This window comes from Podarcis filfolensis, assembly GCF_964270895.1.
Source record: "Podarcis filfolensis genome assembly, chromosome: 8".
NCBI lineage: Eukaryota > Metazoa > Chordata > Lepidosauria > Squamata > Lacertidae > Podarcis > Podarcis filfolensis.
In genome coordinates this window covers 7,140,929-8,256,774 of record NC_139611.1, presented here as the reverse complement: position 1 = coordinate 8,256,774, position 1,115,846 = coordinate 7,140,929, and the positions used below count along the sequence as shown (strand labels likewise).

Here is a 1,115,846-nt window from a genome sequence, read left to right as displayed (position 1 = left end):
ATTGGCAAGCCCGAGAGGGTCAGTGGTTTAAACCACAGCGCCACCCGTTTAATTGTTGAAAAAAATCTCAAAGGGGAAAGACTGATTCCATGCGATCCTGCTTAGTTTACAAGGCCAGCAGTGTCTTTGTAGCAGATCAAGAAGTGAAGGAGATAAGACTTCACAGCTGCAGTGGAAATCTCTGCACTTCAGTACACCAGGGGTCTGAATTGTGCAGAGGGAGGGGCTGTACCTGCGAGCTATTAAAATGAGGGCCTTTAGTGGTACACAGTGTTGGTCATACTCAGGGTAGACCCATTGCAGTGGGCCTACTCAGGGTGTGGCTACCACTGAATACTGTCCATTGCCTTTTCTTTTCTCTTCACATCAACTCTGCCTTCATGCTTTCACCGTGTTCCAGCAGTCCAGCTCTCTACCGTAGAACAAGATTTAATTGCCAAAGTGTGGCTGGCCACAATTTGTCAGTAGAGGGAGCTGGTGTGTGTAGTGTTTTGTTGCAGGTGTGCCTTCAAGAAGTAATCTATTAGAACAGGGCAGCCCAACAACTCATACCAAGCAAGAATAATTTGACACGGAACCCACAGGCTACACACGGAATTAAATTTCCATATTGTTAATTATAAAGTGTTTGCAGTATAGTTGATATTATTTAATATACATGATATATTTATGTATATATAATTACATAACTAATAGATTTAATATATTTATTAAACAGGTTTAATACACAAACACAGGGTGTGTCACTGGCAGATAAAGATGCACAGCACAGAAAGAACACAAGAACCTGGGATCAGGGTTTGTGAGAGAATCTGACTCTTGAAATCCCACCTGCGGAAGATCTGAGGTCAGGTTTAAAAGCAGCCCTGAAACAATCGTCACCATGTCCCATCTCTCCCACTCGGTTGCAGTCCAGACTACCTCTCTCCTTGCCCATCCTGGAGAGGATGGAGGGAAGAGGCAGAAAGTCACAGATCCAAGATCCCTTTTCCTTACCAATATATGTGTGGTGTGGATGTGAGACATTAGAATTGGGGATCTTAAAAATCTTGCCAATTTCAAAGCAGGAACCTGAGTTTGCTCTTCCCCACCAGCTGGTTTTTCTGTACAGCTGAGATCTATCTACCCTAACTGCCCCAACCTCCACTACTACCCGCCCCCACTGGACCTGCATCTCTTTTAAGAAAATCTTCTCTGGACAGGGAACCTCTGGCCCTGCAGATGTTGGCTCCATCAGCCCCAACCCACATGGCCAATAGGGTGAATGGGATCTGGAGTTGAACAACAGCTGCAGCAGATGTTTCTTCAATTGCCCCTGCTGTGTTTTGCATTGTGGTTCTCCCCCTGCCCGATACTTTTGAGGGGAGAAAACTCCAGTTCTCCCTGATTCTGCAAATTCTTTGGTAGGGACCATGGCATTTCTGGTTTTAGGCACAGTTTTGGTTCCCAATATGAGGGTGGGACTCTGTAGCCTTCCACTTGAAGTACAACTCCCACTATCCCTGGAAGCTGATGCAACAGGGGTCCGACAGCATCCAAAGATAACTATCCTTTGACATTATTGCTCTGCGAGAGATGGGCTTCCCGCCATTCAGAAACGCTTCACTTTTTAGCAGTGTGGTTTAATTTGTAAAATTATGAAGACACCCTCCAATTGGGATGATTGGCAAAATCAAGGTAAACATTGCCAGAAATTGTGTGCTACATAGATGGCTCTACCTGGACAATCATTTCAAGTCATCTGCTTTTTTTTGAGTTTTGGCTGCTGCCCAGTTTAGCTGACTCACTGCTTTTCGCTGAGCGCAGAATGGCTACGATCCTCCCCTCCACTACCACCCTCCTCTCCAGCCTTGGGACAGCTAATAGAAAATGTTAGAAAGGTATCTGCTTCCAAAAATAGATGCAAAAACTCCCTGGTGTACTTCATTAGCATCAGATCTGCCTTTGGCAAAACATCTCCCTTAAAACAGCAGTCGAGAGGGCAAAGGGATGGAGGAGGAAGGCTGAATTGCCTGAGGAAGCAGTGGGAGGAAAGCTTTGGGTCAGAGCACAGAAAAAGAGCAGCTAAATTATTTTTCGAGTTAGTGTAATTGGTTTTAGTAGTCAACAGGGAGGAAATGTGCTATGGAGCACTTCTTAAAATTTCTGTTTGATCGGCTGCAAGTAAAAGTGGACATACTTCAGCTGTGAGCCCACTAAGCACAGTTTTGGTTCAAGAGTGGATTGCTGGGCAGGAAAGGATTGGGTCTGCCTACCACATCTTTAGACGTGCACACTGGGTGATGGCCACTGTGAGTCACACTCAATCACTCAGTGGTTGCAAGGTGAGTATCTTGCATCTTTACAACAGGAGATACAGGGCAAGTGCCGGCGCCTGAATACAACCCTTAAGTCATAAATAAAATGATGTAACGAGCTGATGTTGCCATGTTTGACGAGTCCGGAAAGTTAGCTATCATCCACCTATATAGGAATGAACATTAGCAGAGTTATTTGAATGAGGCCCTTGTTAGTCATCATTAGATACACACATAATGCCTTTAATTTGAGAATTTCAAGTGCAAATAAGTTGAACCTCATAGGCTGCTTGTGTTGCTTTATACTCTTTGAATACCGCAGGGGCAGGAAAACTCAAAATATCCAAGCATGAATAAAGATTCGAATACTGTAGAACAATCATGTTTGATAAGAGTAAGAATTGAGAGCAGTAGAAGAGCCTGATGGATCAGGCTAATGGCCCATTTAGTCCAGCATTCTCTTCTCAGAGTGGATGAACAGATGCCTATTCTGGGAAACCAGCAAGCAGGACCCAAGCACAAGGACACTCCCCTTCTGTGGTTTTCAGCAACTGATACTCAGAAGCATTGCTGCCTCTGACCATGAATGGATAGCATTGCTACCGTGTCTAGAAGCCAGCAATAACCATCAATTTCTCAAATACATCCATGCCAGTGGGTCTCTTCCAAACCTGTATGGGAGGCTAGAATCTATAGGCGGAAGCTTGCTGAACCAGCCAGGCTGGTTCTTTTGTTCCTTTGCCTTAGCTGCTCAGCTAAGTACCTGCCATTCACATCTTTAAAGACTGCTCTGTTGCCATAGAGACATTGGTGGGCCCACCTCAGCTGGCTGGATATGGCTTCCACAATTGGCCAAGGAGGGGCTGTCTATTAGAGTTTTGTGTGATGATGCTTGGAAGCTGGAGACAAAGAGACATGTCTGCTCCGTGCTGGAGCCAATGACACCAGAGTTTTCCATTGACCTTCATTCCAAGGTAACTGAAGCCCAGGCCAGTGCTGAGGCCTGTGGAGTCCCTGGCCATTCAGAGGTTGGGCTTGCATGCTGCAACAGTGTATAGAGTCCTATAAAGGATGTGAAATTGCCACTCAACTTGGAGTAATAGACTACTAGCACATAAGCAGTCACTGAAAACCTGTTCCCAGAAGTCAAAACCCATCCTGCAACTCTTCATGCCATACAAATGACACCAGTTAGGAACTCGGCTAAATGATAATAACAGAGGAAATGGCTCTTTCAAGGCTTGACACTCAACACACAGGAAATGCATGGGAATGAATCAGTGTGGAGCATCTTGGCTGAGTACCATGCTATGCGCTATAGATGAGTCATGACATAGGTTGTTGCTAACTAAGGTTACTAGATCAGGAGCATTCTAGACACTGAGATTTCAGGTCCCAAACCAGAGACCTATAGGTGCTCCCTAGTGATATAATTGTGGACATCCCTGGTGATTCTTCTTCTGTGCTCCCTCCCATTACTGAGCCCTGGAGACAGAGGTTAATGGGGGGGGGCAGAGAAGTGCAGACACCCACCCACACCGAGAGCATGTGCAATAATTTGCAGTTGACTCCTGCCAGACTGAAACTTGCAAGCTGCATGCAGTCGTCTAAGAAAAATTGTTTAACGCACTCTCACCCACCTGGCAATGCAAGCCCTCTCTCTGCCACCTGGAGGGATCAAGGAAAACTTGGATTCTTCGTGTCACCCCTAGAGGTCTGGCAACCCTACTGAATAATCTGGCCCCGGTTTGGCCAGTAAACTAATAGCACTATTTAAGGTAACCTTTTCTGGTCTTTATTTTTTTGTTTGTGCCTTGCAGACTACCTCACTTACTGAGAAAGAGAAAGGAGTTGATAGGATTTATATAAAAAGGTCTATGGTTGTATAATAAATCTTATTGTTGCTGATTTGTATAAAACTTAACAATTTAATGCAATACCTCCCTTCCCCTGAAAGCCGCATCTGCAATAATAGCTGGGGAAATGTGCTTTGAGGCATTTTGGGTAGCCCACAGCCTTCTGTGAGATTAAAATAGAACAGGGGTGGGATCTGCCTGCCAATCTTTGCTGGACAGAGGGTCCAGGTTGGCCCACAAGGTCATTTTCCCCAAATCACGGCAACCTGCCCATCAACTGACATCACTTGTGGTGTCATCTGATGAGAAGGAGGGGGGCGGGTTAAATCAGGCATTGGTTGTGCACTCCTGTTCCTAGCAGGGAACAGCAGCATGCAGCCATAGCAGTAGGATTTAACCCCCCACTTATTGGCTGATGAATGAGGGTGAAATCTTGCTCAGTTCAGCAGGTTTCTATGCAAATCCCTTTTGTGATTCTGTTCTGCCAGACCTATGAAGGCAATTAAGAACACATATTTCTACAATGGTTAACCGATATCTGTTTTTAAGTTTTTCTGTACCATTTTAACTATGCTTTTATGTATTTTTGTTGTAAAACACTTCAATATTTTTGATGAAATACAGGCATATAAATATGTTTATGAATAAATAAATAGTTAAGGAAATGTTGGGAAAATGGAGTGAACTGCCTTGTGAATTCCCAGGAACATGTCATTATTTATTGGTTTAGCTGCAAATTTGCTCGTTGGGACTGATGGGAGTTCTGAGCCCAAAACATCTGGAGGGCACCAGATTGGCAAAGGCTGGTTTAACCCACTGGGCATCAGGAACAAAGGAAGGAATGCTGAGTGATTAACTTACACATTTTCAAAGGTTGGGCTCTGCCAAAATGCATCTCACCTTTCCAACTTGAGCACTAATTTGCACATTCTCATTAATAAAATGCCAATAACTATTATATTTCCCTCTTGCACCCCACTTTTCATCACTCAGGTACTGCTTGTCTTGCATTTATCTCAAATAACTTCACTCAAGTTTCTCTCATAATATATACTGTGTATAAAAATACGTTGTAATATGACGCCGGCTATTTTTTATTTTCCTGTATGTTTCTGGCTTCAGACAATTGCCTTGGAAAGACTGCATTCCCTCTGCCTCTGGGAAAAAGTCTTGCAGAGCAATAAGCCTGTTATCAGATGGCACTTCAGAGATTTGTAAAGCAATTTAAGCGAAGCAGGATGAGAAAACCATCTAAGGCACCTGATTCTATCACAGGATCGGTTCTGCTGTGTATTGGAAAGAGTCCCAACATTCTTACACACATACTAACAGCAGCCCCCTCAATTACAATAGCATGGGATGAAGGGTCCTGGAAATTGCCAGTGCAGTAATAATAATAATAATAATAATAATAATAATAATAATAATTTATATGTACCCTGACCATCTGGTTGGGTTTCCCCAGCCACTCTGGGCAACTTCCAACAAAGATTAAAAATGCATTAAAATGTCACACATTAAATATTTCCCTGAACAGGGCTGCTTGTTCAGCAAGAAGATGTTGAAGTGTGAGAGGAAGACCTAGAAACCAAAGGCACAGGAGGAAAGGATGGCTTTGAAGTGCAAGGAGGAATCTAGCTAATTTAGGACTACCCTCCTTCATCTGGAAGATGGAAGGCTTCAAGCCTAACCAGACTTATCTGGGAATAAGCCTGTATGAAAACCAGTCATCTTGTGTAAGGCAGGCTTAGTCATTTGGCACTGTTTGAAACATCTAGAAAGTTTCGTTCAGTGATGCTGAGCTAGAAATAAGAAAGGAATTGAGTATAGAACATGATAGGGAAACCATCACAAATGGGAAAATAAATGATCAGAAGCCATTCTAAACCAGGAACGATGACTTCAACTTAGAGCAAAATCCTGCCTTTTCCAGGTGTTTTGGACTATGACTCCCATGGGCTGACAAAGCCTTTCGAAAACCAGACAAGAGATAAATAATAAAAGTTTATTATAATACTAATAGTGATAATAATTTTATTATTTATACCCCACCCACCTGGCTGGGTTTCTAGGGTTTACAGCATATATAAAACATATATATGAGGCTCAAACCTGCAACCTTGGCATTATCAGCACCACGCTCTAACTAACTAGCCACCCAGGCTGACAAGAATTTTTAAAGTTGGAATATAAAAAGGGGGACAGGATTTATTGGTTTGTGGTTTTTTGCTTTTGTTTTTATTACGTATCTGGTGTTTTTATCTAGTGTTTTGAACCGCCCTGAGATCTACGTGTGAAGGACGGTATACACATTTAACGAACAATACAAATACTAAATGAAAATGTAAAAAGTATGCCCATTTACACAAACGGGGGTGATCGGAACTTTGAAATACATAACATATTTACAACCCGTTTGGCTGGGGAAAGCCGTTTTGCGGGTTATGAGACTCACTATGAACCCTGGAAGCATATAACAGTATTGTAAAATAAAAAATAATGTCGGTGATGACAGCTAAGTGACAAAAGGACAAAAGTTTTATTATTTGCGCTGAGGGGCATGTGCCCTGTGAGGTGACAAGAGACATATTTGGAAGCTCCTTGAGGGCAGCGACCCTCTGCTGTTTTGCTTATGAAGCTGTGCCACACGGAATAGGTCGCTATTACAAACAGCGAGGACGACGGTTCGGTGGAGAGGGAAAGAGACAAAGAACTCTCCCCTTGGGCCAAGCCGAATTTTTTAATTTTCTGAGGGAAATTAAAAAAGAAAAGAAGCGAAGCCGCCTCAGGGAGACCAGGCAGGAGGCGCCTGAGGGGAGAGAGGTGGGCGGAGCTAACCGGCTCGAAAGGGGGCGGGCTTCTTATTCCCCGGCGGCCAGTGAGCGGCCCGGTCGTCGACGTCGTCGCCGCCGCCGCTCTTTCTCCTCTCCCTTTCGGAGCGCGCGCACCTGTCAGTCACTCCCGCCCGCCCGCTCGCCGCGGCCTCCCGCTCCCCTCGCTCTCTTTCTATCGCGGTTCGGCGCGCGCGGTGCATGCTGGTCCCTCCGCCTCAGCAGCCCTCCGCCTCCAACATGGCGTCGCGCTGTCACCTGTGTGTGTGAGGGAGAGGAGAGGGGAGAGGGGAGAGAGGCGCCGCCTGACTGACTGGGGCCCCCCTCGACCCTCATTACCCACCCCACCCCCCAAAAAAATCCCTTCGGCCCCCCCGCTTTTCCCTTCCTCCTCCTCTCCCTCTTTCTCCTTGGCTCGGCTCCTCCCCGCCATGGCGGGGGGCTGAAGGGATCCGCCTCCCTCAGCAACAGCATCCCTTCCCCTCCCCTACGCTGAGGCAGGTGCTGTCAACGCCGCCGCCTCGGCTTCACCCACCGCCGCCGCCGCCGCCTCCTCCTGATGGGGTCCCCGGCAGGCGCGTCGGGTTCGGCGGCTGCTGCGGCAGCGGCCGCCGCGGCAGACTCTGCGCAGTGGCTGTCGGTGAAGGAGGAGACCATCTTCCTCCACGACGGGCTGATCCGGGTCACGGACCTGGCCGAGCTGCCCAGCGAGATCATCGGCGTGGCCGAGCCGGGAGACACGGAGCTGGAGGTGAGGAGGAGAGAAACGGGATGCGGCGGGAGCAGGGGGAGGGAGACGGGGACTGGACCTGGCTGGCCTTCCTCCTCCTCCTCCTCCTCCTCTTCAACAATAAGGTGGGGCAGGAGGGGGGAATCTGTTCTTCACCAGCGCCACAACTGTAAACACACACTTTCTCTCTCCCCCCCCCCAGTTTAGGCTTATAAATGGAGCGTGAATGGGGTGAGGAATCAGGTCAGCATCCTCATCCCTGCAATTTAGCGATGGATTGTGTGGGTGGGGTGGAATTTGGCCTCCTCCTCCTTCTTCTTCTTCATCATCATCATCTTCAGGGCCTGCTCACCTCCGCAGAGTGGGCTTTTAACAATAAGATGTGTCTGGCCTTCATCATCTATTCTACATCATTATATTCATCCCTTCCCTGTGAAGTAGCGTTAAGATTAAGGGAGCATCTTGTCATAATCATAATTGGGCTTTAACAATAAGATGGGTGGGTGGGTGGGTGGATCTGGCATTCATCAGCATTGGTTGTCATCACCATCACCAACATCTGACCTCCTTAAAGGGGCTTTAACAATATCATTGGGGAGGGGATGTCAAGGTGAATGGGGTGGTAGAGAGGGGAGAGATGCCAAAGGGTCATAATGAGGCAGAGGATAAAGAAGAATCTATTCCCCCTTGTATTTCTTACCTCCTCTCAGTGATGATGATGATGATGGTGATGTTTTTAATCAACAATTTATTAAGATCTTTCAGAGTTAGGGGATGATTTTGACATCTTTTACAACCCCAAAGGATAGGGATGGCGGAAGAGTAAAAGATGAGATGTTCATATGTGTATGCAGTACCCTAAATCAAGAGGTTAGAAAAGACAGGGTATCAATTCGGGGGGGGAGGTGTCTCCAGAATTTGTGGTGTTGGGAAGAAATGTTAACATTTAGGAGAAGTGTCGGAATTGGGTGTACCCCCAAATCAAGGCTGTGGAATAAGGTGGGATGTGAAAACTCTGATATGGAGGATCAAAAATGGTGGGTTACTGAAATGAAGAGATTTGAAAGAATGAAAGAGGACAGAAGAAATATGTGACGGTGGGCATTAAGTTGGAAGGAATATGGGGAAGGGGAATAAAAGAAAGGGTGAGGGATCACAGAGAGCAATAATTGAAGGTGGGGTGCCAGTTAGTAAAAGATAGGGTAAGATTGAAGAGAAGGCCAAAAGGGGAGTGGGGATAAGATGAAGAGTCAAAATGAGAAGGGTATAGGTATGCTGAGGGCACAGGAATGTTGGTTAGTGAGCAGGCTGGATAAATTGCCTTTAGGCTTTGGTATAATGTGAGGAGCAAGAAGAGTGAGGAATGGATGAAAGGAGCTTAGGAGAAGCAATGTGAAGGTGATGGAGGATATACTGTGAAGTAGTAGGGGATTGTGGTTACTAGATGGAGGATGGGGAGCTGTGAAATCTCAGATGCAAACTCAATAAGGGGTGATGATGAATGGTTTTGGGTGGGGATGAGAGAGGAGCACCTGACTGTTCCAAAAAAAGCCTTGATGCACTAGGATCATAATTAGGTTAGGGGGGAGATTGATAGATAATTAGGAGAGAATGAAGCAACAAGTCATACACATGCCTGCCAGGTCTGACACCCAAATTTGTTGAAATGATGATGATGCAAAGGTGATTCAGCACCACGGAAGGTGCAGGATGTAAGATGATAAGGCTTTCAGAACCTTGTTTTGAACCAGGAAGGGCAAAACCTCCCTGTCTTCATTGCCCAGAGAGCAGTCTCTTGAAAATTGATTTTATGGTCTTCTTAATTATTATTATTTTGTTATTTACCAATAATTATTTTCACAGTGCAATATCTGGGGTGTTCTTAAGTACTGAGTATCTAGACTAGAGGTTATAATGACTGTTGAAAGGCCGAGGGAAGTAGCTATGATTCTTTTCCACTTCAGCCTCCTCCTCCAGTAAATATGGGCAGTTGAACTGTAGTTAGAAGCAATTATGTGTTGTTTGAAATATGTAGTTTGGGGAAATTGCTGTCAGTCATTTCTGCTTGCATCTCTTCCCTGGTCTGCATCGCTTTCTCATGCACCTCCCTCCATCACCCCGCCCTCTCCCCCAGCAGTGTGGCTTGCAGTGACACAGGTTCTTTGTCAGAAGCCGGGTGGCGTGAACCGAATGGGGATGGTTCAGCAAGCGCTGCATTGAATGCTTATATTTGATCACCTGCAGTTGTTTAGGGGCTCAGCAGAAGGTTATTTCTTATTGCTAAAAAGAATCCTGAGCAGTAACTGATTTAGTAGCGAGCAGCCTGGACAAAATTATTACTGTACTCTGATGATAGCAATGTTAATTCCTTGTTCATGCCCTTCAGCTTAATGTGGAAAAGAGACACTATTTCTAAACATATTTTCTTTTACTCTTGTGCCCACCCCCATGTTATTAAAGTGAATTCTACTAGCTCTGCAAGGCTATGCTTTTGTTACTGACATCTGCTGTTTCTGGGGGAGTTAAGAATGCAATGATTAATTAGTCTTGTGGTCTGGAGTTCATTTTTTTGGTAACAGTACAGCTTATTTGCAAAGATAGAGTTGAACCCATTAGTTAAGCAAACATTAATGGTCAAATCGCATGTCTGGTAGTTGATATCTGGGCATATCCATGGCATTCCTATCCATAAGTTGGTCATGGACTGTGCCATGATTCCAAGGTTTGCTTGATTAAGCCTCCTGCTGTCCAGGCTTGAAAATTTATGTAAAACTTGCTACAGAATCAAAATGGATATGTGAGGCCTTTTGGTAAGGTGAAAGAAACTGCAGCTGACAGACATTTCACTCTTGTACTGTATAGTATGGATTACGAATTCGACATGGGTTTGTTGGAATAACAACATTAAGGGTTATTATATTTATCTATCACCCCATGATTAAAGGAAGCCATGGAAGGAAGGAGGGAGTAAATTGGCACCAGATGGAAGAGGTAGCATTGAAGCCCACCAGACAGAGAACAGGAATATTGTGTCTAACCTGAGCCTAAGCCAGATAGTGCTAATTTTGGCACTAAGGTTTGCAAAGCCACTGGAAGCTTGGGATAACTGACAAGGATGGGGGTGGAGCGTCTGATGGTTGTGAAATGGGTGGGGTTGGGGAGAGTTGACTCTTTTCAGCTCTGTGTTACAGACACTCCATTGACTGACTACACTACGCCATTGGTTCAACTTATCTAGAACCTGAGACACTCCAGTAGCTTTCCATTGTACACATAGTATAAACCCTTAAGTGTTTTGCCGTTAAATGTGTTTGCTTAAAATAAGCCCCTCGCAGCGCTTTATGGTGTATTGTTGGCCACTTCATCTTGTTTCTTTACTACACATTTCATACGTTATTTCTGTAAAAAAAATTGAGCTTGCCCCAGTACACCACTGACACACACTTTGGCAAGAACTTGGGAAAGTTGCCTCATTAGAGAGGTCACAGTTAATTAGAGCTCTTTGCAGCCTGTCTCAGTAATTGTGTCATGAAAAGTATTTAAATGGAATAACAAGGAGCTTCAGAAATTCATTCAGGCAAAGAAAGAGTTAGAAGTGATGGTGATGGAGCCAATTCAGGCTTTCACATTTTGGGGGGAGGGGGAGAAAAGGGTTTGGGCACATATGGTTGCAAAGATAAAGCTTCCAAACATTGGCAGACTGTAAATTGGTGCAGCAGCATCTCACTGTCCTACTGTGGTGATATGGAGAGCCCTGGTGGTCTCCCATTTGTGTTATTCATATGCTATGAATATCAGAAAGAGAGGAGGAGAGTAATGGGACTGTTTTGAGGGCAGGGTGTTGTAAAATGGAATAGAGATTACATGTTACCACAACAAGGAGTATGGAGAAATAACACACTTATAAATAACAGATTCGCAGTGTTAGTACAGAAATAGTCAGAAATAGAGGTTCTCACTCATAGTAGCAAGCAGTGTTGGAGTTTCATTTGAAATATGTTAGTTTCAGGGTTTCTTCAGAAGGATTGTAAACAATATATTTAATGTGGTTTTACCCGGCCATCTCAGGGAGGTCAAATGCACAGTAATAGTCAAAACAAAAAAATTTTTTTTCTTTCCAGTAGCACCTTAAAGACCAACTAAGTTAGTTCTTGGTATGAGCTTTCGTGTGCATGCACACTTCTTCAGATACTTTAGCTCTGTATCTGAAGAAGTGTGCATGCACACGAAAGCTCATACCAAGAACTAACTTAGTTGGTCTTTAAGGTGCTACTGGAAAGAAAAAAATTTTTTTTGTTTTGACTATGGCAGACCAACACGGCTACCTATCTGTAACTGGCACAGTAATAGTGTTTGTTCCAGGATCAGAAACATGGGAAATTATAGCAGGAGATGAATATTGTGCTTATGTCCTGCTTGTTGACTGCCCATAGGTGTCTGACTGCCCACTGTAGGGTACAAGATGCTGGACTAGATAGGCCTTTGGTCTGATAGGCTAATAAAAACTGGTCCTTTTTTACTGTCTCAAGTGTCAGCTATGCTTTGCTATAGGTTCATAATCTAGAAGCGACAAGACCGCTCAGTTGCAGCCTTACTGAAAAGAAAATAGTTCTTGGCCAGTAGATACTTGTTTTTGACCCAACCACATATTACCATATTTTTCCGTCTGTAAGATGCCCCCATGTATAAGACGCCCCCTATTTGGGGGGACTCAGATTAAAGAAAATGGGGGGAGATGGCCCAGAGTATAAGACGCTGCCTAATTTTTGACATTATTATTTAGGGGGAAAACCTAGTCTTATACACAGAAAAATATGGTATATTTATGTGAGGCTGTTGGACTTGAAACAATTTTAGTCTATCCCAAACCCCTTAAGGTGACTGTGGGGAACCTTTGGCCCTCCAGTTGTTGCTGAACTCCAACTCCTTCAGCCCCAGCAAGCATAGCAAATGGCCAGGGATGATGAGAACTATAGTTCAGCAATATCTGGAGGGCCAGAGGTGCCCCATTCCTACCTAAACATCTCAGAAAATGTGCATAGCATATACTGATAACTCCCACACCAAAGGGAAGAAGGTACCTCACACTTTTGTTTGAATGTATGCTTAGACATTTCTTAAGAGGAGTACCTGTTCTCTGGACAGCTGCTAGGGAAGATCAGATTGACAGATACCAAGTCCATAACCTTTTCAGTGATCCAGAACTGTAGAATAGCTTTCCTGGGAAACTCCTTTAAGTGGGCTTTGAAGCAAGATTTATGTTTTTGTATTAACAAAATACCGTAAATAATATTGTTTTACTTTTTTGTAAGGCACTTTAGAAAGACTTCTCTCTTTTAAAGGTAGGATTTAAATGATCATAATAAATAAATACCTACTGCATTTGGGCACCCCATCATTCGTGGACCTGTCCCCTGTCATGTGTGTTCCTGAAAATTATGCAGTGATAGTAATTTTTCAGCAATGCACGTAGAAGTATGTAGCCAAACTTGATAACTATGCCCTGGTATATTCTTCATTCAATAAATATTATGAACTTAGGTATATCAAAGATACATACAAAGTACTCTCGGGTCCCCTTCTGATATTTTACATTCTGTGGTTAGAGCAAATAAGTTGAACAACAGCAGAGCTTGGCAGTTTGTTCTAATCAAGGTGTTACTTGAGTTGTCAGGTGGGCCAAACCCCTCTCTGACATGCTATCTGGGGGATATTGTTTGTCCTGCTGGGAACTTGTTAATAGACATTTCCTGACTGACTACAATGTTCCTTGTGAGGAACAGGTTTAGACAGGCTTGGTGGGCCCAGTGGTAATCACAGCCCATCTGTTGAGGAACAGGCCTCTGTCATCATCTTGTTCTATACAGTGGTACTTCAGTTTACGAACTTAATCCATTCCAGAAGTCTGTTCTTAAACCAAAACAGTTCTTAAACTGAGGCACGCTTTCTCTAATGAGGCCTCCCACCGCCAGTGCCCTTCCACCGTTCGGCTTCCATTCTTAGACCGAGGTAAAGTTTGCAAACTGGGACACTATTTCCAGTTTTGCAGAGTTCGTAAACTGAATAGTTCGTAAACAGGGCTGTTTTTAAACCAAGGTACCACTGTATTGCGTCTTCACTCTCACCCTTTTGTGCTTCTGCCATACTTGCACAGTTCTGTTTATCAGTTCTGTGCAAAACTCTGGTGGAGTTCCAGTGTACACATGATGTCCCCATGCAAGCAAGGAAGAGCTACCCTGTTTATTTTGTAGAACTGTTGTCATGCACACAGATCTGCTTCCCATATGGACAAGGGAGCCTTTGTTCACATGGACACATTTCCCATGCGATCAAGAAGCCTCTGGATTTGAGGATTTTAAATGCAAGGGAAAAGCTAAGTGACAGCGGCTACCACTCTGTACTTGGTGATGCTAAGCATAATTGAAGGGTAAAAAACTAATTCAGAGGAGCCACATGAGTACCCTGCAAGTGTGTAAGATGGCCATTTCTAAAAACTGACCTAAACTTTGTTCTATTTCATTTAATCAAAGTCAGTCGGGCATATTTACCTGGAGCAGCTGTAAGCCCTAGGAAGCTTTCTTGTGCCCTAGAAATTACTTTTGCTACTAACTGGTGTGGCAACATTCTCCAGAAGTTCTCACCGGTGATTCACCTTGTCAGTAATGGAAGGCTGTACACAGAGAGGAAATTATAATTTCTTAACTGGCCTCATTTGTATCTCTCTCTTTGGGTGGCAGCATGTCAACCCACCAATTATTTCATTAGGATTTAACTGATAGGTGTCTAATGACTAAGCCACCTGTGCAGACGGAAACATGCAGGAATGCTCTTGGGCAAACAAGGGAGTGATAGTTCAACTGGAAATAAAGTTGAAGATGCAAATGACTTTTTCATTGTGAAAGGTGTAAAGCAGTTTATGACCGAATTCTTAGCAAATATATTATAATCTCTGACTTGAGGGAGTGGGTCAGATATTTTGAGAAATGTTTAAAGTAGCCATTTTAATTTTATGGTGTTTGTGTCTGTCATTCCAGAGGGAAAAGTAAATAGCCCTTTTGGTGCATGTAAGCTCTTGGCCACGTCCAGCTCAGCTCTTTGGATCCTAGCCTTTGTTTTTCTCCAAAGAATTTCATCCCATGTATTCATGTCATTGTCCTTTTTAGCATGTGCTCCATTCAACTGCCAGCTTGTGCAGTGTAGGTTAACTGAAATGTATGAGCATAGACGAACCTTCTTGTTCAGCGCTGGGCTTGGGATGTTGCCAGAGCTCCACAGAGATTATTCTGGCACCTGGGAAGCATCCATGATGGATTAATTCTCAGGCAAAGGCTTCCAATTGCAAACTTCCAGCTGAATGTTAAAAGGTGGCACCATTCAAATTAGTAAAACAAAACAATTGTTGAGAAGGCCAGTTCTGCTTCTTTGAACAGTGGTTCTCTAGGATTAATACATTTCCTATTTGGGAGTGTTTCAGCACATAAAATGAATGAAATATGAAGAAATGGGAAGGGTGTGTGTGTGTACCCTGTACTAGACAAGAAACTGTCAACTTGCAAGCTCCAGAGATCTTTTGAGCTGCCAATTGATGAATCCTGGTGAGCATTACCATTATGAAGGAGTTGTGAGTCTTGCTTCCTAAGCACTGTGCTAAAAATACACCTCTTCGTAAGTTGCTGTTTCTTTCCAGGTTGGGATGAGAGAAGCTTTAAGTTATTCTGCTTGTATTATTTTTTTTTAATACCTTGGCTTAGCATATGCTTATAATCAATTGCTGCCAAAGTGACTTCACATTGGGTTTCAGTATTTGTGACTTGCTGCCTTGCACTTTGTAAGTGGCACTTCTGAAAATGCTGGTTAATACAGAAGCAAAAACCAGAATCTGCATCTACATTTAAGACCAACCAGTCTACTGGTGTTCCAGGGGCAACACACTTCCATGCTTTGGGCTTATTGAAAAAGACACAGGGTTGTAACAAGAGGAAAGACAATAAATAGGAAATGCAAGCTTTGTGCTAGGCTTTTCTGCTAGGGAGCCTTGCGTGTTGTAGAAGTGTTCTAGGCTGCACAGTCTGTTCAGGCATAGTGCTGTCCGATCCTCTTGTCCCTTGCTGCAGTGCCATGTGAGTATTAGGGCTGTACTTATTGCAGGCAAATTTTAATAGTATTGTGAGTTTTCCAGGAAAGCTGTATACCATCTTAATATTGCATAGTGTTGATATGCTAGCCTACCTTGAGTGGTTAAAAATGTGGGCTAAAATCCTTTGAAAATAAAATACTGAATTACTGATAATCACAGAACCCCAGGGTCCCCCAAAGAAGTTGCTGCTCTAGACCCTGAGACAATTTGGTGGTGTGTGTGTGTATGTGTGGAGAGAGAGAGAGAGAGAGAGAGAGAGAGAGAGAGAGAGAGAGACGCTTTCTCTCAGCTTTGGAGATCTCTGGAATATGTTAAAATTATATCTTAAAATGTCCTAAGCTGCATTGGAATCACATGGTCAAAAAGTTGGAGCCATTGGGCATTGTAGTGTCTCGGCAATTTTGTCACGATACAGAGCACAGTTTAATACCTTTCAGCACAAAAGTCTCAGTTTCATGCATGTTTGATGTTTAAGTGACACAGTACCTAATTATCCGTCCCCCTTTTCTTTTGTGTCATGTCTTTAAATTGTAAGTTTGAGAGTAGGGACTGTCATTTTTTTAATTGATCTGTAAGTTGCTCTCGGAGCCTTTTTGGCTGAAGAAAATGCTTTCAATCAATCAATCAATCAAGGCTGCAGATTGTTTCCATAGTTTTTAGACAGATAGAGCTCTAGTCCCCCTATTTCACAGTTAATGAACTGAAGAAGTGAAACAAGTGCCTTTCAGTTTGTCCAGGACAGGGATGGAAATTAAAACTGTCTATCCATTGAGCTGAACATCTAGAAAATCAAAGTGCATAAATCAAATGTGAAATGGGTGTTGAAATGTGTAGACCACCGAAAACATTGACTGTTTGTCACTAAGTCCATCTATATTCAGCAGTGGTTCTTAAATTTCACTGGATCCAGGATGAGAAGGACCATTTGACATGCCTGAACGAGACCTGCCACCTCTGACATTAATAGAAGTATATTTAATAGCTTTAGAATTTGTGCAGACCCGTTTTGCTGAATTTGGCTAACAGCCCATGGGATGCGTAATCTTGGGAAAATATTATGACACCAGTAGTAGTAGCAGCACAGTCAGTTGCAAACCATTAGTACAAAGCCTCTTTCAGGAAAAAAGGTATCCCATGCAGGAAGAAAATCCTTGGTGATACTTTCACCATTGAGAGCTGGAAACTGTTACAATTTTGTTATTGAATTTCTTGATCATTTTTTCTGTGGTGTCTGCAACACATACATAGTTTCCTCATTTTGTTGCTATCCAAAATGCAAAGTCTGCACTCATGGTATCAGTAAAGAAAAAGAACTATTCCCCCTCCATTCTCACAAAATTCCTTGATGGCTTTTCAGCTCTCCCTTTTCTTTTATGGCAAAGTGGGTCATTGAAACTTTTCTTCTCTTTTTAGCCTAAAGCATTTTTATAAGCTGCACACAGTATAAGCCACTAATTGGGCCATGTTGCTGCCACCAGGGAATCTATTTGCTATGGCCCAGTGTTAGCAGAGTGGTAGCACCTGTTACTTTGTTAATTTCAGTGTGTGCAAAACTGTGGCTTATTTAGAGCATCATTCAAACCTGAACTGAAAGATGTTTAACCATAACTTTAATTAAAATATGGAATGAAAATGAACCTTAATAATTTTGCTACCACATTTTCCCAGTGGACTATTCTTCGTTTTCAGAAGGGGGCATGAAACCATTTAGTATTGTGCTTACCTGGTGCAGAACCTGGAAGGTTGCATACCCAATAAAATCTGGCAGAACAGATTCGTATTTAAAGAGTGCCTTCTGGGCTACACTTTTTTTGCAGGTTATCTATCATTCAGCATCTTGCCTATGTTCCAGATACCTTTCTTTCCTGTGACACTGAAAAGTCATCAGGTTTGGGCAGGCTTGGAAAATCGTTTGATTTAAGCCATTAGCTCTCTATAAAGCCTCTCTTTTACCACTGTAGGCAGTATCATTTATTTATTTTTTTAATATGCTGCCCTGCCTCTCCTGTGCTTGAGGCCCCTCAACAAAATGAAATAAAATGAAGTCCTAATTGGACAGTTTCAGCAGCAGCAACCATCATCTCCTTGCTGGCTTCGAAAGTCGTTTGTAGATGTTCCTAGGTGTTCGTAGATGGATCTTAGGAACATAAGAAGCTGCTTAATAATAATAATATTATTATTTCCCCAGCCACTCTGGGTGGCTCCCAACAGAATATTAAAAACACAATAAACCATCAAACATTAAAAATTTCCCTAAACATACTGTGACAGACCATTGGTCCATTTTGCTCCACACTGACAGACAGCAGCTCTTCAGGATATTAGACTGGGGTCCTAGCTCGAGATGCCAGGGATTGAAAGTGGACCTTCTGTGTGCAAAGCATACTCTATTACTGAGCTACAGCCCTTCTTCTAAGTATTGCAATCCCTTCTTGAAAGTGTGTGCTATGGTGCTCCCTCCTCTGGAAATGTAAGTGTTTGGGAGAGACCTAAAGGCACTGAGTTTACCAATGAACCTTTACAAAGTGACCAATGACTGAATCTGACCAGTGCAGGACTGGCCAATTTGCAGAAGTGACTAAAATGTAACTTGGAGTGGCAGCATATTTAGAAACAGCAAGAGGAAGACTTGAGATCCCTTATAGAAGCTATTGGGGCACAATCTTTAGGTCGTGTTTAGAGGTTGCAAGGAATCTTGGCAAGATTCTTGAAGGTGTGGTAGCATCTTAGGCCAGGTTCTGGATGAAATCTATTGGACCCATTTCAAGCAGGTCTAATTTTGAGACTGAGACACCTTTGGTCACCTTGGCAGGTAAACCGTGTCGGGAAGTAGATAGGGGCAGAATGTCTGCTGATTTTGCTTCTCGACTGGAGGGAATGGGCTTAGATGGGAAAGTATCTGATGGTGTTGGTCCTTTCTTGGAGGCCAGTTTCAGAAGATGATGTGGTATTCACCTTGGCCATTGGAACATAATATCCCACAAGATTGATTCTTTTCCCAAGTTTGAGGGGAAGAAAAAGAGTGTATATTTATTGGTTTAGCTGGCCAGTTGAAGCCATCTATCATCCCTTAACAACCCATACACCTCTTTGTCTGGATTAAGCTATAATGTAGTTTACCTCTGGTGGGGGATGTGGCATGCTCCTTCTGGGGTAGTTTGTCCACCTTTGGTCCCCACCCTGTTCTCAGCTCTCACCTTCTGCTCCTATAAGCTGTCAGCATGCAACAGCAGCCACATCCTGAGAAAAGGTATGAACAGTGGATACAAATAACAGAAGGAATCAAGAGAAAAGACTCAGAGAGGAATCCAGAAAAGCCACAAGCTGGCTTTCTGTACCATCCATTTTCTAAATTACTTGTTGGAGTAGCAGTATTCACAGTCATCCTGTAAAATCTCTAGCCAGGTACCAGATTATATTGCGATCTATTTAGGTGGCACAGAGATGTAAGTGGAATGTAATTGCACACAGCTGGAAGAGTTGGGCCTATTTCTCACCTTCTGGGATGTAAAATGAGAATCCCTTCTTGTTTGCTTTAACATGACCTTGTAAACAATATAGGCTGCTGTGTGCTTAAGACTACCTGACTTCTTAACTGGACTACTGCTGAAACTTGCAGCTATGAGTTTATTGTGAAATCAGTGTATCTCGTGCATGCAAGTTTTTCACAGCCTCCATATGACTTCGTTGTCATCAAACTGCTAGGCCATACTTTTTCCATTTAATGTGAATTTCCCCTCACTGTGAAATATCCAATAAATAACTCATTATGCATCTGCAGCCACTGCTGGTGTGGAAGCTCTTTTTTTCACATGTGACACTTTAGTGAGTGACCTTTATTACCACACCTTTGTGTCCATTTGCTCCTCAGCTGAGTACAACCTAGTCATTTTGTTTCTGGGTGATCCCAGCAGGTGGGATCCCATGTTCATTGTTGTCAGCTCATCAGCTTCTTGTTTGGTTATTCTTCACACTCATGGACTTTAGTTGGTATGGAGCCTTAGACACTCCAGTAATCATTAATTGAAATGCCGCTGCTTCAAGTATTGTCTGGTCCTTTTTTATATATATAGAAGCCATGAAAAAGGGGGTGTTGAGGTGCCCTTGCCCTCCTGCCAGTCCCCCCCAAAAGCACAACCATTGTGGTGTGGTGGTTTGACTGTTGGACTAGGGCCTGGGAGACCAGGGTGTCAAATCCACACATTGCCATGTGAAGCTCCCTTGAGAGACCTTGAGGCAGTTGCTGTCTCTCAGCCTAACCAACTTCACAGGGCTGTTGTGAGGATAAAATGGGGGTGGAGGAGCTCTTTGGATGAAATGTGAGATACAAATGTAGTAATAAATACAAAGTAAACTACCCATTTCCCCTGTTATGCAACATGCTTACAACATTTGTTCTTGCACTTGGACACTTATTGTAGGTCTTTTTAAAATTTGCACTCACAACACAGGAACAGAGATACCTAAATACCTGCCCAGAATGGAAAAGCTAGTGGAGTGCAAGAAAGGAGAGTGATTGAGGGGAGGGACACAAAACACAACTTGGGGTCCTTCCCCCCTTCATTTGATTTCAAAGTCACAGGTCTGAGAGGGTTTTTTGTTGTCCCGCTGCTTTCCCTGGGAAAACCAACTGCTGAATCGGAACTGGGGAAAGTGGCAGAACAAAAATAAACCCTCTTGGACCCATGACTTGAAATCATGGGATACATTCTGTCAAGCTCCTTCCAGTGGTGTGGATGGCAAGTAGCAGAATTGCAATGAATATGATGACTAGGAAAAGGGGGAGTGTGTAAACACTTGTATGACTAGTGTGCACACAGAAAAATCAGATCTGAACAACTCATTAGCAAGAGAACTCCTCTGTGTGGACACGACCAGTCTTCTGATTGTGAATTGGAAAGAGGATCCATAGTGCAAATTCAACAGCACATAGTTACTTGGGCTATGTTTGGGCAACTCTGAAGAGGTGCAATTTTCTTGAAACACCAGCATTTGCTTAGCAATGTATGAGATTCAGAGAGCTATTTCAGTCATGCCTAAGTCTTGTGCAGATCAGCTAGGCTCTTTGAACAGCAGGTCCCTATTCCTTTGGCTCTTCCTTCAGTTTCAGAAGTGGTTTAGCATATGGTGGGCTGCTGTTCAAGAAACAGAAGTCCAAAGCCCTTTTGGACTTAATCAGTTGCACAATTCTTAATCTACCATCCTATCTTTTACTTGGCCAACAAATTAAATGGGCCTTGTTATTCTGCCATGGTATTGCCTCCACTAGAGTTTGCTTTTGTCTCATTCATTTGTCTCTATGCACGCAGAAAATTCCTAGGCTCCTTCCTCTCTTTGCATTTTATTGACCTTGGGATAGTTTTGGCTAAGGGGCTTCTGTCACTCTCTGTTCCAAGAGTTCTGTCTTGAGAAGATGACACTTTATCATTCAGCTGAGTATCTGGAGTATGTCCAGGCCCTTTGGTGTGTACAGAGTTCAGTATCAACCTATTATACTGTTTTTTTCTCCCCTGACCCTATACTCCTATGTAATTACAATTTTGATTTCTCCTCTCTGATACTTAATTATCATCCCTACCTTCATCAGCTTTCAGCTCTGACCACTGCTTTCATCTCCATTGCCATAACAATCTGGCAGGCTTGGGTGGAAAAAGCGAAGATTGACGCCTGCCAGAATTTGCATTCCTCCACTTTTTCTGCACATCATAATCTGGCTGTGACTCTAATTCTTTTCTTTTAATGGAATGGAGTTCTTTCAGGAATTGCAAGATTCTTAGATTTGAAAATGGGGTATAGGGCTACCTTGGGGAGAGCGAAGTGGAAAGTATTACTGTTTACCTCCAATAAAACTGGCTAGTTCTAGAACTGACAAGGTGCCACTGCAAATTAGTAACGCTTAGTACCGTAATGGATTTTTAAAAGCAATTGTGAATTTTGGGCACTGCTAAATCAATACTTGCAGCAGTTGCTAAAGAGTGTACACCAGCTGATTTCATTTGGTTAATTATCCTTGAAATCCTTTCTAGATAATCCAATTTGTTGTTTGTTGAGTTTGTCCTTGAAAATTATTTAGAAATAACACAAAATGCCATTTAAATTGTTCTGGGGAAAAACCTTGGTATTGCATGTCATGTAATCTCACCTACAAAACCAAAAGAGCAGCTCTTAATGACCAGAGCATTGTAAATTCAGAAGAGATATTTAGATATTTGAAGATGACTGTCGCATGAAAGATGGAGAAAGCTTGTTTTCTCCTGCTCTGGAAGGTAGGACCTGAACCAATGGCTCCAAGTTACAAGAAAGGAGATTCCAACTAAACATCAGGAAGATCTTTCTGCTGGTAAGAGCTGTTCATTAGCAGAACTGACTTCCTTGGAATGTGGTGGACTTTCATTCCTTGGAGGTATTTAAGCAGAGGCTGGATGGCCATCTGTCATGGATGTTTTCGTTGAGATTCCTTCATTGCAGGGGGTTGGACTAGCTGACCCTTGAGGATCCTTCAAACTCTGCAATTCTGTGATTCTATTATTATGTTTGTGAGTATGGATCAGGAACATTAAAGAGGACAGGAGGGGAAATCAGCAGAAGGGTTCCCCCCACCCACCCCACTGCCACAGCTCTGGTTTTAACTGCTTAGCTATTAAGGCTCAGTGATGAAACTGGTGAGGTCAGGAAGTGAGTTAAGCTTAGGTGCTTTTCCCAGGGTGGGAATAAGTGGTAGAGCAGACGTATAAGCAGTGGCCAATCAGTAGCAGGAAATTAGTGTGGTTTATGCAAAAGTTATTTGTTTTCTTTAAAAAAATTAATTTCTACAGAAGAACAAGAAAAAGGTACAGAAAGTGTCAATTTACACAAGTAGTGGGGTACCTCTAGCTTGTGGGTCTAATTAGGCTGCAAGATTTTGAGAGTTGGCCTGCCAAGTGGTTTCAGATAAACCACGCTTACCTAAAAGGAAAATAGGAATCAATTGAAATGGTTTACTCATTATGTGAACACTTGCGTAATATACGATTTCCTGAAAACGCATTGTGTTCGGCTAATGAGACCTGCATGTACTATATTGATACCTCAGAACATTATGAGTGATCTTATCCTCTGTATTCAATAAATGGCTACCAATTTACCTTAAATACCGTATTTTTCGCTCTATAAGACGCGCCAGGCCATAAGATGCACCTAGTTTTTGGAGGAGGAAAACAAGAAAAAAAATATTCTGAATCTCAGAAGCCAGAACGAGAGGGATCTCTGCGCAGTGAAAGCAGCAATCCCTCTTGCTGTTCTGGCTTCTGGGATAGCTGCGCAGCCTGCATTCGCTCCATAAGACGCACACACATTTCCCCTTACTTTTTAGGAGGGAAAAAGTGAGTCTTATAGAGCAAAAAATACGGTAATTTTATTGCCTCTCCCCCTCCTTTAAAATTAATAATAATAATAATAATAATAATAATAATAATAATAATACCCTGCCCATCTGACTGAGTTGCCCCAGCCACGTTGGGTGGCTTCCAACATAATAAAAACACAAACATCAGTTCTATAAAGGGGTTTAAATGATACATATAACAACACATTTATACTATGTAAATTGCACATTGTTCTGTTGGTCATGAGCTGTTTAATATAAAAAAAATTTCAAATAATATCACATTTTCTTAATGCTAAGAAATTCAAAGATGGGGATAAAGATAAAACACAGATTTTTCCTTTCATTTGTTTGGGTTGGCAGAGTACGTGTTTTTGTGACCAACATAATTTGCTAAACCAGTATGTGTTGCATTGTATTAAGCTTATCTGATTTTATTTTTTACTTAAAATTTATTCTCCGTATAGCAAATGAGAAAGCAAAATTGTCACTAAATTAAGTCTCATTAACCTATTGTCTGTTTTCTTGATGAGGTGTTTAGCTGAAGATTAGAAAAAAATAGAGAAATTCTGCGTCATCTTTCATGTAATGCTTCTGGTTGTTTTACTCAACTGTAGAATGCCACTTTGAAAAACTGTTGTCAGTTAATGAAACTTTGGAAAACTAAAATGATATACGTAGAATATATTTATTATAGATGGAAAATGTAGTTTGACATACCCCACCATGTCATTATCTTGTAACCCTTTGTGTTCGGACATAAAAGTATGTGTTTTTTTCTATAGAGTTTCTTATGTCTCCTATAGAATATTTCCCCCCTATATTTTACACTTGCTTAACCATGAATCCTTTTACTTGTTTAGTTTCTGTTCCATATTTTATGAGTATTTTATGTATTTTTGATAATATATATTTATTTTAGTGTTTAATTTCTCAACATCTGTTAATTCACTTAATTTACTCTGTATTTGAGCCGGAGGAAAGACTTAAAATACAGTTTTGATACTTAGCAAAGCTAGTCTTTGCTCAGAGGTGTAAGCATTTGCATTATTGTGCTGTTCCAACAAGACAGCTATGGCTTAATTTCTAAGAAACAGAAACTAGCTAATTAAAGAGGAAAGAACTGCCCACTTTGATTCTCTGTTATAATCTTCCATATCATTTTTCTTTGAAGTGGTGTTGCTTGTTCTCAGGAGGAGGGAGGTATGTCATAGCATTTTGTAACTGATGGGAAGCTAGCTGAAGAGTGAGGCATAATGTACAGAGAAAGTTCTGTCCATGAGTTTTCTCCCAGTGCTAATTAACATGTAGGATGCAAAATTCATGGAGATTGTAGCTAGGGAGAAAAGACTAAAAACTTCCCTTCCTAGGAAACGAGATAAAAAGAAAGGATTGTAATTTTTTTCAGTATGCAGTAACAGCAGCAAGAGTGCTACTGGCCCAGAAATGGAAACAACAGGAAATACCGACTGTGGAAGAATGGAGAATGAAGCTGTTAGACTATGCGGAGCTGGATAAATTGACAGGAAAGATCAGATACTTAAGAGACCAAAAGTTCATCGAGGACTGGGGGAAATTTGTGGAATATCTGGAATATATAAGTGAGGGACGGATAACGCTAATGGGATTTAAAGAAGCACTGTGAAAAATTAAGAAATATTGTCTAAAGGGAATAGAAAGAAAGATATAAATAATGTCAATATAAAACTAAGAAATGCGTAATTTAAATAATAACTATGGATGATTTACGGAAAAGCTGAAGGAAGTCCAGAAAAGGAATAAGTTGTGAAAAAAATTGATGTGAAACATATGTTTTTTTTGTTTTTTGATGTAAATTAATAAAACTTTATTTAAAAAAAAAACTTCCCTTCCTGTGTACTGTGATCTGGGTTGCAATCCCCCTTATCCAACATGCTCAAATTTATTTGATGTAAATTTAATTTAGTAAGCATCTTAAAAACATTTATTAAATGTGATTACAAATCGTGTTGCAGTTGTTACCTCCTAAAGTGCACAATTTGTTCAGTTAGTCCTGAATTTAGATGCCCTGACTCATCTGAAACATATGGTTTTATTTTATTAGAACTTTCTGCCTTTGCGTCATATTTATTTACACGTTAGGTACTGAAAACAAGTGCCTTGACTTGTGCAAAAGTTCTTCTAAAGGCATCCTGCCACATTAATTCACCAGCATGCACTTCTTTTCCCTGCCTAGATCTTAACATTTGAAACCAAGAATCCAACGGAGCTGTCGGAGCGCCTGCGTTCTGTCTGTGGAAATCAGAGCAACGCCTATGCCCGCCTGCTAGAATACCGCTTGAATGCTCTGCGTGGACTCTGGAATGCCCAGCGCCAGCTTGCCTTGGAGGAACAGCATGAACGGGAAAACTCTGGGGATGAGGAAGCCCTTGCCTTGCTCAAGCGGCAAGGCCTGTTACAGCAACCCGAACAAGCACCATTCACTTCTCGGATGGGGCTGCTCTTGGTCTTCCCTCTCATTGAGTCCCAGAGCAGAACAGACCCTTCCCTTTGTAACATAACTGCTGAGGTGCTCTTGACTTGCCTTCGTGACTGTCAGCCCTTGAGCTTGACTAAGGAGCCTGTGGACTGTCTCAATGGCATTGAGTCCTTGCTCTGCTCATGGCTGGAGGAGACGTCCACTTCAGGCCAACAGATTCCACAGAAGCAAAAAGAAAACGCTGCTGCTGCCCTTGTTGCCTTGGCTTGTGCAAGGTAGGAGAGGTGTAGGGTGGGAAATCTGGGCGTGCAGATCTTTTCATTGATTACCTTTCGTATGCCCATGTTAAACTGTGGCAGAAATATTAAGATGTGCCCAGGGATTCAGGACTGTGCTCAGGGATGGGAATTTGGCCTTGTTGTCCAATTGCCTCCTTTTCCACCTAGCCACAACTTTTAATTTCTAGCAGCAGAGGGAAGAATGTGTACTGGCATGGATTGAGGCATAGGTGGCAGTGGTGGGACGTTGTTTGCTTCAGGATTGGTCTAACACAGCCTTCCCATATCATAAAAGCAGGGGTTCCCCATTAGCTAAGTACTGCGGACCCCCTGTTTTTCAAAAGCCAAGCCGTGGACCCCCTACTTTTGAACATTTTGATATCTCTATGGTAGTTTTTGTTATGTGAATGGTGCTATGCAGTGCGTTTTTTCTAAAAAAATGTTTAGGGGTACTCTCATTTTTCCTACTCATATTGAAATACTGCCCCTCAATGAGGCCAAACTTAGATTCACAAAATGTTTAGGGGTCTGCGTCCCCCCAGAAAAGAAGCATTGGTGCTATGGTCCTGCTGGGTGGGTTACACGAACCCTCCGTTGGGAACCATTAATTTAAAGGAACCCGTACAGTGGGGTTTCTGTTGTTTTCTGGGTCAAGGAATCCATTTGTGAATACTAAAGTACACTAAGGTCCCGCTTTCCAAACACAATGCATTCCCAGGAAATCATTTGTTAGGTGAGCATTCACATAATAAACCAATGATTTCCTATGGGAACTTTTGTAATCTGTGATATATCTCTCTCCCGTCTTGCCATGGTTTCTCCTAAAATGGCTGTAGCCAATCACCAAAAGAGAGACAAAAGAAAAAAAGACTTGAGCATGTGAATGTTTTGTTGTAGAAGAGCTCTCTATAAATAAAGGCATAAGAATTACAAGCAAAATGTAGCCTCCCACATTAGTATACACTGTGCAAAAGCAATTAGCAAGTTTTTAAATATTTTGAAGACCAGATCAGTAGAACTATGTTTTCTTAAATGTTTTATAATTAATATAGGCATGTTCTTTGCTCCAGCTCTTCTTTCTTTTATTCATTTTTATAATCCTTTTGATTATGCTTTTGAGCACCAGTAGTTTCTTTGGATGCAAATGCTAGTCTGACTTACAGATAATGTGTCAGAAAGCTCAGGTATATGGGTGGACAGTTCTGAGAAATGGCACTTACTAATAATCTATTGATTCCAGAAAATCCTGGTATTGGATATTCCTTAGCTGCCTTAGTGCCAGGGAAGGAGCCTTTAGACCTTGGGTTGGGATTGGTATTGACCTTGTTGCCCCTGCTGGGATTCCTTTATGTAGCATCACTGGATCTTGTGAAACTGATGGTTTGAACATTGGCTCAAAGAACATGAGATTTCCAACAATGCATTCATGGGATTAATGTCATGTAATAATTCTGTGGTCTCATTTTTAATCATTTTTCAGAAGTAGACTAGCAAAGTAGGTTTTTGTTTTTGTTGTGCTTCCAGCTCATTTATGACTTAGCAGAAAACAAAACCATAAAGCTATATTTAGAGAACATGATGCCATCATTTTCCAGCCGTGAACCATAAAGATCGCAATAGATACACAATTTGTATTATACTCAAAATGTTTAAATAAAAACAAACTTGCAGAAAGGGTTACAGTGAGTTGTGCTGGCTTCTATTTGAGTTGCGAAAATTATTCGATAGAAATGGTTGAGAATCCCAGCACTTTTAATGGGCAAATTGAGAACAGCTGTCAGATTAAATTTCTCCCCCATGTTTATCTCACTGCATTGCCAGTATTTATTCATGGACTCTTCCTGGAATTTTCACTCTCATCTGAATAAAGCATGACAGAATCATTTGATATACCTGGATGTATGCGGCTTCTTTACACATTTTAAAAAGTAATTTTTGAGTATAATACAAACAGTGCAATGCAGGTAAACCTCAAGACCATGGGTAGGCAAACTAAGGCCCAGGGGCCGGATCCGGCCCAATCGCCTTCTAAATCTGGCCCGTGAACGGTCCGGGAATCAGCGTGTTTTTACATGAGTAGAATGTGTCCTTTTATTTAAAATGCATCTCTGGGTTATTTGTGGGGCATAGGAATTGGTTCATTTCCCCCCCAAAAAATATAGTCCAGCCCCCACACAAGGTCTGAGGGACAGTGGACCAGCCCCCTGCTGAAAAAGTTTGCTGACCCCTGCTCAAGACAATTACATAAAGAAAACAAGGGGAGAGAGAGAGGAGAGAGAGGCCACAGGTCAGTTTCACAGTTGACAGATAACCTAAAGTAGAATTGGGGTAAAAGGAGAGGAGGGAGATCAGGAGAAGGATAACACAAGAGTTCAAGTTCAGTGAGTTTTTCAGTGGCTCATCTGAGAAGATGGTGGAAACTGTCCTCCTACAGAATCACTGATGAGGGAGACCAAGGGGAACCAAGCTGTAGCAAAAGCATCAGGTTTTACACAATTCATAGCAAGCCAGATGGCATGAGTCAGTTTCTCAGGTAAAGCTATGAAACAAACGGCTTATACTGTACATGCCCTCCAGGATAAAGTCTAAGGACATTTTCCAACTTCCTGCAATAGTCATCCAGGCTGCTACAAGGAGAAACATCAACAGATCCTTAGGGAGCAATTTAGGGCCAGTAAAAATTATAACAGAGCAAGTACAGGAGACTTAGGAACAGTTTGCTTATTATGTTATATATTATATTATTTATATTATATTATATTATGTTATGTTATGTTATGTTATGTTATGTTATGTTATGTTATGTTATGTTATTGTTATAGTATAAGCTGGAATTAAATATATTATCCCAGAATTGCTCAATGTAGAGAAAAGCTGCCACATATACAGTGCCTCAGTCCTCACATCTACTCTAACACTTAGGCGACTGTGCCATAATTTAAACAGTGTGACGTACCAACAATAAATTAGCTTAAGAGAAGCTTTTTTAATTCCTGCAGAAATTGTCTTAAAAGGGACATGAGTCCACATGGCTGACTAAGAGTCCTATGTTCTACGTATCTTTACTAGAGCTCCTAAACAGTTGTACAGTTTGTGATGTGTACATCTTATTAAGGTCTCCTGCTTTGAAGGTAACTTCCATATAATTTGCAAAAGCTCTCCCCGCATGTTTGTATTGTGCCAGTCTTTCTCAACGGACTTCTAAAACCCAACCAAATACTGGTACTTTGCATGATATTTAGCTTCCAGGGCTTTGCTGTTCTTCTGTTGTTAATTCATTCTTATCTATTTTAATATGAATTTTCACAGAAGTTGCATACATCTTCTTTCTGGCGCAGGTTTGACCTCTCACAAATTTTGTCAAATTGTTGAATAACTTCCTCTTTTCCCCATTTCCCCCCCCTCTTTTAAGTTTAGTAGAGTTGAACCGAATTTTTTGGCCTATTCTTTCTGCCACTTAGATTTTCTTTGAGGCTGATTTTTCATTCTGATGTGATCTTTTAAAGAGTTCTGAATATCACTGCCTGTAGCTCATCTATTGTGGTTGTCTGTGGGAATGTAACCTGCATTGTGTGATTCCTTATTAGTATTATTTGCATGACAGCACAAAACCTTGTGTCATTTGAATACTGATAAAGAATGCACAATTATCAGTCCAGAGATATATGCTGGATATTTCTCCCAGTTATCTACCAGAATGGTTTCACAGACCAGTTTAAAGTGTTGTAGTGTCTTCAGCATTATTACCTGTTTTGAAGGGTTATGTCATCAACTGTCACAATAAAAAGAAGGAAAAAAAAGAAAGATACTATGGATAAGATATTTAGGTGAAATGTTTGTTTTAAAATTAATGTATTATAGTTAATTTAATGTTCACAGATGGATTCCTCAGCTACAGAAATGACTCCATATGTGTTCTCATATGGAAAGGGTTACATGCAATAAACATTACCAAAATGTTCTTATCTGGCTGCCATATTGGAGACGGTGCATTTCCCAATATGATTCTACACCTGATACTTTTTGTAAAAAGGATAGCTGTACTTTTGCAGAAGTGGACTCTCTTTACACAACTTTGGCTAATTATTGCCTACAGAAATGTTTGGGGGCAGTGTTAATTTCTGTGTACTTTTATGCTTCCTATCTTAATTATGTTTACAGTATGTGGTAGATCTTAACTGTATTGTAACTGCATTTGTATGATACAGAAACCATACAAATGTTGTTGTAGTCTAAGCGACTGATGCTGCCCTTCTGCTCCCCCCTCCCCCAATTTCCTTACTTGAATGCAACTCAAGACATAAGGCAAGCCAACTCCTTCTAATTCAATTTTATACAGTTTCATGCCCTTGAATTGATTTTGCTCTGAGTTTATTCTCTGGAAGAAAACTCCTTTGCATAGGGCTGCATCTTCCTTCCATACTGAAATTCTGTGCTGTGGACATTACTTTGAATTTCTGACTTTTGACTGCTCTCAGCCTTACAGGTGCTGCCCTGTAAGGTAGCCAGTGTTGATTCCTTCCCCTATGTCTTGTCTACCAGTGTTTTGCCTTCACTACTGGTTGTTCTTTTGTGACAAGTGGGAACAAAAGGAGTATTCGCTCTGTAGTATCCTTGTGTCTGTACATGTGCAAATCTGCCGGTCAAGTTCACATCAACTCTTGTTTTGTTGCACACAAGAGTTTTCACAGTTCACACCATGCTGCTTCGCATCAGTTGCACACCCAATTTTTATCAGTGGTGGAATAGCTGCTGCAGGCCAATTTGCTGATGTGATCACAGTACTGGTGGCTGCATGGGGTGTAGAACTGTTGTTTTGATGGATCCTTCCATACCAACCATGATATTACTTTAACAGTTCCACTCACATCCTGCCTTGTCGGTTCAAGCAGTGATTTTGCATGGTAAAGAGGCAACCTAGGAGAAGAAAACAGATGAGGATGGAGGTGTTAGCCTATTGTTAAGTGTGTCCATTGTTATCATCCTTCCATCCCAAATTATAACAGAATCTCAAAGCCAGGTGAAAGCCTCCAGGCTCTTCTGTGAAACCGGTAAGATATCCTGAAGCTTTAGATAATGAAGCTTTAGATATCCTGAAGCTTTAGGCTTCCGGAGGCGGCGCGACCGGTAATGGCTGCCTTCTCCGAGTAAGGAGAAGGGAGCTCCGCTGTAAACGGGTCGTCCGCTACGGCGAAGCGGAGACCCATTCAGGAAAACCACAGGCGGCAGAAGCCTGTGGTCTCGGGACCCGGCGGGCGCCAGAAGCAGCCCCCAAAACGTTGAAGGGACCCCGTAAGGGGCTCCGGATCGCGGAGGGGGTAGCGGCGCTGTGGGTCGTTGCGCAAACAGCGAAGTGAAGCCGCATTGCTGTTGCCGGTCAGCGCTGTCCTTTCTTCCTGCAACTTTTCTGAACTTTGGAAACTACAACCCGTGAGTAAATTTGGACATTGAAAACTTTCTGAAACTTTTGTCAACTTTCTGAAACTTTTTGAGAACTTTATGAAACTTTTAAAACTTTTTTAAAAAAGTTGAAATCTGGCTGAAAACGGAGTGAGGATAAGCAGGAAGCCCATCTCCCGCTATACTGAACTTTAAGCAAAGAGCAGGAGGAGTGGAGACAAAAAGTTATGCGTTAACTAAATGCTGGCACCCTGTTAAAGCAGTTTTCTGAGTGAAAGACTTTGAGCTATTGACTTTTGCTGGTTATATTCGGGGTGCACTGATATCCTTCTTCTGTGGCACCAGTGGATTATAAAATAAATAAGAATCTCTGGTGCTGGAGCTGCCTGGATGAGCACCAGTTTGCAACTTTGGATACATTGAATTCAGATTTTGAAACATTCTGAGTTGGAACTGGATATTTTGAAACTGTTGCAGTCAAGGCACTGTAAGAAACACTGTTTTGCTTTAAGTTTTACTCTGCTAAAAATAATACATTGTGGAGGCGATAGACATGGATTTAAATTTATAAGTTTAACTTGGATTTGATCTTTTCCCTGAAGACGTATTAAGCTCCCTCTAGAGGATTTTGGACTTACAGCAGTGACTTTGTTTTACTTTCCCTTTCCCGGCCTCTGTTTGACTATTGCATCTGGGACTCTGCTTTCTCATGGGAACAACTTGGATTGACCTTGGATTACAGATAACTTTGGAATGAGTGGCGCAAGGAGAAGAGGAAGGACTAAACAAACAACTCTAACTTTATCTGCAGCCTCACAGCGTAGATCTTCTGTGCCGGCCTTGCCTTCCACTTTGCCTCCAGACATAGAGGCGGCCTCCCTAATACAGGCAGGGGAGGGTGAGACAGAGGAGCTGCACCTGGGAGATATGGCTTCAGGGACAAGTAGCTCTGTCTTGGAGAAAATTTTGGAGAAACTGGAGGCTCTGGACAAGAAGGCTGATTTGCATACAGCTAAAATTGAACAGAACACAGAAAGCTTGAATAAGCTGACTGGACAAGTTGCACAGAATGCCCAGTCTATTGGAGAATTAAAGGAGGCTGTAGGTGAAAATCGTAAACTGGCTGAAGATACTAGTCAAAGATTGGAAGAACTTGAGAAAGAAGTAAGACCACTCAGCAAACAAGTTGGAGAACATCAGATTTACTTTTTGATGACAGAACTGCGAAACAGGGAGACCAACTTGAGGATACGGTCAATACCAGAGGTGGAAGAAGATAATTTTATTGAATTTCTAACTAAGGAATTTGCCAAGTTTTGGAAGTTAGAGGAAAAAGACTTTAAAATTGTATCTGCTTTCAGGCTTGGCAGAGTCAGAAGGACAGAGAAGCCCAGAGATTGTTTGATAACACTGAGATCAAAGGAGGAAAGGGACAAGATTTTGGGCCTGCACTACGAAAAGTCACTAGACATTTTGGGCAAGAGAATTGAAATCTACAAGGACATTCCTAAGCAGTTGCTGGACCTTAGATCTAACTACACGGAATTGGCAAGACTGTTGAGAAGCAACGCAATTATCTTCAGGTGGGAGTTTCCACAAGGATTATCCTTTACCTACAGAGGGAGAAAGATCAAAATCAAAACAGTGGAAGATAGAGACAAGTTTTTGGGAGCACACGGAGAAGACCTCCACAAAGGACTTGGATTGCCAGCGCCAGAACTTCCAGGGGAGCCCGCCCCCTCGGATCCTCAAGGACCGGAGAACAAGGTACCACCCCAGAAAGAATAACCAGATCTATCCAGGATGTCTCTGCAGCTTTTGAGTTGGAACATAAATGGCTGTAACAGTCCCGAAAAAAGGTCTAAAATTTTTCATATTCTAAAAAAGGAACAATTGGACATTATATGCTTACAAGAAACACATGTGATTAGGCTCCATAGAAAGGTGTTAATAAATAAAAGGCTTGGTCAAGAATTTATATCATCGGATACAGTTAAAAAGAGAGGTGTAGTGATCTATGCAAAAGAGAGCCTTTCACCAAAATTTCTTTTTAAAGATGAAAGTGGAAGAATCCTCGCAATAGAAGTACAGTATCAAGGAGAAAAAATTTTGATATTAGGAATTTATGCTCCAAATGAAGGAAAATCGGATTTTTATAAGAAGTTGCACGAGATCATGCTGGATTATCTGGATTACAACAACGTCATCATGATGGGGGACATGAACGGGGTCGTATCAACAAATATGGACAAGTCACAGAACCAGAACATTACTAAAGAGGGAAGACTACCTAAGACCTTTTTTGAAATGACTGACAATATGGACTGGGTTGACATCTGGAGAGTTAGAAACCCCCTGGGAAGAGAAGGAACATTCTTTTCTGAAGCTCAACTGACTTGGACACGAATCGACCAAATATGGATAACTAGAAGTCTGGCACCTAAGGTGAGGAAGGTGGAAATCTGCCCCAAAACATGCTCCGACCATAACGCCTTGAGAATGGATATGACATTGATCCCAATCGGCTCCTTTAGATGGAAGATGAATGATGGCCTGTTTAGAGATCAAAGAATTGTAAAGAAGGCCCAAAAAACCTTAAAGGACTATTTTGAGATTAATTTGAACACTACGGTGGAAAAAAGAACTATCTGGGATGCAAGTAAAGCTGTGATGAGAGGGTTCTTGATTCAACAGAATTCCTTAAAGAAAAGACTGCAAAATGAAAAGAAAGATAAAATTCTGGAAAGTATCAAAGAGTTGGAGAAGAAGTTAAGATCTAACCCGAAGTCCCAACCGATTCTGAGAGAAATTAAACTTTATCAGGCGCAATATTCCAAGCTGATAAATCAGGAAATAGAATGGAAGATTAAAACAATGAAACAAAAAACTTTTGAATCGGCAAATAAATGTGGGAAACTGCTAGCTTGGCAGTTGAAAAGGAGACAAAGATTAAATACAGTAACAAACTTAGAGGTTGAAGGAAGGAACATTCAGAACCCGGGAGAGATTAGAAAGTGCTTCCAGAGGTATTTTAAAAAGTTATATACTCAAGGGCCACAAGATGAAATAGAGATTACACAATTTTTGGAGAGAAATGGATTAGCAAAGCTGTCAGAAGAAAATAGAACAATTTTAAATGGCAAAATAACACGACAAGAGATTGAACAGGCCATCCTGAGTCTGAAACAGGGCAAATCACCAGGGCCAGATGGACTGACCTCTAACTATTACAAGACATTGAAGGATTATTTGATACAACCTTTGTTGGAGGTCAGTAATGAAATAATGGAGGGGAAGAAGGCGCCTGAATCGTGGAAAGAAGCATTTATCACATTGATTCCAAAGTCAGAAACTGAAAAGACACAACTCAAGAATTACCGTCCCATCTCCCTTTTAAATGTGGATTACAAAATATTTGCAGATGTTTTGGCACGAAGATTTAAGAAAGTTTTAAGTGAGATAATCCATAAAGACCAGGCAGGCTTTCTCCCGGGCAGACATATGTTTACTAACACAAGGAACATCATAGACATATTGGAACTTTTACAAACAAACATAAACACTAAAGCAGTTTTAATTTTTATAGACGCGGAGAAAGCCTTTGACAACATTTCTTGGAAATTTATGAAGGGGAATTTAAAAGAAATGGGAGTGGGACGGGGGTTTGAGAACGGGATTGAGGCAATATATTCAGAACAAAAGGCTAAACTGATAGTTAACAATGTGGTTACAGAAGAGTTTAAAATCGAAAAAGGTACACGACAAGGCTGCCCGATTTCCCCATTACTGTTTATTTCGGTTCTGGAAGTGCTCCTGAATATGATTAGGGGGGACCGGTTGGTGGAAGGGATTCAGGTCGGAGCGAAACAATATAAACTTAAAGCTTTTGCAGATGACCTAGTTCTGACATTACAGGAGCCGGAGTCTAGTTTGAAAAGAGTACTACAACTGATTCAAAACTTTGGTCGAGTGGCAGGATTTAAGTTAAATAAGCAAAAAACTAAAGTTTTGGGGAAAAACGTGACAGATATTGAGTTGGAACAGCTTCAGAAAGAGACAGAACTAAATGTGGTTAAAAAAGTTAAATACCTAGGGGTAAATATAACAGCAAAAAATCTGAGTTTATTTAAAGATAATTATGAAAAATGTTGGTCAGAGATTAAGAGAGACTTGGATAGTTGGTCAAGACTAAAACTTTCTTTGTTAGGCCGAATAGCTGCCATCAAGATGAATGTATTGCCAAAAATGTTATTTTTGTTTCAGACACTGCAGATTGTAGACAAGACAGAGTGCTTCCGGAAGTGGCAGAAAGATATTTCTAAATTTGTCTGGCAGGGCAAAAAGCCCAGAATCAAATTTAAAATATTAACAGATGCGAAAGAAAGAGGGGGCTTTGCCCTGCCAGATTTAAAGTTGTATTATGAAGCTGCAGCTTTCTGCTGGTTAAAAGATTGGTTACTTCTTGAAGATACGGATGTCTTGGATTTGGAAGGTTTTAATAATGCGTTTGGATGGCATGCATATTTATGGTATGATAAAGCTAAGATAAATAAGGCCTTCAAGAACCATATTGTCAGAAAATCAGTCTTTAATGTCTGGACAAAATATAAAGACTTACTGGAGAATAAAACTCCGAGGTGGCTGTCACCCCTGGAGGCTAAGGCTCGGAAAAGAGCCAATATGGAGGCCAACTGGCCAAAATATTGGGAGATAATAGAAAAGGATGGTGACAACTGGAAATTGCAGAGTTTAGAAAAGATGAGAGACAAAGTGCGAGACTGGTTACACTATGCTCAGATTAAAGAAGTGTTTAAAAATGACAAAAAGCTAGGATTCCAAGTGGAAAAGTCAAAGTTAGAAACTGAACTGTTAGAACCTAAGACTAAGGTACTTTCAAGAATGTATAACTTGCTGCTGAAATGGAACACACATGACGAAATGGTAAAATCAACAATGATAAAATGGGCGCAGGATATTGGGTATAATATTATGTTTGAAGATTGGGAAAGGTTGTGGACCTCTGGGCTGAACTTCACTGCATGTAATGCGTTGAAGGAAAATGTGATGAAAATGATGTATAGATGGTACATGACCCCTGTTAAACTGGCTAAAATATACCATTCGTCTGATAGCAAATGTTGGAAATGTAAGGAAAATGAAGGAACATTTTTTCACCTCTGGTGGACCTGCCCTAGAGTGAAGGCCTTTTGGGAGAAGATATATAATGAATTAAAAAAGGTGTTTAAATACACCTTCACTAAGAAATCAGAGGCCTTTCTCCTGGGCATTGTCGGCCAGAGTGTGTTAAAAGAGGACAGAACATTCTTTTTGTACGCAACAACAGCAGCAAGAATATTAATTGCCAAGAATTGGAAAACTCAGGAGCTACCCACTGTGGAAGAATGGCAGATGCAACTGATGGACTATATGCAATTAGCCGAGATGACCGGCAGAATTCGAGACCAGGGAGAAGAAAGGATGGAAGAAGACTGGAGGAAATTTAAGATTTATTTACAAAAATATTGTAATTTGGCTGAGTGCTGAATTGGATGCCAGTGCAGACAATTGTCTACCATTAAATTAGATTTAAGGTTGAATTATATGTCAAACCAAATTAAGATTATTAATTAAGATGAATTAAATGATAATTTGTTTGAAACTAATTTAATAATGATGTAAGTGTATGCGGGAGGTGCGGGGGAGTCCCATGTAACAATTGAGAGATGTTAAATGGACAATGATAAGTGCTTATCTAATATATGCTTTATTTGAAAACTTTAATAAATATATTATAAAAAAAAAATAAAAAAAAAAAAATAGATATCCTGAAGCTTTAGATAATGTAAAAAGGATCTCTGGTATATACTATGGCTATCTACCCCATGTCATTGGTGTTCCATGAAATTTGGTAAATGTCGAAACACACTCAGAGGAGGTGTGTTCTAAGTTGTATTTCAGGAAGACATCTTGAGGCTTTGAACCAGTAAGAGTTTGCTTGACTTTTTAAGAGCATCTGTTGGTATCCTGCAGTTTCCAAGAGTGACTGCTGCTTTGTATTTTAACTCTTTCCTCAGGGGATCATTGAAAACGTTTGTTCACACAGTACACCTTTTACAGAAGCAAACAGAGTTGGGATCCCTGCCTGTAGCTGATGTGTTACACAGGTAGGAAGAAGGCTTCTGGGGGGCGATCACATTGCTATAGATCAAAGACTAATCTTAAAAACATACTCATGCATCAATGTTGGGATATTTTTTTAAACTTAGAGTAATTAGAAAAGTCCATTCCCCACCCTTACCCAGAGCTATTTACAAACCGGAACTACACTAATAGTCCTTGCTGTTCATACACAGGCCGTCCACCATTTAAGTACCATATTTTTCCATGTATAAGACTAGGTTTTTTCCTAAAAAATAATGTCAAAAATTAGGGGGCATCTTATACATGGGGCCACCTCCCTCATTTTCTTAAATCTGACTCCCCCCAAAATACGGGGTGCCTTATACATGGGGGCATCTTATAGATGGAAAAATACAGTATATTTTAATGTGCACTGTATGTCTGTCTTTAGCTAATTATTTCCATTTCATAGAAGCATTTCCCCCATTTCTAAACTTTACTTTGTATTCATTCTCTAAAGGTTGTTGCTTTTGGAAGGGGGGCCTGGATCACCCTCTTGTTTGCTTGGGGGCAAACACATGGTGTCCTGGGGGTTTGAAGATATGTTGCCAGCACCTGATGCCAACCCGGGCTCAGGCTCAGAAAATAAAGGTGAGGTTTGTGAATTTAAAGAACAAGAACATTTCTGCATTTGGATTGCCTTGCCTTTTAAATAATCACAGTCTGAAGTTGTAAGGGTAGATAGAAATCTTGTCCAGGTGACAGCTGGTGCTCTGCAGACAGTCATAAGGTATTTATTTATTTATTTGATTGATTGATTGATTGCATTTGCACCCTGTTGTTCAGCCAAAAAGGCTCCCAGTGTAGCTTACCTGGAAAGCCTTTGTGCACCAGGGGAGTCCACTGCAGCAGACACACATGTTAAAATGTTGTTTGTACAAAGGCGGGATTTTACCAAGTAGACTGCTAGATATGGTATAGTGGTTTCCCAGTCTGTAATATGAAAAATCATCTAACAAGTAGGAGACAAATATTGTAGCTCTCCTATTCAGGGTTCCAGCTAACCAGCCATGCCCTCTTCAAGGGTACACCACTCCATTTCCCTTCCCACCCCTTTCTTTTCTGCATGTTTCCCCTCAGACAGTCAACCAGCTTTCTGTGGCCACTGAGTGTGTCCAGTCCTTAGAGAGCTGTTTTGAGAGAGGGGTCCCCTCAGGTCGGGTGTGGGTTTTGTTTTGTTTTTTGCTCCTTCTACTAATACCTTCTATCATGTGTGGATGATGCCATCTTGGCTGCCCAAGGATGAACTGTCTGAGGATGAGCTCACAGTTAGTAGGATGATGAGTGTGTGTGACAACAGGACCTTTGAATATTGGCCCTTGCAGTGTAATTTTCAAAACCGTTTGATGTATGAACGAAGTGTGTGTATGTGGTTTTTTTATCCTCTTTCATGGTCTAGGGCAGCTTTACGTATTGGTACTGAAACTGATACTCAGTCCAGAAGTTGTAAGTAATCTAAGTGAAGTACAACACATCAAGGAGTCTTCTTCTAGCCAATAGTGTCTGTGTTGTCCCAATAGTTTGAATGGGAAGCTGCATCTCCCCCCACCACCCTCAAAATATTATGACTTTGGAAAAGGTGGTCTTCTAAAGGTTTGTTTCCAGTGTTCGAAACTCCTATTGTTCTAGGCACATTTTGCGACAGGGAATTTCATTTGCGCAAGCAGTTTCTGAGCTCTGGGTGCAGTGGTGCGCCTAAGATTTCAGATTAAAACTGTGGAGTGGAAGGAAAGGAGGACCTTTTTCTGCCTCCCCACTTCCATCTACTCCCTGAAGATTGGAGAAGAGATGAGCGGGGCGCAGGGGAAGGACTAGACCATGTGAAAAATGAACATAATATTTTAGCTGCAGTTCATTCATTTTCAGCATTGCGTTCTTGTTATAAAAAAAGCATGCCTAGACATTTCATTGTTGTGCCCATAACCTAGGTTTAAGGTGCCATTTAGCTCCCAGCTTTCATATCTCAGTTTCTTTTTTGGATTTGTTATTTTATTGGGTTTTATAAACAAAAATAATGTTATACAAACAAGTATACCAAGTTTTCTCATGTTTTTCTAACACTGTTTCCTCATACAGATGCAGACTTAGGACGCTGCCTTGCAGCAGATGGGCTTTATCTTTATACAACAAACTCAGTTGGCAGAGGAATAAGCAAATTAGGATCTGGATTGCATGGTACTTTACGGTAAGCTATGGCATCATTAAATGCTCAGTTTGTTTATATTGTCAATTACTGTATTTGTCATCCCGAACACAGGACAGCAAGTGGTGTTGAGAGTCATGTCTGCAGCAGTCTTCTGTTGGGGGCTGCCCAGAGTGGCTGGGGAAACCCAGCCAGATGGGTGGGGTATAAATAAATAAATTATTATTAGGATTCTGAACTGTAATAAATAAAGGTGCATCATAATTGAAGTGTAACTTCCCTTGTTTTCCCTTCAGAGGCTTTGTGTACTGCCGTAATGAAGACTTGGAACCAGGCTGGGTTGCTTTTGGCAATGGCAAGCTTCTTCACAGACCCGTCTCTTTTGATAACAAACCTCACTCCCTTTTCCAGGTTATTGACCAGAATACCCTGCAGGTAAAGTAAAAATTGGAGCAGCATCTTTAATTTCATATCCATGGCATAGTGTTTTTTTTGAAAATGTTTATCAGAGATTTTATAGTCCGTTCAGCCACTTTTCTCTGTAGCCACACTTTGCAAACAAACTCTCCTTGATAACACAGTGTTCCAGGTTCACATCAAGACTCTGGAGACCTGCTGCTATTTCCCATTACCCTAGAGCAGAGCTTTCCAAACCGTGTGTCATGACACATTAGTGTGTCGGCTGCATTGTGTAGATGTGTCGTGCAAACGCTGGAAAGGGGTTAGTTTAACCTTCGGTTTGCTAGTAAAACTGAATTACTGTGTCGAGAAATGATGCATGAGTAAAGTGTGTCACCAACATGGAGAGTTTGAAAAGCTCTGCCCTAGAGGGTGGCTTTGATAACTTGCAAGGCTGCCATTGGGGTGGGAGTGTACATGTGTTGTTGTTGTTGTTGTTTAGTCGTTTAGTCGTGTCCGACTCTTTGTGACCCCCTGGACCAGAGCACGCCAGGCACTCCTGTCTTCCACTGCCTCCCGCAGTTTGGTCAAACTCATGCTGGTAGCTTCGAGAACACTGTCCAACCATCTCGTCCTCTGTCATCCCCTTCTTCTTGTGCCCTCCATCTTTCCCAACATCAGGGTCTTTTCCAGGGAGTCTTCTCTTCTCATGAGGTGGCCAGAGTATTGGAGCCTCAGCTTCACGATCTGTCCTTCCAGTGAGCACTCAGGGCTGATTTCCTTAAGAATGGATAGGTTTGATCTTCTTGCAGTCCATGGGACTCTCAAGAGTCTCCTCCAGCACCATAATTCAAAAGCATCAATTCTTCGGCAATCAGCTGATCATGTATTCCACTGATAAATAAAGAAGATGCAGGACGTGCCTACTTCCAGAAACCATTTTCCCCTTGTTATTTCACCTTTCTGGCAGTGTCCTCTGGAGACTGTTTGAGTTTCCTAAAAGAGAAAAAAGAAAAGGGCCAGTGTATGTGTTATCTTTTCCTGTAGAACTTCTTAATCTAGCGATTTAAAAGCTTTATTGACTTTTGCCTTGAAGTGAAGAAATATTACTTGGATCCTGATAATTTCCCCCCACCATGTGTATTTCAGAGATTACGGTAGCAGTTTCTCTTTGAAGGGTAGAAATCCAATATCAAGAACATCTGTGGCTCAGCAAAATATTGCATGCTAGCTGTATCAGTGACTCATGGTCCTGATCCTAAGTCTTGATGTATCAGCAAACAAGTCACTAGCATGCGGTATATAAACTGCTTTGCCTGCATAATGCCTCCAGACGAGATGTTATGTCAGAGGTGCAGAGGAGAAATTAAGCTGGTTTTCCAGGCTGGTGTTCCTGTACCAGAGTTGGGACGTGGGTAGCGTTGTGATGTAAACCACTGCGCTTCTTGGGCTTGCCAATCGGAAGGTCAGCGGTTCGAATCCGCACGACGGTGATGAGCTCCCATTGCTCTGTCCCAACTCCTGGCAACCTAGCAGTTCGAAAGCACGCCAGTGCAAGTAAATAAATAGGTACTGCTGCAGTGGGAAGGTAAACAGCGTTTCCGTGCGCTCTGGCACTCGTCACAATGTTCCATAGCGCCAGAAGCGGTTTAGTCATGCTGGCCACATGAGCAGAAAAGCTGTCTGTGGACAAACGCCAGCTCCCTTGGCCTGAAAAGCAAGATGAGCACAGCACCCCATAGTCGCCTTTGACTGAACTTAACCATCCAGGGGTCCTTTACCTTTACCTTTTTTTACCTCAGTCTAGGATGAGGGGATAAATAATTGCTGGAGGTTGGGCGTCCTCTGTTGTTGCTGCTTTTTCTGTCATGTTAGTTCTGTGTTTAGATTCTGTATTTAGAACTTGTAGCCACACATCTCTCTGGCTGTCATCTGCAAGTCTAATTTGAAAACATATAAAGCATTTAAAATCATATTAGTTATGTTCACAGTCAGTCTATTTATATACAGTGGTACCTTGGGTTACATATGCTTCAGGTTACATACGCTTCAGGTTACACACTCCACTAACCTAGAAATAGTGTTTCAGGTTAAGAACTTTGCTTCAGGATAAGAACAGAAATCGGGCTCTGGCAGCGCGGCAGCAGCGGGAGGCCCCATTAGCTAAAGTGGTGCTTCAGGTTAAGAACAGTTTCAGGTTAAGTACGGACCTCCGGAACGAGTTAAGTACTTAACCTGAGGTACCACTGCACCTCATTTTGCACAAATGCATGAATGAAAAACCAATCTGATCATTTCCCAAATACTGATATTTACACTCCAGCTACCAAACATTACATCTTCACTTGATGGAAATAATTTTCTCCACTTTGTCCAGTAAAAATCAATCCAACTTTAAACTATCAGTCATGGGCTCTTCATTTTTGTTTGCTCCTTTTTTTGTGAGGGTGGGGCTGGGCCAGTGAAGCAGAAATGAAGCAGTTGGGTCTTTGGCCTGATGCAGCAGGGCTCTTCTTATGTTCTGGTTGATTAAATAGGATTGTACTATTGTACTTGCAAACTGTAGATGCCTCATATATGTTAAAGATGCTCCTTTTCCAGTTAAAATGGAAATCATGCAAAATGTATATATTGTGATGTGAGACTTGGTTGTAAAAATGAAGCAATAGTGTAAATAATCTATTTAGTTGTAAAACAACATGATTTAACTGTCAGATTTGCACCATTTTCTTAGTAAACATAGGAAGTATCAAAGGGAGACTGATGTAAAAAAAATATTTTTCTTGCTTATTTAAATAATCAAGTCTTTCCCAGTTGTTCCTGGAGATGCTGGGAGCTGAACCTGGGATTTTCTGTTTGCAAAGTAGGTGCTTCACACATCGGCCCTCCCAAGTTCAAGGAAGTCAAGTAAAATTGAACATTGTGAGGATGTGGGAATTGATGGGAGTGCTTATTTGGTTATTGAGTGAATTTTTTTAAAAAAAACACCAAAAACCCACAACAGCAACATTTCAGTGTGCTTGATTGGCAAATGTAAGTTTGCAAAATGTGAGTGATTTGTTTTGTAACAATTTTAGCAAGGTATCTGGATAAAGCAAGTTTGGTTTCCAGTACTTTCCATTATAGTAATACCACCGCAAACGTCCGCCTTGTCTAGTGTCCATTCCGGTGAACGTCCGTGGCAAACCTGGAAGTACCGGAACAGGTTACTTCCAGGTTTGCCGCTTGCACATGTGCAGAAGCGCAAAATCGCACTTCGTGCATGCGCAGAAACGCAAACCACTCTGCGCACAGACATGGTGCTTTGCCCTGCGTCCTTTTTGGCTAGCGGCTGGGGCTCTGGAACTGATCCCGGCCGCAAAACAAGGTACGACTGTATAGGCAGGTATGTTCAACAGTCCTACAAAGCATAAAAATTGGCAGTAATTATAAAATTAATGCGCCTTTGGTCAGGGCGCAGCCTGACTCCCTCCTCTGGCAACCTGCACAGAATTTTGCTTCATGGTTGCCATCAACTTGATCTTAATTAATTTTTATAATGAAATATTTTTAGAATGTTTGATTATTTGATTGTTTGATTATTTGATTGTTTGATTATTTGATTGTTGTTAGCCGCCCTGAGCCCGGCTTCGGCTGGGGAGGGCGGGATATAAATAAAATTTATTATTATTATTATTATTAAATGAGACAAGTGAGCTAGTCTTTTGCAGAATTGCTCAGTGGTAATAGCTTGGCATATTATCTGGGCTCAAGTCCATGTTTAGATCTCTCTGGATTAATCACAAGATGGTAACCATGAGATTGTATAGTTGATGGCTCATGGTTTGTCCATGAGAGCTAAACCATGAGCCAAAGTTTGGATGACGTGTTAAGCCAACCTATGGCTTGGTTTAGGACAGCACTGCAGCAAATTGACCAGGAAGGAGTAAAGCACCTTAGCATTACACATAAACTAGGCCAGTTTATCATGTCAGTGTTCATGAGAGTTAGTACAACCTAATTTTTATCCCTTCTCCTCCCGTCCTCTCTCTCACCTTCCTGTTCCCTTTGCTTTTATGCGATGCTACAGGTATGTCAGCTTCTCCCAATGCCAGCAGATCACTTTCCAGTTGGCAGCACTATGACCACTGTGCATCTTTCTTCCGATGGCACCTACTTCTATTGGATTTGGTCTCCTGCAAGCTTGAATGAAAAAACACCAAAGGGACACTCTGTCTTCATGGATGTTTTTGAGCTCACAGTGAGTGCTGTTTTTTGGGGGGTGGGGGGATAGGAATTGGGCTTTTCTCTGTAACTTAAGTTAGTGCATGAGCTTCCTTTCCCCCTACTCCTTCCTGGTCCCTTTTCCATTTGTGTCGTCTTAGATTGTGAGGATAAGGGACCATATTGTAAGCTGCTTTTTTGGCCAAGGAGCAGGATGCAAATGCCTTTAATGCTTAAAGCTAGTTACTGCTTGTTGTTTACAGAGTACTTTCAATTTGCAAAATATTTTCCCTTCTACGCCTTGTAGCTGTGACTACTCCATCTCTGTCTTCCACTTCTCCATTTGCATTTACTTGCTGCTGAATGTGTGTCCTGTGTACCATTTGATATTTTATTTCTCATGTGTTCATCCCTTTGTTTCATAATTATAAAATGCCCAAAGCCAATATCTTTCTCATTGCATTGTGATCAACCCTGATGCTGCTCAGGATGGGCGGTCTGCGTCTCATAATTAAGGTTCATCCCTCCCCCATTTGAGCCTGTGCTCAGGGGCTAGAGTTTGGGGTGCATTTCCCCCCCCCCCCAGACAGGTAATGCTCTGTGTTGTCTTGGCTCATTGGACTAGGTGGAAAATGGCGCCTGTGTGGCCAATCCCCTCCAAGAGCGGATAATACTCATGAGGAAAGAGGGGGATTCAGCAAAAAGCATCAATGAGATGCTTCTGAGCAGGCTTTCAAGGTACAGAGCCTCTCCCTCAGCAACCTTGGCTGCCCTGACTGGCTCCACCATCTCCAATACGCTGAAAGAGGACCAAGCAGGTGAGGAGGGGGTTTGTTTTAATGATTTTGCACCTTGATTTGCTTTGATAAGCAGAGTCCAGTATTAAGGATAATTTTGCTTCTCATGCCCTATGTGTCAGAGCACACCAGGAGCATCTCCTGCACAGTCTCTGCTGGAAGTGTGGGGTCCTCTTGTTTCAGATGAAGGCATTATCTTGGTAGATGGTGTCTCTTCTCAATATCCTACATTGTAACACAAGTAGGCTTCTCTTTGGGGTTTGAATCTCGCTTGTCCATCCATCCAGCTTTCATCCCAGAATTTAGCTCCCCCCCCCCCTTTTCTGCCTTTTTCATGGGCAACAGCATTTTTTTTTTTTGCTTCTCATGATGTTCATCTGATCTTTTCAGCTGCTAACACTAGTTGTGGTCTGCCTCTAAAAATGCTACGAAAGACTCCAATATACACATGTGGGACTTATTTGGTGATGTTAGTCCCACCCCCGGGTGGCTCTGGCAGCTCTGCCACACGGTCGCTCTTTGGTGGAACAAGTGGCTTGTCATCCTTGAAAAGTAAGTCCTCTCCAGCCTGCCTTCTTGCTCCCTCTGAGTTGGTTTGATTTTTTTAAAAACCCAGCAAACTGATTTGCCATGCATCTTGCGCTGCCTTTCCGCTTGGTCCCTAGATAATTCTCTTAATGTATCCAGTGCCATTATATTTATTTATTGTAAATCATTATTTTGCTCCATCTGTCCACCTTAAATAAGGCGCTTCTTCCAAGTTTATTTCTCAGTCGTTGATTTGAGCTAGCTGGGTATAGCCCTGAAACCTATTTCCAGCATAGGGCTTAGTGTTCAAATTTGATGAAAATATCTGCCCAGTTGACATATAAAATTGGGGATAAGGGTATGCTTTGATGCAGCTTTGATGCAGCAGAGTTCCTTTTCTTGCAGTTGCTTTTCTTTTAGCCCCACTCTGATACTGAAAGATTGTCGGGGAGCTGTAATTGCTTGGGGCAGTGAGCACAGCAGAGGGAAAGAGTTTAATTCCTCTCATCTCCTTTTCATGTAAGACTAGACACTCCTCCACCCTTGCTTTGCATGTGAATGTGACAGTCACATGGCTAAAATACACATGACTGCCCTGCCCCTGTTGAGAGCATAGAATCATAGAATGGTAGCGTTAGAAGGGACCACAAGGGCCATCTAGTCCAACCCCCTGCAATGGTGGTGCTACTGTTCCTGGACAGCATGCTTATATAGTACCCACATTTTTCAGCCCAAGAAGCACCTTCCAGAAGCTGCATATCAGTAGTGGGTGTAGTCAGAGGCAAAGGTGGGTAGTACGGTGGATGTGACTCTTACTGTTGTATAGTAGGCTACATTCCAGCAATACAAAAACCCAGGGGTTTCTATGCATACACTCCTCTCTGTTCAGGCAAACAAGAGGGATTATCACAGCTCAAGGAGACATTGCAGCCAGGCAAAGGCATTCAAGGAGGTTGCAGAGCTAGTCTGGGCAGAGGGCTTGGCCTGGGGAGAGTCCCAAGGGTGGATAGAGAGCCCACAAGGGCTTCTTTTGGCCCGTAGGTCTGAGGTTCCATACCCCTGACCTGCAACATATGGAGGGAGGCTTGGGGTTGCCAGCGACCTGTGGGGCTTCAGCTGAAGTTTGGGAAAAGCAGGTAGAGTTTCCAGGGCAAAAGGCTTCCAGTTAAGTACAAGCCTCGGTATCTCGATTCTCTCACTGTAGAAATTAAATAACTGTCTGTGTTTAACAATTAAGCTCCTGTGCATAACGCACAGTTCAAATAAATATGTGAGCTTTCAAGGGATTGATTGTAGGCTCTCTGTTTAAAGTTCTGGCTTCGAGTCTGGTGTACAGTATCTCAGATGGACAGTTTACAAGTCGAGCGGATCTCATTGATGCTGCTGGGAGCTCACTTGGACGCGGTGCTCTTGTTCCTGGTCTTGGTAAGGAATTAATATGCAGTTTTAGATGCAACTTGGTAATGGCAATAATGGCGTTTGATGCCCTTGATTACAGGTTTCTCTGAGCAGAATCTGGCTTGCTTTAAACAGCTAATCTGTTCAGGCACACCTCTTATTTTTCTTTTTTAAAGTAACAGAAATAACCTGCCAAAGTAAGAGAAGGCTAATAAAGTTTATAATAAGAGGCAATTAACAATATATATGTATATGAGAACTGCTTGAAACTGTATATTTGCTCTAAACCTTGGCTGACTTAAGGTGCCATTGGCAATGTAATGGTGGTGGGTTTTTTAAGTTAGCATTTGTGGATCATTGCAGAGGGGAGTTTAGACAGTTGTTTTTTGCTTTATTTTGTACCATTGATAGCAATATCTATAAATCTATTTGCAAAGTAAACACCAGCCTTGGAGTGGTGAACACTGGAGTGCTTGCTATGGTTGAATGAAGGCAAGAGAGGCAGTCCATTAAAGCAAGCAAATCTATAGGGGGGGAGAGTGCTTTTATCAGTTTCCCCCCAAAATCAGGTAAGCTAGAAAATGTGTAAAAATCTGAGTTGCAAATAAGCTGCTATGTTGGAAACATCTCTTATTAGATGTAAGATTCATTGCAAGAAGACTTCCGTAGCTGTTGGCTTAGCTGCTGAGCTGTTATGGAATGCTTAGGAACAGTCTTTACTTCTGAGGAATAAAAACAAAGAAAAGTCCTTTAGGACCAAATGAAGCTGTTGGTGAGAAGGGGTGCAGAGGAGGGAGGAGGTGCATGCGTATGTTAAGAGACAGGAATTGTTACCAACCATAAAGGCATCTGTCTGGACCTGTTTTGCATTATAAGCCACTTTTGATAAAAAGAGGTATTGATTGTTTTTGTTCAGGAGCGTGCTATGATGCTATGAATAACATGATCTGGACATGCTCGAACGACTATATTGATCAATGGTGCAATCCAGGGAACCAAGCCTTCCATTACGTTTGCCAGAGGCTAGGAGTCAGCCATATAATTGTGGAACCAAAAGGTGAGGGGGAAATCAGCAGTCAGCACTCTGTACAAAGTCATTGTTAGTGAAATATGAGATGGACAGCCTGGATCAGTGGGCATTGCCTTTGAGCCATGCTGCACCTGACTGAGAAACCAGCAGGGCAGAACAGCTCTTTCATACAAGGTTGGTGAGGGTATATATAGAACAGAACTTCCTTTGATCAGAGCCAAAATAATAATCAGGGTGTCTGAAGTTCTCCTGCTTTTGAAGTTACAAACTACAAGATGCTGGGATCTTTCCTTTGAATTTCTGTGGAATTCCGCTGAAGGAAGGCAATTGACTATTACAGCTGCAGGAGAAAGCCACAAAACGGTGCTTCTCTGAATGCAAACATTAGCAGTGAAATAATCAGGTATTGATACCACATCGTCAGCTATATAGCACAAATTGTAGTATGGGGCAAACTTCAACATATTTACCCTGTCGAAAGTCTCATGAAGTAGTTTGTTAATTGTCTTCCATTTGGAAAAAATGGGTTTGAGAGGTGGTGGCTTGCAAAGGCCAAACCAACAAATCCATGTTAGAGGGATCCAAGCTGTGGAAAATACCCTTGCTCCAGTACTGCATGTATGGTTGCTATTCCCAGTTATTTAAAACATGTGGGCAGCTACACACAAACTCCATGCCCTTCTCTTGCTTCCCTTCTATCCATATAAATATATGAAGACGCCTTACTGTCAGATAATTTCGCCCACCTAGATGTCTACCTAGTGTTGCTTATTCCAACTGAGAGTACCTCCTAGAGATTGCAAGCACCAAACTACACCATTCTACTTATAACCTGGAAACACTGAGGATCAAACCTGGGAATTCTCTGTTTGATTTCCACACGGTTATTTGAATATTTGGGGGTGGGGAACCTTATGTTTTAGACTGGGCACAGTTGAAAGGCACAGAATGAATAAACTTTGACGATACCTTGAAATGCACACTGCCGATTTATAAAACGTTTCTTACTTCTTTAGGAGATGCCATAACCACAAATGAGGTTATCAATCAATTACTGCACCATGTTGGTGCTATGTGTATCCATCAACTCAACCTGCTGGCAGCGAGTAACAACCTTCCAATCACAAACTTTCTGGGCAAGCAACACCCAATCGAGGGCCATCATCTTAGCAGCATTTGCGACATTATGGAGAAAGCTATGGTCAATGGGGACACCTGCATTATACGCTGCATCTTGGTTGTCTTCCAGGTGCGTGCTATCCTAGTGTAATTGTACTATCCTAATGTAATTGTTTGCTTTTGGATTGGGGGTGTGGGATACTCAGGCAAAGTACCGTATTTTTCGCTCTATTGGACGCACCGGACCATAGGACGCACCAGACCATAGGAGGGAGAGAACAGGGGGAATTTTTTTTTTTTTAAATTGTTCTCCCCCTCTAAGTCAAGGTGCGTTCTGTGTGTTCAAGGTGCGTTCACCCGAAGCCTCCAGAGCCCAGCGGGAGTTCCCTCTGGGCTCTGGAGGCTTTGGGTTCCTTTCGACCTGCTCTTTGGGGCTGGCGGGGGGGGGAGCACTGCTTCTCCCCACCGCCAGCCTCCAAACCAGGTCGGGGAATAGCAGGAAGGTGGCGCTCCGCCTCCCCGCTGTCCCCCGAGCTTGTGGGGCTGGCGGTGGGGAGAAGCGCTGCTTTCCCCACCGCCAGCCTCCAAACCAGGTCGGGTTTGGAGGCTGCTATCTGCCGAGCTCCCCAGGCTTGCGGATATCTGCTCAGCGTGCCCCAGGCTTTGGGATGCGGGCACTCCCGCCGAGCTCCCAAGGCTTGCGGATAGCTTCCTGAAGCCTGGAGAGCGAGAGGGGTCCATAGGACGCACACACATTTCCCCTTCATTTTTGGAGGGGGAAAAGTGCGTCCTATAGAGCGAAAAATACGGTACCCTTAGTGGGGTTCCCTTAACCTGGGAGTGGTGGGATATGTAAGGATTTTCTCATGCTTCCTGTGAGCAGAGTCAGAAGTGCTGGAACTGAATTGGAGCATTGGTGGGTTCTTTCTCAGTCATGGAAGCTGTAAAGGGAATTGGGGGTTGCTCGTGCGTAAGGGGGCTGCTGCTCTAGGCAACGTTGTCTGGCTAAACCTTTCCCTGGCTGGACAGCCCTTTCTCCGTGGCTGTGTCAGTCACTGGCAGAATCCGTCAGTGGGCGTTTCCTGAACTTCTTCCAACATAAAAGCTCTTTGACGCCAAGTCTCCGCCTAGCCTCCCTGCGCGGAAGTCTTCTGCGCAGAGTGGGCATGGCCAGCGGAGGTCCTGGGCTCTCCCCGCTGGTCTCTGTGGAAGAGTCTTGGAGCCATCTCTCCGAAGTCCTTCCCTGCTCCCCTTTCTTCCTGGTGTCACGCCGATTTCCTTCCCCAAAGGAAGTGTTCTCTCTCTCCCTGCTGGTCCCTTCTCCTGCATCGTTGGGGAGCCTTACCTCCACTCTTGGCTCCGATGGCAGTTCCCTGACAGAAGCTTTATCCAAGAGAGGTGTTCTTGATGGTATTCTCCAGCAATTGTTGTAAGCATTATCAGACCCACCTGTTTCAGCTAACTTGTGTGGTTAAGTCAGTGGAGGGCAGAGGAAATGTTCACATTTTATTCTGTTTTTTCTTGAGGGTCTTTTGCTTTTTGCTCCTCGCCTTTGGCCACTGGAATGAAGCTGGTGAGAGGGGTTGTCCATCTTTTTCGGGTGCATGGTGACACCTGCAAACTGAAGCAATTGTTATAGGCATCACACATGCGCTCTGCTACCAACCCACACACTGCAAACTAATCTGTTGGCTCCAACTCAGTGCTTCTTTTAAATCTCCTTTCAGTGAGAGTGGGGACCCTGTGGGCATGGCAGAGACTGCAATAGATTATATTAATATAAATAAATAAACCATCAGATTCCATATACTCTTTTTATGGTACTCACTTACTCATAGCTGACAATTCAACACGAGCATTTGTACATACAGTCCCATGTTTGTCCTTGCAGGTGGTTTTTAAATTTTTCTTCAGCCCCCAAACCGAGAAGAATCGTGATATCGTAAGACGATCCGGCCTCTTGCTTTGGCAGTTACTGATGGCACCAGTGGACCAGATCAGCCCTGAGATTCAGAAGGAGGTCTGCCTGGCAATCAGGTATGTCCTCTTAGCTCACTACAATCAATCAAATCCTACAAATGCTGTAGTCCTTGTGAGGATAATACTTTCAAGGCCTGACTTGGTAAAAACCACAAAGCAGCCATTCTAAGCTTCCTCATATTAAAGTGTGAATTTTCTGTGCTTTACACTAGGGCTTGGCTGAACCTAGCCCAAAGGAAGGCAGCTAGTTTGGTCACCAGTATATGCTAGGCTTCCTCCCTGTCTGTTCCAGGTCACAGGGTGTTTTTTTTTGGGAAGGAACTGCTAATGTCACTTTCCAGCCTGCTTCTTGCTAAAGGTAAAGGGATCCCTGACCGTTGGGTCCAGTTGCGGACGACTCTGGGGTTGCAGTGCTCATCTTGCTTTATTGGCCGAGGGAGCCGGCGTACAGCTTCTGGGTCATGTGGCCAGCGTGACTAAGCTGCTTCTGGTGAACCAGAGCAGCACACAGAAATGCCGTTTACCTTCCTGCCGGAGCGCTACCTATTTATCTACTTTCACTTTGACGTGCTTTCGAACTGCTAGGTGGGCAAGGAGCTGGGACCAAGCAACAGGAGCTCACCCCGTCACGGGGATTCAAACCGCTGACCTTCTGATCAGCAAGCCTTAGGATCTGTGGTTTAGACCACAGCACCACCTGCGTCCCATTGCTTCTTGCTAGCTGAGGTTAAAAATCTTAAAATGAGAGGAGGTTGTGGGTGGGGTGGATATTTGCCAGACAACATCCAAGCTTTGTCATTGGGTTCTGTCTTATACAGGACGCTTGCAGCACACAGTATTAGAGAATATAAACCTGTCGTCTAAATGCATAACTTTTAAATTAACCAGCTGGCCAGCCTATTTCCTAGCTTTGGACATTGCACTCTTAGGAGGCCATCAGTTAAAATGGTCAGAAAGTCCTAGATAGCTGGTATCAGCTATATAGAAGAAAGCAAGCATTTCTACCATCTACTTTAGGCTGACTTTGAAGTTCTGTTGTGAGAGCTGCTGCTGCTGCTGCTGGTTGGGCATAGTTCTTTTGTCTAGTTGTAGTTACAAGGTTGAAGATGGTTCCCGCTCTTCTATCTGCCACCAAATCATGGGGAGCTTCACAGTCCTGCGTTAAGATAACCAGATAATGTACATCTAAAGGGCAAAGGGCATTCATCTTGGGCAAGCATAGGCAAACTCGGCCCTCCAGATGTTTTGGGACTACAATTCCCATCATCCCTGACCACTGGTCCTGTTAGTTAGGGATGATGGGAGTTGTAGTCCCAAAACATCTGGGTGGCCGAGTTTGCCCGTGCCTGATCTTGGGTGTCGCATTTTCCTGTATATGGGACACACTCCAAAACTTGAGAACAAAATCTTCTAGAGTAGTTTGCAGATCTGTATTTACGAGGCGCAGTGTTCTCAGTTCTGGAATAATAACCGCGTATTTTGGATCCTGTTTTTTTCAGCCATGTTGATTAATGTTAGAGAATTATTAACTGGTTGCTGCACTGTATGACCAGATAACGTTGTTGAAGAAACTTGGTTTAATTCTACACTGGTGAAGTGTAGAATTAAATTTTCAGAGTGTAGAATTAAATTAATAGCCAGCCAGCTGAGTGCTGGACTTTGATCTGGCAAACTTGAGTTCAGATTCCTCCTGAGCCACAGGCTGACTGCATAGCCTTGGATGAATTGCAGTTACTTAGCCTCAGATCCTCTTCTATGATATAAGAGTATTCTTAATTTACTTCACTGGGTACCGAATGCAATAGAGATTGTACATTGTGTAAGTTGCTAGCAAACATTTCAAGAAATGACACAGGTAAGACTTAAACTAAAATACAATTGCTTCTGTAGTATGCTTTCCTTGCTCTCTGTGGCACAAGCAGCAGCAATAACAGACAATTAAATAAAGAGGAAAAAGCATGAGCGTTTTCATTCCTTTAACTGTAGAAGCAGTTGCATGCTTGAACCGTATTTCCCATAAAATAATTCTTAGTTTGAATCTGGTTACATAACAGGGTGGAAAAGGCTTCCTTTTGATATCCAAAGAGGCCCCTTTTGAACATAGTGGTTTTCTTTGTATATATTATTATTACATTTACTTTTCCTCCAAGGAGCTCAAGGTAGCGTACATAGTTTTCTTCCTTGTTTTATCCTCGCAACAACCCTGTGAGGTAGCTTAGTCTGAGATAGTGCAACTGGAAGATTACCCAGTGAGCTTCATGGTTAAGTGGAAATTTGAACCCTGGTCTTCTAGGTCTTAGTCCCCAAACTGTCTGTTGATGGCCTTCTTGCTTAACCATAGTCTGTTCTATTCATTCATTCAAACATCATTCAAAAAACCCCAAGATTCCTGACTTTCCTTTTATACTCAGGAAGCAGATGCTAAAATTTTTCAGAAAGGTAGTCTCAATAGTCGAAAGAAAGAAAGAAAGAAAGAAAGAAAGAAAGAAAGAAGACAATGTTTATGCTACAATTAATCTGCTTGATTTTAAGGTGCCCCAATACTCTGTCATGCTGGCCACATGACCCGGAAGCTGTACGCCGGCTCCCTTGGCCAATAAAGCGAGATGAGCGCCACAACCCCAGAGTCGGTCACGACTGGACCTAATGGTCAGGGGTCCCATTACCTTTTAATACTCTGTTGCTCTGTCTTTGCAGATACTAAATGTTACCTTTTCTTTCCTCTTCTTTAAGCTCTGGTCTAAATAACCTGTATCCTGGAGAAGTGGAAATTAATAACTTGCTTAAGCTGGTTTTAACAGAAGGTAAGTGTTTCCACTAAGACTGTAATGAAAATTCATTATAGGCAGCTTCCACACTGATATTTTGCTCTAGAGTAGCCATGTTTTCCTGACGTTGTCAACAAATATCTCCCTATCATGCCTTTCCTGTTCAGCTTCTACTGTATTTCAGAGTGCCAAAAATCCAGCTCTTTCCCCCCTCCAGATGCCCCAGATGTAGGTGACCCATTGTGCTGCCATTCTGGCTGGTTGTGACCTGTATAGATTATGCTAGCCATTTCATTCCATGGAAATCAGATCTGTCAATGTAACCCTTCCCTTTCCAAATCCATGATTAGGAGTACAGTGAGGGGAGGAGGGAGTATTTAACCATTTATTTATTTATTTATTCATTCATTCATTCATTCATTCATTCCCCACCCATCTGGCTGGGTTTCCCCAACCAGTCTGGGCAGCTCCCAACAGAATATTAAAAACACGCTAAAATATCAAATGTTAAAAGCTTCCTTAAACAGGGCTGCCTTCAGATGTCTTCTAAAAGTCAGATAGTTGTTTATATCCTTGACATGATGGGAGGGTGTTCCACAGGGCGGGCGCCACTACCGAGAAGGCCCTCTGCCTGGTTCCCTGTAACGTCGCTTCTTGCAGTGAGGGAACCGCCAGAAGGCCCTTGGAGCTGGACCTCATTGTCTGGGCTGAATGATGGGGGTGGAGACGAGGGCCGAGGGCGTTTCACAATAGTCTCAATGAAAACCAGCATTTGGGCTTGGAAAAAGTGGACTTCACACTCGGCTGCAGAGTTTCAGAAGTCTGGAAGCAGAATTTGTATTCCATTTCCAGTTTACAGCAGAGCAGCTATGCTTGGTAGCTGCTAAATCATCCACATCTAGAAGCATCTACCGGCTAAAAGTATATGATCCAGAAAGCATAGTCTGCTGCACATTTAATAAGAAATATTTTCATCTAGCATGAATTTACAGCTGAGGCCAACATCTATATATAGCCAGTTTCCCGCATGAATTATTCCTTTGTAGGAGACAGAAACAGTGGGCTTGCCCAGCTTCGAAATGTGATCATGACTAACCTGGCTGAGCAGCTTCAGAACAACAGATTTGGCAGTGAAGATGATGAGCATTACAGGTAAGTGACATGGGTCTTCCTGCATGTAAGGGATGTAATTTGCCTAGTGCACATGCTGAAAGCTCTGGATCCTATCCAATGAAGACTTCTCTCAGAGTTGCTGCTTCTGTTGTACAGCTTCCAAATGTTTCATCACAGCTTGCTTGGGGCAAGTGGCCCCTTTAAAAAGGAATGGAGATGGCACAAATCCTGTGTCTAGTTCACTGTGTTGTACTAAGCAACAGAAAAGGAACAATTAGTAACGATTTCAAGAAACAATAATCACAACAGAAGCCTATAAGAAATTGGGTGGTTTTTTTTTTTTGTAGCTTCAGGCCAGTTGATTTTCCCCTCAAGAAGAGTGTCTAAAAATTGAGTTCAAATCTCAGAGAATATTTGGCAGTAAGATAAATAATATGGTACATCCTCCACAGAGCCAGTGCTACAAGGACAGAATCTCAGAATCACGGATCATAATATATGTTTTTATTATTTATTTATTTATTTGTTTGTTTATTTACTGCTTATCCTTCACCTTGAGGTCTTGGGATGGTTTACAGCATTCCAATACAATATTAGAAACAGATTTAAACAATCCTAAAAATATACACCTCAAGTGTCAAATCCATGGTAAAGAGTTGCATCTTCAGCCTTCTCTGGAAGGTGTATAATGAAGGTGCTAGACATGCCTCTGTAGGGAAGGTGTTCCACAGAATGCCCTATCCCGGCTCCCCAGGGAAGAAGAACTACTACCCTCTACCAAGAGGGTATGTAGGAAAGGAGGCAGTCTTTCAGAGATTTCAGGTCTGTGTCGTTCAGGGCAAGTTATTTTGAAAGTACTCCAGATCAAAAGAGATACTCAAGCCCCAGATCTTTACTTGCTATACTTATTCTCCATGGACATAATATAAAAACATGTGACTGAAAAACTGTGGGTAGTATATTAAACAAACAAACAAACATTAGACTTCAAGACAGATAAAGGAAACCATTTGTTGCAGTTTTAGGAAAAGCGCATTTGGAATAACCAAACAGAAGTTTGAAAGTGTGAATTTGCAGTCCTCAGCAATTAAATGATGACATAAAATGATCTGTTTTATATTTCCCCAACCACCACCACACACAACTCTCTTGTGCACAGCAATTATTTGCAACGAGATCCCCTTTGGATCTCTATGGGCAGTGCAAACTGTCAGAAGGCTCAATCCACAGGGAGTTTCCTCTGCTCAGGCATTTGCTAGGTACGTGTTTGCCTGCATCAGAAAGCTTCTCATGAATTTGTGCTCCCGTTTCTGGGATCTAAAAAGCTGCTTCAGGCACTTATGAGTGCTAGAGTGCAACAGTGGAGTTTTGAGCTTGGAAGCACGGACCCCCCACACCACAGCTAGGGCCAGCCCACCCATGAAGTGGGGTGAAGCAGCTGCCTCAGGTGGCAGAAGCCCCCAAAGCAGACTCACCTGTGCCTCTGCCACTGGCATTGGTGCTGAGAGATCTTATGAGATCTCTTGCCTAAAACCAGCTTTGATGCTGGCGCCACTTCTCTGACAGCAGAGGCAGTGGCACGGAGGTGGTGCTGGCAGAGGTGGGTGGCGTGGCAGAGCAAGGTGGCATCACTTCCTGTTTTGCCTCACCTGTTGCAATGGGACATGCCGCCATGACCCCAGCAGTATCAAAAACTTTTGAAACACCCCCTTTTAAGGAGTTTGTTGTAAGGCATAGGGTCCTGCTCTTAGATGCGTGGAACTGTCCTGTAGCTGTAGACAGATGTAAGTTAAGTAAATAAAAACATGGTTGTGTCTTTTATGGTAGCTACTAGTTCGCCATTACCAAAATACTTAATATGCTTGCACATGAGTGTTTTTGTTTCCAGTACTGAACCCTCACCATTTTACCATATATTTCCTACATTTTTAAAGACTAAACGATGAACTTTTGCACTACATTCTCAAGATCGTTGTCCGAGAATCATGTATCTTAATCACCAAGTGCCAAACTGTATCCAGAGATGAATTTCAAAGGCTCCTCTCAACTGTGCCTGTGAGTAACACCTCCTAGCTTGCTCTTTTTTTCAAAAGGGCCCCTTGTTTTATGGGTACAGCCAGGATAGGGGCAGTCCAGCAGTCTCTGCAAGGTTTAAGGGGAGCATTTGGATTGTCAAATGTTACAGATGAGCCTGCAAACCTCACTGATTGTTTTCTGGATGCCACCTGCATGCCGATGTATTGACACTCTCCTACACAAGAAAAACAAGGACTTATGTACCTAGGAGAGTTCGGAACTCATGATTCAGATTGTACTAACAGGCAGCAGGTGCTGATGCAGCTCTTCCAGTTTTTTCCCCAGCCTCACCTAGGAAGAGCAGTCTTATACTTTGTCCTGCCATGAAATTGAGCACCTGGCTAAACCGGCATGAACTTTTCCATGCTGTCTTCTGTGAGTGTTTGGCCAGATGTCTGATAATCCACATGTTGCCCTGCTCTGTCTCCCTGCCACTTACTTTGAACGCCAACCACAAAAAAATAATCCTAATTAAGAGCTAATGTTAGCATGGTAGTTAAAAGTGAATGGCATGACCCGAAGTCCGGTTTAAGTCTTGGCATTAGTGGTAAAACTCAATGAACAAACCAGTTTTGATTGCTTTTAATGTGATTTTTTTTATTTTAGATTGTATTTTAATAACTTTCAAGCTGATTTTGGTTCTAGCTGTAGAAAACTGGGGTATAAATAAAAACAAATGAGTGAATCAGAATCAAACCAAGCCACTCTGTTTTAGCCTCAGCCCTCATTGTAATAGTGTTTATCTTGCTACATTTTTATCCTGCCTCATTTGCTCAGAGCTGCAGCCTTCCCGCTCATTTATCTTTGTAACAGTCATGAGAGGTAGGGGAGTGTGAGTAAATGACCCAAGCTTATCCAGTGAGTTTTGCGCCTAAATGGGAAACTGAACCTACGGTAGTTATTCCCATTGTTTTCTGGCACATTTTTGCCACTATACCATACTGGCTGCATAATGAACATAACAATCCTGACCTGCTTTACAGGAAAGTCACGGGGTTAGGAAGAAGCAGCCTGAATATTTGGGTTATGACTATTTTGGAAGAATTGCAGGAAATGCTGAACAAATGGGTACTGGCTTTGAGAAGTAGTAGGTGGGACCAGATTTAGACCAGTGTACTGTGCTAATTGAAATGCTGGGCCCAAGCCATCCAAAGTCTGTACCAAGAATAGCAGAATTCTGTGTCCTCTCTAGGCATGCAGATTTGCATAACTGCTTCTATTTTGCATCATTGTGGTTTTGCCAGTTGTGGAGGAGGGGTAAAGAGTTAGGCAGAGCATTGGAGCTCTCCTGCTCTGTTACTTTCTAGTTAGTTGCCTCCACTCCTGAGATTTCAGCAGACATTTCCTCACACTTTGAAGCATATCTGAAAAGCCAATAAGGGCTAGCAACTTGCTTTAAGTAAAAAAAAAAGGAAGCATGGGGTTTTCAGGAAGCTGAATTCAATTTAGGTTTTCTGTGCCCCCATGGAATCAAAGCATAAGCTATACAGCATTGTTTGAAACTTACAGTTACATTGTGTACTGCAATAAATATGTTGAGATCCCATTCCCACTCTGTTGACCTTTCTAGAATGTATCCATTGATCCCTGTGAATTCAGCTTTGTTTTAAGAATTAATTTGACTGTTACTTGCCTATGTGTCAACTAAGCAAAATCCAGCAATTTGTGACACATCTCTCAAATTTTAGCTTGAGTTAGTGACTCTTTTGTTACTTTCTTGTAATGCACTGCAGAGCTATGACAGTCTAGCAGGAGAATAATTTGACATTTCCCTGTTCGTTTTCTTCCTCTGTGTTTCAAAAATAGCACACAACCTTTTTCTGTGCTGATTTTCTAGTTGAAGTGTTGACATGATAATGCAAATGGTGCTCATTTATATTAAAGGCTGCCTCTTCTTGCCTGCGGTATCTGATGGCGGTACAGAACCATCTTCTGAGTAATACAATTTTGATTAAGCCTGACGAAAACGATGACAGTGACAGCTCCTTGCAGGGAGAGACATTGAAGGTACAGGTAAACACCAATATTAAATTCCAGTTCTGATTTCAGCAACCCATGCTCTCTTCCGGCCCTTGTATCTCTGCAGTTCAGCTGATGGGTATACCCTCTCTGTGCTGTCTTGTCCCTTCTTGTTGTCTCAGTGTAATTTTGTGACAGCTTCAGCTAGAATTCTCAACGGTGACCTCTTCAGGAGGGAAGGTGCTGTTGAAGCTATGTGTGCCCTAATTCAGGAACTCTTTTGCTTTGCAATGCATGGCTAGGCTCCCCTGTTGACCTCCACCAGACTGGCATTCAGGAAGACCAACAGAGATCATTGTGTGCTGCTGCTGCCGCCGCCGCCGCTCTCCACCAACTGGAAGTTCAGTCCAGAGGTTGTTCCTCACGAGGGCCTCTATTCTGAACCATCAAATTACCCTGCACTGAAGCACTATCATTACCAGTAAATCATTGGCTGTGGAACTTTCTTCCATAGGATACAGTCATGGCCACCAACTTGGATGGCTTTAAAAGAGGATTAGACAAATGAATGGAGGTACCGTATTTTTCGCTCTATAGGATGCACTTTTTCCCCTCCAAAAATTAAGGGGAAATGTGTGTGTGTCCTATGGAGCGAATGCAGGCTCCTTGGCTTCAGCGACAGCAACGCGAAGCCACCGAAGCGCAGAGGGAGCGGGAACTTGCGCTGCGCTCCAAAGGCTTCAGGTTCCTTTTGCTGAAGCCAGGAGAGCAAGACTCTCCTGGCTTCAGCAGAGAGAGAGAGAGCTGTGCAGCGCCTCTTCAGCCAAGCAGGAGGAGAAATGGAAGGGGCTCCATTTCTCCTGCCGCTTCGCTGAAGGGGCACTGGGCAGAGAGGGGGAGATTTTTTTTTCTTGTTCTCCCCCTCTAAAACAAGGTGCGTCCTATAGAGTGAAAAATACGGTACATAAGGCCATCACTAGCTGCTAGCCACGATGGCTGTGCTCTGACTCCATAGTTGGAGGCATTCTGAATACCAGCTGCTAGAAACAGTAGGAGAGGAGGGTGCTTTTGTGCTCGAATCCTGCTTGCTGGTTTCCCACAGGCAACTATTTGGCCACTGTGAGAACAGGATGCTGGACTAGATGGGCCATTGGACTTATCTAGCAGGCTTTTCTTATGCGAGAGTCTCCTTGTTTTAGAGAAAGAACTGTGGCAGATAGTTCTGTATTCCAGGCCTTGCTACAGATTTTTTTTTTTTAATCTATAAAATTATTCTTTATTCCCATTCATTTTAGAATATATCCATCTAGGGGCCTTTAAAACTTCTAGAGTCCTGTCCCCCCCCACACAAATGAAATCTCTATTTCTTAACCATATGAAATCTAAAAGGGTTCTCTGGGTGTTAGCATAGAGCAGGGCTCAGGAACCTGTGGCCTCCAATATATTACTGAACTTCCATGGTTCCTGATCATTGCAATGCTGGCTAGGGCTGATCTAGAGGGCTGCAAGTTTCCCATCCCTGGCATGGAGGGTAGCTTTGCATTTTCATCGCTTTTTATTCCTGGAGCTGCCCTACCCCCTCCATGGAACCTCAGAGGGAGCCTTTGTCTTGGACGGTTCTACACAGACCTAAACAGGTTTATCTCACTAAAGGTCATGACTTTTCTCACACCTCAGACCTTGGTGGTTACAGTTTGGTGAGGGAGCTAAGAACCTCTAAATGGAGAATTCTCTGCAGCTTCAGAAATGCTCAGGGTTTCCTGAAAGAAGCTGTGCTGCCTAGGGCCAAACTACACATTCTGATAAAATACTCTTTTTTAAAAAGTGCCCTTAAGCAAGCCTAATTTAAGTTTGAAGAAACAGCAGCTGTGGGGTCTGGGTCTGGAATATGCTCCCACTCCATACTGCTGACCCCTGAGGAGCAAAGAAGCTGGGGGGGGGGGTTGATAGGAAACCTGCACAGGACTCTGAGCACTAGTAGATAGCCTGATCCAAATTGAGACCCTTTTTCTCAAAACAAAAGTAAAAATGCGAGGGAGGTCGATTTAAGCTCCCTTTCTCTAAAGGTATGTTTACCGTAGCATATGGTTTGGCCTTTAAGTAGGTTTCAAACCTGTTTATGTCTGTGGTATGGATGCTCCCATCAGCAACTCTTTCACCTTTTGACTTACTCTAAGTCAGTGTGACAACCTCTAAAAACTTTGATCCTAAATGGTTGCTGCCTCAATTCCATTCTAGATGGACCTCTTTGCAAACGTGTTGTGCAGGCCGGGTGACTGTCCTAGAGCTATTGCTTTAGCTGAACCACTGAGTATTCCTGATAAGGGAAAGCTATCCCTACACTTTCAAGTACTTTGAAATTTAAACATGTTGCTAGCTGTACCACTCAGGGGGGATCTGTGTTCAGCAAAGCAGTGCTGTAGAATTTCTGAAAACATAATCGCCCCATCAACTTCACCGCCACTCTCTAGGGAATATTACTTGCGTGTCTGAAGAAATGGGGCAAAATATGCTTTTATGCAGAGCCTGTGCTACTTTTCCAGTTGGCTTTGCATTTATTATCTCAGCTGCTTAAGGGAGGAGCAGAGAAGGAAAGGCAGCCCCAGCCCACTACTCAAGGCTGAGTCCATGGGCTGGTAGATAAGAGCAGCTTCCACTTCTTTCTACAGGGCCCTCACAGGAGGCCCATATTTAGTTTTGCCTCTTTATTTTCAATTCTGTCAGTCTCCTTTTTGCTATTCTTTGGCGTACTTGTGTACTTGTATGAAGTAAATGCTGACTGTGTCCATGCCGTCTTTCATCCTACAAACACGTTTTTATTTTTTCCAGTTCTTCTCTGCAGTTCGTATCATCCTCTCTTCCCTTCTAAGACTGTCTGTTTCGTTCCTTGTCTGGCCAGCAGACAGGGCTGGATAAACCATTCTGATAAGTACTGTATGCAGTCGGGGCCTAGCCCACTAGAGTCCCTTATCTGCAGCTAACTAGCTGGAGTTTCCCAAATGCAACATGCATGTTTTATTCCTCCCCCCCACACACACACTTAAAAAAAGAATCTAGACAGGGAAATGACTGTTTCAGTCAGCCATAGGAAAATATCAAACAACCTTTTCCCCCCTGCAGTATAAATAGCATCATCAGATCTGCAGAAGATTTGCCAATTGGACAGGATGGTGAGGACAGAAGAAGGGGAAATGTGTGTGTGCTCCTGTGCCCACTAAGGTTGCTGCAAAAAGAAAAAAAAACTATCTAGTTGTTGTAAAAGGTTTAACGGATTAAATCTGTGTCATTTTGCATAGGAGGAAGAGCAATCATTCTGAGGGAGGTATTATTTTATTTGGTTTTGGAAGTAAACAGCATCTTGGAAGAGGAATTCCACCACACCTGTGTGTGAGAGTGTGAGACAGAGAGAGATACACAAATATAATCCTTCTGTTATGGGTGCCTACTACTTGTATTTTTTTAAGTACTTAAAGAAAAAAGTTAACATTTTTTCCACAATCTGCTACCAAATGACTTTGGCACTTCAAAAAAATCAGTTAATCAAACTTGATTCCTCACTAGAAATTGTGGCCCTTGTGCTCACCTTCATACATAGACACTGGAAGACACGTTGTGTGTCTGAGAAGGAACCTTCCCTACTTCAAAAATGACCCAATAGGCTTCCATATTGTTTTTATCAGGCCTTATTGACAGGGAGCCCTCCTGGTCAAAATATGTCCTTCATTTCCTGCATAGTGCATCTTGCACTCTTAATTAATTAAATTTTTCCTAGTACTTTGGAGTTTAACCTTTTAAACTTCCAGCTGACACAGGAAAAGAGAGATTGTTTCCCTGCAGAGTCAAAGGTGGAGCAATATCAGCTTCTGTTTTCATGGTGTGTCCACCCATTTCTTGTGTCCCAGTTACATCTCTGATCAAGGTGGATGATTGGGAATTCTAAAGCACAGCTAAAGACCTCTGGATGGAGATGGGGACCAAATGAATGTATCTGCCAAAGGCAGTGGTGCCCCTCTGACCACCTTCTGTTGTTTGAAGGAAACTATTGTCTGTCTCCAGTCTCAGTCCTGGAGCGATCTGTTGGTGCCGGCTTCATTGTCATGACCATCACATAACCTTCGGGAGCCCATGCTTATTTTTTTGTTCTGTTTGCTTGATTGTTTGTTTTTAAAACCAGCTGTTCCCTTGGTCATGTAAACACAAGTTTCTTCTTAACGTTTTTGTGCCTAGGAGCTTAAAGCTAGTATCTTGGCTCTGGCTACTCAGATCCTTACGGGATGCGATGAAGTTCTAGAAATGCTGCAGCAAGTCACCACTGCTCTGATAAACAGCGATATTCCAGACAGGGAACAGCGGTAAGTTTATGTACTTCATTTGCTTTGGAGATTCACACCCCACCTTGATTTTGAAAGGTCCTCAAGGCAGTTTGCAACAGACTGCAAAGCATAAAATAAAAAGACACACAACCTGATGTCCCTCAGCTGTCTGGATGAAGGATGGGATCGATATGTGCTTCCATTCTGGTCTGTAGTCCCAGGACGCTGACAGTTGGTGCAGAGTGATCTTTCTGGGGGAGGGAGGGAGGGAAGCAAGCTATCTGCAGCTGTCCTTTCTCTGGATGAGAGAAGTGGCCATGCTGCTATTCCCTTTTCCTGGATGAGAGAGGAAGGTGTAATAGTCCAATGGCCCTTGATACTCTGCCTAATAGATGGCACTAGAATGTGCTTCCTTTCAGTTCTGCAGGTTTCTGTTTGCTTCCTTGGCAAAGGGCATTCACCAGAACTTGCACCGTTTTGCTGTCTCTCTCTTTATTGTTGCCAAAATCAGGAGATTTGGGGAACTGTCATGCAGTTTTTGTGTGTGCTGGAGGCTCTTTGGTTGGCAGGATGCAAGTTAAGGCAGGGTCTGAGTCTCAAACAAAAATGTGCAGGGCATAAGAAAAGTCTGAAACAGGGGCATTGTGAGCAAGGGTTCATCCTTCAGAGGGTGGGAGAGGTCTAAATATGAGCTGTGTAAGAAGGAGATGTTTGACAACAGCAGCAACAAGGGCAAGCTTCAGGAGGTCCAGAAGAGATGATGGAAAGTTGGGGAGGTGTCAGGGATCTGGGGAACAGCACCTAAGAGAGCTTGTTGCACTGTTGAAGATGGAGGAGATAGGATGTATTTGGGAGGTTAAGGCAGGCATAGGCAAACTCGGCCCTCCAGATGTTTTGGGACTACAACTCCCATCATCCCTAGCTATCAGGACCAGTGGCCAGGGATGATGGGAGTTGTGGTCCCAAAACAGCTGGAGGGATGAGTTTGCCTATGCCTGGGTTAAGGCAACCTGGGGTGGGACATTCACAGTAAGCCAGCTGGGTGTGCCAAAGCAGGACTGGCAAGTGAGCATGGCAGCAAGATGCTCTAAATCCAGAGGGCCTCTCATTGCAGGTTAAAAGGCCTGGAGCAGGTGACCAAAGCCACCATGCTGGGCCATTTGCTTCCGGTTTTGCTGACCTCTCTGATGCACCCCAATCTCCAAACATTGACCATGGCCGATGCTTTGATGCCTCAGCTGGTGCAGCTGGTCCTCTACACAAGTCAGGTATGGCCTCCTTTTCTTCTGCTGGTGGTTTTCCCCTCCTCCACCCCTCCAAATGGTTTTGTGTTTCTTTTCCTTCCCCTGGAATGATCTTTGCTACTGAAACCCTTGTGCCAGAATAGCAATATTGTTACATTCTACCTTGTAGCAAACTTTTTATAATGCTTATTGTCCCACTGGGTTTGCCATAGGGGGTTGCATTCATCCTTTTATGGCAAACAGTATCACATTATTTTCTTAATGTTCATCCCTGTAAAATTTGAGCTCCCACAATGCATTGAGGATACTGAATTGCCTCGTTACAAAGACTTACACATAGCCATAATATGGTGCTATGTGGAACACAGTTCAAAATCTGCCAGTAAGCAGAACTTCAGGCTGCATCTAGATGGGTGGCTCCTAGCATGACCCAATTATTGCTTTTCCGTTGTAAGATATAAATGAAATTGCAGCTGACTTTCCACCCTGTTGAGTGTGTTGTGCATTTTCTGTGTGTACATTCCACTGTGTTCTGTCCATACCACACCTCCACTAAACCCCTTGTGGTATGTTATAACCACTGCTTGTTTTCTGACCCCCTATTTATTTCCTTTTGAAATAAATATTTTAGTTATCACTTTTCTGACTATTTTTAAACGAAACATAGCTAAAGCATTATAACACTGAGTGTTGTAGTGCTTTGCATCTTTCATTAAAACAATATAGATGGAAAAACATTTAAATAAGTACAAAAATAGCAATTAAAAAGGGTCATAAAACAACATTCCCCACAAGTCTTATAATGAATGTGTGTTGAGCTGTGAGACTGCACTGTTGCTTTGTTCTTCCTAAAAGTTGGAGTTTTTGTGGTCTAAGAAAAGATGGAAGAACCACAGGGCAACTACAGGATGACAATGTTTAGGTGATAAGAGTTGTGTGGGTGCCCTGTAAAAAGTGAGTGAAGGAATCATGTTGATGTCATGCTAAATGCCTATTGAGGAAACATCCTCATTCTCCTTCCAGGCGATGATCTGGACCAGGGGAGCTGTGCTATCTTTGAGGGCAATAGAGAGGATTGACAGGGCATCAGTAGCAATAGCAAGTCATAGAATTGTAGAGTTGCAAGGGACTCAGAGAGTCTTTAGTCCAACCCCTTGCAAAGACAGTCTCTCTCTTTCTCACTTCCCTCCCCGCCTCTCCAGTTTTTCCCCCTTCCCTATTTGAGAGATAGCATTATATACTACTTTACTAATCACAAGCAAACCGTATTCATTTTGCTACAGACAGCCTTGCTGCTGAAAACCCAGTCTCCTGTTTTCTCTGAAGCGGGCAGTTCTCCTGGAGGGGCATCAGAGCAGAGGAGCAAGCTATTCCCTGATGAGAGGTAATCAACGTAACATCATCCGACTGCCCTTTGACCCTCATCCTTCACTACTTTAATATGTTGAAGGCACTTTCTCATATGCTTGCTGGCAATGTTGCTTCTGGACATAAATCATTATGGAAGAATGATTCAGAGGCAAGGAACCCCACAGGGTCCGCGTTGCATTGCTCTGTAAAATTGCTTTGTAGGCTCATGGGGGGGAAATTTCTCACAAAGAGCTGAAAGTTATAGATCCAATGAAGGTGTTTCTGGAGAGCAAGTTACGGCTTTTAATTCTCCTCCCTTTCCCTGCCACCTTAAGGGTTCTAGAGGAACAGCAGCAAAATTGGAAAAGGTTGAGATTGTTTCAAGAGCTTTATGTTTTAATTCATAATGGGCACAATGTATATTACCTGATCCTGCTTTTAACAACTTATGTCACAAGTAGATGGGATGTTGTGAGATCTGTTACTGAATCTTGTGAGGTTTTGTAAAACTGAACAGCAGCCATGGGGGGGGGGTCCCATTACACTGCAGCACTGGGGTAAGGGGGTTAACTCTCCCCACTTTCCCTATTTTCCCAATGGCAAGCACCCTCAAATGTGCTCTTTGTCCTTCAGGAAAAGCTTGCATGTGCCTGTATGAAATGTGTGTGGTTCCTCTGCATGGTAAATATCAGCTTGGAAGTAGATTTCAGCAATGCCTTGTTTTGCATTGTTCGAACTGCCTTCCTCATCACCGGAAGTGGCATTTTATTTGTACCCACAGGCTTTGAGGTCCTTCTTGGGTCCGTATCCCCACTAGATGGGAATTCAGTAAGTTGGAAAACCTGCCAAGCACGCCTCTTGAGCAGAGCTGAAAGTTAGATGAATGTAACGCGCATGAGCAGCAATTCCTCTTTCAAACTGCCTTCAGTTGTCACAATTGTCTTCAGCACAAGGCCCTTCTTCAGATATCATGTGTTTGATATTGTGATAGGTTTGTTCTACAAATTCTAGGTTTTCTCTGCTAATGTTTGTCCTTTTTCACTCTTTTCTTAAATGCTAGAATGCTAGAAGAAAAAGAAGAGCCAGGTTTCCTTACTGGCTTAAAGATTCCAGCTCCTTGGGCTGCTGGGAAGACAGTAGAGACAGTCCACCCCGTCAGAGACAATTACAAATTTAAGGAGACGGTGCATATTCCGGGAGCCCGTTGTTTGTACTTGAGGTTTGATAGCCGCTGCTCTTCACAGTATGATTATGATAAGGTTAGTAGAATGCTAGAAAGATCTTCCCAGTGGAACACAACAAGTCAGTACTGTGGTGCAGTTTCCATTTCCTTCAGTAGAGTTTGCACAGGAGAAGCTTCTGTCCCTTAATGCTCTCTGTCTTTATCATGGACAATATGATTATTGTTATTTATTAATTGCCTTCCATATATGTCCAAAATACAGTGGTACCTCGGATTAAGTAATTAATTCGTTCCGGAGGTCCGTTCTTAACCTGAAACTGTTCTTAACCTGAAGCACCACTTTAGCTAATGGGGCACCCCCTGCCACCGGAGCATGATTTCTGTTCTCATCCTGAAGCAAAGTTCTTAACCAGAAGTACTATTTCTGGGTTAGCGGAGTGTGTAACCTGAAGTGCATGTAACCTGAAGCGTATGTAACCCGAGGTACCACTGTATAATAAAAGCAGCTTAAAAAAAAACAACAGTTGAGAGCAGCACAAAAAACAAATGAATTTTAAAACAATACAAAATGGACACCCATGGCTGAGACCTATTTATCCAGCTGGAAAAGCTTTTTTTTAAGGAAGAAAATGGCTTCAGTTGTTTCCAGAAAGTGCAGATTGTGCCTATCAGACATATCTATAGCACCGTTTTTTGCCAGGAAGAAAAAAAGGGGAAGGTTTTGATCCCAGCCTCTGTGTGGGATCACAGAAGCTGGTTGTGTGTGAAGAGGAGATCCCTTGCAATTAATTTATTCATTGCTGAATGTTGACTGCTAGTTGAGGGCCAAACTAGATGTGGCACCATACATGTCATTAGCTAGTGGCTTTTTTTAAAAAAAAAAATGTAAACACCTGCAAAGATAGGATGGAGTGGGCTGTGATCTGGATCAAAATCTGAACTGGGTGGGGCAGGTTGTCTCTTGCTGTGACTCTGATTGGGACCGAAGTGCCTGCACTTGATGTTTGCATTGGAAGGAAAACTTCAGTTGCCAAGGATCAGATCTTTCTCTTGCATACAAACAGCAAGCCAGGAGCTCTGATCCTGATGAGGATAATGGGGAGTGGGGTTCAAAAAGGAAAGTGGCCTTTCCTGCCAGGCTCCTGGTCCAGATCAGAGGCCCTGCACCTGCTATTTACTTCTTAAAAGCCATTTGTATTATTGCTTCAGTGATTTGCGTGTAAAACCAGGAAGCCATCTGCTTGTCTCCCTCACAACAATTTGGAATTAAGTTTAAATATTCAAACTGCCGTAAGTCTGCACGTTGTATTTGTCTTTACCCCACCTAACAGTTTATTTCATGTTCTTGAAGCTGGTGATCTACGCAGGCCCCAACACAAATAGCCGGAAGGTTGCTGAATATGGGGGCAACACCCTGGGATATGGGAGCCGGAGTGTCTTAGGAACTGGTTGGCCCAAAGACTTAGTAAAGGTACAGAGCAAAGATTTGTCTTTTTTAAAATAACAGCAACAAGATTTCAACCAAATTTGATAATAATAAGAATTTAATAATAATTTATTATTTATACCCTGCCCATCTGGCTGAGTAGTTGTTTGGGAACTACTTTATAGAAAAATGGTTTGTGTTTTGTTGTAGACCCATAAAAAAAATCATGCAAGGAGGACTGTAGCAGCTGAGTTCAGTATTTATTTTGTAGTGTTAAATGAGTGGCAGGAGGAGAAGGGAAAAGCAAAGGAACAGCTCCAGGACTATAATTGTTGCTGATCTGATCTTCTGATACAGTTATAACTTGAAATGTACAGGGAAAGGCTGGCTATTGTCTTTGTGTTTTTTAAAGAACACTTAAAAAAAAGCTAGTGGTCATCTTTAAAAACAAAATTATGAAAAAATAGTGCCATTGTAGTTAGGCTTAAGCATAATCTCTTGTAAGAGAGATGGATTCATGGGCCTGGAACAATTGTGGTTACTTCCTTGTCACCTCCAGTCCTTGTGTTTTCCACATTTGTCGCAGTTCCATGGTCAAGGACCTGTACCAGTTGCAACCTCTGAAATCAGATTATGTATGCGAGTATTATTTGGGTTTTCCATCTCATGTCTGGTCAACCAGAAGAAGGGTGGTTGGCTTTTATATCCAAAGCCAATTCTTGCCCAAGAATGTCCAAGTGCTTCGGCAAAGTCTCTTAAAACACACATCCATTTATTTAATGTTCTGCATTTGCCTCCTACCTATCCAGGGAGCTCTGAATAGCATAAATTCTTCTTTTCCCTACCTACCCTCCCAATTATATTTTCACAATCCTGTTAGATAGGTTCAGTGGCGTAGCGTGGGGGGTGCAGGGGGGGCGGGCCGCACCGGGCGCAACATCTGGGGTTAGGGCAAATCCATGGGTTAGGGGGCGCAAATCCACGGGTTAGGGGGCGCAAATCCACGGGTTAGGGGGCGCAAATTACTTGCCTTGCCCCGGGTGCTGACAACCCACGCTACGCCACTGGATAGGTTCCGTTTGCAGTGCTGGCTGGGGAGACTAGCCAAAAGTTACCCAGTGAGCTCCATGACTGAGTGGGGATTTGAACCTGAGTCTGTCCAATGTGACTTCCTGTGATTTTTAGAGCCATTTCAGTTGTTGTAATGCCTTGCTACCCCATCATACTCCTGAGGCCCCCATGGAAAGTCTGTGAAGACAGCAGTGCATGAAAGAGGGATTGCACCCTCTCTTTAGCTGCTTGTTTAACTGTTTCTCCTTTGCCCTTTCAAAACATAAGGTGGAAGGGGACACCGTTACCTTCTCCTTTGAAATGCGGAGTGGCCGAGAACACAACACCCCAGACAAAGCAATGTGGGGCTTTGCTTGTACAGTTCGAGCACAGGTATGATGATGATGATGATGATGATGATGATGATGATGATAATACTATATTATTTATATTCTGCCCATCTGGCTGGGTTTCCCCAGCCACTCTGGGCAGCTTCCAGCAAAATATTAAAATACAATAGTCTGTTAAATAATAATAATAATAATAATAATAATAATAATAATAATAATAATTTATTTATACCCCGCCCTCCCCAGCCAAGGCCGGGCTCAGAGCGGCTTACAAGCAATAATAAAAACAAGATGAATGATTACAACTTAAAAACAAAAATAAAATACAACATTAAAATAATGGAACATTAAAATATTAAAATGTAGCCTCATCGCAGGAGGAGAAGGAAAAGAAAAAAGAAAGAGAGGGAGGGAGGGAATCAAATTGGCTCCAAGCCAAAGGCCAGGCTGAACAACTCTGTCTTACAGGCCCTGCGGAAAGAAATCAGATCCTGCAGGGCCCTGGTCTCATGAGGCAGAGCGTTCCACCAGGCCGGAGCCAGAGTTGAAAAGGCCCTGGCTCTGATTGAAGCCAATCTAACTTCTTTAGGGCCTGGGACCCTTAAAAGCTTCCCTAAACAGGGCTGCCTTCAGATATCTTCTAAAAGTCTGGTAGTTGTTTTTCTCTTACATCTGGTGGGAGGGCGTTCCACAGGGCAGGTGCCACTACCGAGAGGGCCCTCTGCCTGGTTCCCTGTAGCTTGGCTTCTCGCAGCGAGGGAACTGTTAGAAGGGCCTCGGAGCTGGACCTCAGTGTCCGGGTAGAACGATGGGGATGGAGACGCTCCTTCAGGTAGGCTTGTGTTAGGTTTGTATATGGGACATGAATGGAAATTTGCTGCAATAAGTCTAAATATGCTGGATTTGAGGGGAGAGGAAGGAGGACAGGCATGCAATGGTACTGCCTAATATATTGTGGGCCCGAACATATTGTGGGCCCCAACTACGCATTCCCATGTCACTCAACTTTAACACTCTTATAAGTATATAAAAACCAACAGCATTAATTGTTGTGTGTGCATTTTTGCCTTTCTGTGCTGAAGGAGTCATCGGAAGATGTGTCGGGAGGGTTGCCATTCTTGGTAGACCTTGCTTTAGGCTTGTCTGTGCTGGCTTGCTCTATGCTGAGGATTCTGTACAATGGACCAGAAATAACCAAAGAGGAGGAAACGTGCCAAGATCTTCTGAGATCTAAACTTTTACAGAGGTAATTAATATATGGATGAATGCAAGGGGACAGGATGTTAATTCCTTGCCAGATGCCAGAAGCCTTCTAAGCCTTTTTTCCTTGTGTGCAGGTAGCTTAGGACCAAAGCCCATATGAAGTGGTGCTCTCGTGCTTAGGAATCTCCCATGTCATCTTCTCTGTTGAAAAGCAGCTGCTGGGGAGCAGGGGATTGTGGGAGAAGAATCATAAAATCATACAAATTGTAGAGTTGGAAGGTTAACATTTCTCCCCTCCACCTTTTACCCAAGTGAAATCACACCTAATGGCAGCTTCGGTTTGTGGCTGATTGTGTCAGGACCGGTCCAGCAGGAAAGGGTTAACATACACGCACCCCTTCAGTGCGACCAAAGAAAAAGGCATTGGGAGATTGGGTGAGAGACCTCCCAAATCACATCCAGATTGGCTCTGAGTTACAGCAAGGTTGTTGAAATTTGTGGAAGATGGTTGTTTTTCCTAAATTCATAAATCGGATGAATAGCTGAATTGCAAACAAAATGGGAGTAAAAAAGAGATTCCAGAGTGTGCAAGAGGGGCCTCATAAGAGATGTCAGAAAGACTCTGAAACTGAAGGCCCAATTGGTGTTTGTCATGGTGAAGCTGTTTTAAGGTCTTTGTTTTGAGGAATAAGTGTGTTTCTCTGCTAGGAATGCACACTTCAGGTACACTGTCTTCTAATCTGCTTTACTTTGGAAATGATAGATCTTGTTTTGAGGCCTGAAAGGAACAGAAGACTTCCTCCCTCTCTTTCCTTTTCCAGGTGCCAGTGGCAAGTGGAAGCCAATGGCGTCATCTCTCCAGCCCTCACCCCAAGCCCCTCCCCACTGCCTCTCACCATTGATGAAGACCGAGAGTTCACTTATCCCTCCGATATTCTTGTGCCTCCTGTTGGTCACTACTTTGACTTGCCAAGGATCAGGCTCCCTCCTGGAATCATGATCAAACTCAGGGAAATATCTGGTCGAGCTAGGCCTCAGTTCAGACCCAGCATCAGGTATGTAACAGCTTTTCTTCCTCCTTTTTTTTCTTCCAGTAGCACCTTAAGGTAAAGGTAAAGGGACCCCTGACCATTAGGTCCAGTCGTGACCGACTCTGGGGTTGCGGCGCTCATCTCGCTTTATTGGCCAAGGGAGCCGGCGTACAGCTTCCGGGTCACGTGGCCAGCATGACTAAGCCACTTCTGGCGAACCAGAGCAGCACACGGAAACGCCATTTACCTTCCCGCTGGAGCGGTACCTATTTATCTACTTACACTTTGACGTGCTTTCGAACTGCTAGGTTGGCAGGAGCAGGGACCGAGCAACGGGAGCTCACCCCGTCACGGGGATTCGAACCGCCAACCTTCTGATCGGCAAGCCCTAGGCTCTGTGGTTTAACCCACAGTGCCACCCGCGTCCCTAGTAGCACCTTAGAGACCTACTAAGTTTGTTATTGGTATGAGCTTTTGTGTGCATGCACACTTCTTCAGATACCCATGCACACGAAAGCTCATACCAATAGCAAACCTAGTAGGTCTCTAAGGTGCTACTGGAAGGAATTTTTTAATTTTGTTTTGACTACGGCAGACCAACACGGCTACCTACCCTGTAACTAGAACTTTTTTTCTTGTTCATTTTGGGTCATATGCACTTGTAACAAATCATATGTTTAAAATAATCTCATTTTAAGTAAACTGAAGGGTGGGTTTATTTAATTCTTCAATAGCTGTCATTTCATAATATGTCTATGATATTAAGTATGTTTAGTAGTTGGATTTCTGAGTTTAAATGTGATTTTTAAATAAATGGTTTTGATATGTAGGTAGATGCTGCTTGAGACAGTTTTAGGTGTGAATCATCCCCTTCCTCCACCACACACTAGTAGTATTAAAACAAATCTACAGAATTGTCATGCCCATTTGCCAAAAAACCTTTTTACCAACTCGTTTTCGTTTTTTATTCTTACCTTCAACAGAGAGGTCATCCAGCCGGACATAATGGAAGAAATGGTAGTTTCATGTGTGATCAAACATTTAAACCTGGTTGATGCACTCCAGTCCCTCATAAACTTCCAGTATCAAGAGGAGCATGCAGAAGAATATGACTTGCTTTGTAAAATTATGGGAGAAACGTTTAAGAAACTAAATGCCATGGAAAGACAATTGCAGGTAAAAATGCTACAAGAAAATAAATTTCCGGTATAGAGAAAGAAGATGACAGGCCCTTTATAATTAAGATGTATATCTCCAGGGGGACCCTTATATTCTTAGCACACCGAGCACATTTCCCCTTACCTTTGGGTAGGCTAATGATGCTCCAACACTTTCACATCCCCCCACTTTTTCTTTTTCTTTTTTGCCCAGAGTGTCGCCGAATTAGAACAGAAATGGCAAAGTGAAGTGGAAGATGCCATGCATGGGAAATTGGAGAACAATGTGCCCTTCTTTTATGATTATCATTTTAACGAGGTGAGTATCATATGTTGATCCCCTTCAGTGCTGGTAAGAACGGAGGAACTCAGGCAATGCTTTCTCTGAATTGCTGTACTCTTTCCCTCTTCCTATAAAACGTTGTGCTGGCTTTATTAGTGCCCAAGAACAAATCATGGGCACTTTGAAGCAGACTGACTGATCGACCCTGTGCTGGAAATTAAGCTACAAATGCTGATTGCTGTTTCTTCCAGGAACAGCTGGGTTTTGCAGGCATAGAGGTAAGGGAAAGGCATCTCCAAAGGATCCGAGGGTTTCCTTAGTATGTCAGGGTAATAAAATCGAGCAACTGGAAGCGAGCAGTTTGAGGGAATTGTAAAAATAGTTGCCAGTGTTCTACTCCTGCCAGATAATTTAGAAAATGGGTCTGGTTCTGGGTAATTGTTTCAGTATAATTCAAATTCTTTAGACTGAAGGGAAAAGGGAACCTGCAGGTTTGGTGAAGGCAGAACATTTGCCTTGCATGCAAAAGGCCTGGGTATCTTTAGAAAGGCTGGGAAAGACTCCTGTCTGAAACAGTAGAGCTAGGGTCTCCTATGTAGCACCAAGGGGCCCTTCTTTTGTCTGATCGGGGGAGGCTCAGGAGTTGCGGGCAGCTGGCCGTTGCCCGGTTTTTTAAAAACTATGCGCATTTATGTTTCACAGGGTGCAAAAGAAGGGCTTTGCACCTTGCCTGGCAGGGAAACCACACGCCTTGCACCTCTACTGGGCAACGGCCGCCCACCCACAACTCCCGAGCCTCCCCCGATCTGTCAAAACAAAGGGGGAAGGTGGCAGGAAATCTATATCCCCGGACGTCCCCGGTTCCCCCTTGGCAGTGGCAGTGGCAGCAAGCAGCAAGCAGCAAGCAGCAAGCAGCAAGCAGCAAGCAGCAAGCAGCAAGCAGCTCCTGAAGCCAACCAGAGCCAACTGCGCTACCAGGCTGGCTCCGGGCTGCTGAGGCTGCCGCTGCCACGTTTCCCAGGGACAGATTTGCAAATCTGGGGACTTTCCGGGGACGGAATTTGTCCTGGGACAGATTTGCAAATCCGGGGACTGTCCCTGGGAACCGGGGATGTCTGGTAACCCTAATGTAGAAGGATGTTGAAGTCAATTATCGATCTGGTGGTAAGGAGAAGGTGCTCTGCAAAGGCATTGTCTGTGCATTTAGGGCCTAACTAATGTCTGCAGATATGTATTTCCTTTTTTTTTTTAAAGATATTTATTGAAGTTTTACAAAAACATAAGTTTACAAAATAAAAAAGGTCATATATTTTGTATTTTAATTCTTCTTTTTTCTTTTTAATGTATTTTTCTATGTTCTCTTTTTTGTATCCTTTTCTTTTTATATGCAGATATGTATTTCCTTTCCAGCTAATATTTGGTGGGAGTTTCCTGCCTTCAGCTACCTGAAGCGTCTTTACCCTTTTGGAACCAGATTCTCTTCCTGATATGTGCTAATCTAGCCTTCCCCAACCTGTCGCCCTTTAGATGTTGTGGACACCAGCTCCCATTAGCCCCAGCCACAATGGGAGATGTGGTCCGAAACAGCTGGAGGAAGGGGCAGAGGAGAAAATTGTGTTGGTCCACTTTTAAAGTGAACCTTCCTAATTCATACTTCCTGGAACAGTATTTTGAACCGTAGTGCAGCTGTCTTTCATAATTCACACTTCTTCAGATTTTGTGATGGAGTTCTCCAACCAAAGAATGTGTGCAAAAATATGTGATTTAGAGGAAAACATGCATTAAAATGCATATATTAGTGAAAATAGAATTCAAAATACAGTATAATTTGGGAAATGTGTATAGTAGGAGAAATTCACACTAAAATGCTGGTGAATTTTTACGAGGATTTTTTTTTTAAATTGTAAACTGATGCAGAAAGTGTCAAACTGAATTTAAGACTAAAAATATGAGAAACAGGAATTGACTGAATTTGTCCATCCCTATTTGAAGGCCATTGGGACGCGGGTGGCGCTGTGGGTAAAACCTCAGTGCCTAGGACTTGCCGATCATATGGTCGGTGGTTTGAATCCCCGCGGCGGGGTGAGCTCCCGTCTTTCGGTCCCAGCTCCTGCCCACCTAGCAGTTCGAAAGCACCCCTAAGTGCAAGTAGATAAATAGGTACCGCTTTATAGCGGGAAGGTAAACGGCGTTTCCGTGTGCTGCGCTGGTGCTAGCTCGCCAGAGCAGCTTCGTCACGCTGGCCACGTGACCCGGAAGTGTCTCCGGACAGCGCTGGCCCCCGGCCTCTTAAGTGAGATGGACCCTAGAGTCGGACACGACTGGCCCGTACGGGCAGGGGTACCTTTATTTGAAGGCCACCAAGTTGGGGAAGGCTGGGCTAATCAGTCAGGTTGATTCTTAGTTTGGAAATGAAAGGAACTGAATCTTGATGCATTCTTTGCTTCCTAATGCATCCGGTGCAACTAGCTCAGAGCACCAATTCTGTGCTGGATCTGTCCACTGAAGAGGAAAGATGGATTTTATTTCACAGATGAAAGTGGACATTTCCTGTCCACGTAATCAACAAAAACTCTACATTATCTCCTGAATCAGATATATTATATTCTACTCTATTTATTCATTAAAAAATAATAACCATGCTTTCCTATAAAATATCGTGAGGTACTATACGACCTAAAAATGCAATATCTGGCCTCCCTTTTCAATATATTTTCCCCTTCTCTCTAGAGCAAAATGAAAGAATTGGAACTTTTGTGTTCAATGAAAGAGATTTCTTTTGATGGAAGCGATCTCGAGAATATGGTTCTCTCACTCAGGTTAGTGTGGCTGCTGAATTCAGTAGAGATTCTGTTCTCTTTATTTGGGTGGTTTATTTGATTGGTACGTGTGGGCTGGTACATTTGTAAGTTCCAGTCTGAGGTTCCCAATATCCAGGTTTTTTCCTAATGCAACCTCAGATCTGAATAGCATTGGATGTTCTCTTCCAATGTGTTTCTGAAGTTCTAATGGACATATGACCTGTGTGGGATTTAACTTCACTGCTTTTTAGGGAGAAATTCTTCCAAGAAGTGAACTCTCTGCTTCAGAAGCCTTTGCATCCCATGGGTAAAACAAAAACACTGGTCAAGAGCCTGATGAACCGAGCTGAGCTGCTCTTGCATGTCACCATTGCTGCACAGTCTGGGCTTACCAGGAGTATATCTGGCACACCTGCAGAGACACCAGGTAAGGAGAGAAAAGAATCTGATGCCTTAAAGTGAAAGATGCTCTCAGTGCAGTGTTTCCTGCAATTTACAAGCTGCTTAAGAGTAGAAACTCAGCAATGAAAGTAGGAAGCAAGAAGAAAGCAGCAGCAATGTTTTTAAGGGATAGGAGGAAAGTGTTGTGGGTTCTCCTCCCTTTTCTTACTCCATTTAATTCTGCTTCATCTCCTAAATGTAAATATAACATGCCACAATACAAAGAAGATCGAATTTACAAAGGACAAAGAGAGGTATAACATACTAACAGTAGTCCCAGCCGATATAAGCTTTTATTAATCAACTTGTCTTTGTTTCTGTTAATCTTATGTCACCTCATTTGGAGTGGGGGAGGGGTTGGGGGGATTGTATGCAGCAGGTACATAGCTTGTGGGTCTTCTGGATCCATTACTGTCGTTTGAGACTCAGGTGGTCTCAGTGGCGCAGTGTGCCTTCCATCAGCTTCAGCTGGTGGCCCGGCTATGCCCCTATCTGGACAGGGATAGCCTAACTTTCTGGCAACCTCTATGTTGGCTTACTGCAATTGTTATACATGGGGCTGGTGCAAAATTTGACAGCCAGGTTGCTCACCAGAATAAAACTGTTTTAGTATACCGTATAACGCCGATCCTGGCCCAGCTGCACTGGCTGCCAATTCAACGTGCTGGTGCTGACCTATAAAACCTTACCTCTCCGCATATAAACTGACACAAAACCTGTGTTTGTCATCCGAGGCTCTTCTCTATGTCTCCATAGAGGTTCAGAGGGTAACAGCACAGGATCGGGCCTATTCTGTGGTGGCACCATTATTACATCTCTTTAGGTGCCAGGCAAAAGCATTTCTCTTTAAATGTGGGGATGGGGTAGGGACTGTTATAATGATTATTTTATTATTATGCTGCATAAATTATGTTCTTAGTGTACACAGCCCTGGGATCTTTGGATAAAGAGAGGTATAGAAATAGTAGTAGCAGCAATAGTAATAGTAATAGTAATAGTAATAATAATAATAATAATAATAATAATAATAATAATAAAAAACCAAAGCTTCTTTCTGTTCCCTTAACACTACAGCTTGCAAATCAGCATCAGAAACAAAGGTGATATCCCATGCTGTTCGCCAGCCTGTTTTCCTCCGCAGTATGTCAGCACCATCTGATCTTGAAATGATTGCAAATGATGACCTAGAGTTCACGCGGTCAAGCCAGAGGTATATGTTGTCTCTCACTTCCTTTAAGTTCAGCCAGTGTTTCGTTACCCTCTCAGTGTAATTGGAGGTGACTGAATCTCCCTAATAAGATCTGTTTTTCCTCTCTGTAGGCGGCGCCATGTGACTAGCCACAGAAGCAGCTCTTTTACTCTTCTTCAGTCTCTCACCATTGAGGACAGCCGAGACAAGCCCACCTATAGTGTCTTGCTGGGGCAGCTGTTTGCTTTCATCGGGACCAATCCTGATCAAGCAGTAAGTCATGCCAGTGACAGAAGTTGCAGTCAGAGAGCATTAATTCTCATACCTGTGCATGCTCTGCAAGAAAACAATGTCTCCCAGGGCTGTATAGAATAAAAGCAACAAATACATTACAATAGAACACTAGGTAAAAGCAATACCAGCGAAGAATCAACAAATCTTCAAAATCCAGCAAGCCATGAAAAGCATGCTTGACCAGCTACATAATGTACTGGGATGACCAAACAGATTTAAAAAGTATTTGCCTGGCACCAAAAAGATACCAACATTATCACCAGGTGAACTTTTCTAGGGAAGACTATTCCATAAATGGGACATATGACCAAGAGACCCCTTTCCTCATCCACCACCTGCTGAACTTCAGGTGACGGGGTTTGTAGAAACCTTGTAGAAAGGCTCACATTGTCAAAAGTCATTATACGTCTCAAGCTGCATTATACTAAGGCCATTGGTCTACTTTTAACTGAGAATGACTCAGATCTGCTGCCTGAGATCCTCTTAGCTGGAGATGCCAGAGACTGAGACCTGATTTCAGAAGTGTGTAGGACCACAATATATAGCTATTAACCCTAAATCCTGTTCAGAATGGAAGGAGCGGCAGGGGTCTAGTTTTGGCACCCAGTGAACTGTGGGCATGTTTAAGGGGACATAGTGCAAGCCAGGAATTGAGCATGAAAAGTAAACGGCCACTTGTGCATTGTGGCTTTTTGAAGGGATATTTAATGAGACTTGTGGGCACCATAGGGGACACTGATGAGCACGCTGGCATCCACAGCGCTTCATTGGCAAGCCCTGCACTACATGCAACTTTTTATTAGTAACCCTCACTTTGCATGCTTCAAGGAAGATGGTACGCTCTGAGCCAGCCAGCCATCACAAACAGAAACCTTGCTAATGTCCCCAGTGGCAATGTCACAGGATTCACCCATCCCTTTCTCATAGGTATCGAGCAGCAGTTTCCTATTAGCTGCTCAGACTCGGTGGCGCCGTGGAAACACCAGAAAACAGGCCCTGGTGCACATGCGAGAGCTCCTGACAGCAGCTGTTCGTGTTGGTGGTGTGACGCATCTTGTGGGTCCAGTCACAATGGTGCTTCAAGGAGGCCCCCGGTAAGATCCCTTCAGAGACTCACATCTGGAGAGGGCTGGAGGGGAACGTGGATTGTTGGCAGGGGGCAGGGAGTCAGCCTTATCTTCAAAAACAGACTTACTGAAGGAACACTGGAGATGGCCCAAATAGCACTGCTCGTGGCATGAGACCGTATCACAGGGACACCTTTGAGTGGTGGTTGGTTAGACCGCCTTGAAATTGATTGCTAAAGCCAAGGTTCCGACAAATTTGAAAGCTGAACAAATTCTTTAGGCAATTGTGTAATAATTGGCACCTCCTTATTGACCAGAACAGCATGTCGCAGTAAGTCCAACTTGCCAATCAGCAGGGTTCCCTGAGGAATGACCATTGCTGTTTAAAAACCAGCATAAGTCTGTAATTTAACAAGCCTCTGATTCCCTGCCTTTTTTTTATTCTTCCATCTCTCAGATTGGATTTTGTTTTACTCTTTTCAAGGATGTGGGTATTAATTGCAGCAAGCTGCTAAAATGCATGGCTGGCTCAATGCGAAAAAGTCCCTTCTATCTTACATCGCACCTCACACTTGCATCCTCCAGGGATTTGGGGGCAGTTTATGTTTTTAAAGAGTCTGTTTTAATAGGGCCTGACTGTTTAACTTCCCACAGAATTGAAGAACTCACCTGCGGTGGGATGGTGGAGCAAGTTCAGGAAGCCTTTGGGGAGACCATGACCTCTGTGGTGGCACTCTGCGCTCGGTACCCCATTGCATGTGCAAACAGCATTGGCCTGCTGTGCACCATACCATACACCAGGTAGGCATGTTCCACCGTGGGAGAGCTTGTGAGCAGAGTATCCTGTTACATGAGGAAACCTGTCCAAAATGAAGCTTTACCAATAACCTGCAATTGTTAATGGGAAGCATTTTTTAAAATGGTTGGTGATGCCTCCCTCACCTTTCTGTGTTCCTTTTCTGGTTGCACTGCTGCTGTTTTGTTATGCCACCCCTTCCCCCACCGCTGGAATTTTGTCTTCACAAACTGAGTTTCCCCCCAATCCCATTTTGAATTACTGGTAGTATTTTTATCAGGTGCAGTTGTGCTAATAAAAAGTTAGATAAGTAAATACAAATTGATTTCATCAGTGCTGCTGACCAGGAGGGAATGATTACAGTGGTACCTTGGGTTACATACGCTTCAGGTTACATACGCTTCAGGTTACACACTCCGCTAACCCAGAAATAGTGCTTCAGGTTAAGAACTTTGCTTCAGGATAAGAACAGAAATCGGGCCCCGGTGGTGCAGCGGCAGCAGGAGGCCCCATTAGCTAAAGTGGTGCTTCAGGTTAAGAACAGCTTCAGGTTAAGAACGGACCTCCGGAACGAATTAAGTACTTAACCCGAGGTACCACTGTATAGGAAATGCTTAAAAGGCCAATTTCAGTAATGTCTCTCTGAAATCAGCCCTTTATTATGGGAAGGGCGTATAATTCACTGGTAGAACACATGCTTCGCACATAAAAGGTCCCAGATTCAATCACCAATGTATTCAGGTCGGGATGGGAAAGAGTCCTGTTTCAAAGTGGCTCGCCAGGTTTCCAATCAGTGTCAATGTAGCTGAGCAGGACGGAACAATTGTAAGTCCCACTGAACTGAAAGGAATTTACCTCTGAATAAACATATTAGAATCTTGCCTATGAGAATAGGCATACTGGGATTATTATGGGGGTATGGGAGCATACATTGAATGCTATGTAGAACTGTAGCAGTAATTCAGTTTCTAGATGCTTGTGGAAGAGCAATGCCTTAGTAGCTCTAAAGAGCCCTAGTGTGAAAAGGGCTAAAGCAACTCCACACTGCATTGAGAATGCCAAGGCAGCCCATATCAGTTTTTATGTCCAAATTTGCCTATAGATAGTTAAAGATCTTGCTCTTCTTTCTGGCCATAGCTTCACCATGGGACTCAGCATTCAGAATATAATTAGAACAATGAAAATAGTTAAGCACAAGACACCATGGTATTATATACAGCAGCAAAGCAGGAAATGAGATTGACAGACGCTGTATATTTGTTGTGTGGTTTCAACTCGGGCGTGTATTAAGAGGGCTAAAATGTTACTGTCACCCCACTGTCGTGGTTCATGTTTCTGGGCAGGAGTGAAGAGAAGTGCCTGGTGCGGAGTGGCCTTGTCCAGCTGATGGATCGCTTGTGCAGTTTAAGCAGCCAGACCGAATCCAGCTCCAATGAAAAGCAAACAAAGAAGCAGAAAGTGGCCACCATGGCTTGGGCTGCATTCCAAGTGCTAGCCAACCGTTGTGTCGAATGGGAAAAAGAGGAAGGTAGGAGGGGCTTGCAGGCCTGGCCCTGGTTATGTGAACTAAGATGCTTGACAACATATTTGTACATTAAAGAGATACAGTACAGTGGCAATAACTTAGTGTAAAACTCCCCTGGCTCCTTTTGCTTCATTGTCCATCTACGCTCTCATTTTCCAATGTTGCAGCTCTCTTGAAGCAGGCATGGCCAAACTTGGCCCTCCAGCTGTTTTGGGACTACAATTCCCATCATCCCTGACTACTGGTCCTGTTAGCTAGGGATGATGGAAGTTGTAGTCCCAAAACAGCTGGAGGGCCAAGTTTGGCCATGCCTGGAAAGCATCTCATCCCTTTTTGCAGCTCTTCACTTTTTCAAGTTTCTGACTCCTTGACTTTTTCAGACTAGTTTCTAGACTGGCTTGTGTACAGCATTATCACTTCCCACCTCATCCCCTTTTAGCTAATCAGGAGATAGACTCTTGGAGATTCTTATTTTTCTCCTTGGCTGCCAGACTCTGAACTTTTGACACTCCTGTGCACAACTTCCTGAGCAAAACATCCTATTATACTTCTAATTCTCTTGTGGACTTTTGACTTTCCTATGCAGGAGAGCATCTAAATCGAAAGCAACCATCTTCTAACTCAGGTTTTACAACCCCAAACCCAACAAAAATATCTAAAGGGCTCACTCAGGACTATTTTATGTTGTTTTTATGTTGCTGTACACTAACTGATATTTTATCAGTGGTGGTATTTAAATACTGTTATAAATCAGTAAATGTTTCTACACGTACACCAACCTCCAATCTACATTTTTCATTATAGGTGTTCTCCTTTTTCTAATAGCTTTTCAGTGTGTTTTAGTTGGATCTCATCCACTATGATCCCACTTATATTCCTTTTGCAGGTGGATCAACTGAGGCTGTGCACTCAGGTTTGGCTCGCCAGGTCTCCAGTCTCTTAACCAACCACCTGGCACGTGCCACAGAGTGCTGTGGCAACCAGGCAGCTGGGAATGATGCCCTGCAGGATGTGCTCAGTCTCCTGAATGACCTGTCTAGGTACGGCCGAATTCTTGCTCTCTGGATCACACTTTAGACTAGAATGAACTCATTTTAGTAATGTTGGTGGCAGAACTTCGGAGTAAAAAAAAAAACAACTTGAAATTTTTGTGTGAATCATAAATCAAATATATTTGAGCAGCTTGATATGCTATGCTACTGGACCAAAAGCCATTTGGGTGGCAGAACACCCACAGTTTCCTGTAGCACATTTTCTTCTTAGTATGTTGTGTCATTAATGTAAATAGGAAGATTAATTTGAGTTGACTCTGCAATCTTGTTGTGTCCCTTGAATTTAGTGGGATGTCATAGGGAAGGTTTTATTGTTTAAAATGACTCAGCCAATTTCAATGCCTTTTATTTTGTCCAAAGCTGTGTTGTTGTGAGAGCTGTCCTCCTGCCTTTTTCCATGGAAAGTGGAAAAGGTGGCCTTGTAATTTGACCCCCAAAGGGTCATTTTAAACAAAAAGACAAACAAACCCACTGTTAATCCCAGCAATAGCTGAAACACATCCCAAATAAATGGTTACAGTTCACAGTGGTTCCCTGATTGAAGATGCATTGCTTCTAGTCTTTTTAGCTCTGTTTCTACTCTCCAGTTGAGAAATCACTTAGAACAATTTTGCCAGGCTTGGAACCCAAGTTGTATAGAACATCCTGTTTTCACCTGATTTTGTTTCAAGTCTTACCTTGGGTTAAATGTGCTTCAGGTTGAGCATTTTCAGGTTACGCTCCATGGTGACCCGGAAGTAACGGAGCATGTTACTTCTGGGTTTTGCCGCTTGTGCATGAGCAGATGCTCAAAATGATGTCACGTGCATGCGCAGAAGCGGCGAATCGCGACCTGCACACGTGCAGATGCAGGTTGCGTTCGCTTCAGGATGCAAACGGGGTTCCGGACTGGATCCCTTTCGCATCCAGAGATACCACTGTCTCTCTCTCTCTCTCTGTGTGTGTGTGAATCTTTATTTGTGTCAGCCATTGGCCATAGCAATAAAACAACAACACAATATACAAAGAATAGAAATAAAAAGTCAGTTATATATAAAATACATTTCAGGGTTTTGCATCAATAGTCAAATAGTGGATCTTACTCTGATTGCCCCAGCTAAAAACCTTGCAACCTTTGCTGTCGCCTGCTCATCTTGATCTGCCAAGAGAAAGGACACTGTGGCAATAGCTGGGCGACCCATAATGGACAATAAAAGAGGGGTGATAACCTCATTCCTCAAGTCTTTATAAAGAGTGCAAGCCAGAAGGGCATGTGCCACCCATTCGGTACTGCCATCTCCACAGGGACATAAGCGTTTTTCGTGTGGAATCTGTTGGAATCGTCCCTCAAGTATAGCCGAGGGCAATACATTCAATCTTGCGAGAGAAAAAGCGCATCTATACTTTAGAATTGCTAGGTTATGCAGATAGGGTGCCAGAGAGTTGAAAAGAGTAGTTGCTAGATAGACAGACAGACAGTTTTTTTTTTAAAAAAATGCATTCAAAGCTGTTGTTGTTTGTCTTCTTTCAGGAGTCACATTGGCAAAGCAATCCTAAGCCAACCAGCCTGTGTATCCAAACTTCTCTCTCTGCTCTTGGACCAGCGTCCCTCTCCAAAGCTGGTCCTCATCATCCTTCAACTCTGCCGTGCTGCTCTTCCACTCATGAGTGTTGAGGACTGTGGGAATGTCGAATTGCCACCCTGGAGTTACTCTGTGCCCTCCCTCAACAGTGAGCAGGATGACCCCAGTGACCCAGCTTCTAAAATTGCCTCCCTGCTCTTAGCAAAACTGGCTGATTACGTGGTACCAGGTAGGGAATGCTCAAGATCTTGAGAAACTAATCATTGCTGCATGAGAATTCAGGGAGCATCTTTCACTTTTGTGATCCTCCTTTTATAACAGTTTGGAAACCTCCACAAAACGTTGCAGGGGTGGGTCACAGAAGCACGTTGCCTCAGTGCTTCCATTGTCTGCCCTGATCTCCCATAGCCTTTGAGGGTTTCCAGACAAGCAGATGCTACAGGCCACTTCCACCCCTGTGTTCCAGCACAGCCTTTAAGGTTGCCTTGGAGTCTTATCTCAAGCCTCCCATGTATGTGCTTAGCCTGGACCTCAAGGCTTTTCAGAGAGATGCTCCCAGTAGCTGGACCACAAGTCTAGGCTTTTCTTCCCCAGAGAACCTCTATTGCTCAAATTGTAAGTCTCTGTCCGCACATTCAATATCCTTAGGACAGGACAGGACCATTTCATGCTGCAAGTTTGTTCTCCAGTGCAGTGGATCTTAAGACGTTACCATGAAATGATTTTCCTGCAGACAGAAATGCCATTTTTGAATGTTCCTTGAAGTAAAAACCATGTGCCAGGAAAAACTAGCAAGGCTTTCTTTTCCCTCTTCCATTGCTCTGTAGCTTAACTTAGCAAAAGATCAGAACTGGGAAAGCAGTCTCAGGAGCTAGCTAAACTTCTCAAAACTTAGATGTTTTTGTCTGACCTAGGCGATTGTGGGGAGGTGGTGTTAACCCGTTAATGTCTCAATATTCCTATTTGCAGTTTAAAGTACCAGTATGGTATCTGCCATGGGAGCATATTCACCCAGTGCTTTTCCAGCTGCACTGGCTCCTGGTGGAGTACAGGGTCAGATTTAAGGTGCTGCTTTTAACCTTTAAAGCCCTTCACGGCCTAGGACTCTCGTACCTATGGGACCGCCTCTCCCGGTATGCCCCACGGAGGACCTTAAGGTCCATAAATAGCAACACCTTAGTGGTCCCGGGCCCTAAGAAAGTCAGATTAGCCTCAACCAGAGCCAGGGCCTTTTCAACTCTGGCTCCGGCCTGGTGGAATGCTCTGCCTCATGAGACCAGGGCCCTGCAGTATCTGATTTCTTTCCGCAGGGCCTGTAAGACAGAGTTGTTCCGCCTGGCCTTTGGCTTGGAGCCAATTTGATTCCCTCCCTCTCTTTCTTTTTTCTTTTCCTTCTCCTCCTGCAATGAGGCTACATTTTAATATTTTAATGTTTCAATATTTTAATGTTGTATTTTAATTTTGTTTTTAAGTTGTAATCATTCAACTTGTTTTTATTATTGCTTGTAAGCCGCTCCTTGGCTGGGGAGGGCGGGGTATAAATAAAAATTATTATTATTATTATTATTATTATTATTATTATTATTATTATTACAGTCCAAGCAGGACTCTACCATCACATTTTGCTGCATTTGCATATCTATAGGCCAAGCCTACACCCATTGGAATCAGTGTGAGACATTTTTTTCCAAACTGACCTTTGGAAGTCTGAGATACTTCAGGATTAGGACAATAGATGGTCTTATCATTGTAGCTAGGAGTTATGTGATTAGCTTGCCCATTCCTGTAGCTTGGTATAAGGCAAACTATGAATTGAATTAAATTTCTTTAGTATTTGTATACTACAAGAAAAGGTATAGAATGTGTTTACAGCTATTGCTTAAAGCTTGTTTTCCTCGCTTGCAGGATGTCAGACGGTTCTTTCTCCAACTGCTTCTGAACCTGATACTTCATTGACAAAAGCCAGCCCAAAAGGTTCCCTTAAAGGAGACAAAGATCCAGGAGAAGAGAGTGAGGCTGTGGATGGCAAACTTTCCATTTTTATACATAAGCGGGAAGACCAGTCATCTCATGAAGTGCTTCAGCCATTGCTGAGGTAATTTGAACTCTGTGGAATGCAGTTAAGAAATCTGGATGCCGCAGCCAACATTTATTCCGTGTTTTATCCTTCCTTTTGTAGTAGCTCAGAAGGTCGGCCATTTCGCCTCGGAACAGGAGCCAATATGGAGAAGGTGGTTAAGATGGATCGAGATATGACCAAAGTAAGGGCAAAATAAATTAATTGTGTGAATAGCTTAATCTGCTTTGCAAGGGTGAAAATAATAATTACAATTTTTCCCCAGCAAGAAGATGTGGCTTGCCAATCTATGCTTTTGTAGTTAGCCTGCAGGACTAGAAAAAGAGGGATTTCTAGTGATAGTTAGCTTTAGGGTAAATGGCATTGGCCCGTGCATTCCAAGTACTGTGTGAGTTGCAAAAGAGCTGTTTCTTTTTCAGAGTGGTTGCTGCGAAGTGATCACAGAGGAAGCAGCTGCCGCTTTGCGGAAGGCCACCAAGTGGGCACAATCTGGATTGATCGTGAGCGTGGGGCCACCGGTGGAAACGGTCAGTCCCGAAAGCACCAGTGGCCTGTCAACTGGAGACAAGAAGAAAACAGCACAAATCTCCATTTGCAGGGAGCGGAACTCAGAGCTTGCCAGGTACAGAATTTCTGCTGGTGTCCAGAATACCGTGATGTAGAGTAGAAGTGGACTCTACTCTTCTACCCTAGGTTTAAGTGGGGACAGGCATATATCTATGTTGCTTAGAGACGGTCACAAAGAGGTGGGCATAGGACTTTTCTACTCTCCCTGTTTGCTCAAACTCTGCTAGGGAGAAACTTAAATATTCTTGTAAGTTCTCCAAACTGGTTGTAAGCATATCCCATTTCAGCATTTTCTCAAAAACACATGCTGTTGCTGCTTTCGTCTTATGGCTTTATCAGCTGCTGAGTCACTAAACAAGGTACCGTATTTTTCGCCCCATAAGACGCACTTTTCTCCTCCTAAAAAGAAAGGGGAAATGTGTGTGCGTCTTATGGAGTGAATGCAGGGGGGGCAGGCAGGAAAAGCCCCCAAAAGCCGCACACAAGCTCCGTGCGGCTCTTGCGAGTTTTTCCTCAGGAGGGAGAAGGGACTGATGTGGCCAGTCAGTCCCTTCTCCATCCTCGTAGAAAAGCCCGCAGGAGTCGCACGCTCCTTAAAGCGTGCGCGGCTCCTGTGGGCTTTTGCAGGAGGTGGAAGTATTGCCATAGCCACGCGCAGCCTCTCCCTGCCAGAGAGGTTGCGCGCGGCTAAAGAGGCTTCTGCCATAGCCGCACTGAACTGAACGCACCTTGAATGGCACCTTGTTTTAGAGGGGGAGAAGAAAAAAAAATTCTCCCCCTCTCTGTGCAGCGCCTCCTGCCATTTCGCTGAAGGAGCGCTGGGCAGAGAGGGGGAGAATTTTTTTCCCTTGTTCTCCCCCTGTAAAACAAGGTGCGTCCTATGGTCGGGTGCGTCCTATTGAGCGAAAAATATGGTATTTCTCACCTTTATCCACTAATCCTTTTTATCAACTTACAAGGCTTTTCTCCTCTTCATTTTTTTCCAAGCACCAAGGTCTCATACACAGTCATCTTCTTTGTAAGTCAAAGGTCTTAACAGCCATAATCTCGGCCATACAATTGGTTTGTCTAATCAAAGGTCACTCTGATCCCTAGTTAGCTTCCCTGTAGACCAGAGGTAGGGAACCTCTTTCAGGCTGTGTGGGCCACAATCGGTTGTGGGCAACCTTCCAGAGGTTGCATCCCAGTGGTGGTCGGGGCCACAGGCATAAGTGGATGGTCTTACCTTTGTACAGTGCATCATATTCTACCCACGCAAAAGTTGAAGGTTTCTGATTTGCTTTATGTTTCTGACATTCACACCCATGTCTCCATCCTTTATCCAGGCAAGCATTACCACAGTTCAAGGACACTTTCCTGTCAGAAAAAGGCAACGGAAGGGCTAATGGAGTAGGGCTGGTAAAATGTGGGGCCGGGCAGAGAGGCCCTGAGAGTTCTGCTTGAGGTTCTGCTGCAGGCAAAGATGACATGGAGCCAGATCTTTCCACTACTGTCATCCACTTGGTTTCACCCACACTTACTAATCAAAGAGTTATCTGGGCCTGGCAGGGGTGGATTAGCAACTTACAGCCCACCATTCATTTTTCTCAACAGAACCGACCCTGTGAGGCCATTCATCAGTGGCCATGTAGCAAACAGCATGGCGGCAGAGGTGATTGCTTTGCTCCACAGCTTGCTCATGGCACCAGAATCCAATGCAGCTCAGATATGGACAACCACAGCTGAAAAAGTAAGTCAGGGAAGGATCCTTAGCTTGTTGGGTGTGAACATGAAAGTTGGGGAGTCACTTGCCCAAACTGCAACACGAGCTTCTTCTGTAAGCATAAAAAGTCACCTAGAATTCAGTCAGAAGACAGCAATAATCAAAGGTAGGGCCTACCACAAAATATTGGGGTGAATCCAGTATCAAGGATACTACAAGTTGTCAAAGGCTGAAATTGGCCAGTTCTCCACACCCCTACCCCGTCCTTGTTTTCCATTTGCTTTTCCTAGCCAAGCCCCTTTATAGAAAAACAGAAGCTTATACCAAGAACAAACTTAGTTGGTCTCTAAGGTGCTGCTGGACAATTTTCAATCTATATATGAAAAATAAAATGTGTGTGTATTTCTCCCATACTCCCTCAGGTCCTTTCGCGTGCTCTGATGTATATCCCTCAGCTGGGAAAATATGCAGAAAGCATCCTGGAGAATGGCAGCAGCAGCGGAAGGAAACTTGCCAAGCTTCAAAGGATCGCTCGCCAGGCAGTCGCTGCTCTTTGCGCTCTTGGTGGCTTCAAAGAGACGATCAAAATTGGCTCTGAAGTGCAGGTGACTGGCCGTGCGCCCTTTAATTCCTCACCCCACCCTCTGTTCTGCAAATCAGTGGCAAAGCTTCTGTTTGAGGATATAAAACACTGCCATTCTTTCTGTTATGGCTGCCATGTTTCTCTGTGCCGTGTGCTAGGTTTATTACTTCATCCATAGCAGTGAATTATTTATAGCCCCAGATAAGCCTAACCTTCATTCCTGACTGTTTCCTCTTTCTCTTTTCAATAGGTTTTGGGTAGGGGAATAGCAGGAAGCATTGGAGTAGTGGCGTCTATTAATGAACAGGAAGGTATAGCAACGGTCAAATTTCCGCCTACCAGTATAGACTGTAGAAAGACCTCCCAAGCATCAGACATTTTAACTATTCCATTATCTAGGCTTTGTGTTCCAAGATCAGAGGTAAGGTCATTTTAAAATCCAACGCTGAGCATAATACTTCAACCGTGTAAATAAGCCGACAAAAGTTGCTGGCCTGCAGTTTTATTTTACTACCCTGCTATAGAGACCAGTAGTTTCAAGAGAAGCCTTCTCATCTGTGGCCACCATGGGAACATAGGAAACTAGCCTCAGTTAGTTGTGATTTGGTAATTGCCTCATACCAAGTGGGCTGGGAGAGAAGGGAGAGGCTTCCCTTCCTCTGTGGTCAGCACAGAACCCGTGTGGGATGCTGGAGATGGGACAGAGATGCATTCGTTTTCTGCTAGCCCTCTTACTTCCCTGCATGAGATTATTTGTCACATATAGCTGCTGGGTGAGTTGTTGCATGCAAGGCTATAGGACTGAATTGTCAAATTCAAGCTGCAGTTTAAAATCTGAGCAGCTTTTTAGAGGGGGCACTTTATGAGCGGGTTGTTGTTGTTGTTTTGAAAAGCTGACGTGGGGCAGTTTGGGCATTCTGTAAGATAGGCAGTTTGAAAGTTTTATTCCAGTGATATATAATGTAAATCATTGAGATTTTGTGGCTATCTTGCCGTTTTCTTCTTGGTTTGTTAATTTTTAAACCGTGCAGTGTGTTTTTGTGATGATGTAATAATGAGGCTATATAACTCCAGGTAATTCCCTCATTTCCCAGAAACTAACAACTTGAATTTAACTTTTTACCGTGCCCCCTCCTCCACCACCACCAGGCATTGCCTCTCCATAAACTGTCCATTACTGAGAAGGTAGTACAGGCAGTCCAGTCCATGTTGCTTCCTCAGGAGGGAAGTCTCTCTATTCATACCTCACTTCCTGCAACAGGAGATGGCTCAACTCCAGTAATGGCAGTGGTCCGACTCCTTGCTGAAATTAGAACCAGGTGAGTGGTGGCGGTTCTGGCAGTGGTTGAGCTGTGGCTGGGAGGCAGGTACCACGAAGGGCTGGGAGCTTTGCTAGGTGGGTTGGAACTGTAGGGTTGCCATATTTTGAAGAGCAGAAAAGAGGACATAAATGAAGACTTCTACTTTTAACTATGAATCGCTATGACGCCTCTACCCATGAAAAAGAGGACATGTCCTGGAAAAAGAGGGCTTATGGCACCTCAGAAGTGAAGTGGATACGGGGTGAAGACAGATAGAGAAGACAGAGCTCATGGTGAATCTGATGAGCTTCCCTCTGCCTGTTTATTATTAAAAGTGTAAAATGAACACTTAGTAATTGATTCATTACTTTATTAATTGTAAGTTCCTTGGGATAGACATTTGCCTAGAAAGCAGCCTAAAATATTTTAAATTTTGTATAGAATATTATAGCAAAGAAGGGCAAAGCTGCTTCATTCAAGAGAAATCTTTGGCGACATTGCAGAGGGCAGCCCGTCAGTATCATGGATAGGAGGCTTCCGCTTCCAACTGATTTTTTGGAGCTCTGGCCTAGAGAGGAAAAGTGCATCTCAGCTGTGCACCGCAAGTGCACTTCCAGATCACTCACTGCTCTACGTTATGTCTGTCTTTACCCTTTATTCAGCAAACAGCAAACATATCCACTGGATACACAGTGCATGGCTATACTGAATGGACTTGTGCCACTTTCAGGCAACCTGTTCATTGAACATTTATCCTGATTTGTTTGCATAAAGTTTGCAAGGAGAGTCTATGATAACAACTGTATGCAGGCAGCGACTGATTTACGTGTGTCCAATTGACGTTTGACAGCGCACACTCGCAAAGTGGCAACCTGGAGGTTGCCGGAAAAGGAGGCAGGGCATATCAGGGTGGGGTAGGCTTATGCTCCTTCTGCTGATGTACGCGGGGGTCAGGAATATTTTCCCCGGCCTAATCGGTTGTTGCCTGTGTTGAGCATTTGTTCTGATTTGTTTGCAGGAAGGTTTTATTACGTTGCGTCAACGATTGTTATCTCATGCTTTCTATTGCCTTTTCCCATCACTTTCTTTATCACAAAAAGCCCAGTGAGACCTAATGAACAACGAAAACCAGTAGTCCTAACTAGCAGGCAAGGGATTATTTTCCCCAAGACACTTGTTTCTGCCAGCAACACAGAAGGGATCTGCCAGCAATGCAATCTGTGTAATCTCGTGCTTGTTCTGGCAGGATTTTTCAATCCTCCTTGTCCTTTTTGTCTCCTCCTCTTCCCTGTCTCCCAAGAGCATGCCTGGTGATGGCACAGTTGCTGGAGGATAGCTCCTTCTGTGAAGAATTCATCCAGCAGTGTCCAGCTGCTGTGGAAGTCCTTAACCTCGTTGCCCAGGAATGCAGCCCTGGTAGGAACTCCGTCTTACTTAATGCAGCAATGAGCTTGGCCCATATTTAAGATACAGTGTGTGTTTTTGCTGTGGCTTGCGCCCGCAGTTTGATTGAAATAAGGTTGGCAACTAGGTTTGACCAGTCTGGGCAGGGCAGGTGGCTACATCATCGCCCCAGAAGTGGTCCCACTTACTTACTTACATCAGACAGTTGTGTGATCTTTTCTGAAGGGAGAAAAAAAGGATGCCAGACAGCAAGCATTTCTCAGTTTCTCCTTCCTACAGCCAGATGGAGCTTAAAGGGTTTCTTTACCCCCCTGAAGAGCATGATAGCCCAACCAGCTGCCATCTGGAAGCCAGTTTGAGTCCATGAGCTACCAGTAGCTCACTGCTGAAATAAGTTATTAGTCATCTACTGCAACTGGGACGCGGGTGGCGCTGTGGGTTAAACCACAGAGCCTAGGGCTTGCCGATCAGAAGGTCGGCGGTTCGAATCCCCGCGACGCGATGAGCTCCTGTTGCTCAGTCCCTGCTCATGCCAACCTAGCAGTTCGAAAGCACGTCAAAGTGCAAGTAGATAAATAGGTACCGCTCCGGCGGGAAGGTAAATGGCGTTTCCATGCGCTGCTCTGGTTCGCCAGAAGCGGCTTAGTCATGCTGGCCACATTACCTGGAAGCTGTACGCCGGCTCCCTCAGCCAATAAAGCGAGATGAGTGCCACAACCCCAGAGTCAGCCACAACTGGACCTAATGGTCAGGGGTCCCTTTACCTTTACCATCTACTGCGAAAGGGGCAGAAGTATAATCTAACTGGGGAGTCCATGTTGTATATTGGCTAGAGTATCAGCCTTGAAGCTCACTGGATGGTCTTGGCTCAGTTTCTTAGTGAGAGGTTGTGAAGGTGAAATGGAGTTTTTGGTACAACCCACGTTTGCCATCCTAAGCTCCTTGAAGGAAGGGCAGGATTAAACTAATACAGTGGCATCTCAGTTTACGAACTTAATCCGTTCTGAAAGTCCGTTCTTAAACCAAAACCGTTCTTAAACCGAGGCGCACTTTCCCTGATGAGGCCTTCCACCGCCGGTGCCCTTCCACTGTTCGGCTTCCGTTCTTAGACCGAGGTAAAGTTCACAAATTGGGACACTACTTCTGGTTTTGCGGAGTTCATAAACTGAATAGTCCATAAACAGGGCTGTTCTTAAACTGAGGTACCACTGTATGAGTAAACAGCTGAAACAACATGTCACAATCTGACTTTGCTAGTTAGCAAGTATTTTGCTAATTCTACCTTGGAGGTCTTTGAGATCACACTCAGAGGTTAAAAATATGGTTTAGGAGGACTCTGTGAAGTGAATGGCCCCATTCTCATCTTAAGGTCTGACTGGCACCTTGTCACTGGCTTTGTTTGTAATCTTCTAGGGGAGCGGCTCCTTGTTGTAGAAGTGCAGTGTGAAAGGTTAAGGATGCTGTATCGTGACAGCGCTCGGCCCCCACCGCCACCTCTCCAGGCAGACCGAAGGCAGGTAAATATATAAGCAGAGGCTTAGCCTGCCTCCTCCTTGAACTGCTTTGGTGCCTGAAGAAGGCAGATGATGAGCTAGTATTACGGCATAAAATGTCCAATTGCATATCTGTTCATGAATGTCTCCTGCTAAGTGTGCTTTGGAGTTTGCAGGCAAAAAAACCAGTTTACACATTGCAGTTATGTATAATTAAATGCAGGCCCTTCTCTTCTTGGTTCAGCCCAAGGAAGTCACCTGGAATCCTTCTAGGGTCTTCCCACCTGTGCGAGCCTGTATGTTCTCCTCACATCTTACAGCCGTGACTTTCCTTGCGGATCCCAGTGCCGGTGGAGGGCTGCCTCGTGGCACCTTCATTTACGCCACATCACCAGTTCCGGTACAGGTGAGAATTCGTGATGGCTATAGTTGCCTCTTCACCTGTGTTCAAGCATGCACAAATACTGATTCAGAAGGTGCTGGGGAGTGCCTTTTATTCTGGGTTAATCCGTGGATGGTCGTGTGTGTGCTTTGTTCCTTTCTCCAGGCACCATCCTTCTATTGGGAGATTGAGATAGTGTCCTACGGAGATACAGATGATGACACAGGGCCGATTGTTTCGTTTGGCTTTGCCACGGAAGCAGAAAAGCGTGATGGAGCGTGGACCAACCCCGTGGGCACCTGCCTCTTCCACAAGTAGGTTGTAGGTTACTGTGAAGCTGTATCAGTATCTGGTGTTGGAAATCTTAAGGAACTCATGATCAGGCAACCTTTATTTGTGTTATGAGGGTCCCAGAATGAGACCAGCGAGGTGGGTGTTGGTGTTCTGTGTAACTTCCTTCCGTAATCTGCCCCGGGTATTGAGCTTAAGCCCATTTACATCCATTTACATTTGTATGCCCTTTGGTGCTCCGCAAAAGGTCTGATTGTTTTTTGCTATCTCAGTATTCTAACAATTGGGACGCGGGTGGCTCTGTGGGTTAAACGACAGAGCCTAAGGCTTGCTGCTCAGAAGGTCGGCGGTTCGAATCCCCGTGACGGGGTGAGCTCCTGTTGCTCGGTCCCTGCTCCTGCCAATCTAGCAGTTCGAAAGCACGTCAAAGTGCAAGTAGATAAATAGGTACTGCTCCGGTGGGAAGGTAAACGGCATTTCCGTGCACTGCTCTGGTTTGCCAGAAGCGGCTTAGTCATGCTGGCCACATGACCCGGAAACTGTACACCGGCTTTCTCGGCCAATAAAGTGAAATGAGTGCCACAACCCCAGAGTCGGCCATGACTGGACCTAATGGTCAGGGGTCCCTTTACCTTTACGGTAACAATTGAGCACGGGCTTGTTGAAGTTTACTTTTAGGGACTTAATACTCCTAGTGCTCAAGTGAAATAGTAAGTGAATTGTTTCTCCAGCTAATGCTTCACCCCTTTCTTCACATGGTTTCAGCAATGGAAGGGCTGTTCATTACAACGGTTCCAGTTTGCTGCAGTGGAAAAGTGTGAGACTGGATGTGACCCTCTCTCCTGGTATGTCAGCTATGCTTAACCTTCAAGCATCTTATGAGAGCCACATCAGGAGTGGCAGAGAGAGACAACCTTTTCCCTTTTAATCCTTTTCTTTTCCCCTAGGTGATGTTGCAGGCATTGGCTGGGAAAGGGCAGAAGGCACCCCTCCTCCTCCAGGGCAGCCAGCCAAAGGCCGGGTGTATTTTACATACTGTGGACTGCGGTTGGGTCCATATCTGGAGGATGTGTCTGGGGGAATGTGGCCTGTCGTCCACATCCAGAAGAAGGCAGGTTAAACACCCTCTGTATCTCCCAGCTAGAGTTCACCAGAACTTGGCCCCAGATCCTGTTCTTAAATCCAGGCCTTTGAACATGTGGAGCAAAAATTACAGCGAAAACCCCTGTTCTTGTGCAGAGTACCTTTCTCTGTTTCTCTATTATGTAATCATAACCAGCCCACACACAGTGGCGTAGCGTGGGTTGTCAGCACCCGGGGCAAGGCAAGTAATTTGCGCCCCCTAACCCGTGGATTTGCGCCCCCTAACCCGTGGATTTGCGCCCCCTAACCCGTGGATTTGCCCTAACCCCAGATGTTGCGCCCGGTGCCGCCGGCCCCCCCTGCACCCCCCACGCTATGCCACTGCCCACACACATCTAAGGGAAGAAATGAAATGTTTTTTATACATCTTGTTGTATTTTAGGTTGTTTTTGATGTTCACTTTTGAAAGTTGTTTTTAGTTCTGTTTTGAAAAAATATAATAATAATAATAATAATAATAATAATAATAATAATAATAATAATACAATAACAACAGCAATAATGAAAAATAATCCTATTCCCCATACTCTCTGACAATTGCTCATGTTTGCTGGGGTTGATGGGAGCTGGAGTCAGATAACTTCTGAATGGCACCACATTGGCTACCCCTATCCTGGCACTGATGTGTTTGTTCTGTAGAGAAAAATTCTTTTTGTGGTTAGAGAGATCTATAAATAAGTTTCCATAAGGCTTGGCGTTGGATTCCCAGCAACAGATTCAGGAGCTTGCCCCTTTTAACCTGGCTGTTCAGATCTTCCTTTCTTAGACAGACTACTGCTTTAGTAGCTTGCTTTAATGCCCTCTCTTGCCTTCATCTGAATCTCTTCTTGTTACTTTATATGCATTATTAAAATTATTTAATTGTATCCTGATTTAGGGGTCCAGCAGAATTGAGAAGCTGGCTAAAAATAACCCAAATAATTAAGATCTAGAGTTCAATATTCAATGTTATTAATAGCACAGTGGAGTATCTTTTCATGTTTCCTTTTTCTAATACTAATTTCCGTTTTGGACAACAACTGCATTATTAGTAATACCATTTTTAAAAAATGCTTCTTGGGTTATTGTGCAACAGAAACCGTAGTTCTCAGAAGTATTTAGTAAGCCCAACACAACCCTCTGTTGCCAGAGTACAGCAAAGAGCGTAAGACTGAAAGAGGTCACAAGTTGACCCCTTCTGCTTTGCTTCCGTCCCCTTGCAGAACACCAAAGTCCGAGCCAATTTTGGGTCTCGTCAGTTTGCCTACGCAGAAGGCCAAGCTCACCGAAACGCCGCCGACCTCTGCATCGACCTCGCAGAAGAAATAAGTGCCAACTTTGAAGCATTGCCTTTTGCCATGGCTTCCGATAGCGATAACGATGCAGGCACCAGCACCGCCTCCGACCCAGGGACTCATGGGCCGCCTTGCCGGATTGCCGCTGTGGCCACAGCTCAGCAACGTAAGGAGAGCAGCTCCCCTCTAGTAGCAAAACATACTAGACGTGCCAGTGGAGGGCGACTGGAGCTCTGACAGCAACTGACATTTAAGTGCATGCAATTCTATAGTACAGTGGTACCTTGGGTTACATACGCTTCAGGTTACATACGCTTCAGGTTACAGACTCTGCTAACCCATAAATATTACCTCGGGTTAAGAACTTTGCTTCAAGATGAGAACAGAAATCGTGCGGCTGTGGCAGCAGGAGGCCCCATTAGCTAAAGTGGTGCTTCAGGTTAAGAACAGTTTCAGGTTAAGAACGGACCTCTGGAATGAATTAAGTAATTAACCCGAGGTACCACTCTATTATTACTATTATTTCTTGAATTTGGAAAGGAATCAAAAACTTTTTCTTATTAGTTTTTATGATGGCCCTAGAAGGAAGGCCATGAACATTCTGCCTTTACAAATGAGGATCTGAAATGCAGGGCGTAGCTACACTGTAGACCTGACCCAGTTTAAGTGTCATGACTGTCTTTCACCACTTATGAACACTGGGAATTGTATTTCTATAAGAAGAATTTTCAGATCTGTAGCAGAGAAACCCACAGTTCCTTAGAGGTTGGCATGATAGTTTAAAACTGGTTGCAACTGTGCTATATAGCCTCATATTTTATCTAAGTTGAAGCAGGGAGTTGAACCCAAGACCAACTCCAATGCCCTGTTTGCAGAAGTGGGCTGATTATTCCAGTTATACCAGTTTCAATGTTACAAGGTATATTATCCATTTCAAAACTGTAGAGTCAGTTTTACTCCTGATCCTCCGTTGATTCCACCCAGTGTTATAAAAGTCACACACTTGATGTTGTTCCTTTCAAAGCTTTGCTGCTGGCATCCTGCAGAATGCTACCTTCCAGGTGGCTTTTGTCTCCTATCATGGTTCTAACCCACCTTTTCTGGTTCTAACCCACTTAGATCATTGGCAATCAAAATGATATTTCCCCCTCAGCCAATAGGGAGAAGCTGTGGCTCAGTGACAGAGCACACACTATGCATGCAGAATGTCTCAGACTTCTGGTAAAATAGGGCTGCCATAGGTCTGGATTTTCCTGGATTTCAAAGGATTTTCCTGGATTTTGGTGGTGGTGGTGCTTTGTCATTGAAAAGTCACATTTTTGGAGGTGTTTTCTTAAAAAAAAGCTCAACAACTTTTGGGGTGTTTTTACTTTTTGAAATATGGCAACCCTAGGTAAGAAAAGAGACTAGTTGGATCAGACCAAAGGCCTATCTTGTCCATCATCCTATTTTCCAAAGGAGATGCCTTAGCAAGACTGGCAAGTCTTTTCCTTCCCCAAGACCCTGGAGAGATGCTGTCAGCCAGAGTCAGCAACACTGGGGCAGATAGGCCAATTAGCCTGATTCCACGTAGGGCAGCTTCACATGTTTGTACCCGTTTGCAGCCTCCCATTGTTGCGACAAAAGCACTATCGGGAAGCTTTCCTCCAAACTAAGGGTCATGTTGCATTCATCAAATTTGTTGGTTGGCACAACTTTCTCTTTCTCTCTCTCTCTCTCTCTCTCTCTCTCTCTCTCTCTCTCTCTCCCACCCCCGACTTCTTGCTTGATTACAGAATATGACAGTGACACTTCTTGCCATTATAAGATGGAACTCAGCTATGAAAACTTCATCACATCGGGCCCTGAGCCTCACCCTCCTCCTATTGCAGATGATGAAAGCGATGACGAAGACGATGATGACATCCCAAGGGTAAGCAGAATATAATGGGGGTTCTTACATGCTCAGCTGCTTTTTATTTCAGACTTTCAACATTAACAATAACAAATTTCAATTCACTTCAAATGCTTGCTTCTGGGTGTTCTGACATCTTTTGTAGACCTCTCAAGCTGGTTGTCCATATCCATGCAATCGGTACTGGATCTCATATGCGCATCTCCTTGACAGCATCACATGGTTCCATGCTAAGCAGGTCCCAGATTCCACCCAAATGACGGATGGAAAATAACACGAACAAACGTAGTAGCTTAGGAAGGAAGAGTTTGTCAGGGCAGTCTCCACCTGGTACTTTGTCTGTCTGCCCACCAGTTCCCACATTTACAGATTATCATTGGTGTAGCTGCCAGCTGCCTCACTAAATGGATTCCCTCAACTCCTCAGCTTCAATTAGCATCGCCTTTCTTTCTTCGCTTGCCTTCTTATAGATGCTTCCTGCACTCACCCCATAACAGAATTCTGTATTTTTCTGCAAATCTATAGACCCCAGCCCTTTTCTAAATCAGTGGCGTAGCGTGGGGGGTGCAGGGGGGCCGGCCGCACCGGGCGCAACATCTGGGGGGGCGCGCTCGCACTCTCAGCTCTCTGCCCCTACCTGGCTCACTCACTCTCTCTCACTGCAGTGCTGGCTGTGCGAATCCGATCCGAGCCGCCGGGTCGCCGCCCACTGTGGAGGGGTGGGTGCCAGGCGTGCGGTGCGGAGAGAGAGCGAGGGGCTATCTGGGGGAGGGACAGTGCAGCAGCCGCCCAGCGCAGCGCTGAGCGCGGGAGAGAACCACACCAGACCAGACCAGGCAGCAGCAAGAAGAAGCTGGCAGCGGCGGCAGGTTAGGGGTTAGGGGGCGCAAATTACTTGCCTTGCCCCGGGTGCTGACAACCCACGCTACGCCGCTGTTCTAAATGCCATGATTCACACAAGGAGGGATCAGATCAAAACTTGGATATACTGTAGATACTCTTGTTTTTCAACACTGCAGTTTGCATGATGTGCATTTTCTTGGATTTTTATGTGTGTGCGTTGAGGTGGGAGGCATACCTCTGGGTTAATTTAGATGTTTTGCATTTAGAAACTCTCAGTCTTCTTTAGACCTCTTGAGAGCTGCTGCTTGTCGGAATAAATATTCTGTGGCTGGGTGGACTGATGTCCCTCCCTTGATCTGACATGGACATGCCTGGCTTCCCTTGGCAGGAGGATCATTATGCCTTGCTAGTGAAAGCCTGGGAGACCAAAGTATTCCCTACAATTAGAAGGCGGTTCCGCAATGAAGCAGAGAGGAAGTCTGGCTTGGATCAAATTAAAGGAGCTTTGCAGCTGGGTAAGTCCACCAGAAGCATTTCTCATCTGAATTTAGCACCAGTTTCCAGGTCCTTTGTTAATACCCACACTAGCAAACCTTTGCTCTTGTGCTTATTCCTCTGCTTCGATACAAAGCTGTTGTTGTTTAGTCGTTTAGTCATGTCTGACTCTTTGTGACCCCCTGGACCAGAGCACGCCAGGCACTCCTGTCTTCCACTGCCTCCCGCAGTTTGGTCAAACTCATGCTGGTAGCTTCGATACAGAGCTAGATACTCATAAAAGGTTTTCCACGTTTGCTAGAGATTCTGGCCTGTAGTAACCTGCTCATTGATCCATTGCCTGAAAAGTCTCACTCCCAGTGATCCAAACTGCTAGCCTTCAAGCTGTTCCATAAGCTTGCTTAATTGAAGGATGGTCTTTGTTTCAGGAATGGTTGATATAGCCCGGCAAACAGTGGAATTCCTCTATGAGGAAAACGGGGGCATCCCTCGAGACCTGTACCTTCCCACAATTGAGGATATCAAAGACGAAGCCAATAAGTTCACCATTGATAAAGTTCGGAAAGGTACGTTTTGGGAGGGGGTTGGTCTTTGACCTCGCTTCTCCTTGGGTTAGATTAAGGGTGGATTCAGGGCCTCACCTTGGATGGCTCCAAACAGAATGAGTGAGCCACCTCCGCTGAGAAGCAGGCGAAGGTCTGCTTGGGATGGGTGTGCTGCAGTTACTCATTCACCCACCCGCATCAGCACAACCACCGTTTTGAGGCTGCAGCCATGAAATGAGTGAGCACCCACACTCTGTTCCTATAGGCTAACGAAGCAGAAGGAATTTAGCTGCCATCATAGTTGGAGCTATGACAGAGGCCCTGCTTCTCATCACCGTGATCCCGTGGTGCTTTCCTGTAGGCCTTGATGCCAACACAATATGGCAAGAAGACATGGCAGCCAGAGCTGACTTGCTTTACGATAACCGCAAACAACAGGCCACAGACTGGGGGATGTACAAGTCCTTATCTACTCCTCGCACATTTCTAGCTTGGGATGGTCTGTATAGGCCGGACTTAGGACCAGCTGCTAACTTTAGCCAGTGGTGTAGCGTGGGTTGTCAGCACCCGGGGCAAGGCAAGTAATTTGCGCCCCCTAACCCGTGGATTTGCGCCCCCTAACCCATGGATTTGCCCTAACCCCAGATGTTGCGCCCGGTGCGGCCCGCCCCCCCTGCACCCCCCACGCTACGCCACTGACTTTAGCAAAGGGGCCTCCTTGAGAAGGCCCAGCTTCAGCTTACCAAAGATCACAATGTTAAGACCACCTTTCTCTTGGTTTCAGGTCTCACCGTCGTCACCCGCTGCCCGGATAGTAACAACGTGGCCACCAATGCCGTAGGAACAGCCCTGCCTAAGTTTGCTATCCGTGGGATGTTGAAGACATTTGGGCTCCACGGAGTTGTTCTGGACGTTGATTCGGCAAGTGGAAGCTATGTTTAAGCTTGGGTGGGGTGGCTCTGGTGTTTTGGCTACTGTAGCCCGTCACAAAGGCGCAGAGTTGTCAGGTGAAAAACATTTTGTCATTCCAGGTGAATGAGCTTGTCCAGGTAGAGACTTATCTCAGGAGCGAAGGTGTCTTGGTCAGATACTGGTACCCTATTGATATGCTTGAACGACCGCCCGCTGGCTATAGGAGGACTGCAACAAATGGCTTGGTCTCTCTGGACAATACAAACATTCAGATTCACAGGTAAATTAACATTAAAGCATTGGGGAGGGAGCGTGCACCTGAGACCGTTATCCTTGCAGCTACATCCAGGGTCTTTCTGCTGCGGTCCAAGACGTGTAAAGGTAAAGGTACCCCTGCCCGTACGGGCCAGTCTTGCCAGACTCTAGGGTTGTGCGCTCATCTCACTCTAGAGGCCGGGAGCCAGCGCTGTCCGCAGACACTTCCGGGTCACGTGGCCAGCGTGACAAAGCTGCTCTGGCGAGCCAGCACCAGCACAGCACACGGAAACGCCGTTTACCTTCCCGCTATAAAGTGGTACCTATTTATCTACTTGCACTTAGGGGTGCTTTCGAACTGCTAGGTGGGCAGGAGCTGGGACCGAAAGACAGGCGCTCACCCTGCCGCGGGGATTCGAACCGCCGACCATGCGATCGGCAAGTCCTAGGCACTGAGGTTTTACCCACAGCGCCACCCGCGTCCCTCTCCAAGAGGTGTAGCTTTGTGTAATAAAATATTTTCTGACATCTAAAAGAAAACCTGACAGTGTTTATGAAGGACCTTCTTCACCAAAGTTCAACTAACGTTCTGATAATGGTTATTTTCCATTTTTATAGAATCTATGTGATTTTTTTTTAATTTCGCCACTTAACAGTTGTTAATTTCTGTTCATTCTTTTATTAATTCAGGGTTAGTTGGTAGTTTTACTCACAAGTCTTCCTGTAACCTGTCCTATTCAGCTGGAGAGGTTTGCCCTTCACTCCCACAGATAGTAATGGAACAACTATTTCTCAGGAATGAATGCTTCAGTTTGTCCCTAGATGCTGCTGTAGAGCTGTTTGTTGTCTCTTGGTGCATGCCAAAGCAAGCTGTGTTGCAGTGCCATCTAGTGAAAGAATATAAGCAGTACCACACATATTTAGAATAGAGTTAAAGGGAAGAGGGGGAAAGTACAGTGGTGCCTCGCAAGACAAAATTAATTCGTTCCGCAAGTTTTTTCTTCTTGCGAGTTTTTCGTCTTGCGAAGCACGGTTTCCCATAGGAATGCATTGAAAATCAATTAATGCGTTCCTATGGAGACCGCTTGCCAGGCTGGCGGTGCGGAGAAGGGCTTTTCTCCCCACCGCAAGCCTTCAGGACAGGTACGGGAACAGAGGGGAAGGCGCGCAGCGCTTCTCCTCTGTTCCCGGGGCTTGCGGTGGGAGGAGGGTTTTTCCTCCCCACCGCCAACATTCAGAACAGCATTCTGAATGTTGGCGGTGGGAAGGAAAACCCTCCTCCCACCGCAAGTCTTCAGGACAGCCATCCGAAGGCTGGCGGTGGGGCGGAGAGACCTCCTCCCCGCGCCAGCCTTCGGAAGGCTCCTCCGAAGGCTGGCGGTGGGGCGGAGAGACCTCCTCCCGCCGCCAGCCTTCCGAGCAGCCTTCCGAAGGCTGGCGGTGGGGCGGAGAGACCTCCTCCCGCTGCCAGCCTTCGGAAGGCTGCTCGGAAGGCTGGCGGCGGGAGGAGGTCTCTCCGCCCCACCGCCACCCTTCGGAGGAGCCTTCGGAAGGCTGGCGGCGGGAGGAGGTCTCTCCGCCCCACCGCCACCCTTCGGAGGAGCCGTCCGAAGGCTGGCGGCGGGAGGAGGTCTCTCCGCCCCACCGCCACCCTTCGGAGGAGCCTTCGGAAGGCTGGCGGCGGGAGGAGGTCTCTCCGCCCCACCGCCACCCTTCGGAGGAGCCTTCGTAAGGCTGGTGGCGGGAGGAGGTCTCTCCGCCCCACCGCCACCCTTCGGAGGAGGTCCGAGGACAGTGGGGAAGACGCGCTGCGCTTCCCCGCTGTCCTGGAGATTTCCCTATGGCCTTTCGTCTTGCGAAGGAAGCCCATAGGGAAATTTGTTTTGCGAAGCGCCTCCAAAACGGAAAAACCCTTTCGTCTAGCGGGTTTTTCGTCTTGCGAGGCGTTCGTCTTGCGGGGCACCACTGTACACACATTTTTCAATCCTAAGCGATTGCTAATGCCCTAATACAGCTGATCAGACACAGAGAGGGGCAGCAACAGCTGGTGACCACTAGACCTGATGGGACTGCTGGGTGTCAGGGGCTCAATGAACCCCATGGGGGTGGCCAAGTACTGTTTCCCCCCATTCTTCCCTTGCAAAGCTACTATAGGAACTTAAGCACTGCAATTTTACAAATAGGACCCAACTAAACTGAAAAAAAACATCTTACTTTGGTTCAGAAGGTTCAGTGACAAAATATTGTGTGTATACAGAGGTGGTTTTTTTAAAGACCCTTGAAATATGTGTTTTCTTTATCTCTCTTTTTACAGAGAACTTTTACGATGTGAAGCTGCACTCGCTAGGCTGTACTGCCGCATGGCTCTTCTAAATATTTTTGCCCCTAAATCTCCTCACATGTTTACTCACCTGTTTCACATCCCTGCCATTCGGGACATCACTCTAGAACACCTCCAGCTGCTATCCAATCAGCTTCTGGCACCACCTCTTCCTGGTAAAATGGGACTTTTTAAAGCAAATAGTACAGTAGTTTTAACCATATTCATAAATGAGATAGTGTGCACATTTGTTTATTTGTTTAATCAATTCAGTCTTTGTAGCTGTTGAGATCAGTTTGTTCTTGTAATATGATGAAGAGAAAATGGATATCCAAAGATGAGTGAGTTGAGCCATGTCTTCTTTTTCACTTGACAGATGGAACGATCAGCTCCAGCTCTATCCTCCTGGCCCAGTCCCTCCAGCACTGCATACATTCCCAGAACTGCTCAGCCACAGACCTCTTCTACCAAGGCAGTTCCCAAACAGTCCAGGAGTGGCTCACAGTTGCTATTGCTCGGACCCTCCATCAGGGAGAGGAGAGTCTGCTCGATCTGACAAAACAGATCTGTTCCTTCTTGCAGGTAAGTCCCACACCACCCCCCAATATCACATTTTAATTTACAGTCGTACCTTGGATCTCAAACGCCTTGGCTCCCGAACAAATAGACTTCCGAATGATTGAAAGCTGAAGTGAGTGTTTCGGTTTTCGAACGATTTTCGGAAGCTGAACGTCCAGCGTGGCTTCTGCTGCTTTTCATTGGCTGCAGGAGCTTCCTGCAGCCAATCAGAAGCCGCGCTTTGGTTTCTGAATGTTTTGGAAGTTGAATGGACTTCCGGAACAGATTCTGATCGACTTCCAAGGTATGTCTGTATTTGTTGTTTAGTTGTTTAGTCGTGTCTGACTCTTTGTGACCCCATGGACCAGAGCACGCCAGGCACTCCTGTCTTCCACTGCCTCGCGCAGTTTGGTCAAACTCATGCTGGTAGCTTTGAGAACACTGTCCAACCATCTCATCCTCTCCTTGCGCCCTCAATCTTTCCCAACATCAGGGTCTTTTCCAGGGATGCTTCTCTTCTCATGAGGTGGCCAAAGTATTGGAGCCTCAGCTTCACGATCTGTCCTTCCAGTGTCTGTATTATAGTTTTATAAAAAGCATTCTCAAAGCTATTCAGGATTTTCTTTCTTTGATTAAAATGCCCATTCACCATCCTGAAATAAATGATATGTTGTATTTGTAGCAGATCAGAGGAGGCTCTGAAGTAGGTCAGAGCACAAAGGACTGCTGGCTATGCTCTCCCTCCAGTGCTGGAGGCATTGTGCCTCTGAATACCAGCTGCTGGACATCACAAATGAGGAGAGCAGTACTGCACTCAGGTGCTGCTTGCAGGATTCACATATGCATCTGTTTGGCCACCGTGAGAACAAGGTGCTGGACTAGAAGGGCTTTCTTAGACTCCTTCCTTGTCCATAGGAGAAAAGAGCTTCTGGAGAGGAAAACACCTTCATCCAGCCCCTGTTCAAAAGAACGCCAGCCCCTTCCCTTTGAGAAAAGGTCGGGTGATGCTGGAGTCCCGCAGGATTGTGCTTTCTGGCTCTTGCTTGTTGGTGAACTATAAGGAAGGGACTGCCTTTTCAGCTCCTCTGTAGCTTAAGAAGGTGGCATCTTCTGACTCCATACGTTTTTGAGATGTAGGGGCTCTCCAGATCAGCTCCAAACTAGCTAGCCTAGCTCAGCATCAATTTAATTTAGAAATGGTAGAATGGATGGCTGTGTCTCCAACCTCTGGTTTACAACTGCTTAAAAAACTCTGCTTTTCAGAATGCTCCCGAACAGTTCCCATCTGAAGAGTTTCCCATTTCTGAATCCAAAGTCAACATGGATGTGAACTTCCCTGGCGCAGCCTTTATAGTTGTGTCCTGTAAGGAAAGTCAGTCTGGATTCCGCAAAGAGTAAGTCGCTGCGAGCAAAGAGAACGAGGGTGGAGGGAGACCGGCTTTAAAAATCTACCTGCCCACCAAAGATTCCAAAATACTGATTTTCCCTCCCCCAAGCCACACCATGGTTACAGAAAGGGAGAAGCGTATGTCATGATAATGACAGTATCTTGTACAATGTCACTAGTGACACAGTCCTGTTGCCTTACAGAGCAACGCAGGTGACATGATAAATCCCTGCCCCCAAGGAGCTTTCAAAGCAATTGAAGATGAGACTCCTGGGTCTGTTTTCTTAAAAGCTTCTTGTGCTGCACCCTTAGCAAACCTTCCTTTTTGTTTTGTAGCTCCTCGCTTTATAAGGCTCCCTGGGCTCGGATTCTTGTTTATGGCCTTGGTCACAAAGTGAAGAGGAGTGGCCAGTTGAACCTCATTGAGGCTGTGTGTTACCCTCGAGATGCTTCTCCAACCAACACAGGCTTGACGCCACCCCCCACAACCAATCAGTATCCTTCCGTCATCATATCCACAGACAAGGTCCACATCAAACTTGGTAAGATTTAAGATGCACACACAAAAACATCTTTGGAATTGGGATTGATAGCTGCAGCAGTAGATCATAACTGCGTGTCATGAATAGAGGCTGGAGCAATATTGTTCGGGATCTGAGATACTAGCTTGAGAGATCTTAATTTACCCAAGAGCTATTCTCATCATGTTATAATTGATTTTTAAAACCCCACTCTCTAACCCTTGCATTTGAGAATTCTGGAGGTACACATTGCTCAAGGATTTTTCCTTGGGGAAGCTAAAGGGGTGGAGGGTGATTTTTCTTTACCACAAGTCTCCTTTTTAATAATGCACATAACACCATTGCTGAAAGCAAACTTCAGCAGCTACTCTTATTTCTGTGGGTCTCATTCAAGGAGTGTCCCCGCCTCCTGGAGCTGTGCTCATCCTGCACTCCCTCCCCCTGGAATTTCCCCTGGCGATGGCATTTGCGGAGCAGCTGCTGACCTGGAAACTTGAGAATGGGGACGGAAAATCTGAAGAGGAGCTGGACACAATCCCTGCCTCAGTTCTCTTGCAAGTGGTGGAAATCCTTGGTGAGAATGGAGCTCCTTGTTGTACACAAACAACCATGGGTGGGGAAATAGAATAACGTTTTGGAAACTACAGTGACAAAACGGCCCCAATGCCATGAGCTTAAAAAAACATTAAGACAGCCCTTCCAATGTGCCGCCCTGTGGCCACCTCCCTGCTGGGCTGCCCAGAGTTAAAAGCCCCAGTTGGATGCAGCAGAGATCTGATATGTACGTGGATTTCTTTCTTTCTTTCTTTCTTTCTTTCTTTCTTTCTTTCTTTCTTTCTTCCTTCCTTCCTTCCTTCCTTCCTTCCTTCCTTCCTTCCTTTCTCTCTCTCTCTCTCTCTCTCTCTCTCTCTCTCTCTCTCTTCCCCCATCCCCTTGCCCTCTTTTTGGTAATGGTAATGATGAATGGCAAATAAGGAGAATAAGGAGAATTAGCAGTTCGTAGGATTTAGGATTCCAGTTCTGGTGAATAGGCTTTGGTCAATTTCAGTGCCCTGTTAAAGAGACCCAATTCCTGCCACCCAGAAACCTACACTATGCAACCGACGTCCATGGCTCTGGGGAGGCACAACACCAGCTACCGTATTACTCCATAAGGCGCACCTGACGATAAGGCGCACTTAGTTTTTAGAGGGGGAACTCAAGAAAAAAAATATTATTTAAAGGGAGTGCTGAGCAGAGCCTGTATGCATCCCAGGCTCTGCTCAGCGCTCCCTTTCATGAGCCGCGTGGAGTGTGTGTGTGGCTCTTGGGGGCTTCTCCCTCCTTGGGGAAAAGCCCCCAAGAGCCACACACACACTCTGTAAAGGGAGCACGGCTATCCCTGGCTTTTGCCGGAGGTGGGGAAAGGGACAGAGCCACACTCTGTCCCTTCCGCCACCTCCCGCAAAAGCCAGGGATAGCCGTGAGAAGCCTCCGCAGGACAGCGGGATGAAGGCTCTCCGCTGCCCTGCGGAGGCTTTGCGCCGCTAAGGCAGAAGCTAAAACAGCTAGAGGGAGCGCTGCGCAGTGCTCTCTCTAGCTGTTCTGGCTTCTGGAGTAGCCCGCGAAGCCTCCGCAGGGCAGCAGGGAGCCTTCATCCCGCTGCCCTGCGGAGGCTTCGCAGGCTACCCCAGAGCTGCTCAGGAGCTTGTCGGGGCTTGCAGGGGAAGCCCGGGTCCGCCCCCCAGCCCCAAAGAGCAGCTCAGGGAGCACCTGACAGACTGCACACAGCCTGTCCGCTTCTCCCAGAGCTTGTTGGGGCTGGCGGGGGAAGCCCGGGCAAGCTCTGGGAGTATTCCTCACCTCCCGCAAAAGCCCACAGGAGCCGCGCACCTTTTAAAGAGCGCACAGCTTTTGCAGGCTTTTGCGGGAGGTGGGGGAATTCCCCCACCTCGTAGAAAAGCCCGCAGCAGCCGCACACCCTTTAAGGAGTGCGCGGCTTCTGCAAGCTTTCTTACAAGGTGGGAGAAGGGACTGACGCAGCCAGCCAGTCCCTTCTCCCTCCTCAGGGAAAAGCCCCCAAGAGCGGCCCGCTCTTTAAAGGGTGCGCGGCTCCTGCGGGCTTTTTTACGAGGTGGGAGAAGGGACTGACGTGGCCAGTCAGTCCCTTCTCCCTCCTGGGGTAAAGCCCGCAAGAGTCACACAGAGCTTGTGTGCGGCTCTTGGGGGCTTTCCCCACCTGCCTCCCCCCTGCATTCGCTCCATAACACACACACACACATTTTCCCTTGCTTTTTAGGAGGGAAAAAGTGTGTCTTATGGAGCGAAAAATATGGTATGTCCTCTAACATGGCATCTTTTGAGCTCTGGGGAGGCCCAAAGTCTCTGCTCCTGCTTTTCCTTGGTAACAATAAGACTTGGTTTTTTAATGCATGCAGGCTGGAGGCGAGCACTCTTGACATGGCTAGCCAAGGATGGGGTGCTGTCTTCACAGCTTCCGCACAAGCTGGAGCAAAAGAGCATATTCCATTTTAGGCTGCTAATCTCTAAACTTACTTGTAAATAGGAGTACATTCTGCTGTAAATGCCGTAACCCCCATTGAGTTTTCTTTTTTTTACAGTCAAGTCGTGTATACATTTTATGAAATAAGTAAATAAATAAAAAATCCTGACTCCCCATTCTGTTTGCACATTTCTAGGGAATTTCCTGTGGACAATCAACATGGCAGCCTGTGTGAAGGAACTGCTCTTTCATCTCCTAGCCGAATTGCTTCGCAAAATTCATGGGCTAGAGCAGAAGAAGAACCCAGCAGGGTTGTCCTCCTCCATTGCGCTTCAGCTCAACCCTTGCCTGGCCATGCTGATGGCTCTCCAGTCTGAACTGCACAGGTTGTACGATGAAGAAACCCAAAACTGGGCATCTGGAAATGCTTGTGGCGGATCTGGGGTTGGAGGAGCTGACCAGGGGAGGTTTTCCACTTACTTTCATGCTCTGATGGAGGTCTGCCTGGCCGTGGCAGAAGTAACCTTGCCGATCAACATGAGCATCACAGCCAATGTGATGTCCTCGACCAGCGGCCCAAATCTAAGCGATTCTTCCTCCTCCTCTTCATCGTCTCCTGGGCAGACCCCACAGAGCCCAAGCCTCCTGTCAAAGAGGAAAAAGGTTAAAATGAAGCGAGAGAAGACAACATCTTCAGGGAAGCGGACTTCATCCCGAGCTGCCGAAACGGACACCGCTCTGTTGAGCATCGGTGGGAGCAAGCCAGAGGACATGTTGTGGTTCCATCGGGCGCTCACCTTGCTGATAATCCTCAGGCATCTCACAAAGAAGGATCCCCAGGGGCTGGGCGTGACCAATGATGCCGTGGCCGATGCTTGCCAGGCCTTGGTTGGGACAACTGCTCACAGCCGCTTGCTGGTGATTTCGGGGATCCCCACCCACTTGGAGGAAGGCACTGTGCGGAGCGCCATCCGCAAGGCCTGCAATGCCCACGGCGGTGTCTTCAAAGATGAGATCTACATTCCAGTCCAGGAGGAGGAGCCTAAGAAAACCAAGGACAAAGCGGAGGGAGGGGAATGTAAGACCGAGATGGACAAGCCTGTGGTCTCCAGCAGCGTGGACAGCTTGGACATCAGCAGCTCCAGCAGCGTCACGCCTGCCATGAGCATCAGTGCCTCTGCTTCCACCAGCCAAGCCTCTCTTTGTAGCTCCCAGGGGATCTCACGGACCATCAGCGATATCTCTGTAGACCAGTTTCAAGCTGGCCTGGAGATGGTCATTCCGCCTGGGTTGCTGGAGCCACATGTGGTTTCCAGCCAGGAGAGTTTAGACCTTTCACTCTGCAGCACTGGGAGTCTGGGCAGCCTGGGGAGTCTCGGGGAGCAGCTCGACAATGTGGAAACAGCATCGGTGTCAGATGTTGGGTCTATGTACACTGTTACATCTCTGGACAGCCAGCCGGTCCCCTCGAGGCCCATCAAGGGCTTTGCAGTTGTGGAGGTAATTGTTTTCCACAGAAGAAGGTGTAGTGGAGGGGGAGCCAACCCTTTAGGGAAGCCTTACTAGCTCTGGGGGACCTGCCCTGTTTCTCTTTCTCAGCTTCCACCACCCTCTTATGTGTCACCTAGGGCAAGGATTCCCACTTTTTTAAAGGTGGTCTCCATGAGAGTGAGGAAACAGCCAGCTGAATTCCATATATATTGGTGTTATCACCAGGTTTTTCCTGTGTGGTGCCAGTGTGGTGTAGTGGTTAAGAGCGGTAGACTTGTAATCTGGTGAACCAGGTTCGCGTCTCTGCTCCTCCACATGCAGCTGCTGGGTGACCTTGGGCTAGTCACACTTCTCTGAAGTCTCTCAGCCCCACACACCTCACATAGTTCTTGTTGTGGGGGAGGAAGGGAAAGGAGAATGTTAGCCACTTTGAGACTCCTTCAGTAGTGATAAAGCAGGATATCAAATCCAAGCTCCTCTTCTTCTTCTTCTGTCACTGCAAGATAGATCTTGGCAAGAAGGATGTGTCTCCTCTGCTTATACATGATGGGGGGGCTGGGTAATCTTAACATGACAGACAAGGGATAGCATAATTGCACCACAGCAGGTTGATTTGGATAGGACAAGCTGACACTATTGACACAGATTGTACAATTAGTTGTAACTTTGGTACCTCTTAGTGTGGAGTGCAAGTTACCTCTTAGTGTGGAGAGCTGACAAGTATGTGCTTGAGGCAGCTTGAATTAAAAGATTATTGGTAAATCTGTTTGCTTCCTATGATGAACCTGCTTCCTGCGCTCTGCATTTGTGAAGATTGTTCCATGCAGAAGGGAGAGAAAGGAGACATATATCCATTTCTCTTGAGTCACAACAAACTGCATCGCATTTGGAGGCTTTGCATGTATGTCAGACAAAACAGCAAAGAGACTCTATGATTCCGTAAAGATTAATTTGTTGTACTATGGAAAAGCTGAGCATGGAAGAGCCTGTAGTTCATGAGTGTATCTGTTGAATTAAGTTTCTGCCTTACGAAAGAAGCTCAGGCTACAATGAATTAGCTATAAGGTGCCACAGAACTCTTTGCTGTGTTTTCATGCAGCCATCTAACATGATGTGAGGATGGGCCATGGCCAGACTTTGGTTCATCTCAGTGGATCCTAGGCCTGGCTAAAAAGTAATAATGGTAGCTCTCCTGGCTTGTAAGAAGAGGTATACAGTGGTACCTTGGGTTACATACGCTTCAGGTTACGTACGCTTCAGGTTACAGACTCTGCTAACCCAGAAATAGTACCTTGGGTTAAGAACTTTGCTTCAGGATGAGAACAGAAATCGTGCTCCGGTGGCGCGGTGGCAGCAGGAGGCCCCATTAGCTAAAGTGGTGCTTCAGGTTAAGAACAGTTTCAGGTTAAGAAAGGACCTCTGGAACAAATTAAGTACGTAACCAGAGGTACCACTGTATTTCAATGCAAAAGATATTACTATATTGGTACCCAGCCATCTTAAAATGGACTGTGGTGATGCAGCAGTTTAATTTCATTTGCATACTATTCTTATTCTTATTTATTATTAACAAATTTCTTACCAGCACTTCACCATAAAGTCAAAGTGCAGATTACAGCACTGTAAAAATCCGACATTAAATTAGATTAAAACAATTTGCAGTTGGGTGAGACCTAAAATATATAATAGGTTCTTCATCTTGTTTTGGTGTTTTTGTTTTGTTTTGTTTTGTTTTGTTTTGTTTGCAGAATTTGGGATTTGGAGGAGGCAGAACAGATTGATTATGTCAGAAGTGAGTGGGAAAGGGTAGGGGAGAATGTAAAGCAGGTCAAGAATTCAGAGTCATAAGATCAAAAGAAGCAATGAAAAGAACTCATTTACCTTCATAAATTTACCTAGATGTGTGTGTTTGTTGAAAATAGATACGATCCCGGGCCAAGATAGAAAAGATCCGAGCCAGCTTATTTAACAGCAGCGATTTGATTGGCTTGTCGAGTCTGGATGGAGAGGATGAGCTCATGGAAATGTCGACGGAGGAGATTTTAACTGTCTCAACTGTGAATCAGAGTTTGTTTGATACACAAGGGAGTCCTGCACTGGAAGACTATTTCAATGACAAGACCATCAAAGGTGTGTGATCAATTATGTTTTGAGAGCACTTTGTACTCATGCTAAGAGTGTCTTATGAGTGTTTGAGAAACAGACCTTCATTTCATTTCATTGAGGTTTGTGCAAGAGAAGAGGTTTTGTTGCCATTGTGAGGTGAGCCACATTCACGGCACTGCCAGAGTTCAACTGTTTAGACCGTTAAGCTGCGGCCCGATGTTAGGCTACAAGTCCTCTCTTCCCTAACCTTTGCCTACGCAGGCCAAGACTGATGGGAGTTGAAGTCCAGTGCCACAGCCTTTCACAAGAGATGCAAGAAGCACACGTTTTCTGGCAGCTATTAACAAATTGAACACCCTTTAAATAGTCTTCAGGCCTAGTTCTAAAAAGATGGATTTAAGTGTTGGATAAACAAGAAGAAAGCTGTTTTGTACTGGCTTTTCTTTTATTTTTTAAGAAAAATATTTATTGCAGCACATAACAAAGTTGTGTATCAACAAATAAACATGAACCGTAATGCAAAACAAAAGCTAATTGTTCATTCTGTTGAGAAAATTACAATAGACAGCCTGGCCTCTGCACAGAAATGTGAAAAACCGACACGAGTAACTTGAGTCCTTAATGCAGTGGATCTTTCCACAAGTTTCCATGTGTTTGGTCTTGTACTGGCTTTGTCCCATGGTCATTCTTAATATTTTGACTTCCCTCAGGTGACAAACTTGTGCCAGGTGCCCGCGAAGTCCTCACAGAAATATTTAAAAGCTGCCTCCATTCTGAGCAAATGCTGAGCTTGACACCTGCAAAACCAACCAAAGTGGCAGAGATTTACCTCAGCAAAGAGCAGATTAACGCCCAGACACCAGGAAACCTGCTGCACACCTTCTTCACCAATGTCCGCCCCCCAAAGAAAGTTCTTGAGGATCAGCTCACCCAGGTTGGCATTAAATGTTTCATTGCTCTACTCTGTGCTAAAGATAGTGGCAGTCATGCCCAAAAGAGAAGCTCTGCGACTAGGGGAAATATTTGTTTTGTGTTTCCTTGTATGAACCCTTTTCCTCCTGATCTCTGGAGCCCACTTGTGGGGGCTTCTTTCTGGCAAATGTATTCAGCCTTGCCTTATAAGTTGCAGCCCTCACCGTTCTTTCTTTCTGTGCTTTGAAGATCCTGAGAAAATACGGGGCTCCCAAGCCAAAGTTTGACAAGAGCAAGTATAACAAGGCTGGCAAAGAGCAGCACCCGGTGAAAGTTGTGAGCACCAAGCGGCCCGTCACAAAACCCCCCGCCAAGGAGAAGGCAGTGCTCAACAGTGTCAGGTGAGATCCTTTAACCACTCTGGCTCCGCTCCCAACGCTTTTCACACGGCTGCCCTTTGAAGCGCCTCTTGGTTTGGCACTTCAGTCCCCAACTGGAAATGCAGGAAGTGGCTTAAGGGGAAGCGGGCACGGGGGGACGGACTAACAGTCGTGCATGGTGTGAAAGCCATCCACTGAGTCAAAGCCTCTTTCTGGCTTTGGTCCGGCACTCCTTGCAGTGGGCATCCGGTTCATCTCTTTTTGTAAACTGCTTTGTTTTATTAAAGATTTTCTTGATTTACAGAGGTATGTGTAATGTCTCTCGTATTTATTCCATGTAACATTTTTACAAATCAGTTTCATTTGTTGAGACAGTAGGAAGGAAAGGGGTGGAGGGGGGAAGGGGGGTGGGGTCGGGTGGCAATGTTTCTATTTTGCTTAATGTATGTAGGGTTTGGTGTCAGCGTTGCTCGTGCAGGTTCTCTGCTGTTCACTTGTGTTCCTTTGGTGGTGAGAGAGGTTGGGGTTGGCCTAGGGTGTGGTTGTTTGTTCGTGATTGGCTGTGGTAGTCTTTGTTTTCGTGTGTGAGTGGGATGGGTGGGTGTTTTGGATCAGGTTAGCTATATTAATTTGTATGCTGTTGGTGGATTATTGTCATTGTCTTGTTGTGCTGTGTATGTGATAAAGGGGAGCCCTACCGGGGTAAAGGCGTCTTCTTCTGTTTGTCCCTGTGTCAGTTTCAGTTTGTTGCTTAATTTTTCTAGTAGGGTTTTTGTAAACTGCTTTGAGGGCTTTTGTTTACAATTTGGTGAACACTGAAGGCGCACGTCTTTATCCTGGCTTTGACCCCTGAGGTGTGTTTTCAGGACCCACCCTATCCCTGTGATGGTTTTCACTGTTTTTAATCCTGAATCTTAAATTGTCATAACCCTCCCTGGGACCTGCTAGAGACCGGCGAGTAATAAGTTTGATTATGATGATACAGTGGTACCCCGGTTTTCGAACGGAATCCCTTCCGAAACGTTTGAAAACCAAGGTGCGGCTTCCGATTGGTTGCAAGAGCTTCTTGCACTCAGCGGAAGCTGCATCACACGTTCGGGTTCCGAAAAGCGTTAAAAAACGGAAGCATTTACTTCAGGTTTTTGGCGTTGGAGAACCGAAACGTACGACAACAGAGGCATTCGGGAACTGAGGTACCACTAATCTTTAACAACAACAACGATAATTCATCATTCTGGGTGTTTTCTGGGACTTAAAAAATGCTTTGAATTATCTCTGTCTTCTATATACAACTGCTTTGCACAAGTACAGTGCAAACATACTCTCTGACATGAAGGTTTTCCTCACATTAGCAGGACTGCTTTGAGTGAGAAGAAGCCGACTGTCAAGCCCAAATCCCCAGAGAAAAGCAAGCCTGAGGAAAAGGACCCTGACAAGTCTCCCACAAAGAAACAGGAGGGTAAGCTGCCCGTTTCCTCTTTTAGGCCTCTGCAGAAACACTCTGCCCAGTTGCTTCCCTAGGCGAGATAAGTGAAAAATACTTTTCAGGCAACACATTTGCAGCATCTAAAGTGCCCCTTTGTGCAAAAGATGGAAATGTCAGCCAGCACTGGCTTACATTCTGGGTGCTATAAGCTCATCTGGGTTCATACATGTTAATTCAGAAGAGAGTTCCTCCAGCGCCACTGTTTATGGCCAGAATGCTCCACTGCTGAGCACTTTAGGAGCAGGGTTTTAAGCAGGTTGTGCCTGGGCTTATTTCACAACCCATAAACGTTTGTTTGTTTTTTTTATTTAAATATTTATAAATACATTATCACGAAACAGTAATGATTGCAAATTATCAGAAAAGGAGGGGTAAAATGTACGCAGGAATCAAACGTTAGTTTGATCATAGGCAAGGTCCCTTTAGTATAAACCTTCCCTTTGGATGTCTTTTTAGGAGGTTTTTTTATTAAAAAAAAAATACAAAGCTAGCTAGGAGAGGGTGTTGCAGTGGTGTGACCTGGGTCCAAGAATCTTGAAAAGTCACACCTTCTATTGTCTACTGCACAGGATTGCCTCAACGCCCTAAGATGATCAGAAAAGGTCTTGCTTTTGAGTGTTCTCGCCACCAGTTTGAGTGGCCCCCTCTGTATAAAACTTTCTAATAAGCCATGCCACTTGCAGTTGCCTGGAGAGCCTTTGCAGCATAGCATATCCTGCTATCCTTATTTTCAACATCTGGACTAGATTTATTCCTTCGGCTTTGGTGTGGCCCTTATACTTTACTCACATGAATGCCATTTGAGAGCTTGTGTTACAAGCTAGAATAGAAGGAGAGGTGTTTTGACTTGAATAACTAGATACTGAGTGGGGGAAATGACATGTTAGAGCAGTGGGGAGTCTGCATCTCTCTCCCCCCCCCCTCACTGAATACTTTCTTTCCCTTTCATGCCCATTTCAGTTCCTGAAGAGAAGTACCTGACACTAGATGGATTTCACAGATTTGTCATTGACCGGGCAAAACAGGACATCCGTAGCGTGTGGCGAGCCATTTTGTCATGTGGTTATGACCTTCATTTTGAAAGGTAAAGAATTCGCTTTCTTCTCCACACTCCCCCTGTGGCGATCACACAGGGTCCCCGGACGTTTCACCATCTATTGATTCCTGTGCCACCACTTTATTTCACACTGCCACCACCCAGGCCCTACCTGGGACAATACTGAGTCCAGTCAGGGTTAAATTGAAACATAAACTTCTGTTTATTTATTGCATTTTAACAAGCATATGGTTTCATAAATGGTATCGGTCAATTACATTCATGGGGTACCTATCCAGACCTATAACTTCCGCTACCTGCTCTCACTCACTAAACCACCTCTCAGATATTTACTTGTCTTCCTAGCCCCTAACTGTTCCTGACTCAGCTTATTTTGCTACATGCGCTGCTCTGGTTCTCCAGAAGCGGCTTAGTCATGCTGGCCACATGACCCAGAAGCTGTACGCCGGCTCCCTCGGCCAATAAAGCGAGATGAGCGCCGCAACCCCAGAGTCGGCCACGACTGGACCTAATGGTCAGGGGTCCCTATTCCTTTACCTTTAACTCAACCTACCCACAGACTCTATCCCAACTCACTCCCACTCCAACCACCCACCCAACGAACTCCTCTACCGACTCCTTCCTTTGCCCCTCCCAGAGCTGGTTTTATAGTCCCACTGACTCCACCCCCCTGGGTCCTGACTGGGCAACCTGTTTAACTATTTCACCTCCAGCACTCTCTCATATATGTTAACGTCACACCCCTCCCCCCAAAAAAGTTTCTTTTGCAAAAGAGGAGCTGAATGCCACTCAACTCACACCTGCCCCATCAAGAGGTGAATTTTGGCAAGTGGCTGGTTGAAAACATTTGTTATGATGCACGTGCCCAACGACTGTGCAGGGTTCAGTCTGCCCCTGTTCCTCCAGGTGTGCCTGCATCGATGCCAGACATGCCCAGAAAGCTTCCCGCAAGTGGTCCTTGGAAATGGACGTCGCCCTGGTTCAGTACATTAACCGGCTCTGCCGCCATCTGGCAATTACACCGGCTCGGCTCCACCCACATGAAGTGTACTTGGACCCAGCTGACACTGCTGACCCGCGCGTTTCCTGCCTGCTGAGTATGTGTGAAGTTCTGAGCTGTGGGACCTTCTTCCTCCCAGATACTGGGTGCCTGGACCAGTTTTGGGGGCAGGTGTGCTGAGGAGCTCATGGCCCGGCTGGGAATGCCTTTATCCTTTGTCTCATCCCCTTCCTCTCAGTTCCTAACATCTCTGTTCAATTGCAGACGTCCCTATTGAAAGCCTCCGCCTGCGCTTTGCTCTACTCCAGTCCCTCAACACCACTTTGGAGACCTTCTTCCTACCGCTAGTGGAGCTCCGGCAAACGGAAATGTACACCAACAGCATTGCAGCGCTTCTCCAAGAGGCCAAAGGTCAGGGCTTCTCATGGACTAGGTGGCCGGGTGATCCTTGGAGGGTTATAATAATAATCCTATTGCTAACGCAGGAAACTAAAATCATGTCGTTCCCACCACTACAAAGACCGATGTGAAGAAGTCATTCACATATCAAACTTTTCAGAAGATGCTTCAGTTACTCCCATTTTTCCTGTCAGTTCTGTCACTTTTTCATCACAAGGTTTTGGTGCTTCAGAGGTGTCATGTTTAATTTTCCTTTTGAGATGTGATCTTCGAAGCTTTTGACTGTTTTCTGTGTTTTCGGTGCCCTTGTTAGGTTGCTGCGAAATCTTAACGTGAATCAGTCAGAGCCTATCTATTCGTCAAAATACATATCCAGGGCTCCTTTCTTTAACATTTAAATGAGTACTGCTTGTTTTTGTTCTATTTTCTTTTGGTTAAGGTGGTTTTGTTTCATTACTCTGCTGGAACAGAAGCTAAGGAACTAAACTGCCATCTTGGTCAAGTGTCTACTTCTCTCCCCCCTCCCCTCCCCCCGCCAATGTTAACAAACAAAGAACTGTTGTGTCTATTCCTTTAGGATTCATCTTTTATGATACAAAAGTGGCTGTCATGAACAGAGTGCTAAATGCCACTGTGCAAAGGACGGCGGATCATGCAGCCCCCGAAATCACCCTGGACCCGCTTGAAATTGTTGGAGGTATGGCAGTCCTTCTTTGCTTGTATCTGTAGAAATAAGCAAAGGAGGAGAAGGAGAAAGGAAGCATGCCTTTGGAGCTGACGGAATTCCATCAAATTCTGGAGTACTGTGTCCAGTTCTGGGCACCACAGTTTAAGAAGGACACTGACAAACTGGAACGTGTCCAGAGGAGGGCAACCAAAATGGTCAAAGGCCTGGAAACGATGCCTTATGAGGAACGGCTAAGGGAGCTGGGCATGTTTAGCCTGGAGAAGAGGAGGTTAAGGGGTGATATGATAGCCATGTTCAAATATATAAAAGGATGTCACATAGAGGAGGGAGAAAGGTTGTTTTCTGCTGCTCCAGAGAAGCGGACACGGAGCAATGGATCCAAACTACAAGAAAGAAGATTCCACCTAAACATTAGGAAGAACTTCCTGACAGTAAGAGCTGTTCGACAGTGGAGTTTGCTGCCAAGGAGAGTGGTGGAGTCTCCTTCTTTGGAGGTCTTTAAGCAGAGGCTTGACAACCATATGTCAGGAGTGCTCTGATGGTGTTTCCTGCTTGGCAGGGGGTTGGACTCGATGGCCCTTGTGGTCTCTTCCAACTCTAGGATTCTATGATTCTATGATTCTATGAAATTCCTGCCCACACCAAGCTCATTTCTTTTCCTCCCCCTGCTTTTGCACAGGAGAGATTCGTTCTTCAGAGAACTCCTACTTCTGCCAGGCCGCCCGGCAGCTGGCGTGCGTGCCATCCTCACAACTCTGTGTGAAACTGGCCAGCGGGGGAGACCCAACTTATGCCTTCAACATTCGCTTCACAGGCGAGGAGGTCCATGGCACAAGTAAGCAGCTTCTACTTTTCATCATGGGCTGCCAGAAATTTTACTTGCAGCAACTATTTTCAGAAGTAACAAGCCACCAGCACTTAAGTAAGCTAGCGGGGAGTATTTAATATGAAAATTCATCTGGATCTTTTTCAGCAAGAAGGCATCAGGGTATATCTCCCGCCTCAAATACAGCCCACTCAGGAAAACGGTGCCTTACTCCCCCTTTTAGATCCGTCCCCACAAATATCTGAGAAGACACCTTAAAAAGAATCTTTTGATTGTTCTTGACCCCAGTCCACCTTACACATATAACTAGAATAGGCACCCCTGTGCATTGGAGGGGATATAGCAAAAGAAGACCTGTTGGCGCAGGCCTTGCAAATGTGCACACATTTTGGGAAGAGGCAATGAAAGAAATTTCTGAAATATTAGTTGGCACCAGTGCCTTTATACCCCCAAACTGTGTCTTCTATCACTTTTTGATGGGTCAAATACAGACCTAACACGTAAACCATAGTAGCTGCCCATTCAATCATATCACAGGGCTGAAAGGAGGTTTTTGCTTTAAATACTTGGTTCAATAAATTAATGTTTGTTTCATTTCTGAGAAACTGACTCATACATTAAGGGTTGCTGGGCATGCAGCTAAACCTATGGATTTTGCCTTCATTTGGCAGCCTTTGGAAAACTGATTTGCATTCCGGACATTTGCTTTGTGTTATCTCTGCATCAGTTTGTTTTTTGTTGCAACATCTAATTTGTTGTGTAGTCTCTTGAGAATGAACTTTATTTTGTAAGGTGATAGCTTTGAACCCTGTTTTTAAAATTTTGTACAGGGTTTTTCTCTCTCTCTAACAAATGGCTGTTGGCTCCAGCAGCACAAGTTGAGTTGGCTGGTTAAGAGGACTCCTTTCTGGGGGGGCTGTTACCCCAAGCACCACGACTGGCTGTGGCTGCGCAGCTCTCAAAGCTTCATCTTCCTTCCTTCCAGGTGGTTCCTTCCGTCACTTCTTGTGGCAGGTCTGCAAGGAGCTCCAGAGTTCACTGCTCTCCCTGCTCTTGCTCTGCCCCAGCTCAGCAGTCAATAAGAACAAGGTATGCTAAGCCAGTGCAGAAGAAGGGGGAGCTGCCTACCGCCACCCTTGTGAAGCTATAGCTGATTAGCGCTCTTGCTGCCGCTGCTGCTGGCCACAGGGAGGCGCCATACGTTTTGCTGTGATACGGCCAGGGCCGGCCCACTCATGAGGCAAGGTGAGGTGACCACCTCATGCAGCAGGATCACAGGGGCAGCAGATCCAGACTCCAAGGAATGCGTCGCTTCTACTGCCACTGCAGTGGCATCAGTGGCTGCAGCACACTTCTTGGAGGCTGGATCTTCCATCTCTGTGGACGGTCAACCCCCTCCATGCCCCGCCTCTGCAGCGGCCTCTCAGTGAATAGGAGGCACTGTTGGTCTCCGTCCATGTCTAGGGAGGAAATGGCATGAACTGCCCTCTGGGGTCTCCTGGGGTCTGCACCTGCTCAGCATGGTTCAGAGTGGGCCCCTGCCCCCCCGCCCCCATGATAGCCTTGGATTCCTATTTCAACTGCTGAATAAAGTTTCGTTTGCCCCCCCCCTTGTTTCCAGTGTGGCTCTTCGCTCACCCCTTCTTCCCTGGTGGTGGAAGCCTCCATTTCGTAGTTTGCCTCCGATGCCAAAATGTCTTGGGCCGGCCCTGGATAGGACATCATTGAAACCCTTCCTTTTTTAGTGGAAAAGAGGAATACAGTGGAACCTCGGTTTTTGAGCGTCTCGGAAGCCGAACCTTCCGGCTTTCGAACGCCAAAAACCCGGAAGTAATTGCTTCCATTTTTGGACACACGTCGGAAGTTGAACGACTTCCAAGGCGTGTTTCTCCATTTTCTCAATGGATTCCACAGACCATCCATTGAGCCTCGGTTGTTGAACATTTCAAAAGTCCAACGGTCTTCCAGAACGGATTACGTTCGACAGCCGAGATACCACTGTACATCTTTAATGAATAAATACTATTCCTAGGCAGATTCTGCCTTCCTGGCTAATGCTGTTCTCCACCCTCAGGGAAAATATATCCTGACACCCAGCCCCATCAGTTATGGGGAGGAGCAGCTGCTGCATTTCTTCGGGCAACTGCTGGGCATTGCCATCCGGGCAGACGTCCCCTTGCCCCTGGATCTCTTGCCCTCCTTCTGGAAGACTTTAGTTGGAGAATCACTAGATCCAGATGTTGACCTCCAGGAGGCTGACATACTGACCTACAACTACATCAAGAAATTTGAAAATGTAAGTAATGCTTCCTTCCCTTCCCCTGATTTTCAGTCACCTGTAGAAGCTGCTGGATGACAGACTATAAAAGGGAGTCCTGATTGTTTCAGCCAAGATCTATCTTGGATCGATTGTGGGTCTCCTTTCATCACTCTATCTACTTTGGTGGCATCCTGGGGAAATTCAGTGGGGCTGAGTGTAGGTCAGACTGCAGGCTGAGAATCAGGAGAGCCAAGCAGCCTGGAGAGGCTGAGAATCAGGAGAGCCAAGCAGCCTGGAGATGTTGTGCTTTACAGTGCACCAAAAAGTGAGGCTAGAAATTTTCAACATTATTTTATGATGGGTTTTCCCCACCAAAAGTCTCTGTGCATCTACAGCCCCTCTTGTGTTAACCACCCTTTTAAATAATCCATAGATTTACAGTGTGAATCTCAAGGCCTCTAAGTGCTCAGATCAGAAAGTGCATGTACCCAAACGATAGACATGCCCCATTTATCTGCTGGTTTGTCTTTAGAGTTTTTAATTTGCGATTTAATATTTTATTGTTTTACAATGCTCAGAGTGCTTTATATGGGCTGAAAGTTGTATAAATAATACATTTCCAAATATATGCACAACATGCTTGACCAGTAGACAGCAAAGAACTCCCAACCGTCAAAGCAGAATCCACCAGGAATGTCTGCAAAAGCCTCTCTGTAAAGAATGGAACTTTGGCAAGAACTCCTGCAGTGTTGGTGGGACTTGGGTGAGAGAGGCTTCCAGGGAACTGTACTGTCAAAAGTTCCGCTCGGTTTTAACCAGCTATTTCTTATGTGCTCACTCCCTGCCTCTCTCAGAAATGCCAAAATCAAGATTGCTGCGCCATTTCGCAGCATTTCCAAAAAACATCTGTCTCTTGGCTCACAACTTAGGCAGAGTGCCGTGTCTTAAAGGAGCAACTTTTTCTTACAACATGTGTCATAGTTCTGACTCAGCAATTGAGGAGCACATCTTCAGTGACATCACATATAGATACATGCCAAAGTTATGTCTGTTGCTGTTTAATCGTGTCCGACTCCTCGTGACCCCATGGACCAGAGCACGCCAGGCACTCCTGTCTTCCACTGCCTCCCACAGTCAAACTCATGCTGGTAGTTTAGAGAACACTGTCCAACCATCTTGTCCTCTGTCGTCCCCTTCTCCTTGTGCCCTCCATCTTTCCCAACATCAGGGTCTTTTCCAGGGAGTCTTCTCTTCTCATGAGGTGGCCAAAGTATTGGAGCTAGTGTGTCTGAAAGAGAATGAGTGCTCCTGAATGTGACCCAGGTGTCCTTAATGCCTGCCCATCCTCATGTTTAAATTTACTATCAGCTTCAAACTGTTATTCTTAGCAGAATATACATGTTTTTCTTTTCAACTCTCGAGTAGGAATTATTCCTTATATTGAAACTTGTGGCCTGAGCTCTTGGTATATCCTTTTTAGTGTATTTCCAACAAGAACTCCAATTTCTTTAATGATCACTATGGGAGCATATTCACCCAATGCTTTACTAGTTGCACTGGCTCCCGGTGGAGTATAGGGTCATGTTCAAGGTGCTGGTCTTGACTTTTAAAGCCCTTTGTGGCTTAGGGCCCTCATATCTACGGGACCGCCTCTTCTGGTATGCCCCGCAAAGGACCTTAAGGTCCATGAATAACCATAGTTTAGAGGTCCCGGGCCCTAAGGAAGTCAGACTATCCTCCACCAGGGCCAGGGCCTTTTCAGTGATGGCTCCGACCTGGCGGAATGCTCTGTCCCATGAGACTAGGGACCTCCAGGATTTAACCTCCTTCCGTCGGGCCTGTAAGACAGAGCTATTCCGCCTGGCCTTTAATTTGAATTCAGCCTGATCTTTTATTTCCCTTCTCTTCCCTCCCCCTCCACTTTTATGAAGATTACCCGCTCTGAGACCCCACAGCTAATTCTCCCCTGGCCTCCTCGCTGGCCCAAGTAGGACCAATTCAGCCAGCCAGCCATGGTGACTATCTAATGCTTATTAGATGGATTTCCCCCAAATTGATTTCTGAACTTTGAATTTTATTGTTATTCATGTTTTTATACTGTGTTTTATGCTGCTTTTACAATTAAGTGTTTTAAATTTGTTGTTGGCCGCCCTGAGCCCAGTTTTCTGAACTGCAAAGGGCGGGGTATAAATAAAAAATTATTATTATTATTATTGGTGTTGTCCTAGCTGAACGACGAGTCGGAGCTGGAGGCCCTGTGTGCTGAAATTGCTTCCCAGCACCTTGCGATGGAGAGTCCCGACTGCCCCAACAAACCAAGCTGCAAGTTCACATACCTGACAATGACGGGGGAAGAAGTGGAACTGTGCACCAGAGGCAGGCACATCCCGGTTGTGTGAGTAGCAGGGGTCTTTGGGACAAAAGGATTTGCGTGTGGGCAGTGGGGGGGGGGAGGCTGCATCATGGGAGTGTGGTGAGAGTTTCACCCTGGAGACCTGACTGTCTGCATCTTTCCCCTCAGGTGGGAGAACAAGGACGTCTATGCAACAGCCATCCGGAACCTGAGGTTACGCGAGCTGCACAATCCAGAGTGTGCGACGGCCGTGAGGGCTGGCCTGGGCTCCATTATCCCTTTGCAGCTTCTGACCATGTTGACTCCCCTGGAGATGGAGCTGAGGACCTGCGGCCTCCCCTACATCAACCTGGAGTTCCTCAAGGTGTGTTGCTGCCTCCCAGGCTGCAGAGTGGAACCTTCCCCAGCCAAAGGTTATGCAAACCATGTAGCTGCATCCAGAGGGTTGGAAGAATCCAGTAGCATGGAGCCTTTATTTATTAGATATCGGATCCAGTTTAAAACATGACTCAAGTCCAACAATATAATAATAATAATAATAATAATAATAATAATAATAATAATAATAATAATAAAAAATTAAAAAATTAAAAAATAAAAAATTATTTATACCCTGTCCTCCCCAGCCAAGACCAGGCTCAGGGCGGCTAACAACCAATAATAAAAACAAGTTGATTAAAATACAATTTAAAAGATTAAGATACAACATTAAAACAATTAGGGAGCAATCTCATCGCAGGAGGAGAAAGGAAAAAGAAAAAGGGAGAGGGAATCAAACTGATTCTGAGCCAAAGGCCAGGTGGAACAACTCTGTCTTACAGGCCCTGCGGAAAGAGATCAGATCCTGCAGGGCCTTGGTCTCATGAGACAGAGCGTTCCACCAGATTGGAGCCAGTGTTGAAAAGGCCCTGGCTCTGGTTGAAGCCAATCTAACTTCCTTAGGGCCCAGAACCACTAGGGTGTTGCTATTTATGGACCTTGAGGCTCTCCGTGGGGTATATCAGGAGAGGTGGTCCCGTAGATACGAGGGTCCTAGGCCGTGAAGGGGTTTAAAGGTCAAAAGCAGCACCTTAAATCTGACCCTGTACTCCACCGGGAGCCAGTGCAGCTTGAAAAGCACTGGGTGAATATGCTCCCATGGCAGAGACCCCGTGAGGAGCCTCGCTGCAGCATTCTGCACCCGCTGGAGTCTGGGACAGCTTCAAGGGCAGCCCCACGTAGAGCGAATTACAGTAGTCAAGCCTGGAGGTGACCATCGAGAATCAATGCTATGATTCTAGTAGCAGAGGGAGGAAATGAGCCAGAATCATTCCGAAAGCTTGGTGGGGGGGAAAGAGCCATAAGGTTTGGGGTCCTCAGGAACTTCTCCCCCTTGGGTCGTAACTCTTCTCCCTCTCCCCCTTTGTCTCTTGTGGTGGGCAGGCACATACCATGTACCAAGTGGGACTGATGGAGACCGACCAGCACATTGAGTTTTTCTGGGGGGCGCTAGAGATGTTCACACAGGAGGAGCTCTGCAAGTTCATCAAATTTGCCTGCAACCAGGAGCGCATCCCCTTCACCTGTCCCTGCAAAGATGGCGGACCAGACACTGCGCATGTCCCTCCGTACCCCATGAAAATTGCACCTCCGGATGGCACTGCAGGTGAATGGGCCACTGGGCTCTGAAAGAGCTTTGTCTGCACCTTTGGGGAAATGAGTATTTTTACCGAACCTCACCAAGCTGAGGACTAAGTTGACAGACAAGCGAACATCCCGAAATGTTGCGATGAGATCAGATTATGTTTCTGACATCACTTTGACTTTCAAAGCAACGGAAGCAAATGGGAGTGAAACTCTTCTTGACTTTTGGGGGCAATGATTTGCTTTGCTGTGTTTGTAAACTTCCTTGATGTTTCATCAGGAAAGTGGTATATAAATTGACAGAAAGGCAAGACACACAATGCAAGAGAAGAAAGGGGCAGAGGGAGGGAAGACGAGAAAAAGCAAATACACAAAGTTCTTCTCCAGCTCAGGTGTTGAAGCATCATTTATATATGGGAGTTGCCATATATTTGCCCTAGTTTCCCTCCAGATCTCTTTGTTTTCTGGTTTCAGAGTTTAGAATGAATGTCTTAAAGGTACCAAGAGCTGCTAAGAATGAAAAAAGCTCTTGCCTATGGGAGCAGATTTAACTGCTTCTTCTTTTCTGCGGTTCTTTGTAGGTTCCCCAGACTCGCGCTACATTCGTGTTGAAACCTGCATGTTCATGATCAAACTTCCTCAATACTCCTCCCTGGAGATAATGCTGGATAAACTCCGGTACGCCATCCACTACCGCGAAGACCCTCTCAGCGGCTGAGCTGCTGCACATCTTTAGGCAATGGGCGTCTTTGCAGAAGTCCTTGGAAGAGGCTCCTGCCCAGCTGAAAATTGACACCGAACGGCGACAAGGCGAGAGTTGAAGGCTGATTCTTTCCTCCAAACCTTTGCCTCTGCAATGGCACTTGCAGGGAGGCTTCCATTTCATACTTGTAGGCTTTTGTGGTGGATGGGTTGTCTTGTTTGTGAAATATTTCTAGGGTAAGTTTAGTACACAGACTGATGTTCACAAACCTTGAGATCCTTACCTTTCTTTCATAATTAGAAGAGTGCTAATCACTGAATGGGAAGTTAACGAAGCTTTCAGCGCAGAGTTCTCCTCGCAATCATTTCTGAGTGCAAAAATGCAGTGGCTGCCGCATGGAAGCCATTGACACATAACAGAATCCTCACTGGGGCAATGACTGAAAATCTTCCCTTCCTGCAAGAGATGCAGGTGGCAACTTCAGAGCATTTCACACCTCCAGGTTTTGGTGGCGGGGATCCTGTTAATTCACACGTTTCATTAAAGAGAGGCTCTGTAGAAACAAGTTTCTGGGTTCCATCACACCACAAGTATGAATTACTCTTTTGCACACACACAGACATGGTTCAGTGGCTAAAATCCACCGGCCCTGCCCCTTGGCTTTCTACAGTTAGCAAAGCCAGTGGACGCACTGCGACATTTTTGTACTCAGAAATGATCATTCGGAAATTATTATTACTAAAATGTTGCATCCAGAAAGTGGGGGAAATGAGAAGCGTCTGACTTCCGAGGTAATGTTTTACTCTTTCTTGGGAAAGCTACAGGCACGATCCGCTCTGTCTTGCTGTTTTGTGGCTTTCTTTTTTGCTTCATTGGGCTTTCCACTGGGTTCCTACACAAAGGGAGCTACACAAGAGCGGAGCTGGGTGGAATGGGCCTATTGCAAGGTGCACCCTGCCTCAAGACCCATCAAGCAGACACATTCCCCCCCCCCTTTACTAATATGAAGTGTTGTGGGTCCTGATGAAGGTAGTGTTGCTGGATTGATCCATTTCCGGGTTGCCTTCAAACCCAAGATGCAGTGCTATGTAGGAATTTAAGTGCCAGTACTTGGTTCTAAATCTTGTTTTCTTGGCCTGCGAAAGCCTCCCCCACAATTTTGCAAGCTGTAAGCTAGGGCCTGGCGGGAGACAAGAGTCAGAATAATTTTGCTTGCCTGTAGCAACGGAACAGCTGTATTTATTGTATATAACTGTGAATACTGGTAATTATTTGGGCTGCATGGTGTGTGGAAGGAGCTCGGGGAAGAGTGTGAAAGGAAGAGTGTGACTGTTTTTAGAGCTAGATATTGGCTTCCAACTTCCATTGTCAGAGAAGAAGAACTTACACCTGTTTAGGTATCACTTTCAGCTCTTGAGCCTTGCCCATTTTCTGGCCAAAGTGGGCACAATGCGTTCAGATGAAAAACAAATGTCGCGTGAAGGACATGCTGGGCTGAGCTTCACCCAAATCTGGCTGGTTTGGTTTTGTTTTGAATTGCCCAGCTTTCTCTTAAGGGAACTTCTCGCTCAGTCAAATACCTCACAGGCCTTTCTGTTGCCAGCTGTGAATATGAGGAAGCTGTTGCTGCCGTTCCTGCTGCTTCCTCCTTGAGGACGTAGGGACGTTGGGAGTCTCCACCCCTCGGCCCAGAAGCATGTGTGCTGTAAAGTGACTTGATGTATATTTATTCCAACTATTTATGGTTGCATTTAACAAAACAAAATGTCCTCCATGGTGTTTACACCCTGCCCGGCGTAAATGGAGTTTCTGTTTGGGAACATTTTGTATCCAAATCTTAAGCCCTTCATCTGCGTTGTGGATTCCTATTTTGGAAGAGCAGGTAGGGACAAGTTAAAGGGTGCTGCTAAGACTGAGCAAGTGGCAAAGAAATCTGCCCTGGACTTCCTGAACCCATCAAACTGGTTCTTGTTCACTGTACGAACATTGACTATATAGTCTGCAGTAAGAGTGTCTCTCACTAAATACTCTGGGTTGTGACTTTTTATTTTTAACTTGAATATTCATTCCGAATGTAAAGCTGTCCTAACAACAGCAGAGAATATGGATGTTGAGGCATTTAAGCTTATGTTGAGGCATCTGTTTTGCTATTTATTACACACTGTTAACCTGTTTTAAGTGCTCTTGGTCAGGTATGAAATATCCAGGCTAAAAGGGAAATCTTACTACTTGTCTGCTCCTTAATATTTTGCCTGGAAACAGCAACCCTGTGACCTCCAAGCTGCATTCACCTACAGAAAGTTAAAACTACTTGAGATGACAAATTGCAGGCTGCCTGATCTCTGGCTCATTTGGAGATGGGTTTAAAGCACTGTAGTTTTTAATTTGTATTTAATTACAGCAAACGTGTAAATATTTTGTACAAAAGGGAAAAGTGAGCCAAGGGATGCCATTCCTCTTGTGCAGAAGGGGCTCCCAAGTTCCTTCTTCTGCCCAAGGGAGATGAGCTACCAAGCTGACAAGTGTGTTTTGTTTGCCTTTTTTTTTTTTTTTTTGTTAATTTATTCTCTGCTTTCCACACCTCGATTCTACTGCGAAGGTCTCCCCTTAGAACTGTTGTCCCTTCTCAACTATATCAGATACAACCTTAGCTTTCCTCCGTAAACCCACCACAGTGCTTTGCCCCTGGAAATAACATTGCAAGGTTAGTTGCCACTTGTTTTTCAGAAGTCTCTTTGGCTTTTCTTGTATTTAATAAATGCTTACTTTTGGTGGAAGTGTCCTTAAAGCTGCTTTATATTTGATCAGCTGGGCCTAGAGCATGTTTGTGCGACACAGGCTTCCGCTGACCTTCACCAGGCGCTAGGAATCACTGGAACCAGAATGCCTAAAGGGGCAGAACAACAAACTTCCCACCCAGTTCTTTTGTGCAGGCTTTCAAAGCAGCAGTGTTGATTGTGATAACTGTTTACGTATCTGTACAAACTTAACTGGACCAGTCCCTATGAAGTCAAGAAAGGAGAGGCTGGGCATTTGCTAAATCCACCTTGAAGCCCTTTGCAACACATAATATGTGCCAAAATGGCAAGCTAGTTGCTGAGAGCAGAGACTAGAGCTGGGCTGCCTTTTGTCATTTGGCTACTGAAAATAATTACAGAGTGCGCGAAGATCTTTAACTAACTACTGCCAAGGCTCTGTCATACTTTGAATTCTGTTACTAGACTTTTCATGTACCCACTGAGTTCTTCCAGAGGGAGTTCAAGGTGATCTTTAGCTGCATTAATAGAGCAGTCTAAGCAGTGAGCAGAGCTATTATAGCCTTCAGTGCTAGCAGGAGCAGCTATTCTGTTTTTCTACCGTCCTTTTTGCATCCTCCACTATCTCACAGCCAGGGCTCTGTAGATGAGGGGATTTTGGCAGTTCTCATAGAATTGTAGGATCAGAAGGGATTCGGAGGGTCATCTAGTCCAACCCCCCTGCAACGTAGGAATATCATTGCCCTATTTTGTGTGGTTTGTTGTTGTTTTTTACCAAGATCAAGGAGTGAGTTTGGGGCTCTGTTTGGACACCATTTTGAAACAACACGGCAGCTTGAACCTGCTGATGCCACCACCTCCCCAAACTGACTTCTGCAAGTGAGGTGCATGTGGTTCAGGCCGCTACTTCCCATAATGCAGTAGAGGCGGCAGCAGCTGTGGTGTGGGAGGTGATGGCAGGGAACTAACCACCACTGAGCTCTGGTGTATTGGGGGACAAAAGTAGACTATTGTATTTAATACATTGGCACCTCAGGTTAAGAACTTAATTCCTTCCGGAGGTCTGATCTTAACCTGAAACTGTTCTTAACCTGAAGCACCACTTTAGCTAATGGGGCCTCCTGCTGCTGCCGCTGTGCCGCCGGAGCACGATTTCTGTTCTCATCCTGAAGCAAAGTTCTTAACCCGAGACGCTTTAGGTTACAGACTCCGCTAACCCAGAAACAGTACCTCGGGCTAAGAACTTTGCTTCAGGATGAGAACAGAAATCGTGCTCCAGCGGCACAGCAGGAGGCCCCATTAGCTAAAATGGTGCTTCAGGTTAAGAACAGACCTCCAGAACAAATTAAGTTCTTAACCCGAGGTACCACTGTAAATTCTGATTATTATTATTATAGCACAGGAGAGGTGAGCACAAGTAGCCCTGGCACAGCAGCACCCAGCACGACCCCTCCTGCAATGTGGCTGGATATATGTGCAGGGGGAGAGGCAGTCATCCCCCCGACACCCACCCACTTTTCAATTTTTTTGCCAAGTGTATAAATCTGAATGCTCACAAGTTAGATATGCGTAAACTGTGGGATTACTGTAAAGAGAACAGTGGTGATTTTCCCTTCCCAAACTTCCGAATTTTCAAGTGCACAATGGTAAGGAGCCCAGCCCACCATTTCAAGGGTGCTTGTTAAATGAAGTAACTCGGGCAGAGACCATACGCCCCTCTGGACGGCAAGTGATGGAGCAGTGGGTCACATGAGGACACAGCAGGGACTGCTGCAGTTTGAGAAACTGCTCCTCCTTTATATTTCCATATGTGTCATCTAACAAAATGGTACTTTGGGGGGGGGGAATTGGTTTTGAGTTCAAATCTCAATCTATTCAGTATATTTTGAAGCAGAGTTAAAACAGGTGGAGGATGACAAAAACTCTGCTACCGCACAGGACGCAAGAACGACGATATACAAAGTTTATTACAAGAAATTTGAGACAGTCTCCAGTATAGCAGAATAATTAGCATAAAGAGAAAGAACAGAAGCCTGTCTTGGTTTTGTTGTTGTTGTTGTTTTTACAGAAATGAAACTGGGCACTTCTGGTATTAAAGATAGGCTATATACACACACACAGTGGCAGAATAATGAAATGTTATGGCTTTTCCCTGTGTTTCTTCCTCCTCCCATTTGATTACACACTCCTGACTGGGGAAATAGATTGCCAAGTGCAGTTAGAGCACCAAAAGTACAGGTTAAGAAGCCCAATAAGTTGAGCTTAAGCCAAAGCAGCAACCAACCCAGGCTTCCCCACAAGGCCTTGCCTGGTAGCTGCTAGGCCAGCCACAAGTCTAAAACACACAATCCCATGTGTCATTAACAGCGCTGCACACGGACAACACCTCAAGGCTGAGCATTTTAAGCAGAACTTCTACAAGACTCTCAGCTCAGTTGTTTTGACTATAGGACACATTTGAATCTGACACCCCCCCCCCTACAGACACACACCCTGGCCCTTAGCTCAGAGCACAAGGACATTGCACATTTTTAAAAAGCAGCCCTAAATCAGGAGAGAAGGGTTCCTGCCACCACTTCTCTGGCCTGCAGCTGTGGTTATGATCACCCACCTCCCTATCCCTCTCCCCCAGCCCCCACTGCTAAATCAGTGTCACACTGAAACCAGCCCTACTGCAGCCAGACCTTATGAGGGGACAGAAGCAAAGGCAAACCCACTTGCCCGGGGAAGGCCCTTTCCCTATTGCTCTTTGTCCGGGTAGTCCGATTCAGCTTGCCACGGTTTCACCTGCAAAACAGAATGGCAGGAATTGAAGGAGGGCAGTATCTGGGCAGCAAGGAGGAGACAGAGCAATCTGCAATCAACTAGAATTTTCCTCCCCATTCAGAAGTTCTGTGGCATTGCCTTGTCAGAACTACAGCTCAAACTTCAAAGCATATGCACAGCCATGTCCTGGTTCTATGGGAGTCCAGAAAAATCATACAGAAAGTAAGGTATGATGGCACAGATCTCAACTTGCGTTTTAAAAATGAGCAAGTTTGAGCCTCATAGTTGCAAAGGTATGATTGAGCGCATGGGTCCAGTGTTGGAATGACCACAGAAGCCAGATGATTGAAAGACAAGATAGCTTCAGTGCCCCCTTCAAGACTTCGAGATGCAGAATACGTGGCTGCAGACTTTGATAGAAAAAGCTTTAACACACTAAAAGGGCACTTTCATTCCTTTTTGCTTAAGAGAGGCACTCTTCACATTCACACAGCAAGGAATGCCTCTAAAATGGCACACAGCATTCAAAAATATAACCTCTGAAACAAAGTATGCTTTTTCTTGTCCTACTTGTACAGTGGTACCTCGGGTTAAGTACTTAATTCATTCCGGAGGTCCGTTCTTAACCTGAAACTGTTCTTAACCTGAAGCACCACTTTAGCTAATGGGGCCTCCTGCTGCTGCCGCGCTGCTGGAGCACAATTTCTGTTCCCATCCTGAAGCAAAGTTCTTAACCTGAGGTACTATTTCTGGGTTAGTGGAGTCTGTAACCTGAAGCATATGTAACCCGAGGTACCACTGTATGTGCATTTATGTAGAAACAAGCAATTGATTTTAACTAATTTGATCAACTAGGACTGCAATGATACAGCCCGTAGGATATGTTGGATCTTCCTCACTGATGTTGACTCTCTCCTCTCAGCCCCTATAGAAACCCCTAACTCTGCCAACTGGTCTCAGAACAGATGCAGACAGGACCAAGGAGAAGGACAACTAGGGAAGAGCTTGGCTCCAAAGCTAACTCAATAGCCCAACACACTCCCAACCCTGGCAGAGATTTAGAGCCGCTCAGGAGCCAGCCTCCATCTCTCCCTCTGATTTCCCTCCCATAATTATCAATGGGAGGGAAATGGCAACAATTTTCTGCCCTGTTGATGAGAGGCCAACAGGGGCCTTTGGGATGAGGCAGTTGAAGTACCTCTGGTTTTTGCTTCCACCTTAGGAATGCAACCTATGATTTATTTGGGGTTGGGGTGACAGCCCTAAAAATGCATGTGCGTCAGCGCAGGAGTTTTGATTATTTGAACTCGCAGAGAACCATGAGCCTGAAGAGAGAACTGGAGCCCGCCACAGTTCTTACCTTGGTGTTGTTGTAACGGGAAGGGCTAGCAGGACTCCTGACACCTTCTCTTCTCAAGCTGTGGGAGCAAGGGGGGAGAGAGAAAGAGGTAAGGCAACATTTGCCATTGGAATCTAAAACTTCCTTCACTTCAACATTATTAAGCAACTTTATTAAAAGGTTTGTAACGTGACTTTCAGGATTCAACTCTCCCAGAGTAGTTCAAGATTTGTTTTAGGATTTTGTAACAAAGCAAAACTACAAATCTACCAAACAGAATTAATGGTCAAGAGCAGCACATCAGTGAAGTGCAGAGTGTAACAAGAAAGTCTTTAATAAGAACCAGCATCCTCTTCCAGAGATCACAGAGGAGCTGCTACTGCCTCCAGTCAAAAACCACCTGAGCAAAAGCCCCCACAAAGTATTTTCAGAGGAAGCCCAGGATGCTGCACAGAAGTTAGAGCACAGCTCCCCTCAAGACCAGTTAGTGGGGAACAGGAAGGACTCAGACACCACTACGTCCACATGGTCCTGCCAATGGGAGGAGATTCACACCAGGAAGTTCTGCGCTACAGAGAATTTGGTTCTGCCATTAACCTACAGGCAAGAAACAGATTTGTAGCTTGATAACAAGATAAAGAGCCCCTTCCTCAAGCAACCAGCATCTACCTGGGCCGAGCTGGAACTGTGACAGGGAAGCTGGGCACATAGCCACTAGGAGAGACAGTGAAGGGACAGCGCCTGGTGGGGAGGGGGGCAGCTGCATGGTCACTCAGCACTCTTCCACGACCACCACCAATACCCAGCTCCTTGGGTTTGCCTCGTTCTGAAGGCCCAAGATTGTCGTCTCTTGTGTTGTTGGGGGGGGCCTGCTGAATGTGTCTGGCAGCCGCCAAGTTGTTGCGGGAGGGATTCCCTCTGATGGGGTAGGGAGGCTTCTGCTGCCTGAACTCCTCAAGGTACTGAGGTGAGATTTCCCCTGAAGCAGGAAACAAAGAAAGTGAGGAACTGCGCTGGAGAGAAATGGCCAGAGATATGGAGCAGGCTGGATCTGGCCCCAAGAGATGACCTGAACTAGCTGCACAGGCTAGTTGATGTTAAAACTGCCCCAGGCACGACAGCCAACAAACAGTTCACCTTCGAAGAGGATGAACAGCAACACTGTCCAGCCACTCAGAATTTTACTTAGAAAGAATTATAAAGCACTTAATTGAAGAGTCATCTAGGTGGTGCATAATTAAAAACAAAAACAAATCCACAAAAGCTCTTGAAAAACTTACATAAAACAATAAAGTAAAACAGATTTTTTTTAAAAAAAAGAGTAAAATTTTAAAAACAAATCTATGTAACAAAATCATATGTTTGGGTAGACTTGCTGAAATAAATGCTTTTAGCAGGCATCGAAAGCAATACGGTGAGGGCACCTGCCTAAGATCATTTAGGCAGGATGTTCCAAAGCACAGGTGCTGCCACACTATACAAGATCAACTCCTTGAAAATTTAATCCTCTGGGCTTTAATCCAAAGGGTTGCATGTCCATTGGCTGCAAGTATAGAGATACACCAAGCGCCACAATAAGCAGGAATGGAAACAATCCTGCATATTACTCTACCGCAGTGCAATGAAATGGCAAGTCTCTGCAAATGAGGTGCACAGATGCCCTTTGGCAAACACAAGTCGGATCACACCCCATTTCCAAAACTATCCTGCTGTGGGCAGCAAAGCAGGCTGTCCTCCTCTACTCTCCTGAGCTCTTAACCGGAGAACCTGCTTGGCTTGCCAATGACAATACCTTGATGCCAGATCCGTCTTCTAGGCAGATCTGGCGAGCTTGTTCTCTCCAAGTTATCCACAGCCGGAGTCCCTTGCTGTGATGGGGCTCTTCCTATTGAGGGGGCAGTGGCTGGGCGCAGGTCACACTGGTCCTGGATCAATAAACAAAGCCGGTTATTTGGGGGCCCGTCCCAAAGGAGGAGTGAGTTGGCTTGCCTGCAGCGCACCCGCCACAAGGGACAAACTCAAGGCAAGCTCTCTGTACCTGGTGATGGAAGAGGATCTCTTCTTCCAGCTGGACGCCACAGAATTCACAAGGGAGCATGAGGCTGCTGGAGGAGTCATGCTGCAGAGGAACGGTTTCCCTGTTGCCAGCAGACTGACTGCTCTGCAGCTGTTCCCAGAGATCCTGAAGACGCTCAGCCTGAGGGACAAAAGAGCTTCTCTTGCTGAAGGATGCCAAAGCGCTGACAGGACTGCAGCCAGTCTGTTATATAGAAAATGGAAGGGGGGAAAACTTACATTAAATCCTTCTTCTAGTGATCCCCACAACACAAGGCAAACAAGCATATCAGACACAGCCAGCAAAGCTATAACAGGACAGGTGACTCCCAGGAACAGACACTGCTTTTCAGTTACTATCAGAAATACCTGCTTTTAAAGATGAGATTATACACACCCCTTTTGCTTCCAATCATAACAAGAGTTTGCTGTTTCAATTTTGCATCATTATCTACTAATCTAGATAATTTGGGGAGAAAGCCTCGCAGAATGCTTTTTTGAAAATCTCAGATTTGTTTCATGACACTTCAGTTGACAACTAAAAACACAGTCATTATAATACAGTACTTTATATTTTGAAAAGAGGTTTGTCTGACTGTTCTCTATGTGTTAGGACGCCTCTTGCGATATTGTCGCCTACATTTTCAAACCTATATGGTTGAGAGGAGGAAGGAGAGACTGCATCTCTTCCCCAACCCACTTTAGGAGGGTTTAATCCTGCTGGGTGCTACTTTGCCAGTATGTTCCCTGCAGCCAGAAAACTGTACCCTTGGTGGACAACTGTTGGTATCCAAACATAGACCAAAATCTGGTCCTCAAGCTCAGGAACCATCGTGCCAAAATGGGCAAGAGTATCTTCAGAGTTGTCCAAATCAGGGCAGCTTGGAGTTCAGTCCGCCAACTGGATTTAAAATGGTGTCCAACAGTATCCAAACACAAGACGAAAACTGGCTCCTCCATCTCGTGAACCGTTGCACCAATGCTATCACAAGAGGCACCTGAACACAAGGCAACAGATAGACAAACCTCTTTCCAAACCAGATAGTAGATGACAGCTATAGCTTTGGCCCAGTTGTCATGAACTACCCAACTTTGCCTTCAGTGCACTGGGGAAGCCATAAGAAAGGACCACCTGCCCCATTTGCATATCTGCCAATTTCGCCCTTCTAACAGCATGAAAAAAATATGTGATATATACAAAACCTGATGAAGGATTAGATCTTCCTCAGGGAACAGCTTCTCACAAAACTCACAAGGCAGCAGTGTTTCAGCTGCAAAGCAAGGAAGGACAAGGTTATATAACTCATCTAGCTGCCTCCTCTTTGGAATTTCTATCAGTCACACTCATGTGCAAGGCACTGTACAAACACAACTCTCTGTCAAACAACAGAGGAGGCAGATGACTGTTCCTCCCATTTTATAAAGCCCACTGGCTGATAATGAGTTACCTTGAGTCAGCCAGCAAATCTGTAGCCAAGAATAGACCTCAGCCCAGCTCTACAGAGCTAAAGTCCAAACATTTAGCCACATTAGTAAATTAACTCTCTGATGCAAAAAGTTTACTTCAGGGCACTTCAGTAAAAAAGAAGGAAGGATCAGAATACTCAGAGCATTCTTCAGGTTGGGGGATTTCACAAGAGCCTTCGACAAACTCAAGCTCGCTCTGCTCAAGGTCAAGAAGTTCCATCACATTCCAGAAAAAAAGTGATTCTCAGTACTTCTCCACTCATTCCACCCTCCACCCCCACCCCCATTACTTAAGGCCCTATTTTCATTATCTGTGCAGAAATCAAGAGATTTCTCACACAGTAATTTCCACAATGCTTAAGATTGGGCAAGTTGGTAAAAAAAAAATCTCAGCTTGAAGTCCTACCAGCACCTCTACAAAATCAATTTTTTAAATAAATAAATATGCATGCCATTTTTCAAGGCAAGTCTGAGAGCAGTTTACAACCACATCAGCACACAACAAATACTTTTTTTTGGGGGGGGATGTTATATAAAAATATATATTACAAGCAGCACTAAAAGACAAAATTACGCCAACGAAACACAGGCAATCTCGCCTCTCCCTTCTGGAACAGAGATCCCCTCCTGCCCTCGAGTCTTCCCCTTCCAACCTTGGCAGCACTTTTGCACCCCTCACAGAAGCCAAAGCCTTTACAACATTCTCCTAATGGTTTCAGCCTGCAACCATTTCATGACATCACAGCACCTCAACCAATGACTCTGAGCAACAGCAAATGTTTACTTACCTTTGGGCCTGTTTAAAGCATTATTAGCAGGTGCCAGCATACCCTGAGAGAAGATATCAGGGTCATCTGCATCAACGAAGTCCTCAGCTGCTTTAGCTCTGGCGGGGCAGATATTTTTCCAGAGATCCCTCCGGATCTGTGTGCCACTGTGCTCATGAGAGCTGCTTTCCTGCTGCAAGCTAAGAGCCAGCAGGTAATCCAGGTTGCAATCTGGCTCTCCACCGAAAGGCATGGGGGCTGTCATCTTTTCCAGGTGGACTTCATGGGACAAAATATAACCAATGTTAGAAACAAAGGTAGACCATCATCATGATCGTTGTCTGACCTTCCATTTGTAAAAAGAAGATCAGCACAACATACCCAAAGATGCGCTTACATTTTTCAGAACATGCAAAAAGGTTGCTGGAAACTGTATTTCAAGAAAGCAAGCCAGAGAAGGAGAGCCAATACCCCCTGAAGGCAGGTGATTTGAGCATCTGCAATACACCAATTGTGCTGCCAGCAGTCGGGGGGGGGGGAACCTTAGGCCTGGGGGACATATGCAGCCCTCCAAGCCTCCCTAGCTCATCCTCTGGATTCTCCCTACACACCACATCCCCTCTGCACTCTCCTGGAGTCGTCCCTGGCTGGAATGTGTACTTGAACTATGATGAAGTTACCCAACAGTCTCTCTGCCCCAGAGGGTTGAAGTCATTACACCTCGGAACTGCCAGCATGGCCAACTTTTCTCCCTCCTAGCTGCCAGGAAACAGCAGCAGGATCTTCCAGCAGTAATAAAATGACTGCTGGTTGAATTTAAACAGTCCCTCGATACATCCACCAATTGCCCTTGTAAACATACCCAGAGAGGATAAAATTTAGAACACAGCATGAAAATTTGGAAGGGTTTTTGCCACTGGGAAGAGGGACACAAAAAGGTTAGATTCAATTAACCGAGAATGCACTCTTGAACACTAATGTGTGAGGGAGGGAGGGGGCACATTGTAAAATGCCAAGTATTCTTTTTAAAAGTGATCATTTGCTGCCATTACCTTGATTCTGATCCGGCTGTGATAGAGCAACATTCCTTCTGTTGCGCTCACTGGGCAGCTGGTCACCCGAGAGACAGTTATATAGCCTACTTTCAGGAAACCGGCTCAACCTTGGCAGGGATCGCGCAGAGTTGTCTTGATGGAGGACATTCTTGACTGTCTGAACGCTATGCAAAACTGGTTCGGAGTTCAAGCAGGGCCGGGCTTGGCTGACTCTTGCTTCCTCAGCCTCCCTCTTGCAGTCCTCAGGGTGCTCCTTCAGATCTCGGAGCAGAATGTTGCGGCTGCACCTGCTACATCGCTCAGTTCGAGTGCCACAGTAGTCCTCATGGTCCTGGAGTTTGTTGAATGCGAGCTCAATATCACAGTGCTGGCAGGCCACGGGGCGCAAGGGACACTCTGTAGCCTATGGTAAGACAGCAAGGAAATTGTGCATAAGGTCGTCGTCTGAGCAACCTCTTTGCATTTGTCTGGCCATCAGTCTCAGCCAGCACAGGTCGAAGGAACAAGCATGGAGTTTTAACATCCTGAAGAGCAGCTCGCCTGCACAATTAGGATGGTGTAAAGGAGCTGTAAAGATGTAAAGGAGCAAAAGGGATGTGGGTGGTGCTGTGGGTTAAACCACAGAGCCTAGGACTTGCCGATCAGAAGGTCAGCAGTTCAAATCCCCGCAACGGGGTGAGCTCCCGTTGCTTGGTCCCTGCTCCTGCCAACCTAGCAGTTCGAAATCACGTCAAAGTGCAAGTAGATAAATAGGTACTGCTCCAGCGGGAAGGTAAACGGCATTTCCGTGCGATGCTCTGGTTCACCAGAAGCAGCGTAGTCATGCTGGCCACATGACCCGGAAGCTGTACGCCGGCTCCCTCAGCCAATAAAGCGAGATGAGTGCCGCAACCCCAGAGTCGGTCACGACTGGTCCTAATGGTCAGGGGTCCCTTTACCTTTAAAGGAGCTGAATTTGCTGTTGTGAATACCAGCATCAGTTTATCAAGGGCACTGAATCAGACTTGCAAGGGGCCAGTGACCATTAGGGTGAACACATGGCAAAATAAATCCCAAGAGCGAGCTGCAATCTCACCAGTGTAGTTACACAATCCACAAAACATGGCTGCTTTGCAACCTCCGTTTTAGAAATGGATTTTTAATATCGAGTTAGGTGGGGCCAGTGCTTTTTTCTGGGGGGATGCAGGGGTACACATACCCCTAAACATTTTGTGAATCTTTGTACTTTTGTCCATTTACTGTATTTATTTTTCCCAATTGGAGATATAAAATGGTGATTTTCTTGAGTCAAAATGAGAGTACCCCTAAACATTTTTTTTAGAAAAAAAAGCACTAGGTGGGGCCATAGTGCAGGCTGGTAAAAATGCCAACCCAGAGAAGCAGCCCTTAATAGGCACATAAGAAGCTCCATTATACCAGCAGCTAGCCCTGAAGCCCATCTCTGGGCCCCTCTCCTCTGTAGGGAAGAGCCTGGATCCTGCACTATGCCACCAACTCTCTTTCTGTTTACGAAAAGCTCCCCTGCTTGTGCCTGTTGCCCTCCACAAAGAACCATGTGCAAGTGCCCTAAAAAAAATTTTAATAGCCTGAAGGCTCACATACATAATCCACTCCTTGCAGTTTTTGTTAGTCCCACCCTGCATCATCAGGTAAAGACGAGTCAATGATATGCTTACTGACCAGATGCTCCTGCAAAAGACCACTGTCCATCTTCATGCTGCACTTACAGACAACCTGAGATTGAAAAACAAACAGACACACAAACCAGTGTGTGATTAAACCTGCCTACCAGGGAGAAGCCGTTGCATAAAGGGGGAAAGGGGCTGCCTGTCACCTGCGTGTGCTCCAGCTCCAGGTGACTCCTCATTTCTGATTTTGGGAAAGACTCCTTGCAGATATGACATACCCCTATGTTTCGACTGCAATGGATCTCATGGATGGTGAAGTTTGCCAAGGGAATGTCTTTTTTGCTGGAAACAAAACAGGCAAGGTGCAAAAGATAACAGGGACTTGCGGTTTAGAACACTCATTTGGAGTAGAGCTGCTGGGTGAGGAAGGTGCAAAAGAAATGATTTTTTAAAAGAAAGCGAACCCAAGCAAACCCTGCAAGGTCAACCAGTATTACTTCATATTGCCATCTGCGTGGCACTGAAGCTGCAGCCACAGTCCACAGAGCAAGCATATGGCAGTAAGGGATTTTGCAGGCACTATTCAGTTCATTCCCCCTTTCATGGACCAGCAGGGATGTTCTCTCAGGAGACAAAGCTCACATCTCCAGAGAGTGAAGGAGAGAAAAGCCACAATTACACACCAGCTCCTGAGTCAGCTGCACTAATCCTATCCTCCACCATAACCAGTCTCTCCGCCGCCCCCGCCCCCATCCGCATCAGCACTCACACAACCATAAGCCAGGATTTCTGGCTTCTTGTGGTTTACCATGAAGGAGCAGCATGTGTATGAATACTGTACAATCACTCCAGTTAGTACAAGTATGAAAATAAGAAAGCCATGATTTGTTGTTATTTCCAAACCAGGGATCAATTTGTTTCTCCCTAGCCAGCTACAATCCATAAACCAATATGAATATTTGCTTAAGATGGGCTAGCAATTGTGGCTTGTTGAGAAGAAACAAACAACAACCCCAGATTGGGACACAATAATTCTTAAATTATTTTTCCTGCTGAAAATTTTCCATTTCACATGTTCATTAGCAGCAGTGAATGGATGCCAATTGCAAATAAATATTAAGCAAGGATGACAACTTCCAAGTTCTGAGCTTTATTTATTAAAGCAAGTAAACATGATAAATTAGAGCAATGGTTCTGAAACAGAGCTAATCAGCCAACCCAACTGCATACACACAGAGTTGGCAGTTACTGAAACAAACAAGTTTCCTTTCTTACCAATTGTTGCAGAGTTGGGTTTCACTTTCCTGTTCCACCACGGCAGCCATCGCCCTGCTGTTCAAGGAACTAAGGAGGGGATAAAAAAGGGCACGATCTTTTTGTTTCCCAAGCATGCTTACTCATTCCCTTTCTACTCAGAATCGCTTTCACAGAGGGCTCCCCTAGTGCTTATCAGCAGGATCCCCTCTTGTCCCAAGAGTTTAAGCAGCAGTCAAACAGCCCTTTTGACAGCATAATTGCCCTGAAACCAATTTCATCTCATTGAAGCCCACGAGCTTAAAGGAAACACACACAAGCTGTGAGTCTCATCAATGCTTGCCAATTTATGCTTTCACACAGAGTTGGAAGGAAAGTGGCAACATTTCTTTTTTTAGAAATAGCACAAACATTGACAAAGCCATCGTTCTTTTCCATAGACTCAACATAGTCCTGCATGGACCATTGTCACAGAACCTTCTAGAACTCTATGAGGTGCATGAGGAATTCTCTCACTCTCCCCTCAGCTAGGTCTCCTCCTCCATGCCTAGCCTTGTGTTTATGCTGAAGGATGCGGAGACTGTGTCATATGGCACTCTGTCCTCTTTTGTGAAATGTGAAGCACAAGATACTTCCAAAAGTAGCATGCATTTTAAAACACACCAGTTTGAAAGGAAACCCTCAGGCAGCTTACCTGAGACGAGCTGACTAAAAAGAGCAGTACAGAACTCGAGTGAAGGCAACTGATCAGATCCTCAGTGACTAAAAGAAAAGGGTAGGGGAAAGTAAAATGTACTTTTGTGACACTTTCCTGTACATTTTAAAAGAAATTATTGGGAATGCAAATATTTTAAGTTGGGAGACTACAAGAGACCCACCAGGAACCATAATCCCCATACCTACTTTCAGAGATGGGTATCTCAAACCATTGTGAAAAGAGAGGAGATGTGTGCTCAAGGGCTAAATATGCTCAGGATCTTTGGTAGATGTGCAATATGTATGGGTAGAATCATTATTCACCCCATGCAGGTCTTCTGCCAGAGAGGATGACCAAATGCGAACCCTCTCTCACAGACCCAACTTCTTCCCCAAATACATCATCGCCTGTTTAGCCACTAGCTGTCACAGAGCAGAAATCTGGCACCATCACCACCCTGTACTTACAAGAGTCGGAGGTGAGAAACCTGGACATCATGTTTGTTTCTTTGGTGGCAAATATAATAATAATAGCTACTGCCTTGTTGTACAACACACTGAGTGCTATATAAACGCTTAATATTTTTCATTACAGCAACATTTTACAGCAATTAAGAGTGCTTTGCACATACTATATAGTTACAGGAGAAAGAATCTGTTCTTATCTTTTAACAACATACAGGATGCTGCCTTCCAGTTTAATACTGCAATCCTACACATGCTTACTAGAGAGCAACTCCCTCTGAATACAATGGGACTTCCTTCTTAGTAAACATGCTTAGGATTGTTCAGCGACAGGTCCCTAACAGAAAAAAAGCTTTAAAATAAAATTAACAAAGAATACACACCCAATTTGTGTGTGGTGAGGGGAGAAATATGAGAAACAGAAAACCATTTTTAGAAAAATCACACACAGAGTGTAATTATCAAAACTCCCCTGCCCTAGAAAAGGGCTTCTCCCCATCACCCCTTCTAGATTAGTTGGGGGGTGGGGGAGGCAACCTTAGACTCACCCAAGTTGAAAGCAGGGTAGGGTGGACAATCCCACTCCCAACACGTTCATCCCAACTATTTTCTTCCTCTGTAAAGGAGTCCCCATACACAATCCCAGCTTCAGCCAAGAAGAGCCTTATATCAGTCACTTCCTCTCAACCTAGCCTACCCTACAGGGTTGTTCCGAGCATAAAGAGACCGTAACCATATCTGCTTCTGAGCAGAATATAACTGAGACAAACTTACAACAGCAACACTACATGGGTGTCAAACCAAGAAGAGGGCGAGCCAGGGCAGATCGCTACCTAGGGACAAGCAGCGCACTCGGCAGCCTCTGGCGGGTCAGCAACCCCATAGCCTAGCAGTGGCGTAGCGTGGGGGGTGCAGGGGGGGCCGGCCGCACCGGGCGCAACATCTGGGGGTTAGGGGGCGCAAATCCACGGGTTAGGGGGCGCAAATCCACGGGTTAGGGGTGCAAATTACTTGCCTTGCCCCGGGTTCTGACAACCCACGCTACGCCACTGTAGCCTAGGGTTCCCTCCTCATACAGAGATCGTATTTTTTATTTTATTATGTTGTAGTAATGGGTTGAAAACACTCTCCCCGGTTATTAGGGGCTGGAGCCAAGACTCCACCCGCTTTTTAGCTGGAGCTTGTAGCTTTCCTATGCGCAGTCGCTTTGCCAACCGGTTCTCCGATAAACAGCCTCTTGTTCTGGGCCTTCAAGGGAGAGAGAGAGGCTGTCATGCACTAAGTAGGAAAAGAAGAGAGATCTTGCGAGGGTCAAAGGGGGCGACCCTAAGCTCCCTCTGAAGAAGGGCAGGAGGATGAGGGGGGTTACAGATACCTATTGTATTTATAACCCGCCTTTTTCTCCAAGGAAATTAAAAGTGGTGTTAAAGTGGTTGGGGTTTTTTTTTGGGGGGGGGGAGGCAGAAGGACGTCCTCAAATAATGAAGGGCGGTATATTAATTTATATTCCTATCTATGAAGGACGGTAATAAATGAATAGAATAAAGTCATCATAGAACAATGCAGAATATTGTTGATGTAAAGCGCTTTGCGAAAAGAACAAAATAAGGGGGTTGCTGTAAAGAAACAACAACCCACAATTAAAACATTCAAAAATGTTATTAAAATGATATGAATATGTATAATAGCAATAGCATGGCCCGCCCTTCGTCCTTACGGTGAAAACATGAGAGAACAAAACTGAAAGGGAGTCAACCCAAATTCCCTTCCACGAATTCCCCAATTTTCATACTAATAACAAAACAAATTAAAAAACAGATTATAATAATTGGGTCGACTTTAGAAAAAGGTTTTAAGAATGAGCACTGATGTACAAATATTGATGTTTATAAGCTAAAATTGGTTTTTCTAAAATGAATTAAATATAAAAAGGTTAAAAATTGGGGATAAGAACTTGTTGAACTAACAATTTGAATTGGAATATAAGAAAGGGAGGTGTGGGGAAGTCAGGGAAATATGTCATTGAAAATACGGATTGTAAACTTTATGTGTTTTTAATTTTTTTTTGTTTTTTCTTTTTTGATTTTTTTACTAAATGTATTAAGGTGGAAAATTTCAATAAATACTTAATAAATAATAATAATAAAAAAACTGAAAGGGATTTTGAAGCGACTCCCAACCGGAGCATTAAGAGGGTCCTAAAACCGCGCAAACACCGGCGCCCCTCCCCACATTTCCTCGCAGAGGAGCCCCATTTCCAGCCCCCGAGGGACGCAGATACCCACCAATGCTTCCCTCACGGGCTTCGTCCGCTCCTTCCACTACTTCTTCTTGTTCTTCTCCGCCTCAACCCGTTTCCCTCACAAAACGCAGGCAGGATCCCGAAGCCGCCTCAGCGCTTCCTAACCCGCCCTCCGGATCGCGATTGGACGGCGCCGCCTCGCCGGTTGGCCTGCTCCGAGCTCTTATTGGCCGGCGGACCTGCCAAACGGACCCGCTTCATCCTACCGCTCTTCCGATTGGCTCCTAAAGGTGCTCGTTAATCGCGCGGAGCGGGGAAGCGGGTGTCCCGCCTCCTAAGCTCTTCTTCTCTTTGCTCCTCCCCCTCCCCACCTTCAGTCGCCGCTCTCGGATTCGGCCGGGTGACGTCACAGCGCGCGCCGTGCCCCTTTCCTCTCGCCCTGACTCCTGATTGGCCGGCGGCGGGGAGAGTCGCGGGAGGGGAACCCGGAGGGGAATCCCGAGGCGCTGGAGCGCAGCTACCGCCTCTCCCCGCGGAGCGGCGCCCTTTCGCAGGCGGGCTTGGAAATCGCACTCTTCGAGCAGAGCAGAATGCGGAGAAGCCGCGTGTCGGGAAGATGGTTCGCGCCTCCTCCCCTTGATTTCCTACCTGGGGAAGTGAAAGCATCTGCTCCTGTTCCTGGTTCCAGCTGCCTCTGCCCTTGACCGGGATATTCTTCTCGTTCCCACTCCCGTTCTGCTCCCGGCAGGCGCTTGATTGGCCGCTGCAAGAACAGGACGCTGGACTGGACGGGCCGCTGCTCAGACCAAACAAGGCTCTTGCGGGCTTTTCGTTTGGGCTGACCAATATGTGTTTTTTTAGAAGACACAGCCTGTCTTCGCATGCAGGAAAAATCCCTAATTGACTCACTGAGGGTTTGTGAAGCATCAGCTGCGTCACTTGGTTTAGTAGGCCAGTTGAAGCCGTTTCCGGGGGGTGTGGATGCTGTCATAGAGTCAGAATTAGAGAGCTGGCCTGGAAGGGACCCCGAGGGTCATCTAGTCCAACCCCCGTAATGCAGAAATCTCAAAAGGCAGTTTCCCCTCCAATTGGAAACCATACCGGACCCTGCTTGGCTTTGCAAATGTGCTAGATTTATTGCTGCACCACTAGCATGCTGACAGCTTCTACTGGTGAGAGCTGAGTTCAGAATGGACAAACTACCCCAAAAGGAGCATGATGCGTACCCCACCAGAGGTAATACCCCTCTCTTAATACAATGCATAACGTTGTTGTTCTGGTTGTTGTTTAGTCATTTAGTCATGTCTGACTCTCTGTGACCCCATGGACCAGAGCACGCCAGGCACTCCTGTCTTCCACTGCCTCCCACAGTTTGGTCAAACTCATGCTGGTAGCTTCACGAACACTGTCCAACCATCTCGTCCCCTTCTCCTTGTGCCCTCCATCTTTCCCAACATCAGGGTCTTTTCCAGGGAGTCTTCTCTTCTCATGAGGTGGCCAAAGTATTGGAGCATTAGCTTCAGGATCTGTCCTTCCAGTGAGCACTCAGGGCTGATTTCCTTAAGAATGGAGAGGTTTGATCTTCTTGCAGTCCATGGGACTCTCAAGAGTCTCCTCTAGCACCATAATTCAAAAGCATCCATTCTTCTGCAATCAGCCTTCTTTATGGTCCAGCTCTCACTTCCATACATCACTACTGGGAAAACCATAGTTTTAACTATACGGACCTTTGTCAGTAAGGTGATGTCTCTGCTTTTTAAGATGCTGTCTAGGTTTGTCATTGCTTTTCTCCCAAGAAGCAGGCATCTTTTAATTTCGTGACTGATGTCACCATCTGCAGCGATCATCGATCCCAAGAAAGTAAAACCTCTCATTGCCTCCATTTCTTCCACTTCTATTTGCCAGGAGGTGATGGGACCAGTGGCCATGATCTTCGTTTTTTTGATGTTGAGCTTCAGACCATATTTTGCACTCTCCTCTTTCACCCTCATTAAAAGGTTCTTTAATTCCTCCTCACTTTCTGCCATCAAGGTTGTGTCATCTGCATATCTGAGGTTGTTGATATTTCTTCCGGCAATCTTAATTCTGGCTTGGGATTCATCCAGCCCAGCCTTTCGCATGATGAATTCTGCATATAAGTTAAACAAGCAGGGAGACAATATACAGCCTTGTCATTCTCCTTTCCCAATTTTTAACCTATCAGTTGTTCCATATCCAGTTCTAACTGTAGCTTCTTGTCCCACATAGAGATTTCTCAGGAGACAGATGAGGTGATCAGGCACTCCCATTTCTTTAAGAACTTGCCATAGTTTGCTGTGGTTGACACAGTCAAAGGCTTTTGCATAGTCAATGAAGCAGAAGTAGATGCTTTTCTGGAACTTTCTAGCTTTCTCCATAATCCAACACATGGTCTCTGGTTCCTCTGCCACTTCGAAATGCAGCTTGCACTTCTGGGACTTCTCGGTCCACATACTGCTTAAGCCTGCCTTGTAGAATTTTAAGCATAACCTTGATAGCATGTGAAATGAGTGCAATTGTGTGGTAGTTGGAGCATTCTTTGGCACTGCCCTTCTTTGGGATTGGGATGTAGACTGATCTTCTCCAATCCTCTGGCCACTGCTGAGTTTTCCAAACTTGCTGGCATATTGAGTGTAGCACTTTAACAGCATTATCCTTTAAAATTTTAAATAGTTCAGCTAGAATGTCATTGCTTTCTAAGGCCTGTTTGACTTCACTCTCCAGGATGTCTGGCTCAAGGTCAGCAACCAACCTTCCTGGGGTGTACGATACATCCATCTCTTACTGGTATAATTCCTCTGTGTATTCTTGTCACCTCTTCTTGATGTCTTCTGCTTCTGTTCGGTCCTTACCACTTTTGTCCTTTGGTAATCTTTGTACGAAATGTTCCTTTCATATCTCCAATTTTCTTGAACAGATGTCTGGTTTTTCCCATTCTATTGTTTTCCTCTATTTCAAAGCAATACCCTCCCACAGTTTAAAAGGCCATAGATTGTTTAATTAGCCCAAGGCCTGGGGCAAAAGGAATGTTTTTTGCCTGGCACCCAAAGATATGTAACAAAGGCGTCAGGTGAACATTCCTTCTACAAATTGTAATGGACTGTGCTAGGTACTGTATACATTTTAATAGCATTTTTATTGCTGATATTGTACTTTATTATTTTACAACTTGAATTCCATAGAAAGCAAAGCTTAAAGAATGAGATAGAAAGCTAAAACAAGAACTATACCAGTTCTGGTAACTGTACCAGAAATGGAAACTATGAAGCTAACAGTAACAAGTACAATTATTTTCTGTTTTTGAACCACCGAGTCCAGGGGAAAGCGCGAACGCAGTCCCCCACTACCACAAATTATGCAGTCGAGTTTCCCGCATTTGGGGAAATCGCAGGGGTCAGCACACCCGAAGTGCAATGGATGAGCCTCACCCTGGGAAAACCACCTTTGTGATCATGGTATCTCCCCTGCCAGGTAAGTATGAATTGAAATGGCAAGCGCGCTTCCTGGCCCTCATTCTCTCTGCTGTTACGGACACAGCGACCTCCATTCTGCAGTCCCAGTAAGCTCAATCCTGTAAAGCAGCTGTGCTACCAGGGCCCCATTGGACAGTCTAGTGTTTTGGGGTGCCCTGTAACCCCCAGTCTGCACCCTGGCTGTTTCTCCCACAATGCTGTAGGGCGTGCATATTTGCATACATGATTGCGTCTCTCCGTTGCCTCCTCCACAGGCCGGGCGTTCCTGCCGCTGAGTGTCCATGAGGTGGAGCTAAGGCATCTCTTTCTGCTCACATCCTAGAGAAAGCGCTCTGTCCCTATATCCACCCACGTTGCTATCACTGTGAAACAGGATTGGCTTTGCTTTCTACAGTGTGAGTGAGGAACCTGTGTCTATTCTGATGCTGCTGGACTTACGTTTCCATCATCCCTGGTGGCTGGGGCTGATGGGAGTTGAAGTTCAACAGCGCTGGAAGGGACGCGGGTTGCTCATCCCTAAGATACAATCATTTGGTGCATGCAATTTTTTGGACATTGCTGGATTTGTTGCACCTTAGGACTTTATGATGGGGAGGGGATGTCTGAATTTAATTTCCCTTCTGACAGCTCAATTTCAGACTTTAACTTTTACCACTGAATTCTTTATGGCAGAGCAGAGAAGTAACGAAGAGCTGCCGCCAAGAGCTTCTCATTCCCTGTTCAATCACCCACCCGCATTACAAAAACCACCGGTGGGAGATCCAACACCAGACAGGCCACTCACCTTCCATGCCTTTTTGGTGGATGTGCAGATGTTCTGAAGGGCCTTAGAGGAATAGCATACAGGATAAGGTCAAAGCAACTGGCACTTGAACTCATCCATCCTGCTATTTAATGTTTCCCGAATCACTGCCTTCCCAATCTGGGTTTTCTCATACCCTCTCCTTTTTGGAAGATCCCTGGTATGAGAAAATGCTAGCATAATTTAAAGTGCTGTTTCAACCTATTAAGTGCAAAACAGTTTGGGACCAAGCTACCCATTTCTGCCATATAATCCTTTATTTAGTGTTCTTTTTTATTTTGTAAACTACTACATGATCTTCATGTGAAGGGTTTTTTTACTAACTAACTAACTAACTAACTAACTAACTAACTAACTAAATAAATGCTAGTTTGGTTGTCCTCATTGCATTGCCACAGGAATGAGCTGCAGCAAGTGCAAGGCTCTTGTGTTCCCCTCTTCTGCCAACATAGCTTCAAGAAGGTGATCAGAATCTTTCACTTCTATTTTTGGTTATCAATGAAATGACATACACAATGTGAAGAAAATGGAAAGACGGCATGGGGGAAGAGGCTTCCTACCCTCTTGCATAATACAAAAACCAGAGGTGGAAGAACTAAATGGTGGAAGGACTAGCACAGACAAAATGAAGCATTCATTTGCTCAGCACATAGTTGCACTATAGAATTAGTGACCAATTAAAGCCTGGATGGCTTTAATTTGGGATTTGACAAATTCACAGAAAGCTGTCAATGGCCGAGGTCCATATCAGAGGCAATATGTGCCCACATTGTGAAACTAACTCGCCCCAGCAATATAGCAACTACTAACAGGGGCATGTTTCCATTGCCTGCTAAAAATGTTTCTCTTTGCTCAGGTGCTCCCAGACCATTGACGCCCGCTTCCAGCTGACACGTATGTTGGTGCTTTATTGTTTTCCTCTAAACCGCCTTGGTTTTAGAAATGCTTTTAATTTAATAAATAACCATTAGGGATTTCCCTTTGACTCAAGCTGAAGGAAAAAAGCAATAAGCTACAGCAGGAAATTTCAGCTGTAATTTAATACCCAACTGCTGCTGATTAAGCGCCACATGGTAGTAGGACTGTATCCAGCAGTAAACCACAGGTGCTAACAATGCACCCTCAGTTTTAATTCTGTGCAAGATGCAAACTGAGACCCAAGATCCAGTGGTGTAAGAGGAGGGGTTAAACAGCCCCTTAGAAATCCCAGCTCAGACACAAAGCACCCCGGGCCAGCCCCCCACAATACTTAAGGGTGTGCATGCAGTACCATTTACTGAGGCTCTACTGCGTTCCCACCATAGAATCATAGAACTGGAAGGGACCCCGAGGGTCTATTCCAACCCCCTGCAATGCAGGAATCTCAACTAAAGCATCCGAGAGAGATGGCTACCCAACCTCTGCTTAAAAACCTCCAAGGAAGGAAAGTTCAGCATCTCTCGTGGAAGTCTGTTCCAGTCAAACAGCTCTTATGGCCAGAAAGTTATTACAGTACTTACCGTATTTTTCGCCCTATAATTTCGTCCAAAAATGAAGGGGAAATGTGTGTGCGTCCTGTGGGGCGAATGCAGGCTTTCGCTGAAGCCTGGAGAGCGAGAGGGGTCGGTGCGCACCGACCCCTCTCGCTCTCCAGGCTTTGCGGACCTCTCTGCAAGCAGCGGGAGCGCTCTCGCTGCTTGCGGAGAGTTGCCTGCATGCCGAAGCCTGCACGCGCTGAGATCAGCGCGTCCAGGCTTCGCGGACCTCTCCACAAGCAACGGGGGAGCGCTCCCGCTGCTTGCGGAGAGTTGCCTGCATGCCGCAGCCTGCGCGCGCTGAGATCAGCGCGTCCAGGCTTCGTGGACCTCTCAGCAAGCAGCGGGAGCCAGTGCTGGGCTCCCACGGCTTGCAGAGAGCTGCCTGTTTGGGGGCTGGGGTCGGGGGAAGCTCGGGCCTCCCCCGCCCCAGCCCCGCGCCTGGGGGGAAAATAATTATTTCCCCTCTATTTTCCCCCCAAAAAACTAGGTGCGCCTTATGGGACGGTGCGTCCTATAGGGCGAAAAATACGGTATGTTGCTTGCTTCATCTTCCATGTGATAGCCTGTAAAATATTTGAAGATGGCTATCACACCTCCTCTCAGTCTCCTCTTTTCCAGATTAAGCATACCCAATGCCCTCAACCATTCCTCATATGGTCTGCAGACCCTTGATCATATTGGTTGCTCTCCTCTGCACATGTTCCAGCTTGTCAATATCCTTCTTAAATTGAGGTGCCCAGAACTGGACAGAGAACTCCAGGCAGGGTCTGACCTGCCTGGTATAGAGCAGGTGGTGGTATAGAGCAGGACTATTATTTCCATTGATCGGGACACTATACTTCTGTTGTCTTTGAGAAACACCACTGGTGTCTGAAGCCATAACCTGGTGTTTGATGCTAGCCACAACCCACATGTTTCATGTAGTTTCTTGAGAAATACTGCTGATTGATGAGTTTACTGTCCAACCAGATTCCATTCGATTCAAACTCATATGCTGGGGTTAAGCTGAAGTGTGTACATTTGAGACAGCTGTAACACATGCACAGATAATTGTGCATGCGCAGACAGCAGCTTCATTGAATAGAGTTTGGGGAGAAGCTGCAAGTGCAGCAAACCAATCAGGTAATGGGGTGCACAGGAACATGAAACACATCTTGAAACATAGTGGGAGGTTGACAACCACCTCCTCGTTTTTTAAGCTACACTCTTACATCACAGTGCCATTGTAAGGGTCTACATATGCTACCCTGAGATCATTGGCGGGAAGAAAATCTGACTGAAAGGCCAAGAAAGGAAAACATGGCTTGAAACAGTTATCACCACCATAGAAGTGGTGGCGCCATCCCTGTGGAACGCCCTCCCACCAGATGTCAAAGAGAACAACAACTACCAGACTTTTAGAAGACATCTGAAGGCAGCCCTGTTTAGGGAAGCTTTTAATGTTTGATATATTACAGTATATTAATATTTTTCTGGAAGCTGCCCAGAGTGGCTGGGGAAGCCCAGCCAGATGGGCGGGGTATAAATAATAAATTATTATTATTATTATTATTATTATTATAGGAGCCAACTCCCAGGGGCAAAGGAACCTCCATAAAATATTTGAAGGGACTGCCCCCCTCCAGTTGATGGGCATTGCCATTCAAATGGTGTTAACCGCATCTTGTGATTGATTACCTGCCCCCTCCCCCAATATTTTATTCAAGTTGGCACCCCTGACCACCACTATCTTAACAATCCTCACAACCACCCTGAAGAATCCCAGAACAGTAGGGTATGATTATCCTCCTTTAATAGCTGTGAATGAGGGACAACTCCTCCAGGCGTTTGTTTAGCCACAAAGCCCCATAGGTGACCCTGACAATTCACAGGGCTGTTGTAAGGATAAAAGTGTGGGGGGGATACACACATCCCCTTGGGTTTCCCAGCTGAAGGAGGTTGGTGAGTAGAATCTGATAGATAAACCAACCAGCATTTGAAACTCCCATTGTTCTAGGCAATCGTTTTGTGATAAGGAATTTCATTAGTTTCTGAGCTCTGGGCGCAGTGCTGGGCCTAAGATTTCAGATTAAAACTGCAGAGTGGAAGGAAAGGAGGACCTTTATTTTGCCTCCCTACTTCCAGCTACTCTCTGAAGATTGGAGAAGGGACCCTCTTAAGAATACAGTGGTACCTCTGGTTACGTACTTAATTTGTTCTGGAGGTGCATTCTTAACCTGAAACTGTTCTTAACCCGAAGCACCACTTTATCTAATGAGGCCTCCTGCTGCGACTGCTGCACAATTTCTGTTCTCATCCTGAAGCAAAGTTCTTAACCCGAGGTCCTATTTCTGGGTTAGTGGAGTCTGTAACCTGAAGCGTATGCAACCTGAAGCGTATGTAACCCGAGGTACCACTGTATTGTGGGGGGCGGGGAGGGGAAGCACAGCTTTGGTTTTTTGCAGTCTTCAGAGGAGGACTAGACCATGTGAAAAGTGAACATAAGGTTTCAGCTGCATTTCATTCATTTTCAGCTTTGTATTCTTGTTACAAAAGAAAAGTGTGCCTAGGCACTCCATTGCAGCGCCCATAGCCTAGGTTTAAGGTGCCATTTAGCTCCTAGCTTTCCTATCTCAAGTTTCTAACACGGAAACCAACACAGAATGCTCGCCGCCTGGGTCAACAGCACCAAATAACTTTCTGCCATTGCCGCAACAACCGCGCCTGGTGAGCTGTTCCTTCGTCAAGGGATGGCAGGGAAGGCTAAGGGGGGCTGCTGCTGCCTTCTCTTTGCCTGCCTCACACCTGGGTTCAAAACCACTCTCAGCTCCCTGAGAGGCCTACCTCCTGTGCCGGATTTACGTATAAGCTAAACAAGCCAAAAAAAATTAAAGGGGAAAAAACTGGATGTACATTTCCAAAATGTAAGATAAAAAACAAAATAAAACCTACATACAGCAACAGTGTTTTGTGTTGTGTAGGCTCCTTTGATGTAAGTAATGGGCCCCGCCTGCTAGCCTGCTCCCTAAAATATCACTGGTTTGCTCATTTCTATATACAGTACAGTGGTAACTTGGTTCTCAAACTTAATCCGTTCTGGAAGTCTGTTCCAAAACCAAAGTGTTCCAAAACCAAGGTGTGCTTTCCTATAGAAAGTTATTGCCAAATGCCAATGTGTTTGCATTATTAAGTTTGTTATGAATAAGAAAATCATTTTAAGTTAGAGCTTAATAATTATTTCAGTATTAATATACTTCTTAATTGTATTTCAGTTCAACAATTACGTTGATAAAATACATATTTTGTTATGTGCAAATGGCTTTCGATAACTATTAGGTCCATAAATTACCATATAGCATGTTTCAGTGTATCTGAAGAAGTGTGCATGCACACGAAAGCTCATACCAAGAACTAACTTAGTTGGTCTTTAAGGTGCTACTGGAAGGGAAAAAAAAATTTTGTTTTGAATATAGCATATATTCAACACACACAAAACAGCAACCATTTGTGTTGACAAAGGACAGCTGGACATAATGAAGGGCCCCATTACCTTCAGTAGCTTAGGGCCTCATCAACCTAAACCCGGCCCTGCCTACCTCGCCCGGCTGCTTGCGAGGCGCCAGGCGGATCCTCCCCCCTCAATACAGCCCACCTCACAGGGTCGTTGTGAGGAGAGTTGCCCCTAAACGAGGCCCTTCAAGGCAACCACCATGCCAATGACGCGGCTCGCTGAGGGGAGCTCGCTTACCCGCCTCACAGGCTGAGGCGGCAGCGCCTCAAGGCCCACGAGGGAGGCCGGCGGGGGAGCGAGGACGCCCGCTAAGCGCCGCCTCCTCGCCGGTCTTGGCCCCCTCGGAGCGCCTCGCCTCAGCCTCAGCCCGGCCCCTTTCCCCCACACGGGCCCGCCCAGGCCGGGCCGGCTGGCTGGCTGTGGCTGTGGCGGCGGCGGCTGCGCGCTGCGGTTCTGCGCTCTCATCATGGCGGCGGCGCGGGGCCATGTGCAGGACCCCAACGACCGGCGCCTCCGGCCCATTTACGGTACCGACGCCGCGGGCGTGGGGGGGGGGGTTCCCCTCCCCCCTCTTCTCCCTCCCCTCCCCTTTCCCTAGCGCGCGCGCGGCCCCGTCCTAAGCGCGGGGCCGCGCGTGCCCTTTCTCCCTCAGCCGAGGCCGCCCCCCCCCGCCAAAAGACGTTCCTACCCTTCGCCGCCCCCTCATCCCGAACCAGCGCCCCCCTCCCCATACTTGACCCTTCCCGCCTTTTTCACCTTCTCCCCTCAGAGCCCCTAGTTTGAGGTGGGGGGGCCGGGAGGAAAAGCGCCTAAACAGGCGGGTGCCTCCCCCTAAAAATGGTTCTTATTGTGGTACGGGGCGGGGGGGGGAAGGTTAAGCAGGGCCCCCCCCAATGTCCATCGTTGTTGTGGTATTGGGGGGTGGGAAGGAACGCCGTCCCCTCGTGTTCACCTCTATTGTGGCATTTCGGGGGCGCGTTCGTCAGGCACCCCCATGTTTGGGCTTCTGTGTGGTATTGTGGGCTCAAGCAGGCACCTCCATGTTTGTCATTGTGGTGGGATTTGGCGGGTGGGTGCCTCGTGTTCATTTTTAGTGTGGCATTTGCAAGCGGGGGGGGGGAGAGGCTGAGCAGAACCCCCCCTCCCCATATTTGTCCCGGTGGATTGTAGCGGAAGGAGCTGCCAAGTTCATTACAAACCCTGTGAGGGAGAAAAGGGAGATTTTGGGGGTCTTACACACGTGGTCAGAAGTTCATCATATCCTGGCCATTCCCTTCTCCAGGAGGAGATGGTGGGTTTGGGACTCCCTATTCTGGACTCAGTGGCGTCGCAGGCTATGGTCTAAAACCATTTCTTAATACAGTATATATCATTAGCAGATAGTCTGGGGCTTCATACATTTATGCTTTTAAAAAGACAGGTGGTGCTGTGGGTGAGCAAGGGGGTTTCAGCACTGCACGAATCCTTATTATAGAACTCATGGAGCCAAGATGGAGAAGCAGGAGCTTATGGACCTGTTTTTTCCTAACAGTAGATTTGCTAGGCTGGACTGAGCAGGGGGCGAGGATTGCATGACGTTCATGCGACCAGTTGCCACAAACTTCATATCCTCCTTAAACCAGAGGAGGGAGATATGAATTGTAAAGTCTTGCCTGCTTGTGTGGCTTACTTAATGTGGCTTGGTGGTGGTGGTAGCAATGGCTTTGTTGTTGCTGTTAATTTAGAGGGGTGTGTGAAGCTGGCATCTTTAATCTCATTGAGTAGTACTGTATGGGTGTAGCAGCTCTCTTTTTGCTTTGTAAAACTTTAGAGCAGGGGTGGCCAACTCCCAAGAGACAGCGATTCACCCCCTTTTTGGGGGTTCAGGTCAAAGTTGTTGAGCTTTTTTTACGCGAGCCTCCTTTAGAGTACAGTGGTACCTCGGGTTAAGTACTTAATCCGTTCCGGAGGTCCGTTCTTAACCTGAAACTGTTCTTAACCTGAAGCACCACTTTAGCTGATGGGGCCTCCTGCTGCTGCCGCGCCGCTGGAGCACGATTTCTGTTCTCATCCTGAAGCAAAGTTCTTAACCCGAGGTAATATTTCTGGGTTAGCGGAGTCTGTAACCTGAAGCGTATGTAACCCGAGGTACCACTGTATTGGACCAGATGACACTTCCAAGCCCCCTCTGTATTGCCTTTGATGTAGTAGTGATAAACAATCTGAAAAAGGGCGTCACTGTCCAACCCTCACCAGGCCCTGCTACAATCCATTAAAGGTTTGATATGTCTGGATTACAAATCCGCAAGAACAATTTCTTGATCAGGATAACTCCACGTCATATTTAAGCAGCACTTCAAATGCAAGCCTCTCTTTTGTTGTGTCTAAAACTTGATCCAGCTTTAACAGGCAGTGACCTTTTTAGGTGCGTCTGAGATGTGCATGACCACACTTATTGCGCCGAACCCAGACGTGACCTGAAAACGTCGCAAAAGGGGGCAGAGCGGGATGTTTGCAGGCTTTTCCCAATGGTGTTTCGAATATACACAATTTAACTTAAACGTGCCTTGGAACGTAACCCCCGCGTAAATTGGGAGTCGCCTGCAATTACTTTCTTGCTGCAGGATATACATATGTTATATTCCTTATGAAATCTATTGCTACTTTTTACACATTTTCACTTATGCTGAATGGAACTTTTACATTATCTGCATCTCTCAGTAAGGCAGGTGGAGAACAGTTGGAAATTAGTCAGGCGCCAGAAATCTCCACATTAGTCTTAGTCCATTGTTAATACCATTTCCATTTCCAGTGTGTGTTCCTCCTCCTTGCACTGAGACAAATGAATAGTTGTAAGAGCAAGATAAAGTCAAGCAATGCAGTTCATATCGTAGAACTGTAGCGTTGGAAGGGATTCCAAGGGTCATTTAGTCCAACTCCCTGGTGAATAGGCATTCTGCTACGGCGACTGCAACCTAGATTCACAGTGCCATTTGGCGCCTAGTTTATATACCCAAGTTTCTAACAGTGTATGGAGAACCTTAACTTTCGTTAGGCAGTGACCACATTAATTTGGTCGCCCCCTACTCCCCCATTGTAAACTTAAAAAGTTGGTTGTCTGGGTAGGATCCTACTGCTTAAGGAAGCTACTTCGTAATACTGTATTCCAATTTTTTTGTTAACTCTGCTGAGTTAAATATGCATTCTGCTTGTCAAAAGCTGACCTCCTTTGTAAATGCTTCAGGATAATATTTTAGTTTCCTGTTAATTATGTTGCTTTGAATGTATACTTTATATTTGACTTCCTTCAGTAATGTTTTATTCTGGATTGTTTTATTTGGTGTTTTAATGTAGGTTGTAAACTGCTTTGAGATAGTTTTCTTAATATACAACAGTATAAAAATGAAATGAATAATAATTTTAAAACATGTGTTGGGTGCGGTTCCTTTTCAACCTGTCTTAGGAATATTGGCTAGGAGCTCAGGTTGCTTTGTTGTACATGGTACTTGGCAAATGCTGGAAAAGGAAGATAAAATGCTGTACTGTACTTGGTTTGAGAGTTTTTTAAATGTTTAGCACTGAAGAAAGTTAAGGCAAAGAAGAAGCAGTTCTTAACTTGCCAATATGAAATGCTAGTCAAGAGTCTTTAGAAAAACTGCTTTGGGGCAGAACCGGTGCAAACTTCATGGTTTAAGATGTGACTATAGAGGGACGCCGGTGGCGTTGTGGGTAAAACCTCAGTGCCTAGGGCTTGCCGATCACATGGTCGGCGGTTCGAATCCCCGCGGCGGGGTGAGCTCCCGTCTTCGGTCCCAGCTCCTGCCCACCTAGCAGTTCGAAAGCACCTCTAAGTGCAAGTAGATAAATAGGTACCACTTTATAGCGGGAAGGTAAACGGCGTTTCCGTGTGCTGCGCTGGTGCTGGCTCGCCAGAGCAGCATCGTCACACTGGCCACGTGACCTGGAAGTGTCTCCGGACAGCGCTGGCCCCCGGCCTCTTAAGTGAGATGGGCGCACAACGCTAGAGTCGGACACGACTGGCCCGTACGGGCAGGGGTACCTTTACCTTTACCTATAGAGACACAAATGTCCATGACATTTCTGCACTTTGAATGAATTCAATGGAATGGTGTGTAGCCAAAAGGTTCTATTAGTATCAGGTCTGAACCTAATTCTGCTTGGTTTTAAAATTGAAGAGCTACCTCTGCCTTTCAAAAGAGAAATTCCTTCCACTTTAGCTTATGCAAATCTGTTTCAAAGATGTGGACTGAAGTTCTGTGTGTTCAGTTCTTTTGAGTGTGTGCATATGCATGAAATTGTGCCTCAGTATAGGATGTGTTTTTGTGTTGGAGCCTTGATCAGTTATGATGGGAAATTAAGTTTGAAAACTAGGTTTGAAAACTAAGAAGGAGAGGTAGTTTTTTATTTCTTAAATGACATATTTTTAGTATCTAGATTTTCCTTAAGTAGTTTCTGGTAATAGTCCTTAAAACAAACAAGTCACGTACAAAAGTATATATTTTGACAAGCAACAATCTGCATTGTATTTGGACCTTATAAAGACCTACTGGGCTTATTAGAAGCACTGATAAGTATTTAATTTATTTGTTATTACATTTAAATCTCACCTTTCCTCCAAGGAGCTCAAGGCAATATACATGGTTCTGCTCCCCACTGTACCCTTACAGCAACCCTGTGAGCAGTATTCAAAATTTGCCAGGTGCTAGGTGCATTTTGTTACTGGTGCTGGTCTGATTGCGACTGCGTGGAGGTTTCTGAGCACCAGGTTGGCGACTGACATCTGCATTGAGACAGGTGACCTATGTGCAGCAAAAGACATGTGTCTTGATCTTCTACACTGCCGCACAAATCATGGACCCCTTGCTGGCAATTGTTGTAAGAGCAAGCTACAGTCAAGCAATGTAGTTGAGATCATAGAATCATAGAATCGTAGTGTTGGAAGGGACTCTGGCTGTCATCTAGTCCAACCCCTGGCAAATAGACATTCCAGTTGTGGTGACAGCTGTGCCATTTGGAGCCTAGCTTATATACCTGAGTTTCTCATGCTGCTTGTTAGGTAGGCTAGGCTAAGAGGCAATGAATGGGCCAAGTAAGCTTAATGTCTGAGTGGGAATTTGAATGCTGGTCTCCTACTTCTTGATCGAACACCCTAACCACTACTCCATACTTGCTCTGTAATACAGTGGTACTTCGGGTTACAGACACTTCAGGTTACAGACACTTCAGGTTACAGACTCTGCTAACCCAGAAATAGTACCTCGGGTTAAGAACTTTGCTTCAGGATGAGAACAGAAATTGTGCTCCAGCAGCGCAGCAGCAGCAGGAGGCCCCATTAGCTAAAGTGGTGCTTCAGGTTAAGAACAGTTTCAGGTTAAGAACGCACCTCCGGAACGAATTAAGTACTTAAACCGAGGTACCACTGTAATAGAATTTGTGTCTCTTATCCGAGTTCCTTAAGGCAGCTTAGAGATAAACAAAACATAGAATATCACAATACAGGGTTTTTTATTGCATAAATTAAATCTCACAGACACCCACCAAGAAAACCCCTTTGAACACAAGTCTGGGCAGAACACAGAACAGCCCCATTCAGAGATGTGGCAGCTGCAGTAAAAATGTTACCTAGCTACTGGCTGAGGAAAAACACGTTAACTATAAAATACTAAAAACCCACCTGTTTAAAAAAAAAAAAAACAGGAAGAAAAGTTTTTACCTTGCGCAGAAGAAATGAGTAGCAAGCTCTTTGGAGACAGCATTCCACAGGTGGGATGGAAGGCACCATCTATAAGGATCCATCTCTTGCTGCCACCCTCAAAATTTTAACAAGAGGAAGCACTTTCAGAATGTCTCTTTGTAGATGACTTCAAGCCCCATGTAAGCTTTCTTCAAGTCCTAGGGTCTCAAGGTGTGCAAGGCTTTGTAGGTTAGAACCAGCGTCCTGAATTGAGCCCAGGAGCCCAGTGACAACCAGTGTAATATCCTGATGACACTAGGGTTACTGTGGACTGGGTAGCCTGGATAGACTGTATATTTTAAGTCACAAGTACAGTAAGTCCCATTAATTTCAACTGGATGAGCTCAAGTTTGTTTACAGTTTTTATTTATAGATCTTTGAAAGTTGGACCATAGTTTTTAGTTATGTACAACCAGGAGTACCTTGAATCAAATTCTGCTTCCATTGTGTAAAGATTTGCATGTCTTAGCTACATGAAACAGCCAGTTTGTAATCAAACATATAGTGATATGTAAATGCTGTTGGTTAGAATAAGATGTTGCCCTCCGACTATGAATTGGACATGTGAACATAGTTGCAAAGATTGCAAAGGCAATTGTCTCTGGGGAAAACTAATGTAAATGTTTGGACATGTTCTTATTTTTTTCACTTTTCAGCAACAGTCAGCTTATTTGATGACAGTTAAGCATCTTTTACATTTGCTGTTTGCCTTTTATCTTAATTGCTTATATGTTGTACAGAAGCTTAATGAAGTTGTAGTATTGTATTCCCCAAGGTCCTCCACCCTTCGGATGAAGTCTAATACTCTGTTCTCAACAATTTGCCATTCTGGTAGCTGAGCTAATTCTGTTAGAACAGAGAGTGTTGGCAACGTTGTAGAGAAACCTGGTGAGGTTGTCTAATCATACTCTTTATGCATCCATTTATATTTCTTGTGAACTGCCACTTTTCCAATTGCTCCATAAAGTTTGTGTTATTAAAAATACACTGGGGCTTCAGTCATTCAGAGATGTCCACATTGTGTAATCTCGGGTAAACCGATGCCGAGCACCACAACTTTAAGCCAGCGCTACCACCACGTCACAGTGCCTATTTTAATGTTTCTGCATAGTGCTCATGCTCTCTATGTGGGCTTGGAGCTAAGAGTAAGAACCAGAAAACAATATAGTATTTGCAACCTGAGCCGCATGCTCCCCTGTTCTTTCAGGCAAGATACAAAGGGGTGCAGGAGGCTGCTATGCTCCTTCTGTGGACCCTCCAGACTAGTCTTTTTCCTGTTGGGTGTCCATCGCCTTCTCCCGTTTCTGTTTACCCGCATGTATGTTTGTGGAGAAAAATTGCCTTAGGTCAATGCTTTCCCTGCTTTTAGAAATGGAGCAGTATTTCAATCATGCTCCTCCTGAATGCTAGCAAAACTGCTCTTAATTATTTGCTTGTTACCATCTTGTTTTGCTCCTCTTTGGGTCACTCCTGAAGTACTCATTTATGAACTTCTATTGAGGGCTATTTTTTTGTACCCAGCCCCTATATATAGTCAGTGGATAGGGAGGAGTTGAGTTCTCCTCAGCCATAGACCTGGGCAAGTCCCTGTCCATCCCAGCTCTGAAAGTTGCAGTTATAGCCTGCTACTGAGTAGTTGTGATGATGAACCAAATAAAGGTGGCAAATCCCATTTGATGTATACATAAGAAATGGCAGTAAGGCTAACACCCCTCTGTGTAATAACCCTTTAAAAAGCTTCTGTAAGGTTCTTCATGAGAATGCCTTGCTGGGACAGATTAAGGTTGATTCAGTTCAGCATTGTGACTTTATAATGATCAGGAAGATGACATGGGAAACGTCAGTAACTGCTGTTCCCTCTTCTCCCCACCACCCCCTGCATCCAGAAGTCAGAGAAATATTGCCATTGACCATAGAGGCTTGCCATCACTATTAATCATTCAAAGAATTATATTCCCATAATTTTTCTATTCCTTTATTTTAAAAACCCAACATAAGCTGGTGGTTGTTGCCATACACTGCTATAATAGCTTTCACAAGTTAATTTTTATGTTGTGTAAAGAGCTAACTTGGGTGCTTTTTTCATCAGCTTTGGAATTGATTGGGTAGATTCTGACATCTAGTGTCATGCAAGAAAGTAAGGGGGTGGGGGCAGATAAGTTATCCGTTCCCTTTTCTGCAGTTATAATCTTAAATACCTCTGTCATATTACTCTTTACTCATCTTTCTTTTTCTTGTTTTCCTCTAAACTAACCTAAACGTGAAGACTCCCCCCTCAGAAAATCAGTCTGCAGTATTTATGTATTTTATTTAGCTCATAAAATTTATACACTGCTTGATTGTAAAAAAAGTGGTTTACAAAAAAAAATTATCACTAAGAATAATGTTTGTGGTTTTCCCCTTTCTTACATTAGATTACCTTGACAATGGCAATAATAAAATGGCAATCCAGCAGGCAGACAAGTTGCTGAAGAAACACAAAGACCTTCACTGTGCTAAGGTAAGCTCAGGGTTTGTTTGTTTTAACATGCTAAAAAGTCAGTGTATTCAGTCTTAAATAAACAAGGCAAGGCTCTTCTCTTTAGCTGTTGCATTGCTAGTATAGGGTGGGGAACTTGAAGCCCTGAGAATTGAAGACAGTCCTCTAGACCTCTCTGTCTCACACATGAGACTCTCCCAGGGCCATATCCCTCATTGGCACTGCTCTGTGCCTTCCTCAGGTTCTTTTGCCTGACTGGAATATGTCCTTGAACTATGATAATGCCTTTTGGTTGTCTGTAGAAAGCTTTGACTTCTGCATGGCTGGAATGTAGTGTGAACGATGCAGAAGTAAGAGTCAAATCCACTGCTCCACCCACTTTTGATCTGGCCCCACCCACTTTTAAATCTGGCACGTGGCTCCTGGAAGGTTGCCCATGTGGGAATGTGACACATAGACTGAAAGGAGGTTCTGATCCCTGGGCTGTTCTGGAAAAGAGGGATGTTTTCTGCCATGTTTACCCTTAGCTATCATGGGACACATGGGGGTGGGAGCATGACTGTGCTTTGACCACCACCAGTGCACAACTACAGTGGTACCTCAGGTTACAGACGCTTCAGGTTACAGACTCCGCTAACCCAGAAATAGTACCTCGGGTTAAGAACTTTGCTTCAGGATGAGAACAGAAATTGTGCGGCGGCAGCAGCGGGAGGCCCCATTAGCTAAAGTGGTACCTCAGGTTAAGAACAGTTTCAGGTTAAGAACGGACCTCCAGAATGAAGTAAGTTCTTAACCCGAGGTACCACTGTACTTCTTCTTTTTCAGCTTAACCCGTGTTACTCTAGCCTTTCTGTTCCACAAACTCACAACAATGAGGTCAACTTTGCTGCCACGTTAGTCAAGCTGTTGAATAGCAACAGAGCAAAAGTTAATGCTTTTTCAACTTTTGCTTCTATCTACATTGACGTGGCTCAGCAAAACAAGGCAATTAGGGTTGGTCAGTTGACCAAGTCAAACATACTTAAATACTGTCACATGGTAGGTATAAGACAAGAGGGGTGAGAAACCTCTGGCTTGCAGGTGACATCTGGCACAGAACAGGTCCCAGTGTTTCCCCCACACACTTGGTGTCTGATATGGGGCATGTGTGGAAATGGCTGGATTGGTGGCCTGGCCAAGTTCCCCTTGGGGAACTTGATCATGCAGCCAATCTCTGCAGAAAGCAGCTTTGCCAGCCGTATGTGCAGCACTGGGGAAGTAGCAAGCATAGGGTTGACAAAGCCCCTAGCGCTGTGGTTCTCGAGTGACTGACAGCCAGCTTGGAAGTGCTGCACAAGGGAATTTTGACAGGTGGGTAATCTGTGGTCTGTGGGGGTGGAGAATGATAAGGCTCTGACCCACTGGGCCAAGAAGGTTTTCCCACCCCTACAATATAGAGAAGTCTGGGGCAGGCATGCCTGGTGGACTGCGTATTAGAATTGGCTGGCAGTAGTGGCTGTACTATGGACAACATGGCTGGGGGGGGGGCTGCTAGGTATTGGGCACTATCTGCCAACTGATGCCCCTCCAAACACCTGGAAGAATAAGATGGTTTTAATTCTCCGGAAGGGAAAACATCAAAGTCTCCACCTTCTAAACTTTCAGAAGGGAATTCCAGGGACACAGCTGAGCAAGTTTTAAGTGCCCCTTGTTAAATGCGGTATCCCCTTCCTACCCAGCTGCCCTTGGGCAGCTTATTAACATGAGGCTTGCTCAGTGTGCTCTTTCTATGAGATCTGCAACGGTAGGTATGTTGTGACCCCAACTTTTTATTACAGAGTTGGCTAGTGATGTGTCTCAAAGTCTGAACTCACTTAGATTTCTAAGTCTTCTATTAAGTTAACCAGATGTCCAGTGAACTAAGGCTGGGGTGGGGAACCTGTGGTCCTCCAGAGGTTGCTGGAACACACCTCCCATCTACTTGACTGTTGGCCATACTGGTTGGGTGCGATGGGAGTTGGAGCCCCAACAACATTTGGAGGGTCACGGGCTCTTCATCCCTGAACTAAGGTTGGCAGGAGGTGCAGAAGAGAACATAAGAAGTTGCATTATATATAATAAGACCATTGGTTCATCTAGCTCAATATTATCTTACACTGACTGGCAGCAGCAGTTCAGCGCTTCCACCAGGCTTTTCCCAAGCCCACCTGGAGACATCAGAGGTTGAATCTCAGGCCACTTGAATTCAGAGCATGTGCTCTGCCCGTGGGCTGCAGCTCCTTCCTTTGGTACGTGCTCCATTGTTACCACCTGCCAAAACAATTCTGCCCCATTCACTGTGCAGCTGTATTCCCCCCCCCCTAGTGCTTTCTTTATATCGCTGCTGGGAAACCCTTTAAAAGTTGCTTCTTTGATCCATGTGCAGGTTTTGAAAGCAATCGGCCTGCAAAGAACCGGGAAGCAAGATGAAGCATTCACTTTAGCACAAGAAGTAGCTGCTCTTGAACCCACGGACGATAATTCGTTACAAGCTCTGACTATCCTATACCGGGAAATGCATCGGCGTGAGTTCTTTGGTTTTCCTTCCTATTTCAGAGAATGCTGTTGCCAGTGTCCTTCTTACAACTAATTGATGGGGAGCGGTGGTGAGGTAGCCAGTTAAGCTGCGTAGTTCTCTAGACATAATGTTTCCCATAGTATTTAATTCTGGGTTGTAGAAAATAGGAGTGATGGGACAGGGTCCAGCTTTGATGGTGGAGCCCTGGCAAGCTCACCTAACAGTAGACACAGCACCAGATTGCTGGGTCTTGCTGCCATTTTAATACTTTTACAATGCTTCAGACGTCGTGTCACTCCAGGAGAAATTGGAGTGCAGCTAAACCAAGCAGCTTAGAGTGCTGGGTCAGTGGTTTTTGTGTTGTAAGAGGGGGCCCAAGGCAGATATTGGGGCCCCAGCAGCTTCCCATGGGAGCAAAGTGCTGACACCAGTGCTAGGGAAAGTATAAAGGTACTCAACACACATTCTGTGACAAAAGGCATGCAGAATGCTTTGTACATGCAAGTCTGGAAAAATCGCAAATGCTTGGCCACAGAGGTCCCAACAAATCTGAAGCCTTATTAAAAAAACAACAACACAACTTTGTGAAGGCTGTTTTGAGTTCTGTACTCTGTACAATCACTTTGGGTTTGGGAGAAGTCTATAGGTCCTAACCAAACACACAACCTGTTTCTTAAAATGTCTCATTTAGCGGAGCTGGTCACAAAACTCTACGAGGCAGCTGTGAAGAAAGTTCCCAGCAGTGAAGAGTATCATTCCCACCTCTTCATGGCCTATGCAAGGGTTGGGGAATACAAGAAGATGCAACAGGTAATTTACCTGAATCGGAGCTAGGTCAATTGAGCTTGAGAGTGAATACACCCCTCAGAGAGGCAACTCAACCTAAAATCAGCCTAAAGATCTGTTGACATTCCATGTGTATATGTAAAGCTATTAGTAATCTGTTATGGATAAAGTTTCGTATATAAGTTGTGTTTACATAGAATTGTAGAGTTGGAAGGGACCACAAGGGTCATCTAGTCCAACCTGCTGCAATGCAGGAATCTTTTGCCCAACATGGGACTCAAACCCTGAGCTTAAAAGTCTCATGCTCTACCAACTGGCCATGTCCTCCACTCATAGAAAACACTTACTCTGAAACCTTTTTTAAAATTTGACGACTTTGGTTTAAAATACTTGTGATTTGAGGTGCCTTTAAGTGCTTTGCATTTGCATTTAACCTGTAATGTTTGAAAAAATGCGTAAAGAGACAGTGTCATTAATGTGACGGACCCATGAAATTAATTTATGGACCTAGTCTAGCAAATTGTTTATCCTGTGAGTAGCACTACTTAAAAGCATTAGCTTGCTATGTGCCTTGCTAACAGATGCATTCATATCAATGTATGCACACTTAACTCAAAGGGTATAATCATCTTGTAATATCAGGCTTTGCAAATGTGCAAAATGCAGGTAAGCAGAGGTCCTGGTTGACTTTAGTGTATCCGCACCTGACTATGAGAGGGAGGGAGGGTGAAGAGAGAAACACCTATATTAAATACGCTGATCTAGTTATGTGTTGAGTGCCATTATCAGCAAAATTGAATCCAGAATTCGTTATTGTGGGGAAGCTGTTGTTCGGGAAACTTGTCCACCGCTACTGATCTTCTCATTAAGGAACTCCTGAAATACTGCCAGTTTACTTGGAACATATTTTGATGGGTTCTGGTTTGTGAAAAGGAACAGTTTCCTGTTGTGGTTAACAGGTTTGAGCAAATGAGTCTTGCATTTAACACAATGGTACAAGAATTCAAAGACAAGTAAAGTAGTCCATGGGTCGTCAAACCGAAACCATTCCTCTCTCAGGTGTTTCTAATAAGAACTTTCGGTGGGTCTCCTTTACCACAGGCTGAAGTATAATGAATCAAGCATTCAGGAATGATTTATTTATACCTCCTTCTTTTTCAGGCTGGAATGGCACTTTATAAGATTGTTCCCAAAAACCCTTACTATTTTTGGTCTGTGATGAGCTTAATTATGCAGGTGGGTACAGTGTCTCAAGGGAGATAACATTTCCTTGGAAATAATCTGCCCTTTTTTCTGTTTTATTTTCTGTGTGAAGATGCTCAGTACGTTTTGAGGGTAGACTCTGTACTGCAAGTGCATCACACATTGCCAGTATACTGTAAGCGTTGTAAAGCAGAGTAGCCAATGTGGTGCACTCCAGATGTTGTTTTACTCCCAACTCCCATAGCCACTGGCCATGCTGACTGAGACTGATGGGAGGCCCCAAAACATCTGGAGGGCACTACATTGGCTACGCTTATCACAGAGCTTGTTTGCAGGTTGGAACTGGAAGTTTGTCATCTTAGATGGGGCATGTTGTGAGATAACAGAGAATTCGAGAAGTCTTAACCAGATGCCCTTCGATACTCCCTCAGGTCATAGATGGATCACTCCTCCACTCCAAGTATGATTGTAGCAACTGAATATAATCTGTTCCCCCAGGGTATGAGAGGGATTGAGATGAGCTCACAGCTCGCCTCTCTCGCTTCAGTCTATAATTGTTCTCCTAAATGAGTTCTGAGGTTGTTACTTGAGATTGACTATTGGTGTAAATCTGGAGTTCAGCCAAGCAATAGCCTATCAAAGGCCATTGGCAGAATCCTTTTGCAGTCTGTCTGAAATCAACAAGAGAACTGGCACACTGCATTACTAGTTCATTTCAACTACCATATTTTTCGCTCTAGAAGACGCACCTGACCATAATTCACACCTAGTTTTAGAGGAGGAGAACAAGAAAAAAATATTCTCTCCCTCTCCGCGCAGCACCTCTTCAGCGAAGCGGCAGGAGAAACGGAGCCCCTTCCATTTCTCCTCCCGCTTCGCTGAAGGGGCGCTGCGCGGAGAGGGAAAGCCTCTCCAGCGATGCAAAGCCAGGAGAGCAAGAGAGATCAATCCCTCTTGCTCTCCTGGCTTCAGCAAAAGCAACGCGAAGCCATGGAGCCTGCATTCACTCCATAAGACGCGCACACCTTTCCCCTTACTTTTTAGGAGGGGAAAAGTGTGTCTTATAGAGCGAAAAATACGGTAACTTAGCAATGCATTTTCTTCATTTTTTGTGTGATGCAATCCCAGAACATAATCAACACTATTTCTTTGTGGGTGAGAGGAGCATGTTTACTGAGCAGAACTTTCAACTAATTTTTCCTAAGTTGGCCAGAATGTTCACTTGTTTATCGGAACATTCACAGCAGCTGAAAACTTTTGACTGGGCCCAAAGTTGAGAGCGCAGAGCATATGTTTTGCCCACAGAGAGTCATCCGTTCAGCCTCTGTTATCTCCAGTAGCTGAGCTAGGAAAGAATGGTTGCCAGTCAGAGTGGAAAGTACCATGCTAGATGAAACAATGGTTGATTCTGTATAAGGCAGCTCTATGTGTTCTTCTTTTTCAGTCTATATCTGCACAGGATGAAAATCTCTCAAAAACCATGTTTTTGCCTCTAGCTGAAAGAATGGTAGAAAAAATGGTGAAGGAAGAAAAAATTGAAGCTGAGGCAGAAGTAAGATATATTTTTTAAAAAATAATAATTGTTGATGTAATTAATTCAGCTTCTGCTATCACTGAATTATTACAGCTAGGTTTTTGATAGTTTATTTTGCATGTTACAAGCTAATGGAAGGTGTGGTTTAGAAGAGGCACATTGCTAAGGTAGAAATTAAGGGGTACTTGAACATGCCCCAGATTTGGATTAATCCTTCTCCAAAACTTGATGGGACTCCACACTCTTGGTTACAGCTCTTTTCAACCTTGCCAGGATAATCTGGATATCTGTAAAAGTGCTGGTGGCCTGGGTACGCGGCAGAGAAGATCTGAGTAGTTTCAAGGGGCCCATAACTGGATCAAATGAATTGGCTTTTGATACAAAAGCCTTTCTGTCTTTCCCTGCAAACCCTATGCAGAGAGATGACTGCTGATCAGGTGTGAGTCCCAGCTGCTTTTTCTGTTGACCAGAGTGGCAACCCTCTTAAAAGAGTAAGAAACAGTGCAGAATGTGGAGTTTTGTTTTCAGTTCCTCAGATTTGCCCTGTGTTTCCGCCCACCTCTTTATTTGGCAATTTGTCTTCCAGAGGCTTTGGGTTTTGGAGCAAGGAGGCATTTCAACCACTAGTGGGCCACTATCTTTGCAAGGCCAGCCTATCAAAATGTAGCAATACAAACAAGTTGAAAGTTAATAGGTGGATAAGAATAAGATAGAAGAAAGGGTTAGAGGGGTAATGCTAAAGATAAATTATTAGTTTTCCTCCAATTTGTTGGGTAGCATAGATTTTTCACTCCACTTGAATATGCTCTCTTTAAAAAGACAGTTGCTTCTGGTGGTAACCTCACTGCCTCTTGTTTCAGTTGCATCCTGTTTCTCTTAACTTCCACAGGTTGAGCTTTACTACATGATTCTAGAACGCCTGGAGAAATACCAGGAAGCTCTGGATGTTGTGAGAGGAAAATTAGGAGGTAGTGTATCTCTTTTTCAAATTTGACAACTGGCAAGTCTCAGTGGTTTGTAGACAAAGGCGCAGCTTCCTTATTTGGAGGCAGCGTCCCTCTAAATACCAGTTGATGGGGTTGAAACAGCAGGTGGTGATTGCTGCTGTCATGTCCCGTTGTAGGCTTTCTTGTTACCTAGATGCTGAACCGGATAAGGCTTTTTGCCTAGCAAAAATAAAAAATGATTTTTTAAAGTCAAACCAGACTTCCATATACATTTCAAATCAGTTATGTGATGTATTCCTTCAAAGTAGCCTGATGCACATTATGTGGGCGCGATAAATCTCTAGTGATAATCTCTTAATTGAATCTATGACCCTCCGTTAAATAAGCAGAGTTAATGCTTTCTTTTCAGCATACGCAATTTATGCTGATTAGAGCAAACTACAGACAAAACCGTATGGCTTTGAAATCGAGCAATATAAACACAACACAGTAGGTCATGTTTTGTATTTATTGTGAACATTTAAATAAATATGTAGACTCTTGTCAAATGAAGAACATGGACATTTACTCCATGTTACAGCAAAGCACTGCTCTGCACATAGTTTGGGCACTTGTAATCCGTTGCACAAAGGATTGCCAGCCGTTTAACTTTCACTATGTTATCTCACAGACTCTCTGCCCACAGCATTGTTTCATGTGCATATGTGAAGTTCTCTCCTGCCCACCCTACTCCAGGCATTTTGCATTATTTGGTAAAGTAAAACAGCCTTCCGAGTAAGCCCATCTAAGTTTCTTTTATGTTTCTAGCCTGCCTGTGGCCTTATCTGTTTGGGGGCAGGGGGAGAGATTGCTTTTGCGATTAAGACTTTGTGAATTTATGACTCTTTTTGTTCCATTTAGAGAAGTTAACCAGTGAGCTCCAGAGCAGAGAGAACAAGTGCATGGAGATGTACAAAAAGCTGGGCAAGTGGCCAGAATGCAACGCACTCTCCAGGAAACTTCTGTTGAAAAAGTGAGTGGGAGTTTCAGCTCCTTTTTTTGTTTTGTTTTGTTTTGTTTTGTTTTGTTTTGTTTTGTTTTGTTTTGTTTGTTTGTTTGTTTTTGGTCCTTAACCGAACTGAAGCAAAAGGTATTATCTCCTCCATCGCCACTACTGCACCATCATATTCCCAAGGCAAATAAGCAAGTAGTTTGTGACAAGCCCAAAGGAATATCTTCTTGTTCCTCCTAATTTAAGAGCCTAAATCTGTTTATATTTCCACCCCCATCCAGCCAGGATGTGAGGGGATGGGATGCTTGTCCTATTAAACAGGCTTGATTGGATCCACCCTACTTCCACTGGCTGAAAGCAGCACTTTCAGTTACAACAAGAGCCGCCAGAGACTTTGATAGATTTGGGGGCAGTTTGGAAAACTTGCCTTCCCTCCTAAGGTCAACAAAAAGGAAGTTTTAGTTTTTTAAAGAGCAAGTAGCAATGGGAACCTTGAGAGAAAGTCTAGTTCAGTGGTAGAGCACTTACTTTGCATATGAAAGGTCTGGGGAAGTCTCCCTGTTTGAAACCCTGGAGAACTGCTGCCAGTCAGTGTAGAATACAGTGGTACCTCGGGTTAAGTACTTAATTCGTTCTGGAGGTCCGTTCTTAACCTGAAACTGTTCTTAACCTGAAGCACCACTTTAGCTAATGGGGCCTCCTGCTGCTGCTGTGCCGCCGGAGCACGATTTCTGTTCTCATCCTGAAGCAAAGTTCTTAACCTGAAGCACTATTCCTGGGTTAGCGGAGTCTGTAACCTGAAGCGTATGTAACCCGAGGTACCACTGTACTGAGCTGTATAGGCCAGTGTGGTGCAGTGGTTAGAGTGTCAGACTAGGGCCTCAAATCCTCCACTCAGCCAATAACCTCACTGGGTAACCTTGGACCACTCACTCTGAGCCTAACCTACCTCACAGGGTTGTTGTGATGATAAAATGTGGAGGAGGAGAACTATGTTCACCACTGTGAGCTTCTTGGAGGAAAGGTGGTGTATAAATGTAACAAATAAATTGGTCTGACTTGGTGTAAGGGAGCTCAGCATCCTGACTTTTATAATGGATAAGAACAGGTTTCAGTGTCCCCCCTGCTCTGCCCTGTCATCAGATACAGTGGTATCTAAAATATAGTAAATTATGAGATTTTAACTCACCTCTTTGAGATAAGCATTCCTCCCAGACCATAGCTGTGGGAGAGTCTGGGGACAAGTGGGAGGGAGATAGCTTCCCTCTGAATGTTTAGCTTCCACTAAAAATATCAAAAGGGTCTAGCTCTTTCACACAGGGAGATCAATAAGGAAAAACATGGTCATTGTTCTCCTCAAGTGCTTTGCAAGAAGTCAGCCTTCACTCACCTCTCAAAAGCCTGGCTTGTGAATAGAGAGGTACTGTGGTGGTTGACAAATACAAGAACTAGTTTGTTTGTCATTTAATTTATAGGAAAAGTTGTTTGACTGTTTAATTAAGTTACTTTTACTGTTGACCCCCCCCCCCATCTGTTAGGTGTTGAAAGAGAAGGCCTCTGTTGGCAGAGTATTCCTAAAGACTAGGCTAGTGACACTAAAGGCTCAATATTTTCACTGGTGCATTTTTTTTGTTAGGGATGCTTATCTTAAGTTGCCTTTTCTTTAAGACATGAAAGGCAACAGACATGAAGCTGTTCTTATCTTCCTTGCTAGGAGAATACTAGTGAATCTCAGGACACTTTTACCCCAGATGCGGGCGTTTTGCCTTCCGTCACATGAAAAAGAGAGAGAGAGAGAAGTTGTTTTACACTGTGCTCAGTTCTTCTGCTTGCCTCTTTTCTGTTTTAGCCCAGATGATTGGCAGTTTTATATGATCTATTTCGATTCCATCTTTCAACTGATTGACGCAGCCTGGACTCCCCCAGCTGAAGGAGAGCAGTGAGTGTCTTACTCTCTTTTGAGGGCTTTGAGTGTGTGTCTCTTTTTAATTGAAATATTTGCATAGTAAGGGGGCTTTTGAGAGTAGAGAAATAGGAGCTCATTTCCTTAGTACACTTGGCTGTTAGTTCGTTACTCCCAAACCACAGCACCAGCTTTTGCCTGCGTCTGGATCCTATGTCATCTAGGAAGAAAAGTCTTGAAAGGACCAAATGAGTGCCCAGTGCATCAACTCATGTGAAGTCGTACGTGTAAAAATTCAGATGTTTCTACTCATCTCTCCTAGCCAGGGGCATGAGACACTTCTACCTTCTTGAATACTTTAGTAGTTCAGATCTTGATCCAAAATGAGTACTGGGTTTGCATGTAACACTCAGCCATGGCTGACACAAACCCAAGGTTTATAAGAAACAACAAATTATGGTTTACAAGTGTGATCAGTTTGTGGTTGACAAATCATAATTAAGCTCCTGACTAGGTTTGGACAATCAAATAAAGCATGGTCTAATACCCCTAGTTTATTAAAACATGGTGTGGTGTTACATGTGAACCCTGCCAGTGACATCATAGGCACCAGCTTTCCTTTCCTCTTAGGCTACCTAATTTTTAATCAGTTTTTGGCAGACACTGAAAGACTAGCAATATTCGTTTGTTCGTTCATTCAAACCAAAATTGGTTTGAGGTAACAAGAAAACAGAACCTGCCTTTCATCAGTGGGAACAATCCACACAGCATCGAAACAAGATTACACAATGATAATAATAGCAACACAAGTAAATAAAATATAAGTAACAAATTTTAAACCAAGAAACAAAAAGGCGTCAGTCTGCACTTTGCTTCTGAGATACCTTGGCAAATAAAGTCTTAACCTTTCACCAAAAATAATGTGATGCTGGTGCCGGATAGATCCCCTTCAAGAAGGTATTTTAAAGTTGGGGCGTCAATACCAAAAGCTCTCTCCTTTGTAAGTCATAACATTCCTCTCCTAAAGAAGGTGCTTGGAGCTTTACCCCTAAACTCCCACATGGACATGGGTTCAGACAGAATCTTTTCATTTCTTCCTTTTAATGAGTGTCACAGACACTCCTCTGCATGCCAGCTGGGATGTAGGCAAAGTTCTGGTTTCAGCATCAGCCAAAGGTTTGTCACTGTCTTCACCTTACTATACACCCAGCTGGTTGCTCCAGCTGTCTCTTGGCTTATGAACGCTTTGAGGTCAAAATAAGAGGAGGGCTCTGGTCAAGCCTTCACTGCTCTTCAGATGCGGAGGAGGGTTTAAAACAGGGATGAGAAACCTGCAGCTCTCTGGATGTTGTTGGGCTTTCAGCTCCCAACATGCCTGCCCATTGGTCATGCTGGCTGCAAGGGCTTATAGAAGTTGGAGTCCCAAGAACATCTTGATGGCCATAATTTCCTCATCCCTGGGTTAAAGGGCCCTTGGCTTGTGCAGGGAGAAATATGGTAAAGAATGGGGGGGGGCGGTTAAGGAAGTGGGGGCTTTGAATTGGAGCTATTCTGGGAGGCAGGAAGCTGCCATGAGTGGTATTGAGCCCCTGGACCAGCAGTTGCCCATTCTCATCCTAAAAAGTCATGTTTTTTACATGTTACATACTAGGCTCCGGTGGGCAGGGTAGCAGCAATGCAGTGTCCCATTCCTTGATCAGAATTTCACAAAAAGGCTGTTTGGAGGCACTGGAACTCATACTTCCTTTTTGTGCACAGCTCTCTCGAAGGCGAAGTGCATCACAGCACAGAGCAAGCCATGGCTTTCATAGAGCAGAGGATAACACAAGAAGCCAACAGCGCCCGGCCACTCCGGGGACCTTTCCTCGCCCGACTGGAGCTGATCAGGCGCTTGCGGCACAGAGGCTGCAGTGAAGAACACAAATTGGGTAAGGGCCACTAATGGGATGCCAAATTGAGTCTCACGGGGAGAGGGTGTGAAAGTAGAACCAGGGCTCCGTCCTGGGATTGCCACAGCTGATGTAAACTCTGCACAAGAATTGCAGAAATCCACCCATGCTTTGGGGAGAGGATTGTTTGTCTTCTATTTTAATCCTTGGCGTGGAGAGGCAGCTTGTGAATGGTAAATATTTAGATGGTAACACACTGGAGCCTCAAGAATTGCTGCAGCACAAGGAACGCTAAAACTAGCTTTGTGTGTGTGTATTATTAGTGCTTTAAGAGTTGTCTCCCTGCTGAGAGTGAAGTAGAATCCCTTCAGTAGTTGGAGAAATAGTTCGTGCAGCACATTCTTCACAAATTGTCAAGTGAGATGTATTTGCATCCCTGCTGCTTTTTTTTAAAAGTTAAAAATCTAAATGGAAATTTACTGGGCAGATAGTTGGGAGTTCATGTCCTTTTAAAAAGAAGCAAGCAGGGATCTGCAACAAGATGTTGCAGTGTGACCACACCCACTAATATAGCCTGGAACCTTTAGTATTGTTCAGGACTCTTGACTTAGGTGGGGGATGAGTTTCAGGAGTAGGGAAGGGATAAGAATACTTCTCTCCCCCAACTCCAAGGCCTTTTGCTGTCCCACCTGCCTCAAAGATCTCATAGCTTTATAGTGGGGTGGGAGGCATACAGTTCAGAGATGGACAAGGAATCCTTCCCTCAAACTCCCCACACATACACCAGATATTTGCTATGACATTTACTTTATTTGTTGGTTGCTTGAACAAGTCAAATTCCTCCTTTTTCTTTGCCCCCCCCTTTTCTTTTGGGAGGATTGTATGGATGGTTCACAACTATTCAGTGTCTCAAACTACAGGCTTGAGTTCCACTGCCTTCCTGATTTCTTTGAGCCCTTTTTAGGAACATAGGGTAAAGGTAAAGGGACCCCTGACCATGAGGTCCAGTCGTGACCGACTCTGGGGTTGCAGCGCTCATCTCGCTTTACTGGCCGAGGGAGCCAGCATACAGCTTCCGGGTCAAGTGACCAGCATGACTAAGCCGCTTCTGGCGAACCAGAGCAGCGCACGGAAACGCCGTTTACCTTCCTGCTGGAGCAGTACCTATTTATCTACTTGCACTTTGACATGCTTTTGAACTGCTAGGTGGGCAGGAGCAGGGACCTAGCAACGGGAGCTCACCCCGTCGTGGGGATTTAAACTGCCGACCTTCTGATCAGCAAGTCCTAGGCTCTGTGGTTTAACCCACAGCGCCACCCGCATCCCTTTTTAGGAACATAGGGAGCTGCCTTATACTATTGGTCCATATTGCTCACTCTTGTCTGCAGTGACAGGCGGTTGCTCCTCTAGGTTTCATCAGACTGGTGACATGCCCAGCCTTGCCTGGAGATGTCGGGGATTAAACCTGGGACCTTCTGCATGCAAAGCACATGCTCCACCACTGAACTATGGCCATTTGCATTTTCTCCTCCCTCCATTGTCTGTCTCTCTCTATGCTCAGTTGCCACCAACAATTTGTAAGCTCACAGGCTCCTGTCATGCAGTTTCTGATTGTTTTTTAAAACTGTTTTTTTTTTCATTTAGTTAAGAAACTTAGGATTACCTGGAGCCACTGCCTTGTTTTTGGTTTCTGGAGTGCAAAAGCCACCACCGTACTTTTGACTGGCCCCATATCACTTCCAAAATTATAAATGCTCAAATACCTGAGATTGCTATTAGAGGGAATGGTATATTCCAGTGATGGTGAACCTCTCAATTTGGCCCATGCAACTGTTTTGGGCTTCACTTTGCCCACCGTCAGGTGCAGGACAGGTTAAGCTGAGGATACAAAGGGACAATGGGAAATCTGAGTGCACTCTTGAGTGTTCCTTTGTTGCCCCTGCTTGCATTCAGCACTGTTCAAGTTTGGCTATGAGTGCAAGCCTTGCTGCTTTTGAATGGAGTCTCTTCTACTCAGATCTGCACCTAATGCAAGCGAGGGCTAGAAAGGGACAATAAGGAGGGCACTCCAAGCCACATGCTCCTGATTGTTCCTTTGGAGCCTCAGCTTGCATTCTGCACACTTTAAATTTGTCACTGAATGCAAGCCCTGCTGCTTTTAGGCAGAATCACTTCCACCTGACATCACTTGACATCATGTGGTTGACAGTAGGCTGCCCTGTCCACCTGTGAAATGTGGCCTCTGAAAGATTGGCCACTATTTGAACTGGCTTGCCTAACAAAAGGATAAAATAATAGTCCAGTAGCACCTTCTTCAGGTATCTGAAAAAGTGTGCATGCACACGAAAGCTCATACCAAGAACAAACTTAGTTGGTCTCTAAGGTGCTACTGGACTATTTTTAAATTTTTAAAATATATTTCTACTGCGGGTGGCGCTGTGGTCTAAACCACTGAGCCTAGGGCTTGCCGATCTGAAGGTCGGTGGTTCGAATCCCCATGACGGGGTGAGCTCCCGTGGTTCGGTCCCAGCTCCTGCCCACCTAGCAGTTCAAAAGCACAGCTAAGTGCAAGTAGATAAATAGGTACTGCTCTGGTGGGAAGGTAAACAGTATTTCTGTGCGGTGCTCTGGTTCGCCAGAAGCAGCTTAGTCATGCTGGCCACATGACCCGGAAGCTGTCTGCAGACAAACGCCGGCTCCCTCGGCCTATAGAGTGAGATGAGTGCTGCACCTAGAGTCATCCACTACTGGACCTAACGGTCAGGGGCACCTTTACCTTTACTGCGTCAGACCAGCACGACTACCTACCTGAATCTAACAAAAGCAGTTCCCCATCTTAGTTGTATGCCCAAATTGTTGTATTTATGTCTGTGTGTAGAGGCACGTTTGCCAAGGGTTTTCAGAGAGAAGATAACAGAGTTCAGAAAGAGGATAGTGTACCATAACCTGTATTTCCACTCCCTCCACCCCCACAAAGAGTGTTTGTGGCTGGCATACCTCTAGCAGTATAAGCATAGCAGGCAAAGGGTGGCAGGGGGCAGAGAAGAAAGCTGTGCTCCATCCCTTCCCCACTTGTAGAACTCTCCATCTCTCACACCCCCAAGCTAAAGAGAGTGTGCCAACAGAGGATATGTTAAAAATGAAAACACTCAGTTAAAATTGTAAGCCTTACTCGGAAAATGAAACCTCTCTGTTCCAACTTGCTATATTCCTCACCTGTTGCCTTCTCAATTGTATGCTTGATTTTCCTTCAGTTATTTGGAATCATCTTTGTTTGGCACCTAGCTTCCTAATTCAGCATGATAGCCTTAAATACTGTATTAAATTTCAAAGTACACCAGGGAGTCATGTCAGTTCAGTAAGAGAAGCTAAGGTGTAGATATGTCACTTCCCTACAGTTATCTGTTTTACTGCTGAAAAACATCTTAAATCACTGCTCTTATACTTGTAAGGTGATCCAGAAGAGCTGATGTTCCAATATTTCAAACAATTTGGGGACAAACCCTGCTGCTTTACTGATCTCAAGGTGTTTGTAGATCTCCTCCCACCAACTCAATATACAAAGGTAAGTTTGGTGGTCATTTGTTTGCTGATCTTTTCTCTTCCTTTCTTTTCAGTACACCATGATTGTATTATTTGTTCCAATGATTGAAATATACAATTAAGGCAAAACGTTTTGGGTGCAATTTGGGATTATGCAGAAACTTGAAGGCCTGTGGGCTCCTGCCCCAGCTCAAGGCAATCTGACTAAAGATGCTGTTTTATCTATTTTTTTATCTACTGCTTTATTTTCTTTCTAGTTTCCCTCTGCTTCCTATGCTGTGCAGGGCAGCGAGGGCCCTGCCCCAATATTCAAAAGAGACTTTGCTGTCAGGAGTAGCTGTGCTGAGTGATTTCAGCAGCTGGAAATCCTGGTGCTCAACTCATTGTTCTTCTCTAGCCCCTGTGGCTAGAGGGTTAAATGTGCAAAAGAAAAAAAAGAAAAACCCTGGCCTGTCAGAGGCTGTAAACAAAACTGCTGTGAACTATGGTCCCAGCACTATGGAGGTTAAGAGGGGGTTTTTGTTGTTGTTCTTTTGCTAGCTCCAATGTGGCTCTCGCCAAAGGTCACTGAGCAATTGAGTGTAATCCAGCAGATGCCATTTCTAAGCAGGTTGTAAACACCAGTACATTAAAACAAATCTTACTTCAAAATATTAGGATAGATGTTGCTGCCTTATACCACTTCAGCAGGAGTCCCCATTGCCCAATATTGATGGCAGCAGCTTTCTAGGATCACAGGTGGAAGGTGACTACCCTGTCCTGAAATCCTAACCTGTTGCCTTATATCTGCTGATGGTCCCTTAATTAAAAGCCTTACCGGAAGGGAAAGCATCGCTGTAACTCCTCGAAAATTTCTCTCCCTCACACACTTGATGCAGGCTTTCCAAGGCAGGAATTTTGGCTTTCCAAGGCAACGTCATGTGTAGGGTTTTGTCACTTAAGAGTGAAATCTGAGATCTGGTGCTGAATTGAATATTGTGAGTTTTTATAAGGTTTTTTTTTTTGAAAGTGTGTTTCTCTTAGGACTGCAGGGAGACTCAAGAAGGTGGCAGTGTTTAAGGGAAGAGGGCACTACATAGCCACTGATTCCCTAGTTCATGCCTCTACATGCCACTCATCTCACTATTTGTTTGTTCATTGATTTCTTTCGTTGTATCCATGGGGGAGGGGAGAGTAGGATGCCATATGCTTCCCCCACAATGCCAGCTTTCCCCAATTGGTGCCCTTGAACAAGTGATATTGTGCAGCGATTTCAAGTATATTCGTTGAAAATGTTTGTCTCCAGGCTCTCATAGGTGATAAGGATTTGAGAATTCTGCCCTTTCTTCACAATGTTCCTAACCAAACAAGCCTACACCATGTCCCTGCAGAACCCAGTGCAGAACAGTTTCTAGCTGGAAAATTTAGGTGTTTTCTGTTCTCAACCAGGCTTTTGCAACCTGGTGCCCTCAAGGTATTTTGATGGGAGGTGTAGTCCAAAACACTTGATGGGCACCAGATTGCACAAGGCTGACGTAGACATACAACCTGCTTATACATTTTGAAACTTCTGCTGCATATTTATCTTCTTAGCGCATTTTAGCCTTGTTCTTCAGCTGCAGCAGTTCCCTAGGTGGTTTAAACAATAATTTTAAAAGCCAATCCCAGTTTACAAGGCTTAGATTATGAAAAATACAAGGACCACCAGCAGCTTTATTTATAACAACGGATGTAAATCTTTCCAAGGCAGCTTACAAGTAACATTTAAAATGTAAATGTTTTCTAATATAACAATGCAAGAAAACCCCATGCAATAAAAATGACACCCTTCCCTCATAAGAATAATATATTAAGAGCAGCCAAATATACCCTGCCATAACTGGGCATGCATTGCCAGACGTTGCATGCCGGAATCAGTTTCTGATATGTAAAGGCATCCCCTGTTTCTACAAAACAGCTTTCCATTCGTTTTCCATTCAGTTCTGCTAACTGTTTAGTCAGCTTTTCCATGTGAGCCAGAGTCCAAACTTTTCGTCTCCAAGCAGACAACTGCAAATTATCCAAACCAAATTTGGAGCAATCAGTAGACGAGCTGCAAGAAGTAGAAAGGTGATCCGTTATTTGAGGAGAAGGTCCTTCTGTTCATCCTTAAATTTTGTTGTTCAGGCCAGTTGTGGGGTACATTGAACAGACTGTTTTGTGATCAAGCTTTTCCCCTAGTTTTCAACTGCATTTTTAAAAACCAGAAAACACAATTATCAATACATACAGATTCATTAGAATCCCTCCCATAGGGCAGCTGGTGCTAGATGCAAAAGGAAAAAGGGGTGAGGAGGAAAGAAGAAAAACAGACTTGGGTGCCAATTCTTAAAGTTTTCATAATGGCCAGGAGGAATGGAAACAGTTCAGGGGTAAGGGGAGCAGCACTGATGGGATCTCTCTGCCATCCCTGCTAGGTATTGCAAATCTAACATTTCCTTTTCCCTCCCCGACAGTTCATCAACCAGTTGCTGGGGGTCATCCCCCTGTCTGCACCAGCAGAAGAGAAACTTGCACTACCAGCTAACATCAAAGCTTTGCAGCAACACTTGTGTGTCGTGCAGTTGACAAGGTTGCTCGGCCTCTACCACACCATGGACGAAGCCCAAAAACTGGGAGCCATCCAGGACTTGATGTCACGATATCGGCACGGACTGAACTTTGGTGAGGAGGGCTTGAATCTAGCCTAAATGTCAGACCACTTCACTGTTCTTGGGGAAAATCCTAATAATTACTGTACTTTTCCATTTTTTTATGATAAAAGAATGTAAAATAATTGGGGTCGTCTTATACAAGGGCAATCTCCCCCCTCCCATTTTCTTAATTTTTAGTCCCCCAAAATTATACATGAGAAATATGGTATTTCCTCTGCCTCCTACCATGTCATTGCTATTGGCTTACTTCAGCTCCCTGATGCATTTCATCCTTCCTCTGAGGAGTTCTAGAGTAGAGTCCAATGGATTTCTACTTATCTTCAGGGATGGAACTGCATCAGATATCTTACATGGTTTGCTTGGTTTTTAATGGATTTTGCTTTGACAAACTGAAAAAGTTACTTTAGTCAGAGAAGGATTATAAGCAGATGTGGTTTAGCTGTTTATTAGTTAAATCTTAGGTAAAAGGTCTATGCTGATTTCCAGAAATAAGAAATTGGCTGGCATTCAACTAAATTTTACTCAAGAGTAGAGCCACTGAACATGACTAAGGTGGGTTCATTAGTTTCAATAGCTCCACTCTTAAGTAAAACTTAGTTAAATACGGCACATAGGGTGCAATGCTAGGCACGCTTAACTGTTGGATTATGTCCCATTGAATTCAGTGGGGCAGACTCCTGTGTAAATATGCAAGAAGTACTGTAACTACTTGCTAAACAATACCTTTTGTAAGCCAGGTGTTGTTTAAAATTCTAGACCCACAAGTTTTTCAGTTACATTGCTTGACTTTGTTTTTCCATAGGAAAATCTTGTTTGAAAACAGAGTTGCAGTTTTCCGACTACTACTGTCTGCTTGCTGTTCACTTGCTCCTTGACATCTGGCTAGAGGCAGGTATGTCCTTACATGCTCCACTGCATGCATGCAAATAGAGATTTCAGCCCACAACGGCTCAAGCATTGGTTTGCAGCCGTATGAACAAAAGCCAGTGTGGTTAGAGCAAGCTTCCTCCACCTTGGCCCTCCAGATGTTTTGAGACTACAATTCCCAACATCCCCGACCACTGGTCCTGCTAGATAGGGATCATGGGAGTTGTAGGCCAAAAACATCTAGAGGGCCGAGGTTGAGGAAGCCTGAGTTAGAGTTTTGAACTAAAACCTGGGAGACCAGGGTTCAGATCCCTACTTGACCCTGAAGCTCACTGTGTGTGACCTTTGGTCACTTGCGCTTTTTCTGTGGCTGCTCCCCGATTGTGGGGTTCCTTTTCTCGTGAAGTTAGGCTAAAGCCTCCCTATTCAAACAGGCCTTAGAAAACGAAGGTGCAGACTTTTTTTTAGGGCAATCATCACTTTAATGCTGCATCTAAATGTGTTGTACTGTTTCTAACTACCGTATTTTTCGCTCTATAAGACGCACCAGACCACAAGACGCACCTAGTTTTTGGAGGAGGAAAACAAGAAAAAAAAATATTCTGAATCTCAGAAGCCAGAACAGCAAGAGGGATCGCTGTGCAGTGAAAGCAGCAATCCCTCTTGCTGTTCTGGCTTCTGGGATAGCTGCGCAGCCTGCATTTGCTCCATAAGACGCACACACATTTCCCCTTACTCTTTAGAAGGGAAAAAGTGAGTCTTATTGAGCAAAAAATACAGTACTTTGTGTTTATTACTTTGTATTTGATAATGTTGTAAGGTGCCTTGAATCCCAGCTTGGGAGAAAGGTGGGATATAAACACATTAAATCATCATAATATTGTGGGAAGCAGTGAGATGTCCAGCATGGGACATGGCCGTGGCTCTTGGATCCTAGCAAAAGGAGGGTTTCTCATCCCTGCTTGGCCATCTTTCCTGCCCCTTTCTCTCGTTCAAGGCTTGAGTGTGGTGTTCTTTTCCCAGGTGAGGAGCCGGCTGCCTGGCACTGCTTGACTTTACTAGAAGAAGGGCTGGCTCACAGCCCCTCCAATGCTCAGTTCAAATTGTTGCTCATCCGGATCTACTGCATGCTTGGGGCGTTTGAACCAGTCGTGGAGCTTTACTCCAGCCTCGATGCCAAGCACATACAGCACGACACCATCGGGTGGGTAGTGTGGTGTTGGTGGTAATTGTGGTATCAAGCAATTGGCAGGTGGGAACCCTGTCCACCTGTCAAATTCGATCCTCTTCAGAGGTGCAGAGCTGCCCTCTCACGGTTACTGTTTTGGTTTTGTTTCTCTTACAGTTACTTGCTGACACGCTATGCCACAGCCTTCGGTCACTATGCTGCCGCATCACAATCCTGCAACTTTGCACTCAGGTTTTTCCACTCCAACCAGAAAGATGTAAGTGGCAAAGGGACCCCCAAATGTGTACCCCAGTTTCCCCTCAGAGAACACACGGAATCTCTCCAAAGGGTGTGTCTCTTGCATTTCTGCATGAGCAGGGGACGCATGCCCAGAACATTTTAGTGCTGCAGAGGCAGTGGGAGGGCTGCTCCCAAGGTCATACGTTTCTTGTGATGCAGAAAATCTGTAGCTCCTTGCTTAATTAATGCTGAGGCCATCCTGTGTTCCTTCTTAGACCTCAGAATACATTATTCAAGCCTATAAATATGGTGCATTTGAGAAGATCCCAGAATTCATTGCTTTCAGGAACAGACTAAACTCCTCACTTCACTTTGCACAAGTCCGCACAGAACGGATGTTACTGGACCTCTTACTTGAAGCAAATATGTGAGTATGGAAGAGTTGATTTCTAATCTTCTGAGTGCTTATCCTGGGGGGCCCTCAGGCAGGTTGTGGGGTGGTAAAGCTGAGAGAGGTGTTAGCTTGGAGAAGCACTGCTAGCCATCTCAGTTGAGGGACAGGCTGCCTGTGATCTCTCGATGAAGCAGAATTCGCTGTCTTCCACCCAAAGTGTTGCACAGTACTCAGATGTGAGAACCCTGGTGCTCTTGAGCTCAGCTGAAGAGTGGGAGTTGTTATATCACTTTCTCAGGTTGAAAAATGCAGCATAAGATGAATTATTTTTTGCACAGAACATTGCATTATTTACAGCAGGGTCAGTCTGCTCAAGAGTGCATCATTGCACCGACTGAGTGCTAATGAAGTCTGGTCAAAATCCTCTTCAGTTCATCCTAATAGCACCTGACCCAATACTTCTGTATTGCTTTTCATGAACTAGATCAGTGAGTTTGGAAGAAAGTATAAAGTCCATGAGCCTCAGTCCAGAAGAGGATGACATTCCCTGGAATGACCTGCGGGACAACCGAGACCTCACTGTCTTGTTTAATTGGGACCCAAAAGACAGGTAGGTACAAAAACCCGCTGCCGTGGTTGTCATTATCCGAAGGCTACATTTCAGGAATTTGTCCACTAAATTGCAACCTAAAAACGGATTGTCTTCCCTTTTATATTTATGCAAACAGTTATGTAACTTTTTTTAAAAAAATAATAATATTTATTAAAGTTTTAAGGGTTACAAAAAGGAGTAAAAAACACCATTTTAAACAGAAAACAATACAACACATCACAATAAGTAAAGAAAAAAGGATGAGATAAAAAAAACAAAAAAATAAAATCCATTAAACAAAAAAAACACAAAGAAAATTACAACAAATCTTCCCCTTACTTATCTTTCATTAGCTTATTTCCTTGACCTCCTCACACCTCCCTTTTTTGTATTCTAGTTTGATTATCTATTTCAGCAAATCCTTTCCATCTTTTCAAATTTTAGTCCTGTAATTTATCTTAATATAATGTAGCTTTACTTTCCCTCCTTTCACCAATTAACAGTCAGTTTTTCCCAAATCCTTTGTATCATTTCTGCTAAGCCACATAACATTCCAACATCCTTCTAACATTCATTAATTTTACAATGTTTCTGTAAATAGTCTTTAAATTTCTTCCAATCTTCCTCCACCGACTCTTCTCCCTGGTCTCGGATTCTGCCAGTCATTTCCGCCAGTTCCATGTAGTCCATCACCTTCATCTGCCATTCTTCCCGGGTGGGTAGATCTTGTGTCTTCCAGTTATGTAACATTTAGCCAGCACTTGAATGTGCTTTAACTCTGTCTGGTCCTTGAGATTCCCCCAGGCCACATCCCTCACTGGCCCTTCTCCACGCTCTCCTCAAGTGCTTTTGTCTGGCTGGAATGGGTCATTAAACTGTGATAATGCCTCTTGCTTGCTGGATGGAGAAAACTTTTGCACATCTGGGATATAGCCTATTGTACAAAGCGTAGGAGCGGCATCCATTGCTTTTCCCACTTTTGGCTCTGGCCCTGCCCACAACTGGCTGGTGGCCCTTGGAGGAGCTTTTCCACAAGGACGTCCAGTCTTCGGGTGAATAGAATCTTCCCCACTACTGTATGGCCTCCCCAATAATCCCTGCACTGTTTACCATTGCTTTTTCATATTTTTTGTCTTTATTTCTAAAAATATTTATTTACTGCTGCACCTTTAAAATATATCACAGCAGTTTACAACATAAAAATAGAAAACTATACAATAAAGTCATAAAAAGTTAAAAACAAGCTAAAAGCAAAGAGAAATTAAAACTAATAATCAACAGATCCTTGTAGGGGATATACTGCACAGGCTTGATTTCTTGTTGTTGTCAAATGAGCTTCACCAACTTGGGGAATGACCAAAGACATTGTTGCAGAAGAAGCTGGAATATAAGGTTTCAGGCAACACCTGAGGTATCCTGGACCCAAGTTGTTCAGGACTTTGTAAATCAATACAAGAACCTTGAACCCGGCTCGGTAGCAGATGGATAGCCAGGGCAGCTGTTTTAACAATGGTGTCACATGTTCTCAGCCAGAAACTTCCATCAGCAATGTGGCTGCAGCATTCTGCAGCAGCTGGAGCTTCCAAGCCACAGCAGCCCCACGTAGAGCGCATTACAGTAATATAACACCAGATGTCGGCTCTCCTGTCCCGCTCCAAGAGAGAAGGGTTTTCTGATGGTAGTGAGTGCACTTCTACGGACTACAGCAACACTACACCACCACCCCTCCAGTCTGAATTGATGTTGCACCAAGAACCGGGGCAGGCACAACTGAGTCAAATCAGGTCTACCTAGATCTCGGTGATGCACACCAGTTCGGCTTGCTCATCCACAATCAGATTGTGTCTCAGCATTGGGCTTGCAAATAGAGCAGGGAAGCTTGAGCTTGTACTTCTGTGTCTCAGTTCTTGGACACCCTCTCCCCTTCTCCCTCCTTCCTTTTCTCTCTCTCACAGGGGCATTTCTGAAGAACACAAGGAACTCTCCTTGGAGGAAGAGACCATATGGTTGCAGATCCGATCTTTGATGTTGCGGCTCATAAGTGGCCTGCCAGCTCTTGGCCACAGCGCCCAGCCAAAGAACTCCGAGAAAACCACGGAAAATGGCGTCTCCTCCAAGATCGACATGATAAGAGCTCTGCTGCGGAAGCTGGATGCTGCAGTGAAGTCTGGAAAGCAGTTCCTTGAGCAGAAAGTTAAGGTACAGCTAAGAGAATCTGTTCCTGATTTCTTTAAAACAGTTTGTGATTATGCCAGGAGACATAAGAGTTGAGATTCTTCCGACGTGCCGGCATGGTGCTTTAATTGGAGAGCTAATGAGCTCATACCAGGAACCAACTCTGCTTTTCTCCTGTATTCAAAAGGTACAATATTTAATTTTCTTCCCCCCTTTTTTTCTTCCCGCCTAGTATCCGGTCCTTGGCCCCCCACCTTCCCGAATGGCTGGTTTCTTCAACAGTGGGAGCTGCCAGTGCCAGACCAGCTTATTTCACCTTGTTAGTGAAATTTATGAATTAGATACTATTGGGTTAGGTAAGTCTTGAAATTCCTGGGGCCAGCAGCCAATTTAGGTGTGTCTGCTGAAGCGGGAGGGAGGCATACATGGGTGTGCTGCTCTTTCAGATCGGTTGGAAGATATTGGCCTCTTGCAAGCTGCTGTTGATGCCAAAGGCTTTTCTTGTGGAATTCTGAGTGTTTTTTTTAAAAAAAAGAAAAAATCCTAGAGAAAATCCTGATGCTTAAGATTTGAAAAAACCCAATGAATCTCAGCTTGCCATCTGGTTATGAGCCTTCTGACCATTTTCTTTGGAATTTTCTGCCTTGTCTCCATACAGTGGTACCTCTGGTTACATACGCTTCAGGTTACATACGCTTCAGGCTACAGACTCCGCTAACGCAGAAATAGTGCTTCAGGTTAAGAACTTTGCTTCAGGATAAGAACAGAAATTGGGCCCCAGCGGCGCGGCGGCAGCAGGAGGCCCCATTAGCTGAAGTGGTGCTTCAGGTTAAGAACAGTTTCAGGTTAAGTACGGACCTCCGGAACGAATTAAGTACTTAACCTGAGGTACCACTGTACTTTCGTTGACTCAGGTTAAAAATGAAAATTACAGTCTGGCAAGGCAGAAGTACGGAATGTGTGGCCCTCCAGATCTTGGAATCCAACTCCCATCTGCCTTGGCCAGCATGACCAATGTTTTGAACTAATGGGAGTTGTAGTTCAGCAATATCTCGACAGCCACAGAGTGTCCATTCCCTACTGTATGGAAGAGGTGGGAGAATGCCTCTAATTGAAGGAGGTACTCTCTCCTGAGAGCAGGCAAATGCTTTTTCTTAGATCAGAAATGGGATAAACACTGGCTCCTCTAGCTTCCATAGGCCCCAACCACCACAGCCAATGGCCGGGAAAGATGGGAGTTCTTGTCCAGCATCCCTGCAGTGAGCCTTGTGGTCCATACCATGCGCCAGTCCTTGTTCTCCACTTGTTCTTCTTCTTTTGATTTCTTAACCGCCCTTCACTTAAGGTTCCAGGGTGATTTTCAGCCATTAAAAATAGAGCATTAGAAGAGGTTTAAAACTAATTAAGATTCACAGGAATAGGGTGGGTCCGAGAAATATATTGAATGATTTTGTAAGAACTGCTTTGCTTTTTGCTTAATTGTGACCAAATATATGTTTCTGTTTTTCATTTTTGGGGTTGGATGTGACCTCAAGCGCCGTATAGTTCAACCCCCATAGGGCAGCAAATTTAAGTCTGTTTTTTTATTTTATTGTGATAGTCTTTTTCTTCTCCAGCGGTTGCTTGTTTTCATTGTATTTTTTTCTAAATCTGTCCCTTGATGTAGAGATATATAGATATAGATAGATACAGATAGATAATTTGACTATTTGCATAAGCCATTTGATAACTTTTCTTTATTTTCAGAAGATTCGGCAGCAATTCAAGAGAGAATAGGAAATAGCTTTAAATCATTACTAGAACAGCTAACAGGTAAATCTGCTGAAAATCACATTACCAAAAGTTCTAGCCCACAAAAAAATTACATTAGTCCGTGCTTATCAGTTGTTTCCTTCTTTTCTTAAAATAACAGATCAATTCAATAAATGTAAAGGTGATTTGTTGGAAGTCAGGGAAGGCAGGTTCCAAACCCATCCGAATATTTTAGAAAATCTGGTCTTCTTCGTGGAGGTGAGTAATGAGACCTTTGGAAAGCTGGTCCTGCGCCCCCCTTCTGTTGTTGCAAAAACCCATCAGTGTCCCTAACGTGCCTGCGTGACAACCTCTTTTCTCACTCTTGCAGACCATCTCCATTGTTCTGTGGGTATGCAGTTATTCTGACGCCGTCCTCAGGCCCTACAGATCAAGCTTGCAAAAAAAGAAAAAGAAGAAAAAAGAGAGTGTTGTAGCAGTGGTAGGAAATCGTGTCTTAATTGGAAAAGTTACATCTTGGTTACATCTTTTATGACATTTCCGGGTCACGTCTGGGTTTGGCTCTGTGTGCAATCGCTCACATCATGTTCACGCCTAGAACAGGGGTTTCCTGTAATGAATTAATGGAATTTGCTTAATTGAAGTGTTATGGACTTAAGGAAAGATTACACTAAAGCCACAGAGAATAGATCTCTTATCATCAGTTATAAGCCACGGTAGCTAATGGAAACCTCCATGTTTAGTTGTAGCAATGTTCAGAAAGGGTTCCTCTTCTCAGGTGCTAAGATCGTCAGGTTGGGGGGCCTTCTTTGTAGCTCCACCTCAGAGGTTTGAGCGGTGGGCACCCAAGAGAGGGCATTCTTTGTGGCAGTCCTTACACACCTGAAACTTTCATTATGTGGCTTCCATTGCATTACTTTTTACCCTGGCCTTTAACACCTGAGGTATATATTTTCAGGACCCACTCTTAACTAATTTGTTTAAAACTAATTTTTTAATTGCTGTAACCTGCCTTTTGATTTTATGGTGAAGGACAGGTGAGAAATTGGATTAATAATAGCAGCAACAATAATATAGTTTTGATTTGTACTCTATTTATGCCGCTAAGATAAAAAAGTAAGGTAAAGGACCCCTGGATGATTAAGTCCAGTCAAAGGCAATTATGGTGTGCGGCACTCATCTCACTCTTCACGCTGTGGAGGCCGCCGTTTGTCTACACAGCTTCCTGGGTCGTGTCACCAGCATGACTAAATCACTTCTGGCACCTGGTGGACCATGATAAGTGATAAGAGCACACAGAAATGCTGTTTACCTTCCCACTGCAGTGGTACCTATTTATCTACTTGCACTGGTATGCTTTCAAACTGCTAGGTTTGGCAGAAGCTGGGACAGGACAACAGCTGACCCCATTGCACAGATTCGAACCGCCGACCTTCCGATCGGCAAGCCCAAGAGGCTCAGTGGTTTAGACCACAGCACCACCCGTGTCCCTACATTATGTTGCTAAACATACCCATTAAAAAGCACTGCCTCCAAAACAAAAACCTATGATATACTTCTGTGGAGAACATTGCACAGATATTTGGTGGGTCAGGGTGCAACAGCTTTTATTTTTTTCTCTGCAGCCCCCTGTGTTCACCAGCTTTCAGGATTACATTTCCGGTCTCCAGACTCTCATTTCCAATGTGATAGATCATATCAAAGGGCTGGAAATCAATCTAGCTGCGCTTAAACTTGAAGAACTCTCCATAGAGGACAATTTACTGTCGCAGGTAAGAAACTGCTGCTTATACATTGAGTTTCTATGATTTGAGATGACTCAGGAGTAAAACAAACCGTGGTTTAGTGTTAGGTGCAGTTGTACTTTGAGACATTTTTAAAGGTAATTAAAGTATTTAATTACACTTTGCGTAATTTATGGGTTCAGTTTTATGGAACTCCCTTCCAGTTGAGGTCAGATAGGTTCTTTCCCTATTGAACTTCCTGTGCCTACTTAAGAATTTTTTATTCCAGCAGGCGTTTTAGGTGTAGTTTGATTCAATAGTTTTAACTGATTTTCATTTCCGTATCATATCTTCGCAAACCACTTCAACCATTGTAGTTAAGTGGTATATAAATTGCTTACATAACAACACACACAGATGATTTATTTATCTGTGTAAAAAAAATGTTTCTTCCCAGGAAGAAAAGAAGTTTACAAAGACTGTGCTGAGGAAAGTCCAGAACAGTTACCAACATGCGATACAGGAAATGGGAGAACTGCTGAAAAAGAGACTTGATACCATCAAAACTCTAAAGGTTTAAGGAAGTGTGTCCTGGGTGCCAAGGGTCAAGATTGAAATGCCGACAACAGACAAGAAACAGCATCTGCCACCATCCCTTCAACGTTTAAAATCTGGAACTTCCTCAAAAATGCATGAAGGACTTTTGATCGTAAAAATAGTTTTTTTTTATGTATTAAAAAGATATATTCAAGCTGATTAAATTATTGTACATAAAAACCAGAAGCAGGGACCCTTGTCCGTCAGGGTTAGACCACTTTTTTATACATGTTCATAAGCATATTGTAACAGAGGCAAAAACCCCTAACCTGTTTCACTTCCCTTTGTGGGGAGAGGGGGGCATTCTCCAGAAGCTCTCTGGGGGCTTGAAGTCTTTAGAAGCAGCAATAGAAATCCAGTGTAAAGCATATTTCAAAGGAGTTTGTATTTTTTCCATCACACAATGCAGCATTTATAGTTTTGTGTGCAAGTTTCTTGCCTTAGAAAAGCAGAAGTTCAGAGAGCCCAGTGCTCCACTGGGTAACTTCCTGGGTGTTCTTTCTTTCTCCCCGTCCAACACCCCCCCCCCCCCGAGAACAGTTGTATGACTGCTTGGTGAACTAATTGGCCCAGGACAGGTGACTTTCTCTCCCCCCCACTCCAGAACAGTTATTTTTATTCACACCACCAACCTAACAACTGAAGGCACTGCCTGAGTGAGTTGCAACTTGTGTGCCCTTGTGTGTCTTGCTTTCCAATCCTGCAAGGAAAAACAAAACAAAATCAGAAAAAGTTGGTATCTGCTTAAGTTTGTTCCAAGGTGAAATAATGACAAAAGAAACATATAAACTTGATTGAAAACTCAACTTTGGCTGCAGCTCAGTGCAAATGGAACTGTTGGCTAACGGCTGAAGGTGTGTATATGTAATCTGTTCCATAAACTCAACACACCTATCTTCCTTTGTGTAAAAGATGAATTGCTTGAGGTGGTGTCTGTGCCCTTGGATGCTTCATCTTAGGTTTACGGCTGTATTTCAAGCAAGTTTATGTGGTGAGGAACAGGATGCATGGTCTGAGTTGTGCTTCCTGTTATTCGTAAATCTCTTAAGATTGATCCTGGGCATCGTTAGGGAATGTGCATTAGATAGATTTTGGATGAGACTCTAGAAAATCAATTTCAAATCCTGTTCATTCTCACCATTCCAAACCTTTCATCTTATCTAAAACAGCTTTTGGTGAACATTTGTGTAGGTTCCTCTTGGATTTTATTAAATGCATGGAAATCATCATCTGGCCAAAAGAAATGGCTTTTGATAAAGTATCTTGATCTTCCTTTGCAACCAAATACAAGCAAGTGTAGCAGGCTTGATTATCCAGGCACCACCTTGAATATCCCACTCCTTGTTACTTTGTTCATCATGTTACATGGTACAGGTAGTCCTTGTTTGGTCTGGGGGTACCGTTCCATAAGCCCAGCCCGCACAGCCCCTTGTCATGGCATCTTTATGACATTTTGGGGCCACTTACGGGTTCAGCGATGTGCGCTTGGGCGCCATCATGCATCATTCAGACGCACCTAAACTGGGAGTTGCCTCTACCACTAAACTTTTTTTCTACCAAATTATAGCTGTTTCAGAATCAGTGGGTACTGAAAATAGGTTATTTTTTTGGCAACAAAGACTTCAGGCTTTGGCAGATACCTGGCTAAAGGAAAAACGATAACAAGCATTAAATTTTTGAAAGAGCTGGTAGTCTTGGGGGATGGCACATCATTTCCCCTAGAAACAAGTGGGTGAGCCGTTTATCTCGTAGCCAGACTCCTTGTGCAGAATTCTAGGCCCTGTGAACTTTGTGATTAGCCTATTTCTGCTATTAATTAGGAGGGATCTGAAGACCCTGACCATAAAATTTTCAGGTGTACTTTTAGGAATGATCCACACGGCTTTTATTTCACCAGTTGTGTTGATGTGTTAGTACATTCTAGCCACTTCAGCCTGCTTAATCACCATTTCGCACAGCTGAGGGGGACCAGTAGATTTTCCGTGGCCATCTTGTCATTCACAGGAGAAGTACCTGCTTCTTCCAGGAAAAATCCCCACTCTACCTGCTGAAGGAAGGGAAAGCTGCTGTGTGAAACCCATCTTGAATAATTTGGTGGTGTGATCAACTTGCTCCTCAGAGCAGTGTGTGTGTGTGTGTGTGTGTGTGTGTGTGTGTCTACATAGAATGATGCCTACATAGATATGTTTTCTGTCCAGAAACCCCAGCATGATTCTTAAGACGCCACACAAGAAATCAGCCTTTATTTATTTTAATCTGGAATCGTTCTTCACTCCAGCTACACATGCAATTTAGTGGCATACTGAAGTCTAGATTTGCCAGTATTTGTCTATTGGAGAATGAAGGCCTTCTGTGCTTGCTTTTGGAAGTGAGGCTTTTTTTTAAAAAAAGGTTATATAAGGTTCCGGAGACATTTCACTGGCAGCTCCTAAAAGGAGTCCACCTGCATCAGACACCTTGATTCCTGGTGTTTTCTTTTGTTGGCCGTGCTAGAGGTCACTCAACACATAAGCAAAAATAAACCTTTTAAGTACCCCCCACCTTTCTCCATACAGAACAGAAGCAGGGGACAGAACTATGTTAGGCAATGGGGATAACAAAGAAGTATCTCAAAATGGTACGGGTGGTGAATTCTGTTTGCCAAGTTGGGAATGCCTTCAGTTAAGACAATTGTGCTCTTGTGTAACTTGCCTGTTGTGGTGCTGCTTTGTGGCAACATCTTCCTTCTGTGTTGGGCCTGGAACCAATTTCTCCTGAAAACCAGGTGGGGCGGATGGGCGTGTCTATGTGAGTAGCAGCATTGCCCTTTAAAAGAAATGGAAAATCCTACACGTTTGAATTTATTTCTGAAGCAGCAGTTTGCAAAGCTCTCGGGATCCAATTGAGGAAATACATGCCCTGCTCCCCACTCCTTATGATCAAAATACTCCATTACATAGGAGTTTGGGGTTTTTCTCTGACTACTACATATGTATCGGGGCAGCATCAGATTCCAGCACAATAATCATTTGGGTTCACTACAGGGAGAGAATTTGGCAGAAAAGTTAAATTGTAAGTTTCTGGAGAAACTGATCGTTGTCAACAAAACTCAAGTTCTTAATAAACCAGATGTTTTCGTACCTTCTATAGCAACACACATACACACAAACCTCCCTTTCTGAATTTGTGAAATAATGTACCGCTGTTGTTTTATCTCATTTTCATGAACTTAAACATGTATAAAAAGAGAGTTACAGACAGAGGATATAACTACTTTTATGCAGTGCTGGGATCATGAGCCAAAATGGTTCTGCAGCTGCTTCCAGCAACCAATTTCTAAAGTTAAAATATTTCATTGTTGTAATCCAGTTATGTTCCTCTCTCTCAAGAAAACTACGTCAGCCACCTGTATTGCCCATTTAGCTGGAGGGGGTGTGTATATTTTTAGTAATTTTTAACTTGTTTAAAATTGCATTTATATTTTGCAATTGTTATGTTGAATCATGGAGGAGGGTTTGTCTCTTACTTTGATCTATAAAGGGGATTTCTGTTATATGCAAGAAAGCTTGGAACTTTTTATTCCTTGACTTGTTCTCTGTAATTTATGACTTTGGAAGGTCTGTAAAACACTTCAGCAGCTGACAGAATTTTAAGTGACAAAACTGCTAGCAATCTGCTTTAAACTGGATGGATTTATAATTTATATATATATAAATATATATATAAAGGTCAGTTTCTTTATAAACAAGTTTTTTCTGCCTTTTTCTTTAAGGGTGTGGGATTATCATTATTTTGCAAAAATATGAAGGATTTCTAGACTCCCAGCCCTGTTTTTTTTTAATGGTTAGCTACAAAAGAGGCAGATTTGGCCCAGAAAGTTTCAGAGAAAATTATTACTTGTTAAATTTATATCCCACCCTTCCTCTCAAAGGAGCACTATACTCTTTATTTACCTTTGTTTCCCATATTCTATTTTAAATTGTAGAGGGACGCGAGTGGCACTGTGGTTTTAATTTTAAATTGTAATGTGCTGGGGTCTCATAGGGAAGAGTGGCTTAGGAAATACAGTAGCGTGATTTTCACTTCAGTTTCACTTGGAATCAGTTTGCACCCACTCGACCAAGGGCTTTGGTAGTAAAAGACAATTCACCTTCAGCATTCTTTCCCCCTATAGATTTTCTAAATCAGATATTTTGGGGGAGCACTGTTGTTTTTAATTCAAACTGGATTTGGGTGGCCAGGGATAAGGCAGGATCACATTTATTGACTCCCTGCCTGTTCCCCTCCTGCAGAGCATGAGATTGGCAGCAGCTTGCCCAAAGCATTTTTTCTTTGCCTCTCCTTGCCTTTCTGCCAATTTTCAGATGGTAAGCAGAGCAGCTTTCTCTGTTCTCCTGCAAACAAGGGATGCTCCCGGCCTAGACCCCTTTATTTTTTCGGCCTTGGGTACCTGGCTGCACCACGGGGTCTGGGATCAGGGCCGGATTTAGGTTTAGACACTGAGGTCCAGCACTGAGGGCCTTCTGGCGGTTCCCTCGCTGGGAGAAGCCAAGTTATGGGGAACCAGGCAGAGGGCCTTCTTGGTGGTGGCACCCGCCCTGCGGAACGCCCTCCCACCACATGTCAAAGAGAAAAATAACTGCCAAACCTCTAGAAGACATCTGAAGGCATCCCTGTTTAGGGAAGCTTTTAATGTTCAATAGGTTATTGTATTTTAGTGTTTTGTTGGAAGCTGCCCAGAGTATTATTATTAATTATTGATGATGCCCTAAGCAACTGAAGGTAATGGGGCCCTTTAGATGTTCAGCTGTCCTTTGTCAACAACAAATTGTCGCTGTTTTTTGTGTTGAATATATGCTATATGGTCATTTATGGACCTAATAGGTATCTAAAGGTATACCTAATAGGTATCTTTTGCACGTAAAAAAATATGTATTTTATCAAAGTAATTGTTGAACTGAAACACAATTAAGAATAAGTATATTAATAGTGAAATACAATTAAGAAGAAGTATATTAATAGTGAAATAATTATTAAGCTCTAACTTAAAATGATTGGGGGCCCATTACTTACATCATAGGAGCCAACACAACACAAAACACTTGTTGCTGTTTGTAGATTTTTTGGGTTTTTTGTATCTTATATTTTGGAAATGTACACCTAGTTTCTTTTTCCTTTACATTTTTTGGGAGCCCCAAAGAGAGTGGGGCCCTAAGCTATAGCTTGTTTATTTTATACATGTCTGGGATACAGAGCTGGGCTTGCTTTTCTTGCATTGCAATGACAAGGGGGAAAGGCACTCTGCCATAGCTGTCAACGTTTCCTTTTTTTTAAGGGAAATTCCCTGATTTCAAATAGGATTCCTCGCAAGAAAAGGGAAAAGCTGACAGCTATGCACTCTGTGTGAAAAAGTGAGGAGGAATTAAATAACCTTTTAAAGAGGAGAGCGCAAAATATGGTCTGAAGCTCAACATCAAAAGAACAAAGATCATGACCACTGGTCCCATCACATGGAAAATAGAAGGGGAAGAAATGGAGGCACTGAGAGATTTTACTTTCTTGGGCTCCATGATCACTGCAGATGGTGACAGCAGCCACAAAATTAAAAGACGCCTGCTTCTTGGGAGAAAAGCAATGACAAACCTAGACAGCATCTTAAAAAGCAGAGAAATCACCTTGCCAACAAAGGTCTGTGTAGTTAAAGCTATGGCTTTCCCAGTAGTGATGTATGGAAGTGAGAGCTGGACCATAAAGAAAGCTGATCGCCGAAAAATTGATGCTTTTGAATTATGGTGCTGGAGGAGACTCTTGAGACTCCCATGGACTGCAAGAAGATCAAACCTCTCCATTCTGAAGGAAATCAGGCCTGAGTGCTCACTGGAAGGACAGATCATGAAGTTGAGACTCCAATACTTTGGCCACCTCATGAGAAGAGAAGACTCCCTGGAAAAGACCCTGATGCTGGGAAAGATGGAGGGCACAAGGAGAAGGGGACGACAGAGGACAAGATGGTTGGACAGGGTTCTCGAAGCTACAAACATGAGTCTGACCAAACTGCGGGAGGCAGTGGAAGACAGGAGGGCCTGTCGTGTTCTGGTCCAGGGTGTCACGAAGAGTCGGACACAACTAAACAACAACATGCACTCTGCACATGCTGCTTGAACCTTGCGTTGCAAACGTGGGCCTTCCTTGCTGCAAAACAGGAGACTGGAGAGAAGGCATGAGCAAACCAACATGGGGCGCCGGGGCTGGATCCTGGGGCGAAGGAAAGCCGTGCCTCTCTGCAACATAGTAAAGGTAAAGGGATCCCTGACCATTAAGTCCAGTCGTGGCCGACTCTGGGGTTGCGGTGCTCATCTCGCTTTATTGGCCGAGGGAGCCGGCGTACAGCTTCCGGGTCATGTGGCCAGCATGACTAAGCCACTTCTGGCGAACCAGAGCAGCGCACGGAAACGCTGTTTACCTTCCCGCCGGAGCGGTACCTATTTATCTACTTGCACTTCGACATGCTTTCAAACTGCTAGGTTGACAGGAGCAGGGACCGAGCAACGGGAGCTCACCCCGTCGCGGGGATTCAAACCGCTGACCTTCTGATCGCCAAGTCCTAGGCTCTGTGGTTCAACCCACAGCGCCACCCGCTTCCCTTCTCTGCAACACGCCCCCCCAAAAAAAGGAATCCCGCACGCACGCACGCCACGCCCCCCCCCCCGCCTTAAATGAGGCGGCCCTTTGAAGTGCCTGGGAGGGAAATCTAGCCTTTGGTCACGTGGCCATGCCCAGCAAAGCCCCTCCCTCCCTGTAGAATCTTCCACATTCGCCCAGAAATGCACCGGGTCGCCATGGCTATGGAGATCCCTCGGCGGAGCGCCCTGCTGCTCCTGTCGCTGCTGCTCTGCTTGGCCCTGGAGGGCACCTGCGCTTTGCACACCAAGGGCGCCTTGCCCCTCGACGCCATCACCTTCTACAAGGTAGAGCAAATTGCCTTTTATTTCGTTTTCTTAAGGGGAGGGATGATGCTGGAAACCACACTTGCATGCTTTTTTGGGGGGGAGGATGAACTGGGGGGCGGGGGGCTTCTGCTCCGATTCCTCCCTCCTCTCGGCGGACATAGGGGCATCTCTCTCAAATCGTGCCCAAAATTGCAAATTGCATTTGCAAAAGTCCGGCTGCAAAGCGTTGCGCGCCCGGTTTGCTTTTTGGTGAAAGCGATTTGCCCATCGCGCCTGCTCTCTGCTTGGGATGGCGCGCCTGAAAAGGGATCGGCTGCGCAACACGCCCCCTCCCCATATTAGTGGGTGGCAGAGGGCATAGTCCAACTGGATTATGGGGGAGGGGGCGCGCCCCTTGGCATGAAGCAGGAAAGAAGGGGAGGGGGTGTTGGAGAGGACAAAGGCGACCCGGAAACAGGCTAGGTGCAGCCGTACTAACGAGAATCCCCGCGCATGCAGCATTTGCGGTAGGTTTTTATTTTTATTTTGTTGCTTTTAGATCCCACTTTTCATCCAGGGTACGCTCAAGGTGGCATGGATAGTTCTCCTCCCCCTTTTATCCCCACAGCAACCCTGTGAGGTAGGTTAGGCAGAGAGTGAGAGACTGGCCCAAGGTCACCCAGCGAGCTTCAGGGCTGAGTGGAGGATTTGAACCCAGGTCTTAGGCCTGCTTTTTGCACACACTAGCTTGGCATCACATTTTCAGGACACAAAGGGCCTCTGAACACAACATAAATCTCACCCTGACTTGTTTTAGCCCCGCTGCCTTAAATTATGTCATCAGATCTTACAGAATCATGCATGTTGATAGCAGTAGATTGCAATATTGATTCAATGGATTGGATTAGATTAAAAATAGAGCCTTTATACCACTGTTACTATTGATATTCCATTAGTATCCTGTGTTTTTGTTGGGGAACCTGAAGGAGTTCTTGCACCTGTTTTCTTAGAAGTAACCTCCACTGTCTTCAGTGGAATTTACTCCTGTGTAACTCCACAAGTATTGCAAGCGGGGCGTTTCACTCCCACTTCTTTCTCTGCCCTTAGTTTCTGATATGCAACCTGCGGTTTAATTGCAAAATTTGTCTCCTCGCTCCACCCAGGCGAGGGAGGCGGCTTCAGACAGTCACCAATCATGGTTGTCCAAGTGGATGCCAAGGGCAATGCAAACTTGCTTTTGCTTTCCAGGGTGAGGAGGGGCACGGTTCCTGAATCAGCACCAAGGATTTCTCCCCTGAGCAAAATGAAGTGAGAGTACCCCTGAGAATATGCAGAGAGCTCATTTCTAAGCAAGCACATGGAAGGATCAGTCCTGGAGTGGTGGGTGGAAAATGGGTTCAAGACAAATGAAGAGTCCCAGCGACTCATTTTGAATACACGCACACAACACACACCCTCCCCATTGTATATTCCTAACCTCAGAAGTGTGCTTCCTCTAGATATGGATAATTTATTTTCCTGTAATATATAATACGCGGGACGCATATTATAGTATATTACATATAGGGACGTGGGTGGTGCTGTGGGTTAAACCACAGAGCCTAGGACTTGCCGATCAGAAGGTTGGCGGTTCGAATCCCCGCAACAGGGTGAGCTCCCGTTGCTCAGTCCCTGCTCCTGCCAACCTAGCAGTTCAAAAGCACATCAGAGTGCAAGTAGATAAATAGGTACCACTCTGGCGGGAAGGTAAACGGCGTTTCCGTGCGCTGCTCTGGTTCGCCAGAAGTGGCTTAGTCATGCTGGCCGCATGACCCAGAAGCTGTACGCCGGCTCCCTCGGCCAATAAAGCGAGATGAGTGCCGCAACCCCAGAGTCGGTCACGACTGGACCTAATGGTCAGGGGTCCCTTTACCTTTAATATATAATAAGCCAGCAGTAAACCTCTTCTTCCAGCAAAACGTTAAGAACATACAAAGACCCTGCAGGATCAGGTTAATAGCTCATCTAGTCCGCCATCCTGTTCTCGCAGTGGCCAACCAGGTGGCTGTGAGAAACCGGCAAGGAGCTTCTGACCACAAGAACACGCTTCCTTCCTGCAGTTTCCAGAAGCTGGTTGTCAGAAGCATCGCTGCTCCAATTGTGGAGCCCAGAGCATAGCCAGTTGGCTAGTAGAAGCCATCAGTAGCCCTGTCTTCCATTCAGGTATTTGAAAAAGTGTGCATGCACATGAAAGCTTATACCCAGAACAAACATATAAATAAATAATATTTTTTTTATTTATACCCCGCCCTTCCCAGTTCAGAAAACTGGGCTCAGGGAGGCTAACAACAAATTTAAAACACTTAATTGATACAACAAAAAAAGCATGAAATACAGTATAAAACGTGAATAACAATAAATTCAGAATTCAGAAATCAATTTAGGGGGGAAATCCGTCCAATAAACATTAGATGATCACCAGGGCTAGCTGGCTAAATTAGTCCTATTTGGGCCAGCGAGGAGACCAGGGGAGAATTAGCTGTTACCCAGAGCGGGTAATCTTCATAAAAGGGGAGGGGGAGGGAAGGAAGGGGAATAAAAGATCAGGCTAAGTTCAAATTGAAAGCTAGGCGGAATAGCTCTGTCTTAAACTTAGTTGGTCTCTAAGGTGCTACTTGACAATGTTTTAATTTAGTCCTCTCTTTCATTAATTTGTCTAATCGTCGAATCATATAATTGTAGAAGGAACCCAGGAATATACATCTGTCCCATGCGGGGATCAAACCTGCAACCTTATCAGACCACATTCTGACCAACTGAGCTACCATCCCTCCTTGCCCTAAATTACATTTCCGAAAAGAAGTAAGGGGTGGGGAGGTAATCAGAAATGGATTTTTGTGCGTGGAAGGACTGTGAGGTCCATTCAGTTCTGCCACTCAAAATAAATTCCCGGGCTCATAATTCTGAATGAAAGATCTTTTGCTCCCAGCTCTACTCAATGGATCTCCTGGGAGTCTAGTTAAAAACAAAGCAGATCCCATGAGCATAGCATCTGTGCACCCCTGCTAGATCATATATGTTAGATTATATGTACATCATAGTCTGGGTAGGGGTATTAATGCACCTGTGCTTGACTTGAATTTCAACCAACTTGAAGAGCTTATTATGCTGAGGAATTGAATGGAAACTCCAGGGTGCAACAACTGGATAATTTTTGGAAAATAATTTAGGATTCCTATCTTGCTAGCTGCATTTCGAGAGTAGTTTGTGTGTAGTCATAGCCGCTCAAACTTTATTAGCCTACTGTTAACATGAGGCATTTCTGAAGCAAAGTCCAGGCATTTTGCACTTATTACCTTGCTAAGTCAAAATTAAGCAAGGCTGCCTCAGAGGCGTGGGAACTAGAGCGTCTCCGCCCAAAGCCTGGGAACTGTGCAACTCCAGACAAGTCACATCCTGCACTTTTGTGCCCTGCAGCAGTTCTGTCCGATAAGTGGGGTGCAGCAAGAAACCCCACCTCTGTTCGTTTAAAAAATATTTAAATTACAAAATTTTATTAAATTTTTAATAACCAAGAACAAACATCATATTTCCCTTTGCCCTTTTTTTGTTAAATGGGACTATCCCTGGAGAATAGCCTGCTTTACCCTCCTGTAAAATGAGCTTAAGTAAAGGTAAAGGCACCCCTGACCACTAGGAGACTGGGGTTGCGGCGCTCATCTCGCTTTATTGGCCTAGGGAGCCGGCGTTTGTCCGCAGACAGCTTCCGGTTCATGTGGCCAGCATGACTAAGCCGCTTCTGGCGAACCAGAGCAGCACACGGAAACGCCATTTACCTTCCCGCTGGAGTGGTACCTATTTATCTACTTGCACTTTGACATGCTTTCGAACTGCTGGGTTGGCAGGAGCAGGGACCGAGCAACGGGAGCTCACCCCGTCGTGGGGATTCAAACCGCCGACCTTCTGATCGGCAAGTCCTAGGCTCAGTGGTTTAACCCACAGCACCCCCAGGACTGCACCTTAGAATAGCTTTTTAAGTGGGATGCTTGGCGGGTAGAAGGGCCATGCTCAGCGGTGGGGCAGCTGCCTTGCATGCAAAAAGCTCCCTGGCCTCTTCAGTTATAAAAGGGGTTTCAGGCTGGCACCACTCCGGCCTGAGGCCATGGAGAACTGCTGCCAGTCCGTGTAGGCAATGCTGGCGAGGTGGACTAATGGCATGGCTCAGTGCATTACTGGAAATGTGGCATATATGCTATTAGTATATAAAGCCAGTAGCAACTGGGGACCAGTTCACCTGAGAGATTGCCTTACAGCATAAATGCCCACTGAGCTACTTTGGTATACGGAACTGACACAGGTGCCCCATAATATCTGTATCTGCATTTGTAAGAAATCAGTCTTTTAGTATGATAGTCAACACCCTAAAACCGCTGCCTGCTGACATCAGACGGGTGCCTTCACTGTCCTCTTTTTGGTGCCTGCTGGAAACCTGAAGGAGTGTCTCCACCCCCATCGTTCAGCCCCGGGACACTGAGGTCCAGCTCCGAGGGCCTTCTGGCGGTTCCCTCCCTGCGAGAAGCAAGGTTACAGGAAACCAGGCAGAGGGCCTTCTCGGTAGTGGAGCGCCCTCCCATCATGTCAAGGAAATAAACAACTATCTGATTTTTAGAAGACATCTGAAGGCAGCCCTGTTTAAGGAAGCTTTTAACATTTGATGTTTTATTGTGTTTTTAATATTCCGTTGGGAGCTGCCCAGAGTAGCTGGGGAAACCCGGCCAGATGGGCGGGGTATAAGAGAGAGCCAGTGTGGTGTAGTGGTTAAGAGTGGTAGTCTCGTAATCTGGGGAACCGGGTTCGATTCCCCGCTGCTCCACATGCAGCTGCTGGGTGACCTTGGGCTAGTCACACTTCCCTGAAGTCTCTCAGCCCCACTCACCTCACAGAGTGTTTGTTGTGGGGGAGGAAGGGAAAGGAGAATGTTAGCCGCTTTGAGACTCCTTAAAGGGAGTGAAAGGCGGTATATCAAATCCAAACTCCTCCTCCTCCTCCTCCTCTTCTTCTTCTTCTTCTTCTTCTTCTTCTTCTTCTAATAAATTATTGTTATTGTTATTGTTTAGGCAAACACACCCTCCGATGTAGAATGCTGACATGTTTTAATCTGTTTTTGGCTTATCATCAGTTTTGAAATTCCGAATGTTTTAAACAGCTGCTTTTAACTGTTTTCGACGATAACACAGAATCCTATTGGCTGAAGATATTTTAAGACTGAATTAATTTGTATTTGTAAATTTATATAAGATTACTTACACAATATTGTGGGTTTTTTTGTTTTGTTTATTTAGGATTGGTTTTTTTCCTATGAATTTCAATAAAGTATGGCTTTTTTAAAAAAAAAGATATTTTAAGATCTAGAGTCAATTGACTAAATTATTTCTGGATGTCTAGGAACTTAGCTAGAGTTGGGGGTCACCACTGGTGTTTGAAAAGGAGCCACACAGTGCCTCTCTCTTTTTAAGTGCGTGCTGAATTCCAAAGGACCATTCCCACTCCCCATCAATGACCAATGGTCAAGGATGATGGGACTTACTGCCCAGTCACTATTGAGGGAGACAAACAGGGTGGGGACAGGTTCCTTATCCCAGCTGTAAAGGTTGAGTGAACAATGACAGCCTCAGGTTAGATGTTCAGTAGTCAGAATGCCTCAGGTGTTTTGCAGGTGACTTTGGAAACCAGATCGCTTCCAGACACCGCACATTCAGAGCTTTTGTGGTGTTCTCCTTTCAGGTGATCCCGAAGCACAAGTTTGTGCTGGTGAAATTTGACACCCAGTATCCTTATGGAGAAAAGCAGGATGAGTTCAAAAAGGTGGCCGAAAGCTCAGAATCCAGTGACGATTTGTTGGTGGCCGAGGTGGGGATATCAGGTGAGATGCTTATGCACAGATTATGAGGTCTATAAATTTATCTTTTACTTCTCTTCTTTTTTTAAAACGGATGCCAGATTAACTGTTGTATCTCTTAACGCTGTGCAAACATTGATAACGGAGGCAGGGCTTTTTGCTTAGGATAAGCTGATCAGAATGATGCCTTTCCTCCTGAATCTTTGCAAACATCTTTTCCTCCTGGCTGATGCAACATACTGAGTTTAGCTTTAATTGTATTAACTGGTTGACGTTGCTGAATATTGTGTGTGTGAGAGAGAGAAGGAGAGAGATGGTCTTGTGGATTATTAAGAAATGGGGAGTAAACTCACTATCTGACTATGATATTGAAATTTTTGTTTTTCAGGGGGTAAGGGAAGAATTTGTGTTGAAGATGCTTAGAGAGAGGTAGAAGAGACAGGCATGGCTTTAATTTCCTCTTTCCCCCTGCCATTGCCCAGTCTGCAGGAGGATTTATTCCTAAGTTCCCCACTCCCATGCAAATTCCATGCAAATTTTGATTTGAGGAGCAGGGAAACCATGTGTGAGAGAGCTAGTCATTACTGATTTTTATGTTATATGGGTGGAGTGAGAAAAGGTGCTACACACAGCCAGAAACACAGTGCTTACCGTATTTTTCGCTCCATAAGACGCACCTGACCATAAGACACACCTTGTTTTTAGAGGGGGAATGCAAGAAAAAAAATTTTTTTAAGGGAGCGCTGAGCAGAGCCTGTATGCATTCCAGGCTCTGCTCAGCGCTCCCTTTCATGAGCTGCGTGGAGCAAGTGTGCGGCGCTTGCAGGCTTTTCCCCAGGAGGGAGAAGGGCAGCTCCGCGTGGCTCGTGGGGGCTTTTGTGGGAGGTGGGGGAAGGGACTGAGGGGCTGCCCTCTGTCCCTTCCCCCACCTCCCACAAAAGCCAGCAAGAGCCACGCGCTCTTTAAAGGGAGCACGGCTCTTGCGGGCTTTTCTATGAGGTGGGAGAATTCCCCCACCTCTTGCAAAAGCCAGCGAGAGCCCTTCTCCATCTTCAGGGAAAAGCCCGCAAGAGCCGCACACACACTAGGCACGGCTCTTTAAAGAGCGCGTGGCTCTTGCAGGCTTTTCTACGAGGTGGGAGAAGGACAGCCCGTCAGTGACAGGCTCCCCTTCTCCCTCCTCGGGGAAAACCCCGCAAGAGCTGCGTGGAGCATGTGTCTTGGGGGCTTTTCCCGCCTGCCTCCCGCTTGCATTCACTCCATAAGACACACACACATTTCCCCTTAATTTTCAGGAGGGAAAAGGTGCGTCTTATGGAGCGAAAAATACGGTACTTCATTATTTCTAAACTTGCTTTTTTTGTGATGGGGTGGAGGAGCTTGGACCCTTAGAGAAACAGGGGACTTGGTTGCAGGGAGGTGAAAGCAGCTTGCAAAAACGGCGGGCACTCTCATTCCATTTATCTGCTCCTTGTCAGAGAGGGAGAAAATGTAGCAGCGTAAGAAGTTTCCTCCTGGATCAGGCTGAAGGCCCATCTAGCTCAGCATCCTGTTCTTGCAGTGGCCAGCTTGACGCCTCAATGGGAAAACCGCAAGCAGGATTCGAGCACCTGTAGTTCTCGGCAGCTGGTAGTCAGGTGCATGATGCAGCTGACAGTGGAGGTACAACACGTTCCATAGGATTTGTTGTGTCTCCTGCCGGTTTGCAAGTTGCTGGTTGCGTTTTGCTTTTTGCAAAATTATTCATGTTGACTGCACCAATACATCACAGGAAACCCTCTGTGTGTGTGTTTGCTTAAAAGGAGCAGGGATGGGGAGAGAGAGAGATTGCAAGGCTTGCAGTGTGTTCAGGTATGAGGTATGGAGTATTTTGAGGAAGCACCTTCACGGCCTAGGACCCTCGTACCTCCAGGACCACCTCTCCTGGTATGCCCCACGGAGGACCTTAAGGTCCATATATAGCAACACTCTAGAGGTCCCAGGCCCTAAGGAAGTTAGATTAGCCTCAACCAGAGCCAGGGCCTTCTCAACACTGGCTCCGGCCTGGTGGAATGCTCTATCTCTTGAGACCAGGGCCCTGTGGGATCTGATCTCTTTCCGCAGGGCCTGTAAGACAGAGTTGTTCCACCTGGCCTTTGGCTTAGAATCAGTTTGATTCCCTCCCCCTCTTTCTTTTTCCTTTCTCCTCCTGTGAAGAGATTGCTCCCTAAGTGTTTTAATGTTGTATCTTAATCTTTTAATTGTATTTTAATCAACTTGTTTTTATTATTGGTTGTTAGCCGCCCTGAGCCAGGTCTTGGCTGGGGAGGGCGGGGTATAAATAAAATTTTATTTTATTTTTATTATTATTATTACTGGTGTGTGTGTGTCTGTGCATGCTCCTTTCTGCCTGGGAATGTGCAAGGCATGTTGCGTGACAATTGCTGTTTGCCAGCCCCGCACAGCTGTCTCCTAAGCACACACACAACCCCCTTCCGTTTTGCTATGGAAATGGGAGAAGCCTTTACCGGCCCAAGGGAATCCCTGATTTTACACAAGTGAGCAGTGATCTCCCATTGCAAGCAGGGGGCTTCTGGTATGGGATTCCCCCTTTTACAGGAGACAGGCTTTCCCTACTGGCTAGATGGGTCTTTACCATGTGTTCACTGGTCAGGATTTTAGCCTTTTATTAAACAGTATTTGGTTTTGTGTGTGTGGTTTTATCTGTTTTTAATTATCTTACGTGTGAATCGCCCTGAGACAGCGGTTTAGAAGGTGATTAAGGAATTAATTGTAATAATAACGTGGTGCTTCCCCAGAATAGAGATCCCCATTAAGTTAAGTTAGGCCTAAACGGCCTCGGTCCAGTATACCTGAAGGAGCATCTCCACCCCCATTGTTCAGCCCGGATACTGAGATCCAGCGCCGAGGGCCTTCTGGTGGTTCCCTCATTGCAAGAAATGAGGTTACAGGGAACCAGAGGGCCTTCTCAGTGGTGGCACCCGCCCTGTGGAACGCCCTCCCTTCAGATGTGAAGGAAATAAGTAGCTATCTTTAAAAGACATCTGAAGGCAGCCCTGTTTAGGGAAGTTTTAATATTTAATGCTGTATTATTTTTAACACTCAATTGGAAGCCGCCCAGAGTGGCTGGGGAAGCTCAGCCAGATGGGCGGGGTATAAATAAAATATTATTATTATTATTATTATTATTATTATTATTATTATTATTATTATTATTATTAAGTGGCTCTTACTTCTGTGTGGGTAAGGATTCAGCTCCTCTGTCCCGAGTCTAGAACATTTCAAAATGAAAAACGATACAGTCCAGATTTAGACACTTTAAAAACCCACAGGTTTCAGTGAGAAAGACTAGTACGTGTTTATTCACTGAAACCAGGGCGGTTAAACCGCAGCTCTCCAGATGTTGCTGAACAGCAACGCTTAACAATCTTGATCGCGGACTATACTGGCAGTGGCCCAGCTGTCTGGGAACATGTTGCATGAGTTTTTGGGTTTCCCATTGGGCATTGTAGGATTGCAGTCATAGCCTTAGGCAGCCATAGCCCCATTTTCAAGTCCTACTGTTTTATTATCGGTCTTCTGTTTGCAGATTATGGTGACAAGCTGAACATGGAACTGGGGGAGAAGTACAAGCTTGATAAAGACGCTTACCCGGTTTTTTACCTGTTCCAAGATGGCGACCTGGACAACCCTTTGCCTTACCCTGGGCAGGTCAAAGCGAGCTCCCTGCAGCGCTGGCTGAAGAGCCGGGGAATCTACATGGGGATGCCGGGGTGCCTGAAGGAGTTTGACACCTTGGCCAGCAAATTTGTGAGGGCCACGGAAGAGCTGGAGCGCCAAGCCCTCCTGGAAGAAGGGCGGAAACTCCTGGCCAGGGCGAAGGAGACAGAGCAGAAGTCCTCGGAGCAGTACGTCAAGGTCATGAGCAAAATCCTCGCCCAGGGAGACCAGTTTGCCGCCAGCGAAGTCTCCCGGATCAGCAAGCTCATTGAGGAGAACAAAATGAGCGAGGGCAAGAAGGAGGAACTCCAGAAGCGCTTGAACATCCTTGCTTCCTTCCAGAAGAAGACCAAGGAGGAGAAGGAGGAACTTTGACATGCTAGAAATGGCGTGCTCTGTGGGTCGAGGTCCCCATCTGGTGCTCCTTCATGCAAGCAAAAATGCCCCACTCTCTTTTAACGAATTCCCCTCATAGAGAATATTCACACATGCACACCCTTTTTAAACTTTTATTTTGAACGAAAGGCATCCCTTAGGTGCCACTCAGAACGGAGACTGCCATCGTTCCCAGCGCTGTTGAGAGCATTGCAGGTAGAAGAAGATCCGTAATCCTTTGTTTAAAAAGGCAAAAAAATAAATAATCTTTCCTTTCCCTTTTCTCCTCATCTAAGAAAAAGGCTTCTCCTCACAGGTGGTGTCCATGCCAGTCATGTTTCCAAGATGGCCGCCCTCAGGACTTGGCTCAGCTCCTTCTTCACTGGTGGGGTTTTCAAAATGGCTGCACTTGGAACATGAGGCAACCTGTTGTCGTTGCTTGAATTCTCAAGGTGCAGCTAATCCTGGCCCCACCAGGCCTGTAACTTTGTGGACCGTGCCAACTGGCCCACAACCAAAAGAGAAGGCTTATTGAGTCATTGGGTGGGGAGAGTTGCCAGATATTCATGGCGGGCTGCAGTCAGCGTGGTGAACTCAAAATGGCTGCCCTCAGAATGGTGCTTGGTGTTCTGGCGGGCAATGGAAGAAGATGGCCGCCCTCCCTGTTTTTGTGTGATCTGCGCTGAGGAATTCAACCATCCGAGCAAGCAGGGGGTGGAATCATTTGTGTGTGTGTGTGTGTGTGTGTGTGTGTGTGTTTTTGGGAGCCCAGGTTTGGCCAAAGCAAAGCATTCATTTGAGATGGGGAGGCAAAAATGGCGTTCGTCTCTTTACTGACCAGTATTTACAAAAATGTGTTTTGGAGGGGAATTACATGGGTACTTAATTTGCTAATAAAGGTTATTGGGCGGAAAATTCACAGTCGGGTTATTATTTTCCCTCCATTTCTTGCTGCTTTTGTCAACAAGATTAGCGTTTCGCTCTGTGCTGAGCGAAAGAAAATGGAGCTCTCATTCGATCCGAACTCTTGCTCAGAGCAGTTTGCGATTTGTGAGAACTGATAGTGGAAACTGGCACTTCAATATGATTGATTTTCCTCCTTTTTTTGTTTTAAATAAACTTTTAAGTGTTTGAGAACAAACTGCCCGAGGTGGGAATGCTGAGATTGGAGTTCGTGTTCTTCCCTTTATTAAAACCAACAACAATGGGGTTGGCAGTTTGGATTGGGGCCGTGAGAGAGCGAGGCAAAAGGTTAGACCCTCTCCCCTGTGCTGTGCTGCAGCCTAATTCAAATCAAGCATGCAAATCTGCAGCTGCTTTTTTTTTTTAGATTGGGACTTCTGGTTGGGGAATCTCCCGTGTGCTGTCCCTAGCTTGGCCCTCCGTGTAGCAGGGGAAACCTTCGGACATCACCCTAACGTCAGGAGACCCGACTCAAGAGCCCTGATCTCCAGTCCCGTTTCACCAAGCTTCAGAGCCGATCCGTACCATCATATGATCTAGAAACTTGTGCGTGTTTTTGGTGACGCTGAAATCTTTGCCCAATACCAGATCCCCACACATAAACAATATGTGTCCACCTCACTCTCAGTGGGGAGAATTGGGTGTGAGCAGGAAGATGAACTGCCTCACTTGCCCAATTCCTTTTGATTGCCCCTCCTTAAGGATGTAACTGGCCATCACTGCCTCCTGTGGGAGAGAGTGCCACAGGCCAGCTATGCACAGTTTGAAGAAATCTGTCCTTTTAGCTGTCCGCGTCTACTAGCCATGATGGCTGTACTGCTGGAAGCAGAATGAAGGGAGAGTTGCTGTCAGGGCCGGCCCACCCATTAGGCAAGGTGAGGCAGCAGCCTGAGGCAGCAGGATCCACACAGGCAGCAGATCTGGCCTCCCAAGGAATGCATTGCCTGCTGCCACCGCTGCCAGTGGCAGCAACGGCTGTGGCACGCTGCTTGAAGGCGTTTTGTGGCTTGCCTCAGGTGCCAAAATGTCTTGAGCTGGCCCTGGTTGTTGTGCTTGAAGCCTGCTTGGGAGCTGTGCTTTTCTTTAAAAATTAAATACTTTTGACAAGAAAACAGCCCTTGGGCTAGGAAAGGATAGCTGCCCCTGTTTCAGGAGACTGAGCTGGAGGGACGCTTGTCCAAACAGACAAAGGCTTGTGTCAACTGCTGGCTCTTCCTGGTTCAAAGGTGCTCAAGAAGGGTAATGAGTCTGCGGAAGAAGTAACAGATCTGATTGACAGCCTAAAATTGTCCCCCTGCCCCAATTGATCGGGCCAAAGCCACAGGGCGTCTCCTTTTTAGAGTTCATTTTCCACTGAAGGACAAGACACTGGCTCATTTCAAGAAGACACAAAAGACTTGATCACTCAAGCGGAGTCACAGGTGCCTATTTTGATGAGAGAGCGGTGAATCCAGGTTTGGCACATCTCTCTCTGCTGCCCTTTCATCGAATTCTTTTTAAGTTTGCAAAGCCTGGATTTTATTTGTGATGTTCTGAAACAACAAGTACCGTATGTTCTGGCGTATAAGGCGACTTTTGAACCCCGGAAAATCTTCTCCAAAGTCGGGGGCCGTCTTATACGATGGGTATGGCAGGTGGCGGCGGTGACAGCTGGCTTGGAATGGCAACCGGCAGAAGGGCCTCCATCCCTGGCCGCCTCCTGAAGCAGCAGCAACCGCGGCAGCCTCCCCTTCCCACGGTGAGGTGGTGCGCGGCTTTGGCCGGGGCTCCGAGGAGCTGGGCATCCCCACAACTGCCAGAACTACCAGCTGGTGAGCGCAGCCTGCCGCTTTGCTGGACGGCTGACCGGGGCTCACTCGCCTCGCCTTGGGCTGCTGCTGCGATGGCAGAGGCAGTGGAGGGGTGCGCACTCTGCCCCTGGCGGCGCTTGGCGGGCTTTAGGTTGGGGGGCTGCCTCTAGTTGGCTGCAGGCGGAGGTAGTCTTATACGGTGAGTATATCCCAAACTGTATTTTAACAGGAAAAGTTGGTCGTCTTATATGCCCAGTTATCTTATAGGCCGGAAAATACGGTATTAGGAAAAATTTCCCTTCGGTACGTCCTTGCAATTGTAAATATTTTTGATTTTCAAAAAACACACTTGCAATAATAGGAAGCAGAGAGCAGGACTATAGGGGCAGGTCTCATATAGCTGGGCCTGGTGCTTTTTTTGTTTTAACTTGTTTTTATTGGGTTTTGAAAAGGGGGAAAAATCCCAAATCAATATTTTCCTTTTTTTTTTGAATAATATTTATTAAAGTTTCATAGAAATTACAAAAATAGAAAAAAGAACAAAAAATACAAAATACAAAAAAATAAAAACAAAAACAAATCAGTCTTTCCATCTCTTATCTTTCATTTACTTATTTACCTGACCTCCTCTCACCTCCTTTTTTTGTATCCTAGTTCAATAGTTGTTTCAGCAAATCCTTACCCTTTTTGCTTTTATCTTAATATTGTATCTTAATACATTATAACTTTACATTTTCACCTGTTATCAATTCCTCTTTACTTAATCCTTTATATCTTTTCTGCTAAAACCACATAGCTTAATTCCAACATCTTTCTAACATTCCTTAATTTTACAATATTTCTGTAGATAAACTTTAAATTTCTTCCACTCTTCTTCCACCGACTCTTCTCCTTGGTCTCGGATTCTGCCAGTCATCTCAGCCAGTTCCATGTAGTCCATCACCTTCATCTGCCATTCCTCCCGGGTCAATATTTTCCATTAATTCTTAAGAAACAGTTAAGCAGAGGCGCCTGCCTAAAAAGACCCAGTGTGTTCTCTTAGCTTTCTTTGAGCCTGGGCTAGAATTGGTGTACTCACAAATCTCCTTTTTTGCGCTCTTCCCACCCTCCCCACTCTTGACAATTTTGTTGAGCAAGTCATTCATTCACTAGCATGTTACAGAACATTTTTGTATCGCAACCCCTTAAGGTAGGAGCTTATTCAGAGTCCAGCTGCATCCTTAGGCCACAGGCCCATCCGGTCCAGCGCCCAGATTCCTGTTGTGGTCCAGAAGATGTGTCCAGCAGGCTCATGAGCAGAGGATGCTCAGGTGCCTTCCACTTTTGCACCCAGCAGTGTATCTGGACGCACACTGCACTTGTCTGTGACTGGATTTCAGTGGTCTACAAACTTTTTCAGCAGGGGGCCGGTCCATTGTCCCTCAGACCTTGTGGGGGGCCGGACAATATTTTGGAAAGGAAAAAAAATGAACAAATTCCTATGCCCCACAACTAACACAGAGATGCATTTTAAATAAAAGGACACATTCTATTCATGTAAAAACATGCCGATTCCCGGACTGTTTGCAGGCTGGATCTAGAAGGCGATTGGGCCAGATCCAGCCCCTGGGCCTTAGGTTGCCTACCCATGAATTTAACCGGGAGGTTTAGCCACCTGAAGTCCTACACACCATGAAACTGCTTAATTTGTCCTGGACATATTATTATATAGTCAGGTGGGATGCACATTTAACATTAAAGCCATATGGTGCCTGTGATTATATTGCCACATTTTGCCAGGACAAAACTTGGGGGCTGAGGTCTCTGCGCTTCCCTCCCCACACACCAATTTGGCAGAATCAGTCCCACTCACAAATGCAACACGGCTAGCTTACTACGTTTTGACATAAATGGTGCACATTACAAGACTCTTCAGTCCAGATTCTAAAATCAACCAACTACCCCAGTTAATTCAGATTCCAGAAATTCATCCATGCCATGTGAGTAGGTCCCCCCCCCACCAGCAGTAGGTTTAGACAAGGGTTTCCCAAATTTGGGTCTCCAGCTGTTTTTGGAACTACAACTCGCATCATCCCTAAGCTAGCAGGACCAATAGATTTAATCAACCTTGGCCTCCTTACGACATTTGCCTAATCAGCGCAATGTTCAGAAGATATGATTAATCCTGGTTAATAAAAAAAAAAACCTCAAGTGGTCTATTTGTTGTTGTTTAGTCGTTTAGTCGTGTCCAACTCTTTATGGCCCCCTGGACCAGAGCACGCCAGGCCCTCCTGTCTTCCACTGCCTCCCGCAGCTTGGTCAAACTCGTGCTGGTAGCTTCGAGAACACTGTCCAACCATCTCGTCCTCTGCCGTCTCCTTCTCCTTGTGCCCTACATCTTTCCCAACATCAGGGTCTTTTCCAGGGAGTCTTCTCTCCTCATGAGGTGGCCAAAGTATTGGAGCCTCAGCTTCAGGATCTGTCCTTCCAGTGAGCACTCAGGGCTGATTTCCTTCAGAATGGATGAGTTTGATCTTCTTGCAGTCCATGGGACTCTCAAGAGTCTCCTCCAGCACCAGAATTCAAAAGCATCAATTCTTCGGCAATCAGCCTTCTTGATGGTCCAGCTCTCACTTCCATACATCACTACTGGGAAAACCATAGCTTTAACTGTACGGACCTTTGTTGGCAAGGTGGTCTATATTTATTAATATTATTTGTCGCAGAGATGACAGGGAAAAGGCGACAGTGGCATAACTGCATTGGAGAGCATTGGGCGGCGACCAGCAGATGGAGATACTGATTCATTAGTAGAAGGGACCGCAGTTTAAATTCAGGGAATTGTAGCGGCTGGTTTCTCCTCGTGTTATTCTGGGGGATTGTGAAAAACGGGTAGGTGGTTGTCGATGCTCAATAAATTCTGGAGATCAGCAAAATAATTGTCCTTCTCCCCAGGCGAGCGCCACTGGAATGGATGGCTTTACCCCTGACGCGGGGTCCGCATGGAGGCTTAGAGATCGTAGACCCATAGTGCTGCAAAGGTATCCAAGGGTCATCTAGTCCAACCCACGGCGATCACAGCCCTGGGGCTGCTCCTGCTTTTGATCTGCAGAGAAATTTCCTTGCCGTTTCTTCCCACTTTTATCGAGGGACTTTTTTCCCTTTTTATTTGTCTAAAAACCCTCTTTTTCCCCATTTCACTACTTCTGACCTTTTAAAAATTCCGGTCCTTTTTTCCCTTCCATCATCATCAACAACAACAGCATCATCATCAAACCAGTAACTTTCTGCTTTTCCCCTTCTCTCCACTCCCCGCTCGTCGCCTGGTTTCCGCTCCTTTTCTCCAAGGGGGCGCGGAGGTTGCGCGGCCTGGGGCGGGACCAGCGAAGGCGGGCGGGGCGGCGAGGAGGAGGGCACTGGCCGGCCGCTCCCGCGGCTGCTCCGCCTGGCTAGCATGGCTTTCTCCGCGCCCGGCGCTGCCCCCGGGGGGCTCCGCACCCAGGACGCCTGGACCCAGCAGGTAAGCGATGCCCGTCCCTCTTTGATTCCAGTCCTTCCTTCCTTCTCGCCAGCCCAGGATCACCCTCGTTTTTCCCCACCAGAAGTCAGCCCCCCCTACCCAATTTGCTTTCTGAGCAGAGAAAAGACCCCTTTCTGAGCAGAATGGGGAATTTTGCCCCCCAGAAGAGTTACCCATGCCTTTTCCAATGGAGAAACCCACCGCTGCTTCTGGAGTCCCTTGTGCAGGCTCCTTGCGGCTCCCTGCAGCCTAATCAGGTTTCTAGTCCTCTGCGTGGAAAGATCCATCCTTCCTCCGCTTAGCTGCCCCTCCCTCTCCCTTCTGTGCTCAGGTTTGGCCATCCAGGGCTACTGGTCCTCATGGCCAGGTGCTCTCGTCAGAAACAGAGGTATAGCACTCTTTGCTGCGCAGCAACAACAGCACGCCCTCAGCTACACCGGCAATATACTCAGGCTGACGAAAACGTGCAATGGTTTGGAGGCTGTGGGCAGAATAAAAGTGGCCACCCAAACTCTTAAATTGCTAGAACTTCCAGGGAGCTCGGTTGGGGGGGGGGGTGGCGGCGGATATGTATCCAGAACCAACTAGAGGAAATTGGGTGGCTGAGACAACTTTCCTCCTGCTAGATTTCCCTCGTGCATTTTGCATTTTGTGGGATTCTCCAACAGGATTCTCCAATTTGCTTTGCAGGCTGGACTCTGTGCAAATATTAGTAGGATGACAATGAGTGCACATATCCTGTTTGAATTTGGAACTGCTTTGAGTCCTTAAATGCTTTTAAAAGTAGAGTGGTACCTCGGGTTACATATGCTTCAGGTTACATATGCTTCAGGTTACAGACTCGGCTAACCCAGAAACAGTGCTTCAGGTTAAGAACTTTGCTTCAGGATGAGAACAGAAATCGTGCTCCGGCGGTGCAGCAGCAGCAGGAGGCCCCATTAGCTAAAGTGGTGCTTCAGGTTAAGAACAGTTTCAGCTTAAGAACGAATTAAGTACTTAACCCGAGGTACCACTGTAAGGTGAATGCACAGCAGCTAGAAAGGTTCAAGCTATGCTTCAGTTAGCAGAACTTGGATTTGAGTCCATCTTCTGTTAACGAGGCAAATACAGAAGGTTGCATTTTTAAGTGTTGCCTTGTTTGTAAGCCTCCTGGGGCACATTTATCTATTGGCAGGCGGCCATGAAAATCTAAACAGTAATAAAAATGATAACTTACTCAGGGCATAACTATGGAACTCACTGCCACAGGATGCCCTGGCATTGTGCTGCCTGCTGACTCTGATGTTTTTAAAAGTGGATTAGCCAAATGCATGAAGGATGGGGCCACAAGTAGGTTATTAGCTCAATGGAGTCTTCATTTCAAGGACATCAGAAGAGCCTGACAGCGACTCAGACCAAAGGAAGCCCATCTAATCCAAGTCCCATAGAGGCCCCAGTGGAAATCCCACAAGCAAGAACCTGAGATCAGTAGCCCTCTCCCTACTTGTGATGCTCACCAGGGGAATTCAGTTAGTTCCCAATGCTGGCATAATACATGACCATCATTGTCAGTAGCTTTAAAGGTAAAGGTAAAGGGACCCCTGACCATTAGGTCCAGTCGTGGCCGACTCTGGGGTTGCGGCGCTCATCTCGCTTTATTGGCTGAGGGAGCCGGCGTACAGCTTCTGGGTCATGTGGCCAGCATGACTAAGCTGCTTCTAGCAAACCAGAGCAGCGCACGGAAACACCGTTTACCTTCCCGCTGGAGTGGTACCTATTTATCTACTTGCACTTTGAGGTGCTTTCGGACTGCTAGGTGGGCAGGAGCTGGGACAGAGCAACAGGAGCTCACCCCGTTGCGGGGATTCGAACCGCCGTCCTTCTGATCGGCAAGCCCTAGGCTCTGTGGTTTAACCCACAGCGCCACCCGCGTCCCTGCCCGTCAGTAGCCTTACATTCCACCAATTTGGCTAAATGCCTTTTAAAGCCATCCATTACTACGTCTTGCAGGAGCGAATTCCATAGTTACAGCTCCGTGCCATGTGAAGAAGTCCCTTATTTATTGCATGTATTTCCCACCTTTTTCCTCCAAGGAACTCAAGGCGGCATGCATGGTCCTCCGCCTGATCACACTGGCTCTGAGAATATCCACATGTTCAGCAACCAAGTGCAACCCACAATGCATTGCTTTGCCAGCCTGGTTCCCTCTACAGTGGTACCTCGGGTTACATATGCTTCAGGTTACATACACTTCAGGTTACAGACTCCGCTAACCCAGAAATAGTGCTTCAGGTTAAGAACTTTGCTTCAGGATAAGAACAGAAATCGGGCTCCGGCGGCACGGCAGCAGCGGGAGGCCCCATTAGCTAAAGTGGTGCTTCAGGTTAAGAACAGTTTCAGGTTAAGTACGGACCTCCGGAATGAATTAAGTACTTAACCCGAGGTACCACTGTATATGTGCAGAACTACACCTGCCACCAGCCCCAGTGTCATGTGGCCATGCATGCTGAGGCTGATGGGAATTGTAGTCCAACACATCTCAATCTTCAAGTTGTTGAAGGCTGTATCATAGAATCATAGATCTGGAAGGGACTCTGGGGATCATATAGTCCAAGCAATGCAGGAATATGCAGCTGTCCCGTACGAGGCTTGCACCTGCAACCTTGGCCATACCAGCACCGACTGAGCTATCCCATGGTCATGCAGGGATACATCTCATTTTTCTCTTTCTTCTCTCCAGATCTTTCCTGTCATCCACTGGATCCAAGCAGTCATGGCTTCTTTGAGGTACTGCAAAGCTTCTTCTTTCTAAAGATGTAACCTGGGACTGATGGAGAACCTCCCACCAGAGGCTGGTCTCTCCTTTTAGAATAGCTCTGAAACTCTTTGAGGATTTATTCTCTTCTCTTTTACTGGCCATTGCTGATGTTCTTTATTTACTTATTTTGAAAGCCTGTTGTGAGTCACCTCGAGTGTCAGAGAGGCGGAAGATGAATGTTTTGAATGAATGAAATGAAAATGTCATCAGCCAGCAGTTTTGACAAATTAAAACATTTTCTCTGTCCCTGTTGGCCTTGAGGTGCATTTGTGCAAAGACTTTGTATGCTTTGGGTCGCTACATTATCTTTGTGCCATTAACTTCAGCAAAAGTTGGCAGGTGCAGATTTTTGCAGGAGGAAGTGAAGTATTTTTGGTTGCCTTCTACTGAACGCAGATCAAGCCGCTGCTAAAAGCACAATAATGAGGCTCGGGGAAAATGTTGGCAACCCTTTCCATATACCAGTCCTCCTTTGCATTCTTTGTCTAAGGCAGTGGAAGCTGGAAGTAGCAAGGATTAGGCTGTGTGTGTGTGTGTGTGTGTGAGAGAGAGAGAGAGAGAGAGAAACAAGGCAATACTTAAAAATGCAACCTTCCGTATTTGCCTCATTAAAAACAAGAGCTCAAGCGGTCATAAACTTCTTTTCCTGGAGATGTTCCTACACCAGGGGTAGGCAACCTAAGGCCCATGGGCCACAAGCAGCCAATGGGGGTCATTTAACCAGCCCACGAGCTGCCCCCGAACCGAGCTGCCAGCTCAGCGAGTCCCCACGTGTTGCGCTAAACCGGCGCGATGCGACGCAGCGCAGGAACTCACTTCTGCAGTGCCGGAAATTGTGTTTGCACCGACGCCGGAAATCATGTCTGCTGGAAATCGCAGGTGCACATGCGCGATCTGGTCCACAGATGGATCTCCGCTGGAGTGAACCGGCCCAGGCGAGGTAAACCTTGCCAACCCCTGTCCTATGCCCTTTAAGCAGAAACTCGGCAGATAAGCTTTCTCCATCTTGCAGGCTCAATGATGCAGAATCTGTCACCTACAGCATTTCTGATGGCCACCTGCTGTTCAAGGCATGAGAGCCCCACCAGAAGGAAAGTTGGCAACAGTGGTGGACCTTGGCGTCTCAGATTTCAGTGGCACCCTGTGCAATGCCAAAAACTGACATGCACCCCCCATGCACCTACTTCTTTCCCTCCGTTAAATGTCAGGTAACCTTCTGCTCATCCAAGCAACTCTTTGTTCCCACAGCGTAATAGGGTCCAGTTCGCTGATTGGTTATGCAGTGCTCCAGAATACAGCCAGATCCCCCCAGGTAAGGGAATTTCTTTTAATGTTTTTAATTTTTATTGCTTTTTTAAAAAAAGAATTAAGCTCAATTGCACTTTATGTAAGCAGCTCACAAGGGAGGGGCAGCAATCTCCATGAAGAATGTTTAAAAATTTCAAGGGCATTCTTCCCTCCTAGTTGCTAAAACAAATATTTCACTCCAGAGGCTGAATCATCATCTTGTTTCCTTTCAGAGCAGCAGTCTAGAGCCCTGTTATAAGCTGTGCAAGAGCAGAGCTCCTGGCAGGAAGTCATCTCCTCCATTGGCAATTAAGCGGCTGCTATTATTATTATTGAGGGATGCGGGTGGCGCTGTGGGTTAAACCACTGAGCCTAGGACTTGCCGATCAGAAGGTCGGCGGTTCGAATCCCCGCGATGGGGTGAGCTCCCGTTGCTCAGTCCCTGCTCCTGCCAACCTAGCAGTTCGAAAGCACGTCAAAGTGCAAGTAGATAAATAGGTACCGCTCTGCGGGAAGGTAAACGGCGTTTCTGTGCGCTGCTCTGGTTCGCCAGAAGCGGCTTAGTCATGCTGGCCGCATGACCCAGAAGCTCCCTCGGCCAATAAAGCGAGATGAGCGCCGCAACCCCAGAGTCGGCCACAATTGGACCTAATGGTCAGGGGTACCTTTACCTTTACCTATTATTATTATTATTATTATTATTATTATTATTATTATTATTTTCATCATCATCATTTGCATTTATATTCCACTTTTTTTATACAAGGAGTGACTGGCCCCCAACATCACCCAATGAGCTTCATGGCAAGAAGACCAGGGTTCAAATTCCCACTCAGCCCTGAAGCTCACTGGGGTGACCTTGGGCCTGTCGCTGCCTCTCTCAGCTTAAGCCGCCTCACAGGGCTGTTGTGTGGATTAAATAAGGAAAAGGAAAAGGAATAAGCAAACGACCTTGAGAGAGAGAAAAAAATATGGTTGTAGAAATGCAATAACAGAAAAAAAGACAAAGCCTTTCACTGCATGCCTGTGCAGAGAAACTTCTCCTGTTGACTTTCTGTCTGTCATGCCACCTATGTCTGTGGGTCAGAAGCCACAGAAGCTGACAGGGGACACACACGGTGAGCGAGGAAACCAGCAACTTTATTACAAACCTTGGAATTACAGCAAAAAAATGGGTTTTTATTTCATTCTTCATGGCTTCAAGGATGCTTTAAGCACAGGTTCCCACAATCTCAGACCCTTCAGATGTGGGTGCATTTTTTAAAATATATATTTATATAATTCAAAATATTTATTGCGTTTTTCAAATTTCACATACATTCATCCTGTTGCTCCAATCAGCATCTACATAGAAAAGGCCACATTGGCACCATATATTTGAAGTGCTAGGGTACCACTTTAAAGAGTTGTGGCTTCCCCCAAAGAATTCTGGGAAGTGTAGTCTTTTTAAGGGTAGTGAGGGAACCATCACAGAGCCACAGTTCTGAGAGCGAGCGGCTTAACACTCAGTTCCTCTCCACAGGGAACTGTGGGAATTGTAACTCTGGGAGGGGGATAAGGGGGCCTCCTAATGCCTCTCAGCACTTTTAACAAACTATAACTCCCAGAATTCTTGGGGGGGCACCATGTTTTTTTTAAAGCGGTATCATAGCACTTTAAATGTATGGGGCGAATGTGGTCAAAGAGCAAGAAGACAACTTGGTGCATGTCAAATGTGAAGGGGCTCTTTTCAGCCCCCCATGGCTACTATGCAGTTTAACAGTTTCCTTACCCCAACAGAGGGATTTCAAAGAATGCTTGTAGGATTGGAACTCGTGACCAAAACTGCTTGGTTATGAAGGGAGGCGATGGATTCCTCTCCCAATGAGGGTCCTTCCCACATTTCATGACCGTTCAAACTCTGTTTACAGGTTAAAACTTTATTTGCATCAGCCATAGCAATGAAACAACAATACGATATACAAAGGTTAAATATCTGCCGACCAAGAATCCATTTCCTGCCCCTGATGAAGTGGACTTCGGCCACAGAACCTTGTGCTGTAATAAATTGGTTAGCCTTTCATGAGCCGCAAGACTGCTTGCTGCCTGAAATATACTCAGAGTCGCAAAGTGATTTCATGCTCTTTATTCAGCTCGGAGTGGTGAGGAGGAATGAATGAATGTCCCCTCAAAGCATCTGCTTTATATACATTATTTACATAATGGGCTGCACATGATTGGCTCATTCCGGAATTCTACTGTAAGACAATCAGGTTGTGGATTCACTTCTATCTGGAGCATGATTGGGTGGTTCCTGCCAACCAATCATACTGCTGCATTGTTCTAGGACCAATCAGACTGCTGCATTCTGAATCCTATTGTTCTAGGACCAATCAGACTGCTGCCTTTTGGATCCTATTGTTCTAGGACCAATCAGACAGCTGCAGTTTGGATCCTATTCAACTCAGTACATAACACTGCCAAAGACTAATTCATGTAATCTTGAAATGTTTGCCCCTCCCACAGTTGTTCCTACTAAAGAATGGATTTTTTTTACTTTATTTATAGTGCTCATATACCATCATATCTTAACCAGAGTGACCACGAGGTCCTTTCTGGGAAGGCTGCGCATTTGTTTGTGAGAACCAGCTCAAAGGGACAGATCTTAAAGCTTCTGCAAATTAGATAGGTGAATAGCAGTATTTTAACTGAAACCCAAAGGGCCGGTCCTATCATTAGGCAGAGTGAGGCAGCAGGTGCTGGGGGCAAACAGCAGCAGCACCTGGCTGTTCCTGCTGGCTGTTATCCCACCCAGGGAGCTATTTCCCCATGGTTGTCACCCAGGCTGTCCTGGACCCCCTAATCCAGTGGTGGCCAAACTTGGCCCTCCAGCTGTTTTTGGACTACAACTCCCATCATCCCTAGCTAACGACGAGTGGTCAGGGATGATGGGAATTGTAGTCCCCAAACAGCTGGAGGGCCAGGTTTGGCCACCACTGCCCTAATCTAGCCTGCTGTCTCGAGGGGTCGGGAGCAGAAGATGCTACCCCATCATTGGCGATGAAGAAGCAGGATTCAACCGCTGGTGTGGTTGGCTTCTGTACGTGGAATGGGGAAAGGGCACCAGAACTTAAAGCAGTACATCGTTAAAGTATGGAACTCCCTCCTGCAGCAGGAAGTGATGGCCGGCTTTAAAAGAAGACTAGATACATTCATATAGGGACGCTGGTGGCGCTGTGGGTTAAACCACAAAGCCTAGGACTTGCCGATCAGAAGGTCGGCGGTTTGAATCCCCACGACGGGGTGAGCTCCCGTTGCTCGGTGCCTGCTCCTGCCAACCTAGCAGTTCAAAAGCACATCAAAGTGCAAGTAGATAAATAGGTACCGCTCTGGCGGGAAGGTAAACGGCGTTTCCGTGCGCTGCTCTGGTTCGCCAGAAGCGGCTTAGTCATGCTGGCCACATGACCCGGAAGCTGTACGCCGGCTCCCTCGGCCAATAAAGCGAGATGAGCGCCGCAACCCCAGAGTCGGTTACGACTGGACCTAACGGTCAGGGGTCCCTTTACCTTTTTGGATACATTCATGGAGGAGGACAGTGCCACAGCAGTGTAGCGTAGTGGTTAGAGTGTTGAAATGGGACCTGGGAAAGACCAGGGTTTGAATCCTGAACTCAGCCATGAAGCTCTGGGGGGAGGCAGCCACTGTCTCTCAGCCTAACCTGCTTCACGGGGTTGTCATGGGGATTGAATAAGATGGAGGCGAAGAAGCCATGAGCTCCCTGGAGAAAAAGGTGAGTTGTGAATGCAGTAAATAAGGAAATAACAACCACTCCCTCTCCTTCTTCCCCAGGGACGGCCTTTGTTCTACTTGAGCCTCTTGGATCTCTTTCTGGGCATGAGCTGGCTGTTCGGGGCTCTCCTCTACAATGAAGAGGCTGCCACGTCCGCAAGCCAGGAGTCTGCTTGCTACAACCTACAAGCTACAGCAGAGGTAAGAAGGATGTCGGCACTTTGGCCTGTTTCAGGGATGGAGAGTGGGTTTTTTTGCCTGTGGTGCTAGCAGCAATCTGCCTAGGGAGCCAAGGTGCTGTAGTGGTTAGAGGGTTGGACTAGGACCTGGGAGAGACCACGTATAGAGACCCCTCATAGCCATGTTCCAGAGTCTACTTCATCTAGACAAAGTTCAAGATAACTTCAGTCCCATTTAAAACAAATACAGCGGTACCTCGGGTTACAGATGCTTCAGTTTACAGACACTTCAGGTTACAGACTCTGCTAACCCAGAAATAGTACCTCTTGTTAAGAACTTCGCTTCAGGATGAGAACAGAAATCGTGCTCCGGCAGCAGCAGGAGGCACTATTAGCTAAAGTGGTACCTCAGGTTAAGAACAATTTCAGGTTAAGAACGGACCTCCAGAACGAATTAAGTACTTAACTCGAGGTACCACTGTAGATTACAGGTGGTCAAGCAGAAGGCCATTAGAGGCAGGGCCTTCTATAACGTGGCTCCATTTTCATGGGAGAAGCCAGTCTGGTCCCATCACTGTTAGCCTTCTGCTGTTTAGTAGGGATGTGGCTGTTGTCCCAGGAGGCATTTGGGGTCCTAATTCTATACTAATTATGCTTGGTTATTTTTTCCTGCTTCTGATACAGTTTTATTGGGTTGTTTGTTTGTTTGTTTCATGGGGTGTTGCAACTGTGGACTTACTAGTGCTCTAAGTTGTTAGCTGCCATCAGGTTTTCCTGTTCCCCCCAAAAGCTGAATGCCATATAAAAAAATAATAATTGACATGAATTGAAGGCATCTGAAGGCCTGAGATGGTCTGCTGGAAATTGACCAGTGATCAAATGGTCAGTGGTCCACTGGTCCACCTTTGGAGAATCAGGATTTCCTTGGACAATCTTTACAAAAGCAAGACAGTCGTCCAATTCTGAGACTGCCCTCGCTTTTCTAGTGCTTTGCAGACTTTACAGACTTTGTATTGGGAATTTCTCCTTGGTTGTGCCAGCTGGAATGTGTGCTGGCTGGGTGCTGAGCTGTCACAAGAGGTGTGGTTTGGTAAACATGTCAGGGAGCCCTGAGAGGGCAGGGGTGGCTTCAAGGAGCCGAGCCAGCTTCTGAGTAGGCTCTTCTAGACCAGAGCTTTCGAAACCGTGCATCGCAACACGTTTGTGTGTTGGTGTGTCACGTGAATGTTCCCCACGCTCCTCCCGGGGCTGGAAAGGCGTTAGTTTAACCTCCGGCTTGCTAGTAAAACTGAATTACTGTGTTGTGAAATGATGCATGTCTAAAAAGTTTGTCACCAGCATGAAAAGTTTGGAAAGCTCTGGGTTGGAGGCAGAAGACAGTTGCCTCTTTGATTAAAACATACCTGCTTGCCCCAGAAACTTGCAGATCAGAGCAGCGGTTGTTGTAAGGTTGTGGGGTTGGTTGGGTTTTGCCAAGTGTTTGTTGGAAGAAGCTAAACCAGGAAATGAATCTGCCGAGCCCAGAATTGTCTGCTCTGACCGGGGTCTCAGGCACCACTTGATAGGGGAATTGCAAAGGTCTCTTGTTTGCTTTGGGATAGAGCGAAACCATAACATGGGTCTGTGCCAATAGACTTTACCTGGCAGTGAGCAGGTGCAAAATTGCAGTGCACTTCCTGGAACGAACATGCAGAACACTCTCTCAAAGGAAAGCAGTAACTGGTGTTCCTGTGCTGTGCTGATGTGTTTTGTGCCTTTCATCCCGGGGTCCAAAGTGCCTGTGATCCCAGTTTGGAAGCTAGAGCTAAATGCTAAATACCCACTTCACAATTGTGGGTGGTGGTGATGGTGGGGTGTATTCAGAGCCGGTCAACCCAATATTTCAGCATCTGAAATTTCTCCAGGCCAGGGGTAGGAGGTGTGGTACCCTCCAGATGTGGCTGGGCTCCAGCTCCCAGCCAGAATGGCCATTGGCCCAGAAGGATGGGGGCTGGAGACCAACATCTGGAGAGCATCACATTGGCTACCCCTGCCCTAGATCCTAGGGAATCCTATTTATTAACATCAATAATAATAATTAATCTGTACAAACTGTTGAGATTTCCAGCATATAATGCATTGCGGGGAGCACAATTTATTTATTTATTATCTATCACAGATAAATAATATAGGCAAAGATGATTTGATGAGTTTATCTTTAAGACCAGACTCATTTGTATACAGTGGTACCTCGGGTTACATACGCTTCAGGTTACAGACTCCGCTAACCCAGAAATAGTGCTTCAGGTTAAGAACTTTGCTTCAGGATGAGAACAGAAATCGTGCTCCAGCGGCGCGGCGGCAGTGGGAGGCCCCATTAGCTAAAGTGGTGCTTCAGGTTAAGAACAGATTCAGGTTAAGTACGGACCTCCGGAACGAATTAAGTACTTAACCTGAGGTACCACTGTATTGCCAAAAACACCACCATCTTGCATAACATGTGCCCAGTTTTCTTGTCCTTTTAATCACTCCTGTTATGAGTTATTTTCTCACTAGTAGCCAGTCTCCAGGTATTCTTAAACTTTAAATCCAGGTATACTCCTGCTCCCCTTCATGGATCACTGCCTTGCCGTGGCGAAGGGGCTTGAAGAACTCAGAGAAGCTATGAGCTATGCCGTGCAGGGCCACCCAAGATGGACAGGTCATAGTGGAGAGTTTTGACCAGACGTGATCCACCTGGAGCAGGAACCGGCAAGCCACTCCAGTATCCCTGCCAAGAAAACTCCATGGACAAAGACAACAGGCATATAAAAGTTATGACGCTGGAAGATGAGCCCCTCAGGTCGGAAGGCATCCAACATGCTACTGGGGAAGAGCGGAGGACAAATACAATTAGATTCAGAGCTGATGAAGCGGCTGGGCCAAAGCCGAAAGGATGCTCAGTTGCGGATATGCCTGGAAGCGAAAGGAAAGTCCAATGCTGTAAAGAAAAATATTGCATAGGAACCTGGAATGTAAGAACCATGAATCTTGGTAAGTTGGATGTGGTCAAAAATGAGATGGCAAGAATAAATATTGACATCCTGGGCATCAGTGAACTAAAATGGACGGGAATGGGCGAATTCAGTTTGGATGACCATCACATCTACTACTGTGGGCAAGAATCCCGTAAAAGAAATGGAGTGGCCCTCATAGTCAACAAAAGAGTGGCAAAAGCTGTACTGGGATTCAATCTCAAAAATGATAGAATGATCTCGATACGAATCCAAGGCAGACCTTTTAACATCACAGTAATCCAAGTTTATGCACCAACCACTGGTGCTGAAGAAACTGAAATTGACCAGTTCTATGAAGACTTACAACACCTTATAGAAATGACACCAAAGAAGGATGTTCTTCTCATTATAGGGGATTGGAATGCTAAAGTAGGGAGTCAAGAGATAAAAGGAACAACTGGAAGTTTGGCCTTGGAGTTCAAAACGAAGCAGGGCAAAGGCTGATAGAGTTCTGCCAAGAGAATAAGCTGGTCATCACAAACACTCTTTTCCAACAACACAAGAGACGACTCTACACATGGACATCACCAGATGGGCAGCATCGAAATCAGATTGATTATATTCTCTGCAGCCAAAGATGGAAAAGCTCTATACAGTCAGCAAAAACAAGACCTGGAGCTGACTGTGGCTCAGATCATCAGCTTCTTATAGCAAAATTCAAGCTTAAACTGAAGAAAGTAGGAAAAACCACTGGGCCGGTAAGATACAATCTAAGTCAAATCCCTTATGAGTACACAGTTGAAGTGAGGAACAGGTTTAAGGATTTAGATTTGGTGGACAGAGTGCCTGAAGAACTATGGATGGAGGCTCGTAACATTATACAGGAGGCAGCAACTAAAACCATCCCAATGAAAAGGAAATGCAAGAAAGCAAAGTGGCTGTCCAACGAGGCCTTACAAATAGCAGGGGAGAGAAGGCAAGCAAATTGCGAGGGAGATAGTGAAAGATACAGGAAATTGAATGCAGATTTCCAAAAAATAGCAAGGAGAGACAAGGCCTTCTTAAACGAGCAATGCAAAGAAATAGAGGAAAACAATAGAATGGGAAAAACCAGAGATCTGTTCAAGAAAATTGGAGATATGAAAGGAACATTTCGTACAAAGATTTCTGTAATAAAAGACAAAAGTGGAAAGGACCTAACAGAAGCAGAATACATCAAGAAGAGGTGGCAAGAATACACAGAGGAACTATACCAGAAAGAAATGGATGTCTCGTACACCCCAGGGAGTGTGGTTGCTGACCTTGAGCCAGACATCCTGGAGAGTGAAGTCAAATGGGCCTTAGAAAGCACTGCTAATAACAAGGCCAGTGGAAGTGATGATATTCCAGCTGAACTATTTAAAATTTTAAAAGATGATGCTGTTAAGGTGCTACACTCAATATGCCAGCAAGTTTTGAAAACTCAGCAGTGGCCAGAGGATTGGAGAAGATCAGTCTACATCCCAATCCCAAAGAAGGGCAGTGCCAAAGAATGCTCCAACTACCGCACAATTGCACTCATTTCACACGCTAGCAAGGTTATGCTTAAAATTCTACAAGGCAGGCTTAAGCAGTATGTGGACCGAGAACTCATCATGCGAAAGGATGGGCTGGATGAATCCCAAGCCGGAATTAAGATTGCTGGAAGAAATATCAACAACCTCAGATATGCAGATGACACAACCTTGATGGCAGAAAGTGAGGAGGAATTAAAGAACCTTTTAATGAGGGTGAAAGAGGAGAGCGCAAAATATGGTCTGAAGCTCAACATCAAAAAAACGAAGATCATGGCCACTGGGCCCATCACCTCCTGGCAAATAGAAGGGGAAGAAATGGAGGCAGTGAGAGATTTTACTTTTTTGGGCTCCATGATCACTGCAGATGGTGACAGCAGTCACGAAATTAAAAGACGCCTGCTCCTTGGGAGAAAGGCGATGGCAAACCTAGACAGCATCTTAAAAAGCAGAGACATTACCTTACCAACAAAGGTCTGTATAGTTAAAGCCATGGTTTTCCCAGTAGTGATGTATGGAAGTGAGAGCTGGACCATAAAGAAGGCTGATTGCCGAAGAATTGATGCTTTTGAATTATGGTGCTGGAGGAGACTCAAGAGTCCCATGGACTGCAAGAAGATCAAACCTATCCATTCTGAAGGAAATCAGCCCTGAGTGCTCACTGGAAGGACAGATCGTGAAGCTGAGGCTCCAATACTTTGGCCACCTCATGAGAAGAGAAGACTCCCTGGAAAAGACCCTGATGTTGGGAAGGATTGAGGGCACAAGAAGAAGGGGACGACAGAGGATGAGATGGTTGGACAGCGTTCTCGAAGCTAGAAACATGAGTCTGACCAAACTGCGGGAGGCAGTGGAAGTCAGGAGTGCCTGGCGTGCTCTGGTCCATGGGGTCACGAAGAGTCGGTCACGACTAAACGACTAAACAACAACAACGAAACACTCCTGCTGGCCTTCCAGGTTCCAGAGTGCTGTTCTTTGTGAAGAGGGAGTGATGGTTAAAGTACTCTAGGAATAGTAGCTCTGGGAGAGGGAAAGGAATCTGTTAACATCTATCAGCACCCATCACAAACTATAATTCCCAGGATTCCTTGGGGGAAGCTATGACTGTTTAAAGTGGTATCATAGTGTTTTCAGTGCATGGTGTGAATGTGGTCTGAATTAGGATGAACCTGGACTACTCCTTGAACGGGATGCCTTTGCAAGCCCTGCTGTAGGAGTCCCTGGTTAGAATCACTATATTCTTTCTTTTTAAATGACAGTGGCCTACCCATTTTCCAAACCTTAAAGCTTATTGTTCCCCATGTATCATCAGTCATGCCAGGAAATCCGATCTTCCTGTTTCTGTGTTTTCATTTTTTCCATTTGCTGGCATGCAGCACATCTGGTCTTTCTGACATTTCCCCCGGTCCCTAGTTTGCTCTTGCCTTTAAGAGAGCATTTGAATTATTCTGAAGCTGTTTACGCATCCGAAGGAAGTTGGAGCATCTTGCCTGTATACAAAAATTGCCCACAGGCCTGTTAAGAAGCAAAATGCTGAATAAATATAGGCAGAGCGTTTAGCCAAACCACATTCCTGGGATCGGCACCCAGATGTTCGTCTTTGAGGCCCTTTGTAAACTGTCTCCCGCAATCAGTATGCGAAGGGTTCATATGTGTCTCAAATCAAGTTAAATCTGTATCTGTGTGTAATTTGTGTAGGTAATCTTGCAGAAGAATCTGGTTTGCCAAAGTGGGAAATAGGATACTGGATGCCTTTGGTCTGAGTCAGCAGGGTGCTCTCTTCTTAGGTTCAGAAAGTGGTCAAATGTAAAAAATTTGTTCGAGAAAAGCAAATACATTCCCTTGAATTCAAAGTTAATGCATGTGTTGCTTTCAACTACCAAAGGGCACGTTTGTGGAGCAATCTAGCCAGCACTTGTTTGTAGCTCTTTGTTTAAATTAATTCCACCCCTAAAAGCTGAGCCATTTTTTTTGTTGTTCTCTCCCAACTTGTTGAGATACGTCTGTCATTTTCTCCCTCTCAACCTCCACTCATCCTTTCAATAATTCCTGCATGAATAAAGCCTTTGCACTTCAGAAACTGTAAGCGTTTATTCCCATCTAATTGACCCAAGCTGCAAGGTCTGCTAACAAATTTTGCCAGGAAATTAAAGGCAGGAGACAGCTTTCTCTCCAAGTTCCTTGCAGTGCCTGCTGGACAGGCTTGACTTTGGCTCAAATTCTTGAAAGGGCACCTCCTTCCCTACAGGCCTTCTTGGGGGTTGTGATCAGCAGAGAGGGCCCTCTTGGGAGATTCATCACTCTAAGAAGTTCTCTGAGGTGTGTGTGTGACGTTCTGGGGTCTAGCTCTAGATCCATATGAAGATCCTGCTGAATCAGGCCAATGGCCCATCTACTCCAGCATCTGGTTCTCACACTGGCCAACCAGATGCCTGTGGGGAACTACCGTATTTTTCCCTGTATTGGACAAGGTTTTTTGACTGAAAAATCATGCAAAAAAAACTGGGGTCGTCCAATACATGGATAGTGGCATGGGGGGGGGGGGGGAGAAGCAGCACACTGTCAGCCATCCGGCAACGCCACACATGCGACCTACGTAGCAACGCCCCACCCTGGGTTTCATGACTGATCCCTAGCTAGCAGGACCAGTGGTCAGGGATGATGGGAATTGTAGTCTCAAAACATCCGGAGGGCCGAGGTTGAGGAAGCCTGCTTTAAACCAGCAGTCAGGGTGGATTTGATTTAAATCAAATCAATTTAAATCACTAGTCTGTAAGACTTGATTTAAATCATTTTTTTACAGACTCATTCTTGCTGATATAATCTTAATATTTACAACCAGATGAAGGTTTCCTTTTTTTGAATAATAAATTTTCAGAGTAGTTTTTGCAGTTATATCAAAAATTACTGATTTGGTTATACTGTACAATTAGAAACACATAAACAGTGAATTATGAAATTATTGTGAGGTTTCATAAGTAAACTGTTTATAATTGGCCTTTATCGGAAGGAGAAAAATAATCATTTCCTTAATAACAACTTAAACAATTTATTTAACTAAAACAGTAACATTATAGCATATATATCCATATTTGTTAACTGATGTGGTTAAACGATTAAAAAAACACCTTAGACTGAGTTTTAGCACACGTGAAAAACTTAAATCAAATCCTTATTTCCTGATGAATAGTCTTTGGACTATAATGTAACTTAAATCTTTAGGAAGGTTTTTCCTCCAAAAGCATTTTATTTTTAAAATCCGATTTAAAGCAAAAAAACCAAAAAAAACTGATTGAAATAAAAAATCTGATTTAAACCAAAAAAAAAAAAATCCAATTTAAATTTTAAAAATCCAGTTTTTTTTAAAACTCATTGATTTTTATCCACCCTGCCAGCAGTCTAGCCACACTATCTCTTTCTGCATGCCACTGCAATATATTTACCAAACTCCAACACAGCCATCCCTAAGCAACACTCCCGGTTTGCTGTCTCTGCTTGTTCCCATGTCCTCTCCAGTCGCCTGTCCAGAGTTGCCAAAGAACCATTTGTGTTTTTGAGGATCCTCTCATGACCCCATCAAAACGTGAATTCCATGCTCCACTGACATGCAACAAGGTCCTTGTGTGGCTGTTGTACAATTTACCTGCTCCCCCGCCTCCCCGCCCTCAATTAAATCCAAATGGCCTAGAAAGCTTTTAATAAAATTCCACTCCATTTGGCCAGCACAATGGATGGGAGGAAAGTAAAGCAGTTATAATGATGGGCAGGAAAAGGGCAGGACAAAAATATCAGAAGAGCCCAGCAGGGTCAGACGTAAGCTGCATACACACTGACCCCGTTTGGAGCACTAAAATGAACTTTCAATCCAGAGCATCTCGTAGCCATCCGCAGCATGCTGTTTTCAATCCAGATTGATTCTAGATAGCAGTTCCTTGGTGCACTTTGGAAAACCCTCCCCCTGATTATCTTATCCATGCCTTTCAGTTCAGTTCAATTTGTTATTTCTACCCTGCCCATCAGGGACGCGGGTGGCGCTGTGGGTTAAACCACAGAGCCTAGGGCTTGCTGATCAGAAGGTCGGCGGTTCGAATCCCTGCCACGGGGTGAGCTCCCGTTGCTCGGTCCCTGCTCCTGCCAACCTAGCAGTTCGAAAGCATGTCAAAGTGCAAGTAGATAAATAGGTACCACTCTGGTGGGAAGGTAAATGGCGTTTCCATGCGCTGCTCTGGTTCGCCAGAAGCGGCTTAGTCATGCTGGCCACATGACCCAGAAGCTGTACGCCGGCTCCCTCAGCCAATAAATCAAGATGAGCACTGTAGCCCCAGAGTCGGTCACGACTGGACCTAATGGTCAGGGGTCCCTTTACCTTTACCTTTACCCTGCCCATCTGGCTGGGTTTCCCCAGCCACTCTGGGGAGCTCCCAACAAAAGAATAAAAATACGATATAAAACACCAGTCATTAAAAGCTTCCCTAAACAGGGCTGCCTTCAGATGTCTTCTAAAAGTCAGATAGTTGTTTATTTCCTTGACATCTGATGGGGGGGCGTTCCACTGGGCGGGCGCCACTACCGAGAAGGCCCTCTGCCTGGTTCCCTGTAACCTCACTTCTCACAGTGAGGGAACCGCCAGAAGTCCCTCGGAGCTGGACCTCAGTGTCCAGGCAGAACGATGGAGGTGGAGACGCTCCTTCAGGTATACTGGGCCGAGGCCGTTTAGGGCTTTAAAGGTCAGCACCAACACTTTGAATTGTGCTTGGAAATGTACCGGGAGCCAATGTAGGTCTTTCAGGACCGGTGTTATGTGCCTTTTCCTCCCCACACTTGAACTGCTTATAGAAAAGTTCTTAAGATCTTTCTCTCCTGTTGGAGAACAATTTGAAGACACCAACAGTTTCAGGGTTGAACCTTGATGTTCCAGGGACTCATGTATTCCACCCCATTTGCAGATGGAGGAGAATGCCAGGGTGGGGCAAGGTACAACGGACTGTGGCGTAAACTTGCTTATACAGTGGTACCTCGGGTTAAGAACTTGATTTGTTCTGGAGGTCCGTTCTTAACCTGAAACTGTTCTTAACCTGAAGCACCACATTAGCTAATGGGGCCTCCTGCTGCTGCTGCGCCATCACTGCACGATTTCTGTTTTTATCCTGAGTTCTGAGGGACAGTGGTACCTCGGGTTACATACGCTTCAGGTTACATACGCTTCAGGTTACAGACTCTGCTAACCCATAAATAGTACCTCAGGTTAAGACCTTTGCTTCAGGATGAGAACAGAAATCGTGCTCCGGTGGCACAGCAGAAGCAGGAGGCACCATTAGCTAAAGTGGTGTTTCAGGTTATATACCCCATTAGCTAAAGTGGTGTTTCAGGTTACATACCTCGGGTTACATACGCTTCAGGTTACAGACTCCGCTAACCCAGAAATAATACCTCGGGTTAAGAACTTTACCTCAGGATAAGAACAGAAATCATGCAGCGACGGCGCAGCAGCAGCAGGAGGCCCCGTTAGCTAAAGTGGTTCTTCAGGTTAAGAACGGACCTCCGGAACGAATTAAGTACTTAACCCGAGGTACCACTGTAGTAGTAAAAACTGCTTTCCAGAAATTACAAGCTTTTTTTACAGGACCACCGTAAATGACACAGGGTGCCTCTCCGCAAATGGTTTGTTTTGTTCATCCGAAATCTCCTGCCAATCAGCTGGTCCCCCGGGATTCCGGTGTTATGATAGGAGGAACTTTAACTCTTCTTCCTCATGGTATTCATAATATGATACAGTTCTAAAAAGTTCGTTTGTTGTTGTTTTCTCAAAAGGATGCTGGTGGGCAGGGGATGCCAAATTATTTCTGCCCTTAGCCCTTTCTGCCTTCAAACTCCATGCTGAGACACACCTCGGCCCAAGGCTGTTTTAACAATAATACGCAGAACTTTTCTTCCTTTGGATTTGTCATTTTTCTTCTTATAAGAACAGTTATTATGGCAGGTGGGTGCCGGAAAAGCCATTTTAAAATCCAAGAATATGCCAGTCATTTTAAAATGGAAATAGCCACTTAAAGCTTCATATTCTGCAATTCTGTGTCATTTGTGTATGTGTCCCAGAATTCAGCATCCTGAAAATGGCACGTTTTATTTTTATTTTTTAGAAGCAAGTGGCTTCTAAAATGATGAAAATCATTTTGACAGCATGCAGGCAGTTCTTAGTGAAATCCCAATGGCCTGGAGGGAGCTTAGCTGAGTAGAGGATTCCATACTTGCACAGATCCCAAGTTTATACACGGTGTGATTGCAGAATTGTGGGTCATGCATGTTGTCCAACCATGTTCCTCCTTTTTCCAGATCTTCTATGTTGCCTCCTTCTTGTATACTGTCAATTACACCTGGCACCTTTACATAGACTTGAAGATGAAATACAACCAGAATCTACAAAACCGGCCACCCCAGGTAAATTTCGTTTTGGTAACAGCTTGTATATTTTTAAGAATAACTTCGTGCGGTAAAAGCTATGCGATTCACACAGATTATGACAAAGAAATCGCAAGCAGAGAGTCAGTGCGTAATAGCAAAATGCAAAACATTAAAACAGATACTGACGTGATTCCTGTGAGCTGTTATGATGCTTTGAAGAAAAGGCAGAGCGGTCCATGATGACCCTAAAGACTCACGGGCAGGGAAGGCCATACAGTGGTATCTTGGTTAACAAACTTAATCCGTTCCGGAAGTCCGTGCTTAAACCAAAGCGTTCTTAAACCAAGGCGTGCTTTCCCATAGCAGCGGGAAAGTTTACAAATGGAACACGCCCAACAGGAAGCGAAACATGTTCTTATTCCAAGGCAAAGTTCACAAACCAAAACACCTACTTCTGGGTTTGCAGCGTTCTTAATCCAAGTTGTTCATAAACTACCGTATTTTTTGCTCTATAAGACTCACTTTTTCCCTCCTAAAAAGTAAGGGGAAATGTGTGTGCGTCTTATGGAGCGAATGCAGGCTGCGCAGCTATCCCAGTAGCCAAAACAGCAAGAGGGATTGCTGCTTTCACTGCGTAGCGATCCCTCTTGCTGTTCTGGCTTCTGAGATTCAGAATATTTTTTTTCTTGTTTTCCTCCTCCAAAAACTAGGTGCGTCTTGTGGTCTGGTGCATCTTATAGAGCGAAAAATATGGTAAATTGTTCTTAAACCATGGTATCACTGTTTGGGGAAAGATGGGCAGCTTCATATAAGAAAAATGTATATGGGTGTAGGTTTGTATTGGAGTGTGGCGCATAATGGTTAGAGTTTTGGACTAGAACTTGGGAGACAAGGGTTCGAATCCCCACTCAGCCATTAAGTTCACTGGGTAACATTGGGCCAGTCCCTGCTTCTTAGCCTAACCTACCTGGTGGGGATTAAATGACAAGGGGAACCATGTACGTCACCTTGAGCTCCTTGGAGGAAAAAGTGGGACCTAAATGCAATGCATAAACACATACACTTAAAATTAATAATTAACAAAATTCATGTAGTCCTATGGAACTCCTTCCCACAGGAGGCAGTGATGACCACCAGCTTAAAAGGTAAAGGTACCCCTGCCCGTACGGGCTAGTCGTGTCCGACTCTAGGGTTGTGCGCTCATCTCACTTAAGAGGCCGGCAGCCAGCGCTGTCTGCAGACACTTCCGGGTCACGTGGCCAGCGTGACAAAGCTGCTCTGGCGAGCCAGCACCAGCGCAGCACACGGAAACGCCGTTTACCTTCCCGCTATAAAGCGGTACCTATTTATCTACTTGCACTTAGGGGTGCTTTCGAACTGCTAGGTGGGCAGGAGCTGGGACCGAAAGACAGGCGCTCACCCCGCCGTGGGGATTCGAACCACCGACCATAAGATTGGCAAGTCCTAGGCACTGAGGTTTTACCCACAGCGCCACCCGCGTTGGATGGGTTTAAAAGAGGATTAGACAAATTCACAGAGGAAAAGGCTATCAATGGCTACTAGCCACAATGGCTATGCTCCACAGTCAGAAGCAGACATGCTCCTGTAAATGAGTCGCTGGAGCACACAGGCAGAGAAAGCACTCTTGTGTTTGGGTCCAGTTTCCCACAGGCACCTGGATGGCTGCTGTGAGAACAGGATGCCAACCGAGATACAATACGATAATCTTTATTGTCATTGTCCCATACAGAACAACAAAATTGAAAAAAATCTACATAAGACATTCAAAAACCAACAAGCCTGCTATCCCAGCTATTCTAACCTGGTTAGCCCCCTAAAAACTCTGATACCCCATTTTAAAATACAATATACTCCCATAGAGACTCCTTATACTGCATTCAAAACCAAAATCGCATTTGGATAGAAACTGTTTCTCAGGCAGCCAGTCCTAGTCTTTATAACCCTGTACCTTCTTCCAGAAGGCAGAAGCTGAAAGAGATCATTTCCGGGGTGCACACTATCCTGCGCTATCTCTGCAGCTTTCTTATGGCACCTGGAAGCATAGATTTGATCCAAGGTGGGAAGAGTGCACCCAATTATTCTCTCCGCAGTCTTTACAACCCTGGACAGCATTGTTTTTTCCCTGATCCAAAAGGCTCTTCAAACATTCTTAGAGAACATGGATTTGATGCTTGCAAATTCCGGGAGTGATTCCCCTCTATTTTCTTTTCATACAGGGCTGGGGGCATTTTTTGTGAGATTGTGGTGTGGTGTGTATAAGTGTATAACCCTAATAACATGGTGCGTGCCCATGGAGGCTCTCCGAAATTTAATGGACACCTTGCCTGCTTGTAGTTTCTCTACCTTCCACCACCGCTTCTTCATATTATATATGTTATATAATATATTATATAACATATTATATGTGTTATATTGCTGGCCGGTTTGGCACCTTCTTTGCTATCCTGAACACAGAGTTGCAGGGAGCATTATTAAAAAAGCAAGTAAGATGTTTGCTCTTTTGATTAATGATCTACTAGAGGGTGAAAACCATAACTGGCCTGAGACATACAATCATATGACCTGCATCATGTGATATAGCCTCCTACATCAGGCTACTACAAATACTTTGGATCTCAAGCATTGATCCTTGATGTGAGATTCACGCTATTCTGAGAAAATTCTGAGTGTCTGTTGGGGAAAAGCCATGGAGTCTGGGCTTGTCTTGTACCTGCTAATCCGCTCCCTGATGGGAAAGTGACGCATAGACTTGCATCCATGCATAGCCATGTAATGTTTGGTGGGTGTTGTCTAGGGTGGTCCGCAAAGGAATGGTTGCTGTTTGCAGTGTCAGTAACCTGAGCAGAGCAGGTTGTCCTGGGAAGAGGCGGACGCAAAACCGCTCCCTTGCCGTCATCTGCCCTCGAACAACACTCTTGAGGAGCGAGCGTCACTGTTTGGGAACAGAGGGACACAGTTCTGAGAAATAGACAAACCTAAGTAAATACTTCACCTGCTCTGTGATCAGCAGTCCCTCCACAACTGGCTCAACTCAGAACGGACACCGCTGTCTCAGGGAACACAAGGAGCCCTCTGTGTACTTTCTGCAGGTGGAGGCAGCTGCACAATTTGTGAGCTGGATTGCTAGGTTGGTAAAGCAAGGGACAAGGGTGGCGCTGTGGGTTAAACCACAGAGCCTAGGACTTGCCGATCAGAAGGTCGGCGGTTCAAATCCCCACGACGGGGCGAGCTCCCGTTGCTCGGTCCCTGCTCCTGCCAACCTAGCAGTTCGAAAGCAGGTCAAAGTGCAAGTAGATAAATAGGTACCACTCCGGCGGGAAGGTAAACGGTGTTTCCGTGCGCTGCTCTGGTTCGCCAGAAGCGGCTTAGTCATGCTGGCCACATGACCCGGAAGCTGTACGCCGGCTCCCTCAGCCAATAAAGCGAGATGAGCGCCGCAACCCCAGAGTCGGCCACGACTGGACCTAATGGTCAGGGGTCCCTTTACCTTTACCTAAAGCATTTCCAGTTACCTACCAATGGCAACAACCAAAGAGCTGGCAAAGAAACATTTCTCTGCCTTTCTCCTAACACAAGAACTCGTGGACATTCAATGAAGCTGAATGCTGTAAGATTCAGAACAGATTCAGTAAAGTCCTTCTTCGCGCAACACATGGTTAAAGAGTGGAACTCACTTCCAGGCGAGGCAGGGATGCCCGCCAACTTGGATGGCTTTAAAAGACAAATTGGACAAATTGGGGAAGAGGAGGCCTGATGGGACTGAAGTTTGTGAGTTGTGCATTGGGAAGAGTTTGCATTAAAATGCAAGGAGTAGCAAATTTCTCCCCCTTCGTTACGAACTACAACTCCCAACATTGGCCAGGCTGATTGAGGCAGCTCTCTCTCTCTCTCTCTCTCTCTCTCTCTCTCTCTCTCTCTCTCTCTCTCTCTGTTTCTTTCTCTTTCTCTCTTTTCAGCTTCACTTACTTCCTCTTTCTCTTCTGTCAACTTTTGCCTCCTCACTCTTATGAGTGCTGCCCATAAATCCAGGTCTGGAAGAGAAAAAGAAAGAAGGGGGAAAAATGGGAAACACTCCCATTGCATAACAAGTTATTTGTCTCCTTGGTGTGGGATATTCCCTTGTCAGCCTCTTCCTCCTGGTTCTCAAGCATCTACAGTGGTACCTCGGGTTACATACGCTTCAGGTTCCATACGCTTCAGGTTACAGACTCCACTAATCCAGAAATATTACCTCGGGTTAAGAACTTTGTTTCAGATTGAGAACAGAAATTGTGCGGTGGTGATGCGGCGGCAGCAGGAGGCCCCATTAGCTAAAGTGGTGCTTCAGGTTAAGAACAGTTTCAGGTTAAGAACAGACCTCCAGAACAAATTAAGTTCTTAACCTGAGGTACCACTGTACTACCCACCCACACCCCTTCCCTCCAATAGCTGGAGATGCTGAGGTCAAGCTGCCCCCAGGCACCTAAAGATTCAGGCCTGGACCACAAACCCGCAGTGTAGGCACCCAAAGCAGCCACAAGACTCAGGAGGAAAGGGTCTGCAAACCATATGAGGAATGGTTGAGGGAGTTGGGGATGTTTAGCCTGGAGAAGATGAGTCTTGAGAGGAAATATGAGAGCCATCTTCAAACATCTGAAGGGCTGCCATATGGAAGATGGAGCGAGCTTGTTTTCTGCTGCTCCAGAAGAGAGGATCAAATCAATAGATTCAAATGGCAAGGAAGGAGTTTCCTGCTAAACTTCAGGAAGCACTTTCTGAAGGCAAGACATGTTTAACAGTGGAAAGAATTAGCTTAGAAGGTGGGAGGCTCTCCTTCACTGGAGGTTTTTAAGCAGAGGTTGGATGGCCACCTGGCAAGGATTCTTGAGCTGTGATTCCAGAATTGCAGAGGGTGGACAAGATGAGCTTTGGGGATCCTTTCCAACAGTACAATTCTCTGATTCCACATCTTCCTGTGAGGAAGATCTCTTAGGACACAAACACCAGATGTTGGCATTTGGCATGGCCTGGAAACCCAACACTGTCAGACCTTACTTTGAACTTCCCAATGACTGGAATAACACCTATCTTTACCTCTATGTAACCCCACTGTGGGATGTGGGTGGCGCTGTGGGTTAAACCACTTAGCCTAGGACTTGCCGATCAGAAGGTCAGCAGTTCGAATCCCCGTGAAGGGGTGAGCTCCCGTTGCTCGGTCCCTGCTCCTGCCAACCTAGCAGTTCGAAAGCATGTCAAAGTGCAAGTGGATAAATAGGTACCGTTCCAGTGGGAAGGTAAACGGCGTTTCTGTGCGCTGCTCTGGTTTGCCAGAAGTGGCTTAGTCATGCTGGCCACATGACCCGGAAGCTGTACGCCGGCTCCCTCGGCCAATAAAGCGAGATGAGCGCCGCAACCCCAGAGTCGGTCACGACTGGACCTAATGGTCAGGGGTCCCTTTACCTTTAACCCCACTGCAGGTTCCTGCAGCCTGCTTCCTTGCTTTGGCTCATGACCCTTCCGTGGGATGAGTGATGGATGAATCTGCCAAACCAGTGTCTCTTTTTCCAGTACATTTGTACCTTGGTTAATGAATGACTTGCGAGTCAAACATTTTGGCTCCTGAACACTGCAAACCCAGAAGTGAGTGTTCTGGTTTGCCAATGTTCTTTTGGAATCCAAACGTCCAGTGTGGCTTCCTTGATTTCTGATTGGCTGCTGGAGCTTCCTTGGTTCCCGAATGTTTTGGAAGTCAAACAGACTTCCGGAACGGATTCCATTCGGCTTCCAAGGTACCACTGTTCAGTCTTAAGTTCACTTCCCTACAATTCTGCATGTGTGTGTGCTTCACCACCAGCCCTTTAAAATGTCATCCTGAAAATTCAGCATATGAATAGCTAGGAATACTCATGAGAAATCTCAGATTGCCCCACGAGATCTCACGATAGCATCCCAGAGCTGGCACACTGAGCGGGCCTTGCTCTTCCAAGCAAAATGGAGAGCTTAAAAGCTCTTTTTGCACCCAGTAAACAGAGAGTGCAGAGTGCAGAGAGAAGTGCCATGGTGCATCTGCAGCAGCACAACTGGACACCTTCATCTGCCCCAGCTCCAACAAAACATGTCTCTCCCACCTTGGTCTCTACAGCCGCCACAGCAAGCGCCACAGCAACTTTCCAACAGCTTAACTCCATCCCCAAAACTTCACTCCTCCATTGTCTCCCAAGCTAGATGGATGTCAGCAACTAACCTGGTAGGCCCAAGCAGGCTCGGTGTGGAAAGAGCTGCTAAACTCTCCAACTTCCTTGAGAATTGACTTGTGCAATTTGAGCCAGCCCACCTCCATCTGTGTGTGGTTGAAATTGTGCAAGTCAAATGAGTGTAAGATGGTGGATTACTGTCACACGCAATTGTTTTATGCATATCAAAATGGTGACTCCCCGTCTTGTGTCAAAACTATACAAAGCAGTTAAATCCCTTGTGTGTGGTTTTTTCTTTCTTTTGTAGATTCTAAGCTACGCAAATCACATTGGCCGAACAGCTATCTTTTTGTCTGGGTAAGTTTAAATGGTTTGGAATAGGGCTTCCTCCATTCAGAAAGAAAGGTTTGGTTTTGTTTTTAAAAAAGCAAAAGTAGTATATATTTAAGCAAACAACAATGTGGTTAGTGGAGAAGGTTGGTAAAGAAAGGTTTTTCTTCCTCTCTTATTACACTACAATTCCCAGAGTTGTTTGACAGTTAAGTCTCCATGCCCAAGGAACTCTGGGAATGGCAGTTCTGGGAGGAGAATGGGGGTCTCCTAACAACTAACTATCAGCACTCTTAACAAACTACAGCTCCCATAATCCTTTGGGGGAAGCCAAGATTGTTTAAAGTGGCAGTGCTTTAAATGTAGTGCTTTAAATGTATGGTGTAGTCAAAGGTGGCCCAAAGATCTGATTCCATGTGAAGCAGATTCAGATATCCACTCACTCTGGACTGTGACCAATCCGGTTTCTTTGTTGTCCCTGGAAAGAAGATTTACGGGAGGCCTGTCTTAACTGGGACGCTGTCAATTTCTTCTTCCAGCTCTGTCCCTCTCTTACTGATGGTTCCTGTGTTTGGGCTGGGCAACTATTACGAATGTTATCAGAACTTCACTGCGGAACATGGGTGAGTCAACCTGACCGCACTTCAGTTGTTGCTGAATGAACCCAATACTCCGGTGGTTCTATAGTTATCATTCTGTTGTGGCCATTGGGTCTATTGTCAGTCTCTACCTCTGATTCTTTAATCTCTTTCAATGTCTGGCTCATAAGATCAAGCCTCTTGATAACTGTTTGTTGCTCTTCCTGAGGGAGATTCCTAAAGGAGCTGAGAAAATCCTCTTCCAAAGGATTTACAGAGTGCTCAGATTCCTGAAGATGATTGTCTAGAGGAATCGGCTGTTCCTTTTCGCTCACCTGGTTATTTTGATGTTGGGCATGATCCTGCGAATTCAACTCAGGCGTGTCTGTTTCTTCCCCACCTGTCAAGTTTTTTTGTGATGTCATTACTTCCATCGGGGATCCAGGCTTTGGTTTTGTGGACCCCTCTGAAGCACCAGTCCTCATCTTACATAAGGGTGCAACAATAGAATTAAGAAATACCTGCTGAATGAATCAAGACTGCACCTTCCACAGCATTGAATGGAGCCCTCTAACAATTAGACATTTATTTAGCCATTGCAAAACTATCTGCATACCGCAATTTCATTTTTTTAAAAAAATCAAAGCGGTTTGCAACAATGATAGCATATTAAAAGCCAAACAACAATTTAAACACTTCATCAGCTGACTATTACGGAAAATGCTTCTTAATTTTCTTCATAAGCAGAATACTGCTTAGCATTACTGGGGATACTTATTACTGGGAATACTTAGCTTTACTGGGGATATAAGGTAAAGGTAAAGGGGCCCCTGACCATTAGGTCCAGTCATGGCCGACTCTGGGGTTGTGGTGCTCATCTCGCTTTACTGGCCGAGGGAGCCGGCGTACAGCTTCCGGGTTATGTGGCCAGCATGACTAAGCCACTTCTGGGGAGCCAGAACAGCACACGGAAACGCCGTTTACCTTCCCGCCGGAGCGGTACCTATTTATCTACTTGCACTTTGACCTGCTTTCGAACTGCTAGGTTGGCAGGAGCAGGGACCGAGCAACGGGAGCTCACCCCGTGGCAGGGATTCGAACCACTGACCTTCTGATCGGCAAGTCCTAGGCTCTGTGGCTTAACCCACAGCGCCACCTGCGTCCCTATGGAATCGAATATGTATTAATTGTTAGAGGCCAGGAGGGTTATCACAAGAAAATAGAAGTATTTAGAGGGATTAGCTAAGGATTTATGGTATAGCTAAATCTGGTCTGCAGTTACTGCTGAAAAAAATAACTAAAAAATCAAGGTACAGTAGAGAGCAAACAAAAAAAGCTTCATTTTCAAATACGTTGCAAATTTTAATTTTGTATATTAATGATTACAAGGTCCAAATGACTCTTAGGAATCATAGAATCATAGAATGGGATCCTGAGGGTCATTTAGTCCAACCCCCTACAATGCAGGAATCTCGGCTAAAGCATCCATGACAGATGGCCATCCAACCTCTGTTTAAAAACCTCCAAGGAAGGAGAGTCCACAACCTCTTGAGGAAGACCATTCCACCAGCTCTTACAGCTTTAAGTGAAAATTTCACTTATATTTATAAACAAAACATCTCTGTTTACATATCTTATTACCACCCCCACAACACCAATCATATATTTTCCCCGCGGAATGTGCATGAAACAACCAAATTTGAATTTTGTGCGTATGTTTAATTTTAGTTTTCATTCAATTTTGTTGTTCTTCTGTTCTTGTGTGTCGTTGCAGTGTATGTCCTTGTTTAAATAAATAAAAAGAAAAATACATTTTTTAACAGAAAGGAAAAAAAGCCTGGCTGCAAAGAAAAGTTTCCAGTAAACATTTGAGAATTAGTATAAAAGGTGAATCTCTCTTGGCAGAGTCTTACGCAGGAGCTGTGACACTAAAGGCTCGCTTCTGTGTTGATCTCAGATGAGCCTCGCCAACTACGACGTTCCTGCAGGTGATCTCAGTGATCAAGCTGGGATATAAGTGTTCAGTTGGCCCCTGAGATGCCCTGGACCTGTGTCATTCAGGGCTTTGTAAAATAATACAAGGAGCTTGAACCGGGCCCAGTTTGAGATGTCAGCCACGCTGGCCACCAGCGGAAGCTTCCAAGGGCAGCCCGACATTGAGCGTGTTGCAGTAATCCAGCCTCGAGGTTATCCGATCATGGGCTACAGCGACCAGGCTACTTGGGGTGCCTCCTTTTGACAATGATTGGCCCTGCCTGTGTGAGCCTCTACAGCCTGTCCCACTGGACTGTGAGTCCATATTGTGCTTTATCAGGGACTAGGGTCCCCTTCTAATAAATAATAATAATAATAAATTTTATTTATTTATACCCCGCCCTCCCCAGCCAGGGCGGCTAACACCAGGTATAAAAACAATTAATTAAAATACAACTTAAAAACAAGATTAAAATACAACATTAAAATGCAGCGTCATTTCAGTAGAAACTCAAATCAGAAACATTTTGGGGATGAAAACGTCAAATCTTCACCAAGGCCAACTATCCAGACTGGTCCTACGTGGGCCAGAAAAAAGCCAGGAGTTCCATAGGAGTTCCATCACAGAAGGAGAAAAGAAAAGAAAGAGGGGGAGGGAATCAAGTTGATTCCAAGTCAAAGGCCAGGCAGAACAACTCTGTCTTACAGGCCCTGCAGAAAGAAATCAGATCCTTCAGGGCCCTGGTCTCATGAGGCAGAGCGTTCCACCAGGCCGGAGCCAGTGTTGAAAAGGCCCTGACTCTGGTTGAGGCTAATCTGACTTCCTTAGGGCCCGGGACCTCTAGGGTGTTGCTATTTATGGACCTTCTATCTCCTTTCTGTCTGGCAGGTGCCTCTTGATGCACACGGAAGTCAAGTTCATCATGGGTCCCCATCAACATCCTTGCAGTGTGATGTTCTCTTATGGCATTGGAGTGTTTTTCATCTCATTCCTGGCCAGCTTCATTGCTATCCTGGTAAGAGACACAGGTGCTGATTGCAAAAAAGTTGGCCTCAGGAAAAGCAGAGCTGGGCTCCAGGTGATCTGGAATTTCAGGTGTGGGCAGGGAGGTATTCTAGAAGCCAGGGTGGGGTCTAAAACAGGAGGGATTCAATAAATAGGTAAAAACATAATGGTAAGGATTTGCTGAACCAACAATTTGAGGTGGAATACAAAAAAGGGAGGTATGAGGAGGTCTGGGAAACAGGCTAAAGGAAAATAAGCAATGGAAAATTTGTGTGTTTTTAATTATTTTTATTTTGTATTTTTGTTATTGTTATTTTTTTCATTTTATTGTAATACTTTAAAAAAATCTTAATAAATATCTTATAAAAAAAAACAGGAGGGATTCAGTTACAGGTAGGTAGCTGTGTTGGTCTGCCGTAGTCGAAACAAAATAAAAAAAATTCTTCCAGTAACACCTTAGGAACAGTTGGTTTGTTATTGGTATGAGCTTTCATGTGCATGCACACTTCTATAGATAAGGTATCTGAAGAAGTGTGCATGCACACGAAAGCTCATACCTTATGGTGCTGGAGGAGACTCTTGAGAGTCCCATGGACTGCAAGAAGATCAAACCTCTCCATTCTTAAGGAAATCAGCCCTGAGTGCTCACTGGAAGGACAGATCCTGAAGCTGAGGCTCCAATACTTTGGCCACCTCATGAGAAGAGAAGACTCCCTGGAAAAGACCCTGATGCTGGGAAAGATGGAGGGCACAAGGAGAAGGGGACGACAGAGGACGAGATGGTTGGACAGTCTTCTCGAAGCTACCAGCATAAGTTTGACCAAACTGCGGGAGGCAGTGGAAGACAGAAGTGCCTGGCGTGCTCTGGTCCATGGCATCACGAAGAGTCGGACACGACTAAACGACTAAACAACAACAACGTGCTACTGGAAGAATTTTTTTTATTTTATTTCGAGGAGGGATTCAGGTTCTGGAACAGCGAGAAGGGCCAGAGATAGGGGCATAGAATCAAAACTAGGCAGAGATCAAGACCCAAAGCAGTACCCACGGGAAAGACTCAGGCACGAGACAAGTTGGCTGGACTGGAGAGTCAAGCCTTGAGGCCCTTAGGATCAGCTGGCAGTACATGGGAAGCTGCCTTGTACAGATCATTCGCCCATCTGGATCAATATTTCCTACACTGACTGGCAGCAGCTCTCTGGGGTTTTGGACTGGGTTCTCGCCCAAGCCCTGCCTGGAGATGCTGTCGGGGACTGAACCTGGGACCTTTTGCATGCAAAGCAGATGTTGTATCTGTTATTTACTGAAGTTCTCACCCTGGGCCAGCAGGGGGATACTGTAGATAGTCATGCAAATAAGGGATCGAAAATGACGCTCAGTGATTCAGCTTAGATGGTGGCCACATCTGGCTGTGCTCTGATGTCCATCGATCCCACCTTCGTCGCCAGTGTTAAGTCATGGGTGAACATATCAGACGACACAGCGATTCTTCAAACAGCTCTTCTTTATTCACAGGCCAGAACAGAACTGAACTGAAGGGTTCAGTCGGCCTGCTTATATAGAGCTCCAGTACAACGTAACTGTAAATTTTCTAAAACTATCCAGTATCACTGAGCTACAGACTGGTGTTGCAACCCAGAGGGCCTAGTCCACCAGGCTTAAAATGGAAAGGGGAAGCAGGCAGTGCAGGCAGTGAGGCTTCGGGAAACCCTAGTTTGGGACAACACTCGCCACAAACTCCCCACAGTAGAATCATGGAATCATAGATATTTTTTCCCTGGGGTGACATCACTCTCTGTAATCCTGGTAGCCTCCCTCTCCGAGCTCTGCTATTGCCTTTTGCGAACTAACTCACAGCTGGTGTCTATCCCCTTTCTTGCCTGAAACTGAATGTCCCGCCTTTTCTGCCATCGCCTGTTTTTGTTCTTCAATGGCACCTCTCTCCGCCAATCTCCTGAGGAAGCTGGCTTGACTTATTTTTTAGGCCTTGCCAAATAATTTGACCGAACCCCTCATTTACTAATTTCAGAAATTGTGGGGAGAACTGGGCACCCAGGAATTTTAGGAGAACCTTGCTCCCTGCAAACCCATAACTATGCAGTTTATGCTTACCCAACAGTTTCATAATGTGAAGGGAGTCCTCTGTTTTCATTTTTAGCTGCGTACATAATAAAGCTGTCCCTGTCTATTGCAAAAGAGTCTTTGTGCTTTAAACCATATGTGAATTTTATTCTGTTAGTCAATTTTTCCACAAGTGCTGCTTAACATACTGCATTGTACCAGTTTGTCAAAGATGCAGCCCCCCCCGATTCTTCCAGCATTTCATTATTACGAGCCTGGCCACCAGGGCTTTGAACTGTAACTTAGTGCTACCTCGTGCAGAAAGGCTGAGCAGAGCCAGCTCTGGACATTTAGACGTGTTTGGTTCAGTATTTGCTTTTATTTCAACAAATTCTTCCTGGAACTGAGCCACTTTCCCACATGCCCACCACATGCTGATGAGACCCCAACGTTCTCTTGCATTTTGATGACTAGGAAGAGCCAATGTCGGATGGGTGTATCGGTGTGAGATACAATTTTTGCAATACAATGCAATTGCATCTTATGGGCAATTGACTTCCACAATTTCAACCCTGCAAATTGAAACCTTGCAAATTAATTGCATGCAAGGTGGAGAGCGTAAAAAGCTCATTTTGTGCTGTGTTTTCCTGATGTGGAAAGAGCTTTTAAGCACCCCACGTTGCCTACTGGGCTCTGGGATGCTCTCATGAGATTTCACGGGAACTTAAATGGCCTTATGAGATCTCGTGAGGGCATCTCAGAACTTGTGTGCTGAATGAGACGTGCCCATTAAGGAAAGCAAAGTGCTTAAAAGCTCTCTGCCTTGCTTGGAGGGTAAGGTCTGCTCTCGTGCTGGCTCAGGAAAGTAAGGAGGGTCACGGGAGGGCAGTTCAAGTATATGTGGTTTTGCATATATGGGGCTGTGCAATGTCTGGTTTTCAACATCGCAATATATCACCAGCTAAACATAGCAATATACCAATATATCACATCTGAAATAAGGCTGGAGCTATGTAGAGGCATTAGCTGGCTTCACGGTTTCCCCCACATTGTGATTTTTGCATAGCACACATACACACACACATCATGTTTTGCGATATATTGCCAGGACAAAAACTATGACGCCGATATCACAGTATAGACTTCAAACCAGTTTTGGACGCTGTATTAATATATCGCCCAGCCCTAAATGTAACTCACATGCCACATGCGATTTTGCTGTATTTTTTGTGCTACCTGTTTCATCTACTTCATTGCTATTATAAGCAGAAGGTTGTGCTGAATTTTATTTTATTTACACATTGAGTGTATTGCTCATGTTAGTGAGATTTATAGCAACACCTTCCTCTGAGGAAGTCAGGGTGTATTTAATCCTGGGCTTCATTGCTGCCTGGGGCTTAGAGCCCAAGCCCTCCTCATTAAACGTGATCAGGAGGAACTACAGTGGAACCTCGGGTTGCGGACGTAATCCATGATGGAGGCATGTCCGCAACCCGCAGCGTTTGCATCCTGAAGTGCCGCGTTTGTGTAGGCGCGATTTGACGCTTCTGCGCATGCTCAAAGCACGATTTAGCGCTTCTGCGCATGCGGCGAAACCCAGAAGTAACCTGTTCCGGTACTTCCGGGTTTCCCGCAGTCCATAACCCGAAAACACGTAACCTGAAGCGTCCGTAACATGAGGTATGACTGTAGTAGATTCTGATAACTGGTTTTGGTTTTTCTGCAGGTTTTGCTTCTCCAAGCCAGAGGGCTGTACAAGAGGTTTCTGAATTCAACCGGCTACGTGGGCGATCAGGAGTGGGCAATGATTAAGATGGTAGAGCAAAGAGTGTTTTTGTACCCCATGATATTTTTTTGCTGCTGGGGTCCAGGTAAGGAAAGCTGGGGAATGCCCTGCCTTTGACAGTCTGTCTTGTTACGTGTCTAGAAAGTCCATGAGAGTTACCCCCGGATAAGTAGATATAGATATATCTGTGGCTTGCCCTCTCAGATAAGTTAATTTAAAGGAAATAAATAAAACAATGTTCCTTCTTACCTTTTCTCCCGATAACCCACAAAAAAAGCATTCTGGAAAATTAGGGGCAGGTGATGATGGGAATTGTAGTCTGAATACATCTGGAGGGCTGAGGTTGAGGAAGCCTGCTTTAAAGTTTTGAAGTTTGCCACCCTGGGACTTCTTTGAGAGGATGCAGGTTTAATAAGTAAAACAAATAATTGGCTGGGGAAATAAAAACACCTAGCTGTGCCTTACTGAAGTCACTTTGGGGCTACAGCGATGTGATTTTATTGGTGACTGAGTCCTCCCCTTTTGATTTTTCCAGCCTTTATCCTTGGAATCTTCAGACTGACATCTTTGGAGCACACCAGGCCGTACATGGGATTTTGTGTTTTAGAGGTAAGCATTGTGTTAATCTTTGAAGCCCTGAACAACTTAGGTCCCGGGTAACTCAGAGATCGCCCGAACCCTCGATCACCTGCAGGAGAGTCTTTGCTTGTGCCCCGAGTTTATGACGCAAATTTGACAACAACAAGAAGCAGAGACTTTAGTGTTGTTGGCCCAGTCCTGTGGAACTCTGCGCCACTAGAGATTTAGCAGGTGCCTTTTTGTGCCAGGTTTTCAATGCCCGCTGAAATTTTTTTCTTTTCCATCAGGCTTATGCAGGCAATTAAGAATGCATTCCCCGCCCCCACAACAGTTATCCGATTTCTGATTTTAACATTTTTATATGGTTTTCATTGCATGGTTTTATGTACAGTTGTTGTTTATTTTTAAATTGAATACGGTTCTGAGAAATACAGATTCAAATGCGAACAGCCCTGTTACCTTGCTGAAAACAAGCAGGTCTGGACCTTGTCAATGCCTGAGCAAGTGATTGTGGAAATGTTCAGGGTGGCAGGAGAGGATATATTGTTTATTAATATCCTTCCTAACTTGCGCTAGCAATTTCCTTTCCTTAGCAGAGTTTACATTCCTCTTCTCATGCACAGCAAATAACTGGTTGCAGGCTCGTGTGAGCCTCTCACTATTATACAATTCAACCTGTCTCAGATTGAATTGTACGTTCCTGGTAAATTCCCTTGAATCCTTCTTAAAAAGAATAAAGATGCCACAATCTTATTCAAAGATGATAAAAATAAGTTTACTCACATCAGTTCACAGTTGGATCCCTGAAGGCAAACTTAGTTACCAATATGTACATGTGGATCTACCCCATATGGGGGAATAATCCCAGTGCTGCTGCTAGCTGAGAGCTAGCAGAGCAGTCCTAGCTAGAAGCTGGTCAAACGATGAAGGAAGTCAAAGAGAAAGAGGGGAGCTGTGTGACTTGTCCTTTTGTTACCTGGACAGGTAAGGTCACGCCCACCTTCTATCACATGCAAAAGGAAGGATGCTCCAGCCAGGAGGAACAGGAAGTTTTGACTGGCTGGACCAAACATTCCCTCGCATGTCTTCTCTAGTGTTACAAGGAATGTTGTACTTGATTGCCTCTCATGGATTACATCCCACAGTGATTGCGTGGGAGCTACATTTGGATCCCTCTGGGCTCCGTGACGGAAGCTGTCACTGCAAGGAAAATAAATAAAAATAAAACAAACAATGTGAGCCTCAGGTCAACCCCTGACGGCACCACTGATATGACCAGCACTGCAGACAATGGGACCTATGGGCTAGCCCTGCACGGTGGGCCCCTTGCCCCGACTGCAGCTGGGGTAATAAAGCCACATTAAAATGAATCCTAAAAACTAATAGCAAACTCATTCTCCACCTGCCAATTGCACCGTCCACCTTCCAAGAGAGAGGAAAGCATCACTCAAAGTTTGCAGAAGTTCAGAAAATATGTTGGAGTAAAGGTAAAGGTCCAGCCATGACCGACTCTGGGGTTGCGACACTCATCTCGCTTTATTGGCCAAAGGAGCCGGCGTACAGCTTCTGGGTCATGTGGCCAGCATGACTAAGCCGCTTCTGGCGAACCAGAGCAGTGCACGGAAATGCCATTTACCTTTCCGCGGAGCGGTACCTATTTATCTGCTTACACTTTTAAGTGCTTTTGAACTGCTAGGTTGGCAGGAGCAGGGACCGAGCAATGGGAGCTCACCCCGTTGCGGGGATTCGAACCGCCGACCTTCTGATCGGCAAGTCCCAGGCTCTGTGGTTTAACCCACAGCGCCACCTGTGTCCCGTTATGTTGGGGTAGGGGAATGCTAAAACAGCCCAGGGAAGACAGGAACAGGTTTTCCTGTCATCTCCAGCTGGGTGAGAGTGCCTTTTTCAAAAATGATTTTTTATGAAGACAACTCTGCATACAGCTTGTTCGCTTCAGCCCTGTGTGAGCTGGCTACAACTTATTGCCTAGGCTTGTAGGGTCCTGCCCGCCTCTGCTCCCCGCTCTTTTCATCTTCAGGGCTCAGTGGTTTGAGGGAGGGCAGAGATAATCACCAGCACCCCCTCCGCCCTCCAGGTCTCAAGTTTGGGCCCTGAAATCTATGGGGACGGGGGTGCTCCTAACCTGGCAAGTCTACTGAGCATGTTCAGGAGCTACACAACGCTGATCGACTTTTGCTTTTGGGCAGGTGGGTTGTTGTTTTTTAATAGAAAAAGCAGGATGGAGAAGGAAATGGAACTGTCATGCTTAACTAGGCCTTTTCCAGGAGGCGAGCAAAAGGGGCTGCAGTGTGTTGAACCCCGCTGCAACATTTTGTTGCAGGTTCTACTCGTCTTTCAAAATGGCACTGGATGCTCCTTCTGAAAAGCAAATGGGGATTTTTTTTGGGGGGTGGAGGTGGCTGCTCTTTGGGGCCACTCGGTTTATGGGATTTCTACCCCAGTATCTTCTCAGATGACAATCTACGCTGTCCTCCCCTCCCTGTGTTGCCATTTTATTCTAACGCCAACCCTGTGAGGTATGTCAGGCTGAGCGGATGAGCAACAGGTCCATGACAACCCAAGGAGAGTCGTGGGCACTAGTCATGTTATTTCATGTCAAATATTTATATTGGGGAGGGGCAGCGGTAGAGCACCTTGTTTCGAATGCGGAAGGTACGAAAAGGGGGGGAAAGCTGAGGCAAACAATTTCAGAGGAGGCCTTTTTGTCTGTTTAAAGATGTGGATAAGGAGACGGAATACATTTAAGGGAGGAAAACAGGGTGATAGCCGAAGAAAAGCACAGTAAACAGCAGCAACAGTGAGGATAGAGGCTGGAAACGGACTAGGCCTCAACATGAAAGCAAAGTACCGTATTTTTCACTCTATAGGATGCACTTTTTCCCCTCCAAAAATTAAGGGGACATGTGTGTGCGTCCTATGGAGCGAATGCAGGCTCCTTGGCTTCAGCGATAGCAACGCGAAGCCTCCGAAGCGCAGAGGGAGCACTCCCTCCGCGCTCTGGAGGCTTCGCGTTGCTTTCGCTGAAGCCTGGAGAGCAAGAGGGGTCGGTCAGCGAAAGGAACCTGAAGCCTTTGGAGTGCAGCACGAGTTCCCGCTGCGCTCCAAAGGCTTCAGGTGGCTATCCCTGAAGCCTTTCGAGCGCAGCGGGACCTCACGATGCGCTCCAAAGGCTTCGGGTTCCTTTTGCTGAAGCTGGGAGAGCAAGACTCTCCTGGCTTCAGCCGAGAGGGAGAGCTGCGCAGCGGCTCTTCAGTGAAGCAGGAGGAGAAATGGAAGGGGCTCCGTTTATCCTGCCGCTTCGCTGTAGGGGCGCTGAGCAGAGAGGGGGAGAATATTTTTTTCCCTGTTCTCCCCCTCCTATGGTCCAGTGCGTCCTATGGCCCGGTGTGTCCTATAAAGCGAAAAATACGGTATTTCATGGAGTTGGACCAGTGGCTTTCAGGCAAGGGTCCCTCCCAGACCTACCTGGAGGTGTCAGGGATCGAACCCAAGACCTTCAGCATGCAGATCAAGGGGTTTAGTGCTGCATTGTGTTCCTTCCCCCCCTAAAAAGTAAATTAAGGTGGTAGTCCTCATGGTCTTGAGGGGGTGGGAAAGAGCTGGTTGAAATGGCACCACCGTATTCTGCTGCTTCAACTGGAATTTTGCTGCTCTCCAGTTCTGCTGCAGCCACTGACCCGCCCGTCTCCCCATCTCTCTCCTAGGCCCTGACAGCGTCATCCCAGGGCCTCCTGAACTGCGCTGTTTACTGCTGGACCCAGCATACGTTCCGCTGCATGAAGCGCAGGGCCTGCCAAGATGGCGAGACCCAGACGCCGCTCCTGCGGTCCCAGAAGAGGTTCTACGAAAGCACACTCCCCGCTGCTGGACGCCAGGTGGAGGCCAAGTCCGCTGCGGGCTCCACGGCGCTGTGAGCAAGGGAGCTTTTGGAGTCCCTCTGGCTGAGCACCCGAAACTCTCTCCTCCCACTCCTTTGGCACCCTCCTCGCTGCCACGTATTGCCAGAGGGGAAGGTGGGCAGCCCAGCCACCTTGGCCCACCAGGCTCCCCACCTGATCCCACCCATGCCCTGCCAAGTTAAAGAGACCTTATCCAGTCCAGCGCCCTGTAACCTATCAGGTGGGAGGGAACGGCCAATAACTTTGGCATTCAGAAAAGGACTGGTCTACACAAGGAGCAAGACTGCGACTGGCCAGCGGCGGCAGCAACGGCAACCTCTCCCCAATGAGCCTTTTGGTGGAGCAGGAAAACTGAGGCTTTGTCATGGGACCTGGATGGTGTGTTTGACAACCGTTATTTATATGGGCGAGGGGGAGCCTCTTTTAATTCTGCAGCGGTTCCTGTACAGGAGATTATTCCAGGACTGTGTTGGAATCTGGATGTGTGTGATAATAGGCTGCTGTGGGGCCGACCTTTTCTTCTTCAGAGCTGCTTGTTTTTGTCGTTTTCCGCTCGACAGTAAAGACAAAAGGGAACATGTGGCATTTATTGTCTTGGATATTATTATTATTATTATTACTACTACTGTTAACATTTACATGAGCCAGTGTGGTGTAGTGCTTAAGAGCGGTGGACTCGTAATCTGGTGAACCGAGTTCGCTTCCCTGCTCCTCCACATGCAGCTGCTGGGTGACCTTGGGCTAGTCACACTTCTCTGAAGTCTCTCAGCCCCACTCACCTCACAGAGTGTTTGTTGTGGGGGAGGAAGGGAAAGGAGATTGTTAGCCGCTTTGAGACTCCTTAAGGTAGTGATAAAGCGGGATATCAAATCCAAACTCTTCTTCTTCTTGTATCTCATCTTTCCTCCCAGGAGCTCAAGCTGGCTTACCTCCTACTCTTCTCCACTTTATCCTTACAATAACCCTGCGAGGTAGGTTAGGCAAAGATACTGTGACTGGCACAAAAGCCACCCCGTGAGCTCTCCCAGACCTAGTCCAGCTCTCTAACTACTGCGCTATCACTGACTCATACACACACCACACAAGTTTGAGCACGTATAGAAGCATGTCTCTCTTCCATCATTTGCTCAGCCTAAGCTCAGTTTTGGCCAACATGGTGTCCTCCAGCCGCTTTGAACCAAAACTGCCCTCAGCCCTGGCCATCAAATTGCAATAAGAGAATCTTGTTCTCAGGTCCTGCTTGTGGGTTTACCACATGCCTCTGTTTGGCCACTGTAAGAACATGATGTTGGACTTGATGGGCCATTGGCCTGACTCGCCAGGACTCTTCTCCTGTTATGTCTTTGCTGTTTCACCCTGGATGAAAAGGGCGAGTGAGGGAAAGCCAAGTTTGTACACACGGTTAATTGTGCAAACCCAGTTCCTAAATGCTAGTGAAATGACACTTGACGGTCCTTGAAGTTCTGAGTTAGTCACCCAACAAGGACAAACTGTTTTACTACTGCTAGGTTACACAGCACGGAGTGAAACATTTGATTTCATTAAACTATTTCAGTGCATTCTTCTTAAGGCTTTTGCAACTGGGGAAAAATGCAAATTTTATTAGAGCAAAGACCGTATTACAATTGCTCCTATTATAAGGACTATATACAGGGGAAATTTATTTCTGGGATGAGGGAGCATGTGCACCGCCCCCGACATACGGCTGAACTACACTTCCCATCAGCCACTGGCGCAGCATGGTCAACAGCCAGGGATGATGGGAAGTGGAGTCCACTTGCCACCAACCTCTGCTTTATTATAGATGCTTTGGAGTGCAGTCGATGTCTTAACAGGAGGTCCAAGGATGCCTTGAAATGTCCACAAGCATTACTCTTTGGAATCTGTAGAGTTGAATCCTTCCTTTACTTTGCAAACGCGACAGGAATCAACTTTGTCAACATCTGGGCTGCTGCCTTGCAGATTCCCTCCAACCCGTGAGCTGGTGAATTGCCTACACCATTCTGGTAGCTTCCACAGCCTTGGCACAATGAAAGTGATAGCGGCAAGAACCAGGACTCCTAGAGGGATCACTGTTTCAAAAGCTCGTTTCACGACTTTTGTGCTCCAGTTCTGCCTTGGATACCCACCATCGATGCTTCCCCCAGACCCCCAAAACATGCAGTTTGGAGGGGCCCAGCCGCTGTTGCAGTGGCAGTTATTGCGGTTGTTACAAACACCTCTGTCATGGCACTTTTTGTTGGGATCACACACTGCCTTCTTCCTGAAAATGCACGTATGGTTCTTGCAGAGTTTCCCAGGGCCACATGGAGTGCCGTCAGGCACTATTCCGAGATCCACAAAATCTGTCCCGCCATGGTAGGCCACGCTCCAGCAGCTAGCGCTAGTGCCTGACAACTCAGTGGGAGTCACGGTATAGTGTGGTATTGAAGGTATGTTTCTGACGTTGGTACACTGAACTCTCCCGCACTTTACGTCTTGAGGCTGGCATTTCACAAAGGTACTTCCTGTCCAATCCCTGCCACAGTTGCCATACGCATCCCCCACACTATTCCGAGACTGAAAGCAGGATGCTGGAGCCGCTGTGGCTCCATAGCCAAAGATCCTGGCGCACAGGTAGTTGTGAGTCCAACATTGCTTGGCATAACAATGGGAATCGTGTTTGCTGCACGGCGTCCCGTCTTGCATGTACACATCATTGGGGCACCACTCAGAGTTCCCACTACAGTACTCGGGAAGGTCACACTCATTGATCTGAGTTCGACAAAGGTCTCCACTTGGAAGGAAGTGACAGTTTTTACAACATGGCCCAGAAGAGCATTGTGCACGTGGCTTCAAGGTGCAGTCAGGGTTGCAGCAAAGATTCTGCTTGCACCTCTGCGTGCCGCCGCAGTCGCATTCTTCTCCCTTATCCAACACTCCATTGCCACAATGCTTGATAGATGGTATTTTTTGGGGCCTGTTGTTCAGGCAGTCCAGGTTCCCTTCCAGCACAAGTTCTGCAAAAGTGTGAATGCTGCAGTTGCTGAACTTGTTCGTTTCTGCCTGGTACGAATGCATGACACAGGTTTTGTATCCTCCACAAACACAGTTGGATTCATCGTGTTCAAGCCCCATGTGATGACCCAACTCATGGGACATGGCCCTTGAAAAGAGAATTGGATTCTTCTGCAAGTAGCTCAAAACCCCTGCAGAATAGCTTGGCCTGCAGATGGCATTACCGTATGACTTCCCGAGGGTGTGCTCAAACTCCTGGTGAGTGAGCAACAGGGCTGTGTCGTGCTTCATCCACTTCGCAAGACCGTTCACTCTCCAGCTGTTGAAATTATTCAGAAGCAACCCAATGTCATTTGTAACCTCGAAAGGGTTGCCTGTGTTCCAGATCTCCAGTCCAATCAGGACAATACTTGTGTGCAGCACCCGGAAGTGCACACCCATTAAGTTAACTATGTCCAAAATGAGGTATGCCATCCTGGTTACATTGGCACCTTCAAACTGAAACAGCTTCTCGTCCACAACAATGTACAGCTCAATGTATTTTGGGTGCCTTGGGTCACGCCGGGTCCCTCTTTCCGCCCTCAGTTCTTCTGCCTGACGCTTTGCAACTGGAGCTCTCATTCCACACATACAAGGCTTTGGTTCGTTGATCAGGTAGAGAAGGTGCTGAAAAGCTGAAGAATCGTGGAAAGGCTCTATGCCATAATTTCTGTCTCTGATACTTAGGAATCCTGTCAAGCCAGAGCAGGTCTTAAGAACCACAAGCGAATTGGCTACGCCATCCACATGCCCTTCGTGGTAGCATTCAACAGGGATGTAGGGGTGACTTTCGATCCGTCTGCCCTGGGAACTGTATGTGAAGAGTGGGAGGTTTTTGACCAGGAAGTCGTGCTTCCTGGGCTTCAGCTGAATGGCGTAGTCCTTTCCTGATACATTGAGGATATAGGAAAGTTCACCCTTCTTGGCTTTCCCTCCCCAAAGCACCAACCGCCTTGGGGTGATCACTTCATACGACGTATACTCAGGAGCAGGAAATGAGCTGGTGGGAAGGAGGAACCCCAGCAAAATAACAGGATTCGTCAACTGCAGAACCAGCCATTTGTGGAGGCCACCGCTGCCACGTGCCATGATTTGCTTCCACTATTCACTATCCTTAAACAGCCTAGAGTAGAGAGGAGACAAACTGGGCTTTCTGACTTCACATCCCCACCAATCATTAATTCTCAAGAGGCTTTTTTAGACTTGTCAGCGTGCTCAAGAAAACACAAGGCAGTTCCTGCCACTGCCACCATCTCTCTCTTGACGGTCGTCAACATCATTTGGTTGTGAGAGAGTTCAAAAAGCTGAAGTGGCCACTGCTGTCTGGCATTTTCAAATGGAGTTAGGGTAACCAAAACACTGGCCGTCCTTAAACCTTTGACTCTAAAGGCCTCCGCAACTTTAGGGCCTAGGCGCCACCATTTTCTCTTCTCAGAAGCGGTTGTGGTCACCTTTCCGGGTGATAAGAAGGACCAAAAGGAAGAAGGGTGGACACCAGAGAGAGGAAGATACCCCAATAATTATATTCCTCTAGTCCCAGGAATTCTCATTTAATCTTCTAAAGTGTATTTCCAGAGACTTCTAGATGACAAAGGAGACGACAAAGAGGGAGGAGGAACCACCATGCCGGTTCAAATGTCCTCTCCTGTGGTGGGAAATTCCATGACCAGGCTAACAGTTTCTCATGCTTTTTTGAATGTGGACATTCCATCTGCTGAGGCAGGTGGGCAATGGAAGAGCACAGAACACGGTAGAGAGCAGCTGTTTGCTATTCTCGATGTGGATCCGGACCCACTTATTGCTGGAATCCTGGCCAAGAGGGCTAACCTAGGCCACATTCACACTGTGGGTTTAAAGGGGGATTGTGAAGGAAGAGTATACATGAGTAGCCAACTGTGACAGGGGGAAAGGTCAGGCGGGCTAAAGCTCAGAATGATCTCAGGCTTGCAAGAGAGGTGAAAGATAATAAAGCCACTTCCGAACTGAAGAGGAGGTGGGGTTGCGGGCCCACGCCCTCCCCACACACGCGGGGGCTGGCTCACAGCCCCCGCAAGAATGAAGGAATCCTCACGCGTGTCATCTCTCTGCCTAGCCAATCGGCTGGTCGGGGGTGGGTGGGTGTGGCCTGGGCTATTTATGCCCAGCGCGCCCGAGGACCGCCCTCTCTTCACCTCTCCAGCTGATAGCCGATAGGCCTAAGCCAATACCGCTCAATTCCTGCAATCAATAAAGTTGTGGCTGTTTTCGCCCATTAACCTTAAATACCGTGTCCTGTGTATTTATTTCTCAAGGGGGGAGGGGGACTTGCCACGCAATAAAGGTTTATTTGGCTATGTTCAAAGCAGCAGGAAGAACAAGCAAGTGGTAGGTCCACTGAGGGGAGAAAACGGAGAAATGCTATTGAGTGACAGAGAGAAGGTGGAGGCTGATCAGCGTCTACCTGACCTCTATCCAAAAGGAAAGCTGTGCCCAACCTGGTGATAACACAAAAAACAATGCAAGGCGGGAACTGCAGCCCAATATAGGAGAAGTGGTGGGAAAGGAACACCTAGCTACGTTAAACAAATTAAAAGCTCCAGGGTCTAATGAGCTGTACCCAAGGGTACTAAAGGGGTTTGAGAATGTAATCTCAGAGCCTCTGTCTATAATTTTTGAGAATTCCTGGAGAGCAGGTGAAGTCCCTACAGACTGGAGGCAGGCAAATGTTGTCCCTGTTAAGTTGTGGGTGAACATATCAGATGACACAGCGATTCTTCAAACAGCTCTTCTTTTTTCAGAGGCCAGAACAGGAACTGAGCTGAAGGGCTCAGTCAGCCTGCTTATATAGAGCTCCAGTACACATAATTGTTACAACTTTCTAAAACTATCCAATCGCTGAATGTCACTTTCGATCCCTTATTTGAACACTTATCTACAGTATCCCCCTGCTGGCCCAGGGTGAGAACTTCAGTACATAACACCCCTCCCCACCGAGATAAGGCGTTAGTTACAATCGTAATGGTTTCCTTATATACAGCACTACACGTAATGGTTCAATTAGGCACAAAAGCATATCGGTTACATTTCACATACCTCCATTAGACCAACAGTATTACATGCCCAACAACATAGTCCTTTAAATAAGTTGGGCGCTTGGAAACTCTGCCAGACTGCCAGGGAGCGGTACCCAGGTCTGGTGGGCAGCCCGATTCTTGGTGAGGCTGTGGCATGACCCTGGGTGGTGTTGAAACCAAGTCCCCTGGAACCGCTGCTGTGGGTGCAACCTCCGCAAGTGGAGTTGGCGGAATGTCAGGCACGGCAGTGGTCTGAGTCTGTGGGAAGTCCGGCAGACCCTCTGAAGCGGCTTGGTTCGGCTCCACGCCCCCAGTTTGCGAGAGAGGTGTAGGTGGAGCCTCACCATCTGTAAGTGTCTGTTCCGGAGCCATGAGCACAGTTGGGGGCACTGCAGTAGTGCCCAAGTCCCCAACCCTGCGCCTAAGCTGGTCTATGTGCCAGTGCCACAAACGTCCGTCTTCGAGCGCCACCTGGTACGAGCGAGGTCCAGTGACTCCCACTACTGTGGCTGGCACCCAAGGAATGTCCCCCACAAAGTTCCGGGCAAAGACCTGGTTTCCTGAAACAAATGACCGTGGTGCGTTGGCACCGCCTGGGGGTTCGGCCGTGGCAAAGTCCGGGTGCAGCCAAGCCGGTCGAGCGGAGACCTGAGGCGGCGGCCCATAAGCAGTTCGGCAGGACTCCGCCCTGGGGCCGCATGAGGGGTGATGTGTTGCACGAACAAGTATTCAGCAATTCGCTCGTGCCAGTCTCCCTGGTCCAGGCTCACCAGTGCCTCTTTTGCCGAGCGCACCATTCTCTCCGCTTGCCCGTTGCTGGATGGATGAAATGGTGCCGTTAGGGCATGGCAGATGCCCAGTCCCAAAAGGTATCGCTCAAAAGTGCCTGAGGTGAACTGCGGTCCGTTGTTGGAGACGAGGACATCGGGACACCCATGCGTTGCAAAAAGGCCTCGCAGCACCCGGATGACTGCCTCGGTAGGGGTGGAGGGCATCAGGGCCACCTTACAACTTTCTAAAACTATCCAATCACTGAACGTCACTTTCGATCCCATATTTGCATAACTATCTACAGTATCCCCCTGCTGGCCCAGGGTGAGAACTTCAGTACATAATGGTCCCCATCTTCAAAAAAGGGGGAAAGAAGACCCAGGTAACAACCAACAAGTGAGCAGCAACATCAATACCAGGAAATGTCCTAGAACAGATAATTCAACAGTCAGCCTGTGAGCATTTAGAAAAGGATGCTGTGATTACTAAGACCCAACATGGGTTTCTCAAAAACTAAGTCACGCCAGACAAATCATATTTCTTCTTTTGATAGAGTTACAAGCTTGGTGCATCGGGGGAATACTGTGGACATAGTGTATCTTGATTTCAGTAAGGCTTTTGACAAAGCCCACCCATATTCTTATGAGGAAGATGGTAAAATGTGGGTTGAATTAGGTTAACAGGTGGATTTGTAGCTGGTTATAGCTAGTTGACTGGATGACTGACTGAATGCTGGGTCTGGTGAGACACTTGCATGTTTGCATGTCTGGGCCAGTTCAAACTGCTCTGGGCAAGTTGGAACCTACCTGAACCTCTTACCTGTAATCAATAAAGTTGTGGCCATTTTTTGCCCATTAACCTAAATTCTGGCGTCCTGTGTCTTTATTTATTCCATCAGTGGGAGGGGGCGGGAATCGCCACGCAATCCAGCCTATGTTTGCAATTCGGTCTCTGGTTCCTCTGCCTCTTCTAAATCCAGCTTGCACTTCTGGGAGTTCTCAGTCCACATACTGCTTGAGCCTACCATGTAGAATTTTAAGCATAACCTTGTAAGCGTGTGAAATGAGTGCAATTGTGCGGTAGTTGGAGCATTCTTTGGCACTGCCCTTCTTTGGGATTGGGATGTAGACTGATCTTCTCCAATCCTCTGGCCACTGCTGAGTTTTCCAAACTTGCTGGCATATGGAGTGTAGCCCCTTAACAGCATCATCTTTAAAAATTTTAAATAGTTCAGCTGGAATACCATCACTTCCACTGGCCTTGTTATTTGCAGTGCTTTCTAAGGCCCATTTGACTTCACTCTCCAGGATGTCTGGCTCAAGGTCAGCAACCACACTACCTGGGATGTACGAGACATCCATTTCTTTCTGGTATAATTCCTCTGTGTATTCTTGCCAACTCTTCTTGATGTCTTCTGCTTCTGTTAGGTCCTTACCACTTTTGTCCTTTATTATGGTAATCTTTGTACAAAATGTTCCTTTCATATCTCCAATTTTCTTGAACAGATCTCTGGTTCTTCCCTTTCTGTTGTTTTCCTTTATTTCTTTGCATTGCTCGTTTAAGAAGGCCTTCTTGTCTCTCCTTGCTATTTTTTGGAAATCTGCATTCAATTTCCTGTATCTTTCACTATCTCCCTTGCATTTTGCTTGCCTTCTCTCCCTTGCTATTTGTAAGGCCTCGTTGGACAGCCACTTTGCTTTCTTGCATTTCCTTTTCATTGGGATGGTTTTCGTTGCTGCCTCCTGTATAATGTTGCGAGCCTCCATCCATAGTTCGTCAGGCACTCAGTCCACCAAATCTAAATCCTTAAACCTGTTCCTCACTTCCACTGTGTATTCATAAGGGATTTGATTTACCGTATTTTTCGCCCAATAGGACGCACTTTTCCCCCTCCAAAAATGAAGGGGAAATGTGTGTGCATCCAACAGGGCGAATGCAGGCTTTCGCTGAAGCCTGGAGAGTGAGAGGGGTCGGTGCGCACGGACGCCTCTCACTCTCCAGGCTTCAGGAAGCTATCCGCAAGCCTTCGGAGCCTGGCGGGAGTTCCCACCAGGCTCCCAAGGCTTGCAGACAGCAGCCTGCAGCCCGAAACCCAGGGAGTGCAGCGGGGTGCACCCCGGGCTTCGGGCAGCTCTCCGCAAGCCTTGGGAGCCCAGCGCGACTTCCCGCGCTACAGCGCCGCGCTCCCCGGGCTTCGGATAGCAGCAAGCTCTGGGAGCGATGGCAAGGACCCGTTCTGGGGGCTGGGGTCAGGGGAAGCTCGGGCTTCCCCCGCCCCCAGCCCCGCAAGCTCTGGGAGCGATGGCGAGGTTGCGCAACCTCGCCTTCGCTCCCAGACCCGTTCTGGAGGCTGGGGTCGGGGGAAGCTCGGGCTTCCCCAGCCCCGCAAGCTCCGGGAGCGATGGCGAGGTTGCGCAAAACGAAGGCAAAAAAACGAAGCCAGGACAGCTAGCGGGATCCATCTTTGGCTTCTTTGCTCTTTGGGGCTCGGGGGGGATATAATTCCCCCCTTTATTTCCCCTCCCAAAAAATAAGTGTGCCCTATGGGCCGGTGCGCCCTATAGGGCAAAAAATACGGTAGATTGTATCTTACCGGCCCAGTGGTTTTTCCTACTTTCTTCAGTTTAAGCTTGAATTTTGCTATAAGAAGCTGATGATCTGTGCCACAGTCAGCTCCAGGTCTTGTTTTTGCTGACTGTATAGAGCTTCTCCATCTTTGGCTGCAGAGAATATAATCAATCTGATTTCGATGCTGCCCATCTGGTGATGTCTATGTGTAGAGTCGTCTCTCGTGTTGTTGGAAAAGTGTGTTTGTGATGACCAGCTTGTTCTCTTGGCAGAACTCTATTAGCCTTTGCCCTGCTTCGTTTTGAACTCCAAGGCCAAACTTGCCAGTTGTTCCTTTTATCTCTTGACTCCCTACTTTAGCATTCCAATCCCCTATAATGAGAAGAAAATCCTTCTTTGGTTTCACTTCTATAAGGTGTTGTAAGTCTTCATAGAACTGGTCAATTTCTGTTTCTTCAGCACCAGTAGTTGGTGCATAAACTTGGATTACTGTGATGTTAAAAGGTCTGCCTTGGATTCGTATCAAGATCATTCTATCATTTTTGAGATTGCATCCCAGTACAGCTCTTGCCACTCTTTTGTTGACTATGAGGGCCACTCCATTTCTTTTACGGGATTCTTGCCCGAGTAGTAGATATGATGGTCATCCGAACTGAATTCGCCCATTCTCATCCATTTTAGTTCACTGATGCCCAGGATGTCAATATTTATTCTTGCCATCTCATTTTTGACCACATCCAACTTACCCAGGTTCATGGTTCTTACATTCCAGGTTCCTATGCAATATTTTTCTTTACAGCATTGGACTTTCCATTCGCTTCCAGGCATATCCGCAACTGAGCGTCCTTTCGGCTTTGGCCCAGTCGCTTCATCAGCTCTGAATCTACTTGTACTTGTCCTCCGCTCTTCCCCTATAGCATGTTGAACGCCTTCCGACCTGAGGGGCTCATCTTCCAGCGTCATAACTTTTATATGCCTGTTCTCTTTGTCAATGGAGTTTTCGTGGCAGGGATATTGGAGTGGCTTGCCGGTTCCTCCTCCAGGTGGATCACATTTGGTCAAAACTCTCCACTATGACCTGTCCATCTTGGGTACATAGTTCATAGCTTCTCTGAGTTATTCAAGCCCCTTCGCCACGGCAAGGCAGTGATCCATGAAGGGGGAAAGAGGCCTAGACCGCTTCAAACCAGCCTAGACCTGTGCAAACCGGCTTGAACTGTCACAAACCAGCCACGACTGGTTCAAACTGGCTTGGACCAACACAAACCAGCCTAGACCAGTTCAAACTGGCCTAGACCAGTTGAAACCAGCTTGGACTGGCCCAAATTGGCTTGGCCCAGTTCAAACTAGTCTGGGCAAGTTTGAACCAGCCTGAACCTTTTCCAACTGGTTTGGGCTGGTTCCAACAGGCTTGGGCTGCTCGAAGCTGTCTGGAACTGTTCCAACTGACTTGGGTCGGCTCAAACCAGCTTGGGTTGGCACAAACAGGCCCAGACTAGTGAAAACCAGCCTAGACCGGTTCAAACTGGCTTGAACCGGCATAAACCGGCCTAGGCCGGTTCAAACTGGCTTGAACCAGTATAAACCGGCCTTGACCATTTCAAACTGGCATCGACTGGTTCAAACTGGCCTAGACCTGTTCAAACCAGCTGGGACCGGTTCCAACAGGTCTCAACAGGTTCCAACCAGCTTGGACCGGAACAAATCGGCTTGGACTGGTTCAAACCAATCTGAGCTAGTTCCAACCAGTATGGACCAGTTCCAACCGCTCTGGGCTGGTTCCAGGTGACATAGACCTGTTCCAACCGGCCTGGATCTGCTCAAAGCTGTCTGGTACTGTTCTAACTGGCTTGGGTCGGCTCAAACCAGCCTAGACATGTTCAAACTGGCTTGGACCGGCACAAACCGGCCTAGGCTGGTTCAAACCGGCATCGACTAGTTCAAACCGGCCTAGACTGTTTCAAACCGGCTTGAACCAGCATCAACTGGCCTAGAAAGGTTCAAACCGGTTTGGAGCAGCAGAAACCAGCCTCGACCAGTTCAAACCAGCCTAGACCTGTTCAAACTGGCTTGGACCAACTTCCGGTAATGGCAGACGGGAGCTATTTCGGCTGAAAAAATCCTCAGATCAAGTGTTCTGAGGATCTGGTGTTTTGGTGGGTGCCTTCTGGCAACTCCCCCACTCCCCAGTAAGCTCTTAAAGAGCCCCGAGAGCGAGTGGGGTTGGAGACGCGGCACAGCGGAAACGACTCACTTCCTTTACAGTGCAAAGCTCCGAGTCTGGCGATCGTGAGCGGTCAATTCCTCCAAAAAAAAAAGGACACACAAAAAATCAGAACTGTGAGTAAAAGACAAAGTTTAAATCAGGCTATTTTTGGGACACAAAGGGATTTAAAAATGGAGGTTGATCCCTTTTGCTGAATTAAAGGAGAATCGGTTATCGTGGACCAAAGCCTTAAGTGGGAATAAGACTGGTAGAAAGTTTGCAAGCAAACCTCAAAACTCCTCTTCTGCAGGGGGAAAGGGGGATGAATTTTTTTGACTTTAAGAATCCTGAGAAACTGAGCACTGACAGTAATTTTTTGGGAGCTCCATTTGAGGAGTAAAAGGGGGTAAAAGGAAATTTGGGACAGGAGATATTTCTGACTTTTATATTGAGGCTTGTGGAGGGAATCTGTCTGCCTCCTTATCTCCCCCTTGTGACTGAGACTAACCTTGGATAAAAAGTAAAAAGCCATGGATGGGGGAGATAAAGGAGAAAAGGCAGAGAAAACAAAGCAAAGGAGGAGCTCTAAGGCTCCAACCTTTGAAGAGTCTGTGATGCAACTGCTACAGGAAATTAAAACAGAAGTAAGGGGCAATCAACAGAGCATACAGGACTTTGCAGATTTAAGACAAGAGTTGAAAGGGGTTAAGACAGATATGCCTGTTGTCTTTGTCCATGGAGTTTTCTTGGCAGGGATACTGGAGTGGCTTGCCGGTTCCTCCTCCAGGTGGATCACGTTTGGTCAAAACTCTCCACTATGACCTGTCCATCTTGGGTGCCCTGCTCGGCATAGTTCATAGCTTCTCTGAGTTTTTCAAGCCCCTTCGCCACGGCAAGGCAGTGATCCATGAAGGGGAGGCAGTGATGCATGAAGGGTCCATGAAGCTGAGGCTCCAATACTTTGGCCACCTCATGAGAAGAGAAGACTCCCTGGAAAAGACCCTGATGTTGGGAAAGATGGAGGGCACAAGGAGAAGGGGACGACAGAGGACAAGATGGTTGGACAGTGTTCTCGAGGCTACCAGTATGAGTTTGACCAAACTGTGGGAGGCAGTGGAAGACAGGAGTGCCTGGCGTGCTCTGGTCCATGGGGTCACGAAGAGTCGGACACGACTAAACGACTAAACAGCAACAAGACAGATATATCAGGTCATGAACTAAGATTGACGCAGTTGGAAACTGTGAGAGTTTCTGACCTGGAGAGAGCGCAGCAAGAAGCCTCAAATTCAATTGCATTTCTACAGTTGAAAGAGAGGGAAAGCCATTTGAGATTGAGAGGAGTACAACAGAAAGTGCAGGACAATTTGGACAAGTTGGAAACTGTGAGAGTTTCTGACCTGGAGAGAGCGCAGCAAGAAGCCTCAAATTCAATTGCATTTCTACAGTTGAAAGAGAGGGAAAGCCATTTGAGATTGAGAGGAGTACAACAGAAAGTGCAGGACAATTTGAAGCTACCAGCATGAGTTTGACCAAACTGTGGGAGGCAGTGGAAGACAGGAGTGCCTGGCGTGCTCTGGTCCATGGGGTCACGAAGAGTCGGACACGACTAAACGACTAAACAGCAACAAGACAGATATATCAGGTCATGAACTAAGATTGACGCAGTTGGAAACTGTGAGAGTTTCTGACCTGGAGAGAGCGCAGCAAGAAGCCTCAAATTCAATTGCATTTCTACAGTTGAAAGAGAGGGAAAGCCATTTGAGATTGAGAGGAGTACAACAGAAAGTGCAGGACAATTTGAAGGACTGGCTAATTGATGACTTTTCAGCTTGTTCGGATCTTCCAAAAGAAGAATCACCATATTTTTCGCTCTATAAGAGGCACCAGACCACAAGACTGTTTTTGGAGGAGGAAAACAAGAAAAAAAATATTCTGAATCTCAGAAGCCAGAACTACAAGAGGGATTGCTACGCAGTGAAAGCAGCAATCCCTCTTGCTGTTCTGGCTTCTGGGATAGCTGTGCAGCCTGCATTCGTTCCATAAGATGCACACACATTTCCCCTTACTTTTTAGGAGGGGAAGTGTGTGTCTTATAGAGCAAAAAATACGGTAAATTCCTGGATTGATAAAGCCTATAGATTTGGACCAAAAAATGACTCTAAGATTACACATGACTGTATGGTAATTTTTAAGACCAAAGAGCAAAGAGATATTATTTTAGGCCACCACTACAAAAAAAGTTTGAGAGATCCCGAAACATTTTTTGGCCCTGAGAAATAACTACACAGAATTGGCCAGTGCTCTAAGAAGGAAAAGCATCTTTTGTAGGTGGGTGTTCCCGGGAGGTTTCAAGGGAGAAAGCAAAGAATTAAGACTGTTGGGGAGAAAGAGAGATTCTTGGAGAAAAATGCAAAGGAACTTAGACTGAAAAGCTCCGTTGAATTGGGGGCAGGGGCAGCGACTCCTTAAAAAGTCAAGATGGCTTTAAAAATTTACTTCTGGAATGTAAATGGTTTGAACTCACGCCAAAAAGAAACCAAGTTTACCATGTTTTGGTAAAACAGAATCTGGATATAATTTGCTTACAAGAAACACATTATTAGACTTCATAGAAAGATCCTTCAAAATAAGAAACTTGGACAGGAATTTATTTCATCAGATGAAGGAGGAGGAGTGGTTTTCTATGTTAAAGAAAAATGGAAACCCAAAATGTTATTTAAGGATGAGGATGAGGATCGATGCCTAAGAGTCAACAGATTCAAAAAGAAATTAAAGCTTTGCAGATCCAATTTTCTCAAATTATTAATCAAGAAATAGACTGGAAAATAAAAATGATGAAACAGATAAATTTTGAATCTGCAAATAAATGTGGAAAATTGTTGGCTTGGCAATTAAAAAAGACAGAAACAAAGTACTATTACAAATACTGTATCTGAAGGAAAATCTGTGGGAAACCCTGCAGATATAAGAAAATGTTTTCAGAAATATTTTAAACAGCTGTATAAAAAAGGTAAAGAAGATAAAGATAAAATTGAGCAATTTCTTAAAGTAAATGAAATGCAAAAAAATCCCAAGGTTCCTACTTAATGGTATGATTACAAGACAGGAGGTTGAGATAGCAATAAATCAGATGCAGCTAGGAAAAGCCCCAGGACCAGACGGTCTTTCTGCAAAATATTATAAAACTTTGAAAGATTGGTTAATCCAGCCGTTAGCAGATGTGTGCAATAAGATTCCAAGAGGGGACAAAGCACCTGAAACCTGGAAAGATGCATTTATAACTCTGATTCCAAAATCAGAACAAGATAGATCTGATGTGAAAAACTACAGACAGATTTCATTACTCAATGTGGATTATAAAATTTTTGCAAATATATTGGCCAACAGATTGAAAAAGGTTTTAACAGGAGGACTTCCGGAGGCGGCGCGACCGGTAATGGCTGCCTTCTCCGAGTAAGGAGAAGGGAGCTCCGCTGTAAACGGGTCGTCCGCTACGGCGAAGCGGAGACCCATTCAGAAAAACCACAGGTGGCAGAAGCCTGTGGTCTCGGGACCCGGCGGGCGCCAGAAGCAGCCCCCAAAACGTTGAAGGGACCCCGTAAGGGGCTCCGGATCGCGGAGGGGGTAGCGGCGCTGTGGGTCGTTGCGCAAACAGCGAAGTGAAGCCGCATTGCTGTTGCCGGTCAGCGCTGTCCTTTCTTCCTGCAACTTTTCTGAACTTTGGAAACTACAACCCGTGAGTAAATTTGGACATTGAAAACTTTCTGAAACTTTTGTCAACTTTCTGAAACTTTTTGAGAACTTTATGAAACTTTTAAAACTTTTTTAAAAAGTTGAAATCTGGCTGAAAACGGAGTGAGGATAAGCAGGAAGCCCATCTCCCGCTATACTGAACTTTAAGCAAAGAGCAGGAGGAGTGGAGACAAAAAGTTATGCGTTAACTAAATGCTGGCACCCTGTTAAAGCAGTTTTCTGAGTGAAAGACTTTGAGCTATTGACTTTTGCTGGTCATATTCGGGGTGCACTGATATCCTTCTTCTGTGGTACCAGTGGATTATAAAATAAATAAGAATCTCTGGTGCTGGAGCTGCCTGGATGAGCACCAGTTTGCAACTTTGGATACATTGAATTCAGGTTTTGAAAAATTCTGAGTTGGAACTGGATACTTTGAAACTGTTGCAGTCAAGGCACTGTAAGAAACACTGTTTTGCTTTAAGTTTTACTCTGCTAAAAATAATACATTGTGGAGGCGATAGACATGGATTTAAATTTATAAGTTTAACTTGGATTTGATCTTTTCCCTGAAGACGTATTAAGCTCCCTCTAGAGGATTTTGGACTTACAGCAGTGACTTTGTTTTACTTTCCCTTTCCCGGCCTCTGTTTGACTATTGCATCTGGGACTCTGCTTTCTCATGGGAACAACTTGGATTGACCTTGGATTACAGATAACTTTGGAATGAGTGGCGCAAGGAGAAGAGGAAGGACTAAACAAACAACTCTAACTTTATCTGCAGCCTCACAGCGTAGATCTTCTGTGCCGGCCTTGCCTTCCACTTTGCCTCCAGACATAGAGGCGGCCTCCCTAATACAGGCAGGGGAGGGTGAGACAGAGGAGCTGCACCTGGGAGATATGGCTTCAGGGACTAGTAGCTCTGTCTTGGAGAAAATTTTGGAGAAACTGGAGGCTCTGGACAAGAAGGCTGATTTGCATACAGCTAAAATTGAACAGAACACAGAAAGCTTGAATAAGCTGACTGGACAAGTTGCACAGAATGCCCAGTCTATTGGAGAATTAAAGGAGGCTGTAGGTGAAAATCGTAAACTGGCTGAAGATACTAGTCAAAGATTGGAAGAACTTGAGAAAGAAGTAAGACCACTCAGTAAACAAGTTGGAGAACATCAGATTTACTTTTTGATGACAGAATTGCGAAACAGGGAGACCAACTTGAGGATACGGTCAATACCAGAGGTGGAAGAAGATAATTTTATTGAATTTCTAACTAAGGAATTTGCCAAGTTTTGGAAGTTAGAGGAAAAAGACTTTAAAATTGTATCTGCTTTCAGGCTTGGCAGAGTCAGAAGGACAGAGAAGCCCAGAGATTGTTTGATAATATTGAGATCAAAGGAGGAAAGGGACAAGATTTTGGGCCTGCACTACGAAAAGTCACTAGACATTTTGGGCAAGAGAATTGAAATCTACAAGGATATTCCTAAGCAGTTGCTGGACCTTAGATCTAACTACACGGAATTGGCAAGACTGTTGAGAAGCAACGCAATTATCTTCAGGTGGGAGTTTCCACAAGGATTATCCTTTACCTACAGAGGGAGAAAGATCAAAATCAAAACAGTGGAAGATAGAGACAAGTTTTTGGGAGCACACGGAGAAGACCTCCACAAAGGACTTGGATTGCCAGCGCCAGAACTTCCAGGGGAGCCCGCCCCCTCGGATCCTCAAGGACCGGAGAACAAGGTACCACCCCAGAAAGAATAACCAGACCTATCCAGGATGTCTCTGCAGCTTTTGAGTTGGAACATAAATGGCTGTAACAGTCCCGAAAAAAGGTCTAAAATTTTTCATATTTTAAAAAAGGAACAATTGGACATTATATGCTTACAAGAAACACATGTGATTAGGCTCCATAGAAAGGTGTTAATAAATAAAAGGCTTGGTCAAGAATTTATATCATCGGATACAGTTAAAAAGAGAGGTGTAGTGATCTATGCAAAAGAGAGCCTTTCACCAAAATTTCTCTTTAAAGATGAAAGTGGAAGAATCCTCGCAATAGAAGTACAGTATCAAGGAGAAAAAATTTTGATATTAGGAATTTATGCTCCAAATGAAGGAAAATCGGATTTTTATAAGAAGTTGCACGAGATCATGCTGGATTATCTGGATTACAACAACGTCATCATGATGGGGGACATGAACGGGGTCGTATCAACAAATATGGATAAGTCACAGAACCAGAACATTACTAAAGAGGGAAGACTACCTAAGACCTTTTTTGAAATGACTGACAATATGGACTGGGTTGACATCTGGAGAGTTAGAAACCCCCTGGGAAGAGAAGGAACATTCTTTTCTGAAGCTCAATTGACTTGGACACGAATCGACCAAATATGGATAACTAGAAGTCTGGCACCTAAGGTGAGGAAGGTGGAAATCTGCCCCAAAACATGCTCCGACCATAACGCCTTGAGAATGGATATGACATTGATCCCAATCGGCTCCTTTAGATGGAAGATGAATGATGGCCTGTTTAGAGATCAAAGAATTGTAAAGAAGGCCCAAAAAACCTTAAAGGACTATTTTGAGATTAATTTGAACACTACGGTGGAAAAAAGAACTATCTGGGATGCAAGTAAAGCTGTGATGAGAGGGTTCTTGATTCAACAGAATTCCTTAAAGAAAAGACTGCAAAATGAAAAGAAAGATAAAATTCTGGAAAGTATCAAAGAGTTGGAGAAGAAGTTAAGATCTAACCCGAAGTCCCAACCGATTCTGAGAGAAATCAAACTTTATCAGGCGCAATATTCCAAGCTGATAAATCAGGAAATAGAATGGAAGATTAAAACAATGAAACAAAAAACTTTTGAATCGGCAAATAAATGTGGGAAACTGCTAGCTTGGCAGTTGAAAAGGAGACAAAGATTAAATACAGTAACAAACTTAGAGGTTGAAGGAAGGAACATCCAGAACCCGGGAGAGATTAGAAAGTGCTTCCAGAGGTATTTTAAAAAGTTATATACTCAAGGGCCACAAGATGAAATAGAGATTACACAATTTTTGGAGAGAAATGGATTAGCAAAGCTGTCAGAAGAAAATAGAACAATTTTAAATGGCAAAATAACACGACAAGAGATTGAACAGGCCATCCTGAGTCTGAAACAGGGCAAATCACCAGGGCCAGATGGACTGACCTCTAACTACTATAAGACATTGAAGGATTATTTGATACAACCTTTGTTGGAGGTCAGTAATGAAATAATGGAGGGGAAGAAGGCGCCTGAATCGTGGAAAGAAGCATTTATCACATTGATTCCAAAGTCAGAAACTGAAAAGACACAACTCAAGAATTACCGTCCCATCTCCCTTTTAAATGTGGATTACAAAATATTTGCAGATGTTTTGGCACGAAGATTTAAGAAAGTTTTAAGTGAGATAATCCATAAAGACCAGGCAGGCTTTCTCCCGGGCAGACATATGTTTACTAACACAAGGAACATCATAGACATATTGGAACTTTTACAAACAAACATAAACACTAAAGCAGTTTTAATTTTTATAGACGCGGAGAAAGCCTTTGACAACATTTCTTGGAAATTTATGAAGGGGAATTTAAAAGAAATGGGAGTGGGACGGGGGTTTGAGAACGGGATTGAGGCAATATATTCAGAACAAAAGGCTAAACTGATAGTTAACAATGTGGTTACAGAAGAGTTTAAAATTGAAAAAGGTACACGACAAGGCTGCCCGATTTCCCCATTACTGTTTATTTCGGTTCTGGAAGTGCTCCTGAATATGATTAGGGGGGACCGGTTGGTGGAAGGGATTCAGGTCGGAGCGAAACAATATAAACTTAAAGCTTTTGCAGATGACCTAGTTCTGACATTACAGGAGCCGGAGTCTAGTTTGAAAAGAGTACTACAACTGATTCAAAATTTTGGTCGAGTGGCAGGATTTAAGTTAAATAAGCAAAAAACTAAAGTTTTGGGGAAAAACATGACAGATATTGAGTTGGAACAGCTTCAGAAAGAGACAGAACTAAATGTGGTTAAAAAAGTTAAATACCTAGGGGTAAACATAACAGCAAAAAATCTGAGTTTATTTAAAGATAATTATGAAAAATGTTGGTCAGAGATTAAGAGAGACTTGGATAGTTGGTCAAGACTAAAACTTTCTTTGTTAGGCCGAATAGCTGCCATCAAGATGAATGTATTGCCAAAAATGTTATTTTTGTTTCAGACACTGCAGATTGTAGACAAGACAGAGTGCTTCCGGAAGTGGCAGAAAGATATTTCTAAATTTGTCTGGCAGGGCAAAAAGCCCAGAATCAAATTTAAAATATTAACAGATGCGAAAGAAAGAGGGGGCTTTGCCCTGCCAGATTTAAAGTTGTATTATGAAGCTGCAGCTTTCTGCTGGTTAAAAGATTGGTTACTTCTTGAAGATACGGATGTCTTGGATTTGGAAGGTTTTAATAATGCGTTTGGATGGCATGCATATTTATGGTATGATAAAGCTAAGATAAATAAGGCCTTCAAGAACCATATTGTCAGAAAATCAGTTTTTAATGTCTGGACAAAATATAAAGACTTACTGGAGAATAAAACTCCGAGGTGGCTGTCACCCCTGGAGGCTAAGGCTCGGAAAAGAGCCAATATGGAGGCCAACTGGCCAAAATATTGGGAGATAATAGAAAAGGATGGTGACAACTGGAAATTGCAGAGTTTAGAAAAGATGAGAGACAAAGTGCGAGACTGGTTACACTATGCTCAGATTAAAGAAGTGTTTAAAAATGACAAAAAGCTAGGATTCCAAGTGGAAAAGTCAAAGTTAGAAACTGAACTGTTAGAACCTAAGACTAAGGTACTTTCAAGAATGTATAACTTGCTGCTGAAATGGAACACACATGACGAAATGGTAAAATCAACAATGATAAAATGGGCGCAGGATATTGGGTATAATATTATGTTTGAAGATTGGGAAAGGTTGTGGACCTCTGGGCTGAACTTCACTGCATGTAATGCGTTGAAGGAAAATGTGATGAAAATGATGTATAGATGGTACATGACCCCTGTTAAACTGGCTAAAATATACCATTCGTCTGATAGCAAATGTTGGAAATGTAAGGAAAATGAAGGAACATTTTTTCACCTCTGGTGGACCTGCCCTAGAGTGAAGGCCTTTTGGGAGAAGATATATAATGAATTAAAAAAGGTGTTTAAATACACCTTTACTAAGAAATCAGAGGCCTTTCTCCTGGGTATTGTCGGCCAGAGTGTGTTAAAAGAGGACAGAACATTCTTTTTGTACGCAACAACAGCAGCAAGAATATTAATTGCCAAGAATTGGAAAACTCAGGAGCTACCCACTGTGGAAGAATGGCAGATGCAACTGATGGACTATATGCAATTAGCCGAGATGACCGGCAGAATTCGAGACCAGGGAGAAGAAAGGATGGAAGAAGACTGGAGGAAATTTAAGATTTATTTACAAAAATATTGTAATTTGGCTGAGTGCTGAATTGGATGCCAGTGCAGACAATTGTCTACCATTAAACTAGATTTAAGGCTGAATTATATGTTAAACCAAATTAAGATTATTAATTAAGATGAGTTAAATGATAATTTGTTTGAAATTAATTTAATAATGATGTAAGTGTATGCGGGAGGTGTGGGGGAGTCCCATGTAACAATTGAGAGATGTTAAATGGACAATGATAAGTGCTTATCTAATATATGCTTTATTTGAAAACTTTAATAAATATATTATAAAAAAAAAAAAAAGAAAAAGGTTTTAACAGATTATATTCATAAGGACCAGGCAGGCTTTATGCCTGGGAGACATATGAAAGATAATATTAGGAATATAATTGATGTATTAGAAAGGTTGGAAGTCAAAAGAAATTGCAAAGCAATGTTAATGTTCATAGATGCTGAGAAGGCCTTTGACAATGTTTCTCGGTTTTTTATGAATTCTTTTTTTTTGGAAAGAATAGAGGTTGGAGGCCTTACCAGTTATTGATAATGTTAAAGAATGGCAGAAAGCGCTGCCTAAATTTATCTGGCTGGGGGGGGGGGAATCAGAATTAAATATAAACTACTTACAGATGTAAAAGAAAAAGGGGGATTCTCCCTGCCAGATTTGAAGAAGAAGAAGAAGAGGAGTTTGGATTTGATATCCCGCTTTATCACTACCCGAAGGAGTCTCAAAGCGGCTAACATTCTCCTTTCCCTTCCTCCCCCACAACAAACACTCTGTGGGGTGAGTGGGGCTGAGAGACTTCAGAGAAGTGTGACCGGCCCAAGGTCACCCAGCAGCTGCATGTGGAGGAGCGGAGACGCGAACCCAGTTCACCAGATTACGAGTCTACCGCTCTTAACCACTACACCACACTGGCTCCAAGATATATTTTGAAGCTGCTGCCTTCTGCTAGATTAAGGATTGGATTCAATTAGACAGTGAAGATGTCCTAGATTTGGAGGGATTTGACAATCGATTTGGATGGCATGCATATTTATGGTATGACAAGATAAAGGCCCACAGTGGTTTTAAGAATCATGTAATTAGAAAGTCATTATATAATATTTGGATAAAATATAAAGATCTCTTAGAAAGGAAAACACCCAGATGGCTTTTGCCAATGGAGGCAAAGGCCCAGAAAAAGTTAAATATGGAAACCAAGTGGTTGAGATATTCACATTTGTTATTGGAAGATAAAGATGGATTCAAATTAAAACCATTTGATCAAATTAAAGATAAAATAAATTGGTTACATTACCACCAGATTAATGAACTGTACAAATTAGATAAGAAAAATGGTTTTGCTTCAGAAAAAACTAAGCTGGAAACGGAGTTGTTGGATTCTAAAGTTAAAAATTTGTCTAAAATGAATAATCTATTGTTGGAATGGCATACATAGGATGAACAAGTTAAATCTGTGTTGATAGACTGGTCAAGAGAAGTGGGACATAATATAATGTTTGAAGACTGGGAAAGGTTGTGGAGGAAAGGGGTCAAGTTCACTGCATGTACGGTGTTAAAGGAAAACATTATGAAAATGATATATAGATGGTACTTAACCCCTGTAAAATTAGCAAAGATATATCATAATAGTGATAATCTATGCTGCAAATGTAAAGAAAAAGAAGGTACCTTTTTTCATATGTGGTGGACCTGCCCCAAGATGAAAGACTTCTGGGAAAAGATTTATAATGAATTGGGAAAAATGTTGAAATATACATTGATTAAGAAACCAGAGGCCTTTCTTCTTGGAATAACAGGTTTAGAACTGCCCAAGAAAGATGTTAGATTGTTTTTGTATGCCACAACTGCAGCTCAAATTTTAATAGCCAAGAACTGGAAAACACAAGAAGTGCCAACAGTGGAGGAATGGCAGATGAAGATGATGGACTGTTCGGAGCTAGCCGACCTGACCGGAAGAGTACCAGGAGGAGTACCAGGAGGAATGGATGAAAGGAGGAGTACCAGGAGGAATGGTTTGAACTGGTCTAGGCCTCTTTCTGCTGGTCCAAGCTGGTTTAAACAGGTCTAGGCTTGTTTGATCCAGCCCAAGCCACTTTGAAGAGTTCCAGACATCCTCGAGCAGGTCCAGGCCAGTTGGAGCAATTGCAGGTCATTTGAAACTGGCCCAAGCTGGTTAGAACGGGTCCAGGCCAGTTGGACCAGGTCTATGTCGCTTGGAACCAGCCAAGACTGTTTAGAACCAGTTCATACCAGTTGGATCCAGTCCAAGCGGGTTCAAACCGGCCCAAACCAGTTGGAAAAGGTTCTGGCAGGTTGCAACTTGCCCAGACAAGTTTGAACTGGCCCAGACTGGTTGGAACTAGCTCAGACTGGTTGCAACAGGTCTAGGCTGGTTTGAACCGGTCAAAGCCGATTTGTGCTGGTCCAAGCCTGGTTTCAACTGGTCTAGGCCTGATTGAACCAGTCTAGGCCAGTTTGAGCAGTTCCAAGCTGGTTTGAACTAGTCAAGGCCGGTTTAAACTGGTCTCGGCCAGTTTCAACCTGTCTAGGCTGGTTTGAACCAGCCCAAGCCAGTTTGAACAGTTCCAAGTGGGTTGGAACTTGCCCAGACAGGTTGGAGCAGGTCCAGGCCAGTTGGAGCAGGTGCAGGTCATTTGAAACTGGCCCAAGCTGGTTGGAAGAGGTCCAGGCAGTTTGGAATCAGTCCAAGCCGGTTTGAACAAGTCTAGGCCGATTTGAACCAGTCCAAGCTGGTTTGAAATGGTCCTGGCTGGTTTGAAACTCTGTAGGCCGGTTTGTGCTGGTCCAAGCCAGTTTCTGCTGGTCCAAGCTAGTTTGAACCAGCCCAAGCCAATTTGAACATGTCCAAGTGGATTGGGGCTGGCCCAGACAGGTTGGAGCAAGTCCAAGCCAATTGGAGCAGGTGCAGGTGGTTTGAAACTGGCCCAAGCTGGTTAGAAAAGGTTCAGGCTGGTTGGAACAAGTTCATACCAGTTGGGTCCTGTCCAAGCCATTGGAACCAGCACAAACCAGTTGGAAAAGGTCCCGGCAGGATCCAACTTGCCCAGACCAGTTTAAACTGTTCCAGACTGGTTGGAACAGGTCTATGTTGGTTTGAACCGGTCCAAGCCAGTTGGAAGCTCTTCAGACCGGTTTGAACCAGTCCAAGCTGGTTTGAACTGGTTGAGGCCGGTTTGAACTGCCCCAAGCCAGTTTGAACAGTTCCAAGTGGGTTGGAACCGGCCCAGACAGGTTGGAGCAGGTCCAGGCCAGTTGGAGCTGGTGCTGGTCATTTGAAACTGGTTGTGCTTGTCCCGGGGGGGGGGGGATTACCATGTGGAGTGCTCTAAGTCCGGTCCTATGTCAAGGGTAAGGAGGCTGTCCATCAAGGGGAAAGCGAGGTCCAAAGCGAGGAGTCGGGCGTGGTCAGGAACTCAGGAGAGCAGGTCAGGGTGCCGGCAGGAACAGGTAACCAACGATGTTACTCCCACAACCTGGGACTGGGCTGACTGGCCTTTATCTCCTCTGGGGCCTAGGGCAGTCCTGGCCCACAGGTGACTCGCCTCTCCTGGCCTTAAGGCGAGCACTCCTCCTGATAGAACTTAGTTCCCTCCGCCTCTCTGCCCTGAGCCTCTGCAGCTCAGGAGAGGCTGGAGGGTTACTGGACCCAGAGGCAACCTCACCTTCCCCTGACAGGGCTGAGAGAGGCACACCTGCAGGCAATGGGTCCTCGATCACCTCCGGAGCCAGAGCGGATTCAGCTGGTGTCTGCTCCTGAGGATCCGGCACAGGTGAGGGCCCTTCAGGTTCAAGCCCCAGCCCCGGCTCAGCCAGCCCTGGAGACGGGGGATCCTGTGCAGGCTGGGATTCCTCAGGTTCAGCCGCTGAATTAGATTCCCAGGACATCACACTGGTCCAAGCTAGTTAGAACAGGTCCAGGCTGGTTGGAACAGGTCTATGTCGCTTAGAATTAGCCCAGACCAGTTGGAACCAGTTCATACCAGTTGGGTCTGGTCCAGTTTGGTTGGAACCAGCCCAAACCAGTTGGGAAAGGCCCCGGCAGGTTCCAACTTGCCCAGACCACTTTCAACTGGCCCAGACTGGTTTGAACTAGCTCAGACTGCTTGGAACAGGTCTAGACTGAGTTGTGGTGGTCCAAGCCAGTTTGAACTGGTCTAGGTCAGTTTGTGCCCGTCCGAGCCAGTTTGAACAGTTCGAGGCTGCTTGGAACAGTTCTGTGTCACTTGGGAGCAGCCCAGACCTGTAGGAACCAGTTCATACCAGTTGGATCTGGTCCAAGCCAGTAGGAACCAGCCCAAACCAGTTAGAAAAGATCCAGGCGGGTTCTAACTTGCCCAGACTAGTTTGAACTAGCCCAAACTGGTTGGAACTAGCTTACACAGGAACAGGTCTAGCCTATGGAGGCCAGGGCCTAAGGCACACCCCCGAGCGGTGACCCCAGGGGAGTGCCTAGTTGATGTGCATCAGCAGGGCTCCCCCTGCTGGTGGTTAACCCTTCCGGGTCTTCAAGCAAGCAGGCCGAAGCTGGATAGTCAGATAGGACCAATGCCTAAGACAATTGCGCTCATCACCTGTAACTAATAAAGTTGCTGGCAATTTTACAAGTACTATTACAAATATTGTATCGGAAGGAAAGTCTGTAGAGAACCCTGTGGATAGTTAAATAGGACCAATGCCTAAGACAATTGCGCTCATCACCTGGTCGAAGCCAGTTTATGCTGGTCCAAAGTTTGAACTGGCCCAGACTGCTTGGAACAGGTCCAGGTCAGTTGGAACAGGAGTCTCTTGGAACCAGCCCAGACCTGTTGGAAACAGTTGATAATGGTTAGATCCGATCCAAGACGGTTGGAACCAGACCAAACAAGTTGAAAAAGTCCAGGCGGATTCCAACTTGCCCAGACTGGTATGAACTGGCCCAGATTCGCTGAAACAGGTCCAAGCTGGTTGGAACCGGTCTAGGCCAGTTTGAACCGGTCTAGGCCGGTTTGTGCCTGTAAAAGCCAACATACAATTCAGCAAGGTGACCCTCTACCGTGAGGATGGTGTGCATCTTTCCGATGCAGTTTGAACCAGCTCAAACGAGTTGGAGAAAAGTCCAGGCAGGTTCCAACATGCCCAGACCAGTTGGAACTGGCTCAGACCGGTTGGAACTGGTCTAGGCTGGTTTGAACCGGTCCAAGTTGGTTGAAACAGGTCCAAGCTGGTTGGAACCAGTCTAGGCCAGTTTGAACCTGTAAAAGCCAACATCCAGTTCAGCAAGGTGACCCTCTACCGCGAGGATGGCGTGCATCTTTCCAATGCGGGAAACGATGTTTGGTTGGCTGACATATCTGCGGGGATTAGGGATTGGTTGCAGGTCTGAGGGTATTGGCGGTGAGCTTTGCTCGAGTGGCGGTTAGGCACTGGTATGGGAATTGTTATGTAGATGTATGGGGGGGAGCACCATCACCTCCCCCGGATATTGAAGGCTAGTCCGGTAAAGGATTCCGGGGGGGGGTAGCCCCGTCAGAAGCCTATGGAGGCCAGGGCCCAAGCAACGCCCCCGAGTGGTGACCCCGGGGGAGTGCCTAGTTGATGTGCATCAGCAGGGCTCCCCCTGCTGGTGTTAACCCTTCCGGATCTTCAAGCAAGCAGGCTGAAGCTGGATAGTCAGATAGGACCAATGCCTAAGACAATTGTGCTCATCATCTGTAACCAATAAAGTTGCTGGCAATTTTACAAGTACTATTACAAATATTGTATCGGAAGGAAAGTCTGTAGAGAACCCTGTGGACATAAGAAGATGCTTTCAGAAATATTATAAACAACTGTATAAAAAGGGTAAAGAAGATAAAGCTAAAATTGAGCAATTTATCAGAACTAATGGTTTGCAGAGGATTCTCAAAGGTAAAAGGATCCTACTAAATGGTCTAATCACAAGACAGGTGGTGGAAAACGCAATAAATTTAATTTAATGCAACTTGGCAAGGCCCCGGGACCAGATGGTTTATCAGCAAAATACTATAAGACATTGAAAGATTGGATTATCCAGCCATTGTTAGATGCAATAAGATTATAGGAGGGGACAAAGCACCCGAAACCTGGAAGGAAGCCTATATTACTCTGATTCCAAAACAAGATCAAGATAGATCGAACGTCAAAAATTATAGACCAATTTCCCTACTTAATGTGGATTACAAAATCTTTGCCAATATATTGGCCAACAGGCTTAAGAAGGTCTTGTCAGAATATATACATGAGAACCAGACAGGTTTTCTGCTTGGACGACATATCAAAGATAATATCAGGAATATAGTAGATATTGTGGAAAAATTGGAAGCAAAAAAATCTGTAAAGCAATGTTAATGTTCATTGATGCGGAGAAGGCCTTTGACAATGTATCTTGGAATTTTATGACACAAAATTAAGAAAGTATTGGGGTGGGTCGGGAATTCTTAAATGGTATCACTGCGATTTATCATGAACAAAAAGTTAAAATTATAGTAAATAATGTGGTATAGGAGGAAATTAGAATTGAGAAGGGAACCAGGCAAGGGTGCCCACCTTCCCCTCTGCTTTTGATCTCGGTCCTTGAGGTCTTGTTAAGTATGATAAGGACAGAAGAACAAATTAAAGGTATACTAGTAGGATCCTAACAATATAAATTAAAAGCCTTTGCTGATGACTTGGTGTTGACGCTTCAATATCCAGACTCCAGTGCAGTAAAAGCACTGGAGATGATACAGGAGTTCAGACAGGTAGCAGGATTTAAGTTAAATGAGAGCAAAACCAAAGTATTAGAGAAAAGTCTGGACAATGAGGAAAGAAAATTATTACAAAAAAAGACAGGCCTAGTCTTTGTGAAAAAAGTTTAATATATGAGGGTTAATTTGTTGGTGAAAAATTTGAACTTATACAAAGATAATTATGAGAAATTATGGAATGAAATCAAGAGAGATCTGGAGATTTGGTCAAATTTAAAATTGTCATTAATAGGTCGGATTTCTGTGGTTAAGATGGATGTATTGCCAAAGATGCTGTTTTTGTTTCAAGTCCTCCCAATTATTGAGAATGTGAAATGTTTTAAAGAATGGCAGAAATTTTTATCTAGATTTATCTGGCAGGGGGGGAAACCCAGAATTAAGTATAAACTACTAACGGACTCAAAAGAAAGAGGGGGATTCTCCCTGCCAGATTTGAAGATTTACTTTGAAGCCACAGCTCTTTGTTGGGTTAAGGAATGGATACAACTGGTTGAGGCCAGTTTGTGCCGCTCCAAAGTTTGAACTGGCCCAGACTGCTTGGAACAGGTCCAGGTCAGTTGGAACAGGAGTCTCTTGGAACCAGCCCAGACCTGTTGGAAACAGTTGATAATGGTTAGATCCGATCCAAGACGGTTGGAACCAGACCAAATGAGTTGAAAAATTCCAGGCGGGTTCCAACTTGCCCAGACTGGTATGAACTGGCCCAGATTGGTTGGAACAGGGCCAAGCCGGTTGGAACAGGTTTATGTCACTTGGAACCAGCCCAGACCTGTTGGAACCAGGTCATACCGGTTGGATCCGGTACTAGCCGGTAGGAACCAGCCCAAACCAGTTTGAAAAAGTCCAGGCGGATTCCAACTTCCCCAGACTGGTTTGAAGTGGTTGGAACAGGTCTACGCTGGTTTGAACCGGTCAAAGCTGAGTGCAACAGGTCCAAGCCGGTTAAAACCAGTCCAAGCCAGTTTGAACCAGCTCAAACTAGTTGGAGAAAAGTCCAGACAGGTTCCAACATGCCCAGACCAGTTGGAACTGGCTCAGACTGGTTGGAACTGGTCTAGGCTGGTTTGAACCGGTCCAAGTTGGTTGAAACAGGTCCAAGCTGGTTGGAACCAGTCTAGGCCAGTTTGAACCGGTCTAGGCCGGTTTGTGCCTGTAAAAGCCAACATCCAGTTCAGCAAGGTGACCCTCTACCGCGAGGATGGCGTGCATCTTTCCAATGCGGGAAAGGATGTTTGGTTGGCTGACATATCTGCGGGGATTAGGGATTGGTTGCAGCTCTGAGGGTATTGGCGGTGAGCTTTGCTCCAGTGGCAGTTAGGCATTGGTATGGGTAATGTTATGTAGATGTATGGGGGGGAGCGCCATCACCTCCCCCGGATATTGAAGGCTAGTCCGGTAAAGGATTCGGGGGGGGTGTAGCCCTGTCCGAAGCCTATGGAGGCCAGGGCCCAAGGCACGCCCCCGAGTGGTGACCCCGGGGGAGTGCCTAGTTGATGTGCATCAGCAGGGCTCCCCCTGCTGGTGTTAACCCTTCCGGGTCTTCAAGAAAGCAGGCCGAAGCCAGATAGTCGGATAGGACCAATGCCTAAGCCAATACCGCTCGTCACCTGTAACCAATAAAGTTGCGGGCTATTTTAGCCCATTAACCTTCAAATAACGGTGTCATGTGTCTTTATTCCTACTGGTTGGAGGCGGGAAATCGCCACGCAACCTGGCTTGGCCAATTCAGCTCACAATGCGTTCTCAGTCAGTTTGACACCATAGTCCCCTGAGAAAGCCCTTTTGAAATTTGCTATCATACAGCCTAGTGGAGTGCTTGAATTACAAGCTGTTGAACACTCCCCTCGCATCGCTATGTCCCTTGTGAAGTGCTTCTCAACAGATTCTCAGAGATTCGCTTCCCTTTGTTCCCGATCAAAATGCGGTCGCCTAATTTGGAAATGCGGTACTAACATCAATTCTGTTGGAACCGGTTCAGACCGGTTGGAACCGGTCCAAGGCAGTTTGAACCAGCTGAAACCAGTTGGGAAAAGTCCAGGCGGGTTCCAACATGCCCAGACCAGTTGGAACTGGCCCAGACGGGTTGGAACTGGCTCAGACTGCTTGGAACAGGTCTAGACTGGTTTGAACCGATCCAAGTGGGTTGAAACAGGTCCAAGCCTGTTGGAACCAGCCTAGGCCAGTATGAACCAGTCTAGGCAGGTTTGTGCTGATCCAAGCCGGTTTGAACCAGTCAAGGCAGGTTTGTGCTGATCCAAGCTGGTTTGAACCAGTCAAGGCAGGTTTGTACCGGTCGAGGCTGGTTTGAACCGGTCCAAGCCGGTTGGAATTGGTCTAGGCCAGTTTGAACCGGTCTAGGCCAGTTGGTGCCGGTCCAAGCCAGTTTGGACAGGTCCAGGCTGGTTTCTGCCGGTCTGAGCCGGTCTGAAGAGGTCTAGGCTGGTTGGAACAGCTCTGTGCCACTTGGAAGCCGCCCAGACCTGCTGGGACCCGTTCATACTGGTTGGATCCGGTCCAAGCCAGTAGGAACCAGCCCAAAGCCGTTTGAAAAAGTCCAGGCGGATTCCAAGTTCCCAAGACCAGTTTGAATTGACCCAGACTGCTTGGAACTGGCTCAGACTGATTTGAACAGTTCCAAGAGTGAGACGGGTGTGCGTCTACCCACGCCGACGCATGCGCAGTTCTGCTTGCACCTGGCTTTAGAGATACTACAATTGGTTGTAATTTCAAATCTGCCTATTTAGGCGTGAAGGATATTTGAGCTTGAATTTTAGATAGAAAATAACATCCCAAAAGGGAAGTTGGACATTCTAGTACATAAAGAAACTGATGAGTGAGGGTCCTTCCTCCAATCTGGCACTCTTGGGGTTGCAGAAAGGGTTTTAGGGTTTTATTGCTGGCTCAGACTGGTTTGAACAGGTCTAGGCTCGTTCAAACCGGTCCAAGCCGGGTGGTACAGGTCCAAAACCGGTTGGAACTGGTTCAGACCGGTTGAAACCGGTCCAAGCCAGTTTGAACCAGCTGAAACCAGTTGGGAAAAGTCCAGGCAGGTTCCAACTGGCCCAGACCAGTTGGAACTGGCTCAGATTGCTTGGAACAGGTCTAGGCTGGTTTGAACTGGTCCAGGTCGGTTGAAACAGGTCCAAGCCGGTTGGAACTGGTCTATGTCACTTGGAACCAGCCCAGAACAGTTGGGACCAGTTCATACCAGTTGGGTCCGGTCCACACTGGTTGGAGCCAGCCCAAAGCAGTTGGAAAAGGTCGAGGCGGGTTCCAACTTGCACAGACCACTTGGAACTGGCCCAGACTGGTTGGAACAGGTCTAGGCTGGTTTGAACCAGTCCAAGTCGGTTGAAACAGGTCCAAGCCGGTTGGAACCGGTCTAGGCCAGTTTGAACTGGTCTAGGCCGGTTTGAACAGTTCCAAGTGGGTTGGAACTGGCCCAGACTTGTTGGAGCAGGTCCAGGCCAGTTGGAGCAGGTGCAGGTCATTTGAAACTGGCCCAATCTGGTTACAACAGGTCCAGGCTGGTTGGAACAGGTCTATGTCGCTTGGAACCAGCCCAGACCAGTTGGAATCATTTCATACCAGTTGGATCCAGCACAAACCAGTTGGAAAAGGTCCAGGTGGGTTCCAACTTGCCCAGATGAGTTTGAACTGGCCCAGACTGGTTGGAACTAGCTCAGACTGGTTGGAAGAGGTCTAGACTGGTTTGAACCAGTCCAAGCTGATTTGTGCCGGTCGAAGCCGGTTTGAACTCGTCTAGGCTGGTTTGAACCAGTCAAATTCAGTTTCAAATGACCTGCACCTGCTCCAACTGGTCTGGACCTGCTCCAACCTGTCTGGGCCAGTTCCAACCCACTTGGAACTGCTCGAACTGGCTTGGGCCATTTCAAACCGGCCTAGACCTGTTCAAACCAGCCAAGACCGGTTCAAACTGGCTTGTACCGGCAGAAACCGACCTAGACCGGTTCAAACTGGCCTAGACCGGTTCCAACCGGCTTGGACCTGTTTCAACCGACCTGGACCGGTTCAAACCGGCCTAGACCTGTTCCAAGCAGTCTGAGCCAGTTCCAACGAGTCTGGGCCAGTTCAAACTGGTCTGGGCAAGTTGGAACCCGCCTGGACTTTTCCCAACTAGTTTCAGCTGGTTCAAACTGGCTTGGACCGGTTCCAACCAGCCTAAGCTGGCAATAAAACCCTAAAACCCTTTCTGCAACCCCAAGAATGCCAGATTGGAGGGAGGTCCCTCACTCATCAGTTTCTTTATGTACCAGAATGTCCCATTTCCCTTTTGGGACGTGATTTCCTATCTAAAATTCAAGCTCAAATAGCCTTCATGCCTAAAGGGGCAGAATTGAAATTACCACCAACTGTAGTAGCTCTAAAGCCAGGTGCAAGCAGAACTGTGCATGCGTCAGCGTGGGTAGACGCACACCCGTCTCGCTCTTGGAACTTCACTAATTAAAAGCCTGAAAAGCAAATAACTCTCTTCAAACTGATAGCTGAGATAACTTACCGAAAACTGGGCTTAGCTCCAAGTCCTGGATTGCGGTGAGTTAGCGTTTAAAACGGTGGTTTATCTATTTATTTGGGAAAGACTTGAGAAGGACTTAACAAGATGGCCAAGTCTTTGAAGGAGCTGAGTGAAATGATTCAGCGTTCAGAAGCAAATGTTCGCACTGATATGCAAGACTTGAAAGGAGAGGTGAGAAGAATGACTGCTACAGTAGAAAAAGTTATGAAAATAGCAGAGTATGCAAAAGAGGTAGCTGATGCAAACGTAAAACAAAATAGAATCTCTGACAAAAAGGATTTCACAAATGAACGATAGACAGCGCAGAAGGAATTTAAAATTCTCTGGTATTTCTGAAGATATTGGGAATAAGGACCTGGAAAAGGAGATGTTACAAGGGCTCAAAGAACAAGGAATTGAAATTGAGCAGAATGAAATTGAGAGAGTGCACCGGGTGTTCACATCACAAGGAGTCTCTGGACATCCCAGGGTTGTAATTACGGCACTCGCAAGAGAGAAGTTAAGAGATCAAATTTATAAATCACTCCGGCAGAAAGCAGACCTGCAGTTTAAACAGCGAAAGGTCATAGTGAGACAAGACTTTTCTCAGGAAACGCTTCAAGACAGTATGCAGCGGTTTGCACAAGCTCTCTACAATCATAAAATCCTCTTTACCTGGGCCTACCCTGCTACACTGTTGGTTTTTAAAGACAGCAGGAAATATTCTGCTAAGAACCCTGGTGAAGCAAAAAAAAATGCTAGCTGATTTAGGAGTTGGATTACAAGGACAGACTGAGCAAGAACTCTCATGTTCGGAAGAATTACAGGTAGACCAACAGGGAGAGTCGAGTGAAGAATCTCAAGAATCTCCAGTGCAGAGACAAGAGAATAAAAGAAGATGGAAATCAAGAGGGGAAGGAAACAGCAAGAAATAATATATACTAGAGACATCTAAAATGGTCTTTTGTATATATATATATATATATATATATATATATATATATATATATACACATGTTGCTTTTTCTGATATAAACTTTCCAAGAGCAAAGGGAGAGGAGTGTGGTTCTCCAAGATACCATGAGACAGGGATCATGGAAATCCCTAACTGAGTCTCAGGGAGGAAGGGGAAGGGGGGGGGTTGAATGGGCCAGAATTGAAAATATAATATATGTATACAGAGGGATTCAAAAAATAAACAGTAGTTGGGATTATGAATAGATCTTTAAAGGTATTATCTTTAAATGTTAACAGGCTGGCCTCAAACACCAAATGCTACAGGGTACTGACATTGGCAAAGAAAATGAAAGTGGATATACTATGCCTTCAGGAGACTCATAGAGCCAAAGCAAACAATAGACCTTTGTTATGCTCTCAGCAATGGGGCCTAATAGCAGAATCGAAAGCGATGAATAAGGCTAGAGGGGTCGCTATACTATGTAATGCAATCTTAGGCCAGAGGTTCTGAGCCAGAAAAAAGATAATGATGGTAGATTTATATTCTTAAAAATTAAAGTGTCACAAAAAATCTTTACAATAGCTAATATATACAGCCCTAACACAAGACATAAAAAATGTATAAAGAAAACCTTGAATAAACTGCAGCTTTACGCTGAAGGGGAAGTTATCGTTACAGCAGACTTTAATTGGAATATAAAGGACGACAGTACTTTCAGATTATCTTAATGGGGATTAAAGGATGTTTTTGAGAGGGGAAACCCCAACACCAAACTTACCTTCTTCTCCAACAGACATAAGACTTTCTCTTATATTGACTACATGCTAATTAAAGAAGGGAATGAAATCAGTGTTAGAACAGCAAAGACTATGGGAATATGGATTTCAGACCATGCTCCACTATTTGTGGGGCTGGGACTGGAAGATGATGGAAAAAGCAGGAGATGGCGGTACAATAACTTAATAATGGCAAAGGAGATTGACAGGGAATATATCAGAAAACAAATTGGTTGGTATTTTAAAGAGAACAATGGTTTGGCCGAGATCCCGGTAGTATGGGACGCTTTCAAAGCTGTTCTAAGAGGACATTGTATACTGAAACAGATTGCGATTAAGGATTGGTACTCGGGGAGACAGGAAAAAATTAAAGAGATTGAAATCTTGCAACAACAGCAACAGGTTAAACTTCTAAGGAGAAGACAGGAGCAGTTAAGAAAGTTAAAACAGGAATTGGATGAGCTGGATATAGTTGGAAGAGAGATAATATGATCCAAAATGGTTTTCAGAAAACCTCAATAGGATCATATAAGAGACTGGCAAACTATTTAAAGAAAAGAAAGGCTAAACAGAGGGTGAAGGTCATTAAGACCAGAAGGAAAATACTTACACAAAGCTCTAGAGAAATAAGGAAAGAATTTGCAGGATTCTATCAATCTTTATATAAAGAAGAAAATAAAAATATAAGTAGGGAAAGTTTAGGGTTTAAAATCGAAGAAAGTGATAGATTAAGACTGAAGGAGGAAATTTCTCTGGAAGAAATAGAGAATGTAGTTAAATCATTTAAAAGTAGGAAATCCCCAGGATTAGATGGAATTACGCCAGACTTTTATAAAGAAACAGTTGATATCCTGGGCTCAGAACTGAAAAAGGTATTTAATAATAACTTAAAAGGGGGGGAAGCCCCAGACACTTGGAAACTAGCGGAAATAGTAGTGATAGAAAAACCACAAAAGGACCCTACAGAGGTGGGGTCATACAGACCAATTAGCCTATTAAATCAAGACTATAAGAGATTTACAAAGATCCTGGCAAGGCGACTGGAAAAGGTACTACCTAAAATAATTAAGGAAGATCAATATGGATTTGTTAAGGGAAGATACATAGGCCATCCTATAAGAAATGTGTTTTAATAAATACATTTAATAAATATTTTTATATTTTTTATTTTTTATTTTTTTATTTTTATTGTTTTAATAAATACATTTATTAACAAGCAGGGTAAAAGGAAAATTGGTGGTCTTAAAATTGGATGTATATAAGGCCTTCGACACAATTAGACATAAGTTCTTATGGAATATTATGCAGGAGGTAGGATTAGGAGAGAACTCTGTCGAAACAATCCGGGAATTGTATAGAGAAGGGAAGGCTGTGGTCAGAGTGAACGAGGGGGTTTCAGATCAATTCAATATACAAAGAGGAGTTAAACAAGGATGTTCACTCTCACCACTACTATTTGCATTGGGTATGGAGTACTTGGCAGACAGAATACAAAACTCAGTAAGGATAAAAGGATATAAGGAAGGAAAGGAAGAAATTAAGTTAAACATGTATGCAGCTGCTATCCTATTATTATTTACAAACCCCTTAGAGGGTGTAAGAGAATTTATGATAATCCTGAAGGACTTTAAAGAGGAGTCGGGATTGGGAGTAAATTTGGAGAAGTCTGAAATTTTATTTTGGGATGTAAATGAAGAGGAGAAGGAAATTGCAAAAATGACAAAGATGGATATCAATAGGAAAAAAATTGAATACTTGGGGTAAATATTATTAAAAATAGTGCTAGGATTCCAGATGTAAATTACAAAGAAGCGTGGAGAAAGATCAAGAAGGATATAAAACCATGGAATAATAAGAATTTATCTATTCTAGGTAGGGTTAGAGCAGTTAAAATGTTTTTGGTACCAAAATTTTTATATTTATTTCAAGTAATTACACTACCCATTAGGAAAATATGGTTCAAAACATGGAATAAGGTATTTTAAAAATGGATTTTTGGAAGTAAAAGAGTTAGAACCCCAGACATAGTAAATTATTCATCTCAAGAAGAGATGGGATGGGGAATACTGAACTTAGAATTTTACTATGAAACGTTCCAATTGAAAAATCTAATAGATATTGGATATAAGGAAGGGATTAAATGGATAAGACTGGAGAATGAAATAAATGAAGGAATAGGAAGAGAAGGGCTATTTAATAGAGATATTAACACGGCTTTTAAGAAGACAATAGGACCAAGGAAAACTGTGTTAGGAATCTGGAAGAACTGGAATACAAAATGGATGCCAACATACTCAAGGTGGATGCCGTTAAAATATATGCAGGAGGGTCAATGGGAGCCTAGTTGGTGGAAGAAATTAGAAGATCAGGGATTTTATAAATTAAAAGATATGTTTGATGAAGAGAGGAATTTAATTACAAAAAAAGTTTTTAAGAAAAAATAGGAAAACAATATTGGCTGAAAGTGCAAGGACTTTATGATTTAATAAAAAATGGAAAGAGCAGATGAAACGATGAGGACACAAATGAAAATAGATATGGTGCTGAACAAAAGACAAATGACGAAGAAAGGGATAGTAGGGATGTTATATAAACTGATGATAAGCGACAAAGAAAGAATGATAAGGATAATTCAGATTAACTGGGAGCAGGAAGGTATGATCCATCCAAACATGGCCCAAGAAATTGTGGCACTCACTAGGGCCCTACAGCTATCAACAGGCTGCTGTGCCAATATCTATACTGATTCAAAGCTTGCCTTCTTAACCCTGCATGCCCATGAAGCCCTATGGAAGGAGAAGGGACTCATTGGTACAAAGGGCAAAGCTCTCAAATACGGCCCAGAATTAGAAAATCTCTTGGAAGCTGTATGGGCACCCGAGAAAATTGTTGTAATGCACTGCCGGGGCCACAGCCGGGAGTCCACCAAAACGGCAAAGGGCAATCGTTTGGCAGACAAGGCAGCAAGGAAATCAGCCCTGGGGGAACTTCCACCAGACTCTATGATAGCCTCCCTTTTGCCGACAGTTATTAATATGCAGGAAATGAAGCCCATTTATACAGAGAGAGAAGCAAAATGGGCCCATCAGGAAGGAAGAACCAGTTTACCTCCCCATAAAGGATGGTTCATATTGCCACAACAGCGAGTTTTTGTCCCAGAAACCCTAGGCAGAGAGGTGGTGAAGCGGTACCACGAGTCCACTCATTATGGAGCCACAGCGTTGCAAGAAGGCCTAGGCAGGCAATTCTATATCGCCAGGCTATCTCAGCTGGCTGAGGCCGTGTCAAGAACGTGTCTCCTATGTGCCAAAAACAACCCCAAGCAGGGCCCAGTACTTCCTCCAGGAGTACAGCAGACAGGCTTCATGCCAATGGAGAACATGATTGTGGAATTCACGGAAATGCCTGGGGCAAGAGGCTATCATTATCTACTTGTCTTTGTGGATATGGGGTGGGTTGAGGCATATCTCACAAGGACTGAGACAGCCCGGGAAGTTGTTAAGCACCTCTTAACCGAGATCATCCTGAGATTTGGGCTACCAAGCAATATAGGCAGTGATAATGGACCAGCCTTTATCGCTTTGTTAGTGGAAGGTGTATGCAAAGCCCTGCAGATACAATGGAAACTGCACGCTGCCTACCGACCACAGAGTTCCGGCAAGACAGAAAGAATGAACTGGACTCTTAAATCACAGCTGGCCAAATTGTGCCAGGAAACTCATGGCAATTGGGTGGACTTTCTACCCGTAGCCTTGCTCAGGATCAGATGTGCACCCACCAAGAGGCTAAAGCTCTCTCCCTTTGAGCTTTTGTATGGAAGACCTCCTCCACTTACCACAGAAATAAGAGCAGACTTGGTGCAAACAGGAGGACAGATTACATCAGAACAAATCCAGTCTCTCTCTCGTGTTTTGATTTCTCTTAACAGGTGGCCCCTTGAACGTATGCCAATCAGCCTGGCTGAACCCATACAGCCCTTACAGTCTGGAGATGACGTGTGGGTGAAGGAGTGGAAGAACAACCCATTGGCTCCTAAGTGGCGTGGTCCATATGCCATCTTGCTTGCAACGCCTACCACGGTGAAAGTGGCCGAGGTGACCCCCTGGATTGATCATTCTCATGTGAAGTGGTCTGAGGGTCATTGGAACTGTGAGCAGAATCCTTCGGACCCCCTGAAGTTGAAGATCACCAGGAACCCCTGGCCCTAGCCCCACCGGGAGTGGGTTAGGGCACGAGCCCCAGACACCCGGTCTGTTCTCACTGCCCAGGAAGCCAGTGAGTCTACGCACACCCGAAGATTGAGGAACTGCACCAGCAGATGGGAGGATCTTTACCAGCTGAATTATCAGCCAGTCCTCAATTTGTGCCAGATTTAAATACAGACCCGCTGTACAGATTGTAGTAAGGAATGTGGATGGGCTAGGGAACATAATTGATAAGTGGGTAGAGTTGTTGGAGGATTACGGACGTCATATCCCCTTGTATTTTCATGATTGGTACATACCCGCTTGGGTACAAGCATTACCAAGGCAGCTGTGGCATATACCCATATACCCTTAGAAGGGTTTCGGCCAAGACCAACCTATCATAGGAGGTAAATGCCAGGGGAACCTAAAAGAACTGTAGTTAGGTTCTCTCACCCACCACCCCAAGGTGTACTTCCTCCCACCATACTGGTCACAGTAGCCTTCTTTCCTCCCTTCTTTCCTCCGCCCCCCCACAAACCCTTTTTGAGTAGCAATAGCAGGGTGTATACAGTGTGAATTGACCACTCCAGTTCGACCAGAACCCGGGAACCACTAAGAGGCTCTACTGGGTGCGGCTGAACAGAGGGTTGGCTCACTCTCCAGGTATGCTCTGGACTTGGTTACCTCCAGTTCTTCTTACAGTAATAATAACTGTTCTCCTTCTTATCTTCTTTTACTACCCACGAGGAATTGTTGATATCCTTGGACTCCTTCAACCCATGGAGTTCCTTGATCATGATGAAGTTGATGTTAACCCTGATGTGCATCTTGACCTTGAGGAGACCAATGGCAAAAGAAAATGTTTTTGTAAAGAATGCTAAGCAGATGTTTCAAATATATGGAGAAAATGTCACCCTTTATTATGAACACCCTAGAAAGGTAGCTGACATGTCCCTCATCCCAGGACTAATCAGAGACCCTGACCTTGTCTTGAAAGGCCAACTGTATAATCAAAGTGGCCTTTTCGTGACACCTCCTTCTGAAATGAATGATACCTCCTACCGATATTTCCGGTTCTCCAGAACCACCCAGGGCTTGTGCTTTTGTTGTTATGCCTCTGGATCATGGAACGCCAAATGGAAAGATTGGTCGCATGTCCAGCACCACCAACATAAAAGTTGGCTGGGAAATTACACACAGTGCACTGCTAAGTTTTGGTTGTGGGGTTCCTTCAACGCCTCTTACCAGAGCAACACCACATCCTCAGATCTGTACCCATACTTTCCCAGTCAACTTCACTGGACAGGGATCCATCTGTTCTGGCTGGCTGATCAAGGACCCCAATCTTTGGTTCTTGTATAATGGACTAGCCACTAATTACCACCCTGGTGATTATCAGTGTGTGGGAATAGGTGCCTTTACTTTCCCTGTGACTATGGAGGCTTTTCCTCCTCTACCCTCTCTTAGAAACAGAAAGAGGAGAGAAGTCCAAGGGGAACAGTGCAGTGATGAGATTTTCCCGGCCCGCTCTGTGGGTGCTGTTGGTGGAGGCTTTGTTAGCATCCTCACCATCGGCATACATCCGGGAGTTGTGGCTGAACAAAACCGTGAAGCACTATTTGCCCTAACATGCAGGTTGGAGAAAACCATCAATGCCACTACACATATCCTCTGACAGTTGCAGTCTGAGATTGAGGATTTGAACCAGATAGCAGCAGCTAATAGACTTGCTCTTGACTATCTCCTCGCCAAATCAGGAGGTTTTTGTAAAATAGTCCCGGAAGGCAAATGCAGAGTGAAGTTTCATGACCTCAACAACACTACTGAGGATGAGTTGCCAAAATTACAGGCCCTTATAAATGATAACCATTGCTGCGTCTGTCGATTCTTGAGCATATTTTAAATGGGTAACAGGTATTCCTTATAGGTTTGCAACATACGCTTCTGGTTTCTTATTGAATGTTTTTTTTAAAAATCTTAATGATTTCTTCATGAACTTTGTTCCAAAAGCTTTTTATCTCCTTACACCCCACCATATATGGTACATTGTTCCTATCTCGGTGTTACATCTCCAGCACACATTGGTTTTTTGCTTATAGATTTTTGCCGATTCCTCGAGGCAGGGGTTAGGTACCATCGGTAGATCATTTTCATTAGATTCTTCCTTATTGTATAACATGCTGTGAACTTGATGTCAAATTTCCACAGCTAACATTATGTTGTGGCCAAAATCCTGTGCCCACTTTATCATAACGTCCTTTAGCATCTCATCCTTGAGTTCCCATTCCAAAAGTAGATCATACATCCTAGATAGGGTCTTTTTATTAGTTTGTACTAATTCCTTTTGTAATAATGACTTCTTTTCTCCAAAACCAATTTTCTTATCCTGATTAAATATATGCACTATTTGGTGATATTGAATCCAGCCGTTACAATACTGTTTAATTTCTTCATACGATTTGATTTTTAATTAGCCCTGTTCTACCTTTATTAATTGTTGGTAAGTTGCCCAATTTGTGTCCATGTTTGTCTTTTTTACCGTTATCATCTCCACTGGGGATACCCACCAGGGTATTTTGGGCTCTAATTGTCTGTAGTACTTATCCCAGACCTTGTATAATGAAATTCTGACTATATGATTTAAAAAGTCCTTATGCACTGCCACTTTGTTGTATGTTAGGTAGGCGTGCCATCCAAACCTCGTATTCCAACCTTCTAAATCTAATATATCAGCCTTCTTCAAGAAGGTGGGGTTGTTTAAAATGATTGTTAAATGTGTTATGCTGATTTAGATTTTGTATTTGTGGGCTGGAGTGCTGTTTCAGGGCTCTTGTATTGTTTATTAGTGTGCAAACATTAGTCTTGTGGCTATTTTTAGTATGTTTTTATTATTTTAATTTATATTATGTTCTGATATTTTTATTATGAATTTTGTGCAGTGATTATTCTTATTATGTATTTTGTGCTTCGTATACTTGGTGTTGTGAACCACCCTGAGATTCAAAATCAATAAAATCAACAATCAAAAACAGCATCAACAAGAAACACAACAACAACAAAAAGGTTTCCTACCGCTGTGTACGGAGGGTCGTGAGGCCAGCACCACTCCTCTTGGTCCATCCTGATGGCGTTGATGTTCCTGGCGCTGGTCCAGACTGGATCCCGCGGAGAGCAGAAGATGGTATCTCTGCAGCACAACTCTGATGTTATGTTGCCTTGGCCTGGCGCTGCTGCGGATGTTCTGTCAGGAGGAGAAAGGGGCTCCTTGAGAAACGTCACCTCCAAACAGCCCACCAGATGTCCCAATAGCCCACCAGATGCCTCACTCACCTGGCATGCAGCTCAGGAAGTCCTGCGGGTAAGGTTCCCTGTGAATGCAGTGGAGCAGCCTCCTCAAAAAGCGCTGGACCCTGCCTTTCTTCCGATGTTTATAGGCCCGCTGCATGATGTTCAGGCAGCTCCTCCCTGTCTGCCTGAGCCCTTCTTCCTCGTGCTGCTGCATCTCTTCCAGCCCTAAGTGGCAAGGGAGAAAGGTTGAGCAAGGCGGAGATACACAGGAAAAGAGCCATCCATCAACAATATGAAAACAGCCGTCAGGTGTATTTGTGTGTGAGAGAGAGCAGTGAAGTCATATTCCAATTCTCTTTGCATGTTCATCTTGTGGCACCTCTGTCTGAACATACATCTGGGAATTTGCCTTCCCCTGAAGACCTTTCTCAGCAGAAGCATCCCTCCCTGCCCTCCGTACGTCTCACTCACATGTTCCATAGGATGCCATGTCTTGATTGTGGATGAAACTGGCATCCCGGAAAGCCAGATGACCTAGAGAGAGAAAGAGGCAAGAAAAGGGACGTCATCTTGATGCAAAGCAAGTGGAGACAGAGGCAGCTCGGCAGGAGGACAGGTATGCTCTAGAGGTCTCCACCCTCGCGGAGCACTCAGAGCAAGATCTGGGCACAGATGGAGGCCTACCTAGCAGGTGGCCTGGGGACACGTCCATCCTCCCTGCCATCGTTACCAAGACGTTTCTGTCCATCCCTACCAGGGAAGAACATTGCTTGACTTACCCAGAAGCAGAGCTGCCACCCTGGAGACTGATGGCAGCCTGTTGGCGGATGGCTTCGTACATGTCAAGGCAGCACTCCGAAGGATGTCCTTGCTGAAGGTCTTGCTCTGTGGGCAAAGACAAAGGAGAAGCGGCATCAGAGAAGCTTGAGAGCGCGGCAGAAGAGCCTTGCACTCCCAAATACATGCCTGGGCAAAGCTGCCATTGAAGCAGAGGGACCTTACCAGATGCTTGGCAGCCTGGTGGAGAGCAAAGTGGAGGCTAAATTTGTTGGGATGAGCCCACCACTTCACTTGTGGGGCTAGATGGGAAAGAGCCCTCCTTGCAGCCTGCAACACAAGAAGAGAAGAGGGTTACAAATTGCAGCACATAGTCTCCTAGGCTCCTGAGAACAATCCCTCCCTCCTACTGTGTAAGTCCACCTCTTTGGCCCTCACCTTGGCCACCTCGTCCTCGTCTTCGAGGTGGATGAGGACCACAACCAGTTCGTGAATGGCTTCTTCTTCTGTTGATGTTATTGGAAGCCTTTGGTCTCTCACCCAGCCCCGAAGCAGCCCCAGATGTTCGATGGCTGATGTCCGGACGGAGGCTTCCTCCTGTAGGCAGAAAATATCAGAGGTTGTATTTCTCATCAGATCAGTTTCCTTTCTCCTGCCCACTGGGGTGTTTTGAGGCTGCTCAGCCCCCTATCCTCCTCCTGGGGGAGACCGGGGGCAGGGGTGACTCTCCCCCCTGTGTTTTCCAGGTAGGCTTCCAAGAGAAGGTGCTCCAGAGGAACACCCTCCTGAAGCCAGAACATCTCCGCTGCATGCCAGTCTAAACCCCACCCTTCCTCTTCCAAAGCATTCCTCCTCCATCGGGTGTGGTGTCATGTTTTCCCTAACACTCACATGGGCAGCCAGACCGCAGTAGGTTGCCGCCAGCATCTTCAGGTCTTCCTCTTCCAGCTCCTTGGAGAGGTAGGCTTGGTCTACTAGCTCTATCAACTCTGGGAGGACATCGGCTTCTGCAGAAGGGAGGGAATCCAGCAGCAACAGCCGCAGAAGCGAAGGGTCCTACACAAAAGAGAGAATCTTTTCAAAGGTCTGAAAGGCCTCACGCCTTTTAGCACAGGCCCTTCAGTATTGTGCCAGCAAAAGAGTGCTGGGCCATGATTAGAATCAAGATCTGTACCCCCCTCCCTCCCTCCCTCCCTCTGAGCATCACTTGCCATGTCAGAGTCCAGAAGCAGGGATATTCCTCTGATGCTGAGCTTCCGGACTTGCAGGTGGTCGTGTTCCAACCAGTTGAGGAGCTGCTCCAGTGTATCTTCACAGGGATAGACCTCCAGACGGCAGCTGAGCAGCTAAAGAGGCCCAAAGAGAAAGAAACTCTTCAGTGATGAGAGGCTGAGGCAGGTTCTCCTTTTACCCACCATTTGCAATTCTGCACAGAGCAAACCCACTGAAGTGAATGTACCAAAGTTTGTCATGTACATCAAATCCAATGGGTCTACTCTGAGGAGCACTAAAACAGGCCACAGTCCGTAGGCTCAAAGCAGCCCGACACTCGGCAGAAACCAAGCCAGGGCCTCCTTGCTGCACCCATTTCCTCCCGCGTCAGTCCCCCTCACCTCGATGTAGATAGCTGCCGCGACTTGTGGCATTCCGGCAAAATCCTGGTCCTTGAGAGCAGCGATGATGCTTTCCACCATGGGAGGGATCCACCAGTGTCGCTTTCCGACAGCTCTGAAATGGAGAAACAGATCTTGGTAAGGAAGGGAAAGACACCGCAGGAAGCAAACAGGGGCACAGTCCGATCCCATGCCTTCAGCTCCATTTGCCAGACCATTGGGGAAGGTCACCGCGTTCTTCCTCTTACCTCACCATGGCAGACAACCCCTGGCTGAAAGTCTCCCGGCAGAAAAGTTGGTCAACGATGGCCGCCTCCACTTGCTCTCCAGTGGTGCCAAGAAGGAGGTGCAGAACTTCCTTAGCCCCTCTGGAACCAAAGCAAGGCCAGTTTTACCAGAAGGGTCATTGCCACACACTCAAATTCCTTCCCCATCCCTCCTCCCTAGCAGCCGCCTGAAGGCGAGCCTCCCTTGCAAAACCAAGCTTGACTGGAAACCCCCCGAGGTTGAAGGGGAAAGGACTCCATTGGTCCCTTTGCAACACACTACTCACCCGAGGAATTCCTGGTCGTAGTGGAAGTTCATAACCATCCCCAGGAGAGCGATGAGCAGCTGTGGGAAGTTCTGGCGCACAGCTGCCTTGTAGTCCTCCATCCTGAGGATGGTGTGCAACAGGCTGGTGAGATGTTGCTGGAAGAGAGAGAGGTACAAGTCACTTTCCCTGCTTTTCTGCAGAATACAGGAATCCCTAGATATTACCCTAGGAAGGAAGCCAGAAAGCAGGTGGTTGGTCCTTACCACTTCGGTGGCAGATTCCGCCAAGGGGCTTTGGTAAAGCTGCTCGGCCGTGAGATGGATCAGTTGTTCTGGGTCGGCCGATGCTAAAACCTCCTTCCACACTCTCTCGCAGTCTCTGTGAATGCAAAAACAAGAGCAATGGTCAGATTCAAGTCTTCTGCTTGCTGCCATGCTCCAGAGAACGGAAATGGCAGCAAGGGCTTTTTGAGCAAGCCCTGCAGTTTGCCAACCTTCCCCTTAGCCCAGTAGAACCTGGAGGGCTCCATACCCGAAGGGAAACTGGAGGAGGTATTCCACCACTTTGTCCAGGTGGTGGTGTGACAATATGGACAAAGCGAAGACGGCCATGCTTCTGCCTTGCACTGTAGGCCCCTGGCTGATCTTATAGAAGGCCTCCAGCAGCACCTTCACCTGTCACAGAAAAGGAGAGGGTTGTTTGGAGAGTACAAGGAAGCGGGGCTGTCTGCAGGCGGATCCCTCCATCCCTCATTGAAAGAGGGACCCTTGACCTGTGCCACCACAGCCTCTTCCTTCCAAGGTACCACTCAGGGTCCTGGGGAGTATTGGACCCAGGCAGCTCTAGGGCACCAGTTCCCCTATCCATTGTGGGCCAAGAGAAGAAGCAACCCAGTCTGCTCCCAGAAGGAGGAGAATTCCCCATTCCTGAATCCATGTTTCTCAGGACCCTTGGCTGAGGTTCTTGTCCTGACGTTGCCAGGCCCCTCTCAACTAACATGTGTCCTGGCCACCCAATGGCATGAGGTTGCCTCCCCTACACCAAGCAGAGAATCTTCTTCTCTCCTATCTTTGCAGATGCCTTACCTCCACTTTTGTGCCGCCAAACTGCTTGAGGAATTCTTGCAGTAAGTGGGAGATATCCAGTGGGTTGAAGCTGCTCTCGACAACCAGGTCTCTGGCCAGGAAGCACATGGCCTCCAAGAGCTGCTCCGCAGGGAGAAAGGCGCCAAAGACCTGAAGCAAGAGAGGAAGGTCAGAGATGCCCACAGGGCAGGGCTGGGGAGCAGAAAGCCCAGGTGCTGCCTCTGCGGAACCCAGAACATGTGGCTTGAGAGACAGCGACTTACCCTGGCAAGAGAGTAACAATTATTCACGAACAATTCAGGAACCGGTCCTCCGGTGGATTTGAGAACCTTCTCAGCTCTGAAGATGAGCGTTTGGTTCCATGAAGTTCGTGTCAGTGTCTCTGCAAAGGAAAGTCAAAAGGTTAGTTTGGGTCTTGCTCATCCCACCCCATGCTGGGATGCATTCTTCCAGTCTTACCTTCGTTGCACCGCAGGATGGGCAGAAGATGGCAGAGGGCCTCTGCTGCCCGCTGCCTGCTCTCCGGGTCAGGATCCAACGCACAAAGACAGGAAATCGCCACCAGTTGGCCAAGGGAGGATGCAGAAAGCGCTACCGATGGCTGAGAAGAAACCAAGAGAAGTGACTGATAAGAGAAGCAACCCATCACCATTTTTCCTATAACATTTTAATTAAATCTTCCAAACATTCCAAAACATTTAGCATCCTATGCAGAAAAAAACCATTTCTTTTTGACTTCCCACCCCTCTTTTCCTGATGTTCACTTTTTACTTCTTTTCTCAGCTGTTTTACTGACTGGGATTCGTTCTGCTATGGCCCAGCTCTGTTCTCAAAATTGGGTGAGTGCTGGGATGCCTGATTGTCCCTTGGGCACCTTGCAGGGTGGGCCTAGAAGCAGCAGCCTGAAGGCCTTGACAGCCCTGCATGATTGCAATTCTTCCCTTCAGAAACTCACAGATTCCTGGATCTTCTGCAGGAAGGCGGAAAGATCTTGGAGTGCCTTCCTTCGGATCTTCCTACTCTTCATCGTTGCGACGACATCCGTAAGTCTTGTCTTCAGCTGGTCCCTGCTGTCGCTTTCAGGAAGAAGATCAGCCGCATCCGGAGAAGCTGTGGTTGGGATGCTGAGGGGAGAGAGGAGTAGCACTTTTGTCAAAAGGGTTTATTGCCTCCCATCCTTCACAGACCCCAAGCGCCACCACCATAGAAATGGACCGGGTTGTTTTTATATATATAAATTTTATTAGTATTTTCCACACAACAACAACAACACGAAAGATATCTAAAAATAACAATACACAACACACAAAAATCAACATTCGAAAACTAAAGAAAGCAACAACAAAAAAACAAAAAAAACCCTAATCCATATCTTACAAGTTACTATTATAAACACAAAAACAACAACAACAAGACACTGACTTCCACCAATCCCACAGCACCTCCTTTATCTCTCATTGTGTCTTCCTGTTTTCCTGTTTTCTTTATCACCTCTATCCTAACATCTAGATATAAATCCCTCTTTCATATCCTTTCACTTCACAAGGTTATTCCAGACTCAGCCAGATTTCTGTCCTTGAACCTTGACTTTTGAGGTATTCATTTAGGCACTCCCATTCTTTTTTTTTACTTCACTTTTTGGTTTTTGTCTTATTATGTCTGTCAATTTGGCTAATTCTAAGTATTCTGAAAGCTTACATAGCCACTCTCCCCTAGTGGGTGACTGATTCCCTTTCCAGTACTTAGCCACCAGGATTCTTGCTGCAGACATTGCGCATAATAAAAAATTAGTTTTGTCTTTTGGAATATAGTCATTTAAAATTTCTTAGCTTAAGGTTACAGTACCTGGACAACTTTATCTTCTACTTGTCAGGGATGTTCGAAGAGTTACTCAAAACTCATTTCACACAGATAAGCAAAGAACTTGAGCCAATTAAAAATTTGCTTTCGGAAAGCTTGAACCTGCTTACCACCCTAACTGAACTGATTAAGAACCATGAGGTCACTTTCTCTCACATGACATCTGGGACTAGGACTAATGGAGGTGAAACCAAGCCAGGACTCAGTGGCGTAGCGTGGGGGGTGCAGGGGGGGCCGGCCGCACCGGGCGCAACATCTGGGGGTTAGGGCAAATCCATGGGTTAGGGGGCGCAAATCCATGGGTTAGGGGGCGCAAATCCACGGGTTAGGGGGCGCAAATTACTTGCCTTGCCCCGGGTGCTGACAACCCACGCTACGCCACTGCCGGGACTCGATTACAAAAAAAGAAAGAAAGAAACAATTCAGTGCAGGAGGGAGGGTCCCTTGCTCCCAAGAAACCGACCTTAAAGAGAGAATGCTCAACACAAAAAATGAAGAAGACCAAAAACATCAAATTGAGAGGCCAAAAGGGAACGCCGACCTGCCGGACTAAAAAAATGAATTTCCAGAAGCTCTTTAAGCTGCTGGAGAATATAACAACAAAGAACTCTGCTCCTACAACCCAAAAGAAAATCACAAACTCTGAGGAAAAGCCCCACGCCCCAGCAGATCACACACCACCCTCTAGTGGGGAAATAGGAAAACCAAAGGAAATTCCGGCTCCCATGCAACCAACCCTTCTCTTGACATCGCAAAGAAATCCCGCGTACCCTAACATAACAAGAAAGGATCAAGATAAAACATCACAGACTTGTTGGAAGGTAACGTTAAATAATCACAAACTTGCCTTCACAATACTTCCCACAAATAGAGGACACCCATCATATGCTCAAAGAAAAGTAAATATTCCCGAAAAAATCGGAATAGTCACCAGGGGCCTCGTGACACCAGAAAATATCATCAAGGTAAAATTCCTCCCTCATGATATGGCCCAAAATAGGGCTATAGTGACTTTTAAGGATGGGCTCTCAACTAAACAGACCCTTTCAAATAAATACAATTTCCTGAGGGCTGGCTTGCTTGTGCACAGTTTCTTCGAAAACATCAAAGACCCTTTATCACTTCTAGAAGCACATAGGCCAGCCAGACCAAAAACCAAAACCAGCACTGCAGAATCCAACAGCGCCGGAAAGCGCTGGCAATCTTAAACAATCTGGCAGGCCGTACAAAACCCCGCCCTCACCAAATAAGCTAGAAAAGGATTTCTCCTCAAAGGATGAACAACTCCTAACAACCTACCTCGAGCAAATCCTACTTTCCCAGGATGCACTAATTGAAAGACTTCCGACCATAAGGAAGTCCCTTCCACCTCTAGCCCCGCCTCCTCCCGTGGAATTTAATTACATCAATTGCAAATAAAAGCCTTTAACCAACTAGGAATGGACATCTTGTCGATATCTGTCTCCAGAAGAAACAGGCTCTCCCACACCCTCTCCAATAGCCCAATCCAAATCGCAACATGTCGAACTAGTGGTTCCAGCGCCGGGAATCGGCTCAATCTTCATGGACTGCCTGGGAATCCTAGAAGCTATTCATGCAGAGGAATGAAATAAGGTCTTAGCGGGAGACTGCCTGGACGGACAAATTAATACCCCCAAATTAGTCTTCCCCTCAAAAGGCTCCCCATTCCTCCGCATCGTGCCTCAATCAAGCCAAACTCAAAGGGCAGAAAACTCAGCGGCAGAAAACAGCTATGAGAGCCTGGAATCTAAAAACCCAAGAATCAACTGCTGCCCTAAACATCATCTCCTGGAATGTTGCCGGCTGGTCCAGATGCCTCTCCCATTCTACAGACATTCCCTTCTACCATAAAAACTTTATTTATTTATTTATTTTTATAATGATATTTTATTGGATTTTAACAAAACAGAAAAAAAGTTTACAAAATCTTAAACAATAAATTCAACACAAAAAACATAGAAAAAACATAGAGAAGAAAAACAAAAAAGAAGAAAAAACAAGAAAATCAAAAATCTCTCTTTTCAATTTCTCACCATTTTCCCCTTTTTAACTTATTTTCCTGACTCCCTCCCACCTTCCTCTTTGTATTCCAATTAACAATATGTTCAGCAAATTCATACCTCTTATCTTACCCTTGATTATATATCCCCATATAATATCCTCATATTTTCATTTATAATCAAACCGTTCTTGCCAATTCTTATTTCACCTTATTACTCAAACCACTTCTTTTTTACAATAATTTCATTAATTTCATTAATTTTAACTTGTCCTCAAATCATTAAACTTTCAAAATTTAGACTAAATTTTGCTAAAGCCAATTACATCCTTTCCAACATCTTTTAATATTTCATTAGTATTAAACTAATTCCATAAATATAGATTAATTACACAAGACATTTCTCATTCTAGATTAGTCCAGCGCCCCTTTTCCTGGTTCACGGCAATGTCAGTCCATATATCATTATGTCCTTATCAGTCAGGTGTCCTGATATCAGAGGCCCTCAAATCATTTCCAAGCCCCTTCTGCGAGTTTTCTTGTTCCTGTGTGTAGCTACATACATCCTTGATCCCTGTTGAGTTCTTTCGCCTTTCCTTCTCTTTCTCCTTGGGGGTCCAATCACCGGGTGATTCCGTACAGTAACATTCTTCCTTTCCTTTTCTCCAATTGTCCAATTCCCCGGTGTTGCACTCCCCAGTGTTTAGTTTGTAATCCAAGAAGTAATTGTTCCAAAAAAATTCTTCCACTTGTTTCACAGTCCCACCAAAGATGAAAATTTTCTTAACTCCAAAGTTTGGCCAGTGTCCTCCAAAATCCATCCTCTGTGTCTCCATCTTTCTCTGACCTTGCAGTTGCCCTATTGAATCTGTCTCCTGCATAGATTGTTGTAGAATTTCTGTAGCATCTTCCATTGGCACCTCTTTACTGACTTCAGCTGTATTGTCCCTCTTTTGATTCATCAAAATCATTTTCTCCTCCAGCTGTCGCAGCCCATCATATATTTTGTTCAGAGCAGATAAGACTTCCTCTCTATTCATTTCTGTCAAGGTCAGGGAGCTGGTCCCACGATCTAATTTTCCCTGATACAATGTTCTCTTTATAACTGAAAAACAGGCACACTGGCTGGCTTCCTCTAGGGGGTGTAGTTACTTTTTGGCATCCATCTTTAAATTGTATCCAACAAGGAAAAATTCCTTTCGATTTCCAGATACTTTATTTCCTTTCAATATAAAACAAACAGGCAGAAAGCGGCTTTGGAATTATTTTTCCCTTTTCCAGTTCTGTATATCAATTTTTCTATTTTCAATTTGTAAATATCACCGACCGTTTCTTTCCTTCTTTCCTGCCATTCCGTCCCCAGGTTAGGGACAGTGGAAACTTATTTTCTTAAATTTCTCTCTGCAGGCTTAAAAAGTCAAATTTCCCCCCCTTTCCTCCTGCTGTCAAGGGGGGTTTTGATGGTTAAAAATGCAGGAACCTTCAGGCTATCTGTTTTCCCGGCTTTTAGCTTGTAAAATCTTTGCTTTGATCTTTATACAAAGGACGGGAGGTGGACTTCCTTTTTACACCTTCCCGTTTCAGGTCAAATTCCAGGCTGTATTTTCATGCAAAATTTTCAATTGTCCTACTCACGGGTTGTTGTTTAGAATCCGAATTGTCATAGGAAGAAGGACAGCGCTCTCCGACAACAGCTGTGCAGCTTCGCTCCGCAGAGATAGCGATTGACTCTCAGCACCACACCAACTCCCCGTCTCCCTCCGGAGCCCTTTATAGGGTTCCTTTGCCAAACGGGGGGGCGCAAACGGTGCCCACCGAGTCCCAGGTCCGCAGGCTTCTTCCGCCTGCGGTTTTTAAAGGGTCCCCGCTTCGCTGCAGTGGTAGGACCCGATTTCCACGGAGCTGTCTCCCTCTGAGTTAGAGGGAATCCGCCATTGTCGGAGGCGCCGCCTCCAGGAAGTGATACCATCAAAACTTCAATATCATCACTCTCCAAGAGACGTGGGCGGCTGAAAACCCATCATTGGAAGGATACTATACATATGCAGTGAGAGCAGTTGCAGGCAGAGGACCAGGGAGGCTCAAGGGGGGGTTATGCATCCTAATCTCATTCTGCCTAAACGCCACCTGTAAGGAACTGTCCCCCCTAAATCACCTAGCAATGGCCCTACTCATATCCTGGGGAAACTGCAGTTTACTAATTATCAATGCTTATATCCCCCCAACAAGCAAAAAAACCGATATTGAGGGCATCTGGAATAGACTGGACTCTTATGTCAGGTTACTGCTAACAGACTATCCAGGAGCAAAGGTCCTGCTGGTGGGCGACCTAAACGCAAGATTAGGTCCTGATGACCCCAGTTTAGAAACCAAATACAGGCAAAAAATAGGGTACCCTGACGACTTTGGCCCGGAGGCTTCACAACTACCAAGGCAGTAAAGGATCAACATTCAAATTTTGCTGGAGCCTGCCTCCTCAAATTCTCTAGGCAGCTAAGTCTTCATATCCTAAATGGTTGTACAATGGGTGACATCCCCGGGGAATATACATTCATCTCTGGGGTAAGATCCAGCACAATTGATTATATGTTGGTGGACAGTGAATTGCTAACAAAAATAGTGAATTTAAAAGTGCTCCCATTCATAGAGGGGGACCATTTCCCTTTGCACCTCCAGGTGTCTCTGTTAAATGAGTCACCCTTCCTGAGAACAGTATACCCTGCAGAGATCACCGCATTAGAGCGACCTGGTTGCCGAGTCAAATGGACTCCTGCACGTGACTCCAAACTGAAGAAGATTCTAACCTCTAAAAAACTCCGTACAATTTTAACTGGCTTTGGGAGTAATCCTAGGCCTGAGGACCCAGTTTCCCAGTATGAGAGCCTGCTCCAACAATTAAAACCCCATCTTTTTAATACCACAGAGAAAAGGCCAACCAAACCAAGAACATCAAATAAGCCCTGGTTTGATTACACCTACTATGAGGCAAAGAAAGCCCTGCAAAATGCTTACAAAGCTGCCCTGACAGCTGAAAATTCTGTCAGACACCAAGCCTATCTTGTTGTCCGTGCCCTAAAAAAAGAGTATAAAGACCTAATACTCCACCAAAAGAACGCCTATACCAGAAAATGTTGGCTAGAATTAATTAGTGCGGCAAAAGCAAAAGATCAGACACTATTCTGGAAACTGGTAGCTTCTGGCACCCATGAAGCTAATTCCCCCTTAACCTCACAAATTCCCCCTAGCCTGTGGGTCTCATTCTTCCAATCTTTGTACGAGGACGCTGAACCTCCACTACGGAATTATAATATAGAACAACTGGCTAAATGGCCGCCTGTTTCAGTAACTGAAGTGAAATCATATATAAACCAACTGAAAATGGCCAAAGCCCCAGGCTCAGGCGGCATTACGCCAGAAATGATAAAAGCACAGGCGGATTGGTGGGCACCTTTCTTAGCCACCCTCTTCACCTATATAGATGACCCTGGCTGCATCCCAAGGGAATGGGGAACAGCCATAATAGTTCCTATCTATAAAAAGGGCAACAGAGGGGACCCAGCAAATTATAGGCCGATTAGCTTATTAAGTTTGATCAGTAAACTCTATGCAAAGCACCTCCTTAATAAGTTTACAGAATGGCTAGAGAATGAAGATATCCTGGCAATAGAACAAGCAGGCTTCAGACCTGGGAGGTCCATGACAGATCACTGCCTAACCCTACAACATCTCATCGACAATTACAAAGGACAGGCCTCACTATACGCTGCCTTCGTTGACCTAAAAGCAGCCTTTGATACAGTCTCCAGAACCAGACTCTGGGACAGACTACAGGGTACCAATATAGATAGAAGGCTCCTGCTCTTAATTCAGGCACTGCACGCAAACACGGCTCTTAGAGTCAGGTGCAGCCGCCTAGGACACCTAACAGACCCTATTAAAACCTTCAAAGGAGTCAGGCAAGGGTGCCTATTGGCCCCTCTACTATTTAATTTCTATCTAAATAACTTAGTATCTGCACTCAATGACTCAGAACTCCACCTGCCGAAGCTTGCAAATCGGCATATTTCGGTCCTGCTATATGCCGATGATGCGGTAATTCTATCTAGAACCCCCATTGGACTCAAAAGAACACTAAGAAAACTCGCAGCATACTGTGAATCTGAATGTCTAAAAATTAACTATCAAAAGACCAAGATACTCGCTTTTGGGGGAAAACCAAAGCTTAGAAGGCCATAAATTAGAACAAGTCACAAACTACAAGTATCTAGGAATGGTGGTACAGGCCTCAGGAACCAACAAACTTCACATAAACTCCATCGGGAGTTCAGCGGAAAAACCCGCAAATTGTATTCTTAAATTCTTCAGAGCACAAGGGTGCTTCTTCATCCCCGCAGCTCTAAAATTATACAAGGCCAAAACTTTGGCGCAACTCCTCTATGGTTCCTTTTTGGGTCCGCCTTCCTCTGCTTTCTCCCCCCCTTGAGAGAGTTCAATCTAGACTTCTTAGAGCTCTCCTCCAAGTCCCCAGATGTGTCTCAAACGCATGGGTGAGATTGGAAACGGGGATGATGAGAGTGGAGGCTAGCATCTGCCTAACATCAATCTACAAATGGCTGACATTGAATCTGCTCCCCCGAGGGATAGCCCCACTGATCCTCTGCAACCAATTCCAGTCAGGCTGGCAGACTGCAGTCCTGAACACCCCCCGGAAACTGGGTTTTGCCCCTCAAGCCCTTCTAAGTCTGGGCTAGGGCCAGGCAAAAGCCACGTTCAGGCAAAGAATATTAGATACCGAGAGACAACAGGACTGCGCAAGGTGCCCCGGCTATGAAATTGGAGAAATTGAGAGAGATATAGCCGCACCGGCAGCATATCTCTTCTTTCTCGTATCTAGAAATGCAAGAAGGGCCTTTACACTCGCCAGAGACTCTTCCCTCGCCGGTCCTGGATGGAGCCTTTAGAAAAGTCCCCTACGCTCAGAGACTTTGCACCTGTCCATTGGGAGAGATAGGAAGCCCAGAACACTTGTTCTTTAAATGTCCCTTTTACGAAGAGGAACGTAGTAAGTTCATTGATCCCCTACTGGTGAGGCTCGCCGACCTCCCGCAAAAGCAAAAATTTGACCTTTTGCTGTTAGGCAAAGATCAGAAGAAGACCTGGATGGTCACCAGATTCTGTGTACAAATCTGTAGGCGCAGACCATCGCCCAACTCAAAATAGTCCGGCACGAAATCCCCAAACTCGGTTCCATGGGTGACTCTGAGTTAACTCCCTGGGATAGTTTATTGTTGCACGTTGTTTCTAAATTTATTGTTGTACATTGTTTTAATTGTCTGTTTTAACCATATTTGCACATCAGTTTCTAATGCTGTGAGTGTCCTCTATTTCAGAGGCTTCTACTCTGCAGCCTCTTATAGTTGTTTTAACTGCAAGTCTTTTAGTTCTTACGCTCTTACAGTTGTTTTAACTGCATGTTTTTATTTGTTTTTAGTTCTTATCTGTTTTAATTATCAGTTTTTATCCATCCATTATCCATGTTTAATCTTGTATTTTATTCAGATGTTTTATCCTATGCTTGTTTCCTTGTTCTTATCTGCTTCAACATTTATCAGTTAAAAAAAATCCTAACTGCTATTTTATTTATATATTGTTGTTTTTTTATCCTGGTCTGTGACCATAATAAAGTTCATTCATTCATATTATGTTTTATTCATTTTTGCAAGCCTTTCTGGTGCCAGGTACCACCTGTGATGCATTTTCATATACCGTAGTTCTCTCTTATTAGGTAACATGCTGTAAAATTTATATTTTTTGTCCATAGTCTTTCCCATTCATTATATTCAATTGGGTGGCCCAGATCTTGTTCCCATTTTTTAATAGTGTCTCCTTTTTCCTCCTTTTCTATTTTCCCATTTTGTAACAGTTTATATATTTTTGAGAGAGTCTGTTGGTTGTTATATAAAATTTCTTTCTCCCATACCAAGATTTTTTTATCAAACCCCTTAAGCTTACTATCCTTCTCAAATATTATTTTTAATTGGAAATATTCTAACCAATTCACCCCCCTCTCTTTTAATTCTTCAAATCTCTTTACTGTTGGGCAATCTTTTATCTCTTCTACAAGTTCCCTATATGTTAGCCAGCTAGCTTTCATATTGCTTCTATGCAAGGCTGATGACTCTATAGGTGATAGCCACCAGGGAGTTTTGGCTGTTACTATTGTTTTATTTCTTTCTCAGACTTCGAATAGGGTCTTTCTCACCAAATGATTAGTGAATCCTCTATGCGCTTTTATTTTATCGTGACCCAGGTAGCCATGCCACCCGAAAGTTTTGTCCCAGCCCTCCAGGTCTAAGATTTCAGTATCTGTCAGTAACATCCAATCTTTCAGCCATGTCATGCATGCAGCCTCAAAATACAGCTTGAGGTTTGGGACTGCGAACCTGCCCCTTTCTCTAGGATCCATCAGTACTTTGAACCTTACTCTTACCGGGGGTTTTTAAAAAAAGGAATTGATTATGGGGGAGGGGATTCGCACAGGATTACCTTGGAGGAAGATCCTCCCCATCTTCCAGGCTGATTTCTGATATTTGATCTTCATCAAAATCAATTCCCTGTCCATGAGAAAAGAGAAACAGGAACGTCAGACTGTGAAGAATGGATCAGACCCATCAAGCAGTTGGTCCCTTACCTTTCCCGCCCCGACCTGGCCACAGTGATCCATGAGACGGTCACCTCCGGGCTTGACTACTGTAATTTGCTCTACACGGGGCTGCCCTTGAAGCTGTCCCAGACTCCAGCGGGTGCAGAATGCTGCAGCGAGGCTCCTCACGGGGTCTCTGCCATGGGAGCATATTCACCCAGTGCTTTTCCAGCGGCACTGGCTCCTGGTGGAGTACAGGGTCAGATTGAAGGTGCTGGTTTTGACCTTTAAAGCCCTTCACGGCCTAGGACCCTCGTACCTACGGGACTGCCTCTCCCAGTATGCCCCACGGAGAGCCTCAAGGTCCATAAATAGCAACACCCTAGAGGTCCCGGGCCCTAAGGAAGTTAGATTGGCTTCAACCAGAGCCAGGGCCTTCTCAACACTGGCTCCAGCCTGGTGGAACGCTTTGTCTCATGAGACCAGGGCCCTGCAGGATCTGATTTCTTTCCGCAGGGCCTGTAAGACAGAGTTGTTCCACCTGACCTTTGGCTTAGAATCAGTTTGATTCCCTCCCCCTCTTTCTATTTCCTTTTCCCTCCTGGGAAGAGGCTGCATCCTAATGTTTTAATGCTGTATCTTAATCTTTTAAATTGTATTTTAATCAACTTGCTTTTATTATTGGTTGTTAGCCGCCCTGAGCCCGGTCTTGGCTGGGGAGGGCGGGGTATAAATAACCTCTACTTACCTCCAGGAGTCTTCGGGACGCCATCCTCTCCTGTAGTGACAGAGCGAAGGTCACTACAGGCGACCTCTGCCAATGCCAACCTCGGGATGCTGAGGAACTTCAAACGGTCACAAGCTCCGTTGCTAGGCAACGGCAGTTGAGAACATGGAATTCCCGGCCTCAGTGCCAAGGCTCTAGGAGAGTCCATGTGGCCTAGTGGTTATAACAATGTTAATGTCATGCAACGCTATATATATATATATATTATTTGAAAAGTACTTTTTCTATTATTTGTATCCTGCTTTGCAGGCTCTTGTTGTCTCCTAAAGAAGCTGACAGGATTGCTCCCCTGTACTTACTTATGTGTTTGCCGTGTACATTTATGAACGTTTCTTTTATATTTGTGACCTTTGAATTCTTAACTCTGAACTCTGGATTAATAACATTTTAGGAATCTTCCAGAACGGCTAATTCTGTTGCCGGGAAGGACTCGGTGACCCCGGTCTATTTTAGGCGAGAGGGTGGTATGGGGTTGGGGGCAGGTGAGATGGAGCTGCTTGGCAGTGGGTGTGTTGTATGCAGAAAGCGTACGCTTCACTTCCCATGACCCACCTCCTTCAGTTACTGGTTTCTTGGGGTTGGGGCTAAATCCATGATGGGTTAGAGAAAAAGGAGTGGCGGCAGGAACCAGTCAAAGCAAGGCAGATCTTAATTTTACTGTTCAAGTGTGTGTTAACAACTTTTAAAGACTTGAGAAATTCCTAATAATAATAATAATAATAATAATAATAATAATAATAATAATATATATATACCCCACCCATCCCAGAGGTTTTGGACTTTTTTGAGTCCACGGCTCCCTTGACCAACTACATTCTTTCTGTGGCAGCCCAGTGAGGCTCAGGAGCCCAGCTATGTCACCCCTTGCCAGCAGAGCTGGCAGCCTCTCATTCTTTTTCTGACTCCTTCCCTTGTGGAGTGTTCCCTCTTCTCCTCTCCCCTCTCCTTAGGAGTCCTCTGGACAGCCGCAGCTGCCGCCCCTTCCCTAAAGAGAGGTGCCTCCTCACGCTGCCCCACAGGGGCCTGGGGAGCACCCCCTGGCCAGCTCCAGAGGCACCGTTCGCCTGGGGAGCTTGTACCCAGGACTGCTGCAACGAACAGCTGTGCAAGCCTTTGGGAGGCAGAGATGCAAGAAGGCATTGGGGGGGGAAGAGGGACAGAGGCCAGTGTTGCTCCCAGCACCCTTGACTATCATTCAAGGCACCCCAGGGTGCCACAGCACCCTGGTTGAAAACCACTGCCCACCCAACAAGCATCAGACATACATCACAAGAGGCAGTCTTCTCTCCTGGCTTGTCTCTTGTCGTGATACCTGACAGTTTGCTGGTTGCCCTTTCCTGACCAGTCTGAATCTTTCCCTTGAAATGGTAAAGATTCAACAGTTCTTGAATCTATTGTCACAGATCTACCCCTATTTATGTGAGATGTTTATAGCATTTGAAGGATTTGTAAGTGAAAAGAACTATTGGGAAAGGCTTTTCCTTCAACTGCAGAGTAAATATATTGGGTCATCAAGAGGGTCAAGATGGCGTCAGGATTACTCTGTGAACTCAAAGAAAGTGTCTTTTTTTCAGGGAATATTTTATAATATTTGAATGGTGAAGGATTGTTTTTTCTCTAGGGTGTGTGTCTGCTATGTGTGCACCTTAAGATTTATGTAACACTCATGCCAACTTCAGTTGCCCAGCGCCTGCAAGCCCCCTACTGTGACATCATAGAATGCTTGCAGTTTTGTTTGTTTTTTTAAACCCCACCAGCAACTGCTCATCAGGTGCAGAACTGAGCAGCTTCTGTGAGTGAAGTGAAGAGCTGTTTCTCAGAAGGGGAAACCCTGGGAGAGACTAGGGTTCAAATACCTCCTTATTCAGCTGTGCAGCTCACTGGCTGACCTGGTGCCAGGTTGTGGGGATTAAATGAGAAGGTGAGAACTATGTATGTCATCTTGAGCTCCTTGGAGTAAAAGATGGGATATCAATTCAGACACCCTCAGAAGGTGGTGGACTCTCCTTCTTTGGAGGTTTTTTTATACACAGAGGTTGGGTGGCCATTTGCAAGGGATTCTTGAATTGGATTCCTGTTTTGCAGGAGATGGGACTAGATGCACCTTGGGGTTCTTTCCAAATCTACAATTCTATGATTTTGTTTAAGTGTCGTTTTATTGATTAGATAGGAAACCCCTTCGAGACTGCTCTGAGATCCCAGGTTGGATATAAGCGCCATAAATGAGAAAAGAGAGACACACGTCGGCCTGTGAATGACCCCAGGCAGCTGGCAGAAGGACTCGGACATAGAGGCAGAGGGAACCTGGAGGCTTCAGGACGAAGTTGCTGTTAAGCACTGGACGCAGTGCCGACTGGAAAAGGTGAGTGGCCGTCTGCAAGATCTTACAGAGCTCATGAGATCTTGAGATTTCAGGAAAATCTCACAAGATCTTGCTAGCCTAATACTGCTATTAAACCAACTAGATTTAGTAGGATTATGCATAGGGTTTCCATGTTGGGTTGCAGCTAGCACTGTGGGCAGGGTAAAGTCCTGGCACTTATATGACCTCCCACTACGGACATTGCTGGTGCTGGCAGGGTTGAGTAAGGTTGGCACAGTGCAAACACACCGGTGCAGCCAAACTCGTGCTCATGCCAGTGTGTTCACACCACATCAACCTCACCTCCTTCCTCCTCTACCTGTTCCCTTTTGAGATGCAGATGAGGACATGTTTGTGGATGAACCCAGCTTCAAGGTCGAAGATTCCCTGTGGTTACAGCAAAGACAATCCTAACCCAAGAAGGACAACAGGAAATGATTAATTGAATGAACATGCAATTGCCCTGCCCATTTTCTCCCCTATCTTTATAGGTATCGGTTCCAGCCTGTGACCTGGTAAGAAGTGGAAAGGAAGCCTTACCATCCCAAACCTGTGGTGGACATTGAACCTCCAAACTCTCTGGGGATGGATGCACCGGAAGCCACCGGTCCCACAGAGGAAGATGTTCGACCATGGATCTTACACTTTTTCGGTGGACCTGAAAATCCTATTCAGGAAACAACCAGTGGGAAGGAAATCCTCCTCCCAGGCCTTGGAAGAAACACATTCTGCTCAAGGGCCAAGTGACTGTTTCAGTACAAATAAAGTGACAGTCGCAGGTGAACCAGGAAACTGAGAAGTGGTATACAAAACTAAATATGCAGGAGGGTGTAAAGGGATCCCTGACCATTAGGTCCAGTCGTGACCGACTCTGGGGTTGCGGCGCTCATCTCGCTTTATTGGCCGAGGGAGCCGGAGTACAGCTTCCGGGTCATGTGGCCAGCATGACTAAGCCGCTTCTGGCGAACCAGAGCAGCGCACGGAAACGCCGTTTACTTGCATTTTGACGTGCTTTCGAACTGCTAGGTTGGCAGGAGCAGCGACTGAGCAACGGGAGCTCACGCCGTCGCGGGGATTCGAACCGCCGACCTTCTGATCGGCAAGTCCTAGGCTCTGTGGTTTAACCCACAGCGCCACCTGCATTCCGCAGGAGGTGTAGATAGTCTTTAAGAAAGGATGCTCTTCAAAGGCTGGGTGGGGGGGTGTAACAAAAATTGGAAGTATTGCAGACCCTTTTTCTGACCTGAGAAGTCAATTGTCTCTTATTTAATCAGCTGAATAAACCAAGTCTGACCCCCTTTCCTTGGGGGCCAGGAGTGAATCTGGAACATGTATCCCAGGGAAGAGCAGCATAGATTTAGGCAACAGGTTGTAGGCTCCATTGCTCTTCCCCCAGCACAGCAGCACTCTTCCTTTCCCAACAGGATTCCCCCCTCTTCTTCAAAGTAGGGTGTGCTCCTCCCTGCACACCCTCCAAATTGGCCTTCCAATAGACAACCTTGGATTCAAGCGTTGGTTTCCAGCAGGGCTGTGAAGTGCTGAAGCGGGCCAATTTGCAAATGTTTGGCACCATTTTTGAGTGAATCAGATTTTTACTGAAATTGTTGCGGGTTAGGGATTTTTTTCAAAAAAATGTTTTTCTGCAGGTTAAGGCCTCGAGGGCTGATTGTTTGACCTATGATAAAAACCTTTCTCTTTCCACAGCCAAACCTTTCAGGGGACAATTTGCAACAGTTTGGAACCATTTTCGAGTGAATCGGATAACGTCAGAGAACTGGCCAAGACTGGTTGGAAGTAGCTCAGACTGGTTGCAACAGGTCTAGGCTGGTTTGAACCGGTCCATGCTGATTTGTGCTGGTCCAAACTGGTTTGAACTAGTCTGGGCCGTTTTGAACTGGTCTAGTCCTTTATTCCAACGTTTTGCAACATATATACATGCTTAAAATATTGGGGCAACTGACAAAACTGTGATGGAAAGAGCATTTAGACCAGGGATGGGAGATCTCTAAGACTCCAATTTCTATCATATACCTGCCCTTGCAGGTTGGGGTGGATAGGAATTGGGAGTCTGCCAACATATGTAAAGAACAGGTTCCCCACCTCTGATTTAGATCTGCACCCTCATAAGCCAAACTGTCAATGTCAACAAGCTCTGAATGCATTACATGGGCAATGGGAAGCCATTCATCAAAAACTGGTGGAGTTTATCAACAGACCTCATTATTCTGCAAAATGCAGAAAGACTTTTTACTCTGCCCAATTTTGCCATGCAGAAGATGGCTGGGGGTGAGGAAACTGGCTATCTGGCCATGAGGGCACTCGACTGATCTTGAGACGATACCCATTGCTAAAATGCTAATCTGCAATTTAATTTCTAAAACTTTTTTTAAAAAAAACTCAAGAAGAGCCAGATACTTTTAAAAGTTTTAGTAAAATTATTTATGTACACCAATGCATAATATTTACATTTATATAATACTGGTGGGGCGGGGGGAGAGAACTGAACCGAACCATGGTACAACCAAAAGACACACTGAAATGGTGAAGAAAGAAGATTTTGAGAGAACGACGATTGAATTTAGGATTCACAGCTACACCCATGCTGCCAGGCAGCCTCAGAACAAACTCCCCTTTCCTGGACAAGTCCCTGCTACTCTGAATAACAAACCAGACAAGCTCATATGAGCTAGTTGGAACATGATGCCCACCTTAGTGAGGGGTTGCTGAGAAAATTCCAACAGGGAAAATAAATGTGCAAAACATTGCATCAGAAAAAAAGAAACCCACCTGCATTTCCAGTTCCACGAATGATTGGCAGGTGCTGTTATGAATCTGGTACCTTTGCAAACAGGTTTTTTTCTGGCCAAAGGGAAAGTTGGAAGTTTTCCACAAATCCTCTATAGTTGCCTTCCCCAACTTGGTGCCCTCCAGATTTGTTGGACTACAACTTGCATCAGCCACACGGCATGGCCAAGTGTCAAGTTGGTTCGGCCAAACGCTAGAAGTCAGCTGCAGGAGACTTGCAAGACTCCTGGTACCACCGGATCTGGGCCATTGCTTTAACGGTAGAAATTATAACAAAATGCAGCTGAACCCTGCGCAATCCAAAAGCGAAGGACAGATTTTCTAAAACCTTCTATTGCATCATACATTAAAGGAACACAACTGGCAGCTACCTCAGGGATTCCTTTGGATAATATGCTCATGAAGGACAATCATCTGGAATTATAATGCTGTTTTTGGAGTACTACCCCTCCCTTCTCTCACCTCATATTCCATTCTCTTTCTTCTTTAGATCACTTTTTATCTTTTTCCTTTATTATTGCTATTACTGCTTTTTGTATTAGAAAATGAAAACAATTTTTTAAAAATGGATGATACAAGTTGCAGTCCAAAAAATGCGGAGGACGTGGTTGGGGAAGGTGGCTCTAAACGCATTATCCCAGAAGCACTGCCAGGGTGGAAAAACAGAAGGTTGAACAACTCATTTTGTCCCATTTTGCTTACTGATTTCTGTCCACCCAACTCAGAAAACAGCTACTGATGCAGAGGTTTCCTATGTACGTATGAAGCTCTCTTTCCTGCAAGAGCTCCCCTGGTTTACTTCAAAAGTGACGGCAAATCTGTGCAAGTATTCCTCTGAAGTAAACAAAATAGCCACGCCTAGGTTCTACACATGCTTGGTGGTTGAGCTACTGAGTGGGCTGTTGGTATTTTCAAGAAGAATTCTTCCTCAGCAACCCACTCCCCATGGACTTGTCCGTTGAAAGCAAAACTCCTATCCAGTATCTGCCTTGCCTTGTATTGTATTATGAAACACATACTTAGAACCAAAACCAACCCAGAGATCTCAGCCACTTAACCTCCTTTAAAATAAGATATGCTGGAAGCATAACAGGGCATTTTTTAAAAAAATAAACCCACTTAAAACAGTTAAGGAAATAAAATTAATCTTTCGTAATAAAGGGGGGGGGGAATAACAGCATTTGATCTTCAACCTCAAGTTGCCATACTAACCTTAATCTAATCCATTTTTTTCCTTATTGTTCAAAGTGACGGATCTGGCAAGGGTTGCCAGGTCTTGTTAACCAGAGTGGTGAAAGCAGAGCATTCTGGGAACTGCTTATGCTAGCGGGGAGGGGGTCAGCCACTGGAATTTACGAACAGCCTCAAAGCCACACTTGTTTCGCCACAGTCTACTCTTTGCACATGTATGTTGCCACAGAATTTCTGCAGAAAATGGCAAAGAACCACTGTTGTGAGTTCTTCGTCACACCACTGCAAGCCAGTCACTCTTAATGCCCTTTGTGGGGAGGGAAATCGAGGAACAGTGGTTCCAAAACAAAGGTGTGTGTCAAATTCTTGAAGAATACGGGTGCCAATTTTCAGAGCAGAACAATACTGAAAGGGAAGATGCTACTATTTATTTCACTGAGGACCAGAGACATTGGCTTCTGGATAGTTTGATGTTCCCACACAGAAGTAAATTCCAGCTGACAAGCTGGTGGTAAAGATTCACCTCACCTGGAACTTTTGAAGAGCATCCAAGAGCCGCTTTCCACTTCAGCATTGCTATTGTAAGTAGAAGCCTCCGTCTGCATTGCAGGAGGTTGGAATAGACGACCCTTTGGGCCAATTCTAATTCTATGAACCTCGCTCTGCACAGCGTCAGTGAATATAATCCTGCTGTGAGCAAGACTTCAAAAGGCCCATCTTCACTTGACATTTGGCTTGTGGGCATGTCCAGAGAAGGCCTTCTCCAATAGTTTCCTGGTGCGTGCTCTTAGTGTCCAAGTCAGATCATGAAGAAAAGGAAGAGTTTGGATTTGATATCCCGCCTTTCACTCCCTTTAGGGAGTCTCAAAGCGGCTAACATTCTTCTTTCCCTTCCTCCCCCACAACAAACACTCTGTGAGATGAGTGGGGCTGAGAGACTTCAGAGAAGTGTGACTAGCCCAAGGTCACCCAGCAGCTGCATGTGGAGGAGCGGAGACGCGAACCCGGTTCACCAGATTACAAGACTACTGCTCTTAACCACTACACACTGGCTCTCATGGTTTTGTACTTACGCCTTGCCCCAATTTATTAGCTGTGAACAAGCATGGAGGGTGGCCTGTTGATGCACCTTCCTCCCAGCTTGACAACACAGCTGTCAGCACCGAAGACTGAAACCAAAAAACATAGGGCACCCACCTGAAAATTTACCAATCAGTTTAATACTTTCCACTGGGAATTGTTGGAAAGAACTAAGAAAAAGGCTGTTACACATTGAGACAGCATCCTTGTTAGGCAAGGGTTCCAGTCCTGACTTACACAAAATTATGGCAGAGGCAGAGGTGAGCAATGAGCTAAACGAGTAAAAGGACAAAAAATGGAGCATAGCAACTGATGAGGCAATATGGCTCAGGAAACCAAGTGTAAACAACCCCAGAAGTAAGTGAGCAATGAAAAAGTATCCACGTGAAAAGTCAACAGCTCCTAAGAAGCCTTGAAGCGGCACTTTACAGGCTAAACGGCACAAGGGATTGTACCAAAATAATTCTATAAAACCGTCATCCGTCAAGTCGTAAAACGCAAACGTGTCGTAGGATAAAAAACTAGAAATATGTACAGATCTTTGTTAAATGAATTTGTTTTAAAAAAGGAAAGGAAGAAAACCAACCTATCCAGGTTAGAGGGCCGGTTTCTGTCCTTTTTCAGCTTCAGAAGTGGGGTGGGTGGGGAAGAGGGGCAGCAGGAAACTCAAGAGACCCACGAGCAGGCAGGTTGCCTCTTTGGGTCACCCTCCACAGCCAGCTCTTCTGCCATCAAAGCAGCTGCCTTGGAAGAAAAGTTACAAAGGACAATCATGCTGTTCGTATCCTTCAGTGCTAAATTCAAGTAATTTACTGAGCTGAATGCAAAGGGCAGAACTAGAACAAGGCTAAGTGATACAGGCTGTTAACTATTTGATACAGGCAGCTGGAGGGACAGAAGACAGCATCTGGTTATTGAAAAGAAGACAATCATAATTTGCCCCGTCTAACAGTCATGTGTTAAAACGGTACATAAAAATTATATTATATATATATATATATTTTCTGAGGAACTGAGCTTTTAAAAAAATATTACAGTACCAATGATTCTCGTTATCTACATCTATACAGCATTTCTCAAGCTGCATGAAAATTTAAATGAAATAATTGTGATTTATTAATTTACATAAAAATACTTTTTTACATTTTAAAGGAGAAATCTCAAATGGTTAAAAAAAAGGAGGGGTGTTTTGCTTTGTTAAGAAGAGGCAGCTCCAGCTACTGAGAGTCATGGGAGTTTGTCTGTTCTTCAATAACTTGTTTCACAATTTCTGCAAGTTTTAGTCGGTCCACTTTGTCTGTGAATCCTCTGCCTAAAATAGAAGACATGACCTTGGTTAGTCCCAAACTGGTGAAATGGGGAAAAAGAAAGACACTATCAAATGCATTCATTGGCTTAGTTCAAATATGACATGAAACCATGGCTTGCCTCCTGGCAACAAACTAAAATGTGAAGCAATGATTTTTTGCTGGCTTACAAACTGAGGCTGGTTTTAACTATGGTTTGGCACTGTGTCTGAACTGAGCAGCCCTGGTTGACCATGGTTTGCTTAGCCACCCCACTCCAGATACCAAGCTACAGAGGCACAAGGCAACAGCAGCTGCTAAGCAGCTGTGATTTCTTTGCCTATATGAAGGGCGACTTGTGGTTTACTGAGCAAATGGTTAAAACAAACCATGGCTTGGCATTATGTGTGTATGCAACTACAGGCCAGGCAAAGGATCAAGTCAGAGGAGGTGCCTCTTGGTCCCAAGCAGAACATAAGGAGGGCCCTTTTCAGCCTTTGCAACAATTCCTGAAGTTAACAAAAGCTGGCAAGTGTTTTTTTGCAAACAGTTCAGTACGGTGATAATAGAGCCATCACTGAGCATGGACAGAGAGCTGCAGCTTCACACAATTCTTGTTATCACATTTGGATCCTGACTGACCTCCAAGGAACTCAAGAGTGCATACACGGAACGTCCCTCTTTATTTTCACAACTCCGTGAGACAGATTATGTCGAGTAGAGGTGATATCAAGGCTGGGGAAACCAGAGAGTGGGGCAGAAGGGATGCTCAGCTGTGCTTAAGGCCTCTTGAGGCGGGGCTCCCCACACTTTTTTAACGCCAATAAATATTTACCGTTCCAGCTGAAGGTCTGCAGCGTGTCTCGCAACAATTTACACTCCCTGTTATATTTCCAGGCTTCCAGCATCACCTCGTTCAGCTTCTCGTCTTCGTTCTCACCTGTTTCAGAATGGGAAAAGCGTCACAGGAGGATCCCCCACAGCCCTCGCCAAGGCTGCACAGACGGGAGGAGGAGGGCAACTGTACCCCCACCCCACAGCAGTGCAGATGCATCAAATGTTCTGCGGTTCAGCCCCAAAATAAAAGTGTGGGGGGGGTCTTCAATGGGCGGGGGAACCCACAAGGCCACAGATCTCACAACTCTGATGTCTGCTGAGGTCCCACAACTTTGCCCCATCTTAACTGAAATCACACAAGAGGCATTCAGGAGAGGGAATACTGGGGAGTGCATTGGTTGTTTGCAGTGGGGAAGGCCCTTGCCATCCAGAAAAGCCACAATCCCCTCAGCGCAAAGTATTGGAAGACGCAAGATCTACCCACTCTGGAAGAATGGCAGACGAAGTTGATTGACTTTATGGAATTGGCAGAAATGACTGGCAGAATCCGTGACCAGGGAGAAGAGTCGGCAGAAGAAGAATGAAAGAAATTCAAGGACTACTTACAAAAATATTGCAATATTAATGAATGTTGAGTGATGTTGGATTGAAATTAAGTGGTTTCTAGCTGTAATGGCACACAAGAATATGAAAAAATGGTCCCTTTTTTCTTTGTATATAACTAAGAGTTTAAGCTACAATAATTTAAGAAGATGGATAGAAAATAAGGGGTTTAATTGTAATGTTGGGAGATAAGGATTTGCTGGATAAACAATTTGAACTGGAATACAAGAAGGGGAGGTATGAGGAGGTCAGGGAAGTATGTTATTGAAAAATAAGTTATGAACTTTATGTGTTTTTATTATTTTTTCTTTTTAATTAATTTTTTGTTTGTTTGTATAAAATGGAAAATTCTAATAAATATCTTATAAAAAAAAACAAAACAGAAAAGCCACAATCCCAAACCTGTTAAGTTCCAAGTCCATTTTTGAGTAAGTGCCTGTCAAGGGAAAGTTCTCCTATTTGCTCCTTCATAAACGTAATCCAGTGAAGCTACCTGAGAGGTACAATTAATCCAACGAAGTCAAGGGAGGTTAGATTTGCTCCATCTTGGTTATCCTTCTGCAAGCAGGGCTAAGACCTTCTTATTCAGACAGGCCTTTGGAAACCAAGATGATGCTGACCACTGGGCCACTGTGAGGACAACCTGGACTTTAATGGTTGGTTTTTAAATGTGTTTAGATGTACTTCAATCATTGTTTTGTACTAGTTCGTTTGTTTTTTTACTTTATATTTTATAATGTTGTGAACCGCCTGAGTCCCAGCTTGGGAGCAGGCAGGGTGTAAATATTTAGTAGTAATAATAATTAAATAATAATAATAATAATAATAATAATAATAATAATAATAATTGCTGTAGTTAACTTAACCAGGCTGAGCTGCACTTGCCCATTTCTAAAGATATAGCAGAAACACACTAGGAACTTGCCCATTTCTGGAGCTGACTTTTCTATTCTGTATGGATTTTTACAGCTCTTTTTTGATTCCCCAGTTTGTTTTCTGCTCTTTCCCATCCCTTTGCAGTGCTTGCCCACCTCCCCAGCTGCTCAACATGGAGTGAAAAGGCAGTGGGGATGGGACATAAGTTACCGCTATTCCTTTCATCACCACTTTTACTGTGGGAATAAGTGAAAGGAAGAAGGTGGAAGAAGGGCCCATTTTTATTTAACCAGCTTACAACCTGCAGTTAAAAATACTAAATCAGCAACAAAACAACAGTTAAAATCAGATCAGAACCAGTAATGTAAAGAAGACGCCTAAGATGTGCATTTTGACAAGGTGCCTAAATGCCAGGAGTGAAGGAGCTTGGCCTGACATCCCCATGGCGAATTCCAAAGAACGAGGGCCTCCACTCAGACAGGCACCAGCCTAGCATCAAGATTTTATAAGGATGTGCAGGCAGGAGGGCAAGAACCATAAAGAAAGGTGCCCTTGGTTTTTCTGGATAACCTGGAAGCACCAGTCCGTGTGGCTATTCACAGAAGGCCTTTTCAATCACTGCACCTGTCATGAAATGCTCCTAGGACAAGGCCTGTCTGGTCCTGTTGGTGGCAGCCTTCCAACACGTGGCTAAGAGCTGCTGTGGCTGAAGAGCAAGTGAGGAAATGATTTGACAGGAGGGGAATGGAATGGAGCCTTGCGGGGACTGAGGCTGGCCGATAAGAGTCTGTCTGTTGGGGAAATGACAGCGAGGGGGGAGAGAGTGGCTGTGAAGGACACAAACACACACACACACAGAGAAATGAGATGAGGGATATATTATAATAGCCGTTATGGAACTTATGCTAGATCAGGAAACCAGAACTACAACGTTAACGCAAGATATAAAGGCTGCTTGTTCTGACTGTTACACTCCTGAATTAAATATATGTTTAACTTTCCGTGTTCTGCTCTGGGTGGATTCCAAGGCAAGCATATCTCACTGAATGTAAAAGGGGTATTTTTTTATTATTATTATTGATTGAATTTCTATACCACCCTAAGGGACGCGGGTGGCGCTGTGGGTTAAACCACAGAGCCTAGGACTTGCTGATCAGAAGGTCGGTGGTTCGAATCCCTGCGACAGGGTGAGCTCCCATTGCTCGGTCCCTGCTCCTGCCAATCTAGCAGTTCAAAAGCACGTCAAAGTGCAAGTAGATAAATAGGTACCGCTCCAGCGGGAAGGTAAACAGCGGTTCCGTGTGCTGCTCTGGTTTGCCAGAAGCGGCTTAGTCATGCTGGCCACATGACCTGGAGGCTGTACACCAGCTCCCTCGGCCAATAAAGTGAGATGAGTGCCGCAACCCCAGAGTCGGTCACGACTGGACCTAATGGTCAGGGGTCCCTTTACCTTAATAATAATAATAATAATAATAATAATAATAATAATAATAATAATAATAATTTATTATTTATACCCCGCCCATCTGGCTGGGCCTCCCCAGCCACTCTGGGCGGCTTCCATAGAAACCAGAAACACAGTAAAATATCACACGTTAAAAACTTCCCTGAACAGGGCTGCCTTAAGATGTCTTCTGAATGTCAGGTAGTTGTTTATCGCTTTGACATCTGCTGGAAGGGCGTTCCACAGGGCGGGCGCCACTACCGAGAAGGCCCTCTGCCTGGTTCCCTGTAGCTTTGCTTCTCGCAATGAGGGAACCACCAGAAGGCCCTCGGCGCTGGACCTCAGCGTCCGGGCAGAATGATGGGGGTGGAGACGCTCCTTCAGGTATACTGGACCGAGGCCGTCCAGTATACCGTCCAGTATATACCACCCTATACCCGGAGGTCTTGCTACATTAACTTGCTTTAATGGCTTTCTAAAAAAAATTTGCTAGCAGCCTTTTTGTTTTTAAAGACAGAAAAGTGGGACGTAAAATATGCATTATTTTTCAGATCCACTCCCAGAGCAGAATGTTGGGAAAGTCTAAAAACCAGTATTAATTGCATGTCAGTGGTGGCGAAATGTTAAGTGGCCAGTAGAGGGAGACAGAGGGATAGTTCGGGCTATAGGGCCAGTCTAGGCAAGGTCACTGGGCCAGACACAGCTGTCCTTACAACAGATACACACGTCAAACAGAGAGAAAACTTTAATGTACTCAGTAACGAAAGTTCCATTTCTAGATAAAAAATATACAATCAACAGGGGGTGGACATTTTCAGTTCTGGTACCCCACTTATGAAATGTTGTTTTGAAGGAAGCCCACCTGGTAACTTCAGTGTTATCCCTCACACAGACATTTTACATTTTCCTGTTTTTGTTAGCTTGTTCCAGTAAGTGATCTGCCGCACTGTTACTCTGGCTGTGTTATGAGATACTATACACGTAGGTCCCGCTATCTGCCCGTTTGTTATCCGCATATTCGCTTATCCAAACACAAAGAACGATGCCCAAATCTTGTTACACACGTGGCCGATTCAGATATTCAAACAGCCACAGCTTGCCCACTTCTGTACTTGTTTGTCATTTGCTGACTGACGGCACCCATTTTGGTGCAGCAACCACGGAGAGAGGGAGCAGAGAGCGAGATCAAACAAATCAGGGAGCAGGAGAGATAAGACAAATCTGTTTTTCCTTTGTCTCTCTTTCTCGCTGCTTGGCTGCAGCCATTTTAGGAAGAAACCATGGTGAGAAGGGGGGTGGGAGAGATCATGGATTAGAAATGTTCCTATAGAAAACAATGGAATCCTCTGGAAAACAATCTCTCAAAGGACCTCTTGATGGCATTTTACCATTATACTGTGGAGAGTGTATTAACTTATGGTCTGTGTGTGTGGTTTGGGAGCTGCACGGTCAGGGAAAAAACAATGCTGTCCAGGGTTGTAAAGTCTGCGAAGAGAATAATTCCCACCTTGGATCAAATCTATGCTTCCAGGTGCCATAAGAAAGCTGCAATAATAGCACAGGATAGTGCGCACCCCGGAAATTATCTCTTTCAGCTTCTGCCTTCTGGAAGAAGGTACAGGGTTATAAAGATTAGGACTGGCTGCCTGAGAAACAGTTTCTACCCAAATGCGATTTTGGTTTTAAACGCAGTGTAAGGAGTCTCTATGGGAGTACATTGTATTTAAAAATGGGGTATCAGAGTTTTTAGCGGGCTAACCAGGTTGGGATAGCTGGGATAGCAGGCTTGCTGGGTTTTGAATGTTTTATGTAGATTTTTCAATTTCATTGTTCTGTATGGGACAATGACAATAAAGATTATCGTATCATATCGTATCGTATCATAATGGAAATCATGGACTCATTAGGCAAACGCTTGCCTAACCAATTTTTTCCAGGGAATGCATTGTTTTCGGTAAGCGGGACCTGCGTGTACCGTTATGCTTCCATGCTGCTATAAACCAGTGTGAAGTGCAAACTGTGGCTGTTGGGAAAAGGATTCAAAAGCACAGACAGCCCGCAGCCCTCCCACCATCTCCCTCTCCCAGAAACACAGCTTGTCTTAAAATCTGCGACCTTTACCAGCCTGTGGCAGGATGCACTGGGCAATCACGTCACGGAGCTTTTCCAGGGCGACATTGGAGTCTTCGCTGCTGTTCTCAGGATCGTGGATATACACGCTGTCCTTCGGTTTTGTTCTGTAATGAGACAGCGGAGAAATGTGAGTGCCCCAAGCATCAGGGTTGCCCAGAGCCTCCTTCAGCTAGTATCAGGTGGGAGTTCTGGGTTCTTGTTTTGCCAGGAGAGACGTTAGCCGCTCATGAAGAAGCTTGTGCCGGAGGTAAGGGAGCAACCAAGACGGAGATTCCTTGCCTTTGAGCTTGTTCCCTCCTTCTACACTTATTCCATCTTCTGGGATTCCCCACCACTCCAGCTCCCTGCCAAGCACATATTTAGTGGCTGTGAAGAAATTCTCCCAACAGCATCATGCATCCATTACTGCAGATTATGATGAAGACGTTGAAAGTAAAACAATTTTCCCTTCTTTTTTTAAAAAAAGCTATCCTCTTCCCTTTGCTGTTCACCCCTTTCACTTTCTTGTTGGGCAATGGGGCTGGAAGAAGAGCCTCAGAGAAACTATTTCTCCTTCCAGAAGGGAGCCACCCTCAAGAGCAAGACACCATCCCAACCCCCAATGCCCATGACTTTCCTAGCCCCAGTTGTCCGCTTTTGGGCAGGTCCCCAGCTCCTCTGCTATAGCAGTGGGGGACTTGTGGCTGGAACCAATGTGGGCTGGAGCCCAAAAACATCTGGAGAGCTGCAGGCTCCCCATCCCTGCTCTGGAGGAAGCGGAAGACCTCCAAGACCGGTGCCTGCTGTGTGTTTCAAACAGGCCACACAGGCCAGCTCCTTCCCAAGGACAAGTTTATTGCTTTAGCAGATTTTTTAATTGGGGGGCCGGGGGTTTGGAGCCTGCGGCCATCCAGGTATTGGGCTGCAGTTCCCACTCATGCCTGACCGCTGTCCGTGCTGGCTGGGTCTGATGGCAGCTGGAGTTCAACCATGTCCAGAACGCCACGAGTTCCCATCCCCACTCTGCAAGGCTTCTCTCACTATTCTTCCTTAATAAGCATTTGACTCTTTTCAGCTCTTCCTTCCCCTGTCCTTGAACTGCCCCCTCCTGTAGCCTTTGCTTTGGGATATTTACCCCAGCAGCTTCCTCTTGCGCAGGATAGGGTTGTTGACAGAATGGAGGGGCTTGAGGCTGACTTTGAGATCCTGGATCCTCATGTTGGCCAGCTGCTCTGCGTGTGCCTGCTGAATCCCAGCAACCATTGCCTGGTACAATCAGGGCGGGGCAGGGGGCAAGAGAGAAGAGGGAGGCGAAGAAGTCACAAGTCAGGTTATGAATTAACGCATAGAAGTGATAACAGAAACCAACCGCAAGAGGAGTGTTAAGCCTGAGTCAGCACCTGCTTCCTGAAGGCCACAGAGAGATGCGACCCACCCCAAGGGATACAGACCCCAAAATAAGGTTGGCTCAGAATGATCACTCAGCAGCCTAGTACAGTCATACCTCGGGTTACAGACACTTCAGGTTGCGTTTTTTTTTTGGGGTTACGGACGTGCCAAAACCTGGAAGTACCAGAACGGGTTACTTCCGGGTTTTGGAGGTCGCGCATGCACAGAAGTGCTAAATCGCGCTTTGCGCATGAGCAGAAGCGCTGAATCGGAACCCGCATGTGCGCAGACGCGCCACTGTGGGTTGTGAATGCTGTGGGTTGAGAACGTGCATCCCGCACGGATCACGTTCACAACCCGAGTGTCCACTGTATTTAGATTACTTCTTGACAAGAGGGAGCGATTTACAAAAGCCTCTAACTAGAAAGCGCTTGGCATGAACTTGCCATGCAAGGTTTCCATCAACAGCACAGACAGACAGCGCTTGAGTGAACAATTTCAGATCTCCTGGAAGTGGGCTCCGTAAAAGCATGGTCAGCTGTCAAACATCATTTTGGAAGCTTCAAGGAAATGTGACAACCTGCCTTTGAACAGGGATGTGTTATTAGAACCACACTGCCATCGGTGCTCCAGTGTCTGCCCTGGCTCTGGCATCCAAAGCCCATTGGGCGGGGGAGCTGCAGGCACAAGAGGATTGCCTCCTCTCCTAAAATCAAACTCGGCTTTTAAGACAGGGAGTCTAAAACTCCTGAGAGTCCTGTGCTTAGTCAGGACTTTAACGGTGCTCAAAGAAGTGACCTTAGTGCAGGCTTCCTCAACCTCAGCCCTCCAGATGTTCTGAGACTACAATTCCCATCATCCCTGACCACTGGTCCTGCTAGCCAGGGGTCATGGGAGTTGTAGGCCAAAAACATCTGGGGGGCCGAGGTTGAGGAAGCTTGCCTTAGTGGCTGTCCCTAAGCTCTGGGATTTCCTGCCCTTGCAACCTGCCCAGCAGCACACATGGGTTGCCTAGGATTACAAATCTTTGCTCTGCAACTTTACATAGCAACAGGAGGGACACCTCTTGGTCCAGTTTCTCCCCAACAGCAACAGCAAATGGCGCAAGCTGACAAACACTCCAGTGTTCATGAGGACAAGTTACGTCATGTATGAAAAACCTACCTATAAACCATGTGTTTCCAGGGGGATCCAGAACACTTTTACGTCATCTGGTGGGGTTTTATTTCCTTTGCTTCAGATTTAGGAGCTCAACATTCACCATCCATGCCAGCTCAGGAAATGTGGATGTTTTGAATTATATGGATGCGTCCCCATTTCTTTCTCTTACTATTTACTGCTTGTTTGCTTTGTGTGTGGTATGATGCAATAGCCTGCTACCACACTTTTGGACTGTTAGTAATGTTAATAAAGGCAAAAATATTTATTTTATATATAAAAAAAAGAGGAGAAGTATTTATCCTTGCTCACTAGACGCTTGGGAGAATATCGCCACTGCAAATACTAGCCTAGACAAGTAGATGGGCCTGGGATAATTTTCTGCTGACCAATGTTTCTTGAGCCTTAAAAACGATCTATTTAGGAAAGCCAAAAATAGTACAAACCTTGTCCATCATTAACTGGGCAGAGGGCAAAATGTTATCAAGAGCCTCCGTGGAGTTCAGCCAAGGATGATCCAGGACACCTTCTATTGTCAACCTTTCCTCCGGCTTCACCTTCAGCAGCCTAGGAGTTTAAGGAGTTATAAACATCAATCACAAACCCACCCGTTCCCTTAAAAGATGCACTCCTATCCTGTTCCATTTTTCCAAGTGTGCCTTTAGACTTCATAAAACCCTGAGCAGCTCAGCGTCAGCTCTTCTCCGATTACCATCTTCATCCTCCTTCACAGAGTGAGCTCAAGTTGTCAATTCGGGAGACAAACACCTACAGAGAGGCGACATCCATTGCGTCCTGGTGCCCTTTGCTTTAAATGGTACTGGCCTCTAACTTCCATCAGCCCCAGCCAACACGGTCAATGGTCAGGGACAGGAGCCGTAGTCCAACAAAACCTGGAAGGCACCAGGCAAGGGAGTGTGGGTTTATGAGGCCTCTCATTAAGAAGGTAATAGAGAACCATCTGTTGTTTTTAAGTTTTTATGATTTTATTGTTTTCATAGTTGTAAACCGCTGTGATATATTTTCATGGTTCAACGGTATATAAATATTTAAATAAATAAATAATCAATCCCTAGAAGTGGCTGAGACACTGATACTGTCCCACACAATCCACCACAGGAAAATGTTCAGCATATTTTAGAGCACATTCTGATTATGCAGGAAAAGAATAGGAAACCTCTCCTGTGGGCCTTGTTAGGACCTTCCCATTTGGCCCATAAGACCATTTTGGCCAAGCCATACCCCACCTTCTCCACGGTAAAAGATACTTGTGGCAGAGACCGATTTATGCCTGAGAAGTAGCCACTATGTGAATGGAAGCCTCCACCTGCTTGTATTAGCTGTGACACCCCCCCCCCCAACAAGCACTACAGGCAGCATGACTGACCCACCTGGGAGAGTTTTGCACAACCCCCTGGTGATGGGACTTACTTGCGCACCATGTCTTTTGCCATTTCAGAGATCTGGCTCCATTCCTCCTCTGGAAATTCAAAGCTCCCTGTCATGATCTTCTTCCGCATGTCCTTGGGAATTGTCCGACTGTGGTGCTTAGAGTAGAAAGGTGGGTAGCCGCACAGCATCACGTAAATGATGACACCCAGGGACCATAAGTCACAGCTCTGGGAGAAGGATAAAAAGGAATCTTAACTCTGTATGGAGCATGACTTGAGAGGGTTGGGATGAAGGAATAAGTGTCCCCCAAGCACCCTCAAGGGACGCGGGTGGCGCTGTGGTCTGAACCACAGAGCCTAGGGCTTGCCGATCAGAAGGTCGGTGGTTCAAATCCCTGCGACGGGGTGAGCTCCCGTTGCTCGGTCCCTGCTCCTGCCAACCTAGCAGTTCAAAAGCACGTCAAAGTGCAAGTAGATAAATAGGTACCGCTCCAGCGGGAAGGTAAACGGCGTTTCCGTGCGCTGCTCTGGTTCGCCAGAAGCAGCTTAGTCATGCTGGCCACATGACCCGGAAGCTGTATGCCAGCTCCCTTGGCCAATAAAGCGAGATGAGTGCCGCAACCCCAGAGTCGGCCGCGACTGGACCTAATGGTCAGGGGTCCCTTTACCTTTAGGCACCTTCTTTATGTGCCCCTCCATGAGTGGTTTGGAGGCTTGGGGGTTTTGTCAGTGGTAGTCCTCTGGTTATACAATGCTCTCTCCAGGAGGCATGCTTAGCACAGTCTTTATCTATTTTTGGAAACCAGGCAAAGGCTTTTCTCTTTACCTGGGCTTTTACCCTTGCTTTGAAGGGATGCACTGTGATCTCTTTTAGTGGGGTGCAATCAGTAAGCCCCAATTTGTTTAGCTGTATAGCTGTGTTTTCAGACTTGCACTGGATGTTCTTAACTCATTTTAGCACAAGTTGCTTTGGGTGAGAAGCAACTTTCAAATATGATTAATGCTGATAATAGATGTGGCTGGGTAAATATTCCACACTGAAGAAAGAGGCAAACTCTGCACTGGGGAAAGTCAAATGCAAGTCTTGCATTAGGCAAATCAATGCGTACAACAGAGTCCCCCCTTTCTTTTTCTGCACAAATGTCTCTCATACAATGCAAACAGGTGGCAGAAGAGTGTTTTTAATATACACTAGGAAGAGCTTGATGGTGGGAGGAGAAATATAACCGAGGGTGTACATAGTTCCAGGAAACTGACTGGAGGTCACAAAAGAATGGCATGTAATCATGCAGACACACATTTCCACTCCCTCTTCCCTATACACAATTATAGTAATAATAATAAAATTTTATTTCTATCCCGCCCTCCCCAGCCGAAGTCGGGCTCAGAGCGGCTAACAACAGTAAAATAATACAACATTCTAAAATCATTTCAACTGATTTCTGCAGCTGGTGTCTGCAACGTTTAAGTCATTTCCCTAACTTAGAGGGGGAAACATGCGTTTTATAAAGCAACAACAACAAACCACAAAAAAATTGGTGCTTAACACAGCAGAATTCCATACCAGCCACCATCTTCTGTGCTGGGCATAAAATTCCCCATGAAAAATTAGGCAAATGGAAAGACAGCTGCTGGGTATTCCTGAAACACAGCCAAGGACACTTGGGTTGAGAAGCATACCTTATTGTAAGTGTAGGGCGTTGGCGAGGTAGGAATGATACCAGATTTCTCTTTCTGATGCCTTCTCTGTGCCTCTAGTACCTGCGGGGGGGGGGGTGGAGGGGGAACATGGGCAATCTTTAGACATTAACAGCAAAGAGGAGAGAGAAACATCAAAGACACACCTTTGTGATCAAGAAACATTCACCATAACCAGACTTCAGCACCTGCTGCAAGGACTGGGAACAGGGAGAGCCACTCCCGAATTTAGGAGGGGGGGGTGTTGCAGGCTCATGACCCCGCCCACACCAGGGATTCCCTTTTATTATTCATCTCCTGCAGCCTCAGCCAATCGGCTGGCAGCAGGGGCGGGCCGACCTAGGGGCACTTAAGGTCAGGGCAGCCCTTGGCTCGCCCCTTTTCCTCCTTCGCAGCAGCTGTGTTTGAGTCATCAGCTAGGAGAGTCATCACAGAGAAGAGCCATGAGGTTTGGAGTCGGGGGGGGGGGTCTGGTTCCTTGCATGCCTTTTAACTTTAAGAGGCTAGCGTGCGCTCATTGCTTTACTGCTTTGAAAACCCAGGCATCCAGGTTTGCCTTGCTGTGTTCTCTTTTCCGTGTAAACACCTACATTTAACCTTCTATTCCCCCCCACTCCTGGTGCTTGAGTTGTTTGTGCCCAGCACGTGCCCCCAGCGAGGTCTGAGTGTGAGTGTGGCTCCATCTTTCTTTCTCCCTCGTCTCCTCGCTTTCCTTCCATTTTGGCCAGGATGCTTGTATGTTTTCCCCTCTATTGCCCTTGCCTGTCCAATTGCATGGCTGGTCTGGGTGACTGAGTGGGTTTGCCTTACATTTAATTTGTTGGCCAGGGTGCTTTTGTGTTTTCCCCCCTCCATTGTCCTTGAGAGCCTGTATGGGACAGCTAAATATTTCTGCATTGCTTGGGTGGGACCTGCTGCAAGGACTGGGAACAGGGAGCAAAGCTAGCTGGTTACACTGGCTCATAGATGCGTCTGATGCTGCTTACACAAGGAATTTTTAAAGGCAAGCTTCTCACGCCAGTAGCTGTCAACTGTTCTTGCAATGCTGCTCTCAAAGATCTCAGAACAAATAAAAGTTGTCATTGTTCTGGCATATAAAAGCTGAAGTCCATGAATGGTAAAAAAAAAAAAAAGTTTGCAAATGTCTGCTTATTTATTTTGCTTGCGTTAGTTATAATGGCAAAGGAGTTATATAACACACCAAAACCCTATTCCCTCGGAACACTGTTCGGCCTCCCTCTTGCCTCCAAAATTTCAACAAGCACTACTGACATATTTTCAGATTTTTACCAACACAGGAGCTAGAAAACTCAAGATTTTATTTATTTATTTTTAATGTGAGACCAAAACTCAGGTTGACAAAGCTCAAAAGAAATGCCTAAGATTTGTACACTGACACCCGGTCTTGTAGAGGGCCTAGGAACAGAACATCTTGAGCGGCAAAATAGGCTTGTATGTGCTGCATATGCAATGTTTTGCATATTGCAACTATTCTGGTCAGGGCTCTCAGCCAGAAAGTTCTCGTGCACTAGCACTCCCTATTGCCCAAGTGCCATTCAGGCTTGTTGGGCCTGGACAGAGAACTACCTGACGGGACTTCTAGAGCATGGGTGCACAACCTTTCAGAATGCAAAGGCTACATACCAGCCATGCAAAAGTCAGATGTTTCTAGGCACCCACGCGCCCACAGATTCAGCCTCCGTCCAGGCAAGCAAGAGGCATTATTCAAGGGCATGTTCCTGCCAGGCAGAAGCACTCAGAGAGGGTGCAGAACAGGACTGGTGATGGGTATGGCCAATGAAGAAGTTGTGTGGCACAGGAAGAGTCCTGTGGCCCAGATAGGGAGGTTTAGATTGGGGGATTTCATTTTCAGCAACCAGGCCCAAGGGACTGCCTCTGCAAGATTCTTATGGTGCTTACTCTGTTCCGTGCAGACTCATGTTCCATTAAGGCGTACAAGCATCAGAGAAATTTGGGAAGGGATGACATTCAGTTCAGGCCAGAGTATAGTCAAACCTCGGTTGTCGAACGTAATCCATTCCAGAAGACCGTTCGAGTTCCGAAATGTTTGGCAACTGAGACACGGCTTCCAACTGGTTGCAAGAGCTTCTTGCACTCAGGTGGAAGCCGTGTCGGATGTTCGGGATCCAAAACGTACGATAACGGAGGCATTTGGAAACCAAGGTCTGACTGTACTGGGAAGATCTATGTTACAATTATGATTATTTATTAAACTTATTAGTCACCTTTTCTACAAAAGCAGCCCAAGGCTACTTCTAAGAATAAGGAAACAAGCAAACAAACATTAAAACCAGCAAAGGAAAAATATAAAAGATAGGCTTATTTTTAAAAGCAGGATTAAAACATCCCACCCATTCATGGAGACCACAGATAATTAAAAACCAAAGGCCTGGTGGAAATGTTTTTGCCTGGTACCGAAAGGCAAGCCTCTCTTGGGCAAGTATTCCGAGAGAGAGAGAGAGAGAGAGAGAGAGAGAGAGAGAGAGAGAGGAGCCAGCCATGACTGAAAAGGCTCATTCTCATGTTGCTATCCTGCAGACCTGTGGAGGGGACACACAGAGTCTCAGATGATGATCACAAGTCCAGGTTAGCTCATATAGGGGCCCTTGTGGTACTACGATCCTCAGCCACATAAGGCTTTATAGATCAAAAGCAGCACTTTGAATTGGGCCAGGAAATTAACAGGTAGCCAATGCAGTCATGCCAGGATTAGTGTTAAATGCTCAGACCGCCTTGCCCCAGTGAGCAACCTGGCTGCCGAATTCTGCGCCAGCTGCAGTTCTCAATCATCTTCAAGGGCAGCCCCACATATAATGCATTGCAGTAATATAACCTAAAGGTTACCAGAGCACAGACAACAGAGGTTAGTCTATCCATGTCCAGAGAAGAGGTGCAGCTGGACCACTCTTGGTGGAATCCATCCTTTACCTGAGGTGCTACGTAATACGGAGTGAACTGCGGTGTCATCAGGTCACCCTGGTCCACCTTCGCAAATCCGAAGTCACACAGCTTCACTGGGGCATCCTAAAGGCAAGCAGCAAGGGACACCTGAGAGACTGGTTCAATCCCAATTTCACCCCTTTCCCCTCGCGCACACATTTCACACTCGGCAACAGAAGCACAGCTTCTGCGAGAGAAATTATGTAAGAACTGGGGGTGAGGGGCAGGGATCACACGGGCGCTGAGGGCTGTGGTCCTGAGTGGGAAGAAAGGGGGGAGGGGTAAAGAAGCTAAGAGGCAAGGAGTTTGCTGGCTGAAAGGGAGAGGACAGAATACCGTATTTTTCGCTCCATAAGACACACTTTTTTCCTCCTAAAAAGTAAGGGGAAATGTGAGTGCGTCTTATGGGGTGAATGGCACTGCACAGAGAGGGAGAGCTGCGCAGCGCCCCTTCAGTGAAGCGCCTCTCCTGGCTTCTGCCTTAGCTGCGTGCAGCCTCTTCTGGACAGAGAGAGCCTTCATCCCGCTGCCCTGAAGAGGCTTGGCATGGCTATCCCAGAAGCCAGAACAGCCAGAGGCTACCCCAGAAGCCAGATCCCTCTTGCTGTTCTGGCTTCTGGGATTCAGAATACTTTTTTTCTTGTTCTCCTCCTCCAAAATCTAGGTGCACCTAATGGTTTGGTGCATCCTATAGAGCGAAAAATACGGTAACTAGGGAGCTGCGAAATGGTTAGAATGGAGGGAGGCAGCAAGAGGCCTAGGAAAAGAGGGCCAAGGCTACAGAGGGGTAAAGGGGAAACTCATACAGGGCCCAGGGACAGAAAGGGCTGCTGCTGGCCGGAGGGACAGGTAATGTGAGTTTGGGGCAAAATGAGAGTGGCCATTTCACATTCTGATTTGAACTAACCAGCAGCATAGCTGATTTAACAACACCAAAAGTAGCAAATCTTCATCTTACCAAAGAATTATCCTTGAAAAGAAGGTTCTCAGGCTTGAGGTCTCGGTGCGCAATGTTTAAAGAATGACAGTGTTGCAAAGCCAAAGCTATCTGGAAAGAGGGCACAAGGAGTCAAAACACAGTAACCAAAAGGCTCTCATTGACATGATGGCATCTGCACTTAAAAAAAGAAAAGGAGCACAGTAGATACCCTCAGCACCACCACAGAGGGTGTCCCTTAGAATGGCTCAGGAGGTCAAAGGAAAAGCAGCTGGAGATCTGGGATGGAGACACAGCACCACAACTCTTGACTCTGGGCTCAGTCTCTGTGCTCTGGTTCTGAGATCACAAATCTCCACCAGATCACCCCCACCCATCCTACCCTTTTGCATGTACTGGAAGACTATGCATACATGTGGGGAATAAAGACAGATCCTGAAAGCACACTGCTAAGGGCAGGTGGAGCATTTCTTCAAAAGGGTTGTCTGAGATCTAGCAAAACAAACTGCTGAGCAAACGGCAAAGAGGGAGGTTTACTCCCGGGGCTGGGGTGGGGAGAGGGCACACATCCAGCAAACAGCTGTTTCTGCCTTGGCAGGCTGCTTCTATCAATCAAGCCATCCATCCCAGCTTGAGGCAAGCAGCATCTACACAGCAAAGGTTCCTTCTGTTTTTACAACACAGATTCTCATGGTTTGAGGCAAGCGAGTTCCATTGCGGAGGGTGCAAGTAGGAAATCAAAGCAGGGTATGCAAAACCAGGCTTAAGGCGGCCTGCTGCTTGGGCCCTTGGGGAATGTTTTCAACTCCTGCTTTCACCTCTCTGGGTGTTTAAGCTGATGAAGTGCAGCAAGCATTTCCTAATCTTCTCAGCAGACCTGAGCAGGGACCTCTTTGCGTTCCTGCAGAGCCACAATGGGGGAGAGGAGGGAACACCACAAAAGCCCACCTTGCGACAGTTGGAAAAGTTGTGCTTGAAATTGCCTTGCCTTGACCCAGGGTCAACCGGAAACATTAAGAGAAAGACACACACACCCATCCCAGCTTGTTGCTAATTGCTTTCAGTTTCCAAGACTAAAGTGTTAATCCGACTTATTAAAAAACATTTTCAATAGTACAATTGTATCTCAACAGTGGCCCTTCATTTGCTGTTAACAGGCCAACTGAATCTCTGAAGTAATTAAGTGATTAGGTTCTGCTCAACCCTGATGTTTATGTGCAAGATTTAAAAGATGAAGGCAGGTGACAGAAGATTTACTGCCTTGTTTGCAACTTGCTATGGGGCCAATCACCAGCTCCAGCCATGGCTGACCACGCAGCAACCACAGCAAACCACAAGTCTACTATGAAACACAATGACTGTTTTTGAATGGCAGGCCGCTTAGAACCAGAGCAGGATTAAGGGCACCATTTAAAAGGTGCAAGTTGAAAGCAAAGATCCTTCCACCTACGTTCAGTGCTAACAGTTTCAATTTTGTTAAGGGCAGATTTTGAAATTAAAAAAAATAAAAACCAAAAGGTGGCCAATTTGTTCTGCAGAAAATGTCAGGCTAAAATGCACAATTAGCTCCAAGAAAGAGAAAATTATGTAAATATTTTCATTAATATAACAGGTAGCAGGCCAGTGGGCACACTAAATCTTCACAGCATTCTTTTCTGAAAATTGAGGCTGCCGATGGTAAAAGCATGGAGTGGGACTTGAAAAAGCTGTATATATGGGCTCTGGAATGGGAATTACTAGAAATTTTAAAAGTTGACACAAGAACCATGATTTATACTTCTGTCCACTCACAACCAACCTTGGATAAAACCAGGCACTCTTGAGCTAACACCCCACCCTTCTCAGGATAGGCAAGGAACAATTCAGACAAAGTCAAGCATTTTTAACTTCCACAGATTCTAACTGGAAATGTGATTAAAGTTAAAAAAGGTAAAGGACCCCTGACAGTTAAGTCCAGTCGTGAACGACTCTGGGGTTGCGGCACTCATCCTGCTTTATTGGCCGAAGGAGCTGTCCGCAGACAGTTTTTCCGGGTCATGTGGCCAGCATGACGAAGCCGCTTCTGGCGAAACCAGAACAGCACACGGAAACGCCATTTACCTTCCCGCTGGAGCGGTACCTATTTATCTACTTGCACTTTGATGTGCTTTTGAACTGCTAGGTGGGCAGGAGCTGGGTCCAAACAACAGGAGTTCACCCTGCCGCAGGGATTCGAACCGCCAACCTTCTGATCGGCAAGCCCAAGGCTCAGTAGTTTACACTACAGCGCCATCTGCGTCCCCATGATTAAAGTTATCTCCCACTAAATCAACAGGACGTACACATAAGAAATCATAGGATCATAGAGTTAGAAGGAACCACAAGTCATCTAGTCCAACCGCCTGCAATGCAGGAATCTTTTGCCCAAATGCTTAAATTCAGCTGTATTAATATTCTAACTACATATATTTAACCTTGTGTTTCTGAAAAGAAAACATCATTTCGAAACAGTATTTTAAAAGTAGTTGTCAACCTGCCAAAATGGATGGAACTAGATGGAAATATAAATGTTATAGCATTCACAACCATCCCTTTGGGGCATCTACCAGCAAGACTCTTTAGTGAGTCTCCATCACATGCAAGTTGGAGGCGAATTTAATGATGCCTTTTACCAGATCCACAATGAACAGAACTCTGCTCAAGCAGGATTATTTTAAACAAAAAGCAAAAAACCTTCGCAAATCTTAGAATTTAATGTTTCTCCAACAAGTTACTTTTCTGGAAAGAACTCTCCCTGAAGAAATTATCCTGTGTTAGATCAGAACAAAGCACTGCAATTACATTGCGATGAAAAAGTCGCAGCAGAAAACACACAGAAAGAACAAAAGGTGGATTCACGGGTAACACTTCATTAGAACAAGAGACAAGGCACCTAGAGACCTCCCGCCACCCCAAAAAAAAGGTAGAGAGAAGAGGTCACCCTGTCACCAAGGCATATAACCATATTCCTTAAAAAAAGACCAGCAACACAAATCATGACAAGAGATAGGAACAAGCAACCACATCAAACATGAATACAAAAAATACACGTTCGTTCCCAGAAGGGAAACTGATTTATTCAGCTTTGTGCTACAGTATTTCTCAGCCTGCTATTCCTTGAGGACCAGACTACAGTCGTACCTTGGTTTTCGAACAGCTTAGTTCTCTAACGTTTTGGCTCCCAAACACCACAAACCCAGAAATGACTGTTCTGGAAGCCGTGCTTTGGTTTCCTGACGTTTTGGAAGTCGAACGGACTTCCAGAACGGATTCTGTTCGACTTCCAAGGTACGGCTGTACTAAGAAAGGGCTGTCTCTCTTTGGATACTTCATAGGACCCAAAAACAGCTAGTTCTTCCACTGCTCAGAGACTGCCCACATCTCACAAAGGTCCAGGGGTTTGAGTTTCAAGACTTGCTCTCACAAACTGCACACTGGCCTGCTCACTAGGGTTGGGCCTACATGGATCTCCAGAGTGTGAAGAACTGGAAGAGTCTCAACTGACCCAAGACCATGCTTCTGCCTTGAATTAGGGGACCCTGTGCTGATGACACACTTCGTCACTCTTTCTTCAAAGGCTTTGTAGCGGCTATGATAGCAGGGAATTCATAGCTATGTTAAGTTTACCCTGAGTAAAGGGCCCACGGATAAGAATTTCATTAACATCTAACCCTATCCCTGTGATTTTTCTTCTTTATTTAAGAAGAAAATTCTTTATTTCTTTATCTGCATAGACTAGAAATCCCCAAAATTGCGTGCTGCAAGAGAATAAATTCAATGTTTCTTGGAGCTCAAAGCATCTGCCAGCAAAATAAGCTGCTTCCTCCATCCTTGGACAAGTCATTGTTCAGGCCTTGCTGCCTGCCCATCAGCCTTTGCTGGAAGCAGGTGATTATGCCCAACCTGACACTGCAAAATCACCTCCCATCCACCCAAAGGAGGCAGCCCACTCAGTCTTTACATGAGAAACTGGTGTCGGGCAGACCTCCTCTTCAGAACAGGGACCTGAAGAGGCAGGTTTGGATGGGCTCTGTTAAGGGAAAATAATTCTTGTCCTCATACACCCTAAAAAAACAACTTTGGGAGTGCAAAGGATGAAGTGTTCCTCCAGTTTTAACTCAAAAAAGAGAAAGGCTGTCCAGGAGATCATAACAAAGCAGGCAATCTTCTGATTAGATCAGAGGGTTGTTTTCTTAAAAAGCTTGCCGCTTGCCCTCCCAGTAAAATTGTCAGTTATTTTATGGGCTGTTTCCTCCCATGCTTTTCGCTTAGACAAGGGCGGGGTGGGTGTTGGGGGTGGGTGGGGTTAAGTTAAGAACTTGCCTGCTTTGTTACTTGGCTTGCTTGCTTCTCAGTAAAGTGCCGATGTTGGCTGATTCTGTGAAACAGTTCTCCCCCTTCCATCATCTCCATTACAATTAGGAGCCGAGCCCTGTTTTAAAAGTATTCCAGTTCGTTATATGAAAAAAAAAAGTCAAAACGTTAATAAAAACTAGAGCTAACACCCCACACTTCAAACCAAGGCAGGGTCTGAGACAACTTGGCTCTATTGCCCAGTTCAATATTAAAGAGAAGGTGATCAGTTTAGGATTTGGGAATTCCAGCGAATCTGTTCTTCTGGGCATCATTGAAAGAGAAAACTCCCGGAGAGTGGGGAGCAAACTGGAGAATTTTTCTCCAAAGGAATATGCACATTAATGCTACCATTTGCCAGCTGAGGTTTGTGCAAGCTTGTGGCAAGTGACAAGTCAAGACAGCTCTAGCTCCTGTTTACTTCTGTGAGGCTTGAGCAGGAAAACCTCCTGGCAGGTCTTGCCCTGTGATCTTTTGCTGTTCTGCCAGCCTTGATGGCACCCAAGATGCATCTGAGATGCTTTGCCTTACCTCACAAGAGCACTAGTTTTTTTTTAAAGAAAGCGGAAAGCCATCGGCTATCTCAAAAAAGGGCCGCTATCTATGCTGCACACACCCCAACGTCCTGAACGCTGGGAACCAAATGGCTAAGAAGGAGACCAGCTGCAAGAAAGAAAAATGTTGACATATTCTGAACAATACGTTTGTCACAATGGAAAGGAAGGCACGCTACTATGAAAGGGGTGGGGGGGACACGAGACATATGGCAAGTTGCAGTTTGCTTTGGATAAAAGGCGGTTTTTAAATTCCAGACAGAATTCCACACCGTCGAAGCCTGATTGTAGAAAGGATGCGGTCAGAAATCAAACCACCTTGCCAGAGTCTTACCTTGGACTTGACTCGTGAGGGAACTGCACACTGTTCGCATAAACTTCGATGATCTGGACAATATTGGGATGTGTCGCGCACATCATGTGCAGCCGGACCTGATGGAGAAGAGAAGACAAGTTAAAATGCAGCCATGCTCATCCGCCTGTCTCTTTGCTTCTCCCCCACCCCATTTTTATACCCCTCTGCCTGCGGGCAGAATTAAAGTCAGCCTGAGGAGCACTGCCCCTTTTGAAGTTCTTACCTCTGATTCTTAAGCCCATGAGAATCAACTTAGTTTAGCAATGAGGGAAGCACATCAGCCACATGCTCAGTTCTTTTTCCAGTTTATACTGGCTGCCTGGCATGTTCTTGATCAGCCTTCCCCAACCTGCTCACCTCCAGATGTTTTGGAGAAGAGCTCCCATCCTGGCTGGGACTGAAGGGAGTTATACTCCGTAACATCAGGAGGGCAGCAGGCTGGGGGAAGGCTGCCCTTGCATGCACGCCAGTATTTTTAAAGCCAAGATAAGCCCATGCTTAGCCTGGGGTATAGGGTAGAATCAGGCAAGAGGCAAAGGAGCACGATTGTGTTGAGGAACAACAAGGCAATCAAGGCTGGTTGGCAGAATGCTAGGCACACGTGGGCGCTGGCTGGCTAAGTCTGCAGAAGACGTCAGGCAGGCAAAAAACAAGGAGGATTACAAACAGGCAAGCAAAGTAGATACAGCAAAGCAATGTTTGCCAAGAGGTCCATCTGCTCTGGGAAGTATGTGGAGCAGCCTGCTAAGCAGCCCCCCCTGCTTCCTTCTGGTGAGGTGCTCAGAAGCTGGGCTCAAGGAAGCTGATCCAAACTGCAGGGCTTTCAAGGGTCAACAGGGCAAGGTTGAATAACTTTCTTGACGCAGCAGAGTTAGCCAAGGGGAATTGAAGAAATAAAGAAATGCCTCTGAGTAACTCACCACGAGCACCCATGTGTGGGTTCGTCAGAAATCTGGGACTACCTCCAAAATTTCACCCACATTCCAGCAACGAGTAACAGTCTATGGGGGAAACTGTGAGACAGGAGCAGCCCCGACTCCGTAATCTGGATATCATTGCCTGCTCCACTTCCAGGTCTGAGTGGGGGGTTGATTTTCAGCCCAGCCCAGCCAGAACCATCACTAACATCAGTACGGGTGGAGAGCAATTTCATCAAGCTTCCTCCTGTGTGGAATCTTACTGCCATTAAGGCAGAACCAGAGCAAACCTCAGGTATGGAGTGAGGAATTCTAGGGCATAAGGCATATATGGGCACCACAATTTTAAGAAGGGTGATAAAGGGTCTGGAAGCCAAGTCTTATGAGGAACGGTTCAGGGAGCTGGATATGCTTAGCCTAGAAAAGAACACACTGAGAGGAGATATGATAGCCATCTTCAAATATCTAAAGGGCGGTCACATGGAAGATGGAGCAAGCTCGTCCCTTGCCAAAGTCACCGACAGATAAAAATGTCTTCAAATTGTGCCCAGCATCACCAAGGAAGTGAAATGCCCACAGGGTAGTAGTTATTTATTTTTATTTTTTTAAATGCATTATGCTTTATTTTACATTGTAAGCCATGCTGGTTTTATTTGACATGGAAAATAGACAGAAAATTATTAGACAATTAGGAAATCACAGTGGCTCTAAATAAAATAGCAACCGTCCACATATATTTAATGGGGTGTGTTAAGGAGTGCTTCTTACTGCTATAAATTGTTTTAGGATAACTGAGTGGGCAGGGGAAGAACACACAAGTGGAGCAACAGATCTATAGAACATTTTTCAAGAAGAGTGGACTATACCTCATTTCTAGCTTTAGGGCGATCGAGAAGGATCTTCAGTGCAAACCGTTCTTGAGACGATTTTTTCATGCAGACTCTGTCCAGATAGCAGCAAAATCATTTGGTTAGTGGGGAAGCTATAAAGAAGCTACCGACATATGAATGAATTCCTCATTTGAAGACAGAGTCTAAATCCTTCCCAATCTAGACTCCTGCATTATTCCCACATTAATGTTTGGAGATAGTATGTTGGGAAACATCCCTTGAACAGGGCACAACATCCTGCCTGGAAGCCACGGCATCTCCCCACACCTGATGAACATAGGAAAAGTCATTTGATTGGTCAGAACCCAAATATAACCCCTGCCTGATCCATGGTTCCTAAAATAAAAAAGAGCTACTGGGGCCACAGCTAACTTATTTAAGTAGCTGGATTAAAAAGTGGTTTATACTCCTATGCATGAGCACAAAAGCAGTCCAAAACAATTTGGAGGTGTGTGTGACCATGTCTGAAAGTCACATTTTGTTGTGATTAAACACATAGGAGAATGGCATTTTAGTGCATTTATTAAAAAAAAAAAAACCATTGTAAAGGAGTCCTGTGAACTGCTGGAGTTATGTACAGTTTGTGCGAATTGAGGATGGGAACCTTATGCAATAGTGGGACAGAAGCCTAATAAATAAAAGCATTAAAGATGTGTTACAAAATAACTTTGTTTTGACACAAACCGAAGAAGAAATGAGCGAAGGAATATCCATTTCTGCTCACAGCACAATTAAAGCATTCAGTATTTCATTATTATCCTGAGAGTTTAATCACAGCAACAAAATGCATCTTCTTACCTTACTGGACCACTGATACCAGCTCCCAGCTTCTGAGTCCAGTTAATATGGTATTCTTCTAAAATAGAAGTTTCCTGTTTCAAAAGGGAAAAGAAGAAACATGGAACTACAGCATCATCTTTGGAGAGCTCAGGCAGAGCCCTATGTGATGCCAGCTGCAAATCCTATATAGTGTAATACAGTTCCGTATAGTATTGTAATTATATAAAGAGCATATCCACAAATCTACAATACCAATTTGTTCTGTTCAGTTTATATGCTGGATCTTATTTAGCTGTAACTCTAGCATTTTGCTGTTTATGAGACATGTACAATAAATGTGGATATATAATAATTAATTGGGAAGGGGGAGGCAGCAGGAGAGAAGGGCAGCAACACAGGCAGGCAGCATTATGTCTTTTTGGTGCCATGTGATGACCTCTGTCATGGACTGGTTGGATGCAGAGGAGTGGAAGGAAGATCCAGTTGGGGAACAAAATGCCCAGGGATTGGGGGGGGTGGGACGAGTGGCCAGAGGGAGAAGTCTGGGAAGAGGAGGTGCCGGAAGCCGAAGAGACAACTGTGAGTGTCTAGTTACAGTTGGTAGCTGTGTTTGTCTGCCGAAGTTGAAACAAAATAAAAAAAATCCTTCCAGTAGCACCTTAAGAGACCAACTAAGCTTGTTATTGGTATGAGCTTTCGTGTGCATGCACACTTCTTCAGATACCAAGAGTATGTGACAGGGAGAAGTCCAGAATCAGAGGCAGAAGCTGCAGCAGACGAGTGGGAGAAGGGAGGCCAAGATGAGTCAGGCTGGTGAAGAGTCACAGGTGTCTCCCCCTACTGCTGCAATAGATCTCCTCCTCCCTAAACCAGAAGAGGGCTGAAATGGGCAGAGCAGCAACAGGCTTCATGTAGGCGCAGTTTCTGACTGCGTGGGGAAAGCGCTGGAGAGGAGACTTAAGATGGCTATGGGGAGGCGGTGGCTTTCAGTCTAGAAAACTGATTCATGGGGTAAGACCTTCTAGGGATGAACTGCTGTGCTCATTAGACCTGACATCAGCCAAGTTTGTGCAGTTCATGTTTTTGCTAATAAAGACTTAATTCCAACTTTGAATGGTGCGATTGGCAGCCAGCTTGCTCTTTGACACCTTTATACACTCACAGGCATTTTAGAATCTCTGGCATTTAGATCCTGCTCTTCTGTTTCAGTTAGATGCCAATGCTATTGTAGACCCCCTGGTCTTTAATAACTTCTTTACATTTTTATTGATATTTTCTATTTCTAAAGCCATCCAACTACAATAGGTGTTGGAAAAATTTCACCCTCCGGAAGTTGCTGAACTACAAGTCCTATCAACCGTGGCAATTGGCAATGCTTACTGAGGCTGATGGGAGTTGCAGTTCAACAACATCTGGAGGGGCAAAGCTTCACCACACCTGGGTCTATAAAGAGAGGTACAAATTTAATGTATGTGTACAGCAACACCCACACATTCTTCCCTCAATAATCCTCAATAAACATTTCCTTCCTGCTCCTCTACAGCAGTGATGGCCAAACTTGGCCCTCCAGCTGTTTTGGGACTACAGTTCCCATCATTCCTGACCACTGGTCCTGTTAGCTAGGGATGATCGGAGCTACAGTCTCCCTTGTGCAGGCATACATGTGTATGTTATCACAAGCATCTTAGGGCAGAGACTTCTCTTCCCATTGAACCCGGAATACTTAATTAAATATGTTGAACCCAAATAATCAAACATTTTCCTATTTGCCCCTGCCTCCTCCCTCTGCTGTCTCCCCAATATCCAATTTTAGACTGTAAACACCTTGAGGCAGAGACCTGTCATCTTATATTGATGGAAATATATGTTGCATATAATAAATAGTTAAGAACATTGCCACGCTAAAGTTTGTGTGGTCACAAACTATAGTGTGGCCACACAAACTACAGTGCAATGACAAATTGGGCCCTCAGAGCTGCTGGGACATCACTGCAGTTTCAAAGGGTGAGAAGGAGGGAACAAGAGATGAAGCAAACAAGTGGGCGGGTGGCCTGGGAGGTGGCCCAGACCTACAAGCACAGTGGTAGGTGGGGTTGGCAAGTGAAGCGAGCTGGGCCACAGACCCTAGTAAATTTATAAAATCAATAATAAGAATCATTGTTTGGGAATGCTGTGTATGTGAATGGAGCTACAATACTAACACCATAGTAACAAATAAATGTTCTTTCATTTTCTGATAAGTGCTGTGAATATATAAATGGATCTACACTACTACTACTACCACTACTATTAGTTCAGTGATAGAGTATGCAAAAAATCCTGGGTTCAATCCCTAGGATCTCAGATAGGGCTGAGAAAGACTCCTATCTGAGATCCTGGAGCACCACTGTCAGCTAGATGGACCAGTGGTCTGATACGGTATAAGGCAGCTTCCTTTGCCTGAATTAATCCTCATATTCCTGAGAACAAAACTTGTAAGCATTGGAACACATTTCTGCTTAATAATTCACTATTCTCTGAGTCACTGTGCTCCACAAGCCCAGACCTGTGGGACATGTGACTTATTGGCCATGAATCATGGCAAGGGGGAGACCAACCTGGCCCCAACCATTCTCCAGTGAAGTAGCAGCTGCTTCAACACTTGCTTTCTTCTTTCCTCTGTACCCTTCTTTCCTTTTGCATTGTGTCCACTAAGATTGTAAGCCAGTGAGCAGTGACTGTCTCATATTTGTAAGTATAAGTACAGTGATTAGAAAACTCCAGCTGATTTGTAGTATGATATAAGAATAATGGGTGCCCTGTCAAATGAAGTGAGACCCTTTAAGTCCCTTCTAACTCTAGAATTCTACAGTTCTAAGTAACCATCAAGAAGAGGGCCGTTTTCATAGAGGTTGTGGAACAAATTTCCAAGACCATAATTTCAGCACCAACGGAAAAGCATTCAGTTCGCACAGGCCTTTAAAATAAAGTACATCATGTGGCCCACCATTTTTAAATCCATTTAACTTTGCAGCTGCAGAGTTTTGTTTTTGTTGTATCTGTGCCTATTTTTGATGCCTACTTGTGTTTAAGCTTACCTATTATAAGCCACCCAGGGAAATTTATGTCACAGAGCAACCTACAAATGCCATTAAGTCAGTCTTCCCCCAGTGTATAGTCTCCAGGTGTAGTTGAGACTACAGCTCCCATCATTCCTGACTACTGCTGCCCTGGGTTTATGAGAGCCCAACAACATCTGGTTAAAAGGGAAGGTTGCCATAAATAAATAAAAAATATAAGAGATGCACGATTGCTAAGGTCCAGGATAGGAACGTAAGAAAGAACCTGCTGAATCAAGGGACAAGGAGCCCATCTAGTTCAGCATCCTGTTCCCATAGCAGCCAAACAGATGCCTATGGTGGGAAACCCATAAGCAGGACCCAAAACCAAGAGCCCTCTTCCCCTCCTGTGGTTCCCAGCAAGTGTTAATCCTAAGCATTTACTGCCTCTGACTGTGAAGGCAGAGCCATCGACAGCCTAATAATAATAATAATAATAATTTATTATTTATACCCCGCCCATCTGGCTGGGTTATCCGCCACGGCTCCTCTTTTAAAGCCATCCAAGTTGGTGGCCATCACTGGCTCCCGCGACTTCCGCGGTTCAACCAATCGCTGCATGGACAAACACTTTCTCGTATCTGTTTTGAATCTGCCAAGAGGCCGGGGGGTGCAGGCCCTGCTGCCGTCCGAACTCTGCCCACGCTCAGAGGCACTGCGCCCTGGACGTTAAACCCAGGCTTCAAGTAGAACAATTAAGCGGCCTCCTCTTCCTCCTCGCCCACCCCTCCGCGCGTCGTCCCCGCAGGCCCCGCTACCTTGATCATCTTGTCGGCGTCCGGCTCCTCCGTCATCCTCCGCCGCTTCAGGCCCGGCGAGGGGAGCCTGTGGGGAAGGAGGGGGAGCGGGGCCGGGCTAGGCGGGGGGCCGCCCCTCCAAGTCGGTGTCGTCGGTGTCGTTGTTGTCGCCGCCCGCGCCGCTGCCGGCGCTGCTGCCCCCTCCGCCACCGCCTCCTCCGCCGGGCTGCCGCCTCATCCCCACCCAGCCAGGGAAGGAAAGCGAAGAGGGCGCGAGAGGCCTTTCCTCACGGCCGGGAGGCTGAGGGAAATGAGGGGATGGAGGAAATTACTGTCGCCGCCGCCGCCGCCTTCTCCTCAGCTTTTCCTAATCCGGGCTCCGCCTCAGGCGCCGAGGCTCGACTCCGGCTAAGGAGCCACCAGCCATTGCCACAGCTTCGCCCCCGCCGAGGGCAGCCGCGCCTGATCTGCCGAGCAACTCCAGCGGGGTCGCGTTCGGAGCCGGGGCCTGCCTAGCTCCCTCTCTCTCCCGCCGTCTCGCTCCCAGCCCCTCCGCGCCAGCAGCGGTCCCAAATGGGCCTCTTCCGCGGCGAGGAAAAACTTATCAGGCGAGTGAAATAGGCAGCCTCAAGCATCACGAGCTGCACATCAGCGACGCGACGCCGTAGGTGAAAGGCCCTTCCGCCTTTCTTCGCCGATGTTTTTAGGGTGTGTGGTTTTTATTATTATTATTATTGCCCGGGGACCTTCCTCTCTTTCGCGTCGCTTTCTGATGGCGCTTCGGTGCGGGGTTACCTGAGGGTAGGAATAAAAGCGGGGAGGGAATTTGATGCCGGCAGAGGGGAGGGGTTTCCTTGGCACGACCTCGCCCCGCCCCCTTTCGAACACGCCCCTTTGTGGGTTGGTGGGGCGGTTTGGGTCACTCGCCACTTTCCGAGGCGAAGTCTCGCGATGTTTGGAGATCGTCAAGCTCCCGGAGAGAAGTGAAGAAAGAAGGAAGCGAGGCTGGTGGCCATTTTGGCAGCGGAGCTCTATCCGTAGTTAAAACCTATGTAAAATAATCAAATGTAACCCCGCTGTTCTTAACCATATTAAACACACGCACCCACAATGACATAATAAAAACGTTGTTGTTGTTTCTGAGCACGTCTTTACACGAACATTACCGTATATCATTTCCTTTCACACGTTTTGCAGCATTTTAGCTACCCCTGTATCAGCCAATAGTTACCAAATAAAAAATGGTTTTATCCTCAGTAAAGGGTGGGGGAGATAAGAAATGCCAGTGTTCGTCCTCTGGATTTTTTTCCAGACTGCTTTGAGGCACGTTTGGCTTCCACACAGTGGGGGGGGGGAGAGACTTTTGGTGCCAATTTTAAGGGAGAAAAGTTAAAAGCCCAATGGGCTGTGGTAGGCTCTTAGTTACCAACGTTCAGGTCTCTAACGTCATTTGTTTATTTAAGCATATTACCAAACTACCTGGTGGTGCATTCAACATACATAAGTAGCAAAAGTACTTTTAATTTTGATACCCTCTCAGGAAGTGAGGCCAAAATTCTCTGCGCATACAAAAAAAGGATCAAGGATTTCCTTGCAAAACTGTGTTCCGCATCTTTACCTGCATATAAAATACAAATAGGACCGGCACCAAAATGCTATAGTGTGCAGTGCTCCTGTTGAGCCAGCCATGACCTTTATGGCAATATGCCATTTTATTCCCCTCCCAGATTCTGTTACTTCTTCTCCCAGTTCAGCATCATGTAGCCAGTCATACTTTTTGCTCTGTCCCCATTTGGCCAAGCTGTGTGTTGTCCCTATGGTTCACTTCCTGAAAGTATTTATTTCCCCCCATACTTCTGCAAACCTTGATGATGCCACAACCCTGGTGGTAGCTCCTTTTTGTAGATGGAGTTTTAGCTATGCAAGTTTAAGCAGCTAGAGAATGAGTTCAAGGGTAGCATCTTTTGCCATAGCTAAAGGCGAAAGTGCCCAAGGTAAAATGTATGTGACTTGGACATTACGCTACCCTTGGACGTTACACTACATTCCAGCTATGCATGTCAGTCCTGAGGGCCATGTAGAGAGGCTGGGAGGGCCACATTCAGTCCCTGTGCCTGATGTTCCTCACCTCAATATAAAGGATATGAAACATACTGCCACATAATGTGGCAACACAAATTATTTTGCTCCGTGAATTTGTTTAATAGGTGGCTATATGAAAGATTTGCATTGCTTGCATGCCTGGCTTGCGGACTTCCAGGAAGCATAGGACTGGCCAATGGTGGTTCTTGAAGTCTTGTGTGCAGAAGCTAACTCCTCTTGCTGCTAAATTACACCCTCACTTTAATAATGTCCCTCTCAGCCAATTGCATTCTGTATGGGAAAGACTGTCAGTCACCATATTGTCTACACAACAATCCCCCTACTTTCAAAGTGTTCAGAGTATTAAAATTAAGGTTCCTTGGTTGCAGATGACTTGCAGCAGGTAATATATCCTATATCCATGGACAGTTGACAAGGGATGCTCTGTGACCGTCCATTTTTCCCTGCGATAGCCTGGTGGTTTATACCCAGTGGGGTTTTTTTCTGGGGGTACGCATATCCCTAAACATTTTGTGAATTTTTGTACTTTGTCCATTTACTGTATTTATTTTTCCTGATTTGAACTATAAAATGGTGATTTTCTTGAGTCAAAATGAGAGTACCCCTAAACATTTTTAAAGAAAAAAAATCACTGCTGATACCATATAACAAAGCTGGGTTTTCAAATATTCTAAGTAGCAAACCTACGACAACCCAAAATAAACTAAATCCTGAAGAGTGGCTGCTGAGGGAGCATGGAATTTGAACCCTATGTTTTTCACTTGAATAGTGAAGAACTCTAAGGCTGCATTCTCACCAGGCACTGAAAGTACTATGATACCATCTTAAACTCATGGTTTTCTCCAAAGAATCCTGGGAGTTGCCATTTTTTAAGGGTGCTGTTAATTGTTAGGAGATCCCCTGTCACCCCCTTCATGCAGTTAGAATTCTCAGTGTGGTTTAAACAGGGGACTCTGGGAACTGTAGCTCTGGGGGGAATAAAAAGGTAAAGGTAAAGGTACCCTTTCCCGTACGGGCCAGTCATGTCCGACTGTAGGGTTGTGCGCCCATCTCACTTAAGAGGCCGGGGGCCAGCGCTGTCCGGAGACACTTCCGGGTCACATGGCCAGCGTGACGAAGCTGCTCTGGCGAGCCAGCACCAGCGCAGCACACGGAAACGCCGTTTACCTTCCTGCTATAAAGTGGTACCTATTTATCTACTTGCAGTTTAGGGGTGCTTTCGAACTGCTAGGTGGGCAGGAGCTGGGACTGAAAGACGGGAGCTCACCCCGCCGCGGGGATTCGAACCGCCGACCATACAATCGGAAAGTCCTAGGCACTGAGGTTTTACCCACAGCACCACCCGCTGGGGGGAATAGGGGTGTCCTAAAACTTTCAGCACCCATCACAAACTACAGCTCCCAAAATTCTTTAGAGAAAGGCACGACTATTTAAAGTAGTATGGTGCTTTAAATGTATGGTGTGAATGTGGCTCAAAACACTCATCCATCTTTCTTGTTTCCATCGTAATCACTAGAAAAAGTCTTGGCATGTTGGGAATTCAAAAGAAGAAGAAAACCACCAAAGCGCGTCCCTTCCTCTATTATACAAATCATTTTCTCTCTATTTCATCTTACCCCATTTGCACTAAGAGAAAAGGGTAACCGTTTTAACCAAAAATGGTCAGCAACTGAACAAATGCATGTCAACTATGAAATTTTCTTTATGTATTTGATATAAGATCAAGGGAAAAAATCACAGCCTGCACTGGCTTCACAGCATTGATTGTCAAAATAAGCAGACAGTTTTAGAGCTCTCTTGTATAAAAGGGGTAGTTTCTGTTTAGGTTACACTTGGAGAAAGGACGGAAGTTCTCGTTACTTAGATATTTGCTCCTATAAACAAACCTCAAGATACATTCCAGATTACCATAAATGGGTACCATATAATCAGTTTGAAAAACCGGTTTGAGAAATTATTCTTAAAGCTCAAATGGATATCTGTATCCATTAGTGTAACATTAAGATATAGGGGTGCATGGTACAGAAAAAATGTGAAGTAAAATATAAGCAGGTAAGTAAAGATTTTTCTTAAAATATATGAAATAAACGATCTTAGGTTGCTTGTAGAGGTGAAGGCTTTCTTCATGAAGGAGGTTCCTCTACTTCAATCCTGCTTAAATGCTGCTATCAAGAGGAATGGCACCTTATACCGACGGTTTCAGATATACAGCTGATGTCCTTTAAGAATTCTTCTGTGGAACTTTGATGGTTACCTAGAAAGAATATGGTTCATTAGACTTGGCCAACTTTGCATCTCTGACTCTACAAGACAATCAGTCCCAAGATGACTCCCATGTCAACCCTGTTAATGCAAATCAGTTTCAAATAGTTTAGCAGAAACTTAGGCAGCTGTTAGGGCTTTTTGCATGCAGAGCACATGCTCTACCATTGAGCTTCAGCCCTTCCTCAAAACAGGATGCAGTCTACCTAATATTGTGCTGGATTAATCAAACCCTACAGTTTCCAATTTACAACAGAATTGGCTGGAGGCATCCACTAGCATTGGACAGAACAATACTCAAACTTCACTGCTTTCAAGATACCTGATCCGCTTGGCTTATCGAAGCAGCACTGTATAAGTCTCCTAATTCATTGCTCAAGCTGTGGGATACTGGGACAACTGCTTCTCACTCCAATGTTTTAAACTGACTCTAAGGTGGGTATCAATTCTTCAAAACTAGAAGAATTCCAGTGCCTTCTTTACATAATAAGAAGTGCTTCCAAGCAGGTACTTAAAAGGTGCCTAAACATTTTCGTTATGATCCAAAGGTAGGAATTCTACAATAACCTAGCATACCAAAGCATTAGCTCAATGTTACCCCACAAACAACACTTAAAGATAGTAATGTTTGGAGTCTATTTGTTCAAGATTTACTGCTCTTGTCCTGTCCAGTTGTAATTTTACTTGCAGACAGATGCAGCCACCATTCGGCATCGAAGCCCGGTTTTCTGTTCACAACTAAAAGGTTGCCATCAGCAAAAAAGTGGTTTATTGAAAATAGGAACACGGTTTAGACATATTACCAAGTCATGATTTGTCATGAGGCCTGACCCAACACCATCTGAACCACAATGGCCACCAAACCATAATCTGCTGTTAGGTTTTGAAGGTGGCTTGCCACATAGGTCAGGCAAACAGTGGTTTAGGGTTATGCCTGAACTATGGTTTAGGAATTCCTCTCCCCTTTGAGGATGTCATCAAGGGATTCTCAGGGAATATTGGGAAAGAAGATCAGACAAACCATGGTTTGCTGTTGAAATATACTCAGAGTCGCAAAGTGATTTCATGCTCTTTATTCAGCTCATAGTGGTGAGGAGGAATGAATGAAAGTCCCCTCAAAGTATCTGCTTTATATACATTATTTACACAATGGGCTGCACATGATTGGCTAATCCCAGAATTCTACTGTAAGCCAATCAGGTTGTGGATTCACTTCTATCTGGAGCATGATTGGGTGGTTCCTGCCAACCAATCATACTGCTGCATTGTTCTAGGACCAATCAGACTGCTGCATTCTGAATCCTATTGTTCTAGGACCAATCAGACTGCTGCCTTTTGGATCCTATTCAACTCAGTACATAACAGCAGTCTAAGCCAGAGTTTGTGAAAGACATGTTTTCATGTTATGTCTACAAAACCAATGTTCAGTGGGCTAAGGAGAGCAACATTTGACACTTCTTTATTCCATTCCGTACAAAGTAAAATACCGTCAATTCTCCCATAAGCAAGACAAGTTTTATTTACTACTTGGAAGTCCTTGCCATTCTCTACTGGAAGATGCAAAATAAAAGCTTCAGTTTTCAAAATACTTAAAAAAACCAAACTAGGACGAGAGTTTCAGATCCTCACCGTTTTTACTTCCATGTATGGCGTGAGACCATATTCTCCCCCTTCACGCCCTTGTCCAGATGCTTTGTACCCACCAAATGGTGTCTGGCTGCCAAACACGTTGTAGCAGTTAACCCTGCAGGAGACATTGGGGGTTAGGAGTTATTTCTGGAGCATTTAGATAACAGAAGACTACAGTGGTACCTCGGGTTAAGAACTTAATTCAGTCTGGAGGTCCATTCTTAATCTGAAACTGTTCTTAACCTAAAATACCACTTTAGCTAATGGGGCCTCCCGCTGCCCCCCCCCCCCGTGATTTCTGTTCTCATCCTGAAGCAAAGTTCTTAACCCGAGGTACTATTTCTGGGTTAGCGGAGGCTGTAACCTGAAGCGTCTGTAACCTGAAGCTTCTGTAACCCGAGGTACCACTATAATCTCATTTCTTGTCCACCCGATACCAAGTCTAACACTGCAGGCCTTGTCCAAGGCACCTATAAATTTGGAGAACAGGCACTAATTTGTCTGAGAGGTTTGAATACAGAAGATGAGATGTAAACTTCCAGCATTTCACATTTGAGGAGGAGAGGAAGGGGTCTTTTGTTAAACCAGCAGACTCATGACCAGAGTAATAAAGGAAGTACGACTTTCGCTGCCTGTTATTTCTCCATTTGATATATGTAACCAATGATAAAAAGAATGGATACTGAAACGTAAAATTCTGAATTGTTACTGGTTTAAACATTTGCCTGTGTTCACCAATCGAAACATCACAATGCAATTGCACATCATAATATAAATGTAATTATTCTGACATTCATCTTCTCTCATATATCTCAGTTTACAAGTTAAAAATGACATTATTTTGACGGTTTTATTTATTTAATTAAGTTATATGCTCACATGCAACAAAATGTGCATGTTTATGCAAATGTATTTATTTTTTGAAATTAAAAACACACACAATTAAAAACAAATTTAAAAAACAAAGGAAATAATATAGCCTCATGTCCATGAAAGTTCCCACTCATCTGATATTTCTGGTCAGCCACAAAGATTAGCAAATTGTTTCCCCAAAAAAGGGTAGCAAAGTTAAACCAGCTAGGAAGTTAAATTCTTAAGAATGTCGTACAGTTAGCAATACATAACAGTTTCGAAAGTTCCTTGAAATGAGGAACATAGATATTTATAGAAAGCGAGACTGGAAAATATAAACTGTGTGGAAATAACAATATTATATAATTAAAGCTTCTGTTTTTTGAATTGCCTGGAAGAAGATAAAAGACCCTCCAAATACTGATTTTAGAAAGAAGCAGGATCTCGTTAGCCGCTGGAGAGACTTCAAAAAACTTTGGACAGGTTCTTAGTAATTGGGAATCTGCCATTATGGAATAAGACTGAGCTGCAGAATTAGAAATAGTCATAGGGGGAGGTGAGCTCTTAATATGTCATTATATCTGTATTTCAAGTCCGATTTGGTAAATCTCCCCTGGAAAGGCTAATGTTTGATGCAACTGGTCTGGGAAAATTAATGAGCAAACGCCTAGATTTGATTTCATCGGAATTGAGAGAAGATGGCGTCTGCCAGCAGTGAAATGACTTTTGGATTGATTCGGCATAAACACCATCGTGTGAGGAGATTCTGCAACAACAGCAGAGAGTCATACACGAAACCCACACAGAAACACATCATTGCTTATTGCAACTCGCTTGTGGAAACAACTCAGAGGCCATGAAAGAAGGAAGGTTAACAACAGGAAGATTTAAAGGAACTATTGGAAAGACTATTCAAGGCAGCAGAGATATGAGATGATCAGAGCCCCTCCGAACTTGAAGCATGGGAAGTCCCAATAAAAAATTTATAATTTAGGCAAAATATTTGGACTATTTGATATGCATTTGTAAAATTTGGAACATTCAATGTGATTTGATTCGATTGTTAAAATGGGAAACTTAATAAAAATGATTTTAAAAAATGAAAAGAGGAGCATAGAAAGCTAATTCATAGCCTCTTGGTGCCTCTAGCTCAGGAATAGCCGAACTTGGCCCTCCAGATGTTTTGGGACTACAACTCCCATGATCCCTAGCTAGCAGGACCAGTGGTCAGGGATGATGGGAATTGTAGTCTCAAAGCATCAGGAGGGCCGAGTTTGCCTATGCCTGCTCTAGCTCAGTACTGTTACCATGACTGACAGCAGCTCTCCAGGATTTCCAGTCAGGAGCTCCTGGCATACCAAAAGATGCCAGGGACAGAACCGATAACCTTCTGCCTGCCAAGGAGGTGCTCCTCCTACAGCATTTCCTAAAGCATTTAGTGACTACTCCCTAACGTTGAGCCTCTTACCAGACGGTTCCAGCACGCAGGCCCTGGGAAATGTAATTTGCTTTGTCAATGTCCTTGGTGAAAACTGCTGCCGCGAGGCCATATTTGGTGTCGTTTGCTCTGTGGATGACTTCCTCTATGGTTTTAAATTTCAGTATCTGCATGACTGGCCCAAATATCTGTAAGACAGAGCAGGATGCATATGGAAACAGATAGGTTTGGCAGACAGGATCTTATAAATCCCTAAGCAACTTGGGACCTGGTTACCTGAAGGAATGCCCTGCCTCATATAGTCCTGCCCGGTTGTAGGGATTAGGAGGAGGCAGAGGAGGAGGAGAAGAAGAAGAAGAAGAGGAGGAGGAGGAGGAAGAGTTTGGATTTGATATCCCGCTTTATCACTACCTTAAGGAGTCTCAAAGCAGCTAACAATCTCCTTTCCCTTCCTCCCCCACAACAAACACTCTGTGAGATGAGTGGGGCTGAGAGACTTCAGAGAAGTGTGACTAGCCCAAGGTCACCCAGCAGCTGCATGTGGAGGAGCAGGGAATCGAACCCGGTTCACCAGATTACGAGTCCACCGCTCTTAACCACTACACCACACTGGCTCTCTAGAATCCGTTTCAGATTAGGATAGCTAATCAACCTTTAGCTGTCAACCTTCCCTTTTTTTGTGGGAAATTCCCTTATTCCAGTGCCGTTTCCCGCTGCTATCCTGGATTGTTATATATCCCGTACACTGTCCCCGGGACAGGTGAGGCTGTTGATCCCTTATTTTCGAGGTTGCTGATCCCTTATTTTCAAATCTGAAAGTTGACAGCTATGGCCCAAGGTCACCCAGCAGCTGCATGTGGAGGAGCAGGGAAGCGAACCCGGTTCACCAGATTACGAGTCCACCGCTCTGAACCACTACACCATGCTGCCATCTGGTAGCAAGCAGGGGAAAGGCCTTTTCTGTCCTAGCATCCAGCATATAGAATCATCTCCCCGCCACAAAATAAGGCAAGTACAAACTCTGCAGTTTTTTGTGCCTCCTATTCACTCCGGCCTTTGCTGGTCATCGATACCAATCAAACCACTGAGAAGTGTCTGAGACTGTACTAAATGATTCAATTGCATTTTAATAGATTGTTCTTGTTCTTACAGTACTGATATTTGTGTTGGCATTTGTGTTGTAAACAGTCTTGGGATTAGAAATATCTTATTTTATTATCTCCGCAAGATTTATATACTGCTCGATTAGACTAAAACCCCAAAGTTGCTTACAAAGCAAATAAAACAATGACATTATCAGTAAAAACCAAAATTGCAACTTGCATTCTCTGCGCTAACAGCACTCAAAGTGAGATGGGGCGCTAAAATAAAAATCGTAACAGGTAATTTTAAGTAAATCATAAGTGAATGTACAGATAAACGAGGATGGTTGGTCGGTTCTGGAGGCCACCATTGTAGCTCTGAGACACAGACCAATACAGCAGGAGAGAAAAAGAGAGGGATCGCGTAGACCCCTCTAACCACAGCACTGTTATTCAGAGACTAACAAGTACAGGAAAACATTTTGCTGCTGACCTCCTCTTTTGCAATGGTCATGTTGTCCTGCACATCTCCAAAGATGGTTGGCTGGATAAAATAACCTCTGTCTGCAGCTGGACTGCCACCACAGAGCAATTTGGCACCTTCCTTTTGCCCAGTACCAATGTACCCAAGGATCTTCTTATACTGAGTCTCATCCACCTAGAAGACAAAAAAACATGGTATGGAAGGTCAGTTCAATCCTTCTTAGAATACAGAAAAATACACTTTTAACACATGTGTACATGCCCATACATGAACAGCAATTCTACAGGTAGAATGAAAGACATCAACTTTTTGTTGATGAGGTTATGAAGGTCCTCTGACAATGTCACCTGTCAGGGCAGGGGAAGCCATGGTGCTCTCATTGTACGCATTCCTTGATCCTTGATTAAGCCGGCTGGGGCTGACGAGAGTTGAGAGACCAATAACATCTGGAAGGGACTGCAGAATCCCCATCCCTATTTTAAATCAACTACCTTTGGGATTGGGTAGAAAACAAACTTTAAAATATTTTATTTGTTGAATATTGTTGTGTTGTTTAGTCGTTTAGTCGTGTCTGACTCTTCGTGACCCCATGGACCAGAGCACGCCAGGCACTCCTGTCTTCCACTGCCTCCCGCAGTTTGGTCAGACTCATGTTTGTAGCTTCGAAGACACTATCCAACCATCTCGACCTCTGTCGTCCCCTTCTTGTGCCCTCCATCTTTCCCAACATCAGGGTCTTTTCCAGGGAGTCTTCTCTTCTCATGAGGTGGCCAAAGTATTGGAGCCTCAGCTTCAGGATCTGTCCTTCCAGTGAGCGCTCAGAGCTGCTTTCCTTAAGAATGGATAGGTTTGATCTTCTTGCAGTCCATGGGACTCTCAAGAGTCTCCTCCAGCACCATAATTCAAAAGCATCAATTCTTCAGTGATCAGCCTTCTTTATGGTCCAGCTTTCACTGTCAAATATACATTGACAATTCCCAACATCCCTAGCTAGCAAGGCCAGTGGTCAGGGATGATGGGAATTGTAGTCCAAAAACAGCTGGAGACCCAAGTTTGGGGAACATTGCTCTAGATCAGTGGTTTTCAACCAGTGAGCCGTGGCCCCCTGGGGAGGCTTACGTGGTGGGTGGACTGTGTCCCTTCGCCCCCAGTCTCTTGGCTACAACAAATGCTTTTCTTCCCCTCTCTCTCCTTTCCTTTCCTCCCCATCCTTGCCTCCAGTTTGGCTGTGAACACACATGTAGAGCCAGCATTTGTGTTATCATAGTAATAATAGCCATTTGGGTAGTATTAAAAATGAATTAAATAGACATAAACTGAAAGCTCTTTTGGGGCCATTTGCCAGGGCGAAATTCCTTCCAGTCTAGAATGTCTCACAGTTCTTCCAATCCAGAATACATTTTACAAGGGCAAACTGGAATCTCTGTGCTCTTACCTGAGGGCCCTGCTCCGTTTTGTGGTCAAATGGGTTTCCAACCACTCTGGATTTGGCCCTCTCCACACTCCGCTCCACAAACTCGTGATAGATATCTTCTTGGACGTACGTGCGGGACCCAGCACAACAGCACTGCCCTTGGTTGAAGAACAAGGCAGAATGAGCCTGCTCAACAGCCCAGTCCACTGGAGGAGAGAAGGAAGCCACAAGTCAGGAGATCTGGAAAGCAATTATCTTCACCATCAACAGCATTAAGAATAACAAACACATCACCCCGGCTAAGGTATGTTGCATGAATCCACCGTGGTGTGGCCCTGTTCTGTGGTGCATGTGTAATAATAGGTCAGAATGTTTCAGGAGACTGCAGCCATTGTTAACCAGGTTATTTTTCTTGTCCCTTCTCTCGTTATCTCCTGAAAACAATAATGGCTTCATTTACAAAGACTCTTGTAATTGATAGACACTACTTGGCTAAAAAAAGGGACGCGGGTGGTGCTGTGGGTTAAACCACAGAGCCTAGGACTTGCCGATCAGAAGGTCGGCAGTTCGAATCCCCGCGATGGGGTGAGCTCCCATTGCTCGGTCCTGCTCCTGCCAACCTAGCAGTTCGAAAGCACGTCAAAGTGCAAGTAGATAAATAGGTACCACTCCGGTGGGAAGGTAAACAGCGTTTCCATGCGCTGCTCTGGTTCGCCAGAAGCGGCTTAGTCATGCTGGCCACATGACCTGGAAGCTGTCTGCAGACAAACACCGGCTCCCTCGGCCTATAGAGCGAGATGAGCGCGCAACCCCAGAGTCGTCCGCAACTGGACCTAATGGTCAGGGGTCCCTTTACCTTTACCTTACTTGGCTAAAGCTAACCCATCAGTGGAAGTCCTCTACGAAGTTCTCATTGCAGGGATGGTGGTTCAAAATCTGGCCTCTTGCGCTAGCTGAAAATATGTGCAATGAGGGGTGGAAGTAAGTGGCCATTTAGAGATGAAAAGTGCAATCACCACTTCTCCAGAAAACTTTCTGATTAGAGCCATTATTGAGATACTTCCCAGGCTAAGCAGTTCCTGATGCCTAGTGGACACATTTTGTGTCTTTCGGAAATTTATCTTTTAGTTTGTTCTAAATCATTGCGTGCTGTATTGTTATGTTAAAGTTCTTTTGTGAGCTATGTAATGTATTATGTTGTGATGTCATGGATTTATAAATAAAACTATATCTTAAACACTAAAGAATTACTAAGAGTTACACTTCTGGTGAAGGCAGGCCCAGGGTATCACCAGTCAACCCCACCCTCCACAGGGGCAAACCAACTCCTGTCAAGAGGGAAATGTCTCTTACTCTCAGCATCGGACATGATGATGTTTGGGCTCTTTCCACCAAGCTCAAGGGTCACCCTCTTCAGATTACTTTCTGCTGCAGCCTTCTGGATCAGGTGCCCAACCTAGAAATTGAAAGATGGGCAAGCTTGTTGTTCGGTATAAAAATAGGCTTGGCTTAAGGAACCACCACGGTGTGGCAGGCTTAGCTCTAGATTGGAGGGCTGGGGAACGGGTGGGGAGTCTCCTCTAGTGGACCTACTCAATCGGTGTCAGAGACCAGGCTGGGGAGTACAACTCTGATGAGGAATGGCAGGAGCCTCCTCCTCCCCCTGCTCGTGGCCAGGATCCTGAAACTCCACAGGAGCAGTGGAGTAGTGCTGATTTGGAACAATGGGTTGCTGAGGGGCACAGTTCGGAAGACAATAGCTGGGCAAAACCGGGAGGTGAACAGCCAGAAGAAGAAGAACAGGAAAAGAGTGAGCTAGCAGACTCTCTCTCACAGGAAGATGTGCAGCTTCTCAGTCCCTAGGCTAAAAGCTTAGTTAAGGTGGCTTCACAAAAGGCTCAATAATAATAATAACAATTTATTATTTATACCCCGCCCATCTGGCTGGGTTTCCCTACCCACTCTGGGCAGCTTCCAACAAAATATTAAAATACAATAGTCCTTCGGATATTAAAAGCTTCCCTATACAGAGCTGCCTTCAGATGTCTTCTAAAAGTCTGGTAGTTGTTTTTTCCTTTGACATCTGGTGTGTTTTATAAGCTGGTCTCCGACCGTAATAAATTATCTATCACCATAATTTTCAGGGTATGCTTTTTTTATTTGCAATTCTTTTTCTTATCAGCAGCTTGGCTATTAAATACGATCTGCTACTATGCCTACGTAAACCAACTGATCTGTGAAATTCTAAAATCATAGGAGCACAGGATTGTTCTTGGCTTCACCGCACTCCAAAAGAGCCTGTGGCAGCTTGGAGCAGCCTTTCTGTGTTGTGGTTATGTATTGTACCAATGGTTTAATTGTATGTTGCTAGGTTAATATTAAGGGACGAGGGTGGCACTGTGGGTTAAACCACAGAGCCTAGGACTTGCCGATCAGAAGGTCGGCAGTTCGAATCCCCGCGACGGGGTGAGCTCCCGTTGCTCGGTCCCTGCTCCTGCCAACCTAGCAGTTCGAAAGCACATCAAAGTGCAAGTAGATAAATAGGTACCGTTCTGGCGGGAAGGTAAACGGCGTTTCCGTGCGCTGCTCTGGTTCACCAGAAGCGGCTTAGTCATGCTGGCCACATGACCCGGAAGCTGTACGCCGGCTCCCTTGGCCAATAAAGTGAGATGAGCGCCGCAACCCCAGAGTCGGCCACGACTGGACCTAATGGTCAGGGATCCCTTTACCTTTACCTTAGGTTAATATTACACTGGATATAACTGTATCTCGTGGCTTCATTTCCACAAACTGTTCTGTGATTTTCAACAAAGAACAGTTTAGAAGAACATCGGAAAAGCCTGATGGATGAGGCCAATGGCCCATCTAGTCCAACATCCTGTTCTCATGCTGGCCAAGAAGATGCCCCACTGGGAATGGCAGATGCCCACAACCAGGATCTGAGCACAAGAGTGCCCTCCTTCTCCTGTGGCTTCTTACAATGCAAATTTTGGAACTATTAGACTTGAGGGTCGTTTTACCTACATAAAGTACGATTTGGGCATATTTCAAAGTATAATACAGTCGTACCTTGGTTCTCGAATAGAATGTGTTCCGGGAGTCCCGGAACCGTTCGAAAACCAAGGTGCGGCTTCCGATTGGCTGTAGGAGCATCCCGCAGCCAATCAGAAACCACGCTAGACATCTGGCTTCCGAAAATCGTTCGAAAACCGGAACATTCACTTCCGGGCTTCAATAGTTTGGGAGCCGATCTGTTCGGGAGGCCAAGGCGTTTGAGATCCAAGGTACGACTGTAATTTTATTTTATTTTTTAAAAAAGAAAGAAATCAGTAAAAGTCTTAAGTCCAAAACAAGTGGTACCTCGGGTTACATACGTTTCAGGTTACATACACTTCAGATTACAGACTCCACTAACCCAGAAATAGTTTGGGAGCCGATCTGTTCGGGAGGCCAAGGCGTTTGAGATCCAAGGTACGACTGTAATTTTATTTTATTTTTTAAAAAAGAAAGAAATCAGTAAAAGTCTTAAGTCCAAAACAAGTGGTACCTCGGGTTACATACGTTTCAGGTTACATACACTTCAGATTACAGACTCCACTAACCCAGAAATAGTACCTCGGGTTAAGAACTTTGCTTCAGGATAAGAACAGAAATCGTGCAGCGGCGGCGCAGCGGCAGCAGGAGGCCCCATTAGCTAAAATGGTCTTCAGGTTAAGACCAGTTTCAGGTTAAGAATGGACCTCCAGAACGAATTAAGTTCTTAACCCGAGGTACTACTGTATGCACTTTGAAATGAAACTGCACATTAAAATAATTGTCTACTTTACAGATCTGGCACAGGGTGTGACCTATCCTACGCCTTTCGGAAGGGAGGGAGAAAAGGGGAAGATTCGTACGTGCAGATATTCCTCACCTCTGTGGAGCCAGTGAAGGCGACTTTATCCACTTCCATGTGGGAGGAAATGGCCGCTCCAGCGGTGTGCCCGTAGCCAGTTATCACATTCACAACGCCTGGCGGGAATCCGGCCTGCAGGTTTATAAAGACAAGTGAAAATCTTCACAATAGTCTTGTCCGTTCCAAAAATCAAAGGTTTGCCAGGGTGCTCAGAACTCTGCACCTCCATGTCTTCTGAGCACCCAAGGCAAGGAGAAGAAGGAGAAAGGGTTTGTTTGGAGCTCAGCCATCGTCCGAGTCCGCAAGCAGGACAAGGGAGGGTGAAGAACGAAGCAGAGAGTGGCAGCCCTAGAGACCTCTCTCTTAACATTTAAATTTTTATTTATTAAATTTTCATACTACATAAAAGGGTGAGATACCATTCCAATACAAAAGAAAAAACACACTGTCATAAACATATATAAACCTATATCCTTCTCCCCCCTTCGTGAATTCCCATCACTCCACCCTATCACTCCCCTCCACCACACCTCGACTTCCTTAACTTTTAATTTTAGTACTCTCATGGCAACCTTTATGTTATCGAATTTTAATCTCCTTATCGCATCCTAATTGGTTTTATCCTTTCCACTTTACTCCTTTAGTCTAAGCATATCAACATGTTCTGCTTTGAACAGTGTTTATTCCTATAGACACCCTGGAAACCTCTCTCACCTCTTTGACCAGGCTGGCCATGTACAAGCCAGTCAGAGGCGTCTGCTCAGCCAATTTCATCACCACCACGTTCCCTGTGGCCAAGGCAGGCCCCAGTTTCCAAGCCTGCATCAGCAGCGGGAAGTTCCACTGCAATAAAGAGAAAGGGACCAGATCAACATCAAGGAAACACAGGAAGAGGAGGGAATCTGGGCGGAGGGCGGACGGACGGACAGGCACACGTTTTATTTATGTACAGTGAGAAAGAGTGAGTAGGTGGTACAAGGGATCTGAGGGTGCTACCTGACAAACACAGAGCTGAGTGGGTAAAGTCCCTGAGAGTACAGTCATACCTCACTTTACAGCCGCTTCAGGTTGCGTTTTTTCGGACTGCGGACCACCGAAACCCGGAAGTACCGGAATGGGTTACTTCTGGGTTTCAGCGGTCGAGCATGCATAGAAGCACTAAATCGCGCTTTGCGCATGTGCACCGAATCACAACTCGCACGTGCACAGACGCGGGTTGCGATCGCTGCGGGTTGTGAACGTGCCCATGATCACATTCGCAACCTGAGCGTCCACTGTACAGTGGTGCCTCGCAAGACGAAATTAATTCGTTCCGTGAATTTTTTCGTCTAGCGAATTTTTCGTCTTGCGAAGCACGAAATCCCATAGGAATGCATTGAAAATCAATTAATGCGTTCCTATGGTCAAAAAAAGTCCAAACAAAGCCAAATTTGGTACAACAAGAGTTTATTAAGTGCTCTTTAAAGTCACACATACTGTAAAGAGCATTTCAAAATTCAAACCCATAATTTTTTTTAAAAAACAGCAGAGTGGCCCAATGGTCACAGAAAATCATAAAAATGCAGAAAAAAACCACAAGCTTCCAGATTCTTGCAAACCCCTCCCCAACACCAAGTCCTTGAATTCCAAACACCCCAACCCAAAATCCAAAACCCCCCAAAAAAGTTTTAAAAGCTTAACTTACCAAATGGCTGCAAAAGAAGTTTTGGAAAAGCTTCAAAAATCACCAAAGTCTTTAAAAACCTCAAAAAAGGCTACTATGTACACTGCGTTCTATGAGTTGCTCCTCGAAGTCAAGTCGCAACTGTATTAACGGTGTTAAGAAAAAGGAAACAAACTTGCAAGACGTTTTCGTCTTGCGAAGCAAGCCCATAGGGAAATTCGTCTTGCGAAGCAGCTCAAAAAACGGAAAACCCTTTCGTCTAGCGAGTTTTCCGTCTTGCGAGGCATTCGTCTTGCGGGGCACCACTGTACATGCCTGCATACATCGTTTTATTTATTATGCCTCCTTTCCATGGTTAAAACCATGCTCAATGTGGCTTACAGCATGGAAAAAATACAGCATTAAAAATAATAATAATGACAAACCTAACAAAGTACAGTGGTACCTCGGTTTTCGAGTGTCTCGGAAGCTGAACGTTTCGGTTTTTGAACGCAGAGAACCCAGAAGTGCCGTGTTTTTCACTCTATGAGACGCACCCGACCATAAGACGCACCCAGTTTTTGGAGGAGGAAAACAAGAAAAGCCAGCAAGAGCCGCAGACACGCTCGCTCGGCACGGCTCTTTAAAGATAGAGCGGCTCTTGCTGGCTTTTCCCGGAGGTGGGAAAAGGGACTGATGGGCTGCCCTCCGTCCCTTCTCCCACCTCCCTGAAAAGCCAGAGCGAGCTGTGCAGCTATCGCTGAAGCCAGAACAGCAAGAGGGAGAGCTGCGAAGCGGGAGCATTCCTCCTTCAGCTTCGCTGAAGAGGCTTTGTGCAGCTATAGGTGAAGCCAGCACAAGAGGTGCTAGAGACGCTGCACAGCGATCCCTCTTGCTGCGCTGGCTTCAGCGATAGCAGCGCAGCCTGCATTCACTCCATAAGACGCACACACATTTCCCCTTACTTTTTAGGCGGGAAAAAGTCTTATGGATCGAAAAATACGGTAATTGCTTCCATTTTCAAACATGCTTCGGAAGTTGAACGGCTTCTGCTGTGTTTTTTTCAGTTTTTCCAATTGAACTTGCAGCCAGCCCTCTGCGCCTCAGTTTTCGAACGTTTCGGAAGTCGAATGGTCTTCCGGAACGGATTACGTTCGAGAACCGAGGTACCCCTGTAGTTACATCTGGGGCAAACATCGAAGGAGAAAAGTGTTTTTAAAAAGTCTTCTAAAAATTCCTCTTTCCCCACTGACAGGAGATTGTGTGTGTGTTGTGGTGGCGGCAGGAGAGTGGCCTGACAGGGTGGGCATGCTGGGCATGGTGCCCAAACCTAGAGGAGGCAGAGAGCAGAACACAAAAGGCTTCTGGCTTCTCTGGCTCTGAAGACAGGCCTGCTTCTATCTTCCAGCAGCGCCTTTACTTACCGGAATGATCTGTCCGCAAACCCCCACTGGCTCATGGCGGGTATAGGTGAAGAAGTCTCCATCGAGAGGAATGGTCTTCCCTTGGATTTTGTCAGCCCAGCCGGCATAGTACCTGACGCAGAGCAAATAATAATAATAATAATAATAATAATAATAATAATAATAATAATAATATTTATTTATACTCTGCCCTCCCCAGCCAAGACCGGGCTCAGGGCAGCTAACACCCGATATAAAAACAAATTGATTGAAATACAACTTAAAAACAAGATTAACATACAACATTAAAACATCAAAATATTAAAATACAGCCTCATTTCAATGGAAACTCAAATCAAAAACTTTTTTATGTGGGGATGAAAACGTCAAGTCTTCACCAAGGCTAACTTTCCAGACCGGTCCTACATGGGCCAGAAAAAAGCCAGGGAAGTCCCCAAATAGGAGTTCCATCACAGAAGGAGAAAGGAAAAGAAAGACGGGGAATCAGATTGATTCCAAGCCGAAGGCCAGGTGGAACAACTCTGTCTTACAGGCCCTGCAGAAAGAAATCAGATCCTGCAGGGCCCTGGTCTCATGAGACAGAGCGTTCCACCAGGCCGGAGCCAGTGTTGAAAAGGCCCTGGCTCTGGTTGAAGCCAATCTAACTTCCTTAGGGCCCGGGACCTCTAGGGTGTTGCTATTTATGGACCTTAAGGTCCTCCATGGGTCTGTCACATCAGCTTGACACACACACATTCCATAGACATCAGTGCAGGGCATAGTTAAACGATGGAACGCCCTTCTGCAGGAAGAAGTCATGGCCACCAACTTGGATGGCTTTGAAAGAGGATGGGGGTTAACTCATGAAGGAAAAGAAAGCTATTGATGGCTACTAGCCCAGTTGGCTAAGCTCTGCCTCCACAGTCAGAGGCAGCAAGGGTTGCTAGAAATTGCAGGAGGGAGTGCACTCCTGTGTTCGGGTCCTGCTTGCCCACAGCTGTCAACTTTTCCCTTTTCTTGCGAGGAATCCTATTCGGAATAAGGGAATTTCCCTTGAAAAAAGGGAAATGACAGCTATGTGCTTGCCAGTTTCCAACAGGGCATCTGGTTGGCCACTGTGACAACAGGATGCTGGACTAGATGGGCCCTGCTTGGTCTGACCCAGCCGGCTCTTCACAAGTTGTTATGAAATTGACAGGCCTATTGTTTTAATTCTTCTTGTAATATTCTTATACCCCACCCAGCTAACCATACTAAAACACAATAAAATCGCATAAAGCAATTAGAACAATGTATAATTCAAAAACAGGGACATGGGTGGCGCTGTGGGTTAAACCACAGAGCCTAGGACTTGCCGATCAGAAGGTCGGCAGTTCAAATCCCCGCGACGGGGTGAGCTCCCGTTGCTCGGTCCCTGCTCCTGCCAACCTAGCAGTTCAAAAGCACGTCAAAGTGCAAGTAGATAAATAGGTACCGCTCTGCCAGGAAGGTAAACAGCGTTTCTGTGCGCTGCTCTGGTTCGCCAGAAGAGGCTTAGTCATGCTGGCCACATGACTCCTCAGCCAGTAAAGCAAGATGAGCGTGGCAACCCCAGAGTCGGTCACGACTGGACCTAATAGTCAGGGGTCCCTTTACCTTTACAATTCAATAACAATTCTCAAAGACAATGCCATTCCTGTAAAAGTGTTCAGATAACTACCAAAGGCTTGGCAAAATAAATAACTTTTAAGCCGACGCCCAAACATCAACAGCATGGGGGACCATCGAATCTTGGTCAGGAGAAGTTCCTATGTGGAGAGGCACCACTGAGAAGACCCTGCATGCGCCCCAGTGCCCCCTCCCCGTTCCTCGCTCACTTATGGCACCGCTAGCAGAGCCTCCCTGACGATCTTAAAACTCAGGACAGAAAGTATTGGGGGAGCACTGACAATTCCCTAAGAATGGCTGAATGAAAAAGAGCAACAGCAAATAAATTAAGACTGAAGAGATTGAAATCATTGGGCTTTTTTTTAAAAAATAGAGCGCACGCACGCACCCACACATACACACAGAGTTTCAGATGATTTTGGTAAAGCCTGGAGACTATTCACTGAATTTTATAATACAGAACAAAATAAATACAGTTGTTAGGTTCCATATTGCCTTATTAATTTTCTTTTCTTCTGATCTGTGAATAGGCATCTCTGCTTACACTGGTTTTTTCCATAGCACATTTATTGACTTTTATTGCTCTTATCTGTCAACAGGCATATATACTTAACTTTGTTTTCAATGAGCTGGTATAAACGCATAAAGATCAGACTCATCCCATGTGAGTGACTGTTTGCAACCAGGAGTCTGCTGAAATCAAGAGTTGAGCTGGTCTATAGCACCGGTTCTTAGGGAAAGCACTAAGAAATAACAGCTATTCACAGCTACACCAGGAGTCTAGCTCTTCGCTAACCTCCAAACTGTCTCCAGAACCTATACAAAACTGTGAGCAATGCAGCTGAGTGCACACACCACACCAGGAACAGCTCCTGTGCGATTCCTCTTTACTTCCATGAGGTTTGTGGAAGATAGACACGCCAAACTCCAATGCTCTCATGTTCCTCCCATGCCTGTTTAACGGTTGGGGCTACATAGAATCACATAATGCTACAGCTGAAAGAGACCCCAAAGTGTCATATAATACAAGCCCCTGCATGATTACAACTCCTTACCGAAGGTGTTTGACAACCATGTCTAAATCCACCAGATAGGCGATCGAGTAGGGCTTGCCATTGTCCAAAGTTTCCAGGGCCTGTGAACAAACGAAAATCAGCGTTACAACTTTGATAGCTTTCAGTGAGGATACAGATAATTTTTGGGAGAATAAGGCTATCGACAGCTACTAGTCATGATGGTGTCAGTTTGCATTTCTTAGTATAGTGTTGATTGGATGTATAGAGATCTTTCATATTCTACTTAATTCTAGAGGGTTCTGGAAGCTTCTCTGTGTGAAAGAAACAAGCAGAAACTTCATGATGTTTGGGTTATTCCTTCAGAGAAGCTGAGTACAGCTGGTTTAAATTGGTTCTGTTATCTCTTTCTGTCAATGTCATGCTATAATAGTAGGGCCAGAAGGAGCCTGGGTTTTACACTTTCTCGTTCTATCTCTTTTCTGTCTGGTGTGGTGTTCTGTATATAGTGTTAAGGTTTAGTCTTATTATAAGTTATTGTAAGCTTTAAGTCAAGTCTGCTGCAACTGGATTTCTTATTGGACAGTGCCAGTCCTGAATGTATTGGATTTGTGACCATTATGCTCATTTGCCTTCAGTAGCAGTAAAACTGTGCTGGATGAAATATAATTGCCTCTGGTCTATTTTGTGGGAATTCTGCAATGTGTTTAAGTTGTTACTCTGCTAACTATACATTGGAATCTACTCTGGATCAATATTGAGTAGAATTTCAATGTCAGATGGCTACAACCTACTTTGCGGATCGGAAGCAACAGACCTCGAAATACCAATTTCTGGGGCACGCGGATGAGGGGAGAGCGTTCTTGCACTCAGGCACCTCGTGGGCCATTGTGAGAGTTGCTGAAATAGATTGGCCTCTTGTCTGATTCTTCCCACCCCACTGCCTGTTCCTGCGTTGAGGAACCAGGTGCCGCTAGACACTTCCAAAAGTGAGACCTGCGGGTATAGGTCAGTATATACGGTAAATTCAATGAAGAAGAAGAAGAAGAAGAAGAAGAAGAAGGAAGGGTCCAAAAGAGGAAAGGAGGAGAATGCACCTGGAAAAAAAAGTTCAAAACATACCGCCAGGTATGCGCGGTCCCTCTCAACCAGATCAGCAAGGCGGTGCAAGAGTTTGCCCCGGTGGGCAGCGTCCATCCGCCTCCAGGGAGATCCAAATTTGAACGCCTCTTTGGCTGCCTGAACAGCTTTGTCTACGTCGGCCTGGAAGAGAATCAAGGTGGGACACAATGAGCAGGCAAATCCACAAGCAGATCTGAGACGCTGGAGAACTGCCCGTTCAGACACCAAGCTAGTCTACAGCATCTTCCCATTCTTCCATGGTGAGGGCATCAAGTCTAGGTCTCAAAAAAGCAAGAGATCTGCCGAGGCAGTGTCTCTGTGAGAGGGACAGGGAGCCTGTGGTCCTCCAGATGTTGCTGGACTACAACTCCCATCACCCCTGACTCCTGCACACACTGCCTAGTGGTAATGGGAGATGGAGTCCAACAGTCTCTCAGGTTCCCCACCCATTTGCCTACTAAGGAAAATTACGTCTCTCATAAGAATGTTTCCTACCATCTTATCTACAAGATCCAACAACTCTAAAATGTAAGAGAGCTTTTTTTTATACAGTGGTACCTCTGGTTACAAACTTAATTCTTTTCGGAGGTCCGTTCTTAACATGAATCCGTTCTTAACCTGAGGTACCACTTTAGCTAATGGGGCCTCCCGCTGCCACTGCACGATTTTTGTTCTCATCCTGAGGTAAAGTCCTTAACCCAAGGTACTACTTCCGGGTTAGCGGAGTCTGTAACCCAAAGTGTTCGTAACGCGAGGTACCACTGTAACAATTTTTCACCCACTGAGCTTCACAGCCGAACAGAGATTTGAACCCTGGTCTCCGAGGTCCTAGTCCAACACCAACTGCTACTATATGGACTTGTCAGTATTGACGCAATGGTTCTTGCATTGCTCTTCTACTTTGTTATCATCTCAGTACAGTGGTACCTCGGGTTAAGTACTTAATTCGTTCCGGAGGTCCGTTCTTAACCTGAAACTGTTCTTAACCTGAAGCACCACTTTAGCTAATGGGGCACCCCGCTGCTGCCGCGCCGCCGGAGCACAATTTCTGTTCTCATCCTGAAGCAAAGTTCTTAACCTGAAGCAATATTTCTGGGTTAGCGGAGTCTGTAACCTGAAGCGTATGTAACCTGAAGCGTATGTAACCCGAGGTACCACTGTAAATTTTTCTCCCAGTGGACTGAAACAACCTGATGACAGAAAAGTCCACCAAACATGTAGCAGCTGCCGTTAAACTGAGGACCTCTGAGCCTTGTTTTAAGTGAATTTGTTGTTTTTTGTGTTTTAAACTGTTTTTAATCATTTCATGTGCAAATTTCCTAGAAATGGTAGTTTAGAAGGTGAGATTAATAAATAATAATAATAATAATAATAATAATAGAGAATTGCCGGCAAATAAGATGTGTGGGCAAGATTGCAGACAAAAATGTGTGTGTTAGGAAAAATGCAAACTAAAACACTGACAAACTCTTACAAGATCTTTTTCTTTCTTAACTGAGGCTGATGCAGATATGTGGTGCACTGCACCTAAGTTTAGGAAAACAAGAACCTGAGAGAAACCCAGACTGACAGATCTCCCAACCCTTCCTTCTTGCTCGCTCTTCCTGGCCAGATACTACGCAGTTAATTATTCCTCCTTGGGTGCTGCCTGCAGGGAACCAGCTCCTGGGTGCTGTGCAGTTTTTGCTGTGTCATTCCTGTTTGCTAACCCAGCTTCTGCCCAGATATAACATTACCATGTGAAAAGGAACAGCCACATATTTGCTGCCAAATCGCAGCCGTATAAAGGCTGCTACTCTGGTAAAACAAGGAAATGTTTACTCTGTGTGTGGCCGTCTGCCAGGAGCAGCCTGTTTGTTTCGCAATCTCTGATTAAGGCCAGACAATCAGACGATTTCTATGTAGCTGGAAAGTTATGTTTGGTGTAATCGAGAGGCAGAGATGCAGAACCTGTAGAAAGCGGCAAGCCCTTAGGTGGCAAATTACTGCTCTACCTGTTCCTATAGGCTCACGGAAGCTTAAAATACAGGAATAGACATACTGATATGACCCCAAATGCCATTGTAGGCTAGTATCTTTATTAAGGACACACACACCTCGCAAAAAGAAGGGTCACCAAGTTGCAACAAGCTCCTGAATCTGCCAGAACTTGCCAAGGCTCCATTAAAGCAAAAGCAAGCAGAGGACTAAATCAAAGCCCTCAAAAGTACCAAGAACCATAAAACTTAAAGGTGCCACATGACTCTTTGAGTCCAAGCTACCTGGGGGATTGTATCTCCTCATAAAAACCTGCCTGAGGGCTAAGATCTTCCAGTGAGCAAACGGCTGGTGGTGAGACGAGAGACTTTCCTGTGGCTGCTCCCAGATTGTGGGATTTCTTCCCAAGAGAGGTCAGCCTGGCAGGCTGAGACATTCCTGCCCAGAAAAGGTCCTTGGAAACCGAGGCGCAGGTGCTGCTAACCACTACTGTCAGGGAAAATTGGGTTTTAATTGCTGGTCCTAAACGTGTTTTGATTTATTTTGACGACTGTTTTTAACTACTTGGTATTTTATAATGATGTGGGAAGCCGCTTTGAATCCCAGCTTGGGAGAAAGGCAGGATCTAAATAAATAATAGTAAATACCGTAACAGTCAGTTTTGCAACAAAACTTGTGATATTATTATTACCATGTGCCAGGTGCAAGGCTGAAATGCACAGTTACAATCCAGTACTACAGGGATGTCTAACAGGTCAATCATGATCTACTGGTAGATCCCCGTGAGGTTTTGGTAGATCTCTGGCTCCCTTTCCGTAGCATCGCTAAAACTGACTCCTGCCCTGCCCTCCATTGTTGTATGATCTCTGGAAGACGGAGCTTTCTCTGTGCAATCTTTTTGTGAGTGACTTTTTCCCTTTTCCCCATGCCTTTAACCCCCCCCCCCCAAAGTTTATTTTTTAACCTCCCAAAAAACAGGGCTCTTCTCCTCCCCTAAAAAAGGTCAGGAACTTTGAGCTGAACCCCCCCAAAACGGGGGTAGATCACTGCCAGTTTATAATTCTGAAAGTAGATTGCAGTCTCTTGAGAGTTGGCCACCCCTGAGTGTACTGGATGGTCTGATTCCATTTAAAGGCAGCTGCTATTGTTCCAACTTGCTAACCTTTGCCAACCTGGTGCTTTTCAAAACATCTGGAGGAGACTGGGCTGGCAAAGGCTGCACGAAGCAAATGCCAGGCATAAACAAACTGGGACAGGCGTTTCCCCTGACCCCACTGATGTGGTACCTTGTCTCCTTCTGCAACCTGGCAGATAACCTCCCCTGTGGACGGGTTGACGGTCGGGAATGTCTTCTTGCTGGCTGCATCATGCCATTCATTGTTGATGAAGATCTGCAAATGAAAACGTGGACTGTAAGCTTTTGGGACCCAAACGCTTCACAGCAACGGCTGACGGCGAAGAGATTGATGCTTCAGGAAGCAACACACAGCTAGGCGCAACCTTAGTGTTGAGAGGCAGATTTGGGAGTGCCATTCCCCTCCCGAAGTAATCCCATAAAAGGTAAAGGGACCTCTGTATAGGTGGTACATAACCCCAGTCAAGCTTGCAAAGATTTACCATTTGCCTGATAATAAATGTTGGAAATGTAAAGAAACTGAAGGTACATTTTTTCATCTTTGGTGGACTTGCCCGAAGATTAAGGCATTCTGGGAAATGATCTATAATGAACTTAAAAAGGTATTTAAATATACTTTCCCCAAGAAACCAGAGGCCTTTCTCTTGGGTATTGTCGGCCAAGGGGTGTTAAAGACGGATATAACTTTCTTTATGTATGCTACAACAGCAGCTAGAATACTCATTGCGAAGTACTGGAAGACGCAAGAGCTACCCACACTGGAAGAATGGCAGATGAAGGTGATAGACTACATGGGCTTGGCAGAAATGACGAGCAGAATCCGAAACCAGGGAAGAGAAGCAGCGCAAGAAGAATGGAAAAAATTCAAGGACTATTTAAAGAAATATCACAAAGTTAATGAAAGTTAGAATGATGTTGGACTGGAAAGTAAATGGTTACTATTAGCAATGGTTAAGACAAGGAGAATAAGGAAGATTAGTTTAAATCTAAATTAAAATAAGGGAAGATTTGCTGAGTAATCGATAAGAATTTGGAATACAGAAAAGGGAGGCATGAGGAAGTCGGGGAAGAAAGGTATAAGAAATTAGGATATGAAATGGTACATGTTTTTTGTTTTGTTTATGTTTTTGTATGTTTATGTATGTTATGTTTATATGGAAAAAATTCTTGAATAAAAATATTATTTAAAAAAAAAAAAAAGGTAAAGGGACCTCTGACCACTAGGTCCAGTTGTGGCTGACTCTGGGGTTGCGGCGCTCATCTCGCTTTATTGGCTTCCAGGTCATGTGGCCATAATGACTAAGCCGCTTGTGGCGAACCAGAGCAGTGCACGGAAACGCCGTTTACCTTCCCACTGGAGCGGTACCTATTTATCTACTCACGCTTTGACATGCTTTTGAACTGCTAAGTTGGCAGGAGCTGGGACTGAGCAATGGGAGCTCACCCCATTGCAGGGATTTGAACTGCCGACCTTCTGATCGACAAGCCCTAGGCTCAGTGGTTTAACCCACAGCACCACCCGTGTCCCCATTGTAAACCCATTGTAAACCCCATTGTAAATGAAGACCCACAGATGCCCAATACCAAAGTGGAACCTCAAGCACTACCGTGAGCAAAAGAAAGTTCAAGAAGTGCCTGAACAGCATCTTAAGCAATACAAGAGAGAAGAGAGCAAGAAATATTGGCCTATTCAAAACAGCTACTGCCCTAGGTGTTAATATTCTTTAGCCATTTATGAAAAACCTTTGATACATACAGCAACCGTTGATTCAGAAACTGCTGCCCAGCTCATTTACCCAGCGCAAACAGAGATTAGCACCAGAGATAAGCACTTATCAGAGTGTAGCAAAAGGGACAAAACCCTCTTCCAAAACAAGCAACTGATTCTAGAAGAAATAAGAAGTGGCCCAAGCATGCCTGACAGCTTGCAACACAAAAAATGCCTAAGATATTTGCCAATAAAAATAAATACAACCTGCCATTTACAGCAAGGATAATTGCTGCCCCGATCATCCCGGTTGCTTGGGGGAGAGAATGCACCCACAGGCAATATTTATGACCCCTTTTCAAATGCCAGCAACTGTCCCATAGTGCTAGTTATAATACAATTTGGCCCAGATATTGTAATAATATTAATAATATTTTATTTATACCCCTCCCCTCCCTGGCCAGAGCCGGGCTCAGGGCGGCTAACACCAATAAAATTACAATAAAACATAATAAGGGGGGGACAAACAAACAAACACCCAGTTTATTAAAATACGGGTTAAAATACAATTTAAAATGCAGCCTCTTTTTAATAGTAGCCCATAAATCAAAACCATAAGGGGAGGGAAACATAAGGGTCAGACTGAGTCCAAACCAAAGGCCAGGCAGAACAGCTCTGTCTTGCAGGTCCTGCAGAAAGATGTCAAGTCCCGCAGGGCCCTAGTCTCTTGTGACAGAGCGTTCCACCAAGTCGGGGCCAGTACTGAAAAGGCCCTGGCCCTAGTTGAGACCAATCTAACCACCTTGAGGCTTGGGACTTCCAAAGTGTTGTTATTTATGGACCTTAAGGTCCTAAGCGGGGCATACCAGGAGAGGCGGTCCCGTATTGTGTGTCCTCGGTTCATTTTGACAGCAGCTCCGAACAGCTGACAAAATTGTACACATACAGGAAGCATTTGTTTGTAATAATAAGAGACATCTGCATTCTTAACTAAACCAACTCGATTTCCACTTTGTCTATTAATACACGGACCTCTTAACCTTTTAGACTTTGCATTTCTCCGAATTGGGCAATGCAGTTCCTGTTTCAAAATGTGTATTTCATAATAAAATACAATCAGAACTGTATGCTTTGAATAATATGCATATTAAATATGGATTATGTGATAAAATACATATTTAAGGACATATTTGAAGAAAAATGTGCGTATGAATTTTCATACAGATTTAAAAAGAAACCTCAGACTAATGCAGAAACTAAAACAAATGTCCTAGTTAACAAACACAGAGCTACAGTTTCCAGAATGGTTTAACAAGCAATCGCTCCTCCCAGGGAACTCTGGGAATTGAAACACTGGAAGGGAAATCAGGGCGCTCCTGACCGCTCTCAGCACCCTTTACAAACTAAAGCTCCCAGGATTTGGGGGGAAACTGTGACTGTTTAAAGTGGTATCACAGTGCTTTAAAGGTAACGTGCAGACAGGGCCTGAGTTAATGCAGTCCAAATGCAGAAGTGGGGAGATGGCAACCAGTGTTTTCCAAAACGGTTTGCCAGCTGCTTGGTTTCAAAAGTGAGACGTAAAGGAAGATGGAAGTTTTGGGGAGAAGCTAGCTGCTGCTCCCAGGCGTGGAAGAGTTCAAAAGCCAAACTTTCACAATCTGGGGCTGTAAACTGAGAGGTCAGGGTATCTTGCCAAGTGATGCATAACTCACACACACACAAAATTCCAGATCAACATTTTCTCTACAATGAACAAGGATGAAGTCTGATTGTTTGTTTCGTAGAAGGCAGATTACGGAGGAGGCATGATAAGAGTGCATATCAACTTACGCAACTTTCCCAATCTGGCACCCACTACAAACTCTCATCGGTTCCAGCGAGACCCAGAAGGAACTGAAGAACTGGACCTAAGCTGGCAATTCTTGTAGTAAACCAGTATAAAGTAAGCAGCACATAAGCTGCACACAAAACGCTACCAAATCATTCTACATTCTAAATCTTATATTAATAATAATAATAATAATTTTATTATTTATACCCAGCCCATCTGGCTGGGCTTCCCCAGCCACTCTGGGCGGCTTCCAATAAAATATTAAAATACAGTAATGCATCAAACATTAAAAGCTTCCCTAAACAGGGCTGCCTTCAGATGTCTTCTAAAAGTCTGGTAGTTGTTGTTCTCTTTGACATCTGGTGGGAGGGCGTTCCACAGGGCGGGCGCCACTACCGAGAAGTGAGGGAACTGCCAGAAGGCCCTCGGCACTGGACCTCAGTGTCCGGGCTGAACGATGGGGGTGGAGACGCTCCTTCAGGTCTACTGGACCGAGGCCATTTAGGGCTTTAAAGGTCAGCACCAACACTTTGAATTGTGCTCGGAATTGAATTATGTTCTTACAGGTTCCCATCAACCTCTAGACCGGGGTGAGAACCTCGGGTCTGGGAGACAAATGTGATGTCCTCTATCACAGCACTCAGAAAGAGCAAAATATACAGTGGTTGATATTCAGAAGGGCCCACTGAGAGCTGATTTCTTTCCATTTTTCTGCCCCCACAGTCACCAATCTGCCAGGCACACACTGTTCCTGAATGGATGCAATGACCACCCCTCCGCCAGCAAAAGTAACAAGCTTGCACTGCTGTGGGTTTTTTTCCCCTTTATCAGGGAAGAGTTGGTCAAGGATCAGAATGCACACAACTTTCTCTAAAGCACCCCGTCAGCAATCCCTAAGGCAACACACGAAAGTCACCCTGCAGGAAAATCTGGCTGCCTTTCTAGTTCTCTCTTCCTAACGGCATGGCACATCACCAAGAACTGTTAACAAAAATCCGATTAGAATAAAATGACCAAAGAAGTTGAGACCACACCCTCAACAGTCCGCCAGCAGCTCAAAAAAGGAAGGGCAGGGAGAAAGGGAAGAAAAGGAGGATTATTTGTAGATAACAAATCATGTTATATAAGCAGTACACACATTCAAAGTCTTAACCAGCTTGTCTTACATCTCCTCCGAGATGCTCTAAGCGCCAGCCACCTTCGGCTTGGTACCCTCCAGACTACAACTTCCATCAGCCCCAGCCAGCACAGCTCCATGATGGTGGAAGCAGAAACGCACTGGCTGATGGGAGTTGTAGTCCAAAACATCACAGCATACATTTAAAGCACTATTGACACCATTTTGAATAATCATGGCTTTCCCCCCAAGAGCTGTAGTTTGTAAAGGATGCTGAGAGTTGCTAGGAGACCCTATTCCCCTCCCAGAGTGACAATTCCCAGGTTGGTTTAACAACCAATCTCTCTTTCCAGGGAACACTCAGAATTGTCGCTCTGGGAAGAGACTGGGGAAGGGTCTCCTAACAATTCTCAAGCACCCTTCACAAACTACAACTCCCAGAATTCTGTGGGGCAAGCCAGGACTGTTTAAAGTGGTATCATACTGCTTGAAAAGTACATATGGCCTTAGATAGGGCAATTGGCTGCAAAACATATAAATAATAATAATAATAATAATAATAATAATAATAATAATAATAATTTATTTATACCCCGCCCATCTGACTGGGTTTCCCCAGCCACTTTGGGCAGCTTCCAACAAAAGATTAAAATACAATAGTCCTTCAAATATTAAAAGCTTCTGCCTTCAGATGTCTTCTAAAAGTCAGGTAGTTGTTTATTTCCTTGACATCTGACGGGAGGGTGTTCCACAGGGCGGGTGCCGCTACCAAAAAGGCCCTCTGCCTGGTTCCCTGTAATTTGGCTTCTCGGGGTGAGGGAACCGCCAGAAGGCCCTCGGCGCTGGACCTCAGTGTCCGGGCAGAACGATGGGGGTGGAGACGCTCCTTCAGGTATACTGGGCCGAGGCCGTTTAGGGCTATAAAGGTCAGCACCAACACTTTAAATTGTGCTCAGAAACGTACTGGGAGCCACTGTAGGCTTTTCAGGACCTGTGTTATGTGGTCTTGGCAGCCGCTCCCAGTCACCAGTCTAGATGCCGCATTCTGGATTAGTTGTAGTTTCCGGATCCCCTTCAAAGGTAGCCCCACATAGAGCTCTTTGGGGAAACTGTGGGTGACAAACGACGCCTATCAATGATTTGGGACAGGATCCTCCAATCACTCTTGCTGGAGGGTTGGGGAGTCAGAGAAGGAAGGAACCTCCAAGGTCAGGAAGTTTCAGAGAAAACAGAAGCAAGAGCCTAAGCAAGTGGCAAGGAGGACGACTCCTGAGAAACCAGAAGCCCCTGGCCCAAAACTAAGTTTCTAGACAGTAGCTAGCTATTCTCTCCATTTGCAAAACCCAGGATTGAGTGTGGATCATGGGTAGGCAAACTAAGGCCTAGGGGCCAGATCCGGCCCAATCACCTTCTAAATCTGGCCAACGGATGGTCTGGGAATCAGCATGTTTTTACATTAGTAGAATGTGTCCTTTTATTTAAAATGCATCTCTGGGTTATTTGTGGGGCATAGGAATGCATTCATATATTTTTTTCAAAATATAGTCTGGCCCCCCCACAAGGTCTGAGGGACAGTGGACCGGCCCCCTGCTGAAAAAGTTTGCTGATGCCTGGTATGGATCCTCACACAGCTAAAAACTACACCATCCAGACAGAGGAGAGGAGGACCGGCAGGCTTGCAGAAGTGCAGACATTTTGGGGAGGACAAGCGATGTTAATGGGACACGGGTGGCGCTGTGGGTTAAACCACAGAGCCTAGGGCTTGCCGATCAGAAGGTCGGCAGTTCGAATCCCTGCGACAGGGTGAGCTCCCATTGCTCAGTCCCTGCTCCTGCCAACCTAGCAGTTTGAAAGCATGTCAAAGTGCAAGTAGATAAATAGGTACTGCTCCGGCGGGAAGGTAAACGGCGTTTCCGTGCGCTGCTCTGGTTCGCCAGAAGCGGCTTAGTCATGCTGGCCACATGACCCGGAAGCTGTATGCCGGCTCCCTCGGCCAATAAAGCAAGATGAGCGCCGCACCCCAGAATTGGCCACGACTGGACCTAACGGTCAGGGGTCCCTTTACCTTTACTAAGTGATGTTAAAGGGGGTGGAACCGGAAGCAGCCAAATGAGGACTGAGCATGGACCTCAAGGCTGGCTGACTGTTGTGGGGGCAATGCAAAAATCAGAAAAGGGGATGTCATGGTGTGTCGTCTTGGAAAAGGGTATGGCTGCAGCACTCCATACTGCAACATGTTGTTGCAGGTGCCACTTTAAAAAAGGGTGTGTTTCCAGAGCCACTCAGGACAAGAGGCTGGCGTTGCACGTGCAAAAGTGCAGTTGTTCAGGAAGCTCTGTGCATGCTCCCACTCCTTTATCACGATTTCAGCATTCCTCAGGAGGGAGTGCGGGTGTGTGGTCAGTAGAAATCAGGAACCTCCACTGTTATTTGCACTTGCAACCAGCCTTAAAAAAAGTGGCAGAAGTTTCCACAAGACAAACTATGGATTGCCAAACCCGAGTTTTCCTTTTTTTAAATGACTGCCTAATTAAGAAGGAATGAGAGACAGGGGCGTTCCTTCCTTTCCCCCCCCTTTCCCTGCGAATGCTACATTTTATGTTTCTTAATACAGTATCTAGCAGAAGAGGAAAAGGCCAGGGCAAAGGAGAGAAACTTCTCATCTGGCTAGAAATCAGGGCTTTTCACACATGCGTGGGGAATTCCAGAAAGCTAAGGAGATCTCGGAGGGGGAGGCCAGAATTTGATCCGAAATCCAAACCCCCGGCCATTTCCTTTGCAACTTGAACACTGTTCAGGGAAGTTTTTAATATTTAACGCTGTATTGTTTTTAACACTTGATTGGCAGCCGCCCAGAGTGGCTGGGGAAACTCAGCCAGATGGGCGGGGTATTATTATTATTATTATTATTATTATTATTATTATTATTATTATTATCCCAGATATATCCTGGAGTCATGGAGGCTGCAGAGTTTGCTCAACGGTTGCAGCAAGATAAGCCGTCTCTGCGATAGAAGAATGGCAGATGAAGATGATGGATTTTTCGGAGCTAGTTGACCTAACTGGAAGAGTCCGCGACCAGAAGGAGGAGGAGTATCAGGAAGAGTGGATTAAATTTAATGATTACTTAGTTAAATATGTTAAGTTAAATTAATTGAAAACAGCTTGCAGATACTTAATTGGCTTAGGATTTTATTTATGTTAAGTGAAGAATTCATATGTTTAATTTCATAATGCGAAGATCTAAGGATGTTCAGGTTTAAGTTAAATTTTATAAGCACTGCGATTTGGAAAACCGTTAAAAGGACATGCAATGAAATTCAACCAAGGGGAAGCGAGGAAGTCACTTAACAATGTTAATAAGTGTAATTTTCAATAAGGCTATGATTTATGTTGGTTTGTCTTATGTGTTTGTTTATAATGTGAAAACCAATAAATAAATTTTGGAAAAGAAAAAAAAATATAAGCCCTCTCTGCAGGTGCGGAAGATCCGGATGAAGACCCCCTCCTCCTTTTTCCCCCCAGCTGGGGGAGGGTCCGGGGGGTCCGGGTCGGAGAAACGAGTTGCTTGCGGGTAGCGAGGGAAAGCCGGCCCTCTGCACGCGCTCCATGAACCTCTTGCCCGGCCGTGGGAAGCAAGGCTGGGGGGCGGGCAGGAGGCGCGGCCGCTTCCCCCTCGAAGAAGCCGGGGCCGCTCCGGCCTGCTCCTTACCTGCGTGTAGGCGATCTCCGGGCGCGGGTTGGGCGCGGGGACGGCGGCGGCGGACCAGGCTCTGGCGGCCAGGCGCAAGGGGGCCGCCCGAAGGCGCAGCGGGCCGGAGCGCAGCGCCAGCGTTCGCAACATGCTCGCCTCCTCCTGCGAAACGGAGCGCGCGCTCCCGCCGCCTGGGCTGCACCCCGATGCTCCGCCTGGCCGGGGGAGGGACGGCGAGTCGGCCAACGGCCCTCTCCCGCCTCCAGGCAGCCAATGGCAAGCGGTTTGGCGAGGGCCCGCCCCCGCGGCGCTCAGCTGCGCCCTGCGTGTCGGAGTCGGGAGGATTCACACGTTACGCGTGTCGCGAACGGAACCCGGCAAAGCGCCCCGCCGCCGCCGCCGCGAGTGACACGTGCACGGCCCGCCCCCGCGGCGCTCAGCTGCGCCCTGCGTGTCGGAGCCGGGAGGATTCACACGTTACGCGTGTCGCGAACGGAACCCGGCAAAGCGCCCCGCCGCCGCCGCCGCAGCGAGTGACACGTGCACGGCCCGCCCCCGCGGCGCTCAGCTGCGCTCTGCGTGTCGGAGCCGAGAGGATTCACACGTTACGCGTGTCGCGAACGGTACCCGGCAAAGCGCCCCGCCGCCGCCGCAGCGAGTGACACGTGCACGGCCCGCCCCCGCGGCGCTCAGCTGCGCCCTGCGTGTCGGAGCCGAGAGGATTCACACGTTACGCGTGTCGCGAACGGAACCCGGCAAAGCGCCCCGCCGCCGCCGCAGCGAGTGACGGGCGCCCGGCCTGCTTTCTCCACGGGATGAGGGCACAGCCGCCCTCGTGGCTCGTTCGCACGCGCGAAAAATAACAACAAAACCCTGTAGACTGCTGGCTTCAAAGCACGTGTGAAGGACCTTAGTTGCGGGCAGGGCAGGAGCTCGGCTAGGCCATTGCTTGCTAAAGTTGCCAATGTGACTACACGCCCAGGTGAAGCCGCCCAAGGCCCCGCACCTCACATTTCTTCAAGTTTTCCTTTTGTCTGCTGCCTAAAGGCGCTGCAAAAGCATGATATACAGGTGGTACATGACCCCAGTCAAGCTTGCAAAAATATATCATTTGCCTGATAATAAATGTTGTAAATGTAAAGAAAATGAAGGTACATTCTTTCACCTTTGGTGGACGTGCCCAAAGACTAAGGCTTTCTGGGAGATGATATATAATGAAATGAAAAAGGTATTTAAATATACCTTCCTGAAGAAACCAGAGGCCTTTCTCCTGGGCATGGTCGGCCAATTGGTGTCGAAAAAGGATAGAACTTTCTTTATGTATGCTACAACAGCAGCAAGAATACTTATTGCAAAGTATTGGAAGACACAAGATCTACCCACCCTGGAAGAGTGGCAGATGAAGGTGATGGACTATATGGAATTGGCAGAAATGACTGGCAGAATCCGAGACCAGGGAGAAGAGTTGGTGGAAGAAGATTGGAAGAAATTTAAAGACTATTTGCGGAAACATTGTAAAATTAATGAATGTTAAAATGATGTTGGATTGAAATTAAGTGGCATTAGCAACAAGGTTAATAAGAATATGTAAAAATGGATTGATAACGGATGAAAATATATAGTTATAATATGTTGAGATATAGAGTTAAGATAAATGAAAGAGGGTAAGGATTTGCTGATTTGATTATTTAAATGAGAATACAAAAAGGGGAGGTGTGAGGGAGTCAAGGAAACAAGTTAAATGAGTTTAAAGTTATAAAAACTTTGCTTTTAATTCTTTTTGTATTTATTTGTTTTTTGAATTCTGTATTTTTATTTTTCTTCTTTTCTTTTTCCTTTATGTATCTTTTTGTATCCTTTTTTATTATACGACTTTTTGTTTTATTTTTGTAAACCTTTGTTTTTGTAAAACTTCAATAAATATCTTATAAAAAAAATAATAAATAAAGGCGCTGCAAAAGCAAGTCCTGTCAAAAAAATGCTTTGTTGCCAGTGTGCGGGTGGCATTCCTTCCAGATAACCTGCTGCCCGTAAGTTCCATTAAGCGTGTGCCACTCCTTTCCCAAGCATGGGAGCCTGGGGCCTTCCAGACACTGCTGCACTCACCTGTTCTCAGCCCCCTCTGACTGGCCCCAGGTCAACCAAATGAGCTCCATTGCTTTAGCTGAGTTTCCTGGAATGCAGGGGGTTGGACTAGATGACCCCTGGGGGTCCCTTCCAACTCTACAATGATTCTATGGCCAAATGGGGATTTGAACCCTGGTGTCTCCCAGGTTCTAGTCCAGCACTCTACGCCGCACTGAAATATTGCTCAAAGTAACCGTATTTTTTGTTCCATAAGACGCACCTGACCATAAGATGCACCTAGTTTTTAGAGGAGGAAAACAAGAAAAAAAAAATCTGAATGAAACAGTGGATGTATGATTTTTGTGGTTCATACTGTGGCCACAGACATGATATGTGATTTCACAGTGAGTTTGGGGTAGCCCAATGCAAAAATCCTGAGGATCCATGTGGATCCGTGCTTTGCGCCATTGCAGCCCCACACAACAGTGGGTGCGTGATTTTTTGGGTGCAGGCTGTAGCCATGGACATGCTATGTGATCTAATGGTGAATTTGGGGTGACCCAATGCAAAAATCCTGAGGATCCAGGTGCTTTTACCTCCCCCCTGCCAGGCAGCCTGCTTTATCTCTAGTGTCCCTTATCTCTCTCCCGATCGCTTACCGATCAGCTGCTTCCTTTCAACACCCCCTTCCCTCTTGTTTGCCTTAGTGTCTTTTCCTTAGCTGGAGCAGTTTTTTGCTCCTCCTTTTCTTCCAATTTCTCTCCTCAATGATTGTTTTAGTATTCCTGTCTCCTCTCCTTGCAAGTTCACTGTCTTTACCTCCCCCCTCCCAGGCAGCCTCCTTTATCGCTAGCGTCCCTTATCTCCCTCCGATCTCTTGCCGATCAGCTGCTTAGCGGCTTTGTTTCAACACCCACTTCCCTCTTTCTAAAAAAAAGAGCACAATCTGCTTTTTTCCCCTGGGCAATTCGGCTCCAGGGACCATGCATTCGCTCCATAGGATGCACAGACATTTCCCCTTACTTTTCAGGAGGAAAAAAGTGTGTCATATGGAGCAAAATATACAGTATTTATACACTGTCAAGGAAAAGATAGAGTAGGTCTGGGGAACCTTCTATGGTGTTCAGGCCTCCTATACATTTGGATTTTCCCAGACATTACTGGGATTTCAAAGGCGGAACTGATGTCTGGGGGGAATTTCTGGAAGGCGGCAGTTTGTCCTGGATCTTTGGCAAGTAAACCGAAAAAGCACATTTTTCTGGTGTGTGTGTTTATTTTGGGGGGGGGGGTAGCTCAAGAATGTTGGGGTTGTTCTAAGCTCAACAATCTTGGGGTCTTCCTAAAAAAATGCTCCTGTTTTTTACTTTTTGAAATATGGCAACACTCAGTTGGGACTCCAGATCCCATCAGCCCAGACTCAACGGCGGAAGAGGTGCTACATAATACTTGTCCCACCCTTGTAAAGGTAAAGGGACCCCTGACCATTAGGTCCAGTCATGGCCGACTCTGGGGTTGCGGCGCTCATCTTGCTTTATTGGCTGAGGGAGTCGGCGTACAGCTTCTGAGTCATGTGGCCAGCATGACTAAGCCGCTTCTGGCGAACCAGAGCAACGCATGGAAACGCCGTTTACCTTCCCACCGGAGTGGTACCTATTTATCTACTTGCACTTTGACGTGCTTTCGAACTGCTAGGTTGGCAGGAGCAGGGACTGAGCAACGGGAGCTTACCCTGTCGCGGGGATTTGAACTGCCGACCTTCCGATCGGCAAGTCCTAGGCTCTGTGGTTTAACCCACAGCGCCACCCGCGTCCCTAATCCCACCCTTTTATGTTATCCATATTTCAGTGTGGAAGCACCTACACTTTGGAACTCCCTGCCTATTGACCTTGTGTTCCTCATCCGAGGCCCTTCTTCATGTGCCTTTTCGACGTGAGGTCTGGAGGGTGGCAACAACCAGCTTCTGCCTATAAGCACCCCATAAGCACCTCGTTTGCACCCGTTCCCGCCCCCCAAGTATGTCTTTCGTTTAGCGAGTTTCAGCTTTAGTTCCATTTCATTTGAAATTTCATTTCATTCCCTGTAAAAAGGTGAAAAACTTCTGGGAAATGATATATAATGAGATGAAAAAAATGTTGAAATATACATTTATTAAGAAACCAGAAGTACCGTATTTTTCGCTCTATAAGACACACCAGACCACAAGACGCACCTAGTTTTGGAGGAGGAAAACAAGAAAAAATATATTCTGAATCTCAGAAGCCAGAACAGCAAGAGGGATCACTGCGCAGTGAAAGCAGCAATCCCTCTTGCTGTTCTGGCTTCTGTGATAGCTGCGCGGCCTGCACTCACTTCATAAGACGCACACACATTTCCCCTTACTTTTTAGGAGGGAAAAAGTGAGTCTTATAGAGCAAAAAATACGGTATTTTTACTGGGCATTGTAGATGATATAAACAGAAAGGATTGTAAGCTGTTTTTATATGCAATGATGGCAGCAAGAATATTATTGGCACAAAAATGGAAGCAAGAAGAATTACTGACGAAAGAAGATTGGAGGACGAAATTGATGGACTATGCAGAATTAGACAAACTAACAGGAAGAATTCGAAACCAGCGGGACCAGAGATTCACAGAAGATTGGTGTAAATTTACGGACTATTTGAAAAGTAATTGTGATGACCATATTACATTTGTAGGTTTGCAGGAAGTTTTGTGAGGTGAATAATTTGAATTATTGCATAATTGGATAAAAAGGAAGATGTTAGTTAAGGTAATTAAAGGCAATATGAATTTAAGAAATGCAGAATAAATGATAAAAACGGGGGATCATCAGAGGTGCTGATGGAAGTCCAAAAAGATTATATACGATGTGAAATTTTGTGGTATGTATGACAATTAATATGTTTAAAAATGAATAAAAAATTATTTAAAAAAAGAAATTCTGTTTCATTCCCATGCTTAGCAGCCAAGGAGAATACAGGCAAGCAGAACGAAAAGGCAGCTGTAAGAATCCTGGCGCAAAACTTAGGTTTCGTAACTGCATTCTGGAAAAGAAAACGGCAGAGTCGGTATGTTCATTCTGCTTTTAATGCAACCGTTCCCTGGGACCCTTGCAGAATCCCTATTTCTCCTGTGATTTCGATCTTCCCCACGATTCCCTCAGTGAATTACAGTAAGTATATAATCAAAGTGCATATCCTCACCCCCTGCCAAGGCATAGAAAACTCTGAAAGGCAGCTGGTTAGGGGCTCCCCTAACTAGAATCCATGAAAGAACACCCATATTTTCTCCACCATACTACTAAATATCCTGCGGCGGATCCGAGGCAGCGCTTTCCCATATACGAGCGAGCCGGGATTCTTCAGAAGGGACAGGTAGCTTTCCAGTATCCGTTGCCCATCATAGTCGCCCATCATATGAAGAAAGTTCATCGCTTTTGTGGATCTCTGAATGCACCCATGTAGATTATTCAGCAAAGACCCCAAGAGGTCACAGCTAGGAATCTGCGTTGCCTTCTCAGCCCACGGCTGAGTCCTTCGCTAGCTGCTGGCCGGCCCCTGTGATTCTTTGTGCGTTCTGTAATCAGCTCAATAATTATTGCATTGGCCCAAGGAAACCAGCACAGACACCGGATTGCCAATAAACAAGCCACATCCATATAGCCTCCCCAGTACCACACCTTGCCAGTCCCCAGAGCTGCAAACCGGGTGCCCTTTTCCCAACTCTGGCTTGCTGGGGGTTTCTGTGGCCGCCTGGACGGGGCTCCGTTAGCGCTTGAGCTCCATTTTAGCGATGGCTGCCCGGTGGACTTCGTCGGGTCCATCGGCGAGGCGGAGAGCCCGTGCCCAGGCGAAGAACTGCGCCAGTGGTTGGTCGTTGCTAAGTCCAGCTGCTCCAAAAGCCTGTGAGTAAGCCAGGCGAGGGGAAGGAGAAAGAAGCCAGGGAGCAGAGAGGAAACACAGTGTTATTATTATTATTTTTAATGTGCAGGATGCACTGCATTGTAAGTATCTGCACAATGCATTAGATTTCAAAGAGGCTTGGCCAAGTAACAAGAGGTGAAGGAGTATATTCATTCTGAACCCCTTTTTTTACTGAGAACAACCTACTGGTCGTTTCCTGAGTGGGTGGGGCTCATTTGACCACGAGAAGCTGCGCCTTTAGTGTCATCGGCCCAATCCTGTGGAACTCTCTGCCACTGGAGATTCAGTGGGTGCCTTCTATGCAAACTTTTAAACGCCTGCTGAAAACTTTTCTAGTCTTCCAGGCCTATGCAGGCAATTAAGAAGACATCCTTTCGCAATGGTTTACTGATGCTTGGGGTTTTGTTTTTAACTTTTTAACATTGGGGAAAAAATGCTTCTGCTGTATGTTTTTATTGGTGTAAACTACTTTGATATATTTTTAATGAAACAGTGGTATCCAAATATTTTTTTTAAAAAAAATTTAAATAATCCAGAAAGAAATGGCAAAAGGAGCTGGAAAGCTGCATGCTATCCCAGCCAAACCCAAGATTGCATCCTCCAAATTGTTTTGGTCTCCATTGGTCCCAGCCGGCATGGCCAACAGTTGGAGATGATGGGTGCTTATTTATTGCATTTCCATCCCACCCTTTCCTCCAAGTTGCTCAAGGTGGGGTACACGATTCTCCCCCTCCACATTTGATCCCAACAACCCTGGGTGGTAGCTTAGACTGACAGTGAGCCCAAGGTGAGCTTCATGACTGAAGGCCAATTCTTCAACCTTGGTCTCCCAGCTCTTAGTCTGATACTCTAACCACTACACCACGCTGCCTCTCAGCAGAGTTGGAGCCTTGCAACATCTGGAGGATGCCTGCTAGCTAGGCCTGGCTCAATACAAATTATCTTGCCTTTGAACTGTGATGAGACCCTTGTACCCATCAATATACTGTTTGAGTTCAACTCCCATCAGCCCCAGACAATGGTCAAGACATCCAAGAACACCTGGACTCCCACAGCTCCCCTGTCCCTCTGCTAGCGTGAGAAACACTCACCTGGATCGCTCGGTCGACAACGCACAGAGCCATCCTTGGGGCGACCACCTTGATCATGGCGATCTCAAGAGCCGCTTCCTAGGAGATGAGACAAAATGTCGGTCAGGACTCCCCCCACATACATAAGGACAAAGCTCTCAACCTGCCTTCATTCCCACCGAAGCCGTTTGATGCCACCTCTTGTAAACTGACCAGAAGCAGAGCACAGGATGGGGAGAGCGTCCGCTCCTGCCTTCACAGGGCCCAATCCGGCCACTGGACAGAGCCATGAACACAGAGCCAGAGGGAGAAACGAGTGGCAGGTGAAGGGGCGAAAAAGGCAGCCCAGCACTTTCTCAAATTCAGCAACGGTGTAGATCAAGGGAGAGGAATGTGGGGCCTTCTAGATGTTGCTGGACTTCAATTCCCATCATCCCTGACCATTGGCCGTGCTGGCCAGGGCTGATGGGAGCTGGAGTTCCACAACATCTGGAGGGCTACAGGTTCCCCATCCCTTGATTTCACCCTTCAGGCCTCAAGCCCCTCCAGCTCCACATCTCTGACCGCTTCAGTCTGAGGTCTGCATCATTCCTCAGTGCTCCAGTTCTGATTCACAGAACCACAGAACTGCAGAGTTGGAAGGGACAGCAAGGGTTATCTAGTCCAAACCCCTGAAATGCGGGGATCATTTGCCCTCTTGTGCACCTGTGGCAAGGGAAGGGCCACAAAGCCTAGCACTAGAACTTCTGACCATCCAATGAAGTTGAATGTTGGAAGGTTCAGGAGAGATGAAGTCCTCCTTCACACCAGTGCATAGTTGAGCTGTGGAACTCACTGCCACCAACTCGGAGGGCTTTAAACTATGGAACTCACCCCCATCATTCAGCCTGGACACTGAGGCCCAGCTCCGAGGGCCTTCTGGTGGTTCCCTCACTGCAAGAAGTGAGTTTACAGGGAACCAGGCAGAGGGCCTTCTCGGTGGTGGCACCCACCCTGTGGAACACCCTCCTATCAGATGTCATGGAAATAAACAACTACCTGACTTTTAGAAGACACCTGAAAGCAACCCTGTTTAGGGAAGTTTTTAACATTTGATGTTTTATTGCGTTTTTAATATTCTGTCGGGAGCTGGGGAAACTCAGCCAGATGGACAAGGTACAAATAAAAATTTGTTGTTGTTGTTGTTGTTTGTTGTTGTTATTGACAAATCCATGGATAAGGCCATCAATGGCTACTTGCCACAACTGGCCTGATCCATAAGGCTCTTCCTGCATTCACATCCCCGCTGTGAGCTGGTGGTGGGAATGATAGGGTTGAAAACTTTCCTTTCCCTTTGTGATCATGGTATCTCCCCTGCCAGGTAAGTATGTTCCATTTAACATTTGTTAAAAAACCCGAGGCATTATTGTTGGGGATTGTAGGGAAAGACCTGCCAAAAAAGTTGAAAAAAATCTTCATGTATGCGACAACGGCCGCGAGAGTTCTGGTAGCACAAGGATGGAAGACTGAAGAAACCCCAACTAAAGAATCATGGCAAGAAAAATTGATGGACTACGCAGAACTGGCAAAACTGACATATAAGCTACGGGACAAGGAGAACTGTGACTTTAAGGATGAATGGGAACCCTTTACAAAGTATCTGAAGACGCAACAAAGTGAACTGGACTCCTTGGCTGGCTTTGAATAAACATTCACAAACTTTTTATTGATAATAATCAGCTAAATAGTTTGAGGATCTATCCAACTGTGTAACATGCAGAAAACAGCATTTATAGAGAAATCAAAGACTGGAACTGAGGGAAGTCGGCGGGTGGGGTGGGTGGGTTTTAAGGGGGGGGAATGGGGGGGCGGAAACAAGGATGATATGTTTTTGGATAATATGTCTTGCTATAATTTTGAATAAAAAGAAAAAAGAAAACTTCCCTTTCCCCACAGCCACAGTTCTCCCTGGTTCGCAGACCCCCGAGAGTCTTTGAGCACGTACCTTATTCCCAACGGTGTCCATCAAGTGCGCTGCCTTGAGGACCAGGAGACGGGCTTGCTCAATCTCAACACGGGACTCGGCGATTTCTGCCCTGATGGTTCCCTGCTCTGCCAAGGGCTTTCCAAAGGCCACGCGAGATGCCACCTGCCGAGGAAGGTACACCTGGCTGAGGGTTTCGCTCTGACCTAGCCAAAGACTGTTGGGCCGCTGTAGCAACATCAGCTGGTTCACAGGACTTCAGGCAGACTACTGACCAGGGCCAGTTCCAAGGGGTAACCTTACTCCCAATTTAAAGACAGCTTCACTGAAGGAAACCATCCACGAAGACGGTTCGGATTAAAAATAGATAAATGATTCTATATTTATTGTGAGCTGCCAGGAGGGTTATCACACAAAAAAGAGAAATATTTAGAAGGTTTAAATGTGGTACAGCCATATCTGTTCCAAAAGCTAACTTAAAATTCAAGGTACACTGGAGGACAAACCCAAAAAGAAAGAAAAGGTTTGCTTTCAACTGCATGGCAACTATTTTATTATGTATATTAGTGGTGACATCAATGTTCAAATGACTCCTACAGTATTTGGAATTGTTTCAGCTTTAAGAGAAGATCGTACGACCTCAAGCGCAATACCTTGGTCCCATATAAATGGTCCCCTTTAAAAAATGTTATTACCCCCTCCTCCTGCCCAACGCTAGTAATGTTATCAGGGTTATTTTCCAGGGAGTATGAATGAGACAATCCAAATTTGTACTGTGTGCGTATGTTTAATTTAGTTTTCAGTCAGTTCCATTGCTTTTTCCTTTTTTAATTCTTGCATGTTATTGAAGTGTATTTTCCTTGTTTAAATAAAAAATTTTAAAAGGTTTTGAAGGCTAGCAGGTTACTTCTAGGCACATTTCAGAGGTGCTCATGGTGACTTATGAAGCTCTCCGTGACAAGGAACCAAAAGTCCCTGTTTTAACATACAGGGCTGTCTGGGTTTTAAAACTCTCCGGAAAGGACCTTGGTAGAAACCTGAGACAGGGCCTCCTTGGTGGCTGCTCCTCCCAGGTGCTAGTACTCCTTGTGAAAGGAGACTCACTTAGCCCCCTTTTGGATGCACAGTATATTCTCCAGTGAGCCATTGCCCAGTGATCCTGTGACAGATAAGGCCCTAGACAGGGCTAGGACAGACCACTGCCCGAAACCTTGAAGAGCTGCCACTCGTCAGTGTAGCTATAGCTTGTTTAAAAGGTAAAGGGACCCCTGAACATTAGGTCCAATCGTGGATGACTCTGGGGTTGCGGCGCTCATCTCGCTTTATTGGCCGAGGGAGCTGGCATACAGCTTCTGGGTCATGTGGCCAGCTTGACTAAGCCACTTCTGGTGAACCAGAGCAGCGCACGGAAACGCCGTTTACCTTCCCGCTGGAGCGGTACCCATTTATCCACTTGCACTTTGACGTGCTTTCGAACTGCTAGGTTGGCAGGAGCAGGGACTGAGCAACAGGAGCTCACCCCGTCGCGGGGATTTGAACCGCTGACCTTCTGATTGGCAAGTCCTAAGCTCTGTGGTTTAACCCACAACGCCACCCGCATCCCTGTATGGGCAGGGTAGAAATAAAAAATTGAATTGAACTGAAAGGGATGGATAAGATAATCAGGGGGAGTGTTTTCAAAAGTGCACCAAGTAACTGCTATCTAGAATCAATCTGGATTGAAAACAGCATGCGGATGGCTATGAGATGCTCTGGATTCAAAGTTCATTTTAGTGCTCCAAATGGGGTCAGCGTGTATCCAAATGGGAGCTCACCCCGTCGCGGGGATTTGAACCGCCGACCTTCCGATCTGCAAGCCCAGAGGCTCAGTGGTTTACACCACAGCGCCACTCGCGTCCCTATGCACACGCTGCAATGCAAAGGTCTCCCCAAACCGCCTAGTGCTTGGGGAAGATGGAGGGAGGGAGTCAGCCCAGAATGAGATTGTGCTGAATAAAGGAGCCCAGTGACAGGCAGACATGACCCAAAGTGCTGAGGTGAGCTGCTCCATGAGAACCCTCAAGCCCGCGCGCCATGCTGTGTTGCTTACCCTCTCCTTCATGAGGGCCAGCGCCCTTTCCGCAAAGCCGATCAGCCTCATGCAGTGGTGTATCCTTCCTGGGCCCAGCCTCCCCTGGGCTATCTCAAACCCTCGGCCAGGGCCCAGCAAGAGATTCTCTTGGGGGACACGGACATTGTCAAAGGTCATTTCTCCATGGCCAGCTGGAAAGAGAAGAAAGTGGGAATTTCCTGGCAGAGGGAATCCCTTGCCATTCCCCGGCTGCTGTTACACAACACCCCCATCACAACTTGGGGGGAAACTCTGCCTAAGTAACTTGGCTTAATATTGAAGACTTATTAACACTAACTCCAGCGGTGTAGCGTGGGTTGTCAGCACCCGGGGCAAGGCAAGTAATTTGCGCCCCCTAACCCGGGGCAATGCAAGTAATTTGCGCCCCCTAACCCGGGGCAATGCAAGTAATTTGCGCCCCCTAACCCAGGGCAAGGCAAGTAATTTGCGCCCCCTAACCCGGGGCAAGGCAAGTAATTTGCGCCCCCTAACCTGGGGCAAGGTAAGTAATTTGCGCCCCCTAACCCGGGGCAATGCAAGTAATTTGCGCCCCCTAACCCGGGGCAATGCAAGTAATTTGCGCCCCCTAACCCGGGGCAATGCAAGTAATTTGCGCCCCCTAACCCGGGGCAAGGCAAGTAATTTGCGCCCCCTAACCCCTAACCTGCCGCCGCTGCCAGCTTCTTCTTGCTGCTGCCTGGTCTGGTCTGGTGTGGTTCTCTCCCGCGCTCAGCGCTGCGCTGGGCGGCCGCTGCACTGTCCCTCCCCCAGATAGTCCCTCGCTCTCTCTCCACAACGCACGCCTGGCACCCACCCCCTCCACAGTGGGCGGCGACCCAGCGGCTCGGATCGGATTCGCACAGCCAGCACTGCAGTGAGAGAGAGTGAGTGAGCCAGGTAGGGGCAGAGAGCTGCGAGTGCGAGCGCCCCCCCCAGATGTTGCGCCCGGTGCGGCCGGCCCCCCTGCACCCCCCACGCTACGCCACTGACTAACTCTTAAGTGCAGACACGGATCACAAATGCTCGAGCTGTATTCCTCCCTTGCAGGGGGGTGACCCTTTGGTTCCCTCCCAACTCTACAATTTCTGTGAGTCTATGATCACTGAAATTAGCAAGAGCGCAACGCTTGATCTGCGGAGGTTCTTCCCCAGGTACTGCCAGAAGCAGTTGGCAACTGGGAACAGGGCCTTTGCAGTGGTGGTGCCCTATCTGCGGAAGACCCTAAAGGCAAGAGAGGCCCAGCACATACCAGCCCTCCTTCCCTGGAAGCCCTTCAGGGAAAACCCTGAATAAAAATGCTTTTCCTGACCTGGAGCGTCGTCCAGGCCATAAACACTGAGTGGCCTCAGGAGGGTGATTCCAGGTGTGTCCATAGGAACCAGCAACATGGACTGTTGCTTGTGCCTTTGGGCGGTGGGGTCCGTCTTGCCCATAAAGATGCAGAGCTGGCAACGAGGGTCCAAGGAACCTGCAAGGAAGAGAGGTTTGGATGATAGGTGCCTGTCTTGGAAATCGGTACTACCCTCCATGCTGGCTGGCTGTTTGCTAACCACGCTCCCCCAAATGCCCTTCTGGTTTTGACCTTTAAAGCCCTATACGGCTTAGGACCCTCGTACCTACAGGACCGCCTCTCCTGGTATGTCCCACAGAGGAACTTACGGTCTTCAAATAAAAACATCCTGAAGGTCCCAGGCCACAGAGAGGTTAGGCTGGCCTCAACCAGAGCCAGGGCTTTTTCGGCTGCGTCTCCAACCTGGTGGAACGCTCTGTCACAAGAGACTAGGGCCCTGCGGGACTTGACATCTTTCCGCAGGGCCTGCAAGACAGAGCTTGTAGGGCAAAATTGTAGGGCAAGGAAAAGGCTGAGCCCTTTTGGGAGCTGGCCTGCTCCTTCCCCACTCCACACCTCAGCATCCCAGCTGCAGAACGGTGAGCCCTGATACCAAAAACTGGGGAGACGGTGCAATGTACCTGATATCCACCATTTGCGCCCGTTCAGGACATAGGTGTCCTTTTCCTTGACAATGGAAGCTTCAATGTTCGTGGCATCGGAGGAAGCAACCTAAGAAAAAAAGATGCTTTGATTTAGAGGGAATATAGACGCAAGGCTCATTTATTCATCTGCTGTTTTTATGTTCTACTGCTTCCTCAAACTGAAGCTAACAACATGGCTTGAATAAAACAGCTCAGACCCCAGGACCTTACACAAGACTTTCTGTTTCAGCTGCCGTCTTAAGGATGCTGTGCTGTGCCTATTTATGAAGATGATGATTTTACCTGGGTGTTTTTTTTAACACTTTGATTGCTGTGGCTGCCTCAATTTATATCAGTGTGTCACCATTCCTTTCTCTGATTATTTATTGTTTGTTTACTTTGTATATGGCATGATGTAAACACTCTACTACAGGGGTCAGCAAACTTTTTCAGCAGGGGGATGGTCCACTGTCCCTCAGACCTTGTGGGGGGCCGGACTATATTTTGGGAAGAAAAAAAAAGAACGAATTCCTATGCCCCACAAATAAGCCAGAGATGCATTTTCAATAAAAGCACTCATTCTACTCATGTAAAAACATGCTGATTCCTGGACTGGATTTAGAAGGCAATTGGGCCGAATCTGGCCCCCGGGCCTTAGTTTGCCTACCCATGCTCTACAGTGGTACCTCGGGTTAAGAACTTAATTCATTCTGGAGGTCCGTTCTTAACCTGAAACTGTTCTTAACCTGAAGCACCACTTTAGCTAATGGGGCCTCCTGCTGCTGCCGGAGCCTGATTTCTGTTCTCATCCTGAAGCAAAGTTCTTAACCTGAGGTACTATTTCTGGGTTAGCGGAGTCTGTAACCTGAAGCGTATGTAACCCGAGGTGCCACTGTACTACCAAAATAAAGATTTTAATTAGTAAGAATAATTAAGAACCCCAATACTCCCTTCCCTAGTGTTCAAGAACCAAGAGGAAGGGCAGCCCTGACCTGCGGCTCCGTCATAGCAAAGCAAGACCGAATCTTTCCATCCAGCAAAGGCTGCAGCCAGCGCTCCTTCTGTGCTTCCGTTCCATAGCGCAGAAGCACCTCCATATTGCCTGTGTCTGGGGCAGAGCAGTTGAATACCTGGAGAAGAGAGACAGGAGGTCAAACAGGATGTTGCCATCATTCAGCCATGAGATGGAAGATGAACACAGGCCCATCTCTCACAGGAAAGCTGATTTATAATGCCGACCCAACTAATTTGTCCAAGGCAGCTCCCTAGGGCCTTGAGGTGGTCAGAAGTAGCAATGCAAGCTGCTGAAAACCACGAGAGGGCGCTCTAGTGTTCAGATCCTGCTTTCCCACAGGCATCTGGGTGGCCACAGTGATGCTGTAATGTTTCTGCATCCAACAACAGGCACCAAGAACGAGGAGAGGTTTTCTAAAAGAAGCTTTATTCAGAAAAGCCTCTTGCACACTCTGCTAGAACTGAAATTCAAGGCCTAAGGAACGGCCTAGGCCGCAGGCATAGCCAAACTCGGCCCTCCAGATGTTCTGGAACTACAACTCCCATCATCCCTAGCTAACAGGACCAGTGGTCAGGGATGATGGGAACTGTAGTCTCAAAACATCTGGAGGGCCAAGTCTGGCCATGCCTGGTGTGAGTCCAGGGCAAGTCCTCAAATTGCCAAATCCTTAACATTAAGAGAGTGTCAACAGATTATAAACTCTGTCATTGCGGGTGTTGGACCACATGGGCACTGGCCTGATCCTGCAGGGGTGGGGAGCCTTGGGCTATCAGGGCCTCTGTCTGGCTATCAGGGCTGCTTCAGCAGCTGGTCAGCCCAGAGACTCAGAGATGAGCAGTAAAGCTAATTCTTTATTCAATGAAACAGAATATAGAATACTACGGGCAAGACTGGCTCCCAGTCAAGCAGTTGCCAGAGCTGACAATCTGTGCCACCTATTTCCCCCTAAGTTTCCTCCCCGGCTGGCTGTTTTCCCAGCTGTCTTAAACTGCTTCAGGGAGTGGTGGCCTCTGAGCTCTTTGCTCTGCTACTTGCAAAGCCCTATGTGCCCTTGAAGACAAGGGAGGAGGGGAGCTGAATACAGTAGGACCTGCAGGCTCCTATGAAGCTGCTGGAGCTTCTGTCCCCTCCTCCTCCTCCTCAGCTGCCTGTCCTCCGTCTGCAATGCTTTCTGCCTTTGGTTCCTCTCTCTCACTCCAGCCTGTTGCTTGTTCAGCATCGAGCCATTCTGTCCCCTCCCCTTCATCCCCTGGCCTGTTTTCCATGCCCCACCACCACTCCCCTGGCTCTGAGCCTTCCTCCTCTGAAGCTTCCCTAGGGGTTTCTCTGGCTGGAGCCCCGCACCGCTCTCCTTGAGGGCTGGAATATGTCCTTGGATGGTGATAAGGCCTAACATGTGCTGGATGAAGGGTGGAAGACCTTATGGCGGTTCCCTCTTTGCGAGAAGCAAAGCTACAGGGAACCAGGTAGAGGGCCTTCTCGGTGGTGGCACCTGCCCTGTGGAACGCCCTCCCATCAGATGTCAAAGAGATAAACAACTACCTGACATTTAGAAGACATCTGTAGGCAGCCCTGTTCAGGTAAGGTTTTAATGTGTGACATTTTAATGTATTTTTAATCTTTGTTGGAAGCTGCCCAGAGTGGCTGGGGAAACCCAGCCAGATGGGCTGGGTACAAATAAATTAATAATAATAATAATAATAATAATAATAATAATAATAATAATAATAACAACAACAACAACAACAACATTATGACTTTACATGTGTGCGCGCGCAAAAATCTCCAAAGTGAGCGGCTTGATTGCTCTGCCCGCTCTTCCCTCGGGCCCCAACCACGACTGGCATGTGGCCCCAGGAAGGTTCCCCAGGAAGAAAGGTGGCCCTTGGGCTGAAAAGGGCTTCCTGCCTGTTTTAGGCCAACCTCACTGAGTTAGGCGGGTACCTCAGGCGCATAAAGCGAAGTCCCCATCAGCTCGCACAAGTGGCTGTACTCCACGTTGGTCAGGCCTGCTCCGTACTTCATGTCTGGGTCACTCTCCAGCGGCAGGAAAAGGTTCCAGAGCCCCTCAGATTTGGCCTTCTCCTGAAGGATGAGAGAACAGGTGCAGAGATTGAGACAGAGGCCTGAGGGCTAGGTCATCCTGCACCTGGCTCCAGGGAACATCAGTGGATCCAAGAAGCAAGCTTGGATTGGGCTGGGCAAACTGGATTTGTGGTGCTTTTCAAAGGAGGACTACCAAAAGCAGAAACCCTGAAGAATCTGCACTTGGGAATGATGCAAGGGAAAAACCCCTCTCTCAGAATCAGATCAAGGCTTTCTGGGACACAGAAGGGTGTATAACGAGCCTGCACGTATTCTTCTTTTTAGAAATCAGGTTCCTAGCCGTTATTATGACTAAAGAGAGAAATCCAAAGTCATATGGCTTGTGATTGATGAAACGTATTTCAGCAGAAGCTGGGGGAGCAGGAAGAAGTGGGAAATGATATCTCCAGTGCAGTGGGGCAGTAGAAAAAAACGGGGGGGGGGGGCAAAAGGCAAAGTATAATTCTAGGTGAGCGAGTTGTGTCCCACACGTAAAGATCTCTGAAAGAAAAATAACACTTTATGTTAATGACGGGGGGGGGGGGCAGGTGTGTGTAGGGGCTTATCCTCCTGCCCCATGTCTGGCACTACCCATGCTCCTGTAATCAGAGGAGAGAAACACGAAACTTACCTCTTCCCATAACTATTGGGAACAGAACAGGTTACGCCAAATGGGCAGTTAAGATGTGAAGATATAATAACCAGACTGTGGAATCTGAGGTTGTTTGACAGTGTCCTATAGAAAGTCTCCTCCTCTTGGAGAGATTTTATGCAACAAAGACCGGAGCGGGGCCTTTTTGCTCATGGCACCCAGTGTAGGGGATGCTCTCTCCCAGGAGCCACCTGCCTGGCCCCAACTAGGGTGCTGCCCCGTGCGACGCCAGGAGGAAGGGGACTTGCCTTGAGTTCTTCCATCAAGGGATGAGGAGTCCACCGGCTTGAGGAAGCCTGGTGGTCTCGCAGAAGCTGCTCGGCCGGGTAAATGTGGGCCTCCATGAACTTCTTGACTTTGTGGTGCAGCTCCTGGACGCGGCTGGGCAGGCCGTCCGGAGAGATGATCAGGTGGAACCTGGAAGCAGGAGCCAGAGTGGAGTAGCTGCTCCGTGGGAATGGCCTCGGGCCAGCCCAGGTACCGAACGCCCTGGTGGGGGCCATGGGAGTTGGAAGTCCCTTGAAGACCCGGAAGCCTTCTTTTGTAGCAAAATCCCAGGCGAGGTCTGCGATGAATTCGGCCTGTTTGCCGCTGCTCCCGGCAGTCGCTGAGCTGGCCTGACCTGTGCGGAATGAACAGAGGCTACATCTTTAGGGAAATTCCTCGCCCCTGAGTCCACATGACGCTCTTTCTGCCTGGAGGGAAGAAGCTGGAGCCTCAACTGGAGGAACAACTGTCAGGGTCCAGGAGTGTGGACCACGCACTGAAAGAGCACCCAGCGCATGTATATAGCACGTGGCTTCCTGCAAAGGATGGTGGGAATGGCAGTTTGTTAAGAGCACAGTGGTACCTCGGGTTAAGAACTTAACTCGTTCCGGAGGTCCGTTCTTAACCTGAAACGGTTCTTAACCTGAAGCACCACTTTAGCTAATGGGGCCTCCCACTGCCGCCACTGCTCGATTTCTGTTCTCATCCTGAAGCAAAGTTCTTAACCCAAGGTAACATTTATGGGTTAGCGGAGTCTGTAACCTGAAGCGTATGTAACCCGAGGTACTACTGAACTGGAAATCGTGGCTTTGTGTGTATGTGAATTTACAGTTCCCAGAATTCTCTGGGGGAAGTCACGTGCTTCAAATGTGCTTTAAGTGCATGGTGTGATTCACTGGCAGGATTTAAATAAACATTTACAATTTTATCTAACGAGAACAAGAAGTACAGTGGGCGCTTGGGTTGCGAACGTGATCTGTGCGGGATGCAACCTGCAGCGGTGCGTCTGCACACACACACGGGTTGCGATTCGGCGCTTCTGCACATGCGCAAAGTGCGATTTAGCGCTTCTGCGCATGTGCGACTGCTGAAACCCAGAAGTAACCCGTTCTGGTACTTCCGGGTTTCGGCGGTCTGCAACCCGAAAAAATGCAACCTGAAGTGTCTGTAACCCGAGGTATGACTGTATAAGAATGGGACAACATAGTACTAAATACAAACAGCAGATTGTATCATTTGATGTAACAAACCAGAAATGGAAGCTGAGGGAAGGCACAGGGAGGGGGGAAATTGGAAAATGAATGTTTAGTAATGAGGATGGATATTTGTTGTAAGAAAGAAAATCAATGAAAAAATGTTGTTTTTTAAAAAGTGCATGGTGTGATTCTGCCCTCTCTGGAAGCACACCCCTCCCCAACCCACCCATTATAGTTGCATCTCTATATGCAGGTGGACCTTCCTGTGAGGTGGATATGAAGAACTTGCAGCAGCCCTGCACCGCCTTTAGGCTCACTGGCATGGGTGACAGGGCTGACCGCTTGCCAGGGACCACCTGCTGACCGCCAGCACCTCCATCCCCATGGAAGCAGGTTTTGTTGCTTTGCAGGCCAAAGGTCCTGGGTTCAATCCCTGCTGGCATCTCCAGGTAAGGGATGGTAAAGGCTCCTGATCCAGAATCCTGAGGAGCTGCTGCAGAACAGGGGTGGGGATCTTCCCCTGCAGGGTCACCCACCTGCCAATCACCTGCTGCCACGGAGACACCAGGGGTCCCTCCCACCTCTCAAACGTTGACCTATGGGGAGGAGGGGAGGGGTCTGTTTCACCAGGGTCTCCCAGACATTGGCAAAGCAGCGGGATGGAACTCCCTGCTCCCCAGATGACCTGCAAAATGTCAATCCAGCTGTTTGCTAGGGTCAACCGTTTCCTGCCTTTGACTGCCTATGCATGTTTTGCCTCATATCTCAGGTTCTGATAGTGCTAAAAAATCACTCTTTTCTTTACAAATGAAAGCTGGCAATCTAGAGATTGTGGTTTCATTGGGAGGGGGGAGCCCCCTCACACCATGGATGCCCATTCCCCCAGGCCTTGGCCCAAGTGGCCTCACTGCCAAAGGTAATATGTCTCTGAATGCTGGTTGCTAGGAATCACTAGTGGGGAAAGTTCTGTTGCCCTCAGGTCCTGCTTTTTGCATATGTGGCTTAGAACCCTCATATTTACGGCACCACCTCTCCTGGTATGCCCCGCAGAGGACCTTAAGGTCCATGAATAACCATAGTTTAGAGGTCCCGGGCCCTAAGGATGTCAGACTATCCTCCACCAGGGCCAGGGCCTTCTCAGTGAGACCATGAGACCAGGGCCCTGCAGGATTCAACTTCCTTCCGCAGGGCCTGTAAGGCAGAACTATTCTGCCTAGCTTTCAATTTGAACTTAGCCTGATCTTTTATTCTCCTTCCTTTCCTCCCACTCCCGTTTTTATGAAGATTCCCCACTCTGGGATTCCACAGCTAATTCTCCCCTGGTCTCCTCGTTGGCCCAAATAGGACTAATTTAGCCAGCTAGCCCTGGTGTTCATCTAATGTTTATTCCCCCCTAAATTGATTTTTTATTTTATTGTTATTCACGTTTTATACCGTATTTTATGCTGCTTTTTGTAGCATCAATTAAGTGCTTTAAATTTGTTGTTAGCCGCCCTGAGCCCGGTTTTCTGAACAGGGAAGGGCAGGGTATAAATAAAAACATTATTAATATTATTCCTTAACTTTTGAGAACAGGATGCTGGACGAGAAAGGGCCACTGACTCTCCTGATGCCCTTGTCCTCTCACCTGTGAGCGAGCGTTTGTACACTCCCTGTAGGATAGCAGCCACTCGGAAAAAGGAAAAAGCCATGTAGAAGTTCCAGTTCTCGACTCCTGGGGTGCCCATGTGCTTGCAATACATCTGGAAATAGGCCTCTGCCGTGGGGATGCCTAGCCGACTCAGGTCGCAGTCCCTCAAACCTGCAAGGAGGGAAAGCAATGCTAGTCATGGAAAGCAGGATCAGGCTTGATGCTGGGGCCAAAAGGTTGATAGTAGTGTAAAGCACGGGGTAGGGAGAATCTGTGGCTCTTCATGTGTTGCTGGACCCCTGCTCCCAGCAGCCCTTTATTAAGCCACCATGGCCAACGATCAGGGATGGCAGGAGCTAGGTGCATGGCAACATCTGGAGGGCCACAGGATGCCCTAAAAAACAAGCCTTTTTGCTCGCAGGCTCCATGCCTTGATGCTGAAACGGTGTCAGGTGGGTCAGGGTCTCGTTCTCCATGTTCACTTTCCTGCCTCGGCTGCCCCTTGTCTTTTCTCCGCAAGCGAAGGGTTAGGAGCTGCAATTGGGGAAACCATGGTGGCACGGGGGGGAAGAACCAGGCCTGCTCTGATGTTCTGAGTTCTCCCACGCAAGAGCACTGTGGGATGCTGCTGCCTGCACCACAGACTGCAAGGTTCAGCGTAGTGCGCAACCCGAAATCACGCAACCGGAAGCGTCTGTAACCCAAGGTATGACTGTATACACAAGGCAGTTTACAAGCTGAAGAAACAACAAATTAGACAGCAAAGATCATACATGTGACAACAATCTGATACAATTACTAAAAAGTCTCATCTGTGTATTATCTGTGCATAAATTGTAGCAAGCCTTTCCTGTTTTCTGACACTTTTGTGGAAGGATTTTAACTGGAATATGTAAATTTTGTGGTGCAAAGTATTTCAGATTATACTGTGTTTTATGGTCTTACAAGGCTGACAGCTGTTTAAATGTGCTGGCTATGACATTTTAAAAATTACAACAGGCTACACTGAAGTCATGGGGATGTCAAGAGGGGTTTCTACATGATCTCTCCCTCTAGGCCAAGCAAGAGGCATTGACACCATTCAGGGGAACATTCCAAGTAAGCAAAAGCAATCAAGGAAGGCATGGAAAAGGCCCTGGGGGGAACCTCAAGGACCAGGCAGTCACCCTTATTCAATTTCAATGTGGCTTATGCAGGAGAATGAGCCATGACCTAGCCCTGACCTCTCTTGCCCTGACCTATCCACTGTGATCCATGCGACAGTCACCTCCAGACTGGATTATTGTAACTCGCTCTACGTGGAGCTGCCCTTGAGACTGACCCAGAAACTCCTTACGGGGTCCTCGCTGCAGGATCACATTCACCCAGTGCTATACCTGCTGCGCTGGCTCCCGGTGGAGTACAGGATCAGGTTTAAGGTGCTGGTTTTAACCTTTAAAGCCCTATACGACCTAGGACCCTCGTACCCACGGGACCGCCTCTCCAGGTATGTCCCACGGAGATCCTTACGGTCTTCAAACAAAAACATCCTGGAGGTCCCAGGCCACAGAGAGGTTAGGCTGGCCTCATCCAGACCCAAGACTTTTTCGGCTGTGGCTCCGATCTGGTGGAACGCTCTGTCACAAAAGGGCCCGGCGAGACTTGACATCTTTCCGTAGGGCCTGCAAGACAGAGCTGTTCCACCAGGCCTTTGGCCAAGCCACAGCCTGACCCCCTCCTTTGGTAATCCTCACAGAACTCTAGCCCAATGGTTGCTATTGATTTGATTTGAACTGATTTTATAATGAATTGATTTTAGAATGCTGTATTATTTTACTGTTGTTAGCCACTCTGAGCCTGGCTTTGGCTGCGGAGGGTGGGATATAAATAAATTATTATTATTATTATTATTATTATTATTATTATGAGTTCCACCAGAACTTCTAGCAATAATCATGCTTCCAGTTCTACGTGGGGCCAGAGACCATTTTCCACCAAGCATTACCACCTCCTCCCCTGTTTTGTGTTATTCAAACCCACATGGATGTTTCTCCGATGACTTGATAATAAGCGTGTACCTTTCAGGATACTGAAGCTGGAAGGCAGATAATACGCCAGGCAGTTATAGGCTACATCAGAAAGAGGGTTGCCCAAGGTAGACAGTTCCCAGTCGAGGACAGAGACCACCTCAGGCTTCTCTGGGTGGAAGATCAGGTTGTCCAGCCTATCAAAAGAAAAGGGGAGGAGATGCAGAGGAATTCTGGCAGGTGCCACCTTAAAAGTGGAGGTGTGTGGGCTCCTATACGCTGTGCATTAAAAACCTTCTTGCAACCAGCTTCCTCTAAAGCAGACCTTCCCTACCTGGCAAAAAGTTGTGGACTATAACTCCCCTCAGTGGTCAGGGATTATGGGAACTGTCATCTAATAATACGTGGAGAAGAAAAACCAAGATGAGAAAAGTTCTCAGGGGTGCCACAAAGTATTATTTAAAAACCCAACATGATAATAATAATAATAAAAATAATAATAAAAATGCCCCCCAGCTTCTCCATAACCTCCAGAGGCCATCCTATTGGCTCCCTTGCTCTAAACAATCATGAGAAGAGACAGTCACAGAGGGAGTTGTGAATCAGGTCCCCTTCACAGAACCTCCAGCCCTAACCTTTTTCTAGGTTGCTACATATTTTGCTGAGAGAAACAGTGATCTGAACACACCTTTGCCATTTGCAACATGCCCAATCGGCACCGTTACAGGTGCCACATAACATACTTGTTCCACCTTTGTAAGAAATCAATCTTTTAATGTGTCAGCACCTACACTTTGGAACTCCCTGCCTGTTGACATCAGGTAGGTGCCTTCACTGCATTCTTATTGGTGCCTACCAAAAAACACTTTTTGTTTAGACCAGCCTAGCCAGATGTGTGGAATGCCAACGTGTGTTTTAGTATGTTTTTAGCTTATGACTGATTTTAATTATTTTTGAATGTTTTAAGCAGCTGTTTTTAACTGCTGATAATTTTATTGTTTTATTTTTTGGGTAAACCGCTTCAAGGGATTTTCCCCCCTCCTTTTCTTTACAACCAAGTGGTACATATTTTGTATTTATTTTATTTCATAAAATATAAAGGAGTGGTTTTCAACCAGTGTGCCGTGGCACCGTAGGGTGTCTTGAATGATGGTCAGGCGAGCCGCAGGCAACACTGACCTCCATCCCTTTTTCCTTCCCTGCCTCCTCTAATGCCCTCTTGCATCTCTGCCTCCTAAAGGCTGGCATAGCTGTTTGTTGCAGCAGCCCTGGCTACAAGCTCCGCAGGCAAATGGTGCCTCTGGAGCTGGCCAGGGGGTGCTTCCCAGGCACCTGTGGGGCAGCGTGAGGAGGCACATCTATCTGGGGCAGGGGAGGCAGCTCAGAGACCAGGGGTGGCGGCAGCAGCAGCAGCTGCCCAGAGGACTGCGAAGGAGAGGGCAGGAGGCTGAGGGAACAGTCCACAAAGAAGGGTGTTTAAAAAAGGGTGAAAGGCTGCCAGCTCTGCAGGCAAAGGGTGACATAACTGGGCTCCTGAGCCCAGTGGCGTAGCGTGGGTTGTCAGCACCCGGGGCAAGGCAAGTAATTTCCGCCCCCTAACCCATGGATTTGCGCCCCCTAACCCGTGGATTTGCGCCCCCTAACCCTAACCCCCAGATGTTGCGCCCGGTGCGGCCGGCCCCCCCTGCACCCCCCACACTACGCCACTGCCTGAGCCTCACAGGAGTGCCACAGGAAGAATGGAGTTGGTCAAGGGAGCCATGGACTGAAAAAGGTTCAAAACATATGGTTTAAAGCAGGCATAGGCAACCTTGGCCCTCCAGATGTTTTGAGACTACAATTCCTGCTATGTACTGAAGTTCTCACCCTGGGCCAGCAGGGGGATACTGAAGATAGTTCAGGTCCACATATGCAAATAAGGGATCAAAAGTGACGTTCAGTGATTGGATAGTCACAGAAAGTTGTTACAGTTACGTTGTACTGGAGCTCTATATAAGCAGGCTGGCTGAACCCTTCAGTTCAGTTCTGTTCTGACCTGTGAATAAACAAGAGCTGTTTGGAGAATCGCTGTGTTGTCTGATACGTTCACCCACAACTTAACAATTCCCATCATCCCTGACCACTGGTCCTGTTTAGCTAGGGATCATGAGAGCTGTAGTCCCAAAACATCTGGAGGGCCGAGGTTGCCTATGCCTGGTTGAAAGGGACTCCTGAAAACTGTGTTTGGAGGGGGAAAGAATGCCATTATTTGACACCTGAAATCTCCGTGCACGACAGAGAGGCCCTCGCTGGCCGGCAGGTGGGAAGGGAACCAGGCAATGAGCCTCTCCATGGCTGGGATGGTATGCGTCTCTGTGGCACGGTACTGTTTGCTCCACGTCTGGACTTGCCGCTGAACGTAGTTACCTGCAGCAGAAATATGTCGTTAAAGATGGCAGGGGAAATTCTAGGCACTAGAAAATCAACCGTGAAAAAAACAAGTTCTATAAGATATAAAGATCTCTTGGAAAGGAAAACACCCAGATGGCTTTCACCAATGGAAGCAAAGGCACAGAAAAATTGAACATGGAGAGTAAATGGTTAAACTATGCTGATTTACTGGTGGAAGATAATGAGGAATTTAAATTAAGATCATTTGATCAAATCAAAGATAAATTGGATGGATGGTTACAATATTATCAGATTAACAAATTGTATAAACCTGATAAGAAAAATGGTTTTGCAACATAAAAATCCAAATTGGAAACGGAATTGTTAGACATTAATGTTAAAAATCTCTCCAAAATGTATAATTTGTTGTTAGAATGGCATACAAAGGACGAACAAGTTAAAGTTGTGATGACTGATTGGGCAAGAGATGTTGGACACAATATACTGTTGGAAGATTGGGAAAGGCTGTGGAAGAAAGGGGTTAAGTTTACTGAATGCACTGTATTAAACAAGTTCTGCATGTACTGAAAAAAACAAGTTCTGCAGAACCAAGCACAGAAATCATAGGTCTGTAAAACTGTAGAGTTGGAGGGGACTCTGAGCATCATCTAGTCTGACCCCCTACAATGCAGGAATATGCAGCTATCCCATACGGGGATCAAACCTGCAACCTTGGGCCACACCAGCACTAAGCTCTATGAAATGGGGATCCTGTGGCCCTTCAGATGTTATCTATTACTATTGCTGTCATTCTTATTTAAACATATTAGTTGGAATTTTTTAAATGAAAGCGACTCAATGTGCCTTACAATAAACACATACAGTGGTACCTCAGGTTACATACACTTCAGGTTACAGACTCCGCTAACCCAGAAATAGTACCTCGGATTAAGAACTTTGCTTCAGGATGACAACAGAAATCATGCTCCGGTGGTGTGGCGGCAGCAGGAGGCCCCATTAGCTAAAGTGGTGCTTCAGGCTAAGAACAGTTTCAGGTTAAGAACGGACCTCCGGAACGAATTAAGTACGTAACCAGAGGTACCACTGTACATTAAAACAGAAAAAAGCCCTCTAAAACACAATAATGTTTTTAAAGTTACAGATAGGTAGCCGTGTTGGTCTGCCATAGTCAAAACCAAAAACATTTTTTCCTTCCAGTAGCACCTTAAAGACCAACTAAGTTAGTTCTAAGTTAGTTTTTAAAGGCAGGCTTAAAACTTCCACCCACTCCAGGAGTGGCTCCGCCTACTCAAGGAAGATAACTAAAAGCCAAAGGCCTGGAGGAAAATAAACGTTTTTTATTTGGGCCTGAAGATGATGGCACCAGGCAAGCATCCCTGAGGAAAGCAGCAGGGAGCCACTGTTGAAAAGGCATGTATTTGTGTTGCTGCCCTTGGGACTTCTCATGGAGGAAGAAGAGGAGTTTGGATTTGATATCCCGCTTTATCACTACCCGAAGGAGCCTCAAAGCGGCTAACATTCTCCTTTCCCTTCCTCCCCCACAACAAACACTCTGTGAGGTGAGTGGGGCTGAGAGACTTCAGAGAATTGTGACTGGCCCAAGGTCACCCAGCAGCTGCATGTGGAGGAGCGGAGACACGAACCCGGTTCCCCAGATTACGAGACTACCGCTCTTAACCACTACACCACACTGGCTCTCAAGGAGCCACATGGAGAAGGGCGTCAAATGATGGTCAGGGGGTCTTGGTGGGTTCATATGGGGAGAGGCGGTCCTTGAGGAATTGGGGTCCTGAGTTGCCTGAGGCTTTACAGTGGTACCTCAGGTTAAGTACTTAATTCATTCTGAAGGTCCGTACTTAACCTGAAACTGTTCTTAACCTGAAGCACCACTTTAGCTAATGGGGCCTCCTGCTGCCACTGCGCTGCCGGAGCATGATTTCTGTTCTCATCCTGAAGCAAAGTTCTTAACCTGAAGCACTATTTCTGGGTTAGTGGTGTCTGTAACCTGAAGCGTATGTAACCTGAAGTGTATGTAACCTGAGGTACCACTGTATAGGTCAACTCCGGGGATAAGTTATCAGTCTCCAGCTCCCACCGTCCTGGACCACTAGCACTGATGGGATCTGGGAGCCTAACTACATCTTGAGGGCTATCACAGTTCCATACCCTCACACTAGAGCGAGACAGGAGCAATGCCATTGCTCCAAACGTTTACGCACCATGTTTCCCATAATCCTCCAGGCCGGCCGCCTTGATGTCCACACTGTGGATCTTACAGAGGACTCTGTTCATGGCGGTATAAATCTCTGTCCGTTGGCTGGGCTCCAGTCCTGGGAGGGAGGGGTCCTTGAAGATCCGTCCGGTGCAGTAGTCCATGAGGTAAAATGGGGTGCCAATGATACTGGGGCGACACGAGGATGTTAGTGCAAGAACATCAGCAAAACTGCAGGTCTGTGACCATAATAAACTGATTGCTTTGAGCAGCAGTAGAAAGGGCTTTGAGAGGCGAATCTTCAATAGTGGGCGACTGCAATGCACTCTATATGGGGCTTCCTTTGTGCTTGATTCAGAAGCTGCAGTTAGTGCAGAATGCTGCAGCACGATTGCTGGCAGGAGCAAGACCCTTTCAGCATATAACACCTGTGCTCAGAGACCTGTACTGGTTACCAATTCGTTACTGGGCCAAGTTGAAGGTATCACTATTCATACATAAAGCCGTTAACAACTTGGGACAAGTTTACCTGCAAGATCGCCTCACCCCAAATATGCCCACACAACCGCTTCAATTTGCGGAACGGGCACCGTTACAAATGCCACATAATACCCATTCTGAATTTGTAATAAATCAATATTTTAATGTGGCAGCATACAAACTTTGGAACTCCCCGCCTATTGACATAAGGCACTTCATTGCACTCGTTTTGGCGCTTGCGCTGTAGGTTAAACCACAGAGTCTAGGACTTGCTGATCAGAAGGTCGGCGGTTTGAATCCCCGCAACGGGGTGAGCTCCCGTTGCTCGGTCCCAGCTCCTGCCAACCTAGCAGTTCGAAAGCACATCAAAGTGCAAGTAGATAAATAGGTACCACTCCAGTGGGAAGGTAAATGGCGTTTCCGTGCGCTGATCTGGTTCGCCAGAAGCGGCTTAGTCATGCTGGCCAAATGACCCGGAAGCTGTCCCTGGGCCAATAAAGCGAGATGAGCGCCGCAACCCCAGAGTCGGCCACGACTGGACCTAATGGTCAGAGGTCCCTTTACCTTTACTAAAAACCTTTCTGCTGACACAAGTCAACCCAAATCAGTGGAATGTTGACATGTATTTCCATCTTGCCTTTAGCCCTTTGTTGATGTTCATTTTTGCTTGAATGTTTTAAATAAGGGTTTGTACTGATAATTTTATTGTTTTCTCTTTTTTTAAGCCACTTTGGGAGGTTTTTTGTTTGTTTTTTTACAATCAGCAACATATAGAGTTTATCAGATGACTGAAAATTACACAGGCCCAGTGATTAATTCTCAAACACACACACACACAACATAAATGTACCTTGAATCTTCACATAAAGCAAGGACTTTAGGAACTGGAACACCAGCCTCCGCAATAGCCCTCAAAACCCTGCTAGGGTAAAGGAGGCCAGAATTAACGCTGGAAGAATTTGTTAGAGTGTGCTCTTTTAAAAACCTGACTGTGACAAGTTAAACAAAATACATTAAAAATAACATTGTACCACTGCATTAAAAAATTAATTACCATAAGGACTGCCTGTCCCACTTCAGAACCTGCCTATGATCCAAGACCCTTGCCTGACATCTTGCTCGTGGGCTGAGCCTGTGAAATCTGTTAGCTTGCCTCCCTGGCATCCAAGAAGGCCTTAAACTTTTACTTTTTTTACTACTGCCTTTCCTCATGAAAGCTTAGGACAGTGGTCTAATTCAGTATCTCTCACACTCTGCCTGAGCCTCTGATGCTTTTATTTCTCTTTGTGCTTCATTTTGTGAGGGCTTAGCCTCAAAAAGCAACTAATAAACAAAGGGAATGAATAAACAAACTGTTAGCATTGCTGCCTCTCCCCGTCCTTTTTTTGAAAAGGGTGATTCATAGGCTGCTGCTTGAAAACTCAGCAATGTGTTCAGGAATGACTGAACGGAGACCCCAAGAAGCAAAACACGAGGGGAAAACAAACCCCCAAAATTGGACATTTAAATCTGTGCAATTTATGTTAAGTGAAAGACTGCACACTTCAACGCAGAACTCCTTCTGCCTGATAAATAATACTATGAAACTCAAAGGCTTGCATGCTCCTGCTTCCACCAAGTTACATGTGGCTAATCCGATATGTCAGTTTACCACTATTTTGAGCTAGGATGGAGACAGTTGCTAGACTTTTCACCTGTACTCTCTCTCCACAGCATGAGCAGAGGGAAGAAGGGGGCCTGGCGGCTTCTTCCTCAGAACGAACTGACGATCCCCAAACCTGATGTAGTAGGTAGGGTTGGACTGTCCGTGGCTGAACTGCCGTAGCACCAGAGGCCCTGAAAGCGGGAGTGTAAGCCATTAGCGAGCAAAACTGGGTTTACTCCAAGGAGCTCACAAAGGTGTCTGTGGTCTTGCCCCCATCCTTTTATTCTCAGCCCCCATCCTTTTATTCTCATAACAACCTACTGTCAGGTAGGCCAGGTGGAGAGAGTGGAAAAAGAGACAGGTGACAGACTCAATGCCTCTCAGGGAGCTTTGAGGCTGAGTGAAGGTTGCCTGGATGGTAGGTGTCCCTGAAATGTGATAATGCTTCTTCCTTTACCTGGATGAGGGATTGATATATTGGGGGGGGGTGAGTTGTACAGAAAACTCTGGCTTTGGCATGTACCCTGCTCTATAAAGATAAATGTGACCTCTGGACCTCCTCACTGCTGGGATATGGCCCCTGGAAGCTTCCACACAAAGGTTTCTGGCTCATGGGCTGAAAAAGGGTCCCCTACCCTGGACGCGGGTGGCGCTGTGGGTTAAACCGCAGAGCCTAGGGCTTGCCGATCAGAAGGTCGGTGGTTCGAATCCCTGCGACGGGGTGAGCTCCCGTTGTTCGGTCCCTGCTCCTGCCAACCCAGCCGTTCAAAAGCACTTCAAAGTTGAAGTAGATAAAAAGGTACCGCTCCGGCAGGAAGGTAAACGGCGTTTCCGTGCGCTGCTCTGGTTCGCCAGAAGCAGCTTAGTCATGCTGGCCACATGACCCGGAAGCTGTACGCCGGCTCCCTCGGCCAATAAAGCGAGATGAGTGCCACAACCCCAGAGTTGGTCACGATTGGACCTAATGTTCAGGGGTCCCTTTATCTTTACCCTGTTCTAACCACTACACAATGCTGTGTCTCTATAGAACACAAAGTCATCTGCTGACAGAAGAGTAGCAAAGAATGTTCTGGCACTTTTAAGATCTGTATCTTTTATAGCTGGGAAGGGCACCCAAAGCGGGAATGTGCAAAATGCCATAATATTGGAGGGCAGGTGTCAGGCTTCGGGGCCTCAGCTTCCTCCCCCCCTTTGGCCGTAGATAAGCAGGACAAAGCGAAGAGAGTCGCTTACCATTTAAAGAGTCTTTAACGATCACAGCAAAAGAACAAAGCTGCCATTCTCAGAATGAAGGTGTTCCCAATTAAGGTTTCCACCCACTTCCCCCCAGTCACTTCCATGCCTTGCAACCTGATCTTGCAACCACCATGCTTTTTGTGTAGCCACCTTATCTGCCCTACGTGACCTTGGACCGATAGGCTGGACACTTTCCAGTGAGAGAGAGAGCCTGTTAGCTCTTTCTCTTCCAGTTCTTCACTTTGCTGTTCACCTCCCAGTTCGTCCCAACTTTTGTCTTCAGAACTATGCCCCTCTGCAAACCACCGTTCCAAATCTATACTGCTCCACTGCTCCTGGGAAGCTTCAGGATTCTGGTCATGAGCGGGGGGGGGGGGGGGAGAGGCTCCCACCATTCCTCATCAGAACAGTACTCCTCATCCTGGTATCTGACAGCGGGGGAGGGGGAAAAGAGTCTATACCTGGAGTCCCCAGGATGCCTTCAATGTACTTCTGGAGAGGGGCTGTGGGGATCTGCATTGCCGACCTCACGGAACATGTGTAAGGAACAAACGATCTCAGGGCAAAGCCCAGGTGGCTCTCCAGCTCTTGAAGTGCTGAGTCTGGGTCATCAACCTGAGACAAAGAGGTGGATGAAGTAGCAAGCATGGGCTCCAGGAAGGAAGGGGAGCAGGTGAGTTAAGAAGGCTGCTTTTACAAGTCTGGCGGTGACGGTCTTTGACACGGCCGCACCTCTGCTCACCTTGAGTGTCTTCATGCCCAGCTGGGCAGCTGCTTTCAGGTTCTGCCCCAGGTCATCCAGAAAAATGGACTCTTTGGCCTGAACGCCCAGTCTCTCCAAACACAACTTATAGATACGAAGGTCCGGCTTGCACACCCCTTCCCGGCAAGACTCAATTATCTAGAAGAGAAAAGACAATAAAATATAGTGGTACCTTGGTTCCTGAACGGCTTGGCTCCTGAACAAATAGGCTTCCAAACACCACAAATCCAGAAGTAAGTGTTCCTGTTTGTGAACTTTTTTGGAAGCCAAACGTCCATTTCAGCTGTCGGCATTGTTTCCGGAGCCAATCAGCCAATCAGAAGCCGTGCTTTGGTTTGCAAACGTTTTGGAAGTCGAACAGACTTCCAGAACGGATTGAGTTCAGGAAGCAAGGTACCACTGTAAAGGAAAAATTAGATTGGGTGCACACAAGGAAGCCAGAGATTTCTTGTTTCAGAGTGTTTTTTAAGTTCATTAGTCACAATGAATGGATGGTAACTGCAAATGCAGAATGGGCAGTTTCAAGCTTTTTAGCTTTCTTTACTAAATGCAAGTAAGATAAACCAATGTTCTAATTGGATCACTGTCTATGATAGGGATGGAGAGTTCGCCCACTGCAAGCCAAGTGTGGCAGCTGGGTGGAGCTGCTCACCGGTCAGTCTTCTGATTACCGTATTTTTTGCTCTATAGGACGCACCCGACCATAGGACGCACCTTGTTTTAGAGGGGGAGAACAAGAAAAAAAATTCTCCCCCTCTCTGCTCAGCGCCCCTTCAGCGAAGCGGCAGGAGAAATGGAGCCCCTTCCATTTCTCCTCCTGCTTAGCTAAAAGGGCACCTACCTTTCAGCGAAAGGAACGCGAAGCCTCCGAAGTGCAGTGGGAGCGCTCCCACCACGCTCCGGAGGCTTCAGGAGGCTATCTTTGAAGCCTGGAGAGCAAGAGGGGTCGGTGTGACCAACCCCTCTCGCTCGTCAGGCTTCAGCGAAAGCAACGCGAAGCCTCTGGAGCACGGTGGGAACTCTCCCACTGCACTTTGGAGGATTCGCGTTGCTATCACTGAAGCCAAGGAGCCTGCATTCGCTCCATAAGATGCACACACATTTCCCCTTACTTTTTGGAGGGGAAAATGTGTGTCTTATAGAGCGAAAAATACAGTACACTATTTATTTAGTGGAATTATATCTCACCTTTTGCCTCCAAGGAGCTCAATGACCCTGTGAGGTAGGTTAGGCAATGACTGGGCCAAGATCACCCAGTGAACTTCATTGCCAAGAGGGGATTTCAGCCTTGGTTTCCCAGGTCCTAGCCTGACACTCGAATCACTGCGCCACACAAAACTCTCGCAGCATAATAGGATTTCTCTAATGAGAAGAGAGCCTTTACAAAAACTGGAATCTCTGTTGCACGCCGTGAACTCACCACATCAAACTGCTGCTGGTCAAGGGGCAGAAAACTTTCTCCGCTGTGCAAATAGAAATTGTTACTCAGGACGGCTGTCTTCAAGCCTTCTGCTCGGATGCACTTTATAGCTTCAGTCATAACGGGAAGCTGCTCTGACATTCCAACGCTGGTTAAATCTGCGAGGAAAGATTCCACTGGGACAGAGGAGTTTGCCTTGTAGGAAGAGGTAAAAAGAGAAAGGAAAATGGTGGCTGAAACAACTTTGGGTGGAAAAGATCACGCCAAATGTTTCACACAACCCAATAATACCATGCCATATTCTACACACTGAATCATTTTTTATAGCGTGAAAGAACAAAGTTGAACCGAATGGACGAAAACGGCTAAAGAAGAGATGGAAGAAAGAGCAGAGGGCTCCCTCCCTCTTAAAACATCTTTAGGTGGGCTTGAGCTGATCATGCTTTCTCAGCCTGGCCTACCCAACAGGGTTGTAGTGAGTATGAGACTAAAACAAGCTCTTTGGAGGAAGAGATGAAATGCAAATGTGCTAAAACACTTAGGCAGTTCATGGTGGAGATGTCTCCCTGCCTATGGATGCTTCCATTATTGTTTCAGACCCTAAATCCCAAACACCCCCTTCCCTACAGACTTTCCTGGGTGCCAATATCACCAGAGGCGACCCAATGTCCTCAGAAGCTTGGGGTGGTGGCAGCGGCCCAGGAAAGGGCATTCTCTATGGCAGTTCCTAAGCTGGGAAATTCTCTCCCCACAGAGGTACATTTGGCACATTCATGGCAAAGCTTCTAGCAAATGCTGAAGACACAGCTTCTTTGCCCTGGCTTTTGACATATGCATATTTTTAGGACGCATCTTATTTCTGCGATTATAAGTGGCTTTAAACTATTTTTAATGTTGTAGGTTAGGGTGATGGGCAGAATAATAATATAAATAGCAATATAGGAGTGGAGAACCTTTCAGCCTTCTAGGCGTTTCTGGACACTTCATACCACAATCCCTGATCACATACTTCCTTTTCCCAGTATGTGTGGGATTGAGTGTGGGTATGTATGAATATTTTTAAGGATTGTATTCAATGTATGTTTGTCTGTATATTCGTAATATGTATGTATTAATGTTGAATTATTTTACTAAAATAAAAAATTAAATATTATTTTTTTTTAAAAATCCCTGATCACTGGCCATGTTAGCTGAACAGAGGCAGAGGCCAGCAACAGCCAGTTGGCTACAGTTTCTCCAGCCCCTGAGATAAGGACTCTGCATGTGAGCCCTTCTACTTGGCCCCGATTCAGGTGACAGAAAACAAGCAGAAAAGCTGGCTTACGATCTCGGAGCACTGCTTTCCAAATTCATGCAGAAACTCTGCTGGCTGCAGCTCCCCTCTCATGTACCTCAGCCAAGGTCCGTCCTCCCCTCCCGATCTCAAGGCCTGCTTGATGGTGCCAGGGGGCACACGGTGCCGAACCTCCCAGTCTACATAAAGGAAGGCAGATGGGTGAGGAACCAACATTAATAATTGGGGCGGGGACATGAAAGGTTTCCTACCAGTCATAAGTGTTTCCTATAGAAAGGAATGTTGTTCCCTAATATCGGGAATACCTGTCACGTCAAAGATGATGCAGCCTGGGGAAGTCTAGAATAGAATCGTAGAATTGGGTGTGAGAGTTTGGGCTGATGCTGGAAGCTGGAGACAGAAATGTGTCTGAAACCAAGCTATGGCTGGTTTCCCTGGAAGCCTAATGGGTGTCAGGGAAAGGCAAGTGTCTGGAAGAGCCAGCAGAGGAGGCAGGAGAATGTTCCAGGGGAATGGGGATCTGTGCCACCTGTGAGGCAGGGGAAAGAGGAAGAGTACAGGACGTCAGAAGCAGGGAAAGAGGTGCAGGAACCACAGAAGTGGAAGAGAGGGTCTCAGAGTTGGGCCATTAAAATCTGGCCCCTCTCCCACTGTCTCCAAGGATGCGGAGGGGCTTAAAGTGACAGGTGCAGCTGGAGATCCCACACAGAAGTCACCAGTGCTTGTGTCAAAAGAGGTGGTTTAAACGTGCTGAAGAAGGCATGTCCATCCTGTTGCTCCAATTGTCCAGATCGCATACCCTCCAACATTGCTCCAAGGAAAATAGGGACGTCCTATTCCATAATGATAATTTTACCATTTGTACCCCACACATCTTATTGGGTTGTCCCAGCCACTCTGGGTGGCTTCCAACATATATAAAAACATAATAAAACATTAAACATTAAAAAAACCTTTCCTATAAAGGATTGCCTTCAGACAACTTGGGGGTTGGATAACTCCATACCCTCCAACATTTCTCCAATAGGGACGTCCTAAAAAACGGGACATTCCAGGATCAAATCAGAAACCGGGATGGCTTCATTAAATCAGGGACGTTCCTGGAAAATAAGGACACCTGGAGGGTCTGGGATCAGAGCACAAGTCTGAAGAAAAAGTTGCCTAGCAAACTACTTAGCACGAGCAGTGCATGTGATTATTGCACCTTAGCAGCTTATGAAATTGAGTGCTTTGCCAATAAAGAACTAAACATCCAATTGTGTGTCCTCATTGGGGGCTGGTGTGCTTGGGACAATGAAGAAACCAGTTCTGTCGTGAGTGTTAATGCTGTGAGCCCCTCCATCCTATGCTCAGGTGGAAATAAAAACAATTTATCTTCAGAACACCAGGCTCCACTGATGTTCATTCCAAGGCAACTGAACCCTGGGAAAGCGCAGGCACCCCTGGCTTGGGGTTGGGCACAATAATACAAGACACATTTTACATAGCAGAGAAAGGACTTGGAATATTCCGCTTTACATTCCATATTAAGGCAGCTCAATCAGCAAATATCAATCTGGATGGGAATGCCACTGATACAGACACTCACCTGCTGCCAGTTTGATTGGGGAAGGAAGGAGAACACCACCCATATCAAAGATCACAGCTTTATAGGGACAGGTTGAAGAATTTCTCCATCGTGTGTGTGGAGGTCTGTACCAGAACCGTTGTAGGATGTGTGATCTCCTGACATGGTGGTTACAGAAGGCTTGGAAGAACCGCCCAGCACACATTTTCTGGAACTGTGTATATAAAGGGGAAAGTAAATGCTTTAGAGATTTGTTGCAAGTTAGTAGTTTCCAGATCTTGGGATAACTTCTTGTCTGCACAGGTTTCTCTTACAATGGTAGCTTTTGCATCTTTCAGGTTACTAAGCACATCTGATGTTTTGGATCTGTGTGGTGATCTATTATCTAGAAACACCAAGAGGGCCACAAGTTCCATATTCCTGTGATAAGCTATAAATATTTACTATGTCTATGCAGGTGGCTCCTTCCCGAGGGCTAGGTTGCGCACCTCTTATCAGAAACCTATGGCCCTCCAAATTTTACTGAACAAGCATGTTTTCAAATGCAGCTTTAAAACTTGTAGAATGAGTCTTGTCTGATCTTATAATTGGATCAGGTTTCCACAAATGTGGAGTTGCCATTGAAAATAATACCCACCACATGCCCAACAACCTCGTTGTGGGCATACTGGCACATAAGGTATGAACAGTCTAGGATAAGGGAAGGTGGTATAAGGCTTTGAAGATTATCCCTATCACTTTGTGCCTGTAAATCTGCACAGTATCAGTGCACTCTTTCTGTCTGGCGTCAGTTGTTCACAACCCCCACCAACCCCAGCCAGCATAGTCAATGCTCAGGCACAATTGCAGGGAGTGTAGTTCTCTGCTGCTTTCCAGGGAGAATGTTAATTGGGCTACAGTTACAGATAGGTAGCCGTGTTGGTCTGCCATAGTCAAAACAAAAAATTTTTTTTCCTTCCAGTAGCACCTTAAAGACCAACTAAGTTAGTTCTTGGTATGAGCTTTCGTGTGCATGCACACTTCTTCAGATACACTGAAACAGAAGTTGCCAGATCCTTCTATATAGTGAGAAGGTGGGGAGGGGTATTACTCAGAAGGGTGGTGGGAATGGGTGATTGGCAGATAGCTGTGATGAGCCTGTTGACGACTCTTAACGACTAATAGGTCTTACAGGAAATTGGGCTACAGAAATTCTAGCAGTGGCAGTGCTGCTTACAAGTTTTAAACTGCGTTTTGCCGCGTACCGTTTAAGTGTGTGGCTTTGTAAAGCTATCTCCTGAAAAGCAGGGTTAATGAATATATATTAAATAGGAAATGGAGAAAGAATATTTGAACAGATTTGTTCTTTTAACGTACAGCAGTTTGATTCTAGCATCTATTTGGGTATTGCTTTTAGTTTGCTGAATAATTTGCATGTTACTGTTACTGTTGCTACTGTTATTATTATTATTATTATTATTATTATTATTATTATGCAGTTGGCCAGCCTGAGAACAAAAGCTCTACACTGAAAATGGGGGACATGAGATCACAAAAAAGTAGACAAACACCACGCGTGACTCAAATCCCACTGCGCAAAAGACCATTTTCAAGGTCCCTGATACCCCCTTCCCTAAAGCTGAGGCCACAACCTCCAGCACCCCGCATTTTGCCCTTCTCTCCTTCGTCCCCCACCCTCACTTCCGCCCTCTCCCCAGAAAGCAGCTGCGGTGACCTCTGACCCGAGACGAGCCTTGCGTCGAGTCCCTCGCAGCAGCTTCTGCCTCTCGGCGGTTCTCGCGAGAACACGGGCAGGAGGGACACGAGCGACGTCCTCACGACAGCCCCGCCCCCTTAAGCAGCAGGAGACCTGGCAACCTTCGCCCCGCCCCCTCCCGCCGCTCCCTCTCTGCGCCTGCGCGCGCCGGGGTCAAGGGTCAGGGAGCCAGGGGGCGGAAGTGGCTCATAATCCTAGGGAGCTGCGGCGGCGAAGGCGGCGGAACAACAGCAGGAGCCCCAGCTGGCGCCTCAGGGGCGGTTTGGGCCTCTTTTCCCCTTTCCCTGCCCCGCTCGGGCCCCGCGGGCTCGGGAGCCCCTCCAGGGCGGGCCCTATGAGTGTGTCGCTGGTGGTCCTTCGCTTGGAGCTGGCCGAGACTTCGCCCGTGCCGGGCGGCTTTCCTTACAGCGCGGCCGGTGAGGGGGCTCGGGGGAGAATGAGGGGGGAACAAGCCGGGGGGGTGGAGAGAAAGGGAGGGAAGTCGGTCAGAGAGAGATTACAACATAAATATTTTTAAAATTCTACTACAGTGACCCCCAGTGTGTTTTACAAGAAAAAGTACAACTTTTAAACCACAGCAATTATTATTATTTTATCCCCAAAGGTAGAAAGCCTAACCGAATTATATCCTCTAGTTAAAAGGCGCTTATGTAAGAGCAGATGTCTCTGTAGGTGAGATCAGACAGAGGTGATACCGGTTGAAGTAGATCATGTTGAGCAAGGTAGAGCAGTGATCCCAAGTTAATGACAAACTTCATATTGTTGCTATTTACTATGAAGAGTTACTGGTATCACTCTACATAGTGTTATAATGTTTCAAATGAAAAAGGCCTTCCCCCTCCAACAACAGATATATATGAAAGTTGGTGTGCTTGGTTTACTAATAAGCCCTCTGGCAGAAGCCTGTGTAGGAGGAGTTAATGCAAAGTATGTGTGCACAACACAGAACAAATCCCTTCCAGAATGTGTGGTATGTTTGGGAATGCAGGATGTACACTCGAGGCAATAATTCTATGATAAAATAAGCAGTCACTGGTATAGAAGTGTGCCCTCGTCTTCATCTGTGACATCTTAGAAAATGTAAGAAAATGTTTAATTTCCCCCCTGGGTAATGCTACACAGACTCCTGGTTTCTGCATACATGTCTGTCATTGTACGTGACAAATTGCTGATTACTTAATACAACGGCAAGAAGGAGATAGGGTCTCTGTCTTATGCTTACCCTATCAAACAGGGCCCTTTCATAATAATAATGTGATGGAAGTTGTCTAATTAAGCATCCTATCAATTGCTCTAACAGGAAAACCCGGATACCTGTGTTACACTGTGTGTGTGTGTGTGTGTGTGTGTGTGTGTGTAATGCTTTGCTCATGACCTGATTTGTATCTACAAGTGCCTCTGAGATCAGCTAAATGATGTCACAGGCGTGTTGTAGCCCAAATGCTGAACCAATAGGAGGCCGGAAACATTTAATTATTTGTACTCCACCCATCTGACTGGGTTGCCCCAGCCACTCTGGATACTTTCCAACAAGTTTAAAGAAGAATGAATTAATTAATAGGCTAGTTCAACTGCAATGGATATAATCATTTAGATTTGAAAGGGCGTGTTTGCTTTTGTTGTTTTTGTTCTAGCTTGTGGATAGCTATTATAATAATACACATCACTGTTTTTGTTTAGCCACTGAAATGTCTGATGAGGAAATCCAGGAGAAATCACTAGCAGCTGCCACAGCCTCCTTAGACGGAAAGGAGCCTGTTGAGAAAGCCGCTATCATTCACCAGCACATTGGCCGCAGGGAGATGACTGATATGATCATTGAAACTATAAAGCCTGATGCAGGTACTGGTATGGTGCTTCCATGTGCTTCTGGGCAGAATGCAGGTGCAAGTTTATGCTTCGAGAAAATATACAACTATCAGAGTGGGTGTCAGGCAGAGCCAGTTAACATGCATATGATAGTGTGAGCTTTTTCCTTTCCACTTAGCTATACAACAGGACCACTACTAAATCAGACTTGTTAAGTGCCAGAATTAACTAATTGACCAAACAGGAAAACTTTGTTGTTCTTGTTACTGGCTAGGCTGGGAGAGAGGGCAGGACAGGAACAGACTTGGCTCTCGGCCCTTGTTTCTTAGAGACGAGGACATTCCCCAAACAGTGAATGGTTATGAGCATGCAACTTCTGTAGATTTGTTTGCAAGATTGTTCTAAAGTTTTAAAGTATTCTCAGAACTGATGCCTATTAAAGGGGTAGTGAACAGGATGCCTTCCAGGTGTTTTAAACTACAGCTCCCAGCATCTTTGACCGTTGTCCATGTTGGCTTTGGTTGATGGGACTTGGTAGTCTAGAGGGAGTCAGATAGGGAAAGCCCATTCTAATAATTCTACAACAATATGAAGGAGTAATGAGTGATCAGGGATTAACTTTCCTGCTTTACCATGCTTTGAACTGCATGAAAGGACTTGCATGAGCATAACAGACCTTTCCCTCCCTGTCCTCCCCACCCCTTTGAGCCACTCAAATGTGTTCTGGATTTTCCTGCAATCCTCTGGAGCAGGTTTTGGTTATGGGGGTAGGGAAAAAAGAGGGAGGGGAAGTTCTGTTGGACATACAGAGGTCCTTGTGCAAATGGAACACCTTCATTGGATGTAACCTTTTGTGATCAAACATAACTTGAGAAATGTTTCTAATTGCTAGGGGCTGCTTTGCGGTCTTTACCTTTTGGCTGCTAGGTTAGAGCTGCGATCCTAAACACGCATATTAGGAAGAAATCCCCATTGGCACACTGGAGCTTGCTTTGGAATCAGTATGCATGGAAGTGAGCTGTCAGTGGCCTCTTGATCCTTTCTATAACTAAATAGTCTGGAGGACCAGTTTGCAAGTCACCTACTTGAAACAAAATCCTCAGATTGGTTTCACTGACTCTGTTGGACATGCTCCTGGGTTGGTAAATAGTGAACTGCGGCTTGGAAGTAGTCATTGATGTACACAATTTACAAAGGGCCCTTTCTGAGTAGATTCCCTTTATAACGTATGGAAATAGTGTTTTAGTAAAAGGTGAAAGATTTATACGATCTGAAGAGAAACCAGAGTATTGTTATGATTAAATGATCTGTTATGATTAAATGGGCACAAGATGTTGGACACAACATTATGATGGCTGACTGGGAACAGTTATGGACCACAGGTATGAAGTTCACGGCATGTAATGCCTTAAGAGAGAATATAATGAAAATGATATACAGGTGGTACATGACACCAGTCAAGCTTGCGAAAATTTATCATTTGCCCGATAATAAATGTTGGAAATGTAAAGAGACTGAAGGTACATTCTTTCACCTTTGGTGGACATGCCCAAGGATTAAGGCTTTCTGGGAGATGATCTATAATGAAATGAAAAAGATATTTAAATATACCTTTCTGAAGAAACCAGAGGCCTTTCTCCTGGGCATGGTTGGCCAATTGGTGCCAAAGATAGAACTTTCTTTATGTATGCTGCAACAGCAGCAAGAATACTTATTGCAAAGCATTGGAAGACACAAGATCTACCCACCCTGGAAGAATGGCAGATGAAGGTGATGGACTATATGGAATTGGCGGAAATGACTGGCAGAATCCGAGACCAGGGAGAAGAGTCGGTGGAGGAAGATTGGAAGAAATTCAAAGACTATTTACAGAAACATTGCAAGATTAATGAATGTTAGAATGATGTTGGAATGAATTTATGTGATTTTAGCAGAAATGTTACAAAGATTTAGGAAAAATAGACTGTTAATTGGTGAAAGGAGGGAAAGTAAAGGTATATTAATTTCAAGATAAATTTACAGGATAAAAATTTGAAAAGAGGGAAAGGATTTGCTGAAATGGATAATTGACTTAGAATACAAAAAAGGGAGGTGTGAGGAGGTCAGAGAAATAAGCTAATGAAAGATCAGTAATGGGAAGATGTGCTGTATTTTTTATTGATTTTTCTTTTTTGTTTAATGGATCTCAATTCTCTGTTTTTTTCTTTTTGATTTTTCTTTTTTTTCCTTTTTTATTTTATCTTTTCTTGTTTAAAATGAGGGTTTTTTTATTTTTCTTGTTGTATTTCCAAAAACTTTAATAAATATCTTATAAAAAAAAGGAAATAGTGTTTTAGAAGATCAGTTGAATTTTTCACGAATTAATTTTTGACCTATACTTTTCTTGATTCATGAAAAAAGAAGCGTTGAAAGCAGTGATGGAGGAAGGCAAAGCGTCTGAGGCATCCTCCCCCGATGACCGAAGTAAACATAATGGCCAAAGTGGGGGTGTTGGGACAGCACCGGATTCCCCCTCAAAGCAGCTTCCAGACCAGATTTCCTTTTTCAGTGGAAACCCGTCGGTTGAAATAGTTCATGGCATCATGCACCTCTACAAGACAAAGTAAGGAAGTGCTTCTCTTACGTGGCTTCTGCGAAGCGGGTCACAGATCCAAGCCTTGTATGGTTTTTGTGAAACTCCTGCTCCCTTAGAAGGAAGGGCTTTAAGTCAGTGGAAGAGCAAACATATTGCTTGCTGAAGATCTCAGATGCGCATTCTCAGCCTAACCTACCTCACAGGGTTGTTGTAAGAATAAAACGGGGAAAGGGAGAACAATGGGTATCACCTTTAGCTCCTTAGAGGAAAAGTGTGATATAAGTCTAAGAAATAAATGAATGAATCAGTTAGTGGGTGCTGGAATAGGTTCCTCTCTTTTCCTGGAATACTGGAGAACTATTGCCAGCCAGAGTAGACAATACTAGCCCAAACTGAACCTAATTTAAGGTAAATCCCTAGGTACTCTTTGAAATGTGATAAATCCAGTTCCTGGATTTTTATTTTTATTTATTTTGGAAGAGATAACTCTGGTTTAGTCATTTTTTAAAAAGTGCAATAAAAGAAAGTAGCAGCAGGATAAAGTCCAGGGAGGCAGGTTAAAATTGCCTTAACTGATGCTTTAAAGGGTCTGGGAAAGTGTTTGGGGGAAAGTTCTTGGTTTGAAATATTTACTAACACTTTGGTTACGTTTGACAGCACAATCTTTACGGTGGTGGTTCTCTACCATTTAGGAAACTCCTGTTACCTGTTTAGGAACCCTGTGCATTGCTATGCAGCCCCTGTATGTTGAAGAAGGTTCTGGGATATTTCAGGGTGCAAATCGGTTGCTCATATTTTGAACACTGCCTTGAGTCTTGGGCCTCTTTGTGGTCTTGCACAAATCAAGGGTGTACTGTAGCTATTCTTTCAGCTGCTGCATATTGTAGGGCGGGGCGGGGGGCGGCCATGGGTGGTTCACAGCCAAGGAATGCACATGGCAGATAGTTAAGTATTTATTGTTAAAGATAACATTCACAGTTGCATCTGCAGCTCTGAATACCTACGCACACCAGTGTAGAATCTAGGCAGCTATTCCCAGGTCTGAGCTCTGTGGACTATGCAGCAGTTGAAACAGCCCCCCCCCCTTTCTTCACCCCAGTTTATGTATCCTTCCCTAATGGGCTGTGTGCACACGGCCAGAGAGCGTTCCTGCATAGAAACTTTCTCTCTGCATCCATTTTCAATTCCCTCCTGGTTCTGGGAGACAGTGGCCTGCCTGTTCCTGACATCAGGTGGGGAACACTTTTGGCTCCACACGTCAGGTACTTATTAGGATCTGTCACGGGGACCAAATCTGACCACCTGTCAAAGTACCTTTCATGCCAATCTTAAAGGGGAAGTAAGGTAAAGGTACCCCTGACCATTAAGTCCAGTCACAGATGACTCTGGGGTTGTGGCTATAGGCCGAGGGAGCTGGCATTTGTCCTCCGACAGCTTCCGGGCCATGTGGCCAGCATGACTAAGCCGCTTCTGGCGAACTAGAGCAGCGCACGGAAACGCCATTTACCTTCCCGCTGGAGCAGTACCTGTTTATCTACTTGCACTTTGACGTGCTTTCGAACTGCTAGGTGCGCCGGAACTGGGACCGAGCAATGGGAGTTCACCCCATCGTGGGGATTCGAACCGCTGACCTTCTGATCGGCAAGCCCTAGGCTCTGTGGTTTAGACCACAGTGCCACCCGCCTTACATAAACTTTTGTGAGTTTCTCCCCCATCCCTTTCGTGTTAAGTTCTCATTCTCATGCTACTCTAGCACAAATATTTGCGCATCAGACGCATGTGTCCAGTGGTGCATTAAACCATGAAGCCTGCTGATGGGCATGGTTTAGGGAAAATGGCCTGGTGGGCCAAGATTGACCCGCAGGCTGGCGGTTGCCCACTCCCGTTATAAAAGAAGATCTACAGTGGCTCGCAGCTGCCAACCAGGGAGGTCCATCTTCCTTTGCTGATCATCTTCTTGATGAACTTGAGATGAGCCTTTCTGCTGTACTGTTTGTTATCACAGCAGTGATTTTCAGTAATAGGTAACCAGGTTCAGTGGGGTTGACAAACCTATAATGAAACAAAGTTACAGATTAATCCAGAAGTAGCCAGCATGATGTCAGATGTTTTGGACTCCAACTCCCATCAGCCCCAGCCAATATGGACAATGGCCAGGATGATGGGAGTTGGAGTTCAAAACCTCTGGAGGGACACCACATTGGCTGCCCTTGGGTTAATTAGTGCAGTTTTGCAGGGAAGTGACAGAGGTAGTACATTTCCTCGTCAGAAGACCCTGTTATACAAATTATCTGTACTGTGGGAGGCTTTGAACGAAGTAGATCCGTAATACATCTGTGCATTTTAATTAAGGCTTTCACTGGTGGATTGAGGCTTTCAAAATGCCGGCGAACATACTGACCATTCTAATTCCCGTCTCATGCAGCAAGATGACCTCCTTGAAAGAAGACGTTCGGCGCAGTGCCATGCTGTGCATTCTCACAGTGCCTGCCACGATGACCAGCCACGACCTCATGAAGTTTGTGGCTTCCTTTTATGACGTCATCGAGCACATGAAGATCATACGAGACTCCACCCCAAACCAGTACATGGTCCTGATCAAATTTAGTACACAGGTAAAAAGCCAAGAGATGAAATGTTACTTTGGCCAAAGGGGGGGGGGGAACAGTTTTCTCCAAGTACACAGTGCTTTCAAAAAATGCTTTAGAAACACCCAGCTGTTTCTTCTTCCCAGGATGCCAGAAGTAGTGAACAAGATTGGAAAGCACACTTTTACCCCAGAAAAAATGAAACAAATTTTAAACCCAAGTAACCACTGAACAGGTTTAACCGTTCACTGAGGCACATTCAGCAGTAAAACCTATGCTCTTCTGCATATACCTTCCTAAAACTGTTGTTGTGGAGCACCTGGATGCAGCCCAGAGCTACTGGAGGCCATTTTAGGTTCATAAAGGTCTGTGAGACCCACCACCAGCTCATGTGCCCAATATGCCATCTTAAATGGTTTAACTGGTTATGCTGTCCATGGGCACCTTCTGTGTGATTGTTCTGAGGGCTGGAGAACCTTTCCCCAACTGGGTGCCCTCCTTGTGTTTCGACTGCAACTTCCATCAATCTGAAACATCTGGAGGGCACCAGATTGGGGAAGGCTGTGTTAGAGTGTTAAGACTTTTGGGGGGGAGAGAGTTAAGTTCAGGTCTCTGCTGTTCGGTTCTTTGTTGGGGAGACTTGGCTTTTACGGGAAAGTACAACGAAATTAAAAGATGCCTGCTTCTTGGGAGAAAAGCAATGACAAACCTAGACAGCATCTTAAAAAGCAGAGACATCACCTTGCCAACAAAGGTCCGTATAGTTAAAGCTATGGTTTTCCCAGTAGTGATGTATGGAAGTGAGAGCTGGACCATAAAGTAGGCTGATCGCCGAAGAATTGATGCTTTTGAATTATGGTGCTGGAGGAGACTCTTGAGAGTCCCATGGACTGCAAGAAGATCAAACCTATCCATTCTTAAGGAAATCAGCCCTGAAGCTGAGACTCCAATACTTTGGCCACCTCATGAGAAGAAAAGACTCCCTGGAAAATACCCCGATGTTTGGAAAGATTGAGGGCAGAAGGAGAACGGGACGAAAGAGGACGAGATGGTTGGACAGTGTTCTTGAAGCTACCAGCATGCGTTTGACCAAACTGCGGGAGGCAGTGGAGACAGGAGTGCCTGGTGTGCTCTGGTCCATGGGGTCATGAAGAGTTGGACACAACTAAACGACTAAACAACAACAAACAACCTTTTTTGCCAGCTTTACTTCTTTGGAGACACGCGGGGCTTTGAATCCAGTTGCTGATTTGAAACCATTTGCCATTCAGATCTGTTTGGAGTCAGGAGTCAGTTACTGGACACAGCACAAGCAGTTTGCAGTTGTCTAAAATGATTCAGTTTGTATGTTTGACTTGAAGCACTGACTCAGGTGGGCTTGGGGATTCTGACTGAGCGTTAAAGTGGCAAGAAGCAGGGGAGCTGGATGTGGGCTGTTGCCAATAAAACCTGATTCTTTGACCAGAAAGCGCATAAAAGTCTTCCATGTGCATTTGTGAAATTAGGATTTAATCTATTGGAATATAGCAGTATCTATATATGGAAAATCCCAGGCATCTTAAAACTTGAATCTGGGTTTTTAATTTGATTTTGGCACGTATAAATTTTATATTTTATCTTTTCCTTGCTTAATTTTGGTGTTGTACAGCTCCAGGTGCTTTCAAAATATACATTTGGATTTGTAGCATTATCTGAGCTATCAGCAGAGTTAGGATGTGTGCATTATAAATACTTACTTCCTTTTTTTAGAAAGTGTTCTAGATTCTGTGGGGACTGTGTGAGCACTACCGGCCTGGGAAGTAATCTCAGTTTGTCTCCTATTGGCACAGATGCCTCTGTTCTGCTTTTCACTGTAGTGGGCTGTGCTCTCTCCATCCAAACAGCTCAGTCTCTTCTTCTTTGCTTTAATTGTAGGCAGATGCAGACAGCTTCTACATGACTTGCAATGGCCGGCAGTTCAATTCCATAGAAGAGGATGTTTGCCAGCTGGTCTACGTAGAGAGGGCAGAGGTCTTCAAGTCAGAAGATGTAAGTTCCTTCACACTTTTCCAACTCTGGCATCCTCTCAGGATCCCAGCTCCCTTCAGCCAGCTGGATGCAGCACCTCAAGGTTCCAGGAGGAATTGTGAATGTCTACAAAAGAACTTGTCTCTGTTTGTGTGCATTTTTAAACACCAGTCTGCCCCTTGATTCTTTTGCCCAGTGGCTTCCAAACTGTTCTGAGGAAGTCTGGGGAGAAGATCAGTACAGTGGTACATTGGTTCTCAAACTCAATCAGTTCTGGGAGTCCGTTCAACTCCCGAAACCATTCAAAAACCAAGGCATGGCTTCCGATTGGCTGCAGGAGCTTCCTGCACTCAAGCAGAAACCGTGTCAGATGTTTGGCTTCCGAAAAATGTTTGCAAACCGGAACACTTACTTCCGGGTTTGTTGATGATTGTTCACTGCCCAGGACTCTGTTTAGAGGAAGGAAAGCCGATTTGTTCGACAACTAAGCCATTCGAGAACCAAGGTACCACTGTAATTGGAGGGGGTGGATTGGCATATTGAATAACAGCCTCTCCACCATTAGTGATCTTCCTGTGCTGTATGCAGTCGGTGGAAAGCATTGAGCATGTTCCAGGCATTTTGTACCATCTAAAAGGTGCAATAAAGAGTTAACAATGACAGCAAAGCCAATGCTCTTGCGATTTATTCCCATAAGCTAATACATGCATATAGGGAAGACAAATAAGGAATAGAAAATAAAGACAGAATCATGTTAGTTTATTAAATCTCTTTAGAAATCTGCATCCCATGTAAGGCTGATGGTTTAGCACCTACAAACGAGGAATAAATAAGTACAGTGGTACCTCGGGTTACATACGCTTCAGGTTACAGACGCCGCTAACCCAGAAATATTACCTCTGGTTAAGAACTTTGCTTCAGGATGAGAACAGAAAACGTGCAGCGCCGGCGCAGCAGTAGCAGGAGGCCCCATTAGCTAAAGTGGTGCTTCGGGTTAAGAACAGTTTCAGGTAAAGAACAGACCTCCAGAACAAATTAAGTTCTTAACCCGAGGTACCACTGTATGAGAATGGAAGCCATATATGCACCAGGTTTAGCCTGAACTTTAGCTAATCTGACACTGGCTTAATTTTTTCTATCAAAGCTATATCTCCAAACATGATCTTCCTGTTTTGTTTTGTCAGGTGGGCTTTTGTTTCTAACTTGGGCTCGGTTTTTCGGGCACTACAGCTCTGTGTGCCGCCATGGATGAGCACTGCTGTTTTTGGCCTCTGTATAAAGTGGCTGGTGGGCTTAGAATCCCCTTTCGCTATTGAGAAGGCGAAAAGAAGAATGGGGGGGGGGGGAAATGAACACTTTGCCAGTGTAAATATGTGTTTGGTTGCATGTGCCATCAAGCAGCACCCTGACAAATCTGGATGTGCCTTTTTTCTTCCTCCTCCGCAGGGGGCCAGTCTTCCTGTCATGGACCTGACTGAGCTCCCCAAGTGCACTGTCTGCCTAGAGAGAATGGATGAGTCCGTCAATGGGATTCTCACAACGCTTTGCAACCACAGCTTCCACAGCCAGTGTCTGCAGCGGTGGGAGGACACCACGTAAGAAGCGCTCTTCATTCTGGAGTATTGCCGGGGAGGGGGAGAGAGAGAGAGAGAGAGAGAGAGAGAGAGAGAGAGAGAGAGAGAGCTGTTTGCGTGCCTTTCCCAATTTTGTTGCCCTTCCAACATGTAACAGTGGGCCTAAATGTGAGGGTTCCAGAAAACCTGCCAGTGCCCTGAATCAGGGGTGGCTAACTTGAGGTCAAGGTCCATATAGTCAAAGCCATGGTTTTCCCAGTAGTGATGTATGGAAGTGAGAGCTGGACCATAAAGAAGGCTGATCGCCAAAGAATTGATGCTTTTGAATTATGGTGCTGGAGGAGACTCTTGAGAGTCCCATGGACTGCAAGAAGATCAAACCTCTCCATTCTGAAGGAAATCAGCCCTGAGTGCTCACTGGAAGGACAGATCCTGAAGCTGAGGCTCCAATACTTTGGCCACCTCATGAGAAGAGAAGACTCCCTGGAAAAGACCCTGATGTTGGGAAAGATTGAGGGCACAAGGAGAAGGGGACGACAGAGGACGAGATGGTTGGACAGTGTTCTTGAAGCTACAAACATGAATCTGACCAAACTGTGGGAGGCAGTGGAAGACAGAAATGCCTGGCGTGCTGTGGTCCATGGGGTCACGAAGAGTTGGACACGACTAAACGACTAAACAACAATAACTTGAGGTCCTCCAGAAGTTGTTAAGCTGAAACTGCCATCATCCATGAACCATGGCCCTGCTGGCTGGGGCGGACGAGATCAACAAGTCCTGGAGGGCTGTAGGTTAAATAACCCTCCCCCAAACTGGACTTGGTTTGATCTAGTGTGTTCACTTGACTTTTTAAACAAATCATGTTACTTTTATAGGCTATATAAACACCACTATTTTTAGTCTGCACAGTAGGGCAGGTCCCCATCTAAAATAGCCAACAGTTCATAACCCGACACTGCTGCCAGTGTTCGAGGCATAGTGCCTGTCTATAGGTCAGTTGCTGGGGAGAGTGTTGTTGTGCCCGGGTCCTGCTTGTCGGCTTCTGAGAAGCCACTGTGAGTACAAGGTGCTGGGACTAGATAGGCCTTTAGTCTGATAAGGGCTGCTCTTATGTTTTTTTGTGGGGGAAAAGGAAGAGAAAAAGCACTTGGGCTTAACAGCAGTGGGGGTACAGAATGATGTGGTTGTGCTCATGGCATCGCGGAAGAAGCCTTCACTTATCCCTGACCTAGGATATAGGGCAAGATAAAATTACTGAAACAGTTAAAGATGACGGCGTACCCTTTTGGCCAAGGTGGACCCGATTTTCCAAAGCTCTTTTTGACCATGTTGTTTCTACTTTTTATTCCCTCTGCTTCTGTCTGACTCTTCAGCAGCAGCTGTGAGGGTTGCTTAGTCTAACCCATGGGTAGGCAAACTAAGGCCCAGGGCCCGGATCTGGCCTAATCGCCTTCTAAATCCGACCCACGGACAGTCCGGGAATCAGCATGTTTTTACATGAGTCGAATGTGTCCTTTTATTTAAAATGCATCTCTGGGTTATTTGTGGGGCCTGCCTGGTGTTTTTACATGAGTAGAATGTGTGCCTTTCTTTAAAATGCATCTCTGGGTTATTTGTGGGGCATAGGAATTCATTCATTTCCCCCCCCAAATATAGTCCGGCCCCCCACAAGGTCTGAGGGACAGTGGACCGGCCCCCTGCTGAAAAAGTTTGCTGACCCCTGGTCTAACCCATCCCATATTCTTAGCAGATTTCTTATATTCCTGTCCTGGCTTTCTTTTTTAAGTTACTGAGTTATCTAGGAAGTACTTAAAATGGCTAGAACAGGGATAGCCAACGCAGTGCCCTCTGCAGGTTGCTGGACTCACGTATGCTGGCAGTCGTACTTCAGCAGCAGCTGAATTTGCCCTGCACCTCCCACAAGCTAATCGGCCTGGATTGTAACCACTTCTCTCTCCCCTGCCTCTTCCAGGTGTCCTGTGTGCAGGTACTGCCAGACGCCGGAACCTGTGGAAGAGAACAAGTGCTTTGAGTGTGGAGTCCAAGAAGTGAGTGGGCACAGATCAGGGGCAATTTTTATGTTGATACTTGTATCGTCTGCAGCGGGGGCTGTTTACAGAGGGAGCCATTTTCTCCAGGCTAACCAACCCTGAATGCCCTTTTAAATCTCACTGGGATAGGGGTTGCAGTAAGGAGGGATCAGAAGACGCAGAGGGTGTCCCCACCCAACTGCAAATGGTTCATGCAGTTGCTTGAAGAAAAGATAAGCTAAGAAAGAAACAAATTTCCCATTTGCTAAGGCAAACTGGCACATCAGTAAAGTCTTGGGTGCACTGGCTCCCGGTGGAGTACAGGATCAGGTTTAAGGTGCTGGTTTTAACCTTTAAAGCCCTATACCGCAATAGGACCCTCGTACCTATGGGACTGCCTCTCCTGGTATGTCCCACGAAGGAACTTACGGTCTTCAAATAAAGACATCTTGGAGATCCCGGGCCACAGGGTGGTTAGGCTGGCCTCGACCAGAGCCAGGGCTTTTTAGGCCGAGGCCCCGATCTGGTGGACCGCTCTGTCACAAGAGACTAGGGCCCTGCGGGACTTGACATCTTTCCTCAGGGCCTGCAAGATGGAACTGTTCTGCCAGGCCTTTGGCTAAGGCACAGTCTGACCCCCTCTCTCCTAACCCGATGGTTGCCATTAATTTGATTCTGAATTGATTCTAGAATGCATTTTAATTAATTGATTGTGCAATTTTATGTACACTGTGCTATTTTTACTTGTTCTTAGCCGCTCTGAGCCTGGCTTTGGCCAGGGAGGGCGGGATACAAATAAAAAATTATTATTATTATTAGGCACCTGATAGGCAAGCAGGGCCTGCCCCCTGTCCCAGTGTGCCCCAGCCCACCTTTGAGTGTCCCTCTATTCCTCTCGGTGCCTGGTGATGGGATCCTTTGCATGTTTACTCAAAACTCGCTATTCCACTGTTCATTGGGACTTTGCAGCAAGGGTAAGGATTGCAGTCTGGCTGTCTGACTGCTTTTTCTGAGCTTCAGTACCATCCTTCTTTTCATGCAGAACCTGTGGATATGTCTGATTTGCGGGCACATTGGATGCGGACGCTACGTTAGCCGGCACGCCTACAAGCACTTTGAGGAGACGCAGCACACCTACGCCATGCAGCTGACCAATCACAGAGTCTGGGACTACGCTGGAGGTATTTCCTCTACCCGACACTGCTTGAGGAACAGCCATTGCTGAGCCTTAAATCTGTGCTTCGGTATTTAGCTGCCGAGCCAAACCTGCCTCGTACCATGTCAGGCTCTTGGTCCTTCTAGGGAAAGTGGACTATCTACTTTGCAGGTGGGAAGTCCCAGGTTCAGTTCAAAAGGGGGCTGGGAATATCCCCAGTCTGCAACTGAAACCCTGGAGAGCCACAACCAGCCAGTGTAGGCAGTACTGAGCCGGACAGAACACTGTTCTTTGTTGTTGTTAGAAGATTTTTTATTTTTTCACAATACAGTAAGATAATTACTACGAAAAGAGTACAGAGTCCTTTCCTAAAGGCAATTCTCAGCCCCACAGAAGGTAGGCGCCCCTCCCAGCTCTCACCTGGGATCCTTCCTTCCTGCTCCCAGCCTCTCCCCCAGGTAGACCAACATTGCGCTGTCTCCCACTCAGGGACCTCCATCTGCCATGAACCACCCCCATGAGTACACAATCCCTGGACATTAGCAAAGGCCCCATACATACGACTCAAAAGAAAAAGAGACAAAAATGGAAAAGGAAAGAAACAAGAAGAGAGGAAAGAGACAGAAAGCAACAGACAAAAGGAAAAGGAACATTACAGAAAAGTAAAAAGGACATTTGATTTTCCATCTGCCAGTTACAGGGGGGAAAAGAAAAGATTAAGGCATTCAGTCCATGATAACACCCGTCTTTTCTTCTTTCTGTTAAACAGTATTTCTTTTAAGTCAAAGTGTCTCAGAATCATTCATTTCTTTTTCTCACAAAAAGTCCAAGAGGGGTTCCTGAACTATTATTATTACTGGTAAAAGTCAACCATGTTCCTTCTTTAATATTAACTTTACCTCTGTTAATTCTCACCACTCTTCCTCCATATAGAATAATAGTAAATCCTTCCATCAATGGCCATGTTATAAAATCTCCACTGCAATCACATATTGGGATAATAGTCCATAATTTCCCCCCTTGTTATCCTTTAATTCATGCCCAGTTCCATATGTTCAAATTACATTTCCTGTTGTGTTTATGATAGTATCACAATCTTCTCCTTTAGAATCTTCCATTTCCTTTTTTTCCCCAGAGACAGTATCATAAATTCTGTAGTATTGTCCTCTGAATTCTCTGCAAATCAAATGCAGAATACTTTCTCTGGTAGAACTGAAGAAAGGCCAGGACTGAAGTTTCCCCAAAGTTCAGTAGCAGAGCACCGGCTTTGCTTGCAGAAGGTCCCTGGTTCATTCCCTGGCATTTTCACATTGGGTGGGAATATCCCCTGTCTAAAACCCTGGAGAGCAAGTACCAATCAGTATAGACCAGCCTTTCTCAGCCTCGAGCCCCCAGATTTATTTATTTTTTTAAATTTCATGTCCAGGCTAACCTACTTTTTATTTAATGCAAATTACAGTACCAGTTAACTATTTCCGAACCAAGTCACACAGAACAAAATATATTTACAAAGGAGCAGAAGGGAGGAGGCAAAATAATAAAACATTAAGCATACTCTCCACAAAAAAAGTTTATATTTAAAATGAAAAAATTAATCAGTCACAGAGGCATTCAAGTAGTAATAATATTATACATGTTTTGCTTCTTCTTTGAATCAGGACAGCTTTGTACGTGTATGCAATAGTTTGTGTACAACCCACAGTCCATTATATGTAGATTTTAGATATCTGCTTTTAAGATGGAAGTGAACACGGTAATTGTGTGCACAAACCCAAGTGATCTATCAGCAACATAGTAACAAACACAAATTTTACAGGCAAACATATTATTTATATATATAAACGTTCACTTATATATATAAATAGTTTTTTCCAAAAAAAACCCCCAAGAACAAACAACACAAGGAAGGAAAATATGTATCTCAAGTCTTTATTATGCCTTTTGATTTTGCTTTTATTGCCTTGGCACAAATGAAGCAAGAAATTAGCCTCTATAGAAATATTGGGAATTCAAAGGCTTTTGATGTATACACCTGGTAAATCCCCAGATGTTTTTGAACTACAACTCCCATAAGCCCTGACCACTGGGCATGCTGGCTAGGAATGATGGGAGTTGTAGTCCAACAAACAGCCATGGACCCAAGGTTGTGAATGGCTGGTATGCTATAGACAATACTGAGTTAGATGGAACTTTAATCAAGAAAGGTCTTGGGTCCTGTGGGACAATTGCAAGAAGCAGGTTGGATGAGCTTGAGCTTGCTAGCTCAGCAGTGCAGCCATCTTCATTACCAGGGCCCAACTCCTCCTGTAGGGCGAGACTGGAAGTAGCTGAGTGCTCCGCCTGCGAGATTCCCAACAGGGTAGGCTTGTTGTATGGTGGGTGTGGGTAGAATTAGTAACTGAATTTTACTTTTGCTTTCTGTATCTATTTGTAATTCCAAATAGGAAATTGGAGCTAGTCAGTCAGGGTTGTTGCATTTCTCCCTCTCTCTCTCTCTAGACAATTACGTCCACCGGCTAGTGGCCAGCAAAACAGACGGGAAGCTAGTTCAGTATGAGTGCGAGGGGGACATATGCCAAGAAGAGAAGATTGACGCATTACAACTAGAGGCAAGTCCGCACTGGTTTTCTTCCCCTCTTGCTTTTACACATTCTCTCTGGCTTCCTTAACGGTTGGTGAAAGTTGGGTGGGTAATGCAAAGCAACCCAAATGAATGGAGACAACAGGCAGCCCTCTGTTTACATGTGAGCTTGAATGGCATTTGGACAACTGAGGCCGCAGGTCCTTTTCAGTTGCAAGCTAGCTGTTGAGTTTGTGGGAATGTCAAGGCAGAATCCTAGACCCATGTCAAATGCAGGAACAGCTCTCCCTGTGGAATATTCCCTTCTCATTGCCTCTTCTTTCCTTCTGAACACAGTACTCTTACTTGCTGACAAGTCAGTTGGAGTCCCAGCGTATATACTGGGAGAACAAGATAGTCCGAATAGAAAAGGACACGGCCGAAGAGGTGAGTTTCTTATGGGCACTAGCAGCACGTTCCGCTCTTCTGAGGATGGCAGGTTGAAGGAAATGCTGGTAGCGGGCTGGTAGTGGATGGAGGTTGGGCAAATTGGTGATACTGCTCTTCCCTCTAAAGTTGGTGTGGCGTTTGCCTCCTAGGTGGGTCATAAGGAAAGGGTTAAAATGAGTGTGATGTGATTGGCCAGTGGAAACTGATAGGAGGAGTTAGGGTTAGAGGGGGTGTTGTGTGAAAGTCAGTTGAGAGTTGGGAGTTGGAGAAGGAAGAGGGAGGATAAGGGGTTGGTCGAGTTGTGTGGTGAGAGAGTAAGAGGAACTGTTAGGTGGAGTCAGATAGTTGGGATAATCAGTTTGGAGTTGTTAGGAACAAATAGGACAGTTAAGGAACTAAGATTAAGAAACTGCCAAGAAAAATTAACTGAAACGATTAGCTTTTTGATGCCTATAAAATAAACTTGATTATTTGTTAATGTTAACAACTGTCTGGACTCCATGTGTAACTGTAAGAAACGGGTTGGTGGCAGCAAAAAGCAATTACAGTGGTGGCACAGGGTCAATAGACTGTCAAGCGTCCGGGGACCCTGTGTGATTGCCACAGTTGGTCGAACAAGTTGGCATCTTCTCTGATGGTCCTGAGTTCGGGGGTGGGAGGATTTTGGATGGAATCCTAGACCTTTTTACCCAGGCCTTTTGGGGGCAGAGGATGAACATGGCATGAGTGTACCACCCCCTCTTGCCACTTTTCCCACTGGCTAGCCATGGATTCCCATGATTTAAGACGGGGTTCTCTCCCAGCCCTGCCCGGGGATTGAACTTGGGACCTTCTGCAAGTAAAGCGAGTTCTTTGCCACTGAACTGTGGCCCTTTGCATAATGCACATTAGAAAAGGCTCCCCCCAAAAGACCACCCTTGTTCTCAGGCTTACAATCTAAAAACACAGAACCCAAAAGGAAAATGGAGAGGGAGGGAGGGAGGAAGCTCCAATTCAAATGCTTAGGTTTTTTTGCGTAGTTCTTGGTTATCTCTCTTCTTGAAATTTCTTCACTGACTACCCCAGGAAATGGCCAGAGTCTAGGAATCACTCCAGAACACTCAACCCTTATGGAGAGAACACCCAGTTAGATTCTGGCTTGCTTGAAAAGTGCCATTTTCTCTTTTTCTAAAAACAGATTAACAACATGAAGACTAAATTTAAAGAGACGATTGAGAAATGCGACTCGCTCGAGCACAGACTGAATGACTTGGTCAAAGAGAAGCAATCTGTCGAAAGGAAGTATGTGCTTTGTGTTGTGTTTATCCTTAAGAAGCCAAAATCATGTGCAGTCAAACCACATTGGGTTCAGTGGCAGGTGGGATTACCAAAGTCTTTTTTCCTGGACACCTGCCCCTTTTTAAATGTTTTAAAGTTGTTTTGCCAAGCACATGAAAAGCCGAATGCGCATGTGTTGCTGGCCTGCTGCATTCATAATGAAGTACCGTATTTTTTGCTCTATAAGACTCACTTTTTCCCTCCTAAAAAGTAAGGGGAAATGTGTGTGCGTCTTATGGAGTGAATGCAGGCTGCGCAGCTATCCCAGAAGCCAGAACAGCAAGAGGGTTTGCTGCTTTCACTGCACAGCGATCCCTCTTGCTGTTCTGGCTTCTGGGATTCAGAATTTTTTTTTTCTTGTTTTCCTTCTCCAAAAACTAGGTGCATCTTATGGTCTGGTGCGTCTTATAGAGCGAAAAATACGGTAATTACCTTGGCATGGCCTCTGGGACTACTGTTTGATACCCACAGCCTACGGAGTAGACTCTGAATGTAACATAGTTCCCTCTCCTTCTCTGCCCTTCAGGTGCACCCAACTAAACACCAAAGTGTCCAAGCTGACCACGGAGCTGAAGGAGGAGCAGGAAATGAACAAGTGCCTGCGAGCCAACCAGATCTTGCTCCAGAACAAGCTGAAGGAGGAGGAGAAGCTGCTGAAGGAGACATGTGAGCAGAAGGACCTGCAGATCACGGAGGTCCAGGAGCAACTGCGGGACGTCATGTTCTACCTGGAGACACAGCAGAAGATCAATCACCTCCCCGCTGAGGCTAGGCAGGAAATCCAAGATGGACAGATCAATATTGCCATGGCATCGTCAGCCGGCTCATCGGCGGGGGGTCCCGGGAAGCCTTCATCCCGGAAGGGTAGAGGCAAGAGGGGCAAGTGAGAGATGAGGTGGCCGCAGCTGACCTTACTGAAACTGGCCACAGAGGGGTGGCCGGGGGGGGCTGAAGGAGAGTCGCTTGTCAGGTGAAGCAGGCGCAAGAGTCTAGCAAGGGATGAGCGACCAGTTTGCAGAGCCTTTCCTACCCCAGTGCACTAGCCAACAGCCATCGGCAGCCCTTAAGATGCTCTTTCCCTCTCCTGGCTATCTAGCTACTCTTAGGCACTATGTAGTGACTCCTTGGCTGTCTGGCCGTATTTAGCCTCCCCTTCTCTGCTGCATAACCTGAGAACACTGTGTTCAAGTTTTAGATGTTTGCTTGAAATCATACTTTAAACTGAGTGCAAAAAAACCAAAATGACAAGAGCCTTAGATTTCTTTTTTTCCCAGGGGGGGCGCAGGAAGAGACGTTGTGGCCTTGCGCCTTTTGTAAGCTAGGAGTACACCTGGACCCAGGCTCCCTTTCCTGATTTTGAGGCACCTGGCTGAAAGCACATGCAGGCAGTCTCTCCTCTTGGTAGGTGTGCGCTGCAAAGCGGCAGAATTGCCAGTCGAGTAGGAAAGTTCTGCTCGGCTGGAAAGTTTTGTGCCAGGAGCCTTGCTGAATGTTGGCGTTGAAGAGCTCTGAGGTGTTGGGTGCAAGAACTGCATCTCTGTGAGATGCATCATTTTTGAGGCCTTTGTCCTAAGCCTGTCCCCCGGTTGTAAAACTTCTGGGAGGCCTTGGCTGGTGAATCATAGACGGAGGGCTGAGTTAATCAAGAGCATTCTCCAGACTTTGAAGGGCTGTCCAGAAAGCGAGGGAGAAATCTGCTTAAGGGGTGGGAAATGCACTGAAGGTTTGCCTTGTTGAAATCTCGGGTGCCTAGGGCTTAGTAGAAAGGTTGATGCTTGCAGCAAAGCAAGGACCACGCTGGCTAGGGAGCTTTCTGGGAAATTGCAAAACTACCATGCTGGGTGTCCCTGAGTTCATTCACAATTCCCCAGTTCCTTGTGCTGCACTGGACCTGCATCCTCTCCCTGTCTTCTTCCAAATGCTCCTTGCTTGACAACCAGTGTTTTCTGCCTTGATACCTGACTATGCACTGCATGTGAACACATGTGATCAGACCCTGAAACCTGCCTTGAGAGAGTGATTTAGAGTGGAAAAGCTGTGTGCATGTACCTAACCTGTCCCCTGCCGCTGCTTCTTCACTTCCTATCCGCTCCCCATGTCCCAAGAGTGTGTTTCCGCTGTGGGGTTCCACACATGTGGTTTTCCTTGCAACTACCTTGGGAGTTGGTTATGTGTGTTTGTGTGTCAATTCTATTTTAGTTAGCCCTTAGCAGGAAATAGCAGAATTTCAGCATTCTGTGCAGAATGAGCTTGTCTGCAGGTATTTAAGAAGCCAACCCTCCTCCGCACAAAAGAACCCTGCTCAGGGGATTCTAAGGACAAAAACCAAGTGGAGATGGTCAGAAAGGGGCTGGAAGACCCTCTGCCCCCTTCAGACGCCTGCATTTTAAGCAAACCTCGTCTCTTCTGTTTGCTAATGTGTGTGGCTGCCCTAATGCCCTCTCGACATCTTAAGAGAGCTGCGAATAGGTAGGTTCTGCCTGCAACCTGAGCAATGCTTTGGGTCTTGCCCCCACCCCTTCAAATGGCACATTTCCTCAAGTGAAGACTTTTTGCCATGCCAAATGTTGCTCTTTTGCCTTGTCCGCGCCAACTTTACACTCAGCAGCAAGCGTTGCACACACCTCAAGGGCTACGAGAAGTTAAGCCCCTGGTGGTTTGTTTGTACAAGTGTACGCTTTGTCTAGATGGAGGTATAATGAGTGCTCGCCCTCACTGAACAAACTAGAGCCACAGGGCGAGATACTGGCATTGGTAGTATTCTAATGGCTGGATTGAAAATTTTAGTTTTTAAAAAATCAAGCCTACAAGTTTCTGCTAACATGCTTATTTTTTGCTTTGAAAAAGGAAAAAAAATGCATCCATCCCACCACCAACTTAACATAGGCCTATCAAGCTCACTTGATGCAGTTTGCCACCTGCAGCACCAGATTTTTATCAGCTCTAGCTGACTAGTAGTTTTCTGAGCTCCTTGCTGCTGACTCTTTTTGATCAAATTTTGTAGCACAAATGTATCTGTTAAAAAAAAAAAGTTCTGTGCACATGCATTGTACAGTCTTGATACGATAATTTTAAAAGCTAAATGGTCAGTGTAACCGTCTTCTATAGAAACTACTCTGCTTATTTTTGAAACAATCCTATTTTTGCACTTGGTTACTCTTGCTTCGTGATCTCCTCTGTCCTCCTGCATCCCCGGAAGTTAGGATGAGGCTTGTGCAATATTGGTGTGCTAGGGAAGAAGGGAAATTCTTCATCTGGGGAGAAAAGTTCAGGCGGAAAGAGAGGACGCGGTTTAAAAACCACTAAGTCCATGTCATATAAAGATGAACCTGGGCGCCAAGAGTAATTGTTTGAAATGTGTTACTTATCAGGGAATCTTTTGGAAAGATCAGCGTATGCTCAGACTCGCCTTGGCATCATTACTTTCCTAATTTCAGGGCTTGGAGCAAGATCTGGATTCTTCCCTGAGAAGCCTTTCATTTCCTCTGAAATGTTTTTCTTCTTCTTAGTTTCTAGTCCTAACCTCTTAGAAATTGAGGATAATTGCTTGACATTTTTAAGATGCCACCTGTGCTGTGTTTGAACACTGTTAAATCTGCCAAGCTTTTTGCCCTGCTGAGCTAAGAGCAGTCAGATTTATTCAGAGGATAGACTGGAGTTTGGCTGACACTAGCAACACCCACAGATTAATATGGGTGTCTGTTATAATATTATATACTGTAACATCTGCAATGGGACTTTATTAAACTGGATTAAAATATGCACAGTGGCATTTGTGTATGTGCTTCCCTTGGATAGCAGATTTACTAATATCTTCGATAATTTGGAAGAAGGTACATTGAAGTAGCAAGCTTGTGGGCGAAGAGTTCTGCTGTTTCCACACTAGGGATGCTGATTGTCACGAGGAGAGGCAAATCTGCCTTCTGCTGAGTCAGACCATCTGATTCGCTGCCGGCTAAAACAAGGGCCAAAGATCCCCCAGCCTGTAGGCATGTGCCCTGGGGAAAAGGGGTACGGGTATCTTTTTTAACATGTTGGTCAAGGCTGTTCCAGAGCAAGCGAAGCAGTTCTGGAATGCCTCCTGCTGAAAAGTCGTACGTTCTAATGCTTGCTCTAGTGGATAAAAGTCTTCCCACATGGCTTCATCGATCCTCTGTTCATAGGTGGCTTTTGAGAGAGGACCGAAGTGTCAGTTACGTCTAGACCAGGGTTAGAAACTCATATAAGCCCATTGTCAAATGGCACCTTAAACCTAGGTTACAATTAGTGCAACAACATGTCTAGGTACCATTTCCCCCCAATGGGATTTACAGTGGTACCTCAGGTTACAGACGCTTCAGGTTACAGACTCTGCTAACCCAGAAATAGTGCTTCAGGTTAAGAACTGTGCTTCAGGATGAGAACAGAAATTGTGCTCTGGCGGCGCGGCAGTAGCAGGAGGCCCCATTAGCTAAACTGGTGCTTTAGGTTAAGAACAGTTTCTGGTTAAGAACAGACCTCCGGAACGAATTAAGTACTTAGCCCGAGGTACCACTGTATTATTGTTAATATTAATTTCATTTCTATACTGCTTTATGTTTTAAAGAGAAAAAAAAATCTCAAAGCGGTTTACAACACCTTAAAACATCCAACAAAACAATCCAGAATAAAGCAAATTCAAGCTTCAAGGACAAGTATTTCAGAGCCTTCTCTAAGTGACGTTTTGCTTTTCCCATAATTATATACCTATTTATATATATGCCCCATAGCAGAAATACTCCAGGAAGCTAGTGTGGTGATGTGGGTGTTAGACTAGGACCTGGGAGATCAGGGTTCAAATCCCCACTCAATCATGAAGCTCATTGGGTGACCTGGAGTCAGTCACAGCCTCTGAACCTACCTCAAAGGGTGGGGGATGGGGGAAACCATGTACTCCTTAGAGAAAAGGGTGGGATATAAATGCAGTGAAGAAGCTCTTCTGCTTATGTGCTTAAGAAATCTGGAGGGTCAGCCAAATGGAGATTTCAGTCGCCAACCTAGCACCCAGAGATCTCCATGTGGACCTGTGTGCCTGGGTTTAGCACTCTCCCCATTCAATGTCCAACTGGCTGGGTTGAACTCCCCTGGGTCTGGATGCCAGATAGGTGAGCAGATCTGTGGATACAGGAAGAGTTGGTGGGCGGGGACATTGCTTATTTCCCTGCCTTAAAAAGTCTGTGGGTGCAAAGCTATACCTATTTAGCGGAGAAAATCCCATTGAACTCAGTGCAACTAGTTACACCACAATTCACAGAGCAAAGATCGCTCTTCCAGACTCCCCTGAATGCTTCTTTGAAGTGACTGTTCGGCCATTTATTTGACATTTGTTCCCTTGGTGGCTTACGATAAATAAGTTAAAGCAAACCATAAAAGGGAAAAAACTACAGGCACACAACAAAATGGAACTCTCTGTGCTGCCCCGCTTTTTGAAAACTACCTAAGCTATTTAAAAGGGCTGGGTGAACAAAATACAAATATGCTTTCTGGCATGACGAAAAAGTCTGCCATTTGCAGACTAATAAATTAATCACATCTTACATCCTCTTCAAACTTTGGTGCACTCGAGTCCTGCTCACCATTCCAGAACAAGAAGTTCAGTGTCATCACTTGCGGGTTAAATTGAGACAGGATTTATTTATTTTTTTACCCACTACGATGGTACCTTGGTTTAAAAACAGCTTAGTTTATGAACAACTTGGATTAAGAATGCTGCAAACCCAGAAGTAGGTATTTTGGTTTGTGAATTTTGCCTTGGAAAAATAACACGTTTCGCTTCCTGTTGAGTGTGTTCCGTTTGTAAATTGAGTCCCCCGCTGCTATGGGAAAGCACGCTTTGGTTTAAGAATGGCCTTCCAGAACGGATTAAGTTTGTAAACCAAGGTACCATTGTACATGTCTTAATTAGCTTATCAATGCCAGGATATCTGTGCCATCAACAGTTGTTTTGTGCTTATGGCTGGCTCCCTGCCCACTGCAGGTGATAATGCAATCACCCTGGCAGTGCTTAGGGAATTATCACCAACCTGTGAAAAGGGTGTGCCCTCTTTAAGCTTTTAAGCTGATTGTCAGGGACTAGTTTGCTCCCACCCCTTACAATTTTCTTCTTTATAGAGCTGCCAATTAAGATTTTACTCCATGGATCTTACATGTGCTTTAGTATGGCACACGAAAACTTAGGCCATTGGTTCCCAAACCCATGGACCCCTTGACAATTGCAGAGGATCTTGATAGACCACTTAATGATTTTACTGCCTGTTGTAGCAATGTGCTGTGCTTGATGTTGTATGATTTGTAATCTTACGTTTACAGGCATGCATGCTTGCTCATTCATTACTTGTAGGCTGCTTTTCCACTCAAAAATATGCTCAAAGTGGCATATAGCAAAGAAAAGAGGAATGCACAATAAAACAACAGCACAATAGCAAACATGACAGCATACAAAAAACAAACCAACAGTATTTCAGTATATAAAACAAGATTACGGTACATTAACAACATTCAAGAGCAAAAACGAGAGCTTGACTTTCGCCTTGGTCCTAGAAACCCCTCCCTTGTGATGTTGCTTACTGTCCCTGGGGTACCTGGAAACACCCCTCCCACGATGTTAGACCTCTTCCAAGATGCTGTAGATGCTGTGGACTAGTTTGGGAACCGCTGACCAGAGCTATTTAAGATTCCCTAAGCAAGGGCATTTGTTTTAGCTGTAACAGACTAATACAGCTGCTCCTCTGTACACTCTTGACCAGGGGTCAGCAAACTTTTTCAGCAGGGGGATGGTCCACTGTCCCTCAGACCTTGTGGGGGGCCGGACTATATTTTGAAGAAGAAAAAAATGAACAAATTCCTGTGCCCCACAAATAACCCAGAGATGCATTTTAAATAAAAGCACACATTCTACTCACGTAAAAACACCAGGTAGGCCCCACAAATAACCCAGAGATGCATTTTAAATAAAAGGACACATTCTACTCATGTAAAAACATGCTGATTCCCGGACCGTTTGCGGGCTGGATTTAGAAGGCGATTGGGCCAGATCCAGCCCCTGGGCCTTAGTTTGCCTACCCATGCTCTTGACACTTTAACCCAGCATTTGCCATCCTGCCCTTGAGACGTTTTGGACTACATTAACTAGAACTGTTTGGCAAGGTGGTTTTTTAAAGCTTCTCCTAATAAAGCAATTATCCTATAGCAGCTGCTTGGGTTTTGTCCCCTCTAACATTTCCCCTCTTACTAAAAAGATTACCTCTTTGAGAAGCAGAGAAAATGTCCTGAGGCATGCCACACCCACACAATGAAAGCTAAAGAGTGCAACACAAAGACTACATTGAAACGAAGAAGCCAGCGAAAAAATCGTGCAACCCTTTGTCACTGTAAGGGAGGCGGCTGCGGAGTCTGCTTTGCCACTGAGCAAATGCAGAGACCACGGAACCTGGCATGGATGGGAAGGACAGAGCTGGGTGTGATTGCGGTGATGGTCCCCACCAAAGTCCAAACCTCTTTACAATCTCATCCAGTTAGTCCACTGTGTATGTTGGAACACATGATAGACAGCTATATACTAAAGGTAAAGGGACCCCTGACAGTTAAGTCCAGTCGCGGACGATTCTGGGGTCGCGGCACTCATCTCGCTTTACTGGCCGAGGGAGGGAGACATTGGTCATGTGGCCAGCATGACTAAGCCGCTTCTGGCAAAACCAGAGCAGTGCACAGAAACGCCGTTTACCTTCCCGCCAGAGCGGTATACCTATTTATCTACTTGCACTTTGACGTGTTTTCAAACTGCTAGGTGGGCAGGAGCAGGGACCGAGCAACGGGAGCTCACCCCGTCGTGGGGATTTGAACCGCCAACCTTCTGATCGGCAAGCCCTAGGCTCAGTGGTTTAGACCGCAGCGCCACCCGCTGTATACTAGTTGCAGGTAACCACAAGTGCAGGGAGTGTGGTGTTGGCAAGGACTGATGGGAGTTGTAGTCCAGCAGTATCTGAAGGGCACCATTTTCGTTATCCCTGCTCTGTGCCGTGGTGACAAGCGGTCGCATAATGCTTTCACTGGCCTCTTCCATTTCAATGCCTTTGCACACCTTTAAAATTGATATACAGTGGTACCTCGGGTTAAGTACTTAATTCGTTCTGGAGGTCCGTTCTTAACCTGAAGTTGTTCTTAACCTGAAGCACCACTTTAGATAATGGGGCCTCCTGCTGCTGCTGCGCCACCACTGCACGATTTCTGTTCTCATCCTGAAGCAAAGTACTATTTCTGGGTTAGCGGAGTCTGTAACCTGAAGCGTATGTAACCCGAGGTACCACTGTACACATACAGTGGTACCTTGGTTCTCGAACATAATCTGTTCCGGAAGACCATTCGACTTCCGAAATGTTTGAAAACCGAAGCGCAAAGGGCTGGCTGCAAGTTCAGTTGAGAAAACTGAGAAAAATGCGGCATGTTTGAAAACGGAAACATTAATTCTGGGTTTTTGGCATTCAAAAACCAGAACGTTTGGCTTCCGAGACGCTTGAAAACCGAGGTACCACTGTATTAAAAAACTGGATACAACAGTACAAAATGGGTGCTGTGAGTTGATCCAGCACATAGGCTGTGGTGGAAACCCTGGGTGGAATCTACACACATATAAAAAATGTTATGAAAAGCGTTTTTTAAAATACATTGAATTTTCCATAAGGCTCACCATTGCCATCTAGTCTCATATTGTATATTACACTTATAACACACAAAAATTTTATTTGCAGCTGTATAGCGGAATCTCTGGTATGTCAGTAAATGGCATTGTCGGTGGGATGGGGGCAGAAGGTAGGTATGGATCTACTCTCAGAACTTTGGGGAATTTGCAGTAAATGCAAGGATTTCAGACATCCAATTGTTCCACAGTAGGAGCAGCACAATGGCTGCCTCTTATCCAAAGAACAGAAATGGTGGTAGCTTGGGGGTGAGCAGAACTAGATTTGTGTGTGAAAGACTGTGAGGTCAGGTTCATTCTGGTACAGTAGAACAAATTCCCGGTTTCAGAATTCATTCATTAGAAGTGCATGTCATGTGCACCTGCTTCTGGTTGGTGGATCTCAGCGTTCTAGTAAAAACAATGGGGATCCTGCAAGCCTGAAGTCTGCCAGTCGTCGCACAAAAGCCCTTTCTATTGAAATGAAAGAAAGGATTGCTAAGAGCTGGAGACTTGCTGAAATGGCAAAACTGACCATGTGCCTTTAAGAACAAAAAGCCAACCCAACATTACTATACCACAACCAATACCCCCACAGCAAAGCCCAGCTTAGCTTTGGGGTCAGGGAGAGACCCAGAATAATTTTCATCATTCCTTTTTTTGGTCATTATTTATGTATTTATTTGATATGTATTCCTTTCCCTTCATCCGGAGATCTCAGGGTGGTTCATAGCACTACATTATTAATGGAAATATTTTGTTTAAAGATTGGAATGGGGACAAAAGCATGCAACAAACCTCTACCAAAAGTGTCTAGGATACTTCACATTTCACATTTAGGATTTTACTACTGCCTGTGTGAAGGACCATATTGGCCTGAATGTAAGCCTCACTTTTTTCCCAAATTCCGACTGTGAAAAGTTGAAATGCGGCTTAAATTTGCGACCTTACAAAAATTGGCTTTTATGATATCGCTGCTGAAACAGACATACAGTAAAACGGAACGGGTGTGAGTGCCTGTGGAATTTTAAGGGAGTGGGGTTATTTGGGTATTGTATTTTTTTCTCCCCCCCCGCCCGAAATTTTAAAGGTGCAGCTTATATTAGGGCCAATATGGTACACTGCAGAGTCTAAACTGCTATATAAATATTTTGCCTTGGAAGACTGTACTTCACAGCAATTTGCATTAGAAATAACTTTGGCAAGCCATTTCAATAAATAATAAACACAGAAATAATAAGTACTGCAGAATTTCCTGGACTGAATGTTTTATAATGGCTTTTAACTGGCCACAACACTACAAGTAGGCTAGAAAAGTCGTGAAGCTTTTCATGTCCCTGGTTTCACTCTGCATGTGAAAATTCCCCAAATGAAGAGAAAATGTTCTTTCTTTTTGGGCTCATTTCATAGAAACATAGAGTTGGAAGAGACCACAAGGGCCATCGAGTCCAACCCCCTGCCAAGCAGGAAACACCATCAGAGCACTCCTGACATATGGTTGTCAAGCCTCTGCTTAAAGACCTCCAAAGAAGGAGACTCCACCACACTCCTTGGCAGCAAATTCCACTGTCGAACAACTCTTACTGTCAGGAAGTTCTTCCTAATGTTTAGGTGGAATCTTCTTTCTTGTAGTTTGGATCCATTGCTCCGTGTCCGCTTCTCTGGAGCAGCAGAAAACAACCTTTCTCCCTCCTCTATGTGACATCCTTTTATATATTTGAACATGGCTATCATATCACCCCTTAACCTCCTCTTCTCCAGGCTAAACATGCCCAGCTCCCTTAGCCGTTCCTCATAAGGCATCGTTTCCAGGCCTTTGACCATTTTGGTTGCCCTCCTCTGGACACGTTCCAGTTTGTCAGTGTCCTTCTTGAACTGTGGTGCCCAGAACTCAGTAGGCATCTTCTTTAGTTACCCAGCCAACATGTCAAGTCAGGGCCAGTTTGAGATCTTTAGAGGCCACAAGCACTGAATATTGTGGTGCCCATCCACAATTCAAAACAAAAACAATGCTAAACTGCAGTTATTATTTTTCCCCAAAATGACACAAAGCTCACATGCACGCTAAAATATACAAGCATGTATGTCATGTGCAACACATGACAGGATCTGATTCCCTCACATTATTTCAATCTACATTAGCTGGACGCCCCCGCCCCCGTTTAGGTGGGGAAAGGCACAGCAATAAATAAGAGAACAGAAAAATGGGGAAGATGATTTAATAAAAAAAAATCAAATGTCAAATTCCTTTAAGAAAAGTCTCATTTTTTCTGGGTACCCCTGCTTTGTTGGTGCCTTAAGCACGGCTATTGGGTGATCCAACACTGTGTCAACTCATAGTTCTTCAGGATGAGGAGGGAGAACAAAACCAGGAAAAAACACCCTAAGTGCACAGGAAATGCAAATGGAAAAAGCTGTGAAATGTTGCAATGTTAGTTGCACTGGAATCCATGCTTCTCATTCTTCTAAGCCACGAGTACCCTCTTTTGCAGAATGTGAAGAAGTAGCGCTGGATATAGATATATGGATATTATTTTCCAGGAAACCTTTCTTTTAATGGATGCATCTCGAAGAATTTTGGAGTAACCATGACTACACCTCCTCCACCTTGCTTGTGTGTAAACGCTGTATTGTGTTCTCTTTCATGAATGTGCAAGGAATGACCTTGCTTTAAATAGTCGCACGTTCGGTACAAATCCTAAAAGGCGTGAGAGCTTTAAAAAGAAAGCAGGGAAGCAGGTAATAGGGCTTTAGAGGGGGCTATCCACACCACCACTTATGAAAAATAAGAACATAATGGAGAGATGTGCTGAATCAGACCAAAGGGGACCCATCTAGCCAGGAATTCTATCCTATGAAGGGTGCCATAGCGCGATCTATCTTGGGACAGTCCTAAAAGACCTGTTCCTTGGCTGCAGGCCTTTTCCCACCTGGCCAGGAAGGGCAGGACCCTGTTTAGAGGATGTTGCTGCTGTTTTCAATATTAATATTTTACATTTTCATTTCAAATTTTATTATGATTCATGTGGAAATTGTTTAATTTGATTGTGTGCTTTTTAATGTTTTATTTCTTGCTTGTGACTACTTTTGCTGTGTTTGTAATTATGTATTTCCCCCCATGCTGTAAGTCTCCTTGAGGATGTTTTTAACTATGGAAAGAGGGCATACAAGTCAAATTACGTATATAATGTATGCATGTTCCCCAGCAACTGGTATTCCCTGACCACTGGTCCTGTTAGCTAGGGATGATGGGAATTGTAGTCCCAAACATCTGGAGGGCCGGAGTTTGCCTATGCCTGCTCTAATGCATGTTGGCTGGGAAGCAAGTCCCAGGTAAATGTGCATAGGATTGCAGCTGTTATTATACACTTTTACCCCACTTTTCTTCCACGACTGAAATAAAGGTGGTGTCTGTCTGTGAGTTTCCTGGTCGTGTATGGACCATAACCAACGCTACTTAGCTTCATCTGATTTTTGATGATGTCTTGGGGCCTAAGTGGTGCTTGGCTGTGGGGAAAGAAGTATATAACTCTGGCTTGCACTTGCGGGGGGGTTGGTTGGTTGGTTGGTTTTGTTTTAATAACTGAAGAGGGAAGTAGGCAACACTGTGATTTCCAAACCATTTCCTTTGAGGTACAGAGGTTCAGTTGCCACATCAATTGTTTTTCCTTTTAACATCAAAAAGGGTGACAACTCTGCTGTAATTGTCTCATATGTAACAACCCTCAAGGAATTATCCCTCAGTTCTTTTGCTCATCCCGTACAAAATGGCAAGAGTTCCTTTAGGTGAGGATTTACAATAGAATCGTAGAATTGTAGAGTTGGAAGGAACAAGACCATTTACTTTCGCCTCCTGCAATGCAGAAATCACAACTTATCCATCCCTGGCAAATGGCCATCCAACTTTAGTTTAAAAACCTCTGATGTTGCTTTGGGTTGAAATGAATACGTTTATTTGGTATAATAATAATAATAATAATAATAATAATAATAATAATAATAATAATTTATTATTTATACCCCGCCCATCTGGCTGGGTTTCCCCAGCCACTCTGGGCGGCTTCCAAAAGAATATTAAAATACTGTGATACATCAAACATTAAAAGCTTCCCTAAAAAGGGCTGCCTTCAGATGTCTTCTAAAAGTCTGGTAGTTGTTGTTCTCTTTGACATCTGGTGGGAGGGCGTTCCACAGGGCGGGTGCCACTACCGAGAAGGCCCTCTGCCTGGTTCCCTGTAACTTGGCTTCTCGCAGTGAGGGAACCGCCAGAAGGCCCTCGGTGCTGGACCTCAGCGTCCAGGCAGAATGATGGGGGTGGAGACGCTCCTTCAGGTATACTGGACCGAGGCCGTTTAGGGCTTTAAAGGTCAGCAGCAACACTTTGAATTGTGCTTGGAAACGTACTGGGAGCCAATGTAGGTCTTTCAAGACCGGTGTTATATGGTCTCGCTGTTATATGGGAGGCTGGCCACCTGTGCCTTTCACAGCTGCAGTGACAGGCAGAAATCCAACAAGTAAAGCTCTTCCCCTCCAGTGTTGTAATTTGTCAAACAGTTTCAGGCGGAGAGCTCTAATGAGAATTTCTGATCTACCCTCGCAATGGTCAAGACAGAATAATGATTCCATTAATCTAGGGAGAAATGCCTGCCCTTGTGTGTGGATTCCACAGACTGGAGTTTCCTTAGCACAGGGCTTCTCAACCTTGGGCTCCCAGATGTTGTTGGACTACAACTCCCATCATCCCTGAGCTCTGGCCCTGCTACTTAGGGATGATGGGAATTGTAGTTCAACAACATCTGGGGACCCAAGGTTGAGAAAGGCTGCAAGTTAGCATGTTCTAGTTGTGTTGGTGAGTGTGTAAGATGAAAATTGAAGAGTTAGCAAGGAGTAGCACTTCTTCCAGATGAGATTCTCTAGTTATTCTGGTTTTTAAAACACAAATGATATTTTAACACGGAACCTGACTTAAACATGTATTTGCTTTTTAAACAGTTGAGGCATAGGGGGGTGGAGAAGAAGAGAAGACACTATCATCTAGGTTGTCGGATCGAACACAGGAAAATTGGCATTTTATTTACAATCACTGGACTTATTACCTATGCCCATTTTTTTCTATTTTATCACCCTACTGGACTTGTTTATGAATAAAAACCCATGTATTTTATAGCATTAGTGTAACATTACAAGTTCTGAAACATTTATGCTTTGAAGACTGCATTTTTAATCTGCAAAAAAGAAGGAAAATAGCAGATAAAATATGATCCTCAAATATTATATTGAATACATTTTAATATATTCAAATATTGTAGTATTTTCAAAAACACAAAGCTTGAGACCTTCAATTCACATATATATCTAGTAGTCACTGTCATGGTCATGATTGTGTGAGTTCTGACACCAATCCACACAGTTGCCCAAGCTGCTGCGCACCTCAATTTCAGTCTGTTGAACAAGCAATCCTCTGTAGTACACTGGCACCTATTTTTTCTACATCCCAGTTTGTGATGACCAACCTCTCAGCTGAAAGGCTTTTCGTTGCCATCAACAGAGGCAACACCACTTTCTTCGGGACTTAATCTGTAGGTTGGTCAGCATTGCATTTTAATACATTAAGGCAAAGCTTTCCAAACTTTTCATGTTGGTGACACACTTTTTAGACATGCATCATGACACAGTAATTCAGTTTTACTAGCAAGCCGGAGGTTAAACTAACCCCTTTCCAGACCTGGGAGCAGCTTGGAGAGCATTCATGTGACAACACCTACACACTGCAGCCGACACACTAATGTGTCACGACACAGTTTGGAAAGCTCTGCATTAAGGCTTGGTAGTAGGCTTAACCAGTGTGCTGAACTAGTGCTGGGAGACTCCTGGGAACTTGGTGCAGAACAGTTATTTATTTATTTACTCTTGCATTTATATCTCATTGTTCTTCCAAGGAGCTCAAGGTAGTGTACATGGCTCTGCTCTAAACCACAACAACCATTGTGAAGCAGGCTAGGCGGAGACTGCTCCAAAGTCATCCAAAGGACCTTCACGGCTGAATCTGCCAGGTCCTAGTCCGACACTGCACTCCAATGGTTCTCTTGGAGGCAGCTGATGGTTCTACAGCTCCTGCACTGCTCTATCCTATACTACCTTTTAAATCTACATTTGCAAAGTTAACATGAAGGTGATGTAGTGATCAGAGTGTATGACAAGGACTGAGAAGACCCAAGTTCAAATCCTCATTCAGCTGTGAAGCTCAATAGGTGATCTTGGACCAGTCACCAATCCTTGGCCTAACCTACTTCCCAAGGATAAAATGGGGAGGGAAGGAGGACCATATGCCTCGATATGGCATTTCTTCCATTCTGGCACAGATTTGGGGAGGCAATTCATATATTCTTCTGTTGCTTTGACACGCTTTCTCCCCTACCACCTTTGCCAGACTCCTCTTGGCCTATAAACTATTTGTGCCAATCAGTTTCTCCTCCTCTTTCCCTTCAGCCATGCAAGGCAGCCACTGGCTCCATCACCAACCTGAAAATATATTTGATGGGTGTAAGATCAGATTTCAACAGACAGAGATGTATTTTCTAACATTTTTTTTTATAAAAAAAGAACAATATCTGCAGAAAATTATTAATTAATGTTGAAAGCACAGAGACTGCTGTCATTCACCTACAAATAATTTCCTATAGTGGAAAGATGGATTTCGTGGGTGACGAAATGCTGCTTTTAAAAAAGAACTTTCCACGCTGTAACAAAAACTGCAAATTTCGCTGCTGAGAGGTTTTATTGCTATCAAGCAGAATATGGATTTCGTCAAATAAAATGAGAAATTACTGTATTTTTCGCTCTATAAGATGCACCAGACCATAGTTTTTGGAGGAAAACAAGAAAAAAATATTCTGAATCCCAAAAGCCAGAACAGCAAGAGGGATCACTGTGCAGCGAAAGCAGCGATCCCTCTTGCTGTTCTGGCTTCTGGGATAGCTGCGCAGCCTGCATTCGCTCCATAAGACGCACACACATTTCCCCTTACTTTTCAGGAGGGAAAAAGTGAGTCTTATAGAGCAAAAAATACAGTAATTAAAACAACAACACTGTTCTTATCATCCCCCTGCCAGCATGACCAACAGTTAGGGCTGAAGGGAGCTGGAGTGCAGCAACGCTGTTGCAATGGTAAAACAGGAGGGGAAGAATTCCAAATGCAATGGTACATAAATATTTGTGTGTCTGTGTAAATTTATGTTTATGTGCACGCACACACAGAGTACGGTAAGCGACATGCGGTTAAAAAGCCTGGCTGCAAGAGTGATAGATGAAAATGACAGGCTTTGCGGAACTGGCGAAGCTGACGGGAAAAATCCGAAACCAGCACGATCAAATATTCCAAAAAGACTGGAGTAAATTTATTCATTATCTGAAAGTTCATCGTAAGCAATTAACAACACTAGTAGGGTTATCTGAAGACCTGTAATGATTTTTTTTTTACCTTTCTATATTTACTTAAATTCTGAGGTATTTCGTAAAGAGTTATCGTAGAACTGGAAAATATATAAAATGCTTAAATATAAAGGTTAGTTTTGAAAGCCAAGATGTGGGAGGGAAGGAAGTCGATAGGCTCTAAAGAGCCAAAGAGGATAATAATGATGTGATTATATATGTTTAAATGGGAAAGTAATAAAAATTTTTTAGAAAAATAAAAAGCACGGCTGCAGAGGTTGCGCGGGTGGGTGTGCGCGCGTGGAAGAGGGGCCACGAGCGGCTCTTAAGCGCGTCTCCTCCCCTTCCGACAATCGAGAGGAGAGGAGAAAACGCCACTCTGCGCGTGGTCAGGGGCCCCCTCGAACGACCCCCTTCCCTTCGGGGGCGGAAATATCCCGGGGGCTAATCCCGAGCTTTCTCCCCTTCAGGGCCTTTCCGTCCGCGAAAGACGCCTGCTTGCCTGAGGGGAGACGAGCCCCTCCGTCGCCGCCGCGGCTGCTCGTCGTCCTCCGGCGGGCGCCGCTTCTCCCCCCCACCCCACCCCCACTACGTACCGCCGAGCTGGGCCCCGCCCTGCCGCCTCCCCGGTGCTGCCGCTTTCCTCACGCGCGGGCGGGCGGCCTTCACCCTCAGCCGAGCGCGGGGTCGGTGGGCCGGCCGGCTTGTCTCCTCCTCCTCCTCCTCCTCCTCCTCCTCGCTCCCCACCTCCTGAGGAGGCGGCCTCAGCCGCCGCCGCCGCCGTCGTCGTGAGGGGCGGAAGGAGCCTCCGCAGCGAGCACGGACGAGCGTGCGCGCGCTCCGCCCGTCCCTCCCCCTCTCCCTCCTTTCGCCTGCCTCCCTCGGCTCAGCCATGTCCCTCAAGCCATCGCCTCAGCCTTCGCCCGCCGCCGCCGCCGCCGTAACAGCAGCAGCCGTGGGAGCGCCGCCGCCGCCTCTGCAGCCGCCGTCCCCGCAGCCGCCTCAGCAGCAGACGACGGCCTCCACGACGACGACGACGACCGCGACGACGAGCCAGCCGGCGCCGCCGCCGCCGCTGCCGCCACCGCCCCAGGGGCCGGCCCAGTCGGCCGGCAGCAGCAGCAGCCGCAAGCCCCTCGGTAGCGGAGGTGGGAATAGCAGCGGCGGAGCTGGCCCCGGCCCCAGCGGGATCCCGGCTGGAGGAAGCGTCGGAGGCAGGCAGAATCTGGGCAGGTGAGCCGAGGGGCGAGAGGGACCGGGGCGGGGGTCGCCTCCCCCGGCGCCAGGCCTAGCGGCTTTGACGGGCGGGCCTCGCTTGCTTCCCTGCCGGGCTCTTCCGCGCTGCCCTCCGCGGCTACCTGGGCGCTGCAGGGGGGGGAATAGGGTGGCCAGGCCCGGTCGCGGCGGGTAGGCGGGGGGAAGGCCTCGGGTGGCAAGGCGCCTGACGGGACCAACCCGGTCCCGGCTAATATTTATTTTTGGGTGTGTATTGGGGGGGGGGAGTCCTCCGCTTTAGGCCTCTCTCCCCCCACCCCCGTTTCATCCCCAGTAGATTCGGCGCCGGGCCTCGTGCATAAATGCCCGCACATGAGCCCGTAATTAACAGCGATCGTAATAAGGAGCGCTTTCCTCGGAGGCCGTGGGGTGGATGCGGCCGGCCGGCCTCGGAAGGGCTGCGATCCTGCGGCCGCTCGCTTTCGGGGAGGGAAGCGGGACGCAGGCTTGCTTGGGAGTAAGCAAAGGGGAAAGGCAAAGGGTGGGATTCCTCTGCCGGGCGCTTTGCTGGCTGGTTTCTCCTTGAGGAGGGCAGAGGAGTGTGCGGACCCAGTAACAGCCATGGGGGCATATGCTGTGCAAATATTTGTCAAGGAGGAATATTGCCGCCTTTTGTGTGGGTCTATGTGCCGCGGAGAGGCCTATCTAGATGGTTGTGATTGCGGCGTTGATACCATTCCGATTAACCTGCCTTCTTCCCGTAAAAGGACCCAAGGCAAATAAATGTTGTGACTGATGATTTGGGGAGAGAGAGGGGCTGGGGCTGCGGAGAGACTAGGTGAAATGTAAAGGGGCCGCGTTGCCTTGAAATAAAGAGAAGATTCCCCTCCCTTCCCACCGCTGGTCGTTGTAGAAATAATGGCTAAAGAGTGTCTCTTTTCCTCCCGAGTTCTCCTCTAAAAAAAACTGCATAATTGCATAACAGGGTTTGGGGGGGCATGCGAAGATAGAGGCAAGGGTGGCATTGTTTGAAGGGAGCACTTGTCATAGGGGAGGGGGCAATGGAGGTTGCCCGCTTTGGAGGTGGGGGGGGGGAATGGGAAGGTTTTGGTGAGTGGCATCACTTTCCCTTGCATTGTATTGAGGGGGAGGTGTTACCTGGAATCTTAAGAATGGGGGGGGGTATGTAATCATTCAATGGCTGACTTTGACCTGGAAGAAATTGTATTTTAGGGGTGGGAGGAGAAAAAGGGATTCCATGTTCCGCATCCCCTCAGGAAAGGAAATGGGGGACCTCCCCCTCCCCACTTCAGCTGGCCCAATGTTGTGTGTGTGGTGGGAGTCACCAGGCGCAGCAACTGGCATTGCCCTGGGAAGGGGGGGGGGTGGCATAATGCCTTTCGTGGAGGGTGACAGGGGCAGGAAAGGCAGCTTGGCCTCCATGTTGGGCAGAGGCTTGAGGAGAGAGAATACCGCATAATAGTATTTGGGAGAGGAGGGGAAGCAAGCTGGGATAGATCTTCTGCTCACACTGCCATGGGGAGGCAGAAGGCATTTCCAAGCTTTGGGCATTGCCGTGGGGTGGTGGTGGAGAATAGGGAAGGACAAACCTGGTAGGACCCCTCCTGATTTTGCGGGAAAGCATTTTTTGGCAAAGGGAGGGAGGGAGCAAGAATTGCCGGGGAAGGCATGCATACACGGGCACTGCAACCAGCGGGCTGTGACGGTAGAAGGCCTCTCCTCCCCTCCCCAAGGCCGAGGCTGCAGCAAAGGCTGGCCGGGCCTGGAAAGGACGTTGGTGCTGTCGTAAGTGTCACTCCAGGGTCTAGGCCTTTGGAGTTGATCTTTCCCTTGTGTATGTGTGAGAGGGGAGATGATTAGCAGACATGTGTGTGTGTTGGGGTGCCTGCCCTTCAGGAGTCTCAGGCAGGAAACTCAGCCTGGGCAGAGGGCACCTGGCTTGCTGCGAGGCAGGCCCCTGCCAGCCGGCCTTACCCGTTACTGCAGCCTTGAGTGCAGAGAGTGACCATTTTATATCGCAGTTGAGGTTCTCCCCCAGCTCCACCCCCCCCAAATGATCCTGCCAAGCCTCATTGCCCAAACCAGGGGGTCCTTCCCTTTAAAACAGGCCTCTTGGAAAGGGAAGAGAAAGGTGATTCAGGAATGTGTGGGACTAGATTTCCCCTCCAGCTGCGATAAGAAGTATTTTTCTGTTATGATTTTCAATACCATTGCTAATCTGTTCAGAGCAGCGGAGTTTTTATACAAACTGATCCAAAACATTGATGATTCTTACAGTATTAAAATTATGCAATATAAGATGCATAGACGGTAATGTGCATTTGTCATATTGAATTGTGTGCCTGCAGGAAGCAATATAACTTCGGGCTAAGGAACTTGCTGTGTTGCCCATGGAACAATGTATAAACAGAATTTGTGTTGTTGCCAAGATGTGTTTAATACCCTTAAAAGTACTGGCTTCCCCACTTCTTTTTGCATGTTTTATTTACCCAACTACAACTATCGGATATCAAAAGAACAATCACTTAGAAGAAAGACCAACAGAAGTCGCTCAGACTTGCTTCCAAGTAAAGGTGCTGAGAGTTCTAATCAGTGGGTTATTTATTTATTTCTTAAATTTCTATATCACCCTTAACCCATAGGTCTCAGGGTGCTTTGCAATATAAAAACACAAAATACATGATAACAACAAGAACGTAGATCAAACCAACAAGCCAGTAACGCCCTCCCCCTCTTTCTATCCTCTTGCAATTTGGACATTTCTTTGAAAACCTGCTTCTATATTCATGAAAGCCAGAGCCTTCAGTTGTGCAGAAGTACATCAGATACTTAGATCAATAGCAAGAAGGCTGAACTGTGAACCAGGAAGTCCCCAGTTCAAATGTTGCTTCTGGTGGCCTTTGGCAAACTTCTTTCTCTTTCTCTCACTCCACCCTGTCTGTAATAGGAGGATAATAATATTGGTTGTAAGTATTCCCGAGATATTGACAAGTACTTTAGAGAGTTCAAAGTACTTTAGAGAGTTCATGTTTTAGATCAGGGGCATGAGGGGTGTCTGTTATCCAGGACTGCATTTTGCTACACAAACTTTTTGCAGACTAAATAAACCTGATGCAACCAGCATAGCTTGTACAGTTGGTGCATAACATACAAAACTCACAGAGATGTAGCATGAGACAGTGCCTCCATTTCTCTTTTCTGTATGAGTGAAAAATTACTACACATAGTGGATATCAATAGTGCAATTCTCCAGAACTTACTCTACTTCTTAGATGGGAGACTTGGGGAAATAAATAGGAATATTCTTGGAAAGGGCATAAGGCAGGACCTGTTTGATGTTGTCACCCACCAGTGTTTGAAATCCCCATAGCGCATTTTGCGACTGGTGTGGGTCCAGTTGTGAGGACATGGAGATCTCTAGATGCCAGGTTGGCGACTAACATCTCCATTTGGCTGACCCTCCAGATTTCTAAAGCAGGTAAGCAGAAGAGCTTATTCACGGCATTTATATCCCACCTTTTCCTCCAAGGAGTACATGGTTTTTTCCCCTCAGTTAATCCCTACAGTGACCCTTTGAGGTAGGTTCAGAGGCTGTGTCTGGCCCAAGGTCACCCACTGAGCTTCATGATTGAGTGGGGATTTGAACCCTGATTTTGCAGGTCCTAGTCTAACACTCTAACCACATCAGCACACTGGCTTTCTGGAGTATTTCTTCTATGGGGCAAATATATAGATTAAGTAGGTACATAAATACGGGGAAAGCACAATGTAACTTAGGGAAGGATCTGAAATATTTTGAATTAAGTTTTATTCCAGATTGCTTTATTTTATGTTTTACTGTGTTGTAAACGACCGAGAGATTTTTTCCTTCAAAATATAAAGCAGTATAGAAGAGAAATGAATAACAACAACAACAAAATTTCATTAAAATGTGCCTACACATTCGGTTGTGGTGAGTATAGGCCAGTTTTAAGGTGCCATTTGGCTATTAGCTTACATATCTGAGTTTCTAACACTGGTCACCCCTTTTGAAATGTTATATGTGTGAGTATAGCTATTAATTCTAATATTAAGTGAGATTTCAACAGAAATAGCTTATTTTTCTTTCACCTACTTACCTCTTCAGTGTGCTGAAATTATTTTTAATAATTTGAATTTTCATTGGTTGTGCTCTGTCTCAGGATAATGCTTTTATGTGGAAAAGCAAAATCTACAGATTGAAAGAGTTGTTTATGAGTCAGTTGGAAATGTTGCATGTACTGAGGATTAAAGCACCTGTTTAGAATCTAATTTGGGTTTCTAAAATGGGCTTGTGTTCTTGTACCTCTGTGGAGACCTTACTAGATGCTGGTAATTCTGGCATGCCCCTATTCTGATACCATGTTTCTTTTAAATATGTAGAGCATTTGAGAATAGTGACTACTGGTCTTAAGTTCTTGAATGCCTTTTATTACTCTTTATGCTACAATACTAGTTTATTGTACAATAGAATCCTGCTGAAGTGAAATGTCCTGCTGCTGTCTGTTTTGAAGTTGTTTTTTGTATTCAAAATGTGAATGAATATTCCATTTTTATCCAGTGGAGATAAATTCTGAAGGAAATAGGTATGTACATCTGCTTTTTTGGCAGAGAACAGGAATGCCTGCTGTGTTCAACCAAAAAGGTTGAACACAGCCAAAAAGGAGAAAATATTGTAGAGGATTAGAGGATTTCCTGGTATCAGTATTAATCATTTTGGATATGTGTATTAATATTAGCAGACGGACCCTGAGAGCTGCTATATTGACACACCCAAGCATTTGTGTGTGACTGTTGCTGCTACTGTTGTTGTTATATTAAATTTCTATTAATGCCCTTCCTTCGAGGATCACAGGCTGGTTTACAATATAAAAACACAGTAATACACAACACAGTTACAAGCACAAAAAATACCAAACCCCCTCAGTTTAAAAGGTCGTATATTCTTTAATTAGCCAAATGCCTGGTACGAGAGAGATGCATTTGGCTGACACTTAAATATATGTAATAAAGGTGTCAGGTGAGCCTCCCTGGGGAGAGCAGTCCACAAGTGAGGAAACACCATGGAAAATTGCCCTCCAAACCCCTCATGGAGGAGGCACATGAAGAAGGGCCTCAAATGATGATCACAGGCTCCGTGACAGTTCATGTGGGGAGAGGCAGTCCCTGAGGTATTGTAGTCCTGAGCCATTTAAGGCTTTATAGGTCAGAACTAGCACTTCGAATTGGGCCAGGAAACTAATTGTCAGCCAGGGTAGTTGAGCGAGGATTGGAATTATATACTGTCAAACCATAGCTCTTCCCCTGTCCCTGGTTATGCAGCAAGTCCTCGCACTGTTTCACAAACTGCTTTTGAACGGCCACCGCCAATCAGTTGCAAAAGAGGTTGGACATAAGTACATACTACCATTGGGTATGTGGATGTCAATAAACTATGGTTTACCGGGACTGAGCAGCATGCTAGTGCATACTGCTTCATCATTCCTGCTCTACTTCTCTCCTTAGGCTGGTGGGGACAACAAACCATAAGCCTTGGTTTGTTGCCATATCTGAACTAGGAACATGGTTTATCTCTGACAAATCACAATCAGCAACAAACTATAGGAGTATAGGAAGCTGTCTTAAATGAAGTCAAATGATTGGTCCATCTAGCTCAGTATTGGCCACAGCTCTCTCAAGATTTCAGACACAGGGTCTTTCCCAAACCTACCTTTGGCAAGCAGAGCATATGGTCTAGCAGTGGTCTCCAAACCTTTTTCAAAGAGCGCCAGATTTGATGAAGTGAAGGGCCATGAGGGCCGACCAAAGTTGTTAACCTTTTTTTAGGATTGAAGTTGTTGAGTTTTGTGGTTTTACCCCAAAGTTGTTGAGCTTTTTTTAAGGGTTGAAGTTGTTGAGGTTTTTTTTTTAGGATTTTACCCCAGGAAATAAACTGCCACAGGGGCCGGATTAAACCGACCGGTGGGCTGGATTAGGCCCTCGATATGGACTTTGGACATGTCTGGTCTAAGGTCGTTCTGAAATACATAGACCTTGTTCACAAATAACAAAAAGAGACGGTCAGTGGCTTATTAGGACCAAGCAGCATTCTAGTGTTCACTGCCCAATTGCTCCCACTTTGCTGCTTCCCCTCATGTGCGTAGGAACAATATGCCATGAAGCTTGGTGTCTACTGGTTCTTTAGTAGCCTATATGAATTTTTAATACACCAACCTAAAGGTGTGTTTGGTTTGAAATTCTAAGAGCCCAGCCCAGGAGTGGGAGGAGGAGTCCAGTTACCTGGAATTGCCCCATCCTTTCAAATATCATTTGAATAAATGTATTTGCTTTCTCTCTGAATCCATAACCCTCATGAGGGTACAGTGGTACCTCAGGTTAAGTACTTAATTCGTTCCAGAGGTCTGTTCTTAACCTGAAACTGTTCTTAACCTGAAGCACCACTTTAGCTAATGGGGCCTCCCGCCGCCGCCGCACCACCAGAGCACGATTTCTGTTCTCATCCTTAAGCAGAGTTCTTAACCTGAAGCAGTATTTCTCGGTTAGTGGAGTCTGTAACCTGAAGCATATGTAACCTGAGGTACCACTGTATATTGTGTCTTTTGGATTGGGGCTGTTTGCTTGTCTGAGCTGTTTAGAGGCTTGATTGTGCATTTGTGAGTGTGGCCATGCGGTGTGCTAGAGCAAGTGATTTGGGGGGAGGTGTTAGCAGTCAGCAGCAGTTCCAGAATCATAGGCCTGGAAGGTACCCTCACAGATAAACTAGGGCTAGGCCAACCCCTCTGCAATGCAGGAATCACAGTCAAAATGAACAGTAGTACATGTAAACAGGGGCGTTTAGCAGGGGAGTTTGAGCTGGAAGCCCAGAGTGCTGTCTTACAGTGTGTGTAGGACCAAGAGATATGGAAGCAAAGGAGCTGCTGCAGGGACCTGTGACGTGTTTGTTTCCTTCTTGAGAAAGTGCAAAACTACACCTGCAGCACAGTGATCGAAATTAACTGGTTGCCAGTCGTGTGTTTTTTTTGTTTGTTTTGTTTTTTGAGACTCAGCACCAGCTACCTAGTGAACAAATTGAAATTTCCAGTTGCATGATTTGCGACTGAGAGCCTTCCTTTTTTGCCAGCTTCTCAAAAAGACTTTTGATGTGCTAAGCAAACTGTGAAGAAGCTCTTTCACACATTTAAATGGATTGCTTTTCTCTTGTGGTTGCAAACAAATGGATTGCAGGACATGGGGCAGCAGGGGAGAGCTAGCTGTTTTGCTTCTGATCACACAGAAGATAGTCACTTTGGAGAAACAGAACTGCTGTGTGGGAAACACCCTTTAAAGTCGACCATATTCTATAAAATAGATTTTTTTTAGAAACAGAAGGAAGCTGGAGTGGAATTGTATGATCTTTTAAGTGCAAGGGATGCCAGTATGACCTATCAGCATTTTATAATTCAAAGCACAAGTGTTTGAAATTAGCCAGGTTCATTTTGCACCTGACTTGAGACCAAGTGAAGATGCCTGGGCACCCCTAATATCTCCACCATCTGGAGGTGTATGCCTGGGGATCATTAGACCTTGACTGTTTTCACACATGAATACCTCATCCTGTAGAATTCTATCAATTATATTTAATCTGCGCAATCGGAATGAATTTCTGGAACTAAAATGCTTTTTCTGTGCAGCCTGAGCAGGAGCAGTGAACAACATTATAATTGTTGTAGCTTGTTTTCACTTACCCTACCCCCACGGCTGTCTCATGGAAGATAGAGCAAGCTTGTTTTCTCCTGCTCTGGAGGTTAGGACCCAAACCCATGGATTCAAGTTACTAGAAGGGAGTGTCCAGCTCAACATCAGGAAGGATTTTCTGAGCTGTTTGACAGTCGAGCAGACTCCCTCCTTCATTCATTAAGCAGAGGTTGTAAGGCCATCTGTCTTGGGTGCTTTAGTTGAGATTCTAGCATTGCAGGGGGTTACGCTAGATGATGCTTTGAGTCTCTTCCAACTCCACAATTCTGTGGTTATCCTATATATTTGAAATCAAAGATGGAGTTGGTGTTTCTCTTCTTGCAATCATTAACTAAGCTTGATATCTTTGCCCTGCTCTTTTGGAAAGTCAGGGAAATGTGCTCTTTCTAACTGTTCCTGAAATGATGAAGTGACCTTGAGAATCTCTTCCTGCCCCAGCCAGTTGCTAATTAGTATCTTTACAGCAACGTCTTGAGACTGATACATGCGGAGTACAAATGAGCTATTGCCTACAAAGTGGTAGAATCCCCCACCTCACTGCCCCAGTAAGGGGCATGGGAAGCCAGTGAGTTTGTTCTGAGTAGTGTGGCAAGTGCAAATGTTATTTTTGTACAGTGGTACTTCTGGTTAAGAACTTAATTCATTCTGGAGGTCTGTTCTTAACCCGAAACTGTTCTTAACCTGTGGCAGCAGCAGGAGGCCCCATTAGCTAAAGTGGTGCTTCAGGTTAAGAACAATTTCAGATTAAGAACGGACCTCCTGAACGAATTAAGTTCTTAACCCGAGGTACCACTGTACAGAAACAATTGTGTTAATGTAATGTAAAGGACTGCTTAACTCTAGAAGAATACCTACCGTATTTTTCGCTCTATAGGACGCAATTTTCCCCCTCCAAAAATGAAGGGGAAATGTATGTGCGTCCTATGGAGCGAATGCAGGCTTTCGCTGAAGCCTGGAGAGCGAGAGGGGTCGGTGCTATCCGCAAGCCTTGGGAGCCCGGCCTGCAGCTCGAAGCCGGGGGAGCGCAGCACCGTGCACCCTGGGCTTCGGGCAGATATCCGCAAGCCTTTGGGAGTTCCCGCCAGGCTCTGAAGGCTTGCGGATAGCAGCAAGCTCCAGGAGCACGCAACCTCGCCCCTGCTCCCGGACCCCTTCTGGGGACTTAGGTCGGGGAAAACTTGGGCTTCCCTCACCGCTGCTCCCGGACCCCTTCTTGGGGTTGGGGGAAGCTTGGGCTTCCCCCGCCCCAGCCCCGGGGCTAAAGAGGAAGCCAAGACAACCCCCCAAAAAAACTAGGTTTGCCTTATGGTCCGGTGCGCCCTATAGAGCGAAAAATACGGTAAATGAAAACTTAACCAAAAAAAGATTGCAGAAGGGTAGTCATGTTTTTACTAAAAGAAATCATTAAGGAGCTTGTGGCATCTTAAAAGACTTAGGGATTTACCAAAGCATACATTTTTGTAGATGGGATTTCATTTCATTATATGCATGAAGTTTATCTTCAGTTGAAATGTAAATATACATATGGGCGACAGTGGTAAACATTGAGGGGAAATGTCATGAACTGCAAAAAATGCAGTCTGTGACAATTCAGTTGTACTTTAAATATATACAAAATAAACAGAGTTGACCACAGCAGCAGTAATGAGTGATAACGTAATCACCAAACAAACAAAAACCAGGGACGTTTGCGTTTATTTATTTATTTATTTATAGGAGGGAAATTGCATTCTGCTTTTTACAGAAGAAACAAACAGATTACAAAAACTTAATAAAATACATGACAATAAAAGCAGTTCATATCAAGGTAAAAACATATAAAGATAGTGAAAAAACTTTTCATACAATAAAAACAGGATGTAAACAGAATTCAAGCTTTAAGAAGCTCACCTGAAACCAATCAAAACCTCTCTAGGAAAGAAGTTCTGCAACTACTGCAGAAAACACCCCCTGTTGTTCCCCAGCTAATTGTGCTTCTGAAAGTGATGAGATGCGTTGCAGGGTCACTGATGCTTAATGCATTGGGTAGAAAGAGTTGTGTGGCAGGAGGTAGTCCACCAGAACTCCTTGACAGTATGGAGCTTCATAGGTGAGTAATTGATAACAGCTATAGCAATCCTTGTTCATTGGGGGGGGGGGGGTTCCCAAGTGTCTTTGTAATCTTATTTAGGAATTGATACCCCTTTTAAAAATGGACCCACGTCAGGCCAACAAACTGCTTTGTTGCAAAATACACTTTAGAAAACATCTGAAGGCAACATCTGAAGTTCAGGAAAGTTTTTAATGTCTAACATTTTATTGTTTTTTATATTTTGCTGGAAGCCTCCCAGAGTGGCTGGGGAAGCCCAGCCAGATGGGTGGGGTATAAACAATAATATTAATATTTATCTGATGTTGGTCCTTTATTCTTTTCAGTCCCTATTTGAACATAAAAAGCCAGTCACTTTGTACCTACCTGCTGAACTCAATAGCATGTGCAAACCAAGTTTCATGAAGGAGGTAATGATTGACAGTCATGGAAACGTTTGCTAGGACTATTTTGAGGAAAACTGTGGTTGTTGGAGCATAGAGCCATTTATCAGGACAGCTTCACCGTTTATAGAGTTTTTGCTTTCTGTTCACTTGTATGTTTGGCATTAGCTGCATTCAGACAATCATAAGCCAAGATAGACTAGGAAATTTCTAATTACCGTATTTTTCGCTCTATAAGCCGCACCAGACCATAATATGCACCTAGCTTTTGGAGGAGGAAAACAAGAAAAAAAATATTCTGAATCTCAGAAGCCAGAACAGCAAGGGGGATCTCTGCGCAGTGAAAGCAGCAATCCCTCTTGCTGTTCTGGCTTCTGGGATAGCTGCGCAGCCTGCATTCGCTCCATAAGACGCACACACATTTCCCCTTACTTTTTAGGAGGGAAAAAGTGAGTCTTATAGAGCAAAAAATACGGTAATAAGTGAATATATGAACAAGCTTTTTACTCACTCAAATATGTTTGTTTAGAACTAGGAAACTATAGATTTGGAACAAGACAGGATCCTAAACCATGGTATGTTGTCTTTGTATGTCTTGGCTGATGTAGTGTGTTGATGGATGTGGTGTTTAGATATGGGAAAATCTAGATTTTGGAGAGCTGTGGATAAGTCATCTATGGAGGGAGGACTTTAGCTCAGTGGTAGAGAATCTGCTTTGCATGTGGGAGGTTCCATGTTTAATCCTGAGCATCTTCAGGTAGAGCTGGGAATGTCCCTTGCCTGAAATCCTGGAGAGCTGCTGCTAGTCAGTGTATACAGTACAGTGGTACCTCGGTTTAAGAACAGTCCAGTTTAAGAACGATTTGGTTTACAAACTCTGCAAAACAGGAAATAGTGTATTGGTTTGAGAACTTTACCTCGGTCTAAGAACAGAAGCCAAACAGTGGAAGGGCACCGGTGGAGGGAGGCCTCATTAGGGAAAGCGCGCCTCGGTTTTGGTTTAAGAACGGACTTCCGGAACGGATTAAGTTCGTAAACCGAGGTACCACTGTATTGAGCTAGATAATGTCCCACCACCTTTCATCCCTTGAAGAATTGTCATAATTGTCAGAGCTCCTTGAAAGAAGGGGTTGTGCATGACATTATTGATTTGACCCCATGTTCTACATAAATACTACACAAACACTTTAAAGTATGATAATCAGAACTGGTTCCAAAATGAGTTTGAGGCTTTTCATTAAAGATCACTGCCTTACACTGTATTTGATTTGTTCTTTCTATATTTGGGGTTGTTTTTTTTGCTAGAAATACCAGAAAGCAAGATCCTAGTTGCTTCTCTGTTTACACAGAAATATGCTTATTTTGAGCTCAGGCCTGAGCTCATCACCGTAAGTAGCCTGAACCCCCATGTACATAAAGAGGCCTTGGATTTGCCACACTGTTTCACCCCACTTTTTTGCCAAAGCTTTCATGACTCTGTAAATGTAGAGCAGAGGAGGTACATCTGAGTCTCCTCCAACATGAGGCATAGTTGTCAGTGCTACGTGAGAGCACAAAGGTAATTGAAGAACAGGCCTGAATGCACCAATTTGTCTTGTATGCCATACTGGTCAGGAGTAATACAAGCTTATTCATCAGGGCAGAAGGTTTTGAGTCTTGGTTGCAACTAAGGGAATCCATTGACAGACTTTTTAAAGAACCGCCTCTGCAACAGCTCCTGGGTGTGAACTGAAGCCCTTCTAAGCTTACACACTGTGTTGTGTCTAATGACTTTGACTGAGAGCTTGGCAACTCAGCCACCAAGGTTCTCACTATTTAGTATTGCTGTCATAAGGGTTGATGTGCCCCTGTGGGTTTAAAGGGGATTGGGATTGCTGCTGTTTTTGGTGTTTTCTGTGGTGGCAGTGAATATAAAATGGTACCTCGGTTTAAGAACAGCCCTGTTTAATAACTATTCGGTTTACGAACTCCGCAAAACTGGAAGTAGTGTCCCGGTTTGTGAACTTTACTTCGGTCTAAGACCAAAATCCGAACGGTGGAAGGGCACCAGTGACGGGAGGGCTCGTTGGGGAAAACGCACCTCGGTTTAAGAACGGTTTCGGTTTAAGAACGGACTTCCGGAACAGATTAAGTTCGTAAACCAAGGTACCACTGTCGTTGCCTTTCATATTCTTGTTCCCACTTTTCTGTTGCACTCTAGTGCAGGCATGTCCAACTCCCAAGAGACTGTGATCTACTCACAGTATAAAAATACTGGCTTTGATCTACGCATTGTTATTGACAGCCAAAGTTGTTGAGCTTCATGATCTACCACAGACGTCCAGTGATCTACCGGTAGATCACGATCTGCCTGTTGGACATGCCTGCTCTAGTGTGACCAGCGAACATAGCTGAGAAGGGGGCAGTGCAGAGAGCAGCAGTCTGGATTCTTAGCAGCTGAGGGGGGTGGCGTCTCCAGGGTAGGGAGACAGCTTGGACCTTGCCTCAGTGGTCTGGTCTTGTTAACTTTCAAATGTGTTGTCATTCAGTCCTGTAGGAAAATGCTTGGCAGTGGGTTGCGGTGAGGACAAAGCTGGCCCCAACCCTGATGCTGGGTGTCCTGGCCCACACTGACAACAATCTTGTGCATAGGAGGGGTGATACATTTTCCAGAGGGCTTTGCTGTGCTGTACAAGTAACACACTGTATATAGGAATGAGAAGTGTCAACTTACATTGAAGTGTTGCATCATGTTCAGGGTTTCAGTCACTTAATTCCATCCTTTTGGTTCCATCCCCCCAACCAAAAGTATTTTGTGCCCATTACGGATGCTCAGGTGTCTTTTGGGAATTTCTGGGTTCCCTCCTTCCATAGGGTTTTCCCTGAATTCTGTTTTTTTTTTGGGGGGGGGAGTGCAGTGAACACACTTGCACCCAGTCCCAGCTATATTAAATACTTGAATTTTTCTACTGTTGTCTATAAGCAGCTCTTTCTCCCGCTTGAAAAATGCTGTGGACCAGGAAGTGACCTATCCAGACAATGAAATTTCTCTGTTTGCCAGTGTTCCCCCCCCCCCAAGAAAAATAGGTGCTGGAACTCACCATGAAGTTGTTACACTAAGTCACCGGGCAACTCAAGGCAGCCCTGAACAGATGCCGATTTGACAACAGTTGCGTTCATCACCCACAGAGGCCATAAAAACTGCGGCAATCTGTCTCCCTAGCTAGTTTTGGGGTCGCCCCTGGTTCTGGTGCATGTCCAATCAATGTGCCCCTGCCTTCCTCGTTCTCTTAAATTCAGGCGGATGGCTAGGGCAGCTCAGAAGGGCACATTGCGTAAATGTGCACGTGTGCAACAGTAGATGGCTGGCTGGAAAGCCCACCACCGCAACCTGGGAGACAGATTGAAGAAAAGGAAATACAAATTGGCCCTTCTCTGTAGCTTGACTAGGAGTGGCTATGAGATAGGTGAAGTCATAGATCTAAAAGAAAGTCTAGACTTGCACACACTGACCAGCTTCTGTTTTGACTTGAAATGTTTGCTTTGGGGTTCTCAGAAGCATGTAAAGGCAAGAAGTAGGCGGGGGGAGTGCTGATCGCAATGGCACCCACCTGAGAGGTGCCACAACTGTGCTCTGGCATGCTCCAGCTGAAAAAAAGCACTGCTTTCGGCCATATACACACATACTGTGTATTTTTTTAAAAAAATAATTTTATTAAAGTTTTCTTGGTTGACAAAGGTATGCGCAATGTCTCTTTTTTCAAGTTACATTTTCCATAGGTCAGTTTCATTTGTTGAGACATTAGGGTTACATTAGGAAGAAGAGGGGGGTGCTTTTGTTCCTTTGGTGGTGAGATAATTTGGGGTTGGCCTAGGGTGCGGTTGCTTGTTTGTGATTGGTTGGTTAATAAGTGCGAGCATGAGATGACTCAAATTGGTACTTATGTACAGATGCTCTGGATTCACTTATTGAGGCCTGTTATTTCAATATCCCCCCCCCCCCCCGTTACTTTAGCAGCTGCTTTTGTGGGTGTTGTGGCCCTTAAGCGCAAGAAAGGCTTTTAGCAGGGCTGTCGGCCTGCCCTCAGAAATTTCACTTAACCACTCAATGATTTAACAACACCAGACATAGCTAATTGAGAGCTCTTTGAATTCCACTGTGTTGTTGCTCGTGTAAAGCGCTTGAAGATGCTTGAGCAGAAGGAACTAATTTGTAGGTACACTGTGGTAAGAGCAGAAGAGATTTTTTCTGGTAGCTTCACTGCATTACTGTATCAGCTTCTAGGAAGCCATAGCATGCAAGTTTGTAACTGCTATATGTAGCCTTTCACCTAGCTGGCAGTAAAAACTAACGTTCACAAGATCTCTAAATAATCCAGAATAGCTGGAAGGTAGTAATGTTAGGCAAATGAGCCAAGTGACTTGTATGTCTTTGCAGTGCTTGATTTATGCAACTATTGTCACTTGTCGGCACAGTCAGTGTTGGCAACGGGACAGGGTGGAATGGGGCAGGGTGGGCTTATGCACATCCCAGCAGCATGTGTAGGTACCTCAGAACATAACTCCCACCCATGCAAATGGGGAGTTGCATATATGTACATTGGTGATTGTTACCAATCTAGAACATTTTAAAAGAGCATTAGATGCCTGTGGAGGAGATAGTGATTGATGGCTTCAAGCCACGATGGCTATGCTTTGCCTCCACTATTGGAGGCAGCAGTCCTTCTGAATACCAGTTGCAGGAAACCATACGAGGAGAAAGTTCTATTGTGCATGGCTCCTGCCTGCAGGTTTCCCACAGGCATCCGATTGGCCTCTGAGAATGTGATGCTGGACTAGAGGGTCCATGAGTCTGATCCACCAAGCTCATGTTCCTATGTACACACGTACTTGATTCATTAATAGGTGAAGCAAGAATTTAAAACACTCCAAGCTTGCTGAATCTGTTTGGAATATATATATATTTTTAATTGGAAAAACTTACACCACTAATTACTAACATATGTACATATTTAGATGGCTCTTCAACCAAAGTTCACAGGGCAACGTACGAAAATTACAATAAAACCATGGAACATAGTAGCAAAGATATCAGATATATTGTGATCCATATGCCTGGACGTTTTATTGGTTAGATAAACAAACTGTACTAATGAGCAGCTACCAGAAATGCACATCTAGTACAACAGCAGCAAGAATACTCATCGCAAAGTATTGGAAGACACAAGACCTACCCACTCTGGAAGAATGGCAGACCAAGGTGATAGACTATATGGGACTGGCTGAGATGACTGGCAGAATCCGTGACCAAGGGAAAGAGACGGTGGAAGAAGATTGGAAGAAATTTAAAGTTTATCTTAAGAACTGTTGTAAAATTAATGAGTGTTAAAATGTCTTGGGTAATGCAAAATAGAATTGCAGTGACAAACAATCGGATATGAGAAAAAAGATTTAAAGAAAGTGCTATAAGTAATTGAAATTAGGGGTTGCTGGAAAGATTTAAAACAGGGATGCAGAAAGGGGAGGTATGGGGAAGTCGCTGAAAGAAGGATTAAGGAAAAAAAGGTTAAGAAATTATATGTGTTTATATGTTTGTTTGTCTATGTATTGTGATGTATTGTCTTTTAATATGTGTTGAAAAACCAATAAAAAATTTATAAAAAAAACAGAAATGCACATCTAGGTCTCAAGGAAATCGTATGCAAGTTAGAAGTAGGGGAGAACTCTTTGTTCATCTTTGAAAAGTTTAAAAACACGCAGTTTTTTGTGCGTGTTCACAAAATAGCTGAGCATTTTTTTCACATGTGTAACAATCATAATACTTTCTTTGTTATTGCTCAAAACTAAAATGCAGCTAATTAAATCTTTTAGCTTTATACATTTATGCATTTTGACCTGGTTTTGGTTTTTTTTTTTTTTTTTTTTTTTGAAGCCGGAGCTGCTTTGTATTGAGGCTGGTGTGCTTTTTGAGGTGATGGGACCCCAGGGGAGAATGAGCTACTCTAATTCAAATATCTGAGAGTTTTGCAATAGGAGAGGTAGTCAGAGCTTGAATTAAGATAGAAAGTGCTGTGTTAATTACCAAGCTTTATATATTGCCCTGGTTATCAAATAACATCAGATGTGTTATGCTTATGTACTTAATTTCTCAGAAATCAATTTTGAAAAGTACTCAAGTATGTAATTTCTGTTCTGTATATCGTAAGTACCTTTATTAAATGAATTTGTTGTAATTTGAACTGTTTGACATTGTCTGGTTACCATCATAGAATTGCAGAATTGCAGTGTTGGAAGGGATCACAAGGCTCATCTAGTCTAACCCTCTGCAGTGCAGGAATGTTTTACTCAACGTGGGGATTGAACCCACAACCCTGAAGATAGTGTCTCATCAAGTTAGCTATTTTTTCTTGGTATGATTTTTCTGAGTCCCCGTCCCCCCACTTGTTGAAAGTCAGAGTGATATATCCCAGATCACATGCGGAAATGTATATAGTGGGTCTATATGCAAGACTTCAGGGAATTCTAGAACTGCCATTAAAATCAATCACTTTACTGTTTTTCTGCTGTTAGTGGGAGAACTGATCTAATAGTTTTAGGTTACTAAAATATCAAGATGTCTCTTCTGTAGGCATTGTGCTCTGCTGTTCCATAAGACTGCTGCCTGTCAGACACATGATGACCTGTGTTGAGTGAGTTAGTCCGATGAGTAGATGGCACTGACTTGCAGTGAGGGGTTAAGATTGCTTGGCTTTTTGGTATTCCGGCTCTGCTTTTCTTTGATGAGGAAATTTTTGAATTTCAACATGTTGGCAATGAGCTGTTTGAGTGCTTTCCAGTTTATTTCTCCTCCTAATAGACTGGGGGGCGGGGGCGGGGAGAGTTGCTTTGCGTCATATGTTTAGGTTATAATTTATTCCCCTCCTCCGCTTGTCTATTTGGGAAGTTAAAATTTCTGTCGCCATTTTAAAGGTTGCTTATTTTTGTGACCTTTTTTAAAAATGAAAAACAAAATATTCTGATGTGTTGAGAAATACGCTAGGCAAATCTGTTTCTTAGGGAAATCATCGATAGCTGTAAACCCTAGAGTACATTTAAATAACACTTGATTTATATGTGGTAATGTTCTGGACAATAACAGAGAAGAATGACTGCAAAAGTAGGGTTTTTCATACTATAGTGAGGCTTTCCATTCTTTTTGGAAAGTTAAATTTCAGCCGCCTAAACAAGCATCTTTTGTTTTATTTAGTCTCATAACTGTCTTTATTAATTGCAGAGGTCGCAGCAGTGGCAAAAGTCTGCCTCAGCCTTCGGTAAGTACATATTTTAATATTTTATATTGTGGTTCTTTGTTGCATACCTGATAATGAGATATATTGAGTGTGAAAGGCAGAACGCAAATCTGTTTTACTGTTTGGAATGGTTCAAACTACCTTTTATAATAAATATGTTAGCTTCATTGCTATTGGGTTTTCCTTTGGGCCGGATCAGATAATAACCTCTCCTTGATCCAATCCAGTATCATTTGGGTTGGATCGGATAACGACCTCTCCTTCATCCAGTCCATATGGAAAAGAGAGTGAAAGACTGAACTGACATGCCAGTCCCGACCACAGATGTTCACATGTGGCAATTTCCTAGTTGGATAGGGAGGGCAGGCATGCTCTTGCTTCTTTCAACATATAACTTGTGTGGGCTGGATCAGAGAGAGGTGTTGTCCAGCCAAGCCATTTGTCACACTCTGGTGGAATGCAACCTGACATTTTCAGACAAAATTATACTTGGGGGTATAAAGCACTAAACTGACAAGTTTTCTAGATATTTTTGGCAACTAGGCAGCACACAGGCAGAATAATTTAAAGCTGTTGCTGGTGACAGCACCTAAATATTTTCATTCTTGCTTGAGACTTGAAACACCAACCTCTCCCTCCTACACTGATATGATAATATTTTATTTATCAGTTCTTTTATTGCATTTGTAATGTGTTAGGTTTGTTTCTAGGCTGTCTTGGGCACCATATGCAGAAAGATGGGGCTCAGGCTTATTTTATTTTTTAATAACAGATTTTTTTAGAGCATTTAGAATTCTGTCGAATATAAGAAAATGCTGATAAAATCAACTTTGAAAATAAATCATAATAAAATTAACAAAATATAAATACAATCAACAGAGTTTAAAAACAAGTTTTCTTAAATTAACTTTACGCATCTTGATAACTGCAGTAGGGAGATGTGCAGAATTGGGCCTGTATATTATATCATATCTCTGTTCTGTTGTTTTCCCTTACTGGTGAGAAATCGAATTTCATTCTTGACCATGGCTTTGACTACCTCCACTCAGTTTCTCCTAATTTGAGAAACTTTGGGAAAGCTATGACATTAAAAAGTAGTAGAAAACTGACGTAAATATGTAGTCATATTGATAATAAAATATTGATGTTAGAAACCTTTTTCTCTTGTTGTATTTTAACAAAATATATTGTCTAGGAAGCTCAAGGTAATTCAGCTGATGGCCTTAATACACTTTTACTGAGTTACCTCCTAAAAGGCTTTCTTAGGTAAAAGGGTGATGTCACAAACCTAATGTGCCTCAATATAGAGAGGGCTACATGACACCCAGGCAGTAGGAGACAGCCCAAAGTCAGCTGGTCAGTCAAAAAGATTACAATGGAGCTTTCGTCATTCTTGTTCTCTGGTTCACAAGAGTAAAATTGATGGAAGAATGGAGACAGCCTCCAATCTAGAAGCTCTGCCATCGCTGCACATGTGTATGTGCAGACCCACGAAAGGCAGCTGCCTGGGTGACATTTCACATTTGGTAGGATCAGAAGCATGCCATGTACGTTCTTTTGTATTGAAAAGTGTGCGGTCATATGTGAGGAACCAAAGTGTAAAAGAAAATTGGTCTTGGAATCTATTTCGAATTGACTTTAACATAGCTTTTTTAGACCTGTCCCTGTGAATCTGTACTTATTGTAGAAGTGCTAGCTTTTAAACCAGCCTTACCATAACCTGGTGCTGCCCTCCAGATGTTTTGGACTACATCTCCAACCAATTCCATGTGCCATTACTGTGCTGAATTGTTGGGGGAAAGCTGCCTTTAACTCACAAGTAAAAATTGCAGTGCTTATTCTTGTCTTTCCAGGATTTCAAAGCATTTTAATTTAATCTATCTTGTTGGAGCACAAAACAATAGGGAGGTTAAAATAAGCCTGGCAATGATTAACATGCAGGCGTCAAGCGTGTTGGAGGCAATTTAGAGGGTTCTGTGTGTACTCTGTGAATTTACAATAGCAACCCTACGGTTTGTTTCCAACCAAGTCCTCATGTGAGCAGCGCAATTTCAGTTTGCATAACAGAACCGCCCCCCTTCTTTCCATGCACCTTCCGAAATCTGCTTTGGAGGTCTTCTCGCCTCCCCCCCCCCCTTTAGTGATTTGTAAGTCTGCTGGTGGAAGCCTCTTTTGGCTGAAGAGCAGACTTTTAAAATGTCCCTAAATCCCCTAAAATTTTAGCACTAATTTGTTGCACTGTTTTAAATATCACATTGTTTTTCAATAGCAGCATGTATTACTGTGGGTTTTTTTATTAGTTTATATATCAAACCTGTTCTATAAAGTACTGAGCAGTCAAACAACCAAATCTTTTTTGACTGGTCAGAGATCCAACCCCTCCTCAGCATTTGGCAATTGGTTTGTCAAATGAATGGGGTGTGAACAAACATCAGTGCTGTTTTCATTCACTTTGACTAACCCAGTTGTAATTATTCCAATGGCTTCTTGGCTCTTCTCCCCTCAGCTTGCCTGGCCCGGCCCACCAACAGTCTGAATTTTTGTGAGTTGCAGCTGTGCTTTGATGCCTAATGAGTTTCTCCCCTCTTGTTTCAGGTTTCTTTCCCTGGTATATATGCGAACATGCGGATGGTTCACGTTCTCACATCAGTTGTCGTAAGTTATAACCAAACATTTCCCCGGGGATTCTTTACTTGTAACAACAATGTTAGAGGAGATCTTAATGGCTTATTTTTTATATAACTATTAATTTACATTTCTAAGTGGAGTGCATAAAACCAACCCAAAGAAAATAGATCAATAAAATACTAAAAAAATAGCATAAAACTAAACTACCTTAAAATTAGTAAAGTTTACTATTTCTATTCAGGACATTTGTACACTGTCTCTTTAATCTGAGGTTGGCATATGAGTGTATTTCTCCCTACTCCCCCTACCCCCCAGTGATCCTTCCTGAAACCTGGTTCCATTATGGAGGCTCTTACTCTGCCACCTGAGAATAGGCAAGTAGTCACACAGGGGAGGGTTTTCTGGGTTGTGATATCTGGGATAGGGAACTGATCTCTCTTGAGAGGTATTCCTGACTTCCTCCCTCTTGTCTTTTAGGTTTCATTGAAGCAGACCTTTAAAAAAATCTTATTTTTTTATATGCTGCCATGACTTTTAAACTGCTGTAGGTTTGCTTTATTACTGGGTTGTTTTGCATTAATTTATATTTATTTCTTGTCTTACTTTGCACTGTATTCTTTTTATTTAAACAGCCTCCATACTTTAATAAAATTAAGTCAGCAAAGAGTAAGGGGCTCTTATTGTGTTGGAACTTGATTCATTTTTGCTGTTGGAATGGTGTTTTTGTATTATTGCCTGCACCAAGCTTTGAGGGGTGCGCGCTATAGACCTTAGTTGATTGAGGGCTAGAGTAAGAGGAATAGCGAATCACCTTAAATGTGTAGTGAGATTTTGTGTAGTTATGTAAACTACTTGATGTTTCATTTCCCTTGTGTGCAATCCTTTGTTTTCCAACTCCTACATTAAAAAGGGAATTTCTCTTAATGAGTCTTTTTTTTCTATCTAGGGATCAAAATGTGAAGTCCAAGTGAAAAATGGAAATATATATGAAGGAGTTTTTAAAACTTACAGCTCTAAAGTAAGTGTGATTAGCTTTTTGTTCTGATTCTGTTGCCTATCCTCATTTGGTATAGGTCAGAAGTTTGCGTTGGGATCTAGCCTTTCTGGCTTTCACTTGATGCCCCAGTATAGAATTAATTATTTTGGAGTTCACGGTGTTAAGAATTCAGTGGTTTTATTTGAATAGTTCTAAAAACTCGCAAGCAGATGAAAAAATTGAGTCTTGGGTTCAGTGGTGAAGTCCATGCATTCGTGCACTCAATTTTTGAAAGCCCATGTAGGAGGTAAGCTGTTATATTTTTGATAACGTAGGAATGTCATCTGGATTCTGTTAACTGGCACCATGTAATTTTTCTTTTCTTAAACTTTGTGTTTGCATTGCCTTTTGAGATGTATGTAAAATTTTCTGGAGCAGTTGTTCCCAAAGGGACTGGCAGGAAAGGGTGGCAAGTGTGGCAGGAAGATTCAGGGATAATCAAATGAGACTTTGTCTCAAATTGGACCTAATATAAATGAGATTTCCTGGCAAAAGTAAGCTCACACCTCTCCTCATGTTTGCATATATACTTAAGGTATACAGTCATACCTCGGGATAAATACGCTTCAGGATAAGTATTTTCGGGTTGCACTCCGTGGCGACCCGGAAGTAGCGGAGTGCATTATTTCTGGGTTTTGCTGCTCGCGCATGCGCAGACGGTCAAAATGACATCACGCGCATGCGCGGAAGTGGCGAAATGCGACCCGCAGATGTGCAGTCGCATCTTACGTTCTGTTCAGAATGCGAACGGGGCTCCGGAACGGATCCCGTTCGCATCCCTAGGTACCAATGTATACGTAAGAGGCTTGTTTATAATTCTGTTTTGGGAATGATTCATGCCCATATGTAGCTGCTTTGTTTTATACTTTTTGGATGCCCCATGAACATATTATAAAGCAATTGTGTTCTGGTTCAAAATCAAGCACTGCTAGGAGTTGCTTCTTTTTGTTTTCCTATGTATTTCTTATCAATAAAAGTTTTGGTGTGGCGTGAGCAAAATTTTATCCTGAAAGTGTGGCCCAGAGGAAAAAAGTTTTAAGAACCACTGCACTAGAGGGAAAGAGGGAGGCTATTGCACATTAAAAAGGTAAAGGTACCCCTGACTGTTAGGTCCAGTCATGGACGACTCTGGGGTTGTGTGCTCATCTCGCTCTATAGGCCGAGGGAGTCGGTGTTTGTCTGCAGACAGCTTCCGGGTCATGTAGATTAGGAAGATTAAAAAAGCCTTCTCTTTTGGGCAGCCTTTTGAGCAAGGTAAACATACCTCACTGTCTACTGATGTGCTTTAATCTGAGCTGATCAGCAGGTTGTGTGAGTAGTAACATACCTCCAAGTTTGCTTGTCACATTATGACCACATGCCTGTTGGTTCATTTTTCTCAATTTTTACATTTGTGCAGGCTAAATATATGGAAACCCCACACTTATTTAAAAGTTTTGAATTATGTGCATAGCTTCCGCTCTCTTCAGACAATGGTTTGCAAATTAAAAGCTAGCTCCATTAGCATATCCTTGCTTCCCTGTTTCTCTCCAGGGCAATTTCCTCAATCTCTCTACCGTTAATCTTGGTTTTGTGCTATCTGTGCACTAGTTCAATTGTGGTTAATGCAAACCCTTAATATTTTTTTAATAAACCAGAGACTGAAGCCATTGCTGGGTTTATAAACCCACTGATACCAAGTTGCAAGAGAGCCTGATACAAGTTCTCCATGGTTTGTGTTGGCATTCATGAAACAAATATTAATGCTAAAAGGGATGAAAATACTACCCTTGATAGGAAGAAGGGAAAGGAAAGTGGCATGCCTTCTGAGGTGTGCAGAGAGCTATAGTTATGTCTGCACTAGTTGTAAGGATATCAACAGCGCAAACCCAAGTCTTTGAGAAAACTTTCTAAACCGCCCCCCCCGCCTTCCTGGGGCCTTTCAAATGTTTTGAATTGCAACTCACATCAACCCCGGACAGCATGGGAGGGCACCAAGTTGTGGAAGGCTGTTCCAGGCCATCTGTTGAAACTTAAGTTCTTTCACATTAAGCTTGCTCAGTTCATGTTTCCCTTGCTTTTTAGTGTGATTTAGTGCTTGATGCAGCTCATCGAAAGACTGCAGAATCCAGCCCGGGTCCAAAACGAGAAGACATTATAGAGAGTATCTTGTTCAAGTCTTCGGATTTTGTGATGGTGCAGTTCAAAGACATGGATTCCAGTTATGCACGGAAAGGTACCTGTTTCTATATGTTAGAATGGTTTATGAAACTAGCTTCTCTTTTGAAAAATGTTCCTAAAGGCTTAGCTTGGCGTGTGTTTCTTTGTGGGAGGAAGGGGTTAGGATAGAAGGAGCTGCCTTCTGTGGCATTGGAGTCTTAGTCCACATAGCTTCATACTGTCTACTGACTAGCAACTCCTCTTATGGGGTTTTGAGGAAAGTTATTTCCCAGCTTTCTTACTCTGGAGCTGCCAGAGATTCGCCACAAGGCAATGTACACGTGGAGCATATGCTTTCCCACTATTGAACCCTCCAGAGGTTTGGCGCACCCAGTCTTCGCAACTACTCAGAAGGATTTAACCTCTTGCGCCGTTTATTGCTCCCTGCTACAATACTTGACAAAAGCACCTTGCCTCTTGTGATCTGCCAGGCAGAGAAGGACAACTGTGGTAGCTGCATTGTTACAGCAGAACAGCTACAGCTCTCCCCATGTTATGGAGTCACACAGTGGGGGTGGCCGATATTTTCAATTTAATCCAAGCATTCGGATTCTGGTGGCAGCTGTCTTCGATACTGTTTTCAAAACCCAGTGGGGAAGAAAATAAGTCTGTTTGGGCTCTTCTTTGGAGGATGTCTTTAGAAAAGTAGTGATAGTAACTTATTGACAGGAGGACTCAGCTGGAGATCAAAGCCAGACTGGATTTATAAGGACAAAAGCAGCAGGCACCCGAACAGGTGAATAAATGTGGTGAAGTCTTAAATGTCCCAGAATTGTGAGCAATAGTTTAAAAGCAGGGCTGGGGAACCTTATTCTTGTCAAGGGCTGCATTCCCTCAGGGGTAATCTTTCAAGTGTTGCATGCCAGACATGGGCAGGGCAAGAGCCGAAAGCAGGCAGAGTTTGCAGCACTGCTGGATTGCTTAGCTTTCTCTCTGTCTCTCTGCTACTCCATCATGCTTGTGGTGTCTGCCTTTCAGCTTTCTCTGTCCACCTCCCCTTCCATTAGTACAGGTTAGAACTGATTGCTTGCAGAGGGCTTTTTCTTTGCTCCTTCCCTCACTCCATCCATCTCCAGTTTTCCCCTCTGTCTCTCCCTCAGAGATCCCCCCCCCAGCCTGTGGCTCACTGTGAAGCTTTTCCCTCCAGGCTCACCATGTCACAACAGCCACGCCTCCTCCTCCACCTGTCTCTCATTGTCACACAATGGAAGACAAAGCAATTCTCTGGGTAGCCCCAGAGAGCAAGAGTGGGCCAACAATGTCTAGAATGCTGCAGGAAATTGGGGCGGGGGCGGGGGCACAGGTTCCCCATCAAGGTTTAAAATGACCTTTTGCAATCTTCATTTGTTGTATTAGCATATTAAGTATTTGGAAAAAAGAATACTTCTAGTTCTCCTAGTACTGTATATTGCAACAGATAGCCAACTTACTTGATATACTCTGGGTTGACTGGCAATAACCTTCCAAAAACAGCAACAACCCCAAACAGATAAAGAGCTCAAAAGTGCACGTGCTAAATTAGTTTAACTAGTGAGTTCCCAAGTGCTATAAGGAAAACAGATGAATCTTGCCAAGGTTAAATATTGGAAGTATGAGAGATCTGTGTCTGCTAGCTAGGTAACCTGAGTTTTTTCTGACTGGTTTAACAGGAAGCTCCATTGTAGAACAAAGGAATTCCTGAGGATCCAGTAGCATGTGTGTTTATAACTGAGGGAGCAGAAACAGAGGGTGAGGAGGGAGTAACTAAATTCTGGCAGTCTTGACTAAGTGAGATTTAAAGGATTCCATGAGCTTAGTTTGCATCCCTGAAAGAAGTCATGGCGCTCCATTTCTTTTCTCTGGAGTGGGGTATGTGCGTTGAGAGTACAGTAATATCACAAGGGGGTCTTGCTGAGCTTTTGACTGTTAATCATTTATAGATGCACTTTTCTCTGCTATGACTAACTCACTTCTGATAACAGGAAATGCAGGACAGCTGACTGTTCTGTTCAGAGAGTAGCTAAACAGTGTCCAGAACAGGGAATGAGGAAGAAGCTTATTTTGCTACTGCATCAAAAACCAGCCACCCCATGACTCTAAATTCCTTCTACCATAGTGGATCAGATTTGACAAAGGGAGGAGGGAGCAAGAGAGGGTGTATGTATGTATGTATGTATGTATGTATGTATGTGATTTGGGGACCCACCAGGTAAACTAATTTTAGCGCTGCACTTTAGCGCTTATCATATTTTTGTGTTCGGGTTTTATTTTGGAAGATGGCACTACCAGTCAACCCAGAGTATATCAAGTACTGCAGGCTCCCTGTTATGAAATGGTAGGAGAACAAGGAACATTCTTTTTTCAGGGTTCTGTTCCAAATTCATTATTTTAAAGCCTTCGTCTCTATTCAGACAATCTTCTAAACCATCGACTTGGATGTGTCCCCCTCCTTCCCTAAACAGCAGCAAGAAGAATTATTCCAGTTGTAGTTCATTGCAGTTTCCCTGAACTGGGAAAACTATGGTCTCCAAGCCATGGTTTTGAATTGGTCCTTTGGTTTAGAGGTAGTTCTAAGCGTCATTTCTCAAAACTAGGAAGCTGAGGACAGAATCGGCATGTGAGGCTGCTGCTTGTTCCCAAATCCTCCGTACCACAGTGTGGAAGATTACCTGAACTGAGTCGTAATAGTCAGTGGCCTGGCATGGACCCTCAAAATGTCACTGCTGCCCTAATCTTAATAAGGTCCTTTGCTTTAATAGCTTACATGGTTCCTGCATTATTGCTTATGTTTTTCCAGCAAACTTTGGAAAACTCGTCACATTTTCAGCTACTGCCTCCTGCCTCCCCGTTGCGAGATAAAATGTTGGTAGCTTTCTTGGCCCACTGTGATATTAGATATTTGAATGGTTGTTGAGCAGTAGTGCATGTACAGCAGCTCTCAAGCTGTGCTGCAGAACTCTGGGCTCCCTCTGGAAAACATCTCTTTTTAAAAAAAGCCTAATCCGAGACTGAAAAAAAAATCCTCAAATTTTAGTCACCGACCCCTTACAGGGATTGAGGGGATGAGGTGGGGGAAATAAGTGCCTGCTATCAAACTAATCATTTAATAGGGACGCGGGTGGCGCTGTGGGTAAAAGCCTCAGCGCCTAGGGCTTGCCGATCGAAAGGTCAGCGGTTCGAATCCCCGCGGCGGGGTGCGCTCCCGTTGCTCAGTCCCAGCGCCTGCCAACCTAGCAGTTCGAAAGCACCCCCGGGTGCAAGTAGATAAATAGGGACCGCTTACTGGCGGGAAGGTAAATGGCGTTTCCGTGTGCTGCGCTGGCTCGCCAGATGCAGCTTTGTCACGCTGGCCACGTGACCCGGAAGTGTCTTCGGACAGCGCTGGCCCCTGGCCTCTTAAGTGAGATGGGCGCACAACCCTAGAGTCTGTCAAGACTGGCCCGTACGGGCAGGGGTACCTTTACCTTTACCTTTTATCAAACTAATAGGCTTTTTCAGATCCTGGAGTATCTGGTGGGTTTGCTGGAATATGACTTGTGACACAGTCATCATTCATGTTCCTGACTAAGTTTGCTAGGGCACTGCAGTTACCTTACCTGCTACTTTTATTTGTGATATTTAATCATGGTGTGCTTGATTTTCCAAACTTCTAACCAAACGAAAAAGTTAATAACCTTTGCTGCAGCTGTTAACTTTCTGGACCAGAATTCAAACCCTGAAGCTGACCAAGCCATGTTTGTATTTACAGTATATTTAAGGAGTATTAGGATGTGCGTCTAGGAATAAACAACTTACCCAGATTTTTGAGGCCATGGCGGTCAGTTTTCAAAGCACAAATGACACAATAAATGTTTGTGAAGGGATAGATAAGAGAATGCAAAATACGTGAATTTGCATCTGTGCTACTCTCTGACTGATTTTTATTTTCTTTCTTTTCCCATGTCTGTTGTAACTCCTTCAGAAGCAGGTAATATATTTGGCAGTCTTTTATTTCCGTACTTTGAATTTGCATATTTCTCTTTTAAAAAGTAGTATGTAATCCGTGTGTTTTATATTTGCTTACAGCTTCATGGCAGTAGAAATCATGCAGGCTGCAAATGATTGAAATTGGTTACAAGATTATTTTTGTATACAGGCAACTCCCAATTTACATGGGGATTACGTCCAAGGCACCACATGCTTAAGTGAAATTGTATACCGTATTTTTCGCTCCATAAGATGCACCAGACCATAAGATGCACCTAGTTTTTGGAGGAGGAAAACAAGAAAAAATATATTCTGAATCTCAGAAGCCAGAACAACAAGAGGGATCGCCGCGCAGCGAAAGCAGCGATCCCTCTTGCTGTTCTGGCTTCTGGGACAGCTGCACAGCCTGCATTCGCTTCATAAGACGCACACACATTTCCCCTTACTTTTTAGGAGGGAAAAAGTGAGTCTTATAGAGCAAAATATATGGTATATTTGAAACACCATTGAAAAAGCCTGCAAACATCCTACCCCTTTCTTGTGACATTTTTGGGTAACTTCCGGGTTTGGTGCAATGTGTGTGGTCACAGTTCTAGCTGTGTGTAATTTACATTTATTTAAAAATATAAATATTGCCTCTTGCTACACCCAGTATGAAGCCTAAAGCAATTGCATGAGAATTGTTTGTAGCCATGTGTTGATAAAGCAGTTTGTTTTTGTTTTTTAAGTAACCAGGTTGCCAGGAATATCCCTTGGAGTGTGTGTCCCTACCTTCTTTTTTTTTGTAACTTGGGGGGGCTTCAGGTGCCTGGCCTCATTCTCCTTGCCATGTGTGAGATACCGAGAGTTGTAGACTGTGAAATCAGGTGGTACAGCCCTTAGTGGAGCAGCTGTGCTAGTGTAACTTGTCCTTAATAGGACTTATTTCTGAGTAGACATGCATAAGATTTGTACAGCTTTCCCAAGTGTTGCCACTGATGCTTCTGCCCAACGCTAGGGGTGCAGAGTTGGCTCTAAATTGGAAGTAAAATAAAGCAAACTTAAGGTGATGAGCTCCAGATTCATACTTCTTTCCTGGTCATAGACATAGTCTTATGTAACTGAAGCAGTTCCAAAGTTTGTTTTTCAAGCCATAAGGTTGGTTACGTAAGCAATTTCTACAGAATTGTTAAGGGGTACTGATTGTTGTTTTGTCCTAATCTTGTTCAATTATTCCTTCATTCTATGGAATCAAATGATTTTGGAATTTGAAGGTATATAGAATATTAACTAACTTGAACTGATGTTAGCATTGCGTTAATTTTATTTTTTCAATTTCAGATGCTTTTACAGATTCTGCAATCAGCGCTAAAGTTAACGGTGAACACAAAGAAAAGGATCTTGAGCCTTGGGATGGTGGAGAAGGCACTACTACAGATGAGCTTGAAGCTTTGGAAACCGATGTTGTGAGCACATCTTTGTGTTGGGTTGGCATTTGAGGAGGGGCACGTAGTTTGAAGGAAAATCATCCAAGCAATATGGCGTTTTTTGTTTTTGCACAAACCGTTCCAAAAAGAGCTGCCTTACTAGGGCAGTGTTGTAACTGGGGATTTTTTTATAAAGAGAACATTAAGGATAGTGGGAACCAGGGTGGATTTGATTTAAGTCACTAGTCAGTAAGACTTGATTTAAATCTTTTTTTTTCTCAGAAAGACATTCCTGCTGGTATAATCTTAATATTTACGATCAGATGAAGGTTTCGTTTTTGGAATAATAAATTTTCAGAGTAGTTTTTACACTTGTATCAAAAATTACTGAGTTGGTTATACTATTAGAAATACATAGATAATTATGTAATTATTGTGAGGTTCAATAACTTAACTGTTTATATTTGGACAACTTTTCTGCTGTACTTTATTGGAAGGAGAAAAATAATCATAACAATTAATAACAATTTCCTTAAAAACCAACTTCGAGTTTCAGCACACATGAAAAACTTAAAACAAACCCTTATTTCCTGATGAATAGCCTTTGGACTATAATGTAATTTAAATAGAAAACTATCTTTAGAAAGATTTTTTCCTCCAAAAGCATTTTATTTTAAAAATCCATTTTAAATTTTAAAAATCTGTTTTGAATTTTAAAAATCCATTTTTTAAAAAAAATTAAAAGCATTGATTTATATCCACCCTGGTGAGAACTAGTTAAAACAGGATTTTGCTGAACCCCTGTACGTTAAAGTTGAAGGAACTTCATTTAAATTAAATTTTGTAGATTTAGTGCTAACTTCTGGAAGTGTCTGAGGTTTTTGTGTTGGGGGACAGGTTCTGTAAGACCTCACCTTTTCATACAGAAATATTTCATATATGTCATAGATGTCATATGATAAAAATTCTGGATGCTTGTGCAGCCTTTCCTTAGTGTGATTGTTCCTTATTGGTGTGATTTCCTATTCTGCAAAATACGATGTCCTGCAGTCTCTAATCAAGCAGCTGCTCCAGTAGTTGTCTGTAAAATGTAATGAAGAAGATTTTGTACAGCAGTTTGCTGAGAGATAGCCTGCACCCCCTAGCTCTGTGGCTTGACTCCAATAACCTTCCCAAATGTGTTGTGTCTACAATAGTAATTCTTCTTTTTGACACATACAGGACTAGTCAAAGCAAGGCAAACTATTGGTGTGTTTCATGTAGTGAATAATCTTCCTGTTTTACTACAGATAATTTACACAGCAGCTCTTGGGTAAAATATGGCCCAGAAGTTCAAAACATTCCAGGCTTTATGATTTATATCTGTTAAATGCAAAGATACTGTCAGGTGTTGGTGATGGTTGCTCGCGAGTAACCAGGCAGGACTCCGACCTGTCTTTTACAGGTTTTATTGGTGCAAACTCTGTACAGTTCAGAACCACAAAGTTCATGTCCATCTTAGTCACTTGCAGATTCCGGGAGTGGCCCCTTCCGGTTTCTCCCCCAACATAAGAACTTAGACACCCCAAATCTCCGCCTCCCCTCCTTACGTTTCACCCCTCTGCGCAAGCTGGGCAACAGAAACGGCTTGTCTGTTTCCTGGCCAGTCAGGCCAGGTGAGGCACTTGGGCTCTCAGTAGCATCTTCAATCCGCCCCCCCCCCGCTTAGCTGCCCCCTTCCCTCTCTGCTCCACTGGAGGTGTGGCTTTCCCCACCGCTGGACGAGGAGCTGCTTCTCAGAAGCGTCAGAGGCTCTCTGTATCCCCCTGCCTCCCTCCCCTGTTCCTATGGCGGTCCCCTGACAGATACTTACGCAGGAATAGGGATGGGGAACCTGTGGTCGTCCAGCGGTTGTTGGATTCCAGTTCTCCGCATAGCCAGTGCTCAGGGATGATGGGAGTTGTAGTCCGGCAATGTTTGGAGGGACACAAGATTCCCCCCCGCTCGCGCTTTAGATGACTTTTGAACTGTTGTGAATCCCAAGCTTCTTTTCCTTCTAGTCTAATGGATGGGATCCTAATGACATGTTTCGATACAATGAAGAAAACTATGGCGTAGTGTCAACTTACGACAGCAGTTTGTCTTCATATACGTAAGTTACAATAGGTGGTGTGATTTTTATATTTATTGTTCCTGTTTCATTTAGTCTGCAGCATTAAGAATATTCCTCTAGGGTCTTTGCCTAGGAAGAGGCTGGGGGGGAGGACTTTAAATTTTCTCTTCCCCCCTGCATGTGTAAGGGTGGATACAGGTTTCTGACGCATGTCAAACTTCATTCTTTTTTGGAGATAGTAGTCAAAAAAGAATTCTAAAGTTGAAACAGTTGCCAACATTCACTTGATACATATTAACCAGTATAAACATAAAAAACCCAACAGATAGGGGAGGGAATCATTTGGAATAAGGTCAGTTTTGCCATCTGAATCCTATTTTACTGTAATCAGCATATCACAAATTTGACTGCTTAACGGGAAGCTTTGGGCAGTGCTCTGTGTACCCTGGATTTTATCCCAATACTTTATTAATTGGCTTTGCCCTTGACAGCAAATGAACAGGATCAGGGTGCAGATTCATTACCCCAAATGGTACAAATCCCAAATTCAACTTGTTCTTAACCAGGGAGTTGCTTTAAAGAAAAAAAATGTAAAATACTGTGGTTCTGTGGCAGAGGAGTTCCTTTGCAGAGAAGATGACGGTGCAGACAGTATTTCCTGAAGGAAGCTATGGTTGGGAAGTCACTGGCAGATGTGCTATTAAACCGTCATGCCACCATCAGATGGCTCCTCCGATGCAGCAATCTTAACACTGTCACTTATTGAATTTTTTTGTTTGTATCTAGAGTTTAAAACCAATCTCCTTTTTTTACCTCTCCTTCTCCCCTTTGTTTTAGGGTACCCCTTGAGAGGGATAATTCCGAAGAATTTTTAAAAAGGGAAGCCAGAGCAACCCAGTTAGCGGAAGAAATTGAATCTAGCGCTCAGTACAAAGCTCGAGCTGCTTTGGAAAACGACGACCGGTCAGAAGAGGAAAAATACACAGCTGTTCAGAGAAGTGCTAGTGAGCGAGAAGGCCATGGTGTGACCCCCAGGTATCTGACGGGGCAGCAGGGGGAAGTGGGGAATCACTACATTTTCCTATAATTTTAGAAATAGGTATTGAATTGTTTTTACAGGCCAAGTAGTTTGGCGTTCATCTGTTGATTGAGTTTCTGGATGACAGCATAGCTTCTCTGTAATCTTTGTACAGTTTATGGGGAAAAGGGATTGCTACATCTTACAAGGTTATTTTCCTACATAAGGAGTGTTCTTCCTCTGAACTTGTATAAGGTTCCTCAGTCTTCTGTGTGTGCAGTGGAATCTTCATGAGGGCCCAGCTAAAATGGTTCAGTTGTAAGACTGGACTGCTTCTCTGTATTTTAAATTAGTGGAGATATTTGTATGTGTATACAGTGCTGCTTTTCTAGAAAAAGGTGCCAGAACTCACCATGAATGCCTCCCTTGTTCTCTTATCATGGCAATGGCACCCACCTGAGAGGTGCTGGAACCGAGTTTCAGCTCTACCTAGCCGTGATTGGTCAAGCTACTGGTCAGGGCCAATTCTTATTTCCTTTTCTTCAATCCATCTCTCATGTAGCAGTGGCGGGCTTTAAGCTTTCTGGCCAGGCCTCTACCGTTGCATGTACACGCATTTGTGCGAGGATCCTTCTGAGCTGCCCTAACCATCTGTCTGAATCTAAGAGAACCAGGGAGGTGGGGGCGTATTTATTTGACCTGTACTAGGGGCGACCCCCAAAGCAGCTAGGGAGACAGCTTGCTGTAGTCTCTTAGCATCTCCGCGGGGGGGTGGGGGGGTACACACACACATACACGCATGTACAATTTGTTTGCATCTCATGCCTTTGTTCATCTTTCTATGTACCGATAACATTTTATTACAGATAGGTAGCCGTGTTGGTCTGCCATAGTCAAAACAAAAAAAATTTTTCCTTCCAGTAGCACCTTAAAGACCAACTAAGTTAGTTCTTGGTGTGAGCTTTCGTGTGCATGCACACTTCTGTGTATCTGAAGAAGTGTGCATGCACACGAAAGCTCACACCAAGAACTAACTTAGTTGGTCTTTAAGGTGCTACTGGAAGGAAAAAATTTTTTTGTTTTAACATTTTATTGTTTATGATGTCTGTATTTATTGGACATGTGTTAGTGGATTCATATGACAATGACGTCAGCAATACTGAGATGATCCCAAGTATTATTTTCAGAACCTAGCATTAAATGTCTCAATGTCCAGTATTGCTGGTGGCTCTGGGCTGTAATTTGTTGTCATTGTTGCATAGAAATAATGACAACTCTCCCAATTTGAAGCTAATGTGAATTGCTAATATCAAACATGTCCTGCTCCCTTTTATTCCTGAATATTTAAACATTTCCCTGCCCTTAAGAACAAAGCAACATGTGATTTTAAGCCGAGAGCTGAAGTCCCATCTTACGTCTCTCTTCCTCCCCCCTTTTTTCCTCAGGGAGAATAAGTACATTCCACCTGGACAGCGGAATAGAGATGTTCTTTCCTGGGGAACTGGAAGGCAGAATTCACCAAGGATGGGCCAGTCCAGTTCAGGCCCACCAATTTCAAGATCTGGGTCTCACTCATCGGACTACAGTTCTAACTCTGGAGCAGACCAAAGAGTAGTTAATGGAGGCAAGTGTTCATCATGACTGAAATAAGAAAGCTTTTCTAGAGAGAGCTCTCCATCGCTGGATCCCTGGGGTAGTAGCCCTTTGAAATAATGTCTCCTGTTGCATCCCACCACTAAAACAGAAAGAAACTAAAGCTGTGTCCATGGATATATAGTGAATTCCCTTTTGAAAACATCAAGCGAGTCCCTGTTGCATTAGAAAGGGCAGTTCTCTGACTCCCTTCATTGCTGTAGTCCCAGTGTGGTTAGTAGGTCTGCATCGGCTGAACTAGCCAACAAATGCTTCTGTTTAGTCTTCACTAAGTGTTGAAATGGAGATGGATCTGGTGGATGGGAAGAAAGGCAATCCAGCAGTCTTCTCTCTGGTTTGGCTCCATAGGAACACTTCACACCAAGCACACTTGCTACCAGATTCTGCTTACAATAACCTTGGCAATACCAGCAACCAGTTACTTTATGCATGCATCAGTAACAGCTGCAGCTTTTTTGTGTTCTTAAAATTTAACTTCCAGAATTGGCATAAAGTAATCAAAGTACATAGTCCAGTTAAAAACAAAACTGTAATTCATTTTTTTGTGTTGTAAGCTGCCCTAAGGGTCTTTGGCGCCATGTGTGGCAAGGTATATATTTCGCTAAAGAAATACAGCGCGTTTTTCTTAAGTGTGGGGGTTGGGGGAAGAAAAGGCCTGGACTGTACGTTGATTTCAGGTAAGTGGCATTAACAAGACTTTGAACTGCATCTGGTAAAAAAACAAATGATAGCTGTGTGGTACCTGCAAGATAAAATGAGGCTGAAGCCCACCAAGCACTCCTCCTCCTGCTGCTGCTCCTCTCTTTTTACATTGGGGGTCCCATGAAAGTTCAGATGAGCAATTAAGTCCATGCGTTGGACTTGTGTCTTTCTGTTGCTTCCTAAATATTCCATGGAAGATCATCAAAGGCCTTGTGTTTTTTTTTTGAAGTGCAGCAGGTTTGAATTTGGAAACAGCGCCCTCTAGAGGAACCTCCTGCTGTAGCCCAGGGGCAGAGATCTATGTGGATCTATTGTGCCCCAATTTCCTCTTTCACAAAAATTCTGAATGACTTCATTATTGAAAGGGCACAATAGAAGTAAATGTCAGCAGCTAAACACAGCTCTCTTTGTAACGTGATTTCTGTAGTTTTCACATGTCTTAGCGTTTGAAAGTGGTACATCCAGCGGTCCGTGTGCTTCACCCGCTTAATGAAATTCCCTGGGAGCCTCTTGCAGCTCCATTTCTGAAAAGCTGCTGTGCCAAGCGATGCATTCAGTGCATTCCTTTTACCCTGGGCAAGTTGACGCAGGCATGTTTTCCTTGATACATGGGGGATTAGCTACACATTTAGGTTTTCCTCGCCGCTCATGGAACCATGCACAGCTATCCGTGATTAAGCACAAGCCATATAAGTGTGATATGCAAATAGTCTTAACTGATTTACACGCCATTGTCTTTTCCACGGTAGTGTTCATAGATCCTGAATTTAACCCATTGGGGGAAAACTCTGGTTGGTGATTGCAAACTGTTCTGTCCTGGATTGAGGGTGGAATAACTGCAGATTTATTTTGATTTTGTACGAACCTGTAGAAATCCCCAATGGGTTAAAAAAAAAAAGGTTTGAGAAATCATTTTTGTCATTTTTACTTTCCCCTCCCTCTGTTTCCCCCCCCCCCCATAATTTTATTTTCTTTAGTTTTTATACTTTCCTTCATATCATTTGTTCTGTCAGGTGTTCCCTGGCCATCGCCTTGCCCATCTCCTTCCTCTCGCCCACCTTCTCGCTACCAGTCAGGTCCCAACTCTCTTCCACCTCGGGCAGCCACCCCTACAAGGCCGCCCTCCAGACCCCCTTCGCGGCCCTCCAGGCCCCCGTCTCACCCCTCTGCTCATGGCTCTCCAGCTCCTGCCTCTACTATGCCTAAACGCATGTCTTCAGAAGGTACAAAGACCAGAGTTTTGTTTGTTCATGAATTTTCATTTGTCTTTGTGTTCTCCCTTTCCTCTTGTGAGTTACAGTTAAAAGAATTGTTCTCTTCATTACTAAACCTTTTATTTGTGCGCTTCAAAAAAATTAAAGTTTTTGTTCTTGTTTTGTTTCTGTTAGCCTTTTTTTTGTTTTTGTTTAAAAAAGGGAATTTCACAGAAAACCAAACCATTAAAGGGATAGCCTTTTCCTGAAAGTGAGAAATTCGGCTTCCTAGTGCTACTTTAGTGCATTGCAGAGCACATGTGGATGTATCATCTGCAGTCACTTAGCCATGGTTGCAGGATCACACCGTCGCCCCTACCGGTCACTGGCCGTAACCATGGTTAAAGGTTATATCTCCATTTGCCGTTAACTGTGTTCAGTGCTAACTATGTTTTGTTTGGATTCAGATGCCTAGTTAAAAACAAACTGGTTAGCATTAGCCGTGGTTAAGATGAATGTCACCTTCAGCCTTTATTAAGGCCGGTCCGGGGAATTGCTGTGCTAGATGGGAGGATCAGGTGGAGGGACAGGTATATGAACCTGAGACCCATTCCCGATCCCATAACCTAGTTAAGGAGCTGAGAGGGCTGCATCTACATATTTCCTGAAGTGGCTGGTGATGGAGGGTTTTGCTCAGAATGATGCTTTATGACATAAATCTGTTAAAAATGCCTGATTCACATTGTGCCCACTGCAGAATCCTCCTTACTGGCAATTGCGGTGAGGGAGAATGGTTAGAAGTGGATGGAGATTAATTGTGTATTTAAATTCAGTTTGAGTTCCTCTTGACTTTCCTGAAACTGTTCAGTGGAATTGAATAATTTTAATTCTGTCTTGAGAGGATGAGACTTGTTCTGCAATAAGGAATCATAGATTGAACCTATTCTCAGTTGCAGCTAATTTCCATACTTTAATTGCATTCAACTCATATACTATCTAGGAATTTTGAAGATGCTGAACCATTTGCAGGGGGCACGCTGACTTGTTTCTCAAATTCTGAGGCAATTCTTTGAAATGTCTCTGTGATATGCAGGGACATAAAAATGATGAGAGCTGAAAAACTTATTAAATGTGGGCTGCTTAATTTGCTGTTAAATTTTCTAAGTTCTCTGCTGCCAGGAGGGCTAGAGCATTCAAAGTGGTCAGGTTTGGGTTTTCTTAGCAAGAGTTAACTGATGAAATCCACTTGAACTCTCTCTGCTGTGCTTTTGCACACCTCCTGTTTTTGTTTTATGGGGCATGTGAATATAGGGGACATGTCCAGTGGATTGTGTCCTAACCTAGCATCTGTCTGGCTTCATATTTTTTCCTCCCCAGTTTTGTCATGAACTATATTGAGAGGAGTGCTGATTTTTAAATGTCCTGAGACCGTATATGATGATGGCAGCCCAGGGATGGGGAACCTTTGTGCCTCCAGATGTTTTGGAGTACAGCCTCCCATCAGCCCCAGCCAGCATGGTTAGGGATGATGGAATCTGTAGGGTCTAAGGTTCCCCATCCCTTATGTAGCAAAAATTAATAGAATTCGGGGGTGAAAACGGAGATTTCATGTTGTGTTCATAGTTTAGGGTGTCTTTTCATGCTTTCTTCAGGACCTCCACGGATGTCTCCAAAGGCACAGCGGCACCCTCGAGGCCACAGAGTCTCTACTGGGAGGGGCACAATTTCAAGTGGCTTAGAGTTTGTCTCTCACCCCGTGCCAGGAGAAGCCACCGCAGCTTCATCGGCCCGAGGCAGCCCTTCAGGTGGGACATGGTCATCAGTGGTCAGTGGTGGTAAGTCAAGCTCAGCTTCCTACAGAAAGTCCTGTTTGGGGATTTTACAGTTAAAAGAATCCTGTTTCTTAAGCCAAACATTTGAGAACCCAACAGGCTTGCTGCTGCTGATGGTTGGCGAATCCTGATTCTTTATTTTGCCTGGCTAGAAACCAAATGTTACAACGGAGGCTGGTAAAACTGGATTGTCATGGAAAGCAGCAGATGTGCTGTTTCTTCCTTCCACTTTGATAGACTGTTTTTATCAGTTGATTACATCCCTTTCCGGAGACAGGCAGGTAGGTCAGTTGATTGGAGCTCTCAGCCTTTGTAAGGTGATTTGACTTTTCTCCCCCCCCCCCCCCAGTCTCTTCTGTGTGTTCATCATCCTCTGGAGTGATGATCAGGTTGTGCTCCTGTGAGCCTCAGTATTCATAGGCCTAGACCCCATTCCTGGTTGCCCACTTTCCTTCTTTCTGTCCTGTTTTGAGGGTGACTCAGAAGACACTGAAAGCCACAGCGAGAAACTAGGTGGACTTTCACAGGGCAGCGAGTTTAGGATCGTGCCGCAGATCAATTTCTGGGACGACAAGCAGAAATTGGTTCTTACCATGAATTTCTGTTTGAAGAGTGGACTAGGTCATTAGGCGATGGAAGCTGTTTCTCAGATTCTCTTCCATGTTAGTGAGGGCTGGTAATAGGAAGCGACCTGACTCTGCTTAAAGTCTCCCTTGACAAACCTTTGCTTCAGTGCAATCAATTATCAAGCATTGTTTCACAGTAGAAGGATTCTTAGTACTGTGTTCTACAAGAATCATTTAAAAGAAGCACTTACTGCTTGGGGGAGAGAAGCAACATCACAGAAATCTGGGGACTTTCCTAGGAAGGGAGAAAGGGTTTTGGTGACAATTTTATCAGCTCAGTGTAAGCCTGGCATTAGGTTTCACTCCTTTTAGTACAAAACAGCTGTGCAGTGTTTCAACAGGGTCTCTTTTATTTTGTTTCTAGTCCCTAGGTTGTCCCCTAAAGCACACAGACCCCGGTCTCCAAGGCAGAGCAGCGTTGGCAGTGTGCCTTCTGGGCCAGCTCTGTCTTCTCCTCAAGCTGGCTCTACTCCAGCAGAGCCTGTAGCTGCACCTGTTCTAGCTGCATCTCCTACCCCAGCCAGCCCTGCGTCCATTAGAGCAGGTACACCATCAGTTGAAGGTAAGAAGCCCTTTTATCTCCCCCTCTTCTGAGCCTGAGCAGAAATGCAAAGACATATGATGATCTAAAAATTGCTTCTGTGTTTTAAGTGGTTGGAGAGCAGTTCTCACACACGTTTATTTTTATGCATTAGGTTTGCTAATCATATGCAGTCAATTTTCTCTCTGTGTGGGAATCTTTATACTGGCGGCTCCAGGCAACTACATAATTTTCTGAATGGCTGTTGAAAATTACAAAAATGAGTAGGAAAAGGTTGCGCTCTGTTTCTCCTAAGACATCCTGCTGACTTTCTTTCAACTCAGCCGATTAGGGCAGCCTTCCCCAGCATGGTGCCCTTCAGCTATTCTAGAATAAAAAGTAAAGGTAAAGGGACCCCTGACCATTAGGTTCAGTTGTGGCTGACTCTGGGGTTGCGGCGCTCATCTCGCTTTATTGGCCAAGGGAGCCGGCGTACAGCTTCCAGGTCATGTGGCCAGCATGACTAAGCTGCTTCTGGCGAACCAGAGCAGCACATGGAAACGCCGTTTACCTTCCCACTGGAGCGGTACCTATTTCTCTAAGTGCACTTTGACGTGCTTTCGAACTGCTAGGTTGGCAGGAGCAGGGACCGGGCAACAGGAGCTCACCCCGTCGCGGGGATTCGAACCGCCAACCTTCTAATCGGCAAGTCCTAGGCTCTGTGGTTTAACCCACAGCGCCACCCGCGTTCTAGAATTAAACTTCCACAAATCCCATCTGGTATGTCTGTGCCATCTGTGGCTTATGGAAGTTGAAGTCCAAAACAGCTGGAGGACACCAGGTTGGGAAAGGCTGGATTAGGGTTTTATACAGTAAAACAGTAATATTTAAAAAGTAATACTGCCCTTCCACGTATTATTATTTTGGAAGAAATACATTTAATTTGATTTGCAGAGCTGTTGTTTTTCTTGTTGTTGTTTCTAAACCACCTTTTCCAAAGTCCAGGACTCAAGACTGCCTACATAGACAAAATAGAAAAAAATAAAAACCATAGAAAGACAATCATTAGAATGTAATTAAACACTAATAGAATTAAAATATTTAAAATATTCATTAACGAAAAACTAGAATGAAAAGTGGCTCTTTAGAAGTCTCTCTTTAGTCATCTTCATTATCATCATTTTATTTGTATGCCACCTTTCCAAAATCAGGATGGCTTACAACATGAAAAGATCTACATAATTACAAACATGGCAAAAGTAGTCATAAACAATAAATAAAACACAGGAGAAAGTACACAACCAAACTGAATAATTTCCACATAAATCATATTTAAAATTAAAGATACAAAAATAATATTTGTATCTTAAATAATATTAGTGTATTTTTGGTTTTCTATGGAAGCCGCCCAGAGTGGCTGGGGAAACCCAGTCAGATGGGCGGGGTACAAATAATAAATTATTATTATTATTATTATTATTATTATTATTATTATTATTATTATATTAATAACAGCAACAATACCCAGTACAAGAGTTTTTCCAGCAACCTCAGCTTTTGTAGCTAATTGTCAGTCAGGGCCCTGTTCTCCCAGGCTGGATAGAGAGAGGCCAGCAAGAGAATAAGTAGGTCTTCCACGACTCACAGTCAAGATTATGTTGGTTCCCCATATAAACAGAGACACAATCAGGTTAATACCTTGTATGGGACAAATTGTTTTGGTGCTGAGCTTTGTGAGCTTCCTGGTTGCATAGAAATCTTCAACAACTTGTCCCTCTTTCCTTCCCCACCCATTGCTGTCTAGAGTTATTAAGAGTGCTGTCTATATGAAATCTCAAACAGGACTGATTTTTCTCCCTAGCTAAAGATTCAAGGCTTCAGGACCAGAGGCAGAGTTCTTCTCCTGCTAGCACCAAGGAACCCCTGAAGCCAAGTGAAATGTCTCCCAGCTTTAGCAAACCTGAAAACAAAGGTAGGAGTTTTCTGAACTCCCATCATTTGCAGCCAATATAGACAATGGTCGGGGATTAATGGGAGTTGGAGCCCACTACACCTGGAGGCACCTTGTTGGTTACTCCTGTACTGTAGGCTTAGTTACATTGCTGTTTGGATTGTTGTAGAGATCTGGGAAACACAACATGGCATGCAGCCCTCAACTATATCTCTGCACACAATGAAAAAGGAGTCCTTAGTTTGCAGATCACGCCTGTTTCTCTGCTGCTCCAGCTGCTTGATTCCCACTCCACAACCTCCTGGGTTGTAACTGGATTGCAATTTCCGCGGAACTCTTTGGGAGCGTTTTCTTTTCTCCCCCCCCCCCCCCGAGCTGAGATAGCATTTCAGATTTGGGTCACTCTATTGGGACTGCCTTTAGATAGTTTTAATTGGCCCAAATATATGCTGGATCCATGTCATCCATGTTTATAACCCAGCAAAGTGATATACCTTGGTTTACAACCATAATCCATTCCAGAGGTCCGGTTGTAAACCAAAACAGGTTGTAACCCAGGGCGTGCTTTCGCCATTGGGGCCTCCCCGCCCCCCCGCCCAAAAAGGGTTGTAATCCAATAAAAAATAAAAAATGGACCCACACTTCTGGGTTTGACGTGGTTGTAATTGAAAACGGTTGTAATCCAAAACGGTTGCAAACCAAGGTACCACTGTATATGCGTATATTCTCTTAACAGGTGTGTCTCCAGCTGTCCTAGAACATAGAAAACAGATCGATGATTTAAAGAAGTTCAAGAATGATTTTAGGGTAAGTGCTTTTGCTATTAACGACAGCTGTCTGAATAGACAAGGCAGTACCAGATCAAACTACATGCAGGTAGGAACGGTGGCTTCAGGAATAAGCATGTATGCCCTCTGCCTGGTTCCCTGTAGCTTTGCTTTTCGCAGTGAGGGAACCGCCAGAAGGCTCTCAGAGCTGGACCTCAGTGTCCAGGCAGAACGATGGGGGTGGAGACACTCCTTCAGGTATACTGGGCCGAGGCCATTTAGGGCTTTAAAGGTCAGCACCAACACTTTGAACTGTGCTCAGAAATGTGCTCAGAAACGTATTTCAGGTCTGGTGTTATATGGTCTTGGCGGCCACTCCCGGTCACCAGTCTAGCTGCCACATTCTGGATTAGTTGTAGTTTCCAGGTAACCTTCAAAGGTAGCCCCACGTAGAGCGCATTGCAGTAGTCCAAGCGGGAGATAACCAGAGCATGCACCACTTTGGCGAGACAGTCTGTGGGCAGGTAGGGTCATCCTGCATGCCAAATCCTTGTCTATTCTCTCCCTCGACTAAAAGAACATTGCCTAGGGCAATGAAGGTCACAATAGGACATTCAAATGGCTGCAAATAAGACACTCCATAGAGCAACCAGTACAAGTGTGCCCCCTGCCTTGCCACCCCTTCATCCAGATATGTACACTTCTTGAAATGTTTTACAGGCACCCTCTCTGGGGAGGGAGTTCCACAACTTAAGGGCTTGCTTCTCCTGGGCTGCCACCCCCTGAGCTTCTGAGTACGGTGGAAGAAGCAAGAGGACTCCCTCTACTGATATTAGCACCCAATATATTCCTGGGTTTTCTGTACGTCAGTATGTAGGAAATGAAGCACCTTTTATTTCAAGCTGTAAGAAATAATGCTCAAAACTAAAATCAATGTAGACTGTGCCTTCTCTCCAAATACCCTCGGTCAGGAAGTACCTGCTAAAAGTATAATTTTTCTGTTTCCTCCCACCCCCCACCCCTGCACCCTCCAGTTACAACCCAGTTCCGCCCCAGAAGCAGTGGAACAGCTGCTAACCAAAAACAGAGATGGTGAAAAATCCAGAGAGGTTCCTAAGGAGAAGGGTGACGCCAGCTGTAAGGACTCTGTAACTGAAACTGGCAGCAATGCCACCTCGACCAGTGGCAGTAGCAAATCAAACAGCCCCAGTATTTCACCACCTGGTGGCAGCCTGGAGCAAAAGCGAGGGCCTGAGGTGACCTCGCAAGGAGTGCAGACCTCTGGCCCTGGAGCGAAGCAGGAGAAAGAGGAGAAAGAAGACAAAAGGGACACCACCGAGTGAGTAATTCTGGCTGCAGCAGCTCCTGCACAGATTTGGCACTGCTTTTGTGGAGGGCCCCGTTGTTGAGATGACTCGACCATGCACAGCATTTTCTTCTCTGCTCCTTATTTAGATTTAACATATTTGTATAAGGTTTTCTACCTCCACTGCTGGAGGCAGTGCTTAGAAAGCCAGTTTCAGGGAATTACAGGTGGGCAGAGTGCTGTTGCTCCCCTCGGTCTTGCTTGTGGGTTCCCCACAATAGGCATCTGGTTCACCACTGTGCAAACAGGATACTGGGCTAGATGGGCTTTTGGCCTGATCCTGCTACAGGGCTCTTCTTCATGTTCTTGTGCTCTTCTGTTCAGCTTCTATTGTCAAACTGGAAAATACACACAGGACTTTTAGGGGTTGTACTATCCAGCGGAAATGCAGCACCTGGAGAAAAATGGATGTTGTGCTTTTAAATGTGTTTGATCAGTGACTGGGGAGAGAATACTATTTTCTGTCCTTCTCCCTTGCCAGTCTTTCTCCTCCTACTCTGTGAAACTCATCCAGAATTTCATGCTTTTGTTGGAAGGCTTGTGTTTTGAAACAGAAACGAGGCATCAAGTGATGGGCAGTTTTCCTCCACTCCACCAACGGAGGCAGAATCTGTAGAGGCTTCACACTTCCACCAGGCGGGGCAGTTGCCACCTCAGTTTTCAGCCTACCCTCCACAGAGGGAGCATGGCTGACAGAATCTCTTACGGAGTTTAGAAGCTGTGAATTATTATTTTTAAAAAGATACTCTTTCCTCTTCTTCCTTGGTTGTTGTTGCTAGTTGTTGCTTCTTAATGTGCCGTATTTTTTGCTCTATAAGACGCACCAGACCACAAGATGCACCTAGTTTTTGGAGGAGGAAAACAAGAAAAAAAAATTCTGAATCTCAGAAGCCAGAACAGCAAGAGGGATCGTTGCGCAGTGAAAGCAGCAATCCCTCTTGCTGTTCTAGCTTCTGGGATAGCTGTGCAGCCTGCATTCGCTCCATAAGACGCACACACATTTCCCCTTACTTTATAGGAGGGAAAAAGTGAGTCTTTTAGAGCAAAAAATACGGTATTTACTAAATTTGTATATTGCCTTTCTGCTGATACGTTCAAGGTTTCTCACAGTTTTAGACAGCAGCTAACTTGGGACTGTGCAGATTTTGCTGGGCTCCCAGCCAACATAGCTAATAGTCAGGGGTGATGGGAATTGTCGTAACAATATCCGGATGACCACAGGATAGCAACCTTTGGTTTGCAGGCTATTTTCATTTATTAATTTTATTTCATAAGAGTCATATACCACTTGATTGTAAAGGAAAAACTTCGAATTTTAATAGACATGATCCAAAAGGGAACATGGAGAGAGAAGAGGACTATTAGCAAATTCAGGTCCCATAAGAGGTGTGTTTGTGTGAAAGAGAGAGAGGGAGAGACTGACTTCTGGGATGGGAGGAGCCAAATAGTATTTGGCCCCATCTGAGCCAAAGGAGGTTAGGGATTTTGGTTCCCCCCCGGGATATTATTTTTGACCCTGAGCCTCTAATATCTTCGTGCAGCAAGGGCTGCAGCTCGGGATCCAGGACTTGTCAGCAGAGCTCTCTGGGTAGCAGCTGGGCCTTCTCACACTCTGCAACAGGCTTCTGGGCCTTCTCAATGAGGGTAGGTGCATTTTTAAACTAGCAACAGCTGCTCCTAGAGCTGCTGCTGGCAGGAGGATGTCTTCGCAACAGCTTATCTATGGCCTCTATTGCCACAAGCAGACCTTCCAGTTTTGATTGCTGCAAGGAGACCTTGTGCCTTCTCAGTGGTTCTGTTCTGGCTGCAATCTGTCCGTTCTAGTAGCTAGTAGAAGACCTTGAGCCTGCAAAGAGCTGCAAGAAGCCCAACTATAACACTGACTGCTAATAAGCTTTGGTTGCAGGCCTCCAAGTATGTGTCAAGGCATCATGCTAAGAGTTCTCACTATGTTGTTGATCTGCAGCTGCCCCTCCCCCAGTGGTCTAGTTCAGGGATGACTAACACATTGCCTTCCAGATGTTGTTGACTCCACCTCCCATCATCCCCAGCTAGCATGGACGATAGTTAGAGATGATGGGGGTTAATAGTCCAGCGACATCTAGAGGGCCAAAGGTTAGCCTCCCCTGCTGCAGCCCTTCAGTCTCAGAAAAAAGGAACAGCCTAAGGTCAAGGAAATAGCGGTGTTGGAGTGTTTTCTAGTTAAAACCTTGCAATGAACGTCTTTTTCCTGTCCTTACTTTCCTCTTTGGTGGCAGCTCCCCCTTCAATAGAACGTGTTACATTTTGATAGATTTTTAGTTGTGTCGTGCATCCTCAGCAATAGAACGTCCTACGCGCAGAGGACAACTCCCTGCCACTCGTGCCCAATGCACACAGCGCAGGTTTGAAGCCTCTACAAGTCTTCCTCCACTAGTAGATATCCATCCCTGGATATTCAGCTCTTATCTGAGAGAAATGAACTATCATGGTGGGAAGTCCAATCTGACATGCATCTTTCTTGTGTTTGCCCCCACCTTTCCATAGACAAGTTAGAAAATCAACACTGAACCCTAACGCAAAGGAGTTCAACCCTCGATCATTTGCTCAGGTGAGTCTTAAGAGGTATCGCTGTCCTCATTCTCTGCTTATCCGAAGCTGCATTTCTTTATGTGCCACCCATTAGAAGCAGTCACTGCATTGTTTGTTTTCCTGCTTTAACCAGCCATAACGAGAGCTCGCTGGGAAAAGTCCATGGGGCATGTTGATGCACGCTTGATCAAACTGTTCAGTGCCTACTTAACAGCTCAGCTATTCCGTTTTTCCTTATGTTTTTGGCAGCCCAAGCCTTCCACCACACCAACGTCACCCCGTCCGCAGGCCCAGCCCAGCCCTTCCATGGTGGGCCATCAGCAGCCCACTCCGGTGTACACCCAGTCTGTTTGTTTCGCACCAAATATGATGTACCCTGTTCCCGTGAGTCCAGGTGTTCAGGTAAAGCGGCAAAGGCTTTAATGCGACAAGCTTATACTTGCTGCATTGAGTGTGGATAACAACTTGTCACTGCTTTGGAGTGTGAAAGGCACAACAGGGCATGAAGCATGTGAGAGTTCTTTGTGTTTGCATATGGGAGATGGTGTGTGTGTGTGTGTGTGTGTGTGTGTGTGTGTGTGGATCGGTGAATAAGGAAAAGATTAAGAAGCCCCTCTCCCATATAAATGCCCCCCTCATTAATGTTACCTGCTCAAATTTGGACTTGGATACCTTTGTTTGCCAAAGTGATGTGCATTTCTACCTTCTGAAAAGAGGCTGGGCCACTTTGTTTTCAGCACTACATAGTACCCTTTCTTGGCACTTAAAAATATTGAGTACCTCTACTAGCTTGAAAAGGGACGCGGGTGGCCACAGGGCCTAGAACTTGCCGATCAGAAGGTCAGCGGTTCGAATCCCCGTAACGGGGTGAGCTCCCGTTGCTCGGTCCCTGCTCCTGCCAACCTAGCAGTTCGAAAGCACGTCAAAGTGCAAGTAGATAAATAGGTACCGCTCCAGCGGGAAGGTAAATGGCGTTTCCATGTGCTGCTCTGGTTCGCCAGAAGTGGCTTAGTCATGCTGGCCACATGACCCGGAAGCTGTATGCCGGCTCCGTTGGCCAATAAAGCGAGATGAGCGCCGCAACCCCAGAGTCGGCCACGACTGGACCTAATGGTCAGGGTTCCCTTTACCTTTATAAGCTTGAAGGCTACCTTGAAATGTATGCAGGGGCCTACTCATTGTCTTGAAAGAAGATCCCATCAGATCAGTAACTTTGTATTTGCAGAGCTCATGTGACTGAGAGCATTTGTCCTTGTGTACTCTATTTGTGAAATGTAAACTCTCCCAAGAGGAGATCCTTGTTGGAGGGACTGGCCAACTATTTAGTTAGCCAACTGTTCTTACCCTTCTGCACAACTGAGAGAAGAGTATTTGCTGTGGCCACAAGAAAATTATTACAACAAATGTCAGAAACGATGAGTGTATATGATAAGATGTGCATTTTAAGCATATTGATTCCCTGTACATACCTTGGTTTGTTTATTTATTTTTACTTTGGGTCCAGTTTTATCTGATACTTGATTTTGTCCATGACCTGCAATGATGATGAAATCTTCTAATAGCCTAATTGATTAAACAGTGTGTTTTTCACTTTACTAATAAGAGACCAGAGTTCAAAGAACTTTTAGTTCATCTCAGTAGAATGCATTGTGCTCTTTCTGGCTGCCACAGCGTTCCAAAATTATCTCTAGTGGTGCCAATTTGTCTTCAGTGGTTGGTATATGGGGATCACTTTAAAGCAAGGCATTTATTTTTAGTCACGTTTCTAACAAGTATTTTGATCCCGTTCCCTCCCACCCAAGCTATTTTCACCTGCCTCTTGACTTCAACCAAGCTTGTACATCGTGGCACTGCTAATGTTCTTTCAAGCCTGGTTCAGATATAAAAGTAGCTGCCTAAAGAGAATGACCATGGTGCCAATGCTTTCCCTCCTCCTGTCTCTCTCTCACTGAAATGGAACAATTCAAGGTTTTGTTACACCATAGTTTCTGGTTAACACTGGAGCATGGAAATTGTAGATAAAACTCTTGACTACAAACCATCTAAATCAAGCCTGAGGGAAGCTATATTAGCATTCAAGGCAAATGTGACGTGCTCCTGTTCAAGATAAGTTCAATCCTCCCACTCAGGTGGTTCCCCCTCTTCCCCACCCCCAACAGTTAGCACCTCCACTTAGCTTTTTTGTGTGTGCAACTTTTGGGTTCCCCCAATACCTCCCTCTTGTCTGCCGGTGATGCTGTTTGGGCTCCATAAGGAATGGTGACAGTCAAGAGGTGTTGGTTCTGCTGCTGCAGATAGCCATGGTTGGTTCCTAAAACTAACCTTTGGAGAGTTCCACCCCAGGATCCTCTGAGCATTGCAAGGAATCCTTTGTGGGCACCTCTTGGGTTGGTTGGTGAGGTTCAGCACAAGACAATAAGCACACAGTAGCACCCATAATCAAATGTTCGTTGGTAAAAGTGTGATGTGCATATCTGCTGAGAACCCAGTGGGGAGCAGGCCACCACGCATGACTTGCATCCAGAGAGGAGAAATATATATATGATGCGTGGTGTGCACGCGTGTCTTCCTCTAATTGTCGGCCATGTTATTTTTCAGCCTTTGTACCCCATTCCCATGACGCCTATGCCAGTCAACCAGGCCAAGACCTATAGAGCAGGTAAAGGTGAGAATAATACAGTATTGCATGCTCTTGTACGTAGCTTGCATGTAGAATAACTAACATGCCTTGCTCATTGTTCTGTTACATTTACTTTGCTTATGAATTAGCAACCTGCCTTTCTGTGCAACCCCCTTACCAAGCCTCCTCTTCCTCCTCCTCCTCCTCCTCCTCCTCTTCCTCTTCCTCTTCCTCTTCCTCTTCCTCTTCCTCCTCCTCCTCCTCCTCCTCCTCCTCATGTGTCCTCTTGTTTCTTGGATTTTGCAGCACTGAGCAGACAAAGTTTATAGCAGCATAGGGCCTGGTGCATGGGTAGGCAAACTAAGGCCCGGGGGGGCGGATCTGGCCCAGTCACCTTCTAAATGCGGCCCACGTACAGTCCGGGAATCAGCGTGTTTTTACATGAGTAGAATGTGTCCTTTTATTTAAAATGCATCTCTGGGTTATTTGTGGGGCCTGCCTGATGTTTCTCCATGAGTAGAATGTGTTCTTTTATTTGAAATGCACCTCTGGGTTATTTGTGGGACATAGGAATTTGTTCACCCCCCCCCAATATAGTCTGACCCCCCCACAAGGTCTGAGGGACAGTGGACCGGCCCCCTGCTGAAAAAGTTTGCTGACCCCTGGCCTAGTGTCTTGGCTCTAGTTCGAAATACTTGAATGGGTGCTTTTAAGGCTGAAAGATCCTATCCACACTTTCCTAGAAGTACACCCTGCTGAACACAGTGCGCAACTTACCCCTCAGTAACATGCATACGAAGGTACTGAAAGAGTGTTTGATTAGCTCCTGTACCTAACGATGAGCAGAAGCAACATACTGACTTTCCACGCCAGAGGCTTGTTTCTTCTGTTCGGCTTTTAGCTGAAGGAAACTTTTATGCATACAGTTGGGCACAAAGCTACTGATTCTGAAAGCTCCTCCCTGACATCAGAGTGCTGTGTTTTAACAGGATTTTACTTTTGTTATGGGCTCTGTTGGTCTTAGGGAGAAAAAAATTAACCATAGAAAAAATAATAATTATGCCATTCTTCTGTATGGGAGGAATGTGAACCTTGTATGGGTTGTCTCTGCCCATCTCTCCACAGGAAGGAAGTTAAACATTTTAAAAGTAAAATATTTTTGTTGCACCAGAGCAGTGTTCCAGTATATATCGGCTAATGCTTGGATAGTCTTTCTGTGATGCCTTCTTTCTGCCTGAATGATAGCCCAGCCTACTCTGAGCTGACCTCTCTCTCCTGTTGCCTTAAAGCCTGCTCACGGGGTGAGATTCTTGAACCCTACCAGCAGCTGATTCCTCATCTGCGTTTGGCTTCCTTGTGGTTGCCATTGTACCTAGCTGTACGTAGAAATGTAGGCACAGGTTTATTTTAGGGGGAGGTGCTTTCATAATGTGCCCTTTCCCCTTCTTTTGCAGTATCAAATATGCCCCAGCAGCGGCAAGACCAGCACCATCAAAACACCATGATGCACCCTGCCTCTGCTGCCGGGGCTCCTATTGTTGCTACGCCACCGGCTTATTCAACGCAGTACGTCGCCTACAGCCCCCAGCAGTTCTCCAACCAACCTCTCGTTCAACATGTGCCGCATTACCAGTCTCAGGTATGCCTTCAGCTGAGCTCTTTGCAGCTTGAACGGTGGGATTAGAATGTGTATTTTGCCACGCTGCATAAGTGGTGATGCAGCGCTTGCATAGCACTTCAAAAAGAGCTACGTACTGCCTATGGTGATACATCCAGGGCCATTGTCACATGATGCCCTGTGTGCATGTTTGAGGGGTGTGTGTGTGCAGGCCACCTTCCATGTGGACAGGATTGACAGCTGAGTGATGGAACAGACTCAGAGACCTGGATGTTTACTGCAGTCTTGCCTAGATCTATTGGCACGTGAAAGCTTTAGGTTATCTAATGGCATAATTTCACCTTAGTGCTGTAATGTTAAGATGCCTGTGTGCCATAATAGGAGGGGCTGGGAAAGCTGCTGCAGAGGAGAACGATGGTGGATCCTGAGTCTTCCTCTAAATCCAGCCAAGTCTGCTAGTATAACTGGGCGTCTCTGACTAACTTGAAGAAAGGCATTTTGTACCTGTGAAAGTACCTGCAGGGACTTACTCGTTCTCTTTCTCATGCGTAATGCAGCACCCCCACGTCTATAGCCCTGTAATACAAGGCAATGCCCGGATGATGGCACCACCAGCACACCCGCAGCCCGGCTTAGTTTCTTCCACCGCTACGCAGTACGGTGCGCACGAGCAGACCCACACGATGTATGGTAGGACACTTTTTAATGAGTTCTCTTTTGAAACTTTGAAGGATCTCATTTTTAGTGGCTTGCCGAGAGAACTGGGACGCTCTGTGTTTTGAAATTGACTGAAACCCGTTTGGATACCGGTATAGTAAAGAGAGATTGGGAGAATGAAATGCAATTGTAAAGCATGAACAGCTGACTTTTCTGTCCCAGATACCTCTTATAAAACAGCATATCACAATTTTTCCATATGCTGCCACCAGCAGCCTTTTAAAGGGCTCTTATTTATCACTGGGGACCAATTAACTTATGTATGTGTCCACTTGCACGTGTGACTGAGCTAGTGTGCATCATTAAGTCCCGCAGAGCAAATATTTGTAGTGCTGCTGTGTCCATTCAAATGTACTACTATTCTGCAGACATGAACCATTTTGTATTGGTAGGGGATTCTTAGCACCTAACTCTGCTCTCAGTTGGCGCTCAGAATTTGTGCCAAGGATTTGAGGCATGGCCTCCATTCACACAGGCACTGTTTTGGGCGCAAATTTCCTGTTCTGGGGCAGTGTTTAGGTTATGTGCCTGCAGTGCTCAGTTGATTCCTCAGCATGAATTGAGATGTGTCTGTCTTTTGCCTCCCCGATACGAGGCCCCTTCTGGCTTGGGGGTATCACCAAGTGTGGGTTTTGCACACTGATGGCTTCCTGTAAACCAAGGATGACTTCCTTGTGGGCTGATGGCATTAAGTGATGCTGAGCGTTAAGAGTGCTCATGTTGCAATGTGGGATTGTGCCCATTTTGCTGCTTTTGAGTAGGTAACTGAGGCATTTTGGGGATTCAGAGATTATGCTAATATTCTTTGGGGCAGCCACTAAAGGGCTGTGTTGTTATGCTGGACCACACAGGAGGACTCACAGCTTAATTCTTCTGCCCCTTTTTGTTTGGAGGGGGAAAGGGAAAAGTTGAGGAGAAACCTCCACTGCTGTGTCTAGTCAGCCAGGTCACTCAACTAGTCATAGGAACACCAAGGTTGTCCTTGCTTTGCAGTGAATTTATGGGTTCTCCTTTTCGAGGAAAGGACTGTGGCTTAGTGGCCAAGCACCTGCCTTGTATGTAGAAGGTTCCATTCCTGGTATCTGCAGGCAGAGCAGAGTAGAGGGGGGGGGGAACCCTAAGACCATCAAGATCTACCAGTCTCTGTAGACAATAGTAAGCTGGATAAACAGACTCTAAATGTTAATAAAAGTGGGAAGGCCTCCGTAGAACTCTCCAGGCAGCCACTGTGTAGCTATTAAATCTCCAGAATGGGTTCTCCTGTTCTTCCCCTTCATGTGTGAGGCAGGTCTTGAGATTTGTCACCCAAGAGTAACTTGGGGGTTTCAGCTGGCTGCTTTGAAGTGCCATGTTATCATTTCTAACACAGAGATGCCCCTGCTGACCACTGGATGCTGTGAGTGAGCTTTCCCAGGCCCAGCTGACCGGCCTTGCCCTCTAACCTGTTTGCTGCAGCTGACCTGGAAGCAAACTGACCTGTTTGGGCCTTTTGCCTTCATGGACGCATGAGCCCATTGGCCAAGAGATGAATGAGCCCAGGCACACAGCCACTCAGTTTCTCCTTTTTGCATGAGCAAACATACCAAGAAGTCTTCTGCTAAATGTAGTTTCCTATTTCATCCAAACTGGGAAACACATTTATTTTCAAACTTTCTATATTGCTTACTTGACAGAAGATCTCTCAGTGCTTTACATTATACTCAGCTTTGGAATGAAGCCAGCTTCAAACGATGGGGCTGGAGGCAGAAGGCTCATTCACATCTTGGCTTATTAAACCGAGATACAATCGTCTGAACATGACCACTGTTTCCAGTTTGTCACCTTGCAGCCACTTTTTTTACCAGGATGAATCCAAATACTTAGTGCTCAGTGGTTTTTGTTAAGAAATTTCCTGATATTTTTCTTTTAGTATAAGGTGGTGGTCCTTGGAAGCTTAAATCATCAGAAGTGTTAGTGACTGGTTGGATTTTCTTGTCTGGCTTGCACCAACTTAGCTACCTGTAGCAAAGAAAGGAAGTTATTGTAAACCGATTTGTGATCCTCAGATGAAGGGCAGTATAAATAAACCATCATCATCAAAAGTCCTTGGTTCAAACTTCAGCACAAATGTATTGGTGTTCACTTTTCAATCTCAGCGTCCCTCTCCGTCTGAATCATAGGTATGCCAGTACTCTCCTGTCTCACAGGTTTGTTGTAGAGATTACTGAGGGAATGTATGTGAAATACTGAATAAATGTTAAGTGGAGGTATGCTGTTCCCTTTGGCCAGTTCTCTAAAGACATAGCAAAACTGTAATCGGAACGCTGCATTGATTTGTAGCACCTCTAGTGCTCTATGAAACTACATCTAGCAAAGAGACTGAATAGGAATTCATTCTATTAACCTTCATATAAACGTGTGTATATGTCAGCAGTTGCTAATTGCCGAACTTCTGTTAAGATGGAAAGACTTGTTTCAAAAGTCTGGTAAACCAAGATAATGTTTATTCACCAGCTTGATCCTGATTTTGCTTTGTATTTTATCCAGTATTTTTCTGTGTCTTATTCTCTCTCTAAGCTATCTAGTTTCCTGTCTCTGCTAAAAAATAAATAAACAAATTAGTATGCTGAACTAAGCAATAATTGGGGAACTGGGGCTCTGCATCTTGGGGAAATCCAGTTTTCTGGGATTGTAACTGGTGTTTTTCTCTCCATTGAAAATCAGTCAAAGCACTTTTAATCCTTATTCTTCATGCTGTGGTTAGTTAATGGAATGTAAAATACTTTAAAATAGTGGACATTTTAAAATTGATGAACACCAGCTGAAGATTGTATGTGTGATTGAATATCTCTTTAACTTTTTTTTTTTAATTGCAAATTGGTTTGTGCATGAAAACAATGATTGACTTAACCTTTCCAGAAGACTGGAAGTGGTGCTCTCATCTTGTGGCACACGGCTAATTTCCCTTTCTATTTCCCAAATTCAGCATGTCCCAAAATACCCTACAGCAAGGAGACAGGTCCTTCTTTCTACTTTGCCAGTGAGTTGGGGTTTTTGTACTAACTTTGATTTGCACAGTAAACGACTTTGAAAGAATCTGTTGGAGAATAGGCTTGTTGAACAGATGTCTTTGCACCAAACCTACTCAGAATTAGGAAAAGCTTTTCTGTCATTGAGAAACCAATGGACTCAGGAGACATGTAAAGGATGAAATTGTCTGAGGAAGATTATCATAACGGAGAAGTTAAGATGACAGCCAGCACTAGGTGAAAAGAGTAAAAATAAGTCCAGTTATGTAGAGACTTGGTTGACGTGTTTATTTCCTCCTTACATTTCCTTGAAACCAACATGGTCTACTGCCCTGTGAAGGAAGGGTTGTCTACTTTGCAGTGGTCCACAATAAAGGGTACAGAATTGGTTGGTCAGAGATTTGGGAAAGGAAGATTCAGACTTTTAGGGGATGGGAGAAGAAATCTGAAAGGGCAAGATTGGAATTTACAGGGCAAGACATTCCCCAAAGAGCTGGAATTGTGACCCCTGGAGGGTCTAACCCATCTATGAACCCTTGCAGACAGAATGCTGAAAGTTTGCTTTAACCACAAGAGCTAGAAAACTTCGAAAAAGCCTGAGGTTGAGCTGAATGAAATTCAGTGTTGGATTTTGCAGGACAGTTGTGGTCACAAAGGCCCCTGGATCTTTTAATCGAAGCGCTGATTCCCTTTTATGTATTTGAGTGAATGCAAAGATCCATTGTGACAGAATGACCTACACAGCCAGAGCTGTCAGCTGGAGAAGGAGGGCGCTCCTCTTTACGGCACAGCAGAAATCAGGAGCTCTGTGTCTTTTGGGTATGGAGTTGTCCCAGGAATCTGCTGCTGACCTGTTCCATTTGGTCAGAGGGCTGTAAGGCAACCACATTGGTTTGGTGCACTGAAACTCTTTCAACAAGTCAATTTCCTTTAATAGATCTTCCTTTGCAAAATGGAGCCCGCTGTCTGTCTGTAACATCTGTTTACATTTGCTTCCTCTAATTCAAATGAAGGTCTCTTTTGCCGTCTAATTGTGGTTATGTTTACCTTCAGGCAGTTTTCACACTTAAAGCACTGACTCTTCCCAACATCATCTAAGTGGGTGTTTGATTTGGTTGGCCTTTCCCTCCCCTCCCTGCCTTTCTTCATTTCCTACTGCCTTGACTATCCACCACCCCTCTCCCTTTTAGGATTACAGTTGCAACTTGCAACTTCTACACATTATCCTTCCCTTATCCCAAAGCATTTGCTCTTGTTTCTGTTTCCTCCTTCCTCTTGCTGACATATTGCAGTTTGCAAAGAACTAAGTGCCATCTTACCCTGCTGTTCCCATTTATGGCAGGGGGCAAAGGAACTAATTATGTAGCTTATCTATCCTGTGAAAGGCAGGTGGTGATGTATCTTCCTTTTGCATCTGCTATGGGAGCTGTAAAGGCAGATTTTAAAACTTGGGTGCAGGTTCTGGGTCCCCATCTTGTCTACAGTAAACTTTGGACATGCTTCTCTGAGCTCTGAATGTGACTGCCCTGAGCTAATTCCTCCAGTTCCTGCCAGCAAGATAATCTATTTTGGACTGAAAAGAGATCACCAGCAAGTCCCATTTCTTCTCTGTGGGTTTGAAGAGGAAATGAAGAGTTTTAAGGCAAGGATGGGGAACCTGTGGCTGTCCAGATGTTGCTGGCTACTAGCCATGCTGGCTGGGCCTGATGGGAGTTGAGTCCTGCAACATCTGGAGGGCCCCACAGGTTTCCCCTCCCTGGTCCATGGCCAGACTTGTATGCTAGGGAACCCAAATGCTGCATGAAGTATGAAACACAGTTCTGTGACTGGAGCCAGGTGTGTGTGTGCGTGTGCGTGTGTGCGCTTTCCCACCCTGACCCAAATAAATTTGACTTTTGTGACAAGAGCTTAAGGTTAGAGGAAGCCTGGAGCCAAATGGCCATTTTCAGCAGGAGAGGATTGAAAAGCCTCTCAACTCTCACTGAGCCTGGCTTTTCACTTCTACACAGTCCTCATGCACCCTCAAACTTTCCCCCGCAACCATGTAGGTTTTAAAGAATGTGCTCTGCAAGCTGCAAAAGTGATGTTGAGTCGAGGGCAAGTCCCAGGTGGCTGGCATTTGTATTGTTTCTAAATGAAGGAAAGGAAAGCAGCTATTTAAAAGGGAGACGCCCAGAGTTGGGGGAGTCCTATGTGCTGACTCAGCTTGGCATCCGTTCTCAATTTCCTTTCCCCTCTTTTCTTCCTAGTTTCCACTGGTTCCCTTGCTCAGCAGTATGCCCATCCCAGTGCCACCCTGCATCCGCACCCGCCGCACCCACAGCCTTCTGCCACGCCCACAGGGCAGCAGCAGAGTCAACATGGGGGAAACCACCCAGCTCCCAGCCCAGTGCAGGTAAGCGCTACGACTGGCCATCTGTGTGGCAACAGGTTCCTGCTATGCCGTTGTTTGGGCCAATTGCCTTTGAGACCCTGCATTCATTGCCTGGAGACTGTGCAACCAGAGCTGACTGCTCTGGCCAGCATGCTGTCATGGTAGGAACCATATCACTAGTTCATTGCACACTGGAGGCTACTATTTTCCACTGGAAAAGAAGCTAGCAACTGGGATTAGCCATCCTGATGGATGCAAGCTTAATGCAAGTCAGAAAGTTTAGGCAGATAGCTACACTTCTTAAACAACTATTTCTTAAAAGGTCCCACGGCACTTGTATTTATGAGTAAAATACAAATGTTCTTTCTTTATCCAAGAGTATCTGTACCCTGCTCTTCATTAAAAAAGGCCTCTGGCACAGCTTACGTACAGTCCGTTAAAGAAAAGGTTCTTGCTCACAAGCTTGCAGTCTGAAACACACAACACAAAAGCAAAAAGCGACAGGGAGGGAAGAGGGCGAAAGCACACTTGGGCCCCAATGTGGTCTGCAGGAGTGGAAACTCTTCAGCAGCAGGAAGCACAAGATGGAGCTGGCCTTTCACTAGAGCTACTGAAACGAGCTCTGCCTCCCATCTCACCCCCTGAGGCAGCCTGTTGGAACAGCTGCTATCAGGTTGACGAAGTCTGACGGAGCTGGCCTTTCAGTGGAATTGAGAGAATAAACCATTGTTTATAAATTCATAAAGTACATGGGCCTTCTGGCCACTGAAAAATACCCATTGCAGCATAAAAATGATGATCTGCTTTTAGTTTATTTAACACAAAAAGAAGTAGCAGCTTGGAACATCGAGAACAGAATAGTGATAACGTTTAGCAGGCTTCAGTCAGGATGTTCTTCCATAAGTTTAGCAGCACCAAAGAGAGCCCAGCCTCTGAATCTTTCCTTCCTCTGAGCGTGGCTTGAATCCGTGGCAGAACCTCTGAGCTGCCCTGGTGAATTGTAAAGGGTGAGGCATGCACCTGAGGTTCTTCAACCCATAATGCTGAATGTGAACATGGATGTCACGCATGTTGGATTATGCAACTTTTTTGCTGCTGGGAAATTTGCCTCTTCCCAGCCCGGTTTCCTTGCTGTTGCCAGTTTGCCATGAGGGTGGAAGGAACCCTGGCAAAGCACTGTATTTTGCATTCCCAGCCTAGCCTGAGAGCAGAACAAGCGTTTTTGAGGGCAATGCTTTTTTTCAGCCGGAACTCACCGGAGCTCAGTTCCGGCACTTCTCAGGTGGGCGCCATTGCCATTATAAGAGAACAAGGGAGGCGTTCATGGTGAGTTCCGGCACCTCTTTTTCTAGAAAAATAGCACTGTTTGAGTGTAAATATCGCCAAGCCATTGCTATGCTTACGATTTCTTCAGCACCACCAGCACCAGGCCGCCCAGGCTCTCCACTTGACAAACGCCCAGCAGCAGTCAGCCATCTACCACACTGGTCTTGCACCAACTCCTCCTTCCATGACCCCAGGCTCAAGCACACAGTCTCCTCAGAACAGCTTCCCTGCAGCTCAACAGACGGTCTTTGCCATTCATCCTTCCCACGTCCAGCCCGCCTACACCAACCAACCGCACATGGCCCATGTCCCCCAGGTAAGACATTGATGTAGGCTGAGGTCCAAAGAGTGCTCTCTGTTCCAGGGAGGAGAAGACTGGGGGCGGGGAGCCAATTCTCATTAACATGGTCTTATAATCTCAGGCTGCTTTGATCCGGGGAAGGCCATGGGTGTGTGTCACACCCTTGTGCACCAAAGAGCCGTTCAGAATGCCTGATGAGTATTTATGGACAGAATAATCTCTGTCCAGCAGGAGGTGCTAGCGAGGGACCCCTGGACTATGGGTTGCCCAGGGTAGAAATGGTCACTTGAGTACTTCCCTCTAGAAGGCAGGCAGAACAGGGCATGACATGGTGCACCTTTTGTGCTAGAGGGTAGACAGTGGCGCTGCTGCTGCTGCTGCAGTTGCTTGGCTAAAGCTGAAAAGGTTGGGCATGGTGGTTGAAGGGTGGTCCTTGGCCCCCTGTTATGGAAGCGGGCTCTGAGTGCCACAGAGGGTGGTATCCTTCCTGAGGAAGTTAGTGAGAGAGATCCTTCCTATGGAATTGGTGGTAAGTCAGCGAGCTTTTGGGTCTGAGGCCTGAACACTGAAAAAGGTCCTTTGCAGGGAAGTCTGAAGCCTCCCTCAACTGTACACTTAGATTTTGTGCTCTGCCCCCCAAATGTGTCTCCCCCAGCTGTGAATGGCAAGCAAAGTGCTGCCTCCCTCCAACTGGTTACTTAACAACATATTTTGTGCTGTTTCTAGCGGTAAGGCTGTCGTATTCCTCTGAGAGGGGAGCCTAATAATAATAATAATAATAATAATAATAATAGTAGTAATAATAATAATAATAATAATAATAATAATAATTTATTTATACCCCGCCCATCTGGCTGGGTTTCCCCAGCCACTCTGGGCGGCTTCCAACAGAACACTTAAAATACAATAACCTATTAAACATTAAAAGCTTCCCTAAACAGGGCTGCCTTCAGATGTCTTCTAAAAGTTTGGTAGTTATTTTTCTCTTTGACATCTGGTGGGAGGGCGTTCCGCAGGGCAGGTGCCACTACTGAGAAGGCCCTCTCTGCCTGGTTCCCTGTAACTTGGCTTATCGTAGCGAGGGAACCGCCACAAGTCCCTCGGCGCTGGGCCTCAGCCTTTCAACTATAGCCTGAGTTCGGTGGGGTCCCAGCCTCCCCCCTCCCCTGCTGAAACAAACCCGCTTTTAGTGCCATCTCTGGGATTCCTGTGGTGCTGGCTGTGGGCCCCCTCCCCTTTGTGGCCTTTCTACTAAAGAGCTAGTTTGACATCAACTGATAGGAAGTGCCTACAGAGGGTGGTGAATACTGCACATGATATTATGGGCTGCCCTGTGAATCCACTGGATGACATTGTGGAAGAATGTTGCCTCAAGAGAGTGAGGAAAATTCTCAGGGATGATTCACACCCTGGCCGGCACTTTCTTGATCTCCTGCCCTTGGTCAGAAGATATAGAAGCACGATTAGTCGCACCAACAGGGTAAAGAACAGCTTCTATACGTGGGCTGTTAGGCTGCTGAATGAAAAGATAACAACAGGGCAACTTAAAGACCAACTAAGTTAGTTCTTGGTATGAGCTTTCGTGTGCATGCACACTTCTTCAGTGTGCTCTGAAGAAGTGTGCATGCACACGAAAGCTCATACCAAGAACTAACTTAGTTGGTCTTTAAGGTGCTACTGGAAGGAAAAATTTTTTTTGTTTTGACTATGGCAGACCAACACGGCTACCTATCTGTAACAGGGCAACTGACTTTCATGTTTGGTGTGTGTGCCTCACTAAACAAGGGGAATTAAGACTAAGAGAGCTGAGTGGGGGTTGCTCGTGTAATCTCACTGTATACAAGTTGTACAAGTGACCATAAAGTATTTCAATTTCAATTTATTTCAGGCCCATGTGCAGTCGGGAATGGCTCCTTCTCACCCAACTGCCCATGCTCCAATGATGCTCATGACAACCCAGCCACCACCCGGCGGGGCCCAAGCCGCCATTGCGCAAAGTGCACTACAGCACATTCCAGTTTCAACAGCGACACACTTCCCCTACATGACGCACCCTTCAGGTGAGCGGAGTGTGTGCTTGGGAGACGCCGCAGGTCCCCGGAGGGGGGATAAGGGAGAGAAGATGAAGGTTGTGTGATGTTGAGGCTGGGCTTGGGAGCACAGAGAGGGGGAGCACAGAACAGGCACAACAAATGCTTTTAAAATGCCCTCTCTCCCCACAACTGAATCTTTACTCCCTTCAGGAGCAGTCTTTATTTCCAATCATCATCATCAATCTTTATTACGGTCCAGAGACCCAACAAATCGTTACAAAGCAATACACAATTCATACAGCCTACCTCCAGGTTAAACAAGCATTTTGTTCAGAATATAGGGATCATTTGTTCTTGCAACCACCGATAAAAACTTTGCCACTGCTAACGTTCTAGCATTTGTCCGGTCTTCCAATAGGAACCTGACATAGTGAGCCTCTGGTTTTCCCGGGAAAGGTACCAGCAAGGGTAGTATCAGTTCAGCCCTGGCTTGCTCATATTTTGCACAGTGCAACAAAATATGTTTTATGGAATCGATGTCTTGAGCACACGAGCAAAGTCTGTCCTGGTAGGGAACTCCTCTCAACCTACCATCCAACACTGCAGAAGGAAAGATGTTTAGTCTGGCTTTGGTGAAAAGCCTTCAATAGTTTTTTTCAGAGTGAGGATCCTGTGACCTCCATATGTCATTGGACTCCATCAGCCCCAGCCAGGGTAGCCAGGAATGAGGGGCCAGGGGACTTGTAGTTCAAGGGGCCTCTGGAGGACCACAGGTTCCCTACCCCAGCTTCATGGATACACCCAGCTGTGTTGTGAGTCCTCCCACCTCCTGGCCTTTCCTCTCCCAGCACCTTAAATGGCAGCCTTGGTGTTGCTGCCTACACTTGGCCCTTGGCAGACTAGCCGTCAGGCTCCAAAACCCGTTCATGCTCATGCTTATTAAGAAAGCCTTCACTGTGCACATGCCACGTTTTTTAAAAGCACCCGCCACCTGGTTTTCCACGTGTCGTGTTTTCCGTTCCTCTTCCCCACTCCTGCCACCCTGGCCCATGAGCAAGAATATGTGTTGCAGGTGGATAAAGGGCACGGCAGTGTTTATCGGAGAGAGACATCTCTTGTAGTAGCCGAGCCGCTTTTTAAAATGCCTTTGGTAGGATTTGGGGTCTTTATCTTATGCCTCATCTCAACTCATTCTTCTCTCTCTCTCTCTTTCTCTTTTTTCCAGTACAAACCCACCATCAACAGCAGTTGTAAAGCTGACCTGGAGTAACTGTGAGGCTGGATCTCTCTTTGTTTCTTTCTTTTGTTTTTTTTTTTAGGCCAAATACCTTCCTTCTCCTGCTTCTACCAACTTGGAAGCACAGAAACAAAAACAGAAATCAAAACAAAATCTAGTATTTCACTTTATTTTTGTTTCTAAGAGGAAAAAACAACAACCTTGTAACATCCAATAGGAATGCTAACAGTTCACTTTGCAGTGGGAGAAATTCGGACTGAAACAAAAGGCATGTAGAGCCCTTGTGGGACGATTCCATAATTCCATGTGTTGTGTCAAAAAAGGAAAACAAAAAAAAAGCCCTGCCCCATTTCCGCTTGCAGATAAAACTGGAAAAAAACTATTTATTTTTTAAAGCAACCCTTCAAAGTCACAAATTCATCAGCTAGAGAAAGACGTAACGAGAGTGATTCTTGCTGCTATTCTCACTAAAAAAAAAGAAATTAAATGAACATAAAAAGAAAATCAATACCTTTTACTTCTAACTAAACTTGAAAGAGGTTTGAAAAAAAGCAAGTTCTAATCGTCAAGCAGATATGGATTTATTATTTATAAAATCATGTTTGATGATGGGGGAAAGCCGCCGTCGCAAGGCAGCGGTGTAACTTTTAAGTTAAGAGGAAACTTTTACTTTGTAGATAATATAAAATAAAAACTTTAAAAAAAAATTAAAAATAAAAAAAGTTTTAAAAACTGACCTTTTTCTTCTGGAATCTGTATGCTTCACCTTGTTTCCTTTACCTGTTTTCTGGTTTAGCAGTTCACTGGTGCATAAGATAGGCAGAGAGGCCTTTGGCCAGGGGAGCAAAAGAGGAAAAACTGAAAAACATCTGCCTTAAAGACGGCTTCTGTATAAATGTGTGAGTTGGGCCAACAAATGTGTTCTGGCAGATGAAGGGATGGTGGTGCTTCAGGCCATTAAAGCATTAAGCCTTCTCCAACCTAGTGCCCCCTGAGTATTTTGGACTCATTCCCTAGCCAGCATGGTTGGAGACAAATGGGTATTGTGTTCCCAACAACATCTGGAGGGCACCTGGTTGGGGAAGGCTGCATTGGAAGTAGTTGAGCCAATGCCGATTTTCACAATCTTAACCAGAAACAGGGAATCTTGGGCATGCTGGCCACATGTGGCCCTCCAGACCTGGTCCTCGGGACTCTCCACAGGTCAGACCCCTCACTGGCCCTGCTTCACCACCCCCCCATGTGTTTTGGGCTGCCTGGAATGTACCCTTGAACTCTGATGACGCCTCTTACTTGTCTGGAAGAAGGATACTGAGGAGTGTATATGGAAAGGAGCATAGTCTGCAAATGGGGAAATTTGCATGCTTTGCTTCACCCACCCATGTGGACCTAGGAAGGTTGCCCAGAACGGAATGCGGAACCGATATAAACTTACTTTCACTTAGGAGTTGGTACCTGCTGGATTAGCCTGAAGACCTAACTCTTTACCATAATCTGTCCAGCAGTAACCAGGAGCTGAATGCAACAGTCGCCCACCCCCTAAGTTGCTTATTCCTCTATATATCAGAGGGAGATGCCTCTGGCATGGAAGCTTCACGGCTGCTTGGGCTCATAGCTTAAGAAAAGCTCATGGTCCACTCTTCCACCAAGGGCTTCCTGAGCTAGTGACTCATCATCACAACGTAATTTGGGCTCAGGAATGCCTGAAGTGGGAGGTGTGTGTGATTAATGGAAACTCTTCCTTATGTTCTGTGCTCACAGGATGTAAGACTTGTGTCCTCCAGGCAGTTCTTCCCCGTTCCAAGAAGTGTGACTGATTTCAGCTTGAAAGCAGGAGAAACCAAGGTGGTGCCCTTCAAAAATTGATGGGCTCCCAGTTCGCAGCAACCCCCTGTTATCTGGAGGGCACCACATTGGCTATTCCCATTTTCAAGTATCTTATCAGGTGATTTAAAAAGAAGATTCTTTTAGGATGGCTCCACGGGGGGGGGGGGGGGGGTGGAAGAAAAAGAAATGACCACGGAACCAACCACTGAAAATTTCTAAAAACAGTTTTATTTTACTGCAGGGGCAGGTCTGTATGTATTTTTTAGCTGTATTAAAGAATAAGTTACATGTACAGTACATACAGAAACAATATATAGAAAAATTATACTGTACAAGAGTAGAAAGGTGGTGAACAAGAACACTCAGTTTTTTTTCTTTAAATGCCTATTTGGTTTTTTTAAAAAAATAAATAGCAAGCTGTGGAGCTCATTCATTTGCTGCTGTTGATAGAGACTAATCTGTTAAGATTATAAAATTTGGAAACCACTGCGGGAAGCTTATACCTACAGCTCACAGAGATGGCGTAAAGTAAACTGTTCGGTCGGGTGCTACTCAGCATTGGGGCTTTGCCATCCTGCTGTCCATCTCCTTTTGTGTGGCGCATCTTGAAGGACGACTGGCACAAATGTGAGAATGCAGCTGGACCCAGGGAAACTAATTTCACACTGCATGTTGAGCCCCTTTGGAGGATGCCACCTGCAGGGCAATTTTGAGCCTGAATGCAGGCTTGCCCCCAGCCTCTGAAAACCCTGCCCTCAATGAGCACCTGCACTTGTATCAGAAATTGTAACGTCCCAGAAGGCTTTGAGCCCTGATTGATGTTCTGAGCAAACAAACAGGATCTCTGATGGTGATGGTCAGGGGATGGAGAAAGAAATTTATTTGCATGAGCCGCCAAGCACTGCTGGTGATAGGAAAAAGGCACTTAATATCTAGGCAGGGACCTCGCTACTGCTCTACTACCGGTTATGAGGTTTGGAGAATTTAGGTTTACTAGGTAGGAAAGATCAGAGCAAGTTCCTTAGAAGAACTCAAGAATGGGCTGAAACCGGGGGGGGGGGGGGGAGCAACCTGTGGTCCTTCAGAGGTATTTGGACTCCTGCTTTGAACAAACTTTCAGCAAAGGTCATTCCAGCACAAGGGATTAGTGTGATGAAATGCTAGCTAATCATAGGCCCTTTTACCGTCCAGCGGGCACATGGGTCCCATGCTTAAATCTGTAAGAGGTTAGCTTGTGTGGGCAACAGCTCAAAGAGGGGAAAGGATTTTTTACAAACCTCTAGTATCTTTGGATACACAGCCATCATTTTGAATAACAATTTGCTAGACTGTGGACAATGTTGTTAACTTGACTATACTGTATATGCTTTGCCATTACCCATGTTTGTTTTCTGATACATGCTACCCTCCCCATGCCCCCCGAAATCAAAACACCACCTTGGCCAAAGAGAATAATTGTTAGATTTTGCACACACAGCAGGGGAAAGATGGTAACGGCCTCTCCCCCATATATATAAAATTTCATGCTCTCTGCTGGTTTGGGGTACATTTTTTAAGCTATTTCCATTCTATATCAAGAGCAGATACCCTTAGTGCTGATATGCTGTTAGACCAGGCTTTCTGCTTTTTGGAGAGGTTCCCCACAACTCTGGCTTTTCTGGCTTTGAGGATGCTGGAAAAGAGCAAATTCAGCGCTGTGTCGTTTTCATTGTGCTCCTAAAGTTAATGCATGATAAATGTGTGTCTTAACCTCACTGAGGTTCTTAGACTTCCTCTAAGAATTATGCTGTTAAAATTACTCTCAAAAGCATTTTAAGCATTTTTGAAACTGCTTAAAGGGAGCTGCTGTGGATTTTTTTTTTAGAGGGGGAAAAAAAATCCCTGTAACCCTCGTAAGGTTGGTGTGGCATTAGCAAAGAAGTCAGATTTGGAAATGGATCAGAAGCTATTGGTTGTTTTGAGTAATTCTGTGCTGCACGGTTGGGCTTGAACTTTTAAGGCCAGAGTAGCCCTATGGGGCAAGGCAGAGATGCAAGATGACCCCTTTTCCCACTGGAATGGTTGGTTGGAAGGAAGGAAGCAGCTATTTGAGGCTAGGTCATCTTAACCTCAAAATGTGTAATTTCATAGCTCAGTGATGGAATGTCCCATGTCAAAACAGGGAAAACCTCTCTGTGTGAGTCTTTGGAAGAGCTGGTCCAATGAGATAATACCAAACCAAGCAGACCAGTCGAGCTGACCAGCTGCTTCCTAGTAGGTTCAGTTCCTTTTGACTTGCTCATGAGCATCCAATCCATTAATTGTAGGCTATTCCCTGACCCTTCCCTTGCTGTGTCTCTAGCTAATGTTGAAAGGAGATCTGTGTTGCCAGGAAAGAGGTGGGGAGGCAAAGCCCAGTTGTAGCATGCATGCGGGAGTCCTAAGGCTCAATCTCTGCCATTAGCCAGTTAAAGGACCACAGGTATGGGTGAGGCTCTGAAGAGGCTATGCCAATCTTGAGTACACAATGTTAGGCTAGATGAGGGACAGTGATGGGATTGGTAAAAGGAACTTTCATCCACTCCACAAGTGTGATCTTCCTCTGCCTACTCAAGACAGCAACACCTTCTGCTCCTTGCTGGGAAGCCACAACAGTTGAATCTGTCTTACTTGTGGTGCATTTACATCGTTTTAGGCCTGCATGGAGGTTGATGGATCTGAGTGTTTAGATATTTAAGGCCAAAAATTGTGCACAGGGGTAGTGGTGATGGCCTTCTGCCATGGTTATTCCTCTTGCCTTTACTTCCAACAACCACCTGGTTCTGTTTGTATTACCCTACTTGGAAGGAAGCTTAAGTTTTAAAAAACAAAACACAGATTTCCTTAGTTCCCAAGGGAGCCAAGAAATTAGCTCAGCTAAAGAGAGCTCAATTGCCTTCATTCAGCAACAGAATGAGAGGCGGGTGATGGAAAGAGCAAATCAGATCAATTACTTGAGTCTAGTTGGATCTGGGGTTTTTCTTCTACTGCCCACACATTTCCCCTTTTCCTCAAGTGGAGGAACATCGTTACAGAGACCAAAAAATATTGCATGTACCGGTAGCAACAAAAATAAGCTAGGAGCCTAAAGCAAAAGAAGAGCCATGTGCAAAACCGATGAGAGGATTGAGTGAAAAAACTTAACAGAGAGGCCATGTAATAAGCCGAATCGAAGGGTCACATCCATAGTGGAGTGAGTTATCTATCTTACAAACCAACACAGCCAAGCAGGCATGTGCAGAGCTTTTCCTGAGGTCTGGGGCAGAGTCTTGTTAGAATAAAGTTATAAACTCAAACAAAAAAGCAGCCGGTCCCTGGTACACTGCCCCCCCCCACTGCCATCTTAGCCCTCCAAGGCTTGGGGCAAGTGTACCCAGCTGCCTCGCCCCAGCACGAGCCTGCAGCCAAGAGGAACAAGTCTTTTCCGTGGCTTTCTGAAACATTTATCCAGAGTCTTGTGCAAAAGCAGGCTGTTGCCCCATCCGGCTGTGTCAGAGGGATGTATACTGGTTGTTAACCGCCCGCAGGTGGGACCTGCCTTGTGAGTCCATCTCGTAATCATTGTCCCACTGGCGCGTTGCAGGGCTGGTGGGTGGGCTGGTCAGGTGGCTGCTGGGCCACAGGCCGCTGGCCAGCTCTTCTGGAGGGGGCACCAGGTGGAATATCTGCTCCACTGAGGAGCTCTGTCGGAGGTTGTCGGCCAGGTGGATCCGCGGGCAGCTGGAAGGGCTCAGCTGGACAAGGCTGAATTCCGGGTGGCAGCGGTGGAGGGAGGGGGAGAGTGGGACTGTGCTGCTGGAGCCTGAATTGGGAGGAAGAGAAATGAGGGGGAGTTACACTGGATATCCTAAAAATATGGTGACATAAGGGAATATGACGTTCCACAGACGGGGTGGCATGAACCGCATGCTAAACAGGCAAGCCAAATTCTGCACTCTGTAGAGATTATGCAAACAAATAAGAGCATCACAAGAGTCTGATCTGGCCAATGACCCATCTAGTCCAGCATTTTGGTTTTACAGTGGTTAACCAGATGCCTCAGCCCACAAGCAGGACCCGAGCACCCGAGCCCTTTCCCTTCCTGTGGCTTTACTGTCGCCAACTGTGGAGGCAGAGCATAGCCATTATGGCAAGGAGCCATTGATAGCCCTCCATGAAATGGTCCAGTCCTCTTTTAAAGGCATCCAAGATCGTGGCCATCACTGCCTCCTGTGGGAGAGAGTTCCATAGTTTATTCTGTATGACAAAGTCCTTCCTTTTCCTTGTCATGAATCTTCCAACATACAGCTTCACTGGATGTCCGTAAGTTCTAGTGCTAAAACTACTAATTTTATCACTTCTATCATGCCGCCTGTTATGCCTTTTCTCTAAACTGAAAAGGCGAGTCAGATGGGACTTGGTATAGAACTACAGTGGTACCTCGGGTTACATATGCTTCAGGTTACAGACTCCGTTAACCCAGAAATATTGCTTCAGGTTAAGAACTTTGCTTCAGGATAAGAACAGAAATCGTGCTCCGGTGGCACAGCAGCAGGAGGCCCCATTAGCTAAAGTAGTGCTTCAGGTTAAGAACAGTTTCAGGTTAAGAACGGACCTCCGGAACAATTAAGTACTTAACCCGAGGTACCACTGTATATGCACTTTTTTTTACAGTCTTGCTAGGGCAAGTTTCTAATATGGGACACCTGACCACATCTTCAGCCATTGAAAATGTAAGGCAGTGTCAATTCATTTCTGATATTTGAGGAGGCACGACCCACCGACTCTTTAAAAAGTACCGTTAGCTGTAAGGACTAGAATCTTGTGTTTACTTTAAAGGTAAAGGTACCCCTGACCGTTAGGTCCAGTCGCGGACGACTCTGGGGTTGCGTGCTCATCTCGCTCTATAAGCCGAAGGAGCCGGCATACAGCTTCCAGGTCATGTGGCCAGCATGACTAAGCCGCTTCTGGCGAACCAGAGCAGCGCATGGAAACACCGTTTACCTTCCCGCCGGGGCAGTACCTATTTATCTACTTGCACTTTGATGTGAACTGCTAGGTGGGCAGGAGCTGGGACTGAACAATGGGAGCTCACCCCGTCGTGGTGATTCGAACTGCCAACCTTCCGATTGGCAAGCCCTAGGCTCTGTGGTTTAGACCACAGCGCCACCCGTGTCCCTTTGGTGTTTACAGAGCACCAAATATGACATTCCATACAACTCCACAGTGGGGATAGGCACAATGGCCTGGTTCCATGTTTCCAGGAACCACGATAAGCTGCAATGTCTCCACAGCTGCAAGGGCAGCACAGAAAGCAGCCAAACAGCAGGTGAGGCACTCTGCTCCCTTCTTGACAAGACTCTGAAAGTTACCAGCCCTGAATGGACCTACAGTAGTCATTGCTGGCATGACTAGAAAGGAAACCAAGAACTAGCTAACTTTTACACTACTGCACCTGATTGCTTTGAGGTCATCCATGTCTGCAACTAGCTAGGTGTTCCTTGGTGGTGCTAAGAGCTTCCTCCTTTTCTGTTTCCAATTCCTGTATCAGCCAAGCAGGAATAGGCTATGTCACCCCTAGGCAACACACATTCCTCTTTGCACCTAAGCAGAAGCATCATATGTTGGTGATGTGATTTGGGTTGTTGTTTTTTATACAACACACACACACACACACCTTTTTTTCCCCAGCTCAGTTCAGCAGGCAGAGGCTTCCACCTTCCAGCTGAGTGATCGAAAGCAGAAGAGAGCGGAGGATATGGCAAGGGATTTCCCCCACCAAATTACAGTGGAAGGAAACCCCAAGCACTGGTGTCCAAAGCCAGCTGCCTTCCTCATTCTAGGAGGACAGAGCCTTAGAATTCTCCAAGGCCTGCTGAAGCTGTTCCAGCAGGAATTCTGGAAAACAGCACTTTCACCTTGATAGATGTTGGCAGAAAACAGAGGATGCTGTAAAAATCTTAACAAACTGTAAGTGTTCAGTGATCGCAGCCTTAGCATGATGAAGAGAGGAAAGTTCCCCAAGATCAGTCCCCAGCCGTCTGTGCATCTGTCTGCCTCTGCTCCTTATTTCCTGCTTAAAGCCGAGTGGGGTTGGAAAAGGCCCAAATGGAAGAGGCTAAATGGCAGCCATAGCTGCCTCCTACCTTGTGCATGTGGAAGAACCACTACATAGCTGGACAGCTGCACGTTGCAGGCCGTTCCGCACTCCAGGGGGATGGGGAAGCGCTGAAAGTGGTGTAACATGTCCAAAATGGAGGCAAAGTGCAGGTGCTGGACACGACACTGGCCCCTCTCGGTCAGGGAGAGCCGTAGGTGCTGCCAAGGTAAAGGAAGCAGGAAGACGCATGTCAGCGACAGCAGCCAATTCATACAGGTCATGTAAAAGTTTCAGCAAGGATCAGAAGGGCGTGTGCAAATCCCATCACCTGAGCCGGGGGAAACCCCACTGCCTAACCTTCCCCAACCTGATGTCTTGGACTACAAATCCCATGAGCGCAAGTCAGCATGGCCATGGCCAGAGTTGTAGTCCAACTCATTTTTCTCTCTCTTTTTTAATTGCATTCTCCTCTCTTGCACTGAACATAATAAAAGTATACCAATCCACTAAAAGACTGTCTTTTCATTTCATTCCTCTTGTTATTTTTTGTTTAGTAAATATTTTTTCCATCAACACTAAATGCCAGACATCTCTGCCATGTGGTCAATGCCCCATCCTCTAAGAATTTCCAGAAGCTGGCCAATAAGAGGCTTGTCCCCTGGGTAAAGATTAAGTAAAGCTAACTCTGCGCCTTTGAATATTTTTGGTCCAGTTAGCTAATTTGTTTGAATACATCCTCCCAGAATGTGGCTGCCTTATCGCAAGTCTCCTGGACATTAAAAAAACCCGCTATTTAGATATGAAGTACAAGTGGGATTTCAACAGTGCTCCAGTTTTGGGCCATGAAAGCCCGCCTGCTAACGTTCTGACTGGTGACAGAGGGAGTCCCCTCAGCAAGAGACGCCGTACCTTTGCTCTTCCTTGGAAGTTGAATGTGAGGACGTAGTCTCCCCTGCGGGTTTCACTCTGTCGGATGAGGAAAACCCCATGTCCGTCAAGGCCTTGGTGCTGAACCAGCTGAGCGGCTTTGACTCGAGAAATGGGGCCATGGAACCAGGGGAAGGATGTCAGGTAGTGGTCGGTCTTCTGGCCGTTCTGGTCTGGGAGGCTGGGTGGCATTGCCCCTAGGGGAGAGGGAAGGACTCGGCTGTCATTTTAAACAATTTCTCCACCCAGAAAAGCATGTTGCACCACACACAAGTGCTTACAGTTTGCAGAGCCAGAGAATTAGCAACAAAAAACAGACAGCTTTGTTAGTATCGGGGAACTCCCTTCTGCTGGTTCCCCAGAGTCCAGTAACCTGAACTACTCAACCAGATGTTTCTTGGTACTTTTTCTTGAAAGGCATAGGATAGGAGCCCCCTCCAACCCCAGACCTCGCTACAGATGAGCCCCAAATACCTTGGTTCAGGGAGTCCGTGCTGCTGTTTGTGGGGCTTGCGGTCACAGCCTCCGAGTGAGAGTCCGAGATCAGCTCAACATCGGCGCCTTCTGACCTGAAAGAGGAGGGAATGTTTCTGATTGTGAGACACCCTGCCCCCAAGGCCAGCAACAAAAGATAAGGCAAAGAAAAGCAAAAAAAGCGAAAAAAAGAGCTCCCTGATGGGGGTGAGGACTGGAAAACTTGAAATTCCAAGAAAAAACCCATATTGTTTTCTCTCAGCACAAGGCAGTGGTGAGTCTGCTGGCACTATAAAGGTAAAGGGACCCCTGACCGTTAAGTCCAGTCATGGCCGACTCTGGGGTTGCTGCACTCATCTCGCTTTATTGGCTAAGGGAGCCGGCGTTTGTCCGCAGACAGCTTCCGGGTCATGTGGCCAGCATGACTAAGCCGCTTCTGGCGAACCAGAGCAGCGCACGGAAACGCCATTTTACCTTCCCGCCGGAGCGGTACCTATTTATCTACTTGCACTTTGACGTGCTTTCAAACTGCTAGGTTGGCAGGAGCAGGGACCAAGCCACTGGAGCTCACCCCGTCGCAGGGATTCGAACCGCCAACCTTCTGATCGGCAAGCCCTAGGCTCTGTGGTTTAACCCACACCGCATCCCTTTGCTGGCACTATACTTTAAAGGAAAGAGACTTTTTTGAATGCCTTTGTAAGCAAGCCTATAAGATGAAGGAAAACACATTGGACAGAAGGGTTGGAGTGGAAATGGGTTTTGCAATATGAGGTTCCATAGGTGAGATCACATGCATCCTTACTACTGTCGAATCGTAATACTTTTAATATAGTTTTTATAGGAAACATAGTCAGCAAATACATGGAACATCCAGGCAAATGAAGCCACGTTGCAAAAGCCATCAATACACGGCTCCTGCCAGGCCTGAGGTGCAGGGCCAGCAAAGAGGCCAGATTTAGTGGCCCTGCTCACTCTGCAAAGGATGCCATGAGCTTGGGGCTAGCCGCAGACTTGAGGAGGGGTTGGGACCACATCGCTAAGCCTTCTCCTGAGTCCAAGGCAGGGGCCATTCACAGGGTTCTCCCTTGCCAACGACTTGCCTCAAAAACTAGCCTTAACCCTCTCAACCAACACCTGGAGTTGGTTACAAAACTCTTTCTTCCTATACAAATCACTTGAAAATTGCTGACCACCTATTGATTTGTCTGCTTGTCGTAGCAATCATGACATGCTGTTGTAGACGTAGGATTATTATTGCTTTCATCATTGCTCCTGTTATTTATTACTTCGTATTTTATTGCATTCCCATTTTAGTTCTGTAGAACGCAATGGAAAATACTGTGATAAATAACAAAATGCAAGGCAAGAAATAGAAGCAGCAATAAAAATGCAATCAAAACGACTATTTCATGCGCTGCTCCCACCATTCTTCAAATACACTGTGCAGCTTGCGGGCCACCGGTGGTCCCCAGACCAGAATTTGGGAACCCCTGCCTTGAGAATTAACCTTTGGAGGAGGAAGAGAACTGTTGGCATTACAGGCTTATTCACACGTTGCACTGAACACAGGTCCAAGTTGCCTGGTGCATGAGCAGGTGTTTGTGTGAAAGAGATTTGTGCAGCACAATTATTTGGGCACACACAGATTACCGTATTTTTCACCCTATAGGACGCACCGGCCCATAGGACGCACCTAGATTTTTTTTTGGGGGGGGGGGTGGAAATAAAGGGGAAAAAAATTATTCCCCCCCCCCGGCGTGGGGCTGGGGCGGGGGAAGCCCGAGCTTCCCCCGACCCCAGCTCCCAGAACAGGAAGCTCTCCGCAAGCCCGAGCTTCCCCCTCTCCCAGCCCCCAGAACGGGACCCAGAGCGATGCCAAAGCTGCGCGCAGCTTTGGCATCGCTCTGGGAGCTTGCGGGGCTGGGGGAGGGGGAAGCCCTCCGCCAGCCTCCAAACCAGGTCGGGAGACAGCGGGATGGCGCGCTGCGCCTCCCAGCTGTCCCCGGAGCTTGCGGGGCTGGCGGCGGGGAGAAGCACGCGTCTCCCCGCCGTCAGCCTCCAAACCACATCGGGAGACAGCGAGATGGCGGCGTTCCGCCTCCCCGCTGTCCCCCGACCTTGTGGGGCTGGCGCTGCGGCTCTCCTGAAGCCTGGAGAGCGAGAGGGGTCGGTGCGCACCGACCCCTCTCGCTCTCCAGGCTTCAGCGAAAGCCTGCATTCGCCCCATAGGACGCACACACATTTCCCCTTCATTTTTGGAGGGGAAAAAGTGCGTCCTATAGGGCGAAAAATACGGTACATGCTCAGATGTCACCCAGGTTGTCTTCACACACCCCCCCCCCCACTTACCAAGTGGCCTGGCACTAGTGACAAGTTTGGGACCTGATTTCCTGGCACATTTATGCTACTCCTGATCAAACACCCAGTGTTAACGTAGCCATTTTATACTCCGAAAAAGGGGCATGGAACCTTGGAGAAAAGCAGGCAGCTTGGTTTTGGACACAGGCAGTTCAGTTGCCACCCAGCACTGCTGCTACAAGAAGGTCAAAAAGGAGTCTGAAATTCGGTGGAGGGTGTGTGTGTGTGTGTGTGTGTGTGTGAATGGAAGGAATCACAGTATGGCTCTCTGCAAATCACAATACCACTTCTTGCCCCTGGCAGATTTCAGTAAGAGGAAGCCCCAAGAGGAAGTGGGACGTCTTTGAAAGAAGTACATTTTCCAAGAGGCGTGAGAGAGAGACTGGCCTTGCATCCACTTGGGGATCCCACACTCTGACTTGGGAAGGACCTTAAACCCCCAGATACACGAGAGGAAGTTCTTGCTTCCTACGGACTCCAGGGCTTAAAACAAATTTCCCAAGCCAAGCAGAAGAGAAGGTGCAGAAAGGACATGGATTCTGCAGTCAAAGTAATAATAATAATAATTTATTACTTATACCCTGCCCATCCGGCTGGGTATCCCCAGCCACTCTGGGCGGCTTCCAACAAGAGATTAAAAATGCATTAAAACATCAGTCATTAAAAACTTCCCTAAACAGGGCTGCCTTCAGATGTCTTCTAAACATCAGATAATTGTTTATTTCTTTGACATCTGGTGGGAGGGAGTTCCACAGGGCGGGCGCCACTACTGAGAAGGCCCTCTGCCTGGTTCCCTGTAACCTCACTTCTTGCAAGGAGGGAACAGCCAGAAGGCCCTCGGCGCTGGATCTCAGTGTCTGAGCTGAACGATGGGGGTGGAGACGCTCCTTCAGGTATACAGGACCGAGGCCGTTTAGGGCTTTAAAGGTCAGCACCAACACTTTGAATTGTGCTCGGAAACGTACTGGGAGCCAATGCAGATCTTTCAGGACCGGTGTTATGTGGTCCCGGCGGCTGCTCCCAGTCACCAGTCTAGCTGCTGCATTCTGGATTAATTGCAGTTTCCGGGTCACCTTCAAAGGTAGCCCCACGTAGAGAGCATTGCAGTAGTCTAAGTGGGAGATAACTAGAGCATGCATCTAGTGTAGACCTGATAGAATATACCTGATAGAAGTCCTTTTTACTGAATTAACAATCTATAGCCTTTTAAACTGTGCTATATTGTATTTGTTTGTTATGAAGGTACGTATTTTTGTGTTTTTATATTGTCAACTATTCTGTCGCTGGCAATCTCATTTGGCACCTTCTCCCCGCTTTAGAAATTTTAGTACTTATCAGTCACACACTTCAAAGCCAATATTTGGAGACATAGGGCCGAGAAACTTTAAAAACAAAAGGTTCAGAAATAAAGATTGAATTCCTCAACCGATACGTCAATCTTCAGCTTTCCTGCATTGTCCCACACGGCTTTCTTTCAGGTGTGGCTATTTTCATCACAGAAGCCATTCTTACTCTGGGCATTTTCACCTCTAGGTCACTCTAGGCTATAGAGTACAGGAAATACCCAGTAAAGGAGGGTGTGGAGTTGGAAAAAGATTTTTTTAAAGGGCAATAAAAATGATAAAGATGATAGTATGAATCCCCCGTAAGGAAAGCCTGCCGTGTCTGGGGCTTTAGAGAAAAGGTGAGGAACAGGAGACAGTATAGAAGTTTATAAAATTATGCCTGGCATGGGGAGAGTGGATAGACTAAGTTTTTCTCACTCCTAACTCTAGAATTCGTGGGCAACCCATCAGGCTGAATGTTGGAAGTTTCAGGATAGGCTTTTGTTTATTTAAAGAAGCAGGTTTCTAACCCTCATGAGGTGCTGAGAAAACTGGGGGTGGGGAAACATTCCTACGCACTTCCCTGTCTTCCAATCCCTTCTGTCCAGAGCTCGATTTGGACCAGCCCTGGAACCACTTTTTAGGGCCTAGATTACGGCCTGCAATACATGAAGCAAAAGTCAACGCGGGAGACTCTGAGCATGTGAACCTGGATCCGCACCGCGCAATAAAGGGAGAAAGAAAATCTGCGCCAGGAAAAGGTGGACCCTGTAACCATCTTAGTCTGCATTTTAAAAGATAGTCGTGTCTAATTCAGTCTGCATCTGCTAATCAAGGCAGCCAAATGCCTCCCTTGCTTCAGATATTCCACAAGGAATCGCTGTACAAATTCAAGCTTATCTTCCAGCCATGGGGACTAGAAATCCTCTTTTTTTAAAAAACAAACACCTGGAGAACTGCATCACACAGCCCTGGCACAGAGAGTAGTGGGGCAATAACTCACCCTCGATGGAGACACTCTTTAATTTCACACATCCAGGAACGCAGTTGCTGGTCATCTCCAGCCTCAAATACAAGATCCATGGAGGTGTTTACCTGTGGCAGGGGGAGAGAAAAAGAAGATAAACACTGGGAGTTCTTCATAACACTGAGGCAATGCTGTCTAGGTTCAGATCGTCTTTAAAACCCCATGGGATATCCACACCCTTTAATTAATTTCATAAAATGTATGTCAGTATGCATATATACTAACAGTAACACCTTCAGCTTGGCCTAGTAGCAAACTGGCATCCAGTGAAGATCTCAGAGCACAGGAGTTATATACTGCCCAGGAATAATAATAAATTATTATTATTATTATTATTATTATTATTATTATTATTATTTACTTATACCCCGCCCATCTGGCTGGGTTTCCCCAGCCACTCTAGGTGGCTTCCAACAGGAGATTAAAAATACATTAAAACATCAGTCATTAAAAACCTCCCTAAACAGGGCTGCCTTCAGATGTCTTCTAAACGTCATATATTGTTTATTTCTTTGACATCTGATGGGAGGGTGTTCCACAGGGCAGGTGCCACTACCGAGAAGGCCCTCTGCCTGGTTCGCTGTAACCTCACTTCTTGCAGGGAGGAAACTGCCAGAAGGCCCTCGGTGCTGGACCTCAGTGTCCGGGCTGAACGATGGGGGTGGAGACGCTCCTTCAGGTATACTGGGCCGAGGCTGTTGAGGGCTTTAAAGGTCAGCACAAACACTTTGAATTGTGCTCGGAAACGTACTGGGAGCCAATGTAGGTCTTTCAAGACCAGTGTTATGTGGTCTCGGCAGCCACTCCCAGTCACTGTATAGCTGTGCATTCTGGATTAGTTGTAGTTTCCAGGTAACCTTCAAAGGTAGCCCCACGTAGAGCGCATTGCAGTAGTCCAAGCGGGAGATAACTAGAGCATGCACCACTCTGGCGAGACAGTCTGTGGGCAGGTGGGGTCTCAGCCTGTGTACCAAATGGAGCTGGTAGACAGCTGCCCTGACACAGAATTGACCTGCGCCTCCATGGACAGCTGTGAGTCCAAAATGACTCCCAAGCGGCACACATGGTCCTTCAGGGGCACAGTTACCCCATTCAAGGCTAGGGAGTCCCCCACACCTGCCTGCTCCCTGTCCCCCCAAAACAGTACTTCTGTCTTATCAGGATTCAACCTCAATCTGTTAGCCACCATCCATCCTCCAGCTGCCCCTGAAGGGTCCCTCCCTCCCATAAGTGCAGCAGCTGCAAAAGGATACCTTCAGCATCTTGAGGACAAAGGTGTCTGTGTGGTCCGGCATCTCCAGACGAGTGCAGGGACGGATTTCTTGGATCTCTGAGCAGGTGGTCTGCAGCTTTGGCTTCGAACTCTGCGGAGAGAGGCAGGAGAAGCAGCCGCGGTGAGTCCGCGCACTGTCTACACCAGCGAGGCATCCCTCAGAGGATCTGGACTACGGGTAGAGCCGAACCGTACATTGAAAGGCACATCAAATGCACATTCAAAACACATCTTGCCCCCAAAGAATCCTGGGAACTGTAGGGTGCAGGGAATTGGTCTGCGAGGGGGCAACTGCAGTTCCCAGAATTCTTTTTTTGGGGGGGTCATGTGCTTTGGAAGTGCACTGTGGATCAGCCCTGCACCTCCTGCCTAGTGAAAGCTATAGTCAAAAACATCTGGAACATTCCCAGGTTGGAGAAGCAGAGATCGTGTCCTAGGAGTCCAAAAAAATTGGATCTAACATTTAGGGTTTATTATTTGATTCGTTCAAGTATTTGTTTGCTTCTGGTTATGTGGGCATCTCAATGAAAATTGCTAGAGGAGTCAGGTACACTCTTCAAAAGCATCCTTAGAATATCATAAAAGGCTGGCGGCAGCAGCCAGGAGACAAAAAAACATTTTCAGCAGGTATTGGAAGTGCTTCACCATTTGCACATGCCTTATTTTGGATGGGGAGTTAAGGAAATAAGGCTCACACACACTACCCACCTTGATCCTGCTAGATTGGATCAAAATGTCTAGCTTTCTGTCTCTGAGAGATGCCAACAGACTGTCTCTGGCAGGACAAAAGAAAGGCAGAAATCTGGCAGCATCGTTGCAACTCCCCCTTCCTGTGGTTTCCAATAACTGGTGGGAATTCAGAAGCTTTGTTGCCTCCTCCATGAACCTCTGCAATCCACATTTTAAACCATCAGAGTCGGTGGCTCCCCCACCTTCTCCTGTCAATGGTTCTCCAAGTGAGCAAGGAGAAGTGAATCCACAGCAGTTTCCACTCCCTTCCTCTGACACAGGGCAATGAAGGCAGGGTGCTGGGAACAAAACCCCGGCTGCAACCTGTCGTTGAGATTCCCACATTGCAGGGGGTTGGAATAGATGACCCTTGGGGTCCTTTTCCACGATTCTACAATTCTATGAAATACAAAACTGGGTCTTGAGCCTAGAGGGGGAAAACAGCAAGGGAAGGAATAGGAGCTTCCCACTCTGCAAGGCAAGGGAAGGGCGAAAGGAAGCAGCTCTGATTTTTGGATTTCTGGACCAGCCACCTCTGCCCCAGTGACAAGTTCCGCACACCAGATTTCCCCTGGCCAGGATCCTGGCGAATGCAGAGTACAGTGGTACCTCGGGTTACATACGCTTCAGGTTACAGACTCCGCTAACCCAGAAATAGTACCTCGGGTTAAGAACTTTGCTTCAGGATGAGAACAGAAATCGTGCTCCAGCGGCACGGCAGCAGCAGGAGGCCCCATTAGCTAAAGTGGTGCTTCAGGTTAAGAACAGTTTCAGGTTAAGAACGGACCTCTGAAACGAATTAAGAACTTAACCCGAGGTACCACTGTACACGCGGGAGGTGCTGTGGGTTAAACCACAGAGCCTAGGGCTTGCTGATCAGAAGGTCGGTGGTTCGAATCCCCGCGACGGGGTGAGCTCCCGTTGCTCGGTCCCAGCTCCTGCCAACCTGGCAGTTTGAAAGCATGTCGAAGTGCAAGTAGATAAATAGGTACCGCTCCGGCGGGAAGGTAAACGGCGTTTCCGTGGGCTGTTCTGGTTCGCCAGAAGCGGCTTAGTCCTGCTGGCCACATGACCCGGAAGCTGTATGCCGGCTCCCTCGGCCAATAAAGTGAGATGAGTGCCGCAACCCCGGAGTTGGTCACAACTGGACCTACCAGTAATGGTCAGGGGTCCCTTTATCTTTACCACTGTACACAGATTCCATCCGTCATTCCATCCTCTGTTTAAAAGCTACCCCAGAATTCAGCTGCCTCTGTGGCTCAGCCTTTCCGGGGCCAAAGTCCCAAGCAATGATGACATGTATCTCTCACTGTAAAAAGTAGAAGGACCACAGTTTCTGGGCTGTTCAGACCCCAAGGGGTTTTGACAGTGGCCGAATGGGTGGAGAAGCCACCTGGGGAGGAAGGCAGAGATCAAGACATCCCTCCTTCCACCCTGATTTCTGACACCACCACTGTGAGATACTCTGGGTGGAGAATCATGGTGAATTTGCATTCGCCCAAACAGCTGAAAGCGGCCAGGGATTTGACCAAATAAAACATGCTAAGGGTGTTTCCTTAGTGGGAGCAAATGGTTGGGAGGTGGGCAGGAATAGGAATGTCTGGAGGGGAAACTTTTGATGAAGAGGGAGAGGAAAAGAAAGCTAGGGCAGTATAGTGGTTAGAGTGTTGGACCAGGACTGGGAGAGACCAGGGTTCAAATTCCTTAGTTGGCCATAAAGATCGCTTGGTGACTTTGGGCCACTCACTGCCTCTCTCAGTCTAAGCTAGGACATAAATGAAATAAATGATAACAAATAAATAAAGTTACAGATAGGTAGCCGTGTTGGTCTGCCATAGTCAAAACAAAAAAATTTTTTTCTTTCCAGTAGCACCTTAAAGACCAACTAAGTTAGTTCTTGGTATGAGCTTTCGTGTGCATGCACACTTCGTCAGATACCATCTGACGAAGTGTGCATGCACACGAAAGCTCATACCAAGAACTAACTTAGTTGGTCTTTAAGGTGCTACTGGAAAGAAAAATAAATAAAGCAGCAGTTTAAGAACAGAGAGACGGAACCAGAGCGAGAATTAAGAGCTTAAAGCAGCAAGTGAGTATCCTGTTGCCTTCTAGGTCATGGTAGGCAAACTAAGGCCTGGGGGCCGGATGCGGCCCAATCACCTTCTCAATCCGACCCGCGGACAGTCAAGGAAACAGTGTTTTTGCATGAGTAGAAAGTGTCCTTTTATTTAAAATGCATCTCTGGGTTATTTGTGGGGCATAGGAATTCGTTCATTTTTCTCCTCCAGAATATAGTCTGGCCCCCCACAAGGTCTGAGGGACAGTGGACTGGTCCCCTGCTGAAAAAGTTTGCTGACCCCTGGTCTAGGTGGGGTTGTACTCCAACTCCCATCAGCCCCGCTCAGAGCTGCCAAGGATGATGGGAGACGTAGTCCGTCAATCCCTGAAAAGCCACAGGTTGCCCATCCTTGAGCCACAGATTGAAGAAAACAAAATGTCCTGGGTGACTTCATGGTAACAGATACCTGGCTGTATCTATACCAATGAAAGATGAATTCAACAAGCTTGTATAAATGATGCAAATGATTCCCCCCCCCTGCATAATTTTAATCTACTCATGCTCCCAAGGCAGCCCCCAAATCTTGCCTGCTAGAAATTCCAGACCCTCCAAGTGCCCCTATTTTCCAGGGCCAGCATTCACCCGGTGCTATACCAGCTGCACTGGCTCCCGGTGGAGTACAGGGTCAGATTTAAGGTGCTGGTTTTAACCTTTAAAGCCCTACACGGCCTAGGACCCTCGTACCTACGGGACTGCCTCTCCTGGTATGCCCCACAGAGGACCTTACGGTCTTCAAACAAAAACATATTGGCGGTCCCAGGCCACAGGGAGGTTAGGCTGGCCTCAACCAGAGCCAAGGCTTTTTCGGCTGTGGCTCCGGTCTGATGGACCGCTCTGTCCCAAGAGACTAGGGCCCTGCAGGACTTGACATCTTTCCGCAGGGCCTGCAAGACAGAGCTGTTCCACAGCCTGACCCCCTCCTTTGGCAATCCTCACAGAACTCTAGCCCAATGGTTGCCATTAATCTGATTTGAACTGATTTTATAATGAAATGATTTTTGGAATGTTTTGCCAATTTACTGTTGTTAGCCGCTCTGAGCCCGGCTTCGGCTGGGGAGGGCGGGATAGAAATAAATTATTATTATTATTATTATTATTATTATTTACAGAAGCCATCCTGGTTTCTGATTTGATCCCATAATATCCCGCTTTTCCTTAGGACGTCCCTATTTTCATAGGAGGGTATGGAGTTACGTGATCGCCGAGCCAAGGGGATAAGAAACTATACAACCTTTAGAAGACATCTGAAGGCAGCCCTGTAGAGGGAAGCTTTTAAAAACGTTTAATGTTTTATTATCTTTTTATATATGGTGGAAGCCACCCAGAGTGGCTGGGGAAACCAGAAGCAAACCCCATATGGGCCAGGTAACAACGTCAACAACAACAGTAGTAATAATAATAATAATAATAATAATAATAATAATAATAGAATAGGACGCCCCTGTTTTCATCAGACAAATGTTGGAAGGTGTGCCATTCAGAATCCGGATTAGACCACTCCAGCTTTGAGATTACACCTAGTAACCCAGATTGCTTTAAAGCTCACCCTTCTCCGCTGTCAAGAGGACTAGAACCTTGGAACTTAAACAGATGTATTTTCGGCAGAGAACCTCACTGTATTCAGTGACCGCTTCCACTTCCCGTTCTCCCTTGACGTGACGGAAAAGCACAGAAAGCTCCTGACGGGTGGAAAAGATTCCATAAGGTGCCCGTTATGTCCGTATGGGTCATACGGACCGCAGGGGGTGTGCATTCTTGCCCCTCCCACCCTGCTCCCGAAATGCCACCTTCCCTGGTAATTATGCCACCCCAAGAAACCAGGAGGGGAAAATGAGACAACAGCTGGGACCAGTTCCCCCAACTGAGGCAGCAGGACTGGCACAAAAAGGGTCGGATTCTGAGAGCTGGCGTGAGGCGCGGGAATGCTGAGCCAATGCAGGAAGCCTGATGACGCAATCGGTTTACCAGACAGGCCGTTTCCATCCCCAGCTGATGGGCTGCTTGGATTTTTCCACAGGCCGAGAGCCTCAGAAATCCTCTTGGCCGAGAGGGGCGGCCGGCGTGACTCACTGGCATTAAGGAGCCATAAGCCACTCGGGGTCAGCGGTGTTAGCAGAGGGGCAGCAGGCACCCAACCAGCCAAACCCCAGGCCTGCTGGATGCTGGCAAAGCACCACCCTGCAAGGCTGTGGGGGGAAACAGGGGGCGGCCGGCTCTGCTGGAGGTTACACAAAGCAGCAACAAACTGAAAGAAAAACAACCCCGCAGCTGCTTGAGATTCCAGCATCTGTGAAACCGCCTGCAGATCGAGGGCTGCAGAAGTCATCCAGGAAATGGGAGGAAGACAGAGAGATGCCTCTTTCCCCAGGCGGAAGGCGCAAGGGAGCAGGAGGGGAGGCCAGCTTAAAAGGAGGGGGGCCCAGCAGGCACCCCGAAAAAAACAAACGCCCCATTCACATGTCCTGGAGTCAGTGCTGGGCCATCAGCTTCGCCCCTTCCCAAATGATATTCCCAAGGATGTTGAACATATGTATTAATCAACACACAAGAGCAGATCATTTAGAATCACAGAATCTTAAGAGTTGGGAGGGACCCAAGGGTCATCTAGTCCAACCCTCTGCAATGCAGGAATCTCAGCAGATGGCCAGCCAACCTCTGCTTAAAAACCTCCACGGAAGGAGAGTCCACAACCTTCTGAATGAGTCTGCCATTAGCTAAAGTGGTACCTCAGGTTAAGAACAGTTTCAGGTCAAGAACGGACCTCCGAACGAATTAATTACAGTGGTACCTCGGGTTACATACGCTTCAGGTTACATACACTTCAGGTTACGGACTCCGCTAACCCAGAAATATTGCTTCAGGTTAAGAACTTTGCTTTAGGATGAGAACAGAAATTGTGCTTTGGCAGTGCGGCGGCAGCAGGAGGCCCCATTAGCTAAAGTGGTGCTTCAGGTTAAGAACAGTTTCAGGTTAAGTACGGACCTCCGGAACGAATTAAGTACTTAACCCGAGATACCACTGTACTTAACCCGAGGTAAAGGTAAAGGGACCCCTGACCATTAGGTCCAGTCGTGACTGACTCTGGGGTTGCGGCGCTCATCTCGCTTTATTGGCCGAGGGAGCCGGCGTACAGCTTCCGGGTCATGTGGCCAGCATGACTAAGCCGCTTCTGGCGAACCAGAGCAGCGCACGGAAACGCCGTTTACTTTCCCACCGGGGCGGTACCTATGGATCTACTTGCACTCTGACGTGCTTTCGAACTGCTAGGTTGGCAGGAGCAGGGACCGAGCAACGGGCGCTCACCCCGTCGCGGGGATTCGAACTGCCGACCTTCTGATCAGCAAGTCCTAGGCTCTGTGGTTTAACCCACAGCACCACCCGCGTCCCGTAACCCGAGGTACCACAATAATAATAATAATAATAATAATAATAATAATAATAATAATAATAATAATTCATCATTAATAGCAGCAACAATACCACCTTCCAGGTACTGGGCAAGTTAGTGGCGGTCCTGGGGGGGGAGGTGGGGGGAGGAGGAGGACAATCGGATTTCCTTGTTGCTGTGGAAGGGGATGTGGCCGAGACTCCCAAAATATCTCTGCTCTCTCGGCTATTCGGGGGTGGGGGCAGGGAATCCGCTTCTGCTTTCCATCTATGTCATGCTGTTTTTGTTCCCAGTTTTGCAGCCTTCTGAGGTTTGTGGGTTGGTGAGTCACTGCCCCTTTTGTAATCCGGAGCCAAATGCAGCAGCAGCAACTGGGAAGGGGCTCCGAATGGTCAGCTCGCTTTGGTCAGGAAGGTGGGGTAGGCATCGCTCAACAGCACTGCCTATTATAATATATGCCATTTAACATCTACAGGAAACCGCTGCGCGGGGGCATTCGGAGCTCTGTAGTACGTTGTCAGCGATATGCCGACGACACACAGCTCTGCTTCTCGTTTTCATCTGCAGGTGAGGCAGTGGAAGTGCTGGACTGCTGTCTTGCCTCGGTAGTGGACTGGATGAGAGCCAACAAACTGAAGCTCAATCCAGATAAGACAGAAATATATTTAAAATTAAAATTAAAAAAATGTCCAGTAGCACCTTAAAGGTAAAGGGACCCCTGACCATTAGGTCCAGTCGTGACCGACTCTGGGGTTGCGGTGCTCATCTCGCTTTATTGGCCAAGGGAGCCGGCATATAGCTTCCGGGTCATGTGGCCAGCATGACTAAGCCGCTTCTGGTGAACCAGAGCAGCGCACGGAAATGCCGTTTATCTTCCTGCCAGAGCAGTACCTATTTATCTACTTGCACTTTGACGTGCTTTCGAACTGCTAGGTTGGCAGAAACAGGGACCGAGCAACGGGAGCTCACCCCGTCGCGGGGATTCGAACCGCCGACCTTCTGATCGGCAAGTCCTAGGCTCTGTGGTTTAACCCACAGCACCACCCGCGTCCCAAGTAGCACCTTAGAGACCAACTAAGTTTGTTCTTGGTATGAGCTTTCGTGTGCATGCCTTATCTGAAGAAGTGTGCATACACACCAAAACTCATACCAATAACAAACTTAGTTGGTCTCTAAGGTGCTACTGGACAATTATTTTATTTTATTTTTAAATATATTTCTACTGTTATCAAGGCTCTAATAACCTCGAGGCTGGATTACTGCAACGCATTATGCACAGGGCTGCCTCTGAAGTCGGTTCAGAAACTTGCAACAGGTGCAGAATACGGTGACTAGGTTGGTAACCAGGCCATTCAGTTTGAACATATGGCACCGCTCCTGGCCCAACTGCACTGAATGTCAAATAGCTTCCAGGCCCAATTCAAAGTGCTGGTTTTGACCTATAAAGCCTTAAACGGGTCAGGACCGCAATACCTAAAGGACAGCCTCTCCTCATATAAACCATCCCAGACTCTCCATTCATCACCTGAGGCCCTTCTTCATGTACCTCCTCCATGAGAGGTCCAGAGGACGGGAACATGAGAACGGGCCTTCTCTGTGGTGGCCCCCCATCTGTGGAATGCTCTCTTTAGGGATGTTCACCTGGTGCTTTCATTATATATCTTCAGGCGCCAGGCAGATACGTTCCTCTTCAGCCAGGCCTTGGGCTGATTAATATTCTACAGCTTTTTAAATGTGTTTTTGTGGGTGTGTTACTGTTTTGTTGCTTTCTGTGTTCACTGCAGTGGTACCTCAGGTTAAGTACTTAATTCGTTCCGGAGGTCCGTTCTTAACCTGAAATTGTTCTTAACCTGAAGCACCACTTTAGCTTAATGGGGCCTCCTGCTGCTGCTGCTGCTGCGCCGCCCGCCGGAGCACGATTTCTGTTCTCATCCTGAAACAAAGTTCTTAATCTGAAGCACTATTTCTGGGTTAGCGGAGTCTGTAACCTGAAGCGTCTGTAACCTGAGGTACCACTGTATTTATTTGCACTTCAATAATGATAACGATAATGACAATAATAAAATAATAATAATAATAATAATAATAATAATAATAATAATAATAATAATAATAATTTATTATTTATACCCCACCCATCTGGCTGGGTTTCCCCAGCAACTCTGGGCACCTTCCAAAAGAATATTAAAATACAATAACCTATTAAGCATTAAAAGTTTCCCTAAACAGGGCTGCCTATCTTATGTTTTTAATCTTGTGAACCACCTTTTGATGAAGAGCAGTATATGAATCAAATCAAATCAATCAAATCAATAAATTCCACCACATCCTCCGACACTTGTGGACAGCAGCATCACCATCCAGCCCCTCTCTGGGACCAGCCAGGTGTCTGAAGGCTCTCTGTACACCTTGGCCTTTTTCTTTGCCATGCCCAATAAGAACGACACCTGGGGTGACATGCTCTCGCCATGACACCCCAGGCGCACAGTGTGATGTCACTGCGTCACCTCAAGAATTGTCTGCATCAGACATTGGCCACATTCGGACCATACATTTAAAGCTCCACAATACAAAATTCACAGCTTCCCCCAAAGCATTCTGGGAGCTGTAGTTTGTTAAGAGGGCTGAAAGGAGGCCCCTTATTCCTCTCACAGAACAGTAATTCTGAGTGGTTTAACAACCAATCCCTCTTCCCAGGGAACTCTTAAGAAATTCATATTTTAGTCCCCACACTTTGGAACTCCCTGCCTATTGACACCAGGCAGGCACCTGCTAAAAACATTTTGAGTGGACAGGCTGCCTGGATATGTAGAATGCTGATACGCATCTAATCTGTTTTTAGTTTATCGTTGCATTTAATCATGACAGCAAATGTTTTATGTAGATGCTCGTAACTGTTTTCACTGATAATTTTATTGTTTTATTCTTTTCGCAAACTGCTTTGATGTTTTGTTTCGTACTGAAATTCTAGGACATAAGTAGATAACAGAAACTGTCCCGCCTACAGTTTGTACGATTGCACGAGGGTCGTTTTGACGCCAACACATCACTACAAAAACAGAAAGAAAAAACAAAACCTCTGTCTCCCCCCCCCCCCGCCAACATGCCCATCAGCTTTGCCCAAATTTGCTCTGCGGTTCCTCAGAATGCAGCACCAGGAACAGACAAAAGGCAGAGAAGCAGGGAGTGTTAGGAGACATTTGGTGGCGAGAGATAAAGAGGCAGGCAAGTCACCAGGCTCTGCAGCGAAATAGAACAGGGTGTCCTTTCAACACGTAAGACACAAACAGCACGCTCTTCGGAGGTCCCCCACCTCTGCAGGATCCAACCAGGTTTTTAAAAAATATATATAATTCTCAGTTTGCAGATGCTGAAATGCATTTGCCATAGAAAACGGATGGAAAAAATTCTTCCCCCCTCAACCCTTTGCAAAGACGGACGGTGGGGCGGCCGGGGGGGCGTCGGCAGGAGAGATAAAAACAACAAGGAGAAAGAATTATAAATTCCAAAAGCACAGAGAGCAGTGAAATACACAGAAGCTTCTGGGCAAATAAAAGTTATTAATTATACCCTGCCTGCTAATTTAGCAGGGTGGGAGTGGGGCAAATGGTGGCTATTCCAGCGGCGGACTTTGAAGTTAACAGAGTCTCCCAGATGGGATGCAATTATCTCCGTGACAATGCACTGCGAGACCCAGAGCAACTGCAGGAAGCCTGGATAATAGAAAACGTAATGAAATTTAACCTGCCAGACATCAGGGAAGGGCCTTTAGCTTCTGCGTTGCAAACAGAAGATCCCAACAACATCTCCTGGGAGGTCTGGGAGAGCCACTGCCAGCCAGAGTAGGCAATATTGAGCTAGGTGGGAGAATAAATTGGGAGCATACAGTGCTGACCACTGGGCTGCTGTCGAGGCAAAGTGTAGTTTAATGCCAGCAGCGCTCGATTACAGGAGCCCAGGCCCTTATCCAGGGTTTGTGTTTCCTGGGTTTTTGCCTAATTGCAGGAGCAGCAGAACACACCCTCTATGGCATATTAAATGGCAGAGACAGGAGAGGATTTCAGGTGGAGGGCTGGCTTGAGGAAGAGTGGACACCATGGCCTGTGTCCTTTTATAAATCAGTCAGCTAAAGGTTTAGCTGACGGAGAAGTAAATTATTTCTTAGGGGTCCAAGTTAGGGTCCAAGTTGCTGATATTTCAGAAAGCTGTACTGAGGCCTGTATGTTACTGACTTTCCTTCTGAGAGCGAGTGTCAACACGTAAAACTGCAAATCCGACCTTCGTTTCCGTTTTGAGCTTTTTGGCAAAGAAAGCAAACCTTATTTATACTGAAACTCAATTAGCAAGCAATTCATGTAGTAAGTGTACATGATTCATGTACTAAATATTCTCCCAGTTGGTTAGGAGCCCTAAAAATAAGGAAACCTGCCAGATCAGAGTTTGGAGCGGAGGACGGATCCTCAAGAGGCCACAGTCGAGTGCAGAAAGCAGAGTTGGTTCCACTATTTATGACAAAAAAAGGGTACAAAACCCCAAGCAGACACTTCCACAAAACGCCACCAGCTTCCACGGCACAAAACTTTCATTTCCTCTACCCCACAAGAGAAGTGGTTCAGTGAGGTTGAAGCGTTACTCAAAAGAGGATTCCCTTTGAGGCAGGGCCCATTCTGCTGCCTCTGGGATGCTGGCACCCTCTTGCTTCATCCGAAGGGTATCCCCCTCCCCAGGCAAGTAATCTCCCCGGGCTCCAGTGGGTGGAGCTCAAGAGTCTTTAAAAAATGCTGATTTAACTCAAGTCAGGATTAAATGGGTGGCACTGGGTTCTCACTGCAAGGGTATATGTCAGCGCGGGTGCACATGCTGCCATGTGCACAGCAAATTCTGAGAAGTCTGCCCTCGTTTGTTGCATTGTTAAAATAAAACTGTTAAAAGTTCAATGCATTCCAGAAATAAAACATATAGCATAAAAGAAGAGTAGAGCAATAGAAACATGCAGACAACTCTATGTATGTATCCAAAATGAGCAGGTAACAGCAAAGGTTGCTAGGTTCATAGCTGGGGCAATCAGATTAAGGGCCACTAACTGGACTGCTGATTCAGGACTTTAAATTGTGCTCTTATATCAAATTTCTTTTTCTTCATATACAGTGGTACCTCGGGTTAAGAACTTAATTCGTTCCGGAGGTTCGTACTTAACCTGAAACTGTTCTTAACCTGAAGCACCACTTTAGCTAATGGGGCCTCCCGCTGCCGCCGCTGCACGATTTCTGTTCTCATCCTGAAGCAAAGTTCTTAACCCAAAGTACTATTTCTGGGATAGCGGAGTCTGTAACCTCAAGCGTCTGTAACCCAAGTGTTATGTACTGAGTTGAATAGGATCCAAACTGCAGCAGTCTGATTGGTCCTAGAACAATAGGATCCAAAAGGCAGCAGTCTGATTGGTCCTAGAACAATAGGATTCAGAATGCAGCAGTCTGATTGGTCCTAGAACAATAGGATCCAAAAGGCAGCAGTCTGATTGGTCCTAGAACAATAGGATTCAGAATGCAGCAGTCTGATTGGTCCTAGAACAATGCAGCAGTATGATTGGTTGGCAGGATCCACCCAATCATGTTCCAGATAGAAGTGAATCCACAACCTGATTGGTTTACAGTAGAATTCCGGAATTAGCCAATCATGTGCAGCCCATTGTGTAAATAATGTATATAAAGCAGATACCTTGAGGGGACTTTCATTCATTCCTCCTCACCACTATGAGCTGAATAAAGAGCATGAAATCACTTTGCGACTCTGAGTATATTTCACCAAGGTACCACTGTACTGTAATGTTTTACTGTTGCTATGGTCATTGGCTAATGCAAATAAAGTTTTATCTTATCAGCTATGTATGCGTCCACCGCACCTTTCCTCCAAGGAAAGAAGAGCAAGCGTTCTTCATTTATATCCTAACAACAAGGTAGGTTAGGCTGGCCCAAGATTACCCGGCGAGCTTCTATGGCCAAGTGGGCAACTTGGGTCGCCCCAGTCCTAGCCTAACACTCTAAACACTGATGGCTCTGCTGTGGCTCCTGAGTACCGTTCACAACTCTGCTTCTTCATCTAGGGCAGACCCAAAATTCTACACCCCACTCTTCTCCTCCGCCTGCCGCTGGGAACTAGGACTGGGTTGCGTTAAGAATAGCTGCTGTGGTTAAGAAGAGCACAGCTGCTTCAATTGCCTGTACGGATTGCTCAGAGGAAGGGCAGTTTAGCGGTTCGCGCCTTGCACGTAGAAGGGTCCCAGGAGCCCAAGCAGGCAAGCAGGAGACCTCTTCAGGCATGGGACCCCATGGTGATTCGAACCACAGCCCCTGCAGAGGACTTGTGGGAGTCGTTGGGTGCAGGGATACCAAAGGCGTCAGAACAGCCAGTTCTAATGCTTTATTCTTACAGCAAATCAGGCTGCCAGGCCTAGCCTCCTCTTGCAGAGATGCAATACGGACACCGCAGCAAGGAAGCAAAATTGCACATATTCTTTATACACAAAGCAACATGCATCACACTGCCCAGGACCTCCCATCGCTCCACCTGCCCAAAGGAGGGCATAGGTGGCAAATACCCAATTATTACAGATAGCTCCCCTTTCTGGGCTTAGAGCCCAGCATCCCAAGCCCACAGATAAGGACAACATCAAAGCAAGCCAGTTAGCTTATATCCAAGCAACTGAATGTAAGCAGGCCTGAGCTCATTGCAGCTACAACAATTACCAATTCATTGTTAGGTTATCTTCGCTGCCAAGATGGTGTGAGTGGAACGTCTGGGACAGTTCACCTTTGGTTCAACACACAAGGAGCCCAGCTGGGGACATAGAAGAACCTGCTATAGGCCTAAGGCAGCCTGATGTTCTAGTCTTGCCCATACCCCCAACAACCGGCCCCCGCCGCCCCAAACCCTGCCCCAAACCCAGATTCCCCTCCTTTGCCTCTGAGACTTTTCTGGAACAAAGGCAGCACCTGATCCCTCTGTCAGCGGCTCTCAAGGGTCTCTTGCAGAAGCAGAGGCCTTTCTCAATACAGTGGTACCTCGGGTTACATAGGCTTCAGGTTACAGACTCCGCTAACCCAGAAATGGTTAAGAACTTTGCTTCAGGATGAGAACATAAACCGTGCTCTGGTGGCACAGCGGCAGCAGCAGGAGGCCCCATTAGCTAAAGTGGTGCTTCAGGTTAAGAGCAGTTTCAGGTTAAGAACGGACCTCCGGAACGAATTAAGTACCGTATTTTTCGCACCATAGGACGCACTTTTCCCCTCCAAAAATGAAGGGGAAATGTGTGTGCGTCCTATGGTGCGAATGCAGGCTTTCGCTGAAGCCTGGAGAGTGAGAGAGGTCGGTGCGCACCGACCCCTCACGCTCTCCAGGCTTCGCACACCTCTCTGCAAGCAGCGGGAGCCCAGCGCTGGGCTCCCGCTGCTTGCGGAGACTTGCCTGCATGCCGAAGCCTGCACGCGCTGAACTCAGCGCGTCCAGGCTTCGCGGACCTCTCCGCAAGCAGCGGGAGCGCTCCCGCTGCTTGCGGAGAGTTGCCAGCATGCCGAAGCCTGCGCGCGCTGAGATCAGCGCGCCCAGGCTTCGCGGACCTCTCCGCAAACAGCGGGAGCGCTCCCGCTGCTTGCGGAGAGTTGCCAGCATGCCGAAGCCTGCGCGCGCTGAGATCAACGCGCCCAGGCTTCGCGGACCTCTCCGCAAACAGCGGGAGCGCTCCCGCTGCTTGCGGAGAGTTGCCAGCATGCCGAAGCCTGCGCGCGCTGAGATCAGCGCGCCCAGGCTTCGCGGACCTCTCCGCAAACAGCGGGAGCGCTCCCGCTGCTTGTGGAGAGTTGCCAGCATGCCGAAGCCTGCGCGCGCTGAGATCAGCGCGCCCAGGCTTCGCGGACCTCTCCGCAAACAGCGGGAGCGCTCCCGCTGCTTGCGGAGAGTTGCCAGCATGCCGAAGCCTGCGCGCGCTGAGATCAGCGCGCCCAGGCTTCGCGGACCTCTCCGCAAACAGCGGGAGCGCTCCCGCTGCTTGCGGAGAGTTGCCAGCATGCCGAAGCCTGCGCGCGCTGAGATCAGCACGCCCAGGCTTCGCGGACCTCTCCGCAAACAGCGGGAGCGGTCCCGCTGCTTGCGGAGAGTTGCCAGCATGCCGAAGCCTGCGCGCTCTGAGATCAGCGCGCCCAGGCTTCGCGGACCTCTCCGCAAGCAGTGGGAGCGCTCCCACGGCTTGCAAAGAGCTGCCTGTTTGGGGGCTGGGGTCGGGGGAAGCTCAAGCTTCCCCCGCCCCAGCCCCGCGCCTGGGGGGGAAAATAATTTCCCCCCTTTATTTCCCCCCAAAAAAACTGGGTGCGCCCTATGGTCCGGTGCGCCCTATGGTGCGAAAAATACGGTACTTAACCCGAGGTACTACTGTACCTGCTAACTGGAGATAACAACAACAGCAACAACATATCCTGCCAATCTGACTGGGTTGTCCCAGCCACTCTGGGCAGCTTCCAACATAATATAAAAACACAGCAGGACATCAAACATTAAAAAGTTCCCGATACAGGGCTGCCTTCAGATGTTCTGCCCATGAGCATTTATCAGTCCTTCTCATCTCAGGAGGAAGCAGACCTCGTGGCCAGAAACGACAAAAAGAAACTCTTTATCAGGCAGCTCTTAGAAGTCTCACGTGGAAGAGTCTGCGTGAAAGCAATCCTGAGAGGACACTGGGAATGATATGCCAGCAGCCAGCAAGGAAATCTAGAAGGAAACATGAATATGACTGAACCCGGGACCTTTTGCATGCAAAGGCCTTGCCAGAACTGGCTTCTGCTCCAGTTTACAGGGCGACTATAATATGGTATACTGGTTTAAACATCTATGTGAAAATCCAATGACATTAAAAACAAAAAATTGGGGGTGCAGAGAGGGAGAGAGAGTCATGGCCATGTGAATCCCAACGCACGTCCCCACCCACTAGGGAGCATCGCCTTTCCATCTCAGAAGCCACTGTTCCGCCACGTGCTCTCTGGGGAGCACAGAAAAGGAAGAAGTTCTAAGAAGCAGCAATTCAGAGAAAAAGCAACCTCAGAGCTGCCTAGAACTGAGAACACAGAGGGGCGGGGGAGGAGGGGGGGGGAGAGACCAGGGCATAAATTAAGAGAAAGAAAGAAAATGAAGAAACTAAAAGAGGAAGTGATACATTCCTGCGATAAGGAGGCCAGCAAAGTCCGGTCTTCGAAGAAGCCTCCTCCAGCCACTGCAAAAGGCATGCAGAGGATAGGCTCCCCCTGTTCTGAAGATACCTGGGTGAGATTTGGAGCCACAGCAAGAAAGGGACATTTCCAAATACAGTGGTACCTCAGGTTAAGTACTTAATTCGTTCCGGAGATCCATTCTTAACCTGAAACTGTTCTTAAGCTGAAGCACCACTTTAGCTAATGGAGCCTCCTGCCGCCGCTGCGCGATTTCTGTTCTCATCCTGAAGCAAAGTTCTTAACCCGAGGTACTATTTCTGGGTTAGCGGAGTCTGTAACCTGAAGAGTCTGTAACCTGAAGCATATGTAACCCGAGGTACCACTTTAAAGCGCTCAAGGACTTTTCAGGAAGATGAAAGAGGTTGATATGTCCAAGCCTCAAAAACCCAGGAGTGGCACAAGCTGCCCTCACATGCCAGTCTCCAAGGCCGTTCTTTCCAATTACAGTGGTACCTCGAGTTACAAACACCTCGGGTTACGAACACTTTGGGTTACAGACTCCACTAACCCGCAAGTAGAACCTTGGGTTAAGAACTTTACCTCAGGATGAGAACAGAAATCGCGAAGCGGCACCGGGAGGCCCCATTAGCTAAAGTGGTACTTCAGGTTAAGAACGGTTTCAGGTTAAAAACGGACCTCCAGAATGAATTTAGTTCATAACCAGAGGTACCACTGTACAGACAAAACATAAAAAAACCCAAACTGGTATAAAATGGTCAAAACATCCCTAAGATCTGGTTGAGTGGCGGGGAATATATAAGTGAATTATGCATCCTTCATCACACACTTTGGAAAGTATGTACCTATAAATACCAAACATGGATGGATACAACAACAGCAGGCTTGTGAAGTTAGCAACAACCTTGGAGTCAGTGGCATAATATCTAAATAAAGAAGATCAGAATATCCAGTGCCGGATTTACGTATACAAGCTATATAACAAGCTATAGCTTAGGGCCCCACTCTCTTGGCCCCCCCCCCAAAAAATTCACTGTTAATATACTTCTTCTTAATTGTATTTCAGTTCAACAATTACTTTGATAAAATACATATTTTGTTGTGTGCAAATGGCTTTAGATTCCTATTAGGTCCATATATGCAACACAAAAAAACAGCGACATTTTGCTGTTGACAAAGGACAGCTGGACATATAAAGGGCCCCATTACCTTCAGTAGCTTAGGGCCTCGTCAAACCTAAATTTGGCCCTGGGAATATCGAAATAAAGTTCAGGATAGCACACCTCTCCAAAAAGAAAAGTGAGCAGAAAGTGGTTTAGGCTCTTCTGACGATAAACTAATGAAAGAAATGGAGACCAGTTCGGTTACCATAAAATCCACTGTGATAATGTCGCCTCTGACTACTCTGGAAGTGCTTCTAAGATGTGGCATGCTGCACAATTAATAAAGCTGCGCCAAGCTTTTAGTCCTCTTCATCTGTGGCTTAATTCGCCCTGGAACATCACAACCAAGATGACCAGAGTGTGCCAGGAGAGGTTGACTGGCGAGTGAGGGGGGTCCATGTACATTACCTTGAGATTCTTGGAGGAAAAGGTGAGATTTAAATGTTTTAAATAAATAAAATGGGCTTGATACTAGTACAGCTACTGTGGATTGCTCCAGGAGAAGTTTGCTCAACCTGACGTATTTATATAAGAAGAAAAAGATTACCGTGAAATGTTTTCAGTTTAGGGAAGACTTGGACAGCTCAGAGGTCATTTGCAAGCGAAGAGATATTACTATCTGCTTCTTGCCATTACATTTCTAACTCTCCTTTCCTCACAAGGAGCTAAAGGTGGTTCTCTAAGCTTTTGATCTCATCTTCACAACAACCCTGTGAGGTAAGTTAGGGCTGAGAGGCTGTGACTGGTGAAGGGTCACTCAACGGACATCATGGCTGAGCGGTGATTATTGGAGAGTTAATGATCTAAGAATGCTGCCACAGTTTTTTTGAATCATGGAGGCAGAGAGCATAGCCCTTGTGGCTAGAAGCCATCGATTGGTCTCTCCTCCATGAATTTGTGAAAATGCTGTGACCAATTGCCCAACGTGAAAAAGAGGGTGGTCCGGAGGCCTGCCTCCCTCCCTCTCCCCATTCCATGATTATGATTAAATATTATTATGGCTCTTGGAGGAATGGAAAATCCACACAGGATATAACAAGTCTGTTTTCAACCCGCTTGTGGAGACTATCAGAGGTCACAAAGAAAGGAATATATGATAATAACAACAAGAAGATGAAGAAAACAATAAAGAGAAGATTGGACAGAACTGTGAATACTAATTGGACAGAACTGTGAATATGAAAGCAGCAGCAAGGGAGATGATTGGATCCCTTTCTGAGCTCGAAGCATAGGTACCCCCAACAAAAATTTAAAAAATTGGCTTTGCAATTTGGAATTAATGTGATTTGATTAGTTTGTTAATAAAAATTATAATAAATAAATAAATAAATAAATAAATAAATAAATAAATAAATATTATTTAAATTTATTTCCTGCCTCTCGCCTTAAGGTTCCAGGGCAGGTCAGAACAATTAAATGTTACAAACAGTGCAAAACAACTTACCATGGTACATTACTGCCTTGCAATATTTGACTGAAGGGTGACTTAAAAGCATTTCAGAATATTAAATAAATGTGGGTTCAGAGGCAGCACAGAATAGGTGGATAATGTGGCATCCAGCTTCCTCAGCCCTTTGTTTTGAACCAAAGTAAGTTCCCAGCCCTCATGGATGCAGTCTTGTACCCAGCAAGCAGTAGATGGTAGTCAAAGCTAAGAAACAGTGAGAGACTTTGACTACCGCATCTTCCCCTGCCCTTCCCCTCAGCTGGCGAAGAGTATGTTCTGTGTATTCATTGCAAATGAATCACGCGAGTTTCTGCTCAGCATGATTTCGTACACATCTCAGAATTCAGTTCATCCTACTACAGAATACTATTCATTTACAGTGGTACCTTGGTACTCGAACGGCTTGGCTCCCGAACAAATCGGCTCCCAAACACCGCAAACCCGGAAGTGAGTGTTCCGGTTTGCGAACGTTTTTCAGAAGCCGAACATCCGACGCGGCTTCCGCTGCTTCCGATTGGCTGCAGGAAGCTCCTGCAGCCAATCGGAAGCCATGCCTTGGTTTTCTGTTATGTACTGAAGTTCTCACCCTGGGCCAGCAGGGGGATACTGTAGATAGTTATGCAAATGAAGGATCGAAAAGTGGCGTTCAGTGATTGGATAGTTTGTATGCAAATGAAGGATCGAAAAGTGACGTTCAGTGATTGGATAGTTTTAGAAAATGGCAACAGTTACATTGTTCTGGAGCTCTATATAAGCAGGCTGACTGAGCCCCTCAGCTTAGTTCTGTTCTGACATCTGAATAAAGAAGAGCTGTTTGAAGAATCGCTGTGTCGTCTGCTATGTTCGCCCACAACTTAACATTTTCGAATCATTTCGGGAGTCGAATGGACTCCCGGAACGGATTAAGTTTGAGAACCAAGTTACCACTGTATTTAGGTACGGTTTTGTTTTTTGTTTTTTAATAACAAACAAGAACACAGCACTTCTTTTTGTGCTTTGAATATCTGTCACGAGTATTTCTCAGGGGGGAAGCATATGGTAGGAGGTTTGGCTGACATTACTCCTCTTATTATTATGGTTATTACATAGGGATCCATTCTGGTCAGGATCAAGGGGAAGCTACAGGTCTCAATAGAAAAAAACCCAGCAACTGCTGCCTCCCGAAACCACACATAGCCCAAGGGAGCTAACAAAATCAGGCTTTGACCAAGTGGCAAATCTACACTTGCAACGGGAAGCGAGATTGCAAGGTCACATTAAAGCAGACCCTCCAAGTGTCCTTATTTCCCAGGGACAGTCCCGGATTGACAGAATCCATCCCGGTTTCTGATTTGATCCCGGATTGTCCCACTTTCCCTCACGATGCCCCTATTTCCATCGGAGGAATGTTGGAGGGTATGCGGTCGCAGCCGGAAGCGAGATTGCAAGGCCGCAGGAAAGTCACAGCGGCCATCTTTTCCTCTCAAAAGCTTGGAATAGCTCTCGTGAACCTGGTGCCCTCCGGACTACAACTCCCATCATCCTCAGCCAGCACGACCATACGGAACTGGGGCTGATAAGACCACAAGAACAGCCTTCCGGATCAGGCCAATGGCCCACCTAGTGCAGCATCCTGTTCTCAACAATGCCAATCGAGAACCCTCACCCTTTTTGTGGTTTACAGGAACTGATATTCAGAAGCACGGCTGCCTCTAGCCGTGAAGGTAGAGCAGAGGCATCATAGCCAGTAGCCGCCAATATGCTTCTTGTTGCCCCCTGCTAATCCCCCACCCAAAAAACACAACCCTCTAGTAGCCTTGAGCTCTTTGGAGAAAAGATGGGATAGGCAGAATGGTTGCCAAGGAACTCTGGGGCTACCATAAATATAATAAATAAATAAATTTTATTTGTATCCCGCTCTCCCCCAGCCAAAGCCAGGCTCAGAGCGGCTAACATCATAGAAATAAGACAATATGCATAATACAATATGCAAATAAAATAACATCCAACATTCGTTAAAATATAGAATAATATTAAATATCAGCATTTCAAAATTAAACAGAAATCCACTCAACAGTTACAATAAGTAATTTCTAAACTCCAGTCAATAAAACAACAGCATACCGCAGTGCACAACATAATGCAATACAAAATGAGAAGCAGAGACTGGACTCTCTCAGTTCCCTTCCTCCGAAATCTGAAATGTGAGCAGTGCTGGTTTTGAGGAGGGGCACCTGAACAAGGTGGCTTCTTGTGGGTCCCCTCCTTGCTGCTGAGTCCAGAAGCCAGCATTTTAGATATCGTACAATGCCACAATTGTCACTCCCAATTTAAATGGCAGATCCCAAACCCTTTTCGAAACAGAGGCAGGCTCCATTAGTGTAGAGGGGTTGGGAATTGCACTGACTTCAGGCTTCAATAGTAATAATAATAATAATAATAATAATAATAATAATAATAATAATATCTTTTAAGTTAAGCTATTGTTGTTATTATTATTATCAATATAACAAACATGAAGTGCATAGCTGTCAACGTTCCCCTTTTTTTAAGAGAAATTCCCTTATTCCGAATAGGATTACTCGCAAGAAAAGGGAAAAGTTGACAGCTATGATGAAGCGCTTTGAACACAATGATCTGCTACGTTTTTTCCTTTTTAGTTTTAAAGAAAACATTTACAGGTTAGACTTTTCACATGCTTAAATGGAACTATGTTTGGTGGGTTAATTTTAAAATGCGCAAAACGACAACAAAGCTCTGGTTACGTGAAACATATTACATCTTGTGTGTTTATTGAATGGGTTAATTTTAAAAGGCAATGAAAAATGAAGGGTCCCGTGATTTATCAGGCTGATCTGCAAACTGTTGTGTGAACTGACCTAGTAACCACTAGGCAAGCTGTCTACCTTCCTCCACAGCCCCTCCACCCCCTCAAAAAAATTGCAAAGGGGACTTCTTGACACAGTTTGAGATGCTTTTTTTTTGCGCTGGAAGGAAACAAAATCCCCAGGAAGACCCAAATGCTGACAGGAAATCTGTGTGCAGGCAGGAAGGGGGTCTCTTGGATCGTGGCCATGGGCTTTCCCTCGGTGGATAAAAAACACTAGCCTCAGATGAGGCTCCATCCAGTCACAAAAGCTTCCTTGTTGAAATAGCAAACAGCTGTTTAGCAACAAAATAGAAGTAATTTTTGGTGGGGAGGCAGCCTCCCTTCTCCCTCCCCCCCCCCCCCCAGGGCCACTAAACATGCATTTCTTATGAAGACGAACACATTGAAGGAAAGAAGCCGATCGGAGGCGTTAAAAATATGTTTGCAAAAGCCAGAGAGAAGCTGAGAAACCCCCATCATGCTCTGATAAGAAAACAGAACAAATAACTTAAAAGGACGTGTGGGGTGTGCATGGAGGGAAGGGGTGGGTGTTCCTGCTTTCAAGCTGGATTGAACGACAAGCGAAGTATTTCGTTGCTAAAAAGCCTTGAATGAAAAGAAGAAGAAGGTGCCTAACCACACATTTTCATTTTGATTGAGGACCGAGGGGCTGGCCCCTGTCAGGCGGAACCTGGTGCCGCGATTCACTCTTGGTTCCTTCAAAACAAAACTGGTTTTGGGGAGAAGATTTGACAGAAAGAGACACGGCAAAATCCGCCCCGAGAGTTAACCTCAAGGGCAGGAATTGAAGAAATAACTCATCGTGTGTGAGGGTAGAAGGGGAAAGGGGGGGGGGAAGGAACCACAATATTGACAGGGTTTGTTGTTGTTTACAGTCGAAGAAGCCCACTTTTAGGAGTCGGCAGCTGGCGGCCTTAGGGCCAAACCCAGCCCAGAAGGGCTTCCCTATTTGTGTGCTCCCAAAGCATACCCCTTAGTCCCAAAGGCCCCTTCCACACACAGCCACAATATCATGCCCAGTATACCTGAAGGAACGTCTCCACCCCCATCATTCTGCCCGGACGCTGAGGTGCAGCGCCGAGGGCCTTCTGGCGGTTCCCTCATTGCGAGAAGCAAAGCTACAGGGAACCAGGCAGAGGGCCTTCTCGGTAGTGGCGCCCGCCCTGTGGAACGCCCTTCCAGCAGATGTCAAAGAGTTAAACAACTACCTGACATCTGAAGGCAGCCCTGTTCAGGGAAGTTTTTAATGTGTGATATTATAGTGTATCAACTCCTGGCAAACAGAAGGGGAAGAAATGGAGGCAGTGAGAGATTTTACTTTCTTGGGCTCCATGATCACTGCAGATGGTGACAGCAGCCACGAAATTAAGAGACGCCTGCTTCTTGGGAGGAAAGCAATGACCAACCTAGATAGCATCTTAAAAAGTAGAGACATCACCTTGCCAACAAAGGTCCGTATAGTTAAAGCTATGGTTTTCCCAGTAGTGATTTATGGAAGTGAGAGCTGGACCATAAAGAAGGCTGATCGCCGAAGAATTGATGCTTTTGAATTATGGTGCTGGAGGAGACTCTTGAGAGTCCCATGGACTGCAAGAAGATCAAACCTCTCCATTCTGAAGGAAATCAGCCCTGAGTGCTCACTGGAAGGACAGATCCTGAAGCTGAGGCTCCAATACTTTGGCCACCTCATGAGAAGAGAAGACTCCCTGGAAAAGACCCTGATGTTGGGAAAGATGGAGGGCACAAGGAGAAGGGGACGACAGAGGACGAGATGGTTGGATAGTGTCTTCGAAGCTACAAACATGAGTCTGAACAAACTGTGGGAGGCAGTGGAAGACAGGAGCGCCTGGCGTGCTCTGGTCCATGGGGTCACGAAGAGTCGGACACGACTAAACGACTAAACAACAACAACAACAAATTATAGTGTATTTTTAGTCTCTGTGGAAGCCGCCCAGAGTGGCTGGGGAAACCCAGCCAGATGGGCGGGGTACAAATAAATTATTATTATTATTATTATTATCATCATCATCATCATCATCATGCGGGGATAAGACTACCAGAAGAGACCTGACACTGGATCTGACTAAAGGGGGCCCATCGACCCCAAAACCCATTGGCCACCAGTCTTTCGGATGACTGCAAGAAGGACCTGAAGATGGCAACAGCCCTGTCCCCATTTGTGATTCCCAGCAAATGGTATTCAAAGTGTCTCTGAAACTGGAGGCAGGAGACACACCCCTTGACCGAAAGGAAAGGGCTCTTTAATCCCCTTGTCCCTGGTGCAGAGGGCAAGCAAGGCTCTGCCAGGTTCTCCTAGCTGTTACTTGGGTGCCTTGCATGAGCCAAAAGTCATATTGGCACAGGCACATGGGTGTGCAAGTAGAGAACCCCGAGACCGAAGGCTTCAAGAGGTGTTTTGCCTATGTGTTGGGCTCAGGCGCAGGAGAACTGCCTCAGCCCCAAGGCGGTAAATGTGGTTAGAAATGCTGTTTGCAGGCATGTTGTGGTGTTGCAATAAAAGCCCTTTACAGGGAGCTGTTTTTTATTTAGTGCAAGGGACACACGCAGCCCTTTGAGTGCCAGGCACAAGCGCCACATGCTCCTCACAGAAGTTGCGCTGCTTGTCAACATCCCGTTGTTGACTGAAGGGCACAAGTGATTAGGAATCCTAACAGTATATTGTACAAGGAAATACAAAAAAAAAAAAGGAAATTTGGATTACATAACATATTAGCTCATCAAATAGAACTTAAGCTCACTTGTGTAAGACAGAGATACTGGGAGAATGGTGGGGGGCCACTAGGTGGCGCATCGGAAGATGGCTGACAATAACATCTCTCCGACCCACACGAGGTAATTTGGAGGCTATGATGGGGGTAATTAGCCTCCTTAACCCCCCCAGGATTGTGCCCCCCCTTGCCTGCTGTGCCCTATACCACCCCCGAATTTGTGGGGGTGGGGGCACTAGGCACAAAGCCCTCCTGTGGGATTCCGGCACTCCTGGACGCCGTCCCTGATTCGCGCCGCTAGTTGCAAGCATCTTCAAAAGAAACAATTTGGACGAGATAAATTGCACATGCTTCAAGGAAAAAGGGGAGTAAAGACTGCTGACAGAAGAGATCTCTGATAACAAGACAAGAATAAAATATGAGAAGATACGTCAAGATACGGTATGACTGAGGGGGGAGGGGAAAAAAAACCTGCCTTCCTTTTTCTTATGTGATTTAACAAGAATCCCCTCCCCTAATGAGTCAGAAACTAAGGACTTAAGCTGTGGATTTAAGGCTGTGTGGAGATAAACTTTCGAACCAAAGCAATGTTTCAAGATGAAGCTGGAAAGCTAAGAGTTTTGGAATGACGCAGTTAAAAATGCCATCGCCATTTTGGGAGGCATTGTTGGAGCTCTTGGGTCTGGGAGGAGAAAGAGAGAAATAGAGTTGTTTACATATCGTGGATCAACTTTTCGGTGGGACTTAAGAGCGACAAATGCCAAATTTATGATGGAAAGAGCGATGTTATCTACGAAGGAGATATATGGAAACCATCTGGACTTAGTGGAGGAACGGGAAATCCACACAGGATTATTATTTTGCTTATCGGCTTAAGGAGACTAACAGAAGAGATCGTAAAGGAAAAATAGAAATTATATGAACAAGATATGATGTGGAAACACCAAGATAAGACTGGATAGAATTATGAATTTTGTTTGGACTGATTGGGACTGATTTGGACATTAACGCAGTAATAAGAAGATGATATGAATCCCCCTTTGGATCTTGAAGTATGGGTTCCCCCAACAAAATTTAAAAATTTGGCTTTGTAATTTGGAATTTATGTGATGTGATTTAATTTGATGTGATTGGCCAGTTAATAAAAATTATTAAAAAAAAAAAAGATACTGGGAGAATGGTGAAAGACCAGGAAAGATTTTGGCTAATCGTCTAAAGAAAGACAAGTCAACAATCTCACTTACTAGAGGAGATAGAGGTGACGTTTACAAAACTTCAAAAATCATTTTTTAAAATTCTACTTGGAATTATATATTAACCCAGAAAAAATTCCCTATGAAGACGTAGAGGCCTTCTTTAATAAAAATAAAATTACCATATTTAGATGATTCACAAAAGCAAAATTTATTAGCATTCCATTGCTGAGCTTTCCCCACTTTCATACTTCCAATGTCTGGCAGTAACATCCTAAGCACAGGCCACAGGGTTGAGATGCATGCAAAAAGCAGGGGGTAGCAATCTTTAGAGAGTGGCAAAGAGTGCTTTCAAGGTATATCTGGCAGGGCAAGAAGCCGAGAATTAAATTTAAGCTATTAGCGGATGCAAAGGAAAGAGGAGGCTTCGCCCTGCCAGACTTGAAACTATACTACGAAGCAGCATGCCTTTGCTGGTTGAGAGAATGGATAAAATTAGAGAATAAAGAATTATTAGACTTAGAGGGATTTGATAACAGATTTGGATGGCACGCGTATCTATGGTGTGAAAAGAAGAAAATCCACAAAGGCTTTGGGAACCACATATTCCGGAGTTCATTAATTGAAATATGGAATAGGTATAAAAACCTATTAGAACCAAAAGTTCCACACTGGTTGTCTCCATTAGAGGTTATGAGTGTAAAGAAAATAAATATGAGAGGTAATTGGATTACATATGGTGAATTGATAATCAAAGAAGGAGGAAAATGGAAATTAAAACCATCCATATGAACAAGTCAAAGAATATGTATATGATTGGTTGCACTATTTTCAGGTTAATGAAATGTTTAAAAAAGACATTAAAGAAAGTGGTTATGCAGAAAAAGATTCAAAGTTCCAGACAGACGTGATAAACAATAATTGTAAAATTTTGTCAAAAATGTATAAAATATTGTTGGAATGGAATACCAAAGATGAAGAAGTTAAATCGGTAATGATACAATGGGCCAGAGATCTAGGTTATAATATTCAGTTTGAGGACTGGGAAAGATTGTGGAAAGAGAATTTAAGATTTACTGCTTGTATGGTACTTAAAGAAAATGTTATGAAAATGTTTTACAGATGATATATTACACCGGTAAAATTAGCAAAAATGTATAAGATGTGCAACAAGTGTTGGAAATGTAAAGAAAAAGAAGGTACGTTTTATCATATGTGGTGGGAATGTAAGAAAGTGAAGGGTTTCTGGGAGATGATTTATAATGAAATGAAAAAGATGTTGAAATATACATTTGTAAAGAAACCAGAGACCTTTCTTTTAGGAATTACAGGGAATGAAATAAGAAGAAAAGACTGTAAACTTTTTCAATATGCAGTCACAGCAGCAAGAATCCTACTGGCCCAGAAATGGAAACAAGAGGAAATACCAACAATAGAAGAATGGAGACTGAAGCTGACTGACTATTCAGAAATGGACAGACTAACCGGAAAAATTAGATATCTTCGAGACCAAAAGTTCATCGAGGACTGGGGAAAATTTGTTGAGTATCTGAAAAGAATATGTGATGTGCCAACAACACTGGCGGGATTTCAAGTAGCACTGTGAAAGTCGAGATATATTGTTAAAAAGAAATAGGAGTGGGAGGGAAGTTTAATGGCAATATAAACAGAGGAATGCGTATTTGAGAGGTAAATATGGATGATTGTCAGAGAAGCCGAAGGAAGTCCAAAAAGAACCAAATATGTGGAAATTTTGATAAAATTGTATATTTGTGTTGGAAAATTAATAAAAATTATTTATATAAAAAAAGAGATGCATGCAAAAAGCAGATACTTTGCAGGAGTGTGTGTGTGTTTGTGTGTGTGTGAAGTTCAAACTGTAAATAACCAATTGCCTATTTATTTATTTTTGTAACATTTATCTACTGCTTAATTACAAAAAAAAAATCCCTCGAAGCATTTTACAAAACTAATAAAACAATAAAAGTTTCAGTAAAAACAGCTATTTAAATATTCAAACAGACTTTTTAAAATAACCAATAAGCTAAATACGTATCAACATTCTACATACTTGGGTAGGCTTGTCTAAAGAAACATGTTTTTAGCAGGCACTGAAAACAGTACATCAAAGGCCTGGTGTCAATAGGCAGGGAGTTCCAAAGTCCCGTATTTTTTGCTCTATAAGACTCACTTTTTCCCTCCTAAAAAGTAAGGGGAAATGTGTGTGCGTCTTATGGAGCGAATGCAGGCTGCGCAGCCATCCCAGAAGCCAGAACAGCAAGAGGGATTGCTGCTTTCACTGCGCAGCGATCCCTCTTGCTGTTCTGGCTTCTGAGATTCAGAATGTTTTTTTTCTTGTTTTTCTCCTCCAAAAACTAGGTGTGTCTTGTGGTCTGGTGCGTCTTATAGAGCAAAAAATACGGTAGTTGCTGCAACAATAAAATATCTGTTTCTTAACAAATGTGCAACAGGGCCAGATTCACAGGTCGAAGCAGTCAAGTGGACAAACATAGGGTCAAGCTATCTTGCAAGTTAACTGGTCCCAAGGTGTTAAGGCCTTTTCATATACCTTGAACTTGGCCTGGTAGCAAACGGGAAACCATAGCACATCTCTGAGCACAGGTGTTCTATGCGCAGCCGTCAGCAATCGTGCTGCAGCGCTCTGCAACTTCTGAAGCCCCACACAGAGCGCAAACTTTGCCTCCAGGTGACCAAATCTGCCCTCCACATGAGCAAGACTAACCATTATTGGCTTGATAGCATTTATTGTGAATGCGGATTTTATTTGTTAGCAGGGACCTCCCTGGGCACGGACCCCCCCCCCACTCCCTTCCTGTCCTCCTCCCCCCCCCCCCACCTCAGTTCCCCTTGACGTCCTTGCCAAATGCGCGGCTGGCACCGAGCACGAGAAGGCAGGAAACAGACGGGAGCACATTCATGCGCTCTCCGGCCCAAACGAACAAAGACATGCAAGCCCTGCAGGAAGTCAAAGAGGAAGATCTCAAGAGAGCTCGTTCCCCAAATTAGCAGCCCATCGCGCAAGCGGAAGAGAAACTCTCTGCATTAGCCAGATGAGAAAACCTGCTGAGGCGGCAAAAAAACCCAATAACTCCAAAAAGGGGGGCGGGTGGAGAGAGAGAGAGAGAGAGAGAAATTTAGAGGGAGACAGGGGATTTGAAACTTCTTTCTGCTAACAGATTCAGGTTTTTGCAGACTGGAGAAACAGGTCTCTCTATGTGTAATCTATTCTTCACCATTGTGAACAGCCACATAAGGCTGGGTGCAGTCCTCATTCTCTCCCTTCGCCGGCAGGTCCCGAGGGGGGGGGGCATGTGACAGCAACTCAAAATTCAGAATTAAAAACAGTTAAAGCATATGACATTCACAGGAACGGGGATGGGCCCTGAAAACTCACATCTCGGATGGAAAAAGGCCTGCATTCACTGAAAGCTTTACAGTGAAGAAGTCCAACGCACCTGAGTTCCACAGCTTAGGGGCTGCCACAGACAAGGCCCTGCAGGCAATAATCAAGGTATAGGGCTTTTCTCTGGTGTGAGAGAGGGCGAGGGAGGTGGCCTCTTCTAAAGCGATCCAAAACAAAACATAGGTCTGCCTTTTCCCTTTAGACCATTTGTTGCTTTCCCATATGCAGATATGCATGCAATTAATTGACTAAGATTTTTCTCTTTATCTAGCAGGCCTGCTAAATGGTCACTAATAGACCTTTGTTCTGCTTTCAGATTTCTTCTGAAACCCTTCATTCTCAGTCATGCGGACTTGAATCTTACTTTACTGGCGGGTTCCGGGCCCAAGCGAGATTCAGGTTGCGGAGTGGGATGTCACCCATTTTGTAGCTCAGCTCCTTTGCTTCTAGAAGAATGTTTATAACCAGAGTCCAAACACGTTTTACCAAGTCTTAAATTGTTGGAGTGTGTAAACACCCTCAGGAAGGAACTGCAGCTCCTCCGAATGAGCTGATTCAGGGCTTTCATTCTACCTCAGCAGAGAAAACCCAATGTTTTTGGGCGCCTGACGCAAACCACAAAATAGTGCCCCCACTTCCCACCAGGGAAGAAAAGGTGAGTGAGGATGTACATCTGGAAAAGGGGGAGGGGATAAAGATCTACATTGGGATCTGCTGCCCCTGTGGATCCTGCCACCTGAGGCGGTTGCTTCACCTTGCCTCATGGTAGGGCCGGCCCTGTAGCTCAGTATACCCAAAAGGAGAAACTTCAGTGTCAACAGAGACAAGCTTGGAGGTGGGGGTCAATCCACAGAAAGGCCTTCTGCATCGTAGTCCCTCCTGGGTGGAGAACAGTTCCCCCCAAGAGAGGGAAAATTCCCCCCTCTATACACAACCACACACACAGGCAGAGAATATGGTTCATTAAAATGGGGCCTTTTGGAATCACAAATACGATACGATAATCTTTATTGTCATTGTCCCATACAGAACAACAAAATTGAAAAAATCTACACCAGACATTCAAAAACCCACAAGCCTGCTATCCCAGCTATCCCAGCCTGGTTAGCCCCTAAAAACTCTGATACCCCATAATTGAATACAATATAAGACTACCTTACACTGCGTTTAAAACCAAAATCGCATTTGGATAGAAACTGTTTCTCAGGCGGCTAGTCCTAGTCTTTATAACCCTATACCTTCTTCCAGAAGGCAGAAGCTGAAAGAGATAATTTCCGGGGTGCACACTATCCTGCGCTATCTCTGCAGCTTTCTTATGGCACCTGGAAGCATAGATTTGATCCAAGGTGGGAAGAGTGCACCCAATTATTCTCTCCACAGTCTTTACAACCCTGGACAGCATTGTTTTTCCCCTGACCATGCAGCTCCCAAACCACACACACAGACTACAAGTTAATACACTCTCAACAGTACAATGGTAAAATGCCATCAACAAGTCCTTTGAGAGATTATTTTTCCGGAGGATTCTCAGAAAATATAACCTTTGCTGTGCTCTCTTCATTAGGTCTTTGCTGTTTTCTCCCCATGTTAGGTCATATCTCAACTCCATTCCCAAAAATCAAAACACCGAGACCTGTCCCACACACTTCCCCTCAATAATAAGTGGCTGAATATTCAATTTACATTTCCTAAAGTCCACAATAATCTCTTTTGTTTTATTTAACCTAAGGAGTAAGTAGCAACTGGTTCTATTTGATTTTGTTGTTTGGAGGCTACATACTGTTGACTTTTTAACATAAGCATCCCCATGTGTTGTTTTTTTTGTGAAAAGGATGATGAATAATAACAATAAATTCATAGCAATAACAACTTATTTATTCCAGGAAACCTTGCTAGCAACAGACAACCCTCCCTGCTCTCTGCCAAGGCTAAACAAAAGGAGTCAGGGAGTTCGTTCTCTTTCCTTTCTTTCTGTATTGCATCTTATCTAAAAATAGGACTAGTTGTCCTCCGGTAGAAATTGCTGCACAACAAGAGATGTTTGTGAAACAGATTTGTCTTTTTAAGCAACTGTACAAGGCTGTAATCCCATGTGCTGGTTGTTGTTCCCCAACAGCGCCAGCTCCAATCTGGATCGGGCCCTCACAGCTGATTTCTTCCCTGGAATCAGCCCACCTGAGAAGCGCTGGAACTGCTGACACACACACCCCACCACCAAAACCCCTGGATCTCCCCTAATGAACGAACACCGCAGTGATTTGCAATTGACTCCTACCCACATTTACCTTTACCTAAGTCTTCCAGCCCCTTCATGGATCACTGCCTTGCCATGGCGAAGGGGCTTGAATAACTCAGAGAAGCTATGAGCTATGCCGTGCAGGGCCACCCAAGATGGACATGTCATAGTGGAGAGTTTTGACCAAACGTGATCCACCTGGAGCAGGAACCGGCAAGCCACTCCAGTATCCCTTGCCAAGGAAACTCCATGGACAAAGACAATCAGATCCTGAAGCTGAGGCTCCAATACTTTGGCCACCTCATGAGAAGACTCCCTGGAAAAGACCCTGATGTTGGGAAAGATGGAGGGCACAAGGAGAAGGGGACGACAGAGGACAAGATGGTGGGACAGTGTTCTCGAAGCTACCAGCATGAGTTTGAGCAAACTGCGGGAGACAGTGGAAGACAGAAGTGCCTGGCGTGCTCTGGTCCAGGGGGTCACGAAGAGTCGGACATGACTAAACGACTAAACAACAACAACAAGTCTTCCAGTTCAATCAGAAATTGAAAGGTTTGGAATAATTTCCAACCTTGAAGGCTACTGATGATGCCCAGCACTCATAGATTGTTCCTGTTCAGAAGTGGCCTTGTGAGCAAAACATAACCCTGTCAGCTGCTTCTACCTTGCGCTGTTGACATCATCTTCTCCCCGGCACCACCAGTGTTCAGTGGCAAGCTCCCTTTGTTGTGTTAGGCCACAAGTCCAGTGCAACAGCAGAACCTTCTTCCTGGCATGCTGCCCTCTCCAAACCTCTGAGCAAGCTGGCACCAGGCCTTCCTGCCTGCCATTTTGGAAACATGCTAAGAAAAAAACCGAGCCCATACTGAAAACAAGAACTTTCCATAACTTCATGTTATTAAACTAGCTGTCAATAGATCACACAACCTTTTAATGCTCATTTGTGCTCCAGGGTGGGATGTTGAAAAATAAGATCGCCACACCAACACGCAGTACTAGCAGCTTTTTATATAACTTGGAAATCTGTATTTTAATAAGGAAGGGGAGGGGGTGTTCCTTGCACTGTGGTCTTCTCTTCAAAGAGCCCATCTCCTTTTGCACACCCTGACTGTCCCAGCAACAGAGTTTTCAAAATGAGAAACATGTCATACTTTAGTGATTAATGCCAAAACGCGTAGCTGAGCTGCTCTGAAGTCTTAGCCGGAAATGACCAATGATGGAAAAAAGCTGTGGTTTAATAAATGACAAACTAAGATTTTGACACATCTTGTCTCCTCTTGCAAAACTTGGAGAGGAAAATGCTCCTCAGAGGGGGGCGGGGGGGGGGCGGGGAGAGAGAAACCAGCACGAAACCCCAACACTTGCCTGCTAGACAGCCTTCGAAGAAAAATTTAAAAAACCTCAGAGTTTCCGAATTTAAAGAGCGGGGAGGGAGGCTTAATCAGGGCTGTGACTCAACTGGGGCTTAGCCCAGAAAACCTCAGTGTTGGTACTCAAGAGCCGTTTCACACATTTCACACAAATTACAGAGGAATAAAATATTGGGGTGGGAGGCCAGGTAAGCTCCACCCCCACATAATCAATTACAAGATGTAGAAAAGTAAAGGGGGGGCCCTGACCATTAGGTCCAGTCGTGGCCGACTCTGGGGTTGCGGCGCTCATCTCGCTTTATTGGCAGAGGGAGCCGGCGTACAGCTTCCGGGTCATGTGGCCAGCATGACTAAGCCTCTTCTGGCGAACCAGAGCAGCGCACGGAAACGCCGTTTACCTTCCCGCCAGAGCGGTACCTATTTATCTACTTGCACTTTGATGTGCTTTCAAACTGCTAAGTTGGCAGGAGCAGGGACCGAACAGGAGCTCACCCTGTCGCAGGGATTCAAACCACCAGCCTTCTGATCAGCAAGTCCTAGGCTCTGTGGTTTAGCCCACAGCACCACCTGCGTCTCTTACAAGATGTAGTACATGCAAACTATTTGAATGGCAATGCCCAAATATTTTTTTGGGGGGGAGCAGAGGGACCTCAGCTCCTAGAAGTTGGCTCCTAAGACACAAAAACAGTAACAAAAGCCCAGTTTTGCCTATTTGGCAACAAGCAGGCTTGCCAACACACATCTTTTTAGATAACTTGACACTCAATGAAATAAATTCCGGGGGGTCGGGAATTAAAAAATTCTGAAAAGTACTCTTAGAAATACAATGCGCTAAGAAGCCCTGGCTTTAGTGTATTAATACAGTGTGCCCAGTCTATTATTAACTATTAGCATTTATTTATTCATTTTATTATTAATCTCTAGTTATTACAGGGGATGCGGGTGGCGCTGTGGTCTAAACCACAGAGCCTAGGACATGCCGATCAGAAGGTCGGCGGTTCGAATCTCCGCGGCGGGTTGAGCTCCCGTGGCTCAGTCCCTGCTCCTGCCAACCTAGCAGTTCGAAAGCACGTCAAAGTGCAAGTAGATAAATAGGTACCGCTCCGGCGGGAAGCGGCTTAGTCATGCTGGCCACATGACCCGGAAGCTGTACGCCGGCTCCCTCGGCCAATAAAGCGAGATGAGCGCCGCAACCCCAGAGTCGGCCACGACTGGACCTAATGGTCAGGGGTCCCTTTACCTTTACCTTTACCTTTACCTTTACCTAGTTATTACACTGAAACCCAACCTTTCTGTAAGGAGCTCGGCAGCCCCTTTTAACCCTCACAGCAACCCTGTGGGGTAGGTTAGAAAGCTGGGGGTGCAGAGTACGACCAGATCACACAATGAGCTCCTTGTCTGAATGAGGATATGAACTAGGATCTCCCAATCTTTGGCCCAATGCTCATCTACACCACCCCTTCTCTGCCGAGTGCTCTATGCCAACCTCTTCCTACAGAGAAAATCTTTAATTTTAAATCCGTTTACAGATTCAAAGGCAAGGCACAGACTTTCAAAGGCGTACCGCAGAACCAGGGATGCTCTGGAGCGTGATAAGAGTGCTTTTCTTTTTTTTTATAATATATTTATTAAGGTTTTAGGAATTTATATAAAATAGAAAAAACAGAACAAAAAAACAAGAACAATGAAAATACATACAAACCAAACAGAACACATACAACAACAAGTATAATTTCAATCCCTTATATTCATAAAACTTACTTTCCCGACCTCCTCATACCTCCCCTTTCTGTATTCCATTCTCTAATTAAGTCAATTCAGCAAATCCTTCCCCTAATTTCTGTGTAATTTTTAACCTTTCTTTTCTTAATCACATAATCATTACAGCTTTTAACCACTTAATTTCTAAATCAACATCGTTCTAGCCTTCAATAATTTTACAATGTTTCTTAAGATATTCTTTAAATTTCTTCCAATCTTCTTCCGCCGTCTCTTTTCCCTGGTCTCGGATTCTGCCGGTCATTTCTGCCAGTCCCATATAGTCTATAACTTTCATCGATAAGAGTGCTTTTCTATTGCTTCAACCTGCCTCCTCCTATACACCAAGCTTTCTACGCAATAAATTTTGGATTCAGCCCCTGCCTCAGAGACAAAGACTGAACCGACAAGACTTTTTTCTCTTGTGCTTTTGAGCATAGCTGGGGAGTCCGAGGCCTCCAGAAGCTGTTTGATGGACCTGTCAATTTCAGTCTCTTTCAATCTCTCGTTTCTTGCTTGCTCTCAAAGGCACATTGCGTACAAAGCAACTTTCCCCAACGTACGCCTTTTTATATGTTATTTTCACTAATATATGCCTCTTATGCCCACTGCACTTTGTGTGCCTTATTTGTTTGGAGAAACCACAAAATCTGGAGAGGTGCAAATTTCGAGCGACAGCCGAGTTTCAGTTTACGGTCTCTTTCGGAAAGTGCAAATCAGGCAGGTTCGCATTAAAATCTGAACCGCGCTGGTTTCCCCCCTCCTCTCCATCCCTGTTGGACTCCCATCAGTCCCAGTCAACACAACCCCTGGTCAGGGACGATGGGAACAGGAGTCCGATTGCAGCTGCAAGGGACAGCTTGGCCGCCAAAAGGCAAGCAAGATATAAACATTTTAATAAACAGAAGTCAGGAAGAAATAAATAGAGAAATGCGTGTGAGTATTTGCACAAGAGCTGTTTCAGAGCATAGCTGTCAACGTTTCCCCTTTTTTAAGGGAAATTCCCTTATTCCGAATAGGATTCCTCGCAAGAAAAGGGAAAAGTTGACAGCTATGTTTCGAATCCCGCGACAGGGTGAGCTCCCGTTGCTCGGTCCCAGCTCCTGCCAACCCAGCAGTTCGAAAGCACGTCAAAGTGCAAGTAGATAAATAGGTACCTCTTTGGTGGGAAGGTAAACGGCGTTTCCGTGCGCTGCTCTGGTTCGCCAGAAGCGGCTTAGTCATGCTGGCCACATGACCCGGAAGCTGTACGCCGGCTCCCTCGGCCAATAAAGCGAGATGAGCACCACAACCCCAGAGTCGGCCGCGACTGGACCTAATGGTCAGGGGTCCCTTTACCTTTATGTTTCAGAGGCTCGTCAAAAAGCCAAGTTGGGCATCTCCGCTTCAACCAACTCCCCACCCCACTCCCACCCACCCCCATATCAAAACAGTTTCGTTGCCGTAACCGAAAAGGCGCCCTTCCAAAGAGGAAGCTGTGTGGCAAAGAAGCTCTTTGCAAGCAGGCCCCCCCGCCCTCCCTATGAATGAAAGGCGGCTTTGCAAAAGACTTCTGCTCCATTCACAAAGGCGCCAGCCAGCCCAGGGACTTCCGAGCGGGGCCTGCGGTTAGGCCTGCTGTGGCTCAGGGCTGCAAGGTTCTCCTGCCTTTGCCTCCAGAGAAATCAAGCACAAGAGACAGAAACCGAAGAGCAGGGCAGATGTATCTGGAACGAGTGGGCTGGGGGTCCCCACACTCGCCCACCCCCACCCACCCCACGGGTTTTGCAAGTATGGAAAGGAGAGGCAAAAAGACATTGCTGTGCTAAGTCTCCAGGTTTCAGAGTGGGAAATGGAACAAGCGGCTGCGTCACAGCCGGATGGCGGTTTCAAAACGTTTTGCTGGCAGGAAAGCCTCTGCAGGTTGAGTCCTTTGCTCTGGGGATTCCTGCACCTTGCAAAGGATTGTGGGTCGTGTTTTGCAAGGTGTACGCTTCGTAGTTTCTGGAGGAGGCCCAGGCCTCACCGTCTCCACCATGCAAACCAAGGAGCCAACAAACCATTCCATCCTTTCCAATGTGGTGTAGTGGTTAAGAGTGGTGGGCTCGTAATCTGGTGAACTGGGTTCGCTTCCCTGCTCCTCCACCTGCAGCTGCTGGGTGACCTTGGGCTAGTCACACTTCTCTGAAAGTCTCTCAGCCCCACTCACCTCAGAGTGTTTGTTGTGGGGGAGGAAGGGAAAGGAGATTGTTAGCCTCTTTGAGACTCCTTAAATGTAAAGGTAAAGGGACCCCGGACCATTAGGTCCAGTCGTGACCGACTCTGGGGTTACGGCGCTCATCTTGCTTTAATGGCCGAAGGAGCCGGCATACAGCTTCCGGGTCATGTGGCCAGCATGACTAAGCCGCTTCTGGCGAACCAGAGCAGCGCACGGAAACGCCATTTACCTTCCCGCCGGAGCGGTACCTATTGATCTACTTGCACTTTGACATGCTTTCGAACTGCTAGGTTGGCACGAGCAGGGACCCAGCAACAGGAGCTTACCCTATCACGGGGATTCGAACCGCTGACCTTCTGATCGGCAAGTTCTAGGCTCTGTGGTTTAACCCACAGCGCCACCCGTGTCCCTTTGAAACTCCTTAGGGTAGTGATAAAGCGGGATATCAAATCCAAACTCGTCTTCTTCTCCTCCCCTGGCTGGCCAGTTTACCTAGCACAAACCACAGTTTCGCACATCTGCACATCCCCACTCCAGTTCAGCTTTGGCCCAGAAGAAAAGAACACAAGGAAGATCGGGGCACCACCTGTTGAACTGAGCACTCATTCTGGTTCGTTTGCAGGGAGATTAGACAACGCTGGCTATTTAATGAACATTCACTCTGATTTGTTTGTAGGGAGGTTAGATGACGTTACAACAAAACAAGTGTCATCCCACACTTTCTTTCTCCCAATCAGCAAACTTTAGACTGGAAGCTCCAAGGGGCAGAGGCATGGCTAATCTTTGCCTGTGCCAATTAATAAAAAACAAATAAAATAGCAGCATATTCTGTCATGTTATCAACATTCAGAATTGGTCCCAAATTAATCCCAAATTACTGGGACCAAGCAAAGGGGCTCAGAGGGAAGGAAGCAAGTGTGATTAAGTGAGGGGAGTCACTGGAGAAATTTATGGGAACCGAGAGAATATTTCAATTTTTTATCCATTCCATCCTTATACCAGACTAGCGTGGGGGGAGAAATTGGCAGTCCTCAACCAAATTTCACAAGGCCCCCCCAAAATGGGGTACCAGTATACAGCCCCTACCAACAGATCAACCCCAGGAAAATATAGCCCTCAACAGGGGAAAAGGGCAGGGGGGGGAATTGCAGGTTCCAATCTAGCTCAAATTACTCATATATACTGAACACTGGCACAAGCCGTCTCTATAAATGTCCAAGTGTTTGTGCGATGGATTGTAGTGTTGTTGTTGTTCCAATTTATATACTGCCCTTTATCAAAAGATCTCAGGGTGGTGTACAGCAATAGAAACACATTACAAAACTTCCATGATAAAAAACTTAATTAAAAACATACTGGCAGACAGCCTAATGCTAAAATGATCACCATAATAACTCTTTTCCCGCACACTTTCACAGGCCATAGATTATTTAATAGCCATAGGCCTGGGTAAAGAGGAATAGAGGAATGTTTTTCCTGGCGTCTAAAAATGTGTAATGACGGTGCCAGACGAGCCTTTCTGGGGAGAGCATTCCACAGTTGGGGAGCCACCACCGAAAAGGCCTGTTCTCTTGTTGCCACCCTCCAAACCTCTCTAGGGGTGGGGACATAGAGAAGGGCCTCAGATGACAAGCGCAGGGTGCGGGTCGGTTCATACAGGGAGAGGTGGCCCTTAAGGTATTGAGGTATTGTTGACATGTACACGGATTGCATGTTTGCTGCATGTAACATGCAAAACCCCTATTACCTTCTGTGACTACCCTTGCAGGATCTCAGGTAGAGAAAGACTTCCTGGGCTGGAGATGCTTTATTGCCGTTCAGCTGACAGAGCAGAGGCAAGTAGGAGCAAGGACTGGGGAGAGTCCCGAGGGCCGCAGAGTGTTGCCTCAAGGGCCACATATTAGCCCAAGTTGCCAGGAGCTCCCCATCCCTGCAATAGCTATAGTGATTGGGGGGTAAGGAAGTTCCTTCCTGACCCCCACACAGCACATGGTGCTAAACACAGCACAAAGAGCACATCCTCTCTTCCCAAAGCCTTCTCCTGCCGTAACATCTGGTTGAAATAAAATGACTACAGATGCTTCCGTTGGAAGTACCAATTTTCATGGGATTTTTCAGCTTGGCTGTAAATACTGTATTGCTCTGGGCTGGAACCTGGCAGAATAGTCGAGTCAGCTCTCAAAGGGGAAAACAGCCCCCACCCCACCCCGAAAAATGCTTTCCTGGAATTATTGATTCCAGTATCCTTTCAGCTGGCCATCCATCACCTGTGGCCAGGGATGCCCAAGGGAGAAGCTCGATGGCACAGAATCTGCCAATTCTTCTCCTTCCGAGGCACCCAATTTTTAGGCCAATTCCCCCTCCTGCGTTGAAATCTGGGCTTTAGTCTCTCTATTTCTGGATTCTCCCCCAACACCATGTCCAAAACCATTTCATGAGCATCGTGTTCCAAGAGCTGGATTTGCTAGATGAAAGCAAACATTGCTTTGCATGGCACGTTAAGTTAAGAGGGGAAAGGAAAAAGGAAAAGTTTGCCGAACCTCAACTGTGAGACAAACTGAGTGCTAAAAGTTCTGCCAAGAGTCAGAGTATCTGCTCCTTGAGCTCAACACACACTGCAAACAGAAAAGCACACCATATAAACATTGTCATGCGTGCCATTCTTGACACTTGCTCCTGCGCCCAGTGGCCAGCTGGCACCTCAAATCCCCTGAAGGACCTGGCAGGAGAGACAAAGTGTGAAAATCTCCAAGTGACGCTGCGTAAGTGGATAAAACCATCAGAAAGAATAAATCAACACATCCTTTTACCGGTAAGAAACATGTTGCAATCTGGAATACAGTATTTGTGTGTGTACACAAGAAGTATTGAAACAACAGCAGGATGGCAGCCAATAAGGTGACGCTCGATCCTAGCAAGACAGAAGCTCAGTGGGTGGATCACCTCCTGGCTCTGTTTAATACTCTGCTCTGGAGAGATCCACATTCCCCCAGTCTGGAGTTGAAGTGCCTTTCACCAGCTGCAAAGTCTCTGGGACATTGCTATCTTGGCCACAGTGATCTGACCTCTGGTTCTCTTTTGGCAATGCATTCTATGCTGAGCATCCCTTGAAGACAATTTGGAAACTATTAGAATCCTAGAACTGCAGAGCTGGAAGGGACCACAGAGGTCATGCAACCTAACCCCCAAAATGCAGGAATCTTTTGCTCAATGCGGGGCTCAAATCCACAGCCCTGAGATTAAGGGATATCTCTACCGACTGAGCTATCCCCCTCTGCTACACCTAGTAGAGACTACAGGTGCAAGGTTTCTGGGCACTAAAAGTACTTACCGTATTTTTCGCTCCATAAGATGCACTTTTTCCTTCCTAAAAAGTAAGGGGAAATGTCTGTGCGTCTTATGGAGTGAATGCGTGGTCCCTGGAGCCGAATTGCCCAGGGGCAAAAAGCAGATCATGCTTTTTTTTTTTATTAAAGAGGGAAGTGGGTGTTGAAACAAAGCCACTGATCGGCAAGCGATCGGGAAGGAGATAAGGGACGCTAGCAATAAAGGAGGCTGCCTGGGAGGGGGGGAGGTAAAGACAGCGAACTTGCAAGGAGAGGAGACAGGAATACTAAAGCAATGAGGAGAGAAATTAAAAGAAAAGGAGGAGCAAAAAACTGCTCCAGCTAAGGAAAAGACACTAAAGCAAACAAGAGGGAAGGGGGTGTTGAAAGGAAGCAGCTGATCGGTAAGCGATCGGGAGGGAGATAAGGGACGCTAGCAATAAAGAAGGCTGCTTGGGAGGGGGGAGGTAAAAGCCCATGGATCCTCAGGATTTTTGCATTGGGTCACCCAAAATTCACCATCAGATCACATAGCATGTCCATAGCTACAGCCTGCACCAAAAAAATCACACATCCACTGTTGAATGGGGCCACAATGGCGCAAAAACGTGGTTATAAAGCATGGATCCACATGGATTCTCAGGATTTTTGCATTGGGCTACCCCAAAGTCACCGTCAGATCACATGTCTTTGGCCACAACATGAACCACAAAAATCATACATCCACTGTTTTGTTCAGAATATTTTTTTTTCTTGTTTTCGTCCTCTAAAAACTAAGTGCGTCTTATGGAGCGAAAAATGCGCTAATTGGCTTCCAAATTTACTTGCCAGCCCAACTCAAGGTAATGGCTTTGAAAGCCCTATGTGACATTGCCCCAGGTACCTAATGGAACACCTGCCGAGATTCAGAGGTCATCTGATGATACCATTCATCAGGTCCTTTCACTAGCAGCGATGATGCATTTTTAGCTGGGATTCCCTCCCCAAAGAGGACTGCCCAGAGTCCATTCTGCCGTCCTTTCATGACCAGGCAAAATTGTTCTCATTCTCCCAGGCCTCTTAAGGGATTCTAGATCTCTCTGAAGTTTTAACTGGGGTTTTCCTCTAATTACTTTTCACATTAATTGCCTTTTGCTTCTTAAACGTGACATTTCTTTGTGAACCGCCCAGGGATCTTTGTTGCTGCTGCTGCTGTTGAGTGAACAGTGGTATATAAATCTCGTAAACGAAATAAAAATAAAGTAAGGTGGAATCTACAGACATATAAAAAAAAGTTCTGAAAATGCTTCTTTTTTAAAAAAAAAAGTTTTTAAGAGTACAGTGGTATACCTTGGTTTACAACCATAATCCGCTCTGGAGGTCCGTTTGTAAACCAAAACAGGTTGTAACATTTTATTTGCAGCTGAGACCAAAGATAGTTCTTGATGTGACCAGGGGAAAGCATCTAGATCAGAGCCAGTTTAGGAATAGCAAAACTAGCATCACTTGCAGGCTGGAGTCTTTGAGATAGTGCTGGATAGTAGGAGCTGCAGAGGCAACAGTTTTCTCTAACACCCCTGCCCGCTTTATAATTTCTGTGGGGCAAAGTTAACATGCACAGTTGGGAGTCAGGGGGGCAGAAGGAGAAATCTGCCCCCATTCCCTGCACTAGCTAGTCTGAAATATACCTCTGCTCCATTCAGAGATCAGGCTTGCTCTTAAAGGATGAAAGTGGATGAAAGTGGATTGATTTGGGGGCGGGGGTCGAGAACCTTGGCATGTTATCAAGTCACCTATACTCCTTGCTGCAATCCAAGCCATGCACTCCAAGGTGTAGGTGGATCTCCTTCAAAAGCAGGCTCTTCTGTTTTCCCTTGGAAGAGACGGAGCCTTCTCAGTGGTGGCTTCACCCCTTTGGAATTCCCTCCACCCCAGCGAGAAACATGGAAGGTCCTTGTCACAGCTGGCTTTTTTGAGAACACTTAAAGCCTTTAAAAATAAAATCCCAGTCCTATGTTAAAGGGAGGGGGAAAACGTTTTGCTGCTGATCTGTTTGTGGTTTTTGAAAATGGCAAATTTGCTGTATTTAACTTGGGATCTTCTGATGCTTCTAAGCTTCGTTTTAAAAATATTTGCCCCCCTGGAAACTGCCTGGGCATGGGCAATGTACCCTGAGGGGAGAGCACAGAAATCCGTTTTTAAATAAACGTATACTCAAAGCTCTTAATTAATAAATAGTAGCTCTTGTTTAATAAGAATTAAATAATTAATGTTAATTAAGAGCCGGTGCGGTGCAGTGTCAGACTAGGGGCCTGGGAGACCTGGGTTCAAATCCTACCAACTGGTCACAGAGCTCTCTGGGTGACCTTGGGACCTCTTGCAGCATCTTCGCCTAGCCTACCTCAAAGGGTTGTTGTGGGAATTAAACGAAGAGGTTTAAAACGTGCTTGTCGCCTTCAGCTCCTTGGAGGACAAGGTGGAATATAAATGCAATGATAAACTAATGAATTCGATGCAGACAAAGCAACATTTATGCACTGGGGGTTCAGGAAGAATCTCTTGAAATGCAACGGAGCCCCCAGAACAAGAAATCACTGGATTTGCGGCAAATCGAAGAAGTGACCCCTATGCCCTCTTTTTTAAAAACAGCAACAGCACTTAATACTTATTCCCTCACAGATTTGTAACTTAAGGGCAAACGCAGACTGCCTTCCCCTTTCTTGCAGGGGCTGTGGGGGAGCTGCGGTGTGCAGAAAATATTCTCTCAGTAAAGGAAGGCCCAAGCTGCATGAGGAGAATGTTATGTTGTTGAGTCCTCCGGAAGACACTCGCATCCGACACGGCCCCACGGAGCTATATTTAGTTCCTGAAGGGCTGGGGGGTTGGGGAGAGAGGAGAGCGAACGCCAAACACCAAATCCTTTGGCGAGCCTACGTGAGTTTAAATTCAATCCCCGTCCTCGGCTCTCTATTAATTGCCGGCCTCTGTGCGCTGGATGAATAGATTCCTGTTTTAACATGGGGGGGGCGCGCGCTTTGAAGGCATGGAAGAGAGGAGGAGGAGGAAGAAAGCAAATTTCTCCTCTGCAAAAAAAAAGAAGACAATTCTTATGACTGATGACCTTTCCTATCTTCATTGTGACCTGCGCTTGCAAAATTTTCCAGGCGGAAAGGCTTTTGCCATTCACAAACCTTCCTTTGGGGCAGCAGCCAGCGCGCGCACACACACCCCAAAAGAGATGGAAAGAGCATTTACTCTCGGCCGGCTCATCCAAGGATGCTGGCTTTCAGCCCTTAGCTCCCATGAGATATGCAGGGGCCAAATTTTGGCAGGCATGTAAAAGCAGCTTTGCTTGCCAAAGGAGGGGAGCTTCTATCTATTGATTCCACCCCAACAAGGCAACCAAACTGTCAGAGGGCTGCCCCCCCCCCACCGCAACTTGCCCCCATCTCTATTGTATTTTAATATTCTGTTGAAAGCCGCCCAGAGTGGCTAGGGAAACCCAGCCAGATGGGCGGGGTATAAATAATAAATTATTATTATTACAGTGGTACCTCGGGTTAAAGCTATGGTTTTCCCAGTAGTGATGTATGGAAGTGAGAGCTGGACCATAAAGAAGGCTGATCGCCAAAGAATGGATGCTTTTGAATTATGGTGCTGGAGGAGACTCTTGAGAGTCCCATGGGCTGCAAGAAGATCAAACCTCTCCATTCTGAAGGAAATCAGCCCTGAGTGCTCACTGGAAGGACAGATCCTGAAGCTGAGGCTCCAATACTTTGGCCACCTCATGAGAAGAGGACGAGATGGTTGGACAGTGTTCTCGAAGCTACGAACATGAGTTTGACCAAACTGCAGGAGGCAGTGGAAGAGAGGAGTACCTGGTGTGTTCTGGTCCATGGGGTCACGAAGAGTTGGACACGACTAAACGACTAAACAACAGCACCTCGGGTTAAGTACTTAATTCGTTCTGGAGGTCCGTTCCTAATCTGAAACTGTTCTTAACCTGAAGCACCACTTTAGCCGCCACCATGCGATTTCTGTTCTCATCCTGAAGCAAAGTTCTTAACCTGAAGCACTATTTCTGGGTTAGCGGAGTCTGTAACCTGAAACGTATGTAACCTGAAGCGTATGTAACCCGAGGTACCACTGTATTATCATCGTCATCATAATCATCTCTGGGTTAAATCAAGAAATCTCTCAAAGGGAAAAGGGATGGAAGGGCCTGTCAGTTTCAGGTTATCTTAGCTTCTCATTTCCCCCAGTTTTAAAGAATTGTAGAGTTGGAAGGGACCTTCGAGGGTCATCTAGTCCAACCCCCTGCAATGAAGGAATCTCAGCTAAAGCATCCATGACAAACGGCTGTCCAACCACTGTTTAAAAACCTCCAAGGAAGGAGAGTCCACAATCCCCCGAGGGAGTCGGTTCCACTGTCGAACAGCTCTTATAGCCAGTTCTCCACAATTTGTTTATCTTAGATAATCACGAAAATCAGTACGCATTTTAGTGCAAGTTTCTTCCAAGCAACACATCATTTGTTTGTTTGCAAAGATACTTATATCCAGCTAATTTATAAAGAAAATATCAAAGCAGTTCACAACAACTGCACACAGAACCATGCAATAAAAGCCACATAAAAAAAGTTAAAATCAGAAATCAGATATTGTGGGAAGAGGAATTCCTAATTGCCTGCATAGGCCTGACAGAATAGAAAAGGTTTCAGTTTTGATGAATGCAGACATTTTTGCAAGCACTCTCTCCTAATATATTTTCACAAATGTATGCATTGTTTTAAAAATACTTTACATATCCCCCCTAAGATATGCATTTTTGTAAACATTGGCTGGGTAGAGAACTAACATTGGGGCAAGGATGAATTTCAAAGGATAGTTGCCTTTTGGTTTGCAAGTTGTTTTGGAATCAACGTGAACTGAACCAAGAGGGAGATTGAATGGTGTGGTCTGCAGTTCTGGGCAGGAGCTGGGACCGAACGACAGGAGCTCACCCCGTCGCGGGGATTCAAACCGCCGACCTTCTGATCGGCAAGTCCTAGGCTCTGCGGTTTAATCCACAGCACCACCCGCGTCCCTTTGAGACTCCTTAGGGTAGTGATAAAGTGGGATATCAAATCCAAACTCTTCTTCTTCTTCCTTCTCAAAGTCCAACACCGCATTTACCTGGCTTTGGGAAGACAGGACAAGGGCTGGGGGGGGGGCATCGTATGTTGCAGAGGGCCATGCATTGGACCACCCTTGTCTAAAGTCTTTAATGAAATACGGCCAACCTACCTGTGTGCCCATCTCTCTATCCCTTGCGCTGGTGCTGCTAGGGACACAGGGAAAACCTGGCCAGAGATTCGCCAATAAAGGCCAGCTGCACCTTCTGCTACCTGCAGCGCGGCTGGAAGTTGCGAGGTGCTAGAAATTGGCAAATGCTGAATCTTGGTATACAGTCGTACCTTGGAAGTCGAACGGAATCCATTCCGGAAGTCCGTTTGACTTCCAAAACATTCAGAAACCAAAGCATGGCTTCTGATTGGCTGCAGAAAGCTCCTGCAGCCAATCAGAAGCTGCGGAAGCCCCGTCGGACGTTCGGCTTCCAAAAATAGTTCACAAACCAGAACAGTCACTGTTTGCGGCGTTTGGGAGCCAAAATGTTCGAGAACTAAGCTGTTTGAAAACGAAGGTACGACTGTACTCGATTCTGTATGGTAGCATTGGCAGAAGAACTGACATACGAGCAGCACAAGGAAAATCTGATTGTTTATCGCTCTGTAGCTCCTGGTAGCCATTCACAGGCTATAAGAGACAAAGATCATGGAAGAAAACCACCAAACACACATGGAAGGATGTGGGAGACCTTTTGGAATAAGCTGATGGACTCTGATTCTAGCATGCATTGCCAGGATTGTATGTTTGCCAAGCCAAATATTACATTATGTTGATCTTTATGCTTTTTTGCAATTTTGAAAATAAATAAAAACATTTATAAACAACAACAACTGTGGGCTGTGTAAATAACAAATTCCTTTTATCTGGCTCCTCCAACATTCGCATCACCGGATGTCAACAAATTCCTGTGTTACGACAGGATGAAAACTCTCCTAGGCCAATTTTCTCCATAAACCTCTATAATGGCAGCTCTTATTTTCCTTTTCTCGAAACTAAAACGTCTCCAAGTCTGCAACCTTTCTTTATAGGGGAGTCACACCACCCCCTTGCTCATTTTTGGTTTGGCGAGACACATGCCAATTAAAATCAAAGCACCCCCAAACTTTCTTGCAGTTGCAAAACTGCACCGAAAGTGGGATTGCATTTTGCAGCCTCAAAACCACCATGAATGCACAACTGAAAAAGGGCCTGGTGGGGGAGGCGATGTCTACCCCACATCTAAGCTTAGACCTAGAGACAAAGAATCTCCCCAGCTCAGTTTCACTTTCAGTAAACCCACCTCCCTTGGGAAGATGATGATCACTATACTTTCACTAGGGCAAGCACCGTTTAACCAGGTCCTTCTCACCAGTCAAGAAAACGTAAACAACAACACCACCATTCTAGTAGAAGATTCACACACAAAAAATGGGTCTCCTTTTCCCTCCTCTGGGGGCTGGCTCCAAGGACCTCCTGGGGAAAAAGCTGCTCCAACTCCTCCTCAGGCGGTCCAGGCAAAGTGCCAACACGACAACAAACCATTTGGACAGATACCTCACCATGCCAAGCCTTGACAATGGCCCTGCACTTGATTAGCTGCTCCTTCCCTGTGAATTTCTCTAAGCACATAGTCATCTAAGGCAGGCATAGGCAAACTCCGGGCCTCCAGATGTATGGGACTACAAATCCCATCATTCCTAGCTAACAGGACCAGTGGTCAGGGATGATGGGAATTGTAGTCCCAAACATCTGGAGGGCTGGAGTTTGATGATGCCTGATCTAAAGCAACCCCTTGCCCTCTACTAGCAGTAGGACTCTGGAAATATAATTGTGCGCCGTAGGAAACAGACAAAGCCTCTGGGCAAAACGCCCCACCTCAGTGGTTCCTCCCACGAGGATGAATGAAAATGCAGGAAGAGACAAATTCTGCTTACTGGGAAAAAGGCACAGTTGTGCTTCAGGGCAGCAAACAGCTTCCCCAAGGCAACCAAAACCGCAACAAGCCATTGAGACAGAGAGACAGGCCTCTGGGAACGGCTCCCTTCACTCACCTTGGGGGGGTCAAAGACCTCCAGGATGTAATCGTCGTTGTCCAAAGTCCCTGCTCTCCGCAAAACCAGCCGGCACCTCTGCCAGCAAGCTCCGCTGTCCATCGTAGCCTCGGTCACCATCCAGTATTTCAGACTGCCCTCTTTCTGAATCTGAGAAGAGGGGTCTTGCGAAAGGGCCCACGGGAAGAACTTCCGGGCAAGGCCAGGCTTTGAAACGGCGTCCAATATCTCCCCTCCTCCGGGGGCCGGCTCCAAGGACCTCCTGCGGAAAAAGCTGCGCCAACTCCTCCTCAGGCGGTCCAGGGAAAAGGGTCTCCTCGCGGCCAAGGGGGAAGCTGTTCCTGCAAGGTCCTCCGAGCTCCAGGCCTTGGTCAGGCCTCGGGGGTGGGCCTCCGGGCCCCTGGCGGCCTGGTCAGCCAGCTCCACTTCGGCTTTGGCCACGACGCCCCCGAGGGAGCCCCCCGGCTGCTTCCGGCCAGTCTCCCGGTAATCCCGCACCCTGCTGAAGGGGAGAATGCGGAACCGGTTCATGGCAAAGCCATCCTTCACCTCGTTGCGGAAGTACTGCTGGAAAAGGTCGGCGAACTGGAGGGAGAAGTTCTCGGCCGCCAGGACTTCGTGCTGGGGGTTCTCGCTGACAAAGAGGAGGTACTTGCGGGCCAGCTCTCTGGCGGTGGAGATGGCATGGTGCTCGCAAAACTCATTCCAGCCGCCGGGGTGCGCGGGGTCGCCTGGCGGGGCAGGGAGCCCGTTCATCACAGGGGCCGGAAACATTTGGGTGCACTGCGGAAAAACGAGAACACAACCGCAATAGGAATGAATGGCAAAAGTAATAATGCCACAGGAGCAACAATGGACTTGAATTCATAGACACTGCCGGTTCTGACTACAGTGGTACTTCTGGTTATGTACTTAATTCGTTCCGGAGGTCCGTTCTTAACCTGAAACTGTTCTTAACCTGAGACACCACTTTAGCTAATGGGGCCTCCCGCCACTGCTGCCTGATTTCTGTTCTCATCCTGAAGCAAAGTTCTTAACCCGAGGTACTATTTCTGGGTTAGCGGAGTCTGAAACCTGAAGCGTCTGGAACCTGAAGGATATGTAACCCAAGGTACCACTGTATACGGGTCAATTTCAAGAGATTTCCCCTCAGGAGAGTTTCCATTTATTTTATTTATTTCGTAAGATTTACACACTGTCTGGTTGCAAAAAGAAGAAGAAAGGAAACTCAAAGTGGTTTACCAAAAGCAAGCTGGTAGGTTTCTTGCATCCCCCAAGAACAAGAACATCCCTGCATTGTCTTTCAAGGACAGTTTAAACCCAAAACCTCTTATTTAGTTAGTGAAACTGAGCGCAAAGGGTGTCTGGTTAGGATTCGGAGAGATCCAGGTTCCAAGGTCAGCTCAAGGGCAACCTTCAGTTGCTATGGCTCAGCTTGACTTACCTTGAGGAGAGGGTTAGGGAAGAGACGACACAGCAATATTAAAATGCAATAAATGCATGTTGTTGTAAATGTATAGCCTTAAAAACTGCAATATAGATCCCTGATCTATATTGGAGAAGGTTGTTCCTGGCTATCAGACTCCACATCTATCCCCAGAGCAGCCCCCTGACCACCCCCACCCCCTGGTTATGCACACAGACCAGGTTCTTCCAAGGAAAAGGAATGGACATGCTACGTTTTCAAGTATCTGCTCCACAACCCATACGGAAGGGGTGTGGAACCTTGCACACAGGTGGCCCTGCAAGCCTCTGGATCTGAACCTCAGGACTTCTCCCCAGGCAAGACGCTCTCCCAAGCAACACCTGCTTGTAGTCCTGGTTTGCATTTTCCTTGAGTGCTTGGACCCGGCTGGGATGCATCCCTGAACTCTGAAACTGGAACCGTGACTGTTTAATGTGGTATCACAGTGCTTTGAATGAATGCTGTGAGTGTGGTCTTAGTTCCACACTTTGCAATGGGATGATATCCTGCACTACAATGCACCTGAGGGTACCAGGCTAGCTTAGCAGGGCAGGCATGCCGTGAGGCATATACCGCTAAGCACTCCTCTGTCCCTCCAGCACCTCATTCGCAGCCTCTAAGCACCTGCTGCCTGAGGCAGGCAACCTCATCTCTACCTAATGGTAGGGCCGGCCCCAGGTTTGTGCAAGGAAGTCCAGCGCTCTCTCAAAGGCCTCTCTCTACACAAAGGCATGGGATTTCGCAGCCCGCTTGGCCCTAGAGCGTGACGCCCTCCCAGCAAGCCCCTCTCCTCATCCTGCAAAAGTGTTTTTATCATTGCAGCGCACGCCACTCCAAGCAGGAAGTGCGTTCGTTGCCCGCCCCAGTCAGCAGCACATGGGCAGCCTCTCTTCGCAGGCAGGCTCGAGACTTCCTCGAGAAAACCCATGCTTGCAATTTAAAGGCAAACTGACGGGAACGCCTCTCTAGGAAAGTTTGCTGGCAGAGACAGGGTCCTTTAAATAATAGCGATCACAATCCAAGTCTTATAAACGGCAGCGTTCTGCCCACTGCAGAAGTAGCTATGCCAACTTCTGAATCTAGCTCCATCAACCACTGCCAGACAGGGGCCCCTGGCACCCCCACTTTCCCCAGGAGGCTGAAAAAAGTTCCCCGCTTCTGATTCACAGCTCACCCAGATTGCAAGCTTTCTTTAACAATCACACACTCGCAATGGGCTGCTGCACGGAGCACCCAGCGGCTGCATCGGTTGCGATTTCAGATCGGCCAGGAACTTTTCATGGTTTCCGAGGGGGAAAGGGTCAGTCACAAAACGCTGAGCCGTGCGACATTTTGGGAGCACGCCCGGGAAGAGGAAAGCCGCCGGGGTCTGGCATGTGTCAGGAGCAGGCCTGAGTGGCAAGACATCCCAGGGGTCAGAGTGGGGGACAGGAAGACATAGCAGGCAGCGATCTGAGAAGCAGGGGTCTCGATAATGGGCAAAGCGAGGAGAGAGTTAGCTGCAGCAGGCCGGGAGCTGGAGCAAAGGAGATAGCGGGACGATGAGGATCCTTTCTTACGCTGCTGGTGGCGCAGGGACTTCACATGCCCTTGGTCAGAACGAACGCAAGGAAGAAGCAGGGGCACCACGTGGCTGAGAGGACCCCCACAGATACCACGCCACCACGCTTCTGGGTGGCCGAACCCCAGGTGGGGCGAGCCACCCAGCCCAGAAGAGCCGGCAGAACTTGGAAGCCAACGCCAGAAGCCTCCAATCCGCTCCGGATCCGGAACCCAGAAAGGCATGCAAACGTGCTCCGCTGCTGGTCGGGCGCCTGAGCTCTTTGCCCCCCAGCCGGGCCCCCGCCTGCTGGGTCTATCAGCGAGACCAGCCTGTGGATGACTCAGCAGCTGCTCTCGCTTCCACACACCAGGCCTTGTGCTTCACCTCAAGCCTTCCAGTGGTCACTGGGAAACGGGTGGGGGTAGGGGAGAGAGCGTGGGTAGGTGGGATCCAGCGGTCGTAGTTAAACAGGAGGAACCCCCAAGCACCACAATACCCCTTGCCCTGCAAAACAACGACAACAACAATTGGTTCTCCCTCTTGCAAAGGAGAGGTGCCATATTTGGGTTTTCCTTCCCATCGGACAACTACGTTATCAGCGCAACTGGATATGGCAGCTTTGTAGAAACTCCTATTTTAAAGCCAGGGTTGTCTTAACAACACACTGTAAATAGCCCACCCGGCGGTGGAACACCCCCCCCCCGCCTCTTAGTGACACAGCCAAAATTTGCAAAACAGCAAGCGCACTTTCAGGAAGGGGTTTCCCCCGCACTCCAGCGCAGCAGAGAAAGTAAACGAAGGACCCCGCCCCAAATCGACACAAGGTGTGCACCGTTACCTTGCAGGTGGCAGACTGGCACCTGTGGACGCGCTGGCCGGAGGGGGAGGCCCACCCATTTGGGAAGGAAAGCTCCTGGTGCAAAAATGGAGCGCCCCCCCACTTGTGAGCGCAGAGTTCCCGGTCACGCACTAGGAAGGGCAGCGTTGACGTGCGGCAACGGCAGCCGTGCAACACCGAAATAGAAGCGCGTGGAAGATTCCCCCTTCTGCCGGCCGAATAAAATAAAAAAACACAATGGCTTTTTCTAGCGAGCGCTATAGGAGGAAGTCCACTCCCAGCTTCTCCTCCTTTTTAGACTGGGGAAGTTGACGCGCTGCTCAGATGGAGGCAGGGGGAAGCATATTTCGTGCTCCTGAAGAGCAGGGAGGTCTGAAGTTATGGGACAGTTGGGTTCTCAATGAGAACCCCTCCCTTGGCACACAGGGGCAACACCAGAGTGCATGAAGCAGCAAACATATATACAAAACACACACACACTGTACAGCTGTAGGGCTGCCTGTTCCCCTCCCCAACTACCCTTCTATTCCCCCCCCCCAGTAAGCTCCCCTAGAGCCTCCCCTTCTTGCCCCATGCAATTAGAAATCCTTTGATGGGGGCTGTGTGATGACAGCATTACATTTTAATGTATATAGGAAGATATTCAGTAGCTCACTAGTCTTCAGTGAGAGATGTTCAAGCCGCAATAGGATCATGAGGTCTGACCTAGAATGGGTTGCATCTGCAGCACCTCTTTGGGAGAGGAAAAGATTTTGAAAGAGCAACGGCAGAAGAAAGATGAGAGGGAAAAGGAGGAGGACAAGCAGAACCAGAAAAGAGAACCGACAGAAGAGGAGTGTACAGAAGGAAAGAAATTGGCTGCCTGTCTGTAGTAACCCCTTGTTTCCACGCTGAGGGAACCCTTTCCACAGAGCATCTTGGCATTGTGGACGGTGATGGGAAGCCACAAAGTGCACACTGGCCAGGCCTGCTATGTCTCGCCATCGCTCTGTGTGCGCCAACTCCCCAACCCAAACCTCTGGCTGAGCACGAAACTTGAAACACAAGATGCCCACCATTCCTGATCTACTCGGAGAACCGCCAACAAACTTCTGAGAAACACCAACCCGTCCCCAGAATGCAGCCAATCTGGGCACTGCAAACAACCACATCCAGGGTTCTGTCACTCACACACTTAGCTGGCTTTCAGCTAACAGGTTGTAAAAATAAATGCTGACCTTGCAAGGAAAAGTAGGGAAAGGTGTATTGTGGAAGTTCACAACTGGACACTGAAAGTTTCCCCAAAGTGCAAAGTGTGCGTATGTTCATGCACACACACCTTTTCATAAAAGGCCCCTCACTACTAACAAAAAATTGTCATTACAGTCGTACCTTTGTTTTCGAACAGCTTAGTTCTCGAATGTTTTGGCTCCCGAACACTGCAAACCCGGAAGTAACTGCTCCGGTTTGCGAACTATTTTTCGAAGCCGAATTTCCGACGGGGCTTCCGATTGCCTGCAGGAGGATTCCGTTCGACTTCCAAGGTACGACTGTATTTGTATTGAATTTGGAGAACAGGCAATACCACTGTTGATCGGTGAAGTATGCCTGTTTCCAGTCTCTCAATCTGCAGGCATTCTTTAATATTTTTAACACTGGCCTGTTAATTTTGGTAGCACTAAGCAGCCTTCCAAACCCCTCCCCTTGCTGTTTCTTCTCAGCATTTGATAGTCAGAGGTACATTGCCCTGGGCTATGGAGGTTCCATTTAGCTGCCATGGTTAGCATATCGGACGTGGACACAGGAACCCTGGCTCTGGACTTCTTACAGTCCTCCGGAATTGCGAGCCACGGCCCTCTGTATCCATCCTTAATCTTCCCGGCATATGATACCAGCAAGTCACAACAAGAGGCTCTGAGACTTCAAAAAGGCCGAGGCAAATCCCTCACAGATGATCCTCCTGGATGTTATCCAGATATGGCATCAGCTCCCAGGGGGATGGGCGGAGAAAAGGGAGACGATCTTTCATTTTAACCTGCAACCCACTGAGGAAATTCCAGACAAATAAGCCTTTGAGAAACCCAGTCTGCTCTGCTCTCATATGACCAGAATGAGGGGGGAAAGTGTCTTGGGTGGGGGAAGGCACCAAAATCACAAACCCAACTGCAGAGATTATCCAAAGACCGCTCTTCTTACCCACAAACCTAGTCAATAATAATAAAAACATTTTTTTAAAAGTTTAAAAGTGTTGAGCCATAAATAAACTAGCAACGAGCGCAAGTTAAATGAGTTCTAGTATTGTCCCACCCCACTTATAATTTTTTTTTTTTGCATTTATGCACTACAATCCCCACCCACATATGAAGTTTGAAACCAATTACCAATGATCTGGAATGCATAATCCCAGAGGGAGGCACACCCGGTCCCATCCTGACTCGCTCTGCCCACAGTGATTTTTCAAATAGGCAAAGAGAACAGGAGAAGATGGTTCACTTGATATATTCCACAATTCACAGAGGGTAAGGCTGTCTGTAGCTATGAGTTGTGATGGTTGCTTCACACCCACCAACATTTCTGCTGTGCTGCGAGACGCTGTGGTAGCCCTTATCTCAGAGGGCTTTATAAGGAGATGAGGCTAATATGATTGAGGAGGGGGTGGGTCTATTGACCACAGGTCCCATCAGCCCCAGCTGGTAATAAATCAGGTAACTAATAATTCGCTGTGGGTTAAACCACAGAGCCTAGAACTTGCTGATCAGAAGGTTGGTGGTTCGAATCCCCTCAACGGGGTGAGCTCCCGTTGCTCGGTTCCTGCTCCTGCCAACCTAGCAGTTCGAAAGCACGTCAAAGTGCAAGTAGATAAATAGGTACCACTCCGGTGGGAAGGTAAACGGCGTTTCCATGCGCTGCTCTGGTTCGCCAGAAGCGGCTTAGTCATGCTGGCCACATGACCCGGAAGCTGTACGCCGGCTCTCTCGTCCAATAAAGCGAGATGAGCGCCGCCACCCCAGAGTTGGTCACGACTGGACTTAATGGTCAGGGGTCCCTTTACCTAATAATTTGCTGCCCTTTGGGAATACCCCAAATCAGCTAACCGAGGCAGCTGCCTCACTCGGCTTAATGGTAGGGGCCAGCTTAGCCCAAGAGACATTGTTGTTACGAGTGTGTACCTGGACTCCGAGGTACGCAGCCAGCACTCAGGTGTATATTCATATGCACACTGCTGAGAGATTTAGGATCTTTTGCTGGAGTTATGATGTGTGCTTTTTTAAGGGTGTGTATGTCAACAATCTTATGCCCACAAGAAGCTCTCACACAAAGAAATAAAAAAGGCTTGGTTTATTACAAAAAATAGGAGGGACAGAATATATAAAAATGCTGCTTTAGACAGCAAAGCTACAGTCTAAGCAGGTAGCATATAACAATATCTAACACACCTTGATTAAGGAGTGGAAGATTCCCTAACTAGTCTAAAAGACTACAGAAGAATGGACATGACAATTTTGCTATAAACCCACACTATGAGGAGGAGAAAAGAAAGTATACCTGTCCTTAAAGCAAACCAGAGGGGTGCTGAATAAGTTCTGTCCTGTTGGAGCTAGGAGAGCCCAACTAAGCTTTGCATCTATTTTATTTTTTTAACACCCTTTCTTGCCAAGGCATGCCAGGGGAGCGGGTTTTGGGTTGTGAAATTTCTATGATTTCCATAGATACTTCTGGAATTTCCCGCCCTGGTTCTCACCTTGCCCATCTTAGTGAAGAATGGCTGATAGTGAGCGATTACCTGAAACTAGGCATCTTTGTTTGACATCCTTTACATCACCTTACCATTGCGTGGATGGATAAGGAGCTGAGTACAGTCGTACCTTGGAAGTCGAAAGGAATCCGTTCCGAAAGTCCATTCGACTTCCAAAATGTTTGGAAACCAAAGCGCGGCTTCCGATTGGCTGCAGGAAGCTCCTGCAGCCAATCGGAAGCCGTAGAAGCCCTGTTGGACGTTTGGGTTCCAAAGAACGTTCGCAAACCGGAACACTCACTTCTGGGTTTGCGGCGTTCAGGAGCCAAAATGTCCGAGCAGGGCCAGATTTAGGTTTGATGAGGCCCTAAGCTACTGAAGGTAATGGGGCCCTTTATATGTCCAGCTGTCCTTTGTCAACAACAAATTGTTGCTGTTTTTTGTGTTGTAAAAGGTAAAGGGACCCCTGACCATTAGGTCCAGTCGTGGCCGACTCTGGGGTTGCGGCGCTCATCTTGTTTTATTGGCCGAGGGAGCCGGCGTACAGCTTCCGGGTCATGTGGCCAGCATCACTAAGCTGCTTCTGGCGAACCAGAGTAGCGCACGGAAACGCCATTTACCTTCCCGCCGGAGCGGTACCTATTTATCTACTTGCACTTTGACGTGCTTTCGAACTGCTAGGTTGGCAGGTGATGGGACTGAGCAATGGGAGTTCAGCCCATTGCGGGGATTCGAACTGCCGACCTCCTGATCGGCAAGCCCTAGGCTCAGTGGTTTAGACCACAGCGCCACCCGCGTCCCTTTTTTGTGCTGAATGTACGCTATATGGTAATTTATGGACCTAGTATGTATCTAAAGCCATTTGCCACTGTTGCTGTATGTAGGTTTTAATTTATTTGTTTTTTATCATATATTTTCCAAATGTACATTCAGTTTTTTTCCCCTTTAAATTTCCTGGGGGCCTCCAAGAGAGTGGGGCCCCAAGCTATAGCTTGTTTAGCTTATACAGTCATACCTCGGGTTGAAGTTGCTTCAGGTTGAGCGCTTTTGGGTTGCACTCCGCGACAACCCGGAAGTAACGGAATGCGTTACTTCTGGGTTTCGTCACTTGCGCATGCGCAGACGGTCGAAATGACGTCACGCGCATGCGTGGAAGTGGCGAATCGCAACCTGCACATGCGCAGACGCGGGTTGCATTCGCTTCAGGATGTGAACGGGGCTCCAGAACGGATCCCGTTCGCATCCTGAGGTACCGCTGTACGTAAATCCAGCACTATGTCCAAGTACCAAGGCGTTTGGGAGCCAAGGTACGACTGTATTTACCTGACAGCTAAATTTGCATGCGTTAATTGTTAAATCAGATGTGTGTGGCTATTCCTGAATGCCTTTTCAGCAGGGGGCTGGAATCTGGCTGGTTCCATAGTCACCAAAGCTCATCTTTGGATGGTCTCATGTCGTATTAGAGTTATGTCAATCTTATGCCATGACCTACAGAGATAAACCATATCATAAATTCAGATTCACGCACACCTCCTTACACTTCTTGCTCTATAATGAGACGCTGCTTTCTGGGAACAGGCCAGCGGACAGTTGGTTTGGACAACTGCTCCCATCGGTCCCAGTCAGGAGAGCGTCAGACTTCTTCAAAGCAATTCTCCTTTCTCCCTGCCTGCACCCTCAAGCACTCCCCTCCCTCCATAGGAGCATTCGAGGCCTCTTCTCCAGTTTCCTTGACAGCTAATCCTGGCCTCAGGTTGCTGCAATCCCTTGGCACCTGTAGAGGCCAGTCACCTGTACAGGTGGTGTCATCTCAATATGAATATTGTGGGTTGGAGGATAAGTGCTCCAACATGGGGCAGAAATCCTAACTTCAGTGGTCTAATGAACCTTCAGCTCCACTTTTTGCTTATTCAGAAGTGTATTTTCTCACAGAGCATGGCCAAAGTTGGTGTAACGCGGTGTTAAGTGGTTAGAGTGTTGGTCTAGGACCACAAGGGTCCGGGTTCAAATCCCGACTCCCTACTGAGCCACAATGCCCCAGAAAATTGCCTTCCAGCCCTAACCCACCTCAAAGGGTTCTTGATAGGGTGGGTGCGTGGGGGGGGGGGGAAACGAACAACACTCCCTATATCTTGGGCCCTAAATTACAGTGGTACCTCGGGTTAAGTACTTAATTCTTTCTGGAGGTCCGTACTTAACCTAAAACTGTTCTTAACCTGAAGCACCACTTTAGCTAATGGGGCCTCCTGCTGACACCGTGCTGCCGGAGCACAATTTCTGTTCTCATCCTGAAGCAAAGTTCTTAACCCGAGGTAATATTTCTGGGTTGGAGGAGTCTGTAACCTGAAGCGTATGTAACCTGAAGAGTATGTAACCCGAGGTACCACTGTAATTGCAAATTAAAAGGAAAAGTCTCTGAGCTTCCAAATATCGATGGCAGGAACAGAGTGAGATGAGTCAATGTGGCCAAAGATCTGAGAATGAAGAGGTTAAATGAACAGCTTTGTGACTGATATTACTACCACTATTATTATGAAGAGCCAGATTCACTGACCACCAAGAGTATGGTTCCACATTCTGATTTAATTCTTCTCTTTCTTCACAGCCACAAGGATTATAAAACTTACAGCCTTAGCTCAACAGTAAAGAACCCTCTTTGCATGCAGAAACACCTAGGTTCAATCCATGGTATCACTCGGTAGAGCTGGGAACGTCCCCTGCCGGAAACCCTGGAGAGCTGCTGCCAGTCAGTGTTTACAATACTAAGATAGATGGACCAGTGGTTTCGCCACCGATTCTCATGTTCCTAGGGAGCTACAGATTCTAGCAAGTGATCCGGAAAACCAAAAAACAAGCTAAACTTGGGGGTGGGTGGGTGTTTGTTTACATACCCACGGAAGATACATCCTTTCAGCAAAATAACCCTTAATCTTAATTAATCTGGTTTCTAACAGACATCTAAATATATATAATGATGGGGATCATCGGCTCTCAACTAGCAAACTATTCCCCAAAGCAGAGGGAATCCTCTGCCCCCTAAAAGGGCATTGCATATTGTTGCCTCTTAGATCTAAACCATGGGTAGGCAAACTAAGGCCGAGGGACCAGATACGGCCCAATCGCCTTCTAAATCTGGCCCACGGACGGTTCGGGAATTGGCATGTTTTCACATGAGTAGAACGTGCCCTTTCATTTAAAATGCATCTCTGGGTTATTTGTGGGGCCTGCCTGATGTTTTTACATGAGTAGAATGTGCACTTTTATTGAAAATGCATCTCTGGGTTATTTGTGGGGCATAGGAATTCGTTCATTTTTTTCTTCAAAATATAGTCCGGCCCCCCACATGGTCTGAGGGATGGTGGACCGGCCCACAGCTGGAAAAGGTTGCTGACCCCTGGTCCAAACTAATAAACAAGGTCCAGACCAGGGGTAGGCAAACTAAGGCCCGGGGGCCGGATCCAGCCCAATCACCTTCTAAATCTGGCCTGTGGACAGTCCAGGAATCAGCGTGTTTTTACATGAGTAGAACGTGTGCTTTTATTGAAAATGCATCTCTGGGTTATTTGTGGGGCATAGGAATTCGTTCATTTTTTTCTTCAAAGTATAGTCCGGCCCCCCACATGGTCTGGGGGACGGTGGACCGGCCCACAGCTTTAATAGTTTGCTGACCCCTGCATAATACAGTTAAAGCACATTGTGTTTGTTGGATTGGAAAGGGTTACAAGGTGACTAAAAAGAGCCTTAACAAGAGTAGCATTGGGTGTAAGAGGAATAGTGATAACAGGGGAGGGATTTGGGTCAGCCGGCCTAATTTGGATCACCCTGAACCAAAAAACACAGCCATCCTTCAAAATCTGCACTTCTCAGAATTTTGTGGTGCAGTTCCCCGGCCAAATTTATATATACTAAGGGGAAGATTGCCTAACACCATCCATAGCAATGAAATAACATTATGCTAGGCGGGGCGAAATTACATTTTAAAATGTTGGTTATTAGGAACAATTCACAATAAACGGCTGGTGAATTTTCATGACAACTTCTAAAGAGAAAAATCGCAACAACAAAAAAGAACAGTTGGAAATCAAAACTGACGGATTTGCCACCTGTGGCTGGATAATTTCAGTACGTGCAGCTTATTGTGGGGGGTGGGGAGATAAATTCATTCTCTGTCCTGAAGTCCTGAAAGGCATAGCAAAGCCACAGGCCATCTTTTGCACCAGGGCAGGCTAGCAAAGGCCAAAGGATCACACCAACCAATTCTTCTTTTTCCACATACACTCAGAACACAGACTTTCAAGAATATCTTAGTGGATTTAAGGGGAAACACAGGAAATGGCTGACAGCTAAAGCACTTTTTTTGTTTCTGTTTTTCAGAGATGGGTCAAATGCAAACTAATGGCTGGACTAATTCCACAAAAGCACATACATTAGCATTGCACGTAGAAAAGAGAAGCCTGGCATTCTCAGCTTTAATTTACGTCGTTTGTGGGTTTTTTGGTGTTTTTTTCAAGTTTCCAGTCATTGAAGAGGAAGGGTTGCTGCAACCTTATTTGGCAGTGGGGCAGGGAAGATTTGAGGGGGGGTGTTCATGATTGTGTCTAGGACCAAAGGGCCCCAGTGGGGAGGGGGGGCTACATGAAGGAACTGGGAACACCCATTCAGTGGCGTAGCGTGGGGGGTGCAGGGGGGGCGGGCCGCACCGGGCGCAACATCTGGGGTTAGGGCAAATCCATGGGTTAGGGGGCGCAAATCCACGGGTTAGGGGGCGCAAATCCACGGGCTAGGGGGCGCAAATTACTTGCCTTGCCCCGGGTGCTGACAACCCACGCTACACCACTGCACCCATTTGAGAGGCTGCAATTTTGCTGACATTGCACGTGTAATGTATTGGTTGTATTTATTTTTTCTGCCCATTTATATAGCCTGACTTTTAAAAATGTTGCTTTTGTCCAAATGTGCGCCAAATCTAGCAGACAAAAGGTTTTCCAGGCATGGCGAGAAAAAGTTAAGAGAGGAAAGTGTCTCCGTGTTTGTGTTCTATTTTAGCTGCCCAATCAAAAAGGCACAGGTTCCCTGGCCCAAACTGGCAACCCTCCAAGCAGCAGCACATTTTGCATCGAGGTGCATGGAGGCCACCCCATACCAGGTAGCAGGGAGAGAGGACCCCCCCCAACTTAGGGGTGGCAGGTTCAAATACCGACCAGCTTGTTAAATCAAATTACCTAGTCAGGGGGAGGTGAGTCTTCAATATTTCACGTTTGGATTTTCAATTAAAACCCTTCCCTGGAAAGGCTAATGTCTGAATGACAACTGGTCTGGGAAAAGTATTGGGCAGATGCCCTGATCGGATTTTATCTGGACTGAACAAACTGGGCATCTGCATGCCGTGGGAAGATTTTTGGACTGATTTGGCAGAAACATCAGTCTGTGAAGAGATGCTGCGAAGCTACAGAGGGGAATCTTGGACTTAAAAATCACACAGAAACACACTGTTTTGAGCTATCTCGCTTGCCGGAACAACTCAGAGGCTGTGGAAAATACAGCGGCACCTCGGGTTAAGTACTTAATTCGTTCCAGAGGTCCGTTCTTAACCTGAAACTGTTCTTAACCTGAAGCAACACTTTAGCTAATGGGGCCTCCTGCTGCCACCGCACCACCGGAGCATGATTTCTGTTCTCATCCTGAAAGCAAAGATCTTAACCTGAGGTACTATTTCTGGGTTAGCGGAGTCTGTAACCTGAAGCATATGTAACCTGAGGTACCACTGTAATGAGGATTAACATCAGAATGGCTTATGGGAACTATCAGGAATTATTATGAAAAGCAGTAGAAGTATGAGGTGATCAGATCCAGCCCCCCCGACCTCGGAGCATAGTGCAGTCCCCCCCAATTTTTTTATAATTTGGCATAATATTTGGTCTGTTGGGTTATTGAATAATATTCATAATTCAGAATATATGATGTGGTTTGATTGGGTTGTTAAAATGGACAATTTAATAAATATTATTTAAAAAAATAATAATAGGGGTGGCAGGTTCATACATTTAAAAGGGGTGGGGGTCTGGGGAAGGTGTCCCGCACACAAGATCGTACATTCAATTGGTCCAAAACGCAGCGGCCACATTCCTGGCTGGGATGCTTTCACATCTCATAGAACTCTCCTTGTAAAATAGCTGCACTGATTGCCGGTTTGTTTCCTGGCCCAATTCAAGGTGCTCACATTGGTGTTTAAAGCCCTCAGTCACTCAGGCCCCAAACACCTGAAAGACCACCAGACGTCCCCTTTCCCAGGGACAGTCCCCAAATTTACAAACCAGTCCCCATACAAAATCCATTGAAGTTGAAGTGTGTCCCCATATTCACAGAAAAAAATCTGGTAACCTTGCTACAGACCCTCTCAGGTACCAAGATAAACCACCCTTTTGGGTAGTTCCATCGCCCTCAGAATTTTAAGGTTGCTGGGTGGCCCGGGGGAGAGGGGATTCCCCCCCCCCCCGTGGCAGCCCCTAAATTGTGGGGCTCCCTCCCCACAGAGATGCGCCTGTCTGTCACCTTCATTGTACAGCATTCATTTCAGTGAATGCTGAAGATTCACTTCTCAACCCTGGCTTTTGGCGCTTGAGATGTGGTTATTTCTAGAACCCACCGTAATTCTGGGATTTTAAGTTCCTTCAAACGGTTATGCCTTGCATCTTGCAGTTATTCTTATAGATCATGGTTTGGTAATTATTATTAAGAGTGAATTTCTGTTTATCATTTGCTGATGTTTTTCGAGAGTTAATTTTATTGTGTGCCAATAGATTATTGACCATTACAGTGGTACCATGGGTTAAGTACTTAATTCGTTCCGGAGGTCCGTTCTTAACCTGAAACTGTTCTTAACCTGAAGCACCACTTTAGCTAATGGGGCCTCCTGCTGCCGCTGCGCTGCTGGAGCCGGATTTCTGTTCTCATCCTGAAGCAAAGTTCTTAACCTGAAGCACTATTTCTAGGTTAGCAGAGTGTGTAACTTGAAGCGTATGTAACCCGAGGTACCACTGTATTCCATTTAATATAAGTTGTACCACTTTAACGTTATAACGTGTGTGTTCTTTGTTGTATATTTTGTTTCTTGTGCATAGCAATACAGAAAGGAGGTATACAAATTAAAAGTGAAATTAAATGTTCTAATTGCTGTGATCACCCCAAAATCTTGGGGTGAATTGGGGGGGGATAATATATGCTCCTACACTAATTATAACAATAATAAGCTTTGAGGGAGGCAAAATGGCAGATCACAGCCATTCCCCAATGTACGCAGGAGAGCAGGGAAAAGCAGTTGCAAAAATCCTGCACTCTTCACATCTAAACCCAGCTGTCAGAAATCCAACAGGGGCAGCTTTCCCATCAGGACTCATTTCCATGCTGCCTGCTGGCTAAAACGGCACCTCAGCTCATCCTGCCCACCCCTTAATATCCTGAGCCAACAGCTCCTCAGTACTAAGGAATGGGCACTCTGTCCATGCTCAGGGGCACTCTTTTTCTGTACTACAGCACAGGGGGAAACCCCAGGTTTTTTGGGGGGGGGCTCGTGTTTTGTCCCCAAGCAATCAACTTTGAATAAAAGATGCCCTTTTTATGGGGCGAGGGGATAGTCCTCAAGCAAGTACTGTAAACCCAAATTCGAAGTATTTCCCGGAGCAGAGGCGCGCTAGGTGAGCGGTCTGCTCCGAGGGAAGAAAAAAGGGGGAGCGGCAGAAAGTTGGGGGTCCCCTTACCTGTAGGAGAAGCCGGCGCTCGTCCCGTGGCCCATGGTGCGCCTTGCCCGGCGCCCGTCCGCCCCCAGCCCTCGCCGGGGCGGCAGCAGCAGCAGCGAGGAGAGTCCGCCTCGTCGAGAGAGAGATACAAGGCGGTGGCGAAGGGACCAAGCTCGCCTCGCCCCCTCCAGGCGCCCGGGCGGCGGTGGCGACGCCTTTTTCGGGCGGTTATGTAAAAGGCAGCCCGGGTCCGGGAAGGAAGGAGGAGCCGCCCCTCGGGGGCCGCGGGAGAGCCGGGCGGGCCGCGCGCTCTGGCGGCGAAAGGCTCCTCGGGGCGCGTCGTCGGAGGGAGAAGTTGGCGCTCTGGCGCGCTCGGAGATGCGCCCGGGCGCGCAGGGAAACTTTCTAGCGCCCAGTTTCGGTCCTCGAGAGCGGAAGGCGGCCGGGGTTGTGTAAGCGGGAGGGCCGCCGAGCCGCCGCTCCGCCGCCCCGCATCTTTCCCACCCTCGGAGGCGGCTCTTCGCCTCGCCAGGAAACGGCGCGCAGGGGCGGAGGAGAAAGCGCGGAGAGGCGGCCGAGAGCGCACAGGAGTTGGAGAGGTCGCGGGGCTCCCCGCGCGCCCCTGCTCGCCAGCTCCGTAGGGGAAGAGGGCTGCTCTCTGCCTACACAAGGCTCCGGGTTCAAGTGTCTGCCGGCCCGTGTCGGTAATACTAGTCTGGATGGGCTCTGTATGAGGCAGCGCCTTGTTGGAGGAAGGGCGCAGTGGCAGAGCAGCAGCAGAAGGCTCGGGTTCCCTCGTCAGCATCTGAAAACCCGAAGCGCTGCTGCCCATCCGTGTCGGCAGTACCAATCTGGGTGGACTTCGTATAATAATAATAATAATAATAATAATAATAATAATAATAATAATTATTATTTATACCCCGCCCATCTGGCTGGGCCTCCCCAGCCACTCTGGGCGGCTTCCATAAAAACCAAAAACAGAGTAAAATATCACACGTTAAAAACTTCCCTGAACAGGGCTGCCTTAAGATGTCTTCTGAATGTCAGGTAGTTATTTATCACTTTGACATCCGATGGGAGGGCGTTCCACAGGGCGGGCGCCACTACCGAGAAGGCCCTCTGCCTGGTTCCCTGTAGCTTTGCTTCTCGCAATGAGGGAACCGCCAGAAGGCCCTCGGCGCTGGACCTCAGCGTCCGGGCAGAATGATGGGGGTGGAGACGCTCCTTCAGATATACTGGACCGAGGCCGTTTAGGGCTTTAAAGGTCAGCACCAACACTTTGAATTGTGCTCGGAAACGTACTGGCAGCCAATGTAGGTCTTTCAAGACCGGTGTTATGTGGTCTCGGCGGCCGCCCCCAGTCACCAGTCTAGCTGCCGCATTCTGGATTAGTTGTAGTTTCCGAGTCACCTTCAAAGGTAGCCCCACGTAGAGTGCATTGCAGTAGTCCAAGCGGGAGATAACCAGAGCATGCACCACTCTGGCGAGACAGTCTGCAGGCAGATAGGGTCTCAGCCTACGTACCAGATGGAGCTGGTAAACAGCTGCCCTGGACACAGATTTGACCTGTGCCTCCAGCTCCCAGCCCCCGAAGACGGTCCAGAAAGATGTTATGGTTGATGGTATCAAACGCCGCTGAGAGATCCAGCAGAACTAGGAAACAGCTCTCACCTTTGTCCCTAGCCCGCCGGAGATCATCAACCAGTGCGACCAAGGCAGTTTCAGTCCCATGATGAGGCCTGAACCCCGACTGGAAGGGATCCAAATGGTCCGCTTCTTGTTAGGGAAAGGGCCGAGCAGCTGCTTTGCTTGCAGAAAGCTCGGATCCAGTCCCCCCAAAGTACTGCTGCCAGCCCGTGTTGACAAAACTGGCCTGTATGGGCTCTGGATGAGGCAGCTTGTTGTTAGGGGATGGGCTGCGTAGCGCAGTGGCAGGGCAGCAGCTTTGCTTGCAGAAGGCTCTGGGTTCTGTCCTTAGCACCTGAAATCCTGCAGGATGCTGCCAGTCAGTGTCAGCAATACTAATCTGGGCGGACCAGCAGCTTGAAGCAGGATAAGGCAGCTGCTTTTTTTCCTTTTAAAATATTTTAACTGAAATTTTAACAGACATAAGAGAGGTGTGCAACATACAACGTGAATAAAAACTTTTTGTCACATCAACAAAGGGAAGAGTTGTTTGCAAGCGACCTTTACTTTTTCTGGCTTGGAGTCCAGGAGAGAGTGAGAGGGTAAAATAAGGAGATAGAGAAGGGAAATTTAGTCCAGTTCTGAATGCATCCCTTCCAGAATGAAGCATTGCCTGTAGGACAGCACAAACTTTGCTGTTTGTTTATAAACTCGGTGAAAGGTTGCCAAATTACTAAAAACTGGCCTTTTTTGGTTGTGCCTCACATCAGCCGAGCCAGCCGTGCCAGTTTTTCGTACCACTTGTCGGAAGTCACCCAGAGTGGCTGGGACAACCTAGTCAGATGGGCAGGATAAAAATATTATTTTTATCAATTTATTATTATTTGTGGTATGACAATGTGGTTTGCATCTTTCCAATGAGTTGCTAATTCTGATCTAGCAGCTGCCTGGAGCAATGCTGATTGAATTTTTGTGTTAACAATTGCCAATAATGTAAGGTTGCCAGATTTTTTCAATGAATCCGGGGACACTTTTCAGCTTCAATGGATTTGTATGGGGACTGATTTGTAAATCCGGGGACTGTCCCTGGGAAACGGGGATGTCTGGCAACCTTACAATAATGCTATCATGGGACCTGAAATCATCACCCATCATCATCATCACTTTTAATTTGTATACCGCCTTTCTATCTTACAATACTGAAGAAACAAAGAATGTACACCTTATAACAATCTAACGCAATGCAAAAATGTGATAATGAAACAGCTTTAAAATAAGCAATCTACATCAAATAAAGTAACATTCAACAATCATTAGAATAGTATAATATCAGCATATAGAAATTAAACAGAAACCCACTCTTAAGAATCACAATAAATAATTTTGAAAATACAATCAGTAAAACAACGTCAAGCCACAGTGCATAAAATAATGCAATACAAATTGAGAAGCAGAGACTGGAGGGTGAGGCAAGTCAGGTGGAAGAAGGCCTTGCCTCATGGAGTCCCTCCCCTTACGGTTCTTCCTCCAGGACCAGCTTCCTTATGAAATCGCAGGTGGGATGGTAAACACCTTGTTCCAGAAATGGTTCGTCTTCTTACAACTCCACTAAGGCAGCTTCTTGTTAGGGGAAGGGCTGTAAGGCTGTAGCTCAATGAGAGAGCGCCTGCTTTGCAGGCAGAAGGTTCCGGGTTCAATCCCTGGCGTCTCCAGGTAGGGCGAGGTGTGTCCTCTGCCCGAAACCCTGGAGAGATGCTACCAGTCAGAGTTGTTGTTGTTTAGTCATTTAGTTGTGTCCGACTCTTCGTGACCCCCTGGACCAGAGCACGCCAGTCCCTCCTGTCTTCCACTGCCTCCCGCAGTTTGGTCAAACTCATGCTGGTAGCTTCGAGAACACTGTCCAACCATCTCGTCCTCTGTCGTCGCCTCCTCCTTGTGCCCTCCATCTTTCCCAACATCAGGGTCTTTTCCAGGGAGTCTTCTCTTCTCATGAGGTGGCCAAAGTATTGGAGCCTCAGCTTCAGGATCTGTCCTTCCAGTGAGCACTCAGGGCTGATTTCCTTCAGAGTGGAGAGGTTTGATCTTCTTGCAGTCCATGGGACTCTCAAGAGTCTCCTCCAGCACCATAATTCAAAAGCATCAATTCTTTGGCGATCAGCCTTCTTTATGGTCCAGCTCTCACTTCCATACACCACTACTGGGAAAACCATAGCTTTAACTATACGGACCTTTGTCGGCAAGGTGAGGTCTCTGCTTTTAGACAATCCTAAGACAGATGGAACAACAGCAGCCTAACTCCAGGTAAGGCGGTTTCCTAGGTTCCTAACCAGATGTACCAACCCGCAACTTGGGACAGTCTGAAAAAGGGTTTGGACAAATTCACGGAGGAAGCCAAGGGGGGGAGACAACAGTTGCCTCTGAGGTTGTTGAGGCGCATGAGCAGGAATGGGATTCTGTGCTCAGGCCATGCTTGGAGGTTGCTGAGACTAGATGGGGCCTTTGCAAAGTCTGCTCTGATGTTCTCCTGGAACTGGCACCCCCCAGCCCACTGCCAGCCAGAGCCTGGGGCTTGGAAGTCTCTCACATCTGCTAACAGAGATGATGATGATGATGATGATGATGATGATGATGATGATGGTAATAAACCATTTTTATCTATATCCTGCCCTCCCTGGCCGAAGTCGGGCTCAGGGCCGCTAATATCAGATATATAACATTAGTATTAAATCAAACAATAATTAAATTACCTCCTAAAAACAGGTCAAATCAAATTAAAGTCTAATTCAGGGGTCAGCAAACCTTTTCAGCAGGGGGCCGGTCCACTGTCCCTCAGACCTTGTGTGGGGCCGGACTATATTTTTTTTGGGGGGGGAGGGAATGAACGAATTCCTATGCCCCACAAATAACCCAGAGATGCATTATCAATAAAAGCACACATTCTACTCATGTAAAAACACACTGATTCCCAGACCGTCTGCAGGCCAGATTGAGAAGGCGATTGGGCCGGATCTGGCCCCCGGGCCTTAGTTTGCCTAAAAAGGGAAAGGGACCCCTGACCGTTAGGTCCAGTTGTGGCCAACTCTGGGGTTGCGGCGCTCACCTTGCTTTATTGGCTGAGGGAGCTGGCGTACAGCTTCCGGGTCATGTGGCCAGCATGACTAAGCTGCTTCTGGCGAACCAGAGCAGCGCACGGAAACGCTGTTTACCTTCCCGCTGGAGCGGCTTTCGAACTGCTAGGTTGGCAGGAGCTGGGACCGAGCAACGGGAGCTCACCCCGTCGCGGGGATTCGAATCGCCGACCTTCTGATCGGCAAGCCCTAGGCTCTGTGTTTTAACCCACAGCGCCACCCGTGTCCTTAGTTTGCCTACCCCTGGTCTAATTAGATGGCTTTCCGCAGGGTTAGGGTTGGGAACAGTAAGTGCTCATTGGCCCAACTGTTTACACTGATCTTATATGAATGGGCCTGTGAGAATTCTGGGAGGCCTCTTTCATATTCTTATACAAAAAGAAAAGGGGAGTCAGGCTGAGCCCTGACCAAAGGCCTGGCGGAACAACTCCGTCTTGCAGGCCCTGCGGAAAGATGTCAAATCCTGCAGGGCCCTGATCTCTTGTGGCAGAGCGTTCCACCAAGCTGGGGCCAAGGCTGAAAAGGCCCTGGCCCTGGCCGAGGCCAGCCTAATCTCTCTGTGGCCTGGGATCTCCAAGGTGTTATTATTTGCAGACCGTAAGGTCCTCCATGGGGCGTACCAGGAGAGGCGGTCCCATAGGTACGAGGGTCCTAGGCCGTATAGGGGTTTAAAGGTTAAAACCAGCAGCTTGAACCTGATCCTGTACTCCACCAGGAGCCAGTGCAGCTGATATAGCACTGGATGAATGATATAATTTTTCTGTTCCAAAGCAAGAGGTGTGCAGGAGAGAAATGGTGTTTATGTGTGTGTGTGTGCATGGCTGGAATTTTAGATAAATTGAATTAGGCAGTGCTTTTTTTCTTTTAAAAGTGTTTAGGGGGTACTCTCGTTTTGACCCGGAAAACACACCATTTAATAGTTCAAATCGGGGAAAGTAAACAGACAAAAGTACAAAGATTCCCAAAATGTTTAGGGGTATGCATACCCTCAGAAAAAAAGAACCGGAATTAGGATTCCCTTCTCTAGCCTGACAAAAAATCCGGTGCAATGGCTTATTGTGCAGCCAGCGCCCCCTGCAGGTCAAATATCCAAAATCTTCCCCATGGAATCAGAATTGTATAATTGCTAGGGGAGGGGACGGTAGCTTTGCTGTGGGACATGTGCTCCTTCTGGGACAGTCTGTCCTCCTTTGGCCCCCACCCTGCATTCAGCTCTCACCTGTGGCTCCTGGATGCTGTCAGCATGCGACAGGCAGTGGCCACACCTGGAGAACGGCTTCGGCAGGCCGGCTAAACCAGGTGCGGGGAGCGATAGATCACCACAGGAAGACCAACCTGGAACCATTTTGATTCCTAAACTGAGCAAATGTTTTCTCTGCAGGGTCAAAGTGGAAAAGCCTTCCCATTGTCTTTTCCTTCACAAATCCTCTCTTAAGGGCGCATTTAAGATATGAATAGGGTGTGAGCCTGTGACCTGGCCCAGGAACTAAGTATTTATCACTACAAAAGAATGGCCAGGCTCCCCAGGCAATCCAATAAAGTAACCTGCCAGACAGGAGATAAACAAGGACAGGAGAAAAACAACATGCAAATGTTCTGTTTTAGACAGCTTTTTTTGTGTGAAGGTGTGATGTATCTGAGGGGTGGTCTTAGGTTACACCCCTTCTGTGATGTATGTATGATGTTTCTGGGGGTGGTCTTGATCTACAGGAGGGGAATTTCAAAAGTCTTTATAAGGCCTTGCACGCCATTGTTCTGGGTCCCTCCTCTCTCCTGTGGGTGAGGGGAGCACCCTGTTGCAACAGATCAATAAAGATCAAGCTTACTAGCTGCTTTGCTTCTCAATATTCTCTGGTTGGCCTCTGTTATTTTCTCCTACCAATAGGGAACCTATGTAAGGACTCTATATGGGCTCTTGGATACCCCATAAGGGAAAAGGGCAATTTTTGTTTACAACACTGGAGAGGGAAGTGAGGGGCCGTGGGGCTCATCAACCTGGGAAAGGAGCCCGTCTAGGAGAAGGAAACTCTGAAAACCTCTGAAATAAATAAATTAAGGTCTTATGTATATAATAAAGGTTCATAAATGTACCAAGCAAACACGTACATAGATATATAGGCCACATGTCTGAAGCTGCACAGGAGAGCAGCCATGGAGCCATTTTGACTCCCAGGCTGACCAGGTGTTTTCTCTGCAAGGTCAAATGGAGGGGCCTCCCCATTGTCTTTTCCTTCACAAATCCTGCCTTAAGGGTATGTCTGTGTATGAAGAGGTTGAGCCTGTGACCTGGCTCAGGAACCAAGTATTTATCATTACAAAAGACTGCCCAGGCTCCCCAGGGTATCCAATCAAGTAAGCATTAACAGGTAACCTGCCAGACAGGAGGTAAACAATGCACTCAGATTTCTGCTGTAGACCACCCTTTCTGTGATGTAGGTATGATGTATCTGGGGGGTGGGCTTGGGCTACACCCCTTCTGTGATGTAGGTATGATGTTTCTGGGGGTGGTCTTGGGCTCCAATGTGGGCAATTTAAAATATATATATAAGGGTGGACACACCTTGGTTCTGGGTCCTCCTCCTTTTGTTTGTTTTTTCCTCCGACCGATGGAGAACCTACAAAGGACTCTATGAGGGCTCTTGTGTCCCCTATAAGGGAATAAGGGCAGATTTTCACTTATTACAACTCCATTGCCTTGCAGATGTTATAAACAAAAAGCTGCACTTTTTTCCCTTATGGGGTATCCAAGAGCCCATATAGAGTCCTTACATAGGTTCCCTATTGGTAGGAGAAAATAACAGAGGCCAACCAGAGAATATTGAGAAGCAAAGCAGCTAGTAAGCTTGATCTTTATTGATCCTTTGCAACAGGGTGCTCCCCTCACAAGCAGGAAAGGAGGAGGAACCCAGAACCAAAAGTGTGTCCGCCCTTATATAGACATTTTAAATTGCCCACCTTGGAGCCCAAGACCCCCCCCCCAGATACATCATGCCTACATCACAGAAAGGGCGGTCTACAGCAGAAATCTGAGTGCATTGTTTACCTCCTGTCTGCCAGGTTATCTGTTAATGCTTACTTGATTGGATACCCTGGGGAGCCTGGCCAGTCTTTTGTAATAATAAATACTTAGTTCCTGAGCCAGGTCACAGGCCCACATCTTAAATGTGCCCTTAAGACAGGATTTGTGAGGAAAGAGACAATGAGGTTTCCCATTTTGACCTTGCAGAGAAATATTTGAGGTCAATTTGTTCAGGACTTTTTTTCTGTGGGGTTTCAGACATGTGGTTTATATATTTATGTACGTGTTTGCTTGGTACATTTATGAACATTTATTACATATCTAAGACCTTAAAATTCTTATAACACAGATACACTCGTTCATGGGAAAGGCTGCAGGAGCAAACCCCAAGGAAAAATCTGTACCTGCTGCCTTGTGGACATCTTTGGGAGAAGAAAAACTTTTCTCTATCTGCTTTCTCCAGGCCAGGCAGCACCAGACACCTGGAAGAGATTATCCACATTTACCTTTCCAGGGACATGGCCACGTTGTAAAGGCCTGTGTCCGAATCAGAGAATTGTAGAGTTGGAAGGGACCGCAAGGGTCATCTAGTCCAACCCCCTGCAGTGCAAACACTGAGTGGTGGGTATGTTTTTTTGGTCCAGAGCTTTCCCCACAAAAACTCACTCTTTAGCGTTCAACCAGGCAGAGGGCCTTCTCGGTAGTGGCGCCCGCCCTGGAACGGCCTCCCATCAGATGTCAAGGAAATAAACAACCATCTGACTTTTAGAAGACGTATTGGGAAATTTCTAATGTCTGATGTTTTATAATTCTTTATGTGTGCTGTAAGCTGCCCAGAGCGGCTGGGGAAACCAGCCAGATTGGTGGGGTACAATAATAATAATAGTTATATCTCGGGTTAAATATGCTTCAGGTTGAGCCTTTTTAGGTTATGCTCCATGGCGACCCAGAAGTAACAGAACGCGTTACTTACGGGTTTTGCCGCTCGCACATGCGCAGACGCTCAAAATGACATCACGTGCAGGCGCAGAAGCGGCACATTCTACTCAGGATGCGAACAGGGCTCCATAACGGATCCTGTTCACATCCAGAGGTACCACTGTAATTATCATCATCATCAGAGCAAACATCAATTCAGGTTTTTTCACTTGCATTTGCTCCAATTCAGCTTTAAACAGCGGGTTTTTGTAGGGAAAAATGTGGACTAAAAAGGGGGGGGGGGGTTAGACATGGAGCTTTAAAGTGTAGAGTGTACCTGGAAAGTGTGAGAGAAAGGACAAGCCCTTGCTCTCTTTTTTCTACTGAAAAGTCCCAAACAATGCAGCCTGGCTTTCTTTCACCATGGGGAAATTTTGATCATTTTGGTTACTCAGCAAGGGACGGTCAGGGGGCCCTCCCCCCCCCAGCCCAGTGGGAAGAGCAGGGGCGAGAATCTGCAGCAACACTGCAGCCAGCAGGAAGAGCAAACCTCACGCCTTCTCCATGCGTTAGGCACAACCTAAAAATAACCCAAAATTCCAAGGAAAACAGCTGCCATTCCAACTCCTGTGTTTCAAGAAGAAGAGGCCACCGTGACCCCCCAGAGAAAGAGGAGATGTGCAAAAAAGGTTGTTTTCATCGTGTGCTGCTGTTTTTTTGGTTTTTTGGCACTTCGCATCTCCTTTTTAAATCTCACCCACTCCTCTCTTAAGAAGTGAGAATTTGCAAGGGCAGGTTTACAGTTTGCAGCGTTCGTATGTTGTCTTTAGAGCGAAGCGAGCGTAAAGCATTTGCGTACATGTAAATAATAATTTACGCGGGTGGCGCTGTGGGTTAAACCACAGAGCCTAGGACTTGCCAATCAGAAGGTCGGCGGTTCGAATCCCCGCGACGGGGTGAGCTTCTGTTGCTCGGTCCCTGCTCCTGCCAACCTAGCAGTTCGAAAGCACGTCAAAGTGCAAGTAGATAAATAGGTACCGCTCCGGCGGGAAGGTAAACGGCGTTTCCGTGCGCTGCTCTGGTTCGCCAGAAGGGGCTTAGTCATGCTGGCCACATGACCCGGAAGCTCTGCCGGCTCCCTCGGCCAATAAAGCAAGATGAGCACCGCAACCCCAGAGTTGGCCACGACCGGACCTAACGGTCAGGGGTTCCTTTACCTTTAAATAATAATGACTAAAATAAGAAGTTACGCCAGAAACCCCACCAACCACCAACTACCGTACATACAGAGTTTGTAAATAAACAAAGCTCAAGCGCCACCTGGTGGCCGCCACCATGATTGCTCTGAGCAAACGGAAACCATCAGAAAATGTACCATAAATACAGCGGTCCCGTAATTTACGTTCACAACTTTATGCAGGTGGGGAATAAATAAGTAAACAGAGAACGGGGCAAACATTAGAATACAAGCGCATTTGCAGAAAAACATATGCAATTTGTTTCAATAATGCACAATTATGCCTTACTTATTGTTTATAGTTTTAGCTACATAAAATTATAAAATCCAATAAAAATATTAAAAATAAATCGATCAGTGCACAAAGCAATCCCCAACAGCAGCAGTAGAAACATCATGCAGAAAAAGTCAGCCCGGATAGCACAGTTGGTTAAGAGTGTGTTAAGAGTTAAGAGACCAAAAGTTCATCGAAGATTGGGGAAAATTTTCAGATTATTTGAAATGTATATGTGATGAGCAAACAACGCTAGTGGGATTTCAAGAAGCTCTGTGAATGATTGAGGAATATTGTGTTGAAGAAAAATAAGAGGGTGAAGGTATGTAAATTGCAATATAAAAATCAGGAAATGTGTAACTGAAAAATTGAATAATGGATGATTGTTAGAGAGGCTGAAGGAAGTTCAAAAGAGAAAATATGTGATAAATTTAGATTGGATATTATAAATGTATGTTGGAAAATTAATAAAAATTATTTATACAAATTGAAAAAAAAGAAAGAAATATCGTGCAGAAAAAGTCAGCCCGGATAGCACAGTTGGTTAAGAGTATGGTGCTGACAATGGCGAGGTTGCAGGTTTGATCCCCACATGCGACAGCTGAATATTCCTGCATTGCAGGGGGCTGGACTAGAGCCTTAGGGTCCCTTCCAACTCTATGATTCTATGAAGTCACAGGAAATGACATCATAGTTGTAGTTCATCAGCAGCCTGGGAGCAAAAGGTGTGTTTCTCCTGGAACCAAAATGAGGGGACCTTACTTATGTTTAGCGTTGATCAAAAAGTTTATGCAACTGCCACCATATCACTCCTAATACCATTACTAGGAGCTGTGTCCCTGCTCATTCCGCTCACCGACCCCACTGCCATCCCCCCACATTAACCCTCTAGAGCTTCCCCTTCTCACCTCATGCAGCTACGAAGCTTGCTTTTCACCTTTCCAACCCCATTCCTTCACAGAAATCCAGGACTGTGGTGCAGCAGTGGCGTAGCATGGGTTGTCAGCACCCGGGGCAAGGCAAGTAATTTTCGCCCCCTAACCCGTGGATTTGCGCCCCCTAACCCGTGGATTTGCGCCCCCTAACCCATGGATTTGCCCTAACCCCAGATGTTGCGCCCGGTGCGGCCGGCCCCCCCTGCACCCCCCACGCTACGCCACTGTGGTGCAGCACTACCAAACATCCAATGGGGGCTGAGCGACGGCAACCTTACATTTTTATGTATATAGGAAGATAGAGATGCAGCCAAGGGCAGTTCAAGACATTTTGCTTCCACATACAGAAGCTAACCTGACAGGACAGCTGAATCTTCAAATCTGATGATGGGATCACATATTGCACCAAATCCAAAAGCAGCAGACTATCTCAGTGGGGCTGAAGGAGGCATCTCTGTCTCCAAATAAACTCAGTGTTGCTTCCCACCCATCTGCCATCTGAGGTTGCCATTTTGCCTAATAGTTGGGCTGGGCCTGCATGCAGCTGCAAAGGCTGATCATGTTGGAGCCCACATTTGTTTGCTTTAAAAAACAAAACAAAATAAGAAATAAGACGGCAAATAACAAATAACAAACTAAATATCGATGTATGTAATTTTTATTTCTTAATTATATTTAGTGGTAGTGTGGCTGTATTGTTTTTTGTAACATAAAACCATTCAATAAAAATTATTTTAAAAACGAAACAAAACCAGTCACCTGCAGAAACTTTTTCAAAGTTTAAGTCCCCCCCACCCTTTTTTTTTAACCTCTCTGCTGAAAAAAGGCTCTCAGGCACTCCCTGTTCTCAGGCTAACAATCTAGACATGACACAGGAAGAAAAGGGATTAGGAGGCTGGAGGAAAAATGTAAGCACAAGCACTGTTTTTTAGTTACGGATGTTATGTAATGGCCAGCTGGAATGGAAAGCGTTTGAGCCCGAAGTTGCTGCACTTTCAGCAGCACTGACTGAGATGGCCTGCAGATGCATATCTCTCTCTCTCTCTCTCTCTCTCTCTCTCTCTCTCTCTCTCTCTGCTTTCTATAGTTATAAAATGTGTCTGTAGATTTCTGCCGGTTGCATGCAAAGGGGTTCAACAGACTGTGTCCAATTGTGAGTTGCTGGAGGGGCCCGTGGCGTTCATCAGTTGTATCTCCCTTAGTAGTGTCGCAGGAAACGCCCCCCCCAATCATTCAGTTTGTACAAACTCGACACACACGCACACTCACACACAACATATGCTACACTTCTGTTATAAATTCATAGAAAATCAACCACACATCGGATCTGCACCGTTCCACTTTTATTTTACTCCATGAAGGAAGGACTACAAAATGGGGAAGGTTTGATACAGGGCAGCCATAATCCCTTGCGCATACCAGCACATACACAGGAGCCCTGCCCAGCTGCTATGCCAACCCTGATGGTCCTAGACAGAAGACCATCAAGATCACAAAGAACTTGCATATAGGAGTGGATTCAGCACCGACTGGAACAATGATCAGCTCTTCCCTCTGGGGGCAGGAAACGGCAAACTCCCCTTTGTCACCTGGAAAGTACTCATGGGGAGGGGGAAAGGGGGAACCAGCCAGGTGACAGGACACTCAGATTACCACCACAACTCCTCCCTCAACCCCTCCTTTTTGTTATGTAGTTTTAGGGGTGTAGTTTGGGGGATTAATAAAAGTTGGGGTCTTCTTTTGTTCTGGGCTTCTATTTTGTTTCACCTGGTGGGAGCTGGGAGTCCTGTTGCAACAGTCTTCAATAAAGACCAAGCCTACTGGCTGCTGTTTTGCTCTGGTATTCCTGGCTGGTGTCCTTGGTTTTTTGTCCAAGGGAGCCCTCGGATTTCTCCGTTAACAGTAGCCTCTCGGCCTCCACAGATATCTCACCTGACTCGCTGCTAGTGTCAGCCTCTGTTACGGTAAAAATCTGGGTGCGAGGCTGCTCAGCCACCCAGCTCGTCGGACTAAGTCCGCGGGTCCCTGCGGAGGAAAAATGAGCTCAGCCGGAGACAGGAGCAAGCTGCAGAAGATCCACGTTTATTGCGCAACAGGTTCAAGGCGAGATTGAACAGCGAGAAAGGGGTGACATAAACTTTTGAAACTTCCCTCCATGTCCCAGAATACAGTGCAAAATACATCCCAGTTACATCATGAATACATTAAAGAGAGGTTGGGTTACACAGATTACATCATGAATACATTAAGAAGAGGTTGGGTTACACAGGATTAACATATGGAGGAGGGAGGGGGGAATATGCAGAGCTGGAGATGTGCGCAGATAAGCACATCCTGATGAGAAGACAATGGTCCATGTACTGGCATTTCCTGGAGGAAAGGCTTGGCAGAGTGATTTGACGGGATTAGGGTCTTGACACCTTGCTTGAGGGATTATGGAGGACAGGGGAGGTGTGATGGAGTCCTAGAGAAATTGAGCAAATTGGCACGTTGATTTTCTATGAATTTTATAGATTTTAGTCCCTTTTGACATTGACAATTGGAAATAAATTGATATATTGTAGCGAAGAAGAAAGTGAAGAAGACATGCCCCCCCCTTCCGTATCAGCCTCTGACACCAGCTCTGTCCTGTCCTCGAGTGACGCCAGGGCTCCAGGCATCCATAATACTTTATGATAAGCTGTATGGGGCTCAAACAAGCCAATTCATTCCCTCCACTCGCATTTTCCGATTTCCTTTTCCAAATGGTATTCAATATCCTGTGATTCCTGGTGATTACTGACTCATTTCCCACACGCTGCCCTTTTCCACCTGGCCCGACAAGCTCCACTTCTCCTTGCCTCCCCAACAACTTTGTTTATTTTGAAAAAGCACATCTGTACAGCCGTAGCACAAACTGTTAGGACTGTGTGCAATGCTGAAAGCACAAAACTAAAACAGTACAGTTAATCATTATACTGGCCGGCAGCACCTGCAAAGACTGCTGACTTTTTTTTTTTAAAAAAAGGTCTCCCACAGCCTGGAACCAGCAACACAAAATGCCCAACTTCCAGTTGAATTCTGTTGGGCTTCTATGACCTGGGTGACCCTCCTTTGGATAATCTCAGTGATCAAGCGGGGATATAAAAGCTCAGGTGGCCCTTAAGGTATCTCAGGCTCAAACTGTGCAGGGCGTTGCATGCTGACCGAAGGACCTTGAGACTGGCTCGGCACTAGATGGGCAGCCAGCGAGTGCAAATGTTTCAGCGAGGGAGTCCCATTGGTTACAGTTTCACCAATTAAATGATGTTTTCAAGACAGATGAAAAGAAAGGTTTTAGTTGTGGAATACAGTGGTACCTCAGGTTAAGTACTTTATTCGTTCCGGAGGTCCGTTCTTAACCTGAAACTGTTCTTAACCTGAAGCACCACTTTAGCTAATGGGGCCTCCTGCTGCCGCCACACGGCCGCATGATTTCTGTTCTCATCCTGAAGCAAAGTTCTTAACCCGAGGTACTATTTCTGGGTTAGTGGAGTCTGTAACCTGAAGCGTATGTAACCTGAAGCGTATGTAACCTGAGGTACCACTGTATCAATATTTCAAAAAGATCTAAATTTTAAAAAATATATATTTCAAAAAGATCTGTTAGAAAATAATGTTAAATTACTGTCCAGAATGTACAGCTTGCTTTTAGAGTGGCATACAAAAGATGAACAGGTCAAGTCGGTAATGATACACCGGACAAAGGACCTGGGAAATAATATTCAGATAGGAGATTGGGAAAGGCTATGGGAAACAGATTTGAAATTTACGGCATTGAAAGAAAATTATATGGAAATGATGTACCGGTGGTATTTAACCCCTACCAAGTTGGCAAAAATGTATAGGACAGCTACAAATACTTGTTGGAAATGTCAAGAAAAAGAAGGTACCTTTTATTATACTGTATGTGGTGGACTTGTAAGGTAATAAAAGCTTTATGGGAGATGATACAGTACAATGAAACGAAGAAAATGTTTAAAATAACTTTTGTTAAGAAACTAGAAGCTTTTCTATTAGGAATTACAGGTACAGTGGTACCTCGGGTTACAAATGCTTCAGGTTACATACGCTTCAGGTTACAGACCCCGCTAACCTAGAAATAATACCTTGGGTTAAGAAACTTTGCTTCAGGATGAGAACAGAAATCGCGCGGCGGCAGCGGGAGGCCCCATTGGCTGAAGTGGTGCTTCAGGTTAAGAACAGTTTCAGGTTAAGAACGAATCTCTGGAACGAATTAAGTACTTAACCCAAGGTACCACTGTACTGATATCCCAAAGGAACAGAAGAGACTTTTTAATGTATGGAACAACAGCCGCCAGGATGTTATTAGCTCAGAGATGGAAAGAAGAGAATGTCTCTACCAGAGAGGAATGGCAAACCAAGCCGAGATGGTAAAACTGACTGGAAAAACTCAGAAACCAAGAGGATAAAAACTTTGTAAAAGAATGGGGAACATTTGTAAGTTATTTAGGAGACCACTGTAAGCAGATGGAAACATTAGCAGGATTTTGATCTCACTTGTAGTTCAATAATTACCATGGACAATATGGTTTGATATAAAAATTGGTGTATGAAAGAATATGCAGTATGAAATGTTTAAAATGGGACCCCATAGAGGGGGTGGGGGGAAGCCTTGAAATTTGGAGGAATCTCTTTATACAAATATACTTTTTGATTCTTTTGGCCCTCAGGGGTGATAGGATGCTAGAAACAGAGGATAAAAAAGAAAGAAAAAACCTAAACAACAAAACAGATCCCAAATGAGCCAGCTGGACCATCACAAACAAGATCCATCAATTTTAAAAATGAAAGATACATCCTGTCTTAATATTCAACCTCCTACAAGTGATAGCGAGGACTCAGTTTCTGCGGAAGAACAAGCCTTAATAAACCGTTTCCGGTCACTGCAGCCCTCAGCCCAAAATGAAATCTTGGATAGACTAGACATACTCAGAAGTAGACGGGTCAAGAAGAACGAGCACAAGGAGACATCGGAGGGACTACATTTGTGGCCCATATCCCCTAAATGCTTAGTGGATAAAAGGAAGGTGGGAGGCTCATTTAAATGCATTGATCCGGATCTGCAAACGCAGCCCCCATTGATGTATGACAAGGCAGGATCAAAGCAGGACGACAAACACCTGAGATCATGGCTTAGTTACCTTAAGTTGTCCCCAAACGAATAAGCTACATCTCCAACTCCAAACCCCATCCCCAAGACGCCGAAAACTGAGGAACACCGTAACCTCATCAAGCAGACATCCATTGATAGAGCCAATGGGAGTGTTTTTTAGACACAAAAGCATAGCTGTCAAGCGTCCCTTATTTGGCGGGACAGTCCCTTATCCCAGCGCCATGTCCCGCTGTTGTCCCTTATTGATGAGGCTTCGTTTGGCTGCTGGCTGGACTTTCTGCCTTTGGCTCGGAGGGGCTCAGAAGTTGAACATACCTGTGCCCAGAAAATCCCTTATTTTGGCTGCTGATCCCTTATTTTCGAGGTTGCTGGTACCTTATTTTCAAATTTGTAAGTTGACAGCTATGCACAAAAGGGTTTCTTTGTTTATAACTTTGGATTTGCAAAACCAATAAAATGATTTTTAAAAAAAAGAAAGAAAGAAAAAAGCAAGGGAGCCCCATGTCCCTGACCAGATGCCCCCATCCGCAATCGGGCAGATGCACTCTGCACCCGCTGGAGCTTCCAGAACAGACCCCGAGTGCAGCCCCACATAGAGTGCATTGCAGCAATCCAGCTTCCAGGTTACCAAGGCATGGAATATAGCAGCCAAGGGATCCTGATCTTGATGCAGCCATAGCCGATGTACCAGACAAAGCTAGTAAAATAAAATGTCTTCCTGGCCACCAAGGTCACCTGGGCAAAATGACAAAAGACTTCCCACCCCCTTTTTACTATTATTATATTAAGTGTTTTGTGTTTTATGCTGTCAACTGCCCTGTAGTCTCTTGATCAAGGGTGAGATATATATATTTAAATGATGATGATGTATTTGGGAGTATTTTAGAAAGTGGGGTGTGTAGGTTTTGGGGTGTGTGCCCGTTATTTTACAGCCAATTAATGAATTCAGCATTGCTGCTATAATTTATTTTAATTGGGAAGGGGGCACCCACCCTAAGGTGGCATTTAAGCACGCAAAAATATATTGCTGTTGTTGGCATTTGCCTGCCTCGAGAAACAATGGAGTGTACCTCCGGGGGTGAAGTTTAACCGCTGCCTTGTTGTTGTTTAGTTGTTCAGTCGTGTCCAACTCTTCATGACCCCATGGACCAGAGCACGCCAGGCACTCCTGTCTTCCACTGCCTCCCGCAGTTTGGTCAAACTCATGCTGGTGTAGTGTAGTGGTTAAGAGCGGTAGTCTCGTAATCTGGGGAACCGGGTTCGCGTCTCCGCTACTCCACATGCAGCTGCTGGGTGACCTTGGGCCAGTCACACTTCTTTGAAGTCTCTCAGCCCCACTCACCTCACAGAGTGTTTGTTGTGGGGGAGGAAGGGAAAGGAGAATGTTAGCCGCTTTGAGACTCCTTCAGGTAGTGATAAAGCAGGATATCAAATCCAAACTCTTCTTCTTCTTCTTCTTCTTCTTCTTCTTCTTCTTCTTCTTCTTCTTCGAGAACACTGTCCAACCATCTCGTCCTCTGTTGTCCCCTTCTCCTTGTGCCCTCCATCTTTCCCAGCATCAGGGTCTTTTCCAGGGAGTCTTCTCTTCTCATGAGGTGGCCAAAGTATTGGAGCCTCAGCTTCATCAATTCTTCGGCGATCAGCCTTCTTTATGGTCCAGCTCTCACTTCCATACATCACTACAGTGGTACCTCGGGTTAAGTACTTAATTCGTTCTGGAGGTCTGTTCTTAACCTGAAACTGTTCTTAACCTGAAGCACCACTTTAGCTAATGGGGCCTCCTGCTGCTGCTGCGCTGCCGGAGCACAATTTCTGTTCTCATCCTGAAGCAAAGTTCCTAACCTGAAGCACTATTTCTGGGTTAGCGGAGTCTGTAACCTGAAGCGTATATAACCTGAAGCGTATGTAACCCGAGGTACCACTGTACTTTGAAAACCATAGCTTTAACTAGCACCAAAGTGACCCCCCCCCCACAGCCCAGGACACAAACCTGGGCCGTGTGTCTGGAGGTCCTGGGCTGCCCAGACCACAAGCCTTGCTGATGTGGTCCAAAGGAATGCAGAGCAATATATTTGGCACCAGCTCGGCTGCAGGAGGCATACACAAAGTGCCATCCAAACGACTTAGGGACTCTAATCTGGTTTTCTGTAGGGTTTACTCATCCTTTTCTTCTCCCAGAGATGTAAACAAGGCAGTGGATACATGTGCCTTGTTTACATCTGTGCCATGGTGGCTGTCGCTGATCTAAAACAGGGGTCAGCAAACCTTTTCAGCAGGGGGCCGGGCCACTGTCCCTCAGACCTTGTGGGGGGCCAGACTCTATTTTTTGGGGGGAAATGAACGAATTCCTATGCCCCACAAATAACCCAGAGATGCATTATCAATAAAAGCACACATTCTACTCATGTAAAAACACCAGGCAGGCCCCACAAATACCCCAGAGATGCATTTGAAATAAAAGGACACATTATACTCATGTAAAAACATGCTGATTCCCGGACCGTCCGCGGCCAGATTTAGAAGGCGATTGGGCCGGATCCAGCCCCGGGGCCTTAGTTTGTTTACCCATGGTTTACTCCTTAGCCTTTTCTCCTCCCAGAGATGTCCTACAAGGCAATGGATACATGTGCCTTGTTTACATCTGTGCCATGGTCTGTGCAATGCTCTAAAACAGGGGTCAGCAAACTTTTTCAGCAGGGGGCCGGGCCACTGTCCCTCAGACCTTGTGGGGGGGCCAGACTCTATTTTTTGGGGGGAAATGAACGAATTCCTATGCCCCACAAATAATCCAGAGATGCATTTTCAATAAAAGCACACATTCTACTCATGTAAAAACACCAGGCAGGCCCCACAAATAACCCAGAGATGCATTTGAAATAAAAGGACACATTCTACTAATGTAAAAACACGCTGATTCCCGGACCGTCCACGGGCCGGATCCGGCCCCCGGGCCTTAGTTTGCCTACCCACGATCTAAAACATAGGAATGGCATTTGAAAGAGAGAGAGCAGCAAGCGACGCCCCCCACCCGCCACCTCCATTGCGCGCCCCTCCCCACTGCTGAGCGCAGCTGCCCAAGCGCCCCCGGCGGCAAGCGGAAGGCGAGGGGCGGCCGGAGCGCGGCGGCGGCGGCGGCGGCGGCGGCGAGGCTCTTTGCCAGCCCGGAGAAGGCGGAGGCGGAGGCGGAGCCGCAGGCGGCCGGGCCAGGGCGCAGCGCCCAGCCCCGCCGGACAAAAGGAGCTGCCCGGCTGGCGAGCGGAGAGCCTGCGCCCGGCAAGGAGAGGGGCCCGGCGAGAAGCCACCGGGGCGCGCGCTCTGCACATGGCCAAGGGGCGCACGCCTTCTCCTTCCCCGCCTCCCCGGGAGGGCGAGCGAGGTGCGGGGGCCAAGCTTCGCGACTGGGGCGGGGGGGGGTCCCCTTGGCTCCCCTTCCCTCCCGCGACACGCCCCCGGGAGAGGGGAAGGGCGCAGGGGACCTTGGGGCAGGGGGCACGTGGGCACGGGCAGGGTCTGGGTGCCTTGCGTGTACACGTATATGCGATTGCCAGCTGTTTAAAACTGTTTTGAATACTGTGATTTAGAGCTGCAGCCGGCCCTGTGGCCTTAGGGTGAAGGGTGGACAATAGAAGTATTATTATTATTATTATTATTATTATTATTATTATTACTATTACTACTACTACTACAGTGGTACCTCGGGTTACATACGCTTCAGGTTACATACGCTTCAGGTTACAGACTCCGCTAACCCAGAAATAGTGCTTCAGGTTAAGAACTTTGCTTCAGGATAAGAACAGAAATTGGGATCTGGCGGCGCAGCAGTAGCAGGAGGCCCCATTAGCTAAAGTGGTGCTTCAGGTTAAGAACAGTTTCAGGTTAAGTACGGACTTCCAGAACGAATTAAGTACTTAACCCGAGGTATCACTGTATTATTATTAGGTAAAGGGTAAAGGGACCCCTGACCATTAGGTCCAGTCGTGGCCAATTCTGGGGTTGTGGCGCTCATCTCGCTTTATTGGCCGAGGGAGCCGCCGTACAGCTTCCGGGTCATGTGGCCAGCATGACTAAGCCGCTTCTGGCAAACCAGAGCAGCACACGGAAACGCCGTTTATCTTTCCGCCGGAGTGGTACCTATTTATCTACTTGCACTTTGACGTGCTTTCAAACTGCTAGGTTGGCAGGAGCTGGGACTGAGCAACAGGAGCTCACCCCATCGCAGGGATTTGAACCACTGACCTTCTGTTTGGCAAGCCCTAGGCTCTGTGGTTTAACCCTGCGTCCCTATTATTATTATTAGTGTTGATATTAATATATAATGTTTGTACATTTTTAGTAGATACACAGATCAGGCCAGTGTGGCGCAGGGGGCTTAACCACCAACTTCAAAGGAAGGAGGGTGATCATGGAATATTATCATTCCAGAAATAGAGGTCAGAGAGCAGAGGAAATGCACTTGGAGGAAAAATTCGTGGACAAGAGGGCAATCTGGCTCTGTGGTCCGAGGGAGAAATGATTCTGAATGTCAGTGGCTGGAAACCACAGGAGGGGAGAGTTGTGCTTGGATTCTGCTCACTGGCTTCCCACAGGCACCTGGTTGGTGGCTTTGAGATGCTAGACTTGATAGGCTATGGGCCGGATTCATGCAGGGCTTTTCTTTGTTCTCAAAGGACGGGAGTCTCCCACTCCTAACTGGACTGGCAACTGGGTCTCGCTTCAACACTGCTGGGGGGACCAGCAGGCTAGCTTGGAGGTCACGACGGGTTAGGTGGTGGGATCCTGGTGGTACTTGACAGTTTAGCTTAATCTCTGCATGGAGAGATTTCGGTCTCGCCTGCGAGTACAACGGGGGGTGGGTTGGTTAAGTGGTGCTAAGGAGTAACTAGTCCATATTAAGTACCCATGCGAGGAAAGGTTAATTATGAGAGTCACCCTGTGAAAAGAAAACTGAGTTCATTAATTGCACAAGTTTTCACAGACTGAAAACTAAGTTTGCATGTGAGTAAAATGACAGTGTTGTAGGGGTGAGACGATGGGGCAGGCAACCGTTGCAGCAGGTAGCATCTTGAAGGACCTCTTTCCTGGGTGAGAGTGCCTCTTCTCATAATAAATTTATTATGGAATTTTAATTTTTTAAAAAGAGAGAATGCCTCTTGTCAAAGGACCACCAGTGCCATCTTAGATAAGAGGACGTCCCTTCCACGGTGGGAGAAGATTCCTCTCCTGAAGTTGTGTCTGCTGCTGCTGTGTGACAGACACCATCATGCAGCCCAGCAAGTACTGTATTTTTTGCTCTATAAGACTTACTTTTTCCCTCCTAAAAAGTAAGGGGAAATGTGTGTGCATCTTATGGAGCGAATGCAGGCTGCGCAGCTATCCCAGAAGCCAGAACAGCAAGAGGGATTGCTGCTTTCACTGCGCAGCGATCCCTCTTGCTGTTCTGGCTTCTGAGATTCAGAATATTTCTTTTCTTGTTTTCCTCCTCCAAAAACTAGGTGCGTCTTGTGGTCTGGTGCGTCTTATAGAGCGAAAAATACGGTACACAGGAAGTCGCCTTTGGCAGACTCAGATCCTTGGTCCATATAGTTCAGAGTAGTCCACACTGACAGGTAGGATTTCAGGCAGGATATCTTACCTGGAGATGCCATTGGGAGTTGAATCTGGGACTCTGGAATCGGGTGTGCAAGTCGGAGACAGATATCTCTTCCAAGGTGATTCCTAAGAATGACAACAGCTGTCCTTAAGATTGCTTAACGCTTGGTAGACATACCCAAATATGCACAGCTTTGGCGATGGATTCATGCCTGGTGCCCATTGCTTAACCATTTGACACACCGATGACTGCATATCCTCATGCCTGGTGCTTTTACATCCTGGGTTGTCCGGATGGAGATGAAACATTGCCTTTCCATTGTGAAAACTGAAATTTTCTATTATTGCCTTCTCAGAGCCAAGTTTAAAGTGAGGCGCCTGTGACCAGCAAGAAAATCCAGATCCCTCCCCCCCGTTTCAAAGAAGTTCCTTCCCATTTTGCAGCTTCCCAGCCTTGATGACAGATATTTACATGTAAGTAAACCCCTCTCAGTTCAACAGGACTCTCTCTTACAAAGAGGGAATGTTATTACCTGGGGCTTTTCTTAAGTACTTGGATAAAATAAGTAAATACCTTCTTTTCACACCTAAAATAACATCTGCCCCAGGTAAATCAGCAATTCTTTTTTCTGTCAAAGGTAGTGACTATGGAAGGAGATGGACTTAACTATGGGAGAAAGAAGAAAAGGGAGGAATCGAGTCAATATCTTACGGCGGTGGGGGAGGGTGTGTATACTTTTATAAAAGCGATAAATTGATAAAATAGCTTCTTAATGATGTCATAATTCAATTGGCTAATATTACCATAGGAATCAATAAAACTGCAATTGCACTTTCTTGGGAGTAGGCCCTGTTGAACTTGGTAGGGACTGACCTCTGAGTAGGAATGGTTAGGACTGTGCTGTTACTGCAGAAAAGGGAGCATATAGATATATATATTTTGCTTCGACTGCATCCATTTTCAGGCTTTGGACTGAGCAAGATTAGTCCCAAGCATGGCAGGGATTTGTTCTGGGGTGGGGTGAACATCCAGATGTGGCCCTCCAGATGTTGGTGGACTACAAGCCCCATCATTCCTCACCATCAGTTATTTGCATCATTGGCCAAAAGGCTGGTTCGAGGGCAGCTTCTGGTTTCCTGCACTTCTTAGCTTCAGGTGATTCTTCCTTCATCCACCTTGCTTGTCAGGAACACTCACTGACCGTGATGGATTCTGGGAGGTGCGCTTGAGCCCAGCAGGGTCCTCCTTTAGAAGCACAACCCTCTTGCCACCCTTGATTGTCTATGCCAGGCAGGTAGGGCTTGCATCATAGAGGTGGCAGGGACAGAGCGGTGCCCTCTGATCACCACCGCATAGAGCCATGGAAAACGACAGCTTTCGATTCAGCTTTGGATCATAGAACTGCAAAGTTGGAAAGGCCTGATCTAACCCACCGCAGTGCAGGAATCCCTGACACATGGCCATCCAACCTCGTGTTGTGTTGTGTTGTGTTGTGCTATTTATATCCCACCTTTCCCCCAGTTTGGGACTCAAGACTGCTTACACAGTTAAAATAAAACAAGCTGAAAACATAGAAGAGGCTTGGACTGTGGGATGTGATACGTAAGAAGCAGTCAAGTACAACATTCCTTGTTTTCCTAGAGTGGACATGCGGGGGAATGTTTGGTCCAGCCAGTCGAAAACTTCCTGTTTCCTCCTGGCTGGGACATCCTTCCTTTGCATGTGACTCAATGTGGGCGTGACATCACCTGTCCAGGTAACAAAAGGATGAGACACGCAGCACATTCTCTCTCTCTTTGACTTCCTCTGTTGTTAGAGCAGCTTTTTAGCTAGAAATGCCCTTTCGGCTTTCAGCCAACAGAGGACACTGGGATTATCCCCATACGGGATAGATCCATAGCTGTCAACTTTTCCCTTTTCTTGAGAGGAGTCCTATTCGGAATAACGGAATTTCCCTTAAAAAAAGGGAAATGTTGACAGCTATGGATAGATCCGCATGTATATATCTTTAACTAAGCCTGCCTTCAGGGATCCCAACTGTGAACTGATATGAGTAAACTTCTTTTATACACTTTAAACAAGATTGTGGCATGTTTATTCTTTTAAGAGGGATATAAGGGAACTTACCAGCAACCTAGTAATGAGAGGCTTAAACAAGCCTGCAACCAGCTATCCACTGTGCGTTTAAAAGGGGAATGTAAAACTCTGCTAGCGCAAGTTAGGAAGGATACAGTGGTGCCCCGCAAGACGAACGCCTCGCAAGACGAAAAACCCGCTAGACGAAAGGCGCTTCGCAAAACGAATTTCCCTATGGGCTTCCTTCGCAAGATGAAAGCCCATAGGGAAATCTCCAGGACAGCGGGGAAGCGCAGCGCGTCTTCCCCACTGTCCTCGGACCTCCTCCAAAGGCTGGCGGTGGGGCGGAGAGACCTCCTCCCGCCGCCAGCCTTCGGAAGGCTGCTCCGAAGGCTGGCGGCGGGAGGAGGTCTCTCCGCCCCACCGCCAGCCTTCGGAAGGCTCCTCCGAAGGCTGGCAGTGGGGCGGAGAGACCTTTTCCCCACGCCAGCCTTCGGATGGCTGTCCTGAAGACTTGCGGTGGGAGGAGGGTTTTCCTTCCCACCGCCAACATTCAGAATGCTGTTCTGAATGTTGGCGGTGGGGAGGAAAAACCCTCCTCCCACCGCAAGCCCCGGGAACAGAGGAGAAGCGCTGCGCGCCTTCCCCTCTGTTCCCGGACCTGTCCTGAAGGCTTGCGGTGGGGAGAAAAGCCCTTCTCCGCACCGCCAGCCTGGCAAGCGGTCTCCATAGGAACGCATTAATTGATTTTCAATGCATTCCTATGGGAAACCGTGCTTCGCAAGACGAAAAACTCGCAAGAAGAAAAAACTTGCGGAACGAATTAATTTCGTCTTGCGAGGCACCACTGTATTAATAAACAATATATCCTCTCCTGCCTTCCTGAACATTCCCACGTGGACAAATTCATGACGAGGCTGCGGGTGGCTGCTATTCCTGATGGCTGTGCTTTGCCTCCATGGCTGGAGACAATAAATGCTTCTGCATCCTAGTTGCTGGAAGCCGCAGGAGGGAAGAGTGCAGCTCTCGCACCCAGGTCCTGCTTGTGGTTTTTTTCCCCTGGGGCATCTGGTTGGCCACCGTGGGAAGAGGATGCTGGACTAGGTGGGCCCTCTTGGGCCTGATCCAGCCTCAGGACTCTTCTTATGTTCTCCAAGGTTCTGTGAACAAGGAAGGGCCTCTTTGAAACAATGGAGTCGGTAAACAGATAATAATAATAATAATAATAATAATAATAATAATAATAATAATAATTTATTTATACCCCGCCCATCTGGCTGAGTTTCCCCAGCCACTCTGGGCGGCTTCCAATCGAGTGTTAAAAACAATACAGCATTAAATATTAAAAACTTCCCGAAACAGGGCTGCCTTCAAATGTCTTTTAAAGAGAAGATAGCTGCTTATTTCCTTCACATCTGAAGTTCCACAGGGCGGGCGCCACTACCGAGAAGGCCCTCTGCCTGGTTCCCTGTAACCTCACTTCTCGCAATGAGGGAACCACCAGAAGGCCCTCAGCGCTGGACCTCAGTGTCTGGGCTGAACGATGGGGGTGGAGACGCTCCTTCAGATATACTGGACCGAGGCCATTTAGGGCTTTAAAGGTCAGCACCAACACTTTGAATTGTGCTTGGACACGTACTGGGAGCCAATGTAGGTTTTTCAAGACCGGTGTTATATGGTCTCGGCGGCCGCTCCCAGTCACCAGTCTAGCTGCCGCATTCTGGATTAATTGCAGTTTCCGGGTCACCTTCAAAGGTAGCCCCACATAGAGCGCATTGCAGTAGTCCAAGCGGGAGATAACATTAGAAACCTCCCAACTCCTCCTTAAAAGCAAATGACCTCAGAAGATGCAGTGGCAAGATGGGGAAGGAGATGGCTGGAAGGGAGCGCATCCTCAGGAGAGTTACTCAGCACCAGGAGGGCAGGATGAGTTGTTTGACCCGATTAGCAACTTTCTCAGTAGTCAAAACCTTTTCCTGCTTCTTTCTTTCCTTCTGTTTTTTTTTTTTTATGTGTTAGCAAAAACTGCTAAGATTAGAATAGAGGAAGTGAATTGGCATTGAAGAGCTTCCTCCTCCTTTGTTTTTTCGATCCTGGAAACAGCTGTCAGTCACATCCACATTCCCCCCCTCTGGGTCACCAAGTTGCCATACGTGCATTTGCCCAGCAGACAATGCGGAGATGCTGGTGGTGTTTAGAGAAAGCGTGCAGATTTTGGAGGCGTCACACCTTGGCCTTGTGAGGGGCTGGGTGTGCTCATCATTGTTCTACTCACCTCACCTCAAAATCGTCACCTGCATTTTTTCAGCTAATGTGATCTGATTTAAGTTGCTGTTCACTGTCAGGATTTGTGTGTGTGAGCACCAAATTAAAAAGTTGTTCTGCTCCATTTTTTAAAAAAGTTTTAATTTATGCATCTCTTGTTTAACTTAGGGACACGGGTGGCGCTGTGGGTTAAAACCACTAAGCCTAGGGCTTGCTGATCAGAAGGTCGGTGGTTCAAATCTCCGCGATGGGGTGAGCTCCCGTTGCTCGGTCCCTGCTCCTACCAACCTAGCAGTTCGAAAGCACATCAAAGTGCAAGTAGATAAATAGGTACCGCTCCAACGGGAAGGGAAACGGCGTTTCCATGCGCTGCTCTGGTTCGCCAGAAGCGGCTTAGTCATGCTGGCCACATGGCCCGGAAGCTGTACGCCGGCTCCCTCCGCCAATAAAGCGAGATGAGCGCCGCAACCCCAGAGTCGTCCACGACTGGACCTAATGGTCAGGGGTCCCTTTACCTTTTACCTGTTTAACTTGCTGACAAAAGGAGCTAATGTCTTGGCATTAAGAACAGGTGTAATAAGAAGCCACGAGGGGGAAAATAATAATTAAAGAGTGGGGAACAATTTTGGAATATCTGAAAAATTATGGTATGCAAGTAAGTGCATTAGTAGGGTTAACTTAAGCAGTTAAAATTATTTTCAAGGTAAATTGCAGAATAACTTAAAAATGGAGTAAAGTGGAAAATGCAGTGTTAAAAATTTAAATAGGACAAGAAACCACAAAGGGGGGGGGTCTAATATGTATTTGTATTTGAAGTATGTGATTGTAAGGTGAACTTTTGAAAACTGCGAACGTTTGAAAACTGAACATAAAATTAAAAACAATAATAAATTCTTGCAATTAAGAAACTCTGCTACATGAGCAGTGAGATAACTCAGTCTAATCCCTTGCAAAGCTCCCTTGCAAGACCTTAGACCTCAGCTGTGTGAGCAGCCCAGGGTTAGGAAAGCTACCTAAACGACCAGCTGCAACTCTTGGCAGTAAGTTGAGATGTGGGGATGGCCTGATATACTGATTTCCTTTGAACTTGTGTGCTCACCTTAACTCCAGAGGTTATTACCTTATTTGGCAATAAATTGTTTAAGAAGAATCCTGGCGGGGAAGCTGAGCTGGGGGACAACATTTGTGAGATTCAACCTGAAATTTGGGCACCAGCAGGGCAGAAGTGTTGGAGGGGATGAATGAACACCAGAAGAGCCCAGTGTCTGGATCAGGCCAAAGGGGACCTAACTGGCCCAGCATCCTGTTCCCACAGTGGGCAACTGGGTGCCCCAGTAGGAATCCCGCAAGCGAGGACCCGAGATCAATAGCCTTCTCCCGACTTGTGATGCTCGCAAGGGGAATTCAGTTAGTTCCCCAGTGCTGGAATAGCGCATAGTCATTACAACCAGTAGGATTGTTTTGAGAAGATACTGAATTATTTGAGTAGGTTTGAACAATTTGGGGCAATTAAAATGTTAAAAGTTAAATAAACCTTGTGGAAGGAGGAGTGTTAATGTATATAGAAGTGTATGTATGATTAAATTGAATATGTTATTATTGAATATTATTGAATATGTATCTCATTGAATGTTATATACCCAATGTATCAGATGCCTGGGGGGGTTTCACTGTTTGTGTTTTGGTGGTTGGTAAAAAATAAAATAGAAAAAAAAAATAGAAAAAAAGGCCCACACGCCTTTCAAAGCCATCCCAGTCGTGACCATTGCTATATACTGTGGGAGCAAAATTTCATAGTTCCAACTAAGCGCTGTGTGAAAAAGTCCTTCCTCTTGCCTCTCCTGAATCTCTTCAGCTACATGGGGCGGAGGCTGCGGCCATTTTGTGCTTCCAGAAGAGGGCTCAAAATAGCCGACATCTCCTGGGTTCCAGGCCTGACAGATCTCCTGGTTCCTGCCAGGGGTTGGTTATGGCCTTGGGGAGCCTCAACCTTTCTTTCCCTCTTATTTTCTTCCTCGTTTCCAGGCCCAAGCGAACATGAAGCTGAACGAGCGGAGCTTGGCCTTCTACGCCACCTGCGACGCCCCGGCGGACAACGCCGGCTTCCTCTACAAGAAGGGCGAGAGGAACACGGCCTACCACCGCCGCTGGTTTGTGCTGAGGGGAAACATGCTCTTCTACTTTGAGGACCGGGAGAGCCGGGAGCCGGTGGGGGTCGTCATCCTGGAGGGCTGCACCGTGGAGCTGTGCGAGTCCACGGAAGAGTTCGCCTTCGCCATCCGCTTTGACTGCGCCAAGTCCCGCACCTACGTCCTGGCGGCGGAGAGCCAGGCCGCCATGGAGAGCTGGGTCAAGGCCCTCTCTCGCGCCAGCTTTGGCTACCTGCGACTGCTGGTGAGGGAGCTGGAGAAACAGCTGGAGGAAATGCAGAAAACCTTTTCCGGCTGCCACCGGGTCCAGCGGAGGGCGCCGCTTTACCGGAAGAACAAAATGGCGCTGAATTCACAGGACTTGCTCCCGGAGAAGCCGTCCGTCCCGATTTGCATCCCGGCGAAAGAAAATGGCTGTGCCCTCTGGTACAACTCCGAAGGCCCAACCAGCCTGCCGGCGGGGTATCCCCAAGCCAACTCCTGGGGCACCAGGACCTGTGGGGAGGACAGCTTTGATGGGGGTCTGAAGCCCCCACCGCTGCCTCCTCGAAGGAGGGCTCTCTCGGGCAATTCCTGTAGTTCAGAGGGCCCTGGCAGCCCAAGCTGCTTTTCCAGACTCCATGACTCGTACGGAAGGGAAGTCCTGGAGCTGAGAAGGGCATGGCTGGAGGGACAAAAGGATGGAGGGCTATGAGGGGCTCCTTGGCAGCGGGGGCACCTTGGGAGAGGCCAATAAATGGAGACCTTGGCTGCTGTAGATAACACACAGCTCCTGGAAACTCTGCGCTCTGCCTGCCGTTGCGCCAGCTCAGATCTTCCCGTTGCCTTTAAAACTTGGGCCAGTTGCTTTTCTGCTCCTGTTCCTCCACTCCGTGCAGTTCCTGGAAAAGACTTGCCATCCTTTTGCACCTAGAAAGCCTCAGCTTGTTAATGATAAAAAAGGGATCTGACTTTAATACCGGCTGTCACCACCACCCAGGCCAGACTCGAACCACTGTCAGAGGTGTTGCCATTTCTTACCGTGGTCCTCCTCTCCTTCCTGGCAGGGGCTTCTGCCGTAGAGACGGATGTCTGCTGTTACCAAACACTGGGTTGGGCACAGTTTGGGGCAGTGGGAGAGCATTCTGGCCAGGTGAAGCAGTGGGATCAGATGGTTTGGGCCAGCTCTCCACCAAAGGGAAGGCAGAGACATCTACATGGACCATCCCGGTTCTGACATCATGGTGGGGCTGGTTTGGAAAAGGTCGCCATTGTTTTACTTGCTGTCTCCTGGGATTCTTCCATCTTGCATCAAGCACTGTCAGGTGTTGGGTGTTCCTGGTTTGTCGTTGGTTAAAGTAGAGGCACCTGAGCATACAGGTGTGAGAGAGGCCTTCGGGGACCCTTCATTCTGCATGCTCCTCTTAACTCAGTTTCACCTTTGAATGGCACTGGTTTAGGTGGGGTTAAGACTACGGTTACACTACAATTGTAAATGGATTTAATACTCAACCTCCCCACTCCCAAATATAACCTTGGGGGAACGTCCACTAAGAGTCTGAAATAAAGGGCAGCTGTCAAATTTTTTTCCTGGTGCTCTGATAATCGAAACCCAAGATGCATGGTTAATGATTCAGACACGGCTTCAATAATCAAGGAGCAGGCTGTGTTTATTTGCAGAAGAACAAAGTCTGTGTCCTGCCATAGAAAAATACTGGGCTGCATCCATTGCTAGTCCTGCTCAGGGGAGACATTTTGGAATGGATGGACACGACTTAACTTGGGGCTATTAATTTCAAGGGGTCTACTCTGAGTAGCACTTAGGCTGCATTCACCCATCAGTTAGTTCCAATTTCCCTAATATTTCCATTACTGTTAATTTCTGTATCATATTCCAGCTTTTGCATGAAATATAGTGGAATATGGAGCCAGTTTAGCGCTCATCTCTCTGCTATCTGTGATTCAGAAAAATTCATTTGCTTGCAGGAAAAAATCCTTCTGCAGGTAACATGGATATTTGTTCCATATTATGCTATGATTCCGGAAGTAGCTTTTACGTTGAGTGAAAGCTCAAATGTAATGCAGAACCCAGCAGTTAAGGAAATGTCGTGAAAATTGAATAAACAGCAGTGTGGATGGATTCAGCCTTTGTTGGCTCCAACCTGTTGTCTGCACTGCTTCTGTTAACTTATGAAGTTCCCCCTTTCTTTTGTAAAATATTTCCTCGGCCTTGACCACCACCCCATTTACCATTTTATAAAGCCCATTTGAAGGGCAAAGAATCTTTCTTGAACTAGAGCCATCATGACATCGCTGAGAGGGAATCTTTGCGATTTCATTTTGCAGAAATGGATTTGAGTGAGTTGACCCAAAATGTACATGTTTTGTGTGTGCGCGCAGGGGACGCTCAGCTGGCTCTTGTGATGAGGAAACAAGAGGGACAGCTTTGTGTATGTTAATTTCTCCTTTACTCTTCATTGCTAAAGAGGGAGAGGCAGCATAGCATAGTGGTTAGAGTATCAGGGTTTCAGACAAAGGACATTCCCAGCCTTACCTGGAGATATTGGGGGTTGAACCAGGGACCTGTCTAGCTCTGCCACTGGACTACAGCTCTTCCCCTCAAAATGAAGTAAGTCCCTAGGCCTCATGGCTGTTGATAAGGAGCTGAGTGAAATAGGAGCATAGAGTTTGGATTTGATATCCCGCCTTTCACTCCCCTTCAGGAGTCTCAAAGCGGCTAACAATCTCCTTTCCCTTCCTCCCCCACAACAAACACTCTGTGAGGTGAGTGGGGCTGAAAGACTTCAAAGAAGTGTGACTGGCCCAAGGTCACCCAGCAGCTGCATGTGGAGGAGCGGAGACGCGAACCCGGTTCCCCAGATTACGTGACTACCGCTCTTAACCACTACACCACACTGTCTTGCTCCAAACCACATCACTGGTTCATCTTGTTCCATGTTGTCCAAGCTGGAGTGGCTGTCCAGCATTTCAGGCAGAGGCTCCCTGGGCCTTACCAGGAAATGCTACAGACTGAACCTTGGACCTTCACCAGAGATCACATTCCTGCTTTTCATGTTTACAAATGGCAGCGCAATGCGGCGTGGGAAATTGCATTGGTAAAAGTGACTGGAAGAGGAAAGAAATGCCATCTTGGGTGGGGAATCAGGCAATCATTTTCAAACTTCAGCCAAAAAGAGGAGGCGTCGTACGACACCTCCTGAGCTATTCTCCCAGTCTGGGCTTTTCTTCTGCAGATGCTCCTCAGGTTTGTGTGAAGTGGGGTTCCTGCGAAACCAGCTTTGTTTATGTGTTCCCGTGGGTATGTATAATCTACCACTTCTCTGCTCCTGCTTCCTTCTGATGAACTCAGCTACCACAGACTGTAAAAATAGAACGGAGTATGTGCACCCCTCTGTCAGCCTTTGATCTTGCATTATGGGATAGGGGAAGAAGGCATCCTCTGCATTTCTGGTTGGTAGCGTCCAAAAAAATGCATTTAGGCAAACGAAAATAGGATGCAGCTTACGAGCTAATACTGATCATGTCTAGTTCAGCATTACCTGCACGGACTAGCAGCTGCGCTCTGGGGGTTTCAAGCAGGGGTCTGTTTGCAGACCTACCTGTGCTTGGGGGTTTGAACCTGCCGGTGGGTTTCTGAAAAGCTCCACAGCTAAGGTCTTGGGCGGGGTTTCTTCTCAAAAAGGGGAGACAAGGACAGGCTTCCTTGCGACAACCCAGCTTGCCCACAACTACTGGCTTGCAGCTGTGGGAGGCTGGGTGCCTGGTGCTTGGAGGCAGGTTTGGGGATGCCTTGTGTCGAAAGTGCAGGCAGCTCTTTAAGGACAGAGGGCATATTTTTGCCACTGAAAGAGGAGAATGCAATTTTGTCACTCCGTATCAACAGCCAAGGGGGACGCGGGTGGCGCTGTGGGTTAAACCACAGAGCCTAGGACTTGCTGATCAGAAGGTCGGTGGTTTGAATCCCCACAACGGAGTGAGCTCCCATTGCCCAGTCCCTGCTCCTGCCAACCTAGCAGTTCGAAAGCACGTCAAAGTGCAAGTAGATAAATAGGTACCGCTCTGGCGGGAAGGTAAACGGCGTTGCTGCTCTGGTTCGCCAGAAGCGGCTTAGTCATGCTGGCCACATGACCCGGAAGCTGTACGCCGCTCCTTCGGCCAATAAAGCAAGATGACCCCAGAGTCGGTCATGACTGGACCTAATGGTCAAGGGTCCTTTTACCTTTACCTATCGCCAGCCACAAGAGTCAGCAGGAAGCAATTAGTGCATTGTGCCAGCTTTCACCAACTTGGTACCCTCCAGATGTTTTGGGCTACAATAGCATCCTGGCTGGGGGATTTAGTCCAAAACATCTGAGGGTGCCAGGTTTGCAAAGGCTGGCGCTATGGCAAAAGGTTAAGTCTTCTGCCCCCCCCCCTTGCGATCATTTATGCTTGACAGTGGCGTAGCGTGGGGGGTGCAGGGGGGGCCGGCCGCACCGGGCGCAACATCTGCGGGTTAGGGTTAGGGGGCGCAAATCCACGGGTTAGGGGGCACAAATTACTTGCCTTGCCCCGGGTGCTGACAACCCACGCTACGCCACTGATGCTTGAGCATGCTCGAGAGGGCACAACCTTCCTCACTAGATCTTGCCGCCTTGCTTTCAGTGATTCCAAATTCATTGCTGTGTCCAAACAGTGTGCTAGTTGCAGGTTGGATGTGACAATTCATTTCCCTCAAGTGCCCTTGAGCTGCCCGGCAGTTGTGCCAGTCACATTCCCTGACAAGTCATGCAGTGAGAATTCGCACAACAAGGCAAAACCAGTATGGAACTTGATTTCGCTGCCATGGCTTTCTGTTCCCTCAACGAGGGCCTTGAGGAATCTTTGGATAAGTGTTGGGGATGGGAGAAAAATTAGGTTTGGTTTGCATTTTAATGCAGACCCAGCTAATTCATGCTTCCTGCAACCACCTGGGACATGAAGTGAAGCTATTTTTTTTTTATAAAAATGGTGCATTTCTTAATTTGGGGTTGCAGTTCTCGAACCAAAAGATGTGTACAAAAATAACTTGAGGGGAAAGTGTGCCAAAGGAAATGCATACATTGGTAAAAGCGACATACAAAAATGTGTATTATGGGATATCACATGAAAAATATGTATTCTGGGGGGAATGTGCACTAAAATGCCGCTGAATTTTTGTGAGCCCTTAAAAAAAAAAGCTGATGCAAGGATGTGAACTGAATTTGAGATTGTTCATCAACGTCTCTTGCTTCTCCTTCGAAACCTGTTTAAATTTGGTACTGTTGGTGAATGGCTGCCTCAGAGAGATGGATGCTACCCAGAGAGATGGCTGCTACCCAAAAGCACCCTCTGCACTCCCCTAGAGCTGTAATTTGGCACCTCATTTTCACAGGTGATACTTCTGCTCTGGGGCTGCCATGGCAAGCACCCAGTGTTGTATCATATTTCTGATTAAGAAACAGAATTAAAGATTTCCACTGAATAATTGAGGTGCAAAACCCAACGTGTTGAGCCTGTGTTTTCCTCTTTCACAACCCAAGGAGCCTCTCCAAGCACAGTTGAGGGTGTCCAATTCACGCCTGAGCTGCCTGTGTGCTTTGCTCGAAGCCCTTTTCCTTTCCAGATAAAAACCACAAGTGTAAACATTTTGCAGCCGGTCAGAAATTGCTTCCGAGTTCCCAGAGCAAATCAAAACAAGGCAAGAGGCTGGGTGAGCTGGCGAGGCACAAAGAGTTGCAATCTTGCTGCACCACACCTTCTCCAGGGTTTGTTGATGGTGACCCAATTCAGCAGAAGGTGGGGCAGCTCCCGGTGGAAGGCAGCAACGAGGAAAACAGCGATTGAGCAACAGAGACAGACAAAGCAGTTGGGCCGCACTGACCTATTTCTCCAAGTGTTTTGCTGAATTGTCAGTGTACTTCCACAACAGAAAGCTGTTGCCAGAGCTTGCTGTGAGCAGTAGAGAAGCTTGGGTACCACCTGCAAATGAAGACCATCTTTGCTGCCCGTGGAGGAAAGGCAGGATATAGACATCATAGAATTACTTTTGCTTGAGTTCCTTTGGCCTTTCTTCCCATCACCTAGTGCAGGAAGGCACAGGGCACAGACTTCATTCATCTAGCAGGGCAGCAGTGGACAAAAAAAGGAGATCAACACAATAAACTGAGACACCAAGCCAAGATGTTATACAATTTCATTATTATTATTATTTTTAGTGGCTCTTTTACAGAACTTGTGGTCCTTTTTTTTTCTCTTTAAAATGTTTAACAAAGTTCAATCAATCTTGTAGAAACTTTTTAAAGTACAGTACATGAAGCTAAGAAAACGTGACCTGACGCTGCCCGCCAGCTCTCAGTGCAACAGGATTTCTCTCCGGGTTTGAAAGGCTCTCTCTTAAGTGCTTAGTTCAAAAATCCTGTTCCACTAAAGCCAGGGGGGAGAAGTCAGTGGATCCAACTCCACTTTCTGTTTCCTGCTGACGTGCAAACAGTTAGAAAAGTTAACGGTACATGAAAATTGCATTTGCTCAGATGGTTCCTGCATGGGGGCCATTTTCAAGGCCTGTCAGAAGGCCAGATCAAGGGAAGCCGTGAACTGCCATTACAGTGGTACTTCGGGTTACATACACTTCAGGTTACAGACTCCGCTAACCCCGAAATAGTACCTCGGGTTAAGAACTTTGCTTCAGGATGAGAACAGAAATTGTGCTCTGGTGGCGCGGCGGCAGCAGGAGGCCCCATTAGCTAAAGTGGTGTTTCAGGTTAAGAACAGTTTCAGGTTAAGAATGGACCTCCGGAACGAATTAAGTATGTAACCAGAGGTACCACTGTACATAAAAATGCCTTCCATTCTGATGAAAACAGAGGGGGTGGGGGAAACACACCCTCTACTCAATGCATAGCCTTTGCAGCAGGCTACACATTGCTTCTCCATTCTCAAAAGCGTCTCGTTGTTTCAAAAGCGTTTCAAGCCCAAGTTAAGGAATGAATAACTGGATTAACCAGTGTTAATTGAGAATGAGGCGAGGTGGGAGGAAAGCAGCTCTCAAATCCAAAATTATTAAGGCAGTCATTCTGAACAGCTGTACTCTCTCCTGGTCTGGTTCTGAGCACCATTTGAGTAGCCTTCAAAACCCTACATGGCGTGGGATCAGGGAAGCTCAAAGACTCACCTCGCCCTGCACAAACCTACGCAGGTTTTAAGGTTAAGTCATTGGCAGTTGTGCAGCTAGGTTATTTCAAGAACTTTTGGACTTAATGGTCTTGCAGTCAATCAATTCCTCCAACCCCACTGTATTGCTTCACTTCAAAATGTGGGAACGCCGACCCAGCCACTTTTGGGTGCCTTCCTGTTCACTCTACTGAATGGGGCCTTGACAGATTCACTCAAAAACCTGCCCTGATGCCACCAGAGGTCATGGTGGCTCCTTTGCAGAGCTCTCAGGGTGGGATGGGGAGTCCTGTGTTGTGGTCCTAGCTGGCTTTTTTAAAAGTTCTCCTTTGCTGCCAGCCATAAAAATGTTTCAGCTGCTGCTTTATTATTACTGTGAGCTGATTTTGAGAGGTTGACTCTGCTGGGGGGGATGGGGACATGCAGGTGTCCCGAGAAATAATTTATTGAAAGCAGGAAATAGTTGAAGCAAAAACTCCTCACATCTGAGCTCAAAGTAGCGAAATGAAAGGAAGGGTGGGTAGGCCTGCTTAGTCTGTCTCCCGGCCAGCCTTCACCAGGTGATTCTGCAGCCGCCTTGCATCATTTGTTTGGATCATTCTGTTACTGCTGATGCAGAGTTGAAGCAGCAAAACCTGCCCTTGGAGGAGGTGGCCACGGAACAGCTGACCAGGCTCTCCTGAAAGCAACAGATGCAGCCAACAGATGCAACCGCCCCTATTTTGGATAGCTCTCGCCCTACAGCTCCAATGGGTTTTTGTGTGTTTTTGAACACCTGTCAGAAGCAGCACAGTCTACCCTAAATGTCTCACCCAGAGGTATAAAGTCTGTAAAGGTAAAGGGACCCCTGACCATTAGGTCCAGTCGTAGCCGACTCTGGGGTTGCGGCGCTCATCTCGCTTTATTGGCTGAGGGAGCCGGCGTACAGCTTCCGGGTCATGTGGCCAGCATGACTGAGCTGCTTCTGGCGAACCAGAGCAGCGCACGGAAACGCCGTTTACCTTCCCCACCAGAGCAGTACCTATTTATCTACTTGCACTTTGACGTGCTTTCGAACTGCTAGGTTGGCAGGAGCTGGGACGGAGCAACGGGAGCTCACCCCGTCGCAGGGATTTGAACCGCCGACCTTCTGATCGGCAAGTCCTAGGCTCTGTGGTTTAACCCACAATGCCACCTGTGTCCCTAAAGTCTGACCTCTCCTTAAATACTAAGGTGATGCAACTTCCCATGATCAATTTAGGATAGACTGTGCATCCTTAAGTCCTCATTTGACTGGGTTTTCATCTTTTTGGGGGGAGAATTGCCCACTTCTGGGGAGATAGATATACTCACTGACCAAGTGTCCCACCTAGACACATAGGGGGGGCAATTGGTCAGTGATCCTCCTCTAAGTGCTCCCTGGCCAGATTCTACCTAGGAAGCTAAATTATACAGAGTGAGACCCTTGGTCCACACAGCTTTCTACACTAAGTGGCAGTGACTCTCCAGGATCTGAGAGGGGGTGGGCATTCCCAGCCCTACCTGAGGATGCCAGGGATTGAACCCGAAAACTTCTGCGTGCAATGCATGCGCACTCCTCTGCTGAGCTATGACCCTTCCTACTTCTCTTAGCACAAGTTCTATGCCAGATCTAGCGTCAATGAAAGCTACCGTATTTTTTGCTCTATAAGACTCACTTTTTCCCTCCTAAGAAGTAAGGGGAAACGTGTGTGCGTCTTATGGAGCAAATGCAGGCTGCACAGCTATCCCATAAACCAGAACAGCAAGAGGGATCGCTGCTTTCGCTGCGCAGCAATCCCTCTTGCTGTTCTGGCTTCTGGGATTAAGAATATTTTTTTTCTTGTTTTCTTCCTCCAAAAACTAGGTGTGTCTTGTGGGCTGGTGTGTCTTATAGAGCGAAACATACGTACATTGCAGCCCCCAACCGATTTATGGGAGGCTGGGTGCACCCCTGCTTCCCTGCCAATTCTGCACCAAAGAAAATTATGAATTTGACGGTCAGAATAAAAACATGCACATTTGCAGAGACTTACTTTGCATAATACGTCCCAGCCCCTCTAATGAATTATGCCATACATCATACAAGCATATTATGCGCTATGGAATTAGTATGCAAAATAAGTGTGTGCAAATTTCCATAAAGCTTTCAAAGGGCGTTTTCTTGGTAAGTGCAGGCAAACTAGGAAGAAGGAAAGATGGAGAACTGTTGTGGTTGGTGATGGAGGATGTCAGCTGTGGGAAACGAGGTCAGGGTCCAAAGCGCCATCTTCTTAACACACTGGAAGTTGTGCTCAGCACACATATAATCTACTCCAGCTTCTGCGTTTTCAGTACGCACTGCCAATACACTTTCAAGCTTCTCTTCACAGCAATGAGGACCAGAAACTTAAAAAAATAAAATAAATTAAAATGGAAGTGTTCCATTTTAGGAAACTGAATCCCACATCTGACAGGAGATTCTTGACTTGATTGGGATTCCAGTGGTGTCTGTTAAAAACACAAAAGAGTCCTGGGCGCAAGCCTAAAAGTCCTTTGATGTGCCCCAGACCTTCTACTCTAAGCCTGCAGTACGGTCTCCCTTGGAATGAATAAGGGCACATGGGGAACTCATGACTGGGTTGACAATTGGGGGTGGGCTGGGGTGGGAAACAAACTGAGCAGGAACCAACATTTCCTCTATATTTCCATACTCTTGTAGGCAAGAACCTCAGCTGGTTGCTCCCTTCCAGAAACGAAACACTGAGCTAAGCAAAAAGGCAGTGATTTTCACACACCCCAAAAATGTAAACCTTTGTATGGGGTGTCCTGGTTATTGAAGTCTGTCCTTGCCAAAAACCAAACGCACCACAATATTTTTCAAGCTGCCAAACGCACCTTTCTGAAACAAAAGATGCTACTTTCTAAAATAGTGGGCAGGAGGAAGAGCATGGCTGCCGTTTGTTTGTTTGTTTGTTTGTTTGTTTGCTGCTGCTGCTTCGTTAATGACACTTCTGGCTGTGTTCCTTGGTTTTGGTTTCTGGCCGGTCACTTGCTAGAGGAGAGCATCCCGACTAAGGAGTCAGTTCTCAAACCATGCTACATCTTGTTCAGGAAGGCTATTGCAAACATTATCTCTACAACATATACAACGGCACGCAACACTTCCCGCCCCCATGTTACAAAAAAAAAAAAAAAAAGAAAGGAAAAAGGAAAACAACCGAACAGGTTCCAAAACATACCACCAGAACTAAGTAACAGACTCAGGATGGCATCGTGGATTCCAAATTTAGAGTCTTCGTGGACTATAAGACAAGTCCCTGGAAAATGTCGCACTAACGCTGTGTCTTACAGACAGGTGGGGGGAGGAAAATGCGCCCACTCCCCCCCTCGGTGATCAAGTTTAGCAAAATTTTGGTCAGTCTCATAGTGCTTCTTGATGGCTTTGATCAATGAGTCTGGGTTATATCTTTAAATTTTTAAATTATTTTTAATCTCATCCAGTGGCAAACTACAAGACTTTTCAGTGGACATTTAATGACACAACTGATACAGTTTATAGCTATCTTTTAATATCAAAGCAGCTTGAGCTGTTAATAAATTCCAAAGTTTCCTTTTATTAAAATATCTAAAAGAGGTCTATAAATATTATTTTAATATGTTTTTTTCTTCTAAAAGTGTTCCCAAGTGGGTTTTTGTTTGGTTTTTTTCGTTTTCACATTTAAAACAAACAAGGTCAATTTTATCTTCCCGTCAGGAGCTAAGAAAAGGAGCTACAGCGTAGCTGTTTAACCACTCTTGTTCAACAAAATGGAGCTGGTTTATCTCTCTTCCTTAGTAGTCGAGGAAATTAATAAAATAGATATATGTATATTATATATATAGCTAGATAGATCTATTTCTGTACACACTCCGCTACGACTCCCTGCTTCACCAGCTTGTTCAACAGCATCTAAAACCTGGACAACAAAATACGGGTAGTTTATTTCTTTTTGACTCAGCCTCCTCAAAATTCCCACTCCAGGGTTTCATCTCGGTTGGCTGCTCTCTCCAGCCGGTGGATGATGCTGTTGAGGTTGGCCATCTTCTCGTGCCGCCGCTGGATGTTTGTGTTCAGTTTGGCATTCGGGGGCGTCGAGCCCGTATCCGTGGCGGGACTTGAACTCGGCGCTTTGGCAGCCACGGCGCTCAGTGGCAACGGGGAGATGGGGGCAGACGAGGACGGGACGGGAGAGACGGACACCATGAGGCCAGGCGAGGAGGCTGCGGATGGGGAGTTCAGAGAGACCTCCAAGCTGCACCGGGAGGACTCGGAAGCCGATTTAAAGCTAATGGGGTCCGGGTGAGGCCTCTCGCTGCTGTCTGACTCCAGGGGGTTATGCAAAGAGGGGTAATCGGGAGCCCCAGGGACGTGTGTTTTGTTATGTGGGGCGCTGCCCCATGTCACATTGTGAGCCTCGTTTGGGCTCCCTGTATATGCTGCCTCCACCGGCTCTTCTTTGAGGCTGGACCTGGAAAGAGGCTCCATCTCTCCATCCAGGCTGCAGGAGTCCCTGTGGTTTGCACAGTCCTGCACCTGCTCCTCCTTGATCTGGACCAGGGACTCGCTTTCCCCTTGGCACTCGGCGTCTCTGAAGGTGGGCTTCCTGTCCTCGTCTTCGGAGTCAGGGCTCTGGGGCGGAGGGTCCTTGAGGGAGTTCCTGGCTGGCGTCGTGCTCTGCTCTGGGTCTGTGTCTTCCTGCGCTCCTTCCACCAGCATCTCACGGCGCATCCGGGACCTGCCAGGGAAAAGGCCAGGGAGTCAGGGCGGCTAACAGCAGAAGACCTTGAGAACTTAGCGAGGAAGAGTGAGAGCCAGAATGGTCTGTAGGGTGGAGCACCATGCAGTAAGGCTAAGAAGGTTTTAGGGTTCAAGGCCCACTTTTGCCGCTGACTCATTCTGTGGACTTTGGGCTTTCAAATTTCAGCGGCACCCTGTGTGACATCACACCCACACCTCTCACCTTCCGTTGTTTGTTATTGTTTCAGTGCCCCGGTGGTGCCCTCTCAGCTGGGTGCCCAGTGCCGGCAAACCATTTGCACTCCCCTAAATTTGCCTCTGGCACGGGCCACTCTTACTATTCTCAGCCAAAATGCCTTACCTTAATGATACAGGGCCTTCTTGGTAGTAGCACCCACCCTGTGGGATGCCCTCCCATCAGATGTCAAGGAGATAAGTAACTATACAACCTTGGGAATACATCTGAAGGCAGCCCTGTACAGGGAAGCTTTTTAATGTTTAATTATGTTTTTGTATATGCTGGAAGCCGCCCAGAGTGGCTGGGGCAACCCAGTCAGATGGGCGGGGTACAAATAATAAAAGTATTCTTATTATAGGAACCACAGTGGCTTCACTCCCTGGGAGTGTCGTAAGGACAAAGACTGCAAAGCCTTTGAAAATGCACAAGAACCATCAATGCACCAAGCAGCCCACACCGCCTAAGCAGTTTCCGTGATCAGATCCTGACTGCATTAGAGATGAGTGGACAATACGGAAGTGCGCTGCGGTGCCTCATTCCTTTCACTGCCCGGAGGTGGAGCTCATCTTCAAATGGACACTGCTGTAATGGATCACCTGGGTGGGGAATCTTTTTATCAATCTGAGGGTTGCAATTCTTGGGGAGGAAATCTTCCTGGGGCCGCGTGCCAGTGGTGGGTGGGGGCCAGAGACAAAATTAGCCAGGCCAACGGGTGTGACCCTTTCACATGTCACAATTGGAGCTTTTTTGCATGCGCACCTTGCTGTTTCCTGTCACGGCTAAAAATTGGCCACTGTTTCTTTAACAGTCAGCATGAGTCAGCAGCCTACAATGACTCATGCAACCTTTCACCAAATTGTACCTGTATATATAGAGTGGTCAGTGTTAGTGTTGGGTTGTGGGTTGGTTGGATGGTAGAAAGCTGGTTGCGTTTGGTGTGTGTAAAAAGCTGTCGGTCGTGGCTGGAGAAGAAGACTTTTTAAGAATAAAAGCAACAATCCTCTGACCATTAGGTCCAGTCGTGACCGGCTCTGGGGTTGCGGCGCTCATCTCGCTTTATTGGCCGAGGGAGCCGGCGTACAGCTTCCGGGTCAGGTGGCCAGCATGACTAAGCCGCTTCTGGAGAACCAGAGCAGCGCACGGAAACACCGTTTACCTTCCCGCCGGAGCGGTACCTATTTATCTACTTGCACTTTGACGTGCTTTCGAACTGCTAGGTTGGCAGGAGCAGGGACCGAGCAACGGGAGCTCACCCCGTCGCGGGGATTCGAACTGCCAACCTTCTGATCAGCAAGCCCTAGGCTCTGTGGTTTAACCAACAGCGCCACCCGCGTCCCTAAAGCAGCAAGACTCTGCAAGAATACTCTTTCTCAAAGACTCTTTTGTGCCAACTAAGGTCTGAGGACTAGGCAAAGGAGCAAAAAGGAGTTCAGAACCTTTTCTTTTTCAAACACTGACACCTCCCACCAACCACGCAACTAGGACACATTCCAGCCAGGGCTGTGTGCTGCCCTTCGGCCTGCAGGCCCCCACCCCTGGCCTTAAAGCAGCCCTGGCAGAGACCTTAATATGGAAAGGAAGGGGTTGGAAGCTCATCTGGCCCGATTCTTCACCTGTAGTTATGGAACCAGTTGATCACTGTGTTGGTCTTGAGGTTAAGCTGGAAAGACAACAGCTCGATGGTCTGTTGGGAAGGGTACGGCTCCAGCTGATAAGCCTTCTTCAGGGCCTCTTTCTCCTCGGGAGCCAAGACCACCCTTGGCTTCTTGATCTGCAGAAGGCTGAGGTCTTGAGATTGGAGGCTGGGGCTGGGGCACTCCGAGCGGGTGTTGGGGGACTCGCTGTCTGAGCCGGCGCTGATCAGTCCGTAGCGACGCTTCAGGTAGGCTAGATGGAAGGGAAGAAGGATCCTTAAAAGGCAATCTTATGGTCCTGATTTAAACATCAGAATATAAGAAGAGGCCGCTGAATTAGGCCAATGGCACATCTAGTCCAGCACCCAGTTCTCACAGTGGCCAACCGCATGCCTGTGTGAAGCCCGCACGCAGGACCTGAGCACAACAGATATTTCCCCAGAGCCAGGCACCTTCTGCTTCTGAAACAGTGGGGATGATCCAGAACTCAACCTCTTGCACAAGAAAGACACTGAGCAGAAAACTCACAAGAACACTTTAGGGGTGCAACTGATCTTTGTAATTCAGGAACAGAAAGTTCTGGATGTGTGCCCTAAATAAAGCAACGGTTTCTCAAAAGTTATCTGTGAGCTATTTATATATATATATATAGAGAGAGAGAGAGAGAGTCATACCTCATGTTACGTTTGCTTCAGCTTGAATGTTTTCAGGTTGCGTCCCGCGGCTACCCGGAAGTACTGGAAAGGGTTACTTCTGGGTTTCGCCGCTCTTCGCCGCTTGCGCATGCACAGATGTGCAAAATGACGTCATGCACATGCGCAGAAGTGGCAAATCACGACCTGCACATGCGCAGACGTGGGTTGCATTCAGCTCAAGTTGTGAACGGGCCACTGGAATGGATCCTGTTCGCAACCAGAGGTACCACTGTATATAAAAGAATACATGGGTGACCGAGTGCAGAATGAAGCCAGTCATAGAATCGAGGCACAAGGTTGTCAAGGATGGGCCATTTGCAAAAGGAAGTCAGGCAGCACCCTGGAGGGGAGGAATATAGGCACCCTTGAGCTTAGAAGGGAGCTAACTGGCAAATTAGGTCTTTGAAAAAACTCCACTGACCCTTGCAAAAACCAGACACCACTGGCTTTTGTGGAAAGATGTTCCAGATGTGCAGTGTCTCTCCCCACCCCGCCCCCAGATAGAAACAGAAGGAAAGGATTCACTCATCCTTATTGCATATCACAGAATCTTATAATTGCAGGGTTGGAAGGGACCCGTCAGGGTCATCTAGTCGAACCCCCTGCAATGCAGGAATCACAGCTAAAGATTCCCTGATAGATGGCCACGCAACCTGTCAGGTGTCTGCTTTCAAGGGAGGGGGAGAGACAGGAACGTACAGACAGCCTCCTCCTCTGTTGAGCAGCTCCACGTCATCAGAGTCTGGGGAGGGGGAGCTTTCAGGAGACACGGAGGACGAGAGAAAGGGGGGGGGGCGAGGCAAAGGCTCAGTCAGGCTGAGAGGAGCCAAAACACCACTCCCAGGGAAGTGGATGTACCTCTTCCGTGGCATAGCTTTGGCCGGGGAATTTCACGTAAGGATAAAAGGAGGAGAGGGGTTTTTCCCGGGCTTTTATGCTGGAGGGCAAACAGGAAGAAGGCACTTCCGGAATCTGCTAGTGATTGAGGCAGGCATGGTTTTTGGATTTCTGCACTGCACGTAAGTTTTGCACTCAATAAATCCTGTAAAGATAGGCTGTTATCTTCGCGAGCAACCACACTCCCACCTCACACAACCTCTGTTTAAAAACCTCCAACGAAGCAGTTAAACACGTCCAATGAAGGAGGCATTACCCATTCAAAGGGGGGGGGCATGCTGGGGGCAGGAACTTTTATCTCAGGCCTGGTCCCTTGTAGCTTTACAGCATCCCTAGAGACCAACTAAGTTAGTTCTTGGTATGAGCTTTCGTGTGCATGCACGTCTGGTTGTAGTATTATTGTGGGTTAGGAGTTGTTTAAGATTGGGTGGCTGTCTGTAGGCAATGAAAGGTCTTCCTCCCAGAGCTTGAGAAAGAGAACTGTCATTGTCCAGGAGAGGTTGTAGATCTCTGATGATGCGTTGTACTGTTTTAACTTGGGAGCTGTATGTGATGACTAGAGGTGTTCTGTTATTTTCTTTTTTGGGTCTGTCTTGCAGCAAGTTCTCTCTGGGTATCAGTCTGGCTCTGTTGATCTGTTGTCTAACTTCATCTGCTGGGTATTTTAGTTCTAAAAAGGTTTGCTGTAGATCTCTTAGGTGAGAGTCTCTGTCTGTAAGACCTATTGCAGTCGTTAAGAGTCGCCAACAGGCTCATCACAGCTATCTGCCAATCACCCATTCCCACCACCCTTCTGAGTAATACCCCTCCCCACCTTCTCACTATATAGAAGGATCTGGCAACTTCTGTTTCAGTGTATCTGAAGAAGTGTGCATGCACACGAAAGCTCATACAAAGAACTAACTTAGTTGGTCTTTAAGGTGCTACTGGAAGGAAAATTTTTTTTTTGTTTTGACTATGACAGACCAACACGGCTACCTATCTGTAGCATCCCTAGAGAAGGTGTGGTCCCCACAAGGGGAAACCGTGCCATCTCCCCAGGTGTCACACAGCTGCTGCCTGCGACGCCGGCCCAGGAAGGCAAGCAGTTCCGGCATGGGCACCCTCCCCTGCCTCACCTTTCTTCTCCAACTTCTTCATGTCCCGGAGCTTGTCGACATTGTGGGGGTCGTTCAGCCAGAGCTGCATGCGGACAAACGGCTCCCTTCCCTTAAGGCTCAGCTTGTGCCATGGCTTGGGCCTGGAAAGGAGGTCAGAGACGGACCCCTGAGTCAAGCCCAGGATGCTCTCTCCAAAGAGCCGCTGACCTAGCAGGAGAGAGAGAAAGTGGAAGTTCAGACTGGGGTGTGCCGCTGAGGACAAACTTAACTGCAGCACTGGCCGTTTTCAGAAAAGGGGTAACGTAAGTGAATAGCACCTTAGAGGGACTGTTTCGATGCTGCTGTTATCTCAGAAGCAACAGAAGTCCTTGCAGCTAGGGGAACTGTTTGTGGGTGACCCAGAGGGCTGAGATCCAGGTCTTTTGTGCTGGGACCAACTCTCATTTTACTCTGGATTTATGTACTTAAGCCTTGTTGTCGTTTTAAAAATATTGAATTCATTCAGAGTCTGCCAAATTGTTAACTTTTGTCATTTTTGGATTTACTGACATGCTCTGTATTTTGTATATTTTTATTCCCAGTGCTCTGTATCTTGATGTTTTGAATGTTTGCTGTGAGCTGCTTTGTGCACACATCATGAGGGAGGTGTTCATTTCTCTAGAAAAATAGCACTGGGTAGCACTCAGGGCCAGATTTAGGTTTGATGAGGCCCTAAGCTACTGAAGGTAATGGGGCCCTTTATATATCCAGCTGTTCTTTGTCAACAACAAATTGTCACTGTATTTTTTGCATTGAATATATGCTATATGGTAATTTATGGTCCAGACCATGCAGAATGTAAAGGTAAAAAGGTAAAGGGACCCCTGACCATTAGGTCCAGTCGTGGCCGACTCTGGGGTTGCGGCGCTCATCTCGCTTTACTGGCTGAGGGAGCCAGTGTACAGCTTCTGGGTCATGTGGCCAGCATGACTAAGCCGCTTCTGGCGAACCAGAGCAGCCCACGGAAACGCCGTTTCCCTTCCCGCCGGAGCGGTACATATTTATCTGTTTGTACTTTGATGTGCTTTCGAACTGCTAGGTTGGCAGGAGCAAGGACCGAGCAACAGGAGCTAGCCCCGTTGCAGGGATTCGAACCACCGACCTTCTGATCAGCAAGTCCTAGGCTCTGTGGTTTAACCCACAGCGCCACCTGTGTCCTATGCAGAATGTAGGTACCCTATATATAGAAATGAGCAAACCAGGGATATTTTAGGGAGCAGGCTAGCAGGCGGGGCCCATTACTTACATCATAGGAGCCTACACAACACAAAACACTGTTGATATATGTAGGTTTTATTTTATTTGTTTTTTATCTTATATTTTGGAAATATACATCCAGTTTTTTTTCCTTTAAATTTTTTTGGGGGCCCCAAGAGAGTGTTTAGCTTATACGTAAAACTGGCACTGGTAGAACTATGTGTTTTGCTCTGTGAACTGCCATTCTAGGATTAATAATGTGCTTTTATTAGCACTATCAAATGCAAACCAAGTGAAAATGTGAAAATGGGTCCCATGTTGAAGCTTAGGAGCCAGAGCTGGGGTCTCAGGTCTGAACCCGCTGAAGACCACTGATCTATGTAAATTAGAAAGCTGTGCATGCTTTCACACTTTTAAACTTCCTGTTCATAAGGTCTAGAAACTTGCTTTCTAAAAAACAAAACAAAAAACCCCAACCCAAAAGCTGACACTCTGCTTCTGCAGAATCACGGGATACACTGAACTCCTGATCTGGGTCCTTAGGGTGAAGGGCAGTTCATTAATAAATAAATATGCGACTGCCATAAGACAGGAATACGTTACACCAATGCAAATATTATTTAGTTGGCTCAGTGGAGGTGCTGCAGGCCCAGAAACAAGCTAGTGGAAACCCAAACACACACACCAACCAGTTGGTAGCTCTTCCTCACCGCACTGCCTTCGATTTACCTCCGCGACACTAAAATGTGCTGAGGAAAAGCCACCATCGGGGGGCAAATTGTGACTACTGCTTTTCCAGCTGCACCGGCTCCCGGTGGAGTACAGGGTCAGATTTAAGGTGCTGGTTTTGACCTTGAAAGCCTAGGACCCTCGAACCTACAGGACCGCCTCTCCCGGTATGCCCCACGGAGGACCTTAAGGTCCATATATAGCAACACCCTAGAGGTCCCGGGCCCTAAGGAAGTTAGATTAGCCTCAACCAGAGCCAGGGCCTTCTCAACGCTGGCTCCAGCCTGGTGGAATGCTCTATCTCTTGAGACCAGGGCCCTGCAGTATCTGATTTCTTTCCGCAGGGCCTGTAAGACAGAGTTGTTCCACCTGGCCTTTGGCTCAGAATCAGTTTGATTCCCTCCCCCTTTTTCTTTTTCCTTTCTCCTCCTATGATGAGATTGCTCCCTAATTGTTTTAATATTGTATCTTAATCTTTTAAATTGTATTTTAATCAACTTGTTTTTATTATTGGTTGTTAGCCGCCCTGAGCCCAGTTTTGGCTGGGGAGGGCGGGGTATAAATAAAAATTTATCATTATTATTATTATTATTATTAAAATTAAACGTGCACTGGTTCAAAACAGAGTTTCCTGACCAGGGAAACCTTGGGGTTGTAGTTTGTTTGCCCTAGATCAATGGCGAAAACCTCTTCGTGGCCTCTGTCCATGTAACAAGCTGAACTGTGGCCCCAGAGTACGTCGCCCCCCCCCCGCCGGCGGCTGCCCCCCTGAGCACCCCTACCGAGGTTGTTATCCGTTAAGACCTCCTTGACCTTCTTGGTGATGGAGTAAGTGTCCAGCTCCGGCGACATGGCCACAATCTCCTGGATGCCGACGGACGCCTGGCTGCTGGGGCAGATCTTCCCGCTGAGCGAGGAACCGGATCTGCTCTCCGGCTGCTGGTTTTCTTTGCTGCTTTCCAGGGCAAGGCTCAGTGGCTCAGGGGGGCTCTTCTCTTGCTCCGAGGGGCTGGGTGGTGGGGAAGGGGAAGACCGAGCCTCCCCAGGACTGGCTGCAAACAACAAAAAAGAACATTGTGACTATGCGGAGGGGGGTAAGGGAATCATGGACCACCTGAAATTCAGAAAGGAACGGAACAACAGCCTGCTGGTCCTGTTCTCACTGGACAACCAGATGCCTGTGGGAAGCCAGGGAGCAAAACACAAGAGCCATCGATAGCCCTTTCTCCTTGAATCTTGTCTAACCGTCTTTTAAAGCCATTCAAGTTGGTGGCCATCACTGCATCCTGGGGAAACATGTTCCAGAGTTCGACGATGTGCTGTGTGAAGAAGTCCAGTCTTCAATACAGTGGTACCTCGGGTTAAGTACTTACCGTATTTTTTGCTCTATAAGACGCACCAGACCATAAGACGCACCTAGTTTTTGGAGGAGGAAAACAAGAAGAAAAAAAATTCTGAATCTCAGAAGCCAGAACAACAAGAGGGATCACTGCGCAGCGAAAGCAGCAATCGCTCTTGCTGTTCTGGCTTCTGGGATAGCTGCGCAGCCTGCATTCGCTCCATAAGACGCACACACTTTCCCCCTTACTTTTTAGGAGGGAAAAAGTGAGTCTTACAGAGCAAAAAATACGGTAATTTGTTCTGGAGGTCCGTTCTTAACCTGAAACTGTTCTTAACCTGAAGCACCACTTTAGCTAATGGGGCCTCCTGCTGCCGCCGGAGCCCGATTTCTGTTCTTATCCTGAAGCAAAGTTCTTAACCTGAAGCACTATTTCTGGCTTAGTGGAGTATGTAACCTAAAGCGTATGTAACCTGAAGCGTATGTAACCCGAGGTACCACTGTATAAATAAATAATACCACGCATGTACATAGTCACAATCAGGCCGTCCTGAAGGAGGCATTTTAAGTGCGAAGGCTGATGCCAGGAAACTTCCTTCTTTTTTAAACAAAGAAAACAAATAAATAAGAAAAGGGAAGAACGTAGCCTCTTTTAAAAAAATAATAACAAATCACTAAAACCGCCCTGTTATTTCTCTTTCTTATTTATTGTTATGAAAGATACCTAGCTAGTTGACTAAGAAGGCATGCAAACTTCTCATATTCCCCATAACACATGTGTGCTTGTATATAGAATGGGGGAGAGATAGAGAACGGGCACAGGGCTTTGAAAAATAGGGTGCCACGCATCTTTCCGCACACTCCCTGTTTTTATGCATCTGCCTCTCCCGCCGCAACCTCCATAATTAGTATGTTCAACAAGATACGGCTGTTGCGCCTCCCCTTCAAATGCCTCTTTGAAAAGAATGTTTTCAGAAGCTGACAGAGGAGAGATGGAGAGACAGACTGGCAGCTCAACGAAGCGTGTTTTTATTCTGTTTTGTAATGTGTCTAGAATTGAGGAGGAGATGAGTCTTTAATGCTCATTTGATACATGCAAAAGTAATCGAGGAAAATTGGTAGCACCCTATGGCATGATGCCTCTTCCCACTGTTTTTTCTTATGGTATATACAAAATACCCCTCTACAGCTAGATGTGCAGTAACAGTGATTTTATATATAAGAGAAAGAGTTTATATGATTTGTGAAGCAGCTTACAAAACAGGGGGATGTATTGAAGCATTTAGGGAACTACCCGGCACTTCTACTATAAGGGAAGTTTATTTTTTTTTCACATTAGGAGAACAATGATTTCTACTTGATCCTCTGGCTGCCCTTTTTGTAAATAACTTTTTCAACAGTGACAGTCTACAAAACACAGCAAAAGAGAAGAGCAAAACAGACTGGGAAAAGGGGTTGGGGAACCATACAAAACAAGATCAGGGGCTTGTCCACACATTCCCAGCATGCAAGTAAGGTTTGGGGACCTTTCCGTTTGGAGCAAAACTGAGTTAGAGGTGACCTGGTGGAAGTTTATAAAACTGTGCATGGAATAGAGAAAGTGAGTTGAGGGAATTTTTTCTCCTTCTCTCACAGCACTAGATTTGGTGGACATCCAATGAAACTGAATGTTGGAAGATTTAGTATTACTGTATTTTTCGCACCCGACCATAGGACGCACCTTGTTTTAGTGGCAGGAGAAACAGAGCCCCTTCCATTTCTCCTCCCGCTTGGCTGAAGGGGCGCTGCGCAGTTCTCCCTCTCTGCTGAAGCCAGGAGAGTCTTGCTCTCCTGGCTTCAGCAAAAGGAACCTGAAGCCTGGAGAGCGAGAGGGTGCGCACCGACCTCTCTCGCTCTCCAGGCTTCAGCGAAAGCAACGTGTAGCCTCTGGATCGCGGAGGGAGCGCTCCCTCTGCGCTTCAGAGGCTTCGCATGGCTATCGCTGAAGCCAAGGAGCCTGCATTCGCTCCATAGGATGCACACACATTTCCCCTTAATTTTTGGAGGGGAAAAAGTGTGTCCTATAGAGCGAAAAATACGGTATGCTACAAGGTAATAAGAGGAAGTGGTTTGCAGGGAGGGTTTTTTTTTTTTAGCCGACATGCTAATTTGTTCCCATCATCACCACACTTCCTGATTTTTTAATTTTTATACTCCTAATTCAACAGCTCAAAGGATTGGCAGAAAACCCATAAAATTCAGCCTTGCCTTTAACAACTTGTTTGGTAGTCATAGGCAACCAGGAATTGCATGCAGGTGAGTAAGCAGACTGGCAGAGGAACTACTGACCACTCCCTTCCTCTTCTGCCAGCCCACCTAGTTTTTAGTGGTATCTATGGAGGAAGGAACAATCTCTTTCCTGGTAGAAGGGAATTTCTTTAAGAGCAGCCCACTAAAAGGCCAGTGGCCAGCATTTCCATACTAGCTGCAGAGAAGGGGCTTGGCCAACAGGGAAATTCAGGCCACCAGCAACTTAGTAGGTGTTGCAAAAAAGGAAAGCTGCAGGCTAGTAACTTTTGCAGGCTTATTTGCAAGGCTGCCATATAAGAGTAGTATATGTAGAGCGTACATTTTAAAGAAAGAAGCAGCAATTCCAGGTTGCTGAAGCGAGTGTAAACTGGTTAAATACAGAGTTCATTTCTCAGAAAATGAATGTTGAGGCTGAAAGACCACAGCTTGGATCTATGCTTGGCCATCAAACTCACTTGTTGGCCTTTGCCGTCTCCCCAATCAGTGATATAAGGACAATAACCTGATTTAACAGTATAGGTAAAGGGATCCCTGACCATTAGGTCCAGTTGTGACCGACTCTGGGGTTGCGCCGCTCATCTTGATTTATTGGCTGAGGGAGCCGGCGTACAGCTTCCGGGTCATGTGGCCAGCATGACTAAGCCGCTTCTGGCTAACCAGAGCAGCGCATGGAAACGCCGTTTACCTTCCCGCTGGAGCGGTACCTATTTATCTACTTGCACTTTGATGTGCTTTCGAACTGCTAGGTTGGCAGGAGCTGGGACCGAGCAACGGGAGCTCACCCCGTCACGGGGATTCAAACCGCCAACCTTCTGATCAGCAAGTCCTAGGCTCTGTGGTTTAACCTACAGCACCACCCGTGTGGTAATCCATAAGGATTACCGAGATATAGTACATGGACACTGTTAATGAACCGTACAAATGTTAAGCTGGCAAACAAAACTAAAAGACCAGTTTTCATTTCCCTCGGGATCTTACCTGGCACCTGCATGCCTCAGAATGAGGAGACAAGATATTGAAACAGGGTGACTGCGCAAGGAGGGTGCTGTCGAGACAGCCTGGGGGCCTGAGCCCCTGGCCTTCTCCGGTTCTCCAGGCAGGCTTCCCCCACCCCCCACATTTGAAAATAATATATCTCAAAGCCTCAGGGAAAGAAACAGCAATTTGATACCAAAGTAGCTTCTAAGTGCTGTGCAGTGTAAGGCGGTAGATCGCAGCATCTTGAAGGTGGAAACGCCACATCCCTGATTGCAACCTTTTGTGGAATAAATAATAATAATAATTGTTATGTACTGAAGTTCTCACCCTGGGCCAGCAGGGGGATACTGTAGATAGTCATGCAAATAAGGGATCGAAAGTGACGTTCAGTGATTGGATAGTTTTAGAAAATTGTTACAGTTACGTTGTACTGGAGCTCTATATAAGCAGGCTGGCTGAACCCTTCAGTTCAGTTCTGTTCTGGCCTGTGAATAAACAAGAGCTGTTTGAAGAATCGCTGTGTCGTCTGATATGTTCACCCACAACTTAATAATAATAATAATAATAATAATAATAATAATAATAATAATAATAATAATTTTTATAATTAATTTTTATTTATAATTTTTATTTATAATTTTTATTTATACCCCGCCCTCCCCAGCCAAAGCCGGGCTCAGGGCGGCTAACAGGCAATAATAAAAACAAGTAGAAAAATCTACTAACAGTTGCCTAACAAGAAAAAGGTTACCTGCCACGTGAGATTTTTATCTGGAAAAACCAAACCGGACTCTTTGGTGGCAGTTTGGTGGGACTTGGTTCCGTATGCCAATGACAATCACCTAAATCAGTTCCTCGTGGGATGTCTGGAAGCTCATAAAACTTCCTTACTGGACTTTCTGACTCCCTCCTTCACATTTTCAACCCTCTCATTCCTATTCAGTGTTATATATATTTTCCAGATGAGTCAGTAGCCTCAGACAGATGTACTTAATCCTCTGACCTCTGCCTGTCTGTTCCTCTTGTCTTATTTTGTAATGGTTTTCCTCTTTCATACTGCATTGCAATACTGGAAAACCTTAATGTTTGTTGAGAAATGGGGTCTGTATAAAAATAATCTTAAAGATTATTGTAGTAGTATAACGTCTATGGCAGCCTTCAAATAACTTCTGCGGTACAATGGATATGTGTAGGAAACTACAATTTTCTTGATAATTAGCAACAATAACTGAGATAAATAGTGCATTAAGTAAATGAGCATTCAAAGAAATATGGAGTCGACGGGAGGTCGTTGGAACCTTAAGAAGATGATGACAAAGTGTAACAAATTTTTATGTTTTTGTGTTATCTATGAAGAATTTTGTTTTTGATTCTATTTTACTTTCTTTTAAGTTCAACAAAGCATTTAAAAAAGAAAGAGAAAACCTTAATAAAATTTTTTACCAAAAAAGAAAAAGAGTGGCATTTCCACCTTCGCTCTGACGTGGTACATTTGCAGTCAATGATCTCAAACGGCCATTGCTTTTCCTGAGGTTTTGAAGAGATATATGTGTGTGTGTATTCCTTGCTTTTAGCTGTTCTTATTTTTGTCCGTAAGTGGCCTTGAGTCAGGGAAAGCGGCGTCCTTTAAATAAATATACAGTGGTACCTCGGGTTACCGTACATACACTTCAGGTTACAGACTCCACTAAGCCAGAAATAGTGCTTCAGGTTAAGAACTTTGCTTCAGGATGAGAACAGAAATCGTGCTCCGGCGGCAGCAGGAGGCCCATTAGCTAAAGTGGTGCTTCAGGTTAAGAACAGTTTCAGGTTAAGTACGGACCTCCGGAACGAATTAAGTACTTAACCCGAGGTACCACTGTATAACAACGAGAAGAGGAATAGACTCTTTCCAGTGGGGGGTTGGCCTGCCTGGAGATCTGACCGCCAGGCCTTGACCCGAGGAAGAGGCTGCCCCATGCTGGAGGGCCAGCAGGGACCTACCGTGTGGCGGGTTGGCCTGCTGGCTCATGCCTTGGCCCAGCTGGTCCGTGAGCCATAGCTGCATCCGTATGAAGGGCTCCCGGCCTTTCTGGGTCAGCTTGCTCCAGGGCTTGGGCCTAGACAGCATGTCGCTCACGCTCCCTTGAGACAGACCCAGCACCTGAAACAAGACAGGAGATGAAAAGAAGAAGAGTTTGGATTTGATATCCCACTTTATCACTACCCGAAGGAGTCTCAAAGCGGCTAACATTCTCCTTTCCCTTCCTCCCCCACAACAAACACTCTGGGAGGAGGAGGATGGAGGAGGCCTTGGCCCATGTCCAAGCCCCGCCATTAAAAACCACCACTAAAAAGTAAAGTAAAGGTACCCCTGCCCGTACGGGCCAGTCTTGACAGACTCTAGGGTTGTGCGCTCATCTCACTCCAGAGGCCGGGAGCCAGCGCTGTCCGCAGACACTTCCGGGTCACGTGGCCAGCGTGACGAAGCTGCTCTGGCGAGCCAGCACTAGCGCAGCACACGGAAACGCCATTTACCATCCCGCTATAAAGCAGTACCTATTTATCTACTTGCACTTTGACGTGCTTTCAAACTGCTAGGTGGGCAGGAGCAGGGACCGAGCAACGGGAGCTCACCCCGCCGCGGGGATTCGAACCGCCGACCATAGGATCGGCAAGTCCTAGGCGCTGAGGTTTTACCCACAGCACCACTACAGAACAACAAACCCCTGTGTTGCAAACTTAACACAACATACAACACAAGCAACATGAAGACCAGTATACTAGATAGCACTGTAGCTCTTATTGCATAATATACACTTGTAAATTCTCTAACATATTTGAAAACAAATGAACACGCGTCTGTCAATCTTTGAAAATCCATAGAAGTATAATAAGTATATGGTTGAAACTTTTTAGGCGTTCATGGTGCCAAAGTAGTAAGTGAGTAACAATGTGAATATCCTCATGGCCACTGCTCCTTGTGCATTTTTCTAATCTATGGGTTGTGCTGAAGAAGATTCCAGCGAAACAGTCAGATTATCCGGGACCACTGTCCTACGTTGTTATTTACTTACTACTTCAGCACCACGTACGCCTAAAAAGTTTTACCACTTAGCCCACAGGATAGCATCTATTACTTTGTTTCAAATAATAATAATAATAATATGTAGTGTCATGAAAAAATGGCAAAAAAGTTTCAAAACATAGAGAACTGAAATGCATAAATATAAATTAATTGTAATGGAAGCTTTTTCTGTGATTTATATACAGTGGTACCTCGCAAGACGAATGCCTCATAAGACGAAAAACTCGCAAGACGAAAGAGTTTTTCGTTTTTTGAGTTGCTTCGCAAGACGAATTTCCCTATGGGCTTGCTTCGCAAGACGAAAACGTCTTGCGAGTTTGTTTCCTTCTTCTTAAAACCGTTAATACCCAGGGAATCCGTGCTTCGCAAGACGAAAAATTCGCAAGGCGAAAAAACTCGCAGAACGAATTAATTTTGTCTTGCGAGGTACCACTGTACTGAATATGAGGCCCCTAGAACCATAAGAAATGCAAAAAATTCACTGTTAATAACTCATTCTCGAATTGCCTAACTTATAAATCAAATTGCCCCCCTGTGGGGCATGTGCCCCATGTTGGGAACCACGGGGCTAGAGTAAGGCCACAAAATAAAAATAAAAAAGGGCTCAGCTCAAACACTGAGGGAATAGAGAGATAATGTCATTATGACTCTGGAGAAGGCCACCGAATTCTTAAAAAAAAAAAGTTTATAAGGGAAGGTGGCTCTGCTAAAACTCTGAGGGAATTTGAGGCTGGTGGTACAGAGGAGACTGTATCAAAGGTCATTTGTGAGGGAAAGAGCGCTCAGTTGCAACCTGGGGAACTCATGGAGACAGGGGATGGGCTAAGGCAGGTCTACACATCAAAGGGAAACAGCAAACTGACAAGGTAATCATGCTGTTGTTATGATTTCATTTTGATTTCCTGTTCATTCGTAACAGGCACTTCCTCCCTCTCTCATAGGGCATATGCAGAACAAACTTAAATCACTTCTCTTGTTTAGGCTTACATCAAAGAACCTTGGGCACTGAAGGGGCTTGTATCTCTCTGTTTAAAATACTTCTACTCCCTTTACAGGACTACAATTTCCAAATTTTACAGGGTGGATTTAATTCAAATCAGCTTATGGATCGCTTCACACAGAAGAAGTCTGCAAGAAGTGGCTGCAAGAAGACCATAATAAAAATAATAACCCATATAAACAAAACAAATATAAAATCCTGCTATGGGAAGCAGCTCTCCAAGTGCCAGACTACATGCTGTCTGTCTGGCATCGCCTACACTTGTTTTTCCACCCACAAAAATCGCCCAGCTGCATGAGATAACCACCCCACCCTTGTAAGCACGAACACCAAAAATAAATGACCCAAACTCTGCCTATATAGGTAAAGGGACCCCTGACCATTAGGTCCAGTCGTGGCCAACTCTGGGGTTGCGGCGCTCATCTCACTTTATTGGCTGAGGGAGCCGGCGTACAGCTTCCGGGTCATGTGGCCAGCATGACTAAGCCGCTTCTGGCAAACCAGAGCAGCACATGGAAACGCTGTTTACCTTCCCGCTGGAGCGGTACCTATTTATCTACTTGCACTTTGATGTGCAACCAGAGACGCCGTTTACCTTCCTGCCGGAGCGGTACCTATTTATCTACTTGCACTTTGACGTGCTTTCAAACTGCTAGGTTGGCAGGAGCAGGGACCGAGCAACGGGAGCTCACCCCGTCGCGGGGATTCGAACCGCCGACCTTCTGATCGGCAAGTCCTTGGCTCTGTGGTTTAACCCACAGCGCCACCTGCGTCCCTGGGCCCAAATGCTCAGGAGTATAAAAAGTATTCTCCTTTGCACTCCTCTCTCACCCTCTCTTGAGCCAAGCATGGCCAACAAGCCTCTTTAAGGGTTGAATGTTTATTGCTGGGGTACCTTTTCCCCAAAGATGCGCTGGCAGATCCCGTTCTTGGCCAGCTTCTCCTTGACCTGCCGCGTCAACTCCAAGGTGTCCACTTCCCTGTACATGTACAACTCATATTGCTCCGGCGTCAAGGGTGGGACGGTGGGTTTGAGAGTCCTTGGCACGTAGGATGGGTAATAGGACAGGCGCCCGGCGCCCTGGGCTTCTGAGCCGGCCACTTCCGACTTGACCTCTATCACCCTGTGAGGCTCATCCTCAGAGGTCACCAGGTCTTCCTCGTTCGGGTTGGCGTCGCCCCGCTGCCACGCCCGGCCATTGGCCATGCTGGAGTAGCTGGACGAGGAGGACAAGGAAGGCGACACGGAGGTGTACGGACGGCTCAGCAAGCTCCTTTCGGAAGCCCAGTGTTGGTCAAAATAGGAGCCGGCGTCCCCGATTTCAGACTTGACCTTCCGGATGATGCTCTGGACGAAGGCTGCAGGGGAGAGCACGGTCAGGGGGTTCTGCATTGTGCTGCCACCGGCGTTTGGGACCAGCATGCCCTCCTCCTGCTTGATGTAAGCCTGGACGATGTTCTGGCTGACCGTGGCCAGGGTCGAGCGCTCCACGGGGGGTGTGGCGACAGGCCTGCTGGCGCCCCCCGCTTCTATCTCCAGCAAGGCCTGCTGCTGGGCCTGCATCTCCCGGCGGGCCTGCTCCAATATGCTCTTGATGGCGTCTTCAGAGTTGCTGGCGCAGGTGCCGTTGGCGATCACCTGGGGCACCGCAGAGCTCTTGGTGTCCCCTGCGGAAGGAAGGGGCACAGGTGAGGAGGGTAGAAAGAGGGAGGCCACTGGAGCTCAATGGAGACACCTTAAAGGATTTTTAAACGGGGTCCCTCCTCTAGCCCCTGTGCTACCTGATCAGATTTTAACGAAGGCATCCTAATAAAAGGCTGATCACAGATTCAGTCATTGAAAATTAATAATATAATATAATATACTCCAATGCCATTAAATATGGCACTTCAACTTCAATGGATTTTGTATGGGGACTGATTTGTAAATCCAGGGTCTGTCCCCGGGAAACGGGGACGTCAGGTAACCTTAGTCCGTAGGTGGTCTTTCAGGTATTTGGGGCCTGAGTCATTGAGGGCTTTAAACACCAATGTGAGCACCTTGAATTGGGCCAGCAACCGAACTGTTAATCAGTGCAGCTATTTTACAAGGAGAGTTCTATGAGATGTGAAAGCAACCCAGCCAGAAATCTGGCCGCTGCATTTTGGACCAATTGAATGTACGATCTCGTGCACGGGAAACCTTCCCCAGACCCCCACCCCTTTTAAATATATGAACCTGCCACCCCTATTATTATTTTTAAAATAATATTAAATTTTCCATTTTAACATTCCAATCAAACCACATCATATATTCCGAATTATGCATCTTATTCAATAACCCAACAGACCAAATATTATGCCAAATGATAAAAAAATTGGGGGGGACTTCACCATGCTCCGAGGTCGGGGGGGGCGGGATCTGATCACCTCATATTTCTACTGCTTTTCATAATCATTTCCGATAGTTCCCATAAGCCATTCTGATGTTAATCCTCATTACAGTGGTACCTCGGGTTACATATGCTTCAGCTTACATACACTTCAGGTTACAGAGTCCGCTAACCCCGAAATAGTACCTCGGGTTAAGAACTTTGCTTCAGGATGAGAACAGAAATCGTGCTCCGGCAGTGCGGTGGCAGCGGGAGGCCCCGTTACCTAAAGTGGTGCTTCAGGTTAAGAACAGTTTCAGGTTAAGAACGGACCTCTGGAACGAATTAAGTTCTTAACGAATTAAGTTCTTAACCCTGTACCTTAATTTAATGTTGCATTTCTTTCATTCTGTTTGTAACGTACATGGAATATGCAAACCAATCTGAGGTTTTTTTTTTTATAATCGAGTGGTGTATAAATTTTATGAATTATGTTTTATGACATAAATGTACACAATCTCTCTCTCTCTCTCTCTCTCTCACACACACACACACACACACACAAGTGCCTGCAACACTATGCTTGAACTTTCCCCCCTTTTCCTTTCACTTAAGTAGGCCTGGGCCTGGTCAGTGCCTGAAGAAAAGATTGCCTGGGAACTCCCAGATAATTCTCCCCATTATGCACTACTGCCTTGAGCAGTAGAAGGAAAGGGGAAATAACCGCAAATAAATAAAAAGTAGAAAGGTTCAACTTTTAAGCAATTAATTGATTAACAAATGGAAAAAAGCTTTTAATCAACTAGAAAAGTGCTCCTGAATAATCGGGCAGATTTATTTATATATTTTGTAAAAATAAAAAGATTTTTTTTTTAAATGAAAGTACTTGCAAAAGCTGTACATGGCAAGCACCTCCTTAAAATACACATTCCCAGCCCTCCTCCGTCTCACACAAACAAGGGATACCACTATACAGTGGTACCTCAGGTTACAGACTCCGCTAACCCAGAAACAGTACCTTGGGTTAAGAACTTTGCTTCAGGATGAGAACAGAAATTGTGTGGCAGCTGCATGGCGGCAGTGGAAGGCCCCATTAGCTACAGTGGTACCTCAGGTGAAGAACAGTTTCAGGTTAAGAACGGACCTCCAGAACGAATTAAGTTCTTAACCCGAGGTACCATTGTACTATGATGATGCAAACAGTATTCAGTAGCATTATATTGTATAATCCAGGACTACGGGGGAGGAAAACCCCTCCTGGATAGCCGCCGGATGCTGTCCCATTGCGGAGAGCTTGATTCGTAGCTCACTTTCCCATCCAGCTGTCTGGGCGAAAGACCCTCTTGAATTCTTGGACAAACCTGCGAAATATTAAGATGCCACCGAGGGCAACCTTGGAGGTTCCTCACGGCCCTTACCTCCTTTCTGTGACTCAATCTCCTTCTTGGCTTGTTCCAGAATGTTCTTGATGGCATCGTCAGAGCCCGTCTCTGGCGTTCTAATCCTGGGCGTAATACTGCCTGATCAAAGAAGCACAACATTTGAGACCTGCCACTTGCCTCGTGTTTTTGTACCAGCTCAGCTCATGTTAACGTCAGGGAAGTACCGTATTTTTTGCACCATAACACTCACTTTTTTCCTCCTAGAAAGTAAGGGGAAATGTCTGTGCGTGTTATAGAGAGAATGCCTAGGGGTGGCGGGGGGATCTGCTGCAGTCGTGAGCAGAGGATCCATGGTTCCCCTTCCTTCCCTCCTCCGTGGCTCGCTTTGAAACAGCAAAGCGGGAGAAGAGCCGCTGAGTGGGGAGGAGAGAGGGACAGAGAGCCTGCTTGCTTTAAAGGAGCAAAGAGGGAGAGGAGAGGAGCCTTCTCCTCTTATACCCCTCTTCTGCATTATTAACAGCATCCTTCTCCACCCACCCCACGCGTGTTCCTTGTCCCTTGAGTGCTTTTCCTTCCCTCCCCACTTAAAACGTGGTTACAAAGCACGGATCCACATGGATCCTCAGGATTTTTGCACTGGGTCACCCCAAATTCACCATCAGATCACATAGCATGTCCATGGCTACAGCTTGCACCAAAAAAATCACGCACCCACTGTTGCCTGGGGCCGCAGTGGTGCAAAAACGTGGTTACAAAGCATGGATCCACATGGATCCTCAGGATTTTTGCATTGGGCTACCCCAAACTCACCGTCAAATCACATGTCTGTGGCCACAGCATGAACCACAAAAATCATACATCCGCTGTTTCGTTTAGAATATTTTTTTTCTTGTTTTCCTCCTCTAAAAACTATGTGTGTGTTATGGTCGGGTGTGTGTTATAGAGCGAAAAATACGGTATTTACTGGTGCCAGTGCTCAGCTTTTTTAGGCGCCCCTGTTGGAAGGAAACGTCTCCTGCTATTAGTCGCATGCCATGACGGGAAAGAGACCAGGAACCTGGCTGTTGGGCCCTGCCTTTGCGAGGCCAAGGCTTGGGGGGGAAGGATGGCAAGGGGCTGAAACAAGACCAATGCGGACCAGCCCAGAAGGAAAACTGCCAAGAGGCTGGCGTGTGGTACTCCACACCCGGATTAATAGATTCAATCTGTATAAATTTGCTTTGGGCTAAAACTACGCTTTAGAGCAGCGGTTCTCAACCTGTGGGTCCCCAGATGTTGTTGGATTGCAACTCCCATCACCCCTAGCTAGGAAGGCCAGAGCTCAGGTGTTATGCTGTGGGTGAACATATCAGACGACACAGCGATTCTCCAAACAGCTCTTGTTTATTCACAGGCCAGAACAGAACTGAACTGAAGGGTACAGCCAGCCTGCTTATATAGAGCTCCAGGACAATGTAACTGTCACAACTTTCTGTAACTATCCAATCACTGAACGTCACTTTCGATCCCTTATTTGGGAGGAGAATAGCAGAGCTGGCCCTACCATTAGGAAGAGCGAGGTACCTGCCTCAGGTGGTTGGGTTTGGGTGAGCGTGTAAGGGAAGCAAAGTGTTTTCTAATCTATATTGTATTTTCACTCCCAGGGAGAGACCCTGATGTGGCTTTCTGCTTCAGGTGCCAACCCAGCACTATGCGCCTTGGCGTGTGGAAAGGAGCACCATTTGGACTACTGCAACGCGCTCTACGTGGGGCTACCTTTGAAGGTGACCCGGAAACTGCAATTAATCCAGAATGCGGCAGCTAGACTGGTGACTGGGAGTGGCCGCCGGGACCACATAACACTGGTTCTGAGAGATCTGCATTGGCTCCCAGTACGTTTCCGAGCACAATTCAAAGTGTTGGTGCTGACCTTTAAAGCCCTAAACGGCCTCGGCCCTGTATACCTGAAGGAGCGTCTCCACCCCCATCGTTCAGCCCGGACACTGAGATCCAGCGCCGAGGGCCTTCTGGCGGTTCCCTCATTGCAAGAAGTGAGGTTACAGGGAACCAGACAGAGGGCCTTCTTGGTAGCGGCGCCCACCCTGTAGAACACCCTTCCTTCAGATGTGAAGGAAATAAGCAGCTATCCTATCTTTAAAAGACATTTGAAGGCAGCCCTGTTCAGGGAAGTTTTTAATATTTAACACTGTACTGTTTTTAACACTTGATTGGGAGCCGCCCAGAGTGGCTGGGGAAGCTCAGCCAGATGGGCGGGGTATAAATAATAAATGATGATGATGATGATGATGATGATGATTATTATTATTATATTGTTCCTCTGCCTCAGGGGCCTGTTCCTCACAAGGCCTGGATAGTTATGCCAGAAGCGACCTTCCCTGCTCCCTCCAGGTCCAAAGAGACCCACGAAAACCGTGTCCACCTGCCAGTCCCCTGCCTAGCCTACTTACCTCTCTGGCGGACTTGAATTGTCCTCAGGGCCAAGACGTTCTGCTCATCAGAGAGGAACTGCTTCATCTTGATGAATGGCTCCTTCCCCTTGACCGTGAGCTTACGCCAAGGCTTTGGCCTGGCCAGGATCTCACTGACGGAGCCCTGAGAGAGGCCCAGGACGTAATGCCCAAAGACGCGCTGGCCGATGTTGTGCTTGAGGAGCTGCTCCTTCACCTGGAAGGCAATTTCGGCTGTGTCCAGCTGCTCCTCATCGGCCGAACCCGAACTGCTGCCTTCCGACTGGTCACTGGGTGGGCTCGCCTCGCTGGCTGGGATGGCTTGGCTGGGGTTGCCCGGCAACGCTGCCATTTTGGCGGAGTAGAAAGCAGAAGGGAAGGCTGCCATGCTGCCAGCCTCGTTCTTGTACACAGGAGGCCCCATCTGTTTCGGGAGGAGGGAGTCCAGTGGGATCCGCTCAGCAGGAAAAGGCGAGAGCGTGAAAGTCCTCGGTACCTCCTGAGCCATGGAGGGGCCCAGCAGCGGCTGGATGAGGGACGGGGAGGTCGAATCTTCCCGGAGCGGGTGCGAGAGGTGCTGAGGGGAAAGGTAGGATTGGTCTGTGCCCATGGAGTCCTTCACCGACTCATCCTCCGAGGGATCCTCCTCTAGAGACCAAACAGGAAGGGAGAGATACACACACCAACTATAGCTTACTCTAAAGCAGGGGTGGAGAACCTATTGTTGGAAAATTCCATTCCACCTTAAGGAGCAAACATGGGATTGTTACGTGTCACATGTCTGTTTACGTTCCAGCACAGCTTGCTGGGAACTTCCGTTGTGTGTATAGCTTTTGCTTTTCACTGTCTCTCTGAAGAAAGGGAGACGACATGTTTTCTTTGCCCTGATTTATGCTTAATAAACCTTTACCTGTTAGTATGTTTCCACAAGCCCCACGCCTGTTCTTGTTTGCTCAGTATGCTCTGCCACTATAGCGTGCTCAGGCTTTTGAAGTCTGAGTCGCTGATTTACGTCGCACCAGAAATCAGGGGATTGTCACGGCTGGAAGGGCATGATCCAGCTGGGGGCTAGCAGCTGGCATCTCAACCCCCGAAGGATGCCGACACCTATGCCTCCCCCCACAGATGTTGCTGGACTCACAGCTCCCACCATCCCTGACCACCAGCCAGGTGTTGGCGTCCAGCAACACTAGGGCCGCTGGTTTCCCAGCTAAGCCTTAAAGGTTCCCAATGCCATTTGCTTCCAACCCTCCATGGCGCAATCTGCTTGTTCGAGGTTCTCTGTGGTGTTGCAACACCTACCCTGCGTTGCACTGGGGTAGTGCATGCAAGGCCCCCTCTGCATGCAAGACCTCCTCCACCCCATGAAAACCCACCAGGGACCTCTGTAGAAATGCATTTTCATGCACCCCAACCTACCAGTACTGGGTACGAGGCCTGGTTTTTCCAAAAGGAACTTCTGCGACGGGTAGAAGGATTCCTTTCCCAGAAGCAAAACATCACTGGGTTTTGATATGCTCTAAAAAATAAAAATAAAAAATTGAATTGAGGGAGGGAAGTTGGGGCAGGCAAGCAAGGCATATGCTGATGAGTGGGTGCCGGCGGGTAAGGGGGGCCCCCTGAAGTCTGATTCTGAAGAGGGGAGCAGTGGGTTGTGGGGATCTGTACCAGCCAGGGGGCAAGAATTAGGGGCAGAGGAAGCTTCAGAGCTGGTGGAAGAGGCAGGCCAGACCAGTGAAGGGCTGGGTGCTTCCCCACCCTGGCCAGCACCATTGTCTCCCAGAACCAGGAGAGAACTGAAGCGGGAAGAGCAAAGGAAGCTTCCACACAGCCATCATCTCCAGCTATGTGTGCACAGGAAGGTACACTCTGGGCGGCTTCCAACAAAATATTAAAATACAATAGTCCGTCAAACATTAAAAGCTTCCCTAAACAGGGCTGCCTTCAGATGTCTTCTAAAAGTCTGGTATGTAGTTATTTTTCTCTTTGACATCTGAAGCGATGGTGCTGATTTTTAAAGCCCTAAACCGCCTCGGTCCTGTATACCTGAAGGAGCGTCTCCACCCCCATCGTTCTGCCCGGACACTGAGGTCCAGCGCCGAGGGCCTTCTGGCGGTTCCCTCGCTGCGGGAAGCCAAGTTACAGGGAACCAGGCAGAGGGCCTTCTCGGTAGTGGCGTCCGCCCTGTGGAATGCCCTCCCATCAGATGTGAAGGAAATAAGCAGCTATCTTATCTTTAAAAGACATCTGAAGGCAGCCCTGTTTAGGGAAGTTTTTAATATTTAATGCTGTACTGTTTTTAACATTTGATTGGGAGCCGCCCAGAGTGGCTGGGGAGACTCAGCCAGATGGGTGGGGTATAAATAATAATAATATATTATTATTATTATTATTATTATTATTATTATTATTATTATTATTACCACATAAATTGGTGGAGGGGGAGCGGTCCCCAGTTGCTGCAACTGCTCCATAGGGTGCAGACCTGGGAATAGCTGCCTAGACGCTACACTGGTGTGCATAGGTACCCCCAGGTACCCACAGCTCTATTCTTATTATTATAATTATTTTATTGAATTTATATACCTACCGCCCTAAACCCGCAGGTCTCAGGGCAGTTCACAGAATAACATCAAAATATAAAAACCCAAAATGCATACTCAAAACAACAACAACAACAACAACAACAACACAATAACCCCCCTCTCCAAATTCCCCCCCCCATTTTAAAATGGCATAGGATGCCAGTCAAATCAGCCAAAGGCCTGGTTAAAAAGGAACGTTTCTGCCTGGCACCTAAAGGTGTATAATGAAGGCACCAGGCGAGTCTCCCAGGGGAGATCATTCCACAGACGGGGAGCCACTGCAGAGAAGGCCCTGTTCTTGTGTTGCCACCCTACGGACCTCTCGAGGAAGAGGCACACGAAGGAGGGCCTCAGAAGATGACCTCAGGGTCCGGGTAGGTTCATGTGGAAGGAGGCGGTGTTGAGGTACTGCAGTCCTGAGGCTTTATAGACCAGCACTGTAGAAGTGATTGTGTTATCTTTGTCAATAAAGACTTAACTCTCTGCCGCATGCATTCCTGTGGCTGCAAAGCATCCTTGACTCAAGGGTTGGAAAATGCTTCTCATGCGGTCACAGAGTTTGCGAATGTTTGAGTGCTTCTTCCCATTGATTCATGCCATTATTTCCAGGACACTCTTTAAACAACTACAAACTGGCTGCTCTTCCCCTTCCCCATTTTATCCTCGCTGCAAACCTGTGAGGTAGGCGAGTTATCTCCCGCTTGGACTACTGCAACGCACTCTACATGGGGCTACCTTTGAAGGTGACCCGTAAACTGCAATTAATCCAGAATGCGGCAGCTAAACTGGTGACTGGGAGTGGCCACCGGGACCACATAACACTGGTCCTGAGAGATCTGCATTGGCTCCCAGTACGTTTCCGAGCACAATTCAAAGTGTTGGTGCTGACCTTGAAAGCCCTAAACGGCCTTGGTCCAGTATACCTGAAGGAGCGTCTCCACCCCCATCGTTCAGCCCGGACACTGAGATACAGCACTGGCGGTTCCCTCATTGTGAGAAGTGAGGTTACAGGGAACCAGGCAGAGGGCCTTCTCGGTAGTGGCACCCGCCTTGTGGAATGCCCTCCCATGAGATGTCAAAGAGATAAACAACTACCTGACATTCAGAAGACATCTTAAGGGAAGTTTTTAATATGTAATGCTGTACTGTTTTTAACACTTGATTGGGAGCTGCCCAGAGTGGCTGGGGAAACTCAGCCAGATGGGCAGGGTATAAATAATAAATTATTATTATTATTATTATTATTATTATTATTATTGGCTAAGAGGCAATGACTGGGCCCCCAAGGTGATATTCATAGCTGAGCAGGGAGATCTGAACCTTGGTCTCCCAGGTCCAGCAGAACCAAGATACCATACTGGCCCTTCATGCAGTGTGCACTTGCCTGGGAAAGGGTGCAGTTAGAGGAGGCCAGCTTCATCGCTTTCAAAATGCTGCAAAATAAAAAAAGGGGGGTTGTATAAGTGATGGGTTTCCTGGACAGCTTGCAAGCGGATCTCAGGCTCCTGTTCCACAGTGCAAAGATTGGCTTCTAGGACCTCCCCAGCCTGGTGCTCTACAGATATTTTGGACTACAGCCCAATCCAGCACATATAACAGCAAAGAGAGAGGTGTGGAGCTTGAAAACTCCCAGGCTCAAATCTCTAAAGGGCTGCATGGTTTATGTTCAGTACAGGGAACCTACTGGCCCTCCATGTCCCCTGTCCATTGTTCATGCTGGCTAGGGCCAACAGGAGTCTATTTTATTTTATTTGCTAATCAAATGCGTTCATCAAAACCCCGTAACAGCCTCTGCCCTCAAACTTACAGTCTAAAAGGCCATGACGTAATAGGAAAATGAATGGGGAGAGAGGCGGAAATAAGGAAACTCAGGTACAGAATTATTTTATGGGCCAGCTGAGGTGGAAAAGCTCAAGGAGGTAAAAAGGTAAAGGTAAAGGGACCCCTGACCATTAGGTCCAGTAGTGACCGACTCTGGGGTTGCGGCGCTCATCTCGCTTTATTGGCCGAGGGAGCCTGCATACAGCTTCCAGGTCATGTGGCCAGCATGCTCTGGCGAACCAGAGCAGCGCACGGAAACGCCGTTTACCTTCCCGCCGGAGCGGTACCTATTGATCTACTTGCACTTTGACATGCTTTCGAACTGCTAAGTTGGCAGGAGCAGGGACTGAGCAACGGGAGCTCACCCCGTCGCAGGGATTCAAACCGCCGACCTTCTGATCAGCAAGTCCTAGGCTCTGTGGTTTAACCCACAGCGCCACCCACGTCCCTTGAAAAGCTCAAGGAGAGGAGGTGCTAAAAGTTGCTGGTCTCACAGCAGCGCCTGCAGAGTGGCCCTGCTTCCCTCCCCTCTCTCAGCAGAAGAGGTGCCCAGTCACATCTGGAGGGCCACACGCTCCCCCATCCTGGGTTCATGCAAACATCTGAACCAAGGCCATGGAATTTGGGGTATAGAGAGAGGCATCATTAGCAGGCCATTAGCAGCGGCCATAGGATGTAGGTGGCGCTGTGGGTTAAACCACAGAGCCTAGGACTTGCCGGGACCTAATGGTCGGGGGTCCCTTTACCTTTACCTAAGGGTAAGGTAGACCTGGAGCATTTCTATGCTGTTTGGTAGGATTTCATTTCTTTTGTGTCAAATTCAGGCATGCAAAACACCTACTCCCAACCAAAGCGTGAAAATTTGGCTTCCGTGATGTATTTACAGCTGCTTTTATTTTCTACGTGATCTGCCCTCTATTTATTTGGAAAATACACCCCTGTACTGCTCCTGTGTTTTGTAACTTTGATTCTGCACTCCCTCTCTCCCTTCTGCTTCTGAGCGCCTGAAAAAGCCTTATAAGCGATGAGAGCCGGGGCAACCATGACAAGGGCAGCCAACATCAAGAGGACATGCTTCATGCTGCTGACATCCTTGCTTGGGGCTGTGTCTGCTTGCAACCTCCACTGATACACTGCAGCACCCCGAAACTCTCAGGCCGGGAATGGGGGCTGGATGTGTCAGTCTTTGCTCTAGGGGACAGGGCTGAGAAAAGCTCAGCAACCCAACTGTCCCAGGGCAAAACATCCAGGGGTGAAAAGAGCAGTGCCACAGCCCTGCAAAAGCGAAAGGAGAAAATCGCCTTATTGTGAATCTCATCTCCTAGTAGCCTGAGCATTTGACCCAACACAGCACCCAGCAGAGACCCGGGATCCTCACCCAGAGATGGGGACCCTACCTCAGTTCCGTCTTGATTTCTTCATAATCTGACTGGGCCCGCAGCTTTTCTTCCAACTTCTAAAAGAAAAAATATATAAACAAAGGGTTCAAAATCAGATATGGGTGTTTGCAGCCTACAGCTAGCTTGGGTTTAGCCAGGAATTAGACCGCTAGGCAGAGTGCGCCAGCCACCTCAAGCGGCAGGGACACAGGGACTGGAGCGGGCAATGTTGAAATAACATTAAACTGCTAGTTTAGCTGGCTTCTGCACATAGAAGAGGGAGATGCCGTCTCTTCCTTTGCCTCAGGCAGCACAATATCTTAGGCCAGTCTGAAATCCAGCACGTTATTAGCCATGCTCAAGACATAATTTAGATCTTCGCCCCCACAACCTTATCCTCAACTGAACTGGAGCTCAAATGCCTCAGTTTTTGAATGTACAGTGGTACCTCAGGTTACAGACGCTTCAGGTTATGGACTCCGCTAACCCAGAAATAGTGCTTCAGGTTAAGAACTTTGCTTCAGGATGAGAACAGAAATCGTGCTCCGGCGGCACATCGGCAGCAGGAGGCCCCATTAGCTAAAGTGGTGCTTCAGGTTAAGAACAGTTTCAGGTTAAGAACGGACCTCCGGAACGAATTAAGTACTTAACCAGAGGTACCACTGTAATCCGTTCCGGAAGACCGTTGGAGTTCCAAAATGTTCGAAAATCGAAAACTCAACAGCCGACAGCTAGGCCCCAGGATCTTGCGCTCAGCGGAAGCCGCCGTGGCACGTTTGAAAATGGAAGCATTTACTTCCCGGTTTACGGTGTTTGTAAACCGAAATGTTTGTCAACGGAGGCGTTCGAAAATCGAGGTACCACTGTACGTGTAATGGTGCAGGCACACACTCAATCACACACACAAGGGTCTGTGCCCCTGTCTGCTCACTCATCAACCCCCCCGCCACCCCCCCATGAACCCCCCAAACTTCCCCTTCGCACCCCATGCGACTAATAAGCTCGCTTTCCTTGGTCTCTTGGATTTTTCTGCATGCAAATCCAAGGTTGTGATGCAGCAGGACAAATTCCCCCATGGTAGCTGTGCGATGACAGCCATACATTTTTATGTACACAGTATGTGAAATATATACATATATATCTTGTTACGAACCTTGGGTTAGGTCCACTTGAATTCATACCTGGCGCAAACCCATTGAAATCAGGGGACCTATGTTAGTCATGTGCACTAATTTCAGCGGGTCTACTCTGAGCATATTATTGCTACCATTTGTTATATTTTCAGTCGCTTTTCTCACGCAAGCAACCCAAAGCAACTTATAGGAATAGTAAAAAAAAACTATTTAATGGATACAGCTACTGATTCTAGATTAACTTCATCAATGAATAATGAAGCCAGATTCAAATAAGTGAACAAAATTCTTCTGATTCTTAAAAAAAGAAACCTTTATGCAGATGGGGTGAGTTGTGAAGGGTGGGGTGGGGCTCAATCCATCCCCCCTCAGCTCCCCCCCCCAACACAACAAGAGTCTGCAGGGGACGCCTTGAGCTCAACTCTGCATTCTGCATCACGAACCTCTATTGCATCATTCTTGGCTGCCACCTGTCGCTCCAGGTCTGCAATCTGGTTGGCCGAAGACTCTTCTAGCTCCTGCAGGGAGTTTTGCAAATGCTGGATCTCCTTGAGAAGGCGGAGGATCTCCCGGTCCTTGGAGGCCAGCGCTGCCTCCAGCCGGGGCCCTGGGCACAGGGAGTAATTCACTTTGTCCTGCAAAAGACGAGGCGGTTCACAGGGAAAATAATAATAATAAAATATTTTATTTATACCCCGCCCTCCCCGGCCAGAGCCAGGCTCAGGGCAGCTAACACCAGTAAAATTACAGTAAAAACATAATAGGGAAAAAACCCCAATTTAAAATACAGGTTAAAATGCAATTTAAAATGCAGCCTCATTTTAAAAGTGGCCCATAGATCAAAACCATAAGGGGAGGGAAACATAAGGGTCAGACTGAGTCCAAACCAAAGGCCAGGCGGAACAGCTCTGTCTTGCAGGCCCTGCGGAAAGATGTCAAGTCCCGCAGGGCCCTAGTCTCTTGTGACAGAGTGTACCACCAAGTCGGGGCCAGTACTGAAAAGGCCCTGGCCCTAGTTGAGACCAACCTAACCACCTTGCGACCTGGGACCTCCAAAATGTTGTCATTTGTGGACCTTAAGGTCCTCCGTGGGGCATACCAGGAGAGGCAGTCCCGTAGGTACATGGGTCCAAACCCCATGTAGCTCTTTAGTTTTTCTTTTCTTTTTTTAGAAAGGAACTTCTTGGTGGGTGCCTTCCAACAAAATTACAGCAGTATTTATTTTTTTTAAGGGGGAGAATTTGGAAGTCTCTCAAGGGCCGCATTCTCCCATGGGAAATCTGCCAGGGGCCGCATTCTAGCAGCGGGAAGTGATGCAAAAAAACTGTTTTGGGAGGCAGGTGAAAGTGTATGTGTGTGTGTGTGTGTTTGTATCTGCTAAAATTTTTTGAAAGCGTTTGTCAGTCTGCCCTCTGTGGGTTCAAACGTCTCTTGACATATCGTTGCCTAATTTGGCTGGATGGTTCCTGAGCTGAGGGAGTCAGTTCTCATCTACGTTTGGAAGCCATTTTGAATGAAGATGGAGGACTGAAGCATCCCAAACTTTGGAGAGGGCCTCCAAAGTTCAGACTCATTAGAGGGCCCCCTGACCATTAGGTCCAGTCGTGACTGACTCTGGGCTTGAGGCGCTCATCTCGCTTTATTGGCTGAGGGAGGCAGCATACAGCTTCCGGGTCATGTGGCCAGCATGACTAAGCTGCTTCTGGCGAACCAGAGCAGTGCACGGAAACGCCATTTACCTTCCCGTGGGAGAGGTACCTATTTATCTATTTGCACTTTGACGTGCTTTCGAACTGCTAGGTTGGCAGGAGCAGGGACTGAGCAACTGGAGCTCACCCTGTCGTGGGGATTCGAACCGCCGACCTTCTGATCGGCAAGTCCTAGGCTCTGTGGTTTAACCCACAGTGCCACCTGCTTGAGATATCACTGCCTAATTCAGCTGGATGGTTCCTGAGCTGAGGGAGCCAATTCTCATCTACGTCTGGAAGCCATTTTGAATAAAGATGGAGGACTGAAGTATCCCAAACTTTGAAGAGGGCCTCCAAAGTTCAGCCTCGTTAAGCCAACGCAAACAGAGAGGCAAATTGGGGTCCTCATGGAGCCATTCCTGCTTGGAGGAGGATCCTTGCGCTGGGGGGCTTCCACTGGTAATTGAAGTTCATTGGGTCTGCTTTGTTGCCCTTTCAGGGGCAGAAGGCCAGTTTCCTGGAGGACTGACCAGTCCAGAGGCTCTACACTTGCCAACTGCAGGGGCCGATGTTGCATGCCTCTGGGGCCTGGGCACACAAAATCCCTACTCACTCACTAGGCCCCAAGCCTTGGGCTGCTGGGGTTGCCGGTTCAAGACTGCAAACTCTCAATTTGGAGAATCTCTCAAATATTTACCAAGGGATTTGAGGCAACAAAACTGGGTCTGTTCACTTTGGCAAGCCTGCCTTCCACCAAAAAAAGTGGTCTTGGATTACAAATCCCATCATGCCCAGCCAGCATGATGGAAGTTGTAGTCCCAAAATTCAGGAGGGGGCAAGGTTGGGGACGGCTGACCATAGGCCTCGTGACATAGGCTGAGGCCCAGTGGAGGTCTCCTCCTTGTCCTCACCCCGCTGGATCCCTGGGGAGAGCAGCAGGCCAGGCGAAGAGAGCTGTTTACAGATGCAAGCTGCTCCCGCAGGCTCTCCACCTCCCTCTGGGCAGCCTCGGCTCTCTGCAAAGAAAGAGAAGCAGTGGTTAGTGCGTCTGCCAAGGACAGCAATCGCAGGGGGTCACTTGCACTTCCCAGCACACCCCAAACCCCTTCCTTCATCTCTCCCCATGGTTACCTGGTTGGCTTTTTCAAGGTTCGTCATAATCATGGCCACTTCATCTGTCCTGCGGCAGCAAAGCAAAAGCAATCAGTTATATGACATGAAGGAACAAGTGCAGAGCTTGGGCGGGAGATTGCTTTACTTTACACTGAAACCTGGATATCTTATGGATGCAGGGAAAGGCTAGCAGAAGGGCTGGATCTGAATCCAAGGCAATATTATTGTCAAGGCTCTGGTAGCCTCGCCTGTGTTTCACCATGGGATGGCGAAAAGAAAAGAAAAAGGTAGCTGTGGTTTTGCTTGCAAGGAAAATAAATATATCATAGAACATACTCCATGTTCTAAACCAGGGGTCAGCAAACTTTTTCAGCAGGGGGCCGGTCCACTGTCCCTCAGACCTTGTGGGGGGCCGGACTATATTTTGGAAAAAAATAAAAATGAACGAATTCCTATGCCCCACAAATAACCCAGAGATGCATTTTAAATAAAAGCACACATTCTACTCATGTAAAAACAGCAGGCAGGCCCCACAAATAACCCAGAGATGCATTTTAAATAAAAGGACACATTCTACTCATGTAAAAACACGCTGATTCCCGGACTGTCCGCGGGCCGGATTTAGAAGGCGATTGGGCCGGATCCAGCCCCCGGGCCTTAGTTTGCCTACCCATGCTCTAAACCAGCCCTTCTCAACCTGTGGGTCCGCAGATGTTTTTGAACTACAACTCCCGCAGAACGTGTCCTGCGGTGGCATACGGCTTCCCTGACTGATGATGCCACCTTCATTTTATTTATTTCATAAAATTTACACACTGCTTGGTTGTTTTAAGAAGCAGTTTACAATGTGCTAGACTGCTCCCATGACAAAACTCACTCCATAGCCTCTAGCTGGTCCTCTCTTACGTTTGGTTAATGCTACATAGTAAGGGGAGGGATGTGGGTGGCGCTGTGGGTTAAACCACAGAGCCTAGGACTTGCAGATCAGAAGGTCGGCAGTTCGAATCTTGGTCCCTGCTCCTGCCAACCTAGCAGTTCGAAAGCACATGAAAGTGCAGGTAGATAAATAGGTACCGCTCCAACAGGAAGGTAAACGGCGTTTCCGTGCGCTGGTCTGGTTCTCCAGAAGCGGCTTAGTCATGCTGGCCACATGACCCGGAAGCTGTACGCCGGCTCCCTCGGCCAATAAAGCGAGATGAGTGCCGCAACCCCAGAGTCGGCCACGACTGGACCTAATGGTCAGGGGTCCCTTTACCTTTACCTTTAAGGGGAGGGGAGGACTTGCTGCAGAATCTCTAAAAGGATGAAGCCTCTCTCTCCTCCCCCCCAACCCCTAACCCCACACAAAAGGAATGTGGATGCCAAATTCTGCCCCCACCTCATCCTTCCTTATTCAACATGTAGCAGCTAAAATCTTGATCAAAGGCAACATTTTTTACCACCTTGCCCTAAGCAAGCAGTTGCACACGGCATGATCAAAGAACATCTGGTTGGGCATGATAGGAGTAAGTGTTCCAAGTCTGTTGCATAATCGGAACGAGAAATGGGCAGGCAGGCCAGGAGAATGCTGAAAACAGCTGGAAGAGGAGTGGGGAGGGGCCACGATGACACACCACCCATTTCTGGCTGCCTTTCAAGGATGCTGCTGTGACGTTAACCTATGAGAGTGCTGGAGGTGAAATAGTTAAACAGGTTACCCAATCAGGACCCAGGGGGTGGAGTCAGAGGGACTATAAAACCAGCTCTGGGAAGGGCAAAGGGAGGAGTTCGTTGGGTAGTTGGTTGGAGTGGGAGTGAATTGGGATAGAGTCTGTGGGTAGGTTGAGTTAGTGTAGAGAAATAAGCTGAGTCAGGAACAGTTAGGGGCTAGGAAGACAAGTAAATATCTGAGAGGTGGTTTAGTGAGGGAGAGCAGGTAGCAGAAGTTATAGGTCTGGATAGGCACCCAATGAATGTAATTGACTGATACGGTTTATGAAACCACACGCTTGTTAAACTTCAATAAATAAACAGAAGTTTATGTTCCAATTTAACCCTGACTGGACTCAGTATTGTCCCAGGTAGGGCCTGGGTGGTGGCAGCGAGAAATAAAGTGGTGGCACAGGGATCAATAGACGGTGAAACGTTTGGGGACCCTGTGTGATCGCCACAGCTGCTTGCCAGAAAAAGGTGGCTGGGAAAAGGCACTCCTGCCCTGTGACAAAAAAACCGAACCCCCAACTGGGACCCAACCAAGGAAAATAAACACAAGAGTGTCTAGTGAAGCTCTGTGAAAGGTAAGTTGGCCTCTCAGGGATCTCACCCCCTCCCACACCTGCAATAGGGACCTTATGAAAGCACATCAAGGAACAGGAACAGGATCAAGGTGGAGCAAGCTTGTTTTCTGATGCTTCAGGGGGGAGCAGCCAGACCAATAATAATAATAATAATAATAATAATAATAATAATAATAATTTATTATTTATACCCCGCCCATCTGGCTGGTTCTCCCCAGCCACTCTGGGTGGCTTCCAACAGAACACTAAAATACAATAACCTATTAAACATTAAAAGCTTCCCTAAACAGGGCTGCCTTCAGATGTCTTCTAAAAGTTTGGTAGTTATTTTTCTCTTTGACATCTGGTGGGAGGGTGTTCCCATGAAGGCAGGCACAGAACAGGTGGCAAAGTTTTTGAATAAAACTCTCCTTATTAGCCTGACAGATAAATATGGTCTGTGATTCCTGCATTGTAGGGAGTTGGACGTCCCTTTGGGCCCCAATTCTATGATTTCATTATTTTAATCCTGTGATTTTCAGCTATATTAATATGTATTTTTATCAATGTTACAAAGTGTACTTGTCAATTGTTATAACATGTTTTAACGACCTGCCGACCGCTAACAATGAAAGTAAGGTGAGCTTATAAAGTACAGGACTAGCCGCCTGAGAAACAGTTTCTATCCAAATGCGATTTTGTTTTTAAACGCAGTGTAAGGAGTCTCTATGGGAGTATATTGTATTTTATAAATGGGGTATCAGAGTTTTTAGGGGGCTAACCAGGTTGGGATAGCTGGGATAGCAGGCTTGTTGGTTTTTGAATGTCTTATGTAGATTCTTTTTCAATTTTGTTGTTCTGTATGGGACAATGACAATAAATATCAATCAATCAATCAATTCTATCTGATTTTGTTGGGCTATTTGGTCTCCATTGCCCTGGCTCTCTTGCTAGATTTTGTATTATTATTTTGCATCTGCCACCCCTGCCTGTGTTTGCTATTTTATTCATTTCATTTGAGTGCTACAATTTTGCATGTTAAAAGCAGTGGCTGTGAGCCACTTTGGACCTCTTTGGGTGGAAAAGCAGCTGAGAAATGCATTAATGCAAATAAACGACTAAATCAATGTTACTGAGTGGAACAAGTAGAGGGACTTACTTTGAAGCTGCCTCTTCATCGTATTTACACCGCAAGTCAACCAGCTCTGTCTGGGTTGCCTTCAGTGCTGATTAGCAAGGGGGGGGGGGGAAACAACAGAAGCAAAGGGTCAAAAACACTGGAATCTGATAGATCATATTTGCTCTGGACAGCAAGAGAGAGATAGGACCTGAAGCCTTTTTCAAGAATATTACTCTGCAGTAGCAATTTGGATGTGGCAAGCATCACGGGGAATGAGATTTTAGCAAAATACTAGGACAGACGTCGCTAACCTGGTGCCCACCCAAATGTTTTGAACTACAACTCCCATCAGTTGCAGCCAGCTTTTTTCTTTAGCTGTGCCCCCTATCAATATGAAATTTGTTGCAGGTTTAACTGGTTGATGTAATAGCCTAAAACTCCCGTGAGTCATCAACCACACTTGATTTAAACTGGCCAGCAGCCCCGTTATCTATTGATAAAAGGCAAACAAACATCATCTGGTGCTTTGCAGAGTATTAGCAGCAAAATGAAAGACCCCTGTCTTGCGCTTACAGTGCTGTCATTTAGCATCTACCTATTTTATTTATTTATTTTCATAAATTTATATACCGCTTGATTGTGAGAAAAAACCTGAAAGCGGTTTTTAAAAAAAGAAGAAGAAGCAGGAAATAAAATAAAAGTTAACCACAGCTATTTTAAAACATTCAGAAAATACTAATTAAAATCAGCAACAAACGAAAAACAGATTAAAATACGTGTAAAAACATTCTGCAAACCTGGATCAGCTTTCGTAAACAAAAATGTTTTGAGCAGGGGCCAAAAAGAGTACAGTGGTACCTCAGGTTAAGTACTTAATTCATTCCGGAGGTCCGTTCTTAACCTGAAGCACCACTTTAGCTAATGGGGCCTCCTGCTGCTGCCGCGCCGCCGGAGCACGATTTCTGTTCTCATCCTGAAGCAAAGTTCTTAACCCAAGGCACTATTTCTGGGTTAGCGGAGTCTGTAACCTGAAGCGTATGTAACCTGAAGCGTATGTAACCTGAGGTACTACTGTACAGCGAAGGAGCCTGCCTGGAGTCAATAGGCAGGGAGTTCCAAAGTGTAGGTCCTGCCAGGCTAAAACATTTGGGTTCTTAGAAATGCAGAATGGGCATTATGTGGCTCTGGGAACCAGGCTACTCCTGCAGACTGAAGTGGATGAGTGGGAATATGTTGGGTAAGACGATCTCACAGGTAAACTGGTCCCAAGTTGTTAAGGGATTTACATACTCATAATAACATCTTGAATGTAACCTGGTAGCAAACAGGCAACCAGTGCAGATCTCTGAGCTCAGGTTTTGTATTCTGACAGGGCCTCGCTTCTGCCAGCAATCGTGCTGCAGCATTTTGCACTGACTGCAGCTTTTCGATCAAGTGCAACGGACGCCCTGCATACACTTGTTTTGAATGCCTTTTTTAAAAAAAGGTTTAATTCTTTGCATTATACTTTTATCTGTACTTTCATGAATCCCATCTGGAAGCTGCTTTGGGAGTAGTTTGTTGCTCTTACTGTAGAAAACATATATATATATAAAGACACCTGGGAGAGGGTGGGCAAGCCACGAGAAAGTAGCGGAACAAAAAGTTGGGAAGGAATGCATGCTGCTGAATATACGTAGATTTAGACTTAGGTCTTGTTCCACTGAGATGATAAACCTTTGTCAAGACAGTACCACTTAAGACAGCATATGATCTACCTGTTCCTACATATAAAAGACCTCCCTGCACCAAGAAAGCGAGCTACCGAGGTTCCAAGCTAGCTTTCTGTGTGCAGCAAGGAGGATTTGCGTTGTTTCGTTTGGAGAAATCTGAAGTGGTACAAGCCAGAGACCCAGGTTGATACCTCCTTCTGTAAGGAGGAACAAGGCGTTTGTTTTAATTGGAGGTTGTTGTTGTTTAGTCGTTTAGTCGTGTCCGACTCTTCGTGACCCCATGGACCAGAGCACGCCAGGCACTCCTGTCTTTCACTGCCTCCCGCAGTTTGTTCAGACTCATGTTTGTAGCTTCGAAGACACTATCCAACCATCTCGTCCTCTGTCATCCCCTTCTCCTTGTGCCCTCCATCTTTCCCAGCATCAGGGTCTTTTCCAGGGAGTCTTCTCTTCTCATGAGGTGGCCAAAGTATTGGAGCCTCAGCTTCAGGATCTGTCCTTCCAGGGAGCACTCAGGGCTGATTTCCTTCAGAATGGAGAGGTTTGATCTTCTTGCAGTCCATGGGTTGTACTTGTACTTGTCCTCCGCTCTTCCCCAGTAGCATGTTGGACGCCTTCCAACCTGAGGGGCTCATCTTCCAGCGTCATAACTTTTATATGCCTGTTGTCTTTGTCCATGGAGTTTTCTTGGCAGGGATACTGGAGTGGCTTGCCGGTTCCTGCTCCAGGTGGATCACGTTTGGTCAAAACTCTCCACTATGATCTGTTCATCTTGGGTGCCCTGCTCGGCATAGTTCATAGCTTCTCTGAGTTCTTCAAGCCCCTTCGCCACGGCAAGGCAGTGATCCATGAAGGGGTAATTGGGGGTAGGACTATGCAAAAGGGTCGTTTAGAAGCAGTGGGTGATCTAATGAAGGATTGGAAGGGAAGGGAAGAGAGAGGTGGGACTGTGCCCTAGGTAGAAACACCTGGGGTAGTAGAGTATTGGACCAGGACCTGGGAAATGAGGCTTCAAAGGGAGGCTTAGGGCCAGTCACCTCTCAGCCTAACGTACCTCACAGGATTGTTGTGAGGATACCACATACACCATCTTGAGATATATGGAGTACCGTATTTTTCGCTCTATAGGACACAGTCTTCCCCCTCCAAAAATTAAGGGGAAATGTGTGTGCGTCCTATGGAGCGAATGCAGGCTCCTTGGCTTCAGCGATAGCAACGCAAAGCCTCCGAAGCGCAGAGGGAGCGCTCCCTCCGCGCTCCTTGGCTTCGCGTTGCTTTTGCTGAAGCCTGGAGAGCGAGAAGGGTCGGTGCGCACCGACCCCTCTCGCTCTCCAGGCTTCAGGGATAGCTGCCTGAAGCCTTTGGAGCGCACCGCGAGTTCCCGCTGCACTCCGGAGGCTTCAGGTTCCTTTCGCTGAAGCCAGGAGTGTCTTGCTCTCCCGGCTTCAGCAAAAGGAACCCGAAGCCTCCGGAGCACAGCGGGAACTCGCGCTGCGCTCCGAAGGTTTCAGGGATAGCCGGAGGCTTCGGGTTCCTTTTGCTGACGCCGGGAGAGCAAGACTCTCCCGGCTTCAGCAGAGAGGGAGAGCTGTGCAGCGCCCCTTCAGCCAAGCGGGAGGAGAAATGGAAGGAGCAGAGAGGGGGAGAATTTTTTTTCTTGTTCTCTCCCTCTAAAACAAGGTGCGTCCTATGGTTGGGTGCGTCCTATAGAGCGAAAAATACAGTAAATATTGGGGGGAGGGTATAAATGTCATAATAAACAAATAATTTAGAGGCGGCAAGAGGAAATCTCTGGAGTCATTTGAAACAAAAGGAGACAATTAGATAGTTGGAAGAAGAAAACTGCCTTCAGTTAAAAGGTGCTTGTATGTTTGGGTTCCCCACTGAGCCTCACAGATGCACGAATCCACAGAGGGTTATACGTGAAGCTAGAGGAAGCTAGAGCTACCTGAATGGAGCACTTTGATCTTCTCTTCTGCTTCCCCCAGCCGAGCGGCCAAAGTGATCTGTGCTTCCTGCAGTCCCCTGAAATGAGACAAATGTCAACTGGCCGCTCTTGAGCTAATAAGGCAGTCGAATCCCAGCCCGGAATAAAATTGCCACTTCTCCTGCCAGTCAGCAAGTTTGAACTGGGGTAAGAGACGGGCTGACTGAGGAGGCCCCCGGCCATTGTTTTTATTGCACATTTGTGGTGGCTTGGGCTCTTGATGCTATTGGGGAGGTTATACGCGAAGCCATTTTCAAATTTGTTTTGAGCCTGCAAAAGTTCTGGGGCAGCCAAACTGCTTCCCTTCTGATCCGTGCGCATCAACTTCCTGCTGAAATCCCAAAACTTTTAAAAACATGAATGCTCTGCTTAATTTTTGTCCTGCTTTCATTGTGCTACAGACCCTCTGGACAGCATCGCAGAACAAGCTAAAGGAGAATGAATCGGCCTCTAATGCACTATTAGCTGTGCTACGAATGTGTTGCAGAAAGTAAAACATTAGTCAGGAGAAGTCCTGAAAAAGCAACAAAAATGTGAATGGGGGGATCCTGGACTCTCTGCATCCCAAGTAGTAAAGAGACCTAATTCCTTTAGAAAGAGCAGCTGGGCACTTTTGCAAAAACAGCTCGATGCTGTTTTTAACCACACATTTTGTGTGGATTACAGCCAGAGTGTGTTTTAAATTCCTGCATGAATGGATTTCAGATTTTTCTAATAACTTCTCCCCTCGTTACTGATTCCAGCAAAGAAGAGCATTTGTGTTAAAAATGCATAGGGGGGAAATCTAGTGTTTTACCAATAAATGCAATGGGTTGAGTGGGAGGGGCTGAACAAATCCTCTTGCCAGGTTGCCAAGGGAGGAACTTGGAGAGGCAACCAGCCTCTTTCCCAGTACGTTTCCGAGCACACTTCAAAGTGTTGGTGCTGACCTTTTAAGCCCTAAACGGCCTCGGCCCAGTATACCTGAAGGAGCGTCTCCACTCCCATCGTTCAGCCCGGACACTGAGGTCCAGCACCGAAGGCCTTCTGGCGGTTCCCTCATTGCGAGAAGTGAGGTTACAGCGAACCAGGCAGAGGGCCTTCTCGGTAGTGGCGCCCACCCTGTGGAAGCCCTCCCAGCAGATGTCAAGGCAATAAGCAACTATTTTACTTTTAAAAGACAACTGAAGGTGGCCCTGTTTAGGGAAATTTTTAATGTTTGATGCTGTATTTTTTAAAAAATATTTGGTTGGAAGCCGTCCAGAGTGGCTGGGAAACCCAGCCAGATGGGCGGGGAATAAATAATAAATTCTTATTATATTATTATTATCTGTGGTGGCTCTATGGGAGGGCCCCCCGTTCCACATTCTACAAAAAGCACCACAGAGAGTGGCACAAGACCCCTCCCCTCCTCACAAGCCCCTCTGGTACACACAAGGACTTGCAGGGGGAGGCTGTTTGTGCGTGCAAGGTTATTTTCTCTACAAAAAGGAAAGCTGTAGGATGCCAAGGTTTATGGATCCCTCTCCTCAACTCTCCTCTCCTCCCAAGTCCTGATTCTGAAATGTGTGTTTGATCTCTATCTCTTGGAAGAGGAGAATCAATTTATTTCTTAGAATTTATGCAAGGTTTGATTGTCAAAAACAAACAAACAAACAAACAAAGCAGTTTGCAAAAAGAATAAAGCAATAAATTGGTCAGAAAAAAATGTAATTAAACATTCAAATAATAATTAAAATAAGCGATAAGCTAAAACCAAATTAAAACACATGTCAGCATTCTACGTGTCTGGGGTAAAGGTAAAGATACCCCTCACGACTCTGCGGTCATCTCGCTTTACTGGCCGAGGGAGCTGGCGTTTGTCCACAGACAGTTTTTCCGGGTCATACGGCCAGCATGACTAAGCCGCTTCTGGCGAACCAGAGCAGCACACGGAAACGCCGTTTACCTTCCCGCCGGAGCGGTACCTATTTATCTACTTGTACTTTGAGGTGCTTTCGAACTGCTAGGTTGGCAGGAGCAGGGACCGAGCAACGGGAGCTCACCCTGTCACGGGGATTCGAACCGCTGACCTTCTGATCGGCAAGCCCTAGGCTCTGTGGTTTAACCCACAGCGCCACTTGCATCCCACATATCTGGGGTAGGCTTGCCTAAACAAATATGGCTTTAGCAGGGGCCGAAAAGAGTACAGCCAGGGTACCTGACTGATGTCAATAGAAGGAAGTTCCAAAGTTTGGGTACTGCCAGACTAAAATATTGAGTTCTAACAGACGTGGAACAAGTATTATACGGCACCTGTGGCAGGGCCGGTTCTGCCAACCGAAGTAGTTCAGTGGGCATTTATGGGGTAAAGTGATCTCTCAGGTGAACTCGTCCCAAGCTGTTAAGGGCTTGGGACAATAGCAACACCTTGGCCTTGTATGTATGCTGTTGGGGGTCTCACTCATGTCAGCAATTGTGCTGCAGCGTTCTGCATCAACGACAGCTTCCAGATCAGGGGCAAGGGGAGCCCCACAAAGAGCGCAATGCAGTAATCTTTCTTTCTTCAGATGTCAGCACCCACTCCCTGCCACCAAGAAAACCACAAAAAACTACTCACGTACTTTTGCTTCTCAACTTCATTTCTGTGGAGCGAGTTTTCCTCGAGGAGTGCTTTGCTGTTGATGCTGGCGAGCCTGGGCCCCTCCGAAGCAGCCAGGCCGGCCGGAGCGGTCCCTTCCCGTTGGTCTGGGGATGTAAAAACCAGACCCATTAGCACGATAGGGAAGGGTGGGAAGCGGCAGAGAAGCCTTCAGAGAACATGGTATCAAAGCAATTTGGAGTCCCAGCAGGGGAAACAGGGTTCTGAGAGCAGCCCTGGTTCTTGCCAAAGTGAGTAGCTGCCTGGCTTGGTTGTCTCTGTTAATGGCTTCCTTCAGCCAGGCAAGGCTGATGGGCAGAGTGAGAGAAGACTCTGCTCATGCCAGGCCCAAGTCGGAGCACGTTCTCTCTGGGCTTCCTGCAGCTTTGTGTGCAAATGACGGGGATGGAGTCTCCTTTCCCGCTGCTCGGCAGCACCGGCTATTAACGTTCATAATTTACGGAGGCAAAAAGTCCTCTGGCCTGAGGATGGGGACAGAAGCTTGCATTTAGCCCCCTAACACCCCCTGGGAAGTTTGCTCCCACCTGCCGCAGACTGCCATGCAAGCCACACTAAAAAAAAAACACAAGTTAATTAAAAACAGAATTTGTGCCTCAAGAGCAGCAGAACTCTGCGTTCTCTATGCACAACACGAAAGCACACAACGGGCCACTCGGAAACTCTCCATACTCATGTAAAAAGAGCCTGTAGAACCGTCAGATTGGAAGCCTTCTAAGTGAGACTTCTCAGCTAAGGCTGATGGGAGTTGCAGTTGAAATTGGCAACCAGTGTGGGTCTCTGAGCACAGGTGTTATATGCCCTACTTGTAGGAATAAAGTGTTTAACATTTGGACCATATAAATGTGTGTGGGACTGGTGTGTGTGTGTGTGTGTGTGTGTGTGTGTGTGTGTGTGTAGAAGCAGAACCCTGCATGTCCAAAGTTGATAAAGGCAATAAAAAGAAAAAATTAAAGACACTAGGACACTGGGCACTGAAGGCACCAGACAATCAGCTCCCCACAGCTGTACACTTTCAAGCATATTATAGTGGTACCTTTGGTTGCGAACAGGATCTGTTCCAGAGCCCCGTTCACAACCTGAAAGGAACGCAACCCGCGTCTGCGCACGCTGCAATTCGCCACTTCTGTGCATGCGCATGACGTCATTTTGCGTGTCTGCGCATGTGTGAGCAGCGAAACCCGGAAGTAACCCTTTCCAGTACTTCCGGGTCACTGCGGGATGCAACCTGAAAAGATGTAACCTGAAGCAAACGTAACAAGAGGTATGACTGTAATCGCAAGCATAAGGACTGGAAACTTGACTGTTTCCCCACTACATGATAGCTGGGATTCCAGGGGGCTAAATTCCATGGCTTTCCACTGCATCCCATGTATCTGCATCAGTTGCACAGGCCTTTGCCCTCAATCCATTCTGCCTTTTGGTACAAACGGCTTTGCTGAATCATATGGGGCTTGTTGGACCTGGTACCTTTTGCACAAAGGAGCTCCGAGTTCTTCTTCTGCGGCCTGTTCAGCTCCTTCAAAGGTGGGTTTTCAGGACCAAGGCAGTGCAGCTGCTGGCGGCGGTCTTCAAGGCTCCGCGCCGTCTCGAGGGCTGGTACAGGATCTAGACAAAGAGCAGAAGATGAACAGAGGTAGTACCAGCACCCACGAAGTCAACCCATCGAGGAGGCCACTCTGGCAAGGCAAGATGGCGCCAGTCTTTGAATTTTATTTCCTCATTTCTGGGGCCAGCTCCATGTCTGAAGAGAGCCTTGGAAAAATCCCCAGTCTTGGTGGGACTTAACCTACAGACAACAATGGGAGGCTGTGAGCTTCCATTTTAAATCTCCCACAATCCCCTTGGGCATAGCAGCACCCTGAGGCATCGTGGGCAATTCAAATGATGGCTTGCAGACCCAGGGCAGGCAGCTACACCGGTGGGCTGCTGCAGCCTAGTCAGTGTGGCACAGCTGATGGCACAACGAGTCATTTATACCCTAAGGAGGTCTTTGGGCAAACAATTTAGCAACCATTTAAAAAACCCACAGAGTAACAGCCGCAGAGTACGAAGCAGAAGGTTGTGAGGCAGCGGAGGGGATGATCAGGGCACACTTTAAAACAACAACAGTTTTATCTGCTTACCACTTTCCTTGTGCACTTTAAAATGCCCCGGCAGACTTAATGCAACATTGCCAATCATTCTGCCTTTTTAAATAATAATAATAATATTTTTGGGGTGTGTGTGTTGCCCCCTTGCATTCTGATGAAGCCCAAGCACTTGTCACAGAGACCTCAAGCGTCTCAAAGTGTCCTGGTTCTCATCTCAAGGGCACACATTCTGCAAATCTGCCTCTTTTGCTCATAGCCGCTTCATGTGAATTAAAGCTTAAGTTATGACAGTACCAGAAACAAAGGAGTCAACTCCATTCTGGAACTGGAACGCAAGTGGGGCTCACAGAGCTGAACCCCTCCTCTCTCACTCAAAGATTTCCCGCAAGGAGAAAACAAAAATGTCGTGGAAGAAGGTTTGAGCTACTTTTCAAAGTGTGGGGATATGGGTGGAGGTAGCATTCAAAGCAGAGACATCACTTTGCCAACAAAGGTCCGTATAGTGAAAACCATGGTTTTCCCAGTAGTGATGTATGGAAGTGAGAGCTGGACCATAAAGAAGGCTGATCGCCAAAGAATCGATGCTTTTGAATTATGGTGCTGGAGGAGACTCTTGAGAGTCCCATGGACTGCAAGAAGATCAAACCTCTCCATCCTGAAGGAAATCAGCCCTGAGTGCTCGCTGGAAGGACAGATCCTGAAGCTGAGGCTCCAATACTTTGGCCACCTCATGAGAAGAGAAGACTCCCTGGAAAAGACCCTGGTGTTGGGAAAGATTGAGGGCACAAGGAGAAGGGGACGACAGAGGACGAGATGGTTGGACAGTGTTCTCAAAGCTACAAACATGAGTCTGACCAAACAGCGGAAGGCAGTGGAAGACAGGAGTGCCTGGTGTGCTCTGGTCCATGGGGTCACGAAGAGTCGGACACGACTAAACGACTAAACAACAACAAACATTCAATCATGTTATTCTCCCCCCACTGCCCACAATCAATTTTTCTGCTTTCTATGTTGTTTGATCAAGAGGAGATGTCCCAGAACATGCACCCTCCCTACATTGCAGAGGTGAACCAACTCTCCTCCAGGGGCACTGGTGCAACATTAACAGTAATTTTCCTGAAGAAAAGCCCCAGCGAGTTAGGCTCCAGGGAGTCTTCTGAACACAGCTTGAAAACTACTGCCCTCAGAAATGCCCACCAAGCCGGTTGAAAATGTGCAGGGAGGTTCAGCTGGCCCCACACTTCCCAGGGGAGCGATGGTGCTCAGGCAACCATTCCTCAATGCACGGAAGCACTGTGCGCACTGCTGAATGCGCACGCCCCACGCTCTGGAGAGCAGCCAGCATCCCTGCAGCTGTTCTTTAGCAACACCGAGCTCTGCCACACAGGGGATCCCCGCCGCCTCTCCAGCTACTTCCTTGTATTTAAATCATTGCTCTTAAAAGGGAATCAAGATGCAAAACAGTTCGCGTAACAAGTCATAAACGACCGTAACTCATGCCAATGCAAATGAAGATCAGGCCGAAAGTATGAGGAATAAAAATGCCTTAGCACATGTCTCTGTGTGTATACATTCGTATTCAACCTCAACAGACGTATTAAAAAGGGTGGTTGGAGAGGAGAGAAGGATGCAAGCAAGACTAGAAGCTTGTGGAATTTGCCCAGGTACGCCCAGGTTTCAGCCGGCATTACCCACCACACTTCTAAACATTGTCTCTGCAGCCCATAAAAGGCCAGAAGCTGGGTTTTGAACCCAGAGTGTTGCCAGCTTCCTGAAGGAACTCTAGTGCACCCCTAAGCCCTGAATTTACAGCAGCTGCCTGGGACCAAGCAACACACAATGCCTTGGGGGCAAGCAAAGAAGAAAAGGTAGAAGAACCAACCGCTGGTTCATGCCACCTAACAAAGAACGGCAACCCCAGAAGCCCAGATCTCGCAGTCCTTTCTGCCCATCACCAATATTGCATTGTACAGATGGTACATAACACCAGTGCAGTTAGGGAAAATGTACAAAACTAGTTCAAATATATGTTGGAAGTGTAAGGAAAAGGAGGGGACATTTTATCCTATGTGGTGGGATTGTAAGGTAATTTGGGAAGTGATATACAACGAATTGAAGAAAATGTTCCATTTAACATTTGTTAAAAAACCTGAAGCATTTTTATTAGGGATTGTAGGGAAAGATCTGCCAAAAAAGCTGAAAAACATCTTCATGTATGAGACAACGGCTGCGAGAGTTTTAATAGCACAAGGATGGAAGACTAAAGAAACCCCAACTAAAGAATCGTGGCAAGAAAAATTGATGGACTACGCAGAACTGGCAAAACCGACATACAAGCTACGGGACAAGGATAACTGTGACTTTAAAGATGAATGGGAACCCTTTACAAAGTATCTGAAGACGCAACAAAGCGAACTGGACTCCTTGGCTGGTTTCGAATAAACATTCACAAACTTTTTATTGATAATAATCAGCTAAATAGTTTGAGGATCTATCCAACTGTGTAACATGCAGAAAACAGCATTTTTAGAGAAATCAAAGACTGGAACTGAGGGAAGTCGGGGGGTGGGGGGAGGGAGGGGGAGGGAGGAAAAATGGGGGTGGGGGAAATAAGGATAATATGTTTTGTTTTAATTTTGAATAAAAAAGTTATTAAAAAAAACCAAATATTGCCGGACCTGCGAACAGGAGAGCCGATCTAAGCGACAGTGTCTCTTGCAGCCCAGGCTTAAAGGATTTTCCATCCTGCTCCTGTTTGCCACTGCAGGCCTGCCGGAGTTACTGTCCAACAGCACGTTCCGCCAATAATGTCTGTTTACTCAGGCCATTGCGGGCGCAGACAATGGCGGTTTCTGCAGAGGTAAGCAGGTGCATTCCAAACAGGCTTCCTCCTTTCCGTCAGCAAGCCGCCATCATTAGCCGGCATCTGCTCAGCGGGAGAGCTCCATTATGCCTCCCAGGGCCGATGTAATTATACATTGACATAATTAACCCAGCAAGCCCATTAGGAAGGCCAGCTAAAAAATTCATCTATAATTATTTGTTGTGTGCATGCTAATGAGTCCATCTGCACTGCCATTGTACAACACGAACAAATTAATTTACAAGTCTGGATCTTTTTTAATAAGTTCAAGAAAATGGCTCCCATTGTACTAGACTCATGTTTCTTCCTTCCCCTATTTTTGTTTTCGTTTGAGCGGGGAGGAGGAGGGGGGGGGAACGAGACGAGGAATCAGGATTTCTAGGGTCAAAAATTAGGGAGACTAGGAAGAGATGGGACCAAATGAGTTTTTCTTGCTAATATGGCAGGTGAAGGCAGCAAGAAAACCAGCCCTCAATTATGACAATAAAAACAAGGGCCAGCATAATAGCAGGCAGGAGAAAATCAAAGGCAGCTATTTTGGACTGTTCTTGTGAATGGTGACACGGAGGTGTTGCTTGCCACGGGATCCCTCATTGTCTGAAGGTAAAAATCCAGACAGAAAAGCTCCCGCATCCCAAAAGTCATTGTTTAGACAATTCACACCCGGACACCGACCGCAATATTCTGGATATGTCCTGGAGGCTCTGGATGTATGGCAAACCTACAAGGGGGTGACGTTGAGGGATGATGGCAGAAGAGGCAACCGGTTTTCCTGAAGGGGACCTCCTCCTGACCACTATTTTATGACAGAACATGGATACCCACCCCCTTTGTGTTTGTTTTAACTCCACATCACCGGCTGCTTGAAGTAGGAGAAATGCAAAGGGAAATGGCATTGGGGAACATGGTTGATTTTGCCACAAGTTAAAGGTAAAGGTAAAGGGACCCCTGACCATTAGGACCAGTCGTGGCCGACTCTGGGGTTGTGGCGCTCATCTCGCTTTATTGGCCGAGGGAGCCGGCGTACAGCTTCCGGGTCATGTGGCCAGCATGACTAAGCCGCTTCTGGCGAACCAGAGCAGTGCACGGAAACACTCTTTACCTTCCTGCCGGAGCGGTACCTATTTATCTACTTGCACTTTGACGTGCTTTCGAACTTCTAGGTTGGCAGGAGCAGGGACCGAGCAGCGGGAACTCACCCCATCGCGGGGATTTGAACCGCTGACCTTCTGATCGGCAAGTCCTAGGCTCTGTGGTTTAACCCACAGCGCCACCCACGCCACAAGTTATAGAGGGGGAAAACAGGTTATGGGGATGCCATCTTACAGTGGCAGCATCGTTTATTTATTTTTTATTTAAAGTGGACTTCTGTCCTCACTCAGAGGGCAAACAGTATATTTGCCCTGGGTTTATACAACGCTGTCCAGACGTAAGCCTAGGTGAAATCACTCCAGAGACTGCGTCACTAATAACTAACGATATTCTCTCTCACCCAGAGACACAAAAACATGATGACAAGAAGACATTGCAGGCAAATATATTTTCTCTACCCAGATAAGAACATTTTGCTGCCTGAGATGGAATAGTGAGTACCCGAGGCGACAAACTATTTTGGTACTCGAGGAAGAAAACCCTACAAGCACCTCTCCTTCTCCCTGGCTTTGTCAAAATGCAATAATAATAAATTAAACAACTATTTGGTGTCCTTTCATTGATACCCAACATCTGCCGCCTGAGGCCACCATCTCACTTTGCCTAATGATAGGGCCGGCCCCATTTGTTCCCTTCCACCTTGGGCATCACCTTCAGAAGGCCCAGTTCTGGATGCTGCCACCCTTATCATAATGTTCCAGAGAAGCAATTCGCTCTGTAAAATGACTCCACCTGCCAGCCTGTTTCCGAGTGTAATTCGAAGTGCCGGTTTTGACCTTTTCCAAGCTTGAAGGTACTTGTGGGACTGCCTTCTCCTATACGAATCTATCCATCCTTTCAGCTGTTTTCCCCTTCCTCCATTTGCCACTGCTGTCTGAGGAATGCTTTGCGCCAATGTGTGAGGGAGCTTTCCTTGTGGTATTCAGACCCCATCTGTGGAACTCCCTGCCCTAGGAGGTCACAATATCTTATTATTTATTTGTGTGCTGCCAGAAACTGGAGATATTTCTTTCTTTCCTTTTAAGCAAGCTTTCGATTCTGCTTAATTTGATTTATTGGGTTGTTAGTCTTGGCTTCTTTTCCTGCGATACCGCTATCACGGTCATTGTGTATTTAACAATGGATCATTCTTATTTTTTAGAGCTTGTTCTTATGCTTTTGCAAGACACTTTTATAAGCAACCCCTTTCGGGAGGGAAAGAACGGGGTGTGCATTTTTATGGAAATAAAAAACATTCCTGGCCTTGGAAAGTCTCCACCAGGAATGAGAAATCTTTTTCAGCCCAAGGGCCATATTCCCTCATGAGCAAAGCTTTTGGGGGCCACATTCCAGTGGTGGATAGGGCCAGGCAACGGCTGAGACTCTTATCTGCGTACAGGTGATTATATTTTGGTCAAGGAAATGTGGAGGTTTCTACACACACAGAGACACTCATCCTTTCCCCTGTAGTAACTTGGAACAGGCCCTTTCGTGTGGCTGCCCCTGTTCTGTGGAACAGCACCCCAGTTGAGATATGACAGGCATCTGCACTTCCTGGAAATAGTCGAAGACATTTTTGTTCCAACAGGCTTTCCCAGCCGGATAAAAGGGTTTTGGTAAGGTCCACTTGTAAGGGCTTTTGTCTTGTTTTAAATCTATTTGTTGTTTTTGTGTTTTCAACCGTTTTAAATTATTTTATGTGCAGATCGCCTCGAGTTAGTGGTTTAGAAGGCAGTTAAAAATTAATTGTATTAACAATAAAAATAGAAGCTGATACCCAGTGAAACAATTTACTCCTTGAGAGTTTTTAAAAGCCCAGGCTATCCAAAAAGGAAACCTTCCTTGGCTGTGTAGCAGGTGGATGCAAATTTCACTCCAGCTAGCAAACAACACGAGCTGAAGTTCTGCCTGCCCTATAGTGGCCTCAACTGACAGATGGCCATCCAACCTCTGTTTAAAAACCTCAAATGAAGGAGAGCTCGCCACCTTTCTGAGGGAGTCTGTTCCACCGTCAACAGATCTCTTACCATCTGAAAGTTCTTCCGTCTCACCCTGCAGAAGAGGGTGTCCCCTTCTTAGCGTATCACACTTTTGCAGCTCAGAGAAACTCCAGGAAACTGGAAGGCAATAAATCCCGAGCCAATAAAAGGGGCACCGGCGTCTTTTGCCTGTCTTATGATCCACCTGTAGGAGGCCCAGCTGTGGTGGATCATCAGCGAGAGACGTGGAGCGTAGCTGGGTTTGAAGCAGGGAGGGTGGAATAAAGGACTGGATAACTTTATGGCTGTTAATAACATTTGCAGCTATGCAAGCTAAGATAACGATATGGGCAATTAAACCTCATGCTTCAGGGTGTGAGCTGATGAGAATCCGATGGCGTTCGCGCCATGCCACCTAAGACTTTGTGTGTACGCTCTCCTTTTATTTTGCTGCCAGGGTGCTAGCGAAGGTGGCAGAATAACGGTGCTTAGAGGCCCGGTGAAAAGGATCTCAGGCAGCAGCTGGGACTGGGGAGGTGAGGATGCAAAAACAGCTCTGCAGGATCTGGTCGAAGGTATATAAAGTCCAGCAACTTGCTTCCTGCCGTGGTCAAATCCTACAAGAAGCCCCCAGGCAGGGCTTGAAGGCAATAGTCCTTTCCTGCTGTTTTGCTCTCCAGCAGCTGGTATTCTGTGGTATACTGCCTCTGCACATGCAGGTTCACCAAAGCCTTCATGACTATCACAGCTACTACTGCAATTTATTTGAACAACACTTTGGGGGGCCCTAGCCCCCCTCCAAAAACAAACAAACAAACAAACAAACAAACAAACAAACAAACAAACAATGAGCAGCATAAATATATACAGCAGAGTACAATGAAATGCTATAAACCCATCAGTAAGCAAGACTACACAGGACAGCAAAATCACAACACAGGAGGACCATCAGAACTCTTCTCTAATTAAGAGGACTAAAGGGGGTTCTGCATCCCACATTCTCACGTGTTTAAAGACTAGAAACATGGACAAACCATGAACACCCTCTAGTAGTCTCTGTTCTTGGAGAACCACTGGCAGGTGGAAGAGATAATACAGGGTAGACAAACCTAGACAGCATCTTAAAAAGCAGAGACATCACCTTGCCAACAAAGGTCCGTATAGTTCAAGCTATGGTTTCCCCAGTACTGATGTATGGAAGTGAGAGCTGGACCATAAAGAAGGCTGATCGCTGAAGAATGGATGCTTTTGAATTATGGTGCTGGAGGAGACTCTTGAGAGTCCCATGGACTGCAAGAAGATCAAACCTATCCATTCTGAAGGAAATCAGCCCTGAGTGCTCACTGGAAGGACAGATCGTGAAGCTGAGGCTCCAATGGCCACTTCTCTTGAGAAGAGAAGACTCCCTGGAAAAGACCCTGATGTTGGGAAAGATGGAGGGCACAAGGAGAAGGGGACAACAGAGGACGAGATGGTTGGACTGTGTTCTCGAAGGTACCAGCATGAGTTTGACCAAACTGCGGGAGGCAGTGGAAGACAGGAGTGCCTGGCATGCTCTGGTCCATGAGGTCACGAAGAGTCGGACACGACTAAACGACAACAACAACAACAAGAAGATTAGAACCAATTGACTGTGTTTGTGTAAAGCAATATTATGCTTTACAGATTGAACAGCTCCAGCTCCCATGACCTCTCACCTTTGGCCATGGTGGCTGGGGCTGATGGGACCTGGAGTCCAACAACGTCTCCAGGACACAGTGTTGGCTGTCCCTGGAGTAAGGCAACATCACATGCTCTATAGGCTACTGGATGATGATACTGATCTGAGCGATACAGAGAGAAAATCTCTCTCTCTTTCTCACATGCACAAATATTTGAACTTAGAGTCACGCATCAAAGCCTATTGACCATGGGTTCAGCACTAGCAAAAGAAGTAATTCCAACAAATATTAAAGAATGAATGAATGGACTTTGTTGCCCAAAGATGTGGGGGGCAGCCACTACCCTGGAGGGATATTAAATTCTTAAACACAGGCACACCTAGGCAGGGGCCCTGATGGATACATGAAAGTTTCCAGGCATAGGACCAAAAGGCACAAATGTTCATCAATTTTGCATGTGCAAAACTTGGAATTTAAATATTGCAGAAGGCAATCCAACTAATTCCCCACCCAAGTCACCCCAGATAATTTTAAAATGAATTTGTACTCTGCCCCAGATCACCCGAAATCAGCTCCTGATTAATTCATTTATCCCCCCCCCAGTTCATTTCCCAACAGGTCCTGCTGCAAATCAATTCAATTCCCCTCCAGTTATCCCCCTTCATTACTCTTAAATCATCTCTAGATATAGTCAGCTTCAATGTATTTCTATAATTTATTTCCCCCTACCCAGTAAGTCAGATCACCCCCCACAATTCAATTTCCTCTGAATTCATTACCCACCCTAAAAAATAAAAAAAGAAGATTTGGGGCCCATGGCTCAGACTCCTAGCAATGATCTGGATCAGGCTATATGATGGTGCCCATTGGTGATGCTTAAAGTTTTAATTTAAAAAACAAAAACCCAGAGGATATCCTCTGGTTAGATACTTTATGAGGAGATTAGAGAAATTCATGGAAGGGGAGAAATCTATCAGTAGCTATCAGCCAAGGAAGCTAAATGCAAGTTTCCTTATTCCAAGGTACTGAAGACATGGAGGACAAATTCCAGTAAACCGTGGTTTGGTTGTTGTCACAGTCTTCCTAGCAAACTACAGGGGAGGTTTCCCAGAGGGACCAGGCCAGCTGATGTTGGGAGGCGGGCGCTAGACCAGGTGAGCTTTTGATCTAATCCAGCAAGACGATTCTTAGGTTTGAGCAATGCCCATGACTCTGTCACACTAAGGGAATAAGTGCCTACAGAGGGTGGTGAATACAGCACAAGATATTATTGGCTGTCCCGTGAATCTGCTGGATGGAATAGCGGGAGAACGTTGCCTCAGGAGAGTGAGGAAAATTCTCAGGGATGATTCACACCTTGGCTGGCACTTTCTTGATCTCCTGCCCTTGGGCAGAAGATATAGAAGCATGATTAGTCGCACCAACAGGGTGAAGAACAGCTTCTATACATGGGCTGTTATGCTGCTGAATGAAAAGATAACAACAGGGCAACTGACTTTCGGGTTTGGTTTCTCCCTCCGTGGGAACTTTTCTGGCAAAGCCAGAAAAATATATAACAAAACAGTACTTTAAAGTCATGCTTGCTATGGCCTGAGACCACTAACGGCTAATGTACTTTGACTGCATTCGATGGAACGTTCGCAGGAAGAGACCAAACTCAGTGAAGTCGGTCTTTGAAGCAAGCCTTGCTATCTAGATCACCTATTTGACGTCCGGCCACGAGGAGGTGCTGTTGAACATCACTTGCAACCCCCAATTTATTCTGGAAACAGTTTTTGCATCAACCGGAAAAAAGGTATGGTGTGGGGGGGATGACTTTCCCCTTCTCTGTTCAAGTCAGCCTTTTGGGTAATAAAGTATTGACTCTGTAGGGCTTCCAGGAAAAAAACCACACACACATATATAATGCAGGTGGATGAAGAAGAAAATAAAATGCATTTTGACAATGTCTTGCAAAACAAGGGGATTGCTAGGTGCTTCATAGACTAAGGGTACAAAGCCATGGCAAAAATTTGCATAAAATTGTGTATGCTAATAGATGCAAATTTAGGTCTCTAAGCAAATTAAGACAGTGGCTGGTTGGAGTCTCACTAGATCTGCTACCCTATGAGCATGTTTTCTTTATTTTTTATAAATATACCCACCTAAGAGAGCCTGGAATCCTAAATCCCATTTACCAGGGAGTAAGTCCCATTGAACTGTATAAGGCTTACTATCAAACAGGCACAGTTACGACTGTGCAGTTAGTCAGGTCCATTCATTTCAATGGATCTACCATATTTTTCGCCCTATAGGACGCACCGCCCCATAAGGCGCACCTAGTTTTTTGGGGGGAAATAAAGGGGAAAAAAAATATTTCCCCCCCAGGCACGGGGCTGGGGAGGCCCGAGCTTCTCCTGACCCCAGCCCCCAAACAGGCAGCTCTCTGCAAGCCGTGGGAGCCCAGCGCTGGCTCCCGCTGCTTGCGGAGAGGTCCGCGAAGCCTGGGCACGCTGAGCTCAGCGCGCGCAGGCTTCGGCATGCAGGCAACTCTCCGCAAGCAGCGGGAGCGCTCCCGCTGCTTGCGGAGAGGTCCGCGAAGCCTGGAGAGCGAGAGGGGTCGGTGCCCACCGACCCCTCTCGCTCTCCAGGCTTCAGCGAAAGCCTGCATTCGCTCCATAGGACGCACACACATTTCCCCTTCATTTTTGGAGGGGGAAAAGTGCGTCCTATAGGGCGAAAAATACGGTACTCTGAGCGTAACTAATGTTGGATGCAAGTACCAGAAGGATCACCTCCTTCCACACAGGGTTTTCCTAGGGTAATTCCATCACCCTCAGAAGCTTGGGGTGTTGGCGACCCAGGAGAGGGCCATCTCTATGACAGCCCTTTCCCACAGAGGTGTTTTTCTGCAGTATGCGGCTCTTTCCCTGGCCTTCGACACCCGAGACACATGCTTTCAGGACCCACCATACTCCTGTGACTGTGATTTGTTTTAAACTGTTTCTGATATTTTAAATTGTTGTAGCCTGCTCTGGGACCTGATGCATTGTTTATTTTTAGTTTAGTTTATAAGAAGAGGAGAAGGGGCAGAAGATCCCACGCCCAGCAGAAAGGATTCCCCATCCAGCCTCACCCCCTAACAACACTCCTGTTGCAAAGGAACAGATATGCCCAGAGCCCTGCTGACGTACATTTCAGCCTTGACAAAAACTCATCTCTCCCTCTCTCTCTCACACACACACACATGAATGAAACCTCAAACCATGTTGTTGATTTTAACTAAGCTGCAATTTTTGGAGTGCTCAATATGGCAATTTGTAAGGGTAGAGGTTTCTCGGATGTATTTGACGCCCTAGTGGTTGGGCTCTAAAGCCGCACAGGAACGTTACTGGGCCTAGTAAGCCACTGGGAAACCTCTTCTCTGTTAATCCATCTGAAGCAGGGATAACCCACTCACAGGGATCTGGAATGATGGGAGTTGTAGTTCATCAACATCTGGAGGGCACCATGTTGGTTACCCATGACACACCATTCATGCAGCCAAACTCCCTCCCATGAGAGGTCCGACTGGCTCCGTCCTTGTTATCCCACCACCTATTTCTCACCTTTTCTCTAAACCAAAGTGTCCCAAATGCCACAACCTTTCCTCATTGTAGAGTTGCTCCACCCCCATGGTCATTTTGGTTGCTGGAACTTTTCCAAACTGTGCATTTCATTAAAAGCCCGGCTACCTTTCCCTCAAATGGCCGCATAGCAATGTGACAGGGCATGTCCTTTGCATGCATAGATAGCTCCAGGTTCAGTCCCTTCTCCACACGTGAGAGCTGCTGTCAATCAGAATAGACAACAATGGTGTCCCAATCCATGGGGATACCCACCTGTGCAGACAGGTGTTGGCCCAAGCAAGGAGGACACCAGTAGTTCCAGAATTCTAGGCAGAGAAGAAAGTGAAGGTGGCAAGATCAGCACCTTGGAGAGGGACCTAGCTGTGAGTTTCAGAACAGGGTTAGTGATCCGCTGCTGAGGCAGATCCTACAAGTTGTCCCAGCAGTATCCTGAAGCAACAGGCAGATCTTCAAAGCCTGGGCTAGCTATGCTTGGTGTCTGGTCCCAAACTTTGGAGCTCCCTTCCTAGGGAAGTGAGACTGGCTCCTCCTTGTTGTCCTTCTGCTGGCAGATGAAGACATTCTTATTCCAAGAGGCTTTTAGGAACTGACTGCTTTTAAGGAAAGGGATGGTGCTGTGATATTTGTATTGTAATTATCTGCATGTTTTAATACACAAACACACACACACACTTTAATTATTTGCGTTTAACCGCTTATGAATTGTCCCCCCCCCTATGTTTTTAGCCACTACTATTTTATCTGTAGTGGGACGCGGGTGGTGCTGTGGGTTAAACCACAGAGCCTAGGACTTGCCGATCAGAAGGTCGGCGGTTCAAATCCCCGCAACGGGGTGAGCTCCTGTTGCTCGGTCCCTGCTCCTGCCAACCTAGCAGTTCGAAAGCACGTCAAAGTGCAAGTAGATAAATAGGTACCACTCTGGTGGGAAGGTAAATGGCATTTCCGTGCTCTGTTCTGGTTCGCCAGAAGCGGCTTAGTCATGTTGGCCACATGACCTGGAAGCTGTACGCCGGCTCCCTCGGCCAATAAAGCGAGATGAGCACCGCAATCCCAGAGTCGGTCACGACTGGACCTAATGGTCAGGGGTCCCTTTACCTTTACCTATTTTATCTGTAAGCAGCCTTGAGTCCTTGTTTGGGAAAAAGGTGGGGTATTAGCATCATCATCATCATACCCCATGAATGCTACATGTGATTAGTCATAGTGATGGTGCCTTCCTCTGTAGCAACTGGCTTCTTCAAGCTGTTGGGTGGTCTCCTAAGGGCCTCCCAAATCCCCCAAGAAATCTGTGGACCAACAGTATGTCCCCCTGGGGTTCGGGAGATGAGATATGGGCTCCACATGGGATGAACCAGGGGGTGGATCCATCTCCTCCTGGGGCGCCTCATTGGCGGACTTTGCCTCCAAGGATTCTTTGGGGCCATGACAGCTGGGCTGCATGGGCAAAGACTCTCTGTCTCGGTGTCTTCGGCCAATCTCACTTTTCTGGGGTGCTCAAATCTTCTTTCCTCACGGCTCGCTATTTTGCAAGCCTGCTTTCTGCCCACCTCTGGGGTCTCTTTTCAAAATGAAGAAGTGACGCAGAAATCAACCAGACAATTGCTGGCCTCTTTTTAGAAGGCATAAAAAGGTAAAGGGGACCCCTGACCATTAGGTCCAGTCGTGACCGACTCTGGGATTGCGGTGCTCATCTCGCTTTATTGGCCGAGGGAGCCGGCGTACAGCTTCCGGGTCATGTGGCCAGCATGACTAAGCCGCTTCTGGCGAACCAGAGCAGTGCAAGGAAACGCCGTTTACCTTCCCGCCGGAGCGGTACCTATTTATCTACTTGCACTTTGACGTGCTTTCGAACTGCTAGGTTGGCAGGAGCAGGGACTGAGCAACGGGAGCTCACCCCATCATGGCATAGAAGCTTCCATAACAAATCCTGTATCTCTCCCCTTGCCTCTTGTACATTAACTGTTTCTTTTGAAAGGACTTTGTGGTGTTGCTAATCCTGATCTTAGCAAGACCAACCTGGGCTCTGTTCACCATCTTTCAACGTCCTGCCTCCATCAAGAGACCCTTCACACTGCACGGTCGCCCCACGTTAACAAATGCCTTCACACGCCGCTTGCAATTAATGCAGCCCAATGACATCAGACCCTAAACAGTATCGGGTATTACAATACTGAGCTTTTGGGAGACATTTCCCTCTCCTTTTTAAATGTTGCATTACTCCCAACAACACCCTAAGAGGCATGTTCATAATGAAGAGCAATGCAGAGGAGCAGCCTCTACACTCCACAGGTTCAAATATAACACATGCACATGTGAACTCAACCACAGTAGCCCCAACTAACAAACTTCTGGCAGAGGTTTGTACGTGCAAAAGCAGCCAGATTACAGCACACAGATGAAAGTCCTGCTTCTCCTCTGCCCAACCTGTTTTCTCCTGCAGCTGGGGACAAGGACAGAATATAAGAGCTCCCCGGCTGAAACAAGCTCCTGAGATAACGATAACAACAACAGCAACAATAAAAATAAAAAAATAATAATAAATAAAATTTTATTTATATCCTGCCCTCCCCAGCCGAAGCTGGGCTCAGAGCGGCTAACAACAGTAAAATGATACAACATTCAAAAATCATTTCATTATAAAATCAGTTCAAATCAGATTAATGGCAACCATTGGGCTAGAGTTCTGTGAGGATTGCCAAAGGAGGGGGTCAGGCTGTGCCTTGGCCAAAGGCCTGGTGGAACAGCTCTGTCTTGATGTCAAGATGTCAAGTCCCGCAGGGCCCTAGTCTCTTGTGACAAAGCGTTCCACCAGATTGGAGCCAAAGCCGAAAAAGCCCTGGCTCTGGTTGAGGCCAGCCTAACCTCTCTGTGGCCCGGGACCTCCAAGATGTTTTTGTTTGAAGACCATAAGGTCCTCCGTGGGACATACCAGGAGAGGCGGTCCCGTAGGTACGAGGGTCCTAGGCCATATAATTTCATTACGCAAGGCCCTTGCAAATATATTGCCAGAATCTTGAGGTCTAGAATCTTGAAAGTTGGGATCCCAAGGAAGCTGAATCCTGGCCCCTATTATGTTGCGTGCATCCCACATATTCCTAGCCCTGCCCTTTCTTAACAAGTAACTTTCTCCAACAAGTCTGTGGTTTGTTTGGATCTCCCTGCCCCCATGAAAGCGAAAACACAATGAAGAAATCATCCATCACCACCATGCAAGTCAAAAGGGAGGCTTAAATCAAACCATCCTCGACAACAATGACATTAATTATGCTTTTAACACGATTTTACTGCTTCCCTTCCCTGCCACCCTCCCAGCCCAACGCAGACACACACCCGTCCCTCTCCTCCATGCCACATCTGTCTGAACAATATCAAGAAGATTTATGATTTTTTTCCTTCTTCCCGTAATTACAGACACCCAAGCCCGGGCTCACTTTATCAAAATACTTGCTGAGCAATCAGACTTTCTCGCTGCCTTTCTCCGCTTGAGGTTTGCATTGGCAGAAGCCATTCAAAACACACACACACACACACACACACAACACCAAAGAAACACACCACCCCTCAAAGAAATCTGTCTAAAAAAGTGTTGAACCAGGAACTTGTTTGTTGCTTCTGAAATGTTCTACAAAGAATTTGCTTGTCAACAAATATACATGTATTTATAGGTGGAATACCTGCAGGGAAAGATTCATTCTGGGGGAGAGGAGTATGTAGGGGAAAAGGAGCAAGGGTGCATTGGGAAATTGCAGTGTGTCGCAGGTTGTGTGTGACCCATCGCAGAGCATATAGTCCTTATAGTTTCATGCTCCATGATGAAATTTAATGGCAGGGGAGGGAACAGACATACACCCGCTTTGCCCAAACTCCTAACTGCCTGGAAAATGAATTAACATCCTCGCAAAAGTTCTCTTGCAGGTCTCTGGCAGTTAGGAGCTTGGCAGACTCAACTAAGCAGCACACTGGCAGGTCAGGGTTTGGTTCCGGGGCAAGGAGGTGAGTGGAGGACTGATCTGGCCAGGGACTCTGGTGGGGTCAGAGCCAGAAACAAACTGAAGAGTGTGCCATGTCCTTGCAGCTGACGCTGAGTGCAGAAAAAGTGGTCACCTTGATCAGGAAAGGAGAAAAGGTGGACTGGCCAATTGAGCACCATTCTACTGCCAGCCAATCGTAAGAGGCAATGCTGTCTAGTTCTAAATTTCTATTGGTGACTGAGTGGACCCTGAGCATGGGCACCAGTCGTGGACCATCACAGCGCTGGATTATTTAATAAGCTGACTAAGCATGTGTTCGAAAAGCACGCCAAAAAGTGCAAGTAGATCAATAGGTACCACTCTGGCAGGAAGGTAAGCGGCGTTTCCATGCGCTGCTCTGGTGTCGGTGTTCCGTTGCGCTAGAAATGGCTTAGCCATGCTGGCCACATGACCCGGAAAAACTGTCGGTGGACAAATGCCGGCTCCCTCGGCCTGTAAAGCGAGATGACCGCCGCAACCCCAGAGCGGTTCGTGACTGGACTTAACTGTCAGGGGTCCCTTTACCTTTACCTAAGCATGTGTCTAAGGCACCAGCAAACAACAACAACATATTTATATGCCGTCCATTTGATTGGGTTGTTCCAGCCACTCTGGGCAGCTTCCAACAAATTAACGCAAAGCAGGGGCACTGCCGGAAATGAGAAATTATTGAAAGAATTTGTCATTTGTCATCCCCCCAACCCGCCCCCCCACATCAAAACTATAAATCACGGGAAAAATCAGAACTTTGTGAGACTTACTTACACCCCACTTTCCCTGGCCTCCTTTTATCACTTCCTCCCACCTAAACCAGGGGGGTGTTCTACTAACGTAAATCAAAGCAATGCAAGGGAATCAGATCTTGTCATGTGTGGCACATGATTACCATGCGCAACAATGCAGCGTGCCATGTAAGCTTTGTGCCATTTCGAAAAACAAAATGTTATTTTAGTATTGTTTTTATTTTGAGTTGTATATGGGGGCGGGTGCTTTAATCTTCCCGCTCCTTAGGGCCTCTAAAGGTCCTAATTGGGTGGTACATAAATGTAATAAACTATTATAATAATAAATACAAAAATTAAATAAAGGCACACAAGAATCAGCCCCCCCCCCAAAGTCAAAGGATCACGATAACTACAAAACAAACCAATTCCGAGCACTGCTGACATATCCCGTCTTTGGCATTCTAGTTCCAAAACCCAAACAAGCATTGCCACTTTTTCATCAATAGTATCAGAGCTATTTCTTCTTTGAGCCACTTCTGTTAATTTATTCATAGCTGCAATTTTTAGTATTTGTTCGTTTCTGCAAAAGGTCTTTTTTCTCATTGTTGGATAGCCCCTAATGTTCCTAGGCAGAATATTCATTGGAAGCTCTCGTGAGGAGAGTGATCTGATCAAATCTTAGGACCTCTTTTGTCCTTGCGGATAATATAAGAGCTGCCACACTGGACTGGACACACATGAAGACAACTAAAACAAACAAAGATGGAATGAATTTACAGAGACAGTAAACGGAGCTGCAATATATTTAGGTTGCAATCCTTCAGAGTGACTCCTGCTGAACTCAGTGCCGTTTACCGTATTTTTTGCTCTATAAGACGCACCAGACCACAAGACACACCAAGTTTTTGGAGGAGGAAAACAAGAAAAAAATATTCTGAATCTCAGAAGCCAGAACAGCAAGAGGGATCGCTGCACAGTGAAAGCAGCAATCCCTCTTGCTGTTCTGGCTTCTGGGATAGCTGTGCAGCCTGCATTCGCTCCATAAGACACACACACATTTCCCCTTACTTTTTAGGAGGGGAAAAGTGAGTCTTATAGAGCAAAAAATACGGTACTTCTGAGTGTAGAAGCATATAGGAATCGGATTGCAGTGAAACCATTTACAAGAAGGAATGAAAAATATTTTAATCAACATCGGCAGAGAACCAGAGCTCCACCCTCAGCTTCAAACAATGGAACCTCTGATCAAGCCCCCTCACTGACTTCGGACATTCATTCAGGTATAGCTCACCTGTTTGCAAGCTAATCTTCACAGCCATGAGGACTAGGAAGTTGTTTCCCCTCCGGATTTCAAATTCCAAAATCTGGGCTTGCAAGTTGTAAAGGAGAGGTGGATAAACACTGCTCCTGCTTTACAGCTCCATAATCCTTTTGTCAAACGCACACGGATGCTACTCACAGCAAGGAATACCTGAGAGGTATGGCCATATGCATCGCAACACTTCCAGCCCACCCCCGAACCCAGCAAATCTAAATTCCATTGTCTGCCCCTTTGCTGTGAAGGGAGTTCAGTCATCTTAGTTAACTTGCTGTCAAAGAGACAAGCGCGGATCACGGCAGCATTATTACAAGGCGAGAGCAAATGTATTCCTTTTTTATTGTCAAGACAGATTTGGCTCAGGCACTGAAATACAGCGATAGCAAAAGATGTTTCCTCTTGTCTGTTCTGCTACCTCTTCAAAAAGAACACGGGGGACACCAGCTCACCGCGAGCCCTTCCTGCCATGTAGGGAGCGATAGGCGAGACCCGACGCAGCGGGGAAAATGAAGTCAGAAACGCCGGAGGGGCAGGTGGAGAGACGGATGCTCAGTGATAAAACCGCTCCGGCAAAACTTTGCACTGTATGGTCCAAATGCCCACACCAGGAAAAGACAATTTCAGTGACCACCTATCAGTTAGGTCTGCCGACTTTAATGGGACAAAAAAAATGTGTCACTGATTAGTCAGGCAACATTATTATTACTGTTACTGGGAGAAATTCAGCATAGCGCTAAGAAGATTGTTCCATCAGCCCAAGGATTTCTGCTAACCCAATGGAATGATCTACTTTCTCCTCCAGGGGTTTTCCCGGCACCTCTAAGCCAAGCCAATTTTACTTTTGGAGGGGGCTGCAAGGGAGGGGGGGAGAGGGGGAAAATCCCTGTTGCATTAGTAGAAGTCCTTGTGCGTGCTTCTGCTGGTACGACTAGTTAGCTGAACCTGGCCTATCATCGTATAATATGAATATATAATATACTTATTATATAATATATATGATACAGTCCGATCATATCTTATGCATGATTAAGCTGCGCAATTTCGACCTTGTGTGGCTGAATGCTGGCTGGCTGCAACTGTGCAAATTAATTGCACTCAAGGTAACAAGCTGAACAGTTAATTTTGTGCTGGGTTTTCCTGGCATGGAAACAGCTTTTGCGCTTCCCACCTTGCTTATTGGGCTCTGGGATGCTTTCCTGAGATCTTGCAGGAACTCAGAGGGACTCGCGATATTTTGCAAGCCTCCTGGTAAGCAAGGCAGAAAGCTTAAAAGTTCTCTGTTTTGCTTTGAGGGGGGGTGCATAGCTCATCTTGTGCACTGGCTCTGGAAGGACAGTCACACAGGGGTGGTTTGAGTATACAGTGGTACCTCGGGTTAAATACTTAATTCGTTCCGGAGGTCCGTTCTTAACCTGAAACTGTTCTTAACCTGAAGCACCACTTTAGCTAATGGGGCCTTCCACTGCCGCCATGCAGCTGCCGCATGATTTCTGTTCTCATCCTGAAGCAAAGTTCTTAACCCGAGGTACTATTTCTGGGTTAGCAGGGTCTGTAACCTAAAGCATCTGTAACCTGAAGCGTATGTAACCTGAGGTACCACTGTACGTGCTTTTCCATCGACACACCACCCCCCTAACATAACCCCTGTGCAATATGTGATCATACTGTGTAATAGTAATTTTAATATGTATTGTATAATATCATCACAATAATATATGTACTTACAGCAGGCATAGGTAAACTCGGCCCTCCAGATGTTTTGGGACTACAACTCCCATCATCCCTGACAACTGTTAGCTAGGGCTGATGGGAGTTGTAGTCCCAAAACATCTGGAGGGCCGAGTTTGCCTATGCCTGACTTATAGAAACAACAGCCAGACAGCATCTTAGAACAGGAATTCCCACTTCACATTCACCCAGGAGGGGGTCTACTGTGACGTAACAAAACATGCCTTCAAATAAGGACTAAGTTAGAACTTAGCAAATATTCACCATCACAAGGACTAGCAACTTTCAAAAATAAAATCGGAGAGATCCAAATCGACCCCGGGTGCTGAGGAAATCTGGAACACCCCCAGCAAGCAGCTCTGATGACACACAAAAGTAGGAAGTGAGGATGCACTGCAGGGAATGAAAAGGCCGGTTTTGTGGTTATCATTTTCATGGCACCACTAATATAAAAAGAGGCTTGGGCACCTTTTCCACAGCAAATGAGTCCTGAGGATGCTCCTGTGAGCAAAAGCTTCTGGGTAATCATAACTAGGCGCTCAGAACAACATTTCTGCCCTTTTGGAAGCAATTTCGCGAAAGGAGCCAAGGCGAACCATACCTGGAGCTTCAATCAGTTGCTTGTAAACACTCAGGAACGCTGCTTCTGCTTCTTTGCTTCTTTTACTAAGAGCAACCACCTGAGGGGAAGATAAAAATAACAGTAACAAAAACCACGCAGGAACCATCAAGGGAAATGCAGTTTTCTCCCGCAAAGTTGTGCTCTCAGGTGAAGACGCTGCAAATCGGACAGCCCAAGACAGCAAATCGGACAGCCCAAGACAGCTTGGGTGCCTGAGGCAGAACCACCCTGAAGGTGGTAAAAGAACATAATAAATTAAGGAATTTATTATTTAATGAATGCCCTGTTTGCTCAGTCTTGCAGTGAGGTGTAGTGGTCACTGTCAGAAGAGGACCAGGAAGAATGAGGTTTAAATTCTTGTTTTGTCCCTATCTCACTCTTGAGAAGATAAAATGTGGGAGGGATGAGGGGGCGAACAATTTCTGCCTCCCTGAGCTCCTAGGGTCAGCAAACTTTTTCAGCCATGGGCCGGTCCACCGTCCCTCAGACTATGTGGGGAGCCAGACTATATTTTTTGGGGGAAAAATGAACGAATTCCTATGCCCCACAAATAACCCAGAGATGCGTTTGAAATAAAAGCACACAACCTACTCATGTAAAAACACCAGGCAGGCCCCACAAATAACCCAGAGATGCATTTTAAATAAAAGGACACATTCTACTCATGTAAAAACATGCTGATTCCCATGTCCGTGGGCCGGATTGAGAAGGCGATTGGGCCGCATCCAGCCCCCGGTCCTTAGTTTGCCTAGCCATGTCCTAGACAAAGGCCAAAACTAGGACTAGGCCCTGTTTCCAGGAATAAGCAACCCTTCTCCTAGGCTTATATTAAAAATATCAATTGGTTTCACACCAGTTTAAGGGTGCATCTACACACCATACATTTAAAGCACCAGGAGAACACCTTGAACAGTTATGGCAGTGCTTTTTTTGCAAAAAAGAAAAAGGAAAAAGTTGAGGGGTACTCTCATTTTCCTACTCTTATTGAAATACGGTGGTACCTCTGGTTACGTACTTAATTCATTCCGGAGGTCCGTTCTTAACCTGAAACTGTTCTTAACCTGAAGCACCACTTTAGCTAATGGGGCCTCCCGCTGCTGCCGCACTGCTGGAGCACAATTTCTGTTCTCACCCTGAAGCAAAGTTCTTAACCTGAAGCACTATTTCTGGGTTAGCGGAGTCTGTAATCTGAAGCGTATGTAACCCGAGGTACCACTTTAATGCCCCTCAATGAGGCCAAACTTAGATTCACAAAATGTTTAGGGGTATGTGTACCCCTGTGTACATCCCCCCCGAAAAAAACCCACTGGCTTCCCTAAAGAATCTTGGGAACTGTAGTTTGTTTGTTTGTTTGTATTTGTATTGTATTGTTTTTAGGGTGCATTGCGCTTTTACTATTTTTTTTTTGTTGGGAGCTACACAGTGTGGCTGGGGCAGCCCAGTCAGATGGGCGGCATAGAAATAATAAATTATTATCATTTTATATTCTTTACTGAAAGATAAAGAATACATAATTGCACACGCACAGAGTAAGACAAGACAGAAAGGAGAAAAGAAATAGTACCCATGTAGAAAATAAAAAAGAACAGCAACAAAAATTTGTATACATTGCAAAGAGAGAGATAATGTTATTGTAGTTAACCAGTTGTTAGGAGACCCCCTATTTCCCACCCCCAAGCTACAATTCCCAGAGTGGTGTCACAATCAGTCCCTCTTCACAGGGAATTCTGTACACCAATCGTTTCCAACTTTGGATCTCCAGCTGTTTTTGGACTGCAACTCTCATCATCTCTAGCTAGCAGGACCAGTGGTCAGGGATGATGGGAGTTGTAGTCCAAAAACAGCTGGAGACCCAAGGTTGGAAAACACTGCTGTACGTTGTAGCTCTGCAAGGCGAATATGAGGGGCTCCTAAAAATGCTCAGCGCCCTTAACAAACGCTCCCAGGATTCTTTGGAGGAAAGGCATGACAATTTAAAGTGGGACCTGGGAGAAGAGTTGGTGGAAGCAGACTGGAAGAAATTTAAAGACTATCTTCAGAAACACTGTAAAATTAATGAATGTTAAAATGATGTTGGATATAAAATATGTGGCATTAGCAACAAAGTTAATAAGAATATGCAAAAATGAATTGATAATGGATGAAAATATAGAGTTATAATATGTTAAGATACAGAGTTAAGATAAACGAAAGAGGGTAAGGATTTGCTGATTTGATTATTTAAATGGGAATACAAAAAGGGGAGGTGTGAGGAGGCCAAGGAAATAAGGTAATGAGTTTAAAGTTACAAAAAACGGATTTGTTTTTAATTCTTTTTTAGCTATTTGTCTTTTGTATTTTTATTCCTTTTTTTTCTTTTTCATGTATTTTTCTATGTTCTTTTTTTGTATCTTTTTCTTTTTATATGACCTTTTTCATTTTGTAAACTTATGTTTTTGTAAAGCTTCAATAAATATCTTAAAAAAAAATAAAGTGGTATCATAGTGCTTTAAATATATGGTGTGGATGCGGCCTCAAAGTAGGGTTGCCAGACGTCTGGGTTTTGCTGGACATGTCCTCTTTGGGGGGGGCCAGCGTGCCCATCCGGGTGGATTTTTGAATTTTAAATGAATAATAATAAAAATAAAAATAAAATATACTGCCCTATACCTGCAGGTCTCGGGGCGGTTAACATAATAAAATCAAAATACAAAACACAAAATCCACAATCAAAATAAAAACAGCCACCACCCAACCCTAACCCCCAAATTATTATTATTTTTAAGGACATAGGATGTCAATCAAATCAACCAAAGGCCTGGTTAAAAAGGAACGTTTTTGCCTGGTGCCTAAAGGTGTATAATGAAGGCGCCAGTCAAACTTCCTTGGGGAGAGCATCCCATAGACGGGGCCACTGAAGTGCCTGGGTTTGGTTTTTTAAAATAATAATAATAAATATTTTTTTTAATCTGGGGGGGCGGGGACGCTAGAGCCACACTTGGCCTTGCTCTTCGGAATATGGCAAGCCTACCCCAAAAACAATCAGTTACCTCCAGGGGGTGGGCAATGCAGTGAATTCTCTATATTGTTAATACAGTGGTACCTCGGGTTACATACGCTTCAGGTTACATGCGCTTCAGGTTACAGACTCCGCTAACCCAGAAATATTACCTCGGCTTAAGAACTTTGCTTCAGGATGAGAACAGAAATTGTGCTCCGGTGGCACGGCAGCAGCAGGAGGCCCCATTAACTAAAGTGGTGCTTCAGGTTAAGAACAGTTTCAGGTTAAGAACGGACCTCCGGAACGAATTAAGTACTTCACCTGAGGTACCACTATACTTCTTAGCCACCTTCTTAGAATTATAGCTCCCTAGGGAGCAGGAATGACTGCTAAAACCAGTTTAAGTTTCCTGTCCCTCGGGCATCTTTTGCCTGTTGTGAGAGACAGAATTTTTGGGTGACCCAAGATGGTTGCTATTCCTTTCTCCACCAGCTGACCTCGGAATCTGAATGCCAATTCTGCAACCATCTCTTTTCAGCGACAGGCTGGCTTTTTATATTTTTACAAATGATGCCAGTTTTAACACATTTGGATTGTACTTGTCTTGGTGCCTGCATGCTGCTTTGTGAAGATCCGCTTGCTTAAAAAGCAGGTTATAAATCTGTTATACCTAACTTTTTACAGAGATCAACTTTAGCAACGTGATGATGACCAAAAGGAAGAAACAAGGAGCCATCTCTCTTGAAGAACAAGCCAAAATCTTGGGTGAGTTTTTAATCCCATTTCAGGATTTTCTAGTAGTACAAATTTAAAATACACACACGCAAACCTGAAAGTTGCTTGTTTTCCCCCCTTCCAAATTTGGGCTTCACAACTGAATTGCTGTTTAGTCGTTCAGTCGTGTCCGACTCTTCGTGACCCCATGGACCAGAGCACGCCAGGCACTCCTGTCTTCCACTGCCTCCCGCAGTTTGGTCAGACTCATGTTTGTAGCTTCGAGAACACTGTCCCAGTGGCGTAGCATGGGTTGTCAGCACCCGGGGCAAGGCAAGTAATTTGCGCCCCCTAACCCGTGGATTTGCGCCCCCTAACCCGTGGATTTGCGCCCCCTAACCCGTGGATTTGCCCTAACCCCAGATGTTGCGCCCGGTGCGGCCGGCCCCCCCTGCACCCCCCACGCTACGCCACTGCACTGTCCAACCATCTTGTCCTCTGTTGTCCCCTTCTCCTTGTGGCCTCCATCTTCCCCAACATCAGGGTCTTTTCCAGGGAGTCTTCTCTTCTCATGAGGTGGCCAAAGTACTGGAGCCTCAGCTTCACGATCTGTCCTTCCTGTGAGCACTCAGGGCTGATTTCCTTCAGAATGGAGAGGTTTGATCTTCTTGCAGTCCATGGGACTCCCAAGAGTCTCCTCCAGCACCAGAATTCAAAAGCATCCATTCTTCGGCGATCAGCCTTCTTTATGGTCCAGCTCTCAATTCCATACATCACTACTGGGAAAACCATGGCTTTAACTATACGAATCACAATTGAATAGAAATGGCCTACTCTGTATAGCGAAACTTGCTTTTGCAGCTCAACAAAGATAACCCAGCGTGATTTCAACCCATGTCTTCCCTTTGTTGTTGATGTATTGGAGGGGAGGGCCTGGGGGCTGGCGCTGGATAGAAGATTCCTTCAGCCCCCCCTTCCCTCTTCTCTGTAATCCAGGTGGTCAGCAAAATCTCACTCTCCGTGTGTGTGCTGCACATCAAATCCCTTCCCCCAAACTGCCATTCAAACTGGCAGGAAGACCCAAGAAATAATTAATCTCCTCTAATTAGGTGCCAGGCAGGCAGGCTGGCCCCCTCTTCAACCCCCCTCCGATAGCTGGATGGGAGACGAAGAAGTTAAAAAACACACGAGCATCCATTCATATTCAGCGCTGCATCCCATCAGTGGCATTGGAACAGTCCACCAAGTGGTGTCGCAACAGGGAGGGTGCGCCCTGGATGCCATGTCTGGGGGGGTGACAAGAAGGCACCCTGCGGGGGCTTGTGGTGGCATGACCAGCCGTCACGCCACTGCAGCCGCATGTGGAGGATCCTCTGTCCACAACTGCAGCAGAAGATCCTGGTGCTAGCGGCAAACTGCTATGTGCAGCGCATGTGTGGCGTCGCATGCATGCGCTGTACATAGCGATGCCACACATGCGCTGTACATAGTGGTTTGCTGCTGGCAGGCTCGAGCATTGTACGGACGGTGGTGGGATCCAGCAGGGTATCCCGGCACCGTCCGTACGGCACTGGCGGCAAACCGCTATGTACAGCGCATGTGCAGTGTTGCTACGTACAGCGCATGCGTCGTATGTAGCGATGCCGCACACGTGCCCTATGTAGTGACACCCCGCCCCGGGTGTCACGACGCCTTCGCTCGCCCCCGAGTCCACCATCGCTGTACAAAGGGCCCCCCCACCTCAAAAATGCATGTTCTATTCTGTCCCTTCAACAGTAGGCCGAAAGACTTCCAGGTGCAGAGTCCATACCTTCCAACACTCCTCAAATGAAATAGGAACATTTTCATCTGAGAAATGTTGGATACATCGGCACAAAAGGGAGCAGGAAAAGGAAGCAGCTTCTGGCCTTTGTAAAACGGGTCTTATGTCAGAGTGATATTTATTTATTTAATAGAAAAAGAACATCTTTTAAAGAATTGCTCAGCAATGCCAATTCCCCGATATGAACCCCTCACATATTGCAGGTTGTGGGGAATGTGGCTGATGACAACCCTGCAGTGTAGCCCACTATAAAAATTGCTGTTCCGATACAAGGCTGAGGTGTGTTTGAATCCCTAGCTAAATATCCCGCATAGAAATAAAATAATAATAATAATAATAATAATAATAACAACAACAACAATAATTTATTATTATTAAACCCCGCCCATCTGGCTGGGCTTCCCCAGCCACTCTGGGCAGCTTCCAACAAAATACAGTAATCCATCAAACATTAAAAGCGTCCCTAAACAGGGCTGCCTTCAGATGTCTTCTAAAAGTCTGGTAGTTGTTGTTCTCGTTGACATCTGGTGGGAGGGCGTTCCACAGGGCGGGTGCCACTACTGAGAAGGCCCTCTGTCTGGTTCCCTGTAACTTGGCTTCTCCCAGTGAGGGAACCGCCAGAAGGCCCTCGGTGCTGGACCTCAGTGTCTGGGTAGAACGATGGGGGTGGAGACGCTCCTTTAAAATGCACTTTAAGCTCCAGCAAAGGTCATTTTTACTTGAACTACGCTTCTGTCAGCCAGAGTCCTTCCTTCCAGCCTGCCACGTGAAAGCACTGGGCTTTCTTGCCTTGCACACGGATGAGCTGCGCTTTTATTTTGTAATAAACAAAACCGTCCCCCTCGTCATGGCAACACTAGGCGAAGTGCACCTGAGGAACTTCTGCCTTGCCTAGGTGCTCTTAAAGGAACAAAAGCCCAGTTCTGAATGCTACACAGCTCCAAGAATTCTCAAAGGCTCTGAGATTACACCTGAAAGTTCCTCTGGTACCGTTGGACGCAGTCCACCAGGCCCTGGAGATCGGAATACATTTAGAGTAGAGTAGTACCACCTCTTTTTCTATCTTCTCTGCATCATTTAGTCTGTTATAACCAGGTTGGGCAGTTTTCCTTTTGGGAGGAAGCAGAGGCCGGGCAGTTGTTTAGCCGCTCCACATCATGGGGTCCTCTGTGGATTGTGGAGGCTCCATGGGAGATACCCAACAGTGATCCTCAGCAAATCAGTCGATGTGGAAGTGGTTCACTGAACACAAAACAGTTGGAAATCCATGGTATACAGCAGGGTAGCCAACACAGTGTTTTCAGATGTTGTTGGGCTACAACTTCCATCATCCTTGACCCTGGGCCAGGCTGGTTGGGGCTGATGAGAGTGGGAGTCCAACTATACGTGTAGGGCCCCATGTTGGCTACTGCTCCTGGCCTTAGAGGACATGAGAAAGTAAGAAAAGCCCATCTGGGTAAGACCAGAGGGCCATCTGGCCTAGCAGCCTCCCAACCAGATGTCTCTGGGAAGCCCTCAAGGAAGGGTTTCAACAGCCCCCATCTGCATCATCATCATCATCATCATCATCATCATCATCATCATCATAAATTATTTGTATCCCACCCATTTGGCTGGGTTTCCCCAGCCACTCTGGGCGGCTTCCAACGAAGACCAAAAATACACTAAAATGTCACACATTAAAAACTTCCCTGAACAGGGCTGCCTTCAGATGTCTTCTGAATGACAGGTAGTTGTTTATCTCTTTGACATCTGATGGGAGGGCGTTCCACAGGGCGGGTGGCACTACCGAGAAGGCCCTCTGCCTGGTTCCCTGTAGCTTTGCTTCTCGCAACGAGGGAACCGCCAGAAGGCCCTCAGAGCTGGACCTCAGCGTCCAGGCAGAACGATGGGGGTGGAGACGCTCCTTCGGGTATACTGGGCCGAGGCCGTTTCAGGGCTTTAAAGGTCAGCACCAACACTTTGAATTGTGCTTGGAAACATACTGGGAGCCAATGTAGGTCTGTCAAGACCGGTGTTATGTGGTCTCGGTGGCCGCCCCCAGTCTAGCTGCCGCATTCTGGATTAGTTGTAGTTTCCAGGTCACCTTCAAAGGTAGCCCCACGTAGAGCACATTGTAGTAGTCCAAAAATCCAATTTTAACTCCCCCTTCCTCCACAGACTGCCTCAGAAAATGGGGTCAGTGGCTAATAGCCACCGAGAGACCCTTCATTATTCATGCTACATTTAGTGGCAGGTGAATTCCACCAGTCATGTATTGTGTGTGGGGAAAAATATTTCTTTTGTCGGTCATGAATCGAGGCATATGTGGTCAGTAGTCAATTCTGAATGCTTTGGGTTACAGACCCCTGCAACACTTCAAGAAGGGTAAAAAGAAAAAGATAAACATTGAAAGATGGCCATAGCTATCCAGAGCTTCATTTTTCCTCCCCAAATACCACCTGGATATCATGTAAAACCAGAGAAGGTACAAATGTTGCTTCTTCCGCCGCCCAGACCAGCAGCATTCGAAACCGTGCCCGACGCCTCAGGCAAAATCGTTGACGCTCCTGTAATGTCACACCATCATAAAACTTTAATGTGCCTTGAGTAGGTGAAAATTATAATTTAATGCCATGGCTTAAATAAAAAATCAAATTCCGCCTCTTCGTTCAAATATGTTTGTGGGGAGATAAGTCCCACCTCAGTTCTTCCTCAACCAGCCAGAACAACCGATGTCTTTAAGGAGAGTGTTGGGACATAAAAAAAGGCACCAGCTTTCATTTCTGTACTTCACTTCCTAAATGTACAGATTAAATACATCTCCGTGCTCCTGGATTCAGATTGTCTCCAGAGAGAATGAGGCATAATAAAAATTATTTGTCATGCTAGTGAGATGGCACAGTGATTTTTCACCGAACAAAAACAAAGGCTCAGGGGCGTTGTCAGGTCCCTGGGTGCACAATTTTTGAGGGGGCGCGAACCAGGTGACCCCAGCCTGGCCCCTCTCCACCTGCCAAGGGCCACATTGGCCAGCCAGGCTCCCCCCTGCATGGGAGGGCAGGTGACTCAGTGTGGTCCCACTTTACTCCGCAGACGGTGGGGTCACAGCGATCTTGTGTGAAATCCGAGACAGCTGCTGCCAGTCAGTGCTGACAACAGTTATCTTAAAAATCCACGTGGGAGAACCTCCTGGGCATCTCGGCACTGCTTGGAAAGGAGGTGGGCATGGATGGGGGGAGCAGGATCCCTCCTCTCACTTACATGGCCCAATCTCCCTCTCTCCAAGTACTGTATTTTTCGCTCTATAAGACGCACCTAGTTTTTGGTGGAGGAAAACAAGAAAAAAAATATTCTGAATCCCAGAAGCCAGAACTGCAAGACGGATCGCTGCGCAGTGAAAGCAGCGATCCCTCTTGCTGTTCTGGCTTCTGGGATAGCTGCGCAGCCTGCATTCGCTCCATAAGACGCACACACGTTCCCCCTTACTTTTTAGGAGGGAAAAAGTGAGTCTTATAGAGCAAAAAATACGGTAAATCTCTCCCAGGCTCTTAACTTCTGCAAAACTTTTTTGCACCCCTGCTAAGAACTGAATGGCACGAATGCAACCACAACATTACCATTCCTCATTTATGAATTATTTACCCCAGTTAAATCTGCAGCCCTGCTCTGCAAAACCTAGGGAATTTTCGCAGCTCCATGTGGCTCCAGCTGTAATTAAAACTTTCCTCCCAACTTTGGTCAAACTTTGTGTCAGCCATGATGGATTTGCCACCAAACTCCCACAGCACAGCATCCCCCCCCCTCTCTTTTTGCTGAAGTCAGAGAAACGTCACCTGTCATTCTTCAATTCTCACATGGTTGGGGAAGGCTCAGCATCAAAGCAGCGAGTGCAGCAAGACACAGCGAAAAGACAAATGCCCGCTTTCCCCAAAAAAGACCTCGGGTGTTTATATACTTGTCAAGTTGTCCAATTTATTGCTTGTTAGAAATGCTAAAATGAGACTTTGAGAGGGTGGGGCAGCTGTGAGATGCGCTCCTTGCAGATCCGAGCTGAGCCTTGCGCATGGATATTGCCAATGGCAGTGCCGGATTAATCATATGGTACAACTATTTCCCTGGAGGGATGCGGGTGGTGCTGTGGGTTAAACCACAGAGCCTAGGGCTTGCCAATCAGAAGTTCGGCGGTTCGAATCCCTGCGATGGGGTGAGCTCCCGTTGCTCGGTCTCAGCTCCTGCCAACCTAGCAGTTCAAAAGCACGTCAAAGTGCAAGTAGATAAATAGGTACCGCTCCGGCGGGAAGGTAAATGGCATTTCCGTGCACTGCTCTGGTTCGCCAGAAGCGGCTTAGTCATGCTGGCCACATGACCCGGAAGCTGTACGCCGGCTCCCTCGGCCAATAAAGCGAGATGAGCACCGCAATCCCAGAGTCGGTCACGACTGGACCTAATGGTCAGGGGTCCCTTTACCTTACAACTATTTCCCTAGCCCGTAACCCCCGTTTTTTGATACTTTGGAAATCTCACCACTTCCCTTTGCTTTTCGTCTATCCACAGCGTTCTTTGCAGCTGTTTTAAAATAGAGTCGCAGCTCCAGCTGCTGCTGTTTAAAAGAAGACCGCTGAGCAGGGTAGTTCATTGCGCCGCAGTGAGGGTCTATGAATCCTAATCCATTGTGACAAGCAAGGGAGACTTAATGGGGCAAAGTTCAATAAACTCAGGTATGCCTGTTTTGCAACAAGATAGCATCTTAAAAAGCAGAGATATCACCTTGCTGACAAAGGTCCGTATAGTTAAAGCCATGGTTTTCCCAGTAGTGATGTATGGAAGTGAGAGCTGGACCATAAAGAAGGCTGATCGCTGAAGAATGGATGCTTTTGGATTATGGTGCTGGTGGAGACTCTTGAGAGTCCCATGGACTGCAAGAAGATCAGACCTATCCAGTCTGAAGGAAATCAGCCCTGAGTGCTCACTGGAAGGACAGATCCTGAAGCTGAGGCTCCAAGACTTTGGCCACCTCATGAGAAGAGAAGACTCCCTGGAAAAGACCCTGATGTTGGGAAAGATGGAGGGCACAAGGAGAAGGGGACGACAGAGGACGAGATGGTTGGATAGTGTTCTCGAAGGTATGAACATAAGTTTGACCAAGCTGCGGGAGGCAGTGGAAGATGAGTGCCTGGCGTGCTCTGGTCCATGGGGTCATGAAGAGTCGGACATGACTAAACGACTAAACAACAATGCCTGTATTGACCTATTTATCCTTATTCAGCTCAGGGCCTTAAGGACCGCCTCTCCCCATATGAACCAACCCAGACCCTGCAACCATCATTTCAAAAGCTTTTTTGATTATTTGATTCATTCTTACATTTATTTAGTCAAACTCGCTTTTGCTCAGGGATGGGTCTTGCGAATGCCCTGAAACACATACTTAAGCTACACCTCATCACTCTTCACAACCACTTTACGTTCTGAAAGAGACCTGGGGTGCAAAGACCAGCCGTCTGTGTTGCAGTTTTGGGCCTGACCAGAAAGAAAGAAAAAGCAACCACAGAGTCCAGCTCTGCTTGTTTGGCCACATGCAAATGATCACATTGGACCCACTAATTATGGTCTTGTCTGCTCGATCTGCTGGAGCCTGTCTTCACATTCATGATATAAGTTTATAAAATGATGCCTGACATGGAGAAAGTGGAGACAGTAAAGTTTTCCTTCCTCTCTTGCAACACTAGAACTCACAGACAGCCAATTAAACTGAATGATGGAAGATTCAGGACAGATAAAAGGAATTACGTTTTCATGCAACACATAAACTATGGCATTTACTCCCACAGGAGGAACTGGTGGCCACCAACCTAGATGGCTTTAAAAAGAGAGGATTGGACAAATTCACGGATAAGATAAGAGGCCTATCAGTGGCTTGTAGCCACAATCGTCTCCATAGACGTAGGCAGCAATGCGTCTCTGAGTACCAGTTGCTGGACAGGAGAGTGCTGAAAAACGCTTATCTTTTCTCTCCTCCTCCCTTCCATCAGATTTAATAGACTGGCTTAGCAGCTACTGCTGGAAAAAAAAAAGTCATCGACTTAAGATGATGTTCCAGGGTGGATAATAATAAGAATAAATTAATAAAGCATTTCTAGAATAATAGGATGCCATCAGTGTGCACTGTGCAAAGGGATAGTTCTCTGCCCTAATGTTGCCTCCCCTTCTGCTTCTTTGTTTCCTTGGCACCAAATTTTAAGACTGTTAACTCCTCAGGGCAGAGAACTATCCCTTTAGTGCACGCTGATGGCATCCTATGATTCTAGAAATGCTTTATTAATTTATTCTTATTATTATTTACTTGCCTCAAGCTCACAAGACTTGCTGGATCTCACTAAGGGTCCATCTAGTCCTGCATTCTGTTTCCCTCTGTGGTCAGCTAGATGTCTCCAGAAATCAAAGAAGTGACCCCTTTAATATACACACACAGCAGCTGGTTTTCTGCAGCCCACTGTCTCTGGGCTTGGAGGTTCCATTTAGCCTGATGCCAAGACAAGCGTTTTGGTAAAAGGCAAAATTGGTGCATCGCGAGAAGCTAGAAAACAGGGCAAGACTGAAACACATTTACACGTATTAGAATAAGCTTCTCCATCTTGGGGAGAAACGGTTATTCCTGCCTAGCTCAGATCCCTTCCCAGAAGCCCTGTTGCATTTTAAGCTACACACACACACACACACACACACACACACACACAGAGAGAGAGAGAGAGAGAGCTGAAATTCCCCAAAGATTCTGCCACCATTTGAACCCTGCAGCAATGTTATTAGCAAATGGTTGCCACCAATCCCAAGTGGCCGTTTTGATAATTATCAAATGAAGTCTGTCCTGGTGCAGTAGCTGCTAAGCCAATCTATTAAATCTAAAAAAAGAGGGGGGGGGGGCAGAGGAGAGAGAAGAGATGTATTTTTTCTTCCTTTCCTTTTTTTCTGCTCAAAAAAGCTTGCAAACCTTCCACACAAGACTGAATTTAAATTGCTTGTCATTCAGAACAGAAGCTGCACCAGTCATTTGTAATTCGCCAGCCACCTGAGCAAACGGCCTTCTCTCCGTTGCTGCTGCTGCTCCTGCTCCTGGGCATTGGAGCACAAAGATCAGCTCTATCCCCCCCCTCAAATTCACCCCCCTTCCCTATTGTCAACGTTGGGTAAGGCAGGGTCTTTTTTTAGCGCCCTAGTACACAGCCCTGCTTTCTCCCTTCCGTCCCCCAAATGCTTCTGGAGGGAACGGGATCTTTGCAAAGTGTGTTTTCATCAGTTTCCACCAACAAAGATATTGCCCTCGAGGCATTTTATTAAAAACCGCAATCCTGGTTCAAGTGTGCGTATGAAACAAAGCAATCAGGGACTTAGGTGTGCAAGTAGCCGTTCCCACGATTACTTCCTTACATGCAATACAGTGGTACCTCAGGTTAAGTACTTAATTCATTCTGGAGGTCCATTCCTAACCTGAAACTGTTCTTAACCTGAAGCACCACTTTAGCTAATGGGGCCTCCTGCTGCTGCCGTGCCGCCGGAGCACGATTTCTGTTCTCACCCTGAAGCAAAGTTCTTAACCCGAGGTACTATTTCTGGGTTAGCGGAGTCTGTAACCTGAAGCGTATGTAACCCGAGGTACCACTGTATAGTGACCCAGGTGCTGTTCTAAAGAGATGCAGCACGGTTACTACGGCACAGACAAGGCTAAGATAATGCGATTTTGCAGAAACAGAGCATGATGGGAAATGTAGTCTCACAGAAGATATGCGAAGCACTGGCCAGGAACTTCAGGCTCAAAGATCTAGTGGGGTCCACCAGGACTTGGCATTTGGCCTGTGTGGCTGTCCTTACATAGCCATGCACAGCTGTCCCTCCCCTGACATCATATGACATCGGGTGCTAGACGGTGAAACCATGGCACCAAATCAGAATCAGAAACACGCACTATTTCCCCCGAGGCCTTTTTACTGGTACCCAATACAGCTTCAAGACGGGACGCGGGTGGCGTTGTAGGTTAAACTACAGAGCCTAGGACTTGCCGATCAGGAGGTTGGCGGTTCGAATCCCCGCGACGGAGTGAGCTCCCATTGCTCGGTCCCTGCTCCTGCCAACCTAGCAGTTCAAAAGCACGTCAAAGTGCAAGTAGATAAATAGGTACTGCTCTGGCGGGAAGGTAAACGGCGTCTCTGGTTGCACGTCAAAGTGCAAGTAGATAAATAGGTACTGCTCCAGCGGGAAGGTAAACGGCGTCTCTGGTTGCACATCAAAGTGCAAGTAGATAAATAGGTACCGCTCCAGCGGGAAGGTAAACGGCGTTTCCGTGCGCTGCTCTGGTTCGCCAGAAGCGGCTTAGTCATGCTGGCCACATGACCCGGAAGCTGTACACCAGCTCCTTCGGCCAATAAAGCGAGATGAGCGCCGCAACCCCAGAGTCGGCCACGACTGGACCTAATGGTCAGGGGTCCCTTTACCTTTATATAGCTTCAAGGAAAGTCTCCAATTCAAATTAGTGTCAAATTCATACTCTATCGGAGGCGTCCTTAGATTGTGCTCTCAGTTCTTTCTTCTGCAACCATGGCTTTCAATCTGAATCATGCTCTGTGATGTCAGGTGACTGGGATGTGCCTGGCCCTGTCCCCATTCCTGGATCTGGCCCTTCTCTGTACTAAGGCAAACTCACTCTAAAGTAAGGTTACCAGACATCCCCATTTCCCGGGGACAGTCCCCAGATTTACAAATCAGTCCCCTGACAAAATCTATCTATTTAGTAGGAAGTTGAAAAGTATCCCCAGATTAACTTCAAAAGAGTCTGGGAACCATTTACAGTTGATTTGCAGAAACAACAGAATGGACAGGAGTCACTGGCAGGATCTGAATGAACTTTCACAATTTCAATTGAGTAACAGATATTTCAGAGAAATGATAAGGGATTTTATTTTTGTGTCGGAAAAGCAGGATACGATAAATAAAACTAAATAACTTGGCAGAGGGGGAGTTGAGGGAAGTCCAGAGGAGGGGAGGGAGAATAATTGTAAATAACATGATGAATGAGATTTGCATTTAAAATTCAATAAATATTCAATAAATTCAATAAATAAATAAATTCAATCAATAAATAAATTCAATAAATAAATATTCAAAAAAAGAAAGAAAAGAAAAAAGAAAAGAAAATTGTCCCCAGATACATTGAAAAAAATCTGGTAACCTTACTCTAAAGGTGACCAGAGCCTTGAACTGAGGATCTTTACAGCTGCACCTTCCTCAGCGCTCAGCAATGTATGCCGCCAATCTGAGGAGCGGGGGATATACCCAGGGGGCATAAGCCCTGGCTCTTTTGCAGCAAGCCCCGGATCTCCTACCCCTTTCCCCATCTCTCTTCTGAAAAACAGGCAAAATTAACTCACCCCCCCCACACACACTTTGAGTCCAGGTCAACTGGGTGTGCTACACAATGTTGTGTTTGTGAAATAAACCTGCCAAGTTTATTTGCCAAGGCTCCATCCACATACAGTTCACTGAGCCCAGAAAATAAAAAAAACTGTTCGCACCCCACTGCTTAGAAAAGCTAGATTTGGAGGGGGGGTCTGGTAGGCCCATTTAGCCCATCCACTTGTTCAGCGCAAGGAACCCGAGCTGCAACATCTACAAGAGAGTTTGGATTTGATATCCCACTTTATCACTACCCTAAGGAGTCTCAAAGCGGCTAACATTCTCCTTTCCCTTCCTCCCTCACAACAAACAATCTGTGAGGTGAGTGGGGCTGAGAGACTTCAAAGAAGCGTGACTGGCCCAAGGTCACCCAGCAGCTGCAGGTGGAGGAGCAGGGAAGTGAACCCAGTTCCCCAGATTACGAGACTACCGCTCTTAACCACTACACCACACTGGCTCTCTAAGAGGTGGTTTTCCAGCCTCTTCCTGACCTCAAATGAGCCCTCTAGGTAATTTAAGATGGCCAGATGTAGAAGAAAATGTACAAGGGGCTCTTTATTTGCATGAGAAGCTCCACTTGCAGAAACCCCCTCGGGTTTTAAAGGTGCAAGAGCCCCCCTCTCCTCTTTTTCCTCTGACAGCCATAACCCCACTTGTCAATCTGCAGTTCCCCCTAACTGAAATTCACCCTCCTGTAACCTAAGACGAGCCCCTTTCCTGAGAAAGGGACATTCCTGGGAGTTCGGGCAGCTCCGACGGGATCAAAGATTTGCCTGCCTTGCGGCACTTCTCATGCCTGCTTCCATCATCGGGTTTAAATGCTACATTTTCTGCAATGTGACCTGATGAATTGCAGACTGGTATTTTACCTGGGTGCTTTCTTACCTCACTCTCCTCAAAAAGTTTTTCTTTTTTCAAGTTAAATGTCACATTGTAATCTGGCATTCAGTGATTAATGAACCAAAAAAAAAAGCTTGCTGCTCCCCCCCGCAAGTCTCCCACCGCTCAACACAGCCCCTTCCAGCTATTTTGCTCGTATGAAGTTGACTGTGGTACCTTCAGCTTCTGCACATGGGTCATGAGCACCCATACATCTGTGGGCCTGAGTTTTCTCTGGTGAAGCCAGGTGACGCTTTCTCCACAAAGGGAATCCCTCAGGTGTCCTTTCACAGCTATTTCGGAAGAGCGGATAGTGCATGCCATGGCTGCCACATGGTTACCAGACGTCCTCGTTTCCCTGGGACAGTCCCTGGATTTACAAATCTGTCCCCGGACAAAATCCATCCCTGGAATGTCCCCGGATTTATATTTTAAGTGTTGTAGATTTATTAGTAGGGGGTGAATGTTGTGTGAGTGGTTCAACGGCACAAGACACATCATATGGGGACTTCTGGCGAGACAAAATGGCGGGCACCACGGCACCAAGCAGCTCCTGAAGCCAGCCAGAGCCAACAGCGCTATCAGGCTGGCTCCGGGCTGCTGAGACTGCCACTGCTGCTGCCAAGGGGGAACCAGGGATGCCCGGCGCGTCAACTGGGGGAACCGCTGACACCCCCCCACGACCCAAATCAAGCTAGGAGTGAAAGCGCCCAGCCACCCAGCTGACTGCCCAGTGGCACTCTGGGGCCAGGAAAAACCTGGAGCTGACGCAGGGAGAAGGAGGAGAGGAGAAGGAGAAGGAAGAGAGAGGAAGAGGAAGGAGAGAAAAGAGAGGAGCCCCGACCTTGCCGTGCTGCTGCTGCCGCTGGGGGGAGAGGTAGGAGAGCACTGGGAGGGCAAGGACATGTGGCCGACCCCAGGCCCGACTTGAGCCTACTCCATGGTGGCTAGCACTCCAAGAGAGCAGGCCGGGACCCAGAGGAAGGCTGCGCAACAGAGGAGACCACAGAAGAGATTACTTCTTATTTTTTTTAAAAAAATAACTTTTTAAAAAATAACTTTTTTTCTCTTTTTTTAAAAAAAGTGTCCCCGGATTCTTTGAAAAAAATCTGGTAACCTTAAAACGGCTCTATGCCACAACTGTCATCACACCAATGCACTCACTCACTCACTCAAACATACACCTACACAACTGAAAACTGTTGGAGAAAAACAACCCTCCATCTCTCTTAAGAGAGAAAGAAACTAGACCACAAATGGCCTTTGGTACAGTCAATTTCACTGGTGTAGTCAATTTCACAGTTCTGTTAACTAGTATGGGGCAAAGAGAGCAGACTGCAGTGCAGAAACCGCCTTTTCCCCACCTAGCGATATTGCCACCCCTCTTTCCTCTGCCTCCTTCTCTTACATTTGCACAGCAACCAAGCTAACAGGTCTCATCCTGCCGAATGCAGAACTAAAGGGGAGTCAGGAACAGGAAGGCGTGCACAGCACCAGAGGCACTTTTCTCTCTGTTGAGCTACTTCATATGTTCCAAAGCATGCCCTGACACTGAAAAATGAACCACAATTACACCTTGTGACATTCACATGGGGATTAGAACCCGGGACTGTCAGGTAGGAGAGCCTGAGCGCTTTACTCCCTTTGCCACCAGGGAAGCCCTTAAACTAAAGGAGTTATGAACCTGATATTCTACTGGGCTGTAGGGCCACTCCTGCAATGGCCAGAGGGGGTGACACAGCTCATCAGCCCAGGCTGGCAGGCATCCATTTGTCCTGGGAAACAATGGCGGACTGTGCATTGCGGGGTGAAGTCAAACTGATGGAAGGTTACAGTGCCCAGGCAGGCCTTGAGGCACCAGGGGGAAGGGCTCCCTGGCAGCGCACCTGCCTTGCACATAGACGGTCCCCAGTCCCTGCGAGCATCTCCAGGTGGGCGTGCTGGTCGCGTGGGTTACCCGAGAGGCAAGGTCCAAGTCCGGTCCGTGGTCAAAGATGCACGTGGAGGCAGTCTGTAGTAGCTGAAGCTGTGTGCAGGGCAGGGAGTCGGGTGAAGTCAGGTACAGGCTTGCAAGCAGGGAGCCAGGGCGGGTCAGGAGCTCAGGTAAGCAGGACAGGGTTTAGGCAGGAACTAGCAACCAACAATGTTGCTCCCGCAACTTGGGACTGGGGCTGGCCGGCTTTTATCTGCCCCCAGGCATAGAGCGGCCCCGGTCCACAGGCAACTCGCCTCTCCTGGCCTGGAGGCGAGCACTCCTCCTGCGGGAACTTAGTTCCCTCCGCCTCTCTGTCCTGAGCCTCTGCAGCGCAGGAGAGGCTGGAGGGTTACCGGACCCAGAGGCAACCTCAGTGTCCTCTGATGGGGCTGAGAGTGGAGCACCTGCAGGCAATGGATCCTCCATCACCTCAGGAGCCAGAGCAGACTCAGCTGATGCCTGCACCTGAGGACCCAGCACAGGTGAGGACCCTTCAGGCTCATGCCCCAGCCCCAGCTCAGCTGGTTCTGGAGGCTGGGATCCCTCAGGTTCAGCACCCGAGTCCGAATCCCAGGCCATCACAATAGGTCTGGGACAATTCCCTGCCAGAACCCCTGGAGAGTCATGGCAGTGCAGACAATACAGAGTTGGAGAGACCAATGGTCTGATTACGTACAAGGCAGTTTCCTATATTCCTAATAGGGTCCTGTTTGGTTCTATATATATATATATATTATTTTTTTTAAAAAAAGATATTTATTAGAGTTTTACAAAAAACAAAGATTTACAGAATAAAAGAAAAACCAAGAAAAAGAAGAATTCAAAAATACATAAAAAAGAGAAAAAAGGAAAATACAAAAAACAAATCCAATTTTGATATTTCAAAGCTCATTTGCTTGTTTCCTTGACCTCCTCACACCTCCCCTTTTTGCATTCCCATTTACATAATCAATTCAGCAAATCCTTACCCTCTTTCATTTATCTTAACTCTATATCCTAACATAATATGACTCTATCTCTTCATCCATTTATCAATTCATTTTTGCATATTCTTATTAACTTTTGTTGCTGAATACCACTTATTGCCAATCCGAACATAATTTTAACATTCATTAATTTTACAATATTTCTGAAGGTAGTCTTTAAATTTCTTCCAGTCTTCCTCCACCACCTCTTCTCCCAAGTCTCGGATTCTGCCAGTCATTTCCACCAATTCCATATAGTCCATCATTCTCATCTGCCACTCTTCCAGGGTGGGTAGATCTTGTGTCTTCCAATACTTCGCAATAAGTATTCTTGCTGCTGTTGTTGCATACATAAAGAAAGTTCTGTCCTTCTTTGGCACCAATTGGCCGACAATGCCCAGAAGGAAGGCCTCTGGTTTCTTCAGGAAGGTATATTTAAATACCTTTTTCATTTCATTATAGATCATTTCCCAGAAAGCCTTAATTCTTGGGCACGTCCACCAAAGGTGAAAGAATGTACCTTCATTTTCTTTACATTTCCAACATTTATTATCAGGCAAATGATATATTTTTGCAAGCTTGACTGGGGTCATGTACCACCTGTATATCATTTTCATAATATTCTCTCTTAAGGCATTACATGCCGTAAATTTCATACCTGTGGTCCATAACTGTTCCCAGTCAGCAAACATAATGTTATGACCGATATCCTGTGCCCTGTTTGGTTCTATATAACCACTGGCCCAGGTTAAGAAACATTTCCCCAAGAGAAAATGCAGAGCTGCCTTTGCCTTGCAGCTCTGGAACTTAGGTTGCGTTCACCATCCCCAGATACACCTGGCAAATTGGCTCACCTGCCAGGAAGGGAATCCCCCCCCCCGAACCCTCCCCGCAGTGGCCAGCTCCCCCCTGAGCCATAACGAACAAAGCAAGGAACTGGTTGTACCTGTCTGACCATACGCAGTCTGTCTGACACTGCCTTGCAGACCTGCCAGACTGTTAGGTCCATCTACACCAGGGATCAGCAACCTTTTTCAGCAGGGGGCCGGTCCACAGTCCCTCAGACCATGTGGTGGGCCGGACTATTTTTTTTGGGGGGGGGAATGAATGAATTCCTATGCCCCACAAATAACCCAGAGACGCATTTTAAATAAAAGGACACATTCTATTCATGTAAAAACACACCGATTCCTGGACCGTCCGACGGCCGGACTGAGAAGGCGATTGGGCCGCACCCGGCCCCCAGGCCCTAGTTTGCCTACCTATGATCTACACCCATGTTGTCTACACTGACTGGTAGCAGTGCCTGTCCAGGATTTCAGACGAAAAGTCTTCCCCAGCCGCCCCCCCCCCCGGAGATGCCAAGGGGTGTGTGTTGAACCTGGGGTTTTTTGCATGCATGGGGGTGTGTGTTCTACTCCTGAGCTACAGCCCTTCCCCTGCCTTCCATATCCTCGCCTCCCCACCCCCCACGAAATCCCGCTCAGCCAAACCCCCTCAGCCCCCTCACACTTTTATACATCAATGTATCATTAACTCCCCCCCCCTCCCCGCCATGCGCACCAACTCAAGGTGAGAGAAAACACAGCCGCGCTCTGCAACGACGCGAGATTGATGAATTACATTTCTGCGCCGGGTCCCTTCCATGGCTGGTGACTTTCCAGCAAAGCAATTATCACCGTAGAATGCATAATGGCCTAATTAATTACTACTGTCAGGCTGGCCTCTGTGCTATGATTATACCTTATCAAGCCAACTTTCTGATTTTTTTTCTTTTCTTTTTTAGAAAGCAACATTTGGAAGCAAAAATATTATTGTAATTGATGGGTTAAAAGGGGGGGAGGGGGTTTGCACGCTCTCTCTCTCTCTCTCCTGCCCTCCACTTTCTTTCTCTGTCTGTTGATATTTCCCCCCAGATCAAGGAATGGTTAAACACAAACAGATAAAAAGCGTAAGAATTGGCAGGACTAATTGCAACTGGAGGAGGATTTAGGCTGCTTCAAACTCGCTTCAGGTCCGTGCCGCCCTAAAACACAGGACCGGTGGCAATTATATTTTAATTTAAATTGTCACTCAAAAAATAAAATAAAACATGAAGACAAAGCCCCCATATATATATATATATATATATATATATATATATATATATATATATATATATATAAAAGTCCTGTTATCCAAGGTGACTCCAGAAAGCTTATGACAGGAATAGGGAGACTGTGGCCCTCCAGATGTTGTTGGATTCAAACTCCCATAACCGGAACAGAGGAAGCTGCCTTGTGCTGAGTCTGACAATCAGTCCACCTGGCTCCATATTGCCTACACGGACTGGCAGCAGCAGCTGTCCAGGCTTTCAGGCCGGGATCTTTCCAAGTTCTTTCTGGAGATGCCAGGACTTGAACTCAGGACCTTCGGCATGCAGGCTCGGGGTGAGGAGACGTGGGGTCCAGCAACATGTAGAGGGCCACGGGCTCCCTGTCCCTCGCTGGTGGCGATGTGGACAGGGCCAAGGGTAAAAGTGGGCCAATTCTTTGTTCATTTCATTTTTTTATTGGCATTATAAGCGCCAGTTGTTGAGAAAGGGGTCACAGTCTAGCAACAGAAAACATGTGCCTTATACATAGCTGTCAACTTACAGATTTGAAAATAAGGGACCAGCAGCCTCGAAAATAAGGGATTATCAGCCAAAACAAGGGATTTTCCTGGCACAGGTATGTTCAACTTCTGAGCCCCTCCGAGCCAAAGGCAGAAAGCCCAGCCAGGAGCCAAACGAAGCCTCAAGCCTCAAGGAAAACCACCGGCACCTCTCCGCTGGGAAGCGCTGAGCAAAGGCGAGTCCCCAGGCAAGGCAGCCGATTTGATCAGCACAAGGCATGCAAGCTCCACCCCCCCAGTCGTTCTTAGACTCCTTATTGGGTGAGCAACGCAGCCAAGCAACACAGTTGGCGCCTCCCTCCTCCCTGACCGGCAGGGAGGGAAGGAGAGGAGCTGCCTCCTTTGAAACCCGGGAAATTTAAGGGACATCATCAATAAGGGACAGCAGTGGGACATGGTGCTGGGATAAGGGACTGTCCCACCAAATAAGGGACGTTTGACAGCTATGGCCTTATATCGGTCATAATATAGATATGGAAGCACGGGAACGATTGTGGAATATGGATATAAAGTTTACAGCATTTCATGGTTTAAGAGAAAATTACATGAAAATGATATACCATTGGTATCTAATACCGAGTAAACTGGCAAAAATGTATAAATCTAAATCAAACAAGTGTTGGAAATGTAAAGAGAAAGAAGGTTCTTTTTATCATATGTGGTGGTCTTGTAGTAAGGTTAAAGCTTACTGGGAAATGATTTACAATGAATTGAAAAGGATGTTCAAGATAACTTTTGTAAAATAAAATAAAAAAAACCCAGAAGCTTTTCTTTTGGGAAGTATAGAGACAGAACTACCTAAATGGAACAGAAATTTATGTGTGCTAATACAGCAGCAAGAATGCTACTCGCCCCAAAATGGAAAGAAGCAGAAGTCCCAGCAAAGGAAGAATGGATACAAAAACATACGGACTATGCAGAAATGGCGAAACTTACCAGAAGAATAAGAAACAAAGATAACAAACTTTTTATAGAAGAATGGAAATGGTTTACTGAATATTTACAGATAAATTGCAAACAGATAAAAGTATTAGCAGGATTATTGTAATAACCTGCAGTTTCATATGAGTATATATTTAAAGTAGGTCGTTAAACGAGCAAATTAAATGAATTTGGACATGCAGAAGATATGAAAAAATGAATTTAAGGAACCGCAGAAAGAGGGGGGAAGGAAGTCAAACTTTGAAATGTTAAATTGATTGAAAAACTAGTGAAATGTATAAACTTGAAAAGTATAACGAAAGAAAGAAAGAAAGAAAGAAAGAAAGAAAGAAAGAAAGAAAGCATTTTGCAGCACCTTCTGCTTCAATGGCGGACAGGGACAGGGCTAGCTGGAGGCTGCATGACAAACCAGGGTTCTGTCCCTATTAAACATGCCTATTAAAAAATATCAGGTAGGAGATGGTGGGAAGAAACTCTTCCAGAAACCACGGACAGCTCCACTCAATGGAGAAGATATCTGCCTGGCTCTCTATAAGGCAGATAGGTTGTTTATAAGTTATGCGTGGGAGATACCCAGTGCTGCCAGGGAATTTGGAAACCCTCCCCCTTCCAAAAATATATATGTAATTTTAAAATTGATAGATGATTTGTGAGTTTGCACCACAATCGGGTGAAGTCACCCCAAAGTCTTTTTTTGGTGTGCCATCTTGATTCAAAATGGTGCCCAGCACCCAAACATCAACAAACACCGCCATTGCCAACTCAAGAACCTTTGTGCCAAGTCTGGAGACCATCTGCAGAGGCGGCCGAGCCTATGTCAGAAATTGGGCACAGTCGCACCAGAGTGACGTTTGGGTTCGCCATCTTGATTCAAAATGGTTGCCGGTGTCCCAACACTGACAAAAACTGCCACCCTCACCTCAGGAACTCTCATGCCAGGTTTGGCAACAGCATCTCAAGAGGCAGCCCAATTTATAGAGGATGGACAGGCAAACCACTTTCCACGATATATACTGTATAGGGAACATGAGGGCATCCCAGTGTTGTTGGACACCAGTTCCCATCGCTCTTGACCGCTGGCCACACTGGCTGAGGCTGATGGGAACTGTAGTCTAGGAGCATCTGGAGGGCCATAGGCATCCCACCACTGCTATATTGTTTTACTGTTTATTGAATTTCCACCCTGCCTTTTTCTCCAACAAACTCAAGGTGATGAACATGGTTCTGACCCTCCTTCTTGAATCCTCACAGCAACCCTTTGAGGTAGGTTAGGCTGAGAGACAGTGACCTGCCAAAGGCCACCACCACTCAGCGAGCTTCATGGTCAACTGGGGTTTTGAACACTGTTCTTCCAGGTCCTTGCCTGATGCTCTAACCAGTACACCATACTGCCTCTATTAGGCTAATAGCAAACTCATCCTCCCAGTGTGGAGCTTTATGCAGCCATACAGCATCACCTGTGCATACGAGGGTGGAATCAGCAGACCTGTGGTGGGGAAATCCCTGAAGTTTGCAGAAGCACAACAAAATATTTATTTGTGGGAGAGCAGGGGGTGTGGAATCTGTCGAGCAAGGACTGAGCAGGCTCAGTGGGTACAGAATGCCGAGAGTTTGTTGGAGGGATAGCAGAATGGAAAAGCTTTGAGGAGGAGAAATGCAAGGGAGTATCCTGGAGGGGGGCAGGGCTGGTGAGCTGGAGCCTTGGAAGGGAGCAGGCCAGACCACAATGACACTGGATGCATTCAGATGTTGACAATGTTGCGTTAGTTTTCCTGCTTATAATGCTAGTGCTTCTGGACCATTTTCTAATTCGTGTTGATTAATAATAATAATAATAATAATTTATTTATACCCCACCCATCTGGCTGAGTTTCCCCAGCCACTCTGGGTGGCTTCCAATCGGGAGTTAAAACAATACAGCATTAAATATTTAAAACTTCCCTAAACAGGGCAGCCTTCAGATAACTTTTAAAGAGAAGATAGCTGCTTATTTCCTTCACATCTGAAGGGAGGGTGTTCCACAGAGCGGGCGCCACTACTGAGAAGGCCCTCTGCCTGGTTCCCTGTAACCTCACTTCTCGCAGGGAGGGAACCACCAGAAGGCCCTCGGTGCTGGACCTCAGTGTCCTGGCTGAATGATGGGGGTGGAGACGCTCCTTCAGGTATACAGGATCGAGGCCGTTTAGGGCCGTTTAGGTCAGCACCAAGACTTTGAATTGTGCTCGGAAACGTACTGGGAGCCAATGCAGATCTCTCAGGACCGGTGTTATGTGGTCTCGGCGGCCACTCCCAGTCACCAGTCTAGCTGCCGCATTCTGGATTAATTGCAGTTTCCGGGTCACCTTCAAAGGTAGCCCCACGTAGAGCGCATTGCAGTAGTCCAAGTGGGAGATAACTACAGCATGCACCACTCTGGCGAGACAGTCCGCAGGCAGGTAGGGTCTCAGCCTGCGTACCAGATGGAGCTGGTAGACAGTTGCCCTGGACACGGAAGTGTAGCTTTTTAACCAATATAATGGTACGCCACAGGAAAAGTCATTCACACTGGGGGATTCACAACTACAAATGTCACCGGACGCCATTTCCACACAGGTGCACTTTTGTCCTTTCCACAATTCCCCCGTGAAAAGAGCAGGAAAGAACGGCAGGCTGGTTTAATCCCCCAAAATTTCATTGCTGTAATCAAGTGATTTTCCAGGTTAAGGGGGATACAATAGCTTTTACATTCAGATATGTTGTTGTTGTTGTTGTTTAGTCAATTTGTTGTGTCCGACTCTTCGTGACCCCATGGACCAGAGCATGCCAGGCCCTCCTGTCTTCCACTGCCTCCCGCAGTTTGGTCAGACTCATGCTGGTAGCTTCGAGAACACTGTCCAACCATCTCGTCCTCTGTCGTCCCCTTCTCCTTGCGCCCTCCATCTTTCCCAACATCAGGGTCTTTTCCAGGGAGTCTTCTCTTCTCACGAGGTGGCCAAAGTATTGGAGCCTCAGCTTCAGGATCTGTCCTTCCAGTGAGCACTCAGGGCTGATTTCCTTCAGAATGGAGAGGTTTGAACTTCTTCAGATATAATGCAGAAATTAGCAAATGGGGCCATGACAGGAAAATGGAATAAACCGTTGTGTTACTGCACCTATTGCCTTGTCCCTGTCCCCCCCCCCCGGGTTGATACCCTTTTTCCAAACTCAGGAACTGCAAGCTAAAATGGGAAAGGATGTAAATGTTAAGACAGGGTCTGCCAAGTGACGGAAAGATAGAGATCTCCTGGCTTTGTAGGAAAATGGGGGGCTATTTCCCTGTGAGTGTGAAGAAGGAAGGGCAAAGGGATCTGTTTGATGCCTCCTTCTATCCCCTCCCCCAATTGGTAGCTTTTTGGGGGAGGGGGGGTTAGTTTTAGCTGCCCAATGGCTTCCTTTACAAAAAGTCTCAAACCACCTTCCTTCCAGGTACTGCGCCATCGCAATAAAAAGCCACTTCCGACCTCGAGAGGAGCTGGTGTTGCGGGCTTCACGCTCCCAGCCCCACGCGATTAGGGGAATCCTCTGCTGCGTCATCCCCCTGGCCAGCCAATCGGCTGGCTCAGGGGGTGTGGCTTGCCGCATTTAAGGCAAGCGTGGCAGAGGATCTTCCTCTTTGGCCGCCGCTCAGCTGGGTGAATTTCCCACCCACCCACCCTTCAAGGTTTCTCCTTTGACCTTGCTATGGACTTTGGTTGGTCGCCGTTAAGGGGCCTAGTAGGAATTTTTCCACTTGGCAAACTGGCACCAGCCATTTGGTTTTTTCGCCTACCTCGTAGCAAATCGTCACAACTTCCTCGGTTTGGTGGTTAGGCATTGTATGGGTATTGTTATGTAGATGAATGGGGGGGGGGAGGAGCACCATCACCTCCCCCGGATATTGAAGGCTAGTCCGGTAAAGGATTCCGGGGGGCTTGGCCCCGTCTGAAGCCTATGGAGGCCAGGGCCCAAGGCACGCCCCCGAGTGGTGAGCCCGGGGGAGTGCCTAGTTGATGTGCATCAGCAGGGCTCCTCCTACTGGTGTTAACCCTTCCTGGCCTTCAGGCAGACAGACTGAAGCCGGATAGTATTGTATTGTATTATTGTATTGATCTTTATTAGGGCCATTGGCCCATCACACGACAGTTTCCCATACCAACATAATGTACTTAAACCTCCAAATTTAAAACCGCCAAAACTTACAAACAACAGACAAGAACCAAAGCAAAACAAAAACAAAAGACCAACATCATACATTACAATAAATTTATAACGTAAACATCGCCCTCTGCTCATAAATTAGTAGAAGACATCAATGGTGATATCACCTAATTACAACCTAAAACATAGATCATAGTTTAAAGGGATTATCCGAGCCGCACAGGAGTCCGTTTCTCTTCTTTAGGGATAGGACGCTGATCAAGAATCTGGCAACCATGAGTGATCTTAGGGGGTCATCATCATTTAATAGATATCTCAGTTTGGCTTCATTCGAAGCCGGATAGTCGATTAGGACCAATGCCTAAGCCAATACCGCTCATCACCTGTAACCAATACAGTTGTGGCCAATTTTAGCCCATTAACCTAAATATTGGTGCCTTGTGTCTTTATTTCTACTGGTGGGAGGGGGGAACTCGCCACGCAACCCCAAACCAGACGACAAGAGCAAAGCTCTTTGGAGCAGAGAGATTTTAAGGTGGCTCATGTTAATCCAATACGTACACAAGATGGCGCTGCAATAACTAGTAAGGAAGACCTTCGCCCAAATGAGTCTCCTCAGACCCTCGGGTCAGGCCTGGGGGCCAAATGGGCTTCCCTGCTTGGCCCTTGGAATTCTCCCAGCCCCTGCTTCACAACTCAAGTGTTTTGACCGTGTACTTGAACTCTGATCCTCTTTTGAAGCCATCCAAGTAGGTGGCCCTTACTGCCTCCAGTGGGAGTGAGTTCCACAGTTTAACGATGTGTGCGTGAAGAAGTCCTTTCTTTTCTCTGACCTGAATCTTCCAACCTTCCAACCTGGATACTCACAATTCTAGTGTTAGGAGAGAGGGAGAAAACGTTCTCTCTCCACTTTCTCTGCGTGTCTTGCATAATTTTCTAAACTTCTGTCCCTTCAGCGAGTGTCAGCCCGGCCTCCCCAGCTGGGAGAAGCCAGGACAGAGATCAGCTGAGGTGTGTGAGCCTGGCTGAGGAGACCCCCCAAAATCTCACAAGGCCAGAACAAAACTGAACCCCACTCCAGCTTACATCAAACAGATCAAACAGTTGATTCTAAAGCATGGGAATTCTAGTTCAAGATAAGACTGTGTTTTGGTTAAATTCAATATCACCATCATCATTCTGTTGTTAAAAGAAAAAAGATACATGAACCAGTATTATCCTTTGGATGATGTTATTCCTAATGGGATATATAACAAAGATCTGCTGAAAAAGACCGCTTAACTGAGGAGGAAAACAAAGAGGGGGGGAGGGGCAGCTTTAAATCATTTACTTTGCCAAGATGATGATGCTGAATGAAATAAAATTGCTGCGAGCCCTTTATTTCCTCATAATACTTCCTGACAGGCACAATGGAGCTCTGGCAAAGTTCCTGATATTAGAAGCCAAAGGACGGTAATCTCATTACAACTTTCTCAAGGAGTCCTTTGCCTGTCACGCCACACACAGGGACACCCACACAATCTCGTTTCCACCGCTTGACGGGGATCCTGGCCGAGTTCAAGGAGGCAGCAGTTGCCAGCTTGTGTATAAAGGTTGTGGAGGCCCGGGCAAAGCCTGGGAACCGAGAATAAACCTCCTCTTGGGGTGGAGGGAGAGAACGGCTTGGCAGAAGCACATGTGAAAAGAAGCTCTCAAGATCTCAGTCTTGCGAGCCAGCAGTGTGATGTGGCAGCAAAACTGGCCAATGCAATTCTTAGGCTGCCCTAACAGAAGTAATAAAAGCGTGTTTTCTGCATCCCTCCACCCCATTAAAAAACTTTGGAAACACCAAGCATTGGGAGGAAAGGAGAAAGCGAGGTACTTGCAAACACATTTGGCAATCATATTTTAAGAGGGACAGTTGTGGCAGGGTGGACAACCAGCCTGCACTGATGCTCAGCCTGAAAAGGTCCTCTGAGTGAAAACTCCAGCCAGGGATGAGCGTAGGAGACTGATTTTAAGTGCCAGAGTGAGAAAAGGTCAGTCTGGTGGTGTGTTGCTCTGAACTGTTTTGTGCCTTCAAGGCAGGTGGGGTGGGGAGAGAATGGAGCTTTGGCCGGCCGAGTGGAGAAACTGAGGCACAGACGAGGTAGAGGCAGAAGAGCAGGGGAAACCTGTGGCAGATTATCATTTGCTTTGGGAAGGCGACCCATGTTGTATTCCTTTAATTAACAAACTGCACAGCGCATATCACACAAACAGGGACAACCTTATATATAAACAGGGCGAGATCTGCTTTTTATTTCCTTTTTAAAGAGGATATGGGACGCGGGTGGTGCTGTGGGTTAAACCACAGAGCCTAGGACTTGCTGATCAGAAGGTCGGCGGTTCGAATCCCCGCGACGGGGTGAGCTCCCGTTGCTCGGTCCCTGCTCCTGCCAACCTAGCAGTTTGAAAGCACGTCAAAGTGCAAGTAGATAAATAGGTACTGCTCCGGCGGGAAGGTAAACGGCTTTTCCGTACGCTGCTCTGGTTTGCCAGAAGCGGCTTAGTCATGCTGGCCACATGACCCGGAAGCTGTACGCTGGCAAGATGAGCGCTGCAACCCCAGAGTTGGTCTGGCAGCTAGACTGGTGACTGGGGGCGGCCGCCGAGACCATATAACACCTGTCTTGAAAGACCTACATTGGCTCCCAGTACGTTTCCAAGCACAATTCAAAGTGTTGGTGCTGACCTTTAAAGCCCTAAACGGCCTCGGTCCAGTATACCTGAAGGAGCGTCTCCACCCCCATCATTCTGCCCGGACGCTGAGGTCCAGCGCCGAGGGCCTTCTGGCGGTTCCCTCATTGCGAGAAGCAAAGCTACAGGGAACCAGGCAGAGGGCCTTCTCGGTAGTGGCGCCCGCCCTGTGGAACGCCCTTCCAGCAGATGTCAAAGCGATAAACAACTACCTGACATTCAGAAGACATCTTAAGGCAGCCCTGTTCAGGGAAGTTTTTAACGTGTGATATTTTATTGTATTTTTGGTTTTTATGGAAGCCGCCCAGAGTGGCTGGGGAGGCCCAGCCAGATGGGCGGGGTATAAATAATGAATTATTATTATTATTATATTATTATTATCATGACTGGACCTAATGGTCAGGGATCCCTTTACCTTTACCTACAGAGGATATGCCTATTCATCTTTCCAATTGTAGCTTCGCAGTGCAGCAAAGAACTTCTAAGATTATCTGCTGCAGAGCCTGCTCTCAGGAGAATGCCAGGCAAGGACTGGGAACCACCCACTCTGGAGCATCTGCCCAGATAGTGAAGCATTTTCAGGCTTTAGCTTGGCCCTGCCCACCCAGACTGGCCGTAGTCCACTCTTGGACAGGAAGGGCTATGAAAGGCTTCCTGTTTGGGGTGGTGTTATGAGTCTTATGGAGGAGCTGGTTGGACCAGGATGATGAAGATGATAATAATAATAATAATATTTTTTATTTATACCCCACCCTCCCCAGCCAAGGCCGGGCTCAGGGCAGCTAACAACCAATAATAAAAACAAGTTGAATGAATACAACTTAAAAACAAGATTAAAATACAACATTTAAACATTAAAATGCAGCTTCATCACAGGAGGAGAAAGGAAAAAAGAAAGAGGGGGAGGGAATCAAATTGATTCCAAGCCAAAGGCCAGGTGGAACAACTCTGTCTTACAGGCCCTGCGGAAAGAAATCAGATCCTACAGGGCCCTGGTCTCATGAGACAGAGCGTTCCACCAGGACGGAGCCAGTGCTGAGAAGGCCCTGGCTCTGGTTGAAGCTAATCTAACTTCCTTAGGGCCCGGGACCACTAGGGTGTTGCTATTTATGGACCTTAAGGTCCACCGTGGGGCATACCGGGAGAGGCGGTCCCGTAGGTACGAGGGTCCTAGGCCGTGAAGGGCTTTAAAAGTCAAAACCAGCACCTTAAGTCTGACCATGTACTCCACCGGGAGCCAAGGAAAAGCACTGGATGAATATGCTCCCTTGGCAGAGAGCCTGTGAGGAGCCTCGCTGCAGCATTCTGCACCTGCTGAAGTTTCTGGGACAGCTTCAAGGGCAGCCCCGCATAGAGCAAATTACAGTAGTCAAGCCTGGAGGTGACCGTCGCGTGGATCACTGTGGCCAGGTCGGGGCGGGAAAGGTAAGGGACCAACTGCTTGATACAGCGAAGGTGGAAAAATGTCGCCTTGGCTGTTGCTGTAACCTGCGCCTCCATGGAAAGTGGGGGGCATTCAAGGAACTGCCCACTGACAACCTGTCAGGGAACTGCCATCGGAGCTAGAGGCGGGGGCAAGGCTCCAAAGCGATGCTGGAGAGGGGCCCAGCAGGGAGAGAGGCAGCTCATCGGCTGGGGAAGGAAATCAGCGTAACACCAGGGATAAAGGGGGGCAGATGGGGGAATCGGCGAGAGGGCTCCAGGACTCCTCGCCGGAGACCAGCGGGGAGAGCACAGGTCCTCCGCTACCCACACCCACCCTGCGCAGAAGACTTCCGCGCAGGGAGAGTAGGCGTAGACTTGGCGTCAAAGAACTTCTTTGCTGGAAGAGGTTCAAGAAACGCCCACTGACGGATTCTGCTAGCGACTGAAACAGCCACGAAGTGAAGGGCTGTCCAGACAGAAAAGGTTTAACCAGGCAACCTAGCCAGGAGTGGCGGCAACTTACACACGAGCAATCCCTATAACCATTACACAACCCTATGGAGGCGCCCAGTGGGCTTTGTTCACTTTTCTATGGAACACTCCAATGTTACTTCCAAATAAATAAATTCCACTGCTTTCTTTGGTCCTCTCTTATTTTTTCCAGTCTGGATCTGGTGATCTGGGGGAGTGATAAAACATATCTGCAGCACCTCCAGCTCCAGCAGCACCCCTCCTATTCGTATGGACAGGCAAAGCACTATTGAGGCTTTTGGGGCTCCTGTGCTTTTAATTAAAAGGGTCCTGTTTGCCAGTTCTATCCGTTTTGTTGCTTCCCGACGAATACAGGTTGAGGATAAGTGATATATAACCTCTTAATTGCCCCTTGAATAGCCTCTCCTGTCTGAATGTCAGTTTCTGTTCCTGCGGTGGGGAGAGCCCTGTGAAATAACCTGGATTCTTGAACTCGTAGCCTTTGGAAGACCGGTCAGTGACAGCTGTGACACTGTAGTCATCTCTTTGCTTTCCTTCCACCACTATTTTGGATGCTCAGGCATGTAGACTATGTTACCTTTATTTTAATGTACTAAAACTTTTAATTTAGATGTTTTCACGCATCCAGTCGAAGGAGGAGGAGGAGGAGAAGGTGGGGGGGGGAATAAAGTTTCAAATAATGACTGTAATAAATGAAGGTAATTAATTGTAGTTTGTTCCTTAACTGTCTAGTCAGCTTAATTTTACCTTTTCATCTAATAATGAGAAAATAATTTTTGTGCTCTGAGGGTTAATGATATGTAACTGCAAGAGCTGCTAATTGCATGTTGCAAACTATTCATCAGAATCCCCATCTGTGCTACTTGATTATGTTTGCTAAATTATTGCTTTGAATTATCTTTCATAAAGCAACTTTTGTAATTAGCGGGGTTCTGGCTCTGCTCTTTTCACTGTCTGCAAGGAGACTCAAAAACTTTGGCCATTTCATGCTGTCGCCACTCCACTACTGTCGCAGTCAGGCCTTTTGTCTTCCCAGTAATGGAAAATTAAAGGCAGGTTTTTATTTATTGAATCAGGTTGGGGGGGAAAAGAGAGAAGCTAGTTCCCTCTCCTCCGAAAGGAGGGTGCCTCTTATTCCTCCCCACAAGAACCGCTGGTTCATAGCTGTCAACTTTTCCCTTTTCTTGTGTGGAATCCTATTCGGAATAAGGGAATTTCCCTTTTAAAAAAAGGGAAACGTTGACAGCTATGCGCTGGGTGTGCCCAGAGTCTGGAGGCTCATCACATCCCAGATACTGGGACCTTACCAGCTAGACCACTGAGCTAAGGATGGCACCATTCTCCAGCCTGCTTCCATGGAAAAGAAGGGCCATGGGGCACTGGAAGAACACAAGAAGAGCCCTACAGCTGGATCAGGCCCCTCTAGCCCAGCATCTTGTTCTCACAGTGGCCAGATGCCCCAAGGGGAAAACAGCAAGAAGGATCTGGGCACAAGAACCCTGTGGTTTCCAGGAACTGGTGTTCAGAAGCATTGCTGTGAAGATAAAGGTAAAGGTAAAGGGACCCCTGACCATTAGGTCCAGTCATGACCGACTCTGGGGTTGTGGCGCTCATCTCGCTTTATTGGCCAAGGGATCTGGCGTACAGCTTCCGGGTCATGTGGCCAGCATGACTAAGCCACTTCTGGCGAACCAGAGCAGCGCACGGAAACGCCGTTCACCTTCCCACCGGAGTGGTACCTATTTATCTACTGGCACTTTGACGTGCTTTCGAACTGCTAGGTTGGCAGGAGCAGGGACCGAGCAACGGGAGCTCACCCTGTCACAGGGATTCAAACCGCCGACCTTCTGATCAGCAAGTCCCCGTGCAATGCAGGAATCTCAGCTAAATCATACATGACCGATGTCTATCCAACATCTACTTAAAAACCTCCAAGGAAGAAGAGTCCACCACCTCTCGTGGGAGTCTGTTCCACTGTCGAACAGCTCTGACCATCAGGAAGTTATTTTTGATGTTTAGTTTGACTCTCCTTTCTTGTAACTTGAAACCATTGGCTCAAGTCCTACCTTCCACAGCAGGAAAAAACAAGCTTTCTTCATCCTCCACTGAGAGCCCTTAAGATATTTGAAGATGGCTATCATAGCTCCTCTTTTCCAGGCTCAACATACCCAGCTCCTCCAATTGTTCCTCATAAAGCTTGGTTTCCAGACCCTTGAATGTCTTAGTTGCCCTCCTCTGCACAAGTTCCGTCAATTTCCTTCTTAAATTTTGTGGTGTCCACAACTGGACACAGGACTCCAGCTGGGCTCTCACCAAGTCAGAATAGAGCAGTACTATTATTTCCCTTGACCTGGACACTAGACGTCTGTTGATGCAATCTAGAACAGCATTGGATTTTTTGCTGCTGTATCACCCTGTTGGCTCATGTTAAGTTTGTGGTCCCAGGAACTGAAGCTGGAACCTTCTGTGTGCAAAGCATTTCCTATACCACTGAGATACAACCATTACCCTAGAATAGATCAAGGGTGAGGAATCTCTGGCCCTCCAGATGTTGTTGAACTCCAACTCCAACCATCCCTGGCCACTAGCCATGCTTTATAAGGCCGCTGAGAGTTGCAATTCTGAAACATGTTGTTGTTGTTTAGTCGTTTAGTCGTGTCCGACTCTTCGTGACCCCATGGACCAGAGCACGCCAGGCACTCCTGTCTTCCACTGCCTCCCGCAGTTTGGTCAAACTCATGCTGGTACCTTCGAGAACACTGTCCAACCATCTCGTTCTCTGTCGTCCCCTTCTCTTTGTGCCCTCCATCTTTTCCCAACATCAGGGTCTTTTCCAGGGAGTCTTGTCTTCTCTTGAGGTGGCCAAAGTATTGGAGCCTCAGCTTCAGGATCTGTCCTTCCAGTGAGCACTCAGGGCTGATTTCCTTCAGAATGGATAGGTTTGATCTTCTTGCAGTCCATGGGACTCTCAAGAGTCTCCTCCAGCACCCTAATTCAAAAGCATCAATTCTTTGGAGATCAGCCTTCTTTATGGTCCAGCTCTCACTTCCATACATCACTACTGGGGAAAACCATAGCTTTAACTATACGGACCTTTGTCGGCAAGGTGATCTCTTTGCTTTTTAAGATGCTGTCTAGGTTTGTCATTGCTTTTCTCCCAAGAGCGATTCTGAAACATATGGAGGGCCAAAGGTCTCCCATTCTTGCTCTACCTGGCACTTCACAAAATTCAAGAAGACAGGTCCCTGCTCCAATAGTCTTACAGAACCAGCAGTTGACCTCAGGAACTTGGGAGGCCAGTGAACACACTGTGTCTATCTGGGTTTAGAGGCAGCAGCCAACGACCTGGTCTAGGCCATATCAGTCCCAAGGCCCTGACCACTGTGGATGGACTGGGATCGCAGGCTCCCTCCTGTCCAGCTCTGTGGGCTCTTGAAGTTCACAGAACCAGGGTCCAGTGACAAGACCAAGTCAAATGCACAAGACCGAAGGCAGGGCTAAGAGAAGCTGTTTCAGAAGGCAGCTGGTACGGCTGGAAGTCTCAGGTAGGAAGACCAAAGTGTGGTAGGCCCCACCTCTCTGGAAGAACAAATGGGGATGGCCACCAACTTAGAAGAAGAAGAAGAGTTTGGATTTGATATCCTGCTTTATCACTACCTGAAGGAGTCTCAAAGCGGCTAACATTCTCCTTTCCCTTCCACCCCCACAACAAACACTCTGTGAGGTGAGTGGGGCTGAGAGACTTCAGAGAAGCGTGACTGGCCCAAGGTCACCCAGCAGCTGCATGTGGAGGAGCGGAGATGCGAACCCGGTTCACCAGATTATGAGTCTACCGCTCTTAACCACTACACCACACTGGGTCTCTAGGTGGCTATAAAAGAGGACTGGACAAGTTCATGAAGGATAAAGCTATCAGCAGCTGCTAGCCAGGTCAGTTGTGCTCTGCCACCACAGTCTAGGCTAGGCTAGGCAGCCTAGATGGCATGGTGCATACCCTCCAACATTTCTCCAGTGAAAATAGGGATGTCTATTACAGTGGTACCTCTAGTTACAAACTTAATTCGTTCCGGAGATCCGTTCTTAACCTGAAACTGTTCTTAACTAGAGGCGTGCTTTCGCTAATGGGGCCTCTTGCTGCTGCTGCGCTGCCGGCACACGATTTCCATTCTCATCCTGAGGCAAAGTTCTCAACTCGAGGTAACTCTTCCAGGTTAGCGGGGTTTGTAACCTGAAGCGTTTGTAACCTGAGGCGTTTGTAACTCGAGGTACCACTGTATTATTATTATTATTATTATTATTATTATTATTATTATTACACCCCACCCATCTGACTGGGTTGCCCCAGCCACTCTGGGTGGCTTCCAACATATCTAAAAACATAACAAAACATTAAATATTTTTTTTAAATCCCTATACAGGGCTGCCTTCACATGTCTTCTAAAGGTTGTACAGTGGTACCTCGGGTTACAGACGCTTCAGGTTACAGACGCTTCAGGTTACAGACTCCGCTAACCCAGAAATAGTACCTCGGGTTAAGAACTTTCATTTCAGGATGAGAACAGAAATAGCGTGGCAGCGGCGGGAGGCCCCATTAGCTAAAGTGGTACCTCAGGTTAAGAACAGTTTCAGGTTAAGAACGGACCTCCAGAATGAATTAAGTTCTTAACCTGAGGTACCACTGTATAGTTACTTATTTCCTTGGCTTGGGGGTCAGGCAACTCCATATCCTCCAACATTTCTCTGATGAAAATAGGGATGTCCTAAGGAAAAGCGGGACATTCTGGGATCCAGTCAGAAACCAGGACGGCTTCTGCAAATCCAGGACTGTCCCTGGAAAATAGGGTTCTTCTTATATTGCATTCTTACAAACAGGCAAAGGGACCCCTGACCATTAGGTCCAGTCGTGGCCGACTCTGGGGTTGAGGCGCTCATCTCGCTTTAATGGCCGAGGGAGCTGGTGTACAGGTCATGTGGCCAGCATGACTAAGCCACTTCTGGCGAACCAGAGCAGCGCACGGAAACGCCGTTTACCTTCCCGCCAGAATGGTACCTATTTATCTACTTGCACTTTTACATGCTTTCGAACTGCTAGGTTGGCAGGAGCAGGGACCAAGCAACAGGAGCTCACCCCGTCGCGGGGATTCGAACCGCTGACCTTCTGATCGACAAGTCCTAGGCTCTGTGGTTTAACCCACAGCGCCAAAGCTGGCTGCTTAAAGAGCTCTGAGGCAGCTGCCTCACCGTGCCTCATGGATACCCCGGCCCTGCTCCCTTCTCTGTGCCAGCACCCCACCCCCTCCGTCCCACACCCCCTCTCTCCCAGAGGATCTAATGACATCTGCTGGGGAAACAGGCAGTATTTAAAACAACCAGAAATACATTCCTATTGTTATCATTCTCTTTTATGTGTTTACGCCGAGCGTTTCGGAATGAATCAATACCGGATTGCCCTATAAATAAATAAGCATATCAGTAAAAACTGGGTAATAAAGTGAAGTGATGAAAAATATGGAAATCAGCCCACATTTGTGTAAATCCAGTTATTGTTTACTTTAATATTTTTCCTTGTGCCGTTATGTCGTTCCAAAGAGACAGATTTAGAAGTAAGGCGAAGCTCGCAAGATGACAGTCTCTAATGTGCTGTTGCTGAGCGCGGCGTCTCTCTGGGGGTTTCGAGCTAAGCGGGGTAGAAGCCGTGCAGACGGAGGAACTATTTCTCTGCTTCTCTCCACTCCCCCCCCGCAAGAGAATAATGAAGATTTTAGGAACGCTCCAAAGTGTGATATTTCTCCAACACCTGCCTTCACCACCTCGGAAGCATTTAAATCTCTCAGAGCCATGGCTCCACTGAAAGCTGGAACAGATCTTATTCCCCACAGCAAAAAAAAGCCTTGATGGATGGAGTTAAGGAAGGAAGCCATCAAAAACAACAGACCTGCCCAGGGGCCCTCTCAGCAGTTCCACTTCCCTCACAAGTTTTGGGGGGTGGCCTGGGTGAGGGCCTTCTCTGTGGCAGCCCCTCAATATACAGCTTTGTTGTTAATGCTGAAGACACAACTCTTGGCCCTGGCCTTCGAGACCTCAGATGTGTGTTTCAGGACCCACCCTGTTCTTGTGAATGTATTATGTTTTAACTGTTTTTATTTCTGAATTTTAACTGGTCGTAACCTGCCCTGAGACCTGCGGGAGAAGGACAGACAATAATAATAAAGATTTTCAAGGGATGGTGGAAAAAAACATCCAGTCAGTGAATCTATCATCAAATCTATCTCTTGTGCATGGAATTTAATGGAGGAAGTAAATTCACATGATCGTGTGGTACAGTGGTACCTAGGGTTAAGAACTTCATTCGTTCCAGAGATCCTGAAACTGTTCTTAACCTGAGGTACCACTTTAGCTAATGGGGCCTCCCACTGCCGCCACGGCGTGATTTCTGTTCTCATCCTGAAGCAAAGTTCTTAACCCAAGGTACTATTTCTGGGTTAGCGGAGTCTGTAACCTGAAGCGTCTGTAACCCGAGGTACCACTGTATTGGCTTCTACCGCAGCAGCAAAAGAGGTCGTCTCATCTGAGTGGGATAGCTCTCTCTGTGAGGGAACCGCCAGAAGGCCCTCGGAGATGGACCTCTGGACGATGGAAGTGGAGACACTCCTTCAGGTATACAAAGCCAAGGTCATTTAGGGCTTTAAATGACTCTCAGGCTGTGCGCCTGGTCTTTTATGGGCACAGTTACCCCATTAGGAACCAGGGAATCCCCCCCACCTGCCCGCCCCCTGCCCCCTAGAAACAGTACTTCTGTCTTGTCAGGATTCAACCTCAATCCATTGACCACCACCCATCCTCTAATGGCCTCCAGACACCCACAGGACATTCATTCACCATCTTCATTGGTTCCGATTTAAACGAGAGGTAGAGCTGATTGATTGATTGATTGATTGATTGATTGATTGACTGCATTAACACCCTACCTGTTGGTGTGCATAGTTTTCTCCCCATTTCCATCTAATCTCCACAACAACCTCGTGAGATAGGTTTGGCTGAGAGGCAGGGACTGGCCCAAGGTGACACCCAGTGAACTTCCTGGCCAAGTGGGGATTCGAACCCTGCTCTCTCCGAGGTCAAAGTCTGACACTCTAACCACTACAGCCAATAACATCTGGAAGGGCACCATGTTGGCTACCACTTGAGTTGACACCGAAAGCCTGGCGCCGTCTTTGGACTTTGAACCCACTGCCGATGCTGCTGTGTGTGGTTCGTTTTTCTCTTAGGCCCTGCTTCTACTTTGTGTCCCCCGAGCGGCTTGCAGGAAGCTCACATTGGCTAAGAAGTACCTTGGGCACAGACGGCTTCTTACCTCTGCCTGGAAGCTCTTCAAGACAGGAGCCACCATGTCGCGGACCTCCTGGAAGAGAGAAAACGGCGGAAGCCCGCAATTAGACCCGAGTCTGTTAATCCAGCCCTCAGAATCGGGACTGGTTCCTCCTATGAAGCTGGGCTGTCACCTAATTAAAGAAGCCTTGGTTTTGATTAATTGAGCAGGTTTCAAATTGACTAATTAGCTGATTACATTTGCATACTGAGGATAAGAACAATAATACTTAAAGGAGAAACAAAGGCCCATTTTTAGGCTGGTGTGGTGGAGATGGTGATGTTTTTTGGCCACATCCTTGGCCACTCTTCCAATGATCACAGAATGGGGGCAAAAATGGGTGTACCCACTCACACGCGGATCCACACTCTCTCATGTACACACCCAGGTACACACAGCCCCTCTCCTCAATTTAGACACAATTGCTCATAAAATGATTGATCTAACATCCGAGGAAGGAGCAATTTGCACCCCCAACAGGGTGATAAGCTAAGTCCATTCCTGTACCAGGTCTACTTTATTGCCCTCACCCCCATTTTGCTACCATTTTTTGCTACCACAAACTTGACATGAGCCAACAGTGTGACGCGGCAGCTAAAAAAGCCAATGCAATTCTGGGCTGCATCAATAGGAGTATAGCATCTAGATCAAGGGAAGTAATAGTGCCACTGTATTCTGCTCTGGTCAGACCTCACCTGGAGTACTGTGTCCAGTTCTGGGCACCACAGTTCAAGAAGGACACTGACAAACTGGAACGTGTCCAGAGGAGGGCAACCAAAATGGTCAAAGGCCTGGAAACGATGCCTTATGAGGAACGGCTAAGGGAGCTGGGCATGTTTAGCCTGGAGAAGAGGAGGTTAAGGGGTGATATGATAGCCATGTTCAAATATATAAAAGGATGTCACATAGAGGAGGGAGAAAGGTTGTTTTCTGCTGCTCCGGAGAAGCGGACACGGAGCAATGGATCCAAACTACAAGAAAGAAGATTCCACCTAAACATTAGGAAGAACTTCCTGACAGTAAGAGCTGTTCGACAGTGGAATTTGCTGCCAAGGAGTGTGGTGGAGTCTCCTTCTTTGGAGGTCTTTAAGCAGAGGCTTGACAACCATATGTCAGGAGTGCTCTGATGGTGTTTCCTGCTTGGCAGGGGGTTGGACTCGATGGCCCTTGTGGTCTCTTCCAACTCTATGATTCTATGATTCTATGATTCTACTGGAGCCAGTATGGTTGGGCCCAGAAAGATTTGCTCTGTGTATTGGGGGGGGGGCTGGCTCAAGGAGTCCCCCACCTCTGTTTCTCCCTGGTCCTAGTCCAGCACTCTAACCATTATGCTACACTGCCTTTCATGGGACAGGGTTTGTGGATTTCGGCTCTCTACTTAATTGCCTCCCCCCCCAATTAATACCTTAATATAAAATAAGATGCTGCAAACCCTCCACCCCAAGTCTTCTTAATTTAGATACAAGCTAGGAACATAATTGTAGAAGCTGGCATGAGGCGGTGTTGGGAGGGGAGGGAAGGCGGGGGAAAGCCCCCAACTGTCAAACTGACTAAAAAAACATTTATTTTGGGGAGAGGAAAAGAGCAGCAGCGGCAACAGAAACAGCAACAAAGTGGCGTTCCATCTGCTTCGAGAGGCGGGTGCCAGGATTTCTGCAACGAGCCCTTGGAACACTTTTTCTTGTTATATAAAATAACTTGACAGGGTTGGGGAGAGCACAGTTCTGAAAGAAGGGAGATTTTGTGCCAGGGCGCTGGGCACCCTGTCATTTTGTGCCAAGACATGATGGCATGCAGTTAGTGGAGAATGCTGCAGCCCAATTGCTGACAGGAGTGAGACCCCATCAGCTTACAACGCCTGAGACCTGGCTTCCAATTTGCTGCTGGGTCAGGTTCAAGCTCAAGCTGCTAAAAAGGTAAAGGTAAAGGGACCCCTGACCATTAGGTCCAGTCGTGGCTGACTCTGGGGTTGTGGCGCTCATCTCACTTTATTGGCCAAGGGAGCCGGCGTACAGCTTCCGGGTCATGTGGCCAGCATGACTAAGCCGCTTCTGGCGAAACAGAGCAGCGCACGGAAACGGCGTTTACCTTCCCACCGGAGTGGTACCTATTTATCTACTTGCACTTTGACGTGCTTTCAAACTGCTAGGTTGGCAGGAGCAGAGACCGAGCAACGGGAGCTCACCCCGTCGCGGGGATTCGAACTGCCAACCTTCTGATCGGCAAGTCCTAGGCTCTGTGGTTTAACCCACAGCACCACCCACGTCAAGTAGCGTCAAGCTGCTATTTGGGGCCAATTTAGCTGCATGATCGCCTCACTCTTCACTACCCACTTGACCGCTTCGATTTGTGGAACTGGACCTGCCACAGCTGCCACATAGTACCTGTTCCACATTTGTAAGAAATGGATATTTTAGTCTGGCAGCACCTGCACTTTGGAACTCCCTGCCTATTGACATCAGTCAGGCATCTTTGCTGTACTCTTTTCGACCCCTGCTAAAACATTCTTGGTTTAGACAGGCCTGTCCAGCTGTGTAGAATGTCGACGTGTGTTTTGATGTGCTTTTAGCTTATGGTTCATTCAAGGGCAGATTTGGGTTTGAGACCCTAAGCTACTGAAGGTAATGGGGCCCTTTATATGTCCAGCTGTCCTTTGTCAACAACAAATTGCCGCTGTTTTTTGTGTTGAATATATGCTATATGGTAATTTATGGACCTAATAGCTCTCCAAAGCCTGTTGCTGTGTGTAGATTTTATTTTATTTGTTTCTTATCTTTTATTTTGGAAATGTACATCCAGGTTTTTTTTCTTTAAATATTTTGGGCGCCCCCAAGAGAGTGGGGCCCTAAGCTATAGCTTGTTTAGCTTGTACGTAAATCCGGCACTGGGTTGATTTAATTATTGCCTGACCCATTATTCTAACCATTTTAACAGATAGTTTTATTGTTGGTGAGCCCCTTTGAGGTATTTTATGACGTAAACGACATGCATGGAAACCAGCCAGACTAGCATCTAGCTTTGACCAGGGCCGTGGGACAGAATCCTCTGCTGTAACCAAAGGAAGCAGGCCAGCTTTGAGCATGAAGGACTGCCCCCCCCAACTTGCATTCTCCGCCCCACACACTTGCATCCTCCATCCGAGGCAGCTGCCCACCCCTGCCTGTTGGCAGGGCCAGCTTTGCTGATAGGCCTCAGACGCCCTATCTATGGTCCTCCCTCTCCCACAAGTGCCACTCAGTGCATCTCAGGATCAGGACCACGGGCTCCTTAGCTGCAATTGCACCACCAGATTGTGTTGTAATATGCTATAGTTGGGCATTTGAGGCCATAATTTGGGGCTGATTACCTTATCCTTCTCTTGTTGGTCACTCAAGTTTGTAAATAAATATATAAATCTCTCTTTCACACACACACACACACACACACACACACACACAGAGAGAGAGAGAGAGAGAGAGAGAGAGAGCTGTTTGAATGGGAGAGGGGAGGGAAACGCAGCTACCCACTGAGTTAATTCTATAATAGCAAATATACTGTACCTCAGGTACATTTTTCTTAAATTCCCGGCTGAGTTCAATTAAATGTTTATGAGAATGCTCGCTTTCTTCCTGCCGTGCCGCCAGTTCGGAAGCAACAGAATTAAGCTCCTTCTGGAATAAAACCAAAACAGAACAGAACAGAACAGAACAGAGAGAGAGAGAGAGAGAGAGAGAGAGAGAGAGAGAGAGAGAGAGGAATGAGTCGTGGCATTTTACCCCTTGTATATAATGCATAGCATTTTCTGAAGCGAGCCGTTTCACACAACTGACTCGAAAGGCAAAAAGATGGACACTGTCAGTTTATGAGGTTTTTGCACTAACTGGCGGTGGAACATCCAACGATGGCACATTTTGAATTTAGGAGACAGAGGCACCCAGTCTCCTTGGGCAAGCAACAGGCAACAGTCATTTGCCCCCCTTCCCCAGGAGCCAAGGGCAATTGCAGAGGGGGGGGGTTGCAGCTTCTGTTGCATACATCCACCCATTTACTAACGCCCTCCCCAAGAAATGAACACCCCACCTTTCATGTTTAAAGAAACCTCAAGTTGGCTCAGAGTAGGAAAAAACAACCCCAGAAACATGCATAAACACTACAATTGCCTACACCCCCCCAAAAGTGATCTCCATACCATGAACACAGTCTTTCTCAAAGGAGATATTTGAGGCCGAGCTAAATGTAGGTTGTTGCCTTACTCCTGGTTTTCCTTTAAAGTAACTGTTATTGGTTTTCTTACATGTATAACAAAATATAACTAGACAAATATAATCATAACACGCACAAACGCAAATCTCGCCAGCTACCAGGTTAAGTATTCATGTATTTGCAATACAGTGGTACCTCGGGTTAAGTACTTAATTCGTTCTGGAGGTCTGTTCTTAACCTGAAACTGTTCTTAACCTGAAGCACCACTTTAGCTAATGGGGCCTCCTGCTGCTGCCGCGCCGCCAGAGCACGATTTCTGTTCTCATCCTGAAGCAAAGTTCTTAACCTGAAGCACTATTTCTGGGTTAGCGGAGTCTGTAACCTGAAGCGTATGTAGCCTGAAGCGTATGTAACCTGAGGTACCACTGTATTCGTTCCTCCTACGTTATTTGGTCAAGTTTGTATGGAATTCACATCCATCCACAACAAGATCATCTTCTCTGGCTAAAGTATCCATAAGTGCACATGGTCTTGTGGCCCCTAGAGGGTCCCTTAAGTCAGCTGAGGGGACGGTGGGTGGAAAAGGAATTCAGTTTATTGAAAGACACTTCAGTGGAGACACAGGTTGATTGAGATCACAAAACCTGCGCCCCCGGGCATTGGGGGGAAGCAGATATTTATACATATTGCAAATATACCTGAGCTTGTGCCTGATCCCTATAAGCTTCTTAATTGGCCATAGTACTGTGGGGGCAGGGTGGCGCAGGGTGGCGCTGTGGGTTAAACCACAGAACCTGGGACTTGATGATCAGAAGGTCGGCGGTTCGAATCCCCGCAACGGGGTGAGCTCCCATTGCTCGGTCCCTGCTCCTGCCAACCTAGCAGTTTGAAAGCACATCAAAGTGCAAGTAGATAAATAGGTACCACTCCAGCGGGAAGGTAAACAGCGTTTCAGTGCGCTGCTCTGATTCACCAGAAGTGGCTTAGTCATGCTGGCCACATGACCCGGAAGCTGTACGCCGGCTCCCTCGGCCAATAAAGCGAGATGAGCGCCGCAACCCCAGAGTCGGTCACGACTGGACCTAATGGTCAGGGGTCCCTTTACTGCGGGGACAAGGCATGCCACATCCAGATTTGTCGGGATGCAGAGGATAGCATATTTTGTAGGCCCTTTTCACTAGCATGGGAAATATATGGCCACGTGTTCTAGGTCTCCTCTAGCAAGACATTGACTCCTTTTCCAATTATTGAGGGTGTTGTGGTTGCATACACGGGAACCGTGACAGTCAAGCTGCAGGTCGCATGTCCCTGCCTGTCAAAGGGGAGAGATATGGGCCAGTAGTGCTCCTTCCTTCCCTGATTCTGATGCTGTGGGTGGGAGATGGGGCTGGGAACAGCTGTTCAGTAGGTGATGTCCTATACATGTCCTGCCTTGCCTCACCTCAATAAGGATGTTGCAGATTTGGGAAAGGTTCAGAAATGGGCAGCCAGCCACAGTGATCATGGGGATGGAGCGAGTCTCCTGTGAAGATGGGATACAGCGTTTGGAGCTTTTTAGCATAGAGAAAAAGCAAGTAAGAAGTGACAGGGTGAAAGTTTATTAAATCATGCAAGGCATGGAGAAAGTGGAGGGAGAAAATTCTCTCTCCTAACACTACAGAGCCAGTGTGGTGTAGTGGTTAAGAGCGGTGGACTCGTAATCTGGTGAACCGGGTTCGATTCCCCGCTCCTTCACATGCAGCTGCTGGGTGACCTTGGGCTAGTCACACTACTCTGAAGTCTCTCAGCCCCACTCACCTCACAGAGTGTTTGTTGTGGGGGAGGAAGGGAAAGGAGAATGTTTGCCGCTTTGAGACTCCTTCGGGTAGTGATAAAGCGGGATGTCAAATCCAAACTCTTCTCTTCTTCTACAACTTGTGGGCAGTCAATGAAGCTGAAGGCTGGAAGGTTCAGAACAGAGAAAAGGAAGTACTTCTTTGAACAGTGCAGGCTTAAAACTATGGAACTCCCTGCCACAGGAGGCAGTGATGGCCACCAATTTGGCTTGAGATGAGAATTAAACAAATTCATGGAGAAGAGGGCTATTGATGACTACTAGCCAGGAGGCAGTCAAGAGATGAGCCCCCTTTGGCCTGATGCAACAGGGTCTTCCTATGTCTTCAGAAGTTGGATGGGAGCCTTTTCCCCAGATAGGCAGGGGAAAGTCTTGTAGTCCTTAGAAAAGGTAACGGCAAAGGACCCCTGACAGTTAAGTCCAGTCGCGAACGACTCTGGGGTTGCGGCGCTCATCTCATTTTACAGGCCGAGGGAGCCAGCGTTTGTCCGCAGACAGTTTTTCTGGGTCATGACTAAGCTGCTTCTGGCGAACCAGAGCAGTGCACGGAAACTCCATTTACCTTCCTGCTGGAGCGGTACCTATTTATCTACTTGCACTTTTTGACGTGCTTTCGAACTGCTAGGAGTTCGAACTGACAGGAGCTGGGACTGAGCAACGGGAGCTCACCCCATCACGGGGATTCGAACCGCCGACCTTCTGATCGGCAAGCCCAAGAGGCTCAGTGGTTTAGACCACAGCGCCACCTGTGTCCCTTTGTAGTCCTTAAGCACACACATACAGCCTGTGGTCCAGGCCTTTTAAGATAGTGCAAGCCAACTACAGCAGGGCTGAATATTTTGAACAGAGGAGAATATATTAAGCAGCCAAAAAATAAAATAAAAATAAAATCTAGATTAGAGAGCTTTCTATGTAAACAAATACAGATGGGGGTTCAAATTAACAGAGCACTTGGCTGATCAATATTCTTAATAACCCCTTCCCTTTTTTTCTTTGGTAACTGTAAGAAAAACACAGCAAGAGTGTCAAAATAGTAGAAGAGCACCATATTGCATTGTGTGATATAGTTGTTGTTGTTTTTAAGCTCCAAGTCCATGCCATCACCAGCTGATATATATCAGAACAGGAAGAAGGCATCCAAACGATAACTTACTTATGCTTTCAAGTGTTCATAAATAAGGTTTCAAAAGATCTAGATGGCTTTTTAATTCCAGCAGAATTTGGGGCAGGGGTGATGAAAGCGCCAGGATTGAGTAAACTGACCTTTTGTGTACAGCTCTGTAAATCAAGCACAGCTCACTTGGAAGTGCAGGGAAATGTTTCATTAAAGAATTATGGATTCATATCACGCTGGCTTTGGAGGGGGACAGACCGGCACGTGTGAAACCCATTAAGGAAATATGGAATGTTAGATTCTTCTTTTTAGAACGCAGAAAAGGACACTATTAGAAAAGAAAGTCCAGGAACATCAGGGACAGCACTCAAAAGGATAGCCCACGGCTGCCATGATGTTGAATATTTTAAGGGGTGCTTTTCATCAAAGTCCTTCCCCGCATTCGTTGCTGTGCTACTTATTCTTTTCTTTCTTTTTAAAATATTGATTTAAATCACAAAGGCTGGATGGAGGAGGACTACGGTTCCTCTGAGGCTGGTGCAGGGCGCAGAGGCCCGCCTGCTTGTGGGGGCAAACTCCTGCCAGCCGATAACGTAAGAAGAGCCTGCTAGATCAGGCCAAAGGCCCATCTACATTTCTGAGCACAATTCAAAGTGTTGGTGCTGACCTTTAAAGCCCTAAATGGCCTCGGTCCAGTATATCTGAAGGAGCGTCTCCACCCCCATCATTCTACCCGGACACTGAGGTCCAGCGCCGAGGGCCAGTGTGGTTTAGTGGTTAAGAGCGGTAGACTCGTAATCTGGTGAACCGGGTTTGCTTCCCCGCTCCTCCACATGCAGCTGCTGGGTGACCTTGGGCTAGTCACACTTCTATGAAGTCTCTCAGCCCCACTCACCTCACAGAGTGTTTGTTGTGGGGGAGGAAGGGAAAGGAGAATGTTAGCTGCTTTGAGACTCCTTTGGGTAGTGATAAAGTGGGATATCAGATCCAAATTCTTCTTCTTCTTCGTCTTCTGGTTCCCTCACTGCGAGAATTGAAGTTACAGGGAACCAGGCAGAGGGCCTTCTTGGTAGTGGCGCCCGCCATGTGGAATGCCCTCCCACCAGTTGTCAAAGAGAACAACAACTATCAAACTTTTAGAAGACATCTGAAGGCAGTCCTGTTTAGGAAAGCTTTTAATGTTTGATGTATTACTGCATTTTAATATTTGGTTGGAAGCCGCCCAGAGTGGCTGGGGAAGCCCAGCCAGAGACACAGCCTTATTTAACCCTTATACATACTGTAGATCACAAGCTTTGATGTGGCAGCTCCACAGGCTTCAGGGCTATGGCAGGAGGTCCCCTCTTTTCCAAAGAGTCTTCAGCCCAACTTTGACATATGGTCGTACCTTGGTTTTCGAACAGCTTAGTTCCCGAATGCTTTGGCTCCCGAACACCACAAACCCGGAAGTGACTGTTCTGGTTTGCGAACTATTTTTGGAAGCCGAACATCCGACGGGGCCAATCAGAAGCCATGCTCTGGTTTCCGAACATTTTGGAAGTCGAACAGACTTCAGGAATAGATTCCGTTCGACTTCCAAGGTATGACTGTATATGGCCAATACAAGGCAGAAGGTTCTTACTGAAGAGATTTAAACAAGGGATGGGCAAATCTTTCAATCCTAGTTTCTCATTCTCTGTGTTAACCTTCAGCCCACGCCATTTCCACACCAGTTATGGTTTTGTTTGTTTTAAGAAGGAAGTCCTCACAAAAATTTGCCAGCATTTTTGTGTTTGTATCCTGCCCCAAGGAGCCCAGGATGACAAAACAGTTGAACAATTTAAAGTCAAAACAAAGCAAGCATTTTTAGTTCTGGCAACAGGACCATGGATGCCCTACAGAGGGAGGCTTACCTGCCCCATCTCTGCCCACCTTTCTGAAGGCTGGTGGTACCTTATCACCTGTACTACAGCTGCTGTTTTATACGCTTCTAGAAGTTGAGTGGTTGCTTTATCCATACTGTTTGTTCTGATGTGGTATTTATTAAAAGTAAAGGGACCCCTGACCATTAGGTCCAGTCGTGGCCAACTCTGGGGTTGTCGCACTCATCTCGCTTTATTGGCCGAAGGAGCCGGCATACAGCTTCCGGGTCATGTGGCCAGCACGACTAAGCCGCTTCTGGCGAACCAGAGCAGCGCACGGAAACGCCATTTATCTTCCCACCAGAGTGGTACCTATTTATCTACTTGCACTTGATGTGTTTTCAAACTGCTAGGTTGGCAGGAGCAGGGACTGAGCAACGGGAGCTCACTCAGTCGCGGGGATTTGAACCGCCGACCTTCTGATCGGCAAGTCCTAGGCTCTGTGGTTTAACCCACAGCACCACCCGCGTCCCTCATGGTTTTTATTATGCTTGTTTACGTACCGTAAGCCAGCATTAGGGTCCCCTGTAGACCCAAACGCCCGAGATTAAAAGCAGCAAAAATTACGATATTGATACACTGGGCTAAAGACATTGTTTATAATATACAGTTAGAAGAATGGGAGAGGTTATCGAAGGATGGTATCAGTTTTACTGCATGCAGTATGCTTAAAGAAAATGTCATGAAAATGATGTATAGGTGGTATTTAACACCAGTTAAATTGGTTAAAATGTATAGAACAAAAAATGACGGTTGGAAATGTAAGGAAAATGAGGGTACTTTTTTCCACATGTGCTGGACATGTAAAGAGGTAAAAGCTTTCTGGGAGATGATATATAATGAGTCAAATAAAATGTTTAAAACCACTTTTGCTAAAAAACCAGAAGGTTTCTAAAAAATTGTTCTTATATGCAACAACTGCAGCAAGAATTTTATTAGCCCAGAAATGGAAACAGCATGAAATACAGTGGTACCTCTGGTTAAGAACTTAATTTGCTCTGAAGGTCCTTTCTTAACCTGAAATTGTTCTTAACCTGAGGTACCACTTTAACTAATGGGGCCTCCCGCTGTCGCCACGGCACGATTTCTGTTCTCATCCTGAAGCAAAGTTCTTAACCCAAGGTTAACTATTTCTGGGTTAGTGGAGTCTGTAACCTGAAGCATCTGTAGCCTGAAGCATCTGTAACCCAAGGTACCACTGTACCAACAAAAGAAGAGTGGCAGATGAAGATGATGGATTTTGCAGAACTGGCAAAACTGATGGGAAGAATCCTGAACCAGCAAGATCAAGTATTCCAAAAAGACTGGAACAAATTTATATTACATTTGAAAGACAACTGTAAGCAATTAACATCATTAGCAGGGTTATCTGAAGATTTGTAAGATGAATTAGTTACCTATTCAGGTTGAGTAATTTAATATTTTAAGTCATGATATAACAAGATTAGGAAAGGAAGTGAAATGCAAAAATGCAAAATTTTATTTAGGCGGGAGGGAGGGAAGTCGTTTAGGCTCAGCTGAGCCAGGAGATTTAGTAAGAGGATACAATGTTATGTATTGTGATTATATGTAAAATTAATAAAAATTATTAAAAATAAATAAATAAAAGCAGCAAAAATGAACAAAGCAGGCTTGTGCGGGATAACATTACTACTACAGTGGTACCTCAGGTTACATACGCTTCAGGTTACATACGCTTCAGGTTACAGACTCTGCTAACCCAGAAATAGTGCTTCAGGTTAAGAACTTTGCTTCAGGATGAGAACAGAAATCGTGCTGCGGCAGCGCAGTGGCAGCAGGAGGCCCCATTAGCTAAAGTGGTGTTTCAGGTTAAGAACAGTTTCAGGTTAAGTACGGACCTCCGGAACGAATTAAGTACTTAACCTGAGGTACCACTGTACTACTACTACTACTACTACTACTACTACTACTACTACTAATTTATAATTTATACCCCTCCCATCTGGCTGGGTTTCCCCAACCACTCTGGGCGGCTCCCAACGAAATATTAAAAACACGATAAAACATCAAACATTGAAAACTTCCCTAAACAGGGCTGTCTTCAGATGTTTTCTAAAAGTCGGGTAGTTGTTTATTTCCTTGACATCTGAAGGGAGAGCGTTCCACAGGGCGGGCGCCACTACTGAGAAGGCCCTCTGCCTGGTTCCCTGCAACCTCACTTCTCACAGGGAGGGAACAGCCAGGAGATCCTCGGAGCTGGACCTCAGTGTCCGGGCTGAACGATGGGGATGGAGATGCTTCTTCAGAAAACCTGAAGCTGAACTCTGAGCTGAACTGAATTTGCCTCCCCTCTCTGTTGTTGTTGTTGTTTAGTTGTTTAGTCGTGTCCAACTCTTCGTGACCCCCTGGACCAGAGCACGCCAGGCACTCCTGTCTTCCACTGCCTCCCGCAGTTTGGCCAAACTCATGCTGGTAGCTTTGAGAACACTGTCCAACCATCTCGTCCTCTGTCATCCCCTTCTCCTTGTGCCCTCCATCTTTCTCAACATCAGGGTCTTTTCCAGGGAATCTTCTCTTCTCATGAGGTGGCCAAAGTATTGGAGCCTCAGCTTCAGGATCTGTCCTTCCAGTGAGCACTCAGGGCTGATTTCCTTCAGAATGGATAGGCTTGCTCTTCTTGCAGTCCATGGGACTCTCAAGAGTCTCCTCCCCTCTCAACAACCCCTAAAACAACGTACAAACTACGTCACCTAAAGTGACTACCTTGTGCGAGGGCCTTGCTGGCCTAACAGAAAAAACCGAGCCCAGAATCCTGCACCTCAATTTGTGGCCATTGGTCCTTGGGCCATATCCGAGTTTGATGCACCCTTTAGCTGCCACAGGTGCTACTGAAGAGAGACCTCCTGTTCTTTAAAAAGGAATTGTCTTCCCTGGATTGTGGTGGTCGACAGGGTGGGGGGAGGTGACATGGAGAGTCCCGGTGTCACGGCCATGTTTGCGATGCAGGGCAGGGTGAGACAGGCCGCAGCGTGCAAGACGGATGGCGGTGCACATGGCCTCTCGGCAGACAGGCTGGCTTCCAGGAGCTATCAATCATTTTCCTGCGTATTATGTAAATTCTTGATGCTAAAGATGTATGGAGTCAATTACCAGGGGTCACGGCTGGGTGTTAAATTCGTACTAGGAAGCTCCTCTCGGTCTCCAATGAATTTGAGAGAGATTGCGAGCTTTCCGCCTTTTATTGGGCCGTATAAATATTTCACTGTTAGATATAAAAAAAATTTGGAGAAAAAGCAGATAAAAACCGAATCCCCCCCTGTGTATACAGACTGAGACAAGGAGTAAGAAAGCGGGAGTCAGCAGGTTTTTTAATGGCCTTGCAGCACGACCCGTGAATGGCTTGATTCGGGGTTTGTTTTGTTTTTAGCTCTGGGTTTTGCAGTGGGCAAGGCAGGGGTGCAGTGGACAGCCTCACAGCTTCAGCTGCCTTGATTCAGACAAGTGTGTGAGGCGGCAAAGTCACCAGGCCATCCCCAAATGGTGGGCCATAGGGCAACAAAGTGGCGCAAGAGAGCAACTACAGACCCACCAGGAACAAACCCATTAAAAGTTTCCAAACCCAGAAAGAGGTTGGCCGTTGCACCCCTTCAGGGTATGCTAACCGTCAGCCCAGCCCGCAGATGGTTACACTGCACCCCTCCTGTTCAACTCTGGGCAGTGCCGGATTTATGTATAAGGACGTGGGTGGCGCTGTGGGTTAAACCACAGAGCCTAGGACTGGCCAATCAGAAGGTCGGCGGTTCGAATCCCCACCACGGGGCGAGCTCCCGTTGCTCGGTCCCAGCTCCTGCCAACCTAGCAGTTCAAAAGCACGTCAAAATGCAAGTAAATAAATAGGTACCACTCCGGCGGGAAGGTGAACGGCGTTTCCATGCGCTGCTCTGGTTCGCCAGAAGCGGCTTAGTCATGCTGGCCACATGACCCGGAAGCTGTACGCCGGCTCCCTCGGCCAATAAAGCGAGATGAGCGCCGCAACCCCAGAGTCGGCCACGACTGGACCTAATGGTCAGGGATCCCTTTACCTTTTAAAAAGGTATAGCTTAGGGCCCCACTCTCTTGGGGGCCACCAAAAAAATAAAAGGGAAAAAAATCCTGGATGTTCATTTCCAAAATATTAAAAACAAATAAACTAAAACCTACATACAGCAACAGTGTTTTGTGTTGTGTAGGCTCCCATGATGTAAGTAACGAGCCCCTCCTGCCCGCCTGCTCCCTAAAATATTACTGGTTTCAGTTCAACAATTACTTTGATAAAATACATATTTTGTTATGTGCAAATGGCTTTAGATACCTAATAGGTCCATAAATTACCATATAGCATATATTCAACACAAAAAACAGCGACAATTTGTTGTAGACAAATGACAGCTGGACATATAAAGGGCCCCAATAGCTTCAGTAGGTTAGGGCCTCATCAAACCTAAATCCAGCCCTGACCCCTAGGTAGGTTTGGTTCAACTGCTGGGTAGGTTTGGATCACTCAAGTCATTCAGAGAATACTGCCCACTGCACCTCTGCAAGATTTGCTGCTCTGGGATTACTTCCTTACAAAGAGGATGGCTGGCCAAAGTAACCTCTCATGCAGAAACAAAAGCATTCGGTTCCTTTGAGGGTAGGCAAATCTTATCCACCCAGAAACAGAACGTTTTGGTGTGAAAGTTAGACATAGTAAAGGTAAAGGGACCCCTGACCATTAGGTCCAGTTGTGGCCAACTCTGGGGTTGCGGCACTCATCTTGCTTTATTGGCCGAGGGAGCCGGCGTACAGTTTCCGGGTCATGTGGCCAACATGACTAAGACACTTCTGGCGAACCAGACCAGCGCACGGAAACGCCGTTTACCTTCCCGCTGGAGCGTTACCTATTGATCTACTTGCACTTTGACATGCTTTTGAACTGCTAGGTTGGCAGGACCAGGGACTGAGCAACGGGAGCTCACTCCGTTGCGGGGATTCGAACCACCAACCTTCTGATCGGCAAGCCCTAGGCTCTGTGGTTTAACCCACAGCGCCACCCGCGTCCCAGTTTAAATTCAGTGGCCAATCCATCAGCCATTAGAAACAAGGATCTGCTGGTTAATGCCGATTCAAGCTTGCAGTTCACCCACCCACCCACACATTTATAATTATATTTATATACTTAAACACAAACTTATAATTATAGTCATATATTTGCACACACACTTAAATTTATTTTCCAGCCAGGTCTCACAGATCCTGACTACAAGATCTGTTGTTACCTGTGCCAATAGTCTCCGCCAAGGACGGATACCCAGGGGTTGCTTCTGTAATCATGGGTATCCCCCTCACACACCCCAAGCAAAAGCTTTTTGGGCTCGGGGACGGTGGAAGTATGAGTGACCACAGGATCTAGGAATCAGATGATTATTGTTCTTGGGGAGAGGGAGACAACTTCAATCTATATATAAAAATTGCTATATGCTACATAGGCAATTTGCTGGGACGCGGGTAGCGCTGTGGGTTAAACCACAGAGCCTAGGACTTGCCGATCAGAAGGTCGGCGGTTCGAATCCCCGCAACGGGGTGAGCTCCCATTGACGGTCCCTGCTCCTGCCAACCTAGCAGTTCGAAAGCACGTCAAAGTCCAAGTAGATAAATAGGTACCACTCTGGCGGGAAGGTAAACGCCGTTTCCGTGCGCTGCTCTGGTTCACCAGAAGTGGCTTAGTCATGCTGGCCACTTGACCCGGAAGCTCTACGCCGGCTCCCTCAGCCAGTAAAGCAAGATGAGTGCCGCAACCCCAGAGTCGGCCGCGACTGGACCTAATGGTTTTTACCTTTACCATTTGCTGTGCCTACTTACCAAAGCCCTGGGTCTTATCAGTGTGGCATTGGGGGCCGAGAAAGCCACTGGGCCGGATGAATAAAGTTATGTGCCTGAATCTTTGGCCTTCCTCTCCAAGCTGATCAACACACACAGCTTGGCTTGTGTAATATGCTCGATAGCATCACTCGTTTCCTGACCGTGTTCATTTCTCACCCCCCGCGGAAAACCCCCCCAGCTTTCATATCTTTCCCTGGAACGAACATCTAACACGCTTGTGAAAATCACTGTCCTTCTTGAGATCCCATTACAACTGTTTTGATAAAGCTCCCAAGCCAGAGATTCCATTTTAGATTAGGGGAAGATCACAGGCGATGGAGAAAGAAGAGAATTGTCTCCAAAGGGCTGTGCTGCGCGGCCTGCCGACTTCTCAGCGAGGCGCAAGCACAGGCATTCGGGGGGCACAAGTATAGCAAGGTTCGGCTCTGGAACGCATCGCGGAGTTGCAAGATAAGAGTGCCTCTGAGCACGTGCGAAGGATCTATCCTATCACACAGTAGCCGCGACCAATCCCTGTGCACACTGAGAGCTGTAACAAAGGTGCTCAAATCTCGGTTTCAACAAACTCAACAAGCAGCATAAGAGGAGCTTTCCAAACCAGCCCAATGGGGGCCCACCTAGTCTAGACTACTGTTTTTACAGATGCCCCAAGGGACAGCCCATAAGCAAGTAGGACCCGAGTGTAAGAGCCCTCTCATCTCCTGTGGCTTCCAGCAACTGGTATTCAGAAGCACTGGTGCCTCTTACTGGGAGGCAGGATGGAGCCATTCTGGCTGGTGGCCATCAACGGGCTTCTCCTCCTTGCCTCTTAGACAAGACACTCACTCTTGCTCCCAACAGCCCCCCCCCCGACATTCTCCAAAATGAAGATAGTATTAGCTTGCTCTACCTTAAAGGGCTGTTGTATTTATTAGACTTTATGCCCTGTTCTCCTCAGCAGGAAAAGCACTGGCAGAACGCCCAGTGAGAACACAGGAGTCAGGATGGACCCTGGCAACCCGCACCCAAGACTGGCAGAGGTGGGCGTTGGGAGTGACGCCAAATCAGGCACAACGTAGCATCCTCTGAGGCAAAATGTGCCTTGCGCCTCTTTGTTTATTGTTAAGTGATCGTAACAGTCGCTGATGCCTGACTCGGAGATACCCTCAAGCGAGCAACTTCCAAACTGTGCGGCAGAGAGAAAGAAAAAGAATTAATCTCGAGTCCTGCTTGTCGGAAACAGGGCATCCAATCTTAATTGCTTCTTTAACCATTTTATCCATCTGTGTCAGGGAAGGGGGAGCATGTGGCTCTTGCTGAGCTCCAACTTCAACCAGCCTTGGGCAGCTTGACCAGTTGGGGACTGGGAGTGGGGAGTGTCGCACAAAGTACCTCTCCACCTGGCCTACGCAATGTTACGTTGACACCATGGCCTTGGTGGTGGCAGCACTCTTAGGAGTCCTAATGGTTGGTGTTTGCTGCCTCCCTCTCCCTAGCCAGTCTTTCCCAGTTGCCTTGACAGAGTCTTTAAACCTCTTTTGTTGACCACCAGCATTACGCTTTCCATTTTTAAGTTCGGAATAAAGTAGTTGCTTTGGAAGACGATCATCAGGCATCCGCACAACATGACCAGTCCAACGAAGTTGATGTTGAAGAATCGTTGCTTCAACACTGGTGATCTTTGCTTCTTCCAGAACACTGGCATTAGTTTGCCTGTCTTCCCAAGTGATGTGTAAACTTTTTTGGAGACACCATTGATGGAATCTTTCGAGGAGTTGGAGATGGCGTTTATAAGCGGTCCATGTTTCTCAAGCATACAGTAACGTTGGCAGTACAATAGCTTTGTAAACTAGCATTTTGGTTTCCCTGCAAATGTCCCGGTCCTCAAACACTCTGCATTTCAATTGGGAGAAAGCCACACTCGCAGAGCTCAGGCGATGCTGGATTTCGGCATCAATGTTGGCCCTTGTGGAAAGATAACTGCCCAGGTAGGAGAAGTGATCGACATTTTCCAACATTACACCACAGTGTTGGATTTGTGGCACTGCAGAGGGGTTGTTTTGTACTTGTTGGTGCAGCACTTTGGTTTTTTGGATGTTGAGCGATAGGCCAAGCTTTTCGTAAGCTTCTGCAAATATATTTAGGATGGTTTGGAGGTCATCCTCTGAGCGTGTGCACACTACGTTGTCATCAGCATATCGAAGCTCTAAGACTGAAGTTATGGTAACCTTACTTTTTGCTTTCAGCCTGCTCAGATTAAAGGGCTTTCCATCTGTTCGATATATGATTTCTACCCGAACCTCCCTGGGGAGAGTACAGTGGTACCTCGGGTTAAGAACTTAATTCGTTCCGGAGGTCCGTTCTTAACCTGAAACTGTTCCTAACTTGAAGCACCACTTTAGCTAATGGGGCCTCCCGCTGTAGCCGCCGCTGCCGTGCGATTTCTGTTCTCATCCGGAAGCAAAGTTCTTAACCCAAGGTACTATTTCTGGGTTAGTGGAGTCTGTAACCTGAAGCATCTGTAACCTGAAGTGTCTGTAACCTGAGGTACCACTGTACCACTGCCCAAACCAGCACTTTGAATTGGGCCCGGAAGCTAATTGGTAGCCAGTGCAGTCAGGCCAGTTTTGGTGTAATATGCTCAAAGTGTCTTGCCCCGGTGAGCAACCTGGCTGCCGAATTTTGCACCAGCTGAAGTTTCCGAACTGTCTTCAGAGGCAGCCCTATGTATAACCCGTTTCAGTAATCTAACCGAGAAGTTACCTGGAGTCAGAATCTTGCTTTTTATATGCATCAAAACTTCTGTAGCTATCAGTATTATTAAGTTCCTAAACCAAAAGGGAGCCCCGCAGTGGCAACGGCCATTCTGATTTATAGGCTAGCAATCCATACCCAGGGCTATTCACTAAGCCCAGACAACTTGACACTAAGTGGGGTTTGCGGTCTGTGCACGTGAACACTCTGTCTCACACACCCGCCCGTCCATCATTCCCCTCTTTGATCCCCATCAAGGCCAGGAGCCGGCAATCAAGACAAGGCGCCCAACCCATTGAGCAAATTAAAGCAGAGCCACATCACATTGTTCGCTCCCCAACAGACACCCATTGTTCTTGCCTCTGCAGGAGGTAAACAGAAAACCTGTCCAGCTCAAAAGAGGCCGTCATGTTTCATCTGCTCTCGTCTGAACTGTTAATATGGTGTGGCTCAAGCATGCTGGGGAGGCAGGGGTTGCCAACTTGAATAAAATATTGGGGGGGGGGGAAACACAGGTAAGCCCTGCATAATTGATCACAAGACACGGTACACACACCATGTGAATGGCTATGCCCATCAACATTGATCAGGTCCAACGTCAGCCCTTCCAAATTCTAATCAAGGTGTGGCGTTTCCATTTTCCGGGACGGGCATCAAGCCAGAATGTTTTGTCTCGGTTTTAAGAGAGAAGGAGAAATACTGAGCTTCCTAGTTTTATCAAATTTATCTGTAAAAGAGAGACTTAAGAGATGGAAGATGTGAGGAGCAGAAACAAGCCCATGAGCCGGATTTGAAGAAAATTTGCAGCTTCAGATAGACAGACAGAAAGATAGACGCAAATTCAGAGAGAAGAGTTTGAGCTTCTTCTTTTTTTCATTTTAACGTGGGGCCAATGCAAAACACCACACCAGGGTCTGGGCACCCCACAGCAATGCCCCAGCCTAGAACTGAAGAAGAAGAAGAAGAAGAAGAAGAGGAGGAGGAGGAGTTTGGATTTGACATCCCGCTTTATCACTACCTTAAGGAATCTCAAAGTGGCTAACACTCTCCTTTCCCTTCCTCCCCCACAACAAACACTCTGTGAGGTGAGTGGGGCTGAGAGACTTCAGAGAAGTGTGACTGGCCCAAGGTCACCCAGCAGCTGCATGTGGAGGAGCGGGGAATCGAACCCGGTTCACCAGATTACGAGTCCACCGCTACACCACACTGGCAAACAGCCCAACCAAAAAACCACACACCCCAGGGTAGGAAAGACCTTTTTGTGCTGGTCTGATTAGGAGTGGGGCCGTTGCCCCGCTCCTCGACATCTCTGGGTCCTTCTGATTTCCAGGCTCCATCACCTGGGCACTCAAGACATCAAATTACGACACAACCATCCGTTCCGGTGACCCACGGCGAACACCGAAAGGACCTCCCTGGCTCATTGGGGGCATCCTCGCCAAATGGATTGAACCGAGTAGGAAGGGCAATCAACATTGCGCCGGGCACAGCTGGGACCTCCCTGTGAATTATGGGTCTCATTCCATTGCATGTTATTCTACCGCAGGCAAATGCCTCCACTTCTCCTGGCAGCAGCAATCTCCTGCCCCGCAGCTCTGCTGCTCCCCTGGTCCGACACATTCCACCTCCCTGCATCCCTATCTATTTTGCTGGCTCTAATGCTTTCACTCACCCCAGCGGCAGGAGAGCCAAGCGTGCATTGTGCATTTCTCTGGTGCAGATGTATAGGGTCTGTGACAATGGCAGCGGAGGACAGAGAATGCAGATTCCGCGTCCTCAAAAGATATGCAAATCTGTTAATCAAGAGGCCTATTATTGCACGAGCTTCATGCACCAGCGGCAAGCCATTCACCAAGAAAACTGATCAAGTGCTAATAACCGATTGTGTGGCAGAGAGACATTCCTTACCCAGCTTTGCTGCTGCATTCAAAGATTTTGTGGAAGGGGGGGCTGTGTGTTAACCCAACCAATTTCTAATTATGGCAAAATTGTTCTCTCGCTCTGAAAACATCTCACCACAATCCTCCATCCGTCAAGCTGTGCAAGAAATAAATCTGTCAGAAACTAGTTAAAAGGAAGATGCTCCACTGTTTGGGGGCGCAGGAAGAGAAAGAATATTTTTTCCTGGAGGGGAGTTACGAAGGGAAGTGTTGCCATATGTCCTCTTTTTCCAGGACACGTCCTCTTTTTCCTGGGTAGAGGAGTCTTCGTAGCGATCCGCAGTTAAAAGTAGAAGTCGGTAAATGTGCCCTCATTTTTGCTCTTCAAAATATGGCGACCCTAATTAGTGACAAGCAGTGGAGACGCTCCTTAGGCTGGGAAGAGGGAAATTACTGCTTACATTTCGGAGAACAGCAGCTTTCGTTTGGGGGGGAAACAACAGCTCATGTATCTAGTCCTCACAGCTGAGCAGAAGTTAAGCTTTGGCTGATTAACATCCTAGGCCCTTTGAGATGTGTCTGTGGGAGGGGGCTGTGGGGAGGGGGCGTTATTGTTTTTATCACGTATTTTGTGTTTTTGTCTTGCCTTCTTATGCTACGAACTGTCCTGAGATCCATGCATGAAGGGCAGTATTATAAATTTAATAAATAATAACCATACTAAAAACGTTAAGGCCAAGTTAAATTAAAAGGACTCCCAAACTGTTGTTGCTGTTAAGTCTCTCCCCCCACCCCCTTTATCATTTCTGGCAACCTAACCTATGCCTTTGTGACTGAGATGGACCAAAAATGCCCCCTATTAAAGAGGCAAGATGCTCTGACAGGCCTAATTTGAGACAGGGCTGGTGAAAGACAACAAATGCAGGTGGAGAAAGGGGACTCAGCAAGCTGCCTTGAATGGCTACAAAAAGGCTATTTCTGAAAGCAGCATATGCAACAACACTCAAAAGGAAACAGAATTTAAGCAAGTAGCAGGCTTCTGCTGTAGCTTTGTCAGCTGATGGTTAACTCCCAATTTAGGCAAAGAAGTTTGTGATCAGACTAGCAGAAACGACATTTTGCTCATGACTGGGCTGAAACCCATGAAATTTTCGCAGGCTGTTTGAACTCTTTCTTTGGATGGCAGGCACCAGGATCTAACTACCCTGATCTTCGGCATGCAGGATCAGAGAGACAAGAATATAAATTACCATCGGTGAAGCTGCCTTTAGTGCAAAAGATGTCATCGTTTCACCAGGTCTACTGGAAGATGTGAAGGATGTAAGAAGAAAAGAAGGGACCCTCTCCTTAGAAAGGGTTAAAAAGTAAAGGTAAAGGGACCCCTGACCATTAGGTCCAATCGTGGCCGACTCTGGGGTTGCAGTCCTAATCCCGCTTTATTGGCCGAGGGAGCCGGCGTACAGCTTCCAGGTCATGTGGCCAGCATGACTAAGCCGCTTCTGGTGAACCAGAGCAGCGCACGGAAACGCCGTTTACCTTCCCGACAGAGTGGTACCTATTTATCTACTTGCACTTTGACGTGCTTTCGAACTGCTAGGTTGGCAGGAGCAGGGACCAAGCAACAGGAGCTCACCCCGTTGTGGGGATTCGAACCACCAACCTTCTGATCGGCAAGTCCTAGGCTCTGTGGTTTAACCCACAGCGCCACCCACGTCCCTATAGAAAGGGTTACCAGCCTCTGGGATAATGTAGCCTTCTCTGGCAATGGTTTTTTTGTGTAGGGTCATATTGATGGGAAAGGAAGCAGTTTCTCTGCCAACAAAGAACACCACTGGCAAGGCCACAGGACATCTTCCCTCTGGCTTGGCACCCATGGAAGCAGGAAATATTGCTCAGCTGGCCGGATTCGGCACAGGGGCTGCCGGCTGACAACCCCCACCTACCCTCAAGTCAAGTTTTGCTACCCGTCTTGCTGACGGGGTTGCCAAGACCAGCCAGACCAGGAGGAGCCATGCCCAGCCGTCAAGGTAAGAGCTGACATTGGCTTCCTGCCTGCCGGTTGGAGGGCTGGCAGGAGAGGTGCTTTCAGACCAGCAGGAGGAAGACGCCACAGGGCCCAGCCATGCCATTATACACTTTTATTGATGCTGTACTGAAGAAAGCTAATCAATATATTAGATTTCCAAAAGAAAGAAAAACAGCAACCGCCAGAGAGTTTTCCAGCGGGCGCTGAGAGCTTTCAACAGCACCGGCTGAGAAGCTGGATAGCATCTCCATCCGTCCGTTTCCATTAAAAGAAACGGCTCCTTCGTGTAGCTGTTAAACTGTGGAACTCGCTCCTGCAGGAGCCAGCGGAAGCCACAAACTTGGATGACTTTGTAAGAGGATTAGGCAAATTCATGGAGGACAGAGAGGGCTAATGATGGCTACTAGCCACAATGGCTTTGCTTCCGTGGTCAAATGGCTTCTGAATACCATTTCCTGGAAACTACAGGAAGGGGAAAGGGACGCGGGTAGCGCTGTGGGTTAAACCACAGAGCCTAGGACTTGCCGATCAGAAGGTCAGCGGTTCGAATCCCCGCAACGGGGTGAGCTCCCATTGTCGGTCCCTGCTCCTGCCAACCTAGCAGTTTGAAAGCATGTCAAAGTGCAAGTAGATAAATAGGTACCACTCCGGCGGGAAGGTAAACAGCATTTCTGTGCGCTGCTCTGGTTCGCCAGTAGTGGCTTAGTCATGCTGGCCACATGACCCGGAAGCTGTACGCCGGCCAATAAAGCGAGATGAGCGCCGCAACCCCAGAGTCGGTCACAACTGGACCTAATGGTCAGGGGTCCCTTTACCTTTACCTTACAGGAAGGGGAGGGGTCTCTTGTGTTCTCTTCCTGCTTGCGGGTTTGCCATTGAGGCATCTGAGTGGCCTCTGCGAGAACAGGATGCTGGGCAAGATGGGCCTGATCCAGCCGTGCTCTTCTTACCTTCTGATGTTATGTTCTAATGATTCTGACTCTTGGTCCAGTATACCTAAAGGAGCGTCTCCACCCCCATCGTTCAGCCAGGACACTGAGGTCCAGCTCCGAGGGCGTTCTGGCAGTTCCCTCACTGCAAGAAGCAAAGCTACAGGGAACCAGGCAGAGGGCCTTCTCGGTGGTGGCACCCGCCCTGTGGAACGCCCTCCCATCAGATATCAAGGACATAAACAACTATCTGACTTTTAGAAGACATCTGAAGGCAGTGTAGCTTAGGGAGGGTTTTAATGTTTGATGTTTTATCACTTTTTAAAAACTATTATTACCAATATTCTGTTGGGAGCCGCCCAGAGTGGCTGGGGAAACCCAGCCAGATGGGCAGGGTATAATTTTTATTATTATTACAGTAGTACCTTGGGTTAAGAGCTTAATTCGTTCCGGAGGTCCGTTCTTAATCTGAAACTGTTCTTAACTTGGAGCACCACTTTAGCTAATGGGGCCTCCTGCTGCCTCCACGCCGCCAAAGCACGATTTCTGTTCTCATCCTGAAGCAAAGTTCTTAACCCGAGGTACTATTTCTGGGTTAGCGAAGTCTGTAACCTGAAGCGTCTGTAACCCGAGGTTGTTGTTGTTGTTGTTTAGTCGTTTAGCCGTGTCCAACTCTTCGTGACCCCATGGACCAGAGCACTTCTGTCTTCCACTGACTCCCGCAGTTTGGTCAAAAACCTGTGGTACCACTGTATTATTATTATTATTATTATTATTATTATTATTATTATTATTATTACTATTACTACAATGGCAGCATCAAAAGGACCCTCTCCACCCTAAACTGCAGAAATGAAGAAACCTGGAGAGGTAACCAGGAGCGGCTTTTCGCATGCAATTTTTAAAAAAGAGATCATATATTTGTCGAGTTGAAAGGGGATCATAAGGGTCATCTAGTCCAACCCCTGCAATGCAGGAATATTTTGACCAACATGAGGCTTGAACCCATGACCCTGATATTAAGAGTCTTCTGCTCTACCGACTGAGCTATCCCAGCTTTTTGTGACATTGTTATTCAGTTCTGGGACACAGAACAAGTTCGTGGCTACTAGCTGCAATAGCTCCCTGCAGAGTTGGGGAGCTCCCTTCATGTTGCAAGAAAGGAGATCTCAACTAAACATCAGGAAGAGCTTTCTGACAGTAAGTGCAGTTCGACAGTGGAACAGACTCCCTCGGAGGTTGTGGACTCCCCTTCATTGGAGGTTTAAAAGCAGAAATTGGACAGCCATCTATCTTAGATACTTTAGTTGAGATTCCTGCATTGCAGAAGTTTGGACTAGATCACTCTCAGGGTTCCTTCCTCCTCTACAATTCTATGATTCTATTATTTTTATTCCACTCAGACTGCCGTGTAAACTGGCCACATGCCATTTATTATCAGTAAACGGGAATGGAGGAGAACTTTTGTTCGGGTAGGATTTCGAGCCAAACCTATCTTATTTACATTTCCTGAAGCCAATACATGAACTGAATGAAACACAGCTATCTTTTGGAATTTCCAAATTTTTAGCTCTCCAAACTTAAACCGTATACAGTCAAACCTCATGTTGTGTCTGCTCCAGGTTACGCGTTTTTGTGTTGCGTCCCGCGGCAACCCAGAAGTACCAGAACGGGTTACTTCCGGGTTTCGCTGCTCGCGCATGTGCAGAAGTGCTAAATCGCACGTGCGCAGACGCGGCACTTCGGCTTGCATCAGTTCCATGTTACAGATGGGCCTCCAGAACGGATCCCGTCCGTAACACGAGTTTCCACTGTACACAAAAAGTGCACATTTGGTGTGGGGGGGTGAGGAAACTGTGCACAGAAATCCATATACAGCCGTACCTTGGAAGTGAAACAGAATCCATTCCAGAAGTCCGTTCGACTTCCAAAACGTTCAGAAACCAAGGCACAGCTTCCGATTGGCTGCAGGAAGCTCCTGCAGCCAATCGGAAGCCTCGGAAACGCCGCCGGACGTTCAGATTCCAAAAGAACGTTTGCAAGCCAGAACACTCGCTTCCGGGTTTCTGGCATTCGGGAGCCAAAACGCCCAAGGACCAAGGTGTTTAGGATCCAAGATACGACTGTATTATTAGTGAAAATAACAAACAAAAATTCATGATGTTATGCAAAACTGCTTGCAAAAATATTAGAAAGAATACACACTAAAAAAATTTCATGAGGGCTTTTTTGTAACACACACACACACACACACAACATGAACTGAAAAGTGAGAAACTGAGATAAAGGGAAATGAACATAACACTCATGAAGATCGGCGGTTCGAATCCCCGCGACGGGGTGAGCTCCCGTTGCTTGGTCCCAGCTCCTGCCAACCTAGCAGTTCGAAAGCACGTCAAAGTGCAAGTAGATAAATAGGTACCACTCCAGCGGGAAGGTAAACGGCGTTTCCGTGTGCTGCTCTGGTTCGCCAGAAGCGGCTTAATCATGCTGGCCACATGACCCGGAAGCTGTACACCAGCTCCCTCGGCCAATAAAGCGAGATGAGCGCCGCAACCCCAGAGTCGGCTGTGACTGGACCTAACGGTCAGGGGTCCCTTTACCTTTACCTTTAGCCCCAGACAGCAGTGGTTCTCAGCACCTGGAAGAACCAGGTTGGCAAAGACTGGTCCAGGAGAACAGTGGGATTTTTTTTTAAAGGGGTGTTTGTGCAAAAGTTCTATATTTTTCCATGGGATTACCTGAACCATACCAACTATAATCCAACGATCCGCAACACAATTACCCCTAACCCCGGATAGGAGGGGGCCTTTTTTTTTCTGGGTAACACAATCCTACCAGCCAGCCAGCTGCAAAGTTTCGGGGAAAGAGACTCAGAGAGAAGAGAAACAAAAGAGGAGATTTAATAAGCAGAAAGAGTGCAGGGTGGGGAGGGAAAGCTCCCCCCCCCAGAAGTGGGGGCAAGGGGGGGTGTCTAAAGCATCTAATTGCAATCAACAGCAGACATCTGACGCAAGTGACGGGATCAGCAAAAAATTGCTGCTGAGAGGGGCAAAATCTTTGTCTAAAAATAATCAGCCATTCCGCACGCCACTGATTTTTTTCTTCCCCTTCCTCTCTTTTTGCTTTAATGGTAATCGATGCTGCAGGCTTTGAATCCCATCAATTTATAGATCTACCCCAGCTCTCTGTGCCTGGCGATTGTCTGCTGGCTCGCAGAAAGATGGGGGCGGGGGGGGGGGAGAGAGAAGAGGCTGCCATCCGGGCCCCCACTGTGTGATTAAGATAAGCCCAAACGCCTTCCATAAATTCCTTTATCAGTTTTGAAATTCTCGGCCAGCCTACGGCCTGCTCCCTTTCCAGAGAGAGACACAGATTACATACGTGTGTGTGTGTGTGTGTGTGTGTGTGTGTGTGTTATACACACAAATACAGACACACCCCTATGCACATACACACACCCTCTCTCCTCTGCCCTCGAAGATGTTTGCAGCAGTTAAAGATTAGCCCAAGCTTTCTGAGACGCCAATTTTTTTTTCTGAGGCTATCGATCAATAAATCAAATCAGAGCCCAATCGATCGTCCAATCAGAAGCGTCTGGCCGATGCATTACTGCTGGCGCCTTTGAGCCTGGTGTGGCCTCCTCTGGCTTCCATCAAAACAGGACCAGCCTGGCGGGTTGCCAGCTCTCTTTCTCTCTCCCCCCCCCCAACTTTCGCCTAATAGACTCCGCAGCACAGGAGCTCCCAGCCTGGCGCAAGAGCAATAAATTTCTCATCTAACAGCCGATCGAGAAACAAGGTGAACATCTGTTTTGCTGCAATGAAACTCGCCATGTTCTCCGGGAGTCGCAAACCGGCTCTGACAGCCGAGCCCCTTAAGGCAGCTCCCAATCGCATCTCCCCCCCCAAAAAAAAGGCAGGGAGAGGAGGGAGTGTCCACCAGTTATTTCTATTAAGTAATTTCAATACATCCCCCATTTTTCCAGCCACTCTCCTCTTCCACCCCGCCCCTTGCTTCAGCTGCAACAGAGAGAGAGAGAACAGCAGCTCGCTCTCAGTCGATAGTAAAAACCATCCTGGGACCCTGCAGTATGAAGGCAATTTTATGATACCCATTATGTAGCACTGTAACTTCATTAAAAGCTGTTTATCCCCTCTAAGCATTTCAAAGCACTTTCCCGCACCTTTAAAATGGGGACTGGATTAACTGGGAATACGAAGGCGCTGCGGAGCAAGGCAGGCTGGTCTGGGAGGCCGGCCCTGTGGTTGGACAGCGGTTCAGAGGAACAATCTGTTTATTGTTTATATCCCAACTTTTTCCCCAAGGAGCTTTCAAGCGCACCTACATGGTTTCTCCCTTCCTCATTCAATCTTCACAACAACCATATGAGGCAGGATAGGCTGAGAGCAGCTGGTCCCCAAGGTCACCCAGTCGGCTTCGTGGCCGAGTGGGGATCTGAACCCTGGTCTTCCAGGTCCCCGGGTGGCGCTGTGGGTTAAACCACAGAGCCTAGGACTTGCCGATCAGAAGGTCGGCGGTTCGAATCCCCGCGACAGGGTGAGCTCCCGTTGCTCGGTCCCTGCTCCTGCCCACCTAGCAGTTTGAAAGCACGTCAAAGTGCAAGTAGATAAATAGGTACCGCTCCGGCGGGAAGGTAAACGGTGTTTCCGTGCGCTGCTCTGGTTTGCCAGAAGCGGCTTAGTCATGCTGGCTGCATGACCCGGAAGCTGTACTCCGGCTCCCTCAGCCAATAAAGCGAGATGAGTGCCGCAACCCCAGAGTCGGCCACGACTGGACCTAATGGTCAGGGTTCCCTTTACCTTTACCTTCCAGGTCCCAGCCTGGCACTCCTGCCATTGCACTACAGTGTCTCTCTGTCTCTCTTAACATAATTTGACGTTGACAGCTTGGGCTAGCAGTTAACAAAACCCATCATGGCTGGGATGGGGAACTGGTGGCACCCCAGCATTCTCAGACTTCAACTCCCATTGCTGGCCATGCCTAGACTCCACCCAGAACCTGCTTTGGTATTGTGTGAGAGAGAACCTCTCTGAGCTGAGCAGAGTATCTTTCTCACTGCTCAGCAACGGCGTAAGAACTGCTCTGCTGCAGCATTCAGGTCCCACCAACTGCAGTCAGACCAAACGCTCCCTCAGCCAGCATAGTGAAATGAGCGTCGCAACCCCAGAGTCAGCCATGACTGGACCTAATGGTCAGGGGTCCCTTTACCTTTTACACCCCACCACACATAACCGATCACATGACATGGTGCACCCCTCTATATGAATGGCAATGTCTATCAACTGGGGGGAGGGCTCGAATATTTTTTTTGGGGGGGAGAAGCGAAGGGATCTTGGCCCCTAGGAATTGGCTCCAGTCCACCACACCGTTTGTGGCAGCAAATTTGCCCAAGTTAGTGACGTGTTGTGAGAAACGGCACTGCCTTTCATGCGTCAGTCAGCTCCCTTACACAGGTTTTTGTTGTGATCAGGAACGGGTTAAGACTCAACGTGGGTTAGCAATCAATCCCTCTCCACAGGGAACTCTGGGAAACCATAGTTCTGTGAGGGGAAATAGGGCTCTCCTAAAAACTCTCCGCAAAAGGGACACGGGTGGCACTGTGCTCTAAACCACAGAGCCTAGGACTTGCCGATCAGAAGTTCGGCGGTTCGAATCCCCGCGACGGGGTGAGCTCCCGTTGCTCGGTCTCTGCTCCTGCCAACCTAGCAGTTTGAAAGCACGTCAAAGTGCAAGTAGATAAATAGGTACTGCTCCGGCGGGAAGGTAAACGGCATTTCCGTGCGCTGCTCTGGTGTTATGTACTGAGTTGAATAGGATCCAAACTGCAGCAGTCTGATTGGTCCTAGAACAATAGGATTCAGAATGCGGCAGTCTGATTGGTCCTAGAACAATGCAGCAGTATGATTGGTTGGCAGGAACCACCCAATCATGCTCCAGATAGAAGTGAATCCACAGCCTGATTGGCTTACAGTAGAATTCCGGAATTAGCCAATCATGTGCAGCCCATTGTGTAAATAATGTATATAAAGCAGATACCTTGAGGGGACTTTCATTCATTCCTCCTCACCACTATGAGCTGAATAAAGAGCATGAAATCACTTTGCGACTCTGAGTATATTTCACTGGCGACGAAGGTGGGATCCCCTTGTTTCGCCAAAAGCGGCTTAGTCATGCTGGCCACATGACCCGGAAAAACTGTCTGTGGACAAACGTCGGCTCCCTCGGCCAGTAAAGCGAGATGAGTGCCGCAACCCCAGAGTCATTCGCGACCAGACTTGACTGTCAGGGGTCCTTTCCCTTTTGAACAGCTCTCAGCACCCTTAACAAACTACAGCTCCCATGATTCTTTGGAGGAAAAACAATGACTGCTCAAAGTGGTATCACGGAAGCTTTCAAGACATGGTTTGAATTTGGCCTATAACTCATCAGGCCCAACCAGGGTGGCCAACCAGTCACGACAGGAACCGGAGTCCACAACATCTGATGAGCACCAGGTTGACTAACTCAAGTGTAGACGATCCCGGCTAAGATGCGCCAAAGACCTGACGGAGGAGAAGGCAGCTTCATGTGCCCACCCAACCTTGCCAAGTTCAAAAGTTGGGGTAATGCAGAAACTCTCCACCCATTGCATTCTTATTTTGCTCAGGCCATTGGGCACCAACCACAACAGAGCCATTCACAAATATTTAAAATCCATTCATAAAAATATAAAAACAAGCTGCTAGATCCCCCACCTGAGGGAAAGATGGTGCAAGGAAACCAAGTGTTGGTATGAAAGGTCTGGCTTGATGGAGCTCTCTGAAAAAGGCGAGAGAGAAAAGCAAGGACACACAGCAACCATTTGCAAACAAATTGGGCGGGGGGAGGAGGAGCAGGTTTGATGCTGTTCCTTTGCCATACAATAAATAGACCTTTACAACTTTGATATATCCTCCCCCTAATGACTTTTAAGGGCAGCCCAATAAAGCTGAGAAAGAACAGGGAAGAAACCAACAAATGCTTAATATTCAATAAATGTGTCAATTTTACATAGAGAGGCAAATGGGCCTTTATTGAGGAATTGGTAAATTTCCTTGGAGAAAAGTAAGTGCGTTTTAGCCTTCAAGGGGTCCCTGGTGAATGGAAATGGAATGTGATTTGTGATAAAACTCAGCTGCTCCATAAAAGACGTTAAATAAATGTTGCTGTTTCACTTGGGATATACAGAATTGATTGCATTATAGACCTGTTCTAAGATGCACAATTCTCCCCGCAAGGTATCTTGCGAGTTTCTGTGCATTTTTGAAGCCGGGGAGCAGAGACGATTTAGATTACATCTTAACTCGCTGGCTAATGGCAGCCAAGAATTTGCCAGGGGACGGGGCGGGGAGACAGGACTCGTGGTAGCAGCTTCTCTTCCCCACGACTTGCCCTTTTATTTGGAGCTCACACAGTGGGCATGTCTGGCTTAGCAAACATGAGAAAAGGGTCAGGCAAACTCATCAGAGGAGGGGGAAGAAGCAGGGGCTGCACTTGAAATAAGGTGTGCTGTTATGTACCACACCGTGGAAAGGATATTGTAGAATCGGAAAAGGCCCAGCCAGAATGACCAAGGAGCCAGAGTGGAGTCTCCTACAAGCAAACCTTAGAACAAAGGGGGCGTTTTAAGTTTGGGGGGGAGGAAGGTGAGTAAAAGAGGGGCATGATAGAGGTGTTGAAGATTTTGAAAGATATAGAGCGTGGGTAGGCAAACTAAGGCCTGGGGTCCAGATCCGGCCCAATCACCTTCTAAATCCAGCCCACGGACAGTCCGGGAATCAGTGTGTTTTTACATGAGTTGAATGTGTCCTTTTATTTAAAATGCATCTCTGGGTTATTTGTGGGGCCTGCCTGGTGTTTTTACATGAGTAGAATGTGTGCTTTTATTTAAAGTGCATCTCTGGTTTATTTGTGGGGCATAGGAATTTGTTCATTTATTTATTTTTTTCAAAATATAGTCCAGCCCACCAAAAGGTCTGAGGGACAGTGGACCAGCCCACGGCTGAAAAAGTTTGCTGATTCCTGATATAGAGAAAGAGGAGAGAAGTGCCTTCATACTCAGTGCCGCATTTACCTATGCTAAACAAGCTATAGCTTAGGGTCCCACTCTCTTGGAGGCCCCCCAAAAATTAAAGGAAAAAACAACTGGATGTACATTTCCAAAAAAAGATAAAAAACAAATAAAACAAAACCTACATACAACAGTCAATTTAAGTTAGAGCTTAATAATTATTTCACTGTTAATATACTTCTTAATTGTATTTCACTATTATTGTATTTCAGTTCAACAATTACTTTGATAAAAAATACATATTTTGTTATGTGCAAATAGCTTGAGATACCTATTAGGTCCATAAATTACCATATAGCATATACTCAACACAAAAAACAGCAACAATTTGTTGTTGACAAAGGACAGCTGGACATATAAAGGGCCCCATTACCTTCAGTAGCTTAGGGCCTCATCAGACCTAAATCCGGCCCTGAAGAAGAAGAGTTTGGATTTGATATCCCGCTTTATCACTACCCGAAGGAGTCTCAAAGCGGCTAACATTCTCCTTTCCCTTCTTCACCCACAACAAACACTCTGTGAGGTGAGTGGGGCTGAGAGACTTCAGAGAAGTGTGACTAGCCCAGGGCCACCCAGCAGCTGCATGTGGAGGAGCGGGGAAGCGAACCCGGTTCACCAGATTACGAGTCCACCGCTCTTAACCACTAAGCCACACTGGCTCCCTGATCATACTAGAAGCCAAACGGGTCGCCTGATGAAGCTGAAGCTTGGAAGATTAGAGACAAACAGAAAGGATGGACTTCTTCACACAGCAAATGGCTGAACTATGAAATTCGCGCTCCCACTAGATGCAGTGGTTGCCAAACAACATTGAGATCAGACCAATTCGGAGATGGTCATGTTGCCAGACGCTGCGGCTGAGGATGACCGTGTGCTGTATGGATGAGGAGACGGCTGCCATTGTGCTCATGCCCAGATTGTGGGCTTCCCATTGGGGCCTCTGGTTGGCCGCTGTCGCTAACAGGATGCTGGACTAGGCAGCCATGTGGCCCTGATCTGGCAGCCAGGCTCATGGGTTCACGGGGAACCAAGGCCAAATATAAGCAGGCATGGCATAGCGTCAATCATTTTGATCCATCATGTGTGCATGAAAGATACTGGAAGTGCTCAATGTGACGGACATACATGACAACCAGGACCCAGATTGATGTGGGGATTGTTAGTCTAGCCTTGACAGTGGCCCAGAGGTATATTTCACCACAAAAATTGATCCGGCCTCTTTTGAGTGATGCTGCTATCCCATAGACACCAGCCTCCGTCTCCAAACGCTTGCCTGCCCCACCTCAGCCAGAGTTTATGCCCAATGTCAGAGGTCTGCCCACACATGAGGTTGGGTGGCAAATCTGCGCACGCACACCCAGTTTCACCCTTCCCATCATCTCCTGCTGAGTGGGCACACTCTCCTCAGGGCCCAAAGCTACAAGGGTTTTAACACAACACCACAACTTCCCGGGCAACCTCTGAGCAGGGGTCAGCAACCTTTATAAGCCATGGGCCGGTCCACCGTCCCTCAGACCATGTGGTGGGCCGGACTATATTTTGAAAACAAATATGAACGAATTCCTATGCCCCACAAATAACCCAGAGGTGCATTTTAAATACAGTGGTACCTCGGGTTAAGAATTTAATTTGTTCTGGAGGTCTGTTCTTAACCTGAAACTGTCCTTAACCTGAGGTATCACTTTAGCTAATGGGGCCTCCCGCTGCTGCTGTGCCACCGCCGCACAATTTCTGTTCTCATCCTGAAGCAAAGTTCTTAACCCGAGGTACTATTTCTGGGTTAGCGGAGTCTGTAACCTGAAGCGTCTGTAACCTGAAGTGTCTGTAACCCAAGGTACCACTGTAAAAGCACACATTCTAGTCATGTAAAAACACCAGGCAGGCCCCACAAATAACCCAGAGATGCATTTTAAATAAAAGGACACATTCTACTCATGTAAAAACATGCTGATTCCCAGAGCGTCTGTGGGAAGGATTGAGAAGGCGATTGGGCCGAGTCTGGCTCCTGGGTCTTAGGTTGCCTACCCCTGCTCTGGAGCTTAGAGACTGGGGAGAGGTGGGCGAGGAGATCTGAAAGCAATAAATTACTCCTGGATAAATCACAAATAGCAAGAAACCCTAGCAAGAAACAGCAAATGAAACCCAGTACAGCAAATATAAGCAAAGCAATCTTCATACAGACAAATGGCGAGGTGGGGGTGGGGGTGGGGAGAGATGAGCAGCCCCGCCATGGTGACGCAATTGTGCTGCTGCTCCAGATTCCCCTCCAATCAATCACATCCTGGGGCTGCCACCGCCTGGGCTCAGCCCGGATCCCAGGCTTTGCCAAGAAGCAGCGTGGTGCTAAACAGTCCAATAGTTCTCCACAAGCTAATAGGTGTCTTGCTCCTCCAACCCTGCTGGTATTTTAAACAAACCTAAACTCCCGTAATTGTTTAATGCTTATTTTTCTTCAGTTCCAGTTCGCAAACTATGCCTCTTCAAGACAGAAATTGATATTTTCCATACTTCTTCTTTTTTTTAAATAATAAAAACACACCTATAATTCCATGCATGTGTTGGTACAGAAGAGGCCAAGTCCATCAGTTGACCCTAAGTTTCCTCCACTGGGCCATGGACAGCAGTGGCATGGCGTGGGGGGTGCAGGGGGGGCCGGTCGCACCGGGCGCAACATCTGGGGGTTAGGGTTAGGGGGCGCAAATCCACGGGTTAGGGGGCGCAAATCCACGGGTTAGGGGGCGCAAATTACTTGCCTTGCCCCGGGTGCTGACAACCCACGCTACGCCACTGATGGACAGATAAGCTCTTCCCCAGTCCCCACAGCTGTTCCTCTGCACTAATAATGAGCACTAGAAATTTGCTCTTGTGTACTTAAAAAGAACAGAGGGGCCATGTTCTGTGCTGGAAAGCCAAATTAAAAAGCCCGCTTTTGAAAGCCCTAACCTCCACCCCCTCTTCCCTAGAATTTCATGCACTGTGGTGGAGCAGCCCAAGAGCACTGACCAAATTCAACATCCATGCATAAGAATGTTAAGAAAAGGCCTGCAGGATCAGACCAACGACCCTGTTCTCGCAGCGGCCAACCAGGATCCTGTGTTGATGACACATGCCAGGACCTTGCCGTATCATTAGACCTGGCAACCAGTATCGAAGCAATGATGATTCAACATCAACTTCGTTGGACTGGACATGATGTTCGGATGCCTGATTATCGTCTTCCAAAGCAACTGCTCTATTCCGAACTTAAAAATGGAAAGCATAATGCTGGCGGCCAACAAAAGAGGTTTAAAGACTCTCTCAAGGCAAATCTAAAAAAAAATGTAGGATAAACACCGACAACTGGGAAACAATGGCCAGCGAGAACAGCCTTTACCAAAGGTGTCATGGGCTTTGAAGATGTTCAAACTCAGGACGCAAGGGAGAAATGTGCTAAGAGGAAGGCATGTTTGGCAAACCCTCACCGTGATCAACTCCCACCCAGAAACCTATGTCCCCACTGTGGAAGGATGTGTGGATCCAGAATTGGTCTCCAAAGTCACTTACGGACTCACTGTTAAAACTGTGTTTATGGCAGACAATCTTACTCTGCTACGAGTGATGGCCAAAGAAGAGACCTGGCAAGGAAAATTTGCAACCCAAACTCATGAGCCCTGTGGAAATGTCTTGTGGGGAGCAGTCAGGCGGGGAGGAGGAGGAATAGGGCTGAACTCAGATTCAGCTGCCAGTCTGGTACATGGCATGAGGGGCGCCATCTTGTCTTCCTCCTCTGGCAACAAGAACATCCTGAGCCAACCCAGCTCCAGATGTTGCAGGACTCCAACTCCCATTAGTCCCATCCAGGGTGGCCAATGGTCAGCCATGGTGCAAGAGGCGGAGGCAACATCTGGAGGGCCCCCACTCTCTCCCCCTTCCTCTACCCAAACAAAGGAGGGCTGTGCAATGGCTCCCACACAAGAGGCATTCCCAAGGGACTGAAGGCAACTTTACCACAAAGGCCCAACTTTACACATTGTCCTCTTGCCTTTGAGCCTCAGTTGAAGGTACTCTCGCAGAAGCACAGGACAGCGAGGAGCCGTCTCTCTCTCCAGGAGATCCATCACGTCACATTAGCGACTCGGCTTCTTATTAGCAATTTTCCATCCTATCGAATTAATATTTGTTTTCACTGATACAATGCAGGAGTCTTGTCAGATTAGCAACTTTCGGATCACATTAGTGCCGACAAAAACTAATACGATGCAGGACTAATATGACGTGCCCTGACAGGGGACGGCTAATGCGAGATGACTCGCTCTTTGCCATCTTGGGAGAGAGTCGCTGCAAAACCCAAGTGGGCGAAGGTCGCACTTTGCTAAAAATACCTGAGCACTTCCCAAGAGGGAGGTGAACGCATTGGTGTCTACCCTCGCCCCCCCAGGGAGGGAGGGTCGCTCAGGCTGGGGCCTAACTTAAGGTTACCAGATATTTTTTCCAATGAATCTGGGGACACTTTTCAACTTCAATGGATTTTGTATGGGACTGATTTGTAAATCTGGGGACTGTCCCTGGGAAACAGGGACGTCTGGTAACCTTAGCCTAACTTGCTAAGTCGGTCCTCAGAAAGTCATGCAGGGGCCTCCCATCTGAATCTATGAAGTGCCATGACGACATTATATTTTTTTGTATGTTTCATTTATTTATTTTTAAAAACGAAATATTATAAAGAATGCTCAACTTCATATTTATACAAGTTATTAAGATTAAAAGACTATATACTGCGGTTCCCAGTTGCGCTATTACAGCAAATATTATAGAATTATCTAATCCTAAAACTGATAAAAGATGCGCCTATCATCACCTGACTGTACTGTTCTATTTAGGTTTTCTTTTGGGTTGGCGGAGCCCCACAAATTAAATTTGCTTTTAGCCTCATAGCCTCAAGACTGCCAATGTCAAAGCACCGACTTTTTGTATATACACTGAAGTGGTTGAGATCAATAATGGTTGAGATTGTGGAAGAGTGTCTTTGTGGGTTGATACGTTTAGGTTTACTGAGGCATGGATGTGCCTATAGAGTGCGGCATTTGCATGGGTATTGAGTAGACAGAATCTTATTTTATGGATTTTGATGTTTTATATACTGTATTTAATTTTGTTCTACTTCCTTTCTAAACCGCTTTGCGATCTGTTCCGATGAAAAGCAGGACGCAGAATACTTGGAATATTAACGCTTGCATGCGTACTGTTCCAACAAGTAAATGAATGAACTCCAGCTCTTTGCAAGTCTGTTACGCTTCTAATCTCTTAATTTCACTCTTATGAAGTTTGTAAGCTCAGTCATTACACAGAATGTTCACAGAATACGCAATCTGTGAATGAATAGAATGAAAACCTTTTCAAGAACCGGACCAAAAACCTTCTAAAGACAGGAGATCACCCCAATGCCAGAGAATTTTTGATTAGTAAACAGCTTCTGGGTGCCTTGACCACAAAACCCTGGAGCCAGCACCACATCCCTCCCTTACAGAATGGGAACCTCAGGACAACCCTGCTGGATCAGGCCCAAGGTCCTCCTGTCCATCATCTCGCTTCCTACAGTGGCCAAATACAGAGGTTCCATTAAGTCATCATAAGCCAATATAGACCTATCATCCTCCATGAATAATTTCCCTTTTGAAGCTACCTGAGCCAGATTCCATCACCACATCTTGTGAACCTCATATGTTAAATTATCTGCTGGGTGAAGAAAGAAAATGACAAAGCTGAACAGTGATCAGATAGATCAGGCATGTCCAACAGGTAGATTGTGATCCACCGGTAGATCACTGGACGTCTGTGGTAGATCACAGGCTCCCCCTAAAGAAGCTCAACAAGTTTGGCTCCCCTAAGAAAAGCTCAACATTTTCCCCCTGCACCCCCCAAAAACGGGCCTTCCTCCTTCCTAAGAAAAGGTTCAACAACTTTGACCTGAACCCCAAAAAAGAGGGTAGATCACTACCAGTCTTTAACTCTGTGAGTAGATCACAGTCTCTGGGGAGTTGGCCACCCCTGAGATAGATCATAAGCAGCAGTTTTGGACCAGCTCCCTTCTGCACCCCTTTTCCTGAACCCCAGGTATACTGCACCCCTGTATACCTGAAGGAGCGTCTCCATCCCCATCGTTCAGCCCGGACACTGAGGTCCAGCGCCAAGGGCCTTCTGGCGGTTCCCTCGCTGCGAGAAGTGAGGTTACATGGAACCAGACAGAGGGCTTTCTCAGTAGTGGCACCCTCCCTGTGGAACACCCTCCCTTCAGATGTGAAGGAAATAAGCAGCTATCTTCTCTTTAAGAGACATCTGAAGGCAGCCCTGTTTAGGGAAGTTTTTAATATTTGATGCTGTATTGTTTTTAACACTCGATTAGAAGCCGCCCAGAGTGGCTGGGGAAACTCAGACAGATGGGCGGGGTATAAATAAATTCTTCTTCTTCTTCTTCTTCTTCTTCTTCTTCTTCTTCCTCCTATTTCTACTTTTAGAGCCACATCTAGCAGTAATAAATGCTCTGATAACCGAACTATGTGCATGCCCCACTTTATAAAAGAAAGCCTGTAATGTTGCACCAAGGCGACCAAAAACCTGTACTACCAACAACTAGTATACAGTGACAGTTACATTCTGCAACCTGTACAAATTGGCATCAGTGTACAGTGGTACCTCAGGTTAAGTACTTAATTTGTTCCGGAGGTCCGTACTTAACCTGAAACTGTTCTTAACTTGAAGCACCACTTTAGCAAATGGGGCCTCCCGTTGCTGCTGCACCGCCGGAGCACGATTTCTGTTCTCATCCTGAAGCAAAGTTCCTAACCTTAAGCACTATATCTGGGTTAGCGGAGTCTGTAACCTGAAGTGTATGTAACCTGAAGCGTATGTAACCCGAGGTACCACTGTACGTTGATAACTGAATTCTGCAACCTGCCCAAACTGACAGCTGATTTCTGCAACCTGTGAAATCAATGCCTGCACAAATCGAGTGCTGAATTCTGTAACCTGTAGAAATGTTGCACATTTGCCTGCTCCACCTAACTGAAAATATTATTAGAATCCTCGAATCCTCGAGTTGGAAGGGATCACAAGGGCCATCTAGTCCAACCCCGAAATGCATAAATATTTTGCCTAACATGGGGCATGAACCTATGATCCTGAGATGAAGAGTCTCCTGCTCTACCGACTGATTTTAGGTACATCGGATGCTGCCTTATACTGAGCCAGACTGTTGGTCAGTTGAAGAGAAATTCAGATTAATTCCTCAAAGGAATATCAAGGCTGGGGAGGCTACACAGCAGGTTGTGATCAATATTAGCCCTACTAAAAATAGACAACATTGAAATGAATTAAAATGACTAACTTGGGGTCTATAAATTCCAGTGGGTCTACTTCTGCTTCCAAAGTTCTTCTTTTGAGTTGGGGCTGCCACAGAAAAACAGAAAGTAATCCACAGTTATGTATTTATTATTCCATGCTACGAATTTAGGAGATTGACGTTAAGTAATTTTCTGTTCTCAGCAAAAAAGAAAGGGGGTAGAGTTTAGTTCTACTGAATTAGGGTTTTGTATTGAATTAGTATCCGTGTTCCCTAACATGATATAAAAGCATAGGCCCATTAGCAACTCTGAAGTCACATAAAGCAGCATAATGGGGGGGGGGACCCACCTCACTCGCCTGCACGGGCAAAGCTTGTTGTTGTTGTTTAGTCGTTTAGTCGTGTCCGACTCTTCGTGACCCCCTGGACCAGAGCACGCCAGGCACTTCTGTCTTCCACTGCCTCCCACAGTTTGGTCAAACTCATGCTGGTAGCTTCAAGAACACTATCCAACCATCTCGTCCTCTGTCATCCTCTTCTCCTTGTGCCCTCCATCTTTCCCAACATTAGGGTCTTTTCTAGGGAGTCTTCTCTTCTCATGAGGTGGCCAAAGTATTGGAGCCTCAGCTTCAGGATCTGTCCTTCCAGTGAGCACTCAGGGCTGATTTCCTTCAGAATGGATAGGTTTGATCTTCTTGCAGTCCATGGGACTCTCAAGAGTCTCCTCCAGCACCAGAATTCAAAAGCATCAATTCTTCAGCGATCAGCCTTCTATATGGTCCAGCTCTCACTTCCATACATCACTACTGGGAAAACCATAGCTTTTACTATACGGACCTTAGGGCGAAGCTTAAGAGACTGGTAATCAATGGGACTATCCAAACAATGGGTTGATGAGCAGGCTTTTCTGGGAACACACCTGGCCTCAGGGAACATGGTTGGTAGCATCCTCTTTGCTCCATATCACCAGGTAAACAAACTGGGCTCAAAAAAACCGATATGAAGTCACAGAGGCAACATCTTGGCACACGGGTTAGGGGTAGAGGTTGGAGGGACCCCAGAAACCAAATGACAGGCGTGTGCAAACTAAACATGAATATTTCCGGCACAAGCCCCCCCCCCCCCCCGCCGAAAAATGAGCAATGGTTTGCGCAGCTTGTCAGCAATTAATTAATTAATTCGTTTAAAAGGCTGGTACCCTTCCTTATCAATCACGAGCCTTCTCGAGATGACTAGTAGTTAAACAAATTAGGCCATTGCTACAAAACAAACAGATGAAAGCAGCTGTCAGATCTATTTGAACGGTGCTTGTCAAAAGCCACTGAAAGCATTGGGGCTGGGTAGAAAGCAGCGTTTCCTATTTTTAAAAAAATGTTGTTCCCTAAATATCACCAGAGAGGGAAGCTGATGGGCAGTTAAAGGGATGGAGTTCCAGAAATGAGGTGCCACAACCCCAAAGACCCTGTCTCTTCTCACCAACCGCCTCATCTCAGGAGAAGGAAACTCTCTGAGCAGGGACCCTGAAAAAGGTGGGAGGAGTTGGTATCTTACATTGGGAGCTCACTGAAAGGACAGATCGTGAAGCTGAGGCTCCAATATTTTGGCCACCTCGTGAGAAGACAAGACTCCATGGAAAAGACCCTGATGTTGGGAAAGATGGAGGGCACAAGGAGAAGGGGACGGCAGAGGACAAGATGGTTGGACAGTGTTCTCGAAGCTACCAACATGAGTTTGACCAAACTGCAGGAGGCAGTGGAAGACAGGAGTGCCTGGCGTGCTCTGGTCCATGGGGTCACGAAGAGTCGGACACAACTAAACGACTAAACAACAACAACAATTGGATGCTTGGGACCTGAGAGACCTGGGTTCAGAACCTGGCTCAGCTATGAAGATCCCAGGGTGACCTTGTGCCAGTAACTATCTCTCAGCTGTGCTTACCTCACAGGCTTGTGGTGAGGATAAAATTGGGAGAGGCAACACCTCAAGCTCCTGGAGCTCTACTGATTACCGGTACTTATTCACATATCATCCATTTATTTATTTATTTATTTATTCATCTATTCATCCATCCATTCCCCTTATATTTATATCCCAATATTCTTCCAAAGCAACACACATTTGGTTCCCAAGGCGGTTATTCACTGACCAGACCCAGAGCTCTTTAACTTCTAAAAAGTAGTGGTCTCATCACATACCATATCATGGGATTATATCATCAATCAATCAAAACCAATGGAAGATCCTGCTTAGTTTTATATTGAAAAGCCCCTTCCAATGCCAAAAATTGGGGGCACACGCTGCAAACCCATTGGTCCCTTGTTCCCTACTGTCCTCTGCCTCCCTTGCCCTCGCTGACTTACCCTTCTTTGCCCACACTGCCCATTAATCATAGCAGCCGCGGCACCATTTTGCCGTCGAAATCACGATGCTGCACACAACACGCCGACGTCATGGGTGCTTGGAAAGTCACACAGGGTGCCACAGCCAAATCGGATTAAAAATGACAAGTGTGGGCGAACGAGGCCAAGGACGGTGAGGACAGAGAAGATGATGGGGAAAAACAGATCCATGGAGCAGGAGGCAAGGAGAAATGAAAGGGCATGCTCAGCTGAAAATTTCTCTGGTCATCCGCTGAATGTGCTACTTTTGAAGTGAACATCAAAACTGAAGGTGGTTTGGCAAAGTCCTACCCGAAAACCCTTCCATGGTCAGTGGGGGCAAGACTGCATCATTCACTGACCTGGGTTGCACATAACATGAACTATAGTTTAACTATAGTTTATTAAACCATGGCTTATCAAACCATGTGCGAACCAAAGTCTGTCCCTTGTTGTATTGCACCACTATGTGCACATTTCAGGCTAGTGCTGTTTCACGGCAAACAATTGTGTACACTGAGAACCTTGTGTTCCTTTTGAAAAGCAAGCTTCTACTTCTTATTGCTGGAATAAACAAATAGCAGTGAGTGTGAACCACAAGCCAGATTGGGGGTGGGGGGTGAGCGGCCGTCTTCAAATATCTCAAGGGCTGTCACATGGAAGATGGAGCAAGCTTGTATTTCCAGCTCTAAAGGGTAGGACTCTAAACAGTGGCTTCAATAAATAAAAAAATTGTCCAGTAGCACCTTAGAGACCAACGCTAAGGTGCTACTGGACAATTTTTATTTATTTTTATTTATTTCGACTGCATCAGACCAACACGGTTACCTACCTGAATCTAGAACAATGACTTCAAGTTACAAGAAAGGAGATGCCGTCTAAACACCAGGAAGAACTTCATGACGGTAAGAATTGTTGGACAGTGGCACAAACACCCTAGGGAGGTTGTAAACGCTTCTTTCTTGGAGGTTTTTAAGCACTGGTTGGATGGCTATCAGTCACTTGCTGGAGGGTCGATCACTTCTCCTACCTGGGCAGTTATCTTTCCACAAGTGCTGACATTGATGCCGAAATCCAGCATCACCTGAGCTCTGTGAGTGCAGCTTTCTCCCGACTGAAGTGCAGAGTATTTGAGAACCAGAACATTCGCAGGGAATGCTTGTTTACAAAGCTATTGTACTACCAATCTTACTGTACGCTTGTGAAACATCGACCACTTATAAAAACCATCTCCAAGTCCTCGAAAAATTCCATCAAAGGTGTCTCTAAATTTTTTTACATATCACTTGGGAAGACAGGCAAACTAATACCAGTGTTCTGGAAGAGGCAAAGATCACCAGTGTCGAAGCAATGATGATTCAACATCAACTTCGTTGGACTGGACATGATGTTCAGATGCCTGATTATTGTCTTCCAAAGCAACTACTCTATTCCAAACTTAAAAATGGAACGTGTAATACTGGTGGTCAACAAAAGAGGTTTTAAGTCTTTGTCAAGGCAAATCTTTAAAAATGTAGTATAAACACTGACAACTGGGAAACACTGGCCTGTGAGTGCTCCAATCGGAGGACAGCCCTTACCAAAGGTATCATGGGCTTTGAAGAAGCTCGAATTCAGGACAAAAGGGAGAAATGTGCTAAGAGGAAGGCATGTTTGGCCAACCCTCACCGTGACTGACTCCCGTCCGGAAACCTATGTCCCCACTGTGGAAGGATGTGTGGATCCAGAATTGGCCTCCACAGTCACCTATGGACACACCAATAAGACCATGTTCACAGATGACATTCTTACTTGGCTACGAGTGATCACCAAAGAAGAAGAAGAAAGATGGCCATCTGTCATGGAGGCTTTAGTTAAGATTCCTGTATTGCCCTATTCCCTGTTCTGCCTTCAGGCTGACCAAGAGCACCTCTGTCTTGTGTGGATTAACTTTCAGTTTGTTCACCCTCATCCAGTCCATTACTGATGACAGATACTGGTTTAGAACCAAGACAACTTCCTTGGGTGGTAAGGAGAAACAGAGCAGGCTGTCATCAGCATACTGGTGACACTGAACTTGGGACAACCTCTCCCAACCATTTCATGTAAATGTTAAATAGCAGGGAGGAAAGAACAGAACTCTGAGGGACCCCAAGCCCCTCCTTCTGGGTTTACCCCTCAAGGAAGCGCCACTGTAGCACAATGCCTCCAGGTCCCACCCTGGCAAGGTGGCCCAGGAGGATACCATAATTGATGGTATCAAAAGCCGCCAAGAGGTCCACCAGAACCAAGTGTGATGGTCTGGGACTCGGAGCCAGAGGAGTCTCAGTCCGCACTGGATCCTTTGCCCCAGGCGGCATCTGAACCTAGTCTGGGGCCTGATTCTGAAGAGCCCCAGTCTGCACAGGTTCCCCTGCAACAAGCACCAGCTGGGCCGAGTCAGGGGCCTGAGCCTGCCCTGGCTCCAGATGCAGGGTTTACCTCGTTGCCTTCAGCTGGGCCATCACTTACAGCTGCTCCACTATCAGTTGGGTCAGGAGAGGCTGAGGCAGCCTCTGGGTCTAATAACCCACCCACATCTCCTGAGCTGCAGAAACTGAGGTCTGAGAGAAGGAGAGACCTGAGTACTCACAGGAGGAGTGCTCACCTTCAGGCAAGACAGGGAGGTGAGTTACCGGGGGATCATGACCGGTTGTTACCCTGACAGAGATAAAAGGCTGCTGGACCCCGTCCCAGGTTGCAGGAGCAACGTTGCTGTTTGCCAGAACCTGCCTGTGATCCTGTGCCTGACCTTGCCTGGTTTCCTGCCTTGGCCCTGTTGGACTGACTCCTCGTGGAACCCTTGGATTCGGGACTAGATCTGGACCACTCGGGTTACACCAGCTGTCACATGCTCTCCCTGACCAGTTCCTGGTATAAGTCATCTACCAAGGTGACCAAATCCATTTCTGGCCTGAAACCAAATTGAAATGGATCTAGAGAAGCTGTCTCCTCCAGAAACCCACATGCTCTGGTATCTTGCCCCCAAAATGGGATATTGGAACTGGCCGATTAATATCAAATATGGTGGGATTCAGGGAGGGCTTTTTTCATAGAGGTCTTATAACTGGCTCCTTTAGGCCTGTTGGAATCCTGTCTTCTTACAAGGACAAATTGACCACTCCACCCACCCACCCAGCCCAGTCCCCCACTGGACTTTTTGATGAGCCAGGAAGTGCAAGGATGCAGCATGTATGCAGTAGCTGTCACACTTCCAAAGATCCTGTCCACATCTTTCAGGCTGTACAAATTGAAAAGTATCCATTAACATTGGACAGGTAAAGATAAAGGACCCCTGACAGTTAAGTCCAGTTGCAAACGACTCTGGGGTTGCGGCGCTCATCTCGCTTTACTGGCCGAGGGAGCCGGCATTTGTCAGTTTTTCCAGGTCATGTGGCCAGCATGACTAAGCTGCTTCTGGCGAAACCAGAGCAGCGCACGGAAATGCCGCTTACCTTCCCGCCGGAGTGGTACCTATTTATCTACTTGCACTTTGACGTGCTTTCGAACTGCTAGGTTGGCAGGAGCAGGGACCGAGCAATGGGAGCTCACCCCGTCACAGGGATTCGAACCGCCGACCTTCCAATCGGCAAGTCCTAGGCTCTGTGGCTTAGACCACAGCGCCACCTGTGTCCCACTGGACAAGCAGAGGCCAAATCTACCAGACCTGTATCAGCTGTAGCATCCAAGTCAGAACGGATCTGAGTGATTTTGTCAGTGAAGTGCTGAGCAAATTATTCACAGTGGGTTATTGAGTGGTCTTAAATTCTCTCCACGTGGGCCAGAGTGTGAAGACCCTTGACCACTCAAAACAGCTCTGTTGGACTGCTCCTTGCTGACACAGTGGAGGCACAGAAAAAATAGTTTTTTGCTGCCCACACTGTCACAGAATAGGACTTAAAAAAGACTCTAGACTCTCTTCAGTCTGATTCCCAAGTTTTCTGCCAATATCACTCTAGACACTGTTCTCATGTGTTACATCATCACCAGATCCTCAGAGAACTAAGGGGCTGATTTGGCTCTACTTTGTGAGAGGGGATGCTCAGGAGTGATCGAGTCCACCGTCCATTCCAGAGATCCACCAGGGCTTCAACAGAATCGCAAGTTGAGGCAACAAGAAACTTCCTGAGCTTCTCCTGAGGAGGACCATCTTAATCGGTTCTCCACCCTGCAGAGGCTCTGAGATGTAGCAAGTCTAAACACCACCAAGTGGTGAGCTGACCATGACCACAGAATGATAGAAAGTGCCTCCCACATGGATCATGATCACAACCCGAGGTATGACTGTAGTTTGGTACATCCCCGGTTTCCGAAACTTGGGTCTCCAGCTGTTTTGGGACTACAATGTCGGTGTTTGTAAAAAGCAAAAAGGAGGAAAGGGTTCTGACCTCCCTTTGTCTCCTCAGCCTGGTCCTCGGACCCTTGTCGGCATAAAAGAGTCCACGAGAATATCCTTGCAGAGTTTTATTCTTAAAAGTCTTTGTGCAAAACACGACTGAATAACTATACACACCAGCACTAACCAACCAACCAACCCAAACACCAGCCTCAGCACAAACTAACATTTCTCACTTATATATACAACTTGGTGCAGACCACTGAGTCATGCTGACCCAGCTTTATTCGCATTAAAGAAACAGCGGCCATTTTAGCCGTGACATACAACTCCTATCACCCCTAGCTAGCAGGACCAGTGGTCAGCGATGATGGGAACTGTAGCCCAAAAAACAGCTGGAGACCTAAGTTTGGGAAACTGGGGGTGTACCCATCCGTAAAATTCACAGCCCCAGTAATACTCCTACCCTGGAACAGGGTGGAAGTGCAGAGAAGAGAGATGGGAGTTGTAGTCCAATACACCTGGAGGGCATCCCACTGGGGAAGTTTGGCACATGTGATTTGCACACCCAGTGTCTATGAAATTCCCCTCCTGAACAGAACCTCGAGCCTATGAGTTGCAGCCACGGGCCACCCCTGCCCAGGCGCCAGAATCCCAAGGAAATTCTGAATTTCCTCTGCCGGTGCTGTATATCACTTTGAGATATATACCATATTAGCCAAAAGAACTGAATTATATTGCATTCATGATGCAATTAAACACTTCGCTAGGAATCAATGTAAAACCGATGAGGCCTGAAAGTACTGCATATGGCTTAGAACATTATAAAACATTACCTTCACTCAAATCCTTTTCAGTAGCAATTTAAATCTTCTTACAGTTACCGCTGCCAATGGTAAACCATCTACTGATTCATAACAGCGCACAGGAACGGATGAATTTATATATATATATATATAAAATTATTCAACTACTAAATTACCCATGAAACCGGAATGGCTGACAGTAGTAATCTGAATTATTATTAGCCGCGGCAAGTCGCCTGCATTAACCAATTTAAAACCACGGCTCATGGGTAGAAGCCAGTTAATACAGGCAGGGTGTTAAATGACAACCATAGTTCTTCATTTTACTGCTGCTTATGCTTAAAAGGTCAAGAGATAAAAATTACAGATGACTGCAAACACGGAGAGGGTGTTTATCTTTTTCTCCCTCTCCTCCGACTTGCTCTCTGCCCCTCCTGCATTCCTGCCCCCCTCACAGCCCCCACTTGGGTTAGCCATGAGCTTAAAGAGAGGGAATTAAAAGAATCACAGTTCTCTTTCAAGAGGGGAGGGGGAAACCAAAACGCATCTGTGCCCTGCGTTTCTTAATGCATCCAAAGGGGCACAATCACTTTTGGTTAAAACTGCCAGTATCACAATGTTGTTGTTGTTGAGTCGTTGAGTCGTGTCTGACTCTTTGTAACCCCCTGGACCAGAGCATGCCAGGCACTCCTGTCTTCCACTGCCTCCCGCAGTTTGGTCAAACTCATGCTGGTAGCTTCGAGAACACTGTCCCACCATCTCGTCCTCTGTCGTCCCCTTCTCCTTGTGCCCTCCATCTTTCCCAACATCAGGGTCTTTTCCAGGGAGTCTTCTCTTCTCATGAGGTGGCCAAAGTATTGCAGCCTCAGCTTCAGGATCTGTCCTTCCAGTGAGAGCTGATTTCCTTAAGAATGGATAGGTTTGATCTTCTTGCAGTCCATGGGACTCTCAAGAGTCTCCTCCAGCACCAGAATTCAAAAGCATCAATTCTTCGGCAATCAGCCTTCTTTATGGTCCAGCTCTCACTTCCATACATCACTAATGGGAAAACCATAGCTTTAACTATACGGACCTTGCCAGTATCACAATGCTGTTGTGCAAATCTATGGTGTGGTTGCACACGGAACACACTGCATACAGTATTCTGGTCGCCTCGCCTCAAAAAGGAGATTGCAGAGTTGGAAAAGGTTCAGAAAAGGGCAACCAAACCAGCCAGGCTCCTGTGCTGATTGGCCACTGCGAGAACAGGATGATGGCTCTGCTTATGTTCTTACGAAGGAACTTAACTTGGGAGAGTTGTCGAGGCACCAGGCTGGCTAGTTGGGTGGGATAGATATATTCATGGCCAAGGGATATTTTTTGTTTCTCTGGCACAATCATGACTTTGCACTTAACTGACATCAAATTTCATCAGGACATCAAATTTACATTCACCCAGTTTGGAGAGTCTGGATCTCACCGCCCTGAACCATTGGGCACCCTCTGCAAACTCGACTGTTCCAATTCTCACCAGGGCTGGGTGATATCTGGTTTTCAACATCATGATATATCACCAGCCAAACATCTCAATATATCCATATGTCATGATGTCAGAAGTAAGGATGGAGTTGGCTAGGGGCATTTGCTGGCTTCACTGTTTTTCCCACATGGTGATTTTTGCCGGCGCCTGCTTTTGTGGTTCATTGCCCGCTACATGAGGAAGGGAAAAGCTGAGCCGACAGCAGAAGAAGAAGAAGAGGAGGAGGAGGAGGATTTGATATCCCGCTTTATCACTGCCCTAAGGAGTCTCAAAGCAGCTAACAATCTCCTTTCCCCACTCCCCCACAACAAACACTCTGTGAGGTGAGTGGGGCTGAGAGACTTCAGAGAAGTGTGACTAGCCCAAGGTCACCCAGCAGCTGCATATGGAGGAGTGGGGAACCAAACCCGGTTCCCCAGATTACGAATGTACCGCTCTTAACCACTGCACCACACAGGGGCTGCAGGAATCAAGAGATGCATTGGCTGGCTTAATGGTTTCCCCCACATTGTGATTTTTGCACAGCACAAATATATTCGCAATATATTGCCAGGTCAAAAACTATGAAACTAATTAGTGATGTATGGAAGTGAGAGCTGGACCATACAGAAGGCTGATCGCCGAAGAATCGATGCTTTTGAATTCTGGTGCTGGAGGAGACTCTTGAGAGTCCCATGGACTGCAAGAAGATCAAATCTATCCATTCTTAGGGAAATCAGCCCTGAGTGCTCACTGGAAGGACAGATCCTGAAGCTGAGGCTCCAAGACTTTGGCCACCTCATGAGAAGAGAAGACTCCCTGGAAAAGATCCTGATGTTGGGAAAGATGGAGGGCACAAGGAGAAGGGGACGACAGAGGACGAGATGGTTGGACAGTGTCCTCAAAGCTACCAGCATGAGTTTGACCAAACTGCGGGAGGCAGTGGAAGACAGGCGTGCCTGGCGTGCTCTGGTCCAGGGGGTCACGAAGAGTCGGACACGACTAAACGACTAAACAACAACAATACCACAATATGGACTTCAAACCGGTTTTGGGCGATATATTGCCCAGTCCTACTGTTCACCTCAGTGACTCCAGATCTTGAAGAACAACACTGAGCTCCAGTTCCAGGCGAACCCGCAATGCTAATTTCCCTCCATTGGGTCAGTTGTCCACTGATTCCTGCTCTCTTCTTCCTGTTCTTTAACCAGTTGTCTATCCGGCCCACCCACCCCCAATCTCAAAAACATCCCTAGGATAAAGATTCCATGAATTTAAAGAATGATGAGCATTGGGAAGGGCTGTTTACTGTTTATCTGTCTTGCCTGCAACCCAAGTGCAACCCTTGTCTGAAAGACACCTGGAGAGCCATTGCTAATGGTCAGTGGGCAGACCAACAGTCTAGACTCGGTTTTAAGTAAGGCAGCTCCCCATATTCCTATGTCGATTCTCAACAGCCGAGGACGCACCAACGGTGTTTCCTTCAAAAGGAGCAAGGCTGTCCTGGAACAATGGGTGAAAGTCGAAGGAACAATTCTACCGCCATAAATAATGGCAGAGGAAAGCAGCAGGGAATCTCATCACATTAATATAATGAGGAACGAACAATAAACCGGCAGTCAATCAAGGCACCATAAATCTGTGGGTTTTATGAAGCTGTCTTGCTGGCATTTTCGCCAAACACACACACATGTGAGACACCAACAGTGCTTTATATATTTAAGCCTAAACTCAGCCACTAACTATAGATTTCTGGTTGTTGTAAGAAGGAGCTACTAAATTAATTCATCCTGCCCTCCCTCATCGGCAAAACCTTTGGACATTGGTTGTATGTTTTAGAGCAGGGTTTCCCAAACTTGGGCCTCCAGCTGTTTTTGGACTACAACTCCCAGCATCCCTAGCTAGCAGGACTAGTGTTCATGGATGATGGGAATTGTAGTCCAAAAACAGCTGGAAGTCCAAGTTTGGGAAACCATTTTAGAGGGTGTTGCCAGCAGTTTCTGGGAGCCTGGTGCATTGTTTTAACAATTCTGTATTTTAAAAAAACATTTTTATATGTAACTGCTTATTTTTGTAAAATCGACTGTTGCTTAAGTTGCCTGTTGTTGCTTTAGTGTTTTGTAAATCACTTGGATTTTTAAAATATATTAAGCGGTATAGGAATGGAAATAGCATGATCATTAATAATAGTAATAGATTTCAGATGCAGCAACAGAGACCAACAAATATTTCTCAGCACAAAAGCTGAGAGGCCTCATTCTGTTCCAGGCTGCACAACTGATGGGTTGGGAACCAAATAAAGCTGGGTTGGGCCACGCTAAGATGGCCACAGGACCATTCATAATATTTATTCATTTTTTAAAAAACTTATAAAACTGCCCTTCACCTAAAAATGGATTTCAGGATGGTACAAAAAAACAACAAAAAACTACCCTTAAATTACAAATACAAATCGCTAAAGAACAAATCACTCACCCAGCCCAAAAATACCAAACTGAAATGCCTGGGCAAATAAAAGGGTTTTAACACTGAGCTGGAAGGAATGCAGTGTCATGGCAGCCATACTTCCACAGTCAGAGGGGCCACCAAAAAAAGGCCTTCTCTTTTGTACACACATAAGGTACTTCTCATGAAAATGGAAGCTGGAGAATGGCGTTCTCTGACAATCCAGGTGCCCGAGAGTGGCTGAGGCAACACAGTCTGACGAGGCAATATAAATTATTATTTGCTACTGTTATTATTATTTTGTCTTTCCTTGCCTGCCCCAGCTAAGCTCAGGAGGCGGGTGAGGCAAGCAGCACAGAGCCCCAGTTCAAGGTATGCTAAGGTCCCACAGCTGCAAAATTAGCTTATCAGCCAACTGGACCAAACAGCTTCCTGGAACCAAGTTACGGCTGCAAGATGGTATCTGGAAAGCATTGTTTTTAAATTATTGGCTGTCAAACAGCCACAGAGGCCTCTGAATGGAATCCCATGCCCAAGGGGGCACTGGCCATGCAATGCACTTTTGCCAGAGCAAAGGAACTTTATTTCGATGCAATGCATTGGATTTGTTCTTAGATGTGTTTTCATTGTGTCAACGCTGGCTGTTGGTCGTCCTGGACAACTCTGGGAGGAAGGGTGGGATATTGATGCTTTTGAATTATGGTGCTGGAGGAGGCTCTTGAGAGTCCCATGGACTGCAAGAAGATCAAACCTCTCCATTCTGAAGGAAATCAGCCCTGAGTGCTCACTGGAAGGACAGATCGTGAAGCTGAGGCTCCAAGACTTTGGCCACCTCATGAGAAGAGAAGACTCCCTGGAAAAGACCCTGATGCTGGGAAAGATGGAGGGCACAAGGAGAAGGGGACGACAGAGGATGAGGTGGTTGGACAGTGTTCTCAAAGCTACCAACATGAGTTTGACCCAACTGCGGGAGGCAGTGGAAGACAGGAGTGCCTGGTGTGCTCTGGTCCATGGGGTCATGAAGAGTTGGACACGACGAAACGACTAAACAACAAGAACATTAATGTAATAAAAAAATAAATTAAAGCTGCACAGAAACGAGACGGAGGGATGGCACGTACGATGCCGGACACCCATCGACGGGTTGCAAATATCTGGAGGCGCCCCTGTCATTCTCGGGAGACCAGCGCCGAGGCCCAGGCAGGCCTGGCTTCAAACAGGCACCTCACAAAGTGGCTTCACGTTTCACCTCATCAATAAAAACGATGGGGATCCGTGGGGTTTTCAGAAAGAAGGAGTGAGCCCGAAACAGAAAGAAGCATTGTCTCTTTAAGTGAATGTAACAGTGCATCACCCTCTGTCTTCCCATCCTGGGTTTTATTAGCAAAGCAGCCCAATGTTTATACTGGTGGGTATTACATTTGCCACAACAATTACAGTATGACAAATGGCGCATCAATGTAATCCATCAACTCAGCCCAGACAGGAATCCTTTAGACGGGGCTGCCATTAATTCCAAGGCTCTGATCTCAGGGGTCCCATGCTTCAGTATCCATGACAACGCCGAAGACGCCTAGCGAAAATGGCAGGCCGCCATGAGAGATGGGCACCTGATTGGCGCACTGAAACTTAACCTTTTGACACCTGCACATTTAGTTTGCTGCAAGGAAGAAATTATAGGTCCAGGGGCTGTAAATATGCAAGGGGGCCTCCTTGAGCCCCATTCACCATCAAACATTATTTCAAAATAACCATGGAAAGCTGCTGTTGTGTGTGGGGTTGTGGGAGAGCTAAGCAGGTCTCGGGGGGGGGGGGGTAGCCAGGAGTTCAAATTCCTCCTCCTCAGCTTTCATTTCAACCTGAGAATCTCACTCTGCGCTTATCATACTGATGATGTGCTTACAACAATATTTTACGTACCGCCTCGAGTGCGCTGGCAGAAAAGTGGTTACGTACAGTATAACATCGGGGACGCGGGTGGCGCTGTGGTCTAAACCACAGAGCCTTGGGCTTGCAGATCAGAAGGTCAGCGGTTCGAATCCCCGCGACGGGCTGAGCTCCCGTTGCTCGGTCCCTGCTCCTGCCAACCTAGCAGTTCAAAACCACGTCAAAGTGCAAGTAGATAAATAGGTACCACTCCAGTGGGAAGGTAAACGGCATTTCCGTGCGCTGCTCTGGTTCTCCAGAAACGGCTTAGTCATGCTGGCCACATGACCCGGAAGCTGTACGCCAGCTCCCTTGGCCAATAAAGTGAGATGAGCGCCACAACCCCAGAGTTGGCCACGACTGGACCTAACGGTCAGGGGTCCCTTTACCCTTTACCTTTATATAAAAAATTGTCGTTTGCAATTCAACTGATATGAAAACAGACAAAAATGGGGATGCAACTGGAAGGGGAGAGGAAAAACAAAAAAATTCAGGGACCACAGCTCAGCAGGGCCAGTGTCAGAAGTGAGCACATCCAGGCATTTGATGAGGACCTTGATTGTTCCACCACTTCTCACAATGGCCCAGTTAACGGTGGTGTAGTGAGAAGGAGCAGTGGAGACCGCTGCCCGATCGCTCACTAGCTCTTGACTTGGCAAGCAAGCAGGGGGTAGCCACGAGCAGTGGTGTAGTGTGGGTTGCCAGTGCCCGGGGCTGTGAGAAAGGGTGGCAGGGAAACGGACAGAGTACGCCTGCACATTCAACTGCCTAACAGTGTCTGTTTCACGAAGGAGATCACAACCACAGAGAGAATAAGAGCTCTTCCATTGTCTGGAGATGTCACTTCTTGGTTTACATGGAGAAGCCATTTTCAACAGAGTCCAGTGTCAAGAGCCCTAAATGGTTTTGGTCCCCAATACCTGAAAAACTCCCCTCTCTCTTTCCCACTCATCCAGGTGCTAAGATCTGCAGAGGGGGCCCTCTTGGCTGTTCCACCTCCTTCAGATGTCTGGCAGGGTGGGGATGGCACATGAGAAGGCCAGTGTGGTGTAGTGGTTAAGAGCGGTGGACTCGTAATCTGGTGAACCGGGTTTGATTCCCCGCTCCTCCACATGCAGCTGCTGGGTGACCTTGGGCTAGTCATACTTCTTTGAAGTCTCTCAGCCCCACTCACCTCACAGGGTGTTTGTTGTGGGGGAGGAAGGGAAAGGAGAATGTTAGCTGTTTTGAGACTCCTTCGGGTAGTGATAAAGCGGGGTATCAAATCCAAACTCTCTCTCTCTCTTCTTTGAAGCAGCCCCTAAGCTGTGGACTTAGTTATAGTAATAATAATACCATCTTGCCTGATGGTTCTCCAGAACCTGGAACAAACACTCTTTGTTGGGGTGAGGCTTTCCCCACGGAGGAGACCTCACCAACATGGATCTTCTTAAACGCTTCACCTTTTTTGAGCTGCCAGTAATCCCTTTAGACACTGCCTCATCCTGCCCTGTGGCGTGAGACAGGGACTTGCCCTCTCTTGCTGCTACTGGGAATGTTTCTTGGGTTTTGTCTTGGACCAAATCTGCTCCTTCTCCTGCACCCTGTTTTACCCGAGGCGTGATGTGCTGGTCTCCCCACATCTGCCCCTTTGCCTTATTCTGGCCAGTGTCCCTCTGGCCCTGTCCCCTTCCCATGGCTGGGGTTGACTCGTATGTCCCCCTGTGAGGATCAGGGACTAGCTAACTACACAGTCTGACATGCCCACACTTTCCACTGGAGAGAAGGCTGGGATTCCGCTTCCCAATCTCTCGTGGCGTGTGGATTTTGCGGTTTATTGGAAGCTAGTGCTTCCTATGGGCCAGGCCTCTTCTCCCCATTTTCCCTGCTAGGACCGGTGAGAATCCTGTTGATGATTCTTCAGCTTCCTTGCCTGAATTTTATTTTATTTCAAAGAGACCATGGGTGGGATCATTGGGGCTTGACTATGAAATAAAAAAAAAGCAGAGACATCACCTTGCCAACAAAGGTCCGTACAATTAAAGCTATGGTTTTCCCAGCTGTGATGTATGGAAGTGAGAGCTGGACCATAAAGAAGGCTGATCGCCGAAGAATGGATGCTTTTGAGTTATGGTGCTGGAGGAGACTCTTGAGAGTGCCATGGACTGCAAGAAGATCAAACCTATCTATTCTGAAGGAAATCAGCCCTGAGTGCTCACTGGAAGGACAGATCCTGAAGCTGAGGCTCCAGTACTTTGGCCACCTCATGAGAAGAGAAGACTCTCTGGAAAAGATGTTGGGAAAGATGGAGGGCACAAGGAGAAGGGGACGACGGAGGACGAGATGGTTGGACAGTGTTCTCAAAGCTACCAGCATGAGTTTGACCAAACTGCGGGAGGCAGTGGAAGCCAGGAGTGCCTGGTGTGCTCTGGTCCAGGGGGTCATGAAGAGGCGGACCCGACTAAGCGACTAAACAAAAACAATGAAATGCATCTGCCATCAGCTCCCATCATCTCCCACCCTACCCTGGTCGTTGGTCAGGCTGGTTGGAGCTGATGGGAGTGGGAGTCTGGCAACAACTGGGGGGGGGGGGTGCCACACAAGACTTCCCATCACTGCTGGAGGCAGCTCTTGAGAAGTCCAGTGCTCACAGAAAGGAAGAAGTCGATGATGCCTGTCTCTTGCGAAAAGCAAAAAAATAAAATAAAGGCCAAACAGGAAAAATAAAAGCCATAGCCTTCTAAATGAGAGATGCTTTTCCCAAGTCTGAAGACCTGGAGAGGTGGGGGCTCTGTCTCCCCTCCCAACCCCGCTCCTGATAAATCAATCTGGCCCCAACCCAAGTATGTAAGCAGACAGAGACAGAGCTCACCTGCTTTATTAAGCCATTACCAGAATCATTTTATTCCCATTTATAATGTTCAATACATGCTCTGAAGCCTTTTCTAATGTAGTAATTAGATGGAACACTAGATAGATGGATTAAATTGGAAGAGTGTTTTATGCAACTGCACTGTAACTTTATAGCTTGATTTAAAACCTAGAAAAGGTGCCTTTTTCCTTTTTTTTCTTTTTTACTATGTCTAGAATGCAAAAGCAATCCCGCCTTCTCTCCATCTTTTTTTATTTGTCCCCTTTTAGAAAGCAGGTTGTCACTTAGAGAAATGATACGAATTCCTCCCATGTGGACTTCTGTTAAATAATATATACAAACTTTGCACTGAGAGCATTAGACTTTGCCATTTTCTGACTTTGGGCAGCTGAACCACCGCCAAAAAATTTACTTTTAGTGCAAGAAAGATAGCCTACTTAACTTTCCTCACAGAGCTACATCACACCAGTTTAAACAAGTCATGGCTTCCCCCAAAAGAATTATGGGAGCTGTAGTTTGTTAAGGATGCTGGTAGGTGTTAGGAGACTCCCCATTCCCCCACAGAACTACAATTCCCAGAGTTCCCTGGGCAAGAAGGGTTGGTTGTTAAACCACTCTGGGATTTGATGCCTCCTGCAATTCTAGCCCTGCCAGCTCGTCGTTCCAGTATATGACCCAAATAAAAGATCCCACCAAGCGCTCCCCACCTCCCACCCCCGTTACAAGATGTTTACACTACAGTTTCATGGACTGGCCGAGTTCACACAGCTCCAAAACTTGGGAAGCCCAGAAATGGTAGCCCTGTGGAGAAGCAATGCTGGGCTGAGGGGGTGTCTTGAGCGAAATATTCCCAGCCCTCTTAGAAAAAACACACAAGCCCTGAGGAAATGCTTCATGGGAAGTGTGGAAAGTTAAAAACTGCTTTGGAAACATTTAAATTTAGTATAATAATAATAATAATAATAATAATAATAATAATAAGAAGAAGAAGAAGAAGAAGAATTTATTTATACCCCACACATTTGGCTGGGTTTCCCAAGCCACTCTGGGCGGATTCCAATAAAATATTAAAATACAATAGTCCGTCAAACATTAAAAGCTTCCCTAAACAGGGCTGCCTTCAGATGTCTTCTAAAAGTCTGGTACAGTGGTACCTCGGGTTAAGAACTTACTTCGTTCTGGAGGTCCGCTCTTAACCTGAAACTGTTCTTAACCTGAAGCACCACTTTAGCTAATGGGGCCTCCTGCTGCTGCTGTGCCGCTTATGCACGATTTCTGTTCTCATCCTGAAGCAAGTTCTTAACCCGAGGTACTATTTCTGGGTTAGCGGAGTCTGTAACCCAGAAGGTACCACTGTAGTTGTTTTCTCTTTGACATCTGAAGTGTTGTTGCTGACCTTTAAAGCCCTCAACAGCCTTGGCCCAGTATACCTGAAGGAGCGTCTCCACCCCCATTGTTCAGCCGGACACTGAGGTCCAGCTCCGAGGGCCTTCTGGCGGTTCCCTCCCTGCGAGAAGTTACAGGGAACCAGGCACAGGGCCTTCTCAGTAGTGGCGCCTGCCCTGTGGAATGCCCTCCCATCAGATGTCAAGAAAATAAGCAACTACTTTAAAAAGACATCTGAAGACAGCCCTGTTTAGGGAAGATTTTAATGTTTAACGCTGTACAGTGGTACCTCGGGTTAAGAACTTAATTCATTCCAGAGGTCCGTTCTTAACCTGAAGCTGTCCTTAATTTCTGTTCTCATCCTGAAGCAAAGTTCTTAACCCGAGGTACTATTTCTGGGTTAGCGGAGTCTGTAACCTAAAGCGTTTGTAACCTGAAGCGTCCGTAACCCAAGGTACCACTGTATTGTATTTTTAATATTTGATTGGGAGCCACCCAGAGTAGCCGGGGAAACCCAGCCAAATGGGTGGGGTATGAATGAATGAATGAATATTATTTAGACTCCAGATGTTGTTGGACTCGAGCTCCCATCAGCCTCAGCCTGGATGGTCACTGGTCAGGGCTGATGGGAATTGTAGTCCAGCAGCAAGTGAAAGGCCCCAGGTGTCAGGAGCCCTGAAGAGATGTCATGGAGGGGCTGGCTGGACCCGGACAAGGGGGCAAGAAGGTGGAGGAGCTGCCTGCTGAAGACCCTGGGAAGGGGCCCAGTGGATTGGAACTGGCTACCTTAAGTCTCAAGACAGGAGCCACCCCAGGACGGAGTCACAAGCAACGAGTCAGACACCAGGGAGGGTCCCAGTGCAGCTCTCATATGTCACCCAGGCTCTCTGCACCTACTTTACTCCCATGCCAGCCTTGCCTCCCATCCCAGCACCACCCTGGGAGCTACCATTCCACCCTCTCAGGAGGAGCATGGTTGAGAGCTGCTGCTGTCTCCTCCTCCATCACCTGGGTCATGGAAGAAGAAGAGTTTGGATTTGATATCCCGCTTTATCACTACCCTAAGGAGTCTCAAAGCGGCTAACATTCTCCTTTCCCTTCCTCCCCCACAACAAACACTCTGTGAGGTGAGTGGGGCTGAGAGACTTCAGGGAAGTGTGACTAGCCCAAAGTCACCCAGCAGCTGAATGTGGAGGAGTGGAGACGCGAACCTGGTTCCCCAGATTACGAGTCTATCTCTCTTAACCACTACACTACACTGGCTCTCGGAGACCTCGGAGCAAGAAGACTCCTCGGGTCCAGCTCTCCGGAAGGAGTTCTCGTTTGCTTGCCCAGTCCAAGCAACAGGCTTGCTCGCTCTGCATTCCCACCTAACAGGATTGACATCATAGCTTGCTTAGCTATGCAGAGCACCCGTCGTGCCTCTGATCCTTAGTACTGCACTGATTTGAGCGTTGCAGATTTTGGCAGAAACCATACTCGTGAGTTCTTCACCCTCCGGTGAAAGCCAGGGCAGCAGGTTCCCCGTGCCTCCTCTACAAAAGCCCCTGTTCCTGCGGTGGAAGACAGCCGTGGAGAATTGTGCTCGGTTAAGAGATCAAAGCCAAGCCAAGCCCCAATAGCAAGACGGGTTCTCACCACCTCTCATCTGTCAGGACTCCCTAAATCATTCCAAAGCAGCCCATAGCATTTATCGGTGGGACATTAAACATTATGGCCAATGACTATATCAAATTACACCATGAAAGATTAAGTTTAGTAGGAAAATGAATTTTTTAAAGTGCCATCAAATTAAAAGCTAACCAGAATGAAATTAGGGGTTTCTAAACCAAAATGGCTTTTTAATACTTTCACACACACAGAGAGATGGAGAAAGGGGGGGATGGTTTTGTTTTGTTTTTTCAAAAGAGTATTGCGCTAGGGACACAGGTGGTGCTGTGGTCTAAACCACAGAGCCCTGGGCTTGCTGATCAGAAGGTCGGCAGTTCGAATCCCCACAACGGGGTGAGCTCCTGTTGTTCGTTCCCAGCTCCTGCCAACCTAGCAGTTCGAAAGCACGCAGTGCAAGTAGATATATAAGTACCGCTCTGGCAGGAAGGCAAACAGCGTTTCCGTGCACTGCTCTGGTTCGCCAGAAGTGGCTTAGTCATGCTGGCCACATGACCTGGAAGCTGTCTGCAGACAAACGCCGGCTCCCTCGGCCAATAAAGCGAGATGAGCGCCACAACTCCAGAGTCATCCGCGACTGGACCTAATGGTCAGAGGTCCTTTACCTTTTTATTGCACAACAGTTCCCACCCCCAGCCGCTTGTGCTGGTGCTGATTCTTCACATCAAATCAGACCATTTATCCAGTTGGTTAGCCCAACCTGGTCAACTCTGATGGACAGCTGCTTTCAAGGATCTCAGGCAAAGAGAGAGAGAAAAGGAGGGTGGGAAGTGGCAGGGGGTGGGGGTGTCTTTCCCATCATTTATTTATTTAATCGGCGTCTGGACTGCTTTTCGGGCAAAACCATCTCCCAAACACGCTTTACAACCGTATACAAATAGAGAGATATAAATTCCAATAATAAAACCATTTAAACAGTTAACAGATATCCAATTCCACCCTGAAAAGATATTGGACCAGCATACTAAACAGAAAAACAATCCACCTGGACTGGGCTTCCAAACCCAAGAGAACAAAGTCAGTCTTTAAGGCCCATTAAAATACATATCTAAGGGACACAGGTGGTGCTGTGGGTTAAACCACAGAGCCTAGGACTTGCCGATCAGAAGGTCGGTGGTTCGAATCCCCACGACGGGGTGAGCTCCCATTGCTTGGTCCCTGCTCCTGCCAACCCAGCATGTCAAAGTGCAAATAGATAAATAGGGAAGGTAAATGGCGTTTCCGTGCGCTGCTCTGGTTCGCCAGAAGCGGCTTAGTCATGCTGGACACATGAACCGGAAGCTGTCTGCAGACAAACGCTGGCTCCCTAGGCCAATAAAGCGAGATGAGCACCGCAACCCCAGAGTCGGCCACGACTGGACCTAATGGTCAGGGGTCCCTTTACCTTTACCTTAAAATACTTATCTATAGAAAAGGTGAATAAAGTTCCAAAACGGGGAGGGGGGCACACCACTGAAAGGGCCCCCTCTTCTGTTCCCAAATCCTTCAACGCAATTCTTACCCAAAGGTCTGCAAATGACGCACAACATTATGTTTACAACACAGGTACACTGTGCCATTTTAAAAATCACCACCACCACGCAAAACACTGACCATTCATTAAAAGGTACGCACACACGCACAAAGGAGGTTTTGGCGGCAGACTAGTACAAACAGCATTGTCTTAGACTATTGAAAGATGAGGGGAAAGGCAGATCTTTTACTTGGCATCGAAAATGTGTCAGCAAAGGCTCCAGGTGGTCCTGGAAGGAAAGAGCATCCCACAGATGAGGACCCACAACTAAAAAGGCCCTACTCTCCCCTAGCGGCGGAGGAAGCCACTCAGGTTCCATAGGGGCAGGCACACCGCGGGGCCTCTGAAGTCTGCCTGTCTTCCCACTCAGCCGCCCTACAGCTGGGGGGGGGGAGGCAGCGGGGGGGGGGGACGTTTGGGCAGTGCGGAGCCATTGGGATCCTGAGCTGTAAACAGTGGTACCTTGACTGACTCCAGCTGCAAAAGATGAGACTGCTAAACGGACTCATTAAGGGGGCATCATTTAGGGCAGCCTTTCTCAACCTCTGGGTCCGCAGATGTTGTTGAACTACAACTCCCATCACCCCTAGCTAGCAAGGCCAGAGCTCAGGGATGATCGGAGTTGTAGTCCAACAACATCTGGGGACCCAAGGTTGAGAACTGCTGATTTAGGGGGTTTTGTTGCTACTATTGATATTATTTTTTATATCTTCATTTTTATATCTTATTCTGATTCATTGGGACGCGGGTGGGGCTGTGGGTTAAACCACAGAGCCTAGGACTTGCCGATCAGAAGGTCGGAAGTTCGAATCCCTGCGCCAGGGTGAGCTCCCGTTGCTCGGTCCCTGCTCCTGCCAACCTAGCAGTTCGAAAGCACATCAAAGTGCAAGTAGATAGATAGGTACTGCTCTGGCGGGAAGGTAAACGGTGTTTCCGTGCGCTGCTCTGGTTCGCCAGAAGCGGCTTCGTCATGACCTGGAAGCTGTACGCCGGCTCCCTCGGCCATTAAAGCAAGATGAGCACCTCAACCCCCAGAGTCGGCCACGACTGGACCTAATGGTCAGGGGTCCCTTTACCTTTACGATTCAATATTTACAAGGAAATTGTTTAATTTGGCTGTGTATTTTCTGGTGGGCTTTATTTATTGTGTATGACTACTTTTGTTATAATTACGCACATCTTTTCATATTGTAAGCTGCTTGGCACATGGTTTTAACTACGGAAAGGAGGCATACAAATAAAATGATTAAGATGATGATGATGATGATGATAAACATGGAGGTGCCATGAACTGAAGCTGGGGCCTTCAACACACAAAGCACAGGAACCTGGGGCAGGGCAGAGACAGCCAATGTGGACCTACTGACATGGGTCTCAGTCTAGAGTGGACAGAAGATAGATCTGGATCTACTGGTAGATCCAAGAATAGTTGCAGTAGATCAGCAGGGATGTCTCACTTTGGTTTTTAAAAGCAATGGAAGCAACAAGATGACCACCTTTCTAAATTATTGTGCTGAAATGAAGACCCCTGACTGTTAGGTCCAGTCGTGGCCGGCTCTGGGGTTGCAGCGCTCATCCCGCTTTATTGGCCGAGGGAGCCGGCGTACAGCTTCCGGGTCATGTGGCCAGCATGACTAAGCCGCTTCTGGCGAACCAGAGCAGCGCACGGAAAGGCCGTTTACCTTCCCGCCGGAGTGGTACCTATTTATCTACTTGCACTTTGTGCTTTTGAACTGCTAGGTGGGCGGGAGCAGGGACTGAGCAATGGGAGCTCACCCCGTTGCGGGGATTTGAACTGCCGACCTTCTGATCGGCAAGCCCTAGGATCTGTGGTTTAGACCACAGCGCCACCCGCATCCCTTGAAACGAAGACAGCTTGCAGTAAATAGTAGTGGATTTGTGTATGGAAGGACCGTGAGCTCTGTTCTTTTCTAGTACTCAAAACAATTTCCCGGGTTCGGAATTCTTCAAAACTTTTCCACCTGACTCCAGCTGGCAGATCTCAAAGATCTAGTAAACACCAGCGCAAATGCTGCAAACCTGAAGTCCACCCACCCGTTTCCTTCTGGGATCCCAATTTGGTACCACGGTCAGTCCTTCACCTACTTGAGCATTTCCTCCGATGACTGAAATCCTAGTCATTATTTCATCCCAGTTTTTAAACCGTGTTCAGCGTATTGGCCTTATCCGCTCACATCTTGATTCCCTGCTGCCTGTGCATTGATAAAAGAGTTGCATAAACAGCTCGGGCAACGGCATACATCTATCGATTATTAACACAGACAGATTTAAACACACACACACACACACACGTATGGTTAATGGGCACCTCCCAATCAGCGGAAAGAGGCCAGGGCAGATCAAGAATGCAGAACACATCTCTTAAAAACAGCCTCATTAGAAAGCTCGGGTCGCGCTTAATTATTCACAGATATACTGCTCTCGCAGAAGATTAATGCAGAGGCAGCGAGCAAAAATCCAGGCAGTACTGGGGCCTTGCAAAATGGCAACGTGGCCAGGGCTTCTTTCATGTGCTCCTGATGATCAGCTGCCTCTTCCAGACTTCCTGAGCCACAACACAGTCCCTTTCCCACCTTGGATGGTTTCCTTCTCTCACCTCACCTCAGCCCGCCCAACCTTCTTGGAAAGCCGAAGGTAACTGGGAGTTTCCAAGACTTCACAGGTCAATATACCGTATTTTTCGCTCCATAAGACGCACTTTTTTCCTCCTAAAAAGGAAGGGGAAATGTCTGTGCATCTTACGGAGCGAATGCATGGTCCCTGGAGCCGAAATGCCCAGGGGCAAAAAGCAGATCGTGATTTTATTTTATTTTTAGAAATAGGGAAGGGGGTATTGAAACAAAGCTGCTGAGCAGCTGATCGGCAAGCGATCGGAGGGAGATAAGGGACTCTAGCGATAAAGGAGGCTGCCTGGGAGGGGGGAGGTAAAGACAGCAAACTTGCAAGCAGAGGAGACAGGAATACTAAAACAAGCAATGAGGAGAGAAATTAGAAGAAAAGGAGGAGCAAAAAAACTGCTCCAGACACTAAGGCAAACAAGAGGGAAAGGGGTGCTGAAAGGAAGCAGCTGATCGGCAAGCAATCAGGGAGGGAGATAAGGGACGCTAGAGATAAAGGAGGCTGCTTGGAGGGGGGAGGTAAAAGCACATGGATCCTCAGGATTTTTGCATTGGGTCACCCCAAATTCACCATCAGATCACATAGCATATCCATGGCTACAGCCTGCACCAAAAAAATCACGCATCCACTGTTTCATGGGGCAAAAACATGATTACAAAGCACGGATGCACATGGATTCTCGGCATTTTTGCATTGGGCTATCCCAAACTCACCGTCAAATCACATGTCTGTGGCCACAGCATGAACCACAAAAATCATACATCCACTGTTTCGTTCGGAATATTTCCTCCTCTAAAAACTAGGTGCGTCTTATGGTCAGGTGCGTCTCATGGAACGAAAAATACGGTATCAGGTGAGCTAGCTAGGGTTGGAGCTATAAGTAGCACACGGATGGTTAAGTGCAGAAGAGCAGCCTCCTGGATCAGGGCCACGGCCCATCTCATCCAGCATCTGGTTCTCACGGTGGCCAGCCAGATGACTGTCCTGCAATCAGGATTCGAGGACAAAAGCCCCCTTGCCTCCTGCGGCTTCCAGCGACTGGGGTTCAGAAGCATTGCTGAATCTGACCATGGAGAAAGTGCACAGCCATCATGGCTTGGAGCCATCGGTTGGCTGATACGCCCCAAGGAAGCGTCCAGAGAGCATCAGGTTGGCAAAGGCAGGTTGGAGAAGGCTGACCACTGGGGTGGGGGGAATGAAATGCATCACACACTCCTTCCTGTTTTCTGAAAGGGATCTTTAGAAAGCAGGACGTTTGTCACAGCTATCCAAGTGAGAGGCCAGGTTTTCCTTCCAAAATACCTGCAAAACCAACATCAATGGAGGAATGTAGACGCTAATTATGCATCTCCCTCCCCTTGCTCCACTGCCTCATTTCCTGTTCTCTGTTCCAGTTTTCTAGCCATGTTCAACCTTTAAAGCCCTTTGTGGCCTAGGGCCCTCGTATCTACAGGACCGCCTCTCCAGGTCTGCTCCGCAGAGGACCTTAAGGTCCATGAATAACCATAGTTTAGAGGTCCTGGGCCCTAAGGAAGTCAGACTATCCTCCACCAGGGCCAGGGCCTTTTCAGTGATGGCTCCGACCTGGTGGAATGCTCTGTCCCATGAGACTAGGGCCCTTCAGGATTTAACCTCCTTTCGTTGGGCCTATAAGACAGAGCTATTCCGCCTGGCCTTTAATTTGAATCCAGCCTGATCTTTTATTTCCCTTCTCTTCCCTCCCCCTCCCCTTTTATGAAGATCACCCGCTCTGAGACCCCACAGCTAATTCTCCCCGGCTGTGAGCCACTTGGGGCACAATTTCCTAGAATTGTAGAGTTGGAAGGGACCTAAAGGGTCATCTAGCCCAAGCTCCGAATCAGATGGTGGTGATCTTCAATCCAAGGGCCTCTTTCTGCTTGCCTTTTAGGTGCACACCTTAGGAATGCTTGGGACATGTGCACCGTAAAGGCCCACTCCTTGGTGGCCAGGACTGATGTGGCTCCTGGTAAGTCATGAAAAAGAGCCACAACTCAGGGCCACAGCATCAACTTTGCGTACAGAAGTCCCATGGCATCTCCAAGCTGGGCTGGGAATGTCCCATCTGAAAAGTCAGGTTTGTTGCCATGTAACGGACAGGCTGGATTCAGGCATCATTCAGTGCCCTGCCAAACTTCATTCAACAGAGCAAGTGGAAGTTTGCAAACTTCTGAGCCTGCCACTCCCACCAACATCACAATATGGTCCTGTGACCCAAGAGGCCAAGGGAAAGTATTCAGATGACGTGGGGGCATAGGAGCCCCAGCTCCCTGACCTACCGTATTTTTCGCTCTATAAGACGCACGTTTCCCCTCCTAAAAAGTAAGGGGAAATGTGTGTGAGTCTTACAGAGCGAATGCAGGCTGCGCAGCTATCCCTGAAGCCAGGAGAGCTGCGCACTGACCCCTCTTGCTCTCCTGGCTTCAGGGATAGCAAGCAAAGACCCCTGAGCTCAGCGGGCGCAGGAATAACGGAGCCCCTTCCATTTCTCCTCCCGCTTTGCTGGAGAGGCGGAGAATATTTTTTTTCTTATTCTCCACCTCTAAAACTAGGTGCGTCTTATAGAGCGAAAAATATGGTATTTCCTTATTATGACAGTCCCCTTAGCAGCATTTGTTGGAAAGCTAGAGGTGAGGGCGTTGTTTTTTTTTTTTTAAAAAATGAGAGGAGTGAAGAGGTGGGGTCTGTGGATTTCCATTACGGGCCACCCTAACTCCTCCCAATCGCAATTAAATTGTTGCAAACCCCCCCCCCCCAAATAAAAGAGATGCTCCCGGTTGCTGTTGTTAATTAAATTAGTATGCTGTCCTTCATCCAGAGATCCTAGTACGGTTCGCAACATGGCATTTTCATAGCATAATATGTGAACCTGAGACCTCTGTAAGCAGGTCAAAAATTTTCCTTACGTTGCTGGCAAAGGTGGTGGAAGGGGAGCGGGCAGAAGAGTGATGAAAACTATCAGCGTAGTTTATGGGGCTCCGTTTACAAGGAAGTATGGGGCAAATTTCACTGCAGAACAGTCTGTCTGCACTAGTGTATCTGAAGAAGTGTGCATGCACACGAAAGCTCATACCAAGAACTAACTTAGTTGGTCTTTAAGGTGCTACTGGCAGGGAAAAAAATTTTTTTGTTTTGACTATGGCAGACCAACACGGCTACCTATCTGTAACTGCACTAGACCAGTTGCACTTTCAGCTGCTATCAGATAACAGCAACATGGTTGTCTGCCTGACTTTCTTTTTTTTAATGTTCTCTTTATCTGTGGATATTATTTATTGCTCAGTTAAATTGGAAGCTCCCTCCATTCTCAGCGGCCGCCACCCCCACCTCCCCGATTCCCCAGCTTGTTTCTTTTCCAGAAGAGTGCAGACGCGGGACCTAGCCTCCCAGACGCCAACGGAATCATCTTCTTTCAACAACATTAATTATCTCCGGCTTTCCATAACTTTGAGGGGGGGGGCCCCCGCAAGGCTGAGGAGGGAGAGCACTGTGACCCCGCTTGCTTGCCAACAGTTAAAGGGAGCCTGAACAGGAGGCGCCTTTTATCTCTGCATCACGGCGAAGGGCCTTTGATCCACCTCTTTATCCCAACCCGCTCCCCCTGCAAGCCCATGCCCTCTTTGTCAGGAGTGCACAAACGTTTCATTTTACAAAGCTTGATGTGGGAGAGCAGGCCGTGCTCGTCCTTGTTCAAATCCCCCCTCCCTGACTGACTTATGCACATGCGCACTCTCTCATACCTTCCAACATTTCTCCAGTGAAATTAGGGAGGTCCTGTGGGTTAAACCAGAGAGCCTAGGGCTTGCTGATCAGAAGGTCAGCAGTTCGAATCCACGAGACAGGGTGAGCTCCCGTTGCTCGGTCCCTGCTCCTGCCAACCTAGCAGTTCGAAAGCACATCAAGTGCAAGTAGATAAATAGGTACCGCTCTGGTGGGAAGGTAAACGGCATTTCCGTGTGCTGCTCTGGTTCGCCAGAAGCAGCTTAGTCATGCTGGCCACATGACCCGGAAGCTGTACGCCGGCTCCCTCGGCCAATAAAGCGAGATGAGCGCCGCAACGCCAGAGTCAGCCACGACTGAACCTAATGGTCAGGAGTCCCTTTACCTTTACCCTTTTACTCCATAATAATAATAATTTTATTATTTATAGCCTGCCCATATGACTGGGTTGCCCCAGCCACCCTGGGCGGCTTCTAACACATCTAAAAACATAATTGAACATTTAACTTTTTTTTTTTAATTCCCTATCCAGGGCTGCCTTCAGATGTCTTCTAAAGATTGTATAGTTACTTATCTCCTTAGCTCGGGGGTCGCATAACTCCATCCCTCTCCAACATTTCTCCAAGGAAAATAGGGACGTCCCAAGGAAAAGTGGGACATTTTGGGATCAAATCAGAAACTGGGATGGTTTTTGTAAATCCGTGTTATAAGAAAAATACTGCTACTTCTCCCTTATGGGAGCCCGTATAGAGTCCTTAAGTAGGTCCCCTACCGGAAGGAGAAAATATCAGAGGCCAACCAGAGAATATTGAGCAGCTAGTAAGCCTGATCTTAATATTAACTGTTGCAACAGGGTGCTCACAACCACATGCAGGAGGCAGGAGGGACCCAGAACAATGGTGCGCAAGCCCTTATATAGACTTTTGAAATTGCCCACCCTGTAGCTCAAGACCCCCCCCCCAAACATCATACATACATCACAGGAGGCGGTCTCCAACAAAATTCCTGCTAGGTTGGCAGGAGCTGGGACCGAACAACGGGAGCTCACCCCACTGCGAGGATTCGAACCGCCAACCTTCTGATCCGCAAGCCCTAGGCTCTGTGGTTTAGACCACAGCGCCACTCACGTCCCTAAAGAAGACATTAAAAACAGCAAATGTTGCCCACCTCAGCTAGTTTGGCCCTAATGAAACAAGTGGAGGAGATGGCCCCAGTCCTTCAAAGTGTCCCTATATGCCAAGAATAACTCCTATTTTCTGACATGTGCCATGGGTTATTAAAAAAAACAAAAACTTTTCCTATTTGCTCTTATTTTTGCTTTGGGAGAATGCTTTTTAACCATGTTTTGGCAACGGCTATTCATTGAGAATAAGGGTGGCGCTGTGGTCTAAACAACAGAGCCTAGGGCTTGCCAATAAGGTGGTCAGCGGTTCGAATCCCTGTGACAGGGTGAACTCCCGTTGCTCGGTCCCAGCTCTTGCCAACCTAGATGTCTGAAAGCACGTCAAGTGCAAGTAGATAAATAGGTACCACTCCAGCGGGAAGGTAAACGGCGTTTCCATGCGCTGCTCTGGTTTCGCCAGAAAGCAGTTTAGTCATGCTGGCCACATGACCTGGAAGCTGTCTGCGAACAAACGCCGGCTCCCTCAGTCTATAGAGCGAGATGAGCGCCGCAACCTCAGAGTCGGACCTAACGGTCAGGGGTATCCTTACCTTTTACCTATTCATTGAGATGTTGCCTCCATTCAGCCCTTGAGGCTAACAGCCAGATAGACCTGCTCTCCCTTCCATGGATCTGTTGCCATCATCTTTTTAGCTCAAACTCATTACAACATCTTGCACCACTGAGTTCTGGAGATTTTACATGCATTGTGTGAAGAAGTACTTTCTGACCGGCAAATCACTTTCAACAGGTGACCTCAAGTTGTAGTATGATGGGCATGAGAAGGGCGCAAGCATATCTGTATCCACTTTTCCTGTGGCTTTTGTTATTTTATTGTCCCTCTGGCACCTTTCCTTTTCTAAGAGAAATGTGTCTCTGAAACAGTCTGCCAGGTGCGAAGAAACATTCAAACAGCAGCACATATTAGAAGAAGATAAATCTGATCCTTGCCTCTTTCAGAATCCTGGGGACCAGAACTATTCTGTGTTTTGGTGGCAGGGGCTACTGGGCAATGGGAATTTCTTGCACCCCTTCTCCATTTTTATTTAACATTTCACACTTTTCACACTTCCCCTCAAAATCCCCACCTACACCGCTCCCACAAACTGCTGCCGCCGCATCTCTACACCCCTCAGGCACCCATTGGATTCTCCTTCCCATTCAATAAATATATTATCTTCATAAGAAATTTAAATGGCTTAGCGCATCCTTTGCTCTGTAAGCAATTGTTAAAAAAAAAAACTTCACTCTCGTGGAAAAAATGCAAGAGCAAAGAGGGAAAGAACGCCAAGTTGAAAAGATTTCTTTAATTTTAAATTAAAGTTCAGGATTAAAGGCATTGGAGCTTTCACTTGTTATTGTAAAAAGCTTTTTTAGAAAAAGTCCCAAGTGAGCAGCCTGTAATCTTCTTTTAAACTGCTAAAATTAGAACTCAAGCACATCACACACTCTCTGCAAACTACAGGCCCCAAAGTTTTATACATGCCCATGGGAAAAACAAAGAGGTTTAGACACCACCTTGTGTGCAACTGGATGGCAACCTTTTCGTTGTCCTGAAATCGTATTCAAAACTGACCACATTATTTGCAGCCCCTCTGAACAGGCTAACCAGATTTGGTTAGTTTGTGGTCTGTAGCCTTGCGCCTTTTTAAATAACCAGGAACCTACCCAGCTAAGAAGTTGCCACCTCACTCATGGCATTTTTGCTGATTTTGTTGTCGGCTGTGAAAAGCACTTTCCTTTTTAAACCAGTGTGTGTGTGTTAGTGCTACAGAAAGGGGACAGAGTGCTTGCCCTCACTCTGCACTGACAATGCACTGGCAGCACATTCATGAGCAAGGATGGGGAATCTGTTGCCCTCTGGACGTTGCTCCCTGACCAGCACCCCACTTAATCCATCTCAAGACGCAGCGCATGAACACCATTTGAATGGCAAAGCCAATCAACTCTGGGGTTGCCCTGGGACCTACCGTATTTTTCACTCTATAGGACGCACTTTTTCCCCTCCAAAAATTAAGGGGAAATGTGTGTGAGTCCTATGGAGCGAATGCAGGCTCCTTGGCTTCAGCGATAGAAACGCAAAGCCTCCGAAGCGCAGAGGGAGCACTCCCTCCGCGCTCTGGAGGCTTCGCGTTGCTTTCGCTGAAGCCTGGAGAGCGAGAGGGGTCGGTGCGCACCGACCCCTCTCACTCTCCAGGCTTCAGGGATAGCCGCCTGAAGCCTCCGGAACGCAGCGGGAACTCGCGCTGCGCTCCAAAGGCTTCGGGTTCCTTTCGCTGAAGCTGGGAGAGCAAGACTCTCCTGGCTTCAGCAGAGAGGGAGAGCTGTGCAGCGCCCCTTCAGCGAAGCGGGAGGAGAAATGGAAGGGGCTCCGTTTCTCCTGCCGCTTCGCTGAAGGGGCGCTGAGCAGAGAGGGGGAGAATTTTTTTTCTTGTTCTCCCCCTCTAAAACAAGGTGTGTCCTATGGTCGGGTGCATCCTATAGAGCGAAAAATACGGTACACAGCACAAAGAAATGTTCTCATGGGCTGGTCGACAGCTATGGAACTCATTTTCCTTGGAGACTTGCCCAAGTTTGCAAATGCTATAAAAGTTCCGCTCCTTTTCACACTGATCTGGCCCTGGGTGGTCAGAATAAAAACTTTTTAATGGGGGTGAGGCCTCCATGTCCAGCTATGATTTAATTAGATTGCTCTGTGTGTGTGTGTGTGCGTGTGTTGTTTTTATAAACCCTCACCTCCCCAGAGCTTTGAGGATGCGTAGGTTTAGAAATCCAGATACAAAACGCCATCATTGCATCTAATAAATAAAAAAAATTGACTAAGTTCATAGCTATTTCAGATGATGAATGCTTGCAGATTTATAACCACTGTTCATGCAAGTACTACATTACATGTAAATCAATACCATAAAGAACAATTTGCTAAAAATATCCACACCCTGTTTACTTTCAGACTGTATTAATAACATCTTGATCCTTACAGCCTGTAACTAAAATCCCCTGGCCAGAATAGGACCAAAGTTGTACTGAAATTAATTAAACATGAAATTGGGGTATTATGGCTGTGACGTTCAGCGTACCTACTTGGAAGTGATTTCATGTGAAATCAATGAAACTTGCTCCCAAGTAAACTTCTTTGCTTGGCATACTTACATGGACATTCAGACAACTGGGTCCTTACATACAAACTGAGTCAGGGTTTAGCATTTTGACTAGGGCGCTTTCCACATGCTATATGGCAACAAACCCAGGTTTGCAACAGAGTTCACACATGGCATTGAGATCTCCGGCCAACTTGGGGTTTCTGATCGAATGTTACTATATGAAATACTAGCTTCTGGTCAAGGGTTTGTCTCACCCACGTATTACGCTACCCATCAGTGAATCAGCCCCAGCAGCACAGATTTCATGGTCTGCTTGTAGCAGGCGAAAGAGAGAAAGTAAATGTAGTAAACCACTCACACAAGGGCTCTTGCACTTACACAACATCACAGAACCCTGAAATAGTGTCTTCTGAGTGCAACACACACAGGGCACCTCCCTAGTGCTCCATGCCAGGTCCTGCATCAATGTGGGCAGATATGGGGCAATGGCAACACTTAAGCACAACCGACCGTCAACCAGAAGAAGGAAGTCTCTCCCTTCCATTAGACTGAAACCACTTTAAAAAAGGGATGGCGAACATCTCCATAGGTTGTGGAAGTTCCTACTCCCATCTCTACTCCCATGTTTTTAATGTTGATATCACATTTTTAATATTCTGTTGGGAGCTGCCCAGAGTGGCTGGGGAACCCAGCCAGATGGGTAGGGTATAAATAATAAATTATTATTCTTATCTGCCCCAGCCAGGTTGTCCTATGGGCAGGGATGGCAGAAGTCCAGGTTCATCATGAAGAGCCCTCTGGCTCAACAGGGGGATTAATTTGAAAAACATAGGAAACTACCTTGTCATCAAGTCATGCCACCGGTCCATCTTGCTTGGTATGGTCTACTTTATGGGTCACCAATGTAGTAATAATATTACCCCATCCATCTGGCTGGGTTTCCGCAGCTACTTCAGATGGCAGCCTTCAAATGCTGCTGGACTCACAACTCCCATCAGCCGCAGCAAACATGACCAAGGGTCAAAGGTGATGGCAATTGGAGTCCAAAAACATCTGAAGGGCACCAGCTTGGCAAAGGCTGTTACAGAATGAGAAGTTTCATCAGTTTGTGTCATTAAACATTAATAACATTAATAGTAGTAGTCGTATTCTCATCGTGATAGCTCTCCAGTCTATGGAATTTTCTAATTCAATATTATTCTGCAAGGTTCCTTTCTTTTCTTTTTCCCCCTGCATGTTTTCAACACATCCAGGAAGCCTGTGAAGAGAAAGTCTTCTTAATAAAGTAAGCATCTATATACTAATTATTTCTTGTAAAAAGTCGTCTGAGATGTGTGAGTTCAGCTTGACAATTGTGATTTAAATGCAGCACTGCAGAAACAAGCAGAAAAACAAAACCAATCGTTCACTGCCCTTTCCCTTATTCCAATTGGGCCACACAGACTGACTGGTGTCCATGAATTACTGCTGAAACAAAACAATGGAAGGACGTAGAAATATACCCACTTTGAAGCAGTAGGATCTGATGACAGACTGCCACAGGGATTCCTGACAAAACTTTGGGCAAAACTTTGTCCAAAACACTAAACCTTGAGGGTTTAGCAAGCCATTGAACCTTCCTGGTGAATGCAATCCCAAAACCGGTTTGAAGTCCATATTGTGGTATTGTTGTTGTTTAGTCGTGTCCGACTCTTCGTGACCCCATGGACCAGAGCATGCCAGGCACTTCTGTCTTCCACAGCCTCCCACAGTTTGGTCAAACTCATGCTGGTAGCTTCGAGAACACTGTCCAACCATCTCGTCCTCTGTCATCCCCTTCTCCTTGTGCCCTCCATCTTTCCCAACATCCGGGTCTTTTCCAGGGAGTCTTCTCTTCTCATGAGGTGGCCAAAGTATTGGAGTCTCAGTTTCAGGATCTGTCCTTCCAGTGAGCACTCAGGGCTGATTTCCTTAAGAATGGATAGGTTTGATCTTCTTGCAGTCCATGGGACTCTCAAGAGTCTCCTCCAGCACCATAATTCAAAAGCATCAATTCTTCGGCGATCAGCCTTCTTGATGGTCCAGCTCTCACTTCCATACATCACTACTGGGAAAACCATAGCTTTAACTATATGGACCTTTGTTACTAACAGCTGCCCTTAGCAAGAGCAATGCTATCTTCTGAACTCCACAGACCCCTTGGAGGATCAGGAGAGCCCTGAGGAGATCCTCCCTCAACTTTAAACCCTTAGAAAGAGCTACCTATGGCAGACGAGGGCAGATTTTCACTAGCCAGATGCTGCATTCAGTAGCCAGGCCCTTAACCAACTAATAATTAGCTCAGGCTATGAAGACCTGGGGGCAGCTGGTTGCTCTAAGGCACTGCTGAAACAACGTGAACGCTCTGCCTCAGCTACTGGGTAACTGTCCATGGTCCTGAAACCCACATTCTAGTTCCTCTCCAATGTTCTGATTCTGCCGTACTTTCCTGCCAGCCTGGGACCCTTTGCTTGGGCCATCACCTGTCGTAAGATGAAGGGAGACCTCATGGTTCAGGACAGGAGGGAAATGAAATGCAGGAAATACAAGGACGTAATTAAGAGTGGTCACTGATAACATAGACATTCTGGCATTAATAAGTCAGTGAAGCCTTTTGTGGGTGCCTCCAAAATGGTGTAAGTGTGTACAGAGTTGGGCTTCGGTTCCCAGAAGTTTAGCAACCATGGCACTAAGAGAAGGAAGCCCCTCCTCTAGACTCCCCCCCCCCCCGAGGAGACCCAGAGCTGAGCGGTTTAAAGAGACGTCTCCTGCTGTAACTACATAACTCAAAATAAAAAGACAAAGCTTTGACATGGCGCAATTAAAGCAGGAGGCATTGATTTCTGCACCGGCCCGGCTCATTAATTCCAGATGCTCCGACAAAACCCATCCCTGCGCAGCCTCTCTCTGCAAGAGGAGGCGGCAGACCAGGAGGATATTGGATTCTGACGTCCCTGGCGGCAGCCACCCTTTATCGCTAGCCAGTCGCAAGGAGGAGGACAGAGGCTGCCCTGATCCTTCCCAAAGGCATGCAGGACCGCTGCCTGCCTGGGATGGTCAAAAGTGTCCTGGGATACACCTCCTGTGACGTTCTGTCGTGCCAAAAGCAGCACAACTCCTGAAGCTTTGCAAATCAGGAATCTCGGGAAATGTTAAGGATGGAGATACTGGAGCCAGTGCTGTTCTTTGTCCAGGGCTCTGAAGCGAAGTACAACTGAACAAGTGCCTCTGGGAGGCTCACAAACAGGGCATGCAAGATACTGGCCTTTTTCCCAGTAACTGGGAATCACAGATAGACTACCTATGAATAGGGAGGCTCAACCAACAATTGCGGCTAATGGTCTTGGCTAGCCCAATACTATTCTCCATGCATTTGTTTACTCTTTCTAAAAAATAAATAAGAGCAATCAAAATTATGGGCCACAATCACATCTCGTGGGAGTGGATTCCGCAACTTAATCATCAATTTGGTACATTTCTTGCTCACTCTTGAAGTTGCTTTGTAGTAAACACGTATTTGCTTAATCTGGAAAGTAATAGTAATAGGCCCAATTTGCATCAATTTAAAGCAATTAGTGCACCCAAGTTTGAAAATCAAAGCTTTTCCTCGGCTCAGAATTACTTCAGTGCAGTATTTTGATTTTGATTTTTTTCTCCTTTTCAAGGAGAGCCGACAACTCCTGACCAACAATTGTGAGCATTCCTGGAGGGGGGGGGAAACAGCTCTTCCTTCATTGTGCTCCGAATCTTGCACGTTTCTGGTGCTAAGCTAAAAATAGAACTCTGAAGTTCTGTAAGTTCATCAGTCTGATTAATCACTTAAGAACCGTTTAATAGACTAAAATAGGTGTTCCCAGCTGAACCCAGAAACGGATTCTTCTTATTCTCTTTTTAATGCAGTAAGTGCGGGTGACAGGAAACCCCTTTGAAGAGACATCTCTGTTCTCAGAATAGCCAAGATGGGGCCCTCCAGAGATTGCCACACTCCAACACCCTTTAGAAGAGGAATATCTGTTCCAAAAGGGCACCCTCTGCAAGACACACATCTAAAAACAAAAGAAGACATTCACTTCAAACACACATTCCAATTCCCATGCAAATCTAGGCTTTAATAGTATATTTATTTTTATTTATACTCAACCATATTACACAGATTCGAACCACCGACTATCTGATCGGTAAGCCGCCAAGACCACATAACACCAGTCATGAAAGACCTACATTGGCTCCCAGTATGTTTCCCGGCACAATTCAAAGTGTTGGTGCTGACCTTGAAAGCCCTAAAAGGCCTTGGCCCAGTATACCTGAAGGAGCGTCTCCACCCCCATCGTTCTGCCTGGACACTGAGGTCCAGCGCCGAGGGCCTTCTGGCGGTTCCCTCATTGCGAGAAGCAAAGCTACACGGAACCAGGCAGAGGGCCTTTTCGGTAGTGGCACCCGCCCTGTGGAACGCCCTCCCATCAGATGTCAAAGAGAAAAATAACTACCAAACTTTTAGAAGACATCTGAAGGCAACCCTGTTTAGGGAAGTTTTTCATGTTTGAAGTTTTATTCTGTTTTTAATGCTCTCTTGAAAGCCGTCCAGAGTGGCTGGGGAAACCCAGCCAGATGGGCGGGGTATAAATAATAAATTATTATTGTTTTTGTTTTTGTTGTTGTTGTTATAGTGGTGCCTCAGGTTAAGAACTTAATTCGTTCCGGAGGTCCGTTCTTAACCTGAAGTACCACTTTAGCTAGTGGGGCCTCCCGCTGCCGCCGCACGATTTCTGTTCTCATCCTTAAGCAAAGTTCTTACCCCGAGGTACTATTTCTGGGTTAGTGGAGTCTGTAACCTGAAGCGTCTGTAACCTGAAGCGTCTGTAACCCAAGGTACCACTGTATTATTATTCTTATTAGCCCTAGAGGCTCAGTGGTTTAGACCACATCGCCACCCGTGTCCCAATACCCTCACAGCAGCCAACCAGAGGTCTATGGGGAGCTTGCAAATGGGACACAAAGGTAACATTGCTCTCCCCGCTTTGAACACCAGTTCTGGTAACAACAACTGGAAACAACACCGCCTCTAATGAAGAAGGCCATAGCTATCTGTCAGGGAACTGCCATCGGAGACAAGAGTGGAGGTAAGGCTCCCCAACGATGCAGGAGAAGGGACCAGCAGGGAGAGAGAGAACACTTCCTTTGGGGAAGGAAATCGGCGTGACACCAGGAAGAAAGGGGAGCAGGGAAGGACTTCGGAGACATGGCTCCAAGACTCTTCCACAGAGACCAGCGGGGAGAGCCCAGGACCTCCGCTGGCCACGCCCACTCTGCGCAGAAGACTTCCACGCAGGGAGGCTAGGCGGAGACTTGGCGTCAAGCAGCTTTTATGTTGGATGAAGTTCAGGAAACACCCACTGATGGATTCTGCCAGTGACTGACACAGCCACGGAGAAAGGGCTGTCCAGCCAGGGAAAGGTTTAGCCAGACAACGTTCCCTAGAGCAGCAGCCCCCTTACGCACGAGCAACCCCAATTCCCTTTACACTATCATTGCTAGAAACTAGTCTTTAAAACTATCCAGGTTCAGGGCAGTGACTACCCTGCTTGGAGTTACCGTATTTTTCGCTCTATAGGACGTACTTTTTCCCCTCCAAAAATGAAGGGGAAATGTGTGTGCGTCCTATGGAGCAAATGCAGGCTTTCGCTGAAGCCTGGAGAGCGAGAGGAGTCGGTGCGCACCGACCCCTCTCGCTCTCCAGGCTTCGGGCAGATATCCGCAAGACTGGGGAGCCTGGCAGGAACTCCAGAGGCTTCGGGTGAACGCACCTTGAATGCACAGAATGCACCTTGACTTAGAGGGGGAGAACAACAAAAAAAATTATTTTTTTCCTGTTCTCCTCCTCCTATGGTCCGGTGCGTCCTATGGTCCGGTGTGTCCAATAGAGCGAAAAATACGGTATTTCCACAGTTTCAACTATGCACTGTGTGTGGGCCTACTGACTTTTGCCTGTCTTGAATCTTCCAGCAGGGACCCTGCTGAGTTCTAATATTTTTTGGGGGGGAGAAACTTTTGATTGCCCCCCCAAAAAATATTGAAAACCACAGCCACAGAGCCCCTGCTTATTGTTCCTAGAATATTCCCAAAGATTATACTCTTTTCAGCCACAAAGATTTCGATGAATGAAGCGAAACCTCTCCCTCACACCTGAGTGTCCCTTCTCCAAAATAAGGGTTTTCTTTGTCCAGATACTGTGAAGGAATGAATGCTGCTCCCCCCCCCATTTGGCTGATTATTAGGGGGTGGGGCTCCACTGTATGGTACATAAAACACCTACCCCTTGGACTGGCAGATCAGATTCCCACCCCACCACCACCCCAGTCCACTCCTCATTTTTCTCAGCTATCATGGCAAACTGAACAAAGATCATTTCATGCGCCAAATACCATGTAGTTTTCAATTGTCATTACAGAATTCTCTCCGTTTTAATGAATGCCAAAGCCGGGTCTCTCTCTCCCCCCCCCCCCACGAGGAAGGAGGGGGAAATGGAATCTCGGTTTTCAGCAAAGGTTAATAAACAGCGAAAGCACCAAGTCTCCTCCGATTAAGCAGGCTGAAAGACGCCACTGTCACGTGCAAGGTGAAACCGTTACAGGATTTAATTGCGCCATATGAAAACGAAGTGCGGACTTTGGGTGATTTGGTATTCAAGTCCTTCTTCCACGCAGTGCAGAGTTAAACTATGGAACTCACTCCCACAGGAGGCAACAAGGGTCACCAACTTGGGTGGCTTTGAAAAGGGATTGGGTAAATTCATAGCAGAGTTGTACGCCGGCTCCCTTGGCCAGTAAAGCAAGATGAGCGCCGCAACCCCAGAGTCAGTCACGACTGGACCTAATGGTCAGGGGTCCCTTTACCTTTACCTAAATGTATGTGGAATGTTGATATGTGTTTTAATCTGGTGTTAGCTTGTAGCTTATTTTAATTATTTTCTCATTATTTCAAATACCGTATTTTTTGCTCTATAAGACTCACTTTTTCCCTCCTAAAAAGTAAGGGGAAATGTGTGTGCGTCTTATGGAGCGAATGCAGGCTGCGCAGCTATCCCAGAAGCCAGAACAGCAAGAGGGATTGCTGCTTTCGCTGCGCAGTGATCCCTCTTGCTGTTCTGGCTTCTGAGATTCAGAATATTTTTTTTCTTGTTTTCCTCCTCCAAAAACTAGGTGCGTCTTGTCGTCTGGTGCGTCTTATAGAGCGAAAAATACGGTACTTGTTTTCGTTTTTACTGATAATTTCATTCTGTTTGTAAACTGCCTTGGATTGTGTGTGTTGTTTTCTTTATGATAAAGTGGTATATAAATTTTATGAAATAAATAATATAAACTCAAGTCGCTCTGAAATTTCATCAAGCATTGCCTGGACAGTTTTGAACCTCCTTTCATATGGTTTATACAGTGGTACCTCTGGATACGAACGGGATCCGTTCCGCATCCAGAAACAAACGTAACCCGCGCCTGCAGGTCGCAATTCGCCGCTTCCGCGCATGCGCGTGACATCATTTTGACTGTCTGCGCATGCGCAAGCAATGAAACCTGGAAGTAACGCGTTCCGTTACTTGCGGGTCACCGCGGAGCGCAACCCGAAAGCGTTCAACCTGAAGCACATTTAACCCGAGGTATGACTGTAATTTGCTTTTGGAAAGCTTTTGGAGATTCTCATGAGTTGGCACCGAACCCCAACACTCTCCCTTCCAGCAGAATTGCACCAAACCTGCACATGCAATCCCCCTTCAAATGCAGCTTTCCAAAAATGGAGGAACAAACTGCTTCGCCTGTTCTTTGAACCCTTCAAAGTTTTCAGAAGGGGAGTAGACCGGGGTTAGACAACCTAAGGCCCAGGGGCCAGATGTGGCCCAATCGCCTTCTCAATCCGGCCCACAGACGGTCCGAGAATCAGCGTGTTTTTACATGAGTAGAATGTGTACTTTTATTTAAAATGCATCTCTGGGTTATTTGTGGGGCCTGCTTGGTGTTTTTACATGAGTGGAATGTGTGCTTTTATTCAAAATGCATCTCTGGGTTATTTGTGGGGCATAGGAATTCGTTCATTATTTTTTTTCAAAATATAGTCCGGCCCACCACATGGTCTGAGGGACAGTGGACCGGCCCACGGCTCAAAAAGGTTGCTGACCCCTGGAGTAGACAGGCTATCCCGTTGCAATATGGGGGGGGGGAATCCATGGAAGGGGTTAATCTTCTTCACACACAAACTTTTCAGGCTCCGAAAGGGTGCAGAGCCATTCTATCTGGCTGCAAAGAGATTAAGGCTGATGCCAGGTTCTCTCGTGCTTGTTGAGAGACCGGACGATGATTTATGAGATTTTATTTCCACGTCCCTTTAAACTATAATGCAGTGATAAAACACACAGGCACATCCATTTCATCACAGTCACGTTAGCCCCTCGTCCTTTTTTTCTCTCTCTCCTTCCTCCCCCTCCACAAGCCTCTTCCTAGCATGCTATAGACAGCCACCTTCCGACTTTCTAACACAAAAATACAGTGGTACCTCAGGTTAAAGATGCTTCAGGTTACAGACGCTTCAGGTTACAGACTCCGCTAACCCAGAAATAGTACCTCAGGTTAAGAACTTTGCTTCAGGATGAGAAAAGAAATTGTGTGGCGGCGGCAGGAGGCCCCATTAGCTAAAGTGGTGCTTCAGGTTAAGAACAGTTTCAGGTTAAGAACGGACCTCTGGAACAAATTAAGCTCTTAACCCGAGGTACCACTGTAGCAATTTTAAAAATCAAACAGAATCAAGCACCACTCAGTGTAAACATGTTAACTCCCCACATTTTACCTATTTGCAAGGAGCAAACAAATTTTGCTGCCTCCAGTTATTGTGGCTAGTAGCCACTGACAGGCCTCTCCTCCATTAGTCTGTCCAATCCTTTTTTAAAGGCTTCCTTTTAAAGGCTTCACTGCCTCCTGTAGGTAGGAGTTCCATAGTTCAACTCTTCTTTGGCAATCCCTCGAAGCCGAGTAAGATTGTCTTCCATAAACACGGTTTTAACAATGAGTCCGTAAGTGACTGTGGAGGCCAATTCTGGATCCACACGTCCTTCCACAGTAGGGACATTGGTTTCTGGGCGGGAGTTGATCACGGTGTGGATTTGCCAAGCGTGCCTTCCTCTTAGCACGTTTCTCCCTTGCGTCCTGAGTTCGAGTGTCTTCAAAGCCCAGGACACCTTTGGTAAAGGCTGTTCTGCAATTGGAGCGCTCGCAGACAAGTTGGCTCGCAGGCAAGTTTCCCCATTGTTGGTGTTTATACTACATTTTTAAAAACTTGCCTTAAGACAGTCTTTAAACCTCTTTTGTTGACCACCAGCATTACGTTTCCATTTTTAAGTTCAGAATAGAATAGTTGCTTTGGAAGACGATAATCAAGCATCCACACAACATGACCAGTCCAACGAAGTTGATGTTGAAGAATCATTGCTTCAATGCTGGTAATCTTTGCTTCTTCCAGTACACTGGTATTAGTTCATCTGTCTTCCCAAATCATGTGTAAAATTTATCGGAGACACCGTTGATGGAATCTTTTGAGGAGTTGGAGATAGTGTTTATAAGTTGTCCATGTTTCACAAGCATACAGTAAGGTTGGGAGTACAATAGCTTTGTAAACAAGCATCATGGTTTCCCTATGAATGTCCTGGTCCTCAAACACTCTGCACTTCAATCAGTAGAAAGTTGCACTCGCAGAGCTCAGGCGATGCTGGATTTTGGCAACAATGTCAGCACTTGTGGAAAGATAACTGCCCAGGTAGGAGAAGTTATCAACATTTTCCAATGTTATACCACTGAGTTGGATTTGTGGCGCTGCAGAGGGGTTAAAAGGTAAAGGGACCCCTGACCATTAGGTCCAGTCATGGACAACTCTGGGGTTGCGGCGCTCATCTCGCTTTACTGGCCGAGGGAGCCAGTGTACAGCTTCCGGGTCATGTGGCCAGCATGACTCAGCCGCTTCTGGCGAACCAGAGCAGCACATGGAAACGCCATTTACCTTCCTACCGGAGCGGTACCTATTTATCTACTTGCACTTTCACGTGCTTTTGAACTGCTAGGTTGGCAGGAGCTGGGACCAAGCAACGGGAGCTCACCCCGTAGCGGGGATTCGAACCGCCGACTTTCTGATCAGCAAGCCCTAGGCTTATTGGTGCAGCACTTTGGGTTTTTTTGGATGTTGAGTGATAGGCCAAGTTTTACGTAATCTTCTGCGAAGATATTTATGTGGTTTTTCATGCACTGCATGAAAAGTACTTTCTTTTATCTGTCCTGAACACAAGGAAGCCTTATTTGGAACTCCTTCCACTTAGTCATCTGGCTTTTTTGAAAATTTTGTGGTGAATTATCCTAAATGTACTTCAAATTCCTGCTTATTTAACTTATATGCAGAATTCATCATGCGAAAGACTGGGCTGGATGAATCCCAAGCCGGAATTAAGATTGCCGGAAGAAATATCAACAACCTCAGATATATAGATGACACAACCTTGATGGCAGAAAGTGAGGAGGAATTAAAGAACCTTTTAATGAGGGTAAAAGAGGAGAGCACAAAATATGGTCTGAAGCTCAACATCAAAAAAACGAAGATCATGGCCACTGGGCCCATCACCTCCTGGCAAATAGAAGGGGAAGAAATTGAGGCAGTGAGAGATTTTACTTTCTTGGGCTCCATGATCGCTGCAGATGGTGACAGCAGTCACGAAATTAAAAGACGACTGCTCCTTGGGAGAAAGGCGATGGCAAACCTAGACAGCATCTTAAAAAGCAGAGACATCACCTTACCAACAAAGGTCCGTATAGTTAAAGCCATGGTTTTCCCAGTAGTGATGTATGGAAGTGAGAGCTGGACCATCAAGAAGGCTGATCGCCGAAGAATGGATGCTTTTGAATTATGGTGCTGGAGGAGACTCTTGAGAGTCCCATGGACTGCAAGAAGATCAAACCTATCCATTCTGAAGGAAATCAGCCCTGAGTGCTCACTGGAAGGACAGATCCTGAAGATGAGGCTCCAATACTTTGGCCACATCATGAGAAGAGAAGACTCCCTGGAAAAGACCCTGATGTTGGGAAAGATTGAGGGCACAAGGAGAAGGGGACGACAGAGGACAAGATGGTTGGACAGTATTCTCGAAGCTACAAACATGAGTCTGACCAAACTGTGGGAGGCAGTGGAAGACAGGAGTGCCTGGCGTGCTCTGGTCCAGGGGGTCACGAAGAGGCAGACACGACTAAACAACTAAACAACAACAACTTCAAATTCAGCATGAAGACACCTCTATCTTTCAAGGGTTGGAGTACATGACCCATGGGGTCCCCTCTAATAGTCTATGATCCTATTCTTTGACCCTTACACTGAGTCAAACCCTGCGTCTATCTAGCACAGTGGTTTTCAAACTTTTTTCCTCTGGGCCACACTTTCAGAATAAAAATTTGCTCTCGCCACACTAATTTTTTTCATTGATAAGAAATACATTGGAAAAGAAAAAGAAAAAAAAAACTCCTAGCAGAGCTTGATTTCTAAAACAGGACACAAGTACTTTATAATATGTTCACAGGACACCCAGGAAGTATAAAACAAAGCAGCTGCGTAAGAACATGAATCACTCCCAGAATATAATTAGAAACAAGCCTCTTACATATATGTAGCTTAAGTATGTATACAAACTTGGGAGTGATATAAATAGAAAAGAATGTAAGCTCTTTTTATATGCAATAACAGCAGCAAGAATATTATTGGCCCAAAAATGGAAGCAAGAAGAGTTACCGACGATTGAAGAATGGAGGATGAAGTTAATGGACTATGCAGAACTAGATAAACTAACAGGAAGGATTCGAAACCGGCGGGACCAGAAATTCACGGAAGACTGGAGTAAATTTACGGACTATTTGAAAAGTATTTGTGAAGATCAGACGACGTTTGTAGGTTTGCAAGAAGTTCTGTGAGGAGTATTATTAGAAGTATTGTAAAAATGGATAAGGGGGAGGGTGATTTGTTAAGAGACTTAAAGGCAATATAAAGTTAAGAAATGTATAAGAAGTGGATAAAACAGTGGATTATCAGAGGTGCTGATGGAAGTCTAAAAAGATTGTATAAGTGATAAGTTTTGTGGTACATTTTATAATTCATATGTTAAAATCAATAAAAATCATTATATAAAATAAGTATGTATACAAACTCAATGACAGGTGTGAACTTGCTTTTGCTGGGAAATCTCACTCGTAGTAGATCTGATTTAGGAGACAAACAAACTCTCATCTCCTTATCAATGCAAAATCTTGCTCTCGTTTTGAAAAGATATCTGTCTATATTCTGCAATATAAATACCATACTATACTACACTGAAATGCTTAAATGTTTCTTTGATTGTCCTTGCCATCCTCTCCTGCCACACCCTTTGAGAACCACTGGTCTAGGCAATGCGGCCTACACTGACTGGCAGTGGCTTCAGGCAATAAACTGTACCCTACAATTTATGGGGACCAAACCTGGGATTTTCTGCATACAAAGGAGATGCTCTATCATTGAGCTCCCCACTTTTATTTTTATTTTGCAATATGCCAATTTGTTTCAATTTAAAACCTATCCATCCATTAAAAGGCAGATAACCAATCCGCCTAAAAATCCTTTAAACTGGTTAACAGTCTTAACATATTTAAATCAACAGTACAGGGAAATTGTCCAAAATCAAGAGAACGATAAGAAGAGGTTGCAAAATGAGACTTTTTTTTTAGCAGTTAAAAAAAAAACCACACCAAGTTGTACAGTTTTCAAAGTCTGCAACTTTTGGCATATGGCTGAAACAATATTTCCTTCAAATAAACCCAATTACTTCATTAACCTAATCTGCTCAGTTTGCCATTGCGACACCGCTGCAGCTGCTCAGATGGAATTTGCAAGTGATCTCAGCCCCCAAAATAGAAAGGGGGGGAGAGTAATGTGACTTTCCTTTTCCTTTTTAAATTTAACGTATTTGCCACCAATTAAACTCTCCTCAAGACAACACAACCACGGAAAACATGAATTTAAACACGAATGAAATATAACCCATTCCAAGCCAGAGGGTCTTTAGCAAAGTTGTCCTGGAGTTCTCTTTGTTTTGTATTGAAGCTGGGGGAAAAGGATTGCCTGCTCCATAATCCAATCTTCCTCAAGCTGCTGCCTTCTAGATGGGAGCTGGACTACAACTCCCATCAGGCCCAGCCAGCACATGCTGACGAGAGTTATACAGTGGTACCTCAGGTTAAGTACTTAATTTGTTCCAGAGGTCCGTACTTAACCTGAAACTGTTCTTAACCTGAAGCACCACTTTAGCCTATGGGGCCTCCTGCTGCCGCCGTGCCGCCAGAGCACAATTTCTGTTCTCATCCTGAAGCAAAGTTCTTAACCCAAGGTAATATTTCTGGGTTAGCGGAGTCTGTAACCTGAAGCGTATGTAACCTGAAGCATATGTAACCCTGAGGTACCACTGTAACCCCAAACATCAGGTTGGGCATCGGGCTGGAGAACGCTGCTCTCAAGGAAGGACAACGGAGGAGGAAGGTTCTCAAGCACCTGGGGCGGTGTGCCCAGGGTTGGGGCGAACTGCCCATATTGGCGGGGTGCATGGGCGCACATAGGGACGGAACGGGCCACTTGCCCATGCTGTCCCTATGGGCGCCACTGTGTGCTGTGTCCTTATGGGCGCTGCAGTGCACCGCGTCCCTATGGCACCACTGTAGTGATCAGGTGGGATTGCTGTGAGGAATTATAACAAATATAGAGTAAGCCATCTGTGTCAGCAATGAAAGCATTGCGTTGACTGGGTTTAAACTATTTTGATATGATTTTTGATCAATCTACACCTTTGCATCCCTGTTCCATTTCTCTTTCTTGACAAGTCACGGGCTTCTCACGTGAAGGTGATAATGATCGCTGTCCTCCTGGCCATCCTTCTTATCATGTGTATTGCTTGTTTATGACCTCGGGGGTTGAAAAAATGCACTCCTTTGTAGTTCTGTTTTGTTTACCCCAGAAATATGTGTGCTTAATTAGTTTTTGTAGTTTAACTTTGTCCCCACGTGGGGTTTGTTGAAATGCTCAGAAGAAATCTGATTGGTTCTTACGAACACTCTGTAAAAAGTTCTTTTGTCAATAAAACGACCTGGGCCAGGGGGGAGAGACAGATTATATACGCACCCTTCCCAGAGTCTTGCTGGTTCAAGTCTCTGTGTGTATTCTTATTAATCAGAGTTCAATCCTTCCTTTACTTTGGGAACGCCTCACACCACTGCACGCCCCATGCTGTCCCTATGGGCGCCAGGCGCCACGGGGCACCCAGCACCCATAGGGACGAGACTGCGCCCCTAGGGATGAGATGGGGCACACAGCACCCATAGGGACGGAGCGTGCGGCGCCCATAGGGACAGGGCACGCAGTGAGGCCTCAGCCACCCTACAGCTAGGGGGAGGCACGGAGCCCGCGGGTGCCGAGACACATGGCTCGCGTGCTGCAGGCCCTGCAGTGAAAACAGTACTTCTGTCTTGTCAGGATTCAACCTCAATCTGTTAGCCACCATCCATCCTCCAACCGCCTTCCAGCAAGCAAAGGCAGAAACAGTATTCCCAATCACCCCCTTCCTAAAGGCTTGGGAAAAATGGGTTTTTAGCTGTTGGCAAAAATATGTCAATGCATCGCCATGGGGCGGGCGGTCCATAGGGGGTCGTGGGTGTGGCTGCCACAGAATAAGATCTAGCCTGCATCCCTGCGGAACAGGTGATGCGCACTGGTGGGATCAAGAGTGAGACCCTCTCCCTTGCAGATCTTAAAATGCTGAGCTAATAGTTTTAGAACAAAAAAATTAGGGCAAAAAGCCTTTTCACACACCCCACACACAAAAGGCCGGGCTGGGTTGGGTTGGGGAGTCCATCGTTTTCTCCGACAACAAAATTCCTCTCAAGGACTTTCCCAGCCATCCAGGCTTTCTCCTCTTTGTTCAAATCAAAGACCTATCCTATAGGCGGACAATTTGATTCATTGGCTTATTGACTAACACTCCTCAATTACTAAGCCACAATTAGCCTCCGGCCAGGGCCTCGTCCTCAACCAAAGGTCACGGACCATTTTCTGGGGTCGCTGTACATCAGCAGACAGACACCCGCGTTGGATGAAGTTCATGCTGCAAGATCAAGCCGATGCAAGATCAAGGGAAGGGCCAGGGCAAACCATACCTCGTTTGCCCCAGGTACAAATGATGTTCGTACGATACCAGGAACGAGGTGCCCTTGAAGCAGGGGGTAAAGGTAAAGGGAAAGGGACTCCTGACCGTTAGGTCCAGTCGTGACCGACTCTGGGGTTGCGGCGCTCATCTCGCTTTATTGACCGAGGGAGCCGGCATACAGCTTCCGGGTCATGTGGCCAGCATGACTAAGCCGCTTCTGGCGAACCAGAGCAGCGCACAGAAATGCCATTTACTTTCCCGCTGGAGCGGTACCTATTTATCTATAGTGGTACCTCAGGTTAAGTACTTAATTCGTTCCGGAGGTCCGTTCTTAACCTGAAACTGTTCTTAACCTGAAGCACCACTTTAGCTAATGGGGCCTCCTGCTGCTGCTGCACCGCCACTGCACGATTTCTGTTCTCATCCTGAAGCAAAGTTCTTAACCCAAGGTAATATTTCTGGGTTAGCGGAGTCTGTAACCTGAAGCATATGTAACCTGAAGCGTATGTAACCCGAGGTACCATTGTACCTGCACTTTGACGTGCTTTCGAACTGCTAGGTTGGCAGGAGCAGGGACCGAGCAACGGGAGCTCACCCTGTTGCAGGGATTCGAACTGCCGACCTTCCTAGGCTCTGTGGTCTAACCCACAGCGCCACCCTTGTCCCTTGAAGGAGGGGGAGGGGGTCATTATTCCATCCGTAGGCACTTCCTCAAGCTCACTGGACTGACATTTTGCTTCCTCTCCCCTAAGAAATCATAAGTCCATTGCGTCCAGGAGCACCCCAGTTAAACCCCAGAATCTCTAGCTAAAAGGAGCTGGTGTTTGAGAACTGGGGAAGACCTTCTGCCTGAGATTGTGAAGGCCTTCTTCTGGATCAGTAACTGGTTAAAGAGATGGACTACAGGAAAGAGCCCTCCAATAAGGGCTACCAGGACCTGGGCTTCCTAAACTTGTTCATAAATTATCTGTTTTTAGGAGTGAGCATGAAGGCTCCCAAGTTTGCCAATGACACAGAGATTAAAAAATAAAATAAAAACCAACCGGGAATTGTGGGAGCTCCAAAAGGATTTTCCTCTCCAGTGGCATTAAAACGGCAAATGTGGTCAAATGTAGGCAAGTGGAAAGTGATACATGTTGGGGCAAAAATTCCTGACTATATTCCTACCCATGTATACCATTTTTAAAAAAATGATATTTATTCAAAGTTTCATGAATACATAAGTATGAAAAAAGAAAAAAAAAACAGAAAAATACAGCAAAAAAATAAGATAAAAAGAAAAACCAAAAAAGAAGAAAAATACAAATCTCAAATTACATCTTTTCATTTGCTTATTTCTTGAACCTCCTCACACCTCCCTTTTTGTATTCTAATTTAATTCGTTATTCCAGCAAATTCTTCCCATATTTCTCAATTTTAATTTAAATAATTTATCTTAACAATTTATCTTATTTATTAATTCAACATATCTTTTCCATCTTTTAATATATTCTGTTATTCAATTTACCTTAATTTCTTTAACCTTATCTTGTCTTAAAAACCTTAAAATTGCAAAATTTAAACCATATTCATACATAACTCCTTAAATCTTTTTTACTAAAGCCAATTTAGTTCCTTTCCAGCATGTTCCCTGATATTTCATTAATGCTGCACTAATTCCAAAAATAAAAAAAAAAAATTTCTTGATATCTCTAATTTTTATCCAACGTCCCTTCTTCCTGGTCTCGGGTTATGTCAGTCCTTTCTGACCATTACATCCAGTCCATCAGTCTGGTGATCTTATGTCCGAGGCCCTTAAGTCTCTTCTAGGCCCCTTCTGCAGATTTTCTTGTTCTTGTTTGTGCTTGCGCACTTCTTTGTCTTTTGTTGGTTTCTTTCGTAATTTCTCCCCTTTCTCCTTGGGGAGTGGGTCTCCGGAGGATTCCATCCGGTAATAATTTTCATTTTCCTTCATCAGACTAGCCCATTCCCCACAGTCCCACTCCCCGTCTTCATCTTTGTAATCCAAAAAATAGTTATCCAGAAGATAGTTGTCCACCAGTTTCATAGTCCCACTAGAGTTAAGAGCTTCCTTGACTCCAAGAACTTCCAAACACTCTCCAAATTCAATCTTCCAGTACAGAGGCTTTTGCTCCTGCAGGACTTTGGATCTCTCCATTTGTGTTGTTTGAGGTGTAATCGCAGCCTCTTCCTTCCTCATCTGCCCTTGGACTTGCCCTGTCAAACCAGATTCCTGAATTGGTCGCTGTATAGCTTCTTTATCCTTATTTCCTGTTAAATCATATTCACTGGCTACAGCATTCATCGGGTCCAACTTTTCATTCATCAAGTTCATTTTCTCATGCAGCTGCTCCAGCAAAGCATTTGTCATGCCAAGGGCAGATACCAAACCTTCCTTCCAACACATTTCTGTTCAAGGTCAAACGGCTGGTCCCACGATCCCAATCTCGCAGCTGTAAGGTCTCCAAGTAAGCTGCAACAACAAACTGACAGGCTCCCTCTAGGGGACACAATTTCTATTTGTATCCATTTTTAAAATGTATCCAACAAAGGAGATTACTTTCGGTTTTCAAATACTTTGTTTCTTTAAAATGCAGAAAGTAGCGTTGAAGTTAATTTGTTTCTCTTTTTTTTTTTTAAACTATCTGTCAAAACGCTCCACTTTCAATCAATAGACGTCTCAAACAATTTCTGTCCAGACACCCCGTCCCCAGGTTTGGGACGATGGAAACTTAAATTCCTTTCCTCTCCTCCTGCAGGATTAAACAGTCAAATCCCCCCCCCCTTTTCTCCTGCTTCCAAGGGGGTTTTATTGGTTGTGGATGCAGGAAATTTCCAACTTTAAAACAGTTTTCCAGGCTATTAGATTGCAAGGTCTTTGCTTCAGTCTATATACAAAAAGCGGAAGGCGGACTTCCTGTTTAAACCTTCCTGCTTCGTTGCCTAATTCACAAATTTTACAGATTTCTTAATCCAATTTTCCGTTTTTACTCACGGGTACTTGATTTAGTCCAATTGTCATCAGGAAAGCGGAAATGACTGGCAGAATCCGAGACCTAGGAGAAGAGTTGGTGGAAGAGGACTGGAAGAAATTTAAAGACTATCTTCAGAAATACTACAAACTTAATGAATGTTAAAAATGCCTGGATTGGTAATAAGTGGTAATTAGTGACAAAAGTTAGTAAGATTATGTAAAAAAGGTATTGATAAATGGTTAAAAATATTGATGTATAATATGTTATGGTATAAAGTTAAAATACTTGAAAAAGGGTAAGAATTTGCTGAATTAAATTTTTATATGGGAATACAAAAGTGGGGAGGCGTGAGGAGGTCAAGAACATAAGTATATGAATTTGAGATTATTGAGAATAATGGATTTGTTTTTAATTTTTGTGTTTTTTGTTTAATTTAACTTTTTGTTAATTAATTGTGATTCTTTTTCTATATCTCTGTGTGTTTTGTTTTTTCTGTAATGTATGGCTTTTTATTTTTGAGAATTTCTATCCTTCCTTTTTGTAAAATCTTAATAAAAATTTATTTAAAAAAAAAAAAAACAATTGTCATCAGGAAAAAGCCAGCGCTCTCCGGCGATGGCTGTGCGGCTTCCCTCCGTGGAAATAGCAATCGGTTCGCAGCACCGCGCTGCTCACCCCACTTCACTCTGGAGCCCCGAAAAGGGGTTTCCTCGCGAGTAGGGGAGGCGCTCTTGGTGCTCTGCCGAACCCCACGTTCCCAGGCTTCTCCGCCTGGGATTTCTAGCGGGTCCCCGCCTTCGCCGCGACGGGAAGACCCAATTTCCACAGAGCCCGTTCCTCCGGTCGGAGGAACTCCGCCATTCTTCGTTGGCGCTAACCCGGAAGTCCGATGTATACTATTTTGGCAAGTAAGTTGTTACGCATAGATGAATGAATAACTGCCAATCAGAGTAGGCATTTTTGAGCAAGAAGGACCATGGGTTTGAACTGTGTGTCTCTCTTTCCCTTGCCTTACCAATCCGAAGTCTCCCAATAAAAGAACCACAGAGCCTAGGGCTTGCCGATCAGAAGGTCAGTAGTTCAAATCCCCGCAATGGGGTGAGCTCCCGTTGCTCGGTCCCTGCTCCTGCCAACCTAGCAGTTCGAAAACACATCGAAGTGCAAGTAGATAAATAGGTACCACTCCGGCGGGAAGGTAAACGGCGTTTCCATGCACTACCCTGGTTCGCCAGAAGCGGCTTAGTCATGCTGGCCACATGACCCAGAAGCTGTACGCCGACTTCCTTGGCCAGTAAAGCGAGGTGAGCGCTGCAACCCCAGAGTCGTCCACGACTGGACCTAATGGTCAGGGGTCACTTTACCTTTAACTTGCGTTAGCAAGTTTCTTTACTTAGCAGAGTTTACATTCCCTTTAAAGGTAAAGGACCCCTGACCATTAGGTCCAATCGTGGCCGACTCTGGGGTTGCAGCGTTCATCTCGCTCTGTAGGCCGAGGGAGCCGGCGTACAGCTTCCGGGTCATGTGGCCAGCATGACTAAGCCACTTCTGGCGAACCAGAGCAGCGCACAGAAACGCTGTTTACCTTCCCGCCGGAGTGGTACCTATTTATCTACTTGCACTTTGACGTGTTTTCGAACTGCTAGGTTGGCAGGAGCAGGAACCGAGCAACGGGAGCTCACTCAGTCGCAGGGATTCGAACTGCCAATCTTCTGATCAGCAAGTCCTAGGCTCTGTGGTTTAACCCACAGCGCCACCCGCGTCCCACATTCCCTTTACCTTTATCTTTAATATGTTAACACCCCACTGCTGCCAACTTCTGATCCGCATCTCATATTCTCAACTGCACACGGGAAGCAATTTTGCAGGCAGAGGCATCCATAAATAAGTTTTGGAAGTGGCAGAACCCAATGCGCCAACTGGGAACTCCTCCCCACAAACAGAGCAGGGTGAAGCCCCGTGGCATCCAGCACAAACAATGCTCCTGCAGCGCACGTGAAGCTTGGATTCCCCGCGAGGAGAACCAGCGCCCACAAGGGTCAAAAGTCACCCACGCACAGCATTAAACACAGGTGCCTTTGCCCTCAGAGGTGTCTCACCAGAGGCAAATTGAATCAACGTTTACTGCTTCCTTGAAAAATCTCCTTTTCGAAAAAGAAAGGATTATTTTGAGGAAAACACACACAGTGTTGGCCCACCGATATGCCACCGTGTAAACGGAGCTGCTTTGATCCCAGCTGACAGCACCCCTTTGCGGACTCGTCAAAAGATGACTGGCAGCCGCCAGCAATGATCATAAAGTGTAATTAAAAGGTTGCTCTCGCGGCACAGAGAGATTTGCTGGTGGGACCAGTGGTGACATCCAGTTAGATGTCGGAGGGGGCAGGAGTGGAGCTGCTTCCGAGGGGCGGGAGAAGAAAGCAAGGCCAAGAGCTATTGAGGGTGGTTGAAGGCCAAGGTCAGAGGTCAGGTCCACAAAAAGGATTGTTTGCAAATTGGAGCTGATAAGCCAGTTCCAACACAGTCAGAAGGCTGCCGCAAGACCCTGAAATGAGGCCCCCAAGACTTCAGATGTTGTGAAAACCATGGGTGAGATTAGGTGAGCGATTGTAAGGATGTGTTGGTTGCAATTTTAAATAAAATTCCCTTGTAATAATAATAATAATTTATTATTTGTACCTCGCCCATCTGGCTGGGTTTCCCCAGCCACTCTGGGCGGCTTCCAACAAAGATTAAAAATACATAAAAATGTCACACATTAAAAACTAGCCTAAACAGGGCTGCCTTCAGATGTCTTCTAAATGTCAGGTAGTTGTTTATTTCCTTGACATCTGATGGGAGGGCGTTCCACAGGGCGGGCGTCACCACCGAGAAGGCCCTCTGCCTGGTTCCCCGTAGCTTTGCTTCTTGCAGTGAGGGATTTTGTTTGTTCATGGATACAATTAAGCAAAGGTTGGATGGCCATCTCTCATTCCTGCAATACAGGGGGTTGGACTAGATGACCTGTGGGGGTCCCTTCTGACTACGATTCTATGAATTATTGTTTATCAGTTTTGTTATATGAATCATCTGACGTGGTTTTAATTACTGGGCACATATGCTAATGTATTTATCCACTGTAAACTGTTCTGAAATCTTTCAGGTAGTAAAGATAAAGGTAAAGGGACCCCTGACCATTAGGTCCAGTCGTGGCCAACTCTGGGGTTGCGGCGTTCATCTTGCTTTATTGGCCAAGGGAGCTGGCGTAGAGCTTCCAGGTCATGTGGCCAGCATGACTAAGCCGCTTCTGGCGAACCAGAGCAGCGCATGGAAACGCCATTTACCTTCCCGCCAGAGGGGTACCTATTTATCTACTTCCACTTTGAGGTGCTTTCGAACTGCTAGGTTGGCAGGAGCAGGGACAGAGCAATGGGAGCTCACCCCGTCGTGGGGATTCGAACTGCTGACCTTCTGATCAGCAAGTCCTAGGCTCTGTGGTTTAACCCACAGCGCCACCCGCGTCCCTCCTTTCAGGTAGTAAGGGGTCTATAAGTGAAAACAGAAGAAGAAGAAGAAGAAGAAGAAGAAGAAGAAGAAGAAGAAGAAGAAGAAAACAACAACGGCAAGAAGGGGGCCAACATTGCTCCCTTGTCTGGCTAGTCACAGGGCTTTCTTCCAGCAGCCACCATTTTATTTCCTTAGATGTCCACTGTGAAATGATGCCTTCTTGTCATAAAGCATTGCTCCCAGGTGGATTGTGGGAAAAGATTGCTGCTGTTTATTAAATATTCATACCGCCGTTCATCTGAAGATCCTGGGGCAGTTCACAAAATGGCAGGTAACGAGTCTATAGCCACCAGAATAAGGTAAGTTTTCTGCAAGGCTCTCTTTTCACTGCACTTTGCCTCTCTCCCTGCAAAAACGCTTTGCCAAGTTGCTCCCCATTTTGCAGCCTGTGAACGTGTGGACAAAAAGGCTGCCCATCAGTACTGGAGAAGTGGGAATTGGGGGTGGGCAGGGAGAGGACGCAGGCTTCCCTTCCAAACGGGATTGTTCTCAGTGCTCCCGTAACAACAGTGCCTCAGTAATCTCAAAATTTCCAGTGATCAGCACTTTCAGACCAAATTGCTCTGAAGGGCTGGCAATTTATTGATCCCGCCCGACGTGTTCTCGGGCTTTTTCCTCACCACAACAACCCCTTTATACAGTTTCCACTTTGCTTAAGGAGAGCACCTGCAGGATCAAGCAAAAGGGAGTCCAGCATCCTGTTCTCACAGTGGCCAACCAGATGCACCAATGGGAAACTCGCAGGCAGGATCCAGGCACAGGAGGAACTCCCCCATCCTGTGGCTTCCGGCAACTGGAATTCAGAAGTCATTGTGCCTTACAGCTCTCTCCTCCATGAAACTACCCAGTTCCATGGTTCTTTGAGCTGCCCTGAATCTTCCAGTGTTCTGCTTCATTGGATGTGCATGAGAGAGGGAGGAGATCTTTTTTCTATCCACTTCCTCCATACCCTGCGGTATATACAGTGGTACCTCAGGTTACATACGCTTCAGGTTACAGACTCCGCTAACCCAGAAATAGTGCTTCAGGTTAAGAACTTTGCCTCAGGATGAGAACAGAAATTGTGCTCCGGCGGCGCAGCAGCAGCAGGAGGCCCCATTAGCTAAAGTGGTGCTTCAGGTTAAGAACAGTTTCAGGTTAAGTACAGACCTCCGGAACGAATTAAGTACCATATTTTTCGCTCTATAGGACGCACTTTTTCCCCTCCAAAAATGAAGGTGAAATGTGTGTGCGTCCTATGGGGCGAATGCAGGCTTTCGCTGAAGCCTGGAGAGCGAGAGGGGTCGGTGCGCACCGACCCCTCTTGCTCTCCAGGCTTCAGGCAGCTATCCGCAAGCCTTCGGGCTCCGAAGGCTTACGGATAGCAGCCTGTTCTGGGGGCTGGGGTCGGGGGAAGCTCGGGCTTCCCCCGTTCCCAGCCCCGCAAGCTCCGGGAGCAGCGGCGAGGTTGCGCGCAATCTTGCCGCCGCTCTTGGATCTGTTCTGGGGGCTGGGGGGGAAAATACTTTTTTTTACTTTATTTCCCCCCCCTAAAAACTAAGTGCGCTCTATGGTCCGGTGCGCCCTATGGAGCGAAAAACACGGTACTTAACCCGAGGTACCACTGTACTGTACTTCTTTTCTGCTGGGAGCAGAGGCTTTCCCCCCCGGCAACAGACCAGCTGCAACCACACACATCAAACCAGGGCAAGAAATCCAGCCTGCCTCAATGCTGTGGTTTCCGTGCCAATTTTCTTCCATCTTTGGCCATCTTTCCCAAAATCTGGTGCCCTCCAACGTTTTGAACTACAGTAATACCTCCGCGAACGTCCGCCCCGTCGACCGTCCATTTCGGCAAACGTCCGCGGCAAACCCAGAAGTACTGGAATGGGTTACTTCCAGGTTTGCCGCTCACGCATGTTCTCGTGCACGCACAGAAGCGCAAACTGCTCCGCGCACGTGCGCAGAGCAGCGCTTTGCCCAGCGTCCCTTTTGCTGAGCGCTGGGGAGGAAGGATATTTTGCATGGAGACAGCACTACTGGGCTCATGGCAGTGGCTCCATCTGGCATCTGGAAGGCAACCTGGAGGCTAGGGAGAAGAAATTCCCCGCGGAGGGAGCTACAACTGAGAGAAGAGAACTTCCAAAGAGAATCTTTTCAGAGGGGAAAAGTTAGGCAAAACCTAAACAACAAATCGATGAAGCGGAGAACATGGGGTCTGGATCTGTGGCCACCACCACTTGCCACTGCCCTGGTCTCACTCAGCTAGTCAACCACCCCTTAATACTTTGCGCTAATTGCAATCAATGGATGGAAGATGGGAGGGGGGCTCTTAACTTTGCCATCCTCACAGCATGCAAACTGAGGAGCTAATGCATTGAAGTTTTAGAGGAAAGGAGAGCGTTTTGTGTCTTGATGGCCTCTCTCGGGGACATGCTCAGAGCGATGCCCTCCCCACAACAGACATTTGCATTTTGCAAACATATTAGAGCTCCTTTGGAGGGGGAGCAAAAGGAACAAAAAAACCCCACCTCTCTCTCCCCACCTGCCTCCCCTCCCAACCCAAAACGACAAACCTCGAAACCAGCCTAGCTAAACAACTCGCTTGTTTTAAGGTCTCCGCTGATAATGTGAACTTTGCAGCACCTAACATTGCGGTAATCTCTTTTGACACTCAAGAGCGGGAATGAAAGTCGTTGGGGAGCAAGGCAGTGGGGGGGGAGAAAAAGAGCGCAACGCTAGCAATAAAAGAAAGAAAAACATAGCAGCCTCAGAAGTCGCTGAAGCTCAACATCCAGAGCTTCTGGGTTTCCAAGCAGGTGGTTTGTGCATCCCCAAAATAAAAACCAGGGCAGGGGCGGTCCAGGCTGCTTCAACGCATTCAGGGAAACCCAGGATTACAGAGCAGTTGGACTCTCAGGCTAGGAAACACAGGTTCGAATCCCTCATGAGCCTCAGAAATCAGTGTATGCATGTGTAACTGTGGGTCACTGGCCCTCTCTCCCAGACTAACCCACCTCGCAGGACCATTGTGCATATAAAATTTGGGGAGGGGGAGCTCACCTTTCTTCTCTTCGGTTCCACAAGACCCACTCCCCAAAGCATGACAAGTGTGGGGGAAAATATCATCAGAGAGAATAATTGGGTGCACTCTTCCCACCTTGGATCAAATCTATGCTTCCAGGTGCCATAAGAAAGCTGCAGAGATAGCACAGGATAGTGCGCACCCCGGAAATGATCTCTTTCAGCTTCTGCCTTCTGGAAGAAGGTACAGGGTTATAAAGACTAGGACTAGCCGCCTGAGAAACAGTTTCTATCCAAATGTGATTTTGGTTTTAAACGCAGTGTAAGGTAGTCTCTGTGGGAGTATATTGTATTTAATTATGGGGTATCAGAGTTTTTAGGGGGGTAAACAGGCAGGGATAGCAGGCTTGTTGCGTTTTGAATGCCTGATGCAGATTTTTCAGTTTCGTTGTTCTGTATGGGACAATGACAATAAAGATTATCATATCGTATCGTATCATTCCTACATGTGCAAAGAGCACCAAAGTGTCCAGGTGCGGCGTGAAGAAATTCCTTCATGCTCTGCCCCTCTTCATTATGGGGAGTTGCACTATGGGTCACTCGCCCAGGGCTCCCTTCCCCCCAGAACTCCAGAGGGCAGCATTCCTAGAGTTAGCCCATATTATCCAGGTGTGTGTATGCGTGCACCCATATTGTTTCAATTTTTTTAAAAAAACGATTTTCATACTTTTACGTTAAGGCATGTATCAGAGCGCATTTGCACATTTCAGATGATTCAATTACTGTTTCAATTCTCATGCACGGCGTGATTCTACGGAGGCATAGGGAGAAAATCACAGAGCACTGCATCTGTCAGATAATTCACCTTACCAAAAAACTATTCCTCGCAGAGTCAAAATTGTACAGAAAGCGCCCGAAAGGAGAGGGTTTGCAAAAGCTACTCACAACACTATCCAGGGAAGATTTCCTGCACAAACAGAGCTACGGCGAATGAATCAAATACAAGTTCGTTTCCCGAACGTGCAGAACGCACACCAGGGCAATGAATCCATCACTTCCCTGGTAATGAATCTGGACTATTAACACACACCCTGCACCCCCGCAAAGGACTCCCAGCTTTGGCGAGGGGCAAAGTGGATGCGATGTTCCATCCCGGCGGCCTGCCAGAAGCGCCACAGAGCAAAGGGCCCTGCGAGGACTCCAATTCAAGATCCTTTCTTCCCTTTTCCTTTCTGCAGCTTGAGGAGCCCCTGGGGTGAGACTAATGAAAGACAAGCCTGATTTTGCATCTTAAAAGCGAATTCTCCAAGACCCCCCAAAGGCGCCCTGGGACTCACAACAAGGTGGGGGGGAAATCCACTTCCTCACTGCTAACCTATTTAGGACCCATTGACATGCAGCGCCTCAACATCTCCGATTTTGCAAAATCTGCTACACAAGATGGTTGAGAGAGCGAAGTGAAGGGGGGCTGTGGCCATTTAGCAAGCCTCTTGTTTGCTTCAACTGTTTATCGACACCCCCTCCCAACTTTGGGGGGGGTGGGGGGGAAGGAGCCTTTCTTCCTGTCTCAGATTATTTGAGGAGCAAGGAAAGCAGGCTTGACAAAAAAGTGACCCAAGAACCATTTTTCCATCCAGCCCAGCGAACAGAGGAGTGAAGGGCCTTTGTGAATAAATCAAGGAATTCCACCTCAGCCCATCAGCGGTTCGGACTTTTCTCCCAGCCTCCAGCACAGGCTGCCATCCTGGGGCCAGGTCCTGCCCTCTGACCCAGAAGGAGGCAGCAGCGCTGGCTCAAAATCAATGGAGCTAGCGGAAAACGCAAGCCTGGGCCCGGCCTCCTCTCTCCAAGGCATCTAGCGGCTTCTTGCAAAATTCAACAGGCTGCTGCTTGGTTCTGCAGCTGAGGATCTTGCACAGCTGGAAAAGGTTCAGAAAAAAAGGGGTGACCAAAATTATCAAAGGGATGGAGTGACTCCCTCTGAAGGATGCAGCAACATGACAGCATGGAGAAAGTGGGTAGAGAACCATTTTTGTCTCTCTGTCATAATGCTATAACTTATGGGTGCCCAGTGATCTGAATGTTGGAAGATTCAGGACAGTTAAAATAGGATGCTTAATCATGCAGTGCATAGTTGAACTGTGGAACTCCCAGCCACAGGAAGCAGTGAAGGCCACCAACTTGGATGGCTTTAAAAGAAGACTGGACAAATTCATGGAGGCTATGCTACAAATAAAAATAAATTATTATTATTATTATTATTATTATTATTATTATTATTATTCTGCCCCAGCGCTACATGCCTCTCTGGGCAGGGCCAGAGGCAGACATGGGCAGAGCAAGCATTCCCCCTTGTACTAGTTTCTACACACACAGCTCTCCATCCTCCATTCAGTGGGCAAGAGGCATTCACAGAGTTCAGAGACACATTCCAGCCAGGGAAAAATGCAAATCAAAGGCAGGGGAGGGGTGTGGCCTGGGGGGACTTCTGAGGGTCAGACTATTTTGCCTTGGGGCCTGGGGCCCCTCACCTCTCTGGTAGGATAAGGCAGCTTCGTAAGTATTCCATATCTAATAGACAAATCAGCATCCTGACAAGCCCAGCTTTCAGTTACAAAAATAAAGTTTCTAGTCCTTATGATCAGCAGAAAGGCATCTATGCCTCCACTCAATTCCTTGTGCCTCATCCTGTGGCTAAAGGAGAGGGCTGTGGCATCTGGGTGGCCACAGCTGGAATCCAGGTACAGCTGTGCCTCGGAAGTCAAACACCTTGCGAGTCAAACGTTTTGGCTCTCGAACGCCGCAAACCCAGAAGTGAGTGTTCCGGTTTGCAAGCGTTTTTTGGAACCCAAACGTCCAAGTCGGGTTCCACGGGTTGCAGTTGGCTTCGTGCAGCCAATCGGAAGCTGCGCCTTGGTTTCCGAACATTTTGGAAGTCGAACGGACTTTCGTTCAACTTCCGCGGTACGACTATATTGGAATAGACGGACCACTCTGCTTATGGTCTTTGAACAAATCATGCACAGCCAAGGAAAGAGCACACTATGCACACATTGGCATGTCAGCAGAAAGCCTTTCCTTCTTGATGCAAGTTTTGTGGTCCTTGACACAGAATTATTTGCTATTTCTTTATTACTAAAAAACCTGGACTCAGTGGGACTCAGCGCCCTGCCCTGGGTCTGGCCGGAGACCTTGCCCTCTCGGAAGAAGCTGAGTTGCTTCTTTTGACCAGCTCAATTCTGAGCTGCGGCTGCACAGATGGGACCCGCTCCGTGTCAGGAGGTGAGCTGGAAAAGAGCTGTTCAAGAGCCGCGCGTTCTTCCCAGTATTATCGACCGAGGAGCGGTAACAGCCGGTATAATTTTGCTTAGCTTCAAATACTTGGTGGGTCCAGGACGCACCAGCCGTAAAGACAGAATGCATCCGCTGAAAAGGCGAGGAAAAGCTGAAGTGAGCTTATGGCTAATAATATCCCCCTGTGCTGTCTATCAAGCCAGCCGCTCGGCCGTCCCAGAGGCTACTATTAGGTGCTTATTTAAAAGGCCTCTCAAGGGGTTGGGAGAGAGGAATGCACTGCTCCCCGCTTTCTCCCCCCCCCCCACTTTCTCCCTGGCAAGAACTGCTGGAGATAAACATCAGTTCACTCCTGCAGATCACAGTAGCAGTAAATAAATTTTTCAGGAACCTAAGTTCACACAAAAGGCTCTCGCTGCACACAGCATCAATGCTTTTTAGCCGCAAAGAAATAAAAGCCTCTGGAACGGAGCATGCACCAGAAGCTGGAATTATCAGTGGCTGTCACATGGCAGAAAAGGGAGAATATAGGCAGGCAGAAGGGGTTTCGGTGAGAAACAGGGAGGTGATCTCAAAGGCCCTTTTGACCTGGGGGGCGGGCAGGAAAAGGACAAACTTCTCCCACCCTGCACCAAACATTCACCCCCTTTCCAACTTTTGTCCTCCGCGCAGGATGCATAAGGAAATGTTTTACCGATGAGTAATCTCCCATGGGACGCGGGTGGCGCTGTGGGTTAAACCAAAGAGCCTAGGGCTTGCTGATCGGAAGGTGGGCAGTCCGAATCTGGGGTGAGCTCCCGTTGCTCGGTCCCTGCTCCTGCCAACCTAGCAATTCGAAAGCACGTCAAAGTGCAAGTAGATAAATAGGTACCACTCCGGCGGGAAGGTAAATGGCATTTCCGTGCGCTGCTCTGGTTCGCCAGAAGCGGCTTAGTCATGCTGGCCACATGACCCAGAAGCTGTACGCCGGCTCCCTCGGCCAATAAAGCGAGATGAGCGCCGCAACCCCAGAGTCAGTCACGACTGGACCTAATGGTCAGGGGTCCCTTTACCTTTACCTTTAATCTTCCAGAATATACACAGTGAGTAGGGTGATGCCTAACATCCACACAAGGATCTGTGGGAGGTTGACTCTGGAACCTCGCTGGTTTGGGGCCCAGGGTCCTTGAAGAAGTGCAGCAAGCTCCCCATCACCCTTGATCTGTCCTGGACGTGCAACAGGGGGAAATAATTTAGGAATCTCAGTGGAAATGAAGACAGCACGCAGCTGAACTTTCCTACGATTATTTAAAGCTTCAAACTTCAAGAAATGTAATTGCGTGTGCAACTGCAAAATGGACGGACTCCTTGATGCTTATTTGCAAGGAATACCAAGCTGGATGACGCGGATGGTGGTGTGGGTTAAACCACAGAGCCTAGGTCTTGCCGATCAGAAGGTCGGCGGTTCGAATCCCTGTGACAGGGTGAGCTCCCGTGCTCGGTCCCTGCTCCTGCCAACCAAGCACTTTGAAAGCACGTCAAGTGCAAGTAGATAAATAGATACCACTCCAGCGGGAAGGTAAACAGCGTTTCCGTGCACTGCTCTGGTTCGCCAGAAGCGACTTAATCATGCTGGCCACATGACCCGGAAGCTGTACGCCGGCTCCCTCGGCCAATAAACGAGATGAGCGCCGCAACCCCAGAGTTGGCCACGACTGGACCTAATGGTCAGGGGTCCCTTTACATTTACCAGGCTTGATGAGGCATGTTCCCTTCTGCTTTGATTTTCATGCAGTGGATTTTCTCGCAGAAAGAAGCTGCAATCCCATACTTTGTACAACATCACAAGCCCTTTCCCCTCCCCACTAGGGATGGAATCCAACTCTGTTCACATTTAAAGGCGATTCTATCCGTTTTGCACTTTACAGAACAATACGCACACCAAAACGCAGCTATCCTTCGCAAGTCACACTTACCTGAATTTTGCGATGTGGTTTCTCCGAACAATGTTTGCAGAAATGCATACATTCTGGGAAAGTGTGCATCGAAATGAAGACATTAGCAAACGTAACATTTAAAAAGCTGATTATTAGGGAAAACTGCTTGCAAAAATGTGTACATTAGTAAGGACCACATATAAAAATGTGGTTTTTAGGATAACTTTGCACGAAAATGCTGTTGAATTTTCATGAGGAGTTAAAAAAAAAAATCAATCGCAAATTGCTGCAAAATGAACAAAATTTAAGGTTGGGAAAATGTGAAGCTGAGGAAACCAAGACTGGTTAGATATTTCTATCCCCACTGAGCACCTGATTTTTTTTGGGGGGGAGGCAACCCCCAAAATGTGGTGTGTGTGTGTGTGTGTGTGTTCCCCAAAATGTGGTGTGTGTGTGTGTTCCGCACCTTTGCTACACGGTTGCCTGCTCAAGTCAGACAACTACCTTCAAACAGCTAACTCAACACTTCAATTACACAGGCGCTCAATCACTTGAATCAAAACAAGCACTTACTTTCAAAATTATATATTGCAAAAAATCATTTTGCCATTTTGAACCGGTACCATTATTGTAGAGATGCGTTCTCTTTTAATCTCGGGCTCTCCATTGCTCTGGAGAAAATAAAAACGCCAGGGATGATATAATATGCATATTTAACCTCCTGAAGTCACTAATGTTTTTAATCAGGAGCTGATATATCTTGCATTCCCGCTGACACGAGGGAGAGGGGATAATAAGCCATTACGGCGGTCATTACTTGAGTACTTCTGTCTAGCAGAATGTTTCTTAAAACTCTGCATTGATGCTGCTATAATAGCACCAAGCTCTGTATTAACTCCGGACAGGAGTTCATTTGTTACCACAAGGGGAAAAGGTCGGTGGGGAGAATGAGGAGACTCCATCCCCATCTATCCAACTCTGCAAACATATGTCCGACATGTACATAGCATGGATTGCAAATTCTGGCCTGGCCAGTCATTCTCCATGTTAACGGTGACTAAATGCAAGGAGTATTTAGGGGCTTATAGCAAGCACATAATCCCCACGAGGGAACCAGCTCACATCCAGTTTTAAAATGTCAATTATTTTGGAAGGAGGGTCAATCATACAAGTAAAACTATCACTTATTCCTTCCTCTAGCCTGATGCCCTTTCTTTTGCTGTCCCCACACCCTAGGTCCAATTTTACATTGCAAGCCTCTCGGGGAGAGATCTGTCCTTCTGTATACAGAGGAACCTCGAGTTACAAATGCCTCAGGTTACAAACCCTTCAGGTTACAAACTCTGCTAACCTGAAGAGTTACCTTGAGTTGAGAACTTTGCTCCAGGATGAGAACGGAAATTGTGTGCCGGCAGCGCAGTGGCAGGAAGAGGCCCCATTAGCAAAAGCACGCCTCTAGTTAAAACAGTTTCGGGTTAAGAACGGACCTCCGAAACAAATTAAGTTTGTAACTAGAGGTACCACTGTACTGTATAAAGCAGGGGTCAGCAACCTTTTTCAACCGTGAGCCGGTCCACTGTCCCTCAGACCAGGGGGGGGGCGGACTTTTTTTGGGGGGGGAGAGAACAAATTCCTATGCCCCACAAATACCCCAGAGATGCATTTTAAATAAAAGCACACATTCTACTCATGTAAAAACACCAGGCAGGCCCCACAAATACCCCAGAGATGCATTTTAAATAAAAGGACACATTCTACTCATGTAAAAACATGCTGATTCCCGGACCGTCCGTGGGCCGGATTGAGAAGGTGAATGGGCCACATCCGGCCCACGGGCCTTAGGTTGCCTACCCCTGGTCTAGAGGTCTAGTGCATGGGCTGATAGTGTTACCTATCAGCTGAGAATCCTGGTCCAATGCAAACCCTGGTCAATTTCAAAACAAGCCAGAGTCAAACCACAGTTTACGAAGCTGGTGTATTAAACGAGCCAAAGTTTGTTTTAAACCAGGGTTCCCTGGTGTGTACAGAATGCTGACCAGGGGTTCTTTGAAACTGGAGCCATCTCAGCAAATCTCCTCCTCCTCCTGGCCAGAGAGGGAAGGGGCAAGTGAGCTTGGTCCTTCAGTCAGACTTGCTGAGGTTCATCCATAAACCAGGGGCAGTTAACCATTTCTGGGCTGAGGACCGCATGGATCTGTGGTCGACCCACAAGGGGCCAAAATATAAAAGTTCTCGGGGCTGCCTTCCAAAAATCTTTCTTCTCAATCAGCTATGCCACACTATTTTAAATCATTTCTCATTCACTGGTAATTTAATTTAATTATTTAATAATTTAATTTAATTTAATAATTTAATATCTTTTTTTATTTTTAAACATATACAAGTTTAATTAATTAATTAATAACATCACAATTGCACTCTATTATCAATATAGAAAAATATGGTTGGGCTCTCCTTCGGTGAGGTGTTTAAGCAGAGACTGGATGGGTCATCTGTCAGGAATGCTATGATTGCATCTCACACCCCAGATTCTGCATTGGAAAAGGGGGTTGCCCTAGATGATCTCCAGGCTCCCTTACAACTATATGATATATGCTTTGACAAAACATCATCAGCATGATTTTTCTACAGCTGTTTCAGGGCTACAGAAGTTTTGCCTTTGTTCTTTACGTGGAAAAAGTCGAAGAGGAAGCAACAAAAAAGCCCTTGTGTCTTTGGAAAGCAAAGCAAAGAGGCAGCGGCCCCCAAATGTTTGCAGGTGGAGAAAATGCTAGATAATCACATCACCCCAAAACCGTAAGCATCACAATACATCTAATTGTTAGTTTAATTAGACCGCCACTTTCCTTGGAGCCTTCATATTTTCCACAAAAGGCAAAAAGTCAGTTCCATACAACTGCCCAACTAACACACACACTCACTCTCTCACACACACTGTGTGTGTGTGTGTGTGTGTGTGTGTGTGTGTGAGAGAGAGAGAGAGAGAGAGAGAGAGAGAGAGAGAGAACTAAAAGCATCTTGAATAGGACCACTCTGCAATTAAATAACTGTGGAATCAATTAATAACATGGGGTTTGGTTGGTTCACCGACCAGCTCCTTGCTTAAATTTGCACACAATTTACACAGCAATGGAAAACACATTCTTTGTTCCTAAGACACTTGTTTCTAAAACACTGCAGGCATCTGCATTCGCATCATCTTAAAAGAGGCATTCATCGCTGTGCACAAGAAGACTGGGAGATGCCTGTAAAAATGGGAAATTGTCTACATTCGGAGCTTTGAAACCAGCAGTAGGAAGGGTCACACGTACAACACTCAGGCCCCCTTCCTGCCTCCCTAACAGTTGCAAGAACCTCAATATGTTATATATAACTACATAAGAGTCTCCTATTGGAGGTAGGATACAGCCATCAGGACTAGTGGTTACATCCTCCAAGAACTTGTCCAAATGGTTGTTTGGACTTTGGATCCCCATGGCTTGCTGGATCCCATTCCCATCGTTCCTGACCCCTGGCCCTGCTGGGAGTCCAAGTCTATGCAAAGGCGGTAGATGTCAGGACTGGGGTCAGGTAAGCAATACCTCAACAAGGTGTCAGTGAAGTTAAGGGGGAGACAACCTTGCTTCCTCAGCAGCCTGACTCATCTCTGCCTCTTGGCCCTCCTCCTCTCCAGCCTCTGCTTCTGGCTCTGATTCTGGACTGCTCTCTGTCACAGCCTCTTTCTGCTCACTAAACCCTGTTACCCCTTCTGCTTCCTCTTCCTCCTCCCAGTCTGCTCCTCCTTCTCCCTCTGACCACTCACCATCATCATCATCATCTTTTATTTATACCCCACCCTCCCCGGTCAGGGCCGGGCTCAGGGCGGCTAGCACCAAACATAAATTACAGTGGTACCCCGGGTTACAGATGATTCAGGTTACAGACGCTTCAGGTTACAGACTCCGCTAACCCAGAAATAGTACCTCGGGTTAAGAACTTTGCTTCAGGATGAGAACAGAAACCGTGCACCGGCAGTGGGAGGCCCCATTAGCTATAGTGGTACCTCAGGTTAAGAACAGTTTCAGGTTAAGGACAAACCTCCGGAACTAATTAAGTTCTTAACCTGAGGTACCACTGTACAATAAAACGTAATAGGAACCCCCCCAAAAAAACTAGTTAATTGAAATATGGCTTAAAATGCAGCTTAAAATGCAGCCTCATTTTAGTAGTAGCCCATTAATCAAGACCACAAAGGGAGGAAACATCAGATATTCACCTGAGCCAGCTATCCATGCTGGTCCTACATGGGCCAGCAAAAAACAACAACAAGGGAAAATTTATATACCAAATCGCATATATGGGGTCAGAGTGAGTCTAAGCCGAAGGCCAGGCGGAACAGCTCTGTCTTGCAGGCCCTGCGGAAAGATGTCAAATCCCACAGGGCCCTGGTCTCTTGTGTCAGAGCGTTCCACCAAGTCGGGGCTAGTGCTGAAAAGGCCCTGGCCCTTGTTGAGACCAATCTAACCTCCTTGAGGCTCAGGACCTCCAAGATGTTTTTGTTTGAAGACCGTAAGGATCTCCGTGGGACATACCCGGAGAGGCGGTCCCGTGGGTACGAGGGTCCTAGGCTGCATAGGGCTTTAAAGGTCAAAACCAGCACCTTAAACCTGACCCTGTACTCCACCGGGAGCCAGTGAGGCTGGTAAAGCACTGGATGAATGTGATCCTGCGGCAAGGACCCCATAAGGAGGCACTACTGTCCCACCACTACTCCACTGGGGGTTCCCTTTGGGGTTCCCTGGCCGGTGTCCCCCACCACTCATCTGCTTCCAGCCAGTCCATGACTCTAGACTAGGAAAAAGTGAAAAATGTCAACTTAAGGCCTGCAGCTCAGTGGCAGAGCATCTGCAGGCAGGGCCTTTTCAGTGGTGGTGGCGGCCCACAGATGGAGCTACTTCCCCAGAAAGACTCACCTGGCCCCAACTTTGCTACTGCTTTGGCCTTCCTTTTTATTCTTCCAGGCCTTTTAAGTTTTGAGCTGCAGTCGTTTTAATCTGCTACTTTAATCGCTGGGGGCGGGGGCGGGGGCGGGGGGGGGGTTCTTTGGCACAATGGCATGCACCCCCCCCAAGGCTTAATCCCCTCTTCCACTCCAGAATATTTATTATAAGCTGTTGGGGCACAGGCCAGTCCCCCCTTCTCTCTATGCGCGCCATATTTTCCTCAACTCCCCTCAGCTGGTATGCTGTTCTCTGTAGTCTGCCCAATTTCCTGTTCCTTTAGACTAGCAGTAAGGGACCTGTTAGGGACGCGGGTGGCGCTGTGGGTTAAACCACAGAGCCTAGGACTTGCCGATCAGAAGGTCGGCGGTTCAAATCCCCACGACGGGGTGAGCTCTCGTTGCTTGGTCCCTGCTCCTGACAACCTAGCAGTTCGAAAGCACGTCAAAGTGCAAGTAGATCAGTAGGTACCACTCCAGCGGGAAGGTAAACAGCGTTTCCATGCGCTGCTCTGGTTCGCCAGAAGCGGCTTAGTCATGCTGGCCACATGACCCGGAAGCTGTACGCCGGCTCCCTCGGCCAATAAAGCAAGATGAGTGCCGCAACCCCAGAGTTGGCCACGACTGGACCTAATGGTCAGGGGTCCCTTTACCTTAAGGGACCTGTTGGACTCCAAATCCCACCAGGCCCAGCTGGGATGGCCAATAGCAAGGGATGATGGGAGCTGTAGTCCTGTGGCATCTGAAGGCCACACAGGGAAAGGGCACTGCCTGGCATGCAGAAGGACCCAGGTTCAAAACCCAATGGCATCCCTAGGTAGGGATGGGAGAGGCTTCTTGACCCACACCCTGGCAAGCTGCTGCCAACCAGTGTGGACAACACTGAGGTTGATGGACCCCAGCATCCATATAAGGCAGCTTCCTCTGCTCTTATGTCTCTCCCCCGCCCCTTCCTTCTGACAAAACCAGGGGAGGGCATTTCTGCAAAGCAGCTGCAGCAAACCTCAAAAGCGCGGCCGTTCCCAGCGAGCCTTCAAAGTCGGAGCAGTGGGTGTCTTTTCAGCGCAGAGCGTATCTTGAAGCTGGAATTGATCGCTGCTAATGCTCTCCCCGAGTGCCCCACGCCCTCCGACACTCTCCCACTCAAGGCCCCCAGGACTGCACACACTCAAAGTGCATCTCCAGACTGCTTCCCCCCTCCCCGCATTCTCATGACCCTCAGAGCAGGACCGGATCTGACCCAAAAGACTCCTTTCTGCCCCGTACGTGCAGCGCTGTAGGCTTTCAAGCGCCACACCCTGCAGTGCTGGGAAATGGTTTTGGAGGGGTGAAATCAATACCCCCCCCAAAAAAAAATAAGAGCAGGGCTGCGGAAAACTACATTCTGGGGGGGGGGGGCACTTTCCAACCCAACCTCTAAGTGTTTCTCGAGGCAGGCTGGTCACCTAGATGGGCTGGCCAAGCAGAAGTCAGAGCAGCAAAGAGGTATTTCACAGTATGGCACTGAATGGGTTCATTTCTGAAACATACTGGCCCACAGAAGGTCGGCGGTTCGAATCCCCGCGATGGGGTGAGCTCCCGTTGCTCGGTCCCTGCTCCTGCCCACCTAGCAGTTCAAAAGCACGTCAAAGTGCAAGTAGATAAATAGGTACCGCTCCGGCGGGAAGATAAACGGCGTTTCCATGCGCTGCTCTGGTTCGCCAGAAGCGGCTTAGTCATGCTGGCCACATGACCCGGAAGCTGTATGCCGGCTCCCTCAGCCAGTAAAGCGAGATGAGCGCCGCAACCCCAGAGTCGGTCACGACTGGACCTAATGGTCAGGGGTCCCTTTACCTTTACCTACTGGCCCACAGAAGCTATTTTATTGGTATTATTTTCTAGAGGAAGTGTTTCCCACACAGAGAATTCTTTTACTGCTTTGGCTCCAGAGTGGAGAAAGGGGATTCGGCTGAAAACCTGCTTTGTGACCCACAGAAACCAGCTCAGATTTAGCCATTCCGGCTCAGCCATTGGAAGCTGCTCTCCCTAACCTGCTCCCCACCTTCCAGATGTTTGTATTATTTATTTTATTCCATCCATATCTCGCCTTTCCACCAGGGAGCTCAAGGTAGCCTACAGACTACTCCCCATTTCATGCTCACAAGGTTAGGCTGAGAGTGAACTTCCCTAAACAGGGTTGCCTTCAGATGTCTTCTAAAAGTCAGTTAGTTGCTTATTGCCTTGACATCTGCTGGGAGGGCGTTCCACAGGGCCATATGTCAGGAGTGCTCTGATGGTGTTTCCTGCTTGGCAGGGGGTTGGACTTGATGGCCCTTGTGGTCTCTTCCAACTCTATGATTCTATGATTCTATGATTCTATGATTCTAGGGCGGGTGCCACTACCGAGAAGGCCCTCTGCCTGGTTCCCTGTAACTTGGCTTCTCGCAGTGAGGGAACCGCCAGAAGGCCCTTGGAGCTGGACCTCAGTGTCCGGGCAGAACGATAGGGCTGGAACTGCTCCTTCAGGTCTACTGGGCCTTTGAGGCCGTTTAGGGCTTTCAAGGTCAGCACCAACACTTTGAATTGTGCTTGGAAACGTACTGGGAGCCAATGTAGGTCTTTCGGGACCGGGGTTATGTGGTCTCGGCAGCCGCTCCCAGTCACCAATCTAGCTGCTGCTTTCTGGAAATCTCTTTCCCCACCCCCCGCAGGGAAGTTTTTAATGTTTGAAGTTTTATTGTGTTTTTAATATTTGGTTGGGAGCTGCCCAGAGTGGCTGGGGCAACCCAGTCAGATGGGTGGCAGAAGAAGAAGAGGAGGAAGAGGAAGAGGAAGAAGAAGAGGAAGAGGAAGAGGAGGAAGAAGCAGCAGCAGCAGCAGCAGCAGCAGCTAGGCCAAATGGATGTCTTGTGCTCATGGATTAAGGTTACCAGACGTCCCAATTTCCTGGGGACAGTCCCCAGATTTACAAATCAGTCCCCATACAAAATCCATTGAAGTTGAAAAATGTCCCCGGATTCATTGAAAAAAATCTGGTAACCTTATCATGAATCTCAAGGCTCCAATACTAGCTGGACTAAGGAGTCCACCAGCTGATGGTCAACCCTGCCTGCCAGGCCACTTAGGGCTCACTCACCCTGTCAAGCAAATGGCGTCTGGCATGAGGACGCTGCCCAAGCGCCCATCCCTGTCGGATCCTTGACCCTTGCCTATTTGATATCACACACATGCTTCTGGACCCCCTCAAGCCGACAGCCCCCAAGTCCTGCCTGTGTGAACCCTCATCTTTCACACCAATGGGTTCAGGCACTCTTCAGCACACCTGAAGCACAAAAGAAAACCAGGGAGAAGGATGTCTATGCAGGAATCTTCAGTTCTGCCACCCCACCCCCATGCCTGCAGTTGCTTCCAGCAAATCCATCAACCCTGTCTCCTGATTCCTCAAAACATGCCATTCTCCTGCAGTCTCTGGCTCTGCGCATGCCTCCCCACTCCGCTGCTTCCTAGACGGGCTTTTCCTAGGCTAGTGCCCCCCACCCACTGCCAAAAAGGCTCAAAAATTCGCAAAGAGCCTGGGCAGAACATCTCTGAAAGTGCAAACCCAGGTATCTCAAAAGTGGAAGATCCCTTGAAGGTTTTGCTACCCTCGCATCACGGTGAACCAGCAAGAGGTAAACAGCAGAGCCACCCAAAAACTCTCCCTCTCTCTTTTTGCTGTCAAAACAAGGAACACCATATTGCTGATGAATGCATATTGCTGCAATATTCCTCTTTAATTGAATTCAAGGGTGGCGTCGGACTGACAGGCTGGGTGAGGAGAACGTTGAAGAGCGAGCAGATGGGACTAAGTTATGCTAGGATTAGGTTAATAATTTATGCCAGAAATATGAACAACACCTCCCCCCCCCCCCACTGGCCGCCGGCCCACCTCAGGAGAATTGGGTATTGGAAACAGGACTTGAGAATTTAGGGCCCTGAAAGGATCCAGCCAGGATCCACACACGAGTCTTCCATAATGACATGTGGCATTGTTCCGGTGCCAGAAACAAACCTCTGAATCTTCAGTCGTCCATTTTAAAAAAAAAAAAAAAAATCTCAAGGTTCTAGACCTTATGTTTGAGATCGGAGGCAGACCAAGCCGTGTCTGGGAAACTTAACAACAAAAAGACCTGGCAAGGATTGCACAGATCCGATCCAGGCTCAATCTTCAGGGTGCAAATGCCAAGGTGGCTTGCCCCATTAGCTAGATGACATCTTAGGGGCACCCCTCCCTTCATCCATTAAGCAGCGTTTCCCAATTGGCGAGTCAATAAGAATGGATAACTGGACTCAAACATTTAGCTGGTGCTCTTATCTCTTAAGCAGCACCGATGGATTTTCTAACAGATGGATCAAATGCAGACGACTGGGGAGTCAGGAATGTGTTGTTGTTGTTTTTTAAAGCCCTGCAGTCAATTTTATTTTCAGGGTGGGGTCTGGTTCCGGCCCCGAACATTTGCCTCTACTGCGGAGGAAGAAACGCACCGCTTTGTAAATAAGCCAAAAATCCTCTCCCCCCCCCCCCCGCCGCTGCCGCCACCGGTCTCCGTCGTCCACCCCCCCCCACCCTTCCGCCACCATGCTACACTCTTATTGAGTGGGTCAGATGTTCTGCTGATTAAAAATTGATCCATTTCAAAATCTAATCAAGAGAATAGGATTCTTTCATATGTTATCAAGCCAGCTGCTGACAGCCAACACACACACACAGGCACACACACCATACCAGAGGAAGAAGGGGAAAAAAACGTACCCTGTTATTAACCCATGAACTTCGATGACCCGGCCCAGCCCGAGAGTGGCAAGTGTAAATTATTCAGTGGTCCAAGAGCAATATCGGAAGCCTGATGAATTTGCACGCCAACTGGAGACTTTGTGGGTTAAAGCCAGTATCACAGGCCCATCGGTCCCCGGGGAAAGAGGTTCATGACATGCTGCCACGTTGTGTCATGACTGGGAATACATTACTGGCGTCAGCAAGCTGCCTCCTTTGCCGTCGCCACTGTTCTCGGCTCTGGAGAATGTCAGAAGAAGCTGGCGGACGGACCGAGCCCAAGGGCTCTAGCCAGCCCAGTGTCCCGGTGCCTCTGGAAAGTCCAGGAGCAGGGCAGTGGGACGGGGATGATAAACACCCAGTTGGGATCCCTAGCAACTGGTACATTCAGAGGCAGACTCTGGCACAGAGAAAAGTTTCTTCTCCCTCTGTCATAACACTAGAACTCACAGACATCTGACAAAGCTGAGCACAGGAAGGCAAAAGGGTTTGTCATGGAGAGCATAAACTATGGGACTCACTCCCACAAAAGGCGATGAGGGCCACCAACTTGGGCAGCTTTAAGAGGATCAGATAAATTCTGGGAGGAGGAGAAGGCTACCAGTAGCCACGATGGCTGTTCTCCGCCTCCAAGGTCAAAGGCAGCGATGTTTCAAAATACCAGTTGCTGGAAACTGCAATGGTGGGAGGAGAGCTCTCAAACTGGTTGCCAAGAGAAGACCTCTTTGACCTAGCATCTAATCCAGGGATGTGGAACCTGCAGCCCTCCAGATGATTCTGGACTCCATCCGTCCCAGTCAGGGACAATAGAAGCTGGAGCCCTGAACTATCTGGAGAGCCCAAGATTTGCCATCCTTGATAGAACCCCTCACCTCCCTTGGCTTGGTACTGCACGATGCCAGGGCACAAATCCAGCCCTCTGTAGCAACTTGTAAGTCAGCAATCCAGGTATTGGGTCCATCAGTACTGTCTAAACCAGTGTTTCTCAACCTTGGCTCCCCAGATGTTGTTGGACTACAACTCCCATCATCCCTGAGCTCTGGGCCTTGCTAGCTAGGGATGATGGGAGTTGTAGTTCAACAACACCTGGGGACCCAAGGTTGAGAAAGGCTGGTCTAAACCATGGGTAGGCAAACTAAGGCCCAGGGGCCGGATCTGGCCCAATCGCCTTCTAAATCCGGCCCGCGGAATCAGCATGTTTTTACATGACTGGATTGTGTCCTTTTACAGTGGTACCTCGGGTTAAGAACTTAATTCGTTCTGGAGGTCCGTTCTTAACCTGAAACTGTTCTTAACCTGAGGTACCGCTTTAGCTAATGGGGCCTCCCGCTGTTGCCGCACGATTTCTGTTCTCATCCTGAAGCAAAGTTCTTAACCTGAGGTACTATTTCTGAAGAGTCTGTAACCTGAAGCATTTGTAACCTGAGGTACCACTGTATTTAAAATGCATCTCTGGGTTATTTGTGGGGCATAGGAATTCGTTCATATTTTTTTTCAAAATATAGTCTGGACCCCCCACAAGGTCTGAGGGACAGTGGACCGGCCCCCTGCTGAAAAAGTTTGCTGACCCCTGGTCTAAACTGACCGGCAGCATCTCTGGCAGGCGTCTTTCCTGGCCCTACCTGGAGATGCTACTGGAGGGTGAAACTGGGCCCAGATGCTCGACCACTGAGCTAGGAATCTTCCCCACTGAAGGAGGGGGCACTTCCATGACAGGCTCTACTAGACTGGAAGCTGAGCCTCAGTTTGAATCTTCCCCTGACGCCCAGCAACTGTTATCCTTTGCTGGAAGATTACAGGTGGCCAAGGGGCCTCAAGCACTGAAGAGAAGCAAGGGAGTTGTCGATTCTGGTTCCTTGTTTCAAGTGAGGAGCAGAGGTTGCCATCTGGGTGGCCTGCAACCAGCTCTCCTTCGGACTATTCGGCTTGTTACTGAACCTGGCCATGCTGAGTCCAGACAAAGCCAAATTCTAGGTGCCAAGGTCCACCATAAAATATTTGAGGGGGCTGGGGAGCACCCCAAGTTGATGGGCACTGCCATTCAAATTGTGTGCATGCACTGCGTCTTCCCAGTAGTGATGTATGGAAGTGAGAGCTGGACCATAAAGAAGGCTGATCGCCGAAGAATTGATGATTTTGAATTCTGGTGCTGGAGGAGACTCTTGAGAGTCCCATGGACTGCAAGAAGATCAAACCTCTCCATTCTGAAGGAAATCAGCCCTGAGTGCTCACTGGAAGGACAGATCCTGAAGCTGAGGCTCCAGTACTTTGGCCACCTCATGAGAAGAGAAGACTCCCTGGAAAAGACCCTGATGTTGGGAAAGATGGAGGGCACAAGGCGAAGGGGACGGCAGAGGACGAAATGGTTGGACAGTGTTCTTGAAGCTATGAACATGAGTTTGACCAAGCTGCGGGAGGCAGTGGAAGACAGGAGTGTCTGGTGTGCTCTGGTCCATGGGGTCACAAAGAGTCGGACACGACTGAACAACAACAACAACTGCGTCTTATGATTGATTATGTGGGGCAAGGCTTACCTGCTCCCCTATTTCATTCAAGTTGGCACTCCTGCACCCAACTGCATTTTGCTGCTAACCAGGACCAGACGTTTTCTGCCAGCCTTCCTCCAGAAGTTCTGGACTACAGTTCTTAGCATCCTCCAAAGTGCAGGTTGGGACAGCTAAGAACTGTAGGCCAAACCCCCTGGAAAGGGAAGCGAGGACCATGCAAGCCTGAGGTCAGCGCCAACTCTACAACTGAACTGTGTTTGTTGCCGCATCCCAAAGCAGCCTTTGTAAAACAGAAGCCGCCTAATGCTGTTGGTTCATCTAGCTCGATACTGTCCGCACGGATCGGCAGCCGCTCCCCAGGTTTCAGGCAGGGAGTGTCTCCCAACCTAGCCTGAAGATGCTGCCGGGGGAATGAACCTGGGACCTTCTGCATGCAAAGCAGAGGCTCTAACCACTGAGCCAAGGCCCCTCACCTACTGAGTCGCATACCCATTTCCCTCCTCATCTGCAAGGTTCGTCCTCAACACAATTCAGTTACACTGACCCAGAGACATCTGATTTGCTTTCAAAGGAGAAAGCCACTTTGGAAGAAAGCCTCAGAGCGCTGTAGCCTCAGGAGCGGCTAGAGAAACAGCAACACCTTCACACCTGTTAGGCTCCGAGCAAAGAGTTTGCTACCCGCCAGCCAGTCAGATACAATTTCATCAGCTCAGTCCAGCATGAGCTCCTGTCAGCTCCTTTTGCCTGCTAACACACATTTTCACTTTCTCCCTCCAGAAGACCCGAGACGAAAATGATTTTTCAAAGACAGAAAGCAGCAATACTTGCACAGCCTTAAAAGTGGTGAGGACCTTGCAACGCAAAAGTTTTGTGGGTTGTACTAGCAAGTTCAGGCTGCAATCTGAGGCATACTGAACACACTGGAGGGGAGTTTAAAAGGTAAAGGGACCCCTGACAGTCCAGTCCAGTCGCGGACGACTCTGGGGTTGCGGCGCTCATCTCACTCTATAGGCTGAGGGAGCCAGTGTTTGTCCGCAGACAGCTTCCGGGTCATGTGGCCAGCATGACTAAGCCGCTTCTGGCGAACCAGAGCAGCACATGGAAACGCCGTTTACCTTCCCGCCGGAGCAGTACCTATTTATCTACTTGCACTTTGACGTGCTTTCGAACTGCTAGGTTGGCAGGAGCAGGGACCGAGCAACAGGAGCTCACCCTGTCGTGGGGATTCAAACCGCCGACCTTCCGATCGGCAAGCCCTAGGCTCAGTGGTTTAGACCACAGGGCCACCCGCATCCCTCGGAGGGGAGTTTACTTCTAAGCAAACATGCCAGATGTTGTGCTGTGTGTGTGTGTGTGTGTGTGTGTGTGTTTAAGATGTAGCTTCACAGTCTACAGCACCAAGCTAGTGTTGTGAGTGAGGCCTGGGGTACCATTCTCGCGACTATGAGAATGCCACCATTCAGAATCCGAAACAACATTTAGGATCCTAAAAACCTCATTTTCCCCTTAAATGAAACATTGAGGTCCTGTGGCCCTCATGGCTGCAAAGTCAGGCTTGGAAAGGCATTTGGGCCCTGTATGGTGAAATCTCCCTGGTGGGGTGGGTTCAAGACGCTCAACTTACTCTTCTTTCAAAAGAACAAGGTGCTAGCCTCATGACTGCAAAGAATGGTTTTTAGTATGTGTTGGCACTCCCAGAACCAGGGAGGAAGGCTGGGGAGTGGGAAGAAAAAAAAAAATCTATCCTCTAATCCAGAGTAGACCACTCTGCCCCATCCTCCAGTTCAGATGTCCCCTTCTCCAGAACAACCTAGAAGCCCCAGAAGACATTCCTCCTCCACCCTCTTAAGCCGATCAGCTATTCCAGCCCTACCGGAGAACACAACAGAATGTTGCCCGGCAGTGTTAGAAACTCAGATATGTACCATATTTTTCACTCTGTAAGACGCACCAGACCACAAGACGCACCTAGTTTCTGGAGGAGGAAAGGAAGGAAAAAAATATTCTGAATCTCAGAAGCCAGAACAGCAAGAGGGATCGCTGCGCAGTGAAAGCAGCAATCCCTCTTGCTGTTCTGGCTTCTGGGATAGCTGCACAGCCTGCATTCGCTCCTTAAGACGCACACACATTTCCCCTTACTTTTTAGGAGGGAAAAAGTGAGTCTTATAGAGCAAAAAATATGGTAAGATAGACACCAAATGCCTCCTTAAACCAGGGTTACAGTCGCCAGAACGGAACGCCTAGTTGCCATTTTGAGGGCACACGGCTCAAAGGTCATAATCTTCAATGCAACTTTTTGGTTCCTGAAATTCAGTCTGATTGTGCAGATAAAATATAACGGGTAGAATTCTGCACAATGTGTTGCTCATGTGTGAAAACAGTCCAGATCCAAGGATCCCCAGGCAGGCACCTCCAAGATGGTGGAGATGTCAAGAACCATCTTGGCACCTGGGCATCTTGACTTGGACACAAGTGGTCAATAACCAGTTCCAAAATGTGCCTGTTGCCTAGCTGCTTTTGAACACTGTTGCCCACCCAAGTCTGAGCAGCCCCTTCCCGCCCCCCATGAAAGAAATGGCACTTTTTACTATGTTCTTATTATGTTTCTATCATTGGTGTTTTGTAATGTGTTTCTAATGTTGTCACCACCCTGAGATCTTTTATATAAATATATAAATTGAATTAACAACAACCCTCTCTTCAATTCCATGTAAAACTCTCCATAGCATCCGGACCAGTACCAGAGCAGCTTGTCAGTGTGGAGGCCCCTTATTTTCTCTCTCAGTCACAATTCCCAGAGTGGTTTAGCAATCAATCCCTCTCCACAGGGAACTCTATAAACTACAGCTCTCTGAGGGGAATGGGGGGACGTGACAACTCTCGGCACACTTAAGAAACTACAGCTCCCAGAATTCTTTGGGGGGAGCCATGACAATTTAAAGAGGTACCATGCTGCTTTAAATGGTGAATGTGGCCCAGGTTGATGGGATCTTTTTTTAAAAAAAAAAACTTTTCTTTCCTAACTGAATCCCAACAGACAACTAAATCTTGCAGCTATTTGGGTTAATTCAGCAAGAGTGGCAGCCATAAAACACAACTGCACGGAATGCTGGCGCCATGTAAAGAAGAAGAAAAAATAAAAAGACAAAAGACGGAGTCTGGAGTCTGGGCTGAATCCCCTCTCAAATAATAATATATTTATAAGTGCATATGCATCACGTCAACCTCTTCTGAAAAAAACAAAACAATCCTCTCCAGGGGGCCTTGCAGACCTGATCATATTGATCTCGTCTGGACTGCCATTTCACAGCATCGTGTGTGTGTGTGTGTGTGTGTGTGTGTGTGTTAAAAGCCACAACCCTCCTCCAGACCAATTTCTAGATGCTCTGGAAGAGCCCATGGAGCCTAAACACTAAAAAAGCTGCCTTTGAATCAGAGCAAAGGTCCGCCAGGGTAACCAGAGGCTTTTGGATCAATTTTTCAGAAAGTGCCATCTCCCAAATCACACTATACCATTTCCCTACATTTAAACTCTTTGCTTCTTTCCAGTTTCTGGCTATCAACATTCTAACGTCCAAGCTCCTAGTCCTTAGGACTGATGAAGTTTCCCACCTAGCAGCTTGTATGTGGTGCGTATCACACAAACAACCTTTTGTTCAGCACCTGCTGCTGAAAACATGCTTGCAGCAGGAAAAACACAGCAACCTACAAAGTCTATGAAGCTTGAAGCAAAACAACAGAAATTATCCTATACAGTTTGAGTCCACAATGTTCATCTAACCAACAGCAGCACAAAAAAACCATAATTTTAAAAGTCCAGCAGAATACAAGAAAGTCAGCCATCAGTGCCTGCAAGAAGAGCCTTTACCTCATGCTGAGAAGATTACAGTGTTGGTGCTAGGTAGGCCTTGCTGGGGAAAGCATTCCTCAAATGGTGGGGCCACAACGGAAAAGGCTCTCTCTCTGGCGGTTACCCCCCAAGATATCCCCTCTTAGAGGGGTAGGTTCCAATGACAGCCTCCAATGATTGCCCAGGTTGGCTGTTGTTGGAAAAAGCATCCCACAAGGTTTTCACTTTTGCCTTTCTGCTCTTGGCAAGCAAGCCACAAGACTTGTTTGCCAAGGAGAGGCCCTGGAAATGGGCATGACCCTGCTCAGCCTATCTCAGAGCTCAGGCCCTTCGCTTTGTGCCCTCCTTCCACATTAAACTGAAAAATGAAAAGCTTATTCAGATTTTATTGGGAGAGGGAGAACGTGTGATGTGGTTAGTTCACACAATGCCAAACAACAACACACAATTTGCACAATTTTCTCGGTTCCACCAAAGCTCCATCCGCTCAGCCGCCTTAAATCTCAGATTGCCCACTATTTCGAAACTATCTTTGCCTCCTTAAGACCTAGAAACTTGGAGATGGGGCCAGGTTCTGGCGATTGCTTTAAATCAGTCTTGATTCTCAGGGTGTTGAATCTGGTCCCCAATGTACTTCTCTGTGTTTGTGCAATCATAGATCTCTGGAGTTCAAAGGGACCCAAAGGGCCGTCTAGTCCAACTCCCTGGAGCCACAGCTAATAAAATCACAAAAGACACAGCCTTGAATTCACTCCTCGTGGATTTGTCCAGAATTTGGACTATTTGATAGGTGCTTTTATTTAAGCAGCCAATGTGCTAGAGGGCAGGATCAGGCCCCTTGACTCTCCCTGCTGAGAGTGGTCAAGATTGGTCACTGTTTTGTTCATGCAAATCAAGTCCATGCTGTTTTGCTCAGCATCAAGAAAAAGGAAACAGAGAAAGAGTCAGTATTTGCCAAGATCAAGTTGCAATTGCAATTGCAATAGCAACAGAAACCTGACGTCCTTAGAATCATAGAATCATAGAGTTGGAAGAGACCACAAGGGCCATCGAGTCCAACCCCCTGCCAAGCAGGAAACACCATCAGAGCACTCCTGACATATGGTTGTCAAGCCTCTGCTTAAAGACCTCCAAAGAAGGAGACTCCACCACACTCCTTGGCAGCAAATTCCACTGTCGAACAGCTCTTACTGTCAGGAAGTTCTTCCTAATGTTTAGGTGGAATCTTCTTTCTTGTAGTTTGGATCCATTGCTCCGTGTCCGCTTCTCTGGAGCAGCAGAAAACAACCTTTCTCCCTCCTCTATGTGACATCCTTTTATATATTTGAACATGGCTATCATATCACCCCTTAACCTCCTCTTCTCCAGGCTAAACATGCCCAGCTCCCTTAGCTGCCTGTGCTGTGGGAACATGGCACACAGCTGCTAAGAGCCCAGCACTGATGCTTCTAAGACCTTATTGATGCTGTTAAAATACCTTGTGCTACTTCTCTTCTTTGCTAAGCCTACTAGTAGGTCTGCAAGGGAGCCAGGAGCCAAAATCAAAACAGTCAACGTGACAGCACGGTGTAGCAGTTACGGTTAAGCCAGGACCTGGGAGTCCATGTGTGCTGGTCCGGGGGGGGGGGGGTTTACCATGCAGCATGGTCTGAGTCCGGTCCTGGGTCGAGGGTCTGGAGGCTGTCCGTCAAGGGCGAAGCGGGGTCCAAGGCAAGGAGCCGGGCGTGGTCAGGAACTCTGGAAGAGCAGGTCAGGGTGCCGGCAGGAACAGGTTACCAACGATGTTGCTCCCGCAACCTGGGACTGGGCTGACTGGCCTTTATCTCCTCTGGGGCCTAGGGCAGTCCTGGCCCACAGGTGACTCGCCTCTCCTGGCCTTAAGGCGAGCACTCCTCCTGAGAGAACTTAGTTCCCTCCGCCTCTCTGCCCTGAGCCTCTGCAGCTCAGGAGAGGCTGGAGGGTTACTGGACCCAGAGGCAACCTCACCTTCCCCTGACAGGGCTGGGAGAGGAGCACCTGCAGGCAATGGGTCCTCGATCACCTTCGGAGCCAGAGTGGATTCAGCTGGTGTCTGCTCCTGAGGATCCGGCACAGGTGTGGGTCCTTCAGATTCAAGCCCCTGCCCTGGCTCAGCCGGCCCTGGAGGTGGGGACTCCTGTGCAGGCTGGGATTCCTCCAGTTCAGCCTCTGAATCAGATTCCCAGGCCATCACACCATGGTTCAAATCCCCCATTCAGAAAGGAACCTCTCTAGGTGAACTTGGACCAATCACTGTCTCTCAGCCTAACCTACCTCACAGGGTTGTTGTGAGGGCAAACTGGAGAGGGGGAGAGTTGTGGATGCCCCCTTGAGCTCCTTGGAGGAAAGATGGACCTCAGGACATGAGAAGCGCCTTCTGGATCAAGCCAATGCCCAAGTAGTCCAACATCCTGTTCTCACGATCCGAGCACAAGAGCAACTCTCCCCTCCTGTGGCTTCCGGCAATTGGTATTCCAAAGCAGTTCAAACAGAAACAATCAAACTGATTAAACAACCAACTGAGGTCAGGATCATAGAGACCACCTGAGAATCTGCAAGGTTTAAACCCCCTTCTCACTTTCCCAACCCTAGTTTTGAAATCCTTTCGATTCTGCAAACCCACTTTGCACCCCAGTTTTCAACTTCACCCCATGCTTCCTCTTCCTCCCACCTCCATTTGTGCAAACCCCTCCCTGCAAGCAAGCCACCCCCCATGGTAATCTCCAGCACCTCCTTCTTCCCACACATTGCAACTCCTCAGCACCCTTGTCACCTTCTGCTTCATTATGGACCCATCATGCAAATCCAAGACTGCATTGAGGCACCGCAAGTCCTCCAATCAGGGCCACGTGACGACAGCCTTAAGTTCTTATGTGTATAGGAAGAAATACCAGAACATCACAAGCTTCACGGCTGGAAGGGAGGGGATCTGAACCCCAGTCTCCCCAGTCCCAGTCTTAACCTCTAACCACTACACCATGCTGTATTCACTTCCCAGGCCACCCGGATCCTGAAGGCCAAGTGGGATTTCAACACAGTCTGCCCTGCTTTTGCCTCCTGTGTGCAGGGAGGGCAAGGAATCCCAGCGTGGCCCCTTCCCCAACATGCCAATAAGCCAATTTGATGGTTTAATATCGTTACCAGCAAATGTCAATGGCCCATTTCTCCTGTCACCGTCTAATGAAAATATTACACCGATTCGGACACAGCAGAAGAACCACCAGTTTCTGCCGCTGGATAAAATCAGATATGCTGCATGATTTCGTTAGGCGACAAGGTAGATTATCGGTAACCTGATCAAGGGAAAGGACATGTAGCTCAAAAAGGAAATTTTGGAAATTACTTAAAAGGTGGGAAACACAGATGCATACGCTTACACAAAGTTTTCTGTCGCGTTACAGCACTGATGAAATCAGAGGGTCCAAATGGGGTTTGTATGTGTGGAAATCTATTCTCTGCGTGGCTACGCCAGGCTAACTTTTGAGTTCTCAGGCTACGTTTTGAGAGTCAGAGGCTTTTAGCCTGCACCCAGATTATAAGCTCCAGTCCAGACGTAATTGCAGCAGGCTCTGCACTGTAGAGAAGCAGGATAGTGTCCGTCCACTGTGCCCATCAGCACATCCTTCCCAACTCTACATCCACCTGCTGCCCAAAAATGGACATCACACACCTTACCAGCCCAAACAGACCACTGTCAAGCAGCCGAGTACAATGCCATAGTCAAAACAAGCCATAATTCATCAGCCAGCAAGAAACCATGGCTTCGCACTGTGGTTTGTAACAAACCATGGTTAAACCTCCTAGTCTTGGTTCAAACAAATCATGGTTCAGCATTCTGTGTATATCAAGCCAGTATCTTAGTTAAAGCAGGCATTCCTTCCTCCATGAGAGAGAAAGAGGGGTTTTCTTTTTCTTTTTTCTTGCAAGTTGTTGCATTAAAAGCAAATTAGAGGGGGGATGGAATCTGCTGCCCAAATTAATAAGGGACACCCTCTTAATTGATCAAAGGGATTGCTTAGTTCATTAACACAAATCACTCCAGGAATGAAACCACCGCAACCCTAGTTATTTGGAAAGCTGTGCATATACAAAGGCGCCGTCATTTCCCCAGGCACCTGCTACGTATAGAACCATAGGCTTCTATATGGACCCCAAGGGGCATCCAGCCCAAGCACATTGAATCACAAACCCATGGCGAAGGGAGCTACTTCCACAAACCGTTAGGAGAACTCTAGTCCAACCACAAAGCTGCAAGCCCGTGGCTGCTCCTTGTTCCCTCTGCTAAAATCCTTCCTCCTTGCTCTCCACCCCACACTTGAAAAAGGCCCATTTAGAACGAAGAAGACATCTGCAGAGAACCTAGCGATTCCGGGGGGGGGGGGGATTTAAACTCGTGGAGCATTAAAAGCCTTCCTCTGAAGGGTTTGCTAATCAAACAGCGAAATCTTCCATGAGCAACTGATCCCAGCAGAGCAATTAAATCTTTCCCCTTTTAAAACACTCTGGGGATGTACACACACCTCCCCGCCGCCGCCACCCCCACCAATTTTTCCCTTCTTTTTGCAAAATTCATTTGATAAATTAACCAGGGGGGAAAGAAAACGACCGGGAGTAGTAGGGGTGGGGTGGTGGGGTTCGTTCTTTCTTTAAATTATCTTTGTTCTTTCTTTTCTTTCCTTTTTCTTTCTTTCTTTTTTTTTAATTACAGAATCCACAACGCCTGAATAATGTTTAATAAGAACTATGAAAAATTCCTAACAGCATTACAACACAGCACAAAAGAATTAACCTGCTTACCGTGAAAAAAATGCATATTTAATTAAGAACAGAGAGTTCAAAACTACCCAGAGACTTCCAAAGTACTATTGCCTGAGGGGGTGAATTACATGCTGGCGGGCTGCTAACAGCGCTCAGAACGCACCATCATTACCCAGGAGCCCCCATTAAGTGACAATGGACAGATGACATCAAATTCATTTCAACAGGCAACAGGAACTGAAGCGTACACAAGGGTAGCTGCAGAGAGAGCGAGACTAGCCTGCTGGTAGAATCAGACCCCTTGTTGATAGAGGCAATAATTAAAGAATAATGTTAATTAGCTGCTTTTATTGGAAAGAAAAGTTCAGTAGCAGGAGACTCTGGAGCAGGCTCCAATCTTCCGGGAGGGGGGGGGCAGGGGGGAGGGAAGGAAGGAACGGGTGCAAAGGATAACAAGGGAATATTCCATCTCCCCATCACCTCTCCTTTTATAAAAGCAGTTGACACAGTGCGGTTTTTGCTAATCAGATATTTACTGCAGCAATACTCAAAAGGCTGGATTACAATAAAGAGGAATCAAATTATGGGAGGAGGGTGTGTGTGTGAGAGAGAGAGAGAGAGAGAGAGAGCGCGCATCTAGAATGCGAGAAACTCCACAAACCCAGCAGCCTTTCCAAGCTTTGCCTGCTAAGAGGTCGGGCATGCGAGTGGGCCCAATCCACCATCGCTACCCTTGCGAGATGTGAAACAGGCATTTCCAATCACCCGGGCAGCCGCATTGCAAGCCCCTTGGGGCACAGGCCTTCGCTTACATTGCACTAAACTAAATGAACCTTGGGGTCTCTTCCAGCTCCACAATTCTATGATTCTAGGTCAGGAGGTCTCAGTGGAAAGTTGTCCAGGCAGCAAAAGATCTGGGAGCTTTATATGACACTGCGACAGCTGATTGGCCTTGTTGGAGTCACCTGACTCCCCAAGCCAAGAGGATTCTGGGCTGGGCTGCGACTGCCCAGATGCAAATCTAGCGGTTCAGAGAGCTGATGTCCAATTTGCAGAATTTCCAGTGCAAATCTCCCAGGCTTGTGGATTCAAGCCCAATGTTGGGCAAAATATTCCTGGCACTGGAGGGGTTTGGACTGGATGACCCTCGTAGGCTTTTCCAAGTCTACATTTCTAGGATTCTGTTGTTGTTGTTGTTTAGTCGTTTAGTCGTGTCCGACTCTTCATGACCCCGTGGACCAGAGCACGCCAGGCACTCCTGTCTTCCACTGCGTCCCGCAGTTTGGTCAAACTCATGCTGGTTGCTTTGAGAACACTGTCCAACCATCTCGTCCTCTGTCATCCCCTTCTCCTTGTGCCCTCCATCTTTCCCAACATCAGGGTCTTTTCCAGGGAGTCTTCTCTTCTCATGAGGTGGCCAAAGTATTGGAGCCTCAGCTTCAGGATCTGTCCTTCCAGTGAGCACTCAGGGCTGATTTCCTTCAGAATGGATAGGTTTGATCTTCTTGCAGTCCATGGGACTCCCAAGAGTCTCCTCCAGCACCATAATTCAAAAGCATCAATTCTTCGGCGATCAGCCTTCTTTATGGTCCAGCTCTCACTTCCATACATCACTACTGGGAAAACCAGAGCTTTAACTATACAGACCTTTGTCGGCAAGGTGATGTCTCTGCTTTTTATGGTCCTGCAAATCCAACAGTGTTGCGGGGCGGGAGAACGACTTAGGTAGGACATCAGGCAGAAATTTAGCTTGCATGCCCTTATTGCACTGGGAACGAACTACAAAACTGCCAAAAGGTGACAGGAGGGTCATGGGATAAACCAAGGACCTCTTTACGAATTTCTTGGCCAACTTCTGTTTGGGGGGAAAAGGGGGGGGCATGGCTTCATGCTCTGACCCTGCTTTGTCCTGCTCTGACCGCTGCCTCCTCCAGACCCTATGAGAGGGCTGCCTTCTGTGCCCAGGGTAGGTGGCCGGGCAAGACTGTCACGTCAAGTGTTAGTCAAGTGTGATGCCCATTAGCCCATTCAGCATCGCTCTGAATACCCGCTGCTGGGGGGCGGGGCGTGCTTCAAGAATCATAGAAATGTGGATTTGGAGGGAACCTCAGGGTCATCTAGTCCAGCAATGCAGGAACTACAACTAATCACAGCTTGGTTGGGTGCAAGCCCAAAGCCAGAACACAGAGCAAAGACAGAGCAAAAATGCCACGCCAACACCTTCAAGCAGAATGCCTTTCTCAAGACCCCACCGGTCCAACATTGAAGGGAGCATGATGGGCAAGGCATCTCAGAAGACTTTTACCTTTTGAGGACAGAGGGTTGGGCCTTTTGTTGGAGACATAGGCTGGAACGAGCTGAGGTCATTCCCCGGCTTGGCTGCAAACTGACCCAGCTCCAGCAGCTCTTGCAGGGGACCAGAGTAGAGCAGATCACTTCAGTTTTTAAAAACCTTCACACCTGGGCAATCCAAAAAACCATGCACCGCAAAAATTCCAAACTCCACATTCCACATCCAAGAATTCTGTAACCCTCATACATTTTTTGTCTTAATTATTACTTTGTTTATTCTGAAAGTTTTCACTAGAGTGGTACCTCGGGTTAAGTACTTAATTCGTTCCGGAGGTCCGTTCTTAACCTGAAACTGTTCTTAACCTGAAGCGCCACTTTAGCTAATGGGGCCTCCCGCTGCCGCCACTGCACGATTTCTGTTCTCATCCTGAAGCAAAGTTCTAAACCCATGGTACTATTTCTGGGTTAGCGGAGTCTGTAACCTGAAGCGTATGTAACATGAAGCATCTGTAACCTGAGGTACCACTATATTTGCAAAATATCCTAGTCCATGGGTCTGCAAACTAAGGTCCGCAGGCTGGATCAGGCCCAACTGCCTTCTGGATCTGGCCCACAGACAGTCCGGGAATCACGGCATGGATCGCCAGCGCGCACGCATTTTTTCCCTCTCCCTCACACGGCGGCATCACCTCCTCCTCCCTCCCTCCACCTGGCTTCTCCCCGCCCTGCCTAGAGGAGGAAGGGGGCTGGGTTTTGTTGGTGCCAGCAGCAGCAGCAACACTCGAGAGGCCGCCATTTTAAGCAGCCCCTCTCTGGAGCCTTTTCGCACACCACTGCCGCCAGCCCCTGCCACTCGCAAGACACAGGTAAGCAGCCACCGGGGCCATAGCTGTCAAGCGTCCCTTATTTGCCGGGACAGTCCCTTATCCCAGCGCCATGTCCCGCTGCTGTCCCTTATTGATGATGTCTCTTAAACTGCATGCCTTGTGCTGATCAAATCGGCTGTGTTGCCTGGGGACTCTCCTTTGCTCAGCGCTTCCCAGCGGAGAGGTGACGGTGGTTTTCCTTGCTGCATCCCCTTTGCCGGGTTGCTGCGCTGTGGGAACTACCGCTTGAGGCTTCGTTTGGCTGCTGGCTGGGCTTTCTGCCTTTGGCTCGGAGGGGCTCAGAAGCTGAACATACCTGTGCCCAGAAAATCCCTTATTTTGGCTGCTGATCCCTTATTTTTGAGGCTGCTGGTCCCTTATTTTCAAATCTGTAAGTTGACAGCTATGACCGGGGCTCGTGGTGCTCTTGCATAATTTTTTTCCCCAAAATAGAGTCCGGTCCCCCACAAGGTCCGAGGGACAGTGAACTAGCCCCCTTCTGAAAAAGTTTGCTGACCCCTGTCCTAGTCCCTCCAGGGGTGTGTGTGGAGCAGCTACAAAAGTTGCTGAACTTGCATCACGCCATATACGCCCACTCATCCACTTCAATCTGCCAACGTGGTCCTGTTAAGGTTGCCACATAATACTCATTCTGCATTTGTAAGAAATTGATCTTTTCGTGCTGCAGCACCTTTGGAACTCCCTGCCGATTGATAGCAGGCAGGTGCCTTCGCTGTACTCTTTTTGGCATTTTTGTTTAGACAAGCTTATCCCAGTTATGCAGCATGTTAATAAATGATATAAGCTGATTTTAGCTTACTGCTGATTTTAATTATTATTATTTGAGTATTTTAAATAGCTACTTCAACTGTTGTTGCTGATATAATTTTACTTTTTTATTCTTTTTATAAACCTCTTGGAGGGTTTTTTTTCCTTCTTACAATCAAGCAGTGTGTAATTTTTTATGAAATAAATAATAATAAATCACTCACTCCCAAATGAATGGCTGCTAAACGTTTTCAAGCACGTCTTGGCTATCATAAACACCAGGCACGCTTGTCTTGTGTGTGCATTTTTTATAAAAAATTAAAAATGATGTTCCAAGGAAAGGAAGTTCCATGCACATCCTCACATTCTGCACTCCATAGAATTATGGGGTGTATGCACACCCCCACACTTCGCCCTGGAAGTGGGTGCCCAGATCTCAAGAAGAAAAGCACCCCCATTCTTTGGGTTGTGTAAAGGAACTTTCCATTTCTTGAGTTGCATTCCTGCAACAATGAGAGGGCCTAAACTCAAGTGCAACTGTGATTCACTTGGTGGTGCGAATGACGCACAGCCCTGCTCCCACTAGGGCAATATTTACATGGGCCCGTGCTTGGTTATTTACTCTCTCTTTTTGGAATCCATGTCGCAGAACTGCTGGCGAGCGCACGCCGCGTCGAGCAATTAATATTAAAGCAGCCTCTGTGTTGGCTGTGAGTCACTTAAAACTGCAGCTAGATCAATACTCCAGGGTCCTCTCGAAGCTTTGGGGAAATCAGTAAACGTTACACTGAACTAGTAAAAAAATACACACGCATACACACACACACACACACACACCAAAATCCAATAATTACACAGCAAGGCAGTACAAAATGGCATGGCTTTGTCAACAAAGAAACAATGAGATTATCATCGAAACGGTGTTGTGTGCATAATCATTGAACTTCGAAAAAGCAACCAAAAAGAAAAAAGAAAATGAAATCCACACACACACTAACAACACACCTGTCTTGGGGCATAGCGTGCCGATAGGAAAATCTCTGTGCAGCAGCCGAAAGAAAATAGAATTTGTACAGATAAGGTTAAAACAACCTTTGGGTTACAATCAAACCCTTCCAACCAGATTTCTTTCTTTGATCCTGTTGCCTCTTACATTAATCCTCCAAGCATCTGGGGTGAAGCCAACCTTGCCAACTATTAAATCTTAAAACCCAAACAACCAAACGCCAAGGCGATTTCCAAAAACATCTATCCGAAGTACAGGTCACATTTTGGATGGGACGGCAATAAGCCAAACCTCTCTCTCAAGATCTTACCGGATGTCCTGGGCCAAATGCTTTCCAGCTGACCATCTACAGCCTTGAGGGCTAGAAGCCTAGCTGTTAAAAAATAAAAAGTAGAGGAGCTGTAATTCTCAGGGTGGCGTTGTTCAGCCACAGCAACATTCCAGACTCACAATGTGCAGCTCGCAGCTGAAAAAGGCAAAAGTGGGGGAGCAGGAGGTGGAAAGGAAGGAAGCCAGAGCGACAAATTTGATCAGCATGCAATAACAGATCTCCAGCGGGCAAGATAAACATTCTCCATCCTTTCCACTTATTTTCCAACAAGCAAAAATTGCTCCAAGACAACAGGAGTGTGGAAGCAAGATATCAAAATATTTGTATCCAGCAAGGAGGAGAGGGGGGAACAACACACAAGGATGGTATCCATCTAGATCCTACTCAAGAGTAGGTCCTCTGACAGCAGTAGTCTCCAATTAGCCATGACTAACTTAACCCTGTAGGGTCTGAGCACAACTTAACACCAAATCTAGAAAGCAGGTCATAGAACAAAGTAAAAGAAAGGGCCCAAAACGAAGTCCAAGCAGTTTTGATAAAGGAAGAATTTCCAACCCCACAAGAAGGCAGAGAGATTGGATAAATATTGGTAACAATCTCAGAAGAAGCCTAAAAGGCCTACCACGAAGAAGGACATCTTTTGTAAGAGGCTGGAGGGGCAAATAACTCATCCGAAGACCGTTTTGGAAGGGGGTCACTCACGGCTTAAGCCCCTGTTTCAAAGAGGCTCGTTTCTTCTACCCGCCATTTGTGAAGCACAACCACAAAGCAAGCCTGTCTCAACAAGCAACTTGCTCTCTTTGTAAATGAATATCCCCCAACCTGGTGTGTCATTTCCCCCCCCCCCAATGTTTTAAGCCCCAAACCTCCATCGGCCCCGGCCATCATGGTTTCGTACTCCAAAAACATCTGGAGTACAGGGCAAGGCATTTTGCTGCCTGATGACAAGATGGCGCCCTTCCCCAATGCCACACGCAGAAGTCGACGGGCATGGGAGCCAACTCCGAGGGGCTGAGGTAGCAAAAACCCGGGCACATTGGGGCACCCCACCACCACCCCGCATCTCCGTAAATAAATAAATAACACCCCCCCCAAAAAAAACCTGGAGACTTAATGTAAAATGCATAAATCCACCTGTATGGGCATGCTGAACCCCCAAAAGAGGATATGTCTGGAGAAACCCAGACAAATGGCAATCCTAGGCTAAGGGGTCTTCGATTCCACCCCCATTAAATAATTGAGAGGGCCGCCCCCTCCAAGTTGATAGGCATGGTCATTGAAATAGTGGGGGGGCACCGTGTCATACGATTATGCAGGGCGGGGCTTAACTGCAAACCCCCCCCCCCAATATTTTATTTAAGTTGGCACCTCTGCCGACTGGACTGGGTTGACTCTTAGGCCACATTCATAGCACTATGGTAGCACAACACATGGTCATGGTTTGCCCCACAGAATTCTGGGAGCTATAGTTTGTTGAGGGACGCAGGTGGTGCTGTGGGTTAAAACACAGAGCCTAGGACTTGCCGATCAGAAGGTCGGTGGTTCAAATCCCCGCAATGGGGTGAGCTCCCGTTACTCGGTCCCTGCTCCTGCCAACCTAGCAGTTCGAAAGCATGTCAAAGTGCAAGTAGATAAATAGGTACCACTCCGGCGGGAAGGTAAACGGCGTTTCCGTGTGCTGCTCGGGTTCGCCAGAAGCGGCTTAGTCATGCTGGCCACATGACAGCTGTACGCTGGCTCCCTCGGCCAATAAAGCGAGATGAGCGCCGCAACCTCAGAGTCGGTCACGACTGGACCTAATGGTCAGGGATCCCTTTACCTTTATACTTTGTTAATGGTGCTGATGGCTCACTACTACTACAGTCATACCTAGGGTTACAGACGCTTCAGGTTGCGTTTTTTCGGGTTACGGACCGCCAAAACCCAGAATTACTGGAACGGATTACTTGTGGGTTCCGGCAGTCGCGCATGCGCAGAAGCGCTAAATCGTGCTTTGTGCATGCGCAGACGCGCCACTGCGAGTTGAAAACATGCATCCCACACGGATCATGTTCGCAACCCGAGCGTCCACTGTAGTAACACTACTACTACTACTACTACTACTACTATTATTTATTAAATTTGTATACCGCTCTATACTCGCAGGTCTCAGGTTGGTTACAACATAAAATCACAATACAAAAACACAAAATCTGTACTATTGCACTGGGGCGGTTGTGATCTGCCGTTATCTCCCTCGCCAAGTAAAAAATGAAATGAACTCAGGCAAAAAACATCAGAGGGGTTTCTTCGGAGACCAAAAACTTCTCGCTTGAACTAGCGAGATTTTGTGGGCAACTTTTGCACACTCCTTAAAACCCATGTTCCCGTCATAAGCTTTATAAATATTAATAGCAACACTTCCCCGCCCCCCTCTGGAGCCTCCAGTCCCTCTTTTCCCTGTCAATGTTATGATTAGAGATGAAAAGCAAGAGAGGTCACGTAGATTAATCAGTTAATATTTATTTTCCCGCCCAGATCTTCCACCCACCCAGGAGACCCTGGACAGCTAGCAATAGGCTAAATAAGAACCACAACAAAACAGAAAAAGCCAGAAATTTGCACAAACATTGCCTAGGCTATGACTATGTTGATTCTAATAACTGTTGATTTCTTTTGCTGGGGGTGGGACTGGTACTCAGGTGCAGATATTTATTTCATAAAAATTACACGCCGCTTGAGTCAAGAATGAGATAAAACGGTAAAATCATCACAAAGCAAAAATTACAGCAATAATTTAAAACATAGGAAAAGTTAAAGCAGCAATGGCGGAACGTTCTGGTCTGAATGCTGCCGCCCTTGAGGCCAAGGGAGGAACTGCAGGGAGGCAAGGTGGCCTCTTAACACCCATAGGGCAGAGCCTGTCACATGATTCCGCCTGTTCACAAAACACACACACAAATTAAATGTATTTATTTAATCAATTTGTATACTATCTTTCCTCCAGGGAGCTCAAGGTGCCCCACATAGCTCTCCCTGGTTTATCCTCACAACAAAACTGTGAGGTAGCCTAATAATAATAATAATAATAATAATAATAATAATAATAATAATAAATTTATTTATACCCCGCCCTCCCCAGCCAAGACCAGGCTCAGGGTGGCTAACACCAGGTATAAAAACAATTGATTGAAATACAACTTAAAGACAAGATTTAAATACGACATTAAAATGCAGCCTCATTTCAGTAGAAACTCAAATCAAAAACTTTTGGCGGATGAAAATGTCGTCTTCACCAAAGCCAACTATCCAGGCTGGTCCTACATGGGCCAGAAAAAAGCCAGGGAAGTCCCCAAATAGGAGTTCCATCACAGAAGGAGAAAGGAAAAAGGAAAGAGAGGGAGGGGATCAAGTTGATCTCAAGCCATAGGCCAGGCGGAATAACTCCTGTCTTACAGGCCCTGCAGAAAGAAATCAGATCCTGCCTAGGCTGTGTCGCCCAGTGAGCTTCAAAACCAAGTGGGAGGATTCGAACCCTGATCTCCCAGCTCTTAGTCCAGCACTCTAACCACTGTGCCATACTGGCTCTCTAAATGAATTCAACCACTTTCTGGCCACTTTAGGAAAGTGCGCATTGCTATCTTACATAATATACGTTCCTTTTTCCCTTTTATCATACTGTAAGGTTTTTATATTCTGCAATTACCGTATTTTTCGCTCTGTAAGACGCACCAGACCACAAGACGCACCTAGTTTTTGGAGGAGGAAAACAAGAAAAAAAATATTCTGAATCTCAGAAGCCTGAACAGCAAGAGGGATCGCTGCACAGTGAAAGCAGCAATCCCTCTTGCTGTTCTGGCTTCTGGGATAGCTGCGCAGCCTGCATTCGCTCCATAAGACGCACACACATTTCCCCTTACTTTTTAGGAGGGAAAAAGTGAGTCTTATAGAGCAAAAAATACAGTATATTGCTTAAACTGAGCATGCCTTTCTATCAAGGAAAAAAAAGCAGTGTGCGTTTTCATTACATGTATAAAAAAGAACATCCCTGTCGTCCTTAAAGCCACACTTCCTCACGCTCATGCTGAAATTCTTACTTGCAACACCCCACAGGTCCCTGAAACCCATGTGGAGTGCAGTGAACGTGGAAACATGTTTCCCTTAAACAACTAAGGATCTTATGCTAAAAAAAGCAAGGCGTTTAAACCTTTTTAAAATAGCAATAATAATAATAAAATCACAATTTGCAAGCTGACGATCAAAAAGCTTTATGCTCAGCAGGGGGAAACAGCATTAGCTCAGGGATCTAAGAATGCCTGGATAATACGTGCATTTTTTATTATTTTTAAGCCTCTGTGGCTAAGAGGAGGAAGAAGGAAGGGCTAAGAGGGCACCCAGCTCATTTACCAAGCATATGGGGAGGAACCGTGAATGAGGTGCAGGCGCTACGATAAGGTTCCTTGGTTGAGCATATGCCTCTCATAAGGTGCCTCCAGCTGGCCCTCACCATTTGGCCAACTCTTTGCCAAAGCAATTAAACATTCAGCGCCACCCCCACCCCCGCCACCCCCAACCTTCACACAGCAAGATTCAAAATTTGTTTTAACACCTTATGTTCCTACTTTTCCTCAGTCAAACTCAGATTTTCAAGACGGAGGTGCTTGAATGACTTACGATTCACTTCCAAACAAACAGCCCTTGACCTGGTTGCCTTTGGCGAGGAGAAACTCTCTCCAGGTGACCAGGCAGGAAAAAGAGAGTTAGTGGACTGTGTACCCGTGGTGCAGACCTGTCCAACTCTCAACCTGCTCCCCTTTATGGTACATGGGTTGGGGCTACTTCACTTTCCTTCTGTAAGGTGCCACGGTGAGATTTTGAACCCAGGCATCCAGCACTTGGGCTGTGGTGCCTTAAAGGTAAAGGTAAAGGGACCCCTGACCATTAGGTCCAGTCACGGCCGACTCTGGGGTTGCGGTGCTCATCTCGCTTTATTGGCCGAGGGAGCCGGCATATAGTCATGCAACCAGCATGACTAAGCCGCTTCTGGCGAACCAGAGCAGCGCATGGAAACGCCGTTTACCTTCCCGCCGGAGTGGTACCTATTGATCTACTTGCACTTTGACGTGCTTTCGAACTGCTAGGTTGGCAGGAGCAGGGACCGAGCAACGGGAGCTCACCCCGTCGCGGGGATTCGAACCGCCGACCTTCTGATCGGCAAGTCCTAGGCTCTGTGGTTTAACCCACAGCGCCACCCACGTCCCTTACCCCTTACAAATTGAGCTGGTTCTCAAGGACCAAGCACTGTGCGCTAGGCCCTATAAAACACTGTCTCCTGAGCTTGCCTGTCAGTCTGAGCCATCCGTCCCTGGTGTGAGGACACTGCCTAAGCACTTTCTCTCTGTTTCTCTGCTTGCCATCTTAGATCTTGGCTTTGACCGTGCATGTCATTCCAGTTCTCATTGCCATTTTTGGAACTTTGGGCTCAACTCCAGGGCCCAGGATCTGAAGGAACGGCAGCCTCACGTTAAGACAGCCTCCGACGAGCAGTGAAGAAAATGCTCCGCTTTCCCCAGAGTGCCTCCTTCACCCCCTGCTCTGATGCATCATCAGACAAAATCTCCTGCATCTCTCCTCTCCTGATAGTAACAGAAGAGCTGCCTCATTTGGATCAGGCAGACGAAGATCCGCGTCAAGAGCTGCCTTCGCCAGCCCAGGTATCTAATTCCCATTGATCATTAAGAAGAGCCTGATGGAACAAGTCAGTAGCCCATCAAGGCCAGCATCACAGCGGCCACACAAATGCAGGACCTGAGCAAATTTAGCAGCCTTCCCTCCTTGGGATGTGGGTGGCGCTGTGGGTTAAACTACAGAGCCTAGGACTTGCCGATCAGAAGGTCGGCGGTTCAAATCCCCGTGACGGGGTGAGCTCCCGTTGCTCGGTCCCTGCTCCTGCCAACCTAGCAGTTCGAAAGCACGTCAAAGTAGATAAATAGGTACCGCTCCGGCGGGAAGGAAAACGGCGTTTCCGTGCGCTGCTCTGGTTCGCCAGAAGCAGCTTAGTCATGCTGGCCACATGACCCGGAAGCTGTACGCCGGCTCCCTCGGCCAATAAAGCGAGATGAGCGCCACAACCCCAGAGTCGGCCACAACTGGACCTAATGGTCAGGGGTCCCTTTACCTTTACCTCCTTCTGCAGCTTCCAGCACCTGGTATTCAGAAGCATTCCCTGCACAGCATGTGGCTAATGGGGAGCGGAATTAAAAGCTGCATCCTCTTGTCAGGAGCTCAACCTACACTCGAGTAGGACCCTGGCAGAGACACATGCCCAACTGGCATGCTCTCTCTCTCCTGGTCATTTATTTGGGAGCTTCCAAAGCTTTCTTCTGCCCAAACATCACAGCGACCAATGCCAACAGACACCGGCACACTTAGGGATCCGCAGAGTCTTCGCAGTTTCATAACAGACCTCAGCAACTCAGCATTTGGGCTAATCTATTTTATTTACATATAAACACACATGGAGCACTGCAACATGGCTCTCTCTCTCTCTCTCTCTAGCATCAGACAGCAAAGAGAAAGAACAAAGGACAATAGTCCCACCTCACGGAACACAGTAAGACAAACATCCTGTCTCCGTCACTTCCCACTCTGTGGAATGAAAACATACACCAACAGGTGATAGAGAACAATCCCATGACTGCAATCATGGAGCAGGAATCCTAACACCTCTCTGAAACTATGGCAGTGAGGTTTATGACGCAGGAGCACACAGCACAGTGGCAAGGCACAGGCTCTGAACACAGGGGGTCCCAGGCTCAGTTGCCAGCAACTCAGGTAACAGGAGATTGGAAAGACCCTCTAGATGAGACTTGGGAGAGATCTCATGCATCAGCCTAGACAACTCTAGGGGGTCCAGCCGGTTGACTCCATGGCTGCACCCCCGTTTTGTCTGCTGGGCTGCAGAAAAAACCCACTAACCTCCATCTCCAGGCCAACCAGCCCCCATCTCTTAATGGGCTGTGGTGTGCACACAATTAATTAATGGGCTTATTAATTAGGAAAGAAGTCCCTCTTTGGGCTGCAATTGGGGTCATCCGTTTCTAAAGTAAGAACAGCCTGTACTAAAGATAAAATTGGGGGAGGAAACCCTCGTAGTCTTCTGCAGGGATCTGATCTGGCGGAGTCTCAATTATGCAAAGCACAGGAAACAGGAGAAATAAAGGGGGAGGTGGAATTGGGTGAAACCTTCACTGTCCCAATTTCTTTCCCAACAGCGAAAGAGAGATAGGAAGCCAGCCCAGCCACTACCCCTTGGTCAAATTACGGTGGTGCAGCAGAAGCCACCTGCCATTCTGCACCCAGGGCGGGGAACCTTCCTTCCTCCAGATGTTCCTGGACTCCAACTCCCATCATCTCTTGGGCTGATGGGAGTTAAGAGTCCAGCAAGATCTGTCAAGGATTCCCCACCCCTGCTCTTTATAAACCAACTCTGCTGGAAGACAGGGGGACAATCAAAACAGATCCAGCATGATGTAACAGATTTAGAGTTTGGGACGTGGATTCGGAAATCTGGGTTCAAATAAGCACATTTGCTGCAACGTCTACATTTATTTTCCACATTTATATTGCCACCACTGTAACAAGAAACATGGTAATACGATATAAACTTGTAACAAATTCATTAAATGGAAAGAATTAGAAGCTCAGTTTAAAACCGAGAGGTCCAGACTGTGAAATGGAAGTTATTTAAAAGGCCGGGGTGAATCAAAAGGTTTCTAGGTAAAGTAAAGAGGACCCCTGACCATTAGGTCCAGTCGTGGCCAACTCTGGGGTTGCGGCGCTCATCTCGCTTTATTGGCCGAGGGAGCCGGCGTACAGCTTCCAGGTCATGTGGCCAGCATGACTAAGCCGCTTCTGGCGAACCAGAGCAGCGCACGGAAACGCCGTTTACCTTCCCGCTGGAGCGGTACCTATTTATCTACTTGCACTTTGACGTGCTTTCAAACTGCTAGGTGGGCAGGAGCTGGGACCGAGCAACAGGAGCTTACCCCATTGTGGGGATTCGAACCGCCGACCTTCCGATCGGCAAGCAAAAGGTTTCTACCTGGTACCAAAAAGACCACCAAGATGGTACCAGGTGAAAGTCTGTGGGAAGCTTATTCCACAAAGCCTCCAGGAGAGTCACTCCTGAAAAAGGGGACCCAACCAGGCCTTCTGACTGTGACTCTTCTATCTCAACCTTCCCAACTTAGCGCTTTCCAGGAGTTGTAGACTACAATTCCCATCAGCCCTGGCTGGAGCTGATGGGAATTGTAGTCCCAAACATCTGGAGGGCACCAGGCTGGCAAAGGTTGCTCTCTCTCTCTCTTGTTTCCCATTTTAAGGACAAACCCCCCAACTTTCCCAAAGTTAATGGAAGCGATAGCTTATTTACCACTGTCATCTAGGATAAAGAATTTTGACACATCGTTAAATGATAGCACGTTTAGATAAGTCGAGCTGTCACGCCATTTAATGGATGTCTCAACTAGCTGATATGTATGTAAAATTTATGCACTCTGGTATATCACGCAGAGATAATGTTTTAATCAACATCCCCCTTTTTCAAGGTCTAGGATTCCAAACAATGAAAACATTCCGTCAGGCGCTTCCAGACTCCTCCAAGACACAGAGGAAGAAACACACCCAAGCCCTTCAACGTTTGACAAACACACACACACACACACACGTCTCCCAAAATGGGCAAGGAAGACAGAGATGCACATGACTTGAAGTACGGTAAAATGCACCCTCTGCAGAGAGAGAGGCACGAGGTCAGCAAACTTTTTCAGCAGGCGGCCGGTCCACTGTCCCTCAGACCTTGTGGGGGGGGGGGCAGACTATATTTCAAAAGAAATAATGAACAAATTTCAATGCCCCACAAATAACCCAGAGATGCATTTTAAATAAAAGGACACATTCTACTCATGTAAAAACACACTGATTCCCGGACCGTCCGTGGGCCAGATTGAGAAGGCAATTGGGCCAGATCTGGCCCCCGGGCCTCAGTTTACCTGTCCATGCACTAGACCTCTAGACCAGAGGTAGGCAACCTAAGGCCCGCGGAGGACCTTAAGGTTCATAAATAGCAACACCCTAGAGGTCCCAGGCCCTAAGAAAGTCAGATTAGCCTCAACCAGAGCCAGGGCCTTTTCAACACTGGCTCCAGCCTGGTGGAACGCTCTGTCTCATGAGACCAGGGCCCTGCAGGATCTGATTTCTTTCCGCTTGGTCTTTGGCTTGGAGTCAATCGGATTCCCTCCCCCTCTTTCTTTTTACTTTTTTCCTTTCTCCTCCTGAGATGAGGCTGCTTTTTAATGTTTCAATGTTTCAATGTTTTAATGTTGTATTTAATCTTGTTTTTAAGTTGTATTCATTCAACTTGTTTTTATTGTTGGTGCTGACCTTTAAAGCCCTAAACGGCCTCGGTCCAGTATACCTGAAGGAGCGTCTCCACCCCCATCATTCTGCCCGGACGCTGAGGTCCAGCGCCGAGGGCCTTCTGGCAGTTCCCTCCTTGCGAGAAGCAAAGCTACAGGGAACCAGGCAGAGGGCCTTCTCGGTAGTGGCGCCCGCCCTGTGGAATGCCCTTCCAGCAGATGTCAAAGCGATAAACAACTACCTGACTTTCAGAAGACATCTTAAGGCAGCCCTGTTCAGGGAAGTTTTTAACGTGTGATATTTTACTGTATTTTTGGTTTCTATGGAAGCCGCCCAGAGTGGCTGGGGAGGCCCAGCCAGATGGGCGGGGTATAAATAATAAATTATTATTATTATTATTATTATTATTATTATTATTGCTTGTTAGCCGCCCTGAGCCCAGCCTTGGCTGGGGAGGGCGGGGTATAAATAATTTATTATTATTATTATTATTATTATTATTATTATTATTATTATTAAAAAAACCTGGAAATTATTTATGTATGCAACAACAGCGGCAAGAATTACACTAGCACAAACTTGGAAGACAGAAGAAATATCAATGAAAGAACAATGGCAAGGGAAACATGGAATACAGTGGTACCTCGGGTTAAGAACTTAATTCGTTCTGGAGGTCTGTTCTTAACCTGAAACTGTTCTTAACCTGAAGCACCACTTTAGCTAATGGGGCCTGCCGCTGCACCGCCACTGCACGATTTCTGTTCTCATCCTGAAGCAAAGTTCTTAGCCCGAGGTACTATTTCTGGTTTAGCGGAGTCTGTAACCTGAAGCATATGTAACCCGAGGTACCACTGTATGCAGAACTGGCAAAACTAACAGAAAAACTACAAAGACTTTGAAAGAGAATGGGAACCATTTACAACATATATGAAGAGGCAACATAAAGAAATGGACTCATTGGCAGGGTTTGAGTAAACAATCACAACTGTATACAGCAAAAAATAAGACTATGTGTATTAGGAAAATTTGGGGGAAACAATACGCAGGGTGAACAGTATGGAAATAAAGCAAAACGGGAGTATGAGGGAAGTCCAGGGGAGGAGGGTGGAAATATGAAACACTGTTAGAGATATATTGTTAGAAGAAGTATACATGGAAAAATCAATTAAAAAAAATTTTTTTAAAGAGTTAGGAGCCAAATGGCTTCTGGGACCTGGGTCATGGGCGCCAAAACAGAATGTCCAGTTGCCATGGGGGGGGGGCGGCAACTCTTTTTATTTATTATTTTGATAAGCATGAACTAATAAGCTAATAATATTGTTAATATCACATGTTTAGCAGAAATTGTTAATGCATGTTTAACTTGCTGTTTACAATAAAAATATTACAATAAAAAAATATTACAATAAAAATAAAAAAAATGCAAAATACAAACAAAACAAAAACAAAAAAAACCATACAAAACACTCTATGTTTTATTGTTAAACTCCTTAACGTATCGTCTGTCCTTAACATATACTTTGAGGCTTCAAAGCACAGTAATCCTAGAGTGTCAGCCAGGCGCAAAAATAAAGCACCCAGACTTTTTGAGGTGCTCACTAATGGATAATCTTTTAGGCGCAAATTGCGCCTGGCACCCTGCTAGTTTCGAACCCCATCCTCATTTCAACCCCACAACAATCCTGCGAGGTAGGTTAGGCTGAGAGAGGCAGTGACTGGCCCAAAGTCACGCCCACTGAGCTTCATGGCCAAGTGGGGATATGAACCCTGATCTCCCAGGTCCTAGTAGTCTGATGCGCTAACCACTATACCACCCTGCCCCAGAATGCAAACCGCTGCTTATCCTTAAAGGTAAAGGCAAAGGGACCCCTGACCATTAGGTCCAGTCGTGGCCGACTCTGGGGTTGCGGCAATCATCTCGCTTTATTGGCTGAGGGAGCCGGCATATAGTCATGCAACCAGCATGACTAAGCCGCTTCTGGCGAACCAGAGCAGCGCACGGAAACGCCGTTTACCTTCCCGCCGGAACGGTACCTATTTATCTACTTGCACTTTGACGTGCTTTCGAACTGCTAGGAGGGCAGGAGCACGGACCAAGCAACGGGAGCTCACCCTGTCACAGGGATTCGAACCGCCGACCTTCTGATCGGCAAGTGCTAGGCTCTGTGGTTTAACCCACAGCGCCACCCATGTCCTTACCCACCCTGTTTATCCTTACCCACCCTCAATCCATTAGCAAAAGCAGAATAAACTACACCAAACAGTAAAACCTTGCCGAACGATCACTGCAGATCATAAAACAATGTACACCCAAGAAGCAGAAAGGAGGGGGAGGGGAGAAGAGGAATTACAAAAGGCATAAATCTGGTTATGTGCCTATTAGGGAACAGTGCAAGAAACCCTACATCAGGAATATTAGACTATTAAGACCATTTCCGGAGCCTAATGAAATATGCCCAGCGTCATCTCAGAGAGAATTATTTATCTCTCCTCATTTCCTCGTGCTCTCGCTGTACCGACGACCAACGCCACAATCAAAGCGTTTTGGAGGCTATCGTGCTATCGGCATGTATTACACGCGGCTCCCATTTGTCAATGTTGTCCAAACACCGTTGTCCCCGGATCCCGTTTACAAATAAAGCGCCTTTTCTAGGGAGTAACCTGCGCCTTCTGGTTCAGGTTGTCCTGGAAACCGGGTCAGGCAGGTCCGCATCTTCATTGAGATTCTACAGGACCACAACAAAGGGGAATGAACGAATTGTGGGGGCAAGCAAGTATCTAGTCCTTATTGACTGTGCTGGGCAAACGCCTGCAGGAATCTGAGCAGCTGACAACACGCACCTGAGCATTTCCTGTACAGAAGGAAGGCTCACCCGCTGGGCAACAGCGTCTGGGTTTGCAGACGGTGATCACTCTTCCTGCCATCTCGCCCACTTCGTTCGCTACTATGGGATTTACTCCCGGGTAAGGATGCAAGAGGCACTGTGGGTTAAACCACAGAGCCTAGGGCTTGCCGATCAGAAGGTCGGTGGTTCAAATCCCTGCGGCAGGGTGAGCTCCCGTTGCTCGGTCCAGCTCCTGCCAACCTAGCAGTTCGAAAGCACGTCAAAGTGCGAGTACATAATCAGGTACCGCTCCGGCGGGAAGGTAAATGGCAGTTCTGTGTGCTGCTCTGGTTCGCCAGAAGCGGCTTAGTCATGCTGGCCACATGACCCGGAAGCTGTACGCCGGCTCCCTTGGCCAGTAAAGCAAGATGAGCACCTCAACCCCAGAGTTGTCCGCAACTGGACCTAATTAGGTCAGGGATCCCTTTACCCAAGGATTCAGAGGACTGCTTTGGCTGAATTAGTTATCTAGTAAACGGAGGCCTCAAAGCCCTTGCAACAGCTCTCATCTGCCCCTCCCATGTCTGTTTGTCTCTCTCTCTCTATATATATATAGGTAAAGATAAAGGAACTCCTGACCATTAGGCCCAGTCATGGCTGACTCTGGGGTTGCGGCTTACATTTAAAGAATGTAAGTCATTTAAAAGGCGTGAGCGAATCAAAAGGTTTCTAGGTAAAGTAAAGGGGACCCCTGACCATTAGGTCCAGTCGTGGCCGACTCTGGGGTTGTGGCGCTCATCTCGCTTTATCGGCCGAGGGAGCCGGCGTACAGCTTCCGGGTCATGTGGCCAGCATGACTAAGCCGCTTCTGGCGAACCAGAGCAGCGCACGGAAACGCCGTTTACCTTCCCGCCGGAGCAGTACCTATTTATCTACTTGCACTCTGACGTGCTTTCAAACTGATAGGTTGGCAGAAGAAGGGACCGAGCAACGGGAGCTCACCCCATCGCGGGGATTTGAACCGCTGACCTTCTGATTGACAAGTCCTAGGCTCTGTGGGTTAACCCACAGCACCACCCATCTCCCTATATACATCTAGGCAGAATTCAGATTGCCGGCGGGGTGTGTGTGTGTGTGTCCAAGTTTTATTTTATTCAGTGTGGCACACACACAGGTTGTCTTTGAAGGTTGCCATAATGTGCCCACCATTGTAGCTCATCCAATCCACTGGTCAGTCTGTCCATGCTTGAGCTCTGGACTGGCATGTATAAGGGGGGCTGTAATGGAGCCTGATGTAAGGAATCACTGGTAGGCAGGGGCTGATGGGAAATGTACTCCAGAACATCTGGAGGGCACACAGTTCTGCTTGGGAAGCCCTGTTCTCTCTGGCCAAATATGAGCAATGATGTCAAGGCTGGGGGTGTGTTCTTAAAGGGGAATGACCCCATATCTCTTACACGTAGCAGCAATTCTCTTTCATATATTGTGCCATGCATGGTTACATGATTATTCCACACACACACCCAAAAAAAAAACCCACCCACATCACTCCACTTCGTAGTTGCCCCAGTTTCTACAAGAATGGATGATCCTATTTTTTTTAAAGAAATATTTATTAAGATTTTACAAAAACAAGTATACAAAAACACATAATAATAAAAATTAAAATTAAAAAAATAATTAAAACATACAGAAGAAACAAGAAAAATTAAAAACAATTATTTTTCATAACTTAAAACTCATTTGCTTGTTTCATTGACTTCCTCACACCTCCCCTTCTTGTATTCCCATTTAACTAATCAAATCAGCAAATCCTTACCCTCTTTCATTTAGGATGGATGATCCTATTTTAGAGTTGAAGTTGGGAGTATGAATGAAGTAGTAACAACAACAGAGGTTTGGGCATCTCACCAGCAAATCTCACTGGTCAGGAGATATCCGAATCCAGACCCAAATCCAGACACATGTGGGGCATGGAAAGATATGGCAGCCCCAAATGCTGCCCAGATCGAACTAGGAAGCATAGAACCATAGAATTGTAGGGTCATCTAGTCCAACCCCCTGCGGGAATCCCCACATTGCAATGGTCCTGTGTGTCAGGTGCTAATTCCCTACACCATCACCTGCTGGGGGAAGGTTGGGCAAGCAGGAGGAGCAAGAGGATGGAGCAACTGCCCTGTGCTGTGTTAGAAACGACGTATAAAAGCTAGAAGCACAGCAGCACCTTAAAGCTAGGCTTCAGTCGCCACAACAGAATGCCTAGGCGCCCCACAGATCAGCTGATTTGCACAGCGGTGTGGCACCAAGAGACATGCCTCTTTTGGTGCCCGCAAGCCAGGTGATCCGTGGGGTCAGCTGATTTGCAGGGCAGCGCATCACCAAGAGAGGCATTTCTTTTGCTGCTGTGCTGCCCCGCAAGCCAGCTGACTGCTACGGCACGGCAGCAGCACCAGCCAGCCAGATGGAGATGTTAGTCATCAAACCTGGCGACCAGACTTCTCCAATTCCTCGCAAAAGGCCGCTTGCGTGTCACAAAATGTGGCTGGCGCCCAGTTAGTTTCGAATGCCACTCCTGCGAGGAAAGGATTGGGTTTTTTTCCCCGCTTAGAGAAAATGTGAATAAGAAGAGACATGACCAGAGAAGTTTGTCTCCATCTCTCATTATGCTAGAACTCGTGGAAATCCAAGGAAGCAAAAGATTCAGACCAGTGAAAAAGAAGCTAATTAATAGGGGATGCTCCGCAAGAAACATCAATGACCACCAACCCTAACCAATGGCCATTCCGCTATTGGGCGGAGGAGAGCTGTGTTCAAGTCCTGCTTTCAGGGTTCCCAGAATGATCTGTCGAGCCACTGTGGGAAACAAGGACACTGGACTAGGTGTTCCCCCTCTGGACAGCTCCTGGGCTCTCCTGGCGTTCTTAGTTACAACTCAGCCAAGCACACAGGAGTGTTTAAAAAGGCAAAAGCCAGTGGACATATCCCTTTAAGATTGGCATCTTCATTGCCAATGCAGCAGCAATGCCACTTCACAAACCTTCACAAACACCAGAAAGCTACCCAGCCTCTTGCCAGTTCTCCTAACCAGCTGGCAGTACCCCTAACCCCAGCTCAAAAAGACACCCACAACTGCCTCTGTAGCACCAGGGGGGCCCCCCCACAAAATGCACCAGATAGTTATCACAAACCCTGAGAGAGAAAAGGGTATAATCCCCTTTCATCGACCAGCAACGAACCATCATCCAAATCCAACAGATTCTACCACCTGTGATCCATTTAGGCCTGGGAATTGCAGCTGCATCGCATAATCTCCTTAAAAGCTAAACTGCATTAAATTCTCAAACCGCCGATATGTTACTGAAGCATCGGGAAAGTGTACCTAAATTTGCTTCCCCTGCCGCTGTATACTGCATTTTAAAGCTCGTTTTAATGCCCATCCAAAAATCAAGTACTCATTTGTAGCCATGGCAAAGCGGTGGATTTCAGCTTAGACACCTCAATCCAGTTACGCAGTTTGTGCACAGAGACAGCGAGAACTTTTGTTGGTGATTCAAACCTGAACGGGAACAAACGGGGTGGGGTGGGGGTCCACATTTTGAAGGGCTTCCCCTCTCGGATTTACCCACCACCTCCTGCCCACATGAGTAGAGCCTGAGGGCTACATGTTTTTCAGGATGGCTTGTGGAATCCCATTTACCAACTCACCAATGCAATGGGGCAGGGTACCAAGAAACCAGATAGGATATAGTTGTAAGATAGCCAGCCACCCCACACAATCATAACACAAGTTGCATCTGTTTCCACCTGCAGGCTTCAGACGAATGGCAGTCTGAGGTGAAGTAGGGGACTAGAGCCTTCGAAGCAGCCAGCAATCTAATCTTGTGGTGCCACAATTACACACCACTCAGCTACGAACCAGTCAGGACCTGCAGCTTCTGAGGCCATGATTTAACACAGCCTTGTATTTAAGGACTTGCCTGGTGGTCACAAGATATCTGCTCTTGATTTCAGTGCAGAAATACCCTCCTTTCTTTCTCAGGCTAGCAAAACATTATTGTGCATGGTAGGAACTTTTTTGGTCTTTTTGACAAGACTGAATAGCAACCTGTGTGTCTAGGGCATGCAAACATGCTGCAACAACTTGGGGTTGCTGTTTTTAAAAGCAAATGTTTAAAGACTCCCGCACGTTCGTTCAAGTCTTCACCCACAGAGGAGGTTGCCCACTGCATCTCTGCATGATCCACTGCGACGCTGGCCCCAGCTCATTCCAATCCACCTCTGCTGGGGGTAGGTAAGCCTAGGATGCTGCCATCATTCCTAACGCAACAGGTTTGCCTGCCCTCAGAGAAGCATGTCTTGTGTGCCCCTGCATGAGTTGCTGCTCTGCAGGCACACTTTGGACAGCAGCTCATGCAAAAACAAGAAGGAGGCTGGTTCTTCTGAGAGCAACCCAATTTTGCTTACTGAATCTGAGGAGGAGGAAGTCTTTTTCGAGGCATTTGAGCGAAGGGCACTCCAGGTTTCTTTTTCGCGAATGAAAGCACGGCAAGCAAAGATGCTATTACGCTGTCAATGGCACAGCCCCACAGCACCTTGGCCAACGGGGGGGGGAAGCTCCTCCAGGTTATAGTTGTTGCAAGGGACACAACAGTTACACAGACGTTTTCCCCACAATAAAAAAACGGCTCTCACGAGTGTGGATTTTGCTAGCCCATGCACAAACGTGTCCTACACTCCAACTCCTCATGCGTTAAGTCCGCGCTGCGTGCAATTCCTGCGGGAAACACCGGTGATTCCTATGCAACCATCACATGCAGAGCTGCCCTGATTTGGGCAGTGAGGACGTCTGCCATGCCCAAAGAAAGACCTGCCCAGCTCAGTTTTGCAGTTGAAGTTTCCAAACACCTCCCACCCCACGCACACACAGAAGGGGCTCAGGGACAGCAAGGGACAGACCCAATTCCGCCCCTTACTTCTACCTTCTCCTTTTGCCATGCTCCTGTCATTCTCCATGCTACAGAGCATCAATCATAACTAAAGAGCAAGTGCCCTCCATGCGCCGCAGAGGTCTGGTTTGCAAAATGCTGTCGGGGAAGGGAAGGCACTTCCGAAGGAACACAAGAATTTTTAAAACATGGAGATTTGTGGTGCGGGGGGATGGGGGGCAGGAGACAATAGTGCGCTGTACTCTCAAGTCAGCCCCACTGATATAAGGACTGCAGCCTTTCCCTCCGTCTCCCTAATATCCCAGCAGTTTAAAAGAGAGAGGAAAGAAAACAAGCATAATTTCTCTGCCGCTGATGTACATTCCTGTCCAGTAAATACAACCAGCAAGCCTTTAAACAACTCTCTTACCTGCTTTTGGGGAGGAGGGAAGAAGAGAGGTGGGATGCAGGCTGGGGGGGGGGGGCAGATGTGTGCAGAGGGGAGAACACCTCCAAGCAGTTCTGCCTTATTTTGCAGAGGAGGACATGCAAACGGGATGGCCAGGGTTTTTTTTTGGGGGGGGGGAGATACATCCAAGCAATACACCTGACATTACCGAAATACATTTAGAGTCCAGTTTTCCAAAAATAAACCTGAAACCATCGCATTTAAAGACGAACAGCGAAAATTGCACTGAAATGGGAGGGGGGGTGAGAGTGGGGGAGGGCTGGAGGAGGTCAAGGGGGCGTGCAAAGACACCTATTTTCAAAAACCACAAAACCGGCGCCTAGGCCTGGCGTGCCGACTTGAAGATGTGAAACGGGTACCAATCCCAGTGCTTGGCAATGTTGGGGCCGAAGATGCCATCAGGGGCCATCCCCAGGCGGAGCAGCGCCTCTCTATTTCTCACACACACACCCCCCATCCCTGAAATATTACAAACCCCCCCAAGGCATGCCAGGAGATTCAGCCCCTGGGGGGTGGGGAAGAAGAGGTCGCCCAGGACTTGGAACAGCAGGTTGAGGTCCTTCCCCCCCCCCCACTTTGCAAGCCACATGAAACAACTCCTCTAGAAAAACTATTAACCATTACTATTATTAATACAATGAGTTGACCTCCCCCCCGCCCCAAAACAAGAACCATTCTAAGTCGCAGCCCGGAAAGTTCCAGCGATTCACTTGGCACTTGGGGGGATCCCGTTTTGTTGGGGGGGGATCGTTGTGAAGGAGAGCTGGGAGGGCAGAGAGCAAAGAGGCAGGAGAGCCCGGAGGCGGAGCCGGTTGTGGGGCGCATGTTTCTGCCCCCCCCCACGGCACTCCCTCCCTCCAGCTCCCGGGACGCCCCGAGAGGCGCCTTTAGTTAGGGAAAGCACAAAGCGCACACACACCCTGCCACCCCCTTTCCCCCCCACCCAAAAATAGAGCTGGGGCGCGCGAGAAGAAGCTAACTGCGGGGGACCGGGAGGGGGTGGGGAGGAGGCGAGAGAAGTCCGCGCGCGTCACCTTTGCAGCCCGAAGAAGTTGCGCGCCGGCGGCGGGGGAGGCGGCCGGAGAGGCGGAGGATGCGCGCCAAGGGGCGGAGGAGGAGGAGGACGAAGCGGCGGCGGCGGCGGCGGGGAGAGTCCGCTCCGGTTCCGGCGGCGCGTCCATCCAGCCCGGCAAGCCGGCTGCGCTGCGGGGCGCACGGGCAGCGGCGTCGGCTGCCTGGCTCGCTCTCTGGCGCTGCTGCGTCTGCGGGATCAAGGAGCGAACCGAACAAAGAGCAGCGGCGCCGGCGCCGGGGAATCAATTTCTAATACCTATCGATGGGGAGGGGAGGAGGGGAGGGAGGGAGGGAGGCAGAGGCAGCCAACCGCCCCGTCCTCCCCCTCCCGCTCCTCCGCCTCCTCCTCCCGCTGCGCCCCGAAAGGCCCCGCGCCGCCGCCGCGCGCGCTCCGGACACCAACCTGGCGCCGCCGCCGGAGGAGAGCCCCGGGCTCCCGATATCGAGCCATCGATCCCGCATCGGCGGCCATCTTGGGGGAGGGAAGGCAGCCGGCTGGCCGGCCGGCGGGGGCGGGGGGTGCCCGGCCGCCTCTCGGGGGGCTTCGCTGCGGCTGGACTCGGGCCCCCCCGCCGCTCTCCAATTCCTCCCCATAGCGGGATGGAGAAAGAAACTGCAAGCGAGGCAGCCGAATGAAACGGAGATCCATATATTGGAAACGGGGGGATGCGGGGGGGGGGTCAGCAAAAAGAAAGGTCGGCAAATTCGCTTGCAATACAAACCCAACGAAACAAAATATTTCATCCCCGGTCCAGGCATGCTTACTCGGAAGTAAGTCCGACCGACTTTGCTGGAGGAGCGTCATAATAATAATGATGTGCCGGGAGTCATTCCCGCCGAGGTCGCCAGTCCATACTCGCGAGGAAGCCCACCTATAGGATCGGCCTGATTCCACGCAGGTCCCCGGGGAAGGTGGTCCTGTGGACTTCGGCGGAGCTTTATTCTCAAAAGTGGGAGGGGGCGGCGACAGGCGGGATTTGGAGCAGCGTCGGGTTTACTCGGGAGTAAACCGCGCCGACTTCCCGGGAGCTTCTTCGAAAGTTCGCGCAGGGCGTAGGATCGCGGCCGTCGCTGGGCGATTTGGTTCGGCGCTCGGATATGGGATTAATTCGCACCCCAGGAGTCTATCCAATGGGGATGGATGGCAGCGAAGGTGGTCTTCTTTCTGGGGAGGGGGGCTCAGCTAGGATATGGGGGCAGCAGTTGCTAGAAATGAAATGGCTAAATTAGAAAGGGAAGGGAACCCATGAAGTCATTGGGATTCACCTCAACCTGTGCCCCAAAGGCGATTGGCGTGACCCACATTGCCCATCCACAAAAGAGCTGGCTGAAGAAATTAGGGCAACAGCCCCCCCCCCCTTGAGAGCTTGCAAAAGCCTCAGACCCCTCCTTCTGTAGGAGTTGCTTCTCCCCCCCCCAAAAAAAAACCTTTTCAGACTTCAAGACATTTGCTTGCTTGGTGCAGGATAGCAAATGATGCCTATCTCCCCAAACGTCCAGGCCCCAAAGACCGAAGTTATATCGGTACCAGAGATGGAATATCTTACAGGCACTGCTCCCTGGCAGTAGAAGTCCAGGCGTAATAAAGTTAGTATCCATTTGATGGTTTCAGGACATGCCAAATCAGCCGGCCGAGGCAGCAGCTTCACTCGCCTAATGGTAGCGCCAGCCCTGCAAAGGCCAGTCCACAGGTGCGCTCTGGGATCTGAAGATTTCCAACACAGCAACATTGATGTGTTTGGAGCATAACAGAGGCCTGACAGGCCTTTTTTTAACAGCAAGGAGCCCCCTTCCATCCCAGTTGGTTATTTTAAGAACACTGTGGTGCCTGAATTTGCTTGCCTTCCTCTCGCCTCCCCATCCCTTCTTCCTTTAAAGGTAAAGGTGACCCCTGACCATTAGGTCCAGTCGTGGCCGACTCTGGGGTTGCAGTGCACATATTGCTTTATTGGCCGAGGGAGCCGGCGTACAGCTTCCGGGTCATGTGGCCAGCAGGACTAAGCCGCTTCTGTCGAACCAGAGCAGCACACGGAAACGATGTTTACCTTCCCACCAGAGTGGTTCCTATTTATCTACTTGCACTTTGAGGTGATTTCGAACTGCTAGGTTGGCAGGAGCAGGGACCGAGCAACGGGAGCTCATCCCGTCGCAGGGATTCAAACCGCCGACCTTCCGATTGGAAAGTCCTAGGCTCTGTGGTTTAACCCACAGCGCCACCCACGTCCCTCTTCGTCCTTTAGGGGGAAATAAATGAGACAGTCCCCTGCCCCAAGGCGCTTACCCTCCCAACACTGACGCAGACGAGGGGAGAGTCAGCAGTTCCAGGACGTGTACTTTGGCTTCCCTCCTGCAGGAGGAGCTAACGGGTTGTGCCTTCACAGACAAAGTGGCTTTCGAAGGCTCTCTGAGGGCCAGCCGGCTCCCCACAGGCAGGTGGGGTGGGGCAGTGCCAGGCACCCTGGGCAGCAGGCTACAAAGGAGTAAGACTGTTGTTTGTATCTGCCTCATTGGCACAAGAGTTTTCTGTGCTGTGTCGGATCTCCCGTGACCCGCTCTCAAAGCTTGATGGCACAAGTCAATATTGTATTTCATAATCATAATCATAATAATTTATTATTTATATCCCGCCCATCTGGCTGGGTTTCCCCAGCCACTCTGGGCGGCTTCCAACAAAGTATTAAAATACAGTGGTCTGTTAAACATTAAAAGGTTCCCTGAACAGGGCTGCCTTCAGATGTCTTCTAAAAGTCTGGTAGTTGTTTATCTCTTTGACGTCTGATGGGAGGGCATTCCACAGGGCGGATACCACCACCGAGAAGGCCCTCTGCCTGGTTCCCTGTAGCTTTGCTTCTCGCAAGGAGGGAACCGCCAAAAGGCCCTTGGCGCTGGACCTCAGTGTCCGGGCTGAACAATGGGGGTGAAGATGCTCCTTCAGGTATACTGGACCGAGGCCGTTTAGGGCTTTCAAGGTCAGCACCAACACTTTGAACTGTGTTCGGAAACATACTGGGAGCCAATGCAGGTCTCTTAGGACTGGTGTTATGTGGTCTCGGCGGCCACTCCCAGTCACCAGTCTAGCTGCCGCATTCTGGATTAATTGCTGTTTCCGGGTCACCTTCAAAGGTAGCCCCACATAGAGCGCATTGCAGTAGTCCAAGCAGAAAATAACCAGAGCATGCACCACTCTGGCAAGACAGTCCGCGGGCAGGTAGGGTCTCAGCCTGTGTACCAGGTGGAGCTGGGAGCCAATTTATGCATCCCACCCTTCCTCTGAGGTGCAGAAGGCAGCCTGCATGATGACCCTCAGCTGGACCAAGAGACGCTGGCCAGCCCACTGTCATCCCAGGTGGCTCCCAAACGCAACCCATTGCAGTCCGTGAGCAGAATTGCAATTTCCGCACAATCTGGGCGTATTGAGCTTTTTCTGTGTGTGTGTCACGCTATGTTTTGTCCACACTAGAGAGCGTAACATCGGTGCTGTGGGAGAAGTATTTGCAGCCCAGCTCACATTCACTGTGTGGACCACAGCTCGGTGGCAGGCAATAAATAAATAAATAAATAAATATAATAATAATTTATTTATACCCCACCCATCTGGCTGGGTTTCCCCAGCCACTCTGGGCGGCTTCCAACAAAATATTAGAATACATGCTTTGCATGCAGAAGGTCGCAGGTCCAGCCAGGGTCAGGCTGGGAATGCCCCCCATCTGAAACCCCAGAGAGCCCTCCCCTCCTGCAAGTGAGAATAAATAATACAGAGTTAGATGGACCCAGTGGTCTGCCTTGATAGAACTTCCTGCCTCCCTGCTCCTATAGCCCTTTTGGAAGGTGCCATTGGGTCACCTTTATTTCATTCCAATGTTTTCATTATCACGACAACACTTCTCCAGCTATTTCCCCTCACCCCCAAATGTTAGAAAGGCACCGTGCTCTAATGCCACTTTGTGTGCTATTAACACTGTTTTGTAAGACGGCATGATGGTGTTATAGCACGATACCTCTCTTACCATTTTTTAATATATATATAGCCAGAAATTTTAGTGCTAATTAAAAGATTGTTAACACACAAAAAATGGGGTCATAAAATGATGCTCACCACAAAACGGAAGAGAAACACGAAGGGGGATCTTCCTCTGTGGATAATGAAGTACACTTCCCCTTTTCTGGGGGAAAAATGGGCTTTTTGGAGTCTGAGAAAAAATGGAAGAACCAATGCAGGATGGGACCTGTCCAATAGATGATGTTGCATAGAGAGTGAGTGGATGTATCAAGGCGATGTTGCACTAAACATCTAGTTTAGCTTCATGGCTGAGTCAGAATTTGAACCTGGGTCTCTGCGGTCCTAGCCCAAGATTCTTAACTGTGACCCCCACAAACGTACACTATCCTTTGTTGACAAGCAGGTAAACACATGATCTGAGTGTTTGAAGCAATTTGGCAGATCTTTCGTGGGACAGGGATGCTGAAGCACAAACAAAAAGAAAACACGCCTCCATTCTACTCAGAATTTATGTATGGAAGTGACAGCTGTCCTTCATCTATGCAAGTCATCAAGGAGTGAACATATATATTCAGGAGATGAGGGAAAGCAGCCCAGATTCTCATTTATTTCAGGGCATTCTTGGCTGAAGATCTCAGAACTGGTAGCTAGCATGGTAAATAAAACTAAAAATCTATCCCAACTTTCTATCATTTTTCTTCCAAGACGAACCTGAGTTGATAACCGTACTGTACCAGTCTTCCTTGATACACTGCCTCCTTCAGATTTATCCTGAATATCGCCCCATGACAGGCTTGCGCCATCTTACGTACCTTGACCTTCCTGCTGAAATTGCTACACCCAAACGCACGCGTTAAAATTGCTCCCTGGTTTTAGGATAAGAAAAGTTATTTACGTTCCTCTTTTGTAAAACCAAGAGAGCTGGCAAACAGATCATGCCAGCAGACAAACCATCTCTCTGTGCTTTATAGAGGCACGTCCACAATGCCTTTCCTGTAGAGATAAATCCCTTCAGAGTCCATTTGGGGTTTAGGTAGCCAGAGCTAACAGAGAGGTTATGATAAAAGCTTCTTGCTTTTATTTATTTTATTTTTCATTCAAAAACTGTCCCCTTCCTCATCCCGTAGGATCCCGGGGCAGTGAACACAAGTAAAACAACCCACTGAGCTTCACTTCTAGACCACCCACAAAGATGAAGGTTGGAAGATTCGGGACAGGAAAGGAAAGGGATCTGGTGCTCACGTCCTGATTGCTGGTTTCCCAGAAGAGGCATCTGGGTGGCCACTGTGAGAACAGGATGCTGGACTGGATGGGCCTGATCTGCAGGCTTTTCTTACGTGCTTAACCATGAAACAAAGGATTTGAACACCAGTAAAAGCATGCGGGTGGCACTGTGGTCTAAACCACTGAGCCCCTTGGGCTTGCCGATCGGAAGAAGAAGAGTTTGGATTTGATATCCCGCTTTATCACTACCCGAAGGAGTCTCAAAGCGGCTAACATTCTCCTTTTCCTTCCTCCCCCACAACAAACACTCTGTGAGGTGAGTGGGGCTGAGAGACTTCAGAGAAGTGTGACTGGCCCAAGGTCACCCAGCAGCTGCATGTGGAGGAGCGGGGAAGCGAACCCAGTTCACCAGATTACGAGTCCACCACTCTTAACCACTACACCACACTGGAAGGTCAGCGGTTCAAATCCCTGCAAAGGGGTGAGCTCCCGTTGCTCGGTCCCTGCTCCTGCCAACCTAACAGTTCAAAAGCACGCCCAAAAGTGCAAGTAGATAAATAGGTACCGCTCCGGGGGGAAGGTAAACGGCGTTTCTGTGCGCTGCTCTCATTTCTAAGCCAGAAGCGGCTTAGTCATGCTGGCCACATGGCCCAGAAAAACTGCAGACAAACGTCGGCTCCCTCGGCCAGTAAATCGAGAGGAGCGCCGCAACCCCAGAGTCCTTCACAACTGGACTTCATGGTCAGGGGCCCTTTACCTTTTTAAAAAAGCACATTGGTTGCACCAATGCAAACCGTTCCGTTCAGACCTCTCCCAAATGCCTGTGTGGACACAGCTGTCACGAGATGCCTGAAAACCGATCACTGAGAGGGACAGCCTTGTCTCAGACTGGGGGGGGGGGGCAGAGAGGAGGCCTCACCCCACACAGATCACAAAACCTAACCTGGCAGGTGGTGAGACACCCATCAATCAATTGCTTTCTGTGACCATGAACTGGAGGTTGCAACCCAAAGAGGTTCACTGAGAAACGAGATCTCTGAGGTTGAGCAGCCTCCTGCTCTGGTTTTGCTGCACTGCGGAGGGTTTGGGCCCCCACGCCCAGCTCTATATCAGCTCCTTCCCCAGTCAGACATACAGGGGCCACAGCTCCTGCTTTGCATGCAGAAGGTCCCAGGTCCAATCCCGGACATCTCCAGGGACGGATGGGGAAGAATCCCTGCAGGGACGCTGCCGGCCAGTGTTGGCAATGCCAAGCTCTCTAGGTTAGGGGTTTGATTGGTAGAAGGCAGCAGCGTCGAGAGTTGCAAGCCCAGTCCTTTGGCATCTGATAGCTTTAGAGCAGGGGTAGGCAACCTGAGGCCCGGGGGCCAGATGCGGCCCAATCGCCTTCTCAATCCGGCCCAAGGACAGTCTGGGAATCAGCTTGTTTTTACATGAGTAGAATGTGTGCCCAGTAGTGATGTATGGAAGTGAGAGCTGGACCATCAAGAAGGCTGATCGCCGAAGAATTGATGCTTTTGAATTATGGTGCTGGAGGAGACTCTTGAGAGTCCCATGGACTGCAAGAAGATCAAACCTCTCCATTCTGAAGGAAATCAGCCCTGAGTGCTCACTGGAAGGACAGATCCTGAAGCTGAGGCTCCAATACTGTGGCCACCTCATGAGAAGAGAAGACTCCCTGGAAAAGACCCTGATGTTGGGAAAGATGGAGGGCACAAGGAGAAGGGGGCGACGGAGGACGAGATGGTTGGATAGTGTTCTCGAAGCTACCAGCATGAGTTTGACCAAACTGCGGGAGGCAGTGGAAGACAGGAGTGCCTGGCGTGCTCTGGTCCAGGGGGTCACGAAGAGGCGGACACGACTAAACGACTACACAACAACTAAGAATGTGTGCATTTATATAAAGTGCATCTCTGGGTTATTTGTGGGGCCTGTCTGGTGTTTTTACATGAGTAGAATGTGTCCTTTTATTTAAAATGCATATCTGGGTTATTTGTGGGGCAAAGGAATTCATTCATTCCCCCCCCCCCAAGAATATATTCTGGCCCACCACATGGTCTGAGAGACGGTGGATCGGCCCACGGCTGAAAAAGGTTGCTGACCCCTGCTTTAGAGGGGTGGGGGGAATCGGTTTTGCAATGTACGCTTTGCCCCCACCACACCTCCGACTAGCAGACAGGCTGGACTCCAGCAGAATGAGTCCCCCCTGAACTCTGAGAGACCCATTATCTCAAGGAGCTTTAAAAGAAATCCCTCCCTGTAAGGGTTATTAAATGATTTAAACGGGTTTAGCTTTGTTTCTGCTTTTGCATCCTCATGAATAATGGAAGCTGTTGCTTGTTAACGTCCAAACCTATTACGGCAGGTGATTTACTCTGCATCAGTCTTCGGGCTCTGCTCACCTCGGCAAGGTTTGCTTCCCCCATAAATTTGTAACTTCCACTAATAATTTAATAGATTCCCTGACATGGATTATGGATATGACAAACTCCGGCGCGTTGGCTAAAGGCTCCATCTGGTGGCGGCAGGGCAACACTGCAGCAATACGGGACTGCGCAGACACAGTGTGGACTCCTGGACCTCTATTTTGACCTCAAGATGCACAAACTGTCCAGAGTTCAGGCCCACGATACTGCGTCCCCATTCACGAGATTTCGCTGGGTCAGCCACAATCTTGCAAAATGTTGTGAGAGGCTCCCAGAGCCCAGTAAGCAAGGCAAAGAGCTTATAAGCTCTTTCCAGGTCAGGGGCTGTGCAAAAGGAGCTTTTCAACTCTGCCTTCCACTACATAGCTGTCAACCGTCCCTTATTTGGCGGGAAACTCCCTTATCCCAGCGCCGTGTCCTGCTGCTGTCCCGGATTGATGATGTCCCTTAAATTTCCCGGGTTTTATGCTCACCCGGCTTGGGAGGGAAGCAGCGGCTCAGGGTCATCCACCTGAGAGAGAGCGTGCATGAGCTGCTGCATCTCCGTCTTTCCCTTTCCCCCCTCAGGGGCACGTCGTGAGGAGACGGGTAGCGGCGGGCAGGCAGGCAGCCCCTCTCTTGCGAGACTTCCGCCGCGCTGCCAGGGGAAGCCAGAGGCGGCAGCAGCGGTGGCAGCTGCGGAGGTGGCCTGAGGGAGGAGGAAGAGGAGGGGATGGGGAGGGATGCAGAAGGGCGGCGCTTCAGCAGCCGCGCCGCAGCCGCCACATGCCGGGCTCGCGGGCGACGTGGATGAGAGTCTCCCTCCCTCTCTCTCAGGTGAGGAAGGGCCGATGGAACTCCTCGCGCCAGGACAACGGCAACCCTGACGTGCTGCTTAGCATCCCCTCCAACCAGTGCAGCATCTTAATGTAGTGATTTCCCCCTCTGCATCCCTTTCATAACTCTATTTTTATAAATCATTTGTCCATCCATAGTTCAAATTTTCACTACAAGTTTTCTGTCAATCCTACCAATGTATGTAACTCTTTACAATAGCTTTTCAACTAAATTATAAACTTTCCCCATTCTTTATTAAAGAGGTCCTCTTCCTGGTTTCTAATTCTGCCTGTAAGCTTTGCCATCTCGACGTCGTTCATCAGTTTTGCCTGCCCCTCTTCTTTGGTGGGAGTTGCAGACCCTTAGGATCATCTAGTCCAACCCCCTGCAAAACACAGTCAGTCGCAGCAAAAGCAGCATGGCTCCATCAGTGGCGGATTTCTGCATAAGCTAAGCAAAATCCCTTATTTTGGCTGCTGATCCCTTATTTTCGAGGCTGCTGGTCCCTTATTTTCAAATCTGTAAGTTGACAGCTATGTTCCACTACAATGCTGGTGGATTTTCAAAAGGGCTTTAAAACAGGGGTTGGCAAACTAAGGCCTGGGGGCCCTGATGCGCCCCCCAGCCTCATAAATCCGGCCTGTGGACCCTGCTGTCCGCTCGGTCAGACCCCGTACGCTGCGGACGCCTCACCACGTGGGGACTGACTTCTGTGACGCTGGCACAGCTTCTGTGTGGGCAGCGATGCTGGCACGGCTTTGGATGGGCTGCAGGAAGTTCCTGCAACCAATCTGAAGCCTCATTGCTGAGGTAAACCCAGTGTGGCCATGGACAGAGAGGCCAGAGGGTGGGCAGCAGGACTGGGCCACGCCATGGTGGCGCGCTCGGTGGTCGCACTGGAGCAGCTGGAGGGCGAGCTGTGCGCCGTCTGCCCGGCGCTCCACGTGCGCGGCCTACCCGCCAACCTGGCCTCGGACGCCAGGCCACAGCGCACGGTGCACACCGCCTGGGAGCTCTGTGGGGATGGGCCGATGAAGCAGCTGCCGCTTGTCAACAACGCCAGTGAGCGGGCGGCACCGAGAGGTGCTCCTGAGCGTGTGCAGAGTGCGCTCCTCCTTCAGGTCCAGAGGCAGCTGCGGGACCGGCTTGCAGGGTACAGTGGTACCTCAGGTTACATATGCTTCAGGTTACATATGCTTCAGGTTACAGACTCCGCTAACCCAGAAATAGTGCTTCAGGTTAAGAACTTTGCTTCAGGATGAGAACAGAAATTGTGCTCCGGTGGCGTGGCCGCAGCAGGAGGCCCCATAGGCTAAAGTGGTGCTTCAGGTTAAGAACAGTTTCAGGTTAAGTACGAACCTTCGGAACGAATTAAGTACTTAACCTGAGGTACCACTGTATTTATATTTTTCAAAATATAGTCCGGCCCCCCACAAGGTCTGAGGGACAGTGGACCGGCTCCCTGATGAAATAGTTTGCTGACCCCTGCTTTAAAAGAAAGCAAGAATTGGAGGTTGACTTGGGAATGGGGAGAACTGGACCCAATCTCAAATTGGAAAAAATTAGGACGGGAAAGGAACTGAAACCGGTGGATTTGTCCTGTTCTTGGGGTCCTTTTCTCCCACAGACCAGACTTTCTGTTCCTGGCCACCTGTTCAAGGGTGTTGCTGCTCCACACATCTCTTCCCATCTTTATCACCATTTGGCAGATGTCAAACGATGCTTCTTCTCCCAGCTGCCTCGCCTTATTTCGGCAGCCTTCCTTGCAATAATTAGCGCATGATCTTTAATTAGTTTTACCATTTCGCTGTTTTGACGCCGCGATCTGAACAACGGATCTGTCAGATGAGGACGCTTTTTCATAAAAAAAAAGCCTGTCTAATTATTTGCAAAATTATACACAGATGTAGAATACATATTTAGAGTCAATGTATTAGAGAGTTAATAAATTTCTGTAGTATTAATTCATGCACATTCTTCTACAGTTATATATGCATTTTTGAATGCATCTGCCTATGTCCTGCTTACCTTGGGAAACCTGAACGGTATATGCATATCGTATGAGTATTATGCATATAATTATGCAAGAGTTCATCATATTTTTAATGGAGCTGGGGGAGGGAGTGGGGGAGAAAACTCGCTTCTTGCTGAGATTAATGAGCGAGTTGGAAATTAGAAAATAATTCCGTGCTGATAAGCTTGACTTCGAGATTATCAGAAAATCCCATTCCTATTAATAACTGTAGCCTTTTCAGTGCTAGCATGGAAGTCAAAAGCAGCGCTATATTTTCAAAATCTTCGACCCAGTGCTGAGACGGAAGCCTTTAACTGGTGTTTTTTAAAGAGAAAAATTAGTAAACTACATGACTGAGATACTATAAAAACCACAGTCCCAGGGCCAGAGATATTTTCAGTTTCTCTGATTATCAGAGACCCGGTAGAGAGGAGATGAGGAACAGGATTCAGCCTGTTGTGGGCATGGACAGAGTTAACAAGGGGGAAAGAAATAGGTGTGACTCCTTAACTCATACCCTCCAACATTTCTCCAATGAAAACAGGGACGTCCCATTCCATAATGATAATTTTACTATTTATACCTGTTACGGAAATTACGGTGGGGGGACGGGACGGACACATCTTTAAAGTTGTTAAATGTTACAAATATTATGACTGAATGTACCCTTTCAACTTGACAGCTCAGGGAAGTTACATTAGCTTTAAAAATAATATAAAATCAACTCCTTTGCCAGTTTCCTCCATTCCAAAGCTACCACTATTTTCCCCTTGAAAAAGGACTCCCGGAAGTTCCCAGAGGTGACAATTGCTGGGCTCATTGTTGGCCAAGGGAAGCCAAATCTCATCACCTGACTTGCCTCAGGCTCCAGACATGCAAAGGAAGTTCTACTGTACTTTTGGGTTTGTCTCTGCTAATCTTATACTTGTGTTTTGCCCTGACACATCTGTCTATGCTAGGTAAAGGTAAAGGTACCCCTGCCCGTACGGGCCAGTCGTGTCTGACTCTAGGGTTGTGCGCTCATCTCGCTTAAGAGGCCAGGAGCCGGCGCCGTCCGAAGACACTTCCGGGTCACGTGGCCAGCGTGACGAAGCTGCAGCTGGCGAGCCAGTACCAGCACCGCACACGGAAATGCCGTTTATCTTCCCGCTATAAAGCGGTACCTATTTATCTACTTGCACTTAGGGGTGCTTTCGAACTGCTAGGTGGGCAGGAGCTGGGACTGAACGACGGGAGCTCACCCCGCCGCGGGGATTCGAACCGCCGACCTTACGATCAGCAAGTCCTAGGCACTGATGTTTTAACCACAGCGCCACCCGCGTCTATGCTAATCATGTGTAAAAGGTAAAGGTAAAGGGACCCCTGACCATTAGGTCCAGTCATGACCGACTCTGGGATTGCGGCACTCATCTCGTTTATTGGCTGAGGGAGCCGGCGTACAGCTTCCGGGTCATGTGGCCAGCATGACTAAGCCGCTTCTGGCGAACCAGAGTAGCGCACGGAAACGCCGTTTACCTTCCCGCCGGAGCAGTACCTATTTATCTACTTGCACTTTGACGTGTTTGCGAACTGCTGGGTTGGCAGGAGCTGGGACCGAGCAACGGGAGCTCACCCCGTTGCGGGGATTCGAACCGCCAGCCTTCTGATCAGCAAGTCCTTGGCTCTGTGGTTTAACCCACAGCACCACCCGTGTCACTTAATCATGTGTAACCCTCCCCTTTTGTGACATGTCAGTGATGTAGCAATGATGCTGTACGAACTGTATTCTGGGATGTGGTGGGAAAGTTTTAAAAGTCCTTGTCACCCCATCCTTGGGCTTCAATCTCATTTTGAACCTGTTGCGCAATGAACTCGGATCTTCAGCAATTTGCTCTGGTTGGCGGCTGGACTCCTCCTTTATTCCGCAGGGACCTCCGGGCTCTGCCCGACGAGCTGGGTGACTGAGCAGCCTCACACCTAGATTTTTCCGTAACACACACAAAGAGGGAGCCGGGGAAGGAGTGAGGGCTGGGGAGAGTCCCAGGGGCCTGATGGAGAGGTTGGAGGGCCACTTGAGGTAGGGGTACCCTCAATTGTTCCACCACTTTTTTACTGGACCCCGCCCCCAGCACTTTGCAACACAGGGGTGCGAAACATGGGCGATTCAGTACATTCTCCATTCCTTCCACATCTCAAATTCCTAAGATCGAATCCTATTGGGAGCAGCATTAGCAAGACCCCCTCCCCTCCCCTCCCCAGGCCCAGACAGTGGGGGGGTCCATATGGGCCACTTGGCCCGGCCCTCCGATTCCAGAGGGGGCCTCGGTCAGCTACAGTGGCCTCCAATGAGAGCCGTTTCAATATATTAAAACGAATTGTCTTTCTTTCGATCAACAATGGCTGAAGAATGCCTAAATAGTTTAGCAATGATAAACAGAAACCACGACAAGGCGGAGTTGCTTGATTTTTCCTGTGTAATTCAAGAATTCGCCGAAAAGAAAGCTAGGAAAGCATTTTTAAATGTAAATACTTAAAATAATCCTTTCCCCTATGTATTTTTTAAAAGCACTGTTGTACAATGGTACCTCGGGTTAAGTGCCATATTTTTTGCTCTATAAGACGCACCAGACCACAAGACACACCTAGTTTTTGGAGGAGGAAAACAAGAAAAAAAATATTCTGAATCCCAGAAGCCAGAACAGCAAGAGGGACCGCTGCACAGTGAAAGCAACAATCCCTCTTGCTGTTCTGGCTTCTGGGATAGCTGTGCAGCCTGCATTCGCTCCATAAGATGCACACACATTTCCCCTTACTTTTTAGTAGGGAAAAAGTGAGTCTTATAGAGCAAAAAATACGGTGCTTAATTCGTTCCGGAGGTCCGTACTTAACCTGAAACTGTTCTTAACCCTAACCCTAACCCTAACCTTTAGCTAATGGGGCCTCCTTAACCTGAAGCATTATTTCTAGGTTAGCAGAGTGTGTAACCTGAAGTGTATGTAACCCGAGGTACCACTGTATATCTATATTTTCCATTTTGTCTTTATATGCAGATACGGTTCAAGCCTTGAAATAAAATTTGTCAGCATAACCTTTGTGAAAATTATTTATATACTTACTTATTTATAAGACTTTAGTTATCCCCAGGGTAAAAAGGGGGGCACATTATCTACCTGGCCCTGTGGGTTACACAGCCTCTTCCCCCTCCCCATCTTTCACCAGGCATTTCAGAATAGGAGTTTCATCTCCACAGGCAAACCCACATCTGCCTTCATTACTTCACCCAGCTGTTCACATATTCCCGCCGCTTCCCACAGCCAGAGAGGCACCTTTCTTCCTCCCACCCTGAAAATCCATTTTTAGTGAGGGGAGGGACTTCTCTGCAGGTCACAAAGGAGGGTATGCAAATAATGTCTTCCTCATTTTTTGTTTTATTGCAAGTGGGTTGTGCTCCTTTGCTTGGAAATGGAGTTCAATCAGGCATAGCTGTTAAATTAAGTCTGCCTTTATCCCTCAGGTAAACAAACAAACAAAAACCCATAACTCTACTCCCCCCCAAAATTTATTGAAAACCCTACAAGAACAATTGCATAGAAGAACAAAAAGCAAGATGGCGCAGAAGAAGAACATACCCTCCAACGTTTCTCCGATGAAAATAGGGGTGTCCTTTTCCATAATGATGATGATGATTTTAATATTTATACCTCACCCATCTGTTCTTTTTTCAAAAAATAATTTTTATCGAGTTTTCCACTCAAATCATATTCACGTTTTGTTACATAATTCTATGACTTAATATATTACTCTGTAGGAGCATCGACCTCCTTCCCTCCCTCTTTCCAACTTCCACATAACTTTCCATATTCTTCACATTTCTACAAGCACTTATTTACCCTTTGTCAAATTATAATATTTCACCTTATTATTGGTAAATCAGTTCCTTATATTTACATTACAAAACATTTCAATTCAAGCCTGCAAACATTTACAAATGTTTACAATTTTCTTTCATATAAAATATAAATTTGTTCCAGTCCTTTGGAAACAGTTCGTCATGGTGATGATGGATCTTCCACGTCAACTTGGCCATCTCTACGTACTCCATCATCTTGACCTGCTAATCTTCCAGTGTTGGAAGTTGCTGCTGCTTTCATTTTTGAGCCAGAAGTGTCCTTGCAGCCGCTGTGGCATACATTAACATGTTTACACCACTTTTATGTATTTCCTCACCAATTAAGCCTAATAAAATTGCCTCTGGTTTTTTATTAAAATTTTATTTCAAAATCTTTTTTAACTCGTTGTATATTATGTACCGGACGCGGTTGGCGCTGTGGGTTAAACCACAGAGCCTAGGACTTGCCGATCAGAAGGTTGGCGGTTTGAATCCCCCGGGCCGGGGTGAGCTCCCGTTGCTCGGTCCCTGCTCCTGCCAACCTAGCAGTTCAAAAGCATGTCAAAATTGCAAGTAGATAAATAGGTACCGCTCCGGCGGGAAGGTAAACGGCGTTTCTGTGCGCTGCTCTGGTTCGCCAGAAGCGGCTTAGTCATGCTGGCCACATGACCCAGAAGCTGTACGCCAGCTCCCTCGGCCAACAAAGCAAGATGAGCGCCGCAACCCCAGAGTCGGTCACGACTGGACCTAATGGTCAGGGATCCCTTTACTTTTTATATTATGTCCCCAAAAGGCTTTCACTTTAGAACAAGTCCATCACATATGGAGGAAATTCCCCTCCTTCTCCTTACGCTTCCAGCTATACCCCACCTATCTGACTGGGTTGCCCCAGCCACCCTGGGCGGCTTCCAACATATGTAAAAAACATAATAAAACATTAAACATTAAAAAAACTTTCCTATACAGGGCTGCCTTCAGATGGCTCAGGGGTCGGATAACTCCATAACCTCCAACATTTCTACAATGAAAATAGAGACGTCCTATAGAATAAGTGGGACATTCCAGGATCAAATCAGAAACTGGACCAGCTTCTCTGAATCCAGAACTGTCCCTGGAAAATAGGGACACTTGTAGGGTCTGGGAGGTGGGTGGCAATGGGGATGAGAGACTAAGTAGTTCAAACCTTTTGGCTTAGGTAGCAGAAAGAAGGATTCGGAGTGACCCTACTGTCCAAGAAGCACTTTCTTGGGCTCAATAGCTGGAAGAGCGCTGAGGATTTGACTCTGGTGGCCAGAATGATACTGTTGTGGACTCTCTTGGTACTGCACAATAGCACCTGTGCACTCACTCCCTGACTTTCCTTGGGAGAAAATCCCACTGAGCTTACTCTGTAGTAAGTGTGTGTAAATACCCTAAATACCTGTGTGACATTTTGGAAAATATGCAGGTAATTGTGAACAAATGATACACCGCTGCAATTATTATTATGGCTTATATGCTGCCTTTTTCCTTGACAAGAATTCTGTTCTCCCAACTGAAATGGACACAGGATAGGTAATCTCACCTTGAGTTCTCCTCTGCACAGGCCCTTTTGCTGGATCTGACCCCCTGAGTGGATTATGGAATCCCAAATGGGCTCTGTAATTCGCTCTGCATGTGTGCAGAGAGCTGCCACGGCTGAGGAATATGTGTGCTCGATCTGTTCCGGTGGTATTTCCTGAACAGATCTGGAACCTACTGCAATGGAGAGTCGCATCTTGAAAAGGATATTGCAGGGTTTGAAAAGGTTCCAGAAAAAGGGCAGACTGTCACGGTCCGGTTCACGGGCGATCGAAGACCCAGCAGGGGACGTCAGGACCGGGGGCAAGATGGCGGGGTGGGAGCAGGAATGGGGGTCCAGAAGCAAGGAGTCACGAAGTCAGGGGTCCGAGGATCAGGAAGCAAGGAGTCACGAAGTCAGGGGTCCGAGGATCAAGAAGCAAGGAGTCACAAAGTCAGGGGTCCTAGAATCAAGAAGCAAGGAGTCACAAAGTCAGGGGTCCGAGGATCAAGAAGCAGGGAGTCACAAAGTCAGAGGTCCGAGGATCAAGAAGCAAGGAGTCACAAAGTCAGGGGTCCTAGAATCAAGAAGCAAGGAGTCACAAAGTCAGGGGTCCGAGGATCAAGAAGCAAGGAGTCACAAAGTCAGGGGTCCGAGGATCAAGAAGCAAGGAGTCAGGAAGTCAAGGGTCCGAGGGTCAGGAAGCAAGGAGTCAGGAAGTCAAGGGTCCGAGGGTCAGGAAGCAAGGAGTCACGAAGTCAAGGGTCCGAGGGTCAGGAAGCAAGGAGTCACGAAGTCAGGGGTCCGAGGATCAAGAAGCAGGGAGTCACGAAGTCAGGGGTCCGAGGATCAAGAAGCAGGGAGTCACGAAGCCAAGGTTCAAGGATCAAGAAGCAAGAAACCAAACTCCACAAGGAAGGGAACGTGTTGCTGTGGCAAAGAGCCAAAGGGAAATGCTGACCTTGTATCCCTTCCTGGCTCTTGCCACCAGGTGCAGTGAGTTACCAAGCGGCCTCACCTGTGTGGCCGCGCCTTGCCTCTTCAGAACAAACTTAGGAAGGCCCCAGTCCTGCAAAGTCCTATTGGTCGCAGGGCCTAGCTCCTGCACGCACACCTGACACAAACCAACATGATCAGGGATGAAGAAAGGCTGCGGTGTTTGGGGCCTTTTGATTTAGAGCAAAAGTGAGTAAGAGATGTCATGATAGACAATTATAAAATGATGCTTGACTTGTAGAAAGCAGATAGAGAAAAGTTGTTTCTCTCCTCTCTCTCTCTTATGACACTAGAACTCGTAGAAAGCCAAAGAAGTTGAATGTTGGAGGACTCAGGACAGATAAAATATAGTACAGAGTGTTTGGATCCTGATTGCTGGTTTCCCATCTGGTGGGCCACTGTGAGAACAGGATGGGACCCCCTTTCTACCTGATCCAGCCGGCTCTTCTTATGTTCAGACAGACGACCCTAATATCCTTCATTTTAGCTTATTGGTCAACCAGAAGAGGTTGTAACATTCCAGGCAATGCACCCAAATTCAAGATGTGGTACAAAAGCCACGATCAGTTAGCGCTCTACATGGGGCTACCTTTCAAGGTGACCCGGAAACTGCAACTAATCCAGAATGCAGCAGCTAGACTGGTGACTGGGAGTGGCTGCCGAGACCACATAACACCGGTCCTGAAAGACTCCCAGTACGTTTCCGAGCACAATTCAAAGTGTTGGTGCTGACCTTTAAAGCCCTAAATGGTCCTGTATACCTGAAGGAGCGTCTCCATCTCCATCGTTCAGCCCAGACACTGAGGTCCAGCTCCAAGGACCTTTGACGGTTCCCTCCCTGCGAGAAGTGAGGTTACAGGGAACCAGGCAAAGAGCCTTCTCGGTAGTGGCACCTCCCTGTGGAATGCCCTCCCATCAGATGTCAAGGAAATAAACAACTATCTGACTTTTAGAAGACATCTGAAGGCAGCCCTGTTTAGGGAAGTTTTTCATGTTTGATGTTTTATCGTGTTTTTAATTCTGTTGGGAGCTGCCCAGAGTGGCTAGGGAAACCCAGCCAGATGGGTGGGGTATAAATACAGTGGTACCTCGGGTTACATACGCTTCAGGTTACACACGCTTCAGGTTACAGACTCCGCTAACCCAGAAATAGTACCTCGGGTTAAGAACTTTGCTTCAGGATGAGAATAGAAATTGTGCTCCTGCGGTGCGGCAGCAGCAGGAGGCCCCATTAGCTAAAGTGGTGCTTCAGGTTAAGAACGGACCTCCGGAACGAATTACCTAAGTACGTAACCAGAGGTACCACTGTAATATATTCATTATTATTATTATATAAGCGAGAGCTTGTGGCCTATCCAACTTCAGTATGCAATGCCACAAAGCAGCAGCCCATCCCTTTCTGTTTTAATAACTTTTTTCCTCCCAAACGGAATAATCATTACCAGTAAACAAGCCTACTGGCTAATGTACATAAGCAGCAAATTAAGAAGCTTCGTGGATTTGTCATATACCTCTCAGTCTCGCTCTGCACAAACTCGGCTGCTTGCGGTTAGAGGGGGGGCACTATCGATTTCTGCAAACGTATATTATTTTGCACTGTAAGTACCAGTGGTCTGTTGTCGTTAATATATGACAGATAAATTTAAAATGCATTAGTTTAATAAAAATGCATAAAGTAGAGTCAGACTGCATTAGTTGCCCCGCAAAATTCAATTTCATAAATATTAGCTCATGTTAAAATGCATTGATTTCCTGGGAAATTGGATTGGTCAAAGGGAATTTATATTTGGCTGGGATGGGAATGTTCCCATTTTCTTACCTCCCCCCAACACAAAAAGCCCCCAAAACATATGTATTAGCTTCGTGAACTGCATTAACCCATAATATTCCCACGTACCTGTAGTATATACTGTAAATATTTCCTGGAGAATGAAGAATGTATTTCTGAGTAGTTAGATGACAGGGGATTGAGCAAGCAATCTCTGATGCATTGGCTTCAATGAGACCTTTGTAAACCAAATTTGGGCTTACAAGAAGAAGCTGCCATAAAACAAGATATATGCCCACATAGAGAAAGGCAGGTTTTTCCAGTAGATTTCTTTTCCAGCAGAGTGTTCTCCAAGACCCTCATCTTGCAATCAATCCCTCCTAGATATTGTGATCCCGACAGATTTTGTTACCAAAATGACTTCTTGGCAGCCAGGTTGTACAAGCTGAGAGCAAAATCAAATTAGGAATGCAAGGACTATGCAGAACTGGTTTGTGGCATTCACACCCAGAAGCGTCATCAGCCCAGGCCTGTGGAACTCACTGCCACTAGAGACTCAGCAGGAGGCAACTTATAAATGCCTGCTGAAAACATCTCTATTCTGCCGGGCCTATGCAGGCAATTAAAAATACATTCTTCCGCAGTGGTGAATGGATGCTTGTTTTTAACTTTCCTGCTTGTATGTTTTATTTTAAAAAAATATTTTGAATGTCATAAACAGCTTTGATATATTTTTATGATTTAGCGGTACTGTATAGAAATGTTTTCCAAATAAATAAATACATCAATAAGCAAGCTGCAGTTATGGCAACTGGGTTAGGAGATTTAAAGGGGTTAGGAGATTTTGCCCCACCAGTTCCAGTGCCCACCAGCCACCAGACCCAGCAGCATAGCTGTCAACCTTCCTGTTCTGTACTGAGTTGAATAGGCTCCAGAATGCAGCAGTCTGATTGGTCCACAGGAGCCACCCAATCCAGCTCCAGGTGGAAATGAATCCGCGACCTGATTGGCCTACAGGAGAATCCTGGAATTAGCCAATCACGTGCAGCCCATTGTGTAAATAATGTATATAAAGCAGATATTGTGGGGGAACTTCCATTCCTCCTCACCACTATGAGCTGAATAAAGAGCATGAAATACACTCTCGACTCCGAGTATATTTCACAGAGGATAATGTAAAATAAATAAATAAATAACACTGATGCAATAGCAGGTTGGAGTAAACGATAGTGGTAAATAAAGGGAACCAGGGAAATATTTTGAACCTCAGTGGTACTGCTTTCATGCCTGGGCCCAGCCAAACTGATGAACATTCAGCGGAGTCTTTTGCCCCCACAGGCAGGGCCAATGACTGCCATGACAGGCCGCGAAGGACAAGCCTCGCACAGTTAAAGGCAGCATTGCTTGTAGACTTGCATGCAGCCTTTCTGCCTTCCACCCTAGTCTGTGCATGGCTCCATCTTTCAAGATCTCACGAGAATCCAACAGATGAAGACCCAGATGGTAACAGAGGCAAGAAAGAAATAAAGAACTTCAAATGCAACCAAACAGCAGCTGGATTTTTAAGAGCATCGTCTTGTGGTCCAGAAACTGACAGCTTCAGGCACATCTGGGACTCAAACGATAATGTTTGCCTTCTAATTGGAAAACACATGCCAAAAGACAGCAGACACTTTCTAGCCTGTTACAGAAGCCATAGGACCAAGAGGAGCAGATGGTTCAGTCCACTTTGATTGCAACAGTTTCCCAACCCAAGCAATTCTGGGAACTGTAGTTTTCCAAAGGGAGCTGGGCATGATCTTCCCATGGCAGTCAGAGGCCCAGGTTTCACGGAAAGTGCAGCAGCAGTTAAAGTGAGCTGAGTCTGTAGCATTGTGCAAAAGTAGGTTCACAGTTGCTTAGAGGTTCATCCTCTCCATCTGTTCTCCTCCTGACCATTGATGCTTAAACTGTAAGCTCCTTGTGGCAGACACTTCTGCCATGCATTTTAAAAAAGGGTTCTTTCAGACTGTCACTATTTTGTGATTCAGTTACATACCAACAAATATAGGCTCATAGAATTATAGAGTTGGAAGGGACCATGAACAATATCTATTCTAACCCTACAATGCTGTTGTTGTTGTTTAGTCGTTTAGTCGTGTCCGACTCTTTGTGACCCCATGGACCAGAGCACGCCAGGCACTCCTGTCTTCCACTGCCTCCCGCAGTTTGGTCAAACGCATGCTGGTAGCTTCGAGAACACTGTCCCACCATCTCGTCCTCTGTCGTCCCCTTCTCCTTGTGCCCTCCATCTTTCCCAACATCAGTGAGAATTGAGAGCTGGACCATAAAGAAGGCTGCTCACCGAAGAATGGAAGCTTTTGAATTATGGTGCTGGAGGAGACTCTTGAGAGGCCCATGGACTGCAAGAAGATAAAACCTCTCCATTCTGAAGGAAATCAGCCCTGAGTGCTCACTGAAAGGACAGATCCTGAAGCTGAGGCTCCAATACTTTGGCCACCTCAGGAGAAGAGAAGACTCCCTGGAAAAGACCCTGATGTTGGGAAAGATGGAGGGCACAAGGAGAAGGGGACGACGGCGGATGAGATGTTTGGACAGTGTTCTGGAAGCTACCAGCATGAGTTTGACCAAACTGCAGGAGGCAGTGGAAGACAGAAGTGCCTGGCGTGCTCTGGTCCAGGGGGTCACGAAGAGTCGGACACAACTAAACGACTAAACAACAACAACAAATGCTAGGAAACAGTTTGTTTTACACACTGTGTAAATCCAGAAATCCTTCCTGGATTTTACACACACTGAAATCTGCATCTGTTTATGCCAAGGTGGAGAAACCCACCGAATTTCAAAACGAATCAGGACACCCACACAGCAGGGGAGGCGTGGAACCAAACAACAGAAACAGGCTTGTAACGGTAGGAGAATCAAGTATCTTCTCTCCTTATCTGCAAAGGACGTCATGTTTTACATGAAAAAAGGCCTTCTAATTAATAGGGCAGCCCCCTCTTGCGTTTGATAAAAAATAGGAAGGAAGAAAAGATTTGATTAACCTGAATTCTTTTTTCCCAATTTGGTCTGCTCTGCCTGAGCGAGGTGCAGAAGGCTTGCGCTTTCTGCAAAGGGCCGATAACAACAAAAAAAGGGAACAAAAGCAATTTATCCCCTTGGGCCACAAAGGGGGGGGGGTTCCTCTGCAGAGTCGCCTGCCAAAGAGCCAGGCAAGGTTAATTAGCTTGCCTGATTGCATGTTAATTTAACCCACGTGAAAGGTGGTGTCAAAGACGAGGGGGAGTCCATACCATCCAACATTTCTCCCATGAAAATAAGGACGCCCCTTTCCATAATGATAATTTTACTATTTATACCCGACACATCTTATTGGGTTGCTCCAGCCATCTGGGCAGCTTCCAACGTATATAAAAACATAATAAAACATCATCATCATCATCATTATTATTATTATTATTATTATTATTATTATTATTATTATTATTATTATTAATGTCCCTATACAGGATTGTCTTCAGACAGCTTGGGAGTCGGATAACTCCATACCCTCCAACATTTCTCAAATGAAAATAGGGACATCCTAAGGACGTGGGCGGCGGTGTGGGTTAAACCACAGAGCCTATTACTTAGGTTAAACCACAGAGCCTATTACACAGAGCCTATTCGGTTCGAATCCCCGCAACGGGGTGAGCTCCCGTTGCTTGGTCCCTGGTCCTGCCAACCTAGCAGTTCGAAAGCACGACAAAGTGCAAGTAGATAAATAGGTACCACTCCAGCGGGAAGGTAAACGGCATTTCCATGCGCTGTTCTGCTTCGCCAGAAGCGGCTTAGTCATGCTGGCCACATGACCTGGAAGCTGTACGTCGGCTCCCTCGGCCAATAAAGCAAGATGAGCGCTGCAACCCCAGAGTCGGCCACGACTGGACCTAATGGTCAGGGGTCCCTTTACCTATACCATACAGGATTGCCTTCAGACAGCTCAGGGGTCGGATAACTCCATACCCTCCAACATTTCTCAAATGAAAATAGGGACATCCTAAGGAAAAGTGGGACATTCCAGGATCAAATCAGAAACCGGAATAGCTTCTCTAAATCAGGGGCACCCCTGGAAAATAGGGACACTTGGAGGGCCTGGGAGTTTGGATTTCCCGGGACTTTAAAGCCCCAACCAAACTTGAAGCAGGACAAGTGGAAAGAGGTGGCGGATGATGATGCAAAAGGATTATTGCAATGCCAACCTAAGACTGCAAGTGGCCAGCCTCTGATACGCTCGGCTGAGAAGCTTTAGCACTAAACTGGGCCAATCTGGATAAAACTGGAGGAAACCCTACCGGCATTTGTTCCAATTCAGCAGTAAACAGCAGGTTCCTTGGGAGAAAGTGGCAGGAGTGTGGATGAGCCCCAAGAGGTGACAGGATAGCCCTCTTTGCTGTAGGTTAAACCACAGAGCCTAGGACTTGCCGATCAGAAGGTCGGCGGTTTGAATCCCCGTGACGGGGTGAGCTTCGGTTGCTCGGTCCCTGCTCCTGCCAACCTAGCAGTTCAAGAGCACATCAAGTGCAAGTAGATAAATAGGTACCACTCCGGCGGGAAGGTAAACGGCGTTTCCGTGCGCTGCTCTGGTTCGCCAGAAGCGGCTTAGTCATGCTGGCCACATGACCCGGAAGCTGTACGCCGGCTCCCTCAGCCAGTAAAGTGAGATGAGCGCTACAACCCCATAGTCGGCCACAACTGGGCCTAATGGTCAGGAGTCCCTTTACCTTTACTGCCTCTGGCAGTGAAGGAAAGACACCACCATCATGACCAGTAGCCAATGATGGTCTTCTGCTCCTGTTCAGGGATCTAGCCAACCTGAGGCAGGACCCTTGTAGCACTCGTCTCTTGAGGTGTGTGTCTGGGAACGGGGGGCGGGGGGGGAGTTTCCTCTACCATCACCTAAAATGTTCTGTACGCCTTAGCAAAGCTTTTGGGGTTTATATACCGTATTGACCCAACTATAAGCCGCACCCGCAAATAATCCACACCTTTAAAATTCAAGGCTTATTTGCAGGTGTGGCCCACCTCCTGCCAGTTCCACGCTGAACAGGGGATGGAAGCAGCTGGTACTCAGCTCCAAATATAAGCCGCACTTTAACTTTTCACAGTCGGAATTTGGAGAAGAAGAAAAAGGTGCAGCTTATATTCAGGCCAATACGGTAACAGCTTCTTTTAATTTGCAATCTTATAACAAATGTATAATGAGAAAGATTGGAAGTTTTTTACAGAAAACTTTATTGGATAAGACATGATGTTGTATAAACATTTGGTTCTTTCTTTATTGTTACTTTTTCTTTTTTAAAAAAATCCCCCCCCCCCTTTTTGGATGTGATGAATTTTCTTTTTTTTTCTTTTCCTGTTCTTGTTTTCTTTTTTTTGGTGTGTGTGTACTTAACTCTGATATACTTACCTTCGTTGTATGATTGTATTTTAAAACAATAAAGATTAATAATAATAATAATAATTTGCAATCTTGTATGTTGGACTAGGTGGTTGGACTAGATGACCCTTGGTCCAATTCTGCAATTCTGCAATTCTGTGTTCCTGTGTTCCTGGTGAGTCTACTGCAACCACCACCACTCCCTTATTTTTCAGATGGCTCCATTTCGCTTCCAAACTGACAGACACGATAAGGAAGGATGTGTTGCGCAGTGGTTAGAGTGGGGCAAATCTCCAGCAGACGAGATGGATTTTAAAACTTGTGGGAAGTATCCCAAATCTCTGTGTCCTCCTGTTTCTATACAGCTGTCCTCGTTCTGGCTGGAGGGAGAGGTGTGGTTCTCCCAAAGCCCTGAAGTATCTCATTCTTCCGTTCTGCTCTCTTTGGCATTCAGTGCCCCACGCTGTTTCGAACGCAAGGCCGAGGGGACCCAGCGGTGGCTGGCATGACAACTCCCATTAGGCAGCCGCATGTTACTTTCTGACATTTATAGATTTTTAGCTAATGCTGGAAATTAAGGTAATTGCACCCAGGGCCAATTAATTTAGCTGAACTTTGGAGGAGAGAGGGTGGGGGAGGAAAACAGCCGCCGGAGCTTCATTGAAAGCCTTTGGCGTCACCTTCCTGCTGGATTTTCTCATTCATCCCTTCTGCCTCCACGAACCAAGAAGCTAAGCCACAGCATCCTTCCTTTTCCTTCTCGTCTGGATCAGACCCAGAATGCACTGGAGCAATCTGCGTAAAACATGCAAACAACAAATATTCAAATATACCCTTGCTTTAAGGGATGCAGATGGCACTGCGGGTTAAACCACAGAGCCTAGGATCAGAAGGTCAGCAGTTCGAATCCCCGCAACGGGGTGAGCTCTCGTTGCTTGGTCCCTGCTCCTGCCCACCACGAAGTCAAAGTGCAAGTAGATAAATAGGCACCGCTCCGGCGGGAAGGTAAACGGCGTTTCTGTGCACTGCTCTGGTTCACCAGAAGTGGCTTAGTCATGCTGGCCACATGACCCAGAAGCTGTACGCCGGCTCCCTCGGCCAATAAAGCGAGATGAGCGCCGCAACCCCAGAGTCGGCCACAACTGCTGCTCGTATTTTGTTAGCTAAAAAGTGGAAAACCCAAGAATTACCAACGATAGAAGAATGGCAGATGAAGATGATGGATTTTTTGGAGCTAGCCGACCTAACCGGAAGAGTCCGCGACCAGAAGGAGGAGGAGTATCAGGAAGAATGGACAAAATTTAATGATTACTTAGCTAAATTTGTTAAGTTAAACTAATTGGAAATAGCTTGCAGGCAACTGATTGGCTTAGGAATTTATATAAGTTAAGTGATATAAACAGCTCTGTCTTGCAGGCCCTGCGGAAAGATGTCAAGGTAGGCTCAGAGGAACTCCTAGGTTTGCATAAGTAAGAGCTGTTCAACAGTGGAACAGACTCCCATGAGCGACGGGGAACTCTCCTTCCTCAGAGGTTTTTAAGTAGTGGTTGGATCTGCCATGTATCACAGAAGCACAGATTCATAAAGTTGGGAGGGACCACGTGGGTCATCTAGTCCAGCCCTCCTCAATGCAGGAATCTTTTGCCCAACATGGGGCTCATTGGGCACATCCCTACCCAACTTGGGGCATGATCTAGCTGAGATTCCTGCATTTCCCTGGGTTGGAGTAGCAGATGACCTTCGGAGTCCCTTCCAACTATACTATTCTATGGTAAGAGCAAAACATACATGCAAACCTACAAACCCCTCCAAGAGCAGGGAACAGAAAAGCAGGTTAATGAGGGTTGAGCGTGCTCAGTGGCCAGAGAATACTGACTGGCTTTTCTGGTGGGCAGGGGGGTGGAATGGAAAGTCAGAGGGGAATGGAATGGAATATCCGGGAGGAGGGTGTGGCTGGCTGGCTGGCTGGAACACTTAACAGAAGCACTCCAGGACACAACATTCTGTTGCACTTCTCACTCTGCAACAGTGATTCATTGTTCCATCAATTGTGTAAAAATGACCCTATGCTATGCACATTCAGTGCAGACTTTTGGAACAAGAGGGATTTGGGGGGGGGGGTTGGGGGGGAGCAGCTGGGGTAATTCCAGCAGGATCTTCTGGCCATTTGGCTACGGTGTAGAAGACTGATTTTGAGGGTTTGTCCACATTGCTGCTTACTCTGAAACCAGTGAGCTCCCACTGCCAGTTTCTGAAGCTGCATCCACACAATATTAGCCACAATCTATGTTGTTAAATGAGGGACATGGGTGGCACTGTGGGTTAAGCCACAGAGCCTAGGACTTGCTGATCAGAAGGTTGGTGGTTCGAATCCCCACAACGGGGTAAGCTCCCGTTGCTCGGTCCCTGCTCCTGCCAACCTAGCAGTTCAAGAGCACGTCAAAGTACAAGTAGATAAATAGGTACCACTCTGGCGGGAAGGTAAACGGCGTTTCCGTGCGCTGCTCTGGTTCGCCAGAAGCGGCTTAGTCATGCTGGCCACATGACCCGGAAGCTGTACGCAGGCTCCCTCGGCCAATAAAGCGAGATGAGCGCCGCAACCCCAGAGTCGGCCACGACTAGACCTAATGGTCAGGGGTCCCTTTACCTTTACCTATGTTGTTAAATACTACGGTTTGACGCAGGTTTCACTTTTCTCAAACCAGCTTCAGCTCAGCTAGAAAATGTAAGGCGTTCTCACTTTGTGTCTAAGGGTGCTGTGAACATTTGGGGGCAGCTATGGTAATCCCCGGAGGGGTTCAGGGTCAAGGAAACCAAAACTTGGATGGACTCCAAGTGGAGTCATTTCCACCTGCCCCCTCTGTGATCTGGCTTGGAATGGAGCACACTGAAAGGGCCTCCTTGCGTTTCACGTCTCTAATGTGAACACACCTTGCCTTTTTGTATGAGCTCCGTACTGAACCCAAAGCTATGGCTGGATCCCTAATGGGGAAACAAATTCTGTCAGGGGCGTTAATGCTGCGAACCCCTCCATCCTCTGCTCAGGTTGTAGATATGTGTGAACAAAGCCATATGCTTGCGGCCTAGGACCCTCGTATCTATGGGACCGCCTCTCCTGGTATGCCCCACGGAGAGCCTCAAGGTCCATAAACAGCAACACCCTAGTGGTCCCGGGCCCTAAGGAAGTCAGATTAGCCTCAACCAGAGCCAGGGCCTTTTCAGCACTGGCCCCGGCCTGGTGGAACGCTCTGCCTCATGAGACCAGGGCCCTGCAGGATCTGATCTCTTTCCGCAGGGCCTGTAAGACAGAGTTGTTCTGCCTGGCCTTTGGCTTGGAGCCAATTTGATTCCCTCCCTCCCTCTCTTTCTTTTTTCTTTTCCTTTCGCCTCCTGCGATGAGGTTTCAATATTTTAATGTTGTATTTTAATTTTGTTTTTAAGTTGTATTCATTCAATTTGTTTGTATTATTGCTTGTTAGCCGCCCTGAGCCCGGCCTTGGCTGGGGAGGGCGGGGTACAAATAAAAATTATTATTGTTGTTGTTGTTATTAAAGACACCGCAGTCTCTTCTTTGGTATTCATACCACGGAAACTGAATCCTGGGTAAGCTCAGGTACCCTTGGGGAGGTGTGTGTAACAGTATCTTCCAACAGGCCAGAGAAAATCCAGTTAATGCAAATTGCAGGAGAATCAATGATTTACCAATTGCCCAAGTCAAACGTCTGTTAAAGCCAAATGCTCAGTGTAAGCTAGCTATTATTACTACTGTTATTTAGACAGTAGTGGTGAGATGGCAACGGGTCTTCCTTTCCCAAGAGCATTGGTGCTACTGCCAGGTCTGACCACAAGAGGGCAATGAAAACCCAATCTTGTCTTCTCTTTATTTATTTATTTAACCAGGAGCATAACTTGCATTTACAGGAATGCCTTAAGACACACACATATGCACACGGTTCCTTTCTATTTCTACTTGACATAACTCGTCCAGAAGCCCCAGTTGCTGGAGGTTTCAGCAATCTGGACATGAAGCAAAATAAAATACTTTTGTGTGCAATAATGGGATGTGGGCAGGTGTCTTTCACCCCCTCTCTTCTTGAAAAGAAAACTGCTGCACTTTGCAATTCGGAATAAAGTCACCACCTAATCCAGGTGTAGGCAACCTAAGGCCCGTGGGCCGGATGTGGCCCAATCGCCTTCTCAATCCGGCCTGCGGACGGTCCGGGAATCAGCGTGTTTTTACATGAGCAGAATGTGTGCTTTTATTTAAAATGCATCTCTGGGTTATTTGTGGGGCCTGCCTGGTGTTTTTACATGAGCAGAATGTGTGCTTTTATTTAAAATGCATCTCTGGGTTATTTGTGGGGCATAGGAATTCATTCATTATTTTTTTCAAAATATAGTCTGGCCCACTAGATGGTCTGAGGGACAGTGGACGGGCCCACAGCTGAAAAAGTTTGCTGACCTAATCCAACAGAAACAGTTAATCAAAGGAACAAACCAACAAAGGAAATCAAGTCGCATAAATCGGCCAAGCAGTCACCTAATCAAAAATCAAAAGTCGAGTCTGAGCTATGGACCTGATCCAGGGGAGTTCCTGCAAGGCGTTGCTGATATGCTGTGACCTTTTGCTGCTTGCTAGGGTTATAAATCTGAATAAATTGCAGGGGTATATTGGCAGCAGCGGTGAAGCAGCTATCTTTAGAAGAGCAGGGGTGCTAGAATTTCTGCTCTGCGTAGGGAAGGTCCCAGGTTTAGTCCCCGGCTACCCTGGGGTGACAAGGGGTTAAACCACTGAGCCTAGGACTTGCCAATCAGAAGGTTGGCGGTTCAAATCCCCGCGACGGGGTGAGCTCCCGTTGCTCAGTCCCTGCTCCTGCCAACCTAGCAGTTCGAAAGCACGTCAAAGTGCAAGTAGATAAATAGGTACCGCTCCGGCGGGAAGGTAAACGGCGTTTCTGTGCGCTGCTCTGGTTCGCCAGAAGCGGCTCGGTCATGCTGGCCACATGACCCGGAAGCTGTACGCCGGCTCCCTCGGCCAATAAAGCAAGATGAGCGCCGCAATCCCAGAGTCGGTCACGACTGGACCTAACGGTCAGGGGTCCCTTTACCTTTACCTACCCTGGGGTGACAACTGGGAGGGACCCCCACCTGAAAACACAGTTCTTCAGAAGCATCTGCTGGGGACAGTTCAGGGGTGAGAGTGGCTGTATCCAAACCTTAGGTGTTTAACTGAATGTGGGAAAGCCATAACTCAGCAGCCAAGCATCTGCATGCAGAAGGACCCAGGTTCGAATTCCAGCATCTTGAAAACCCTGGAGAGCTGCTGCGGTTTGGACAACACTTTGATGATCTGGAACTCAGGCTCGGACTCGGAACCAGAGGAGACTCAGTCTGCACCGGATCCTTTGCCTCAGGCATCATCTGAACCAAGTCTGGGGCCTGATCCTGAAGAGCCCCACTCTGCACAGGTTCCCCTGCAACAAACACCAGCTGGGCCGAGTCAGGGGCCTGAGCCTGCCCCGGCTCTAGATGCAGGGATTACCTCGTTGCCTTCAGCTGGGCCATCACTTACAGCTGCTCCACTACCAGTTGGGTCAGGAGAGGCTGAGGCAGCCCCTGAGTCTAGTAACCCACCGACTTCTCCCAAGCTGCAGAGACTGAGGTCTGAGAGACGGAGAGACCTGAGTACTCACAGGAGGAGTGCTCGTCTCCGGGTGAAACAGGGAGGTGAGTCGCTGGGGGATCAGGACCGGCCTTTACCATCTGGTACGTAGGCTGAGACCCTATCTGCCTGCAGACTGTCTCGCCAGAGTGGTGCATGCTCTGGTTATCTCCCGCTTGGACTACTGCACTCTACATGGGGCTACCTTTGAAGGTGACTCGGAAACTACAACTAATCCAGAATGCGGCAGCTAGACTGGTGACTGGGGGCGGCCGCCGAGACCATATAACACCGGTCTTGAAAGACCTACATTGGCTCCCAGTACGTTTCCGAGCACAATTCAAAGTGTTGGTGCTGACCTTTAAAGCCCTAAACGGCCTCGGTCCAGTATACCTGAAGGAGCGTCTCCACCCCCATCATTCTGCCCGGACGCTGAGGTCCAGCGCCGAGGGCCTTCTGGCGGTTCCCTCCTTGCGAGAAGCAAAGCTACAGGGAACCAGGCAGAGGGCCTTCTCGGTAGTGGCGCCCGCCCTGTGGAACGCCCTCCCACCAGATGTCAAAGCGATAAACAACTACCTGACATTCAGAAGACATCTTAAGGCAGCCCTGTTCAGGGAAGTTTTTAACGTGTGATATTTTACTGTATTTTTGGTTTTTATGGAAGCCGCCCAGAGTGGCTGGGGAGGCCCAGCCAGATGGGCGGGGTATAAATAATAAATTATTATTATTATTATTATTTACCCCAACAAAGATAAAAGGCTGTCGGACCCCACCCCAGGTTGTGGGAGCAACATTGCTGTATGCTAGATCCTGACCTGTCCTTGCCTGGTTTCCTGCCTTGGCCATGTCAGACTGACTCCCAGTGGAACCTTCGGATTCTGGACCTGCCCTGGACCGCGTTTCACAGGTTAGCCCCGGGCCCAGCACAAACACTGAGCTCGATGGGCCAGGGGTCAGACTCAGCCCAAGGCCGCTTTCAGTGGACACTGGGACATTGAGGAACAGCACCCACCTCCCTCATGTCCCCCAGCCGGGGAGCAATTGCAAGGCAAGGCGGCCAAACCAACTGCAAGGTTCAGCTTGAGTCCAGGAGTTTATTCTTATCCCGTCTCTCTTTGTCCGACAGGCTTGGCCTGCCGTCTATTTAAATCCCTTTCAAAATGCCTTGGCTCTCACCCCAGAATAACTCGCATAGTCTCCCTCCTGCTTTTGTTCATGCTCCCTCTTGTTTTTCTGACTGGGAAGGTGACACTTCCTAGGAGAACATCAGGGGAGCCTTGCTGCGGATCAGGCCCCTGGCCCATCTAGTCAGCGTCCTCTTCTCAGAGTCACCAGCCAGATGCCCCAAAGGGAAACCTGCAAGAGCCCTCTCTCCTTCTGTGGGTTCCAGCATGAAATATACTTGGAGTCGAGTGTGGATTTCATGCTCTTTATTCAGCTCATAGTAGTGAGGAATGGAAGTTCCCCCAGAATGTCTGCTTTATATACATTATTTACACAATGGGCCGCACGTGATTGGCTAATTCCGGGATTCTCCTGTAGGCCAATCAGGTTGCGGATTCACTTCCACCTGGAGCTGGATTGGGTGGCTCCTGCGGACCAATCAGACTGCTGCATTCTGAATCCTATTGTTCTAGGACCAATCAGACTGCTGCATTCTGGACCCTATTGTTCTAGGACCAATCAGACTGCTGCATTCTGGACCCTATTGTTCTAGGACCAATCAGACTGCTGCATTCTGGACCCTATTGTTCTAGGACCAATCAGACTGCTGCATTCTGGACCCTATTGTTCTAGGACCAATCAGACTGCTGCATTCTGAAACCTATTGTTCTAGGACCAATCAGACTGCTGCATTCTGGACCCTATTGTTCTAGGACCAATCAGACTGCTGCCTTTTGGATCCTATTCAACTCAGTACATAACACAGCAACTGGTCTTGCTGCCTCTGACCAGGAAAGCAGAGCATCATAGTTGCCATCCCTAGGTCTCTCTTCCTCCATGAATTTGCCCAAGCCTCTTTTAAAGCCATCCAGGTTGGGGGCCATCACTGCCTCCTGCAGGGGCAGGTTTTGGGCTTCCTTTTCCCTGCCCTGAATGTTCCAACATTCAGCTTCTTTTTTTCTTTTTATAACATCTGTATTAATTTAAAATACAGTCATACAATAAAGGTAAGTGCAACAGAATTAATCACAAAAAAAGAAAAAAGAAGAAAGAAGAAAAAGAAAGATAAACAAGAGTTTAACACTAGCAAGAAAATGTCAATTAAAAAAACACCAAATCTTTATACAACATCATGTCTTATCCAATAAAGTCTTCTATAAAAAACTTCCAATCATTATCATTATACTTTTTCTATTGATTTTATCGCGCAGTTTATTTTACAACTTTTTCCATATATTCCTCTGAGATGTTTATTCCGTTTATTTATTGTACACAAGTATCATTCAGTTCTGCTAGGATGAAATCAAAAAGTATACGGAGAATGGAAATTATTTAAGGAATATATAAGACTATATTGCACAAATGATACCACCGTTCAGTTTCACAGGATGCTCAAGAGCTCTATCCTGCAGTTTCCTATATTCCTATAATCCTCTTTAAATGCACAGTCTAAGGCAGGCATGGTCAAACTCAGCCCTCCAGATGTTTTGGGACTACAATTCCCATCACCCCTGACCACTGGTCCTGTTAGCTAGGGATGATGGGAGTTGTAGTCCCAAAACATCTGGAGGGCCAAGTTCGGCCATGCCTGGTCTAAGGGCTCATCCACACCCAAAAAGCAAGGGTCCAAGTGGTTTTCTCCATGCCCCACTGCTTCCTGGTACCAAATCAGCAAAGGTCAATCCAGAGAAACCCCTAATTGCCATTTGCTCCACTTGAGTGCTATAGAGGAGGAAGCAGCGGTGTGGATAAGCCCAGTTTTCTGGGATTGTGATAGGAATTTTGAGGTCTTAGATATATGGTAATGTTCATAAGTGTACCAACCAAGCACGTACATCAATCAGCACAGGAAGACCGACCTGAAGCCATTTTGATTCCTAAACTGAGCAAATGTTTTCTCTGCAAGGTCAAAGCGGAAAAGCCTCCCCATTGTCTTTTCCTTCACAAATCCTGTCTTAAGGGTATGTCTGTGTTTGAATAGGGTGTGAGCCTGTGACCTGGCCCAGGAACTAAGTATTTATCACTACAAAAGGCTGGCCAGGCTCCCCAGGCAATCCAATCAAGTAACCTGCCAGACAGGAGATAAACAAGGATAGGAGAAAAACAACATTTAAATTTCTGTTTAGACCGCCTTTTTGTGATGTAGGTATGATGTATCTGAGGGGTGGTCTTAGGTTACACCCCTTCTGTGATGTATGTATGATGTTTCTGGGGGTGGTCTTGATCTACAGGGTGGCAATTTCAAAAGTCTTTATAAAGCCTTGCACGCCATTGTTCTGGGTCCCTCCTCTCTCCTGTGGGTGAGGGGAGCACCCTGTTGCAACAGATCAATAAAGATCAAGCTTACTAGCTGCTTTGCTTCTCAATATTCTCTGGTTGGCCTCTGTTATTTTCTCCTACCAATAGGGAACCTATGTAAGGACTCTATATGGGCTCTTGGATACCCCATAAGGGAAAAGAGCAATTTTTGTTTACAACAGGATGCAACTGAATCTTACCTGAAAAAGGGCATCAGCGAAAGGAGCCTTGCCCTCTCCACCTGGAGCGCCCCGTGGCTTCCTTTCATCTCTTCTGAATTGCTCCTTCCATCCTGGTGTTGGGTGCTTAGTTTAGCTCCAGCTCCATCCCAGGATATCTAGGATAGCTTGCTAGGCCTTTAAAGCCCTGCGAATTAACATCCAACTAGGGAGGAATCCAGAACAAAGGCGATGCGAGCGAGAAGCAGCTGCCAGGAAGGATATTCACTGTGCTCCAAAAGAGGTCAGATTGAACTTTTATTTCTGTTACAAAAAATCCCCAACCCCGAACATTTGTTTTCTTTCTGAGCATGTGCCAGGGCAGGGGGTGGGGGTGCCTTTACACCCGATTTGCCCCCCTCAAAACAGCATTGACAAATACTCCCTAAGAGTTGTTAACTCATCAGTGCACACACAAGTACTTTGTTTCCTTACAAAAAGGATCATGCAATCTTTGGGTTAGCAAAGATGGAGGCTGTAAAATCTCCCTTTTGGAGAGACTCATTGAGTTCACTTGGTTTTTCTTGCAACTGGGAGTCATTGGCCCCCTGGCTCCTTGCTTTGCTTGTTTCAGAAAGCAGGAAGAGAAAAGAAAAAGGGGTGGGGCAAAGCCTGCTGAGAGCCTCTAAGCCACACCCTCACTAGCAACTTGAGCTCAGGGCTCAGGTTAACCCTTTCGTGCATGCAAATGTGAGTCAGTAACTGTATATTACAACAGTGCCCTTTCTCACTGACCCTGCTCTGTGGTCTCCTCAAATGCTTTGGCCTGAATGGAATAGGTAATATTGCTCTACCCACTTTCCCCTCTAACCTCACCCCCCACTGGAACTTACACACGGCTTTTCTTAGCCAGAATACTGCAGTCGGAAACAGTGTCCGGGCAGAAATAGCTGCCACCAGAAATAAGTTCAACAACTTTTGTGTCCAGATTTTCACTTTTTGAAACATGGCAACCCTAGAGTTGTCCAACCGCTGGAGATATTCCCATTTCACTCGAAAAGGATGGTGGAACAAGATGGGAGCAGTTGAAAGTTACAGAAAAGGAGACAGAGCAAAACAGACAACTTGGAGGAGTTAAATTCAACAATCCTTCTCAGTTACTTTGGGGTTTTTTTGTCACTTTTGTTTTGAGAGAACAGGGAGCAGTCCTCCCCACCGCAGCTATCCATCATCCATTATGGACTGGAACTTTATTCCATTATAAAAAAGGTAAAGGGACCCCTGACCATTAGGTCCAGTCGTGGCCAACTCTGGGGTTGCGGCGCTCACCTCGCTTTATTCGCCGAGGGAGCCTGCGTACAGCTTCCAGGTCATGTGGCCAGCATGACGAAGCCGCTTCTGGCGAACCAGAGCAGCGCACGGAAACGCCGTTTACCTTCCCGCCGGAGCGGTACCTATTTATCTACTTGCACTTTGATGTGCTTTCGAACTGCTAGGTTGGCAGGAGCAGGGACCGAGCAACGGGAGCTCACCCCGTCGTGGGGATTCAAACCACGACCTTCTGATCGGCAAGCCCTAGGCTCTGTGGGTTAACCCACAGTGCCACCCGCGTCCCTCTTACTCCATTATACCTAAACTTAAAATCTAAACATTACCTCTCATGGCCTTCCATTTCGCTTTTTCTACATCTTCACGATTGTTTGGGTTTTTCCTTTATGCAGCACCAGAATTAAGTTCATAGCGAAGTTTTGTTATATGTGTCTTGTTTGAAATCATGTATTTTTTTGCTTATCTGAAAGAATCCTATATATATATATATATATATATATATATATATATATCTCAGACATGTGGCACTTCCGGCCTTCTAGATGTTGCTGGATGTCAACTCCCATAGGGTTCCCAATGGTCAACGGTCAACTGGTTAGGCGTGGGGAGAGCGGGAGTCCCCATGGGCAAAGACAGACTGAGGAAGTGCTGAAGAAATAGGAGGCTCTGTTTTGGGGACTGAGAAGGACTCCGCTTCCTGGAAGACTGGATTCCAACTCTCCCATGTAGTTCGGGGAGGGGTGGTGCAGAAGTACATCCGAAACAGCAGCTGCTGCCACCTTCATCATTCATTTTCATCCTGTGCAACTAAGACAGCTGCAAGCAAGGACAAAGACAGGGTATTGTGGGTGTCACCTTCAGCCCCCTTCCCCCTTGTCTAAGTATCTCTCTGCTCCTGGCCCCAGGCAAGGAGATGCTCTGGGGCAGAGTAAAAAGCTAAAAATATAAACACAAAGACTGCCACCAGGGCGGGGTCAGCTGAAAGGTCTCTCTCCCAAGCAGACAGGGCCCCAGCATCTTGTATAAACAGAGGAAAACTGCCCCACAGCGTGGACGTTGAGAAATCTTGCTCTAGAGCGTGCCTGACTTGAGGGACCTCCTTATCCCTTACACATCTATGAGCGGAAAACCCATTTGCTCCGATGGAGTGCTCAAGAGTGGTTAGAGCAGGGCTTTCAACGTGGCTGCCCCTGCTCTGTGGAGCAGAATTCCTGTCAAGATAACAACAGACACTTTCCAGGAGCGGCTGAAGGCCTTTTTGTCCCAACAGACTGTCCAGCTGGTAAAATGGGTCCCCGCCGTGGCTGTCTACTTATCGGGGTTTTCGTTTTGCCTTCAATGTGTTTGCTGTCCCTTTAACTGTTTTTGATTCTCCTGCGCATAAAACACCTTGAGATGGTGGCTTAGAAGGAAATTGACAAAAATGCTAACAGCAACAAAAATGGGAATTGCGTTTTTACACACATACACTCACCAGTCTTTGCCAGCCTGGTGCCCTCCAGCCATTTTGGACTACAGTGGTACCTCGGGTTAAGAACCTAATTCGTTCTGGAGGTCCGTTCTTAACCTGAAACTGTTCTTGACCTGAAGCACCACTTTAGCTAATGGGGCCTCCCGCTGCCGCTGTGCCGCTGCCGCGCAATTTCTGTTCTCATCCTGAAGCAAAGTTCTTAACCCGAAGTACTATTTCTGGGTTAGCAGAGTCTGTAACCTGAAGCGTCTGTAACCCAAGGTACCACTGTACAACTCCCATCATATAGCTGCGCCAGGGATTCATAACTCCAAACAGCTGGAGGCCCCCGAGTTTGTTGAAGGCTGATATGCACACACAGACACAAAATGCATCGCTGACGGCTGGTACCGTTTTTTTTGCTCTATAACATGCACCCGACCATAACACGCACATAGCTTTTAGAGAAGGAAAGCAAGAAAAAAAATATTCTAAATGAAACAGCGGATGTATGATTTTTGTGGTTCATGCTGTGGCCACAGACATGTGATCTGACGGTGAGTTTGCAAAAATCCTGAGGATCCATGTGGATCTGTGCTTTGTAACCACGTTTTAAGTGGGGAGGGAAGGGAAAGCACTCAAGGGACAAGGGACACGCGTGGGGTGGGTGGAGAAGGATGCTGTTAATAATGCAGAAGAGGGGTATAAGAGGAGAAGGCTCCTCTCCCCTCCCGCTTTGCTCCTTTAAAGCAAGCAGGCTCTCTGTCCCTCTCTCCTCCCCACTCAGCGGCTCTTCTCCCGCTTTGCTGTTTCAAAGCGAGCCACAGAGGAGGGAAGGAAGGGAAACCATGGATCCTCTGCTCACGACTGCAGCAGATCCCCCCGCCATCCGCAGGCATTCGCTCCATAACACGCACAGACATTTCCCCTTACTTTCTAGGAGGAAAAAAGTGAGTGTTATGGTGCAAAAAGTACGGTAATTCTGCTTGGTGTGCCATTTAACACACACACACACACACACACACACACACACACACACACACACACTTCTGCTGCCCCTCCATCTGCACATCCAGGAAAAACTGACACACACAGGTGTCCAGCTATTATTCAGCCACCGAGTAGGACTTGCGTCGACGTCTTAAATGGAGAAACTGTCAGGCCGCCCGGCATGCCTCTAACCTTGTCCGTCTCACATGTCACCGCATGACAATGAGCTGTTATTTAAGAAGAGAGAAAGGAGATTGGGGGGGGGGTTGGAGAGAGAAAGGGGGACTAACTCACCTGCCACAGCCAAAAGTGGAGATGGGTTTATTTTTAATCTGGGATGGGCTCTATTTATTGTCTCCGCAGCCGGAGTGCAGGGGGCACCAGCTGAAAGATTCCTCTTGGAACGAGACTGTGGGCTGCACAGTTTGGTCTGAGACATGGTGAGTAAGAGGGTCAGAGAGGGGATATTTGGGGTAGAGAACAGAGGGCAGAGGATAGAATGAGAACAGGTCCCAGAAAATATTGGGAAAGCAGGCTGGTTATTGATCTCAGGTGAAGAAGAGCTGCTTAACAGGTGAATTTGGGCAATGGATAAGGTGCCACTTCGCAAGGATGTTCAAGGCTAGATTCACAGCACATTCCTTTACACGACTCCCATGAATTCAGTGGGGCTTACTTCCAGGTAAGTGGGGTAAGGACCGCAGCCTACATGAATCAGGGGGAGCTGATTTGAATCAGAGGAGGCTGAGAAGTTTTACAGCAGCTCATGTTTGTTCTCTGAGGTTTTGGAAGCATAAAAATTATCCCACAAGTTAGTGGGAACGCAGGTTCTTTAACTGGTTCGTTTGTATACTTGAAATATTCCAGGGCAGCGAACCCAAAGTGTGAATATCATTAAATGCACATGATGTATAGATACAATTTAAATCCAGAAAATGATTATAACAAAAAGACAACCCCTCTTCCCATAAAAGCTTAAAAACAGAAGAGTCCACCTACAATCTAAAATGTGTCTCCTATAAAAGGTGTGTCTCCTATGAAAGGGCCACCTGCTTTGCATGCAAAAGGTTTCCAGGTGAGCCTGGCGTCTCCAGGTAATGCTGGGAGGCTCCCTGCCTGATATCCTGGAGAGCAGCTGCCAATCCGTGTAGACAAGACTGGGTGGGATGGACCAGTGGTCAAACTCAGTTTAAGACAGCATCTTATGTATGCTCCCCACCCAGCCACATCCAATTAAAGCTGAATGGTTTGGGGTTCAGGATAGAACCAAAGAAAAGTCCTTCATATAATTCAGGGGTGGCCAACGCCCAAGAGACTGCGATCTACTCATAGAGTTAAAAACTGACAATGATCTACCCCATTTTGGGGGGTTCAGGTCAAAGTTGTTGAGCCTTTTTTAGGAAGGAAAGCCCTGTTTTTTGCAGTTCAGGTAAAAGTTGTTTAGCTTCTTTGGGGGGAGTCAGTGATCTACCGGTGATCTGCCACAGGCGTCCAGTGATCTGCTGGTAGATCATGATCTACCAATTGAATGTGCCTGAAATTCATAGTGAGGCTGTGGAATTGACTCCTTCCGCAAGTTGTGGTTCTGGCAATGAACTTCAAGGACGAAGGCTACCCAAGAGGATTTGGCCATTTCCCCAGGTGTCCGGCTCGAAAACAGTGCCAGCCTGAGTCCCCAGCATTCCCACGGGCAACTGAGAAAGACCCTGATCTGAGATCTTGGAGAACATGACCTGAAAGTCCAGCCAGTTGATGTAGGCAGCACTGCGCAAGATAGACCCAGGGTCCAATTCTTCACAACGCAACTCCCTGAATTGCTGTGGAGAATACTGGGGTGGACTGACCTCCAAGGCAAATTTATTTTTTGGGGGGGGTATGATCCTAAGTCAGATAGAGGGTTCCAAGGTAGCTTCTACAGGCTTGTAGTATAAAATGACGCAACACAAACGCTCAAGAAGAGAAGAAAATGAGCAACTTCGCGTTCCATCAGTGGCGTAGCGTGGGTTGTCAGCACCCGGGGCAAGGCAAGTAATTTGCGCCCCCTAACTCGTGGATTTGCGCCCCCTAACCCGTGGATTTGCGCCCCCTAACCCTAACCCCCAGATGTTGCGCCCGGTGCGGCTGGCCCCCCCTGCACCCCCCACGCTACGCCACTGCGTTCCATATCCTGTCTATTTGTTAGATCAGCAAACATTGCCCTCTGGTGAAGTCCACAGAATAGTGGTTCTAAAAACCTTTACTTAGGAATTTCCCAAGGTTCACACTCACCTGTAAAACCAGCTGAGATGAACCGGGAAAGGAGGCTCCCAGAACGCGTTGCCCCTCACTCGGCGGATGCAGTTAAGCTGTTACTATACGGTCTGGTTTTATATTTAAGTGAAATGTTTATTTGTTGTGTTTTAAAAGTTATTCACACTTAACTGTGCTTTTGCCTTGAGTTTTCCCTGCAAAAACCCACCCTTTAAAGCGCAAGCGCAACAAATGGCAATTCGGGTTTTCTGCAGGTTGCCGCTTGTGCCAATTCAGCAGGACAGAGCGGGTTTTCAGGGAGAAAGCTCAGTCAGAGCAGTCGGACATGGAGGTTTAAAGTGTGGGCAATGCCTGGAAAACACAAAGTTAAGTGGGAATAAGCCCTCCCTCTGGGATTGTGTGAATAATGAAGAGTGGGGTACAAACAATTTAATGGGATGCTTTAAAAGGCCTCTTGTTTGATGGCCTCTTTTAATAGAATCATATAATTGTGGAGCAGTTAGGCACCCAAGGGTCATCTAGTCCAACCCCCCTGCCATGCAGGAATCACAGCTAAAGAATCCCCCACAGACCTCTGCTTTAAAAACTCCAATAAAGGAGAGTCCACCACCTTCATGATATTGGACATATATAGTAAAGGTAAAGGGGCCCCTGACCATTAGGTCCAGTCGTGGCCGACTCTGGGGTTGCGGCGCTCATCTCGCTTTACTGGCCGAGGGGGCCGGAGTACAGCTTCCGGGTCATGTGGCCAGCATGACTAAGCCGCTTCTGGCAAACCAGAGCAGTGCACAGAAATGACGTTTACCTTCCCGCCGCAGCAGTACCTATTTATCTACTTGCACTTTGATGTGCTTTCGAACTGCTAGGTTGGCAGGAGCAGGGACCGAGCAACGGGAGCTCACCCCGTAGCAGGGATTCGAACTGCCGACCTTCTGATCGGCAAGTCCTAGGCACTGTATATGGAACAATTTTTTAAAAAAAGAGTAGCTAAAATACAGAACAAACCAATCCTATTAAAACATTAACCAATAAACATTGGACAAATATATAGGTGAATGTTTATTGGTTAATGTTTTAATAGGATTGGTTTGTTCTGTATTTTAGCTACTTTTTCCTCCAATTGTTCCATATTTTAACAGTGTGGTGCAACTGGTTTTTGTGTTTGGCAAATTGCTTAGAAGCCACCTGGGCATCAAACAGCAACAGCATAAATAATCAATTACTAATAGTAATAACGACCCTGGGAGTCCCTTTGCAACTCTACAGTTCTGTGATTCTATGCAGGTTGTCTTTAGCAGATGCGGCGCTGGGGTGCAAATATCCGCCCAGCGCCCCCAAATTACCACGGATAGTGTTGGGGCGACCGTAGCTGTGCAATGCCAGCCATCGGGGGCGCTACTCTCCCCCATGCCGCCGCGGGAGAGCGATCCCCACAGAGGCTTGGGAGTGAAGTTGCGCCCCTCCCAAGCCTCCTCGGGAGGCGAGCGATCCCCGCAGAGGCTTGGGAGGGAAGCTGCAAACCCGCCAGCCTTATGGTTGTTGGGGCGCAGCTGGTGGGTGTGCAGGGAAAGGGGAGGCTGCCGGCAAAGCCGCGGAGCTCCCCCACCCGCTGGGGTGCCCCTGAGAGGCTGGCGCCCTGGCGCAATGCACCACTGAGCCCTATGGTAAAGACGGCTCTGATTCTATGGAATAACATAAATGATAAAATCTGCCAGCTTTTTAGCTGTGCAGCTGGAGCACCTTCCTTCTGCTCCCCACCTCTGCTGCAGCCCTGATGCAGCTCCGAGGCTTAAGGGGGCACCCGCGAATAACTATTCTCCCCCTTGCTTCTCTCGAAGTCTCCTAAGAAAGCCAAGAAGCGATCCGAAGGCGCCAACTCCAATGTCTTTTCCATGTTTGAGCAGGCTCAGATCCAGGAATTCAAGGAGGTACGTCAAGACAGGGGTGGGGGAACGGCCTTTTCGGGGAGAGTTGCACACAAAATCTTCCTAAATCATTCTGGTTTTGTTTGTTTTTTCAAAAAAAAAAATATCGAGTTTCCAAATTTATATAACAACAATAAAAAGAAGAAAGAAAACATTACATTAAAAAGAAAACAGACAAACAAACAAACATTTATCTTAACTGTTAGATATCCATTTTTGCACCATTGTTATATGACTTCCTCAAATCCCACTAGCTGAGTTTCCAAATTATTCATTGTAGCAGTTTTCCAACACTATTTTCCAATAATACCATATTTTTCGCTCTATAATACGCACCAGACCACAAGACGCACCTGGTTTTTGGAGGAGGAAAACAAGGAAAAAATATTCTGAATCTCAGAAGCCAGAACAGCAAGAGGGATCGCTGCACAGCGAAAGCAGCAATCCCTCTTGCTGTTCTGGCTTCTGGGATAGCTGCGCAGCCTGCATTTGCTCCATAAGACGCACACACATTTCCCCTTACTTTTTAGGAGGGAAAAAGTGAGTCTTATAGAGCAAAAAATACGGTAATTACTTAGTCATTTAACATCTTTCTTCCTTTCCATATTGACTTCAATCCATAGTATTATGTAATTTAACATAGTTATCCCCTAGGCCAATCAGTTACTCACAAGTAGTTCTACTTAGATTAACTTAACATATTTATTTAAATAGTCCTTGAATTTCTTCCATTCATCTTGATACTCCTCCTCCTCCTGATCACGGATTCTTCCAGTTAGGTCAGCCAGCTCCAAAAATTCCATCATCTTCACCTGCCAGTCCTCCACTGTTGGTAAATCTTGTAGTTTGCAATTTTTAGCTAACAAAATTTTGTTAGCTTCGTAGATCATTCTGAGAAAGCAGTCCAGGCTGGCTGTGCACTGAGTCAAAGAGGCAGCTCCACATTCAAATCTCACTCTCCACCAACTCCCCTGAAGAGCCTTTGGCTTATCTCTCAGTCTCTGTTCCACACCTGTAATAAAAGCAGCACCTCTTTGCAGGCGTTCCTTTGCTATATCAAATCAGCCGGCCGCAGGGAGCCTTGAGGGCAGGCCAGGCCAATTCTTTTACTTATTTATTTTAAGCACAGAATTGCACGCCAAGTCCCGGGTGAGTCCACATTCTCAGAGACTAAAGGTTCTAGAAACCAATTAAAAGGGGCTTAAATGGGAAGCCCGGTCTCAGCCGTGGAACCTGTTCACAATACCAGAGCTTAAATGCTGAAATACAAGACTCCTGCCAATTTCAACGCATGGCAGAACACCAGCAGGTGGTGCATACTCTGGGTTGATTTTCACTCCGTCCCCGTCCCCCATCCTATTTTTGTTCGGTTCTGCAGAACAGATTTCTGGGTTTGCTCCCAGGTAGAGCCCGGGAGCCTGGGTGTGGGGAGGGGGAGGCATTGAAGTGGGGGGGGGACACGACCCAATCAGTTTCCCAATTTGCAGTGACCACATTCCCGCAGCATTTTGCAATGCATTTATTTTGTTTTATTATTATTATTTTTAAATAACTTTTTTATTCAAAAATAAAACAAAACATATTATCCAGAAACATATCATCCTTATTCCACCCCCATTTTTCCTCCCTCCCCCCACAGAACCCACCCACCCCCACTCCCCGACTTCCCTCAGTTCCAGTCTTTGATTTCTCTATAAATGCTGTTTTCTGCATGTTACACAGTTGTATAGATCCTCAAACTATTTAGCTGATTATTATCAATAAAAAGTTTGTGAATGTTTATTCAAAACCAGCCAAGGAGTCCAGTTCGCTTTGTTGCGTCTTCAAATACTTTGTAAAGGGTTCCCATTCATCTTTAAAGTCACAGTTATCCTTGTCCCCTAGCTTGTATGTCGGTTTTGCCAGCTCTGCAGAGTCCATCAATTTTTCTTGCCATGATTCTTTAGTTGGGGTTTCTTCAGTCTTCCATCCTTGTGCTATTAAAACTCTCGCGGCCGTTGTCACATACATGAAGATGTTTTTCAGCTTTTTTGGCAGATCTTTCCCTACAATCCCTAACAAAAATGCTTCAGGTTTTTTAACAAATCTTAAATGGAACATTTTCTTCAATTCATTGTATATCATTTCCCAAATTTTTTAAATTATCTTACAATCCCACCACATATGATAAAATGTCCCCTCCTTTTCCTTACACTTCCAACATATATTTGAACTAGTTTTGTACATTTTCCCTAACTGCACTGGTGTTGTGTACCATCTGGCAATGCATTTATTTTAAAGCCCTCGTGAAAATTCACCAGCATTTTAGTGTGAATTTCTCCTAATGCACACATTTGCGGATATGATTTCCCCTAATAATAATGCCAAGATTCTTAGGGAAGCAATTTCTGCATCTAGCATGACCTTGTAGTGTGGCCAAGATAACACAACTGTGCCCTGATATCGCCCATTTAGGCTTTCACCATCATGGATCAGAACCGCGATGGGTTCATTGACAAAGCAGACCTGAGAGATACGTTTGCCGCATTAGGTAAGCAAAGAAACCCCATAAAACACCCAAAAGCTTGTAAGCAGAACCAGGACAAACCTTACATTTGTATGGTTTTGTATCTAGTCTGTTCTGTCTGCTTTTAAAACTGCCTCTAGTGTTTTTATTTATTATGATGATGTATTATCCAAAACTGTATTACAGGGGATTTGTCTCTTTTGCTTTTCTTTACCTTTGTATAGCAACCCGGCATCTTTGTAAAAAAAGGGGGGCGGAGTGGGAAAGGTTGCATTCATTGCTGGTCTTACGCAGAGTAGACCCACTGAAATTAGTGAACCTGAGTTAGGCCCCATCTGCGCTGTATACATTTAAAGCAGTATCATACCACTATAAAGAGACTACAATTCCCAGACAGTGTATTCCTCTTCCTAGGGAACTCTGGGAATTTTAGTTCTGGGAGGCGGATACTCTCAGCACCCTTCACAAACTACATCTCCCAGAATTCTTTAGGGGAGACCACGCCTGTTTGAAGTGTTGTGATTCTGCTTTAAATGCATAGAGAAGATTGGGCGTCTTGGGTTCATTAATTTCAGTGGGTCTGCCCTGAATAGGACTCAAGCTGGATTAAAAAAACAACCCCAAAGAGCAGCCTAGAAGCATTTTTAATAAACAGACATACATACAGCATGCATGGATATTTTTTTTCAACGAAAAGGCCCATTTCAATTGCCAACATTTTCTCTCCTCTCACCACCCAACTAAAATTCTCTGCCAGGTCCACCAACTTAAATTCAAAATGTCGATTCCCACAAAGTCTGAAAAACCAAACATGCAGAAATCTGAATCATTTGCTGTTCAAAGATCTGGGGTCTTTCTGAAAGTTCAGCAGGACTTGTAACCCATCAAGCCCAAACCAGTCTGCATTCATTCATTCATTCATTCATTCATTCATTCCCTGCATTTATATCTCACCTTTTCCTCCAAGGAGCTCATTGTTGATCTCCTCCCGCTTATTTAATCTCCACAACAAACCTGTGAGGGAGGTGAGACTGGGAGGCAGAAACTGGCCCAAGGCGAGTTCCAATAGGCTTCATGGATTTGAACGCTTGTTGGAACCCTAGATCCCAGTCTAGCATTGTAACCACTACACCACACTGCCTCTCATGAGCCCTGTGAACTATTTATAGTGGCCTGCTGTGTGCCCAGCAACCCTAATTTTTTGCAGTTCCAGGTAACAAAACAGCCATATGGTGGGCCACTGGATGCAGTTGGTCGGTTGCCAAAGGTTTGGTGGTGGGCCTCTCAATTTCGTGTGGCCAATACGGTGCTCTCTTTTCGAACTAAAACACCCGTCACCCATGGCTGTCGGCTGTGCTGACTAGGGCTGGTGGAAGTTACAGGTCCCCAGAAGGCACCAAGCTGTCTGCTCCTGTTGCACAGGCTTAACGTGATGATCCCTAAACGGCCTCTGTCTAGTATATCTGAAGGAGCGTCTCGACCCCCATCGTTCTGCCCAGACACTGAGGTCCAGCTCCGAGGGCCTTCTGGCAGTTCCCTCACCGCGAGAAGCCAAGTTACAGGGAACCAGGCAGAGGGCCTTCTCGGTAGTGGTACCCGCCCTGTGGAACTTCCTCCCACCAGATGTCAAAGAGAAGAACAACTACCAAACTTTTAGAAGACATCTGAAGGCAGCCCTGTTTAGGGAAGCTTTTAATGTTTGATGTATTATGGTATTTTAATATTTTGTTGGAAGCCACCCAGAGTGGCTGGGGAAGCCCAGCCAAAAGACGGGGTATAAATAATAAATTATGATTATTATGATTATTATTATTAGTTCGATATTTGGATGGATCGTTGACAAATCTCCCCTAGAGTTCTTCTACTCCAGGCATCCCCACCCTGCGGCCCTCCAGATGTTTTGGCCTACAGCTCCCATGATCCCTAGCTAACAGGACCAGTGGTGAGGGATGATGGGAACTGAAGTCTAAAACATCTGGAGGGCCGAAGGTTGGGGGTGCCTGCTCTACTCTGTCGTGTTTCCCTCCTTCCTCAGGACGCTTGAATGTGAAGAATGAAGAACTGGACGACATGGTCAAGGAAGCTCCTGGGCCTATAAATTTCACAGTGTTCCTGACCATGTTTGGAGAAAAACTTAAAGGTGAGATTGTAGGCAAGGGTAGAAGGTGTTTCTCTGCCACCCCCCATGCCACAAGCAAGGAGCACCTTCTGGGAAGAGGTTCTTGGCATCTCCTCACTGCCTGCTCCAACCACCTTGCCACACACATAGAATCAGAGTTGTGAGTGCCTGGAGGTGGTTGGAGGATGGATGGTGGCTAACAGATTGAGGTTGAATCCTGACAGGACAAAAGTACTGTTTTGGGGGGACAGGGGGCGGGTGGGTGTGGAGGACTCCCTGGTCCTGAATGGGGCAACTGTGCCCCTGAAGAACCAGGTGTGCAGCCTGGGAGTCATTTTGTACCCACAACAGCCCATGGAGGCGCAGGTTAATTCTGTGTCCAGGGCAGCTGTCTACCTGCTCCATCTGGTACGCAGGCTGAGACCCTACCTGCCCACAGACTGTCTCGCCAGAGTGGTGCATGCTCTGGTTATCTCTCGCTTGGACTACTGCAATGTGCTCTTCGTGGGGCTACCTTTGAAGGTGACCCGGAAACTGCAATTGATCCAGAATGCGGCAGCTAGACTGGTGACTGGGTGTGGCCGCCGGGACCACATAACACCGGTCCTGAGAGACCTGCATTGGCTCCCAGTATGTTTCCGAGCACAATTCGAGGTGTTGGTGCTGACCTTTAAAGCCCTAAACGGCCTCGGTCCTGTATACCTGAAGGAGCATCTCCACCCCCATCATTCAGCCCGGACACTGAGATCCAGCGCCAAGGGCTTTCTGGTGGTACCCTCTTTGCGAGAAGTGAGGGTACAGGGAACCAGGCAGAGGGCCTTCTCGGTAGTGGCGCCCGCCCTGTGGAACGCCCTCCCTTCAGATGTGAAGGAAATAAGCGGCTATCTTCTCTTTAAAAGACATCTGAAGGCAGCCCTGTTTAGGGAAGTTTTAAATATTTAATGCTGTATTGTTTTTAACCGCCCAGTGTGGCTGGGGAAACTCAGTCAGATGGGCGGGGTATAAATAATAAAGAATAATATTAATAAATTATTATTATTATTATTATTATTATTATTATTATTATTATTATTGGAAGGGACCCCAAGGGTCATCTAGTCCAACCCCCAGCAGTGCAAGTACACCCTCCCCCACAGTGGTGGAGAGAACAGGCCAGCCTCCCATAAGTATTTAATTTTCCAGATCTCTTTTCTGTGATTTCCAGGTGCGGATCCAGAAGAGACTATTCTGAACGCTTTCAAAGTGTTCGATCCAGAAGGCAAAGGCCTGAAGGCGAACTAGTAAGTACCTGTGGAACTCCCTCCCACATGAGGCAGGGATGACCACCAGTTTGGATGACTTTAAAGGGGGGCGGGCGGACAATTTCATGGAGGAAAAGGCTATTGATGGCTACTAGCCATGGTGCCTACGCTCTGTATCCACAGTCAGAGCAGTAAATCTTCTGAATCCCAGTTTCTGGAAGCCACAGGAAGAGAGAATTGCTCCCACGCTTGCAACCTGCTTGTGAGTTTCCCACTGGGGCATCCGGGTGGCCACTGTGAGAACAGGATGCTAGCCGAAATGATGTTGGTGCTGATTTTGGAAGCTTCGCGGTGAATCCTTTCCTGTTTCAGCCTTTGATTACGAGATATGAGGGCCATCTGTCTCTCAGGCCCTTCAATTAAAGGCTGCAGCCTCTGCTCCTCTCAAAGCTTTCCTTGTCATTTTGCTCTGGGGTTTTGCTCCCTCGTGGTCCTCCATCTGTCCCCTGCTTTGTATTGCAGCATCAAGGAGATGCTGATGACGCAAGGAGAACGGTTTTCGAAGGAGGAGGTAAGAGGAGGCTTTGGGCACTGGCAGGCATTGAATGGGCTAAGTGGGAGGGCAGGAGCTCAGAAACAGAAGAGGAACAGCTTGGCATTCAGTGCCTGGCTTCTGCATAGCTGTCAAGCGTCCCTTATTTGGCGGGACAGTCCCTTATCCCAGCGCCATGTCCCGCTGCTGTCCCTTATTGATGAGGCTTCATTTGGCTGCTGGCTGGACTTTCTGCCTTTGGCTCGGAGGGGCTCAGAAGTTGAACATACCTGTGCCCGGAAAATCCCTTATTTTGTCTGCTGATCCCTTATTTTCGAGGTTGCTGGTCCCTTATTTTCAAATCTGTAAGTTGACAGCTATGCTTCTGCATGTAAAACTGGGGGAAACTGCTGTCCTGGACCTTGGACCACTGCTGTCCATCACGATGTGCAGTGCTGAAACCAATGCTCTGTCTGCTATGCTTCTAGAAGAATTGAATTGTAGAGCTGAAGAGGACCCTGAGGGTCATCTAGTCAAGCCAGGGGCATACATAGACTCCCTTGCGCCTTTGGTAAGGAGCTGTATCAGTGCCCCTGCCCCTTGCGTTCCTCTGCCAAGGTGCCCAGAGGAACCTGTGTCCTTTCCTGGCCACCCAAAGCTGTGCAGAAACAAGTAGGTGGACTCATATCCAGTCCGAGCCAGAGTGTGCTGGTCCGGTGGGTCACCCGAGAGGCGAGGTCCAAGTCCGGTCCATGGTCAAAGGTGCAATGTGGAGGCAGTCCGTAGTAGCTGAAGCTGGGTGCAGGGCAGGGAGTCGGGTGAAGTCAGGAACAGGCTTGCAAGCAGGGAGCCAGGGCGGGTCAGAAGCTCTGGCAGAGAAGCAGGACAGGGTTCAGGCAGGAACTGGCAACCAACAATGTTGCTCCCACAACTTGGGACTGAGGTTGGCCGCCTTTTATCTGCCCCCAGGCATAGGGCGGCCCCGATCCTCTGGTGACTTGCCTCTCCTGGCCTGGAGGTGAGCACTCTTCCTGCGGGAACTTAGTTCCCTCCGCCTCTCTGCCCTGAGCCTCTGCAGCGCAGGAGAGGCTGAAGGGTCACCGGACCCAGAGGCAACCTCAGCTTCCTCTGATGGGGCTGAGAGTGGAGCACCTGCAGGCAATGGGTCCTCCATCACCTCAGGAGCCAGAGCAGACTCAGCTGGTGCCTGCACCTGAGGACCCAGCACAGGTGAGGACCCTTCAGGCTCATGCCCCAGCCCTGGCTCAGCTGGTTCTGGAGGCGGGGAATCCTGTGCAGGCTGGGATCCCTCAGGTTCAGAATCCGAGTCCGAATCCCAGGCCATCACACTGAGTGAAGTGCAATTTTTGCACCCCCTTGGGCCAACCAGGCCATTCCCTGCCTAGTCCAACCTCCTGCAATGATTCGAATCTCAACTAAAGCATCCCTGACCCATGGCCATCCAACCTCTGCTTAAAAACCTCCAAGAAGTCTACTACCTTCCCAGGGAGTCCGTTCTACTGTCAGACAGCTCTTACAGTCAGAAAGTTCTTATAACTTGAAGCTATTGGTTTGGGTGCTACCCTCCAGAGCAGGAGAAAACAAGCTTGCTCCTTTCATGTGACAGCCCCTCAGATATTTGAAGATGGCTATTATATCTCCTCTTTTCCAGGCTAAACATCCCCAACTCCTTCAACCATTCCTCATAAGGCTTGGTTTCTAGACATTTGAACATCTTGGTTGCCCTCCTCTGCACACCTCCAGCTTACTTAATTCCACCCTGCGTCAAGAACGTAGAGCAGCTCCCTTTATTTTTAGGGATGGGCCATATCTGAGCAGCAGAGCACGTGCGTTGCTAGCAAATGATCCTAGGATCATTTCCCAGCAACTCCAGGTAGGCTGGAAAAGTCTCCTGTCTGAAACCTTGGAAACTTCCTACCCGACAGTGTGGACAAACCTGAGCTAAATGGACCAAGGGGTCTCTCTCTGCTTCCCTCCAGGGAACCCTGGGAATTGTAGTATTGTGAGAGCATGCAAGAGGACTGTGCTCTCACTCTGTGCTCTCATCTCAGCAGCCCCGTCCGTAGGGAACAGGATGCTGGCCTAGGTGCAGGCCATTGGCCTGATCCAGCAGCCTCTTCATATATTCATATTAAATATTTTTGGCTTAGTAATGTTGCTTTTCTGCTGGCGGGGCACCAGCAAGTATTCAGCAGTATTTTTACAGTAAACCTCCCAGGACTAATGATAGGGATAATAAGACTCCCTGTCTAAAAACACTGACAACACAGAAGGACTTACTTCCAAGGAAACAGGCCTAGGGTTGCCCTGCTGCTCATCGACTGTCAACGCAGTCCTATGCATGTCTACTGAGATATAAGGCCCATTGATGTCAGTGCAGGTTATTACCAGGTTACCAGATTGCAGGCTAGAGCTTGGGTTGATTAAGAGTGCAATCCTCTATGCACATTTGGTTGGGTGTAAGTCCCACTGAGAACCCATCTTAAGGGGCTTAAAAGGTAAAGGGACCCCTGGCCATTAGGTCCAGTCGTGGCCAACTCTGGGGTTGCGGCGCTCATCCCATTTTATTGGCCGAGGGAGCCGGCGTACAGCTTCCAGGTCATGTGGCCAGAATGATTAAGCCGCTTCTGGCGAACCAGAGCAGCGCACGGAAACGCTGTTCACCTTCCCGCCGGAGTGGTACCTATTTAACTACTTGCACTTTGACGTGCTTTTGAACTGGTAGGTTGGCAGGAGCAGGGACCGAGCAACGGGAGCTCACCCCGTCGCGGGGATTCGGACCGCTGACCTTCTGATCGGCAAGTCCTAGGCTCTGTGGTTTAACCCACTGCACCATCCTTACAGGGCTTGCTTGCTTCTAAATAAATGTGCATAGGGTTGTGCTGCTTGAGCATCAGTCAAAGCAGTTAGAGGACTGCAATTCCAGGTATAACCGGTGCAACGTTGGATAAAATGAACCTCCAGAGAACTTTTCCCTGCCTGCTTCTTTCCTGCAGATAGACCAAATGTTTGCAGCCTTCCCTCCTGACGTGACCGGCAACCTGGACTATAAGAACCTCGTCCATATCATCACTCACGGAGAGGAAAAAGATTGAAGGCTGGGAGAGTACCCTTCCTACGGGCCTGGAATGGTACCCAGTGGGGCTTCTTTCTCACAACTCTGTTTGTTCCTCACCGTGAAAACTGGGAGGTTCACAGGCTTCCTGTTCTTGTCTTCTTGGTGTTCCCAGTCCCTTGTCCGTCCTCTTTGTGTGAAAGAATTCATTTGTGACTTGAGAAACATTTCCAAAATTGTATTTGTGTTGAATTATTCACCGAGTCCATGTGTCACGATCCAGTTCACGGGCGATCAAAGTCCCAGCTGGGGACGTCGGGACGGGGGGTTGGGAGTAGGAATGGGAGTCCAGAAGCCAGGAGTCAGGAAGCCAAGAGTCCGAGGGTCAGAGAGCCAGGAGTCAAGAAGCCAAGCTTCCGAGGAACAAGAAGCAGGGAGTCATGAAGTCAAGGGTCCGAAGATCAAGAAGCAAGGAGTCAAGGAACCAAATGCAGCAAGGCAGGGAACATATTGCTGTGGCAAAGAGCCGAAGGGAAAATGCTGACCTTATATCCCTTCCTGGCTCTTGCCACCAGGCGCTGTGAGTTACCAATCGACCTCACCTGTGTGGCCGCACCTTGCCTCTTCAGAACAAACTTAGGAAGGCCCCAGTCCTGCAGAGTCCTATTGGTCACAGGGCCTGGCTCCTGCAAGCACACCCGACACCACATGTTCCTATGTGAATAACAGTTGGCTTGGCAAAACCTGGGAGGGGAGAATGAACTCATGCAGGAGCCGGCACCCAAGCTGCAAACAAGCACATATCCCACTTCTGACACCACTGCTCCATCAAGGCTGCGGAACCATTCCATGGACCAGCTACAGTTACAGGGACCTGAGTTAGACAAGGTGTTGCATCAGTCCTGGAGCTTTTATACTTCTCTCCACCCATGCTGGCCCATCCTTCCCTGGGAGAACTAGGAGGTTTCTGGTCCACAGCACATGTCTTCCTCATCCCAAGGAGGACTCAGGGAAGGGAGACCTCAAACTGCCACATGGAAATGATAGCTTTAGGTCTGGGCTTTCACCGGTATCTTGGGGCTTGGGGTGGTTTTGATGGATCTGAAGGGTGGTGGGTAGGACCCAACAGAGTACGCTGGGTGTCTTGAATCTGCAGTTCCTCCAGGGGGACATTTTCCCAGATGGTAATTTTGCAGGGGTTGGGGGCTGTCTCCCCCAATGCAATAGGGCCAGCACTCATCGGAGCAGGCCCCATCTGTCTGGTGATAGGAAGCCTCCAGCTTGTGGACCAGTCTGGGCTCACCAGTTGGCTCATGGCATCATTTCCCCCAAACCACACCTGTGTGTCCATCAGCTGACAGCTCCCCACCTGTGCCTTAACGTCACAGGTGTCCTGAAACTTGTTTTGTTTCTCAGTTGGGCTGAAGTGGCAAGAAAGGCAGAGTACAGTGGATGCTCGGGTTGTGAACGTGATCCGTGCGGGATGCACATTCACAATCCACAGCGGCGCATCTGTGCACGCGCAGGTTGCGATTTGTTGCTTCTGCGCATGTGCAAAGTGCAATTTAGAGCTTCTGCACATGCATGGCCACCGAAACCCGGAAGTAACCCCTTCTGGTACTTCCGGATTTTGGCAGGTCCATAACCCGAAAAAACACAACCTGAAGCATCTGTAACCCGAGGTATGACTGTACAGTGGTACCTCGGGTTACAGGTGCTTCAGGTTACAAACGCTTCAGGTTACAGACTCCGCTAACCCAGAAACAATACCTCGGGTTAAGAACTTTGCTTCAGGATGAGAACAGAAAACGTGTTCCGGTGGTGCGGCGGCAGCAGGAGGCCCCATTAGCTAAAGTGGTGCTTCAGGTTAAGAACAGTTTCAGGTTAAGAACGGACCTCCAGAACGAATGAACTACTTAACCCAAGGTACCACTATACTACTAAAACAGTCCTAGCTGGTTTACAACACTCAGAATCAGATCGTTGGACAGTGCTGCCCTCTGGTGTTCTTATGAGAGCATTTCACTCAAGGATGGGGAAGGCCGGGCTCCCGCCACACACACACACACACACACACACACACACACACACACACACAACAGCAGCGACTCTTAATGGACAGCAAGGAACAGGTTTTTGTTCAAGGTCCAGAAGCCACGATTCCAAGGCATATGAGGAGCGAGGCAAGAGGCTCGTAACCAAATGGAAACTACGAAGACGTCCAAATGGTTGGCGGGTCCCTCCGGCCAAGCTGTGAAAAATCAAACAGGGGACGCTTCTTGGACTCTGTTCCCCTAAGGCTCCGCTCCACACACTCTGCCTGGGTGGGGACACCCAATGCCCCCTATAAATGGGGTGCCTGGTTCTCAGCAACAAGAATCCGTCCTTCCCTCTTGCCTCCTGCCTCCAAGGAGCCCCTAACAGGACCCCTCCAGATGTTGCTCCCACCCTACCAACCACTGGCCATTCTCGCTAGGGCTGCTGGAAGCTGTGAGTCCAGCAACACCTGGAGGGCCACAGCTGTTCCCCATCCTTGCTTCAGCAAGAGCAGTGCTTCCCAAACTTGGGTCTCCAGCTGTTTTTGGACTACAACTCCCATCATCCCTAGCTGGCAAGACCAGTGGTCAGGGGTGGCCCTCCTCCCTCTGTTCATGGGGGCCACCTGCCTGGCTTTCTCAACTTGGTCCCAGACTCTGAGCTTGGCTAAGCATCAGGGCAGCCTGGTCTTCAGCCCCACAGTGCTTTGTGGAGACATGCCATCTTTGACCCCCTTCAAATATATCTAGAGTACCTGTGGTCTGGAATCCAGAACCACCTATGGTATGATTCCATGAACCCAGCATTTGGAGGGGTGGAGATTCCCCGTTGGGGAGAGCACCACCTTTCACCTGCGTAGGAGGGAGAGAAGGTAGATGCTGCAGGCTGCTTTTGTTTTCAAATGCCCCCAAAATAATGCTCATGCGACTTAGTTCTTCCATTGCGGTAAATAAGAAATGGGTAGGGATGTAGTTTATGGGAGGAGCTCAGATTGATAGAGTTGAGGCAGGAAGTGGGGATGGAGTCAGGCAGGAAGTAGAGACAGGAGACCTAGGTTCCTCCAGATGTGGTTTGACTACCACTCCCATCATGCCTGACCATTCACCCCATTGGCCTGAACTGTTGGGAGTTGGGGTCCACCAACAGTTGGAGGGCCACAGGTTCCCTGTCTCTGCCTAAGGTACATTTCCTGAAATATACTCATACTCGGAATCAAGAGTGGATTTCATGCTCTTTATTCAGCTCATACATGGAAGTTCCCGCAGAATGTCTGCTTTATATACATTATTTACACAATGGGACCCATGTGATTGGTTAATTCCAGGATTCTCCTGTAGGCCAATCAGGTTGCAGATTCACTTCCACCTGGAGTTGGATTGGGTGGCTCCTGTGGAGCAATCAAACTGCTGCATTCTGGACCCTATTGTTCTAGGACCAATCAGACTGCTGCATTCTGGATCCTATTGTTCTAGGGCCAATCAGACTGCTGCATTCTGGATCCTATTGTTCTAGGGCCAATCAGACTGCTGCATTCTGGTTCCTATTGTTCTAGGACCAATCAGGCTGCTGCATTCTGAATCCTATTGTTCTAGGACCAATCAGACTGCTGCATTTTGGATCCTATCTAACTCAGTACATAACATTTCCCCTCTGAGTGCTGCCAGGATCTTCCTATTGGCTAGCCCAGCCCCATCCTGATCCTCCTAGCTTCACTAATGTCATTGGAAGAAACAAAGAGATGCTCGGATAGATCCCTGGGTTTTCCCTGGCTAATGGACCCAGCCAATCTCCTGGCTTTGCAAAAGCCAAGCATTAAAAAGAAAAAAGAAAAATCAATATGCATTGCAGGCGCATCAAGGTCAAGGTGGACAGCTCTGTTCACATATTTCTAGAGGGGAAAACTTCCCCTCCCCTCCAGCTGCTGAGTTCACTCAAATGTGCGGGAGCACATCTCTCTCAAAGCAGACTTTGTGTAAAGGATTTTTTTAAAAGCTTTATAGAAATATGTGGGTACATGTGTGGTTCTGCCCCTATGCTGAAAACAGAAGCAGACAGATGCCCACCACCATACCCAGCCAGTAGATGGAGAGAAATATTTGATAGTAAAGGTAAAGTTACAGGGACCCCTGACCATTAGGTCCAGTCGTGGCCGACTCTGGGGTTGTGGCGCTCATCTCGCTTTATTGGCCGAGAGAGCCGGCGTACAGCTTCCGGGTCATGTGGCCAGCATGACTAAGCCGCTTCTGGCGAACCAGAGCAGCGCATGGAAACGCCGTTTACCTTCCCGCCGGAGCGGTACCTATTTCTCTACTTGCACTTTGACGTGCTTTTGAACTACTAGGTTGGCAGGAGCAGGGACCGAGCAACGGAAGCTCACCCCATCGCGGGGATTCGAACCGTCGACCTTCTGATCGGCAAATCCTAGGCTCTGTGGTTTAACCCACAGCGCCACCCACATCCCGATAGTAAAAGCAAAACATTGCATATGTTAGAACATTGCAGAGACTGTAGAAATGCAAAAGTCAAATTGTGTCCTTTATTAATAACCTTTTATTTTTACAAAAGAGAGCCCATTTTGGTACTCCATCCCATTTTGTATTTTTTAAAATATAAATATATATATATATATATATATACACACACACATACATAACTGGGCTGAAAATCCCTGGACTTCCTGGCCGGGGTGCCTGCCTGCCTCCTCTTAGGGTATGGTGGAATATTTCTTCTTTTCCCGGCTGGCCTCCATTCTCTCCACCGAGTTTTTAAGCGATTTCATCTTCTCCCTCTCCAGGTTCTCCAGGATCATGGCCCGCAGGGTGCTGTGGTCCAGAGGACCCTCCACTGTTGGGAAATTCAAGGGGTTGCAGCTTAGAGGTGGAATCCGCAACATTAGGCTTGGTTTTTAATTATAGCTTGCAACAAAACAGAATTTGAGCCTGGCCACCTGCTCCTCCTCACCCTCCGCCCAGGATCAAGCGTGCTTCAGATGACCAGTAAGACTCCCTCGTCCCCTTGCTCAGCTCGTGGTAAACTTGGGTCTTCCTTGGGGAAGATCAGGAAACGATCTGCCGGTTGGCCAACCTCTCACTTGCATTTCAGTCCCCCCTTTGCTAAACAGGACTGGTGGCAGCGGAGGCCAGCTGGCAGCAGGAGATGCTCTGGTGTTCAGAAGCATCATTCTCTGTCCATGGAGACTATCCCTTCCTCACCAGACTCTGGGATGGCCACGCAAGGCTTCTGGAAGGCTGTGGGATGCCACAAGAGCTGCCCAGAGGCATTGTGGGGCCTTCTCAGAGCCTAGTAAACAAAGTGGAGGGCTTGAAAACTCTTTCAGTGATGAGAAAGCCCCGCAAGGAAAGAGCTTTTTAAGCCCTCCTCCTTGCTCACAGGGTTCTGGGACGGTCACGTGAGATCTTGGATGGCCTCTTCCCACTGTCCATTCTCCCCTACCCAGCTCTGCATTTGTTTGCTTGGTTGCACTGGCCGATGATCTCCAGGGGGCTAGGGATGAAGGTGAAAGCTGTTTCCTAGTTCTGCTGGATCTCTCAGTGGCCTTTGATACCATCAACCATAACATCCTTCTGGACCATCTAGAGGAGCTGGAAGCTGGGGGCAGTGTTATACAGTGGTTCTGCTCCTTCCTCCTGGGCCGTGTCCAGAAAGTGGTGATGGAGGATGAGTGTTCAGATCCCTGGGCCCTCACTTGTGGGGTGCCTCTGGGTTCTGTCCTCTCCCCCATGCTTTTTAACATCTATATGAAGCCACTGGGAGAGTTCATCAGTGGGGTTGGGCTGGGTGTTCATCAGTATGCGGATGATACCCAGCTCTACTTCTCTTTCAAATCAGAATCAGTGAAGGCTGTGTGAGTGAGTGGAGCCGGTTGGAGGATGGATGGCGGCGACATCTATCTGGACAAGATAGAAGTACTGTTTTGGGGGGACAGGAGGGGGCGGGAATGGGGCAACTGTGCCCCTGAAGGACCAGGTGCACAGCCTGGGAATCATTTTGGACTCACAGCTGTCCATGGAGGTGCAGGTTAATTTTGTATCCAGGGCAGCTGTCTACCAGCTCCATCTGGCACGCAGGCTGAGACCATACCTGCCTGCAGACTGTCTCCCCAGAGTGTGCATGCTCTGGTTACTTCCCGCTTGGACTACTGCAATGAGCTCTATGTGGGGCTACCTTTGAAGATGACCCAGAAATTGCAACTAATCCAGAATGCAGCAGCGAGACTGGTGACAGGGAGTGGCCACCGAGACCATATAAAACCGGTCCTGAAAGACCTACATTGGCTCCCAGTACATTTTCCAAGCACAATTCAAAGTGTTGTTGCTGACCTTTAAAGCCCTCAATAGCCTCGGCCCAGTATACCTGAAGGAGTGTCTCCACCCCCAACGTCCAGCCCAGACACTGAGGTCCAGCTCCGAGGGCCTTCCAGCAGTTCCCTCCCTGCGAGAAGAGAGGTTACAGGGAACCAGGCAGAGGGCCTTCTCGGTAGCGGCACCCACCCTGTGGAACTCCCTCCCATCAGATGTCAAGGAAATAAACAACTATCTGACTTTTAGAAGACATCTGAAGGATGCCCTGTTTAGGGAATTTTTTAATGTTTGATTCTATTTTTAATATTCTGTTGGGAGCCAACTCAGAGTGGCTGGATAAACCCAGCCAGACAGGTGGGGTATAAATAAAAAATTATTATTATTGTTATTTGTCCTCCCCCCCCCCCCCGAAGAGCTGCAATTGTGCAAGTAAATCACATGTAAGCTGTAGGCAGAGTCGTAGCTATGAGGGGACCTAGCCAGGTTTTTTGCCCCGGGTGAAGCCTCCAGAGGGCAGCCAGCCTGTGTGTGTGTGTGTATGTGTGTGTGTACACAAATGCGTGGGGTGGTGTTGATACCAAACTGGGTCTTGGACCCAGGGGAAATAAAGCCTTGTTTCACCCCTGGCTGCAGGCCTGCTGCATATATTGAGAGCATCTAGAAACATTTTGCCTCACTGTCCTCTGCATCAGAGCCACAGTTACTTACAGGGCTCCAGCGTCTCTGCGAAGGGATCGACGCTGAGAGAAGGTGCCGCAATCTTAATGGTCTCCAGTTTCTTCAGGAAGGCGGAGCCGCCCAAAAAGGGGTTCAGCATGGGGACCGAATCCAGTTCCCCCTCCAGTTCCTTGTATCGCAGGAAAGATTCAATCAGCAAGAGGTCGTTGCTTTTCTTCTCCACGATGCCTGAAGGGAGGAGACAAGTGGCGTACTTCAGGAGCAGTGGCGTAAAGGGGTCAAAGACCCCTTGCTGTTTCTGTGGGAATGCTCAGGGTAACAGGAGAGGATATACTGTTTATTAATATCCTTCCTAACTTGCACTATCAAGTTCCTTTATGTAGCAGAGTTACATTCCCCCTTTTCACATGCACAGCAGATAACTGGTTGCAGGCTCGTGTGAGCTTCGCACTATTATACAATTCAACCTGTCTCAGATTGAATTGTACGTTCCTGGTAAGTTTCCTTGAATCCCTCTTAAAAGAATAAAGACACGGCAATCTTATTCAAAGTCAATAAAAGAAGTTTACTTACATCAGTTCACAGTTGGATTCCTGAAGGCAGGCTTAGTTACCAATATGTACATGTGGATCTACCCCATATGGGGGAATGATCCCAGTGCTTCTGCTAGATGAGAGCTAGCACAGCAGTCCTAGCTAAAAGCTGGTCAAACGAAGAAGGAAGTCAAAAAGAGAGAGGTGTGCTGCGTGACTTGTCCTTTTGTTACCTGGACAGGTAAGGTCACGCCCACCTTCTATCACATGCAAAAGGAAGGATGCTCCAGCCAGGAGGAACAGGAAGTTTTCAACTGGCTGGACCAAACATTCCCTCGCATGTCTTCTCTAGAATTACAAGGAATGTTGTACTTGACTGCCTCTCATGGATCACATACCACAGTTTCCACAGTCGCCAGTGTCCTGGAGCTACAGAATCTGCATGCAAGGGAGTCTTTTTAACCACTGTCTTTCCCAAAGCTAAGCATGTAGGAGCACTGAAAATCACAAGTTGCTTCAAGAGAATGGCATGCAAGCTCCGTGTTGTACAATGGGACTTCACAGAAAACACAGCTTAAGTTGCCCACGAATCATTTGCCCGCGCCTGTGCACAGGGAAAAGTAGATCGAGCTGAAAGGCAACACAAGTAGATCTGCATTGCTTCTTGCAATGCATCCACCATTATGATTGTACCATATTGGCCCAAATATAAGCCGCACCTGAATACAAGCAGCACCTTTAAAATTGATGGGGGGGGAGAAGAAAAAATAAAAAATACCCCAATATAAGTTGCTCCCCTCCTCGCTGCTCCTGGCTGCATACCGTAAGGTCACAAATATAAGCCGCACTTTAACTTTTCGCAGTTCGAATTTGGAGAAACAGTGAGGCCAATGTGGCAATTGTAAGATTACTTAACACGCATCGCATGCACAAAAAAACTCATACCAATAACTAACTTAGTTGGTCTCTAAGGTGCTACTGGAAGGAATTTTCCTATTATTTTATTTTATTTGTTTTATTTTGTTTCGACTACAGCAGACCAGCACGGCTACCTACCTGTAACGCATTTAACTTAACACACATTTAACTTGTGCCATTCTAACCATACATGGTTGAAGGCTGCTTGAAGGGCTGAAATCCCACAAATTAAATGCAAGTAAGGCAGAGAGCTTAAACGCTCTTTCGGGGATGGGTTTTCCTGGTCCAGAAAAACCTTTTAAGCTCTCCACCTTACTTGGGAAGCAAGGCCCTCTCTGAGCACCAGGTCTGGGATGTTCCTGACAGCCCCTCAAGATCTTGCAAGAGCATCCTGGGACCTCCAGAAACAGCATGCAGAGAGCTCCTTGCTCCCCAAGCAAGCCAGAGAGCTTCAAACATCTTGCTAGACTAAAACTCCCATCATTTCTAGCAATGGGCCGTGCTGCCTGCTGGAGCTTCTGGGCAATGGATTCCAATGACGTGGAACGTTCTTACCCAATGGAGATTTCCAGGGATCTGGCCATAGCTCAGGGGCAGAGTGCCTCCCTTGCAGGCAGCTGGTCCCAGATTCAAATCCTAGTGGCATCTCCAGGGAAAGATCCTGTGCCTGAAACCCTGCAGAGGTGTTGCCAGCCCCGTGATGCTTTTTGGTGTCTGGTGTGCATCTGGGTCCACTGCAGAAGCAACCCAAGAGATGGGCCTGGTCTAGGGCCCCGTCTGGATATGGTCTGGATATAGTCTAAATATGGTCTGAAGCTCAACATCAAAAAAATGAAGATCATGGCCACTGGGCCCATCACTTCCTGGCAAATAGAAGGGGAAGAAATGGAGGCAGTGAGAGATTTTACTTTCTTGGGCTCCATGATCACTGCAGATGGTAACAGCAGTCACAAAATTAAAAGACGCCTGCTTCTTGGGAGAAAAGCAATGACAAACCTAGACAGCATCTTAAAAAGTAGAGACATCACCTTGCCAACAAATGTCCGTATAGTTCAAGCTATGGTTTTCCCAGTAGTAATGTATGGAAGTGAGAGCTGGACCATAAAGAAGGCTGATCGCCGAAGAATGGATGCTTTTGAATTTTGGTGCTGGAGGAGACTCTTGAGAGTCCCATGGACTGCAAGAAGATCAAACCTCTCCATTCTGAAGGAAATCAGCCCTGAGTGCTCACTGCAAGGACAGATCCTGAAGCTGAGGCTCCAATACTCACCTCATGAGAAGAGAAGACTCCCTGGAGAAGACCCTGATGTTGGGAAAGATGGAGAGCACAAGGAGAAGGGGACGACAGAGGACGAGATGGTGGGACAGTGTTCTCAAAGCTACCAGCATGAGTTTGACCAAACTGTGGAAGACAGTGGAAGACAGGAGTGCCTGGCGTACTCTGGTCCAGGGGGTCACGAAGAGTCGGACACGACTAAACGACTAAACAACAACACAACAACAACAGGGCCCCGTCACTCACTGAAATACTGCATCAGGTTCTGATCTGTGATCTCCCCCGTCTCGCCCAGGTGCTCCCTGATCTTGGTGGCATCGCAGCCAGTTTCCTTGAACAGGAAGTCCACCGCCTGCTTCAGCTGGTCCAGGATCTTGCTGTTCTCTTTCAGCTTGTACTCATACAGGTTGGCATCTTCCGTGGTCTTCTGCAGCTTATCCTGCAGGCCAAAGGAGAGGTGGTCAGGTGAAATATACTCGGAGTCGAGAGTGGATTCCATGCTCTTTATTCAGCTCATAGCGGTGAGGAGGAATGGAAATTCCCCCAGAATGTCTGCTTTATATACATTATTTACACAATGGGCCCCACGTGATTGGCTAATTCCGGGATTCACCTGTAGCCAATCAGGTTGGGGATTCACTTCCACCTGGAACTGGATTGGGTGGCTCCTGTGGACCAATCAGACTGCTGCATTCTGGACCCTATTGTTCTAGGACCAATCAGGCTGCTGCCTTTTAGATCCTGTTCAACTCAGTACATAACATCAGAGCTATTGGGATACTGCCAGGGAGACGGGGCATTAGGCAGGCCCCCAGCTGGCTCCAGTCACTGGCCGGCAGCTGGACGATCACCAGCCTCCCTTGGAACAGCATCAATCAGCGACACAAGTCTCAGATACGTTTAGAGACCCGTGCACGCTCTATCAGCAGAATGTGTAAATCTTCTCACAGCAGAAGAGGCGGACAGAGCCTTGTGTAAGCACTATATTGCAGCATTTTATTCAGCAGCAGGAACAAAGGAAAAAACATGTCTGCTTCCCTTTGTGTCCAGCAAAACAGCAGCAATAAAAAGCTATATACAAATGGAAGTTCCTAGACTGTGCTGGAAGTAAACAGGCATGTGACACACAACAGTCATGCCTGTTCCCTTTTAAGGTTGAGCTCCCGTTGTTCGGTCGCTGCTCCTGCCAACCAGCAGTTCGAAAGCACGTCAAGTGCAAGTAGATAAATAGGTACCACTCCGGTGGGAAGGTAAACAGCGTTTCCATGCGCTGCTCTGGTTCTCCAGAAGCGGCTTAGTCATGCTGGCCACATGACCCAGAAGCTGTCTGCGGACAAACGCCGGCTCCCTCGGCCTATAGAGCGAGATGAGCGCGCAACCCCAGAGTTGTCCGTGACTGGACCTAACGGTCAGGGGTAAAGGTAAAGGGACCCCTGACCACTAGGTCCAGTCGTGGCCAACTCTGGGGTTGCGGTGCTCATCTCGCTTTATTGGCTGAGGGAGCCGGCGTACAGCTTCGGGTCATGTGGCCAGCATAACTAACCCGCTTCTGGCGAAGCAGAGCAGCACACAGAAGCGCCGTTTACCTTCCCACCAGAGGAAGGTACTACTTGCACTTTGACGTGCTTTTGAACTGCTAGGTTGGCAGGAGCAGGGACCGAGCAACGGGAGCTCACCCCGTGGTGGGGATTCGAACTGCCGACCTTCTGATCAGCAAGTCCTAGGTTCTGTGGTTTAACCCACAGTGCCACCCGCACCCCAGGCCCCCAAGAGAGTGGGGCCCTAAGCTATAGCTTGTTTAGCTTATATGTAAATCTGGCACTGTGTGCACTGACAGCAGCTCTCAACCCCTCCCGGGAGATGCCACTGGGCATTGAACCCGGGACACGCTGACACGCTGCCTTTGAGCTATGGAACTCGAAAGCCCCAAACATTGCAGCCTTTCCCCACAGCGACAGGACCCCCCAGGTCAGCCCCACATGTAGATGTGCCCCATTTACCTCCACTTCTTTCATGTTGCTGTGAGCGATGTCTTCCGCCTTCTTGTGCTCAGATTTCAGCTTGCTGATTTCATTCTACAGAACACAGAAGGGCACAAAGGGGCTCAGGCAGAGAGTCCAGAGCCTTTCCCCAAAAAATTGTGAGGGCCATATTTTCTCATTGGTAAGTTTCCGGGAGCCCACATGCAGCTGGTGGGCGGGGCCAGGGGCAAAAGTGGGTGGAGCAACATACGTAGCTCCTCCCTTTATCCTATGTGTGTCGCTCCAACCGCACTAGATTTCCAGAAGTAGGGTGGAATCAAGGCACATATTTAAAAAATTGTGAAAGCGCTTTTTTAAAGAAAGGTTTTGAGAAATATATTGAATTTGCAACAGCTCACTATCGCCATCTAGTGTCGCATTTGTATAATGCACCTTACAACACACGTTTTATTTGCAGCTGTATAGCTGAGTCCTCGATCTCACTTCATCTGAAAGATCACATAAAATGTGAAAACTAATAGGTAAAGAAAAGTTGGAATTATGTGCCACCTGAGTGCAATGCTAGTCTTGAAAGAAGAAACCTTCTGTCGCCAATAGATATCCACTTATGCACGCAGGGGCCCAAAAGAGTTAGTGCCCCCTGCCTAGGCTGTATAATTATTAAAGACTGTAGGTCCATTAATGGAAATTAATGGGTATTAATGATAATATAGCATAGCTGGTGATTAATCAGAGTAAAATATTTTACTCCTTTGCATGCTTATAGTTTTTATTTATTTGTTTTATTTTTTCCCTTTCATCCTTTGCATGAATATGTATAAGCAAATGGAAATAACAAGATAAAATATTTTAATGGATGGATTAATCAGAGAATTCTGTTTTTGTTCCTGTAGCTGTCGATGTTGCAGGCTCCTTTTTAGAAGGAATCTGGTACGCATTCCAGGATTCATGGGTGGGTGTTGGTGAAAGCATTTTGAGAGCGTACATCAAGTGGTTTGGTCCAACTCATAGCTGTCAACTTTTCCCTTTTCTTGCGAGGAATCCTAATCGGAATAAGGGAATTTCCTTTTAAAAAAGGGAAACGTTGACAGCTATGGTCCAACTCCCAACCAAAAGAGTAGTTGGTGGTGATAGAGAGGTTTAGCCATCTTGTAGTCCCTTCATTGGCTACATGGTGGCAGCAATGAGTCAATTTTAGCTCCTGAAATGTTTCTCTCACGCACATTCTTTATTTTATTATTATTGCAACTGATTTCTTAATCACCTCCCAAGCCACCATCTCAAGGCAATTTACACATAAAATAGTTAAAAACACTTAAAAACACACAAAAAAGTACGTTTAAAACAGTGTTTCCCAAATTTAGGTCTCCAGGTGTTTTTAAGACTACAACTCCCATCATCCCTGACCTGCTTCCTAGGGAGGATAGGAGTTGTAGTCCAAAAACAGCTGGCGACCCAAGTCTGGGAAACACTGGCTTAAAGCAAAACGAAAACCCTAACAAGTAGAGACTTGTAGACCCTCTTATCTAGCTGGGAAAACCTGTTAGAAGAAAAATGTCCTTGACTGCTTCCTGGGAGGTACAGTGGACGCTCAGGTTGCGAACGTGATCCATGCGGGAGGCACATTCGCAACCCGCAGTGCCGTGTCTGCGCACATGCAGGTTGCAATTTGGCGCTTCTGCGCATGCGCAAACCGCAATTTGGCACTTCTGCGCATGCGCGACCACCAAAACCCGGAAGTAACCTGTTACAGTACTTCCAGGTTTCGGCGCGTCCGGAAAAAAACAACCTGAAGCGTCTGTAACCCGAGGTATGACTGTACAAGGACGGTGACTGGGATTGGCTGCTGGGACCACATAACACTGGTCCTGAGAGATCTGCATTGGCTCCCAGTACGTTTCCGAGCACAATTCAAAGTGTTGGTGCTGACCTTGAAAGCCCTAAATGGCCTCGGTCCTGTATACCTGAAGGAGCGTCTCCACCCCCATCGTTCAGCCCGGACACTGAGATCCAGCACCGAGGGCCTTCTGGTGGTTCCCTCACCCCGAGAAGCCAAGTTACAGGGAACCAGTCAGAGGGCCTTCTCGGTAGTGGCACCCGCCCTGTGGAACGCCCTCCCTTCAGATGTGAAGGAAATAAGTAGCTATCTTCTTTTTAAAAGACATCTGAAGGCAGCCCTGTTTAGGGAAGTTTTTAATATTTAATGCTGTATTGTTTTTAACAAACTCAGCCAGATGGGCGGGGTATAAATAATAAATTATTATTATTATTATTATTATTATTATTATTATTATTATTATTAAGCAACCTGGTTCTGAGCTGCGCAGGGCCTTAGATGGCAGTACCAGCACCTTGACTGTGGCCTGGTAGCAAACTGGCAGCCAGTGGCAGACCCCTAAGCAACGTGTTGCATGCTGGTGGGCGTTTGACTGCCATGTTCTGCGCCAGCTGCAGCCTCCATACCAAGCCAAGGGCATTGCAGCACTGTGTGGTTACCAGGGCATGGACAGCTGTGGCCAAGCTATTTCCATCCAGGAGTCACCAGCTGCACTGGCTCCCGGTGGGGTACAGGATCAGGTTTAAGGTGCTGGTTTTAACCTTTAAAGCCCTATACGGGTTAGGACCCTCTTACCTACGGGACCGCCTCTCCTGGTATGTCCCACGGAGGACCTTACTGTCTTCAAACAAAAACATCTTGGAGGTCCTGGGCCACAGAGAGGTTAGGCTGGCCTCAACCAGAGCCAGGGCTTTTTCGGCCGTGGCCCCAATCTGGTGGAACGCTCTGTCACAAGAGACTAGGGCCCTGCGGGACTTGACATCTTTCCGCAGGGCCTGCAAGACAGGGCTGTTCCACCAGGCCTTTGGCCAGGGCACAGCCTGGCCCCCTCCTTTGGCAATATTCACAGAACTTTAGCCTAATGGTTGCCATCAATTTGAGTTGAATTAATTTTATAATGAAATGATTTTGGAATGTTGTACTATTTTATTGTTGTTAGCCGCCCTGAGCCCGGCTTCGGCTATGGAGGGCGGGATATAAATAATAATAATATTATTACACAGCCCACTTGCTGCAGGATCAGCAGCCCAGAGCCCAGCCTGGGGAGCCAGGGCCAGAAGACCAGGGACATGTGAGGGGCGTAGGAAGGGGGGGAGGGCAGAGAGAAGACCTGGATGTCTTCGATCCTCTTCTGCAGCCTCTCCATGTCATTGTTCAGTTCGGTGACGTAGCTGAAGTAGGCAAAGTTCTTTTCCTCCTTCTCAATGAAATCCTCCACCAGCAGGTCAATGTCCCCGTTTTCCGTCAGCTTCAGCAGTCGCATGTAGGCAACCTCGTAACTCTCAAAGCTCTCCCCCTTGGTCTTGGCTCGCTTCTTGGCCTTGAGAGCTAGAAGGGATTCAAGGGGGAGGGTTCATAAAATTGTCTCTTGCCACCTCAGTCTCTGAGGGGTGCAAGGCTCCAGGGGGTTCCAGGCACTTACCCAGGGTTCTGTCAGGAGTCCAGGATCCCAGGTTGATAACACAGTAAGCATAGATAATTAAAAAGGAGGATTTATTGCCAAGACATAAAAAATAACTCTGGACGGCTCTAACAAACCTCTGGCATCATTACTCAAGATGACCCTTCTGAAGATTCCTTCCGGGATCTACAGAAGATATTGAACTTACGACTTTCACGTCTCTTGTTTTGCTTCCTGTCTAGCAGCCCTCCCATTCACCGACTCTTTGGACTGAGTGGATCAGGTCCACCCTCTCCCTGGTCTGAGAGGCTGCCTCTGAGACTCTTCGTGCCTTTTTGTGCTTCCTACGAGCTTTGGCTGTGTTCTAGCCTGCTCTCAGCTACTGCCTTATCAGCTCACCCATCAAGGTCAGGAAAAGCAGCAGTCTGCCGCTGCCGGCTCTCCCCTGCCTAACATCTAAGTCTCCCTGTTCCTGGCTGCTTTCTGCAGTTGGCTGCAAACCTTCACTGGGAGCTGGCTCATTCCTGACAGGTTAGTGTTTCCTTGCAGAATGTGGGACAGCAGAGACTATGGAGATATTTGGTTTATTTACACGTATATACAACCTGAGCCTAAGATAGAGGGGTTCATAGCATTAATACCCCAAGATGGTCTTGCTTCTCCCATAGCCACAGGCCTGGATTTAAACAGAAATCAAGCATGGCTCTCACTCTCTGGCTTCTGCCTTTTCGGGCTCAGATCACACACACTCTTTGTCTTGGCCTTTCTCACCACCAGCCAGGTGAAGGAGGGGACCCACCCATTTGCCCTCCGGCACAAAGCTACTTCCTTCTTTATACAAAGGACCATACTTAGGTGGTTCTTATGCCCTTTGCCTGGGGAACTCAACAGCGGAATTCTCCATTCGATTTTGACCCTTGTTGGATCCAGGACCCCAAGAACTGCAGGAGACTCGGGCATCAAGCCAGCTAACTCGCTCCCACGGACTCACAACACTCATGAAAAAACATCACTGCGGGATCACATTCACCCAGTGCTATACCAGCTGCACTGGCTCCCGGTGGAGTCCAGGATCAGGTTTAAGGTGCTGGTTTTAACCTTTAAAGCCCTATACTGCCTAGGACCCTCGTACCTACGGGACCGCCTCCCCTGGTATGTCCCACAGAGGACCTTACTGTCTTCAAACAAAAACATCTTGGAGGTCCCGGGCCACAGGGAGGTTAGGCTGGCCTCAACCAGAGCCAGGGCTTTTTCGGCTGTGGCTCCAATCTGGTGGAACGCTCTGTCACAAGAGACTAGGGCCCTGCAGGACTTGACATCTTTCCGCAGGGCCTGCAAGACAGAGCTCTTCCACCAGGCCTTTGGCCAAGGCACAGCCTGACCTCCTCCTTCTTCACAGAACTCTAGCCCAATGGTTGCCATCAATTTGATTTGAACTGATTTTATAATGAATTGATTTTAGAATGCTGTATCATTTTACTGTTGTTAGCCGCTCTGAGCCCAGCTTCGGCTGGGGAGGGCGGGATATAAATAAAATTTTATTATTATTATCATCAATTGCTCAACCCACTAAAAGGCAGCAATTAAAGAGCTGAAATTTAAAGTCATGGAAGCTGTGGTGTCAAGCAACCAAACAGGCTGGGATAAGAGCCAGTTTCATGACTGCACCGTGACTGAATACCGCCCACAGGATCCGTCCTCTCGCTTTCAGCAGCCGGTGTGTTCTGCTTCACACATTCAGTGGCCCAAAGGCTGAGCAACTGGCTAAAATATACAAAGCAGACCCTAACAGCAGAAATTTTAAATCTATTCTTTTCATAAATACAGGAGTGTCTTCAGCAAGCCTTTAAATCATAACTTTAAAGCATATTGTTGTAAGAATTCTAAAGTCCCAAATATAAAATAAATGTTTATAAATGTACAAGGCAAACACACACACACAAGTATATAAACCACGTGTCTGAAATAGTACAGGAGATCAATCCTGAAGCCATTTTGACTCTCCCAAATCGACCTCAATATATTTGTCTGCAAGGAGGAAGGAAATGGGGAAAACCTTCCCTTTGTCTTTTTGCTTACAAATCTTGTCTGAAGGACGTATTTGTGTAAGGTGAGCCCATGACCTGGATTCAGGAACTAAAAGTATTAACAATCACAAAAGAATGGCCAGGCTGCCCAGGTAAAGCAATCAGTGACCATTAACAGGTATCCTGGCAAACAGGATTTCTGTTGTAGACCGCCTCCTTCTGTGATGTATGTATGATGTTTTTTGGGGTGGTCTTGAGCTACAGGGTGGGCAATTTCAAAAGTCTTTAGAAGGGCTTGCACACCATTGTTCTGGGTTCCTCCTCCCTCCTGCTTGTAGTGAGTGAGGACCCTGTTGCAACAGATCAATAAAGATCAGGCTTACTAGCTGCTTTGCTTCTCAATATTCTCTGGTTGGCCTCTGTTATTTTCTCCTACCAATAGGGAACCTACGTAAGGACTCCATATGGGCTCTTGGATACCCCATAAGGGGAGGGGAGGGCAGATTTTTGTTTACAACAACGCGTGGTACCTTCTTCCTTTTTGGCCTGCTCCTCAAATTCTGAGCGGTCAACCAACTTGATGAGCATGAAAGCCTTCAGCTTGGTCTCGTGGTTGTAGATCCGCTCCAGCTCCCGAAACTCAATGTTGAACTGCGCGATGTCCTTGCAGCGCCGCTCCTTCATTGCAGAGATCCTGGCAAGAGCCTCCACCCTAGAAGCAGGCAGAAGTGGTGGTGATGGGGAAATCATAGAATCACAAAGGGGTCCCCAAAGGTCATCTAGTCCAACCCCCTGCAATGCAGGAAAACACATGTTCAGAAATAGGAAAGGAACACAGGGATGCTGCTTTTAACAGTCACACCACTGACCCATCTGGTTCAGTGTTGTCTACATTGACTAGTTTTTGAATTATGGTGCTGGAGGAGACTCTTGAGAGTCCCATGGACTGCAAGAAGATCAAACCTCTCCATTCTGAAGGAAATCAGCCCTGAGTGCTCATTGGAAGGACAGATCCTGAAGTTGAGGCTCCAATACTTTGGTCACCTCATGAGAAGAGAAGACTCCCTGGAAAAGACCCTGATGTTGAGAAAGATGGAGGGCACAAGGAGAAGGGGACGACAGAGGATGAGATGGTTGGACAGTGTTCTCGAAGCTACCAGCATGAGTTTGACCAAACTGCGGGAGGCAGTGGAAGACAGGAGTGCCTGGCGTGCTCTGGTCCAGGGGGTCACGAAGAGTCAGACACGACTAAACAACTAAACAACAACAATGACTGGTAGCATCTCTACGGGGTTTCGGATGGGGGGCAGGGCAGATCCCAGGATTTGAACCTGGTGGGATTTGAACCTGGGACTGGCTGCTCTCACCTTTGCTCATAGGCTTGTGTCGATTGCTCAATAGACAAGTCCATCGTCTTCCTCTGCTGCTCTAGCTGTTTGTGAAGCCGGGAGTAGATGGTATCAAAGACAGACTTCCGGCACTGGAGATTCTCTATCTCCTCGCGGAGTTTGGCATTCGTGATCAAGATGGTATCAAAATAAACCGTGACCTGGAAAGAGCAAAATGAGGAAGGGGTTGAATCCTGACAAGACAGAAATACTGTTTTGGGGGGACAGGGGGCGGGTGGGTATGGAGGACCCCCTGGTCCTGAATGGGGTAACTGTGCAATGAAGGACCAGGTGCGCAGCCTGGGAGTCATTCTGGACTCACAGCTGTCCATGGAGGCACAGGTCAATTCTGTGTCCAGGGCAGCTATTTATCAGCTCCATCTGGTACGCAGGCTGAGACCCTACCTGCCCGCAGACTGTCTCGCCAGAGTGGCGCATGCTCTGGTTATCTCTCGCTTGGACTACTGCAATGTGCTCTATGTGGGGCTACCTTTGAAGGTGACCCGGAAACTACAACTAATCCAGAATGCGGCAGCTAGACTGGTGACTGGGTGTGGCCGCCGGGACCACATAACACCGGTCCTGAGAGACCTGCATTGGCTCCCAGTATGTTTCCGAGCACAATTCGAAGTGTTGGTGCTGACCTTTAAAGCCCTAAACGGCCTCGGTCCTGTATACCTGAAGGAGCGTCTCCATCCCCATCGTTCTGCCTGGACACTGAGGTCCAGCTCTGAGGGCCTTCTGGCGGTTCCCTCATTGCGAGAAGCCAAGTTACAGGGAACCAGGCAGAGGGCCTTCTCGGTAGTGGCACCCGCACTGTGGAATGCCCTCCCACCAGATGTCAAAGAGAAAAATAACTACCAAACTTTTGGAAGACATCTAAAGGCAGCCCTGTTTAGGGAAGCTTTTAATGTTTAATAGGTTATTGTATTTAATGTTTTGTTGGAAGCCACCCAGAGTGGCTGGGGAAACCCAGCCTGATGGGCGGGGTATAAATAATAAATTATTATTACTATTACTGTCCTAAACTGCAAACCCTTCTTCCTGCAAAGAGGTGCTGAACCACCTTGGCATAAGTCTGTGCCGTCTAGAGGAATAGTCATGATTTTAGGGTGCTGTTTTTTAATACGTTTACTTTGGCTGGAATTCGAGGGCACATCCCAGGAAGATGTGGAGCAGAGGTAGCGAGAGTTGTGACCTGCAGAGAGGGAATGTGGCTTGGGGAGAGACATGAGGGCCAGAGAGGACCTTGGAGGGCCACATTTGGCCCCTGGGTCTGAGGTCCCTCATCCCTCCCACCCAGTTTTTCTCTCCACTCTCAGCATCCTGTGCCACTGAGATCTTCTGGGGATATTGTGCAACATTTTCTCCTCCTTGGGATTCCCCCCGCCCGCAAAAAATAAATAAATGGGTCCTTCTACAAATCCTGGGGTCCCTGCAAGACTGCTGGTCCTTCCCTCGTGTGTGTGTGTGTGTGTGTGTGTGTGTGTGTGTGTGATGGACTGGGATTCAGACTCAGATGCTGAACCTGAGGGATCCCAGCCTGCACAGGATTCCCCACCTCCAGAACCAGCTGAGCTGGGGCTGGGGCATGAGCCTGAAGGGTCCTCACCTGTGCTGGGTCCTCAGGTGCAGGCATCAGCTGAGTCTGCTCTGGCTCCTGAGGTGATGGAGGACCCATTGCCTGCAGGTGCTCCACTCTCAGCCCCGTCAGAGGAAGCTGAGGTTGCCTCTGGGTCCGGTAACCCTCCAGCCTCTCCTGAGCTGCAGAGGCTCAGGGCAGAGAGGCGGAGGGAACTAAGTTCCCACAGGAGGAGTGCTCACCTCCAGGCCAGGAGAGGCGAGTCACCAGAGGATCGGGGCCGCCCTATGCCTCGGGGCAGATAAAAGCCGGCCAGCCCCAATCCCAAGTTGCGGAAGCAACATTGTTGGTTGCTAGTTGCTGCCTGAACCCTGTCCTGCTTTTCTGCCAGAGCTCCTGCCCCGCCCTGGCTCCCTGCTTGCAAGCCTGTTCCTTCATCCGACTCCCTGCCCTGCACCCAGCTTCAGCTACTATGGACTGCCTCCACATTGCACCTTTGACCACGGACCGGACTTGGACCTCGCCTCTCGGGTAACCCACAGGACCAGCACAGTGTGTATGTGTTGCAGAATGCTCTCCTGAAGCTTGGGAGCAGAATATAAACAGTTCCCTCTGCTTTTAACTGGGTTTATAATGTTGGTTTTTCGCAGGGGGTGAGATTATTTCATTGCCACCTCCCCGAGGAGGCAGACTCTGGTTCTCAGCAGAGGCAGAAGGTGTGGGACTCAGGAGGGGGGTCTGGACCGGCGGAGGTGGGGGGGGGGCCACAGCTCACGTGGTTGAGTCGGTTGTCCAAGAGCTGGATCTGTTTCTGCAGCCACCTGCCGTCGTACTCCTGCCTCATTTTGATCACAAGCATTTTCTGTTTCTTAATCTTGTTCTCCAGTTCCATGATCTGAAACAAAAGAGATCCATGAAGACCTTTATATGAATAGCTCGGGCACCAGTTTACCCGCGAGGTCGCTTCGCCCCATAGACACCCACTTTTTGGTGCCTTCCCCCCACCCAAAATTTCTGTTTAGATAAGTCTATACAGGCACGTCAAATGTTGCTGCTGCTGTTCCGATCTGTTTTTATTTTTTATTTTTTCAAAAAAAATCCACAATTACAGTGGTACCTCAGGTTACATACGCTTCAGGTTACAGACTCCGCTAACCCAGAAATAGTGCTTCAGGTTAAGAACTTTGCTTCAGGATGAGAACATAAATCATGCTCCGGCAGTGCGGCAGCAGCAGGAGGCCCCATTAGCTAAAGTGGTGCTTCACGTTAAGAACAGTTTCAGGTTAAGAACGGACCTCCGGAACGAATTAAGTACTTAACCCGAGGTACCACTATATAACAAATATAACATAGAAAAAAGAAAAGAAAACACACAAAAGAAAACACAATGCAGTACTAAACAAGAAAAACAAAAAAAGATGGAATCTTAAACACATATCCCTTAAAAACCCAATTTCTCTTACATTGTTAATTGACTTCGTCAGATCCCTCCCTTCTGAATTTCATTCTACCTGCATGTAACAGCTCTCCAATATCATTCTTAATCTAAAATTATTTTCAACTATTAACTATCTTATTCTCTTTTCTTACTGTTCTAAATCCAATTTAAGGTAAAGGTAAAGGGACCCCTGACCATTAGGTCCAGTCGTGACCGACTCTGGCTCTCTAAGCCGCTTCTCGCATGTCAAAGTGCAAGTAGATAAATAGGTACCGCTCCGGCGGGAAGGTAAACGGCGTTTCTGTGCGCTGCTCTGGTTCGCCAGAAGCAGCTTAGTCATACTGGCCACATGACCCGGAAGCTGTACGCCGGCTCCCTCGGCCAATAAAGCGAGATGAGTGCCGCAACCCCAGAGTCGGTCACGACTGGACCTAATGGTCAGGGGTCCCCTTACCTTTATGATACTATGACTCTAGGCTTTCTGCTTGCAGCAAACTAGAAAGCCAAAAATACAAGCCAATTTCAGGGTGTGTGCACCAGACCTCACACCCCTCCCGGCATTTCCCACCATGCACCTTGTCATCCAGTTCCGAGATCAAGGCCTTGGTGGCTCTGATGAGGGCGTCATACTCGTCTTTGGTCTGCAAAAGAAATTTAAGCTCCATGCAGTTGCGGTCGTCGATGAAAAGGTTCCGAGGCGACTTGGTGAGGCTCAGAAGTAAATTGATCTCGTCGTGCTCTTGTTTCAAGGCATGGATTTGCCTCCTGCGGCAGAGGAGGGAAAGAGGTTAAGAGTGTGCATCCTCACATCAAACACTGCACAGATGCACCAATGGAGGCCCACAACCGAGCCGTGCGTTTGGTAATACTTCTCCGCACAACAGGACACAGGTGCAAGGGGGGTGGAGTTCACCTACATGGCTTTAAAAGGAGATGGGGTGGATCTGTAAAAAGTGGCAGCCAATGGCCATCAGGAACGAAAGCAGAGCCTCCATGTACAGGAACAGTGTGCCTCAAATACTGGACGCTGGAACCAACTCATAGTGGGAGGCTATCGTCTTAAGGCCAGTGGGCATCTGAAAGAGGGGATCTAGTCGGAAAAGGGGTCTGGGGCTGGTGACATTGATCTGAGTCTATGTGGCAATATGTACCAAGGACCTTCCTTCAGCCCCAAACAGAGCAGGTACAATATGGTGGTTAAGGAATGTGCACTATGGAGAAGAGGGAGGTGAGTTCCCAAGGAGCTGTTGGGGAAATGAGCCACCACTGTGCTGAGATTGCTTTTCCTTTAGGATTTGCTTTAAATGTCTTCTTAATGTTTCCGTAGTGGGACGCAGGTGGCGCTGTGGGTTAAACCACAGAGCCTAGGACTTGCCGATCAGAAGGTCAGCGGTTCCTTTAATAGTTTGTGCCTTTAATAGTTTGGCAGTAGAGGGAATTTCAGCAGGTGTACTATTAAAGGACTTGCCGATCAGAAGGTTGGCAGTTCGAATCCCCATCATGGGGTGAGCTCCCATTGCTCGGTCCCTGCTCCTGCCAACCTAGCAGTTCGAAAGCACGTCAAAGTGCAAGTAGATAAATAGGTACCTCTCCGGTGGGAAGGTAAATGGCGTTTCCGTGCGCTGCTCTGGTTCGCCAGAAGCGGCTTAGTCATGCTGGCCACATGACCCGGAAGCTGTACGCTGGCTCCCTCGGCCAATAAAGTGAGATGAGCGCTGCAACCCCAGAGTCAGTCACGACTGGACCTAATGGTCAGGGGTCCCTTTACCTTTACCTAACGTTTCCATAGTTTTTCTATAGGAGAGATTTTTTATTTTATTTTTTTGTCAATAGCGCATCTGCAGTGGTCATTAAAGCTTCTGGCAGAAACCATGATGTAATTCCATGTCCTTCATCAGATGGGAGCCAGGACAGGTGGGGGTCAGGGGCAAAAAAACCCCATGGATTTGGCACCTTTGCCTTTGAAAAGCAAGGGCTATACTCCTGGGGATAGTTCTGAGCGCCAAACAGGGAGACCTGGGGTCCGCATTTGGCCCCTGGGGTCCGTATTTGGCTTCCCCACCTCTGGTCCCTGTGGCCGTCCCTTCATGTGGCCGCCCCCTCGCAAAACTCTGCCCCACTTACTCCTGCTGGAACAACTGCCGTTGAGTCTTGATCCCAAAAGACTTCCTATTCTCCACCATGATCCGAAACTGTTGCTGCAGCTTCCTCAGCTCAATCTCGGCCATCATCTCTTTCTCCTTCTCAGTGTAGTCAGAGTTCTCGCTCCTGGAGCGGGATTGTTTCCGGCGCTGCGGATCAGGGCAGATCAGGAAGGAAGGGGAAAAGAGAGGGGAGTGGGGTCTGTTTTAAGCTCAAAAGGCTTAAACCTCCCTGTCCATGGTGGCGCAGGTCAATTCTGTTTATCAGCTCCATCTGGTACGCAGGCTGAGACCCTACCTGCCCACAGACTGTCTCGCCAGAGTGGTGCATGCTCTAGTTATCTCCAGCTTGGACTACTGCAATGCACTCTATGTGGGGCTACCTTTGAAGGTGACCCGGAAACTGCAACTAATCCAGAATGCAGCAGCTAGACTGGTGACTGGGAGCAACCGCCGAGACCACAGAACAGCGGTCTTGAAAGACCTACATTGGCTCCCAGTACATTTCCGAGCACAATTCAAAGTGTTGGTGCTGACCTTTGAAGCCTTAAACGGCCTCGGTCCAGTATACCAGAAGGAGCGTCTCCACCCCCATCGTTCTGCCCGGACACTGAGGTCCAGCGCCAAGGGCCTTCTGGCAGTTCCCTCATTGCAAGAAGCCAAGTTACAGGGAACCAGGCAGAGGGCCTTCTCTGTAGTGGCGCCCGCCCTGTGGAACGCGCTCCCTTCAGATGTGAAGGAAATAAGTAGCTATCTTATCTTTAAAAGACATCTGAAGGCAGCCCTGTTTAGGGAAGTTGTAAATATTTTATGCTGTATTGTTTTTAACACTTGATTGGAAGCCGCCCAGAGTGGGTGGGGAAACCCAGCCACATGGGCGGGGTATAATAAATGATGATGATGATGATTCCTATATATCTCCCACCAACAAAAGCCATTTGATGGGGCTGAAGCATAGCAGGTGCCCTACCCTATTGGGAATCCCACAAGCGTCTGCCCCCCCCCCGGCCCCAGCTTCCAAAATCCCAGTAGAGAAAGAAAGCATATTCCTATTTGTGCAGTTTTAATACAGCAGCAGCAACAGTGGAGATACCAGTGGAGAACTCAGGGGGGAGGAAACAAAACCATCTTTTTCTGCTGTCAGAGAGGGAGACCAGCTGACATCCTTCGGAAGAGAGTTTCAGAGCTCTGGGGCTACGACAAAAAAGGCCCTGCATCCCACGGCAACCAATCCATTTAAGAGTTGGAACCTGAAGTTGCCGGATCTGAAATTGTGTGTCAGGCATGTAACCACAGCCCAGACCAACCATTATGAGTGAAAACAAAACAAAACCCACATGTGGAAACGGCCTCAGAAAAAGAAAAACAACACCACTGGTACCAATGTCATCTTTTCAATATAGTGTAAGACGTTGGTGACAACCTGGGCCCATCAATAAATGTGCTGTGTAATTAAACACAAGATGTCTTCAAGAGTCATTCCAGAGCAGTCTAAGAGTTACCAGGGTAGTTCCAGTCGCCATTTTACTCAATGCCTTCATTCTCTCTCCTGTTGATGTCAGTCGCCTCCGTCAAGCAAAACGAAGGTAATATGTTTCTTGAAGGAAGACCCGTGCCCTGAAAAGAACAGCAAATGTACATTCGAAAGCGAGACCCCATCAGCAATTGCTTCATCGTACTGGCAAATTTGGTCCTCGCCCCCTTTCCTCTGCTTCCCTTAAGGCGAAATCACCCCAGATGGCTCTCTGAGCTTAACGGGAGAACATTAGCCTGATGGCATCACAGAGCTTGTTCTCCTTCTATAATGAGGGGGTGCAACAGATGGCTCAGCTTTGTCCAACCCATTCAGGACTTGGGTTTCCATAGAAATGACAAGAGAGCACGTACCGGTGGGGGCACAAACCTTCTTCTTGCCATTTCTATGGAAACCGACCCATTCCAAGCGGGTCAGTCTAGACATTTCGTTAGGTCTTGGCATGAAGGAGTTGCAAGGTTGACTGACGTTTGCCAAGCCCAGAATTTGGGAGCAGGTGAGGGCAGGGTGGGGTGTGTGTGTCATGTAGTCTATTTACACCTGAACTTGGGTGGCGTTGTGGGTTAAACCACAGAGCCTAGGACTTGCCAATCAGAAGGTTGGCGGTTCGAATCCCCGCAACAGGCTGAGCTCCCGTTGCTCAGTCCCTGCTCCTGCCAACCTAGCAGTTCGAAAGCACGTCAAAGTGCAAGTAGATAAATAGGTACCGCTCCAGCGGGAAGGTAAACGGCGTTTCCGTGCACTGCTCTGGTTCGCCAGAAGCAGCTTAGTCATGCTGGCCACATGACCCGGAAGCTGTACGCCGGCTCCCTCGGCCAGTAAAGCGAGATGAGTGCCGCAACCCCAGAGTTGGCCACGACTGGACCTAACGGTCAGGGGTCCCTTTACCCTTTACCTTTACATCAGGTACTGCCCACACACTTCCAAGCACCGTTGGAGTCTCATGCCAGTGTGGTCCAGTGGTTAGAGTGTTGGGCTAGGACCTGGGAGAAACCAGGGTTCAAATGAAGCTCACTTGATGATTGGGGGGGGGTCAGTCCCTGCCTCTAAGCCTAACCTAGGATGTGGGGATTAAATGAGGAGGGTGAGAAGAATGGCAGATGAAGTGGATGGACTATCCTGAAAAGGGCTAAAAATACTGGAAGAACCAGAAATCAGGAAGACCTAAATTTTAATTAGGGATTGGGAAAATTTCTAATTTAGCCTAAAAACCATTGTAAACAGCTAAAATCCACCTGGGCCTAGGGGGCGAAGCCCAGACTCACCAGCCCTAATGAAGAGGTTTAATATGCTGTAAACCGCTTTGAGATTTTTTATTAAAAATACAAAGCGGTATAGAAATAAATAAATAAATAATGGTTAGCAGGGTTGGAATAACACTTGTAGTTTAATGGTGAATTTTGTACATAAAGGAGATGTAAAAGATTTGGATTATCATAAAAGATGCAGGAGGAAATGATTAACAATAGGACCCACAAAGGGGAGGAGGGAAGCCCAACAGATGGATATGTGATTGTAAAACTTTAATCTGAAAAATCAAACAAATAAATTTATTTTTTTAATAAAAAAAATGAGGGGGGGGGACCATGTATGCCACCCTGGGATATACAGTAAATGCAATACCTGTAAATTAATAATAATAATAATAAATGCGTCTCCCATTTCAACTGCACTGACCCCTTGGATCCACCCTCCCTCCTGCTTTTTTTGCAGCATAGAAACTGTAAACGTCTGGGGGCAGGGACCTTAGCTATGCTGCTTTGGAAAGAACCGCGAATATCGGTCGTATAAATAAGGGGGAAATTTGGAGAGGCTTGATGGGGAAAGATGGCTCAGATGTGATTGACAACAATTATTTGGACAAGCCACAGGGGGAGAAGGAAGGGAAATAACGGAGCCTGGGCTAAGTACAAGCCTCACTTTCCTCCGGGCACCAGCCGCAGCGCTGCCTCCCTTCTCCTGCGGGACAGGATCTCGCAAGCGTCTTCTTCTAACCGCCGCGCAACTTGCGCGACGGCGGACTCCTCTACCTTCCTTTCAGAGAGGCCGGCCAACGAAAGGGAAAATGCAGATCATCCAAAGGGCAGAAAATGAGGCCAGCGTCGGCGTCCCCTGCTTTCGCCCGCCTCCCCCTCCGCTTGCAGCAGGAGCGCCTCGCTTACTAGAACGCGCCCCGCGGAGAGTTCCGCGCACAATGCGGAATCCGATTGTGAGCGGGCAGCTTCTGATTGGCTGGGGCGCGGGCGTTCCGCGGGGTGGGCGCTGCTCACCAGATTACCCGATTCCCGATTTCTCATTGCGTTGAGGTTTACGGACCGAGCTTGATCTGACCCATGGCGCAGCACCAGGAACTAGGATTTAACCCCTAATCCCAGAGAATGCGCAGGGAATCTTTCCTAGTGTGAACACTCAAGATTGAGAGCAGGACCGTGGAGCCGAACCTTGACAGTTTTGCCCTTCATGCATCTGCAATAAACCAGGATGCTCTGTGCCAGAGGATGATCTGCCAATGACTACTAACATAGCTGTCCGCTTAGAAGTTGGACAACCACCCGTCAACGCGCGGTTGTGGATCCTAAAGATACACTACTGGTTAAAACTTATTTTCCCCCCGGCCGGTTTGGCTCCTTTAACACTCTTAGACACCTTTCATTCTACCTGGAAAGCTTCCCTGTTTGAAAAGATAAGAAGCTTGGGATTCTCCCCGCAGATCTTGATAGCGGCAGGATATGAGAGAGCCAGAAGTCAAGTGCTTCAACGCATTAGGGACACAGAGCTGCAATGTCATATGGGCAAAATGGATAAACATGCCACAATTAGAGACTTTGGGAGAGGGTTCTCACCCGCAAATTATCTGGCTGATTTACAAATACCTAAGTACAGACACTCCTTTACCCTGGCCAGATTTAACGTTCTGCCCTCTGCCCTGCTGCTAGGCAGATACGAGGGCAAACCATATGAGTCACGTGTTTGCCCATGTGGCTCATTGGAAGTGGAAACAAGTCTGCATGTATTGCTGCACTGTAGTTACTACGAGGATCTACGCCTGACCTTTATTGCCCCAGTTATACAAAAGCTTAAAAATGAACCAGAACTCCAACGTATGAGAGCCTTGGTAGAAGATAAGGTTCCTGAAATTACGATCAATGTTGCCAAATTCTGTGTAGCCGCTATTAGGCGCAGGAAACAAGAGCTTTCCAATGCCAATATGCAGGTGAAGGCAAATACTTAATTTTATTTATGCTGTCTAATTTTAAATTGCTGTTATGGCCTAATCTGTATTGAAATTGTCCTTTGTTTTTTCCGGTGTTATGCTTTGCTGACTAGCTGTACGAGTTAATCTGGTCTGTGACCGTTTAATAAAATTTGATTTGAATGACTACTAACCATGACTGATGGAGACTAATTTCTACTTCGTCAGAAGCAGCAACGCTTCTGAATACCAGTGGCTGGAAGCCCCAGTGTCCTCCCTGGAGAGGGATTGGACCTGGGAGGTTCTGCTTGCAAGACATACACCCTGAGATATGGCCCTTCTCCTTACACACTGCACAAGCACATTTACAATTACCTGGCTGGGTGTCTTTGCACATTTTTGGTTTCGTGAAAACAAAGTGCATTCCCTGCTGGTGTTTTATGGGTGCAATAGAATCGACAGATTAGAAAGCAGTGACCGCCCACCGCCCACCCACCCCCCCCCGCAAAAAGAGGAATGCCTCCTGGTATGAACAGGAAAAGACAGAAGTTGGTCCCTATACACAAATGCAAGCATGTGCAGGTGTGGGCTGCAGTAAAAGGTAAAGGTAAAAGGACCCCTGACCGTTGGGTCCAGTCGCGGACAACTCTGGGGTTGCGGCACTCATCTCGCTTTATTGGCCGAGGGAGCCGGCGTACAGCTTCCGGGTCATGTGGCCAGCATGACTAAGCCGCTTCTGGCGAACCAGAGCAGTGCACGGAAACGCCGTTTACCATTCCCGCCGGAGCGGTACCTATTTATCTACTTGCACTTTGATGTGCTTTCGAACTGCTAGGTGGGCAGGAGCTGGGACCGAGCAACGGGAGCTCACCCCGTCGCGGGGATTCGAACTGCCGACCTTCTGATAGGCAAGTCCTAGGCTCTGTGGTTTAACACACAGCGCCACCCGCGTCCCGTGGGCTGCCATCTAATTTCAAGGCATTGATGAACAGGCAAATGATGCTCAAATGTGGGCAAGCCCTGAATCAACTGCAATGCAAAACACCATCTAAATAAAAAGAGCCAAGAGACTGAACTATAAACTGGAAAGTCCCCAGTTTGCCAGGCACCTTTGCTGCAAACTCACTAGGAGGCCTTAGTTGAGCCTCAGTCTTCCCATCTACAATATGGGGCTAATAATAATACCGGTCTGTCATACAGGGCCGTGTTAGGGGCTACACGATAATGTAGGCTAAATTGTTATAGGGGTACATGTCCCTTGGCTTTGTGGTCTAAACCACTGTGCTGCTTGGACTTGCTGATTGGCAGTTCAAGGCCCCGCGATGGGGTGAGCTCCTGTTGTTCAGTCCCAGCTCCTGCCCACCTAGCAGTTTGAAAGCACGTCAAAGTGCAAGTAGATAAATAGGTACCACTCCGGCGGGAAGGTAAACGGCGTTTCCGTGTGCTGCTCTGGCTTCGCCAGAAGCGGCTTAGTCATGCTGGCCACATGACCCAGAAAAACTGTCTGCAGAGTGGACAAACGCCAGATCCCTCGGCCAGTAAAGCGAGATGAGCACCGCAACCCCAGAGTCGTTCGCGACTGGACTTAACTGTCAGGGGTCCTTTTACCTTTACCTTTATTAGGGTGAGAGTCAGGTTTGTATGAAAGATCTTCTCCCATTTATTGCAATTTACATTTTATTTTGCAGTTACAGTGTCTAAGATGAGCCTTTCCCCCCTGCTATTCTGCATATACTTGCAGTGCACTGTCTATCTTGGGGTGTGTGTGTGTGTGTGTCTTTGTGCGCAAACAACAGTCCTTTGTGCCACCCTTCTATGGACCCCATTCTCCATTGTTTGCCGGCACTGGACGATACAGTCAATGGACTTGTCGGGAAAGGAAATGATGCGGTCAAGTGTCTCTTTATTTTTCTCACTTACAGAAAACATTTGCTTGGGCCACAAAAAAGGGCTTCTCTTTGCTTTCCATCTCAAACAGTGCAGAACTGTCAGGCTTTGCTGGGAACTGATGTGACTTCATTGCTTCAGCACTCCTCCTGGGATGCTTCTCAGTGAAACCACCACCACTGTGAATGAGCAGTGTGTGTGTGTGTGTGTGTGTGTGTGTGTGTGTGTGTGTGAATGAAGCATCTGAATCCAAAAGGGCTGGGAGGGGGTTGCCTTGCCTTTTAATGCAAGCAGAGGAGACTGAACGCTGGGAGATTCAGGACAGACGAAAAGAAGCAAATCTTCTGTTCTGGTCGCCTCACCTCAAACAGGGTACAGTATTTTGTAATTAGCTGATTGGCTGCAGTGACTGCCCAAAACACATCTAATTGGTATGTGGATGCCACAAAGAATGAGAAAAAGAGAAGCTGCTCCAAATCCACATCGAACCTCAGTGCGGATGAGCCTTATTGTTGTGAAGATATACTTGGAAACGGGAGGACAGTGAAGCCTCAGAGGTCCGAGAGGTTAGGGAATCAGAGGCTGTGCAGAGAATTTTAACGTTGCCTGGGCTTTCCACAGCTCTGCATTTACATTCCTTCTGTTCCTATTACAACAGCCCTGTAAGTCAGGTCAGTATTATTGTACCCATATCACAGATCAAAGTGTTGGTGCTGACCTTTAAAGCCCTAAACGGCCTCGGTTCAGTATATCTGAAGAAGCGTCTCCACTCCCATTGTTCTGCCCGGACGCTGAGGTCCAGCTCTGATGGCCTTCTGGCGGTTCCCTCCCTGCGAGAAGCCAAGTTACATGGAACCAGGCAGAGGGCCTTCTCGGTAGTGGCACCCGCCCTGTGGAATGCCCTCCCACCAGATGTCAAAGAGAATAACAACTACCAGACTTTTAGAAGACATCTGAAGGCAGCCCTGTTTAGGGAAGCTTTTAATGTTTGATGTAGTACAGTATTTTAATATATTTTTTTGGAAGCCGCCCAGAGTGGCTGGGGAAGCCCAGCCAGATGGGCAGGGTATAAATAATAAATTATTATAATTATTATTATGCTGCAGTAAAGGCAAAGAGATTGAGGTTCCCACAAGACCATTGGGACTGCAGTTCTAAAGACCAGGGAGAGTTCCTATTCAGTTCCATTCAATGGGACTGGGTTGGAGGCAGGAGAAATTGTCTCCCTTTATCCCGTCGGAGACTGGGTGCCAACATCTGCAGGCTTTTGCTTACAGTCAATTCCTGCACCAATAGCTTTCCCTTTGCAGGTTCTGCTTCATTCTAATACTTTGCCCATAGCCCAGTGTTTTCATTTCAGCTCCTGGCCACAGTTGCTTCTGTTCCCTCCAGCTTGCAGAGAGCCATTTCAGATGGTGTCTTATTTTTCCGCTTGGTACTGAAGTTCTCTCACTGTTCCAGCTGGCTTGTTCCCTTGTTAATGGGCACAGTTGCTCCCAGTCCTCATGACGGAGGATGCTTGGCTTTCTTTCTAGAACTGAATTGCTGCACAGTGCCTTTATGGCTCCAGTCTAGCATAGCTGGTGGTGGCAGGGTAACACAACTGAGAAAGGACTCTCTGCTTTTCATACAACTTCACTGCAGCCACTGATATTGCAGAAGAGGCAAGTTGTTTATGCAATGAAACTGGGAGGTGGCTTGCCTCTTCAGCAGCTGTTGGGAGCTCAAAAGAAAACTGAAGGTTCACCAGCATTTCCTCCTATTATTTTCACCACAACCTTGGCGTCCGCGTGCCTCAGCCAGTCTGATGTGTGGAACTGGCACTGTTACATGTGCCACATAATATTCGCTCCACATCTTTAAGAAACTGCATTTTTTTAGTTACAAAAAACAGAGACATCACCTTGCCAACAAAGGTCCGTATAGTTAAAGCTATGGTTTTCCCAGTAGTGGTGTATGGAAGTGAGAGCTGGACCGTAAAGAAGTCTGATTGCCGAAGAATTGATGCTTTTGAATTATGGTGCTGGAGGAGACTCTTGAGAGTCCCATGGACTGCAAGAAGATCAAACCTCTCCATTCTGAAGGAAATCAGCCCTGAGTGCTCACTGGAAGGACAGATCCTGAAGCTGAGGCTCCAATACTTTGGTACTTTGGCCACCTCATGAGAAGAGAAGACTCCCTGGAAAAGACCCTGATGTTGGGAAAGATGGAGGGCACAAGGAGAAGGGGACGGCAGAGGATGAGATGGTTGGACAGTGTTCTCGAAGCTACCAGCATGAGTTTGACCAAACTGCGGGAGGCAGTGGAAGACAGGAGTGCTCTGGTCCATGGGGTCACGAAGAGTCGGACACGACTAAATGACTAAACAACAACAGGTAGCCGTGTTGGTCTGCCGTAGTCGAAACAAAATAAAAAAATTCCTTCCAGTAGCACCTTAGAGACCATCTAAGTTTGTAATTGGTATGTGTGCATGCACACAAAAGCTCAAACCAATAACAAACTTAGTTGGTCTCTAAGGTGTTACTGGAAAGATTTTTTTCATTTTTTTTAGTTTACCAGCACCCACACTTTGGAACTCCCTGCCTATTGACATCAGGCACGTTCCTTGGCTGTACTCTTTTCAGCACCTGCTAAAATCATTATTGCAGAACATTGATGTGTGTTTTAATCTACCACTGATCTTACTTTTCTGAATGTTTTAAAATAGTCATTTTTAACTGTTTTTACTGATATTGTGTTTGTCGTATTCTTTTTTGCAAAACATTTTGCACTTTTTTTTTACAAGCAAACAGTGTAAGCATACCGAGAAATAAAATAATTAAATAAAATCTCCGGGGACCTGGATTGCGGTTTAGCAGCCACTGATTTAGGAGCTACGCTGGCGTAAAGAAGAAAAGGATCAGGATTAGCATGGTAGATTCATACTCCCTCATCCTGTCAAAAGACAGAAGATGTGTTTAAAAAATGATTAAGTTTGGGGCTTCTTATGTAGAAGGATTAAGCCTTGAGTCACTTGGGCTAAATATGGAACTGTCAAAAAGTTTTATTCTTTTTGTGAAGGCATCTTCCCTCAAATTCATGTCTGCGGCTTGACATAATGCAGGGAGGAAGATTTGCAAGGGAGAATCACTGCATAGGAGCTGAATGTCAAGCCTTCCGTTGCCTGCTGGTTCTCTTCTGCAAATAAAACAGCTTTTGCACGTTTCCCAAAAGCTGTGGGGAAACTGTAGGGAGAGAGGAAAACCTGTGGGGAAAATAACTGCAGGAGCAAGAAGGGTTGATCAGGAGATTTGTGCCACAGAGACAGATTTGCTTGCCAAAATCTTATATGGAGGTTTTCTTATCTTCAGTGTCCTGTGGCACAGTTGGTCAGTGGGTCTGTCTGTTAAGGTGGGTTGTTTGAGCCCACCCAGAGAGACAGCTGTGGGCAGGATTCCTGCATAGCGGGGGTTGGACTAGATGACCCTTTGCACTTCTTCATGAGGACCTGGGTCTTATGCAATGTTGTTGTTGTTTAGTCATGTCTGACTCTCTGTGACCCCCTGGACCAGAGCACGCCAGGCACTCCTGTCTTCCACTGCCTCCCACAGTTTGGTCAATCTCATGCTGGTAGCTTCAAGAACACTGTCCCACCATCTCGTCCCCTTCTCCTTGCGCCCTCCATCTTTCCCAACATCAGGGTCTTTTCCAGGGAGTCTTCTCTTCTCATGAGGTGGCCAAAGCATTGGAGCCTCAGCTTCACGATCTGTCCTTCCAGTGAGCACTCAGGGCTGATTTCCTTAAGAATGGAGAGGTTTGATCTTCTTGCAGTCCACAGGACTCTCAAGAGTCTCCTCCAGCACCAGAATTCAAAAGCATCAATTCTTTGGCGATCAGCCTTCTTTATGGTCCAGCTCTCACTTCCATACATCACTACTGGGAAAACCAGAGCTTTAACTATACAGACCTTTGTTGGCAAAGTGATGTCTCTGCTTTTTAAGATGCTGTCTAGATTTGTCATTGCTTTTCTCCCAAGAAGCAGGCGTCTTTTAATTTCGTGGCTGCTGTCACCATCTGCAGTGATCATGGAGCCCAAGAAAGTAAAATCTCTCACTGCCTCCATTTCTTCCCCTTCTACTTGCCAGGAGGTGATGGGCCCAGTGGCCATGATCTTTGTTTTTTTGAGGTTGAGCGTCGGACCATATTTTGCGCTCTCCTCTTTCACCCTCAATAAAAGGTTCTTTAATTCCTCCTCACTTTCTGCCATCAAGGTGGTGTCATCTGCATATCTGAGGTTATTGATATTTCTTCCCGCAATCTTAATTCTGGCTTGGGATTCATCCAGCCCAGCCTTTCGCATGATGAATTCTGCATATAAGTTATGCAATACTACGGTCAATTAAAAAGTCAATTAAAACAAAATGTAAATAAGCGCACCTTCAGCATGTGACAAAACCTTACATGGTGAAGGTGCTAGACAGACTTTTTGTGAGAAAGTAATTTTCCTAAAATTGGGAAAGGAGTACGACAAGGCTGTATATTGTCTCCCTGCTTATTTAACTTATATGCAGAATTCATATAATTACTAGTAGTAGTGCTACGTTTCCGAGCACAATTCAAAGCGTTGGTGCTGACCTTTAAAGCCCTAAACAGCCTCGGTCCAGTATATCTGAAGGAGCATCTTCACACCCATTGTTCAGCCCGGACACTGAGGTCCAGCACCGAGGGTCTTCTGGCGGTTCCCTCACTGCGAGAAGCCAAGTTACAGGGAACCAGGCAGAGGGCCTTCTCGGTAGTGGCACCCGTCCTGTGGAATGCCTTTCCACCAGATGTCAAAGAGAAGAACAACTACCAGACTTTTAGAAGACATCTGAAGGCAGTCCTGTTTAGGGAAGCTTTTAATGTTTAATAGGCTATTGTATTTTAGTGTTTTGTTGGCAGCCACCCAGAGTGGCTGGGGAAACCCAGCCAGATGGGGGGGGTATAAATAAATTATTATTATTATTATTATTATTATTATTATTATTATTATTATTACTACTACTATTTCTCACCTTTGCAGAGAGTGCCGTCACACCGAGTGGCACTTGTGGGCTGGCCCAGGCATTTTGCCGGTTCCCAGAGGAACTGTGGGGGAGCAAAGGAAGCACAGGTCGTTGCCTAGCAAAGGATGCATCCCACCAGCCTCCCAGATGTATTTTGAGAGGGCATCCTCCGGTTGCTTAGCAACCACAGGCAGCATGCTAGACAGCCACACACCCTCCAGGCAAAGGAGCAGGGTGTGTGTGTGTGTGTGAAGGATGGGGGGCAGAAGGTGATATGGTCAGATTTTTTGAGGGGGGGGGCTGGGGTAGGCAGGAGCAGACAAGTATAGGTTGGGGAAGAGGATATCCTCATTCCCAATAACAGGGTCTCATCTATGTCATGTAGATGTATCCCAGTGAGAGAGTTTCATATACTGTAATTATTCCTTACCAAACACTTACTGGGACAATTGCATGACATTTAGTGCTTGGGTACATTTCGTTCATTTTGGGAAAAGCAGCCGCAAATGTAATTCCGCCCCCTCCCCTCCCAGTTATAAGGGAAGGGGAAACTTGAGGCTCCCTGAGTAGCTTACTGAAGGCTCTGGGGTGGCGGGGGCACTGGGGGGGGGGGAGAGAAGTACATTTTTTAAAATGCACGGTAAATTTGGGAACAGACCCAACTCCTGTTTTCTGGCTCTAACGCACCCTTTTCAAGGAAAGCAGCCGTCACCCAAAAAAAGAGTGCTCTGTTATATTTAGCTCCCAAGGATTTATGTAACATCTCTGACGCACACTGCTTTAAAATTTACAAGCTGTGCTCGCCCTGTTCTCTACCCGGGCCTCAAATGCGCAACCTCAAATTTGCTTTGATCAGCCTGATGGCCACAGAGCGCTTTGACTATCAAGACTCTTCCAACAATTACCCCACTATTCTTCAAAATCATGTGTCCCTTTTTTCAAGGGGAAAAGAAGAAGAAGGTATTACATACTTGGGCTTTTAAAAACAGAAACCTTGCAAGTTCTGCTGAGCCACTGGCTGAACATTCTGTGATGTCAGGGGGGAAAGCATTCTTAACAGCTGAGGGACTATCACTGGGCACTGAGAAACCACGGATGGGTTCAGTTTGGCAAGATGAATGTAGAACATCAGGAGCTGCCTTATTCCAAGTCAGACTATTCATCCACCTAGCCCAACACTGTTGACACGGACTGGCAGCAGCTGTCCAGGATTTCAGACAGGAGTCTTGTCCAGCCTGTGAGGTCTTAGATATATGGTAATGTTCATGAGTATACCAACCAAGCACATACATACATCAGCACAAGAAGACCGACCTGAAACCATTTTGATTCCCAAACTGACCAAATGTTTTCTCTGCAAGGTCAAAGGAAAATGGAAAAGCCTCCCCATTGTCTTTTCCTTCACAAATCCTGTCTTAAGGGTATGTCTGTGTTTGAACAGGGTGTGAGCCTGTGACATGGCCCAGGAACTAAGTACCGTATTTTTCACCCTATAGGACGCACCGGCCCATAGGACGCACCTAGGTTTTTTTGGGGGGGGGGGGAATAAAGAAAAAAATTTTTATTCCCGTAGGGCTCCCTAGGCTGCGGATGTCTGCCTGAAGCGCGGGGCGCTCTGCTTCAGCGCGCCCCGTGCTCCGGGCAGCAGGCTGCTATCCGTAGCCTAGGGAGCCCTGCGGGAACTCCCGCGGGCTCCCCAGGCTTGCTGATAGCTTTCTGAAGCCTGGAGAGCGAGCGGGGTCGGTGCGCACCGACCCCTCTCGCTCTCCAAGCTTCAGCGAAAGCCTGCATTCACCCCATAGGGCGCACACAGATTTCCCCTTCATTTTTGGAGGGGGAAAAGTGCGTCCTATAGGGCGAAAAATACGGTATTTGTCATTACAAAAGACTGGCCAGGCTCCCCAGGCAATCCTGTCTAGTAAGCAGGGTATCTAATCAAGTAACAAGCCAGACAGGAGAAAAAACAACGGACAGGAGATAAACAACATTCAAATTTCTGTTTTAGACCACCTTTTCTGTGATGTAGGTATGATGTATCTGGGGGGTGGTCTTAGGTTACACCCCTTCTGTGATGTATGTATGATGTTTCTGGGGGTGGTCTTGATCTAAGGTAAAGGTACCCCTGCCCGTACGGGCCAGTCGTGTCCGACTCTAGGGTTGTGCGCCCATCTCACTTAAGAGGCCGGGGGCCAGCGCTGTCCGGAGACACTTCCGGGTCACGTGGCCAGCGTGACGAGGTCTTGATCTACAGGGTGGCAATTTTAAAAGTCTTTATAAGGCCTTGCCCGCCATTGTTCTGGGTTCCTCCTCCTTTCCTGCGTGTGAGGGGAGCACCCTGTTGTAACAGATCAATAAAGGGGTGCTTTATTCTCTGGTTGGCCTCTGTTATTTTCTCCTACCAGTAGGGAACCTACGTAAGGACTCTATATGGGCTCTTGGATACCCCATAAGGGGGGGAAGGGCAATTTTTGTTTACAACAAGCCTTACCCGGAGATGCCTCAGGGGGTTGAACTTGACTTGGGATCTTCTGCATGCAAATCAGGTGTTCTGCCACTGAGCTAGGTCACTTCCTCTACCTGAAACCACCCTACCAGGCCTTGCATGCTTAGTTGGGGGAGAAACCTAGTGTTAATTTCGGCAGCATGTGGGGCAAAAAAAGCAAAACAAAAACCCAGCATGGGAAAGTGTTCTAGGGTTTTGAACCTTTTTGAGTCCACGGCTCCCTTGACCAACTACATTCTTTCTGCAGCACCCCTGTGGGGCTCAGGAGCCCAGTTATGTCACCCCTTACCTGCAGAGCTGGCAGCCTCTCGCCCTTTTTCGAACACCCTCCCTTGTGGAGGGTTCCTTCAGCCTCCTCTCCCCTCTCCTTGGGAGTCCTCCGAGTGGCCGCTGTCCCTGAGTCCCTGAGCTGCCCCCTACCCCAAAGAGAGGTGCCTCCTCACACTGCCCTACAAGGGCCTAGGACTTGTCTGCCTTTCCCAACAGCAAGGGCTGACGGACTGGCTGGCAGGGCTCCTGTTATGTACTGAGTTGAATAGGATCCAAAATGCAGCAGTCTGATTGGTCCTAGAACAATCGGATTCAGAATGCAGCAGCCTGATTGGTCCTAGAACAATCGGATTCAGAATGCAGCAGTCTGATTGGTCCTAGAACAATCGGATTCAGAATGCAGCAGTCTGATTGGTCCTAGAACAATAGAATTCAGAATGCAGCAGTCTGATTGGTCCTAGAACAATAGGATTCAGAATGCAGCAGTCTGATTGGTCCTAGAACAATAGGATTCAGAATGCAGCAGTCTGATTGGTCCTAGAACAATCGGATTCAGAATGCAGCAGTCTGATTGGTCCTAGAACAATAGGATCCAGAATGAAGCAGTCTGATTGGTCCGCAGAAGCCACCCAATCCAGTTCCAGGTGGAAGTGAATCCGCAACCTGATTGGCCTACGGGTGAATCCCGGAATTAGCCAATCACATGGGGCCCATTGTGTAAATAATGTATATAAAGCAGACATTCTGTGGGAACTTCCATTCTTCCTCACCACTATGAGCTGAATAAAGAGCATGAAATCCATTCTCAACTCCAAGTATATTTCAGCTCCCTTGCCTGCTTGCTTGCTTACTCCGAGGCCACCTCAGCTCCTGACACCCAGTACCCCTTGACTAGCCCCAGAGGCACCATCTGCCTGGAGAGCTTGTAGCCAAGGCTGCTGCAACAAACAGCTGTGCAAGCCTTGGGGGAGGCAGAGACACAAGAGGACATCAGAGGAGAGAGGGACAGAGGCCAATGTTGCCTACGGCACCCCTGACCATCATTCAAGGCACCACAAGGTGCAACGGCACACTGGTTGAAAGCCACTGTTCTAGCGGTTTCCATAGAGGAATAAAAGTGGGCTCAACATCTCAGAATGCAGGAGACAACGCAGATGGCTCTACTCCACAAAGAGGTTTTGCCAGCTTGATTGTTAGCCCAGAAATGGAAACAAGAAGAAATTCCAACGAAGGAAGAATGGCGGACGAAAATAATGGACTATGCAGAATTGGACAAAATGACAGGAAGGATTCGAAACCTGGGGGACCAGAGATTTACAGAAGATTGGAAGAAGTATATGAACTATTTGAAAAGCAATTGTAACCAACAAATTACGCTAGTAGGACTACAATAAGTTTTGTAAGGAGGAATATACGAAGTGTTACAAAGTAGATAAAGAATAGAGATGTTGGTTATGAGTTTTAAATGTAACCGGGAAAATAAGAAATGTATACTAAGAGATTAGATCGGAAAATTTTCAGACAGGGCTGATGGAATTCAAAAAAATTGAATAAAATGTAAAAAAATATGTTTAATTACTGTTGAAAATGGTATGTTAAAAAACATATATATATATATATATATATATATATATATATATATATATATGGTTTTGCCAGCTTGATACAGATTTATCCGTCTTGCTGGTGAGAAGGCGAGCAGGAAGGATTCATCTTTCACATGTAGTGGATCTGTCCCCATATCCAAAAGTTCCAGGGTCAAGCATTTGCTACCATTTCAGTCCCACAAGCTGCACTGATTCACCTGGACCCTACCTGAGCATTTCACTAGAGTAGTAGCTGAGCCCCTCTATCAGAGATAGGCAGTGCGGTGCCCTTCAGAAGTTGTGGGCCACAACTCCCATTACTCTTGACCATTGGCCATGCTTGCTTGGGTTTATGGGAGTTGTAGTACATCAACATTTGGAGAGCACCGTATTCACATAAGGCCGGTTTAAGTGATGCCAAGCTTTCTTTATTAACATGAAATGCAGCAAGCTCAGATGTCTGTAGTTAGTGGCTGGAATTATGTCAAGTCATTGTTGTTGTTGTTGTTTAGTCGTTTAGTCGTGTCCGCCTCTTCGTGGCCCCATGGACCAGAGCACGCCAGGCACTCCTGTCTTCCACTGCCTCCCACAGTTTGGTCAAACTCATGCTGGTAGCTTTGAGAACACTGTCCAACCATCTCGTCCTCTGTTGTCCCCTTCTCCTTGTGCCCTCCATCTTTCCCAACAACAGGTTCTTTTCCAGGGAGTCTTCTCTTCTCATGAGGTGGCCAAAGTATTGGAGCCTCAGCTTCAGGATCTGTCCTTCCAATGAGCACTCAGGGCTGATTTCCTTCAGAATGGAGAGGTCTGATCTTCTTGCAGTCCATGGGACTCTCAAGAGTCTCCTCCAGCACTATAATTCAAAAGCACCAATTCTTCGGCCATCAGCCTTCTTTCTGGTCCAGCTCTCACTTCCATACATCACACCTGGGAAAACCATAGCTTTTACTATACGAACCTTTGCTGGCAAGGTGATGTCTCTACTTTTTAAGATTCTGTCTAGGTTTGTCGATGTCAAGTCGTACCATTGCTTTAAAGAAAAAGGATGAGGGAGCTGTTTGGTCCCTAGGTGGGGCCCTGGGATGAGAGCCAAGTGGCAAAGGACCAGGGAACCCCCAGGAAGAGGGGGTCCCCCATTTGGCCACAAAGCTCACTGGTGTGGCCTTAGGCCACTCACTGCCTCTGAGCCTAAGCTACCTCACAGGGTTGTTGTGATAATGAAAGGAGGGCTCAACTACAAAAATCTGGTTGTGTTTAGAATAATCTTGTGCGTAATATAAAAAATACAAAGTGAGACATTATGGAAGTCCAAAGGGAAAATATGAAGAACAGAGGTTCTGATGAATGGATTATTAAAAATGCGTGAGGTAAACGGTGGAAGTCTTTTTTTAAAACAACAACAACAACAATTTATTTAAGGTAGATAAGGACAAGATGAAATTATACAATTGAATATAAATATAGATGGAAACAGCTATGTATTGTGAGTACTTATCTACTTATAAAAATTTTCGCTTATGATCTTTTTCTTTTACTTCTTTATTCTTTCTTTGTTCTTTTTTTCTTTTTCTGATATCTTATCTTTCATTTCACTGCTTTATTGTGAATAGCATTTTATAGAGGTATAAATAACTGTAAATATGAAAAGAGACAAAATATTCTCTAATTCTTTTTCCTTGGTTAGATGTATTTTCTTTTTCATTTGCATTTTCTTTTGTTGCGAATATGTATGTTTTCTAATTTGTACTTAATAAAAATATTAATAAAGTTTAAAAATAAAAAATAAAAAACAAAACAAAAAAGAAAGGAGGGAGAGAACCACGTCCATGGCCTTGTGTTCCTTGGAAAACAGGTGGGGATATAAATGCAGAAAAATAAAATCAATCAGTCAATTAAAACCTATTTTAAAAAACAGGGGAGATAGATAAATTAGGCCTGATTGGAAGACTCACTCATATTACAGGGAGACCATGTGGAATGACAACTATTGGGAGAGAAATGCACTCTGCATGTGCTCAGAGGTGGCCTTCTCTCTTGGTGTCTGGAAGGAAGCAGATAATGAAAAGCCTCCCACAAAGATGAACGGCTCCGTTCTGGAACCCAACCCCCCACCTAAAAAAAGCCCCAGTATGTTGTTTAGGAAAGCTCTCAAAAAGAAAAATGAAAAAAAGACTTTTTATTAAAGTCCAGCTGATATGAAAATATCCGCCCCAATTACTCATCATGCATGGCTGCTGCAGAACGTTTAATCTTCATTAGCTGGGTGGCTTTCCAAAACCTTGCTTGGCAGAAGCCTCTGCGCTTCTATCAAGAGCGCCACTGAATCATTAGCCTGGGAGCAAGGAGAGCCTCTTTAGACGCAGGGACAAGTGCCAGACAATTGGTACCCAACTGGAAAGGAGCGGGAGAAGGAGAGGGCCCTCCTTGCTAAGGGGGCTGAGAACTGCAGCTGGGGGGGGCCAGGGGAACACGACTGACTGTTTCCATGCTTCTTGAGGGAAAGTTATGTGCTTTCAATGCATGCTGCAGATCTGTGAGACCTCCAGGTATAAGGTAAAGGTAAAGGGACCCCTGACCATTAGGTCCAGTCGTGGCTGACTCTGGGGTTGCGGCGCTCATCTCGCTTTATTGGCCGAGGGAGCCGGCGAACGGCTTCCGGGTCATGTGGCCAGCATGACTAAGCCGCTTCTGGCGAACCAGAGCAGCGCACGGAAACGCCGTTTACCTTCCCGCCGGAGCGGTACTTGCACTTTGACGTGCTTTCGAACAGCTAGGTTGGCAGGAGCAGGACCGAGCAACAGGAGCTCACCCTGTCGCGGGGATTCGAACCGCCAACCTTCTGATCGGCAAGTCCTAGGCTCTGTGGTTTAACCCACAGCACCACCCTCCAGGTATAGGGTGGTGTATAAATTCAATAAATCATCATCATCATCATTCCTGAGCAATTAAAGAAAGCCATTGCTGCAAGCTTACCAATTCCTTCTTCTCTGGATTATATGGAACTTCCATTCTCTCTCTCTCTCTCTCTCTCTCTCTCTCTCTCTCTCTCTCTCTCTCAGAATGTAAGAGCTGGCTAGATCAGGCAAAGGGGGCCTATCTAGTCCAGCATCCTGTTCTCACAGTGGCCCACTAGATGCCTAATATGCCTGCAAACAGGACACAAGAGCCCTCTGCCCTTTGGTGGCTTCCTGCAACTGGGATTCAAAAGCATTGCCTCCTCTGAAACGGGGAGAACGATACAGAAGAAGAAGGGTTTGGATTTGATATCCCACTTTATCACTACCCTAAGGAGTCTCAAAGCAGTTACAATCTCCTTTCCCTTCTTCCCCCACAACAAACACTCTGTGAGGTGAGTGGGGCTGAGACTTCAGAGAAGTGTGACTAGCCCAAGGTCACCCAGCAGCTGCAGGTGGAGGAGCGGGGAAGCGAACCCGGTTCCCCAGATTATGAGTCCACCGCTCTGAACCACTACACCACACTGGCAGTTCGCCTGTTCCAAGGAACTTACAGCGAGACCCCAAATTTGGCCCTCTGAGTGGGGGAGCAAGGCATGAGAGGATTACTCCCAAGTAAGTGGGACCAGAACACTCTGCTTTCAAACCCCAGATGAAAACTTTCTGTTAATTTGTGGGTGAACATATCAGGCAACACAGCGATTCTTCAGACAGCTCTTGTTTATTCACAGGCCCAGAACAGAACTGAACTGAAGGGTTCAGCCAACCTGCTTATATAGAGCTCACTACAAAGCTACAGTAACAACTTTCTGTAACTATCCAATCACTGAACATCACTTTCAATTCCTTATTTGCATATGCGGACCTGAGTGAAAACTATCTATAGCCTCCCCCTGCTGGCCCAGGGTGAGAACTTCAGTACATAACACTTTCCAAACCCAGGAGGAGTGAAGAACCTGTCACTTCCTCCTGAACTCCTGTCAGCCCTGGCCAGTTCAGCCAGAGATCTGGGTGGAGTATTCCAGCACCAGTTTGCCCCCTCGGGCCTGACTGAATTTATTTTTGCCGTTTTTGTAATCTCGAGTTGTCCCCGCTGCTCACACCATTTTGCCCTCACAGCAACCCTGAGATTTAGGCTCAGGAGAACCGGCCCTGGTGAGATTCGCGGCTGAGTTGGGATTTGTGTCTGTACCTCTCCAGTCATAGGCCAGGCCAGCAGATGCTGGCTGTCCCTGTAAGCTCCTTGGGGCTGGCCTTTGCCGTATGTTATTCTTTGTATTGATGGGGTTGTAAGAAAGATGCAAGAATTGAGTCGAAATCACTAGGCAACATGAAGGAGCTGCAAATTTTAACGACCACAACTGCTAACAGGAAGGGATTTCTCCCCTCTCCTGTTTTTTTTATGTAAAGCAAAATTAAAACAGCTCCCTAAAGGTGAATGTAAGAAGAGAACTGCTGGATCAGGCTAACCAGATGCCTTTGGGAAGCCCACAAGCAAGACCTGAGTGCAAAAAGTGCTCTCCCCATTTACAGCTTCCAGAAACTGACATACTACCTCTGATCTTGGTGGTAGCATCCAGCCATCGCAGCTAGTAGCCACTGATCACTGCCTACCTGAATTTGTGCCATTCAAGTTGGTGGTCATCACTATATCCTGTGGCAGAGAGTTCCACAGTTTAACTATGCGCTGTGTGAGGAAGTACTTTCTTTTACCTGTCTCCTGCTCTCCTAACATTCAGGGCAGACGAAAGGTGGAGGTAGAGACCATGCTGTTCAGGAGAGGGAATGGAAGAAGCCCTGCAGAAGACAATTCAAATGGGGGAGGTGGCGGAAGCTGCAACAGAAGCACAGGATGGTGTGGGGGTGTGTGTTGCTCCGGCTCCTTTAATGTTAAAACCACTCTGGCGGGAAGGTAAACAGCATTTCCGTCACGGGGATTCAAACCGCCGACCTGCTGATCGGCAAGTCCTTTAATAGTACACCTGCTGAAATTCCCTCTACTGCCAAACTATTAAAGGCACAGGAGCCTCCTGGCCTCTTTTGCCTCCAAACGGGACACAGGCAGATCTGCAAACCTGGAAACGGCTATTATATTTGTGGGTGGGCACCTTAAAAATTTTTTAAAATTAGAATAACACCATTCCTGTGCCTTCAACCTCAGCTTGACATGCAGAATTTTAGTTTTCCTTGCCAGTGAAAGGAAGAGAAATAATTTGCTAAACGCCTCTATTGTCATTTTTTTATAATAATATTTATTAAAGTTTCAAAAAAGTTACAAAAATGAGAAAGAAAAAATAAAAAAGGAAAAAAAACAAGAATACAAAATACAGAAAAATAAAGGCAGTTAAAAACATTTCCCTCTTTCCATGTCTTATCTTTCATTTGCTTATTTCCCTGACCTCCTCACACCTCCCTTTTTTGTATTCTAGTTCGATTAAATATTCCAGCAAATCCTTTCCAGCTTGGTTTTTATCCTAATAGTTTATCCTAATATAGTATAATTTTACATTCTCATCTTTCAACAGTTAAAAAATCAATTTTTACCTAATCTTTTGTATCATTTCTGCTAATACCACATTACTTCATTCCAACATCCTTCTAACATTCCTGAATTTTACAATGTTTCTGTAGATAAACTTTAAATTTTCTCCAATCTTCTTCCACCAACTCTTCACCTTGGTCTCGGATTCTGCCAGTCATCTCCGCCAGTTCCATATAGTCCATCATCTTCATCTGCCATTCTTCCAAAGTGGGTAAATCTTATGTCTTCCAATACTTTGCAATGAGTATTCTTGCTGCTGTTGTTGCATACATAAAAAAAGTTCTGTCCTTCTTTGGCACCAATTGGCCGACCATGCCCAGGAGAAAGGCCTCTGGTTTCTTCAAAACGCCTCTATTGTCATGCCGCTGTAAAGCACATGATGCGGGGAAGGGCGGCTGAACTAAGAAACGTGGCAACAAGGACACTTTGCAAACTGGGAGCACTGCTGAGATTTCTTTTTCTGGGTTCCCCCTTTGCTCCCTTGCAGACCCCCACACCAGAGGAAGGCATAGGCTTCCCATAGGGGGTCAGTCAGATCAAGAATGGCAGATGAGCTTCCCAGAGTACATCTGTGTTATGTACTGAAGTTTTCACCCTGGGCCAGGAGGATACTGTAGATAGTTTTCACTCAGGTCCACATATGCAAATAAGGGATTGAAAGTGACGTTCAGTGATTGGATAGCTACAGAAAGTGGTTACTGTTGCGTTGTGGAGCTCTATATAAGCAGGCTTGCTGAACCCTTCAGTTCACTTCTGTTCTGACCTGTGAATAAACAAGAGCTGTTTGAAGAATTGCTGTGTCGTCTGATATGTTCACCCACAACTTAACAATCTGACTTGCCAATAAACAATCTTCTCCTGCAGTGCACAGTCCTAGGAATGTTGCTATTACTCCAAGCCTGCATTTTGCAATGGAGCAATATTCAGGGAAAGGTCTTGGCTCAGTAGTAGAGCACCCGTTTTTGCATACAGAAGGTCCTGGGTTCAGGCCCTGATATCGCCAGGTAAGGCTTTTGCTTCAAAACAAAGACAGAATATTGCGCTAAATGGATTTTCCATAAAGCAGCATGCTATGTCCTTACATTCCTAACATTGTAACCCAACAGACATACAGAGGAATGCTCAAATGCGGGTAGAAGGATGTATGGGGGTGCATTGAGGTAAAGGGACCCCTGACCGTTAAGTCCAGCCACTGATGACTCTGGGGTAGCGGCGGTCATCTCGCTTTTACTGGCCGAGGGAGCCAGCGTTTGTCCGCAGACAGCTTCCGGGTCATGTGGCCAGCATGACTAAGCCGCTTCTGGCGAACCAGAGCAGCACACAGAAACGCTGTTTACCTTCCCGCCGGAGTGGTACCTATTTATCTACTTGCACTTTGACATGCTTTCGAATTGCTAGGTTGGCAGGAGCAGGGACCGAGCAACGGGAGCTCACCCCGTTGTGGGGATTCAAACTGCCGACCTTCTGATCGGCAAGCCCTAGGCTCTGAGGTTTAGACCACAGCGCCACCTGCATCCCACAGGGGTGCATTATTGGGCCACAAACCCCTCCCCAACACCTCTTTCTTTTAGCCAGGTAGTGAATGCATCAAAAAAGCAGCAGGCGTAGAGGTCTGCACCCCCTGCAATTCAACCAGGCTGCAATGGTCTTCTAAACCCCCAAACCTTTGGCAGGACCCTCTGCAACATGCAAGAGTTTCGTGGTAGAGTTGCAGGTAATCCTCAAGCTGGATAAACCTGGAGAACATTGCTGCGCACGACTGGAAGATCCTAGGGAGGCCATGATAGTGTGGTGGAGTGGTTAGAGCAATGGACGTCAAAGAGATAGACAACTACCTGACATTTAGAAAACATCTGAAGGCAGCCCTGTTTAGGGAAGTTTTAAATGTGGGACATTTTAATGCCCTGTGTCCAGGGCAGCTGTTTACCAGCTCCATCTGGTACGCAGGCTGAGGCCCTACCTGCCCGCAGACTGTCTTGCCAGAGTGGTGCGTGCTCTGGTTATCTCTCGCTTGGACTACTGCAATGCGCTCTATGTGGGGCTACCTTTGAAGGTGACCCGGAAACTACAGCTAATCCAGAATGCGGCAGCTAGACTGGTGACTGGGAGCGGCCGCCGAGACCATATAACACCGGTCTTGAAAGACCTACACTGGCTCCCAGTACGTTTCCGAGCACAATTCAAAGTGTTGGTGCTGACCTTTAAAGCCCTAAATAGCCTCTGTCCAGTATACCTGAAGGAGCGTCTCCACCTCCATCGTTCTGCCCAGACACTGAGGACCAGCGCCGAGGGTCTTCTGGTGGTTCCCTCGCTACGAGAAGCCAAGTTACAGGGAATCAGGCAGAGGGCCTTCTCGATAGTGGCACCCGCCCTGTGGAATGCCCTCCCTCCAGATGTCAAAGAGAAAAATAACTACCAAACTTTTAAAAGACATCTGAAGGCAGCCCTGTTTAGGGAAGCTTTTAATGTTTAATAGGTTATTGTATTTTTGTGTTTTGTTGGAAGCCGCCCAGAGTGGCTGGGAAAACCCAACCAGATGGGTGGGGTATAAATAATAAATTATTATTATTATTAATATTATTATTATTTGTAGGAAGCTGCCCAGAGTGGCTGGGGAAACCCAGCCAGATGGGCGGGGTGCAAATAATAAATTATTATTATTATTATTATTATTATTATTATTATTATTATTAGGCTATGCCCTTTGAGGCTCAGGTTCAAATCCCTGCCCAGCTACGACGCTTGAACTTGAGTCAGTCTCTGCCACCCTCTCCCTGTCTAGCCTACCTCACAAGATTGTTATGAGGCTCAAGGCGGTGAAAGGACAACAAACGCTGCTTTGAGCGTCTTGAAGGAAAAGTGAAATGCAGTGGTACCTCGGGTTACATACGCTTCAGGTTACAGACTCCGCTAACCCAGAAATAATGCTTCAGGTTAAGAACTTTGCTTCAGGATAAGAACAGAAATCTTGCTCCGGCGGCACGGCAGCAGCAGGAGGCCCCATTAGCCAAAGTGGTGCTTCAGGTTAAGAACAGTTTCAGGTTAAGAACGGACCTCCGGAACGAATTAAGTACTTAACCTGAGGTACCACTGTAGAAATGAGATCTAATGATTTGATGCTGTCTGATAAGGGTCCCTGCCCCACTGCTGGGCTTTAAAAATCCTTTGTATGCTAGAAACCCCACCAGTGGGGGAAACACTTTTCTTTTTATGAACTCTATGAACTTTACAGAACTCTAGCCCAATGGTTGTCATCAATTTGATTTGAATTAATTTTATAATGGAACGATTTTAGAATGTTGTATTATTTTATTGTTGTTAGCCGCCCTGAGCCCGGCTTCAGCTAGGGAGGGCGGGATATAAATAAAAATTTATTATTATTATTATTATTTCCCACCCCGCAAGACAGATCGTCTCATCTTTCGTGGACTTGCCACTGGAGGTTTAGCACAGGAGTGCGATCTGCAGGTTGCAAGACCTGTACCAGACCAGCAAGGGGAAGGTGTAACCCCATCCTGCACCAGGTGTACTCTCTCTGCAGACATGCACACACCTTGCACCTGGGGACCGGCTGACAGGGGCAATTAAGTGCAGGTGCACCTGCTTGCCCAGGAATGTCCTCCCAGGCCAGCCCTTCAGAAAAGCATTCTGTTGCATAAGGGCTCAGATCCTGCCTGGGTGTTCCTTGCACTCAGAGCAAAATGGGCGTTTCTCATTCTGCTGGTCATACCAGTCTTTGGATTCAGCTGCAGGTATTTGAGTTGCCCTGTTTCTGCAGAACTGGGTGAGCGGATACATGCCTGGGTGCCGCCTGAGCTGTCGTTCCTTGACTCCAAGTTGTTGTTCTTGTAAAGTGTCATGTTATGACTGCAAACTGGCTCTGCTGGTGATACTCCTTCACTGGGGAAGTCACTGCTTCGTGGTTCAGGATGGGTGGTTTGGTGTCTATTTCCACCAGCCTATGCCAACCTGGTGCCCTTGGTTTGCTTTGGACTACAGCTCCCATTGGGACGCGGGTGGCGCTGTGAGTTAAACCACAGAGCCTAGGACCTGCCAATCAGAAGGTTGGCGGTTCGAATCCCCGCGACGGGGTGAGCTCCCGTTGCTCGGTCCCTGCTCCTGCCAACCTAGCAGTTCGAAAGCACATCAAAGTGCAAGTAGATAAATAGGAACCACTCTGGCAGGAAGGTAAACGGCGTTTCCGTGCACTGCTCTGGTTCGCCAGAAACGGCTTAGTCATGCTGGCCACATGACCCGAAAGCTGTACGCCGGCTCCCTCGGCCAATAAAGGGAGATGAGCGCCATAACCCCAGAGTCGGCCACGACTGGACCTAATGGTCAGGGGTCCCTTTACCTTTACCTTTACAGCTCCCATCAGCCTCCGCCAGCATGGGGCTGATGGGAGCTGTAGTCCAAAGCAAACTGAGGGCACCAGGCTGAGAGATGCTGGTGGAAACAGATAGTTATATCAATGGATCAACATAGCGACCTGCTGCATTTTTGGATTCTCCTGGGGGTGGCTATGGGGGCTGGCAGGATGTGGGCTTCTGCACCTCGCATTTAACCAGTGCATTGCTGGAGGATGCTCAGCTAGGCCAACAGGAGGTGCAGCATTTCAGCAGATGGATCTCTTTTCGAAACCTGATCCTTGCAGCTGCCTTGGGTGTCAAAGGAGCGGTTTCTCATTCCAAAGGTCTGCGGCTGCCAAACCACAACAGTAATTGCTCCTATTGCTGCAATTTGCCTTATCATGCAGAGTTGCGCTTTCGGAGGAACCCTCGCGGATTATGTAAGCAGGAAGACATCGGCCAACTCCATCGCATTATTTATTCTTTTGTTTATCCCACTCCTCCGCATGTACCTCCTCTCCCCGCACTTCCTGCTCAAACTGACAGGTTCTTCCATCCCTAGTCTAGAGGCTTCCTCCCCACAGGGAACTTTAGAACGACCTGTCTATTTCCTTTTGCAATGCACTCTGAGCATGCCCAGAGGCTGCCTGTTGTGCTGCAATCCATGGCTCCTTACTGGCTGCAGTGTCATTTTTATTGCAAGGCACTCATGGTATGCTCAGAGCCTCCCTGCCCTGGGACCAGGCAAGCAGGTTTGATTTCCTGAATGAGGTTTTTAAAAAGGCATTTCAGTCCTCCATTCTATCTGCTCCCTGTTATACCAATTAATTCCACTGGGGTCATTATAGTTTCTTTAAGATGCACTTAAAGCTAGGTTTTGTTAAAGGGCAACGTACGCAATCGAAGTGTCTCAAACCTGCTGAAATGCCACCATAAGCAGTTGGATAATATGGGCCTTTGCGGGGAAAGTTTATAGTGATTGCAACATATTAAGTTGATCAAAGTTTTGGGATTTTGAAAATCTATAATAATAATAATAATAATAATAATAATAATAATAATAATGCGCTTTGGCAGAAGCAGCCCGTCTCCAACTGTGTTTGGGGAAAGAGGGGAAAGAGTGAAAACTAGAAAAATGGAAAGGTCTCCTTCAAAAAAGGCTCATATTTTGCACAAGAAGCTGCCCAACCTGCTGAAGGCAGCTGAGCCAGCGACAAGGGCAGATGGGACCTTGCTAATCTCTCTCCCTCTCATTCTTTTCATCGGGGAAAAAATAACAATCCTTTACATTTCTTTGTTTAATGAAACTGGTGGCGGCAGCGTGCTGGAAAATACATTTTACTTGCAGCCATGCAAGAAGCTTGCCATGCAATTCCCCCTCCCTTCCAAGAATTGAAACAGATTAAAAAATAAAATAAAATATGAATGTTAGCTGGTGGGTTCCTAAGGCTTGCTGGTGACCTACATGCAGAAGAGGAAGAGGAAGTACACAGGATTAGTCCCCCATATTGGCTGGTTCTGAAATAAGCAGGGGGTGGGGGAATTGCTCCTTAGCAGCCAGCAGCGTGCATCTTCCATTGGGTAGCTGCTGAAGCAAGAGGGTGACTCAAAGCCTGCCATTGCAGCTGTGAATGAGAAGGGGGAGAATGGAAGGGCAAGGATTGTGCTACAATCAGGGAAGAGGGTGGCCTGGCCAGGGCGGGTAGGCTTTGGCAACCGTAAGGGCAGCCAGAATGACCAAGGGGGTGGAATGACTTCCCTACAAGGAAAGGGTGCAGCATTGCGGGGTTTTAGGTAAAGGTAACGGGACCCCTGACCATTAGGTCCAGTCGTGGCCGACTCGGGTTGCGGCGCTCATCTCGCTTTATTGGCCAAGGGAGCCGGCGTACAGCTTCTGGGTCCTATGTGGCCAGCATGACTAAGCCACTTCTGGCGAACCAGAGCAGCGCACGGAAACACCGTTTACCTTCCCACCGGAGCAGTACCTATTTATCTACTTGCACTTTGATGTGCTTTTGAACTACTAGGTTGGCAGGAGCAGGGACCGAGCAACGGGAGCTCACCCCGTCGCGGGGATTCGAACCGCCGACCTTTTGATCGGCAAGTCCTAGGCTCTGTGGTTTAACCCACAGTGCCACCCGCGTCCCATAAAACCATGCGGGGTTTTAGGTTTAGAGAAAAGGTGAGGAAGAGGTGACATGATAGAAGCTGGCAATATTATGCCTGGCATGGAAAGAGAGGGAGAAAAAACTTATCCCTTATCCTTTGTACCTGTCACTGGACTTTTCACATAAATGGCCCTTATTTTATCTCCAGAAAAACTTGGCTGGAGACTTGCGGATTAAACCAATCAGTCAATGTTACTTCGCTGATATCCTACCACAAGATAAGAAGACCAAAGTCTATTTACTGAAGAAGATTAGGGGAGTTACCACCTTTCATGCAGGACACCATTCCATATTCAAAACAAAACAAACAATTTTCCTTCCAGTAGCACCTTAAAGACCAACTAAGTTAGTTCTTGGTATGAGCTTTCGTGTGCATGCACACTTCTTCAGATACCATTCCATATTGTTTTGGCTATTCCTGCATTGAACTGGAATGTTTAACAGGTTGCACAGGGCTGAACCCGGGTTTTGCTATCGGGTAAACTGGGCAAGGTGTTGCCTACAGACACGGGTCCTGTTGACAAAAACACCCGTGTGATCTTCATTTACGCAACTGCCAAATTCACACCTTGCCGTTTTATGCTTGCACTTAAAACATCTCAGGTGAATGCTTCAAAATGCATTCAAAGGATCACTCCACCATGAAGGAGGGACACCTTTGTCCAATTCATACACATTCCCGAACAGCTTAGTTGTCAAAAAAATTGGCTCCTGAACACTGCAAACCCGGAAGTAAGTTTGCTAATGTTTTTCAGAAGCTGAACACGGCTTTTGATGGAGTGCAGGAAGCTCCTGCAGCCAATTGGAAGCCGAACCGTGGTTTTTGAACGGTTTCGGGAGTTGAATGGACTCCCAGAACGGATTAAGTTCGAGAACCAAGGTACCACTGAACACTGTACAGGTTAAGAACTGAATTCGTTCTGGAGTTCCGTTCTTAACCTGAAACTGTTCTTAACTTGAGGTACCACTTTAGCTAATGGGGCCTCCTGCTGCTGCCACGCCGCTGGAGCACGATTTCTGTTCTCATCCTGAAGCAAAATTCTTAACCTGAGGTACTATTTCTGGGTGAGTCTGTAACCTGAAGTGTCTGTAACCCGAGGTAACACTGTACAGTAAAAGGAATAAGTGAAATCAATACAAATGCATGCAGAGATAGAAAAAATAAAATGAAGATACAATGGGGAGGAAAACCTAAATGCAACTGAGAATACAGTCGTACCTCGGGTTACATACGCTTCAGGTTACATACGCTTCAAGTTACAGACTCTGCTAACCGAGAAACAGTACCTCGGGTTAAGAACTTTGCTTCAGGATGAGAACAGAAATCGTGCTCCGGCGGTGCGGCAGCAGCAGGAGGCCCCATTAGCTAAAGTGGTGCTTCAGGTTAAGAACAGTTTCAGGTTAAGAACGGACCTCCAGAACGAATTAAGTACTTAACCCGAGGTACCACTGTACAATACAGCCAGGGGATGCAGGTGGAGCTGTGGTCTAAACCACTGAGCCTCTTGGGCTCGTCAATCGCAAGGTCCGCAGTTTGAATCCACGCAACGGGGTCAGCTCCCATTGCTCTGTCCCACATTAACTACAGTAAAGTGGGGGCTATTTGTTTATTTTAATTTTTGTTGCATTACTTGTATACTGCTTAGAGACGATTGCAATTAAGCGTTGTATAAATGGTTGAAATAAGAAAACAATTTCTTGCATGCCACTTTTCTCCAGACTCAGAATGACTCACAAAATTACAACAAAACATTAGAGCCACAAGTGCACCCTGATCTTCAGCACTGGGGGTGGGGTGAGGGCTTTTTCAGCCCAAGGGGTTTATTTCCTAGTGGGCCACATTGCCATACCCTCCAACATTTCTCCAATGAAAACAGAGACATCCCAGTATTTCTCCGGTGAAAATAGGGACATCCTAAAGAAAAGTGGGACATTCCGGGATCAAATCAGAAACCACGATGGCGTCTGTAAATCTGAGACTATCTCTGGAAAATTGGGACACTTGGCATGCCCGTATTGGTCAGGGAGTGATGACTGTGAGCCTTACTTTTGTGCAATAGGGTTTATTCCTTCTGTGCAAAAGTCAGAAGTTTCTTTTTTTTTTAATAAATGTTTATTAGGATTTTACAACACATAAAAATCAAACAAAAACATATCAACATAAAAAACAAAAAATACACACTTAGTAAAAAACAAGAAAAAGAAAAGGAATCCACTTTTAAATTTCAAGGTTCTATATCCCTCTTTCCTGACCTCCTCACATCTCCCTTTTTTGTGTTCCTCTTTATTCTGTCAAATTCAGCAAATTCTAACCCTCTTTCACATCTCATTTATAATTGTATACTCCCACTTGTTATATCTCTAATTTCCCCTCTTTTTTAGATCCTTTTTTTTTATACCTCTTTTAACCATATCCCAAATGCCGTGTTACCTTTACATCCCACATCATTTTAACATTCAAACAATTTACTATATTTCTGTAGATAATCCTTGAACTTTTTCCAGTCCTCTTCCATCAACTCTTCTCCCAGGTCTCGAATTCTGCCGGTCATTTCTGCCATCTCCATATAGTCTATCACTTGCATCTGCCATTCTTCCACGGTGGGTAAATCTTGTGTCTTCCAATATTTAGCGAGAAGTATTCTTGCTGCTGTTGTTGCGTACATAAAAAATGTTCTGTCTTTCTTTGGCACCAATTGGCCGACTATGCCCAAAAGGAAGGCCAAAAGTCAGAAGTTTCAACGCATGCATGCGCACATCTTACTGCGGTCCCAAGGTCATATTCCAGCCATGAAAAGCAACACAGGAGGTGCCTCACCAGGGCTGGGCTGGGAGGTGGTCTGGGGGAGAATTCTGAAGGCCTGATACATTCAGCTGCCAGTCCTGGGGTGCCACATCCATTTCCTGCAAAGAACCTGGCGCCCTCCAAGTCTTGTTGGACTACAACTCCCATCAGCCCCAGCCAGCTGATAGGAGTTGTAGTCCAACCACATCTGGAAGGCACCAAGCTGCCCTACAGCATCTGGCTGGATACAGCTAAAGACAGGGAAGGTGGGCCTGACAGTTTCACGGTAAAAAGGAGCTAAGCCTTTGCTGAAATCCAGTTAACTGAATAGCAGCACCTTGCTAAGTCTTGTCTAAAGTCGGTGCCAGTAGGAAGGTCACCAACTATTGGATACGCGTCACCTTCAGCAGCCCAGAATCTTAATGCAACTTCCCTCTGAAGTGAGTGAACTAGATGCTGACTCGAAGAGAAGACTGCAGCAGGCTGAATCATCAGGGAATTTCCCCAGAGGGGGCGCCTTCCCTTCAAAGGAAGAGCCAGTTAATGGATAAGAGCTGACAAGAACATCCTTCCAAGGTGAAAGCACCTGCCAGGGCAAAGTGACAGGCCTGCTGGAAGCAGAGGTTCTGCAAGGACTTTAAAAAGGCTTTGGGGTGCCATGGCACAGGCTCCTCAGCCACTCCCCAATAAATCCTAGCTGGAAGGCTTACAACATAGGGATGAATCCAGTGTGTTGGGGGGGGGGCAGCTGGGAGAGATGCAGGATCAGGGCTGAATGATTACCTCTAGAGGCACTGACAATATTGTTGTTGTTGTTTAGTTGTTTAGTCGTGTCCGACTCTTCATGACCCCATGGACCAGAGCATGCCAGGCACTCCTGTCTTCCACTGCCTCCCGCAGTTTGGTCAAACTCATGCTGGTAGCTTCGAGAACACTGTCCAACCATCTCGTCCTCTGCCGTCCCCTTCCCCTCTTTCCCAACATCAGGGTCTTTTCCAGGGAGTCTTCTCTTCTCATGAGGTGGACAAAGTATTGGAGCCTCAGCTTCACGATCTGTCCTTCCAGTGAGCACTCAGGGCTGATTTCCTTCAGAATGGAGAGGTTTGATCTTCTTGCAGTCCATGGGACTCTCAAGAGTCTCCTCCAGCACCATAATTCAAAAGCAGCAATTCTTCGGCGATCAGCCTTCTTTATGGTCCAGCTCTCACTTCCATACATCACTACTGGGAAAACCATAGCTTTAACTATATGGACCTTTGTCGGCAAGGTGATGTCTCTGCTTTTTAAGATGTTGTCTAGGTTGTCAGTCATTGCACTGACAATATTATGGTGTCGCAAACATGTAGTTTATAACAAAAGCAGTACTAAACCGTAAAATAATACAATGCAGATTTATTTCAACACATGGTAAAATCAGATTCCCTCGCATAATTTCGATCTATGTTAGTAAGACACCCCCTGGTTTAGGTGGGGATAAGTAAAAAGAAGAGAATTGAAAAAGGGGGGGGAGTTCTTATTTTCCCCACCATGACTGCTTTAATGGTTTCTTCTTCTTCCAAGTATCAAATTATTTTAATTTTATTCTATTTCGCGGTTCAGAATTGCTTTGATCTTATATATTGGGGGCACCATAATTTTCTCAGTTCTTAGGTCCTTTAAAGGCCTTGATTCACCCCTGCGCAACTGAGAAAGCAATGCTGTGTCACTTCCTGTCTTCTCAGTTGTGTGCTGAAACGTCACCAGACTGAAAGCACGTGAAAGTGCTGTCATGCTTCTGTTGTTGTTGCTTAGTCGTTTAGTCATGTCTGACTCTTCGTGGCCCCCTGGACCAGAGCACCCCAGGCACTCCTGCCTTCCACTGCCTCCCGCAGTTTGGTCAACTCATGCTGGTAGCTTCGAGAACACTGTCCAACCATCTCGTCCTCTGTTGTCCCCTTCTCCTTGTGCCCTCCATCTTTCCGAACAGCAGGGTCTTTTCCAGGGAGTCTCTCTTCTCATGAGGTGGCCAAAGTCTTGGAGCCTCAGCTTCAGGATCTGTCCTTCCAGTGAGCACTCAGGGCTGATTTCCTTCTGAGACTCCCTTACATGTCAGAGAGAAAGGAAGCACACATTTTCCCTGTCTTTTCCAAATGCAACGTATTACCTTTTTAAAATTTTTGAAGAGTCAACTATTCTCGTTGGTCATAGGTGCCTCCAGAACTTGGAATCTTTTTCAGCGTGGTATTACATAGGAGCATTCTATCAAATCATTCGGTCTTTATATCATTGGGCAGCGAAACACAAACTTGGGGAACCTTCCTGTTGGGAACAGGCACATCCATCTTAACCTAGAAAGCAAATTCCTTAAAATGGGGAACAAGGAAAGAGCCAGAAGCCTTATCACAGAGGAAGAGGACCTTGTAGGGCCATGTATTCATTTCATTTCTTTAAAAACATTTCTTGCCAGTTCTTAATTGCACATGGATTTCAGAGTGGGTTGCGACTCAAAGTTTTAAATTCTCAACACAATTAGCAAAAAAATAGGCAGGTAAATTTCACAACCAGTCAAAGGCACTTTCAGACAAACTGTTGATTCATTCTGATTTGTTAGTGGGGAGCCAGGGGAGGCTAGATGAAATTGCATCAAAGCCAGAGTCACCTCACACTTTCATATCCCTTTCCTTGGTGCAAAAAGTCAGAACTTTTGGGGAAGCGGGTTTGTTTCGTAAACCCTCCCAGTCTACTGAAACTGTGAGACCTGAACCCCATGTGAAAATAGTGACACCCTGGAAGCAACTTAAAAGGTCTAAATTCCAACATCAGGTTCCACTAAAAGCCTGAGCGAATAAGCAGGTCTTGGGCTGGCCATCTACTGCTTCAAGGACTAGGGTCCAACTGTATCTCGGAGGGATTCCAAAATGGGGGCTCCCTTTCCACTGCCAGATTCAGGGAATCCAGAGCTGAATGGCTGCACAACCTCTGCTTGAAGGTCACTTCCCCTCTTAGGTCATTGGTTTCACTGTTGAGCAGCTCACCAAGCAGTTTCTCCTAATGTTCAGTCAAAAATCTACCCTTCTGTAACGTACGCCTCTGAGAGTGAATCTTGCCCTCTGGGGCAGCAAACAAGGCTTTTCCTGCTTCTGCATGACATCCTTTTCCTGGGCTATCAAACCCCTTCCCAGGGTAACTATACCAAGGTTCCTTCCATCTTTCCTTACAGGACTTGTTTTCAATATGTCTGACCACCTTTGTTGGCCTTCCGGCTTGTCTACGTTCTTCTTACAGTTGGGTGTCCGGAACAGTGCGCGGAATAAAGTGGAACTATTACTTCTTCCTATTACTATGTTGCAATGTTGTGGTCATGTTGATACAGCTGAGTCACGTCATACGTGGAGGATTCTGTTTTGAAGGTCATGCATATAGGGGGAAATCATGTCTAGCCCATTTACCTTTTCCTTCACTGGCCAGAAGCCTCCCCCATTGCTGCCTCCTCTGACCCCTTCGCATGCAAGCAACCAGCGGAAGGGAGGAAGGCAGAGAAACGCAGGGAGAAGAAAAAGGCAGGACTAGATCTTGAATGGAACTGCATGATGCAACTCAACTGTGCAAGCTAACAGTGCATCAGCATTTTTTAAGGATCAGCTGGAATCCTATTAGGCCATTATGTCACCCGACCCCTGTCAAACTGGTAAGCTGCAATACTACCCTCTGGCCACTCAAAGTGGTGGCACCAATGTGCAACAGACAGCAGGTCAGCCTCTCCCCTCGGACCCATGGAGCTATATAAAATGGACCATGCCTGGGTCTCCTTTGTCAGATTCTCTGCTTAAGAGCCCTGAAGCCTTCAATAATTTTTCGATCCGTCTTGGAATACATTAATCCCCTTGCAAAAGTGATGTAACCTTTCATTTAAAATATGCATGCATATAGATATCAATACTGCAAATGTGATGACACCCACAGAAAAATTGGGACCTTGTCATCTATTATAACCCAGCTAATTTACAACTATAAATCATTTACTTAAGAAGAAGTAGAAAGTAGCCACAGTCTAAGAAGTCAGCAACCTTTTCAAGAGCAGAAACAACATCCAAGAAGGAGGAAGATATGAAAGGGAAACTTAAACAAATAGAGGCATTTCTAAACTGGGGTCTATTTGTGGAATTATTAGAGGAGCAGGAGGCGGCTATGCAAAGAACGAAAACACAGGGAGTGAAATAAATAACATGTCATCTTATATTATTTAGCCCAACTATAATTCAGAGCTTGGAAAATGTCAAGAGGGAGGAAGTACCCACCGCATGGGGAGGTGGGGCGGGGGGGCTGTGCCTGCTTAGTTTTGCCAAGTACAGCAAATGTAAGGGATTGTCCCAGAATTTACCTTCAAGAATCACATCACTGCTCTTAACGGGAAGAGTGTAGAACAATTAAACTGAAACGATTAAAGGCCTGGTTGGTGCTTTGTTGATGCGACAAAAAAAACACAACAAGCAAACTAAAGAGCTGCCTTCGCTAAAGTAACATTAATTCCATAAGAAATGTATCTTCGAAGCCTACATTTTAACAACCAGTGTGTTCACAAGCAAAATGCTATTGCTTAAGAATCATGATTGTAATTTTATTACTGCAGTGCCTACAAAATAAAAAATAAAAATCCCTTGTGGAGCTGGCCGTGTAGAAGGGAGCATTGCAGGGGAGAAAACATGTGAGCTAACTTGGGGGTCTGGCTATCAAGTCAAAAGAGGGGGTGTTGTTTGTGGTTTGTAACTACGGTGCAGTGCAAACACATGCAAAAGCTGGGTTGAAAGTTCTTTTGGGGATATGATTTTAAGAAACAAACAACCAAATTCCATCTGGAGTGCAAGATCCTGACATGGCCTGCCTTCCCACATAGGACTTTGTTCTTCTTGCCCAGCTGGTGCAATTTGGAACTCTTTGAGGCCCAGCCTGCTTCAGAACCTTTTGCGGTTCCAGAGTCATTACCTGTAGGTTGCCTGCAGCAGCGGTGGTTACCTAAGCTGCAGGTGACCTACATCTTCCTTGCTCTGACTCTCCCTTCCTGACTTGCTTCAAGGTGAGCTGACACTGCAAATTCCTCCGACTCATCGTTCCAGCCTGAACTCTTAACTTGCAAGTTCCACCAGTTATAATGAGATGTTATGGTTATGGTTATTATATAACTGCCAGGGTAAAAGATCCAGTTGGTGTGTACATAAAGATGGCATTTGCCCTGGAGGAAAAGAGAGGCAGAGCTGGCTTTGCGTCAATTAAAAAAACAACAGTGCTACCCTAACTATTAAAGGAGCAATAAGTATGCTAATTAAACGACATTCAGCCAAAGATTAAAACCAAAAGTAGTTAAACATTGCACATCCTTTCTCCCTGCCAATGGAATTATAAATATTATCAGCACTTAGCTGATTTAAATTGCTTTGGGTTTTCCTTGGCTTCGCCTTGATTTCTACAGAATCCAGAAGAAAAACAATGAATATTAAAACATATCCAATTGTGGGCCTTTTTGAAGGAACACAAGTATGTATTTGACAAAAGCTTACTGTATAGCAAATTCATTTTCTGTGTGCTAATCCTTAGGCAGCCAAAATGGCGTCACATGGACAAAAGCAGGTTCGGGGGAACCCCAAGGTTTGCATAAAAACAAAAACTTAGGTGGTGGGGAAACACCACAACAGCCATATAAGGATGTGGGGTGCTCAGAACCCACAGAATGTTGAGCACCTATGGGGCTGAGGAGAAATATAGGGCTGAGGAGAAATGGAGTATCTGAAAGAATATGTGGCTGAAACAAAAGTGATTCATACTGCAAGATTTTGTTGCAGGTCCAGCTCACATGGGTTACATGGGTTCCCGCCTACACCACAATCCCATGAGTGGGAGTTATGATTTCCGTTGCACAAAGTACCACAAGAACAAAGAGTATTGTGGTTCCTTGGAAACATTTATTATGGCACAAGCTTTTCTGAACCACTTCATCAGTGGTGCATGAATACACACACACACACACACACACACAGAGGAACCTCGGTTGTTGAACGCTTCAGAAGTTGAACGTTTCGCCTTTCGAACGCCGACAACCTGGAAGTGAATACTTCCATTTTCTAAAGTGCCTCAGAAGCCGTTCAACTTCCGAGGCGTGTTTTCCCATTTTTTCAATGGATTTTGCCAACTGCCCATTGCGCCTTGGTAGTCAAATGTTTCGGAAGTTGAACGGTCTTCCGGAATGGATTACGTTCGACAACCGATGTTCCACTGTATACAGAGAGAGTATATGTATATTCATATTTTTCTATAGACGTAAAAATGTAAGCCTGTCATCACGTTCTACAGTTTGCATGGCTGCCAATAGGTGCTCACAGCAATTGCAGTGTGACCAACAGCAAACGGGCAGGGGAGCAAGGAAGCAGCACAGGTGGCAAGTGGACCAGGTGAGCTGTTTAATAGGAGAGATGCTGTTTAAACACACACACACACAGTCATGGCTTCCAGGACGGGAGTTTATAAACTGTGAAGTCAGAGTGCAACACAATGCAGAAAATACAGGCTCATTGCCTGTACTTTTCTGCACGTACTTTCCTTCCCCCCCCCCACCAAGAAAACCACGTGCCTACAAGCCCACAACTAAGGACAAGACTTCATGCTTCTGCTGATGTACAATGTAGTCCACAAAAGCTTATGCCATAATAAGCATTAGCTTTGCAGGTGCCACAAGACTTTCTCTTGCAATCTCTATTTTAAATCTGAAATTACAATATGACCCACACTGTGGTTTGTCTACCATGCCCCCCTCTTTTTTGCTATATTTAATGAATTTCATATGAAGAAGAGTCCTCTAAAGCTTGCTAGTATAAATAACACAAACATGCACAATATTAGCAGAAATTGCTTGCAAAAATGTGTGCCTTAATAAAAAATGCAAATCGCTGTCACAGGTAAGGAATCCACGGGCCGGCTTATGCAAACCAGCCTGTCCAGGCTAGTGAACAGCTTTTTTATTTTGCGTTTGATAATTCATTTCTTAAATGATAGGTGGTGGGGCTTTAGCTTTTGATCCAGTTTATTGTAGCTGAGTTTCTTTAAGGCAGGGCTTAGCCCCAGAGCACAAGAGGCAATTCAAAGGACGAGTGTCTCTGAGCATGTGCAAATTGTATGGTGACTCAGTTGGTTAGAGCATGGTGCTAGTAATACCAAAGTTGCAGGTTCGATCCCGGTAGGAGACAACTGCATATTACTGCATTGTGGGCAGTTGGACTAGATGATGCTCAGGTCCCTTCCAGCTCTATGAAACTCCCGTATGAGGAAAGGTTGCAACTCCTGTAAAATTAAACATCTGGAACTGGGAGAGGGGAAGTGAAGCTTTATGGCCCCAATTTCCAGACACACACCAAAGTTTCTTGAACCCTCATTTTAGAAATTAAAGCTCCGCTTGCATTTGAGCAAGTGCTACATCGTGTTGTTGTTTAGTCATGTCCGACTCTTCGTGACCCCCTGGACCAGAGCGCGCCAGGCACTCCTGTCTTCCACTTCCTCCCGCAGTTTGGTCAAACTCATGCTGGTAGCTTTGAGAACACCGTCCAACCTCTCGTCCTCTGTCGTCCCCTTCTCCTTGTTCCCTCCATCTTTCCCAACATCAGGGTCTTTTCCAGGGAGTCTTCTCTTCTCATGAGGTGGCCAAAGTATTGGAGCCTCAGCTTCAGGATCTGTCCTTCCAGTGAGCACTCAGGGCTGATTTCCTTCAGAATGGAGAGGTTTGATCTTCTTGCAGTCCATGGGACTCCCAAGAGTCTCCTCCAGCACCATAATTCAAAAGCATCAATTCTTCGACGATCAGCCTTCTTTATGGTCCAGCTCTCACTTCCATACATCACTACTGGGAAAGCCATAGCTTTAACTATCTGGACCTTTGTTGGCAAGGTGATGTCTCTGCTTTTTAAGATGCTGTCGAGGTTTGTCAGTCACATCCTGCCCCAAGAGCTGTTTGTGCTGGCTTCATGTGAAAGGCTTAGGAAATAAACAACAGAACTCTGCGCATGTTCAAGGGTGCTCTTTCCCCACCACATGTTAAGGCTGAAAGCACTTAGTGGCCGCTTTCCCCATCTCTGTCTCTCTTTTTGGGGCGGATTTCCTTTCTTCTTTTTAGCCCTCCAAATGCCCTTCAGCCTTTGAGGGGAAGAAAGAAAGAACGAGCGAAGAACCGCCTCTCATTCCCCCCCCCCCCGCTCGCACCGGTACCGACTTTCTATCGGCGGAAGGATTTGAGCGCGCGAGCGAGAGAAACGAGGCTCTGCGAGACGCAGCGCGCGCAAACGGCCCAGCAGGCTGAAGGGAAGCGCTGCTTCCTCAATCTTCCCGCCCTTGCCTGGAAAGAAGTCCCCGGCCGCAGCTTCCTCTCGTATATCCCTGCGCGCCCGAAGGAGGCGGCTCCTTGTGAGGGGAGGAGGGAAAGGCGGCCATTTTGTTCGCCCGCCGACGCTGTTTGCGGCATCTCCACCTCCTCCTCCTCCTCCTCCGGAACGAGCGAGCGACCGAGCGAGCGAGCTGGGTTGGGGGGCGGGAAAGCGAGAGAGGGAGGAAAGGGGGCGCGCGGTAGGGCATTCAGGAGAAGGAAGGAGCCAGCTCGGGAGCGGGGGAAGAGCCGCGCGGGTCGACCCGGCGGGCTCCGGCTTCGCTCCCTCGCCCCGGCCGCTGAGAGGCGATGGCGGATATTGACAAGCTCAACATCGACAGCATCATCCAACGGCTGCTGGAGGGTGAGCGAGGAGGGCGGCTTGAGGGAACGGACCGGCGGTGTGGGGGGAGGATAAGGATGTACCGTGAGGCTGGATTAAAGGGGGGGCGGCGCGTGAGGCGGCTTCCTTGGGGGGCTTCCGCCGCCCTCTGGGGTCGCTGCCGCGGTTTGGGGAGGGGGCGGCAAGCCATTAAAAGGGGAGGGGTTGCCCACAGTCTGGGGGGGGGGGAGGAAGAGCGCGGAGGGGCGAAGGCCGTTTTATTTTATTTATTATTATCCCACCCTTTAGTTACAAAACAAAAAGCCCCACTGACTATAGCTCTCCTCATATTACGGTTATCGGTAATAATAGTAATAAATGAAGCCTAATAGCGTGACTTGTGTGCGCGCGCCGTTCGCCTCCTCTTCGCTTCTGGTTTCAGGCACTTTTGGGGCGCTTCTCCCTTCCTCCCTTATCTTGGGAGGGTGTTGTGTTTGGGGGAGACCCGAAGGTGTGGAGGCCAAGGGAAGGGGGTTATCGAGGGTGTCTTGGGAGGGGGGCTGTTGTGTGTTCTCGGGGGGGGGGATCGCCACCAAAAAATGAGGGACGTTTCTGGAGGGGGGGTTGTACTGATGGACGGGCGGGCATGTAGTGGTTTAGATTTAGGTATGCGTGTGACTTTATTCATTTACAGTATATACTGCATCTAAATGCTGCTGCTGTTGTTCCTTTTGCCACAAAAAAGAAAGAAAGAAGAAGACAGGAGAGACTGGTAGGAAGGAGGATGCTGTAATGGTTTTGTGTGTGTGTGTAATATATATTTTGAATATGGGGTACGTGGATTATTTGAGAGAGGACTCTTAACAATACAGAGGTGTGTGTGTGTGTGTGTGTTTGAATATGGGATGTATGCATACACACAGGTCAAAGTGGTATAGAGAGGATTCCCCCCCCACCGCCCCCAAACTCTCTTGGGGGGGGGATGAAGGTTTGTCTTGAGAAGAGTAGGGATTTTGGAGGCCCTTGACAGACTCTGCTTGAGGGAAGATGAGTATTTGGAGTGGAATTGGGGATGTGCTCCCAATATTTATTTGCATTGGTGTTTCTGTAGGGAGGGGGAAAGTGGGTTGGGGTGGATTGCAGAGGAGCAGTGAGATTGAGGAGCATTATTGGGAACGGAATTTGGGGTTGCTTGCCTGTGAAAAAGTGTTCCCATAAGGTGGAGGGGTGAAGTAAGGGGATGCTGTCGAGGGCAGGGTGGGGAGAAGCTGCTGAACCCAATTAGGAATGGTTTTTTATTGCAGTGGGCTCATTTTTTTTTAAAGTGCCCCTTTGTGGTTCTGTGAGGAGGTGAGGTGAGGTTAAGAGTTTCAGCTAGAGGAAAGGGAAGTAAAGTAGTAATTGTTGTGGGTGGGGAAAGACTATGTGGAGGATGGTAAGAGGCCCCCTCAGATATGCATAGAACACATCAGGGTATCTGAAATCCCATAGCCCATCGTTCATCTCCATTCTGACTTTGTCTTTGGACTCTCCTGAGTTGATTTGGCAGGGAAGGAGGCAAGACTAAAGGGTCCACATCCAAGATGGAGGGTCCGGAGGTGCTTTGTTTGTGCCTCAGTGATCTCTTTTCAGATTACAACAGTCTCTTCCTCAGTTGTTCTTGTACACTGCGTGTGTCTGTGTGTGCATACACACACAAACATATAACTTAAAGATAGGCGGGAGTGCACACAATTCTTATTCTGATACATTAGATGTGCATGCAGTGCTTTATTCTGACGTTTTTCTTAGGGTAAGTGCATAAGTAGTAGGTTGGCCATTTTTCATTGTTTTGCCCTCTGCTTAGCAAAGTGGAGTCTTATTTCTGTAGTAAGGGAAATCAGTGTTGGTTTAGTTTCCCTCCCGAAGCTGCATGACTGCTGGCCTGGGGAATCATGAGGGCGTTAAAATGTTGCTCACCCTCCTATGCCAGTCTGTTGTGGCCATTATTGTGGCAAGGGTGAAGCTTGCAAACAAATTAAAAATTTAATCCTTGTAGCAACATGAACATTTGACTGCTCTAAAGACATGATTGTGAGCCACATGGATGTCTGCTCATTTGAACATTTTCATCTGTCTGACCTTGGTGCTGGGGTTGTTTCTGATATGCCGTGTTCCCTAAATCTTAGATAGTGCATGTTTTGATTTCTAGGTTTGGGTAAACATGCTTATAAATCTTGGCTGAGGTGAAGCGTTGTGAAGTAGCTGATGACAAATTATCCTTGTAGCAGCAAGCAATATCACATTTAGCTAGGGAGGGAGGCTGCACTAATCTAGCTTTGTCTGAGTCTATCCAGGACTTATACTTGAAGAGTTCAATCAGGGAATTAACTTTTCATTTGATGCAAAGTAATCTGCAGCAATGTGGTCTGAGCTAAATATAAGGGATATGTCTTGCTGTAGTCTCTCGCCTCACTTCAGCGTCCCTTCCAGTTTTTTAAAGATACCTTTTAAAAAGTCTTTCTCATTTATTTTAGCATAGCCATGTAAATGGATAGGATTTGTGAATGTAGGATATTTGGGGTTGGATAAAATAGAACTAGAGACATTGCTTCCATTGGTTTGGTGTTAGTCCTTTTTCCACCACCTTGATTTACTTAAAAATATAATTTATCATGTCTCCATCTCATCAATGAGCTTAAATTTAAGATGCCAACAATATTGATTTAGTGTAGATTGATTTCTCAGTAATTTCAGTGTTAAATTTCTTGCTACATAAACTTTGAAAAGTTTGTGTAGACAGAACTCTAGGAGCCAAGCAGGGCACATCAACATCTTAGAAGGTAATATAAATCGTATGGCAATTTAATGCCAAATTTGTGGTAATAAAATGTTAAATCATTTAGTAATGGAGAGAATTTTTGAAACATTTCCACTTGGAATTTATACTTAAAAGTAGCTCAGCCCCAATGAACGTGAGACTTCAAAGAGGTTAATGTTGCAAGGCATATTTGGTTGATTTGTGTATTGGATAGTGCTGTTTCTTAATTGTATATTTATACCCAGCTCTTATTCAAAGAGCTTGGGTTACTTTGCATGTGGTCTCCCAGTCTTTTTCCTCACTGTTAATTGGTGAGAATTGTGTAATTGTTCAAGGTCTAAAAAGAACATCTCCTTGACTAATAATTGACACAATCAACAAGGAAGTAAGTTTAAAATTGTCAGAGAAATTGCTATCACAAAAGGTAAGAGACAATAGCAAGATCATAGAATCATAGAGTTGGAAGAGATCCCGAGGGTCATCTAGTCCAACCTTCTGCAATGCAGGAATCTCAACTAAAGCATCCATGACAAATGGCTACCCAGCCTCTTCTTTGGACCCTCCAAGGAAGGAGAGTCCACAATCCTCCTGAGGGAATCCATTCCATTGTCAAACTGCTCTAACTGTTAAAGCTCTTCCTGGTGTTTAGTCAGAATCTCCTTTCTTGTAAACTTTCAATCTCCTGGTAGGCATTATGAGGAAGAAGTTATTGTAAAGAGAAACTGGTATTCTATCATTTCTGGATTGAGCCAGAGTGTACAAAGTGCTTTATGGTCATTTCTCATCCACTCCACTATACAGAAATTCCATTTTGCAATTGGGTAGCTGCTGGATCTGAGAGGGAATGATTTGCCCGTGAATACTGGTCATTTCATGGCTGTATTGAAAATTCGAAACTCTGATCATCTGAGTTCCAAGACATTAGCCCCTACTTCAGTATTCATAGGTAGTTGAGTATCTGTTAGCAAGCAGTACTAACCACTTTTCTATATGACTGGAATGTCTTGTAAATGTCTATTAACACCAGTGTAAATGCTGGCTAGCTTTTTCATTTATTATCAAAGATCAAAATATTCTTTTGATCCTGTCTACAAATAAAATGTAATGGCCTGGTTCTGATATAACTAGAAACTATAGTTTCCCATTATGAGAATGATCCTGCAAGATGACAATTTGGCTTGTATATGTTCCCATGCCCATCATGCATGCGAAGTGTAGGGCTGGGCAATATCTAGTTTTCAAAAAAAGTGATATATCGCCAACTAAACATCATGATATACTGATAACACTGTCTGAAATAAGGCTGGCTTCATGGTTTTCCCTGCATTGTGATTTTGCTGCCCCCCACATGAGGCAGGGGTGAGCTGAGCCGGCAGAATTGACAGGGGCTGCAGGAATCAAGAGAAGCATTGGCTGGCTTCACAGTTTCCCCCCATGAAAAATCATATTGTGATTTTTTGCATAGCACACATATAATGATTTGCGATATATTGCCAGGTCAAAAATTATGAAATGGTATGGATGATGCAGACTTCAAAGCAGTTTTGGACAATATATTGCCCAGCTCTAGAGGAGAGATTATCTGTAACTTCTGCAATCATTTTAAAATGAACTGTAGTTCCCTGTTATGTCCTAATTCAAGGGCCTATGGTTTGTTCTAACTATAATTAGCTAATCGAAATTTATCGATGAAGTTCTGTCAAGTCTTATTTTCTATTAGGTCACACAAATGGCTGACTCTAGTATGCGAGGTGGGGCTACTGATTTTTTATTTTTGTCTTCATGAGATCTGAAGAAAGATATTAAGCATGCAGATATTTCCTATATATATATTTTGTTTGCTGCTTCATGGAGAATTTCCTTAAAGCTCAAAATGGTTTCTACAAAAATCACAGAAAGTGACTAAATCAGTTTGCTTTTAGCAGGGAAAAGGGATGGATTGACAAGACTGTCCAAGGCTGCACTGTCCAAACCCTTGATGCACACAGTGAACATGGTTGCAGTTAAGCTGGTTTACAACATGAAGGCTTATTTTAGAATAGTAAAGTTAGTTTAGAACACTATAGAAAGCAAAAAGCTGTGGAGAAGGAGTGAATTCGGGTATCAACTCTTGTACAATGTTATATAATGCTTACATAATGGCCACTAGTGATAGCTGTGGGAGATGACATTAAGGTATCAACTGAGCTTATGAATAGGGTGTCTCCCCTCTCTCTGCAAGTAGCCTAACTCTGTAACCCCTCATTTAGAGGTTAGATCAGCATGACTTCCCTCACAGCATCTTTTTTGTGGGATTCCCTGCCTTGGGAGGTCTGCGTCCCTTCTGCCATTAAGTAAACAACTCCACTTCTGAAAATGTTTTTCCCCCTTCAGACCATAGAGGATGGTGGTTTGATGTTAATACAAAGGAACAATACAACTATCAGGGTATTCACAGGGAAAACCACTAATTTCTAAATGATGGTTCACTAAGCTACAGCAGCTTCTTATGAGATATACTGTTCAGTGATCCCTTGCAAATAGTTGAGCCCCAGCTATTTTGTTCTTACAGATCAGATTTATGATGACACTTTAAATCTCTGGATACAGGATATTCAGGGAGTGGGAATTTATTTACACAAAGCAAGGTTTGGCAGAACAGTGTTGCTCCTTGGTTGGACCAAGAACAAATCCCTTAATTTGTTAATACTGAAGGAATGTCTGTTTACAAGAGGTTCATAAACTACTGACAAACTACACCTATATTTTTTCAGATCTAGTTCTAACTTGAAATTTTCAGCAAGTGCATGTAAATGTCAAATATGAAAGTAGCAAAGGCTTCAATGTTACAGCAACTTTAATTGGTTAGATTAATTAACAAGATATAATTGACTAATGATTAATTGAGAAGCATTTTTAAAAGCATTTGAGAATTCTGAACAGGCAAATCACATTGCAAAATAGATAGTAGATTAGCTGTAAGTACCTGCTGGAGCTGGGCGATATTGTAGTATGTTGTCTGAAACTGGTATGACATTCAGATTGTGATACTGGTTTCAGACATTGAGCTGGCAATAGTTGCTTTCAGTAGTTCCTGAAAACAACAAAAATGTCTGAAATTTCAGTGCTTGAAAAATTTATGCTGTCTTTGCAACATATGGAAATTCTGCATGTTTTCTAGAGGTCATCTCTTCTCATTTGAAGTCATGCCACTTTCAGAGATCTTGGTCATACTTCTTATTTATTGGGTGATTTAAGTAGCAAGTTGGAACCTGGCTTGTAGGCTATGTTTTCCAGCTTCTCCTTGAAGACATCTAGTAAGGGAGAGCTTATAGGAAATGACTAGAATTCCGAATGGCATCAAATGCAGATTGCTATTCTAGGATACATTCCTTTTCATCCCTGTCTGGCCAAACTTCTCTGCTTGTGGGGGTGATGAGAATATAAGCTGAGGCAGTGGCAGAAGCTTCTGTTTCACAGATGCTGCTGAATAGTTTTGCCTACAGGCCTTTGGTTCCCTCTTTAAGAGCATTACTAGAAGCATATTGTTTCTAAAATGCTTGATCTGTTTTCTGTCTATAGAAGCTTTTAACATGGTAACACCCTTAACTGTTTAAAAGCATATAATGTAATTATCAGTGGGTCATTTTTATAAACTCTGTCGCTGATGGACACTTTGCATTTGTGGCTGCTTACTTATAGTTTGGAAGGAGAACTTGGGGCAATTGCTCTATTGCTCAATAGCTTCATGCATAATCACACTGCAGAGATGGGGAAATATATTAATAGGTTTATGCCTTATTACTTGTGTTAAATATTTTAATTTCACCCTCAATATACAGTGGTGCCCCGCAAGACGAATGCCTCGCAAGACGGAAAACTCGCTAGACGAAAGGGTTTTCCGTTTTTTGAGCTGCTTCGCAAGACGAATTTCCCTATGGGCTTGCTTCGCAAGACGAAAACGTCTTGCAAGTTTGTTTCCTTTTTCTTAACACCGTTAATACAGTTGCGACTTGACTTCGAGGAGCAACTCATAGAACGCAGTGTACATAGTAGCCTTTTTTGAGGTTTTTAAAGACTTTGGTGATTTTTGAAGCTTTTCCAAAACTTCTTTTGCAGCCATTTGGTAAGTTAAGCTTTTAAAACTTTTTTGGGGGGTTTTGGATTTTGGGTTGGGGTGTTTGGAATTCAAGGACTTGGTGTTGGGGAGGGGTTTGCAAGAATCTGGAAGCTTGTGTGGTTTTTTTCTGCATTTTTATGATTTTCTGTGACCATTGGGCCACTCTGCTGTTTTTTAAAAAAAATTCTGGATTTGAATTTCTGTGTGCTGGGTGGCTGGGGGAACAGTTGGGGAGGGGTTTGCAAGAATCTGGAAGCTTGTGGTTTTTTTTCTGCATTTTTATGATTTTCTGTGACCATTGGGCCACTCTGCTGTTTTTTAAAAAAAATTCTGGGTTTGAATTTTGAAATGCTCTTTACAGAATGTGTGACTTTAAAGAGCACTTAATCAACTCTTGTTGTACCAAATTTGGCTTTGTTTGGACTTTTTTTGACCATAGGAACGCATTAATTGATTTTCAATGCATTCCTATGGGATTTCGTGCTTCGCAAGACGAAAAATTCGCTAGATGAAAAAATTCGTGGAACGAATTAATTTCGTCTTGCGAGGCACCACTGTATAGTAGTACTGATAATGTCATCAATGAATGCTAACAAATGATGGGGAAGAAAAATTGAAACATGTATTTGCTCATGTCACAACCATTGCCCTGCAATTATTCTGCTGGTAATTGCAACTCCTTTCTGAGTAAGTAAATTGTCTTAAACTACACTTCAAAGTAAATTGTCTTAAACTGCTTGTTCTGCTTCCTGTATAACATCAGTGCACAGGTGGTGTCTAGATTGAAATAGGTCAGTAGAATACAGTGGTACCTTGGGTTACATACGCTTCAGGTTACAGACTCTGCTAACCCAGAAATAATACCTCGGGTTAAGAACTTTGCTTCAGGATGAGAACAGAAATCATGCTCCGGCAGCGCGGCGGCAGCAGGAGGCCCCATTAGCTAAAGTGGTGCTTCAGGTTAAGAACAGTTTCAGGTTAAGAACGGACCTTTGGAACGAATTAAGTACGTAACTAGAGGTACCACTGTATGTTGCACTGAAAACAACACATGCATCAATTGGGGAAGGCTCTGGGAAGGCTTAGTTAGTTGCACTGCTCAAACATGAGGTAGCATGTCTAACTGGTGTGAGGAACATTCTTGCCATCAGGTTTAATTGATTTGAAGTAACTCTTATTGGGTTTGGTGAATATCATACTCTGGCTTAGCTTGGGACCCATGCAGTTTTCAAATTCCTCTTGGTTTTGAATTAAGATATTCAACTTTTGCACCTCTTCCCTTCCATGTAATTAAGAATAGTTGGGACTGCAGCTTACATGGGGGTTTTGTTCCTGGGGGTTGCATGCAAAGGCAAAATTTGGCAGGGCAATCGGAGATCCTGTGAAATCTCAAGACAGGCTTGCAAGAACCTCCAGAGCCCAGTAAGCAAGAGTCTCCTGCTCTTTGTCTATTTATTTAACTATTGGTGATAACTTGGAATCCTTTGCTTTGTCAACTGACAGTAACTTGGAAGTTGTATGCAGGCAGTGCCTGAAATTCCCCAGGCGTGTTTTGCAACTGGTGCAGGTCCAATTGTAACCACATGGAGATCTTTAGATGCCTGTTTGGCAATGGGTATCTCCATCTGGCTGGCCCCTCCATCTTGCTTAAGCAGGTAAGCAGAAGAGCTTGTTCAATTTATAGCCTACCTTTTCCTCCAAGGAGTACATGGTTCTCCCCCTTCTCAGTCAGTCCCTACAACAACCTTGTGAGGTAGGTTAAGAGGCTGTGACTGGCCCAAGGGCATCTAGTAATCTTCATGACTGAGTAGGGATTTGAATCCTGATCTCCCAGGTCCTAGTCGGACACTCTAATCACAACACCACACTGACTTCCTAAAGAGTACTTCTGTGGGGCAGCTATATAAATTAAGTAGGTAAATAAAAATGGGGAAAGCAGAATATCACTTGGAGAAGGATCTGAAATACTCTCCTTGAAGCTTGAATTTGTTGTATTCTAGATAGTTTTATTTGATGTTTTAATGCATTGTAAACAACTTGCTTTTTTCAATTATAAAGCAGTAGAGAAATGAAATGAGTAATAACAATAATAATTTCATCCCAAAAAAGGGCACCCAGACATTCCTTTGTGGTGACCATAACCTAGATTTAAGGTGCCATTGGGCAATTAGCTTATATATCTTGAGTTTCTAACACTGTTGCAGGTTAAACTGAAATAGGACCATAAATGGGTACTGCTATTTAAAACATATTCTCCTCTTTGGGGGGAAAAATTTAACTGCGTAATCTTGTCAGCTCATCAGAAGGAGCAGTGCCTTAAATCTATGATTAATCCATGTGACTGTTTTGAGTAATATACATGTTTGGGAGAGGATGGAGTTGGAATAAGCAGTGTTGCACTAGATCAGTTGTGCTTCCTGGGAAAATAAATACCACTGGTGTAGAATCTGTTTCATATGGTTGTCCTCAAATTATAATTCTTGTATCTGTAGCCTAAATATTTCACCAGCATAAAATACATTGGTGCAGCCTTTATATGAAGCATTTGTTTCCTGGACCACTAGAATTTAGGAACAACACATATTTTAATAGGCAGTGTTTTCATTATTTGCCTTTTAATTCCAGCAGTGGGCAAACTTCCCTCAGCTTGAATCAAAATCTGCTTGGTAATCATGAGCCTTCTCTGTAAGAGTTCAGAAGATATTTCAAGACCCAAAATTGGTCATTTCCATTTATTGTAAATAATCTGTTTTATGTGTTTAATGATGATTGATTTGAAAAACTCAGTAGATCTCATTTGCTAAACATGACCATCCTTTTTTTCTTTCACAGTAAGAGGGTCAAAACCCGGTAAAAATGTGCAACTTCAAGAGAACGAAATAAGAGGATTATGCTTGAAATCTCGAGAAATCTTTCTCAGTCAACCCATTCTGTTAGAACTTGAAGCACCGCTGAAAATATGTGGTAAGCATTGAGATTTGTTGGCTCCAACTACCCCTTTTTTAATGAACTGATGATGATGTGGCACAACTTCTTAGGTGGTATTTTCACCATCTCTGAAATTGCAAATCCATTAAAATATTGCTGTCAAAGTACTCTAGTCATCCTATGCAAATCATGCTACTTGAGGGCAAAAGTAGAATTGATTTGAATAGAATTCTGAAGGGAAACTTCTTCAAGTAGACAGAATAAAGAGGACACAAAAGCTTTATCCATCAACCCAGTGGAGATTTGATTTTAGGTTATGGATACAGGCAACGACCAGTTTGCCTGGGGGTTATGTTCCTGACCCCTGTGCGCATTGGTGGAGCATGCATAAGCCCGCTTCACCACATTATTCCACTGCCCTTTTACACCCTCTTTTTCAACCACTTCCTCATTGCTGTGATGCACATGGGCGCGCATCAGTTGGTCGTTGTCTGTATCAGTGTTAGTAATATCCATAGCCATTTGTATACTAAAAAGTGGTGGCCCGTTTTTCTTCATCATTGCATGATTCTGTAAGTTGAAGCAGAAGGCCTTGCTTTTCACAAGAAGTCAAAGTAAGTTGTGTTAAAAAAGGTAAATTAGGTCCAGTCGTGACCGACTCTGGGGTTGCGGCGCTCATCTCGCTTTATTGGCCGAGGAAGCCGGCGTACAGCTTCCGGGTCATGTGGCCAGCATGACTAAGCCGCTTCTGGCGAACCAGAGCAGCGCACGGAAGTTGTGTTAGATACATCTTAATGCAAATGATTTAAGATTAAACTGGACTTGCTTAGTCGGAATTAATAACAAATAAAATTTTCACTTCAAGCCAGCTTCAATTTTTAGGACTGGCTTTGTTGTGCTTCTAACCTCACAGATCACAAATAATAGTATGAAAGTTTGTACTTTGGAGAAAACAGTGGTACAGTCCATTGAACATCTCTTTGCAAAAACACCAATGAATGGAATAGGAATAATAATTGGAGGAAACTTACTGTTACATATGCTTACTTTTCTTAATGTTGTGTAACAATTCTTATTCTTTAAAGTGAGTATATTAGCATGCATTTGCTTTAATGAGCCAAACTCTCAAACCATATCAACACCATTTTGTTTTGTTTTAAGGTGACATCCATGGACAATACTATGATTTACTTCGACTCTTTGAATATGGAGGTTTCCCACCAGAAAGCAACTATCTATTTCTTGGCGACTATGTTGATAGAGGGAAACAGTCTTTAGAAACAATTTGTCTTTTACTGGCCTACAAGATAAAATACCCAGAGAATTTTTTCCTCCTTAGAGGGAACCATGAATGTGCCAGCATTAATAGAATTTATGGCTTCTACGATGAATGTAAGTACTTCTGGTGCTGTCTTTTGAGACTTTAGAAAGTGATTCATAGTGTAAATGGCACTATTTTTACTATAAAATAACCTCTGGGTTTGGAGTGAGTTGCTTATTAATGACAATACTGACTTGCCTAGTTAAGAGACTTTTCCATCATTTTGGCAGGTGAAATATAGCCTTCTTGTTCTTCCTTTGCTCTCTTCAGAAGAGAAAGGTGCAACTACAGTCCGGTCTTCACCAAGTCACTGCTCTGCCCAGCCTCCACTTAAGTGTTAAATTAAGCTCATATTTATAATGTTAACTTTTTCAGTTTGAGTTTGCAAGTACAAAGTTGAACCCATTCCTCCTTGAGTGGGCACTGGGTGGTGTTGTCTTCCTCCAGTTGCTGGACTGGATGTGAATTCCTCCTCTTCCTTGGAGGGCAGTTCATTATCAGCCTTGCTTGAAGATAGGACATACCTTGTTACTGCTCTTCTGGTCCTTTAATAATCGATTGATTGGTTGGTTAAAAGCAAGCCTGATTGAATTGCATGCCTTTTTTTTCTTCTCTGCATGGTGGTTAAGTACAAAAGGGATGCTCCATGCCATGACACAATGTGTAATCTCTGTTTCCTTTTGTTGCACTTTCTGGAATTGACTATAAATTCAGTTTCTGGCTGTTCCATTTGGTGATATAAACCTAGGGTTTGAAAAATATACGTACTTGGTTTCAGGACTTTATGAATCAGATAGTCTGCTTTTCCTATAGCCTCTGTCACTTGCTTGTCTTTAGTAACCAGTGTGCCATTGAGCCCACTGGTTTTAAAATGTGTTGAATCACATAATTTATATCAATAAACACTGCATTTTTCACAGGTACATTTGTACTAAAAGTGGTTTACAAAGAACAGTAAAAGCGTAATACTTCAGTAACTGCCTACAGCAAACCTATTACAAACTTTGTGGTTCGTATTAATTGAGGTGGGAGGAGATCCACTTTTTCAGCAGCTTCAGATTAACATTGCACTATTATTCTCCCCAGTGATTTTATAGTACCAAATGATGCTAATCGTGGCATTTGCCATAAGCCTTGCAAAGCATGTTCATATTTCTCTGTTTAACGACTTCTTTAATGGATACAAAACAATTGAGCACCTGCTTTGCATACAGAAGGTCCCCAGGTTTTATTCCCCAACATCTCCAAGTAGGGGTGGGAAAGAAGAATCCTGTCTGAAACTGCTGCTGCCAGCCAGTGTAGATAATAATGAATTAGATGTACCCAAGGGTCTAACTTGGTATAAGGCAGCTTCCTTTGTTCTGATTTGTCTGGGACTGCCTGCTCACTGATATCTGTAATCCCAGGAAGACTTGTTAATAAAGCAGAACATGTGATTAAAAACACAGCCAAACGATCCCTTTCACATTACAGCTTTATATTATGGAATAGCCTTCAGTCCGCTGGTTCCGTCTCGGTGGTTTGAACTCCCTGTCCTTTTAATAGCTTAACTCTCCTGATGCTCAGGTGTATTTTTGTATCTTGTAGGCTAATTGCAGCATTCACACTTAGATTCTCCTCATACTCCCCACCCCTTCACTCAGTGAACTTCATACTTAGTCAGGTTTGTAATAGGTTCAGCATAATTTGTTGGTTAGGCTTGCTTGGAAGCAAATTGCGGAAACTGTCGTGAGTGTGATAAGAGGACTTGCACTTGATGCTGTCACCATTTGACAGCATCTTAGGCAGCATGTGCTTCAGTAAAGTAAGAGCAATGTTCAAATAGGTCTAGGATATGGGAGCCTAAATTCCGGGTCAAGACTAAGGGTCAGTTATCAGTGGTGAAGGTGCAGTGAGGGATCATTAGCAAGCTCATGGCTTATTTTTGCCTTGGGAGTCTCTAAAAGCTAGAACAGTTATTAGAATAGCATCTGTATGTGAAAAGGGTTGATGGTGATGACTTGTAAGAGTCCTGCTTGACTGGGCTAAAGATTCATCTAATCAAGCATCTCATCATCCTGCAGGCAGAATGTGAAAGTGGTCTACCTTTCCCACTGTTGTCCCTCAAAGCTTGTATTCAGGGGTACACTATCTCTGAATATAGCCTGTGTTACACACCTGTGTTACACAGGTGACGTTTGTCATCAAGGGTTTTAGCTGTTGGTAGCTGCTATGAATTTGTGTCACAAGCTCATTTAAAGCCATCCATGCCAGTGACCACACTGTGGCTTGTGGAATGAGCTCCATACATTAATTATGTGCTGTGTGAAGTAGTACGTTTCTGTGGTCTGTCCTGAGCTTCTTGCCAGTTTATTTCTAGAGCACGTATCATGACAGAAGGGGAAAAGATCCTCAAAGGTTTGAGATACCCCTGTGTTTGGGTTTTAGCGGGTATGGAAAACAGTTCCCCTCTGCCAACACAGACTAAGACCTTAATGTTAAGCAGATCAAAGATACAAAAATGTAAATGTAGGTCTCCTTGTCCTCCCTATTCTCTTCTTCTGCCACTGTTAAATTCCAAGTGAGTTCATGTTCTGAAATATCTCCCTAGGTAAAAGAAGATACAACATCAAGCTGTGGAAAACCTTTACAGACTGCTTTAATTGTTTACCAATTGCAGCCATTGTGGATGAGAAAATATTCTGCTGTCATGGAGGTAAGTTGCTATATGATTTACAAAGTGATACTTGCTTATGCCTTACTACTGACCATTTGGGTAAGTCAGCATTAGAGTCACTCAGACCTGTTCAGTGGGGCTGCAGCTGGGTACACTTGCCCCGGGCCCTAGAGGATTAAGCTGGCCAGGGGCCTTGCCAGGCACCAACTTCCATTTTTTGTTTGAGTTTATAATGTTATTCTAACAAGACTCCTGCCCCAGGCCTCAGGCAAGCTCTGTGCAGGCCTGGAGCCACTTTCTCTGCATTTCTTTCTATCTAAAGCACAGGTTGAGCACACTGCAAAATTTGAGATAATGTTTCTAACTCTCAACAGGTTTTTGGTGTAACAATGTATTGAATAATGTTTGTCCAAGCTGCCTATTGGTACCCTTGTTTGCATAGGGGAACACCTGCAAACTACTTTGACCGAGTGTGATATAGGAAGGAGTTACTATATACCAGAGCTAGTCTGAATATAGTTCCCTCCCCCATACCATTTGAACTGCAGTCATGACAATGAATCACCAGAACAACGAATTTGGTGACAGGAAGTAACCATGTATGCATTTGGTGACGCCACCATTAGAGTGAGGTGACTATAGGGTGCTCTAGCTTACATGTTACTGTAAAGATGGGGCTAATGGATAATCTGAGACAGAATGAGAAGTAGACCTCTACTGAAAAGGCCTAATTTTGTAACTGCCGGAACTCTTCCACTGAAATATGATGCTATAAATGCATGCTATCTGCTTGTGGGTAATTGCATACTTGTAGGTAATTGTAGGTTATCTGGACAGTTCCCAGTGCCATGTTATAAAAATACTTGTGTTATACTAACCTAGCATCTCTTGACCCATTTTTGATTTAAATATTTAGCCTTGCCACTCCTGAACTATAAGCAACTACAGTATGCTTACACAGGCAAAAACATCAGGGTTGCAATACTAGACGTTGAATTGGGAGGCTACAGCTGAACAGATGTGAGGACAAATATTCTGACCTTGCAGAAAGGACAGGTCATACCTCTTTAATTTGAGGCAGCTGCTTTAAAGCAATAAAATGTCCTACTTTTGAGCAGCTTACATATAGTGACTGTCTGACTCCGTGATGGGCAGCTTGCTCTGGAGATGGCTGGTGTGAGGGGAAGGATTAATCCTGTAGCCCTCCTTGCTCCTTCATTCACAGCCTACAGCATTACTGGAAAAGAGATGGATTTTTTTAGCACTGAGTTCCATCTTGAAGAAATTTATTTTTTGTGCCAATCAACCCTACGTTGTGTAACCCCTTCAAGCCAAATTCCAGTGTATAATGGGGTGGTAAAAAGCGGGTGGCGCTGTGGTCTAAACCACAGAGCCTAGGGTTGCTGATAGGAAGGTCGGAGGTTTGAATCCCCGCGACGGAGTGAGCTCGCGTTGCTCGGTCCCTGCTCCTGCCAACCTAGCAGTTCAAAAGCGCATCAAAGTGCAAGTAGATAAATAGGTACCGCTCCGGCGGGAAGGTAAACGCCGTTTCCGTGCACTGCTCTAGTTTCGCCAGAAGCAGCTTAGTCATGCTGGCCACATGACCCAAAAAAATTTTCTGTGGACAAACGTTGGCTCCCTTGGCCAGTAAAGCGAGATGAGCACCACAACCTCAGAGTCATTCGTGACTGGACTTAACTGTCAGGGGTCCTTTACCTTTACCTTTAAATCTCCCAAACAAAGCTGTGTGGGGTGTCTGAAAAGGGACACTGAAATCCATTTTCTTGGATCAGTTCTTGTTTGAAAAACCATGGGACATTTTTCCTGCTCCAGTACATTAACATTGATTCTAATGAAAAGTACCCTATCACAAAAATTAACAGACTACTGGGTGGGTGGGTGGGTGGGGGTGTCCCAGGCACTTTTTATATATAGAAAGAAAACTAAATTGTATCTTACTGAAATTTGGGGGCATTGTTAATCATTGTGCAGATAACAATATCCTAGTTTATGAAGATCACATTGTTAGTCTACTGTGTGAATCATGAATTGAAAAGTGCATCCATTTGTCTCACACTCATGGTAACTGGTTGTAAGATCCTACATGGGAATATTTTAAAGACATTTTACCTCTTTAGTTAAAAAAAGGAAAGCATGCAAAATGTATATTGTACAGTACAACACTCACTCTCTCACATACATACTATTTACCACCTTGATATATTTTATGATAAAGCATTATAGAAATATTTTTATTAAATAAATATATGGAAGGAGTTTTGGTTCAGTGCTTGCGTAAGAAAAAACACTATCTCTGTAGTACCGGCACCTTCCCACTTATATAGGGCTATGTTCCTGGGTACCATGCATATACATGAAATCATGTGTAGTTGGAAACACCAATCTAAAAAGCCAAATTCCACTACAACCGCCCTCTCCAAACCGCCTTTCTCAAACTTCAACTCTCCATAGGCATCAAAGGTTGGTGCAAAGGCTCCTGGAATTGCTAGCCATTTTCCTGTTCTTTTTGAGCTGTTTTTGCCCATTTCACACCTTTCTGCAGTTTAAATCAATTTATTTAATTATTTCCCAGCACCACACACATATATGTGGTTGCACATGAGTTGAACATGCATTAAGTGAGGAGATGCCTGTACCGTGTCGCTTTGGGTACCTGTTTTCACCGTGGTGATTCTGTGAAGGAGTTTGTTCCTCTTCCTGTTAAATTTTCTCATCTATGCTAGGGTTACCAGACATTCCTGGGGACAGTCCCCGGAGCTGCAAATCTGTCCCCAGACAAATTCCACCCCGGAATGTCCCCAAATTTGCAAATCTGTCCTTGGGAAACGTGGCAGCGGCAGCCTCAGCAGCCCGGAGTCAGCCTGGTAGCGCAGTTGGCTCTGGCTGGCTTCAGGAGCTGCTCGCTGCTGTGACGCCCGCCATTTTTCTTCCCTGGAAGTCCCCATATGGTGTGTCTTGTGCGCAACACATCATATGGAGACTTCCAGAGAGGAAAAATGGCAGGCGCCATGGCAGCAGGCAGTGAGCAGCTCCTGAAGCCAGCCAGAGCCAATTGCGCTACCAGGCTGGGTCTGGGCTGCTGAGGCTGCTGCCGCCACTGCCAAAGGGGAACTGGGGACGTCCGGTGGTACAGATCTCCTGCCCCTTTCCCCCTTTGTTGTGACTGGTCAGGGGAGGCTTGGGAGTCGCGGCCGGCCATTGCCCAGTTTTTTAAAAACTCTGTGCATTTATGTTTCACAGAGTGTGAAAGAAGGGCTTTGCACCTTTATACAATATGCATGTGTGCTTGGGCCCAGGGTCTTTTGCCTCACCATCCCCACTACTTGACACCCTGTTGCTACTCAGCTTCAAAAAAAAAAGGGGGGGTCCCCGGATTCATTGAAAAAAATCTGGTAACCATAATCTATGGCTCTTTAAATACCCTTGATCTGCCACTTTCTCCTTCCTTCAGATTTTTATATTCAGGGATAAACTTACCCTACAGACCACCACTCTTGCACAGCCGTGATCTCTTAGTACCGAGTACTCTAGCTACCCTATCTTGGGTCTGAGACGTGTGGATACAGATGTCCTATTCATGGGCATTTCCCCCATGACTCTTTAGTCTTTTTAAAGTACAGCCATTCATACATATTTGTGTGCTAGTTACAAATTTATGTCCTGTAATTCGCTTTGAGAACCTGAACCACTTGTCCCATCATCTGTGAGGCATACCAGATCAGATGCTTCCACCTAGCTGGCTCTGCAGGTGGAACATGTTTTATTTTGTCTCTACGGCTGTTTCTTTCCAGCATCATTTATGCACATAAGTGTCACGACCACTGACACTTCTTGCACAGTACCTCGGCAGCCTGTGATGTCTACAGCCTTCACACCATTCATGCAAGGCGCCATGGGGGCCCCACACCAGTCACAAATTCCTATGTTCCTAACCAACTCTTCTGCTACCAGTCTCCTTGCCTCGCAGTAGCATGTCCTTGGCATGAGAGGATAGTTCATACCAGAAATGGGACATATCTGAGGAATAATTTTGGATTGCACTGGAAAGCTTCCTCAAAATAAGCATAGATGAGGTTGCAGTTGGGATGAAGATACTGTCACTGCACAGTGTGTGCATTTGCCGAGTGCCCAGCATGTGAACAAAATGCAAAGCAGCTGCATCTTAATCCCCTGCAGGCTTATCGCCAGACCTCCAATCAATGGAACAAATCCGACGAATTATGCGGCCTACCGATGTGCCAGATCAAGGCCTCCTTTGTGATCTGCTGTGGTCTGACCCTGACAAAGATGTCCTGGGATGGGGAGAAAATGACAGAGGAGTTTCTTTCACGTTTGGAGCTGAAGTGGTTGCAAAGTTCCTTCATAAACATGATTTGGATCTTATATGCAGAGCTCATCAGGTAAAGACCAAATGCTAAGAGTTGATCCTGGGGAAGGAGCCACCAGCTCCTGGGCCCCAGTGGGCACCCCTTGGTCCACCACGCAAGAAACTGGTCAGTCTCTCCTATTTTCCCCCTCCCCCTTCAAGTTCACTTGCCTCAGAACAATGCTTGCTTTACGAGTTCCTGTCCTTGTCTCTAAATTGCAGAATGACATGAAACAAGCAGCTTGTGAGGTTAATGTGGTTTTGTAGCTAGAAGAATGACTGGGCCCTGGAGGCCTGGATTCATAGGCACAGCCATAGAACTTCCTGCATAGACCTCTATGCCACTGTTATTCAGTGTCCCATGGTAAAAGATTTAGATAAATGCTCAGAGCTTCTTTCATATATGTATATATATATAGAGAGAGAGAGAGATGGTTACAGATCATCACAGAATGGGGTGGGGAGCAGGTGAGATTGGGAGTGGTTTACACTAAGACCATGTCGTGATGACATGGCACAACTGTGGTGAGATTTGAACCAGGGACCTCTGAGATCACGACTTGGGTTAGCAACAACACCAAAGTAATTCTGCTGCACTAGAAGGAGTGGAAGGAGGATTATAAAAAGGTTAGGAGTATTAAAATTATTGCTGTTGTGTGATATTCACCCCCTTTCAATTAATTGAATTGTCTTTGCTTTAAAGGTGGTTGAGGATGGATATGAGTTCTTTGCAAAAAGGCAACTGGTAACTCTGTTTTCTGCCCCAAATTACTGTGGGGAGTTTGACAATGCGGGTGCCATGATGAGCGTGGATGAGACTCTAATGTGTTCCTTCCAGGTACAGTATATTTTTAGGGTTTAGGTGCCTCATTTTCCCCAATAATGTTGCTTCTTTTCACTTTTAAGCCGGTCTTCCTTAAATTAAACCAGAATCATAAGCACTACTATTTGAAAATGCGTTCCATTTCCTTTAATCTGTGCTGAGACACCAGCTTGCCATAAAATAAGTAGGACAGCTGTAATCTGTTCCACCTTGAATTGGATTGTCCAAAGAGTCACGGCTCTTCCCTGCTGCCTAATGCTGGTGATCTGAGAGGAGGCATCGAAAATTGCAAGCAGTGGGAGGGAAAGCAGGGTGACATTTATATCCAAGGTGCTGCTGTTTACCTTTATAGCCCTAAATGGATTAGGCCAGAGGTCCCAGGAGCACCTGTTACTGAATGAGCCTTTCCCATCCCATGCATTGAGATTCTGGTGGCACCCTGCTTAGCTACTCTCTTAAGTGAAGAAATGTTGTCTTCCTCTTGGAGCAAGGCTGTTTTGGCAATAGAATCTGCATTGACATTCCTGAAGACCCTTCTATTCCCTCTTCCCTTTGGGAGTGGAGGGAGTCGTCTTTTCCTACACTGCAATATTTCAGTAAGGTGAGGCTGTTTAAAATTATTGCCCTGAAAAATAATAATTTGTGTGTGTGCCAAGACCCTGAATGAATGATTTTACAGCTCTAAGCCGCCTAGCCATGCCCATTGGGTGGAAATCACAAAATTATGGGTGTAGAATATATATAGCCAGGTTTTGGGATAACCCCAGTAGGCCCCTTCTTGTGCTCTCATCTCTGTTCAGCTGCATACAGTGCTTCCATGCTAAGAAAGAACGTTGTCATTCCAGATTTTGAAGCCTGCCGAGAAGAAGAAGCCCAATGCTAGCCGGCCTGTAACACCACCCAGGGGTATGATCACAAAACAAGCAAAGAAATAATCACTCTTGGCCCTGCCTAGTTGGGACTTGTACTATAGTATATAATCATTTTTAAAAAACGGTAACTTGTATCTGTCAGCTTGCTAAGACTAGATTAATGTGTTTGTGGGGCTTTTTTTTTTCCATTTTGATGGATGGCGTTTGCTGGTTGTAACAGCAAATGAGACTTTCTCCCTTCTCAAGAAGAGTTTTTTAAAATTCTTATGTTCATTTGAAGAGAGAAAAAAATGCTTTTTTCCCTTATTGTTCCAGCTGTATACTTCACAGCAACCTACCTGTCATTCCGGGTAATTGTACAATTGACTCCTTGAACCTGTACAGACCAGGTGGTGTGTGATGCCTGCTTTTCTTTTAGGACCTTAAGAGGCACTAGTGTGCTGCAAGACTAGGAAACTGATTACTGTCGAATTACATATTGTTTATACAAACCACTGTGAATGTCTTTTATTTTATTGTTTTAAAGGGATTGCTTTTTTTCTTGTCATGTACACTAGTTACGTTGCTGTCAGCATTTTGAAACCACCCCATAACCTTTGCCAGCTTCCCTGGTATGATGTATATTTTAATTCAAGCACACTTCCCTCCCGTATACTTCAAAATGACAATTAAAGCCATTATTTTAAAGATTTGTGTCTCTTTTTGTGAAACCAAAGTGCATAGAGAAAACTTGTTGGCACGGCTCATAGGGATTCATTGGCAGTATCTAAGTCAGGTTTTTTCCTCTGCAGGAAGGACGACTTGAACTAGCAGAGAGTAATGCTGGGATCAGCTGGGATGCAGGATTAAAGCCTTTTGATACTTCCCCTATATTCAATGTCGAAGCTTGCTACTGTGCTATTTTAGCCAGTTCAGAAAGCTGTCACGTGTGGAGAGCTGTTCAGAGACTTGCCTGAGAATTAGAATTCCTTTTAGGGTTTGTTTGTTTGTTTGTTTGTTTGTTTGTTTGTTTGTTGCAGCTGAAGACTTATTCCACAAAGTTTAAAAAACAACCAGCTACAACAGTGAACACTGTTCACCTGTTTCTATGAATATAACACAGTATCCTGTGGTGTGTGTTTTTTTTAATTAAAAAAACCCTAATCTTTTTGAACAGATGACAGTGTACAATACAATGTGGTAAAATGCTTATTAAATGAATAACTTGTTAAATCTTCTCAGTGTCAATTTTATCAGTATTGCATGCATGCAGGGTAGAATGCAACTTTGGGGGAAAATGTTTCACAAAGAAGCTTGAGCCTACCATGCTGATGAGTCCTCCTTAAGAAATTGAATTTGAACAGCAGCTGCTCAAAATGACAGGCCAGGATACACACCTCTGAACCATTCCTGACAGTGCAGTGACCAACTGGGCCTGGCTGTTCCTCCTGTGGTTCCCTTGTTAGAAAGAGTGAAACCCAGTGCTCCAAGAGAGTAGATTTCAAAGGGGTATCTTCTGGGATGAGCATAGATCAGCTTTGCAACAGCTGGTCAGCTTGCAGGCAAGTCTAGATCATAAGGAACTGTACCTAAAGAGTGCCTGTTTCAGAGTCTACTTGGGCACAAGATTTAAGAGGCCTCTCTGGGGTCTTAACTGCCCAGCAGATATGCAGGAAGCAGGCAGGCTGCATGAATTCTCAAAGAAGGCTGTCTTGCCCAGGGGACCAACAGTTGTACAGAGTGTGTGTTCATTCCCTTTGTTTCATACAGTGGAAAAGGAAGGAACCAAAACGTACTGCAGACCAGGGCCCTTTTGTTAACACAATTCAAGATGTACTGCAACAAGCAGAAGTGGAAAAGGGTATGCAGAGCTTGTGCCATCAGCTCTTGAGTGAGTCACGGCTCAGAAGAAACTGCAGATATGCCCCGTATATTCTAAACTGTCTCTCATTCAATTCAGTTGCATAGGTCAAAAGCGGTGAGGGGAGAAATGGTATAGCAGGAGCAAAGGAGCCTAGCCAGTGTAACTGTTGGGTTGATGTTTCTTGCTCTTTCCCCCCCCCCTCCTCCCTATGCTGAAATAAGTGCTTGCATGCTTGGCATTGCAGCTCTGTGTTCTCCAGCCTTTCTAGTTTACTGCTGGGTCTTGAGACAGTCAAATCCCTAGTTTCTCCTGAATGGGGTAGGATGGAGAGAGAGAACTTTTTCCCAGGCCTTCAAATCTCCAGGAAATGTTAAATCTATAAAATAGTTAATACACATCTAGTTTTTCAAATCCCCAGTTTTCATGAGCTGGCATGGTTGAGAGGAGTCCCAGCAGGGTCTCCTAAGGTTGGCACAATAGGAGCTGAAAATTTTGTTGCCTGAGGCAGAGCAGCAACTTTTGTCACATCAAAGTGCATCGTATCCAAGCCCAGTCGAGTTGTTTTGGCACCCGAAGCAGAAAAGCCCCATCCTTCCCATAATAAATAATGATTTGCTGTCCTTTCATTACACCCAATGAAAGGTGGCCATCTCAATCTCCCTAATGGTATGGCCAGCCCTAAGGCCAGTGAACTGAATTCACCTGTGTGAATAGTGTGTACAGACCTGCCTGTGTGTGAACTGCCAAATGGGTTTGGTGCAAGTTTACACAATTACATTGAAGATAGATCTGGAGTTGGAAAAATTACACCAGGCAAATTTCACAGCCAACGTGCATGTATATACAAGTCCACATTGTGTAACCACAATAGTCTCTGAAAAAGCATGCAGATGTAATGCTGGGTGGGCCCTTAAGATTGGTTCATAAAAACAGCTTGTCATAAGCTAGAAGTAGCTACCCAGACCCAGCCTTGCTCTGAGACCTTGTATGATAGCAGATAGATCCAACCTATGAAGAAAACCCACCAATATGCTACGCAAACTCGAATAGGAGTGGCTGGCGAAACCCAGCCAGACGAGCAGGATATAAATATTATGTACAAAACATGGACATTGTCAAATGGCAATAGGGGTATTGGCAGGGGGGAGTCTTAGTGGATTGTTTCTACCTTTACCCCAACCTGTTGAGCCTGTGCATGTTTGCAATATGCTCCCTCTTGAAAAACCTTTCAGTTAATTCATATTAATCTCTTTAGTCAACAAAGAAGATGCCTGGAATGGTTTCTTTTGGGGCTGGTCCAAAATACAGCTGCTGGGGGCAAAGGACAAGATTGCACCCTATTCCATGTGACTGAACAGTAATTTTATTATTTATACCCCACCCATCTGGCTGGACAGATTCCAGCACATCTAAAAACAAAATGTCAAACATTTAAAACTTCCAGATACAGGGCTGCCTTCAGATATCTTCTAAAGTTGTGTAGTTCTTTATCTCCTCCTCTGGTGGAGGAGGGGACGTTCCACAGGGAAGGCACCACTACCAAGAGGGCCCTCGTATCTGGATCTGTGTCCTGGCTGAACAATGGGGATGCTCCTTCAGGTATACTGGGCCGAGGTCAGCACCAACACTTTGAATTGTGCTCGGAAACGTACTGGGTGTTAAATGGTCCCAGCGGCTATTCTCAGTCACCAGTCTTGCAGCCACATTCTGGATTAATTGTAGTTTCCGAGTCATCTTCAAAGGTAGCCCTAAGCAGAAGATAACCACAGCATGCACCACTCTGGCAAGACAGTCTGCAAACAGGTCGGGTCTTAGCCTGCGTACCAGATGGAGCTGGTAGACAGCTGCCCTGGGCACAGAATTCACCTACGCCTCCATGGACAACTGTGAGTCCAAAATGACTCCTAGGCTGCACACCTGGTCCTTCAGGGGCACAGTTACCCAATTCAAGACCAGGGAGTCTCCCACACCTGCCTTCCCTCTGTCCTCCAAAAACAGTACTTCTGTCTTGTCAGGATTCAGCCACCATCCATCCTCCAACCAGCTCCAGACACACAGGACATTCACTGCCTTCACTAATTTTGATTTAAACGAGAGGGATAGCTTGGGTATCCTATGCATGTTGGTGATTATCCAGCCCCCCCCCCCCCTTATCTCTCCCAGCGGCTTCATATAAAAAGCATGGGGGAGAGAACAGAGTCCTGCGACCCCACAAGTGAGTGCCTAGGGGTCTGAACACTCATCTCCCAACACCACTTTCTGGACACGGCCCAGGAGGAAGGAGTGGAACCACTGCATAACGGTGCTCTCAACTCCTCTAGACAGTCCAGATGGATACCACACTACCCAATGGTAGGACTGGTCCCACAAATGACTATGGAAGGAATGAGGGAGGTGTGGCAGGCTGAACCTCAGGCAGTTAAAGATCATAAGACAGGAGCTTGCAGAAACCTAACATGTTCTGAAAAGGGGTTGCTATGAGACAAGCTGCATGATAAAATGATCAGCATTTCCACCTGCAGTAAGTGAGTGATGACAATACTTTGCAGGATTGTCTAAATCAGGGGTGAGGATCCTGGTGCCCTGCAGGTGGTTCTGTATTCAACACCACAACATCTCTGGCTGCCTGGGTCTGATGGGAGTTCAGCAACATCTAGAGACAGCGTGTTTCTCTACAGAGGCATCCCCTGCTCTCAGGTGGAAATGCACCTTCTAAACAGAGGCATTCTTTCTCATCTTGCATGTTAGCAGGGACTGCTACCAGGGCGCAGCCACTCCGCACGCTTGCAAAAAGGAAAAGGGGGAAAAACGGGCCATCAGGCAACGGGAAAGCGAGAAATGAAACTGCCGCTGACCACAATATGGTTTTCCTCGCCTCCAAATTTCCTCCCGCGATGGAGACACGAGGAGGAGGAGGACGATGTTTTTGCAAGCCAAGCAAAGAAAGAAAGGAAAGGAAAGGAAATTTCCTGTGCAAAACAGGAACTTGAGCTGGAGGCGGGGTGTACTGCGCGCACACCCACGCCTGGATTTGACCAACCCCCAATCCTCACCCAACTGGGGATCCAATAAATAAATTCCTGCAAACTTTACTTTCCTGGAAAAGCCCGAGGGGCAGAATGGGAGAGATTCTGGGTCGGGCGGGAGTCGCTTTAGAGTTTTATCTACAGTTTATTTATTTATTGCCCCCAGATGGTCCTCCTCCAAGCCGCCGCAATCCGGGTCGCCGGGACTTGGGTTGCAACTGCGCTCCTCCCTCCTCGTTCTCTCTTTTCATTATGAAAATAAATCCCACTTTATGCACCAATGAATAGCAGGAAGGCGGAGAAAGAGGCGGCGGCAGCAGCCTCGCCATCAGCAGCTGTGCAGCGTCCGGTCCTGGCTAGGCTGGCGGTTCTGGGTCTGCTCCCTGCTTGCAGCCAGACACGGTACTGGGGATGGTTTTTTGGGGGGGAGCGGGGAGCCAGCGGGCAGGGCAGGGGGGCTCCCGAGCAGCACTGCCCCGCCTCTTGGGGTGGCAAACTGGAAACACCAACCTGAGGCTCCGGGCATCCCAGGGAGGAAGCGTGCGCAGCCCCCCCTGGTCCCCAACTCTGCATGGAGGGGGAACAAGGACGAAGTTTCTTTCCCTCGATTCCCCCCTCGAGGAGCTGCTTGGGTGGGGGGCGAAGGGGTGCAGAGATGGACCCTCCCCGTTCTTTGTGTTAGGTCCCAGAGGCCTCGCCTTCGGGTTTTTGGGGGGCCGCTGGGGGGTAGTTTTCTGGTCTTGTGGGCTCCTGGGATTTGGTGAAGTCAGGAGGCGAGGGGTTGTTGGGTCAAAGGAGCAACAGCAAGGAGGAAAAACGAGACAGATAAACGGATGGTCTTAAAGGGGAATGGGTGCGTCCGAGCCAAACCCGGGATTCATAAAAACAACATTTTAAAATAATAACTCATATATCTCACCCTTCTCTTGAGGAGCTTTGGGTGGTCTAGAGTGGTTTTACTAAAAGGGTTTGAATATGTTCCCTAAAAATTAGGAGTGGGAAATGGGTTGCCTGGGCCTTAAGGGAGCAAGGCGGCTGTGTCTCCAGATACCCAAATTATGTGTGTGGATGTGCCTTTTTATATATAGAATCATAGAATTGTAGAGCTGGAAGGAACCCAAAGAGTCATCTAGTCCAAACTCCTGCAAAACATGTTTTAAAACCCTGCGCAAACCTCACCTGATACATGAGTTAAAATGTGGAATCGGCTCTTGACTATTTTGCCTTCCTACCTTGTTTGATCCTTGGCAGTCTAACTTCCTCTCTCTTTTTTAAGTGTATTTAAAATTGCATCTACCCATAGCACCAAAATTTTCTAGGTGTGGTGTAGGGTTCAGGAGTGGTGCGGTGCCATGAGGAAGCCTGGAGTGTGAATGTGTGAATCCTAGAGTTGGAAGTGACCCGCAATATCATCCAGCAACACAGGAATCCTGGACTTCTTCGTGTTGGCTCATTGGTCCTAGACAAGAGACCCAGTTTGCCCCTTCCAGTCTCTGGCTTTGCAACAAGACTCAGGTAGCGAAGTCCTGTGGAGAGTGTATTAACATGGTCTCTGTGTGTGGTTTGGGAGCTGCACGGTCAGGAGAAAAACAATGCTGTCCAGGGTTGTAAAGACTGCAGAGAGAATAATTGGGTGCACTCTTCCCACCTTAGATCAAATCTATGCTTCCAGGTGCCATAAGAAAGCTGCAGAGATAGCGCAGGATAATGATCTCTTTCAGCTTCTGCCTTCTGGAAGAAGGTACAGGGTTATAAAGACTAGGACTAGCCGCCTGAGAAACAGTTTCTACCCAAATGCGATTTTGGTTTTAAACGCAGTATAAGGAGTCTCTATGGGAGTGTATTGCATTCATAGCTGTCAACTTCCAGATTTGAAAGTAAGGGATCAGCAGCCTCACCTGTCCTGGAGACAGTCTACGGGATATCTAACAATCCCGGATAGCAGCAGAAAGCAGCGGGAAACGGCGCTGGAATAAGGGAATTTCCCGCAAAAAAAGGGAAAGTTGACAGCTATGATTGCATTTAAAAATGGGGTATCAGAGTTTTTAGGGGGCTAACCAGGTTGGGATAGGTGGGGTAGCAGGCTTGTTGGTTTTTGAATGTCTTACGTAGATTGTTCAGTTTCGTTGTTCTGTATGGGACAATGACAATAAAGATTATTGTATTGTATCGTATCGTCCTGATGGGAGCTGCAGAGAACCCATGCACAGGACAACCGATTCTCCACTCCTGTCCAACTGTCCAGGTCAGCAGCCTGTGTTAAAAGAGCTCTCGGGGTAAGGTAATTTGAGATCACTAGCCATGATGCCTCTGGGCTACTGAGGGTGGCATGACACCTCTGGATATCCCTTGCTGGGGGGCAAAGTGGGGCAGGGACTGCTGTGTTTGTCTCCTACCTGTAGGCTTCCCAGTGTTGGCCACTGTGAGAACAGGAGTCCGGATGCTGATGCTGATATTTAATGATAGCAACCATTGCTGACAACAGGGGGGGAGAGGCTCAGGCCCCCTCAGCCTCTCTATCTGGCCCTCGGGACAGTCTCCCTCACTTGCCCTTAAGAGCCCTGAACTAAGACAATGCCTCTTGTCTGCTTGCCTTGGTCATTTGACCTTTGCCTGGTTGGAAAATAGAAAGGTGAGAGCCACATCCATTGCCCTGCAGAATCTTTTGCCTCTGCCCCCCCCCCCGCAGCATGCGGCCCCCAGAAAGTTTCCCACAAGGCAGTGCAGCCTGGAGAATCTCCCCCTCCCCTGCCTGACTTGTTGCCTGCTCTTCCTCAAAGCTAGGTCCAAGGCGACTAACAACAAAATGCAAAAGAGAACAGTAAAAACAGCAAAAGCAATATAACCTTTCAAGAAATTAGTTGGCATCAAAGATAATTGGCCCTGTTCAAAGCAGTTGGCAGCACGATAAAGCAAAGCCACGAAGCCCCCTCATTATGGCCCTTGGGGACAATCCAGCAAAGATTCTTATCAGGACTAGATTCCCACCCCCCACCCCCCAATTTTATCTGATCCTGCAGGGCTCCTCTGAAATATTTATTGCACGGGTGTTGAGCAAAGGTGCTGCTGTCTGATCTGGGCCCATGATGGGAAAACAATCAGCAAGTCGTCATGAGCACAGTGCAACCTCAGCAGCCCTGCAGAAAGTTAAATTCACGAGGCTACTCTCTGTTCCTGTGAGATTTGTGTTTGTGTTGTGTGTTTTGGGGCTCAGGCGTAGAGTATGTTTCACATTGCGCTCTTTCAATGGCTCTTCTGCCGTTTTCCATGCTGGGCTCCTTTAGCAGGATGGGCAGAATATATATATATATATATATTTAAAAAAATATTTATTCGAGTTTTCAATTTTATACACACAAAAAAGAAAAAGAAAGAAAAAAAATATTAAAAACAAATCATTTTCAATATCAATTTTCAATAACATGTTTCTTTGACTTCCTCGTACCTCCCCTTCTTGTTTTCTAGTTCAAATTGTTAATCCAGCAAATCCTAATCTCTTAACATTCCTTTTAACTAACACCTTACTTTCCAATCAACTTTTTAAATTTTATAACTTAAACAATACTAATCCCAGTTCTTTTTATCATAACAGCTAGAGACCACATAAGTTCAATCCAGCATCTTTCAAAGTTCATTAATTTTGCAATATTTCTGTAAATAGTCCTTAAATTTCTTCCAATCTTCTTCTGCCGATTCTTCTCCCTGGTCGCGGAGTCTGCCGGTCATTTCTGCCAGTCCCATACAGTCAATCAACTTCATCTGCCATTCTTCCAGAGTGGGTAGATCTTGCGTCTTCCAGTGCTTTGCTATAAGTATTCTTGCTGCCGTTGTAGCATACATAAAAAAGGTTCTGTCCTTCTTTGGCACCAACTGGCCGACTATGCCCAAGAGAAAAGCCTCTGGTTTCTTCAAGAAGGTATACTTAAATACCTTTTTCATTTCATTATAAATCATTTCCCAGAAAGCCTTAATCTTTGGGCACGTCCACCAAAGGTGAAAGAATGTACCAGGACGGGCAGAATATAAATGAGGTGGAGGAAAAGAAGAGCCTGAGTAGGAGCTGGAAGGCACAGCAGAAATCAAATGGGAGCAAACAAGGGAGCCCAAGGTGTTTCAGACCTTGGTGGTCCTCTTGCCGGGACGTTCAGAGGAAAACAGAGCCAACATTCTGATTTCTGGCCAGGCATCTACGGTATTCTAACTTGTTTGCCCAAAGTGACCAGTAAGGTAGCAAAAGGGGAAGAAGCCACCTTGGGCTGTGTCCAGTTGCCATTAAGGGTGGCACAGTTGGAAAGGCACAGATCTGATCCACTCGTAGGAAACTCCAGCATGCAAAACTCCAGTTGAAAGGCATGTCCGCTCCTGTTCTGCTCAATGGGGCTTACATAGGAAGGCCCCTCTGGACATCTTGGCCATGCGTAGGGCTGCTCCCAGTGACTTTACTTGGTTTGGTGTCGTCCTCCTACTCTCCTCCCCACCCAGCTACAAAATTAATTGCTAGGTAATTTGTAACTACACGGTGTTTGCTTATCAATATTTAATACACAAAATAATTTATAAATGCCTTCTTAAAGGTAATGGGACCCCTGACCATTAGGTCCAGTCATGACCAACTCTGGGGTTGCGGCGCTCATCTCGCTTTATTGGCCGAGGGAGCCGGCGTACAGCTTCCGGGTCATGTGGCCAGCATGACTAAGCCGCTTCTGGCGAACCAGAGCAGCGCATGGAAACGCCGTTTACCTTCCCGCCAGAGTGGTACCTATTTATCTACTTGCACTTTGACAAGCTTTCGAACTGCTAGGTGGGCAGGATCAGCACCTAGAGGACCACAAATTCCCCATCCTGTGTGTGTGTGTAATTTCAGCCTTAAATAGGGCTGGGGAACTTGTGGCTCTTCAGGTGCTGTTAGACTCCAGCTCCCATCAGAGCTAAACACGGCAGGTTGCTTACCTCCTTCGCTGAGTGAGGAAGAAAGCTTTCAAGGGCCCTTCAATGTTAATGCAAGTCTCCCTGTGTTTGGAGGTAAACACAGCTGGATGCTTAAGGGGATGGTTGTGACATCTCTGTGTGATGCAATTTTGTTCCGTTTTAAATTTAGTGCAGTTGATGTTAGAGGTCACGGTTAAGGTGTGCTACCTGTCATCATGACGGTAACTCATGTCCTGGGTTGTGACATTCAGACTGAGGTGTGCTTGGTCTTGTTATTCGGCTCACTGGTAAATATGGGTGTGAGTCAAACATAAATAAATCACTATGTAGCAAATTACATGGAAATGCCAAGTCAGAGAAGTGTAAAAGGGGATCAAACCGGTTTTTTGCCCTCGTAGCTTTTTTAACGACTCTTTCTACTAAGTTTATAAATAAATTATAACATTTTCCATGGAAATGACATTGTAATTGTAGTTCATAAATCATAAAACGATAGTAAGACAGTTGTGTGGACAATGCCATATAAAATCTGCTAGTAACCCACAATACAGAGGGGAAAGTATGGATGCAGCTTAGCTATATAATTATTATTACATCAAACTATAAAAAAGTATTGTCTTGACTTCTAAAGTAACCTTGAAAAGTCATTCAGTTTCTCCAATAAAATGGTGTCCCAAATCTTTTTTAACCATTTTGAAATGGTTTGTTATCTGTAAAGCTTTCCATTATGTGGCAATACAGATAAGATCAATATAGGGACCGGCCCTGCTGTTAGGTAGGGTGAGGCAGCTGCCTCAGGCAGCAGATTTGGCGGGATGGGAGAGGAAATGGAGGAGAGAGCTGTGGGTGCTGTGTGGCCCACCGTCCCATTCACCAAACTGCTTTGCTGCCTTTAGTTGCAGCAGAGGAGACTCTCCAGCCATCAGCACCAAAGTAAGATTCAACGGCCTATCAGTTGTCATCTGTGCACAGAACTGGGATGGCCAAATACCTTTTTCCTAGATGCCCGCCCTCTTAAAAAATAAAATTGCCAAGCGTGTAAACCTGAATGTGTGTAAGTTGTGAATTACCTGTACTCTGGTGAGATGCTAATTGGGGCAGCGCCTGGAGTTGTGTGGAGTAGCTCATCGTATCCTTTGTGCAATGGCAGTAAAAAAAGAACAAAGAACTTTCCCAGTGATACTAGCCTTTTGAGATAGCATTTCACTTAAATGAAATCAAATGCTATCTCACAAGGCCAGTAGCTGGCAAAGGCACATTTTATCAGAAAGTGTCTGAAGTCAGAAATGGCTGTGTGATGACCCCTGGAATTTGCATTCTGAGTGTTCCTTTTCTGCAAGCTCAGGACATTTGAGTGGAGAATCTTTAACCAGGCAAAATTCTTCCTTCGGGCTTTAATGACAGATGGGTGGAGGGAGGTATTAATAGGGCCAGGACTGTGTAGCTCTTCTGAGCAAAGGGTTCAAAACCTGCCTGCCAGGGTGTTTGTAGCAAAAAAATGGGACGGAACAGGAAAGCTGGCCGCTATAATAATAATAATAATAATAATAATAATAATAATAATAATAATAATAATATTTATACCCCACCCTCCCCAGCCAAGACCGGGCTCAGGGCGGCTAACAACCAATAATAAAAACAAGTTGATTAAAATATAATTTAAAAGATTAAGATACAACATTAAAACATTAGGGTGCAATCTCTTCATAGGAGGAGAAAGGAAAAAGAAAGAGGGGGAGGGAATCAAGTTGACTCCAAGCCAAAGGCCAGGTGGAACAACTCTGTCTTACAGGCCCTGCGGAAAGAGATCAGATCCCACAGGGCCCTGGTTTCATGAGAGAGAGCGTTCCACCAGGCTGGAGCCAGAGTTGAAAAGGCCCTGACCCTGGTTGAGGCTAATCTGACTTCCTTAGGGCCCGGGACCTCTAGGGTGTTGCTATTTATGGACCTTAAGGTCCTCCGTGGGGCATACCGGGAGAGGCAGTCCTGTAGGTACGAGGGTCCTAGGCTTTAAAGGTCAAAACCAGCACCTTAAACCTGACCCTGTACTTCACCGGGAGCCAATGCAGCTGGAAAAGCACTGGGTGAATCTGCTCCCATGGCAGAGATCCCGTGAGGAGCCTCTGCATCACCACTCCCAAAAGAATGCAGAGTGCCTGTGCAAACTTAAATGTTTTGATGCAAATATAGAAATGAGGCCTGTCATTTAAAGTGAATTGCATCTGTGCCATGGGGGAAGTCTTGTCTCAGTGACCTGTGTGTCCCCTAAGCCGACTGTGTGGAGGCTAACTGTGAATGATCTGGTTCAAGGTGCCTTCTCTCTTCTTGGAGGGGGGTGTCTTTATTCCCCCCCCCCCATCTAACATGGAATGGAAAGCCCTTCAAATCTACTTCTTCTTTGGCGATCCCTTGTAGCCGAGTAAGATTGTCTTCCATAAACACGGTTTTAACAGTGAGTCCGTAAGTGACTGTGGAGGCCAATTCTGGATCCACACGTCCTTCCACAGTGGGGACATTGGTTTCCGGGTGGGAGCTGATCATGGTGTGGGTTTGCCAAGCGTGCCTTCCTCTTAGCACGTTTCTCCCTTGTGTCCTGAGTTTGAGTGCCTTCAAAGCCCATTACACCTTTGGTAAAGGCTGTTCTCCAACTGGAGCACTCACAGGCCAGTGTTTCCCAGTTGTCGGTGTTTATGCTACATTTTTTTAGATTTGCCTTGAGACAGTCTTAAACCTCTTTTGTTGACCACCAGCATTACGCTTTCCATTTTTAAGTTCGGAATAGAGTAGAGTAGAGGAATAGAGGGCTGTCAACGAGAGCCAGTGTGGTGTAGTGGTTAAGAGCTGTGGACTCGTGATCTGGTGAACCGGGTTCGCTTCCCCGCTCCTCCACCTGCAGCTGCTGGGTAACCTTGGGCTAGTCACACTTCTCTGAAGTCTCTCAGCCCCACTCACCTCACAGAGTGTTTGTTGTGGGGAAGGAAGGGAAAGGAGAATGTTAGCCGCTTTTGAGACTCCTTAGGGTAATGATAAAGCGGGATATCAAATCCAAACTCCTGGGATTTGTTTCCAAACCTGAGGAGATCAGTGGCTGCAATGAGCCAGTGGCTTTCTGGGTAGCTGCCCCCATCATGCCCCCCACCCATCACAAGGGCATGATTCTGGGCAGCGGGACCTAGGGAAGCGAGCAGGACTGGCACATGACAGCAAGCCCCCAGTGCCAAGTTACTCTTTGGGTCCGGTATCAGCACCCGCCATGATTTTGCAGGGGAGTCTGTCCCTTTTGGGAGGCGGGTGGCGCTGTGGTCTAAACCACAAAGCCTAGGACTTGCCGATCAGAAGGTCGGCGGTTCAGATCCCCGTGACGGGGTGAGCTCCCGTTGCTCGGTCCCTCTCCTGCCAACCTAGCAGTTCGGAAGCATGTCAAAGTGCAAGTAGATAAATAGGTACCGCTCTGGCGGGAAGGTAAACGGCGTTTCCGTGCGCTGCTCTGGTTCGCCAGAAGCAGCTTAGTCATGCTGGCCACATGACCTGGAAGCTGTACACCGGCTCCCTCGGCCAATAAAGCGAGATGAGCACCGCAACCCCAGAGTCGGCCACGACTGGACCTAATGGTCAGGGGTCCCTTTCCCTTTTACTGTCCCTTTTGGGATTTCTAGCTTGCTGGGCTTAGTGCCCTCTCCAACGTACAGACCTATAGCCGCACCTGACATGCCCTTCTATCCTTCCTATAGAGCAGTGTTTCCCAAACTTGGCTCTCCAGCTGCTTTTGGACTACAATTCCCATCATCCCTGACCCTGCTAGCTAGGAATGATGGGAGTTGTAGTCCAGAAACAGCCAAGTTTGGGAACACTGCTACAGAGCTTATAGCCAGAGATACCTATGCCCCCCTGGTTCTCTCTGTTCCACCAGGTTTCTGTGATGCTCACTGTATCAGGGCGGGTTGTGTGGAGAGAGTCTCTTCCTTTAAATTCCTGGGAGTTTACCTTAGTGAAGACCTCACTTGGAAAAACAATATAACTCAGGTGGTTAGGAAGGCCCAACAGAGGCTCCATTTTCTCGGGATCTTGCAAAAGAACAATGTTAAACAACAATGGATGACCTCCTTCTACCGGTCCACAATAGAAAGTGTCCTCTCATATTGTATCACAGTGTGGTGCGTTGGCTTGACAGCCACAAAGTCTTTACAGAGGGTGGTGAACACAGCCCATGATATCATGGGCTGTTCCCTGAGCCCACTAGATGACATCGCAAGGGATCGTTGCCTTAGGACAGTGAGAAAAAATCCTCAGGGACGATTCACACCCCAGCCAGCACCTCTTTAATCTTCTACCCTTGGGCTGGAAGTATAGAAGTATAATCAGTCGTAAGGTAAAGGGACCCCTGACCATTAAGTCCAGTCACGGACGACTCTGGGGTTGCAGCGCTCATCTCGCTTTATTGGCCGAGGGAGCCGGCATACAGCTTCTGGGTCATGTGGCCAGCCTGACTAAGCCACTTCTGGCTAACCAGAGGCTAAAAAACAGTTTCTATCTGTGGGCTGTTAGGCTGCTGAACAGAAAATAATATAGTGCAACTGACCTTCAGGGTTGGTGTGTTGTGCGACAAGCACACAGAGTGCAATGAGACTGAGTGTTTGTGGGGGGGGGGGAGAAGCTCGGTTAATTTCATTGTACACAGGTTGTACATTGACAATAAAGGTATTCTTATTATATCCATGTTGTCCTCTAAGACCCGGCACCAGTGGCGTAGCGTGGGGGGTGCAGGGGGGGCCGGCTGCACCGGGCGCAACATCTCGGGGTTAGGGTTAGGGGGCACAAATCCACGGGTTAGGGGGCGCAAATCCACGGGTTAGGGGGTGCAAATTACTTGCCTTGCCCCAGGTGGTGACAACCCACGCTACGCCACTTCCCGGCACCCCAGTTCTCCCATCTTGGCTTGGAGGCTTATAAACAGATAAAGTCTGCCTCTTAAATTTGGCCTCTCCGAATTGCTCTCCGAATTGGATTTCCCTTTAAGGTGGCACAGTATTCTTCTTTTTGGCATTGTTTCTAGATGCCTCCCAAACCTATGAAGAGCTGAAGAGCGCTCCATTCTCTGCCAGTGTCTGGAGCCGGGAAAGCTTTGTTCTTAAGGGTCAGTTTGCTCTAACCACTGCGCTACAGTAGCTAAGAACAAAGCACTCGGGTTTGGGCCAGCTGACAGCCCTGGAACTCAGCCCTTTATAATAATAATAATTTATCATTTGTACCCCGCCCATCTGGCTGGGTTTCCCCAGCCACTCTGGGCGGCTTCCAACAAGAAGAACTTCAGTAGTAGCCAGTGGCGTAGCGTGGGTTGTCAGCACCCGGGGCAAGGCAAGTAATTTGCGCCCCCTAACCTGTGGATTTGCGCACCCTAACCCTAACCCCCAGATGTTGCGCCCGGTGCGGCCGGCCCCCCCTGCACCCCCCCACGCTACGCCACTGAGTAGTAGCAAATCCTCCGGAAAAACAATCTCTCAAAGAACCTGTTGATGGCATTTTTACCATTGTACTGTGGAGAGTGCATTAACTTATGGTCTGTGTGTGTGGTTTGGGAGCTGCATGGCCAGGGAAAAAACAATGCTGTCCAGGGTTGTAAAGACTGCGGAGAGACTAATTGGGTGCACTCTTCCCACCTTGGATCAAATCTATGCTTCCAGGTGCCATAAGAAAGCTGCAGAGATAGCGCAGGACAGTGCGCACCCCGGAAAATGATCTCTTTCAGCTTCTGCCTTCTGGAAGAAGGTACAGGGTTATAAAGACCAGGACTAGCCGCCTGAGAAACAGTTTCTACCCAAATGCGATTTTGGTTTTAAACGCAGTATAAGGAGTCTCTATAGGAGTATATTGTATTTTAAAATGGGGTTTCAGAGTTTTTAGGGGTTTTTGAATGTCTTCTGTAGATTTTTCAATTTCATTGTTCTGTATGGGACAATGACAATAAAGATATCGTATCGTGGTACAAAGTGGAGGGGGGGGTTGCTTTCCTTTCCCTCCCACCCCCAAAGTACCCACCCACCTGAGACCCAAACTGCTCTAGGAGGCTTCTGTTGTGGGGCGAGAAGACACACCGCAAGACTTTGTTTTGAGGCCTCCTCTTCTTTCCCATTGTTTCCAACCCATTGATAGTGAGCAGGCGAGCAGGCGTCTTTCAGAGTCTGTTGTGACCCCTCACTTTCGGGCCTGCCTGAAAGCCCTCCCATGGCGGTTATTTTATGAAATGCTTCTACAGTGGTACCTCGGGTTAAGTACTTAATTCATTCCGGAGGTCCATACTGAACCTGAAACTGTTCTTAACCTGAAGCACCCCTTTAGCCAATGGGGCCTCCTGCTGCTGCCGTGCCGCTGGAGCACGATTTCTGTTCTCAACCTGAAGCAAAGTTCTTAACCCAAGGTACTATTTCTGGGTTAGCGGAGTCTGTAACCTGAAGCATCTGTAACCCGAGGTACCACTGTAAAATGGTCTGCATGAGGGTCTGCATCCATTGTTGGCCTTCCTCAAAACAGATCCGTTGAAATGAATGAACATTGGTAACAAGGGTCCATTAATTCCAGTGAGTCTATTCTGAACAAAAACTGGTTGGCTGCAATCCTTGGTGGGCACAAAGACTTTTGTGGTGGCATTTTTTTCAAAAATAAAAATAAAATTGGGTTGTGTTTAATGTGGACACAGTTCTTCATGAGGTTTTAAAAACTAAATTAATTTTTTGAACAAGGACAAGCACAGCTCCTCATAGAATACTCTGCAGTTTTATTTTTATTTTTGCAACGTAACCTTGAAGCGTACCCAAGAACAGACCACCGGATTTTCTGTCAACTTGCTTTGCTTCTTCTAAAATATGTTTGAGGGAAAACCCCAAAACAGGATGGGGTGTGTGGTTGGCTTCTGTTTACTGTCTAGTTACCTGCTCTAAGCAGTTGATAGTTCAGTCGCTCATCCTGCCCTGATAGACCTCCTTGCCAAAGTTGCTCTGTTCGAAGCTAAACCTGTTTTTGAGTGTTTCAGAATTGGTTTGCAAGCGACCTTGACTGTGTATCACAGAAAGGCACCTTGCGTTAGTTGGTTCACTTCTAAGTAGTATCAACAGGTGCTAGATTTGGCTAAACTGCAGCCGACCCATTGCGCTCTGGGGCAGATTTGACAGGTATCGGACTCCCCACCCTCCACCCCCATTCATTCACAAGATGCTCCCGTCCAGTTGTCTGACTTTCAAACAGTTCTGCGTCAGATTCCACCCCCCACCCCCCGAATCACTCGGGGCAAGTGGCTGTTAACCTGGCGAGATATGGCGATAGCTTGTGTACCCATAACAAACATGGGGTAGTGGAGTGGGTTTTTAAATGACTGGATGTTGACTGTAACCAACATTAGTGCGCTTCTCGTTCTCTCTGTCCAACCCCCCACCCCATAGCGAGATTTAGCTAGGCAGGAAGCAATGCGGGCGTCTTGCATCCGTCTGCATTGCAACAGTATACCTCTTATGCAAAATACCAAAGCAGACAGGAAACTTTGCTTCGCTCGGCTGTCTCAGCGTTTTGCTGATACTTCCAATCCCCGCATTTTCCCTGCCTGCGGTTGTGTTTTCTCCCCACTGCTGCTAGTGAAAGCAGAGGCTGTGCGTGGACAAAGAGAGAGGAGCAGACTAGAAGAGGTAAGAGCGAAGGCATGCTAAGGGATCAGGGATCTACGGTGGCTTTCTAGCTGGATGGAGGAAGTGGAGGGAGGAAAGTTTTCTTCCCTCTCTCCGGACGCTGGAACTTGTGGACGTCCAACAAAGCTCAGGGTTAGAAGTTTTGGAGGAACACGCTGTCACAGGAGGCAGTCATGGCCACCAACCTGGGTGGCTTTGAAAGAGGATTAGACAGTTCGTGGAGGAGAGGGTTCTCCATGGCTGTGATCGATGGCTGCACTGGAGGAAGCAATGCATCTGAATGCCAGTCATTGGAAACTGCAGGAGGGGAGAGTCATGCCCTTGTGTCTGCGAGTTTCCCACAGGCATCTGGTTGACCAGGTGAGAACATGATGCTGGATTCAAGGGGCCACCGGCCTGATCCAGCAGGGCTGTTGTTGTGCCTGTATATTCTTATGAATATATATTCTGCATCCATCTTCATAATAATACAGCGGTACCTCAGTTTTTGCTAGGGACGCAGGTGGCACTGTGGGTTAAACCACAGAGCCTAGGACTTGCCGATCAGAAGGTCGGCGGTTCGAATCCCCGTGACAGGGTGAGCTCCCGTTGCTCGGTCCCTGCTCCTGCCAACCTAGCAGTTTGAAAGCATGTCAAAGTGCAAGTAGATAAATAGGTACCGCTCCGGTGGGAAGGTAAACGGCGTTTCCGTGCGCTGCTCTGGTTCGCCAGAAGTGGCTTAGTCATGCTGGTCACATGACCCGGAAGCTTTACGCTGGCTCCCTCGGCCCATAAAGCGAGATGAGCGCCACAACCCCAGAGTCAGCCACAACTGGACCTAATGGTCAGGGGTCCCTTTACCTTTTATCTCGGTTTTTGAGCATCTCGGAAGCCAAACTTTTCAGTTTTCGGACACCGAAAACCCGGAAGGAATTGCTTCCATTTTCAAACGTTTTCTGGAAGTCGGAACAGCTTCCGCTGCATGTTTTTCAGTTTTCTGAGTTGACTTTGCCAAACGCCCTTTACCCCTCGGTTGTCGAATGTTTTGGAAGTCGAATGGTCTTCTGGAACGGATTACGTTCGACAACCGAAGTACTGCTGTAATTTATTTAGCAGAGATTTATCACATTTTGGACCCCAACTTCTTTCTGAAATGTCCAGTGCAGGGCACATGGAAGTTAAAACATCATCTTCATCATCATCATCATCACCATCATCATCATCAATAAGTTATTACTTATACCCCGCCCATCCGGCTGGGTTTCCCCAGCCACTCTGGGCGGCGTCCAACAAAAGATTAAAAATACATTAAAATATCAGTCATGAAAAACTTCCCTAAACATAGTTAAAGGAAGCTATCTATGTTTTAGATAGACCATTGACCCACTTAGTTCAGTGTTGCCTACACTGACTGGCAGCAGCTGTCCAGAGTTTTTCGCCCTACCTGGTGATGCTGCCAGTGGGGAATGGAACTGGCACCTTCTGCATCCCAGGCGGTTGTTCTGTCACTAAGTTGTGCAACAGCTCTATGAGCTAGGGTAATACTCTTGTCTCCAAGTTACATATGCAGGCTGGGAGCTTAGGGGGTGGCTTCCCAAAGGTTTGAGCTGAGAGTTTTCCTTAGGGTTTCCCAGCTCACAGATAACAAGAACATAAGACAAGCCATACTGGATTGAACCAAAGGTCCATCTCTTGTCCAGTGCCCTGGTTCCACAGGTGCTCAGCTGATTGCCTCTGGGAGGTCTAATGAGCAGATCAGTAGCTTCTTGGTGCCTGGCATTCAGGGATATACTCCCCCTGCAGCTGGAGGTTCCATTTAGCCATCATGACTCATAGCAGCTGCTGGGCTTCTTTCTCTGTGGATCTGTAGAATCTTCTAACTGTTGTGTGAAGAAGCCCATCCTTTTGTCTGCCCTGAATCTCCTTCTATTCAGCTTCATTGGATGGTGTCTTTTGGCTCTAGTATTATGGGACAGGGACGCGGGTGGCGCTGTGGGTTAAACCACAGAGCCTAGGACTTGCTGCTCAGAAGGTCAGTGGTTCGAATCCCCGCGACGGGGTGAGCTCCCGTTGCTCGGTCCCTGCTCCTGCCAACTTAGCAGTTCAAAAGCACATCAAAGTGCAAGTAGATAAATAGGTACCGCTCCGGCGGGAAGGTAAACAGCGTTTCTGTGCGCTGCTCTGGTTCGCCAGAAGCGGCTTAGTCATGCTGGCCACATGACCCGGAAGCTGTACCCCAGCTTCCTCGGCCAATAAAGCGAGATGAGCGCCGCAACCCCAGAGTCAGCTATGACTGGACCTAATGGTCAGGGGTCCCTTTACCTTTTTATATGCTATATGGTAATTTAGGGACCTAATAAGTATCTAAAGCCATTTGCACATGTTGCCATGCAACCCGTCCCTGCAGAATGTAGGCACCCTATATATAGAAAGGAGCAAACCAGTGATATTTGAGGGAGCAGGCTAGCAGGCGGGGCCCATGACTTATAGGAGCCTACACAACACAAAACACTGTTGCTGTTTGTAGGTTTTATTTCATTTGTTTTTTATCTTATATTTTGGAAATACATCCAGGGGTTTTTTCCGTTTAAATTTTTTTGGGGGCCCCAAGAGAGTGGGTCCCTAAGCTATAGCTTGTTTAGCTTCTATGTGAATCCGGCGCTGCTTGCAGTGGCCAACCAGATGGGAACCCAGTGGGAAACTAGGCAGCAGAACATGAGCTGTCAACTTTCAGATTTGAAAATAAGGGATCAGCAGTCTCGAAAATAAGGGATCAGCAGCCTCACCTGTCCCAGGGACAGTCTACGGGATATCTAACAATCCGGAATAGCAGCGGGAAACGGTGCTGGAATAAGCGAATTTCCCGCCAAAAAAGGGAAGGTTGACAGCTATGGCCCTATCCACTGAGTGGGTCTATAGGGAAGGAGGAGGTCTTTCAGCTAATTCAGGGCCAAGTCACTCGGGGCTTCAAATCCCTTGAATTGGGGCTGGAAACCAACTGACAAGAAAAGCAGCTGCCTTGATACAAGGGCCATTTTTGTTCTCAGGGATTCCCCAGCCCAGTAATCTGGCTGCTGCATTAGAAGCAGCTGAAGTTTCTGAGTCATCTTCAGAGCATGTCACAAGGACCCAGACTGGAAGTTATCAAAGCACAGAGTACTGCGGCCAAGGCATTTATGCCCAGTTTTAGCCGATGAACCAGGCAGCTCCTTGTCACCTGAGCCCTCCGGGCGCAGTGATGGATCCTATGAATGCTCTGTGGTGGTTTTACGAACAAAAATAGATCCAGAGAAGCAGAGTTTCTAGAGCACTGGACAGGAGGTGGAACTTGATGTCCTCCAGATGTTATTGGCCTACACCTTCCATCCTCCTTGTCTATTTCCCATGACACCTGGAGCGGAAGGAAGTTTCAATCCAGCAACATCTGGAGGACCGCAGGTTCCCTGTCCACCTAGACCAGCCTCCTGCTTCCATAAGTGCCCGATAGCGCCTGAACCCCATCCTGTTCTTTGTCCCTGGTGCTTGATAGTCAACAACATTGTTTGGGGTAGTGAATTGTCCCCCAGAACCATCTATCTAAGGCTCTTGGCTCCATTCTAACCAGTCAGGTGAGAGTGATTCAACAAGGAAGGCGAGCTGATCCTTGTTGATCTTGCTTATCTGGCCAGTGTGAACATTAGCAAACCATGTAAGCTGTTAAAAGAAGTCCAGGATGTGATCAGTGGAGCACATTCTGAGTTAGTCTGCAAAGTTCTTTGCTGCCTCTTAAATCGATGCTTTACGATGCAGCACAATGCTATCTCTGTCTGCCTAGAAGTAAACCCTGTTGAATTTGGTGGGGCAGACTTCACAGGACATTAGGCTAGGACTTTGGCCTTAGCCTTTGAGGTTGTGCAGGAGGAATTCTTCATTTCCCCTGTGATGCGCCACTGAGAGCATGGCATGATTTTTACGTGGTAGCCTTTTCCAGATTGCAACACTTGTGGCCCTCTGACAGCCGGCCTTGTGTCATAGCAAAGAGCCTCAGCTGTCAGCTGGGGAAAGTCCCTGGTTTCCTTTGTCTCGAATGCAAAGTCACAAGCCTTTGACCTGAAATGAAAATGAAGTCTCAGGAAACGTAGGAGGGGGAGAGCAAAGCGTCTGTTTTGCCTTCAGAAGGCACCAGGCGCGACCCCTGCAGTCAGTCAGGGTCGCCATTATGAAACTAGATGGATCCATGCTCTGGCTTGGTATCAAGATCTGTCAACTGCTGTTACCCAGGCACGGTATCCAGTTTCTGGGGAGAGGATTGGTGTGCCCAAGTCCTGGTTGTGGACTTCATGGCAGCATCTGGTTGGCTGCTGTGGCAAACCAAATACTGGATTAGAAGATGGCCCTTTGGTCGGATCCAGCAGCCTGGCTATTCTGATATTCTTATGCCTGCATGCTCCCATTTGCTTGCCTTGAAACCTTATTCCTTTGTCTCCTCACCCTTCCACTACCATTCACCCTGCCTCCCACCAAAAATGAAGATTGTTCCTCTTGGATTGGACAGGGGTTTTTGAGGTTTGTTTTTTTGGTTGGTTGGTTTCTATTTATAAAGCAGCAGGTGGCGGTTGGTTGGTTGGTTGAAAATTTGTATACAGTGGTACCTCGGGTTACATACGCTTCAGGTTACATACACTTCAGGTTACACACTCCACTAAGCCAGAAATAGTGCTTCAGGTTAAGAACTTTGCTTCAGGATAAGAACAGAAATTGGGCTCTGGCAGCGCGGCAGCAGCAGGAGGCCCCATTAGCTAAAGTGGTGCTTCTGGTTAAGAACAGTTTCAGGTTAAGAACGGACCTCCGGAACGAATTAAGTACTTAACCCAAGGTACCACTGTACTACTTGAAAGTAAGAAAACTTCTAAGCAGTTTACAAAATTACAATTCCCCCCTGGAGTGGTTTAACACAATCACTCTTTCCAAGGCACTTTGAGAATTGCAGCTCAGACAGAGGAATTGGGGTCTCCTGACAACTCTCGACACCCTGTAGTTCCCAGGATTTGGAGCAGGGGGGTGACTGTTTAAAGTGGTATCATAGGGCTTTAAATGTATGGTGCTGATGGGACCAGGAAGCTACTTTCTACCAAGTTGAGCTATTACCCCAATCCGCTGCTCTGTCCCAGCTCCTGCCAACCTAGCAGTTCGAAAGCACACCAGTGCAAGTAGATAAACAGGTACTGCTGTGGCGGGAAGGTAAATGGCGTTTCCATGTGCTCTGGCACTCATCACAGTGTCCTATTACGCCAGAAGCAGTTTAGTCCTGCTGGCCACATGACCCGGAAAGCTGTCTGTGGACAAACGTCGGCCTGAAAGCGAGATGAGCGCCGCAACCCCATAGTTGCCTTTGACTGGACTTAACCGTCCAGGGGTCCTTTACCTTTACCTTACCCCAATGCTCTTCCCAGTCTCTATCAGTGAGGCTCTTGAGGCCTCTTTCGACCTCTCTCCCAGCCCTGGTACCCAAGATCCTTTTAAATGGCGGTGCCAGGAATTAAACATGAGACTTTCTCCAAGATGTCCTACTCTTGAGCCCATGTCCCCTTCCTCTGATTTCTTTTATCCCATCAGCCATTGCAGCCTTAAAGGCTAGAAACTTCTTTTACAGGGGAGGGGAATTTTTTTTTTTAAAGAAATATTTATTGAAATTTTACAAAAACATAAATACAAGAACACATAGTAAAAGAAAAAAGAAAAATAAAGATACGACATATAAAAGCGCAAAAAAATAAGAAAAATTAAAAACAATTCCATTTTTCATAGCTTAAAACTCATTTGCTTGTTTCTTTGACCTCCTCACACCTCCCCTTCTTGTATTCCCATTTAAATAATCAAATCAGCAAATCCTTACCCTCTTTCATTTATCTTAACTCTATATCTTAACATTTTATAACTCTGTAATTTCATCCATTATCAATTCATTTTTGCATTCTCTTAAAGCATTACAGCTGGAAACCACTTAATTTCTATCCAACATCATTCTAACATTCATTAATTTTACAATATTTCTGTAAGTAGTCTTTAAATTTCTTCCAATCTTCTTCCACCGACTCTTGTCCCTGGTCTCGGATTCTGCCAGTCATTTCTGCCAATCCCATATAGTCCATTATCTTCATCTGCCACTCTTCCAAAGTGGGTAAATGTTGTGTCTTCCAATACTTTGCAATAAGTATTCTTGCTGCTGTTGTAGCGTACATAAAAAAAGCTCTGTCCTTCTTTGGCACCAATTGGCCGACTATGCCCAGAAGGAAGGCCTCTGGTTTCTTCAGGAAGGTATATTTAAATACCTTTTTCATTTCATTAGATATCATCTCCCAGAAAGCCTTGATTCTTGGGCACGTCCACCAAAGGTGAAAGAATGTACCTTCAATTTCTTTACATTTCCAACATTTATTATCGGGCAAATGATATATTTTTGCAAGCTTGACTGGGGTCATGTACCACCTGTATATCATTTTCATACAGGGGAGGGGAATTCTTAGGATGCTGAATGTTGCCCTTGTGTGGTGGAATAGCAAAAGACACGCATGATAAACGGTCTCCACCAGGAGCAACTCCGCACAGGGCAGGTAACAAAACATACGGCATTGGGATGGTCCCAGGAACACCCCTGCTTAAGAGAGCCAGTGTGGTGTAGTGGTTAAGAGTGGTGGACTTGTAATCTGGTGAACCGGGTTCGCTTCCCCGCTCCTCCACATGCAGCTGCTGGGTGACCTTGGGCTAGTCACACTTCTCTGAAGTCTCTCAGCCCCACTCACCTCACAGAGTGTTTGTTGTGGGGGAGGAAGGGAAAGGAGAATGTTAGCCGCTTTGGGACTCCTTCAGGTAGTGATAAAGCGGGATATCAAATCCAAACTCTTCTTCTTCTTCTTCTTAACCAAACAGTGGTTCTGAATCTGCCTCTTCAACCACGAGGCCTAGGAACTCGCTGGTTGTTTTTAAATGCAGCTTGCTCCAAGGGTGCTTCAGATATTTCCAAACTCTGAATAGGGAAGTGGGTATCACCCCCCACACACAATCCAGACATTAAAAAAAAATAGTCTTGTACTGTGAGATCACATGGTTTCTTCTTCTTCTTCTTATCCTTTTGTATTGTCATTCCTTAGAGGAAGTCCAGCTGTCGTGTGCTCAGGCAGTGATGCTCTCAAGCTTTCCCTCCACAGTGTGTTTCTACAGGGTGATGCCCATTTGAGCTGCCACCATGTCTATGTACCTGAAGCATTTCACCGTGGTGGGGGATGATCCTGCTCAGTGGAACAATGACTACAGGAAATGGGAGGAAGAGGAGATGGAAGAGGAAGCGAAGACCCCCGAGACGGCCGTCAAAATCGACTCTTCCCCCAGGACCCCCACCTTCCGGGAGGTGATGAAGAAGTTGTTCCAGTCACACAAATTTCAGGTACGTGGCAGGTACCTGCTCTTATGTGCATGGAAACATTGGTGGCTGGGAGACTCAATGTTGTATGGAGTGCCCAGCTTTGAAGGGAAAGAAGACAGATGCCTCTAGGGTTAAATTGGTGACCATGAATAACCAGCCATTGCCACCAGCAGGAGCAATTGAACTCCCAGTCACCTTGGGGTCTCCAAATACTTTGTGCACTTTCCTTGTAATCACAATTTTTATTGTTCTTGGGGTGTCCTTTTCCTCAAAGGCACTACAGTGGTACCTTGGGTTACATATGCTTCAGGTTACATATGCTTCAGGTTACAGACTCCTCTAACCCAGAAATAGTGCTTCAGGTTAAGAACTTTGCTTCAGGATGAGAACAGAAATCGTGCTCTGGCAGCAGCAGGAGGCCCCATTAGCTAAAGTGGTGCTTCAGGTTAAGAACAGTTTCAGGTTAAGTATGGACCTCCGAAATGAATTAAGTACTTAACCTGAGGTACCACTGTACAAGTATGTTTGGAGCAGCAATAAAACACACTTTTTCCATATCACATTTTCTAATCACCTTCTTAAAGGATGACACTGGACTTCAAAGTTTAAAATTTGGCTCATAATTTTAATAAAAAAGCAATTACTTTTATGACACATGTTTTGCAAATATGTGGAATTCAAAGCACATTCTTTTCTCCTTATGTTGAATTAGTGTGGTCAATCACTTTGTCCTAGATGTGTCAGGGAGATGGTTGCCCTCCATGCAAAGCCTACAGTTGCAGCCACCTGAGATATGCCATGGAAATTGTGTATTGTATTTGTCATGTCCTTTGGGAGAATGTCGGGGAGGAGTCTGTAGAAAGTGCTGGCCTGCACCCACAGACTTTACGCTAAGAGAGTAGAGTTTGGGAAAGGAGAACTTGAGGAAGAGACTTGGGGGGTCAGTTGCAAGGCTGGAGATCATGCGGTTAGAAAAAGAGGGCTGGAATTGGGTAGTTAGAAAGATAGATGCTAGATAGTTCTTAGACAGCTATTAGAAAGATAGCCGAGAGTTATTTGATCCAGTGTTTTGTCGGGATCTTGTGATCCCCATCCTAGATTCTTGTTCACTCAATCCCTGTGGCTTCATCAGTCACACTCACTTCACCTCCTTTTACACGACTTTGTGTGTAAATATCAGTGGATCCTGTCAGTTCCCTGCTAGTAACCTATGAGACCAAAATCTGTGTACAGTGGTACCTCAGGTTACATACGCTTAAGGTTACATACGTTTCAGGTTACAGACTCCGCTAACCCAGAAATAGTGCTTCAGGTTAAGAACTTTGCTTCAGGATAAGAACAGAAATCATGCTCTGGCGGCGCAGCCCCATTAGCTAAAGTGGTGCTTCAGGTTAAGAACAGTTTCAGGTTAAGTACGGACCTCCGGAACAAATTAAGTACTTAACCTGAGGTACCACTGTATTTTTGTCAAGAGTTCACCCATGAGGGTGTGAGACCTGCAAGCAAGCGAGGACTTGCAAACTTGGAAAGAACCAAGTTCAGAGGGAGAATTCACTGACTCAGCACAGCAATGTTGTGGGGTCCTGCTTCCCTGGGGCGTGAAGTCAGTCAACTGGAAGAAATACACAAGTCTTCTCCTCAAGGTCTAAAACAGCCAGGAAGGCCGCGTTGTCAAAGAGACCTTCACCAGCTGAATCATCATCTGCACCAGCTTCAGACAGAACCACAAGATAAACACAAAGCTCCTGAACTGGAATCTGTGCCTAATCTGTTAGAAAGAGGGCAAGGAGCACATCTTCAACATAACTTAAGAGGTTTTGTTGTGAATGACAAGACACTGCATACGGCACATGCTCATGGAATACTGACTTCTGCTAACAGAAAGCATCGTACAAACTGTTTGAAAGCGTTTTACTAGCAGACGCAGAAAACCCAGGAACAGGCTGTGATTTCAGATGTTGCCATGGAGCAGCTGGTAGAATAAATTCCACAGCATTTCGACAGTGCTGGTATCCTGCAGCCCAAAGATGGGAATGGGCAGCTTGTATTGCTAGTAGAATGCTCATCTACAATTATCCCTAGGTCGTAAATCAACATATAAAGAAAAAATCCAGTTGCAATAGCATAGCAATATATGTGACAGGGCCAAGGAAAAATTAATTTGCAACTGTGCAACTTACTGTTCCAGCTAAGTTTACCTTTTCTATAGTCCAAACTAAGGCCCAGGGGCTGGATCCAGCTCAATCACCTTCTAAATCCGGCCCCTGGACAGTCCGGGAATCAGCGTGTTTCTACATGAGTAGAATGTGTCCTTTTATTTAAAATGCATCTCTAGGTTATTTGGGGGGCCTGCCTGGTGTTTTTACATGAGTAGAATGTGTCCTTTTATTTAAAACACATCTCTGGGTTATTTGGGGGGCATAGGAATGCGTTCATATTTTTTTCCAAAATATAGTCCAGCCCCCCACAAGGCCTGAGGGACAGTGGACCGGCCCCCTGCTGAAAAAGTTTGCTGACCCCTGCACTAGGCGGACAGACAGTGAGCTGCCCAAGGCCAAGTCATTCTCTAGATCTCCTTGGTGCGGAGCCTAATGGTCTGCACCACTGCACTTGAGCCGCAGCTTTTGCCTCATTCTCCTCATCCCAGCTGCCACCTTTCTTCCATGGCTGATGAACACCTCGACTTTGCAATCTTCTGCTTGGCTTCAAAGGTTTGCATATTTATTCTGGTCTTGATTCTTCTTCTCCCAGATCTTAGTTGTCTGCCTGGTTATTTTGGACGCCATACTGGTCCTCGGGGAACTGCTTTTGGACTTGAAAATCATCCACCCTGACAAACATGAGATTGCACCCAAGGTAAGGGCAATAGGGGAGGAATCTGCATATAAATCAGGGTTCATGTGTTGCAATTCTGTGAGGTGTAGAATCCAGCTTCCTCAGAACCTTAACTTCTCATTTTTAAAATAAGCCAGTTGCTAGACCTGTAGAGATGCATATATATACTTGAAGAGATTTGTGTAGTGCCCTTTCTCTGTGAAGCAAATATGGGAAGGTGTGTATGTACATGTGACCCACACATCCCATAGTTTGCTACGGGTTGGTAAAAGGTAAAGGGACCCCTGACCATTAGGTCCAGTCGTGGATGACTCTGGGGTTGCGGCGCTCATCTCGCTTTATTGGCCGAGGGAGCCGGCGTACAGCTTTCAGGTCATGTGGCCAGCATGACTAAGCCGTTTCTGGCGAACCAGAGCAGCACACAGAAGCGCCGTTTACCTTCCCGCTGGAGCGGTACCTATTTATCTACTTGCACTATGAGGTGCTTTCGAACTGCTAGGTTGGCAGGAACAGGGACCAAGCAATGGGAGCTCACCCCGTTGCAGGGATTCGAACCGCCGACCTTCTGATTGGCAAGCCCTAGGCTCTGTGGTTTAACCCACAGTGCCACCCGCATCCCGCTACAGGTTGGAGCCAAGTAGCAATGTATGAACCTGAAATATATCAAATAACGCTATATAAAGATAAAAACTTGACCTGTATAATAAATGAAACATACATTAAAAAAACAGAATCTTAGATCTCAAGGGAGGCCAGAAGGCGTTTTGTTAGTTGAGCAGCCTCTACTGTAAATTTAGCTGCATTAGATGTTGCAGACCTATTTGAACTAGACAACGGATATTTAATCTTATCCATAACCATGAGGGTAGCAAGCAATGCTAAATATTTCTCTGAATCTTTATGCCTAGCTGTTTTGTACAGTTCAGAGTATATTGCATAGCGTGTGGAGTTCTCAGTGGAAGGGGGGGGGCCTTCCACAAATGCAAAACGGGTTGATCTCTGGGGATTTTCTTGAATCTCCCTTCCAGAAAAGACTTTATAGGGCTGTAAATGCTTTGTGGAGTAAAGGTAGATTTAGCTCCAATAGGTATTTCTCTTCCCCATGCTAGAATCTAAAGCTGAGGAAAGTATTTGAAACTCTGGGTGAAGCAATAGCATCCCTGTGCTGTTCTGCAAACAGATCTTGGAACAAGTGCTGTAAATATTGCATCGGCTAGGTTGGATTTCAGCAGCAAAAGGGCCACCGGATAAAACTAGTACAGTCGTACCTTGGTTTTCGAACAGCTTAGTTCCCGAATGTTTTGGCTTCTGAACGCTGCAAACCCGGAAGTGACTGTTCTGGTTTGCGAACTATTTTTGGAAGCCAAACATCCGATAGGGCTTCCGATTGGCTGCAGGAACTTCCTGCCAATCAGAAGCCGCGCTTTGGTTTCCAAACATTTTGGAAGTTGACCGGACTTCCGGAACGGATTCCGTTCGACTTCCGAGCTACGACTGTATATCCAGTACGTTTCTGAGCACAATTCAAAGTGTTAGTGCTGACCTTTAAAGCCCTAAACGGCCTCGGTCCTGTATACCTGAAGGAGCGTCTCCACCCCCATCGTTCAGTCCGGACACTGAGATCCAGCGCCGAGGGCCTTCTGGCGGTTCCCTCATTGCGAGAAGTGAGGTTACAGGGAACCAGGCAGGGGGCCTTCTCGGTAGTGGCACTTGCCCTGTGGATGTCAAGGAAATAAGCAGCTATCCTATTTTTAAAAGACATCTGAAGGCAGTCCTGTTTAGGGAAGTTTTTAATATTTAGTGCTGTATTGTTTTTAACACTCGATTGGGAGCCGCCAAGAGTGGCTGGGGAAACTCAGCCAGATGGGCAGGGTATAAATAATAAATTTATTATTATATTATTATTATTATCCTCAGTCCAAATCTACTGCTTGCTCTCCAGGTGTTGTTGAAAGTATATTAACTTTTGCCTTGTCCTCTTTGCACCCTGGCAGGTGTTCCACTACCTGAGCCTTAGCATCCTCACCCTCTTTCTGGTGGAAATTTTCTTCAAACTCTTTGCCTACCGGTTGGAGTTCTTCCATCACAAGTTTGAGGTCCTGGACGCCATCGTTGTCATCATCTCATTCGTTCTTGACATTGTTCTTCTCTTCCGGGAGCACGAATTTGAAGCACTGGGATTACTGATCCTTCTTAGACTGTGGAGAGTAGCCAGGATTATAAATGGTAAATCTTGAGGAATAGATGGATTTTGGTATGGAACCATTCACAGTGCACAGGCACTAATACCCATCCAGGAATTTCTTGAAGAAAGCCAGTGTGGTGTAGTGGTTAAGAGCGGTAGTCTCGTAATCTGGTGAACCAGGTTCGCGTCTCCGCTCCTCCACATGCAGCTGCTGGGTGACCTTGGGCCAGTCACACTTCTCTGAAGTCTCTCAGCCCCACTCACCTCACAGAGTGTTTGTTGTGGGGGAGGAAGGGAAAGGAGAATGTTAGCCGCTTTGAGACTCCTTCGGGTAGTGGTAAAGCGGGATATCAAATCCAAACTCTTCTTCTCTTCTTCATTGTTTGCCATCCCAAGTATTGCCTGAACAACAAACTTGCAGCCAGACTTCCTCTTCATCATTTTATTATTTGGCCACAGACCCATTAAAATAGAACAGTTGACAATTTAAAACATTCACTTACAATATGAAGCAAATGACTAAAACATGTATTACATAGTACATAGTAAAAAGATAAAATTTGAGATACAAATTGCAGTTAGAATCAGTGTACAAGACCTTTGAGTAGAGAACAGGAACTTGGCCATTATCTCTGTTATTAACTTGTTTGTATCAGCCGAGTACTGTTCCAGTGTCCTTCCAAGCTGCTTCCATATTTTGGAACGAGTAATAATCTCCTGTGACCTTCTCTATGAAGATTACATTCAACAAAGACCTGACCCAAAGTTTTGACTACTTCCTATCTCCACAAGGACACAAACAGTCCTCACATGGGACGCCTCTTTTTACTGTAAAGGGAGGTGGTTAAATCTGGCCCTGGAAAAGGCCTGGCGATACTTTGTCAAATGACCTAGATATGTGGCATATCTAGAAAACGCATGTCAAACTAAAAAAAAAAAAAAAAGGTAAAGGGACCCCTGACCATTAGGTCCAGTCATGGCCGACTCTGGGGTTGCGGGGCTCATCTCGCTTTATTGGCTGAGGGAGCCAGCGTACAGCTTCCGGGTCATGTGGCCAGCATGACTAAGCCGCTTCTGGCGAACCAGAGCAGCGCACGGAAACGCTGTTTACCTTCCCGCCGGAGTGGTACCTATTTATCTACTTGCACTTTGAGGTGCTTTCGAACTGCTAGGTTGGCAGGAGCAGGGACTGAGCAACGGGAGCTCACCCCGTCGTGGGGATTCGAACCACCGACCTTCTGATTGCCAAGTCCTAGGCTCTGTGGTTTAACCCACAGCGCCACCCACGTCCCTAAACTAAAAAAATACTAGAGAACAAATTCTATGAGCACATGAGAAAGAATATTGGCAATCAATATCCTTGATCCATTGTTCTAAAGTAGATTGTATAGCAGAATTTGATTGTGGGCAGAGGAAGTCCAGAGACTTCTGGATCATTCAAATCCAGCCCCCTCTTCCTGGTATCCTTGACCTCTCTTCCCAGGCCTCCAGGCCCTTCCTAACAGGAGTGCACACTGCTCGTGGCTTTGTCCCACGTGCGCACACACACACTGCCTTGTTTTTACCCTTTCTGCCTCCTCCATCGCCATTCTTCCCTTGGGTCTGCTGAGACTGTTTCCACATATAGGTTCTTGTGACTTAGCCCATAACACTTGGCAATACCAGTCTGCTTGCAAACCAACAGATCAAACTGGACCTGCAGCTGGAGAGCCTTGATCCAGCTCCAGCTGCTTCCTCTACATCCTCCCTCTCCTCTTTCCGATGAGAGGAAAATCCTAGAGGACAGTTGTGAGAATAACCGCTGTAAAGAGCTTGTGAAGGTGATTCCTGGGTCTCAGCCAATAGGGCCTGGCTTAACTTTCTTGTCCCCTGAATCCATTCCCCAAGGAATCATCTTGTCGGTGAAAACACGGTCTGAGCAGCAGATGTCCAAGCTGAAGCAAGCCAACCTGCAACTCACCCTAAAGGTCCAGGAGATGGAAGCTAGCTGTGCAGAGAAGGTAAGGCCATCTTTTCAGTGGCTGAAGCTCTGATCCAGCTGCGTGTAACTGAGTCGGCTTGAAATTAAGTCACAGCAGCAAAGGACAGGGAGCAGCTTTAGCAGCCCGTCACCCAACCTCATAGATGCCAGGCACATGGCGGGCAAGTGTGGCTTAGGGAAAGCAGATGCATGTGACAAGTTAGGACACAGACCATGTGATTAGGCCCATGGGCTGGAGGTTCCCCATCACTGATGTATTCCTTTTGAGAGGTGAGAACATCAAGAGCCCCTCTAAGCTGATGCTCCCCCTGCTGTCTCTCAAGTTTTGCTTCTGCGCTCCAGGCTCCCTTAACTGTCTAAACAGGCGTTTGGGTTCACGATGGGTAAGTGCTCTTGAACAAATCACCGTATTTTAAGAAGTGGAGAGTCAGGTGGATCTTGCAATGTGCTCCCACTGACTAGAGCAAGTAGAGGGACCCCGTGACGCTCAAGATGTCGCTGGATCAGAGCTGCCATCACCCCTGGCTGTTGGCCACCCAACTGAGAAATTGGTGCCCTCCAGAGTCTTGGGCTACCCAAGGTCCCATCCCTGGAGTTGAGAGAGGGCATCTAGCACATGGACCCAATGCATGTTCATGGTGTCTGCCTTTTGTGGGGTTTTCATGGGGTAGCCCGTGAGAATCCACCACTCCTGACTGGGGCAGAATAAGCTGGCTGCCTCTTTGTGCTGCAGAGGATTAGTGGGTGATGCAAGGAATCAAAGGCTGCATATAGTTTGTTCTCCATTACAGCGCACAAGCTCAAAAGATGTGCAGGTTATTCCTAGGATGTGATTTATGCTGAGTGTTCACCTAGGTTGGTTTTCCATTTAGGCTGTTACAAAGTGATTAAGTTTTGACATTTTTTCATCTTTGCTTCTTCCCCCGCACCTCAAAGCTGGGGGAATGTCCTGTAGTTCCTCATAGCCTCCCAAACTGACCTCAGAATTACTCTTCTCCAACAGGAGCTGGAAATTGAAAGGCTTAATGCTGTGTTGAAGCAACATGGACTTGTCGGCCAGTCCAGATAAGGTGCCATCCTAGGGCCCAACTGAGCCATTGCCGCCAAGGAGAAACTAATTGTGTTTCCATACTGTGCCATTTTGAACATACTCTTTTGTACATTCCCTTCCATGCCTAGAACAATATTCTATCCCTATTGCTTGTTAAGACTCAAGTGTTGAAAAAAAAAATCCACATATCTGAAAACCAATTATTACAATCTTTAATTGTACAGCTGTACAGTTTTTAAAAAATAGCAAAAATAATTTAATAAAAGTCAAATCTGTGAAACTGGTTGGCATTGATTAGATTCACAAAACTGCAAGTTACTATTGAAGTACCTAAAGAGGAAGAAGGATGGGTGGCCTTTTCCCCCAAACTCCCCCCAAATTCCTGGGTGTGCCTGACACAGCAATTCCTTTAGTCTAAAAAATAAAATAAAATAATTAAGCAATGTCTTACAATAAGCTGTTCCTACTTGCAGGACCATGGAAATGAATAGGAACATGCATTGGGCTTTGGAGACTTAGTAGTTCTAAAGAATGGAAAGCATGGGGAAAATAAATTCAGAAAAAATATCAGGGTGTGTAGTACAATCCAAGTGTGTATGTTGGGGGGGCAGCAGTGGTGGGAACTGGAGCTTCCCAGGAGAGGAGGAAGCAAAGCATACCCATCTTGATTCACAGCTCCTTCCTTTACAATTCCCTGCAAAGATGGTGACCGCCCACGTATTACAAGAGGAGGGGCGGAATGGCTCTGTCCTGGGGGTAGGCACAGCACAGGAGCTGAGCTGTACTCCACAAAACTTCCACTGCAGCACAAGATGGAAGCTGCATTTGCTAAAGGACCCCCCCTCTCTCACTGCTAAACAGGATTATGGAGGGGAGTTGCTGCTGCTGTTTCCTCTAGTCCAACCCTGCCATGGCTTATTTGGGGCTCCTTTCCCCACACACTCCTTTTCAGACATGCAGCCAGTCATTATTTTGGAAGGATCTTTTATCCCCGTGGAAGAGTGGTTTGAAACCTGGTTCCCTCTCGCATTGAGAAAAGGAAGGAAGGAAGAAGCAGCTCATGCTGCGACTAAACAAATGGGAAGAAAAAGTCGAAGGGCAAGTTGGCTTCGATGGTTGGTCGTGCTTTGTAACCCGGCTCAGCAGGCGCAGAGACGTCAACAAAAGTGGCAGAGCTGAAGATCTGGATTGTTTGTTCGCTTCCTGAGTCAACCTGCAAGAGACAGGCAGATGCATTCCACACCCTGGCTCCGCTTAGGACAGGCCAAAGAAAAGCTTCACTTCACAGAATGAATCATGCAGAACAGGTCAAATGCTGAGCTCCAAAATAAAAGAGGTTGTTGTGTCAGTGTTAGCTGGCAGAATATATATGATAAGGAGCCAAGGTCAGGAGAGCTTTAAGATCAGGGCTGTGCATGTTTAGAGCACCAACTCAGTACAAAAACATTTCCTTTACAGCTATTGGGGGTTTAGCAGCAGCTAGTTTCAGAACTGAAAGGAAGACACAACAGGCATGCTGGAGAGATAAAATGCAAGAAACACAGGGCTACTGCTGAAAATGGCAACTCTGCATCTTGTTGCCCCTGCTCCTTGTTAATATGTAGTACAATCTACCCTGAGTCCACTTCCAGTGCCACACCACTGGCTGTTCCGAGGGTACGTGGCCATGGGAGAACTCACACAGGGCATGGGCACCAGCGGGCAAAGCAAGCTGTACCACGGGGAGAGGGGGGCAGTGGTTGCTTTCAGCAGCAGTCCCGTGCTGCTTGTTCAATCACATTTATTCTCCTACTTTACCAACATAAAAGCTCAAGGCACCTAATGAAAGAAACATGCAATGCAAAGAAGCCCAAACAGGCTAGTGGAAGTGTCTCTCCCATGCCGAATGATTGGCTGGCTGGCTTCTGGAGTGCAAAGGTGGGGAGGGGGCAGCTGGGGGAAAAAGGCCGCTGAGAAGGACCTCTCTCTTTCCCCTCTCTTTCTTTTTCCGTTCCACCCATATTTCTGAGAGTCCCTTCCTCCCTCTTTCCACTTTAGCCACAAGGAACTTGCAGGGTTCCAGCCACCGCCACAGCTAAAAAGGACGGCTGCTTAGCAGGTCCTCCTACAGAACCCCAGGAGTCCATAAAGCTTCCTTCTAAGCATGTTGGGGCGACCACTTCAATGCCACCTTTAGAGCGGAAGCGTGAACAGAACCTTCAACGTGCCAAGATTTCCCTTTGAGTGGGAAAAGCCAGTTTCATTAGCCAGACATCTGTCTCATACACAGACATGGAACCTTGCAAATGTGAAAGCCAATTTAGTTAAAAATACACGCGAGGAGCTCCCTTCTATCACAGGAGATCACCACCCACCTGGGGCAAGGCGGCTGTCATTACCGTTGCCGTGAGACTCACGATTTTCGCCTGGGGGTTAACTAAGGAGCCATATTTAGTCCATTTCACTTCTATCTGAAATGACACGGGAATTTCGCAGGTGCTCTGAAAAAGGAGACAGACGTTTTGCTAGCTACAAGGCATCATTGGCAAAAAAGAGAGAACTTCAGGCTTGTTCCAACTGCCTGAAATGGATCCCCATCCCCACTTATGCTACTGAAGACCCTCCTGGATTGCAGCTGTTACAGTTCCCCAGATAAAGATGGAACTTAAATGCTGTTGAGTCAGGTGAAGAAGTTAGAGGGCCAAAAGTAGTAAAATTACCTCATGGCTACCCATATTGACTTAGGGCAAGGTAGGCATACTCTTACTGGTTCGGTGACGTTGTTAGAAATTTGCAGCCAGTCCAGTTCATTCTGGGGCAGAGAATCTCCAAAAGAGGCCACGTAGTCTGGGAAGTTTTGACCCTTCAGCACACTCAGGAGCGCTGGGGCCAAGAGCCTGCAGTCCGCATCCTTGGTAATTCTTTCAGAAAAGAAATTTCTGCGTCAACAGTGCTGGACGGCAACCAACTAATGAACCACTCGTCAAGAGCAGCACTTAAAGGCTACCTGTGAAGCAGCCTAACCACGCCATTCCCAGATTTGGCTATTCTAATCAAAGCGACGGTGCTACTGGCAATGTAAGGCGGGGTTGTATATTTAGGGGGGGGGGAGAGAAAGAAAACCACTTACACCATTCCCATTCCTCCATTTTGTCTACCTGAGTCAAAAGGTGAGTTTCATTCATTTCAAAGAAGTTAACATAAATGCAAAGAGGGGGTCTGCGGTCAGTAAACTGGCAATTGCCCTAACAGTGGAAATGCAACCTTGGCTGGCAACTCAGTTTTGCCAGAATGACACTTTGAGCAGGGGGTGGCAAGTGCCTACCCCACAGGCCAGGGCTGACCAAATACATTTTGGTACCTGAAGCGAACCACAAAATGGCTCCCCCAAACACACCAGGGAAGAAGGGGTGATTGAAGATCTATACCAGGAACAAGAGGCTGCTGAAGATGTGGCGTTGAGGGGGGTGCTGCTACTGAGGAGGAGGCAGCAGATCTGGTCACCAAAGAGCATGCAGCTGTTGCTGCAATAGCAGCGGCGGGCAATGCATTCCTTGGCTACCCAATCTGCTGCCCCTGTGGATCCAGCCACCTGAGGCATTTGCTTTGCCTTGCCTCATGGGCCTGCCGGGCCTTTCCCTGGCGTGCTGGAAATCAGCTTTACAGCCACCACATCTGAAATCATTGCAGGAGAGATCTCTCTCTTTCTTTTAGAAATGCCCAAGCAAAGGGTATTGGAAGGGACAAAGCAGGAGGAGGGAGTAGTGTGTGTCAAGGAATTGTATTAGACCATGTTTGCTGAAGCAAAGTCCCAAATTCAAGATGGAGGCACCCAAGGGGCATGAAACTCTGCCACTCTGCTAAGTGAGATGCCAGCATTTTCCTTGCAACCCAACATTGTGATGAACAATTTCTTAAGCATGGAAGTAAGAATAGGAATGGGATGCTGGTGGCGCTGTGGTCTAAACCACTGAGCCTTGGGCTTGCTGATCAAAAGGTTGGCAGTTCGAATCCCTTTGATGGGGTGAGCTCCTGTTGCTCAGTCTCAGCTCCTGCCAACCTTGCAGTTTGAAAGCACTCCAAAAAGTGCAAGTAGATTAATAGGTACCGCTCCGGCGGAAAGGTAAACAGTGTTTCTGTGTGCTGCTCTGGTTTCAGTGTTCCATTGCGTCAGAAGCAGCTTAGTCACGCTGGCCACATGACCCGGGGAAAAAGTCTGCGGACAAACGCCAGCTCCCTCGGCCTATAGAGGGAGATGAGCACCGCAATCCCAGAGTCATTTGTAACTGGACTTAACTGTCAGGGGTCCCTTTACCTTTTAAGAGTAGGAAATGGCATATGGCCTGTCGACTGGTTTCAGCCCTTACCGTAGTTGGCATCCAGACAGCATGCTGTACCCAAACAATACTGGGGTTCTGACTCCTTCCACAGCTAAGCAATCCTGAGCAGGTGTGCTCTTCATGAGGGTAAGCTGGCCAGCTTCATTTGTGCTCTGAACAATTCCAGATGTAAATTTAGAGTCAAAGGGAAACTGCACAACATCCAGAATCTGAAGGAGCATCTCCACCCCCACCATTCTGCCTGGACACTGAGGTCCAGCGCCGAGGGCCTTCTGGCGGTTCCCTCGCTGCAAGAAGCCAAGTTACAGGGAACCAGGCAGAGGGCCTTCTCGGTAGTGGCACCCGCCTTGTGGAACTTCCTCCCACCAGATGTCAAAGAGAAGAACAACTACCAAACTTTTAGAAGGCATCTGAAGGCAGCCCTGTTTAGGGAAGCTTTTAATGTTTAATAGGTTATTGTATTTTAGTGTTCTGTTGGAAGCCGCCCAGAGTGGCTGGGGAAATCCAGCCAGATGGGCGGGGTATAAATTATTATTATTATTATTATTATTATTATTATTATTATTATTATTATTAATCTCTGAACTGCCTTGTCAGAGCATTATTACTTGCTCCAGGTGGTGGCCATTCTTTGATCCTGGAACTTTCTGTGCACAAAGCATGTGCCCTGCAACTGAGCTACTGACTGCCCCTTCCCCTAAAAGCCAGATGCAAGAATACAGAGGTGGCAAGAGAATCCCCTCCAGCCCCCTACCCACGCTGGACAGAGAGCCCAAGCCCCACCATGCCCAGCTAGCTCTCCAGCTTCTAAACAGCTTGCCCAAACCCAAGCATCACCAACAAAATGGCCTTCTTCCAGCTCAGTGAGTTCAGAAAAGCAAAACAGGCAAAACCAAAAGAAAAACCCTCGGCCATTATCCCACTAAAACTCCCAAAACCAAAACAGCCAAGATAATTGGCAATGCTCTGTTGTGTGTGCTGGAGTAAGACGGTAAATTATGTGCTGACAGTCTGGCACCAGTTTCCAGGAGAAAATTTAGAAATTGCTAATTTCACAGTATTCTTTCCCATATGGGACTACTGTCTTCAGAATTGAACAACTTAAAATTTCTCAGAGAAATAATCCGGAACTGATTCAGCCTTGAAAGAAATGAGCACTATGAAATGTAACTTTTTCCCAGGCAGGGACAGTTCTGCAGAGCTGTGATAAGTCATGAAAAAAGGATATCCAGGAGTCTGAAATCCAGCTTTTATTGGTAGGCCAACAACATAGCCCGGGCTTCCGCTGAGACGAACAGGCTGAGTTTCTTGCTATGTGCGGAGGGGACACAAAATACAATACCACTTAATTTTCCATTAACCATTTGTGGCAAAGCAGCTAATAGGAAAAATCTCCTTCAGGATTATAGATAAATTGAATTACTGTTTTCTAAGCAGTAAACCAGGTAAACCATTTGAATAATGGAGCTCATGTTATTATTAAATTGTTGCTTCAGGTACATACAGAAGACACACAGGTACAAACGATTTTCAGAACCTATGCTTTGAAGGAAAACAGGAACACACTGAGCGACTGAAATCCTTGTTTTTTTAAGACAGCTGTGCCCTGCCCCGCCATCAGCTCTAAAATATTGTTACAAACCAGCTTCCCGCAAAGTTATTAAAAATATTTTGGGAAGCTGCAACCCAAAGGTTGATCTGCCAAGACTGGAAAAAGTCAGAGCATCTGTCAATAGAGGCTTGGGTTAATAAGAATCTGGGACATTGCTTGCCTGATTAAACCAAGATGATTAAATTAACGAATTTAATAAGGGCCAGAGGAGGAAGATATCAAGAAAACGGATTTGTTGAGAAGTGGAGTTTATTTATTAGATACTGGGAAAAGTGTAAGATGTAATCAAAACCTATACACAATGTTGGGTGAAATACAGACTGAGCTATTATAAAGTTTGTTAAGTTCTGCAAGATAAAAAAAACTAGAATGATCATATGACCATCAGGACTAACATATTAGGAGGTGATTATGGATGTTTAGACAAATTAATGTGCAAAATTAACCATGCACAGAGGAGACATAGATTGGTTATTGTATGGTACGAATGCAGCCACAGTAATTGAATTTGTGTTATATTATAATATCATGTAACCTTTTTAAACTTTTGTTTTGTTAAATCTTTTTTGGATCTTAAAAATAACAATTTGGGAAATTACCTGAATGAAACGGATCTCAAAGGACTGCAATACAAAACGTGCCATCATGTTAATGGTCCCCAGGATCAAAGATACACCTGCACTGGCAATTTCACCTGCCTCTGTGAAGGTAATAAGGTAACTTGCCTGAAAAACAAAAAACAAATAACGTTTTGCAGCTTAACTAACAGGAAGGTCCACAGCTCTTTATCATTTACTAAGGGCTGCCACCTCTGCCCCACTTCACTCGCCAACCCTGCCAATCCCCCAAACCATGCCCCCACTCCCCTTACAGCAGGGGTCAGCAAACCTTTTCAGCAGGGGGCCGGTCCACCGTCCCTCAGACCATGTGGGGGGCCGGACTATATTTGGGGGGGGGGAATGAACGAATTTCTATGCCCCACAAATAACCCAGAGATGCATTTTAAATTAAAGCACACATTCTATTCATGTAAAAACATGCTGATTCCTGGACCATCCGCAGGCCAGATTTAGAAGGCGATTGAGCTGGATCCGGCCCCCAGGTCTTAGTCTGCCTACCCATGCCTTACAACTTACCCAAATCACACTCTCTCCATCGTCCTCCTCTTGATCCTGCCCCCCCCCCCACGTCATACTGCCCACCTCACGCTGACAACACCAATTAGGAGGGTGAGGAGAAGGGAAACAAAGAGCAGCAACAAGAAACCAGGACACTTGCTGGGGAGCTGCCACAACTTGCTCGGACTTCCTCAGCTGTTTGCCTGGAGTCCCCTCCTGCCTCCACGTCCTTCTTCCTCAGCCTCCAATGCTGCTGAAGCCAAAAAGGGGGCATCAGTGTGAGGTGGGGAGCTCCACCAGCCTGTCACGGCTGCTCCTGCTAGCCTGGGCTGCCCACCTGTTCGCTTGCCTGCCCATGTCTCTCTCCTCTTCACTCTCCAATGCTGCTGTTCTGTTGTCACGCGGCAGTTTGCAGCACCATCATTCAGCAGCTACACAAACTGCAGTATGGCGACATCCTTACATTTTTATTATATGTAACCAGGTAAGATATCTGAGATGGGAAACCTTTTTTCAGACCAAGGGCCACACTGCCATCTGGGCAACCTCCCAGGGGAAGGCACATGCCACCAGTTGGCAAGGCCAGAGACACAAGAGAGCAAAGCGACAAATGCAAATGTTACTTTTGTTCAGCAGGCTAGTTTCTCTCCGCTCCGTCCAGGAAATCAAGAGGTCAAAGACACACAAGGGTATGAAAGAGGGCTGGTAAGAGGTGTGGCCTGGGTAGAGTACCCAGGGCCACATGGAGAGGCCTGGAGGGCCACTTTTGGCCCTCAAGCTTAAGACTGCCCATCCGATTTATTTAGTGCCCTGGGCATACATTTCACCTCATCATGTAACAGAAGCAAAATACAGGTCCTTGTCCCATACAATCCAAATATTGATGTGGGGTAGGGAACCCAGAGGGAGAAAGATGGCTGCTTGCTGAAATTTCTGCTTTATATTCTAACGGTTGCATTATTGTGATGTTGATTTTATGTACTGTTTTGTTTTTATGCTCCTTTTTTGTAGCTGCAAGCAGTATTAATTTCTTATTTGAAAATATGAGGGATAGGAGTTTTTTTAGAAAACAAAGTAGTGCAGGGTAACAAGGGATGAAAACCAAGCAAACTCAGTTCCATGTGGTTATTAGGCTTTTTCCACAGCTGAGTTGAAAGTGCTTCACCATGAGGTAGGATTTTAGAATGGGCTTGATGGTTTATATTATGTTTTTAACTGTTACTATTGTTCATCCAGTGTTGTTATCAGTTGCCTTGGGCATAATCCAGTGGGAAAATGCAGCATGAATGAATGAAGGCACTGTCTGAGTTTCCTGGGAGAACTCTCCTGAGCAGCCTTTGCAGAGCCTGCTCTAGACGTAACAGAGAGTCCTTTGGTTTCTGATCCTTTGAGGATAATGGGTCCAGCAGAACCAGCTCTTCACGCCTGCCGGCAAAGTGTCTGCTATTTTATGTTCATAACTGCAAATCTAGAGGGCAGTTATATTAAGCAGCTATATTTCAATGCAGCTATATTTCAATGCAAGTCAGAAGGGTTGACCAAAAGGTAAGGAATAGAACAGACCACTTGTCTGCATGGCCCAGCTTTTTATTTTGATGAAGTTTGTTTACAGTTCTACATGTCACCTGGTTTCCAGAATGGAGTACAATGGTACCTCGGGTTACATACGCTTCAGGTTACAGACTCCGCTAACCCAGAAATAGTACCTCGGGTTAAGAACTCTGCTTCAGGATGAGAACAGAAATCGTGCTTCGGCGGCGCGACAGCAGCAGGAGGCCCCATTAGCTTAAGTGGTGCTTCAGGTTAAGAACAGTTTCAGGTTAAGAATGGACCTCCGGAACAAATTAAGCACTTAACCCAAGGTACCACTGTACAAGCCTCTTTCTCCTGTCTTTTCAAGAAATGCTAAGTTGAAATGATAACTGCACACTTACCTCCAGGACCACGTTACTGCATGACTGACCATTCAATGTGGGGAGAATCAGAGCATCAGTGTTCTTCAAACGCGTGCGCAGCCCCTCCGGACTCTGCACGGTTATGGACTGGATGGTGATATTCACCTGTAAAAATACAACGGATCAGCCTCAGCAAATCCAGCTGGCTGCAATCTTGCGCACAAACCAGGCAAAGAGAACTTGGCACATTCACTAAGCTTCTCAGGGCTTTATCAAGGGGAGTACCCTCTGAAAATTACAACATTTTCATGGCTGAGAACCTGACGTGCAGAGCTTCCGTGGGAGAAAGCTTGGAAAGCTCTGATGTACAGGAAGGAAAGAAAACAAATCCAAAAAATGCCGAGGGGAACAAAAACACATGCAAAACCTTAGGAACATTTAGAGGAGTAAGTAGAGAAGGGAAGGCTTGAGCGCCTTTTATCCAAGAAGATTTAAGCCAGCACTCCCCTCCCTGCTGACCCCTTGGAAAAGGACAGGGATGAGGAGGAGGAAGAGGCTTGGATGTCACTACTTGAAGCTACGCTCCTCCTCTCTGTGATGGCCCTCCTCTTCAGAAAGATCAGCATGGGGAGAGAGTAATCATCATTTTACAAAGGCGCTCAGGGCACTTTTAAACAGCAACCCTCCCACCAACCCAGCATGCGCTTTGCTAGCATCTTCCTCCAGAAAAGACCAGGAGGGGGTGTTGAATGCAATTGTGAAAAGGAAAGGGCAGGAGAGGGCCTGGTGTCTCCAGGTTTTTGGCCCAGCCAACCAACCATTGTAGACCCCTCACCATTGGTATCCACTCTTAAGGAAATCAGCTCTGAGTGCTCACTGGAAGGACAGATCGTGAAGCTGAGGCTCCAATACTTTGGCCACCTCATGAGAAGAGAAGACTCCCTGGGAAAGACCCTGATGTTGGGAAAGATGGAGGGCACAAGGAGAAGGGGACGACAGAGGACGAGATGGTTCGACAGTGTTCTCGAAGCTACCAGCATGAGTTTGACCAAACTGCGGGAGGCAGTGGAAGACAGGAGTGCCTGGCATGCTCTGGTCCAGGGGGTCACGAAGAGTCGGAAACGACTAAACAACTAAACAACAACAACACCATTGGTATGGCGGCTGACTCAGAGCCCAACTTAATTGGAAGGTCAATTCGGAGGCAATTAAGCCTTGATTGTAGCATCAGTGTAGTAAGGGACTATATCCAATACAAAGTGCCCACATATAAACAGCAAATTTCTCAAACAGAATAAAGAGACACTTACCATGAGTCTTGACTCTGGTGCCTAGCAGGAATGATAAAGAAGAAGCATTTTAGACACAGCTGCACTAGCTTTTGCAAAAGTGACAAGCGATTAAGCCTCCCAGAATCCTCCACTAATAAAATTCAATTTTTGTTAGAGAACTGGGGGTCCTGCAAACATAAGTTATACCTGCCGCTACAAATGGTGCTTACTTTTATTTCTGAATAAAAAGCAAATACATGTGCAATCCTGATTTCCTACCCCACCCCTCAGTTTGTTACATGCAAAATTCCACCCTCTGGCTGGTTCCCAAAATAATCACCTACAGCCAAAATACTAGAACTGGTGTAGAACTGCATGCTGAGGCCTGGCAGGGTGGTGCATGCATCTCCCGTGATCATCGTGCTGCATTTCACTGCCTGGTTCACAAGAAACCCTGGAGAAACCACAAAATACAAGAGAAGTGCCAAAAATATGTTTTCAGGCTACTAATAAATCCAACTGCCATCCGCGGTCAAACAAAACCACTAAAACGTTTTGCCAGCTGACAGGAACCTTTTTGTTTCGACATGCTGGCCTGTAAGTATGTTGCGATGGGCACAGAGATTCAGTAATTGCTCTCCTGGTTTTACTGATGTTTAACCTGTCTTGCTTTTATGCTTTTTGCTTGACATTTTACTGCAATTTAATTGATTATACTGCAGAATAATAACAGCAGCAATAACACTTAGAGACAACATTATTAAGCAATATGATATATTAGTAGTCGCAATAATAATATTATTTGTTGTGAAACAACCTGTGATCTTCGGACGAAGGGCAGTATACAAATTTAATAAATAATAAATAAAAATACTTGTTAGCTACCTTGAGCGCCATCTGGTGGAAAGGCAGGTTACATATTTACAAAATTAACAATATTTGTTGTTGTTCAGATAAAGCCCAAATAGCAGGGTAGAAAGAGCCAGGAAAGGACAACACATAATCTCTGACCTGCAGGGTTACTGTGGGTACACCAGGCGAGGAAGAGAGGAGCAGGGAGACTTAGAAACCCATCTGATGTCTGTATGGGATCGTTATACTGTCAACAAAAAACACAGGCGGTTTTATTTTGAACTATAACCACCCCACTTCCCAGCTGGTAATGCTAAGAACCTTGGGACATTAAGGATATGGTGCTTGAGTTTGCTTGCTTTCCCCTTTCCCTCCACATCCCTTTTCCTCAGATGATGTGTCTTTTTAGACTGCAAGCCTAAAAAGAAACTGCTATTTTCATTGATATGTAAGCCACTCTGAAAGTCTGGTTAGAGAGCTTTCTTTGAATAAATAATTAACAAAATGGGTGTACACATGTACTTTTTACACTTTACCTTGTACTTGCTGGTACTGTTTGTACTTGTAGCCTGCCGGGTGTCCAACTCATCCTCCAGTGCAAGGTTGCTTTCAATACCAAAGGTATTGTCGCCAAATTCTTGAAGCAACCTATCAAAATTGTGCATAGTAGGTATTTCTGGGGCTTGGAACGATAAGGCAGCTTTGTCTGGGGGGTGGGTAGAGAAGAAAAAGCGCTTCGATGTAGTACATTTAACTGAATGTTGGAGTTTATTTTTACAGTGGTACCTCGGGTTACATACGCTTCAGGTTACATACGCTTCAGGTTACAGACTCCGCTAACCCAGAAATAGTACCTCAGGTTAAGAACTTTGCTTCAGGATGAGAACAGAAATCGTGCTCCGGCAGCGTGGCAGCAGCAGGAGGCCCCATTAGCTAAAGTGGTGCTTCAGGTTAAGAACAGTTTCAGGTTAAGAACGGACCTCCGGAACGAATTAAGTACTTAACCTGAGGTACCACTGTACTGAACTTTTGGGACTCATGGAAGTTCTTCCCAAGTCTGGGATCGTACAGGAAAAATGCCACCACATATTGGGACAACAAGATTGGAAACAAGGTAGAGACTGCTTTAAGAGCATGTGTGAATGGCCATTGAGACCATGCTATGGGCCATCCCATAAGGTGAAGAAATTTGTCTACCCCTATCAGAGGCGGCGAGTTGCACCCAACATTTGGGGGGGGCATTGTGCGTGCATGACGTCACATGCGTGCCACCCCAACCCAACCAGGCTGACTTGGCCCGCCATCCCCCAACTGCCCACTTCCTTGGAGGAGCATCTCCACCCCCATCATTCAGCCCGGACACTGAGATCCAGCATCGAGGGCCTTCTGGCAGTTCCCTCATTGCGAGAAGTGAGGTTACATGGAACCAGACAGAGGGCCTTTTCAGTAGTGGCGCCTGCCCTGTGGACCGCCCTCCCTTCAGATGTGAATGAAATAAGCAGCTATCTTCTCTTTAAAAGACATCTGAAGGCAGCCCTGTTCAGGGAAGTTTTTAATATTTAACACTGTACTGTTTTTAACACTTGATTGGGAGCCGCCCAGAGTGGCTGGGGAGACTCAGCCAGATGGGCGGGGTATAAATAATAAATTATTATTATTATTATTTGTTCACTGCCATGAGACTGAGGCTGCCTCAGCAAGGCCACCTCCTCCCCCTCTGCCGAAGTGCTTTAGTGCAGAAGGCGCCTTAGTGATAATGAAAAGGACGCACCAGGGAGAAGACACTTCGCCCCACCACGTCCCTGGCAGAGATCACTAGCACACCTTCCCAGATGGAGCCCTGGCGATCATCAAAAGGATGTGCCAGGGCAAACCGGCTCCCTGGCAGAAATCGCCAGCACACCTTTGACGAAGGCACTCTGGTGATCGTCAAAGGAACATGCCGGCATGAAGGCCCCCTCAACATTGAGGAGGCCCAATACAACTTGGCCCACAGGAGCTGGCGCGCCTGATTCCTATAAATGTACAGAGAGCAGGAATAGTGATGTCCAGGAGACACGTTAACAGGGGCTGGAAGGCTAGAGCAGAAACCAATGGAAACACACTCAGGTGTATTTGGCTGCTTTTAGCTTTTGTTACCAACTTCAAGTCTTCAGGACGGGGCAATATTCAGATGTTAGTCATACTCAAGAGTTGACACATTGAAATCAAATAAATTTGTTGCGTATCACCCTACAGAACGGGGGTGGAGACCTGTGGCCTTCCAAACAGCTGCTAGATACTGACCCTTAAGCTCCAGCCAGCACGGCCAATAGTCATGAAAGCTGAAGTCCAGAAGCATCTGGAGGGCTAGTTTCCCAACCCTGCTATAAATCCCTCTAAAGTAAATCAACTGTATTAATGAAATACTTATTTTATTATTTAAAGTATTTTTTTCCTTAATTTTTCAACAAAACTTAAAAAACAACAACAACAACAAACACTTTAAAAAGATTTTTAAAGCCCCCCTTCATTTACATACTGAAGGCAGTTTGCAAGAAGCAAGAAATATTGGGGGTTGCATTTTGGTAAGTAGTTTACCACTTTCTGTAAGGCTACTTTTGAAGGATTTGTATCTTGAAAGGCAGGATATAATAAAATAATTGGGATAAATTATAGGGGCAAAATTATACAACAGTAAAATAACATTGCCATAATACACAGAGGCAACTAAAGACAAACGGAGCAGACTAAGCAAGAGCCAACTATACGCTTTAAAGTGTCTTGAAGGAAGTTCTGACACACTGTGAGAAAATGACTGTATTGCTGGCAAAGGAGTTCCACAGAGAAAGTATGAAGCTGGAGATTAGTGAGTGGCACATTGTAAGTCTTCCTTTCATCCTCTCTCCACCGTGTGTGTGCGCGCGTGTGCGTGTGTGCGTGTGCGCGCGCACACACACACACAGACACAGATGACAGGCTTCTTCTTTCTCTCTTCATCTCAACCCTCAACACAAGGCCTTTAAAGAATCAACCAGACAAGAGGTTCATGCCCGACTTGGCTCTACTTACTGTTGGTGGACTGAATACAGAAAATGTTGGGGTTGACCTTGTCGGCTAATTGAAAGATCCTCTCTGGAGGATGCGCTGTTGGATCTATTGAATAGAGAGCTTCTTGCTGCCTGCAGAGATGCCTGTCACCTCTGCAGGGGAAACAAACATAAAAATTAAAGCTAAAAAACCAAACAAACCTCTTTTCACATAAGACATCCTTATAACACAGGGCAGGAGCAGCCCACGGAATGCTTTTGGCACCAGACATAACACTGCAGCAACCACGTGCTATTATAGCTCACCACTCAAGCCTCAGACACTAAAAACAAGGCATATAAATGATAAAGATAATTTATTGCAAATGATTCTGGGAAAAGGGTCTACAACAGCTGGAGACTCTTACTGATGTCATGCAACAATATCAAATCATACAAAGGAGATTAACAAGGAATATTAGATACAGTTCAATAGATTTTCAAGCTGCAACCTTCCTTTGGAGTGATATTATCTGTTTATATATGTATATTCCTTTTTAGCCCTATGAAAATAAAACTGTTAAAAGTAATGAATGGTTTCCTGTATGAGACAAAGGAAAGCTTTCTATTTACTAGAAGTGTAAATGCGCGGCCACCTCTGAACAGCAGCAGAAGCCAAAGTGGAACAAACTGCAGGGACCTTAGTTGTCTCTGTGGAGAATTTCTGATCCCCCTTTTTCTGCCACCCAAAAGGCAGGTGTGTGAAGGGAGAGTGGAGGTGGTTTCACCCCAGCGTCTCACGGGGCCTGGGCCAATGCAGCTTGTTCCTCCCTCCACTTTTCAACATTGTGGTGTATCACTATATTGGGATGTTTGGCTGGTGATACATTGCAATGCTGAAAAGCTGGTATCGCCCAGCCTTACTCTGCTGAGGGCTAGATTCAAATCCTGGCTCAGTCACATAGGTTTGAGTGAATCTCTTGTCTCACCTGATACATGTGATTACTGCTATGACCAATGAGAATGGAGCTGAGAGCACATTATAGATCAGCTCCCCTGCAGCGGCTTCACCTGCCACCTCTATCGTTCGTTTTAAGCTTAGGTTTCTAATTTTTCCTTAGTTCTAACTTGTATTTATTGTTAATAAGTGATTATCGGTAAGAAGAATGTCAATGCAAGGACGTGTTTGCGTACAATGCCTGACATTTTAGCAGCACTTTCCAGAGGGAACAGCACAGAACATAAGCACATGTGATTTGCCTCTCCACTGGCAAGGCCACATTTCTTTTCGTAACAGAAAATTCATCTAAAATTCAATACACTTTTGCTTTGCTGTCTCTAAGAGCTCTGAACGTGGGTGGCAATCAGCAATGTGGGCCAGAACAATGGCAAGCATCAATCCCAGTGATGGGGTGATTCATTTCCCACAGAGCTGGAAATAAGCCCTCACAGTGAGATTGGGCTGATGTATAGAGAAGGGAATAGTTTGATAAGGGTGGCCTTTTGTCCCCAGAATTCACAGTTATTTCAAGCAATCTTCTTCTTCTTTTTTTAAAAAAGTGAACAAAACCGGTGTTTCAAGCCCTGAATGCTGCAATAAAAACTTGCTGGCATATTTGTATTCAACAAAAATGCCACCAACCAGCCTGGCTTTATTTGGTTGTCTCATTCACAACATACAAAAATACCAGAGGCATAAACAGCTGTTAAGAGGAAAGCAGCTAGATTGCCTAGAGAAAGAAAACCAGAGCAAAGCTCTGCATAATATGCAGAGCATAATATGTGGTGCTTTAATAAGACAGAGCGGGGGCAGCAGTGGGACATGAATAGCACATGCTGTATACATAAATGCATCCTTACAAAAGATCCCTCGATGGGTAGAGAATTATCTTTCCGGTATGGAGATATGAAAAGCATTGCAACACTTCTTTTTAATTAATTCTGGGATATCAAAGCCAGGAATTTTGTGCTGGATTTTGTGCAATTGATCACATAGCGGAAATGCACAACTCGGCATATTCAGAGAAAGAACATCATCTTACATTTGGCACTTTACAGTGAGTTTGTGGCTTTAACACCAGCAAGGCTAGCTTGAAAAACTGTGGGTAACGGTCAGCAACATCCTAGAAGTCAGAAAAGGGGTTGAGAAGGCAAGATAGTTCTTTTCTTGGCTAGTAGAAGTTTGGCAACATTAACGTATGTGAGCAAACTCAGCTCTACTTGCTCAGTTTCTATAATCTACTCCTCTTAGCCAATAGCCTGGATTGCCTTCTTGTGAAAAATGGCTTTTCCTTTTCAACACAGCCCTGTTAATAAATACCCCAGGAAAAAAAGCTTTCTTCTGATTTAAATATTTTTTACTCTGCTCTTCAGCTGAAAAAGGCCCCCAGAGATTTTTAAAAAGACAATGAGAAAAATATTTCAGCCCAACAGATATACAAAGTCCGTATTTTCTGTCTCAAGCACCATTTCTTAATATCTAAACTAACCAAAAGTATTTTATATGAATACTATTAAAATAAAAGTTCCTGAATGGAAAGCGGGGGTGGGTGTCAATTCAAACATGTAGCCTCTTACTCTTATGGGGCTGTACCATCTCAGAATACTCAGAGGGACACATCTCCATTTCAAAACCACTCTGTATATGGAACGCTCATCCATCAGAGAGACTGATGTGCTGACCTTCACATTCATGCACATTCTGATGTGGGGAAGCTTCCAGAGAAATTACCTCCCCCCAAGTATTTTGGGGTGGTACAGTCCTACAAGCCATATTCAAAGCCGCATATTTGAACCAGCTCTTCTTTCCATTCCGCTCAGAAGCTGCAGTACACTGGGGTTACAGACTGGTTTTTAGGCAGACATATGCCCATATTCTGAGGCTGTACTGCAGCACAGACCCTTCTTGAACTTATTAATCTGTTCAAAGTTGCATCTTTATATTTCAAGCCATGATGCATGTGCAAGCACTTACGTGACAACAGGAACTGAACACATAGTGAAGAGGCTGAAATCTGCAGCAGTGCATACGGGGTCACAGCAACAATTTACATCACACTGGTCCACCAGGAGGTCACAGACACACAACTCGGCCACTGAAAACAAACAAATAGTACTGAATGTTAAACCTAGGGGGGGGGGGCAAGGAAGTCCCTCTTCCAGGCGCAGTACTGGATACGGCCCAACTTCTTTCTTCTATTATATACAGAGCCACAAAACCAGAAGGCTTAAAGAAGACTTGCTTTCATGCATAGTCTCTCAAAGTCTTCTTCTCCATATTCATGCAGCTTACTGTGTGCATTTTAATACTAGTAATTTGTGTTTATATGAATGTACAATAAGGGGGCAGAAATACTGAAATGGGGATACTGAAATAGGGTCACACTTAAATAAATGAACCTGACATAATTATGACTTAGCTGGCTGCATCCCCATTGTTTTAAAGATTTTTAATGCTTTTGGTTTCCAGTGGGCTTGTTTTATGGTATCTAATTTTAAAACAGCTCTGCATAATCTGCTGCGCTGCTCATCTGCACTGAGAGGAGCTCTCCAGAGCAAACCAAACGGTCCACCTGGTTCTTCATCCTTCCATCCGTGGCAGAGAGCAGCCAGCTGCATGCACTTGCAAGAGGTACCTGAAGCCGCATGTCCCTCCAACACCTATCAAAATGCAGAGCGATGCGGCTTCCGAGCAGCAGGGGCTGAACTTGTGCAATACACGTGTATAAGAAATTAGCAAAGATCTATCATAACAGTGATCTACGTTGGAAATGTAAAGAAAAGGAGGGTACCTTTTATAATATGTGGCGGACTTGCCCCAAGGTGAAAGACTTCTGGGAGAAGATTTATAATGAATTGAAAAAAATGTTGAAATATACATTTATTAAGAAACCAGAGGCCTTTCTTCTTGGAATAACAGGTTTAGAATTGCCCAAGAAAGATGTTAAACTGTTTTTGTATGCCACAACTGCAGCAAGAATTTTGTTAGCTAAGAATTGGAAAACACAAGAAGTCCCTATAGTGGAGGAATGGCAGATGAAGATGATGGATTTTTCGGAGCTAGCCGACCTGACTGGAAGAGTCCGCGACCAGGAGGAAGAGGAGTACCAGGAGGAATGGATGAAATTCAAAGACTATTTACCGTATTTTTCGCCCCATAAGGCTCACCGGCCCATAGGACGCACCTAGTTTTTTGGGGGGGAAATAAAGAAAAAAAATTATTCCTCCCCCCCAGGTGCGGGGCTGGGGCGGGAAGCTGTCCCCCGAGCTTGCGGGGCTGGTGGCGGGAAGAAGCAGGCTTCTCCCGCCGCCAGCCTTCAAACCAGGTCAGGGGACAGCAGGAAAGGCGCGCTGCGCCTCTCCCGCCGTCCCCCGAGTTTGCGGGGCTGGCGACGGGGAGGAGCAGGTTTCTCCTGCCGCCAGCCTTCTAACCAAGTCGGGGGACAGCGGGAAAGGCGCACTGCGCCTCTCCCGCTATCCCCCAAGTTTGCGGAGCTGGCGACGGGGAGGAGCCGGCTTCTCCCACCGCCAGCCTCCAAACCAGGTCGGGGGACAGCGGGATGGCGGCGTTCCGCCTCCCCGCTGTCCTCCGAGCTTGTGGGGCTGGCGGTGAGGCTCTCCTGAAGCCTGGAGAGCGAGAGGGGTCGGTGCGCACCGACCCCTCTCGCTCTCCAGGCTTCAGCGAAAGCCTGCATTCGCCCCATAGGACGCACACACATTTCCCCTTCATTTTTGGAGGGGAAAAAGTGCGTCCTATAGGGCGAAAAATACGGTAGTTAAATATGTTAAGATAATTTAATTGGAAAAACTTGCAAATACCAGATAGGTCATGTTAGAGATTAATATGTTTAAAGTTAAAATAGAAAGAAAAAAATATGTTAAGTGATTAAGTTAATTTTATGCGAAAATTGGTTTTGGAAAACTGTTATAATGATATACACTGAAATTCACCGAGGGGAATTCGAGGAAGTCACTTAACCATGTTACTAAGATTGGTTTATATACAGTTGAAATTTATGTTTGTTTGTTTGTTTGTTTAAAAATTTCTGGAAAATTGATTTTAAAAAATTGAAAAAAATACACGTGTATAAGAACATCAGAACTGCACCACTGGCGGGGCCAGAAGTCCGCACTGCTCAGCATCCTACTTTGAACAGCGACTACGACGGAGACCTCCAGGAAACTGGGCACGTAGAGACGCCCCTCTGTCGAGCCTGCGCTGCGCTTCCGAGGTAGACTCCCCCTGTACCTGGAGGCTCCATTTAGCCGCCGGGCCTACCGCCTCTTCCCTTTTCTACCCTCCCCACATCGCTCATGGCGGGGCTGGGGGCTCACCGTCGGTCACAGGCGCGGGCCACGGACCAGGTCGGGGAGTCGTTCCGGGGTCCGGCAGCTCCGAAGGGACGGGCACCCCCGCCGCGTCTGTCGGACTGGGCTTGCTGCTGGCGGGGCCCGGGTCGGAGGTCCACGCAGGGCTGCTGGCGGGGCCCGGACTAGGGGAGGCCTGGCCGGGGCTAGGGGTCGGGTGAGGCGGGGTACCCGCTGTCGGCGCCCCCGACGGGGCCTCATCCCACCCGGTCGGGAGCTCCGAGGTGGCCGCGCTCGTTGGCGCTTCCGTGGACGAGGAGAGCGGCAGTAGAAGGCAGGCCGCGAGGAGCCTCGGGAAGAACCGCAGCGGCGACCCGTGGCCCATCCCGCCTCCCCGTGAGGCCGCCGCGGCCTAGGCAACAGCGGACGCCCGCCGGGCGGTAGCTATGGAGACGGCGCAAGGCACGACGGGAGCCTCGCCAAATCCCGCTGCAGACTTGAAGCCGGCGGCGGCTCCTGCAATCGCTTCGTGTGGAACAGCGCCGACCCCGAGGCATCATGGGAATGAAATACAAGCATGGCGCTGTTGCTGTGGCAACGACCTTGAGGCCCAATGTTGTTGTCGTTTAGTCGTGTCCGCTTCTTCATGGACCAGAGCACGCCAGGCACTCCTGTCTTCCACTGCCTCCCGCAGTTTCGTCAGACTCATGCTGGTAGCTTCGAGAACACTGTCCCACCATCTCGTCCTCTGTCGTCCCCTTCTCCTTCGGCCCTCCATCTTTCCCAACATCAGGGTCTTTTCCAGGGAGTCCTCTCTTCTCCTGAGGTGGCCAAAGTATTGGAGCCTCAGCTTCAGGATCTGTCCTTCCAGTGAGCACTCAGGGCTGATTTCCTTCAGAATGGATAGGTTTGATCTTCTTGCAGTCCATGGCACTCTCAAGAGTCTCCTCCAGCACCAGAATTCAAAAGCATCAATTCTTGGCAATAAGCCTCCTTTATGGTCACTTCCATACATCACTACTGGGAAAACCATAGCTTTAACTATACGGACCTTTGTTGGCAAGGTGATGTCTCTGCTTTTTAAGATGCTGTCTAGGTTTGTCATTGCTTTTCTCCCAAGAAGCAGGCGTCTTTTAATTCCGTGACTGCTGTCACCATCTGCAGTGATCATGGAGCCCAAGAAAGTAAAATCTCTCACTGCCTTCATTTCTTCCCCTTCTATTTGTCAGGAGGTGATGGGCCCAGTGGCCATGATCTTCATGAGGCTCAATAGTAGGCCCAATTGCAGGTCCAATTGCCAAGAGCGAGTTTTCCAGGCTGAAAAGGGATGGCGGCGTCTGCAGCAGTCTGCACACCAGTTGCATTGCTCAAAGTGCCACCTTGCTCCTCTTTTGCAAGAGGCCATGCCATCCCACACACTGGACCAGCTTTGGCCCAAGTGCTTCCAGCCGTTGACCTTGACCCTAAGCACCCCAATACATGCAGGTAAACTGAACCTTAATTTTCCGATCCAGCCACTCTGCCCTTACCATCAGAAAGTTCTTCCTGATGCTTAGCTGGAATCTCCTTTTGTGTTACTTGAAGCCAATGGTTCAGGTCCTTGGTCCAGGTAGGAGAAAACAATCTTACTACATCTTCCATGGGGCAGCACTTTAGGTATTTGAAGATGACCATCATATCTCATTCTTCTCTTCTCAAGGCTAAACATACCCAACTCCCTCAACCGTTCTAATAAGGCTTTGCTTCAGACCCTTTACCATCTTGGTCACCCTCCTGTGCACCCATTCCAGCTTGCCAATATGCTTACATTGTGGTGCCCAGAACTGGGTACAGTATTCCAGATGTTGTCTGACCAAGCAGAAGAGAGTGGTACAGTTACTTCTCTTGACCTTGATGCAGCCTAGAATAGCATTAGATTTTTGTGATGTTGCATCACACGGTTTGACTCATGTTAAGCTTGTAGTCTTTTAATGTTGACTTGATCCTTAAATCCTTTTTACATGTACTTCTGACAAGCTAGGTGTCCCCCATATTATATTGGTACACCTGGTTCTTCCTGCCTAAGTGCAGAACATTACAACAGTGCCTACTGGATTTCATTTTGTCAGTTTGAGCCCAGTTCTCCAATTTGTTAAGGCCATTTTGAATCCCGATTCTGTCTACTGCGGCATTAACTACCCTTCCCAGTTTGGTGTCATTTGCAAAGTTGATGTGCACCCTCTCACTTCCTTCGTCCAAGTCTTTTATAAATACATTGAACGACAGGCCCAGGACAGAGCCCAGCGGCACCCCACTTGTCACTTTTTCCCAGGATGACGAGGAACCAGTAATAAGCACTTTAATTTTTTTTTTAATAAGATATTTATTAGAATTTTACAAAAAGTAGGAATTTACAAAATAAAAAGAGAACAAGAGAAAAAAGAAAAATACAAAAAATACAAAAATACATAGAAAAAAAGAAAAAAAATACAAAATACAGAAAAAGTAAACAGAAAAAATTAAAAACAAATCCTTTTTTTCATATCTTGGATTTCATTTGCTTATTTCCCTGACCTCCTCACACCTCCCTTTTTTGTATTCCCGTTCACATAGTCAGTTCAGCAAATCCTTACCCTCTTTCATTTATCTTAACTCTATATCTCAACATATTATAACTATATATTTTCATCCGTTATCAATCCATTTTTACATATTCTTATTAACCTTGTTGCTAATGCCACTTAATTTCAATCCAACATCATTTTAACATTCATTAATTTTACAATGTTTCCGCAAATAGTCTTTAAATTTCTTCCAATCTTCTTCCACCAACTCTTCTCCCTGGTCTCGGATTCTGCCAGTCATTTCCGCCAGTTCCATATAGTCCATCACCTTCATCTGCCACTCTTCCAGGGTGGGTAAATCTTGTGTCTTCCAATACTTTGCAATGAGTATTCTTGCTGCTGTTGTAGCATACATAAAGAAAGTTCTATCCTTCTTTGGCACCAATTGGCCGACTATGCCCAGGAGAAAGGCCTCTGGTTTCTTCAGGAAGGTATATTTAAATACCTTTTTCATTTCATTATACATCATCTCCCAGAAAGCCTTAATCTTTGGGCACGTCCACCAAAGATGAAATAATGTACCTTCGTTTTCTTTACATTTCCAACATTTATTATCGGACAAATGATAGATTTTTGCAAGCTTGACTGGTGTCATGTAGCACCTGTATATCATTTTCATAATATTCTCTCTTAGGGCATTACATGCCGTAAATTTCATACCTGTGGTCCACAACTGTTCCCAGTCAGCGAACATAATGTTATGTCCAACATCTTGTGCCCATTTAATCATAGCAGATTTAACCGTTTCATCCTGAGTGTTCCATTTTAACAGCAAGTTATACATTCTAGAAAGTATCTTTGTTTTAGGATCTAACAGTTCTGTTTCCAATTTTGATTTCTCCACCTGGAAGCCAGTTTTTTTGTCCAAATTGTAAGCCTCCCTTATTTGATAATAGTGAAGCCAGTCTCGCACTTTATCTTTTAATTTCTCAAAACTCTGCAATTTCAATTTGTCTCCTTCTTGCTCCAAAATTTCCCAATATTTCGGCCATTTGGCCTCCATATTGAGCTTTTTCTGAGCCTTTGCTTCCATCGGTGACAACCACCTTGGGGTTTTATTTTCAAGTAAGTCTTTATATCTTATCCAGACATTAAACAATGCTTTCCTGACAATATGGTTTTTAAATGCTTTATGTGCTTTGACCTTGTCATACCACAGATATGCATGCCATCCAAAAACGTTATTAAAGCCTTCTAAATCCAAAATGTCTGTGTTCTCAAGAAGCAGCCATTCTTTCAACCAGCAGAATGCTGCTGATTCATAATAAAGTTTAAGGTCTGGCAGGGCAAATCCACCTCTTTCCTTTACATCAGTTAGTATTTTAAATTTTATTCTGGGCTTCTTGCCCTGCCAGACAAATCTAGAAATGTCTCTCTGCCACTTCTTGAAACAATCCATTTTGTCCAAAATTTGCAATGATTGAAACAAAAACAACATTCTTGGCAATACATTCATCTTTATAACAGCAATTCGACCCAACAAGGATAGCTTCAAATTCGACCATATTTCTAAGTCCTTTTTCACTTCTGACCAACATTTCTCATAGTTGTCTTTAAATAAGTTTAAGTTCTTAGCAGTCATATTAACCCCCAGGTATTTTACTTTCTTAACCAATGTTAAGCCTGTCTCCTTCTGAAACCTCTCTTTCTCAAACGGTGTTAAGTTTTTTTCAAGAACTTTAGTTTTTAACTTGTTCAACTTAAATCCTGCCACATGACCAAATTCTTGAATCAATTCTAATACTCTTTTAGTACTAGATTCTGGCTCCTGTAAAGTCAAAACTAAGTCATCTGCAAAAGCTTTCAATTTGTATTGTTTGGCTCCGACCTGAATACCTTTAATCAGACGGTCCCTTCTAATCATATTTAGCAGAACCTCCAGGACCGAAATAAAAAGAAATGGGGAAATTGGGCAGCCTTGTCGTGTCCCTTTCTCTATCTTGAATTCCTCTGTCACCACATTGTTAACTATTAGTTTAGCCTTTTGTTCTGAGTAAATTGCACTTATACCATTTTCAAACCCTTGACCAACCCCCATCCCCTGAAGATTTTTCTTCATAAAACTCCAAGAAATATTATCAAAGGCTTTCTCCGCGTCTACAAAGATTAAAACTGCTTTAGTATTGATGTTCACTTCCAACTTCTCCAAAATGTTAATTATATTCCTCGTGTTATCAGACAAGTGTCTACCTGGGAGAAAGCCGGCTTGGTCTTTATGTATCTCTTCCACTAATACTTTTTTTAATCTTTTAGCCAAAATATCAGCAAATATTTGGTTGGTGGCAGTAATGAGCACTTTTAGTCAGTCAACCAGTTACAAATCGACCTGTTACCCTATCCAGCCCACATTTTACCGGCCTTTTCCACAAGACTATCATGGGGGACTTTGTCAAAAGCCTTACTGAAATCCAGATAAACTATGTCCACAGCATTCCCCTGGTCCACCAAGCCTATAATTCTATCAAAAAGGGAAATGAGATCTGTGTGGCATGACATATTTTTGAGAAACCCATGCTGGGTCTTAGCAATCAAAACATCCTTTTCTAAGTGCTGACAGACTGTTGCATTATCTGTTCTAGGATCTTTCCTGGTCCTAGAACCAGGAAAACTCACTGGTTAGTAGTTGCCTGGGTCTTTCCCCCCCTTTTTGAAGATGGGGAAAATATTTGCCTGCCTCCAATCTGTAGGGACCTCACCTGTTCTCCAAGGATTCACAGAGATTATAGGCAGAGGCTCTTGGTTTACATCCACAAACTCCTTTAGTAATCTTGGGTGCAGCTCATCAGGTCCTAGAGATCTGAATTCATTTAAAGTAGCTAGGTATTCCCTTACTACCTCTTTTCCTATCATTCTGTGTCTGATGCTGGCGGTGTGCGGGAAATGCGAGTTTCTACATACTGAGTATATAGAAACTTCTTTTTATTATTATGGAAGAAATTCATTATACCCCTGCAGATGGCTTCCTTCCTGCTCCACCTCACTGATCAAGCCCCCCCCCCCATTATAAATGCTCAGCCACTTCAGTATCTGAGCAGCAGAGGGCACGCTGGAGTATGTTTTGTTCATTCACAGGAGACTTCAAATAACATCTAAATAGCAAAACTTCCAGTTTATAGTTAATTCTGTTTGCGTGAGAGTATAATATTTTCCAGAAGTCCCAAGCTGGCAGAGGACAGCAGTGTGAGCTGATTATTACTCATACTGCCCATTGCCAGTGTGACTCACACCTGACCTAACCCAAGAAGGATCACTCTTCAATGGTGCAAGTCTTTTCTCTCTGTTGAAACTGTTGGCCACTTTCTGATACCACAGCCAACATCATCATGTGTCTAACACAGGGGTAGCCAACCTAAGGCCCGGGAGCCGGATGCAGCCCAATCACCTTCTCAATCTGGCCTGCGGATGGTCAGGGAACCAGCATGTTTTTACATGAGTAGAATGTGTCCTTTTATTTAAAATGCATCTCTGGGTTATTTGTGGGGCCTGCCTGGTGTTTTTACATGAGTAGAATGTGTGCTTTTATTTAAAAGGCATCTCTGGGTTCTTGCACTCTTCAAAAGGAGTGCAAGATAATTGCACCTAAGCAATGGCAACCAGTGATCAAGGGGATGAAGGAATTCCCCCTACATGGACAGCTTGCAGCATCTTGAGACTTTTTAGTTTAGAGAAAAGGTGACCAAGAGTGACATAGTTCAGGGATATAAAATAACAGTTTTTTTCTCCTCTCATAACACTAGAACGTGTATAGGCCAGAGATCATTAACTTTTTTGCATCCTGAGAGTCACCTTTTCTTCTATGAACAATCTTCAAGGGGTTGCCCATTGGCAAGGCAGGGGCCAGAGGTAGAAATGGACGAAGCAGCAACTGGAAAGTTTACCACTGTGAAGTAGTCTAGTTTCAACACAAACACACAACTCTATTCTCTATCCAGGCAAGCAGGAAGCATTATCAAATTTCAAGGGTGCACTCCAGCTTGGCAAAAGTGCTTAAGGAAACTGCAAAGCATATCTGGCGAAGGGTGTGGCCTGGGGAAAGAGGGTGTTGTCTAGGGAGCGCCCCAAGGGCCAGATAGAGCACCCTGGAGAGAAACATGTGGCCCCTGGGTCTCTGGGTCCCCAGCCCTGATATACACTATAAGCTTCTAGGGGCAGAGTCCTGTCCCACTTCTGCTGCAAAGTGCTCATGCACTGATGACAAATGTATAAACAAATTGTGATGTTCCCTTGAAAAACAAACTAGTCTAAAATGTTCTTTAAAAGTCCCAAATTGGCACCAACAGGAGATCAAAGTTCATCTCCTTGGTGACTGTGCGTGAGCTGAATCCTCCCCACTCAAAGTCCACATGCACTTTCTACCCAATCAATTTAAATTGCAAAACAAAGTCTTGCTGGGAATTTAACTCAAATGAGCCATGAAGAGTAAGAAAAAGTGATATTATTTTTTGAGATTCCTAGCAGCTGCACAGTAGCCCCTTAGGAAATCAGAAGGGGGTCTGACATTGAAAACAATCCCTGACTCCTCCTTGGGATTTGGGTTTAAGAAACGGAACCTGCCATGCCAGCAGAATACTCTGCAAAGAAGGATCAAAACTCTGCCAAAGCTTATACCATTTTTTATTTAATTAAAATAGAATGTTTGGTGCAAAACAAGTTTATTCATGGCAGCTATAACTAGCTTGTATGTGTGCCTGTGAGATTAAAACAAACATACTCATCTCAAGATGAAAACTGTACTCATCCCCCTCCCCCATGCGCTTAGGATCCTTCACTGTACAGTTTTACCTAGATTTAATTCCATGGACACTTTATTATTCATGATTTTAGCTCCTACGAAAATCACAGGCAAAATGTTGGCAATTGAAAAGGCAAGGGTATTTTGCACTGGTACCATACTGATAATGTCTTCCATTATCTCCCCCAAACGTTTTCCTTCAATTAATGAACAAATAAATTGTTGAAGGTTGCTCAGAAGAGTTTGCATGAGACCTCCTGATTCCTAAACTGTCTCTGTTCCTTTGATCTCTGTGCTGAGTTGCACTTTGAAGTCAAACTGATCTGCATTAAGTGGCATCCTCTTTCACTTCTACATCTCCTCTCACGTTTTCTCTGAATCTCGAGTGGCAATGTCATCTTGGAGAACAAATGGCTTCTTTGCTTCTCCAATCAGTTTCCTATCAAGAATGCACTCCCCTAAGATTTCATTCCGAACGCCTTCCAACGAAAGGTGGGCTCAAAGCAAAGATGCATTTCACTAAAGGTAACTTATTTTGTTGGATACAAACTCTAGATTTCATTCAAAAGACTGTCAAAGGAGAGAAAAAAATTCAGTGAAATTCTCTTGGGCCCAGTGACGGTGATGCGGAAGCTGGCCCCCAGCTCCCCCAGGCCCTTGGACAAGACTGAACTATTCCAGAAGTGTCATGATCCCCCATTGCTCAATTAGATATCTAAGCTACTGAACTTTACAGGGCCTACAGCTTAAGAGTGCAGAGAGGACTGCACTCACACAGCTGCAATCTTACACACACTTGCGGGAGAGTAAACCCCCACCCTCACTGTGGGGCTTAAAGGTAAAGGGACCCCTGACCATTAGGTCCAGTCGCGGACAACTCTGGGGTTGCGGCACTCATCTTGCTTTATTGGCCAAGGGAGCCGGCGTACAGCTTCCGGGTCATGTGGCCAGCATGGCTAAGCCGCTTCTGGCAAACCAGAGCAGCGCACGGAAACACCGTTTACCTTCCCGCCAGAGGGGTACCTATTTATCTACTTGCACTTTGACGTGCTTTCGAACTGCTAGGTTGGCAGGAGCAGGGACCGGGCAACGGGAGCTCACCCCGTCGCGGGGATTCGAACCACCGACCTTCTGATCGGCAAGCCCTAGGCTCTGGTATAACCCACAGCACCACCCGCGTCCACGCACTTGCGGGAGAGTAAACCCCCACCCTCACTGTGGGGCTTATTCCAGACTAAACCAGCCTCGGCGATCCCCCCCCCCCGACTTCTGCAGCCGTCTGAAAGGTTTCACGTGTCTGGACAATCCGTCCAGGGAAGGAAGGAGGGATCTGGTTGTGGATCTGGGAATCTGCGAACACTTCCTCCACGCCCTGACGCCGCCGTTGCCCTTTTGTGACCTTGCAGTGAGGCTCGCAGGAGCGTCTTCTGCGGGGATTTGCATGGCGGCACCTCGGAAGAGGCGTCACAATAGTCCTCCTCACTAGAAAACAAAGGAAACGAATAACGAAAACGTGAAGGCCCCAGCAGGGGGAGGGTCTGTCTCCGAGGGGGGCTGCCACCCGGCCCTCTGCTGCTCAGCCCCCTTTTGCTTCTACAAGAGAGGGAGCGGGAAGGGAAACTACCTAGGAAGAGCCGCACATGGTCTTGTAGGGCCAAGAACTACAATTCCCGGCAATGCCGCGCTCGCCCGGCGCCGGCCAGAGAGCAGCAGAACAACCGCCTTGGGGGAGCGCGCTGCATGCCGGGAGTCGCAGTCCAGGCTCCGAACGGTAGGACGCCACAACGTCCGTCCCCCCTCCCTCCCGCGCAAGCGCACTTGCGCGCAGCTGACCTTCACGAGCGGCGAAGGGAGGGAGGGGCGGGCTATGCAAATGAGGGCAAGCCGCGCGGCCAATCGCGGGGCTGGGCTGGCGCCGGAGGCCCGGATGTGAGGGAGCTCAGAGGGGTTTCCCCCCCTCCGCCCCGCCTCTCTTTCTCCTCGCCGGCGAAGAGGCGGGGCTGACCTCGCGCGTCTCCCTCCCTTTCCCCCCCCTCCCTCCCTTTCTCTCTCCTTGAGGAGCCGCCGGCGGAACGCGGGCCCGAAGCACGCGACGGGGCGGAAGATGGCGGCTGGAGAGCCCGGCTGCCGGACGCGGGAGACACGCCGCCGGCTGTGAAGGGGGAAAGGACGAGGAGGACGAGAGGAAAGAGAAGGGCAAGGGGAAGCGGCGACCGAGGAAGAAGAAGGGAGGCCAAGAGCGGCTGTGGGCAGAGCCCAGCCCCCGACCTCAGGGGCCGCCTCGCGCCCAGGCGCCTCAGCCTGAGGTGGGGGTTCAGGGCCCTCCCGGGAGGGGAGGCCGGCGCCGCTTTCTGTCATTTTGGGGCGCAGCTGAGAGACGCCTCCTGAGGAGAAAGAGGGGCTGGGAACGGGGGTCGTCGCTCTGAGGGGCGCCGGGCACCCCCCTCCCTCAGGGGGGCCGCCCTCCCTCGTCGGAAGGGAGGCCCTTAACTGAGGAGAAATTGGCGGGAGTCGAAGCCGTCTCTTTTCGGGGAGGGGGGCTGAGCGCCCCCACCTCAGAGCCCCATTCCGCTCCGAAGAGGGGCTCCTTTCATTGGGGGACTGACTCCCCCCGTTTTTTATTGTAGATCCGAAGCGAGCCTCGTGGGGAGGAGGAGGAGGGGCAGGGGGTGGGGTCCTTGACCCCTGGCCTTCAGGCTAGGGCCTTATTCCGACGAGGAGCTGGAACTCCCTCCGGTGAACTTTGACGCACTTGGAGGGCCTCGGGAAATGTGCACCAGGGGAGGAAGGGGTCCCGTTTAGGAGGAACGCAGGTCACGGGGACCTAAGCGTGCTCACAGGAAGGAAAAACCTGCCTCAGCTTGGAGCCGTCTTGAAACTTAAGGCGTTGCTTCTGCCTTTTATCTCTCATTTGGGTGGGAAGGATAGGTAATGTAGTTAAGTATAGAGGCCCCTTCTAGAGAGAGAGAGAGACCTAAGAGCTGAGTTTTCTTTTTGGACAGGGTGGGTAAAAGTGGAGGATAAGGAAGTTTCCAGGAGATATAGAACATCTATATATCTATATCAATATCTATACACACACACAAATATATATATATATATATATATATATATATATATATATATATATATCACACACACACAAAAAGGAAAGGGCTCTATTTCAAGGTTGAAATAACCTTTTGTTAGAGAAGAGTTCAAACAAGGGCCCCCCCACTTTTGGAGGGGTCCCCACTGGGAACCCTGGGTCTTGGGGTGGCCCTAGTTCAGAGCGGACTACGTTGGCTCCGGTGGCACATCTGCCCACGGTTTCCCTCGTTGCAGGCGGTCGGCTGCTGGGCTCCCCACACCATGTTCTCAGTCCTCTCCTATGGCAGACTGGTAGCCCGGGCAGTCCTAGGTGGCCTTTCTCAAACAGACTCTCGAGATTACAGCCTGGTGACTGCCAGCTGTGGCTTTGGCAAGGACTTCCGCAAGGGCATCTTGAAGAAAGGCATGTGCTACGGGGATGACGCCTGCTTTGTGGCCCGGCACCGATCTGCAGATGTTCTAGGTGAGTGCTGGCTGAGGCTGGTCTTTGTGTTTGTCTGACTTGCCTGTCTTCCTCCTCATGTTTGAATGTTCTAAAATAGCACCCCTAGGTAGTATTTGAAAAGGCCTTATAATTGCATATCTGCAGGCTGCTGTCTGAGAGCAAAGTGTGCCAGGGAGGCAGTGAAGTAGATTCCATGATTGTGAGGGGCTCCAGAACTGATCTTGCCCAGTCTAGGTTCCTGTGCGGGTTGGTGTGTTGCTTTGCTCATGAGGTCCTGTCCCTAATAGCTCCCCTGCAGTTCCAAGGTGGCTGCTACTGTTTTTTAAAAAAGCATTTTAGGTTTCCCCATCTTTTTAAATAGCTTGAACTTAAACTCTTAAGGTGTCCCCCCCCCTTCTAACCCTGCAAATGAAACAAGCTGCTGGAAGCAAACACTTCCTGCCTTTAGCACACCTTGTGTCCTTGTCAGGTGAAAAGCAAAGTGACATTGAAAGAGGTTTCGGATGTCAAGCTTCACTCCCCACACCCACTTTCCTGTGGTTTCAGAGCTCCCTGCAGATCTTCAGTGCAGTGCAGCTGTGCTGTGTCAGATGTCACAGGAGCGAAAGGGGGAAACCTCCTGAGTGCAGGCCCTTTGTGGGGGATATGGCTTCTCAAAAGCCCTTTTGCTTGCTGAGCAGCAGCAACATGAATGTAGATTGCTAAACACTCCTTGGTGCATGGTTTATTTAGAGTTGAAGATTGCTCTTGTGTCTAAACATATTATGTTAGTGAAACTTGGTGTTGCCATGGTAGCTTCATATCTGTTGTAATGAGTGATTTATTTTTAAAAAAATGTTAGTTGGCTTTGAAACAATGTTTTGAATAGTACATTTAAAAGAATCTTGTCAGATGCCCATGCTGTAGTTCTGGATATGGAGGACAAAGAAAAATATATCAACCTTGGTCATGCAGCGCAGTTCATCTTTGTTCTTAGGCCATAACCCACAATGCAGTTTGGCTGTTCAAGTGTCTTATCTAGCATATGATCCATGTTGAAGGGAAGGTCAGTAGAGTTCTTCCTTTCTGTCAGTAGAATTACTTACACTGTGAATGGAAAGGGAGTGAGTGATGGATTTCTATCAAATGAAAGACTGATTGGAGTCTCCTTGGTTCTGCATTGCTCTTTAATAGTATAGCTGGGCATTTTTTCCTTTGGCCCTTATTTTAGTTGGATTACAGTGAATTGTATGGCAGGGTTTGATGATGTTATGTCATTATGTTGCAGTAGTCCTATGTAAGCAGCCTTGTAGTGTCACTGAAGTGATGCAGGGATTAAATCCTTATTATTTTCATTTTTAAATACTTTGTTTCCTGTACTTTATTACTGTTACAGCAAGCAGATTTTATTTTATGTATTACATTTATATCCCACTTTTCCTCCAAAGAGTTCAATGTGTCGTACGTAGTTCTCTCCATTGTAATTTTTTCCTAATTCTTCAGAAATTGATTTTTGTGGCTTAGTATTCTTTGGATGACTGTTCTAACAGCCCCCCTCTTAATTTTGATTTAGGTGTTTATGCCCTCTTCAGTCAGTTAAGACTGACTCCTTAAAGCAGCTTACAGTTGAAATCCACCACACATTTTTGTGTGTTTTTGTGTGCGCTCTCTGTGTTCCGTCTCTTCTGGCCCATGAAAATACACAGGTTCCAGACTCTTTCCTGGAGAAGGAGCTATAGGTGAACTCAGGCTTGCTGGTGACAAAGATTAACCTCTTGGTGTCATTTTTCTATTGGTTCCTTAGCCCAATCCACAGTGGATGAAATAAAATTCTCTTTTTGTTCTTAGTTCTCCATTTTAAATTTTTTTTAAAGATACTTTTATTAGGCTATATAATTGGATATTTTGCCCTTCTTTCCCCCTGTTTGCCCTTCTTTCCCTGCATGTTTGGTAACCATGTTAGCTTTTCTCTGCTTGGTGTCCTGTGCTCTGCCTGCATCTTTTGTTCTAAATTTCAAATGTCTTCAGACACTTATGCAGCTTCACTGTTCTGGATTATCTTAATTAATTTTATACAACCTATAAAATAAAATGCAGAAGAGCTTGGTACAATTAGATTTTTTATATATAAATAACGGTGTAGAATGTCTTTAGCCAAAGAATGAGTTTTAAATGTGTTTCACTTTTCATTCAGTCCAGATTAGCTTTATATATTACTCATTCGCGGATATAAGCATGCCAAGAAGATCTCTGCCTTCAGTTTTGAGAGTCTTTGTGGGCTGGGTGTGGGTGTGGAGTAGCCACATGAGCTGCTCCCATCCAGTGGAAAAAAAATTGCAAGAGCACTTGGAATCTGCCCAACTTCCAAGTCCCTGTTTGACCACAGTTAAAAAAAACACACCCCTACACATGGCCTTTTTCTGTTGTGCAATTACTAGATCTGAAGAGCAGCCCTGCTGAATCAGACCAAAGACCTGTCTCTTTCTGCTCATGATTCCCAGCAGTTGGTATTCAGAGACATACTGCATCTGATACTGGAGCTATTATGACCAATAGCCACATCCTTTGCAGCTCAGTGGTTAGTGCTGCTATCCTGTGCACTGTTGCAATCAAGGGGGCTTAATTCTAAAGAAAGGCATTCATAGTACTGCACTGTGTCAGCTGTGAGCCAGGAAGCCCTCAGTTCAAATCTCACCTATTGTACTATCTTAGCAAGTGGATTAAGGCAAAATATTTGCCCAGCTTCAGGCACTCTCCTGCATTGTGGGAAAGGTAATAATGACCTTTCTTGTAAAAGGGAAGAGGTTGTCAGCAGTTGACATTCTGCTGAAATTCCTACATTAATAGAGAAGTTGTGAAGAAGTGTTTTGAACACTTGCAGTACACTATCTTTATAAACGTTAATATATTCTGGAGCTGCATGGCGATTTCCTGCAGATCCCAGTGCCTTGGCTGCCTGAAGTGAGAAGGTTTGGTGCTGTTGGTGATTGTACATGTTCCGGCCTTTCACCTGTAACTGCTTCGCTAGCTTTCCTTTCATGGCAGTTATTGTAAAAGATCCTCCATAGGAATTCAGGAGAGATCAGGGTCTGTGGTGGTGAAAATTTTAACTCTGAAAGGCTTACGTAAAAAGAGCATGAAATGTGATTTTGTTGCAGAAATTGAAGGGTCCTCCTTATTCCTTTCCTTAGCACCTGGTTTGGGACATTAGTCGAGAGCAGTTTACAATGAAGCAAAAGCCACACTGAGAATGCATCAAGCATGTTTACATATAGAGATAATTTGGATAGTTTTTTCTTCAGTTAGATTGTCATAGATACTTTGTAAGGAGTACGTTGCTAGAATGAGGAAAGGGTTTGGGAGATTGAAGCGAGGATTACAGGAAGCTTTCTGTAGATTCCTGTGTTTCCAAGCTGTTTTCTGCAACCACAAGGAAAATGTGTGGGCTTTTTAAAAAATAAAATACTGAAACTAGAGACTTGCAGGTTTGTCAGAACACCAGGTCCTGGGTTTCTGTGCAATTTGGCCAGAGTTAACAGCGTACAGAGAGGCACACACTGCTTGGGTTTTCCTTTTTGGCTCTTACACTGTTGACAAATCCTAGGCTGGGCGTTTTATGAGAGATGGCATTCCAAACCTTTTAATCATTTTAATAAGCACCAAAACAGTACTGTTGAAAAGCAATAGATAAATATGAAATCAAAGACATTTCAAATATTTCTTGGAAGATCATAGAATCATAGAATTGTAGAGTTAGGATCATCTAGCCCAACCCCACACAATACAGGAATTTCAACTAGATCATACATAGCAGATGGTCTGCCAACCTCTCCTTAAAAATCTCCAAGTGTAGAGCAGCAATAAAAGACCCTGTGTCATTGAAGTTAACTCTTTATTCAAAGGAGCCAAAACAGCACAGGCCTAGGGATCCCAGCAACTGACCACCAAGTCTTGCCTGAATGAGGCAGCTGTGAGGACTACAGGCCTCCATCTTCCCTTTCTAAAGCTCCTCTTTTCCAGGGTCTTTCCCAAGCAGTTGCAAACTACACACAACCAATCTCTGCTCTGCATGTTTCATTTCTCTGCATATTCTAGGAGATAAGGGGGAGGGTAGCTGGCTTCAGTGGGAGGGCCTGTTACCTCTTCTGCTTCCTCTTCCTCCTCCCAGTCTGCACCTTCTTCTCCCTCTGTCCACTCATTGTTGTCCCACCACCACTTCCCTGTCACTGAGCCTTCTTTCCCTGGGGATACCCTTTGGGTTTCCCCAGCCTGTACTTCCCACCACTCCTCGGCATCCAGCCAGTCCGTGACACCAAGGTGGAGTCCACCACCTCTTGTGGGAGTGTATTCCCCTATCAAACTGCTCTTGCCATCAGAAAGGGCTTCCTGATGTTTGGTCAGAATCTCCTTTCTTGTAACTACCCTCCGGAGCAGGGGGAAACTAGCTTGTTCTATCTTGCAGTCAAGTTTGCAGTCATAGCTACTCAGAGGTAAGCCTCATTAAACTAAATGGTGCTTACTCCCAAGTAACTGAGTATAGGACTGCAGGCTCAGGAGCATTCCAAGCTCCTGGTAGATAGATAACCATTGCTGCATCCACAGCCTTGCTCCTTGCACTGGAAAGGTGGGGGTGGGGAAAATGCCGTTTTGCTGCATCAGCCCTCAAGCTGACATAGCAAAGTGGCCGTTGCCATCTTGTGGATGGCAGGAGGGTCAGCTAATCCTGTTGGCCCAGCTGCACCCCAACAACATACTGTTTTGACTATTCCTGGCAGGGATACTGCTAGCAGTAACTTCCACCCACCCACCTTTTAGGCTTGTGCATTGGGATGTTGTTCACCAGCAGAGCTCCCCTGCCCCATCCAAAACAGGGATTGAAATTGTTCTGTCAGTCTCTCAGTATGAATGAGGCTGAGGTTCTTATTAATTTCATCCCACCTCAAAGCATGTATCAGTCTTAATTCTTCTGATAACTCAAATCTCCTCCTTGGGAAGACAACTCCTCCAAAGCATAATCAAAACAACTCTGCTTAGTGGAAAAAAATATTCACCAGTGTAAGCCCAGTTTAGGCTGAAGGACAGTCTGTGAAAATGGTAGGTGATAAGCTAAGGGATTATTTTGTTAGCATAAAAAGAGGCTTGCATCCAGGGATCTCATTTGAACCATGCTATTGCATAATTATTCTGCTCTGAGAATGCTGGATGGGTAGACAGAGTAAAGAAAGGCACACACAAGGAACTAATGCAGAATATCCCAAGGTGGCCACTTCAGTAGGGAACAATGCAGGCAGTGGGCATTTTGCAATATTACTTGCATTTTTAGTAAAAAAAATGCTTTTGGCATGACCAGGTTTTCTAGTATCTTAAGATTTAACACTTACAAGTACATGTCTTTAGCTAGTGTAGAGGGCAGCACACAGGTGTTTTGGTCTCTGATCACTGACAGGTGAAGGAATGCTTGTAACTGCCTGCTTGTAGCTGTTTTTGGCCAAAGGTGTGGTTTGTTACTGGCCAAAATAAAACTGCATCCTTTAGAATAGTTTGTGCAAGTGGGAAAGTAAAACTTGGATCTGATCCTCTGGAGTTTGAATAAGTGGTTGTACCAGAAATGCCCTGCTTGCTGCCAGCACAGCATACACCTGCCCTCCCCTATAGCCTACAAAGAAGTTCACTGCTACCTCAACTACCATTTGATTTTGTGCTTGCTTGCCTTGAGTATCTGTAAGTGATGCATGCACAGCATGTAACCAGGCAGTAACTCTGGGGACTGTCCTCCATATAGTCAGAAGAACTGTGTAACTGTACTGCTTCCCAATGCTGATGAGAGGATGTCTTTCTGCCCTCACCAAGGAAGCAGAGAATCAGAGTGGTTAAGAGTTATGGTAACAGAAACAAAGGTTAATTTAGTATGTTCAGTGATATACAAATAAACTAAATTTTGTAAACTGCCTTGAGGGATTTCTTTCTCTTTTTTACAATCAAATGGTGTATAGATTTTATGAAATAAATAGGGTTAACTTATCCAGCCATGTCCAGTTTTTAAATCCCATGCTTCAGATATTTGAGAATTTTTTATGGTCATGAGTTTCCATTAGTTTCTAATCAAACTAGTTTTTTAGTGCAAGAGGGAAAATATATTGATACAGCCAGGGAATTTATATGGACACTGTTCCTGTGGAACTGTCCTTGGTTAGTTCTGATGAAATGATGCTACTGCTGGTGATTTCAACACAGTGAATAAAGCTAGGTCTGTTGCCCAATTACAGAAATCTTAGTTGATTAATGGACTGAATTTGCCTAAGTGTAAAATGAAGAGTTCTGACATAAGTATGCTTTGTTTTTAGATGCACAGGCATAATCTGTGATAAGACATGTTCTTTCCTACATAAGAGAGAAGGAGCTGGAATGCCTCTTTTAAGATGGAGTTTGCCCTCTGTAGGTTTTTTCCTTCCTCCAATACTTAACAGTTAACCATGAAGCAGGTCTTTAATTTTTAAATCAGGTGAATCATTTAGTTGATCAAAAGTTTTTTAAATTGATCTTTAACTGTAAACTAAACATTTTGGCCCTACCCAACCCCCAAATCCCCTTTTATGCCCAGTTCTGAAAACAGGAACAGATGTAAGTCTCTTTTCTATGATATCCAAAGAGAACTTTATTGTATTAATTAATTAGTTACAATGCTTTTCATTGAATGTCATCAATCCCAGAGCAGGAACCAAATTAATAAAAGTAAACAGGAGAAAAATATTATTATTAAAAATAATTTACAAAAATTACAAAATCATATAAACAAGACCAATAAACAACTGAACAATTTTATCATAAGGTAAACAAGCAAAATTACAACAACATAACTTAATATTTCCAATGTACAGGCCTCAGGGTTGACCTTGAACACGGGAAGTTATAGAAGACTTGAACAGTTGGGGAAGTAGGAGTTGCCTTTTTGTACATGCATGAAGGTACTTCTTTTACAGTGTGTTGTGGCTGAGTTGGTGATCTGTAAAGAGTGCAGGTTGGGATTCCTGGTCTCCCAGCTGACTGTCTCTGCAGAATACGCTGTTCAACACTTTCTGACTTGATGCTGAGAGTGACTTGCTGGGTTTCAGAACTGAGGCGTCTGGGGGTGATGGAATTCTAGGATGCTTGTCCAGACGTTGTGGGAAGACTGATCAAATGTTAAGCAGCATTTAGAGGAAGGGCAAGTTGATGAGGCAACCGCAAGTCATACATACAAGGTTGCTTAAATATGTTCTCTTTAGCTAATGTGCTGGCACGATTGCAATCTCCAGAGGCTTATGCACAGGCACACTTTCAATTTACTTGTAGTTGTGTGTTTCTGCTTCTTGTATGCCTTACCAATCAGGTAGGGTACCAATCAGGTACCACAAAGGCATCCCATTGTGTTTAAGCTGCAAGACCTACAATGTGTCACTTTAAAATGTGAAGGTTCATTACTATTTCACAAATTGTGTATGTCTTTAAGGGCCAGGGCAAATAACAAGACCCGGTCTTACAGCTGTGAAACATAGCAGGTGCTGCTGAGTTGTGTTAATCAAGCTGTGTCAGCAATTGGGTATAGTATATAAGGAGCAGCACCTAGCTCTCCCATTACCCTAGGGGATGGGTTGGTGGTTGGGTCTGGTTTGTTGTTGATGTATTTAGTGTATAAGGAGTTTTTGTTTTTGTTATTAAAACCTTGTTTAAGTTATTTTTGAGTCCCTTTTTTAATGCATGGTCTCCCCAGCAAGCTCTCTGCAGCGCTACTAAACTGCAAATAGCCAATATCTTTGGTTATGGGCCCAGCTGCTGAGTGGATGACTGCATATTTTTGGACTTGCCCACGTTCTGTCAAATGACCCTTTCATATCTAATGTAGGCATATAAGAAAATTCCTGATCCCCACCCCAAATCAATTAATCAGATGGGGACTGTGATTTTTTTAAACCACTGATAGAGAAATCAAATGGTTAATCTAATATTAACTTTTAACATATTGCTTAGAGCAGTGGTTCCCAAATGGTGGTCTGTGGACTCCAAGAGGCCATCATAACTGACCCAGGAAGTCTGTGGCACCATTCACATAAAAACTACCATAGAGATACCAACATTTTCAAAAGCAGAGGGGCCATGGCTTGTTTTTTAAAAATAGGGTGTAGTATAGGCAACCCCTGATTTCTGTGGGGGTTGCGTTCCAGGTCATGTGTGTACAATGGTGGAGCACATATAAGCCCGCCGTTTCGCCCCCTTTTTCTACCACTTCCGGGTGTGCAGCAAAGTGCACACGCGTGGTCGTGCATGACTCCAAACATTCGTTGCCAATACTTTGCTAATTGGGAACCACTGGTTTAGAGGATTCATGTGCATTTCCTAAAGAAGAAAGGAAGGGTGTTCTTTGGTATTCAGGGTTATGGTATCCAAGTTGTGCTTTGTACTACTTGTGGTGTTACAAGAGGGGGGTGGTCATAATGCTTGCCTTCTGGTATTGCATTGTTTGGGTGTGTGTGTTTTTTAAAAAAATACCAATCCTTTAAAAATGGTTCTAAAAGGTTATGGACTATTTTGGGGAGAAATCTGATTAATGCTGATAGTCTGTTCAGAGTCTGGCGGTAACATGCCGACAGATTACATAGTTCATGCCAAGGTCAGCTGTAAACCCTCCATCTCCAGTTCAGCTGGCATCCTAAGTGAAGGACATTTTACAGATTAGCACATTTTTATTCATGTGTTTTCAATTCTAGGATAGAGGCTTGCAGCCTTGGGGAGCAGAGATAGCTCAGTAGGTAGAGCATGAGACTCTTAATCTCAGAGTCATAGGTTCATACCACATGTTGGGTAAAAAGATTGCTGCATTGCAGGGGGTTGGGCTAGGTGACCCTCAGGGGCCCTTCCAGCCCTACAATTCTGTGATTTTGTTTAGCAGATTTATCTTCCTTTGACTCACTCCCTGATAGTTGAGACAGTGACTCACACTGCATCCTGAATCATTTAACATGAGCTTCATGCATTCCATAAAATACCAAATGTTGACACTAGCAGGCTGAAGAGAGTTTCTGAACCAAATAAGTTGAATGTTATTAGAGAGAGAGAGAGAGAGAGAGAGAGAGAGAGAGAGAGAGAGAGATGTGTGTGTGTGTGTGTGTGTGTGTGTGTGTGTGTGTGTGTGTAGAGGCTGTAGATACTCAGCAATACCCCTGAAAATATTTCTTACTCTTATTTGACCATGGCAAAATTCTCAGGAGTTTGCTTTTGCTAAACGACTTTGCCTCTTATTACTTTACCCTTCAAACCCTTCTGCAACTGCAGAACTGCTGCAGAAAGTTTTCGGCAAAGGGCCATTCTTGATCTCGCTGCCTGATGGTGTTGGATAACAATGTTTGAGAGAAATGTCTCAACACTGTCTAACCATTCTGGGAGCCTATAGCTGTACTAGCTTATCAGCCGACCACTTTCTCCTGGTAAATGTGTAGAAATGCACCATTCTTCTCTCCTGCCTATGTTCATGGTTACGTGGCTGGCGCATGTTTGATATCTCAAATACAGTTATCATCTCCTCAGCCTCAAAATCAGCTGAAGTTGAAATGTGCATGTGAATTCATGACTAAAACTGTATCACTGCAGTTAGCCTGCCTAACCCGTTCTTTTCCCTTTTGCTTACATTTTGGTGCTGAAACTGGTTGAGATGAGTTGAGGTGCTTATCTTCAAGAAATATAGGTGACCACCAGCTCATAATTGATTCTGTTCAGAGGTAATCCTATCTATGCCCTGAGTTTCTTAATGCATCCAAAGGGGCACAATCACTTTTGGTTAAAACTGGCAGTATCACAGTTCCGTTAAGCAAATCTAGGGTGCTGCTTCACATGAGAATGTGGGCCCATTTAGAGATGAAGAAACTACCGGTACTCCTGAATAATACCAGAAAGGAAGTAAAGGTGACTGTACTTGGTCCTGTTGACTTCTGCATAACTTCCCCCTCCCCTGTCTGTCTTAAGCTAGTTGCATAATAAGGCCTTATTTTGGGCTTTCAGCAATCAGAAGTGATTATATACCTCTGCGCTTTCTGCATGGCATTTTGAATTAGGAAAGTTGATTAGTTTAGAAAGTCTTCTTTAGAAATATTAGCAGATATGGAGAATATTTAATTAAACCTCACCAGCTTTGCATGTTTAATGTAAATTTCATCTTCATTAATGCTGAGGAATGTATTCATAATACGTGTATATATATTCTTTCTTAGGGGTTGCAGATGGTGTTGGAGGCTGGCGGGACTATGGTGTTGACCCTTCTCAGTTCTCAGGGACTCTCATGCGCACTTGTGAACGCTTGGTCAAGGAAGGACGGTTTATACCAAGCAATCCTGTGGGGATTCTCACCACGAGCTACTGTGAGCTGCTGCAGAACAAAGTACCTTTGCTTGGTAAGCATAAACGGTCTCTCCTCTTTCTCACATCAGTCCACTGGGGTGTATTCTAAGCCAGCCATACCTATAGCGCTGTCCAGTAGTTAAGCCGGGAAGTTCTTCAGTTATCACCTCCTGACAGGAACTCCTTGTTTGGCCTAGGTCAGTGGGGAACCAGTGACCCTTCAGAGGTTATTGGACTACAGCTTCCATCAGCCCCAGCCAGCATATCCATTTCTCAGGGATTATGAGAGTGGTAGTACAAGAACAAGTGGAGGGCATCACATTGGGTACCCCTGGCTGAGGCAAGCCGTCTTGTAAGACTCTCACGACACATGCCATCTTCCGACAAATGCCATCTTCCGACAAATGCTTCTAAAATAAAAGGTGGCTTTTGGCCACAAAGGGGAAGTGACCATGGTTTGGCACCACATTAAATAAGCAAGCAAACAAAAACACTTTGATGACATTCCTGCTCTTTCAGAACTGGTTGCTGATTTAGGCAGATATATGTTTATTTAGGAAAATAAACGGCAAACGCTTTCAGTTGAAGTCCCATTCTCCTTCGAATCTGAGCCCTTCTTTTTGCAGGATGATGCATCACTTGTACTTTGTACCTTTTATTTTTGGTTGTCTAAAAGCAATATGGAGTTGCCATTATTGGTTTCAGATTTAACTTCCCCACTGAGAATACATTCCAGCTGGGTGTCAGTTTAGGAGAAGTCTAGTAGTGGGTATTTGCACTATGTGCTTTAACTTTAAACACCTGCTGAAAACTTTTCTATTTCTCCAGGCTTAAGGAGGCAATTAAGAACACATCTTGCCACAATGGTTAATTCATGTCTATTTTTAACTTTTCATGTTTTTATTCTGTTTTATTTTATTATCAGCTGCTTTGATATTATTTTTTGAGATTGCGGTCTATAATTTTTTTTTAAAATATATAAGTTAAAAAATAAAATTGCTGTTTACTCTCTTGAACTCATGAAAGCAAGTGGGTCTTGCAACAGAACATTGCAGTGTGGAATGTGCCAGTTCACTGTTCCTGCCAACTAATCAGCCAGGTCTTCCAGATAACCCAATGACCCCACTCTCCACTCTTGCCCCCCAAGACACTGTAATCACTGAGCATACCCAGTCCTCTTTCAGCAGTTTTTTTTTGGGGGGGGCTGTTTCCCCATAGGTAGTTTCTCCTAAAGATTATTTGTACTTCTGTGTACCTTGGAAGATCCCTATGGCATGCTGACACCTCTTTCTTGTTCCTCAATAGCCCCATTTCACCCACAGCCCTGTGAGCACTTAAGGGGGTGAGTTTGATGTTAGAGGGAGTGATGTTGGGGGTCTTGAAGGAGCAGGATTTTGCTGTGTTGAGAACCAGCCACACTAATGGAAACGGATAACCTTTAGCACACTAAGTGCAAGTTACTTTTCGCACCGCACATGCTTCTCACCTGACCTTAGCTGCTCTGCCAAGAGGTCTCTGTAAGTATGTAAGCTATATTTAGCTAGCCTCTGCTGAGCTCAGGAAGAGTCATCCCTTTTTCATCACACACCTAAAGAACAGGCATTGGCTGCAGCATTTTCCCTTCAGTTCAGACGTTGCTGGAACTGCTTAAATGAGCTCTAGTTTCAACTTACAGCATGACTAGTTTTGTGGAAAAGTCCTGACTTAACTGAATGTTGCCAAGGTGGCCTCATGCTGTGAGTGCCTGTCCCATTCATCTTGACCTTCTCAGTTCACAAGAGCATATGAGCTCCATGTTTGGCACTTGAATTTCTAGTTGCAGTGCATTTCTGATCAGCTTGACTCCTTATCCAACACTTCTAGATTTTTTTCCTTCTTTTAACTGCTGTAAATTTCCCCCTAATCTTGAATGCTTTGTTAAGCATTCCTTGTTAGGAATGCCAATATAAGAGCCAATGTGTCAGTTGCTCACATGTATTCAATGGACCAGTGATGAGATAGTAGAGTACATGTTTGCCTAGTGCTGCTAACTGCTGTCCAACCTCCTCAGCACTTCTTTGGGGGCTCTGTTGAAATGAATGCACGTTACATGTCTACCTCCACAAATCTTGGTTGAAGAAAGTGCTTAGAGTTGGTAAGAATCCAAATAGCTGCTTATTAAGTTCAGAATAATGATGGCATTGCTTTTAGAGGTCTGATGTGCTACCTTTAAGAAGAGCTGTATTGACTTACCAAGAGAACAGCACTGGAAGTCTGTTTCTGCTAATTAGAAATAGCTTCTCGCAGTAGTTGGAAAACAATAGAAATTCTGTTCAGCTCATTTCCATGTAGTTTATCTCTCTCAGGTTCTTGTCCTTGCTGCAGCCAGTGGACCCCACTTAAAGTAAAAGCAGCTGCATTTATATGTCATTATCTAAAAAATATTTAATTTTATTTCCAGGGAGCAGCACAGCTTGCATTGTAGTTCTGGATCGGACAAGTCATCGTTTACATACAGCAAACTTGGGGGACTCGGGCTTTTTGGTAGTCAGAGGTGGAGAGGTAGTACACCGATCTGATGAACAACAGCACTACTTCAACACTCCGTTCCAGCTGTCAATAGCACCACCTGAAGCTGAAGGGGTCGTCTTCAGTGACAGGTGAGATTTTTAAGTATGAGTGGTCAGATCTAAATTCCCCAAAACAATTATGTTGGGTGCATCCCCAGTGAATTGTGAGGGGAAGCTGTGCTCACACCCCATGTCCCAGAATATGTAACTCCCTTTTTCTAAACAAAGGAGAAGTATGGGAGATGGTCTTTTTCTGCTCAGGGGTTTTATGGTTGCCCTAAAGGGGCTTTTCTCCTCTCACTAGCCTGGCTTCACTCATTTACAGGGATCATTAGAGGCAAAGGTGTCTCCTCCTTGCATGAGGCTGTGCAAGGGTTATGTATGGAGTATTCCTCATCTCTCTGATAGTTGCATGTTACAAAACTCCACTTTACAAAACAGCTTTGGCATAAAGATGGTTAGGGTGTGGTGTTAGGTTCCTTTTATGCCTCCAGATCCCTGCTTCAGTTTGACTTTCATGTGTGGCCACATTTGCCAGGGCCTCAAATGCCACATTTTAAAATTTCCCTCCTCCTGACTTGTTTGCCAAGGAATACTACCGTTTTATGTCTTGCCGTTGGAAATATTTTTTTGGCTATAAGAGTGAATTTGGCTTGAGAGTGAATCAAGCTGCTCTTCCAAGTTGAATTCCTGGAATGGATGCTAAAAGTTCGTTCTTTGTGGCTGCTCTGCACTTGCAGCAGGATTCGAATGGAGATGTGGAAAAAGCCTTGTCCCGGGCTGAGTGCATTCACTAGTGTCCAAAATAGCTCTGTGTTCGCCCAGCATGCAAATGCTGTCATGCTGTCCTGTTCATTTCGGGGACCTCCTTCTCACTCTTGGGATTTGGATTGGGAATCTGCTAATTTTGCATACTCTGGCAGTGAGGTAGCAAATGCTTGAAGAACAGAGAGGGAAGCATGTGACTGCAGCTTGTATTTCAGTACGGTTAAAAGCTTCCAGCCGTGTGCTGTGCCCAATCAAAATGAGCAAAACTCCCATTTGGCAGAACACCAAGGTCCATGATGGGAGTGTTGGAAAAGCACATTCTGTTCAATGGGAACTAGTGGCTTAAAAAGGGTACCTTAGCAAAGGACTTGAAGCAAGATTACTCCCTTCCCACCAGCGCTGCACAGCAAGGCCTTTGGTACTTTACAGGTCAAAGCAGGAGTCACTCAAAAATACTAGTGCAGGGGAGAGATCATGAGATCTATCCCATGCTGCTCTACTGTGTAAGGTTCCTTCTACCTCTTCGAACTGTCTGCCATGAGAGTCTCAGTCTGTTGTGTCTAATGAGCAGCTTGTTCAGCAGTGCAAACACTTTGCTCGTGAAATGAAAGCTTGTGTAATAGTGATTTAAGAAAGCAAAGCTAGCTAAATAGGGTTGCCCCACTAGTGCTTAAACATTATCACAGTAGCTATGTCAGGTAAGCTGAATGTAGTGTTCTGCCCATTTTACAGATTAAACTAAACTCTGACCTGGGAGCCATTCAAATATATGTAGCTATTTGTGATAGTTGTTTTCACAGCCCAGATGCTGCGGACAGTACTACGTTTGATGTCCAGCCAAATGCAATTCTGGGCTGCATCAATAGGAGTATAGCATCTAGATCAAGGGAAGTAATAGTGCCACTGTATTCTGCTCTGGTCAGACCTCACCTGGAGTACTGTGTCCAGTTCTGGGCACCACAGTTCAAGAAGGACACTGACAAACTGGAACATGTCCAGAGGAGGGCAACCAAAATGGTCAAAGGCCTGGAAACGATGCCTTATGAGGAACGGCTAAGGGAGCTGGGCATGTTTAGCCTGGAGAAGAGGAGGTTAAGGGGTGATATGATAGCCATGTTCAAATATATAAAAGGATGTCACATAGAGGAGGGAGAAAGGTTGTTTTCTGCTGCTCCAGAGAAGCGGACACGGAGCAATGGTTCCAAACTACAAGAAAGAAGATTCCACCTAAACATTAGGAAGAACTTCCTGACAGTAAGAGCTGTTCGACAGTGGAATTTGCTGCCAAGGAGTGTGGTGGAGTCTCCTTCTTTGGAGGTCTTTAAGCAGAGGCTTGACAACCATATGTCAGGAGTGCTCTGATGGTGTTTCCTGCTTGGCAGGGGTTTGGACTCGATGGCCCTTGTGGTCTCTTCCAACTCTATGATTCTATGATTCTGTAAACTCTGACCTGGGAGCCATTCAAATATATGTAGCTATTTGTGATCGTTGTTTTCACAGCCCAGATGCTGCGGACAGTACTACGTTTGACGTCCAGCTAGGAGACATCATTCTGACAGCCACAGATGGGCTTTTTGACAACATGCCTGACTACATGATCCTACAGGAGCTTAAGAAGCTAAAGGTAAGCAGTAGGCACAGAGTTGGGTGAAATGTTAAAAAAGAGACGAGTTCATGTAACTATTTGCATATTATGTTAGTCTACTTGACCCAAAGTTTTTAAGCAAGGTGGACTAAAATCGCTTCTGGGGCCCCTTCAAGATTAGAGACCCTGAAGCTTAAGCTTAATTAGTTTTGTAGCAGATCTGCCCCTCGCTACATCATTTATGTAGGAAATGAAACAGACTGGCTGTCTTTCTGATGATGGTGGAACTCTGATTATCAGAGTGCCCCTCCAATAAGCTGAATTTTGAATACATGAGAGTTAAATACAATGTCCTGCACTTATGCATGATTGTGTATATGCATGACACTGGAAAATAATTAAATCATTTAATTTAAACATGGAAATGGTGAGAGAGCAGGAGAGCCCTCATGGCTCATGATGAGACCCTCCCTGGAGCCTTAAGAGGACGTCAGTGGGGGCAGAGGAAGCCTCGAAGAGAGGCGCAGCGGAACTGACACAGGGGAACTGACACAGCCACCACTTTCCCATACGTCCTCCTGCTGGCCTCAGAGCTTCAGCTCCAGATATTTTGATCTGGATTGGGGAGACAGTAGGGAAGAGAGGTGGAGAGCAGGAAAAAATGGAGGCTATTTAGAAGGTGCTCCCCACCTTTTGCAAGTTCAGTTAATCAGAAAGGATATGTTTCAGAAAGCTTGATTACGGAAAATGTTTTAATATTGAACTTCCCAGACACTCCCAAAAATCTTCTAAAAGTAGTTGCTAAAAATGACTCATTTGAAATTGGAGTACAGTGGTATCTCGGGTTACAAACTCTGCTAACTAGTAGTACCTCGGGTTACAAAATTTGCCCCAGGATGAGAATGGAAATTGTGCACCGACGGCGCAGTGGCAACAGGAGGAGGCCCCATTAACAAAAGCGCGCCTCAAGTTAAGAACGGTTTCAGGTTAAGAATGGATCTCCGCAACAAATTAAGTTTGTAACCCAAGGTACCACTGTAAAGGGGAAATCTCCTTAGTTGAGTTAGACTGATGAGGTGGAGGAGGCTCCTCCTTTTCAGCCACGCTCTCCCAGCACCCCAAAGGGCCTGTTTGACCCCAGCCTGGTTTGAGTTTGGTTTCCTCCATTGGCCATGTCTGCTAAGGAAGACAGGCTGTGCCAAATGGTCTCCAAGGGAAGTTGTTTCTTTCTCCTCCTCCTTTTCCAAAATACAGTTCCATTTGTAGTGGCTTTCTTTGCTTATCTAAGTCCTCCGGTTCTGATGGGAAGGGTTAGGAATGCATTTGCCGGAGATAACATGCTATTGCCCTTGTGGATTTGTGGGTTCATGTGGTATTGAGTGCCACCCACAGGCAACCTTAAATTTGGCTCCTGTACTATGCCCTACAGATAGGGTTCCCAGCATTAATCCCTATGGAGTCAGAACGGCAGCTTCTGTTGAAATCGTCAGTGATGGCTTTCTCTTGTTAAGCTCAGCATTTCAAAGGAATTAAGATTGAGGAAAGCAAATTTGGGAAGAAATTATTAATCAATCTTGAATTCTGCTGTTTGGTTTTGGTCCCGTCTCCCCCACAGTTTAGCTATTTCTTGGTGTTTGCCTATGCAGTAAGGAGTCAGATAAAAACTGAGTAAAAGTTAGATGAGTTGAAGTCAGGGGCAAGCTGTGATTTCCAGCCAGCCAGATACCAGCACCCTCTGAAAGCAGAGGGCTTCAGATATGCTCTTCAAGTCAAGTGCAGCTTCCCAAAACTTGTGCTGCTGTGGAGAGTAGGAAGATGTATTTCCATACATGGCATACTTAAATATATTCGTCTTTAACTCAAAACAGATCCTTTTGGGTTAGCCACTGTTAATATGTAACTTGGAGTAAGGGAGTAAACAATATTCTTCTATTATGTGCACTTATTTGTGGCATATGAAATGTGTAACCTTTGGTAAAAAAATAACATTATTCTGTCTCTCATACAATTGATTCAGAATTCAAATTACGAAAGTATACAACAGACAGCAAGAAGTATTGCCGAGCAAGCTCATGAACTGGCGTATGACCCAAATTACATGTCTCCCTTTGCACAGTTTGCTTGTGATAATGGATTGAATGTAAGAGGTAAGTTTTACCATTTTCTTGTGGGAAGCTTAACAATGACTCTGCAGGCTAGCATTTGTTCCGAATTCTGAACTGGCAAGCAGACTTTGTACTAGAATGAGAGACTAGCTAGTAATTGGGGTGGTGTTTTACAAAGAGTGAGGTGACCTGTTCCCAGGTTTGCTGCTGACTTGCTGTATAATTTCGGTTTTCATCATGCAAGACACTTTGCATACTTAACAAACATGATTATTTTCCATAACTACTGCATATAAGCCAGCTATATCAGAGTCCAGGGAGAAAAGGGTTTTTAAATTTTCCAGCACGATTCAGTGAAGTATGTCGAAGGCAAGCACAAACATTTCTATTTAGAGCATCAGCTCTTAGATTTCCCTGGATAGCAACAGGGCACCTGTTGGAACTCTTGGCTCTTAACTTATGGTACTGAGTGTATCTGGAATATGGAAGGTGGTCAACTCTCCTTCGTTGGAGGTTTTAAAGCAGAGGTTAGATGGCCATCTGTCGTGGATGCTTTAGTTGAGATTCCTGCATTGCAGAGGGTTGGAGTATATGAACCTCTATGGTTCTGTGTCTGCCAGACGTATGTGTTGGGTTTGCTGGAAAGTGCTTGCCCTCTGCTCTGCTTTGTGACCTGCTTTTAATGGCAGTTTCTTTGAAACCTGGAAGCAAGCTTATATTACTCTGATTCCTAAACAGGGTCTGGATAGATCCAACGTTAAAAACTACAGACCAATCTCCTTACTCAATGTGGATTATAAAATTTTTGCAAATATATTGGCCAACAGGCTAAAGGTTTTATCTGAGTATATTCCAGGATTTTTGCCTGGAAGACATATGAAAGACAACATTAGAAATGTTGTGGACATTTTGGAAAAGTTAGAAGCAAGGAAGAGCTGTAAATCAATGTTAATGTTTATTGATGCAGAGAAAGCCTTTGACAATGTTTCTTGGAGTTTTATGTTACATAATTTAGAGAGTATGGGGATAGGTCAGGATTTTTTAAATGGTATCAAAGCGATCTATCTAGAACCAAAAGCTAAAATTATTGTAAATAATGTGGTTTCAGGGGAAATTAGAATTGAGAAGGGAACCAGGCAAGGGTGCCCACTTTCCCCAGTTTCTTGGCCATTTTCTCCCAGTGAAAATATGTCAATGTCTTGCTTTGCAGGTGGAAAACCAGATGACATCACCGTCCTCCTTTCAATAGTAGCTGAATATACAGACTGACTGGCTGACAGCATAAACTTTTGACAACTGACTTGAGTGTTTCCTGCCGTTCCCTACTTCACACGGACTGTTTCCTGCTGGCAGGATGCCTTTCTCTGCAGTTGATCTCAGTGGCTCTTACGTGTTACGTCCATTGCCTGTTTTAAAACGCAGTCAAGGTCTCTGTCATGAACCACTACTGGAGTACACTGGGGTGCATCTGCCAGCAAGAAATGAAGAATTTCAATACTTGAAGCTTGTCTTTTCAAACTTTAGTAGTAATTACTTCATAGTGGGGAGGGTGTGTGTGATTATGGTTATGAATCATGATTATGGCTCTGAAAGAAATAAGTAGAATTGGCTGTTCATAATTCAGAACTAGATGTGCAGTTTGACACTGATAGAAAACCTCCATGAGGACAAACAAAATAGTTTTGTTAGAAAAAAAGCCCATTTTTAATTTGAGAGGTCACAAATCGTTCTGTAACTAGCATAGTTTGTTAAAACGATAGTTGAGATTTGTGTCGATATGAATTCTCTGGAGGCTTCCAAGTGCAGTGAGCCTCAAGATATATATGGTTTAGCGCAGGAGTTTTGTCTGTTACTAATTTGAAACACAAGATTAGTTCATGAAAAGTATTGTGTGTCTATGAGAGAGAGAGTGTGTGTGTGTATATGTGTGAAGGTGCCTGTTATCATGCAGATGGAAATTTGGCATATCATTTATTTGCAAGGAGCCCTGTGCTGGCTGGATCTTTCTTTTAGAGAAAAAGATTTTCTAAAGATATTTCAGTTGCACTAAAGTTTGAAGAAGCCAGGGTGTTGAGAGTTTGGAATGGCATGCTGCCTAAGCACGAATCATCTGATTTTGCTTTGTATGCCATAGGTAGCTAGGAATGATAGAGGCATTAAAGTGGATAGTCTTCTCTTTTGGGTTTGAGGAATTTGACGGTGTTTCAATGTATGTACTTCTGCTTGTGCTCCCACAGCAATTGAAGTTGCACACATGCAAAACGCTGAATGAGCAACATTTACATTTTAGTAGCTTGGTGTACAGGATTTCCAGAATGAACTTTAATGATGTTTACAGGTATCTAATAGCCATTTTGCAATATAGCATTTCCTTTCATTTACATCCACTCGATCTAGTTTATTCTTCAGTAGCTGCAATCTCCTCCCTCCTTTTTTAAGCTCATGTAAAAACCAATCGCTATAAAGATATATATTGGTCAGTTTTTCATAACTTTTTTGCTAGTAGAAAAGTACTTAGAAATGAAAAGCCATGTTTTATATAGCAGTTGGGTAATGTGGATGTTTAGATTCTAAGCCTGGCCAGTAAAGCAACCTTTTTAAGACGAAAGGGTTTTTTTACTGCCAGGTTTGTTGTGTTAAAACTGTAAGATTGAGGTTACCTCAGCCTGTTTTAAATATTTTTTGTGGTTGTACTGTATATTTGCATAATTACATCAAGCTTTTATTTATAATTATGTGACATGTACCATGTACATGTCACTATTTCAATGCATCCTACTTTTAACAGGCATTTCATTTACCATGAGAATGGGCAGAATCATTTGGAAGCTGTTTAAATTACTTTTTGTGAAATTGGCATCTTGATTTTTCTTAAAACATTCTTCTTTTTTGTCAAAATGCCTTAACCACTTAACTTAACAAAATGATTTTTTCCCCAGCATGGATACAGGGTGGAATAAAATGAAATAAAGAAAATCATAGTGCTATAATTGAGAAATGTGGCAAATAACTTTGCACAAATCATTTCAATCCCTTATGCTACTTTAGCTGAACAAGTTATAACTATCAATATTCAACTAGAAGGAATGTATTAATGCTGCAGTTCCAGACTTCTTTCCTGCTTTGCTAGAGGAGCAGTTATCCTTTCATTTGGACTTCCTTTGCATTTTTAATCACCAGTGTTTGCTATTGTTTATTAGAACAAGCCCTGATTAGTGATTGACTGGCCTCACCCACTTGCCCTTCCTTTTGGCCTTGGCCCTGACTTGGTGCCTCCATAGAGCAGGACAGTTTCCCTGCTTCGTATTTCCTCTTCCTGCCTTTCTGCAACTACAAAGGATGACCCATCAATTAAACAAATGTGGAAAAGAAGGTGCTTCTTGTGCCCAGATGGCCATGGCCTGGAGCCTTTTGCCACTGTTCTTGGATCTTGTTCTGAGTAGCAGAACTGTAACATCTGTTGGGATTGCTGGCCTTGCTTTGCTTAGAACAGTTTTTAGTCAAGCAGTATGTATAAAGCCATTTGTCTCTTCCAATGTTTTTTATGACGATCAAATTGAGTTTTTAAACTTTCAGATACTAAGTTCCCCCTTCCCCTCTCCAGACGCCAAAGACCAGTACAATTTATAGCTTTTTGCCATCTGTTTTTAGAGCAATACTGTATTATAAAGAATTAATATTTCTATTACATGCTTGTCTTTTTTCCATTTTAAGATGTGCACTCAAACATATCTGAACCTAATTTCTTCCTATGAACTTAAGCTGTTTGCGCACAAATATCTTTTACAAAAGAAAAAGGCAGGACTCATGTACTTGTGAAAATAACATTTACCAATCCTCAAAGCAGTAGTGTTTCCTAACAACTTGTTTAGTGTTTTGGTTTGGCAGAGAGAAGACATTCCATTTTGTGTTTTCTTAAATCTGAAATACATGGGTGGAGCCTGGGGAGATCTTACCTGCAAAATTGATTTATAAAGAATCTGAAAGAAATAACTTGGCATAGCATCAACCTGCTTCACCCAGTAATGCATTTGCAGCTGCAGGGCTTGCTATACGGGAATGCCTGTAATTGTGTTACTGAGTTTGTTGATATGAAGGGCTAGGCTAATGTGAAATACCCATATTAATGAAGGAAACGTAAGTCCATGGCTTTCCCTCAAATTGCTGTTTCCACAACAAGTGGGGAAAACCTTGAAAATTGGGACCAGATTGGATATAGACAAAACTGTCCATAGTAAAAGCAAGCAAAGATGAAGACACTGTGAATGGAATTACTCTTTGTAATGGATTGCTTTTCCATGGGAAGCCAGGCTAAATGTAGACACTGACTTTTTCTTTTATTTGACAAAGCTGATATAATGAGGATGCCTTCTTGTTAAATGAGACTATCATTACCTGTGCTTACCTAAAAGGCAATTATGTGAATTGGATGTTTGAAGTATATAATTTGTGCGAGAATAGTATCTGTAAATACATTTTAATGAACTGTAAAGATATTTAATAAATAAAGTATTTATACAATATGCATGTGCCTAGGGTCTTTTAACTCACCATCCCCACTACTGACTCAGCTCCCCCCCCCCCATTCTAGGGGAACTTTACTCAGTCTTCAGGTCATCTGAACAACGTTAATAGTATTTTATGTTGTCCCATAATACCATGATCTGTATTGTTTAATAGCATATGACTTCAGTTTTATTGCTTAAGGGGATGAATTTATTTCATACTGCCCAAGTAGGAAATAGGTGCAAAACAATACCACCTGAATTTTCTATTATTGCATGCAGTGCATAGACTTCAAACAACTGTCCCTCAAATCCTGCAGTAATATGGGCTGTCCTTTCAAATGCAGAAGTCAAAACAGAAAATATTGACAAACAATCCATAAGGAATTCCTCTTGCATAAGTTCAACCACAATAAAATGGAATTTCATTGTAACACATTTGTGTCCTTGTACAAGTTCTGCTCATTTTGGGGCTTGTGAAGGACAAGTTGCAGATGGTTATGCAGCTGGTGATTTCTTAAGGTGAGATGCAAAGGGAGACACTGAGCAATAAGCACTGATAGAAAAACCTTACATAATGGGGAATTTGATTAAGATGGCAAAGAACCAAATATTTTTACTGAAAAAAGCAAAAACAGTTTGAGGGTTTGGGGCATGTAGTAAACAATTATGCTAGAGAAATGACCTGAATTTGCTACTTGAACTAGTTGGACTGTTTTTCAGTACAGTGAAATTTCAACAGCAGTTCAGTTCCCATTGTCCTTCACTGTGGGAGTTGAAAGAAAGTGAATCTTAAAGAAAAGCAGACTATGGAGCCGTGTGACTAGTTGCTCTTTGTTAGGTTGCTGTGGGTAACTGCCTGTTACCAGGGCTGAAACGGCCAAATGCATTCTGACTTCACTGCTCTGAAAGGAGTATCGCTGTGACACAACACATGCTTATAAAATGAGGGAGGCTTCTAAGGCATTTAAATTTACTGGCATAATATACTATGCACACTTCAACACTACTGAGATGTTTTTCTAATAGACTTGAGCTAAAACCAGCTTATTGCTAGTTAATCTTGCACAATTTCGTTTAGAAGGAGCAGGAGAATGAAACTGGATGTATGCCATTTTTGCAACCAGTCATTTGTCTTAAGTTCTGTGTCATAAATCAATCAAACATCAACATTAATGCAATATGTGTGTGTACTAACTGGCTTTGGTTCCCTCTGATATGCTTGGCTTAACTGAGAAGTAAATCTCATAAAATTACAGTTGTGATAACTTGAAGAAAAATTCATCCAAAAGCTTCTAGTTTTTTTTAAAAATACAGGCATTTTAAGTGCGTTCAATGCATGCATGACCATGCAAACGTACATTGTCACAACCCAGAAGTGGCTGGAAAGGGGAATGGTGGTGGAGCGGGCTTACATGCACTCCACAGACACGTGTGGGGGTCAGGAACATAACCCCCATGCAAAACTGCCATTGCCTGCATTATGAAACAGTGGACTACAACAGAGTACACAAAAACACCTAAAATGAGCAGAAGCTCGGCTTGCCTGAACGCTGAACATACACGCATTCTTGGTGACCATTGGAGTTGACAGATTGATACTTTGTCACTACTAAAAAGTTGGGGAGAGTTGTTCATTGCTAAAATCTTCTGTGTCACTTGCTGTTGCCAAAGTGTGGAAAACACGAGTTATATCTTGTTCCTTGGATGAAACTGCCCCAAAGAATAGGGAATGGAACTAGAAAAGGCAATAAAGGAAGTTAACTGCATTGCATCAGCCAAAACCCATATATATTAGGGCCAAATGAGATGTGATGGCAGCAGAGCTGAATCTCTAAAGTGGGAAGAGTGGCATGTCTTTAATGTATGGCAGGAGCTGGCAACAAGTTAAACCCTTAATATGCCTGAAATTCTTTCAATATAAGTTACTCATTCCATCCAGCTGTATGGGAGGGAGAGACTTCTGTGAACTGTTTCCATTCAAATTCGTTATTACAAGAACTATGTAACGTAAAAAACTAGTGTCTGCATTTGCTCATTTTTCTCTTCCATCCACATCCCTTTTTCGCTTTATGTTGGTGGGCCTGAGCAGAATGAATTGTCTTTTCATTAGTCTTATGTAAGCCCCTCTAGGAATAGTGGGGTTATAATGCTTCAAATTATAGACTTCTTTTCTCCCATTTTTTTCTGGTGAGATTCCACAACTGGAAATAATATCCACTGGAATAAATAAGGGTGGGGTTTTTTGGGGGGAGAGGGAGGGCAGAAAGGTTCAGCTCTTCCACTCAGCCTCAATTTATCAGCCTGCACTCTAGAGATGTGGCATGCCCCATATTTGGTTGTTCTTCTGTCATGTTCGTTTTAGCATTAATGTATACAAATTTTGACCAAGATCCAAAAAGCTACAAGAAGTTCCATGTGTCTGGGCATCCTTTTACTCTTCCTTTGCTAGGCAGCCCCTCATACCACATGCTATGCTGCCTTTAAAAACAGATATGACGTATGTATATGGTTGGGGTCTATTTGACTCCCACTGCGTCCATGAAATATCTAAAAGTACCCTTTTCAATCCCAACCTTTTCTCTGCTACCAAAATGGCTGGGTGTAGGAAGAGTCTGCTGAATTCCAAGTAGGTCTAAGTTATTTTTCCTCAATGTAAACAAAAAAGTTAAGCAGCTTAAGGCTTATGGAATAGATAATCTTCCAGTATAAACTACAGTTGCTCTTGGGAGGGACAAAATACTGTTTCACGCAGTAATCAATGGGCACTCTACTATTCAGCTGTTGATCCTACATATCCTGCGTATTTTGCAAAGTGGTTTGTGCATCTGTCTGTTTTCTATAGGCTTGGCACCTCTTGAGATACCATTGCCAAACTCTGCACCAGGGTTCCTGAACTGGGGGCAGCTGTCTTCCATCAATGCTGGAATGCTGGACGTCACTTGATTCATGATGGTGGACCAAAATGTCACTTTGGTGTGACTTATCCCATTTTGGGTCATAGGTTTGGTCACTTCTCAAAATGTAATTGCCAAATTCAGCACAACTGTTTCCCAGGTGGGGGCAGCAGTCTTTGTTGACATTTAAATGCTGGACACCATTTTGAATCAAGATGATGGACCAAAACATGACCTCACCTGATTTTTGGAGTGAAAACACAAATTACACTATCCATTTAAAGATCACAATATTTTGGGGTTTCTAAAAATTCCCATGCAGCAGGCAGGCACTGCTTGCTAGTAATTGAATAAATACTTTTGCATAGGGTGGAATACTTCCGAATGGAGCACTACAAACATATCAAATTACCAATTTAATCCCAACAGAAATGTTGTTTTCTTTTTTGGGAGTGTCAAGCTGACTTCACTTTTACAAACCATTTCTATATGTCTTCAGCTTTTACCTTATAATCCAAATCAGGTGGCGCTGCTTCTTCCTCCGTAATGAAGCCATTTGCTGTAGCTGTGGCTGTTTCTGTCTTGCTAGTGTTTCTGCTGGAGATTATGGGGTCTTTATTGCTCCTCTTTAGTGCAGGGTTCCTAAAATGCCACAGAATTGAAAGAGTTATGTGCCTTTCCATTCCAGCAAAACAGCTACTCTCTGCAGCATTTGTGACCAGGACCTTTGTCAAGGTGGATCTCATACTCTTTTTGTTAGGCCTCTTCCACTGCTGCCTATTTTTTGCAGCAGTGGAGGATACCCTTAATGTGATGATATGACCCTTCTCTGGGGCAGGAATAGTACCTCGGGTTAAGAATTTTGCTTCAAGATGAGAACAAAAATTGTGCTCTGGCGGCGCGGCAGCAGCAGGAGGCCCCATTAGCTAAAGTGGTGCTTCAGGTTAAGAACGGACCTTCGGAACGAATTCAGTACTTAACCCGAGGTACCACTGTACAGCCACATGCTGCAGTAACAATAATAAAACTAGCATCCACTGCATGGCAGTACTATACCAACTGGTGTAAAACTTATGACTAACAACAGAAATTAACAGGCAAAAAACTATTTCCTCTAAAATAATTCTGTCCTTCAAACTTGAAATGGTTCCATAATTTCCCCTAACCCAGTTTCCATGGCTCAGCAAATCTTAACTGTGAGCAAATGCAAAAGCACAAGCTGTATCCTCTCCTGAATTTAAAGAGACCTCACCTGGCTTCATCTGAAGGCCAAATGACTCATGACTTTCCATGCCTCTTTGCATCATAACCAGCAGAATTTATTTTAAAGAATATGCTTTGCATCAGTTGGAGGAGCTGATAATCCATGCAATTAGAGAAAGTGCAGGGGAGAGTACAACCCTTTCTACCTAGGCTGAGGAAAATCCCTCAACTATAGCTAGTGTCTGCTGGGGGGGGGGGACACACACGCCATTGGTACCCAAGGGGAATTCCCCTTCCACCACAATGCAACTGCCAGCTTTAGAACTGGGATTTTCCTCAGGACCACAGCAGAGGAGGAATCCCTCCTCCACACCTACTCTGATTCTGTGGGTTACCGGTCCCTCCAATTGATGGAAATGATATTTATATTTATTTAAACCCTCTGCCAAAGACTAATGTAACATCAACTGTAGTTTGGTCTTGAAGTCTAGCATTTTGCAAGCATTAAGTTATTTAAAAATCAATTACCTTTTCTGGCATTGCGAAAGCAAAGGCGATTCATGAGACGGTGTCCTGCCTTCAGTATCTGCTAAGGTAGCCAAAACAAAACTGGCTTCTATGAGCATATCCTCAATGCTGAAAACAACTGGCCTATATATGTAAGAATAAGGTTGAGCTGAGAGCTACAGGTACATATAAGAATAGGCTGCGTATCCATGCATCTATACAGAAATGTGAGGTGGCTACTGATACTGTCCTCTGCTCTTAAAAAGAGTTACTAAAGTATTATTTGGCTTTGTCTTGTAGCATTACAGAACACAGTTAATATCCCCCCCCGCAAAAAAACCAATGAGCTTAAGCACTCTTAGCTGTGTGTCAGATTCTGGGACATGTTTATGTTGTCATATGATGAGCACAATTTATATTCCATAACTTGGATATAAATTTGGTTGTGCATTTATGTGTGAAATGCATGTTCACTGCTAGTTTAACAAGTTTAAGGTAAAGGTAAAGGTACCCCTGCCCGTACGGGCCAGTCGTGTCCGACTCTAGGGTTGTGCGCCCATCTCACTTAAGAGGCCAGGGGCCAGCGATGTCTGGAGACACTTCCGGGTCACGTGGCCAGCGTGACGAAGCTGCTCTGGTGAGCCAGCACCAGCGCAGCACACGGAAACGCCGTTTACCTTCCCGCTATAAAGTGGTACCTATTTATCTACTTGCACTTAGGGGTGCTTTTGAACTGCTAGGTGGGCAGGAGCTGGGACCGAAAGACAGGAGCTCACCCCGCCGCGGGGATTCAAACCGCCGACCATGCGATCGGCAAGTCCTAGGCACTGAGGTTTTACCCACAGCGCCACCCGCGTCCCTACTTAACAAGTTTAAGCAATCTTAATTACTGTACAAGAGTAGCGATTACGGAAGTTCAAAGGAAAGCTGATACTAAAATGCTATATACCAAAGTACCCATCAACCTACTTTCCAGAAACATCAAGATGAATAGAGACTGGAGCAGTGATTGCTTCTGCAAAAGTCAGAAGTCCCTAAATGCAAATGAAAGATGTCAATTAGCTCAAATATGACACACTATGGAGCATCAGAGTCTTGTTTTACATTTGCGTTGCAATGTAGCTAGCTATTTTTTTATTACTTGACCATGGGCAACTTTGAGGCTTCCAGCTGACCAATGACAGCAATAGAATGTTAGATTACAAGGATGCTTGGTCTGATCCAGAAGGACTCTTATGCCTACTGTGCTTACAGATGCCAGTGTTTGACAGTCATTTCCCCATTATTTCACCACCCGCTATGCCCTTCAGCAAACCACCTAAACAAGACTTTGAAGCAGGTGCCCATGGAAGAGCATAACTGTGTAATATTGAGATACATCAAGGAAATATAATTAGCAATATTACCCTTAGCTCTTTAAGGCAAAATGTGACTTCAGTGTCTACTCCAACCTGAAAGTATTCAAATTCTTCTGGATTGATATGTATCTCAGTGTGCATTGCCTTTGCAAAATCTGTTCAAAATCATGACAATGGCAGAAATTAAAAACAATGGAGCCCCAACCATAACAAATGTATCCAAGCCTTTGAAAATTGAACATTGGTCATTTACAGTGAATATTCGTTCTGATCCAATGTAAGAGAGACATCCAGATACTGGGTGACCTCCTCCTCCTGTTCCTTACCTCCATGGCAGAGCCATGTGATGTGATTTTTAAGACCTAGGCTGGCTCAGCAGGCTTTGCCCCATGACTGAACCAATAACAGTGAGTAAATAAAGACACTGAAGGAAAAAAAGTTAAAGAAACAGAAAATGGGAGCCTCCTTTGAGAAGACCTGGCACAGATGGGCGATCGTAACAGAAGTCATTATGTGACCATTTTTATACAGCAAAGCAACCTAAAGGAAGGCTGGAGCTGGATGCCTCCCTCATCCTGGACCAGACACAACAGTTGCAGAAAGTGACCAATGTTCCATTCTCTGTCCAGTGAGAGGGAAGCATCCATTTATGGGACTTAACCAATCCTACCTCCTCTTGCAAGAGAGCTGAAGGCAGCTGTTAGTTAAGGGCAGCAGCTTTTTTTCTAGGAAAAAAAGTGCCAGAACTGCTCCTCCCTCGTGCACCCCACTGCATGCCCTGCAAGCCCTTCCGCAGTGAGCTGTTGCTGTGCTCACATTTTTCTTGTCTTCAAGCAGGTGGCACTGATTGTAACAATGATTTCCAGAGTAGCCACCCTGTTCACCGGCGGCACCACATGGTTTTGGTGGCAGAGGCTGTGAACCATGGGAGAAAGGGCCACCACAAACAAGCCTCTGCCCACAAAAAGCATCCAATTGAAGACAGACTGAGGAAACTAATGGAGGGTGAGGGTTACCTTTTTCTCCCTTCAAAAGTACATGGAAAGTCTCTCTACCAACTTCCTCCTTGAGCTCTTTCTCATTACAGTGGCACCTCGGGCTACATACGCTTCAGTTACATATGCTTCAGGTTACAGACTCCGCTAACCCAGAAATAGTACCTCGGGTTAAGAACTTTGCTTCCAGATGAGAACAGAAATTGCGCAGCGGTGGTGCAGCAGCAGCGGGAGGCCCCATTAGCTAAAGTGGTACTTCAGATTAAGAACAGTTTCAGGTTAAGAACAGACCTCCAGAACAAATTAAGTACATAACCAGAGGTACCACTGTACCTCTTTCAGATATTTTCAAAGCTCAAATTAATTCTGCTTCCAGTATTTACCCAAATCCTTTGGAAAAGCAAAGTGTGTACACTGGTACACTTTCTTTCTGGGGGGGGGGGGGGGAATGGGGATTGAGAAATAGCCAGACAGAGGGGATAGCAACCATGGCATTTGCTCCAAATGTGCCTATGGATCTAAACAGGTTGACAAACCCCAGATAGATAATACATTTATGCCAGCCAGGCAGTTATTTCAAAATGGACTCCTTTTTTAGTATATGTGAGCAGAAATAATAGGTTATAACTTAGCTGAAACAGCCTAATGAATGTTGGTATATTATCAATTTCTGACATTAATTGACTTCTAGTAGTTACTTATTGCTTATTTATTGTTTATAAATAAATAGGAACACAGAATGCAATCACAACTTTATAGATCCTTACTGGATTTTTTAAAAGTTACCCTTTCTTCTTGCTATTCTGGCATGTTATAAAATTATGATGGTTACATTAAAAAATACCAACATATTTCTTTGCCATGACTGCTAAATAATAATTTTAGGCCATATAATGTACAATACACTTTTCCTGATAAAACATTATTGTAGTCTGAACATTCTTAATTATCACTTTATTGACTTATTTCTTAACATACAATGAAAGTTCAATTCTTACCCATTTCCTCATCAGTGTAAGTCTTGAAACAAACTTTTACTGGAGTTACAGCTACAGTTACTTCATTTTGGCAGGTTGGAAAATGAATCAGTATATCAGACAGCTGCCTGAGAAGTTTAAAAGGGTAATAGTGTTTCATATTACAAACAGCTCTCTATGCTTTTCATGAGTAATAAAAATTGGCAGCTCAGTCTCACTTAATCCACAGCATATTGATATTCCCTGTATCTAACTTTGGCTAATTTATTTCCTTGTTCACTCTGTTCTCTTGAGATTGGGGAATCACAATAGTACTTAAGGCAGGAATGGAGAATCTGAGGGCCTCCAGATATTGTTTGACTATTTGTCTATATCTATATTTTAAAGATTGTGAAACTCCCTTTCACAGGAGGCTAGGCTGGCCCTGTCAGTTTTCCTTTAGCCTGCAGGCAAACACAGGCCTTTGACCACTAACTGACTATTATGGAAGCGTCTTCTGTGGTTGGGTATTGTACTTTTTGTGTATGGGTGCTTTTAAATAGTTTTAAGTGCTTTCAGTACTTTTTTTAAAAGAGGGTTACTCAGTGCTTTTTTTCTAGAAGAAGTGCCACACTTAACAACAATAAAAAAGGTGCAAAACTGCATACCCTTGAGTACCCCCTGAAAAAAGCACTGGGGTTACTTATGCATTAGTTAAAAAAAAAAAATTTAATTCCTTCCAGTAGCACCTTAGAGACCAACTAAGTTTGTTATTGGTATGAGCTTTCGTGTGCATGCACACTGTCTGTTTGCTCATTCTCTATGAACACGAGTCAACTCTTGAGAGATCATCACCTAATGTGGCATGAGGGTTTCTGAGGTGCAGATGGCACTCTCTGTCAATGTTTGGATGCTAGCTGCCATTTTGAATCAAGATAGTAGACCAAAACGTGACTTGGATTGACTTCGTCTGAATTTTGGTGTAACTGGCCCAAACTCACAAACTGCACCATCCATTTTCGAAATCACAACATCATTTAGCTTTTAAAAATACTTGGGCAGCACCAGGCACTCATCGCTAGTAATATATTTTAAAATTAGGTGTGCTGGTAGTATGTTAGCTCTGTTACCTTGATTGAATCTTCATTGCATTGGGGCACAAATGCTTTGCAAACACAGCTTGCAAAGGTTCACATTCTTGAAAAGCTAGGTTATGAGTTTTCACAACACCTGAGGAGACAGGATAAGGATGGAAATGAGCAAGCCTGAATATTAGCATTGTAAATCTCCAACAGTTTGACTTCACCCCTGAAGGTGCACTCTTCCACTGGATGCCAACCAATAGTGCCCTCTGGTGGGCACTGAATGCTCAACATCTTTTTAATAAAAAGTATGTGTAAGGTTCTCTTTGGAGTTAAGAAACAGTATTACTTTGACTAGGCCATTTTGTTACATACTGTATCTCTAACAACAATTATTAATGCAATAAGCGAAGCACATCATTTTTTTCTACAGTGTGGAAAAGATTCATTAGACATACCTCTATAAGATGCCCCCTATTTTGGGGGACTCCGATTTAAGAAAATGGGGCAAGATCTATCTGTGTATAAGACGCCCCCCAAATTTTGGACATTATTTTTTTAGGGGGAAAACCTAATCGAATACCGGAAAAATGCGGTATTTCCAGAGGTACAGCCATTTTAGTCTTTTGCAGTAAAACGTTTTACAGCTAAAATGTTTTAACGCTGCTAATGAATTTATTTTGGCATGAGCTTTGATGGACGTGAGTACACATATTTTTATTATTTACTTTATTAATTTATTTGTGCTGGAACCTGAAAACTTATTCTGCGGATATCAGGTGCTGTTTTGGAAAGTTCCAGGTCTAAGAAATGCAAGTCCAAAGTCTGTCAGCAAACAGAACTAAGTTGTGTTATTGTTTGGATCCTGACCTAGATTTTAAAAAAAAAACCCTGCCTTTCAGCCCATAAGACTTAAAGCATAATGTGCCAACTACTGACCTACCATGTTTGCAGAAAAGCTGAAAAACAACATGGCAGTCATTAAAGTTTGTATAGATGTTGCATTTCTCTATGTTCCTTTCCACTGTGTTTAAGCACCGAAATATAGGGAGGACAGCCTGAGATTTTTAAAAAAGAAAAAATTAAAGCAGAGATCAGAGCAAAACTAACCCCTAAAAACAAGCTTATATATGGTAAAAAGTTTGGCTACTAGCATTTAAATAAAAGTTCATTAGGAAGTACATAAGGAAGACCTAGATGGGTGTGCTAGTTGTGGATAGCACTGTTTGTTATTATTGCGTGCTAATAATCTTGGGAAACAAAATACATTTTTCAAACATTCTAGAAGCTTCAATAGAAGTAATTTATTACTGGAAGAAAAACTACATGTACTTCAAAAACTATTTTTAGTGGAAAGTTGTGTTTTGTCAAATCCCACCAACACACCACAATACAGAAAATAGAACTGTGGTTTTTGTGGTATAAAATAGTATAGATTTTCTCATCCACTGAGACTTACCTTTATTACTAATTTGTATGCAAGGTGGGTGTGATTTTTATTCAAACCCAATTCAGGCGTATTTCTACAGGAATAGTGATGAAAGAAGATGGATGAAAAGAAGACACAGGCATAGGCTGACTGGGAAGAATTCACCGACCTGAGGGAAAGCTATGAATAGACAAAATCAGCATGAAACCACATGAAATAACAAACAAACAAAACGTTTATCCTATAGTAGTATTTAGGGCTTTAGGTGCTATTGTTATTAAAAACTCTCTTAAGCATCTAAAATTTTCTAAACAAAAAAAATTTTTTCCTTCCAGTAGCACCTTAAAGACCAACTAAGTTAGTTCTTGGTATGAGCTTTCGTGTGCATGCACACTTCTTCAGATACACACGAAAACTGAGAAAATACAACACAATATGGCACAATGGAATACAAGAATAAAATGGTAAAGGTAAAGGGACCCCTGACCATTTGGTCCAGTCGTGGCCGACTCTGGGGTTGCGGCGCTCATCTCGCTTTATTGGCTGAGGGAGCCGGCGTGTGCATGCACACGTGTGCATTCTCGTGTTTGTTTCTCATGTGCATGCACACGAAAGCTCATACCAAGAACTAACTTAGTTGGTCTTTAAGGTGCTACTGGAAGGAAAAAAAAAATTTGTTTTGACTATGGCAGACCAACACGGCTACCTATCTGTAACTAAAATTTTCTAGACACTGCACATACTGAATTTGATGTTAAAGAGGACCCTTTGCATCTGTAGATCTTTGTAGCTATGCGTATATATATGATATGTGTAAGTTTGCACTTAATGTTAATTTTAAACACCATTAAATAAAATTTAATTAATATTTATTATCATTATTTGTATATGTATATGCAATTTGCTTTTAACCTTGCTACCCCTTACACCTGGAATTTACTGACACAACAGGTGTGTGATGCCGCTTCTCATACTTCAAATCTCTACTCAAACCCATCTTTTTTCTTTGTACCCTACATAGCAATCCTCCTGGAATTCCTCCTGGCTATTGCTATTCCTAGGATGCCTTGGCAGGAGGATCCCTGGCTCTAAAGATGTTTCAAAATATGCTATATTTTGCGGGGGAGATATTTAGTCATGCTGGCCACATGACCTGGAAGCTGTACGCCGGCTCCCTCAGCCAATAAAGCGAGATGAGCGCCGCAACCCCAGAGTCGGCCACGACTGGACCAAATGGTCAGGGGTCCCTTTACCTTTACCATTTTATTCTTGTATTCCATTGTGCCGTATTGTGTTGTATTTTCTCAGTTTAATTTGTTTTAAGTTGTTATACTGTATATACACATTGCATTTCCTGTTTTGTAAACTATTTTGTAAGACTGTCTTAAGTGGTATATAAGTATATTAAATAAGTAAGTTTAATTCCATATTCATTTTTTCTAAATTTTGAATGTTTACTTACTCCTTTTTCAGTAGGATCAAACCAAAATTCATCACTGATACGTGCTATGGCATGTATGGCCCTTCCAAATACTGCAGAGGAGATTTTAAAAGATGCATTAGTGTTTTCACATTTCAATATGCAATTCAATCTTATATGTGTTGGTTCAGAAGTAGACCCAACTGGGTACCGTAAGTAGACATACTGACTTGCTGGGAATAAGTCACTTTGAGCAAAACAGGACTTACTTCTGAATTGATCATTAGCTATATAAGAAACCCAAAATAAATTAGGGTCACTAAGAGAAAGCACCTGAATCAGAAACAAACAAAAAGGAGAAAAACAGGAATTGTGTGCTATTGTGGAGCAGAATGAGTGAGAAACACTCATTTTCCCATTAGAACTCTTAATGAAAGCATTCAGCCTGTTCATTTTAATTCCCAGCATGTGCATCCTTTATAAGCTTGCCCTCCCATACTCTACAAGTCAGGAAACTGAAATATTGGCGTCAACAACTGAGGCGATAATTAAAAGGCTGGAATTTTGATTGCAAGTTCAAGAATAGGAGGTAGCTTTTAGCCTGGATCATTTAATTTGGAGCAGAAAGATGTGAGCATCTGCAACCAATATTTAAACAGGTTCCAGGACCTTCCTCTGCAGCCCCATTTTTTTGATTCAAAATGGAAGTTTAATTACCACTTCACAGCAGGGCATCCATCTCATAATTTGTACTGATTTGTTAGTCCCTGCGACACGACTGAGGTCATTTGTGTCTATTTACTTAATATCTTGCCACTACTAGTATCATTTAAAGCTTCAATTGACATGGCTCAAGACCCTCTTACAAATGCTTTAGTGTGATTAACTCTTGGCTCAACCTGATACATAGCAATGTTATACTATGTATCCAAAATATAGTAACATGGCAAAATATGCATGTTATGTATATGTGTTTGTGTGTTGGTTAGTTGTTGGCATCCGGCTACTTTCGCAGCACCTTTAGCATAACGGAAGTGACCTTCCCAGGGAGGGGAGTCCCTAAATGACCAAGGACTTGAGACGGTAATAATAATAATAATAATAATAATAATAATAATAATAATAATAATTTATATCCCGCCCTCCCCAGCTGAAGCCGGGCTCAGGGCGGCTAACAACAATCAAATAAAATATGTATATAAAATATGTATTTTAAGACCAATGGCTTGATGTAGATGTCGGCCTCTACCTATGACATATGAATATACGCGCGAGTAAAATTCAGCACCAGCGACAAATGCCACACAATAGGCAATGCAAAAAAATAGCATATATTGGAAAGAAATGCTGTAGTAAGGGCAAATGACTAGCTGGTTGTATTTCAGCCCCTTCTTTCTACTCAGGGGCTCTATGGCAGGCATACAACTCTGCAAATTTTAAGAAAATAAATATTTAACACCGTAACTGATCCAGTATGAGGTGATTTGAAATTAACTTTCTGTAAACAAGACATGCTCTCTAAAAATTTACAAAAACAAACTACTGCATAAATGAAAAGTGCCTCAAAGGGTTTCTGGCTTATGCTCCTATTATTCTCTGCCTGCCTTGTGCGGTTTTTAATACGTTGGACTTTACATTTCAGGAGCGGTATTATTTATAATTGCCTTAGCTGGAAACTCTAAACCCATTTTATGACGGGGGAACTCGGTCTGGCTAAACTTTTAATTTTTTTAATATTTATTTTTCGCATCTAAGCAGCTGAAGGATCCAAAAGCGGAAACGTGGGAGAATCGTGTTTCTGCGGCGTCTCGTGAGGCACGCGGGGTAAGAGTCTGAGGGACCCAAAATGATGACTATTGTTAACGTTCGCAATTTCTGTCACCATCCGGGGCGGCGCTACCTCGAACACCCGCAGCCCCGAAGCCGCACTTCATGGCGAGGCGGCGGCGGCGACCGCAAAAAGCGGAGCAAAAGCGCCTTTCCCGCCTCGCCTCACGAGCCGCCCGCAAAAAAGGCGGGAAAACCACTCTGAGGGAAGACGGAGCCAGAAAAAACGGGGAAGGCGTAGAGGTCACGAGGTGGGCGACAGCCATCTCACTTCCGGCTCTCATTCCGACGACGCAGCTGCCCACTCCGCCTATGTAAAATGCCCTCCGGCCCACCTTCTGCTTTCGCATTGGCAGGTGCGCAACCGGGAACCGAAAGTGTCTATCGGTCCTCTTTGCGGAACCTGCCTCCCTTTGGTCTCGCCAGTGCCCGGATGTAGAACCTCCCGCCTTCTCTTTCTCCCCCCACCCCCCCACCTTTGCCCTTTTTTGATTCGGAAACGAACGGGCCCCGCCTCTTCGGCTTTGACTGGCAGCGGCCTCCGCAAACCGTCCTGGGTCTTTGCTTGCGGTTGTTTTTTTGCGTGTGCGCTTTTTATTGTCCCGCCTCTGCTTCCGTAGGCCTAACTTCCGACTTGGCACACCGGAAGCGGCGGAAGGCAGGCAGGAAGGCGGTGCAGGAGCGGCACGGAGAGCCCCCCAAGATGGTGAGTTGCCCTGGGAGGGCGGCGAGAAAGGCCGGGGCAGAGGCCCACGAGGCCCCGCTCCTGGAGCCGCTCCGCCCAGCCCTGTCTCTTCATCCTCCCTCGGTGACTGGGGGACGGAGCTGTCCGTCTTTACGGCCTCCTGCCTCGGCCTGGCGCCCCTCGAGGTCTCGCTGTGCTCACGGCTGCCCTCCTCCTTGCCGGCCGGGCTGGTGAGAGGCGGAGCCCGGCAGTGCACGGAGGGCCGCGGTGAGGGGCAGCTGCTGGGCTGCCAATAATAATAATAATAATAATAATAATAATAATAGTAATAGTAATAATAATAATAATAATAATAATAATAATAATAATAAATTTATACCCCGCCCATCTGGCTGGGCCTCCCCAGCCACTCTGGGCGGCTTCCATAAAAACCAAAAATACAGTAAAATATCACACGTTAAAAACTTCCCTGAACAGGGCTGCCTTAAGATGTCTTCTGAATGTCAGGTAGTTGTTTATCGCTTTGACATCTGCTGGAAGGGCGTTCCACAGGGCGGGCGCCACTACCGAGAAGGCCCTCTGCCTGGTTCCCTGTAGCTTTGCTTCTCGCAAGGAGGGAACCGCCAGAAGGCCCTCGGCGCTGGACCTCAGCGTCTGGGCAGAATGATGGGGGTGGGGACGCTCCATCAGGTATACTGGACCGAGGCCGTTTAGGGCTTTAAAGGTCCGCACCAACACTTTGAATTGTGCTCGGAAACGTACTGGGAGCCAATGTAGGTCTTTCAAGACCGGTGTTATATGGTCTCGGCGGCCGCCCCCAGTCACCAGTCTAGCTGCCGCATTCTGGATTAGTTGTAGTTTCCGAGTCACCTTCAAAGGGAGCCCCACGTAGAGTGCATTGCAGTAGTCCAAGCGGGAGATAACCAGAGCATGCAGCCAACAGCCGGGCCGGCTGCCCTGTGGGCCCTCCGGACGCTGCTGGGCCCCCGGCTCCCAACAGCCGCAGCCAGCGGGGTCGGGGGTGAATTTGGCTTGGTGCTATTTAACATCAGAGTATATCTAACTTCGTTAAATGGTTCCGCCCATGTTGAACGCCCAGGATTCCCAGACTGGCCTCGTGATCCGCATCGGGGTGGTGCCTTCAGACCTTACGTTAGGTTCAGGGGTGGTTTTTTTTGGGGGGGGTGTTCTTAAATAACAAGGCATCTGCTGGTCCTCAAAAGACGGATAACGTTCTTCCTGTGGCGTGATCATTGCCCTGCCACCGTTATGAGGATTGCTGAAGATCCTGAATAACTAAGGATTAACTTGCCACGCTCAGCCCGGATAATTTCACTCCCAGTCAGAACACTCCCTCTGTCTTTATCCCTGCAGTTCTTATTTTGCTTATATCAGTATAGCACCATTAGTGTGGTAGCACTTTTTAGTGGAGCAAAAGTGGGAGGGAGTGAAGGATAGTTCGCTGCCCCCCCCAAAAAAGTGTTTTCTTTCTAAATTACAAGTCTCATTGTTTTCAGTGGAGCTTACTCTGCTTACGTATGGAGTACGGCTGAGTTTTATACAAGAGAAATACATCTGAAATTCAGTGATATATGCAAAATGGTTTGAGAAAATGACAGTGTTGTGATATTATCTCAATGAGTTTGCTTGTCAAAGGCAATTTCCAAATACATTTTGCAGCCAGTAAGCTTCCCTGAAGATTTGCTGAGTTTCTTCTGATTTTGTCCTGCTTTAAATTAACAAGTTTTGATTCCCTTCCTGCAATACTCACATACAGTGGTACCTCGGGTTACAAACACTTCAGGTTACAGACTCCGCTAACCCGGAAGTAGTACCTCGGGTTAAGAACTTTGCCCCAGGATGAGAACAGAAATTGCTCGCTGGCAGTGTGGCGGCAGCAGGAGGCTCCATTAGCTAAAGTAGTACCTCAGGTTAAGAATGGTTTCAGGTTGAGAACAGACTTCTGGAACGAATTAAGTTTGTCACCAGAGGTACCACTGTACATTCATGGTGTTTATGGCAATAACTTTTCTCTCATAATTATGCTTGGCTAACCCCCTTAGATGCATTACGAATCCATGAACTGAGCCATCTTGTCTGTGTTTCAGTATAACATGAAACTTACTGATGGGGATAGTTAGGAACCAGGGGTGGGGAGGCAGGTTGTGAATAAGTGACAATGCTTGCTGGTACAAGGAATTTTATCCCTGGTAGAAATTGCTTGGTTCCAGATAATCAGCCCTGAGTGCTCACTGGAAGGACAGATCGTGAAGCTGAGGCTCCAGTACTTTGGCCACCTCATGAGAAGAGAAGACTCCCTGGAGAAGACACTGATGCTGGGAAAGATGGAGGGCACAAGGAGAAGGGGGCGACAGAGGATGAGATGGTTGGATAGTGTTTTCGAGGTTACCAGCATGAGTTTGACTAAACTGCGGGAGGTAGTGGAGGACAGAGGTGCCTGGCGTGCTCTGGTCCATGGGGTCACGAAGAGTCGGACACGACTAAACGACTAAACAACAACAACAACAACAACAGATAAGCAGCTTGATCCCCCCCCCCCCTTATTGCACTGAAACAGCCATGGAAGCATCTTGTGAAATTAAACAGAGCTGGACAGCTCCTGTAGTGCTCAGATGCAGGCCTGTGTCTGCAAAGATTCTTGGGGTGGGGGTGGGAATTTCAACTCCTTGAGAGCACTGGCTTTCACTTCAGCCTATCTGGCTGCAATTGTATGCTTGAAAATCTTGGAGCAATGCCTGATGAAATCTCTGTGACCCAAAAGGTTGGCTGAATAAGATTTTCAGTAGTTAGGAAAGGGACTTCATGTTCCTCCACAACTCTTTCACCCTGCCCATGGTTAGCAAAACCAGAATAAATTATGTAAAAACAGTAAGTTATGGCTATGATAAGGTGTAATGCGTCAGTAAATAAATTTGGAATCACTCAAGAGAAATCATTTAGTTCTGCATAATTTGTACAGGTTGCACAATTTGTCACGATGCAGAGTACAGAGCCCTGTTCATAAGAGCTTTTCTGAAGTGGGACCAGAAGCCAGAGCCTCAAAGCATTTGAGGGGAGGGGCTCTCTTTTCACTATTGGAGGCTCTGACCCTCCCTGATGTGCAGCATTGAATACAACCCTTTTGTATCACTGATCAAATAGCATCAACCTCAAACCCAAATGGATCTACTATAGCAATATGGCAAGAAAGAGGATTTTGTGAATAAAAACTTGGTTCTTACTCCTCATTGTAAACTAAAATGAAGTGGGTATATGGAGGGTCATTCATGAGCTAATGCCAAAAATCCTGTATCTGGTTTATACTGCTGTGACACCCATTTCTGTGTATTTGTTCAATATAAGGGTTAGCTCCTTTTCACATCACCAAGCATATAGACCTCTCCCTTCCACAAAAGTGAATGGGGAAGCCAATATGGGCAGTGGACTCCTGAGTTGCCTATTGAACTCCTACATCTGCATGGTGAATTGTGTTGCATGTGAAAGGCCTTAGTGGAGAACCTGTGGCATTCCAGTTATGATTGACCTCCAGCTCCCATCTGTCCTAGCCAGCATAGCTAATAGTCAGGGATGATGGGAGGTGGAATCCAACAAATGCACAGAGGGTCACAGGTTCCATGGTGACTGCAAGAGATTAGGATCTGTTCAGGGAAGACTTAAGAAAACCCTTCCATGAATGTTAGGGATGGGGACCTTTTTCAGGCAGAGGGTCACATTATCTCATGGGGAACACAGTCCAGTGGGGGCACATTGCAAGTGGTGGGTGGGGCAAGAAGCAAATGTGGGTAGACTTACCTTTATACAGTAGGCTGTTTTCCAGCCATGAAAATGTAGGAGGTTTCTGCACCTGCCCACATCTCTCCATTCTCCACTCTGGCAAACAAGGGGCATCTTCACAATTCAGGGACACATGTCAACCAGGCAAAAGCACTCAAAGAGGACATGAAGCAGAACCATTGAAGGAGTGGTGGCATGAGATTTCCCAGCCCTGCTTTATGGAATCAGTTGCATAAATCAATTTTTTTTAACATTTCCTTTCCTAACATTCAAATTTAGTTGATGATTTGCCTATTAATTTGGCTTGAGATGTTTCCTTTTCTGTTGCATCCTTTTTATTTAACATTGTTCATGTCTCACCCTGTTTTTTTCCATTCCCCGCTCCCTGCCCCCTGTCTGCAATCAACTTCTTCATCCAAATAAGGCTGGGCACAGAGTAAGTTTGTTCATCTTGGCCTGTTGCTAATGTTGGTGGTGGTAGGTGACAACCCACTTAGTGGCTATTAGAATGCATAAATTTATACAGATTCCAGAGCAATGTCTTACTAGCTGCAGATGATGCTGCAACTACAGCTTTGGGGTGTGGTCAAACTCTTGCATCATGGTGCTTCATTGTGATGACTTTGTAAACCAGTGTCTCAGTTTAGAGGACCCTATCAGCTGTTTCTAAGTGAGAAGATCGATAATGGCAGACAAGTTCTTCGCTGCTGACTGCAGCAACAGGGGAGTTTGGGGTGTGCTCTACCACACAGTATGAGGATGAGACCCTGTAGGCTTGGCCAGCACTACATGTGAGTTCTGCGCATACTTTGGCAAAAGTAAGTTGGCATTCTCATTGCCAGGGACCGGGGTTTGAAGCTTGATGCACTGGTGAGCTTAAGCTGTTAAGCATTTTGTGGCTGTAGTTAAGTGTCCTCAGCTCGTTTTGCCAACATCAGGGGCAATTTAATGCTCTGTATTACCACTGCCTGTCTTGCTTATGACACACCCCATTTACCTGCATCTGACTTGTGCAAGGCATTGTGTGGTGTCACTGCACCAAAGCAACAGCCCAGAGCCTGGAAGTGTTACTACAGAATTGTCTGCTTGCGTGCTGGGGAAAAAATGTATCTGGGGGCGAGATGACTGTCATCTTGAGACGGGGTGCCAACTTGAATAAAATATGGGGGGGCAGGTGAAGCCTGCCCTGAATAATGGATCACAAGACATGGCACACCCAAACCATTTGAATGGCAGTGCCCATCAACTTTGGGAGAGGCCTGGACCCCTCCAATATTTTATTGGGGAGTTGGCACCTTTGTCTTGAGATAGCAATGGAATTACTTGGATGGGTGAAGTCCTCACTTTTCAAGGAGGAAAAACTGTGGTTGCCATGTTTGGGCTTCGTGCCAGATTTAACTGCAGTGGATTCAAAATCATTTTAAAACAGTCTTAATATCCAAGTGTCACAGGATTTGGAAGGAATTGCAAAGTGCAATAAGGATGCGGTAATCCCACTGAAATTTTATGGGGCTGCCTTCGTTTTAGGGAAACATCACTTCGTAAGGGAAGGAGTCATGGACAAGATTGGGAACTCTGAAAGTTCTTTGACATGTTGCTGGAGACTTAAATGTGTTGTCTTTCCTTTTACTCCTTTGTAAGTTGGTTTTAGTGTTGGGAGACCTCCATATCCCGCACCGCTGCAACAGCTTGCCAGCTAAATTCAAGAAGCTGCTGGTTCCTGGAAAAATTCAACACATTCTCTGCACTGGAAACCTCTGCACAAAGGAGAGCTATGACTACCTCAAGACCTTGGCTGGTGATGTTCATGTCGTTAGAGGGGATTTTGATGAGGTAAATCAATTGCTCAATTGTCGGGACGTGGGTGGCACTGTGGGTGACTCAGTGCCTAGGACTTGCCGATCGTATGGTCGGCGGTTCGAATCCCCGCGGCGGGGTGAGCTCCCGTCGTTCGGTCCCAGCTCCTGCCCACCTAGCAGTTCGAAAGCACCCCTAAGTGCAAGTAGATAAATAGGGACCGCTTTATAGCGGGAAGGTAAACGGCGTTTCCATGTGCGGCGCTGGTGCTGGCTCGCCAGCTGCAGCTTCATCACGCTGGCCATGTGACCCGGAAGTGTCTTCGGACGGCGCCGGCTCACGGCCTCTAGAGTGAGATGAGCATGCAACCCTAGAGTCGGACATGACTAGCCCGTACGGGCAGGGGTACCTTTACCTTTTTTAACTCAATTGCTGGGTGGGGAAAGATGGTAGATTTCTGTTTGTGTTGTGCTGTTCTTTTTAAGTTTAATTACAGAACTATTGACCTTGCAAGTCTGTTTGATACCACGTGGATTCTCTTGAGTAAACGGGATGCATGTATTTTGCGTCTGACAATAGTACCCTTTTAGTCCACCAATTAACATGCTGCCATGCTCTTATTCTTAAGAATACAAAACGGTATTTTTCTTTGGAATTGATAAAACAGAAAGGGGGGATGGACTCTTGGTGCATATGTGATTTTTGTGTTGTCGCTTTAATCCTAGAACTTGAATTATCCTGAACAGAAAGTTGTAACTGTCGGACAGTTTAAGATTGGACTGATCCATGGCCATCAAGTTATTCCATGGGGTGACATGGCCAGCCTGGCGTTACTTCAAAGGCAGTTTGACGTGGACATCCTAATTTCAGGGCACACACACAAATTTGAAGCATTTGAACATGAAAATAAGTTCTATATCAACCCTGGATCAGCAACAGGAGCCTACAGTGCTTTGGAAAAGTGAGTTGCTATATACCACAATGTGCTTGTCATTGCTAACTGCAGTTAGATGACTGAGGTATTCATGGCTGCTTGTTCTTTGCTATCAAGTTGAATTATTGCATAAATTTATTGTAGATTTGGGTACAGGAAACATTCCTGAATCTAGTCTTAGAATTTCTTTGCAGTTTGGAATATTATTTTGATATCAAAGCACATAAGGGACTATGCGCAGTTGAACTTTTCCCAAAATTTAAAGTCTTAACCAATAAATAAAATAATAAAATACAGTTTGTTTGTGTTTCAGTAGGAGTATCAAGTTGGTTCGTATTTTGCTTGATGCAACTTAAGAGGTGTTTGGTGCTAGAGGATAAAGCAGGAGCTATTAGAACTGTCTACTGAATTATATTTCCTGACCAAGGCTGCAGAAATGTCAGCTGATGTCAAGTGGTTATTTGAGGATGCTAGTGGGATTCCCTTAAGACCATCTGGTACAGGGATTGTAAACCTATGGGCCCTCCACATGTTCTTGAACTACACCTCACATCATCCCTGACCATTGGGGGTGCTGATTGGCACTGATAGGGGTCCAACAAACACCTAGAAGACCATGGGGTCACCATCCCCCAGTGAGTTCAGTGGGGTGTTCTCTTAAACAAAGGAGCAGAGGATTGGTAACTTTAGCTTTCAAAGAATTTGCTCAGTTCAGATGCAGTAATTAAAATAACACTCTTTTTTTTTTTCTATAGCAACATCATTCCTTCATTTGTGCTGATGGACATCCAAGCTTCCACTGTTGTTACTTACGTTTACCAGCTGATTGGCGACGACGTGAAAGTAGAAAGGATTGAATACAAGAAATCTTAAAGCAAATTGCTCTACTTGGCTTTTCTCCGTGGGTTTCTTTTTTGGGGGATGGACAATGTGCACTCGAGTCCACAGTGTTTCCAATATTGTTAACTTAGGAAATGAGTCCTCTTCCCCTATTGTAGACAGAAATGTTTTACAGCACGTGACTTACTAAAAGTCTGCCTTGGCTTAACTCTTTTCTTTTGCCTAAAAATTCTTCATGTCTGTAAATACCGTTCCAAGTGCACAGCAAAACTCTGTCTGTTCATATGAACTATTCCCAGTATTGTAATAAACACTTGTTTAACTTTACTTTGATTAAGCTAACATTATTTATAAAATATATCACAAATCAAGAAACAAAACCCCAAAATAAATGCAGGTCTTTTGTTTTACTCGTTACACTGCTTTTGTGTAGGAATACCAAATGAGTTTACTATGTCACAGTGTAATACAATGATTCAGTAAGAAACAACTTCTAGAAGATAAAAAAGGTGTTGCTTGTTTTTCTAGTAGTAGTGGCAAGGCTTCTATGCCGGCTCACTGAAATACCTCTGGAGGAGGAAAAAAGTAGCATTTATATCAAGTGTTCAGAATTCTTTGGTTACTGAATCCTAATTTCCAGGCTGACAGTATTGTTTACTGTAATGTATTCAAAATATGGCCTAACAAGTTTCAGCCAAAACTACTGGACCTTGTTCAGCTCTAAGCTCCTTTGGGAGGAAGGTTGGTATACAAAATTAATAAATATAGAATCAAAGAGTTGGAAGGGAACACCCTGTAATGCAGGAATCGCAGCCAAAGAATCCCTAACAGGTGGCCATCCAGCTTCTGCTAAAAAACCTCCAGTGAAAGAGAGTTCACCTCCGTTCAAGGTGGTCCGTTCGACTGTTGAATGGCTCTGACCCTCAAAAACTTATTCTTAATGTTTAGTCAGAATCCCCTTTCTTGTAATTTGAATCCATTAGTTTGGGTCCCAGGAAAGTTAATGGTGGGGTTGGGTTTTGGTTTTGGTTTTATCAGCTTCACAAGATACATTGTCCTCTGGAAGAGTTGTTCTAGATTATCTTAAAATACTCTGTTATTTAGGGCTGCTGCATCATCCATTCCTGTACAAAAGATGTACACACAGTGATTAGCAGAAAAGATCTCAATATATCTGAACTATGCAAAAAATTAAAAATGGATATTGACCGAAGCGGGACGTGTTTTCCTAAAATCATAATACCTGTAGGGGTCTTTTTTGGTGGGGTGGGGAAAAAGTTACAAGTCGGCATACCAAGGACTGAAATGTGATTTCTGCAAGAGGTATGTTTACAGATAGCAATGCAGAGTTTGGTGCACAGGTTGCACAATCACTTGATATGTACCACATGATAGAATGGGACTTGGTTTTGGTAAATTGCTCTGAAGGTGAAATATTTATTATCCACTCTATTTTTACCCAACAATTCATATGGAACAAGATGTGTATGGTAGTGGGGGAAAGTAGGATTAGCTCCTCCTACCACAAAATGAAACTTGACCATTTTTTACAGGTTTTTGTACCAAGCTTTTAATTCTGTCAGAATGCATCTCTTGGAACTTCAATAATGGAAAGCATTCTGTGCTTACAACTCTTCACACCTCTCATTTGTGATGTAGTCTCGAATCCGACATCTATTCTGCAAAGCAGTGGAAGAGCTAATCTGGTTAGGTCCACAGGTTATGAGAAAGTCAACTGCGTCTTTGTCTGTTTTGTCCAAAAAGGGTGAACTTGAGATACCTATTTATTTATTATGGTCCCAGTTCCCCATCCCAAATCAATGAGAAAAACATAAATGGCAACCAGCCAGCTGTTGTAGAAGAAACACAATTCACCAGATGTTTGCAGAACTGCAATAAGACCCCCAATAATCTTCTCCCTGATACCATTTTGGGCCAGTGGGTGGTTGAAGGGAGCCCAAAGAAACATCTGGAGGCTGCCCTGGTTTGTTGCAAGGTTGGGGAAACTATTTTGGAACAATTGACAATTGCAAACATCTGCTCCTTGTGAAAACTGTTCTTCTTTGCATAAGTTGACAATGGAAACATTTTCAGAGAATTATCTTTTTTATCAGTTGGCATTGCAAAAACTAGCTCCAGAGAAATGTGTTTTTTGGATCAGATGACATGAGAAATACCCTGCTGCTTTAGAGAACTGTCTCTTTTGGATCAGTCGGTACTGCAACCATCTCCTTCAGAGAGCTGTCTTTTTTTGGATTTGTTGACATCAGAAACATCTGCCCCTTCAGAGAACTGTATTTGCATCAGTTGGCATCAGAAACATCTGCGCTTTTGTAGAACTGTCTTCTTTGGATCAGTTGATATCAGAAATATTTGGCTCATGGAGCTCAGCCAGAAGACCTGCCTTTCTTTATAGACGTCATCATGGAGGAGCTCCATTTGCTTCTTGAGAAAACTGTCTTTTTTGGATCAGTTGGATCTTCGCAGACATTGCTCCTTCGGAGAGCATCTTTTTTGGAGCAGTTGATTTCGCAGACCTCTGCTCCTTCAGAGAACTGTCTTCTTTGGATCAGTTGACATTGCAAACATCTCCTTTGGAGAGCGTCCTTTTTTTGGATTGGTTCACTTTGCAAACATCTGCTCCTTCAGACAAATGCTTTTTAAAAATCAGTTGACACCAGAAACATGCTCCTTTGGCGAACTGTCGTGTTTGCATCTGTTGAGAACAGAAATACCTGCTACTTTGGAGAACTCTCTCTTTGAATCATTTGACATTGCCTTTTTTTGATCAGTCTCTTAACTCTTACTGTTAAATACAAAAAGTTTAGAGAGTGAAAGAGATGGTAAAGGTGAGATAGTACTCTTGCTACATGCTGAACAAATAGAAGGCTGGGTGAAAAAGCCATTTTGGGTTTAAGTATGAATTCTGAATGGATTTGGTGCAAGAACTCAAACAGTTAAGTCAATAATAGGCTGTAGCTAGGGAGACACAGCTAGGGAGATCAAATCCCCAAATGTGCTTTAAAATTTGACTCTGTATTTTAAGGCCTGGAAAGTGGTTTGTTGTTTGAGTATAAGTTTCAAGCCCAATTGTTTCAATAGCTCATATTGCACAGCGGGTACAAGCTGCCTTTAGATGTAGTCAGAATTTGAGACGGAGTAATGGGGATCCTTGGGACATGGGTGGTGCTGTGGGTTAAACCACAGAGCCTTGGACTTGCCGATCAGAAGGTCGGCGGTTCGAATCCCCGCGACGGGGTGAACTCTCATTGCTCGGTCCCTGCTCCTGCCAACATAGCTGTTCGAAAGCACGTCAAAGTGCAAGTAGATAAATGGGTACCACTCCAGCGGGAAGGTAAACGGTTTTCCGTGCGCTGCTCTGGTTCGCCAGAAGCGGCTCGGTCATGCTGGCCACATGACCCGGAAGCTGTACGCCGGCTCCCTCGGCCAATAAAGCAAGATGAGCGCCGCAACCCCAGAATCGGTCACGACTGGACCTAATGGTCAGGGGTCCCTTTACCTTTTAATGGGGATCTTTAACAATTGGCACAGGGCCCATAAAGGAGAGCAGGGCATCTGGCAAAAGCACAGCATTCTCCATAAAGAACACATTTTTGCAGTTTTGCCTAATATGGAGAGGTTAAGTTTTGGTCAGCTTACACACAAAGGATTATAAAATTGGCTTGCTATATTTTGCTTCTTTGGGTGGGTGGGTATATTAACCCCTAGATGTCCAAATACCAGATTGCTGACAACAGTACATCTCGGGAGCCAACAGTTCAAATCCCCACTCGGCCATACGCAACTCACAGGGTGACCTTGGGCAGTAGCTCACTCTCAGCCTGACCTACCTCGCAGGGTTGCTGTGGCGGTTAAACGACGGAGAGGGAACGATAGAATAAACGTAACGAACAACAACTGCCACTTCCGCCTGCAGTGCCTCTCTCAAGATGGCGCCCAGGATCGTCATCTCTCGTCCCGCGCCGCCGCCAAGATGGCGGCGCTTCCGCCCTTCCTTCCCATCCCCATCCACTTCCGCCTCTCCCAATATGGCGGCGGCAGCGGAGGAATGTGCGCGGCTGCAGGAGGGCGGCGGGCGGCGAGTTTTAGCTTTTCAGGAGCCATAGAGCATGTGCAAAAGGACACCGCGATCACCCTCTCCGACTTCTTCAAATAAAAAAAAAAAAAATTGGTTTTCACAATTTTATAAACAGACAAACACATAAGACAAACAAACATAAATCATA

General features: G+C 46.2%; 23 protein-coding genes and 7 long non-coding RNA genes across 76 annotated transcripts; 15 read left to right on the top strand and 15 right to left on the bottom strand.

Moving 5' to 3' along the window:
- Positions 1 to 7,195: 7,195 nt before the first annotated feature.
- On the top strand, positions 7,196 to 128,850 carry HECTD4 (HECT domain E3 ubiquitin protein ligase 4). 6 transcript variants are annotated; one of them, XM_083629147.1, is made up of 76 exons: positions 7,196 to 7,735; positions 25,430 to 25,947; positions 37,425 to 37,514; positions 37,991 to 38,121; positions 39,607 to 39,715; positions 39,970 to 40,108; positions 44,142 to 44,312; positions 44,901 to 45,093; positions 45,463 to 45,624; positions 46,912 to 47,025; positions 47,915 to 48,055; positions 49,045 to 49,277; positions 51,039 to 51,184; positions 53,861 to 53,931; positions 54,942 to 55,047; positions 56,943 to 57,063; positions 58,969 to 59,091; positions 63,271 to 63,395; positions 64,471 to 64,624; positions 65,884 to 65,984; positions 67,011 to 67,209; positions 68,485 to 68,604; positions 69,898 to 70,002; positions 71,042 to 71,205; positions 71,984 to 72,217; positions 73,177 to 73,369; positions 73,565 to 73,669; positions 76,364 to 76,452; positions 76,686 to 76,861; positions 77,950 to 78,085; positions 78,196 to 78,337; positions 79,286 to 79,452; positions 80,080 to 80,226; positions 81,565 to 81,749; positions 82,633 to 82,786; positions 84,309 to 84,589; positions 86,266 to 86,455; positions 86,540 to 86,621; positions 86,857 to 87,059; positions 88,598 to 88,733; positions 89,129 to 89,311; positions 89,540 to 89,710; positions 90,439 to 90,608; positions 91,891 to 92,006; positions 93,408 to 93,511; positions 93,732 to 93,893; positions 94,035 to 94,183; positions 94,926 to 95,005; positions 95,108 to 95,271; positions 96,506 to 96,743; positions 98,353 to 98,489; positions 99,703 to 99,829; positions 100,238 to 100,375; positions 101,139 to 101,275; positions 101,386 to 101,546; positions 103,836 to 104,017; positions 104,218 to 104,423; positions 105,663 to 105,793; positions 106,123 to 106,328; positions 106,702 to 106,881; positions 108,986 to 110,289; positions 112,203 to 112,410; positions 113,097 to 113,320; positions 113,548 to 113,699; positions 115,034 to 115,137; positions 116,125 to 116,248; positions 117,128 to 117,318; positions 117,486 to 117,632; positions 118,198 to 118,317; positions 118,988 to 119,143; positions 120,120 to 120,223; positions 121,209 to 121,430; positions 123,623 to 123,789; positions 123,916 to 124,111; positions 125,170 to 125,392; positions 125,952 to 128,850. In XM_083629147.1, exons 1-76 carry the CDS (start codon positions 7,544 to 7,546, stop codon positions 126,086 to 126,088), a joined length of 13,269 nt encoding a protein of 4,422 aa, XP_083485273.1. In that variant the 5' UTR covers positions 7,196 to 7,543; the 3' UTR covers positions 126,089 to 128,850. The 6 variants fall into 6 exon arrangements, with proteins under 6 accessions (XP_083485273.1, XP_083485270.1, XP_083485272.1 ...); XM_083629144.1 differs by having other exon boundaries at positions 93,711 to 93,893; positions 115,031 to 115,137; XM_083629146.1 differs by having other exon boundaries at positions 58,969 to 59,097.
- Positions 128,851 to 130,778: 1,928 nt separating this feature from the next.
- TRAFD1 (TRAF-type zinc finger domain containing 1) lies at positions 130,779 to 145,348 on the bottom strand. Of its 2 annotated transcripts, none has more exons than XM_083629462.1 (13): positions 145,212 to 145,348; positions 141,855 to 141,922; positions 141,182 to 141,250; positions 140,113 to 140,248; positions 139,959 to 140,012; positions 138,276 to 138,681; positions 137,245 to 137,502; positions 136,193 to 136,260; positions 134,973 to 135,194; positions 134,727 to 134,859; positions 133,604 to 133,913; positions 132,956 to 133,013; positions 130,779 to 131,616 (listed from the first exon to the last, which is right to left on the bottom strand). In XM_083629462.1, exons 3-13 carry the CDS (start codon positions 141,229 to 141,231, stop codon positions 131,569 to 131,571), a joined length of 1,743 nt encoding a protein of 580 aa, XP_083485588.1. In that variant the 5' UTR covers positions 141,232 to 141,250; positions 141,855 to 141,922; positions 145,212 to 145,348; the 3' UTR covers positions 130,779 to 131,568. The 2 variants fall into 2 exon arrangements, with proteins under 2 accessions (XP_083485588.1, XP_083485587.1); XM_083629461.1 differs by having other exon boundaries at positions 144,607 to 145,212.
- Positions 145,349 to 145,551: 203 nt separating this feature from the next.
- LOC310769942 lies at positions 145,552 to 149,130 on the top strand. Its single transcript, XR_014551874.1, has 3 exons — positions 145,552 to 145,799; positions 147,895 to 148,052; positions 148,727 to 149,130. It is a non-coding gene; the product is annotated as an uncharacterized lncRNA (long non-coding RNA).
- Positions 149,131 to 154,047: 4,917 nt separating this feature from the next.
- Positions 154,048 to 189,959, top strand: NAA25 (N-alpha-acetyltransferase 25, NatB auxiliary subunit). Of its 4 annotated transcripts, none has more exons than XM_083629336.1 (24): positions 154,048 to 154,390; positions 162,012 to 162,097; positions 164,481 to 164,619; positions 165,304 to 165,422; positions 166,560 to 166,634; positions 168,046 to 168,153; positions 169,025 to 169,103; positions 169,983 to 170,094; positions 171,923 to 172,012; positions 173,735 to 173,904; positions 177,318 to 177,430; positions 179,883 to 180,090; positions 180,883 to 180,972; positions 181,971 to 182,151; positions 182,293 to 182,392; positions 182,631 to 182,782; positions 183,234 to 183,359; positions 185,297 to 185,540; positions 185,749 to 185,872; positions 187,263 to 187,328; positions 187,429 to 187,526; positions 187,639 to 187,749; positions 188,894 to 189,040; positions 189,450 to 189,959. In XM_083629336.1, the coding sequence occupies exons 1-24, from the start codon at positions 154,330 to 154,332 to the stop codon at positions 189,570 to 189,572; spliced, it is 2,922 nt and encodes a 973-aa protein (XP_083485462.1). In that variant the 5' UTR covers positions 154,048 to 154,329; the 3' UTR covers positions 189,573 to 189,959. The 4 variants fall into 4 exon arrangements, with proteins under 4 accessions (XP_083485462.1, XP_083485463.1, XP_083485465.1 ...); XM_083629337.1 differs by having other exon boundaries at positions 154,081 to 154,390; positions 187,266 to 187,328; XM_083629339.1 differs by lacking the exon at positions 154,048 to 154,390 and adding an exon at positions 154,482 to 154,680 and having other exon boundaries at positions 187,266 to 187,328.
- On the bottom strand, positions 186,047 to 187,267 carry LOC310769955. The gene is made up of 2 exons (XR_014551888.1): positions 186,409 to 187,267; positions 186,047 to 186,164 (listed from the first exon to the last, which is right to left on the bottom strand). It is a non-coding gene; the product is annotated as an uncharacterized lncRNA (long non-coding RNA).
- LOC310769924 lies at positions 187,661 to 193,561 on the bottom strand. Its single transcript, XR_014551853.1, has 2 exons — positions 190,222 to 193,561; positions 187,661 to 187,878 (listed from the first exon to the last, which is right to left on the bottom strand). It is a non-coding gene; the product is annotated as an uncharacterized lncRNA (long non-coding RNA).
- Positions 193,562 to 196,351: 2,790 nt separating this feature from the next.
- Positions 196,352 to 207,389, top strand: ERP29 (endoplasmic reticulum protein 29). Its single transcript, XM_083629680.1, has 3 exons — positions 196,352 to 196,536; positions 202,261 to 202,399; positions 205,965 to 207,389. The coding sequence occupies exons 1-3, from the start codon at positions 196,393 to 196,395 to the stop codon at positions 206,468 to 206,470; spliced, it is 789 nt and encodes a 262-aa protein (XP_083485806.1). The 5' UTR covers positions 196,352 to 196,392; the 3' UTR covers positions 206,471 to 207,389.
- Positions 207,390 to 212,578: 5,189 nt separating this feature from the next.
- TMEM116 (transmembrane protein 116) lies at positions 212,579 to 250,696 on the top strand. The gene is made up of 11 exons (XM_083629594.1): positions 212,579 to 212,722; positions 215,442 to 215,488; positions 216,768 to 216,831; positions 220,635 to 220,775; positions 231,615 to 231,719; positions 238,185 to 238,234; positions 238,747 to 238,830; positions 241,649 to 241,775; positions 245,553 to 245,697; positions 246,148 to 246,221; positions 249,917 to 250,696. The coding sequence occupies exons 1-11, from the start codon at positions 212,657 to 212,659 to the stop codon at positions 250,124 to 250,126; spliced, it is 1,113 nt and encodes a 370-aa protein (XP_083485720.1). The 5' UTR covers positions 212,579 to 212,656; the 3' UTR covers positions 250,127 to 250,696.
- LOC310769961 lies at positions 247,884 to 249,755 on the top strand. The gene is made up of 2 exons (XR_014551894.1): positions 247,884 to 249,115; positions 249,543 to 249,755. It is a non-coding gene; the product is annotated as an uncharacterized lncRNA (long non-coding RNA).
- A 996-nt stretch (positions 250,697 to 251,692) lies between the features above and the next one.
- On the bottom strand, positions 251,693 to 256,021 carry LOC310769730 (disintegrin and metalloproteinase domain-containing protein 21-like). The gene has a single exon (XM_083629401.1). The coding sequence runs from the start codon at positions 254,234 to 254,236 to the stop codon at positions 251,981 to 251,983; it is 2,256 nt and encodes a 751-aa protein (XP_083485527.1). The 5' UTR covers positions 254,237 to 256,021; the 3' UTR covers positions 251,693 to 251,980.
- Positions 256,022 to 285,882: 29,861 nt separating this feature from the next.
- Positions 285,883 to 306,832, bottom strand: LOC310769731 (uncharacterized protein). 2 transcript variants are annotated; one of them, XR_014551806.1, is made up of 20 exons: positions 306,729 to 306,832; positions 305,884 to 305,951; positions 296,413 to 296,581; positions 295,917 to 296,058; positions 295,721 to 295,839; positions 295,458 to 295,607; positions 294,904 to 295,046; positions 294,636 to 294,750; positions 294,391 to 294,527; positions 294,086 to 294,205; positions 293,838 to 293,952; positions 293,436 to 293,570; positions 293,116 to 293,280; positions 292,663 to 292,821; positions 292,450 to 292,554; positions 292,227 to 292,332; positions 291,919 to 291,981; positions 291,490 to 291,672; positions 291,232 to 291,400; positions 285,883 to 288,992 (listed from the first exon to the last, which is right to left on the bottom strand). XR_014551806.1 is itself a non-coding variant. In XM_083629402.1 (19 exons), the coding sequence occupies exons 1-19, from the start codon at positions 306,750 to 306,752 to the stop codon at positions 291,366 to 291,368; spliced, it is 2,253 nt and encodes a 750-aa protein (XP_083485528.1). In that variant the 5' UTR covers positions 306,753 to 306,824; the 3' UTR covers positions 290,348 to 291,365. The 2 variants fall into 2 exon arrangements, 1 of the variants encoding a protein (XP_083485528.1); XM_083629402.1 differs by lacking the exon at positions 285,883 to 288,992 and having other exon boundaries at positions 290,348 to 291,400; positions 306,729 to 306,824.
- A 1,550-nt stretch (positions 306,833 to 308,382) lies between these two features.
- On the top strand, positions 308,383 to 309,913 carry LOC310769915. Its single transcript, XR_014551844.1, has 3 exons — positions 308,383 to 308,688; positions 308,934 to 309,129; positions 309,470 to 309,913. It is a non-coding gene; the product is annotated as an uncharacterized lncRNA (long non-coding RNA).
- A 1,628-nt stretch (positions 309,914 to 311,541) lies between these two features.
- On the bottom strand, positions 311,542 to 343,685 carry MAPKAPK5 (MAPK activated protein kinase 5). 2 transcript variants are annotated; one of them, XM_083629505.1, is made up of 14 exons: positions 342,621 to 343,685; positions 338,783 to 338,856; positions 337,961 to 338,036; positions 336,157 to 336,254; positions 335,235 to 335,347; positions 330,919 to 331,004; positions 329,949 to 330,044; positions 326,982 to 327,062; positions 325,342 to 325,529; positions 324,357 to 324,477; positions 322,499 to 322,629; positions 321,367 to 321,488; positions 316,327 to 316,431; positions 311,542 to 315,517 (listed from the first exon to the last, which is right to left on the bottom strand). In XM_083629505.1, exons 1-14 carry the CDS (start codon positions 342,654 to 342,656, stop codon positions 315,423 to 315,425), a joined length of 1,422 nt encoding a protein of 473 aa, XP_083485631.1. In that variant the 5' UTR covers positions 342,657 to 343,685; the 3' UTR covers positions 311,542 to 315,422. The 2 variants fall into 2 exon arrangements, with proteins under 2 accessions (XP_083485631.1, XP_083485632.1); XM_083629506.1 differs by having other exon boundaries at positions 321,373 to 321,488.
- A 2,701-nt stretch (positions 343,686 to 346,386) lies between these two features.
- ALDH2 (aldehyde dehydrogenase 2 family member) lies at positions 346,387 to 376,314 on the bottom strand. Of its 3 annotated transcripts, none has more exons than XR_014551811.1 (13): positions 376,066 to 376,314; positions 367,849 to 367,953; positions 364,586 to 364,726; positions 363,506 to 363,585; positions 360,825 to 360,936; positions 358,473 to 358,601; positions 357,777 to 357,890; positions 355,217 to 355,319; positions 353,885 to 354,069; positions 351,543 to 352,623; positions 350,914 to 351,417; positions 348,594 to 348,708; positions 346,387 to 346,956 (listed from the first exon to the last, which is right to left on the bottom strand). XR_014551811.1 is itself a non-coding variant. In XM_083629495.1 (13 exons), the coding sequence occupies exons 1-13, from the start codon at positions 376,195 to 376,197 to the stop codon at positions 346,924 to 346,926; spliced, it is 1,572 nt and encodes a 523-aa protein (XP_083485621.1). In that variant the 5' UTR covers positions 376,198 to 376,314; the 3' UTR covers positions 346,387 to 346,923. The 3 variants fall into 3 exon arrangements, 1 of the variants encoding a protein (XP_083485621.1); XR_014551812.1 differs by having other exon boundaries at positions 346,387 to 347,994; positions 348,328 to 348,708; positions 350,914 to 351,071; positions 352,459 to 352,623; XM_083629495.1 differs by having other exon boundaries at positions 350,914 to 351,071; positions 352,459 to 352,623.
- A 4,871-nt stretch (positions 376,315 to 381,185) lies between these two features.
- ACAD10 (acyl-CoA dehydrogenase family member 10) lies at positions 381,186 to 412,851 on the bottom strand. 4 transcript variants are annotated; one of them, XR_014551798.1, is made up of 21 exons: positions 412,746 to 412,839; positions 411,035 to 411,227; positions 409,477 to 409,625; positions 408,153 to 408,347; positions 406,712 to 406,870; positions 406,431 to 406,584; positions 404,783 to 404,924; positions 403,939 to 404,007; positions 402,616 to 402,797; positions 400,261 to 400,411; positions 398,057 to 398,202; positions 395,997 to 396,170; positions 393,155 to 393,528; positions 392,114 to 392,254; positions 390,147 to 390,284; positions 389,152 to 389,242; positions 388,167 to 388,648; positions 387,160 to 387,473; positions 385,092 to 385,235; positions 383,129 to 383,206; positions 381,186 to 382,016 (listed from the first exon to the last, which is right to left on the bottom strand). XR_014551798.1 is itself a non-coding variant. In XM_083629319.1 (21 exons), the coding sequence occupies exons 2-21, from the start codon at positions 411,216 to 411,218 to the stop codon at positions 381,882 to 381,884; spliced, it is 3,138 nt and encodes a 1,045-aa protein (XP_083485445.1). In that variant the 5' UTR covers positions 411,219 to 411,227; positions 412,746 to 412,851; the 3' UTR covers positions 381,186 to 381,881. The 4 variants fall into 4 exon arrangements, 3 of the variants coding, with proteins under 3 accessions (XP_083485445.1, XP_083485443.1, XP_083485444.1); XM_083629319.1 differs by having other exon boundaries at positions 387,160 to 387,332; positions 388,490 to 388,648; positions 412,746 to 412,851; XM_083629317.1 differs by having other exon boundaries at positions 387,160 to 387,332; positions 388,490 to 388,648; positions 412,735 to 412,756.
- Positions 412,852 to 412,897: 46 nt separating this feature from the next.
- Positions 412,898 to 434,597, top strand: BRAP (BRCA1 associated protein). 2 transcript variants are annotated; one of them, XM_083629456.1, is made up of 12 exons: positions 412,898 to 413,185; positions 414,450 to 414,611; positions 416,979 to 417,180; positions 419,579 to 419,768; positions 421,656 to 421,769; positions 423,195 to 423,343; positions 425,295 to 425,370; positions 426,395 to 426,533; positions 429,008 to 429,117; positions 429,426 to 429,515; positions 430,696 to 430,799; positions 431,362 to 434,597. In XM_083629456.1, exons 1-12 carry the CDS (start codon positions 413,104 to 413,106, stop codon positions 431,720 to 431,722), a joined length of 1,779 nt encoding a protein of 592 aa, XP_083485582.1. In that variant the 5' UTR covers positions 412,898 to 413,103; the 3' UTR covers positions 431,723 to 434,597. The 2 variants fall into 2 exon arrangements, with proteins under 2 accessions (XP_083485582.1, XP_083485583.1); XM_083629457.1 differs by having other exon boundaries at positions 412,930 to 413,185; positions 416,982 to 417,180.
- A 13,152-nt stretch (positions 434,598 to 447,749) lies between these two features.
- Positions 447,750 to 509,161, top strand: ATXN2 (ataxin 2; the record flags this gene model as incomplete). 11 transcript variants are annotated; one of them, XM_083629281.1, is made up of 25 exons in its annotated part: positions 447,750 to 448,191; positions 465,671 to 465,707; positions 468,282 to 468,341; positions 469,261 to 469,332; positions 471,415 to 471,565; positions 476,815 to 476,939; positions 478,940 to 479,031; positions 479,830 to 480,027; positions 481,456 to 481,634; positions 483,379 to 483,588; positions 485,211 to 485,393; positions 486,381 to 486,578; positions 488,398 to 488,508; positions 489,224 to 489,294; positions 490,289 to 490,593; positions 493,147 to 493,210; positions 493,441 to 493,593; positions 495,790 to 495,850; positions 497,266 to 497,450; positions 497,987 to 498,119; positions 501,112 to 501,165; positions 503,404 to 503,549; positions 504,943 to 505,170; positions 507,044 to 507,215; positions 508,414 to 509,161. In XM_083629281.1, the coding sequence occupies 25 exons, from the start codon at positions 447,851 to 447,853 to the stop codon at positions 508,440 to 508,442; spliced, it is 3,558 nt and encodes a 1,185-aa protein (XP_083485407.1). In that variant the 3' UTR covers positions 508,443 to 509,161. The 11 variants fall into 11 exon arrangements, with proteins under 11 accessions (XP_083485407.1, XP_083485405.1, XP_083485406.1 ...); XM_083629279.1 differs by having other exon boundaries at positions 447,755 to 448,191; positions 495,790 to 495,856; XM_083629280.1 differs by having other exon boundaries at positions 447,851 to 448,191; positions 471,415 to 471,571.
- Positions 509,162 to 510,458: 1,297 nt separating this feature from the next.
- SH2B3 (SH2B adaptor protein 3) lies at positions 510,459 to 586,234 on the bottom strand. 3 transcript variants are annotated; one of them, XM_083629458.1, is made up of 8 exons: positions 585,392 to 586,234; positions 570,074 to 570,856; positions 523,714 to 523,824; positions 522,437 to 522,528; positions 517,751 to 517,845; positions 517,259 to 517,473; positions 516,396 to 516,567; positions 510,459 to 514,072 (listed from the first exon to the last, which is right to left on the bottom strand). In XM_083629458.1, exons 2-8 carry the CDS (start codon positions 570,845 to 570,847, stop codon positions 513,762 to 513,764), a joined length of 1,770 nt encoding a protein of 589 aa, XP_083485584.1. In that variant the 5' UTR covers positions 570,848 to 570,856; positions 585,392 to 586,234; the 3' UTR covers positions 510,459 to 513,761. The 3 variants fall into 3 exon arrangements, with proteins under 3 accessions (XP_083485584.1, XP_083485585.1, XP_083485586.1); XM_083629459.1 differs by lacking the exon at positions 585,392 to 586,234 and adding an exon at positions 573,920 to 574,150; XM_083629460.1 differs by lacking the exon at positions 585,392 to 586,234 and adding an exon at positions 573,098 to 573,434.
- Positions 586,235 to 604,833: 18,599 nt separating this feature from the next.
- Positions 604,834 to 615,311, top strand: PHETA1 (PH domain containing endocytic trafficking adaptor 1). 3 transcript variants are annotated; one of them, XM_083629678.1, is made up of 4 exons: positions 604,858 to 605,041; positions 607,611 to 607,728; positions 608,897 to 609,011; positions 613,622 to 615,311. In XM_083629678.1, the coding sequence occupies exon 4, from the start codon at positions 613,634 to 613,636 to the stop codon at positions 614,438 to 614,440; it is 807 nt and encodes a 268-aa protein (XP_083485804.1). In that variant the 5' UTR covers positions 604,858 to 605,041; positions 607,611 to 607,728; positions 608,897 to 609,011; positions 613,622 to 613,633; the 3' UTR covers positions 614,441 to 615,311. The 3 variants fall into 3 exon arrangements, with proteins under 3 accessions (XP_083485802.1, XP_083485804.1, XP_083485803.1); XM_083629676.1 differs by lacking the exon at positions 608,897 to 609,011 and having other exon boundaries at positions 604,834 to 605,041; XM_083629677.1 differs by lacking the exons at positions 604,858 to 605,041; positions 608,897 to 609,011 and having other exon boundaries at positions 607,201 to 607,728.
- A 628-nt stretch (positions 615,312 to 615,939) lies between these two features.
- Positions 615,940 to 617,822, bottom strand: LOC310769922. The gene is made up of 2 exons (XR_014551851.1): positions 616,619 to 617,822; positions 615,940 to 616,389 (listed from the first exon to the last, which is right to left on the bottom strand). It is a non-coding gene; the product is annotated as an uncharacterized lncRNA (long non-coding RNA).
- Positions 617,823 to 618,731: 909 nt separating this feature from the next.
- Positions 618,732 to 871,160, bottom strand: CUX2 (cut like homeobox 2). The gene is made up of 23 exons (XM_083629255.1): positions 870,883 to 871,160; positions 730,259 to 730,369; positions 726,705 to 726,752; positions 688,182 to 688,260; positions 667,935 to 668,072; positions 666,430 to 666,553; positions 663,809 to 663,885; positions 660,188 to 660,254; positions 656,792 to 656,840; positions 656,572 to 656,676; positions 654,416 to 654,607; positions 652,858 to 652,916; positions 651,024 to 651,072; positions 648,474 to 648,573; positions 647,055 to 647,702; positions 644,644 to 644,745; positions 641,770 to 642,542; positions 638,791 to 638,950; positions 632,984 to 633,253; positions 630,255 to 630,443; positions 627,524 to 627,797; positions 622,823 to 625,670; positions 618,732 to 622,562 (listed from the first exon to the last, which is right to left on the bottom strand). Exons 1-22 carry the CDS (start codon positions 871,027 to 871,029, stop codon positions 624,899 to 624,901), a joined length of 4,533 nt encoding a protein of 1,510 aa, XP_083485381.1. The 5' UTR covers positions 871,030 to 871,160; the 3' UTR covers positions 618,732 to 622,562; positions 622,823 to 624,898.
- A 37,188-nt stretch (positions 871,161 to 908,348) lies between these two features.
- Positions 908,349 to 921,937, top strand: MYL2 (myosin light chain 2). The gene is made up of 7 exons (XM_083629747.1): positions 908,349 to 908,487; positions 912,136 to 912,225; positions 914,677 to 914,752; positions 916,764 to 916,868; positions 918,052 to 918,127; positions 918,611 to 918,659; positions 921,638 to 921,937. The coding sequence occupies exons 1-7, from the start codon at positions 908,485 to 908,487 to the stop codon at positions 921,734 to 921,736; spliced, it is 498 nt and encodes a 165-aa protein (XP_083485873.1). The 5' UTR covers positions 908,349 to 908,484; the 3' UTR covers positions 921,737 to 921,937.
- Positions 921,938 to 926,255: 4,318 nt separating this feature from the next.
- CCDC63 (coiled-coil domain containing 63) lies at positions 926,256 to 949,187 on the bottom strand. Of its 2 annotated transcripts, none has more exons than XM_083629472.1 (12): positions 947,906 to 949,187; positions 946,979 to 947,555; positions 945,460 to 945,626; positions 943,911 to 944,100; positions 942,673 to 942,792; positions 940,295 to 940,476; positions 939,458 to 939,639; positions 936,610 to 936,827; positions 933,461 to 933,535; positions 931,707 to 931,899; positions 928,764 to 928,961; positions 926,256 to 926,577 (listed from the first exon to the last, which is right to left on the bottom strand). In XM_083629472.1, exons 2-12 carry the CDS (start codon positions 947,015 to 947,017, stop codon positions 926,438 to 926,440), a joined length of 1,704 nt encoding a protein of 567 aa, XP_083485598.1. In that variant the 5' UTR covers positions 947,018 to 947,555; positions 947,906 to 949,187; the 3' UTR covers positions 926,256 to 926,437. The 2 variants fall into 2 exon arrangements, with proteins under 2 accessions (XP_083485598.1, XP_083485597.1); XM_083629471.1 differs by having other exon boundaries at positions 946,979 to 947,093; positions 948,931 to 949,178.
- Positions 949,188 to 984,662: 35,475 nt separating this feature from the next.
- PPP1CC (protein phosphatase 1 catalytic subunit gamma) lies at positions 984,663 to 1,006,071 on the top strand. Of its 2 annotated transcripts, XM_083629632.1 has the most exons (8): positions 984,663 to 985,015; positions 994,705 to 994,836; positions 995,962 to 996,192; positions 998,712 to 998,816; positions 1,002,975 to 1,003,198; positions 1,003,868 to 1,004,002; positions 1,004,833 to 1,004,893; positions 1,005,651 to 1,006,071. In XM_083629632.1, the coding sequence occupies exons 1-8, from the start codon at positions 984,961 to 984,963 to the stop codon at positions 1,005,662 to 1,005,664; spliced, it is 957 nt and encodes a 318-aa protein (XP_083485758.1). In that variant the 5' UTR covers positions 984,663 to 984,960; the 3' UTR covers positions 1,005,665 to 1,006,071. The 2 variants fall into 2 exon arrangements, with proteins under 2 accessions (XP_083485758.1, XP_083485757.1); XM_083629631.1 differs by having other exon boundaries at positions 1,004,833 to 1,006,071.
- A 3,348-nt stretch (positions 1,006,072 to 1,009,419) lies between these two features.
- HVCN1 (hydrogen voltage gated channel 1) lies at positions 1,009,420 to 1,038,043 on the top strand. 2 transcript variants are annotated; one of them, XM_083629712.1, is made up of 6 exons: positions 1,009,420 to 1,010,130; positions 1,029,497 to 1,029,732; positions 1,032,463 to 1,032,567; positions 1,034,541 to 1,034,772; positions 1,036,619 to 1,036,731; positions 1,037,716 to 1,038,043. In XM_083629712.1, the coding sequence occupies exons 2-6, from the start codon at positions 1,029,535 to 1,029,537 to the stop codon at positions 1,037,779 to 1,037,781; spliced, it is 714 nt and encodes a 237-aa protein (XP_083485838.1). In that variant the 5' UTR covers positions 1,009,420 to 1,010,130; positions 1,029,497 to 1,029,534; the 3' UTR covers positions 1,037,782 to 1,038,043. The 2 variants fall into 2 exon arrangements, with proteins under 2 accessions (XP_083485838.1, XP_083485839.1); XM_083629713.1 differs by lacking the exon at positions 1,009,420 to 1,010,130 and adding an exon at positions 1,021,158 to 1,022,330.
- TCTN1 (tectonic family member 1) lies at positions 1,037,954 to 1,057,695 on the bottom strand. Of its 2 annotated transcripts, XM_083629452.1 has the most exons (14): positions 1,057,173 to 1,057,695; positions 1,054,813 to 1,054,933; positions 1,051,882 to 1,052,012; positions 1,049,367 to 1,049,536; positions 1,048,990 to 1,049,077; positions 1,048,323 to 1,048,432; positions 1,048,018 to 1,048,038; positions 1,046,747 to 1,046,872; positions 1,044,294 to 1,044,419; positions 1,043,311 to 1,043,393; positions 1,042,110 to 1,042,250; positions 1,040,510 to 1,040,663; positions 1,040,118 to 1,040,243; positions 1,037,954 to 1,038,976 (listed from the first exon to the last, which is right to left on the bottom strand). In XM_083629452.1, exons 1-14 carry the CDS (start codon positions 1,057,528 to 1,057,530, stop codon positions 1,038,833 to 1,038,835), a joined length of 1,899 nt encoding a protein of 632 aa, XP_083485578.1. In that variant the 5' UTR covers positions 1,057,531 to 1,057,695; the 3' UTR covers positions 1,037,954 to 1,038,832. The 2 variants fall into 2 exon arrangements, with proteins under 2 accessions (XP_083485578.1, XP_083485579.1); XM_083629453.1 differs by lacking the exon at positions 1,040,118 to 1,040,243 and having other exon boundaries at positions 1,057,173 to 1,057,646.
- An 8,424-nt stretch (positions 1,057,696 to 1,066,119) lies between these two features.
- On the top strand, positions 1,066,120 to 1,089,892 carry PPTC7 (protein phosphatase targeting COQ7). 2 transcript variants are annotated; one of them, XM_083629560.1, is made up of 8 exons: positions 1,066,120 to 1,066,251; positions 1,066,542 to 1,066,786; positions 1,067,805 to 1,068,033; positions 1,078,236 to 1,078,415; positions 1,080,803 to 1,081,001; positions 1,083,180 to 1,083,303; positions 1,085,282 to 1,085,411; positions 1,086,580 to 1,089,892. In XM_083629560.1, exons 1-8 carry the CDS (start codon positions 1,066,221 to 1,066,223, stop codon positions 1,086,636 to 1,086,638), a joined length of 1,197 nt encoding a protein of 398 aa, XP_083485686.1. In that variant the 5' UTR covers positions 1,066,120 to 1,066,220; the 3' UTR covers positions 1,086,639 to 1,089,892. The 2 variants fall into 2 exon arrangements, with proteins under 2 accessions (XP_083485686.1, XP_083485687.1); XM_083629561.1 differs by having other exon boundaries at positions 1,066,206 to 1,066,251; positions 1,066,539 to 1,066,786.
- Positions 1,089,183 to 1,104,015, bottom strand: RAD9B (RAD9 checkpoint clamp component B). 9 transcript variants are annotated; one of them, XR_014551813.1, is made up of 12 exons: positions 1,103,622 to 1,104,015; positions 1,101,764 to 1,101,834; positions 1,100,332 to 1,100,481; positions 1,099,816 to 1,099,930; positions 1,098,921 to 1,099,020; positions 1,097,833 to 1,097,939; positions 1,095,888 to 1,095,994; positions 1,095,451 to 1,095,515; positions 1,094,503 to 1,094,625; positions 1,093,278 to 1,093,413; positions 1,090,119 to 1,091,612; positions 1,089,183 to 1,089,935 (listed from the first exon to the last, which is right to left on the bottom strand). XR_014551813.1 is itself a non-coding variant. In XM_083629528.1 (11 exons), the coding sequence occupies exons 1-11, from the start codon at positions 1,103,896 to 1,103,898 to the stop codon at positions 1,091,487 to 1,091,489; spliced, it is 1,179 nt and encodes a 392-aa protein (XP_083485654.1). In that variant the 5' UTR covers positions 1,103,899 to 1,104,015; the 3' UTR covers positions 1,089,183 to 1,091,486. The 9 variants fall into 9 exon arrangements, 8 of the variants coding, with proteins under 8 accessions (XP_083485654.1, XP_083485660.1, XP_083485655.1 ...); XM_083629528.1 differs by having other exon boundaries at positions 1,089,183 to 1,091,612; positions 1,103,820 to 1,104,015; XM_083629534.1 differs by having other exon boundaries at positions 1,089,183 to 1,091,612; positions 1,100,332 to 1,100,395; positions 1,103,820 to 1,104,015.
- A 147-nt stretch (positions 1,104,016 to 1,104,162) lies between these two features.
- VPS29 (VPS29 retromer complex component) lies at positions 1,104,163 to 1,111,926 on the top strand. 3 transcript variants are annotated; one of them, XM_083629736.1, is made up of 5 exons: positions 1,104,198 to 1,104,254; positions 1,108,453 to 1,108,464; positions 1,109,670 to 1,109,861; positions 1,110,551 to 1,110,786; positions 1,111,515 to 1,111,926. In XM_083629736.1, the coding sequence occupies exons 1-5, from the start codon at positions 1,104,252 to 1,104,254 to the stop codon at positions 1,111,630 to 1,111,632; spliced, it is 561 nt and encodes a 186-aa protein (XP_083485862.1). In that variant the 5' UTR covers positions 1,104,198 to 1,104,251; the 3' UTR covers positions 1,111,633 to 1,111,926. The 3 variants fall into 3 exon arrangements, with proteins under 3 accessions (XP_083485864.1, XP_083485862.1, XP_083485863.1); XM_083629737.1 differs by having other exon boundaries at positions 1,108,453 to 1,108,505; XM_083629738.1 differs by lacking the exon at positions 1,108,453 to 1,108,464 and having other exon boundaries at positions 1,104,163 to 1,104,254.
- Positions 1,111,927 to 1,113,142: 1,216 nt separating this feature from the next.
- Positions 1,113,143 to 1,115,569, bottom strand: LOC310769920. Its single transcript, XR_014551849.1, has 2 exons — positions 1,115,410 to 1,115,569; positions 1,113,143 to 1,114,315 (listed from the first exon to the last, which is right to left on the bottom strand). It is a non-coding gene; the product is annotated as an uncharacterized lncRNA (long non-coding RNA).
- Between the last annotated feature and the right edge of the window lie 277 nt (positions 1,115,570 to 1,115,846).

Bases quoted from the DNA above. Each gene is read 5' to 3' on its own strand.
- CUX2 (XM_083629255.1), bottom strand. From the start codon at position 871,029: ATGGACGCGCCGCCGGAACCGGAGCGGACTCTCCCCGCCGCCGCCGCC. The intron at 688,261-726,704 runs GTAAGAAGCCGT...TCTTCCCCTCAG, and splicing joins TGAAGAGCTTCCAGGCAGAG to GTGGTTGCTCTTAGTAAAAG. The intron at 656,841-660,187 runs GTAAGTCCCTCT...TTGCTGCCGCAG, and splicing joins GATGAAGAGGCAGCTTCAAA to GACAGATGAAGTGGCCATGA.
- ACAD10 (XM_083629319.1), bottom strand. From the start codon at position 411,218: ATGTGTGCTGGGCGGTTCTTCCAAGCCTTCTGTAACCACCATGTCAGG. The intron at 409,626-411,034 runs GTGAGTGTCTGT...TCCTTTATGTAG, and splicing joins CCCAATCAAACTGGCAGCAG to ACTGGGAGGTTCGGCACCGT. The intron at 393,529-395,996 runs GTGAGAGGACAA...CATTCCGCACAG, and splicing joins GTACAAACGCTCGCTCACAG to GTCAGGCCAGCTCAGCGACT.
- PHETA1 (XM_083629676.1), top strand. From the start codon at position 613,634: ATGAAGCTGAACGAGCGGAGCTTGGCCTTCTACGCCACCTGCGACGCC.
- HVCN1 (XM_083629712.1), top strand. From the start codon at position 1,029,535: ATGTCTATGTACCTGAAGCATTTCACCGTGGTGGGGGATGATCCTGCT. The intron at 1,029,733-1,032,462 runs GTACGTGGCAGG...TTCTTCTCCCAG, and splicing joins TCCAGTCACACAAATTTCAG to ATCTTAGTTGTCTGCCTGGT. The intron at 1,032,568-1,034,540 runs GTAAGGGCAATA...GCACCCTGGCAG, and splicing joins AACATGAGATTGCACCCAAG to GTGTTCCACTACCTGAGCCT.
- ALDH2 (XM_083629495.1), bottom strand. From the start codon at position 376,197: ATGTTGCGAACGCTGGCGCTGCGCTCCGGCCCGCTGCGCCTTCGGGCG. The intron at 367,954-376,065 runs GTAAGGAGCAGG...TTTCATTTGCAG, and splicing joins CGGAGATCGCCTACACGCAG to ATCTTCATCAACAATGAATG. The intron at 355,320-357,776 runs GTGAGGAATATC...TTCAATTTCTAG, and splicing joins CCTTCACTGGCTCCACAGAG to GTTGGGCACCTGATCCAGAA.
- SH2B3 (XM_083629458.1), bottom strand. From the start codon at position 570,847: ATGTTTCCGGCCCCTGTGATGAACGGGCTCCCTGCCCCGCCAGGCGAC. The intron at 522,529-523,713 runs GTATCCTTTTGC...CCCCTGCCACAG, and splicing joins TTGTCCTCAAGATGCTGAAG to GTAAACACCTCCATGGATCT. The intron at 517,474-517,750 runs GTATTTGGGGCT...CCTCTCCCCTAG, and splicing joins CACGGACTCCCTGAACCAAG to GGGCAATGCCACCCAGCCTC.
- LOC310769730 (XM_083629401.1), bottom strand. From the start codon at position 254,236: ATGGCACGTGGCAGCGGTGGCCTCCACAAATGGCTGGTTCTGCAGTTG.
- PPP1CC (XM_083629631.1), top strand. From the start codon at position 984,961: ATGGCGGATATTGACAAGCTCAACATCGACAGCATCATCCAACGGCTG. The intron at 998,817-1,002,974 runs GTAAGTTGCTAT...AATCCCCTGCAG, and splicing joins AATATTCTGCTGTCATGGAG to GCTTATCGCCAGACCTCCAA. The intron at 1,003,199-1,003,867 runs GTAAAGACCAAA...TTTGCTTTAAAG, and splicing joins TTATATGCAGAGCTCATCAG to GTGGTTGAGGATGGATATGA.
- BRAP (XM_083629456.1), top strand. From the start codon at position 413,104: ATGAGTGTGTCGCTGGTGGTCCTTCGCTTGGAGCTGGCCGAGACTTCG. The intron at 413,186-414,449 runs GTGAGGGGGCTC...GTTTTTGTTTAG, and splicing joins CTTTCCTTACAGCGCGGCCG to CCACTGAAATGTCTGATGAG. The intron at 414,612-416,978 runs GTACTGGTATGG...TCATGAAAAAAG, and splicing joins AACTATAAAGCCTGATGCAG to AAGCGTTGAAAGCAGTGATG.
- MYL2 (XM_083629747.1), top strand. The intron at 912,226-914,676 runs GTACGTCAAGAC...TCGCCCATTTAG, and splicing joins AGATCCAGGAATTCAAGGAG to GCTTTCACCATCATGGATCA. The intron at 918,128-918,610 runs GTAAGTACCTGT...TTTGTATTGCAG, and splicing joins AAAGGCCTGAAGGCGAACTA to CATCAAGGAGATGCTGATGA.
- VPS29 (XM_083629736.1), top strand. The intron at 1,109,862-1,110,550 runs GTAAATCAATTG...CTTTAATCCTAG, and splicing joins TTAGAGGGGATTTTGATGAG to AACTTGAATTATCCTGAACA. The intron at 1,110,787-1,111,514 runs GTGAGTTGCTAT...TTTTTTCTATAG, and splicing joins GCCTACAGTGCTTTGGAAAA to CAACATCATTCCTTCATTTG.
- ERP29 (XM_083629680.1), top strand. From the start codon at position 196,393: ATGCACCGGGTCGCCATGGCTATGGAGATCCCTCGGCGGAGCGCCCTG. The intron at 196,537-202,260 runs GTAGAGCAAATT...TTCTCCTTTCAG, and splicing joins ACGCCATCACCTTCTACAAG to GTGATCCCGAAGCACAAGTT. The intron at 202,400-205,964 runs GTGAGATGCTTA...TTCTGTTTGCAG, and splicing joins GGCCGAGGTGGGGATATCAG to ATTATGGTGACAAGCTGAAC.
- NAA25 (XM_083629336.1), top strand. From the start codon at position 154,330: ATGGCGGCGGCGCGGGGCCATGTGCAGGACCCCAACGACCGGCGCCTC. The intron at 177,431-179,882 runs GTAAGTTTGGTG...CCTCCCCGACAG, and splicing joins CACCAACTCAATATACAAAG to TTCATCAACCAGTTGCTGGG. The intron at 185,541-185,748 runs GTACAGCTAAGA...CTTCCCGCCTAG, and splicing joins TCCTTGAGCAGAAAGTTAAG to TATCCGGTCCTTGGCCCCCC.
- HECTD4 (XM_083629142.1), top strand. From the start codon at position 7,544: ATGGGGTCCCCGGCAGGCGCGTCGGGTTCGGCGGCTGCTGCGGCAGCG. The intron at 53,932-54,941 runs GTAAGTGTTTCC...ATTCCTTTGTAG, and splicing joins TAAGCTGGTTTTAACAGAAG to GAGACAGAAACAGTGGGCTT. The intron at 67,210-68,484 runs GTTAGTAGAATG...ATGTTCTTGAAG, and splicing joins CACAGTATGATTATGATAAG to CTGGTGATCTACGCAGGCCC.
- MAPKAPK5 (XM_083629505.1), bottom strand. From the start codon at position 342,656: ATGACGGAGGAGCCGGACGCCGACAAGATGATCAAG. The intron at 331,005-335,234 runs GTTCTTAACTTA...CTTTCCAGATAG, and splicing joins CCAAGTAACAAAGCAGGCAA to CTTTGGCTTTGCAACACTGT. The intron at 322,630-324,356 runs GTTTGTACTATT...TGATTGTACCAG, and splicing joins CCCAGTTAATGATGGACAAG to GCAATGGTTGCTGGGATTCA.
- LOC310769731 (XM_083629402.1), bottom strand. From the start codon at position 306,752: ATGGCGTCCCGAAGACTCCTGGAG. The intron at 295,608-295,720 runs GTAAGTCGCTGT...CTCTTGCTTCAG, and splicing joins ATTGTTACTCTCTTGCCAGG to GTCTTTGGCGCCTTTCTCCC. The intron at 292,555-292,662 runs GTGAGGGCCAAA...CTTGTGTTGCAG, and splicing joins ACGAGGACGAGGTGGCCAAG to GCTGCAAGGAGGGCTCTTTC.
- TRAFD1 (XM_083629462.1), bottom strand. From the start codon at position 141,231: ATGGCTGCCGTGGTGGAACAGGAAAGTGAAACCCAACTCTGCAACAAT. The intron at 136,261-137,244 runs GTAAGTAAACAT...CTTGCTTTGCAG, and splicing joins TGCTTTAAACAGGCCCAAAG to CTGAAACACTGCTGCCTTGT. The intron at 131,617-132,955 runs GTAAGAACTGTG...TCTGTTTTGCAG, and splicing joins CCCGTTACAACAACACCAAG to GTGAAACCGTGGCAAGCTGA.
- PPTC7 (XM_083629561.1), top strand. From the start codon at position 1,066,221: ATGCCGGGAGTCGCAGTCCAGGCTCCGAACG. The intron at 1,066,252-1,066,538 runs GTAGGACGCCAC...TCTCTCCTTGAG, and splicing joins CGCAGTCCAGGCTCCGAACG to GAGCCGCCGGCGGAACGCGG. The intron at 1,066,787-1,067,804 runs GTGGGGGTTCAG...CCCTCGTTGCAG, and splicing joins CCCAGGCGCCTCAGCCTGAG to GCGGTCGGCTGCTGGGCTCC.
- TMEM116 (XM_083629594.1), top strand. From the start codon at position 212,657: ATGGCTTTCTCCGCGCCCGGCGCTGCCCCCGGGGGGCTCCGCACCCAG. The intron at 238,235-238,746 runs GTAAGTTTAAAT...TTCTTCTTCCAG, and splicing joins ACAGCTATCTTTTTGTCTGG to CTCTGTCCCTCTCTTACTGA. The intron at 245,698-246,147 runs GTAAGGAAAGCT...TGATTTTTCCAG, and splicing joins TTTTTGCTGCTGGGGTCCAG to CCTTTATCCTTGGAATCTTC.
- CCDC63 (XM_083629472.1), bottom strand. From the start codon at position 947,017: ATGAAGGCATTGAGTAAAATGGCGACTGGAACTACCCTG. The intron at 936,828-939,457 runs GTACCACGCGTT...AATCCCTTCTAG, and splicing joins GCAGGCCAAAAAGGAAGAAG to CTCTCAAGGCCAAGAAGCGA. The intron at 926,578-928,763 runs GTAAGTAACTGT...ATTTCCCAACAG, and splicing joins CGCAGAGACGCTGGAGCCCT to TGGAGGGTCCTCTGGACCAC.
- TCTN1 (XM_083629452.1), bottom strand. From the start codon at position 1,057,530: ATGGGCCACGGGTCGCCGCTGCGGTTCTTCCCGAGGCTCCTCGCGGCC. The intron at 1,054,934-1,057,172 runs GTGAGCCCCCAG...GTTTGTTTTCAG, and splicing joins GCCCGCGCCTGTGACCGACG to TGGCCGAGTTGTGTGTCTGT. The intron at 1,040,664-1,042,109 runs GTAAGGGCTGAA...CTTTTCTGAAAG, and splicing joins CTGTCTGGATGCCAACTACG to AATTACCAAGGATGCGGACT.
- RAD9B (XM_083629528.1), bottom strand. From the start codon at position 1,103,898: ATGCGAAAGCAGAAGGTGGGCCGGAGGGCATTTTACATAGGCGGAGTG. The intron at 1,099,021-1,099,815 runs GTAGGTCAGTAG...CTGTCTCCTCAG, and splicing joins TCAGCTTTTCTGCAAACATG to GTGTTGTGAAAACTCATAAC. The intron at 1,095,516-1,095,887 runs GTAATATTGCTA...ATTTGCATTTAG, and splicing joins TTTGCCTTAAAGAGCTAAGG to GGACTTCTGACTTTTGCAGA.